The sequence below is a fragment of the Anser brachyrhynchus genome (assembly GCF_964034855.1).
Source record: "Anser brachyrhynchus genome assembly, chromosome: 1".
In the NCBI taxonomy this organism is placed as follows: Eukaryota; Metazoa; Chordata; class Aves; order Anseriformes; family Anatidae; genus Anser; species Anser brachyrhynchus.
This window is the reverse complement of record NC_137694.1, coordinates 208,843,718-209,978,372: the sequence shown is the minus strand read 5'-3', so window position 1 is coordinate 209,978,372 and position 1,134,655 is coordinate 208,843,718. Positions and strand designations below refer to the sequence as shown.

Here is a 1,134,655-nt window from a genome sequence, read left to right as displayed (position 1 = left end):
TCTTGCACAAGACCAAAATCCCAACAGGCAAATTGTGAAATAAGAGGTAGTAAGAAAAAAAAAAAACAGCAACATTTAGGCCATGAGATGCTGACAGCATTGCCCCGTAGAGCACAGCAAGGCGTTTGTTTAACTCTGTGGCACTCAGGTGCTCTGCGAGGAGGCATCTGAGGATACCTCGTGTGGGTGAGGCCAGAGGTCTGCTGAAGACGGGTAGGAAGTGCGTGGTGCAGACCAAATGAAGTGACACGTTCTGCAGCACACAAACATGTGATGTCATTAAACTTCTGTTGTAGCCACTAGAAAGCTTCCTCATGAGCTGTGCAAGGAAGCAGGAGGCTGGAAAAACAATTACACCATGGGAAAAGAAGAGAAGCAGATAATGTAACTTGGAATGTACACAGACAGAGGGTTGTGCAAAGCATGCCTGGTTGAAAATTGGTCATGATTTCTGGTTTTGAGGGTAAACTGACACCGGAGAGCAGACCTAACATAACAACCACATACATACAGAAAGGACTTGGAGCGCCTGTTCTTCAGATTAATTCTGACTTCTTGTCCAACAGACTTGGGCTATCTTATCCAGTGGGGATATCCAACTGGATGCCCACAAACTGGTGTTTGGTGGCCTTTGAGGTACCATGGGATATGCTGTCTGGCCTCCAGCTGGTAATCAAGAATAGCTAGGTTTCCTCTGGTTGCTGTATTCACATCCAAAAAATCTGTATTTATGTAGCCCAAACCCCAGGAACATCCCAAATTACACCAGTTTCTTGCCAGAGACTGAACTGGCCGCCTATGTTTAGGCGAATGACTCAGGCATTTAGCTCTGGGTTAAGATACTCAAATGTGGGCCCCTGGAGGTAGACATCACCATGAGAGCTGGTGGAGATACAGCAAATACAGCTGATGGATGAAGAGAGGGTCAGCTCACTGGGTAGCAGGATTGCGGGTGTCCCAGATGACCCAACTCCCAGCCTCCAGCTCATGTAGGTGTAGATGACCTAGGGGAGTTAAGGTGTGCATTGGGGGACTCAGATGTCATAATCCTTCATGATGAGACCTGCATTTTAATCTCTCTTTTTGTTTTAAATGCCTTTATCTGGGCTGGAGAGGGAGACAGCATTGGCTACTGGTGATTCACATCTCTAGAGCTTCTTCAGAAATACCCCCTCCTTATGAGACATGGTAGTAGGAAAATGTGGTGGCTTTTCTTTCCTTGTGCTCCTATAACACAGAGTTCAGAGCGCCACATAAAGTATGACACACCCAGCTCCATTTCCTCCTCTGCAGGAGGGGGATTGCTTCGATCAGCACATTGGGCAATATGGGAGCACGGTGCTTCCCAACTGTCTCGTCCAGTCCTTTCCTGCTGCCTTCTGTAGTCCCAGTGGCCAATTCATTGTGTTGAGGGCACTGATCCCTTCTTTGGGGATTACTCCTTTAGGGGTGCAACTAGCTACAAAATGAGAAAAAAAAAAAAAAAAAAAAAGATCTATTGATAGGGTCCACTAAGCAATCCCTTGTCCTGGCAAGGAGGACACTGAGGAACAGAAATAGAGTTTTTTTTAGTCCCTGTGTACAGAAGATAATTGAATTGGCAGTCTAGGCATGGAGATATCATGGCAACTTTATTTCCAGCTGCACTTTGTACAGAACTTTATCTAGCTAAAACTTTATCAAAACTTTATCTAGCTGTACATGTATGCTTCAACAGCATGTACCAGCTTAGGAGCCTTGGCAGACAGATAAATGCTCAGCACATGAGCCCTGTTGGGGCTTACACAGGTATGAGCATCTTTGTGCTGTCTGGGGCATTTGTGGTTACGCCAAGAAGCAGAACATTAAATGCAGGGGGAATTTTGACATCAAGCACAGTAGTTTTCTACACACTTCAGACGTCATCTGGAAGATGGACATTACTGGAACAGGTTGCCCAGAGAGGTTGTGGACTCTCCAGTTTTGGAGATTATCAAAAGCTTTCTGGACATGGTGCAGGGTAAATTGGTCTGGGTGGCCCTGCATTGGACCCGGTGGCCCCCCAAGGTCCCTTCCAAGCCCAACCTTTCTGTGAACGAGGACTGTAAAGATTTAGATTGTGAACTTAAATACCCAGAGTGGCAATTAAAGCACCAAAGTACCTTTCTAGCTCTTCATCTCGCTGGGCAGCATTGCTCCCAAATAGGAAAGGAGCTTGATTTAGGGGTGATGGGTCCAGTTCAGCAATGTTATAACTTATCTGCTGTCTGTGGCAAAGCATGCAGGACAGGTTAGAGGAAACATAGTCTTGAATGACATACATAAACCTAGAAACATCTGCCGAGGTCTGTTAAAAGGAGTTTTTTCAAAGACTAAGCACCAGCTAATGAAGCTGGGGTTTTGAAATTCTTCAATCTACAACTACCATCAGGAGTTTCTGCTACAACATTTTAAAGTGAAAAACAGTGGAGTCATAAAACCTGTAGATATTATTAAAATGTACCAATTATTGCTTAAGATGGAAGAACATTTTATGACCTACATAAATAAATAAATAAATGAAATCTTACCTCATATTTGTCTTCTGGAATTTCAAAAAGTTAATGACGTTATTTTATCTTATTTCCTTCCTGTGCACCAGCACTACTTGATGTGCCAAAACATAAAGGATTTATTAGTTTCAACAGCCTAAAAAATTTACTTTTGATTTATTTGTTTTAGTGAAAACTGGGGGGGATATTATTTAGCATTAACCAATTGAAACATTTCCTCTTCTTCTCCAGAACAAAGATAATAAAACTGAACTGAATGTTGCAGTGATTTGTTGTTGTACGAGAATGTGCTTACTGCAGTAAGAAGAACTGAATTCAAACTGAAGCTCTGGCCTTACGAAGCAAACAATTCCCAATTCTACATTTTTCAGGATTTTCATGAAAAAAAAATTGAAACCATTAATTTTAATCTCGAGCTATATGCAAATTTTAAAGCAAATATTATGTGAATTCAGATTTGCATGTTCTGACTAGCTCCACTTGCTTCTGACATCGTCAACCACTTGTACCATCTCTCTGTGCTGCCAAATCCCTTCTTCAGCTCCAGTGCAGGAGGCAGGACCAGCCAATGGACTCTGTTGCTCAAAATTTTCTCTATTCATCTATTCCCCACCTAAAATTATGACCCATTCTCCTTGTTTTTCAGAGACTCATAGAATAATTCAGGTTGGAAGGAGCCTCTGGAGTGCTCCAGTGCAGCTCCCTGATCAGAAAAGGACCAACTTCAGTGTCAGCTATTGAGTAACATCCAGTGCTGTCTTCTTTCTAACTGCCCTTCCAGTTTTGCTAAGATTTCCCGCCAGGGTCACATCTTCTTCATGCTGAACAAAACTTATTCGTTCTGTCTCTTTCTCAGCTATCATATGCCCCAGCTCCCCAGCCACCTTGGTGGCCTCTGCTGGACTTGCTCCAGTTTGTCAGTATCTCCTCTACACTGGGAGGCCCACAGCTGGACACAGTATCCAGATGTGGTGTTAAAAGTGCCAAATAGGGGAGAATAACAGCATACATTAAATTCCTTACTAAGCTTTTGCAAATACAGCTCTGCACGCAGCTAGGTCTCATTGTCACCAGGGCATGATGCTGATCCAAGGACAAATTGTCAACCGGGACCCTCAGGTCTTCTTGTGCAAAGCTTTTTTCTGGTCAGCTTGTGCCCAGGCTGGAGGTTTGCACAAGCTTGTTCTGCCCAAGGTGCAGGTCTTTGCTCTTATTTTGCTGAATTTCATGAAGTTTCTGTAGAACCATTTCTCTGCTATGGGGTATCCCTTTGAATAGCCGCTCTGCCCCAACATGAAACCACTGCTCCACTTGGTGTCATCCACAAACATGCTGAAGGCTCTGTCCCATCATCCAGATCACAAATGAAGGGGTTAAACAATGTCACCCCTCAGTACTGGCCCCACAGTTAAGAAATATACCTTAAATACAGAAATTCAGCTTAAAGCAATGTGCAGCTTCCCTTGCTTTAATTCTGCCCTGTAATGCTGCACTCTCTACTTCTGATTCACGATTTCATCCTAACCTTCCTTGTTAACCTTCCAACACCTGATTTAGCTGTGGTCATTCCCCTTCTGTTCTCCCCACCTTATGCCTCCTGTTCAGTTACCTGTTCCAAAATTTCTTCTCCTTGGTGGGTTTCCTTCACAAAAATGGATTTCTCTCATTCTCTGATCTTGTCTCCAGGACCCTGAACCCTCCTCTCTGCTCCATTTTACAGGGAAGTAGGAAATATTAGGGAGGAATCTCTTCTGGTGTCACCTTCCTGAATGTTTCTTCATAAAGGGACATTTCCTGATGCTACCTTTGTTGTCTGCAAAATTCATTCACCCTTCTGGAGAGGGTCATGACATCAAGGCAACCCTTGATACCCCTTTTTGAGCCTGGAAAGTGTATGTCTTTGATGTAACGACTGCTAGAAATGGACAGGAGGAGAAAATCCATGGAACTAACCTGGCTCTGCAATACAACAGAGCAGCCATGATCAATAGCTTGGGAAAAAAATTGAACCCTCCTTCCCAGTTCTGCAAGACTGTTCCCTGATATTTGCCAAAAATCTGTTTAATATCACATTGCGTCAGCCGCCAAATGCCTTTGCTTTCAAAAGAATGTTGCACAGCTTGATGGGCCTTCCTTCTCTTTGCTTAATCAGTCTCTTTTCCCCTCCGTTTCAGTTTCAGCCCATTTCCCTGGTTACTCTATGCTCCCGTTTGTCACCCCTCGTGAGCTGATGACCTCTGTTTACATGCACCACATATTTGTGGGCAGCTAGCACGTCGCCTGGCCGAGGTACCCGGGTCTCCCTCTGTTCCGCATAGCTCAGCCCTGACGTCCTCCACGCTAGTCTCTTCCCACCCCTCTCCCTTGGTTGCTCTTCAGTTTCCTCTTATACTTCTCGGTTACCCATTGTGGAGATCTGATTTGTACTAAAAACCTCTTTCTATTCCATTTCCCTCTCCCATCTTTCACTTATTTATCATCCCTTACTTCTGCTCTATTATACACGCCCTGGGCTCTCTCCTCACTTTTCCAGCTACAAGAGATGGGTTGAAACTTCACAGATCTGCTCTAACCTCTTGGGCTGGGGAGCGGTGCGTATGTGCCACTTACCACCCATTCCTCTGGGGGATTTTCAGCTCTACACGATGCTTTTTGGCTTGGAGAGGATTACACCAAGACTTTATTTTCCCTCTTTCCCATTTTTCCCCCCTGAGCTCTCCAAAGGCTCTCTGCTCATCCCCATTTCCTCCCATTTCTTGTCCAACTCTGTTTGTTCCCTCACCAAGCCATGACCATGAGACCAAAATCTGCTCCATGCTCTGACTGGATAGCTGTGGCATTGCCAGAAAGCTGGACACCCTCAACTTCATTTTTTTTTTCCATTCCTTAGGGATAATTCTCCTTTTTCCCCCAAAAGAAGCCAGAACTATAGGTGAATGGTTACTCTGTGGGTAATGAGGTATTTAATGTGGTCCTACAGGGAGCAGACTACAAGGCAGAGGAGCTGTCAATGAGCAGCTTTGCTGCATTTCAGCTCTTCAAATGCTCATCGCTACTCTGACATGGTGGGCAACTATCACTAGCAAGGAAAGCCTCAAGTGATAGAAGGATGTATGAGCCTGTCTGGTCTCAATTTTGCAGGGGAATGCATAAGACATACTTCAGAGGTCTGGTTTTGAGAGGAGATGGACCCAGACTTTTGGAAAATCAGGCTTCTTTCAGGACTGGCCAGATGCAGACTGAAAATGTAGGCATCTGAAAGAAATCACTGATCGCTTTTGAAAGTCTTGATCAAATTGCTTCACTCAGACAGGCATGAAACAGGAGTATACAGGCACCGGTACCACAAGCTGGTTTCTATTATAGAAAATCATTTAATACAGGCTGTTTTAGTTCAGATTAAGCAATGTTAATCCTTAAGTGATCCATTGCTTATACTGACCTGCGTGCGTCTGTGCCTTTGCACAAGTGTGCACAGAATCAGCAGTTGTTTATAGAAAATAATAGATATGACCAGAGGATACTTCGCCAGGCAAGGTAAAATATATTTTTATCTCTCCTATGGAGATAGAGGGGTTCAGGTTGTGGTTTTGGGTTGTTTCTCCTCAGGCAAGCGAAAGGGTACTGAATAGATTGGGGAATAGGTAGGAACAGGAAAGAAAATGCTCTGGTCTCCTGAAATATTAGGAGGGATGTACTGTTTTAGATGGTACATGGCTTATTCAGGGCTGATAGGGGTCCTTGAGGAGAGCTCTGGAAGCAGAGGTGCTGGACCCTGCTAGGGTATTATTTTGGCTTGGCTTTGCAGGAAGAGCTCACGCCTTTGGAAACTGGGACTCGACTTTCCGTGGCTGCCCAAATGAGTCACAACTTGCTGAACTTTCAGGGACCCTCTCCGGGAGTTTTCCAGTGCTTCCAGTGCATATGTCTGTCTGACCCCGCTGCAAAGAATCACTTCTGGGAACAAACCACAGGAACTGCTTAGTGTCTCGTGTGTAGCAAGCTGTGATAGGAATTATTTGAAGGAGAGCTGTTGGATCTGTTGTTCTGCCCCATGCAAACAGCTGCAGAGAGGAAGCTACTTGCTGCATGAAAAATAATATATATAAAATTTATACAGCATTGGTTGTATAAATTCCACGTACTGCACATGCTGTGCTACACATCTCAGAATCCCAGAAGGAAATTTCTTGGCTGAGTAGCACAAACTTCTTTTGAGTTAGCAGATGTTGTTGCAGGGACTTTATGAAAGAGCAATGCACGAGGGTGTAAACTGAGGTTACAAAATCAAAGCCCAAACTGCTCGTATCCTCCCAACCTTTTAGGACGATGTGGCTAAGTGGTGGGAAGATGTGTAAGGTGTGAGTAACGGCTACATTTGATGTAGGATCAGGTACTTTGGTGTTTGGGCTTCAACATTTGGGGCTAATGTAGTGCACCCCCTATTCTGAGGAATAAGAGCATGGAAGTTTTTCATTTCTCATTGTTTTCCCTCTCCTCATTCCTTTATTCATATTTCCTTTCCCTCATGCTCCTCATCCTGTTTAAAATAACCAAGCTGGCCAGAGCAGGCTCATGTCACTTCTCGGCTGCTTATGCTGCTAACAGAGAAATCCAAATGAGCCATGCTGCATGTTACTCCTGGGACCTATTCCTCGAGAAAGCTGTTTCTGCTCCCATGGAAGTCAATAGAAGTCTAATTAGTCCCAGATGTTTAGTAATAACAAGCACTTCCTTTTGGTAGAGCCAAACAAAAGCAGTGTTAAAACTGTTAATTAAATAGGTTTGGCTCTGTCGTCAGGTTATTAACTAATTCTAGTCATGGCAGCCAAGCTAATGCTGGCTCTCAGAAGGAGATATAATCTTTCTGTGCTTGACACAAAAGGCATGAATTCAGTGTATGGCTCAATTAGCCCACATCTGGGCACACAGCAAAGCTTGCTTTCATACCGAAGGAAAAGCTCACAGACTTCAGCATCTGGCTTCCAAATAAGCCTCAAGATAGCTGCTTGTGCAAACTTTCTCCTAGAAGAGACAGAGCTTGATCCAATGCACAGTGTGTGCTTCCATTGGCTTTTCATCGTCTGAACATTGTCCTGGGCAGCCCACTCTAAGTGGTCCTGCTTGAGCAAGGGGGTTGGACCAGATGAGCTCTACAAGCCCCTTCCAACCTCAACCAGCCTGTGATTCTCTGATTCATATGTTTTTTATTCTCTGATTCATATTCAAATGTTATACCAGGTCCTGGTGCTGCTGACTGGTCGTGCAAATGAATTATTTCAACACCACTTGCCTGCCTCTTCAGTAGATCTCCTTGAAGTTCACTGGTTGCCCTCCGAAGTATATGCCAGCTGTCCCTGCTTTGGGACAAGACATTATAGACCTAAGGTGGAATCTGAACACGATAGAAAAAATTGGAAGACATCGCTTTCATCTGTGGAGTATTCCAAGCTGGTGCTTTAATATATTCACACCCCTGTGTATTTTACAAAATCTGAAGGTGTTTTTATTGTACAAAATCCCACAACAAAATCTACCAGCCAGTTTCTTACATATCTGCTTGAAAAATAGAATTATACATCTTTTTGTAGTGTGTTAATTTTAACATTCACTAGCTGGAAGAAACAGAAGTGGAGCAGCAATTTGACTCTGAGTTATTTACCTGGACAGGTTTGGGTTTGACTTCTATTTCTCTTATGTGCCTAAATGTACAGTTCCTGGCATTATTGGAAAACCTGACGCAGCTCCTTTCAAAGCCACTGGATGCTGTCAGTAGGTCAGGTTCCCACTGTTGGTGAGCGTCTCTTCACTTCAAAAGGGTGAAACTGCTATCAGATACGGGACATAGCATATGTCAGTGCCTGCTTTTAGCAACTCAATGGGCCATCCGTGTTAAACCCATCACAGAAAGAGGATCTACAGACTTTTTCTTGCAACCAGTCGTCTACACCACAATCTCTTTTTTAGGGAGAGATAGTGGACCTCTGATCTGAATAATGGCCCAGGACTCGGTTCCCTTTATCGCTTCATGCTTGTATCTTTAAAACATGTTTTGCCTGTCTAACCTTCTGTGAACTTTAGAAATAGATATGTTATCTTTTTGCATTGAAATGCATCTGTATGCAGTGAATTCCCAACAGTTTTCCTTAGAAATATAAACATTTCAGTCCAATGTTAGCTGGTTGAAATTCATTCTCTAAGACTTCTTTTAGAAAGCGTTCACCCCAGAGATGAATTTCTTCACATTAAACCCAGTTAAATATGTATTGCACGTGAGGGGCAAATTTCTCCTCTTTGAGTTGAACTGTGGACCTGTGACCTTGTGAGCAGGTCTGGGTAACGTATAGTGCAGCTGCTTCACACCTGAGATTTCTGTTACACCCCTGGTGGGTGTTAAGTGCCAAGACTAGTATAATTAATCTCATCTTCCCCCTCGTGTCTTGCCCCAGTGGCTGCAGCAACATACTACAAGCAAAGGGAGATGTCCACAGAGTTTGCTACCACTAAGGTCTGTGGTTCCTATGGTCAGCCATGATTTTTCTGAATTATTGCCATGAGCACAACAGACACGAAATGTGTTTTGCTCACTTAGCTGAATTCTCGTTGCTTTGGAACTCCAGGGAGATTTTCAATCAGTTTCAAACAGTGCAAGATCATGTTTTAGCCTGCCCTGGTGCCAGTTTTTATGATTTCAGTTCAATGTTTGGGAGCTGTCATTTCTAACCTGATAGGAAAGAAATAAATCTCAGTGCAAGGATAAATATCTCATGGAGGTGCAGCACTTTTCTACTCAGCTGATGTCGTCAACGACTGTCATAAAAAAGTGATTCAGTTACATCACTCAATTTACATGAAGCCTTTTTATGAAGATGACATCAGCAAAGTATCTTAAATTTCACCTCCCTCACAACAACAGGGCTTTACAGGGGGTCTCTTCTACCACTCTATAAACATTTTAGGCAGATCAGCTTGTGAATAAAGCAAGAACAAAACATGGCAAATTCTCCTTTTAGTCCCTGCAACCCAGAACGCTATAGTGGTATAGTTCAGGGGCGCTTTAAAACTGTCTTAAAATCCACAGTTAAAAATCAAAGACGAGAATTTTACCCTTCATTTCTACACACCGACAGTGTAGCACCTGATTTCTTCGGTTTTCAAGGCAATCTGCGTGCTATGCTTTAAACTGATGGCTGAAGTTCTGCCTGCGGAAGCAAAAAAATGAACCCACTCCAATGATGATCACGGATAAAACCAGCACAAATGTTAATATAATAAGGAAGTTGATTTTCTTTAGATCCTCTTTTTCACAGTCTTCTGGTCTAATGTTCCCAATGTGCATTTCTTCCTGGTACCCGAAGTTCTGAGTGTGCTGGCACGTTAAGTGCTCTGCGTTGGGGATGTGGACGTTTTTGTTCTGGATCATCGATGAAAGCCAGATATTTCCACAGCAGTTGAGTGGGTTACCAGTGAGATACAAGTTTTTAAGAGAATTCTCTAATGCTAAAATATTGCTGTTCTGTAATGAACTAAACCTATTGTTCCGTAGGTCCAGAACTTCCAGTGGAGAGTCGCTACCCCACCTAGGCAGCCAATTCAGCTGATTTTCAGAGAGGTTTAAATGTTTCAGGTGACTGAAACAAGGCAAGTCAATATTTAATTCTATCAGGCTATTGCCATGTAAATGCAAGTATTCAAGAGACCGTTCCAGTCCTGATAGTGCTTTAACTTCAATTTTCAGGCCTGGGTTCATGGAGATATCCAAAGCAATCAGAGAAGTCTTGTAGAAAGTGTACGCTGGCAGGATGCTCAGCATGTTATCAGCGAGGTACAAGTACTGAAGAGCAGGAGAATCAACAAATGACACACAACCACTTTCCTCCCCGGCAAGTCTTTGCTTAGCTAATCCTGAGTACATGCTGCAAAGACTGATATTGTTGCTCTGTAGATTAAGCAGTTTGAGGCTAGGAAGGCTTGAGAAGATATCAAATTGGAGGGTCTGAAGATGGTTGTTTTGAATGTAAAGCTCCCTCAAATTCGACAGCGTGCCAGCGTCCAGGAGAAGATTCTGCAAAGAGTTGTAGCTCAAGTCAAGGACGGTTAGGGAGCTCAATGTACTGTCATAAGTTACTGCAAAAGCCTGAAGACAGTTTTTACTGAGATTAAGGGTGTGAAGGGACAACATTGATTCAAAGAATTCATTTGGAATTGATTTGATTTCATTATAGCTTAAGTCTAAATACACAAGTTGGGATAAATTAAGAGAACTTTTGTTTCTACTTTGCTTCTGATCAAGAAGAAGAAAAGAGGCATCTAGCCAGTCATTCTCCATATAGTCCATTTTATTATGAGAGGATTCAGCACTGAGCTGAATTAAATTCTTTGATAAATTCAGAGTTACCAGCTTGTTCACCAGGGGGAAGACAGGGAAGCGAAGCAGTTTGTTTTCACTCAGATCCAAAATTCTTAAGCTATACTCATCATCTGACTCTGTGGTGTGGAAGGACTCGATGCTATTTCTGCTAAGGTCGAGTATCTCCAACTGCCTGAGGTTGAAATCAGAGATGCAAGTAATTGAATTCATGGAGAGATTGAGTTTGGAAAGATTCACTAGAGTCTCAAAAGCACCTTCCTCTATTTCCATGATGATATTGCTCTGAAGGTCTATCTCCACAAGACCAGGAGAACCCTGAAACATCTTGTGTGATATCATTATAATACTGTTGTCTGCCAGGGAAAGATACCGCAGTGCTGGAGCCTGCTTTATGAAATACTCGGCCATCCCGTTGTAGAGGCTGTTGTGAGACAAGTCCAGTATTTCCACCTTTGGTAAAAGTCCGATCCCTTCTGTCCCATTCTGAGCGAGCTCGTATAAGTGGTTGTTAGCTAAATTTATTTCCAGCAAACTTGTCATGTGTGCAAAGACTCCAGGCACGATGAAGCTTATCTGGTTAGAGCTTAAATCCAGGCACTGGAGAGAAGTATAGAAGGGTAATGGCATTTCAGGGATCCTTTGTATCAGATTTCCAGACAGATCTATTTTGTTTACGTTCGGGTGGAACTCATGAGGGATTTGGCGAAGGTCTTTGTTGTGGCAAAATGCCTGCAAGTTTGTCTGCCAGAAAAAGGAAGAGAGAAAAGAGGTTGTCACCTGACAAAGGAAAAATATATTCGCATTAAATGTAAAGAAAATAACATTCAACAGTCAATCAGTGTTCTCCTGAAACACTGATCATATTATTATTTTTTTTTGAGCATTCAGACAGCAAGCACAGCCCTCCTAATGCTTCTTTACAGCTAAAACAGCTAGCACTCATTTCATTTTAAAGACCAGTAGAGTTGTATCTGCTAACTGCATGTGATACCTACTATACATTCTCCTTTTTATACCTTTCTCCCAAGCTTATTTTAATAGTCCTGGGTGAAGGTGTTTCCCCTCTTTCCATTGCAATCAAACACTCTTTTTTCCTGATACCTGCTTTTCTCAGCTTCCTCCTAAATCACTCAATTAGATTCTGCAAACTCTACTTGCAATAGTAACAAGTGCTTTGAAGGGCTCCTCTCTGTCGGCAGTGTAGTTCCCAAAGCAGGGACCTGGAAAGATAAGGATCCTATGCTACAAACCATGGGATCTCTCCTCATTAGTCACACCTCTCAGGTATTTGATTGTGCCTTCCTTTAGCCATGGCAGAGGTAAGCAATGCATCCTCAACCAAATGTGTCATTCAACTACTCAAACACTTCTGATGCAAACCTCTAAACTCTTCCTGCTTTTACCATCTATATTTATCCTTTTCCCAAGGCAACATTTCCCATCTTCTCACATGATTTGTGCTCCATCCATATGATCCATCCCCCTATGCCATCCATACAAGACATTCCCAATGCAACAGAGAAGACATATCATATAAAGCCAGCTTTTGAGGGGGAAAAGGCTGTGATGTAAAATGAGGGTCACACTTTCTCTGTCCACTTCTAAGCACTAGGATGAAGAAAAACTCATCTATTTATCAAATTTGTCTCCTCGATGCATGTCTGTTTAATTGCAGCTTGGACTGAGTCTGTGTCCAAAGCAAAATTTGGAGTGTGTGTTCATAAGAAACACTGGAAACATCAAGATAGTCATCCTTGCATAAATGTCAAGCTGTATTTTGTTGTTAGGAAGAACTTACAGCAGCAGGAAGACGTGGAATGTGAAGGGCTTAGGCAGCATTTAATTTACTGAAGGGAAACTCTTGTTATGAATGTATATGGGTGACCGGGTCATGTACTGTTTGCAGAAAGATCAGAAAGAAAAGGGAGAAAAAAATTGGCTGAATCTTAACTTTTGCAAAGAAGCAGAATCCGGATTCCATGACGCAAAGCTTTGTATTAGCTTTTCAGACATTGCAGAAACATTAAAATAAAATATATATATTATAAACCATCTGCTTCATATGAACTTCTAGGTGAATGAAGTGGCAGGTCTGTTTGTGAGAAGTGGGGTGATAGCATTTTGTAACTCTCGTTTGCATCATGTGAGTTTTTGAAAGCACATAAAAATGTGACAGAAAAATATTAGTGCTCATCTAAACTCTAGATATACCCAGGCAGCTCCACAGTTTCCCAAAGAGCTGAAATAAATGGCTTATTAAAAGTTGAACCCACTCTTTTTTTTTTCTTTCTTTTTTTTTTTTCTAACCATCTCTTTCAGATCTCCCAAAAATAAACAAATTAGAAAAAGAGAGAAGGGAATATTCTGACTTCTTCCAGCCATTATTTCTTGCCTGCAAAACCAGTGTCAAACTGCTCATTTTGAGCTAAAACACATACAGAGCTGGGCTAAGCCCAGAGCCCCATAGAATGGATAAGGACTTGTCTTCTTGTTCCGTTTGTGGAAGAGGGAGAAGCCAAAAAGATGCACACATACAGAGTGAAAAAGAAGCAGCCTCTGCATCCCAAGGCAGATGCCAGGTCTCTTCCCACACCTCGAGTCAGATCTCAAGAAGCACTGAGCTCCCTCTGCTACCTCTGAGCACCCTGCACCATAGCAGAAGCCTGGTCCAACACCCATCAACACCAGTTGGCCCATTTCTATTGAAGTTCATGAAAGAGAGGTCAGTCCCAATCCACCACGTATCTTGCAGGATTGGGCCTTCAGCCTGCATGCACCAAACCCTCCCAGTGATAAAAGGGTCTGATAAAATCCATACCTCCCACTGTCTGCCATTTGTTCCCACAACATTTCCCTTCCCGTTTTTTTTATAACTTTCATTCCTTTTCACTGACTGTTTTGATAATCGCTGAATTTCTTATCGAGTCTGTTCTGCACCATCTTTTCTCCCTCCAGGCTCAAACTGCATGAATTTTGTTCTCATCAGCACCAGGAAGGGAAGATGAAGCACTTCTCAGTGGGACTGAGCAAACAGCATTTGTTTGTGTATGCATCTCTGCTTCTCCCCCCACAGCTCAATGGGCTGGCAGCCTGAGGCTGGAAACGAAGTTTTTGCTGGTCTCATGTTCCCACCTCATCAGCTCGATCAGTGCTGTCACCGGTTTGATTAAAGACCGTTGGCAGGAGCATTTGGTTCATACTGTGTCTGGCTCCATTCAGGTGCTGGTGGAAATACGACCCAACAACTCAAAAGCCGAGCATCGTCTGAATTCTGCCTCCAGTTCTTCCCAGCTCAGCACTGGGTGGAAGTTGTCACCCACCTTACTAACAGCTCTGCAAACAAAGCAGCTGGATCCAAGCCCTTCTTCTCCCATATCAGCAGTTTTATGAACCAAAGAATTTGGGCTGGAGATACCTGGGGAGAGCTTGCACTTGCAAGGTGTCCGTGTCCGTTCACTAGAAGAGCTGCCCAGGTGGAGGCTTGGCTGTGCAATAAAGTCTGAGTAATTTCCCCAGGTATCTCATATGGACTGACCCAGGATAAGCATTATGCATATATTCTTGAATGACCTTGACACAAGGTATTGTACAATTTTCTGAAAACCTTTCCCTTGCATGTGCCTTCTTGTCTTGCAAACAGTTGGCCAGCAGTTGCCCTGGCTCAGTAAATAGGTAATGACTTGTTTAGTTGGTGCAGCTCACTTTGGTGTCAGAGCCCAGTAGGGACATTTTACCCCCTAAAACCTCTTCTACAAGACTAGTTCACCAACAAGGACACCAGCAACAAAGGGTACAGGTTTCTCACCCGTACCACTTCCAGCAGACCTGGGATGAAAGTTTCCATTTCTGAGCCTTTGTTAATTTAAAGGTGACACCAGAGGGAAAGTAACGTGTAAAACAGCGAGGCTGTGATGAAAAATCATCCTGTGAACTAAGTAGGAGTCCCAGTGGACCCATCAACTAACCCAGCAGCTTCTTTAAGCTGCGTGGAAATGTGTTTGGATTTACACCCTCCTCCTTCCATTGGACCAAACGCTCAGCAAATGAGGACTAGCAAAACCCCACTGACTTTAGCGATGCTGAGCTGTTAATTTATACCAGATGAGCATCCCAGCCCCCAGCTGCAGCGTGTTTTCAGTTGGGGCCGAATTTATCCCAGCCTCGTTGCGTACAGCCTGGGGTTTTTGGCCTGCGCAATGGGCCTGCTGGAAGCAGTTTACAGTGGAGTGGTGGAAACAAGCATGTGTTTACTTCTCAGCAATCAGCCTGATCTGTGACCCATCAAGAAATGGGACAGGGCGAAATCTGCTCGGATTATTGCATGTCTCGCCCGGCATTCATGTGACTATGATACATGGGACCCAAGTCGTCATGTTTACAGTGGTTTCATCAGTCTCCCCTTGACAGCCAATGAATTGAGCTATCCAGTCACCTTCCCAAGATCTTTTTATATATACTAGGTCTTAATTTCTCTGGAATTCAGGAAGTGCAGCAATACAGCAGGGTGGGCAGGAATGGAATGAGTCCCATAAGGGAGATGTGTACAGCTCGCAAATTATTTTTTTTTCCCTATTTTGGAAATTCTCAAGGATTTGTACTAAACAGCGTCAACATTAAAAAAAAAAAAAAAAAGAAAGAAAAAAAAAAGAGAAGGAAGATAAGTATTTTTAAATGGCCTGTTACTGTCAGCAGCACTTGAATAGGGAAAGGAGCAAGTTCAGCTATGAATAACATTTATAATATTGCACCAGGTGCTTGCAAAAATCCAAGGAGCAAATTTTGTACAAGAGCCAGAGGCTTTGTCACCTTTTTTTAGCTCCAGCAGAAGTCAGGTGCAACACCCCTGGCAGCAATGCTGTGTCAGGGCAGAGGTCAGACTCACCATTATTACAAAAGCTGCTATAGATGTGTTTCTCAGAAGAAGCTTTATTTAAAGTACAAAGAACTCAGGCCTGGTATAAAGGAGTAGATCTGAGGTCTAAGTTCCTCTCTGTCTCAGTCATAGGATCCCTGTTCAGCCTTGGGGAAATCAGATCACATTTCTTTCAACCAGCTCCTCCATAGAACAAAATAGAGACAATGACCCTTCCCTTTTTTCTCTTTATGTGCTGTCGCCACAGTGAGGAAGGGAACAAGAACAAGAACAGCCTGCAGAGCATCCATTAACCCAGCAAAGCCCACCTCTGCCAACTGGTCTTTGGGGGAGGACCCTTCACAGAAAGCATCATTATTTGTTCAGTGCCTCTGACTACGGGGTCCTAACCTCACCAGGACCTCATGGTGCCGGGCAGGGAGGCATCCTTACCGTTTCACAGGGCATCCCCTCTGCAGGCCGATAGTTAGAGATCCCTCTGTTCACCACTGCCAGGAGGAAGACGATGTACAGTTTCATGGTTCTGCAGGGAAAAGTAATTCTGTTAGGTGTCAGACACGACCCCACAGTCATCTCGTGCATGCATGTGACAGCTGGCACCAGAATGTCACCCAACACGGGAAGGCACTCATGCAGCACAATAAAATAACCCATCTTTGAGCCTACAGCTTGCACGACCCACAAATGTACATTTGCATCTCTTCGAGCCAAGTGGGAAAAAGAGAGATCTACACAAGGACATGAAAGGAAGATCCACGGAATCTCATAGGATTGCCCTGATGTGATTTCAGCTTGATGATACCCAGGTCACCCACAGAAATACAGATGCCCAAGCTGGGCAGAGTGACTGATTACATGGAGAAAGACCAAGTGACCTCCTAGAGACACCTGTCTCTCCCCAGAGAGGCAGCTCAGGTGCTTTTAATTGGGCTGGAGTTTTGGGTGCCAAGGCGTGATGGAAGTGAAGGGGTGCCAATCAGAAACAAGATTTGGGAACAGTTTCCATTTCCATCCACAACAGTTTCCACTCCTCTTATCCCAGCACTGTCAGAGAGCTTTTACACACTCATTAGTCACCGTGCATCCAGATTTGTTGTGTTAATATAAACAGTTTAAATAAATAATGGAGTGAGACCTTTTTGTCCAAATGTTAGTCTTCCATTTTACACATCCCAGGTATGGGCAGGCTTTTAAATACATTTGAAAGCCGATGCCTTAAAGAGAGACAGACACAAAATTTGCATGAAACAAAGGATTCATCAGAGTTTAACTGCTTTGAACGCACTCCAGAAAAGAGCATAGAAATAACAGTAAAAGGAATGAAGTGGGCAATGGGAGAAAAATGGAAACAAGGCCAAGGGAAAGTGTTCCTGACAGCATGTTTCTAGAAGGACACTAATGAGTTCTGAGAGGTCTGGCCTGAGATGTCAATGGTCCCTAATGAAATCTCTGAGTTCAAACATGAGACTTCAGCATCACACCAGCTAATTCAGAAATTAAAGAGTTTTTCAGGAAGAGATGGAGACCTGTATGTCTCAGGCTACAAACAAGTAGTATGAGCCACTAAGGTTCAGCCCCAAGAATCTTGAAGAGTCATTTACTTTTTAATATACGATGCTTCCAGAGAGAAAAGAATTAGCAACATAATGCTTAGGTTATGCAAAGCACAGCTCTGTGCAGCTGGAGCTGGCAAAGACAAACCAAAGAAATCTGGCAGGAACTCAGACTCCCAGACCCTGGCGAAGTGGTTGCAGTTCTGCTTTGCAAATTGAGAAATTATAGGCTGTATTTCATTTAAAATGAATAGATTTTATCAACGCTGTATTCACCACTGATGTGAGCTCCAGATATCACCTCTTTCTCTCACCATTTGTTGCAAAAATGCCAAATTTTTCTGTATTTGTACAACCTCTTGCAGGCAGATCGAAGCTGGTCCTGCCCATGTCCTGAGCCAGTGAGACACTCACCAGCTCCCAGCTGGAAGCCATGCAGCAGTGCTTCTCTAGCCCTGCTCCTAAACCTTTCTAGGAGCAAACCTGCATCGAGCAAGGCCAAAGTGTTTTCCCAATTTCATTCTCCCATGCGCCGAAAGACGGCGTCCACGTACCGTTACTCAGCGGCTTCCACCCACAGAGCATCATGAGGCTGGAAGGAGATGGGATCACTCCCAGCCGGTGGAGATCCCTCCGCTTAGTCACTGTTTGAGGGATGCAGCTGATCGCCGGCACTGGCAGCTGCCGAACAGGAATGCCAACGGGTTCTCTATGAGATAAAGTCTCCTGGGGGTTCCACCAGGTCAGCCTCTGCCACCCCAGGACATCCAGTTCAGCCCAGGAGATGCTCACCAAGACCTGATGAGCAGGATGCTCACACCCTCTGCTGCTTTCCCCTGAGGTTACAGCACCGTGTCATAGTTGGGCATGTTTCTATAAACTTCTGAGTGAAGCAATGCACATCCCTCCTCCTCCCCGCCAGAGAAAAGAGGTGTGTACTAGGAAGGGAGAAACTGGAGAAGTCTAGACCTTTAATTTATGCTTTATTTTCAGATTGTATATTCCTTCCAGTTTAGAGAGATGACCAGTGACAGATAATGACCTGGGAGCCCAAGGTGAAAGAGCTTGGAGTTTGTCTTTGGGGTTCTGCAGCAGGATCAGAACCCTGTTCTTCACCTCTAAAACAAGACCAAAGATGCTCATTCTCAACCTTTTAAATTACTGTTTGCAAAATACTCCAAAATCACCCAACGGAATAAGGAATTGATGATACCAACATCTATAATTTCTCTGACATTCCCCCTCTCTTTCTCATTGCCCAGGTTTCTCAGGTTGGGTGCTTGGGGACTCTGTGCAAGGGGAGTAGCCTGGGGGGTTAGGGGAGAAAATTATGTTTGTTGTTTGGGTACTGGTTTGCTGAAACTGAGAAAAGACATTCATACCGATGATGTGCGTATTACCGGACTTTACTCAGAGCCTTCAAATGGAAATTATTTCTGTTTAGGTCTGATGAATTAAGCTGATGAAATCTCCATGGATATTACCCACAACAGGGCACCACCCTGCTGGACAGCGTGTGTCCCATGCAGTCTGCACTCTTCTTGTCATACTGCTAAAAGTCATCCCTTTTCATCCTGAATGATGATCCCGACACAACCCAGGGTCTTAACATGTTTTGAAACTTCCTAAGCTATAAATTTAAAAAGCAAATGGGAAATGGATGCATTTGAGCACAAGAACATGATTTAAAGTCTTGCTATGGGAGACAGAGCTGCAGCAAGTGAGGATGCTGTCCTTCAAGGTATTCCTAAGGTGGCTGTCACCCTGGAGCCCCCAAGCTCCAGGACTTGGTGCTGTCTCCCTCCAAATATGAAACCACATGGACCGAGTCCAGAGGAGGTTAAGCCGCTCCTCATGGTACAGCACCACAGCCATGCTCACGGAGATTCCCTTCCCAACGTGGTTTTCATTGTTTGTCTGTCCAGCTGAGGAGCCCTTTTCTTACCCAGGTTTTCTCCTTTAGACCCTCCTCAGCCCACAGAGCATGACACAGAGCTGTGCCCCCTTTGGCTCTGCTCTCTTTGCAGGTCTCAGCTGTTCACCACCCTCACCCGGTGCAGAGTTAAAGGTTCAGCACACCCATTTAACAGATGGGAGGGCAAAGGCAGTGATTTGCCCCCAAAATACATTTGAAAAGCAGGGAAGAGCTAGGATTTAATCACAGTTTGTCCAGTTCCCACTGCAGAGCAACATATACCTCCATCTCTTTTACAACACTAAGCCTGTTTATAGCTAAAAACAGCAGCACCTTCTAAATCTCCCCGAAATATATTTTTTGTTACTGCTTAGGCAATTAACAGCGATGTTCTCCTGTGCCAAAGAGGAGAAATACGAGAAAAATATGAGAGAAGACACAAAACACAAACCGAACTCCCTGCCGTCCGATGCTTTTTTACACAAGACACTTTGCTGCCATGTTAGAGCCCTCAGGGTTAAAAAGAGTGAATATCCCACATTTACCTTGTTTAAAGGTTTTCTCGTATCCCCATATGCTGCTTGTCATGTCTTTAAAAAGCATAGCCAGCCCTCCAACAGCAATTCAGTCCTGGTACCAAGGTAATTATTCTTCAGCTTCATGTTCACCCATTCAGGACACCAAGAGGTTTACTCGTAACTTCAGACCGAAGGCATTTTCAGGGAAATAACCTTGTTTGGGACAGTGTCTGCTTTAAATTAAGTTGCTCGTCTTCCTCTGGACTCCTCTCCGGGCTCTTGCTGGGTCCTAGCCACCGCTGTGCACTCGGAGCGGAGTCAGCTACTGTGCGGCATCCTGAGGTCCTCGCAGGCGTTGAGAAACGGGGGGATTTTTGCCAGAGAAGCTGTCGGGATCAGACCCCGGGGAATAAGTGACTTATCATTGCCGATGCCATTGCTTAGCTGCGTGCGCGGTGCGGGCGGCATGTTTACTTTAGGGTTTTGTGTCTGCGAGTTGCATTCCTGAGGGGTTGCAGCCTCCTACCCCTGCACCTAAACCGTGTTCTGCATCTTTAGGGAAACAAGAGCTTGTGGATTAAAGGTTTAAAAATCACGGCTGTTAAACGTGAAGCCTGTCATCTTGAAACCTGTCCTGGAAGACGTATCTCCTTCTCTTAGTGGCAGCCCCACTGCTCGGTGTGCTATGGTCTGATGGCAGGGCAGGGTTCAGAGCCAGCTACAACACACCTGACTTAAAGGCTTTTCAGGGGTTTCCCTGGCACAAGGCAGGAATTAGGGAGTTTGGTAAAGGCAGACAGGTCCAAGCATCTGGACATCTCCAAATTTCTGGCAGTAAGTACACAGTGCTCAGTCGTGCTTGTAAAAATTCCCATTGCAAAAGGGACGCTTTTGTTGTGCAGAAGATGATTTCAGATTGCCTGTGAGCTCTGCTTTTTTATTTATTATTTTGTGCTGCCCTCTAGGGCTGGAGCAGCTGTCTAATTGCTGGTTTCCACGCTTCCTTTGCCTAATTAAGACCTGTTTCTAGAAAACCTGCTTTAACAGAGATTTCCCCATTCCTGCCTCCCAAGTGCAGGAGCCTGAACTGTTGCAATGCACTTTTCCTGTGGCTGAAATAATACACCAGAGCTGGGTTCTTATCATCTTCTTTGCTTTGCATGGGGAGGTGTAAAGGCTATGAAGAGGTGGTGGTGAGCGTGTGGGTGGGAAAGGGCATGATTGGGTGCGATGGATAGAAAAATTCAGGTTTAGCTCTGAGCAGAACATTTTGCCAGTGAGGTTGTCACCATCCTGGGCAGGTTCCTCTTGGCTGGGCTCTCCATGGACCACTTTTGATCACATTCCCTTGTCACAGGATCCTGGTGTCTGGCTGGTGGTGTCGGGCAGCTGCGGGTCCCTGTGGTGCCAGCCCTGCTCCAGCAGGGCCACCCCGAGCAGGGGGCCCAGCCCCACGTCCAGGCGGCTGCTGGAGATCCCCAAGGAGGAGCCCCCAGCCCCTCTCTGGGCAGCCTGTGCCAGGGCTCCGGCACCCGCCCAGCCCAGCAGTGCTTCCTGAGGGGCAGAGGGCACCTCCTGGGCTCCAGGCTGGGCCCGGGGCCTCTGGGCCTGGCCCCAGGCACCCCTGGGCACCCCTTGCCTCCTCAGCAGCATTCAACCACTTTTACAATGAAAAACCTCAAATATTTGAGATCTTTAAGAAAAAATAATCCCTTTCTTTACTTTTGGAAAGAGCATATTTCGATTTGATTGGGATTTGGAGATGGAATACAAATAAGCCAGCAACAAAAAGTGTCCTGGATGGCTGCACTATCCCATTTTCCTACACCTGGATATTCAGATCACTTTGCGAAGCTTGGAAAATAGCAGATTTTTTGGGTTTTGTGATGCTTTTTTAAAAAGCTGGCTCTGTTCCTTGGACTGATTTACTGAGTGGCCAAGCAGCTGTGCCATCCGAACTGTGAAGATCAGCCTGGACAGAAACAAATGCCAAAGCAGGAGGGAAGGGCATGCACTGATTCTGTTGCCCAGGGCTTTGTTTCATTAAAACCACAGCCTTAGAGGCACACCAACCACTCTGTAAATTATCTGCTGTGTCCTTATTCTCTCTGCCCCCTTTCCTAAAGGAGATCCGAAAACAAATAATTTCAGAGCCTGAAGTCTGGTTGACTTCCCATTTTCAATATGTGCTTGGTAGTCATCTCTGCAGAACAATAGTCATCTGTATCAGATGGATTGGGTCATCTCCATTGAACAGATTGGAAAATCAAGCTCTTTTGCCCTCCTGCACAAGATTATAAGCGCTGTCCCATCCCACTGGTGCCCAAGGCTTTGCACCTGTGACTGTGAAACTGGGCCATTCCTGATTTCCTTATGTTCTCCTCACAAATTGCTGCCTGCTCGGCTTCCAGATGTCAACTGGATTTGACCCAACATCAGCCAAAGTTGGCTATGTGGCTCGGGAATTAGGGCTCAAACATGGAGATCTGATGGGGGCCTCTTTGGACCATTCCTCTCCTCCAAAGCCTCTTCCCAGCATGGCCCGGAGTGGGAAGGAAAAGCAAATCCCAGTCTTTTGGCTCTCATGAGCCCGTCCGTAATTTGTTGCAGGTTCCCAAGGGTTTCAGATAAACAAGAATATGTCTTGACGATTATGTGTCTTGAACTCTCAGACCCTCTGGAGTCTGTCCATCCATAACGCTGCTGCTTTCTAAGGCACTGCTTTTGGGTTGAGTCCTGTGTCAAGCCGCATGAATCAAACTCTCCAGAGAAGTAAACAAAACAAACTCCCGCCTTAGAAAGTGGGTCTGAACTACAAGGGCAGGAGTCGGACAAATCTTGCTCCCTTCGGCTGGAATAGCTCCCCGGTGATTCATCCCACTTGGGAGCTGGGGGCAACATAAATATTACCCCTATTAAAAAATAAATAGCCCATGCCAACCTCAGCCACAGCCTTTGAGAAGAAGGCATAGCTCCAGTTCCTGAGACCCTACAACATCTCCAGGAGAAGTGTCTCCTGCTTCAGCTTGCTGGTGCCATCTGCATTCGACCTCCCGTCTCCCCAGAGCCAAGTCCACAAATCAAGTCTCCTTCATCACCTGCAAGGCTTAAAACATGTCTTTTCCCCTGGCTTTTGAAGCTGCTGCCTGCCCTTGTTCTCTCCCACACTTTCCTCTCTCTGTGTGTGCCTTGATCAGGTCAGGCAGCCAACAGCATTTGCCCACCAAAAATTTTCAGGGGAACATCAGCCTTCAATCAGACAGCAAATTCACACGGGGTTTAACCAGTTCCCCCTCTTCATTCATCTTCAGTTTTATTTCTCTCTCCAGGAGACTAAATGAAAGTGAATGAGAATTGCATGAAACCCTTCAGTCCAGAGATTCTTGGAAGAGAGGGGTTGGGCAAAGGGACAGCAGAAGGTGGGAAAATGCAAACACTTCCATCTACAAAAAGTGAAACGAACCGGCACTTGAAGGTGAAAGTATTCAAATGTGAAATTCTTTCCCTGGGGAACAAAATTCCTGGAGAAACTGAAATCCAGGAACCCAAACAGAACTTTTTCTCACAAGCCTTAATTTAAGCACAGCAAAGAGAGAGAGAAATCAGTTTTTAATTCAGCAATTTTTCTTTTAATGACAGTGGAGTCAGTCTTCGAGAAAAAGACATACTGAATTTATAGGGTCCAACAGGAGATAAAATAAAGTGAGGAAAATTACTTCTGATATATTTGACTTGCATGGTACTGATACCCCCCTGTGAATTCATTCATCATTGTATTAATAAAAGGCCAAGCACTGATCTAGTCACTGAGCTGTAACTATCTGCTTTAAAGAGAGATGAATGATATTTATTTTGCTATTAAAACCAAATAATTTCAGCATTTTAGAATAACAAGACGATTTTAAATCTGAAAAGACTACATCTTAGTAATAAATAAATAAATAAATAAAATTTCCACTGTTGTGGAAAGCCAAAACTTTGGCTTCTATTTACAGGAAACATATGTGTACTTTAATCAAAAATACAACTGAGTTTGTCTTCAGAATATTTTCTATGACTTTTATATAAACCAGGATTTTCTAGAACTTCTTCATTTCCAAACATTGTCTAACCATCAATTCCTCGTAATAACAGCCCAGATGCAGCAAAGCAGCTACTCTCTGTAAGTCCCCGTTCACCCAAGGTGACATTCAAGCTGTCGGGATCTTCAGAGCAGAAAAACAGCCCTGCCATCCTGCACCTCGTGCTCCAACAGGGAGAGCCCAATGACAGCACCGATAGGAAGAGGAGCAGACGAGCTAAGCAGCATTTCATGTCACCCCGGGACGGTGTGATTTGCCCAAGGCTGTTATAGGACGCAGTGTCGGAGAGCTGGGTGAGTGGCATTTAATCAGCGCACGATGCTGATCTCTGCAGCATTCCTGGTTCGGAGCGCTACAATGCAGTAACACCATAAATAGACTAAAGTCCTATGAAGAAAGAAAAAAAAAAAAATATCTCCCCATCTTCTGTCGCTGTTAACGCGGAGAATAAAAACAAAGCAGGAGTATGACAACTGTATTGTTATAAACTAAGCAGTGCCTCCTTAACTTAAAGGGTCTAACTCTCTGCAGTGCAAGTCCCCAATGGATTAAATATACAGCTGTGTGGATAGAGCCATTTACACAGTGTGCTTAGCCAGTTCCTCAGCCTATTCATAAACACAGCCCATTTTATTTATACAGTACCTTCCTCATCTGCGATATTTTTAAAGTCTGCTGCCCTAAGCCACCGAAGCCCGCGTCTCTCCCGCAGCCGAAAGGCACCCGGTTCAACTTTCCAGCTGGCTTCACGCGCTGCTCCACGTACCTGCTCTGTGGCTGGAGGAGGAGGAGGAAGAGGAGGAGGAGGAGGAGGAGGTGGTTTCGCCTCTGCCTGCAGCCTTCTGCCTCCCGGACTCTCCCAGCAGCCTTTCCAGTGCGAGCCGAGGAAGAGTTTCCTTGGGGAAGTCGTACCTCTGTTGCATGCCAGCTGACTAAAACTCTGCGAGCTCGGAGAGAAGTTTGAAGTCACAGGAAAAAAAAATACTCCCCATAGACCGGTCCTTGAATTCATTCCTTCGCAGTCATGAGCTCTTATATATTCCCAGGCTCCCACGAGCACGTGAATGCATACCTCCGTAATAGTTTTAAAATGTGTGTGTCCTCTGCACTTCTCTTTATTTTCCATTTCGTTCGCTCAACCTTGGCTTATTTCCTGCAGTTTCTCAGCTGGTAATTACGCTCCTCTCACATTGACACATGAAACGGTCTGTGAATACCACAAAAACCCCCTCCGCACAGACTTGGGCGACATGTGCTGCCTCTGAAGTTCGCCGTGCCTGTCCCACAGATGGGAACGTGAGCTTTGAGCAGCACAGACCCCCAGGTACCCCAGGGCTGGGGTGAATTGTGAGGACTGAGCTGGGATGTACGCCCGCAGGGACACAGAAGCAAGACAGGTCCCTTTTGGGGTCATAGTCCCAGCCAGCAAACTGCACACCCCCGTGAAAGCACAAACCCATCACCCCAGCTATCCAAGCCAGAAAGTCAGGATGGGGTGTGTAGGAAGAGGGTACTTCGGAGTAGGTTGAGCACAGCACATCTGGTGTCCCAAGAGCCCCAGGTTCTCTCTGTGGGATGGCTGCAATGTACCCTTGGGGGAAAGGATAAATTCAATTTCACGCCTGAATGGCGAATAACACAAATGCCTTCTAAAAAAGGGCAGTTGGACAGATCCTGATTTATTTTCCTTGGTCATTATTCTTCAGAAACACCGCTCTCGTGTAAATGGGTGGGAGACCTGAGCATTGCCCATGTTGTCTTCTCCTGCTTAGAAGAAGTGCCCTGATAACTGGGAGGGCATCCACTGGCTCCAAATATTAGTTTGCGGGAGTACCAACCTCTAAAAGTGTTTTGCCAGCTCCAGACTCGATGCCTGAAGAGTAAAATGAGTATAGCTTCCCCAGCCAAGACCTGACCTCCCCTGGGCCACCCCACCCCATCAGGGACTCCCTAGGGGCACTGGGGACTATTGCAAACCTCCTGTCTTCTCCCCACAGTGCCCGGGGAGCATCCTCAGCACTGACATTAACCTGCAGGGCTGCACGTGTGCCTGTGATGACACAAACGGTGACCTTCTGCGCTGAGACAATGCGCGGGGCACGCGGCTCCCCCGGGGAAGGATGTCACACGTCCTGGAGGATGTTAGTCACGCTGCTTCCCCTGCACAGGGAAGGCACCCTGAAGTGCCAGGGGTGAGTGCCAAGGATGGGCTTGTGCTGAGCAAAGCCCCTCGGAGGAGATGTTTGGCTTCAGCATTGGGCACTTCCCCCCTTTTAGACCACAATTTGCAATGATTTCCACTCCCCCCAAAATATAAAAAAATGTGGTGCCGAGTCTCTTCTCCTGGATAGCATCATTTCTGTCCCACTTCCCTGGATCCACTTATAAAGTCAGATAAAAGCCATGTCCTTTTATACCACGTGCCAAGAAGCTTTGGGGATTCTGCTAAACATATGCCGGCTTCCAGCCTTTGCTTCTCCGCAGCAGGTTCTTGATCATTTTCTGTAGCCCACCAGCTCTTGTGAGTCAGAGTTATTTCATATCTGCCATGTACTGGGAGGCTCTAGATGAAAGCATCTACAGATGTGCAAGATGTGGTTCACTAAATAAGGCAGTAAATATATTTTGCACATGTTGTTGCAAGAAGCACGTAACAAGGATAAGAAATGAAGTAGTAAGAGTATAGAATAAAGAAACAAATGATTTTGTTACTGCAACAGCTATTGTCTGTGTGCACACCTAGCTATATATGTAATTTATTAAAGGCCAAATTCACTTAACAATTAGACATAACAGTTAGTGAATGAGAAATCATTGACTTTTCTTAGCAACAGAAGCAGATCCTGTGGAGAAGCTTGCTTGTGTGCATCAATCCCAAAACTTCATTGGTATCCTCTGAATATCACTTTGATGAGGCTTGAGATGGTCCCTCGAGTTCTTGCTCAGTACGGAGATGGATGTCACTTGTTCATACAGGGTCATCTGCTGAAGCTCCTATTTTGCAAACAACACATTATTTTACCTGTTGGTAAACACATTATTTACTTCTTGGTAAATAATCAAATTGTAGAATGGTTTGAGCTGAAGGGGACCTTGAAGATTGTCTTGTCCACCTTCCTGTCATACATACAGACATTTTTCAATAGACCAAAGCCCCATCCGACCCAACCTTGAACACCTCCAGTGATGGCTCATCCACAGTTTCTCTGGGTAACCTATTTCAGTGCCTCACCACCCTCACAGTAAAGAATTTCTTCCTTATATCCAATCTAAATCTGCTCTCTTTTAATTTAATATCATTGCCCCTTGTCCTGTCACTACAGACCCTTACAAAATTTTTTCCTCCATCTTTCTTATAAACCCCCCTTTATTAGAAAGGTCACAATAAGCTCTTCCCAGAGCCTTCTCTTCTCCAACTAACCCCAGCTCTCTCAGCTTTAGCCCTGAGAAACATTACCCTGGATGACAGATTTAAGGATGAACACATTCCTGTGCCTTTGGCAGAAGCTTTGCTGTTCCAAGAGCATCCTACAAAGTCATGGCTGACATCAGAGATGCTATTTACATCTGATGTATGTTGACCCCTTAAGAAAGATGGCAAGTACCAAGAAGTGAGCTTCGCACTGTGGTCTGAAAGCTGTATGGCCCTGGCCACTCCACGCAATACCTGAACTAACTGTCGACTATTTCTTCTTCTTGTGGCACCCAGCCAAGTAAATATGGCTGCACTGTTTGGTTTGGCATGGGCTCGACACTGGTTTATCAATGTACACCTCCCACCCAAGCTGAAACTCCTCTCTTACTCCGTGCTATCCTACTCGGCCAGGAATCACTCACAGAGAGAGTTCACCGAGGCACAAGGACGTATTGTTGCACCTCTTGTCACCATGCCAGGCAAACCTGGTGGCCAATTTGATGTCTTGGCAGCCAAGCTGTGGACCTGCTACTTGGAGAAGGGAGTCCAGCTGTATTTTCCAAGTAGAGCATGGCTAGCTAATGGGAAAGTGACCTATCACAGAAAGGGTGAGTTTTCCAAAAATAAATTTCAACCTCATATGGAAGCAGAAGGGCTTATCCACACAGACCTTGCTGTTGATAGACCTCTAGCTCTGGTGTGTGGTCCAGAAGTCTTCGGTCAACCTATGGCTGGTTCCCAGTGAGACCTGAGGGATGATGCTCCTCTGGTTACTTCTCTCCCACTAAAGATGTCTGTCCCAGGGAGTGAACTTCCCAACAACGTGGGTGACCATGGGGAACCAGGTTATCTGACAGCATCGGTGTGCCCATGTTGGTCCCATGAATGAAGGGCAGTAGGAGGGACAGCACACTCAAGAAACTTGTAGCATCGTGCCCCCAAAGCTGCTCGCAAGCACCAGTCCTGCAGAGGGTCCTGCTGATACCTGCTGTGCACAAATCCTGCAAGCCTCACTCTGGGGCAGCAGGATGTGGCAGCTGCCAAACCCTGCTCCAAAAAAAGTCCACAAGTCGGTGCTGGTCATACAAGGTCAACTGTGGGCCATGTCCTGCCACAGGCTCAGCCCCTGCAGGTCCCTTGGGATTCCCACTCTTCCATGGACGAGATGATCAGGCTTCACTGGCGGGGCTGGCATGGAGACGAGCAGCAGTGCATAAGCAGAAACCAAAACTCCCAGCTTCCGAGATGCTCCAAGACATCACTGCCAGTATAAGCATCATTATCTTGAGATGACGTTAGCCCAGTTGCTTTTCAGAAACAGCACTTTAAAAAGAAAGAAAGAAAGAAAAAAAAAAAAGGCAGCCACTCAGAGATGAACTGGCAGTTTTTAATCACTTGTAAAAGATTAGTACTTGACCACGTGCTCACCTCACGCTTAAAATAGGTTGTATCATGTCAACAGGATGCCCATCTCTAATTATAAATGATATTTCCCCAGACTAAACAAAGTTTGATATTTCTGCTCCATTTCCTTCAGCTCTGATTATAGCCTGTTCTTAAAAAAAAAAAAAAAAAAAAGAAAAAGCATGAGGAAAGAGAGGGCCAAGATTTCTGATCTCTTCACTCTTTTTCTGTCCCTGCTGCTCCTTGGGGAATTTTGCTGCTGGGAGCTTGCCGATGCTTTACACGCTGGGATTTTGGCTTGCCTTGGCACTGACAGTGGTAGTGAGCAGGGCAGGGTCTGTGCAGGTCACCAGGTTAGCTGTGGTTCCTGTCCTCAGCCTCATCATGTGGCGCCTGCAGGTTTCAGGCACTGTGTCTTGAGCTGTTTTGGAGGAAGACACTGCTCTTGGCATCTCATAGAATCACAGAATAACAGAATCATTAGGGCTGGAAAAGCCCTCCAAGATCGTCTGGTCCAACCACCCCCCAACCACCAATGTCACCCACTAAACCATGTCCCTACGCACCACGTCCAACCTTGCCTTGAACACCCCCAGGGACAAGGACTCCACCACCTCCCTGGGAAACCCATCCCAATGCCTGACCGCTCTTGCTGAGAAGAAATGTCTCCTCATTTCCAACCTGAACCTCCCCTGGCACAACTTGAGGCCATTCCCTCTGGTCCTATCACTGGTTACCTGTGAGCAGAGGCCGACCCCCAGCTCCCCACCCCTTCCTTTCAGGCAGTTGCAGAGAGCAATAAGGTCTGCCCTGAGCCTCTTCTCCAGCCCAAACCCCCCCAGGTCCCTCAGCCGCTCCTCACAGGACTTGTGTCCCAGGCCCTTCCCCAGCTTCGGAGCCCTTCTCTGGACACGCTCCAGGGCCTCGATGTCCTTCTGGCAGTGAGGGGCCCAAAGCTGAACCCAGCACTCGAGGTGTGGCCTCATCAGAGCAGAGCACAGGGGTACGATCACCTCCCTGGACGTGACTTAGTGCCCTCTGGTACCAACCATAACCTTCCTCAGGTCCACCTGACCTTGGACCATGAAGACATTCCCGTTGCAAGCTGAAGACTTACAACTGCAAAGGAGATATCCCTTAGCTACTCTAACCCTACTACCAATAACCTAAAAGCATCTGCAAATTTAATCTGAAAACCAGGGTGAAAAATGCGTGGCCAGTTCTCCTGGGACATTCAACACTCACGTTCCCAACCAGATGCGAATATTCAGTGAGGGATCAGCAGTGTCCAGTCTACAGAGCATTGACTTGCAGGATTGGCATTCTCCTGGCTCATCTTGTCACTGCTGTGTGGCTGCCCATCCCGAGGCACCACGGGATTTAGGCAGTGCTCCAGAATTAAACAAAAAAGTGAAATGCACGTAATGGTGCTTGGGACATTTGAGGGACATCGGACCCCACTTGGATGGCAGATATTGTTGAAACTCCCAGTGTGAGCAGGTATCACGGCAGGATTTAGATGAGGTGGTTTGGCAATAAGGGTTCTCCTGCAGAATGAGAGACTGCAGGAGATAAAAGAAATACATCTGGGGAGGAAATGGCAGCCAGAGATGGAGGCTGCTGGAACATGAAGCCACGAGACAACAAGAGAAAAAGGAAGGGAAAACGTGAGCAAGAAAAAGGATAGCTCAGGAGCTTCAGAGACTCCCACAATTTTGGGGGGAATGAGGCAAGCAGGATTCGTGTTGTTTGGATTGTAGAGGGCTGAAAGTGTCTCCAGCATCCTCTGGTTTTACTTTCCGATGACTGAGCCTCAGACTCACACCCATCCCCAGTGACTTGTGAGGTGTGGCTTGCAGGAAAGTTGCTGGGTCTTGAGAAGACAAAAATAAGGGCAGGGACTTTCTGCCTTGCGTTTGGCCTCCCAGCTCTGATGGCTGGTGGTAGCCTTCGTCCAGCAGCATCCTACCCATGCTTTTTCAAGCATCTCTGGGCTTTGCCTGTCCCTCTACCATCTCCATTACCCTCTTCTAGCTGGCACTTCAAGTGTCCCAAGCTTTATTAACAGGTTCAGGGAGCTGTGCTCAGTGTGACAGATCTGGTTTATCTTGAAATGGCAAAACCAGTTGAGTCTGATGTGGTTTCTCTCTCAAATACTTCTCATATCTCTGCAGTAACACGAGGAATTATGAATCAGGTGGAGCCAACAAGCAGGAGAATAGTTTGCTCTGCTGGCTCTGTCAAAGATCATCTCTCTCCCTTTTAGATCCCCCAGTCAATTCAAACTGTGAAATATCATCCACTCTTCTTCATTCTTTTCATTTTCTTTTGAGCAGGGAAATAAAGAGGAAAGCTGGTCTCTCCCTTGGTGTTTTTAGTCCCCAGTGTTGACTCAGACCTTGCCAAAATGACTTTAAGCTATCAACCACTGTTGGTAATCAGTTTTCCCTTTTCTGTTGCCCCTATTCTTTCCCTGTTTGCTTTGGGTAGGTGGCAACTTTCTGCAGGGAAGCTGTAGTAAAGGGACTACTGGCATTATATCTGCAAGGTCTTGAAGCTGATCATGAAACGAGTAATTTTCAGCTCTTGTGGAAAGTGTTTCACTACAGTTGGTCAAGAGTGTGATCTGCCCTGTCCTTTGCTCCTTCTGTGCTGATTTGTCAGGCAAACCCTGGAAAAAAAAAAAAAAAAAAAAGAGTTTGCAATCATAATCCTAGGGATAGAAGAAACGACTTAGAAATGCTCTATTTTTGTCGTGTTCCTTAAACCCTTTGATCCTTCCCATAGCCCCTTGATCCATCCCTACGTCATCATGTATTGATTTTTTTTTTTTTTTAATAGCCCACAGCTGGATTTTGGATTATTTCCAAAATGTCTCTGCTTTCTGCACGAAATGCTGGCTTTCCTTGAGTAATCTAATGCACCACTCAATGATGTATTTTGGATATTTTGCATGAAGGAAAAACATTGAAACCCTGGCTTTGTTCCTCGGTGTGATCCTTGCAGTGCTGACACGATACTTTATAGCAGTCCCTTTCCACAGTGCTTTTGTTGAAACAAAAAAAAAAGGAGGAGGAAGGCACCTGCACCATCTAGCAACCCCTCCACACCGAATAATGAAGTGGGGGTACACTGGGAAACGTGGGGGAATGATGGAGGTATTTCAGTGGAGAGAACAAGCAGACACAGGACAACAACCTGATGGAAATTTTGCCTTTTTAACCCTCATTATCAGTCTCTGATAGTTCCAAACGCTGAACACTTAATTCAATGCTGAACACTGCCTTCCAGATTTCAGAGGTGGGATGCACTCAGCAAAATCTTTAAAGCCTGCACAGGCTGCATTTCCACCAGGAGTTTTAGTGCACTGGAATAGTGAAGTATGATGAATATAGAAGCACAAAAAATTTTGCTTGAATTTGTATCGTCAGTTCCCAGCCAAGCATGGGTAGAAGAACCCATGGCAGTAGTATTGAAGAGCTGAGTAAACTCCTGGTCTCCTTTTTCTTACACAAATTTGTAACCCCAGAATGATGTCAGAGACAGAAGAGAGAGCTCTGATCAAATGTAGACATCTGCAAGGTCTGCATCTATCAAGTGAGCCACTCATCTTGATATACTGCACAGCTCACGGGGGGAAATGGGAGTTCTTGATCGTGATTCATTTTGTCCTCCAGCAGACATCAAAGATGGGGCAGATGAATCACCCACAGGGAGCTCCCACTTTCTACTGTGAGCACGATAGGAGTGGGGAGTGACTAACACAGACACAGCTTCAATAGGAAAGGAAATGAGTCCCTCTCACAGGCAGGAGACAGAGAACCAACTGGATTTTTTGGCTGGTGTGGGTATAACCAGCTTTCCAGCCCAGGTAGGACATATCAGTCAGTTAACATAATTTCCAAATTTCCTTGGGAGAAGCCACTTGGCAACTGATATTTCTGGATGTGTTGCAAACACTGTAAGTGATTCTGTCATTCAGTTGTTGCTCTGAGGCTCTGACATCCATCATCCCACTGAACGAAGCTCTAAGCAGGATTCCTGCCCTGAAGAAACTCTCTACCTTTATTAAGCATCTCCTTGTACACAAATGCAAAGATCTTTGTTAGCAAACTGGGAATGCAGCTTCTAGGGTTAGACCCTACATCCATTTTCCTCTTCAGGCCAAAGGCACTGGGATTTAGACAATGATCTTAACAGAGCTCATGGTCCATCTTATCTAGAAGGTCATTGCCTGTCCATGCCATACCATAAGCATCTCCTGTTTGGAGGAGTGAGCTTTTTAGGATTTACTTTCTGGTGACTAGACTCCTGTATTTTTATTCTTTCTATATTATGAAAGGGAGAGAAGCTCCTTTTTTTTTTTTTTTTTTCTTTTTTTTCTTTTTTTTCTAATTATACATATCCAGAAGGTTGGCTTACCAACCTTACACTTAATTTGATGAAATTAGATGCTTCTAGCATTCAGGACTATGCCATTGCTAATTCAGTTGCTTGCTGGTTCACACCAGCCTTCCTGGATCTTGATTTCATTCGTTTTCTGCTGTCAAGTAATACAATTTTGATCAATGTTTAATACATCCCAGAAGGGACCAGTCCCTTCACTGTACATCAGTGGATATCTGCCGATTGTGAAGGAGTAATAGTAGGTTACTGTTACTGAAAAGTGGATATATACAGCTCCCCCCGGCCTATTGCTTTCTCCAGATACACATATGGCAATGTCCTCTCCTCCTTCAGCCTTAGCACTGAGGAATTTTCTCACCGTTCATGTGATGCTCCCTGTGGTTACCTCACGGTGCACCGCTCCCAGCTTTCATCCTTGAAAAATGCAGAGAGTTTTTTACTTAATAATAATAATAAAAAGGAAAGTACATTGTGCAACATGAGGATGTTGTAAGGCTCAAGATTCAAGATAATAAAGTCATTGGAGATGGTCAAAGAAAACACTGGCAATACCTTTCTGGCCACTGAACAATTCATTCATTGACATGTGCAGGGAACACATAGGATGACTGATTTACATATACTTTGCCTGCCCTCTGGTGGTGAATGGCTGATGATTAATTTTTTCATACATACATATATTTCTTTACACGTATACAAGTATAAATATACGTGTAGGTTCATATGGATATGTGTTGACATATGGCAGAAAATGCTGTCGTCTAAATTGCAATCTAAATCTGAATGTTGCAGATGTGAGTAATAGATTTTTATTGCCATGGGCAGTAGCTGTTATTTTTTATACTGAAGATTTTCTACCTTACTGTGATTGTTTTAACATTTAGTTCGGTTAAAATAATTTAGCATGAAAATAATAGGAGCATAGTTAAATATTTTTTTCCAGCTTGGAGAGACCTGTGAGCTCTTCATCTGTCCTTTTCCTCTCTATAAATAAACCTCGCTGAAACTGGGTGAGCTGCACAAAATCAAGAGCAAAATGTTTTTGCAGGACCAGTTCTTACAGCAAGTACAGGACAGCATAAAAATAACCGCCGCAGCATGGATGTGCTTTTCCTTACACAATGCCAGTCTGGGTTACCAGGAGGGTGCAGAGACAGAGGTGGCCCTGGGTTGACAGCAGAGTGTTTAGAGGAGAGAGATTCCTTCAGCCTCTCTATTTTCAGTTCAGCAAGGGGTTGACATCATTTTGTGGCTTTTTCCCTTGCAGCTGTGAAGGTGAAACTTTTGCTTCCCCAGCTCCTGTATTCTAGGAGAAGGGAATCATTGTTTAGGTTTAGGTTGGATATTAGGAAAAACTTTACCGAAAGGGTTGTTAGGCATTGGAATGGGCTGCCCAGGGAAGTGGTTGAGTCACCATCCCTGGAGGTCTTTAAAAGACGTTTAAATGTAGAGCTTAGTGACATGGTTTAGTGGAGGACTTGTTAGTGTTAGGTCAGAGGTTGGACCAGGTGATCTTGGAAGTCTCTTCCAATCTAGATGATTCTGTCATTCTGTGATTCTGTGATTTTCTGTCCAGTTTATTGAGCAAAATCAATAGAGTTCATAGAAATGGTAGTGTCTTGCAGGAAATGAGGATTTAAATGGCAATAAATTCATCCTTCCTTGCTGAGGAGGCTCTGGGACCCCTACTTGTTTTCTCACCTGTTTAGCTTTCCCTTGGCTGGATGATGGAGAGGAAGGAGGAGCTGCAATGGGGCACTCCTCTTGCAAAGGTGGCAGAAACAGCTCTTGGTGCAAACGTGTCCAGCACCTGGGCATGGGTAGTGAGGATAAGCACGTTCAACAGTGCAGCTCTCAAGACTTGCATTAATTTGAAAGACATTGCCTAAAAATAATGTTCCCAATCTTTTCTCAATAGGATGACCTATTAAAGTGGGAGGAGTGGCAGTGGTGACTTCTCGGGCTGTACTCATGTTAGGGTTTGCCTACTGGGAAGTGAACCAGCGGAACTTCTCACCTATACACCTTGGTTCACCACTCAACATTTCCGAGTGAAACTGCAATCTTTTCACTTTGGGAAAACAAATATAGCTCCAGCTGAACCAGTGACCAGTTCCTGGGTGCTGGATTCAGATGTTAAATCTCTACCACTGGTTGTCCCCCGACCAGTAAACACAATCCCAAACAATCTCATAGCATGTCTATGAGAATATTCCTGGTGCCAGAAATATTCCCACCAGGTTTTTTGGATGTTTGAGAGGGGAAAGAGATGGCTCCAGCACCAGAGAAGGGGACTAGGCACATAATATTTAATCATACAGGCATCACCACTGCTTTCTAAGGAGCATCCATTTCTTCTTTTCCTTTTCTAAGACCACAAAGCACCAGGCAAGGGGGTTTGCTCTCATTGCCCAGGCTGTCTTGAAGTTTCAGATACGATGAATGAGTTGCTGAAGACCTCTGAGGATGTGAGGCCTACTGTCCCACCACAGCAGGAAGGTTCTTCACTCAGTACATTTCCATCTGCCCATCTTCTTCCAGCTGGGCATACATGGAGAGCAGTGCCTGAACATGCAGTGATGGCGTATTCATTCCACCTAAATAAGTACATTTTCATCTTCTAGCCTCACCTGTTGAGGAAGTTACTATTCTTTGGCCCTCTTCACCACACACACCAGTGGTGGATATTCTGCACCTTTCCAGTGCCCAGCCACCAGGACAAAACTACAGCAGTAGGTGTAGGGAAGCCGTTTTCAGGCTGACTCCTGCTCCCCAGCATTTGCTGGGACACTTTGAAGATTAGTCCTGAGGCTTGGACCCAGCACATGTACCAGGTCGTAGTTTTACCTCTCATCCCAATGATGGTGCAGCCTGGACAGGTGCAGTCAACCAGAGCAACCTCAATGACATCTTCCTGGGAATAATCTTCGTCACCTTCTTTGGGTAACAACTCGTGGTTATTCTCTCCGGAGTTTTCTGGTGATGATGGTGGCTGGGGAGCTAGAGTTGCAGATACGGCCCGGCAGACAATCACCTCTGCAGGGAGCCCACACAAGTAGGTTAAACAAAAGCTTTATTTCCACACAGTGTTCTCGGGACGCGGTGCCAAGATTTCACAGACAGCTCAAAACAGGGATTGGCAAGGAATGCTCAGCTTCTGTGATGCTTTCTTATTACAAACAGCCCTGAGTCACAAAGCGTGTGTTCAGAGCCAAGCCTGAACTTCCTTTAAACTCAGAAATGCTCAGATTAACAGTTTTCAGGTTTGTGCTTTAAAGCAATAATATGTCAGAGCAGACTGTAAGTGATTTCTCCAGCACTAGAATCTCATTAAAGAGATTCTAATATATTCTAATATATATATAGTATTCTGCTAATACTATAGAAGAAATATTGAATAAACCATTGAACTTGGGCTGATTATTAAAGCAGTTAATTGCAGTACATCTGCCCTTAGTTGCTATCCTGTGCTATGCGACATTTGGACAGTACAATGTTGCTGGTGAGCAAAGGGCTTGAGACTCGAGCTGAAGGCACGCAGAGCCTGTTTGCTGTCTGCTCTTCCTGCCTACAGCTTTCTGACTAGCATGGAGAAAGGTCAGTTGGTTTCCTGTAGGATTTCAGTATTTTGAAATGCTGTTTCAGTTCCAGCTTCTGAACAACAACAACAACAAAATAAATAAGGAAGGAAATTGGATGCGGAGGTTGGATCTGAGACATCTGCCTCTGGGGCTGCTTTGCAGTGAGAGGCTGGGCTGGGTGGCTGGGATCGCCCCACAGACGGGCAGCTGAGGGGTCTGGCAGGTAATGGTAGACAACCAGAGCGTTTTCCATTTGGAAACTGTGGAATATTCACAGCTTGGCAAGTTCTGGAAACAGTAAGAGAGAAAACTTCAATGCTAATAAATGCCTTGTGTTCGAAACCAACTTGAATTTCATGCTCCGCATTGTGGATTTCGTTTGGACATCCAACCTACACAGAAATAACGTACGACAGCTTTGGTCCTTGGCCCAAATTGGTATTGACCTTCCCTGAGCTTCTCCACATATGTTAATGAAAAATGTTTAGACATCTCGCTTTTCGAATCCGAGCATATTTATTTCCAAGGTCTGTTGTACAGTTGTTGAACTGTGCCTGCAGCCTGTACTACCTAGTTTGCTTCATGGACCAAGTCAAGGAGAAAGAGTGGCAAAAGGGGGATTTAATTCATTTGAAACAAACAAACAAACAAACAAACAAACACCTTTTAATCTGACAGTGAAAGGACAACCAGCTGATAACATTTTTATTGGCTTTCATGAGATCTGAAACAGGTCCTACGTTTAAGGAGGCTGTGTTCCTCCAAGCAATGAGTGGCAAATATCATGGAGCGGAGGCAGGAAGCAAAGATCAGAATTGAATCATCAGGTTTAATTGTGCAACAACCTTTGTGGGTGGTTCTTGATGATCCCTGCTGGGTCCCGTGCTGTTCAGTAGAGTTTAGAGGTGCTCAAAGATATTGGTCAGGGAAGAAGGAAGGAGAACCAAGGCAGACTGAGATCTGCAGATATCATGAAGCCAGATATCATGGCTGTGAGGAACTGTTGTGAGTGAGGAAAAGGATGGTAAATGAAACAATACCAACAGCTGCAAAGTAATGAGCATCAGAGGGAAAGTGGTAGATGTTTCTTGCTCTGCACAGAACATGGAGAAGGTCATTGCACAAAGACCAGGGGTGGGACAAGCACTGAAAAGCTTCACCACTTTTATTCAAAATGATTATTTTTGTCACAGATGAGGTCAGCAATGAGAGTCATTCTAGGACTTTGTGGCGTGACCAAAGGGGAACAAGAGGATGTGTGACTACAGGGGTAAGAAATCCTTAGCCCATCTCTCATCGGTGATGCCCATGGAGTTGCATCCAGCTGATGCATCCAGGACAGTCACACAGACAGAAGGGGGCAGGTTGCTCTGATGTCTCCCATTCATTTGACAAAGGGGCAAATGTATTGCTGATGTGAGGACAGGAGGTTTTAGAGAAGGGAGGGCACCTGCTGCAGTGACCATGGAGCTGTCCCTGACCTCACCACTGGAGGACAAATCTCTGTAATGCCAAGGAAAATAACCAGAGCTTCAGGGAAGGTGCTGTTGCATGAGGATGCCAGGACAGAGACAGCACAGTTTCACGCTTTCAAAGAGGGGTAATGCTGCAAAATTACCCACAGCCTTACTTCTGCTGCCACCCTGCTGCAGTCCCAAGCCCCAGGGCAGGACCTTGATATTTTCCAGTGAGCAATGTGCTGTGGGGAGTGATGTTACTCCCTCCCCATTGCAGTATCCCCTATTACAGGCAGCTTTGCCAGATATAGGTACTTGCAGCTGTTTTGACACCCATCCATGCCGTGGCTGCTCCACACCATCCTTAGGTTCTTCTGCATCTCCTCATAATTCCACTGCCTGCTTATTTTGAGACCTTGTTGGGGTCTGCCTCTAAATTAATTAATAATGGAGTGAATATATGGGGTTCTCTATAGGTACCTTATCTGCAGAGAGAGCTGAAAAGTAATCTGAGATAAAGGTAAAGATACGTAGAAGAACAAGATTTTCATGTGGAAGGATAGGTCTCCAAGGATCTTTATTGGCATTTGGTTTTAATTCACTATTAAAAGTACTGTAGATCCTGTATGAAATATAAACTATATTCAGATGGTTTATATTGTGCATAAGTACATCTTTTACAGCTGTCAGCAGATTTGCATGATTACATTAAAATTTACCCTATAACATTAGCAGTAAACCCTCCTGCTATCATGTTTTCTAGAGTGGGTGCTTCACTATCCAAGAAATCAGCCAAGCGACCTGTCCACAATCACCTGAAACGTTGGCTGCAGAGCTACAAGATTTACATTTGCTGCTTCCAGGCCCCATCTTAACATCATGACATCCAAACACTATTTTTAGGAGCAGAATAACAAGAGAGGAGTGTGATACAGTAATTATGTTTAGTGTGGGAAGAAATCTCACGAGTGAACCTAAACCTGTCTAAACAGAACAATACCAGGAAAATATAAATATATTTTATGGCTTTTTAACAGCAGAGGTTATCACACTTGGGGATGAGTCCTTGGCTTCTTCCTGTTGAAATTAAGAGGGAAAAAAAAACCACACTGGCTTCAAAGAGAATTAAGAATTATCCTGGGATTACTGAAGTCATCAGTGATCAGAACTTTGCTTTTCTGCTCTCCTTTCCCACAGATCTACTATTTTATGTATTTTTTAATAAATTCAAAGAATGCTGTTTATTTTTCAAGACAGCATGCTGAAGAAGGAATTCAAAAACTGTGTGCAGAAGGGCAGATTGAAATCTTCTTGTTTAAATGCTCTTCAGCTGAAGAATTCAGTTTACAGCTACCCAACATTTTCTTTAAATTGTCTTAGACTAAAAAAAACAACACTAGGTACCCCAAAATTCAAATATATATCTGTACATATGTGCAGATGTTGAGAGAGTACATACATAGCAGTAGTTTGAAGAAGTGAGTTGGTTTTTAATGTTGTTTTTTGTGTTTTTTTTTCCCCCATACATTTACAAATGTGTAATTTGACATATATCAGAAGTAGAAAGTCATTCTCTCTCCTGCTTGCTGTCACATTACCAGATAAAAGGATCAATCAGAAGTTTTTCAGGATTTTATGTTTTCTGCTCACATGCTTTTTCCTTTACATCCACTTTGCCTGTGTGCTGGGAATAAGAAGTGTCTCAGAGAGGATTAGCACATACTTGCCATCTAGACAAGCACAATGCTGGAGTTTTCCAGGGAAAATGTCAGAGGGTCCAGTACCTCCTCCGAACTGGTGATGAACTATGTGGGAGTGAGGTTCATCCAGCTTGACTTTAGTCATCCGTGATGTAGGTTTCTCCACTGAACCGACCGGTGCAGATTCTGTTACAGTCGATGGCAAGTACTTTTAGGGCACGATTCATCCATTTGAATGCAGATATCTGGGATGGGCTTCACTTTGGGGTTAAGACACCTAACTTTAAAGATGTATTTCATTAAACATATCTGCCTAGCATTATTTCAGATCATAAGATTTTGTGTCTGGCCTCCAGCTGCCAGTACAAAACTGCTCCCGTGTCTTACTTATCAGCTCAGTCTGGGTATTGTAGATACTACAGGACAACTTAAAGGGCATGAAGTCCCCATGTTTATGCAGCTGGATTGCATGACAGACATTTCTCTCCATTTGGCTCTCTCTGCGTGCACCATGTGCCCAGGCTCCCACTACGTGAATGGAGACCTTGCCAATAGTGAAGCTTTGTGGTGACTGCACTATCCAGTTGCAGGCACCCATTTCAGGCTCAGTGGAATCATTAGGCTCCTCAGATTTTGTGATTAGATCTCCATTAACTCTAATGGGAGCCAAGACACCCAGCACACAGAGGTACCTGCTTGTTGGAGCCTAGGCAACACTCCTGGAAGTGCTGGCTTCCTTTCGGTGTTAGGGCATCTCTCTGGGTGAGTGTTTCAGACTGCACCCTACAGAGATATATTTAGTCAGATAAATCTTCTGCATATCTTTGTGGGTGTTTCTCTTCGTTTGGAGGCCAGTCTTGAATACACAGAGGCATTTATAAGGAAAACCCAATGATCCAGTGAAGGTAGAGATCATCAGACACCTATAGACAAGATGTGTTTTTTGTCTGCTCCACCCAGTAAGAGTATTTAGCTGAGAGGTAAGGCCAGGTTGACATAAGCCACACCACTACATAACAGAACAGCCCTGACAAATGTTTTTAACATGGGAAAATTATGAAAAAGACAAGGATTATATAGAAATTCTTTGATTTTAAACTCAGATTTGCACAGAATAATCCAGTCTACATCCTTCCCTGGAACTGTATGTTGATGTACATTGAGAGAGAATTGCTTGGCCCACATCTCCTCCACAGCACTTTGTTGCTGGATGACTTCGTGACTGGAGGGATGAGCAGAATGCAGATGGTGAAAGTTTTTCTTAGTCCTGTTTGACATCTGAAGTGTCCTATAACCCCTTTGACAGATATCTTTCAAGGGCCAACTTCTCCCACCTGGAATACCAACTTTCATCTCAAAATAGCCAAAATAGCTACTGTCAAAAAGACAGGTGCCAAAGAGTAAAATCTGGGTATTGAAGAATATGAATAGATTTTCCTCCCATTCTCACTCTTCAGATAGATACCGCATGAACAGCTTTTACTTTGACAGTACGCGTCTTATACTTGCTATGGTGAATTAGCTGTTCACTTAGTATCCTTCTGAGATTTGTGGAGTTTGGCTTGCCTTCTTTAATAAAGTTATCTTCAATAACGTAAGAGGGTTGTTGACTATTATTTATCATCTAACTGGTAAAAACCTGTCCTGGGTGCAGCGTTGAGAAGAGTTCAAATTGGGCTTGAGAAAGGTCTCGGTGTTTTCAGTGAGCACCTTCTGGTAGTAATATTGATTAAATTACCATATCTGCACTTCTCTTCAGCCTGGCTGGAGAGAAAACAGCAATTTCCAAAAGTCTGTTAGAAGCTAGACACTGAACAGAAGTAAAAAATCTGGAAGAAGAAGTGGCCAACAATAAAAATTTTTGACTCTGATGAAATGTTCTCTGTGGGAAGTGCCTACAGGCCAAATGCTGGCCCTATGTAGAAAGCTATTTTTACCCACTGGGAGGCTTACTTTGAATATTAGTGGCTTTGACACTACTTAGAGATCGGGGAGGAAAAATACTGTGATTCTTTAGGCTTCTTCTACTGATTAAATAATGAACTTTTCCTTCCCTCTACCTCACTTCTGCAGGTAAGAAAATTCATTAGTCTTATTAGTATCAGTCAGCTAAAGGGACTGTAGAACATTATTCTCTGCATCTCAGTTTTCCAGTATCTTGACATTCTCTTTTCATTCTGCTTTGGGATGAAAAGCATAAAATGTTTTAGATATGCTATATGTATGTGTTTATAAAGAAAAAAATGTTCTTCCAGTTGAGATCTGGGATTGCAAAGATGACATGTTTTGGCATTTTGATCAGATCACATTTTGGCATTTGGAAACAAATATTGATTCATACCAAACTGCTTCATTTCAAAACAGTCATTTCAGTTTGAAAATAGCATTAAAATGGCATTTGCAGCAGAAATGTCAATTCAAAAGAAAATGTTTCAGCTTAAATTGGCATGCAGCAACAAAGCCTTTTGATTGAAAATTTCCCTTTCTGGGGGAGTAAAAATCTTTTTTCTTGTTGTCAAAAACATTTTCTTCAGAATTGTATTGATCTTATTTTTTAACCAGCATTTCTTATAACAACAAGCCTATTTATTGCAAAATGGTTAATGAGTTAACACCTGGCATTACTGTTCTAATACAGATCCAAGCACAGCTGGATGTGTTTATGCTGCCACGCTGACCTAGCTAAAATATGCCTTGGGCCCATCCTTGTGACTGAGGTGCTGATGAAGGAAAGCACCATCACTTCCCTTCCAATGGGCCCCAGTAAAAAAGCACACATGGAACCATGATGAATAAAGCTCTAATCCAGTGCCCAATTTCAATGAGAAAGGATGATTGGGCTTCATCTGCCTTCTCAGGCTCTCCTCCTGCAAGAGCTAAGAGGCTTCAGCAATTATACTGCTTTTGGCTGGGAGGGAATTAAATGGAGGGTGTGGACTTCTCTACTGGGGTTGACTTCAAGCATCCCGGTCTTACTAGTTCTTTGGTGTGCTCTTCTTAGATTTCTTCCTCTTCAATACTCATTTCAGTCTCCTTCATGCTCCCCAGTTCTTTAAAGGCTGCTTTTGTCAGTGTCCTCTTTGTGTTCCTCAGGACAAATTTGAGTTTCCTGGTCAACATGCCCGACCAGTTGTGGCTGTAAAACAGAAGATACAAGGAATTAGCAGCCCTGCTCACTACAGAACAGCTTTTTATTTTACATCATTTTGCATCAGACAGAGCAGAAATATTAGACATTCTCAAGCCATCAAGAAGCATCAAGCAGGGAGGGTCACTGATGCAGAACAGCAGGGATGTGGTGGTCCTAGTAGACCATACGAGTGCTGGAGAAGTTGCATGGGTTAGTGGGATGGACAGAGCTTTCACCCAAGGATATCCACTTCATAAAGGTAAACATCATTTCTGCTTATGAAGAATATTTCTAACTGCGCATCGCAAGCCTGATAAAGCCTCTGTCTGGTAATAGCAGAGATTCCCTGTTAATCAGGCGGGTTTCTCTGGGTCTGAGGTCATTCACTGCCACTTATGGGAAATCTGAAGGCTCAGCTGCTCTGACAGCCCCATGATCCTACCATTCCCAACACAGGAGGGACAGAGAAACAGAAAATGCTGACATCCACCTGAGATCCAGGTGCAGTTTTGCTGCCTCAGCCCGGCACTGTTCCTGATACAACAGGCTCTGCTGAGCAAGAGGTTGTCTAATTCAGAGATTAAATCTAGATCCAAGCTAGTAAACTGATGTGATGAAGCTGAAGAGGTTCATTTGAAATGAAGTTCTAAGTGTCCATGATGCTCAGGTTCTACCATCTGTTGGTAGGCACGGATTTATTATAATATAACAGGGGTTTCAGAGACAAATGAAACATCAAGAATTTGTAGAAGGCCAGCAGCTGAGTGAATAGCAAGGTTTTAGGTAGGTCTCAACTTTCTAGATGTCCTGTAAAAGCATCCCATGAAATCAAATTAACTGCGTATAAAAGAAGAAAATATAATCCCAACTGTTGTAAGCTGAAAAGAACCAAATTCTAACACATATCAATAACACTGTTATGATTACATAAATATGAAAAAGAAATAGATGAGAAACTGTTTTGCACATACACAGATATGTAAGGTTTTAAACTGTAAACATCACTGTACAATGAACAAGCAATTACTTTAGAATAAAAATATATGTAAAAGTAACTATATAAAGCAGAGATCCCAAAAGTGTAAGATAAGAAGCCTTGTAACGGAGGGGGACAGGATGGTATCAGGCCCAAAGAGTATTCACACTAATGACCAGTTAGTAGTATAGAATTGTTAAGGAGCCTAAGGAAACTGCCCTTAATGACAGCACAGGAGGATAAAGGATATATGACATATTTAAAATATATACATATACTAGTAACACTGGAACCAGAACTGGATATGCAAGGTGGATCACTGACACCCTGTACTGTTGCACTACATACCTAATGCTTTCTGGTATCGTTCAAAGAGTTGCATTTTATTATTTGATCTCAGGTTCTGCAGTTGTTTTTGATGGTCTAGTTATCTGCCTCTGAGGACAGGCTATTAAATCTGGATGTAACAAGAAAAGGTCCAGGACCTCCAACCTGAGCACGCACTCTGCTCCCTTCACTCTCACACTACGGGGGAAAAAAAGAAAAAAGAAAAAAAAAAACAGGAAAGAAAACTACAGGCAAATTCCTGAGTCTTAAGAAATTACAAATATATCATCTCAATGTGATTTAGGCTTCAGTGGAGGATTGACCCTGACATTTCATTCATTGAATATTATGAGAAAGAACTGATGCCCCCGTCAAAATGATCAGAACTGTTGTGCAACCACAAAGGAAACAAGGAAAAGAAATATCCTTAAGTGTCTTTTTTAAGCCTTTCTAGTGTTGGACAAAGAAGATTTTCCTTCCACTGTGTTTCTGGGAGATGTCTTTGCATACCAAGACAGAAGAAGTAGCTGATGCAGAGCAGAAGAAAGGTGGAAGAGAAGAAAAATGTGATGGAAAAAATTAATCAATAGAAATGAGTGGTTTCTGAAGTTCTGGTTTTAACCTTTGGAGAGATCACGCAGGCAAAATCACCTAAGATTATCTCTGCAGTGGGTCAGAAGGAGAAATAGTAAGCTGTAATTGTGTTGTGGTTCTGTGTAAGGGTGAGTTTCACCTTTAAGGACAGAGCGAAGATTTATCAAACACCCTGTGTTGAATGAGCTTTCAGATTTCACCTTCAGATCTTAATTGCTGGCCCACCACACCTTGCTAGTCTGTGATTTGGCCAGCAAGATGCAGTGATTTGGGTGCTTACTGTATTTTCCTAACAGGAATCGAGAGGTCTGCTGTTACTGAGATGAGTTCATGGGACAAGTCATCAAAATAGAGGGAGAGACAAAAAAAGAGGAGAGAGAGAGAGAATAATAGTTCAAGAAACTAAGCCTTGGTGCTTTCAGCTGCTGTTTTATCTGCCAGCCTTGCACAACTGCCTCGGACACCCATGGTGCTCCAGGCTGTACCCCACTTGCTTGTGCGGGTCGTTGCACCCATGTTATGATCCATGTTATGATTCTACAGAAGAATCCCTACAGATTCTGCTGGAGGAGAAAGTACAAGGATCACTAATGGTATAGCCAAAAGGTTTATCTCCGGGTGCCTGGAGGTGTACTTCGATGGTGCTCATACTTTGCTGTACCTTTTTATCAAGATCTGGCCAGAACCATCACTTGTTTTAGGAAGCAGGAACCATCACTTGTTCTGGATCCAGCAAGGACAACAGAGTCCACAGTCTTTCACAGCTAAAGGGTTTATTTCCTGAGTGTGAGGATCAGTCTTGGCCTGCCTCTAGACTACAGGCTATATGAATGTTCCAAAAGTTTGGGAACCTTATCTTACCACAGTAAGACTGTTAAAGGATGTCCAACAAATTGGACTGTAAACTGAGTGTATGAACTATAGATCACTGCATTTGAAATACTTTGTCTAGAGTCCCTTTATTCTTATCAGGGAAAAACGAAGTTATTGATGGCATGATTCCTTTCATCTTATGAAGTACATCTAAGATCAGATGGGAACACCACTAAGACATGAAGCAGAGACAGGGGGATAAGTGGCTGTTGAGGACATAGTTGTTCCATTGAAAGCTTCAGGCACACAAGAAGGATTGAACTAGGATCATTGAAAAGCTCCAGGTATGAATATCTTATTGATTTTTCTGCTGTTTCCCAAGAATTGAGCCAAGTAAGCTAACGAGGACCTTCTGTTCTCTATAATGTATTGCTAATCAGCCTTAAGTGAAGAATATATCTGTGGGTGATATATGTGCTAAATGTTTTTATATTAGTATACGTACAGTTTCTGCCAGGCAGCGCTAACCCAAGTGAGAGGTCCTTTTGTTTCTGGCCTTGGAGGAGTAGCTTGTGATCATAGGTACAGATCAGCATGCTGGTCCTCTGGGCTTTGGAGCTTATATTTAGTTGCGAGTGTTCACATATGCTACCACTTACGCAGGTCTCTGCACAGTATGTCCCAAATTTTGTTCTCAGAAAAATAAATGAATAAATAGATCTCTTAAGGGAGTTGAAACAGCTTAACACCCCCCGGATCTTTAAAAGTCATGGCTGGGAAAGAGCAACACATCCAGAAGTGCTCTGTTGGGTTTTAGCCTTGTGAGAAAATCAGATGGAACTTTAGTCTTTATCAGTTTGATATTGTGTGTCATAGAGGTTTGTAAGCAGCCTATATTGAGGCACTGGGGGCTTTCATCCACATCTGTCTTTTTCTAAGAAAGTGTAAATAAAGTTATAGTGCAGAAGCACTGAGTAGAAGCAGTATTGCTGCTCTCAGAAATACTAAAAAACCACAACCATGCAACATTCTCAAGGGGCATCAGACCCTGTGTGTGCGTGCATGCTTATATGCCAGCTTTATTCTAGTAGCACCTATTTGATCAGGTACCTCAGTTCATGCTATTATACACATATAACTTCTGATTTCCAACAAAATCATGCAAGAGCAGGTCATAATTTTGCTAGGAAATCACCCAACAAGGTTACTACAGTTTCTAGACACCTCTGTCACAGTTCCCAACACCTTTTTGAATAAGACACTTTAAAAGAATAATACATATTTTTGACAAAAAGCGTGGCACTACACCCAGCGAAGTGCAGACAAATAACACACAAGCAGACACTAAATAGCAGAGCTACGTGGGGACTGTCCTACAGCTACTACCTCAGATCTAGGCCTTTTTGTCAAGGAGTTTTGCAGCTTTCCTCCTTTTGAACTCTGCAATTTCTTCCGAGGGTAACCCATGAGCTTTACACCTGCAGTGAACATGTAGGCCATTAGAGAGAGAACCAGTTCAGTTTCATCTGCAATAAAGAACAGACCATAGCGGAGACTATGTGAAATGTAAGTGTCTTCTGGTGTGAAAAAGGGAAGCAAATGTTGGGCCTTGTTCAGATTTCATTTATTCCCCTCCTGTACCACTTCAGCTCAATTTATTGCAAAGGGTGAGGTTAGCTAATTCCATTTTAAATGTCCTGAAGTTGCCCTGAAACAGACATGTTTTGTAATCTGTATAGCCAGGCACTTCCAGAGGGCACTTGACATGTCCTACACACCTCTCCCGGGATGAGATAAATGACTTTGTTGATGGAGGAGCTCAAACTAGGTTTCTATTAGATGGCTGTGTTCTGAGTGTGTCTGACAAGATGAACCCTCAGTGACTTATTCCATTATTCCTCTGATCCCCCCTTAATTCATCAAAGGGAAGAGCAAAACCAAACTTCTGTGAAGATCTTGCCTTTGGTTAGTCCAGCTCCTCTCTCAGTGCATTTTGCCCTTCCACAGGGGTGATGCTTTCAGAGATTCTCAGCTCTCAAAGCTATGGGCACATTTCTGAGTGGAAATCCTATTTAGATGTCCCTCAGGACTGCCAGTTTGCCCTGAGAGCTTAGCACAAACTTAACCACCTTTCTGGTGGGAGACAGAACACAGGTTTCAGCTTTTTTTTGCCTATTTTTTACAAATGGTAACATCCAACCACATTGTCCTCTATGCCTTACCTAAATACTCAGCTGTGGGAACATCTTTCCTTCTTATAGAAACACTGATTTCTATTTATAAAACTTCCCATGACTGCTGGAGCCCACAGGGCTGGATTGCAAGGACAGGGAAGCCTGGAGGACATAATCCTGATGGGCTGGATGAGGAATGGCTTCTTCTGGGAATCTACAGCTCACATGGGATTCATCCCACTGAGCTTTATCTACCTGCAACAGAGAACTCTCTATGGGAGCCATAAATCTTGGGCTCTCTTCTGAGCCAGTGGAGGAAAATAGAAGCTGCTGGGTCACAGTCTGGGTTTATCCCAAAGTAGATGTCCTCTGTAGGGCAGGAGAGTGGCACCTAGAAGTGCCCATTTCTCTACAGTGACTCTAAAAGATGAGAGAGCTCAGATGGATGTGTCTAATGCCAGAGATGAATAACTTTACCTAAACCGATGTCCTACCAGCTGGGCTGGGAGGAGGAACACTTCTATTCCAGCCCCTTTATGCAAGCAGTGGCAAAATTCAGTCACAAAAGGGTAAGCACGAGCGGACTTGCTCTTTGATTCCACTCTCCAGGACTTTATCCACAGGGGAATGGAGGTAGTTGCTGCCTGTTTCTGCACGATCGTGCAGGAGGTTGTGACCCACTGGAAGGCCAAGACCTCACCAGGGTCTTTGTGAGTCAAGCACAATATCAGATTATCTGAGCTCTAGCTCCAAACACCGCTCACACAAATATCAAATGACCATTTGATAATGACTTGGCACAATCCACAGCACAAAAATAAGAAGGAAGATCCAGTACAAACAGCACTAACACATCTCCCGAACTTGCCAGTGTCTGAATAACTGAGATTGCTGATTCTGCATCCTCCATCCTAACCTCTTGCAAAACCCCTCTGCCTGTCAGCTGTTATTTTCCAAGATCCTCTCTTCCCTCCACCTTGTTTCTGAAGCCAGCTGGAGAAAATTTCATGTGAAGTCCTGCACTCAAATTCCCTGGACACGATCTTCCTGCCTGTCCTACAGCAGCTGCCCAGAGAAGTTAAGGAATTTGCCTTCTCTTTCCTGAATGTGGTGTATTACAATAACAGAACCACATTTATTTTTTTCCTAAGCATTGAAAAAAACAATCTCCTGGCTTGAACCAGAGGCAGCCAGAGCAAATTCTAGTTCCCAGTTATATGGGGAAAGTTCAGGTCCACAGAGAGCATCTTTATGACCTGGCCACCCTCTACCCGTTGGCGAGAACAGCTGCAGAAGACATTGTCTTCTCTGCCCTCCTTTCTCTTTTTCTTATCCCCAGCTCACGCAACCCTCTGTGCTGGAGCAAGGCATGCTTTATTGCAAGGTGCAGGGATCTTGGGCAGCTCATTACATCTCAGCTCAGGCTTCCCCACATTTCACTTTTCATGGGAAGTGTGGGCAGATCCAGCAAGAAACACCCCAAAATGCACTCCTGCACCCAGGACCTACTCTTGCAAGTCCCTCTTGCCACCAAGGTGCTGTTTGCTGCTCTATTTCTGTCCCTCTGCAAAAACATCCTTCACCCTGCACTTCACCTCCCAGCCTGCTTGGGTGAGACAGGAGAAACTACCAGGCACATCTAGGAACATCTCAGGCATGTCTGAGGTGATACCTGCATGCCAGAATGTGGACAACAAAGACAGCCAGACACAGCACAATTTCAGGTCTGCCCTTCCCTAAATGTGTACGAATATCTGCAGATGGAAGGGCGACACTTTGAATCACATCTTCCAGTTAGGCAGTGCTCCTGCCTGACTTTGCTTCCTTTCTGAACACTTCATTTGGGGTTTCTTGCTATAGGCAGCAATTCTCTAATCTAATATTACAGCCAATTCTTCCAGAAGCCTCAGCTTGCTCATAAAGAGGCTGTTTAAATAAATCAGCTGAAGCAACTGCATTCCAAGTCAGAGTCTTGTTCAAAGGAAGATGAGTCACTTTCTTTCTCTTTCCCCCTTTAAAATGATCAAATTTCAGAGATAAAAAATCTTCTTTCTCACCTGCTTTATGCCATAAACATGACCAGAACGTTCCTTTTTTTTCATCTTGCTGTTGTATTAGGGGTTCAGAGATCATTTGAGAAGCAAACATTGATTGTGAAATAAAAAGTATCTGTTCTGCCATTGGGTGATCAAGCCTATGAGCCAGAATATGCTTTGATTTCTCCAAAAAAACTCTTCTTATATGTTATACAAAGTTTTTTTTTTATGAAATCTTGTGATGCTATTATATAAGTCCAGCCATTTAAGGACAGCAAAAAAAAAAAAAAAAAAAAAAAGTCACTGCTGTTTGCTCTACAAGCTCTTTATTTCAGGTTAAAATATGCATTGGGTAAAAACCTTCAAATGGGATCCTGAAGAGAAATCATTTAACTTGCTGCTCAGAAAGAAGCATCAGCAGCAACAGTAAAGATTCTGCACTGATCCTCTCCCATCCTGCCAGGGTGCCTCCTACAGACACTGAATCAGAGAGCTTCCCGTAGGGTAGAATAAGAAGCCCTGTTGTCCCAACGGGTGTCTTCTTCCTGACATTTATCATTTGGTGTTTGGACATGGATTCTTTGAGCATCCTTCACTGCTTCTAACCCATTTCATTTTCAATTAAGTTCTTGGTGCTTTCTCCAAGGGTGGCCCTCATGTATGGGAGGATGGGAAAGCCCCCAAACTTTCTCCTCTTCCTGGCTGCACCATCAGTTTTCAGTGATTTCTCACTTCATGTTGTGCTTACTATTTCTGATGATCTTGGACTGGTTGTCCTATGGGCTCTTCTGGACTTTAGACTTTCTGCATGGTTTCATTCAAGAGCAGGGATCTGGGCTCGATAATAACAATCCAAAACCATTGTATTTTCTTTCCCTGGGCACTGTGTTTGTGGTTAGAAACCCTTGAGAGGAACCATAATCTATATATTTCATCACTGAATTGTATTTTTTTTTCTCTAGTTGATATTCTATTTAATTTAAAATAGTGTCATAAGGGGAAAGTTCCCAGATAAAACTACTTTCTGGGATAGAAGGCTCCTGCTGCTTGAAAGCACTGTATTCTGTACCAAAGCAAGGGATTTCTGAAATGGGATCATAGAAGTTGGAAAGTTAGAAAACCCTTTGTGTTACTTAACTCCCTGGAACTGCAAATGAACACGATCCTTTCCCCTGTTGAAGGCTGTGGTTTGTTTATTTGTTTTGTTTGAATTTCAATGGCTATTGAATATTTCTTAGTAGTAGATAATATTTCAGTGCTCTGCCAAAAGCATTTATGGTTCAGTCTAGATGAGGCTTATATCCGATAGATTTGTCTAACATCACGTTCATTGTGCTGTTGGGGGCAACAGGAGTGCCCCAATCTAATTTCTCACATTTGTAATCTAGCATCTTTGTGCTTTTTCCTCGTCTGCTCTTCAGCCCCAAAACTAGTCTCCTGGTGTACCCTCAAAGAAACCTCCCAACCTTCCTTCCAACCTATCTGATTGTGAAATCTCCAAAAATAATCTAGTCTACAGGTAGGCAGCTGCTCAATTGTTCATCATGCTTGCTTTTGCTATTTCATCATGTTGGTATGACTTCTCTATGCCCACCCCAATTGGCTGTTATTTCCTCCAGTAAAGTATAAGGCTTTTGTGGAAAGCCTTTTTCTTTGCCTTATGTGACTATTGCACCATGGAGCCCCAACCCAATCCTGACATGCAGCAACACAAATCCTAACAAGCTGCAAGAAAGGAGGAGAAATAATACCCATCACAAGGTAGACATCTATCACGTAAGGTGTAGGAATTTGCCTTGGAGCAAGGAAAGGCCTAAGGAGTCTGTTTAACAGCCTGCACTGCTTTCTCTGATGCAAAGAAAACCTAAAGGTCTCATATAAAGCAGGTAAAACTGCAATTTGACCAGACCCATAAAGGAGGTTAACCTTCAGAAAAGAAAGCTCTCTGGAGCAGGAGGCAGCACTGCAGTTTGGGCATTAAACTTCCGCTTTCCTTGTGTCCTGGGGTTACTAATGAATATCCACCCTATCCCTTACAAATAGCATGTGAAAGGGTTTCTTACCTGATTTCCAGTAAGCTTTTACTTCTGAGAACAGATACACAGACCCTGAGCAGCTTGGCATAAGGTTAATTTTATGAATAGTGTTTTCGTTCATTTGATTTTATGCATGGTTGGAAGAAAGTAGGGGTGGAAAGAAGCATATTAGGTAATTTAATAGAATTTACTTTCTTCTTAATTAAAATGCATTGTATCCTATGTGAATAACGTTACCCACAGCACCTGGCTTTTAAGAGTAATGTGTGTTTACCCAAACCTCCTTATGCAACTGCAAATGTATGAAAGCCTAGTGCAGACAATGAAAATCAGTGAGAATGCTCCAATTAATGCCTCCAATAAGTCTGTAATTAGGATTAAACACAGATGTTGGTGAATATCAATTAAATTCAAATTATGTAGGTGCAATAATTGTTCCTTTGTTAGTCATTTGCTTATGGCTTGAGGTTTATTACTAGATAATCAGATATATTCTCTCAGTAATTTCAGCAATGCCGGAAGGGGTTGTTTTCCCAGTGTTTTATGGGCTATTGGTATTAGCCAAGGCACATAACTGAATATCCTCCCACATTTTTACATTTGCTGAAGTTTGGATTCTAGCAGACTCATATATGCAACGTCTATCATCTATGTAAAGTCCAGGTTTGTTCTCCAGATCTAAGGGCGCCAAGACTACTGCAAGCACAGCGGTAGCCTGAAGTGAGATAACGTAGCTTGATTAATCTATAAATATTTATGAACAGCTATATGAGCTACCTGATCATAGGTCTGCTTGTGAGTGCCCACCAGAGCTAGTAAACTGATTTCACATGTCAAGAAATCCTTCTACTAATGACTGTAGCTTTCAGCTTTTTTTGGCTGATGGGTTCTACAATGATGGGTTCTACACGGGAAATAAATTTAGCACTTTTTTTGATGTTACCTGCTGTCTTTTTCACAAACCTCTGAAGTGAAGGTCTTAAATACTCCATATTTCATGGAGTATTGTCAGGGACACTACTCATGGTTTTATCGTGACAGCAAGGAGCATTAATAGACTGTCAGCGAGACTAAGCTCATCAAATAGTCCAAGTTCATATGAGTTCTAGGAGATAACTCATGGGGTCAGACACAGATCCAGAAATTTTTATGAAGACGAAATCAATCTTCTTAGAATTACTTTGAGACCTTTCTTCACACAGCACTTCCATCCCCAGGATGCAAACCTTAAATCCATGGCCTAAAGGTTTGTCTTTCCATAGTATGGGCATGAAACCAAACACAATTTATAAAGCTTCTCTTAACAAGCACCAGCTCTCAGCACGACCATAACTGACCATCTGCAGATGTTTACATCACCCAAGTTGCAAAATGAAGCATGAGACAAGCAAATGCCATTTTTATCTCTCAACTGGAATGACTGGGGAGAGCTCACATTGGCAGTAAAGGTAATCCAGCTGACAGATGGGAAAGTGTGTAGCCATACAGTTAAACTTAATTCTGTTTTGTGAAATTCCTCAGACTATGCAGTGTGAGAAACACCCTCACCCAGCCTTGTTGGCAACCATTCTTTTCTGAGCAATGGGCACCTTCAGCTCTTGGAAGAACACCAGGAATTAAGGACATGCTCAAGCAAAATACCCCTCATGGTTGCCAGGCAAATTACGTTAAAATAGGCATTACAAGATCATTTGGGTAAGAGGAATCTCCTAGTCTGAGAGCTGAAACTTTCTTCATTGAAGCAACTCCACTTTCCTTGTTGTTCAATACTTAATGAGTGTGATTCCTTTGGTGGTCTAAGTCAAGAGTTCAAACAGAAAGCCAAACGATGAGTTGAAAGTACCTCTCAGCATACCTCTCAGAGGAGGGTTGCTAGCTCTGGTGATCCATGATGAATGAAGTGATGAGGAATGCATTCTTCATGCATTCTTATGAACAGAAGAAGAAAATCTACTTCTGCTCACTGATCCCAACAGTTATGAGTGACCAGATCATGCAAGATCTCATAGAAAGGAAAGACTAAGTGGAAGATGAGTTGCTTCAGGATGAGGTGAAAAGGGGAGTAGAAGAGAAATTCACTCCTTTATCCAGGAGGAATTAATTCTTTGTTAGCTCAAAAGCCTACAGATGAGGAAATTTAGGTGAGTGTCAAGCAGTGTCTTGAATACCATATTGGTGAAGATATAGCCATAACAGAGGAACAACTGTCAACATCTCATAAACATAAACATAAAAATTGAACCTTGAGATAAGGCTGGAAAACAGGGCACCATTTCTGATCCTTCCCCAATAATAACTTTGCCTGTGCATGAGGCAGTTCTCCAATTATCTGCTTTGCTTGGCTATCCAGTTGCTTCTACAGGGTTTAGTTTTCATTTTGAACCCTTCTCTAGAACAGATTCAGTTTCATAGAACTCTGCTTTTTTTGTCTGATTACTCTCACATTCATTCAACTGCTGTATTAGGATCTTTGGGGACACAAATACTTCAAAAGAACTGTGAAGATCAAGGCTTTGGGGCAAGAGCAGAAGATCACCTCCCTCTCGGCAGTGTTAATGGTAGATTCTTCTGAGGTTATAAAAGGATGCTCAAGATCCCTTGATCCTGGTTGTGTGGGAGAAATTTTTTTATTGCCCCACTCTCCAGCCCCATTACCTGATATATTTTCTATCATTTACAGTCCTTGTTTAGAATTAGCTCTGGCCTGCATAAATCCGACCAAATACAGGCACACATTGCCAGAAGACCGTCTCTTTAAGGGGCTTTAGAAGGAACCTCAACATTAAACAGAGGCCTGACAAGTGACTTTTAGATGGTAAAACACAGATGAGAAGGACCTAATCTTGGTGCTTCCTTGATTTCATGGAACGACAATTCACCTTGGTAATTATAGAATCATAGAATCATGGAATGGTTTGGATTGGAAGGGATCTTAAAGATCATCTAGTTCCAAACTTCGTGCCAAAGGCAGAGACACCTTCCAATAATCTGGCAAATCTGCTCCAGGTTTCATATTTCCCATTAAAAATGCATCACTGGTAACAAATGCCTCCGAGTTAAAGAAACACTGTGCTTCTCTCACAATTATTTTCCAGTCACTTTCTGTCTTCCACCCTGTCTGACACCCAGATACCTTAAAAGATATGTCCCAAAATGCTGTTAATTCCATGCTATCCCAGGAAAACTCTGGGAGCGCTCTGAACACATGGGCTGCCCTGAATGCAATTGCCCAGGAGTTAAATATTATCTGCAAAAGGAGATAAATGCCCTTTTCATTTTACTAACAGGAAATGAGGCAAGAACAAGATTACTCAAGGGAAGTCAGAGTCAAAGCAAAAACAGATCCTGTTTGCTGTCAGACATCCATCTCTGAGCTAGTCACTGTAGGACCTCTTTACGGTCAACAAGAACAGGCATCTTTCAAGGGCAATTCATCTTACTCTACGCAGGCCAGTCGAATCACACCCTCCAAGCATTTATTTCTCTTTGTTGACTATAAAGGCAGTCACGGTTGAGTAACTTTAATGTGGGTGACTACAATGTTCTTGTCAAACCAATCCCACTCCTGGTTTTCATGTCCTGACCACAACATCCTTTCTAGCCATTCAGCATGTGACAGCCAAGCAGGGAGCGCTCAGTTTGCAAAGTCAGGCATTGCAAAGGTGCAAAATGGCTGGATGAATTTCAAGTAGGCAATCTTCGCTCATCACCTCTTATAAGGAGGCAACATTGTTAAGTCTTTAATTATACAATGCTGATTTATTTCTAAATCAAAACAATTTCCTTATTGTTTGGTTGAAATGAACAGTGATACAGGGAAGAAATGTGTTTGTAATGAGGATGGTGTCTTCTGAAGAAGTTTGATGCAATGAGAGAAAGATCTGAGTGTCACCATACATTGATGAAAGAAGAGGCCTGAAAGTGTCTCTACCAGTACATCTCCTGTACGCACACAGAAGAGGAAGGACATTCAGGAAGGAACTCCCTGGTGCTCCATTTCTAATGGACTATGGGGGAAAACCAACAAGTTTCCATGCCACTTCTTGGGAACTGTGATTAAGGAGAAGTGTTGAAGCAAGTGCACCACTTCTGAGTCCCAGTACTATGCCTGAAAAAATGTAGGTAGCCTAAGAAAAACAATGCAGACTTTGTAAATAGACACCACGGAAAGACTGCTAGTTAGCCTGTGAACTCCAACAGTGACCTTTTAATGAATGTATTGAACAGTGATGAAGTCACACTTACCCTGGCTTTATTTCAGGAGGTTTAGGTAAGGGCTTCAGAAATCCTTTTTTCCCAACTAGCCAATATGTGTCTTCTACTCCTTTACCCTAAAATAATAATATAAAAAAAGTCCAGATAAAGAGCAGTTTTCAGACCACCCTCTGCTCAATACATAATTTTGTTACTGGGTTTCTGAGGGCTTCGTATATATCCAGAGAGAGAGCATGGCTGGAAGTCTTGGCCTCTCTTTTGCAATGGCTCAGGGATAATTTTAATTTCACTGTCCTTAAAGAGGAGGCCTTGTTCAAACTGCACAAATGACTCTCACTAACCTGGGTCATTGAAACTATACAACTTAATAGAAATGAGAAGCTACAAGATTTCTAATCATCTTATTTTTCAGTACTAACATCAGTAATTGAAAGATTTTACAGCTGCTGCTGGGATGACTATCAGAATAATCACTTCCTCTCCCTGCATCAATAATTTAACTTTTAATGTGAGATACATCTGATGTAATGTAGACAACTATATCAGAGTCAATCATCCTTGACTGGAGCCAGTGGAGGAGAACAGATACTTCTAAGGTGACATCCATCTTCCCAAAAACTGGACACTGAAAGCAAGTCAGGTTAATAATTTCCTGAAGTGCCAATTTACTGACTATGTAAAGGTGTCTTTCAATTGAATAAACCTGGAATAGCTACCTCAGATACCCAGTTGGAGCCATATAAACTTGGGTGACATGACTCCACTTTTCATAAAAGATTGTTGAGAGAGCTGGGGCCATATTCATACTTTCTACTGTAGGTGTTTAAGGTAAGCAAACCTCCTATTTCTATTGACTACATACGGGGAGAAGCGATGTTTTGAATTATTTAGTTTATCTGGTTTAGACAGTGTGAAAAGTAGCATCTTCTGTCAACAATGGACTAAACAGAGTTCTAAACTTTGGGAATATTTCTGGCTGAAAACTAGTTAAATTTTGAATGCTAAGAGGTATTCTTGTGCTCTTAAAAGTCCTTATTTCATAGAGTGAGTGGATGGTCAATAGGGGAATGTACCCACTTTGTCCTTTATGGGTAAGTTGAAGGTACTAATTCATGTAACCATTTGTAAACCTCCATAATATGGATACCTTTAGGCGAGCAAGTCACCAGGTACCCTTTGAAATCATGAGAATTAAGACGCACTTCTAGATTCCATTGTGTTTCCTCTGGCCTGTTCTGAATGTCTACCTTGAAAGGATGCTGCACTCGTACCTACAGCTCTCATTGACAGGGAAAACAGAGAGCTCAGGTGGAGATGCACGCATACACTGTAGATACTGACTTTAGAACAAGTGACCCCTAGCCTTCATATGCATCTTTTCAACAAAATCCCGTATAACTTTGTGAGTCCCCCATGATTACATAATGCCTCAAAAACAAAACAAAACAAACAAAAAGCCCATCATATGCTTTGGAACTGCGGAGTTCTCTAATGTATAATCCCTTCCCTCTTCCTCATGGTATTTATCAGCCTCAAGAGGCAAAACAAGCTCTTTCTGAATGAGGAATACAGTTGCCTTATACCCTGACCATTTTTCCTTCTCTCTGCCAATAGTTTACACTTCTCTGATAAACACTGAAAGACTGGTAAATTCTACTCAGGACCTTTTTTTGTTATGGTTCCTTCCTTGAGAAAGAGCAGTCCTATTGCAACCAGTGGCACCTTGTTGTGTGTATAGTATTACTCAAGGATGATGTTAAAATGAAACAGAGGGTGACAGAACTGGGCTTGACTAATAGGCAGAATTTGATATCCTGCAGAACTCTGTCTGCGTGGCAGTGGCTGGCAGGGGTAAGAATTTTGGCATGTGATCTAAGGTTCAGATAAACTCTCCCTATAAACTTCAGAAACAAAAGGCCAGGAAAAAAAAATAACTTGGGAAAAGACTTTTGCCTTTTCACTCACCCTCTCCACCAGGAATCTACTCACAACAGAAGCTTTCAGATGAGAATGGCATTGTTAAATGCCTTTGCCACCAACTTTTTCAACAGTTTTTTCTCCTTCCGATTTTTAGAATAAATAGTTAGATACATAGCATATATCTGTGTGCTTGACACTGTCGATTTTTCCATGGTCCTTCAAGAATTACCTCACTTACTGAAGCAACTGATGGGGAATGTTTTGGGGAATGTTTTGATTGCATGGAAGAGTGGTGGATAAGGGCCAAACAAAGCTTAACATGAAAATTCCTTAAGCGAGAAGATTCCCTTATGAAGCATTTCACACAGCCCTGGCCTTCTTACCTTCAGTTCTGTTTTTCCCCTAGGTACGATTTCATAGCCTTCATTTAGAGTCCGAAGTGTATCCACTGTACTTTGGCTGACATGAATTCTGTAAGCTGGGAATGGAAAGCAAAACAGATGGATCAGTCTACTGCTCACACACTGTGAACCCCCCCACCGCTTCATACATGCAAGGAAAAATTCTCCAAGGCATGCTGGCAAGAAGATGTGTGGTGCTCCTTGACACAGAGTATGATGCTGATGGATTGGGTCCTCCAGGTAAGGCTGTAACAAGAACAGTGCAAGAGGAGATCTACAATGGTGACTTCGTGGGGAAGGACACCGACAGAGTAAGCATGGGAAGTCCTGCTCTTCATAAAGATAGCAAATGGTGTTTGAGCAACAGTGCTGGCTGCAATGAAGAATGTCTTTTTTAATATCTATTGTCACAGTGTAATGAGGCAGCAAGAAAGAAAAGAAAAATAACCAACTGAAGTCCTGCTCCAGACAGGCAGCATCATATGAAAAACAGGTGCTGGGATTAAGAGCAAAGAGATGGAGTTTGCAATGAGACATAACGACAATGTGGCTATATATGTAGCTTCAACTAGACTTTTCAGTAATTGATTCCACCCAGAGCTGCCATTAACATTTTATGAACAAAAAGGGCAAAGGCAGAAATCTTAATCAATTTCCCATCTCCCCAGTTTGTTTTACAGCCATTGCTGGAACTCACTGAAATTTGTTGCTGTGCAATTGATTTGAACACCCGGGAAATATTTCTAAAATACTTTCTCCCATAATAGTTTTATAATTTTATTGTTGTAGTTGATCAGAATGATCAGAAAAAAAGAATATCAGCTTAAGAAACTGATGCAGAGGAACACCACAGCTTTGAGCTACATTTCGTGACACAGTAAACTACAGTATACCTATTACTGTGTATATGTATAAGTTTCTATTAATGTACAAAGATCTTTTTGTTTCTGCAGCATTAGCAGGTTCCAGTCTCAGACTTTGCATTTCCAGGGGAATAAACCTGGAGAATTTTCAAATATCTCTCTTGCCATTAGTATTTCTTCCTTTCCACTGCTTTCTCAATTCAGTACATGCCTCTTAAAATAAGCCAGACATAATCATAAGACAGACAATTTTCCTTAATTAATTATGAGTCTAATTGTTAGTCTTAATTAGACTAGTTGAAATCACTGGAACTAGAAATGTGATGGCTATATGACAGAAAAAGAAAATTTCTAATGTGACATATATACTACAACATATTTCTAGCCTGGCAAGTCCTTAAGATTTCAGTATTAAATATCACAGACTTCCTGTAGTTTGTAAACTAGACACACTGGCTAATCTCTTAGAACTGCTGAGAATGTCAAGAGCAAGGGTTAAAACATGTGAGACACTTCGACTTTGGCAATCAGCTTGTACTGATGGCCTGAACATCAAAAGCCAATTGAAATCTCACCCAGGGCCCTGACACTGCTGTCCCTAGCTGTCCACTGTGTCACCCACAGTTCATCCACTACAGTTTCCAGGTCCATGTTTAAGTCAAGGACACCAGCAGAAAACAGATCTGTGTATGCGTATGACTGAAATGCAGATTAATATTCCACTTCTGGAACTGGAAGCCACGGGAAAATAATGGCAAGAACATGAGGGAACATCAACCCTCGAGAAAGACATCAAGAAAACCCAAATGGGAAGGGAATCTTAAGGATTTTGTTAGGACATGCCACCACTTGTTCAAAGAGTTTCTACTGCTGATAAATGAAGCCATCACAAAATATGCCAGTAAGCCAGTAAGGTAGGTGCATTATTTACTGTACAAGAACAGCTCTGAATGAAGGGTCCTCAGCACTGACCAGTCTGAAAGCAAGATAAAACTAGCAGCCCCCATGGAAGAAAAATATAAGGCAAGATTCGTGTTCGTTTGGGTTGAGGGAATCCAAATCAGAGGACTGTAGCTAGAATACAGGGTGTGAGCCACACTGGTCACTGGATCAGACTGAACATTTTTTTTTTTTTTGAGATTTTGCAGGAAAAAGGCTAAAACTAAATGTTTCATCTGTCTTAAAGACTGATGTCTGAGGGCAAAGCTGACACCCTCCCATTCAGACTGCTTTTAATTTTGTCATTGGTCTTGCCCCTTTCTGCAAAGCTGATTCAGTTGTACTGCCTACAGCTAAAGATGCACATTTCTTCATCTCCCCTGAGAATTTCGTCAGTCACCCACCCCAGGCATCGTCCCAAATACTCACGCAGGCCTGTGGACTCCATTCGCGATGCTGTGTTCACCGTGTCTCCAAAGAGGCAGTACCGTGGCATGGTCAGACCTACAACGCCCGCCACACAAGGCCCTGAAAGACATAATCCAACTGATAATACTGTACAAATCATGGGGTTCACTCCCAGACAAATCCCATCCTCCCTTCTGATATCCAAAAATTTCCACTTGGGAATACAGGAGAAGGATTTTTAAAGATGTCATTGGCCTTCATGCTTGTTACAAGCAGTCAAAATACAGTCATTTCTCTGAATTGGACAGTGGTGTTTTATGCCTAATAGAGTTCTTCTTGTCTCAGTTCATTGTCACCTGGGACAAATTAATTCAGAGTTCATGGAGGCTCAAGGACTGTTGAAATCTCATTTTAAAATTCATCTCTGACCTCCTTTTCCATCTGACAAAGCTGAAGCTGAGATCGTGTGACATGCCCTGTGTCCCAGTGAATCAGGACTGAGAGTCAGCATTAGGAATCGAGAGATGCTGGCAGCATGCTGGACCACCCTGTGTCCCCTCCTTGGAAAGGAAGACATCATTAGCTTGCCTGTCTAGCCAAAAGCTATTTATTTTTCCTCTCTCTCATCCTTTAGACAAGATCACTCCCTTCCAAGTAGCTCCCAAAGAACTGGTGCCAAGTTTTCAGCAAGAGTTATACATGTAGGATTCACTTGAAGGTGCACATACACAGAACGTAAAGTGTGACAGCCAAGCAGCATAGACAAGTGTCATCTGGGCGCTTGGATCAGCTAATGTTTGGATTGGGCTCTGAAGGATGAGATGCTAAATTTCATCACCCACATTCTAAATTATCAGGCTTGCAAAATAAACACACGCACATACACACACACAAAAAATAATATTCTCAGTAATGTTACGAGATGTGGGATGTCCTGCAGAGAAAAGACAGGCCTTTCTGTATTTTCCACTGAAGGCATTTATGACATATGTCTTTTCAGGCTCTGCCTACCTACCTCCTCAATGTCATGATCCTTCTGCGTTAAGATTTCACAAAACTGATATCTAGGAAACCTTTTGCCGTGCAAAGTTACAAGAGTTGTGAATGTAGTACATCATCAACAATATTTAAAGGTATGTTATATATAAGGTTTTAATAAAACAAAATGTTTTAGGTTAAAATGTTTAAAAAATAATTGTAGCCTAATTTAGAAGTGAGATCAGTTACTCGTTTGCTGCCTGGTATTTATGACAATGTAACAAAGCAAGCAATTTAACTGTGATTTTTAACCTTCTTTGCCCCCAAAATAACTGTTTCCTCATATAGTTTTCAGATGCATTTTAAGGAAAATGAAACTCCATCAAGGCACACACACACATACACTTTAACTTTCACCTTAATGTATATATACATATATGCATGTATGGAATCAAAAGCACTCTGAAATATACCACTCCTGTAAAGCTGAAAGTTATGGAGGACTTTACAGGAAAACCTATTGCTATGATCTCTGAAAAAATGTTACTGCAGAGTCAAAGTAAGAGTATTTTTATACAATATACAGATGCAAACTGAGAGGATGCAAATTGAGAGGAGACTGATTTTAACTCCTGCCTGATGAGACATCACTTACTCAAAAACTGAAAAATAGAGAGGAAGAATGCTTCATACCAAAAATGTTACAAGGACTTTTCAACAGCATGTCTGGATGAAACAGCATGCAGGGAATGCTGCAGATCAGGAGGACTTGGTTTAATGCTTTTACTGCCAACAACATGCTGTGCAGCCTTTGAAAACTCACTGCCCTTCAGAGTATCTTCTAATTTAATTCTCACTCTTACCAGTACTCTCTACTTTTGTTCAAGTTCTTTAGGAGAGGAGCGATATGCACTAAAGGAAGATTTTTCAGGGTCTAGTTTTGGCAGTCTAGACACCTCTATAGTACAACTGTAAAGGCACTGCTGATGCTGCTGGGTTAAGAACCTAATGCATCCATAACTGGTCCTTAATGTGTACTCACTATGGCATACAAAAGGGTCTTGATGGAGACATTTTAATTCATACTTCAGAAAGAGCTTCCCCTGATAAAATACTAACTCTCCCAGCGTAATCTGGGTAATGGCATAGTGCTGCACTTAGAAATCTCAGAAAGGATCAAAGCTCCATCTGTAATAGATGTTACAAGATGAGAATAAATGGCTCATGTTGAAACCGAGCTCTTACTGAGGAGGATTTGATTCTATTTTAAGAAGCACAAACTGAGGTATCTGAGCTCCAACTGCAGTTGGTGGAGGCCAGGTCAATGCAGTTAACTGCGCTGTAAGAACCTCTCTGCTCACCACAGAGAAGGCTCCTGCAGCTGAACAGATCTCCAAGGCCCACTTATCATGTCCTCCAGATCTCCACCAACCACAGAGACAGTGGAGGCCGTTTAACAGTCCTGGAAACACCTACACATGGATGTCTAAATTTAGGTTTCTAATCAGTCAGTGCAATCATCCAATCATTTCTGCAAAGCTCACAACCAAAAACAGGCAAGATTTTTAGGGCAAGGTAATAGGGCCAGCATTGAGCTCTGGGGACCCCAGCACAAGAAGGACATGGAGGTATTAGAATGAGTCCAGCGGAGAGCCACAAAGATGGTCAAGTGGCTGTAACAGCTCTGTTGTGGGGCCAGGCTGAGAGAGCTGGGGGTGCTGGGCCTGGGGAAGAGAAGGCCCCGGGGAGAGCTGCCAGCGGCCTGCCAGGGCCTGCAGGGGGGGCAGGGAAGCTGGGGAGGGACTCTTTGTCAGGGCTGGGGGGACAGGACGAGGGGCACCGGCTGGAGCCTGGCAGGGGGGAGGCTTCGGGGAGGCGTTGGGAAGAAATTCTTCCCTCTGAGGGCGCTGAGGCCCTGGCCCAGGCTGCCCAGAGGAGCTGGGGGTGCCCCAGCCCCGGCAGTGCCCAAGGCCAGGCTGGGTGGGGCTGTGGGCAGCCTGGGCTGGGGGGACATGTCCCTGCCACGGCAGGGGGGTGGAATTAGATGGTCTTTAAGGTCCCTTCCAACCCAAACTATTCCATGATTCTAATATCTTTCTAGAGCTTTGCTTTTTACCTTGACCTCCTGTTGCAGAAAGTGATTAATTCAAATCACCTTACAGTATAAGCGTGACAAAAGGACTTCTCAGTGTCGAAAGCATCCAAGAGTTCATTCACTTGCTGCCTTCACTGCCTGTGTGTTCCCCCGTCTAGACAGCCTCAGCAAAGGGCTAACTAAAACTTCCAGATACCAATCTCCCACAGTAACAAGTTCAGAGGAAACCAGACACCCTGTGACGATAATGCTTTGGCCTAGTTGTTTAATTATACAGGTTCTCCAGTTTGTTTTGAAATGGCGCTTTGCCAGGGCTTACAGGGTCAGTTAATGAGCCATGCTGGCTCAGCCTCTGCAGCAACCATCAGTGGTGCCGTGGAGGTCAATAAGCTTGATCAAAATGCAGGGCTGCCTGCCAGAGAGCCTGACCGATAAACAGACCCCCTTAGGCCTCCACAGAGATGCTTGTCTTCTCACCATCGCCTTCCCCAGCCATCCAGTCTCAGCCCAGACACAGCTGGAGTGGAAACAGCAGAGTCAGCTGAGTTTTTCTGGACCAGCAGTGGAGCTGAGAGGGGAAAGCCAAAAAAACAGAGTGCATTTAAAGCAGGGGAGGAACTGCAGACCAAACACCGGTCTTCTTGTCCTCCGCCTTACCCACGCATTGCCACGAGGAGGCCATGTGCATGGGCCAGCAGATGTTCCCAGAGCTGCAGCTCTCCACTGTGGTCAGAGAAGACACAGCAGCCAGGAGGGACGTGGGCAGCCCACTCTGTAACGGCATTTCCTGCTTTTTCAGAGGCAGGATCACAAGCTCTTCTCTGCACCACTTTCCAGAGGGCAGCTGGCCCACAAAGCTGGTGGTCACACCCATTCTCCATCCTTTCCAGGGTGGTTAAAGTGTTAGCCAAGCCCTCCTCTCCCTAAGCATTTCCTCAGTGCTTTCATGATGCTGGTGATTCCCTCTTCATATTTCTTTCCTCAGGAGAAATGGGGTCTAGGGTTAATCAAACTCTGTTGTCTTAGAGCTTCAGAGAACTGGTTTGCCTTGGAACATGCATTTCTTGCTACTCCCATGACAGCTCGACATTGACAGATCTGTGCAAAACAAGATCTGGCTTCTGCTTCTTTATAAAAAGAACACCAACTCCTTTCCCTCTTCTCACACCCTACACAACGGCTCATAGCAGCACTGCTTTCCAGACACCATAAAAACATAACTGAAAAAACTGTCCATAAAAACAACTGAAAACAACTAACCCCCTGCACACATTGCCTAGGGATAGATTTTTGGCTGGGTGCATGGAAGGCGCATTGCAGAAGTGCTGTCAACAGGCAGCAGCAGATGTTGCATGCTGAATTCTTCTTTTCCCATGTTGAAAATGTGCTGCTGCAGCTCCAGAGGTTCTTGCTCTGGGCAAGACAAGCTGGGGCCATAGACTCATCTGATTCCTACAAGAATATAAAACTCACAGTGTCTGCAATCATTCCCTAACATTTGGGACTTCTGTAAAGGGTCAGCTGAGACTCTCATATTGCAAAGAAAACAATAAGGAAATGAGTTTTCAGAGACAACTCCAAAAGAAGAAGCTATATGGTCTAGGAGATATGAAATATTGATTTTTGTTCTGCTCAAGTCACAGCTCTGTTCTTGGAGTATTCTGTGTGAGATACTTCCTTTGTTCTTGTTTCACTTTACAACAGGGACAGGATATTGACTTCTGCAAAACACTTGCAGTGCCACAGCTGCAAGAATGTGGGCATTACTAGATAGGCAGCAGGATAAAAAAAAAACACCCTGTAATACTGGATCAGACTGCTGGACAATCTTAATCATTATTCTGCTTCCAGCAATGGCCAGTACCTGGTACTTTAGAGGAAGAAGCAGGAAGTCCAATGATGAACTGCTGTGAGAAATTTATTAATGGCTGACTATGGTATAAAATTATGAAGGTTCATATTTCTACAAAACATACAGACTCTCTGGTAACAGCAGATGTCTTTTCCTCCATTTAAAATCCCAGACCATTTAAAATCATATGCTTTCAGTTATATGATGACTGCAATCTTACTGATTTTGTTGCTATTTTGGAGTTCAATTACACTTTGTTAAAAAAAAAAAACCACTTATTTTTAAACAAGCTACTTTTTCGTTAATTTAATAGATTGTAACTTCTGCATTAGAGATAGTTTACTTTCTTTATAGCATAACTTTATTTTTATAGCTGTATCATATATTCTTCCAGTTACATCCTACCTAAAATAAACATCCCCAATCTCTTCATTCACTATATATGATGGCTTTTCTATGCATTTTTTTTCATTTCAGAACAGAGTTACAAAGACATTTCTGGATGTCTCCATATCATACCAGTGAAAATACTATGGCACATCAAAAAGCCACACTTGCACACAATGCAACCCTTGGGACTAACATTTCTGATGTAACTCCTGACAGTGATGGAATACACAATTTTCCCCCATAATGACACTTAGCCACTTTTCTGCTTTGTGTTTGCACTTCCATTTTAATGCCCTTGTTGCTATGGAAGATTTTTAAGCATCTTCTAAGGGTATTCAGTTTTAGGGTGAGCAGGAAGAAAACATTCAAAGCTGGAAATACAATTGTGCGGGAGTTCTTTGATGTTTAGGTGCAGGCAAGTGCCTCTGCCTACCTGTGTGCAGCCCGATTCGTATCCTGAGGGGGATGTCCGGCATGTGCCTCATCTTGAATGTTCCTACTGAGCTGAGGATGTCCAAGGCCATATTGGCTATCTCAGCTGCGTGCTTGTTTCCATTCCGTTTTGGGAGCCCTGAGGCAACCATGTAGGCATCGCCAATTGTCTCTACCTAACAAATACCGCGATATTAAAAAAAGATAAAATTGAAGTTCGGAAAGAGCAGTAGAATCAAATTTTGAGTGTTTGACTTAGCTATGATTTGATCCTCACCCCTGGGTACTTCTCACCTTGTAAACATCATGATTTCCAATAACAGCATCAAACAAAGTGTAAAGGTCATTCAGGAGGTCAACTACTTCGATAGGTTCACTGAGGGCTGAAATGGTTGTGAAGCCCACGATGTCACTGAAGTAGATGGTGACCTGGTCAAAATACTCAGGCTCCACAGTGCCACCAGTCTTGAGGGCTTCTGCCACCGATCTGAAATGACAACACAAAGAAGGTGACAGGGCAAATGCCCTTGTTGTAGCACGCCCAAGATCTCAGACACTCTTGCCCTAGTGTGCCTAAAAGATATTCTAATAAATGGAAGGATCTATACAGCTGTAATCAGCATTGATGAAAGTTTCTTGCTTTGATTGAAAGGTGCTTGCCAAAACCAGTGATCTGCCCTCCAACTTGCTCAATAGTGGGGGACACTTTTGCCCAGCCCAGCTATGTATTGCCAAAGCACTCTTTACCACCTAAAGTAGCAGTACTTACGGAGGAAGCATTTGCGATAGGAGTTTCTCTGTCTTCTGTTTTTCAATCTCTAGCTCTTCTGTCCTCTCCCTGATTAAATCTTCCAGGTTGCTTGAATACTGCTCAAGCATTCTGAGCATTGAGTCAATGATGTTGGTCTTTTTGCCTTTGTTGATGGTTTTGAACTGGAAAATCAAAATGCAGAATTATTTTCCTGTCTCATTACATCATTATAGCACTCTAAATTTGGAAAGAAACCAAAAGCAAGCACTCATTTTAAAGTCACAATTTTGAAGACAGGTTTTACGAATGGCAAAACTTCAGCAATAAAGAAAAACGTAAATTGGGTGGTGAATTTGTGCCACTAACTATGGAAACTGCCTGGAGGCATGTTGCTCCTCTAGAAACTTTCAAGGAGGGTAAAGTGAAGCACCACTTTCCATGGGATGACAACACATATGTGAGTTGTTTTGGAGTCCTACCATGCTGCAAGTTTGCACCCTCATTTATCTCATGATAACTTCTTTAGTTATGGTTAGCCCTTAGAATCGTAGAATCTTGTAGGTTGGAAAAGACTTTCAGGATCATCAAGTCCAACCATCAACCTGACCATCACTTAACCACAGAATCATAGAATGCTTTGGGTTGAAAGGGACCTTAAAGATCATTTAGTTCTACCCCCCCTGCCGTGGGAAGGGACACCTGCCACTAGACCAGATTGGTCAAAGATGCATCCACCCTGGCCTTGAACGCTTGCAGGAATGGGGCATCCACAACTTTTCTGGGCAATATTCCTTAGGGCCATGTCCACATGCCTCTTCAATACCTCCAGTGACAAGGACCCCAGCACTTCCCTGGGCAGCCCATTCCGATGCTTGACCACCCTGTCCATGCAGAAATTCTTCCTAATATCCAATCTAAGCCTCTCCTAGTGTAACCTGCAACCATTTTTTCATGTCCTGTCACTTGAAACCTGAGAAGAAAGACCAACACCCTCCTTGCCACAACTTGCTTTCAGCTAGTTGTACTCCTACAATGGGTGTCCCATCAGCCTCCCTTTCCATTCAGAGGTCAAAATTCCAAGGCATTGGAAATACTTACTTTTGTCTTACTGGTCTTAAATGTGCCTTTGCACACAAGCATGTACGTGTACTGCCACCCCCAACCACATTGAGTTTTGCTCTCCTCTTGACCTGAAGCTGGGCCTTGGAACCATTTGGATAATCTGCGGACTCAGATGTTGTATTAGACTCAAGAATGGAGTGACATGGGTGTGAAATTAATCACAGAATCATAGAATTGAAAGGTTAAAATGATGGATATTAGATTTTCTAGTTTGACCTTAAAAGAATATAGGAATGGCATTACTGGATCAGATAAAAGATTTATTTATCTATGATAGTGGACAGTAACAGGTATCTGGGAAAGATGTTCAAACAGGGCTAATGTACAGTCATATTTCCCTGGGATGTGCTCCCAGCCTCCGCCAATTTGAAGTTCGGAGACCTTCTATACCAAAAATTGTGTCTTTGGGTTTAACATCCTTTGGTGAATTTTCCTTTCATGAGCTGCCTTTAAATACTTGGAAGCATTCTGTAGTAACAAGTCACCCAGTTCACATATGCAGCATGTGAGGAAGCACTTCCTTTTGTTTCTTGGAGTTTGGTCTATTTGCTCATTTTATTTGATGCCCCTAGTTCTTGTATTATGAGCAATGGTAAACAGTTATTCCCTAATCGCCTTTTCTATAGCAGTCAGGATTGATAATTTTTTCATATCTGCCCTCAGTTGCCTCATCTCCAGGCCAAAGAGTCTTAAACCATTAAACCATGGTCTTAAACCATTCAGCCATGTTTTGGCACCAAAGGCCATTCAATTTCGTTCAGTTTGCTATCAGTTTGGGATCTTACAGATCAAACAACATATTGATCTGTAGACGACATAATTCACAGCTCTTTGATCTCAATGAGACCATCAGGACAGGTACACTGTAAATGTGAAGACACCAAGACCATTTCTTTCCTGCTTTACGTCCTGTGTGGTGGTCCCACTGCAGTCTAACTTCAGTATAAGGTATAAGACATGCACAAAGCATAAAACAACCCGACAGTAAAGGCAAGACTAGAGCTCAAGGACTTTTTCAATCATTTCTTGAGACCTTGCTTGAAAAAAAGAAAAGTAATTAATTAAAATAAAACAAATCACTTTCCTGCCAAGTAAAAACAGAGGATTGCACCTGCTGCTCTGTTCACTGACCTTGTGAAATACCTCCTCAAAGGTGGGACGTCGTTCGGGGGCTTCACCCCAGCATTGCTTCATTACCTGGATACACTCCAGGGGGGCCATCTCAGGGGCTATGTTTGGGCGACACAAGGGAGGGGGTTTCTTCACCTTCTTGATAATTTCTGTGACAAAGAGAAGAATCCAAAACACACTGTGAAATGGGGGCTGTTGGTGAGGGCAAAGAACACAGGCTTCTTCGCCCCTCCCTTGCTCATTCCTTCACTGTCACTATTATTTCTCACCCCATGGCTGTGTCAAATGAGACTGGGGTTTCCTGCTTTCCTCTGTCAGGAGTCTCTTGGAGGATTTAAAAGGCAAGAAATTCAATTGCCTTCTTGTCCCTGGAGAGACAGGTTACAAGCAATAAAGTGGCTGGATGGGGGAAGCTTGCATGACAGATCGATGTGTGAGCCTTCAGGCTTATATTTAATGAAATTGCCTCCGACTCTCTCCATCAGGATTCATGGTCCTATAAGAGATTAGAGAGTTATATCCAAGCCCAGACAGGAAGGATACCAGCCACTGACGCTTCATCGTTAACCGGGAACCAGTACGTAGGAGGTGGATGGGAATGGAGACAGAAGAAAGTATTTTAAGAGGGAGAGCTTGGGTTCAAAACAACATCTGGGAAGTGACTCCCTGGCTAGAGGTGAAACCAGACTAATGAATGCTTGGGCTCACTGGTCCTGAGAAGTCAGTCCTTGAATCTGCAGTTTTTAGATAAAACAGCCCTACAGCGAAGGAGCTGAGCTGCGGGTTTCTTTGACAGCTGAAATATGGACGGGGAAGTGTGATGTCTGAACCCAACCCTGACTTCAGTTTAGGTATTTCTTATTAAGAATATCCTGGAGGAAATTGTTGTTGTAGCTCCCTCTTCCCTTCCCTGGCATTTCACTCCTAATCCCACATTAGCGGCTTGCACTCCTGCAGCCACACCGAGGTGACTGGGGAGCTCACTGCAAGCCAGAGCACTGAAACTTCAGGGAGGTTTTCAGAGACAGGGTGATTTTTTTTTTACTGCTTTTTAGCCTGACTCTGCAATGTAGACTGAGAAGGAGAGATACCTTCAGGGAGCTAACCTTGCCCCTGAAAAAAGTGTAAGGTAGAACTCTTGTTCCTGTGTAAAAAAAACAACAACTGTGATTGTTTTTGAAGGTTTCATCTTGTGAAGTGCAGAGCAGTCATCTGGAGTGAAAACCACCCTCTTTCTGGCAGAGGCCCTGCATTCCCACAGCTGTTAGGGTTAGTACCACGAGCTTTTCAGTGTTGACAGCCTACTTTAAAGCTCCTTGGCCCATCCCACCCATCTCCACCAAATGAACTAACCAAAACACCTGGCTAACTATTTCCAGGGGCAGCCAAGGGGAAATGCCTTCTGTAGACAGTTTTAAAGTTCACACCGTGTACGAAAGCTCCTTGAGGATTAGGAAGCAATGAGTAGAAATTTATCATTTTATCAGGTCAGGAAAGTGGAGTGCACTATGTTCAACATCTTCTGGGGGTTCCTCTAGGGGACTAGGAGGGAGAACACCTGCAAATTACATTATAGATTGCATCATAGTCCAGCTCTGAATTGCACCATAATCATCATTGTCACTGCATTGCAGCAGCAGCTTGGACCACTGCCATTTTTTCAGGCACCAAATGGCCATACCCCACCTGCTGACTGTCCAACCTAAGTGGGTTTACCATGGGCATACACTGAAATCAGCTCTTTTCTGACTCTTCTCACCCCCATCCCTGTCCAAGTGCTGTGACTTGACCCTGATTGCAGTGTGTTTGCTCTTCCTATGCCCTCCCAACAGGGTTTGAACTAACGTGAGTTGCACCATGAACAGTTCCCAAGGAATTCACCTATTTGCTATTTCTGATCCAAGCTGCCTTCAGCAGAAGTCACTAGGGTCATGATATATCACTTTGATCTCTGCCGAGGAGAAAAAACCTCTTTAAATGTGGAAGCAATTAAGGAAAAATAGATGGGTTGATGGACAAAACAGGAAAAAGACATGGCTAACGTGGTCCAGCTCAAAAACCTCACCCCTCTTACCACATACATAAAAGAAATAATGGGTGGGAAGCAACTACAGCAAAGCTGGCCAGCTTTGAAGCATCTAGGGAGGTGACCCAGTGCCCCAGCCCCACTGATAGGAGAGATCAGAAGCGTACATTTTGATGTGCATTATGGATGTTTTATTGAAAATAGACTTTTTTTTTCTTTTTAACTGAGAATGGTCATGAGATTGAGACATCACTTTCACAGCAACATTTTACCCAAGGCGCTTACCAGACTTTTTGTGAGCGCTCTGTGTAAAGCCTTAAAACTGAACAGAAATCATTGCCTACCTTCAGCTGAGAGGTCTGATGTGCAGTATGGTGGGCCCCGAACAACCACTTCTTGCAGGATAATCGCAAAGCTGTAAATGTCTCCTTTGAACGTGCCTTTTCTGCGCATGTCTGGGTCCCTCAGCAACTCAGGTGCTGTCCAGAGTAATTCTAAAAAAATACAAGAGCATCAGATTTCTTATACTTGGGCTCAGACTTGTTGCTCCCAGTATTTAAATGCATGCTTCATTCCAGTCATTTGAGGAGAGGTGGGAACATATTTCATTGTTTATTGAATCAGGTCTTTTATGTCTTGCAATGTGTTAGAAATACTGAACTTCTATACTGTTGAGAAATTTTAATTTTCCAAATTTCACTCTACCTTTTGAAAAAAATTGCTATACCGATAATTTACGTTTTATAACACTAGTCCTGAACTTCTGTATAACAAGTCATCTGACCAGTGTCAGAAGTTTTAGCTATTTTTTTCTTTGAAAAAATATCACTCAGACAAAAAGTTGATGCTGAAGCTTGGATCTCTTGTTACAGGTGTTGTTTATCAAAGAAGAAAGAGTTAATAAAGTATTTTACGTAGTTCTCAGATGAAAGCAGTTTCCATCACAGAAGTCTGTGGCAGTCTGAAGTATGACCAGTCTTTATAGTCCTATAGTTCAAGTGATGAAAGACATAGTTCTAAAAAACATACCTAGACTTATCAGGAAATGAATCTTTTTCAAACTGGGATATTGTTACCCTGGCAGCTGTGCACTGTGGGCAATGGGACTACAGAAATTTTCAGGTACTGCAACATATATAATTAATGTAAGGGAGGAGAAGATGGGTCTTCTGGCAGCTTACATAGCTGAGACACTGGAAATGTATGGGAACCAAATCCTATAATAGGGGGATCAAAGCACTACATGCCACTTGAAACCAGCTTTCAAGGATAAGCTGGGATACAATAGGAATTCGAGGCAATAGCTGGCAATTTCTTTTCACCTGGAAAGAAATCTCATCAAAATCTCCAAACTCGGTCCCTTGATATGCTGTCCCTAAGAGGTGGTAATGACATGTGTCAGCCTTTTTTGACTGGCATGTGAAGGACCTATTTCAAAGAGACTGTTATCATCCGGTGTTTCAGATAAATTAGTTTTATTTTATTTTATTTTATTTTATTTTATTTTATTTTATTTTATTTTATTTTATTTTATTTTTTCTTTATGTTTTTTAAAAAAGGGCTCTTTTTATTTGGCTTAACTTAAAACTTCAAAGATAGGGCTGGAGCTAAGAATATGAAGCCAATTCCACCTGTCACAGAAATTCGGGATTGCTTCAGATTTGAGGTGCACTTAAACCCTTCTCCAACTACAAAAAGCTTGAGCTCTGTCACTGCTTACAACAAAATCTCTTTCCATTACCATGACACTCTGCTATTAGCCTTTAGGAAGTCTGAAAAACTTTGCATATTCTTTCCTATAACAATTCATTTTATACAGGTACCTGGGTGTTGTGAGATGAAGCAAGTATAAATCCTCATGTAGCCGCTGGCTGTTAAATCAATGGACAAATATTTCCCCAAAATATATCCTTATGGCACCTACCTTCAGGGGGTGGCTGAATATAAGGGCATTTCTGTGCTTCTAAGAGCTCGTTATAACCATAGTCGGTGATCTTCAGCACAAACCGTCCGTCCACAACACAGTTACGAGACTTCAGACGTCCATGGGCAAAATCTCGGTGGTGTAAATACCTAATTCCCTATGAAATACAGAAGAGATTGAGACTGTTCTTTGAGACTCTATTATCCATCAGCGTTCAGAGGCACTAAGCCACCTTGGAGGGCACCAAATGTGGCACTGACTCCATGCCAAATGCAGAAGTCAATTAAGACACCGTCATCTGGAAGGCTCCAAATTACACAACCAGCGTTAATCAGCCCAGGAAACTAGGGGAAAAGTTCAGAAACTGATTATGAACAAGAATTTGGCTGCACCCTAAAGTATTACTGAAAAAGACGAACACCATTAGGAGTCAGACGCCTCCTTCTTTGTAGCCTTAGGACTTGTTTCGCTCAGAAGCTGTACTTTTAGATGAGGTTAAGAAGGTGGACACAAGTGGTACCAAATGGTTAAGTGAAGGGAAGCTACGGAGGTGTTGAGAGCTGGATGCCCTAGCATCCTCCTCAAGGAGGAGCAGAAGGTAGGTTTCTGGAAGTACACCCTCTGCAAGCCACCTACCCCGGACTCCTAGTTCACGATTATGGGATAAAAACACGTAGGACATGATTGGAAGTGTGTGAACACTCTTGCAAAGTGACCACAGATGCATCCACCCTGTAGCAGAGGATGTCTATGCTTTGGTTCTGTGCTGGAAGCATTTCTAATTTATGACAAGAAAGGCCCTTTGAAAGTAGGATTTTGTCACCAAATTCATTGCTCTAGGTGGTCAGTTCCAGTCTGATGTGTGGTTTTAACCTCTCAGCCTGCTGTTGAGGATGTACTCCTATCACTCTAAACAGTATTTCTCAGATGGTAACAGAACAGGAGTAAGAGGTCTCTACTAAAGACCCATGTATACCAGTATAATTACAGTCACATTGGTTTTCCCTACGTTACTCCTAAAATCCCACAGTCCTGGAGGAAATAGCTATGTCAATCTAAAAATCACATGCTGGTCAGGCCTCAGCAGGAGCAATGGATTTACTTTAATTAGATCCATCAGGAGGGAGGACTTGAACATCCAATCCAGTTTCATATCTTCATTTCTCAGTAGGTCTTCCAGGCTTCCTCGGGAACAGTACTCTGTCACTATGGCAAAGATGCCACAGTCAGAGAAAAAGCCCAGGAACAGATTCACATTTTCATGACGCAAATCTTTCATCTGAAACAAGACAGTGAATTGCAGGAGACCAAGTCAGCCAGACATCTGCTCAGCATCATCAGATGCCCTTACCATTTCTGTCTTTCCAAACAACCTTTCACACTAGAATGGGGAAGAAAACATCTTTGCCACTTACATTCATCTGTCCTACACTTTTTTTAAGCTTTGCTCATCTTAGTCTAACCATTAAGACAATGAAAGTAAGATAGCAAAGACAAACTGAACAGCAACGTGTTTTTCTTCAGACAAGCTGGACTGGATTTTTCAGTAGGACAAAATGGTTTAGGTGGGGTAAGCTGAGTTCAGCATGTGGGGCCTTGCTTCTGCTCTGGTTTGATCTGGAAAGCAATAGCATGCCTGGAGTATCCAAAGTCATCCATCAACGGTGGCTTTGGCTAAATGCCCTGGTAAATTTGCTATATTTTTATGCATAATAATGCCATTCATTTGTTAGCAGTAACTGCCAACAGCTAATAGCCTTGAATATGGAAAATAAGTGTGTTTGCTTGTCAGCTAATAATAAGATAGAAAACTAAATTTTGCAGGAAATCTTAGCTGGAAATATAAACCAAATCCCAGAGAAATGTGCACCTATGTCTGTGCCAAACTTCTAGACAGCAAGCAAACAGCACATAGAAATAGCTAGTAGTGCATTACCCTGCCCTGATACAAAACAGGGTGGTTTCCCCCAAACCACTCTGTCTTTGCAGACAACTTCATTTAGAGGACTCATTGTACTTCTAGTCTTGCACCAGCTCTGAAGTATCAGGCACAGGATGGGCTTTTGCAGGCTGCTGACTGGGAACATTGGTCACTGGCAGGTTTATCAGATGCAATCCTGCATGGTCCTTTCTCCCAGATGTCACCAGGCAAGAATTACTGACAGCCATGAAGTGTGATTCGATGGATATTAACAGGAGACAAAGAGAATAAAAATTCCCTGCTGTTGCGAAGGCCCCCAGACAACCTTCCCTCCGCATCCCCACTCAGCCCCTGTTCCTACCTTCCTCAAGATGCTGGTGGAGCTTTGCCGCAGATGGTGAATTGCTCCCGTCTCAAATTTTTTCAGCCACACCCAGTCACCCTGTCCACAATACAGGTGGGTGAATGACAGAGCAAGTCTCTGAACAACGGCTAACATTGAGACCTAGGTCCGAATTCCAGATCCTTGACTCTAAAAGTAGTTGGGGATTTTCAACGTCCTTGGAAGTACTATATTTCTATATAGTTTCTACTATATTTATAGTAGAATTTATAGTATATATTTATAGTATATATTTATATTTATAGTTTCTACTATATTTCTATATCGTTTCTATATTGCACCCAATTGAGAATCCACAGGAAACCCTAAAAAAATGGGGTTGAGGCAGGGCCTTCACCTCGCTCAGAACCTCATAGCTGGAAGTATCTATTAGTATCTAATTAACATTAGAAATTATTCAATTAGTATTATTAGTATCTAACAAACAAAGATACATTGATTAAAAGAGAAAGTAACTCTCTACAGATTCTCTGGCACTAATAATCTAGTTTCCTCTGTCTCTTTACAAGAAGAATTGCCATGCCACTTATCAAAAAGTTGTATTTTTGGAAAGAATTGATGAGTGTTTTTATTTTCTATTTTATTTTATTTTATTAATTTTATTTCATTGTATTCTATTTTCACCCTCTGGGGGCATCAGCAGTACTAATATCCTGGCATCTACAGTACAGCAGCCCAAGACTTTCCCCACCTAAGCAGCTCGGTGACCCAAAGTGGAGAGAGACTGTACGGTGTCCATACCTACCTCATACAAAGCCACGTTGGAGGTTTCGTGGGTGGCAGCTGTGCTTTTCAAGGAAAAGGAGCGGGTTGGGGATTTCTGGCTTCTGGTCTCGGCTGCTACGCTGTTTGCATCAGTCAAGCTGTCCAAGGTCAGCCTCTGAAAGGCAAGGAAAGCAGATGCAGGACAGTTCACACCTCTGGATGTGATCCTCCACCCCAGCTCTGCCCAGGACATACATGCCATCAGTTTAAGCAACAGAATTGCCCCACAGCAGTCCATAACTAGTGATAGGACTAGAGGGAATGGCCTCAAGTTGCACCAGGGGAGCTTCGGGTTGGAAATGAGGAGACGTTTCTTCTCAGCAAGAGCGGTCAGGCATTGGGACGGGTTGCCCAGGGAGGTGGTGGAGTCCCCGTCCCTGGGGGTGTTCAAGGCAAGGTTGGACGTGGTGCCTGGGGACGTGGTTTGGTGGGTGACATTGGTGGTAGGGGGGTGGTTGGACCAGGTGGTCTTTGAGGGATTTTCCAACCCTAATGATTCTGTGATTCTATATTGTTGGCATGGTCCTGGGCATGGGTCTGGTCTGTGCCAAATAACACTCTCCTAGGCAATCCCCAGAGCTGGGAAGGAGCCAGCACAGGCCAGGAACAATTCCCGATGGGTAGTTTGGGTGCAGACACTTTGTTTTAGAGGGTATGATAGTTTTTCTATGTGGATATAAATGATGCTATGCCTTCCAATGTCAGGAAGAAAGAATAAGCCCTGGCTGTTAGAATAAATACAGCCAACGGTACTACTTCACATCATCATAACAGCTTTAATATTGTGTGTGCATCTAACCTAAGACTCAAAACCCCTCAGCATATGGGAAAGTATTTGACATGCAGGAGGAAATGAGGTATGGGGAAGTGAAGGACATTCCCAGAGGTACACGGGTATCGAAATGCCATGCATCAAACCTGTCTTTGAGGGTCCCACAGGATTAATTGCATGAGTGAAAGGACTTACCTTTTTATGTAGCTCTGGGTTGATGAAGATAAGGTCATCCAGGGTCAGTATTATCTTGTTAGGCCCCCTGAATAACTGGCTGTTCAGGATGCTATGCCTGGGAGATTTGGAGAGTCACAGTTATCACTTTTAGCTAGGTAATGCATACTTCGTTCTGCTTGCATTTCTTTTTCATATCCCCAGCCATTCACTATTAGGGGAGGACAGCAGGATTTATCAGACCAACCTATCTGGTGAAAAAACAAACCAGCTTTCGGACACACCCGCCTTTCTTAGGGCCTGAAACTGAATCTTTGGTAATTTATAAAAGCAGCCTGGACAACAGTCACCATCAAAACATGCTAGATGAATATTGTAGCATGGTGCAGTACGAACCTCACTGCAAGATACCTCCTTGCAATGACTGCAAACTCATAACAGAGGGAAAGGCTACAAGGAATGAGAGGTTTGTTGTACGTGGCAATGCAGTGTGGAGGTCTTGGAAGCAATATTGCTGAGCCAGTGCTCTTCTTCTTGGTCGTGAGTGATTATATCAAGCAGAAGACTGTGCTGATTCAGATCTGCTTCCAGGATCTGAGCCAGATGAGATGTCTATCGCATACTGTGCAGCACAGGACAAATGTTCTTCTGGCATCTCCCAGGGATGCTGCTGCTTGTTTTCCAAGGGATGACTCTGGACTCCTTGAAAGACTACCAGATTTGCAGAATTGCCACAGGGGAGATAGGAAATTCAATGTACTTGTCAGAAAAAAAGATGTTGTCTGCTACTTGCCCAGCTTCTCTAAAATTGGCATAGCAGAAAAGCTCACAGCAGGAAAGGATGCACTAGCAAGGACTACACGTTCATGGGCTAGTTCAGACAGGCTTGCACAAATTAATACGAAACATTCCAGAGTTTCATTGGTAGTTTTCAGCTGGGATTCATCTGACCCTAATACTTACCACTTGGACATTTTGTGAACTTAGGAAAGAGGCAGAAGTCACACACCACTCTTTCAATGAATGCCAAGGTCTAACACTGAGCACGAAACATACTGTCGATGAGACAGTCAAAAATTCATCAGACAAGTACAGAAAAGGAAAAGAAAAGCTCTCCATTGCCCCCATTATTATTTTTTTTTTTGTTCAAAGTATTTTGTTTATACTCCAGCAGATGTCTGGTCATCTGGTAAGACTAAGTTCATGTTTGATTGTCTGCTAAGACAACTAGAACTTTTCCTAATGAGATCCCCAAAAAACATATTTGATCCTGTTGGCAGTAAGACTCCTTTTACTAACCATATTGTGGAAGGGTTCATTTTGCAAAATATCCATGATTTACTTTTTCATTGCATGCACCACTCTGGGCATTTTAGAACAGCATTGCTCTTTGGAGTTCAGAGGGAGCCTCATCCATATGTCCGCATCACCTTGGCTGATTTATTATCATCATTCTCTAACTGCTTTGCCTCTTGACACCCAAGTCAGCTCCATGCAAAAAGCTCATCACTCATGTACCCTTCACCTGTCCCTTAGAAAACTGTGCTCAATCATGCACGCCCTCTCCCCCAGGCGTGGAGGAAAGCACCCCGCTGCTGAAAGCGAAGCACAGAGAGGGGAGTGACTCATTTAAGGTCATGCAGCAGATCCCTGGCAGAGCTTAGACTAGTGCTCCCACATCTGAACTCAGTCCATGCTGTGGTTTAAATTTAGTTCCAGACATGCCCTGCCCTAACATAAATCATTGTCTGAGTCACACTAGACTTTATTTTTTTCCTCTCTTTTCCCCTGCAGATGGCCATACATCTTTACTTTACGACTAAGCCTTCCCAGGCACAGTCTAGTACTTGTGGAACAGCTTTCACCTAGAATAGGCAGAAAAAATGTCTTTTATTTATGTAATTGTAGAGGCTGGTGGCCAAGGCATAGAGCAGGGCTTTAAGATGTGGGTGGATGGAGGCCACCTCCTCAGTGCCTGCAATTATCAAGTATTAGAAGCAGCTGTGTGTTGTAAGCGGGGGAGCTGTTTGAGGTGTTGCTTGTTGGGTGGCCTTATATCATATGGGTTTGGAGAGATGATTCAGGATTGGGGAGAGAACATGTCTGAGGATGATTTGACAGGCTGAGCTGGATGGGACATTCCAGGAGCCCTGCTATGCTGAACCTATTGCTGCTGAATAAATATGCCTTCTAATTTCAGTCCTGTACCATGTAGATATCACCAACGACAGACAGATTCCTCCAGAGGAGAGTTTGGAGTAGAAGAGTACATTAGATTATGGCTACGCTGACCTTGCAAATATCAAGCCACCAAGTCCATGTTGGCTCACGTCCACCTTGGATATACAGTTGGGACAGAAGTGTGATTTGTACAATTGGTGGAAACTGTCTCTTCTTCAGCAGACTATTGTTTTGCTCCAGAGTGAATCCCATGCCCAGAACAATGTATATGCAACATGAGTGACCAGGGACCTGGACTCCAGCTCATAGCAGGGAATAAATTGGCTTGACAATAAAGAGGTTTTCTAGTTCATTGCTCCAAACCCTTTCCAGAGAGAGTCTCTCTCTCTTTCTTTCCAATGCATGGAAAAAGGAAAGAGGGTCAGCCTATGTGCTAGGTAGGTAAATCACATAGGAGACAGAAATGCAGAAAAGAATGATCTGGAGTAAGAAAAAAGACATTTAAAATGGCAGCCCTCTTGGTCTCCACCCTGAAGTTCTCAAAGCAGATTCCTGTTGATTTGTAGGGCATACTTTGCACTTCCAAAGAGATAGTAATCTTCGTAATGCTTCAGAGACATCATCCAGTTAATCCTTCCTGCAGCAAACTACAATGCTCTTCCAAGGCTGGACTGGATTAAGTGTGAAATGGCTCCTCCTAAGACTACAGAACCAATGATCACACCACTCAAGCCTCAATCACTTAATAAAGTGAAGAAACATTTGGCTGGAGAGCAGAGACCACAACCAAACCTGCTACACATGGCTCAAGCTGCTAGCAAGCCTCCCACAGAAGGTAAAATTGGCTCTAAATCAAATATGTGCTGCAATTCTCACCTGATAAGATAAGCTAGGCCCACAGCACAAAGCACCAGGGCAAATACCAACATTGCTCCCAAAATCATGATTGTAGGCTCAATTCCTGTGCAAAGAGAGGGAGGAAAATCAGTGGATTAGAAAATTAATTAATTAGAATAATAATTAAGAATTGGAGTGATATTTAAATAGTTAGAATAAATAAGAAAGTTAATTTGATTTAGACAATAATATTAAAATCACCAATATAAAGTCTTTAGACTACAAAGTCAAATATTCAGCTAAAAAGATGCTAGAAAATGATTCTTATTTAATGTTAATTTGTGAATACACAAATGCTGACTGTATTTGCATGAAACTGCTTTAATTTTTTACTTACATGCATGAATGTTTTTCTCCCTTTTTTTTTTTTTTAACGAGATACAGAGCCCTGAATCAGTGGGAAAAATAGTAAATAACTGGACTCACAGACAAGAATTAAGTCTTACAGACAGCTTCTACAAAGTTCGTAACTTCTGAACATTTGACCCTCTTCTCTCCAGGAACTGAAACACTGAAGAAGCTTTATCATGTGGTACCAAACTGACTGCCAGTGTGAGTCACCAGTCCATCTGGGATTTTTCATTCCCTGCTACAGATGTCTAACGCTGAAAAGAGCAGAAGAGCAGGGAGATGAGGCTGATGTCTCAATGGGCCCATTGACAGAACGTACTGGAGACAGTTTGCTCATGAGTTTCTTTGCTAGGGGGTAAGGAAAACTGACATGAGTGGATGAGCTCAATTCAAGTGGGAAGAGTTTGCTGCCTCTGCCTCTTCTATCTTTTATTTATATTTACTTTATTCTCTCTGTGTTCAGAGATCCTCTAACACAAACAAACATGCAGAAATTTGGGTTGATAAAAAGTTCATGACTCTCTTGCACCTAAGTCTCAGGGCACTTTGTGAGACATAGAGACATAAAGCTTCCCAGTGAAAGCTGCAGGAATTTTTGAAAAATGGCATCTTCTCCAGGAACAGACAAACCATTTTAGCTGAATTTTTCCTGACAGATTTATACTCATTTTCTGTTTCAGCCCAGGGCTCCAGTCCCTGATTGTCCTTATGCATATAAGTCACACTGCTTTCATGGCTAGACACATGAAAAAAGAGGGACTGGATCAGCTTAGAGGCAGACTTGCAGGACACCTGGTGCTCTGCACCTGTGGTCATCTGCTAGGAAACCTATTACTGAAGAGAGAATAACTTTGAATAACCCAGTCACAGGGGCATGGGTTGGTTTTCTTGCCGCACAAAGGAGCAAATGCCTTCCCAACAAGATAGTGGTACAGTGTAGGGGTATGAAAATCCCATCTCACATCCCTGCATGGTCATCTAACAATTTCAGAGAGAATTTGTATGCCGGACCACATTGTGGTAGGAATAATGTGGAGTTTGCTGATGTTCTCTTCTGTGTCCAGTTGTGTTTGGTTTGGTTTGGTTGTTTATTTTGTTTGGTTTTGTCATTGGTGGTGGTTTTTTTTTGTTTGTTTTTTTTTTGATTTTACCAGTGCTGTCTCCTAAGCTTCCTCAGATAGTTCCCTGTAACCCATCATGGTGTGAGGACTCTTCCACAGCTGAAAAATGCCTAAGTCCCATTTCATTCACTGAAGCAGCACCTGATAAGCTGAATGCGAGCTAGTTGAAGCACAAAATTCACTGGGGTGAATGAGAAACAGTAAAAGGACAAAAGAAGTGAAAAATAAGCTCCCAGATAAACAAACCTTAATAACCGGAGTTAGCAGAGGCAATACCAAAGACCAGAGTGCTCATGTCACCATGTAAAGCCTTGAGGAAACTTAGTCAGAACTTTGTAACTCATTAGAAGTGAAAATTAGGTTAAAATGGGCTCACCTGAATGACCAAATTTAAGGTCATACTCGAGGGGATTTGGGGGATTGTGTTGAACTCATTGAGGGATGCTTTAAAGGGACTGTGAGAGTATGTGAAACTGCTGGGATGTACAGATTAAGGGACAAAAATGGGGAAAAGGAAGGGGCTGGGTTGATGAAGCTCAAGAATGGGGTAATGGAGAGGATGGGAATGCTGGTCACACGTAAACGTGCATTTTTCTGGCTAAACACTGCACATGCTTATCATAGTCTGTCCTACCATCTCCTTCTATTCCTATTTTTTTTCCTGGGTGAGGGTGCTCTCTATTCTGCCTGCGTGTGATGCTTGCAGACATCAAGTCTAATCAGTGAGTGAGATAAGAGGTCTGGGAGCCTGCTACCATGTGAGAGACGATAGGTGTGGGAAGATCAAAGGGTTTGGCACCCTGGGGAGAGCCCAGCACAGGGCCCCCGAGGTGCCGAAGGGCCTGGAGCACCTCTGCCGTGAGGAGAGGCTGCGAGAGCTGGGGCTGCTGGGCCTGGAGCAGAGGAGGCTCCGGGGGCTGCCAGCCATGGCCACCAGCACTGCCGGGAGGTGCCGAGAGGCCGGAGCCAGGCTCTGCTCAGGGGTGCCCGGGGCCAGGCCCAGAGGCCCCGGGCCCAGCCTGGAGCCCAGGAGGTGCCCTCTGCCCCTCAGGAAGCACTGCTGGGCTGGGCGGGTGCCGGAGCCCTGGCACAGGCTGCCCAGAGAGGGGCTGGGGGCTCCTCCTTGGGGATCTCCAGACCCTTCTCTCCCTCTCTGAGCACCTTGGCAGCTTCACATCCCCACCTCCTCCAACCCTAACTCCATACAAAAGCCAGACTGAGGCCTAGATTTAGTTCCAGTCATAAAATCCAGTCTCTGAAATATTAGTAATAATAATAAATTGCCACTTCACTGACAAATGCTTTTATGCTTTTGTAAAGGTGGGAACATAAAATCTGATCTCTCTAAAAGTCAGTGGGATCTTTCTATAACTGCAATGCGATGCTGAATTGCCATTCTCTTCCTAGTGACAATGCAGAATTAGATATATGGTGAGATTGTATTTGCTTGTCGGCTGCTCTAAGATCAGTATATCTCCAATTTCCATGGAGCTACTCTAATTTAAACTAGCTACAGCTGAACCAAGGGGAGTGCTTTCCTCAGCTGCTGAATGAAATATTCTGTAGAAGTGGTTAAGTTTGTCTATTTAAGTCAGATCTAGAACAGTAGGAGTAAATATGTATTATTATAAATAAATATGTCAAGTGGAAGCTAAGTATCCTACCCTGAGAATTAGTTTTCCTTGTTGACTTTAAAACTGCAGCACAGTTGCCTCAAGTTAAAAACAGTAAGTGAAACCGGTGCTCAATCTAGCAAACCCAGGAAAATATTTCTTCTCTTAAGTCTTCAATGACCACTTCATTTGTCTACTCCAACACTTTGAATAATGATTATTTTCTATTCTTGATGAGCTCTGATGAGCCTTAACACCACATACCTAACTCTTTAAAGAAGCTGGGGTTAACCGGGGCTGATGGTGAGAACATCTGCAGTAGTGCAGCATAAGAACAATGTCTTCAGCACAAATCCTCTTAGTGCCCTGTCCCTCAAAAGGACAGGGACACTTTGTTGGGTGGAGCCACTGGCATATATTGGTTGCTATCTAGCGTATATTACTTGCACATGTTGACTGTTAGACCTGGAAAACTCTTTCTAGAACCCAAAAGTGGCAACAACATTATTGATCTAAACAGTAAGAGAATCTTGTGGATCAATAGTGGGATCTCTGCATAGAACTCCCGCTACAAGTAGTGTGATGACCAGTCATCTTCATGGGAATTTTTTGGGTTTAGTCTTTTCTCTTTGGGGAGATCTAATTTACTAGGAAATCACACTGAGTAAGAAAAAAAAGATTAAATAAATAAGAAGGGTAGGCCTGATGACATTTGACCATATTACTTTGTTTTTCTTACCTCCAGTGCAGAGAACGTCTGGATCGAACCAACAGCTGCAGTCTGCCTTGGGAGGGGCTCCACTGGGAAAATGGATGTCCTGGCCGAGGGATCTCACATCGTCTAAAGACATGTCCAGCAAGTGGGTTGGGAAGAGCTGGCTCCCATGACCATCTGTGTCCAGTACCACATAGCTGCTCAGCCACTTCCCACAGCTGTCTGTCTCTACCCACTGGCTAAATCCAGGGAAACTGACATTTTTCGTGTGTTCTGTTATGTTAACTCCTGAGACCCAAGCTCCTTTTTTCCGAGCGCTGTTTATAGCCATTGCCATGAAGTAAATGGCATCATAGATTGTCCCAAAGAGTGGAGAAACCTGAAATTACAGATGAAGTTCTGGTCAGGATATACTGCTGCCAGCTTCTGGTTTAAAATCTGCATCAAAAGATGTCCCTCTAGCTTATCTGTAAACTCAAGAATTGAGACACTTGGTTTTGTTCTCCAGGTTTGTCACAGACCTTCTGTGCAAACTCAGGCTAATATCTGGATCTAGGAGGATATATTAGAAGACTTGAATATCTTTGTTTCCCATTCAACATTCAGTCCAGGTATAAGATCTTGAAAACTTTTGGCCATCTGAAGTATCAAAAATGCTAAAGGGAGGTACTCAAACCTTTCAGCATTAAGGCTCCCAGAAAAATGGGTTTGAAGAATCTTAGATTGAAGGTAGCTCTGTCCAAAACATATGTGAACATTTCTTATGGTTGCTTCCCAAAACACACTTTCAAAATATTTTTAAAATTAAGTAAAATTACTTTATGGGAAGAGCCAAGACTATGAGCCTGATGTTCAGCTGTCTTTTTATCACAGCCAGCCTCAAAGGACTGAGCTAAAACATTTTCCACAAATAAAAGACCACAGCAAGAGACTCGGCTCCCTACCCAGGTAGGAAAAATGTCATACTTGTGTTATCAAGTCTCTGTCAAAGCACTGATTATTCCTAAGACATAAAATTCACTGCCAGAGAAAACCTGTTCTCTGGGGTACCAAAGCCTTTTCTCCTTCCATTGCTCTCCTCTGTGCCAGACTTGATTTAAGAGTCTGTAACTTTCACTCTCCCCCCCAAAAAATGGTTGTTTTTATAGACATATGATTTTTCACAGTAGGTAGCTGAAGGGAGATTATAGCCAATACACTCATTATAAAACAAGAAATGTTGGGAACTGTAGAAGTTGATGTCTATGGAGGGATTTGTTGACCAGATGTAGACATCTACAGTGAAGAATCCTACACTCCGTATAGTTAACCTGGGCTCTCATTACAGTGAAGGAAAAGATATGGATGCTTATAAGACATGATTCCTTTCTTTCTAAAGTAGACATCCATGCAGATCTGATAAATTGTGCCTTAAAAGTGCTTAAATTTTTTGAAAGATCCTGGTGGGATTTGAAGATTAGTGCAGCTGTATCCTGCATCTCCTCACCAGCACAGCAGTCTCCAATTCTTCTAATGTCTACAAGGTAGAACTTGACTGTGGTTTTTGTTTGTTTGTTTGTTTGTTTGTTTGTCTGTTTGTTTTTGTTTTTGTTTGTTTGTTTAGATAGACTTTGAGATAATTGTTCTGGCATGTTCAAAAGAACAACTTTGACTGAAGTGCTAAGAAGCACAAGGCAGCAATGATAATAAGCACTACCATCTAGAAGCATCCAGTATTTTGTTTGTTGCAACCCCCCCAAAATTATCACACGTGGAAATCCTATTCTGGTGCCTTAAACTGGTGTCACAGACTTTATCCACCATAAAAGGGACCACTTTAGCTTGGGTTTACTGCCGTTAACTAAGTTAAACCAAATCTGAGAGCCTCAGAGACAGCCCATTTCTCTTGAATTCCCATCATGGCTCTGCAGTTGAACTAACTGACTTAGATTGCCAGAAAATCAGGAGAAATATCTCTTCCAAACAAATGCAGACAACACCCAGCCTTCACCATATTTTTCTCAAAATACAAGCACACACAGTCTGGATTTTCTTTCTCCTGTCCTTTCTCTGTAATTATTGCTTGAACTACGTGTCCTGTTACCAGGTCCCAGAAAATCTCGAGAGGAAGAGTATTTACCTGTGTAGCTTCCAGTTCCCTGGCTATTTCACCATTTTCTTTAGCTTCCCTGAATGCATCGTAAAAAGTCCTGTTTCCAGACTCCAGAGTAATAGTCAGCACAGCATCATATGCTTCCTGGAGCTTGGTGTCATTGTCAAGGGCATAGAATGAGTTGTTTTGGTAAGGAAGACTGTAAAGTAAAGTGTCATATGGAATGAGGACATATCTTCCATCCGTTAGTCCCATTTCCTGAGCTTTTGTGAGTAAGGTCGCCTGTTCCTCCCCTCCAATGAGCACAGAATGCATGCACAGAAGTATAACTGAAACACAAGGACCACAGACAGTGTTATTAATCCATTTGGGCTTTTCAAAACAAAACAGAAGTGTAATCATGGTCCTATGCTGTCATTAACTGAGACATGAGCCTTCCCTTCGTGTGCCCTGAGCTGATGGACACCACAGTCGTTAGCAATGCCCAACTTCCACCCATTCGTCCTGTCACCAGCTATAGAGATTTTGGTTGGACACTCCTTAGGAAAGAAAGTATTCCTGACAAAAGAGGAGCTGAAGTGAACAAAGGCATTTTTTTCAGGTGCCTGAATTACAGGAAACAAACAGGTACTTCTGGGCAGTGATTTATCACGTACTATATCCAGCAGGGAGCTTAAGCTGCTCAGATGAATCGTCTTTGAGAAGGGACTGGTTCTGTGTTAATGGAAGCAGCCCATCATCGCTAACTCAAACAGAGAGTAGCGATGGAGATGAGATGAACCCACCCAAGGTGGTTTTGCTCTCCATCATAGAGCTGAGCACTGATAAAACTCAAGTTAGACACCACCTTCCTACCCTTGTTAGCCTTTAGCCTAAAAAGCCAAGTTTTAGTTAAAATGCATCCTCATCTGGATTTGCAGTGCTGGCTGCAAAGATGTACATCCAGGATCAGAGCTGTGTCACAGACTTCCTGAAGGGCTTTGAACCAGGACAACAAGGCTTTTACCCATTTTCTTAAGAGAAAACGGATCATTCTTTACTACATGTGTTGTACACCAGCAGGGATGCTTCTGTTGCTTTAGTATGTGGTGTATAACACTGGTTTTCACCCCCAGTTACTCACTGAACCCAGGTAGCAAGGACACAGCATTTCCAAAGCATGAGCTTTCTGATAATCCAAAACACCAACAATACAAACCTTCCTACAAACCCCTCCTTACACTTAATAGGGTCAAGCTGAGACACCCATCTCTACTAAATACTGTCTTTTCACACAAGCTGGACACAGTCTTTGATGCTGTAGACTATTTTATCCTATCTCCATCACATACAAAATGTCTAGCATTCTTTCACATGAATCCCTGGCTCTGTTAAGGTCAGAGATAAAATTCTGCTTGACTTAAATAACTTCAGAATTTCATTCTCTAGGCTATGTTCATTGATAACAATGCAGTCAATACCCTGGAGAAAATAAAATAAAATAATATAAAATAAAATAAAAATAAAAATAAAAGGAGTGAGACTCAAAACACTCAGAGCACTTACTTTTAATGCCACCAACTTTTTTGATCTTGTTCCAAGTGTCTTCAATGCCTTTTTCTCCTTTACCCATGGCTGTAACAATGCCTACAGGAAGACCCTCGTTCCTTAGTGCACTCGCTAACTTGTTGGCCGTGTCCATCCAAACATCCTGGTTCGAAGCAATGATGCCAACGTGAGCCCAGTTAAAATATTTCATGACTGTAAACAAAACTTGGGTTGGAGAGGGCAGGGTCCTGGCAAATGCAGGGTGACGGGTGGTGGAATCCAGTTTATAATTGATGCACGTCCATGAGAAGATGGTTTTATTCCAGTTTTCCCCTAAAAGTGTAGCCACCTCACAGAAGCCAGGGTTCAGAGGGCCTACAAAAGCTGAGGAAAATTTTCCAAAGTCAATGAATCTAACCAGAGCTCTTGATGTCTCACAATCTTCTTGCAGGACCACATAATCCAATCTCTGGCCAAGGTCTAGCGAAGGGTCTTTGCTTATTCGTTCCACCGCTAACCTGGCAGCTGCATGGGGAAAGGCTTTGGAGAAGAAGGGATCACAGTCCCAGGGTCCGAGCAGTCCAATTTTAAAAATGGAACAATGCACCGGAGGGGAAACTGCGATTATTCCCAACAACAGCCACCAGAGAGCGTGGAAAAATGTCTTGAATGAATTTCCATTGTTGAACGGCTGCAACTTAATGTGCCTCGACAGCACCCAGAGCAAGCTGTTAGGGCACGGTAGGAGAAATGACATTGTTTTACAGGCAGGGAGACCGAAGCTGAGCTCTTCAGGAAGCCAAGCGGTGCATTACCAGCTGCTGGAAGAAAAGCAGATTACATTTGCCTTCCTGTATACGTATTTGCTCGGTGCATGTAGGTAGAGCTGAATCAGCTCAAATTATACAACAGCTCTCAAGATGCAAGTGTATGGGGTGCCAAAAACCTGCATAGCCCCATGGATGTGCACCACAAAAGCCATTGTACCACACAGACAACCCTACCAATCGCCAGTTAAACTCACTGTAGTCCTAAAATGCACACATATATTAACATTTTAAAAAGTTTTGCAATCTATTTTGAAACGAGCCAGTGAAGAGTGACTCTGCTTTGTTTGCAGCAGTAAACACAACCTATGCATACATTATTTTTTCAGTTCCTCAGAAGATAAATCCCAAACCACGCAGAAAAGCACATATGTAAGAGCACAACAAGATAAAATGCACTGAGCCAGCAACTTTTGCCGCTCCCAAAACCTCAGTGAGTTGTGAAAATGAACCAGAGCCCATATACACATAAACACACGCACACAAACAGGTACTGGACCATATATGCAGGTACTTAGAGTTTCTATGTAAGTGCATATGATTTTAAAACTTTCTGAAAAGGTTTTTCAAGGTCAAACTTACCTCATTTGCCAGTGTCTTTTAAACCTGGCAGAAGGAAATGTGGAAAACAAGGTAGTCACAAAACGAGGGAAAAGCAGGATTATGATTGGAATTTAGGTAAGGACTGTTAAACTAGTGCAATGGCAGAAGCTTTGTGTTCAAGCTTGGTGTAAAATATTTGTTATTAAAGACTACGAGCCATATGTTTTGGGGAGTAAAGGACTCACCCCTCACAGCCAGGCACAGAAATCCCAAACCCACAGCAGCTCCTCCACCATCAATAGTGTCATCCCATGGCTAAGAAAATTTGCTGATCCAAACAGGTTTGTGCTCTAAAAGTAGCAGCCCCCTTACCAGCTTACCTGTTCATCACCGGAGAAGTATTTTTGTCCTGGATCTTCATCCACTGAGGCTGAGTGTGCTATAAATACACCCACAGGTCCTCTACAGAGAGAGTCCTCCAGGAAAAGCCACCCACCAGCAGAGCAGCATCTCACCGGTGGTGATGGATCTCCTGGGACGTGGGTCCTGCCCCAGGGAGAGGCGATGCATGGTGGGCCTCCGTGCAAGTGCCCACCTTCTTCAGGCTTGGATTTTCACGGGACACCCCAGCTGGTGCTCCGGGACCCTCCGGCAGTCTCAAAATCTTCCTGTGCCCCCTTTGGTGAGGACCATCCTTCTCCTCCAGGGTTTCATGACTTGGGGTGCTTCACCCCAAGATCTTTGGACCTCGCTGAAGGTCTCGCAGAACTTCAAGGCTGCCTCACTCTGAACTGCCTCAGTGCAAGGACTTACTCATATCTAACTCAGTAATTGTAGGGATAGCATCTTAGGGTTCTGCCTTTGGATTAGCGGGATTTAGCTCCTGGGATCTGCCCCTTGCAGAACAGATCCTTAAGTCCCTGTGCACTACAGCTCCCCTTCCACCCTGAAGCAGCGGAGCCAAGAGATATTTTAGGCTTGGGGTAAGCAGAATATTTGATTTTGGGGAAAGCAGAATATTTGATTTCAGGCTCCACCATCCCGCTGATGTTTTACAGTCCCTCCTTCCTTGTTTCTCTCTGGTACCCATCATGACACACACATTGCTTTTTACATCTGCAGCATAACATTCTTATCTCCCTGGGCTTTTTAGATCTCTCCCTAAAGCTGAAGCCCCCAATAGCCCCCTCCGCATTCCCAGACACCTTCCTTCCTCAGTGGACCTGGCAATAAAACTGTCAACCTGGAAAGACCTTGAACATCACCATACCTGCCCTAGCTAGGAAGCCCCTTGCAGTAATTTATCTGAGGCCGTAGGACCAGCATTTGGTCTACAGGGAACCATTTGTAACTCAACCTTTTAGTGGCATTAACTTAAAATATGTCATATAAATCATACAATCTCCTCGGCGCATGTTCAGTAGTAGCTCGTTCTTTGTGACTAATGATTAGGGGAAGTCACAAAGTCACTCAGATGCAGTGGGGAGAGCAGCTCTTTCCATTCTTTTTATTCATTTCTTTCCGTTCATTCATTTCCTTGCATGGATCCAGGAAGGTTCCTGGAAATGTGCTTCACTGGGGACTGGTGCAGCTCGAGACAGTTACCAGGAATTACCAGAGTGCTTCACTTTTGGAAAGTGCTTAAAAGACATCAAACGTCAAGCCTGAACTCAGAACACAGCTATGTATGCTACTCGTGCATTAGGCTTACACGCCAGGCTCAGATCAAAGTGAAATTAAATAAAGCTCGTGCACTGGGAGTGTGATTTTTTGAATTGAGTGTAAAAGTTTAATTTATGTATATATCTATATCCAAATATACCTATGGCTACATACATGTCTAATATGTTCCCCGTTGTCTTTTTTTTTTATATATTGACAATGGTACTGTGCTGCTCCACTCAGGATCAGCAGTTTCAAAGCCTCCTGCAGTAGCTCCACTGGCTCACTTCTGGGGCATGTTTATAGCATTAAAATGTCCCATGTTGGGGAAAAAAAAAAAAAAAGAAAAAAAAGTAGGTCAAACCCTCACCAACGAAAGATTAAAAAATAATTGAAGTGGAGATCTTTTTACTAGTGTGCTTACTCTGCCATAAAACAATTCATATTTTTCTATAGCCAAGTGGATTGAAACCTCCCTCACTTTCTCCTTTTTCTTCTGCTTCTTGTTTTCCCAGCGAAAGAACAGAACCTCGTACAATCAGATAATGCCAGTGGCAGGAGTCCACCCTCTGTATGGCAAGCTGGTTACCCCAAACCTCTCTGCCAGGTCTCTCACCCTAAAGGGCTCTGCCATGCTTGCAAAACAAGCTCAGGTCCTGGCGTTGTGTGATTTTTCTCAGTAATAAGCAAAGTAAGTGTTGCAGCTGAAGAAAAAAAAAAAAGTTAATAAGATAATTTATTTGTCTGGAATTAATGTTAAAGATCCTACCTATGTTCCCAAACCTTTTTTTCTTTCTTTTTTTTTTTCCTCAAATCTTCAGCTCATCACTGCAGCAACAACCACATCATATAGTATTTCTCTGTAATGCTGTGCTATTTGTATACCATCGGATTCCCAACACTTCTGTATTCACCAAAGCGAGCGAGCGATGCGTGCGCTCATACATCCATAACATTTCCCATGGGAAGGCTGAGGCGCAGCTGTCTCGCTTTGCTTTAAATTTTCAGAGCAGAAGAGGGTGCTCTAATCTCTGCTCTGACCTCCCGCATCAGCCTGGCCAAGCAGCCTCCCAGGAGCTGCTGCGCCGAGCTCCTCAAGCGTGCTGGAAATAAAATGCATTTTGTAATGACTTCTCCCACGGGGTACTGCTGACTAAAGCTGGAAACCCTCTGCAGCCAGCAGAGAGAGGCAGGGGAAGGTTTGGCTCCCCTTCCGACTCTTCCTGCAGAAAAGTCTCCATTTCCACTGATTTTAGAGAAAATCGAGGGATGGCAACGCCAGCGTTAGCCGTTCTTCACTTCCTCTGAGCCTTAATTAAAAGCTCCAGCCTTGGAGGATCTGCCAGGTTCCCTTGTCTATTATTCCAACTGTTAATTACCGTCAACATTAAAAATATCCACCTCATGTCTAGTGCGTCTGGCTTCAGCTTCCTGCGCCTGGCTGTCGCTCCGCCTTTGCCTGAGAAACAAAAAGCCAGGAAGCACAATAAATATCACCTCCCTGTAGGCACTTGCACACCATAATTAGCTCACATCCTAGTCATCCTCTGGGTAAAATAAATAAACAACTCCTTCAGGCTTTTGCCATAGAGCGTGCTTTCAGGATTTCATCCGTATAGCACTTTCCACATTAATTTTAAAATTTCCCTTCTCCCTCTCTTGGATAAATTAGAAACAGCACTTGTTAGCAATCCCCACTCCATAATGGGTGAATATAGAGCTGATAGCATCTTTTGTCACCCATTTCATTTCATTTCTCTCCACTTTAATGCTATCGCTCACATGAGCACAGTCACAGCATCACTGCTTGCAAGCTCGTTTCAGCTTTCCTCAATACAACTCCCTGCCTTGGGAGTGTGACATGAAATTTTTATTCCCAAACGTATACAAACCCATTTGGGTTTGGTTTAAAGGATACTTTTCAAATGTGTCTCCTAAATGAGAGGTCCAGACCAATCTTCATGTTTTATTAATAATGATTTTTTTTTTTTCTGTTTCTTTCAAGATAATGTGATACAGTTATTGAACAGCACTGGAAAAAAAAAATGAGATCCCCCAGAGGCTCCACCAGAAAATGCCAAATGAGGCATTCTCATCTACTATTTTATTTCATGTTATCAGTTAATCACTTTATATTTCTTTATGATGTGGACACACTGACTGCGCAGCACTAGTTCTCTCCCTCAATATCACCTTTCAGTTGGATGACACCTTGTAGGAGTTTGAGACAACATCACCGCTTGCCTTTATATGCCAGACTTACGACTCCATCAAAAAATGATGTAAAGTCAAACCGACAAGATTTATCATCTCTCAGCCTCACTGACTGGCATTAGTTAATCTCCATCCTGTAATTCATTACGAGTTGCTCTCCGTTTTGTCCTTTCCGTGACTTGGAGTGAGCTTGATGTCAACCCGATCTGACATCAGTTACTTGGCAGAGCAGCGCAGGAGGATTTGATGTCCCACGGTTTTGGCAGTGCTGTTTTTTGTCTTTTTTTGGGGGGGGTGGGAGTGTCCTGCTGTGCCACATTACCCTGTTTTCAAGTTTTCACATGGAATCCCTTTCTCTCCTTTTTTTCTCTCCAGATTATCTGGTTTGCACCAGGGCTGCTACTTGTCAGCCCCGAGCAGTCCTGTACAGTCAGGTTCAGGTGACTTCTTTCCCCAGACATTTTCATTTATTTGATTTTCTTGGATGCTGCTTTTGTAGCCTGTGAGATCTGAGGTCTCTGGCACTGACCTGAGTGGAATATATGATGTTGCAGGTAGTTTGGATAGTCAATATTAGAGCTGGCAGAGACCGGCGTTATGACACCAGATGAGGTATTAATATGTGTATTTGTTTAGGCATCAAAACCCGAGTGTTTAATTTGACAACCTCGTCTCCAGAAGCTCGTTACATAGCAATAAATAGAGAAACACTCCTCTTCCAGGGGATATTTCTAAACATCTTAGATGCCTCTATGACTTGACCTAAAAAGTGGCTACTGTTCACTGTTTTCTTTACATGAGGCTAAGTGAGGCTGGACTATTAAGCAAGTTAAAATTAGGTGTTGGAGGAGATGGAGTGAGTATCTCACGTGGTATCAACGGAAAAAGCACTTGCCCAATGAGTCTAAAGTGTTTTTCTTTCAATACAGTTCAACAAAATCTGAGACATGCCTGGATATGTGTCTGGAGACCTTAGAAATTGCCAGGAGTTTTATCTGTAAATAAAGATACCGAGCAGGTCTGTCTCGTAGGCAGGGAAGCTGAAAGCATTTGAGTGTTTGATGTATACTCTGCAAGCCTGGCCCTCGCAAAGGAGCCTGGAAGCCAGCCACAGCAGCTCCATGACAATGACAATTTCATTGATGGCTTTAACAGAAAACCCGAGGAGAACAGCAAACCCACCCAGCACTTGTAGAGCTCAGGAAGCCTGCAGTTCCTTGGACGGTTCAGAAATAAACGCTGTCAGTGCAGCCCAGCCAAAAATATGAAAAGGAAAAAGAAATAAAATCACACGAAATCTTCTGGCAGACAAAGAATGATGGGCTTTGGCCAGCTCTGTTCACGGTGAATGGTAACACGGCTTCCAAATGCGTCAATTGACTCATGAATGGCTGGCTGATGTTTTGCACGATGACTTACACTTCACTATGTTGCAAACTTTCCCGCAACCACATAACCTCACTGGAGGATTTATCAGATCCTGCCAGATCTGATAAATGGCATTTCTCCCTAAAATAAAGTTTGAACATGACACTGGCTTGCATTTGCTTTACATCAAGACTTTACAAACCCCGGGGAGAAAATAATCCCGGAATATTTCTGTCCCAGTAAGTTGCTCCTAGCCTCCAGCATTTTTGGCAGCTTGAAGAAAATAGCCAGTTTTACAACTTTATCTATATATCTGAACTTTCAAATGTTTACTGGAGAGACATTAACTTGGATATTGAACTACTGCGCTGGCCATACACTACTGCTCTTATCTCTTCCTCCATCTCTAGTCCTGCCCATCACCTGAAAAACTTTGTCCCCTGTTATCAGTCTACCCAAACCTCTAGCAGATATTTGGTGGTAGAAGAGAACCAGTATCACCATTCAAAGGTTTGGAGAATAAGAACAGACAAAATTTAACTATCTATCTACCCTAGGTTGCATAAGAAATAAGTACTCTTCCCAAAGTTTTATGTTCCTTTTGGTGTAAAGAAAAAAATCAAGAGTTATGTACCCTCAATTATAACTTCCACCATGCAGGACTTAGGCCAAGTTTTTGTTTTGTTCTTTTTTGTTGTTGTTTGTTGTTGTTGTTGTTGTTTTATTTTTGTTTGTTTGTTTTCCATAGCATTATTTAGGTTGGAAAAGACCTCTAAGATCATCTGGTGCGTGACCTGCTGGATGTTATACAGAATATTGATCAATAGCAGAGGAAGAAACCACCCCAGGCTCCGAACCACATGTCCATGCAGCCCCAACTCACTTCTCTACCAGCATCTGGGCTGCCCAGCTCAGAAGAACTCTCTCATCACAATACACTTTATTAACTTACCAGTAGCATATGCAATGATATTTTATATCCCCATTTTCTAACACCGCTTCGTCCATAATTGGGAGCACCAGGGAAAAATCAATCAATTAATAAATAAACAAATTATGGAGCATGACACAGCACCCTGATATCTAAACCAGGGTTTTATCTCTCCTGCTTCACATGTAGTGCAAGGCCTTTGGGCTGCTCTGGCAGTGTCCTGTAGCTCTGTCTCTGCTGACTTCCTGCAAAGCCCCCTCCCATGAAGACCCTGTGGTCTGTGCAAACCTTCCCGCTGCCACTGTGCCCACAGGGTTGAGCAAATAGTTAACTGGGAATAAATATTCTCAGTTAACTGGGAATAAAGTGGCCTTATTTCAGACTGGTGGGAAAGCTAATCGGAAGGAATTTCTACAGGTGGTTATTTAAATTGTATTAAAGCCTTTGTGAGGACCCTCTCCGAAGGAAAGCAATCTTGTTTTGATTTCACCTGCTTCTTTTCCAGAGCCTGCACAAAACTTTAATGAGGGTCAATGTACATGGTTTAAGACCACACCTATTTTTAATGTCCTTTAATTACCACTCATAAAGATAACCCTTGAGATGTTTGTTTCTGAAGGCCATTCAAACCACAGGGACTGTTGCAGATGGTTATTTTGTAGTGTTGCTCAAGCTCAGTTAATCCAGCTGGAGTAGCTCATCTGCTAATCACATGCTTGAACTCTTCAGTAAAGATAAGACCTGAGATAACAAAGTGAAAACACCCCAAATGTTTCTTTTTCTTTGCCTCCTGGGGCATGAAGAAATAATCAGTCCGAACTGTGACCCAGCCATCAAATAACCTACAATTCACCCAACGAAAAAAATAAAGAGTAAAAATAAAGTGCTTTTATCTAAATTCATGCAAAACGTGATATGAAGGAGAGTTTCATGAAGAGTGTTGACAGATGTAAGACAAAAGCCAAACACCGGTGTAAATATTGCTGTACTTCAAACCCAGGTTCGGCAGGAGTCAGTCCCCAGCAAGCCCCCAGGTATTAATCCCTCCGTCTGAAACACGCAGAGCAGGGCTAACACCTCGCTAAGTCCCTATCATCTGTTGCTGCACAGCATGGCACACTGCAGCAGGCCAGAGAGGGAGAGAAAAAACAGATCGAAACCACTCGTGAAAATGACCCAGAAGACAGCAAGGCGCTGTTATATTACCCAGTACAGATTTTTGGGGTGGCCGTCGTGTAGGGTGCATTTCAAAGCAGCAAGAGAAGTGAGCAGGGTGTCTCACGTGGATAAGGAAATCCTTCCATGGCAGAGAAATTAAATTTTCAAAGTACATCCGTGGCTGAAGAGCTGTAGCATTGGCTGCTGGGGATCCCCATGGCCCTGCTGAGGTCCTTGGAGCGACTTATATCAGCGGGATGCATGGAGGAAGAGTCCTGCAGCTCAGCTCTTCTGGTGCCCGTTTAAGGGAATTGGTAATATCTTTGTCTCTTTGGGTGCGAAAGTGTTTCTGCTGATTAAAATTCCCTGCAGACCTACATCTCCTAAGCTGATAACGATAAGCCTCTCAGGCTGGCTGTGTGTTGCTCTGTTGGGTCCAGCAGTGCTGTGGATGGGCAGCAGACATGGGATGCTGGTAGTTAGTGCTCAGAGCTCTGCAATCCAGTCTTTGAAATCTTGGAAAAAGAGACGAGCAGCAGCCAGGTCTGGTGAAGCAGCACATTCCTGTGGGGCCTGTCCTCTGACCTGGACCTGGGAGAAGCTTTTCAGTTATCTACAGAACTGTGGAAGTGTTGGATAGGGACCCCTAAGAGCTGGGTCCTGCCAGTTTTCCAGTTGTCCTTGGGGTGCATTCTGGCTGCTATTGAAGGGAGGTCTCCTCCTTGTTGGTCTAAATCCCATTCAGTGTTTCTCCACAGGGCACGAAGCACAGGAATAGCCCTCCTCAGATTACTTCTACATTCTTTGCATCCCTCTTGTACATTGGGGGCTCAGAATGGTTATTCCAGGAGCAGCATTTCTGGTGCAAAACATTACAGCTTGCCTGGAGTTTCTGGTCATGGTTATCCTGATATCACTGTTTGCCTAAATGGGGATGTAGGCCTTCATCCAAAGAGGCCTCCTCCTAGCACCAGGTTTCTATTGACCCAAACCTCATAGAATCACAGAATCATTAGGGCTGGAAAAGCCCTCCAAGATCACCTGGTCCAACTGTTCCCCTACCACCAATGTCACCCACCAAACCACGTCCCCAAGCACCACGTCCAACCTTGCCTTGAACACCCCCAGGGACGGGGACTCCACCACCTCCCTGGGCAACCCGTCCCAATGCCTGACCGCTCTTGCTGAGAAGAAATGTCTCCTCATTTCCAACCTGAACCTCCCCTGGCATAACTTGAGGCCGTTCCCTCTGGTCCTATCACTGGTTACTTGTGAGAAGAGGCCGACCCCCAGTTTCCCACACCTTCCTTTCAGGCAGTTTCAGAGATCCTCCTGGACCGAAGCTTTGTCACGGACTGCATCAACTACTCCCTTGGGTTCAGATTTGCTGAGGGTGCACTCGGTGTCCTTTAGCGGGGCTGAAAATCTGAGAAGCATGGTGACAATGGCAGGCAGCAGCAGCTGGGGCATGGCGCAAGCAGTGGTTGGATTTGGATCTGTTCTGTGCTGAGGCTGGGCAGAGGCAGGGACACAGCAGGGCTAGAGACAAGGGCAGCAGGATTTGGACAACATTTATAGACCCGAGGGGATGTCTGCCTGGGGTACGTGGGCAGGCCAGCCCTGGGAAATGGAAGGGGCTATTCTCTCTGGCCATTGGGTTTTGTTGCACCTCAGTGAAGAATTTTCTGCCCCAGGAACCACCTGGTTTGCCAATGGTGAGGCCAGGGTACATGGATGCCTGCAGGGATCTGCAGAGAGAGCTGCAGGGAAACTAATCAGAGGTGGGTCAGGAAAGTCCAGTCCCAAAGTGCCTGTGGCTTTGTGGGCTGGTCCTGACTTCTCGTGGTTCCATCTTCATCAGCCTTCACTTCCCATTAAGGATAATTAAGCTCCACAGCCAGCCCAAGCCCAGACTCCAACCCTGGCCAGGCCAGTTCTCGTTTCACCTTTCAGATCGATGTCAGAGTATCACTGCGAGGCTCGCAGTCCTCAAAGGCTGGCAAAACAGAGATGTCTGGTGAGAAATCATTTCCCCAGTCCTAGGGCTGCCTCCTTCTCAGGTAGATTTAGTAGGCGCAAGGCTGCCTTTTGCTACTAGTACTGCCAGCTCCATGCTATGAAAAAGAGACACTGCTGTTGCCTCTTTTCTTCTAACACTTCACCTTCTGCAGCTGTCACTAGAGCAGATGATGTTGTCTTACATAATAAGGTATTGGATCCTGGAATAACTTTTCTGTGTTTTAGAAAGCATAACACACTTCCAAGCCCACATCTGGGTCAGCACCAGTACGGGTGACTGAAACACCGAGCCGATAATGCAGCAGGTGCAGCAAAGAGCTGTCACTTCTGCTTCTTCCCTAAGGCTGCAGACATATGTGCAAGCCATGTTTTACTCCATATTGAGCAATTTACACTGTTCTTCCCGAGCACTAAACTGTTTAGGTGAGGGTCTGCCAAAGGATTTCACGCCTGCCTGACTGGCAGGGAGGACCTCAAGGAGTAGTGTGAATGTGCAGTCAGGTATTCAGCTGATGCTAATATAGTTTGATAAAGTAATATCAAATATCAAATGTAATAACATATCAATATTCAAGATATATCAAATATCAAATATAATATCAAATATACTAGTTTGATAAAGTAATATCAAATATCAAATGTAATAACAAATCAATATTCAAGATATATCAATATCAAATATAATATCAAATATACTAGTTTGATAAAGTAATATCAGACTCCAGTTCTGATCCTATTCCAGCCTCTGGGCAACATCCTTGGGGTGGAAAGGCCAAGGGGTTGTTCTCCTGGGGCAGGAAGAGCCTCCATACAATAAAGCACTCAAGGACTGATTAACTGTAAGAATCAACTTTTTGCAAATGAGCTCATCTCCATGTTTTGGAGCTGGGCTGCAAAAGGCTCTCACTGCTTTTCTGGGGTTTTCTGGTGGCTGTTCTAGTTTCTGAAAGCTGCTGTGCCTTGAGATGTAGCAGAAATCGGTGTGTCAGTGCAATGGGAGTACAGTAATCTGCATCTTCTTCACTGTGTCAATGTCCATGTCCATGTCCATGTCCAAAGAGGTGAGCTTATTGCAGGTGGTGGGAGAAGTGGTTTCAGGGTTCTCTGCTTTGTCACAGGCTTGTTTAAGACCACAAACAAAATCATTTCATCCGTACAGCAACAGGAAGCATGGCTGCATGACGTTATAAGGGCAGATATGAGTCAGCCTTGAGCCAACAACCGTGCAGCACCGTACAGGTTCCTCTTCTCATCCTCTTCTCTTTGTGTTTACCCCCTTTTCACCAGACTAACACACACCCAGAATATGCTGGTCCTGCCACCACCATCGCATGCTGCTTTGCCAAAGCCCTGGCATGGGGAAGACAGAGCAAACCCAGCGTGTTTATGCCCTGCAGCAAGACATCCCATATTCCGCTGCAGTTCACAGCCCCCAGCCAGGGACGTGGGATGTGTTGGACCTTCCCCTTCATCCCAGCGGGTGCCAAGGCTGGCTCTGACACTTATTTGCCTTCCTTATTCCTTGAGAAGATCAAAACAACCTGACATCTGGTTGTCCTTTACTGCCGTGCTGGTTTATGTCATGTCGTTCTTCCACAGTGTTAATTTTTTTTCCTTATTAATTACCTCCGAGCCCATGCAGCTGACACATGCTCATGCCCCGCGTAGCCCACGAGAGAGCGCTCCCTCTCTGGCAGACCACACGCTTCTCTAACTGGTTAAACTGGAAAGAAACTCAGCTGTGTGGCTTGGTCCCTGGGCTGCTTTCCAGTCGCCTTCTCACCCCCGAATCCCAGCAGTCAGCTCCCTGGGAACCGGACACGATGCATTAACTCTTTTATTATTATTACTATTATTATTTTTCCCAGGAAAGATACTTCTTCAGGACACAAACACTTGCAAGCAAAACAGGCAAGCACAACAAGGGAGGGTTTTTCTCTTCTCTCAGCCACGCGTTTTACCAAGTGCAGGTAACAAGTGTGATTTGCCACTTCTTCATCCAGACTAAACTGTCACCAGCAGGACTTTGATCCTCAGAGCAAGCTGAAAACAGCGCTGGTAAAATATATCTCAATGCCTTCAGCCTTTCTTTTCATATTTGGGGATTTCCTGTCCCAAAGAGCCTCAGTTATTCCGGTAAGCTACTGGTTTGTTTCTCTGATTGAGCAGTGAGAGAAGAGCGGCGAGCCTCTCGCAATGTGTCACTTCAATTAAGTTTCCCTCGTGGTGAGTGTCTGAGGATGACAGACAGTTCGGAGGACTCCCCACACGCCAGACTTATCACAACCACTCCTGATTTTCTGCCATCCTGTGTGTTGTTTTGTTTTTTTTTTTCCTGCTCAGACGATTGCTGGTCTCATCAAGCCAAGTGTGTATGAGCCCTTGCGCTAATGAGCGAGTCAGAGCGGCAGCCCCCCCCCGCTTGCCGTGCCCTGCAGCTGCAAAGTAATGCTATAAAAACACTTAATGAAGCATGACGCTTGAAAAACACCCCGCTCGTTCCTCCAGGGAGATGGAATGCCCTCAGCTGTGATTAAAGGGATGCTCAGCCCCAGGTGGTGGTGCCTGGCTGGTGTGCTGGGTCTCCCACTTTGCTCCGCGCTGGGCAGCACTGGAGTTTGTGGTTGATAAATCATCTGAGAAAGGCTGTCCTCTCCAAAGTGGTGGGGCCAGAGCTCTGCTGATAGTGAGGTGAAGCTCCTGCTTTAAAACTGGGGGAGCTGAGTGGCCCAGCACCCCTGCAGTGCATCTGGGGGCTGTCCCAGGGTCTCTCCATGAACAGCAATGGATGTAGGGTGAGAAGCTGGGTCCTCCAAAAATGCCTTGGGTGCTGAGTGTGTCCCTCCTTTCCTGCCATCCTTCGAAACTTCCTTTCCTTCCAGCACAGTCACAGAATCACAGGAGATAAGTTATGGGTTTGTCCTTCTTCATTAGCGAGGACTGAAGGGGGAGAACAGATTTATCCCTTTACTGGTCCCAGTAGGAAAGAGGAGGAAGGAGCTGGTGTTTCACACCAAGCAGGGGCGACCTTGACCCGCCTGGCTGAAGGTTGCCCACCACCATTGCTCCTTTCCACGTGCACTGGCAACTGGTGAGGACAGGGACTTGGAAAGGTGGGATGGAGGAGAAACTGGTCAGAAACCACCTAGGAGGAATATGGTCAAGCACAGCAGACAGGCGTGGAGATGCATGGAAGAGACAAGCACAACCTTGAAAGGGAAAACCAGAGAGAAACTGGACATGGCAAGGCTGGTGGGTCTTCATGCTTCGGGATGCTCAGCCTGCTATCATAATGACCATCCAGAGTGCTCAAATCCTGAGATAAATGCTAAATGCCCAGCCCAGGGGAATAAATGAGACGTTCTTTCTGCAAATTACAGCTGTAAGCAGCATGGCTATATTTCGGAGGGACCATCTTCAGATTTTACCAAAACCAATGTGGAAAAAAAAATATAGAAAGAGGGGAAAAAGTTCTAATTAATAAATTTTGGGTGACAGGGGGTTGGAATTCACCCAAGTGAATTCATTTTCTTTCCTGCTCACGCAAAGCAATATCTTGTCCTTCCAAAGCCGAGGGTTGTGTGTGGACATGGGAATTGTTGGACTGGTCTGTGGTGAGAGGTTGAGATAAGGACAAGGCCCAGAAAGAAGGGGTGTAAAAGAAAGCTCCCATGGCACCCCAGCTTGAGTGGATGGGCCAACAGGCGGGCTGTCACCACAAGTTAACCCCCCTGAGATGACGTTAGTGGACTTGAGAGAGTAACCCCAGGTCCAAGCATGCACAGGGATGGAGGCACCACCGTACCTAAGCAGTCAAGGACGTGGTAGAAGGGTCCCTTGGATCTGTACCCACCTTTGTGGTCTTCCAGGGACCTCCCAGCATCCCCGTGCAAAGCCTTGAGGCTTCTCATCACCTGCTTTAGCGACTCTCTTTAGAGGGTGAAACACCTTTCATCTGCAATTCTGCCAGAATTGGGCTGTACTCAGCGGTGTTCTCGTCCAGGAGCTGAGCACAAAATGCAGTCACTGCTCCCTGGCCATGGGGCATGGTCTCCAGCGAGACTTTTATGAGTCTTTATCAGCAGCCTTTGTTTCTGAGGGCTTGTAAAATATACACGTCTCCTCCGGAGTTTGTTTAGCTGGAACTGGCTTGTTATAAACATCCAGTGAAGGATGGGAGTGCTATCCCCTATTATTTCATTGTCTGGCAGAAAAAGGAAGAAAAAAAAATGCAAGCAATTCCCTTGAGTGGACATCTGTGCCGATGCTAAATGAGCTCCCAGCAAAAAAATAAAATAAAAATAAAAATACAGAAGAGTCCCTATTTTACAGCAACTTAACTTCCGCAGTAGAGAGGGGGCTGTATCAGAGCATCACTTCTGTGCAGTCCCTTGAACTCTGCCAGCCCTTGCCCCGAGAGCCAAACCCCCTTCCATTCTCAGTACCCCTCCCATCCCAAGAAAGCCTTGTTCCAGGGCAGAGACACATTGTTCCAGGGAAACGAACCCCTGACACCAGCTCAAGCAGTGACTAAGCAGAGCTGAGGCATTGTTACAAAGGGAGGTAAAGTTTATTGCAAGCCAGATTCCAGTTTGCCCCATCACAGTGTCAAAAAGCTTTGTATTTAAACTTGTTTAGCTTAGTGATGCTGCTAGTTTAGTTCAGAGGGAGACAGGGAGAGATGATTATTTGGCCGTATCGTGAACAAAACTAAATGTCCTCGCTAACTTCATGGCCTGGAGGTCGCATAGGCAATGGTGCTGCGGCGATGCATGAAGCCAAACAGACGAGGGTGAGGGCTTTGGGTCCTCTCTTGTCAGTGTTGGAGGCATCAGACAGATTGTGGCTCAGGCCACCACAATCGAGGCTTGATTAAGAGCTAGAACATGTCCCCCTCTGGCTGTAGGAGATAAGGGGAGATAGGAAGAGCTGGAGAAGGTGGCATTGCTGTTTTGTTTCCCTTGACAGTTTGCTGCCATAGATAACTGCTATGCTTTGAGAAGTTCTCTTCAGCAGTGGGTTTGGATGATCCATGTTTACTTATCATCCCGAATTAGCCTGAACCAATGCCACAGCACGATGTGGTATGTGCATATGGGTCAGCTGTTTTCTGCTGACCGTCTCTCTTCCCAGTTGTGACATCTTCAGGGCCTCTGTCAAAGAGAGCTCCCTCTCACTGACTTTGGATTGCTGCTGGCTACCCTGTAGGGTTGTGGTGTTATATGTGAGATGCTGCCCTCGAGGCAGGTGAAGTGCCAAAATCACTGCTGCTGTGGATGTCGGGGGTGACACCAAGAGCAGCCACCCAGAGCAGCAAGGTCCAGACCGACATTCACCCCCCACCCAGTGTTCCCTGCTGCCATCAGGGGCATTTTTTCCAAATTTGCTTTAAAGTAAAAAATATCAGAATCTGGCACTGACATTTTAAGAATCAGATGCACATCAAGCTTTGAATTTCTTTAGGTAAAAGCAGAGGAGCTAGAAGGACCTTGGGGAACATCCCACGTTCATCCAGCCCATGCAGCTACAGCAGGTGAGGTCTGTATCTGTCCCAGCAGAATAACCCATGCTAGGGCATGGCCTCGAGCCATCCAGTCCAGTTGTCGCATGCCAGCAAAGAGATGAGGCAATGCCCAAGTGGTCTAGAGAAGAGCACAGGCCAAAGGCTATCCCTGATAGCAGCATGGAAAAGTCCATTCTGTGCTGGGGTGAAAGAACCAAGACATATGGACACAGCCTGAGCAGCATCATTTGGCCCCAGGGCTAGAGAATATTGCTTAGGAGAACAGATGATACAGCCATACAGCCCAAAGAGGTTCAATAAAAATAAAACAATAATAATAATAATAATAATAATAATAATAATAATAATAATAATAATCCTACCAAGGAGTGTAACAGCTTCCCAAAAGCCTTTGGAAAATATCTATAGGAATTACAGAAGCCTATAGGAAACTAGAAACCTTCAGCAGAAAAGCCTGAAAGCCATAAGAAGAACTAGAAAGTCATGTAACAAGATGGCTGGAAGAATCAAGAATGTGCACTCGTGTAGGAATTGGGCACTGGTTATGTTTTTTTAATCCACCCCCTTGCCTATATCTGGGGTTGGATTCTCATTTAAGGTTGGTTAAAGTGTGTCACTTCCCTAGACAGCAGAAGATAAGTGCCTGCCCCTGGTTATAGCTGCCCCATGCTGAGGCTTGTTTTATGGGTAGTGTAAACCTCTGCAGCAATTAGTTATGCAGAGAACTCTTGTGCTTAACTTTTAAGCAGCATAGATTTCCATATATGTCTATTGTATATGCAGAGGATCATTAAATTTTTATCGTGTTGTTCTGGAAGAAAAGTAAAAAACAACAAAACACAACAAAACAAGCCAACGAGCAAAAGCTTGAATATAAATGGGATATGTTTACCTCGTATGTGATAGTGTGACCAGAGATGATGCAGAGGTGTTTTGGAGCTGTTTAGCCAAAAGAAAATTAAAAGTCTTGCCTGAGAGGAAAAGGGTGAAATCTCAGAGGTCTCTGTTGACAGCCATGATGGATAACTTTCCAGATGCTTCTAATAAGCCTCGGGCTAACTAATGGATGCAGTTCTGCAATAACACCATCAACAGTATTAGAAAGCCTCATAAGTTTTGGTCTGATGCATTTTCCTATACATAGAGGGAAAAGGAGTTATGGAGTAACAGCAGTAACGAATAACAGAGATGGAAACGCTGCAGCAGTTGGAGCTCACATCAAGTATTGAGCAATGCGAAGGTTCAGCATGATTGGATTTGGCTTTGTGGCTTGGCCCATTATAAAGAGAGGGATTGTTTGTAAAGCTTCAATATGGGATTAGATTTCCAAACTCTTCAAAGTCAGAGGGATGCTTGGATGGAGAGTAAAGGTTTGGGCTATTTGCTAAATAATAATAACAGCAGCTTCTGGTTGCTATGTTTGACCCAAATATTTCCTTGGAAACAAAGCACAGCAGAAGCTGTTGCCAAGACAGATGAAGCAGCTGATTTGAAACCAAAATCAAAATGCAAATAACAACAGTCATTTGGACGGAAAGAGGATTACCATAATCCTGGTTAGGTAATCTCCAGGTGAATTTGTCCATTTTGGCTACTTTTCAGACCATGGTCTGTACAGCCACAAGCAGGGCAGCGGTGTGGAGGATTATTGGCTATTTTATGCTGAAGGAACTTCTGGAGAAGTTCCTGGTTTCGGGCATAAAACAAGCAGGAGCGGCATGTTTCTTGTTCACTTGGAAATATGCTTCCAGATGGTGTCCATAAAAGATATTTCCATTGTAGCTGTGCAGAAAAGGTAACCCACATTCAAGCCGTAGTTCAGGAAGTCTCTAAATCACTTGGTACTAAAAGCTGAGGAGATCTGAAAGGAAAAGATAACTTGATCTTTGTCCATTACACCCTTTCCTGCAGGACCTTGATTGGCATGTCAGAGACAGAATATTCCATTTGACCAAGAAAAAAGAAAAAAAAAAATCCCAGAGAAAACATTCCCTTTTTAAGGAAAGAAATGGTGAGCAGGCTTATCTTCATCTGCAATCAAAAATGACATCTTGGTGTGGCTGGCGGATGACTGGTCAGACTATACTGGGTTCACTCTTCTAGGTCATCATATCCCCAAAGGAACCCAGAGAATCCTCATTTTTCCCGTTAGATTGTCAGACGATGCATTCTTACCGTACTTCTCACACCAAAATGTCTTGTGCTCAATTAGACGGATGTAATCAGTGATTATTATTAATGATGGCCATATGTTTGCAGCAGGAAAGCTAGGAAATAAAGGATGTTCTCTGCAGCAAAATGGCCCCAGGGTTTTCTGAGCCTCGTGGGTCCATCATCTGTGTGAGATATCCCTCGTAGCCCACAGCACCCACAGGACTACTGACACCTTTCCCTCTTCCAACCCCAAATTGTCGTATGTGCAGCAGTAGGCAGTCAACCAAGGCATGACTTCAGCACACTTTTAGGCTACGTTTGCAACTATTTGCACTGCTGGGAGTTGCTTTAATTGCCTTCTGGCTTCACTGAATGTAGAAAGCTCAACGTTGTTTAAATTAAAGCCAGTGACAGCCAGCCTGTATGGCAATGGCAGTCACATTCTGTGCAGATTTCTTGAGGTTAAATAACACCTTAAATTTTCAGAAAACCCCAAATCCTGATTTTGGGGTGGGCTGAACACTAAGTCTGTCACCCACCTCACCTAAGGGTGCATTCTCAGCCACCAGGACATTCAAATAACGCTGAAGAAGACATGGTGGCCAAATTGGTTGAGATAATTCATGGTCTTTGTTACAAATACATCTGCTACATGATTTTTTCTCTGCTCTAAATATGCACCTTCCAATCCAATCAGATAATGTCCTAGCAAAATGACCACTAAAACATATATAACCCTCTGCAGCTTCCCCTGGGAGTGACATGGAGTCTTTTGGCCTTTCAGAAAAGCCAGAGCCAAGAGTCTCAGTCCTCAAGCAGCCTCTTGGGTTTCCAAAGGGAGAAGACTCTTTCTGGTTTAGTTTCTTTTTAAGGGAGGAAATCGTGTTTTTCAGGAGGCAGGAAATGAACAGCCTTCCAAAAGGATTTGATTTTCATATGGCATTTGTAATTACCACAATTAATGCCAACAGATGTGGGAAAAGATATTAAATTCTGTGTTTAATCCTCTGGCTATTAGGCCACGTTAACATCTCAGTCTGGAGAGACCCCCAGATTACCTGAGACATGAGCTGGTCAATCCGTGCCCAGCATAGCTCAAAGTAGCATAACCAGGGTGGATCCAGGAGCTGCACATGTCCGTGTTTGCACCAGGAGCTGGGCATCCTTGCCACTGGGTGCATCTATGCAGGTCCTATGACCAGTCATGGTTCATGATGCTGCCACAGATTTTCTCATTGTTCCAGTTATGGGGCATTTCACAGCTGCACAACCATCTGTCCCATGATATCTGATGGCAACCTTGTACCCAGGCAGATCAACTTTCACCTAGCAAGATGACTAACTCTTTGACTTTTTGTTGAGCATCCTCTGGGTCTGACTCAGGGCAAAATGGTGAGTCCAGCTATTAAGAAATGCAAGGTGAAAGAATTTGGGAAGAGGAGAGAAGGGCTTGAAAGAGAACACCTCTCTCTTCAATAAGCACAAACACACCAAATCAGATTTTCACAACTTAACCCACCACAGTGTCATAAAGGTTGTGATTCTCATCCCTTCCCCAGTGGTAGAGGCAAGATCTGAGGTAACATATCCAATATATTATACCGCATCAGTTGTGATTTTTTTCCCAAAAAACTTCCCATCGGTTCTTCCCATTAATATGGAACTCAAAGAAAATATTTCTGCATTTCTGTTGTAAGGAATGACTTATTTACTGGTCTTGGTTAAGGAAGATAAGTGGTAGGACTAGGGGGAATGGCCTTAAGTTGTGCCAGGGGAGGTTCAGGCTGGAAATGAGGAGACATTTCTTCTCAGAAGGAGCAGTCAGGCATTGGGATGGGTTGCCCAGGGAGGTGGTGGGGTCACCGTCCCTGGGGGTGTTCAAAGCAAGGTTGGACATGGTGCTTAGGGACATGGGTTAGTGGTGACATTGGTGGTAGGGGGGTGGTTGGATCAGATGATCTTGGAGAGCTTTTCCAACCATAATGATTGTACAATTCTATGACTCTAAGATATAAAAGTACCCGCGGGACCTCATAGCATAAATATTTGTGACAAGCCAACTCACACGTGATAGGACAGTACATATCCCTCTGTAATACACCTACTTTCCAGGGAAGGATTTCTCATCACATTGTTTCTGCTACCTTAAAATCCCATTTAGCAGTTGCCCTCCACAATGCTGCTCAGCGTCTTGCTGCTGTCCAGGTTGCGTAGCATTCCTGGAGCTGATGTAGGGCTGTCTGGGGACAATGCTGTGAAATGTCACCTTCTGTTGGTTGCAACACCTGCCTGGTCTTATTTCTTATACCATAATACTGTTGCTCCTGCCAATGCAGGTAGAAGTCAGAACACCAACATCTTCAGAACGATTCAGGCCAAAACCTGAACCTTATTTAAAGTTTATTTTGCTTTCCACTGAAATGAGAATACAATTTCACAATTGCCTCAAATTGTTGAAGGGAATTGGAAAGGAGCTTTTGGAAAATGACTTCTCAGCTTCCCACTATTTTATGCATTTTATAAAATACAGTTCTGTCATTATTGCCTGGAAAGCTTAGATAGAAATATGTCCCCTGTTACTTGGGATTTCATCTCCTTCTGTTCAACATCAGATATCATATGTGGTTACTCCAGCAGTGGCTTTTTGATGTTTGCAGACTGAAGATGGCATTGCACAGCAGGACACAATCAAAAGCAGTGAAAATGTTGTTTGTCCTAGTTTCCTAGGGAAATGAGTACAATGCAATCATGCTACCTGTGTGATTGCCTCCCTCTAAGTGTTTTTGCCTGCCTAACCATTCAATCCTCTTCTGTTTTTTTTTCCCAGTAGTTTTTGAACATGCTGTCCAATTTCAATCACTTCTGACAGAAAGGTGGAAGCCTTGGAGATATTCCAAGGCTAAAGATTTTCTGCTAATAGCCAATGGAGAAAACCTTTACTGATATTCCAGAAGGAAAGGCTGCAACAACCCTAATTAGATATTAGAGAGGTATGTATATATCAACCACATAGGTATATATCCTACCACACAGACCCATAGGAAGGCAGGTTTCAGTAATCCCAGTGCTCAGAGCACCACATTAGAGCACCGCATCACTGTAATGAATATGGTTAGGGGCACAAGTACAGAAATAGTAGGAGGTACTGACAAAACTAGCTATAGGAATACATCTCCCAGAGTGCTCATTTGCTTTCAAATGTTAAATATCACCCTAAACATTTCTAGTCTGCCTCTTGATTTTATTTATTTTTTAATCAAGATGCTTTCCCTGAGGATAAAAACTGTCCTTTGGGCTTGGAATCTGTTTTTTATTTTTCTAGTGTAACACACAAGTTACAGGTAAAATAACCTCACAGACTTTAAACCAGCTCCTTGCTGGTGGGCCTTGTTTCCTCTGGGAAAAGGGTATGTGCTTAATTCAAGTTATATTACTTCAGGCAAAACTCAACAGAGTTTGCAGACATGCTTTCCCATTCTGACTAAGGGCCTTTTATTTATTTAATTTTTTATTATTTTTTTTTCCAGAGGAACCTGATGTGTACAGCATTATAAAGGACAAAGACAGAGTCAGAGGTGTGTGGAAGAGCTTCTACTCATGGCTTATTAACAGCAATGTGGCAGTGCTAACAAACCCCTGCCATCCTGAAGGAAAGGTAGTACAAAGCAGAGAACTGACAGCCCAGGCTTTGGGCAAAAGGCAGGAGGTGAATACTACAGGGGAGAAGAAACTAGCTTGGAATTGACCCAGCTAGCTATAACTGTGTAGCTTGTAACTCCTGTAAAGTAATGCTCTTTGAGGCTTTCATTTGACTTTTATAGAGCAAGTGGATGTCTGCCTCCAAGGCAGAAGTAACTTCTTGCCTGCAGGTCCCAGTACATGACCTAGAGACTGAATCCAGCCTTTGGGCATGGTGGGCTTTTGGTCTCAGTGAGGCTTTTGCAGGGCACTTGTGAACCTCTAAAGGTGGATATTGCTATTGCATCCCTGTCTCAAGAGCATCACGTTGCTGCTCTCCACACCCCAGACTTCAGGTCATGGTCTGAAGAAATGGGTTTCGCGAGGCAGAAGGGTATCTGTAGGGCACATGCTTTCTAACAGCAGTCCTTTAAGTGCCCCGTGAGCACCCATCCTGCATAAGAAACCCCTCTGCCATGGCTTTCCCATGCTGTGTGACCCCAGAGCCCAGTTCAGCTCTTAAGATAGCCCTTTCCTTGTGTCCATGCAGCATCTCTCATTTCTCTGGAATGCCCAAGAGCTCTTGGTCAAACCTCTCAAAGCAGCTATGGGGCCACAAAAGGTTTTGAGACATCTGAAGTGTCCCATTCTAGTGTTTCCTCCTACGACGCCAGCGTGAATCCTCCTTCACTAAGCCTGGCATATCTCTGGCCCTGGCTTTGCCTGCCCACACAAGGCATCCATTATTTAGTGAGTTGATACAGCCCCCTCCGACACACCCCCACAAGGCCTTCTGGAGCTCTCTGACATTTTTGTGCTCCAGGATAGCTCGGCAATGACAAGTCCCACACAGGAGATGTGAGCTCATGCTGAAAGAGGAGGGGTTGCTGAGAAGTGCTTGATGCAATTTTAGTGACCCAGTGGGACGGGGCAAAATAACTCAGAGAAAATCAAAGAGAAAACAACATTCATGCCCAAGAAGCCTTGCTTGTTGTGATGGTGAGAACGTGACATCAGCCTTTCTTAATTTCATTTTCTGACTGTTTTGAAATGCTTGGATAAAACTTTTCTAGTCTCCTAAGCAATCTCTTAAGAGGTCCTTTTAAGCAAAATGCTTGCGTGTGGTGTCCGAGTCCTCTGTGACACAACCTGTACTAGCCCCGGGCTACTGCGGGGAAATGCAGGAGGGAGCCAGGGGAACAGGGACAGAAGTTGAAGTCGTGGCCCTTTTTTCTGCGTTAGGCTGACTCACAGTGTAACTAGCTTCAGGCCTTCTCCGACACGTCAAAGCAGAGGAGCAGATGTGCACTGTGCTGTTTCTCCCATGCTTCATGCAAAGCAGAAGTGATTTCTTCAAGGTTGTCCTGTAGCAGATAAAGAGAGAGGACCCAGCTCTTTTGAACCCAAATGTCTCACCTGCTCCACTGAGACATCGCTGGCTTAAGAGGCACCAAGGACTCTGACAAGAGGAGCTTCTCATTCTCTGAGGTTATCTTAAACACCCAGTGGATGGATGGGAAAAGCATCCTGGATTAAATGACTCCTGACCATCTCCTGTGGCACAGGAGGGAGGGCCAGTGGTATCAACCCACAGAGAGTGCTTTCAGCTCCCTGCAACCATGCACAGTCATCTGCAGAAGATTTTCAGGCTTACCATTCCCTGCAGTGGAAGAGCAGAGCTTCTGGGCTGAATTTCTGGCCAGCCCTATATCACAGTACGTGTCCTCTCCTGAGCATCTGTCTTCAGTCTGTGCAACCTGCAGGCCTCCAGCAGGCCAACCAGGATCAGAATCACCCTGAGCCACCTCCTGGGACTTCCCAGGCTCTTGTTCCTGTGCCTGACAGGTTCCTGTGGCAGCCAGGCTCTGGGATTTTTCTCCACGTACATGCTTTTAGCGGAGTGCCTCGAGGAAACTGGTTTACCATCTGTCTGTGTCTACCTGTGGCAGCTTAATGGAGAGTAATGACCTTCCACGAGCCTTCTAACTGAAAACCATTAACTGAGCCAATGAGAGAAATTGAATTATTGTCTCACCCAATACTTCCAATTTACCTGCCAGTTCGTCTTGTCTGAGATGTGCCAAGTGCAGGTGGAGCCTTCATCAGTCACCAGGCAGCAGGCAGAGAGTGTAGGCCCTGGGTCATTTAAAATGCACTAGCAAAGTCCTTGGTCAGCTGCTGATGGATTTTACACCTTCCTTTCTCTGTAATCTGAGCTAGTATGACTTCTTTTTCTTGTGGTTTGAGCTGACAGTGGGTATCCACGAGCTGCTTTCCCTCAAACCAGGCCTGCTCCTGTCTGAGGCAGGGAGAAGGCAGTGGCTATGGGTCCACTGAGTGAGCCCATGCCATCCTTTACAGCCAGCCTGAGGCTTTCACGGACACCAAATTAAGTGTCTATACAAACACTAAACACGAAAACATAAGGGTAAAACATGAGTACATGGCTTCAAGGATGTGTGCCAGATGGGGACCCTAAGCACTCTCAGCACTTAGTATGGCTTCAGTCTACCAGCAGGCAGTGCAGCGGACTGCAAAAGCCTGCCTGCAAATTTCCCATTTTTTCCATTTTTTTCAGATAGTTTCCAGCTATCTGACATAGTAGCACCCCTAGAACTGGCATACATGCAAACCGATTTGATACCCAGAACCCAAAGGTTTTTTGTGCCAACTTACTGCAGAATACAGAGGGCTTAGACTAACTCAGCAATGTGTAACAAGTTACACTTATTTTTTTTCTTCCTCATCATGCATCCATCTGTAGGCAAAAAGTACATTTTGTCCTTGATGATGTTTGATGAAATAGATTTAATCAGACAGGACATTGGCCCTGATGGCATCACATTAATCCATCTATTATTCAGGTTTTGTATCTGCTGGTCCCTAGATGGATTGCTGTGTCTCCCAGATATTCTTCCCTGTTCATGCGATGTCTTTTGTTTTTGTGGTTGATAACCTTGTGCTTGATGTGTGCAAATCTAATTATATTTTGGTCTAACAGAAAATGTCAGTATCTCCAGGAATGAAGGATATCCTATCTTTGGAAAGAACAAAGCCACAAATGGGAACTATCCACAAGTATGAAGTTAGCACTGTCTGCTTAGGAAAATAATAATTATTAATAGTAATAATAAACAACTGTTATTCTTTGCTTCTGTTAAACTGCAGCAATAAATGGAAATTGGCAGTGAAGAAGAGGAGAGTAGCATCCAGAAGATCTGAGCAGGGAACACAGATTAAATCTCTGGTTTGGTTTCTGCTGGTTCTTGTTCTGTAATCTTGGTGAGAGCTCATTTTAACCACCTCTTTTCTGTGCTGGCACTTCCCTGCCTTTTCTTCCTCATTGTTCATTCTGAAGATGCACTGACCCTCTCCTGCTCCTCCTAGCCTCCTAAAAATGTATGGACCCCCAGCAGAAAGACCATCAATCTTTAAATATCATCTTTTACACTGCTGTCTGTGTCCATCCCTTATCTGTTACCTTGTCAGCCCTACAAAGCTTCTGATGGGGCTGCTTGTGTGCTTAGAGCACACGCAGAGATTCTTGCAAAATTCAGGCCTGAGGCAGCCTGGAGAGAAATAGGATGCACCCAACACTGTGGACACACAAGGCCTTCAACAAGCTGAGCCTGCTTTCCCCAAAACTGCACAGATTTCCCTGACTACAAAATTTTAAGTAAGTTTTATTTAGGGAAACTGAATTTGTTTGTTGTTTTTGGAGCTGTCTTTTTCTATAGGAGATTTTATGATATTGTGGTTGCTGGAAAGGCTCTTGGTACAGGCTCGCGCTGGAAAATGCACTATATATAAAATGTGATGTTGTTGACAGAGCTTACAGATGACTGAAGCTCATCAACAGTAGCAAACAGCTGGTGTTAGTCAAGATGCAAATTAGTTTTCCATGGCAGGCAGGAAGGCACAAATAATCATCCCAAAACGGAGCAGTAGAGACCTACTTCTGTCATTTAGGATCCTGCACAACCCCAGGACAAAAGGCTCCTGGCAATATGGTAACTTCTTACTGGAAACAACAGCTCAGATATGATCCCTTTGGAGTCAGGATTCCTGCTATTGGTTCTCACAGTTGGGATGAGGCTAAATTGTTAGAACTGAACTGCACAGAGCATAAATCTTTGATTTACTGGCTCAAACAAGGACATTCAATTTTCGTTGGCCTTTTTGGTTCAGATGCCATCGGAAGGCAGTGCTGGACCCTAAATATAGACATCTGTGAGTAATGCATTTCACAGCTGCTGTGCTATAACAGGCAGGGAAAAGCCTGGACAAAAGCCAAGGTTTTCATGGTGCACTGGATGCTAATCACCAGGTCTGACTCCGTGCAGAGCCCATGAACTGCAGCTGCCTAGGGGGAGGCAGCGCCTGGGAGAGCAAATCCCATGGGGCCACCCAGACCTTGGGGAAAGTGCCTGGACACAGTCGTGGGCAAGCCTCCAGAGGTCCCTGCCTCAGTAAGGGGTTGGACCGGATCATCTCCAGAAGTCCCTTCCAATCTTAACCATTCTGTGATCACGTGAAGGACCAGCTGGAGCGAGAAGGTGACTTGTGGCCAAGAGAGATTCCTCCCGCAGGGCTGCAACGGCTGATGCCAATGTCTCCAGAAGCTGCAGAGTGGTACAGAGGAGAAAAATAGCCTGTACTGAGAAGCCAGGAGACAGAATAATATTATGAAAAAAGGGGGCTATCCCACACTGGTTCCTCTCCAATCACCTTGGGATTGTACACTTCATCAAGCAGGAATGACCACAGGTATCACATAGAAGGAGACATTATCTGATCAGTGATGGTCCTGAGATAGCTTGTGCCCTGCCTGCCCTCTCCGTCAGTCTTTTGTGCCAGGCTTTCTCTTCACCCTGTTCCCTTGCTTTCACAAAAATCACACGTCAAGCATCCCTGGCTCGCCTGGAGCCTGGGACTCTGGAAACGGTGATGCCCCACGCATGCATGACTACATCTGAAGGGTTAGAGCGAGGCATCAGCTATAAATAGTGTGATAGCAATCTGAAAATATATGGAAGAGCCTGGCAGGAATGGCAGCGGGGCTGTCACCGTGTGGGGGAGATGCTGCTTTCCCTGCCACTGGCAGTCCAGGAACGGCGGCTGTGAGCTGTCTGTGGAAGACATCCAAGTCTCCATGTGTGCAGACGAGGAAGGGCTCAAGCTCAGCCCCCATTCCTCACAGCCCCTGCTATTTCTAGCTCCCTTTCATGTGTGTGTGTGTTTTAAATAGCCATGGTCTTTAAATACTCATGACTTTAGACAGCAGTTTTCCAATAAAACCAAGTGATGGACTGTGGTCTCCAAGGCTTTCAAGTGCAGACCGCCAGCAACTGAGCTCCCTGGGACAGATCTGGTCTCTCATTAGAGCCTTAGTCCCAGGATCCAGCTGAGTCAAAACCAAGACCCTCGGGATGCACTACCTGAATTATTTGGTGCCGGGCTTTGTTTTGCGTTGAGTTGCTGGGTTATAAAATTATTCCAAATTTCTGGAATGAGCATTGCTTGGGTGAAGCTCATCCCTGTTCTTCAGGTCACCTGGGATAGACTCAGATACAAAACTCTGGACAGCCTGGCTGGAGGCAATAGGCAGCAAATGGGACATGAAGCTGTGCAGAATTTGCCTGTTTGTTTCAAACACCTATGGTGGATTACAGAGCCTGTGGCATTTTATAGTACATATGAGGAACAGCCAGTCCTCCAGCAGCTTTCACCTGGCTGTAAATGCCGGGTGACCCTGAACAAAATCTTCCCCTGGGGAGCTGAGAAGCCTCTTCCACCAGCAAGAATCAATCTGTTTATAACAGACCTGACCACACTCCAATCAAACCTGAGCTTTTTAAACAGACAAGGCCTGAGTTTCTTCTCTATTAGTCATATTCTGTAACTATAACATGGGGACAAGAGAGAATAAGGACATTTCCTTGAAAGCAAAATGACTTTTCTGCCAGGCTCCATTCCTGAGTCCCAGGATGTGCCTGCCTCACCCCATGAGTATTTTCCAATGTCTTCATCAGCCACTGAAGATGCATTTGAAAGAAAAAGGCAACTCATCCTCAGTTACCTTTGCTAACTGGGTCACCGAATGATGCAGGAGATGAATTATATGATGGATGCTGGCTTTAAAAGCTGCAATGCACTGCAGCTGCTAAAAACATCTGCAGTTCTGCATGCTGAAGGGAGTAGGATCAGATTTTTCTGGAAAGAGCTTGATGATGACTGGCCTCCTAGCAAATGTTATGATGTGAAATGCTGTCCAAAATTACAATGTGCTCAGATTCTACTCATAGAGTACGCTGAGCAGGGTGCGGCATTCGCTGACGCATCTTTATACAACCAGTCCTGACCATTGCTAGAAGTAGGATGATATCCCTGGACTCCGCAGGACCGGCTGTTTGCCTTGCTTGGCGGTGTCCCCGCAGAGCTGATGCAACAGTCTGGCTCCCCAGACGTGGTGCAGAACCCGGAGCTCATCTGCTGGTGAAGTAACACAAGTCTCCACACTAGGGTGGGGCAAGCACATATTTTTTACATGATAGCTAAGCCAACGCAGTCCTTTGGTAATTCATAAAACAAGGGCAGAACGAGGAGTCCTGAAATTCTTGCTTCCTGGCAGAGATACGCAATAGCATCACACTGCGTAACAGTATATGGCCAACCACACCTTGGCCCAGCTCCCTGTGGGGATGACTTTTAAGGATCATATGAGAAACTCCCAGCTGCTAGCAGCCAGGGGAGGCCACTGGGGTCTGCATCTTTTCCTCGTATGGCCCCGCAAGCAGACATGTGCCCACCCAGCAGCCCGTAGTACCTCTTCATGAGCACAAACCTGGTTCTCCAGCACCCAACGGCAAGTACGTGCCTGAGGGGTGAGCAGCTTGTTCCTGTTACGCTGGCAATGCAAAGCAGGTGCAGGCAGGTCCACTCAGTCCCATCCAGCATTTCCTTGTTCCTCAGACATCCACCATTTAGCGGGATCAGATTTTCCCTTCACTACTGATTAGGCAATTTCTAGGTTTTAATCATTGCTTCCTAGGAATGAGCAGATGTGGGAAAACACTCACATCACCTCCTTTTCAGGGTGGACACGGTCACAGTGTGGAGTGGAAAAGAGTGTCATGAAGCTATCACATCCCACAAGACCATCCTTTCCTCTGACCAGTGTGAGCAGTATGATTAAAGCCCCTATGCCCAGCTCCTGAAAGACAAACCCGGGACAGCTTTGACTACATAATTTAGGCTTTAATATCTCATCCCACTGCCCAAGCAAAGTGCACAGATGTTATTGACCCTCTGCTGGGGGAGTTTTGCCAGCTCGGTTCTGCTGGCCTGGTGAAAAAACCCATAACGACCAACACAGCCATGGGCAGCACAGGTGGCATTAGGCCACCCATATTACAGTCCTATCAGAGAAAGCAGAGTGCCTCTAGCTGAACTGATCAGGTTACAAGTTTGCAAAGCAGGATTTGAGAGGGGTGTGTTTAGTCGGAAAAGGAGAGGTTTTAATTCATCCTGGATGTAGGGGTTCTGTCAGACCAGCCTGGCTAAAGCACACAGGTTTTCCATAGCCATCATCCCACAGGGGAATAAGGAGCTGAAGTACACTCCCAGCACTTTCCATCACTCACCCCAAACTCTCTGCAACACCAAGGTGCTCCACGGGGACAGATTTCAGCCCAAACCCAAAGAGGGGCCCTGAATCCCTGTGGGGTGAGCATATGATAGATGTGCTCAGATGGTCATGTCAACCCAGGGAGAAGTCATGGGGTTGCCACAGATGCACCCTACCCCATCACCAGATTTTCAATGCCCCATTGAGCATGGTGGTGTGGCTGGAGACAGGCAGAACCAAGCTGCTCTGCCACGATGTGGCAGCTTTCGGGCAGTCCCAGTCTGAAAGCCATATGTAAAGTACAGGAGAATTAAACCCCAGGGGCATGACCCAGCCATAGCATCCCAGCACCGCCTCTGATCTGGGCCTACTTGTGTCCAGAGAGCTTGTTGTGAGCAGTGACTTAAACACCATCTCCACACACCTCATACATATGCCTAGAGTCACTAATTAAGGTCTAATTCAGGAGAGAAGGGTAGAAGCCTTCTTTTGGTACCCTTTCATCTCTTCATGCTTTGGTGTCCCTTCAGTTGAATGGGGAATGATTCATCCTTTCCTCTTCCACTGGAGGACTGTGAGGCATTAATAAGGCAGCATGTGCAGGACACGTCAAAGCTTTCTGCTGAAAATCCTCTCCCGCAGCTAGATCCTTTGAGCTGCACCCCCTGCCCTGCAGACACACGATGGAGAAAGGCATCATTGCAGAAACGGAGGTACCAGGCCCCCCCAGCCTTGAAAATCCTTCTCCTGGGGGCTCAGCAAGCTTTTCCCAGAGGAGAAACCCAGCAGAAATGCTTCAGCTCAGCGGCACCTCTACTCAGTTAAATAACTCCTGCTACCTAATGCTGCAGAGGTTGGAGCACCCCCCCTTCCCCCTCCCCAGGTCTCAGATGCTGTGTTGCTGGGGGCCCTCCAGTGTCTCATTAAGTTTCCTTTATTAAGGCTTGATATACAATGGGGGATTTTGTAGTGAAGTGACTGAGGGCAGCCAGTTTGTGTGGGACTCTTTGTCTTAGCTTTTGTACGAGCAGGTATTGTGAAGGCATTTGACATGCCCACCAACACAAACATAAAGGCAATTTAATGACATATTACTTTTAATTGGGGGTGTGGAGGGCAGGGGGAAAAAAATAAGAAAGTGCCTGGCTGAATTGGTGCCAGAGAGCTCAGGTGGGAATTTATTGTACTGGCTCCCAAGACTGCCAATTGCCCATAGCAACATATTGTGTAGGAACCCAGCATCCACTGCAGAGGTGATTAAAGGTCCAGAGATGAAAGCAGAAGAGTGGTTGAATAGTTTGGGGAGGTAATAACAACTCCAGGTGGGCTTGAATTCACACAAGAAGCTTTTAGGGGAATTCAGTAGCATATTAGAGCAGCCTATGGAGCGGTAGAGGATTTGATGCTCCCTCAGTGACTGGGGGCTACAGATTGTCAGCAATGAGACATTTATGAACACTTAGTCTGCAGAAAGCATCAAGCACCTGCCTATAAAACCAAGGTCTCTTCCAATTGTGTAAAGCTGAACAGCACACAATCACCACTGACCTTACATCAGCCAGCACATAAGCAGCCGAAAGCTGTGAATTCTGCTCCTGATCTTGGTTATGGCCTGGCTCTGGTGGAAATTCAAGGTGGTGAACAAGAGGAGGAACGTCGGATACAGTCTGGAAAATCCAGTGGTGTGCTCAGCATCACCTTTTCCAGCCCTAAAATCTGCAGTGCTGTGGGTGACTAAATGTCGTGGTGGCCTCCCAGGGGTAGAGGAGAAGGAAGAGAAGAAGTCCCAGGAAAGACACTGGCGGTGATTGTCCCATAGCATGCAGAAGAAAATGACCTTATTTCAACATAACACTAAAGATGATGTTGGTATTAGTGGGGTAGGAGGTGGTGCTGTGGGGAGCTTCATATGAAAGCATATATTTCTCTTCCCAGTACTTCATGAGGCAAAAGTGGTTGATGGATGCAAATTGATCTTTACACATACTTTTGAAAGTACGAGTGTGTTGGGTGAGGCAGAGAAAACAAAACTCTTGTTACACCTACCCCCCTCTCCCTGCCCCCTCCAAAGGACAAGTTTCCTGTGATTTCATTTCAAGCCTGGAAAGGGAGAACTTTAAAAGAGTCTTCCTGGGAGGTCCTGGAGAAACAGGGCTGTCAGAGGAGGCGGCCAGTTGCCCTTCTGATTTGAAATTCAGCTAATTAGCTCTGGCACACAGCGTTTCAGATCTGAGCGGGGCGCGAAGCTGCCGGGTTTGATATTTCCAGGCCTGTCAGCCCGTGCATTAAAAAAGAAACGGGCTCCATCGCAGTGAGGGAGCAGCAGGCCTAATGAGGCACCCTGGGGCAATTTGGCAGAGCAGGAGAGAGAGAGGAGGCCTTGATGGCAGAGCTCGGCCTTGCCAGGCCTCCTGCCATGCAGAGAAAGGCTCATGGAGGGGTAATTCCTCCTTGGGCCTCCTGAGGCCTTCCTGGGCATTCACGCAGAGAAGGGCAAGGTTGAAGCAGCAGCCTCCTCCCGGTGCCTTAAGGTGTGAGAAGATGCGACATAGGGATCTTCTAGAGATATAAAGCCGGACACTGGAGTTGTTTCTGCTTCTTGTGCTGGACATGAGTTAGGAACAGCTCATTTTGGAGGCCCTTCTCTGGAGCCACCTGGATGTGGTAACAGCCTTTGGGCAAAACCCTGCTGGTTTGGGATCAGAGCATGCTAACAGTGTTGAACTCTGCTTGAAACTGGGACAAAACCTGTATTAAGAGGTGTTGATACACTTATCAGGTTGTCCTCCCTCCAGTGAGGTTGCTGTTGCTGTGCAAACTCCAGGCAAGAAAAGGTTCATGGGCACATAAGTCTGGGAATGGGACCTTTACCCTTTCCAGTTTAGAGATTATTGCTGCTGGAATAAAGCACTGTTTATCATCAAGCCAATTGCAGTGACACTACTGGACCTCAGGGAATGGCATTCAAGCTCAGCTAACGGTTTATCCGTAGGCAAGCCCAGCTTCTTCAGATGGGGTCAGAGGCCTGATGCAGAGGTTCTCCAGATGTTTCACAAGTGAAAATGGTTTTGCTGCAGCAACACAAAACTTTCCTAACTGGGTCTGCAGCATGGGTCAGGAAGATACTGGTGCCTTGAATCAGTCAGGTGTTGAGAGCTGCAGCTCGCTGGAGTTGATTGAGGGCTTCTATCCCTCCCTGGAGAGCGGAGGAACTCCATGCTGCTGTGGTAGATGTGCTGCTTGCATCCAAGGCAGGCTTAGGAAAGTGGTCCTGAGCATGTCCAAACTGCACTGCAATTCAAACCAGAGCAGCGTGACAGATAACATCCTTCATGATCTCTCACATATGCCCAATGTGACTTCCTAGTGGCTGTTCCCATCTCAAACACTGCCTAAATTTGTGCAAAAATTAGGAGGAATGTCGCCTTTGGAACCATGTCTCACACTTGCAAAATGAGTCGTGGCCATACCATCATTTTGACTCCTTGCCTCTGGAGGAAGAGATAAAACAGGGGAAGGACAGAGGGTGTGTGTTGTGAAAGTCACTTGACTAAGACCAGCAAGAAGAGATTTCCATTTCAGTGCTTCACTGAAGAAATCTAAGCCCAATGGGAGGGCTTAACCAAAAGAAGCAGAAAGACAGTATTATTCAGGTAATCTAACATTATGCTTGAGAGAGCATAAGAAGTTTACATGAGAGGGTGAGAAAGCCATTTTTCACACTGTTGAGGGTATTGCACAGCTCACCGGCTGCATCCTGGGAAGATTCTCATCTTCCCAATGAGCAGTTGCTATCTGAGAAGATGGGATTAACTGGAACAATGGTCTGGCTGGACCACTGGACTGTAAGAATTGGCTTTGTCTGAGTACTCATTCCCTTCCCTTGCCTCCCCGTTGAAAACACACGTTAGCACTGATCACAGCTCTCTGTCCCACCAAACTTGGAAATGTACTGCTGTTTGCATGAAAAGGTAGGGCATGTACAAGCAGATGTGCTGGACTTTGCTTGAGCTGGGAGTTTACAATGCTGTAAAAAAGCTGTGACAGCATAGCTACTGAACCAGGTAAGAGAGAGAAGAATAGCCCATATCTCAAAAAGCAATGAAAGTTGCCCATATATTGGTACTTCAGTATGAGCTCAGCCTCCCGTGTTGCACAGGGCAGGGCTTTTATTTTAAAAAGGTACACTTTAGATTTCAGAATGCATATATACAGTCAAATTCCTTTGCCTATCAGCAATCTTTCACTACCCTGCTTTGGCTTTTGCTGTGGAGCAGCTCCTAGGTGTCAGGCCAGGAAAGCATTTAATCGTATTCTAAGAAACCTTGATCTCAGTCGTACAATTGCTTTGCATCCTCATTTAAGCTGTTCTCCTTTCTCTGCCATCGATTTAATCATACAGCCATTTCCAGGGTGTCCCATCATCCCCATTCCCTGGTGCTGGCCATATCCTGCCCAGTTCCCATCTTGCTCCTTTTAGAAGCAATATTTTGTGTATGCAGAGCTAATGCAAGATAAATATTGCCCAAAAGACATCAAGGCTGAGCTTAAGCAATATTTGTAGAGAAGAAACTTATCTTTTATTAAGCCAACCACTTTAGCTGAGAGAAAAAAAGCAGCTCCCAGGCACATCAAATATTTGAACCACTTGACCTGATGGTGGATGCAAGCTGAGTCACCAGCATCTCATTACAGTGACAGAGGCAAATGGTGACCCACCCCAGGGCACCTAAACAAGAAAGACCTGGGAAGATGTGAAATTGTCACAGACTTTAAGATCTGGGTACACCAGAGTTAGTCAATCTCCAGCTTGCAAGCACCTCGGGCGTGATTTGTATGTCAATGCCCTTCAAGTACTCTCTAATCCTGTAATTCCCAATGCATCCATGGTATAAATGAAGGCACTCACACTGTGTGGAAGAAGTCCTGACCCCAGGCTCTCATCCGAGCACGTTTCTTTATAAAGTGTGTGCTGTGCTGAAACTGCTCTGGGAAGATGTGAAGAAGCATAGAGATATTGTAATAGGGTACAACTATAACTATAAACTGAGACTGGATACACAGTGGACAGATACATGGCTACCTGGATTGTCCTCATGTTGCTCAGAAAGAGGAAGATTTGGAAAGAGGAAAATGCAGGAGGAAAGACTGGTGAACCCACATTGCTTGCAGGAACTCAGCCTTAATAAGACGTTCTGACTGAGGACATAGGAACAGGATGAGTTAGATCCCTGGAGGACATTTCCAGACCTATTTTCTATGATTCTCCAGAATTAACCAATAGGCTAAAGTACTGAGTTTTTAGGCAGGACTCTTGCCTATTCCTTATCCAGAAGTCCCTGGTCTGATCTCTTCCCCTAGGAAAGGTATGTGGAACTTCAGTGATTTCCTTGCATCTGTTATTTACCTGTAGTGCTGTGAGCTCTGGAGAAGTGAGTCCTGACTTCACACAGTCATTTGGCTTAAACAGTTGAAAACTTCTCCTTCCACCACCCCATCTGGAATAACATACAAATATGCAATAGGAAGGATGTCCCAAATCTTGCAAACCCCACAGCTACTGATTCACCCCAATAACCCCATCCCAGCAGGTCACGTCCCATAATAGCCAAGTCTCAGGAGCTGCTCTGCCTGCCCTTGCTCTCCCACCGGCTTGTCGCATGCTTCTGCCTGGAGGGAGCATCCTAGAGACCAGAGCCCTCCATCCAGTAGCAGATTAACAGCAATTAAGCAAAGCTCATCAACCTGGTCCTAACCGGACCTCCCCTGAACTGAATGGGAGCCACACTGGATCTTGCCTCTATCCATTTCTGGGGCTAATTATTACCAGCTAAACAGCACCAGGCTTTTCCTTTTTCTTTTTTGCCATGCTTGTTAGCATTGTTTCTTCCAGCAGCTTTTCATCTCAATGGAGGCAATTGTGCCTGGCTGACATTTTAATTCTTTCCAGCTGCATCTGAACAAAATGACACAAATTAAGTGGAATGGCTTGGGGAAGAGGGTATTGGGAGAGCCCTGCCCCCATGCTCTGTCCCACAGGGAAGGTTTTGTGCTCAGTGCAGCAGATGTTCAGAAGATGCCACAGGGAAAGGTTTTGGACATCACACCGATACCAGCAGAAGTCACAAGGCCTCATGGTCCATTCATCCAGCCCCAGGCATCCTGTCATGTACTAGTGCTCTCTCTTTGGACCCCTTCCCATGAAAGTGGCAGTGGGGAGACTTAGAGATGAAGGATTTGCAAGTTCTCCCAGCAGAGCAGTGGCACAAAATTGCCTTTACTTAGAGGCAGTTTTTCAAGGTAATCCGCTGCAGAGGGACCATGCTTTGGTTTATGGACCCCTATGCCCCAGTAAATATGGTTAAGGGAGCTCCTGCCCACTTTGTGAAGGGTCTTCTCAGGGAAGCTGAGCTATGTTGGCTAAAGGAACATAAAAAGATGAGACTGGCAAGCTGTGGACCTCTTTAACAATACAAAGGAATCCCAGCTGTGAGCTAAGACCTCCCTGGGTAAGTTATTGCATAAATACAGAATAGAAAGCATGCTTATATCCCTAAAGGTAATGAGAAGACTAAAGAGATACATTAAAACTAGTGTACTTATATATTGCTTTTTTATATCCTACGATGTTTTAGAGGTCCCCAAGTTGCATGCTTCAGAAGCTAAGCCTTTTAGCTTAAGCTATACCGAGAAAAGAGATGTCAAAAGAAGAATTAAAGGCAAAAAGTCCTAGCGGGTAGTATTAACCACAGGGAACAAGATCAGGCTGGTTCAGTAAACCACAGGGCTACACAATTAGATTGGCGCTGGATTAAGCCTGCCCTGGAACCAGAAGACCAAATTAGAGACGGTCGCTCACTACGTTTGTGTTATTGCAGCCTCAGCTTGGCGAGCTGGGGTGGAGAAGGGTTTGGCCTTTCAGCAGTTCCTCGCTTGAGCACCGTGCTTGTGGGTACACCACAGCTCCTGGCTGCAGGGGCAATAGGAGCCTTCCCCCTGTGATTGCTGCTTACACACATCCGCCCTTCTCACATTTGGGAAGGATACATTTTTTGGCATTCATCTACTTTACATTACATTTGTAGAGATTTTCTGAGGTTTCGCAATGCCTAATATCCATATGTTCCTTTCTTTTGCTGTTTCACATTCAGCTTTTTTTAAAGCTCTCCTGACTTTAAAAGGGCCAGGACCATGTGCTATGGTCGGAAGGTGCAGTATGGCTGTCCCCTGAACTAGCACTAGGCTGCCTGGCTCAGACGCATCAACTGGATGGTCCAACATCCCCAGGAGCTTCCCATTTCAGGGCAACACAGCAGCTGGTACAGGAGGTGGTGAGGGACTGGAGAGAGCAGGGGGAGCACGAAGGACCCCTGGGAACTCAGATGTGGGAAGCGAAAAGAGAAGGTGAAAGAGAAGTGGCACACATAGCCCCCGCGAGCTGCTTGCCCTCACCTGAAATCCCCATGCTTTCTAAAGGTAGCGCCACTGGGTATGCAGAGCCCATCCCAACATTTCCAGTTCTCTAATATCTTTATCAATGATCTGGATGAGGGGATCGAGTGCACCCTCACTAAGCTTGCAGGCAACACCAACTGTTAATCTGCTCAAGGGTAGGAGGGCTCTGCAGAGGGATCTGTATAGGCCGGACCGATGGGCCGAGGCCAACTGTATAAGGTTCAACAAGGCCAAGTGCCGGGTCCTGCACTTGGGGCACAACAACCCCATGCAATGCTACAGGCTGGGGGAAGAGTGGCTGGAAAGCTTCCTGACAGAAAGGGACCTGGGGGTATTGGTCAATAGCGGGCTGAGTATGAGCCGGCAGCGTGTTCAGGTGGCCAAGAAGGCCAACGGCATCCTGGCTTGTGTCAGGAGTAGTGCAGCCAGCAGGGCCAGGGAGGTGATCGTCCCCCTGGGCTCTGCTCTGGTGAGGCCGCACCTCGAGTGCCGGGTTCAGCTTTGGGCCCCTCACTACCAGAAGGACATCGAGGCCCTGGAGCGTGTCTAGAGAAGGGCTCCGAAGCTGGGGAAGGGCCTGGGACACAAGTCCTGTGAGGAGCGGCTGAGGGACCTGGGGGGGTTTGGGCTGGAGAAGAGGAGGCTCAGGGCAGGCCTTATTGCTCTCTGCAACTGCCTGAAAGGAAGGGGTGGGGAGCTGGGGGTCGGCCTCTGCTCACAGGTAACCAGTGATAGGACCAGAGGGAACGGCCTAAAGTTGTGCCAGGGGAGGTTCGGGTTGGAAATGAGGAGACATTTCTTCACTGGAAGGGTTGTGAAGCATTTGAATGGGCTGCCCAGGGAAGTGGTTGAGTCACCACTCACTGAATGCCCTGGAGGCATTCAAAAGACATGTAAATGTGGTGCTTAGGGACATGGTTTCGTGGTAGACTTGGCACAGCTAGGTTATCAGTTGGACTTGATGACCTTAGAGGGCTTTTCCAACCTAAGTGATTCCATGATTTGGCATCAGACTGAAGTGCCTGCATAAGGAACTGAGTTGCCAAAGTCCTGGTGCAGTCTGGGGCACCTCAGAGACACCCCTGGAAGGTGATGTGTATTTCAGCAGGTCGAAAACAGTTTCTGGAGGTGTCTTTCTCAATTCTCTAACTACAGAGTGAGTCAAGTATGTCCAGTATCCCAACCCACATGCCTCAGGAATTCAAGTTGCTTTTAGTGGCAGAAGAAGTAACACAGGAAGGATCACACCAGTGAAGAAGTGAGCATATTTTCCAAATAGTTTCCCTGCTGCTTCAGAAAGTAATCTGAAGAGCAGACTACCATTTACAAAAATCACTTCTGCTCCTTCCCTCCCTACATGCCAGGAGGTGCAAAACTCATTTTTATAGGTTACAAGGGCTTTCTTTTTTCTTTTTTCTTTTTTTTTTTAATTATTTTTTGGGTTGGTGGAAAAATGTGATTGAGCACCAAGAAGAAACAAGGTGATTCTGGCAGGCTTTCAAAGCACCCATCCTACCAGCTGAGGAAACATCAATGGAACTTGGTGAACTGAGAAACGAGGAGTGAGAGGGTGGAAAGGCTTGTTGTTTGCAGCATTTGTCATGATTTTCTTTTTCTTTAAAGATGTATTTGAACAGCTCTCAGCATGGGGCTGGAGCCAGGCTTTCATTCTGCCATGCAGCTTACAGTGTCTTCACAAATCCATGCAGTCCCAAAATATTTGCAATCAGAATTCAGCTCCAGGGTACTTATTTATTTGCTGCAATATTGTGCATCTTCTATATATCCTCATGACTCTAACTTTGAAAGGAAGAAGCAAAGAAAGGAGCAGGGGGTAAATGAGATAATAAGCATTTCCAGATTTATAAAAGGCTGTTTGTTGCTTTTTTTCTCTCTTTTTTTTTTTTTTTTTCTTGCAGAAAAGATCTCTGTCCAGTAAGTCAAATTCCTTGAGGTATTTAGAGGAACATGACACTAGCCCTCTGTCATTCCATTTGGAGGCCTTGCACCTCAGGCTATGCCTTCTTGATACATTTTCTTTTGCAGCGACATCAGCTTAAATCATAGCCTCCCTGTCCTTGTCTCTTAACCCATCCCAAATGGTTTTCCTGCCCTATCGTGGTGCAGTACTGCAAAACTGCAGCTGAGTAGGGTGGGATAAAAAGAATCAAGGAAGCAAACAATATGAAAATAATCATCTGGTTTGGCCATGTTGCTTTTAAGCTGGATCTGTTCCCCAAACCTGCTCTCAGCAGAGCAGCTGTATTGGCGGGGGAGAAGGGATAGCACACACCGGTGTGATGTCAGGAATGAGAGGCGGTGGAGGGAGAGCAGAAAAGCCACCAAAAACAACACACCTCGATGCTAAAGACTCAATTAGTGTCTTTGCATGCAGCTTTTCCGTGTGAAAAGTAACTCACAGATCCTGCATCCTCCCCGGACTGCACCATGCCCGGAGCACCCATGGTGTTGGTGCAGAGCCCTTCTCCACTCCAGGGAGAGGATTGCTCTGAGATCTGCAAAAGAAGAAAGTTGAGAAAGGCTCAGCTTCAGACCTGCGTGCATTTCAGCCATGTCTGTGCATTCCAGGCCCTGGGACTAAGGAAGACTTTAGAATAATGTGTGTAGGGATGTGAGCACGGAAAGCTCCACGAAAATGTCCCCAGACCTGAAGTCAGCTCATCCTGGCACCACCGAACAGAGCCTGGCTCCATCCTCTTGCCACCCTCCCTGCGGGTATTTATGGACATGGATGGGATGAGGCCATGCGAAGGCCACCAGAGAACCTATTCCCAAGTGAGCAGGGGATTGGAAAGTGAAAAATAACGGTGTGCAGCGAGCACGTGGGCAGTGGTGATGCCGGTGCTGACATGAATGAGTAGGGCTTTTTGTGGAGGGGAAGGACTTTCTGTCTGTCTTTCAGAGAAGAGCAGAAAGGGCAGGAGGTGGAAGGGAGGACGGCTTTGCAGAATTCCAATGAGGCGGAGGTGAGGCTGCTTGATGCAGAGCTGAATGTGCTGAAGGGACCCTCCAGGGATGATTACTCAAAATGACTTTCAGAAAACGCCACCGGGACACTCCAGGCTCTGCGCGGAGTATACAGCACAATACATCTTCACACCGTGAGACTGACGTGCAGATGATGAATGTCAACAGTGCAGGAATTCTCTTTAAGGGAAGAAAGGTAATTAACTTTGGGAACAAGGACTGAGGCTGAGTGCACGTGGGCATGGTTTTTACAGGGCCGTATTTGAAAGAAGCTGGGTGAGATGGGTGTGCATAACTCGTGGATGCATCTCCCTGCTACTGGCCCAAAGACTGCTGTGTAAGGATGATTTTACAGTCACCTCTTAGGAAGTTCCCAAAGCCCCTTAAACTCAAGCTCAAGCCTTGAAATTGCAAAGGGCTCAGGGAGGAGGGAGAGTTAACACAGCAAGAGAGAAACTGTTGTGCATCTATCAGAGGAGCTGTGACTTCTTGTCATTTTACCATCGGAGACCATCAGAGTGTGTTTTGCAGTTAAAACCTCCCTAATTAATACATACGAGTACAGAAGGGGGAAAATACATAATGCCTTGCCGCCTTGCCAGACGGCCACCCAGAGAAGCTGGCCATCCAGTGGGTGCCCCGGGCTTTCTTGCGTATTTAGGCACAGCTGAGGATGCCAGCAGGATTTGTGCCTGAGCTAGTCTCACATGCAGTAGATACCACAGGGGAGAAACACAACTCTCTACCAAGGCCTGTAATTAGGAGAGAAACCTCCTCTAGTCTTTACCACGCCGTATCAACAGCTGTCATTTGTTTCTGAGACTTCAGCTCAGCTGCAGCACCACCTCTATTTCAAACCCAAACCATTTTGCTTATGAATCCAGTTCAGCACGCTAAGCACCAACAGTATCCATGCACTTACTAGGAGGTCCTGCACAAAACACAAGCACTTATCCAAATAACTAAGAATAAACCTAATGTCTCTCCCTACCACCTCAGAAAAAGAAACACATTGTTCCCATTAAAGCTCCAAGGAGTGTACTTTGCTGTGACGCAGTATCATGTGGAGAGAGAACAAAGACACGCTGGGCAAAAACATACCAAATTTCATTTCAGGGCTCGTTTTTTAACTTCTTGTTACTCAAAAATGCCTTCATTGTTTTTAGTCTGTTTTGGCACCACAGTTTTCGTTTGCCTTCCAGTTTCAACCCAATTTGATTTAGAAACCAAATCTACAGGAAAATATAAACAAATAAACAAAGAAATACATGCTGTGTGGGGTTTACTACCGATTAAACCTTTGTTTGGGGGATGCTGTTGCCTGTTTGCGATTCCCAGCTGGTTTCGGCAGCAACCCCAGTGCTCTTGGTGGTGGGCGGACATGAAGGAAGACACTACTCCCATACAAGCAAGCTAAGATCAATGCCCATCATGACAATGCTATTCAGCACATCTATTGCCAAGCCAGCATGTTCCTGCTCTGAATTTTCCTCTGTAGAGGTCTCTTTCTATCTCTCCAATGGCTATATTCATGCCTTAGGTGACTCTGCTTAAAACCTGAGCATGCAAATGGTACTAAGTAGGCAGCAGAAATGTTCCCAGGGAAGTCTTTGTGTTTCTGCACCCACAAAACTCAGAGACAGCTCCTTGGCTAAGGCACCTGGAGATTTCTCCTTGTTTTCTGCCTCCTTTCTTGGTTATTTGAATAGATGTCAGGGTATGATTCATATCATCCAAATCTTCATGCTTCAGAAAGATCAGCATTTAGTCCAAGTCCAAGTATTCTCTCTATAGATAAGGGAAAGAGACTTCCAGAGGGTAATTCAGCCAATCTACTTTGGACACTGTACGTCAGGGTGGTTTCAATCATCCTGCACAAGTACCTTTCTATTTCCATGCAGTAGACAAGCAGCCTTGGGCTCCTCAGCTAGTAGCTTCCAAAGACAAATGCATTATCCATTCCGGTACTTCACATTTCCACAGACCTTTGTTTTCTCTCGGTGCTTAAGAAGCTATTACATTACCTTTCATTCTAATTCTCCTTTCCAATTATTCTGTGCACAAATGTGGATAGGTTTTGTTTGCAATGATGGTCAAAAAAGAAAAAGAAAAGAAAAGAAAAAGACTTCCAGGAAACAGCAGGGGTATTGGTTTAGAAATATGAAAAAGATAATAGAATTTCACGGTTTGGAACAATGCTGCAGCTAAACTTATGTTTGCATTTTTTTTCCAGCTTTCCATTGTGTACTTTATCATTTGAAATTCATCATTTATTTGTCTTCAGAGAGAGAGTGACCAACCTACATCAGAGCCATCTACAGTAAAGGTTCGAGGTAATGTTCCTGAGCCTTACCTAGGTTCAATCCCCCCCTGAAGCAGCTCTTACCAGTCTGAAACAGGTCCTAGCTTGGATACCTCAGTCAGAAATCCATGTCCAGTAGGATCACCTTGCGTCCAGCTGGCTCGATTACCTCAAAAGTGTTTGAGACAAGTCTGTCACATGAAGCTGATAAGAAAAGTGGCTGAGTTTGAAAGGCCTGGACTGGTCTGCAAAGCGATTTCCCCCTTTTTCCCTTTTCTCCCCAGAATTTAAAGAAATGAATAATGGGTTTGTGGAGTGGTCAATGCAGCAGTCGAGGTCTACAGAGCTGTCAGAAGAACATCCCAGCACTGACAGGAAAGCCAAATTCCAGCTGGATGTCTTGGTTGTCCCAGAGGGAGTTCTTCTCAGATGAATGAGGCTGGGAGTTCAGACTTCAAAGCATGACTCTCCAATGCCTTGGGAAAAAAAAATAAGAAAAAAAAAGCAGGACATGACTCATTCAGGCTAATCCATCTCTGGATATCTAGCCTCAAGGGGATGGCAGCAGGATCCCTGGACAGCCTGGATTATTCTGGTCTGAACTAAAAGTGACTCCAGTGAAACCATTACCTGGAGAAAAAGAGACGAGACCCTGCTCTGATCCTCGTAGTTTCTCATTTCAAGAAGAAGCAAAGTCCACAACATGCCACATACCACACAGCAATGGCAGCTGTGTCCTTTTTCTCTCCCTTGGACCTCCACTCTGGATCCCACATGATGAGGGTGTTCAGTCATCCCTTTCCTGTTCACTTCAGCCACTTGTATGATTCTGGACTGCACGTATCCCTCAGTTCCTGGGAATGATCTGAGACTTCCCACCTTCACACAATCCAAAATCAAGAATTTCCAAAGCTAAAAAAAATAATAAATCAAACTTAATGCCTTAATCTTGAGCTAAATATTAAGCCCCTCTAACCCCTTCCCAACACCTACCCTCTGTAGATAAGCAGGCAGAGTAAGGAATTACCATGCCCTTGGAGGAGGGAGAGAATGGGGACCACACACATCTTCCATTTAACTCTGCAGACCCTTTCAGCACCCAGGTATGAAAGGGACAAAGAAGGGAGCACCAGGCTCTCCATGGGGCCAGCTTTGAATATATGGGGCTGGCAAAGTTGGGTTTTACCAAGGCAGGCGCATGCTGGCAGCAGCTACTTTTGTTTATCAGGTTCCTTGTAGCCACGCAAATTAGAGACTGGATCATTAGCTTCACAATGAACCAGAATACTGATTTATTTAATGAATGTAAATGGTCTTTTGCTAGCTAATTAAATTAAGGAAATGGGAACTTTAGGTAATAAAATGGATAGCAAGGAGGGAAAAAGCTTCTGGATCCCAGTGACAGCTTTCCATGACCCTGACCACCCCCCTCCCCCCCAGCCCAAAACAACCCTAAATGCTCCAGACTTTTTGTCCTTGAGAACAGGATTTTACTGCATGATCTGAGGTCAGCCATGGGTTACTGGGGGTTTGCAGAACTCCTGAACTAAGGTAGGTGATGGACCAGGGTTCACTCTGCAGTTACACCTGTGTGAATCCAGATGAAGCTGAGTGGCCTCCCTGAGTTCCATCAGTGTGAAGAGGATCCTATGCATAATTAGTGCAATGAGCTATTAGCACTCATTTCCACTCACATGTAGCAGGAGTCAGTTGCTCAGTGCTTCAGAAATTCCCTGGGTTGAAAACTCTCCTGTTCCAAACCACCTGCTTTGGAAAATACACAAAAGAACTTCAGCCGCCAAGTCCAGCATCCACTACATCCAGTCCTGCCCTTCTAATACCTCAGCCAGAGATGGAAAAATTGCCTTCACACAAAGGCTGACACAGATGGTCCCCAGCCATGCACTAGGGAAAGGCATTTCAGGACCATAAAAGACCTGGCACGCTTGCAAGAGCGGATTCTGGGTCTGTTGTAACAGTAATGAGATGCTGTGCTTCGGGACAATGCTGCAGAGGACCTCAGGGTGTCACAGAAACCAAAACCTCTCTCACTGACAGTATTTGGCAAAATTTCAGCCTGACTTCCCCGTGAATTACTTATTCCACCGATACTGCTCATCTCAGGAATCCATTCTCCCACCTAACTCAGACGCAGCAACAGGAGACTCCTCTGAGTATCGTAATAGCCAGATGTTGGGCAATAAATCTTCGTAATTCCTTTCAGATGAGGCATGGGTATTCTTAAGATAATAGAGCTCATAGAGGGAAGGCATTAATTTCCTGTCAAGGAACATAACTAAAAGCCAAAGTGCCCTTTGACAGGTTTATAATCCACCTATGCATTGCCATCCATGTAGGTCATATATTAGTCAGGTCATATATTACTCAAGACTCCTCTTAATAAGCAACTTAAAGACCTTTAACAGCATTTTGTAGACTATTAAGAAGTCAAGTAATAACAGAATTATCACCCCACACTGTACATCCAGAGCATCTACAAACAGATTGCTATTCTCAGCAAATAAATCAAATATAAAGTTCCAAGCTTCAGGGAAATAACCTCCATCAGTTAAACCATGTAAATGACCAAGGTCTTCAAATCAAATCAAGCCAGCATAAATAACTCATCACAAAAGGCCACTTCTTGCCCGGAGGTTATGAAGGAACTCACCATGTCTATAACTATTAATAGGAGTAAGTCTGTAAAGATTTAGGTCTATGCTTGAATTTTCAGAGCTATATATCTATATAGGAGGCAATAATTGGAAAGTAGTGATGATTAATATGCCTGATTAATTGCACTATCAGAGGACAGGCAATGCAATTACGGAGCCTTTCAGACACGCATGATCCTACACTCCATCACCAACTGAATAAAACAAACACAAATGGAATTAATCAAATGTAATGGGAAAACTGAATTTAAGTAAACGCATGCAGAATGTCAAAGACACCTCCATCCTGGATCCCTCTCAATATCAACAAGATAAGCGTAAAATTAAAAAGCTGAAGGAGATAAATGATGCATCCCTAACAAAACCAAAGGAATCTCCTGGCACAGGCTCCCTTTGCTCTGCAGTCCGGTGGTGTGGTGGGAACATAAAGTGGGTAAATTCACTTTTGGGGTGTTTCAGGGCAGGCTATAAAGCACTTTAAAGTGGCCACTGGCCATGGTTATTGCTCCAATTTGTTACTGCTGAAAGTGGGTTGCTTCCCTTCCCTCTCCCATACTCCTCTTTTTTATATATACATATATAATTTCTTTTTTTTTTTTCTCCTCACCAGCCTCTCCCAAGAGGGGAGAAGGACTTCTCTCAGCCAGGTTCCCTCACCTGCAGGTAAAACAAACTGCCCTGTAAGAACTAAACAAATACGAGCACAGCCTTCCCCTTCCTTCAGGAATTGCTTCACCATGGAGGACCCAGGCACCTTCAGGTGTGCACACATCCATCAGCAGAGACCCCTGGGTGTCCTTGTCATCCTGAGCAGGACAGCAGCCCAGCATGTCTACAGCCAAGGGGGTGAGGGGGCTGCATTGAGGCCAGGGTCTCCTCAGCCCCTCTGCAGGTCCACCTCTGCATGATCTGCATGGAGTTCATAGTGAAGTGGAGAGCAAAGCCAAGAACCCTTAGTTATGAGAACAAAGTCTTTGCTAGAAGACAGCCCACCTGGTACCCCTTCCTGGTGGGACAAAGCATCAGGGCAGGCAAATGCAACTGTTCTTGAAAACAACACAACATGTATGTGTTGTATACATATGTGTATTTGTGTATGCATATATATATTATTTTTCTCCCTGGGATTTATTCAGGGGACTGATGTACACGTTCCAGTGTGTGCTCAGACACAGTGGCAGCAGCTGTCAGCAAGAGAGTTCTGGTACTTCTTTTTTTTTTTTTCTCTGTTATTTTTTCACAGCAGGAGTTGAGTGCCAGCTCACAGCCCTAATTTAAAAAGAGAGAGAAAAAAGCGAGAAAGAGCTCCTCAAACGCTCCACTTTCCCCGAAAGCCCATTTGCAAGGGAATATTTCCATTGTCAATACAACCTGATGGCTCTCCCAGCACCTGGGGCTGTTTACTAGGAATTTATGCATCGTGCTGAATTTGTCACTTGGAAAATAGTTCCTCCCTACCGTGGAGCCCAAAAGCCACAGAAATGGGCACAGGGTCGGCAAAGTCAGCATCAGAGAGATTTGACTGCGGCAAGGACACAGCACACGGCAGGATGCTGGAAATGTGGGGTATCCACAACAGCTGCATTCCCCAGTCCTTTGAGAGGCACAGGTTCCACAAGGCACCTCAAGAAGAAATCAGTCCCAAAACCCCGGAGTGCAGGTCTAGATTTCGGTACTACGTGGCTTTCGGGATAAAAATGGTGAAGGTGGGGCTTGGAGCGATCAATACCTGTGAAAACTGACTGTGGTTTTTAAATCTTATCGGTACAACTCAGGACAAGGCAAAAATTCCCATCCTGTTGATTGATTTGGGTGCATTTCTAAAAAAAATAAAACAAACAAAAAAAAAAACACAAGGGTTTCCATCACCACCAACAACATCCTCAACATCCACTGCTGCTGAGAGGACCAAGAGGTTACAGCTCCTCTACGGATCTCTGGGAGATACGGAGACAGCAGCATTATTCATTGCCTCTGTCTCCCAGTCTCTGACCCGTGCGTCCAGGTTTCCCTCACAAACACCCACCCCATCTCCTTGTGCTTTCCCATCTCTCTCCAACGGCAGGAGAAGCCCAGCTTTGCAGCAGTGATCTGCTAAGAAGTCTGGAGTTGGCCAAATTGTGTCCTTTTCCCAGCAAAGCCTTTGCCAAGCACTTGAAGCTCAAAGCAACCGACATCAAGTAGGGATCTCCTGGGGCATGTCCCAGGGAACCTCAAGGGGTGACCAGCTGCTGAGTGGTGTTCTCACGTGGTGCCAATATCAATGGATGCTCCCATGTGAAGAGATTTAATACTAGTCAAGCAAAAAGAAGAAAAAAAAGTAAATGAAATGTATTCCCACTGGGACAAAGCAGTCTCTGCTCAACTTCACACGTGCGATTTACACTCTTCCTCCCCCTCCCTCCCATATGCAAGACAGAGGTTTCCTTATGGAATAAAAAAAAAGGAAATGGAGAAATTGACTGGTTGTACAAAACTCGGGCCAACTGCTTCCTGCTCTGTGTTCCACCAAAAGGGTCCCGAACACAATGGCTTTTTGGCGTGTATTGCTGCAGCCTCTCAGAGCCAGTTCTGCAAAGCCCAAGTGATGTGCTAACCGATGGAAAAGCCATTTCCATCCCAGAAATTGCTCCAATTTGCTGGCCAGCTTGCTAACAACCCCTATCTGTGAGGCGCAGACCTTTAGACTGTTTTTCCATGAGAAAAAAAAAAATCTTATTGGTAAATTAGAGCTAGAGAGCTGTTCCTGTGGAAGGGTTAAACTGAGGGGTAAATCTAAGCCACGGTACAGAGCCTCTCTCTGGCCTCATTGATTAAATAACAAAAAGTGCAGGAAAGGAGAGGTTCAGAGGGAAGTTAACCCTCATCTCCCCTTCCGCCTGCGAACGCCCAAAGCCAAGGCAAGCAGTTAGGGATCCCAGTTAGGGATTCATTTTGCAAATCCTCCTCTGACCAACGCTTGCTCACACAATGAATCCTTTTACCTCATCAGGCCTGATGACGTGAGTCTCAGCAATTTTCGTGGCCTCAGCCCCTGACCTGCCAAAAGCATGGGAAAAAAAACGTTCCCCTCAAGGGCATTGCTATGTAGGAAGCCCTACGGACCTTGAATGCTGCAAGAACACCACAATTTTGCACCGCGAATAATGTCTACCAGCAAAGAGCACTCTGGCACTGCAGTGCTTTGCTGTCATCAGTGCAAAATTAACAACTCCGTAAGGACAAGATATTGTAGATCTGTCCCTTTATTTTCTCTTTTTCCCCTCCGAGTCCCCACTGGGGAGATTTCATTAAACGAACGTTAGACCATGGGTGTTTGCTGCATTTGCAGCATATAATTAGCTGGCAAGGCTGAAATAAAGTATCTGCTGTAACCTCGGCTGCCAGGCTGCGAGGCGCAGCAACCAGATTTTAAGGGAGATGCTACATGGGCTGCAGAAATAATGATTTTTCCCCTGGGAACCCATGGAAGCTGTTCTTTTCTTGCATGAGGACTCCTGGAAATGACGAGCCTTTAATGAGCAGATCCCAGGTAATAAATCAGATGGCGATTTTCCTATTTCACGGCCCTATATGACTGATGCATAGACGAAGCAAAAACAACGGGCTGCCCCTGGGGCAATCCCCACTGACCCCTTGGGAGGGCAGGAAACCCAACTGGAAGCTTAAAAGATTTAAGACCTGAGGGTGTGAGTGCTTCTGGCACATATTTTGGCAACCAACTGTTCGTGGCAGCTTCAGACCAGATTATCCCAACCTTCTGGCCAGTGGGGGAAGGCAATACCAGCCATGAACACTTCAAAAGGCATTTGTAGGGTGTACCCACAGGCTTGTGCCCATATCTGCTGGGAGTAGGGATTTGGACTGCTATCTCTTGAGGTCCCTTCCTGCACAAATTTTCCTACAATCCTACAAAAGTTGGGTCCCTTGAGCTGAATTCCTTCCCTTTGTGGCTTCAGAGGGAGCTTGGGTCCTGTGCTTTGTATCTGTATCACCCAGACCTGAGGGCAAACCCTGCTTGTGCTCCCCAGGCTGCTGAGGGGCTAGATGTAGGCACCTGCAGGACCAGGACTTCTGTGGACACCCTCTGGTGTTTCATTTAGGTCCCATTTTAGGTCCATCTTGGCCTAAGGATCTTCAAAACCAGACACGATTACTTTCCAAAACTTTCCTTCTTCTACATGAAATAGAACCCCAAAAGACAATCTGTAGGTTCACAACCTCATTGCTGGTAGCAAAAAAAAAGCTCTTGGTATATTAGCATCGTTAATTGCTGATGTGCTACTTGTCTTTAAATTGAGACTTGGTCTGAATTTTCCCTTTGCTTTCCAAAGGAGAGGAGTGCGGTTTGATCTCAGGTGATGCACTGGTGGTGAACTCTCCTGAAATAGCCGCCGGTGGTTAAACAAACAATACTTCCCAGCATGAACTTTTCAAGGGAGAAAGCCCTCGTCCCACCGCTAAATCAACAGAGCTGCCGAGCAAAAACACCGGGCACACACAGACCTGCAGCGCTGCAGCCTTGAGCAAAACTCTGTATTTATGACTGTTATCTGGTCACCTTTCAAATATGAGCATTTGATAGTGAGGTGTGTGTCAGTGGCCCAGGAATTTATTAGCCTGTAGTCAGTAGAAAGCAGTCGGTGCTTCTCAGGGAAGGGAAGTAGCTGCTGTGCATGCCAAGCACCTAATAAAAGTGAATTTTGCTGTAACATGGGAGATTGCTCCTTCTATTATCAAACAAATTCTGTTTCTTTACTTAACTCTTCCCAGGTGAGGAGGGAAGTGTTGCTTAACATGAGCAACATGAGATAACCTTTAATGGGCTTGTATGTCACCAGAGACAGACAAACTCTTGGTCAGGACAGTGGTTTCCAAATAAAACCTTGATTTTGTTAGTTTAAGGAACAAATCAATGGACACCACTGGTGGGAGTGTGTGTCCCGAGCCAGGTCACCCAACCCAGATGCTGACAGGGAGATGCTCGGGCACATGTCCCTTCTCCCAGCTACTCTCAGCACCTCATGGTTCAAGCTTCAGAGCCTCTCTCTTTGCTCCTTTCACCCAGAGAAGGAGCCTTTGGGGAATTTTCAACTAAACTCCACTTGGCATCCTGATATCCGAGGTATAAGAAGAGCAGGGGTGAAGATTTACAGAGGCTAACCCAGGTTGTCTGACTGCAGTTCAAGGCAGACAAAGGGCACGAAGCACCAGGTCAGTGGAGATGCAACAGTAAATAAAAGCAGTGTCATTAATTACCCACCCAGCTATATAATAGTTGAAGAAAGTAATCAAGATGTTGGGTGCACCAGCCCTTCTCTAGGGATAATGAGAGAGCGGCAGACTCTGAGAGCAAGCTTCTTGCATTTAATTAGACTTGTACCAGTCAGACGACCTCGTAACTGTAGGGTAGAGGTGATGCTAATGAAGGGGAAAAGGTGCTTATTTCCAAGAGATAGGGAAAGAAAAGGAAAAAAAAGTTTCTAATGTGTGCAGAGGAAGGCTGAGCTCATGCACGTGTCCCAGTTTAGAAATGCCTGTTGGACTGGTAGAGCAGCTGGTGTTGCACAAAGCAGCATGATCGCTCCAGACTTATTTTCACTGGAAATCTCAAGAGGAAATCTTGCTCACTCATTGCTTTCTTTTCTTGTTCACCCAAGAGCTGAGGGTGGTTAAGCCAGTGCATTCTATCACATAGCTTTATAGACTACCAGAAAAGCTCTGTACATCTCCAGCCTGCATTTTCTTTTCTCTGACAACTGCCCCAGTGTATACACGACCTTTATTCTTCTATTACATCAGTGTTTTGCAAGCGTTTACAAACTCACCGACAGTAAACTTTTATCTTGTCTGCGTGATCACAGCAGTGATTTTGTGTTCTGCTTTTATCAGCTGAATTCAGCCTAGAAACTTAGCAGCCCAGGGTTAATCTTGCATCTCATGAACTTCCATAAACCACAGGTCAGGAAAGTTCACAACCAGTTGTAGCTGTGTGGGTAAAGGGAAAGTTCAATACCGGGAAAAGAAAAAAAAAAAAAAAAAAAAGAAAGGTTGCATGATGCAGCATTTAAAGAGAGCAGTTACTACACAACAAGGCTCCCCAAAAGGGCTCCTTTGGGAGTGTATGACTGCATAGGGGACACATTGGAAAGAGTAGGTGGCATTTTCTTCTCGTTTTCCTGGATGTCTGATGAGTCTGGAGGATTTGCCACAGGAGCAACACGAGAACTTCTGCTCTGTGAAGGATATCAGGGTTCAAAGTTGGATTGGGTACTCTAAGGGGCATGAGAAATGACGAAGATGCAAAGACCTTAGCAGGGCAGAGGGAGAGATCAGAGGTGTGCAGAAGCAAGATGGGATACCAAAAATTTCACAAGTGGCATGACTGGGCATAATTTCTTCACCAAGAGCTGCCTCCCTGCTGCAGATTCTGTCCTCTGGGCAGGCCGTTCTAGAGTTCCAGATGGAGGAATCCCTCTGAATGGATTTCCAGATGGAGGAAACCACCCAGGACACTGGAGGAGGCTGAGCATTAATCTCTTCTACTACAGCTTCTCCTTTGTTAACCTGTGTAGGGCTAAGCTTTGCAGACACACAGCTCCTCAGCCTGAGCACCAAAAGGTGAGGGAGGACCTTTGTGACTGGCAGATGGCTGTTGACCCACGCAGACCTCAAGTGGTCTTCAAAACCTGAAGGCAAAACCTGAAGGTCCCAGTAAGCTGCTGGTGCTCCGAAGGCATTCAAGATGCACCATAACCCCGTTAGTGGTATTTAAGAAATCCTAGGGAGGATCTACGTGGTCTGCAGTGATCTTCATAGAATCATTAAGGTTGGAGAAGCCCTTCATGATTGTCTGGTCCAACCACCCCCCTACCACCAGTGTCACCCACCAAACCATGTCCCTAAGCACCATGTCCAACCTTTCCTTGAACACCCCCAGGGACGGTGACTCCACCACCTCCCTTGGCAACCCATCCCAATGCCTGACCGCTCTTGCTGAGAAGAAATGTCTCCTCATTTCCAACCTGAACCTCCCCTGGTGCAGCATGACGGCAGAGGACCACATGTCCTCTTGGGGAGATGGGGCTGAACTCCCACCCCTGCCACCAGCAACACCTCCTGCAGGGACATCTTATTTACCATTGGGGTCCAGACCTTTCCCATGCTACGAATAACATGGCTTCAGCCTTGCAGATCCAGTGGTGTCTAACTAAAGGAAATGATTCCCCAGAGATCTGTCTATTCCCCGTGCATCCAGAAAGACATGAGTAATTACCCTTGGGTAATTTTTCCTGGGGGCATTTGGGGAAGTAAAGCACCCATAGCTCTGCTCCTTTGGGCAAATTCCCACATAATTCAAAAGGAGGAAAAGAAATTAAAAAGAGAGAATATTATTTGTTTAATGAAACTGCAGAAGTTCCTTTCTTTCTGGGAATGATATTAAACGTCCCTTCCTCATGGAAATGGGGCTGGTGAGTAGGTACTTTGTCAAGTTAAAGGAAAAAAAACAGATCGGAAGTCTAATCACATTGAAACCATATGTGCAGCATATGTCAGCAGTTACAGAGAGCTTTAGAAAAAACAACTACAAAACCTCGGCCTCTGACTTCAAAAGGGTTTTAAAAGGACCAAAATTTTGATCACTAAATTTCTGCCCAGTAGGGAAAAGTCATGGGGATTTTTTTAATTTTTTTTTTTTTGGTCTGCTGTTGTGAATACTTTTGCTAGAGAAAAGTAGCCAAAAGTCCCTACTTCCTAAAAAAAAAGGGGGCCTCTCAGAGCTGGCTTCCTCCCTGGGACCCTGCAGCTCCCAGCACACTCTTGCTCAGACTTTCCACAAGCCACGGATCTGTTTTAAAGCCCGGTCCTGCCCTTGAAAAATGGCTTTGTTCAAGAAGGGCATCATGGGTCTCTGTGTTTCCTGCCTCCCCTGGTATCAACATAGCGTGCACCTTGTCTGGGTTTGCAAGGGCAAATGGCCTTTCCACCAGCAGTCAAGATCACAAACTCATTGCAGGTTGGAGGAGTTAACCTGGGCGCTTCCCCTTTTCTTTTATAACCACCCTTTACAATGCTCTGGCACGTAGGTTGGTCATAACATACCCGTCATGGCCTTAGTCTTCATCTTTATTGATATGCAGAGTCTTTATTGCAGGAAAGTGTGAGGTCTTGGGGAAAAATAAAAAATAAAAAATAAAAAAATTTGCTCAGTTCTGCACAACTGTGGGTGAAAAGGGCCCAAACGGAGGTCTGGGGGCAATCTGCAAAACGAGGTGGGGGCAATCTGCAAAACAAGGTGGGGGCAATCAGCTGAGCTCCTCTCTCAGCAGCCGGTACACACCAGCTGTGTCTGGAAGACATCCTTTAAGACATCCTTGGTCATAAGGGTCAGGGCTACGTCCTCCTCGGAAGTTTTTGCAATGCAAAAGCAGACCCGCGATGGCTCGAGCATCACCTACACGCTTTCTCAAGCAGAGGACAAACCTCCTTCCCAGCAGGGCCCACGGATAGCACAGCAGTGAGAGACGTGGGGATGTGCCAACACCGAGGTGCTAAAAGCCCAGCAGGAAATCACTGGGGGAACTGGTTCGGCCGGGATGGTGTAACTGGGTGAGCTCACACACACACATACAGCCCTTTTCCCTCCCACTCGCTCCCACCATGTGGCTCTGCTGGGCCAGTCGCAGGTGTTTGTGAGCTGGAAAACAGTAATTAGAAACCTCTTGGAAGGAGGTGGTGGAGAAATCAGTGCAGAGATGAAGCAGCTATGTGGAGTTTTTGGAAAGCAGGCTCTCTGTACACAGCTTGTGTGATTGCACACGTGTGGATGTGTGCATCGCAGAGCCATGGCACAGGACATGTCTGGGAGTGCTCACTGGAGCAGGCACGATGGATAAGGAACAGAAGCTGGCCTCTCAGCCAGCCCTGAGCCCACCAGGATGCTTTGTTGACCCCAAATCCTGATCCTGTTGCCCCTCTGTTGAGTAGAAATGGAGCCTGAGCTCGAGACGGAGGTCCTGGGGGTGCCTGGTGTTGCAGGACGCAGTAGGTTGAGCAGCAAAGCTCCAGGGCAGACTTGGGGTGCAACTTGAATATGTGGTCCCTGTAGAGACATGTGGTGCCTTTGGTCATGGCCAGGAGAGGAGCAGCAGCCCTGGTTAAAGGATTATGGTGCAAAGGCTGAAGGAGGGCTGAAGGGGGTGAAGTTTCCATCAGACACTGTGAAAATTCATTTATTTTTTGCAGCCCTCCTCAGTGGCAGAGGGGTGCAGGGAAAGGTCATCTGCTCTCTCAGGGGAAGAGGGCCTGGGGCAGATCTCCTCCCTTTCTCATGTGGAAGTTTTCCACAAGCCCAGTGCGCCATTCTCTTCTCATTTGATGGCTGTTGAATGTGAATTCATCCTGATGTCCCATATCACTTTCCCTAGCACACACTTACCTATTAAATTCCTATACAACACACACCACAGAAACCACCTATCTGACCCTTGCTTCACAAGACTCTCTGCTTTCCTCCTCTCCAGTACCAAGCTTCAGCAGATGCTACCAAGTGTCATGATCTTCCACAACCCAAAATACGAATTTAGTAAGTCTGGCTTTTCTCTGTTGCTCTTTTCAAGGCTCTTCAGAAGGCCTTCAAGTTGAGAAGCTACTTGAAAATTTCACTGGCATCTACTGACTTTTGTAAGCCAGATAACTCACCAAAAATATTTGCAGATTCAAGCTTGCAGGAGACCAGAAGGGAACGTGGACTATTTGAATTTGTACTATGACTCGTCATTACTGTTGTGCCCTTAAGCATATTGTGTCCCAGCAGTGCCAGCTCATCCTGCAAAATACATGACATTTTATTTAAAGATCTAGCTGGAGTCACGTGATCATCTGCAAACATTTACCTTGCATTTAAGAAAAAAAAAAAAAAAAAGAAAAAAAAGCATTTTTCAAACTGAAAAACACAAAGAAGTTGAAAATAAACTCTCAAGGTTCAAGATCTAGAAGGTGAAGTATTAAAAATAAATCTCTTCTTTTTACATTCCTCTACTTTTTAAGGAAAAAGTTGTTTTGTGGTAGCCTGATCCAGAAACTCAATGCACCTGGGAGCTGATCACTCTTCAGTTTTGGACACAGTCTGGAAGATTGCAGAAAGAAGTTCAAACAGACCCAAGCAAAATGACTCAAGGATGATGGCTGTGACTCACACAAGTCCTAGAAAATCATTTCGCATGTTTGACCAAGAGAAATAAGAGCAGATAATGCCGTATCACAGAATCATAAAACCATAGGATGGTTTGGGTTGGAAGGGACCTTACGGATCATTTACTTCCAACCCCTGCCATGAGCAGGGACACCTTCTATGAGACCAGGTTGCTCAAAACCCATCCAGCCTGGCCTTGAACACTTCCAGGGACAGGGTACCCACAGCTTCTCTGGATAAATCCACAATTTCTCTGGGTAAAGATCACTCCACATACGATTGCTTCACATATAGAACTGTAGGCGGAGGGAGAAGGGCTGCATGGTTTTGCAGCCATGGCTAAAGCAAGGAAAGGAGATTAAATTTAGCTGGTTATTAGGCACGATTTCCTGCAAGTGAAGACAATTAGGCAGTGGAACTGTTTTGCCTAGTGAGGTAATTACTGCACAAACACTGGATGGACGCAAGCCAAGATTAGATAAGTATAGTGGAAAATGTAGTACAAGGTCTCTTCTGATGGGCCCAGAGGGGACGGCTTTGCTGGCAGCATGCCCAGCCAAGCAGTTGGATGAAACTTTCCCCGAAAACTTCTCGAGACAAGGAAGAGTCTGCTGGGGCAGGGACTGCGGGGTGGACAATGTGTCAGACCGCCGGCCACAACAGCCTGCGAAAGTAAGTCTGAGGAGGTTAGGAAATGAAAGTAGAAGTGGAACAACGAGATAATTGCTTTTTATAGGTGACCCTTAAGTTCCTTAAAACTCCTTTTTTTTCCATGTGGGGCTGGGAAGTTTTTGCAGTAGTTGCTTTTTTATTTTTCTCTATCCACTAATGCAGACTCATAGAATGGCTCAGGTTGGAAGAGACTTTACAGATCATCTAGTTCTAATCCCCAAATATGTGTGGAAAGTTTTCGGTCTGGAGCCAGGAGAGCTCCCAGAACAAGGGGACAGATTTCTGGAAGAGGTCACAGCCCTGAGAGCTGAGCACTTGAATATCTGACCTGCTGCAATATCTCCCAGAAGGAGAAAGCACTGCTAATCTACTTTGTGGCTATTTGGTCCCGTTTCCCATGGTGATATTATATTTTATATAATGTATATTATATTTTCCCCACAGTGATATATTTTCAGGAGCTATCCCCCACAGACATGAAGGATAAGGACTCGATGACTCTTGCAGGTCCCTTCCAGCTCAGGATATTTTGTGATTCTGTGAAAGGGGTGGGGAACTCAAAATAATATTCACACATAATATTCCCAATTTGTCCATCCAACAGATGCACTCTCTCCACTTTACCTGCCTAATGGATGTTTTTCTGAATGTATCTGTAGGAATATGTTAGCAGAGGGATTTCCTGCCTTTTATATCTCCATGCCCATCTTTTCCAGTCACTCATGGGATGGGGACAACTCTGCTGCATGAGGCATGGTGAGGACATCTGCCTGCTGGAGAAGTATCACTGGCATGGATTTCCATCCCGAACCCTCTTCAAAATATGTTTTCCTCAGCTGTGACAACACTTGGTAACCCCTTCTATTTTAATTAGGGTGAGGGGATGGGAGAAGAACCCTGTCCCACTGACAGGCAAGGCATCATCTCAGGAGACAACCCCAAACCTGACCCTGTGCCTTTACTGAAGTCTGGAGGAAAAAGGCAGCCTGGAGAAAGGAGTAAATGGGTCACTTTGGGCTGGAAGCAGCCCTGATATACCCCAGCTAAAGATTGTCCAAAGACCTGTCCAGGAAGGAGGACATGAAGGTCAGAGGAGAGCATCCAGGTGTAGGTCACCTCCCCTCAGTCACACAGCGAGGATGGGAGCAGCACGGTGCTCGGCCTCTGTCCTGCTTGTTGTCTGCCTACATAATGTCACTAATGCAATGTGTTGTCAGGTGCTTCATACTGCAAATTAGGCCACTTAATCAAATTGCTCTATTGTCCAAAGGCTTTTATAATAGCCCGTTTACCCACCCTATGTGTAGGAAAACTCCTGTATTTATTTATTTGCCTCTTTAAATAGGTGCAATCTTTCCCTGGGAGGAGACAGAAAGGCAATCGTCCCCACCACCACCACCATCCCGATGTTGTTTTTAGGGAAACTCCCTCATAGTGGAAAAGCCACAGCTGAGCAAACAAAATAAAGGATGCTGAGCTGTCCAGGAGGCAGGGAGCCTAGCACCACCCTGGTTTATCCCTCTGGGATGGCATTATGTCAGGAAGCAGAGGTCCAGAAGATGTGGCTGGAGCAATAACCATGGCACAGGAGGCTGTCTTTCAAGCCAAGACACTACACTGCTGCATTTTTTAATGCGATATCATCCAAAGATTTGCACGTGGATGAAACTGAGCCTGTGGACTGGAGCTGCATCTGGGCTACCTTGGTGTTAGCTTGGGGAAGGCTCACCTCCCTCCTGGCAGTGCTGGCTGTAGCTCACGTCTGATTCAGAGGGATGCTCTCTCCCACCATCCTGACACCCCCTTATCTTCCACCCCCACATTTGGAAAAAGGTGGAGGAGTCTGGTCACCCCTTACAGTGCAATCACGGTGCTGCTGCTGGGATTATGAGCGGCTCCTGAGTGGGATAAGTCTAAAGCAGCTTGCACCAAGCATTAAATATATGCAGTGCTGCTCTAGGAATGCAATCCAGTCGTGTCTCTGCTGTCTCTTTTGCTCCTAACTATGGTTCGTTCAGACATTTCACAGATATTTTTACCATGATCCCAAATTCCTTTCCTGGCTACTAGCCTGCTTTTGACCTTCTTCCTGTAAACCAGATGTTTCCCTCTCAGATCCATTGGTCCCAGCTGTTTCGGGGCTAGGATCGTTCAGTTTGTCTGGGCTGGCTTTCTGCTGGTGTACCTCCCTTGAAATCAGTGATGTTGCTCCTTTTTAAACACGTGAGGACCGTGTGGTTCCCGTGGAGTTAAACCAGGTTGAACAACCCAGCATAAAGGGCCAGGAACCTTACGTGCCCTGCTGGGACACAGCGATGCCTTCGCCAGGCACCGTTGAAGAAAAACGAGAAGCAAGGTTCATGTATGCTTCAAAATGTTGCAGAGTCATCCTCAAACAGTTTGCAGGAGGAAATGTTGTGGCCGCCGTTCATCAGCACTGCCTCTGTTCTTGCAAGTGGCTAATTTACAACCCGATAGGGCTAGATCAGGCAGGTTAGGGGAGTTCATGACGTGCAATGCTACCTTGGCAAGTATAGTCTGTGATGAATAATTAACAGGAGTTGTAATATCAAACTGTCCTATGAGGGGTGGAAAGGAGCAGGGTAGTAAAGGGAGAATATCAGGCTTATTAAAAAAGAAAAAAAAAAAGCCAACAAAAAACAGTGTTTTCTGACCTTGACTCTAAGCCCAGCCTCTATCTGTTGATCTCTGATACAAGCAGAATCCAAAGCCCTCCTCCCAGGGATAAGATATCATTTGAGGAGAGAGGCCGAAGGGCTCCCTGTGACATGCTTTGCAGGGCTTCCAGCACAGTCTGCAGATGGCCAGGAGCCACAAAAAGGGGACAGAGGGATCTCCAGACCTGAATTAGGCACCTAAGTTCCCATTTACTGACTGCTGGCAAGGCCAGATGCTCCCTTCATTCCTTGAGTGTGTTTTTTCCCAAAGCTGAAGTTCATGTCAAGATATGGCAGGAGATGCTTTCTAAACAGAGCTCTGAGAGGCTACTGGCATGAGAGAAATGCTCTCTGTTTGAGCCAAAGCCACCGAGTTGAATATTTTCCCATTGCGTGCATTGTGTCTTTGCTCCACTGACTCAGAGCCACATTTCCCACCCAAGCAGAGGGAGCAGCATCCATGAACCACCTTGGAGCAGCCTGGGCACCCCTGGTGAGGTGCCTGCTATGGTTTGGGGGCCCCAAAGCTTCCAGAGGTGCTCACACCAGTGTGGGAGAAGCCTGTTGTGGTACCACCCACCCAGTTTGGCTTTCTCAGGACCGAAAAAGAGCTCACACCCTGACCCACTCTCACCCAGGCTGCTCAGGGTGAGCACGTTTTCCAGCCATGCCTTCAAGGGTGGGGACCTGCAGCTTTCTTTAATTTTTTTTTTTTTCATGCAAAAAAGCTGCTCCCTCTGCTCACTCCAGGCCACTTCTGCAGTTGGTCACAGCCACTTTTTACCTCCTGAAATTAATTTTTTTGCCTTGAGTAATATGTTAAAAGCGAAATCAAAAGCTCCGGCTGCAGCAGCACCAGCAGCAGTTCATTTTCCCTGCCCAAACAGTGCCTCTGATGTTACGTGAATTAACCCCTCTCAGCTCCAGAATAACCCCACGCATAACTGGAACTGCTGTGGAGTGAAAGGTGGTTTCCATGTTCCCCTGATGCCTTAAAACCTCTTACCACCCGGGCCCAATCCAGCTTGCATTTCAGGGCGGGTTCCCTAGGGCTGCTTCGCACAAGGTGCACCCCAAGGTGGGATCTGGGGGAGCCGTGCAAAGGAGTTGGCAACTCTGCACATAGCAAAGGAGTTGGGGTAGGGACTGAAAATATATGTGGGATAATTATTAAGCATGTGGGGAATTTATTAAAAACCACATGGAATACCTCCTTGGAAGGGGGTAACATGACCTCAGATGATGCATTGAGCTCATCTTTGAAGGATGGGTTCAGCCAAGGAGGATCTGCACTGAACCTGGTCCTTACAGCCCAGCTGTGCACGTAGACACCCAGGCTTTTGGGCAGGAGGAGAGAGGCAGGTACCTCTGGCTGCTCTTTGGGAAAGGACAAGATGGACAACAGCCAGCAAATGTCCCAGAGTTGTGAATCCCAACACAAAAAGGTGTTCCACTCACCAGGAATATTATATATATATATATACACATGTATAAAAACATATGTATATGTTTATATTTATATATATAATAAATATATATTATATATATAAACAGTATAAATATATATTTTTTTCTCTTTTTACAGCCTCTCCTCAGCATTTTCTAACTGGCAAGAGCAAGCTGTCTCTTCTGATGCTCCTCAGAGCTGGTTGCCTCACTTGGTGGCCTCAGAAACAGCTTTTTGGCTCAGCGTTTGCAGCTGCAGGGATGCGTGTTGCCGTGCCGCATGGCTGAAGCCCAGGGCTTGGCGGAGGAGCCGGGTTCCTTGGCCTGGACCTTGACCACAAGTTCATTCTTGCATACCAGGGGCAATAACACTTTTCATGGAGCCAGAGCTGCCACTAGGCACCAAATTGGGAATAAAAGAGAAATTGCCACCCATATTTTGTTTGCAAGATGAATGCAAACAAAGATGTTTTGCTTGTGAAACCGCAAAATTCTGTGGTTTCTAAAGAATTCCTTGCACTTCCCCTAACACTCCCCATCCTCTTTGCTTCTTACCCCCTAGCTGGCTCATCACTTGCTGTTCCCTGTCCTACTGACCTTTCCTCATCAAGTCCCACAGAAAAAAGCAGGAGCAAAAGATACCCCCAACACAGCCCCAGCACCCTGTGGGCATGCCAGACGTGTACATTGGCTTTCTGGAGCCATGCATGGAGAAAAGGCCAGATGGGCAGGGGATAAACATCATTCAGTCCAGGCTGCTCTTGTTTGGGGTCCAGAACGATCAGTGGAGTAAAACATATCTCATAGGACTGGGTGCTAAAGGCTGAAAGGGCTTTAGCTCTTCAACTCCCCTCCCTCTCTGCCTCCTCCCATCACTGACAACATTTCCATCATTGCTCTTCTTCTGCTTTCTCCATCCCTCCACCATTGGCTTCACCCCAATTTAGGCTCATTTTGGGTTACCCTCACCCAGCGATGAAGCTGCCCATAAGATTGGGAGGACTTGGTGCACTCATGAGTTACACAGGCCTTAAAGCAGATCCGTACAGGGACCGTGGGAGCTGTGGGAGTGAAAATGTATGGAGAGCTAGGTGGGATAGATATAGAAGGGAATTAATCATGCAGTCACCATCTATTTATTGCAGAAACCAGAGAACTGCGTGCAGCAGCATCTCCCTTGGTACTGAGGCATCTTAAGTCTGATGTCCTCCTGGTTGGGACCAAGCAAAAACCCATCTCAGAGCATGACGGGGTGGAGAATCAGCCAGGTCTGGACTTTGTAAACACTTTTGGTCACAAAACAATTCAAGCCATGTGCCTAAAGGCCACAGACAGGGCCTGGCAAGGGCCCAGCTCCCTCGGGCCTGCACACCACAGGGCCTGCTCAGCTCCATCTCCAGGCTCGGTGCTGCTTTCTGCACACACATACAGGGTCACGTCTTCCCTAACTGAGCCCTTCAAGTGCTATTACTCAGTAAGAGAAAGAAATCAGCCGGTGTTCCTCTTTCCTCCCTCCACCCTGCCTTGCCCCCCTCTTACGCATCAGTCCTTGCTGACTGCAGTGCTCCAGACAATGTGGGTCTTTTACCCCAGCACCTTTCTGTAAGCCGACACCAATCCCAGCAAGCTGTTCCTGTTGCTTAAGGAGTTTAGCTTGCCAAGCTGAAACTTGAGAAATTCAGCCCAGAGAGAAATAGGAAGGGCAGTGGAAATTCCCCAGGGAACAGGATCCCGGAGAGGCGTGGGAGGCCCTCAAGCACACCACCAGGCACGGCTTCACCCCGCCAAAAGCAATGAGTTTGGTTTAGGACCCAGGAATCTCTTTGATGCTCAGGATGCACACATCCTCTCTGTAAGGCTCTCCCATACTGTTCAGGCTGATTTTACACAGCAAAATCCCATTGAGAAGTGAAGTAAATTAAATCCCCAAATCCAAGCCCTGAACCTGGCCACAGAAAGGCTTTTAACCCTGTCAGTGACTTCACAGGCTCTAAGAAATTCACTGGGAACCTCTGAACTGCCATTGAATCTATGGGAAGGTATTTGGTTACCCCAAGGATGACGCAGATAGGTAGATACAGCAATAGATGGAAGGGAGGGGGAAGAAAAAGGCAGCACAAGCAGTTGTGGTTTCATTTGTATTCAACTGCATAAATCAGACTCTGAGTGATACAAGAGCAAAAGGCTTCACTAATCTGTACTGTTCCACATGTGTAAAAGTGTTATCAGAAAGACTGGAAATGTCTTACACCAAGGCCTTGTTTTTTCTTTAGAGGAATTTCACCCGTTTATTAGGAAAATTGTAAACACAAGAAGAGCAGTGGCTGGCCCCGAAAGGAAAGCCGTCGCATTTGTGCAGTGGAACAGCCTCAAACACCAACACTGAAAAGACGTGCCACCAAATGCAGGAGCAAGTGGAGACTTTTTGGCCTGGAGAAGTTATATAACCTATGAATGAAATAAGGAGATGATTAGGTTAAATTCACCCCTCTGATAAAACACTACAAGAAATTAGAGAGTTTTCCCCTGCCTCTTGCATTCCGGCTGCTTTGTGCTTTCCACCAGCCTATCATGATTTAAACAGCAAAGTTTATCTAAAATGCTTTGCCAAATCCATCCTTCATATTACTAACAGGGAAGCTGAGACAAGGAGAGACCAAACAAGTTCTCTTAGGCCTTCAGTTAGGCCAGCCATTTTGGCCCACGTGAAAACTTCACCTTCCAGTTCGGAGTAGAAAAGAGGCCCAGCTAAACTCCAGTCTTTCGTTCCAAACCTGCCCTGTGTTTTCACATCTCAGCAGTGTTTTGTTTCTGGTTCCAGGTGAAACCAAGCTAAAACCATGGTAAAACATGCAAAGATTTGGGACAAAATGCTCAGAAGAGCCCTCAGGACCAGACTCTTCATCAGAGTTTGACTTGGAGCATAATTACATTTAAAAGAAGATCCTCCCCTTGTTCTCTTAACACAGGTCAGAGACTAAATACAATCAGACACAACAGACACCTCATTCCTTTAGGCTCACCCGTCATCTCTGAGCCCCAGCCAGGGCTGAATGAGACCTTTTGATATATGGTTCATGAGCTCTCACCTCCAGCATCTTTAGAAATGAGCTGAGATGACAACATATCGCAGGGTCATAGGTCATTAGCATATTTTAGCTGGTCACCCATGTATTGGGCTTTATGTATGCGCTGATGTGCTGTGTTCTTTCCTGTTAATGCTTGCAAAACCCTTGGGACCCTCAGGGTTAAAAAGGATTTGGGGATCTGTTGATTGCACACATAGCATATATCAGTTTGCTGAGCAGTAATGGACTTAAGCCTGTGCTTAAGGGAGTTTTAGTCTTAAATGCACCCAAAGACATCTCAGTTTGTTGTTTTACTGTAGTTCTGCTATTACGTCAGGTGCCAATATTCACTCCAAATCTTCGGAGGTCTCCATATCTGCAGAATAATACAGGATGGTATCTTCTTTCTTGTTTCTGTTTCAGCTCCTCCCTCCTTACACAAGCTGTTACACGTGGGCTGTAAGCTGCAGGCTGCACACCTTCTCCTCTCACTGAAGGCATCACTGTTATTTCAGGTACGGTTTTCCTTCCATGCTCTCCAGTTTTATTCCATGTCAGCAGCTGGGTTAATTTTGAAGGGTTTGATCTGCAAGAGGGTTAAAGCAAGCAGCCACAAAGACACAGAGATTTCTAAGCTTGGCAAGCCTAAGCGACCTCTTCTTTCTGCACGCCTTCCCATGGTTTCATTGTCTGTGTCAGCCAGGCTCTTGGTTCCATCTGCAAGTTTTTATTATTCCAAGAATAATCATTTGACTAACAGAGACCTCTCCCTGCAGACAGAAGGAAGGAAAACCAACCCAAATTGATATTGCAGATGGAGGTTAGCTTGGATCTAGTCACAAAGGAAAATAGCAAAAGTACTTTTTTTTTTTTTACAGATTCATTTGTCTTTTTTCCCTCTGTTGGCCTTTCTTTCTCTAAAATAATAATAATAAAAAAATAACGAAAAGAAACATAAGCAGATAACTGTATAACTGCAAGAAAAGAAACAGAGGGGCAGACTTTCAGGTCCCCTAAAGGGCTGATTCAAGGCCAGCAGCTTACAGCATATTTGGGTCAGGCCCTTGGGAAGAGATGGGAAAGATGTCCAAGAGAGGCACCTGCAGCACCTGGTCACCACGACTGTTGTGAGGCCTGAGATGGCTGCACGAGTCCTTGCTCCTTGAGAAAAAACATTATAGAAGGGGGTCTGCAAAAATCCGTTTTGCCCCAGTTCCTTATCCCTCTGATGAGTGCCACCACCAACACAGCGATGTGTATGGGACATAGCACACAATCTACTATGGGAATTAGTTGACATGGGTGCACAAGGCTGACAGAGAGAGCTGTCCTGGATGGGTGAACACTACCTCATCTTGTTTCCCTTTGGCTAAACTCCTGGTTTTGTTGGTCAGGTCGGTTCCCTTCTCTTCTGCCATTGTACTGGAGAGCAAAACACATGCCCAAGGCCCAGTGCCCATTGGTCCCAAATAGGCTACTCTGCCTGCAAAACCCCCGAGACTTCATTTTTCCTCTAGCAGTCTATAGCCTTGAGGCCCCCAGTGCTTGATTGTAAGTTGTTCTGGTTAATTTGACCTCTACACTTAACCCACAGATCCCAGTTGCTCTCCACAAGGGATCCAGCTGTATTTCTAGGCTCCCCAGGCTTCACTTCTCCATAGCGGCAGCTGCATGACTCAGTGCTGTGCAGCAGTTTTTATTTCCAGAGCGTTTTGCAAACATGAGCTGACTAAGCCTTGCCAGCCCCCATCGTTTGCCAGTTGGATTGAAGGGGCCTCTGAGGAGCACGGCTGCAGCTCAGCCCAGAGGTGCAATTTCATTTTCAATTGTAAAAGCATTTGGGGGGAGGTCGGGAGACAAAGAAAGTTGTTTGGTTGCTGCTGAGATTTTATTTCTATTTCTAAAATGCATTTGCCTTGTCTACTTGCTTGGCAATTCATCAGCATCCCAGGTGCTGGTAACTACCTCCCTCAAAGCACGGGAACTTCTGCCCCCCCCGCCCAGGGAAGCCAAGAAGGGTGGTGTTTAATGTCCCCCCAGCTTTAAAATCTGTGACTATATGAAAGCTGATATTCTGTTTCTAAATCTGTAATCCATCTTCCTCATTCCACCTCTGCCCTTAAGGCCGGAGGGAATTAGAGCAGGGGTTTCGTTGTGTGGAGATTAATGATTCTGGCTGCAGTGGGTAAAAAGAAAAAGCAAGTTCTTGCCTCCTGAGCTTTTCATGCTGTAGCTTTGTCCTCTCATGTTATAGCCCCTGGAAAACCTCCCCACACTGCATGGGTGGTGGCACTGCATAGACAGACGAGTCTTCTAATGGCTATGGGTGAAACAGGCTGAATTTACAACTGGGGTAGGATTTGGCCCATTTTTAAATACATAAAGTGTTGGCCAGTCTCAGGAGGCTCTGAGGCTGAGATAGATGAGTTAAGTGCACAAATCCCAGAGAATGAAATTCCCCAAACGACTTCACACCACCTGCTTTGCATCTCTGCAAAGAGCTGAGATTTTCCAAGCTGCCTTTGTATTCAGAGGTTTGTTTTAATAGGAAACGCACATTCAGATACACACAGGCAGCTTGGAAAACCTCTCCTATGAGTGCTGAGCTTTATATCACTCGCAGTGTGTTTTGATGGAAATTGAGGTGGAAAGTGTCACCGAGGTCACTCCCAGTGGAAACAATGAGCCTTCCTTCACTCGCCATCACAGGCAGCAAGTAGCACTGAGCTACCTGTCGCGTCTCAGGAGCACTCACTGTGATCTCTCCAGGCACCTCCCAGGTACTGCAGTCTGCAGTGCGTTGGATATGGGAGACCCAAGGGTCTAGATGCCATCACTACTTTCATCTCTCTCCTGCATCTCCTGGAATGGTTCAGTTTTCAAGTTTGCAAAGTGCAGCTCAGGAGAAAAGTCTCTGCTTAAGACAGTGTCAGAAACATGAAACTTTTTTTGGAATAAAAGCTCAGTTTCATCAGAGAAGTCTTGGCCTGAAGAAGATCAAGGGTAAACAATGGTCTGATTGGTACCATCTTGCTGTTTAAGCCAACGAGTGCATCTACGTGTTGGCTGTGCAAGACATTACTCAGAAGCTCAGGCTGCCCCTGAAAGCATAAGCAAAAAAGAATAATCAAGCAAATCGCCAGGAGAGGAAATCATGTTGGCAGCTTTCTGGTCTGAGCATTGCTTCACTGATCATTATGTCCTGCTTTGGCAATCTGATCCATTTCATTGATTTTCCTAAATGCAGACTCTGAGCTTTGGGTTTTTGAGACCTGTCTATCAGTTTCTCTCATAACTAAGTGTACATTTCTATTTAGACATCGACTCTTCCTGGAACAGTCTGCGACTGAGGAGTGGAGGTATCCTGAGAAGATGTGCTCTAGCATAGGCACTCCTGTATCAGCAGACTTCATAAGGAGTGAAATTTTGATGTTGGAATGATGCAGTAGGTCAACTTATATGATCATGTTGGTTCCTTCCATGATCATTGGGAGTTTGGCCCCTGCTGGTTAAGAAAAAATGTCAGTTATAGATGGTTTCATCCTCCGTTGTCCTATTCCAGCCCTGATTAGGCCAATTATTTCAGCAGTTAAGAAGGGAAGGTGGTGTGCCGTTCATGTACGCATTGGCCTTAAGGAAATGAACTCCGTGAGCACATAAAGATTCAATAATTCTCAAATGGAGGCCATAACACCAATCAAACTTGGTTCCCTACGCCCGCTCCCCAAGAATTTACATATCTATTTAAAGCAGGATGAAGAAAGCTTCATGATATCTACAGCGTGAGCTCCTCAAGACCTGTTTCAAACTTCATATTATCTTGTAGTGGTTTTAGTGACAAAACTGAGAGCAACACAATGGTGGTTGAGACTTGGCTGTTTCTGGGATGAGTTCATTTAATGGAGGAATAAAAAATTGTGCTGGGAAGCTTTCACTGTTAATCCAGACTGTGAATATATTGAGGTGGTAACAAAAGAAGGTTAATTTAAGTGCCAACATCATTCCCTGAGGTGGCTGACTTGCCTATTGTACCTTAATGATGCACATAAACATCAGCGTCTCCATGGGCATCTGATTGCTCCTCAATCAGCAAAGACTTGGTCTGCAAAGGGATTCGGCTGCCTCTGAAATTCAACATCCGTGTTTGCCTAGCTGAATGTGGACTACATCCTCTGTGTTGACCAGAGGCTCAGCAAGTGCAAACGAAAGCATTGTCTTCCCGCTGAGGTGGCATCCGGTGGCCAACACGTCCTCGTGGGACTGGATGATATGACACAAGACCAGGTCACTCTTGTGCCCTAAGAGACTGAGAGCTGTAGCCAACAGAAAAGCCCAGCCAGCATCTCACATAATACTACATGGTTGTATTTAAGCAGCAATTCAATTTTCATTCACTGATATGAGAGCTTAGTTACATATCCCACATGCAGACGCCTAAATGTAGGCACCTTAATTCCTTAATTTCAAACTGAATCCCATCATTTTGTCCTCTCTGTTCACGGTGTTTTCAGCCGTAGAGCATTTTAACAAGCATCTCATCACACACCGTAAAAGTTAAATGAAGGCAGGTTGTTCCTGTGCTGGGATACAGACATCTTGTGGCACCAAATTTAGGTGATGGATGGGTATGACCCAGAAACGTCGCATCAAATATTACTGAATAAAATATTGTGAATTTGTCACATTTAAGGTAAAAGGAAAAGTTGCATCTTCCACTAAAGAAGCTCACTTCACCTTGTCTGGGTGATCTATGTAGGCAAAGGAAAATTCAGATTTTCAGTCTTAGGAGTCCAAACTTGCCAGCTGTGGAAAGCAAGATACAAAGGTGGCACTTGTGCACTGAGTCTGGCTGGGATGGAGTTAATTTGCTTCGTGGCAGCTGGTGTGATGCTGTGTTTTACAATGGTGACAAAAACAGTGCCGACAGCACGCTGATGTTTTCGCTGCTGCTGAATGGTGCTTGCACAGCGCCGGGGCTGTCTCTGCTCCTCACTCTGCCCCCCGGTGAATAGATGGGGGGCACACAAGAAGCTGGGAGGGGACACAGCCAGGCAGATGAGCCCAACTATAGCCCACAGAGATATCCCATCTGATGTCATGCTCAGCAAAAAGAAGGGAAAAGAGAGGGCTTTAGGGAAGTTGCTTACCAATTGGCTGCACACCAGTCTACCCATAGTGAGCCTTTGGGTTTGAATTGCCTTCGGATCACTTATTTTTTCTTTCTCTCTTTTTCCACTTCTTCACTTATTAAACAATTTTTATCTCATCCCACAAATTTTCTTGCTTTTCCTCTTCCCCCGGTCTCACTGGAGGGGGGACAATAGTGAACAGGCAGCTACCTGCTGGGATTAACCCACAGCACGCCACTGTCCTTGGCAAGCAGTACAGCAACGGATGGCAAGGCTTTTACGTAAACTGGACTGGCATAAGCAGTCACTAAATCCATAATTTGTTGCAGGAAGGGTTTTGCAATTCAAGCTGACTGATAGTTCAAACACATGGAAATGGTCTTGGAGGCTGGAGAACAGCTGCCCAACAGCAGTAACCCTGGAAGGACAGGTAACCAGCAAGGCTGCTATTCTTTCTTTTATTTATTTTTTTTTTCCAGATGAATGAAGCATATAAATAATATTGCCTACATGCACAAGAGAAACAAGGACTTCTGTGAACAACGGGATACTAATGTCTGAGAGGATCATCACAGCGATATTTACTGCAGCCTGCAGTAATCTCTGCCTAACTGTGATTTGCTGTTATGCACCAAAACAAGTTGCAGAGAAGGGGGAAAAAATAAATTTTATCTGTAGAACATCTGAAATGAGGCCCGAGCTTATAAGGCAGTTGTGAAGGTGAAAGCTGGGAAAGCAGAGGATGAAAGCAGAAATAAGGGGCAAAAGAATATGCTGGATGATGGAGAACTGGAAGAAGCTGAGCCGACAAGAAGCAGAGAAGTTGCTGTGAGGTGCATGCGTATTCTTACAACTGGTGGCATTTGGCTCTCTCGTGGATTTACAAAGGGTCACCAGATGGTCACCCACAAAAACAGATGGGCCACAATTATCTGCAAGAGGCACGGCAGAGTCACTGCTGGATGTGAAAGTCTATAGCAATGCTGAAGGGCAGCAGTGATCATGAATTACTTATTGGAAAGATGGCAAACACATTAAAGCCCAGGGGAGAGATGGGTGACACTGGATGTAAATTTGATCCCGTAAAGTTAAAAGGCAAGTCCACGAGACAAACAGAGAAGGTAATGCTTGGAGAGTGTTTCAGACCATTAATTTGGAATGATAAAGAAATCTCAGTAGAGACCAGATGGGAAATATTTAAGGAAGCAATAGAGAACACAGTAGGGAACTTATTGGGAGGCCTAAACAAACAAGGAGGAGCTGGACAAACATCAAAACAAGAACATTAGAGGGAAAATACAGAGACAAGGATTATGGGAGAGTGGAAAGAAAAGCACAGAACAAAGCAGAAGAAAATCTCCAAAGGCTGAGCAAGTAAACCCTTTCATGGTACAAAAAAAAAAAACTCAACTAAGAGAAACACCAGGAGATCAAGAGTGAAACTGAGATAGTAAAAGATTATGTTCCATGGGAGCACCACTGGGACAATACTAGGAGCACCAGGAGGAGTCCCGGTGGACTGAGACCAAATGTGAATGAGAAGGTGGAGCCATAGAAAGAGCATTTTGCTGAGCATTCTCATCTACCTGGATAGTATCACACCACACCACGTTCAAGAGCGTAGCTTGCATGACAAAAAAGCTGTGGACCCTGAGCCAAAATCAGATGGAGAAGTGGAAAGGACCATGTAGCAGCAACAGTTCCCTTCATCCGTATAGCAGCATATGTCCCAGCTCTGTTAGAGGTCATCCCATGACTAAGAAAAAGAGGAGGTATCAGATAATTGGTAAAAAATAATACACACCACTGCCACCAGTGAAACTGTAAAGACATATGTTATGGGGCGGTGGGAAAAATCACAGTGGAATTAATTACTGGCTGATTAAGGTAAGTTATGGGTGAAAAATGCTGAAGTGTGAGAGGGTGGTAGATAAAATGTTGGTCTTCTGATTGTGGATAGAAAAAGAGCGAGGATGGAGATTAAAGGTGTTTTCGAGGATGCTTGTTACGACTTTGAGAGAAGCATCATAGAAATTAAAAAAATATACATGTTCTAGCTCAAAGAATTGTAACTGCCGTTGCTCTGTAAAGCAGAAAGAGCAGGAAGAAAGTTAAGCAACCACTTCAAGTCTGGTTTTAGGCTGCACGGAGTAACTGTTAACATTGCCTCACCTTCCCTTACAGTGTAGTAACAATTCAAGATGAGATGAATGTCGTGACAATGGGTGTTATACCGTTAAGATCCTTATCTTATGTAAAAGGCACCAAGCAATCGGCAGATGATGGACTTCACACATTGTAAAAATACTTTTGTTAAAAAGGAGCTTCCACTAAACGCCAAAGTTAATGTCACAGAAAGGTCAGCAATTGAAGTGAAAAAAAATGCAGAAAGAGAACAAAAAGTTTAATTTGTATTCCTTGAGCAGCAAGAGGGCTTACTCCCAAAAAAAAGGTTTTAAACACGTATTCCTTATCTCGTACTGTTGCACAGAATGTCATGGTGTCAGAAAAAGGGAATATCTGAGAGTTGTAACAGTCCAAGAAACCAACAGCATTGCCTGGACAACGGGATCACCTGCCTTTGGTGGAGCAGGTGTTGAACAGGAGGAGCCATGGATGACTTTGGGCCACAGCAGGTCCAAAGCAGAGCAATCTTAAGATTAATGGTGAAGCAACAGGAGAAGACTCAAGAGTCAAAAGGCGAGGACACTCAAGGACCTGGAAGAGCTGAAAAACAGTGGAAGTAAGGCAGAAAGCAAAGAGATGGCAGAATATCATAGAAATACATGCAAACATGATCCACATGGCTTAGACAAAAGGCTGTCAACCACTAGCAAACGCACACTGACAGTCACTCCAGCTCCTGTGGGCTACCTGTGTTATTGTATGGGAACAGAGTCAGAGAGGACTAAACCCCAGATTTATATATATAGACCCATCAAAGTCTCTGTCTGCTTCACCCATCCTTTGGCACCTGCTTTCCTGTGTTGTCTACATGGGCAACGTTTACTCTTTCCAAAGCATTCAAGAAAATCAACCTGATTGTGCTTAAAAAAATAGATTTTCAAGCTTATAGATTGGACCCCATCAATATGAACCCAGAGCAGGCAACCTGGGAGCTGAGGCACTAAGGCTCCTGCTATAATAAAACTTGCAAAGTGCCAAAAAAAGCTATTTTCTCTCACTGTTGACACCAGAAAACCTGTGGGTGGAAAGAAACAACAGTTTGTCCTGTCTGTGGCTTACCCACACCAGAAGAAGAAGAATGGGATGGATCTCGTTGCTGCTAGACTCAGGAGCTGCCTCGTGTGATTGCATCTAGAATCAGAAATGGTCCATTTATAACCAGAAATGATGAGAAAATGGGAGTCCAAGAAGCTGCAGTCCATCTGAGGCCTTTCAATCTCATCACACTGTTTGAAGGACAGGAGGAACAAAGAAGCCAAGCCACTAGGGACACCTGTCCTATTGGGGTCTCACCATGCAAGTTCGAGCTTCTCCTTGCTCCAAATCTGTGTGCTCAGCCTGTCTTTTTTCTAAGAAGTCATTTTTTGCAGTAACACCTCAAGCCAACAACTTGGACAACAGAGTACAGCAGCCTCACCAAAACACTCAGTGGGAGGAGGTTACAGGCAGAGACAGCAGCAAAATTTCTGTACCATTCAGAGGAAAAGACAACCAGAGGAGAGAGCCAGCTCTGTTGGAAATACAGCCTCGTTACAGCTGGGATGCACAAATAGGGTTTTTTACCTTAGCAGGAATAGCGTGCACAAGCCCCGCTGGCCCAGAAAAGAGGCACTTCAGGTGTTTCAACGTCAAAGCACCGCTGATTACCGTGAACGTGCCTCCCAGTAAAACAGAGCTACCTTATCTGCCTCACCTTTTTATCTCAGGGTACCTCGGGTGCCTTCATTACTGGGTAAGAAAGCGCAGCTTTTCTCTCCTGTGGAGCCCACTCTGTGCACGCTCTGAGTCATCAGCAGGCTGCAAAGGAAACAAAGGGGCTGGAGGTTTGGGATCTGGGGGGGAAGAGAGCTCCTGGGGGGGGTTGGCTGCAGGCAGAGAAAGAGTAAAGGGGGATAGAAGGAGGAAACCCACCAAATAGATGCGATTTTGCTCGCAAATATGAAATAATGATAGCCCTCAAAGGATTGGGAGAAATTTCTGGGCCATTATATCCATGCCTCGCTAGCTCTATTTCCCAACTAGAGGCAGGAAATGTGTCATTTCCAGCTGTAATTTATCCCTGCCCCATCTTTACCCTGTTGTCCATGCTCCAGGGGCAGCTTCAGCTCACCTAGCTCTTTTCCCTCCCCAGCATTTACACCATGCATTTGGGTAGAGCATCTCTTCAGGTCATTCTGGGCAAGCCAGGCGTGAAGCCAGCTCGATGTCAGGGGCTCCAGCTAGTCCCTTTCCCTCTCCGTGCCCTCTTCCCATCTAATTCTGGGTGTGCTTGGCCCTGTGGAAAGGGAAAAGAAGCTCTTTGCAGAAGATGATGTCTCTTACTAATCAGACCATCATCTCAGCAAGAGCTTCTGATGCTTCTGCCTCTGACCATACAAAAAAAGTCCCAAGCTCTTGTTTCTTAGGGACTCCAATGTGGCGACAGGCTGTGTTAGGAGCTGATACCACCCCACATGTCTTTCTGTGATGGTCAAGACCAGCTTCTGCTTTTACCACTAAACCTTGAAGATCTCTCTGCCGATGACTTTGCGAGGCGGTGTAAATCTAAGTGCTGCTCACAACTGTCTGCTCGCTTCATTATGAGCCTGTCCTTGGGTTTCACAAGGCTGCTGGGTATTGATGGGTATGTATTTTGGAAGGGCAGCATGAACGAACAGCGGCCGGATCAATGCTAGCTGCTGCAGACTCGCTGAGATAAAATATTGGCTTCATTTGTTAAACTTTAATGACTGACCTGCCCGACAAAGCCGAGAATGCAATAACTCCCGTTTCTCCGGGCATGTTTAGCTATTGGGTAATTACACTCGAAGCTCGCCGAACGTTGCTTCTTTCAAAATATTTTCTTGTAGAGGAGCTAAAACGATTTGTAATTAAACCTCAGAGGAGGTTCACACCTCACACCCCAAAGTCTCGGCGCCGGTGTGGGTGAACGGGGCGGCTGGCCACCCGGAGATGCGATCCCACCGAAGTCAGAGCATGTACATCCTTTGGGGAGCTCGGCAATGAAGGAAGGCTGCTGCCTCATCAGAGAAGCTATTAAAGCAGGAAAAGATGCATATGTCGTCTCGTCTGTGGTACATACCATGCTCGGTTACCATAGCAATGGACATTATAGGTAGCTTCAGAGGAAGGAGAGAGTGATTAGCAGACAGATAAGGGAGAAGGCTGCGCCTCTGCAGTCAGCGTATTTTCATTAAAATTACAAGAAATGGGGTCTAAATATTAGGCGGTAGATGTTTTCATTCTTCTCCTAATCCAACTTTAAAAGTACCAGCAACCAGGGCATCCCTCGCTTCCCTCAGCAGGCAATTCCACAGATGAAAGTCTTTACTTTTAAGAAGCTTTTCCCAGTATTTGGCCTCCTGTTGTCTTTATTTCCTACTATTTGGTGTTTAATCTTCTCAAGTGACAAGCAAAAGCACCCTAAGTCAATGTTTTCTTTTCAAATTTGGCCTCTCAAAGGCAAATTTCATCAGGTAATGATTTGTGCTCTGGGCTAAAAACTTGCTTCCAAGGCTTCTGTGCATGGATGAATTTTATTTTTCAAGTTAAAAGGAGAAGGAAAAAAGCTTTCATAACCGTTTTAGGTTAGCCTGAGAAAAGCAGAAAAATAGGTGAAAAAATGTTGCTTTTTACTGAGTCTGGAGTTATTTTACCCTCTTAGCCTGGTTCCTGAACAAAAGGATGCCCAGGTGGACAGTTTGGTTAGCCGTTAAATATTGAAACTTTTCAGCCTGTTAGGCAGCATCACCCCACTTTTTGGAAAGGGTCTTTGCCACTCCAGGGAGGGGTATGAGTTTCCAGCAAGCTTCATGAATATCAGCAACCATGGAAAGGAGAATGAAATGCAAATGAAAAGAGAATGAATTAAAGGTAAATTAGTCTATGTTAATTGGCCCACTAATGGAAAAGCAATTTTTTACTTGTTTCTTTGCTAGCCAAAACCACCTGGGATGCTGGGAGGAACTGGGAGTCCTGCAATATGAAAAATGTGCAGGGGTCTAGGAAACCAGGTTTCATTGCTAGTGGACATTGCTTTCTCTAACTACAGCATTTAAAATAGTTAAACGTTATCTATTTTTTCCTTTAATTTTTCCACAAAAAAAAAAGCAGGGCTTATTGCAGCAACATCCTTGCACCCACACATTTAACAAAGGTCACAGGTGTTGAGTGAAAATCATAATCTTCTGCAGAATTGAAGTCAACGGAGCTTTAGCAAATGAAAAATATCAAGTGAGATTTTAAGAGCTTTCTGGGATGGGAATTGGACCTAATTTTGGAGTTTTGGACCAGAGACCCTCTGAGGTAACCTCTAAGCTAAATCATTCTGAGTTTGCATCTCGAGAACTGCCCTTGTAGTCCTTATAAAAAGTGCACACCTTATTTCTTGTTAGCTCTCACCTTGTCAATGTAAATGAGTCTTATTTTCCAGGCTGTCCTCTGAGAGGACTTTCAGGTTTCTGATTATCTGGATAAAAGGCCTCCTCCCGTGTTTCAATGTCCTTTTAGGTAATGAGATACCCAAAGTAGTTTGCAGCATCCAGGTAGGATTCTCGTTCCCTGAAGCACCCCCAGACTCTCTAAGCGTGGATTAATCGGGTAAGTATGGGCCAGCACACAGCCTGGCTTTGATTTTCAGTGATTTCCACCTTCCCAAAGGCCTTCTGATTCCAACCACTGTACATGGGAATGAGAGATGTTGAAACCTCTGAGGACATGAAGACCCTAAGAGGGACAGAGTGGAAGCCCCTGTGTGGCATTATAAAGATGCCAACAACCCTTCAACCTACAGACCGATCTGCTGATTCCAACATGAGGCTGTTCAAACAAAAAAAAAAAAAAAAAGAAAAAAAAATCCAGGTGCTTTGCTTTCTTCCCCATATGATTTTATGAACCACAATGACTCCAGGTAGCATTCGACACAGCTGAGGATGTGAGCTTTCATAATAAGAATTAACTCAATCAGCAAATACCCTTGCAGAAACAGGTCTGGAAAGCATGACAGGGTTTTCCCACCCATTGGCCCCAGGGCCTGCCCATGAATGATAGCAGAAAAAGCTTAGGACTCATTGATTTCATCCAAGTAAATCTCAGTATTTATTAACTCAAGAGCTAAATATTGACTGATGTCAAAGGGAAGTCAATATCTGCAACGAGAGACTCAAAATATAGAGAAAGGAGACACACAGTCCAGTGAGCAGCTTGCTGGGAAACAGCCACCCTCTTCCCAGGAGCAGCGAATACAGCCAGAGGGGCAAAATCCCACATTTAGACGATAAGGCTGGAAAAGATCTTCAAGATCATCTGGTCCAACCATCACCTTACTACCAATGTCACTTCCCTGGGCAGGAACTGTAGATGTTTGGTGTTATAGACGTTCAGTTTTGACTTACTGCAGGACTCCCACAAGGAAGGGGAATGTTCCTACAGCTGTCAGCTAGCCCTACCTCTCTTGTGATAGGGCTTCATTAATACCTCGCAGGAATAGCCAGGGAGGGGGCCATGCAGGAGAAAATCAGAGCTGGGGGTTGCAGGGCACCCGTCTGGTTCTGTGGCTTTCACCTTTCCTGGGATTGCATAAAAAGAGGAAGGGAAATGAGATTTCAAGGGAGGGATTCAGACATCATAGGGCAAAACTCCAGCACTGGCTCTTCTTACTAATCCATCTTATGTCATCTTCATTCACCCTTTAACTCCTTTCCTGGAATGTGTCTATCGGAACTTATGCAGGAAAGTCAGAGTGACTCAGATCTCTCTCCCTTGGCTGAAGAGTTGCCTGGATTTTATCATGCCAAGCCAGGCAGGATTTCATCAAACTTCTATCATGCCAAACCAGGCAGGATTTCATCAAACGCTGAGAAACACGGAACTGTGACGGTGAACATGGGGCAGAGCCAGGCTCAGCATGGTCCTGAGGGAGCTGATCCAGGAGAGGACATCTTATGATTTCCAGACCTGTTTGGGTCTCCACAGCAGCAGTATACGAAGGTTATTTGGAGTGATGCTGTTTGGGGCTGCAGGGCCAAAAAGCAAACTGAACACGTGAATCATCTGTGCTCATGTGGAGCTGAGCTCACATCTGGAGACAGCAACAGAGGAAAACTGGGGTGAGGGACAGGACAGAGCTCAACATGTGCTAGCAAAATTGCATGATAACTTGGCCTTTAAATCAGCTGAACTCAAAGTATTGTGGTGGAACTGCTCTCATCTGCTTTCCCAAAGTAAAAAAAGGGGGATAACTCAAGCTACAGCAGTGCCTAAAACCCCAGCTGAGGTCCTGGCATCATCTGGTGCTGCATGACTTCAGGCAGGTCCCTTCCTATCCCCAACTTTCATCCTACTGTGGTGTATTTAGACAGTAAGCTGTCTGAGACAGGTGGGGAAGTTTGGCCAAGCACAGCATGGGGGGTTCTGCTTGATAAAGTTCAGCCCATGGGACCATACAGCTCTGGGAAAACCCTTTGAGGAAATGCAAATATTCAAAATGCAAAAAAAATGAAATAGAAAATGTGATGGAAAAAGTGACGTTACACCTGAATGCCCTGTGAAAATGAACGTGGTGTTATCATGATAATTAACTGGGTGGGATCTGTAGGGATCATCCCTCCAAGGACTGTCCAGCGTTTTGCAGTGGATGGTTTCTTGGTGCTGCAACGTGGCCCCTGCCAGCACCAGGTGTCACTTTGTCACCCATCTGTGCAGAAGACAGATGTCAGCAAGGGATGGCTGGGGGCCCTGAGAAGCCGAGGTGGGCACAAAATCTGCCAGAAAAACACGAGGGATAATTTTGTGCTAGCAGCTCACCCGGGCCAAGCCCTGCCAGATCACCCAGACGTACATTGCCAGCCCATTGTCAACCTCTGGGTTTGGCCAATGGAGAAATTTTATTAAAATCCCTTTTCTTAGCATTAGAAGTTCAAGGAGAACACCTCTCAGTTCATTATTGCTTCATCTGAGCAACAACATTTCTGAGCACTCAATTTTCTCATGTCCAGCAGCTATTGCAAAGCATGCTCGTTTTAGGCTTCAAATAAAGAAAACAAAAATTAAAGATCCTTCTTTAGCAAAATTCGGAGGTTTTAAGCCGGGATCATGTTTCTCACTTCTCCGTTTCAAATCCCCAGCCCTGGCAGTGCTGAAGTTTGTCTCAGCTGCAGAGCTGAATTCCCAATTCCCCCAGCCTCAAACTGGCATTTTGCTTTGCTGAGGCCAAGCCCGACATGGCAAAGGCCTATCACAAGGAGCGGAAAAAATGAACAAAATGGAAAAATTAAAGAAAAGCTTTCAGCCCAGCAACTTCCCCTGCTCAGAGCTATAAAAATGAACTATGCAGAGGCCTCGGGGAATGGAGCCTGAGAGCAGACTGCTCATGGCTGGAGGTACCGCCACCAGCTTCAGCTGGAAAATCACCACCCAGACGAAGGGGTTTTCCCAAGGTTTTCCCCCAAAGCGCTGGGTGCAGCTGGGTCCTGAGCACAGCTTTCCGCTGTCTTCCCCTTGGCAGAGAGCTCACCAACTGATGGTGATTCCCAAAGTCAAGCCTGCAAATCTCAGGCAAATGTCAGGCTGAGCAAATTTTGGTCTTTGGTACGGGGCGTTTCAAAGCACCAAAGAACCTGACTGCGCCTTCCCAGCATAAACTCTTGAAGAAACCAGCAAGCACACAGCTCGGGACCTGCCCCAGTTTTGGGATTACAGCACCATTGGGCCATAAACCCAACAGTCAAGAAACTCGGGCACGGGGCTGCTCTTTTGCAGCTTCCTCGGAGAAGTCCCAGAGACTGCCCATCCTAAAACGAACAGGTCCTGGCTCTCTGCTCCCCAGACTGTGGGGTTTTGCCTGATTTTTTTAGCTCTATCCCATGTCAGGGGTTGCACCATAGGATTTCTTAGCCCCCGTCTTCTGCAGCAGTTGGGGGCTGGTCTGGGTGCTCAGCCCTGGGTGCTGCCTTGTCCTGCTCAGCACCTCGGGGGGGCTGGACCGGACCCTGTCCCTACACACCTGGAAAACTGGGGGCAGGAGGTGTTTGGGAACAGGACCCACTGCTATAATACACGAAGGACTGGAAATAGGGCTGAGGGTAATTCTGGACCGAGCCCACAAAAGCAATGGGGTTACAAGGGGTTGTACCCGGGGAGGGGATGCAGGGCAGCAGATGGGGGTGCAAAGCCGGCTGGAAACCTCCCCATTTTCCCCCATAAAGGAAAAAAAAAAAGAGAAGGGGGGTCTGCCAGTCGCCCAGCCGAGCACAAGTCCTGCCTCCTGCCTCCTTCCTCCTCCTCCTCCTCCCAGATGTTCCCTTGTGTGCAGCCATCTGTTGAGCTCCCTCCTCCCTCCTCCTGCGGGGAAAGGGGCAGCCCGCCTGCCCGGCCAGCTGCACGCCTTGGAGGAGGAGGAGAAGAAGGAGGAGGAGGAGGAGGAGGAGGGAGGAGGAGGAGAAGGAGGAGGGAGGAAGGGGACACCCGGCCCCCAGGCTTTGCTCTCGCCGGCTGCCGGCGGCGCCCGCTCCCCGCCGTGGGAACCGGCGCTGCGTGGCCGTGGGAAGCAGCCCCGGGGTGGGAACCGACCCCGGCCCCGGTGAGTGTCCCCCCACCCCCCTCCTCACGACCCCCCCAATCCCCTCCCCACGCTTACAGGCAGCCGACAAAGCAGCAGCCCCCTCCCCATCCCCAATTCCCCATTCCGGGGAAGGGGGGAGCTCGCTGAACGGGGGGGTCGGGGGGGTGCTGAGCCTCCCCGGGGATGCTCAGGGCCGAGCTGGGGAGGGGTCTGCTGGACACCCCCCCCCCCATACCTCCGAGCGAGGAAACTTTTGGGGTGCCACGACTTTTTGCCCCGCGTGGGACCTCAGCCTCTCCAAAAAAGCAGCGGGCGTGCGGAGATGGGGTGTTTGGGGAGGGGAAGCACTGAGCTCCGGCGGGGAGGGAAACCACTTTCCCCCCACCCCTGGCATCCCAAAAAGGGGGGATTTGGGGTACGGAGACTCGTCCGAGCCCTGCCCGTTCCCTCCCCGCGGGCTGCAGCCGGGGCAGGACTCGCGGCTCCGGCCGGGTTTGGGGTTTTATTTTTATTTTTTTTTTCCCCTTCTCCTTCCCCGTGCAATGGTGGCTGCGGAGCAATCGGGCTTGCCACGGCTGCAAAGTAATCCGAGCAGCAGCTGGAGGCTCCGCACCGCCTCCCGTGCCCAGCTTCAGGGCTTTGATTTCACACAGGGCTCCCTGTCTGCCTTCCTCCCTCCCCTCTCCAGCGGGGAGCCTTTGGGGTTTTTCTTTTTTTCTTTTTTTTTTTTTTTTTTTCCCTTTTTTTTTCCCCCTCCCAGCTCGGGTTCTCGTGCTGTAGGAGCTCGTAGGGTTTCGCTGCTCACCCAGAAGGTAAGGGGAGAAAAATCGGGGGGGGGCAGCTTGGGAGGAAGGCAAAGCTTAAAAGAGGGGGGTTTGGGATGGGGCGAGGAGGCGCAGAGGGGCTCAGATAAGGGCAAGGCAAAGCTCCCCGCCCGGGAATTTCCCCTGTCTCTAAGTGGATTAAGCTGGAGGGGAAGGTGTGTTTGGGGGGGCGGGGGGGGGGGGGGAAGGGAGAGGAAGCAGCCCAGGATTTATTTGTTTGTCGGGTTCTCTTCTTGGGAAAAAAAGAAAAAAAAAAAAAAAGCCTCTGGTTGTGACTTTTGAAGCAGGAGGTCAGAAAGCACGGGGTTCCCCTGCTAACGCGCGCACACACCCTGTAAACTTTTAAGCAGCTCCATGGAAACTTCTTATTAATGCCGGAGGCGTTAAAAGCCCCGGAGCCCGGCAGATTTATTAGGGCAGTCACCCACAACACGTGTCGGCCCTCTCCAGACAAAAGGAAACTTCGCTCCTCCGCCGGGGATGAGCGGGGAGCCCGAGCGGGGAGCAGCGAGGATGGAGAGAGGGGTCGAGGACAGAGAAAAGGGTCAAGACGTTGGGAAGTGGCCTTGCAGCCGTTCCCCATCATGGTTAGTTTGTGGGGCAAAGCCCCAATGCAATTTAATTGAAGGTGTTTGAGCCCCAGAGCAGCAAGAGCCCCGCGAGAGCCGAGCCGAGCAGCGTTGGCGGCGGCGGCTCGGAGCCGAAAGACTTCCCCGGGTGCCTGCCGTGCTAAATCAGCTGCCGTGAGCCTGAATAAGCGCATTCACTGGAGTTACAGTGGGAAACTTGTCTCTTGCGGACACTGTGCCATTGCTCTGCGGAAAAAGGCCGGTGCCCGTGGCTGAAATCTTGCATTGAGCGCCGCTCCGGAGCCCGGCTGGAGGCGCGCGGGGCGTTATTGCGGCGGTAGCGAGCACTGGCGTGGTGGAAAGGCAGATTTAGAGCAACGCCTCGGTGGTTTTCCTGGGAATAAGGAGAAGCTGAGAGGACTGGAGGGAGCCCGGTACGTCCCCAGGAGGATTTGCAGAGTTAAGCTCGGTTGGTTGCTCCAGGGAGCGAAAGCAAAGGCAAAGTGGGTCGTGGCCACCACTCTGCCATCCACACACCAGCCTCCACTGCATTTATAGACCCTGGGAGCCAGTCCCAGCCCCGGAGAGGCCACGGGACACGGGAGGTGCTTGCTCACACGTGGTTTATAAACGAGGCCCCGAGCTCAGCCACCGCCAGTCTCCGGTCCTGGAGGCAGCTGGTGCGCGGGGTGAGCGGCTCGGGGCAGGTCGGGTGCTGTGGGAGACACCCCGCTGGGAAGGAATTGGGGGGCTTTGCTCCAAGAGGCAGAGGGGAGCGATGGCAAAATGCCTGGGGGGGACGAGGATGTGACCAACACCCCTGGGGGACCTTCAATTTCTGGAGAGGGAAAGGCTGCGAGGGGTCTGAAGCACCCCTCTTTTTCCAGCTTGGCTCCAAAGAAAGAAAAAAAAACAAAACAGCATTGGAAGGATGGGAGGAAATAGGAAGAAAAGAGTTGTAAAACAAAGCAAAAATGTAAAAGCTTTTGTCTTTTTTTTGCTAATAGAGGAAGAAGCATCCCGTGCTCTCCCAGCCCTGCAGCCAGCAGCAGCGTGTGTCGCCCCGGCGCGAGACGGAGCTGGGAAAAGGAGGTGAGGCCCCGGCTTCAGAGGTTTACACTTTTCCCTCCATCCCTAAGTGCTTTTTTTTTTTTTTTTCCTTCTTTCCCTCTCCTCTCCCTCCTCCCTGCCCGGTTGGTGGGGACAAGCAGAGGCTGGAGGGGGGGATTTAAGACAAGGCATCCTTGTCTGCAGCCCTCCTGACCCCCGGCGCCCCCGGGGAGCGGGCACGCAGCAGCCGCAGCGCCGGCAGCCTGGCAGGGTATCAGAAGAAACTTCCGAAACGAGCGAGCGTGGAGATATTGGGGGCCGGGAAGAGATAAAGGCTGGCTCGAGCGAGCCCTTTCTTGTATCAAAACTTGGCACCTGGACCCGTCGTGGCAAACGGGTGAGCAGGCACGGCTCAGCGCCATTCGTTACGGGGGAAGCCTTGAGATTTCTCATTCCTGCTGCAATTTATTTATTATTATTATTATTTTTTTTTTAATTTCCTGGAAGCTGCGCAGCAAGGAGGGTGGGGGGAAGGAAAATGCGTGCTCCGGGAATCACCCTGGCCTCCCCCTGCTCGTGAAAAGCCGCAAGAGATTAACCCAACCTGGCTGCCGCAGCGCGGGACATTCCTGCCTAGCATTAACCAGGCTCCCAACTCGCCTGTTGGAGCAGTGGCAAACTGGAAAAAAAAAAAGAAAAAGCACTTTATCTCCTCTGCAGCCGAGCAGAGGGCCATGTGCTCTGTGTAATAGCTGAGTGCTGGCATCTGTGAGGTTTCTTTTCCTTCCCCTTTTCCCCCCCGCCTGCTTCTTTTTTGCTATCTGTGATGCTGACTGGTCGCCTTCCCCTGTTTGATGCCCGGCGTGTGATGGGTGGGAGAGGGGAGCAGAGCTGGTTTTTAGGGGCGAGGGAAAGTCCTGCTGGAGGAAGAGGGGTCCCCACTCATGGGACAAAAGTGGGGGTCCTCATAGGGATAGGAGCCAGCAGGTGACTTGGAGATGAAGGGCTCTGATTCCTCTCTGTCAGGAATCGCTGTAGATCCTTGAGGGTTTTTTTTTCTCAAAGGTGAGCTGCAGGGGAAAGAAATAAGACTTTCTAATTTGGCTTTGAATACGAGATCATCAGGAAAAAATTCAGACTTAAAAGCAAAGCCCCGCTGTGGCACATGGGTCAGGCAGCTGTGATTCCACACCCCCACCACATCCGAAGCTCTCCAGGGGGGGCAGGTTGCAAGCAGGTTGCAAGCCCAGCCCCAAAATCACCTCTTTCTTCCCAAAACCTCCCCTAACCTGGGAACACGGGGAGGTTTCCCACACCAGGACGGAGGAGGCAGTTCCTCCAAAGCCCTTTGATACGGGTGCAAAGGCTCAGTTCCCACCAAGGTGTGGTGCCTCCACCCAGAAGCAGCCTCTTTGTAGGACACCTCCAGCTCATGGGACCGCAGGAATATGGGGTAGCTTTGAACGTGGCTGGGTTTGTGCTCTGGGTGGAAGCATTGCTCAGCAAAATCAGGTCAAATTAAGTTAGGATTTGGCTTAAGGCAGGGTTAAATGGTAAACGCTGGGTGGTTTTGTGCATCCTGGGTGACGTGGGTCATCGTGGCACGGCAGAGGGGTCACTGAGTAATGGGACAGGAATGGGGATGGAACTGAGCCAGGGCATGGGGCAGAGCCCCCTGGAGAGGCAGGCTGGCTGCTGGCAGCCACAGAGGAGACGTTGAGACACCAAGATCGATGGTTTGAGAGGCTCTTAAATGTTCCTCCACCGCACCAACGTCCCCAGGTGTTCTGTCCCCCAGCCTGGCTGCCCTTTTTGTGGAAGTCAAGGCAGGGCCGGTGTCCTGGACACACCAGGACGTGGCACATGAGGACAGTGGTGGCATTTGGCTGGGCCAGCTGTGGCCACGGCAGCACGGTGGTGATGTCCAGGAGGGTCCCCATGGGGTGAGATGGGGGCAATCTCAGCTCGTGTTCCAGTCCCCGTTAAAGGAAAGGGTTTGGACCTTGGCGGGGTGACTCCAGGTTCACCTCTCAGTCCTGGGGCTGGGCATCCTTAAGGCTTCAGGAGGGAAACTGAGGCACACGGGGGGGAATTTATGGCAATATCAGCAGTAGGTCCTGCATGGGACACGGCTCTCCCAACCTCCGTTAGATGCCTCCATCAGGGCGATGGTGCTTTAGTGCCTCTCTCTGCTCTGCGCCGGCTCGGTTGGCACTGGGGTTGGCAACCTCGGGCTGAGATATCAGCATGAATCCCTAAACCAAGTGCACGGAGAGCCACCAACCACCGTCACCTTCCTTTCCCACACCACCCATGAGATGCTGAAGGATCCAGGGAGAGGAGGCAGAGAGCTAAGGAGACACCACAACACCATGTTACGGGGACAGTCGAGCAGCATCTGGGGTAGGAACCGCGGTGGGGAGGATGCCCTGCTCCTGGAGCCTTTGTCAGCCTTACCCAGACCCCCTTCCCCTCCCCAAATCCCTTTCCAAATCTTGCAGGAGACCTGCTGGGCGTAGCAAGTATCTCACATCCTCCCAAAGCCCCCAGTGATGCTCTGCAGGGTGGCCACCACGCCGAGCGGCCCATTGTGCGCAGCGGTCACGTTGCAAGAATTATTTGGGGGCAGGGGGGGATGCCAAGAGAGGAATGAGACAGGAGCCTCCAGCTGTGCTGTTTGCAAGAATAACGGCCAGGATTGTATTTATTATCTCCTCCGTGGAGGGTCTGCAGCTGCACGCTGACGGCCACGGGTGGCGAAGGGGCCTGGAGCTCATTTTGCAGGAGAAAATAAAATAATAATAATTTAAAAAAAAAAGAAAAGCCCACAAAGAAGTCCTGGGCTGGCCAAGGCATCACCAAAGGGCATCCAGCCTAATGTTGCCTCCCTGATTTGCTCTCCCTTATTGAAGCCAGCAGGCCTGGGAGGGTGGTGAGGAGATGGGAGGTTGGCAGCTGCTGCTTTTCGGGGAGCTAAAGCTGCACGGGGTCCTCTTAAAACCCTCCCGTTGAGACTGCAGGCTCTGCCCCCGGTGGATTTCTTTTCCCTGGGCTTTTCACTTGATTTTGGCCAGCAACCGAGGCGTGCCATTGGAGGGAAGCTCTCGCATCTGGATGGCTGTTTTGCAGCCTCAAGGAGAAAGCCCTCGGAGATGCAGGAGGGTAAGGGTGAGCTACCTGCTCTGGGTGCACAACATGGCCAAGCAGCTCCGAGAACAGTTAAAAGCAAGGAGTGTAGGAGGCTTTCTCTCCCCGTGCTGTACCTCTTAACATTTCTCCCTGGTCTGGTGCATGGGGTGCATCCCAGAGCGCATTCCTCTCGGATTATATCATGCCTCCAGGAGCCTGGAGTGTTATAAAGGAGTACGGACACAGCAGGAGCTGGTAGCGGGACCGGGTGAGGCTGGGAGTCAGGTGTGGGAGAGCATTGTAAAGGGCTGAGGCTGGAGGAGCAGCGTGCTGGGATCCTTTTAGCTTTCGATAACTGGCTAGCCAAAAAAATAAGAGCCTTCATTAAAGCATGAAATGACCAAAAAAAAGGTGTTTCATGCTTTAAAAATTCGCATCAGCTTGTTGGTTTATTTGCTCTGATGTCCTGACTCCAGAAATGGCTGGACAGGAGGGGAAAGGATGTTCCCTGAAAACCCTGAAATCCTGCATTTTTTTGGGTACCCCATCTGAGCCCGCACGCCCTAAGATGCTGGGAAGCAGTGTGCTGCTGCTGGTGCTCCCACTTTCCATGGACCAGCCCATGCCAAAGTGGAAATGCTCCAAAAGCTGAGCAGTCCTGGGGCTGGCGTGATCAGGAGGCAATGGTGAGACCACGATGCTCTCGTGTGTGTAGCCAGGGCTTCTTGCTTCAGAAACGCCTCCTCCGAGCACAAGCACAGCTCTGCGGGAGGCTGCTGGGCAAAATTAATTTCAAAAAGCCACAGGAGACTTTTTCTCCCCACCAAGGGGAGCGGTTATAACCTGAGAGAGGTTATGGCTGAGAAGGAAGGCGGATTTGGGGTAAAAACCCTGGGGTTTGATTGCAAATGTGCTGGAGTTTGCAACGACCTCTTGCACAGATGCTGCCTGGCTGCTCCCATCGGGGTGAAATCCCCGGGAGCTCCCGTGACGCAGCTTTTGGAGGCACGCTGCTCCCGGCCCTATTTCGGCTGGGGATGGATGTAAATCAGCTGGAAGGCGCCCCATGGGCTGGCGAACCTGCCCGTGCAGGTTTCCCCTTGTGGGAGCCAAAAATACCCCGCACCGCACCTCGGTTTCCTCCTGGGGTTGCCGAAGTGGAATAAACTGTTAGTGGTTTAAGCCCTGGGATGATAAATCACCCCTGGCCTCTTGCAGAGCAGATGGGATTTGTGACATAAACAGTCAGAGCGAAGATTATTTTAACAGGGCTCTCAATTTCTTTTGTGAAAAAAGGAGATGCATCTAGCTTTAAAAAAGAGAGGGTGTTTGAGCAGAGCAAGGGATGTCGCTGAAACCAGCGACGACAAACCCGTGTTGTGATGCTGCTCTGGGGTTTGGAGGTGCTTGGCTCCCTCCTGACCATCCCTACGTGTCTTCTTCTGGTGGGCTGAGGGGCTGCTTTCTTCTGGCTTTGGGCTTGCAAAAGCACTTCTGATGCTTAAAGGTTTGTCTGGCTTTGTTCTTGCTCATCTTACCCATCCCATCACCTTTGAAGCCTATAAAAATCACCCCGAAGGATGGAGAGCAGTTGTGGGATGCTGGTTAATCATTGACTTTTTGGCTCAGCTGCTGCTCCGTGCTTGCAGCTGACAAAAACGAATGGAAATTAGGGAGCTCTGGGGGAAAACAAGGAGTGGGGTCTTGGTTTTCCCTTCCTTGGCCCTTCTGGCTTGCCTTACCCCCCAGTTCCCTGCTTTTTGGTGAGATCCGAGTCTTGCAATGATAGACTTGGCGATGTGGTTATTTCCATCCCCAAAATATAGGCCTATTGCCTACAGTTGTCTCATAGCCTGGATTCCCAACACCACTGGGTTAATTACTTGCTAATGACTCCCCCTTGGCGGTGGGGCTGTTGACTGGATGCAGACGAGGTGGGCTTACATCCAATATTAGAAATCATTAAAGTGAAAAGGAATTCGTAATTTTTTTTTTCCTTCTCCTGCCCTGTATTTAATCCCGATTTTCCCAAGTGAGCAGGAAGACAACAAAAACCATCTGTGGGATGATTTCAGCTCCTCTTCATGCCCTCGGTGCCTCTTTACCCAGAGCCACAAGGGCTAATTCGGCTGTCCCAGGGGCTGAGTGCCCCCCAGCCCCGTGCTGGCACACAGGGCTGGGGAAATAGGGTGAGGTTAAGGTGGAGACAGGGTTGCAAACCCCCTTCTTTATGTCCTGGTGGGAAATTTGGGATGGCCCAGCTATTTCAGCAGCTTTGCACTTCACGTCGATAAAACCATCTCTGATAACGTATCACCCAAAAGCAATTCAAGCAACGGCTCCTGACAGAGGGGTCTGTTAAATTGGGCTGAATTTAGACGTGCCAAGAGACAAGCCCTCAAGAACTCCCCAAACCCACCTAGGAACACCATGAACTCCCCAAACCCACGTGGGATCAAACCTCATGAACAGATACATTGGATCTCACTAACTCTCCTCTTCCTAAACCTAGGAAGACACAAGTGCAAAACCAGGACCCCAAAGCAGCTAAAAACAAAAATTCTCCATCTACAGGTCCCATCTACACCAAAACTCCTCCCTAAGGAAGCACACGGATTGGTTTAATGAGCTTTGCAGAGGGGGCACACACAGCTCTTTGCAGATGGGGACTGTTTCAGGGAAGAGCAAAAGCCCTTTACTTTCATGGGTTCACGAAAAAAAAAAAGAGAAAAGTTGTCAGCAGCAGTTTCTTTATCACGGGAGGAGTGTGTGATGTGCGACAAGGGATTAATGGTCTCGTAGGCTGGTTGGAACCAGTTTTGTTGTGTGCTCACACTGGCGTTTGGGATCCAGAGACCTGGCTGTGATTGCAGCTGCGGCGTCACTCGGGCTCGGCCCGCTGGAGCCCAAACCGGAGAATTGCGGCTGTTACTGGTGCTGCGCCCCACCTGATCGTCATTCTTGCTTGACACAATAATGAAGGAAAACATTTAAAAAAAAAAAAAAAGCCCTCTGAAGGAGTTCTGTTGTTTGAGAAGCGGCTCAGGAGCATCCTGGCACTGCGGAGCTGCCGTCCCAGCTGCGTCTCAGAGCCTCCCAAGTATTTATAGAGAAAGAGCCAACTTTCTCTCTGTTTTTTATTTTTTTTCCCTCCTTTTCTTTAGCAGTCTGAAGGATTTATGGCTTCTATCATATCCCATGCAGCTCGCTACATTTTCCAATAGCGTTCCCTTTCCCCTGCCCCCCATTAAAGGCAGCCAAGTGGGCCTCGTGGGCCTTCCTATGAAGATTTTGCCTTTTGTTCACTTGGCTGACGCAGGAGGCAGAAGAGAATCCCCAAAACTTTTCCCTCGATGAAATATTGCTGCTTGCACAACTCCTCCACCCTTTGCTAAAGCAGTCGCTTTATTTGCAGGAGCAGGGCTCCTGCCCTTCCCCTTTGCCTCTTGTCCTTAAAGGTTGCTGTATTTGCTTTTAAGCCAGAATGCTCCAGTTTCAGCAGCAAAATCACAAAAAAAATAAAGGAAACTACCCACATCTGTGCACTGTGCCTTAGACAGAAAGGAAGTCACATCATCCTAAATCTGCTCTGTTTTTGGGCCACCAGGGAGAAGACTTCTTCTCCCCATCCCGGTAATCCTGCAGCTGGGCAGGAAAATTTGCTGGAAAACTAACGTCCATTGGGGAAAAAAGGTTAGTTTTTGTTGGATGGGTGAGCATGGGTCTTGTCTTTGGTGGGTTTCACCCCGTTCTGGAGCAATTTCTTTCTCTTCACCCTATTGTACAGACAACCTGGGGTGTCTGCTCTACTTGAAGATCACCTGCATCTCCTCATCCCCCATGAGAGGATGAGTCCCTGAGCAGCAGGCTTCTATCGAGGGTTCGATGTGACTGCAGATCCCTCCTGGGTGGGAAGCAGGTTTCTTTGGGAGGTTTAGATTGGATATCAGGAAGAATTTCTCCATGGAAAAGGTCCTTAGGGATTGGAACGGGCTGCCCAGGGCCGTGGTGGGGTCACCGTCCCTGGAGGTATTTAAGAGATGTGTGGACGTGGTGCTTAGGGACATGGACTTGGTAGTGTTGGGTGATGGTTGGGGTCTTTTCCATCCTAAATGATTCTCTGGTTCCACGAGGTGGCAAAGTCTCAGCTGTGGATCACTGGAGCAGTGAGAAAAGGGTTTAAGGAATAGGAGAGGGAGGAAAACGAGTGCAGTGGGAAGTGGAACTTTGCAACGCCACCACAGCAGGGCTTTCCCCTCCCGCACCCCAGACCTGGGTTTCCTCTGCGATCTGTTTTTAAAATCAGAGTGACTTTTCAGGTTTTTTTTTTTTGGCAGGAGGATCTCAGTGCGAGTTTTCCGCCTGGGTCCTGCCAAGGGATGAGCAGAGCAAGGAGGAGCGGTTGGGGCATCTGCAAACTCAGATGTGGGGAATTGGGACTTGGGGAAGATGCCGGACACCCTGCAGGGAGACCATGAGAGCCACAGAAAAGAAAAAGTCACGGAGGAAGGCAGGGAAAACCAATCCAAGGGGTGGTTGTCTTCTCCTGGTGGCTTTCCCTGCTCTCGATCACCGTCCCAGGCGCTGGGGCTGGAGATTTCTGGGCTGTGGTGTTGCCTCCGGGTGAACGTCCCCAGTGCTGTAGGAAGGATAACTCGTTTTTCTTTCGCGAGGGGATACCTTGGCTTCCTGCCTTTATCAACAGAGCAGCTCGTAGGCAGCCGTCCAAAGGCAATTTGATGCGGTTTCAAATACACACTGTACGCAGATGAACTGTAAATGCCTGTGGCATGTTTCCTGCCCCGTTTCAAAAAGCTGTATCGATTGCTCCATGCGGCAATAAAGCATGCCCATACCTGACTAAGCTCTTCCTTGATTATCTGGCAATACAAGAGTCTCTTCCTTGGACTGGAAGGTGACCGGCACCTTAATTTCTCCTATCTTTTAGGAGAACCGGCCAAGTGGCTTGTTAGCCGAGGAATGTTTCGTTGCTGCTCCGTAAGGGACTTTTTAACTGGTAGCAATGGATCGCATCTCATCTGCAAAGCAATCCCAAAGCCAATAAGGGAGATCTTGGGGTGCTGGTGCCAGGAGGGAAGAGGCAATAGGTGCCACATAAGCACCTGCTGGGGTCTGGTCCAGCTCCCACCAAAGCCAACGGGATGCCAGGAGGAACCGAGCTGGGGTTTCAAAGGAGGAGTTAGGAGGCGTTTTCCCTGTTGAGATCTCGAGTGGGAGGGATGTGAGCGATGAGCCACCAGGAGATTGAGGTGACACTGGTGCAGGTGCTTCCCTGTAGATGAAACTTTTATCATTTAGGGTTTTTAGTTTCCAAAGGGCTCCCCACTGCTCTCATTTCCCTTGGTAATGGAACATTTCAGTGTGTTTCAAAAAAATAAAATAAAAATCAGCTTTTAGTTCGGGAGTGGCTACAAAATGGAGCAAGCTGTGGTCTGCGTGCACAGAAACAGAGGGTGGATCGGCCTTGATGTCATTAAGAAAGGGATATCTGGACACGTGTCTGCAGAAAGCAGCCCTGTCCCCTGCATCCCCTCTGCAGACACGTGTGTTTTCTCAAGAAACCATTGACATGGGCTGAGACTAGGGCTCATCTTACAGTTTTTTTGTTGTTTCTGCAGAATAATGTAACCCAGAGGATCGCGTGTTGGCCTTTAGCAGTGCTCTGGTTGCAGGCTTTTTGGTCAGAGTCCCAAACTCTGTTTTCAGGAGGTCTGGGAGCTGCTCCCAGACAAGTCATACCAGTGATCAGGGCGATATTTTTGCAAAGGCATTTTTCCTTTTGCACTTCTTTTGCCCGTTGGCAAGTCAGCCCTGGTGGGTCTCCTGGGAAGGAGCATGGGGCCAGGATGACCATGCTGAAAGGGGAGAGAAATTGCTGCCAAGGGGAGGTAAAAGGAGGTGTCAGCTGCTGGGAAATGGTCCTGGGAAGGTGCAAGGGCTGCGGGGAAGGGCAAGTGGGAGAGGTGATACTGCAGGGATGTTAATAAAGTGTTTTTAAACAGAGGTGGGAAAGGTGAGAATAGAGACGAGGGGGCTGAGATGGGGATGGGAACATGAGTTTAAAGGGGATTTTTATTTTGCCAAATGAGTGCTTGGCATGTGAGTCTGTGTTTATCAGCAGCATAGCCAAAGAGCGGTGCTGTTGGATCTGCTTGCCTGCTTTGGTGGGGGTTTTTTTATGTAGCCAGCCCCCCAGAGACCTGATTTGTAAGGCATGAGGAGCCACCACCCGTGGCTGTAAGGGGGACCAGATCGGCCCTCTTCAGCGACGGAGGGGCAGAAATGTCTCAGACAGAGGAAGGTCAAAATCAGAGGGGTGGAGAGAGCTCCTCGCTTGCTGGCAGCATTAATCAGGGAGAATACTTAATGTAATTAGCAAAGACTCCCCAGGGAGTCTACATGAAACAAATTGGCTCTCCCCACTCGATGCCTTTGAGGGAGCAATGGCCTTCGTCTGTCCTGCCTGCCACCATCCAGCGGCGTCCGTCTTGGAGTATGCTCTTATGATGCCATTGTCTCTGTCATCTACAGGAAATTTGAACAGAGTTTTGGTTTTTCCCTGGTCTGATAAGAGTTTGGGATGCCTAAAGTTTTCACTGAATGCGCAGCCTCAATGATTTCTGCTACCTGGTTTCTCTCAACCTGGTTTCTCTTGAACCCGGTGCTCCCAAAACGCACATGGATGCCCTGACTTCTGGGCGGGACGTGGTGAGATCTGGGTGCTGAAGTCCTCTGGGCTTCTGGGCAAAAAGACTCAGTATTTGAGCTGCCATTTAACCTCACATCGAAGGGTCCAGTTGAAAGGGTGTACGTTGTGTAGATTTTGCTTGAAGGCAGCCTATTGCTCTTACAGCTAATTTCCAGTTGTACGTTAACTTGGTTATACCTGCAAAGGCTGTTGACCCATTTTTTTTCCTCCATTAAGTTCCCACTGGGGTTCATAACATGAGAAACACGGTGTTTGGGGCATCCGTGCTATTTAAGGGTATACTTAGTCTTTCTCTTTGTGAAGACAGAACTCAAACCATTATGTACCTTCAGTAAAGTAAAGGCAATTAAATCTGCTTTCTTGTTTTCCAGGTCAACAATGCAGTTCACAGCCTGGTTCAACCTGCTGCTTCTCCTTCCCTGTTTTGGTACCACCAAAACCTGCTTCCCCGGCTGCCACTGTGAAGTGGAAAGCTTTGGTCTCTTCGACAGCTTTAGCCTGACCAAAGTGGATTGCAGCGGCATAGGCTCACACATCGTTCCCGTCCCAATCCCTCTGGATACCTCCTACTTGGATCTGTCTTCAAACAAACTGGAAACAATTAATGAATCGATGCTTACTGGACCTGGATACACCACCCTGGTGAGCCTTGACCTGAGCTACAATAAAATCGCCAAGATTTCCTCCACAACCTTCTCCAGGCTTCGCTACCTGGAGTCTTTGGATCTGAGTCATAACTCTCTGGAAGTCCTTCCAGAGGATTGTTTCTCCAGTTCTCCTCTGGGTGACATAGATTTGAGCAATAACAAGCTTTTGGATATAGCAATGGACGTTTTTGCCTCCAAAGGTCAAGGAAAACCCCTGAATGTGGATCTATCCAATAACATGCTCAGCACAATTACGAGGCACCGCGAGAAGAGCATCCCCAACATTCAGAACTTAAATCTTTCTGGAAACAGGCTAACATCTGTGCCAAACCTCCAGGGCATTCCCCTCCGATACTTAAATCTTGATGGGAACCCTCTAGTCAAGATTGAGAAAGGAGACTTCGTGGGGCTGACAGATTTGATTCATTTATCCCTCAGCGGCCTGCGTGGCTTCAAAGAGTTATCTCCGTATGGTTTCAAGGAATTACCAGCCCTCCAAGTTCTGGATTTATCCAGCAATCCCGATTTGAGGTCACTGACTGCCGACATTATCTTTGGCTTGAACTCCCTACAGGAGCTCAACCTCTCTGGGACAGGCATGTCATCCTTGCCAAAGACTGTGCTGAAATACCTGCCCTCCATCAAAAGCATCACCCTGGGGAAGAACATACAGTGTCTTAAGACCATCAAAGAAGGACAATACCACCGACAAATTGGGCCGACCAAAAAAGAGATCCTCAGCTGCCACGACAGCCATGGGGCTGTAGCAGCAGCGCCTTACGTTTTGTGATGAAAGAGGACAAAAAAGGGATGGGGGAGCTTGGGTGGGAGGGTGGGGGGCCGCGGGGTTTGTACAGGTGTCGGACTGAGATGGCTTGCAGTGTGCCTTTTGTAAAACTGTTGATAATTTATATATTTGTACATGCCAAGACTTGATTGTTCGTGGATTTTATACATTCGCGAAACCCAGCCCGCCTCCCCTGCAGGCTCCAGATCGAACCCGGGGTGCTGAGGGCCACCACGCAGCCCCTTGGCTCGAGAGCAACGCTGTGGGACAATGGGACTGAGCTGCTCTGTGGGTCCCAGAGCAGAAGAGCTGCTCTGGAGCAAACCTTCCTGCCCCAGACACGCTGCAGGAGCACAGCTACACGTCTCCAGAGTGCACACCAAAACGTCCCAACTCCGTAGCTGTTGGCTTACGACCATGTGCTTCACCCCGCTTTTTTTAATTATTATCCCCCAAGAAGTGCCTTCTGGATGTCGCCTTCATTAGCAGCACCCTGTTCCCTGCCGTGCACTTTCAGTCTGAAGAAGCATTTCCAGACAAACCTGAACGCAGGGTGCTCCTAATGTGCTGGTTTTTACATGTTGTTTGCATAGACGTGCAATGAACCTGGAGGAAGTAGATAACTCTTCCCACTCTTTTCCCCCTATTTTGCCATCTCGATCCTTTCCATATCAAATTGCTTTAGGTCCAGCCTTGGCAGCCTCCTGTCTTTTTAACCTTTTGTTGCTTGGAGATAATGTGCAGCAGAGCAAGAGGAGTGGGGAGAGAGAGGTCTGCCGACACCGCATTGCACCTGGGCACCAGCCTCCCACGAAGCAAATTAACCGAGCTGCAAAGCGATCGTGTAGCCTAGCTTGGGAAGAAAAACAACTCCCTCCTTCCTTTCTGAATGAGCCTAGGAGGAAATTCTGACAAGGATTCTCATCTCCATGACCTTATCGAGCCAAGACGCAGACCCTGAGGACTTCAGAGGAAGCTGTTTCTAGGCTGATGTTCCCCATCTGAACTCAACATCTGCGACTCAGCTGGGCTCGTGTCAGGCAATTTCCAGAATGTGCCGGGGGAAGAATTAACGCTGATGCCTGCAACCCTGGAGCAATTTGACGATTAGAGGAAGGATCTTGGGGTTTATTTTTTTCCAGCATTGTGGCTTTTTTTTCTCTTCCCACAGCTCCTTGGCTGCCAACTGAAACCTGATGAAAAGCCTGGTCCTCAAAGCTTTATTTTTCCTTCACTCTAAGATGCTGGCAAAGCACGGGGGAGCCCCTCTCATCCTACTGCTCATCCACATCCACGTCTTATCCACATCCACGTCTCATCCATGTCCACATCTCATCCAAGTCTGCATCCACATCTAATCCATGTCCACATCTAATCCACGTCCACATCTCATCCACATCCACATCTAATCCACGTCCACATCTAATCCACGTCCACATCTCATCCACATCCACATCTCATCCACATCCACATCTCATCCACGTCCACATCTCATCCACGTCCACATCTCATCCAAGTCTACATCTCACCCACATCCACATCTCATCCACGTCCACATCTCATCCACATCTCTGGGCCAGAGGAGAACAGGGGAAGGCAGCACTCAATGCCGGGTGTGAAGCCTTCAACCTACTCAACGGAGCATCTCCCATGGAGGTGTCTGCTCAGAGTCCAGCCCAAATCCCACACACTCTGCCCTGGGGATGGGAAGGGAAATCGTGCAGGGGGTCCTGCTCAGACTGATCTACACCCAGCCTTGCATCAGGGTGACTTTGAAGTGTTGGAAACAGGTTTAAGGAGGTCCATGCAAGGATGATGGGGGCATAAACCCAGCCCACAACCCTCCTTGAGAGTGCTGGGAGGAGCTTGGGCTTCATCCTCACACCCCCAAAGGTCTTGGCAGAAGGAAAATGTGTTGCCCAAAGCTACGGGGGTGGTGGAAAACAGCTGAGCTCATAAAAGCCAGCTGCTGCCAGGGGGGCTGAACCCAGATTCAACGCCCTACTTTGGATACTGAAATCTGTCTCCCACGTTTTCATCCATCTCCTTTTCTGATTGGGGACCTTAGGGTGGGATTTTAACCCTTTCTTTCAGTGCTGGGGGCTTTGTCCCTCTAGTGAGCCTTTGAAAGGCTCAACCAGCCTTCACACTCACAAGAAACATGGTGATTTTCTTAAAAAGGCAACAGAATGGAGACCCACATGGGAATAGCAATGGGGGCAGTGCAAGATGGGGGCAGTCTGGGAGGAAGGGGGTGGTTTTTAGTGGCTCTTGCCTTTTTAAGAGAATTATTTTCTGCTGGCAGAAAAATGTAATTAAAAAAAAAAAAGTGGTTTAATTTTATAAATCCGTATGTAGATGCAATGTTACGGGGATCATACACTGTTAAAAATCACCGTCTTTGCACCACTGTGGTAAATTTAAAACCCAATGTGACAATCCAACTGAAGACTGCAAGATTTCCTGGTGTAATCTCACGCTAGCTGCTAGATAAACAAGTCTTAGCAAAGGCTGGCAAATACCGTCGCTGTATTAGTTTGTTGTTTGTTTTTTTTTTTAAAGAACCTCAGCAGCATTGTAAGGCTTTGTGATTAGTCACAATATAATAAAGTGATTTGGAGGAGAATAAACTCAGATCCCTCGGATTTATTGCCTTAGTGCTTGGAGGGCAGTTGGGTCCAAAGTACAGCACTGCACGTTGCTCCCAGTTCTCAGTGGCATCTCCCTTTACTCAGCCCTACCAGAATCGTGGGTGTTGCTCCTCCAAAATGATGTGTTTTTTGGCTCGTTGGGCTCCATTTGCACTAGGACAAAGGCTTGAGGGCCTCACTAGGTCCAGGCAAGCTGATTCGTATGAATTTATGGACATGGGGCAGCGTCCATAATTGACACAAGAGTATCCAGAGCAAATTTCCCACTCCAGGATCTGCTCCAAAGGTTGGTGGGAAGGTCTTCATGGATTTAACAAATTTGGGAAATGGGCTGCTATGGGGGCAGCAGGGTTGAAAGGCTGGGTTTGCGGTGCAGGGAATGTCCGTGAGCTGTTTTACAAGTCCCTGGGGGTGGGAAGATGAGCGGTGGCTCGGTGTGCAGAGGTGCTTCGTGCCAGACTGCAGAGCTTTTGGAGGTGAGATACATGTGGGTATGGGCTCAGCGCCACTCCCCGAGGAGTGGGGACTGTTGTGGGGGGGGGGCTAAGAGCATGCAGAGCTGTTGCAACTGAAGAATAAATAGCAGCAGGATCCCACCAGGGCTTTGCCTGCTCCTGAACAGCATGTTTAGGACCTGTAGGGGAAAAGCCGTGGATGACACTCGGATATGGATGCTCCTTTGGTGTCCTTGTGACGGGAAGCTGGGTTCTCCAAATTCCTTGGGGATGCCCCATTCACACATTGCTCCCAGCGCTGTGTCGCCTTGTCCCTACCAGTACTCCTCAGCTCCCAAATCTTAGCTCCCTCTTGTTTTCCTGGTCATTTTTATTACTTAAATAGCCTTTCTGAAGCCCTGTGCATGGGAGGAGGCAGGCGAGAGCCCCCACGATCTCCAGGTCACCTCCAGGACAGCTGAAACGCAGCACAAGTGTCCCTGTGGAGGAGGAAAAGGCACAGGGTGACTTCAGGCTTGGAAAATCTGAGGAGGGCCTTGTGCCAGCTTCCTGAAGCCGCTGTCAGCCTGATCCGAGGTGTGATGGACTAAAACGTGGTGTCAGACTTCACCCGGGCCAGGACAACCCAGCCAGGGTGGTCACCTACAAGCTCGGGTAGTCCCCAGCTCTGCGACCAGATATTTTTGCCCTGGCAAGCAAGACGGATGCTTTAATTAGAGGCTGCATATTTTTAGAAGCCGGAAAACCTCAGCGGAGGCTGGGCAACAAGGATAGGCTGGGGTAGGGAGGGGAAGAAGCGGCTGAGCTTCTGTTTGTTCCCAGCTCTGTCTCCTGGAGAGGTGTCAGCATCTCCCCCTCCTTTCCAGCGTGCTGGGAAAGATACTGAGGGTCACTTCCCCCAATCTCCTTCATGTCCAGGGCTTAGGGATAGCACAGGACAACCCGCTTGTCTTTTATTTCATTTCATTTTATTTCAGAAGGCACAGCTCCTGATACCCCAAAGGTCCTTATCTCTGGTCTGTAGGAGCTCTTTCTCCTGGCTGTCAGCCCACAGAAGTCCCTCACTGCCTGATTATGTGGCTGGCTGCACAGCGGCAGTAGGTGCCGTCCCTTTTTTAAAAATAGCTGTGTATTTTCTATTTTGCAGGACGTATTCTTTCCAGCAGGTCTGGTCCACACGTCCTGGCTCAGTCAGGCTGGAAATCGATGACGCATTCTTGCCATGCCAGAAAATCATGTCGTGGGTCTGGAGACAGTCCTTCTGGCTGCCTTGGGACAGCTTTGGGGCAATGAAACCTGCTGCCTAACAAATTTTTTAGAGGGAGCAATGCATTGGGCATGCGGGTATATTCCTGCTGCACCACCCCTGCACATCTCCATCCTTCCCATTTTGAGTGGATGGTGGAATTGGGAGCCTGAATAAAAGGTGAAAATTTTGAGCTGAAACTGGCCCAGCAGATAAATCCTCTGGTGTAATAAGCTGGGATTGGGAGCACCGGCCCTTAACCAGTCTTTTTCTCCCGGTGTTTGTATGCCTGCGTGCACACCTTAAACATCAGAATAAAACCACCCCCCTCCTGCCCCATTCCTACCCTGCACTGCCTCTTACAAACAACATTAAAATAAAATTGGTCTGGATGCTTCTGTGAAAGCGCTGTCCTGCAAAAATCCCCACGAGCTGCAAGGAGAAGGCAATGGGTTTGCGCAGGGGGATGTGCTCCATCCCCTCTTCCTGGGGTCTTGGTGCATCCCAGGAAAATGACTCAGCCTCCAAAAACCAAGCAAGCCTCCCCTGGATCCTTTCCCACCACCTTTTAGCACTGCCGATGCCTGCCCAGCTCTCAGCACCGCGTGCCCCCCTCTGCTTCCTCGTTAGCAGTGGATGCGTGTCACGGACGCTTGCTAGTAATTGACTCGGGCCGTGCTGGGAATTTGAACCTACATTTCAAAGAGATCGTTAACCTCCTTTTCCTTCTCTTTGAACTGCCTCACTTTATTGTAGGTTAAAGGAAACAGACGGCTCCTTCCTCCCAGAGCCTCTTTTGATGGGAGCTTGGCATGTCAGAGCGGGGAGCGCAGGGTGATTGTACCCGTTCCAGGTTTCGGAGGGGTCATGCTGCCTCCTCATTTCAGACGGGGTTGAAGATAAAGGAATGGCCCAGAGATGTCCAAGGGATTGGCAGAGGCATTTAATTCCGGTCACATAGGGCCAAGGAAGGACCACAGATTATTGGTTGCTCACCCAGATGGAAGGCTCAAGGCCCTTTTCTATGGTGGATGTCCTGGATGGGCTTGGCCACACGAACGACCAATTTTCTGACGTGTGTTTCTAAATATTCTTTAAGTCACATAGTGACTGAGGTTGTCCTGACCTTCCTCCCCATTACATCAAAAAAAAAAAAAAAATACACACACACAAAAGAAGTCTTCAGACATGTTCCAGCAAGCTGAACCAACCCATCATTTGACCACACAGCCACTAGCAGAAACATGGCAAGAAGAGCCTGGTGCCATCCTGGTCCCTCTTCGTGGTAACATCTGGACTCTGTGAGAGTCATCTTCATCCACCCTAGGTTCAAAACAGGTGGACTGAAGGCTCCCAAGCACCTCCGAGCATCTTGCCCACTTGCAACCTATAACTCAGCCCTGACCAGGCTGCTAGGGAGGTAAGGGTATGTAGGCCTGTGAGGCGTTGGACTATTAGATTTTAGATTTTTAGACTATTAGATTCAGAAAGCTCTGCCTCAGCAGAACTGAGATCTGCATTGGTACGTCTCCACTGACAACCGGGGTCATCCTTGGGACTATGGTCCTAAAATCCTTGCACTGTTAATGATGCTTAGTGTGTCTCACCACGGTTCCCATGCAGGGTGAATGCAGCTCCTCCCTCGTACCTGTGCAGAGAGGGAAGGTCCCTGGAAGGACAGTGGTGGATCTGCTCAGGGGAGAGCAGAGAAGATATTTCCCACTTACCAAACGTCCCGTGATAGTCCCATCGTGCCCATTTCGCTCATGTTCCTTTATGTCTCAGCCATTGCTTCTGCAGATGTCCAAGCACATGGGGCCAGTTTGCTCTAGGAGAGCAAGATCTGATCCCCCATGCTGTGAGCCCACGCTACAGTAGGGGATTTGTGCTTTTTGGTGGGGCAACTCCACCAGTTTCCTTTTGTGGCCCCATGCAGCCACTGCATCTACTCCTCCATCCCATGCTGGCTGCAGTTCATGCCCACATGGTGCAAAAGATCTCCTCTGGACTTCAGAAGGTGCTCATCTGGATTGTCGGCTTGCATTAGCCATCCTCTTGACCCCTTGGTAGATGCTCTACCAAGCATCTCTGAGTGGCTGGAGTATGTTCGATATACATCTTGTTCAGAAAGTCTTTGAGAGGATCTATCTCAGCACTTTTCTCTCCACCACCTGGGACAGGACCAGGTACGATGGGTAGGAAGAGATCCACGGATGGAACAGAGCTCTGGTGTGTCCCCATGGCTCTACTGCGGTCCCTAATCCAACAACTCCAAGCTGTTAAGTCCCTTTCCACCAATAATTGTCCCTATTTTTTTGCAGGACTTGTCCATACAATGATTACCACAGCTGAGCAAATCCCAGATTTTAACCGAGCCCTGGCCACTGACCATATTGAAACTCTTAGCTTCAGCAGCTGTGGGGGAAAGCATGCCAGTAAAACCCCAGTAAATCGTTTATGCTAATACGTCCCGCTTTGTGCTTGCAGAGAACTAAGTGCACATGGTTACTACAGGTCAGCTAGCACTCATAAAACCTCATTGAGTTGATCAAATATCTGAGAACTCATATTAAAAGCATCAATCAATCTGTCCTGCTGCATAACCTGTGGGATATTTCTGAGGAACAATGTTCCTACAGTCGTTTTTGTTTTACCCGTACGCACCGCAGCTCTTTCTCTCATCTCCTCAGTGATTAAAAAACCTGAAATAATGTAGAGATTTATTTGTCTTAGAGCCATCTAGGACCTGCATCCCAGAGACAGCAGAGGTGAAAATCCCCTTGAATAACAGGAAAGGAGAACACAGAATATATGCCTATAATATCCCAGGGGACATGCCTGCATAATCCTTGGGTGCAGATGTCCTATAATGCTATTTTCAACACCATTTCTTAAGTGTCTTATGTCTGCACCTTGAGCTTCCCAGGACAAATGCTTTTGCACCGCTAGACTGGGAAGGGTCCTGCCCCAGAGGGCTTGCAACCAGAGGAGAGCTCCAAAGGAAATGTTATCAGAGACATCCAGGAAGATTAGGGCTGTGTTTCAGTCTGTTTTCCCAAAGCCTCATTGCAAAGCTTTATTTTTTTCCCGGGTCACTTTAGGAATCCACGTTGGCTTCTTCCAGTCCATATCTGCTGTAAGGTTGTCCTAGTGGTGTGTCAAGAGTTTTGAAAAGTCTGGTGGGCTTCTCACTTCGGAGGCTATTTCACAGCTGGGCTTGAATTCACCAGTGAGCCACCTTTTCAGCCCCAAATATTCCTCACCAGAATATTCTTTTCAGCTTCGCCTTCTCAGCTGTTTCTACACCCACACTCAAGCAGGCCAGTCTCTGCTCCACACGAGTGGGAAAGAGCACTACACAGTGATTTTGAGGTGGGGGGAAAGCGTTTCTCCATGGTAGTTCTGCAAATGTTGTTTGTGGGGTTCCAGCAGTCCCGGAAAAGCAATGGTAAGTCATCTTTGCCTGGAGAGCATCCCCTAATCATAGCCTGTAGTCCATGGGCAACCAGTTTTGGATAATTCTGTCTGGAATTGCTTCAGCTTCCTCCTTTCTGAAGCTAAAATCAGAGCCAGCAAAATCGAAACAGAGAAGCACCACAACTGTCAGGAACCCCATCCTAGTGACAAAGGCGATAGCAAAATTGCAATAACATCCCAGCAAGCGGATGGGAAGGTTGTAGAAATTCCTTTATTTTCTCTCTGCAAGCCACAGGAGAGGACAGAGACCCTCATGCCAGGTCACGTCCCACATTTCAGAGCCACGGATCCCCATCCTTGCTGCAGGAGAGGATCTGGCCGCCTTGTCCCAAGCAGCAGCTCCCCATGGCACAGCGGGGCTGTGCAGTTTCCAGCAGAGCTCTGCAGCCAGCCAAGCACCATTAGCCCAATTTTTTCGTCCAAGCAAGGAAGTCCTGGCTCCTGGCAGGCTTATTAGCTTTGGCACCGACCTCAGTTGAGACCTGGCCAAGGCATTTTGGCTGCAGCTGGACCTGCCTGGCTTGCGTCCCACCAGCTTGGGTCTCTCCCCATCACACTTCCTAGTACCCTCCTGGTTTAACACGGACAGAAGAAGCTTGTGTGCCTGCCCAGCTGAGCGATGGGGATAGCTACGGATTTGGCAGTTAGGGGGCTGTTCAGACTCCAAACGTCCTCTTCAGATATCCAAAGACCCTCGAGATTCAAACACTTCCTTGCAAAGTACGTGGTGCCTGCCCTAGTGGCCACTTGCACACGAGCTTCTTTGAGCTCCTGGTCACCTGGGCACAGGCAGGGATGAATAATTTGTTAGTTGCTTTTATTGCTCATCCTCCCTCCTTCAAACTCCAGACATGTTTGAAAGTCTGGAAGAAATCTGTTCCCAGGGATTGAAATAGTCTCAGAGGCAGGTGGAGGAGAGGACAAAATCTCAGGGCCGACGTGCTCTGGAAATCCAGCACAGGGTAGATCTTCCTCAACTCTATTTCTTTAATCTTCCTGTTTGCTAGAGGAAAAAGAGCACAGCTCAAGGCCACGGCAGTCTCATTGCATGTCTCTCTCTCTTCTCTTCTGGCATCTTCCACCAGAGTTCTCTGGAGCAGAAGCACCCTTGGGATGGCAGCTCTGGGAGCCCAAAGCAAGGTATCACACTGATGTCCTGGGCAGAAATTCTTCCCAGGGCTGGTTTTACCCCATACAGCAGAGAACATCCCATGCCTTTCACACTCTCAGCTCACACCCATAGATTAACTGGTCCATGTCCCATGCCAGCTTGGCATCAGCCAGATTTACCCTTTCTGATGGGAAGGCATCTCCAGTGCTCTTGCAGACGTCTCTAAAGAAGCAAATTTCAGTCTTTATTTTGTTTTTCTCATCGTACAACCCCAGAATCTAACCTGAATCTTCCCTAGCTGCATCCCCAGCTGGTGACTCCTTGTCCTTAACCCCATGGAGGCGGTGAGGAGGTCACAAAATTAACGAGCAATGGTAAATCTCAGCTGTGTTTGAAATGCTGATGGCTGGCTCCCTCATTAACCACCTTCCAGCACCAGGCACAGCCTGGGATGCAGCCGACAGCACTTTTATCAGCTTCACAAGGCACATTAACTGTGGGAATGCTGCTCTTTTCCCAGGTACCTACTGCAGGTTAAGCAGGGAGCAAGCATGGAAAACAAAGGGGATGCTCGGCTGGAGGAGATAAGGGCAGAAATTACCCCATTGTGGTGACCTTGGGTAATCCAGATAAATGCCACTGGCTAGACAGAGGGATTTTGTCAGCCGCACTCAGGATCTCTGTGGACTAGGACAGGCAGAAGTGAGGCTCAGAGGGGATGTGGGGTCTGGCCTCTGGATCAATCTCCTTCACAGCCACAGCAGCAAATTGTAATGCCAATGGGGCACGTCAGGGTGACATGGGACACCTCCGTCTGTTCAGAGCTACGTGCACTCATGGGAGAAATGTGATTAGAGACAACTTCTTTCTCTAAATATCAATATCTCTTCTGGCCCTGAGATAACTCTGTTGGGAGATGTGCCACTGCACCTCCTCACGGTGGTGAATCCCAAGTGTGCTGCCAGGAGGAGTGTCCACTTCTAGCATCGTCAGGGATGCAAGACATTGCAAAATACAAAGCACAGCAAGACTCCGGGAGCACCTGAAGAGAAAGCCTGAAGATCTACTGCTGAAGGAGGCCAGTTTGCTCCCAGCAGCATCCACAGACCTGTCCTTCTGGCCACATGTGTCTTCAGATCATTCATTCAGGCAGCGTCTGCAAGTTCCCTGAGATGCCCTGCATTGATGCTAGATCTCCAGGGGAATTATCATAGCCACCACATTCACGCATTCAAAGAAATGTGACTTCAACAGAGTAGAAAATAGCACCCATCATGGTTAAATGCATGGGAAATGAAGGAGACCACCCACACTCTGCTCTGATGTCAGGCAAAAGCCCTTTCCTCCTGGTATACCTCGATCAGGAATACTGACCTATCTGGGAACAGAGAATGCGTTGTAGCTGAGATTCCGCCCATGGCTCGGGTTAATTTCTTTTTGGCAGAAAAGCTTAGGAAAGCACGTGTGTGGATCCCCTTAAAACCAGGTCAGAAGTTCAGCTGCCTGCATGGATCCATGACCGGACACAACAGCCTGGCTCTGAGGGCACCAACCCTGAGGTCTAGAGGCATCTTTTTAAACTTTTCGTATGTACGGAAGGATCAAAATGTCAGGACCAGTCTGATCTCTGGATGTTCTCAGAAGGATCATAACCATTGGCTCAGAAATCCCTGACAGACCTCTGTAGTCCTAGTGTGGATGAAGGCACCATGACAAGGTGGATGGAGCAGAAAGTTAACCATTTGCAGCAAGGCAGAATTACCTGATGTAATGACATCTTTCAAATCAATACCCTGGATAACTCAGCAGCTGGACTCATAGAGGACCAACCTTATGAACCATTAACATAAAATCTAACAAGTCTTAGAACCTCAGGAGGTGGCATGGGCTGGTACAGGACCCTGGTCCTAGCAACACAGGCAAAGGAAAAGGGTGGGTGAGAGCCATCAGTCCTTAGCAAAACAATAGGGATTGGGATTTCACCAACACGCTTGTAATCTGGACAAGCGCACATACACCTATAAACACAGTCATAGGGCAAAGCAGAAAACCTTCATCAGCATTCATTACGTTTCAGCCTCTGCTGATAAAAGCAGCTGTGGTGGTTTAATACATCTCAGTTGCTCCGAGACATTTTTTCTTTCTTTTCTTCTAAATTGTGTTACATGAGATTAACAAAACATGCATTAAATTGCATCAGAACTGCCCCCCTGACAGATCTTGAAACGTGGCGGTAAAGGGAAGGGGCTACATCCCTTTTCTTGCAGGAGAGCTTATCCCAGACAGCAATGAAGAAGCAGATGGAAGAAGTTCCAGGCACAGAAGAGGCAGGGCTGGGGAGGAGGTGCTATAAGGAGGTATAGGAGGACTTTAAGTGGGCTGAGAAATGGTCAGGGTTTTTGTGAGCAGTTCGGAGGGCTGTGGGATGGGAAATGTACTGGCTGGAGAGCTAGGCTAACACATAGGTGCATCCACAGAAGGAAGGAAAGAGCCAAAGGGGTATTTTCCTAGGGGCAAATACCTCATCAGAGTCTACCTAAAGGGTGAGAGACTGCCTTGGGCTGGGGAAGCGTGAGAGACAGTGGAGCTGATGTGCCAAAAAGAGGCCCACAGGGACCTTGGGCACTGAAAATAAGGAAAGACCCAGCAGATGAAGGCAAATCTTCATGCTTTGAGAGGCAGCAGGTCTAGGGCTGCTGGAAGGTGTGGGGTCAATTCTGCTGGCCCACACACCAGGGGCTGGGGGAATAGCAGAGGGCCAAGGATTTAGATGCACAACGTGTCAACATACGGATTTAGGAACATAACCTTATTCATCAAAGACAGGGCTGAGAGGGATAATTACCTCTGGATATTTACATAGGGGAAAGCTGTCTGATAGCAGGGCAGAGAAGGGGAGGTTCTTCAGTCCTGCTGATAAGGAAAAAAAAGAAAATACAATGGGTATAAGGTAGCACTAGATTAATTCAGCCTTTGAAGTGGACACCAACTCGTTGCTATTTAGGTAATTAAATATTGGAACAGCTTATCAGGGAGGCTGCTGAGTCTCCAGTGTTTCGTATGTTGAAATAAAGATTAGGTATCTGTGAAAGGAGATGCTCTAGTCCAATTTCTGGGAAAAATCTATTTTCTTTGTACTGAAGATCAGATAAAGTAACCTCCCTGGTGCCTTTTGACTATGCAATCTGTAAGGATTCATCTTCATCTGATGCGTGATGTGTCAAGCAAATAAAGGGGAAATGCATAATACAGACTGAGATCCTTGCTCAAGAGCATGCAGCCAATGCTGGGAAGAGAGCTCAAAAATTCCTGGCTCTTATCCCATTAGCCTACTGGAAGATAGATAAGCCTCCACATTTCTTCAAACCTCATATGAATCACAGAACTACTTAGAGGTTTCTGGGTTTGCCTGGTATTTTTATTGCAACAGCAATAAAGAGATGCAGTCTGACTGTGCTAAAACGATAGGGAGTAGAAAGGAAGCCTCTGCCCCAAAAGGGTTTAAAGTCTTGCTGAGGACACAAGGCAAGCAAGAAAGCATTCAGTGGGCTCCCCAGCAGTGCTCCAGCAACTCCATGAGGTCATGCAAGCCACCCTCTGCACCACAGACAAGAGGAAGAAAAGCAGGCAAAGCCTGGAAGAGCAAATAGATGGAGTGTTAATGATGGAGCAAGGGATGCAAGGCCCAACAGATGTGGCCAAAGCCAGGATCGAGCCAAAAGAGGCAAACCACTGGATGGGAAGTGTCATTTGCAGAGAAGTATGGCCAAGAACCACCAAGAACGAGGGATGGGACTCATCTGGCCGCGCAGAGAAGGGCCAAAATATGCCAGATGGAGCAAGTCTTGAAAGTGTCTCTTTTTTCACGCTGATTTTAAAGGGTGACAGGCCTAGCAGGAGACATTAACACCTGATATATCACAAGCCAAGTGAGAAGAACACCAAAACCCTAAAGGAGGCCTAAACTGAAGCAGTCACAACAGCAAGATGTTTCTCTAAGGCAAAGGGCTCTCTCCAGCTCAGATGTGTCTTGTTGTGACAAGAACTTTCAACATAATCTGTCTGGAATAATCTAAAACGAATCTAGTGAGAAAATGGACCAAAAATGCCCACGAAGGCAAGTTGCTATGTGATCGCCTATGCTGGCCGGCTGGGGAGGACGGTCAGAAATCCCAATCCAGCACTGTCAGAAACGCAGCGTGGTAGCCAAAAGTCCAGACTGATGTTTTCCATTTTAATCTCTCTTTAATGGCGTATCTTTAAGAGGAAGGAAAAAGGAAAAATTAAAGCTAAAACATACTAAATAGTCCAGAATTAAAACGAAGTATTTCGTCATGGGCAGAAATGGAACATTAAACGTCAAGCCACAATGAAGTCACTACAGGTTTTTTTTTTAGATTTGGTGTTGGTCTTCTCATTTTGTTGGTTGCTGGTTTTTTTTGTTTCTTTGTTTTGTTTTTTGGTTTTGGTTTTGGTTTGTTTGTTTTTAAACCATTTAGCCGAAACCCCCTTGGAAGACAGTGTTTGCTTCAAACAAAACTTTTTTATTTTTTTAATTTTTTACTGTTATTCTTGATTTCAGTCACTGGACCAAAAAATCCAGTTTCTGCTCAGGTCTCCCAGAGAGCCCTGGGTGTTGGTGATAATGGAGGCCCCTGTTCACCACACACCCCTGCGCAGGCAGGAGCAGAGAGAAGACGGAGTGCTCCTTCCAGCAGCAGCAGCAGCAGCGTGGCAGCAGGGCGAGGGAGGGGATTGTCCCCCTGGGCCCCGCTCTCGGGAGGCCCCCCCTGCAGCGCTGCGTTCAGCTCTGGGCCCAGCACAAGGACACGGAGCTGCTGGAGCGGGCCCGGAGGAGGCCGCGAGGATGCTCAGGGGCTGGAGCAGCTCTGCTGTGGGGCCAGGCTGAGAGAGCTGGGGGTGGTGGGCCTGGGGAAGAGAAGGCCCCGGGGAGAGCTGCCAGCGGCCTGCCAGGGCCTGCAGGGGGGGCAGGGAAGCTGGGGAGGGACTCTTTGTCAGGGCTGGGGGGACAGGACGAGGGGCACCGGCTGGAGCCTGGCAGGGGGGAGGCTTCGGGGAGGCGTTGGGAAGAAGTTCTTCCCTCTGAGGGCGCTGAGGCCCTGGCCAGGGTTCCTTCCAACCCAAACCATTTGGTGATTCTATGACTGAGCCATGCTGGCTTTCCATCTGTCCTTTTTGTGATGTCTCAGGTCCCTAAGACATTTTCACTCTGCTACGCTTCTGCAGCAAGGAATTACGTATTGCATGGAGAACCAAGAAACACCTTTCTGTTAGAGAGAGGGAGAGAGAAGAAAGAAGGGAAGAAAGAAAAAAAGGAAAGGAAAGGAAAGGGAAAGGGAAAGGGAAAGGGAAAGGGAAAGGGAAAGGGAAAGGGAAAGGGAAAGGGAAAGGGAAAGGGAAAGGGAAAGGGAAAGGGAAAGGGAAAGGGAAAGGAAAGGGAAAGGGAAAGGGAAGGGAAAGGGAAGGGAAAGGAAAGGAAAGGAAAGGAAAGGAAAGGAAAGGAAAGGAAAGGAAAGGAAAGGAAAGGAAAGGAAAGGAAAGGAAAGGAAAGGAAAGGAAAGGAAAGGAAAGGAAAGGAAAGGAAAGGAAAGGAAAGGAAAGGAAAGGAAAGGAAAGGAAAGGAAAGGAAAGGAAAGGAAGAAAGGAAAGGAAAGGAAAGGAAAGGAAAGGAAAGGAAAGGAAAGGAAAGGAAAAGGAGAAAAAATAGAAAAACAGGAGAAGAAAAAGGAGAAAAAAAAGAAAAAAAAGAAGGAAAAAAAAGGAGAAAATGAAGAGAAGAAAAAGGAAAAAAAAAAAAAAACAGCTAAAAACACTGGCCCTGTACCTGCCTCTCCATTCAGGGCTTTCAGCCACAGCTGAGATGGAATTACAGCACTGGAGGAAACTCAATGAAATAATGATTACCCTTTGGATTTAATTAGCCCGGAGCTGAGGCAGTGTCGAACAAGCACATCTGTGCGTCAAAACGTTCCTCGTGGTGCCGGGGAGCTCTGACCCAAACCACTCACTGCCTGCCTGTGGGGCTGGGGCGGGCAGGCACAGCACATGCACCCCAAGAAGGACATGGGACAAGGACGGCTCCTCTGATCCTCATATGGCACCATGGCTGATCCTCCAGGAGGATTTGGTCATGCCATGCACTGCACAGATATATCTAGGGAGACATTCCCTGTCCCAACATACCGGGTAGTGACAGAAGGAAAATCAAACCATCATGGGGTTTCATGTTGTCTGCCTTACACGGTACATCCGTCTTCACCCAAGAAGAGCTAAATTTCCCCCCGCCAAAAGAGCCAAAAGTTATTGCTACTTCACAGTGAGCTGGGATGACAGAAGGAGGTATTTTCATGCTGGAGACATGGGAGAACCAGCCCTGAGACATCCAACCTTCTCCAGCCACCACATGGGGAAAGGGCAAAGGGTTTGGTAGGGCTTGGAGAAAGACCCAGACAAGGTGCAGGGCTGAGATGGAAGCTCGGGAGGCAATCACAGGCTCCATCTCCAGTCTGCAGGTGCTTTTCATTTTGCAGAAAAAAATCTAAGAAAGTTTATATCCCCCTTCTTCTGGCCACGAGCACTTTGTTTCTGGTGCAGGACAAGACCTCAAGAGAAGGTTTCTCAAGGGGGCTGTGAAGGAGCACACAAAAACAATTATCTGCAGGCACTTGACTCCCTCTGCTCTCCAAAACTGGTGTCATTAGCTTCCTTGTACTGATGGGGAAACTGAGGCAGACAGCAAAAGGCTGGGGTTGTGTTGTACCCATGACACCTCCCACAATACAAGGCATCAGCAAGAATTAGTTCCTGCCTGTTCACCCACAGTGGACATCCCTGTAAGACCAATCTTGTAATTATAAGGGCCAGTGAGGGAAAGCGTGGCACAGTGAGTAAATTAAGGCAGAATTCATTTGCGGGAAGAAAAAAGACCCTCAGAGGGAATGGCAGGTCTTGGGTTTCTAAGTCAGGCTGCTGCGACCAAGCAGAGAGATGCAGCTCTTTTAATTTTAATTAGCTCTTTCAATTTTAAAAGCATTCATGGTAGTAGCTATCCTTACACCAAGAGCTCCTGTGTGACAACAGTCAGGGAGCTTTCAGAAATTGCTCCTTTCATACCCACAGAACAGAAGCTCAAAACTGGTGTGAGACCAGAATTGAACCACTTTGATCCCAATTTTCTGTTCAGCTGCTCTACGGCATGCACCTCTTCATTTTTATTAGTCACATTTATCCTGCATGTGCTTGCGATGACTTGGGGACAGCAGTGTCCCCTAAATCACAAAGTTCTCTGTTCATTCTTCCATCACCTGCACTCACTGCTCACAGTTTGGCGGGGAAATTGCTTTGTAAATTAAGCTGCTCAGCTGCATGTGCAGCTCTTGATTTTGTTGCACCATGATTCCAATGCCAGACAAGATCCGTGGCACCCAGCAGATGCTTCTTTATCCCTTTCCTTGGAAGGATTTTCCTGGGATTGCCCAGAAGAGGATCCAGCGGGTCATACCTGTGGTTAACAGAGGGCTGACATGCAGTAACAAGGTGTACACTGAATTAGGTTTAAATTAATAACATGGCTACAGGGACTGCTGAGCGCTGGCAGCTGATCTGGGATGGCAGAGAGTCATGGCCTTAGGAAAGAGCCTTACAACTGGTTGAAAAAATTACAGCTAATTGCCCTGTCACAACATTAGCACTGTAGTTTCCAAACACTTGCAACAAAAGACTATTGTCATTTCTGGCAGCTCCCGACATCATCGTGCAGGGCTGAGATTTTCAAATTCAAATTCAAATGCAATGTTTTTTTCCATAGCCTGGCCAAGCATGACTGTTCTGCTGGTTAGAAATACTCAGAGTCCAAGTGTGATTGTTGTTTTTGTCCTGCTAGAAAGATATGCAGGCTTACAACTGGGAAAACAGCCTCTCAGCTCCGAGCAGTTTAAATGGGCCAGAATTATTGCCTTTTTGATAGGTGGGAAGCTAAGAGATTAAGGAACTTACTCTAGTCATCTTCTCACCCGCGTGGCCAAGAGTTGAGTCAGTATCTATTAAAACCTTCCCCGTACAGCTGGTTTTGCTCTTTCCCATGGTCTGCAGGCAAAGAACTTGTAGCTGGAGCTGTTTCTCTAGTGTCAGCCATTAAATCAATTTTATTCCTTTAAAACAAATAGCTGCCTGCTTTGTTAGCCAGCTTGCCATGCTCTCCCTCGTTGCAATAAATAGGATTCCACCCCGGAGAACGAGGGACCTCCATGTGCCGCTCCTAATTAGAAAGGTGGTCAGGAGAAAAGAGGAGGGAATAAATAACCTCCTCATAAATCATTCGCAATGAAAGGGGCGGGGAGGCTAACGATTTTAAATGGATACTTTGGCAATTCCTTTAATGAGAAGGAGCAGGTAATTACATTGACCTTGGAGATCGCATTATTCTCCTTGGGCCAAAGGAGAGAAACGATGAAGGATTGCCTAGTGCTACCTAAGCAAAGGGTGATGCTATAGAAGACTGGCACAGTTAATAGCTATCCAGGGGACAGGGCATTTGTTATGCTGTCTCACTCCTTACCCGCCTCCTAAGTGTTTGTTGTATCTGCCTGGTTTTCCTTGTCTTCTATTTTTTAGATAAGTCAGGGTCCTGGGGTTTGATTACTCACCCCTTCTTGTGGAGGAAAACGCAATGGGGTGGTGGTTGGGTTCTGAGATATTTTTAACATCCAGAATTATAGCCAGAAGCCAACGGGCTTCAGTGGTACCTGCACAACTATGAAATTCTGATTTGTTTGAGAAGACGCCTCTCTGGGACTACTGAGGGTCCCTATGCTGTGAAAGAGCTGAGCACATTGGGTCAAAACCAGAGGTGGAACTGCTCAGGACAAATACAGGGGCAGGAGGTGGTGATTTTTTACCCAGTGTAGACATCTCCATTCAGGCCAGCAGCCCAGATGCAACAGAGGGGAACAGGAACTGCTGTGTGTGATTCAACTCACCCAGAAGTGAAGATCTGAAGGATCCAGATGAATCACCTTGTAGAAGTGCTTATTTCCCTCTGCTGGCTATTAAGAAAGCCCGTGGGGACCGGCTCACCTCTGGGCACCCAGAGGGGTGAAACAAGTCCCACAGTGGGGCTGTTCAAAGAAGCATTTTTTTTTTTACAGCTGTACCCACAGCACTCAAACTTTCTGAGCAAGTGTAAGAAGAAATTACTCCCATTTACCTTCTGATTCCACTTAGTTTCCAGACCTTTTGCAGCTCTACCTGGTTTTCACCCATGGGACAAAGCTGCAGGCAAAGATGGGAAAGGAAATAAAGATATCTACCAAGTTGGTCTCTCTTCTCCCTCGATCCTCATTTTGCTGGTAGCCAGCAAAGGTGTGAGGCCGAAAAAAGAGAAGAATTTAGGAACTAAAGTGAAGCTGTGCAGTGTGTCACTATATGATTGTCTCCTTCAGAAAGAGATGCTTTGGGCAGATGCTGTCAGCCAGGTTTTAATGGTTAGGACTGAAATTCTGCTGCAGAAGAGCCATTTGACAGCTTGACACACCAAAGTTTTGCTCTTTCACATATCACCTGGAAAAGGAGACAGATTTCAGCATCATCTGTCACCTCTTCATTAAAGTATTACCCAGACGAGTGAGTTGTAATAGTCAGGCAGCGGTGAGATGGGATAGCAAAAGGCTGAGGCTCTGATGGAAGCAATATCTGCTACAAGAAATATATAGGGCAGGGTCACATACGAACTTGAATGCCAGATACACTTGAGAGATGAGAAAGTCTGCAGTTAAAGGAGTGTGAGAGCACATAGATCCTTGCTCTTCTGCCATTTATTTTCCCCCAGGTTGACCTGTTTGTGACACAGAGACTTTCTAAAGAAAAAATCCAATCCGGTCCATTAGAGCCAGATGCAACAAGCGGCCAGGCCAACATTTGAGCTTTGTCTAGATTTCTGACAGCCACACTGACCCCTAATATCTCCACCCAAACAAAGTAATTCCTTGCCTGGCAACATCCCAGTGGGAACCACTGCTGGCTCTAAATAAAGCCTGGAGGAAGTCTGTTAAGAACTGGAAAGGAAAGGTTAAACAAAACTAAGCCATCTGAGGCTTGTGAAGGAGACTGGGGGCTTGACGGGATAAGGAGCTGCTGTTCTGAAGCATGGATGGAGGAAAGGACTTGGCCCAGTGGGAACACGAGCGTGCCAGCTTTCCCCTTCCCCGTTGTTCACACCAACCAAAGCTCAGAGGTCTTGCCCGGGGACGAGTCCTGCTGCCAGATGCCAACTGATCACTGGAGGCCCCGTAAGGCTGTGACCAAAGCTTTGTCCAAAATATGATCTCTGCCAAGTCCGGAGAAGAAAGGGGAGGCAGTAATTGTGATTAGCTAAATTAGCAGAACTGTGATTAGCTAAAGTGTAGGAGCTTATCTTCCATGATGTATCTGCCAGCCCCCCATGAATGTCTCAGACCCCCTAAAGTTGATGTTCAGATAATTCAGCTTGGCTATAAATGCCTGCTTTAGGATGATCCGAATCACCCTCTGGGCATTAATGCCCATTTTAAGGCGTCCATATCTCAGGCTGAACCCCACCCTACATCACTTCATTCTGGTGTCCTCCACCATCCCATCTCTACCTCATCCCTCACAGTCATCTCACTCCGAACACCCTCAAACTGATCTCCACCTCTGCTCCTGTGTATTCCCATCTCAAATGCCTCCATCTGTGGTTTCTTCGTGGCACCTCATTATACCCAGGACCATATTTGGGGCTTTTTCTGTGCAAAACTCTGCTTCAACCCAGAACTACCCACTGAACTGTAAGCCTACGACCGGCTCATTCACATTGTCTAGTTTCCTTCCTGCTTTGGGTTGAACATACTCTAAAGAATGGCCTTGCTGGACCTGGGCCGTAGTCCAAAGCTATTTCATTGACTGCCAACACAATTGCAATTGATAGCAGAACATGTTTTCTGCTTTTGCCTGAAGGTCCTGTGCCTCTCTCTGCACCATCTTCTCTGCCTACCTATCATCAGGTCACACCAGCCTGCCTCCCCATCGGCCTCCTGCAGCAGAGCTTTGCACAAGTTTTCCCCATTAACCCACTCATCTGCAAGCATTTCTGCCAGCAGGCTTCATCTTGAGAGAGAAAAAAAAGAGTATAAATAAGTGAGGGAGATGAACTTGAGGGGACTGAGGGAAAGAAAATGGAGGTAGACCAAAGACCACATGGGTGTGAGAGAGATGGGCAGAAATAGGGTGTGCAAGGTTGTGACTGTGCATGTATGGGAAAAATACTGTGAAAGTGAAAGCAAACACACAAGTGGGGAAGAAAACAGTATAGAAGCACGTGTCTGAAGGAAAGCAACCCCCAAAACCCATCCCAATTTGTTTCAGACAAATTTCTTCCCCCTCTTGTTAGCAGGGAGCACTTGGGAGCTGCCCTCCAGCACGCGGTGACAACACAACCACTTACGTTACACGCCTCGAGCAAGCCACCAAACAACTCTCCCTGGACAGGCAATCATTGTGGATCTAATTAAGGCCTGTCACATCGCTCTGCTTGGCTGACCAGCCTCAGTGCGAATGAGATGACCTCTGTTAATTTTAGCTGACAACGATCGTTGCACCAGGGCCAAATCCCTACGTGGGACTCGGCCCCTGCTGAGAGATGGGCAAAATGCTCGGTGCTTTGAAGGTGCAGGAGACAGGGAGGACATGGAAACCCCAGCCATGCTTGTGGACAGGTCTGGACTTTTCTCATCCCAACAGACTGAGGATGCTGCCCACTGTGCCAGCTGGTGAGACAGCTGTCTGGCAGAGCAGTGCAGGCTCAAATGGCTGGAAAATTGGGTTTCCTCTACACAAATCATCACCAGCCCTCTTAGAAAAATGGAACCACCTTCAACTGTCACTCAACTCCACTGCTGAAGCCTTTCAGAGAGGAGGTGGGGATTTTTAAATGACAGAACTATATAGATATGGAACAAAACACAATGTTATGACCTACGCTTTGCTAATAATCATTGCACAGAGTTCTCTGCATCCCTGCTGGTCTCTGGAAAAGATTTCCTTTCCGCCCTCCTCTCCGCCCATGCTTCAGGCTGGATGCAAGTGGTGTGGCAGTGCTAGCACTGTGCTCCTGTACCTGTCCATGCACAAAGCTGTGTCAGGGCTCAGCACTGTACTAAGCACCATCTGGTGGCCCCAGCCACCTTGGAGCTCCAGAAGATATAGCAGAAGCTGGGTTAAGTGAAGCTGCCCAGCTCAAGCATGGCAGAGATATAGAAGAACATGACACTTTGATACTACCCCTGTGTCTCTGTCTCTGCTTGTACTTCCTGATGATCAGGGATGGGTGAACGAACATTACTGGCCTACTGGGAATTGTTCCTACCCCAACTTATCCTTTGAAACCTGATCAGATATTCAGCGGACGTGTGAGCCAGCACACATCACCAACTGATCTGGCAATGTATCAAGAAACGACTGAACGGATGCTCCAAGCCCCAGAGCATGCCCTGGCACTAATGAATTGATTAATCTTGCAAACTGGGAATAGATTTTTGATCAAATTGTCCTTCATAGGATCCTTGAAGGAACGAAGCTTGCAGAAATGAGAGAGGAACCTCATTAACCAATGTCACTTTGTGGCAGCATTTAAATGATCTCTCTGAATGAAAATAGACCCCTTAGGAGTAACAGTGGACCAGGAAACTGCTGCACATCTGGTGGCAAACACAGGTCTTGGTGACCTCTGGGTGGAATCCGATAGATCTGTAGTGCATCTGAGCGTGGCTCAGTGTGACAGACTTAAAACTGTCACTGTATTCCTAGGTAAATAACAAAAATAAAACTATTACTTTATGCGGCTGCAAGAACAGAAATGAAAACCTCAGAGAGCACCTGGCAATGTGAGGTCTCAGTTTGTTATTCTGGTGTTAGACTGCAATCCCCTTTTTAATATCCCAGGATCACGGAGTGGCTGGTGGTGTCGGGCAGCTGCGGGTCCCTGTGGTGCCAGCCCTGCTCCAGCAGGGCCACCCCGAGCAGGGGGCCCAGCCCCACGTCCAGGCGGCTGCTGGAGATCCCCAAGGAGGAACCCCCAGCCCCTCTCTGGGCAGCCTGTGCCAGGGCTCCGGCACCCGCCCAGCCCAGCAGTGCTTCCTGAGGGGCAGAGGGCACCTCCTGGGCTCCAGGCTGGGCCCGGGGCCTCTGGGCCTGGCCCCGGGCACCCCTGAGCAGAGCCTGGCTCCGGCCTCTCGGCACCTCCCGGCAGTGCTGGTGGCCATGGCTGGCAGCCCCCGGAGCCTCCTCTGCTCCAGGCCCAGCAGCCCCAGCTCTCGCAGCCTCTCCTCACGGCAGAGGTGCTCCAGGCCCTTCGGCACCTCGGGGGCCCTGCGCTGGGCTCTCCCCAGGGTGCCCAGCTCTGGCTGGGGCTGGGGGGCCCAGCGCTGGGCCCAGCACTGCAGGGGCGGCCTCAGCAGCGCTGAGCAGATGGGAAGGATCACCTCCCTCGGCCTGCTGGCCCTGCTCTGCCCCAGGCAGCCCAGGACACTGTTAACCTTCTTAGCACCAAGGGCACATTGCCGCTTCATGTTCAACTTTGTGTCCACCAGGACCCCCAGGTTCTTTTTTAGTATAAACACTTTTAAAATAATTTTCTTCACAACACGAGCCCCTGTACATCACTCAGAATGCAGTTGTTCTGCACACCAGCATCCACCATTCTCTCCAATCAAAAATCAAAATGCATTGACAGAATCCAATGTGCTCATTAGCATGATCAGTTAATTAGCACTCATCTCACTGGGATTAATTTAACAGGTGTCAGTTGCATGGCAAATGCTTCACCTGCTCTACTTCCTTTCTGCTGGCAATTAAAGGACCAATTTGAGAAGAGGCTCAGCAGCTGGACAGGCTGACCACGAGTTGCTGTCCTGGCTCACATGCTGTGTGCACACAGGATCCATATCTCCAGCCCATCTTGCCTTACAGGCGCTCGGGACAATTCATAAGATGCTCATGGCCTGGGTTTTTATAGCATGGCCTTGAGTATGAGAAACTGTGGCTACAACTCGATTAAATGTGGTAGTTTCTATGCCCATCTCTGTTCTCATTGCTGATGGAAACAGTTTGATGTTACTGCTTATGGGGTCATTACTGATTACCGGTGTGCAAGACGAAGACCCTGGGGATTATTCTGAGGCCTTCTTCTTTGGTTTGAAGTAGACACTCAGAGCAATCTCATCTGGGAATCCTGGTTGCATCTGGTGAAGCAACAGCTGACCTCAAGGCACGACGATCCCACACTGGCATCTCCTCCATCCAGGGCACAATTGGGTGGTTTCTTTAGCTCACTTATGCTGTTGCAGGAAAATGAGAGCTTGAGGAGTTTCTCAATGATACCTCTTAAAAGCATGAAGACTGTGAGGTGTGGAGCAGTGCAGAAGGCTTAGCTCAGTCAATGTCACTTGACTACACCATCAACTTTCCAACTCCTCATTGTTTATCGAAGAGTAAAATAATGAAATATTTTTAACTGAGCCAATCTGAGAGGGTCCCGCTCAGTGGACTTCTTTGGATCCAGGTTATTTGTGAGGCAGAGCACAGCAATTAGTGGGTACTTTGATGCTTCTGAAAGGAATTTTAAGACATGTAAAACCTGTTACTGAAGAAGGTTTCCTTAGAACACAGCTCTCAAGAAAGTGGATTTGAAGCTCGTTCCTTGGTGATGGTGATAGCCAAGATGAAAGACAGCCAGAGCTGAGCCTTTGATATGAAAACGGATAAACAAACAATCAAAGGAAAGAATTTGGGAGGGAGGCAGGGGGGTTGCTTTGTTTCTCCCAGGCTGTTCACTAGGAATTGTTCTCCGACAGGAGGTTCACGGTCACTCAGAACATTACCTTTTCTAGCAAACACAGAGACTTTCCATTTTTCTCCCCGAATCTCTGCACCTACAAAGTCTGCTTCTTTTTCCAGGGGTTATTTTTAATTTCCAGTACCTTTGGACTGTTTGTCACGCTAGTTGTCTCACTCTCCATGTCTCTAGTGCTGGGCAACTTGATGCTAATACTGATGCTCTGCCACAGCGCTTCAAGATAACTTCACCAGAAACAATCGGTTAGATTCTTTGTTTAATCAGAGCAATAGAGCCCCAATTAGATCAATAGCTTTAGCTTTTACTTTACTGGTAAACCAACCAGCTTAGCTCTGCCGAAGATCCAGCTATATGATGCTACTCAGTCACCAAGCCACAATACTACAACGGAAAAATCAAGGCCACTTAATACTGTTAGGTTTTATTACAGCAAAAATGCTCCTTTGAGTTGGAATTACAACAAAGACATTCATGTTCTGATCTGATTCCTCCAGCTCATGTATTATCTCTGGAAGATAAAAAGATATTAATTCTGTGTGTAAAGAATGGCTGGTAAACTGCCAGGATTTCTTTTTCCTTTTTTTTTCTTTTAATTACTGAAGATAGGAAACTGGTTTCCTACCTGAGATCTGGAGCTAAAAGCATTTCATGAAGAGAAATAACTTGAGCAAACATCCTTCCCCTTATCTCTCACAGTTCCTCTAGGCTCATTTTGATATTTTTTTTTTAAGAGCAAATCCTGTGTAGTTAATAAGCAGGGTGATAAAGAGAAATCAATGCTCCGTATCCAAACTGATGTATTCGCTGCTCGAGGCAGTGTTTTTCCAGAATGCCTTTTAAGGTTTCAGTCATCGCACTCTCTGCTTTGTCTTTGGTGGTAGTTGCACTACAAATGAAAAGGGGAAACAGGAAAATCAGGCTAAACGGTGATGTATAAGATGCTGAGACGTAGAGAAGGAAAGGTAGAAGGTACAGTTCCTGCAAATGGGCTGAGGGAGAAGCAGCAGTAGCCATTGGTTTGCAAGTATGAGAATTTCACTCTCTGCACTTACCCTCCCATCCCAGCCCCAGCCCAGTGTTTAGTGTCTCAGCCTGCCACAAAGCTGTCTTTGGGGTGGACAGGTGTTTTATACCATTATCAGTGCCATTGATTGAGCCCTGCACAGTTCAGCTCTGACTTCCTCTGTCTTATGCTTGCACAGAGTGTATTTACCCTAGGGAAAGGCAGGTACACTGGGGCATGAAGGGATGAGCTCCTACAAGATATTGTGAGGCTACCCCCAGGTTACTGCTGGCTTTGGGCTTGCATCTGTTTTCCATGAAGCTTCCCTGCCAAGTGATTTTGGAGCTCGAAGCTCATAGGCTAGGAGCATCTACATAAGGCCTTAGACTCCTACTTTGCTTTTGCTTTCAACCCACAAATAAACGAGAAGCCACAGATCTCTTGTTCCTCATGCCTGAGGACACGTGCACAAGGTCGCATTATTATTATTCTGCCTTGAGAAATTGCTCACCAGCTTTAGGCTCGTCCTCCTGGCTCACGAGCTAAGCTCAGACCAGAACACTGCTTTTGCCCAGCTACAAGTTTTCACCCGAGAAATTGCTGTGGCTCAGCTGATTTGTTGTAATCTATTCATGCAATGAGCACCAACAATTTCCAAAGCAGTTGTAACAGCTTGCTCCAAGGACAGCAGTTAGAATTTGACAGTGACACCGTTTAGCTTTAAAGCATAGGCTCCTCCAGGCTCTTCTGAGAGCACTGCTGGTGCTTTAATGCTGGTAGTAATAGGCTCTTGACCTCCATTTGGTTCAACAGTTATCACTGAGAAGAAATAAGACTCTAGTGTGGCAGGACGGCTTGGAGACGCTGCATTCAGATGATCCCTTTGGAGCAGGGCTGTTCAGAGAGCAGCGGGCAATACGCCGAAATGTTGCCCCTTGTTTCATTTAGACTGTAAAAGAGAGCAGTTTCCTGCCTGTATTTTCCTGAGCAGGCATTCCTGACTTGAGTGAATGAATGAGTTTCATCTTGTTCTCCTGCACATTTGATAGCACATTGTCCTAGGGCATTTGAAGGAATTAAGGTTTTCTTTATCCTCCACAAGAAAGAGACGTGTTGCCTCCGTCTTTATCTTTGATTTCACCAAAGGTTTCCATTTGTTCAGCCCATTAAAATCCACCAAAGGGAGGCGTCTGAAAACTCTGTTGTGCTTTGCAGAGCTCAGCCGCAATGGATTTCACAGGCCATGCTGCCCCTATAAAAGAGGAAGAGGGTTTAGTCTTGCGAGACCTTGCTGAAATCCATCAGTTTAATTAGGGACTATTTTGCAAGGGCGGAAAATAATTATTGTGCATACAAAGTGGAAATGACCAAAATTGCCTCATTACCGTTGATTCATTGTAGCCGGCACATAATGAGTAGAGAATGGAGCCCCTTGATGAATGGCACTCCCTCCACGCCAGCACGCTCCGCATCTGTACGGGCTGAATACGGCTCATTTTGTGGGAGCAACGGCGCGGAGAGGAGGCAGGGCCAGGGCCAGACAACCCACACGTGGACCAGGACGGTGGTGCCACCTGGCTCCTGCCTAAGAGCCCAGAGGTTAGGGCCTGGGGCTGGGTTTCCAATGGGAGGACCTCAGACACAATTTTCCCCTGGGCCAGGAGTCTCCGATCACACTCGGTCCATTGCTCAGGGACGATAAATCATCCAAAGCACCTTTCAGCATCACTCAGAGACTCGGGACATAAAGGTGAGGGCACAACACCACCCCACACATGCTTCTCCAAGATGGACAGGTCAATGTGCCTTGGGTGTGTAGCTGCAATGGTGGCAAGAACTCACCCCTCCAAGTCTGCGTCATGGTGGAGGACAAGGGTTGCAGAATCACAGAATCATTAAAGTTGGAAAAGACCTTCAAGATCATCTGGTCCAACCATCCTCTACCACCAATGTCACCCACTAAACCATGTCCCTAAGCTGATACCATCAACACAGGTGTCAGGATGGCCCAGAAGAGGACATGTCTTCTGATGGTGTTTTTCAACCTGGACTGGACAAATTCCCCCCCCTGGAGCTACAGGCTCCTCTACCACAGCTGACATGACATGATTTCTACTTTCAGGTCTTTGGAGGAGTCCTGGACTCACAAATATTTGCAGACCAGAGGATTAAACCACTCTCCTGGCACGTTAAACCACGTACCTGGCATGGGAATATGAGCAGCAAAGAAGACCGATGTGCTGCCTGGTGTGTCTTGGGTTAACAGCTGTGCTAAAAGTCTTTCATCTGCTTTCTTAAATGCTTGGGGAAAAGTCATTTTGGTGATTAGGCACATGAGGCTGAGTGAAATTTTAGTGGGGCTGTAGCTCAACCTTTCACAAATGGCACAGGAACCCAAGTCAGTGAGGAGCTGGTTCGTTTTATTTTAGAGGCACAATACGTCATCTGGCTTCTCTTAAGTCAGGCACCTAAAATGGGCCGGGGAATGGCTTTAACAGTGGCCATTTCTCTTTTGTGACTTACAAAAGGAGCTGAGGGCACTTCAATCAAATGGAGACATCTGCATTTAGATGTGTGAAGGAAAATGGATTTAATCCTACCCTGAGATGGATGTGTCTTGCGTATAGCAACACAAGGATGCCGGGTAGGGTCAAGAAAGGGAGACCAACTGCACAAAACACAGTCAGTGCTCAAACCCCATCTGTCCAAGGGTCCAGAAATGCTCCCCAGATGAGTACAAAATAGCACTCAGATCTCCCCTGCCCACCTGGGTCATGCTTGTTGGATCACAGCCCACCGTGATCATCAAGGCTTGCAAAAGTGATCAAATCTCTATGCTTGGGTCTACTGGCACTTGCTGGCTGGATGACGCCCCGCTGACTAACCCCTGGTGTGATAATGACTTCTGCAAAGAGGAATAATGAAGATTCTTGTATTGAGTGTAAGCGGCATGGAAGAAGATGGAGATTGTGTGAAGAAAGCAGAAGGTGAAGCAGGGAAAGAGGGAGGCAGCCCGCAGACTGCGCTCCACGGTGCTCCAATCAGCCAGCTGATTGCATTTGGAGCCCTTTGCCATTCAAATCATTGCAGCTGCAATTTGGTCTTAATAAAAACCACAGCGTCTTTATGACCTTTAATGGGTGTTTGCCACTTTATCCTTTGAAATATGTCACCTTCTGCTGCGGTGCAGCGAGGGAAATGTCTCTACTGCAAGCAGGTTGCTGGGCACCAGTTTTCTCCCTTCTTTCTCCCGAAACTAATTCAGTAAAAGTCATCCTGGATAAGGACCAGGGCAAGCAGCAAGAATGGCTGAAATTAGAGTGAACTGGACTCTTCTCTCAAAACCTAAGTTCACCTGTAATCAGAAAAAACAGAAGTGGCCAAACATTTTTTTTCCCAGGGATTGAATTTAGTCTGAAAGCCCGGATCCCACCAACTTACAAAGGTCAGCAAATGCAAATCCAGTCTGACAAATAGTTCAGCAGAAAAAAGAATACCTCCATGTCTATCCCTACACAAAATATTTCCTTGCTCAAGAAGCAGACCACTGATTTTCAGGTTAGTGCTACCATTTTATTTTGGGTTGTGAACAATTTCAAGGAAGAGTAAAAATATGGAGAGCTTGCTGGCTCTGCATCCAAGGGAAGGGTTTCTGACAAGCTGTGTCTGAGCACCTCATCGGATGGAGATGCTTGTTTGGAAGAAGCTACTCTTATTTTTATCACAAAGAATGAATGAAAATGGGAACTCCGCTTTAAATCAAGTTCTTTCTAACGTTCTCCCTCTAGAGAGAAGCAAAACCAATTTCACTGCTTAGATGGGGATTTATACACACACAGGCATCCAGAGCAGAAAAAAAAAATAATAAAAAAATAAAACAGGCAAACATCTGCAGTTTTCAGGCTCTACATATCACATTCACGTATACAAAAATATCTGCAAAAAAGACCAATTGTACACCAGGGTGCTTAGAAAAGAGCACTTCTGTCCTGTTGGGAACACGATGGTGTTGGCAGGCCAGCAAAGCCCTTTTCATCTCAAACATCTACGTTTCCGTCTCTTTGCACATGTAATTTTGCACCTCATTGCTCCTAATTGAGTGGTTTTGAAAAGCCATCCTGTAAAGCTATCCATTACTCTGCCACGGCCAGTGTCAAAGAAAATAAGTTCTCAGACACTTCTGTCTATAAATAATTCTGCTGCCGTGAAGTTATCCGTGGGGAGTGTTGACAGCTATCTCATTACTGGTGTATTTCTCGGTTTTCTATCAAATTGCTTGTTCCTACCTCCAGCCTCACCCCGAAAGCAAGGTGCAGGAGGATTGCAAGGCTTCCTAAGCTGCATTTCCAGCATCTTCCTCCTCCCGTGATGGATGCCACGACCGCGGTGGGAGCTGCCATCTCCAGGACGGGACTCAAAGGAGACTTTGGTTGCTCGTGTTCACTTGAGATCGTTCACAGCAATTTTCTGGAGCGAGAGGATGCTAGCTGCAGGCACGTGGCCAAGCTCCAGCTCTGGTAATTGCATCCTGCTAGCCCAAATTCCCTCATGCAGTTTCAGCAGGACATGGGAATCTTCTGGCTAAGCAGTCGCCCATCATTAAAACCCCGTTGTGGTTTATCTCATAGGTAGCTGCATTTTGGTGAGGAAAAGCGATTTCTGTATATTTGGCCACAAAAAGCAGTTTGTGAGCTTTGGGGCAAACACCGTAGTGTTGGCTTTTTTTGGGATGAGCAAGAGCAGCTTGGTTTCCAGCGAGAAAGAGTCATTTCTGAAGTGGGAGTCAGGGGGTTGTGTTCCCCACAAAATAATAAATTTACCCCCCCCAAATAATAAATTTACCCCACAAAATAATACATTTATTAATGGCAGCAATCCAACAAAAGGAATCGCAAGTTGCAAGGGCAAAAAAAACATACTGTCTGACCTCGCAGCCCAAATCCCCAAGCAACCATGCCCCAGGTAATGCAAGCGAACCTTCACCTCTTGCTACCTTTTCTCCACAAATCACTGTGCTAGCATGAACAGAAGTGCAGCATGAATTTTTTTAAGTCTCTACACCACTTTCCTGCCAGGATATCAACATGTACTTGCACCCGCTGGTTCCTCCCACTGTAACATTTCGTCCATAATTAAACAAATATTGAAGATAAATAGCTGACAGCTTAAAAGCACTTTTTTTTTTTTACACTCTTCTTACTTTGTAAACACAGACCTAACATCTCCCATAAACTATATGCAGCTATAACTCATTCTTTCCAGCACTGCCCGCCTCTGGCTTTTTTCACCCAAGTCCAGGCTACACTGTCATCAGATGGGCTGCTTTTCTGCCTTGAAATTTGTCTTTTTTTTTTTAAACCAGAAAATGGCTTCATCCACCCCTGAGATGGCTGGGCCTGCTCTGAGCAGCATGCTCTGTACGAGGATACGCCGGTAAGACGTGGGCGAGTTAATGAGCGAGTTAAAGAAAATAACTCATTGAACTTCTCTGGAACAGATCGATTCTGATGAAAGAAGTTAACATTAATTTTGTCTTTGCTTGGAAATCCTCCCCCTGCTAGGGAAAAATTGTTCCCGGTGTGAAAGGCCCTGGGGGATGGAGCTGGAAGATGTCAGAACATGCACAGCTTACAGACCTCAGCTTTTGGCCCTCCAGGAGCTGCAAAGTGCAGTGCCCAGGGTGAGAAAGGCCTGAGCAGGGAGGGTGCAAGGGGCAGAGTGCCCCTGTCCTGGGATGTGGGGCAGAGGAGCTAAATTTGGGGTCTTAGAGCACCATCTGCTGGCACCTTCCTTCCCCCAGAAGGAGCCGCTGTGGGCTCGGAGCCAGGAAGGTGGCCTGGGACCAGCCTTTGGCATGGCCAGGACTGCAGAGGGGGCTTTGCTAAGAGCAGGGAAGGGCTGCAGGCAGCTGCAGGAACCCTAAATTCTCCTGTGGGCCTCCACAGGGGGAATGGAGCAAGGGAAAACAGGCAAAAAAACACTTATTTCACTGCAATCAGGGCAAGAAGCGGGGTAGGTGGCATCCGCCCAGCAGAGAGGGCAGGGGATGGAGAAGGGGATGATGGCTCCTGCCATATGGCAGGGAGGGTCAGAGAGGGCTTGTTTGGGCGAGCACACCATCCCAGCAGGGATTTGGGATCATTACAAAAACATGTCTTTGCTGCTGTCTTGCTGGGCATCGCTGGGAGGAGGTGAGACCAATTTCATCCCAGCCTGGGGGCCAGCAGGCTGGTGGCAGGCAGATCCCCAGCTCTGGGTAGAAATCCTTGCTGGAAAGGGAAGGAGTTGAACCTCTGGCTTTCCGAGGTGGTTCTGTAGGTAGGGCAGTAGATATAGGATGGAAAGAAAGCGGCCTCATCCCTGCCTGCTCCACACCAGGAGAGGACCCATGCTCTACATGCCACTTGAGGGAGACCCTGGCACCTGAGCCCCCTTGTGTGTCCATCAGCATCTGTGTTGGCTTTACTCTTCCAACATTTCCCTGTTCCAAGGTTTACACATTTAAATTATATGGCTACATGCCCTATTTTTGCACATTCTCCATACAACATTCTCAGTCATCTCTCCATCTTTTCTCTTCTTTGCTCCTTTTCCATGCATCTCTCCTCCCTACTCTATTTTTAAGACCCCAGGCCCAAAAGTCTTTCAAATTTTGCACGCAACAGCTTGGTTCTTTCAGCTCTGAAATAGTCTGCTGTGGTGTAGATCAGATAGGACAGGTCTGTAGAAGATATTTTTGGCTGCTGGATCTCATCTTGTTCCACCACACCTCCAAGACAGAAGTCTATGAACACCTTTCATTCGAGGTTTGCAGTCAGAATTTGGTTCTGAGTAAAAAGATCAGGGCCATGGGCATAGAAAGAATAGACTTGCTCATGGGGCACAGTCCTCTGTTTTCGGAAGCCACTCATCCTGTTATATCCTTCATAAATCCTTTTCTCGCACCTATAGTTTACAGGGGGCCTTAACGCTGGAGCATTTCTCTCATTCATGCAGAAAATAGACAGCGTTCTGCTTGGAGGAGGTAACGTTGCTGCATGTAATAGCAGAGCAGAAGTGTCTGGGATGACAGTCAGAGAGGATATGTAAGTGGCATATTGATTTTTATGTGCTGCAAATAGCAAAAGGCAGTTGTCTCTTGATACGCTCGGATTAACAGAGCACAAAACTTGGCTCGGGAAGCACTGCTGCCACAAAGCAGAAGAAGGGACCGTAGTGTCTCTGCCTTAGATGCGAAGCAGGCTGAAGTTAAACTGCTGCAATCCCATGGAAAGCCGGTTGTGAGCCATTGAGCAAATGTGAGTCACCAAATCACCATCTATCGAGCCTTTCACCGTGTTCCTCTTCCTCTGTGCCACTGTGCATCCTCCGCTGCGGGAAGGTGAGGAGGCAGGGCTGGAAGGGGGTGAGTGTGTGATTCAGGGCATTCTCAGTCGGAATTTTTAAATACATTTCTAAAACTTACATGGCATGAAGCAAAATCCCTGCTCGCCCAGCTCTTCTTCACTGTAGGTCATTGGTGCCAGCTCCTTAAAGGTGGTGTCCCAGGACCCGGGGTGCATGTGGTGGCCCCAACAGATCATCCTGAAAGCACACAAAACCTGTGTCATCGTTTGGATGAGACAGCATCACGGCCAAAAGCACTGGTCTCTTGGTCCCTGGGCTTGCCCTGTAGCACAGAGGTGGATAACCCCATCCCCGTGGCGTCCTGTCCCCCTCTGCCTTTTCTGCCAAACCACCTCTTTTTGGCAGGAGGGACTGCCTGTGCTTTGGCCAGCTCAGTAAGACGTTGAGCTTAGCCACAGATGCTGTTTTTCAGTGCGAATAAAAAATGGTTCTAAGAAATGTGATGCGTTTTTAGATGAATAAGTGTTTGTTCAGGAATCCGCACCAGCCTTTGGGATTCGCAGGCTGATGTCCAATAATCTGTAAACACTCCAGCAGTATCACATCATTACTATTACCTTCACAAGTGGTCCTGACTCAACGCAGGGTTTTTATTGCCTAATTGCTCTTATTGGCAACTCTTTTGTATTTACTGCTAAGCAATTTCTGATCTAACACTAGCAAAAATGCATTCCCAGGCATCACAAAGGAACTTTTCTTTGAAGCAAGACGAACTAAGTGAACACCCCTGAATTCAGCAGGGTGGAGATCAATTTATCTGTAAACCACGAACGAACCAGATTCAGTGTGCTTTATCTGTGCACACAGAATATTTCTATAGCTGCAGTGTTTCAGGGTTTTTGCAACATCTCTTTGTATCGCTGCAGCACCTGAAGACCTACAGACTGTGTAGGCAAGGGGTACATGAAGAGGAACAGATTCAAGTCTACGAATGTGTCCAAAATCAAACAGGAGGCTTTGTGGCTGAGACAGCGGCAGACTCAAGCACTCCTGCCTGCCAGTGTTCACTGCGTCGCCCCGCGATCATCTGCAACCCAAATTTCCCTGTGTGGCTGTCCCTGCCGTAATTCACTCCAGTTGTCTGTTTAATTAAAGGCGACACGTGGGACAATTGATTAACACAGGCTGCATTGTGAGATGGCTGCAAATTTCAATTTCAAATTAAAAAGCAAAGGAAAAGTCAGAGGTTTTCCTGTTTCAGCTGACAGTTGCCTTTTCATGAAAAGAAATTTTCTTGGAGAAAAGGACTTTTGGTTCTCCCTGCCTTGTTGCACTGGCAGAGGAGGTGCAGCGGGGCTGTTTTTCCATCGCTAGCATCTCCAACAGCCACAGTGGGACATGCTGTCTGCCTGTAGAGTAATGCACATGGAAGATGCAAGCCATTTGGAGAGTCCTTATTGACGCTAGCCCTAAATCACGAAGGGATGATGAATGGTAGGAGAGATGCAGAATGGACACGGCAGCCTCGTGGAGCAGCAATGGCTGCAGGGGTGTGGAAGATCTTTTGGGATGTGGAAAGTGGCAGGATTCAAAGCCTGATCTCAGGGCTGAATAACGTTTGCTGCATCTATGTCTTCTGCTTAATTGCTTCTGATGAGGCACATGGAGTCCCTGCATGAAAAATAAGCCCCTTATGGCCCACCAGAGGTCCTAGAGAAGTGCTGCAAAGTCTGAATCAAAGCCAGAGCAGGAGATCTTACCAACAAAGGGAACCCTTTGGTAAAGTAAATGAACCAAATAAATTAATACTGATACACCAAATAAATTAATACTGATACATTCAGTGAAAGATGTTTCAACCTGGTAGGAAATGATTGTCAAAGCCTCGCCACACACAGCATGTCCTTCCCTGGAACCGCATGCACAAAAGCTGGTTGGTTGATGCAGCAGTTCTCTGTAGCATAAGCATCTCAATGGTCTTTGGAAAGGAAAAGTGTTTTCTGAGCGATAGGTCTTTTAACATGCCTCTAATCAATAATTAACTGAAAAGTCATGTTAACAAATTTGGTTTGGCATTAGGAAATGAAACGTAAGTGTAACTGTCACTGTTGCTCACCAGTGTAGACATGTGCCCAGGAATCACAGAATCACAGAATCATCTAGGTTGGAAGAGACCTCCAAGATCACCCAGTCCAACCTCTGACCTAACACTACCAAGTCCTCCACTAAACCACATCACTAAGGGCTATATCTAAACGTCTTTTAAAGATCTCTAGGGATGGTGACTCAACCACTTCCCTGGGCAGCCCATTCCAATGCCTAACAACCCTTTCAGTAAAGAAGTTCTTCCTAATATCTAACCTAAACCTCCCCTGGCACAACTTTAGCCCATTCCCCCTCATCCTGTCACCAGGCACGTGGGAGAACAGACCAACGCCCACTTTGCTACAGCCTCCTTTAAGGTACCTATAGAGAGCGACGAGGTCTCCCCTGAGCCTCCTCTTCTCCAGGCTGAACAAGCCCAGCTCCCTCAGCCCCTCCTCATAAGACTTGTTCTCCAGACCCCTCACCAGCTTGGTCGCCCTTCTCTGGACTCGCTCGAGCACGTCCATGTCCTTCTTGTAGCGAGGGGCCCAAAACTGAACACAGTACTCAAGGTGCGGCCTCACCAGAGCCAGGTACAGGGGCACAATCACTTCCCTACACCTGCTGGCCACACTGCTTCTTATGCAGACCAGGATGCTGTTGGCCTTCTTGGCCACCTGAGCACACTGCTGGCTCATATTCAGCCGACTATCAACCAGTACTCCCAGGTCCTTCTCTGCCAGGCAGCTTTCCACCCACTCATCTCCCAGCCTGTAGCTCTGCTTGGGGTTGTTGCGCCCCAGGTACAGGACCCGGCACTTGGCCTTGTTGAACTTCATACAGTTGGCCTCAGCCCATCGCTCCAGCCTGTCCAGATCCTCCTGCAGAGCCTTCCTACCCTCGAGCAGATGTCAGCTGTAGACTGTACCGGCATCCAAATTTACTTATTTAAATACATGAACGTGCTCTGGTGTTGGCTCTGGTGAGAAAACCTTAGGGAGATCCTAGCTGCCCAAATGGGACCTGAGCCCACTTGTCAGCTGCTTGGTCAGCTCCTTCTGCGTGTCCCTTGTGCCCTAGCAGCAGCACTGTGTGAGCGATGGATCCTTCTCAGAAGGGTTTCCAGGATCTCAAGGGTATCTTGGGTCTGCAGACAAAATCATGTGGTCAGAACAGTGAGGACATCTGGGGTGGATTCATATAATTTCAAGACATCTGAAGTCTTACACCAATTCTGTCTAAGCTAGTCAGCTTGGGTTCTCTGTAAAATTAACAGGAAAACAAATGTGGGTAGTCCTACAGAATGATTCATCTGACCCTTTTTTAGGCCGCCTTCTACTTTAAGATGAAATTATAGCCTCTGCTGACAATAATGGGCATCTGTGGTATCTAGCTCGGATGGAAACATCCACTCCGTGAAAATTTGTATTTCATCCAAAAAATTCAACCTTCAAAGTGTTACGATAAAAATGTTGTGCATGGGCAGAGAAAATGCACTATATATGTAACTATAGCCTAGAACTTATTGTTAGTATAACTGAAATCTTAACTGTCTAACTCTAGAATCACTATTTGTCTTGAACTAATTATTAAAGAAAAAGAAAGAATAAAATTCCATATATAGTACAAAAAATGTTTCAAAAAATAGTAATAATACAACTAAAAATACAATTTATGTTACTGGTTTATCCTTCCGCACTCTGAGATCCACTTTGGGTCATTTTCATGTGCTTGCTAATATTCTTTTGTACTTTTCTCTTTCATCATGAGTGTACAGATCCATGTTGCGTCCAAATTTACTGTGTATGGTACCCTGTATGTACACTAGACTTATGTCTTTGCTCTCTTTATTACCTCTAGTTTTGTCCAGCCCCAGGTCTGCATTTCTTTAACTGACCATGGGCCAGCCTGTGCCTCGTCTCTTCTCATCCCACGCCAGCACTATTCTGCGCCGCCTCCTGTATCTGCACTTCTCAAGGTCTCTGCTATCACACCAGGCCTGTATTTCTCTACACAACATCACTGTGTTAGAGCTGTATCTCATTCTTCACAGAATAACTGCTTGTTGCTGCTGTTCATGTTAACTACGGTCATAACACACAAAGATAAATGAAAGAGAAGCAAATTAGCCATAGGCACCTGGACAATTGGTGAAATTGCTGTCTTGGCTAAACCAAGTAAAACAAAGCTCAGGCAGGGCAAGAAAAGTTCAGACAAAGCAAAACTGGCAAGTCTCAGTCCTGAGAAGTCCTAAACGCAGGACAAAGATTATGACCTGTTACGACCAAAAGCAATACAGGATCACAGAGCACACTTACAGAAGACAAGAAATCCCAGTGGTACCATGACACCCACAGTTCAGAAGAGCACTGAGCTTCATTCTGCTTCATCCTAAAACATGTCAGGTATCAGAGTACAGAAAACTAAGGTGGATTGAGGCCCCCTGAAGAGCCAGATCATCTTTCTGGACCACCAATAAGTGCTCCAGAGATTATTTCACAAATGCACAGTTAAAACACCTTCGGGGTAACTCCCAGGTCTTTGGAAGACAACTTCTGTGTAAGTCTTTGTGTAAAATAAAGAGAAATTTCTTGTGACGGTCCCTTGTTAGCAGCAGCATAGTGCAGCAGTGGAAGGAAACTGCAGGGTGTTTTTCCTGCTTTGAGACACCCACGCAACACAGAACAAAAGCTTGTGCTAACTGCACTCCTGAGAGCGTTGATGGGGGGCTCTAGGGAGCCACTTGCTTCAGCTTGCCCACTTGGCTGAATGGGAAGCTGCAGTCATTTCCTTGCCTCCAAAAGAAGCTGTTCTCCTGGAGTTCCTCCAAGCACTTCTGGAAAGCATATTCTTGCTTTCGAAAGAGCTCAGGCTACGGCATCTTATAGGTTTTCTTGTGAACCCTAGGAAAAGTCTTCTTGCTGGGCGTGGAAGTGCTCCCAGGGCTGAGCTAGGCTCAGGTAGGACACAAAGGTGGCATATCATCCTCCTGCACCAGCACAAAACAGGAGGAGCCCGTGTCTCTACTAGGCAGGAGATAGACTACGAGAAATCACAGCTGGGCCCAGAACAGCTCATTCAATGCAGGAACCTCACGCCCTTCTCCCTTACAGTGGTTCTACACTCAAGTTATTCTGCTAACACCTAAAATATCTATTTCTGACATATCTTTGTGAGCAAAATAGTTTCATACTTCAGCAAGATTTAGGAATACTGAAGATCTTGTCTTGACATGTGTTGCAGTTGTCCTATGTATAAATAGCCCCCAGACTCTGGTTGGGTTGCTGGGGTTTAAGGTCATTTTCAGGACCAGGCTGATGCCCATGTTCCTCACACTGTGCACAGACTGGGGCACAGCTCTGAGACCTGCTTGGAAAGAAAGGCTTGAGCCCATTTTGGGTGTTATGCAGGGTCCGGCTCTTCACGTTATCCAGAGGAGGACGTGGGAGCTGACAAGGGTGCAGTTTCCTCAGTTCAGTGGAGGTTTTGAATTTCTGCTACAGGCAGGCTGAGCCCACCCTCAGAGGGAAGAATTTCTTCCCAACGCCTCCCCGAAGCCTCCCCCCTGCCAGGCTCCAGCCGGTGCCCCTCGTCCTGTCCCCCCAGCCCTGACAAAGAGTCCCTCCCCAGCTTCCCTGCCCCCCCTGCAGGCCCTGGCAGGCCGCTGGCAGCTCTCCCCGGGGCCTTCTCTTCCCCAGGCCCACCACCCCCAGCTCTCTCAGCCTGGCCCCACAGCAGAGCTGCTCCAGCCCCTGAGCGTCCTCGCGGCCTCCTCCGGGCCCGCTCCAGCAGCTCCGTGTCCTTGTGCTGGGCCCAGAGCTGAACGCAGCGCTGCAGGGGGGGCCTCCCGAGAGCGGGGCCCAGGGGGACAATCCCCTCCCTCGCCCTGCTGCCACGCTGCTGCTGCTGCAGCCCAGGGCACGCTTGGCTTTCGGGGCTGCCAGCGCACGGGGCCGGCTCAGATCCACCTTCTCACCCCCCACCACCTCCGGGGCCCTCTCCTCAGGGCTGCTCTCAAGGAGTTCTTCTCTCCCTCACAGCTGGGATTGTTCAGGTGCAGCACCGGGCACTTGGCCTTGTTGAACCCTATTAGGTTCACATGGGCCCACCTTCTCAAACTTGTCCAGGTCCCTTTGGATGGCATCCCTTTCCTTCTGCTGTACCAACCGCACCACACAGCTTTATTTTAGGATTGTTCGTTGAGTGACACACATTTTTTTTGAGGGGGGGATTTCCAAATAGCAGGATAATCTATCTTGCAATCCTACCCGAACCCCTGGAGTATTAGACATTAATCTTTCACCTGAGATTGCTGAAACGAGAGATTTCCTGTGTGCCGACAACAATCCCCTCCCTCCCACGACCAGTTTCTCTACAATAATAAATAAGTCACATTAAGAAAATCTCCAGACTCCACTTCCTTGACGCCTGCTCCGACATGTAGCTGAGGTATAAGCCACAGCTATCTTCTGCTGAACTGAGGGCAAACAAGACTTTCTGTGAGAAAATAAATAAATTAATTAAATAAAGCAGCTTTTACACTGTGGCTCCCCCTTCCCCCTGCCTCCCTCCATCTGAGGTCTTTGAATTAGGAGGTATGTCAGGCTTGTGGAACCAAGCCCAAACTTCCCTGAGAAAACAGAGGAGTCAAAAGCATGTTTTGAAAATAAATATCAAAGCTGGCAAGCGAGGCCCACGAAAGACGGAACTGGCATTGTTAGAAGCTGGTAGGAGCGAAATAAGAGGGATTCTGCAAGGCAGTTTCACACAGGACTCAGCACCGACAGAGCCTCCTGCCAGCAATATCTGGGGAATATTGCTCAGAGACCAAAAGAAAGAGCATTGAGCCTCGAGCAGGGAAGAAATTAGAAGTGTCTGTCTCCGCCACTCCGATAACAGGAGGAATAATAATAGAGTGGGAGAAGTAACAGTGGAGGGGGAGAAAGAACAAGGAGAAACTGGGCAACTGAGAAGCATGTCAGAGTTATAAAAAGAGACAGAGAAGGGAATTTTATTCATGAGCCTTCCGAATGCATTTGCCATTATCGCAGGCATGAGAATATTATTCTGCTGCTGTCAGGGGGCATGTGACTGGGGCTCCAGTCGTCAGAAAATCACTGCCAGCTGTCAGAGGGCCAAGCCAGCAAGGGCGATGGGCCAGCACCAACCACACTGTCAAGAAATACCCTTGCTTGTCAAGAGATTAGCAGTCTGGCCTCCAAAGCCTTGAGAGAGCATTGGCTTCCAAAAAGGAGGTGGCCATGTGAATAGTGCAGCGTCCCCGGCGATGGAAGCAGGACGTGGAAATGTTCCTTTTAAGAGGGAGTACAAGAAGGAAGGTGTTGAATTGTTTCTGGTTGGATCCAGTGTATCAGGAAGGCAGCAGAGCACTGAATAGTACAGCGTATATTTGCTCTGATGGCATTAAAAAAAAAAAAAGATTAATTCATCCAGAAACAGTGCTTAGCCTTTGATCAATGGGCTGATGTACAGCACTGATCTCTAAGCACATCACAATTTTCTCCTGGCATGAGACTGAAGCCAATCTGAGCTGGAGACTTGATGAATTTTATTCTCCATCCCTTTAAGCATCAGCAGTCCCCTAACCTATACCAGTCATATCTGATCGTGCATGGGGCATATGGCTCATGTAGCAGCGCTGCTGCATACAATTCAGACCCCGAGTAGGACAGTCTACCAGCCTGGGTTGGCAAAGATCATAAAGAAAACCCACCCCGGACCAGCAGGGTTTCTTCCACAGGTCCTTTTCTTATTTAGCAGGTGACAAACCTAGGCTTGGATTTTGAAGTACAGCCTACAAGGGGCAGTCACTGCATCCCTTACCTGAGACAGTCACACCCCTGTTCCTACAAAACTATTAATACAGATCACAGAAATCACGCAGTGTTCGCAGCGGGTGCTCTAGGGCTTGTGCTAAGCATATCGGGCTGTATTTAAACCATATATTAGCATCACCTAACTTTTAGATCACAACTGCTGTGGCATTTGAACTCAGGAACCCACTGAGTGATTCAGCCTGGCCTGAACACAAGAAGTTGCCTGACACAGTAATTCAGCATTGTATCAGAGTTACTGTTGTAGCTGTAATGACTTCAAACCGAATGCAGAGTGTGATTCATACGCATCATGTAGCTTTGTGTCTTGTAATTAAGCCATTCACATTGTAATCAAATAATTACGTCAAACTTCTGGACCACGCTTTTCCCTGAAGTGTGTCATGATGGACCAGCTCTCTACAGCTTTGTTAGGACACGTGTATTAGGTTCGGGGTGTCAATCCCCTGGGTACTGCCGTGCCTGGAAGCCAACTCTCATCCACATCAATATGGGAAGGGTGAGGGCTTCACCAAGGTGGCTGAAGCTTTGGTTTTCAACAGCACAAGATTCTCAGGAGCCGATGCCACCAGCAAAGTGGGGTCGGTGGTACAAAAGCTCCAGGAAACTTCTTTCCTTCCCTGCCTAGTAATGAGCAACCCTATCGAGGCCGATCGTCGGTTACTGTGGGAATGACTGTGGGACAGACGTCACCCCAGAAGAAAGTTGCAAGTGGAAATGTGTTATTGTATTTCCTCACGTTTCCTTTTCTCCCACTTTGAGTTCACACCTCTGAATTATTCAAGCTATGCTAATAAAGTCAATTTGAACTGTCTGAGCAGTCTCCTTTATTAAGGACTTGTTAAAAGAAAGAATTTGGCTGAGGTGTAAGTTGATTAGCTCACTGGTAATTAGCTGATATCCAGAAAGGTAACAAAGGATTTTTGCCAAGTAAATAATTACTTGATCTCTTTCCTCTCCTCCTCCTTCCTGCAGCAAATGAGAGAAATATAACAATGGCTGCTTTAGATGAGCAGAACGTGCTTCATTTCCAGGCAAGATAGAAAAATTTGCATAAGCTCGGGGTAAATATGCATGTCATTTTTCCAGAGATCAAGGAAGAAAATAGCAGCTGCCTTTCCTACTGTAGGTGCAGTGTAACCGAAGATATCTCTAGTGTTCTTTCTTTTATTTATTTCTTAATTCTTCTAACATTTGACATTTTAATATAGCTGTATCTGCTTACCACTGAGACTTGCTGCTTGCTCCTCGTGGTTTTCCCCTTTTCCAGGGGTTTTCAAGAGTAGCAATGCAAGGAAATCGCCTTCCCTAAAAATGAAACTGAATGCGAAGCAGTGCACAACTGGGCGGACAAGGCTTCTGTAGAGGATTGGGTGGGATATATTGCCTTCCATATGCAGGCACTAATTGGTTCATTATACAAGATACAGTGAACAAATGGTCTGTGGGTGCTTTTTTTCCCACAAACTGAACGTTATAGAAACAAGGGTGAGATGCTGGTAATAACTAGTTCTTCTAATTCTATCCCCACTACGATTTGGGGTAGAAAGGCTTCAGCCCTTATCCGTCACAGGCTTTAGATTAGCCTTTCCCCGATTCACAGATGGTTTGCTCAACAATAGTTTGCCTTCAAAGTTCACCTTAAGTCACCCTTATATTTTTGGGACTTCCATTCCTGCAGTAGGTGGTCACAGATCAGCCTCTGCTCAGTCTCCATCTGACCATACACCAAAACTGGTAAGAGGGGGAAGGATGGAAATGCCGGGACTTAAAGCCTGTGGTGCCAGAATGAAAGCAGATGAGATAAAGGAAGGAGGCCCCAGCTTGAGGAGTCTCAGCAGGACAGGTTAGCAAACCCTTTCTCAGCTCCATTCTTGGGGAGAGAGCTAGGACAGGAACACAGAGGAGTGCTGCTCCTGGTCTCACCACGTGCCAAAGGGCTGCTCCAAGTTTTTCAGTCCCAGATGGACTCAGTTCTGCCTGGTCAAGTATTTTGTGGCTCTCATCCTCTGGTTTATCTCTCCTTCTAGGTTTTATATAGGAAGTTTCTAAGTTGTCCTAAGGATAGCATGCTCCACTGAGTGGTACAATGTGTAAAAGTAAGGCGGCTTGCCATGAATGCCTGAACCGCAGCCAACTGAGGCCAAAGCAATTCCAAGAGTCCATCAGAGATCCCAGAAAACATAGCAGGAGGCTTACAGACCTCAAGCCAGAGTGGAGTGCTTTGCAGAACAGTATAAATGGGATTCGAGCCCTCACCCAACTTCTGCCGTCCAAAAATGCCAGGTACCTACGGTCAATTCAGTCCCCAAAACACAGACGTTTTGTGCTCGTGGATGCAGAGCAGCTGAGAGCCATATGTGCTATGACACTGGATCTAGGAAATAGCCAGTGACCCCAGGGCATCCTGCCTGGCCTTCAGCTGCTGTTCTGAAAGAATCTCAGATGACAACAGATGCCAGCACTTAAGGAAGTGAACGGAGACGTTAAGGCAGGATCCGAGTTAAGGTTAACAGGCTTAAATACTTACAAAGTTCACGTGAGTCTCATACTGAGGTTGGTGTACGTAAATCAGCGCACAGAAAAAGATAGCTTGCTTTATTTTTTTCTAAGGAGAAAGCTGTTTACAAGTGTAAACAACGAATCATTATGGCATTTGCTTTTGCTTTTTTAAAGCGTGAGAAGACTTCCAAAGAACAAAGGCAGACTGATTCCTGGATTCCTTTGAAAGTCAATGAGACTGAGGCACCTGCCATTTGTGCTTTTAGAAAGTCTCCCTCCCTTGATGGATCATCACTTCATATTTCAGCTTAAATTGGTGTACATTTAGCAGAGATGTTTTGCAGCCGATAAGGGTTCTGATTCATATCTAGGGGTGAATTAAGCACAGATGAGTGGAAAAGTTACCAAGCTGAGCTCTCCTTTTGCACTTTTCCCAGCACCAGCTGCTTCTCCCAGAGGAGTGGCTGAACAGCAGGTTTATCTTCTCCTGTACCAATTTCAGACCTGCAAATTAGTGCAAATTGACATAATTTTTATCTCTTGCTAATGCATGAAAAAGCTCCAGGTGCTTGGAGATACCTACATATGCTGTCTACATTCAGGGTAGTAACCTGGGTGCAGATAAGCTTTAGTTTAATCCATTCCTACGAGTAAGCAAACATCCTGATTTTAGCGAAATGGGACCTGCTTTGGACGTGACCATCTGCCTCAGCTTTTGATTCGAAAGCCTTAGGGATGTATCTGTGCTAGACCCCATCAGATAAACTTGGATGAGGAAAAGGATGAAGAGGAAAAATGCTTTGAGGATTGGATACAGAACTGAAAAACCATCTGCAGGAGGGATGTTGGGGTCATGGGCGACACGAGAACTGAAGACTGGCAGGAAGTGGGGGATCCAAAGCTGAACTTCACCTCTGACACCGTCACATATTTCTATTGAATTCACTGAAGTCAAAGGAGTTACTGTGGATGTAACTGAGAATGTGGCTCCTTGGTAGGCTGCACCCCCTTTCCTAAGCAGCTGCACTCAGCAGTTCCTGTTTTCACCAACACTATTCAAGTGGTTGCATTTATATCTGATCCCGTCAGTGCTTGATGCTCACAGAATCCAGAGCCAAAATCTGTGATGCTGTCACCCACTACCACAGCCACTTGCCAAAATGCACACAATACCCCCCAAAATATGACTAAGAACAGTCATATTGCACTGGCAAACTCATGAATATTTATACGGCTCTAGGACTTTGATGAAGCTTTACAAAATGTATCACTCCATTTAACTCCAGTAGACATATCTGCTTTACCTAGCTATGAATAGGGAATCAGTTCTGCTAAAGTCTGCTGAAGTTTCTTGGATCAGATCCTTCTTCGTGTTAGGAAATGTCTTTTCTTTTTCATTCATTCACGTGCTGATAGTTTCTGTGATATTGCTTCAGGCATAATTATCATCAGCCTAACAACAGTGCTTACAATGTGCCCTTAAACTTCAAAGCACTTTACAAAGAGTCTGATTCAGTCTCCTTCAATCCTGCTTTTAGCATCTTACTCACGCTATTTGCATTTAAATCAATGGGATAAATTACATGTTACACAGGATCAGGCTTGGGGGATGTAAAGGTGTTAATGACCTTCTGTACAGAGTAGACAATTGCCAGAAAGCTGCCAAAAACAGCATTTTGAGCTGAAGGATTTGGAAGCTGACGTTTTCATGGGATGTGAGCTTTTTGAGCTGAGAAGCCTGTCTCAGGATTCCATACCTAAAATGTTGTATATGCTATGACTCATTAAAATACAATACTAGAAGATGCACAGGCTCATAGTTAACATAAAAAAAATGACCAGGCAATTTGTAGCACAAAATTCAGCTTTATTTCTGAACCAGTGACTGATACCTTTATTTTAACATTATTAGAACCAAGTAGTGAAAACATCTTCAAGATTTTGCGTCAATTTTATCTCCTCCTTTTCATGCAATTACTGATGAGAAGGAATATGTAGTCTTCTCCAGCATATGGAGCTGTAATGAGTTCTAATCAATCTGTTTGTTAGGACTCATTTTATACAGAAATTAAACATCCAGCAGAACAAGCCATGATAAAGTGTCTGCATAGTGAAGGGATTGAGAAAAAAGTTCTTCAGCATTCAGGTGTCATTTTCTGAATTTCATGGACCACGAAGAGAAACAGCTGAACCTGTGCAATTTTTGAACAGCAGCTCCTTCCCAGACCCAAGCAAAACACTATTGGATCCACATACTAAATTTACAGGGCATATCCCTCTAGTGGTGTAAACTGACATGACTCGATTAACTGATCCGCTAGTTTTCAGTTGGGCCATGAGGTCTAGGGTGACACAAAACAGTATGGAAAGAGGATCCTTTGCCACGTGCAAGCAGGAGAAGCCACCGGAAATTACTCCACTGGCATGTGAAGTAAATTTTTAGTGATACTGAAAATAAGCACTTCAAGATCTCTGCGATAGTTTCTCTGCTTGTTACTTCAAAAATGAGATATTCCCTCTGTGTACAGACTAGACAAAGAAAATATAACACCTGGACACAAGTAGGTTTGACTATCTAGTTAGAGAAAACACATTTAGATGCAAATAACTTCAGGCTGTCACATTATATCCAGTGTGGCAATCTACACTACAAAGCATAGCTCAATGTTACAGAGGAAAAGTACTGCTTTTAATATGTATTAACATAGCAGCTGAAACAGTAAAAGTTGTGTTTGTAGAAAACGGATCTACCTTTAAAAAACAGTTTTAGAAAGAAAAGCATGTGTTACAATGGTTTGTGGCTGTCTCTTAAATGCTATCCTTCTGAGAGTGCAATAACTGAAAGGTTTGCCAGAGTTCAAAAGAAGAGATCCAAACCACAGAATAAGTCAGAAATACAGGCTTATTAAAATGGAGAACACTACCGAAACACATCAAATAAATAAAAACTTCCCAATGATTCAAATTAAGGGCTAGCTATACATTTGAGCTTATCTTTCTCTTTCTTACCTAGAAAAAATAGAAAGAATAACAATCCATGTTGTTATTACCCACCCCATAAAATCTTTCATTAATTTATCCTCCTACTTATAAAGCTAGTTTTGTATCTGGCTTTCTTTTTCCTATTGCAATTACAAACCTTGTCATGTCCAGCATGCATTTGATGAGAAAAGAAACAAACATCAATATTTTAAATTATTTATTTAAAACCAGTTGCAACCGAATATGGTACATATTGTTTGTTCCCATTTTGTACGCCTGCTGTGTCAAGGGGATATTTCTTCAGTTTCTGAACTACTGTAATTTCAAACTTTGAGTTATTTTTCTGTTAAGAGTTTTTAATCTTAATATGGTTAACCATGATAAGAAAAGATAGATCAGAGCCCTAACAACTTCCTTACTACAAGAAATGAACGTTGAAAAGTCCAAAAAGCTACCGTGCATCAACCAGACTACATTCCTCCTCAAAATTCGCAACCAGTTTTGTGCTTTTGAATCAGTTTGGTGCTCTTCCAGACCTCAGTCTCAAAAGTCTAAATATGGGGAAGATAATCTGGTTCTGAAAAAAGAAAAAGACAGGTCTGCATAAAAAAATGCACAGCGATTTTGATGATGTTTTGACAGTCTAAATATTTTATCAATGCCATCACTAAAATTAATTTTGCTTTGAAGGCTTTATATCATTACAAAAAATGTTAAACACGTTTCTGCTTGATGCCGAAAGCACTTAGATACATGTTGAACCGAAGGCGGCAGGTTACTCTTCAGGACAGATGCACGTATTGTGGAGCACTTGCGTTTACACTAGGAGAGGTCTGTATTTAGACTGGAGGGTTTTTTCAGCTTACGGAAGGGGAGGCGAGAAGAAATAAAACGTGGCAAAAGAAGTTTGTGTGTTTTTATAGAATAAATTGTACTGACCAGTAGGCGTAACAACTGGGTAGAGCGTTCAAGGTCTGCCTGAAACTTCTCGTTACATCTTGGGACCTTTCCCTGAAACACAAAAAAGAACACAGCGTTATCAGGCCTTCACTTGTGCATTTTTTCCCCCGTTTCAAGGCTTTCTCTTTTTAGCCTGCATTTGCCTTTGGAAATGAACTCTGCTTGCAAAGCACTTTGCATATTCCTGGTGTAAGTATAGTACGCGTAGTAAGAGCAAGGAACTAAATAAGGCATCAGATGAGAGAAAACCCCCGTGTAGTAGGCAGTGCTATAAAAAACCTCCTCCCTGCCTCCTTCCTCCCGGCCCACGACTACGAGAAACGCTTTCCTCTTCGTTTAAAAACAAGACACCGGCGTGTTATGAACCTTTATTTTTTATAATAAAGAACAGAACGGTGGGAAACCACCTTTATGCCACCACAGCGACCCTGTGGGGGATGTTTTGGACTTAGAGGGGGGTGAGGAGAGAGCAGCGCAGCGAGGCCATGTCGGTGCCTGCACCCAGCCGGCCTTTCCCCTCAGCATTTCCCCAAATTTCCCATTTCCACCTCAAAATTTGCCTCCCCGCCACGTTTCCCCCCTCAAAGGGGCGCTCGGCAGGCCGGTCGCCATGACAACTCCCCATTTTTCTCCCCCTTTTTTCTCGCTCCCCCTTCCAGCTCCGCCTTCGGCCGGGCGGGCCCAGCGGCGGCTCCCGCCCTCCAGCCGCCTTGCTCCGGGCCCTGGCCACCTTCCTTCCCCTCTTTCCTTCCCTTCTCCTTCCTTCCCTCTCCTTCCCCCGGCTCCTCCGTGGCCTGGAGCGGTCACCGCCATGGCCCCGGCCGCCGACCGGGAGGGTTACTGGGGCCCCCCGACCTCCACCCTGGAGTGGTGCGAGGAGAACTACGCCGTCTCCTACTACATCGCCGAGTTCTGTGAGTGGCCGCCGACCCCAGCCCCGGCCTTTCACCCCCTAATTCCCCCTCTCCTCTATCCCCACGGGTGTTTTGAGGGGTCCTCGCCCCACTCACGAAGCCCCGCTGCAGGGAATTTTCCCCCCCTTCCTCCATAGCCCCTTTCCTCAGGGGGGGCAGATGGCGGGGTAGCGGTGGCCGGAGGCCCCTCAGCCAGCCGTGCTGTGTGGAAGCAGGGATTTTTCCTTTTTTCCTGACCCTTTTGACCCAAAATATCCGTCTGAATGGTTTCCCCCGCGGCTCAGTGTGGTGTTTGGGCACCCGCTGTCCCAAAGCTGTCCCCTCCGGCTGTGCCCCGAGCGGCGGTGGGGCAGGAGGAGGGTGCTCGGGGAGACATCTTAGGGGTGAGGTGGGTCTCAGGGGGGCTTGGTGCTGGAATAAAGTTGGTTTTACAGCACTCTGTGCGTTGCCAGAGGGTCCCCTCCTTGGAAAATAACTCGGGGCACTGTGCCATGAAGCCATACAGCTTTGCAGGAGGTGGGGATGACACTGAAATAGTTTGGGGAGGGAGAAGGTGTCCTTGTACCCGACAGGCGCCTTCGCTTGCTCTCCGCCAGTTCCTCAGGCTGCTTTTATTGCAGGTGGTGGGCCTTACCTGTTACAGTAGCCCTGGGGAACCTCAGGAGTCCTCGAGGCTGTTGTTTTGACCTCAAATTTATGTTATTCAGGGCAGTCAGGAGTTTATATGTACATACATAAGCCCGCTTTAGAGAAAGAAGAAGGTTCTTCAACTCCAGGGTCATCCAGCAGGGCTGCATGGCGCTTGAGACGTGGTATGTTGCGGTAGTGGGTAAGGGGTCAAGCCCTTTGTCACTGATATTTTGCCAAAAAATGCAGTATTTTTGTGTCCTGTGACTTTAAACGGTGTAGTAGTTGTGGTTACGTGCTGCCACCGGACAGACTCCCTGCCCTACAAAACAAACCTTTCACACCTGTAAGGTAAGAGGCCGCTTTTGAAGCGTTAAGACCCTAGGAAAATTGTTAAACTGAACAGGCTTTCCTCTCCTCAAGTGCTTGGAGTAGGCAATCCGAGAATGCCTCTCACATAGCTGGGATGCTTCCGCAGCGCTTTGGAAGAGCTTGGCAGGCGGGGGGGGAAGGCTCGGGGTGTACGTGCCAGGCTGGGACTCCTGGTGACAAACACCGGCACGGGTGAGGAACCAAACTAAATAGTTGTGAAAGAGGTTTCAGAGTGTGGGAATGGGAAAAGAGTGAAAAACGCTAGCACAAACGGCATAGAAACTCGGAGGGAAAGGGAAGTTGGCATGTAGATTTACGGCTGTTTAAGAGGGAACTTCATACACTAAAATGGGACGAAGTGGGAAGTTCTTAAATAGACTGATGCTTTTGCAGAGCATGTATTTTTGTGTTTTCCTCTTGGTGAAAAGTAGCTTGTGAGATAATCTGCACAGGGAAGAGGAAGTGCTACTCCTTCACCCATGCGAGAATAAATTTGCCTAGCGTGTAAATTTGGAAGTAATCTCCTGGCTGTTGGATGTGTGAACTGATAGTTTTCATCCGCTTCTGGATTACGCAGGAGAAAGAAGATGAGATTAATGGTGGGAAGTGGAAAGGTGTGTGTTTGGAAGAAAAAGGGACTAATTATAGAAGGTCTGGTCCCTTCTGATGGTTTTAGGGTTTGGGACCGCAGTTTGTTGGTCTGTCAGTTGTGCTGATACAACTGCATGTAAGAGCTGTGCTGTAATTTAGAGCATTTCAATGGACCAAATTTAAAAAGCAAAACAGTAAATAAACCCGTGGTATTTTAGGGTTAGCTTAACAGTGGATGATGTCATTGGAGAAGTCACAATGGTTAAGATCTTATTCAGCAATAATTCTGTGACTGCACTGTGAGGGTCAGAGGAAATACTTTTTTTTTTTTTTTTTTGAGGATGTGGATTCACTGTAATTAAGCCTTAGCCAGCAAAAGTGAGTTGGCAACATGTCTTTTGTAAAGCAGCTGAAGGGTCTTTCCCAACTTTCTCTGAAATACGTAATTTGGAGCTAATTATTTTGGAAGATCAGAGAGATGCTCTCCTGAAGTCTAGTTGCTTCAACCGAAGAGCTGAGAGTACATTTGGGGTCTGCCTTTTGTCAGTTGCTGTGCTTTTGTGGCCTCATTACTCTTAAGAAAAAAATCAAATTCAGAGAGCAAACAAACCAGAAAGTACAAAAATATTTTTCGTACCTTGCTCAAAGCTCTCATTGTGGTAATTCTTGATGTTGTTGTTGTTGGTGTTGCTTTATAAACTTGCAGCCTGTGTTATTTACCTTACAGAATAGTGAAAATCAGTTTCTGACCTCTTGCTGTCTTGATACCACTCAGTTAAGCTGGTGGCATGCTTAAAATTTTTGCTTTGAATGCTTGTTGTAAATAATTTATAACAATAATCTATAAGAAGCTATTGGAGGCCCAAAGCTTGAAGGATAATGGTCGTTCCAGAACAAATACTGTGTTTTCTTTAGGTCTCTAAAGCGTGCTGAAGAGTCAAACTGAAAGCTTGGTTTGCAAATTAAGTCTGTGATATTTAGCATTTTGTACTAAAATTGCCACACTGTGTTCCCGAAGCCTACGTGCTGTTCTTTGCCATTCACTCCTTCACGAATTAGTAAATGGTGGCAGCTAATTAATTGTATGTAACCAGAGAAGTGAAGGTGAGTTAATGCGGGGCAGTGTTGTTTCTATAGCATTTCATATTTGCATTCTCTCGATGCACTCCAAACACAATGACTTGTGTTCACAGTTTATTTTTTTTTTAATAACAACAAAAAAAATGCTTTTTCTTGCCTTGGGTCTGCACTTTGCCAATTTTCCTGCCTCGTGGAGGTGGATGACTAAGTGCTCTGTGTCCTTCCATAGAATATTAAACAGATTGAAATGGAAAAAAACAGATGTAAAGAATTATTGTGCCAGCCTGTGTTAAGCACCAAAATGACTCTCATATCCCTCACTGATGAAATTTATTGCGTGGTGGAGTAATTCACTCTTCAGGGTTCCTCAGGAGCTTTGGATCGACTCCCATGTGCTGGAGGGCACGCCGTACAGGTGCGTTTGTTTTGAGCTAATCCTTTCCACCTCCCAGTGCCTGGCTGCTGAATTACCCCGGCTTTTGTGCTCCAACAGAAAGCAAAATAATAATTAAGGAAAACACCCTCCCACCCCAACAACAGGATGTAAGTCCTGCTGTTTGAGGGCAAAATCGTTACAGTTTATTCCTTATTTTAGTGGGGGTGATGTTTCAGGTCAGTTTAGTCCATGTAGTGTTCAGTTTTGGGGGGTCTGTTTTGATTTGAATGTCTCTGTGATACGTGCCTCACCTTTTTTTGTGTTCGCTGTCATCCTTATGAGAAATATTCCTCTTGTGGATGGCAACAAGTGGACGTACCCGATGTTCATAGACTTCCATTGCTGTGAACGTGGAGAGCAGCGAGATTTAAACGGATGCTTTAAGCTGAAAAGAGCCCTCTGTGGTAGCTAGAGGTTTATAATCCTCAGTCAGGAGGATCTTTGGGGGGGATCTGTTGTTGTTAGCAGCTTGGCGGTTAGTTTCGGCTCGGATGGAGCTTTAGCAAAGTTTCTGGGTGTGTGGTGTAACGCCCTGTGCTATCGTTGTCTGAGCAATATGCGCCATCTACAGCACAGCTGCTTTTGGGATGCTGTCTCCTCACGCTGGCATTTACACTGGCAAACACCTCGAAGGCAGCTTCGGGCTTCCAAGGGGTTGGTGAAATGGTTTCTTGGCCTGTCAGTAAGCTCTGCTACTTTCATATAAGATGCTTTTTATTACCAGAGTCAAACCTGTTGCTTTTTGTTTATCGTATTTCTATAACTTTCCTTGCCTTATGGAACCCGTATTTCAGGAAAAAAAAGCAGACCATAAGAATCTGCCCACGTTTCTCGCCACTTCTGGTAGTGTTTCTTAAATCATTCCCGTTTCTGATCTAGACGAGAGGTAAAATGAGAGGTAAAATGGCTGTTGTCTATGTGGTTAGGTGGGAGAGACACGAAGAACTCCCGGTGTTGTAAACAGTGACACAAAAATACCACTGTCTTTTCTGAGCAAACTTACAAAAACAGTAGCTGAGCTCTCGACAAAGGTACCTGGATCTCTGTTTTGCAGGAGGATCCTTACTTCGGAACTTAGCAACTAGCTAAACTTACTTAAAGTTGGAAAATGTCATCAATATTGGATGTTAACTGCCACATACACTGTCACTTGGTCCTCATGGACATCCTGCTTCCTTCTCCAGAGGTTTTGGAGAAGGGCCAGGGACTGTTGAGCTAGGTACTATCCATGTGAGGCCAAATAAAAACCTGAAATGAAATAAAGCCAAATGTGTCTGCCCTCACGGGCTTACAAGAGCTCTGTCTGTCCTTTCAATAATGAAGTGGCAGGTGAAGGAGGAATGGAGGATTACTTGGGTGTGATCAGCCCGACTGCCTGGCTGCAGCTGAATTATTTAAAGGCATCATGACACTGATGATTTCTAAAGCGTGATTTAAAAGGAGACAAGGCCACAGCCTCGTGGTCTTGAAGGCTGAAATGGATCTGAGTGTGTAACTTCCCTGACCCAGGCGCAGGAAGCCTCCTCGCAGGTTTCCTCTTCTCACTTATCAGCCCCCTTCTGGGACCTCCCTCGACTTAGGGGGCAGGAGAGCTGGAGAGGGAAAATGAAGCTAATTGATGGTGGCTGTAATGTCAGGGGGGGCATACAGAGCAGGGCTTAGCTGCTGTTTAACACTTCCAGCTTGCTTTTTGAGCTCTGCACCAAACGAAGCTCATGGAGGATCCCTTCCTTCAAGGAATAATACACTGGAAGTAAACTCGTAAGCCAGACAGCCAGTTTCTGCTGTCATGCTGTCTCACATCAAGAGTTTAAGTAACTTTGGGTCAGTGTCAAATACTCTTTTATGGTTTTTCTTTCTTTTCCTAGTTTGTAAACGATCTTCCAGCTTAAATCAAGTATATTAATCTCGCAGCATCGTTCTGATGCGTTTTGCCACAATCAATGTTTGAATTCTTTTTTGTCTCTTTGCCAGTTTCTAATCCACGAAGCAGCTCTACCTGTCATCCCGTGACAGCTCAACTTTCTGTTTTCACAAGAGCTTTCAGTGAAAGACAGGGCCAAAAGCTTCGGGAAAGCCCAAATTTGCCCAGTCACCTAGTTCTCCTTTCTCCACCACCTTATGGAAACGCTTAAAGCTCGTTGGATGCAGTGGTAACGCACCACACGTGTGTTTATCTGCTAATAGGGGTGCACTTATTAAGTGACAATAAAATTCCCGTGTATGGATTAACAAAGCGTTTGATTACTCTGTAATTAGTGCTCCACATTCAGTGCTTGTACAGCTGGCAGTTGGACATCTGCCACTCCAAATGGGAACAGAGCAGTGGCATTTATGCAATTTAATTTTGCTATGTGCAAACTAAGGCAGAGAGGCTTACGAACCGCATGATGTGAATTTACAGAGCATCTATTTGGAGCTCGGAATAGGAAGATTAATGTAAAATAAATCATGGTAAAGGAGCGCTGCTGACTTCTGGATGCCTTTAAAGGAGCCTTCAGTGACAGTTGTTATAATTGAAAGACAAAAATGGCTTTAGGCCGTTTGGGATTTGTCCTTTTTTATTTTTATTTTTTTTGAAACTGCTATTTGTGTAATGTGTTTTCCGTATTTGCTCGAGCCTTTCACAGAACAGTGGGGAAGATGCTTTCTAAACAAAAGCAAGATGTAATAATGGTGGCAAAAGTGCGCAGAGGATCCCTGGGAGCTGTCTTCAGTCCCTGCAGCTCAGCAGTATATGGTCATTTCGTCTTGCAGTGCGTGCAAGCACTGTTCCATGTGGCTGTTTCTCTCTCTCACAAGCCTAAAAAGGCTCGCAGAAAGCTTCACAGATCGCAAAAGGTTAAGAAAACGCAAAGAGTTTTACTTTTTCTTACATATTTTGAAGTAAAATTTCCAATGCTAGGAGAGAACCTTCTTTGAAGGGATTTTCAGGGCAAAGCTGCCCACCTGTGATGGCTTTTGAGTTCCTGTGTGTGGGCCTCGTTACACCTGCCTCGTTAATTACAGATGGCTTTCAGCCTTGGCGAAGAAGCAAAGCTGCTGCGTGAATTAAAGGTGCTCGGCTTTCCTGTGGCTGTGGAAGCAGTACAAAGCCAGAAAGTGTCGGGAAGAAAGAAGTTTCTGGAGAATGTTACAGCCCCAAAAAACAGAGAAATATTGTTCTAGCAACAGTTTTCTTAGGACGAGCTGATCGGAGCATCTGAAGATCCCCGTACAGGCAAGGATCCCCTGGGCAGCGTTTAGGTTTGGGCACAGACCGCTTTGTGCCATCGAAAATGTACATGCGAAATAGTCAGGTTCCCTATGCTAGCTCAAAAATCTGGAGTGGCTGACCAGGCTAACTATTTTTTTTTTTATTAACTTAGTTCCTCTGAGGAAGCATTCCGCATACCCACGGCGATCAGTGGCTGAAGATCTGATGTTTTCCCAGCGATTGGCACAGTCAGTCCCTGCAGGACCGCTCTCTGCGTGGCTCTAAGGGCCACAAATCCCTGGCGGAGCAGGAGCTCAGCGTTCCTGCAGCTCGAGGGGCAGGAGCAACCCCTCTGTCTCTCGTTCTTGCTGGGAGAAGCACCCTGTGTGCCCCCCAACCTCCCCGGGGTCCTCTCCAGCTCTTCGCCTTTCCGGCAACTGGTGACTCAACTGTTGCAGAACTTTCCCGAGGGAAATTCCAAAGTTGATTTCGGAATGGAGATTAATGTCCAGCGGGGAATCTGTTCCCCAGCTGTGTCCTGGGGTGTTAGTTTATTTTATTCTTCTGTTTTTATTGGTTTTGCTGGGGAGACGTTCCTCAGTTCCTTTGGGCTTATTTCCAGAATCTGGTGTCTTTGGGGTGACCCAGCAATGACGTATGCGTGGTGTGTGTCTCTTGAAGGATCTCCAGTGGTCTCTGTGACAGAGAGGGTATTTTCCCCTGCAACCTAGTCCAAGAAACGTTGTCCTCATTCTGCTCACAACCCAGAGGAGCCGGGGAGGAAGACAGGAGCGTGAGCTGGCGCAGCTGGGCAAGGTCCAGGCCATTAGTTTGAGACTTGACTCAAACTAATGACTCACGAGTTACAGATTTTTGACTTTTGGCTTTGAGGAGGAGGCATAGCTCGCTCTGCTCTAGGTAGGAAAGCAGAATTAAAGAAAAATGAATGTGCTGGGGGTGATGCTGCTGCCCTGTAGGCTGGATTTTCGGTAATTGCTAATTCCAGGTGGAGAAGGGCTTTCAGCTGGGCAGGATCCAGGACTCAGATATAGAAGTCGATCAAAGGAGGAGTCTGTAAGGCCGTTGCAGCACGGTTAGCATAGCCTGGAGCTCTGATGATCTCAGGACAGAATATTTCTCCCCACTGTGTTAGACCTGTCACTTGTTCTTTGGTTTTTTTCCATCCTCCCAAGTCTGTGCCATCTGAGTGGTTAGGTGGAGGGCAGCTTCCCAGCTCTAGAGCACGCCGCTGTGGCCCCTTCCAACTGGTGTTTTGACCTCGCTGGGAAGAAACCCAGGGATACCTGAAGAATTACTCGTCGTTGAGAAATAGGATCTGCAAGTCTGGCTTTCTTGGAGCCCTGCTGGTGGCTGCCAGCTCTGGTGCTGGCCCCAAGCTGCAGCACTGAGGCTACCCGCAGGCTCTTCAGGTGTTAAATCTTATAGGTGTATGTACAGAGTTGTTCTAGATGATATTTTGCTTGTGAGTGCAAGCTGATGTCTTTACCTTTTCTCTTTTTTTTTCCTTTTTTTTTTCCCCTCAAGTCCTTTTTGCAGCTGTGGAAATGACCGATGCAAGCAGAGCGAACAAAAACCACGCAGTGCACTGACCAGTGCGTGCATAAGGAATCTGGAGAAGCAAAATGCTTTCCTTTAAACTCTGGATTTATTATCAGAAGCTCAAAAAGAGAACAAAAGCAAAGTGCTGCTGTTTGCAGCCCCCGGTACCTGCAGGTCTGGCTGCTGCAGCTGGGTGCAGTTGGATGCCATCGTCATAAAGCTGCAGCTAGCTGCTGTAAGGTGAAAATTCCTGGTTTTTGTGGGAAGCAGCAGAGTGAAAACTGTCTGAACTTCTGTGGTTTGTATCCCTCGTCCCTCTTTCCAACTGGTGAGTGGAGTCGCTGAGAAGAATCGGCTCCATTGAGTCGTGTAGATGCCTTGGGAAGTGTCAGAGAAGTGCGCCGGGGTAGTGAAATCATACAGCAGATGTTGTTTTCCTTCACTTCAACAAGCTGCTACGGCTTTGTGATCTGCGGTAGCGCCGTTGTTTTTCTCGCAGGCATTTGGGACTTGGTGGCTGTTAAATCTGTCAAGGCCCAAGTTTTATCGTTGTCTTCAGCACGATGTCCAACATCAGCACGGTATTTGAATGCTAAAACTGAGTCCATCCCAATTTAACTTTTCTTGTCTTCCCTCTTTCTCTGTTGTAGGCTGTAGAGAAATGTTTCCTAGTTCCTTTTCTTAAACATATCCCATTCCAAGGGATTCTTTTTCTTGCCTTTAAACTTCTTCTTTAAACTCAATCCTTTTTCTTGTCTTTAAAGTTTTCCATGCTGGTTTCCATATGACTCTTGTTAATTTCTATTTTCTTCTGCCTTCTGAAAGCTTCCCCAGCCAGTCTTCAGGCTGCCATTTGTGCTGGGAATTTCGTTCATCTTGTGTTTAGTTTTCAATTGTTTCATATCCGTATGCACCAAACCTTTTGTGGGCCTGAATGCTCACCACCCTGGGTATGAACTGGAGCTGGTAAAGTTAAAAAGGGTGGCCTAAAGCTTGACCCCTCAATGTGTTGTATACCTCTTCCTATATTTGGGTTAGATCGTGAGATACTTCAAGATCTGAACTTGGATCTTGCTGTCCTTGTGGAGAAGCTTCATTTGCACATAGATAAATATATTTTGCTGATGTTTAAGGGCTAATAGGCAGCTGCTGGTTTTTTATTCTTTTCATTTTTCAAGCGAGAACCTGGAAGTTGTCTTGAAATGACAGCTGGACAGTGGAAAAAGAGAGGTGGAATTAGAAGTAGTTCGAGTCTTGGGTTAGTGAGTTAGGTACAGCTGAAAGTCTTTGCTAGGTTGTTGCATTAATTGGGAAAGGTGATGCAGGCTTCAGAGGTGCCACAAAGAAGAGGAGTGCATGTGTAAAAGAGAGAAAGTTGGGTATTTAGGCATGAAGAAGGAGAGTTAAAGTCACTTCTGAGATCTGATCCCTTTTTTGCCTTTTTGTTTTAAATCATACTTTGTGGTAAGTGCTGGGATTTTTAATTTAAGGCAGCCCTGTGGAAGTTTAACTTAGAGATGAGAATTTGCCTAGTTTACTGGCAGGAGAGGGGATGCCACCAACCGGTGCTGTGGAGGCTGCTGTGCACTGGTTTCATCATCTCGGTGTGCTCCGTTTTTACCTTTGTCACCTACCATTTTCTTTTTAATTTTCCACCATCCATCTGGGGCAAAATGCAGAAGAATTGCGTGAATCATCAGCAGGAGCGACTTCAGTCATGCTGAGCACCCAGGGGAAATCCGCAGCGATAGGAAGAAAGGAAGGAAAGCAAGAGGATTTGGATTTTGAAGCAAGGCTGCTTAAATTAAAGCTGCAACTGGCTGGAAAAGAGCACTAATACGAGTTATTCTCTGCCAGCCATCGTTCAGGGAGTAACCATCATGCCTCCAGGCTCTGTCTGGGTGAGGACAGACAGATGACAGCTGCCGAAAGCTGTGCTTTCTGCTCCGGGCAGAGCCCCAGGCTTGGAGGAACTGGTGCAGACACTGAACATGGAGCCGGGAGGCTGACACCAGCACAGAAAGAGGAAGGCGAAGAGGAGGGAATCAAGCCTGGAAATGCCACAGATGATACCTGTAACGTTGGTGTCGGTCGCTCCGGTTTTAGCACTGGCTCAAGAGCAAGCCTGCCCTTCTTGGTTGTTTCCTTCCAGTTTGACATCAGCAGCCTGTCCTAAAATAACATTTAAGAGACGTTTTGCTTCCCAGTCAAGGCTGTAATAGCAGCAAATCTGCCCTTCAGCAACGAGCGTATTGCATGTAATGCTCTAACTTTACATCATCTCAGCCTAATCGCTTCTGACTTTGATTGCGTTTTCCAGCTGTAAGCACTTGCTTTTGGTGCGCTTTGTAGATTGATTTTTTTTTTTTTTCAAATGACGTGCCTATGTCGACTGTTTTAACTTCAAATTTACTGGCAAAATCCTTCCAGGGGTACTTCAGCCTAATTGGTCTGCTTGCTGTCGTCTCAGGTGCACGTTTCTCGGGGAAACGCTGCGTTCTTTTCCACGAGGCTTCCCGTGTTCCAGGAAAGCAACATTCGGAGGTGACAGGATGGCGCAGCAGCTAATAGTGATGCAAATTTATTTCTTGTAGTCTAGTTAACTTGTGGATATCTTGGATTGGAAATGAAATATAGTGTAAAGGAGGTGTGCATCACCCTGTACATCCAGGTTTCTTCTTGCAAACTCAAAAGATAGCCAAGGGTAGATTCTGGTGCTCTTGTTACTTTCTCAAATACTGTTACATTTAGTGAAATGGTCCCTTCAAAACCCCCAAAACGCTTATTAGATCTTCAGAATACCCTGTACTTTTGACAGGCCTAGGTGGCATAGACATCGTTACAGCCGTAGTAAGACAATCAGCAGAGCTGGGCTTCGGAAGTGAGAAGCGTGGCCCTTCTGATTTAGCTTGTGTAGCTGTCTTTATTCTACAGCTCAGAACATTCTCCTTGCAGTTGCATTCCTAATTTTCTGTTAGACTTCACAGTTGGGCCCCCACGTTTTGTCATCTGCCCTCCAAAGCTGTTACTGACCCTCTTCTGAGGAACAGAAGGAACATCTCGTACAGATCTCGGACTCGTGTCATGAAGGGCTTCAAGCAAACCCCTTGAAAAAAGAAAAATCAATCATCTTTCCTCAGAAGAATCACCCTTCCAAGCTCTTGGTTATCAGACGCTTTTCCTTCATTTTGCAATAAAATTCCAGTAGAAGGAGGACTGAAGAAGTAAGAACTGGTCATAAAAACGTTGTTTCTGGAAGGTATAGTCCTTACTCTTGCAGACTCTTCGCTCTAAAACTTAATTTACAAGAGGTGGTGTGGTTAAGTCACTTTTATTGTGGCAGGTGAGGATGGTCTAGTGGTCAGAGAAATGATTTGGTGTTTGAAGTCCTGGCTTTAGTTTTGTGCAGGTTTCTTTGGGACTCAAATCCCTCTTGCAGGGGTGTTGGGGATAAGCACACAGGAGGCTGGAGTGGCTCTGACATTGCAGTAATAGAAACTAAATGGGTGATGGATCTGTTTTAGACTTGAGAGGGGAAAAACAAAATCTTCTTAGCCCAGCAATGAATGTTTCAACGTTTGAGTTGAAACCCACGTTCTGAACTCGAATGTTGTACTTACGGGATTGCACAGATACTGGGTTCTGGTGAAGAAATGCATGGAGTTGTAAGATTCCCTTTCGTGTAGCGTTAACTTGCGTGCATTTGTTTTATTTTTAGTGTAACGTCCATGAGAAGCAAGGTCGGTGCCAGTCCAGCCTCCTGGTAGGCTCTAATTTTCTGCTGTCTGCACTACGCGGCAGCGAAGCACTTTGCAGAGAGGTGAGGGGAAAGCAAAGGATAGCTTAATTGTAACCCAGGGCGATCCAGAAGCAGTTTAATAACAAGTGCTTTTGTAAGACGTGCATACCAAAGAGAGGCTTGTGCATTAGAAAATCCACCCACGCTTTACAGGTTTGAACCGAGCGTTCTCGTGCGTGCGTCGTTAGTCAGGGGTGTTGAGAGCTTTTTCTCCTAATTACCTTCCGCGCTTTGATTGTTGTGAAGAACACAAATGTAACACGAAATGCTGTAATCGGGGTAAAAACGTCTGCAAAAATGTTGGCTGAAGGGGCCAGACGAATGCCAAGGGGGTGAGTTCTGGAACACGAAGCGTGGAAGGCTGTAAATCAGGACGTGTTGCTTGACGCGGCATGTTGGAACCGCTCGGAAACGAGCATGGGGAATAAAAATCAAATTGTGTTGTTAATAATTAATCATCTGTTTTCCCCCTAAAATTACCTCATTGCCCCTCCCCGCTCCACTAAATCACTGAAATGCTTTACCTGGGCACGTTTTGTCCGGAAGGATGCCAGCCTACATCCACGTATCCTGGAGAAATGGAGACCCACCAAGGACGAAGCAGCCTCGGAGATCTCAAAGCACAGGTCCCAGGTGCTGCGTTCATAGAATCAGAGAATCTCCCAAGTTGGAAGGGACCCACAAGGATCATCGAGTCCAACTCCGGGACTTCATCTACATCTATCTACAATCTTGGAGCGTATTGTCCAGGCTCGTTTGAAGCTGTTCTAGGACTCGTGGCTTCTTTTGGGGAGGAAACTTGGTTTCTAAATAAACTTAGCTTCTGGGTGTTCCGCCTGAATTTCCCTTTTCCTTGGTGTAGTATGTAAATGCTAATCAAAAGGCTCTTTATTAGAAATGCAAATACTTTTTTTTCAATCCTTGCACCCTGTAAATCTGTTGACTTGTGTTGCTTGTAGCTGCTGCATGACCAGCACTGAGGTAGCTGTTTTTTTTCTCCAAATCTTTTTTTTCCTTTGTAGAGCTCTATGTTGCTCTTACCTGAAGCCCTCTAGCTCGTCCCTCCTGTATTTTGTCCCAATGGTGTGCCAAGACGGATTTCATATTGCCAAGGTCTATACAGGGCTGGGTTAATGCAATATTCTTTTGTAATGTGCTTACGCTATCACATTTTCCTATCGTGTTTTGTCTTCCTGTGGAGCTTAATGTTACAATTCTGATGATTTGTACAAAAATTGATCTTTAGATTTCTATTTTTTTTAAATACTTAGGGACATACAGTCTCTCTAATAAACCATTAGTTTGAATTGTTATTTATCTGTACCTGTTTTTATGGTTCTTCAGTAAGTTTTCATACGTAGCTTATAAGGCTCAGTAATTGCCTCGCTGTTTGTTTCCTCGGGTGTTTTTTTTCTCGTTTTGTTGTTCGAGATGTGCTGGCTAACACAAGTTGCAGCAGAATCGTTGCAAGCTGCAACTTCAGTTAACGGCCAGGTAAACGAAATCAAGGCTTGTTTAGCGTTTGGTAAAGGAGACTGGAGGAATTGCAGGAGGTAAGAATCAGATCTCATCACTTAAAAGCATTCCCCATTTCCCTTTTTCTCTTTTAAGGGTAGGTGTGTGGATATCGATCTCGCACGCGCATCAGCCAGCAGGGAGCTCGGTAATCACCTACTGGCAACATTCCCATCAGGATGACTCGTCTTTCTCCCCTCGAGGTCCTTTAGAGATATCAAATGGAGACAGGAGTTTTCATTTCCTGACCCTCCAAAGCGCGGTTATTGTGGCCTTTGAAGAGGAAGATATTAAAAAAAGGCTGGTGGAGGTGAAGATTTGAATCTCATTTCCAAAAACCTTTCTGTCTTTTGCTGTTTCCCCGTGCCTGGTGCTCTGGGCACCAGGACTGTTCTTCTTGTGCTGTTCTTATGCTGATCCTCTGTAAGTGTGCTCATATTTGGTTTCATATCCCTAGAGATCCTTCCACGAGAAGAGTCCTCTTTAAGAGAAGGTATTCCCACGGTAGGTGGTCACCTACGTGCACACACCAGCGTGTTGCTTCCCAAGCTCTTTACAGCTGGTAAACCCTTCAATTTGCACCAGGGCTGCTAGAGATGATGCCAGAAACACGAGCTGTGAGAGAGAACTTGCATCTGAAAGCAGCCAGAAGGATGATCCAAGTTCTGCATGTGTCATGAGGCCATCTGACAGGCTTTGTTTGTTAACATCAGTTTTGTTTTTTCATACGGGGATGGAAAAAGGGAAAGCTCCAGGACCCAGGTGGTGCCCTAAAACTGACTGTGCAGTGCACCGTGACACACGTGCAATGGAACAGGCTTTATCAGCCTCAAAATCTTGTTTCATTTATAATTAAAAGGGGCACTTTGGCTTTATAGGAGCTTAGGTGTGTATATTTTAGAAATTAGCAGCCCCTGCCCTCTCTTGTGTTTCACCGTGAGTTGCAGTTGTTCGTAAGGGTAGGCAGTAATGAATATCATCTTTGTTAGACCTGATCTTAAATGAGCTTTTAATAAATAGCCAGCTTTTTAAACTGGAAAAAAATAATTCTTTGCTGTCTGGAGGTAACAGTTATTTCTGTTGGGTTTTGGGTCTTGTAGAAACCCTACAGGAGTCCAAAATGTGAGCAAGGGACTGAAAACACTTGAACGCTTGAAAAGGTCAATGCCAGTTTGTAAAAACTTAACAGGAGGAAGGATCTCTGTCATGGTTTTGGCTGGGATCAAGGTAATTTTCTCCGTAAGGGTTCACGCAGTGCTGCGTTTGGGATTTAGGATGAGAATAACACTGATAACACACCGACGTTTGGCTGTCACAGAGCAGTGCTCGCACAGAGCCAAGGACCTTCAGCTCCTGGTGCTGCCCCACCAGCAAGGTACCGGGGGTCACAAGGGGCTGGGATCACTACTGTCTCTTAACCCTGTAAGCCACATCACTCACCTTGTCCAAAGCAGAAGGTGATAATTTTTGCTGCTTCTTTTAAGTACCCCTTTTCCTCCTTCACTGAAAGCATCTCCTGTATCCTAGCTCCATGTGCTGTGCTCCTGATGCTTCTACATCCTGCGAGGTATTTTCTTTATCACCATGTTCTGTTATCACTTGACATATTTACAACGTGGCTTGTTTTATCCTTTTGACTTCTCATCCAAATTTATTGCAGAAAGGACTTTCTAATGTAGAAGTAACTACATATTGGGGGAAAAGAGAAAGGTTGTGAAAGTAGGGTCCTTCAAATTTGTGTACTGCAGCTCTGTGAAGCTTTTCGGATAAGAGTAAGTAATATATTGTGCCCATGTTAGCCTGTAAATACTATTTCCTCTCCAAGTTTTTGCTTATAATTTTGGTCTGTGATGTGATTTCAGTCTTTGTACAGATCTTTGTGTGTTTATGATACTGTGTGTATATATTTTTAAGGCCTGAGGATGATTGAATGAACATGCGTAGTAAAACAAAATGAAAAGCTTGGTAGTTTTTGCTGTTGTGTTGGTATCACAGTGTGCAGATGTGTGAAACACAGACACAGCTCGACTATGCATTTATTTAAGGTTAGTTTATTTATCCCTTTGTCGGTATTCCTTTAGTTCAAACAGCTCCCGTGGATCCTTGGCATTTACCCACGGTGTGTTTGCGGAGCACGGTTTCATTCCCTCCAGCCTTTCTTTGTTGGGCTAGGTGAGCTAAGCCAATTTTGTCCCTTCCCGTACTGTAGGTCCCCACCTTACCCTCGCAGCTGAGTGATGCACCTGATGTACTTCTCCATTTATTGCTAAAAACAGAACGTCATTTTCCACTATTGGCTTGTGTGAAGACTTTGCTATTTCCCTGCCCCTCTGGGAAATAAATTTGGGGGTTTAGGTGCCTTCCAGTGATAGCCTGTGATTGTCACTGTACAGTCTTAGTTCTCTTTTTTGCCTCTTCAAACAGATTAATCCTATGTTTGGAATAAGGATTCACGTTCATATGGCAAGGCATGGTCTCGGTCACAATATTTCAAGTACTGGTCCAGTTATCTGAGGAATCCAGTATGAAATGTAAGAATTCAGTACAGGATTAAATCCAAGGCCCCTCCATGTGCAGTCACGTAATTCCTGATATATTGAATTTCTTACAGGCATAACCAATGATCTCCTTAATTATTTTGTATATTTTCTTTGTCATGTCTTAGTTGCACGTTCTCCAATCTCTGATTTTTCCGAAGAAGTTTACTGCCTTTGTAGTTTTTATAAAGAAAATCAGGTGAAAAACAAAAAGATCATTTTTTTGTCAGTTTTTTCAACATTTTCAACTTCCATATCTATTTCCTTCAAAGCTTGTTTCATGTCCTTGTTTCTAATTAACTTCAGAGTAATAGGGCGGCAGTTACTTGTGTCTCCTTTTCCTTCTTTCTTGGTATTGGTTGCTAATCTCTGGACATGTCTCACTGCCGTTTTTGATGGAATTAGTTAAAAAATAAGAGAAATCCCTTTTAGTTTGAGCTATTCTGTGAGGATAATCCTGCAAAGACTAACAGGACTTCTATAAAATCTGCATTCCTAGGGGTCTCAGGTTTAACAGAGGCCTTGTAATTTTTGTTCGTGAAAGAAGTAATTTTACTAGCAGCATGCCCGACTACTCATTCATTGTTCCCCCACCCCTGTTTCCTTTATTTAAAAAAAAAAGCATGGTTTTCAATAAATGTTTTGCAAATAGGCATGCCTAATCCGTGCTGTAAACGTACTGAATAACGCGGGCCAGAAAGCGCCGAGGAGGAGCGGCAGGAATTTACAGCTACATTAGGCCTACGGTATTTCCTCTCCCAGCAAGATGCTCCTAGATTAAATGCTCATAAATTTCCCGTAATTTAACGTAATTACAGCTTTGCAGGAAGTGTTGAGACCTTTGCTTTCCTACAGAGGCATCTCTTCGCTGCGTTCCTGCGTCCATTTAGGCTTGTTAGCCTGCTGCAGATCTCCGTGGCTGTCACGTGCCTTCCCACCCAGGGACAAACAGCGCGGGATTTCTTTTGTTCAGCGCTTGCAGGTTTGGGTTTTTGCCAGCTTTTTGCCCGTTGCATAATAAAACGACCTTAAACAATGATGTTTATGTGATGTCTAGTAAGGTCTCCGTGAAATGGATGCGTTTGAGAGCTCCTCCAGAAAGCAGCAGACTTGCTGCCCGGTCTGGGTGTAGCCTTTGCTCCGGTTTTTAAGGTTAGGTGACGTCTTTGCGTGGTTTGTGGGAGGAGGCGGCGACGGACCCCGGATTGCAGCAGCTTTCTGCCAAGCCTGGCCTGTGGAGAGAGCAAATCCCTGCCCATTGCATCACTGCAGGAATGCTGCGAGAGGTTAATGCTTCCCCCGAGAAACGAGGCATGAAAAACCTCTGGGTTGGTACAAACCTGAACGTGTTTGCAGATCTGGTTTGATTTCAGCTGGGCTTCTGTTACGTGGGGGAACCTCTCTGCAGAGTTGCCCGAAGGAGTGACGTCTCTGGCGTGGTTGTCATAAGCTGGTGAGGCTCGTGGTTGTGCAGGAGGTGATGTTAAATCAGTAAAGAAAGGTTCTTTTTGGATGTGTTGCTTATCTGGTCAAGAAGAGTGTCTCAAACTGAGATTTGGGTTTCATTTGTTGAATCTACAAAGCTAACTTGTTAAGGCTGACTGGGTGCACTTCTTATCCACGGGTCCTGAAATAACCACTTTTGCCAGGGGGTTGAATTTTCTGTAAACCTGTAAAATAGGGATTTCTGTTCCCAGAGGTGCTGTAATACCTTGGGGTTTTATGATCGTAGTCTGGCAGTTATCACTTTCCTCTCGTATGGATCTTGGAGGGCAGATCTGAAAAGCAGGTGCTTGGACGTGCTCAGACGTGGTCTGCTCATGCTCATTCTGTGTTTTACATGGTGACGTGCTTCCAGGAGTTTCTGCTGAACACAAAAGGCAGAAATAATTTTTCTCGGCCTCTCCATATCATACATCACACTTGACATGGAGGTATTTGGAAATCAGAGTTAAAATTTTAACTATATATATTTAACGGATAGCATGTGAAAATTTGCAGCTTAATTTACATAAGCAGCGTTCTGCCTTTTTCTATTATCTGCTCTTGCCCAAGTTGCATGTCGTCTCATTCCTGTTACAAAGCCTTAATTCTCAAAATTATGATTTGTGGTTGGGCTCAGAAGCTGAATCTGTACCCCTTCTGTTGAGAAATTTACATCTCCTTTTGATGCATTTGCATTTCTTGCTATTTCATTGCGCTTTTGCAATGGCCGCGACAGTTTGAAAACCTGTCGGAGTGGGAGAGTGGTCTTGAAACCAGAAAACAAGAGGAAAGAAAGGTTTCTTCGTCTTTCCCGGTGCTGGAAGCATCGTCCTGTCCCCTGGTATGGGTGCTCCTGATGAGCTTTGGCACTTGCCTGCCATGCTGAGCGTTAGGGGCTTCTTTTTGCTGGTCCTTATGGTGCCCTCTTGCAGTCCTTGATCTTCCGTCGTGGTCTGCAGTGCAGCTCCACGTCAGGTTTGTTCTGTGTGCTCTGGAAAGCCTGAATGGCTTTTGTTTAGGAACGGGTCACTTTGTGACCTTAAAGCATCTGAAGGCAGTGTGGAGGAGAGAGCTAAGGGAAGAAAAACCATAGAAAACCGTATTTGGGGCTTTCATGTCCTTAAGGAGTTGGGTTATAATTCATGTGCCATGCAATCAGGGTAACCCTACCACCACCTAAGCCAACCTTTTCAGTTAATTTAGTTTTTGATTGCTCTCCAAACGTGTAAAAGGACAAAAGAGAACTGTTTAGCCTTCAAATAGTTAACCACGTTGTACCAAAATTTAACCCTGTGTTATGTGTGACTGTTTCAAAAAGGGGTAGCTTTCTGGATGGAAACTGTAGAAGCAGTCTTTAAATAAACACAGCGACGTTCATTTGTTAAAGTGCCCAGTACCCAGTTCTAAATCTCTGCTTTTTGTTTCTGTCCTACAGGGAACACAGTGAGTAACCTGATTTTCATTCTACCTCCAATCTATGGTGCGATTCAGACCTATAAAGATGGCCTTGAAAAACGGTATTTAGCTGCCTATTTGTGTCTTACAGGTATGTGTAACACGTAATTTGCTCTTTCATTATAAAGAGAGCCCAGATGTGCAATGAACAATATCCGAATGTGAATAAACCGAGTACTAGAATCCAAATACTGCGTGTGGGAAACTTTAACGGTTTAATAAAATTGAGGTTTGTGTTTACAGAGAAGTGGCATTTGTTGGAGGGGCATGAAGTTAGAGTTCACTAAATAACTTAATGAGGTTTTAAAGTGGTCCTTCTCTGCCCTTAAAGTCCTGCTCAGTGCATCTCTGCTCACAGTGCTCTTTGATGGTTTACAGAGGTTGCGTGGTCCTGCTTTCAAATGGTTTAATGCTGTATTAGTGTGGGCTTCAGTACTTCCATGGGAGAGTAATACAACAAATGGGAAAGATCTTAGAGGAATTTGAAAAGCATTTTTTCACGAGTTGCAATTTGTGTTCAATTCTTTGGCATAAACCACCCAACAACCTGACTGCCATCGCATTCAGGAAGCTTTGCTGGGATGGAAGAACAACGTGACATTGGGGCATCAGTGAACTTCTTTCTAAAATGGCAAAATGCAGAAAAGAAACACCTCCCTTTAGAATCTCAATCATACAACTAAAAATCACGTTCCTTATGCAAAAAGGAGGTGTTTTAAGATGATTCAGACTTGGCAGTTGGTCTCGAGAAGTGGATTTCACAGAACTTGTGTTTCACGGGATTTCTGTGTTTGCTGTAGCTCCCATCTCTGGGGAAGCAATTTTCCTCAGTCTTCTCAGTGGTGAGAGACTGGTTTACTCTAAGTGTTACTTCCGCGACTGACATACCCATGTATTTAGATAAAAACATTGCTGAAAAGCAGATACCCATATGCTAAACATATTCTTGATGCCAATGAAGCTGCAACGTACGCTAGGTACAACTTCAGGGTTTTTCAATTTCTTGGAGACCCAGTTCAGCTTTGCTAATACGTGTGAAAGAAAAGCAGCAGCAATGTACAGCCACGGAAGTTTCTGAACACTTTGCAAATAGCCGTTTGTAGGCGTTTTATGGTTATTCATTTTTGTCCCAGTATAAAATAGCTTGGTAGAAGGAATTTCTGAGGGTCAAAGTTTCCTTTTTTCCTTTTTAAAAGACAGAGAATGAAACTAAGCACTTCTTGCAGTTGGCTCTTCCCTTGTTCTTGAACCAAAGTATCCTATACTGCCATTCTTTCTAAAGTGAAAAATGGAAAAAAACCTGCATTTGAGTCTCAGTATTCACCATAAATTGTGGCTGCCTCCACCAGTAATGCTCCATGATGGACAAAGTATGCCAGTATTTGAACAGAATATCAGGATGTCGCACCAAGACTGCTAGAAGGATTTCCAGCCCTCAATGGGCTTCTTGCGTACCATTTAATGTGACTGTTTTTAGTCAACAACAAACAAATTCTGTCTTTGTTTATGATACATAATTTTTTAAACAGTTTTTGTACTGTTCCTGGTGTTTGTGAAGGGGAGCTCAACCTGCAGACTTGGCAGTGGTGCTACAGGGCAGTCCTGAGCTCCAGATGAGTTCTGCTCCTCTGTGGCTGGGCAGAAGCCTTTGACTACTGTCTGAAGTGTTAATGCTCATGTGGTTTGACTTTCATTTCTTCTGTTGGGACCTAACATCGCAGGTCGCTCTCCAAAACGTTCCTCTTCTGTTTTGTCTCCGCTTCAGTATTGGCAGTGCAGGGCTGTTTTACAGCAGTTGAAAAATGTAAAGGAATGTCGGCAGCTTTATCGTTTCTCAGTGAAAAACAGGAGCAGGATGGTTTGGAATCACAAACCTCTTAACATGTGTTTTACTATCGAATACAGCAGCAAATGAGTAGATAAATAGAATTTTAAATATAGTTGAAACATGCCAAGACTGTTAGCATTCTCTGCATGGGAATGAGTAAGAAGAGAGGGTAAGTGTACAGAAATATATTTTTGTGAGAAAGTGCAAGAGAATGCATTTTCCTTACAACAGTTTCATTTTTATTAACAGATTTCACTCTGTGTAAGTAATTTCTAACAAAGAAATAGACCGAATCCATACAGGAACAGTGAATTTAGCACAAAACTGCTGATTTCACTTCAGGAACCATGCTTCATTAAAAGACCACAGAGCAGAACTTCTAACTAGCTAATAACACCAGTGGGTTGTTCTGTTAAAGCAGAAATTCTTCCACGATTCTGCTATGAAGATGGAGGTGGACACTTCAGTTAGGCTTTAACAACTTTGAGTGATTACTGAGATTTTACAAAAAGTTAAGACAGCTGTCAAAGCGGACACTGCAATTCCATCTGTTGGCATTTGAGAACATACGAAGTGTTGTTTCTAGACGTTGTTGTGATCCAGATCAGCTGTTTCATTTGGATGCATCCAGACATTTAGCTGATTGTCAGCTCCTTTGTGTTTTATCACGCTGTGCTCGGTGCTTCACTTCATACCCTACAATTTTCCTCTTCGAACCGAGCGCCTATTGAATTAGGAGGGCACTGTTCATTTCACGTACGTGCTAAGATCCCAAGTTGGCAGGACAAGAGGGGGGATTTCTAAGTAGCTGTTTAAATAAATTCCTTGTTCGTGCTGGTGCCAAGGCTGAGTTGTGCTTTTCAGCAAGTTCTTTGAGATCCAGCACGCTGTTCTCAGCCCTCGTTTCTGCTGCACTTCAGCTCAAAGGGCATATTGTCAGTGAACTCAACAGAAGCTGGATAAGATTTTTAAGCCTTGGAGAACTGCTGAAAATAATCAAGCTAAAATTGCTAAGAATAAGCAATTAAGCATTTAAGAATTGCTTAAGAATTAAGAATTAAGCGATTACTTTAGCATTTTGCATCTCACGAAGCAGGTAGGACAAATCAGACTGTCGCTGCTTCAAAGCACCTGCAGATGTTTGGGATTTTGATGCTGTGGCATTTTATCAGGTTCTACCTGTGCAGTTCCCAAGCGGTTTATATTCTACGAGGGTCTTAATTTAAATATATTTGTATTTACTTCCGAACTTTATTTCCATTGAAATTATATATCTGCAAAATTAGTTGTTAGAAGTCCTTGACCTGAAATTAATTCCCTTATTGTTACCTGAGAGCCAAAGAGGAGGTGCACGGGCCACGTCGGTGTCTGTAAATCAGACGTGTTCAGGAGCATTCCTGAGATCTGAAGCCAAGCAGCGTGGAACGGCCCGTGTCTGTTCATTTTAGCTTGCCAGACGAGGTGACCGCGTACAAATCCGCTGTCGGGCACAGGCTCAGGGCTCCTCTGGCTGCTGGATGGTGCCCGGGAGCTGCTCGGGGAAGGTGCTGGTTGGAAGGGGCCAGATCCCAGCTGTACCCTGGGAGTCACCAGGGGCACTTCAGTCTCTTAAGCAGTGGAGGGGAAACCATTTTAAGTGTAGAAAGCGAAATAATTCAATGAAAATAATTCATTTAACTCTGTTTTTTCTTCTTGTTTCATTCTTTGGCTGTTTATGGTGCAGCATGTTGTTGTTCATCTTCAGTTTCAGCTCCGGATTCAGACAGTTATATGTATTGTTGATACCTAGTACATGTGTAGATACCAAAATAAATGTGTTTGTATCTGGAGCCTGCCCTTAACATCCACCCTGCCCTTAATAATGTTTTTGTATAGGACCTGTACAGCTTAAATTCACATCTATGAAATCCTAACAAACTGATTTTTCTATAAAGGCTTAGGCTTGTGATAAATTCTGAATGCTGATGGACAGTCTTATATCAAAAAAGAATTACAGTTGATTGTGACACCTCTAATTCTTCCTCAAGCTATTGAAAACTTCAAATTTATTAAGGTCACTCTCAGATTCAAAACCTGAGAGTTTACGTGGTATGTATCTGGAGTTTGATCTCAGGCATAATTATTTCTAGTATGGATATTGCCTTGAAATCTCGGTGTTTTGAGGACAGTAAAATAAATATGTATATATTTCTGCATATCTCCTATAACTGGAGTGGTTCATTGATGTATAAATGCTGAGTGACGTGCAGTATCCATGAGTTACAGCAGCTATAGACAAAATGGTGTTGCTTCAGATGGTGTTAACCTTCCCAATTGCTAGGAAGTTTTTAGTGAGTTGAGCTCCTTTCCAAAAGGAAATAAAAGGAGATAAAAACGGTAAATTCTGCTTGCCAGATAAGGAACAAACCTGTTGCTCAGCTCGTCAGTGGCTATATGGGGAAGCTGCTTCTATTGAAAACCGATGTAATTGCTGTGATCGTGATCACTTGCATTGTGAAAGTTACAAAGCTGGTAGAACATCTCATGGCAACAGTGGCTTTGTGAAGCCAATATTCCCTAGAAATGCCTTGATCCTGAAGTTATTATGTGATAAAAAGTATGTCTGCAGATAGTTGCATTCCAGTAGATCTGCACGTAGAAGCTGCACACAAAGACATCCAGGCTTAAGTAATAAACCACTATTTATTGGAGAGAAATATGTGTCAAGCCCCTTGTCAGTTTGCTTTAAGCCTCACAGATAGAGGTGATGGGCTCTGAGCGTATCAGAGGAAGTAAAGATTTCCTTACAGTATTTGGCACGTTATAGGTGTTTCCTCCTTTCACTTCTGAAAAGTTTCAGCACTGAACTCTGATACATTAAGCCACGGAACAGCAACTCAGCAGTGTGTGCAGTTCTAGACATTAGTTGCCTTCTGCTGAAGCTTAGAAGTTGCATGGTAGTGTCGGTGAGGCAGAGCATCACCTGCTTCAGTGTACACTGGGGTTCATCATCTTAATGCATTTTCTTTTTTTTAATTTTATTTAAATTTTGACCAGATTCATGAAGCTCTTTACAGTTCTGTGTTAAGCCAGCAGACAAGCCAAAGGTTGAAAATCAGCAACTTGGTTCTTAGCTCATTCAGCTTTAGCTTTTATGCGTTATTTTGCAGTAAGCAGGTATAAATGGGTAAGTGAAGAACCACATTTGAGGCATCATTTAAACCATCTCTTTGTAAAGATGATGCTGTGCCCAGTTGCAGCAGGGTTGGAGGAGATGTTAATGCTCCATCAAGACTGCTGTGAGCAGAATTACAGCCATTTCCAGTAGAGGTTTTTATTTTAAGAATGGCCTTGTGATGATTCCCTTTAAACTTTTCTTGTTTTAGATAACTATTTTATGCATAGTTCTCCAGTGCATGGCAAACTTTCATAATTGAAGAATGAACTCGGTGTGATCAGGACACAGACGCAGCAGTTTTTTGATTAACAATTTATAGAAATTATTTGTAGTCCCGGGATTAATGACCTGAAACACTAATATCTGCAGCGTCCTCGATTTTTACAAAGAGTGGAGAGGAAAAACAAGCCAGAAATAACTGCTGCTAATCATGTAGCAGGAAGGGGAGGAGTGTGTTCAGCAACAGCTTGTTGAGATTTATATCCCCAATAGCATTAAAAAGTGACAACGGAAACAAAAGAAACCTAACGAGATGTTTTGTTAATTTAAAATTAATCTCAGTTTCTTTGAGTTGCAATGATTTTGTCCATACTTGAGCATTACAGTTGTTATAAATTGTGAGGGTTTGTATCATGAAGATACTGAAATCACAGTGACAGCCAGGGTAATGTAATGGGTGGTGCTGTTTTAATGATGATCTTAATGTGTTTTTTCTTCAGAGTGAATAATGGTTGTAATCTGTTGTGTTTACCTAGAAATACAGCTAGGAGACTTTCTCATTAAAACCTTAATGAAGGTGAAAACAAACATTGCTTATTGTTTGGAAATATTTTTGTATGTTATATGCTTTTTTTTTATAAATTATATGCTTTGGTCGAGTGCATATAATCACAATTCTAGTCTAAAAGCATGTAAAGGAACATCTCCAGACATGTCAATCAGCTGTCTGGGGAATCCTTTACCAACTGCACTGTTTGTTGGCTCGTGATCGGTTTATGCATCGGTGAAGCCTAGGTGTTGTGCATGGAAAAGGAGGTGATAATCTTGCAGCAGGGCACAGAGCAGCACTGCCCAGCCATCAAGGACTGAGTGGGAAATACTTGGCTTTTGCTGAAACTAGTCCGAGGTAAAGCCTAATTTCTTGAAGGAAGACAAGACATCAAGTTAATGTACTTACTCCTGCAAAAATAGAAACGAGCTAGTGCTTAATGAGAGTGTTTAATTTTTCACATTTCAAAGTAATGAAGGATACATTAAATACTCTATCAGCTTTGCTCTAAATAATGAAATCTAACTTCCAAGACACATTGTCTTCATCTAACTGAAAAAAAAAAACAAGTCTCTATAGGCCAAGTATACATCATCTCATAAATTAATTTCCGGATAAATTCAGAGTTGAAAGTACTTCAGATAAAATGCATCGTATAGAAGGTTGAGTTTCCAAGAAGAAATCTTGGAAATGGTGATCTCATTTCACAAAATGAAACCATACTGCATGTGTTTTGTTCGTGTACACTGAATTTCTGATTCTCTGAGTTGTAATAACAGTTCGGTTCTGCCTCTATCGCTGACCAAAAGCTGCTTGTAAAATGTACGTTTTAAAACTGTACAATAAGCAGAAATATCACAGACTTTCAGGACTACTGTGTGTGAACGATGCTTTCCATTAGAGAAGGTTTGAGTCAAATAAATCTTAACGTACTAAAAAAAAGAGGCGAAATAAAAATACATTCATTCTTGGTTCCCTCCACTCCTACTCTCAAGTGAGATCATGCCAGTTTGTAGAAAACAGGGAAACCAACTCCATACCCCCAAAAATCCAAGTATATCACTGGTGACAAAGTAGGCAGCCAAGGAAAATCGGATTTGTGTCCCTGAAGTGGGATGCTGATGGTTTGTTTTTTTTCCCCAGTAAATTTTGTGTATTTAATTTAATTCACCTGAGATTTTTCTACATAGTCTTGTGTTATAACCATGGTTTTGGTTCATTTTCAGCTGTGGGATTGGGATCTTGGTGCTTCCACATGACCCTGAAGTATGAAATGCAGGTGAGTACTGCTAAGTAGCTATAAATTGTGGTGTTTCTCACTGCATAGTCATATTGCCATGTCTGGACTGGAGGAAACCTGTGTAACAGGAGTTCATCCACCTCAAATATCATCTGTATGACTCCTACTCGTAGCAGAAAACTTGCATGGTTTTATTTCATTAGGTATTTTCCACTGATAGATGTAGAGGAATATGCACTTGTATGTATTCCGAAAGTAAGAGCTCTAATCTATTGCTTACTTTAGCAGACAACACTTTATCCTTTGGGAAATCACAGTTAGCTTCTTAGTCACGCTGTTACTTCAAAATTCCTGCAGCTGTGGTTTGACAGCAAGCAGCACAGACTATTGTTAGGCTTTTTTTTTCATTTTACTGTTTTCTCTTATATTTTGTGTTGATCTAGATCTACCTGTAGCACAGATACTGAGGTCAGTATCTTCTGAGTAGCAGTAGTTGAGTCTCCCTCTCTCTCCTGCTCTCAAGCAGAAGGTATTCAGCAATAAATCACTGGGCATGTAAATTTGTTTCTGGTATTAACCATTTTCTTAAAGGACAGAGTGTCTTGTCCTGTTTTAGGTCTCAGAAAATTAAGGAAATTCATCTTTGTATCAAAGAAAGGAAGAAGTGGGATTCAGTTCAAAATGAAGAAGCCTTCATAGAAAAGCATGTGCCAGAAATCTCTGTTCCTACCATAGTCAGTGGAGCTTAGGGAACCGGTCAGCTGGGCTGAGGCATTCTCCAGGAAGTCTTCTCTTGAATAATGTCAGTTTTCCTAAAGAAAGATGTGTTCAGTGCCGTTTTAGACCACAGGAGTGTTCTGCCTGGCCTCCAGCTGCCATCCCACAAAGACGCAGGTCCATTAGACCCCACATCACACCCACCAGCCTTGAGTGGCTGTACTGGAGACCCCAGGGCATCTCAGAGAGCATTAGGCACGTCCTCTTTCTTGTACTGATGCAGGTGAGCAAAGCCACACTGAACTCTGGATCATTAAAATAGTCCAGGCTTAAACACTGTTTTTTCTTTTTCTTTCATTTTTTTTTCCCTGCGTGTAGAGGCTTTTTTAATCCACGTGAGTTGATGCTGCTAACCACACAGTTGTGGTGTCGCTTCAGAACAACCACAGGTCCTGTGACCTGTGGTATGTTACGGGCAGACAGAAGCAGAGAAGAGGGGAGCAGCAAGGTTTTGCATCATTTTTTCCCACTGGAGTAAAAGGCTGTGTGTGAGATAGAGAAAGCACACACATTATTTTGGCAGCCAAGCTAGATCTGTGGCCCATAACACTGATTGCTAACTGTTGAATCACCACAGAGGAAATATTTCAACCAGTAAATAATCTCTCTTCATCCACTTTGTCTCGTTATGATTCAAAGTCAGCATTGGTAGCTGTTGTAAGAGAATTCTTGACATTTGTTTCAGTCTTAATACTGTAAATGTTCGGTGTGCAGATAGCTTAATTAGGAGAAATGTGAAAGCTTCTGTTCTTGAAAGCAGTTGCTGGGAATATTTTTTCTGAATTTATCACCTTCTTTTCTTCTAATTTTCTTTTGATGGGAATATTGCTTGATTGTGGCTCGAGGGATCCAAAATGCTTATTTAACCAGCTAAATCAGCGCACCAGATTTCCTCCTATACATGTCTCTTCTGTGCTCAGACATCCTGTTGACAGGATTTCTGGAGGGATGAATTCCTTTTGCTACAGAAGCCATTGTCTTCTGCAAGCAAATTTTAGCTAGGATTTGTTAAGACTTTTTGCTGTTAATGTAAGGTCCCTGAGAAGCTATCAGTATATGCAGTGTGTGCACAGCTGTCCAAATTTGAAAATATTTACTATATTTCCTATTCTTCTTGCCTTCTTTCTTTTGCGAGACTATAAATCACCCAGACTCTTCAAGAGCTGCATGAATTAATCCTTCAGCTAATTCCTGTCGGGCTCAGTAAGAATATTGCTCAATTTCTAAGTAATAATTATTAGTATAAAGCTGAATTCAGCTCTTGCTTATTTTTCCTCTCTAAGGCAGCACAGCACAGATGAACTAATCTGATGGCAAAGCGCCACCGAACACGCCTGACAGCCTCATCTGCCGTTTGTCTTCCTGATACTTTCTGTGCTACCTATTGCAGTCCCTGACAATATAACGCACAAATTCATGGATTTAAACCTATTTTTTCTGCGAAGTTAGATGTGTGCTGGGACGCCTGTTGGAAATGGCTCGCTGTGGGTCAGACAAGTGGGACTGCTAGCTCAAGAAAAGCAGCCAGGGTGTGGGTGAAGAATTAAGACCTGTCCTGCAGCGGCAGCTGGTCATTAGATCTGTTTAGCTGCATTGTGCAATATTTCCTGAAGTTTCTGTGACCAAACGCAAGAAAAGCTAGTAGTTCAAGCTTGGAATAATTCATCTCTCTGCTTCTGTAGCTCACTTTTTTTTTCCAGTATGAATGCTCAAAACTAAAAGGAGGTTTTTGCCTGTGCAGTTAGACCAATGCTGCCAACTGGGACAGAATCAGGCTGGCTCTCTGAAAGGGTTTCCGTAAGCTGGTATTGCTCTTAATGTGTCTCATTAGTCAGGAAAACATGACTGTGACCTCATTAAGTACCCTTTACCAGTATTGGGAAGGGAGTTGCTGTACAAACATGGCCATCAACAACTTCCAGCGGGATGGAGGAACAAGATCAAAATCTCTTTGCATCCGGTTCTTGATTTTCTTGGAAAAGAGGCAATCATGGGGGGGGGGGGGGGGGGAGTAACAATTCAAAGTGGCTCGGTATAATTTGCTGGATGTGTTAGAAATCAAAGGCAGCAGGTCTTCACTCATCCACATAAGAAATGTCCAAAATTAGGAAGTAAACATTCAAGCACATTACAAGGTGCTTCCTAAAAGGTCTAAAGTTCTGTTTTACGTTATGGAAAAATGATATTGTAAAGAGTTTCTTTGTGTGAAGCTTGCATAGAAGCAAGAAAATGTGGCTGACTGCATTGAGCAGGCTGTAAATGGTGTGGTCGTATTCAAATTGACTTCTAAAAACTAATTATAAATGCTTAAAGAGGTATGAACAGTGAAAACATCATGATTCTTTAAAGGCATGTTTTTTTTTAATCAATTGTAGTTTTCAAAAGATTCGTTGTAATAAAATTATTAAAGCAGCAAAATTTCAGTAGCTGAATAGGATTTGACACTGCCACATACTGAAAGTACAATCAAGAAGGTGGATATCCAAATGACTTAAACTCCTATTTTCGTAAGACTTCTCTCCTTAATTAACTTTCACAAGCGTGTCAGTTAAAAGTAGTTTTCATGTTTTGATGTCTCTGCTTTTTGTAGCTGTTGGATGAGCTGCCAATGATATACAGTTGTTGTGTGTTTGTCTACTGCCTGTAAGTATGTTAAATGTTTTATTCTGAATATTTTTGAAATACTACCTTTTGGTTATATAGAATATGTGTAGCCCAATGTAGCGTATAGTGAGGCTGACACTGAAGCTTCTGTTCATTTCAATGAGATCTCAGTTTTGTCAGCAGCACAGCTTGGGGACTTGGCCATTAGAGCACCAGGCTGGCTTTAGTCCTAGTTTTTGCTAATTTAGAGATGTTTAACCAGTGTTTGTTTAGCAGTAAAACAAATAAACAAACAAAAACAACACAAAACCCTCTCATTAAAGAGTTGTGTTGTATACAACCAGAGCTCAGTGTTACTTGGTGTGTAAACAGCTGACATAATAAAATCACTTCAGTAATGCCTACAAAATTATCAACATGTTAATTTATTGGTATTTTATCTATGGTTCTATGATGTAGTCTGACTCCAAATGCAAATTTCAGATTTCTGGTTAAACCTGCTTTTCACTCATCTGAAAAAATAAAAGATTCTCTGAAGAGTTGAGTGCATGTGGAGAAGTGTTTCAGAACATGCGTCACTGCTTAATACCATGCCAAGATGTTTTCTACCATTTAATTTCAGGAATAATGTAGTGTTTGGTGACTGTAAAGGTACAGTAAGTTATCTTTTTTTTTTGCCTGTTGCTGCAAGGCCTGGATTTAACACAATTTGTTCTGTCACTTGGAAAGTCCAAATGATAAAAAACAACCCGTTCAAGACAGAAAATAATTGTCTTTTTGCTTTTGAACATATGATCAAATATTCAGCTGTTGCAAATTGGAGCATCTTTGGTGAAGATTACTGGTAGCTTGCAGTGGAGATGGGATGCTACAGGACTGAACCTCCATCTGTGGAAATTACCATCAGTTTGTGATTCATCCGTTAGTATGATTTGTGCAAGCTCAGGACCGGAATAATAATGCCTCTGTTAGTGGAAATATTTCCATCGTAGCTCCCGATCTCCTTGAAATTGCCTTTGCATTTTTTGTCTGATTTGAATGTGATTGGGGAAGGGATGAGAAGAGGCTTTAAAAAACTGTTTGAAAAAATAATCATGCTCATTTTGTGCAGTGGTTACTCTATCATCTTCAAAAGCACTGCAGTCTGTTACTGTATTTCTAGCCCTAATAAGATTCTACGTGTGTTTGTTTGGTAGTAATTAAAATGCTCTGAAGAATGAGCTCATGTTTAGCTCGGGAGGCCTTTAATAATCATTATGGTTTTCTTGAAAGTAGGTGGCGGGGTGGTTCTGCCCAGGACATGCCCTCATACATCATCCAGTCCTAGTGGTTCTCAGGCTGTGCAATTACTTGGGCCATCCATTTTGCAATGTGCTGTCCTGATTATTTTTTCCAGATATTCCTACACATTTTTTGTTTCCTTTTATTCATCCCTGATGACGTCTGTTTCTTAGGAGCTAATAGTAAAGTCGGCAGATGTGACTCGTAGCTATACAGACATCTTCCTCCAGCCCTGATGATTTGGTGACTTTGAGAAGCACAAAATGATATTGTTGGTTGTTTTCTTCACTTTTTTTCTTTTCTGATGAAGTTATGGTCTGGAGAGCAGCTCTGTGGAGAAGGACCTGGAGTCCTGGTGGACAACAAATTAACCATGAGGCATTAATGTGCCCTTGTGGCCAACAAAGCCAATGGGGTACATCAGGAGTAGTGTTGACAGCAGGCCGAGGGAGTTGATCCTCCTTTTCTACTCAGCCCTGGTGAGGCCCCACTGTGAGAAAAATTTTGTTTCTCTGGAGTGCTGGGCCCAGTGCTGGGCTTCCCAGTACAAGACAGAGCTGGGCGTACTGGGGAGAGCCCAGCACAGAGCTGCAAAGATAATTAGGGGACTGGAGCATCCCTCATGTGAGGAGAGGCTGTGAGAGCTGGGCCTGTTCAGCCTGGAGAAGAGAAGGCTGAGAGGGGATCTCAGCAATGCGTATAAATATCTGAAGGGAGGGCGTCAGGAGGATGTGGCCAGACTCTTTTGGCCAAGAGGCAACGAGCACAAGCTAAAACACAGGAAGTTCCGGCTGAAAGTGAGCAAACACTTGACTGTGAGGGTGACAGAGCTCCAGGAGAGGTCGCCCACCTCATAAGTCTCCTCTGGAGACAGTCACAACCTGCCTGGGGTTGGCCCCAGTCATCTCCAGAGGCCCCTTCCAACCTCCACCGCCCTGTGATTTTGGGATGTGTCTGGTAAATCCAGCACAGTTATACCTGAAGTGCAGCACACAGATCGTGAAGCTAATTTTAATTAATACTGGCAGCGATTAGCAGTTTTTACTTCCCACTTCCTCCAGTACCTGACCTAGTAAATTTACTGCGCTGTGGCTGTGGTAAAGCTGTTAGCAGCCTGCGTTTTACCAGATCTCCAGAGTTCGCTGTTTTGTAAGGCAGTCCCTTTCCCACACTGACTTGAGCTCACAGATGTCATGGTTTTTGACAGCTGTATTGCATTTTGAACTTGTTTCTAATTTGTCATCCATTATCACCCCTTAAGCACCTTCAAAAAATGCTTCTGCTTACCAGTTTCTTTCCACTGACTGGCTTATTTTTTTTATATGCATAAGCTTATTGTTTTTTATTATTTTTGCAATAGACTTTTTGAAAAACATTTATTGGTAGAAGTGTGGGTTTTTCACATTAAAATGACACATCTTTATTGGAGCAGCTACAATTCCTTGAAGGGCCTAAGACTCATTTAGATCAATTTTCTCACAAATTCCGTTATAATATACCTTGAAAAACACAGCCTTTATATGGTAAGTGATGAATGTTATCACTCTCCTTTATGTTCTGTTCCAGGTATGAATGTTTCAAGTACAAGAACACAGTCAATTATCCACTGCTTTTCCTGTTAATAACGTACAGCTTTGTAGTCAGCATAGTAAGTAGCTTTTCTAATTTGGCATTTTCACCCGTATGTTGACAGTTTCCTGCCAGTGATGGAATGTTACACAGGCAGTCCTGAATCTCCCCACTTCCAGTCAAGAAGGAGAAATTGCTTTTTGGGGGGTAAAATAATGTGCTGGCCTGAGACACCTGACATTTTTCAATCTAAACCACTATACAGAATAAATGAAGAAGAAGAAACACAGTAATGCAGTTGCTAGAATAGGAGCGTGAGGAAAACAGTGCCTTCCGGCTGTGACATGTTATGAGACCCTGGACAAGCTGTCTTCTCCCTCTGGGCCTCACCTTAACTCGTCAACAGAAATGAAAATAATCCCGCTCAACAGGCTGCAAAAAGTGAGCTGTGATGCAGTCCTGTATATTGACTGGTTTTTCAAACACCAGGCAGAATAAGAAAGGAACCTAGCTGTTTAAAAAACTAGAAGACTTTAAACTGTGTCATGGCTAACTCAGTTCCCTTTCTCAAGGCACCATGCTGCCTATATGAACAAAATTACTTTTGTACTGGCCGTCAGCCACAGTTGGAACATCTTTCATTATTTTTATTGATAATAACTTTCTTATTAAAGTAGCGTTAGAGGTCTTCTGCCTTTAAGTCTCGTCTTTCCTGTGCCTCCTAAAATTTATTTTTTATACCTATGGCATGTTATGCTTAAGGTGCATGTTATACACCTTAACTACTAGCTTTTGGTAAAATGAAATGCTATCTTCAAAAACAATAATAGCAAATCAAAGCAGGGTACATTTTTATCTCGCAACGCATATCAAGAATGTGTCTGGTAATTTCTGCATTTTAATTGTTCATGTATGTGTTGCAACTCTATTAAATGAGGAGCTTTCAGCTGTTGATATTGCCATTTGTGCCTGTGAATTTTAAATAATTCCACGGTTAAAATCTGTTGAAGAACCCCCAGGTTTTGCTAGAGGAAACTTCAAATGTTTAGTCAACTTTAATGGCATATGGATAGGCACTCGTGTCTTTATTCTAGCAGAACAAGGTTGGCAATATTTAAATTGTTTAATTAATTAATTAAATTTAAATGTTATGATTGTTTTCCGTTGCAAATTATTTATCTCTTTTTAATCTTTGCAGGTTTACTTAAATTTGAAAGAGCCTGTATTCCACCAGGTAAGCGGCGCTCTGTTGGAGAAGCTGATCTTGTTTAAACTGTGCTGTTTTAGTGGAATGCTTTGTAGGATGCTGTAGCTGGAAGGAAGAAGAGAAGGCAAACCCCATTTGCCTTTTACTTTTTCTTTAAGCAGTACTGCTGTCACATCGCCATCCTGTTATTTGGTGACCTGAAAAACTGGAACGGTTTGTGTCTTGATTTAGTATTTGACCTAGTAGTCTAGGTGTTTTTCATCAGTGACAAGTGTAAGGAGAGGAAGGCCTTAATGAGCCCTTGCGTGTTTTATTACATTAGTGGCTGCTGTGAAGCTATGACCTGACATCATAACATGGCTTGGGCAACTTAACCCCGTGTTCTTCTTTCCCTTTTTATATATTAACTTTTTTTTTTTCTTTTAACTACTCAGTTTTACTTTGTGTAAATCCAAGCTGAATTTAAATGAATGACTTACAAGGTTACATGGCAGGTTTGTTGTTATGGCCATAGAGGATTAATGGCATGTTTGATACAAGTTCTTTTTGTAGCAATGCTGTCCAACAGTATTAATGTGCATCTGCTGCTGGTGGGAATAGGATTTGTACCACTTGCCGGCTCACAGGAGGTTAGAAGTCATGCTTGCTTATCTATGCCATGAGTAGCTTTCCCTCTTTTATGACTTTTTGATTAGGGATAACAGCTGAAAAATTGCCAAGCAAAAGCACAGCTCTTTGCAGGACAGAGCTGTAAAGCCTCATTTTCTGCAATACATAGTGCCATCGCTTGTCAAAACGTGCCTGTTGCATCAGCGGTCATAAAAATGATGCACGTTTCCTGGTGTTGGATTAGTAAACCGATGATGAATAAAATAAATTTGCAACTGCTCCAAACAATCTCTCCTAGAAACAGGAATTGTGACTCTACCTCTAGATAAAAAGATAAACTTGCATAGTTTTTTGATCACGTTTATTAAATTCTACCCGCCCACCCCCTGCTTACATTTTTGGCAGGAAGATGTTAGCCAGGGTGAAAATGGCATTTTCTGATGCTTTTACTGGGATAGTTGTAACTGGTTTTGAATGAAGTCATTTAAAATAATTTTGGTAATAGCAGAATTTACTACTTTACATTGGACCGTTGTATTTCTTTAATTAATCTACTTAACCTGTATTTATTGCAAAAGTAAATCACAGCTTCCCTGTTTGAGGCATTCATATAGGTATGGTTCAATGTGCCAGATATTAAGAAGATAAATATTACGACTTCTCTGGAACAGTGAAATAGGGAAACTTTAACCTGTTGCCACAGACCATTAATTTTTTGCTTCTGGTTTCTCTTAAGTTCCAAATATAAATTCCCTGTTGTAATTTATACATAAGGAATCAATGTAGGAAAGATTGAGGCCCATAAAATTGGTGGACTCTTTACAACAACTCTTACTATATTGATTTTTATGGAGAACGTACAATTAGGGCCAAATATCAAATGTCCAAGAACTGCGCTCATTTTTTCCTACCGTTTGCCAAATGTGTTGTAAGTCCAGAGGAAACATTTCTGACTGCGCAGCTAAGCAAGTTTTTTTTCTTAATATTTGTCCTCTTTATAATTTCAGTAAGTATTTTCCAACTGGACGGATTGCATAGACTTGAAGTAAGGTTAAGTTTTAACTTGCAGTCTTAGTCCCTAGCTGTATTGGAAAGCAGCATTAGGACATAAAACAGCACTTGATTCCTCTAGGTGTTTGTGATCATCATCATTGTCAGCCTTGCAAAAAGGGGAATAGTTACCTGGACAGCTTTATATTCTTCATTGTTACAGCGTGTTTCTTCCCCAAAAGGCGAGCAAGAAGAACAGAAAAGGATTCTATTACATTTCGTAGCCAGGATCCAAGCCTTACTTTTCAGTGAATTGCTTTCCACTTTCCTTCCCAGCTTGGGCTCATAAACTGCATATTGCCAGCAGGGCATGAAGGGGATTTCAGTTTATTATTCATGGCACAGTGGCAACAGAGACCAGCTTCTTTTTCTCCATTCAGACATTCCAGCTCTGTAAGGTGGAGCACCGAGACCCTTAGGAGGAAGGAAATGCACATTTTGGTCAGTTGGACGCTGCACATTGTTAGAAGAAAACACTCGTCTGCCTGACATCTGATCTTTTTTTCTTCAGTTTCATCAATTAATCAACCAAAGATTGCACTGGTCTTTACAAGCTTGTATTGGCTTGCTTATGTCAAAATCACTGTGGCTAAAGCACTGTTACCTAATTTCCATAGTGCTAAAGAGACATAGGACCCAGTTTTATGGTCGTTCTCAAGCCAGCATGATTGCCAAGGAAAACAGTTGTGGCCTCTCTCCTTTTTCCCCCCAGCACATAAATTTACTCTCTGATGAGAATTTTCCTGGGGATCTGAACAGGTTAAAGCTTTTCAGAATTAGTCTTAAAACAGATTAGTTTCTCATCCCTGTTTACTACGTGTATATATGCGCTTATAGGAGGAAAGGGGCGGGGGAAGATTGGCTGTTGGTGCGGAGTCATCCCTATAAAGACAAATATAAGACAGCTCTGCAAGTAGAAGAAATGACCTGGAGAGTTAAATTTTTAGAGTCATGTCTTACAGGTGGCCTTCTTTCTAATATGATATGGCCTAGAAACCTGTCATTTGCAAAACATGGCTTTCTATCTGGATTTATTTACCTGCTACGTACCACATGCTGCCTGTATGTCTGAAGTGGTCAAAAACCTCATGTAGCTGGTGCGCCAAGTTATAGGAATAATGAAATAAAACTAAAAAACTTCTTTTCATTTGCGTAATCATCTGCTTCAAGAGTTTGAAGAAAGATTTTCACAGAGATAATTAGAAGGTAATTAGAAAATTAGATGAAATGTTCAGGTTAACCTGATAGCTTTTTCTGGTAGCTGCTTTCTCTACATTAGGAAATGCAGTTTAAAAAAAAACATCTTTTGTATAGACGTGACAGAAGTGTTGATATGTTCTCCCATGAGAAACTAAGCAAGCTGGAGAAGTAGGGCGGTATGAAATTGCAAATAAGGTAAGGGAGTGACTAAAGGAACATGAGTGAGGGAGATGATGAAAGGCAGTCTCAGTCTGGACTTCCTCAGGATCAGTAGTGGAAGTGTTTTTATTTAATGACCTGTAGCAAGAAAAAGACACCTACTGATGAAAGTTGTGAAGATACAAAGTTCAGAGACAGCTCTGAGTACAGAGGAGGATGAAGAGAGAAGTGGGAGACCCGGAGGACTAACTTGATAAACAGGGGAGTGTGTGAAATGCTTCCAAATGGAAGAACAACACGCAGTGATGGGTGAATACCAGCTATTACTGCTCTAAGTGCACAGGTTCCTGAAGGAGGAGAGGAGGAGTGTGTGCCTGGATGCATTTGCTGATCACAGCATAATAACGTGGCCAGTGAATTATCTGCAACAATAACAATAAAAATGATAGAAGTAAAAAAGATGGATCAGATTTACCAGTTAAGGTGACTTTAGGTAAGAGGCAGAGAGTGGGTGTTGGAGGAAAGGGTATTTCATTTGCCTAAATGAGTAAAATTGTCTTCAGAGGTGTTTTAAACATACAAATGCAAAGAAGGAAGCAGAAGGACTTAAGGTGGTACAAAACCTGTATTTTGAAGTGCATTTGGGAGCCTGAAACTGCGTGAAGAATATGTTGTGGCAGAGCACAGCTTGTTCAAGCTTACAGGACTCCCTGTTTTGGAGAATACCTGTGGGCAACACTCGGTGTCCTGCAGCTTTCCGGAGTCCCTCCCTGCTGCTAAGGCAACAGTTAGTTATAGACTTAGCCTTAATGTATTGTGCCTTTTAGTGGAACTTCTTTCTTTCTTTCTGCATTCTCAGGATGTCAAGCAGTCTGTTAAAAATGAGTTTTTCAGGACATGTCTTCACCACACAGCTTTTTATACTTAGACATTGCCCTGCTGAAGACCAGGTGTAAACCGAATTTGAGTGACATTTTAGTTACACAGCCTTGCTTCCAGAAAGTCAGTACAGCTTTCATTCTAGCTGGTACCTCTACCTGCACGATAGCTTAGGGAACGTGGAAAGATGTTCAGGCTCTGCAAAGGACCAGCGCTACAAGTCATTGAAGGGGAACCCAAGAAAACCTCAATTTCCAGCTGCAGACCATGTCCCAGAAGCTCTGGAAAGCTGCTGAGCACCGTGCAGCTGCAGGGACTTGGATGTGGTGTAGCCGTCACGTGCATGCATCCAAACAAGACCAAGGCAGGTGAATCTGGATTAGCTCAGTCGTGAGCTGTCAGGGCAGCATGTAGTGCAGCCATAAAGCTATGCAGAGTTTGCAGTGTTATTTTGAGGCAATCCCTTCCTTTTTACCTCTGCTCAGACTTCTTTCCTAGAGAAGAACATGTAGAAGTCTGTTTTCTTTGTTGTAAAATTCAAATACAGTTTTCATCTTCAAGTACTTAAGCTATTTCTTGATAGATGGTTTGTATATTAATAGAGAAGTAGCGGCATCCAGGAACCCAAAATCTCTGTGTGGTTTCCCAAAGTGTGCGCTAATATTTGGGGCTGATAAATTGATGTTATTAACAAGGAATGGGCAGAATCAGAAGAAATGGAAGTGGAAATAACGGCCTCTTGATGCTTGGGTTTTCATGTGTCACTGAAGTAATTTATTAATTAAAGAACAACAACAAAGGGGACTAAAGGAATTGAGAAACTTGAGCAGACCTCAGTAAGGTAGATGTCTTGTGTTTTATTTGGTACTTTACCCTTCTTTGGGTGGACAGATAATGCCTGACACGTTTTTGGCGTGGTTAAACTAGTAAACCCAATGGGTGGCGAAGGAATAAAAGTAAAACGCTGCTCCCCAAAGTACAAACTAGGTTACGCGGCTCCGTTTATGGGCGTCTGGTGAGGAGCAGCTGTAGTGAGACGTGCGGCTGCAGCCTCGGCGTGTCACAGCATCACCTCCTCGATGTCCGCCTCCGGTGCGCAGAGGACTGGAGCAGGCAGAGCAGAACAGTTTGTTGTTCCAGCCTTTTCACAGGCTTTTAGACACGAACGTGTTTTGCTGCTAACAACCTATTTGTGTGGGGGAGCGGAAAAGGCAAGAAATGGAAGTGTCAACTCTGGGCAAGTTTTTCTTCAGTCACTGCAAGGTTTCCTTTTTTTTTTTTTTCCCTCCTCTCCTTCCATTAACACTTAAGCCTGACCTCTTTTACAAGCCATTAAGCAACTCGCTAGGAGATACCGAGCCAGTGGCTCTGCAAAAAAAAGCTTTTCCTAGCTTTTGCTTTTCCCTGCTTTTAGCAGCTGCAAAAAATCACACTTTTAGCCAGTGTTTTACTTTAACCAGTGTTTTACCTGGGCTTTGGGCTGCGTTTCTCTAGACATAATCTAGCACTATTTAGCTCCTTGTACAAAGAAGCTGAGAGCAAATCAGTTAAATGATAAAAGCTTGAGTGTACTCGTGCTCTAAACCAGTGTGATAGAAGTCTCTCGCTTCATGGGTAGGTTTTTCTATGTCTGTGATGCAGAGGAACGTTTTAGCAATGGAAATTGCAGGTGAGAAGAGAACAGCAAGGAAATGAAGTTGAACTGAGGAGCCCTTCTACAAGATTTCTTCCTCCTTGCCTTCCCTCTCTTAGGATAACTGACTGGATTTGGTTAGGAAAGCACAACAGGCTCTTTTAAATGAGACTGACAGAGTAAAACGGCATTTAACTTTTAATTTTAAATCTGTATTTGTCATATGGCGGTGTCTTTTTAGGGAAAACTCTCCCAGTGCTGAAGAATTGGTGAAGCACCGAGCCCACAGGCAGTCCCAGCCCCATGTCCCCTTCCCAGCTTCACTTGGGACTGGTCAGCCCTTAATACTCTGGCCGTGTTGAGCGGGATTTTTTCTCATTTATGAGCCGTACCCCAGGCAAGGGAACTGGAATTAGTTTACAGTTTTTGTGTAGAGTACAAGCCAGGACTAATTAGCCTTTCAAATAGTTTTGCTTTGTTTAGCTCTCGAACAGAACACACAGTAGCAGCGGTTTGGTTACTGAAGTTATTTGATCTCTCGCTGCAGCTGCTGTGCTGAGTGACTTTACATAGTCAATATTGGAGCTTACTTTCACCTGTTGCCAAACATAAAGGCTCCCTTGTCTGTCAGGTTCCTTATATACGCACTGATAACGTGGTGTGCGCTGCTAACCTCGTCCTTAGAGCTAAAACAAATTCAGAAATTTGCCTTTATGGACATTTTGAAGGGTAGGTTTTATTTCACAGCAGTCTGTTCTGTGTCAAATAACTGCATGCATGTGCTTGCAGGGCAGTAATAGCTGAATGCCCCGGTTACAGCAGAGCAGGAGGTATTGCTTGCCTTGAAGACAATATCGTCTAAAAGAAAGGGATTAGGAAGTTGAAACAACATTGTAAGGACCCTGGTTTGCAAACCAGTACTCTGCGAGGTTTAGTGTCTTTCGAAAATACACAGCAAAGGTTCCTCATTCTTCTGGGTCATGTAGAACGAGGCAGAGTTAGGTGGAAGTTCACTAAAAGCAAAAATGAGAAAGGAAGGTCAGGGAACGAGCAAGCGAAAAATAGCGAGGGCCTCGTGGGTCACTGGAGAGGGGCAAAGAGCAGGGCAGGGCTGCTCGGAACAAGCTGCTTTTTGGCAGGATGAAGGCTTTGAGAATAAAAAGGATGGGGAGTGAAGTGCTGGTACCGGTGTTGGATAATCCTTATTGCTTCTGCATCACCGGTCAGGCGTGATGCTTATCTTTAGTCTGTGTGTCTTGAAGATGGTGTTAGGTGCATCTGAAGTTTGCAGAAAAATAAAAAAAAAATAAAAAATAAAAAAATGGAGAGTGATTTGAAGATCACGAGGCGGAAAACAAACGATTACCTCAACCTTTTCTATAAGCCAGGCTATTGCATTCAACTTCATGGAGCCTACAGTGAGCCAGCTTTTGCTCGTGGAGCTTTTTGGAGCACGCAGCCTCCTCGCTGCGTGCTTAGATTGAATCCCAGCAATGCGGATTAGTCGATTTAAAAGCTTCCTGCAAAGGTTCTTCCATGCTGGTGGTTGGTGTGGGCAGAATGTGTGCTCTATTGCAGTGTTTGCTTTCAGGAAAAAAAAAAAATACACTTCCTTCACTAATATTTGATTAATAACTTTCAAAAGTGTTTTCAGCTGGTGTTTATGCGTCCCAGGGTTAAAATGTTCAGATAGAGAAGAAATAATAGGATTTACTTACCAGTTTGATTTCAGGATGTTTATCGAGTGCCATCTAGCGTTTGCTTTCTGTTTCAAAAAAATGTTGCTGTGGTTTTACCCTGACTTTTCTTGTGGTTGCATAAACAGCGTGGTTATAATTTTATTTTTATTTGAAACTTCTATGGAAGCCCTGGAGAGAGATGTAGCAGGGATGCTATTTTCTTGAGACTAAGAAATTGAAATCAAAGTCTGCAAAAAATGTTATTCGTGTAGTGTTTTATAAAGTCTCTTGACTACCACTTCTGAATTTTGTCTCTGTTTTTATTTACAGATCATGTATGGAACACTAGTTTCCATTATAGTTCTACGGTCTGTTTATATAGTATTATGGTAAGTATCATTATGTATCATTATTAACCCATTATAAGATATAACTTAGCATTTGTGTCTTTTTTTGGTGGGCTTAACATGAGAAATGAGCAGTGACAAAATTTCTTTAACTAGGTGTATGATGGTAGCTCACGTGCTCTGCTTGGTTAAAAGGAACTGCCTCCCCTCTCTGAATTTTCTTGAAGCCAGTGGGTTATCATTAAACAAAGCTGCTATCTCTGCACCTGTGGCTAGTGTTCACTGCCAGGTGCTTTGCTAGCAGCTCCGGCTGCTAGCCTGGGACTTCAAAGGGGACAGAGGCTTTGTCTTCACAGAGCTGGATAAAATGTGAGACCTCTTGCAAGTGTCCAAACTCTAATTTTGATTCTTGGAGACAGGTAAGAGCTTAGCTCTGCAGAGCTGAGCCATTAGTTCACGTTTTCCTTTCCTCGTTCCATCTCAAGTATCTAAAATTCAAATGTAAAAGATAACAAACAAAAAGTTTAAATGATAGTTTTCGCTACAGTTTTGAACAAGTAAAGTTAGGTATATGTAATGGAAATTGTACTAAGAGGTACTTACACCGAACAAAAGGAATTGAATGTTGAAACGCATTGAGAGGCATCAGAGCACAGAGTTGGTGTATAAAACTGAAGAAAAAGGAGTTGAATCAGCACTGGGATAAATATATTCCTTTAGCTCTCGGGCTCAGTCGGTTCCTGTCTCTCCCCTGTGAACAGCTGGCTTTCTCATGGGTTTGGGTTTTGCCTTTGAAAATTGCTGATTTCTTTCTACTGTGTCTTCAGGCTAAATCTGCCTTTTGTTAACCTTTGAGTTATACACGGAACTGTTCAGGAACACAAGGAAGAATGCAACAAAAGGTGTGAACTTAAAGTGGATTCATTGAATCACCTTTCAATCGCAATTTCAGTTAATTTAGCTTGACTTTCCCCAAGAAATCACCACAAACCAAGCATAAATGTTCACAGACTGCTATTGAGCAAGAAAAACTTAAAATTGATTGCATTTGCTTGCAGCTGTAGAAACCATAACCCATTTAAAGAAACTTTTCAAACCCATAAACATGGAAATTTTAATCCTAACCTAGAGATCTTAAGGGGCATTGCCTTAATTTACTTCCAAGGGGAACAAAGTTGAATCAAGTTTAAGTAGTTCTCATTTTGTTCTTGTAGCTTTGGCCATTTAGATTGAATTTCTTTATTTCTGTGTAGACAAGCCCTTGGGCCTGCTCTCTTTCCAGCTCTGCAAATTCCACGTTTGTGCATTTTCATTATTTCTGCAACATTTCACAGTTTCCTGTTACTACCAACACAACCATCCTCCCGGGGTATCATCCCTTGTTTTCCTCCAGTAAAGTCTATGAAGTTCTACCTGCTTTTTTCCCCTCAATTTTAGGGGTTTGGGGGTGTATTTTGTTAATTAGCTAGATCGCTTCATTGAAACATCACTCTACATAAGCTATGCTGATGCAAATTGTGGTTAGAAGGTTGGGATGGGGAGAGATGTTCTGGTAGGGAAGCTGTGCTGACCTGGTGGTGCCCTTTCTCTTCTACAAGCCAGCCCTGAGTATACTTCTGGATTTACTTCCTCTGCATTGCTGAAATGCATTTCTGTCTTTCTGTTCGTAGCTCTAGCACTTGTCCAAGCCTGTTTTAACTCATACACCAACTGCTGTTTCTGCTTTTCTGTCTTATTCCCTTAATATGCTTTAACTTTCTATCACTCGTATTTCTTAGTACAGGCTTGGAAGTCACTCTGAGCTCAGCACAGAAATCTCGAAAGGCAGAACGTAATTCCTGTCAGGCTGCTGCCTCCTCTGGTCCTCGCCATTTGTTGTCATTCCTGCCTCTCTTTCCTAGCTTTTCATCTCTTGGGTCTGCTTCCTTCCCAAGATTATGACTTGGCAAATGTTGCCCTTTGTTCACAAAGCAAGTTCCCTGTTAATGAATGATGCCAGCCTCTCTCATATTCCCTTGCACCCCCCCCCCCCCCCCAATTAATTCCCTGAATAATTCTAGCTGTAATTACCTAACTACCAGCGTGTATAACAAACCATTTAGTGCTCTTTCATGTCCTGGGCTTCCTTGTGTCTCTAGAGCACTGAGTTGGGAATATTACAGTGTGTTCTCTGCCATGCACCACGCAGAGCTCCATGCATTTATTAGACTAAACAAATGATCGTTTTGCTGGTTTATATTGGCACTACACGTGTTGTTAACATGTGTAACTTGTATCTGGTTAGTTCCACGTGGACATTTCACTCGCCAGCGCTCACAGCTCTGAAATAAATCCTTGTACAGCACGGTGGAGGAAAAGCAGTGAAGGAATGCGTTTTAACCTAAATAGCTACGCTGTGCGTTTTATAAAAATCACTCGAAGGGTATTTCATGGCAGCTTCTTGGGGTTGGAATTGGGCTTTCTTTTGGACTTGCTAGTGGGAAAGGAGCAAGTGCCAGCAGCTTCGTGTAGGAAGTTGACAGTTCCACGGTCCATCCTGAAGGCAGGTAGTGAGGGTGAGTTTATTAACGATGCGCTTTCTTATAGCTGAGTCTTCGGTATGGTTCTTAGATCCTAAATAGGACTAATTTGTCTTAAAATGGAATTATCATTTTTCTCTTGCCAAGGGCGGTCAATGATAAAATACGATATGAAATTATTGTTTTCTAAAAGCATTCATTTGGTTCGTTGTTGATCATGGCGGTCTTCATTCACAAAAGGCTACGGCCATTCTGAAAGACCTTATTTGAATGAGTTCCCTCCTATAAAGACATTCTGTATTGGAAATGAGCCTCTTCTCTTGGGAGAGTCCTAATTTGTAACATGGTTAATTTTTAACTGGAAGATTGTTCATAGGACTGATAAATACCTTTTAGACAACTTCAGTTTTCCCACTAAGCAGAACTACTATAATGTAGAAGTTAAGCCTCCAAAAGACCAATCCTAGAGAGTGCTAATTCAGGAGAAGCAGAAGAGGTAAAATATAATAGTTAAATAGATGAAATTAGAGTTTAATATTATTTTTTTTTTCTTTTGGAAAAGGTATCTTCCTAAATTAATCAGTTTACTTGTATGTAATTGTATTTATGTATGTTACAAGCTGCCTTTAAAGCATCTTGAACTTTATATATGTATTTTTCTCTTCTTTCTCTCTAGGGTATACCCGTGGCTTAGAGGTCTAGGCTATACATCTTTAACTGTATTTTTAATGGGATTTTTTCTCTGGAATGTGGACAACATTTTCTGTGATAAATTGAGGTGAGCACTTTCACTTCGTCTTAATGATCTTTTAGCATAAAGCTTTGTTTTTTCTGTGGTGTATGTTGAAGTCTTCATCTCATAGTATATATGATACGCTGCCTGCAAAACGTTCGCAAGTGTTTTTATCCAGTTTGCTCGTGACTAGATTCAACACTGAACAGCTCTTTTAAAGGTTTTCTTTCCCATGAATAGATTCCTTTTATTTTTTTATAATTGATATTTCTCTTTAACTTCAATTTAAATTGAGGGAAAGTAATGTCACTGAAGTAATTTTGAGGATCCGTGGCATACAAAAAGTCTGCTCTTCACACCTGATTTCATCTGAATGAGATTTTAATCCTGCTTTTTTTTTTTGATTTCTGTTTCCCAGAAAATATCAAAAGCAGCAGTTCTGCAAGTTAAAGAAATACCTGCTGCAATCTATCTGTCACCAGTAAACAGCAGCTGTTGGAGTGTCAGAAAGAACAGTAACTCTGAGCCAGTGCATTGTGCTTGGCTGTCATTATTAAGCCTGAAGTCTTAGCACTTAGAGGAGGCCAGGAAGGACTTCATTTCTGTTTAGTCTATTGCCAAATGTTGGCTTTTTTTTTTTATTAAAAAAAAGAAAAGTCTTCCAGACAAGCCCACCATCTTGTTGTAAGGCTACATATTCTGTCCGTGCAGGAAGGAACACCAGTCCAACACGTTGTTCTCAAAATATGCATTCCCTGGAGCTGAGCAGCTTCATAGCAGCACCTCTCTTTCACTTAGTGCTTGTGCTCCGCCACATGCTGGTGGAGATGGAGACGTTGATGCCAGCATCCAGAAAATCTTATCCTGACTCTGTGATGCACTGTTACACACTTGAATCTGTGGTGCACAGAGCTCCTAGTAGGTTGCTTTGTCACGCTGAGCTTGTAGCATGCTGTAAGGAAGTCCACTTCTGTCCTTTTTGGCTCTGTAGACCCTGCAATATTTTGAATCAATTGAAACTTAACTCTAGCAGGGTTTCCGTTAAACGTTTAAAAAATATACTGACTGTAGTACATTGTGCCACAACTCTGAAAATACCTGATACAGCTTGATACAGTTATTTGCCAACACAAATAGGTGGGTGTACAGTGACTCTGCACATGCTGGCATCCAGGTTGATTTTTGCAGCTGCATCACATCGCTGGTGAGATCACAACCCCCAGCTCTCTGAGCTTGCTGAGCTGCTGCTGGAGCTCTGTGGGGCTTTGGAACTTGCTCCTAGGCTCAAAGGTTGCAGCAGCTGCTTAAGCGCTTTTTTCCATCCTCGTTTTGCAAAGGGAAAAAATGTTAGCATATCTGCTGCTACACTTGTTTGGTTATGGTGCTTGGAAAAAAAACAAAACATTCTTGTTTACTAGCTTTAATAATCAGATGTCTGCAGAGCCTTTGAGTTCTACAGGTGGTATTATAACTTGAACCTTTGGAAAAAAATATATTTTAGTTCCTTGTAATTTTTTATTTGTTAAAGATTTAACATGTGAGTCATCCACCCACCTGCTCTTTTGGGTTTTAATGTTGAAAATTGTGTTTTGATGCAGTTCTTGTTTTTCCTTATTTCATTTAGACTGGAGCTGATTTAAAAATAAAAATCACGAGCTTCTGAATTTGAGCTTTGAGATTTCTTGCCATCTCTGGCTCTGAGGCTGTGCCAGGGTGATGGTTTGGGTGTTCCTGACTGAATTGAAGCTGTGTTCACGTTCGTAGCTGAGTGGCTCTGGAAACCTAAGCAGTAGCTCAGGGATTAGCATTTAGTCAGTTACTAGATGCTGTAACATCATGCAGTAAATAAGTATTACAGAAGCTGCAGGTCTTTCTTCCTTCATACCTGCAATCGTTACTATTTTCCCTCTTTGTTTTGACTGAATGTGAAATAGAAGTCAAACAAGAAGCCAGGCAGGTGTAAATGTTGCTTCACCAGCAACCAAACAGACGTTACCTGCAGGAGAAAGAAAGGGCAACTTAGTTCTTTCCCTTTCTTTCTCTGTCTCCATTTAGCCTCTTCCCAAGTGGCTAATGCCTCATAACTGTTCAAAATATAGAGCATTTTGGCAGAGTATTTCAGACCCTCCACCTTCATTGCTTCCTCACTAAACACCCGTTTTTTCCCTGTTTTATAATAAGCCACAGATGGCCAAGCTAAGCCCCCGTGGAGCTGGAGGAAAGGTGGAGTGGTTGCCAAAGGTGAAGCAGTGATGTCATATTGTTCTCTCTGACCGTATCCTCAGCGTTTCTTCCTATGGACAGTAGTTGACAGGGTTTTAGGGAGAAGAATGACAGCACTCATTTGAGACTGTGGGATGCCATAAATATGTTCTCTAACGTTTCAGTCCAGAGGTAACTGATCACTCAGACCCGAGATTGCTTAGTTTGAAAAAACAATTGCGTGGTATTTCTCTCTTACAGGGCACTACGAGAGAAGATGCTTCCTGTTGTGGGAGCCGTGACACAGTTTCATGCGTGGTGGCATATTCTCACAGGCCTGGGGTCTTACCTTCATATCCTGCTAAGGTAGGAAATGTTTTCTAAACCGGGTGATCATAAAGCAGTCTTAGGAGGTTTCCAAGGTTCAGATTTACTTCAACATGTTGTATCGACGAGAAGAACGGGAAAATGACTTCTTACTAAACTGGAGGAGGTGTGAGTTTTCCTTTCCTTTTTGTTACTGATCTGTAAACTCTGCAGAAGTAATGTATGTTCTTCAAAATATAACCATCAGTCTTTAAATAGCCATGCTTCTTCAGGAAAATGCAATTCACAAGTGGGAACTCTAGCAGTGCAACTGCAAAATTATTTGACAGTATATTTCAAAAATAAAAGCTATTAATATCTTTGTTCTTCTGCAGCAATCCTCAAGTGCTTAAATACGGTTTAATTTTAGAAGCGTAACTCATCTTTCTGATAAGCGCTGTCACTCCTGAAAACAAGCAGGCATCATGCTGTAGTGCAGAAGGGGTGACAGCTGGAGTGGTTGGAGCAGAGCTGTTCCCAGAAGTGCAGGATGTTAGCTTTAGAAGAAATCTTAAAATGTTTAAGAGCCTGAATTAGCAAGTGTGCAGCGAGCAGATTTTTGTCTTTTTTTTTTGCTCTATACCACCATCTACTGGAAGCAAGAATGTAAGCTGGAATCTGAAGAATGGAGGTAGTATGTTCAATATCTAAATAATCTTTTACCACTTAACTGTAAGAGAGTCTCTAACAGGTGTGTTCTACATAGTTGAGAAAACGTGATCACATACTAGTTTGAACACCATAGGCAAAGTTTTTCTAGCATGCTTGCACAGAGAAAACAATTTGTTTTCTCCTTCCTTGGGGAGTGCACAGATGCCTGATGTCTGTCCTAACCCAAGCAACCGCATGCTTTCTCTGCAGTAGTTTCCCTAGTGTTTTCTCAGCCACACTGTGGCATCGCTTATGCTACCTGGGGAAACGTCCACGTAAAAAGTGCGGTCATGCTCAGGTCTGCTGAGAAAAGAGGATGGGTAAGAACAAAAATGAGATACAGAACCCAGCTGTACTTTTTTATTATTTCTATTGGCATCTGCGTTTTGTGGTACACTGATGAAATTACATCCTTCCAAACTGACAGGCTCTAACCCCTGTTCAGTCTTTTCTTTAGCAGAGAGAATTTACTTCTCTGGTTTCCCTCTGCCTACGCACATAGCTGGTAGCGTAGATCAGTTTCTAATAGGAATCTAGCACAGTGGGATTCACTGTAGGCTAATACTCCCTATTTTGCATAAACTTAGACAGAATGGGTAGTTCTGCAATCCCAGAAGCAATTATTTTCTAGCTGGAAAATAAATCTGGGATTGGAACACAATTATTACTTTGTATGCTATTTTATGCATCAAATTTCAAGCACGCTCTCCTTCTTTTCCTCAGTTTATACACAAGGACACTTTTCCTGAAACACAGGCCAAAGGTGAAGGTAAGCAACCAGTGCTTTGTTTCCATTCATGAGCTGCAGCATTCAGGTGTCTCGGGCCTGAACACGCACTGGGGCTTGCTTTTCGTGCCTCCTTAGGGTATTGTCTTTAATACCTACTTGCATTCCAAGAAAAGCAGCTAAAATATTAACAGAGTTGGCCTTCTGTTCTAGGAGAGGTAATATTCCAAGAAATCTTCCCTCTTTTCGTGTTTTTCTTTTAACAGTTTGTGTTCGGGATATGGCCTGTTCTTCTCGTGGAGCCACCCAAGAAGCACTGACTGAGACCCAGGCAGTCCCACGCGACCCCCTGGCCTGGCTGAATAAAGTGATTCAACAATTGCCATGGCTGGATTGTCAGAATCATGGATCTGTTCGAGTATTGTTGTTATCAAAGGACTTCTTGGTGTTACTAGGCCCGCCGGCCAGAGCAGAGCGAAGAGTTCGCACACTAGGGAAATAATGTTTAGTAGTACAGCTTTATTCTAAGTTGTTAAAACAAAGTTTAAGACACAATATTTTTCTGTATATATTGTATAGCTGATGATACTGAGCTAATATTTCGTGCTGGTCACAGAAAACTAACCATTTTTGAAGTGGGTTGCGTAAGTTTTTCATTCAGTTGTTCTTTCTGTGGTTTAAGCTAATATTAGTAACTGAATGATTAAAAAAAAAAAAACAGGTCATTGATGGCCAAGCTAAGTATCTGTGTGGCCTATAGTGAGCTGAATGCTTAACCTGAACTACTTTAACCTTGCACTTTTATACAATTAATGAAGTATGTAATGGTTGATTTATGGCTTTATTCTAGCCTTGCTTCTCCACAGCCTCCTTTGCTGTTTAAGTTTTAAGCAGAAAAGGTTGGGATACACGTGCCATTTAGGTAATTTTCTACCAAGTTTCCGTTTTCTCTTTAGTCCAGCTGAGGTACATCCCGGAGGATGTTCCAGGCTGTGACCAGGAGAAGACGTTTACGATGGTGAAGCATTATAAGGGTTCTTGTTTGTGTATGGAAACAGAAATCCCGTTTTGTTTGACCAGTGATCCATCAGGAGAGTGCAGGATGACTGTATAACCACAAGAAACACTTCTAAAACGTTTTATTATTTACATGCCTTCCTTTTCTCTCCCTGCTTTTCATTCCCTGTATTCCATTCTTAGTACAGGTTGACAAGCACCACATATGTGTGCTTGATCAGCTTTGAATTCATGCCTTTCCTATTTAACGAGTCTTAAATATTGGTCTGACTTTGAGAATTGTCTTCTTATTCAGGAATAATGAAGAAAGAGGAGTAAAGAACAAGATTTACATAGAGGAAACCCCAAAATATAATTGGCAGTATTTTGTTTGCTTGCTCTTAATCTTTCCATTACACAGTTTCCCTGTGGAAAGTTGAATGCTTTTTAAAATACAACCTTTGGCTCTTAATCGGGTACAAACCCTCTGATTTCTGCAACCTACTCAGCTGATCAAAGTTAGTCAGTAAGCATAAAACATTGAACTAACAGTTTTTCAAAATATACCTCATATTGGAGGCTCTTGTTTTGTTTCCCCAGATCTTGGGGCGACTACTGGAGTTTGTCTCTAGGCCTCCTGGCTGCCATGCTATGCAATTTCTGATGCTCTGAGGGATTTGTCCTTCCTTGCCTTGAAGGAAAAAGGGAAATGCTCAGACTGATTGGAACTCCCGTTCTGCATTGATTTAAAACCTGCACGCAGCAGCAAGGCATAGTTATGTAGCTATAAAGCTGTCTCCAGGATCACAAAATTCCGGCTAGTGTAAGCTTCCTTGCTCTGACTAGTGGAAGAAGTCAGACTGAAATCTGTGTTGTACAATCAGTGATAACTAAAATGGTCTTTTCCCTTTTATGTTTTTTTTTTCCTGCTTGTGACTTAGCTGCATCCTCGATGTCCATCAGTAGCACCCTTACTGGTGCAAGTCTCCAGACAAAATCATTGCTTTTGGATCTGGTGACTGGCCCTGAGCTCTTTGGATCATGCAGACCCAAACTCAGGGCTGGAAAAAGATGCTTAACCTTGGATGACTTCAGCAAGGTTTAAGCACGTGCTGAAAGCAGTATATTTGCAACCTGTAATCAGCAAACCACTATAAAGATACCTGAACAAAATTTTTAAACAAATCTGTTGTCAGTAGGCTTCAGTTCTGGGAAATTTGAGGGGTCTTCAAACTGAAAGAGGTTGGAACAGCTAACACAGAGGGAGGAAAATGCAGGTTTGGCCTAGATGTCTGTAATTACCCAGAAGGCACGTTTTTTTGCAGAGAGATTTGAGAACCATTTTTAAAATGTAGCTTGAAAATAAGTGCCTGCCTATTCATCTCCAGGCTCTTTCAAGTGTGTTTCTGCACCCTGTATCTTATTTTCTTGTTTAGTATGTTTACACGCTCCCATAAATTAGGGGAAAGAGTCCTGTAAAAGGAGCAGCACAGCAACTAGATGCATCAACAATCACAAGTGACATCTGCTAGACATGGTAATATTTTTAAGACGACGAACAAAACCTGTATTTTATTGCCCTTAGTTTTGTTTCTGGAGGATCTGAGGGCTCTGCTTTTTACTTCTTCATAACTGCAGAAGTCACAGTATTCTACAAAGCCACTTTCTTACTGATAAAGCATCTCTATAATGATATATTTTAAGGAAATTTGTAGATTCTCCCACACACTCAGAACAAGGAAGTACACGGTGTTTTCTTCAGGTCCTGTTGAATTGTTAGGATTTAAAAAAAGAATAAATGGAAAAGCTCTTCTTAATTTTATGCTGCTGTTAGCTTTTCATTTGGATATCCTTTCTCACTGATGGTTTTTATCTTAAAAGCTTGTGCAAATTGTGTTGTTCTTTCATTCCAAATGACCGACGGACACCCTCCCAGTAGCCTTTCTTTCAGGTTATGTTAGACCCTGAAGAATGTAATTTATATGCATATCTTTCTAAGCATAAGTAATCTAAAATTATGGGTGCTTCGGGTTGACTGCCTTATTGTAAGTGATATTGAAAACGGCAAGCCAATTCTAGCTTCATGTCACTGAAATTCAGAATAACTTTTCTAGTGCCTGGAAAGACATAAGTCTTCACGACTGTCACTTGTTAGATGTCTGTTAGACTGCTTTTTATTTCCATCACTTGAATTATGTGCTGAGTTTTTTTTCCCTACAGTCTTAAGAGCAGCATATCCCAAACTTTTCTTGCACTACAACTTAAAAGGTGGGTCATCTTTGATCCTATTTTTTTTGAGTGGGATTCAGACAGCAGCTACTTTAAAGGGGATTACAGAAATAGCAGGTGGCTTGTAAAATGAATCCTACAGGCTGTGTTGGACAGACTTAATGACAGTGATAAACTCTTCAATTCTTCAACATCTATGAAGAACCAGGAAATTATCGCCTTGAGACCATCGGCTTGGCGCAGATCAGCAGCTGAGAACTTCTTCCTTGCAAGTAGTAGAAAAATGTCAAAACAGCTCTCCCAATACAGATCAACTCCATACTTGACGCCAGGAATCAAGGTTCTCTGGGTACAGCTCCAGACCTACGTTTTCAGCTATAAAGAGGAGACGTGCGAAAGAGAAATCTGCCACCAGGAGGATTCTTGTCTGTGTTTTGGAGGCGGCGTTTGAAGCTGGCTCGCAGTATTAGTCATCTCCGGACCTCATTCTGTTGCTTTTCCTTTTAGCACAAGGAAGCTGTGCTACCAGCAAGTGTTTAGAAGACTACCCCGTAGTCAGCATTGGATTATGCAGTCTGTCACTTGCCAATCTACCTCTGTCTTGTATTTGTTCAATGCCTGTGCCCTTAATTATGCCTGCCTGAAAATGCAGATGCTGGAGCAGCCTGCAGCCCCTGAGGTTTGCAGCAGTATTGTGTGGATCTGTGGCTGACTGCTCACGCTGCACAAATGTCCTGACCCGTTTGGTGGCTGTCAGGCTCCTAGGTATTGCTCTGTCTGCTCTTCCTCTGCACCCAGGAGTCTGGTTTAGAAGGGGATGTGAGTAGGAGGACTTCAGTGCAGACAGGTGAAGTGAAACCTTTTTGGCACTATATTGTTACAGTTAAAGCTAAAGTGATGCTTACAACTTGTTTGGCGTGACTTTGGAAAAGATGTGTTAGGAAATACTGTTCTATAATTAGTTTTAATTCTCTTCTAATATTGGGCTGTGTTCATCCTCAGCCCTGCCTTGTTTGGCTGAAGGGAAACTGTGCGCCTCGAAATGTTTGATTCTTTGGCCATAGTTTGCTCCCAGCACCTGGTTCCTAGCAGCTGAAGGAGTTTTTCAGAAAACTCATCTATGTGAAACTCATAACAAGAGTGTCCTTCCAGTATCACTTGTGTTTCTCACAGCCACCACCACACTTTTTAGCTTGCATTCAATAATTCCAGTAAGACAACTTTTAAACCTATTTATCCCCATGGATTTTTTTTTTTTGTATTTAATAGCAGGTGGTAACAACTGAGTGTAATACTTGGGAGTGGAAGATGAGCTGCAATGAAGCAGCCCTGCTGTTTTCTTCAGGACACCTCAAAATCCAGGAACACACTATCACTTTGGTGGACTGTGTGCCCCATGATTTTAATTGACATATCCAGGTAAAACGGTTGCTTTACTTTAAAGAAATCTGACCTTCCCATCTGCACTTCTAAAGTAGGCGGTGGGAGGCTTTAAATGCAAGGCACTGATTAACTGTGAGGCTTTCTTAGGAAAAGGGATAAATGATGGAGTCTTTATTACCCAGGAGAAGCGAAAGCCAGAAGGAGATTAAGAAATTGTACATGGAAAGAGAATAACAAAAGATTGAGCACGGAATCCCATAGTATTACGTCAACCACCCTCTTGATATCTGCACTTTAGATACTTGTGTAACAAGCTTGAATGTTTTGCTATTTTTACATTTAATTCTTCATGCTGCCTGCAGTCTTTACTGTAGAGGTGATGGAATGACGTTACATTCAGTTCGTTATAGATTTTCAGCTGTTTTTTGAGGCTGGAACGTGACACGAGTTGTCTCATACATGAACAAAAATGCTTTTTACGCATCTGGAACGCCCTCTGCCAGTTTTGGGATCCTGTAAGGTAACTGCAGAGATCGTACTGGGTAACCATTGAGATTGGGTTGGGGTTTGTTTGTCTCGCCCAGCCACTGCCTGCTGCTGCCAAGTGCCTGACCTCTCTGTTCTAAGTCTTTTCTGAGAGCTGAGGCCATGTTTTTCCCGAGGGTCTGCAGACAAGGTCCTTGGTAGGTTTGTGTTTTGTTAAATATTGTTCTGATGCAGGAGTTGGAGTGCTCCTCCTTTTAGTTGCTTTGCAGAAATGTAGCTCGCCTCTTCCTGGCTGCAACCACGTGCCTCCCAACTCCATGTCCCTGATGCTGTTGGGTCATTCCTGAGTCTGGAAGCTGCCTGCTGGATTTAGCCCCGCGTTTTAAATCAGTGACAGGCAACGTGAAGGCACAGCAGTCAAACGAGCACTTTATGCAGAGCCCCGTTTACTTACTGGAGCTCCCTGCCTGATGCTCCAGACAGTTCATATCTACATTTTTGGGGGCAGGATTGGTGCCTGAATCTCATGCTTTACTTCAGAACTCTCCATTTATACGTGTTGAAGGCATCTAGCTTAGATTAAGCACCTAACAGCAGATTTAAGACAAATCAAGATGAGAATCCAGCTGCTGCACGGCCCTAAACCAGTGCCTGCAAAACGTTTTGCGCACATTTCGCACAGGTTGAGTCCACACATCTGCGTGATGCTCAGAGCAGGTTGTTGAGATTTCTCGAATGATTCTTCAATAAAGGGTCTTCCCATTGTTTGTCCTTCCTCACCAGGACACGGGAAGATGTGTAAGCACAATCCGAGGTTCATCCTTCTTTCCCCAAAGCCCTGGAACAACATAGATCTATTTCTTAAAACCAATATTGTATAGAAATGGGCTTTCCAACGTGCTCATAGAAATCACTTTGGTAGCATGATTTGCTAAATTAACACCTTGGTCAGTCCCTGCAGAAGAATAAATATTACTCCCTGGATTTTGGAAGAGAATTTCAAGCAGCATAAGCAGTAGTTATTCCTCAGACTGATCAGGAACTGTTTTTTTTTTTCCTCTTGATCTTCCAAACTGACATTGACTCTTTGATGTTAACTATTGAACTCAGCTTCGTGCACTGATGATGCCTTGTTTACTGTCGTAGCACATAACATCTGCCTGCCTGTAAGGGACGGGAAATAGCCGGCGCGTTATGTGACCAAACTTTTTAACGTTGACACTATTTAGCTGTAATATTTTGTCCTGAAATTCAGCATATTGTTGCGGAGATGGATAAATAACACTGTGACAGATGAAGAGCAGTTGACTTGTAAAACACAGCTGCATCGAGCAACGTTTATTGACAATTTTGATAATACTGAACTGCTTCTTTGTACCAGAGCAACTGGTAACTAACATTAGGCTTCTCTGTATCAGCCTGTCTTGTTTTGCAAACACGGTAGCTTTGTATATTTAATGTATTTCATTTGTTACTCATGCTGCAGTCAAGCACTAATTTGTGTCTTTATAGTTCAAATTATTAAAGAAATTTGTTTTAAATATAACTTTCCCTGGGTGTTTCTTTGCTTTTGTGTTGCGCGGGGCTGGCTGGTTCGTCTGGATGCTGATGGGTGGCTGGGTGCCTCGGGTTAGATTGGAAGCCCCCTCCAAGCATCCTCTCTTGTTATACGTCCAGTGAAGGCATTTATATTTTTCACAAAGCCCCAGTTACGTTAGCTCATCTCTGTGGTCATGCCATTAAAATTGCCAGCTCGTTTTTGGCAATTCTGCTCCCGTGGAGCACACACAAAAACGATTGCAAAGCACTGCTACGGAGCACGCAGACACCTCTCGGTTTGCCTTTTCCTCCATGCAGTGAGAGCTTGGTTTTGTTCTAATCCTGCCCGTGCTGTTTTTCTCTAATCCAGGAATAAACAGGATCCTTTCCAGAGATGCACTCAGAGGATCTCCTTCCCCGGGGAGAGCGAGGAGGAAGGGGAAAGCCACCTGTCTGCAGCCACTGCAGTAAGAGCCCCGTGGTAGCTCGGCGAGCTGGGCTTCCTGCCTGCAGCCAGCTACCAAGCACAGAAACATCTTAAAAACATCTTAAAACGAAGAGAGCTTTGAACTCCAGTGCAAGGCTCTCACGTTTCCCCAGTCCACTGCCTTTTGCTGGGGCCTTTCAAGCGCAGGACCTTGCTCAGAGGTGGGGTGTTGCCTTGCAGGCAGTACAGGATCTTCTCTCCCTCAAAGCCCATATCCCCAGCACACCCATTAAAAGGGGAATTCAGGTGCCTGACACGGGTGGGAGAGCAGGAGGTGGGAGGCAGGTGAATGTGTTGTCAGCTTGGAGCTCGCAGCTTGACTGATGCAGAGCAGGGGATCGCAGGGCCCTCTTCAACCTCATCCTTTTCTTCTTTCTTTTTCAGTGGCAGAGGAGGAGAATTGCTGCACGGCAGAACCTCTCTAAGCAGAAGCCACGGACCAGTAGGCACTTACCAGCAAGACATACCACACCCCTGCAGCCAGAATCAGGTACTGATTTGGGATATTTCCCTCACTTCTGGCCCATCCTACTCAGAGGCCCCATTTCTTCCTGCTTACATCTCTGCAGCTGTGTCTCTTTTAGGAAAAAACATGAATTAAATACTTGGGGGCCAAGCCACAGAGCAGGAAACCTCGTAGCAGTGGGGTGAATGCCCAGGGGAACCTCACTTCCCATGACACTGCTCCCTGCAGTTCAGAGCGTAGAGAACCTGGGGGATCGGAGCTGCATGCCCCAAGTCCCCGGGTGTGAATTTTTCTTTTTATTTTTTTGTGCCAGCTTTTGGAGCTTCAGTATTTCTCCTGCAACCCATATAATTAGCAGATCTGACATGGAGTGACCAGGAACCGCGTTGGATGGGTCACCTCGGCTTTGCTTCCTTGGTGCACGTCCAAAATAAAGCCAAACTTTGCCTGAGTGCTAGTCTGTGTGAAGCACAGTTTTGCACTAGCCCAGAACTGGGTAATACTTTGAAATTTCCCTGGGGAAAAAAAAACAAAACATCGTGGTTCTGTCGAAGACCTCCTCCCAGCCAGAAAATTCAATTTCAAGCTTGACAATTCCCTTACAGAACTGCAAATTTACTTGCAGCTCTCTTAATGTCCAATCCCCTCTTTTTTTTTCCCCTTGTTTTTCTTTACTCAGCCTGTTAAAATGAGAAAACTGAAGCTATTTATTTGCAATACTTTAATCCCTGTGTTCCTAACCAGGGGCCCGCGATGGAGATGGTCACTGCCACCTTGGCAGGGGACCTTTGGTGCTCTGTCAATGGCTATGTTGAGGCTGATAGGACTTAGGCTGCCCGAAGTGGTGGGTCCGAAGCCAGCCTGAGCTCCAGCAGGGCTCCTCTGATGGGTCTCCACCAGGACAGGACAGACAGACAACACTGCAGCTGCATGGAAAAGAGGATCAACAGAAGCAGGACAAGGATGGGCCTGCGGATGTCTGGATCCACCCTGAGCCACCTGAGAGCACAAGAGGGTACGACGTGGTGAGAACTGGAGCTCCAGGAGGTTCTTTGCACCCAGAGCAGGAACAGGGCTGGGAAGACGTCGTCGTTCACCTTGTGCACATGATGGGACCCCACGTATGCCAACAGGGACCTGATATCATATGGAGCACCACGTGTGATGGATAAAACATCCCAACCTACAAGCAGAAACCTCATGGATTTACCGTAAACCTATTTTGCAAGCAGTCCTGTTGAGCCAGCACCATGGTTCCTAAATCCCTTACCAGGAATTTGGGTTCCCTGCGCTGGGTTTCTCACCTGGCTCCCACGCAGCACCCGCTGTAATCCAAGTAAACCAGTGAAAAACATCCAGCTTGATTAACCTGCTTCACTCTGAGACGGGCTCCCTAATTTGCATGCGGGAGGCACACGCCAGCTTAATGGAATTAGCAGTAATTAACGCCACCAGAGCTCGGCGCGTGCAGCTCCGGGGGACCGCGCGCCCACAGCACAGCACCCGGTGACACTTGAGCCATTGAGGGCTCTGATTCAGTGGTTCCTCATCACTGAGCTCAGGTGGGTGAATGTTAATGAGCAACAGCTCGCATAAGCCTGCAGAAATTGAATTAATTGAGTTAGCCTGCTGATGTAAACTGATGTCAACCCCCTAATATTTATAGGCTGGCTGCAGAGCATCATTGCTGCAGTGATTTATGTGGATGCCTAACTTTAGCAGTGCTTTTTCCTCGTAGCTGCCATGTTGACTCACTGCCGGGCAGCAGAACGGAGGAAATTGGTTAAAATATTGCAGCATTGTGTAAACCTGGGGACAAGTCCAACTTCTCAGGTAAGAGAAGCAGCGAACACCACAGCCAAATCCACTCTGCACCTGGGCAGACCTGTCCCGGCACCCGTGAGTCATTGCTTAACAGGATTTTGTTAGTCTAAAGTCTTCACGTTTTTTTGTTGTTGTTGCTGTTTTATTTTTTTTCTATTTGTTCAAGGCTTTTCTTTAATCTTCTTGTTTTTAACATCCCGCCTGGGCTGGAACGAAAACAAGATTAAGTGCTAGTTAGAAGATTAAAACTAGCAATGAACCTGCGAGCCCCAACATCAAAGCAGAGCTGTCGCAGGAGGGATATTTTTATACAGCTTATTTGAAAAGCAAACAAACTCCAGCTGGGTTTTCTTGCTGCTGGCATTAATTGAAGTGGGAGGGCTGATTAATGGCTTGCTGCTGAAGATCTCTCTGCCACGTTCCCCTGAATTTGACTGTTTGCTCTCAATTTGCTTTGCAGCTGCTGTACAGCTCAGTGGGTTTGTCCATACGCTCACATCCCGCGGTGTTCGTGGTCAGGATGGAGTAGAAGCTCCTTTCGTGGACCATGGACCAAGAGAACCCATCCTCTTCAGCTGCCAGCACGTGGCACATCAGCAGCTCCGCATCAGGTCTGTACATCCATCACAGCCACCCCATCCCAACCCCACAATGAAATCCTGGTACAGACCAGGTCTTTGGCAAAATCAGTGTTTAAACACCACTCAGGACATCTCTTTTTAATAAGAGGACCCCAAATCAGTGTAGAAAAGCATTTAGAAACAGCACCTTGTAGACAAGGGCTGGAAGAGCTGTGCAGAAGTTTGGGGTTTCTTCTACAGCCTGGAGAAGGCTCCAGGGTGACCTTATTGCAGCTTTTCAGTACTTAAAGGGGGATCATAAAAAAGATGGAAAGCAACTTTTTGCTCAGGCAGATGATGATAGGACAAGGGGAATGGTTTTAAACTGAAAGAGGGGAGACTTAGATTAGATGTTAGGAGGAAATTCTTCACTCAGAGGGTGGAGAGGCACTGGCACAGGTTGCCCAGAGAGGCTGTGGATGCCCCATCCCTGGAGGTGTTCAAGGTCAAGTTGGATGGGGTTTTGGACAACCCGATCTAGTGGGTGGCATCCCTGCCTGTGGCAGGAGGTTGGAACTGGATGGGCTTTAAGGTCCCGTCCAACCCAAGCCATTCTGTGATTCTATGAAGATTTTATGCCTGGGGTCTCCTGAGGGACCTGGGATTCAGAACAAGGAGTTGTGAGGCTGCAGAGAGGTGTTCCCAGAGCAAACTGCCACTTGTGGTGGCCCCTTTGCAGAGCTACTCTGCTCTGCCAGCTCAAGGTCTGGCTAATTTGACCATTGGAGCAAACAGACCTGGTCATTCTTGCCTTGAGCGGATTTACCAGTCCTAGACAGAGTGGTGGAAGCAATAACTTCGTGCAGTGGTGGTGATGAGTGTCTGGAGCAGAAACATCTTCAGGTGGGAAGGCTGGAGGTGGAGGAGAGCATCCCTTTACAGCGTGATTTCAAATGGTCTTCTCCTGCCTGAATCCATGCCCAGCCTGGCTGTTTGTGCTTAGAGATCTGGGCTCAGGGAGAAAGAGCGATACAGGAAAACACTCGCTGACAACCAAGTTGTATCTTAAATACATGTACGTAAAGAGCCTGATAAGATCAGAGATTGCTCCTGTCGCGAGCAGCTTGAAATCGGGAGTCAGCAAATTAGGGAGAGCAGAAGGAACCTCGAGTGTCATCCATCAGAGGTGTGACAGTGGTTGTAATTCTCGTATGTTGCTCTCAGAAAGAAATGTGCATCTATATGGGCTGTGAAGCTCTGGTCCGTGTCAATACGAAGCGTGTAACCCTGCTGCATTTGCGTTAAAGGCCCGGCTTCTTCTTTTCTTGGCTGATGAGATGCAATTTCTGCAGTCGCCTGCCCTGCTCCAGATACTGGGCTGCGGGATTCCCCCCAGCAGATCCTGGTTTGACATCAAATCCTCGTCTACAACTGGAGCAACACCTCGTCAGTTCAAGCCCTGTGTCCCAGACCGCGTTGTTTCACAATTAACTCACCCTCCAGGTAAAAAACTGGGCTCTGGCTGCCACCAGGCTCTTTTAGCTGCAGTGCTGCGTTTTGGAAGGATGCTGCCACCTCCTGCGTATCGGCACAACTGCAGCAGGGAAACGTGAGCCTTCGGGATTCGTTCTGCAAAGGTTGCCTGTGATTTGGCTGAAAGGTAGAGCCTGGGCTGCTTTGCTTTTGGGGCAGGGGTGGAAGTTGGCCTGGTAATGGCAGCGAGCATGGGAATCCCTCTTCTTCCATGAGCTGCCACCACACAGGGATGCTTTCAGAGCTGGTATTGCATGGGAAGATCTTGGGCTTACAGCAAGAGCTGTACCCAGAAATGAGGTGATAACAGGGCCCTGCTTGTTCCCCTTGCTAACGAGGGGGACACGGGCTATGCGTCCCCTCAGCCATACCAGGGTGAGCCTCTTTGGGCCAGCACGATGCCCCATTCCCCAGCTGCAGCCCCCGAGCTGCCATGCCTTAGCACGACACAGCCTTCCCAGGACAGGGCCTGAAACCTCCAGGATGCCACAGTCCCTCCCAGCTGCATGCTCCAAAGCTAGATTTGGGAAGTTGTCCCCAATATCTGAGTTAATTACGAGTCTTGAGGCTTCTTTCCTTGTAAGAAGCTGAGTGATAAGAGATTTTCTCTTTATTTTTTCCTAAACTATCAGCGTCACTGAACTGGATTGTTTTTTTTTTTTTCCTGTCTTCAGAAATGAAACAAGCTCTGCACTTCTGAAACCCTTTTGACTCTCTCTTTTTGGCATCCGTGCCCTCTTGCTGGCACAGACAGATAGCGATGAAAAGACATTTCATTGGCCGAGTCCATTATTAGCCCTAATAAAACACCGTGTGCAGGGAGGAAACAATTTGGATGCATTGGGATGGATTACATCCTTGGGGTGGATTTATATCCTTGGGCAGGATGATTTCCCAGCATCAGACACAGCAATGGGACTTTCTGTGCTATGGGAGCACTGCTGCGTCTGTTTTTTCTCTCTTTTTTTTCTTTTTTTTCCGAGAATTTAAGGCAAAGCTAATCATTTTGTCTTAGCTTTCCCTTACCGAGTGCTCTGCACTACGCACTTGTTTGCTAATTAATCCAGCCCTTTCTTTTCGGCTGGCAAATGAGCGAGATCACTTGAATTATTAAAAGTGGGGAGGATTTGGGTTTATAAGGAGGACCATATAATTAGCTAGCTGGCTGCCGTCCCCTACTGCTAGCCTGGGATATTAATTATTTTCATGCTGATTCAGAGGGAAGGTAGCCAAGCTCTGAATCAGCCCTGCCACTTCTTGCAACACCTGCCTTTTCCCTAGATCTCCTCTCCAAATCCCAGCCAGGTCTGGCAGCGTCTCGTTAATGAGATCAGGCTTAATTGCAGCACGAGCCAGGGAGGGTTGGAGAGTCAGGAGAGAGTTCGAGTAACTGCTCTTCCTTCCACATCGCAAAGCAGGAAATGCTATCTGCAAGCAGGTGATATTTTTCTCTTAAATGCCAATTAACAATTTTTATCTTTTTTTTTTTTTTACAGGATCAGAGGGTTCCTTGCCTGTTGCTCCGCCAGCAAGCTGCGAACCGGACTCCTTTAAAGAAACCGAAACCCCCCAAAGGCCAAATTCTCACCTCGTGTCCACTGCCCGGCAGCCAAGACATGCGTCCTTGTGCGAGTGAAAGTGGATATGACACAGATTTAATGAGGCAACAGCTTCCTGGCAGCGCCACAGGCTGCTCAGAAGCTGTATCATTATTCATTTACTTGACTAATGCAGTCGTGTTGTGAAAAAGAGAGGGGAAAGCTGTCTGAAGTGCGGAGTACATGAGAAGGCTTCTGAAAAATAGAGCTAGATCAGCAGGGTCTGCTGGAGCTTAGGCATCGAGCGTGTCTTAGTTTGGAGGTTGCTGGAGAAGCCTTCCCAGGAACCTTCTGAAGGTTTAGGGGCCTCATCTCCACGCTTTCAACATTTTGAGTCTGCCCTGGTTGCATGGACCACGTCACAGGACCCCCGAGTGGCTGCTGGTGGCGGGCAGCTCTGGGTCCCTCTGGTGCCACCCTGCTCCAGCAGGGCCACCCCGAGCAGGGAGGCGTTTGAAGTAAGCCTCACGTTCTCCTCCAGATTTCTGACTGACACGTCCCCGTTCTCTAAAAGTTTGAAAAAGACGAGGATCAAGGAGAGATGCCATCTGTGTCGTTGTTGTCTGTATTACCGGTGAGTAAGGGGAGAATCTGCACGACCCAGGTGGCAAGCAGCACTTATCAGCGGGTCTGGGTAATTCGTTTTGGCTACAGTGCAGTATTTTCCCCTAAAAGGTAAGACTCGTGGAGGAGAACAGGGCAGAAGCCAGTCTGTAGACACTGCCAGAGAGGAGCAGGATTTCTGAGCATGCATTTCGGGGCTGTACCCGAGGCAAGGCTCGGGAGGGCTCCTAGGTCCTTACAATTCCAGCTGAGGGGTCAGACGAGGGTGCTGAGCTGAGGCTTACCTGAAGAATCACGTCGCTGCCGTTTTCCCCACACCCTGGGCTCCACCTTCCCAGCCAGTCTGGCCGCAGCACATCAATCTCAATTGCGCTAACACTTTTATGCTCCCCTCCTGTTTGCAGCTAAGCTGATGAAGCCGAGATGTAGAGGTGACCTCTCTAATTAACACCCAGGCAACCTGCCCTGAGCTCTGTAATCCTAGACAGGCCCCGGGAAGAGGTTAGAGCTGGCTTCCTCACCGAGTGCAGGAGTCAGCACGAGTGCTGGAGCCATACGTGCTGATGTTGGGCTGACAGGGTACAAGGAGATGCCCTAGGAGCCTCCAGCACATGTCCTAGAAGCGTTTCTCGCAGAATAACTCATTCTATAAAAACATCCCCGTTGGAAATGGGGAGAAAAATCCCAAATGATGAGTTCTCGTGGGGTGAGCGTGTTGGAATCGTGGCTCCTGGAGCAGGGGGGTGAAGGGACTGTTGGGCCACTTGGCCGACGTGGCAAATGGTCCTCAGCCCTTCTGCAACCTCTTTCTTTCCTTGAAATTGCAACAGATGCGAGTGGCCAACCTCCTGGTGGGTGTTGGTGGTGGCTCGGTCAGAAATATATTGAAGAAAATGAGTAAACCCCTGGGGAAATACATCCTTTTGGAGCCACTGGCTACTCAGCTCAGTGTCTTGTGTCGCAGGGGATCCTCTGGGTCATCTTCAGCCCCGTCTTCTTCCAGGAGCTTTGCTCTACGTGCACGACAGCAAGGATTTGGGCAAGGAGGACAACCCAAAAGTGCTACCTGAGGGTCACCACGTGGAAGGACAAAGTCTCTGATGCCAGGTAGTGCTTGATATATCTCCAAATGATTTGAAGCAGAAGGATGCCGCTATCAAGCAAGAGTTTGGACTCAGTTATGCCAGCATACATCCAAAGTTGGCATCCGCTGATGATCCGCCTGCAGCTCTGCCTTCGTCAGCTCTCCGTGTGCTTTTGGGAGCTGCTGGAAATGGCATCCTCAGACATCTGTCTGCTCAGAGCTGAAGGCAGAGATGGCAAGGGGAAAAAAAAAATCACAACTGTATGTTTTTTGGCTCTGGGGTGAAGAGACTCGGCAGGAAAATTGCCTAAAAAGCTCTTGGCAGGACCGTTTGGAGTCAGCGTTTGTTGGGACCGCTTCTGACCTGCCATGAAAAGAGCAGTGGTGCCGTTTGCTCCTTTCCTTCCTCTGCTCCAAGGAACGTGGGCTTGCTGGCAAGCCGCTTGTTTTCCAGACTGTCTTGTTTCTCAGCGTGGAAAACCCCATGGAAAAATCAAGGAAGGTCATTGCCTGGAGCCCTCCTCTAACGCCGTCTGCTCCCCTGCAGAGGTCCGTCCCTGCCAAAGTCCTGGAGGGTTTGTGGCCAGGAGATGGCATTGGCTTCCCGGCAAGCCCAATCCTGCTGCTTATGCCATGAGAAACCCCAGCAAGGTGGTTTATCAGCCGTTATCTGCTGATATCCTGAGGCTGTGGCAGAGGGCAGCACCCCATCACCGCTGCTGACCACAGCAGGAAGATGGAGATTTGCCATGGCTGTCGCTCAGCCCCCTGCTACTTCGAAATGCATCAACTTATGGCTGGAAGAAAGGCTCGGAGATGTGGGGGGTTCTCTCCCCTTTTAGGAAGATGGCTGTTTGAAAGCCCAGGCATAAAGGGCTGGGCCGGGCTGGCACGTTTGAGCTTAATACTGCAGCACATCCCTAAATGGGGCTTTGCAACGCCACCTTTTTTTTCAGCACTTGGACTTTTTCCTCCTGAGGTGGCTTATTCGTACGCAGGCGAGCGCTTGCTCGGGACATAAGGTCAATGCCAGGTAGGAAAGCTGTTAGAGCAAGCCCAGCTCTCCTCTGATCACACCCTGCTCAGCAAAAAGGCTGCTCAGACAGCCAGGGCACGGGGCTGGGGACCTGAGCCTGGTTCCCCACACTTGTGTGACATGGTTTCATCCCCGAGGATTTGGGATCTAGGGTGAGAGTAAATGCTTCAGCAGCCCCATGCTGGATTTGTGCTACCTGAGTCGCCCTCTGTAAATATACTCACACACTCCTTTCCCTTGGGGTTGTTCCCCAGGCAGATAACCTTCCCTCTCTTTACCTGGTCAGTGTTTTCAGTCTCTTAGCATCTCCCTCTCACCTGCGCCACCAATTCTCCCCTCCGATATCCAGCACAAGTTCACGTCTTCATCGCTCTCCAGCAGCTTCTTGCTGCTTGACTTTTGCTTAATAGCAGGCGGCCCGTTACAAAGCTCCCTTGATTTGTGACCGTGTCGAGGTAAGCACCGATAGGGACAATTAAGAGCTGAACACAGTGGTGTGGATTTCCCGGCAGAGATCGCAATTAGCACCAGCTCGTTGCCAGCCAGTGCCACCAGAACTCACGGCCGATGCCTTTGGCGGGGCAGGGGGTGGGTTTTCTTAGGGTTTTCTGTGTATTACGGCTTCTACCTTTCACTTTTTGCAGAAAGAACAGGGAAAAAATCATCTTTTTGACACGGATCCGTGGAAGGAAAGGTCCCTTCTGGCCTGGCACTGAAGACCTGGCTGTCGTGGTTCTGCTTTCCCATGGAGGGCCACGCAGTAAGTACGAGGTTTGTTGGCTCCCACTCCCTCCAGGTCATACGTGCCCAGTTTACTGCTTTTCCTACCCCTGCTGAGCACCTCCCCAGCCACCACAGCAGCATCTTCATGGAAGAAGCATCAAACTCAGTCCCAAACCAGACTTGATTTAGACTTCACTTCTCCATCGTGGGCAAGGACAGCAATCTGGCCTCAAACCCCAGAGCTGCCTGTGCCAAAAAGCAAGAGGAGCTGCTGTAGTTTCCCTTTTTTGCTACCAACCCTTCGGTCCTGATGACCCCCATAAATAAAGCAGCTAATTAACGCCCTTCTCCTCCCACCGGGGATTGACTGTGACCTTGAACGACCTTGCTTAATTCAACTTTCTCGACCAGCTATTTTCGACAGCGAATAATTTAACGTCCTTGTGACCCCGGCCTTGTCTCTCTCCTGCCAACTGGCTCTGCAGTGTCAACCAACAGCAATAAATAAATACATATCTGCAGAGGGACCTAAATGACTCCCATTACTGGAGCATCTGAAGGCCTGCTTAAATAAATCAAGTGAGGAGGAGATTATGCTGCAATCATGTGGAGAGGGAAAAGGAGAGAATACATTACTGGTATTCCAGAGGCTGCGAGCGGCGTTGTCAAATTCGGAAGGATGCTGCTTAATCCAAGTGATCCTGGGCCGTTGGAGGAGTCGTGTTGGTGCCTTCAGAGAGGAGAAGATGCTCGGCTCGCCCTCACCAGCAGCTCCTGCACTGCGGATGGGGCCCGCAGAAGCCTCTCCCTGCTTTTTTTGTAGGGTGAAAATGAGGATAAGGGTGCCAGCCGCCTGCCCCTGCGACTGTTTTCTCCTTTTTCTCCCCCAGATGTGCCCCTGGGGCAGGGGGGAGCAGGAGCCCTGACCCACCTCCCACCCCGGGGTGGGCAGACCCTTGCCGTCACCCACCCCAGGACCACAGGGTGTGCGACAACCTGTTCCCAGGAGGGCAGAAAACCTCATTAATCAGCCTGCTTTGGGATCCCACAGGGGACAACACGATGCCTTCGCATGTTGAAGGAACCACTGGCTGCAGTTTGCCTTTTCCTTATTCCTCCTTTAATTACAGGCCCCGATTTTAAAACCTGGGCATTTCTTCCTTCCCCCTCGTGCATCCCTCACCTTGCCCCTATCGCCACGGCCTCGTGCATTGGCGTTAATTGTATTTACATCACTTTCCTTCCCCTGCTGAGGCTGAAATTGAAAACGCAGCCGAACCCGCAGCGAGCTCGGGGTGGCGATGAGAGCGGGCTCCTCGTCCCTGGGGGGAGAAGGGAGCGCTTGGGGACCCTAATTCATCACAGGAGCTTTTCCCTAAAGCTTTCCAGCCTGTTAACAGAATAAAAACCCAGCTCCTGTTGCTGACTTGTCCCAGGAGAGTCCCTCTTTTCTTTTTTTTTTTTTTTTTTTCTTCTCCTTGCTCTTCTGTTGCTGCTCCTTCATTCCTTCCCTTCGTTTGGTGCTGTACAATATCCCCTGGTCCCCATATCCCCATGCCCCTACTTATCCCCAACCCTATAACCCCTTAACCTAACCCCACAGTTAATATTGGAGTGTCCCTCACCAATTAAAACTGATGGGTGCCAATTAAAGCACATCGCAAATCAGGATGGGCTCCGTGATCTCCCTGCCCTGTTTTTAGGGCCATTACTGAAGATGTGGGGCTTGGGGTTGGAGGCGTACATAGGGTCTACTCCATGTAAGAGTCCCTTACAAACCTTCAGAAATAGCTTTCACCATTCTTTATTTTTATTTTTAATCCTTTTGCTGCTGAGTTTTGCACCATGCTGGGGGGGATGGTTCAGTGCTGTGCACAGCTCGGGAACTAATATGGGATCCTAAATATGATTTTTTTCCCCCCATTTTTTTCCCTGTGCAATTTTTGTTGGGGTAAAGGAAAGAAATGGCACGGAACGGGGTCATTGCACTGACCTGGTTCTAAGCGCAGCCAGACGACAGCAGCCCCCAGGCCTGCAGGGCAGAAAGGGAAAGGAGGAGGAGGAGAACGTGAGCAAATGGGGAGGAGAACAGGAGCAAATGGCTTTTGCTGAAGGAGAAAACACCACACGCGTGGAACCAGAGGCTCTGGCAAACAAATGAGGTAGCTGTAACACAAATGCTGCACGGTTTGAATTCATAATGAAATTACTGTGAAATTAACAGGAAAATAAAAAGAACCCAAATATGGAAAGGCCAGAATTCCCTGTGTTTACAACTCTTGTCTTGAATGGGTCTCCCCTTTTTGCCCTAAGTTACAGCTCACCCCGCAAGCGCCTCCGTGCCACCTCGGAGCCCCTAGGACAAACCCATAAAGCCCCCCCCCCCCCCAGCTCCTTTCCCCCGTGGGGCCGTGATTTGGGATGGGACGTATTTATTTTCCCCATTTTGTGGTGTAGCCACATGCACGTTTCCCACTATGGGGTCACAGCCGGGGGGGGGCTGCCTGGTCCCCAGGGCACAGAGGGGTCACCAAGCGCCACCACCAGGCTCCGAGCCCCCTCCTCGCTGCCTCGGTTTCCCTCCTGCAAAACCGAGCAGGGGCTCCGGGGCTGGAAAACACAGCTCCTTCAGCATGATCCCTGACCTGGGGGGGGACACGTACCCTAATCCCACACCGCCCTGTGCCTGGGTGACCCTGGTGTGGGTGACCCAGCCCCTCGGGACCCCCACCCCAGCACCCAGCGCGCCCCCAGCACCCATCCCCGCTCCCCCTTCCCATCTCCACCTTCACCCTCGCCCCATTCCCCCAACCACCAGCCACCAGCCGGCAAGCCCAGCTCCCGACCAGTCCGTCCCAGTAAAGGGAAGGCTCCTTTCCCCAGTTCCCCGCTGCCCGATCCCGGGGCCCCAGCGCAGGCGCGGCCGCTGCCCGCCCCGTCGGGGCGGCGCTTGGGGACGCGGAGCGCTGCGGGCGGCGGAGCGCGATCGTGCACCGGGCACCGGGCACCGAGCAGGTAAAGATGAACCCCGGGACAACCTGGGGGGGGCTTCTCCTTGCCCCCCCACGGCTGTCACCCCCACCTTAGGGCCGCAGCTCGGAGCCCAGCCCCGGGGAGCTGCCGCCCCCTCGGGGGATGCTCCGGGCACCTGTGGCTTTGGGAAGGGTGCTGGGGGGGTGGTGCGGTGCTGGGGGGTGAGGGAGGGATTTATTTTTTTTTGGGGGGGGGGGATTAAGCCACGCACCCCCTCTTTGAGAGGAGCATCCCGCTGTCCGTGCCGGTAGCAAGCAGTGTTGGTAAAGCGCTGGGGGAGGCTGAGATTTTGGGGGGGGTGCTGCAAGTTTTGGGGTGCCCGAAAGTTGGGGAGCGGGCGGGCGAAGCCCCGCAGCTGCTCCCCTCGCTGCCTGCTGCCGACACAAACTTTGAGCAGCGAGGCCTCGCCGCTGGCTGGAGAGCAGGATTTCTGCGCCGGGAAAAAAAAATAATTAAAAAACGGAGGTTTCAGTATTGTGCTTTGTTCCGTTTTTTGGGACAGACCCAAAGGCTTTTAGGAAGTCGCGTGGAAAGTTAGGGCGAGAGAGCTCGGGCAGCCCAGGCTGCCGGGATGAAGGGAACTGATGTTCCCCGGCTTTCCGAGCAGGGATTTGAGCCTGGGTTTCCCGTATCCCATTGGCAGGAGGCACAATCCCTTTCTCCCGGCCCTGAAAATGCTGTCTGGGAGCTGAGGAGCCAGCCTGGTGCTTGCAGGCGGCGAGCATCCCATCAGGGCTCAGGCTCTGGTCCCGCACCTCCTGCCCCGCTCGCTGCCCCGCAGATCCACTCGCGCTTGCATTTATTGCCGATAATTTATTGCCAAATACTTATTACTGATCATTTATTACCAGTCCCCGTCATGTCACTGGATGCGGATGCTGCGCTAGCTCCAAATTTGGTGGGGAGCAGGCAGATGGCAAACGCAGGGCGGTGAGCGCGGAGGGAAGGGGGATGCTCTTCAATCCTCCGGCTGCTTTGGTTGCTGCATCCAGCAAGGACCATGCTGCAGTTTTTCCCCTCTATCCACTCCCACGTCTTGCCCCGGGTGCTGGTTTCCCCTCCTGGGCTCAGCCTGGTGGCAGCATCGCTGAGGATCGAGGCTTTCCCCTTCCCAAACCGAGCTCATCCACTGCTGGTCCCTCCCCAGCAGGGACTGGAGGGTTTTAGGGAGAGGAGACGCTACAGGTCTCCTCCATCTGGCCCCATGTAGTGTTTGGGGAGGTGGCTCTGCTGGGGGGTTAGGGGAGGTGGTACAGGGCAGATATTTGGGGGATGAATTATGTGGACAGAGCAGAAATGGGGGCTCGGGGCTGCTTCGGTGCAAGGAGGGGAGTGAGGTGTTGGTGGGACAAGGGTGGGAAGAGCAAACGTGGTGGTGGCAGGTGCTGGGGTCGGGGTTAGCTCAGCCTGGAGCAGGGCTGCGAGGCTGGCCGAGATGTTGTATGGAGGCTGTAAAAGCCCAGCAAAGGCAGAGAAGGGATGTGATTGCTGCTAAGGACATCCAAGGGGTGAAAACGGGGAGCTATTTGATCTGGAGGATGGGGTTGGAACTGAGAAAAATGGGGGGGGGGGGGAATTCATCCCTGGGCAGCTGAGACTGGGAGACTTCTCCAGAGGCTTGGTGGTGGCTTCCTATCGGGGACGGGCTGGAGAGCGAGAACCAGGGCACCAGGGCTGGTCAGGGTAGCCTCCTTGATTATGCCTCAAAAAAATAAAAAGAAAAAAAAAGAAAGAAAAAAAAAAAAGAAAAAATAAATCCAGCTCTCCCTTGCCTGCTTGCTGCACAGATTAATAACAAAGCATCGATGCTTTAAGAAGGCTTTGGATCTGATCCCAAGAGCAGATTTAGGCAGTGTTTGTGCTCGAGGACGGTGATGCTAAGAATGGGTGCATCCTCTAAAGCGGCTCATGCTTGTGAACTCGTCACCAGACGTTTCTGGTTGGTCCGGAGGTGCCAAAAGCCCTTTCCTGACCTAGTCCAAGCGGGCTCGCATGAGAAGGCTGCAGCTGTGACTTGAGGGCTGGGGTCATGGGGCTGGGCCCCCTGCTCGGGGTGGCCCTGCTGGAGCAGGGCTGGCACCACAGGGACCCGCAGCTGCCCGACACCACCAGCCACGCGGGGATTTGGGATCCTGGGGTTCTGGGATCAGGCCCCTTCCCTCCTCCTCCTCGCAAGCCCCTAGAGATGGCAGCTCCTTGGCCCCTGAGGAGGTGTCTGCTGCTCCTTTGCCCATGCAGTGCAGGTGGGACACATTTGGCCACCGTTTATTTGCTGGTATCTTCAGGGCTGAGCCTTCACCCGCTCTTCTGAACCTCCTGTGGAGCACAAAACCTCAGTAACAGGTTTTCCTTGGCATGCTTCCTGTGTGGGACCAGGTGATGCCCCTCCACCTCCTGCGTCCCCAGAGGCAGCAGCACGGATGGGGCCCGGCACATGGCTCCGGCTCTGCTCGCTTCCAGCTGATTACCCAGGGAGAAAGGGCCGAGCTCGGCCCATAAAATGGGCACAAACCCATTGCCTTCATCAGGGCTGCTCTGATTTGCACCAGCGGGGTGGCTGGCTGGCTGCAACGTTAACCCTTCCCCTGCTCTCGGGTCTCCCCCCAGCACGTTGGAGCCTTTCCATCCTTGGGTTGCTTGTGCTAAATGGGCTCGCGGGGTGGGACAAAGCCCCGCTTTGGTGCCTTAGCCTAGAGGTAGCTCCTTCAGGGTCCAGTGGAAATGGTGCCATCGAGCTTTTTACCTTCTCTAGGAAAATAAAACCTTTCTTCTCCACGCTCAGCAGCGCAATTGCGGAGGTTCGTGCTTCGGGGCTGTGCCGGCGATGCGGCAGATGCAGATCCTTGCTGGTAGCCCAGGGTTTCGGGGCTTGTAGGGCAGGGATCTGGCTCCTCTGAGCCTCATCCAGCCCTTCTGAGGGGGCTGGACCTGCTCTCACACCCCGTGGGCAGCTTTCATGTTCTCGACGGGGTATGGCCCAGTTCAGCAGTGCTTTGATGTATTTTACCTTAAAATACTCTCCGGCACGGAAAAAAAGCTCCTTGCCCCTCGGTTTGCCCTTGGAGGGGGACGGACGGGTGTCAGTCCTTCTGAGCTGTCCGAGCTGCTCCATTTCCCCTACTCACATAGAAAAGAAGGAAGCGTGCCTGTTTGGTTGGGTTTTTATTTTTTTTATTTATTTTTTTTTGCAAGCCACACCTTGGTAAGCGAGAGCTTCCCACCGAGTATTGGCAGGCTGGCAGCTCCCGAAGCCCTGCAGAGCCGGTCCTGCCACCTGGCCGAGCTTGCCCAAACACTGCAAGGATCGCTCCGGGGTGGTTCCTGGGGTGAAAACAAAGGGAAATCTCACACGGATAAAAGATGAAGCCGCCAACCCTCCTTGTGCAAGCCGCCAGGTGCCCGCTGTTGCGTCGGATGGGGCCAACCCCGCAGCTCTTTGCGCGGGGTGAGTTATTGCATCTGCAGCCAACAGCGGGTTTCTTGCTGGGAAGCGAAGCTCTTCCAAGGATTTCAAGGACTTCCAGCAGCATAAAGGGACTCTGGGAGGGTTCGTTGGTTGGGAGATCTAGGTTTTACTCCGCCCAGATGGATATCAGTGCTCTGTTGGTGGCCCATGGCCAGGGGAGCCAAGCGCCGTGTCCCCGCAGCCTCCTTTTCTAGCCCCTGTGCCTGATGTCCCACATTTGGTGCCGCAGTGCCCCTAAAAGTGGCATTTTCCCCTGGATTTACGCCTAGGCTCAGCCCATCAGTGCTCCCGTGGCATTTCCCTGCTGGCTCTGTGGGAGGAGGCGGGGGCTTCGTCCCCGTCCCAGCGGCTGAAGAGCTGGGGGGCTTCAGGGGAGGAGAAATCCTCCTCCAGAAGGAGCTGGACGGATGTCTCCTTTCTATCCGGTCTGTGTAGGGTCTCTCCTGGTGATGCTGTTGATGGTGACAGCCTCTGGGGGATGTCCGTGGGGGTGGACGCTCTCAGAAGGGTGAGGATTTGGGATTTCACCTCCACGCAGGAGGTGGGACACGCAGCTTGAGGAGCAGGGGCTCGGGCTCCCCCTTTCTGCTCGTGGTTTCTGCTGAGAAGCCAAAGCGACCGAGGATGAGTGCTGCACGTGGGCTGGAGACCCTACAAAAGGCTGTGTCCTCTTGGTGCATGGAGATGTCCTGCATTTTGGGGAGGTCGCTGTGCCTTGTAGAAAGGGTTGGTCCTTCCCTGAGTATTTCCGCTGTGCACAAAGAGCTGAAGGCACCTCCACAGCAGGAGAAATCTTGTCCTTGCCCCAAGAGGAGCCACAGAGAGCTCACTAAAAACAAGAAGGAAAACAGAGGTGAAATCAAAACGATGGGGCTAAATCCGAGGCAGATTTGCTGGCCCGGCCTGAGGGTTTTGCAGCCAAGGGGAATGCCCTTCAGCAGTCAGACAGTGCCCAGCTGTGCGCTGGGGTTCGGGGACTTGTAGGATGGGGCTCAGGAAGGGGCTCCTGAGAGGATTAAGACCCTGTGGAAGGGGAAAAACAAAAAGAGGGGCACCAAGAGGGCGGAAGGCAAGGAGCAGAGTGCCTCGGTGCTTCTGTGCCGGGGCTGATCCCGTAGCACCCGCCTGCCTCCCTCCAGCTCCGGTGGAGCAGCTGCAGCCCCGTTATCTCTCCTGCTTCTCGGGCACGCGTCTCTGCATCTCTCGGAGTTCAATTGCTTTAATTATCCCGGAGGCTGCAGAAGCAATTGAAGGCTGAGCATTTGCATGGAGACGTGCCGCATTTTATCTGTGCTTAATGATGGGTTTTCTGAATGAATTTCCCGAAACCTCTTCAAGAAGCCTCTCTGCGACCCGGAACGCCCAAGCACGAGGCTGTCTGCGCTGCCTCAGGCAATGCCCCGTGACTCCTCTGTCCTTCCCTCTGCGGAGATATAACGGGGGCGCAGGTCTGCCCTTGGACCACGGTTTTGTCCAGCTGGCAAGAAAATCGGTGTGAGTGTATTGTAGCGGTGCACGGCGTCCAGGGGAGTCAGTGTGACCAGATTTCCAAGAGCCTGGTCCAGACGTTCAATTAGAAGCCCTGAATAAATAATAGAAATACGTGTCCAGTCCGGCCCTACAAAGGCAACATCCTTTTATTGACTTATTTTTGAATGAATGGTGATCAAAAGGGATGCGGAAAAGGGATGCTCCTATAACCTCATGGAGTGGGCAGTGTGTGGCCAGCACTATGCGTATGGGGTGATGGCTGTTGTGTCTTCTTGGGCTGAGGATGCTCCACGTGGCCCCGGAGGAGCTCCCTGACCTCGGCAGGGTTTTGTTGGGAAGTGCCAGGACTCGTGGGCGAGCTCAGATGTGACCTTTCCCTTCCTCGCGGTGCTGCTTGTAATCATTAACCAGGGTCACAGCTCGGTGCTGGGGCTTAGCGAGGTGATCGCTGTCTCCACGGGCTGGGCACTGGCAAAGCTCATGAATTCATCTTTCAGTGCTTGTCCCACAGCCTTACCTGGTCCCCAAGGGTTTTTAACCCCGCTGTGGCACAGGACACAACCCTGACATGTGTCGGCAGTGGTAAGGCTGGCTGCTGGGGACATGTGGCCTTGGTGGGGCACCCAAAACTGAGCTCCTCTGTCCTCCCCAGCCCACGAGTGGGTCGGGGTGAGCTGCACCCCGAGCAGTGAATGTCTCCTGCTCCTTTCTTCATCCCTCAGCCAAGGCTGGCAGCCTGGGCACGCTGGCATCCCTCTGCCCACTGCTTTTGGGTCTGTCCTTCTGCCATCTCTTGCTTTCCTTCCGCCGCCCTCCCTGCTAGTCCTGCCTCTCCATAGGCCCTTGCGCTTGCAGCCCAGCAGGGGATGCTGCCACCGGCTTTGCTTTGTGCCAGGATGCCTCCAGACAGACGTCCTGATCCCATCTGCCCTTAAAGTCCGCGATGAGCAGAAGCGTTGGGCTGGCCGGGGCCACAGAAGCATCTCTGGCCAGAGGCAGAGCTCAGCCGTGGCAGCTCAGCGAGCTGGGGCTGAGATAGGAGCTCCAGCAAGGGGTTAACGGGTCGGGGCATCCCCGGATGGTTACTTGTAGGAACCGGGCAGGGTGTGACGGCCAGGAGCTGGGATAACTCACAATGGGACTGCCTTTCCTCATTCCTGTCCAGGTGAGTCACCGCTTGCAAAGCGGCAGCTGCAGGGAGAGAGGGCAGCCCTGCACTGCTGAGCACCCTAATAACCTGCTGGCACCGGGGTGGAAAAACACGTGTTTGTGGGTGGCTGCCCTGACCCGTTAACCCCAGGTTTTCCTATTAAAACCAGGCCTGGAAGCTGCAGCTCCGTGTAAACACATCGGTGGGTTCTCAGCGAGGTGCACGCGTGGTGGAGCTGGGTCCCTGCCCCGCTCCTGCCAGTGCCTGGCATTGCCCTGTGTGCTCCCCTCTGCAAAGCTCCCTGAAACCCGCAGAGCTTACTGCCTAACAGCTGGATATAACCATAAAAACCTCAAGGAAAATGTAATCTTTCATTAAAAAGAACATTTGCAGCAAAGGCAGGGAAGGTGCCGGGGCCACCCATCCTAGCACAATGGGATGCTTCTTCCCACTCCCACCTGGAGATTTCATCGGGGACCATTTGCCTTATTTATGTGCTTGCAAAAAGCTGGGTTTATTCCCTCCAAAAGGACAGCCCTGAATCCCATCAGGATTTTTTGGAGAGACTAAATTCACTCCGTCCACACCAAGTTTTTTGGGGCTAGCTTCTCCCTATGTGGGCACATACAATTAACCCTCTGGCCAAAAGGTGCTGTGCTCAGGGTTGCGGATCTAGACCCCAGCTGTGCTGCTGACAAAAGCCAGAACTGGATAAAATATCATTAAGAGTAAAAAGGGTTGCTTTATCTTTAGCCTGGGGGAGCTTTCAGCTGTTAGATGAGAACGGAGAAACTTTTTTACCCCTAGATAAAGGCCAGAAAGGGACATCCAACCTTCCGTTCTTCAACAGCTTTGTTTCAACGACTAACAGCTGTAAATTCTCAGTAATTTGCATTTTAGCTAAAGCACCTACTTAAAAAAGATGCCCAACTGCTCAGGAACATCTGGAGATGAAGAACCTTCGGCTTCCCATGGGAATTATTAGCTCCCTGGTTAACCGCTGTCATTTTGCGAAGAGATGATGTCTGATGTTCTCTGATTTTCGCCGGTGTGGCTTCGCCTCCCGGTCCCTGCGGGCACGGCGGGTGCGGGCAGGATGCTCTGCGGTCCTGCTGGCTCTGGGCCACGCCGCTTGGAGTCCAGCAGAGCGACGGCAGGCGGCCCCGTGGGAACGGGAAAGGGCTTTGGGATCGCGGCTCGGACCTGCTGCCAGCCCCGCTGCCGGTCCCGATGGCCCTTAAATGGGACTGAGACTTCGTAGCCTGAAGCTTGAGGCTTTTTTGGTTGTAGAAGCATTGGCTAGGAGGTGTGCAGTGCTTATCTCACCTTTAGTATAGAAAAGGATCCATGGTTTGATTGTTTCTTTTGGGGGTTGTAGGAAACGTGTGCATAAAGCTGTCCCTGTGTTGGCAGCGTTTCCTCTGCAGGACTGGACTTTTTTGTTGGCAGGAGGGTGAGCAACCCCAGTGCTGTCCCATCCCAATGTTTTGTGTCAATAGAAACACCCCAGGAGGCAAAATAAATATTTAAATAAACATTTTAGCCAGAGCCTGGCTGCCCATAACTTCACCTGGTTGGGACTTGGGCAGCCAAAAGCCTGGTCCCCACCTCGTCTTCTCCTTGACCGATCCCACACCTTTGCAATGTGATATCAGAAATATCTCCTGCTCAGCGAGGACGCAGATCCCGTCCCCTGAGAGCAAATTGTTTAGTCTGACTCGGAGGCAGACAAATAAAAGCTGTAGGATCTGCAAGCAAGGAACCCTTTGCTCCTGGCCGGGGAGCAGCCTTGCGATAATGTGGATGCGGCGAGCCCATGCCAGCTGCTTGTGGCACGGAGGCTCCGGGCTGGAAGGGAAGGAGGAGAAATTGGTTTCAGAGAGAGGAAGGAAGAGCCTTTCAGCAAGTATTTGGTCCTGGCCAGCACTGGCACTGTCATTACTTATCCCCCTTGCAGTGATCGCTACCAGCTGGCCGGAGCTCCACGCCTGGGCGATGCTGGGGGTGGAAGGGGGAGTCCACAGCAGCCCTGAGTCATGCCTTTGGCTCCTTCCTCGAATCACATAGTTTCCTGCTTAACTGCTTCGTGACTGAACCGAGGTCGGGCTCAGACCTGTTTCCAAAATTTCAGCTCTGCAAAGAAGGTCAGGAGTGCAGATTTCGCTCCCTAACCAAACACACAAATGCGTGCGCTTGTAGGTTTGCGAATTCAGGCATGAAAACAGCCGGTTCCCCTGCTCCTGGAGCATCCCAGCTTCGTGCAAGAAGGCAAAAAGTAATTAGGCAGCCCTTGAGCATGTTAATGTCGCAGATCTGAGGTTCAGTCTGGTAAGCATGAAATGCTGCAAATTAAAAACAGTAATGAATTTTAACACTGCCCCGAGAACATCCTTCTCCCTCCCCCCTTGCTTTTGATTATTCTGCAGGGTTTGTAAAAGATCCTGAGCAGTATCTTTTATCATTTAGCTTGGCTTTTCCTTTGCAGCTCAAATCTGTTTCCACCCTGTCGGCCAAGGGGGGCAGTCACCCCGAGGCGGGACAGCAGGGCAAGGAGTCAGCCCTCTTCTCCCAAGTGAATTTGGGTGGCAGGAAAGCTGGGGATCCTTGGCCACGAGGGCTAGGATATGGGGACGGACATCTCCCAGGGCTTCTCACGGAAGTCAGCACTGCAAGGGTCCTTGGAAAACACAGCTCCAAGCTGCGGTTGCAGAGCAATTTTATGGAAGAGCAGCCAAGTGCCAGCCCTTGGCCACGGGACAGGCTGCGGAGCGGCGTCCAGCATCACCTGCATCAAACCCGCAGCTCCTGCCTTAACTCGAGCGTGGCTCTCCGAAAGCCACCAGACCTCCTTCTGCTGCAGGCTCTCTTTCTAAATCTCACAAGTTCTTCCTGCACAGCATCTCATGGAAATGTCCTTTCCAAGGGCAGCATCCTTCCCTCCCAGACCGAAGTTTTCATGCAGAAGGTGGCTGCCAACCATCCCCTCCTGGGGCTGCTGCTTTGCTTGTGTCTTTCTACAGCTGTGAGTGCTGTCACTGCCAAAGTCCTGCCTGGTTGTCACTCAAAAGGAGCTCATTCATTGTTGGGATGTCCCCAGGGAGGTCATGTTTTCTCCTGTCTCATCCCCTTCTTCTTCTGGAGACCTGGAAGCTAACTTGTGTCCTGGCCCTCTTAGCAGCCTGGGTGTAGGTTTTGTCTTCTGCGTGCATTCCCTGGCTGCTCAGTGAGGCTGTCTGCTCTTCTGAAAGAGTAAATCTGGTGTACTATTGAGCTCTTGATACTGGGCCATTTATTTTAAGGCTTTTCTAAGGGCAGGTGATGCATCTGGGTCTCTTTGTAGCACCTGGGAACCTGTCCTGAAAGCAAGGAGAAACTCCCATCAGCATCACTAGGAGCCCTTTAACCACAGCACCCCACTGCTCTGCTGGGCTGCAATCAAAGGCTTTTGTGTGAATTAATGCCTTTTTTTAACCAACCCCATGCAGCCAAGTCCTAGCCTTGGTCTCCAAATACAGCAGGTCATGCAGTGCACCAGAGGCAGAGCTGGGACTCCTCTCCCTGTCTTTGGCCCATAAAATAAGATGTTATAAACTACAAAATCCCAAATCCATAGTCCTGTAGGATCGTCACTAAATGCTCGCTATGTCTGCATCAGGGTAGGTGGGCCGTTGGCTGGGTGGGAAAGCACCACCAGCTGCTTTAGCATCCACTCCTCAGTAGCAGGGAACCACCACTAAGGGGGATATTTGGGGTTCACTTAGGCCATGGATGATGAGCACTTGTGCTGCTAATTAGGCTGATAAATAATTAAAACCTATGCTTTGCTCTTTGGCTTCGCAGAGGTGAAGTGGTTTTGTCTTGCCCAGGCGAGAGGAGGCTGGCTGGGTGAGGGATGCTCTCAGAGGATTTCTCTGATCAGCAAGGGCATTGGTTTAGGCTCACTAATTGTCATGGTTTCAACAGGACTTCCCATTTTGAGGAGAAAGACAGCTCATTCATGGATAAATATGGTGTACCGATAGGGAAGTAGCTTTGGAAGGAGGTCTGTGATTTAGCAGAGGGGAGCAACGGAGAGGTCCCCCTTCCCTTGGGCCTGCTGCGGGGCCAAGGTGACTTGACCTGTGGGGTGGACGGATGAAAACAGGAGCAAAGGGGTTGGTACCCAATGACCAAGCCACAGGGATGTTGGGGTGATGATGGAGAGGAGCTGCTCTCTCTCAGAGGCATTTGGGCCATGTTTTCCTGCTGTCTTCTGGATTGCTAGATTCATCTCTCTGCCCTAGAAGCTAGACGCTTGTCAAGACAGAATAATTAATCCAAAAACACATGGTACGCTGCCAAGAGGCTGTTTTTAATTAAAAACAGACCCGATCAAATCTACTGAGAAACTGGCGTCTCTGATGGAACTGTGAATTGTGTGTGTGTGTAATTGGGGGCTACATGGCGGGGGCAGAAGGTGATTCTTGAAGCACTGGCTCTGCACTCATTGCTGCTTTTCGAGCAGATACATGACCATTGCTTGATGGCAACAGAGGGATGTTTCCTGAAGTCTTTGAAGGGTACAACCAGGATTCTAAAAGTTTGATATTAACATTGAAGTTCCCTCTGCATAACAGTGGGCTGAGAATGGGATCCGTGTTGGCAAAGTCCAGGGTAGGTGTTCAGCCACCATAAAACATGCTCATATCCAGCTCGCTGGGGACGTCTCCTTCAACAGCCCCACAGGATGCATTTTTCCCAAATAGGTTATCACTTAACTAACAGGCAGGTTGTCATCTCCTTTGGTGGTGGTGGTGTTTTGGTGGTGTTTGGCCAGCTCTGGGGGAAGTGGGAGTCCCATATCCGGTAAGGTGCACTTGGTCTTAGCCATCACTTTTTGGTCTCCAGCCACGACTTTTTGGTCCAGGTGTTGCGGAGTAGGAGTGTGTGTCCCTGGCCAGACCCTACACATCTCACTCTCACTCTGCTTGTCCTCCCAGGGCCGCTGGGGAAGGATGTTTTCCTCGGTGAAGCCGTACGAGAACCAGCGCTACACCTCCCTGAAGAAGGAGTGCCTGCGGCGGAAGCAGCTCTTTGAGGACCCTCTCTTCCCCGCCAACGATGACTCGCTCTTCTACAAGTCAAGGATCCAGGGCATCCAGTGGAAGCGGCCAAAAGTAAGTGTGCCTGTCCCCTTGTCCCATAACGCTGCCTTCCGCCACCCCTGCTCTCAGGGACTCCCCAAAACTCAACCTTCACCAAGGGTTCCCCACCAAGCACAGTGCTAAGCCCCAGCCATGATGTCCTATCCCCAGCAAGGTTTATTTGCCCAGGCTCAGCAGCATGAGCGTCTTTGAGCAGACCTGTAGCACCCAGCACCAGTCTGTTCTGCCCCCAGTGAGCCCCAGGAGCAAAGGAGTCTTCTTGGCTTTTCTGTGACTCAGTTTCCCCATGCATAAAACAGAGAGATGCTTTGCAGCCTGACTGCCGGATGATGCTGTGAAGGCTGGTGGCTCTGGCAGAGCAATGAAGTGTCTTTGAATATTTTTCCTCAGCCAAGAAATGGGAAAGAAAATAGTCTATGGGTAAGAGAGGTGTTTTAGGGGTCTTTGGGAGGTGGGATTTGGGGGCTGAGTATAATGATGATGAGTCCTCACTCCAGCCTTGACCTAGTGGTGAGCTGCTCAGCTTAACTCTTCGTCTGGCAGTGCCAAAATTCTGGAGGGGAAAGGGATGTGCAGGTCTGGACCCACAGTGACAATTGTAGGGGCAGGGTCTTAATCCATCCCTTCTCTCCTGAGCAAAACCATGCCACTGCTGCTCACGCAGGGCCCACGTCCGTCTGTGTGTCCTCTGCAAAAGGTCTTCCGTGTGTCCTTGCTGCTGGGGGGAGTCCAGCGAAGGGCCACAGAAATGATGAAGGACTGGAGCAGCTCTCCTAGGAGGAGAGCTGGGACCCTATAGCCTAGAGAAGAGAAGGCTCAGGGAGGATGTTATCAATGTGTATAAATATCTGCAAGGCCGGAGCCAGGCTCTGCTCAGGGGTGCCCGGGGCCAGGCCCAGAGGCCCCGGGCCCAGCCTGGAGCCCAGGAGGTGCCCTCTGCCCCTCAGGAAGCACTGCTGGGCTGGGCGGGTGCCGGAGCCCTGGCACAGGCTGCCCAGAGAGGGGCTGGGGGCTCCTCCTTGGGGATCTCCAGCAGCCGCCTGGACGTGGGGCTGGGCCCCCTGCTCGGGGTGGCCCTGCTGGAGCAGGGCTGCCACCACAGGGACCCGCAGCTGCCCGACACCACCAGCCACGCGGGGTCCTGGGATCTGCTGAGAGGTGACCATGAGGCCACTTCTCCAACTACCATGAAGTAGGGGACCCAGGAGTTGCTACAACTGTGTCTGAGGAGAGGCCGTATTGCAGCACCTGACACACCTGGTTCCCCTTCCTTGCCTGCGGCCTCGCTGCTCATTTTTGCTTGCGGACATCTCATGGTGGCAGGGCCGCCCGATGAGCTGTTGACCTCCTCGCCCCCGCAGCAGCCCGAAATATCAGCTGGCCTTCCACGAGACAGTGCCGTGTCTGTCTGAGTGAGGGCAGTCACATGGCGGGGGGACAAAAAGGCTTTGTGTGACAGGAGGAGCTGGCTTCTTTTGTTTGGCAGGCCAGGCTGAGCCCCCAGGCAGGCTCCTTGTAGAAGAACTTGCTTCCCTCTGCTCTGCCCTGGGCTCTTCCACTCCAGCTCTGCCTGGACATGGGGTTTCTGCAAGGTTCTGTGTGCATTTTAGCTTATTCCCCTGGAAAGATGCTCTGTGCACAGCTGCCTTCTGAAGATAGGGCCACCATGATTTGGTCTCATGGAGACAACATGGAATCACAGAAGCATTCGGGTTGGAAAAGATCTCTAAGACCATCTCATCGAGCCTTTAATCTAGTCCTAAAGTCTACCAGTAACCCATGCTACTAAGTTCTACATCTACACATTTCTTGACTCCAGGGATGGTGACTCGGAATGAATCAGGAAATCGTCTTGCAGGTAACAAGAGATAGCAGATGGGTGATGCCCAAGACTTTCTAAACAACTTTCTTTGGGACTAAAGGGTAGGGAAATATTTGACACTCACCCTTGCTGGCTTGCATTCACAACTGTTAATTCAGCCCCACATCTTCTCACACGTTAATTCCACCCCACGTCTGATGGCAGAGGGCTGGGTGTTGGTGTAGGTGGCCAGAGGACGTTTGCTCATCTTGTGCCGAGCATCTGTGTCTCAGAGCTTGCTGCTGGAGCCACGGATGTCTGTGGATATTCAGGATTTATCATGCACAGACTTGCTGGTGCTTCTTTTTAGGGAGAATGGAGACCTTTTCTGAATGGGTGGCCCAACTCTTCTCCCCCTGGTTTTCTGGCTATCAGCTCACTTGCAGCTCTTGGTGGCCAGGCTCTTAGCACCCTTGGTGAGGGAGACGTGAGCTCAGCCAGCAAGGTATGAGGCAGTGGTGCCTCCTTCATTGCCTTTGCACCAGATGAAGGGAATTTCACAAAAAAAGTTTGAAGCCCACACTGAGAAATCTCAATGTCTCCTTGATGTCTTTGTCTGGCAGGATCAGAACAGACTAGCTGCCCTGACCACAAAGTTGGCATTAAAAAATAAAGAATTTGGGCTCACATCTGCTCTGGCTACTGCTGAAGTTTCCAGAAGCCTCTTTCTCTAAAGCACTTCTCCAGTTTTTTCCTTGCAGTTGTCCATGTAGGGAAAAGTGACTGAGTTTTGTGGGGAGAAGAACTGCTTTGTGCCAAGCAATGCAAAGTGACGTTCCTAATTACTGGTCCCAATTCTGCCCGAATTCATACTGCTTTGTAAAGGAGACAGCCCAGCAAAAGGGGCCAGCATCTTCTGTATGAAGGCAAACTCAATGTGTCTGGGTGTCAGGGATCCTGATACTGATCTTGCTGCTTTGCGGGACAACTGGGAGAAGGTGTAAGAAACTGCACAAATGCCACGGCAAAAAATCCCACTTTGCTCTGAAACAACTTGACACCCACTGTAATGGGTCTTGCTGCCTGCCCAGCATGAAGGGAGGGTTGGAAGGGACTGGGTAGAGCCCTCACAAAGAAACCGATGGGTTTCTCCAATTCAGTGCAGCATTTAGTAGGGTCCAAAATGTCCACGAAGCTCAAATTGACTGCCTTGCTTGTGCAGTGATTGCGCAGAATGGTTATTAAGCACCAAAAAGTCCTTCCAGTATCCTCTTTCTATTGCAACCAGCAAATCCTTCCTTGGGCAATCCTTTTTTTATTCTTATTTAGAAAACAAGCAGAGTACTTTGGAGACTTCCTGACCCAGAAATGGAGTCCAGCAGTCGCTGGGACGCTGCCTGCAGGCAGGGGATGCTGTGTGTGCACCTCTGTTATCTCCCAGGGCCGTGGCCATGGTTTGTTTTGGAGAGTTTCGGCTACAGCTGTACGACAAAGCGCAGGAGCTCACCATGCCCCGGGCTTTGCTGTGAAAGCAGAGTGGGTGGAGAGTGGGAACAAAAAGCGTAAGCTGTTAAAAAACAACTGTTTGCTTTCGCAGAAAGGGTGGTACTTACAATCCGTGCAGAAAAGCGCTACGCAGGAGCCACGGTTTTCACTCCTGTGTGAAAAGTAACTACTGAACTCGCTGGGAATCAGCTTTGACAGGGGCAGGATCTCATTCCCATGTATTTAGACGGCGCTCGTAGGGATCTCAACAGCCCATTGTGTGTGCATGTGCCTTCCTTCCCAGCACCCAGACCCGCCCTCATCCTTTCTGCTCCTCCGTCTGCTCCCGAAGCCTGGGGCTGCTTTGGCCAAAAAAAAGCAATCCCTGCACTGCTCTTCCTCTCGCGTGGGGCTCTCGTGGGCAGGGGAAAATGGGGAGGTTTTGCTGGAGCAGCTGGTGAATAGCCCGTCCAGATCGGGCTGAGATTTGCTTCCATTTCCTCCCACATCTGGCCTTGCAGAGTTTCCTGGAAGGGGTTCAGCCTGCTTCTCCCCAGCGGGGCATCCTCCCTCCCTCCCTGCTCCCCCTGGCCTCCAGCCCTGCTCAGGACGCCAGCTCTGTGCACAGCTGGGAGAGCCTCGAGTCAGGCTTTGGCTTCAGACATCTTCGTCTTCCAGCACAGAAATTAGCCAGAAAGCTAATTGCTCGAGTGTGGAGGGGAAAAGGAAGGTGTACCGGGGAGGGGATCCCAAAGAGCTCTGATTTTGTGCAGCCATTTAAAAATGGGACTGACTGCTCGTTGCTGAGCCAAAGCTGATGTTGGAGCTGGCTAGGGCAGCATCAGGGGTTCCTTTTTTATTTTTATTTTTTATTTTTTGGCAGAAAACTTGGCTGTTGCATTAGAAATCTAACTCCCTGGTTTGGGCTGAGCACAGATCCCAGTGCTTACAGCTCCTCCTCCCCCTGCTCTGAAGGCGAGGGAGATGTCTGTAATTCGGGCATGTGGTGCCCGATTTGAGTTTTGCACTCCTCGTTTGAGACATGGATGCTGCAGTGCAGAACAGGAGCAGCCGTTTGTCTGTGCATCCAGTGAGATAAATCGGGTTTTTGGGAGCCAGGGAAACTGCCAGCCTCTGCTCCCTGGGCACTGACATCGGGGTATGTGGGAATGGCACAGAGCTGCGCCAGGGGAGGCTCAACCTGGACATCAGGAAAAGTTTCTTTACCGTGAGGGTGCTCAAACACTGGCACAGGCTCTTGCTAAACTGCAATACTATTGAGCACAGGCAATATCATTTGGAGGGGAAAAGCTGAGAGTCAGGTTAATTTGGGGGGGTTCAGGTGTTTTGGGAAGGGTTGCGTGCAGCTGGAGCTCGGACAGCGGCAGGGCCGGGGCATTTTCAGTCCTGCTTTGGCACTGGGGAGAGATGCTCTCATTCACAGCCCTTTTTTATTCTTACGTTTTTTTTTCCAGCCAGACAAGAGAAATCTTGTTTTATAAATTAGGAAACAACCATTTTTTCAGTAGCTACTTCTGTGTCAGTCTGGTGTATATCTTGCCTGACTTGTGTATAGGGCTTTTGTCTGTTTTATCCATTGTCTCCTGATTTCAATGCTACTGCGTTTGGATGAGGAGGAGATGCTGCAGGAGGGAAGAGCATCGCTCAGATCCCCTTCTTCCCTGCGTTATTAAGTACTTAGCTCCTTTCTGCTGCTGAGTGAGGGTTACACAATGCGTCCCTGCGGGCTTTTCCTGAAATGGGAAAGGAGTCAATGAACTAATTCACTAAAAGCAGGAGAGGCACTTGCCTGCCCGCAAGTTTCTGCATTAAAAGGTCTTTCCCCCAGCGTACAGCACAGGCTGGGAAGCTGGCAAAAGCACAAGGGTGGTGATAAGGGGAAGGCAGGGGTTAAGCTCTTGCAGTGCTTCACTCCAAGAGCTCACCCGAAGTGGTGGCTTGGGGTGCATGGAGGCCACTAAAAGGCAATGCTCAGAGCACGAACCCTCTGGCCCCCTGTATCCCTCTGGGTCCCTCTCCAGCCAGAAATACTAACCCCAGGCACCAGTGCTCAAAGGACGTCTCTGCTCAGCTTTCTGCAGCTTTACAGTCTGTCTCATTCGGTTTCGGTCCTGCCTGAAGGATGGTGGGGATGCTCACTGCCACTGGGCAGATGAAGGGACCGTCTCCTCTCACTGGGAGTCTGTCATCTGTCTGCAGTCCATCAGGGGAGCCGGAGTCCTTCCAGATCTTTGCGCTTCTCAGCTTAGGGATTTATGAGCTGCTCGCCTGTTCATTTATCTGCTGCGTGTTGTAAAGCCAGGAGCTGCTTGCCAGTCTGGTTGCTCCTCGCCAGCAAAAGGTTTGGTCACCTTTTAATGCAATCTCTGCGCTTACCTCCTTTTTTTAAGCTGTAAGTCAGCGCCGTTCACTGATTCCGCCGAGGCAGGCTGAGATCATTTTTGCTGTTATTTATGATGAAGAGCTCTCAGTTCTCACCGAACTCGATGCTGACCCTGGACCCGTTCCAGCAGATCTCACCACATCCTCCCGCGGTGCCGGGCTCTGCACAAACACGCTCCCCCTCTCCGCCCCCGTGCTAAGCTGCCCGGCATGGGCAGCGCTCGATAAGAAAGCAGCCAGCGAGTCTGCTCCTTCCTCGGCCTCAGAAGGACACAGTCATAAACGCAAAAACGACGGTAAAATCAGTAGATTAGATTCATCGCCTGCATTTTAATGCGATTGCATGCCTGCAGAAGCTAGACGTTATCGTAGCTGTGATGGAGAAGAGGACGGTAGCAGAGGGTGGCACGGAAAGGAGCCCTGGGGATCTGCTGCCCTCTCTGAGCTCCCCGGGAGGGAATGGTGCAAATCCTCGCAGATTTGGTTCTGGGGAGCACGAAAGGCATGCTCGGTCTGTGGAGTAGGTACGGAGCTGGCTGTGCCCTGGGTAATCCCAAGCTTTTTATCTCGGTGCAAGCTCGGAGGTGCTGCCCTGCTGGTGAGCCATGGGAGAAGGGGACCTTGTTTGCTGAGCCCTCGAGGCCTCATCCAGCCTGGTTTCTGGTGGTTGGAGGCAGCTAAGGCAGGTGGCTCTCCTTGCAAGAGGACAGGGAGATTTTCTGGGGAGGTTTTGTAGCTAAACACCGTCCTGGAGCACCAGGGTGTGGAGGAGCATGACTGTTCCCACCCAGCCTGCCTCCGCCAGCATCACGAGCCCTTCTAGGCGACAGCTTCAGTGCAGATGCCAATTCATCTCCCCTTCGTCCTCCTCCCAGCTTCCATCCATGCATGAAACACCTCAAATTAACAGCCCTCGGTGCCTTGCTGGCGGCTGATAAGGCAGCTTCAGAGCTGGATGCCAGAGTTCATCTCGATTGTGTGTTTCCAAAGCCAGGCAGATGCTAAGGGAAAGCAAAGCCACTCGGCACTGATGCTGTGCTCTGAGGACAACCCTTGCCCCATTGCTGTCCTCCTCGAGGGTAATTCGGTGCTCACAGCCTCTCCACAAGCTGCTGATGCTCCTCTGAGCATCCTCAGAGGAAATGGGGCTTCAGGGAGCTCCATCTCCAGGTCCTGCTGACCCAAGTGCCTTTCACTGAAGCCCTTGCAAAGTAGCTTGGTCCAGCGCAGTGCTGCCTCTTGCAGAAGGAAAATAAAACACTGGGTGCGGCAAAACTGACATCAGCAGCTGCCGTAAGTGATTAAAGAAAGAAACAAATAAAAGGAAGCATGGGAGGGAGGATGAAACCCCGCAGCTGGAGCAGAGAAGGAGCCGTTTCCTTGGTCTGGCAGAAGCCAGAGGGACCTGCAGGCAATGTGCCGGCTGAATTTCTGCACAGCGAGAGGTCACGGGACTTCCTCGAATGAACTTCCCATTGAACTAAAGCAGAGCCGCTTCCTCTGAGCACCAGCCAGTTTTATTTAAAGCACTTCCAGGAGAGGAAAATACACCACAGCTCGGGGTCGCTTGGTGTAAAGGCCAGTCCCCACCTCTGGGATTCAATCTGTGAGTGTGAGAAGTGGGTTGGCTCCAGCAGACACCCCCTGGGTCTTGTGTGTGCTGAGAAAATCACGCTTCTGCATTTCCGTTCTGTTTTAATTCACGGAAACCCTGTAATGCATCTATGGTCGGTGCAGAGGGATACATAAGCCTGTGAAGACGCAGGTACAAACCCTCTCTCCATCATCTCTCCTTCTTGCCTTGCTCAGTGTACCCTGGACTCTTGGATCCAGGAGCATCGAGGGGTTGACCAGGGATGAAAAAAAGCATCTAGCATCTGTCTCTGTCAACACCCCAGGGCAAGGGCTTGTCCTTTCCTTGCTGCCAAAGGACTGACGCCGTCTGACTGATTTGTGCAGAGGACTGAGGTCTCCAAGTCGTCCCTTTTTAAAATAAAACCCCAATGCAATTTGACAGTAAGTGGCACAGCACCGTTTCTGCTCTGATATACATTATTTATCACAGAGACTCTGCAAACGCTGCCCCAGAGCCCTGCAAGGATTAAAACAGTGAAATGTCTAGTGCAGGGAGGCTTGGTTGGGTGGAATTTTTGTCCTAAGTGAAGGTACCAAGCACAAGGCAGTCCTTTAGACCCGTGTGAAACACTGTCACGGGGGGGTGGGCTGCTTGGGATGGAGCTGCCCACCCATTCCCACGCCCATCCTTCCCCACCTGCATTCTGGCGCACCACCACATGCAGTTTTGGGGCTTGGTGCCTGATCTCCGCCAAACGAAGCGTCTCATATCTCCATATTTCTGGGTCTTTGGCAAGACCGATGGAGTTACACCAGAATTACTGATGGAAAATGTAAACAGATGGGAGAAACCAGCTAAAAGTCTAACCACAGGCAGGATCAGCTTGTTTACAGCCCATGTAAACCTTGGCGTGAGGCTGGGTGGAGGCTCATCCATCACCAGGAGAGCTTGGCCAAGATCTTGTCTTGGAGCTGCAGATGGTGTACTCATATCGCTTCGAAGTCTCATCTGGAAATGCTTTGGATTGTCTGCACTGGGAATATCGAGCAGCTCGGGAGGAAAACCCTGATGTTGCTGAGCAGCAAGGTTTGCAGGGGTTTGCTGGGGTTTGGCAGCCCTGTGAACTCTCCTAGTTTCATGACCTGGCTGTGGCCTCACAGGAAGGTCTCTGCTGAGTCACTTGGGTCATTAAACGCAGTCTGTGTTTCTGGAGGATGGCTTTCACATAAAGCAGGTTTCTGTGTTTGCAGAGCTACACCCAGAGGATGAATAACCAGAATAGGTGTGGGCTAGAAATCACTTCTTTAAATAGCTTAAACTCGCGATAACCTCTTCGTCATCATCGCCTTGATTAGTGATTAATTTGGACTGTGGTGGGATCAAGCCCTGCTCTTGGATCAAGGTGTAAAAATGACACAGCCACAAACCACGGGGCAGTTCCTAGCCCTGGGACGGTGTGGCCCAAGCAGGCGTGGGAGGTGTCCCTGCTGAAATGTAGCTAAGAGGTTTTGATCTGAGATACACACGGCGGAGGGCGGAGGTAATTTTCCTTTGCAGCTTTGGGTTCTCTCTTTTTCCATCTCTTGGCTCTTAAGGTAATTAAAATTAAAAAAAAAAAAAACTGCATGATTTAAATTGTGTTTTAGAAATTGGGTTTCTGTGAGCGCCTACAACTGGGATTCAGGCAGGACAGGGTTGGGCAGACACATGTGCCAAACAAGAATTGTGTCCCTTGGAGGCAGAAATGGTGCAGCTGAGCTCGCCCCAGGATTTCACAATAGCTTTGGAACAAGTGGGCCTTTTTGGATCGTTCTTCCCCAGATCTTGTGTTTTCTCACAGCAAAGCTTGCTTGAATTGCTTCGTTCCTCCCACCAGCATGTCCCACCACTGTGTCCTTCATGGTGGGAACCGATGCTGCTCTGGGACTTGAAACCAAGAGGGACCAAGAGGGAGCCAGAGGGATGAAGAAGGACCAAGAGGGACCAAGAGGGATCTCTTCTGCCTCTGGCCAGAGAAACCTGGGCCACATCATCTCACTGCTCTGAGCATCCCACTCCCCAGGGAGGCATGTGGGGACTTTCCTACTGAGCTCTGAAGATCTTCTTGGTGTCTCCACCACCAGACACATGGGAACAGCTCGCTGTTAGGCAGTCTGGGGAGGGCTGTGTCTGAGGGAATGGAAATGCCAAAAGCAGGGCTGGGGTGGCCTTTGCATCAGCCGTGGCTGGGTGGAGACCAAAGAAGCCCTGGACTGAGTAATGGTGAGGCTTCCCAAGAGCACGTCCCTGGAGAGCACGGGTGGCAGGAATAGGAGCAGGATCAGGAATAGGATCAGAGCATGCAGCACTTGTTTCTGTCTCCTTCCCATCACTGAGCTCCTTCTCCATCTCCAGCTTCTCCCGGGAGGTGCAGAGCTCTCACGGCACATCGCGTCTCTCTGCATCTCCTTGCTTCAACAGAGATCTCCTTGCTGCGTTTGTACTTTGGATCCTGGGAAAAACAAACACCGGCGAGCCCCACCAGGGCTGTTAAACCTGCAAACTGACCTTTCGCTCCTGTTTGAAACCCTTTCTGTCGCCAAAACAGAAGGCTTGGAGCAGAGGTGCATGGGCAGAGTCGTGGGGCTGGTGGGGAGCGCGGTGTTTTGGTGCCTCCCTTCGCAAGCACGTCCCTGTTTGCTGCGGGTGCTCCCTTCCTGTGGGGTGGGAGCTGATAACAGATGCAATAACATACAGGTTGGGGAACTCCCAGGGGATTAGGGATGTCTGACTGAAGCAGTGCAAACCGCCCCCGAGCAGTTTTACAGGGTGTAAATATCGCCAACTGTGGTGCGCGTGAAGCTGAGCCATTGAGGAAAAGATAATCCCTACGAAAACAAAGACTCGTGGGGCTCTAAACTCACCCCATTCCCTTTCCTGGTGCCAGTCTTGTTAAACAGTGTCGCTGCCCTCTTGCCAAACCGCATCCCAGGGTAGGTGCCCGAAGGGAACCAAAAGGACCTCTGTGTCAGCCGCCCGCTGTGCTGGGATGGCTGCGGGAGCGGCGCTCGTGGCACAAGGTCCCTTTGGTTCCCCATCACCCGGGAGGGGGAAGCACAGCCACGTTAATAGATTATCCTGCTGATTTTGCAAGTCTGAGTGAAAGCATTGTTCCCGACGCAGCCAGCCTCTTGCGCCCCGGCCCTGCAATGCAATTAGGCTAGGCTGCTCCTTGCAAAATCTCGTTAGCAAAAACCCATCCTGGCGTGCAGCAGATGTTGCATCTCACGTGGTTGTCATCCATCCCCCTCCCCCCCCCCCCAGCTTTTTTCCCTCCCTGCAGCTGGCTTGACATGCTCCAGATCCCCAGTGAGCCTAAAGCTCAGAAATCTGCACCAGGAAGCATTTATAATAAGACAGTCGCCAATTATAAAACCAATTAGAGGGCGATTTGCTCACTGCTGCCCTTTTTGTGGGATTGGACTAGCTGGAGACAGGAATGATATTTTCTGGTTTAATTGCAGTCAGAAAGAAAACGTGTTTTGGGGGAAATAGTACTTAAAGGGAGAGCAGAGGAAAAAGCCACGTGCTTTTTGGTGGGAGGCAAAATTACACCACCAAATGCAAGATAAGTGCAATGATCAGATCTTGATTCCCCCCCCACCCCTCCCCGCCCAAGGGATTTCAGTAACCCAAAGCCAGAGGGAGCAAACTGGCCCGGATCCATCCTGGCCTCCCATAAGCCAGCCCTGCTACCTCTGCGACCAGCCTGACATCGAGAGGGACCTCAAAGCCCTCTCCAGCCCCCATCTCTGCTGTCCACCTCTGCCCCATGTCCCCTGTAGGAGGAAGGACGTGGGCAGGAGGATGTGAATCATGAGGAACTGGAGTTACTAAGTTCATCCCTCCCTGTGTTATCTGTCTATACCTTTCTACAGGTCCACAGGACCGTCTGCACCACCCTTCTCCAAGTTATATTTCATTGCCTGGAGCTCAGCAGCCATTTCAGCAGCCACTTTTAGGGAGGGCACATAGCCCGGACAGCGCCTGGGTTCCCTTGGGATGCTCCAGACCAGGCTGTCCTTAGGGGTGAAGATGTGAGGATGGCTCTCATGGCCCAAGTGGAGTCGAGAGCAATAAATCAAAGCCCTCCCACAGGACCATCTTGTGGCTGCCACAGCTTTGGGGTGGCTGATGCCTGAGCCCCAAAGTCCCCAGGGTGTGCGCGGGGGGTGTGCTGCCCTGTTTTTTTCAGTGTCCCGGTGCTGGGAGGGTGACATGACCCCGTGTTTGCTTTTGGGAGAAGCCCCCGCCTGTGTAAATGTTATTGCTCACCTGGTTTCTGTCTCCTGCGAGGAAGGGAGGGGATGAAAGCAAGGTGGTGACCTTCTGTGGTCAGAGCATCCCTGCCCCTCTCCTCCCTCTGCACACACAAACGCCAGGCCCTGTAATTTCACCTATCTGCAGGACAAGCCCTTTATCTCTTTCCGCTCCATCGGCAGGAAAAGGGAAGCAAAGTTCAATGCCTGCCCTGTTTTGTTTTTTTTTGACCCAGTTCCTGCTGGTCCCCATGAGTCACGGGCTACATGGTCATGACCAGGGCCGTGTGTTGTGAGTGGGACCTCCGCAGCTTCTCTGGGAACTGAAAAACCCAGGTAATTTAATGCTGGGAAGCTCCAGTTTGAGGGATTTAGGAAACCTCAGGAGTTCTTCTGGGGTAGGCTGAGCCATGGATGAGTCTTATCCTGGTGGGGGCAGCTCCACAGCATTAAAGCAAGCTGATGATGAGGGGTCTGGAGCACCTGAGGCAAGAGGAGAGGCTGAGACAGGTGGGACCCTCCAGCCTGGAGAAGAGAAGTCTCAGGGAGACCTTCTCAATGTGCCTAAATATCCCTGAGGGTCCTCAGACCTGGTGCCCCTGCCCCCTAAGGACCTCTGAGAGCTGATCTCAGACACCCCCACCACCATCAGGCAGGGCAGAGGCATCCCCTGCTGCTGGCTGCTTCCTCGGTGGTACAAAACAGGATAACTCCTGTTAATCCTGATACTAAACACCACCACTCCTCTCCCACCCCTCTCTGCATTCAGAGATGCTGAAAAATAAAGTGCAGGTGCCTCTTGGCTGAGCTGCTGTCAGACTGCCTCCCTCTAGTGCTTATCCCAACCTCCTGCAACTCTGCAGCCTGGAGGGAACCAGCCCTTGGGTGTGATCCTGTCCAGTTTGTGTCCGGATGAAGCTTGAATTATTTTTAAGGTGTGCGGTGCTGGCTGGGTGAGGTGGGAACAGCAGGAGGTGCTTACAAAGCACCAGATCCTCCCTCTGAGGAACAGGGGCAATGCGAGTCCTCATGTGCAAAGGCTGGGGGAACTGGAGTTACTTTGGGTGTAGCTAACCTGAAAAAAATGGAGAAAGAAGGAAAATGAGTTTTTCCTCTCCCCCCTTCAAATTAGATAGAGTAACAAAGTGGGAAAGTTTCTGCCAGTTTTCTTTTCCCCGTCCGCTCCCAGCCCCCAGCTGAACATCGCTTTCCAAACCGGGTTGATGAAGTGGCACCACACCGGTTTTGGTGGTAGGACGAGGATTTAATCCTTCTGTTCCAGCCACAAAGCTTTCGGATCACCACGTTTTCTCCATCTGCAGGAGGGCAGACCTCCTGGGGGAGGACACTTGGTTTTTGGGACCCGTGGCTAAGCCCACCGTCTGCGTTGAGCTTCTCTGGGTGAACTGCTTGGGTTGGGCCTTGTAACTCTTCCTCTAAACGCTTGGCTCTTCCCTAGTCCTGCAGGGGTTCATTTTTGGGTGGATCCCCAAGCCCTAGTGTTTGAGACCGTGGCTGTGGGTGATGCTCTCGGCTCCCAGTGCCTTCCACCAGAAAGTCCCTGGAGCAAAGTGAGAGGGAGAAAAGCCTGGACATCAGCTGCTGGAGGGCTTGCAGGAACAACAATCGGTCTTACAAAAGGAGATGGGTCACTGGGGCTGCAGTGATGTGAAAATGTACCATTATCTGCCGGGATAATTATAGCAGAGCTGTGCTGATGCTGGAACAGAACAACCAGCCCGGGGAGGGGGTCTGGTGCCATGCCCGTGTCCTGCGGAGAGCACGAGGTCCTCTGCCAGGAAGCCTTGCTCTGTATTCCCCCGTCCCCTCACTTACCCGGTGTTTTTCTCCTGTCTCGCAGGAAATCTGCGACGATCCCCGTCTCTTTGTGGACGGGATCAGCTCCCACGACTTACACCAGGGCCAGGTCGGAAACTGCTGGTTCGTGGCTGCCTGCTCCTCCCTGGCGTCCCGCGAGTCTCTGTGGCAGAAGGTAAGCGGTGCCCCACACCGGGGGAAATCTTGTCTGCAACACCCTCGTGTTGTGTTTGTCTGGCTCAAAAACTGCATCTTCAGGAATGCCTCAGGCCCTGAAAAACTGATCGGGTGAAAAAACTCTCTGAAAGGAGTATTTTTCAAGGGGAATTCGGCGGTCGTGACCGCAGCCACGTCACGCTTGAGCCAAACTCTTGGCCAGTTTCTCCATAACCAAGAGAATCATGCCCCATCCTGTCCTTCCAGATCCCAAATCTGACCCTCTCCACTCCAGAATAACCTATAAATAAATAAATAAATAAATGAGGTTGCTCAGCTGCAGTGTTGGAAGTCCCTCATCCCACGGTGCTTCCCCTTTGGGTGCTCAGCGTGTGCCCACCTTGGTGAGGAGCCACCTTGCGCTGGGGCAGGTAGGTTGATTTAGGGGTATTATTCTCCAAAGTGTGTGTCCCCGGCGTGTCCCACGGATGGAAGGGAGCACTGCTGCTCTGTCACGGGGCAGGAAGACACCGAGGAGCTGCAGCAGCGCCAGGGGCTGCAAAATGGGACAGACCATGGGGGGCAGGAGGTGCTCAGTGCCGTGTCTTGGCCAGCCTGCGCTCATTTCTACCACGTCCTCTGTGGCAGAAGAAGTAAATCCTATGAAGGGCAAAGCAAACGTAGCCCTCAGTCCCTGGTACAGGTGAGTCTCATCCTAGCACAAGAGACCAGCAAGTTGCAAGCCCCTTTTTCTAGCTTTTACTGCAAAAAGGCAGCCACCAAAGCCCTGTAGGGTTGGCAGGGTCACCCACAGCCTCCTACTGCAGCAGACCCAAAGGTTTTGCCTCCACCTTGTGCATCAGCTCTGCTGCTGCGGGTGGCTTTTGTGGTCATAAACACTGAGCTCCACCTTGGGAATTTGTTGCAGCAACCTTGCTTTCTGTTAAATTCAAGTCTTTCCTATATATTCCTATATATATTTCCTATATGGGAAGAGGATGGCTGTTTTTGGCTCCTGGATAAGCAGTGAGGTTTCCCCCTATTCGTGGCCGTTGTGCCAGCCGTGGCTGTTGTTACTGGTGTGGTGCAAGGCGTTGTTTGGGTTGTTCCTCCCCAGGGCGAGTTGTCCTCCCCGCTCACCATTCACGTCCAGCCCTGCCCTGGGAGGCGCCAACCAAACAGGAGCCAGGTCCCTTTGGACGCCTCATTATTTCGGTTTGCCAGCAGCATTGCTCTTCCTCCCTTGGAGATTTTGCTGTGGGTGTTTGTGACTTCTCATTTTCCATGCCCTTAACCCTCAGAGGCTCTTCTTTACCTGCCTCCTTGCATCCTGCTCTCTGTCAGAAAGGTTTGTTTTCCAGCAAAACCAAAAGCTGTGATCCTCTCCCCGAGCCCAGGGATGTTCACTTTGCTGTGGCATTCACTGCAGGGCTCTGGTTTTGGAGACTTCTGAATTAGCTAGGACCCTTGCTCACCATTTCCTTTAAGAGCTCATGATGAAGATTGCCCTGCAAGGAGTGAGTGTGGCTATAAACTGCAGCAGCAGCAACTTTTAGAGCACAATGGGAGAAGTCAAGCTCACAGATTAACCCCTTTAGCCAAACGCTAAATTCTTCAGCTGTCATTAGACACCAAAATATTTCTGGTTCGGAGTTCGGGAGGAGTTGAAAGATGCTGATGCAGGTGTTAATATCACTGAAATATCAGTCCAGGTCTCCCACTGCTCCTAGAAAATGTAATCCTGATTTACACCAGGATGTAACTTGCTCCATGTGTCCCTTGCTCCACTGCATGCAGTGAAACTCTTCCTCCCAACACAAGCAAGTGCTGGGAAGGAGGATTTCTTCCAGGGAACAGGACAAGCCAACACACCCCGATGTTTACCAAGAGATGACTTTATTCACACTTTCACCCACGTCACCCCAAGGCTCCCTCCGTGTCCCTCCTCCCCATCAAGCCCATGCTGTTTGAGTCACTGGGTGGGACTTAGGGGCTGGAAGTGAATTGAGAGCAGTTTTCTAATTTCCTGAGCCTTGTCTGCCTCTACATGGTTTTAGATGTCAACTGTGGTCTTTCAGACACATCTAGCTCTTCTGAAAAGAAATCAAAGCAGAGGGACAGGAACCAGGAGACCAAGTGATTTGGCCCCCTCTACATCACCAGCTAGCCTGCTCTCCTGCTCCCTTCCCGTATGTTTCCAGGGCAGTGTTGGATCTGAGGGTAAAAGATCCAACAAACCGAGGACCACAAGGCACTGCCACACGCAGCTCAGCTCAGAAAGGCCTCCAGGGTTACCTGAAGGCATTTTTTAACTTGTAAAACCCAAGGGTTGGTTCAATAGCTGGTGCTGAAGGTGTTTTAAAGCTCGTAAACAAGTGAGGCAAAAGCTCAGAGGACAGCAAGAAGGGGCTGGTTTCCTCAGATCTCTCTTTGCCCCTTCAAATAGTAACCCTTAGCTTCTTTGCCTCTGTTCTCAGGGTCTTAAGGAGCGATAGGGGACTGGTGAGTACAGGAGAAATCCCAGGAAAATGTCCCAGCTTGGGCTCCTGGTGCCTGGGACTTGTCTGGTGAAGGGCATCTTCTGGTGGTCTTTTTTGGGGACTTCTTCTGGAATTTGAATTGTGTGACATAGCCCAAGTGATGGCAGTGCCTTTTGTAAAAAAAGTTTAGAAAAGCACTTTCCTGGAGTTCATTTAACACAGCTTGAGCTCCCAAAGGGCCCTGCAAACACATCCTGTGGCAGGAGCCAACACGAGTCACAAATAGGATGGGGAGAACCAAAGGACACGGCACTGTAAGTTGTTCCCTCGGAAGCTTTGTGATGAAACCCCGGACTCTCTGAGAGTCCAAACCAGTGACTTTACCCCAAAGATACCAGGTCACACTTGCAGGAGTCAGGCCTTTTCCATGATGCTCCTAAAACCATGATGGTGGGTTAGCCATCGTCTCATGGTGCATCTTGGCAGAGGGTCATGGCTCGGCGTGGCACCTCTCCTTGGGGTCCACAGCCTCTTGGAGGCACCCAGCACCCTGCAACGAGGAACACGTTACCCAGAACCCCCCTTCCTCTGCCTGGAGGACCCACCAGCAGAGCACCGGTGGGCCCCATATAACCTTGCCCAGCAGTTTTTAAGGAATGAGGGATCCCAGGTTAGGCACAGTGGTCTTGCAACACCCAGACTGTGTCCGAGTCCAGTTCCCGGGAGCACCAAGGTGAAGTCCACACACGAGCACCCTCTCCAGCATCAGTCCAGTCCATCTGAGGGCAGGCAGACTTATGCTGAGGTGCTGGTGTCCCCCAAGGCTTCCTGCTGCATCATGTGGGGCCACCTGCACCATCCAGAAGAAGACACGGAGTCCTGAAGCTTGACCATGAGTCAAAGTTGAGCTCCTGCAGAGATGAAGGACAACCACACATGGGGACAAACTGGCATGAGCACAGCCAGCGGGGCAGGAGAAACTCTTCCCTTCCATCTGGCACTCGTGAATCCCCATCTGGGCACGGTGTCCAGTTTGGGGGTCTCCAGAAGACTGGAAGATGTGAGTGAGACCGCCTGAAGGAGACCACCAAGAAGGTCAGGGCTGGAGCACAGGGCAAGCAAGGAGACGCTGAGAGAGGTGGGAGAAGGGAAGATGAAGGAGAAGCTTTTTGCTGTCTGCAGCTTCCAAAAGGGAGGATGCAGACCAGACAGAGCCAAATTCAAGCACAATCACAGAGGAAAACTCAACAGCACGAGCTGTAGCACGGGAAATAGAAATATTTATTATTTTCCCTTTACAAGAAATAAAGGGAAAAAGGAAATATTTCCAGCATGTCATAGTCTGATGCTGATTTAACCGTGAAGTCTTGCTTTGAGCAGAGGGTTGGACCAGACCCCTCCAGAGGCTCTACAACCCAGATTATCTCAAAAACCCATGTGCTGAGAAAACCACCGCTGCCAAAACCTGCAGGATGGTTGTCCTGGCTGTGCACCTTCGTTTAGGGCTAACGAGCCCTGCTCCAGCTTGCTGGAGCGGTTGTCAGGGAGGTTGCCAGGGAGGCTGACATCAGACATCCCTTCCCTATAGATTATCGTGCACAGCGGCACCATCGGTTCCTGCTCTGCAAAGGAGACGGGAGGGCACCCAGAGGAAGCCCCCGAGGGCGTTTTGCGTCACCGGCCCGGGTTGCCTAGCACCGCTGGGACCGCGGTGGAGAAGGGCCACCAGAATTTTTCCCCCCTGCGTGTCCTATCTGGGAGCCAAACGGTGCCGGGGACGGAGCAGAGGAGCCGCGGAGGAGATGGCAGCCGAGGCGGGCGAGCTCAAGCTGCCCTTCGTCCACGATGACCAGCTCACCCGCTGCATGCGACTGAGGGTCCAGAGCCTGCAGCAGAAAAAAGGCAGGCCCCAGGACGGCGAGAAGCTGCTGCAGCCCAACGAGCACGTCTACCGGGTGGATTTCCTCCGGCAGCACAACCTGCGCTTCCTCCGCTGGGACATCCAGCTGGAGAAATGTGGGAAGGTGACGGTGACCGGCACCTCCCAGCACTGGACTCCCGATCTCACCCACCTCATGAACCGGCAGCTGCTGGAGCCCGTGGGCATCTTCTGGAAGAAGCCGGGGGCCAAGGAAGTGGAGTGCAATGAGGCCGATGCCCAGGAGTTTGGGGAGCGGCTAGTGGAGCTGGCCAGGATCCGCAAGGTGATGTATTTCCTCCTCGCTTTCACCGACGGCCTTGAACCTGCTCAGCTGAAGGGCTCCATCGTTTTTAAAGCCTGACTCCCTTTTGCCTGGCCCTTCTTGCTCCAGCTATGCTTCTGTCTTCGTTTTTTTTTTTTTTTTTTTTTCCTTTCTTTCGTTCAGTTCTTTGTTGCTTTTACGGGGTTGTTCATTGAAGGATGGCGTCACAAAAAAAGTGGAGAACAGCTTGGTGCTTGGGGAGCCCCTCACCCCGAGAAACATTCCCAAAACGTGCTCTCGCCTGTCTGAGTGATGGGAAAGAGGGAGGATGATCCATGCTGTGTTTACCTAAGTATAAGTGAATTCAGCTGGGATTCACCAAGCCCGACTGGCAGGGTTTAGCTGGCTTGGAAATATTTGTCTCCCTAACCCCTCCAACCGTGGCACCTGGATACAAAAAGTCTGATGGAAGAATAAGAACCTGCCACGCTACGAACCTGGAGAGAGCCCTGGCTTCCAGTTTCCACCCTAATCATCCAAAAGAGGGGGCATGTTGGAGATGGAGCACTTCTTGCAAGGATGCTGAGTGCTGGCAGTGGCTGTGGCTGCTCAATGTCTATGAAGACTGGTCCTGTGGAGGTTCGCCGTGCCGTGAAGCCCAAGTGGGGAGGTGGGATTCAGCTTGTCGCCCACCTTGTGCTGCCTGGGGATTTTTGGTACTGGGAAGGGTTGGAGCAGGCATGTGTGTGCAGAGCCGAGCAAGTGAGCCAGCAGCTCAGAGCAGGCTGTAGCTCTGAGCCAGCAGGGAGTCCCCTGCAGCAAAGCCAATTTGTGCATTGTTGTGGCCTCAAAACACCCAGTAATATATTTATCCTCGAGCATCTATGGAGAGCAGTGAGGTCGCAGAGCACTTCACAGACCACAGATTAGGAGCCTGCTGCTGTCCTCCAAAGGCAGTATCTCCTCTCTCTGAATGCCAAGGCAGGGACTGGTGCCTGGGTGGTCGTGGGAGCAGAGCGGGTAGAGAGTACCTCTGGAAGTTTAGGAGCAGGAGATGTGTCTGGCTTGTCCAATGACTGTGGATAAACTGCTAAGTTTGGACATGCCTTTTGCTTCCACCAGAAAGCGAAGGATACTTTGGTGCACTTTCTTGAGACCCACAGATGGAAATGTGCTTTGAAAGAGTCAAGTATTATTACGATTGGTCCTGCAGGTTTTGCTAGGATTGCACCCAAATGTGAGCGAGCACTCCTTAAGGTATGGACGGAGATTTTCCTGATGTATATGAGGAGAGGGCGGTGATGGGAAAGCCAGGATGAGAAGGCTTCATACCCATGCCCTAATGATTTGTGGGGGCCATCCCAAAAGAGTCCAAGCTCTTCTTCTGAGCCTCCAGAGATGCTGGAGTCCATGTCCTCCCCAGCCCAATGACAGCTTATAAAATGATAAACACCACCTGTGTCAGAGAGAGGGGAAGACAAACGGGAAGATTTCAGCAAGCTACGTGCTGGAGAAATGGTGGGAGCTTTGAGTTCAGTATCCACTGGATCCCACAGCCATGCCATGGGCTCTGCTGGAGAAGCTGTTGTTGCTTTTTAGACCCCGAAATGCTGGACCCAAAGACGAGAGGTAAAAGGGTATCCATCTCTGCTTGGCGATAGCATGGACTTACTGTGGGCCAAACCCACTTCTAGGGTCCCAGAAGACCTTCTTACAGGAGACCCGACCTTGTACATCCCAGAGCAGAGCTCCTGACTGCAAACCACATCAGACCAAATAACAGGACTCACTGTCAACCTCCAAAAGGGTTTCTGCACGCCAGGTCTCACAACACGCCATCGCTACGTTGCTGGTTGCTTGGGTAGAGTTCCTGCAGCAGGTCCCTTGCTTGGTATTGATGTACCAGAGTGAATAAAAGCCTAGTCAACAGGGTTCCCCGTAAGGACTGTGGCTGTGTGTGTTTTCTTCATGCCCTTCTTGGTAGCTGCCCCAGTCCTGCATGCAGCAAAGCAGAACCCACTAATTTCCAAGTCACTGTTGGTATTTCTGAGCACCTTTTCCTCTTGTGAAAAGTAAAATGAACTTTAACCTTTTTATCTCTTGAAGCATTAATTGAACATTTTGTGGTCGGTCTGTGGAGGGGTTTGAAACTGGGCGGAGGAGGAAAAATGCTCCTCAGGTGGATCTCACCTTTCTGCCAGAGCTGGGGGTGGGAGGTGAGTGGGGCATTCTGATTTCTCTCTCCCATAGTGCAGATGATCCACGTTATAACACTCGCTGAGACTCACCCCACACAGTTTCAGCAGCCCATAAGGGCTTTCAGGTACACCACTCTGTCCCATCTCCTAGGGGAATTTCATCTTGGTTTGTTCAGCACAGCAGGGTCCCTCCCTCCCCTTCCTCAGCTGGCAAGTTCCCAGCAGAACTTCTACCAATTCCTCTTCTAGTCACGGATGTTTCTCCAGGGTCACAGGTGCCTTCTCTTTTAATTAGCCACTCCTAAGAAAAATAAGAAAAAACCTAAACCAGCATAGGGAAATGTTACAAATTAGATCTGGAACCTGGTGTTTCTGGGCTCCCAATTTACCTGTCTCTGTGCCCTTTCCCTGTAAATGTATCCTACAAAAGTGTCACAGCTCCAGATTTTGGGAGCCCCTAAGCAAAAAGCAGCAGAATTGTGTGAATGAAGAGATGTCACCTTCGGTGCCTCAACACAACCAAGTTGAGACCAGGACTCAGCAGGACCCCTGGTCCAGGCCATGTTCTCCAGAGTCCTCTGAGAAAGGATGGAGATAGGAACCTGCTTTGGCAGGGGGGTTGGACCCGATGATCTTTCAAGGTCCCCTCCAACCCCTGCAATTCTGTGATTCTGTGATATCTGGGGAGATATCTGCCCTACCATGCCAGTCCATGGCCACAGACACCCGTGGCAGTGGGTGGAGGAGATGGGGGGACCCTCATCTTCCCTCTGGTCAGTGTAAAAACTGCAACCACAGTGCAACCACAGCTCCTGATGCCACCAGCAGCAGAGGATGCTCTCAGCACTGTCCCCATATGAAGGTGGAGGAGGACGGTGGGGGACCAGTATCTTCTGCCACCGCTGATGGCAGTGCCAGCCCTCAGAACCAGCCAGCTGGAAGTGGCAGCTACCAGCTTTGGCTCGGTAGCTGCCTTTAATCAATGCTGTAATCATTTCTAAGCCCACATTAATAGCGAGTTGATTAGCACAATGGCCCTCTATGACAATTCATTAGCATGAGCGCCAGTCAGGAGGGAATCGATGGGGACTGATGGTCTGACCTTCCCTGGCAGCGTCCCAGAGGGAGTCTGGGGCATATCTTTTATTAGCACTCCTGGAAAACACCAAACCCTCCAAAAGTGGCTCTTGTTCATGGCTCTGTCTGCTCCGCTTCTATTGATCCAGACAACTCAAGAGTGCCAGTGAGCTCAGGGAGTTGATGGCGTTGTTAATATTTCAATTGTCTTTAATTCCGAGAAGCAATAAAAGTCCTGGGCTGGATCATTTCTGGTATTTAAGGAGCTGGGGGGGGTTGTCCAAAGAGAGGGCTCTCTGCAGTTGTGGCTGCAACCACCAAAAACCACAAGGCTCCAGCAGCTGGACCAGGGCCAAGGCCTGGTGCTGGGGTCTCACCATGGCCTGGGACTTCCTAAAGAGCCTCTTCCCATAGCTGTGTCCTGTCCTGTCCCACCCCAACACTTACAGCTGGTCCCCACAGGACAGGCAGTGATTATTTAGGTGTGCTGGAGCATGCTCTGGTAATTATTGTCCCCATGGGCACACTAGGGCCTTTCATCTCTTAGGTCGTGACACGTGGGAAGCAGTTAAGTCAAGAAGTGAAGGAGTCGACGGTCAGTCACAGCTACACCAGTCAGTACTTGTTAACTGTCGAGCCCATTAATTGCACAGGGCCTCACAGCCCACCCTGGTCATGATGTAGGAGCATGTTATCTTCACCCTCACCAAAAACTCTTTGTTGTGTGTCTCTGTCCTGTTTCTAAACAAAATGCAGTTCCTCTGAAAAGGAGCAGCTGTGCATGGCTGTATCAATTTCTGGCCCAGCTGTTGGGTGGATTTTCTGTCTGATTGTGCTCACAGACATGAAAGTCTACGGACTGTGGCAATTACCCATCACTTTTGCCTTGTCCCACTGACAGTGCCGATGGCCATGACACCAAACCTGCACTACCTCAACCCCTCAACTGCTTTAGTGTTTCTGTCACCTTGGTCCTTCTTTTCCCTGGAGCGTGTCCAGAGAAGGGCTCCGAAGCTGGGGAAGGGCCTGGGACACAAGTCCTGTGAGGAGCGGCTGAGGGACCTGGGGGGGTTTGGGCTGGAGAAGAGGAGGCTCAGGGCAGGCCTTATTGCTCTCTGCAACTGCCTGAAAGGAAGGGGTGGGGAGCTGGGGGTCAGCCTCTTCTCACAGGTAACCAGTGGTAGGAACACAGGGAATGGCCTCAAGTTGTGCCAGGGGAGGTTCAGGCTGGAAATGAGGAGACATTTCTTCTCAGAAAGAGCGGTCAGGCATTGGGACGCGTTGCCCAGGGAGGTGGTGGAGTCCCCGTCCCTGGGGGTGTTCAAGGAAAGGTTGGACGTGGTGCTTAGGGACATGGTTTAGTGGGTGACATTGGTGGTAGGGGGACGGTTGGACCAGATGATCTTGGAGGGCTTTTCTAGTCTTAATAATTCTATGATCTCCCTGTGCTTGCTTGGATAACTATAGCAGCTCTTACCAGGGATGAATGAGGACCCTACAGTGATGGGATCTTGCTTTCTCCCACTTTTCTTTAGTAGAGCAGATGTACACAGAGTGATGCTCCCTGTTCATTACCACACAGTAGCTGAGTACAATACTTGCTTTTGGGACAGTCCAATCACACCAGAATCAAGAAAGAGGACCAAAGAAGGATTTTAACAGTACCCTTCTGACACTAAAATTCACAAAAATTTGGTCATAAGAATAGCCATCAATGAGATCATGCCTGTCAATGTTCTAGAGGCATTTGGATAATGCCCTCAGTAATAAGCTTTAACGTTTGGGTAGCCCTAAAGTGGTCAGGCAGTTGGACTTGATGATCTTTGTAGGTCCCTTCCAACTGTTCAATTCTATTGTAAAAACTTTCCCAAGAATAGCCATCCCTAATCAGATTAAGGACAAAAAAAAAGGTTGCTGTTCCAAAAGCCTGTCTGCAGCAGTAGATGGCAGCAGATTTCCAGGGTAAAATGATAAGAACAAGGCCAAGGAGAGGTATAACAGAAACAGAGCTGTGAGAGATCCTTAGCTGCAAATCTAGTCTGCCTTGGAAGAGCCAGGCCCAGAATATTGCCCGGATATGCTGTAAGCAAGCCCACCTCCCTCACATTCTTCCTTATCTTTGATATTGTCTTCATTAGGTCCGGGATGGGAACTAAACCTAACAAAAAAGGGAATAACCTGGGTGCACGTCTCCCCTCTGTCTCCTCCCCGTGCTGAACGCAGGTCATCCCGGACTGGAAGGAGCAGGAGTGGAACCCCGAGAAACCGGAGAGCTACGCAGGGATCTTCCACTTCCAGTTCTGGCGCTTCGGGCAGTGGCTGGACGTGGTCATAGATGACCGCCTGCCCACACTCCACAACCAGCTCATCTACTGCCACTCCAACTCCAGGAACGAGTTCTGGTGCGCCTTGGTGGAGAAAGCTTATGCCAAGTAGGTACCTGGGCAGTTGCAGAGCAAAGTGGGACCTGCACACCATGGTTTTCCTCTCTGTTCATTCATCAGTTGGCTTATACTGGTGGAAAATGGTTGTAGTGACAAAATGCTGTGGGCTCCACAGGTGTCTGATGCCAAGTAGGAATTGTAGGTGATTATTTCAGAGTTCGGCTCATTACTTAACAAAGTGTCAGAGGTGGCACTGGTATGGGGAGGCAATGTGATTTTTCCTGCTTCTGTATGAGCTGAGGATAATCCTTTCTTCAAGGGGATGCATCAGTTTTTAGATCAGAAGCAGACCAGAGGCTGTTAGGGCATATTTGTGATCATGGTCTCCACATCCAGCCTCATCCCTTCCCCTTCTGTGTATAAGGCCTAGTCAAAAACTGGAACTTAACAATTTGAGGTTGCTTTAGCCTCAGATGGAACAGATGTCTTGTCAAAACAGCAGCTTTCCTGGGGAGGAGTGGGACATATCTCAGGTATACAGAAATTGGAAGAAAAACCCTTCACTAACCTTGATTTACCTTCAGAGCAAAATATCCTCCAACTCCACTTTGATTTAAATAATGCCTATCCCTGGGATTTCAAAAGCACTGCAAACAGCACGGATCCTATTTTTTTCATCCATCTTTTTTTTTGCTGTCTCCACCTACTGAAGGACTTCCTACAAATTTCTGTTCTCCACACTGCCTCAAGAATTGTCCCAGGTCTCTCAAAATGCCAAGCCAATGCTGTTGTGCCATTCCTCTCACCCTCTTTCAGGCTGTCAGGCTGTTATGAGGCCCTGGATGGAGGGAACACAGCAGATGCCCTGGTAGACTTTACTGGTGGGGTCTCTGAACCAATTGACCTGACTGAAGGGGACTACATCACCGATGAAGCCAAGCGAAACCTCCTGTTTGAGCGTGTGTTGAAGGTGCACAACCGGGGAGGCCTCATCAGCTGCTCCATCAAAGTAAGCAATATTGCCTGCATGGTCTTGGTCTCATGGGAACAGGCATTTTAGGGTGCTCTTTGTCTTACCCTGCTGGAGATATCTAAAATAAATCAGATAAATTGTGGCCAAGGGATCCTACTTTGTCATCTACAGGAAAAAAAGTAGAAAAAAGAGACTCAAGCCTGGATCCAGCCATATGTATTCCTCATTGCTATGTCCACGAACCCAGGTTTATACCATTACCATTTAAATACTTAGCATTAAATTACCATTTAAATACTTTAAATTTAAGATTCACTTCCAGAAAAAAAGCATTTTGGTGTCTGTGTGCAGACTTCTCCACAAACACTGGGTGCCAGTTGTCCCAGTATAACCAATAGGATGAGCTTTATCGGTTGACATTAAGGGAGCTCAGAAACCTCACACTACAGGTGAAGACGAGAAAGGATCTAGTAGCTAATACAACATCTGATACTTCTGCGGAGGCAACTCTCTCTCTCCCTGAGCATCGGTGTCTTCTCCTTGTGTCCCCTGCCCAGGCCACATCGGCGGCTGACATGGAGGCCCGCCTGGCTTGCGGTCTGGTGAAGGGCCACGCGTACGCGGTGACAGACGTGAGGAAGGTCCGCCTGGGTCACGGCCTGCTCTCCTTCTTCAAGTCAGAGAAGCTGGATATGATCCGCATGCGGAACCCGTGGGGTGAGCGGGAGTGGAACGGACCTTGGAGTGACACGTGAGTGGGACAGGCAGCAGTAGCACCTTTTTTGTTGGTAAAAGCTGGGGTAGAGCAGGCCCTGAGGCATGAAACAATTTGGCTATATCTACACCAATAAGATAACGTTGTACAAGCAGTTGTGGGATGCTGCTTCAACCAATGTCCTAAACCTACTATTTCAATGGGGTGGTGGTATTTTTTGCCCTGGGGTCCCTGAAGAGCACAAGAGGAGGGTGGATGAGCTTGGCAGACCTTGCCATTGAGGCTCTGATGGGTGCTGTGTTGAAATCATTGGCATTTTCACTCTTGTGAAGGATGGTTTTACCTCACCTTTCCACTCCCAGTCTTGTTCCAGCCAAACTAATACCCAGCAGAGTCAGCCTCTACCACTGCTGACTGCTGTGATGTCTGGGGATGGGATGGGATGGGATGGGATGGGATGGGATGGGATGGGATGGGATGGGATGGGATGGGATGGGATGAATAACCAAGGGTTGGTGTAACCAGAGGCTGTGGCTGGTATTATCCATTTTGTTATCCTTTACTGATAGGGTTGTAATTGCACCAAAATCTCACCCAGCTGGATTCAGCTCCACTGGTCAGAAAGGAAGTAAAAGCTTAGGGCCATTGTTTAGTGGGTGACATTGGTAGTGGGGTGATGGTTGGACCAGATGATCTTGGAAGTCTTTTCCAACCCTAATGATTCTGTGATTCTATGATTCTCTGAGCCATCCTGCACTCCCCCCATGTCTGGGAGACGAGCTAACCAGAGAAGTGTGGGGACTGGTTGCATGGCTGGAGCTTTATATATGCTTCATGCCCCTCAGATCCTTCTGAGGCCAAGTACCCCCTTGAATTCTGTTGCCCCTTGCCCTCACAGTAATGATTCTGCTCTCTTCCCACAGCTCTGAGGAGTGGCAGAAAGTGAGCAAAAGTGAAAGAGAGAAGATGGGGATGACGGTGGAAGACGATGGAGAGTTCTGGTGAGTCCCTCCTGGGGCTGCTGCCATGGGCTATGCTCACAGAGTCCTCCCACTCTGTGAAGCATCTGAGTCATAGAATCATAAAATCATAGAAGAGGCTGACCCCAGCTCCCCACACCTTTCTTTCAGGCAGTTGCAGAGAGCAATAAGGTCTGCCCTGAGCCTCCTCTTCTCCAGACCAAACACCCCCAGTTCCCTCAGGTGCTCCTCACAGGATTTGTGTCCCAGGCCCTTCACCAGCTTCATAGCCCTTCTCTGGACACGCTCCAGGGCCTCGGTGTCCTTCTTGTAGTGAGGGGCCCAAAGCTGAACACAATTTCCATTTCCATGCAACCAGCCATCCAGAGCAAACAGCCTTCCAAGCCATAGGATCTTTAGTGAAGCCTCCTAATTGAGCCCGCAGGTATTAGCTTTGGATGGCCGTGACCCTAGGATTGCAAGCTGCTCAGTATCACGCTGGTTCCAAACAGTTTCAGTTGGAAACTTGTTGATCATAACAGTCTCACCAGGTACACATTTCAATACCACGTGTACCCATCCATGGAGGAAGAGAACTGCTCTGCTTCCACCACTCCAAAACATGTAATTCCTCTGTATGAACCAAAAAACTGTTTACTGCATGGGAAAAGGTATCTCCACCTCTTTGCTGGTGTCAGCCATCAGAGGCTACCCACACACAGTCTCTAACAGGTGATCAGGAAACTCCCTGCAACGTACTGCTCAGGGGAACAAAGCAGCATAACCCAACTCTGTCCTTTCTGACTTAGGATGACCTTTGAAGACTTCTGCAAATACTTCACGGACATCATCAAGTGCCGTCTCATCAACACATCCTACCTCAGCATCCATAAGACCTGGGAGGAGGCAGTGCTCCACGGGGCATGGACCAGAAGTGAAGACCCCTTGAAGAACCGCAGCGGAGGCTGTATCAACCACAAGAACACCTTTTTGCAGAACCCCCAGGTGAGTCACGTAGTGTAGGACCTTCTGGAGCCTTCACACATGCTTCCAAGGGTTGAAAGATCCTACAGGGACCTAGAAGGCCAAAACAGCTGCCAGACCTCTATGCCAGTAGATTTAAGGTGACCTTTCTCAGGCTGAGACCCCTGGGCACAGCATGACCAGCATCCAGGCCAACTCTTTTAACCTTATCCCTCTTAATAGGGAAACTACATCCATGGGCTTGGTGTAGAGCACCTTGGCACAAGCAAACAGCAAACTTTGCCACAGGGTAGTTGTGGTAGCTGATGCCAGTTAAACAAGGCCAGGAACCCTTTCCAACTATTTAGATGCCTGAATGATCAGATCCCATTTTCTTTCTTCAGACCTTGACACTGTGAAATTTTCTTGGACAGATGCAGTCTGTAGGGCCATTTTCTTCTAGCTGGGCTTTCAGAAAAGGCCCTGCTGTGTGGTTAATCAAGCTTTTCCGTCTTGCTCTGAACTGGGATTCTGTGTAACATGAGACACATTTTTTTAAGTCCTTCATCTAACACAAAGATAAAGGATGCTTTTGTCCATTGCAGGAGTTGTCATCAAGAATGTGGGAGAGTTGTTTTCAGCTCCCAGCTCTTTATTAGCCTTTCTTTTAGGTCTCTGTGAACATAATTCCTACTTCCATGCCTCATATGAGGACTTGTGGCAGACTGCAAGGGATGAAATGCTCTGGTATAAGGCTTCATCATGACACCTTGGGTTCTGCAGAGCAATTCAAAGATGGGCTTACCCCCACCCATGCCCAGTGCTCCTTTTCTTAGTGTCCTTCCTCACCTTCCTCTCTTTGCTTCCAGTACGTGTTTGATGTGAAGAAGGCGGAAGATGAAGTGCTGATCTCCATCCAGCAGAAGCCAAAAAGAACCAGTCGCAAAGAAGGCAAAGGAGAGAACTTGGCCATAGGCTTTGATATCCATAAGGTAGACAGTGGATCCTGCATGTTAACCCGAATCCTCTCAGTAAATTTGTTAGTAGCAGAGTGCTACCCCAGTGTTGCGTGAGCACTGGTATAATGTTTAATCATTACTCTGTGTGCCCCCGTGGGTGTCCTCAGCACAGCCTGCCCCCCTCCAGTGATGGTGAGAGATTTTAGAAGTGAGGAGTGACAGCACAGAAAGTTTCTCCATGCTAAAGGCAATGGTTAGTCTGTCACCTCTGAATGCTGAAATTTGCTAGACTGACCCTCAAATGTAGCTTGGTGGGCCTCCAGTGTCAAGCTGGAATGAACAAGAACGAGTTTACAAGCCACCAGAGCTGTGAGAGCCACATCAAAGCCTACTTTCCATCCAGCTTATTTGGCACCACTTTGCCGTTTCTCTTAATTCCAGCCCTCCCAGCACTGTGGGATCAGCCCTTGCTGTCTTCCCCCCAGTTGGACACCGGGATGTTTTCCCTCGGTGCTGTCCTGCTGACTGTCCCACTGTGGTCTGTGCCCAGGTGGAGCTGAACAGGACCTACCGCATGCACACCCTGCAGCAGAAGGTGGCCAGCTCCATCTACATCAACTCCCGCAGCGTCTTCCTGAGGACGGACCTGAAGGAAGGCCGCTACGTCATCATCCCCACCACGTTTGACCCTGGACATGAGGGCGAGTTCCTTCTCAGGGTTTTCACAGATGTGCCTTCAGATTGCCGGTAAGGAGCGGTGATGGGGAGGAACTGGCAATTTGGAGAAAACCTTGTGCTTTTTATGGCAGGAATTGGCCAAAGTCTTGCCCAGAGCTGCTGCATGGCTTCCTTGCAATGGTGGCCAACAGAAAGGGCATCTTTACTGCTCTCTTTACAGAAAAGTTCCCGCTCTGCTTCTAAGTGCGACATGGGAGAGCTTCTCAACCCTGGGATGAGAGGGAGGTCAGAGTAGGGAGCAGAGTCCTGCAGTGGATGGCTCATAGTCCTTCCATCCTGCTGGAGACAACTCCTTGGCCTGCCCATCAGGTGAGGCTGGGCACGTCTCAAAGGCTACACGTTTCTCCCCAACAGAGAGCTGACGCTGGATGAGCCACCGCACACCTGCTGGAGTGGGATGTGCGGCTACCCGCAGGTGGTGTCCCAGATCCACGTCCTTGCTGCAGCTGGGCTCAGGAACCAGGACTCCCAAGGAGGTAATGGCCTTTCTCTGCCTGTCGTGTAGTCCCGGAGCAGCTGGGAGGTGGTCATTTCAGGGGGAGAAGACACAGGTGGCTTCACCGGCTGGTAGGTAGCTGGGATTTATGATATGGGTAAATATCCATATGGGATAAATGATCCTCACATCATTTTTCAATGAAAGTGTCTGGTTCGGATGCCAGAGGAAGAGAAAGTCCATGGAGAATCTCCATGGAGAATCAATCTCACTTCTTACAGTGGACATGATATGGGAGCTGTTTTATTTAAGCTGTTGGCTAGGATTCTTGGGAAAGCCTCCCAAAAAAGCCCTTGGCAGTGGTTCTATAATCTTCCAGGCTTTCCTCCTGAGTGCAAGCAGTTGTAAAAGTCAGCAATCATGTTTAAAGGCCTGGTAGTAGGAAGGACAGACAAGCCATGGTACAGGGTAACGTTTGCTGTAGTCTTCACGTTATTTATCACATGCCATGAAGGAAGTCTTCCTGTAAAAGTGTTCAGGGAGGGAATTTTACCCTAGGTAGGTTTTTTTTTTTTTTTTCCTCAGGTTACTCGCAGTGCCTGTAGCAGTGCAGGGAAATCTGCAGCCAAAAGTTCCTGAGCTGTTCAGAGAAACATGATTCCTTCAGACAGGGTTATAAGCGAATTCCATAAAACATTTTTTTTCAGCAAGATGCCCCTGGGAATGGCTTTTCCCAGCTATGTTCCAGCTGCTCAGCTCCCACCGCCAGCAGCCTGCTGGTTTGGTGGTTTCCAGTGCAATGGTATCTCTCCCAACTCCCAGCCCAGTCCTTTCACACTGCTTTGCAAACAGTGATTTACAGACTGGAATTTGGCTCCAGCTATGATGGAATACAAGGATTTTATGAGACATACCAAAAGCAAGGTCAGTTTGGAAAAACAGCTGTGAAATAAAGCAGCTGTGTCTTACCAGGGGAGCCGGGACCTTTCAAAAGAAAGGTGAAGAGGTGGTCTGGCAAACGAAGAGGTGACTCTTATATCCCTGGACCTCAGGAGGGGGTGGTTTGTTTCTCCTCATTTCCACATTTCCCTTGGACAAGAAAACATGTTCACCTAGTCTGTTTCCATCATAGCCACTAAAGACCACGATGAGAAAATGCATCTGGCAGCTAAATTTCCGTAGCAGTAACTCACTGTCTACTGAAATTCCCAGGACGTGCACTTGTTTCAGAAGGGAAAAATGTTGTCTAATGAGGGACTCTTCCTCTCTCCTAGAAGCTCAGGTTGTGAGCTGGTAGTCTCTGAACTTGGTAACTCCTCTCCCTATCTCCCCATCTTTGTGGCCTGCTTGTTCCCCACGAGTGTCTTGTTCCAGATGGGATAATCCTATAACCATCCTTTCCCACTGACCTGGTACACATTCTTCATGAACATCTCTTCTGGCTTTCCCACTCACCAGTTTAATCTCCTCTGGATCCCACTCATTTCCCTTGTTTGCCCCGCAATGTCCAATCTTTCTCTTCCCCATGTCTCCTGCTACCACCAATGATCTTTCCTTTTTTTGTCATTTTGATCTTTTCTCTGAATTCTTGCTCACAACAAATACTCCGAGAGCCATCTTCACCATTTTAAACACCTTTTAAATATATTTCCATCCTGAGGCTCCCCATTCTGTCACTGGTTCCCCATCAGTGCCCAAATCCGTCTTGAATCTCATAGCTTAGCACGTCTTGGCATGTAATTTTGGCCCAGCTTTGTGCTGTCTCTCATCACCTTAATCATCCAGTATTTTTCTTACCCCAGCATTAGTCCTTATCCTGAAAGGCATTTGAGTCTCATTCGATCTGGGAGGAATTTAAGATGTGCCAATGATTTGTGCTTAGAGGTGAAAAACATATGCCCTGCTGAGCTAGCTAGTCCTCACCTTAAATTAACACCAAGTCTGGTTCCAGAGTATATGAGCTGCAGTGGGAGCAAGTGGGTTTTTGCAGGCACTTTTGGTTCTTCTTGGTGTCTCCTTGCAAGAAACAAGATCCATGAGCCCAGCTCTCTTCTCCATGGCTTTACTTCCACCAACCTTCAGCAAATCCTGCTGGAGAGACATAAACATGACAGTGTCTTCCATGAAAGGTTAATCCCAGAGGCAAGGAGCATTCAGAGTGAGGAAGGAGGGCTTAAGTAGAATATGGGGTCACAGAAGAGGTGGCCACATCACAGCAGTCTGTCACCATCCCATCGGGTGACCACGTCACCTAACAGGGGTAACCCCAAGACCAGCAGCAGAGCTTCATGGACATCATCTTTGGAGATATCCAAAAGATATCCATCTCCTCTGGTGGGGAGTGGAGGAAAATTGCTGCATGCAGTCCCTGGGAAAGCGCTCTGAGAAATGGCAGGAGATACAAAAAAAAAGGATAAATTCCCTTTTCTCTCACCAGGAGCTGACCCTTACGTGATCATAAAGTGCGAAGGGCAAAAGGTTCGCTCCCCAGTGAAGAAGGACACGGTGTCTCCAGAATTTGATGTGAAAGGCCTCTTCTACCGCAAGAAGCCAGGACAACCCATCATAGTTCAGGTACCAGCAAACCCCTTCTCCTTCCCGATGTGGGAAGGTTGCTTGCATCCCTCCAGGATCCTCCCTTACCTGTTCTGTTTCTCCAGATCTGGAACCACAACTTGATAAGTGACGAGTTCTTGGGCCAGGTGTCACTCACGGGAGACCCCAGCGACCCGCAGTCAGTGCACACGCTGCACCTCCAGGACAAAGGGAACAGGAGATCAAACGATCTTCCTGGCACCATCGCCGTGAGGCTGCTCAGCAGCAACGTGCTCACCAATGTCTGAGCCCTCAAGGACTCTTCTCCGGTGCCACATATGTATATATATACATATATAGACGTGCACACATATATATACACCCAGCCTCTCTACCACCTGCAAGTGTATATGAACGATGCATGCATTCCACTCAAAGGAGCCAAATTTGTGTTTTCAATGTTCAAAATGGTGCCTTTTGGGGGAACCGCAACGATCCTTCTGCCGGCGTCCTCTGCAGCCCCATCACCGCCACGCACCCCGGGGCATCTCTGTGTGTCCCAACAGCCAGAGCACGATGCCCGGGTGCTCTTTGTTTACACAGGGGTGGCACGCACGTGCCACCGTGCACACGTGTGGCTGCCGTGGTGCCACCAGCCGCTTCAATGCATCTCCAATGTGTCTGCTTGGGTTTAGAGTAGGGCGCGGGGAGTCCTCTCCCCGTGAATTGCCATTTAATCGCTTATCCGAGGAGGCCACGTCAGCAAAGCAGAAGTGGAAAAATAGACTGGGGCTTTTGGGATGTTTTCCGGGTTTCTGAAGGATGCAAAGATGCCAACGACCGTGGCAGGACAGCTGTTCTCCAGAGTCAGGTTTTTGAGCCGGTCTGGTCTCACCTCCTGTGTGTGCCTCTCAAACTGCCGTGGTGCCTGCTGTCTCCATTGCTTCATGCAGTCCCTGTCTCTAGAGCTTGAATTTGGCTTTTGGTTGAGTGGGGTTGGGTTGTTTGACGGATACATTCAACATTTAGGTAAGAGGAGAACAGTTCCTCCAAAGTCCAGAGCATCAGGTCCGATGGATGAGAAGCTTTGCTCAACGGGCATCAGCTTTACTGCTGCATGCAGATCTCCATCGCATCGTTTCTCAGTGCTTCACTTTCCCAAGTTCTTTTTGAAAGCCGTGGGGTTTTATCTTGTGCTAAAGGAGAGGAGCACTACTCCCAGAGCAGCCTGAAATACTAGAAATATTTAATTCATAGTGTCCATCTCCCACCTTCAATTTCCATCTGCTGGCCTGGAGGATGAGTTGCACTGGGCTAAAGTCAGTCCCACAAGCACAACCCAAACACGTTTGCAGGGGACTGAGCACGGTCCTGCAGTGTGCAGGATCATGCTCTGCTCCTGTTTGCCGTGAACCCTGGGTTTATCTTCCCTGTTCCACTGGGTGGCAGAATCCGGCTTCATTTAAACCATCCCAGATGAAGGAAAAAAAGCCCTCGTCGCCCTATCTGATCAAGGCACATTGCAAAGCACTTTTTCTTCTGTTGTTTAGGTGTAGGGTTTTTTATGTGCCTTTCAAAATGGTGTGAGGTAAGGGTTTTTCTGTGAACTCGACATGATTTTTTAACATGTAGATCTTTTGCAGTCACCTCCGTGCAAGGGGAAGGGAACACACATGATGCAATGCTTCCTGTAAATGGGATTTTTATTAGTAGGTACAAGGCAATCATGATAAATTCTGGCCTGAGCAGAGTCCTCTGGCTGCAAGGACAAGTGAACACGCAAGCCCTCTACTGCTACAGCAAGTAGGATTTCTGTCTATCCTGCTAAATACCTGTGTTTGTGCTGTAAAGCTGTAATTTTTTAAAGTCCCTAAAGATCTGGTAGGTCTGTAACATGGTAAATTGTTTCCCAAAGTCAAGTTAGGTGCCAGCTCCAAGCCTGGTGCCTCCTGAAGCACCCGGTACAGCTTCATGGATGTTTGTAGGCTGTTCTCCTTTCCTCATCGTTAGCTGCCAAGCTCCTAAGGGTACGAATTGGATTTTGGGCAGCATGATCGAGGGTTATTCCGATTTGGTCCTGGGTTTGTGCATGGGACTCATCACCAAAAATAAGTGGAAGCAGCACCGTGGGGCCAGAAAGTCTGCTTTAGGTTTTAGGAGAGGATCTGGGATGCCTGGAAATACCCGGGAGAGGAGGGAGAAGAGCCACCGAGCTGGAGGAGAACATCACAGGAACGTCACAGGAGCTTTGCACCATCAGCAGCAGGTGGGGACAGCCAGCGTGCCTGCTTGAGCCTCGTTTTCTCAGGAAATCAGGCTGCCCATCGCTTCAGCCTTTCGGCCGGGGTGCCCCAAAAAATGGCAAACCGCACCGTGAGCCCCGAGGAGCGGTGCTGAAGCTTGCTGGGGCGTAGCGATGCCCCGACATCCACGGCCAGGCTCCTTCCTTCTACAGAGAATCAAGCCATAAAGAAAGGCAGCTTTTTAATACCTTCTTCAAAACAAAAATCATCATCATGCCATATCAGGACCAAAAGTTTTTAATATTAGTAATAGTTCTCTTCTTTTTTCTTTTTCTTTTTTTTTTTTTTTAAATATTAAGTTAGAAGCCTTCTTTTCCCCTTCATTTCCAAGGGAATGACAAAAAATATCTTTTTTTTTTTTCTTTTGTTTGTAGAGTGGACTGGGGAGGGCAGTTATTGAAATGCCGTTGTGATTCTTGATGCCTTTTCTCTTTGAATGAAGCAAATGGGAACATTCAAGGTTTCTTGATAAGCCTGCTAAGCACTTTCCAGTCCCCCTGAGATGGTGTAGGACATATCTCTGATTTATTTTCCATTTTTTTATGAATCATTTCATTGATTGCGAGTAGCCTGCCATTGCACTCTGTGAAATCCTTTTTATTTCTCGTGTTGTGAGTATGTTAAACCAGGCTATGACTTGTCTTCACCTCCAAAGGCACTGACGTGTCACGCTGCACAAGATCAGAGAGCGGGCCAAACAGAAAGCCAACGTTGTACAGCTGTAAACCTCCTATAAATAAATTGGGTATATTTTATTCAGAATCCCTGCCTCTGAGTTCTTCCAGAAAGCTTCGGATGGGTGCAAGGTGGCCCTGCGGAGCTTTATTAATGCGCTTGGTTCACTGGACCCATCCCAGGCTCCCCAAGGGTCCTGCAGCATCTCCTCACCCCTCCAGCATTGCGACCTGCTAGGAATTTCTCTTTCTTAACATTAAACTACCAAAACTGTCATGTTAGGCCTATTTTCCATCTGCAAAAGCATCTCCGAGGTGGAACAGCCCAGCATGGCCACAAGATGGGGCTGGAACCCTTCTCCCCTCTATCCTGCAGCTTCCCACCCCAATACCCACAGGCAGACCCCACAGACACCCAGAGCAGGGCTTGAGTGATACTGGGCATGGCCCCAGGTGGGTGGCCATAAATAAATCACCGGTGCTGGGCTTCAAACCAGCGATGTCTGGTCAGAGCTGGCTCCTGCAAGAGGGCCGGGAGGCAGCAGGGAGTTCCTAAGGGCTGGGGAAGGGATGGGGTGGCCGTGATGTGGCTTTTCCCCCGTTCTCAGCAGAGTTCCTGGTGCACCTTTAGGGATGGAGGCTCCCTCACACCACCCCTTACTTCTGCGGCATCACCAAAAAATCAGCTATCCCTGTCTCCAGGAGGAGATGCTGTTTCAGGTGCTATCTGGCACACTTTGGGCTGAAAAAAAGAGACTTTTGAGGAAGGAGGAAGGATCTCCAAGGGCATCAACCCCTTTCCCAATTAGTTTCCAGGCTCACGTAGCCCTTGCTGTGCTTCAGCCCACACAAGCCTTGGGAAAAGCAAAGCCAAAGCACACTCCAGGTGGGCAAAGCTTAGAAACACCTCGTGTTAACACCCCGAGGTGCGGCTTGCAACATCCCCCAGCTAAAACACCGTGCTTCTTATCAAAGCAAGGGAGTCTGCTGATGTTTCATGGCACAATTAAAAGTCAACCCCATCTTTCTGAGAAGGAGGAGGGTAGGACGCTACCCCCAGATTTGGGCAGGGGCAGAGTTAAGCTTGCAGGCAAAGCCTCAGCACCGTTTCCCAATCCTTAAGTGTTTCTCCCAGTTTCTGCCTTTACAGTTTAGGCTGGTGCATTCAAACCAGAACACCTGCCAGCTCCCGGCCCCACCCTGGGGGGCCTGGATGCTGTTTGCACACCCCTGAGCCCCCAGCCACGGGGCTGGGAGCTGTTCCCAGCCACCCGTTTGCCCTAAAATCCAGCGGGGCTCCAGACATCGAGGTCTTCAAGACGCAGGGCTCGTAGCCCCCCCGGCTGGGAGCAGCCCCCAGGGGGTCAACGGGGTGTGGGGTTTGGGATGCGGGGATGCTTGGGAACATGATCAATGATTTATCCCCAAGCTGGAAGGATCTCATACACATCCACACACACGTACACACACACACACACACCAGGGGCTGGCTGTAAACCGGCTCCTCCCCTGCTAAGAAGCTCAGCGGGCAGGGCGGCCGCTGCCCTCGCTCCCTACCGCAGGCAGAGCAGCCCGGTGTAGGGCACCAGAGCCCCTTCCCCCGGCCCCAAACCCGACCCCCGGCCCCGGCCATGCCCCGTTAAGGTAAGGAGAAGGGGACCCGCAGGTGCGCAGCCGGGAGAAACCCGGCTGAAGGTTGGGGATGCCGCGGGTGGGGTTGTGATGGGGTAGGTGGGGTGCGATGGGGCGGGCTGCAGAGGGGTCCGCTCGCCAACTAGCCCACCCCATAACCCGGGTCTAACCCGGGGAAGGGGCTGGGCGTAGCGGGGGAACCCCCAAACCTGCCCGGAATGGCCGGCAGCTCGGCTCCTGCAGCACGGATTAGTGCCTCGGTAATTTCCAGCCGCTGCTTAATTGAGCTTGGGTCACCTAGCAGTGAGCAAGGGCATGGGATGGGGGCTATTTCCCTCCCGTGCTGGGGAACGAAGGACCCTCCCCTTCCATCTTCAGCCCTTTCAATTGCTCAGCCAGCTGGGGCTGCCCTACACAGAGGCATTTCCCCGCGGCTGCAGCATTGCACGGCTCGCATCCAGGTCGTGTTTTGTCCCCTGGGTCACACCGGTGCTGCTGAGCACCTTCGCAGGGTATTTAAATCATTAAGACCATCCCTGGGCAGGGACTGAGAGCCAGCACGGGACAGGGATTCCCACAAAGCAGCTTGCATTTTTGCTGCCTGGTTTGGGAATGCAAGGTTGCACGCAGGGGCTGCGCTGCACCAGCTGAGTTTGGTACCAAAAAACACAGAGGGGGAGTTTAAGGGGCAACAGGTCAGTGGGTTTAAGGTTGCCTGGTGGTCCCTGTAGTACTGAAGGGTCCTGCAGGAGCTGGGGGTGGTCTTTCCACAGCGCCAGGCTGTGTGTGCCTCTTTTCATAGTCCAGGGAGAAGGATGTGCAAGGACCAGCCTTATGGGGTTAATCTGTGCCTTGCTTCAAGATGTCAGGAGCTCTGCAGGATGCTGTGGGTCTTATCTCTGTCCCCATAAGGGGAGGGACCGCAGGATCCCAGCGGTGGTGGGGTGAAGGTATGGGAGGGAACTTTTGGCAAAGCTTCAGCCCAAACCTGCTTCCCCGTGAGACCCTCTGCAAGCTCCCCCTGCCCTGCTCCTCAGCTCTGTCCTGCAGGGACAAACCAGGGCAGAACCAGGACAGCTCTTCCATCCCGTTGACTGATGCTCAAGTGGTTTTAACCTGTTGCTTTGCACTCTCTGAGCCTGCTGATTGCCATAATACTTGTCCAAATGGTGCTTAACATGCCTGACTCTTTCACCGAGAGCTTTGCGCTTCTGCACAACCAACATTTAGGGCCAGAGGCTGCTCTGTGGCTTTGTGGGGTACAGCTGGAGTATCTCCATCAAGATACAACATCCCCTCACCGACACAACAATTTACAAGATCTGAAAGAGGGCAGGAGATGAACCCCTTTACCACAGCACTGTTATTTCTATCCTATTTCTCTCCCCCCTCCCCGTGCAGCCAATCCACCTTGCCCCCTCTTAAGTTTCCGCGGAGCAGGGGCTGCTGCACAGTGTTTCTCTCTTGTGCTCGCTAACTTGTGACTTCGCAATCCTCGGGTTGCCATGGAAAGGATTACGCTGTGATTAATGAAGGCATTGTCAGCTCTCGTAGGTTGTTTTCAAAGCCTTTCCTGGAGCTGCAGAGCGGCAGAAAGGGACAGAGGGAGAGGAAGCTGCAGTTCCAGGCACGTTTTTGGTTTTCTCCGCCAAAATCGCGCCGCCAGGTAGCAGCTGCTGCCTCGGCTCCCCGCCAGACCATCCCTGCTGGTCCCTTCTGAGGGTGGAAGGAGAAACGGTGACTTTTGCTCTTCGCCTTAAAAAAAATAAAATAAATTAAAACCTTTCTTGCTCCTGAAGCTCAGTGGGACGAGTGTCACCGTACCAAGGGGCTGGCAGGATGTGCAGACAGCGGGGAGGAGAGCTTTGTGCTGGAAAATGCTCTGCTCGGCAAGGGAGAGCCTGCTACGGGACAGGACGGTGTGTTTGGGACTGTCGGGTCCCCACGCCAGGAAACTTGTCGTTCCCAGCTGCCATCCATCCCCTACCCCATGTTTAAAATGCTGTACTAACCCGGTGCTTGGCCAGGGTGCAGAAGATCTGAAAACAGTTTCCACGTGCACGGAGTAAAAATTTGTGCTTTAGGTTGATTATAGACTTTCTAGGCTGCCTTGGGTGGAGGTTCCCACTGCTGTTGCTGCTGCCCAGGCAGCCTGGCCTCCAAATTTAAGGTGTGTGGAGGAAGAAAGGCTTGCAGGAGGATGTGCTTGAGTTGTTTTGAGTGTTGGCAAAACTGAGACCCATGAGTCCTGGTCTTGCCATAAGCACAAGCCTTGTCCTCTCCCCACTTGATAGGACACCAGGTTGTGTGATGGGAGCTGTGGACCAGGAGGCAAAGCCTGTCCTGGCTGTGGAAAGGGCAGGATGAAGCTAGGATGCTTGGAGAGAGGATGGGCACAAGGTAAAGAGTGGGAAAAGAGAATAAATAGAAAGCAGTGGGTATCTACAGCACCTGGATTAAGGTAACTGTCAATGACAAGCAGTAAATGTGAAGACTTTTAGAAATATTAAGCTTTAGCCTTGTCGGGCTTGCAGGTTACAGCTGTGAAATACCTTCCATCTCAGAGGGCTCTGCAAATGCTGAGTGGGACTCACCTGCCCAAGACACGGAGGCACAGGGAAAATCTGCTCTGAGCCCTGCCTGGGCTGGGCTACATTTGGGACTAAGCCCCTTCTCATGGGACCAAGCCATTGTATGTTGCCCAGGGTACTTGTCGTTGGCCAGAGAGCACATTTCACTCCTCTGTTGACTTATCTCACTTTTAGTAATAAAATAAATAAATAAATAAATAAATTAATTAATTAATTAAAAAAAAAAAAGGAGCAAATCGGATGGTAGAGGAGAGGAATGGAAAGTGAGCTGGCATTGTGCACCTGTGCTGTTCTCGTCCCTCCATTCCCAAAATGATGTAGGTTGGTTAGGGAGGGTTCAGAGAAAGGAAGGATTTCCCCTGGTTTTCTTAATTGTCCTACGTAATACAAAAAGAAGGGAGCATCAGACAGAACTAACAGAGACCAGGCTGAAAGCAAACGAGTTTACCCAACCCGGCATCTGTGGCACTCCCTCACACAAGACATTGTGTATCCTAAAAGCATTCATGGGTTAAAAAGCAGCTGGACAAATTCATCAATGAGAAGGCTTTCAAAAGCTATGAAATATATATTAAAAACAAAAGCCATCCACCTTTGGCTCCAGAAGTTCTTGAGCTGCATTATTAGAGTTTGATGGGGTATTAGGGAGAAGTACCAGTGAATCAACACCTTGTTTTTATTTTATTTATTTTTTTTTGCCCTGGGCATCCTCTGTTGGCCATAATCAGAGAAACACAGTAGAGCCAGCCCACAAACTGGATCCAGTGTGGGCTTTTTTACACAGATGAGTGCTTCCTGAGCTCCTGCCTCACTCACAAAGGCTTGTTCGTGCCCTGAGATCTTTGAAACAATTCTTCTGAGATATTTGCCTCCATGCACTTAGCTGCCTCAGAGGAGACACGGTGTCAGTCTCATCCCTTTAGCAGCAGTATTGTGAGGACTGAGGGAAATAAAGCCTGCTCTCTTCCTTTCCCGCTGAAAATGTTTTCAGGGTGGCAGCTTACTGGATTTTTTGCTGGTTCTGCATCAGGTCCCACACAGGTCCCCCAGGACTTGCCGCGGGTGCTGTGAGCGGCCAGCTCATGGCTAGGAAAGGCAGGGTTTATATACAGTTCCCCGTTGAACCCCAGAGCTGCCTCATGCTCACGTGGGAGCAGACAGCTTCAGTGGGACAGAAAGGGGGCACCCACAAACCATCCCACCTTCTAACAAGAAAATCACACCATGAAGAAGGCAGTGCCCTGCAGGAAGCATCCCCCCGTCCCCTTGCCGAGCCCTGTATCGCAGCACGTGGGATGCTTTTCTTGCTTCTTGTGGGAAGGGAATCAATGCGCAAAACCCCATTGCCATGAGGCCCTGGAAGGCACCAGGGGAAAATCTTCCCTGCCATAATCAGGGGGTGATGGAGGGGACCTCCTGATGTTTTAGGACGGAGGGGTTCAGCACCTGCATCTTGTAGGGGTTTGGAAGCAGCCCTGCAAGCCCAGCTGAAGTGCATCAAACCTTTGCCCCCTAATCTGAGTCTGAGGGTGTTTTCCAGCATCAGTGGTGCCTGCCACTGCTTTGTGCTGTCCCTGCTATTTTTGTCCTGCTTCCTCTCATCCCTTGGCTTGGCTGGATCGGAGCCATCGAGGCCAGCAGATTTACCCTGTGCTGAAACAGGCTCCAGCACCCACGTGCGCCGTATTTGTCTCTCCTACAGCCTGCAGAAGGTTTCAGTCCGGAGAAACAAATGGGGTGAGAAATAAATGGTGTGGCTATTTTAGCTATAACCCCCGTGCAAGAGCCTTTCTTAAACCCCTTGAGGAGCTGAACACAAAGGGAGTGAAGAAGACCATCCTCATCTGTCCTGGAGCTCAGCTTCTTGGCTGCTTTCAATCCCTGTGGAATAACAGAGCCAGGACTTCTGTGGTCTGACCGTGGTACAGCTTGGGACAGAAAGCCCAGGAAAACCTGGGGCAGAGCTGAACGTACACTTTTGTTGTTGTTGTTGTTGATTTTTTTTTTTTTTTTGGTATGCAAACATCATATTGCTGCAATTACTGGTGTTATCGAGACAGCTCCCAGATGTACCCCCCATGGGCTGGTGATGCTACAGCAACCTTGAGCCCCAAAAAAATAAATAAATGGAAAAATTTCTTTGGTTTCTGCAGCTTTTCAGGGCTCACGACTACCTCAGAGCACTTGGGATGCCTTGGCACAGCCCACCCAGGGGTCAGGAGCCCTGGCAGGAGCTATTAGACCTTTTATGTAACTCAGTAAAGCAATACACGGCATCCTATAAACAATTAATGAGCAGATCAGCCCAATCTGCTGGCTGAGGAGAGTTCCTAAGAGTGCAAATACGTTACTCCAGCAAGGCACGGGGATGTTGTTGTCCCCATGGCTAAATGCCATGCCTGCACCCAAAGGGGACATGCAAGCACCCAGTCGTCTTGGCCAAATCTCTGTGAGAGCCACATGAGGTTGTGACACCATGATGGGGCAAATCATGAGTCCTGTTAATTGTTAGGGGTGGTGGGTAGCAGAGGGAGAAAGTCCATTGAGCAGCCTTATTGCTCTTAGAAATAATCCTCTGGATGTCCCGCAGCACCCTGTTACATCTGTTTGGTAGCAGACTATTGCAAAACATACCCTGACTTCTCATCACAAAGCTCCAGGAAGATATTAGGTAAAAATGTTGAACTCAGAGCAGGGACAGTGGCTTGTCTCCAGCAACACCCATTTCTTACGTGGAGCTGAGAGCAAATAGCAAACAGTAACAGCCACCCCTTTCCTCGAAGGGATACCTCAATGTACTGCAAACAAGGGTGGGAATGGAGCAGCTCGTTAAAAGGGGAATAAACGAAGTCCCTGATTAGTGCTGACTTGCTCATCTAGTCTGATTTCCATAGGAAACGAGGCTTCTGTGGTCACGCCACCTGGCTCTTGCAATGTGTCACGTAATCACAGGGGAGTTTCTTGGCCAAGTTCACTCCAAATCTGACAGCGCTGCTGCAAGGAAAGCGAGTTCCTAGGCACCTCGTGAAAATCTGCAGGCAGGCGTGGGTGAAAATTGGTGTCCTGCAGAGGGAAGCCAGCCCTTGTCAGACCCGGAGAGCCCCGGTGGAGTGCGAAAGCTGTTCTGGATGTCCCACCTGCATGGGACTGTGCCCTAGTTACCGCCAGGAAATGAAATGGATTGGAGTTTTATGGTTGGAGAGGCTTTGTCAGCTCTGCTGCGGGCAGAGGGACTTCTAGCAGTGTTTCTGGCTCTGTTCTTCACCGGGTAGGAACTTGGCATAGGGCAAAGTCATTTCACCTCTTGGAGCCTCCAGTTCTGCTCAGCCGTGCTGCTCAGGGGTGCACTGACTTTTGCTACATGCCTTCACGACACCTAGCACTTGTGCCTTGTCGTCTAAACCTTGTTATGATCAAGATGTCCAAGCACAGTGTCAGCTCAGCCAGGTGATGCCCACGTGCCCAAGCACTGCCAGCGACTGCACACCCCACCAAACACAAAGAGCAAAAGACAGAGCAAAAACCAGTGACTCAGATTCCTCAGCTGCAAAATGAACATGACATCTTGCGTGTGCAGCCGATGAGTCAGGAACCTCCTGTCCCCATCTCGGCGGGGCTATTACAGGGCTGATATCTCTGGCGCTGCCTCATGGTGCCCCGAGGGATGCGATGGCGATTGCTGTTAGTGAAGTTGGCACCCTGAAAAAGCAGAGCAGAGTTTCCACTTGGTTTGTACATTTTTTTTCAAGCAAAACTCAGTAGGCCAGGTTGATGGTTGGACTTGGAGACCTTGGAGGTCTTAGGGAGCAGCAAGAGTAGAGGGTGAGACAGCAGCTTATTAGGACAATTTAAGGACAGAGAAGAACAGGGAAGCTGCCTTTATTACAGGCAGTTGGATCTGGAGTTGTAGGCTCAGACTTGGTGTCTACAAGAGGCACGGTGCACCTTCCTGGTCTGCCCTTGGCCTCCTGTGTGACCTTGGGGACAGTCACGTCATCCCTCCGTGCCTCAGTTTCCCTCCATGTGAAATGAGGATAGCATCATCCCCTCCTCTGTAAATTGCCTGGGATTTGTGAGTGAATAACACAGCTCGCTGGAGTGATTACTGCAATAGTGGCTGCAGTAAAGACTCTCTTTAATGAACCTTCCTATAGGAAAAAAAAAAAAGAAAGAAAGAACAAAAAAAAAACCAGCAGTGGGTCAGTAATTAAGTTATTGAACTGCAATTAGTCTGGCATTCAGCTCCTAACTCTGCCATACGGTAGCTCACATAGAGACTGCTCTAAAAGGGAATACCTCATGGGATTTAGAAGGATCCCAACTACTTAAATCCCACCAAAACTACACCAGCTCCTGGTGTGCCACAGGACAACTCACCTAGCACCCCACAAATGTTATGTTGGGGCCTTGGTCCCAGTCTGCCGTGCTCTGCTCCTTCCCCTTCCCTCTGTTGTGGAGCAAGGCCCCTGCTCTTGCAGATTCAGAAAATGTAAAGCTGGGAGTGCTAAGGAGATAACGCAGTCCCTCCTCCTTCGTATCATGGCCTAGTCGTTCCTAGCTGGAGCCAGCAATATACGGTATATATCCAGGGGATATACCAGGCCAGAGTATATACCTAGGGGATATAAGTATCATTCTATAGAGGGTATAGATATGTATACACACCTTCCCTTGGATCTTCATGGTGTTGTTCTCAGATTACAGACACAGTCTTTGTAACTGCCTGAGCAATGTCACCAAAAGATTAAACCTTTGTCTGAGCTAAGGGCTAACGGCTGTGGTTCAGCCGCAGGGCTGCCAGAGCCCAGGCAGCTCTGAAGGTTGCTGCCCCATCAGCCTGGTGCAAACCAGGGTGTGCCACTCCTGAGTCTCCTCCCAGATCCATGTGTTCATTGCAGGACACAAGAAGCTGAAGTCAAGCTCCACCATGTCTGCAGATGTCCCCGTGTGCTCTGGACCAACGAGGGGCCTGGGACACAAGTCCTGTGAGGAGCGGCTGAGGGACCTGGGGGGGTTTGGGCTGGAGAAGAGGAGGCTCAGGGCAGGCCTTATTGCTCTCTGCAACTGCCTGAACGGAAGGGGTGGGGAGCTGGGGGTCGGCCTCTGCTCACAGGTAACCAGTGATAGGACCAGAGGGAGCGGCCTCAAGTTGTGCCAGGGGAGGTTCGGGTTGGAAATGAGGAGACATTTCTTCTCAGCAAGAGCGGTCAGGCACTGGGACGCGTTGCCCAGGGAGGTGGTGGTGTCACCGTCCCTGGGGGTGTTCAAGGCAAGGTTGGACGTGGTGCTTAGGGACATGGTTTGGTGGGTGACAGTGGTGGTAGGGGGGTGGTTGGACCAGATGATCCTGGAGGGCTTTTCCAACCCTAATGATTCTGTGATTCTGTGACTTCCTGTACGGGCCAGCACTGGCAGGACAGTCCTGCTCCGAGGAGGGGAGCCTGGACAGTGTGCTCATGGGCTGAATCGCCCTCAGGCTCACATATCGGCTTCATTCTTCGTATCTTCTTGGCCAGTGCTATGCCCCACTTATAGGTCCTAGCAAGACTGGGAGTTCATAAAGAAGGGATGAAAACAAATTGCAGACACCCTTAGGCCAAGCTGCGAGTGCAGCATTTTGCCTAGACTCACTCAGTTTGCTAGGTCTGGCTTGTGCTCAAATTACACCTGCCTGCCTTGCCAAAGGATACTTTATTTGATTCATTACTGTTGAAAAATACTCGGTCGCCGGTAGAGGCTGGTGCACAAAGGGAAATTGCCCTCCTCGGGAGGCTGGGGCGAGCTGGGATCGGATGCCACGGAGAGGCATTGTTCTGCTCCAGCTTCTTGAAAGCAAAGGGAGGAGAAAAGGTCAGGCCTTTTGTTCAGCTCCTCTACCTGCTGGGCTTGGCAGAGGGATTGAATGCAGGGCAAATCTATTCAGCTTCCTGCTGGAGGCTTAAAAATTTGATGGCCGTTTCCCGAGTGCTCTCAGAAGAACAGAGGCTGAGTATTAATTCTTTGACTCTTCAGAGGAGGGAGTTTTCTGGTTTCTTGCTCTAAAGCAGCCTTTGTGGCTGGGGCTCATTCAGATGAGGTGTCTCACTGTGGGGTACCACTACCAAGACCCTTCAAGTGGTGGTCTGAGGGCCACATCAATCCCATAGGGTCAGCTAAATGTGATATGGCACAATATGTCTTCTGACATATTCCCAGATGCTCAGGGAGCACACGGATGGGGCAGAGGAGGGGACATCCAAATAAAACCAGCTGCCTCAGGCTTCCTCTGGAGTCTATGGAGAGAAATAACGTTGACTTCTCCAGCAGATCAAGTGAATCAGACCTTGGAAGCACCCATTTGTCTCCATAGCCATGGAGGCGATCCCTGCTGACGGGATGAAATGCAGTGATGCATCCAAACAGCTCGATCCCTTTGGCTCTCTGATGGGACTTGGAGCACACAAAAAAAAAAAAAAAGACTGAGAACCACAAAATCAACTAAATGTCAACATTATCAGAGCAGAGGGGAGGATGTGTGCTGATGTGGTGCAGAAAGCCATGGCAGAGCTGTGTACTAATGAAATCCCGTTCTAGGTTTTGCATGATTTTATCTTACTTGATGGACCCCAAACTAATCTGGATAAACACTGATGACACCAAAATTAGTTCCCAGCGCTCTTGTGATCTGTGCACGTGGCCTGGGGCAGGCAAAGAAATGCTCAGGCACCACTTTGCACCGTTCCTAGGTAGCAAGTTCATTACAGGATGGGCACTTGGCTTTGGGGAAGAATTTGCTTTTGCCTCGAGCTCTGTTTAAAATCATATCCTAATGCCTGATGTGTCTTTGAATTAGTTTTATTTCCTTTAATACTGTTAGAAACATCTTATGAATATGTAGTGAAACATCTTATGAATATGTAGTGTTAACTTCAGGTTGCACTCATGCACCCTCAGCACAGCTGAACATATGTATAATGTAAGGCTTTCTGGGGAATGGTTTTGCTTGCCCTAATCCAAAATATGAAAGAGTTTGGGTAACTCCCTTAGGAGACCAGTACTGGCTTGCAGAGCACCAAGGAGGCTCGGAGGTCCTGCAGCTGGATTTGAACATCCACGGTCATTTTGCTCACTGATGCAATGCTTTGCAGAGGTGAACAGGATGGCACAGCCTGGAGCTGTCGTCACGGGCAGGGATGAATTCCTGCAGCTCCTGGTGGAGGAAGGCACGGAGGATCACATTCCTTCCACCTGCTGTCTTCTAAATCACTTCACAGCCAGATATCACAACCTCGGTGTCTTGTGGTGCCCTGGTTGTCAGCTTGTGGAAATAACACAGTTGCTCCGAAGTCGGTTGTGTCTCTGACAGTTCTCACTGCTGGGGCTCTGGCCAGTGAGTTTTTTAGATGGGTCAGCAGAAACAACCCTGTTTACATTTTTAGCTGACCCTTAGTCAGCCTGACCAGGTTTATCCTTCAGGCAACCTGATGTAGTGAAAGATATCCCTGCTAGGGCATGGGGAACAAACTAGATATCTTTTAAGGTCCTTTCAAACCCAAACCATTCTCTGATTCTACAACCAGTGTGAAGAGCTCAGGACGTGGTTTAACTGCTCATTTTTAGAGAAAAGCAAAATATTTTAGAAGCTTTCAGTTCTGCCTGAAGTCTGTTGAAAATCAGGTTCTGGTTTTGGGCGCTAAAGTCTTTGGCTGGAAATTCTACCTACTGCCCAACCCCTGACACCCCTCAGTTACTCGTGTTGAGTAGATTACACCCTATTTATTGGTGGTTTCAGTTACGAGAATCATTTCCTTGGGATTCAGTTGCACTTGCAGAATGACAGACTGTGGTGTGCATTAGCTTTGCACTTTCTTCCTTGAGCTACTTGCATGAAGAAAAAAAAAAAAAGGACAGAAATGCAGACTGTCTGTGTAAATAATGCATCACTTCTGCTCACAGCCTTGGGCTATTTTACTGCAATAGCCCACCTTGCTGTCGGCAGTCTTTTCTCCCTTAACTTATTTGGTTAATTGATTAGCAGACTGTGCTTTTCTCTGTAGAGAGGGTACGTTTTACTTCTATTAGCTGGAAGTTTCCAGGCTTGGAGATCCTGGACTTGATCTCCGTGGGATAACTGAAGCATCTCTTCTTGTAACAACAACGAAAAAAAAGCTTACCAGGTCTTCCCTGGGAACATCATCCACCCACACCAGAAAGAGAAGCCTGATGGGAGCACCCTGAAATCTAATTAGGAGCTAATCCTGTGGCTCTCAGTGCTGCAATGCTGAACGTTGTAGAAGTAGCTATAGAAAAATCTAATCTGTGTGTTCCCTGAAACAGCCCTTGCAGGCTGTTGTTTAGTTGCATCATGTGCACTGATGACTAGAGAGACATGTGGAGCCCTTGTGGGGACCCAAGGCTTCATGAGGGGTCTTTACCCTTCATTATCACATAGGCCTTTATGTGTCACCTTGCAGCTCTGCCTGAACCTCAGTTTTTCCCCATTTTCAATGCAGCAGGACCCCCAACTGAAGGGGAATTTATTCTTTCCACCCAAATGCATCCCTTGTTCAAAGCAGCTGTTCTTCTGCCTCCCAGTATCGGCACTACTGTGTTAACTGGAAATCTGGCGGCCACTCCAGGTCTGATCAAAAGGCTGTAGGAAAGACAATTTTTTTCTTCCTTTCAGTGAACTTGGACCAGGGTTTTTCCAGTAAGAAACACTGTGCTAATCATCTCCCAGGGCATGCAAGTGCCTGCAGACAGTTTGCATCATGGATGCACTTCTCAAGTGAGATGGTGAAATGGGTAATTCCCATGTTTTCTGCACCTTGTGGGTGCTGTGACCTCCCTTGCTGAGGTGACGGTTTCCTCGCGTTCCTCTTGTCACCTGTCAGCCTGACCTCAGGCTGATCCCTTCGTGCGGAGGCGGCAATTAAGATGCAAAGAAGGGAACTTTCTCAGCACGGCGGCAGGTGGTTTGCTGGCTAGGTGATGTTCACCGTGTCCCCATGTCTCCGTCACGAGCGAGGTTATATCTCATCCTGTTTGGTCACTCAGGGAGTGCTTGCGAGTCTCTTGGAGGAAGATATTTGTGTCATGGGAGAGGGAGGTATAAGTGGATGGCCATTACCATCAACATATCAGTCCAAAGCCAGGGCAGTGCTGAGTCTCATGCTTTAAGCACCACACGACGAGCTAAAGCTGTTGTCTAACAAGATGCAAAGTTTTGGTTCTCCTCGACTGAGGTGAGGGGTGAACCCATGGCCCCTCACATAGCAACATGCCACCTCACATAGCTTTGAGCCCCGAAAGCCAAGCGTGCCCTGGGCTGCAGCAGCAGCAGCGTGGCAGCAGGGCGAGGGAGGGGATTGTCCCCCTGGGCCCCGCTCTCGGGAGGCCCCCCCTGCAGCGCCGCGTTCAGCTCTGGGCCCAGCACAAGGACACGGAGCTGCTGGAGCGGGCCCGGAGGAGGCCGCGAGGATGCTCAGGGGCTGGAGCAGCTCTGCTGTGGGGCCAGGCTGAGAGAGCTGGGGGTGGTGGGCCTGGGGAAGAGAAGGCCCCGGGGAGAGCTGCCAGCGGCCTGCCAGGGCCTGCAGGGGGGGCAGGGAAGCTGGGGAGGGACTCTTTGTCAGGGCTGGGGGGACAGGACGAGGGGCACCGGCTGGAGCCTGGCAGGGGGGAGGCTTCGGGGAGGCGTTGGGAAGAAATTCTTCCCTCTGAGGGCGCTGAGGCCCTGGCCCAGGCTGCCCAGAGGAGCTGGGGGTGCCCCAGCCCTGGCAGTGCCCAGGCAGGGCACCTGCCATGGGTTTGGAATTAGATGATCTTTAATGTCCCTTCCAACCCAAACCATTCTGTGATTCTATGTTTCTATCCAAGACGGGCTCAGAAACTGTAGAGTTTTCATTATGAGAGTCTGATGTTCAGTTCATTGATCAACAGAGTGAGAAGGGCTGGGAGGAGGCTGTAAGTGCCTTCACAGGGAGCACAGACCAGATGCTGATGCTCTCACAAACCAACAGACACAGGCCATACAACAGAGAGGACGCAGCATGCCATCAAAGCTAGGGCACGTGCCTCTTGGGAAAAGTTTCCCAGACACAAATGAGAAGATACTTCATTTTAAACAAAAAGGATGGTTTGATCTTTGGAGCTAATTACCTAGAGAAGTGGTGGATTGTGTCTGTTGATGTGTTTGGATCACGCTAGCAGGGAAGACACTTGTTAGCCAAGAAGAAGGTGGATGGCTGCTGTATTCAGTTTCATGGTCTAGCATCTTCTGACCTCAAAGCCCTGGTTCTGATGAAGGGCTTAAGGAAGAACACAAACTGCGGTAGCTTCCCAAGCATGCCAGCTTTCAGCAGGACATGGAGCAGAATGGGTGGTACATAGTAACATTGCCCTCTTCCTCTCTGCTTGCTGTCATGCACATTCAATGCTTAGAGACCCCCCAAAACTGGTGGATTTGTTACTTTAATTTCATTCAAGAGCCATTATTTCTCTTTCCAGTCTGAATCCTGCTTTTGGTAAGGACAAGGTCACTTGTCTCCAAGGGCATAGGTCTGACCTTCTTTTTATTCACCATTTCTAAGATGAACAGTAAAAAACATTGCAAAATCTTTAATCCTTCTTGGATCCCTTGCTGGAGGGCAGGAGGTGAAAGCAGCAGTGTGCAGAGAGCATTGGTGTGTTAAATCTTTTTGCTCAGCTAGGGTGGTACAATACACTTCTGCCAGTCAAGTGAAGTAGAAGTAAGGCAGTGAATCAACAGCCAATTCTTTTGGCTTTTCACACTATTAGGTTCCCGGGGTGTTCCCCAAATCAAGCTTTACACCAAGCTGGGTGAGCAGGGGACAGGCTGTCACTGAATATCAGTGAACCCTATAAATTAATTATTCATTTTCTTCATTGCATTTGCAGACGGGAAAATCATGAGATGTGGGACTTCAGGAGAAAGGAACAGAACTTGCACTTAGAATGAAAGATCTGAATTTCTCCTAGCCAGTGCTTAATGGGCATTTGCTCTGGAAGATTAGCATTTTTGTGTAGCCATGCCCCAAGCAGTGTGGCTGGTCATGTGGTTGGATTCTGGTCCTAAAGTGCCAAAAAGGAGAGTAGAAATGCCAGTTAAACAGATTGAAAAAGCAACCCCCTTCTTTGCAATTGCAGGGGAGTAGCTTTGTCCGGACTCCTCCAGAGTTGAGCTCTGTTGGGTTCCCCTTGCTCTTGCAATCAGGATGTCTTCAGAATCAACAAGAAAGTCATGGAGGAGGTCACCAGTGTGGAGGCCTTGTATTGATGTTCTCCTTGGCCTCTGGTAACCACTGCTTGCAGAGGCATATACATTCCATGTCACACATCTCTCTGCATCTAGATCTAGTTTAGGGTCTTTCAAGCCCCCTCAGCCTCACATTTTTGCCTCTTTTAGGTGGTCGCTTTAGATCATGCTCAGCTAGTGATGTCCAGAAAGCTGCAAAATGAACTGAATTAAAAAAAAAAAAAAAAAAAAGGCTTTCAGGAGGGGTGCCTTCATGCTTTTGTTTTGTGCGGGTGATATTGTAGAGATGGCGGGTACATTTTGTTTAACCTAGATCATTTCTGCACCTCAAGCAGCTGTACAGCTCCACACAGAGATAAGGGTGGGAATGATGTTCCTTACGCTTACCTGCCAAGGAGGGCTGGAGGGTCCAGATGGCTGCTTCATTGCACCGGGGCCCCATGAATTAGAGGGCAGCTGATCTCCCTGGTGCTCAGACAAGCCCAATCCTTCTTACTGACCCCTGTGGGAAAAACAGGGAGGGCAGTCTGCTGCATGTCCTGTCCTTCCCTTTTGGGGTTTTCCCTGGGGAAAGCTGGTTGCCCCTTACATACAACCTGCCTTGCAACAGCAACCTGAGTGAACTTATGGAGTATTGAACAAGTGAGGAAGTGAAGGTGAAAAAGGCTGAATAACGAAAAAGCAGTTCTAAGACCTGAACCTCTGGGTCTAGCCCATCCTGTGCATGAGATTGCAACACCGAGGCCATTCAGCTAATTAACATGCAAATCAGTAATGAATGGAATACTTACGAGCTACCTTGTTGGGTGAGATCTCTGTTTTTTTTGGAGAGGGAAACTGAGGCAAACATCTAGAAGATCACTTGTCCAGAGCAGATGTGCCACAACCCAGGAACTCAGACTGCTGGAAAGGGGAATAATTTAAAGTGCTACAGAGAAGATTCAAACGGAGATTTAGGAAAACTGCCTCACAGCCTTTCAGATATTAAGTGGGCACATGATTTTCTACCAGTCATCTATCTTCTAGAGAAAGCAAAATTAATTCATTAAATACGGCCTGCGGCCAAAATTTGGCTAAAATGCCTGGTGTGTATTTCCTGATGAAGAGTGATGCCTTGGATGCACCAGGACACCAGTTCCTTCTCCAGGGAAAGAAGAGGCAGGCAGTGCAGAGGGATCATGTAGCTGGTCTGGATGTTTTCCAAACAACCTCTTATTTTGTGGGATTGAGTCTGTCCCATATTGTGTCTCTTTGGGATGTTTCACCTGGAGATGGTTGAGGGGGGTGGAAAGACACAGAATCACAGAATTGTAGGGGTTGGAAGGGACGTCAAGAGATCATCAGGTCCAACCCCCCAAAGGCATTTCTTTTTTCTTCACTCCTCCCATAAATGTTCTCCTTTTAGCTGGGAAAGCACAAAAATAAAATATATGGCTGAAACCTGATACAAAATATTTGGTTTTGTATGACTTGTCTGGACCATTCTGTCGCCATAAGGGAAATGTCTTGTGTCCTTCAAGATCATCTTTCATCAGCTTTCACATCCCCCCATGTCTCGTGGGACTTGTAGCTCTCAGAAAGTGTGCCTTTTTGCCTACTTTCTAAGGCATGAGAGTTTTTACTATTATGGAAAACGTTCCGCATCATAAATTTAACAATTGCTGATGGCCATGGAGTACGGATGACTTGGAGATTAAAAGCTGCAGAAATTTAATTCCTTGAAAGCATTTTTCACTCACAGAGACCAAACCCATTTCATGCTGGGAGCATCGTGAGGTGACACCACACCCCAGGAAGCACAAACCCAAGAGCAGCATAGGATTTTCCTATGTAAAGCACATGCAAATCCCACAAAGGTACAGCACGTACAACAGGCAGGGACGGAGCGTGGAGATGCTCTGCCTAATGCAGATATTATCTGTGGGCTACGGTGGAGGGCTTGGTCTTTTCTTTCCCCTCCTGAAAGCAGTTTTGCTTAGAAGTTGATCAGTCCATCCAGCCTTGTGAGCAGTAAGGGCAGGGCAGCTCTTCACATGCATTAACTCGTACCCTGGGATTTGGTGGTACGTGCAAGAAATCAGCATCAGCCTGTTGGCCAGTTAATCTTTGGATAACTTTCTAGGACTCCGTTTACAAAACACCACTTGCATAAGCAACCTCCAGTCCCTGTCTCATTCACCACTGTGCAGGCATTAATCCTGGTGTATTAGGGGATTGTCTCACGCTGTCTGGAATTAATATTATGAAAGCATTAGGAGTTAAAGTGCTCCTAACCTTCTTCCGTGCCGAGGGGCTGGATCTGACCCATCGGTGTCAGGAGGGGGTATATGAGTCGGGGTGTCGGTCCATTAATTGCCAATTTCTCTTGCTTTAGGTTCATTCCTGGTGATTGCTGATGTGTTTATACAGGAACCATGGTCATTCTACGACAGGTAAGTGATGCTCTCTTCCGCATTTCTAATTTTACTCCATCACCCCAAAGACTAATACAAGCTTTCTTTGGGGGAGGGGGGAAGGGTCGCATCAAGCTATTTCCATCTGATTCTACTTCTCTAAAAGGACTGTTACAAGATGCAGGGATACTCATTAGCCTTAATCCTTGATTGGCTTAGAGGAAATCATTGCTTTGTGTGTGTAGTCCAGATTAACCTCACGCAATGCTCTGCTTCTATTTTCTCATCTGGGATGGCCCGGGAACTGCACATGAGTCCTGAATATGCAGGAGAATAAAACAGCTTTTTGCCAGCCATGAAGAACGATCACTGCACAAACTGATTTTTGATTTCCAGTAGCTATGGAAAAAAAAAAAGGGGGGGGGGGGAGGAGTTTTTTTTTTTCTTTTTTTTTTCCACATTTAAAAAGAATTGATGCATTAAGTTGCATGGAGACTCTTGTGTAATCTAAGATATCATTTAGGGCTTCAGACTGTAGTTTTCCCTGCATCTGGGCACGACTCCTTCAGTTTCCTCTGGGTTATCTCATTGCCATCTCTCACCTGGGGAGGACTGACAATGCTGCCAAGCATCTTGGACTGAGGGCAAATTGAAACGGTGGAACAAATCTACCCAACAGGTTTGATTCAACTCTGTGTCTGTCTCGGCAAGTATGTTTTTGGCTACAACTGGGCAGAAAGCACTGGGCCTTTGAAGCTGTGTGCAGGAACCCCAGTGGTACCAGTTTATACCAGTGGCAAGAAGAGCCGAGCAATACTTTGGGGGTTGAAGGCACCTCAGAGAGACTATGTTTCCCTAGAAGAGATAAGGAGCTCAGTCCCCTCCCAAAAGATGCAGAGATGTTGGCTCCACATTGCAAACTCTGACAGATGGAGTTTGTGATGCCAAAGAAAACAGGTGTGGAAATTAAAGTAAGTTGAAATGCTGATCTGAAAGCTCAGCAGAGCAGCTGATACTGCTCATAGTCCTCAGATACTAGCTCATAGTCTTCTGTTTTTGTCTAAATTTGCTCTTTGCAGAGTTTTAATCAATTTTAATTTTTCTACTTCTCTAGAAACAAGGTGTCTTGTTTAGGAAGGGAGGGGGACGTTTCTGAAGTCATTTCCCTCCCACCTCTCCTAGGGTAGGATAAATCTCCATTTATCCTGCATTTATCCTATGACATTCAGGTGGACTCAACTGTGAATGGCGAGCTGAGGTGCAGGAACCTCATTATATTCTTCTTCCACCTCTGCTATCATGAAAGTTACAGCAAAGGGTGGCAGTAACAGCTTCAATAACATCATCAAGGCACTTGATGCATTATAGCCCCCACTCCAGCCATCAGTTAGCCTGGGCATCCAGTCTGGGACTTGGCTCCTCATTAAAACCTCACTAAGCAGTTGATCTGGTGTGAAACCAGTGCTGATTTCTTGGGCTTTTACCTCTCCTACCTGCAGTGGTACAGCAATAAAGCTGGAGCAGAGCAGGAGCGATGCTGCCCCTATGTCAACAGGTGAGGGAGTGTTTATAGGATGTTATAATGGAAGGAAAAACATGCTGATATTTTTATCCTGAAAGCTGGATGATGGGGAATAAAACCTGGAGCCATTTGTGATTGATGTGTTGGTATCACTTGAGTGTTCAAAGCCCATCACGTCCAGGTAGGAATTACAAGAATCTATTATACTGAAGCCTTGCTGACTATTCAGCGTGATTGTTCAGTCTCCTATAGTTTTTTTCAGAGCAGATAGTCAGTTGTTTTTCAAGCAAACATCTTAGTTAACAAGGACTGTGTGTTGAAACTGTGTAAGGAATCCCCAGTTGGATTCCTAAAAGTTACCATCACTTTTTGATGCACTACTTCAGGATTACAACTTCTCATTACAAAACGAGAAAAAAAAAAAACAGACCTTCGAAACAACCTACAGTTTTCTGAAAGATCTTCCATTTCCTGCTATTCTCAATATTTTTGAGACTAAGCTCTCCCTGATTTAGGTTCAGATGTTGAGCAGCTTTTTGCTGACAAATATCAGGGAATAGATATGCATAGAACTGGGTATTTATTGCCCAGTTGTTAGCAGATATGGGCTCGTTCTCAGGTTTCTTTGCATTCTTTACCCCATCTAAGGTCTAGTGTGAGTGAGATTTGAACTACTTTTGCCCTTTGTGGTCCAAAGAGCTGCTGTTTATTGTGACATTTAATTGCAGCTAGCAGCAGTGTTTTTCCTCCTATAGTTTTGCTCGAAGATTTTAGAGATCCATCTGTGCCGTTCCTGATCAGAATGACTTTGCAGAGAGCTTTCCCTCTGTCTTTTTTTTTCTTTAATTCTTGAATGCACACAGCATTCATACAATCCTTCCCTCCCACCCCTTTTCCCTTGAAAATTTTCACAGGACCTCGAGTGGCTGGTGGTGTCAGGCAGCTGCGGGTCCCTGTGGTGCCAGCCCTGCCCCAGCAGGGCCACCCCGAGCAGGGGGCCCAGCCCCACGTCCAGGCGGCTGCTGGAGGTCCCCAAGGAGGAGCCCCCAGCCCCTGTCTGGGCAGCCTGTGCCAGGGCTCCGGCAACTGCTAGTAAAGGCAGATAGATCAGCATGGAGCTTTTGGCTCCTACAGCTTGTTTTTCCTGCTTTTGCCCAGCTATAACTCTGGATTTTTGATTTTTTAATGTCTCCCTTAGAGGTTGGCTCTGGACAGCTGAGTGTGGAAGGCAGTGCATGGCTCTGAGCAAGGAAAAGGCAACAGACAGGGCTCCTACCCTGTTCTCTGTGCCTTCCACTCAGTAATTCAGAAGAAAAGCCAATATTGTTCCCCAGCAGGGGCCCGCAGGGAGCCAAACTTATCAGCTTTAGTCACTAGCAAATTACTGATGGCAAGTTCATTTCCATGCACAAAGAAAGGGAAGGAATAAAAGGAGGGCTTCCCAAATTCCTGTCCTGGCAGCCTGACAAGTTCGTTTGGCTCTGCAGCACAGTAGCAGCTCATTCCTGCATGTTCTGTCTTTTATTTAAAGAAGAGACGGAGCTGAGACCAGGAGGGTGCGCTGGCCTGGAGCACGGATGTCCTGGTGAGCAGCACATCTCTGCTCCTCAGTGAGGGGTTTGCCAAGGCCACCACGGTCCCAATGGCAAGGGGCAAACACCTGCTGCTTGCCACATGCCTACTCTTGGTGTTTCAGGCAGAGAGGTAGAATTAGGAGTGAAAAGAAACAGCAGAGACCTAACATAACCAGGTAAATGAAAGAAATGTAGGTCCTGATGGGTCAAGCACAGTGGAAAGGTCTCCTGCTATAAAGCTCTAGTTCAGCTTGACACCAGGGGGACAGACATGTAAGGAAGGTGTCTCCAACTAGTCTGAAGCTTTCCAGGAGCAAAAGCTTGGTCAGAAACCTCAGCTCTGTTCGCCTGGCTCAGCAGTGCTGCCTGTGGGGTTGTTCCTGGGGGCAATGCCAAAACCTCGCGGTTTCTCTGCAACTATCCGTCCTGCCAAGTCGGTGCCACCTCTGTCAGTTCGTTGAGCATAAAACCCAGGGCTGGGCCTTAAATGCACAAAACAGAGGAATCTCAACACCACGAAGGCCTCTGAGAGGATCCCTTTACATTAATATTTAAGTGTTTGAATATGTTCGGTCCAAAGTCCCATTTTGGCTGTGGGAGTTGATTTAGGTAAGGTTGAAAGCCAACTTGAAAGAAATGAAGCCAAACATCTAATGTTTCCTTTGGAATCTACTTCCTGAGCCTTCCCCTTTTCCAATCTGGCCAGGGTTACCTTTGGAGGGCAGCTAATGTTCCCCTGATAATTTCTAACACAGTATAGGTCCCTTGAGGGAGAACAAGCGCCTTGCCTGACACATGAAGATGGAGCTGGAGACCGCTTTCGAGCTCTGGAGAGCGATGCGATGAATCTAGGGCAGCTTGGGGCATGGGCTGACAGCAGTGGGGAAGCTGGCAATCCAGACCTTCTATCCACAACCCAACACTGCTCTAGCTTTAAAGCCCACAGAACAAGCCCTACGTGAACAACGCTGTCCTTGACATAGAAAACTATATTTTGTGAAAGCATTTGTGGCTTCCTGGCAGATACCTGTTACAGTGCCAGCATCGGCTTTTGGCTAAAATTGCCCTTTTCCCTTCTTGCCATTTCTCCAGTGGTGATAGAGAGCAGTCACTTTCCCTCCCAGCCTTGGGATTGACTGAAATCCTCCAAAATTTTTTTTTTTTTTTTAAAACAAACTCCCAACCCTCCTGTGACAGTGGCAGCTCTTTCTGCACCCGCCCCAGTTTAGTTAATACTTCCCAACACTAGAATTGCACACAGCACTGCAGATGAGAGGGATCTGTGCAGTTCATTAATGAGCAAGAACAGATTTTCTGATCGAGAGCATTCACAGAGACAGTGTGAGACACTGCAGGAGATCATTTTCCTTCCTGGAAATAAGAATAGCAGAGGGATTTTGAAATCCCTCAGTCCATTCACAAACATCTCTCAGCTGGGCTCTGCGAGCGCTGTTTGCACCGGGAGCTGACACACATTTTTCTGGCCCCGGGTGATATCGGATAACACGCATTCAGCCTCGCATCTCTAAGTGATTCATTGTGCCATATTTTTTGATAGCAAGAAGGGGCGGGGGGGAAAACAAACGTTATTGTAGGTCTTCTCAGGGCTGATCTGTAATCATGTTATTACAAAAAGCAAAGTGTAAGCCCACTGTTTGGATTCCTTTTCTCATAAACACTGAATAATTTAAGTCTTCGCCCATTTATGCCTTGTATCTGTCTGATCTATGAGTCTGAGGCTTCCCTGGATAGCCGTAATGCAGCAATGAAAAGTCCGGCACAAGCCAACCAAAGGGCACATTTGCATATAGATTGAAACATGAATCATTGGGAGCCATTCATTAGTTGCTGTGCTCAAGACATTTGGCATTTTAACAGCTCTCTGCATCAAATCCTTTCCATCAGATTTATGGGACAATTAAAGCACCCGGGTAGCTGTGTGCAGAAAATGAAGCTGCAGGCTAGGGAGATGCTCTCGCAGCGCTATGGCTGCGGAATATAAATTGCAGGATGTCAAATGAAGGTACAGCAAACAGTCTCAGTCCTGGTGTGGAAATACCCAGCCTCCGAGAGCCTGTCTGAACGTACTCCTTCCTGCTTGTTGATAACTCAGACAAGCTCCCAGCATCCATCTTTCCCAAAGTGTAAGCACTGGAAACCTTATTCTGTTTGATCTCAAGGCAGGGAAAGCTTGGAGGGAGAGTTGTTATGTCTGTGGGTGAGTTTACTTTTGCTTTTTCAAGAGGGAATAGCAAAATACCCAGCTGATGGGACCTTCGTTTGAGGGCATAGGAAATTGTGAAGCACCCCATAACAAAATTTATCCTGAGTTAATCTTGGGAGCTTAGGTTTCCCCAGGGAAAATCTACATCCCCAGGAACAGCTCTTGCAAGACATCTTGTCATGCTTGATGGTTACTTGTCCATGTCTGTCAGAGCCCCTAAAGATGTCACTTAACTTGCTGAGACACAAAGTCTGAAGCAAGAAGAGATAAATTCATCTCCTTTAAGCCACCTCTTTCTTTTAAGCCTTCCAATTTATCACAGCCTGACTCTGAAGAAGTCTCACTGTTTGTATAAGCTTTCCATAAAAAAAAAAAAGCACAACACCCTGTAATGAATCTTGAACCTTGTGTGGCTGTGGGGCATCAGCCGGCATGGTGGGACAGGAGGCTGGAAATCCTTCATTTCCCCTTACCCCACGGGTAGGGATCTATGTGAGGGTTGATTTCCCTCAGTCCTCATTCCAACCATCGAGGCTCTGGTTCCTGTTCATGATGGGAAGAAGCATCTTCATCCCAGTAGTGCCAACAGAGCAGAGTAAGGGGCTCCCATCCCCATCTCATCCCCATCCCATACTCATCCCTTCCCCATCCCGTCCCCATGCTCATCCCATCCCATCCCCATCCTGTCCCCATCCTCTCCCCATCCCATCCCCATCCCATCCCCATCCCCATCCCCATCCCCATCCCCATCCCCATCCCCATCCCCATCCCCATCCCCATCCCCATCCCCATCCCCATCCCCATCCCCATCCCCATCCCCATCCCCATCCCCATCCCCATCCCATCCCCATCCCATCCCCATCCCCATCCCCATCTCATCCCCATCCTCTCCCCATCCCATCCCATCCCATCCCATCCCATCACATCACATCCCATCCCATCCCCATCCCATCCCATCCCATCCCATCCCCATCCCCATCCCCATCCCATCCCATCCCATCCCGTCCCATCCCCATCCCCATCCCATCCCATCCCATCCCATCCCATCCCATCCCCATCCCCATCCCCATCCCATCCCATCCCATCCCATCCCCATCCCATCCCCATCCCCATCCCATCCCCATCCTGTCCCCATCCTCATCCCATCCCATCCCCATCCCCATCCCATCTCCATCCCATCCCCGTCCCTACACACTCCTATAATTTTTAACTGAGATGAGTTCTCGGGTGGGATATAGGGACTGGAAATCAGATGAATCTGGGAAAAGGGAAGACATTTAAGCCTACAAGGCTGCTGTAGGAAATGTTTGTGATATGGCAGCCCTGATGGGGCACGGGACTGTCCTTTCCATATGTTTCTGGTACGAATGGCTGCGTGTCAGACAGGCGGTTCTCCCTGCTCAGCCTTCCTCTTCATCAAATTCCTCTTGCACAATTCAAAAGCATTCAGCAGCGAGGCATTAGAAAACAAACCCTCGATATTTCATGGGTTTGGGGTCAGAGACACTTGAGTGATGCTGATGTACTCTAGTGAAAGATTTGGCTGTCCCAGTGTAAAATTCATTCCTTTTTCAAGCAGCAGCAGCAGCGTTTGTTAGCACAGTGTAGATTTCCAGCAGTTTTCATTAAAAAAGGAGACAGCCAAGGCCTGGCTTTCCTGCAATCAGATTCAAGAAGCTGTGCACAGCTCCTGGGCCCAGGGGAAGGAAAGCAATAACAGACCTTTTCACCAGCACAAGCTGAAAAACGGAATTTCTTCCTCAGAAGTAAGTTGAGGTGGGAACACAGGGAATGTCTACTGAGGTGTCATGGTATAGGCAACAAATACAATAATTTTACTGGATTTAAACGTTGACTTTTTAGACAGAGGTCCAATGAGATTGTCAAAATCATACATGCCACATCAAGTCACATTATTGCGATGGAGGGGAATTGCCTTTTCCTCGTTGACCACGTCTACGTATGAGTTTTGCAGACATGACAAGGTGATATCACGGATCAGTCCTCCTCTCCTTTCTGTCCCAAACCACCCTTGCTGCTGTCGGCAGCAGGGAGGTGGCAGTGGCAGAGGAATGCTGCTGCTTTCTTGCCCTGGGGAAAGGTCAATCTTAAAAGCTTACGAGGATTTCACCCTCCATTAGGCAATTTCATGAAAGGAGAAAACTTCACCAGCTACGTATTTTGAGCACTTCTTTTTCTGAACAGAAATTTCCTGAGTTACAGTGTGCAGAAATTGGGAACACAGAGAAACTGGCCGTACTTGTTTAGTACAATATAGGGTATTCTGCCTCCAAAACCAACTGCTGGTGAACACCGAGGGACAAGTCAGTGTATGGAGTAATTTCCTCCCAACATTTTCCTGTCCTTCAGCTGATTTTCTGGCCTCCAACTACAACATTTCAGCTTGGGGATTTTCCCTAGTGTGATTTATCTGGTCAGTAGTCCCCAACACAACACCTTTCCGATTACTTCTCCAGTTTTCCCTGAACCCTATAAAAACTCCTTACTTCTCCAGGTGTCCTATCCACCTCCATTGCTTCTTGCTGAACCTAATTCCTATTAATTTCCTACTCCCAATTCCTAATTAATTCAGTAGCCCCTTATTCTTGTACTGGAAAAGTGTTTTAAAGAAGTATCTCTATAGGCTTGCCCACATCTTACACTCTGCCCTAGGTTTCCACATGGGCCACCGGTGAAGACAGGATGGACCCTTGATGGACGCTGAGATGCTTTAGCCTTGCACAGGCATTTTCACGTCCTACCTAAAGCAATTGCTGAAAACACGTCTCCCTCCCTCTGTTTAACCAAGAAGCAGGTGCCCTCCATCCTTTCACCAGAGTCACTTTATAGAGCCCGGTGGAAGAAGATGTTGGCTTATTTTCTGCTGGAGAAGAAAGAGCCAAGTGCTGCTTGGCTTTAAGATAGGGAAAAGTGCCCGTGTGGGGCAGAGCCCTGCCAGGGATTTGCACACCACCGCTCCGAAGCCTTTTGTGCAGTCAGCGTGAATGCAATGGGAGCAATTTATGTCCATCTCCTAGCACCCAGCCAGCCATTTTATTGCCAGAAAACACCGCTGGCCAGTGGCTCTTAAGGTCACACGCTGCATTTTCACGATCTGCAAATCACTTTGTAAAGGCGTTTTACTGCCCCTTAACCCCATAAAATCGCTGCATTCAGTGCGAGGCAGCCCTTTCCCATTAACTAGATGCTTGCAGTTAAACAACATTTGCATCCAGAAAAAGGCAACGGAGGCAGTAACCGTATTTACACGATGATTTTCTGTCAGCCTGTTCCTTACAGAAACACAGGTGTAATGAATCTATGCAATAATACTCTTGTGGTCTCAAAATTAAGGCTATGCAGCAATCCCAGAGTATCTCAAAACAAGTATAAAATCTATGAGCATTTTTTACATGAATTAATTTCCCTTTACATGATGTAGGGTTTTACTTGAGCACCAATTAGCTGCCCGTTGCTGGTCCAGGACATCTAAGTACCATGCAAACCCACAAAAGAACTGAAAGTTTGGTTCCCAGGCTAACATCTAACACAATTCATTTGTAATGCAACCTTTTTGTTGTAAACTGGATGAAGAGTGAGACAAAATCCCTTTGGAGTCAACATCCCTTACGCAGGCTCTGCAGCATATGCAGAATGGACTGTCCTTGTAATAAAATACTCATGAGGAAAATAAGAAGCTCCAAGAATACGGGAATTAGTTTCTGTCCCAAAAGCACACAGGACTCATTTCTTTTATGGCTTTATTCTTCCAGCTACCAGAGTTAGGACAATGTCAATAATGTGTAATCCCCTTGGCCATCTTGTCAACCACCGTGTCTTGATAATTTCATGTATTGAAACAGGTCTATTTTTTTTTTCAGGCTGTGACTATTACTTTGTTTTTAACAGCTGGTGATTATCTGGGGGGACTTGGATTTTGAAGCAGGTTTCTGGGTCTGCAAGTGCACAAAAAGAACTGATGTTGCTTCTCATTACTCTCTGAAACCCAAATCTTTTTGCTATGTGCCCAGTGAAATATAATGGATTAGCTGCAAACCCACAGGTTGAAGGCACCCACATCTGTACGTGTCCTGGTCCAACAAAGCAAGGATTTTGGTTAAATCTGCCAGCTGCATCTGTGACTGTGAACAGTGATGATTGTTCCTACCTCTATCATTTTACACTAGCCTACAACTCCACTCTTCCTCTGCTTGCAGCCTCTAGGTTAGGGTTTGTCTAGCTGGACTTGCTGACTCCTTCCTTTATAAAAGCAATTCCTTCAGAGCTGTGAGCAACCGCGTTGTACTCTGGGTTTCCTACCTTCAGCCGGAATATTTTTACATGGTGGCGGTGGTGTAAAATTCGGGATTAAAATACACACTCTGCCCTTCTTCATTCTGCTTCAGTTAGGGTACTACTAGCATGAAAGTTGAATTAAAACTCATGGAAAAATCATCAGAAACCAACTTCCTGATGCGCTTGGCAGTTCCAGAGAGTTACAGCAGATGGGGCTGGTATTGTGCTGTCGGGAACCCATGGAGCAGATGCAAGGTCCCTCAGGTCTCCAGGGACCCATGGGTGGCAATTGGGAAGCTTTCCAGCCACGGGGGTGGAGAGGCTCAAAGAATCCAGGCAAGTGGCTGCAGCTACAAATCTGCTCTGCTTGCCCGTTTTAAGGGTGACCTGTAGAAGAATTCTGCAGCCCTTGCGTGGAGCCAAACCCAGAGCCTCCAAACCCATGAAGCCAGCAACGAAATGCAGATGATTTCGTTGGGTTTTAACAAATACTGGTAGGGTTTGTTCGGCTATCGCTTTCCTGATGACAGAAATGTCCGTGTGCTTCATGACCTCAAGATTTTCTTGAAGTCTGGGAGTATCTTTTCTCCTTTTGGAGAGAAGAAGACCACCATCCTCAAGGCTGGTACCTACAGGACAAAAACGAGTATCAAGACAGTCTGGATCACAAGCATTGCCAATTTTTATTTTTTCCATAACCCATTCACCTGCCATTCATTCCTCCCAGGAACTGGGCTTTCAAACACCCCCCTGGAGCAGTCCACGTCTCTCTTGAGCAGTCACATCACAGACCCCCTCAGGATGCTATCGACTGAGCTGCAAAAAGCCTTGCCCCGGACCCCACACTCTGCTCAGTAACCAAGACAACCCTCAGTGCATAAGCAAAGGGAGCATGCAAAAAGGGCAGTGCTGCTCAGATCCAGCACAGCAAAAAGGGAAAAGCAGCGTTACTCCCCTTTCATTCAATATTTCCAAAGATGAGAGAAGCTATTTTAAATGATAGGGCTTGTCTAGACGTATCAGTGCCACTTTGGCTAATGTAGACCCTTACCACAAACTCGTTTCTGATGAGAAATCTGCATTTATACTAGGATAGATTAACCCCATCTGCAAAATAAATAAAATAACATAAAATAAATAAATAAATAAATAAAAAAGCATTTTACTAGGATTAAACACTCCTTTATGCTATGTTCTGTTATTTCCACTTTTTCTGTTTATGTAGGAATAGCTGTGCAGATTGCTATAGTCCCATGTCTGTTCGGTACACAAGAACTAATTGCAGGCTGTGAGGTTGTGGAGAGGCAGGGAGGAGGGAAGGGGGAGCCTGGAGTAAAGAAACGAAGGTGAAATGAGCTCCCAGAGCATGAAAGATGAAGCTAATCAGCTGCCTCCACGTGCTAAAACTCTGAAAGGGGATTTGACAGGTTACGTGTGAAAAGTAAAAGAGATTTTAACCACAAAGGTTGGAAAAGTCCTGTTTTCTTTCCCCAGGAATGGAATCAGGTAAAACAACTGAATTTGTGTCATTGCTTTTTGGCTTCTTTGAACAGCCTTTCTGAGGCGGGATGACAAACATCACTTTGAATTTACATTTCTGTGTGTGATCTTTTGTGGGTTTGGTGTTCCCCTTCCCAAATCACGTTCAGAGAAGGCGATGGCATTCCCTTAGTCCCATCTGCCTAAAGCTTACTGCAGAGAACGGCATGCATTTGAAGGAGAACATCCCAAATCCTTGCTTCTGTGTGGCTGAGGGCAAGGGGAGCATCGTGCCTCCTCTTGCTCCCAGCTGTACCCTCGGTTATCCAGGAGGATGGGGCTGACTCTTTTTGGAGGATCCAGAGTGGATCTGAGAGCTCTCATTGCGGCACCAGTGCAAGTTCTCCAGTCCCAGGACCTGAAGGAACAGTTTGTTGATTAATACTGCCAAATTACAAGCTCCCCCAGGAGCACTTCATGCTGTTTCCTCCTGATTTTATTCTTCTTCTCTCCAGCCTTGCAGATTTGCATGCCTTACGATTGCTAGGCTGTCTTCCTTTGGCCCCATTTCCCGTGCATTTGGGACAGGGCCCATCTGGGGGGCTCAAAAGCTCAGTCTTCATTTCCTGTTCCACTTCTTATCAGATTTTGCAGCCACGTCCCCAGGCGGTGGCCGTCAGCTTTTTGTGCGAGCCTTCAGCACCCGGGGCCAACCTAATCTGCTTGCAACGTCAAGGGATTGGGGATTCTCCGTGTCGTCCACGCCGCTCAGGCAGATCTCCATCGGCTACGAGTCACGGATTAAATACTCCATCCCCGTGTTTGTTTGCATGCCTAAAACCCAGTACTGAGCCCAGAGGTCCCGAGCAGTCAACAACAAGCTCCTTGCCAAAAGCCAGGGATGAGCACAGGAATCACAAAGAGTCCAGCCTCGTTGCATCCCTTGCACACCTAAATCCATCCTTTTTGCCCCTCAGCACCAAATGGGAAAAGGTTGGGTCTGTTGCCACGTTTGTGGGTTGCTTTTTTTCCCCTACTGTCAGTATTGAAGTTACAGGCTGAGCGAGCGGTGCATTGATTACTGAATTATTTAACGATTCCCCCTACATCTCTGCCTCGGCTTCAGAGAGCTTGTGTGTGCAGCATGTTACCTGGGCTGACAGCGGGTGCCTGATGTGCTGCAAGAAGCTGGGAAGAAAATATTATTTATTTATGAAAAAGCAGCAGCAAAATTATTAGGGTGACCAACTACCAGCAGTTCCCCTGAAGAGCAGCCCTCGGGACATTTCAGCATCCCTGTTAGGGATAGGAGTTATCATACCTAGCTTTGGACACATGTAGGGTAGGCTTCTATCACCAAACTTCCCTCTTCACCCGCCCCTTTAGGTGAGCATCATCTGACCTAGATTAAATACCTGCTTTGTAGAGAGGTATCCATAGAAATGCTTCCTTTTTCCCTTGAATATAGCGGAGACCTGGATATATTGAACACGTGCACCGGGCTGGTGGAGTCCCACCTGACCTGTTTCACTAAAGAACAGCTTTTCAGTGACAGCTGCAAAATAGCCAGCTCGAGAACGCTTCCTCAGCCCTGGCAGCACCTCGTGCACTTTCTTTGGGTCTGAGGAACACGTGGGCGTAAAGAAACCCAAGCTCTTATTAAATCAGGAGGTTCACCTGTTGTGCGGGTGGTTCTTGCAGGTGGTTTTCCCCTTTTTTCCTCCAGCAGAGAGGTCCATGCCAGTGCAGCAGGACTTAATGAGAGCTCAGGTCTCAGCAGTGTCACAAAGCTGTCGCCAGTGTCACATCAATCCCTTAGGGTAAGGGTTAGGGTTAGGGTTAGGGTTAGGGTTAGGGTTAGGGTTAGGGTTAGGGTTAGGGTTAGGGTTAGGGTTAGGGTTAGGGTTAGGGTTAGGGTTAGGGTTAGGGTTAGGGTTAGGGTTAGGGTTAGGGTTAGGGTTAGGTGTGCACGACGCACGGCACAGCAGGACCCCGCTCCCAGCTGAGCCTGCAGCTGCAGAGATCCAGCAAATCCTCAGTTTGTGTCCCAGCATGGCTCTTGGGGCTCGTACTTCCATCTCTGCAGTGAGGAGCTAACGTTACCCTGGGGAGCTGTAACCTAACCCGGACGGCACTGCTGCCAGGCTGCCAGCCAGCTAGCGCTTCGTTTTCCTCCTCTGTATCCCTCCCTTATCGTCCTAAGCGTGTTTATTTGTTTCCCACATCAGGCATAGCACATCTTCTTAGAAAATATCTGCCAACAGGAGTCGTTGTGCTGTTGCTCTGCCCCCTGATGCACGCAGAAGGGACGCTGGTTTCCACTCCAGGGCCAGCAGGATGGGATTTCTCATCTCCAGGAGGCTGTGCAGAGAACACCGTGCAAACACCACGCTCCTCTGTGGCTCTGACAAGCCCCTGGTAAACTCCTGCTATGGGGGAACGATGCAGAAAATGCGTGGTGGAAATGTGTGGGCTTCCAGCCCAAGGGAAAAGATGAGCACACGCATGTAACGGGGCTGCCGAGACTGGATCTAGCCCTCCAGGCTCGCTTCCTGCTTTGCTCCAAGGGTAACCTTGGGCAAACCATCTCACATCGCTGCTCCTTAGTTTACTCTTTGGCAGCACACGCTGCTGTGGAGCCTCAGAAATATGGTACAGGCAGTAGCTGAGCAGTAATTGCAATGTCTTGGTTGCTCTTTCTCTGTTCCGCTCACACGCTGCTGCAGTTTCAGCAGCGTGGCAGGGACCAAGGGCTCATCCTATGTGTTCCTTTATCTACATTTATTCGGTCTTTCCTCCCATACAGACCCCCCTCATTGATTATTGGCTTGCATTTACTAGGTGAAAATGGAGTCATTTACAGCACGGTGTGCTCAGGTCATGCTGGAGGTTGACGTCTCCCATGGGATTGTCTTCTTACCTGTGCGACTTGACCTATTCATCACATCAATTCATAGCTACAAGGATTAAGCCCCTTATTTCTTAGGACTCCATAGCATGGTGTAAACCCACGGAGTTGTTAATCCATCATCTGCCCCTCAGGCTGGGACTGCCTCCCTGGTGTCACTGCTGTCCACTGATGAGCAGAAGCAGCTTGGTGTGAGTTTGACACGTGTCACCTACAGTTCTTCTTGGTTATTGTGTCTCATCAGGAAACCTACAAAGCCTTCCTTCCTCTAGAAAGCTTTCCACCAAAAATATGTCCTCTGCATCATGGACAAATGGCTCTGAAACCCTGGGGAATCAAGGCGTCAGTAGAATTTCACAATAAAACAGGGATAAATGAGCATGGTGTGGAAAGCTTAGCAGCTGCACCGTTGTCTCAGCACGCATTGCTCTGGTCTGTGCAAGTGATGCTGAGTTAGACTCAGCATTTCTGTGGACGATGCTGGGCCCCAGATTGAAAAGCGGGTCTGTAGAGCAGCCAGGTGTAGAGCCAGTGTTATCCCCGCGATCCTCTCCTTCAGAACATTTTAGTCCCCAGCCCAGGTGCTCTTCTCACACATAGGCGCAGAGGCCGTGCTGCTCCGAACACCTTCCACTCAATTATTTAAAATTCAGCTGCTATGGATCTACTCAAGGTGATCAGTTTAAAGAAAATGCAGATGGCCTCTGGTTTTGAGTTCCCGCTGCGCTTTGGTTAATTTGGTATGTGAAGGTATTAGGTTAATTAAGTACCATGTGTTGCATGGGGACCGACTGCATTTGTGGATTAATAAGCACCCGAGCGTGCTCGGTGCTGGATGCCCTCAAGCTGGCAGCGGGTTTTTCACGAAGAAAGGAAAGTACTGGAGAGAAATCATGGGGGAATGAAGAGGTTTTCTGCTAATCCTGCAGTCCTTCTTCCAGACCTGGTGCTTGCAGTGTCCTTCAGGTCCCCAACCAACTATCACCCCTCCCTGGAAGGACTGGGGGAACTGAAGAGAAGAGAAGCAAAGCTGTTGACTTCGCCTTGAGGCTCCCAGCCTTCAGCTAGAGTTCAGTGGAGGACCATGGCTGGTGCGTGGAAATTTTTCTGCTAGCGGATCTGTCCCAAGAGCCGTGCTGTGAATGAGGTCAGTGGGTGTCTCGCACCCAGCAGGCGTGTTGGAGGTCTGAAGCAAACCGGCTACAGCTCTCTGGCATCCATGGTGGGATACACGTAGAAGGAGAGGGCCAAACACCACTGCAAGACTTTGGAAATGTTAAAAAGGAAGAAAGTTGTCTTTGTGCAGCCATGTCCTGAGGTGGTGGAAGACCAGGAGAGAGACCAGGGCAAATGGACACTGCTCCGCAACGTCAACCAGGCCCTGAAGCCCACGACGATTTTAGCGGTAAGATAGGGGGTCCCAGGCTGTAAATGTGGCTGGGATCTTTTAAACCACTTTGAAATCCACCTCACTGTCTGGTGGGATCCTTGTGTTTCTTGTGCCAGCTTCTCTCACCTTCCTCCGGAGCCTTTGCAACTCCTCGCCCTGAGCATTATCGCTCCCCCATGGTGCAACCTAGTTGTCTTTGCACTTGGAAGCTCCTCCTGAAGATCTTCTTCCAGAATTGAGATGATCTCTTTGTGCACCCTTCCTGGTGCCCCCTCTTCTTGCACCTCTGTTTGGCTGTCCTTGCCTTTAGGGTGTGAGGTCCTGACCACAGGATCTGCCCCAGAGCACTTGGAAGGTCTCTAGCACCTAGAAGCTGCTTTGAGGAGGAAGAGTCGGGCCATGTAGGTATTGCAAAGGGGTTGGTGGGATTCTCACTGCTCTGTTGTGTGTGCTGGAAAACAAACAGGCCAGGCATGAGGAAGGTTATGCAACTTATGAGCCCATCCACTGGAGCTGGTAAATGCATGAATTGCCCTGATTTGCCCTAAAATCCCCAGTATATTTGCTGTCATTTGGGCTGATCCAAAGCAATTGCATCAGCAGAAGGAGTGTAACTGATTTCCATGGGTTTTATATGAAATTCATTAAAGTGGGGAATGAAATATGTCAGCAGCCTTAATAGGTGATGTTAATTTTCAACCCAGCCAGGCCTTTCTGAGCTTACCAGCTTAGCCCATCCCATAAGACTTGCTTTTTTTGTTTAATACTAGTTGCTTAAGTATTAAGAACTACATTTTAATTTGTTTAGAAAGAACATTTTGAGGGAACTAGTATCCTGAGCATTAGGCAGGCAAAGCACAGGAGTGCTAGGGCTAGTACAGAAGAAATTTACTTCGGGGATAGCAAATTTAAAAAAAAAAACAGCATTACAAGTTTTGTTTTCTTGATCTAGAGCCATTTTTACACAGCTGCTGAGGTGTCAGAAGGGCTCTCCGCTGAGCGGGGACTGAGCTCCCCACCTCTTCTCTTGCTGACACCTTGATCAAGTTACCCACACTGTGCATGAATTTGCTCAGCTATGCAGGTAGGATAAGAGTACTGAACACTCTGAAATATTTTCAGAGTCTTGGATCAAAGGAGCAGAGAAATAAATATTAATATAAGTTGATTTATAATGTATCTGCACATGACACTGCATTCATGTGCATTTTTTTAATCCTTTTCCACCAAGTTATAGGATGTGAGATAAGACAGCTAACGAGAAAAATATCTGAATATTATATTTTTAATGAGTTGTGTGAAGATATTTATTACGTCTCTGTAGCATGGCCTTCTGAGGAAAAGGGAACACAGACAAAAGCTCCTCAGCTACATGTAAGCAACATGACTTTGTTAATCAGCTGCCAAGTGTGGATTCTACCATAAAATGTCTGGGGACTCCTCGTGTGTAGCATTTCTCCGTGTGTTGGTCCCCGGGTATAGCCTTACATCCCTGTGACGTTCACCAGTTAACATCTATCTGAAGTCCTAGGGAGTGGCGACTTGACAGATGTGTGCTTGACCATTTTTTTGTTGTTGTACATCTCCAATTCCCACTGCCCAGAGTGGGGCTGAAGGTTGTTCATCAGCCCCCGAGGTCAAACCAAATCCATAAATATTCTGTCCACGGAGAAGGTTGGTAGTGGCTACTCAAAGAGCTTATAAGAGTGCACATGCAGAGGGATCCTTCCTTCTGTTTGCTCTTCTCGTTGTTTGCAAAGATGCCTGAAGATAATTTAACTAGGTAGCTCCCAATTGGAGTGCCTCGTCACACTGAGGTTAGGGATGGGAAATAATTCCGCCTTGTTTCAGAAAATCCTGCTCGGGACTTTGGTTTTGGGTTGTCTTTGGTTTTGCTCTTGGATCGAGGAACAAAAATATTCTTAAAAGCCTTTTTGCATTCGAGTAATTTAATACTCGCAGAGCTGATGAGCAGGACTGGCAGAGGTCTGTAGGATCACCAGTGACACGGAGTGGGTGGATAGGGGTTAACTGCTTGCTCTGTCTCCCAAAACAAAAACAAAGAGGTCTCAAATGAAAGAGGTGGCACATTTGAAACTCAAAAGGACACAGATTTTCATGCTATTTGTCACTAAATTCTTCCTTTGATTTTATGGATGCTAAAAGCTTGCAGGGCTTCAGGAAGCTACCGACCAACACACTCCCAGCAGATACAACCCACTGAGCAGCATCGCGTGCAAAGAGCCCACCTACAAATTGCTGCTGCTGGGAGACCTCCAGAGCAAGGATCCCTACCTCTCCCATATTTACTCATCCCCTTTTAGCTGGGTAAAAACCAGCGCTGCTCCCACCCCGCTGCTCAGCCTCACGGGGCACGTTTGGGAAGAAGGGGTGGTGTGGTTTGTAAAGGAATTCACTTGACTTTTAGCAATGTTTTGGGTGGAAAACTTCAGCGTCTTCTATCCCAAGGGATGTTGAGCCTTCTGCAGCACCGGTTGTCACTGTCCTCTCTTTGGTTGCAGGGGGATTATGTGTGGATGGACCTCAAAACCGGTCGGGAATTCGATGTCCCCATTGGAGCGGTGGTTAAGTTGTGTGACTCCGGACAGATCCAAGTTGTGGACGACGAAGGCAATGTACGTACAAAGGGTTGCGGTTTTGCTTTTCAGCTCTATGTCTGGTGCATGCATAAGCCCCAGGTAGGATTAAAAGCATGATCTCAGGTGCTATTTGAAAGCAAAACTCAATTCGAATCTCATTAAAGATGACGGGATTCACACCATTAAAACCAGTGGATGTTGGAACGGGGCCACAGCTTTGGAGACAGTCCCAGCTCTGAACCAAACTCCTGCCAAGGAAGACGCAGGCTAAAAATAAAGTTAATAAAATAAAAATCAAAGTGTGGGGAGAGTTTACAAAGGCTGGGGAGGAGCAACCTACAACACCAAAAGGAGACAACACAACATTCCCATTCAAACACAGTTAACGGATCTAATTTTGCTCATTTCCAATATTTCCAGAAATAAGAGGAAGGATGCTCATGATGAAAGGGTCTTGATGGCTTTAGAAATATCCTTAGGAATCAACTGTAAAGATGAGATAACGTTGTGTTCCTCCTTCTGTGGCTGTACTGGGAGTGAAATCGTGAGAAGCTTCTTGGGTGTAATGATGACAGAGCCTCCAAAACACATATGGGTAGGGCTTTGAGAGAAACCACCTCCAGCTGCTGTTCCTCTGCTGTACCCAGTCCTTCCTGACCCCCTGCCAATACAGGACGTGCCCAAAGACAATTTCTCCTTCAGTTTCCCACCTCTACCTCTGTAGTGATTGCTATTTTACAGGAACACTTGTATCACAAGCAGAGGGTGAACTGTGGAGGTTTCCCGTCCCTTATCATTCTTTATCCCATCTGAGGTAATTGTGAATGCTCTCTTTCCCTTCAAGAATGGTAGAGAGAAGCTTTGGTTCAGCCAGATCCTTGTGTCCAATTTGCAGTGGCTTTGGAAGCCCTTTAGAAGTGACCCATCTAAATGGCATTCTGTCAATAAAATTGTAATTTACCACTCCTGTACACCTCCCTCTCGTTTTCTAAAACATCTTTTCTCTTCTTAGCAGTATTTTGTGGCAGAGGGTTAACCAGTGATGTGGAAATATAGTTGTGTGAAGGGATGAACAGACTGGTATTTGTTAAAAACTCCCCTGATGCACTGGACGCCTGCACTGCCCTGGATTGTGTTCCTGCCAGGATGGCTAATGTCATGTGTCTCTTGCTGCTCCAGTAAACCAAAAAATGTTTTCCTTCTTCTGCTCTGAATCTTTCAAATGAAATGTCATGCCCTGGGGATAGGAGCTGTGGTCTGCGTGCTCTCCCATGTATGTTCTCCCACCCGGTCCTTTTGCCTGGGGCAGACCTTTCCTTTCTTCCCGTGACTTATCTTTCTCTGCCCTCATCCTCTTCCAGGAGCACTGGATTTCCCCGCAGAATGCCAGCCACATCAAGCCCATGCATCCCACCTCCATCCACGGGGTGGAGGACATGATCCGCCTGGGGGACCTGAACGAGGCGGGCATCCTCAGGAACCTGCTGATCCGCTACCGAGAGCATCTCATCTATGTGAGTGTCCTCCCCACATCCATCTCTTCCTCACCCCCAGCTCTCCTTAGCCCTGGGGAACCCATGGGGAGGGATCCCTGATTCAGATAAGCTGGGTTTCTAGGACCCAAATGGTGGAGGGCTTCTGCCCCGATGTGTTGTCCTCCTGTAGAGGAGATGTTGCAAAGTTTGTGGATGTCCCAGTGCAAGCTGAAGACCCCATGCCATAAGAAATGGGCAAAGTCCCTCCCACCTCCCTATGTAGCCCCTGCAGAAGTTTTTAGGACACACATCAAGTTTATGTACACACAATAAGCAGTTAACCCAGGCCACGTGCAGGCTGTAGTAATCCTAAAGCCTTTGGTGACCACGAACTTGATGAGGTCTTTCTGCTTTCTTCCAACTGAACCATTAACTCATTCAGCCCAGGTGAGTGAAGGCAGCACTTGCTGGAGGTGCAAGGGACGGAGGAGGGATGAGGAGGTGCACAAAGGGATAACCAGCTACAGTGAAGTGAGCAGCTCCCAGAACAGCTCCAAAACTCCCCATCTGTGTGTATACCCTGTCAGCGCTGGGATCCTGACAGCTGATCTTTGAGGACAGCAGTATCCTTCCTTAGATCAGCTCAGTCATGTCACATCCAGCAGACCCAGTGCAGCTTTTCCAACCCAGCCAGACATCCAGAGATCAAGGGTTTTACAGGGAGTCAGCCAGAAGTGAACCATTCTTCTGTGACAGCACCGCAAAGTCCATCTCCCAAACAGGACACGAGTCAGCATTCACATCTCCATGCTGGTTTTATCAGCGTGCTGTAATATACGGGGTAGTCTGGTGCACGTTCTTGGGGCAGAACTGAAGAGTATGTGTGCTTGCCACTAGCAAAGGTGCTCAAACAGCCTATGCAAATATAGAAAATTTGGTATTTTTTGAGCTCCTGCTATGCCTTTGAAGGCTTTTGGGGATCTACCTTTTAAAAGGCTTTAGAGATTACGAGATTTTCAGGCCAGAGGGAACTGCAATACAGTCTGATCTACTAGATAGTATAAAGTAACAGACCATATCCATTATTTTATGTATCAAGGCTGCTTCTTCTGCTTATTGTCTATGAATTCTATGATTCTATGATTCTATTTTTTTGTCTAGTACCTTTTGAAAGGATGTTTTTTGTTTAGAGCTGGGCAGTGACGGAGAACCCATCACTCTGTTACAAAAGCTGTTCCACCTCCCCCTGGCCCTGACTCTACAAAGTATATTCTTTCTTTCATAGGTGAATTTCAGTTCTAGAGGAAGGGGACACAGCTGCTAAAAAGGCACCCCCAGATATCACAGAAAAGTTTAGGTTGGAAGGGAAGTTGGGGTTGAAGACTACAGTCCAACCTCCAGCTCAGAGCATGTCCAGCTTCAAAGTTTGATGTAATGCTCATGTGGATAACTAAATTCAGGCAACCTGAACACCACCCAGGGTGTACAGATAGCCAGTAATTTGCAGGTGATTGGCTTATTGAGTGAACTTGTATTTATCCATTGAGCTTTGCCCCTTTTTCTCTTGTTTGTGGGCACCCTGTGGCAACACCAAGCAGAGTCCACAGCTCTCTCTTGCCCTGTGGAGAAGTTGGGCTCATGTTGGATATTTTTTCAGTGGTGTCCCTGTGTCTCTCCTGGGGGTCCCTGTGTCATCAGGCAAGTGTCTGTTGCCTCGCTAAGTGACGAGAGGTTCCCAGATAAGATTTCACGTGTGCAGTATCAGATTGCCCGCAGATAAAACTTCCTCCTTCACAAAGGCTCTGCCTCTGCGCTCTAAGCTATTCACGGGCCTCCAGGGGGATTATGAACACAAACGGGCACTGGGCAGAGCATTGTTTCACAGAATCACCCTCTCTACAACTACCTGAAAGGAGGTTGTGGGGAGCTTGGAGTCAGCCTCTTCTCTCAGGTAACTAGTGATAGGACCAGAGGGAATGGCCTCAAGTTGTGCCAGGGGAGGGTCAGGCTGGAAATGAGGAGACATTTCTTCTCAGAAAGAGTGGTCAGGCATTGGGACGGGTTGCCCAGGGAGGTGGCGGAGTCCCCGTCCCTGGGGGTGTTCAAGGCAAGGTTGGACGTGGTGCTTAGGGACATGGTTTGGTGGGTGACATTGGTGGTAGGGGGGTGGTTGGACCAGATGATCTTGGAGGGCTTTTCCAACCTTCATGATTCTGCGATTCTGTGAAATGCATCCTTGGAGATAAGCACCTCCAAACAGCTCGTTTTCACACCCAAGACCTTTAGCAGCCAGTTCTTTACTAGATTCCTCTGTTACAAGCCATTCCTTGGGCCAGCCAGCTCTGTGGGGTTAGCCATTTGCACTTGCATCAGAGAGGTCCTAGGTGCTTTGATTGCTCTGCACCACTAACGGCTTTGGGGGAGCAGCCCATGATCCTGGGCCCCACGGAGCACTTAATTCAATCTCAAAATCAGAACGACACTCTCGAAATGACATGGAGCACATAGCTTGATAGAGAGGCACAAAAAACATTCCTGTCTGCGTGCGTGTTATTGGAGGATCAGGAACCCAACCTGAGGTCTCATCTTTTACGAGTTGTGACAGTAGCAGGAGTAAACTTGTGCCAGGCATAATAAATATTGATGGAAATTTTGCAAAGCCAAGATATCATATGGATGCCATGTGCGTAGGGATACCCAGCCCGATGAGAAAGTGAGTTTTTTTTCTGAGGTATAATTTATTCTGTCTTAAAGATGGTGATGCTCAGTGTGACTTTGCCTTCACTGCCTGGTAGGATTGCTAAGCCTTAGGAGTGAAGGGTGACTTTTGCAGCAGGTCTTCTGTCTGTCTTGTTTCCTCATCCCTTTAGCTTTAAAGAGGGTGTGATTCTGCTCTAATAACACATTTATATATTTTAAATATAAAATAATTTTATATAATATAACTTTCCTTTTTCTCCTCCCTCACGTTTTACTCGTAAGACAAACTGCGGCGGGAGGGTAAGTACTGACTCGTGGAGCTGTCACGGGTAATCACTGCCATGCCATCCACCGGGTCACTTGTTTCTGTTCACCATCGTGGCATTCTCCTTTAATTTGCAATACCATTGCTGCTGCTTCACGAATGCATTGAGAGCACCATCCCATTTGCTGCGGAGCTTGGCCCTCGTGGTGAAGTTCTGACACCTTCGCAGGGCTGGAAAATGTGGTCTTGGATGGTTAACGCCTTAAGTGCTTCTCAGTAATGACCTCAACGTGTAAGAAAGAAACTTATGCATCAAAATATGAAAAGCTACAATGAGGGCTTGTTGTCCATGCCTTGGTTTTCATGCACTGAGAGAAACCATGCTGAATAGCAAGGGTATTTGGTGGGAGTTTGAACTTTGAGCAAGGTTAAATCCCTTTATCTGGAGACGAAGGCAACGCCTGCTGCTGCTTTCTTGTTGCCAAAATGAAGTAACATTTGGTAGAGCTTTAACCCCATAAAAATCCAGATGAAGTCAGCTACGGCACTGTGAATAGTGAGGGAAGCAGGCTCAGAAAGGATTTTGTTTGGGGATACTTACAATGTAGGTCATGCAGGCAGCAATGCATTTGCACTGAGATGCAGTTTCTGATGTAAGTGGTCAGCACAGCCTCTGCCTTTCGGTGGAGTTTGATTTTCCCAAGGCAGAGAGGCTTTGCTCTCACCCAGCAATAGAAACCAAAGAGACAGTATTTCCTTGGAGGCGCCCTTTGGCCCCTCGTCAGCAAAGCAGACAGAGTTTTGCATGCTGTCAGCTACGAGAAGTGGGCAAACTGTGAGTATTCATCAACTAGGAATGACCTAGGACAGCAAACAATAGCACGAGAGTTTGTGCTGACAAAGTCTTTTGGAGATCACAAGGGAAGGGTCAGCGAGAGCATCCAGAAAACATTCCTGCAACTAATGGTTAACTCCTCTAGTAGGCTCGCTGGCTGCATTTGGGGCAGGGCAGACCAATGTGGCTGAAACACAGGATTTCAGAGACTTCTGCAAAGAGTCTTTAGTCTTTTTGTTTGTTTGTTTGTTTTCTTTGAGAAGATGCTCCAGGAAAATTAGAAATACCCCTTAAATTAACTTGGTAATAAAATATGAAAACAGTCTCCCAGGTCTCTCACCCAGGACTAGAAGGGAAGTCAGGAGTCACTGGGGATCTTGGTGGCAAAACGCCACTCAGGAATTGAGCACAGCCCTTCCTGGATTTTTAAGTTTACCTGCAGAAAGCTGCTCAGGGACTTCAGTGCTTCCTTACTTCAGTAGCTTCTTCTAACATCCAGTCTATATTATTTCACAGCCAATTCCCACCTTTTGTATTTGTGACAACTTTGTCCTTGGGCTTAAAGAGTTTTTTTTCTTTCTTGACATATAACCCACTGTTACAGACAGGGCTATTATTTCCTCTGTGAGTTTAAACCTCACCTAGGGTGAACAGAAAATTGTTAATTTTCTCTGGCGTTGGCCATGAGGCTGCAAAGTGACAGCCTGGGAGGGCTTTCAGCATCACTCCCATAGGACACAATTGCCACCTACTGGCTGTCTTTCAGGAAGCCAGAGCTGGCGGAGATGTAGGTGAGTGTAGATGATGCAAAACAAGTTATCATCTAATCCCTCTCAGGCCCTTTCCATCGTGACTGTGGGATAGATAACAGGCTATACAGGGAGCGACTCAACCTGGGGCTGCCAGGTTCTCCCTTCTCAGCCCTCCCACTAGCACTGGTACTTATTTTGCTGTCTTCTGAAGCTCAGACTTGTTTTATTTATCAGCAAGTTTGAGATATGCACAAAAAGAGGAGCAGCTAGCAGAGCATGGAGAGACAGTCTTCATGGTCCACGAGCATCCTTGCCTGAGACACTTTGGTTCTTTCTGCCAAAGGCTTATTTCTGGGTTCAAATCATGTAGCTGAAAAGCTGTAAGGTATATTTTTTATGTTGGAATGATGTTTTTTTTCCTGGATGAGCCTTCATTCTACTGCCCTTGGTTAGCCCAAGGTGGAGCCCTGTTAACTTGCTTGCTCTAGACAGCAACTTTTATATGGATGAAGTTGGCGAAGGACATCCCAATGTGATGTGACCAAAACTCCCAAAATCAGAGCTACATCTGAGTGAGATGGCAAAGGCCAGGAGTTCTTTGGTGAGAGGCTTGAGAGAAATGGCTCCAGGAAGGGCAGAAACGAACGAGCCAGACACCACAAAGAGTTTTGCTGCCTGAGGCCCAGGACAGCTTTGCTCATTTTAGTGCCATGGAGAGCACGGGATGGACAAAAGGCCATTTCCAAAATGACTCAGAAATAGCCGAGAAGGGATGTGTCAGGACTTTGTGGGCCATCCTCATGTTCTCAGGACAAGGTTTAAATTGCAGCGTGGAAAGGTTCGGTCAGACAGAGATGGTAGTGGAGGATGGAAGTTTAGCAAAAGGGTTTAGCTGTGAATATTTAAAAACAGGTTAAGCAGACCTCTATCAGGAACAATTTAGATCCAGCAGGTCCTGGTTTGAGGGCAGTGGTCTCCAGGCCCTTTTCATCCCTGGTTTCTCATGCAGTGCACTAGATATGTGCGGATGGGCCCTGGCTCTGGGGATATTTTTGCATCTATGGTTGACTTGGAACCCTGAAGCTTAACTGAGGAACATCTGAAGTATGAAATAAGTCTTGAATCCATTTTGTGCATGAGCAGGAATGAATATGAGCTGATTTATGTCGTTTGGGGCTTCTCTTCCAGTTTTGCTCCACGCTCCACCCTGCAAGCATTTTTGACTTAAACATCACCTTTCATCCACCTTTTTTTTTTTAATTTCTTTTTTTCTGGCCTTCACACTCCATCCAAGCTGCCAAAGCCTCTCAGCAATGTCTCACTGTCCCCACAAACCTTCATGTGATTCTCCTCCAGACATACACCGGCTCGATACTGGTGGCAGTAAACCCCTACCAGCTACTACCCATCTACTCACCGGAGCAGATACGCCTGTACACCAACAAGAAGATCGGGGAGATGCCACCGCACATCTTTGCAATTGCTGACAACTGCTACTTCAACATGCAGCGCAACAACAAGGACCAATGCTGCATCATAAGGTGAGCTGGTGACTTTCCAAATGAGCCATATCCTGGGAAAGGCTGCTGGTAGTTGGGGAACAGCTCGCCAAACATAATCAGAAATTAGAAGAAGGCATTAGGTCTTCCCTCCACGCATTCACAGTATTTCTCAGTCTGCCTCCTAGTGAATTTTGGCAGCTCAAAACTTGTGGTGAAGCTGCCCCATGGGACCAGTCACCCCTGGACCACAGGCTCAAGGTATGGTGATTGCTCCTGGCAGTGCTTCCTGACCTTCTTGGTGCTGATTTCATGATGGTATTTGCTGGAGAAACCCAAACCCAAGCAAAAATTTGGCCATGTGAATTGGAAAGTAAGTCTGTGTCTTGCCTGGAAGCTGTCCTGTACTGTGTGCTACCATTTGGACACAACCAGCCTTTGGGATCCTGTAAGCTCATCCTTAGTGGTTTGTCCTGCTCGCATTAACAAGAGGTCCAGAGACATCAGAGACAGAGAGAGGGACATCAGCAGGGGTGCAGCAGGGCTTTCGCTGACCTCAGTTTCTGTTGTCTTTGAAGCGGTGAGTCTGGAGCTGGGAAAACAGAAAGCACGAAACTGATTCTGCAGTTCCTGGCGGCGATCAGTGGCCAGCACTCCTGGATTGAGCAGCAGGTCCTGGAGGCAAATCCCATCTTGGAAGGTGAGGTTTCAGATGATGGAGGCATTTTTCTGAGGCTAAAAAAAATTAAAAATTAAAAAAAATAATCAGATTCAGGAAACACAAAATATGGAGAAATGTAAGTCACTGTTTGTTGCATTTTGAGTTTCAAAAAGCAATAACATTTAAAAAATCGAAAGCAACAATGCAAGCATTTATTAAATTGAATACCCTTCCATCTGTATTTTTCACAACAAAATTATCTTCTGATATAGACTTTCAATTTTTGCATGAATATTTTTAACAACTGTTGTTGAAAATGAAACATTTCAGCTGACCTGAGATTTTTAATTTTTGATTAATTTAAAAATAAAAATTATGTTCTTTTTCATATAGACTGGGATATTTTTTCCCAAATTTCAAAACAGAAACCTGAATTTTGCCTAACTATCTGTGTAGTCAGGGATTTCAAAAATGCCAATCAGCAAATACACAAAGCTCTTTTGAGAAAATCAGACCACCTCTTCCCGTGCTAGAATTACAACTGCATGCAGAGCACAGATATCACATGAATGCTTCCTTTAAATAATTAATTTGGGGTTTATTTGATCATGATTGCAAAAATCTTATTCCTGTTCTTTGCTCTGGTTCAGCAGAACATGAGATTAAATTGACCAGAGCATCACTGCCTACAGACCTTTTACTGGCAGTACACAATAGCACACCCCACCATTTCCTTCCAGGGCCAGAGAACAGCAGGAGAATGCAGAACAAAAATAACAAAAAATTAAAAAATACTAAAAAATAAAGACAGCTCAAGAAAGAACCTGGTAACAAGAATCAGCTTGTTGCCCTTAATGTGTATATCAGCAAGCTGTTACTGTAAAGACCAGCCCCACTGTTTTAATTGGATGCCTGTACATTAAATAGGCGATCTGAGCCTCCCAGCATAATGCAGGATGGGCCCTTTACATTTATTCAGAAAGAGCATCATTTTCTTCCTCTCTTCCTTAAAGAATAACGGCATTTTTACTCCCCCTGCTACTCACAGCGAGCAGTGTTTGCTTGGTAAGTAGCCCCCCATAGGAATCAATGGAAATATGAATATCCTAACAGTTTCCAAGAATAATGCTGGAAGCAAGACACCAGCTGAGCTCTCCCTCTCCACTCTCCTCCGCCGGAGCATCCTTCAACCGTATTCAGTCCAGGAGCAACCAGGATTCAGCAACCAGGAGCTGGCATTGCAAAGCCCCGTGGTGTGTGGCAGGCACAAGGGGGGCTGAACATGCACTTTATCATGCTACGACCCAGGGGAAGAGAGCTCTTGTATTTCCGATGCATCTCCAGCACCAATAACGTGTATAAATGTCAGGGCAATTATAATAAAATATAAATGCAAGGGCATGCTGCTCCTGCAAGCAGCCCGCACCCGCACAAAGGATGGAGCTTGCAGGGTGAGGTCTCCCTCTGGAGGCTGGCTTAGTCCCTCTGTGTTTACCTAAAGGATGAGCTTTTTCTGCCTCAGTCACCAAATCTCTCATCAGCATCCCTGTCATTTTCCCCGCACCATCACCTCGCACGCTGCAGTGTTCTCCTGTTCCACCTGTCTGTATTTCACAAGCTGCTTCCCAAATCCTGCTGCGCTGGCTCTTTTTCCTCAGTAAGCTCACCCAGTTCCCATGCCTCATTCTCAATGCTCCTCTCCCTATTTCTGAGGACAGTTATCTGCGGTATATCCTGTCTCTGCACGCTGAAACTGAGCCAGACAAGTGTCAGGGAAAGGTGCTGGGGCTGCTTTTCAGCCTCATTTGTTCAGCTGTTTTCTTCTACAGGACACCAGAGTCACGACCATCCCTGCGTCAGGCCGTCTCTGACCCATTGCAATTCCTCCCCGCAGCTTTCGGGAACGCCAAGACGATCCGTAACGACAACTCCAGCCGGTTCGGGAAGTACATCGACATCCACTTCAACAAAAGGGGAGCCATCGAGGGGGCGAAGATCGAGCAGTACCTGCTGGAGAAGTCCCGCGTCTGCCGGCAGGTGAGGTGACAGGTCTGCCCAGCACGGCAGCGGGTCCGTCACCCTTCGTGGTGACATTAGGGTCGCCGAGCTAACGACGGTGGCTCTTCTCCCCCAGGCCCAGGACGAGAGGAACTACCACGTGTTTTACTGCATGCTGAGAGGAATGACGGCGGAGCAGAAGAAGAAGCTGGGTCTTGGGAAAGCCACGGATTACAACTACCTGGCGATGGTGAGAGCGCAGCGGAGCAGAGGTTTGGAGGGAAGATGTGGTGAGAGCTTATGAGCATGGGAGGGAGAAATGCGAGGTCTTCCTCGGCACCCCAAGGGGCTGCTTTCCTGGTTAGGACCTTCCCAAGCCTTAGTCACAGGCAGGGGGATTTCTGTCCCACCGCTGCAAACCTCACAGGCTGACAGCAAATCCTTAGCCTGTGTAAAACACGTTATTTCCACTATTTCTATGAAATGGGACACAGGCTTGGATAGTTTGGTTGGGTTTTGCCCAGGCCACTTGGTTTAGAAATAACCAGGGTGTTAGATACAGCTCAGTGCTCTTGCAGAAATGATGCAAGGGGATGAGTGTGTGTCTGGATAATGTGTTCTCGTCAGCATACTGTGTGGGAATCATCTCTGCTCTATGTCCCTGTCCATGCAAAGCTTGGTGTCGGAGCAAACCAGCAACCTCCAGCCCCACTCCCTCCATACCTCTGTCACCAGCCAGCAGGACTGGTAGCAGCAAGTGTAATTAAGGCTGGCCCATTGTCAGCAAGGAATCGCTGAAAACCTCCAGCACGTTTTCTTCTGGCTTTTTATCCTCACATCAAGGAGCTTTTTCTCTGATTGATTCTCTCCAGTTCTTAAAGGGGATCTATAAGAAAGAGGGGGAGAGGGTCTTTATCAGGGAGTGCAGTGATAGGACAAGGAGTAGTGGTTTTAAACTATGAGAGGGCAGGTTTAGATTGAAGATAAGGAAGAAATTCTTCCCTCTGAGGGTGCTGAGGCCCTGGCCCAGGCTGCCCAGAGGAGCTGGGGGTGCCCCAGCCCTGGCAGTGCCCAAGGCCAGTCTGGATGGGGCTGGGGGCAGTCTGTGCTGGGGGCAGGGAGCCCTGACCATGGAAGGGATTGGAGCTGGATGTCCCTTAATTCCAACTCAAACCATGCTGTGGTTGTAGACAGACACAGGATGGCTCAGGACAGCAGGGCAGTGCAGGTCACAAGGCTGAGCACCAAAGGGCAGAGCCAGACGCACAAGTTCATCATCATCTTTTGCTTATTTATTCCTTACACAAAACATCTGCGGAATTAGGGGGGAATTCAGCAAAGCCCTGAGAGCTTAGGGTCACCCCATCTCTGCCAGACACACTCGGCTTCACCCCGCGCACCCTGCGGCCTCCTTGCCTCCCCAGGGTAACTGCACGACCTGCGACGGCAGGGATGACAGCAAGGAGTACGCCAACATCCGCTCTGCCATGAAGGTCCTTATGTTCACCGACACAGAGAACTGGGAGATCTCCAAGCTGCTGGCTGCCATCCTACACATGGGGAACCTGCAGTACGAAGGTAAGAGGACAAAACCCAAAGATATGTTCAAAGATATTGCTTTTTCTCCTTATTTTCCATGGGGAGAAGGAGCCAAGCTTAGGGGCTGTATCCATACCACCTGCCATGATGCTGGGCTAAGGGAGGTTGAATATGGCCAGGGACCATTCAGTAGAGCCAGGAGAGACTAATGGGGCATTTGAGAAGGGTCTGGGTGATCGGGTAGGCCTTTGTAAAGGTACCAGGCCTCTCTGTCGTCAGAAGTGCCGTGTTGATATAAAAACCTCTCTAGAAACAGAAGCCTAAAGCACTTACTTGCTAGAAATATTTTCACTCCATTAGTCATTTAGGGTGGCCTGCAGAGCAGAATGCAGGTTCTATGCAGCCAGCAGCCACACGAAATTCTCCTTTCTGATGGCCAGACTTTGCCTGGCCACCAGGAGGAGGCAACGAAGGCAGAGGAACCCTTTTCCTCAGCCCACCAACCTCCCGCAGAGCTGCCTCCCTTGCTGACCGCTTTCCCCGTGCCTCTCTTCCTCCAGCCCGGACCTACGACAACCTGGATGCCTGCGAGGTCGTCCAGTCGGCGTCACTGATCACCGCAGCATCGTTGCTGGAGGTCAGTGGCTCTGCAGTGTTGGTGTCCCCTTTTCGGCTTGTCCCCACGCTCCCAGGGTTGGGGCAAGGTTTGGAAAGCCTCACCTGAGGCAGGCACGCTGCCCTGCCAGCTCTAGGAGGCTGAAGAGGCCTGGGAAAGTCGTACTTGGCCCTGTGCTGGCTTCCTTTGAGCTTCCCTTCACACCAGTGGAGAGGAACTGTTGCTTTAATGGCACATCATCTGAAAAAGGACATCCAAAATAGTTTAGTCCCTAAAACAGACAGTCTCTCTCGCTGATGTAAAGGAAGCTCATTACAGCAGCTGAGACAGAGGCGTCCAGCTCTCTGTGTGCATCAGGTGAGGTGAGATGACCCTCACCCAAACCACCATGAAGTGGCTGGAGCAGTCCTCGGTGTCCTCCCCGACATGGGACAGGGCTTCCTAGGGACACCAGCTTGCCACGATGGGCTCTGTTGGTCCCAGAGTGTTACCCTAGCCATTTGCAGGCTGTTTTCTTGGACTTTATGGGCTGGGTGTTTCCCTGGACTGACCTCAAGAGTACAAAAAGGGGTCACCAGGATGCAAAGCTACATGGTGCTGATGGGCTTTGCAGGCTTTGCTTTTTCATCTCCACTCCGCATGTCTCATTAACTTCTCTCACTAAGCCAAAAGAACACTTGCTGTAGTAGAACACTGTACAAACGTATATTAATTAGTCTCTCCAAAAGTGCCTGTGACATCATTTATTTTCCCTGTACAGCTAAGAAAAGCCACTCACCTCCAGCCCTGGGGGTCCGTACAGTTTTTTTCCAGCCACTCATGTCCAGGCTACTAGCCCAGGCCGCTGTAAGGACCTCTTGTGTTATAATATCAGCAGTTTTGTTTGGTGGTGCCTTTGCCAGGTTGACCCTCAGGACGTGATGAACTGCCTCACCAGCCGGACGATAATCACCAGGGGTGAGACCGTGTCCACCCCTCTCAGCATGGAACAAGCCCTGGATGTGAGGGACGCTTTTGTAAAGGTAAACCTTAAGGCATTCCCTTCTGTCCCTGTTGATGTGATGAAGAAATCTGCCAGTTTTGAGACCAGAGCATCCACTGCGTGGGAAAAGTGTCTTGCATGGGGTCTGTGTGAGCTAGACTGGCCTTAAATCTGTGTTGGCACTGGGATGTGCAAAGAGCTGAGATGGAATGAATCTAGATAGCCTGGTCCTCAAGGGATTTGCAGTCAGGACTTGAGACTGTCCATACTCAAAGGTGACCTGTCAAAGGAGCCAGCGTCATGACGTGACTGCATCAGCTTCAGGAAGATGTTCCAGCTTGACCTCCAGAATTAGATCCTCAGCTACTATAAATCAGAACAGCTCTTTCAACACCTGCAACACCCACACCCGAATTTCAGGATTTGGGCATTTGTATAGAAGTGAAACTGTACCAATAAATAAAGCATGGTAATAAGGTTTAGAGGAAGCATATAGGGAAGAATCTAATTTTGGGATTTTGCTTTGAGTTGTCTTTAATCTAGGCTTTCAGGTCCATTGTCCTTGATCTACACAGTGCCTCAGGCAGCTTTAAACCACTCCAAAAGTCTGGCATAGCCATCCTGTTGGTCATTGTGTCCCTGGGGGCTGTCCAGTGCTTTAGGGGAGGCTGTGCCACTGTGGGTGAAGTGGTGCTGCAGACTAGCAGGGCAAACTGCCAACCTGTCTCAGTGAGCTCCATCTTCGGGACATTGCAGGGAATTTATGGGCGGCTTTTTGTGTGGATCGTGGAGAAGATCAACGCCGCGATTTACAGACCTCCTTCCCAGGAACTCAAAAGTGTCAGGAGATCCATCGGCCTCCTCGATATCTTTGGCTTTGAGAACTTCACTGTGAACAGGTATGGAGCCTGTAAAAGCAGAAATATGCCTTAAGCCTCCTTTACCACCCCAAGCTCACCCCTATACATGTATAATTTCTGTGACATTGTTTTGGGGAAGAAAAAGAGATTAGCTGGACCACTATGGTAATTTTTAGCCTATAGCCACCTTACTGAGTAGTTGACAAGGTTTGAGGACGTTGTTTCAAGCACAGGAGAGTGACGGAGAAAGATAGATTATGGTGGATCTAAACCAACCTTTCCTTGTCCTTCCTTCCACAGTTTTGAGCAGCTTTGCATCAACTTTGCAAATGAGAACCTGCAGCAGTTTTTTGTGCGCCATGTCTTCAAACTGGAGCAGGAGGAGTACAACCTGGAGCACATCAACTGGCAGCACATTGAGTTCACTGATAACCAGGATGCCTTGGACATGATTGCCATCAAGCCCATGAACATCATCTCCCTCATTGATGAGGAGAGCAAGTTCCCCAAGGTATGTTTTGGGCTCAGCCCTCTTTCCAGTGACTCCCCTATTTTTACCCCCTTTATATTTGCATGTTGCCCCCCTATGAGAGGTCTGATCAGCTCCAAATCAGGAGCCAACAAAGATATAACACACATTTGATATATCACACGTTCATCTGTTGGTTACCTATTTGTAGTTCCTATTACTCCATCAGTACCACAGTCAAGCTTAAAAGAAATTAGAGTTTCTGATGGAATAATACACCTGTAAGGGGCTCTAGAATAGCCTCTGACTGAAAATTTAAGAAAAAGTTAAATATACTCCTTCTGGACTATTTTGAATACAGCACAACACACCACAGATATTTGTTTTTCTGTACTTGAGTTATCCCCTCCAGCACCTCTCTTGTCAAAATACATACACATTGCCCCCTGAGGAAAAAAAAGAAATGCATTATTGATTGGAAAATGAGTATCATGGGACAAACCCTGATTAAACGTCAGATCTTTTCCTGTGTGCACAGGGGACAGATGGCACGATGCTACACAAGCTGAACTCCCAGCACAAGCTGAACACCAACTATATACCTCCAAAGAACAACTATGAAACCCAGTTTGGTATTAACCACTTTGCTGGAATTGTTTACTACGAAACAAAAGGTATGGGGTGGCTCCTGGGCACTGCAGGTCTCAGGGGATGCTCGGGGGAAGGTGAGCTGCTGCCGTGATGGAGCAGAGCTGGATGGCAGCCCGTAGTAGTGTCAGTGTGCTCCATTTCTGGCTGTAATCCCTTGGTCTTTCAGCAGTGCCCATGAGCTGCAGAAATTTATGCTCTTTTGCTTGTGTGTCCCCTGGACAGAATTGCAGTGCATTTTTTTCCCAGTCTCTGTCTTCCTTCTCTTGGTCTGTCTTTCTCTTCCCTCTCCACCATTTCTGTTCGGCTTTTCCTAATGAAATTTACCCAGGTCCTGGGTAAACTTCCCGGGTCCCTGCAATCCTGATTGCATGGGACCCTCATTATCTCCCCAAGGGAAGCCAGTAGACCCGTGACCAGGTGGCTGCTTGCAGGGCACGTACTGGCCATGTCGCCCTGTGTCATGGACCTATGTGTTGTCCCATTATTCCTCCAGGTTTCTTGGAGAAAAACAGGGACACGCTGCACGGAGACATCATTCAGCTGGTTCATTCCTCAAAAAACAAGTTCATCAAGCAGATCTTCCAAGCAGATGTGGCGATGGTAATGCATGCAGAGGGCGGGAGAAGATCTTTGTTCACAGGGAGGAGTTTCCTGGAAGGGGGGAGAAATTGCACAGGGTCAGATTGCTCTGATGCTCTTTGGGGTGTTTCAAACCTGTTACCATGACCCAATAATCCAAAAATGTGAATGTGGTGGGTGTCACAGGTACAACCACACTCACACCATTCAGTTTGTGAAATGTTGTTTCTTGCTGTGGTTGCTCTTCTACTACTTGTATAGGGACAAGAACAAAAAGGTTTGTGATTAGAGAAAGAGCCAGCCCTCATATGTTATAGAAAGAGCCAGTCCTTATATATATATATTATAATATTCCAGATCTGCATATAATAGAGTGAGAAATGAAAACCAAATAGATGTTCTGAAGGAGCTGCAGATACAGCACTAAAATGATGTCAGGATAAGACTTTCCAAAGCAACCAAGTTTTTTAGCGATTGGAGCCCTGTTTCTAAGCCAATGCCACTGATGGTCCAAGGGACTTGGGGACTTTCAGGAGTGCCAAATAGATATAAGTGCTGAGCTCCTTTGACTGTTAAGGACAAGAAATATTTAAATTCCCCCAAAAAATCTTAAAATAGGCTACAGGCACTTTTGCAAGGCTTATTCAAAACCCGTAGGCACTCAGCCTTGCTCCGTTTGAAATGAACGATCGATATCCTTCTGACTTTGTTAGGAATGAGATGAGGTCTATCAGCTCCCATCAAGCTACCAATTTCTATGACAATCCCAGTGGGTTTGGAGCTGTCCCCAGATGTGGTGTTCCCCTTGAACCGGACACTAAATCCCTTAGCATCAGTGATGCCGTTCCCTTTGCTTTTTATTGCTTATTCCTCGCCGCTTTTTATTTTCGACGCAAGCTTTGCAGTTCACCTTGGAAATGATTTCTTGCTTGTTTGGGCAGAGCAGAGTTGCACTCTGGGGAACTGAGGAGAGGGAGCTCTCAGGTTTGTGTAATTTTGCAGAACTCGTCATGGGGACTCCTACCAAGCTGTCCTTTGGCAGTATGTTGTAGCAAAATCAAGATGTCCTCCTGGTCATTGTATAGAACCTCAGAACTGAGATCTTTTAAAACATCAGAGCACTTTTGGGGGATAACCCTTTTCTCTTATACTTCCAGTCACTGTGCTGTCATTAAGCACCTTCAGAATCTGTCCTGAATGGTGCTCCCTGTGCCTTGATGCTTTAATGATCTCTGCTTTTCTTACCTGAACGAGGGATTTGTAACCTGCCTGATATGGAACCAGAAGAGGAGTGAAGGTTCTGTCCCATCTCCCCTAATCATGCACCGTGTTAGCGTGAACATGTTAGGAGAGAGCACAAATCCCTAAACACCATGAAAACAAAACCATTCAGACATAGGGCTAAGGTGATTTTACCACTGTTTTCCACCAACATTGCTTTGAACAGTGTCGGGTAAAACAACAGATTCAGTGGGAATTATCCATGGTTCCCCCGAGGAACCAGCCAGCAGGGTCTGACAGCACTGCTTGCTCCAGGAACAGGTAGAAGGAGCAGGGGAGATGGAAATTGAAGATGAGAGATTGGTCAAGGGAAAAACAAAAGATCAGATTTGGGTGCTTTCCCATCGGTGAAAATTTCATTTCTGTAGAAGCTATCTGACCAAAATTAGGAGGGGAGGGAGCAATTTCTTTAGGATTTTTGTGAAAATTTGTTTCGCTGGCATCTTCTAACCTAGTCAAAGGAGAGCAGGGATGCGCAAGGGAGAGGAGTGGGGTTGGCTGACCCTGGATGGATAGCTAGTGAGGTTAAAAGGTAGAGAGGAGATGTTTCCAAGAAGTAAGAGCTGGACAGTGGTGGTTCCTTCAGCTTCAGGGATACGAATCTTGAGAGAGATGGGAAAAGCCAAGAGGGGGATGGCCAAAAATCCAAGAATTAGCACATTTTGTTCATGGGATGTTTTAACAGCTGAACCTCCAGGACTAACAAAGTCAGGCTCCCATTTCAGTTATTCCTTCTTTTCACTATTTGCTCTTCTCTGTCTCTGTTCGTTTTGTTGTTTTGTTTTTGTTTTGTATGTTTTTTTTTTGTTTTGTTTTACCTGTGCTTCACGTAGTTTCTCTGTGGCTATGCATCCAGCACTTTTGGCCAGTCGCCCACACCCACACCAAAGGTAAACTGAATAAATGAGTTTCTCTGTTGCATATTCACCTCTCCTTGGTGAGGACTGTGCTTTTCTCATGTTGGCTTATTGCTCGCCCTGTGTTATTTGTAGAGGATCCATTTCAAGTGACTGGCGTGATGAAGAGTATTTTTAGGGCTTGTTGTGTAGCTACAGAAGTATGTGCCATTTATTTGTAAGATTCAACTCAAAAGAGTTTTGTAATGATGGGAATTTGGTTTGGATAAAATCAGAACCAGCCCGAGACAAAGTTTTGTTTTTGTTATTCTGGTATTTGAGTCATTTTAATTAACTTCAGATTGATCATGTGTGGGATTTGAATGTAATTTATCTTGCTGCCACCGTTGGCTTCAGTGAGACATTAATCCTCGAAGCAGCTGCAAATCCAGCCCTGTTTTGTACTTTTGGGGACAGAAATCTGATGGCTCTGGTGCAAAGAGTGACTCCTGGATTGCATTTCTGTGTCACTTGGAAATGCTTTCAGTCTCCAGGGTATTTCGTGACTTGTGAGAGCTCAAATCTGAGCCTTCAAAGGCGCGGTTAATATTGAACATTGGCATGCTCATCCCAACAGGCTCTTGGCACCTCTCTTCGTCTTTTCTGTTGCACCTCAACTCATGACTGGTTCTGATGGCTTTCCAAACCTTTCTTGCTAGATGTTTGGCCATAAGGTAGAGACTTGTGTGCTAAAGGTTTTGTGCTGTTAGCTTTGTGACTCTGCCCACATTGCCACAACAGTCCCCTGGTAGCCGAGGGATTCTGCTAGAGAGGGACCTGGCTTTCTAAATTCAGATCTTTGCATGGGCTGAATTTCAACCCTTCTTACCTCTGCATTGTCTCAGGGTGCTTGGATTTGGAATTCCAATGAGGGCGACCTGACCCAAAACGACCCCAAGCCATTTGTTCCAGAGCTGAACTCCTTCCCCTCCATATCACATCCGCAAGGTGTTTGGATAGCAGAATCTCACTGGGCCTTGCTCTAGGATTGTAGCAATGCCCCACACCAAAAAAGAAAATCCTTCCTGAATTAAGACACGGTGAAATGAAGCGGAGGAGAGAATTGTGCAAAATCTGCCAGAAATTCTCATGCCAGTCTTTTTCTCTGATGACAACAGGAGACAGAGGGAAATTGGACAAGTAACGCTGATGATTTCTAAGAGTCTTGTTCTTGTCATGACTGTTTTCATAATATAGCTTCAAGTTTTGTAAGTTTTCTAATGAATAATAATTGGTCGTATTTGTTAGGCACTGAGGCAAGGGTGGAACCACTAGGCCAAAGGAGACGTTCCATCAGTGAGTCGTATAAAATAGGGATTTAGCCCAAAATAGTGACGCTCGGCACTGTTATACATCCAGTGTCAGATTTGTATCTCAAGGCACTTTCCAGACTGCACATCCTTGGGGACAGAGACCGTCTTTTCACCAAATGCCACCATAGAACCTGCTGTGATGAGTCCTCAACTGTCAGTGCTCATCTGGAGGCCACCCCAGTGACATTTCCCACAGCAAACAGTAAGCTTCAGTGTCCTCAGACTTCAGAAAAAAAAGGCTGACAAGCACGGTGTCCTGTTGGCATGGATCAGGACTGCAATCCACCATTTACAATCCTAAAGAGGTGCGGAGAAGTTCCATAGCCCAGAGTCCACCTTCATCCGCTGACTACACAGGGTGCAGCTGGGCTGAACTGGTTTTTGCTTTCCCAGCCCTAAACCAGTACCTAAATGTGTCCAAGACATCCAAGGGAGGAGTCAGAATAGGTCCCTAGAGATTTTACAGCCTCACAGAGATGTTGGGATGCGTCCTGATGGGATCCCCACTGGGGATCTCAGGCACCATGTGCCAGGGGAATGTCCCCTTGTGTCCTGCTGCTGATGTCCTGCCTTGACTTTTTGTATTTTTGTGTTTTGTATATTTGTATTTATGCTACTGCAAGCAGCCACACGTCTCTGCATCTTTAAAGCTAGGCTGAGGTGCCAAAAAGAAGCAGCACTGGAGCATGTCTGAATTTCATGCTGGGCTGCATGTCTTTCTGAACTTCTCTTCTGAGATGATGCTTCCCTGTGAATCTTGTAATTCTCTTTTTTTGTCTTATTTTTCTCTTTTGCTTCTGTATTTTTATTTTTGTCCTTTGAGGCTGAGCAGTAACTCAGTGCCCCAGTCCAGGTTACAGCACCTGTGATTGCTGCTCCTCCTTCCCCATTATACACAGGTCTCATCCTCCCTGGGCTCTGTATGTACACTGATGAAGAGACAGTCTGTGTCCCAAAAATGCTGCAGTCTCTATAAACCTCTGTTTCCAGTGCCTCATTAGGCCATGTTGGCGGGCTGTTCTGCTCCTTTTTTCTGGCCGTTTTGTTGAAATAAGGGAAGAGGTGTGATTCTCAGGTGAGGCAGGAGGAACGCTGGCTCCAGCCTTGGCATCGTGTCCATGCAGGAGGAGGCTGATGTAAAATACACACCTGAGGTTTCATGGCACAGCTGAGAGCCTGGTTGGTGCCCACGGGGCTGGTGCCCGCCGTGAAGGGATCTGTGTGCAAGTGTCAGGCCCAGGGATGGAGGGGACGAGCCATCCATTCACCACCCAGGTCCATGCGAATGGATGGGGTGGTGCAGTCTGGCCAGGAGGAGCTGAGACCTCTCTGCTGATATGGGTAGGAGATGAATCATGGCCAGATTCTGCCCAGGAAGACACTTCTGGCCAGTGTCCCTTCCCTCCTGCCCTTCCCATCAAAAGGCTCTCAGGGTAAGGATGGAAAAGACACCATTTTACCAGAGCTGGGTGCACGCAAGGAAGGACTGCAAGGCACCAGGAAGGCAGGACCCGCAGTCTGGGAGCAAACCACTCTCACATTCCCATGTAGGAGCCCCTGGTACGAAGTTTTGCATCCTTTCTACCACCACAGCTGAAAAATGACCTCTCCCGGACAAGCACAAACCTGCAAACCTGACAAACAGGCAGCTGCTTCCACCTTCCAGCCCCGCTCCTGTGTCTGTCACTGCTTCTTGTGACTGTCCTTCCTCATGGCTTAGAGGTGACCCCCCCTGCACAGAATTAGCTAAGTGGTAAGAAAGCATTAATCAACGCTATCCAAACTAAGATTCTTGTTGAAACAGCCCGTTCCTCAACAAATCCGTGACAAAACGTGAACACCAGGCTCTACAGTGCATTGCAGGTAGCAGCTGCATCCATTAATTACTTTAGATTCGTTAACAGTTTGTCCTTCAGGGGAGGATTTTGCTGGGAGAGATCACCGATAGCCCCACAAGCTCTCTTGGCCAAGAGGGCCAGGTTTTTCTGGTGTGCACAAGCTGGGTTTTCTCTGCTCATGTTGCCTTGTTGGAATTCCATGACGATTTTGTGTTTGTGCTGGCTGGGTTTGTCCTATCGCTGCGTCCAACCTGGGCTATGGAAATGCCTCCTTTATGGGGTGTGGGGGCGTTGTCTGACTGCTGTAGGATGAAGCAGAAAGTTTTTAGCAAAAGAGGTCAAAATAAAACTCGCCGCCTTGCGAAACAAAGCAGCAAGGTCAGTGCAAATGGGGACTTCGTGGCTCCACACGTGGCTTGACCACCTGCAAAGAAGAGGATGTTCGGAGGAAATGTGCATGAAAATCCTGCTGGAATCCTCCCTTTGGGAAATCTCTGGCCATCAGGTCATGTCACAGTGCGTCCTATTTTCAAGTTGGAGAGAGTTACAACTCTCTCCCCAAATCATCCCAAAGTTTCACCCTAATTCCTTTGGTCTAGTTAATTTTCTTTTCCAGACAAAATTCAGATCTTCCCTGTAGCACAGACTGGGGAAAATAGACCTCAGCAGCAATTTCTGGAGCCATCGCAGAGTCTCCTGCAGCAAACATGCCCCTGGCTTGTTTTTCTGCCTCCAGGAGCCTCTGGAGGCTGGTCCAGGGTGCAGAAGATGGGTCAGACATGAAGAACAAGGACAGCGGGGTCAGCATCATTGTGCTGTGATGCACAGGGAGGGGGAAGCCCAAGCATCTCCTGTGGAGCACCCCTGGGCAAATGCCTTGCCCCAGGCTGCAATACAGAAATTTTTGATGTCCTACATGAGGCGTTTGGGAACCTGACTCACACAGGGAGGCTCGAGCAGGAGCAATTAAATTATGGCACTTTTCCTCAATGGGTAGAGGCACCTGGAGCAAATCGTCGAGTGTGCGTGCAACACAAGCAGAGCAGTCCGGGGACAAAGCCAGGTGCCCTGTGGCCCCAAGCCCTCTCCTCTCCCCATCTCTGCCACCTCGGGCATCCTCCACCGCAGCCCTGAAGCCTCGGCTCCCCGCCTCCAGCCGGAGGCTGCCGGGGACGCGGCCAGAGGGGAAAGGCTCTGTTATCCTTCCATTTCCTGAGCCCGCTCTGCCGCCGTTTTGCAGGGAGCGGAGACGAGGAAGCGCTCGCCGACGCTCAGCAGCCAGTTCAAGCGGTCCCTGGAGCTGTTGATGAGGACTCTCAGTGTCTGCCAGCCCTTTTTCGTCCGCTGTATCAAGCCCAATGAGTACAAGAAGCCCATGGTGAGTCCTGATTTTCTCTCCTGGTTGCTTTTTTTTTTTTTTTTTTGTACAGGATTATCCAGAGGAGTTAATGGTAAAAGTCCCTCGGGCATCGGGAGAGGCAGGATTGACCCTGGGTGCTTAGAAAACAAACCCACAGCCCTTTCTGCAAGCAAAGGGGTCACCAAAGCTTGTGGAGGAAAGGCTGGCAAAGTTGGGCACTTTCTTTGCACCCCAAAACTTTTTTATAGGGGAGATACTTCCCCCGCCTTTCTTCCCAAGGATGACCTCGAGGAATTCACCCTGCAGCCCTTTCCCCTATAGGAAATGCATCTGATTTCTATAGGGGGTGGCAGCCTCCCTACCAGCTGTAGGGCCCTGTGTCCGGCCCTATTGCAGAGTTTGACAGTCCCCTAAAAACGATTCCATTCCTGTGGGTGTTTTCTGCAAAACCTTTGTTTCTGAGGGACATTATTTGGTTTTACCCATTAGATTCGTTTCAACTGTTTATTTTGATGTTGTTGTTTGATTTTTGTTTGTTTTTGTAACAATTGCGAAGGAATAGTTAAAAATCATAAAGAAAAAAAAAAGGAAAAGGGAAATAACACAGAGGAAATGTAAGAGGAATTACTTAGCTGTGATTCCCAGGGGAGGGAGGTTAGACTGTGCCAGATAGGATTATTACAACATTTTATCTGGATGAACAACCAACAGGCAATTCCCTCCACCGCTCAGAGTACTCTTAAATGCAGCTACAGCAAGCCTGAAGGCAAAAAATATATATACATATTGCTCAGAAACTTAAAAATAATTGGCATCCAGTTAAAAACGCTGCTTTTATTGTGTTTGCCGCAAAAGCAGTGAACGCTCTGGGGACAAACTTTTATGAGCAAATGAAAGGAAAGGAGGTGGCTGCAGGACCACTGCCCTCTCGTGCAGTGACTCGGTGGAAGGGAGATGATGCTGAAAACCCCAGCCTCAGGATCACCCCCCTGCAGGATTGGACCCTGGAGCCATCAGCAATCTCGTGCTAGCCTCTCATTGCTCTTGATAGTGATAATTCTTGGGGAGGAACGGCTTGATTTAATAATAATTTCAGCTGTTTGTTTCTGTGAGTCATTTTGCCCATGCCTTTGTACTTCAGGAGCGGGTAATCTAGCCAGAGGTGGAGTTTTATCTACTGTTAGCTAGCAAAGCTCAAATGAGTGGAAAAAAAAATAAAAGCATAAAATATCAAATTTCAGAGCTGTTACATACAAACAGTGTTCAGCTGAAACTTATTTTTGCTCTTCAGTGAATCTAATATAGCACGGGGTGAAAAGTTTGGTGGCTCTCCAGGCAGTTTGTTGTCTCCTTATCCTGGTTTTGGTGAAAATTAAAAGGCAGTTAACGGCAAATTAAAGGAAGACTTCGGGTTAATATGAAACAAGATGTCTGAGCTGAGATTATCATCTGAGCTGAGATCAAACCAAAGCCTTGCTTTAGCACGTGGGTGATATTGAAAGATAGTTGCACATCCTGAACAGACATTAACAAATTATTCCTGATGCCCCGGCTTCAAGCTGCTTTTACACCTGGATGTCTGGCATTCAGTCAGGCATTTTTCGTCCTTCGTAGCAAATCTGGATTTGACCAGCTCTTACAAGCTCTAAGCTACAATATTCTGTTCACCCCATTTATTTACAAGACATTTAGTGGGATAAAAAACAGCTAGAAGTTTGAAAGAATCAGACAAAGAGAAATTAATCTCCCTGTTAAAGCAATGAGTGGATGAGTGAACACTGCATAAGGGACAGTAGTGCTACAAAATATGAAATGTGGTTTTTTGCTAAATTCATTTTTTGTCATGGTTTAGTAAAACAAAGGAAAAACAGCACACATAATGGGACACAGAGCTGTGCAGGGCGACTGCAAAAGAGAACTTTTTCTGGGAGTTCATTTTCTGTCCCAGGCTATGAAGGAAAGCGTACTGATAGTGATAGGAAATGGTATAGTGGGAAGTGAAAGGTCAGTGGAAAGTCCTGACTGTTTGTTACTTTCTGTTATTCTAAAACTTTTGCTTCCTTCTAAAATGTACTGTGGGAAAAAAAAATAAAAATTGTTTGCATCGGGAGCTTATTTGCAAGCCCACAAATATGGTGCAGGGAGAGAGGAACGCACAACACCTTCCTCTGCACCTATCCAGGCCCAGTACCCACATTAGACGAGGACAGCTTGAGTCCAAACCCAGATGATGCTACCTTCTGCCTTTTTCTCCCTCATCTGTTATCTTCTCCTGGGATCAGGATCTGTCTCACTCCATTCCAGACCTCTCAAAGTGGCTGCTATGACCTACTCCAAAAGCTACCGTCAGGACTGGGAACTTAGATGATGTATTTTAGATGCTCATATCTGCATGTGCTCGTACTTTAGACAGCTGAAGGGAGGGTCTTTATTTTACACTTGGGCTAAACTCTGTTCTGATGCTTCCAGCAGACAACTTCAGGCTGCAAGAGGGTGTCCCGGGGGCTCCAGGATCCTCCCCATTGCACTGAGGCACCAAGCCACCAGCAGGGATTTTTCTGAGCCTCCCTTCACTTCAGCAGCCAGCTATCAGCATCCCTAATTCTCCTCCCTGAGGTGCCCCAAGCAAAGGAGAGCAGCCAGGTTCATTAGCAAACATCTGCAAGGACTGCATTGCTTTGCAACTGCCCGCTGCTTCTCAGGAGCAGCCATGGGCACTGCCCTGAGATTTGTCCCATCCCTAAAACCCTCTGCTGGTCTCTGGTCTGAGCCGTTCATTTTTACCTCCTTGGATGTCTTCCTGGATATAAGGGGTGGTTCAAAGATACCAGGCTGAGCTCAGGGCTGAGGCATCTACAAGGCTGAACTCTTTTTCTGTGTGACTTTGGCGAGCCACATGTCCTAACTCAAAGGGTGCAGGCACCGTAAAACCTTTTGGTGTCCAAGCCTTTACTGATCTAGTCCTTGGCTTCCTCTGCCTTCAAAATGGCACTGCCCTGACTGCTGTGATCACGCCGGTAAAGCTCAGAGCTGCCAGCAGAAGTCAATGACCACGAGTGGTCACTACGAGGGTGACTGTGGTGTGGTCTCACTTTCCCAAGGTGATGTTCACCATTGCGTTGTGTCCTCTAGTTCTCTCTGTCCCATTTGTAGCATGTAGGACATATCAAGTTCTGCAAAGGAGAATTAAATAAAAGGGGAAAATATTCTAGGATCAGGCCCGTAACAGCCAAGGCTCCTATAGCCTTGGGTCCACCAAGTGAAGGGTTTGGGTGGGTGCGTGACTTCATTGCACTACACAGATCCTATGGCCAATCCAGGCCAAGATGTGCAATCAAAGCACCAAGTCCTGTAACTTCCCCAGCTGTTCGACCGGGAGCTGTGCGTCCGGCAGCTGAGGTACTCGGGGATGATGGAGACCATCCGGATCCGCCGGGCTGGCTACCCCATCCGCTACACGTTTGTGGAGTTCGTGGACCGGTACCGCGTGCTCATGCCCGGCGTGAAGCCAGCATACAAGCAGGTGAGTACCTTTTTCCATTGCAAACACTTACTCTCTGCTGGTCTCTCTGGAGGTATTTATGGGGAGTGCATCCTTTCCAAAAGTAATCATGCAGCATCAGATTCCCAGATGCTGTGGTGGTGCTCTGGGCTTTAAAAAGTGGAGGAAAAATGCTAGGGACAAGGAGCTGAGTACCAAGGGGCCATATTCAGCCCATCTCACTCACCCTATACGCGGTGAGAAGCTTATTAGCAGAAAACTGCTGGAAATGAGACCAGAAATGGCCACCATTGAGCAGCAGGGGTGAGGATGGTCCTGCCGAACACCACCCCGCTTCTCACCAGGGCGACCTGCGTGGGACGTGCCAGCGCATTGCTGAAGCGGTGCTCGGAAAGGACGACGACTGGCAGATCGGCAAGACAAAGATATTCCTGAAGGTATGGGCTCTTGGCGTCCCCCCCTGCCATCTGGGACCCTTGCCCTTATGGTCTCCTACCAACCCCTTTCCATCGCAAGATGTGTCCCTTATCCGTGGTCTCTGGCCTGGCCTGGCAGGAGGCAGAAAATGAGCCAAGGCAGGATATTTGGGGCCAGTTTAGGAAGCAGTGGGCAGGAGGAAGTCCTGACACTCTGCCAGCGCTGATGCATGCGTGGAGGCAGAAATAGTCACGTTCAACACATAGCCTTTTTCCTCCTGGGCTGTGACGTACTGTCTCATCTCCTGCCTTCACCCAAAAGGCACAGCAGCAGGAGGGATGTCCACGCAGAGCCCTGCGAAGAGGGGGACTGAGAGCACAACAGACTCACTTTGGTTTTGCACTGTCCTTGCACAATACAAGATTAGCCTACAGCTTCCCTCTCTGCATCAGTTTGGCTATCATGGAGCAGCCCAGCATTTCAGGTCCCCGTGAGATGAGAGCAGCCACTTCCCATTCACGCTCCTTGCTCCTTACAAACCCAGTCCTGCATTGCCCCTAGGAGAGGAAGCTGAGCTGGCAAGGGACCAGGATGGAAGCAAAGCTTTCTCTCAAGCAAAAATCTCAGCAGAAAACCCTGGTGGCTCATATCTAAATAACCCCCCCAACCCATCTCCAGCACGAACACCCTCATCCCTTCCCTAGAAGCTGTTCCTACTAGTCGCTCTTTCCAGTGCTTGTTATCAAGATCTCACAGCTGTTAGGGCAGGAAATGGAGAAATTGGGAGGCCCTGAAGGGCAGCGTGAGGTCGAGCAAAGCAGGAAACGTGCAGAGTTACCTCCACTGCACCCAGCATGGCAGGGCTCAGCATGCTGCAGCCAGGAAAGAAAGTGGAGTTTGGTGTGGGAGGAATCAAAAGAAAGCTTAGGATGGTGCATCTGAAAGTTTCAGGGCAAGGAAATTCCATGTGATAAAGCCTTTTTGTCCTTGGGTGTGGAGGCATTGCATCTTTTGCTGGAGGGAGAAAAAGGTTTTGTTTCCAAACCTCTCCAGTGCTCCTGGGAGCTGGTCCCATGGCGGAAGGTATTAGATGAGAGCTTTGCATGGAAGACCAATGTAATTTGGATGCTTTCAGACTATAAAGCATTATATATCTGTCTTCTTCCTGCTCTGGTTCACTTGGGAATGAAGACAGTGGATCGCTAGGATCTATATTAGGATTTCCCCAGAAAATAGGTGGGGTATGTTTGGGAAGGAAAATGACCCAAGAGTTTATTTTGGACATCTTCTCTGGGGAAGGGCCTCATAGCACCCTGCCAGCCACACCTAAATCAGAGAACCATCGAATCACCGAATGGTTTGGGTTGGAAGGGACCCTGGCCAGGGCCTCAGCGCCCTCAGAGGGAAGAATTTCTTCCCAACGCCTCCCCGAAGCCTCCCCCCTGCCAGGCTCCAGCCGGTGCCCCTCGTCCTGTCCCCCCAGCCCTGACAAAGAGTCCCTCCCCAGCTTCCCTGCCCCCCCTGCAGGCCCTGGCAGGCCGCTGGCAGCTCTCCCCGGGGCCTTCTCTTCCCCAGGCCCACCACCCCCAGCTCTCTCAGCCTGGCCCCACAGCAGAGTCCAGCTTCTCACCCCCACCACCCCCAGGTCCCTCTCCTCAGGGCTGCTCTCCAACCATTCTCTGCCCAGCCTGGAGTTGGGCTTGGGATTGCGCCGGCCGTGCTGCAGGATCTTGCACTTGCACCACCTCAAGCAGATGGAGATCTTCTGACATGGTTGTTGGTTCCTCCCTCAGGATCACCACGACATGCTGCTGGAGATTGAGAGGGACAAAGCCATCACAGACAAAGTCATCCTCATCCAGAAGGTCGTGCGTGGGTTCAAAGACAGGTAGGTGTGAGCCCTGCTAGTTCCTGGAGGTGGGATAACAAGCAGCTCTTGAGGGAAACGTTGCTCCCTCCATGCCTGTCCAACCTGCCCTGAGTTTAGCTGGGGAGAGGGGACTTGGCACTCAGCTGCAGCAAGTATTGGAGGAAAATAGTAAAAGAAACCAGAGGAAAACAGTATTAGTTGCCTCAAATACGGACAGAATAGGACCTTCTCTCCCTGTTCAGTGTTGACCTCAGGGGAGCTGATGCTTGCTACATCAACACAGTAGTGGGACTCTGCTGAAGGCAATGCTAAGCCTCCAGTCTTATGGGAACCCCACAAGGCTGTAATGGGGTTATCAGGTCCTCCGTAGTGACTAACAGTGTTCTCCACAAAGCCAAAGGAGCTTTTTACAAGCTCCCTTTGTAAACTGGTCGCCACAGACCTGGGAGGAGGGCACGTAGATGGACCTTTGGAAGCTCATGGCACAGTTGTGGAGGGCAAGGGGGAGCCACAGCCACATCCACGCTTCATGCACAGACAAGGGGCAGGAACATTTCTTGGGGCTTTGTGCTCTTTGTCTGAGCTATGGCTGTAATTTAGGCTGGGCCTTAGATTTTGAGAAAAAGTCATGTGCCAAATAACTCTGAGAAGCTTTGTCACCTTATAGAATGATAGATTCACCAAATGGTTCGGGTTGGAAGGGACCTTAAAGACCACCTAATTCCAACCCCTGCCATGGTCAGGGACATGTTCCCCCAGCCCAGGCTGCCCCCAGCCCCACCCAGCCTGGCCTTGGGCACCGCCAGGGCTGGGGCACCCCCAGCTCCTCTGGGCAGCCTGGGCCAGGGCCTCAGTGCCCTCAGAGGGAAGAATTTCTTCCTTATCTCCAATCTAAACCTGCCCTCTCTCAGTTTAAAACCACTCCCTCACTTCACTCCCTGATAAAGAGTCTCTCCCCATCGTTCTTGTAAGCCCCCTTTAGGTACCAGAAGGCTGCTATAGGACCTCCCCACAGTAATCCTACAGAGACTTCCAAGACCTCCTGACGCTTTTGTCCCCAGGGTGTCTAAGCACAGGACCAGACCAGTCTAAGCAGCATGCAGGGAGCAGACGAGGGTAGCAGGGTATATGTATAAGAAGTTTGTGTTTACAAAACACAGTGAGACACAGTGAGAAAGTGAGAGAAATTCTTAAAGGCTGTCAGGAATTATGGTCTATCCTCAGTCTACTTAAATAAGGTTTAGAAATGAAGCAACTGTTGTGATGAGAATCAGAATTAAAAAAGAAAAAAAAAAAGTTGCATGGTTTGGTTTGTTTGTTTGTAAAAAATGTAAATAAATGTAAATGTAAACAATGTAAATAAAGCTTAGCCAAACAAACCTGTTTCATAGTAATTCTGTAAAAATAAATTATCCAGTAATTGATATTAATTACAAGTACAAATTAGTGTGGTAGCAGTATTAGTAGCTAGGGGAAGCAGATTTAAAATTTTGCTCCTTTTTTTTTTTTTTCCCTACTAAAATCTTATTTTTGACATCTAAAAGAACAGAAATTATGACTAGTAAGGACTTTTATATATAAAATTCAGACATGTTACTGAAATTAATATAATATGTTCTTGAATAATTATTGCTAGTTTTTATTGCTTTTATTGCTTTTATATTTTATATATTGCTTTATATATATTTATATATATATATGCTTTTATATATAATATATTGCTATATTGCTTTTATATTTTATTTTATTTTATTGAATAATTATTGCTAGTTTTTGTTATCCTTATAGCTAATATATTTTGGTAGCAGGGTGGTGTTGCTGGAGTTTACTCTTGATAGTTTAGAACATTTAGATAATTTATATCCATTTGCAGGTGGCTGGGATGGAAGCAGGGAGAGCAGACAGTGAGATAATTTCAGAGGAAAGAGGAGGTTGCAAGGGGGGAAGAGCAGGGACTATTACCAATATCTCCTGCTCCACCCATTCCCATGTATGAGCCTGTGGAGATCTATCAGAGAGAGCCTCTACAGACCTTCCTGTAAAGGCAAAGAATGTTGGGGAGGAGATATGTTCAGGCCAAAAATGTAGAGTTTACTCCACCCAGTTGCTCAATTTAAAGTCTCCGAAGAATGAGGCCCTGGAGATGATAATTTGGAGATGATAACTGTCCAACCACAGACACAAGTGATGAAAATGCCTTTCCAGGTCCAATTTCCTGAAAGTGAGAAACTCAGTCCTGATGATTCAGAGATACTGGCGTGGACATAACTGCAGGAAGAACTATGGTGCTGTAAGTATGTGGGTGCTTCCTCACACCTGTATCTTCCTCCTTCTTTCAGGTGGGACCTAAATTAGAGTGTCCTGGTTCAATCTGCCCCACAGGGTTGAGATGTTTAGGTTGGCAGGATGAATGGAATTGTGATTTTGATGCCTTGCCTTCTCATCAAAGAGAGCACCTAACCGCCTTCTCACTGACCTTTTTCCTCATAACTTAGATGTCCATTGTACCAAATGGTCACTTGGTGTTTTAAAAGTCTTCCCGCAGTTTCCAGGTGACTGAAAACTCAGAAGCAGCTTCCTCTAAAAAATGGACTCCATCTCCAGGTGTGACCAAATCTGCAATTAGGGCTTTCTCCCAGCCTCTCCTCAGCCCAGTCCACGGCCCTGTTTTAGCTGCCTCTGATCTAACATTGGGTCTTTCGGGAAGCATGCTGGGGTCCAAAGTGCTCGATATCATCCTCAGAGACAGCAACATGATAGGAATAACCATTTCCTGACTGCTCAGGGTGTTGCCTCCTTCCACAGAAGAGATCCTTGGCTACCAGGCAGGAGGTCTGCAGGAGCAGTGATTAGCAGGGGAACCCATGGGAGGTGCTGGAACTCCATGGGAGCAGCCTTCTGGCATGTAGCTACCTTGATATGAAGAACCAGACCTCCTGAAGCCTCTTAAAGGGAGAAACATTATCACTCAGTGGGGAAGAAACTCCCTTCATCCTTTCTCAGCTTTGAATCCATGCAGCAGCTGGAGGGCTTCGTTTCTCCACCTTCTTGGAGAACTTCCCTCCCGAAGGCTTGTCCTGGAGGGAGCTGATTTCTTTTTAACAGCCATGAAGGAAGCATATTAGCGAGGGAAACCTGTTTAGGGTGGACAAGCCTGTGGGCTGTGATGGACTGATATCATCCCGCTCCCTCTTGCAGATGCGGATCGGCTTCCTGAGACTGCAGGCCCTCTACCGATCCCGTAAGCTCCACAAGCAGTACCACATGGCCCGACGGCGCATCATTGAGTTTCAGGCCCGGTGCCGGGGCTACCTGGTCCGCAGGGCTTTCCGCCACCGCCTCTGGGCTGTCCTCACCATCCAGGCCTACGCCCGCGGCATGATCGCCCGAAGGCTCTACAAGCGCCTCCGAGGAGAGGTGAGTACTGAGGAGGAGAAGATGGCTGTGAAATGGATGTGGGGACAGGGGAGACAAATAGCTCCTGCCTCACATGTTTGTGGGGCTGGTGTTTAAAAAGCACCAAAAAAATCCAAAAAGCAGTAAATGTTTAGAAGGGCTCCTGTGTTTATTCACCAGTATCATCGGCGCCTGGAAGCAGAGAAACTTCGGCTGGCGGAAGAGGAACGGCTCCGAAAGGAGATGAGTGCCAAGAAAGCCAAGGAGGAAGCAGAAAAGAAACACCAAGTACGCCAAGACTGCTCTCTTTCTGAGGCTCTGTATCACCATTTTCCAGGGCTTGGGTTTGTTCTGTTTAGGAGGATTGCCAAAAATATCTGAGACATTTCTGCCCTGCTTGACCTATTTGTATTTAATTCTCTAAAGACCTTTGTGTTCTAACTAGACTGAAGCTGCTCCAGAATTTCTGATCTGCTGCACAGGAATGTCAGAGATTATGGTTATTATTTGCTTCCTTTTGGTCTTGTATGAAGGCTGAAGGGGGAGTTGGCACACTGTGTAGATAATGTGTGTGTGTGCATAGGTAGATATATAGAAGGAAAAAATAAGGTAAGTGGAGTCTCTGTGCATGGACCAGAGACTCAAGGCAGGCACTAAGGAGGGAGAAAACTCTACTGCTTTGTCCTGCAGTTAGGAAGCTGAGGCATAGACATGCTACTGGTTTGCTCCAAGCCACATTCCTGGCATAGTGCCCCAAGCACCGGGCACTCTGCCTTGCAAATCCAGGCCCTGCGGAATTCAGAGCTGGCTCTTTGGAGGCAGTTCAGTCATTGCATGTGTCCCCCTCCAGGTACGCCTGGCCCAGCTGGCCCGTGAAGATGCGGAGAGAGAAGTAAAGGAAAAGGAGGAAGCACGTCGGAAGAAAGAGCTTTTAGAAAAAATGGAGAAAGCTCGCAACGAGCCAGTGAATGACTCAGATATGGTGGACAAAATGTTTGGATTCCTAGGGACGACCTCCTCCCTGCCTGGCCAGGAGGGGCAGGCACCCAATGGCTTCGAGGTACTGCAGACATACACAAGCCTGGCTATAACATGAAAGGCTTTAGGAATACAAGAATTTATCAGGGTAGAGTGAGGCAATCCAAAAGGGGATCTCTGAAGGCTTCCTTCAAGAATTCCTTCCTTTTTCACGGCTACAGAAGTTTGCCATGTGGTGGTTGGGGCAGACATGCAGTCTGCAGGCTTTCTCCGGGGCTGCTGCGTGGAAGGGAGCAATATTGCTATAAGATCTTTGAGGACCCATAGCCTCTGAGATGTTCTCCCTCGTGGTTCATTACATTTAGCTCTTGGACACCTTTTACCTTTTACCCATGGTGGGAGTGGGGCCACACTTAATGTTTCTCCTACCAATCTGGGAATGTTGCTGGGCAAAAGCAAGTCCTACAGGACTCAGGCTTTGTTTGGGCTCCATAGTAACATTTCTTGGTTTTCCCCCCAGCTGGCTTTTCCTTTTGGGGTGGAAAACAGATAGGCAGACAAGTCAGGACCAAGGGGAAAGAGTAGCTCAGCATCCAAAGCCATGCTGAGCACCTGACGTCCTTTCCCACCAGGATCTTGAGCGAGCCCAGAAGGAACTGGAAGAAGAAGACCTCGATGCAGCATTGCCTCTCCCTGAGGAAGAGGAGGAAGATCTTTCAGAGTACAAATTTGCCAAGTTTGCTGCCACATATTTCCAGGGCACGACAACACACACCTACATTCGCCGGCCTCTCAAGCAGCCTCTCCTGTACCACGAGGATGAAGGAGACCAGCTGGTGAGGAAGGGGATGAAAATCCTTGAGCAGGGTGGTTTGGAGGAAGCTTGGGGAGCTCTTCACCCAAAGGGCACCAGTTTGCCTTTGGGATACATTGATGTGGTTCAGTGGAGAACACAGCCTTCATCATGTGTTGGTAAACACTGTCCCACCAGCATGCTTTGAAACAAGACAGCAAGCATTAGAGGGACATAGTGGTGAGTCCTTCTCTGTACCTCGATATTCATGTTAAAACAGTTAATAAAGTGTTCTGGGCTTAGGGCATGGATGATGCAAATTGTTAAGCTAGTACAGAAGTTATTTGGCTGCTGCAAAAGTTGTTTCTTACCTCGCCAGGTACTCCAGTGCAGAGCTAGGAGAGGAGAAATGCTTGTCCTATAACCAGAAGTACAAGGGCAGAAGTGCACTGAGCCCACATGGCTATAATGAACATTACATTGGCTGTGAATTTGCCTTCTCTATGGTTCTCCTCTTCTGCAGTGGGTTAGGAGTTCTCAGTCACTGCTTCTCTGTAAGGGTGACATCTCCTAGCCAAGAAATAAGCCCCTCGTATGTTGCACAAACGCGGTCATGATGGCATGAGCACATGAGCCTGACCTTGTGGTCCTGGCCACCAGCCTGCCCAGCTTTTGCTCACTCAGATGAGGAACGTGTTGCAGGCAGAATTGTTGTGTGGGGTGCAGGAAAGTGTTTTGTCTCCTGCAGATGTACAGGGAAACCACAGTGGTGATCCTGATGGATTCAGCATGGTTTGACCACCCCCTCCACTGCTCTGCTGTGAGCTAAAGATTAAATTTATTTTCCTACAGGCAGCACTTGCTGTGTGGATCACTATCCTCCGTTTCATGGGAGACCTCCCTGAGCCAAAATATCATACAGCCATGAGTGATGGTGGTGAGAAGATACCGGTGATGACAAAAATCTATGAGACTCTTGGGAAGAAGACCTATAAGAAAGAACTGCAGGCTCTGCAGGGAGAAGGAGAGGTAAATGATATGGCTGTGAGAGATTGTATTTGTGTATTGGAAGGTGTTGGAAAGAAATGACTTGCAGCTCTGCTGCAGCCAATCTGTTTTCTAATTTCCTCTGCAATTATGCTACAAAGGGAGAATTGCCTGTGTGTCAGGTGTTGATCCTACACCTTCACACAGATAACTGAATGTCCCCCAGTAACGTGGCTGGGGAAGTGCCTTGCTGTCTTTCAGGGGGCTTTGATCTCCCTTCTCCTCCCTAAAGGGTACATGGAGGGAGTGCAGTGTCCTGTATCATCAGTCCCTCTTTTGGGGATTTTGTGTTGATCTGCTCTGGGAGAAAAAATTAAAAATGTGCCCTTAATCTTGGAGAAGGAAGTCAAGAGTTACCAGGAGATTAAGCTGTGGAAATCCAAAAAAAAATAAAAATAAAAATCGCTGTTGCATCCTCAGTGCATTCTCGGGTGTCTTTGAAGGACTTCATCTTAGGACTTACTCGGCAGGGCTCTTCATCTCACCACATTGCACTCCATGCCTCTTGCTTTGCAGAGTACTCACATTGATGGGCACAAGAAGAACAGTGTGCGGCACAAACTGGTCTCCTTAACCCTCAAGAAGAAATCCAAACTGACGGAGGAGGTGAGAGGAGACGCTTGGCCGCCTGGCAGCACAAGTGCCGTTGGATTGTCTGCAGCCCTCTCTGACTCTCTTCTGCTTTTCCCTAGACAACATAGAACCAGCCCTCCTCTGGGTTTGGCGCTACCTGTCTCTCTGCCTGAAAGATTTAAGGAGTGTTTAAGGGGAAAGGTTGGCTTCCCATGTCTCCTTGAGTCTGCACCTCGCGCCGGCCTCCCCTCGGCTCTCGTTCTCCATCCATCCAGCACCTTCCCTCCCCTCTCTCACAGCCCTCCATCCAGCTGCCAATACCTCTCACCACTTGTGATGGTCTGAATGTTACCCCTGCTTTTAGTTTCCTGCCCTCCTCTGGGGCATAGGTAGCAGAGGTGTAGTATCCAAAAGCGCTCACCCGCCCTCTGCCTCTGCCCTTCTTCAGTGCTAGGGGCAAATTTCCCTAGGGGAGCAGTTAGTCCAAGCTGAGAGCTTTAGAAAATACCACCCCAAAAGAATGAGGAGCAAAAAATCTTTTGGGTAAAGGGGTAAGAGCAAGGCAAAGATGTGAATTCAGTCTTCTTTTACACATTGCCTTGTGTCCACTTCCAGAGCAGGCACCATCTCACCTGGCTGTAGTTGCTTGACAGCATGAAGATCTCTCTGAGGTAGTCACCCTCCTTCCCTTTAGAGTCAGTGGAGAGAAACAGAAGCCAATCCATCTTATCCTAATGTGGCTCTGAATGCACTCTAGAAATGCTCATCTCTCCCCGGTGGCTCTAAATGAAGAATGGGTTGACTAGCTGAGACAGAGAGCTGGTAGGTGGGTGAATGCCAACCCTGTCTGCACAAAAAGCACCATGCTTATGTGCTCTTGGCTGCATCATTAGCATGGGGAGGGGGTCCATTCTGTTAGTTTTAACATTTTTTTGAATAAGATGGAGTTGAAAGGACAGGCCTTCCTTGGCAATAAGCTGAGGTTATTCCAATGACCCTTGGTGGCTCTCTCCCAGCTGTGGATCCAGCCCAGTGCTTGGTTGCAAAGGTGTTATTGTAGAAAACTTGGGCAAGGACCAAGCAGGTGGGAGCGTGACTAGGCAGAACCATTTTCAGCTTCACCAGTACGCAATTAAAGCCAACAAAGCCACAACCTCCCATCACTGATAATGTGTGAGACTGAAGAACTTCTGAGACCCTTCCTGGAAGGTGGAGGAGTCCTCCTGGGGGAGCACACCACACCTGGGGTGGGGTGGGGGGCCGTAGCAGCTAGCTGTACTGAACGAGAGCAATGTGTCTGGTTGGCAGGTGACAAAGAGACTTCATGACGGGGAGTCCACACTCCAAGGTAATAGCATGCTCGAAGACCGGCCCACCTCCAACCTGGAGAAGCTCCATTTCATTATTGGTAATGGCATCCTCAGGCCAGCATTAAGGTTAGAAATCAGGACAAAGGCATAAACATGCCATTCGTTTCGTTCCTTCTTCATTGAGCTATTCTCGTCCAATTGATGTTGATCATGTGTGCAGCTCTGCAAAGCTCTCATTTTTCTAGTTGTGTTGTACGATGTGGGCTGGGCTGGGTCACGTTCCTTAGTGTTCATCTCTAGCCTGATCAAAAGACAACGCAGAGGGATTCAAAGGCTTCTGAAAGTGCTAGTGGCTGCTGGATTGGTTTATTAAGGCTCACTCTTGTTGTTCACCACCCTTTGTTTTCAGTTTCACCATTTAGACCTCTTCTGTTTCTATGAATATTTTAATGGCACAGAAGTGGAAAACTGAAATTTATTTCAGTTGCTAAATAAAGCATTCAAAATTTAACAAGTACCAAATTAAGGATGACTACATGTCTTTGGTTTAGCCCATTTATGTGTGTGTTGTAACTCAATCCATTTCATTTTTTCCTCCCACTTCACCAGGAAGCTGTACATTTCTGCACAAAGTCTGCTCCACAGGCAGTCCTGGTAGTGTACTTGTGGGCTTTTCCATGGCGTTTGTCAGCATAACAGGCTGGCTGACTAGTTTTCGCTGCCTCACATATAAAGGAGGAAGTACTGTTATCTCTCATTGTGCATGAGGAGAATAAAGGTTAAAGTCAAAAGTGGAAGTTAATTCCCAAATTGAGATACCCATCGATGTATCAGAGAACATCTGGTTTTACAAAAGAGCTGGACAAACCTTGGCCTCTGCTGAATCTGATAGCTCCCAAGACTTCCACAAAGCAAGTTCAGGTGTCCTAAGAGTAACAGCCAGCAAATGAGGACTCCAGGCTGGTGGCCCTCTATGAAAGTTAGTTTAGGAGACTCACTTGATATCACTGGGAAACCTTTGTAAGAAAGACTCCATCTTCGTAAGATAGACTCCATCTTCCAGAGGTGACATTCAGAGACCTGAACATTACCACTGCCTTTTACTCCTCTTTTCTCTAAGAAGCGTTGGTCAACTTTGGAAAATCTTATCCAAAGCACAGGGAAAATTCAGTTGACGTTACAGAACTGGTGAAGGATGGCATTTTAGAGAGTACAATGACCAGAGTGGCCATTGTTAGGAAAGTTAAATTGATATCCTTGCAATTCCAAAAGGAACCTTTAAGTATCACATGCAGGCAGGGTCTGGCTCTGTCTGCTCACACTGAAAAATGCCACCTTGTCAACTCTAATGTTTTATCTTCATTCTTATTGCAGGGATGAAATCTATTGTCAAATCTGCAAACAGCTGACCCAGAACCCATCCAAAAGTAGCCATGCCAGGGGTTGGATCCTGATGTCCCTCTGTGTGGGATGTTTTGCTCCTTCTGAGAAGTTTGTAAAGGTAAATTGTAGATGATATTTATCTCAGGTATTACCCGCTGATACATTTTCTTTTCCATCCTTAGGACCAGCTTTTCCCTTGGGTTTGACAGTGAAAGAAACCCTGGTCTTCAGCTCTGTCAGGAATGACAATGATATAAAGTTCCTAATCAGGAAGAAAAATGTATACGATCCCAAGCTCAATGTCTAAAGTTAGTCAGATGAATTACTCCTAAGAAACAACTCTTTCTTTCCAGTGACTGTAAAGGGAAAGTAGACAACAAATTCCAATGGTGCCTCCTGCGCTCTAGATGAACAAAATTGATTAGGTGACTTCTGCTCAGAAACTGGATTATCAGAGGTCACAAGTGGAATTTGCACAGCTAGAATGCCCACATTTCTCCCGTTTCTCACATCCAAAGGTCTATGCATTCAGTCAAGCACCTGCTGGCTTTGCCAGTATGATGTAAGGCATGTCCTCTAATTTGTCAAGGAAGAGTACTATGTGGCAAATTATAAATACAATTTAATATAAAAAATTGCACATAGAAAGGGAGAGGTTTAACTCACCTGGAAGTATGTTTGCATAGCTTTCTGCATACTTGCTCCACAGTGTCTCATACTGAAATTGTCCAATTCTTTAGACAGACACCTAGGAGATGAAATAGATGCTAAGGGGACACTTCATTGCTCTATACAGATACCTGAAAGAAGGTTGTAGTGAGGTAGGCATCAGTCTCTTTTCTCAGGTGACAAGAGATCAGACACAAGGATACAGCCTCAAGCTGCACCAGGGCAGGTTCGGGTCAGATATCAGGAAGAATTTATTGGTGGAAAAGATGGCTAGGTACTGGAACAAGCTGCCCAGGGCAGCGGTGGAGTCACCATCCCTGGATGTGTGGATGTGGTGCTTAGGGACATGGTTTAGAGGTGGACTTGGTAGTGTTGGGTGATGGTTGGACATGATGATCTTAAGGGTGTTTTCCTCCTGACTGATTCTATGATTCTCTCATTCTATGTGATATATCTTCAGAAGCAGTGTGGATCAGCTGGACTGAAGTCAGTGGGAGATAGGTGGCTTACAACATTGAAAATATATTTTTTTTCTTAAGGATTTTATTTTTTTCTTGGGCAAAGTCCATGTTTTGTTCCTAGATTTGAACAGCCTGCCTTTGAAATGATTTATACACCTTAAGTCTGACGAACACCCACAGGGCCACTCAAGTTAATCCCATGACTAAGAGTTTGGCTAGCTCAGGGCAAAGGGCTCAGTTCTTTGTCTTTGCTTTGCCATGACATGAAAAGACTTCCTTTGTCCTCCCTCTCAGATCTTTGAATGTTGGAGCCTGGACCTGCTCCCAGGCCCACTGGAGATAAAGGTGTTCCATTAGTTTCCATAGATATCAGATCAGGTCCTCAGTATTGAAAAAGCCAAAGCCAAGAATAGAAATCCCTTCTTCATCCCCAGGCCCTGCCAGTGTGAAATCTAATAAAACAGATAAATCACTGGCAAAGTGGCAGAAAATGAAATTATGTCTGGAAATGAGATCTGAGAAAGCATGTCACGGGAGATTGTGTGAATTTAAATCTTTAATAATGGAAAATTATTTTAGGTGAGTGAAGCACTTCTCAGAAATAATTTATGAGCAGCTTTGAAGCCTCAGGCATGTACTTCTGCCCAAAGTCCTGGTCCGTGCTGAAATACAAGGCAATATTCCCAAAAGCTTTGGGGAAGGTTTTTGCTAATTCTGCTCTTACTCATCTTGGGCAGTAGATCAGCCCTTTTTTACACCTTGGGCTGCTGGGGACAAAAGGGAGTACTCATACCATCTAATTTCAGATACTTGCCTCCTTTTTATAGTACATGGAGAGAGAGGGGCTCCTCTCGAGGGCAATTCTGAGACCATAAGCCAGGGTCCCACTCTGAATCTCCTACCAAAAGAGTTTCTGTTCCCATGGGCAGCCTGTGGTGACCGAGGCTCCTTGAGTATGCGTGTGAACACCCCCTGCAGCCACACACTGTGGTTTGCCTTCCCAAGCTCCAGTTTTGCAAACAGCAATACATAGGCAATGACCTGGGCCATGTCTTGGAGCTCCTCCGAAGCCTCTGTATTAATCCAGAGGAACACCAGTGATACCTTCCACCTTAAGATGATATGTTTCAAAATACAATATTCTCCCAATGAAATGTTGGTTCTGCCCCCCAACAGCATACTTTCCCATGCAGACCCACTTTTTTGTTTTGTAAAAAGCAGAGCAATAGTCAAAAATTTCAGGTGTTCAGTAAATGCTTCACTTTGAAGCTACATTAGCCCAGGCCACCTAGTTCAGCTCGATCTTGACTGGGAGACAAACACCACATCAGCACCAGACCTTACTATTGTGCTTTTAATCTATCAATACCCTTTTTAAGGAGTTAGTAGTTGGCCAAATTCTGATTTACCATGACTTTACTGACTACTGCTTTAACCTTGCTATAGCTACAGCTGAATGATGATAGCCAATCATTATCAGCCAGTTAAGAAAAGGTGTTTTGTTAACCTCACCTATTTTTTAATTAATGCCTGAACTTATCTTTTAGCCGTAATTATCCACTGTTTTAATAGAAGAAAAAACACATAAGGGTAAATATCTGTTAGCATTTCTTTCTATAGTTTGCCATGCAATGGAAATGTACTGTGAATGTTCTACCAGATTCCTGGTTACTTTTTTCCTGAACCTTTCATTTTGGGTTTAACTTTAATAACAGCAATGTTATGGAAAATAAGATGCAGAATTTCAAGAAAATTTTGTACCCTGAAATTGTTCCACAACTCTGAAGTATATCAGTTAGGACTGAACATTTTGAGAAGTTTAGTTTAATGAGGCAGGCAGGCTTACATATGTTTTTCTGTTCCTAAATATGAAGGTCATGATTTGGATCCTATTAGAAACCTTTATCACACCATCTGCTAAGCATGGGTCAATACACATCTTCACTCTTGCTCTTTGTACCTTTTTTTAATTAATGATGGACTTTGGTGGGAAGGTTCCACCCCAAAAAGGAGATACACGAAATATATATATAAATACATAGTACATTATTAGCAGCATAATTAAAACTACACTTCTACACAGCATCAAATGCTTGCAATCATTTGCAACAGCTCCTACTCATATAGCCTGCTTCTTTTACCTAGCTATTTAAGAGTATCTCTGTAAGTTATGATTGATGGAGATGTCTGTTTCTCTACCCATGTTATTTATGGAGTGTCAGTGTTATAAAGAAGAGTTTCTGTTACTGAAGGAACAGCCATGTGTTATCACTCGGACAGCTATCTATCTATAAAGTTTCTCTAAAAGATATGATTTACAGAACTCTTAGTCTTAGCTACCTGTTTGGCCAATATATTTATGTAATAATTTTGAGTGTCTTTCTCATATTGTGGAAGTCACTGGATTTAACTTTCTGTACAATAACATGATTGTATTTTTAACATAGGGTGAAGTGCTTCGAATTCTTGTTTAGAGTCTTTTAAAATACAATTTAAAATCTGACTAAGGAAACATCTGTTTAATGTAATTGTGAAGTATCTTTTCAATTGGCAGAGAAGTGTTTTGAGTGACATTTGCTTACAGTTCTCCTGATCATTATTTACATATATATATATTTTTAATTCACTCCCATCATTCTGGCCTACATTCAATAGCATTTTATGATACATCTTTAAAATACTTTCTAGAGATTTTAATCAATGGCAGCAATAGGAGGAACATAAAATCTGCTGCACTGGCTTTGATCAAAGAGCTGTCTACGCCAGTATTTTACCTCCACCGAGGCCAGAAATGCATGGTGTAAGAAGAAGGCAAGGGTGCAGAGTGTCCTACCCTCTCTCAGCTTCCAGCAATGTGGTTTAGGAAAGCCCTGAGCTTGAGTGGTATCCCTGCATTTAGCAGTCCCAGAGGGCTTTTCTCCAATAAATATTTGCTTTTTAACCTTTGCAAATGTTTGGCTCCTTGAGCTGATGGCCTAACCGAAGTGTTCCCTGCTGCAAACAGTATTTAAGGAACTTTATCAATGGAGGCCCCCCTGGTTATGCTCCCTATTGCGAAGAAAGGCTGCGGAGGACGTTTGCCAACGGGACAAGGACACAGCCACCCAGCTGGCTGGAACTGCAGGTATGAGCCCCTCCATCCCCTCCCCAGGCAGCTGGGGCTCAGGGTTGGAGCCTTTCACTATCACAGGAACCACATCTCTGGCAGGACAGAAAGCAGCGTGACAAAAATGCCTATTTCTCTCAAGAATTGTCAGGTGTTTCCAAAATACTGCATTCCCCTCACAGCCTGGCTTTGCCCCAGTGCATATTGAAGATCATGCCCTTTGCCAACATCAATACCTGTAAATTAAATGTGTGCAAGAATGTTCTCGGGCACTGAGGCCAGCTGGCATTGAGCAAGCCCCCGTGTATGCTAGGAATTCTTCCAGAATGGAAGAATTGGCTGCAGGCAAACCATCTTCTAAGAACGGGCTTTGGAGCATCACAGCTGCCCAAGCATGCTCAGGGGCAGCTATAGTTGGAACAAGCCCAGTTTATGCAATATATACTGATTTTCTACGCTGCTTTACTAGCATAGACAATTGTGCTTCGGTGCCCAGAAGCATTCCTGAGCATTCTTGGATTTACTAGATCAGATACTTCAATGACAGAATATATCATTTCCAAAATCTGAGATTTCCAAGTGCTTCCAGTGGCTGACCATACATTATCCTGTTGAGAAGTACATTATGGAAGCATTGAAATGTAGCCAGTCACTGGGACCAGGAATTAGAAAACAGTTACCACTTTCTGGGGGGAAGAGTACACAGGTAAATAGTCTAGATGGGGTTGAAATTTGCATGCCTTCATAAAGCCTGACTTTAACCTCATTAGGCAACCAAGTCCAAGAAACCGATCATGCTGCCTGTCACATTTATGGATGGGACAACAAAAACACTGCTGACAGACTCTGCAACGACTGCTAAAGAGCTCTGTAATTCTTTGGCCGACAAAATCAGCCTGAAGGACCGATTTGGCTTTTCGCTTTACATCGCGCTTTTTGACAAGGTATGTTTTAATTTTTGATCCTGAGTGGCTCTATAAAAGAAAAGGGAGATTCCCCTTGCTGTTACATATCTTCCAGAGGGCAGAAGGACACTGCAGTATGAGCAGATGGCAAGCAAAAAGGTCAGGAAGAAACATGTCTACTGTGCAGAGGCCAGCAGGATTTTCACAGTAACAGTCATACACTGCAGCAGTGTTGCAGAGAGACTATGAAATCTCCCTCGTTGGAGATATTCAGAAGTTATTAACAGGAGAAGGCATGGAGCAACCCGATCAAAGATGAGCCTGCTCTGAGCAGGAGGTTGGGCCAGAGGCTTCCAGAAGTGCCTTGGACTACCTCTCTACGTGGAGATATCAGCCTTTAGATTAATTCCACCTTTTTCCTGTGCCCTGACCAGGTCTCTTCTCTGGGGAGCGGCAATGACCATGTGATGGACGCTGTGTCTCAGTGTGAGCAGTATGCCAAAGAGCAAGGAGCACAGGAGCGCAACGCACCGTGGCGGCTCTTCTTCAGGAAGGAGATCTTCACCCCCTGGCACAATCCGAGTGAGGACAACGTGGCCACCAATCTAATTTATCAACAGATCGTCCGAGGGGTGAAGTTTGGGGAGTATCGGTGTGACAAGGTAAGTGTCCTCAACAGCTTCTGGTCTTATCCAGCATATGTTCTTGGCATGGCAAAGTACGCTCCACCAAAGGAGATGAGAAATCTTCCTCCATGACCACCTGTTATACTGGGTATTATGGTGTACACTTAGGAAACAGGAGCTGCAGGAATCAGATCCTCTTGGCTGGGAATATACCAGACTTTCCCATGTGCTACGTGAGCACCCTCTCCTGTTGACTTTTGGTGGAGACTGAATGGCCACCTCATCCATCAGCCTCAGTTTGGAGGGCTACAGGAACCCTGTAACCCAATCAGGAGTACATGGCAGGATCTTGTTTGGTGAATCCTGCTTAGCTTTAGACCTAAGACAGGCTTCTCAGGATACCCAGACCTGTGCTATGCAATACAAACACAGCAATACTCCCAATACGCTGAAGGGACATTGGCAGCAGAAAACTATGTCTCTGAAGTCTCTGTGAGCTTACAGAATTATTCCAGTGTCACTGAAAGGAGCATCTCAAGAAACATCAAAATCTCTGACAGTATCCATTACATTTTGTCTTGCTTGTGTTTAAAATCATCCAGGTGTCAACCTGGATACCCCTCTTCCTCATATTCTACTTGTTCTCCTGTGGACCACTAGAGTCCAGGCACCCTGGGGACTAAAGCATCTTTTCCCATCTTTATTGCATCAATTTGTTCTCTTGTTCTCTTGCTCCTCATCTCCCTGTGCTATTATTATCTCAGTAGCTCTATTATTTCATCCCAAAGTGCTTGGAATGCAGCTGAACCAAAGTAACATTTTGCAGTTTTGCATTATGCACAGGTGCTTCCCTTGCTGGGCTTCTCAAGTTTCAAAATCATGGATACACACAGTTTGCAACCACTAAACTCTGTTTACCATAGGAAAATCACCCACTGCTGCAGGCACCTGATGTTGCAGGCGTCAGAAGCAGGCTAAATTTCAAGGAAAGACAGTGTAAAGCATGTTCACACACTACAGTGCCTTGCTATGTGCTGATCACTGAACATGTTATGGCTCAGTCATAGCTTATACTGGTCAATTTCCTGAATTTTGGATGTGCAAAAAGCACTGGTGAAATGCTACTGAAAGGAAGAGTCCCTAACCCAACCTGAGGCAGCATTCTTCCTCTAAAGAGGGTTCCTTGAGCTGTGGAGGATGGATGTTGCAGTGAGTGGCCTGGTAGCAGCATTGCGTTGGCTTGTTTGACTCCCACAGGAAGAAGATCTGGCAGAACTGGCTTCTCAGCAGTACTACGTGGACTACGGGTCAGAAATGGTACTGGAAAGGCTTCTAAACCTAATTCCATCCTACATCCCAGACAGAGAGATCACAGCTTCGAAAACGGTGGAGAAATGGGCTCAGCTCATTATAGCTGCACATAAAAAGGTGGGACAATAGATCACCTGGCAAGTAGCTTCAGTAGCATCATGTGCCTTTTAAACACACATCAGACGCTGTAGCTCAGCTCTTGGCCTTGCCTGAAGCTAAAGCAAAGGGAAAAGGGAAGGTTTTGCACTAATCATATTCAGCATTACCTCTGCTTTCAATGCAAGCTCTGACAGAAGAAGACAACCTGCAGAGATTCACTGTGAGAAGGAAAATGCCATCTCTGGGGTTTCATTCCTGATAGACAGGATTGTGGTGTTGCTCTTTGCAGTACAGTGGTGTCTTATGTCCCAGTATTGAGACCTTATTGTGCCAGATGTTGTGTAAAACATCCCTGGTGTCTATCTGTGACACCCTCCTGCAGATTAATCAAACCCACACTTCCCATAACTCATTACCACCATGAGGGTTGGTAATGCAGGCATGAGGACTGGCACTCACTAAAAGGCAGGGGCCAGCTTCAGATTTAGACCCCTAAATGCAAGCATCTCCATGTTTGCTTGGTCTCATCTCCCAGTTCTGCCAGTGGAAACACAGGGTCACAAATCAGTTGCTTGGGGTATTCATGGTCCAGAAAGGCCTGGATCTTGCAGGTCCTCCACCAGCCACCTGTCAGCTACTTATAGTAGTCTCAGGTTTCTGAAAACATCCTAAATGAAGCTAGCTGCCTATGTTTAAGGGCCACGGAGTATTTATTTCCAGCTAAAGGGCTGTCAGGCTGAAAGGCAGACACCTTCATTAGGGAAACCCAAAGTTAGTTGAGATTAATCCCACATAGACTTGTCACTCTAGAAGCTCGCCCAGACTTCTCAGAGGCAAACTATTTCCTCAAGTGGGAACCAGAATTTTGCTAGGACTTTGTCCAACCTATCACTTGTTCCTGTAGGATTTGGTTTGGCCCTTAACATCATCAAGATATAAATTAATATTGATTCCAAGATCTTCAGATGGCATGGATTGGATGAATTTCAATTAAGTTTTGCTCTCTTTCTAGATATAACTGGGTTTGTGCTTCATGTTGGTTGTGGTTTGCTTTGTTGGTAGGGAATTTATACTCAGAAGAGGACAGATCCCAAAAAAGTCAAAGAAGAGGTGGTGGATTTTGCACGTTTCAAGTGGCCTTTGCTGTTTTCTCGGTTTTATGAAGCCTTCAAATTCTCAGGTGAGTCAGTAGAGCACATCCCTGGAGCATGGGATAGTCAAAGGCAAAAAGAAGAAGAGCAGGAACTTCATAGACAATAAGACCTAATGGGTCATCTATGTGGTCTATTTTAGACACATTATTTTTTGGTGCCTCCTGATTAGCAATGGCTCCATCTATGATTCTGCCGCTATTTTTCTTACTAAAAATAAATGATTTTTTTTTTAACATTGCATTTTCCTTTGAAATACACACAATATTTTATATCATAAGACCCTTCCTGAACTGATTGTATGTATTGCCTTCAATCCAGGGCCAAGCCTCCCTAAAAATGATGTGATCGTAGCTGTCAACTGGACAGGAGTGTACTTTGTGGATGAACAGGAGCAGGTTCTCTTAGAACTCTCTTTCCCAGAGATCACAGCTGTGTCAAGCAGCAGGTAAGGAAGAATAACTTTAGCTGGTGATCTTACCCTAAAGCAGTATTTTCCCAGGCTTTGCCTCTTGAGCCCATTATATTTCCTGTTTATATCTTCTATGAAAACATATCCCAGAGGGGGAAAACTGCAAGGACAGAGTTTCACCTTGGCCACCATTAAAGGAGATGAATACACTTTCACCTCCAACAATGCAGAGGATATCCGGGACCTTGTGGTGACCTTCCTTGAAGGACTAAGGAAAAGATCCAAGTACGTGGTCACTCTCCAAGACAACCCAAACCCTGGTAAGTAAGTAGTCTGATCCAGTGGCAAACATGTAGGCATATTAGTTACTCCAAAGGGATTTGGGGAAAAAAATAAAAAATAAAAATACTAATGGTTGTTTTTATTGCAGTGGGAGAAGAATCTGGGTTCCTCAGCTTCCTGAAAGGAGACCTCATAGTTCTTGACCAGGACACGGGAGAACACGTGATGAACTCAGGGTGGGCTAACGGGTTCAATGAACGGACCAAGCAGAGAGGGGATTTCCCGACAGATTCTGTCTATGTCTTGCCTACAGTCACCATGCCTCCCCTGGAGATCGTGGTAAGTTGTCTTACACATAGCACAACTTGATACAAAGCCTGAGGAGGTCAAAGCCTTCCTGGAGAGCTTAGATCTAGCTAGTCTTCCTGACAATAATGTGGAAACCAGTGTGGCTGAGAGAGGTGGCAAGTTGTCCAAGTCAGAAGTGATCTGTTGTAGTAGTGTCTCAGCCTTTCCTCTGATCTTTTCACTTTGAAGACTTATGGCTTGAAATATCCATGAACATCCTCCAGCTGGCCTGATTAATTTCCACTGTATTTGGGGTTAGAGGAAGCCACTACATTCACCTATAGAGCTGTAGGATCCAAAACGCATTCTCCTCATTAGGAAATGATCCACATGATGGAAACACATTATTCTTTATATAAGTGACTGAGAATGGCACAGAGAAATAACAGTTGCACATTACTTACTGCCTATTAACTGGAATTAGTAGGTTATTCTTACTCACTCCCTGCCGGTCTTTTCATTTTGTATCTGCTTCCTCTCCCTGGATGCTTCAAATATATCAAACATATTAGATGACAGAGAACTTTTCAACCCACAGGCACTCGTCACGATGACCCCTGACCAACGACAAGACGTTATCAGAACCTCCCAGATGGCAATTTCAGACAGTGAAGAGAGGGTGAAACCATACACCTTGGAGGAATTTTCCTATGACTATTTTAGGTGATTTTTTCAACCTTTTCAAAAAAATGCAGGTGTAGGAATCCATCTCCAAGTAGCTTGGGAATCAGGATTTTTTGTCTGCTGGAAAAGACTCTAAATATCCCTTTGTGTGATTCTATATAATTGCAGCCTTCAGTTTAGGACATGGCATATGGGTTATAAATTTTCCACAGACAAGGTTTTATGAGGGATTTCTTAATTGGCTCAGCAGAGGTGTAAAGGTATGAAATTTGATGTTATGTGGGAGGCTGTGCTTAGTGGTCTAGTATTCCTTCCCAGTGATCCCTTACACAGCCTGAGACCACGTAGGCAGCAGGTGAATTACGTGGGGACATTTTCATCTCAGCTCCAAAGCATGCACCACTGCTGAATGTAGCTTACCGGACTGATCAAAAAACTCCCACTCCTGTTTAGAGGGGTTGGCAGCCCATGGAGACAGACCAAGTCCTGTGAGATGTCTTCACCCTGGTGGGTTTGTTCTACTGGGCAATATTCTTTCATTGTTGCTGCCCATCTCCCTCACCACCCATTGCCATCACCCCTTCTCTTGTGGTTAGAAGCTTTTTTTTTTTTTTTTTTTTTTTTTATTTCAGTAGAAAAGGTGCTTGGATAGGGTCCAAAAGGGACTTTTCTGAGCCCTAGGAAAGGAAAAATGACTACCTTTGGACACAGCGGGAGACGGATACTCTGTAAAACTGTGAATAGCCACTTGGTGTAAGAGTTCTTTATTCTGGTGTTGTGAACAACCTTCCAGGTGAAGCGCTGGTTACACACAGTCCAAACCTTTCCACCTTTCCTTTTGCTTTGCTTTTGCCACCAGGCCACCACCCAAGCACACCCTGAGCAGGGTCATGATCACCAAGAGCCGTGGGAAGGACAAGTTGTGGTGTTACACCCGTGAGCCCATCAAACAGCCGTTGCTGAAGAAGATCCTGGGGAGCGAGGAGCTGTCCCAAGAAGCCTGCATGGCCTTCATTGATATCCTTCCACTTCCTGGGGCACCCCTTGGGCAACAGGGCTGACAGGCAAAGGGCTGAGCAGCTTCTTCAGAGACCCAACTAAAGCCCATAGAAAGGTTTCTGGTCCCTCTTAAGGGCTTTGGGACCATGTCATGGACTTGGAGATGGATCTGATCCCGAAATCTGTATTTGAGCATCCTTGAGAGCTGATGGGTGTCTTCTCCATAAGCAAGGTCCAGGGAGTAAGTTACTGAGTCTTGCAGGTACACATCGCTTAGCGGTTAACTCAACAGTTCTGTTTTGGCTTGCTTCAACTCTCCAGGATGCATCTGCTGTAGAAGGGAGTAGACCTAATCATTATGGATACAAACTAGTCCTCATGGCCTCAGGGACAGGGCTTGATGCCTGAGTATCACTTTCCTGGCAGAATAAAGACAGCATGGGAGAAAGAAGCTGAGTACAAATATAAATCTAACCTGTGGAAGTCGCCTTTGTGTTTTGGTAGGGTTTTGCTCTAGGATACAGACTTTAGTTCGAACAGTTCTGTTGGTATAAACCCGGTACTGATGCTACAGCACAGTTACTGCTGCTACAGTTTTCCTCCTAGCAGCAAATAACAGCAGTAGTAGGAACTAAAAGGACTGGTAAAAATTGAGAACATCTGCAATTTTATCATTCTCCTTTCCATGTTAAACACATTTATTCAGAATACTGTGACCTGTTGTCATGCAGAATAGGTACAATATGGTGAAGTGGTGAAGGTCATCATTTGGTTTATGTTACCACAGCTCCAGTGCTGTCTGCAGAGCTCTGCCTCATGACACCAGCTGAAAATCTGGTCTTTTATAGTGGTATCACTATGTGTGATCAGGTAACACAGTAGTCACAGAACTTTCCTAGGCCTACATCCCAACCACAAAGTGGTTCTTTCTGACCTGAGATGATGCATGAAAAAGAGAGAGAGCTCGCTGGACATCTCCTAAAGAAATTTAAAGCCTTACCACTGTGCCCCCTCCACCAAATTGCAGCCACTTCTGTAGTCAAATGTGGGATGTCTTTTATCACATCATCAACAGAAGGGCTTCTCCAGACCTCCCGCTTAGCTGATCCTTGACTCCTGCCTCCCACCAGTGCTGAAGTACATGGGTGACTACCCATCCAAAAGGACCCGCTCAGTCAATGAGCTGACAGACCAAATATTTGAAGGTGCCTTGAAAGCTGAGCCTCTGAAGGATGAAATCTACTGCCAGACCCTGAAGCAGCTTACGGACAACCACATCAAGTAAGAGTCGTTGGTTTTGCTTGGCCCAAAGACACTAGCCTCTGTTGGGCAAAGGAGATCTGGAGCCTAAGCATGTCTCCTCCCCTCTAGCTGAGAACCACCCACCCATGCCAAAGCACAGAGCAGTGTCCATGCCATAACTTTTTTCCTCCTGGATCTCTCCTCGTTTAGGTACAGTGAAGAGAAAGGCTGGGAGCTGCTGTGGTTGTGTACAGGCCTTTTCCCTCCAAGTAACATCCTCCTGCCCCATGTCCAGAGGTTTCTGCAGTCCCGAAAACATCACCCGTTGGCAGCAGACTGCATCCAAAGACTCCAGAAAGCCCTAAGGTACAGCACCAAAAGACCTCCTAGTCCTGACCATGCCACAGCATCCAAATATGCATTAGAAATTACAAGTAGGAGATGTTTTGGTAGTAGTTGGAGGGACACTGGAAGCTCACAGCCTTTCTCTGCATTCAGCCAAACTGAACTAAAAGGACTTTGGGTGGAGGATGTTGCTGATGCTATGGCACTTGCCTCTCCCTGTTTTGCAGGAATGGATCCAGAAAGTACCCTCCCCATCTCGTAGAAGTGGAAGCCATTCAACACAAAACCACCCAGATTTTCCACAAGGTTTACTTTCCTGATGACACCGATGAGGTAAATGGGATAGAAGGAAACTTCATTTTTGTCAGGATGGATGTCAATTTTCTTATTAAAATCCCAGAAAAGGCTACTGTTGTTTCTGATTCAGAAAAAATTCAGCCTTCCCAGAAGAGTCTGAAACAGCAGCATCAGAAAGATCCATCCTTATCTACCTTGGTGAGGCAGGATAGAAGACTGGAGCTCAGGGGTCTGATTTCCTGCAATTCACCTTCTCCAGACATGGGTGCTGAGTCAGTCTTCACTGCAAATTTTGACTCCAGGAAGAGAGAAACAGGATGTGTTCATCTCCATCCACGCCCTCAGTGGTTCACAGGCCTTGGCCATCAGTTATTTGCAGCCTCAACTGACAGATTCAGTCCACCAAACCATACCCAGCTGGGTACCAGTCCCAGGGACTGGGCAGGGAGCTGGCAAGAAGGAAACTAAAATTATTCCCCATTCTGACCTGAGATGACGCAGAAATCATAACATCTGCACTCAGGAACCTTTCATTAATCATCTTAGACATTAATAAGGCATGTAGATAAATTGAGGCTGGAGCAGATAGGCATGTCCTTGCAGGTACTGCTCTCTCATGCTACTGATTAGTCTCCCAGTGAGGTTTGCCTGCTCCTCTCTTTCATCATGCCCTTGGGCACAACTAAATTCTTGTATTTCCAAGGGAGTTTATGTGAAAAGCAGTGCACACCCATGAAGGGAAAAGGGTATTCTTCTCCAGTAGCTGTGTGTGTGCCCATGTTTTTCTGTAACGGGGTTTTACAGATCTCCTGGGACTTCTTATCACTCTGAGTATTTTTTCTATGTGACTAGTAATAAGCTGCTTTATACACACGCATCTGTGTGAGAGCCAGTAGAAGGAGGCAGAGGGGACTTCGGCACGTGTCTGTGGTCCCTTTGACCATGGCAGTCACCCAGGTGGGCTGGCCAAGTAGTGTCCCTGTGGTACAACATGCATTTGCACTGAGGGGCATTGACAGTGAGCTCCAGGCCATTCTCTCATGGTATGTGGAACGTGGGTTCTGGTGGTTCAGGCAAACGTGGCCATGCATGGGACTGGCAGAAGTTTAAGTTCCCAATAAGTTCCCAATAAGAAGTTCATGGCTGAACTTCTGCAGATTTCCTTTTCACATGTCCAGAGCCACAATCCATAAAATCACCGCTTTTTTTGGTGGTGGGCACTTACATCTTTTCACATATCTGAGCCTAGACCACCTCGAAGAGAGCATGAAGCAGAAATTAATCTTGAGGTAGCAGTGGTGATGATCTTCCTTTCTTTGTAGGCATTTGAGGTGGAGTCCAGCACAAAAGCCAAGGATTTCTGCCAGAACATCTCCAACAGGCTGCTCCTAAAATCTTCTGAAGGCTTCAGCCTCTTCGTCAAAATCTCTGACAAGGTGAGTGACCCACACAGAGGCTGGGGTAATGCCAAAACACTCGGTGCTTCACAGCAATCATCCCAAAGGGCTTAAAACACAAACAGGCAAAGGTCTCCTGTGTTGAGAGCAGGTGGCTTTAACGCCCGATGATAGCACTGTGGCAGCCTGCTGTGTCCTGCTGACTGAGTGATGCAGCCAGTGCCACCCTATGTGCAGGATCTCACACTAATTGTGGCCCACCGAATCCCTGTGTGATCCAGAGTGAGGCAAGAGTCACTCTTTTTTTTGCCTTTGTTGTCATTTTTGTCATTTTTTGCCCAAAGAGGTCACTGCATTGCGAATTAATTGAATGTTAAAGAGCACATGGGGACTGCCAGATGGAGCCAGCCTGGTCCCCTCTGGGTAGCTGTTCCTGTGATGCTGCATTGATCTGGGGCAAAGGAGATAGGGTCCATCAGGAGAAAGAGGTAGAAAACCCATGTTGCTGAGACGGTGTCCTGGTTTTGGCTGGCTTATAAGGATTAAGAAAAATGTGCAAGCTTAGAGCTGCCTTGGGCAACTGGAAGAAATCTACAGAGATAGTCATCAGGAAGGGAAATTAATTGCTCCAGGGAAACAGGAAGGTGCAATAAGAATTAATGGGTGGAATTAGAGCGAGTTGTTGGCAATGGCTTTCTGGCATCAGCAGTTTGTAGCAGAGAAGTCTAATTGAGACAAAGCAGTGAGCAAAAACTGCAGGAGATGGGGCAACAGCCAGCCCTGCCTGTGGCCTCTCGCTGCTTCCTCAGCCTTTGTAACCATGTGCTGTGCCCCCAGGTCATCAGTGTGCCCGAGGGCGATTTCTTCTTTGACTTTGTGAGACACCTGACGGACTGGATAAAGAAAGCAAGACCAGCGAAAGATGGTAACAGTGACTTTTCTCCCTTTGGGGTCACGCACAGCCCTCCTTGAGCCCTCCAGCCCTTTTAAAGATGGGCCACGCTGCTGTGGTTGTGCTGCCCGTGCCAGCCCTGGGGGCAAAACCTGACAGATGACCTGGCTGGTGCTCTCAGCATTGCTCTCAGATCTGCTCCCTGCTTCCTTCGCACAGGTATAGTGCCTTCCCTCACCTACCAAGTGTTCTTCATGAAAAAGCTGTGGACCAACACAACGCCTGGAAAGGATTCGATGGCAGATTCGATCTTCCACTATTACCAGGTGCTCTGGGAACCTGAGATAGCAGCAGAGACTTTGGGAGGAATTAGGGTGGAAAGACTGTGTATGTGCAGATGCCTGAAGTTTTACTTTTAACAGAACAAAGTCCTGCCTTCAACAGAGAGCTATGAAGAACAGTTGGGTTGTATGGCAAGGACCAGGCTTCATGCACTGTAAGGCAACCAACTCAGCTGAGATTTGGGCCAGATGTTCTTGGGAAAGTAGCAAGAAGTGGGACACAGTAGCACTCAGCCTTAGCAGGGAGTACAAATTCACAAGCATTCTGAAGGTTTTCAGCTCCTTCATTCTTGGGCGTGAGCTGTGATGGTCCCAGCAGCCAGTCAAGAAGCCGCAGCTCTTCGTCTGGGAAGAAAGAGACACGTGCATGTCCCAAAGCTTTCTCATACACTTATGCAAATACACAGATGTTCCCTGTGTTCTTGCCTGGATAAAGCAATTATCCTAATATGATCATAGCCTCTGATGCTTTGATAGTTACCTGACACATTTTCAAGCATCTTTTCGTAATGGGGGAATAGATTGAAAAAAAAATGAAAAGGAAAAATAAAGGGAGGAAAAAAAACCCATTCAATTCCAATTGTCCATTACAAGGGTTGGATTTTCAGCAATGAGGGAGGGAGAACAAGACTGTAGGTTCACACATCTGATACCTACCACAGGGACCACCCTGTAACACGAGAACGTTTCAGGCCAGAGAGGATCTTTAGACATCAAGTGTGGTCTCAGCTGAGCAGCTGCCTGTCCACCACACTTGGTACAACAACTATGAGTGTTCCTAAGGCAGAGCCTCATATCCAGGAGCTGGAGACCTCCAAAAATGTGATTTAGCACCAGAGGGTGAAGGTCTGAGGTCACCCCCTCTATTTCTGAATGGCTTTCTTCCACATACAGGAGTTACCAAAGTACCTGCGCGGCTACCACAAGTGTACACGGGAAGAGGTCCTGCAGTTGGCAGCTCTCATCTACCGGGTGAAGTTTGAGGATGACAAATCCTATTTCCCCAGCATCCCCAAGCTTCTGAAGGAGCTGGTGCCTCAGGACCTCGTCCGGCAGCTCTCTCCAGATGACTGGAAGCGGGTAAAACAGCAGCTTTAGTCATAGGTCAGGCTCGGTGGGGGGAAACCCAGCATCTCGTGTGACTTGTCTGATGTTCAACACTGAAGTCAGGTTGCCAGAAGGAGTGACCCATGGTCCCTCTTGAGCCTTAAAAGGGCCACAATCTCTCCAACAGCACCAAGAGAAGGAATTGTACATGTGTTCAGACACACACACACGTTGTGGGCTTTGTGCTGCACGTTGCTGTGACTGTAGTGGTGGATGCAGTGCTGTATGGACACATCTAGGGGATGGTCTCATGTAAAGCTTTGTTGTTGAAGGCAGACTGCTGAGCAGAAAGGCAATTCTCCCTGCTTTACACAAGGAGAGCTGTGGCACAGGTATGGACAAGTCTAGGCCATAAAGTAATGTAGATGTCTCACTGCCAAGAAACAATCTTGTAAGTCCTTTCTGTTTGCTGGGACTTGAACTTGGCCATGTGTCTAACCAGCAAATTATTGGCTTCTCTGTGTCGAAGTCCCCTCAGTCCCTTCTGCTCCCAAAATTGAAAGATCAAAATTTATAATCCCTATAATGGAGTCATCAGTACAGCTTCTAAGAAAGGACCTACTTTAGTTCCAGGCTCTGCTCAGTGACCCACCAACACTTCTGTGAAGTGTTCATTGGAGCAGAGACTAGAATTGATGTCTCCACCTGGAAAACTTCTCCAGCTACTTTCTTGGCCCAATTAATATTTACTCATCCCAAGAAACTTGCCATCTGAGAACAGCTAATAGGCAGGAAGAACTGATCACAGGTTCACCATATGCTGTGGTTTGTTAATGAATCTCAGCGAAAGCCCAGTTACCGTGAAGCAATTATGGTTTCTGGTAGGATAGTCCGTCTTTGTAGCATGATGCTTCTTTCCCTGCAAAAATCTTTGGTCCAAGGCAATGCAAACCCTCCAGCTCTGCTGTCCTCTCTGTTGCAGTCCATCGTGGCATACTACAATAAGCACGCAGGCAAAACAAGAGAAGAAGCCAAGCTTGCCTTCCTAAAGATTATCTTCAAGTGGCCTACATTTGGATCAGCGTTCTTTGAAGTGAAGGTACCTGCCCTGCCTGGGGGTTCCCTGGCAGCTTTGAGACAGTATCAGAAGTCCCGTATCATGGAGGGGTTCCAGGTATGCAGGGTTGTCCCAGTGCCTGGACTGGAACAACCCTGATAAGACAGGGAAAGGATGTAAGTCTCTCCATCAGTAAGGGGCTGAGATACTCATTTATGGCTGCCCTGTCTCTTTACAATACTGGGGCATTGTAGAGCATCAACGTATCTCAGTCCTCTTCAGGTCTATCCTCGCAGCTGTACTGCCGAGGAGGCAAGAGCCATTCTCAGTTTTGTGAAGGCAAAAGGGAACGTGTAATTTTCACACACGTGCACACACTGTGAACCCAATCCAGATCACCCATCATGGCACCAGGTTCCCATCACAGGCAGGGGAGGCCAGTAGTGATGAAGTCCAAGAACTCTGGGCACCTTATTGCAACCCCCCATACTCAGGGACCATACATTAGGCATGGTGTGGAAACATGATGCTGAAACCGTTCATGATATCTTTGAACTTAGGCACCTTAATTTCTGTCATGTTCATTAGATGGCATAGTGGATCTGAATAATATCCAGTGATTTTTCCACCCAGAGTGATTTAGCTGCCAAATGTAAATGCAAATGCAGGCAGAAGATACTGGGTGAGGAAATAGGAAAGGGCCTGATTTAGCACGACACTTCCCCTAACCAGTTCATCTCATTTCCAACAGCAAACTACAGAGCCAAATTATCCAGAAATCCTTCTAATTGCCATCAATAAGCATGGAGTGAGCCTCATTGATCCCAAAACCAAGGTAAGCAAGACTGAGGTCTTCACCAGGTGCTCCTGAGCCAACTCCCCAACCCCTTACAGGGTTAATCCCAAAGGCTGTGCTATTCCACCAGCCACATGGACCTTCCAGTAGAGCAGTCCTCCACGAGAATGGAGGATCCGCAGTCTTGCACTTCACTGCTGTTCCTGTGAGGCCATGGTATATTCTCATTTCAGCAGACATCCTTGGTCTGCTTGAAGGAAAGTTAAAGGTTGAGGCTCTCGTGTTGAGTGTGAGTCTTGTGTTCCCACCAGGATATTCTCATCACTCACCCCTTCACCAAGATCTCCAACTGGAGCAGTGGCAACACCTACTTCCATATAACTATCGGCAACCTGGTGAGGGGAAGCAAGCTGCTCTGCGAGACATCCCTGGTAAGGAGTGTTAAAGATTGATGGGCACAGTTAGAAAAAAAAAATCCTGACTTTGGCAGGCCAAAATAAACTGCTTCCCATAAGCCATGTCTCAGGGATTCTATGGACTGTAAGTGGTCTCATAGAAGACCCATCAATGTGTGTTTTTCTTTTTTTCTTTTTATATTTTTTCCCCTTGATTTCAGCACTGTCTGGTTGCTATCTCCAGAACAGCTTTTCCTAGGGATGATTTAGATATTAAGTATGGGGAGATGTTAAAAGTGTAATGCCTCACCTCCTATGCATCCATGGAGAGCTTTATGGCAGCACAGAGTTCATCCAAGACTTCCCTGCCACTGCCCCCAGGGCAGTAGCACTGGACAAGCCTGTAGTAAGCAAACAAGCAGCACTCACACCATGGCTCTGCCCAAGCAACTGGGGCTCTCATTAGGTCCATCTTCCAAGTTACAGGCAAGCCTGAGGTTCTTGGGGCATTGCCAACCCAGGAACATGGGACACTGCTCCATGTCACTGGAGTGAAAAACGTATCAAAGCAGATGTGGGCTCAGGGGGTGTCCTTTTACCAAGATCCTTTGCCCAGCTTGTACCTACTAACAGCCACAAGGAAAAAAAAAAAGAAAACAAAACACTTCTGCTTAGTCTATCTTAAACTCAAAGCATGTAGGATAAAAAGTCCTGTCCTGTTATTAATTTGGGGCGTTCACATTATTTTTGGCCATTTGAAAAATCCACTCCCCTTCCAAAGCTCCACACATCCTTAGCCTCAGCAGCCTCCTGGGAGAGACTTGCGCTGTAAATTATGTTTGATCCTTGTGTCAGGGCCATATCACTCAAGGAGAACTGTGGAAAAAGGAAGAAGGAAAAAGAAAATAAAAAAAAAAGAAAGGAAAAATATACCTGGAAACATACATATAAGTTAACGACTTGTAGCAAGTGTGTTCAAGAGGCATGAGCCAGAGACCAAGCTGTGCTATAAAGGCAGGTAACATCTTCTCTCTCCTCACCAGGGCTACAAGATGGATGATCTTTTGACCTCGTACATCAGCCAGATGCTAACAGCCATGAGCAAACAGAGGAGTGCAAAGGGTAGCAAGTGAACTGCAAGAAGCCACTGGCAGGTGGCCATGGGGCTAATTCGCCAGCTGAGGGCTGTGGGGTACCCATGCAGCTGGGGGAGAACCTTTGCCTCCCAGATGTGGAAGATGAGCCGAACGCCGTCAGGGAGTTCGCTGGACTCTGACCTCGAAGGCTCCAATCCCACCTCCCCTTCGAGCGAGGATGACTATCTCTGACCCCCCGTCCTCCTTCCCCACCCTGCACCCCGACTCCACCTTAAACCTCAAAGATTTCCAGGGGACACCACCGCTCTCAGGCAGTGACTGAGCAAAGAAACTCCGGCAGGACGTTTGCCTGAACCCAACAGCTGCCATCAAAAAGGCTCTGGGAAGAGGATTTGTGTGTGTGTGCGTGTGCGTGTGGCTTGGTTTGGTTTGTGTTTTTATTTTAAGTAAAGAGAGAGCTATCGAGATGCTAACGGCTTTTGGTGAGCTTATGGGCATTTCAGGTTTGAAGAGGAGTAGCAGAGCCCCAGTCCATGCTGGAAAGGTGTCTGATGAACACTGCGGGGCTTGTTTTTTGACATCACAGAAGAATACACCGTGTTCTTAAGGACAGGAAGAAAAAGCAGGCTGGGAGGAGCACATTTTAACCAGGAATCAGAACAAACAAACCACTGATCGAACAGGCTAGAGTACTGAAGTGCTGTCTGTGCAATGCTGGAAATATTTAAAGAACAAATTTTAAAGTTCTGTTTCTTCTTCTATTTATTTTTTAAAATATTAAAAAGAAAAAAAAATATCCCGCAATTTGCGCTGGTATCTGGACGATGACTCAGGGCTGAGGGCGACCTGCAGGACAATTCCTCGCCCTAGGATCCCCCTGGCACCGTGACAGCCAGTGACTGGGGCACATCTTCCCCAACCTAAGGGCTCAGCTGGAAGTGAAGCTCAGAAGATGTCATCTCCTTTTGCCCCCCTTGTGTCCAGACAAATTAACCCTGGGAGGATCTTTACTGCAAGCTTCAACGTGGACGTAGGGATTTCGAAGTTCCTGCTCTTGGAAGATTGTGGCCAAGCCCATGTGCAGAAAGGGCTCTGATCTAAACACGGACTTGGCCATCACAGCTGGAAAAAACTTAATGATTTTGTTGTGCTTTTGTGTGTGTTGCTGTATAAAAGGGCTCTCTGCCAGTCCCGGTTGGAGCCTGAAGCACTCTCAGAGAGCACAGGCCCATGATTTCAGAGGGTTTTTCTCCATCTTTGGTTGGCCCTGCCGATCTGCTGGCTGGTTGTCCCATTGTCCACCCAGCACCACGCAGTGTGGAGCAGCTCCTTTGGACCAGAGCTGGGACCTGCCGGCAGAGAGGAGGCTAAAGGCATGTCGCGTCTGGGGGGAGGTAGGGGAAGGAGCATGGGGTGCCTTTCCAAAATCCAGGCTTCAGAGGAGCACGTTCCTGGGCAGGTGGCATCAGGAGGGGTGAGAAGTGTCTGCTGAGAGCTGATGTTGGTGTCACTAACCAGTTAAGCTCAAGTAACCCTTGCTGGGCTTACTGGGCTCAGTCTCCCAGCGCTGTGGCACCAGGAGCACTACCTGCCAGGCCACCAGGAGCACGGCATCTGACGGGGATACAGCAGTGGCTTTGGACCTCGGTCTCTCCACCAAAGCAAACAAAATGCTGCTTGGAGACGTCCACCAGCCAGCCAGGGCTGCTAGGAGATCCCCCTTACCACCACGACGAGCCTCCAGCCACCCCTGCCGCCCACAACACGCTCAGTAGACGATGCAGCCTAGCAATGTTCTCCAGTGCTGGTCTGGGCCAGCTTTCCCCCACCGCCACCCTCGTCCCTTCGTTCACAGCTCTGTTGGCCTCCCGTGCACCCCACCATTTAGGGGGTGCTGGGACTCTTGTGTGCGTGTGCCTGTGTGTCATATGTATTAGCATCTGCTGGCCTCTTTGTATTCACACCGAGCAATGTAACACGAAAAAAAACGTATGTCCAAGTGAAATATTCTCATTAAAAGGCATAAAGTGGCTTGCGGGAGGCTGTCCTGCACTGTGCGGTCGTGGTGGTGGCTCCACGGGTGGGATCAGGGCCCCCAGGTCCTCAGCAGGGAGAGGACTTCTGGTGGAACGGGGCTCCTGGTGAGAATATCCGGCAAGGGGGAGCGAACCGTCAGTGGACACAAAAATTAAGAAAATTAAGAAGGGGGGTAGGGAGCTAACACCATCATTAGGATCCTTTCTGCACGCTTCATAGATCTGGAGCTGCTCTACACCAATCCTTTTGCCCTTTTCCAAGGGAAGCTACTGCTTTTTCGCACATCTAGCCTCCAAAATACCTCAAAATTGCAAGCTTAGAAAATTTGAGTGCTTTTCAGCACAGTTAACTTTGAAACCCTGTACTTCCCTTTCACCTTTTATTTGTGATGATATGTTTAATCAGCAAAAACACACCTCTGAATGATGATGATCTGAATGCCACGTTCTTCCCCTTTCCCAATCCCCTAGAATAAGAACAAAACAGGATTGGAGAGCCAAACTGTATTTAAAACATCACCTAAAATTTACAAAAGAAAAAAAAAAAAGTTTTTATTATCTGTTCAAGTAGAAATGTATGGCTTAAACCTGGAGATGTTCACATCTCCCTTGCAGAACAAGGCATGGAATTCCTTCCCTGTATGTGCCAGCAGCCACCGGGAGAAATGAAAATCGGAATAAATCCCAGGATGCAGAGCAGGTAACAAAGACCTTCCCAAGGGAAAAGCAAACAGGACCCCTCGTGGAACCAGTTCACACCCAGCTCGATGAAGAAGTGTTGTGCTCCTGGTTACTGTCCCGGTAGTCACATGGCCAAGGCACCAAGAAATCCTTTAGCATCTGTGGAAAATACTCCCTCACCCACAGCCAGGGTGAAGTCTGTCCCATTGGGGTTTACGGCAGGACTAGAGGAGGGGAAAGGAAAACCTAAGCTGTCCCTGCCTGTGTTATGGAGAGGCACAGACCCTGGTGAACCATCCAGCAGCACTTGACCGTCGTGGTGGGGCTGGGGAGCTCCTGGGGCTGGAGCAGACCTGAGAGGAGGAAGGGAGTGTGTGGACAGGAGACTGGAGAGATGTGGACAACCAAGGGCAAGGAGGACCAGAGGGTGCTCGGGTGTTTGCAGCGAAGATAAAAACAAAGCTGCACAAACAGAGGGCTTACACACTGCAGGAGGGCTTACAGGATGAGGTACAGTGGTCTCAGAGGGAAATGGTGGTTCCTACACGAATCCTGCCAGGGAGGTTTAATCCTTTCACCGTGGTGCACAGCTTCGTCATGGACGCAGCCCCATCTGTGCTCCTTTACACCCCAGGGATCCCTGCCAGGCATGGGACTGAGAGGAAAGCAACAGGAGAACAAGGTCAGTGCTCATCTCCATCGGGGTCGTGGTGGCAAATGGCTGCCCCTCGCCAGGCAGGCTGCTGTTTGCACCTCAGCAAGGGGCAGCAGGGCAGGCTTTGCTCTCCGATCCTCCGCGAGATGGCAGGTCTGCACCTCCTCCTTGCCCGCGTCAGGCCACGACAGCAGGCATGTTGCTGAGCTCTGCAACAGAAGACAAGCAGTGAGCTATTGACACACCTCCAGCTATTTTGCCAGCAGTCACAAGCAAACAGCTTGGCCAAAAAAAAATCCTGCAGCCCAGGTTGGGTCATTTTGTCTGCTCCTTTAGTCCAGAAATCTGGCGCATGGGGGTATCCCCAACAGACCCCACCTTGCCGTGGAGATCTGAGAGTGCTCAGTGCCCTTCTGTTCTTTTTTCACAGCATCCCAGAGTAAAGCAGGTCAGAGGGGACCTCTGGAGCTCTCTGGTCCAACCTCTGCTTGAAGCAGAGCTCAAGGTTGCTCATGGCTTTGATGAAAAGTGATGTTCATCACTGGGGAGGAACCACAGCACTGCACCCATGCTGAGATAACCCATCCATCCTTCACCACGACATGGGCGTGACAGAGGTGACCCCGAGCAGGATCCATCTCCTGCCCCCCCTCACCCCGCTCACCTGTCCTGAACTTGTTGTAGGTGCCGCTCTCCAGCATCGAGCCACCATCGTGGGCACAGCAGGAGAAACTCCGCTCTCGCCACCTGCCAGGGGCAAAGTGCTTGGATCAGGCCACTGCTTGCTGTGGTTCCCCCCGCAGCTCCCTGGAGCCCCGATCACCCTTTTTCTACTTTGTCGGGGCAGGACCTGGCCTGGCACCTGAGGGTTTGCTCAAGTTTTTAGTGAGAAGGGATCCTGATGCACAGCTGTGATGTCTAAGTGTCCACGTTTCACGTGTAAAACAGCATTTTGAAGGCGCCTTTTTGACTAATCCCTCTCCAGCCTTCCAAAGCAAAAGTATAGCTGTCTCTCCTTTTCCACACCAAAGCACTCCACATAACCACGCCATGCTTATAAGCAAGCCAGGCTGCTCACCCAGGATCTTCCTGATCTTTCCCCCTGCTGTGACCCGCAGCAGAGCTGTGCTCCCAGCACCCCTGCAGAAAACAGCCCCGAGCTGGCTGGTCTGGTCCCTCCACCCACCCACAGGCAGGTGAAGAGCTGAGCCCAGCACCTCCTGCTGTAGGAGCACAGCCTGGCTTCTGATCCAACCACGGCAGAGCTGAGCATCCAGCAGCCTGACCCCAGTTTCTCCGTTATTAAACATAGATAATGTCTTGGACAGCATAGAAAGAAAGAAAATAGTGTCTGTGACACTCAGATATTTCTGGGTATATTTCATATTTCAGATAGTTCGTCTGGGAGGATGGATTCCTCAGTGACTCTGATATATGCAGACAGAGACATGAGGTGCACAAATGTTAACAATGAGAGCTCTCCTCCTAAGTTACATCCAATGTCCAAATAATCTAAATAGTAAAAAATAGAAAAATCAGTTTGTTTTCCAGCTATGATAACTGGATTCTGCTGCTACTCTAAACACACCAAGTCTGCACTGAATCCTTCGGGTAGGTGATGTCTGAGTTCCCAAAAGGAAAGGGAAATATATAGCAAGCAGGAGCAGTGCAGAGGTTTTTGGAGACTTTAAGGCCTTTTTTTTTTTTTTTCTAATTCTTGAAGAGGAAGATGTCCTCTAGAGCAGTTTTAACCCTTCAGGTCACTGAAAGCATCCCTTCATTCCTCCAAGGGGGACAACAGATGAGGCTAGCACGGCCACTAGCAGCTCAGTAGTTACCAGTGCAGAGCGAAGATGAGTGAGATGAGGAGCACAGAGGCCAGGTCCGTCAGGATCCACATGATGTTGTACTGCTGCGGCGTCTGGAAGGGAACAACAGAGGACGTGTCCAACACCAAGGACCCCGAAATACGCAAGAAAGCTGCTCTAGCTCCTCCTTGCTTCTTGATCCTAGCAATTCAGCTCCCTGGTGTGCATGTGAAGTAATATCCTTACAGTGTTTAAGGTATTTGGTGGCATTTTAAAGAGGTCACCTGCCAGTGGGTGTTGGTGCAAAATCATCGGTCTCAATAAGGACAAGTCCGCTGGGTGGCCAAGGAGACTGGACCACATCACAGTAAATACAACAGGGACTTGTTTGGACAGGCAGGCCCTGTAGTTTCCTTTGCTTCCCTATGACATTAATATCAACAGATGGCATTTGGCTGCCCCTGGAAAAACTGTACTTAAGTGAAAACCAGAGAGGGGCTGGGTTGGCTCCTGCTTCAAGTCCAAGAGCATCTGAAGATTTGTCCTCACATCAGACCACTCCCGCCCTCAGAATGGACTGAAATGATGCGGTTTTCTGGGTGGGAGATGGAAGCACTGTAAAATCTACTTCAAGAGTGTGAAACCAGTCATTCAGAGTGGTAACCTGAATGCAGGGACTCTGGTGAGACCAGTGACCCAGGTGCTCCGTAGCCCTATAGGTTGTCAAAGGCACAGTAGAGGGCAGACAAGCAATGTGAAAAGTTCCTCACAGCAGTTTTTTTTTTTTTTTTTCCCTTTGGGCTTGTGACAACAGACCAAGTTGAGAAGGAATGTAGGCGTTCCTGGGATTTAGGAACTTTTGACAGCAATAAGGTTCTTTAGAAGCTTAGAGATTGAAATCCTCATGCGATATCCACATGTACCCTCAAAGGCCCCTTCCTTTAACCCTAGAGAAGTTTCAGTATGACTTATTTTCCCTCATGTCAGGCCTGAGTCTCCAAGTCCAGCCAACCAGGGTTCTTCTCCATGGACCAAAAAGAACCAGGAAATGAGGGTGATGATACCTGGTATGGCTCAGAGGAATGAGGTAAACCAGGTTCATGTTAAGTCCGTCTGCATGCAGAGGGACTTTATTCATGCACAAATCAGCCCATGGTCTCTAAAGGTAGCCATGAATATCTGCCCCCCATTTTGTACCCCGGGAACAAGGGAGGATCACTGCTTACCATGAGGAAGAGGGGCTGGCTGAGATTCTTCAGCGTGTGGACAGCATTAGTGGTCACAGAGTGTGCCCCCGAGCACCACGCCAGGGAGAAGAGCCACGGCTCGTTGATCACATAGAGGTTGGTGGTGATGTTTGCCTCAGCGTATTTCCTTTAAAAGACCAAGAGGCAATTGCCTTCATTAAGGAAAGCAAGGAGGTTAGTACTTCCTTTGGGCTGAATCAAGGAGAGCTGGCAATTCTGTATGGCAATTCTGTCCTAACTTGTTATAGGACGTAGGTCAGGAACAGAAAGGAAGCCCAACCAGCCAATAATCGGTTGATAATATCTAATTCCAACCCCTACATGGGCAGGGACACCTCCTGCTAGGTCAGGTTGTCCAGAGCCCCTTCCAACCGGCCTTGGGCACCGCCAGGGCTGGGGCACCCCCAGCTCCTCTGGGCAGCCTGGGCCAGGGCCTCAGCGCCCTCAGAGGGAAGAATTTCTTCCCAACGCCTCCCCGAAGCCTCCCCCCTGCCAGGCTCCAGCCGGTGCCCCTCGTCCTGTCCCCCCAGCCCTGACAAAGAGTCCCTCCCCAGCTTCCCTGCCCCCCCTGCAGGCCCTGGCAGGCCGCTGGCAGCTCTCCCCGGGGCCTTCTCTTCCCCAGGCCCAGCACCCCCAGCTCTCTCAGCCTGGCCCCACAGCAGAGCTGCTCCAGCCCCTGAGCATCCTCGCGGCCTCCTCCGGGCCCGCTCCAGCAGCTCCGTGTCCTTGTGCTGGGCCCAGAGCTGAACGCAGCGCTGCAGGGGGGGCCTCCCGAGAGCGGGGCCCAGGGGGACAATCCAGCTGGGGGCTGCCAGCTCATATTCAGTATTCCACCTAAAAATGCATTTGTCATCTCCCAATAGTGTGTTTAAAATAATCTTCAAGGTCATTATTCACATTTCTTATGTTTGCAGCAACAGCTGGCCATCTGTGATGTCCTTATAAGTTACTGAAATTTAATATGAAGTGATACCATTTCTCTGTATAACTCTAAGGGAATGTATCATCAGTATGAGTATTTGTAAATTTATCTATAGTCTGCCCAGGATTTACCCAGATTTACCCAGATGGATCTACCTAGCATTTTAAATGTTGGGAAAATTATCATTAAGAAAACATGGACATTATTATTATCCAAAGGGCTAAACGTTTTCTTATACTTGTTTTTAATTATTTTTCAATGCTTTTGAGCATGGGAAAGAACAAAAAATCCTGTTTACAAAAGGAGAGCTGGATAGGTAAGACATTTCATATGTGTTTTTAAAAATATCTGTTTATGTAAGACAACCATTTTGGAGAATCCTTCAATAAATGTGGAGCTTTCCATTGGAGAGATTACACTGTTAGTGTGTCCCAAGCAACAGAGTACTGGTAGCAACAGAGACAATAATGAAGTCTCCAAAATACCATCTACAAGAGTGTTGTGTTCTCTCACCACAGCATTATGCACTCACACCGATGTTTGTGGAGGCCATAGGAGGTTAAATAGTTGTTTGTTCATTCTCTATGGTTCATTATTAGCAATACTGAGGATGGCATGTGTAGAAACCTGGAGACACCTGCATCCTTCTAGTCAGAAAATCCTTAGATCCCAGTGAAGTAGATATGGACTTGGACAAGGAGGGGTGCTACCCTCCTTGCTACGTATGCTACCTCTTGGCCCTACACGGGGTATACAGTAGGAATGAAATAAAGTCCTTCAACTCCAAAATGTAACAGGGTTGGCCACAACCTAAAAGAGCTCTTGCCAAAAATGCTGTAGATCCTAGAGCTGGTCACCGGAGGGAGGCATTGCCACACACATGAAGCAAATATCCTCTAGACAACAGCACTTCGGGCTGAAACTGCAACCTACCGGATATCTTCACTGGACATTTCAGTGTAGGCCAGATTGAGTTTGACAATATTGTCCATCAATAGGTCTTCAACTGGGCCAGCCTACCAGATTGGGTCTAATCCCGGACTCATTGAGGATGACTTCCAGGGTTCTGTTGATCCACGAGTACCTGTAAGGATGTTTCTCTGGAGGGCGGTAGAGATCAAATATAACAAGTTTATTCTGACTGTCTGCAAGGCGCAAGAAATTACTTAGCTTGTAAATTGACTGATTCATTGCCTGGTTTTGATCTGCCCTTGACAGTGAGCCCATGCATGAAAAGGGTTTGTCCTAGAAACAAACAGATGTAAAAAGGAAGCCAGTCATATCTAGGAGCAAGCTGCATGCAAACATTTCATACCTCTGTAAGCGAAAAAGTTTGGCATCAACCCTCAGTAGGTGAGGATATTCTATTCTGCTTAGCTCTTCTACCTGAGAAACATGGATAATTAACCCAGATGACACTGCTTCTGGGACATAAATTGTGTAGCTAGCTCTGCTGTTCTTCTCTGTCCCATCACGTAAACCGTATTACACACAGCACCTTGCACAAGTACCTGTTTTCTTCTTTCTCCAGACCATCTGTTCTGCTGCTGCCATGATAAGGAGCTACAAGAACACCCACCAGCCAAACAAAATAGGTCTCCTAGGCCTAAAGGCCAAAAGGACAAAGCAAGGAGACCCCCAACTGAATGACTTCTACCAACTAAGTGTGGGCTCAACCAAAAGTTTCTCTCCTAACTTTCATACTAATAAGCTGTAGCCAGCCAGTGTCTCTTCTACAACATCACAGTCATTTATGGTGCTTGCCTTAAGGAACCATGCTCCAGCATTCAACTCCTTCAGGGTATCCCAGGAGAACAAGGCTGCATTTTGAGCAGTGTCGTTGGGATAGACCTCCCTGATGTTGGTTGTCCTCCTCAGGCTGCTGTCATGCATGAGGAAAGGAACTCCGTCGTAGCTGTTGGAGAGCAAGAATTCAGGTCACCTGGAGTGGAGATCATTCATGGCACAAGCAGAGTCAAACCAGGTGAGAACAACGTGTGGGCCACCATGAATGCAGCAGTACAGCCTCCCTTAGAGCAGAGGGTAGGGTAGGAAAGAAGGCTGACACTCAAAATACCAAACTGTTTCAAGCTTAAATATTTCTGGGTGACCTTGGTGAAGCTGTACCTCACTGTGACTCATTTTTCTCAGGGGCAAAGTGGAGATGGTGGCATTTATGCCTGCCAGCCCCTAAAAGAAAATGGGTAGTAACTTGTGGCCAAAGGCTCTTTTTGCTGACACCAAAGTGCTTCTACAGGTTTCAGAGGACTGAAGTTTAAATGGATAGAAAGGCAAAATTCTCTTTTATAGAAAGGTCTTTATTAATAGAACACCTAAGTATTAGTATTTTAGTTACTTAGTGCCTGGAAACTGCTCATCCTGCCCAGTAGGTTAGAAGGTCATGGCAAGGAGTCCCATACACAAAGGTAATTAAAGGTCTAATAATTATATCAATGATGGCACAGGTCTAAATACAATTTTCTGGTGGTTTCTAGGCCTGATAAGACCTTCAGTGAGGCCTGGAAGTCAGACTACAGTAGGAACTTGTCTCTGTATGTTGCAAAAGTATTTAAAATATACTGTAGAAATAATGACTGTTAGATAAGAGCTTATTGAGAAGAGCCATGTCCCACAGCCCTTAGCATCATGCAGCAGCTGAGGGACCCTGTCCCAGCCGTTGGCAGAACCAAATTGCCCAAAATTACATGGCTCCAAAGGCAACTCTTAGAAGAAGTATCTGCTTTGGGAAGTGTGATGTTTTTCCCTTACCTAATGGTGACATCTGTTTCAAGACCATCCCCACCATGTTCAATTGTCTTCTGAAATGACATCTCAGTGTTTTCTGGTGCCAGCTGGGGAAAAAAAATGGGCCATGAGCAGACTGGCTTTAGACACACTCTGGAGGACTCTGTAAATACTTTCTGTCTCCTTGTAACGCCTGTTTTGTATTAAAGGACCACCATTATCTTGTTAAAGTCTCCCGTTTGCTTTCTTCCACCTTAGCCACCAAACCCACCATGTCCCTCAGGGTTCCCTGTTAGCAAACCCACAGAGCGATCATTTGGCACACAGTTCCAAACGGAAATGTCTCCCTTTCCACCCTCCATTGATTTCTTGGGGGGAAAAAATGATGATGATGAAGGCAACAGCACACAGGATGAGGAAATGATGTAAAATAGCTTCTCCAAACCTACCATCGGTGCTCCGCGGTGTCCAATGAGGGCTGGCTTTGGTCCAAGTGTCCCCTCCTCTCTGATGCAAGGAGAGTACATCCCCAGAGGTATCAAGAAAAGAAAGAGAAGGATAGCCAGGTATGGACCAACAATTACCACCTGAACAACTGCAAAAATTTGAAGGAGGAATGCTAGAGTTAATCCATTTGGTAGCACAGCGTTTGCCTTGCAGCTTGACTTTTAATACAGCCCTCCAGCTAAGTAACTGTTGGGCTTTGTCCCATCCCATTTTCCATCCCTTCTTCCCCTAATTTTCACCGTCTGTCCAAACAATACAGTCCAGGACAAAGAAGGATTTGGGCTGTTTAGGCTAGGATTGCAAGTTTTGTGCTGCAATTGCATCTCACTATGCCTTCCAGCAAGACACAGCCTTCATTTCTTTTTCATTGGAGATGATGCAATGCAATTTCCCCCACCTGTAGAGGAATGATCCTCAACAGAAGGATGCTTTTTTTTTTTTTTTCTTACTCAAATAAGAGCAGGCAACATTTTAAAGTTTCATTCCCCTCCAGGTGAATGCTTCCCTGGTTCCTTCAGACTGCTGTCAGTGGCTTTCTGTATGTGACATGCAGTCTCCTACTGACACTGACTGCATGGGTACTGCATCTCAGAAACCTGCCAAGTCATTACCTATGGTCTCTGGAGTCTGTTGACATATTACTCAAGAGTCCCAGTGGGCAACCTTCACCTCAGAGAATGAAACAGTTCCTCTGAGAAGCACCTGTGCACCAAAATTCCTTATTTAGGTGGGTACCACCACCCCTCTGCACACTGTATTAGTGGCTCTGAAAGAACTTGGGGTTACACCAAGTCAATGTATGGAGTTGAGTGACCATTAGGCACAGTGGGTTGTAAAGTCTTGGGTCCCAACATGTTCCTCCCTACCCCCAGCTGCAGTTAAATGTAGAGAAATTCCTAGGTAGGAAACAAAATGCTCCCACCAGCACATTCTGTCTGAAGTCAATGGTTTCTGTTACAACTCAACATCTGCAGATGGGTGTCATGTAGACAACACTGGATATATGGAGAAACTGGGTCAGAGAAAAAGAGCCAGAGCCAGGCTCTTCTGCAGTTGTTCTTGACTCCTTGCCCTTACACTTCCTGGAGCTCTCAAAGGGATAACACCAGGAAAGGAAAGCAAAATTCCTTAACAACCAATCTGAAAGCTCTTTTCCCCATCCTATCTGGCTTCTCCTAAGATCCTCTAGTATGGACTGACTTTCTGAGACAGTGAAACTGAGCATAGCAATTTCGGACACTGGTTGCTCTCTCCTGCAAAATTCTGACCAAATTTTCACGCATGATCTAGAACTTGGGGACTTTTGCTAATCTCCTTATCTTTAGGGCTTGTCACTACCTTGGTATACACCAAAACTTTGCAAGGTAGCATGCAAATCACTAACAAGTATGGACAGGCCCGAGACAGTGCATAGGCTAAGCCCCAGCCCTGCTAATTTCTCTGGAATACTCAAAAACTAAAATTCAACTCTAGCTGGAATGTGGATGTGGGAGGAAACGGCTCCTGCACGCTTGATTTTCCACACTGATATGTGTCTTTTGTCATACAGGGAGCAGGAAGCAGAGCTACTGTACCTTTCTTATCTGCTCTGATGGCATACAGAGCCATGGGCCAGGAGAGGAGGACCATGATAGTTATTGCCCCTATGTGGAGATAGGGGGCTGTGATCTGGAAAGGAGAAAAAAGGATTTTATTCAAAGGATGAAGTGTGGATACAGACAGAAACAAGCCCCAACACAGCTGCAGCCTCCCACATAGATGGGCTCCTGCTGTGGACATCAGCAGTTTATCTTCTCTCCCACACCCAGGTTGGATCCACAAAACACCTCCTGAGTCAGGGCAGAGAGATGTGCCTGGCTGGTTCCCCGCACTGAGGAGTGCTCCTCACTTCAGTATAAAGCTCTCCTTTCCTCTCAACCAGCCAAAAGGGACAAGTCTGTCCTTGTCCAGGATGGTTTGGCAAACAATCACCTTTACTACTACGTCATAACCTGTGAACATCTTCCAGAGAGCACCAGTTTTAATCCAATCTAATCCAGTCCAATCTTATCCATGTAACAGTCATCTCCACTGCAACTAAATCATCAATCTAATGTCAACAAACCGGAATTTCCTCAGCCTTTCCTACCGCTTGGCCAACTCTCTAAAATGTAAGGGTTGAAGAAAAGCAGAAGTCATTGAGAGATGTCATTGTGTGTGAGAACGTCTGCCCTGGATACCTGATCCCAACTTCTTTTGACCAGAAGCAGGATGCAGTTGCATAAACAAAGGTGCCACCTGAGATGTCCAGGATATTTGAGATAGTTATGCAGGGCTAGTGGACAGAACACAGGATCTGCTAAAGACTGGTGTCCTTTGGGAACAGCAGCTGAAGCATCTCAAAGGGCATGAACACCCAAAATAAACCACACCTGTGGGAAACCCAAAAGATTTTGTGTCTCCTTCTCCCCATCCTCCTCCCCTAGAGTCTGAAAAGGGGAGGAGAAGCTGACACTTTCTCTTTACCTTTGCCAGTGCATTAGCCCTGATTCCCTTCCTCAGGGAATGAAGTTCTTCTGGGTCGCAGGAGACTGAAATTGGGCTAATGCTAAAAGCTGCTGAGCTGGCATGAGCTGAGTAGGGAGTGAGTTCTCACTCCAGTAACCCCACCAGCCAAACGGATCTGATTTACCTGCCCTCAGCACCTGCTAATTAACAGTGCACTTAAAACAAGTTTGCCAAAAAAAAGGGAAAAAAAGATACGACTTCCCCAAAGGAGACATGTTATATCAAACAAATAGCTTGATACCAAACCTCAGGTCTTGGCTTCCTTCCTTCCTACGGGAAATGTTAAGTCTTAATAAAAGTCTATGCAAAACTGCACAGACTGCCAGGAAAACCCATGTGAAAAACATTTACCATATGGAATATTTTCCACTGATTGCCACACAACACTTCAAGAAACCAGTTGCTTTTTTCAAAGAACCTCCTTTCAAACAAACCTCTTACCTGGAATGAGAGGCGGACTGTTTTCCACTGATCTCCCCAGAGTACAGATAATATGAAGAGGGCTGTGATAGAGAAGCCCAGGACAAGAAAAGTCCCAATCTGGGGAGATACAAAGGACATTAATAAGCTTTGGTATTTCTGCATAGGGTGTGCAATCTATTTGCCTAACAGGCTTCTTTAATCAGCTTGGACTCAATACATTCGGGATGCACAAGCTTGGCTGTGCCACTTCATAGACAAAGAGATCTAATGGGACTAAAACCAGACCCACAGTGCTATAAATTGGATTTTCTGTATGGCAAAACTGATTTTACAAGTTAAGTACCTAACCTGAGTCAGCCCTCAAGGCTCCCTCTCTAGTCACGGGAGAAAGAGAGGAATTTACAGAGGTGATCCATTTCCACTTGCTTTATGATAAGGGATGCCTCTCTCTGTCTGTTGATGCAGATGGAGCCTAGATGAACAACTATCGTTAAATTCTGTAGTTGGCTGAACTCAGAAACACCAAGTTAAACCCAAAAGAGACATCAGCACAGCTTCCTTATGCTGAGTTGCTTTGGAAGAGGCTTCAGCAACTGCAAACTTTTCTGTAGTTCAGAAATAAGAATTTAATCTTTAACTAAAAGAAAAGTGAAGGGGTAGCTCATTCTGTGCTGTGGCTTCTTGCCCAGGTTGGTACCAAGCAGTTATGATGGCAGGCTCTTCCTGGAACCTTATTTGTCTGCTGAGAACTAAACACAAGTAGAAACTGGAACCAAGGCCCTAACTAGTCTTCAGGGAGATCCTACAGATCAGCATCCTAATAATCAGTCCCTAATCTCTTCCACATAGGGACGCAGTGTTGGTATTTTCCACAAATTGCTCTACAGCTTTCTGGATCTTCTGGAAGCCCATTTTTGATAGTAAAATTGATCGTTTCCACTGTGTAAATGGAGAAACAGAGGATGGAGTATTCTGACATTCAACTATTCCCCTTCACAGCAAGATTTGCAATCTTATTATGCTTTCCCCTAAGCTTCATGGCTTATTTTTTAAAAGCCTCACCTGGCTTTCAAGAAGTTCTTAAGAAAGGTGGTTTCTAAAGCATCATTTTGCAGCAACAGCTCCCTGAGGAGTTGTTTCTATGCCTTCCAAACTCCACGTGGCTTTTCCAAAACCACCCCAAGACCAAAAGACACGGGGCACCAGGATGCCTTGGAAAAGCCAGGTTTCTGTTCTGCAGAGGAAGCAGCCACCGTTTTTAAAGCTGTTGGGTCCTGCTACAGGGACTTACGCTGTGCTCCTCATGGAAACTTTGCCTTTGTCTACATGCAACCACATGTAGGCATGTCAAATGCAGACATCCTCACCTCAGTGAGTCACCACGGGCTCCTTTTAGAGCCAGTGGGGAAAAAAGGTACTTTAGGTGTGATTCATCTCATCTCAATTTAAGTGTCTATGACCAGCTGGATGATTTGCATCCTCGGAGGGTTCATTTCCCTCATCTGACTGCACAGGGAGCTTGGGGTGATTAGCTCACTTGGAGATATCATTAGTACGGATATTTAAAGCCTCCTAAGATTAACCTCCTCCCTCTCTCCTATGATCTAAGCTGTTTTGCATGCAGGGAAACACCACAAGCTGATGGTTTAAAGCATGGTTAGGGTTACCAGAAAACCCTCTCCCCACCTTGTGACTCCAGTGCAGGTACAGCTGCTGACCTTCTGCAAGCAAACACATCGCTAGGACCTGGGAAAGCAAGAAGAGATTATTTGCATCCTGGTACAAAATGACAAAATGAGGCATTTCTGGAATTATTTTTGCATAGGGAAGTCACTTTACTCTAGACCTTTGTGCACAATGGCAAGGCAGGACAGGTGGATGGAGAGAAGCGGTTATTGCTACAGTAAATATGTTCCTGAAATGGCCAAGCACTCACCAAAACTGCCTTGTAGGGTCAAAACCTTCTCATGGGTGACAGATAGTTGAGCATTTTGGGGTACACACTTTGTGACTGCACTCTGATATATAGAATATGGCCTGGGCCAGCAGCCATGACATGAAAAATAGAGCAGCAACCTTACTTTTTTTCTATGTATTTGTTGTCACTAAAGGCACATCATCCATGGGGGACAGCTCAGGGAATAAAAGTCTCAAAAAAAACCCAAAAACACAAAACAAACAAACAAACAGAAAAACAGAGCAGAGAGCAAAGGAAAGCACACAGTGACAGTAATTGCAAGAAATGCAAGAAATGCACATCTCAGAACGTGGAAAACTGCCTTGGAGATTCAAAACCTCTGGTTTGTATTAGGTTAATTTTTAATCCCCAGCTGTGGCCCTATGGCTGGTGTGTTCCTTTCCCTGCTGGCAGGTTGGAGCCCTTGGGGATCAGGGTCCCTTAAGGACAGCAAAAACCCCAGCCAGGGCAGGGGACAACCTGAGATGCCCTGAACACCAAGTAAAGGATGAGGAAAACCAGTCCGTGGCTCTTCTGGAGACTAGCTTCAGGTTGTCACAGACAACTGATGAACCTGGTGACGAGTTTCACCAGCCCAGGTGCCTTGTGATGAGTTTCACCAGCCCAGACGCCTTGCTGCTGTGCAAACACGTGGGTCTATGCTCAGGTGCATGGAGCAAGCTTCCCAACAAGTGTAAGGGACGGTCTGGGAACCAGTATCACCAGATATGAGGGTTTAGAGAAAAAACATCTGTTAGCAGTCCTCAGTGCTCCACTGAGATGATAATTTATGATCCAGGTCCTTGCAGACTGTAACACAGTGGGACTGTGTGAAAGCAGGACAAAGAGATTTAGGGCAATAATGTGTTGGGAAGGGGAGCTGTTCTCCTGAAACCCAACTATAAAGGAATGTAAGGTGATTCTGACCCAGCTACAAATACCCTCTCTTTCCAGGATGATGCTGATTTGAGGCAAGATAAGCTCAACAGAGAATACAGATCAGCCTTTAAGGGCTACTTGACATGTCAGCCTCCTTTAATTGAATCCTACACCCAGGACATGATGAGTAACCGCGGGAGCAGTTCACGGAGAACTGAATTACTGCTGAAGATCTTAAACCAGGCACATTTAAATAAGCCATTTTAGAAAAATGAAGGGAAAAGACACTTTCAAAATCTCCCCTTTTCTTCAAGCAATGTTACAAAGACTTGGTCCATGCCTAAGGTGCATCCAAACGCCTACTTCAGAGGCCGTGCTCAACTAGACTCTCCCCTGCTACTCCTGTGTAACTTTCCTACAAAAGATGCAGCATATTTGGGGATGCCATTGGAGGAAAAGCTCATTTTTATGGATAGAGGTAACGGCTCATTACCAGCTTACAAGAAGAATAATCACCAAGTTTCATCCTCGGATGGTGAAGGAGGAACTCTTGCAGTTGCTCCACTGGTCACTGGAGGAGAACACGTCTTGATGGACCGGTGAGATGATGTGATGTGGACAAGATCTGTCCTCTGTGTGCTCTGGCTCCTCAAAAGCTGCCTCAGGACCTGTCTGATCTGCTCTTCCATGGAGAGCAGCTGTGTTTAGCAGTGTCTCACACGGTTCCACCTACAGCAAGACTTCTTCAGGCCAAAGGACAACCACCACCAGCAGGTCTGGCTCCTCCAAACTGCTCCTACACATACCCTGGGATTCACTGCAATGGGGGCTTGACAGCACAAGCCAGGTTTCTACATTCACTTTCTGGCAAAAAAAAAAATGCAGGCTTTCAGAGCTTCCATGATACCCCAGTCTCTCAGGGATGAAGGCTTGAGGTCACTCTTTGGGCTTCAGTGCCAATGTACAATTTTGAGTCCTCTTCTTAGCGTATGAATGCAGAGGCCCCAGCACATCTGAACCCCTTTACATTATACAGTCAGGAGTTACCTCCCCAAAACCCCTTGGAATGAATGTGTTTAACTGCAGAGAGGCAAATATCATCTTCTGTGTTTGAAAGACTGAACAAGAAAGTATTTTTCTTCTCCCCTGAGCCTGAACTGTCCTACAACAAGACCCCGCAGCTTAACCTTTTAGCTCTAATGGGGATGAGAAGATTGCCTTGGGAGTGATAACAATTAAATTAATTGAAACTGATTGTCTGAAGAAAATTACACTGATGCATGCAGGCGGAGAGAGCCTTTGCACAGACAGCAAGTGCTTTGTTGTGCAGCACTTTGTTCAGCCACTGGTGGCTGCTGGGCAGAAGAGTGTTTGCTTCAGTGGTTCACAATAAGGACGTGGAAGGAGGCCTCCAGGCCCCAGTTGGGTGGAGGAAGAGACTACGATGCTCACAAACAAAACCACGCCAAGCACTGCTTGCTGTAAAAACTCTGCTCCAGCAAGGGCATCAGCGTGCTCAGCTTTCTGACACACGGGACTAGTGATGCAAAACATCACAAGGAAGCATTGCCTGGGTGAAGATCTCTGGTCCTTCCTGCAACACGTGGAATCCTCCCTCCTCCACATCCCCATCCCATGTCCCTGCAGGTCAGGATGTCTGTCCCAGGTGATTGAAATTGGCTGATTCAGCCAAAAACTGTTGAGAAATAACAGGCAGGCAGCACAGCCAGCCTCTTAGGAAACAAGGCAAAAGCAAGTTTTCACACGGAGCCAACATGGTCACAGCCCACCATGGTTCAAAAAGGGTTTCTACGTGTGCCTAAGACCTGGTGAAGAACAGACCATGGTTTAACCTAAGTCTAGCTATGATGCGTGATACCAACAGTCTTGTAGGGAAGTCACACATCACAGGAACCACCAGTGGCTCAATGCAGAAGGTATTTCTGCTGTGTTACGCCCCCTGAACATCACTTGGGTAGGAGGGAGAAGTGCTCAGGGAAGTGCCAGCTGGCTGTGGTTGCTCAAGAGTGCTGAACCTCTGGAGATGAATGTTTTTGGTGGGATAGCAGTAGGCTGATGCACCCCAAGGTGGGAGGTCCCTGACTTGCTGTAGCCATGCCCGGCTTCTTTTGCCTCTGTGGAAAGCCACTGCACATTTTGAGATAGCAGGAGCACAAACAGCCTTGTGCCTCCCAGAACTTAACATCAGTGCATGCAGGAGTCTTGCCAAATTAGACATGATGGACATAGCGATGCAAGCAAGCAGGGCAAGTGCCCTTAGAAATACCCAGTGACTTTAGGTGGGTTACTTAACAGCTTCATGAAGATGAGGAGCAAATGGATCCTGACCGCACATGCATCTTTGGCAAAGCTCAGAGTTGCCCAAAGTAACATTGCAACCACCAAACTACCCACACTGATCCATTAACACCAGGAAAGCTAGGTAGACCTAGCTAAATAACAGACATTAAGCTCTACAGCCACCAGCACGCCTCAAAATCCTTGTAATTAAATATTGTTATTTGACCTACTTAGAGATAAGTTATTCCACAGCTTTTATAATGCTATTGATTGCTTGTAGCATGGCCAAGCAGCTGTCCTATTTCTCACTTTGTTATTTTATTGCTAGCACTGAAATAAAATCACTATTTATTTGTACTTCAGCAGGGACAAAGGACCTTGGAAATCTGTTGTGTTGGGCACTGCGTGAGCAAGGCTAAGAGAGGTTCCCTGCCACGGGCAATTTACAGGCTGGCTATATGATGAGACGTCAATGAACGGGTAGGAGCAGCAGGAACTGATGATAAAAGCCAGTTGCCTTGGTCACAGAGGTGAGTCAAAGCCACAGCGTCAGCCCCAGCACCTGGCATCTCAAAACGCAAGCTGGAGCAGGAATGAGACTGAAAGTGGGGAAAATTTAATGCAGTTTGGAAAAGTGAAGACCTCAGGAACATAAACCTCTTTGGGCATAAACTTAAGGAGTGTTTTGTGACCACATCTGCGGTCTCCAACTGGAGACAAACCCTCCAGCAAGGCAGAGAGAATCAAGGCAGCTTTAGTGATAATGTTTCCCTTCTTCTCGTGAGTTTTACAGTTCAGGGTTAGAGGAATAACTCTACTTTGACAACACATCACCACTACAAGACTCAGATCTCCATACTTCCCTGCTGTCAAATAACAAAACTCAGCTTCCGCATAACCAATACTGGCACAGCTTCGCTTGTGTTGATGGAGAAATGGGTCAAATTCACCAAAGGGAAATCACTGAGGGAAATCACAGAACCTACATCTAGCTCAGAGACACCTGTGTTGAAAATGCTCATCCGCAGGTGGGAGAAAGTACCACAAATGCTCATTGTGTTCCCAGTCCTCCCCAGGTAGCTACTGTCAAGTGTCAGGGCTAGGCTGAACTTTGGTCTGATACATTAAACCATCCCTGTATTTATTTTCTAGGCCCGTAACTCACTCCTTAACAGGAGCCTTACTTACCAACAGCAGCGCGATGTACATGAACAGGATTGCGGCCACTACCAGGAGAACAAGAGACCAGAGGAACCAGAAGCCCAGGTTCCCATAGTTATACCTAAAAAGCAATAAAACCTTATAATAGCATTTGTGGCACATTAGCACAGGGGCTGCAGGGAAAATATATTTGAAGGAGAAAACGCCAGAAAGCTGGAGGAGCTACAGAGGCGTATCCCAAGGAGAGAGAGGGAAGCTTTCCTTTTTATCCAAAGGCTCAATAACATTATTACACCTGAATAACATTATTACACATTATTATATATTATTATATATTACATATATTTTTATATATTATATATAATATAATATAATTATTATTATATATTTGTATTATATATAATATATAATATTATATGTATATATAATATTATATATATTATATTATTATAACAATGAATAACATTATTACACCTCCCCTTCTCATGGTATTTGAGCTATCTGGATGGCATCTAATTTTAGGGGCCAGATTTACATAACTGCTACCTACACAGTGCAGAAGGAAAGGATTTGCATAAAACCACACTGGTTATTTCTCTGTCTCCAGACTGGGAACATGCAATTCTCTTTGCTCCGAGATAGCTGCTGCAATACCTCTGATGCCAGCCACTATGCTTCTTCAGAGGGAACAGGAAAAAAGAAAAGAAGACTAAGGGAAGGAAAGAGCCATTTAGTCCCTTTCATTCACCATTTTTGCAACAGCGGTTGTTATCTTTCTCACAAATCCACACTTAAACCTGTACACCGTAGCCAAGCAAAGGGCAGAGCCTCAGCACCTCTGGAGACCCTGGGAGTTCATTTTGGGTGCCAGAACCAAGATGTGAAGGGACCAAAGCTTTGGCTCGTGACTGAAGTGCCCGGCCTACCTGGGGTGTCTCATTAAAACCCGAGTGGGAAAGGAGGAAAACGTGGCACTTACCAGTCAAAGTTGTTGTAGTCATTTTTCGCTTCACCCCACATGTACAGGAAGACGAGAGAAAAGCAGAAAGCTCCAACGAGCAACGGGAAAAACACGCATTCCCGCTAGAGAGGGAGAAGAAGGACAATCGGTCAGAGCCTCGTTCACTCCGAAAAAAGCAGAGCAAACAGCAGTCACTGCTTGCTTCTAGGCTGTCCGTGAAACACGTGGCTTGATGCTGGACCTTCTGAAGCCGACCTTGTCCTACGAGGAGAGGCTGCGAGAGCTGGGGCTGCTGGGCCTGGAGCAGAGGAGGCTCCGGGGGCTGCCAGCCATGGCCACCAGCACTGCCGGGAGGTGCCGAGAGGCCGGAGCCAGGCTCTGCTCAGGGGTGCCCGGGGCCAGGCCCAGAGGCCCCGGGCCCAGCCTGGAGCCCAGGAGGTGCCCTCTGCCCCTCAGGAAGCACTGCTGGGCTGGGCGGGTGCCGGAGCCCTGGCACAGGCTGCCCAGAGAGGGGCTGGGGGCTCCTCCTTGGGGATCTCCAGCAGCCGCCTGGACGTGGGGCTGGGCCCCCTGCTCGGGGTGGCCCTGCTGGAGCAGGGCTGGCACCACAGGGACCCGCAGCTGCCCCACACCACCAGCCACACGGGGACACTCTCTCCATGGTGGCACAGACAAACTGAGCCTGCCAGAGAAGCACAGCAAGCCCTCCAGCCCCAGGAGCTGCCATCTAGGACACCAAGAGACCGCGCTGGGCTCTAAGGGAGGTGAGGCCTTTGACCCACAGCATCAACTGCTTCTCAGCTTGGACTGACTTTTCCCAGTGCAGAAATGAATGTCTTTGCTGATTCTGAGCTAATTTACCGTCTTGCAGCAGCATTTCCCAGGCTCGGTCCTTCTGCGTTGGTACCGCTTCCACCGGCAGCTGTAGAAACCCGCCAGGCAGGAGATGAAGGGCTGGTGCTCGTACCTCTGCAGCAAGTGCCGACGTACCACCTTCAGCTTCCCAAACTTGATCCTCTTGAGGCTGGTGGAACTGGCCTCCATCTGAAGAGCTTTATCTCATCTTCCTCCTGAAATGAGGTCACAAGATTGATGTGAGTCTCCTTGCCTTCGGGGTAAGCTTTTTGTGTCAGAAGGAGAGGAATTGTTCCCAAGAGGATGCAGAGACCAGCAGGAAAGGTGGCTGAGGACACCCCACCTAACTTTATACCCCTGAGAGAGATGTCTAGAAGAAAAGTACGGTCATTTCAAGTCCCCTGAGTGGTCAGTGGTTATAACTTTGGTGCTCTGCATCACCTCTGAGGGAACCTCTGCCTCCCTTTGACTCTACAGGGAGCTCTGGGAAAGGAAATCATTAACTTTAGCCCTCCATGCAGATTCCCAAATAATGTCAGATGAACCTGAGATGAACTTAGCCATGGGAATTAGCTCAATATCGCTGTGACCTCTCTGCAACCCCTTACCAGTTTAAGTAGTTCAGGTAGGAAAGGGACCAAAACTCTCCCAGGACACAGCCCTCTTATCCCAGAAAAACTGCAGTGCTGCAGAGACCGATCCCTGATGGAAAAACTATTTCCTGACTCAAAGAGCTCTACTGGCAGCGTGTTGGAAGGCCAGAAAGAACAGCTGTAAAGATGCACACATGGGAGATCTGTTCATAATCGGGACTTTAAACAAAGACTCCGGTGGTAAATTGCAGCCGGTGTTAGCAGTGAAGCGAACAGCACAGGGGGTGTGCCAGCAAAGAGCAATTTGCCCAGCAGGGCACTGTCGAGACCACAAGGAAACATTAAGGAAAAATAGTCCTGTGTTGGCAGACGAACAGGCACCGCTATCCATCGCTTCTTTGGAGAACAGAGATAGCCTGAGATGCTCTCCGAGTGCCATAGTGCCCCTGAGTCCGTACCGGTCATGTTCAGATGCAGGCATATCTGCTGCAAAGTCCCAGCTCAGGAGTCCAATCCCCTTAATTTATCTGATGTAATAACAGTAATTTAAGAGCAAAAATGAACAGATTGCTGCACTACACACGCGGGTAAAATGTACACGTAAATAGTTTGCAAACAACTCCAAGTCCTGCGTTTCTTTGCAGAAATGAATGGATAACAGCTTGCAAATTGACACTACATAAAAACAACCCCAAAAATCCAGCCCTATGATCAGTTTGCAGAAGGCACAAATAAAACAAGATGCAAGTTAAAACGGAAATGATGCTCTCCTCATGTATTTCCTGCTATATGTTCCCAGCCTAACAGCAGCTGGGTTGCAAAGGAGAGGGGATGGAAATGAAGCACAAGAGTTGTCAGTTCAGGCTGCTCCTAACCAAGAAGTGCCCGCGTGTGCCATGCCCTGAATGCCTTCCTGAGACAGAGGTGTTTGCCCATCCACGACACTCAGTTCACCAGCATCAGATCCGGAGGCAGCAGGAGGTCACCCCCTGGTAAAAAATTGATGCTGCTCTCACATGGCGACATGGTGAGCCTGCTCTTGAGTAACCCAGCACAGGCGGTTTGTGGGCTCTGTGCCACCGGTGAGTGGTGTAGATGACATTTGATCCTGCTGTCCTAGTCACCTGGACTAAAATATACCTGGCATAAGCCCAGCGATTGCCAAATTGCCCCAGCTGTGTCTTCTGAATACGTTTGAACCTTCAGAGCTCTTACCAGAAGGTTTACATGTGCCATGCGGGTGCAGTATTTGTTACCTTCTAGTAGGATCCCTAGACCATGATTTTCCCCATCAGTGAAGCACAGCATCGTTTTTTTCCCCAGCCCTTTATTTAATGCTTCATCCTTTCCCTCCAGCAATAGCAATGAAGACACTGGTTCAAAACCAGCAGCTTTGCTGTCAGAGGACCATGAAATTTGCTACTGCATTCTTAATGGAGACATGAGGCTCACACATCGATATTTATCCATCAGTGTATAGGATTTGACAGGAAAACTGATGGCAGAGACCTCAGCACATTGTCCTCTCCATCTGGCTGGCGGGATGTTAAATCTGGATGTTAGTCGAGATGTTAGACTAGCTCTCTCATAAAAAGGGTGATGGAGATACCACCAGCTCCCAAGACAGGCTAATCCTCTCTGAATTTGCTCTACCATTAACAGTTTTTTTTCAGTGCCTGGCCTCATGTCTAACAGTTTAAGCCCACCACTTCACGACCTGATCTTGATGGATCTAGAGAGGAGAGTAAATGTTTCCTCTGTTACGTATTTCACAACTGTTTGGATGACTGCCGTCTCGCTGGAGCTTTTGGAACGGGTAAGCACAACATCTCACATAATGGGAAACATTCACGTAGCAGCCTTTAAGAGAGCTTCAGTCTTAACCACGGCCAAACAAACCAAGAAATCCTCTTGAGCATCCACTTCCTGGCAGCATGAGGTGGGTTTGGGATGTCCACGTGCAGATCGCAGAGCCCTCGGTGCTCAAAGGGTTCATCTTGTCTCACGGCTGAGCCCCGGGACCCCGGATAATGTCCTCAGGGGACAGTGGCACCCACTGCTTGTCATCCTTTTGGGAAGTGACACTTAGGAAGCTGAAGTTTCGGAATCTCAGTTTGCAAATTCTGCACCGAGGAACATCTGCAACCCAGGAAACATCTTCAGAGCTGTTTATAAGAAGGAGCCCATCATCCTCAATCATCCTCTACCATTCTTCCTCTCCAGCATGGGCTGACTAGGGGATGAGAGCTCCTGGGGCTGAAATCCTATCCTGCCCAAAAGAGAAACAGCAATGCACAGAAGACCTTGCAGTGACCTGCCAGCCCCATCCAGAAGTACAAGAGGCTGCCGGAGGTTAGAGACCAGGGATGCCAATAAAGCCATTATATCACAGCTGGTGGGAGCAGAAAGCTTTCAGCCAAAGCTGAACGTGCCCTGCCAAGCCCCAGATCATGACTTGCCCCACAGCTGCTCCTGCTCCCACTGGGCATGCGGGGCTCACACTGGAAAAGCAAATGGGAGACTTGGAGCCCCACGGCTGCAAGGGACTGCTGGGTCCACTGGGGAGAAAAGCACAGGAGATGCTTGAGATATTGAATAAAGAAGGCATTTATGTGTAAATTCAAAGGAAAGGGTTGATAGGGATAAAGAAAACCAGGCCTTTCACACAAGGGCAGGCAGAAATGTCCCTCTCAGCTCCAAATGGGTTCAAATCCTCAGCCTCCCCGTCCTTCTCTTTCTCTGTGTCCTCAGATATCGTGTTTAATTTAATGCAAGCTTCCTCACACCTCTGCCCCCCTTCGCTTTCTCCATGACCCTCCATCCCACAACCTCATCCTTGCTCCCAAATTTCCAGCCTGCTGTTACAGCTGCACTGGGGCGTTCAGAAGCCACAGAAACATCTCTCCCAAGGTATGGCCGAAACTGCAATATCTCAGACCACATCAAGCACTGAAGCCTTTGACTTCACTAGCACCTGATCCCAACAAAGATAATATCCCGGCTTCTGGACCCAGCAACTGGGATAAAGGGGCAAAGAACATTGCAGCATATGGTGGGTGCAGAGTCCAAAAGACAGGAGGGCCACACGAGGATCTGGAGCAGTTCAGCCATTGTTAGGACACAGCAAGAGACCTCACAGTGCTTGGTCTAGATTTGAAGCAGAGTGCTCCTAAAACTTGGAGGCTGCCTGCAACCCCTCCCCAGCTCCACCAGGCAAAAGTAAATGGCTGGAAAAAGGGGACAGCATACCCCAAATCCATTCACTGGGAAAGCCATGGGAGCAAAGAGCAAGCAGGAAAACATGCATCAGCAGGAGAGCAAAGTTTAGGGCTTCAGCAAGTGAGCCATGACAGCAGTAACACATGTTTTCCAGCTCCATAATCCCAAGAGACCTCAGGTCTTTCCCTTGCAAACAGAGACTGTTTGCTCACAGATAAGAGTCCCCGTAATTGCAGGCATTTGAGCGGGGCTGCTCATTTCCCACTGCTCGACAGAGAGGGAGGAAAAGCATGAGAACTAGCCCGGGGGGTGGTGGAGAAATGAGCTGGAGAAAAAATTGGGAAATATATTCAGCTGCAAAGCCTGGATGCAGAAGGTAGTGCAAGCAGAGCTGGCTGGAGAGGCAAGTGCACGAGCAAGGAGAGGATCCTTGCCTTATTATTGTTATTATTATTATTATTTGATGCTTAGAGCTGGGGAACTCATCTTCTGAGTGGTAAACAGGTACAGAAGCCAAACCTGGCATCACCTGTAGCTTTCTCCTTGAGGCTTTTAAGTCCATGCTTTCTCCTCAGCATCATGATGCCTTGTGGAGCCTGATGCAGGCAGCAGGTAGGGGTGATCCCTGCTTTGCCCATCCCATTTCTAAGGGATTTGGACAGAATTTGGAGAGAAAGTAAACCCTGTGCCAAGGCTGAGCCTTCCCAGCGCCTGCAGCTCCTTCGCCTGATGGTGGAGATGCCACTGAAGTCGCCTGGCACAGGGACCCCCAGTGCCATCCCTCTGCTCTCTGGGGACATCACACCCTGCCCCTCCACCTGGGAATCTTCAACATTATCACACCAACAAATCAGAAGGACTAAAATCAACATCCAGACATGGTGCTGGTTGGTCACCGTCCCCATGAGCTGCACACAGACCTTGCCACCAGCCAGAAAACTCAGCAAAGAGCCTCCCTTAAACCTGCATTTCCAGCTCACGGTGTGCCCAAGGATCTGGATCACAGCCTTGGTTTCCTCTTGTTCCACTGCCATCAGCCTTCACTTTCTTTTCAGAAAACAGAAGAGGTTTGACACAGGGAAGGAAGAAGGTTGATATGAAACACGACTAGTCAACACCTCCCTGTGATACGGGATATACATCCTTTCCTTTCCCTGGCAGGTGATAATTATAATTTATCAGCAAGACATTCAACAGCTTCTTTATTAGCCCTAATTATGCCTTGCTTCTGCGTGGGATCCCAGGGAGGATGTGCAGCTCGACTCGAGTGTGTGCAAAGTAGCCCTGAGGACTGATTAGCTGTTGGTTTGAGGCAGATGACAGCCCTCAGCACACAGAAATGCTGGGCCTTACCCCAGAAAATAATGAATGAACATGGAAAGAGAAGGGGTTAATGAGGAATAAGTGCTCCCATGGCTGCAGGAACAATACTCGTTTCATTTTGTGTGCTCTTGTACACCTCCAGCATGCAGTGGCTGTGGCTCTCAGAGCTCTGGGGAGGTTTCCAGCAAGGTTAATGTCCCATGTTTTGCAATATGCCTCCGCAGTTTGAACGGTCATAAATAATCACGCCTGCTTCAGACAAATGAACCTGAAAATACAGATGAAGCTTTGCATCTCTTCAGGTTGCAGAGGGACTTACAGAGGAGTCGGTGCTGAGGCTCAAAGGTCAGCCATCCAGCATGAGTTGTGCTGGGAAGGGGTGCTGTACCCTGCTCAACACGAGCCACACTGGCTGGTTAGACCAGGATTCATCTGAGGATGCAGGCAAATGGATTTTCCGAGGCAACCAACCATGTATTTTGGGGTGGAGGTGGGGGTCAACTTGACAAGCCCTACAGGAACCCCAATTGATGAGGATGATCGGCGCGGTTTTGGAAACACTTCTGCCAGCTCCAGGCTTCTGCACATATCCCTGCGTGGAGAAGCAGACATCACTCCGATGGTGATGGGCTCACCTCAGAGCAAAGCCAGGCATCATCCATGAGAGTCTGGAGCAGAAAAGGTACCTTAATCCCTGCCTTTATTTCAGAGGGCTCATCATAGGAAGGAACGCTTCAAAGTTGAACCACGTTTTAGCCCAAATTACTTCTTTTTAAACCTCTCCTTTCCCCAAAAATTGTTTGGTCTCCCTTCACTTCAAGAAACTCTCACAGTACGCTCTCATGTTTTGACCAAGTTTGTCCCCAGCCCCCCGGGGTTGACTCATTATCCACAACCTCTTGCAGAACCCTCGTCTAATCCTAATCATCATCATCACAAATCACAGCTGGTTTTCTTCATCTTCAAAGCACTTTGCGGGCTGCCTCTACGAATGCGTGCCTAGGAAATTATTGGCCAAGCCTCAGAGCATGTGCGATGGATTTTGTGCAAATGCTTTCAGTTTTGTGTTGAAACAGGCAAGGGGAAATTGTCGTGTTTGTCAAAGGGCCTCACAGCACTACAATAGATTTTTCCCTCTTTCCTGCTAGGAGCAAAATGAGTGTTTAGAATAAAGGCAATGAATAGTAGCTTAGTGGCTTGACATAAAAATAAAAATAAAAGGAAGAAGAAAAAGAAGGGGTGGAGAAAGACTTCCCAAGTGCCACAGCATTGGCTGGACTTTTGGCTGGAGCCATCCCTCGTTACACGGAGACTTCCCAAAAGGGCCGCGTGGTTTTGGGTCTGCAGAGGTTCGCCTGCTGCCCCAGTCCCTCCATCTTCGAGGAGCAAAGGTGTAGGACTGGCACGTATGGGGATGCTTTCATCTACAGAAATTTTCCTTTGAGGGGGAACAGGAGGTAAATCCCAGCATAGCTGTCCCGTCGGGTCGGGGTTTGAATTATTTTTGCCTGCCAGTTGCTTGTAGAGAGGTTCCAGCCCACCTACCTTTCAGAAAGGTCCACCCAGCTCACCCCGCTGTCCTTCTGGGAAGTCCTGCCCGCCCCAACCCTCCTCACGGAAGGTTCCACCAGCCCCAACTGTCCTTCCAGAAACTTCCACCGCACCACTCGAGTGAAGGTCACCCCCAGCCTTCAGCCCTTGTCAGTCTCAGGTCTCCAGGACCCCAAGGACTGAAGCTTCAGCCCCTCCATCATGGGGGGACAAGAGGAGGAGAGGGCAGAAGCTGCACCGACCCCTGCCCTGGGGCTTGTTCCTCCAGGGAGGGGATGCTCCAGGGCCAAGGGGAGAAATGGGGGAGAGAAAATTCTGGCTGAGAATAATAAAGTCCTAAACTCTGACATCAAGTGTTGACCCAAACGTAGCAGGTTTTTATGCTGTGGTGTCTCTTTCCTGTAATTTGTCATGAGCTAAAATGTGGAGAGGGTCCAGTTCAGCCATGGAAGGGCCTGAAAAACATCAGAAAACTCAAGTAAAATAAAATAAAAGGTCGACATTCACTCATAGGACATGGCTCTTTCTTTCTCCTAGAAGACGAATTATAAGGCCTGGAAACAAGGTGGGACTATGTAGGTGCAGAACCAGGGGTAGTGCCCCAGGAGAGCCCAGATCTGCACACCAGGGCTGCCAGATATCGGGGTGTTAAAGGGCTCCACTTGCAACGAGCCCCAGGATCGCATCGCTTCCCAAACTTCCCTTTCAGGCTCGTTTCATTCACGCCCACGAGAAAGCTGAAGGGTTGAGAAATCCCCCGCTGAGCAGCCAGCATCTCGCACGCGATGCTGGAGCAGCAGCAGATGAGGCGGGATGTCCCGGCTGGGACAGGAGATTTTTTTTGCTTAAAGTGAAGAGGGAAATGCTGTGTGGCATTAAATATCCATTAATGCAGAAGCAAGGCTTCTTTTTGTCCTGTGGTACTTTGCTGCATATCCCTAGAGGCATGATGCACTGCACAGCATCAAATTTGGGGTTAAAGGACCTTGTGGGGGTTATTACCTGCTAGACCAGAGCTTGGGGTGGGCTTCGAGCCTCCCTACATGAGACTCGTCCCCCCTAGAACCAGAGGACACTCCCTGGGCAGCCATTCCCGGTGTCTTCACCTGCCCTGCCTCTTCAGGCCACTAGCCACCATGGTGGCCAGCCCCCCAAAACACCCTGGAACAGCCACGGCATTGCCCCACCACATGTGGGGTGGCACACAGGTAGCTCTGGCCCCATTGCTGGGCCATCAGCAGTTCCTTTCTTCTGTTTTTTACCCTGAGAGCCTTCATATAGCTGATTTGTAACCCATGAGCTTGGGCTACAGCCCCACATTGCTCAACATGTCCGTTATATGGATGTCCAGTCTTTTGGGGGAGCTGGATTCCCTCCTCTGGGCACTACAGGTGGGCAAAGGCAGAAATTAGCCCCCAAAAGGGTCGGGAACTGTGAGCTTCCAGCTGTGAGCACAAGGAGGTGGTTGAAGCCAGATGTCGGCCCCAGTCACAAGGCAGCCGACAGCCCCGAGATCAGGGACACGGTTTGGTGGGTGACATTGGTGGTAGGGGGATGGTTGGACCAGATGATCTTGGAGGGCTTTTCCAACCCTAATGATGCTGTGATTCTATGAGATGTCCGTGTCCACATGTCATTTTGGTCATGCCAAGAGCGAATGGGGAGCACTGGGGAGATCCTACCTACAGGTCAAGCCTGAAAACAAGCCTGAAACTCAAAGCGACTGGTTTGAGAGGAAGCTGCTCCCCACATTTCGGCGTGGTCAACAGGAGGGTTTTGTCCTCACCTGGCTCATAGCAACTTTGCAGGTGGTGCAGGGCATGGGGCTGTGTTCAGCACGGTCTCAGGTCACACGTGGAGCTCAGCCTGGGGCTGTGCCCCTGGGTGGCCCCCAGCTCTCCAAGAAGTCTCCGCCACCCTTGAAAAGTGGCCACAGCGAAGAAAAAAGGGCTGGGGAAGGAGGAGGAATAAATCCCTTGGAAGCCAAAAAAAAAATAAAAAATTAAAAATGGTGCTCAGAAAAGGGGGGAAACATTCCTTTGAAGATAAATCCCACTTTGTGCAGTTCAGCACATCCTGGCTCGGCTCCCACTCTGCTCCTGGGAATTCCTAAGCGGCTCTTTGTGCCCTACTGCTCAGGGGAGATGATGAGATGGGGACGCAGCGTGGGGGACCCCCGCCGGCCCCCCCAGCCCTGCTGAGGGCAGCGCAATGCCGCCAGCGCCATCTCCAAGGGAAGACTTTGTCAGTCGGCCAAAAGGGGGAGAAGAAAAGAGGTCTGCAGATCACATACCTCCGCCGGCGGCTCTGCAGAGCCCTATTCAGCCAGGACAAAGGACGGGGGCCCTGGACGGTCACCGCCCCGAAGCCCCCAGCGCCGGCCCTCCCGCGGGCTGCCCGTGTTAAAGTTCAGGGTTTGGAGCAAAACAGCCCTGCAAGGAGGGGAGGAAGGGACGCTTTCCACGCCGTCGGCCGGAGGTTTCTCTATTCAGCTATCCGCAGCATCCATATGCATCAGGGCTGGCCGGTTTTTACCCCGTAACAATGCCGCCCCGCTGTTCCCAGCGCACCCCCCTTTCTGGCTAATTCAGTGCTACGCGTTTCTGCATAAGTCATCGCAGGATAGTTTTGAAGGGATTTAGGGAAAGGATGGCCTGACACTCAAGATCCACGCCCAAGATCCCCATCCTGGTTCCAGCCTCCCAGTGTGGTGGAGCCATCACCCAGAGCCTCCTTTTCCCCCTCATGAACATCTCCATCAGCAGTCATTCCCTGTGCCATTTTCCATGGGGCAAGGGCGTGCTGAAAGCACGGTGAAAGCAGCAGATGACGACTTCACAGCTCATTTCTTTTTCACCCATCGTGAAAATCTCCAGGGCCTGCTCAGCAAGGCAGGTGCATGGTGGTTTTCATCGCATGGGCACCACCTCGTGCAGAAAACCAGCGTGCAGGACCCCGATGGACAACCTCAGGACCTAGGGTATGGTTGGCTCTGCTGGGTCAACACCCAGCAGCGCTCACATCCCAACAGATCAGAAGAGGGTAATTTATTTAGCCATAGAGTCTGTGGTGGGTGTTTCAATTCCTCTGTTTTAATTCCTTTAGGACCCATCTCCTCCGTGTTTGAGTGGTTACAAGGAGTGAAGAGGAATGGGTACAACTCAACCCATCCAAGAGCAGGCATCTTGAACAGGTTGGATGAACACAGCCAGAGTGCCAGGGCATGAATCCAGCCCAAGACGTAAGGACATTCATCACTCCAACCCAAAAATCCCAAGCACCATTTCTTGGGCCTCCCAGGTTGCCTCGATTTAAGTATGGCCCTTGGGCACCAAAGCCCATTGCTGCCTGGAAACCCTGCCTTTGCTCTGGGTCTGTCCCCGCTGCAGTAGGAAGAAATGCAGGATTTCTCCATGCATGGTTAAAGGAAGCAGTCACAGGGACCACAGAAGTTCAACAGGCTGATTGAAGGCGGTAGTTCCCAATGCTGTAGTGCCTCATTCTTGTGGAATGGCCCCAAAACATCAAGCCCCAACCAACAGTCACCATAACACAGTAACACAGGCACAGCCTGGCAGCAGGCAAGGGAAGGAAGAGGTAAAGCACTGCTTGTGTAGTTTGGGGGAAGGGGAAGAAAAATGGATCAGAGCCGTTCACCTGCATTTCACGCCCAAATTGGGATTTGCCTAAGCAAGAAGCTTTAAGAAGTTTTCAGGGAAACGGAGCACTTTGGAGAGCGCTGACCCCGCAGAACCTCTCAGACCGCTTTAAGGCATGAATCAATTAAAGCAATCACGGAGCAAAGGTTAATCAGTAGCAAGTACATCTTAAGAAATAAGTAGCCTTTTAAAAAGCCATTGCTCCTGCCAATTCCTCCCCCTTCCCCTTCTTTTCTAAAGTGGCTTTTAGTTCTCAGACTCTGGAGACCTTCCAAAATAAGTCCTGTGATTAAGAGCGGCTGCAAAATCGTGCAGCGGCAGGGGATGGACCCGAGGTAGTCACAGCAGCTCGGTACCACGGCGGGCTGAACACCTTCCAGGGGCCTCCAGCTTAATTAGAGCAGATGGAGGCGGGAGGGATGAGGGATTGCTTTTTGCAGTTAGTTTTGAGAAGGGAGGAAATGAGGCGGGAGGGTAAGGAAGGGACTGGCTCCACAACAGGTCTACGCAAGCAGCGAGGCTCCAGCCCGAGCATGCAGGCACACGGCAGTGCTTCGAGCTGTTCCCATGCCGTGTCCTGCCTGCAGAGGTGTTCCTCCTTCGGGCAGCCTCCTCTGCTCCCCTGCACAGGGTGTCCGAGCCGAGCCCATGCTCAGCCTGGTGTGAAGCCCACCGCAGGCATCCTCTCCGAGCTGCTCCATCCGTTGCCTCCCTTCCTGTGGGATCTGGAGCCCAAAGGATCTTCCCAACTTCTTATCCTATCCACTCTTCTCTGAAATAGTCCAAGACCCTCCTGTCCCAAGCCACCAAGAGGTCACTTGGGCAGGATTTGCTCCACGTGGGGAGGATGCAGGAGCCCATGTGCCGGGTTAGGGCACCTCAGCTGATGGGTGATGCCTTCGGGAGCCGCTTGCACACAATTATTACAAATATTTTTCTGAAGCTTCTGGGCTCTTGCACAGCAAGCAAACAAAGCCTCATTGCCCCAAAGCTACAAATGTAGAGAAATAATGCTTCTTGTGTGTCTTGGCTGTTATTTTATCACACTAAACACCACCATACATCAACTATTTGCACAGAGGAACTTGCTAAGACACACGCAGTCCCGCAGCAAGTGATCACCAAGATTAAAGAGCTGCTTTTTCATCACCCCTAATGACACCTCAAGCCCAAAAGACACCATCCAGTCACCTCCTCGGTCCAATGCCATGCCATATTCTGTGATTCTGTGGTAAGAAAGCCACGGGACCGGCTGTGAAACCCAGCTTTCTATTTCTCCGCAAAGTTTCCAGGTCGCCCTGGAAACCCTGCACACCTTTTAAACATTTCAATTGCAAAGTTGCAAAGAGGCAGCTTTGGCTCCCTTCGCATGCGGAGCATTTTTTCAGTTAAAATCCAGCTGGTCCCACAGCACATTCTGCATTTTCTTTTGTTAAATGCAGCTAAACTCTTTGAGCAGCTGTAGGAAATTATTTCCCTTCTCCTTTACCCTTCCACCTGGTGTCATGTGCCAGAGAATAAGTCCAGAGAGAGACTCCCTTTGGAGACCTGGATTCCCAAAGAAAAAGTAGGAGGGAAGAGAGGGTGATGTACACCCTCTGGACCTCCAGCCAGATGAAATCTGCGTTATCCAACCCCAATTGGTCCCCGCGTTGACACCAGCTAACCGAGCTGCTCCTGATTTACACCAGCACGCAGCCCTGCACCAGGGCACCCAGCCTGGGGAAGGGAAGAGGTCGCCCATCCGAGCTGGCTCGCAGCGGGTGGCAGACCCAAGAGCCTTTGCCCCCTTCCAGCCATCCCTACCAGGTCTCTATGATTTGCAGCTCTTCCCAGATGTTTGCCCTTTCACGGGTTATTTGCTCCCGGGACGACCTCCCTGTTCACACGCCGGGCAAGCTCGCGGAAAGAAAGAGAGGCTCCTTTCTCCCGTTTACTATGGAAACAGCCCTTTATCCGAGGCATTACAAATGCTCAGCCGCCAGCTCCCTCCCACCAGCCCCCGGCTCCAGCAGCCCCACCGGCCACCCACCGCTCACGTCTCTCCCCAGCTCCCCTTCCTCCCCTCAACAGGTGACGGCAAACTTCTCTGGCAGGGGTGCCAGAGAGAAGCCGGACTCCTAAACTCCTTTTTCTCTCCAAGAAGTCACCGGGAACACCCCCCTTTGCAAATAATCCCCTTTTGTTCCCGCTTCTCCCCATCCTCCTGCTTTTCGGGCTTTGTTTCTCTGCCACCCAGGCAGCAGCTGCGACAATCGCCCCGCTGTCGGACGCCAACCAACACTCTCAAAACTCCAAAGAATACAAGAAAAGTCCTAAAAATCCATCTTCCCCCTCGCAAAGCTAACTTTTAGGGCAGGCAGGAACGGGCAAGGAGGTATGCATTTCACATAGGTGGGGGGAATCTTTAGCACGAGGACGTTGGAGGTAACTCACCTCGCCGGGACGCACATGGAGGGGTTATTTTTTGCTTTCTGCTGCTCTTGGATCGCTGTGTCCTCTGCTCGTGACACTCAGGACCCGAATGGTGGCACCGCTGTGTGACACCCAGTGTTAGGGAGGCTGCCGGAGCCGTCCCTCCCACCGTAGGAGGGGCCACGTGAGGCTTCATAAATTCAGCCCCCCGAGGCTGGGAAAATTAAAATCCCATCGTGGGATGGGGGCATGGCTCCTGGAGGAGCTGGGGACTCGTGGGTGAAGCCGGGTTTGATCCGTCCCACGCCCTGCCCACCCAGAATGTGAGAGGCTGGTGTTAAAACGCTGCCCTGGCAGAATTATGTGTCCGCAGGTTGGGATTCGAGGAGATATCCCAAAGGCGATTTGGGCAAGACATCGCTGATCTTCAGAATTAAAACTAACAAGCTTCCTCCTGGAAAGCATCTCCTGCAGCCATGAGCCCGGGGCATGAATCTGTAGCACACAATTTCTGAGCAGCCCCAGATGCAAACAGTGCTTATTTTATTTTATTTTATTTTATTTTATTTTATTTATTTTTTATTTTGCAATGGTTTTTGGCTTTAAGATCTTAATCCTATTAGAGACATAACTCCCTTTGGAGGGGGTGAGGGGCAGATCAGTGCAACAAAAGCAGTTTGTGCGGTTGAATTTTGTAACTTCCAGTGCATGGTGGCCTTTTGGAGGGATATCCGTGAAGTTTCTCAGGCTATAAGGCTTACCTTACACAGCTCCAACTTCTATTTAGTTCTCCACTGCACAAGAGGCCAAAAAAAAAAATCCCCCCTTGCCCCAAAGGGCTGCCTGAAATGCCACCACTGCAGGCTTTTCATCCCCATCACTTTTTACACTGGGATTTTTCCTGTTGGATGAAGAGAAGGTCCCTGAAAAGAAAATTCAGCAAACTGCTGTCTAAATGGAGAGGAGAAGAAGGGGGCAGAAATGATGGCCCAGTGTTTTTTAGGCAGATCACATTACAAATATAAACTTTTGATTAGAAGATGGGCCACAGAGATGACAGCCTGATTCACTCTGAAACCTAATGACGAGCAAAGGGCATATAACAGTTCCACTGTAAAAGCAGTACTGGTAATCCTTGGGTAGCACTAGATCCTACAGTACCATCATTTTCCTTTGGAGTTAGAATATTAAATAATGAGGGAGCCACAAAAGGTTGCCGAAGGCAGAAGCAGCTGTTTCTGTTGCTGCTTGTTTCTATTGCTGACCACCTTCAAGCTAACACTCAGCTGGCTGGGGTAGAGGCACGGCGTGGGGCTGTGTGCAAGCCTGTAGATAAATTACTTGGTTTATGGTCTGATTTCTGGAAAACTGATAGCGAGGGCAGGGAAGGGTGAGACTGAGAAGCCTGATGGCACTGATACGATGTAGGGAGCAGCAAGAGCAGCTTCCCCAGGTACCTGACAGGTGGGTGTCCAGCAGTTTTAGTCTCTGGGGTTGATGTGCTGGGTTATCCTCCTGAGCGGTGTGCTTGTGGCTGTGCTGAGCCCAGTTTCACTGCGGTCCTTGCCCGGGCTGCCTTTCCTCCAGCTGCTGCATCCTCAAGGTGTGGACAGGCTCCATTGGGTATGTGGGGAAAAAGGGGACAGGGCTGAGCAACATCATCAGCACAAAACTCCTCCCTGCAGCAAAGGGCAGACCATGAAAAAGGAAAGGACCATCACTGAAAACACAACCAAAGCCCTACCCCAAACCAGCAAATATCCCTGCTTCCCCCCCCCCTCCAAAATACCAGCGTGCTTTTGCATCCTGCCCTTTCCTCTGGGTGCAGAGACGCAAAGCCCTCGGTTTGCTCTGCGATCACCTGGCAGATGACGTAGGGGCAGGGCGGGGGCTGCTCTGCCTGCGGTATCTTTGGCTCAGAGTTCAGCAGCTTATCTCAACCAGAAAATCCTTGCCCGGTGTCCCGGCCGGTGTCCCAGCCCTTCCAGCAGCTGACATTGAAGGGAGAGCAAGCGAGCGGGGTTGTTATCACGCTCCACGTGATGGACCTCATCCAGACCTGCTTTGCACCAGGACCTGCTGGAGCCCTGCCCTGAGGTTTATGAGCCCATAAAGAGGGCATCTGCGGGGGCCGGAGCCGTAACAGCCCGGCTCGGGGATATCAGCCTTGAACTCCGCTGAGTTTTGCCTCTATTCGTGTCAGGAGAAGATAAAACCGCGGGGGGAACGGCACAAACAGGGAGCGCCGGGAGCAGGGACATCTCGGTGCCCAGGTGCCTGACTAGATGCAGAGTCCCGGGCTGCATTTTGGTGAGAAATAATCACATTTTCATCCTACCACTGTCCCCCAGTGGCTTGGGACATTTGTATCGATGGGGTCGGTCACCCCCGGGCTGAGCTTGTGTCCCCGCTCCGTAGGGTTGCACAAGGAGCTGCTGCGGAGCCTTGACAGCAGGTGACTCGTGCAGGGAGCGAGGTCCCCGTAAGATTAACCACAGAAACTGCAGTGTTTGTGGGCAGGAACGATACAGGAGGAGGGCAGGAGGGGACTTCAGCCCCTGCTCTCCCCTGGGGTTGTTCTCCTGTGGCAGCAGGCAAGTCTGCCTTTTGCAGGGAGCTGTGTCCCACCGAAAGGCAGACGGTCCAGTTAGCGATGGGCTGGGGGTGGAAAGGAGCAGGGGTTCAGTAAGGAGAAGCACAAAGTCCTGCAGCAGGATGTGCTGGGGGCCCCCAGCTGGGCAGCAGCTCTGCAAAAATGGACCTGGGGGTCCTGGTGGGCACCGGGTGGAATGGGAGGCAGCCACGTGCCCTTGGCACTCAGAGGCCTCGTGGTCTCCTGGGCTGCCTGGGGCAGAGCAGGGCCAGCAGGCCGAGGGAGGTGATCCTTCCCCTCTGCTCAGCGCTGCTGAGGCCGCCCCTGCAGTGCTGGGCCCAGCGCTGGGCCCCCCAGCCCCAGCCAGAGCTGGGCACCCTGGGGAGAGCCCAGCGCAGGGCCCCCGAGGTGCCGAAGGGCCTGGAGCACCTCTGCCGTGAGGAGAGGCTGCGAGAGCTGGGGCTGCTGGGCCTGGAGCAGAGGAGGCTCCGGGGGCTGCCAGCCATGGCCACCGGCACTGCCGGGAGGTGCCGAGAGGCCGGAGCCAGGCTCTGCTCAGGGGTGCCCGGGGCCAGGCCCAGAGGCCCCGGGCAGAGATACCTCCAGACCCTCGACACGGGGCATGTCTGAATGTAAAGACTCTGAGGGCAGCTTCATGCTGAGCGAAGGAGGAGCAAAGCCCATGTAGACGTGCCAGAGGTTTCTTCTAGAGCCCGTGACCTGCTGGCTGCACACCTTACCGAAAGCGACAGAATTTAAACTCAAAAATCAGCTTTAGGCAGCCAGGCAGTTTCTCCTGAGCCCTGGGACTTACAGCTGGGCTTTGAGCATCTTCTCCTAATGAGCTACATCCCTCGGGCAGGCAGCCAGCTGGGACCACACAGATTTATCCTACAGCCCAACGCAACACCCAGCTGCAGGGAGCACAAATACAGGCTGTGGTATGGCCAGGGAAACTTTCACACTGCACCCCAAAGCTCTCCCTCCCACAGCAACAAGCGCTCTGCCTCTTGTAACTCCATTGCCTACTCTCCTTCATGGGGCTGGTGCTGCTGCATTGTGGTCCGGCTTGCATGGCATTACAAAAAAAGGGTGAAAGCCTGTCCTCTCCTTTCTTCTTCTCTGTTTCATGGCTGTCTTTTAGTCATCATTTTGCTCTTTCCCAGCAGAAACTAGGAGTTTGCAATGCAGGTCAAACAGGAGGATGCAACTTGTGATAACCCAAAGGTCCAAGGAAGTCTCAGTGAAGCAGATTCAAGGAGCAGCGAGGAATGAAAACCCCTGGGAAAAGCTCAGGAAAATGCCAAACGTTTCTGTGCCTGAGCAGAGTGAGGTGGGGGAGACACCGCTGGATGTCAGGAAAAGAACACAGAGAGGTTTTGCTTTGTTTTCTGCCTGCTCTGCTGCTCTGCACTGCCTCCTCCTGCCTCACGCTCCTCCAGATTCAGTGGGTCAATCTGGACCAAGGCGTTTGTCCCTTCTCTGGTGGCCCCCGGGTTATAGGGACACCCTGCTACACCCAGCAGGGACGTCACAGCGAGGTTCCCCCACCCCTGGGTTACAAACCCCATGGCTGGGCGCCCTTTAGGGACCAGCACCAGCTGCTCCTGAGCCCCACTGATTTTGGAGGGGCTCAGATTTGGTGCTCCAGTTTCGATGTTTCCAACGGCCCAGGCTGTGCTTGGTGGCACTTGACCTCTCCAGAGGCTTCTCACCCTTCTGCCCATGGCCCTTTATGGCACAATCCCAGTGTGCTCGAGTCCTGGAGACCACTAGAGGACTTTAGCTTGAGCAGGACAGGGGAAGCCACCTTGCACTCATCCCATAGCTCTAAGCAGGCCCTGATGCTGGTGCCAATACCTATCAAACCCACCAGCTGTCACAGCACAGTGGTGACAGGTCCCTTCCCTCTAATCACGCTTAGCGAGTATGGGGCCACCAGAAGGCCCCAGCAGACCTGGGGGAAGCATGAGGGCACCTGCAGGCACCCACCCTGCTGATGCTCAGACATGCACCGTGGGGACTCTTCTCCTCTCCTCTCCTCTCCTCTCCTCTCCTCTCCTCTCCTCTCCTCTCCTCTCCTCTCCTCTCCTCTCCTCTCCTCTCCTCTCCTCTCCTCTCCTCTCCTCTCCTCTCCTCTCCTCTCCTCTCCTCTCCTCTCCTCTCCTCTCCTCTCCTCTCCTCTCCTCTCCTCTCCTCTCCTCTCCTCTCCTCTCCTCTCCTCTCCTCTCCTCTCCTCTCCTCTCCTCTCCTCTCCTCTCCTCTCCTCTCCTCTCCTCTCCTCTCCTCTCCTCTCCTCTCCTCTCCTCTCCTCTCCTCTCCTCTCCTCTCCTCTCCTCTCCTCTCCTCTCCTCTCCTCTCCTCTCCTCTCCTCTCCTCTCCTCTCCTCTCCTCTCCTCTCCTCTCCTCTCCTCTCCTCTCCTCTCCTCTCCTCTCCTCTCCTCTCCTCTCCTCTCCTCTCCTCTCCTCTCCTCTCCTCTCCTCTCCTCTCCTCTCCTCTCCTCTCCTCTCCTCTCCTCTCCTCTCCTCTCCTCTCCTCTCCTCTCCTCTCCTCTCCTCTCCTCTCCTCTCCTCTCCTCTCCTCTCCTCTCCTCTCCTCTCCTCAGGGCTAACCAAACATTAAAGCACATTCCTGAGAGCATTTTCCAAACGCCCCTTGAATGCTGGCAGGCTTGGGGCATCAACCACCTGCCGAGGAAGCCTGTGCCAGTGTCTGAGCACCCTCATGGTAAAGAAACTTTTCCTGCTGTCCAGGCTGAGCCTCCCCTGGCACAACTCCGTGCCATTCCCACGTAACCCAACGTCGGTGCCCAGGGAGCAGAAGCCAGTGCCTCTCTCTCTGCATTCCCTCCTCAGGGAGCTGCAGGGAGCAGCAAGGCCACCCCACAGCCTCCTCTTCTCCACCCAGGTGCCCTCAGCCTCTCCTCTCAGCACCTGCCTTCCAGCCCTTTCCCCACCTTTGTTCCCCTGCTCCGGAGGCGCAGGCACTCCTCAACGCCCAGCTCTCAAGGTGAGGTGCAGGACGCCTCCTCCAGACCGTGGCACAAACCTCGAGCAGATGGAGGTGGAGGACGTGGGATGGTGGCCAAGGACCGTGCTGGAGCACCACAACCATCTCCTGATGCCTGTTGGGGTGTGCTGCCTGCCTTCAGCCTCCAAACTTGGAGCCTTGCAGTGGCAGCAGGGAAACACAAAGAGGAATTATCCCCAGTGCAGCTGCCCGGAGAGGGCAGCACAGCCCCAGGAATTGGAGGGGAGCAGCCAGGTTAAGCCCGGCAAGCTCACGGAGTTCAAGCTCTAAATTCTCCCAAAAGATGAGCCTCGGGACCAAAACTTGGGATCGCTCTGGGCAATAAAAATCAGGGATGCAGGAAAAACATCACTTATATAAAGTGCAGCAGTTTTCCCTGAAGCATGCGATAATAACCCTCTCTTCCTCTCTTGTACCTACCAGCGTATTGCCTCTGCTCCTGCTCATTCCCCCCACTTCGCTCCCAAATAATAAGACCCTGCAGAACTGTTCCCACCAGTGAAAACGCTAAATTTAGGTATGAAAAAGTAAAAGTTTAAAGATCCAGGGCAGGTTTTGTATGTCCCAGTGCATATTTAGCCTTGGGACACCCCTCTGAGATAATCAGAGGTACATTTCCCTCCCGTGCAGGTGGAAAAAAAAGGCAGCAGTGGGACGAGAGGACTGGGGTTGGGAAGCATTTTGCAGCCCCGAGGTTTCAACCAGGAACTCTGCACAAGCTCCTCTCCTTTGCCATGGGACTAAAATAAAATAAAATAAAATAAAATAAAATAAAATAAAATAAACACTCAAGTAATGGTGTTGAGGGAAATACTGGCAGAGCCACCAGCCCCGTTACCACTTTTTCAGGCACTTTTGGAGTATGTTACCAGGCCCTCCGGTCTGCCTGGTGCCCGGCTTTGTGAAGTTTCACGAGGGGAGCAGCAGGATGCAGGATGACACAGTTTGGCTGCCGGGCTCTCATGGGACAAGGACATGGACATGGGATGCACATCGCAGCAGTGCCACCACCATCTAGTTGGCTCACTCCCACTTCCAGACATTCCCTTTTCTTCCAGCTCCCCCTCCGACGTGGGGCTCAGCACCCAAATGGCTTGTGAGAGCTCGGCAGGGCTCCCAGCGCCAGGAGGCTGACCTGGGAAAGTCCTCTTCACGTTAGGCTTGGTTTCTTGGACTTCCAGCACCCAGCTCTGCCCTACAGCCACAAGCGGATAAAATCCTACAGCAGGGGGCTTGTGGGGGCACACGTGTCCTCCCCTTAATATTCCTTAATCCAAGCTGGGACGAGGCACTTGCACAATTATGTAGGTGATAAACTCCTGCTCTTGTCATCAGCCTCACCCTACTGACCCCATATGTAAAAGTGATGCTGGGGAGGGCAGCTTTAGGGACCGATCCCAAATCCTCCCCCGTTTCCTCCTCTGCACCTGGAGCCGCAGACACCAAGCTCTACCTGGGGAGACAGCAAGCAGCCAGGAGGGTCCATTTCATCATCTGCCTCCTCCTCTTCCTCCTCAAGCTGGGCTCTACATCCTGCTTCCACACTGGTGTTTCTCAGAGCATTAATGACTTCCAAACAGGTGAAAATAAGCAGTAGAAATCACACTTTCTGCATCAGCTTTCAGCGTAAAGTCACTTTGCTCTATCAAGTAAGATCTAATTAAAACAGATCAGAGAAACACAACTCCTTCAAGCACCCCCCAATTCATTTCTGCAAGCCTTATTGAAACAAAGGGGAGGAGAAGCAGGTCATTCATTCAGGTTTTATTTAAGGTTTCAGTTTTGCTTTCTAAATGGCTGAGCTGACCCTAACAAACCGGGCACTACCGGAGAGTTACACCAAGGCAGTACAAAGAAAGAGAAACACGTTTTCCAGCTGATTTTAAAATGGCAAAGGCCCTTATTTCCCAGCAGGACCAGACACACAGACACCTGGCAGCAGGTCAGATTAGCTCCAGCTCACTTAGCATGGGCTGTTGCTCAAAGACATAAGCCTCAGTCCTCACTCTGAGCACCCCTTCATTGCACAGGAGCCCCCCGCTCCTTCCTGCTCCCAAACAGGATGCCTCAATCCACCGCAGGCTGCTCCAGCATCCTCCAAATTTCCTCAGCAGTTGGGAAACTGAGCTTTTACCTTTTGCTTCCACCTACACCTGCAACCATCCTCTTCCTCAGACCAACACCATCCTCTGTTGCCCTCCCACCCCTTTCCTGGGGGCATCCATTTCGGCTGCAAGTTTCCGTCCAGCCCCTGCCGGCATCGCTGTTCTGCCACCAGCGGCAGCTCCCTGCTTCTCCAAGACCCCAGCCTTGATGCTGAGAGCTGTCATTAGCAGCAAACCATGAGATCCGCCCTAGGACATTATCTGTACGCTCAGTCCAGTGTGTTTACAACCCCAAAATACATCCACATGTTCTCTATTACTATCAAAATAAGCCACTGAAAAGTCTCCGTATTTTATGCTAGGGAGACAAACAGACTCAGCCTTCACCTTTGACAGCTCCCATATGAAAGATGCTGGGGAATCTGTAAGCTCATAATTAAGAAAGGCGTTCAGATACGTACCATTCTTCTTGGACTTTGGGCTGGACCTTTCACTGCCAGCTGAGCTCAGCAAACTTGAAGTACCAGCAGCCTACAGGCCACTTCAGCCCATCCTTGCATGGTAAATATCATCTGGTGATACCAACCCGTGATACCTTGAGACAGACACGTTCAGATACTAACGGAGATCTCAGCTCAGAAGCGATCTCAGCTCAGCCAGCCCCTCTCACCCAAACTCTTGGCCCCACTGAACTTAAATCAATCATTTGTTTAAAGAAAACCTAGGGCTGCAGTAATCCAGCTCAATATCAGCTCCTTAAATATAGGAAGCTTGAAATGCACCAGCTGCTTCTTAAATACGACAATCTTCAGTGCTTTGGAAAAAAAAGAGATGAGTTTTACCTTCCGCCACCACCAGGAGCTCTGGGAGCTGTAGCACGTTGTGCCATTTCGGCACCTAACCTGATGGGGTTGCTGAGGATCCCATAAAAACAAAGCAGGTTTTCAGGATGGATAGTCAAACAACTGAATATTTCATGTTCTCATATAGAAGAGAGCTAATAATCAAATAAATAAGGGCTGTGATTAAAAATGGTTCAGACTCAGTGAAATTAGTTCATGCAGTAGGTATATTAAAAATATATATTAAAAAATGCCACCAAATCAGTTCTCTTGTTGGAATTTGCTTTCACATCCCAGCAGTAAGGATGTACTCAGAAAAAAAAAAAAAGAAAAAAAAAAAGAAAGCCACAGAGGAAAATTTTAAGTCAGACACTTGTGCTAACAGCTCTCTGTAGTGACCAGAAAGTGCTGTAAGAGGCTATGCAGAAGCTGCCACCAGTGCTGAAGCTGGGCGATGCCCAGATGAACCTAAGAGTAGAGAAAAGGATCCATATCTCAGAAAAAAATATATACCTCATTCTCCTAAGCTAACTAAATTTTATTTATTTTTTTAAGATTTCTGAGAACGTGAAAACATGATGTGTCTGTTAACTTGGAATTGGGGCTAGGTACAAAGTAGCAAGTCAAACTCTTTCGCATCATAGACAGGTAAAAAATAAAATAAAACAGATGACATGTCTACAGTCACTGTCTTACAGCTTCCCAGTGCACAGCTCTCAGTCCTTACCAAACCAGTAAGGACCAATTCACAGCTGAAGTCAATGAGACAGAAGCACATCACAGGCTTAAGAATGGGGAGAAACAGTCACTCCTGCAGATTCCTTTCCAATAGGCAACAGAGAATCCAGCAGAGTAACTTAAATACAAGTCACCCTTTTTACCATTTTTCCTCCTGCAGAAAAATAAGCTCACGGATTTGCTCGCAGGTAGGGCACATCTGCATTACCACTCTCACCTCAAAGGGGTGTCAAGGATGGAGTGGGAAGGGAAGGCGAAGGGAAGTCAGCAACACTCAGTACATTCATGGATCAGGTTTAATCCTGTGCTGTCAAAAACAGTCAGTTGGTGGGTCAATAAGACCAGAGCCACATTAGATTTTAGACCTAGTGAGATCTAGCCCATCATTCCTTCCCATCTACCCCACGCATGGCATTTGAGACTTGCATAGAAAATAAAAGCAAACTCCTCACCAAAGAGAATTATTCGAGGGTAGTGGCCTTCCCTTTCCCGATCTCCACCCCAGCCCCAAGCAGAGGAGCTCATCAAGAGATCAGGTTCCCCCCAGGGCTGGCAGCTTTGCTGCTCTGCCCAAGGAATTCATCTTGCGAGGGGAAACTCTCCATATTACATGAAGATGAAGAATATATACAAGGGGAGGAAGGCAGAAGATTTGGCAATGGGCTTCAGACGTTACAGACTCACGTCAGACAGTGGCCACCCTGTAGCCTGAAGGATGGGAGAAGACACCAAAAAAGCAAGGGACCTTACAGGCTTTATCTACGCCTGTAAAACCAGTGCAAGGGATGTCATGTATCGTAGAGTGAATGGGGAAAAATATATGTATATGTTTTAATCACAAGCCCAGGGCAGGGAGGAAAGGACTGATCCAGCAGCAGGTGTCATCAAGAAGCAGGAATGAGTTTCTGTGCAACACAAGTGCTTTGGGGAGAGGAGAACTGGATTAAACTCACCCTGGAAATGACCGAAGCGATACGTACAGAGAAAGCAAGATCTTTTATCCGTTCCCTCTGTGTGCAGTTACTCCTCTTCAGAGCCACTCGCTATCCCACAGGACTACAGAAGCTTGTATCACTTAATGCATCGCTTGTAAGCACCCAGTGACGATAACATGAAAACCCATCCCATCCGACAGAGCTGTCTGGTGACAGTGAATTCTCCAACCCTCCCTCAGCCCCGAGTTAAGAAATGCAGCAGTCCTTTTATTAAAAATCAGGATACAGTTCAACATAACGCCAGTGTTTACACCCGATCTCTCCAGTAGTTCCAGGATCGCTGTTGTTTTACATATCATTAGCAACCAAAGGAGTCAGTAGCATAAAGATATCAGTTCACTCGCTCATTTCAAAAAAAAAATAATAAAATGAATGCCCCTATGCTTCCAAGGAAACGCTGTCCATGATCAGTTTGTTTTCTGTTGGCCTTGGTCTAAGAAGCAAGAGTTTTCACCATCATCTTGCAGGCAGATCTTATCTTCCTAAGAGCAATTGTTCTGTTTGCTTTCTCTTACAGGGCAGGTCTCCACGAAGCCTGACAGCACTAATAAAATAACCCTAAAAGAAATCCCAGTTGATTTTTCCTGTGATTTTTCTAGAATATCAGAACTATTTGAAAGCTGTTTAATTACTTGAGTTGAAACGAAAGTGTGCGGGGAAGGACCTTGATTCACACAATTTGGCAAAAAGATCACGCGTTGTCCAACAGCTGCAAGAAGCACACACAGGCTTTCTCCTTGCTCCCCCGAAGCATCCAGCGGTGCTGCGGGAGGGCTGCATGGTCCTGCCCTCGTTCCCTTTCCAGTTGTTTTAGCTGTTCCGATTGCTGCTGCCTGCTTCCTTCCCTCCTCAAGTCATCCACAGCAGAGAGCAGCCTCAGTGCTGGAAGAGCAGCTTGGCAAAAGCAGGAAGAGTCCAGCCAGCAGAAGATTTACTTTATTAAGATAAACATGGCCTAAAGGCTCCACATTATCTTTAAAAATAAACACAGTAAGAAATACGAAAACAAACTGGCTTTGCTACGGGTAGGTCAGGTTCAGATGTTCTCAGAAGATCTTCCCAGCCATAAAATATACCCTTCCCCTACCGTGCCCATCAAGGAGGATGGAAAGACAGTTCACTACGCAAGATCAGCAGCGTACCTGTTGCGTGCCCTCCCACATTCAGCAAACGATACATCTGCTACCCTTCAAGGCAGATCAAAGTTTTAAGAACACCCCTGTGAAGGAGGAGCAGGAGGGGACAGGGACAGGTAATTCGGTTTCTGTAGGGAACATCTAAAAGGCTTGACACGACGGCTGTGCTGGCTCCCCCGCTTTAATGGTTGTTCTTTGCTGCTTCTTTAGCAGCAAGAATCAGAGGAGTGAGACTAGAAAGAGGCTTTGCAATTTTCAGGAACTGGTGCTAGGAAGAGGAAAAAGGAAAAAAAAAGGTTACATTTCTCAGAACATGTCCCAAAAGCCTGGTGTTTACACAAAATATCAAGACCTAGACCTGTATGAAGTCCAACAACCTCCAAGCAGGCGAAACAAAAAAGGCACGATGAGCAAGAAAGTTCACCGTGACTTTTGGGCCTCACCTGAACTGATAAAGAGCTTTGCACCCAACACATCCTAATTTCTCCAATGTTTATACACTCTCAAGACCAAGCAAGTTCTCCCAGGAAATAAATTCATGCAAAATCTACAGTGAAATTCTTTGTGGAAGGGAGGTGTAAGTAAAAGCAACCTGTGCAGTTCCAAAACATTGCACAGGGCTTCCTGCAGCAATCATCTCTCCATTCTTTCTTTCCTGTCACCACAGATCTGCTGAAAACATTGCCTTGGCCTTCTAAAGCTATTAGAAATTTTCAGAACAGCTGGGACTGAGGAGCACAGCAGGGAATTCACAACAGGACCAGTCAGGCCATCTCCTATACCAGGTGCTCTGTTCTGTTAAACAATATTGATTATCGAGCATGCAACAAGCAGTAGGTGGTGTCACAAAGTGCTTCTTGCAGCACATGTGGTGTTTGTTTCGGGGGCAAGGCTTAAAACATAACATCTGGAACAGAGGAAGAAGTTTTCCCTGTGTTCAGGGTTAAGTGGAAAGCTTGCAATACTCCAGCCTCGCAGAGAAAGTCTAGGTTGGGGACAGAGACTGACACAAAACAGCTAATCAGACGAGTGGAGGCATGAAGCCCACAAGCTGTTCAGAAAACCCAAAATAATTAAGTCCCCCAGGACTTCTGAGCATCAGAAGGGATCAACCACCCAATCTGAACACACTTCAGAGGTGGAAAAATCCGAGGCTAAAAGGTAAAGGCAGGCAGAAATGCTGCAGTCCCAATGTTCTCCTGCCCCAAGGAACACAACCCTGCTGCTGTCTGATACTCTGGAGCTGGCAAGTCCAGGAGAAAAAGTCAGCTTTCATCTACTGCCATTCTTTCTGCCGGTGATTAATGCTTCATTAGTGTCTCAGAAAGGCAGCAGCACTCCCAAAGCTGAACCCAGTAGACAAACTAAAGGAAAGAAAGGAACACCAAAAAAGAGACAACTGTCTCACAGTCGACGTCTGAGGGCCCCATCATCACCGATTTATTTTACAAAGAGATGAAGCACATTTTCCACCCCCGTGGGAGGTCTGACAAAAGGAAACACATGAACACTCCTCATCTGTGTTGGTAAAAAGCCTGGCAGCTTTGTCCTTCACTTTCACCACGAGTCCAGACAAAGACACCAGGTTTTCAGTGAAATAACTGAGGATTTCTCACAAGCTTGGTTCCATCACCTCTGCAGGAAGAGCTGTATCTGGCAAAATGTGTTAATGCCAAACTGCTGCAGTTAGTGCAAGACGTGCCCCTTCCAGAAAGCTTTGGGAACTCTCCCCCAGAAGGGAGACAACCAGAGCATTCGATAGCTGGAAGCCCTCCTGTTATCCAAATGGGAACAGGCATGGCCAGACCGCAACACCACAGCCAGATGTTAGGGTGAGCTGCGTGAAGAAGCCACGGGAATTAAGGGGCACGGCAGTTGGCAGGCTCGGGGCACGGCAATTATTTGAGGTTGGTTACAGAACACGCTGCACAGCTGCTGCCAGTAGCAAGTACAGCACAAAAAGGAAAGTACTCTGTTAACGCTTCGTTAGGGATTTGGGGTTTTTTGGTTGGTTGGTTTTGGTTTTTTTTGTTCGTTTCTTCATGGTAAATTATCTCTGCTGTGCTTGTGACTTCAGATGACGCGGTATTTAAGACCCCAAATGACATTGCTCCACATGCCTATTCTCACTCTAGAATGCTGAATTCCGTCCCGTTCCCCAGCACTTACCTGGAGCAGCTCTTTTGCAGAACCTCTTTTTTCCACGTCCATTTCAAGACAGCGATTTAGGAAGTCTCGGAATATGGGTGAAAGCTTTTCTGGATTCTGCAGTTCCGGAGTCCCGTTAGTAGCAATGAGATACAGGGCCTAAAGCAAAGCAAGCACCAAAGAAACAGGAGGTTACGAAGGTCAGACTCCAGCTGCAGATTACAGAGGCACCCATTTTTCCTCTCCCTCCCCACAGTTCAATGGGGAAAAACAAAACCAAAACAAACCCTTATCAGGGTGACGAAGAAATGCTTAAGTTTCAGCAAAGAGAAGAGCTGCCGGCCCTATTTTTATGTGGATGGGATCCAATCCTTTCTTGCTTTACCCTCGTAATCTGGGTTTGGATCCTGCAGCCCTCTCAAGGGATTAAGAGGACAAAACCAGCAGTCCAGACTGTGTTTACAGAGGGAAGTTGGCTGGCACAGCTCTGCCAGTGCTCGACTCCTGCAATAACTATATCCTCATGGGAAGGTACCCCTGAAGAAACAGGAGGCTTTCTTCTCTCGATACTTTGCCCAATTGCACAAGGCCTAAAAAGTCGATACTCTAAAGATGCAGTTGGTCCTTTACAAAAGATGGCCAGTAGGTTCTCAAGCAGCACTTAACACCCTACAGAAACAAGTGGAGTCGTTTTGCTGCTTCTTGGGAATGAAGAATTCTCTAAGAATCAGGAAATTCAGAATTCATCCACTGCAAAATTTTACTATTAAAAGAAAATCGCTAGATGCCTTTTAAAAGGAAACAGACATCTGGCAGAGGCCTTCTGAGCTCACTGCTCATCACATCTCAAGGTAGAGGTCTGATAGCCTGGGAACTGCAACAAGTTAAGTTAAATGAGAGCAAAGCACCCCGTTGCTTAGCCATCCTCATTTAACTCCACACCAACTTTTTCCTTTCACATTTCTTCACTGCTGCGCTTCTCTCCCAATATCACCTCCAGTAAAAGAGGTGGAAACAAGTTAAACAGAACTGTTCTAGATCCCTTCGTCCTGTTTAGCTTAGAAAAAAAGCCATAAAACTGGCTTACACCAAGAACAGCCGCATTCCTACAAACAGACAGAATTTCCCCCTTCATTAAAGAATACGACGGGAAAGACACCAGCGGGGCAAAGCCTGACTAAAGGCTTGTTAAACCTGGAGCTTTACTGGGAGCATGCAAAGAGGAACAATGCACCAGCAAGAAAAAGCCCTGTTTATAAAAGAGCAATGTGGTATTCTTTGAATTCAAGGACAGCTCTCTTCCCCACTCACAAGGATTTAAGAAGCCGGGCACTCTGGGGCCAGAAGGTGCCCCTATCGGCCTCTCCAGAAAGGGGGGAATTATGGATGCACCACATCATTAACTCAGACCCTACCTGAAGGTCTGCAACAGGAAGAGCCTGTGCCCTCTGCCACCCAGAACCAGCCATGGCTTCTAACTTAAATGACCACAATCTTCTCACTACAGCATCTAAGGAGACGTGTAGCTGCATGTGATGAAACCACAGCGGAGGTTCACCTGCCTCCTCCAGAGCCCAGGTTAACCAGCAGGCTCAGCGAAGGCCTGAGGGCAAAAAAAAGGCACTCGCTTACTCTCAGGGGGTTTTCATTGAGGTAGGGGGGTTCTCCTTCGATCATCTCGATGGCCATTATCCCCAGTGACCAGATGTCCACTTTGGGCCCGTAGTCTTTTCGTGTCACCACTTCAGGCGCCATCCAGTACGGGGTCCCCACCATGGTGCTGCGCTTGCTCTGTTCGGGAGTGATCTGGGCACAGAAGCCAAAGTCAGCTGGAAAAGCAAAGAAGGAGGGAAGAAAAAGTTAGAAACCAGCAGGTTTCTCCAAAAACAACACGTACTGATGCCACAGCTGTGGTACAAGCTAGCCTGTTGCACTGCCTGCTACATTGCTGCTGCAAAGGAGGCCTGGTTTTGTGGTTAACAAGGTGTTCAGGAGTAAGCTTCTAAATCTGACTCGCTGAGGCCATCAACATCACAGAGCTGCTCACTTGTCGATGTGATGTGATGGTGATCAGTAAAGAGCTGTACATGGATGCTGTGAAACGTGGCACTGCAGCATTTGGCAGCTGTAATACACTGTGTAACACATGCTCTCAAGCCTGTTCCTGGGTCTGTGAAAACAGAAACCAATGCCCAGTCTGTCCTCCCTCCACCCACACCCACCAGTATTATCTGGTCGTATTTTCAGTCCCAGAGATAGTATTTCCCCAGAAGATGTACCATCTCGCAAACACGATTTGCTTTCTAGAGCAAATACTGTGTTCAGAATAAATTTAAGGACCTAATTTGGTACTTATTATTTTCTTTGAGAAGACAGAAAGCTGGAGAGCCTTCCTGTGGAAATTGCTTGGCCCTGTCTTATTTGCATTTGACTTTCCAAAAGATCACAGAATAATAGAATCATAGGAAAATTAAGGTTGGAAAAGCCCTCCAAGATCACCTGGTCCAACCCCCTACGAACAATGTCCCCCACCAAACCACGTCCCCAAGCACCACGTCCAACCTTGCCTTGAACACCCCCAGGGACAGGGACTCCACCACCTCCCTGGGCAACCCGTCCCAATGCCTGACCGCTCTTTCTGAGAAGAAATGTCTCCTAATTGTTTTAATTGGTGAAGAGTAGCACTCTTTGTTCAATTCTTTGTTTTAATTGTTGAAGAGTAAGGGCATGACGTTTCCATTTTTCCACTCACCAGTGACATCGCCCGACTGCCAGGACTTTTCAACTGTGATGGAGAGCGGCTTGGCAACCCCATCAGCCAGTTCCCTCAGGACCCTGGGATTCATGTCATCAGGTCCCATAGACCTGGACCTGTTTACATTCAGCAGGTGGTCTCGAACCTGCTCTGCACTTACAGTGGGTGGGACTTTGCTCCCCCAGCCTCCACCTACAGGTTCAGGGAAATGACTTGGGAAGCCCATCTACCAGTGCAGACGGAGGCAAAGAAGTTGCTGAGTACCTCAGCCTTCTCCGTGTCTGTCGTTACCAATTACTCAGGTATAGAAACTCACTCCTAATATAAGAAATTAGCCACCTCTAATCGCTTCCACACTACTATTTTCACCCCTCAGTTTATTTTCACAAATGTTAAAGGCGCATGGTGGCCCCTGGGGACTCCTCCTGTCAGCCCAGCGCAGCAGCCCGAAGGGAGCTGGGTCCTCTCTTGTGCTCTTCCTCGAGGCTCTGTGCAGAGGGGCTGACACCTCTCACACAAGGGCTGGCGGATGGGAAAGAAACACGCACACAACCCCTGAATATCGGCAAGAGTTCTTTATTGCCAGGTGTTTGGTGGCTCCAAGCTAATGCCTGGGATGGAGCCTGCGCGACGAGGAGTAGGGAGCTCGCCGGGCCCTGCTGCGTAGCTACCGGTGTTCTCTCATGGCACGCAGCAGAGAGCTGCCGGGGTAGTCCCAGGTCTGATGTGGCCGAGGTGGATCCACTTCCATGGGTTCCTCCGCCTCTTCTTGTGGATCCACCTCCATGGGCTCCACGGTGTCAGGCAGGAGGACAAGCCAGTCCTTGCCTGGGACTGCCCACACGGGATGCCTCCCATCAGCTGTGTTCTCCGGCCAGGGTGCCGAACGAGGGGGTCGCCCAGTTCCATTGCCTGGTCCCATGCCACTCTCCACTTGATATTCATTCGTGGGTTTCACGCCGCCATCTCTTTTACGGCCACGGCTGGGTCCCTCGCTGCGATCTGGCCGATGGGCACGCCTCTGCTCCCCACGGCTCTCCGCATCACGCTCCCGTCTTCGCTCCACACCACCACTGCACCTCTGGTTAGGCCCAGGCCCCCTGCTGCTGGATGTCTGAGGGGCCGGCCTGTTCCCCGCATCGCTGCGGTGCCAGTGATATCTCCAATAATCGTCTCTGGGCCGGGCAGCAGACTTCCCCCAGGCACTGATGTCTTTTGTGCCGCAGGTGCTGTCCCTCTGCCCATGAGACATCTTTCTCCCATTAGCTGCCATCTTCTCGGTGCTTCCTCAGATCGCTTCGCGGTCCTCACACCGAGGAGGGCTGCCGCTCGCCTTGCTCCTTTCTCTGGCCTTCCTCCTGCCGCTTACGCTGGCTCTCAGAGGACCGAGTCGCTGAGCAAGTGGCGGGCCAGCGGCAGGGGGCCTCTTTTATAGGGCCCGGGGCAAAGGCGTGACAGCGGTGGCCACTGTGACCTCAGCAAGGCTCTGTGATGGAGTGGCCCGTGCGAGGCCAAAGGCGGCTGCGTTGGGAGAGGCCTGGAAGATGCCCTCATGTGGACAAGGAGGAGGGCTGGGGGGGCTGAGGGGCCCCTTTTCTGGGGCTGGCTCCCCCCCAGGCCATTTGGCTTGACAGAGAGAAAGGCTGCCCCATGCAATCCTGCCTCAACCCATTTTTTCTCCCCATCTCCAAGGCTTAGAATCTCTGGTTAACAAAAGAAAACTCCATCAACAAAACCAAACCAGACCCATTCAAAAGGCTAAAGCGGTCACAGCTGAAGTACCCATCTTCAGGAGATCTTTGATCTGTTTGAGGGCAGCACAGCCCCAGGAATTGGAGGGGAGCAGCCAGGTTAAGCCCGGCAAGCTCACGGAGTTCAAGCTCTAAATTCTCCCAAAAGATGAGCCTCGGGACCAAAACTTGGGACCCTTCTGGGCAATAAAAATCAGGGATGCAGGAAAAACATCACTTATATAAAGTGCAGCAGTTTTCCCTGAAGCATGCGATAATAACCCTCTCTTCCTCTCTTGTACCTACCAGCGTATTGCCTCTGCTCCTGCTCATTCCCCCCACTTCGCTCCCAAATAATAAGACCCTGCAGAACTGTTCCCACCAGTGAAAACGCTAAATTTAGGTATGAAAAAGTAAAAGTTTAAAGATCCAGGGCAGGTTTTGTGTGTCCCAGTGCATATTTAGCCTTGGGACACCCCTCTGAGATAACCACAGGTACATTTCCCTCCCGTGCAGGTGGAAAAAAAAGGCAGCAGTGGGATGAGAGGACTGGGGTTGGGAAGCATTTTGCAGCCACGAGGTTTCAACCAGGACCTCTGCAGAAGCTCCTCTCCTTTGCCATGGGACTAAAAATAAAATAAAATAAAATAAAATAAAATAAAATAAAATAAAATAAAATAAAATAAAATAAAATAAAAACACTCAAGTAATGGTGTTGAGGGAAATACTGGCAGAGCCACCAGCCCCGTTACCACTTTTTCAGGCACTTTTGGGGTACGTTACCAGGCCCTCCGGTCTGCCTGGTGCCCGGCTTTGTGAAGTTTCACGAGGGGAGCAGCAGGATGCAGGATGACACAGTTTGGCTGCCGGGCTCTCATGGGACAAGGACATGGACATGGGATGCACATCGCAGCAGTGCCACCACCAACTAGTTTGCCAGCTCCCCCTTCCAGACATTCCCTTTTTCTTCCCCCTCCGACGTGGGGCTCAGCACCCAAATGGCTTGTGAGAGCTCGGCAGGGCTCCCAGTGCCAGGAGGCTGAGCTGGGAAAGTCCTCTTCACGTTAGGCTTGGTTTCTTGGACTTCCAGCACCCAGCTCTGCCCTACAGCCACAAGCGGATAAAATCCTACAGCAGGGGGCTTGTGGGGGCACACGTGTCCTCCCCTTAATATTCCTTAATCCAAGCTGGGACGAGGCACTTGCACAATTATGTAGGTGATAAACTCCTGCTCTTGTCATCAGCCTCACCCTACTGACCCCACATGTAAAAGTGATGCTGGGGAGGGCAGCTTTAGGGACCGATCCCAAATCCTCCCCCGTTTCCTCCTCTGCACCTGGAGCCGCAGACACCAAGCTCTGCCTGGGGAGACAGCAAGCAGCCAGGAGGGTCCATTTCATCATCTGCCTCCTCCTCTTCCTCCTCAAGCTGGGCTCTACATCCTGCTTCCACACTGGTGTTTCTCAGAGCATTAATGACTTCCAAACAGGTGAAAATAAGCAGTAGAAATCACACTTTCTGCATCAGCTTTCAGCGTAAAGTCACTTTGCTCTATCAAGTAAGATCTAATTAAAACAGATCAGAGAAACACAACTCCTTCAAGCACCCCCCAATTCATTTCTGCAAGCGTCATTGAAACAAAGGGGAGGAGAAGCAGGTCATTCATTCAGGTTTTATTTAAGGTTTCAGCTTTGCTTTCTAAATGGCTGAGCTGACCCTAACAAACCGGGCACTACCGGAGAGTTACACCAAGGCAGTACAAAGAAAGAGAAACACGTTTTCCAGCTGATTTTAAAATGGCAAAGGCCCTTATTTCCCAGCAGGACAAGACACACAGACATCTGGCAGCAGGTCAGATTAGCTCCAGCTCACTTAGCACGAGTTGTTGCTCAAAGACATAAGGCTCAGTCCTCACTCTGAGCACCCCTTCATTGCACAGGAGCCCCCCGCTCCTTCCTGCTCCCAAACAGGATGCCTCAATCCACCGCAGGCTGCTTCAGCACCCTCCAAATTTCCTCAGCAGTTGGGAAACTGAGCTTTTACCTTTTGCATCCTCCTACCCCAGCACCCGTCTTCTTCCTCAGACCAACACCATCTTCTGTTGCCCTCCCACCCCTTTCCTGGGGGCATCCATTTCGGCTGCAAGTTTCCATCCAGCCCCCGCCGGCATCGCTGTTCTGCCACCAGCGGCAGCTCCCTGCTTCTCCAAGACCCCAGCCTTGATGCTGAGAACTGTCATTAGCAGCAAACCATGAGATCCGCCCTAGGACATTATCTATATGCTCAATCCAGTGCGTTTACAACCCCAAAATACATCCACATGTTCTCTATTACTATCAAAATAAGCCACTGAAAAGTCTCCGTATTTTATGCTAGGGAGACAAACAGACTCAGCCTTCACCTTTGACAGCTTCCATATGAAAGATGCTGGGGAATCTGTAAGCTCGTAATTAAGAAAGGCGTTCAAATACGTACCATTCTTCTTGGACTTTGGGCTGGACCTTTCACTGCCAGCTGAGCTCAGCAAACTTGAAGTACCAGCAGCCTACAGGCCATTTCACCCCATCCTTGCATGGTAAATATCATCTGGTGATACCAACCCGTGATACCTTGAGACAGACACGTTCGGATACTAACAGAGATCTCAGCTCAGAAGCGATCTCAGCTCAGCCAGCCCCTCTCACCCAAACTCTTGGCCCCACTGAACTTAAATCAATCATTTGTTTAAAGAAAACCTAGGGCTGCAGTAATCCAGCTCAATATCAGCTCTTTAAATATAGGAAGCTTGAAATGCACCAGCTGCTTCTTAAATACGATATTCTTCAGTGCTTTGGAAAAAAAAGAGATGAGTTTTACCTTCCGCCACCACCAGGAGCTCTGGGAGCTGTAGCACGTTGTGCCATTTCGGCACCTAACCTGATGGGGTTGCTGAGGATCCCATAAAAACAAAGCAGGTTTTCAGGATGGATAGTCAAACTGAATATTTCATGTTCTCATATAGAAGAGAGAATCTAATAATCAAATAAATAAGGGCTGTGATTAAAAATGGTTCAGACTCAGTAGAATTAGTTCATACTGTAGGTATATTAAAATATATTTTAAAATGCTACCAAATCAGTTCTCTTCTCTTGGAAGTTGCGTTCAAATCCCAGCAGTAAGGATGTTCTCAGAAAAAAAAATAAGAATTATTAAGTCAGACACTTGTGCTAACAGCTCTCTGTAGTGACCAAAAAGTGCTGTAAAAGGCTATGCAGCAGCTGCCACCAGTGCTGAAGCTGAGCGATGCCCAGATGAACCTAAGAGTAGAGAAAAGGATCCATCTCTGGACAAAAAAAAATGTATCTCATTCTCCTAAACTAACTACATTCTTTTATTTATCTTTTTATTTAAGATTTCTGAGACCATGAAAACACGATGCGTCTGTTAACTTGGAATTGGGGCTAGGTACAAAGTAGCAAGTCAAACTCTTTCGCATCACAGGTTGGTAAAATAAAAACAGGAGAAGATGACATGTCTACAGCCGCTGTCTTACAGCTTCCCAGTGCATAGCTCTCAGTCCTTACCAAACCAGTAAGGACCAATCCACAGTCGAAGTCAATGAGACAGAAGCACATCACAGGCTTAAGAATGGGGAGAAACAGTCACTCCTGCAGATTCCTTTCCAATAGGCAACAGAGAATCCAGCAGAGTAACTTAAATACAAGTCACCCTTTTTACCATTTTTCCTCCTGCAGAAAAATAAGCTCACGGATTTGCTCGCAGGTAGGGCACATCTGCATTACCACTCTCACCTCAAAGGGGTGTCAAGGATGGAGTGGGAAGGGAAGGCGAAGGGAAGTCAGCAACATTCAATAAATTCATGGATCAGGTTTAATCCTGTGCTGTCCAAAAAAGTCAATTGGTGGGTCGGTAAAACCAGAGCCACATTAGATTTTAGACCTAGTGAGCTCTAGCCCATCATTCCTTCCACCGCACACATGGCATTTTGAGACTTGCATAGAAAATAAAAGCAAACTCCTCACCAAAGAGAATTATTCGAGGGTAGTGGCCTTCCCTTTCCCGATCTCCACCCCAGCCCCAAGCAGAGGAGCTCATCAAGAGATCAGGTCCCCCCCAGGGCTGGCAGCTTTGCTGCTCTGCCCAAGGAATTCATCTTGTAAGGGGAAATTTTTCATATTACATGAAGATGAAGAATATATACAAGGGGAGGAAGGCAGAAGATTTGGCAATGGGCTTCAGACGTTACAGCCTCACGTCAGACAGTGGCCACCCTGTAGCCTGAAGGATGGGAGAAGACACCAAAAAAGCAAGGGACCTTACAGGCTTTATCTACGCCTGTAAAACCAGTGCAAGGGATGTCACGTATCGCAGAGTGAATGGGGAAAAATATAGGGATATATTTCAATCACAAGCCCAGGGCAGGGAGGAAAGGACTGATCCAGAAGCAGGTCTCAGCAAGAAGCAGGAATGAGTTTCTGTGCAACACAAGTGCTTTGGGGAGAGGAGAACTGGATTAAACTCACCCTGGAAATGACCAAAGCGATACGTACAGAGAAAGCAAGATCTTTTATCCGTTCCCTCTGTGTGCAGTTACTCCTCTTCAGAGCCACTCGCTATCCCACAGGACTACAGAAGCTTGTATCACTTAATGCATCGCTTGTAAGCACCCAGTGACGATAACATGAAAACCCATCCCATCCGACAGAGCTGTCTGGTGACAGTGAATTCTCCAACCCTCCCTCAGCCCCAAGTTAAGAAATGCAGCAGTCCTTTTATTAAAAATCAGGATACAGTTCAACATAACGCCAGTGTTTACACCCGATCTCTCTAGTAGTTCCAGGATCGCTGTTGTTTTACATATCATTAGCAACCAAAGGAGTCAGTAGCATAAAGATATCAGTTCACTCGCTCATTTCAAAAAAAAAATAAAATGAATGCCCCTATGCTTCCAAGGAAACACTGTCCATGATCAGTTTGTTTTCTGTTGGCCTTGGTCTAAGAAGCAAGAGTTTTCACCATCATCTTGCAGGCAGATCTTATCTTCCTAAGAGCAATTGTTCTGTTTGCTTTCTCTTACAGGGCAGGTCTCCACGAAGCCTGACAGCACTAATAAAATAACCCTAAAAGAAATCCCAGTTGATTTTTCCTGTGATTTTTCTAGAATATCAGAACTATTTGAAAGCTGTTTAATTACTTGAGTTGAAACGAAAGTGTGCGGGGAAGGACCTTGATTCACACAATTTGGCAAAAAGATCACGACTTGTCCAACAGCTGCAAGAAGCACACACAGGCTTTCTCCTTGCTCCCCCGAAGCATCCAGCGGTGCTGCGGGAGGGCTGCATGGTCCTGCCCTCGTTCCCTTTCCAGTTGTTTTAGCTGTTCCGATTGCTGCTGCCTGCTTCCTTCCCTCCTCAAGTCATCCACAGCAGAGAGCAGCCTCAGTGGTGGAAGAGCAGCTTGGCAAAAGCAGGAAGAGTCCAGCCAGCAGAAGATTTACTTTATTAAGATAAACATGGCCTAAAGGCTCCACATTATCTTTAAAAATAAACACAGTAAGAAATACGAAAACAAACTGGCTTTGCTACGGGTAGGTCAGGTTCAGATGTTCTCAGAAGATCTTCCCAGCCATAAAATATACCCTTCCCCTACCGTGCCCATCAAGGAGGATGGAAAGACAGTTCACTACGCAAGATCAGCAGCGTACCTGTTGCGTGCCCTCCCACATTCAGCAAACGATACATCTGCTACCCTTCAAGGCAGATCAAAGTTTTAAGAACACCCCTGTGAAGGAGGAGCAGGAGGGGACAGGGACAGGTAATTCGGTTTCTGTAGGGAACATCTAAAAGGCTTGACACGACGGCTGTGCTGGCTCCCCCGCTTTAATGGTTGTTCTTTGCTGCTTCTTTAGCAGCAAGAATCAGAGGAGTGAGACTAGAAAGAGGCTTTGCAATTTTCAGGAACTGGTGCTAGGAAGAGGAAAAAGGAAAAAAAAGGTTACATTTCTCAGAACATGTCCCAAAAGCCTGGTGTTTACACAAAATATCAGGACCTAGACCTGTATGAAGTCCAACAACCTCCAAGCAGGCGAAACAAAAAAGGCACGATGAGCAAGAAAGTTCACCGTGACTTTTGGGCCTCACCTGAACTGATAAAGATCTTTGCACCCAACACATCCTAGTTTCTCCAATGTTTATACACTCTCAAGACTAAGCAAGTTCTCCCAGGAAATAAATTCATGCAAAATCTACAGTGAAATTCTTTGTGGAAGGGAGGTGTAAGTAAAAGCAACCTGTGCAGTTCCAAAACATTGCACAGGGCTTCCTGCAGCAATCATCTCTCCATTCTTTCTTTCCTGTCACCACAGATCTGCTGAAAACATTGCCTTGGCCTTCTAAAGCTATTAGAAATTTTCAGAACAGCTGGGACTGAGGAGCACAGCAGGGAATTCACAACAGGACCAGTCAGGCCATCTCCTATACCAGGTGCTCTGTTCTGTTAAACAATATTGATTATCGAGCATGCAACAAGCAGTAGGTGGTGTCACAAAGTGCTTCTTGCAGCACATGTGGTGTTTGTTTCGGGGGCAAGGCTTAAAACATAACATCTGGAACAGAGGAAGAAGTTTTCCCTGTGTTCAGGGTTAAGTGGAAAGCTTGCAATACTCCAGCCTCGCAGAGAAAGTCTAGGTTGGGGACAGAGACTGACACAAAACAGCTAATCAGACGAGTGGAGGCATGAAGCCCACAAGCTGTTCAGAAAACCCAAAATAATTAAGTCCCCCAGGACTTCTGAGCACCAGAAGGGATCAACCACCCAATCTGAACACACTTCAGAGGTGGAAAAATCCGAGGCTAAAAGGTAAAGGCAGGCAGAAATGCTGCAGTCCCAATGTTCTCCTGCCCCAAGGAACACAACCCTGCTGCTGTCTGATACTCTGGAGCTGGCAAGTCCAGGAGAAAAAGTCAGCTTTCATCTACTGCCATTCTTTCTGCCGGTGATTAATGCTTCATTAGTGTCTCAGAAAGGCAGCAGCACTCCCAAAGCTGAACCCAGTAGACAAACTAAAGGAAAGAAAGGAACACCAAAAAAGAGACAACTGTCTCACAGTCGACGTCTGAGGGCCCCATCATCACAGATTTATTTTACAAAGAGATGAAGCACATTTTCCACCCCCGTGGGAGGTCTGACAAAAGGAAACACATGAACACTCCTCATCTGTGTTGGTAAAAAGCCTGGCAGCTTCGTCCTTCACTTTCACCACGAGTCCAGACAAAGACACCAGGTTTTCAGTGAAATAACTGAGGATTTCTCACAAGCTTGGTTCCATCACCTCTGCAGGAAGAGCTGTATCTGGCAAAATGTGTTAACGCCAAACTGCTGCAGGTAATGCAAGACGTGCCCCTTCCAGAAAGCTTTGGGAACTCTCCCCCAGAAGGGAGACAACCAGAGCATTCGATAGCTGGAAGCCCTCCTGTTATCCAAACGGGAACAAGCACGGCCAGACCGCAACACCACAGCCAGATGTTAGGGTGAGCTGCGTGAAGAAGCCACGGGAATTAAGGGGCTCAGCAGTTGGCAGGCTCGGGGCACGGCAATTATTTGAGGTTGGTTACAGAACACGCTGCACAGCTGCTGCCAGTAGCAAGTACAGCACAAAAAGGAAAGTACTCTGTTAACGCTTCGTTAGGGATTTGGGGTTTTTTGGTTGGTTGGTTTTGGTTTTTTTTGTTCGTTTCTTCATGGTAAATTATCTCTGCTGTGCTTGTGACTTCAGATGACGCGGTATTTAAGACCCCAAATGACATTGCTCCACATGCCTATTCTCACTCTAGAATGCTGAATTCCGTCCCGTTCCCCAGCACTTACCTGGAGCAGCTCTTTTGCAGAACCTCTTTTTTCCACGTCCATTTCAAGACAGCGATTTAGGAAGTCTCGGAATATGGGTGAAAGCTTTTCTGGATTCTGCAGTTCCGGAGTCCCGTTAGTAGCAATGAGATACAGGGCCTAAAGCAAAGCAAGCACCAAAGAAACAGGAGGTTACGAAGGTCAGACTCCAGCTGCAGATTACAGAGGCACCCATTTTTCCTCTCCCTCCCCACAGTTCAATGGGGAAAAACAAAACCAAAACAAACCCTTATCAGGGTGACGAAGAAATGCTTAAGTTTCAGCAAAGAGAGGAGCTGCCAGCCCTATTTTTATGTGGATGGGATCCAATCCTTTATTGCTTTACCCTCGTAATCTGGGTTTGGATCCTGCAGCCCTCTCAAGGGATTAAGAGGACAAAACCAGCAGTCCAGACTGTGTTTACAGAGGGAAGTTGGCTGGCACAGCTCTGCCAGTGCTCGACTCCTGCAATAACTATATCCTCATGGGAAGGTACCCCTGAAGAAACAGGAGGCTTTCTTCTCTCGATACTTTGCCCAAATGCACAAGGCCTAAAAAGTCAATACTCTAAAGATGCAGTTGGTCCTTTACAAAAGATGGCCATGTTATAAATGACTGAGTCCCAAATAGGATTACAATCAGAGTTTACAATTTATTAAACGAATAGAGGCAAGCAAACAGCGCTGGGTGCGCCGGGAGTCTCTGCTCCACCGGGACGCACACCTGTTAAGTAAGGCAGCTGGTTTTTATACTCCTAGGCTAATACATATTCATTACTACTTCTAGAAGAGGCAGGGTTATTATAATTGGTTTCCCAAATCCGAAGTCCTCCCAGGGGCGCCTGCTTATCAGTCTCTGTTAGTCTCTCGGGGGCCGCTCGAACAGGGAGACAGGGAGGCTCATATTTTCCTCCTTATCTAGTGGTCCAGGGAGACAGGGAGACAGGAAGGCTCTTATTCTTCCTCCTTATCTAGTGGTCTCTTGGCCGGCTATCAGAAGTTACTGCACATCCGTGCAAAGTCAGCAGTTTTTCTCCGAAGAAATCCCTTTGTTCTTTTCTCGCCTAAACCCAGGCCTCAATGTTAACCCTTCAAAACCCCTTAGTGGCACGAATTGCTGGACCATTTCTTACAGCCAGTAGGTTCTCAAGCAGCACTTAACACCCTACAGAAACAAGTGGAGTCGTTTTGCTGCTGCTTGGGAATGAAGAATTCTCTAAGAATCAGGAAATTCAGAATTCATCCACTGCAAAATTTTACTATTAAAAGAAAATCGCTAGATGCCTTTTAAAAGGAAACAGACATCTGGCAGAGGCCTTCTGAGCTCACTGCTCATCACATCTCAAGGTAGAGGTCTGATAGCCTGGGAACTGCAACAAGTTAAGTTAAATGAGAGCAAAGCACCCCGTTGCTTAGCCATCCTCATTTAACTCCACACCAACTTTTTCCTTTCGCATTTCTTCACTGCTGCGCTTCTCTCCCAAAATCACCTCCAGTAAAAGAGGTGGAAACAAGTTAAACAGAATTGTTCTAGATCCCTTCGTCCTGTTTAGCTTAGAAAAAAAGCCATAAAACTGGCTTACACCAAGAACAGCCGCATTCCTACAAACTGATAGAATTTCCCCTTTCATTAAAGAATACGAAGGGAAAGACACCAGCAGGGGCAAAGCCTGACTAAAGGCTTGTTAAACCTGGAGCTTTACTGGGAGCATGCAAAGAGGAACAATGCACCAGCAAGAAAAAGCCCTGTTTATAAAAGAGTAATGTGGTATTCTTTGAATTCAAGGACAGCTCTCTTCCCCACTCACAGGGATTTAAGAAGCCGGGCACTCTGGGGCCAGAAGGTGCCCCTATCGGCCTCTCCAGAAAGGGGGGAATTATGGATGCACCACATCATTAACTCAGACCCTACCTGAAGGTCTGCAACAGGAAGAGCCTGTGCCCTCTGCCACCCAGAACCAGTCATGGCTTCTAACTTAAATGACCACAATCTTCTCACTACAGCATCTAAGGAGACGTGTAGCTGCATGTGATGAAACCACAGCGGAGGTTCACCTGCCTCCTCCAGAGCCCAGGTTAACCAGCAGGCTCAGCGAAGGCCTGAGGGCAAAAAAAAGGCACTCGCTTACTCTCAGGGGGTTTTCATTGAGGTAGGGGGGTTCTCCTTCGATCATCTCGATGGCCATTATCCCCAGTGACCAGATGTCCACTTTGGGCCCGTAGGCTTTTCGTGTCACCACTTCAGGCGCCATCCAGTACGGGGTCCCCACCATGGTGCTGCGCTTGCTCTGTTCGGGAGTGATCTGGGCACAGAAGCCAAAGTCAGCTGGAAAAGCAAAGAAGGAGGGAAGAAAAAGTTAGAAATCAGCAGGTTTCTCCAAAAACAACACGTACTGATGCCACAGCTGTGGTACAAGCTAGCCTGTTGCACTGCCTGCTACATTGCTGCTGCAAAGGAGGGCTGGTTTTGTGGTTAACAAGGTGTTCAGGAGTAAGCTTCTAAATCTGACTCGCTGAGGCCATCAACATCACAGAGCTGCTCACTTGTCGATGTGATGTGATGGTGATCAGTAAAGAGCTGTACATGGATGCTGTGAAACGTGGCAGTGCAGCATTTGGCAGCTGTAATACACTGTGTAACACATGCTCTCAAGCCTGTTCCTGGGTCTGTGAAAACAGAAACCAATGCCCAGTCTGTCCTCCCTCCACCCACACCCACCAGCATTATCTGGTCGTATTTTCAGTCCCAGAGATAGTATTTCCCCAGAAGATGTACCATCTCTCAAACACGATTTGCTTTCTAGAGCAAATACTGTGTTCAGAATAAATTTAAGTACCTAATTTGGTACTTATTATTTTCTTTGAGAAGACAGAAAGCTGGAGAGCCTTCCTGTGGAAATTGCTTGGCCCTGTCTTATTTGCATTTGACTTTCCAAAAGATCACAGAATAATAGAATCATAGGAAAATTAAGGTTGGAAAAGCCCTCCAAGATCACCTGGTCCAACCATCCCCCTACAAACAATGTCACCCACGAAACCACGTCCCCAAGCACCACGTCCAACCTTGCCTTGAACACCCCCAGGGACAGGGACTCCACCACCTCCCTGGGCAACGCGTCCCAATGCCTGACCGCTCTTTCTGAGAAGAAACGTCTCCTAATTGTTTTAATTGGTGAAGAGTAGCACTCTTTGTTCAATTCTTTGTTTTAATTGTTGAAGAGTAAGGGCATGACGTTTCCATTTTTCCACTCACCAGTGACATCACCTGACTGCCAGGACTTTTCAACTGTGATGGAGAGCGGCTTGGCAACCCCATCAGCCAGTTCCCTCAGGACCCTGGGATTCATGTCACCAGGTCCCATAGACCTGGACCTGTTTACATTCAGCAGGTGGTCTCGAACCTGCTCTTCACTTACCGTGGGTGGGACTTTGCTCCCCCAGCCTCCACCTACAGGTTCAGGGAAATGAAAGACTTGGGAAGCCCATCTACCAGTGCAGACGGAGGCAAAGAAGTTGCTGAGTACCTCAGCCTTCTCCGTGTCTGTCGTTACCAATTACTCAGGTATAGAAACTCACTCCTAATATAAGAAATTAGCCACCTCTAATCGCTTCCACACTACTATTTTCACCCCTCAGTTTATTTTCACAAATGTTAAAGGCGCATGGTGGCCCCTGGGGACTCCTCCTGTCAGCCCAGCGCAGCAGCCCGAAGGGAGCTGGGTCCTCTCTTGTGCTCTTCCTCGAGGCTCTGTGCAGAGGGGCTGACACCTCTCGCACAAGGGCTGGCGGGTGGGAAAGAAACACGCACACAAGCCCTGAATATCAGCAAGAGTTCTTTATTGGCAGGTGTTTGGTGGCTCCAAGCTAATGCCTGGGATGGAGCCTGCGCGACGAGGAGTAGGGAGCTCGCCGGGCCCTGCTGCGTAGCTACCGGTGTTCTCTCATGGCACGCAGCAGAGAGCTGCCGGGGTAGTCCCAGGTCTGATGTGGCCGAGGTGGATCCACTTCCATGGGTTCCTCCGCCTCTTCTTGTGGATCCACCTCCATGGGCTCCACGGTGTCAGGCAGGAGGACAAGCCAGTCCTTGCCTGGGACTGCCCACACGGGATGCCTCCCATCAGCTGTGTTCTCCGGCCAGGGTGCCGAACGAGGGGGTCGCCCAGTTCCATTGCCTGGTCCCATGCCACTCTCCACTTGATATTCATTCGTGGGTTTCACGCCGCCATCTCTTTTACGGCCACGGCTGGGTCCCTCGCTGCGATCTGGCCGATGGGCACGCCTCTGCTCCCCACGGCTCTCCGCATCACGTTCCCGTCTTCGCTCCACACCACCACTGCACCTCTGGTTAGGCCCAGGCCCCCTGCTGCTGGATGTCTGAGGGGCCGGCCTGTTCCCCGCATCGCTGCGGTGCCAGTGATATCTCCGATAATCGTCTCTGGGCCGGGCAGCAGACTTCCCCCAGGCACTGATGTCTTTTGTGCCGCAGGTGCTGTCCCTCTGCCCATGAGACATCTTTCTCCCATTAGCTGCCATCTTCTCGGTGCTTCCTCAGATCGCTTCGCGGTCCTCACACCGAGGAGGGCTGCCGCTCGCCTTGCTCCTTTCTCTGGCCTTCCTCCTGCCGCTTACGCTGGCTCTCAGAGGACCGAGTCGCTGAGCAAGTGGCGGGCCAGCGGCAGGGGGCCTCTTTTATAGGGCCCGGGGCAAAGGCGTGACAGCGGTGGCCACTGTGACCTCAGCAAGGCTCTGTGATGGAGTGGCCCGTGCGAGGCCAAAGGCGGCTGCGTTGGGAGAGGCCTGGAAGATGCCCTCATGTGGACAAGGAGGAGGGCTGGGGGGGCTGAGGGGCCCCTTTTCTGGGGCTGGCTCCCCCCCAGGCCATTTGGCTTGACAGAGAGAAAGGCTGCCCCATGCAATCCTGCCTCAACCCATTTTTTCTCCCCATCTCCAAGGCTTAGAATCTCTGGTTAACAAAAGAAAACTCCATCAACAAAACCAAACCAGACCCATTCAAAAGGCTAAAGCGGTCACAGCTGAAGTACCCATCTTCAGGAGATCTTTGATCTGTTTGAGGGCAGCACAGCCCCAGGAATTGGAGGGGAGCAGCCAGGTTAAGCCCGGCAAGCTCACGGAGTTCAAGCTCTAAATTCTCCCAAAAGATGAGCCTCGGGACCAAAACTTGGGACCCTTCTGGGCAATAAAAATCAGGGATGCAGGAAAAACATCACTTATATAAAGTGCAGCAGTTTTCCCTGAAGCATGCGATAATAACCCTCTCTTCCTCTCTTGTACCTACCAGCGTATTGCCTCTGCTCCTGCTCATTCCCCCCACTTCGCTCCCAAATAATAAGACCCTGCAGAACTGTTCCCACCAGTGAAAACGCTAAATTTAGGTATGAAAAAGTAAAAGTTTAAAGATCCAGGGCAGGTTTTGTGTGTCCCAGTGCATATTTAGCCTTGGGACACCCCTCTGAGATAACCACAGGTACATTTCCCTCCCGTGCAGGTGGAAAAAAAAGGCAGCAGTGGGATGAGAGGACTGGGGTTGGGAAGCATTTTGCAGCCACGAGGTTTCAACCAGGACCTCTGCAGAAGCTCCTCTCCTTTGCCATGGGACTAAAAATAAAATAAAATAAAATAAAATAAAATAAAATAAAAACACTCAAGTAATGGTGTTGAGGGAAATACTGGCAGAGCCACCAGCCCCGTTACCACTTTTTCAGGCACTTTTGGGGTACGTTACCAGGCCCTCCGGTCTGCCTGGTGCCCGGCTTTGTGAAGTTTCACGAGGGGAGCAGCAGGATGCAGGATGACACAGTTTGGCTGCCGGGCTCTCATGGGACAAGGACATGGACATGGGATGCACATCGCAGCAGTGCCACCACCAACTAGTTTGCCAGCTCCCCCTTCCAGACGTTCCCTTTTTCTTCCCCCTCCGACGTGGGGCTCAGCACCCAAATGGCTTGTGAGAGCTCGGCAGGGCTCCCAGTGCCAGGAGGCTGAGCTGGGAAAGTCCTCTTCACGTTAGGCTTGGTTTCTTGGACTTCCAGCACCCAGCTCTGCCCTACAGCCACAAGCGGATAAAATCCTACAGCAGGGGGCTTGTGGGGGCACACGTGTCCTCCCCTTAATATTCCTTAATCCAAGCTGGGACGAGGCACTTGCACAATTATGTAGGTGATAAACTCCTGCTCTTGTCATCAGCCTCACCCTACTGACCCCACATGTAAAAGTGATGCTGGGGAGGGCAGCTTTAGGGACCGATCCCAAATCCTCCCCCGTTTCCTCCTCTGCACCTGGAGCCGCAGACACCAAGCTCTACCTGGGGAGACAGCAAGCAGCCAGGAGGGTCCATTTCATCATCTGCCTCCTCCTCTTCCTCCTCAAGCTGGGCTCTACATCCTGCTTCCACACTGGTGTTTCTCAGAGCATTAATGACTTCCAAACAGGTGAAAATAAGCAGTAGAAATCACACTTTCTGCATCAGCTTTCAGTGTAAAGTCACTTTGCTCTATCAAGTAAGATCTAATTAAAACAGATCAGAGAAACACAACTCCTTCAAGCACCCCCCAATTCATTTCTGCAAGCGTCATTGAAACAAAGGGGAGGAGAAGCAGGTCATTCATTCAGGTTTTATTTAAGGTTTCAGCTTTGCTTTCTAAATGGCTGAGCTGACCCTAACAAACCGGGCACTACCGGAGAGTTACACCAAGGCAGTACAAAGAAAGAGAAACACGTTTTCCAGCTGATTTTAAAATGGCAAATGCCCTTATTTCCCAGCAGGACAAGACACACAGACACCTGGCAGCAGGTCAGATTAGCTCCAGCTCACTTAGCACGAGTTGTTGCTCAAAGACATAAGGCTCAGTCCTCACTCTGAGCACCCCTTCATTGCACAGGAGCCCCCCGCTCCTTCCTGCTCCCAAACAGGATGCCTCAATCCACCGTAGGCTGCTCCAGCATCCTCCAAATTCCCTCAGCAGTTGGGAAACTGAGCTTTTACCTTTTGCTTCCACCTACACCTGCAACCATCCTCTTCCTCAGACCAACACCATCTTCTGTTGCCCTCCCACCCCTTCCCTGGGGGCATCCATTTCGGCTGCAAGTTTCCGTCCAGCCCCTGCCGGCATCGCTGCTCTGCCACCACCGGCAGCTCCCTGCTTCTCCAAGACCCCAGCCTTGATGCTGAGAGCTGTCATTAGCAGCAAACCATGAGATCCGCCCTAGGACATTATCTATATGCTCAATCCAGTGTGTTTACAACCCCAAAATACATCCACATGTTCTCTATTACTATCAAAATAAGCCACTGAAAAGTCTCCGTATTTTATGCTAGGGAGACAAACAGACTCAGCCTTCACCTTTGACAGCTTCCATATGAAAGATGCTGGGGAATCTGTAAGCTCATAATTAAGAAAGGCGTTCAGATACGTACCATTCTTCTTGGACTTTGGGCTGGACCTTTCACTGCCAGCTGAGCTCAGCAAACTTGAAGTACCAGCAGCCTACAGGCCACTTCAGCCCATCCTTGCATGGTAAATATCATCCAGTGATACCAACCCGTGATACCTTGAGACAGACACGTTAGGATACTAACGGAGATCTCAGCTCAGAAGCGATCTCAGCTCAGCCAGCCCCTCTCACCCAAACTCTTGGCCCCACTGAACTTAAATCAATCATTTGTTTAAAGAAAACCTAGGGCTGCAGTAATCCAGCTCAATATCAGCTCCTTAAATATAGGAAGCTTGAAATGCACCAGCTGCTTCTTAAATACGACAATCTTCAGTGCTTTGGAAAAAAAAGAGATGGGTTTTACCTTCCGCCACCACCAGGAGCTCTGGGAGCTGTAGCACGTTGTGCCATTTCGGCACCTAACCTGATGGGGTTGCTGAGGATCCCATAAAAACAAAGCAGGTTTTCAGGATGGATAGTCAAACAACTGAATATTTCATGTTCTCATATAGAAGAGAGAATCTAATAATCAAATAAATAAGGGCTGTGATTAAAAATGGTTCAGACTCAGTGAAATTAGTTCATGCAGTAGGTATATTAAAAATATATATTAAAAAATGCCACCAAATCAGTTCTCTTGTTGGAATTTGCTTTCACATCCCAGCAGTAAGGATGTACTCAGAAAAAAAAAAAAAGAAAAAAAAAAAGAAAGCCACAGAGGAAAATTTTAAGTCAGACACTTGTGCTAACAGCTCTCTGTAGTGACCAGAAAGTGCTGTAAGAGGCTATGCAGAAGCTGCCACCAGTGCTGAAGCTGGGCGATGCCCAGATGAACCTAAGAGTAGAGAAAAGGATCCATATCTCAGAAAAAAATATATACCTCATTCTCCTAAGCTAACTAAATTTTATTTATTTTTTTAAGATTTCTGAGAACGTGAAAACATGATGTGTCTGTTAACTTGGAATTGGGGCTAGGTACAAAGTAGCAAGTCAAACTCTTTCGCATCATAGACAGGTAAAAAATAAAATAAAACAGATGACATGTCTACAGTCACTGTCTTACAGCTTCCCAGTGCACAGCTCTCAGTCCTTACCAAACCAGTAAGGACCAATTCACAGCTGAAGTCAATGAGACAGAAGCACATCACAGGCTTAAGAATGGGGAGAAACAGTCACTCCTGCAGATTCCTTTCCAATAGGCAACAGAGAATCCAGCAGAGTAACTTAAATACAAGTCACCCTTTTTACCATTTTTCCTCCTGCAGAAAAATAAGCTCACGGATTTGCTCGCAGGTAGGGCACATCTGCATTACCACTCTCACCTCAAAGGGGTGTCAAGGATGGAGTGGGAAGGGAAGGCGAAGGGAAGTCAGCAACACTCAGTACATTCATGGATCAGGTTTAATCCTGTGCTGTCAAAAACAGTCAGTTGGTGGGTCAATAAGACCAGAGCCACATTAGATTTTAGACCTAGTGAGATCTAGCCCATCATTCCTTCCCATCTACCCCACGCATGGCATTTGAGACTTGCATAGAAAATAAAAGCAAACTCCTCACCAAAGAGAATTATTCGAGGGTAGTGGCCTTCCCTTTCCCGATCTCCACCCCAGCCCCAAGCAGAGGAGCTCATCAAGAGATCAGGTTCCCCCCAGGGCTGGCAGCTTTGCTGCTCTGCCCAAGGAATTCATCTTGCGAGGGGAAACTCTCCATATTACATGAAGATGAAGAATATATACAAGGGGAGGAAGGCAGAAGATTTGGCAATGGGCTTCAGACGTTACAGACTCACGTCAGACAGTGGCCACCCTGTAGCCTGAAGGATGGGAGAAGACACCAAAAAAGCAAGGGACCTTACAGGCTTTATCTACGCCTGTAAAACCAGTGCAAGGGATGTCATGTATCGTAGAGTGAATGGGGAAAAATATATGTATATGTTTTAATCACAAGCCCAGGGCAGGGAGGAAAGGACTGATCCAGCAGCAGGTGTCATCAAGAAGCAGGAATGAGTTTCTGTGCAACACAAGTGCTTTGGGGAGAGGAGAACTGGATTAAACTCACCCTGGAAATGACCGAAGCGATACGTACAGAGAAAGCAAGATCTTTTATCCGTTCCCTCTGTGTGCAGTTACTCCTCTTCAGAGCCACTCGCTATCCCACAGGACTACAGAAGCTTGTATCACTTAATGCATCGCTTGTAAGCACCCAGTGACGATAACATGAAAACCCATCCCATCCGACAGAGCTGTCTGGTGACAGTGAATTCTCCAACCCTCCCTCAGCCCCGAGTTAAGAAATGCAGCAGTCCTTTTATTAAAAATCAGGATACAGTTCAACATAACGCCAGTGTTTACACCCGATCTCTCCAGTAGTTCCAGGATCGCTGTTGTTTTACATATCATTAGCAACCAAAGGAGTCAGTAGCATAAAGATATCAGTTCACTCGCTCATTTCAAAAAAAAAATAATAAAATGAATGCCCCTATGCTTCCAAGGAAACGCTGTCCATGATCAGTTTGTTTTCTGTTGGCCTTGGTCTAAGAAGCAAGAGTTTTCACCATCATCTTGCAGGCAGATCTTATCTTCCTAAGAGCAATTGTTCTGTTTGCTTTCTCTTACAGGGCAGGTCTCCACGAAGCCTGACAGCACTAATAAAATAACCCTAAAAGAAATCCCAGTTGATTTTTCCTGTGATTTTTCTAGAATATCAGAACTATTTGAAAGCTGTTTAATTACTTGAGTTGAAACGAAAGTGTGCGGGGAAGGACCTTGATTCACACAATTTGGCAAAAAGATCACGCGTTGTCCAACAGCTGCAAGAAGCACACACAGGCTTTCTCCTTGCTCCCCCGAAGCATCCAGCGGTGCTGCGGGAGGGCTGCATGGTCCTGCCCTCGTTCCCTTTCCAGTTGTTTTAGCTGTTCCGATTGCTGCTGCCTGCTTCCTTCCCTCCTCAAGTCATCCACAGCAGAGAGCAGCCTCAGTGCTGGAAGAGCAGCTTGGCAAAAGCAGGAAGAGTCCAGCCAGCAGAAGATTTACTTTATTAAGATAAACATGGCCTAAAGGCTCCACATTATCTTTAAAAATAAACACAGTAAGAAATACGAAAACAAACTGGCTTTGCTACGGGTAGGTCAGGTTCAGATGTTCTCAGAAGATCTTCCCAGCCATAAAATATACCCTTCCCCTACCGTGCCCATCAAGGAGGATGGAAAGACAGTTCACTACGCAAGATCAGCAGCGTACCTGTTGCGTGCCCTCCCACATTCAGCAAACGATACATCTGCTACCCTTCAAGGCAGATCAAAGTTTTAAGAACACCCCTGTGAAGGAGGAGCAGGAGGGGACAGGGACAGGTAATTCGGTTTCTGTAGGGAACATCTAAAAGGCTTGACACGACGGCTGTGCTGGCTCCCCCGCTTTAATGGTTGTTCTTTGCTGCTTCTTTAGCAGCAAGAATCAGAGGAGTGAGACTAGAAAGAGGCTTTGCAATTTTCAGGAACTGGTGCTAGGAAGAGGAAAAAGGAAAAAAAAAGGTTACATTTCTCAGAACATGTCCCAAAAGCCTGGTGTTTACACAAAATATCAAGACCTAGACCTGTATGAAGTCCAACAACCTCCAAGCAGGCGAAACAAAAAAGGCACGATGAGCAAGAAAGTTCACCGTGACTTTTGGGCCTCACCTGAACTGATAAAGAGCTTTGCACCCAACACATCCTAATTTCTCCAATGTTTATACACTCTCAAGACCAAGCAAGTTCTCCCAGGAAATAAATTCATGCAAAATCTACAGTGAAATTCTTTGTGGAAGGGAGGTGTAAGTAAAAGCAACCTGTGCAGTTCCAAAACATTGCACAGGGCTTCCTGCAGCAATCATCTCTCCATTCTTTCTTTCCTGTCACCACAGATCTGCTGAAAACATTGCCTTGGCCTTCTAAAGCTATTAGAAATTTTCAGAACAGCTGGGACTGAGGAGCACAGCAGGGAATTCACAACAGGACCAGTCAGGCCATCTCCTATACCAGGTGCTCTGTTCTGTTAAACAATATTGATTATCGAGCATGCAACAAGCAGTAGGTGGTGTCACAAAGTGCTTCTTGCAGCACATGTGGTGTTTGTTTCGGGGGCAAGGCTTAAAACATAACATCTGGAACAGAGGAAGAAGTTTTCCCTGTGTTCAGGGTTAAGTGGAAAGCTTGCAATACTCCAGCCTCGCAGAGAAAGTCTAGGTTGGGGACAGAGACTGACACAAAACAGCTAATCAGACGAGTGGAGGCATGAAGCCCACAAGCTGTTCAGAAAACCCAAAATAATTAAGTCCCCCAGGACTTCTGAGCATCAGAAGGGATCAACCACCCAATCTGAACACACTTCAGAGGTGGAAAAATCCGAGGCTAAAAGGTAAAGGCAGGCAGAAATGCTGCAGTCCCAATGTTCTCCTGCCCCAAGGAACACAACCCTGCTGCTGTCTGATACTCTGGAGCTGGCAAGTCCAGGAGAAAAAGTCAGCTTTCATCTACTGCCATTCTTTCTGCCGGTGATTAATGCTTCATTAGTGTCTCAGAAAGGCAGCAGCACTCCCAAAGCTGAACCCAGTAGACAAACTAAAGGAAAGAAAGGAACACCAAAAAAGAGACAACTGTCTCACAGTCGACGTCTGAGGGCCCCATCATCACCGATTTATTTTACAAAGAGATGAAGCACATTTTCCACCCCCGTGGGAGGTCTGACAAAAGGAAACACATGAACACTCCTCATCTGTGTTGGTAAAAAGCCTGGCAGCTTTGTCCTTCACTTTCACCACGAGTCCAGACAAAGACACCAGGTTTTCAGTGAAATAACTGAGGATTTCTCACAAGCTTGGTTCCATCACCTCTGCAGGAAGAGCTGTATCTGGCAAAATGTGTTAATGCCAAACTGCTGCAGTTAGTGCAAGACGTGCCCCTTCCAGAAAGCTTTGGGAACTCTCCCCCAGAAGGGAGACAACCAGAGCATTCGATAGCTGGAAGCCCTCCTGTTATCCAAATGGGAACAGGCATGGCCAGACCGCAACACCACAGCCAGATGTTAGGGTGAGCCGCGTGAAGAAGCCACGGGAATTAAGGGGCACGGCAGTTGGCAGGCTCGGGGCACGGCAATTATTTGAGGTTGGTTACAGAACACGCTGCACAGCTGCTGCCAGTAGCAAGTACAGCACAAAAAGGAAAGTACTCTGTTAACGCTTCGTTAGGGATTTGGGGTTTTTTGGTTGGTTGGTTTTGGTTTTTTTTGTTCGTTTCTTCATGGTAAATTATCTCTGCTGTGCTTGTGACTTCAGATGACGCGGTATTTAAGACCCCAAATGACATTGCTCCACATGCCTATTCTCACTCTAGAATGCTGAATTCCGTCCCGTTCCCCAGCACTTACCTGGAGCAGCTCTTTTGCAGAACCTCTTTTTTCCACGTCCATTTCAAGACAGCGATTTAGGAAGTCTCGGAATATGGGTGAAAGCTTTTCTGGATTCTGCAGTTCCGGAGTCCCGTTAGTAGCAATGAGATACAGGGCCTAAAGCAAAGCAAGCACCAAAGAAACAGGAGGTTACGAAGGTCAGACTCCAGCTGCAGATTACAGAGGCACCCATTTTTCCTCTCCCTCCCCACAGTTCAATGGGGAAAAACAAAACCAAAACAAACCCTTATCAGGGTGACGAAGAAATGCTTAAGTTTCAGCAAAGAGAAGAGCTGCCGGCCCTATTTTTATGTGGATGGGATCCAATCCTTTCTTGCTTTACCCTCGTAATCTGGGTTTGGATCCTGCAGCCCTCTCAAGGGATTAAGAGGACAAAACCAGCAGTCCAGACTGTGTTTACAGAGGGAAGTTGGCTGGCACAGCTCTGCCAGTGCTCGACTCCTGCAATAACTATATCCTCATGGGAAGGTACCCCTGAAGAAACAGGAGGCTTTCTTCTCTCGATACTTTGCCCAATTGCACAAGGCCTAAAAAGTCGATACTCTAAAGATGCAGTTGGTCCTTTACAAAAGATGGCCAGTAGGTTCTCAAGCAGCACTTAACACCCTACAGAAACAAGTGGAGTCGTTTTGCTGCTTCTTGGGAATGAAGAATTCTCTAAGAATCAGGAAATTCAGAATTCATCCACTGCAAAATTTTACTATTAAAAGAAAATCGCTAGATGCCTTTTAAAAGGAAACAGACATCTGGCAGAGGCCTTCTGAGCTCACTGCTCATCACATCTCAAGGTAGAGGTCTGATAGCCTGGGAACTGCAACAAGTTAAGTTAAATGAGAGCAAAGCACCCCGTTGCTTAGCCATCCTCATTTAACTCCACACCAACTTTTTCCTTTCACATTTCTTCACTGCTGCGCTTCTCTCCCAATATCACCTCCAGTAAAAGAGGTGGAAACAAGTTAAACAGAACTGTTCTAGATCCCTTCGTCCTGTTTAGCTTAGAAAAAAAGCCATAAAACTGGCTTACACCAAGAACAGCCGCATTCCTACAAACAGACAGAATTTCCCCTTTCATTAAAGAATACGACGGGAAAGACACCAGCGGGGCAAAGCCTGACTAAAGGCTTGTTAAACCTGGAGCTTTACTGGGAGCATGCAAAGAAGAACAATGCACCAGCAAGAAAAAGCCCTGTTTATAAAAGAGCAATGTGGTATTCTTTGAATTCAAGGACAGCTCTCTTCCCCACTCACAAGGATTTAAGAAGCCGGGCACTCTGGGGCCAGAAGGTGCCCCTATCGGCCTCTCCAGAAAGGGGGGAATTATGGATGCACCACATCATTAACTCAGACCCTACCTGAAGGTCTGCAACAGGAAGAGCCTGTGCCCTCTGCCACCCAGAACCAGCCATGGCTTCTAAGTTAAATGACCACAATCTTCTCACTACAGCATCTAAGGAGACGTGTAGCTGCATGTGATGAAACCACAGCGGAGGTTCACCTGCCTCCTCCAGAGCCTAGGTTAACCAGCAGGCTCAGCGAACGCCTGAAGGCAAAAAAAGGCACTCGCTTACTCTCAGGGGGTTTTCATTGAGGTAGGGGGGTTCTCCTTCGATCATCTCGATGGCCATTATCCCCAGTGACCAGATGTCCACTTTGGGCCCGTAGGCTTTTCGTGTCACCACTTCAGGCGCCATCCAGTACGGGGTCCCCACCATGGTGCTGCGCTTGCTCTGTTCGGGAGTGATCTGGGCACAGAAGCCAAAGTCAGCTGGAAAAGCAAAGAAGGAGGGAAGAAAAAGTTAGAAACCAGCAGGTTTCTCCAAAAACAACACGTACTGATGCCACAGCTGTGGTACAAGCTAGCCTGTTGCATTGCCTGCTACATTGCTGCTGCAAAGGAGGGCTGGTTTTGTGGTTAACAAGGTGTTCAGGAGTAAGCTTCTAAATCTGACTCGCTGAGGCCATCAACATCACAGAGCTGCTCACTTGTCGATGTGAAGGGTGGTGATCAGTAAAGAGCTGTACATGGATGCTGTGAAACGTGGCAGTGCAGCATTTGGCAGCTGTAATACACTGTGTAACACATGCTCTCAAGCCTGTTCCTGGGTCTGTGAAAACAGAAACCAATGCCCAGTCTGTCCTCCCTCCACCCACACTCACCAGTATTATCTGGTCGTATTTTCAGTCCCAGAGATAGTATTTCCCCAGAAGATGTACCATCTCGCAAACACGATTTGCTTTCTAGAGCAAATACTGTGTTCAGAATAAATTTAAGGACCTAATTTGGTACTTATTATTTTCTTTGAGAAGACAGAAAGCTGGAGAGCCTTCCTGTGGAAATTGCTTGGCCCTGTCTTATTTGCATTTGACTTTCCAAAAGATCACAGAATAATAGAATCATAGGAAAATTAAGGTTGGAAAAGCCCTCCAAGATCACCTGGTCCAACCATCCCCCTACGAACAATGTCACCCACGAAACCACGTCCCCAAGCACCACGTCCAACCTTGCCTTGAACACCCCCAGGGACGGGGACTCCACTACCTCCCTGGGCAACGCGTCCCAATGCCTGACCGCTCTTTCTGAGAAGAAATGTCTCCTAATTCTTTTAATTGGTGAAGAGTAGCACTCTTTGTTCAATTCTTTGTTTTAATTGTTGAAGAGTAAGGGCATGACGTTTCCATTTTTCCACTCACCAGTGACATCGCCCGACTGCCAGGACTTTTCAACTGTGATGGAGAGCGGCTTGGCAACCCCATCAGCCAGTTCCCTCAGGACCCTGGGATTCATGTCATCAGGTCCCATAGACCTGGACCTGTTTACATTCAGCAGGTGGTCTCGAACCTGCTCTGCACTTACAGTGGGTGGGACTTTGCTCCCCCAGCCTCCACCTACAGGTTCAGGGAAATGAAAGACTTGGGAAGCCCATCTACCAGTGCAGACGGAGGCAAAGAAGTTGCTGAGTACCTCAGCCTTCTCCGTGTCTGTCGTTACCAATTACTCAGGTATAGAAACTCACTCCTAATATAAGAAATTAGCCACCTCTAATCGCTTCCACACTACTATTTTCACCCCTCAGTTTATTTTCACAAATGTTAAAGGCGCATGGTGGCCCCTGGGGACTCCTCCTGTCAGCCCAGCGCAGCAGCCCGAAGGGAGCTGGGTCCTCTCTTGTGCTCTTCCTCGAGGCTCTGTGCAGAGGGGCTGACACCTCTCGCACAAGGGCTGGCGGGTGGGAAAGAAACACGCACACAAGCCCTGAATATCAGCAAGAGTTCTTTATTGGCAGGTGTTTGGTGGCTCCAAGCTAATGCCTGGGATGGAGCCTGCGCGACGAGGAGTAGGGAGCTCGCTGGGCCCTGCTGCGTAGCTACCGGTGTTCTCTCATGGCACGCAGCAGAGAGCTGCCGGGGTAGTCCCAGGTCTGATGTGGCCGAGGTGGATCCACTTCCATGGGTTCCTCCGCCTCTTCTTGTGGATCCACCTCCATGGGCTCCACGGTGTCAGGCAGGAGGACAAGCCAGTCCTTGCCTGGGACTGCCCACACGGGATGCCTCCCATCAGCTGTGTTCTCCGGCCAGGGTGCCGAACGAGGGGGTCGCCCAGTTCCATTGCCTGGTCCCATGCCACTCTCCACTTGATATTCATTCGTGGGTTTCACGCCGCCATCTCTTTTACGGCCACGGCTGGGTCCCTCGCTGCGATCTGGCCGATGGGCACGCCTCTGCTCCCCACGGCTCTCCGCATCACGCTCCCGTCTTCGCTCCACACCACCACTGCACCTCTGGTTAGGCCCAGGCCCCCTGCTGCTGGATGTCTGAGGGGCCGGCCTGTTCCCCGCATCGCTGCGGTGCCAGTGATATCTCCGATAATCGTCTCTGGGCCGGGCAGCAGACTTCCCCCAGGCACTGATGTCTTTTGTGCCGCAGGTGCTGTCCCTCTGCCCATGAGACATCTTTCTCCCATTAGCTGCCATCTTCTCGGTGCTTCCTCAGATCGCTTCGCGGTCCTCACACCGAGGAGGGCTGCCGCTCGCCTTGCTCCTTTCTCTGGCCTTCCTCCTGCCGCTTACGCTGGCTCTCAGAGGACCGAGTCGCTGAGCAAGTGGCGGGCCAGCGGCAGGGGGCCTCTTTTATAGGGCCCGGGGCAAAGGCGTGACAGCGGTGGCCACTGTGACCTCAGCAAGGCTCTGTGATGGAGTGGCCCGTGCGAGGCCAAAGGCGGCTGCGTTGGGAGAGGCCTGGAAGATGCCCTCATGTGGACAAGGAGGAGGGCTGGGGGGGCTGAGGGGCCCCTTTTCTGGGGCTGGCTCCCCCCCAGGCCATTTGGCTTGACAGAGAGAAAGGCTGCCCCATGCAATCCTGCCTCAACCCATTTTTTCTCCCCATCTCCAAGGCTTAGAATCTCTGGTTAACAAAAGAAAACTCCATCAACAAAACCAAACCAGACCCATTCAAAAGGCTAAAGCGGTCACAGCTGAAGTACCCATCTTCAGGAGATCTTTGATCTGTTTGAGGGCAGCACAGCCCCAGGAATTGGAGGGGAGCAGCCAGGTTAAGCCCGGCAAGCTCACGGAGTTCAAGCTCTAAATTCTCCCAAAAGATGAGCCTCGGGACCAAAACTTGGGACCCTTCTGGGCAATAAAAATCAGGGATGCAGGAAAAACATCACTTATATAAAGTGCAGCAGTTTTCCCTGAAGCATGCGATAATAACCCTCTCTTCCTCTCTTGTACCTACCAGCGTATTGCCTCTGCTCCTGCTCATTCCCCCCACTTCGCTCCCAAATAATAAGACCCTGCAGAACTGTTCCCACCAGTGAAAACGCTAAATTTAGGTATGAAAAAGTAAAAGTTTAAAGATCCAGGGCAGGTTTTGTGTGTCCCAGTGCATATTTAGCCTTGGGACACCCCTCTGAGATAACCACAGGTACATTTCCCTCCCGTGCAGGTGGAAAAAAAAGGCAGCAGTGGGATGAGAGGACTGGGGTTGGGAAGCATTTTGCAGCCACGAGGTTTCAACCAGGACCTCTGCAGAAGCTCCTCTCCTTTGCCATGGGACTAAAAATAAAATAAAATAAAATAAAATAAAATAAAATAAAATAAAATAAAATAAAATAAAATAAAATAAAAACACTCAAGTAATGGTGTTGAGGGAAATACTGGCAGAGCCACCAGCCCCGTTACCACTTTTTCAGGCACTTTTGGGGTACGTTACCAGGCCCTCCGGTCTGCCTGGTGCCCGGCTTTGTGAAGTTTCACGAGGGGAGCAGCAGGATGCAGGATGACACAGTTTGGCTGCCGGGCTCTCATGGGACAAGGACATGGACATGGGATGCACATCGCAGCAGTGCCACCACCAACTAGTTTGCCAGCTCCCCCTTCCAGACGTTCCCTTTTTCTTCCCCCTCCGACGTGGGGCTCAGCACCCAAATGGCTTGTGAGAGCTCGGCAGGGCTCCCAGTGCCAGGAGGCTGAGCTGGGAAAGTCCTCTTCATGTTAGGCTTGGTTTCTTGGACTTCCAGCACCCAGCTCTGCCCTACAGCCACAAGCGGATAAAATCCTACAGCAGGGGGCTTGTGGGGGCACATGTGTCCTCCCCTTAATATTCCTTAATCCAAGCTGGGACGAGGCACTTGCACAATTATGTAGGTGATAAACTCCTGCTCTTGTCATCAGCCTCACCCTACTGACCCCACATGTAAAAGTGATGCTGGGGAGGGCAGCTTTAGGGACCGATCCCAAATCCTCCCCCGTTTCCTCCTCTGCACCTGGAGCCGCAGACACCAAGCTCTACCTGGGGAGACAGCAAGCAGCCAGGAGGGTCCATTTCATCATCTGCCTCCTCCTCTTCCTCCTCAAGCTGGGCTCTACATCCTGCTTCCACACTGGTGTTTCTCAGAGCATTAATGACTTCCAAACAGGTGAAAATAAGCAGTAGAAATCACACTTTCTGCATCAGCTTTCAGTGTAAAGTCACTTTGCTCTATCAAGTAAGATCTAATTATAACAGATCAGAGAAACACAACTCCTTCAAGCACCCCCCAATTCATTTCTGCAAGCGTCATTGAAACAAAGGGGAGGAGAAGCAGGTCATTCATTCAGGTTTTATTTAAGGTTTCAGCTTTGCTTTCTAAATGGCTGAGCTGACCCTAACAAACCGGGCACTACCGGAGAGTTACACCAAGGCAGTACAAAGAAAGAGAAACACGTTTTCCAGCTGATTTTAAAATGGCAAAGGCCCTTATTTCCCAGCAGGACAAGACACACAGACACCTGGCAGCAGGTCAGATTAGCTCCAGCTCACTTAGCACGAGTTGTTGCTCAAAGACATAAGGCTCAGTCCTCACTCTGAGCACCCCTTCATTGCACAGGAGCCCCCCGCTCCTTCCTGCTCCCAAACAGGATGCCTCAATCCACCGTAGGCTGCTCCAGCATCCTCCAAATTCCCTCAGCAGTTGGGAAACTGAGCTTTTACCTTTTGCTTCCACCTACACCTGCAACCATCCTCTTCCTCAGACCAACACCATCTTCTGTTGCCCTCCCACCCCTTCCCTGGGGGCATCCATTTCGGCTGCAAGTTTCCGTCCAGCCCCTGCCGGCATCGCTGTTCTGCCACCAGCGGCAGCTCCCTGCTTCTCCAAGACCCCAGCCTTGATGCTGAGAGCTGTCATTAGCAGCAAACCATGAGATCCGCCCTAGGACATTATCTATATGCTCAATCCAGTGTGTTTACAACCCCAAAATACATCCACATGTTCTCTATTACTATCAAAATAAGCCACTGAAAAGTCTCCGTATTTTATGCTAGGGAGACAAACAGACTCAGCCTTCACCTTTGACAGCTTCCATATGAAAGATGCTGGGGAATCTGTAAGCTCATAATTAAGAAAGGCGTTCAGATACGTACCATTCTTCTTGGACTTTGGGCTGGACCTTTCACTGCCAGCTGAGCTCAGCAAACTTGAAGTACCAGCAGCCTACAGGCCACTTCAGCCCATCCTTGCATGGTAAATATCATCTGGTGATACCAACCCGTGATACCTTGAGACAGACACGTTAGGATACTAACAGAGATCTCAGCTCAGAAGCGATCTCAGCTCAGCCAGCCCCTCTCACCCAAACTCTTGGCCCCACTGAACTTAAATCAATCATTTGTTTAAAGAAAACCTAGGGCTGCAGTAATCCAGCTCAATATCAGCTCTTTAAATATAGGAAGCTTGAAATGCACCAGCTGCTTCTTAAATACGATATTCTTCAGTGCTTTGGAAAAAAAAGAGATGAGTTTTACCTTCCGCCACCACCAGGAGCTCTGGGAGCTGTAGCACGTTGTGCCATTTCGGCACCTAACCTGATGGGGTTGCTGAGGATCCCATAAAAACAAAACAGGTTTTCAGGATGGATAGTCAAACTGAATATTTCATGTTCTCATATAGAAGAGAGAATCTAATAATCAAATAAATAAGGGCTGCGATTAAAAATGGTTCAGACTCAGTAAAATTAGTTCATACTGTAGGTATATTAAAATATATTTTAAAATGCTACCAAATCAGTTCTCTTCTCTTGGAAGTTGCGTTCAAATCCCAGCAGTAAGGATGTTCTCAGAAAAAAAAATAAGAATTATTAAGTCAGACACTTGTGCTAACAGCTCTCTGTAGTGACCAGAAAGTGCTGTAAGAGGCTATGCAGAAGCTGCCACCAGTGCTGAAGCTGAGCGATGCCCAGATGAACCTAAGAGTAGAGAAAAGGATCCATCTCTGGACAAAAAAAAATGTATCTCATTCTCCTAAACTAACTACATTCTTTTATTTATCTTTTTATTTAAGATTTCTGAGACCATGAAAACACGATGCGTCTGTTAACTTGGAATTGGGGCTAGGTACAAAGTAGCAAGTCAAACTCTTTCGCATCACAGGTTGGTAAAATAAAAACAGGAGAAGATGACATGTCTACAGCCGCTGTCTTACAGCTTCCCAGTGCATAGCTCTCAGTCCTTACCAAACCAGTAAGGACCAATCCACAGTCGAAGTCAATGAGACAGAAGCACATCACGGGCTTAAGAATGGGGAGAAACAGTCACTCCTGCAGATTCCTTTCCAATAGGCAACAGAGAATCCAGCAGAGTAACTTAAATACAAGTCACCCTTTTTACCATTTTTCCTCCTGCAGAAAAATAAGCTCACGGATTTGCTCGCAGGTAGGGCACATCTGCATTACCACTCTCACCTCAAAGGGGTGTCAAGGATGGAGTGGGAAGGGAAGGCGAATGGAAGTCAGCAACACTCAGTACATTCATGGATCAGGTTTAATCCTGTGCTGTCAAAAAATGTCAATTGATGGGTCAATAAGACCAGAGCCACATTAGATTTTAGACCTAGTGAGATCTAGCCCATCATTCCTTCCCATCTACCCCACGCGTGGCATTTGAGACTTGCACAGAAAATAAAAGCAAACTCCTCACCAAAGAGAATTATCCGAGGGTAGTGGCCTTCCCTTTCCCGATCTCCACCCCAGCCCCAAGCAGAGGAGCTCATCAAGAGATCAGGTTCCCCCCAGGGCTGGCAGCTTTGCTGCTCTGCCCAAGGAATTCATCTTGCGAGGGGAAACTCTCCATATTACATGAAGATGAAGAATATATACAAGGGGAGGAAGGCAGAAGATTTGGCAATGGGCTTCAGACATTACAGACTCACGTCAGACAGTGGCCACCCTGTAGCCTGAAGGATGGGAGAAGACACCAAAAAAGCAAGGGACCTTACAGGCTTTATCTACGCCTGTAAAACCAGTGCAAGGGATGTCACGTATCGTAGAGTGAATGGGGAAAAATATATGTATATGTTTTAATCACAAGCCCAGGGCAGGGAGGAAAGGACTGATCCAGAAGCAGGTCTCAGCAAGAAGCAGGAATGAGTTTCTGTGCAACACAAGTGCTTTGGGGAGAGGAGAACTGGATTAAACTCACCCTGGAAATGACCGAAGCGATACGTACAGAGAAAGCAAGATCTTTTATCCGTTCCCTCTGTGTGCAGTTACTCCTCTTCAGAGCCACTCGCTATCCCACAGGACTACAGAAGCTTGTATCACTTAATGCATCGCTTGTAAGCACCCAGTGACGATAACATGAAAACCCATCCCATCCGACAGAGCTGTCTGGTGACAGTGAATTCTCCAACCCTCCCTCAGCCCCGATTTAAGAAATGCAGCAGTCCTTTTATTAAAAATCAGGATACAGTTCAACATAACACCAGTGTTTACACCCGATCTCTCTAGTAGTTCCAGGATTGCTGTTGTTTTACGTATCATTAGCAACCAAAGGAGTCAGTAGCATAAAGATATCAGTTCACTCGCTCATTTCAAAAAAAAAATAATAAAATGAATGCCCCTATGCTTCCAAGGAAACACTGTCCATGATCAGTTTGTTTTCTGTTGGCCTTGGTCTAAGAAGCAAGAGTTTTCACCATCATCTTGCAGGCAGATCTTATCTTCCTAAGAGCAATTGTTCTGTTTGCTTTCTCTTACAGGGCAGGTCTCCACGAAGCCTGACAGCACTAATAAAATAACCCTAAAAGAAATCCCAGTTGATTTTTCCTGTGATTTTTCTAGAATATCAGAACTATTTGAAAGCTGTTTAATTACTTGAGTTGAAACGAAAGTGTGCGGGGAAGGACCTTGATTCACACAATTTGGCAAAAAGATCACGACTTGTCCAACAGCTGCAAGAAGCACACACAGGCTTTCTCCTTGCTCCCCCGAAGCATCCAGCGGTGCTGCGGGAGGGCTGCATGGTCCTGCCCTCGTTCCCTTTCCAGTTGTTTTAGCTGTTCCGATTGCTGCTGCCTGCTTCCTTCCCTCCTCAAGTCATCCACAGCAGAGAGCAGCCTCAGTGGTGGAAGAGCAGCTTGGCAAAAGCAGGAAGAGTCCAGCCAGCAGAAGATTTACTTTATTAAGATAAACATGGCCTAAAGGCTCCACATTATCTTTAAAAATAAACACAGTAAGAAATACGAAAACAAACTGGCTTTGCTACGGGTAGGTCAGGTTCAGATGTTCTCAGAAGATCTTCCCAGCCATAAAATATACCCTTCCCCTACCGTGCCCATCAAGGAGGATGGAAAGATAGTTCACTACGCAAGATCAGCAGCGTACCTGTTGCGTGCCCTCCCACATTCAGCAAACGATACATCTGCTACCCTTCAAGGCAGATCAAAGTTTTAAGAACACCCCTGTGAAGGAGGAGCAGGAGGGGACAGGGACAGGTAATTCGGTTTCTGTAGGGAACATCTAAAAGGCTTGACACGACGGCTGTGCTGGCTCCCCCGCTTTAATGGTTGTTCTTTGCTGCTTCTTTAGCAGCAAGAATCAGAGGAGTGAGACTAGAAAGAGGCTTTGCAATTTTCAGGAACTGGTGCTAGGAAGAGGAAAAAGGAAAAAAAAAGGTTACATTTCTCAGAACATGTCCCAAAAGCCTGGTGTTTACACAAAATATCAGGACCTAGACCTGTATGAACTCCAACAACCTCCAAGCAGGCGAAACAAAAAAGGCACGATGAGCAAGAAAGTTCACCGTGACTTTTGGGCCTCACCTGAACTGATAAAGATCTTTGCACCCAACACATCCTAGTTTCTCCAATGTTTATACACTCTCAAGACTAAGCAAGTTCTCCCAGGAAATAAATTCATGCAAAATCTACAGTGAAATTCTTTGTGGAAGGGAGGTGTAAGTAAAAGCAACCTGTGCAGTTCCAAAACATTGCACAGGGCTTCCTGCAGCAATCATCTCTCCATTCTTCCTTTCCTGTCACCACAGATCTGCTGAAAACATTGCCTTGGCCTTCTAAAGCTATTAGAAATTTTCAGAACAGCTGGGACTGAGGAGCACAGCAGGGAATTCACAACAGGACCAGTCAGGCCATCTCCTATACCAGGTGCTCTGTTCTGTTAAACAATATTGATTATCGAGCATGCAACAAGCAGTAGGTGGTGTCACAAAGTGCTTCTTGCAGCACATGTGGTGTTTGTTTCGGGGGCAAGGCTTAAAACATAACATCTGGAACAGAGGAAGAAGTTTTCCCTGTGTTCAGGGTTAAGTGGAAAGCTTGCAATACTCCAGCCTCGCAGAGAAAGTCTAGGTTGGGGACAGAGACTGACACAAAACAGCTAATCAGACGAGTGGAGGCATGAAGCCCACAAGCTGTTCAGAAAACCCAAAATAATTAAGTCCCCCAGGACTTCTGAGCACCAGAAGGGATCAACCACCCAATCTGAACACACTTCAGAGGTGGAAAAATCCGAGGCTAAAAGGTAAAGGCAGGCAGAAATGCTGCAGTCCCAATGTTCTCCTGCCCCAAGGAACACAACCCTGCTGCTGTCTGATACTCTGGAGCTGGCAAGTCCAGGAGAAAAAGTCAGCTTTCATCTACTGCCATTCTTTCTGCCGGTGATTAATGCTTCATTAGTGTCTCAGAAAGGCAGCAGCACTCCCAAAGCTGAACCCAGTAGACAAACTAAAGGAAAGAAAGGAACACCAAAAAAGAGACAACTGTCTCACAGTCGACGTCTGAGGGCCCCATCATCACAGATTTATTTTACAAAGAGCTGAAGCACATTTTCCACCCCCGTGGGAGGTCTGACAAAAGGAAACACATGAACACTCCTCATCTGTGTTGGTAAAAAGCCTGGCAGCTTTGTCCTTCACTTTCACCACGAGTCCAGACAAAGACACCAGGTTTTCAGTGAAATAACTGAGGATTTCTCACAAGCTTGGTTCCATCACCTCTGCAGGAAGAGCTGTATCTGGCAAAATGTGTTAACGCCAAACTGCTGCAGTTAATGCAAGACGTGCCCCTTCCAGAAAGCTTTGGGAACTCTCCCCCAGAAGGGAGACAACCAGAGCATTCGATAGCTGGAAGCCCTCCTGTTATCCAAACGGGAACAAGCACGGCCAGACCGCAACACCACAGCCAGATGTTAGGGTGAGCTGCGTGAAGAAGCCACGGGAATTAAGGGGCTCAGCAGTTGGCAGGCTCGGGGCACGGCAATTATTTGAGGTTGGTTACAGAACACGCTGCACAGCTGCTGCCAGTAGCAAGTACAGCACAAAAAGGAAAGTACTCTGTTAACGCTTCGTTAGGGATTTGGGGTTTTTTGGTTGGTTGGTTTTGGTTTTTTTTGTTCGTTTCTTCATGGTAAATTATCTCTGCTGTGCTTGTGACTTCAGATGACGCGGTATTTAAGACCCCAAATGACATTGCTCCACATGCCTATTCTCACTCTAGAATGCTGAATTCCGTCCCGTTCCCCAGCACTTACCTGGAGCAGCTCTTTTGCAGAACCTCTTTTTTCCACGTCCATTTCAAGACAGCGATTTAGGAAGTCTCGGAATATGGGTGAAAGCTTTTCTGGATTCTGCAGTTCCGGAGTCCCGTTAGTAGCAATGAGATACAGGGCCTAAAGCAAAGCAAGCACCAAAGAAACAGGAGGTTACGAAGGTCAGACTCCAGCTGCAGATTACAGAGGCACCCATTTTTCCTCTCCCTCCCCACAGTTCAATGGGGAAAAACAAAACCAAAACAAACCCTTATCAGGGTGACGAAGAAATGCTTAAGTTTCAGCAAAGAGAGGAGGTGCCAGCCCTATTTTTATGTGGATGGGATCCAATCCTTTCTTGCTTTACCCTCGTAATCTGGGTTTGGATCCTGCAGCCCTCTCAAGGGATTAAGAGGACAAAACCAGCAGTCCAGACTGTGTTTACAGAGGGAAGTTGGCTGGCACAGCTCTGCCAGTGCTCGACTCCTGCAATAACTATATCCTCATGGGAAGGTACCCCTGAAGAAACAGGAGGCTTTCTTCTCTCGATACTTTGCCCAAATGCACAAGGCCTAAAAAGTCAATACTCTAAAGATGCAGTTGGTCCTTTACAAAAGATGGCCAGTAGGTTCTCAAGCAGCACTTAACACCCTACAGAAACAAGTGGAGTCGTTTTGCTGCTGCTTGGGAATGAAGAATTCTCTAAGAATCAGGAAATTCAGAATTCATCCACTGCAAAATTTTACTATTAAAAGAAAATCGCTAGATGCCTTTTAAAAGGAAACAGACATCTGGCAGAGGCCTTCTGAGCTCACTGCTCATCACATCTCAAGGTAGAGGTCTGATAGCCTGGGAACTGCAACAAGTTAAGTTAAATGAGAGCAAAGCACCCCGTTGCTTAGCCATCCTCATTTAACTCCATACCAACTTTTTCCTTTCGCATTTCTTCACTGCTGCGCTTCTCTCCCAAAATCATCTCCAGTAAAAGAGGTGGAAACAAGTTAAACAGAATTGTTCTAGATCCCTTCGTCCTGTTTAGCTTAGAAAAAAAGCCATAAAACTGGCTTACACCAAGAACAGCCGCATTCCTACAAACAGACAGAATTTCCCCCTTCATTAAAGAATACGAAGGGAAAGACACCAGCAGGGGCAAAGCCTGACTAAAGGCTTGTTAAACCTGGAGCTTTACTGGGAGCATGCAAAGAGGAACAATGCACCAGCAAGAAAAAGCCCTGTTTATAAAAGAGTAATGTGGTATTCTTTGAATTCAAGGACAGCTCTCTTCCCCACTCACAAGGATTTAAGAAGCCGGGCACTCTGGGGCCAGAAGGTGCCCCTATCGGCCTCTCCAGAACGGGGGGAATTATGGATGCACCACATCATTAACTCAGACCCTACCTGAAGGTCTGCAACAGGAAGAGCCTGTGCCCTCTGCCACCCAGAACCAGCCATGGCTTCTAAGTTAAATGACCACAATCTTCTCACTACAGCATCTAAGGAGACGTGTAGCTGCATGTGATGAAACCACAGCGGAGGTTCACCTGCCTCCTCCAGAGCCCAGGTTAACCAGCAGGCTCAGCGAAGGCCTGAGGGCAAAAAAAAGGCACTCGCTTACTCTCAGGGGGTTTTCATTGAGGTAGGGGGGTTCTCCTTCGATCATCTCGATGGCCATTATCCCCAGTGACCAGATGTCCACTTTGGGCCCGTAGGCTTTTCGTGTCACCACTTCAGGCGCCATCCAGTACGGGGTCCCCACCATGGTGCTGCGCTTGCTCTGTTCGGGAGTGATCTGGGCACAGAAGCCAAAGTCAGCTGGAAAAGCAAAGAAGGAGGGAAGAAAAAGTTAGAAATCAGCAGGTTTCTCCAAAAACAACACGTACTGATGCCAATGCTGTGGTACAAGCTAGCCTGTTGCACTGCCTGCTACATTGCTGCTGCAAAGGAGGGCTGGTTTTCTGGTTAACAAGGTGTTCAGGAGTAAGCTTCTAAATCTGACTCGCTGAGGCCATCAACATCACAGAGCTGCTCACTTGTCGATGTGAAGGCTGGTGATCAGTAAAGAGCTGTACATGGATGCTGTGAAACGTGGCAGTGCAGCATTTGGCAGCTGTAATACACTGTGTAACACATGCTCTCAAGCCTGTTCCTGGGTCTGTGAAAACAGAAACCAATGCCCAGTCTGTCCTCCCTCCACCCACACCCACCAGCATTATCTGGTCGTATTTTCAGTCCCAGAGATAGTATTTCCCCAGAAGATGTACCATCTCGCAAACACGATTTGCTTTCTAGAGCAAATACTGTGTTCAGAATAAATTTAAGGACCTAATTTGGTACTTATTATTTTCTTTGAGAAGACAGAAAGCTGGAGAGCCTTCCTGTGGAAATTGCTTGGCCCTGTCTTATTTGCATTTGACTTTCCAAAAGATCACAGAATAATAGAATCATAGGAAAATTAAGGTTGGAAAAGCCCTCCAAGATCACCTGGTCCAACCATCCCCCTACAAACAATGTCACCCACGAAACCACGTCCCCAAGCACCACGTCCAACCTTGCCTTGAACACCCCCAGGGACAGGGACTCCACCACCTCCCTGGGCAACGCGTCCCAATGCCTGACCGCTCTTTCTGAGAAGAAACGTCTCCTAATTGTTTTAATTGGTGAAGAGTAGCACTCTTTGTTCAATTCTTTGTTTTAATTGTTGAAGAGTAAGGGCATGACGTTTCCATTTTTCCACTCACCAGTGACATCGCCCGACTGCCAGGACTTTTCAACTGTGATGGAGAGCGGCTTGGCAACCCCATCAGCCAGTTCCCTCAGGACCCTGGGATTCATGTCATCAGGTCCCATAGACCTGGACCTGTTTACATTCAGCAGGTGGTCTCGAACCTGCTCTTCACTTACCGTGGGTGGGACTTTGCTCCCCCAGCCTCCACCTACAGGTTCAGGGAAATGAAAGACTTGGGAAGCCCATCTACCAGTGCAGACGGAGGCAAAGAAGTTGCTGAGTACCTCAGCCTTCTCCGTGTCTGTCGTTACCAATTACTCAGGTATAGAAACTCACTCCTAATATAAGAAATTAGCCACCTCTAATCGCTTCCACACTACTATTTTCACCCCTCAGTTTATTTTCACAAATGTTAAAGGCGCACGGTGGCCCCTGGGGACTCCTCCTGTCAGCCCAGCGCAGCAGCCCGAAGGGAGCTGGGTCCTCTCTTGTGCTCTTCCTCGAGGCTCTGTGCAGAGGGGCTGACACCTCTCGCACAAGGGCTGGCGGGTGGGAAAGAAACACGCACACAACCCCTGAATATCGGCAAGAGTTCTTTATTGCCAGGTGTTTGGTGGCTCCAAGCTAATGCCTGGGATGGAGCCTGCGCGACGAGGAGTAGGGAGCTCGCCGGGCCCTGCTGCGTAGCTACCGGTGTTCTCTCATGGCACGCAGCAGAGAGCTGCCGGGGTAGTCCCAGGTCTGATGTGGCCGAGGTGGATCCACTTCCATGGGTTCCTCCGCCTCTTCTTGTGGATCCACCTCCATGGGCTCCACGGTGTCAGGCAGGAGGACAAGCCAGTCCTTGCCTGGGACTGCCCACACGGGATGCCTCCCATCAGCTGTGTTCTCCGGCCAGGGTGCCGAACGAGGGGGTCGCCCAGTTCCATTGCCTGGTCCCATGCCACTCTCCACTTGATATTCATTCGTGGGTTTCACGCCGCCATCTCTTTTACGGCCACGGCTGGGTCCCTCGCTGCGATCTGGCCGATGGGCACGCCTCTGCTCCCCACGGCTCTCCGCATCACGCTCCCGTCTTCGCTCCACACCACCACTGCACCTCTGGTTAGGCCCAGGCCCCCTGCTGCTGGATGTCTGAGGGGCCGGCCTGTTCCCCGCATCGCTGCGGTGCCAGTGATATCTCCGATAATCGTCTCTGGGCCGGGCAGCAGACTTCCCCCAGGCACTGATGTCTTTTGTGCCGCAGGTGCTGTCCCTCTGCCCATGAGACATCTTTCTCCCATTAGCTGCCATCTTCTCGGTGCTTCCTCAGATCGCTTCGCGGTCCTCACACCGAGGAGGGCTGCCGCTCGCCTTGCTCCTTTCTCTGGCCTTCCTCCTGCCGCTTACGCTGGCTCTCAGAGGACCGAGTCGCTGAGCAAGTGGCGGGCCAGCGGCAGGGGGCCTCTTTTATAGGGCCCGGGGCAAAGGCGTGACAGCGGTGGCCACTGTGACCTCAGCAAGGCTCTGTGATGGAGTGGCCCGTGCGAGGCCAAAGGCGGCTGCGTTGGGAGAGGCCTGGAAGATGCCCTCATGTGGACAAGGAGGAGGGCTGGGGGGGCTGAGGGGCCCCTTTTCTGGGGCTGGCTCCCCCCCAGGCCATTTGGCTTGACAGAGAGAAAGGCTGCCCCATGCAATCCTGCCTCAACCCATTTTTTCTCCCCATCTCCAAGGCTTAGAATCTCTGGTTAACAAAAGAAAACTCCATCAACAAAACCAAACCAGACCCATTCAAAAGGCTAAAGCGGTCACAGCTGAAGTACCCATCTTCAGGAGATCTTTGATCTGTTTGAGGGCAGCACAGCCCCAGGAATTGGAGGGGAGCAGCCAGGTTAAGCCCGGCAAGCTCACGGAGTTCAAGCTCTAAATTCTCCCAAAAGATGAGCCTCGGGACCAAAACTTGGGACCCTTCTGGGCAATAAAAATCAGGGATGCAGGAAAAACATCACTTATATAAAGTGCAGCAGTTTTCCCTGAAGCATGCGATAATAACCCTCTCTTCCTCTCTTGTACCTACCAGCGTATTGCCTCTGCTCCTGCTCATTCCCCCCACTTCGCTCCCAAATAATAAGACCCTGCAGAACTGTTCCCACCAGTGAAAACGCTAAATTTAGGTATGAAAAAGTAAAAGTTTAAAGATCCAGGGCAGGTTTTGTGTGTCCCAGTGCATATTTAGCCTTGGGACACCCCTCTGAGATAACCACAGGTACATTTCCCTCCCGTGCAGGTGGAAAAAAAAGGCAGCAGTGGGATGAGAGGACTGGGGTTGGGAAGCATTTTGCAGCCACGAGGTTTCAACCAGGACCTCTGCAGAAGCTCCTCTCCTTTGCCATGGGACTAAAAATAAAATAAAATAAAATAAAATAAAATAAAATAAAATAAAAACACTCAAGTAATGGTGTTGAGGGAAATACTGGCAGAGCCACCAGCCCCGTTACCACTTTTTCAGGCACTTTTGGGGTACGTTACCAGGCCCTCCGGTCTGCCTGGTGCCCGGCTTTGTGAAGTTTCACGAGGGGAGCAGCAGGATGCAGGATGACACAGTTTGGCTGCCGGGCTCTCATGGGACAAGGACATGGACATGGGATGCACATCGCAGCAGTGCCACCACCAACTAGTTTGCCAGCTCCCCCTTCCAGACGTTCCCTTTTTCTTCCCCCTCCGACGTGGGGCTCAGCACCCAAATGGCTTGTGAGAGCTCGGCAGGGCTCCCAGTGCCAGGAGGCTGAGCTGGGAAAGTCCTCTTCACGTTAGGCTTGGTTTCTTGGACTTCCAGCACCCATCTCTGCCCTACAGCCACAAGCGGATAAAATCCTACAGCAGGGGGCTTGTGGGGGCACACGTGTCCTCCCCTTAATATTCCTTAATCCAAGCTGGGACGAGGCACTTGCACAATTATGTAGGTGATAAACTCCTGCTCTTGTCATCAGCCTCACCCTACTGACCCCACATGTAAAAGTGATGCTGGGGAGGGCAGCTTTAGGGACCGATCCCAAATCCTCCCCCGTTTCCTCCTCTGCACCCGGAGCCGCAGACACCAAGCTCTACCTGGGGAGACAGCAAGCAGCCAGGAGGGTCCATTTCATCATCTGCCTCCTCCTCTTCCTCCTCAAGCTGGGCTCTACATCCTGCTTCCACACTGGTGTTTCTCAGAGCATTAATGACTTCCAAACAGGTGAAAATAAGCAGTAGAAATCACACTTTCTGCATCAGCTTTCAGTGTAAAGTCACTTTGCTCTATCAAGTAAGATCTAATTAAAACAGATCAGAGAAACACAACTCCTTCAAGCACCCCCCAATTCATTTCTGCAAGCGTCATTGAAACAAAGGGGAGGAGAAGCAGGTCATTCATTCAGGTTTTATTTAAGGTTTCAGCTTTGCTTTCTAAATGGCTGAGCTGACCCTAACAAACCGGGCACTACCGGAGAGTTACACCAAGGCAGTACAAAGAAAGAGAAACACGTTTTCCAGCTGATTTTAAAATGGCAAATGCCCTTATTTCCCAGCAGGACAAGACACACAGACACCTGGCAGCAGGTCAGATTAGCTCCAGCTCACTTAGCACGAGTTGTTGCTCAAAGACATAAGGCTCAGTCCTCACTCTGAGCACCCCTTCATTGCACAGGAGCCCCCCGCTCCTTCCTGCTCCCAAACAGGATGCCTCAATCCACCGTAGGCTGCTCCAGCATCCTCCAAATTCCCTCAGCAGTTGGGAAACTGAGCTTTTACCTTTTGCTTCCACCTACACCTGCAACCATCCTCTTCCTCAGACCAACACCATCTTCTGTTGCCCTCCCACCCCTTCCCTGGGGGCATCCATTTCGGCTGCAAGTTTCCGTCCAGCCCCTGCCGGCATCGCTGTTCTGCCACCAGCGGCAGCTCCCTGCTTCTCCAAGACCCCAGCCTTGATGCTGAGAGCTGTCATTAGCAGCAAACCATGAGATCCGCCCTAGGACATTATCTATATGCTCAATCCAGTGTGTTTACAACCCCAAAATACATCCACATGTTCTCTATTACTATCAAAATAAGCCACTGAAAAGTCTCCGTATTTTATGCTAGGGAGACAAACAGACTCAGCCTTCACCTTTGACAGCTTCCATATGAAAGATGCTGGGGAATCTGTAAGCTCATAATTAAGAAAGGCGTTCAGATACGTACCATTCTTCTTGGACTTTGGGCTGGACCTTTCACTGCCAGCTGAGCTCAGCGAACTTGAAGTACCAGCAGCCTACAGGCCACTTCAGCCCATCCTTGCATGGTAAATATCATCTGGTGATACCAACCCGTGATACCTTGAGACAGACACGTTCAGATACTAACGGAGATCTCAGCTCAGAAGCGATCTCAGCTCAGCCAGCCCCTCTCACCCAAACTCTTGGCCCCACTGAACTTAAATCAATCATTTGTTTAAAGAAAACCTAGGGCTGCAGTAATCCAGCTCAATATCAGCTCCTTAAATATAGGAAGCTTGAAATGCACCAGCTGCTTCTTAAATACGACAATCTTCAGTGCTTTGGAAAAAAAAGAGATGGGTTTTACCTTCCGCCACCACCAGGAGCTCTGGGAGCTGTAGCACGTTGTGCCATTTCGGCACCTAACCTGATGGGGTTGCTGAGGATCCCATAAAAACAAAGCAGGTTTTCAGGATGGATAGTCAAACAACTGAATATTTCATGTTCTCATATAGAAGAGAGAATCTAATAATCAAATAAATAAGGGCTGTGATTAAAAATGGTTCAGACTCAGTGAAATTAGTTCATGCAGTAGGTATATTAAAAATATATATTAAAAAATGCCACCAAATCAGTTCTCTTGTTGGAATTTGCTTTCACATCCCAGCAGTAAGGATGTACTCAGAAAAAAAAAAAAAAGAAAAAAAAAAAGAAAGCCACAGAGGAAAATTTTAAGTCAGACACTTGTGCTAACAGCTCTCTGTAGTGACCAGAAAGTGCTGTAAGAGGCTATGCAGAAGCTGCCACCAGTGCTGAAGCTGGGCGATGCCCAGATGAACCTAAGAGTAGAGAAAAGGATCCATATCTCAGAAAAAAATATATACCTCATTCTCCTAAGCTAACTAAATTTTATTTATTTTTTTAAGATTTCTGAGAACGTGAAAACATGATGTGTCTGTTAACTTGGAATTGGGGCTAGGTACAAAGTAGCAAGTCAAACTCTTTCGCATCATAGACAGGTAAAAAATAAAATAAAACAGATGACATGTCTACAGTCACTGTCTTACAGCTTCCCAGAGCACAGCTCTCAGTCCTTACCAAACCAGTAAGGACCAATTCACAGCTGAAGTCAATGAGACAGAAGCACATCACAGGCTTAAGAATGGGGAGAAACAGTCACTCCTGCAGATTCCTTTCCAATAGGCAACAGAGAATCCAGCAGAGTAACTTAAATACAAGTCACCCTTTTTACCATTTTTCCTCCTGCAGAAAAATAAGCTCACGGATTTGCTCGCAGGTAGGGCACATCTGCATTACCACTCTCACCTCAAAGGGGTGTCAAGGATGGAGTGGGAAGGGAAGGCGAAGGGAAGTCAGCAACACTCAGTACATTCATGGATCAGGTTTAATCCTGTGCTGTCAAAAACAGTCAGTTGGTGGGTCAATAAGACCAGAGCCACATTAGATTTTAGACCTAGTGAGATCTAGCCCATCATTCCTTCCCATCTACCCCACGCATGGCATTTGAGACTTGCATAGAAAATAAAAGCAAACTCCTCACCAAAGAGAATTATTCGAGGGTAGTGGCCTTCCCTTTCCCGATCTCCACCCCAGCCCCAAGCAGAGGAGCTCATCAAGAGATCAGGTTCCCCCCAGGGCTGGCAGCTTTGCTGCTCTGCCCAAGGAATTCATCTTGCGAGGGGAAACTCTCCATATTACATGAAGATGAAGAATATATACAAGGGGAGGAAGGCAGAAGATTTGGCAATGGGCTTCAGACGTTACAGACTCACGTCAGACAGTGGCCACCCTGTAGCCTGAAGGATGGGAGAAGACACCAAAAAAGCAAGGGACCTTACAGGCTTTATCTACGCCTGTAAAACCAGTGCAAGGGATGTCATGTATCGTAGAGTGAATGGGGAAAAATATATGTATATGTTTTAATCACAAGCCCAGGGCAGGGAGGAAAGGACTGATCCAGCAGCAGGTGTCATCAAGAAGCAGGAATGAGTTTCTGTGCAACACAAGTGCTTTGGGGAGAGGAGAACTGGATTAAACTCACCCTGGAAATGACCAAAGCGATACGTACAGAGAAAGCAAGATCTTTTATCCGTTCCCTCTGTGTGCAGTTACTCCTCTTCAGAGCCACTCGCTATCCCACAGGACTACAGAAGCTTGTATCACTTAATGCATCGCTTGTAAGCACCCAGTGACGATAACATGAAAACCCATCCCATCCGACAGAGCTGTCTGGTGACAGTGAATTCTCCAACCCTCCCTCAGCCCCGAGTTAAGAAATGCAGCAGTCCTTTTATTAAAAATCAGGATACAGTTCAACATAACACCAGTGTTTACACCCGATCTCTCTAGTAGTTCCAGGATTGCTGTTGTTTTACGTATCATTAGCATCCAAAGGAGTCAGTAGCATAAAGATATCAGTTCACTCGCTCATTTCAAAAAAAAAAATAATAAAATGAATGCCCCTAGGCTTCCAAGGAAACACTGTCCATGATCAGTTTGTTTTCTGTTGGCCTTGGTCTAAGAAGCAAGAGTTTTCACCATCATCTTGCAGGCAGATCTTATCTTCCTAAGAGCAATTGTTCTGTTTGCTTTCTCTTACAGGGCAGGTCTCCACGAAGCCTGACAGCACTAATAAAATAACCCTAAAAGAAATCCCAGTTGATTTTTCCTGTGATTTTTCTAGAATATCAGAACTATTTGAAAGCTGTTTAATTACTTGAGTTGAAACGAAAGTGTGCGGGGAAGGACCTTGATTCACACAATTTGGCAAAAAGATCACGACTTGTCCAACAGCTGCAAGAAGCACACACAGGCTTTCTCCTTGCTCCCCCGAAGCATCCAGCGGTGCTGCGGGAGGGCTGCATGGTCCTGCCCTCGTTCCCTTTCCAGTTGTTTTAGCTGTTCCGATTGCTGCTGCCTGCTTCCTTCCCTCCTCAAGTCATCCACAGCAGAGAGCAGCCTCAGTGGTGGAAGAGCAGCTTGGCAAAAGCAGGAAGAGTCCAGCCAGCAGAAGATTTACTTTATTAAGATAAACATGGCCTAAAGGCTCCACATTATCTTTAAAAATAAACACAGTAAGAAATACGAAAACAAACTGGCTTTGCTACAGGTAGGTCAGGTTCAGATGTTCTCAGAAGATCTTCCCAGCCATAAAATATACCCTTCCCCTACCGTGCCCATCAAGGAGGATGGAAAGACAGTTCACTACGCAAGATCAGCAGCGTACCTGTTGCGTGCCCTCCCACATTCAGCAAACGATACATCTGCTACCCTTCAAGGCAGATCAAAGTTTTAAGAACACCCCTGTGAAGGAGGAGCGGGAGGGGACAGGGACAGGTAATTCGGTTTCTGTAGGGAACATCTAAAAGGCTTGACACGACGGCTGTGCTGGCTCCCCCGCTTTAATGGTTGTTCTTTGCTGCTTCTTTAGCAGCAAGAATCAGAGGAGTGAGACTAGAAAGAGGCTTTGCAATTTTCAGGAACTGGTGCTAGGAAGAGGAAAAAGGAAAAAAAAAGGTTACATTTCTCAGAACATGTCCCAAAAGCCTGGTGTTTACACAAAATATCAGGACCTAGACCTGTATGAACTCCAACAACCTCCAAGCAGGCGAAACAAAAAAGGCACGATGAGCAAGAAAGTTCACCGTGACTTTTGGGCCTCACCTGAACTGATAAAGAGCTTTGCACCCAACACATCCTAATTTCTCCAATGTTTATACACTCTCAAGACCAAGCAAGTTCTCCCAGGAAATAAATTCATGCAAAATCTACAGTGAAATTCTTTGTGGAAGGGAGGTGTAAGTAAAAGCAACCTGTGCAGTTCCAAAACATTGCACAGGGCTTCCTGCAGCAATCATCTCTCCATTCTTTCTTTCCTGTCACCACAGATCTGCTGAAAACATTGCCTTGGCCTTCTAAAGCTATTAGAAATTTTCAGAACAGCTGGGACTGAGGAGCACAGCAGGGAATTCACAACAGGACCAGTCAGGCCATCTCCTATACCAGGTGCTCTGTTCTGTTAAACAATATTGATTATCGAGCATGCAACAAGCAGTAGGTGGTGTCACAAAGTGCTTCTTGCAGCACATGTGGTGTTTGTTTCGGGGGCAAGGCTTAAAACATAACATCTGGAACAGAGGAAGAAGTTTTCCCTGTGTTCAGGGTTAAGTGGAAAGCTTGCAATACTCCAGCCTCGCAGAGAAAGTCTAGGTTGGGGACAGAGACTGACACAAAACAGCTAATCAGACGAGTGGAGGCATGAAGCCCACAAGCTGTTCAGAAAACCCAAAATAATTAAGTCCCCCAGGACTTCTGAGCACCAGAAGGGATCAACCACCCAATCTGAACACACTTCAGAGGTGGAAAAATCCGAGGCTAAAAGGTAAAGGCAGGCAGAAATGCTGCAGTCCCAATGTTCTCCTGCCCCAAGGAACACAACCCTGCTGCTGTCTGATACTCTGGAGCTGGCAAGTCCAGGAGAAAAAGTCAGCTTTCATCTACTGCCATTCTTTCTGCCGGTGATTAATGCTTCATTAGTGTCTCAGAAAGGCAGCAGCACTCCCAAAGCTGAACCCAGTAGACAAACTAAAGGAAAGAAAGGAACACCAAAAAAGAGACAACTGTCTCACAGTCGACGTCTGAGGGCCCCATCATCACAGATTTATTTTACAAAGGGATGAAGCACGTTTTCCACCCCCATGGGAGATCTGACAAAAGGAAACACATGAACACTCCTCATCTGTGTTGGTAAAAAGCCTGGCAGCTTTGTCCTTCACTTTCACCACGAGTCCAGACAAAGACACCAGGTTTTCAGTGAAATAACTGAGGATTTCTCACAAGCTTGGTTCCATCACCTCTGCAGGAAGAGCTGTATCTGGCAAAATGTGTTAATGCCAAACTGCTGCAGTTAGTGCAAGACGTGCCCCTTCCAGAAAGCTTTGGGAACTCTCCCCCAGAAGGGAGACAACCAGAGCATTCGATAGCTGGAAGCCCTCCTGTTATCCAAATGGGAACAGGCATGGCCAGACCGCAACACCACAGCCAGATGTTAGGGTGAGCTGCGTGAAGAAGCCACGGGAATTAAGGGGCACGGCAGTTGGCAGGCTCGGGGCACGGCAATTATTTGAGGTTGGTTACAGAACACGCTGCACAGCTGCTGCCAGTAGCAAGTACAGCACAAAAAGGAAAGTACTCTGTTAACGCTTCGTTAGGGATTTGGGGTTTTTTGGTTGGTTGGTTTTGGTTTTTTTTGTTCGTTTCTTCATGGTAAATTATCTCTGCTGTGCTTGTGACTTCAGATGACGCGGTATTTAAGACCCCAAATGACATTGCTCCACATGCCTATTCTCACTCTAGAATGCTGAATTCCGTCCCGTTCCCCAGCACTTACCTGGAGCAGCTCTTTTGCAGAACCTCTTTTTTCCACGTCCATTTCAAGACAGCGATTTAGGAAGTCTCGGAATATGGGTGAAAGCTTTTCTGGATTCTGCAGTTCCGGAGTCCCGTTAGTAGCAATGAGATACAGGGCCTAAAGCAAAGCAAGCACCAAAGAAACAGGAGGTTACGAAGGTCAGACTCCAGCTGCAGATTACAGAGGCACCCATTTTTCCTCTCCCTCCCCACAGTTCAATGGGGAAAAACAAAACCAAAACAAACCCTTATCAGGGTGACGAAGAAATGCTTAAGTTTCAGCAAAGAGAAGAGCTGCCGGCCCTATTTTTATGTGGATGGGATCCAATCCTTTCTTGCTTTACCCTCGTAATCTGGGTTTGGATCCTGCAGCCCTCTCAAGGGATTAAGAGGACAAAACCAGCAGTCCAGACTGTGTTTACATAGGGAAGTTGGCTGGCACAGCTCTGCCAGTGCTCGACTCCTGCAATAACTATATCCTCATGGGAAGGTACCCCTGAAGAAACAGGAGGCTTTCTTCTCTCGATACTTTGCCCAAATGCACAAGGCCTAAAAAGTCAATACTCTAAAGATGCAGTTGGTCCTTTACAAAAGATGGCCAGTAGGTTCTCAAGCAGCACTTAACACCCTACAGAAACAAGTGGAGTCGTTTTGCTGCTTCTTGGGAATGAAGAATTCTCTAAGAATCAGGAAATTCAGAATTCATCCACTGCAAAATTTTACTATTAAAAGAAAATCGCTAGATGCCTTTTAAAAGGAAACAGACATCTGGCAGAGGCCTTCTGAGCTCACTGCTCATCACATCTCAAGGTAGAGGTCTGATAGCCTGGGAACTGCAACAAGTTAAGTTAAATGAGAGCAAAGCACCCCGTTGCTTAGCCATCCTCATTTAACTCCACACCAACTTTTTCCTTTCACATTTCTTCACTGCTGCGCTTCTCTCCCCAAATCACCTCCAGTCAAAGAGGTGGAAACAAGTTAAACAGAATTGTTCTAGATCCCTTCGTCCTGTTTAGCTTAGAAAAAAAGCCATAAAACTGGCTTACACCAAGAACAGCCGCATTCCTACAAACTGACAGAATTTCCCCCTTCATTAAAGAATATGAAGGGAAAGACACCAGCAGGGGCAAAGCCTGATTAAAGGCTAGTTAAACTTGGAGCTTTATTTGCAAATAAATATTGTAAATAAATAAAATTTATTATTTGCAAATAAATAAAATTCTTTAATGCAAATAGGAACAATGCACCAGCAAGAAAAAGCCCTGTTTATAAAAGAGCAATGTGGTATTCTTTGAATTCAAGGACAGCTCTCTTCCCCACTCACAAGGATTTAAGAAGCCGGGCACTCTGGGGCCAGAAGGTGCCCCTATCGGCCTCTCCAGAAAGGGGGGAATTATGGATGCACCACAGGATTAACTCAGACCCTACCTGAAGGTCTGCAACAGGAAGAGCCTGTGCCCTCTGCCACCCAGAACCAGCCATGGCTTCTAAGTTAAATGACCACAATCTTCTCACTACAGCATCTAAGGAGACGTGTAGCTGCATGTGATGAAACCACAGCGGAGGTTCACCTGCCTCCTCCAGAGCCCAGGTTAACCAGCAGGCTCAGCGAAGGCCTGAGGGCAAAAAAAAGGCACTCGCTTACTCTCAGGGGGTTTTCATTGAGGTAGGGGGGTTCTCCTTCGATCATCTCGATGGCCATTATCCCCAGTGACCAGATGTCCACTTTGGGCCCGTAGGCTTTTCGTGTCACCACTTCAGGCGCCATCCAGTACGGGGTCCCCACCATGGTGCTGCGCTTGCTCTGTTCGGGAGTGATCTGGGCACAGAAGCCAAAGTCAGCTGGAAAAGCAAAGAAGGAGGGAAGAAAAAGTTAGAAACCAGCAGGTTTCTCCAAAAACAACACGTACTGATGCCACAGCTGTGGTACAAGCTAGCCTGTTGCACTGCCTGCTACATTGCTGCTGCAAAGGAGGCCTGGTTTTGTGGTTAACAAGGTGTTCAGGAGTAAGCTTCTAAATCTGACTCGCTGAGGCCATCAACATCACAGAGCTGCTCACTTGTCGATGTGATGTGATGGTGATCAGTAAAGAGCTGTACATGGATGCTGTGAAACGTGGCACTGCAGCATTTGGCAGCTGTAATACACTGTGTAACACATGCTCTCAAGCCTGTTCCTGGGTCTGTGAAAACAGAAACCAATGCCCAGTCTGTCCTCCCTCCACCCACACCCACCAGTATTATCTGGTCGTATTTTCAGTCCCAGAGATAGTATTTCCCCAGAAGATGTACCATCTCGCAAACACGATTTGCTTTCTAGAGCAAATACTGTGTTCAGAATAAATTTAAGTACCTAATTTGGTACTTATTATTTTCTTTGAGAAGACAGAAAGCTGGAGAGCCTTCCTGTGGAAATTGCTTGGCCCTGTCTTATTTGCATTTGACTTTCCAAAAGATCACAGAATAATAGAATCATAGGAAAATTAAGGTTGGAAAAGCCCTCCAAGATCACCTGGTCCAACCCCCTACGAACAATGTCCCCCACCAAACCACGTCCCCAAGCACCACGTCCAACCTTGCCTTGAACACCCCCAGGGACAGGGACTCCACCACCTCCCTGGGCAACCCGTCCCAATGCCTGAACGCTCTTTCTGAGAAGAAATGTCTCCTAATTGTTTTAATTGGTGAAGAGTAGCACTCTTTGTTCAATTCTTTGTTTTAATTGTTGAAGAGTAAGGGCATGACGTTTCCATTTTTCCACTCACCAGTGACATCGCCCGACTGCCAGGACTTTTCAACTGTGATGGAGAGCGGCTTGGCAACCCCATCAGCCAGTTCCCTCAGGACCCTGGGATTCATGTCATCAGGTCCCATAGACCTGGACCTGTTTACATTCAGCAGGTGGTCTCGAACCTGCTCTGCACTTACCGTGGGTGGGACTTTGCTCCCCCAGCCTCCACCTACAGGTTCAGGGAAATGACTTGGGAAGCCCATCTACCAGTGCAGACGGAGGCAAAGAAGTTGCTGAGTACCTCAGCCTTCTCCGTGTCTGTCGTTACCAATTACTCAGATATAGAAACTCACTCCTAATATAAGAAATTAGCCACCTCTAATCGCTTCCACACTACTATTTTCACCCCTCAGTTTATTTTCACAAATGTTAAAGGCGCATGGTGGCCCCTGGGGACTCCTCCTGTCAGCCCAGCGCAGCAGCCCGAAGGGAGCTGGGTCCTCTCTTGTGCTCTTCCTCGAGGCTCTGTGCAGAGGGGCTGACACCTCTCGCACAAGGGCTGGCGGATGGGAAAGAAACACGCACACAACCCCTGAATATCGGCAAGAGTTCTTTATTGCCAGGTGTTTGGTGGCTCCAAGCTAATGCCTGGGATGGAGCCTGCGCGACGAGGAGTAGGGAGCTCGCCGGGCCCTGCTGCGTAGCTACTGGTGTTCTCTCATGGCACGCAGCAGAGAGCTGCCGGGGTAGTCCCAGGTCTGATGTGGCCGAGGTGGATCCACTTCCATGGGTTCCTCCGCCTCTTCTTGTGGATCCACCTCCATGGGCTCCACGGTGTCAGGCAGGAGGACAAGCCAGTCCTTGCCTGGGACTGCCCACACGGGATGCCTCCCATCAGCTGTGTTCTCCGGCCAGGGTGCCGAACGAGGGGGTCGCCCAGTTCCATTGCCTGGTCCCATGCCACTCTCCACTTGATATTCATTCGTGGGTTTCACGCCGCCATCTCTTTTACGGCCACGGCTGGGTCCCTCGCTGCGATCTGGCCGATGGGCACGCCTCTGCTCCCCACGGCTCTCCGCATCACGCTCCCGTCTTCGCTCCACACCACCACTGCACCTCTGGTTAGGCCCAGGCCCCCTGCTGCTGGATGTCTGAGGGGCCGGCCTGTTCCCCGCATCGCTGCGGTGCCAGTGATATCTCCGATAATCGTCTCTGGGCCGGGCAGCAGACTTCCCCCAGGCACTGATGTCTTTTGTGCCGCAGGTGCTGTCCCTCTGCCCATGAGACATCTTTCTCCCATTAGCTGCCATCTTCTCGGTGCTTCCTCAGATCGCTTCGCGGTCCTCACACCGAGGAGGGCTGCCGCTCGCCTTGCTCCTTTCTCTGGCCTTCCTCCTGCCGCTTACGCTGGCTCTCAGAGGACCGAGTCGCTGAGCAAGTGGCGGGCCAGCGGCAGGGGGCCTCTTTTATAGGGCCCGGGGCAAAGGCGTGACAGCGGTGGCCACTGTGACCTCAGCAAGGCTCTGTGATGGAGTGGCCCGTGCGAGGCCAAAGGCGGCTGCGTTGGGAGAGGCCTGGAAGATGCCCTCATGTGGACAAGGAGGAGGGCTGGGGGGGCTGAGGGGCCCCTTTTCTGGGGCTGGCTCCCCCCCAGGCCATTTGGCTTGACAGAGAGAAAGGCTGCCCCATGCAATCCTGCCTCAACCCATTTTTTCTCCCCATCTCCAAGGCTTAGAATCTCTGGTTAACAAAAGAAAACTCCATCAACAAAACCAAACCAGACCCATTCAAAAGGCTAAAGCGGTCACAGCTGAAGTACCCATCTTCAGGAGATCTTTGATCTGTTTGAGGGCAGCACAGCCCCAGGAATTGGAGGGGAGCAGCCAGGTTAAGCCCGGCAAGCTCACGGAGTTCAAGCTCTAAATTCTCCCAAAAGATGAGCCTCGGGACCAAAACTTGGGACCCTTCTGGGCAATAAAAATCAGGGATGCAGGAAAAACATCACTTATATAAAGTGCAGCAGTTTTCCCTGAAGCATGCGATAATAACCCTCTCTTCCTCTCTTGTACCTACCAGCGTATTGCCTCTGCTCCTGCTCATTCCCCCCACTTCGCTCCCAAATAATAAGACCCTGCAGAACTGTTCCCACCAGTGAAAACGCTAAATTTAGGTATGAAAAAGTAAAAGTTTAAAGATCCAGGGCAGGTTTTGTGTGTCCCAGTGCATATTTAGCCTTGGGACACCCCTCTGAGATAACCACAGGTACATTTCCCTCCCGTGCAGGTGGAAAAAAAAGGCAGCAGTGGGATGAGAGGACTGGGGTTGGGAAGCATTTTGCAGCCACGAGGTTTCAACCAGGACCTCTGCAGAAGCTCCTCTCCTTTGCCATGGGACTAAAAATAAAATAAAATAAAATAAAATAAAATAAAATAAAATAAAATAAAATAAAATAAAATAAAATAAAATAAAATAAAATAAAATAAAAACACTCAAGTAATGGTGTTGAGGGAAATACTGGCAGAGCCACCAGCCCCGTTACCACTTTTTCAGGCACTTTTGGGGTACGTTACCAGGCCCTCCGGTCTGCCTGGTGCCCGGCTTTGTGAAGTTTCACGAGGGGAGCAGCAGGATGCAGGATGACACAGTTTGGCTGCCGGGCTCTCATGGGACAAGGACATGGACATGGGATGCACATCGCAGCAGTGCCACCACCAACTAGTTTGCCAGCTCCCCCTTCCAGACGTTCCCTTTTTCTTCCCCCTCCGACGTGGGGCTCAGCACCCAAATGGCTTGTGAGAGCTCGGCAGGGCTCCCAGTGCCAGGAGGCTGAGCTGGGAAAGTCCTCTTCACGTTAGGCTTGGTTTCTTGGACTTCCAGCACCCAGCTCTGCCCTACAGCCACAAGCGGATAAAATCCTACAGCAGGGGGCTTGTGGGGGCACATGTGTCCTCCCCTTAATATTCCTTAATCCAAGCTGGGACGAGGCACTTGCACAATTATGTAGGTGATAAACTCCTGCTCTTGTCATCAGCCTCACCCTACTGACCCCACATGTAAAAGTGATGCTGGGGAGGGCAGCTTTAGGGACCGATCCCAAATCCTCCCCCGTTTCCTCCTCTGCACCTGGAGCCGCAGACACCAAGCTCTGCCTGGGGAGACAACAAGCAGTCAGGAGGGTCCATTTCATCATCTGCCTCCTCCTCTTCCTCCTCAAGCTGGGCTCTACATCCTGCTTCCACACTGGTGTTTCTCAGAGCATTAATGACTTCCAAACAGGTGAAAATAAGCAGTAGAAATCACACTTTCTGCATCAGCTTTCAGCGTAAAGTCACTTTGCTCTATCAAGTAAGATCTAATTAAAACAGATCAGAGAAACACAACTCCTTCAAGCACCCCCCAATTCATTTCTGCAAGCGTCATTGAAACAAAGGGGAGGAGAAGCAGGTCATTCATTCAGGTTTTATTTAAGGTTTCAGCTTTGCTTTCTAAATGGCTGAGCTGACCCTAACAAACCGGGCACTACCGGAGAGTTACACCAAGGCAGTACAAAGAAAGAGAAACACGTTTTCCAGCTGATTTTAAAATGGCAAAGGCCCTTATTTCCCAGCAGGACAAGACACACAGACATCTGGCAGCAGGTCAGATTAGCTCCAGCTCACTTAGCACGAGTTGTTGCTCAAAGACATAAGGCTCAGTCCTCACTCTGAGCACCCCTTCATTGCACAGGAGCCCCCCGCTCCTTCCTGCTCCCAAACAGGATGCCTCAATCCACCGTAGGCTGCTCCAGCATCCTCCAAATTCCCTCAGCAGTTGGGAAACTGAGCTTTTACCTTTTGCTTCCACCTACACCTGCAACCATCCTCTTCCTCAGACCAACACCATCCTCTGTTGCCCTCCCACCCCTTTCCTGGGGGCATCCATTTCGGCTGCAAGTTTCCATCCAGCCCCCGCCGGCATCGCTGTTCTGCCACCAGCGGCAGCTCCCTGCTTCTCCAAGACCCCAGCCTTGATGCTGAGAACTGTCATTAGCAGCAAACCATGAGATCCGCCCTAGGACATTATCTATATGCTCAATCCAGTGCGTTTACAACCCCAAAATACATCCACATGTTCTCTATTACTATCAAAATAAGCCACTGAAAAGTCTCCGTATTTTATGCTAGGGAGACAAACAGACTCAGCCTTCACCTTTGACAGCTTCCATATGAAAGATGCTGGGGAATCTGTAAGCTCGTAATTAAGAAAGGCGTTCAAATACGTACCATTCTTCTTGGACTTTGGGCTGGACCTTTCACTGCCAGCTGAGCTCAGCAAACTTGAAGTACCAGCAGCCTACAGGCCATTTCACCCCATCCTTGCATGGTAAATATCATCTGGTGATACCAACCCGTGATACCTTGAGACAGACACGTTAGGATACTAACAGAGATCTCAGCTCAGAAGCGATCTCAGCTCAGCCAGCCCCTCTCACCCAAACTCTTGGCCCCACTGAACTTAAATCAATCATTTGTTTAAAGAAAACCTAGGGCTGCAGTAATCCAGCTCAATATCAGCTCTTTAAATATAGGAAGCTTGAAATGCACCAGCTGCTTCTTAAATACGATATTCTTCAGTGCTTTGGAAAAAAAAGAGATGAGTTTTACCTTCCGCCACCACCAGGAGCTCTGGGAGCTGTAGCACGTTGTGCCATTTCGGCACCTAACCTGATGGGGTTGCTGAGGATCCCATAAAAACAAAGCAGGTTTTCAGGATGGATAGTCAAACTGAATATTTCATGTTCTCATATAGAAGAGAGAATCTAATAATCAAATAAATAAGGGCTGTGATTAAAAATGGTTCAGACTCAGTAGAATTAGTTCATACTGTAGGTATATTAAAATATATTTTAAAATGCTACCAAATCAGTTCTCTTCTCTTGGAAGTTGCGTTCAAATCCAGCAGTAAGGATGTTCTCAGAAAAAAAAATAAGAATTATTAAGTCAGACACTTGTGCTAACAGCTCTCTGTAGTGACCAGAAAGTGCTGTAAAAGGCTATGCAGCAGCTGCCACCAGTGCTGAAGCTGAGCGATGCCCAGATGAACCTAAGAGTAGAGAAAAGGATCCATCTCTGGACAAAAAAAAATGTATCTCATTCTCCTAAACTAACTACATTCTTTTATTTATCTTTTTATTTAAGATTTCTGAGACCATGAAAACACGATGCGTCTGTTAACTTGGAATTGGGGCTAGGTACAAAGTAGCAAGTCAAACTCTTTCGCATCACAGGTTGGTAAAATAAAAACAGGAGAAGATGACATGTCTACAGCCGCTGTCTTACAGCTTCCCAGAGCACAGCTCTCAGTCCTTACCAAACCAGTAAGGACCAATCCACAGTCAAAGTCAATGAGACAGAAGCACATCACAGGCTTAAGAATGGGGAGAAACAGTCACTCCTGCAGATTCCTTTCCAATAGGCAACAGAGAATCCAGCAGAGTAACTTAAATACAAGTCACCCTTTTTACCATTTTTCCTCCTGCAGAAAAATAAGCTCACGGATTTGCTCGCAGGTAGGGCACATCTGCATTACCACTCTCACCTCAAAGGGGTGTCAAGGATGGAGTGGGAAGGGAAGGCGAATGGAAGTCAGCAACATTCAATAAATTCATGGATCAGGTTTAATCCTGTGCTGTCCAAAAAAGTCAATTGGTGGGTCGGTAAAACCAGAGCCACATTAGATTTTAGACCTAGTGAGCTCTAGCCCATCATTCCTTCCACCGCACACATGGCATTTTGAGACTTGCATAGAAAATAAAACCAAACTCCTCACCAAAGAGAATTATTCGAGGGTAGTGGCCTTCCCTTTCCCGATCTCCACCCCAGCCCCAAGCAGAGGAGCTCATCAAGAGATCAGGTCCCCCCCAGGGCTGGCAGCTTTGCTGCTCTGCCCAAGGAATTCATCTTGTAAGGGGAAATTTTTCATATTACATGAAGATGAAGAATATATACAAGGGGAGGAAGGCAGAAGATTTGGCAATGGGCTTCAGACGTTACAGCCTCACGTCAGACAGTGGCCACCCTGTAGCCTGAAGGATGGGAGAAGACACCAAAAAAGCAAGGGACCTTACAGGCTTTATCTACGCCTGTAAAACCAGTGCAAGGGCTGTCACGTATCGCAGAGTGAATGGGGAAAAATATATGTATATATTTCAATCACAAGCCCAGGGCAGGGAGGAAAGGACTGATCCAGAAGCAGGTCTCAGCAAGAAGCAGGAATGAGTTTCTGTGCAACACAAGTGCTTTGGGGAGAGGAGAACTGGATTAAACTCACCCTGGAAATGACCGAAGCGATACGTACAGAGAAAGCAAGATCTTTTATCCGTTCCCTCTGTGTGCAGTTACTCCTCTTCAGAGCCACTCGCTATCCCACAGGACTACAGAAGCTTGTATCACTTAATGCATCGCTTGTAAGCACCCAGTGACGATAACATGAAAACCCATCCCATCCGACAGAGCTGTCTGGTGACAGTGAATTCTCCAACCCTCCCTCAGCCCCGAGTTAAGAAATGCAGCAGTCCTTTTATTAAAAATCAGGATACAGTTCAACATAACGCCAGTGTTTACACCCGATCTCTCTAGTAGTTCCAGGATCGCTGTTGTTTTACATATCATTAGCAACCAAAGGAGTCAGTAGCATAAAGATATCAGTTCACTCGCTCATTTCAAAAAAAAAATAAAATGAATGCCCCTATGCTTCCAAGGAAACACTGTCCATGATCAGTTTGTTTTCTGTTGGCCTTGGTCTAAGAAGCAAGAGTTTTCACCATCATCTTGCAGGCAGATCTTATCTTCCTAAGAGCAATTGTTCTGTTTGCTTTCTCTTACAGGGCAGGTCTCCACGAAGCCTGACAGCACTAATAAAATAACCCTAAAAGAAATCCCAGTTGATTTTTCCTGTGATTTTTCTAGAATATCAGAACTATTTGAAAGCTGTTTAATTACTTGAGTTGAAACGAAAGTGTGCGGGGAAGGACCTTGATTCACACAATTTGGCAAAAAGATCACGACTTGTCCAACAGCTGCAAGAAGCACACACAGGCTTTCTCCTTGCTCCCCCGAAGCATCCAGCGGTGCTGCGGGAGGGCTGCATGGTCCTGCCCTCGTTCCCTTTCCAGTTGTTTTAGCTGTTCCGATTGCTGCTGCCTGCTTCCTTCCCTCCTCAAGTCATCCACAGCAGAGAGCAGCCTCAGTGGTGGAAGAGCAGCTTGGCAAAAGCAGGAAGAGTCCAGCCAGCAGAAGATTTACTTTATTAAGATAAACATGGCCTAAAGGCTCCACATTATCTTTAAAAATAAACACAGTAAGAAATACGAAAACAAACTGGCTTTGCTACGGGTAGGTCAGGTTCAGATGTTCTCAGAAGATCTTCCCAGCCATAAAATATACCCTTCCCCTACCGTGCCCATCAAGGAGGATGGAAAGACAGTTCACTACGCAAGATCAGCAGCGTACCTGTTGCGTGCCCTCCCACATTCAGCAAACGATACATCTGCTACCCTTCAAGGCAGATCAAAGTTTTAAGAACACCCCTGTGAAGGAGGAGCAGGAGGGGACAGGGACAGGTAATTCGGTTTCTGTAGGGAACATCTAAAAGGCTTGACACGACGGCTGTGCTGGCTCCCCCGCTTTAATGGTTGTTCTTTGCTGCTTCTTTAGCAGCAAGAATCAGAGGAGTGAGACTAGAAAGAGGCTTTGCAATTTTCAGGAACTGGTGCTAGGAAGAGGAAAAAGGAAAAAAAAAGGTTACATTTCTCAGAACATGTCCCAAAAGCCTGGTGTTTACACAAAATATCAGGACCTAGACCTGTATGAACTCCAACAACCTCCAAGCAGGCGAAACAAAAAAGGCACGATGAGCAAGAAAGTTCACCGTGACTTTTGGGCCTCACCTGAACTGATAAAGATCTTTGCACCCAACACATCCTAGTTTCTCCAATGTTTATACACTCTCAAGACTAAGCAAGTTCTCCCAGGAAATAAATTCATGCAAAATCTACAGTGAAATTCTTTGTGGAAGGGAGGTGTAAGTAAAAGCAACCTGTGCAGTTCCAAAACATTGCACAGGGCTTCCTGCAGCAATCATCTCTCCATTCTTCCTTTCCTGTCACCACAGATCTGCTGAAAACATTGCCTTGGCCTTCTAAAGCTATTAGAAATTTTCAGAACAGCTGGGACTGAGGAGCACAGCAGGGAATTCACAACAGGACCAGTCAGGCCATCTCCTATACCAGGTGCTCTGTTCTGTTAAACAATATTGATTATCGAGCATGCAACAAGCAGTAGGTGGTGTCACAAAGTGCTTCTTGCAGCACATGTGGTGTTTGTTTCGGGGGCAAGGCTTAAAACATAACATCTGGAACAGAGGAAGAAGTTTTCCCTGTGTTCAGGGTTAAGTGGAAAGCTTGCAATACTCCAGCCTCGCAGAGAAAGTCTAGGTTGGGGACAGAGACTGACACAAAACAGCTAATCAGACGAGTGGAGGCATGAAGCCCACAAGCTGTTCAGAAAACCCAAAATAATTAAGTCCCCCAGGACTTCTGAGCACCAGAAGGGATCAACCACCCAATCTGAACACACTTCAGAGGTGGAAAAATCCGAGGCTAAAAGGTAAAGGCAGGCAGAAATGCTGCAGTCCCAATGTTCTCCTGCCCCAAGGAACACAACCCTGCTGCTGTCTGATACTCTGGAGCTGGCAAGTCCAGGAGAAAAAGTCAGCTTTCATCTACTGCCATTCTTTCTGCCGGTGATTAATGCTTCATTAGTGTCTCAGAAAGGCAGCAGCACTCCCAAAGCTGAACCCAGTAGACAAACTAAAGGAAAGAAAGGAACACCAAAAAAGAGACAACTGTCTCACAGTCGACATCTGAGGGCCCCATCATCACAGATTTATTTTACAAAGAGATGAAGCACATTTTCCACCCCCGTGGGAGGTCTGACAAAAGGAAACACATGAACACTCCTCATCTGTGTTGGTAAAAAGCCTGGCAGCTTCGTCCTTCACTTTCACCACGAGTCCAGACAAAGACACCAGGTTTTCAGTGAAATAACTGAGGATTTCTCACAAGCTTGGTTCCATCACCTCTGCAGGAAGAGCTGTATCTGGCAAAATGTGTTAACGCCAAACTGCTGCAGTTAATGCAAGACGTGCCCCTTCCAGAAAGCTTTGGGAACTCTCCCCCAGAAGGGAGACAACCAGAGCATTCGATAGCTGGAAGCCCTCCTGTTATCCAAACGGGAACAAGCACGGCCAGACCGCAACACCACAGCCAGATGTTAGGGTGAGCTGCGTGAAGAAGCCACGGGAATTAAGGGGCACGGCAGTTGGCAGGCTCGGGGCACGGCAATTATTTGAGGTTGGTTACAGAACACGCTGCACAGCTGCTGCCAGTAGCAAGTACAGCACAAAAAGGAAAGTACTCTGTTAACGCTTCGTTAGGGATTTGGGGTTTTTTGGTTGGTTGGTTTTGGTTTTTTTTGTTCGTTTCTTCATGGTAAATTATCTCTGCTGTGCTTGTGACTTCAGATGACGCGGTATTTAAGACCCCAAATGACATTGCTCCACATGCCTATTCTCACTCTAGAATGCTGAATTCCGTCCCGTTCCCCAGCACTTACCTGGAGCAGCTCTTTTGCAGAACCTCTTTTTTCCACGTCCATTTCAAGACAGCGATTTAGGAAGTCTCGGAATATGGGTGAAAGCTTTTCTGGATTCTGCAGTTCCGGAGTCCCGTTAGTAGCAATGAGATACAGGGCCTAAAGCAAAGCAAGCACCAAAGAAACAGGAGGTTACGAAGGTCAGACTCCAGCTGCAGATTACAGAGGCACCCATTTTTCCTCTCCCTCCCCACAGTTCAATGGGGAAAAACAAAACCAAAACAAACCCTTATCAGGGTGACGAAGAAATGCTTAAGTTTCAGCAAAGAGAAGAGCTGCCAGCCCTATTTTTATGTGGATGGGATCCAATCCTTTATTGCTTTACCCTCGTAATCTGGGTTTGGATCCTGCAGCCCTCTCAAGGGATTAAGAGGACAAAACCAGCAGTCCAGACTGTGTTTACAGAGGGAAGTTGGCTGGCACAGCTCTGCCAGTGCTCGACTCCTGCAATAACTATATCCTCATGGGAAGGTACCCCTGAAGAAACAGGAGGCTTTCTTCTCTCGATACTTTGCCCAAATGCACAAGGCCTAAAAAGTCAATACTCTAAAGATGCAGTTGGTCCTTTACAAAAGATGGCCAGTAGGTTCTCAAGCAGCACTTAACACCCTACAGAAACAAGTGGAGTCGTTTTGCTGCTGCTTGGGAATGAAGAAGTCTCGAAGAATCAGGAAATTCAGAATTCATCCACTGCAAAATTTTACTATTAAAAGAAAATCGCTAGATGCCTTTTAAAAGGAAACAGACATCTGGCAGAGGCCTTCTGAGCTCACTGCTCATCACATCTCAAGGTAGAGGTCTGATAGCCTGGGAACTGCAACAAGTTAAGTTAAATGAGAGCAAAGCACCCCGTTGCTTAGCCATCCTCATTTAACTCCATACCAACTTTTTCCTTTCGCATTTCTTCACTGCTGCGCTTCTCTCCCAAAATCATCTCCAGTAAAAGAGGTGGAAACAAGTTAAACAGAATTGTTCTAGATCCCTTCGTCCTGTTTAGCTTAGAAAAAAAGCCATAAAACTGGCTTACACCAAGAACAGCCGCATTCCTACAAACAGACAGAATTTCCCCCTTCATTAAAGAATACGAAGGGAAAGACACCAGCAGGGGCAAAGCCTGACTAAAGGCTTGTTAAACCTGGAGCTTTACTGGGAGCATGCAAAGAGGAACAATGCACCAGCAAGAAAAAGCCCTGTTTATAAAAGAGTAATGTGGTATTCTTTGAATTCAAGGACAGCTCTCTTCCCCACTCACAAGGATTTAAGAAGCCGGGCACTCTGGGGCCAGAAGGTGCCCCTATCGGCCTCTCCAGAAAGGGGGGAATTATGGATGCACCACATCATTAACTCAGACCCTACCTGAAGGTCTGCAACAGGAAGAGCCTGTGCCCTCTGCCACCCAGAACCAGCCATGGCTTCTAACTTAAATGACCACAATCTTCTCACTACAGCATCTAAGGAGACGTGTAGCTGCATGTGATGAAACCACAGCGGAGGTTCACCTGCCTCCTCCAGAGCCCAGGTTAACCAGCAGGCTCAGCGAAGGCCTGAGGGCAAAAAAAAGGCACTCGCTTACTCTCAGGGGGTTTTCATTGAGGTAGGGGGGTTCTCCTTCGATCATCTCGATGGCCATTATCCCCAGTGACCAGATGTCCACTTTGGGCCCGTAGGCTTTTCGTGTCACCACTTCAGGCGCCATCCAGTACGGGGTCCCCACCATGGTGCTGCGCTTGCTCTGTTCGGGAGTGATCTGGGCACAGAAGCCAAAGTCAGCTGGAAAAGCAAAGAAGGAGGGAAGAAAAAGTTAGAAATCAGCAGGTTTCTCCAAAAACAACACGTACTGATGCCAATGCTGTGGTACAAGCTAGCCTGTTGCACTGCCTGCTACATTGCTGCTGCAAAGGAGGCCCTGGTTTTGTGGTTAACAAGGTGTTCAGGAGTAAGCTTCTAAATCTGACTCGCTGAGGCCATCAACATCACAGAGCTGCTCACTTGTCGATGTGATGTGATGGTGATCAGTAAAGAGCTGTACATGGATGCTGTGAAACGTGGCAGTGCAGCATTTGGCAGCTGTAATACACTGTGTAACACATGCTCTCAAGCCTGTTCCTGGGTCTGTGAAAACAGAAACCAATGCCCAGTCTGTCCTCCCTCCACCCACACCCACCAGCATTATCTGGTCGTATTTTCAGTCCCAGAGATAGTATTTCCCCAGAAGATGTACCATCTCGCAAACACGATTTGCTTTCTAGAGCAAATACTGTGTTCAGAATAAATTTAAGTACCTAATTTGGTACTTATTATTTTCTTTGAGAAGACAGAAAGCTGGAGAGCCTTCCTGTGGAAATTGCTTGGCCCTGTCTTATTTGCATTTGACTTTCCAAAAGATCACAGAATAATAGAATCATAGGAAAATTAAGGTTGGAAAAGCCCTCCAAGATCACCTGGTCCAACCATCCCCCTACAAACAATGTCACCCACGAAACCACGTCCCCAAGCACCACGTCCAACCTTGCCTTGAACACCCCCAGGGACAGGGACTCCACCACCTCCCTGGGCAACACGTCCCAATGCCTGACCGCTCTTTCTGAGAAGAAACGTCTCCTAATTGTTTTAATTGGTGAAGAGTAGCACTCTTTGTTCAATTCTTTGTTTTAATTGTTGAAGAGTAAGGGCATGACGTTTCCATTTTTCCATTCACCAGTGACATCACCCGACTGCCAGGACTTTTCAACTGTGATGGAGAGCGGCTTGGCAACCCCATCAGCCAGTTCCCTCAGGACCCTGGGATTCATGTCATCAGGTCCCATAGACCTGGACCTGTTTACATTCAGCAGGTGGTCTCGAACCTGCTCTTCACTTACCGTGGGTGGGACTTTGCTCCCCCAGCCTCCACCTACAGGTTCAGGGAAATGAAAGACTTGGGAAGCCCATCTACCAGTGCAGACGGAGGCAAAGAAGTTGCTGAGTACCTCAGCCTTCTCCGTGTCTGTCGTTACCAATTACTCAGGTATAGAAACTCACTCCTAATATAAGAAATTAGCCACCTCTAATCGCTTCCACACTACTATTTTCACCCCTCAGTTTATTTTCACAAATGTTAAAGGCGCACGGTGGCCCCTGGGGACTCCTCCTGTCAGCCCAGCGCAGCAGCCCGAAGGGAGCTGGGTCCTCTCTTGTGCTCTTCCTCGAGGCTCTGTGCAGAGGGGCTGACACCTCTCGCACAAGGGCTGGCGGGTGGGAAAGAAACACGCACACAACCCCTGAATATCGGCAAGAGTTCTTTATTGCCAGGTGTTTGGTGGCTCCAAGCTAATGCCTGGGATGGAGCCTGCGCGACGAGGAGTAGGGAGCTCGCCGGGCCCTGCTGCGTAGCTACCGGTGTTCTCTCATGGCACGCAGCAGAGAGCTGCCGGGGTAGTCCCAGGTCTGATGTGGCCGAGGTGGATCCACTTCCATGGGTTCCTCCGCCTCTTCTTGTGGATCCACCTCCATGGGCTCCACGGTGTCAGGCAGGAGGACAAGCCAGTCCTTGCCTGGGACTGCCCACACGGGATGCCTCCCATCAGCTGTGTTCTCCGGCCAGGGTGCCGAACGAGGGGGTCGCCCAGTTCCATTGCCTGGTCCCATGCCACTCTCCACTTGATATTCATTCGTGGGTTTCACGCCGCCATCTCTTTTACGGCCACGGCTGGGTCCCTCGCTGCGATCTGGCCGATGGGCACGCCTCTGCTCCCCACGGCTCTCCGCATCACGCTCCCGTCTTCGCTCCACACCACCACTGCACCTCTGGTTAGGCCCAGGCCCCCTGCTGCTGGATGTCTGAGGGGCCGGCCTGTTCCCCGCATCGCTGCGGTGCCAGTGATATCTCCGATAATCGTCTCTGGGCCGGGCAGCAGACTTCCCCCAGGCACTGATGTCTTTTGTGCCGCAGGTGCTGTCCCTCTGCCCATGAGACATCTTTCTCCCATTAGCTGCCATCTGCTCGGTGCTTCCTCAGATCGCTTCGCGGTCCTCACACCGAGGAGGGCTGCCGCTCGCCTTGCTCCTTTCTCTGGCCTTCCTCCTGCCGCTTACGCTGGCTCTCAGAGGACCGAGTCGCTGAGCAAGTGGCGGGCCAGCGGCAGGGGGCCTCTTTTATAGGGCCCGGGGCAAAGGCGTGACAGCGGTGGCCACTGTGACCTCAGCAAGGCTCTGTGATGGAGTGGCCCGTGCGAGGCCAAAGGCGGCTGCGTTGGGAGAGGCCTGGAAGATGCCCTCATGTGGACAAGGAGGAGGGCTGGGGGGGCTGAGGGGCCCCTTTTCTGGGGCTGGCTCCCCCCCAGGCCATTTGGCTTGACAGAGAGAAAGGCTGCCCCATGCAATCCTGCCTCAACCCATTTTTTCTCCCCATCTCCAAGGCTTAGAATCTCTGGTTAACAAAAGAAAACTCCATCAACAAAACCAAACCAGACCCATTCAAAAGGCTAAAGCGGTCACAGCTGAAGTACCCATCTTCAGGAGATCTTTGATCTGTTTGAGGGCAGCACAGCCCCAGGAATTGGAGGGGAGCAGCCAGGTTAAGCCCGGCAAGCTCACGGAGTTCAAGCTCTAAATTCTCCCAAAAGATGAGCCTCGGGACCAAAACTTGGGACCCTTCTGGGCAATAAAAATCAGGGATGCAGGAAAAACATCACTTATATAAAGTGCAGCAGTTTTCCCTGAAGCATGCGATAATAACCCTCTCTTCCTCTCTTGTACCTACCAGCGTATTGCCTCGGCTCCTGCTCATTCCCCCCACTTCGCTCCCAAATAATAAGACCCTGCAGAACTGTTCCCACCAGTGAAAACGCTAAATTTAGGTATGAAAAAGTAAAAGTTTAAAGATCCAGGGCAGGTTTTGTGTGTCCCAGTGCATATTTAGCCTTGGGACACCCCTCTGAGATAACCACAGGTACATTTCCCTCCCGTGCAGGTGGAAAAAAAAGGCAGCAGTGGGATGAGAGGACTGGGGTTGGGAAGCATTTTGCAGCCACGAGGTTTCAACCAGGACCTCTGCAGAAGCTCCTCTCCTTTGCCATGGGACTAAAAATAAAATAAAATAAAATAAAATAAAATAAAATAAAATAAAAACACTCAAGTAATGGTGTTGAGGGAAATACTGGCAGAGCCACCAGCCCCGTTACCACTTTTTCAGGCACTTTTGGGGTACGTTACCAGGCCCTCCGGTCTGCCTGGTGCCCGGCTTTGTGAAGTTTCACGAGGGGAGCAGCAGGATGCAGGATGACACAGTTTGGCTGCCGGGCTCTCATGGGACAAGGACATGGACATGGGATGCACATCGCAGCAGTGCCACCACCAACTAGTTTGCCAGCTCCCCCTTCCAGACGTTCCCTTTTTCTTCCCCCTCCGACGTGGGGCTCAGCACCCAAATGGCTTGTGAGAGCTCGGCAGGGCTCCCAGTGCCAGGAGGCTGAGCTGGGAAAGTCCTCTTCACGTTAGGCTTGGTTTCTTGGACTTCCAGCACCCAGCTCTGCCCTACAGCCACAAGCGGATAAAATCCTACAGCAGGGGGCTTGTGGGGGCACATGTGTCCTCCCCTTAATATTCCTTAATCCAAGCTGGGACGAGGCACTTGCACAATTATGTAGGTGATAAACTCCTGCTCTTGTCATCAGCCTCACCCTACTGACCCCACATGTAAAAGTGATGCTGGGGAGGGCAGCTTTAGGGACCGATCCCAAATCCTCCCCCGTTTCCTCCTCTGCACCTGGAGCCGCAGACACCAAGCTCTGCCTGGGGAGACAGCAAGCAGCCAGGAGGGTCCATTTCATCATCTGCCTCCTCCTCTTCCTCCTCAAGCTGGGCTCTACATCCTGCTTCCACACTGGTGTTTCTCAGAGCATTAATGACTTCCAAACAGGTGAAAATAAGCAGTAGAAATCACACTTTCTGCATCAGCTTTCAGTGTAAAGTCACTTTGCTCTATCAAGTAAGATCTAATTAAAACAGATCAGAGAAACACAACTCCTTCAAGCACCCCCCAATTCATTTCTGCAAGCGTCATTGAAACAAAGGGGAGGAGAAGCAGGTCATTCATTCAGGTTTTATTTAAGGTTTCAGCTTTGCTTTCTAAATGGCTGAGCTGACCCTAACAAACCGGGCACTACCGGAGAGTTACACCAAGGCAGTACAAAGAAAGAGAAACACGTTTTCCAGCTGATTTTAAAATGGCAAAGGCCCTTATTTCCCAGCAGGACAAGACACACAGACACCTGGCAGCAGGTCAGATTAGCTCCAGCTCACTTAGCACGAGTTGTTGCTCAAAGACATAAGGCTCAGTCCTCACTCTGAGCACCCCTTCATTGCACAGGAGCCCCCCGCTCCTTCCTGCTCCCAAACAGGATGCCTCAATCCACCGTAGGCTGCTCCAGCATCCTCCAAATTCCCTCAGCAGTTGGGAAACTGAGCTTTTACCTTTTGCTTCCACCTACACCTGCAACCATCCTCTTCCTCAGACCAACACCATCTTCTGTTGCCCTCCCACCCCTTCCCTGGGGGCATCCATTTCGGCTGCAAGTTTCCGTCCAGCCCCTGCCGGCATCGCTGTTCTGCCACCAGCGGCAGCTCCCTGCTTCTCCAAGACCCCAGCCTTGATGCTGAGAGCTGTCATTAGCAGCAAACCATGAGATCCGCCCTAGGACATTATCTATATGCTCAATCCAGTGTGTTTACAACCCCAAAATACATCCACATGTTCTCTATTACTATCAAAATAAGCCACTGAAAAGTCTCCGTATTTTATGCTAGGGAGACAAACAGACTCAGCCTTCACCTTTGACAGCTTCCATATGAAAGATGCTGGGGAATCTACAAGCTCATAATTAAGAAAGGCGTTCAGATACGTACCATTCTTCTTGGACTTTGGGCTGGACCTTTCACTGCCAGCTGAGCTCAGCAAACTTGAAGTACCAGCAGCCTACAGGCCACTTCAGCCCATCCTTGCATGGTAAATATCATCCAGTGATACCAACCCGTGATACCTTGAGACAGACACGTTAGGATACTAACGGAGATCTCAGCTCAGAAGCGATCTCAGCTCAGCCAGCCCCTCTCACCCAAACTCTTGGCCCCACTGAACTTAAATCAATCATTTGTTTAAAGAAAACCTAGGGCTGCAGTAATCCAGCTCAATATCAGCTCTTTAAATATAGGAAGCTTGAAATGCACCAGCTGCTTCTTAAATACGACAATCTTCAGTGCTTTGGAAAAAAAAGAGATGGGTTTTACCTTCCGCCAAAACCAGGAGCTCTGGGAGCTGTAGCACGTTGTGCCATTTCGGCACCTAACCTGATGGGGTTGCTGAGGATCCCATAAAAACAAAGCAGGTTTTCAGGATGGATAGTCAAACAACTGAATATTTCATGTTCTCATATAGAAGAGAGAATCTAATAATCAAATAAATAAGGGCTGTGATTAAAAATGGTTCAGACTCAGTGAAATTAGTTCATGCAGTAGGTATATTAAAAATATATATTAAAAAATGCCACCAAATAAGTTCTCTTGTTGGAATTTGCTTTCACATCCCAGCAGTAAGGATGTACTCAGAAAAAAAAAAAAAGAAAAAAAAAAAGAAAGCCACAGAGGAAAATTTTAAGCCAGACACTTGTGCTAACAGCTCTCTGTAGTGACCAGAAAGTGCTGTAAGAGGCTATGCAGAAGCTGCCACCAGTGCTGAAGCTGGGCGATGCCCAGATGAACCTAAGAGTAGAGAAAAGGATCCATATCTCAGAAAAAAATATATACCTCATTCTCCTAAGCTAACTAAATTTTATTTATTTTTTTAAGATTTCTGAGAACGTGAAAACATGATGTGTCTGTTAACTTGGAATTGGGGCTAGGTACAAAGTAGCAAGTCAAACTCTTTCGCATCATAGACAGGTAAAAAATAAAATAAAACAGATGACATGTCTACAGTCACTGTCTTACAGCTTCCCAGTGCACAGCTCTCAGTCCTTACCAAACCAGTAAGGACCAATTCACAGCTGAAGTCAATGAGACAGAAGCACATCACAGGCTTAAGAATGGGGAGAAACAGTCACTCCTGCAGATTCCTTTCCAATAGGCAACAGAGAATCCAGCAGAGTAACTTAAATACAAGTCACCCTTTTTACCATTTTTCCTCCTGCAGAAAAATAAGCTCACGGATTTGCTCGCAGGTAGGGCACATCTGCATTACCACTCTCACCTCAAAGGGGTGTCAAGGATGGAGTGGGAAGGGAAGGCGAAGGGAAGTCAGCAACACTCAGTACATTCACGGATCAGGTTTAATCCTGTGCTGTCAAAAAAAGTCAATTGGTGGGTCAATAAGACCAGAGCCACATTAGATTTTAGACCTAGTGAGATCTAGTCCATCATTCCTTCCACCGCACACATGGCATTTTGAGACTTGCATAGAAAATAAAATCAAACTCCTCACCAAAGAGAATTATCCGAGGGCAGTGGCCTTCCCTTTCCCGATCTCCACCCCAGCCCCAAGCAGAGGAGCTCATCAAGAGATCAGGTTCCCCCCAGGGCTGGCAGCTTTGCTGCTCTGCCCAAGGAATTCATCTTGCGAGGGGAAACTCTCCGTATTACATGAAGATGAAGAATATATACAAGGGGAGGAAGGCAGAAGATTTGGCAATGGGCTTCAGACATTACAGACTCACGTCAGACAGTGGCCACCCTGTAGCCTGAAGGATGGGAGAAGACACCAAAAAAGCAAGGGACCTTACAGGCTTTATCTACGCCTGTAAAACCAGTGCAAGGGATGTCATGTATCGTAGAGTGAATGGGGAAAAATATATGTATATATTTCAATCCCAAGCCCAGGGCAGGGAGGAAAGGACTGATCCAGCAGCAGGTCTCAGCAAGAAGCAGGAATGAGTTTCTGTGCAACACAAGTGCTTTGGGGAGAGGAGAACTGGATTAAACTCACCCTGGAAATGACCGAAGCGATACGTACAGAGAAAGCAAGATCTTTTATCCGTTCCCTCTGCGTGCAGTTACTCCTCTTCAGAGCCACTCGCTATCCCACAGGACTACAGAAGCTTGTATCACTTAATGCATCGCTTGTAAGCACCCAGTGACGATAACATGAAAACCCATCCCATCCGACAGAGCTGTCTGGTGACAGTGAATTCTCCAACCCTCCCTCAGCCCCGAGTTAAGAAATGCAGCAGTCCTTTTATTAAAAATCAGGATACAGTTCAACATAACGCCAGTGTTTACACCCGATCTCTCTAGTAGTTCCAGGATCGCTGTTGTTTTACATATCATTAGCAACCAAAGGAGTCAGTAGCATAAAGATATCAGTTCACTCGCTCATTTCAAAAAAAAAAAATAATAAAATGAATGCCCCTATGCTTCCAAGGAAACACTGTCCACGATCAGTTTGTTTTCTGTTGGCCTTGGTCTAAGAAGCAAGAGTTTTCACCATCATCTTGCAGGCAGATCTTATCTTCCTAAGAGCAATTGTTCTGTTTGCTTTCTCTTACAGGGCAGGTCTCCACGAAGCCTGACAGCACTAATAAAATAACCCTAAAAGAAATCCCAGTTGATTTTTCCTGTGATTTTTCTAGAATATCAGAACTATTTGAAAGCTGTTTAATTACTTGAGTTGAAACGAAAGTGTGCGGGGAAGGACCTTGATTCACACAATTTGGCAAAAAGATCACGACTTGTCCAACAGCTGCAAGAAGCACACACAGGCTTTCTCCTTGCTCCCCCGAAGCATCCAGCGGTGCTGCGGGAGGGCTGCATGGTCCTGCCCTCATTCCCCTTCCAGTTGTTTTAGCTGTTCCGATTGCTGCTGCCTGCTTCCTTCCCTCCTCAAGTCATCCACAGCAGAGAACAGCCTCAGTGCTGGAAGAGCAGCTTGGCAAAAGCAGGAGGAGTCCAGCCAGCAGAAGATTTACTTTATTAAGATAAACATGGTCTAAAGGCTCCACATTATCTTTAAAAATAAACACAGTAAGAAATACGAAAACAAACTGGCTTTGCTACGGGTAGGTCAGGTTCAGATGTTCTCAGAAGATCTTCCCAGCCATAAAATATACCCTTCCCCTACCGTGCCCATCAAGGAGGATGGAAAGACAGTTCACTACGCAAGATCAGCAGCGTACCTGTTGCGTGCCCTCCCACATTCAGCAAACGATACATCTGCTACCCTTCAAGGCAGATCAAAGTTTTAAGAACACCCCTGTGAAGGAGGAGCAGGAGGGGACAGGGACAGGTAATTCGGTTTCTGTAGGGAACATCTAAAAGGCTTGACACGACGGCTGTGCTGGCTCCCCCGCTTTAATGGTTGTTCTTTGCTGCTTCTTTAGCAGCAAGAATCAGAGGAGTGAGACTAGAAAGAGGCTTTGCAATTTTCAGGAACTGGTGCTAGGAAGAGGAAAAAGGAAAAAAAAAGGTTACATTTCTCAGAACATGTCCCAAAAGCCTGGTGTTTACACAAAATATCAGGACCTAGACCTGTATGAACTCCAACAACCTCCAAGCAGGCGAAACAAAAAAGGCACGATGAGCAAGAAAGTTCACCGTGACTTTTGGGCCTCACCTGAACTGATAAAGATCTTTGCACCCAACACATCCTAGTTTCTCCAATGTTTATACACTCTCAAGACTAAGCAAGTTCTCCCAGGAAATAAATTCATGCAAAATCTACAGTGAAATTCTTTGTGGAAGGGAGGTGTAAGTAAAAGCAACCTGTGCAGTTCCAAAACATTGCACAGGGCTTCCTGCAGCAATCATCTCTCCATTCTTCCTTTCCTGTCACCACAGATCTGCTGAAAACATTGCCTTGGCCTTCTAAAGCTATTAGAAATTTTCAGAACAGCTGGGACTGAGGAGCACAGCAGGGAATTCACAACAGGACCAGTCAGGCCATCTCCTATACCAGGTGCGCTGTTCTGTTAAACAATATTGATTATCGAGCATGCAACAAGCAGTAGGTGGTGTCACAAAGTGCTTCTTGCAGCACATGTGGTGTTTGTTTCGGGGGCAAGGCTTAAAACATAACATCTGGAACAGAGGAAGAAGTTTTCCCTGTGTTCAGGGTTAAGTGGAAAGCTTGCAATACTCCAGCCTCGCAGAGAAAGTCTAGGTTGGGGACAGAGACTGACACAAAACAGCCAATCAGACGAGTGGAGGCATGAAGCCCACAAGCTGTTCTGAAAACCCAAAATAATTAAGTCCCCCAGGACTTCTGAGCATCAGAAGGGATCAACCACCCAATCTGAACACACTTCAGAGGTGGTAAAATCCGAGGCCAAAAGGTAAAGGCAGGCAGAAATGCTGCAGTCCCAATGTTCTCCTGCCCCAAGGAACACAACCCTGCTGCTGTCTGATACTCTGGAGCTGGCAAGTCCAGGAGAAAAAGTCAGCTTTCATCTACTGCCATTCTTTCTGCCGGTGATTAATGCTTCATTAGTGTCTCAGAAAGGCAGCAGCACTCCCAAAGCTGAACCCAGTAGACAAACTAAAGGAAAGAAGGGAACACCAAAAAAGAGACAACTGTCTCACAGTCGACGTCTGAGGGCCCCATCATCACCGATTTATTTTACAAAGAGCTGAAGCACGTTTTCCACCCCCGTGGGAGGTCTGACAAAAGGAAACACATGAACACTCCTCATCTGTGTTGGTAAAAAGCCTGGGAGCTTTGTCCTTCACTTTCACCACGAGTCCAGACAAAGACACCAGGTTTTCAGTGAAATAACTGAGGATTTCTCACAAGCTTGGTTCCATCACCTCTGCAGGAAGAGCTGTATCTGGCAAAATGTGTTAACGCCAAACTGCTGCAGGTAATGCAAGACGTGCCCCTTCCAGAAAGCTTTGGGAACTCTCCCCCAGAAGGGAGACAACCAGAGCATTCGATAGCTGGAAGCCCTCCTGTTATCCAAATGGGAACAAGCATGGCCAGACCGCAACACCACAGCCAGATGTTAGGGTGAGCTGCGTGCAGAAGCCACGGGAATTAAGGGGCTCAGCAGTTGGCAGGCTCGGGGCACGGCAATTATTTGAGGTTGGTTACAGAACACGCTGCACAGCTGCTGCCAGTAGCAAGTACAGCACAAAAAGGAAAGTACTCTGGTAACGCTTCGTTAGGGATTTGGGGTTTTTTGGTTGGTTGGTTTTGGTTTTTTTTGTTCGTTTCTTCATGGTAAATTATCTCTGCTGTGCCTGTGACTTCAGATGACGCAGTATTTAAGACCCCAAATGACATTGCTCCACATGCCTATTCTCACTCTAGAATGCTGAATTCCGTCCTGTTCCCCAGCACTTACCTGGAGCAGCTCTTTTGCAGAACCTCTTTTTTCCACGTCCATTTCAAGACAGCGATTTAAGAAGTCTCGGAATATGGGTGAAAGCTTTTCTGGATTCTGCAGTTCCGGAGTCCCGTTAGTAGCAATGAGATACAGGGCCTAAAGCAAAGCAAGCACCAAAGAAACAGGAGGTTACGAAGGTCAGACTCCAGCTGCAGATTACAGAGGCACCCATTTTTCCTCTCCCTCCCCACAGTTCAATGGGGAAAAACAAAACCAAAACAAACCCTTATCAGGGTGACTAATAAATGCTTAAGTTTCAGCAAAGAGAAGAGCTGCCAGCCCTATTTTTATGTGGATGGGATCCAATCCTTTATTGCTTTACCCTCGTAATCTGGGTTTGGATCCTGCAGCCCTCTCAAGGGATTAAGAGGACAAAACCAGCAGTCCAGACTGTGTTTACATAGGGAAGTTGGCTGGCACAGCTCTGCCAGTGCTCGACTCCTGCAATAACTATATCCTCATGGGAAGGTACCCCTGAAGAAACAGGAGGCTTTCTTCTCTCGATACTTTGCCCAAATGCACAAGGCCTAAAAAGTCAATACTCTAAAGATGCAGTTGGTCCTTTACAAAAGATGGCCAGTAGGTTCTCAAGCAGCACTTAACACCCTACAGAAACAAGTGGAGTCGTTTTGCTGCTGCTTGGGAATGAAGAAGTCTCGAAGAATCAGGAAATTCAGAATTCATCCACTGCAAAATTTTACTATTAAAAAGAAAATCGCTAGATGCCTTTTAAAAGGAAACAGACTTCTGGCAGAGGCCTTCTGAGCTCACTGCTCATCACATCTCAAGGTAGAGGTCTGATAGCCTGGGAACTGCAACAAGTTAAGTTAAATGAGAGCAAAGCACCCCGTTGCTTAGCCATCCTCATTTAACTCCACACCAACTTTTTCCTTTCACATTTCTTCACTGCTGCGCTTCTCTCCCCAAATCACCTCCAGTAAAAGAGGTGGAAACAAGTTAAACAGAATTGTTCTAGATCCCTTCGTCCTGTTTAGCTTAGAAAAAAAGCCATAAAACTGGCTCACACCAAGAACAGCTGCATTCCTACAAACTGATAGAATTTAACCTTTCATTAAAGAATAGGAAGGGAAAGACACCAGCAGGGGCAAAGCCTGATTAAAGGCTAGTTAAACTTGGAGCTTTATTTGCAAATAAATATTGTAAATAAATAAAATTTATTATTTGCAAATAAATAAAATTCTTTAATGCAAATAGGAACAATGCACCAGCAAGAAAAAGCCCTGTTTATAAAAGAGCAATGTGGTATTCTTTGAATTCAAGGACAGCTCTCTTCCCCACTCACAAGGATTTAAGAAGCCGGGCACTCTGGGGCCAGAAGGTGCCCCTGTCAGCCTCTCCAGAAAGGGGGGAATTATGGATGCACCACAGGATTAACTCAGACCCTACCTGAAGGTCTGCAACAGGAAGAGCCTGTGCCCTCTGCCACCCAGAACCAGCCATGGCTTCTAAGTTAAATGACCACAATCTTCTCACTACAGCATCTAAGGAGACGTGTAGCTGCATGTGATGAAACCACAGCGGAGGTTCACCTGCCTCCTCCAGAGCCTAGGTTAACCAGCAGGCTCAGCGAAGGCCTGAAGGCAAAAAAAGGCACTCGCTTACTCTCAGGGGGTTTTCATTGAGGTAGGGGGGTTCTCCTTCGATCATCTCGATGGCCATTATCCCCAGTGACCAGATGTCCACTTTGGGCCCGTAGGCTTTTCGTGTCACCACTTCAGGCGCCATCCAGTACGGGGTCCCCACCATGGTGCTGCGCTTGCTCTGTTCGGGAGTGATCTGGGCACAGAAGCCAAAGTCAGCTGGAAAAGCAAAGAAGGAGGGAAGAAAAAGTTAGAAACCAGCAGGTTTCTCCAAAAACAACACGTACTGATGCCACAGCTGTGGTACAAGCTAGCCTGTTGCACTGCCTGCTACATTGCTGCTGCAAAGGAGGCCTGGTTTTGTGGTTAACAAGGTGTTCAGGAGTAAGCTTCTAAATCTGACTCGCTGAGGCCATCAACATCACAGAGCTGCTCACTTGTCGATGTGAAGGCTGGTGATCAGTAAAGAGCTGTACATGGATGCTGTGAAACGTGGCACTGCAGCATTTGGCAGCTGTAATACACTGTGTAACACATGCTCTCAAGCCTGTTCCTGGGTCTGTGAAAACAGAAACCAATGCCCAGTCTGTCCTCCCTCCACCCACACCCACCAGCATTATCTGGTCGTATTTTCAGTCCCAGAGATAGTATTTCCCCAGAAGATGTACCATCTCTCAAACACGATTTGCTTTCTAGAGCAAATACTGTGTTCAGAATAAATTTAAGTACCTAATTTGGTACTTATTATTTTCTTTGAGAAGACAGAAAGCTGGAGAGCCTTCCTGTGGAAATTGCTTGGCCCTGTCTTATTTGCATTTGACTTTCCAAAAGATCACAGAATAATAGAATCATAGGAAAATTAAGGTTGGAAAAGCCCTCCAAGATCACCTGGTCCAACCATCCCCCTACAAACAATGTCACCCACGAAACCACGTCCCCAAGCACCACGTCCAACCTTGCCTTGAACACCCCCAGGGACGGGGACTCCACCACCTCCCTGGGCAACGCGTCCCAGTGCCTGACCGCTCTTTCTGAGAAGAAATGTCTCCTAATTGTTTTAATTGGTGAAGAGTAGCACTCTTTGTTCAATTCTTTGTTTTAATTGTTGAAGAGTAGGGGCATGACGTTTCCAGTTTTCCAATCACCAGTGACATTGCCCGACTGCCAGGACTTTTCAACTGTGATGGAGAGCGGCTTGGCAACCCCATCAGCCAGTTCCCTCAGGACCCTGGGATTCATGTCATCAGGTCCCATAGACCTGGACCTGTTTACATTCAGCAGGTGGTCTCGAACCTGCTCTGCACTTACCGTGGGTGGGACTTTGCTCCCCCAGCCTCCACCTACGGGTTCAGGGAAATGAAAGACTTGGGAAGCCCATCTACCAGTGCAGACGGAGGCAAAGAAGTTGCTGAGTACCTCAGCCTTCTCCGTGTCTGTCGTTACCGATTACTCAGGTATAGAAACTCACTCCTAATATAAGAAATTAGCCACCTCTAATCACTTACACACTACTATTTTCACCCCTCAGTTTATTTTCACAAATGTTAAAGGCGCATGGTGGCCCCTGGGGACTCCTCCTGTCAGCCCAGCGCAGCAGCCCGAAGGGAGCTGGGTCCTCTCTCGTGCTCTTCCTCGAGGCTCTGTGCAGAGGGGCTGACACCTCTCGCACAAGGGCTGGCGGATGGGAAAGAAACACGCACACAACCCCTGAATATCGGCAAGAGTTCTTTATTGCCAGGTGTTTGGTGGCTCCAAGCTAATGCCTGGGATGGAGCCTGCGCGACGAGGAGTAGGGAGCTCGCCGGGCCCTGCTGCGTAGCTACCGGTGTTCTCTCATGGCACGCAGCAGAGAGCTGCCGGGGTAGTCCCAGGTCTGATGTGGCCGAGGTGGATCCACTTCCATGGGTTCCTCCGCCTCTTCTTGTGGATCCACCTCCATGGGCTCCACGGTGTCAGGCAGGAGGACAAGCCAGTCCTTGCCTGGGACTGCCCACACGGGATGCCTCCCATCAGCTGTGTTCTCCGGCCAGGGTGCCGAACGAGGGGGTCGCCCAGTTCCATTGCCTGGTCCCATGCCACTCTCCACTTGATATTCATTCGTGGGTTTCACGCCGCCATCTCTTTTACGGCCACGGCTGGGTCCCTCGCTGCGATCTGGCCGATGGGCACGCCTCTGCTCCCCACGGCTCTCCGCATCACGCTCCCGTCTTCGCTCCACACCACCACTGCACCTCTGGTTAGGCCCAGGCCCCCTGCTGCTGGATGTCTGAGGGGCCGGCCTGTTCCCCGCATCGCTGCGGTGCCAGTGATATCTCCAATAATCGTCTCTGGGCCGGGCAGCAGACTTCCCCCAGGCACTGATGTCTTTTGTGCCGCAGGTGCTGTCCCTCTGCCCATGAGACATCTTTCTCCCATTAGCTGCCATCTGCTCGGTGCTTCCTCAGATCGCTTCGCGGTCCTCACACCGAGGAGGGCTGCCGCTCGCCTTGCTCCTTTCTCTGGCCTTCCTCCTGCCGCTTACGCTGGCTCTCAGAGGACCGAGTCGCTGAGCAAGTGGCGGGCCAGCGGCAGGGGGCCTCTTTTATAGGGCCCGGGGCAAAGGCGTGACAGCGGTGGCCACTGTGACCTCAGCAAGGCTCTGTGATGGAGTGGCCCGTGCGAGGCCAAAGGCGGCTGCGTTGGGAGAGGCCTGGAAGATGCCCTCATGTGGACAAGGAGGAGGGCTGGGGGGGCTGAGGGGCCCCTTTTCTGGGGCTGGCTCCCCCCCAGGCCATTTGGCTTGACAGAGAGAAAGGCTGCCCCATGCAATCCTGCCTCAACCCCTTTTTTCTCCCCATCTCCAAGGCTTAGAATCTCTGGTTAACAAAAGAAAACTCCATCAACAAAACCAAACCAGACCCATTCAAAAGGCTAAAGCGGTCACAGCTGAAGTACCCATCTTCAGGAGATCTTTGATCTGTTTGAGGGCAGCACAGCCCCAGGAATTGGAGGGGAGCAGCCAGGTTAAGCCCGGCAAGCTCACGGAGTTCAAGCTCTAAATTCTCCCAAAAGATGAGCCTCGGGACCAAAACTTGGGACCCTTCTGGGCAATAAAAATCAGGGATGCAGGAAAAACATCACTTATATAAAGTGCAGCAGTTTTCCCTGAAGCATGCGATAATAACCCTCTCTTCCTCTCTTGTACCTACCAGCGTATTGCCTCGGCTCCTGCTCATTCCCCCCACTTCGCTCCCAAATAATAAGACCCTGCAGAACTGTTCCCACCAGTGAAAACGCTAAATTTAGGTATGAAAAAGTAAAAGTTTAAAGATCCAGGGCAGGTTTTGTGTGTCCCAGTGCATATTTAGCCTTGGGACACCCCTCTGAGATAACCACAGGTACATTTCCCTCCCGTGCAGGTGGAAAAAAAAGGCAGCAGTGGGATGAGAGGACTGGGGTTGGGAAGCATTTTGCAGCCACGAGGTTTCAACCAGGACCTCTGCAGAAGCTCCTCTCCTTTGCCATGGGACTAAAAATAAAATAAAATAAAATAAAATAAAATAAAATAAAATAAAAACACTCAAGTAATGGTGTTGAGGGAAATACTGGCAGAGCCACCAGCCCCGTTACCACTTTTTCAGGCACTTTTGGGGTACGTTACCAGGCCCTCCGGTCTGCCTGGTGCCCGGCTTTGTGAAGTTTCACGAGGGGAGCAGCAGGATGCAGGATGACACAGTTTGGCTGCCGGGCTCTCATGGGACAAGGACATGGACATGGGATGCACATCGCAGCAGTGCCACCACCAACTAGTTTGCCAGCTCCCCCTTCCAGACGTTCCCTTTTTCTTCCCCCTCCGACGTGGGGCTCAGCACCCAAATGGCTTGTGAGAGCTCGGCAGGGCTCCCAGTGCCAGGAGGCTGAGCTGGGAAAGTCCTCTTCACGTTAGGCTTGGTTTCTTGGACTTCCAGCACCCAGCTCTGCCCTACAGCCACAAGCGGATAAAATCCTACAGCAGGGGGCTTGTGGGGGCACATGTGTCCTCCCCTTAATATTCCTTAATCCAAGCTGGGACGAGGCACTTGCACAATTATGTAGGTGATAAACTCCTGCTCTTGTCATCAGCCTCACCCTACTGACCCCACATGTAAAAGTGATGCTGGGGAGGGCAGCTTTAGGGACCGATCCCAAATCCTCCCCCGTTTCCTCCTCTGCACCTGGAGCCGCAGACACCAAGCTCTACCTGGGGAGACAGCAAGCAGCCAGGAGGGTCCATTTCATCATCTGCCTCCTCCTCTTCCTCCTCAAGCTGGGCTCTACATCCTGCTTCCACACTGGTGTTTCTCAGAGCATTAATGACTTCCAAACAGGTGAAAATAAGCAGTAGAAATCACACTTTCTGCATCAGCTTTCAGTGTAAAGTCACTTTGCTCTATCAAGTAAGATCTAATTAAAACAGATCAGAGAAACACAACTCCTTCAAGCACCCCCCAATTCATTTCTGCAAGCGTCATTGAAACAAAGGGGAGGAGAAGCAGGTCATTCATTCAGGTTTTATTTAAGGTTTCAGCTTTGCTTTCTAAATGGCTGAGCTGACCCTAACAAACCGGGCACTACCGGAGAGTTACACCAAGGCAGTACAAAGAAAGAGAAACACGTTTTCCAGCTGATTTTAAAATGGCAAAGGCCCTTATTTCCCAGCAGGACAAGACACACAGACACCTGGCAGCAGGTCAGATTAGCTCCAGCTCACTTAGCATGAGTTGTTGCTCAAAGACATAAGGCTCAGTCCTCACTCTGAGCACCCCTTCATTGCACAGGAGCCCCCCGCTCCTTCCTGCTCCCAAACAGGATGCCTCAATCCACCGTAGGCTGCTCCAGCATCCTCCAAATTCCCTCAGCAGTTGGGAAACTGAGCTTTTACCTTTTGCTTCCACCTACACCTGCAACCATCCTCTTCCTCAGACCAACACCATCTTCTGTTGCCCTCCCACCCCTTCCCTGGGGGCATCCATTTCGGCTGCAAGTTTCCGTCCAGCCCCTGCCGGCATCGCTGTTCTGCCACCAGCGGCAGCTCCCTGCTTCTCCAAGACCCCAGCCTTGATGCTGAGGGCTGTCATTAGCAGCAAACCATGAGATCTGCCCTAGGACATTATCTGTACGCTCAGTCCAGTGCGTTTACAACCCCAAAATACATCCACATGTTCTCTATTACTATCAAAATAAGCCACTGAAAAGTCTCCGTATTTTATGCTAGGGAGACAAACAGACTCAGCCTTCACCTTTGACAGTTACATATGAAAGATGCTGGGGAATCTGTAAGCTCGTAATTAAGAAAGGCGTTCAAATACGTACCATTCTTCTTGGACTTTGGGCTGGACCTTTCACTGCCAGCTGAGCTCAGCAAACTTGAAGTACCAGCAGCCTACAGGCCATTTCACCCCATCCTTGCATGGTAAATATCATCTGGTGATACCAACCCGTGATACCTTGAGACAGACACGTTCGGATACTAACGGAGATCTCAGCTCAGAAGCGATCTCAGCTCAGCCAGCCCCTCTCACCCAAACTCTTGGCCCCACTGAACTTAAATCAATCATTTGTTTAAAGAAATCCTAGGGCTGCAGTAATCCAGCTCAATATCAGCTCCTTAAATATAAGAAGCTTGAAATGCACCAGCTGCTTCTTAAATACGACAATCTTCAGTGCTTTGGAAAAAAAAGAGATGAGTTTTACCTTCCGCCACCACCAGGAGCTCTGGGAGCTGTAGCACATTGTGCCATTTCGGCACCTAACCTGATAGGGTTGCTGAGGATCCCTTAAAAAGGAAGCAGGTTTTCAGGGTGGATAGGCAAACAACTGAATATTTCATGTTCTAATATAGAAGAGAGAATCTAATAATCAAATAAATAATTAAGGGCTGCGATTAAAAATGGTTCAGACTCAGTAGAATTAGTTCATACTGTAGGTATATTAAAATATATTTTAAAATGCTACCAAATCAGTTCTCTTCTCTTGGAAGTTGCGTTCAAATCCCAGCAGTAAGGATGTTCTCAGAAAAAAAAATAAGAATTATTAAGTCAGACACTTGTGCTAACAGCTCTCTGTAGTGACCAGAAAGTGCTGTAAAAGGCTATGCAGCAGCTGCCACCAGTGCTGAAGCTGGGCGATGCCCAGATGAACCTAAGAGTAGAGAAAAGGATCCATCTCTGGACAAAAAAAAATGTATCTCATTCTCCTAAACTAACTACATTCTTTTATTTATCTTTTTATTTAAGATTTCTGAGACCATGAAAACACGATGCGTCTGTTAACTTGGAATTGGGGCTAGGTACAAAGTAGCAAGTCAAACTCTTTCGCATCACAGGTTGGTAAAATAAAAACAGGAGAAGATGACATGTCTACAGCCGCTGTCTTACAGCTTCCCAGTGCACAGCTCTCAGTCCTTACCAAACCAGTAAGGACCAATCCACAGTCGAAGTCAATGAGACAGAAGCACATCACAGGCTTAAGAATGGGGAGAAACAGTCACTCCTGCAGATTCCTTTCCAATAGGCAACAGAGAATCCAGCAGAGTAACTTAAATACAAGTCACCCTTTTTACCATTTTTCCTCCTGCAGAAAAATAAGCTCACGGATTTGCTCGCAGGTAGGGCACATCTGCATTACCACTCTCACCTCAAAGGGGTGTCAAGGATGGAGTGGGAAGGGAAGGCGAAGGGAAGTCAGCAACACTCAGTACATTCATGGATCAGGTTTAATCCTGTGCTGTCAAAAAATGTCAATTGATGGGTCAATAAGACCAGAGCAACATTAGATTTTAGATCAAGTGAGATCTAGCCCATCATTCCTTCCCATCTACCCCACGCGTGGCATTTGAGACTTGCATAGAAAATAAAAGCAAACTCCTCACCAAAGAGAATTATCCGAGGGCAGTGGCCTTCCCTTTCCTGATCTCCACCCCAGCCCCAAGCAGAGGAGCTCATCAAGAGATCAGGTTCCCCCCAGGGCTGGCAGCTTTGCTGCTCTGCCCAAGGAATTCATCTTGCGAGGGGAAACTCTCCATATTACATGAAGATGAAGAATGTATACAAGGGGACGAAGGCAGCAGATTTGGCATTGGACTTCAGACGTTACAGCCTCACGTCAGACAGTGGCCACCCTGTAGCCTGAAGGATGGGAGAAGACACCAAAAAAGACAAATATATGTATATGTTTCAATCACAAGCCCAGGGCAGGGAGGAAAGGACTGATCCAGCAGCAGGTGTCAGCAAGAAGCAGGAATGAGTTTCTGTGCAACACAAGTGCTTTGGGGAGAGGAGAACTGGATTAAACTCACCCTGGAAATGACCAAAGCGATACGTACAGAGAAAGCAAGATCTTTTATCCGTTCCCTCTGTGTGCAGTTACTCCTCTTCAGAGCCACTCGCTATCCCACAGGACTACAGAAGCTTGTATCACTTAATGCATCGCTTGTAAGCACCCAGTGACGATAACATGAAAACCCATCCCATCCGACAGAGCTGTCTGGTGACAGTGAATTCTCCAACCCTCCCTCAGCCCCAAGTTAAGAAATGCAGCAGTCCTTTTATTAAAAATCAGGATACAGTTCAACATAACGCCAGTGTTTACACCCGATCTCTCTAGTAGTTCCAGGATCGCTGTTGTTTTACATATCATTAGCAACCAAAGGAGTCAGTAGCATAAAGATATCAGTTCACTCGCTCATTTCAAAAAAAAAATAATAAAATGAATGCCCCTATACTTCCAAGGAAACACTGTCCATGATCAGTTTGTTTTCTGTTGGCCTTGGTCTAAGAAGCAAGAGTTTTCACCATCATCTTGCAGGCAGATCTTATCTTCCTAAGAGCAATTGTTCTGTTTGCTTTCTCTTACAGGGCAGGTCTCCACAAAACCTGACAGCACTAATAAAATAACCCTAAAAGAAATCCCAGTTGATTTTTCCTGTGATTTTTCTAGAATATCAGAACTATTTGAAAGCTGTTTAATTACTTGAGTTGAAACGAAAGTGTGCGGGGAAGGACCTTGATTCACACAATTTGGCAAAAAGATCACGACTTGTCCAACAGCTGCAAGAAGCACACACAGGCTTTCTCCTTGCTCCCCCGAAGCATCCAGCGGTGCTGCGGGAGGGCTGCATGGTCCTGCCCTCGTTCCCCTTCCAGTTGTTTTAGCTGTTCCGATTGCTGCTGCCTGCTTCCTTCCCTCCTCAAGTCATCCACAGCAGAGAGCAGCCTCAGTGCTGGAAGAGCAGCTTGGCAAAAGCAGGAGGAGTCCAGCCAGCAGAAGATTTACTTTATTAAGATAAACATGGTCTAAAGGCTCCACATTATCTTTAAAAATAAACACAGTAAGAAATACGAAAACAAACTGGCTTTGCTACGGGTAGGTCAGGTTCAGATGTTCTCAGAAGATCTTCCCAGCCATAAAATATACCCTTCCCCTACCGTGCCCATCAAGGAGGATGGAAAGACAGTTCACTATGCAAGATCAGCAGCGTACCTGTTGCGTGCCCTCCCACATTCAGCAAACGATACATCTGCTACCCTTCAAGGCAGATCAAAGTTTTAAGAACACCCCTGTGAAGAAGGAGCAGGAGGGGACAGGGACAGGTAATTCGGTTTCTGTAGGGAACATCTAAAAGGCTTGACATGACGGCTGTGCTGGCTCCCCCGCTTTAATGGTTGTTCTTTGCTGCTTCTTTAGCAGCAAGAATCAGAGGAGTGAGACTAGAAAGAGGCTTTGCAATTTTCAGGAACTGGTGCTAGGAAGAGGAAAAAGGAAAAAAAAAGGTTACATTTCTCAGAACATGTCCCAAAAGCCTGGTGTTTACACAAAATATCAGGACCTAGACCTGTATGAACTCCAACAACCTCCAAGCAGGCGAAACAAAAAAGGCACGATGAGCAAGAAAGTTCACTTTTGGGCCTCACCTGAACTGATAAAGATCTTTGCACCCAACACATCCTAGTTTCTCCAATGTTTATACACTCTCAAGACTAAGCAAGTTCTCCCAGGAAATAAATTCATGCAAAATCTACAGTGAAATTCTTTGTGGAAGGGAGGTGTAAGTAAAAGCAACCTGCGCAGTTCCAAAACATTGCACAGGGCTTCCTGCAGCAATCATCTCTCCATTCTTCCTTTCCTGTCACCACAGGTCTGCTGAAAACATTGCCTTGGCCTTCTAAAGCTATTAGAAATTTTCAGAACAGCTGGGACTGAGGAGCACAGCAGGGAATTCACAACAGGACCAGTCAGGCCATCTCCTATACCAGGTGCGCTGTTCTGTTAAACAATATTGATTATCGAGCATGCAACAAGCAGTAGGTGGTGTCACAAAGTGCTTCTTGCAGCACATGTGGTGTTTGTTTTGGGGGCAAGGCTTAAAACATAACATCTGGAACAGAGGAAGAAGTTTTCCCTGTGTTCAGGGTTAAGTGGAAAGCTTGCAATACTCCAGCCTCGCAGAGAAAGTCTAGGTTGGGGACAGAGACTGACACAAAACAGCTAATCAGACGAGTGGAGGCATGAAGCCCACAAGCTGTTCAGAAAACCCAAAATAATTAAGTCCCCCAGGACTTCTGAGCACCAGAAGGGATCAACCACCCAATCTGAACACACTTCAGAGGTGGAAAAATCCGAGGCTAAAAGGTAAAGGCAGGCAGAAATGCTGCAGTCCCAATGTTCTCCTGCCCCAAGGAACACAACCCTGCTGCTGTCTGATACTCTGGAGCTGGCAAGTCCAGGAGAAAAAGTCAGCTTTCATCTACTGCCATTCTTTCTGCTGCTGATTAATACTTCATTAGAGCCTCAGAAAGGCAGCAGCACTCCCAAAGCTGAACCCAGTAGACAAACTAAAGGAAAGAAAGGAACACCAAAAAAGAGACAACTGTCTCACAGTCGACGTCTGAGGGCCCCATCATCACCGATTTATTTTACAAAGAGCTGAAGCACATTTTCCACCCCCGTGGGAAGTCTGACAAAAGGAAACACATGAACACTCCTCATCTGTGTTGGTAAAAAGCCTGGCAGCTTCGTCCTTCACTTTCACCAGGAGTCCAGACAAAGACACCAGGTTTTCAGTGAAATAACTGAGGATTTCTCACAAGCTTGGTTCCATCACCTCTGCAGGAAGAGCTGTATCTGGCAAAATGTGTTAATGCCAAACTGCTGCAGTTAGTGCAAGACGTGCCCCTTCCAGAAAGCTTTGGGAACTCTCCCCCAGAAGGGAGACAACCAGAGCATTCGATAGCTGGAAGCCCTCCTGTTATCCAAATGGGAACAGGCATGGCCAGACCGCAACACCACAGCCAGATGTTAGGGTGAGCTGCGTGAAGAAGCCACGGGAATTAAGGGGCTCAGCAGTTGGCAGGCTCGGGGCACGGCAATTATTTGAGGTTGGTTACAGAACACGCTGCACAGCTGCTGCCAGTAGCAAGTACAGCACAAAAAGGAAAGTACTCTGTTAACGCTTCGTTAGGGATTTGGGGTTTTTTGGTTGGTTGGTTTTGTTTTTTTTTGTTCGTTTCTTCATGGTAAATTATCTCTGCTGTGCTTGTGACTTCAGATGACGCGGTATTTAAGACCCCAAATGACATTGCTCCACATGCCTATTCTCACTCTAGAATGCTGAATTCCGTCCCGTTCCCCAGCACTTACCTGGAGCAGCTCTTTTGCAGAACCTCTTTTTTCCACGTCCATTTCAAGACAGCGATTTAGGAAGTCTCGGAATATGGGTGAAAGCTTTTCTGGATTCTGCAGTTCCGGAGTCCCGTTAGTAGCAATGAGATACAGGGCCTAAAGCAAAGCAAGCACCAAAGAAACAGGAGGTTACGAAGGTCAGACTCCAGCTGCAGATTACAGAGGCACCCATTTTTCCTCTCCCTCCCCACAGTTCAATGGGGAAAAACAAAACCAAAACAAACCCTTATCAGGGTGACGAAGAAATGCTTAAGTTTCAGCAAAGAGAGGAGCTGCCAGCCCTATTTTTATGTGGATGGGATCCAATCCTTTATTGCTTTACCCTCGTAATCTGGGTTTGGATCCTGCAGCCCTCTCAAGGGATTAAGAGGACAAAACCAGCAGTCCAGACTGTGTTTACAGAGGGAAGTTGGCTGGCACAGCTCTGCCAGTGCTCGACTCCTGCAATAACTATATCCTCATGGGAAGGTACCCCTGAAGAAACAGGAGGCTTTCTTCTCTCGATACTTTGCCCAAATGCACAAGGCCTAAAAAGTCAATACTCTAAAGATGCAGTTGGTCCTTTACAAAAGATGGCCAGTAGGTTCTCAAGCAGCACTTAACACCCTACAGAAACAAGTGGAGTCGTTTTGCTGCTGCTTGGGAATGAAGAATTCTCTAAGAATCAGGAAATTCAGAATTCATCCACTGCAAAATTTTACTATTAAAAGAAAATCGCTAGATGCCTTTTAAAAGGAAACAGACATCTGGCAGAGGCCTTCTGAGCTCACTGCTCATCACATCTCAAGGTAGAGGTCTGATAGCCTGGGAACTGCAACAAGTTAAGTTAAATGAGAGCAAAGCACCCCGTTGCTTAGCCATCCTCATTTAACTCCATACCAACTTTTTCCTTTCGCATTTCTTCACTGCTGCGCTTCTCTCCCAAAATCATCTCCAGTAAAAGAGGTGGAAACAAGTTAAACAGAACTGTTCTAGATCCCTTCGTCCTGTTTAGCTTAGAAAAAAAGCCATAAAACTGGCTTACACCAAGAACAGCCGCATTCCTACAAACTGATAGAATTTCCCCTTTCATTAAAGAATACGAAGGGAAAGACACCAGCAGGGGCAAAGCCTGACTAAAGGCTTGTTAAACCTGGAGCTTTACTGGGAGCATGCAAAGAGGAACAATGCACCAGCAAGAAAAAGCCCTGTTTATAAAAGAGTAATGTGGTATTCTTTGAATTCAAGGACAGCTCTCTTCCCCACTCACAAGGATTTAAGAAGCCGGGCACTCTGGGGCCAGAAGGTGCCCCTATCGGCCTCTCCAGAAAGGGGGGAATTATGGATGCACCACATCATTAACTCAGACCCTACCTGAAGGTCTGCAGCAGGAACAGCCTGTGCCCTCTGCCACCCAGAACCAGCCATGGCTTCTAACTTAAATGACCACAATCTTCTCACTACAGCATCTAAGGAGACGTGTAGCTGCATGTGATGAAACCACAGCGGAGGTTCACCTGCCTCCTCCAGAGCCCAGGTTAACCAGCAGGCTCAGCGAAGGCCTGAGGGCAAAAAAAAGGCACTCGCTTACTCTCAGGGGGTTTTCATTGAGGTAGGGGGGTTCTCCTTCGATCATCTCGATGGCCATTATCCCCAGTGACCAGATGTCCACTTTGGGCCCGTAGGCTTTTCGTGTCACCACTTCAGGCGCCATCCAGTACGGGGTCCCCACCATGGTGCTGCGCTTGCTCTGTTCGGGAGTGATCTGGGCACAGAAGCCAAAGTCAGCTGGAAAAGCAAAGAAGGAGGGAAGAAAAAGTTAGAAACCAGCAGGTTTCTCCAAAAACAACACGTACTGATGCCAATGCTGTGGTACAAGCTAGCCTGTTGCACTGCCTGCTACATTGCTGCTGCAAAGGAGGCCTGGTTTTGTGGTTAACAAGGTGTTCAGGAGTAAGCTTCTAAATCTGACTCGCTGAGGCCATCAACATCACAGAGCTGCTCACTTGTCGATGTGATGTGATGGTGATCAGTAAAGAGCTGTACATGGATGCTGTGAAACGTGGCACTGCAGCATTTGGCAGCTGTAATACACTGTGTAACACATGCTCTCAAGCCTGTTCCTGGGTCTGTGAAAACAGAAACCAATGCCCAGTCTGTCCTCCCTCCACCCACACCCACCAGCATTATCTGGTCGTATTTTCAGTCCCAGAGATAGTATTTCCCCAGAAGATGTACCATCTCTCAAACACGATTTGATTTCTAGAGCAAATACTGTGTTCAGAATAAATTTAAGTACCTAATTTGGTACTTATTATTTTCTTTGAGAAGACAGAAAGCTGGAGAGCCTTCCTGTGGAAATTGCTTGGCCCTGTCTTATTTGCATTTGACTTTCCAAAAGATCACAGAATAATAGAATCATAGGAAAATTAAGGTTGGAAAAGCCCTCCAAGATCACCTGGTCCAACCATCCCCCTACAAACAATGTCACCCACGAAACCACGTCCCCAAGCACCACGTCCAACCTTGCCTTGAACACCCCCAGGGACAGGGACTCCACCACCTCCCTGGGCAACGCGTCCCAATGCCTGACCGCTCTTTCTGAGAAGAAACGTCTCCTAATTGTTTTAATTGGTGAAGAGTAGCACTCTTTGTTCAATTCTTTGTTTTAATTGTTGAAGAGTAGGGGCATGACGTTTCCATTTTTCCACTCACCAGTGACATCACCCGACTGCCAGGACTTTTCAACTGTGATGGAGAGCGGCTTGGCAACCCCATCAGCCAGTTCCCTCAGGACCCTGGGATTCATGTCACCAGGTCCCATAGACCTGGACCTGTTTACATTCAGCAGGTGGTCTCGAACCTGCTCTTCACTTACCGTGGGTGGGACTTTGCTCCCCCAGCCTCCACCTACAGGTTCAGGGAAATGAAAGACTTGGGAAGCCCATCTACCAGTGCAGACGGAGGCAAAGAAGTTGCTGAGTACCTCAGCCTTCTCCGTGTCTGTCGTTACCAATTACTCAGGTATAGAAACTCACTCCTAATATAAGAAATTAGCCACCTCTAATCGCTTCCACACTACTATTTTCACCCCTCAGTTTATTTTCACAAATGTTAAAGGCGCATGGTGGCCCCTGGGGACTCCTCCTGTCAGCCCAGCGCAGCAGCCCGAAGGGAGCTGGGTCCTCTCTTGTGCTCTTCCTCGAGGCTCTGTGCAGAGGGGCTGACACCTCTCGCACAAGGGCTGGCGGGTGGGAAAGAAACACGCACACAAGCCCTGAATATCAGCAAGAGTTCTTTATTGCCAGGTGTTTGGTGGCTCCAAGCTAATGCCTGGGATGGAGCCTGCGCGACGAGGAGTAGGGAGCTCGCCGGGCCCTGCTGCGTAGCTACCGGTGTTCTCTCATGGCACGCAGCAGAGAGCTGCCGGGGTAGTCCCAGGTCTGATGTGGCCGAGGTGGATCCACTTCCATGGGTTCCTCCGCCTCTTCTTGTGGATCCACCTCCATGGGCTCCACGGTGTCAGGCAGGAGGACAAGCCAGTCCTTGCCTGGGACTGCCCACACGGGATGCCTCCCATCAGCTGTGTTCTCCGGCCAGGGTGCCGAACGAGGGGGTCGCCCAGTTCCATTGCCTGGTCCCATGCCACTCTCCACTTGATATTCATTCGTGGGTTTCACGCCGCCATCTCTTTTACGGCCACGGCTGGGTCCCTCGCTGCGATCTGGCCGATGGGCACGCCTCTGCTCCCCACGGCTCTCCGCATCACGCTCCCGTCTTCGCTCCACACCACCACTGCACCTCTGGTTAGGCCCAGGCCCCCTGCTGCTGGATGTCTGAGGGGCCGGCCTGTTCCCCGCATCGCTGCGGTGCCAGTGATATCTCCAATAATCGTCTCTGGGCCGGGCAGCAGACTTCCCCCAGGCACTGATGTCTTTTGTGCCGCAGGTGCTGTCCCTCTGCCCATGAGACATCTTTCTCCCATTAGCTGCCATCTGCTCGGTGCTTCCTCAGATCGCTTCGCGGTCCTCACACCGAGGAGGGCTGCCGCTCGCCTTGCTCCTTTCTCTGGCCTTCCTCCTGCCGCTTACGCTGGCTCTCAGAGGACCGAGTCGCTGAGCAAGTGGCGGGCCAGCGGCAGGGGGCCTCTTTTATAGGGCCCGGGGCAAAGGCGTGACAGCGGTGGCCACTGTGACCTCAGCAAGGCTCTGTGATGGAGTGGCCCGTGCGAGGCCAAAGGCGGCTGCGTTGGGAGAGGCCTGGAAGATGCCCTCATGTGGACAAGGAGGAGGGCTGGGGGGGCTGAGGGGCCCCTTTTCTGGGGCTGGCTCCCCCCCAGGCCATTTGGCTTGACAGAGAGAAAGGCTGCCCCATGCAATCCTGCCTCAACCCCTTTTTTCTCCCCATCTCCAAGGCTTAGAATCTCTGGTTAACAAAAGAAAACTCCATCAACAAAACCAAACCAGACCCATTCAAAAGGCTAAAGCGGTCACAGCTGAAGTACCCATCTTCAGGAGATCTTTGATCTGTTTGAGGGCAGCACAGCCCCAGGAATTGGAGGGGAGCAGCCAGGTTAAGCCCGGCAAGCTCACGGAGTTCAAGCTCTAAATTCTCCCAAAAGATGAGCCTCGGGACCAAAACTTGGGACCCTTCTGGGCAATAAAAATCAGGGATGCAGGAAAAACATCACTTATATAAAGTGCAGCAGTTTTCCCTGAAGCATGCGATAATAACCCTCTCTTCCTCTCTTGTACCTACCAGCGTATTGCCTCTGCTCCTGCTCATTCCCCCCACTTCGCTCCCAAATAATAAGACCCTGCAGAACTGTTCCCACCAGTGAAAACGTTAAATTTAGGTATGAAAAAGTAAAAGTTTAAAGATCCAGGGCAGGTTTTGTGAGTCCCAGTGCATATTTAGCCTTGGGACACCCCTCTGAGATAACCACAGGTACATTTCCCTCCCGTGCAGGTGGAAAAAAAAGGCAGCAGTGGGACGAGAGGACTGGGGTTGGGAAGCATTTTGCAGCCCCAAGGTTTCAACCAGGACCTCTGCAGAAGCTCCTCTCCTTTGCCATGGGACTAAAATAAAATAAAATAAAATAAAATAAACACTCAAGTAATGGTGTTGAGGGAAATACTGGCAGAGCCACCAGCCCCGTTACCACTTTTTCAGGCACTTTTGGGGTACGTTACCAGGCCCTCCGGTCTGCCTGGTGCCCGGCTTTGTGAAGTTTCACGAGGGGAGCAGCAGGATGCAGGATGACACAGTTTGGCTGCCGGGCTCTTGTGGGACAAGGACATGGACATGGGATGCACATCGCAGCAGTGCCACCACCAACTAGTTTGCCAGCTCCCCCTTCCAGACGTTCCCTTTTCTTCCAGCTCCCCCTCCGACGTGGGGCTCAGCACCCAAATGGCTTGTGAGAGCTCGGCAGGGCTCCCAGCGCCAGGAGGCTGAGCTGGGAAAGTCCTCTTCACGTTAGGCTTGGTTTCTTGGACTTCCAGCACCCAGCTCTGCCCTACAGCCACAAGCGGATAAAATCCTACAGCAGGGGGCTTGTGGGGGCACACGTGTCCTCCCCTTAATATTCCTTAATCCAAGCTGGGACGAGGCACTTGCACAATTATGTAGGTGATAAACTCCTGCTCTTGTCATCAGCCTCACCCTACTGACCCCACATGTAAAAGTGATGCTGGGGAGGGCAGCTTTAGGGACCGATCCCAAATCCTCCCCCGTTTCCTCCTCTGCACCTGGAGCCGCAGACACCAAGCTCTACCTGGGGAGACAACAGGCAACCAGGAGGGTCAATTTCACCACCTGCCTCCTCCTCTTCCTCCTCAAGCTGGGCTCTACATCCTGCTTCCACACTGGTGTTTCTCAGAGCATTAATGACTTCCAAACAGGTGAAAATAAGCAGTAGAAATCACACTTTCTGCATCAGCTTTCAGCGTAAAGTCACTTTGCTCTATCAAGTAAGATCTAATTAAAACAGATCAGAGAAACACAACTCCTTCAAGCACCCCCCAATTCATTTCTGCAAGCGCCATTGAAACAAAGGGGAGGAGAAGCAGGTCATTCATTCAGGTTTTATTTAAGGTTTCAGCTTTGCTTTCTAAATGGCTGAGCTGACCCTAACAAACCGGGCACTACCGGAGAGTTACACCAAGGCAGTACAAAGAAAGAGAAACACGTTTTCCAGCTGATTTTAAAATGGCAAAGGCCCTTATTTCCCAGCAGGACAAGACACACAGACATCTGGCAGCAGGTCAGATTAGCTCCAGCTCACTTAGCACGGGTTGTTGCTCAAAGACATAAGGCTCAGTCCTCACTCTGAGCACCCCTTCATTGCACAGGAGCCCCCCGCTCCTTCCTGCTCCCAAACAGGATGCCTCAATCCACCGCAGGCTGCTCCAGCACCCTCCAAATTTCCTCAGCAGTTGGGAAACTGAGCTTTTACCTTTTGCTTCCACCTACACCTGCAACCATCCTCTTCCTCAGACCAACACCATCCTCTGTTGCCCTCCCACCCCTTTCCTGGGGGCATCCATTTCGGCTGCAAGTTTCCATCGCTGTTCTGCCACCAGCGGCAGCTCCCTGCTTCTCCAAGACCCCAGCCTTGATGCTGAGGGCTGTCATTAGCAGCAAACCATGAGATCTGCCCTAGGACATTATCTGTACGCTCAATCCAGTGTGTTTACAGCCCCAAAATACATCCACATGTTCTCTATTACTATCAAAATAAGCCACTGAAAAGTCTCCGTATTTTATGCTAGGGAGACAATCAGACTCAGCCTTCACCTTTGACAGCTTCCATATGAAAGATGCTGGGGAATCTGTAAGCTCATAATTAAGAAAGGCGTTCAGATACGTACCATTCTTCTTGGACTTTGGGCTGGACCTTTCACTGCCAGCTGAGCTCAGCAAACTTGAAGTACCAGCAGCCTACAGGCCATTTCACCCCATCCTTGCATGGTAAATATCATCTGGTGATACCAACCCGTGATACCTTGAGACAGACACGTTCGGATACTAACAGAGATCTCAGCTCAGAAGCGATCTCAGCTCAGCCAGCCCCTCTCACCCAAACTCTTGGCCCCACTGAACTTAAATCAATCATTTGTTTAAAGAAAACCTAGGGCTGCAGTAATCCAGCTCAATATCAGCTCTTTAAATATAGGAAGCTTGAAATGCACCAGCTGCTTCTTAAATACGACAATCTTCAGTGCTTTGGAAAAAAAAGAGATGAGTTTTACCTTCCGCCACCACCAGGAGCTCTGGGAGCTGTAGCACATTGTGCCATTTCGGCACCTAACCTGATAGGGTTGCTGAGGATCCCTTAAAAAGGAAGCAGGTTTTCAGGGTGGATAGGCAAACAACTGAATATTTCATGTTCTAATATAGAAGAGAGAATCTAATAATCAAATAAATAATTAAGGGCTGCGATTAAAAATGGTTCAGACTCAGTAGAATTAGTTCATACTGTAGGTATATTAAAATATATTTTAAAATGCTACCAAATCAGTTCTCTTCTCTTGGAAGTTGCGTTCAAATCCCAGCAGTAAGGATGTTCTCAGAAAAAAAAATAAGAATTATTAAGTCAGACACTTGTGCTAACAGCTCTCTGTAGTGACCAGAAAGTGCTGTAAAAGGCTATGCAGCAGCTGCCACCAGTGCTGAAGCTGGGCGATGCCCAGATGAACCTAAGAGTAGAGAAAAGGATCCATCTCTGGACAAAAAAAAATGTATCTCATTCTCCTAAACTAACTACATTCTTTTATTTATCTTTTTATTTAAGATTTCTGAGACCATGAAAACACGATGCGTCTGTTAACTTGGAATTGGGGCTAGGTACAAAGTAGCAAGTCAAACTCTTTCGCATCACAGGTTGGTAAAATAAAAACAGGAGAAGATGACATGTCTACAGCCGCTGTCTTACAGCTTCCCAGAGCACAGCTCTCAGTCCTTACCAAACCAGTAAGGACCAATTCACAGCTGAAGTCAATGAGACAGAAGCACATCACGGGCTTAAGAATGGGGAGAAACAGTCACTCCTGCAGATTCCTTTCCAATAGGCAACAGAGAATCCAGCAGAGTAACTTAAATACAAGTCACCCTTTTTACCATTTTTCCTCCTGCAGAAAAATAAGCTCACGGATTTGCTCGCAGGTAGGGCACATCTGCATTACCACTCTCACCTCAAAGGGGTGTCAAGGATGGAGTGGGAAGGGAAGGCGAAGGGAAGTCAGCAACACTCAGTACATTCATGGATCAGGTTTAATCCTGTGCTGTCAAAAACAGTCAGTTGGTGGGTCAATAAGACCAGAGCCACATTAGATTTTAGACCTAGTGAGATCTAGTCCATCATTCCTTCCCATCTACCCCACGCATGGCATTTAAGACTTGCATAGAAAATAAAAGCAAACTCCTCACCAAAGAGAATTATCCGAGGGCAGTGGCCTTCCCTTTCCCGATCTCCACCCCAGCCCCAAGCAGAGGAGCTCATCAAGAGATCAGGTTCCCCCCAGGGCTGGCAGCTTTGCTGCTCTGCCCAAGGAATTCATCTTGCGAGGGGAAACTCTCCGTATTACATGAAGATGAAGAATGTACACAAGGGGAGGAAGGCAGCAGATTTGGCAATGGGCTTCAGACATTACAGCCTCACGTCAGACAGTGGCCACCCTGTAGCCTGAAGGATGGGAGAAGACACCAAAAAAGACAAATACATGTATATGTTTCAATCACAAGCCCAGGGCAGGGAGGAAAGGACTGATCCAGCAGCAGGTCTCAGCAAGAAGCAGGAATGAGTTTCTGTGCAACACAAGTGCTTTGGGGAGAGGAGAACTGGATTAAACTCACCCTGGAAATGACCAAAGCAATACGTACAGAGAAAGCAAGATCTTTTATCAGTTCCCTCTGTGTGCAGTTACTCCTCTTCAGAGCCACTCGCTATCCCACAGGACTACAGAAGCTCGTATCACTTAATGCATCGCTTGTAAGCACCCAGTGACGATAACATGAAAACCCATCCCATCCGACAGAGTTGTCTGGTGACAGTGAATTCTCCAACCCTTCCTCAGCCCCGAGTTAAGAAATGCAGCAGTCCTTTTATTAAAAATCAGGATACAGTTCAACATAACGCCAGTGTTTACACCCGATCTCTCTAGTAGTTCCAGGATCGCTGTTGTTTTACATATCATTAGCAACCAAAGGAGTCAGTAGCATAAAGATATCAGTTCACTCGCTCATTTCAAAAAAAAAATAATAAAATGAATGCCCCTATGCTTCCAAGGAAACACTGTCCATGATCAGTTTGTTTTCTGTTGGCCTTGGTCTAAGAAGCAAGAGTTTTCACCATCATCTTGCAGGCAGATCTTATCTTCCTAAGAGCAATTGTTCTGTTTGCTTTCTCTTACAGGGCAGGTCTCCACAAAGCCTGACAGCACTAATAAAATAACCCTAAAAGAAATCCCAGTTGATTTTTCCTGTGATTTTTCTAGAATATCAGAACTATTTGAAAGCTGTTTAATTACTTGAGTTGAAACGAAAGTGTGCGGGGAAGGACCTTGATTCACACAATTTGGCAAAAAGATCACGACTTGTCCAACAGCTGCAAGAAGCACACACAGGCTTTCTCCTTGCTCCCCCGAAGCATCCAGCGGTGCTGCGGGAGGGCTGCATGGTCCTGCCCTCATTCCCCTTCCAGTTGTTTTAGCTGTTCCGATTGCTGCTGCCTGCTTCCTTCCCTCCTCAAGTCATCCACAGCAGAGAACAGCCTCAGTGCTGGAAGAGCAGCTTGGCAAAAGCAGGAGGAGTCCAGCCAGCAGAAGATTTACTTTATTAAGATAAACATGGTCTAAAGGCTCCACATTATCTTTAAAAATAAACACAGTAAGAAATACGAAAACAAACTGGCTTTGCTACGGGTAGGTCAGGTTCAGATGTTCTCAGAAGATCTTCCCAGCCATAAAATATACCCTTCCCCTACCGTGCCCATCAAGGAGGATGGAAAGACAGTTCACTACGCAAGATCAGCAGCGTACCTGTTGCGTGCCCTCCCACATTCAGCAAACGATACATCTGCTACCCTTCAAGGCAGATCAAAGTTTTAAGAACACCCCTGTGAAGGAGGAGCAGGAGGGGACAGGGACAGGTAATTCGGTTTCTGTAGGGAACATCTAAAAGGCTTGACACGACGGCTGTGCTGGCTCCCCCGCTTTAATGGTTGTTCTTTGCTGCTTCTTTAGCAGCAAGAATCAGAGGAGTGAGACTAGAAAGAGGCTTTGCAATTTTCAGGAACTGGTGCTAGGAAGAGGAAAAAGGAAAAAAAAAGGTTACATTTCTCAGAACATGTCCCAAAAGCCTGGTGTTTACACAAAATATCAGGACCTAGACCTGTATGAACTCCAACAACCTCCAAGCAGGCGAAACAAAAAAGGCACGATGAGCAAGAAAGTTCACCGTGACTTTTGGGCCTCACCTGAACTGATAAAGATCTTTGCACCCAACGCATCCTAATTTCTCCAATGTTTATACACTCTCAAGACTAAGCAAGTTCTCCCAGGAAATAAATTTGTGCAAAATCTGCAGGGAAATTCTTTGTGGAAGGGAGGTGTAAGTAAAAGCAACCTGTGCAGTTCCAAAACATTGCACAGGGCTTCCTGCAGCAATCATCTCTCCATTCTTCCTTTCCTGTCACCACAGATCTGCTGAAAACATTGCCTTGGCCTTCTAAAGCTATTAGAAATTTTCAGAACAGCTGGGACTGAGGAGCACAGCAGGGAATTCACAACAGGACCAGTCAGGCCATCTCCTATACCAGGTGCTCTGTTCTGTTAAACAATATTGATTATCGAGCATGCAACAAGCAGTAGGTGGTGTCACAAAGTGCTTCTTGCAGCACATGTGGTGTTTGTTTCGGGGGCAAGGCTTAAAACATAACATCTGGAACAGAGGAAGAAGTTTTCCCTGTGTTCAGGGTTAAGTGGAAAGCTTGCAATACTCCAGCCTCGCAGAGAAAGTCTAGGTTGGGGACAGAGACTGACACAAAACAGCTAATCAGACGAGTGGAGGCATGAAGCCCACAAGCTGTTCAGAAAACCCAAAATAATTAAGTCCCCCAGGACTTCTGAGCACCAGAAGGGATCAACCACCCAATCTGAACACACTTCAGAGGTGGAAAAATCCGAGGCTAAAAGGTAAAGGCAGGCAGAAATGCTGCAGTCCCAATGTTCTCCTGCCCCAAGGGACACAGCACTGCTGCTGTCTGATACTCTGGAGCTGGCAAGTCCAGGAGAAAAAGTCAGCTTTCATCTACTGCCATTCTTTCTGCCGGTGATTAATGCTTCATTAGTGTCTCAGAAAGGCAGCAGCACTCCCAAAGCTGAACCCAGTAGACAAACTAAAGGAAAGAAAGGAACACCAAAAAAGAGACAACTGTCTCACAGTCGACGTCTGAGGGCCCCATCATCACCGATTTATTTTACAAAGAGATGAAGCACATTTTCCACCCCCGTGGGAGGTCTGACAAAAGGAAACACATGAACACTCCTCATCTGTGTTGGTAAAAAGCCTGGCAGCTTCGTCCTTCACTTTCACGAGTCCAGACAAAGACACCAGGTTTTCAGTGAAATAACTGAGGATTTCTCACAAGCTTGGTTCCATCACCTCTGCAGGAAGAGCTGTATCTGGCAAAATGTGTTAACGCCAAACTGCTGCAGGTAATGCAAGACGTGCCCCTTCCAGAAAGCTTTGGGAACTCTCCCCCAGAAGGGAGACAACCAGAGCATTCGATAGCTGGAAGCCCTCCTGTTATCCAAATGGGAACAAGCACGGCCAGACCGCAACACCACAGCCAGATGTTAGGGTGAGCTGCGTGAAGAAGCCACGGGAATTAAGGGGCTCAGCAGTTGGCAGGATCGGGGCACGGCAATTATTTGAGGTTGGTTACAGAACACGCTGCACAGCTGCTGCCAGTAGCAAGTACAGCACAAAAAGGAAAGTACTCTGTTAACGCTTCGTTAGGGATTTGGGGTTTTTTGGTTGGTTGGTTTTGGGTTTTTTGTTCGTTTCTTCATGGTAAATTATCTCTGCTGTGCCTGTGACTTCAGATGACGCAGTATTTAAGACCCCAAATGACATTGCTCCACATGCCTATTCTCACTCTAGAATGCTTAATTCCGTCCCGTTCCCCGGCACTTACCTAGAGCAGCTCTTTTGCAGAACCTCTTTTTTCCACGTCCATTTCAAGACAGCGATTTAGGAAGTCTCGGAATATGGGTGAAAGCTTTTCTGGATTCTGCAGTTCCGGAGTCCCGTTAGTAGCAATGAGATACAGGGCCTAAAGCAAAGCAAGCACCAAAGAAACAGGAGGTTACGAAGGTCAGACTCCATCTGTGGATTACAGAGGCACCCATTTTCCTCTCCCTCCCCACAGTTCAATGGGGAAAAACAAAACCAAAACAAACCCTTATCAGGGTGACGAAGAAATGCTTAAGTTTCAGCAAAGAGAAGAGCTGCCGGCCCTATTTTTATGTGGATGGGATCCAATCCTTTCTTGCTTTACCCTCGTAATCTGGGTTTGGATCCTGCAGCCCTCTCAAGGGATTAAGAGGACAAAACCAGCAGTCCAGACTGTGTTTACATAGGGAAGTTGGCTGGCACAGCTCTGCCAGTGCTCGACTCCTGCAATAACTATATCCTCATGGGAAGGTACCCCTGAATAATCAGGAGGCTTTGTTCTCTCGATACTTTGCCCAATTGCACAAGGCCTAAAAAGTCGATACTCTAAAGATGCAGTTGGTCCTTTACAAAAGATGGCCAGTAGGTTCTCAAGCAGCACTTAACACCCTACAGAAACAAGTGGAGTCGTTTTGCTGCTTCTTGGGAATGAAGAATTCTCTAAGAATCAGGAAATTCAGAATTCATCCACTGCAAAATTTTACTATTAAAAGAAAATCGCTAGATGCCTTTTAAAAGGAAACAGACATCTGGCAGAGGCCTTCTGAGCTCACTGCTCATCACATCTCAAGGTAGAGGTCTGATAGCCTGGGAACTGCAACAAGTTAAGTTACATGAGAGCAAAGCACCGCGTTGCTTAGCCATCCTCATTTAACTCCACACCAACTTTTTCCTTTCACATTTCTTCACTGCTGCGCTTCTCTCCCAAAATCACCTCCAGTAAAAGAGGTGGAAACAAGTTAAACAGAATTGTTCTAGATCCCTTCGTCCTGTTTAGCTTAGAAAAAAAGCCATAAAACTGGCTTACACCAAGAACAGCCGCATTCCTACAAACAGACAGAATTTCCCCCTTCATTAAAGAATATGAAGGGAAAGACACCAGCAGGGGCAAAGCCTGACTAAAGGCTTGTTAAACCTGGAGCTTTACTGGGAGCATGCAAAGAAGAACAATGCACCAGCAAGAAAAAGCCCTGTTTGTAAAAGAGTAATGTGGTATTCTTTGAATTCAAGGACAGCTCTCTTCCCCACGCACAAGGATTTAAGAAGCCGGGCACTCTGGGGCCAGAAGGTGCCCCTATCGGCCTCTCCAGAAAGGGGGGAATTATGGATGCACCACATCATTAACTCAGACCCTACCTGAAGGTCTGCAACAGGAACAGCCTGTGCCCTCTGCCACCCAGAACCAGTCATGGCTTCTTAGTTAAATGACCACAATCTTCTCACTACAGCATCTAAGGAGACGTGTAGCTGCATGTGATGAAACCACAGCGGAGGTTCACCTGCCTCCTCCAGAGCCTAGGTTAACCAGCAGGCTCAGCGAAGGCCTGAAGGCAAAAAAAGGCACTCGCTTACTCTCAGGGGGTTTTCATTGAGGTAGGGGGGTTCTCCTTCGATCATCTCGATGGCCATTATCCCCAGTGACCAGATGTCCACTTTGGGCCCGTAGGCTTTTCGTGTCACCACTTCAGGCGCCATCCAGTACGGGGTCCCCACCATGGTGCTGCGCTTGCTCTGTTCGGGAGTGATCTGGGCACAGAAGCCAAAGTCAGCTGGAAAAGCAAAGAAGGAGGGAAGAAAAAGTTAGAAACCAGCAGGTTTCTCCAAAAACAACACGTACTGATGCCACAGCTGTGGTACAAGCTAGCCTGTTGCACTGCCTGCTACATTGCTGCTGCAAAGGAGGCCTGGTTTTGTGGTTAACAAGGTGTTCAGGAGTAAGCTTCTAAATCTGACTCGCTGAGGCCATCAACATCACAGAGCTGCTCACTTGTCGATGTGAAGGCTGGTGATCAGTAAAGAGCTGTACATGGATGCTGTGAAACGTGGCAGTGCAGCATTTGGCAGCTGTAATACACTGTGTAACACATGCTCTCAAGCCTGTTCCTGGGTCTGTGAAAACAGAAACCAATGCCCAGTCTGTCCTCCCTCCACCCACACCCACCAGTATTATCTGGTCGTATTTTCAGTCCCAGAGATAGTATTTCCCCAGAAGATGTACCATCTCTCAAACACGATTTGCTTTCTAGAGCAAATACTGTGTTCAGAATAAATTTAAGGACCTAATTTGGTACTTATTATTTTCTTTGAGAAGACAGAAAGCTGGAGAGCCTTCCTGTGGAAATTGCTTGGCCCTGTCTTATTTGCATTTGACTTTCCAAAAGATCACAGAATAATAGAATCATAGGAAAATTAAGGTTGGAAAAGCCCTCCAAGATCACCTGGTCCAACCATCCCCCTACGAACAATGTCACCCACGAAACCACGTCCCCAAGCACCACGTCCAACCTTGCCTTGAACACCCCCAGGGACAGGGACTCCACCACCTCCCTGGGCAACGCGTCCCAATGCCTGACCGCTCTTTCTGAGAAGAAACGTCTCCTAATTGTTTTAATTGGTGAAGAGTAGCACTCTTTGTTCAATTCTTTGTTTTAATTGTTGAAGAGTAGGGGCATGACGTTTCCATTTTTCCACTCACCAGTGACATCACCCGACTGCCAGGACTTTTCAACTGTGATGGAGAGCGGCTTGGCAACCCCATCAGCCAGTTCCCTCAGGACCCTGGGATTCATGTCACCAGGTCCCATAGACCTGGACCTGTTTACATTCAGCAGGTGGTCTCGAACCTGCTCTTCACTTACCGTGGGTGGGACTTTGCTCCCCCAGCCTCCACCTACAGGTTCAGGGAAATGAAAGACTTGGGAAGCCCATCTACCAGTGCAGACGGAGGCAAAGAAGTTGCTGAGTACCTCAGCCTTCTCCGTGTCTGTCGTTACCAATTACTCAGGTATAGAAACTCACTCCTAATATAAGAAATTAGCCACCTCTAATCGCTTCCACACTACTATTTTCACCCCTCAGTTTATTTTCACAAATGTTAAAGGCGCATGGTGGCCCCTGGGGACTCCTCCTGTCAGCCCAGCGCAGCAGCCCGAAGGGAGCTGGGTCCTCTCTTGTGCTCTTCCTCGAGGCTCTGTGCAGAGGGGCTGACACCTCTCGCACAAGGGCTGGCGGGTGGGAAAGAAACACGCACACAAGCCCTGAATATCAGCAAGAGTTCTTTATTGCCAGGTGTTTGGTGGCTCCAAGCTAATGCCTGGGATGGAGCCTGCGCGACGAGGAGTAGGGAGCTCGCCGGGCCCTGCTGCGTAGCTACCGGTGTTCTCTCATGGCACGCAGCAGAGAGCTGCCGGGGTAGTCCCAGGTCTGATGTGGCCGAGGTGGATCCACTTCCATGGGTTCCTCCGCCTCTTCTTGTGGATCCACCTCCATGGGCTCCACGGTGTCAGGCAGGAGGACAAGCCAGTCCTTGCCTGGGACTGCCCACACGGGATGCCTCCCATCAGCTGTGTTCTCCGGCCAGGGTGCCGAACGAGGGGGTCGCCCAGTTCCATTGCCTGGTCCCATGCCACTCTCCACTTGATATTCATTCGTGGGTTTCACGCCGCCATCTCTTTTACGGCCACGGCTGGGTCCCTCGCTGCGATCTGGCCGATGGGCACGCCTCTGCTCCCCACGGCTCTCCGCATCACGCTCCCGTCTTTGCTCCACACCACCACTGCACCTCTGGTTAGGCCCAGGCCCCCTGCTGCTGGATGTCTGAGGGGCCGGCCTGTTCCCCGCATCGCTGCGGTGCCAGTGATATCTCCGATAATTGTCTCTGGGCCGGGCAGCAGGCTTCCCCCAGGCACTGATGTCTTTTGTGCCGCAGGTGCTGTCCCTCTGCCCATGAGACATCTTTCTCCCATTAGCTGCCATCTTCTCGGTGCTTCCTCAGATCGCTTCGCGGTCCTCACACCGAGGAGGGCTGCCGCTCGCCTTGCTCCTTTCTCTGGCCTTCCTCCTGCCGCTTACGCTGGCTCTCAGAGGACCGAGTCGCTGAGCAAGTGGCGGGCCAGCGGCAGGGGGCCTCTTTTATAGGGCCCGGGGCAAAGGCGTGACAGCGGTGGCCACTGTGACCTCAGCAAGGCTCTGTGATGGAGTGGCCCGTGCGAGGCCAAAGGCGGCTGCGTTGGGAGAGGCCTGCAAGATGCCTTCATATGGACAAGGAGGAGGGCTGGGGGGGCTGAGGAGCCCCTTTTCTGGGGCTGGCTCCCCCCCAGGCCATTTGGCTTGACAGAGAGAAAGGCTGCCCCATGCAATCCTGCCTCAACCCCTTTTTTCTCCCCATCTCCAAGGCTTAGAATCTCTGGTTAACAAAAGAACACTCCATCAACAAAACCAAACCAGACCCATTCAAAAGGCTAAAGCGGTCACAGCTGAAGTACCCATCTTCAGGAGATCTTTGATCTCCTTCTATGACCAAGTGACGCGCTTGGTGGATGAGGGAAAGGCTGTGGATGTGGTTTACCTTGACCTCAGTAAGGCTTTTGACACAGTTCCCCACAACATTCTCCTCAAGAAACTGGCTGCTCGGGGCTTGGACTGGTGTACGCTTCGCTGGGTTAGAAACTGGCTGGATAGCCGGGCCCAGAGAGTTGTGGTGAATGGAGTCAAATCTGGTTGGAGGCCGGTCACTAGTGGTGTCCCCCAGGGCTCGGTACTGGGGCCGGCCCTCTTTAATATCTTTATCGATGATCTGGATGAGGGCGTCCAGTGCACCCTCAGTAAGTTTGCAGATGACACCAAGCTAAGTGCGTGTGTCGATCTGCTCGAGGGCAGGAAGGCTCTGCAGGAGGATCTGGATAGGCTGGAGCGATGGGCTGAGGTCAACTGCATGAAGTTCAACAAGGCCAAGTGCCGGGTCCTGCACCTGGGGCGCAACAACCCCAAGCAGCGCTACAGGCTGGGAGATGAGTGGTTGGAAAGCTGCCTGGCCGAGAAGGACCTGGGAGTATTGGTGGATAGTCGGCTGAATATGAGCCAGCAGTGTGCTCAGGTGGCCAAGAAGGCCAACAGCATCCTGGCTTGTATAAGAAGCAGTGTGGCCAGCAGGTCTAGGGAAGTGATTGTCCCCCTGTACTCGGCTCTGGTGAGGCCGCACCTCGAGTACTGTGTTCAGTTTTGGGCCCCTCGCTACAGGAAGTACATGGACGTGCTCGAGCGAGTCCAGAGAAGGGCGACCAAGCTTGTGAGGGGTCTGGAGAACAAGTCTTACGAGGAGCGGCTGAGGGAGCTGGGCTTGTTCAGCCTGGAGAAGAGGAGGCTCAAGGGCGACCTCATCGCTCTCTACAGTTACCTGAAAGGAGGCTGTAGAGAGGTGGGGGTTGGTCTATTCTCCCACGTGCCTAGTGACAGGACGAGGGGGAATGGGCTAAAGTTGCGACAGGGGAGTTTTAGGTTGGATGTTAGGAAGTACTTCTTTACCGAAAGGGTTATTAAGCATTGGAACGGGCTGCCCAGGGAGGTGGTGGAGTCACCATCCCTGGAGGTCTTTAAAAGACGTTTAGATGTAGAACTTAGGGATATGGTTTAGTGGAGTACTTAGTGTTAGGTCGGAGGTTGGACTCGATGATCTTGAGGTCTCTTCCAACCTAGAGAAATCTGTGAATCTGTGAATCTGTGGGAGGCTGTGCTTAGTGGTCTAGTATTCCTTCCCAGTGATCCCTTACACAGCCTGAGACCACGTAGGCAGCAGGTGAATTACGTGGGGACATTTTCATCTCAGCTCCAAAGCATGCACCACTGCTGAATGTAGCTTACCAGACTGATCAAAAAACTCCCGCTCCTGTTTAGAGGGGTTGGCAGCCCATGGAGACAGACCAAGTCCTGTGAGATGTCTTCACCCTGGTGGGTTTGTTCTACTGGGCAATATTCTTTCATTGTTGCTGCCCATCTCCCTCACCACCCATTGCCATCACCCCTTCTCTTGTGGTTAGAAGCTTTTTTTTTTTTTTTTTTTTTTTATTTCAGTAGAAAAGGTGCTTGGGTAGGGTCCAAAAGGGACTTTTCTGAGCCCTAGGAAAGGAAAAATGACTACCTTTGGACACAGCGGGAGACAGATACTCTGTAAAACTGTGAATAGCCACTTGGTGTAAGAGTTCTTTATTCTGGTGTTGTGAACAGCCTTCCAGGTGAAGCACTGGTTACACACAGTCCATTTTATCCCTGTAACCTCTCCACCTTTCCTTTTGCTTTTCCTTTGCCACCAGGCCACCACCCAAGCACACCCTGAGCAGGGTCATGATCACCAAGAGCCGTGGGAAGGACAAGTTGTGGTGTTACACCCGTGAGCCCATCAAACAGCCGTTGCTGAAGAAGATCCTGGGGAGCGAGGAGCTGTCCCAAGAAGCCTGCATGGCCTTCATTGATATCCTTCCACTTCCTGGGGCACCCCTTGGGCAACAGGGCTGACAGGCAAAGGGCTGAGCAGCTTCTTCAGAGACCCAACTAAAGTCCATAGAAAGGTTTCTGGTCCCTCTTAAGGGCTTTGGGACCATGTCATGGACTTGGAGATGGATCTGATCCCGAAATCTGTATTTGAGTATCCTTGAGAGCTGATGGGTGTCTTCTCCATAAGCAAGGTCCAGGGAGTAAGTTACTGAGTCTTGCAGGTACACATCGCTTAGCGGTTAACTCAACAGTTCTGTTTTGGCTTGCTTCAACTCTCCAGGATGCATCTGCTGTAGAAGGGAGTAGACCTAATCATTATGGATACAAACTAGTCCTCATGGCCTCAGGGACAGGGCTTGATGCCTGAGTATCACTTTCCTGGCAGAATAAAGACAGCATGGGAGAAAGAAGCTGAGTACAAATATAAATCTAACCTGTGGAAGTCGCCTTTGTGTTTTGGTAGGGTTTTGCTCTAGGATACAGACTTTAGTTCGAACAGTTCTGTTGGTATAAACCCGGTACTGATGCTACAGCACAGTTACTGCTGCTACAGTTTTCCTCCTAGCAGCAAATAACAGCAGTAGTAGGAACTAAAAGGACTGGTAAAAATTGAGAACATCTGCAATTTTATCATTCTCCTTTCCATGTTAAACACATTTATTCAGAATACTGTGACCTGTTGTCATGCAGAATAGGTACAATATGGTGAAGTGGTGAAGGTCATCATTTGGTTTATGTTACCACAGCTCCAGTGCTGTCTGCAGAGCTCTGCCTCATGACACCAGCTGAAAATCTGGTCTTTTATAGTGGTATCACTATGTGTGATCAGGTAACACAGTAGTCACAGAACTTTCCTAGGCCTACATCCCAACCACAAAGTGGTTCTTTCTGACCTGAGATGATGCATGAAAAAGAGAGAGAGCTCGCTGGACATCTCCTAAAGAAATTTAAAGCCTTACCACTGTGCCCCCTCCACCAAATTGCAGCCACTTCTGTAGTCAAATGTGGGATGTCTTTTATCACATCATCAACAGAAGGGCTTCTCCAGACCTCCCGCTTAGCTGATCCTTGACTCCTGCCTCCCACCAGTGCTGAAGTACATGGGTGACTACCCATCCAAAAGGACCCGCTCAGTCAATGAGCTGACAGACCAAATATTTGAAGGTGCCTTGAAAGCTGAGCCTCTGAAGGATGAAATCTACTGCCAGACCCTGAAGCAGCTTACGGACAACCACATCAAGTAAGAGTCGTTGGTTTTGCTTGGCCCAAAGACACTAGCCTCTGTTGGGCAAAGGAGATCTGGAGCCTAAGCATGTCTCCTCCCCTCTAGCTGAGAACCACCCACCCATGCCAAAGCACAGAGCAGTGTCCATGCCATAACTTTTTTCCTCCTGGATCTCTCCTCGTTTAGGTACAGTGAAGAGAAAGGCTGGGAGCTGCTGTGGTTGTGTACAGGCCTTTTCCCTCCAAGTAACATCCTCCTGCCCCATGTCCAGAGGTTTCTGCAGTCCCGAAAACATCACCCGTTGGCAGCAGACTGCATCCAAAGACTCCAGAAAGCCCTAAGGTACAGCACCAAAAGACCTCCTAGTCCTGACCATGCCACAGCATCCAAATATGCATTAGAAATTACAAGTAGGAGATGTTTTGGTAGTAGTTGGAGGGACACTGGAAGCTCACAGCCTTTCTCTGCATTCAGCCAAACTGAACTAAAAGGACTTTGGGTGGAGGATGTTGCTGATGCTATGGCACTTGCCTCTCCCTGTTTTGCAGGAATGGATCCAGAAAGTACCCTCCCCATCTCGTAGAAGTGGAAGCCATTCAACACAAAACCACCCAGATTTTCCACAAGGTTTACTTTCCTGATGACACCGATGAGGTAAATGGGATAGAAGGAAACTTCATTTTTGTCAGGATGGATGTCAATTTTCTTATTAAAATCCCAGAAAAGGCTACTGTTGTTTCTGATTCAGAAAAAATTCAGCCTTCCCAGAAGAGTCTGAAACAGCAGCATCAGAAAGATCCATCCTTATCTACCTTGGTGAGGCAGGATAGAAGACTGGAGCTCAGGGGTCTGATTTCCTGCAATTCACCTTCTCCAGACATGGGTGCTGAGTCAGTCTTCACTGCAAATTTTGACTCCAGGAAGAGAGAAACAGGATGTGTTCATCTCCATCCACGCCCTCAGTGGTTCACAGGCCTTGGCCATCAGTTATTTGCAGCCTCAACTGACAGATTCAGTCCACCAAACCATACCCAGCTGGGTACCAGTCCCAGGGACTGGGCAGGGAGCTGGCAAGAAGGAAACTAAAATTATTCCCCATTCTGACCTGAGATGACGCAGAAATCATAACATCTGCACTCAGGAACCTTTCATTAATCATCTTAGACATTAATAAGGCATGTAGATAAATTGAGGCTGGAGCAGATAGGCATGTCCTTGCAGGTACTGCTCTCTCATGCTACTGATTAGTCTCCCAGTGAGGCTTGCCTGCTCCTCTCTTTCATCATGCCCTTGGGCACAACTAAATTCTTGTATTTCCAAGGGAGTTTATGTGAAAAGCAGTGCACACCCACGAAGGGAAAAGGGTATTCTTCTCCAGTAGCTGTGTGTGTGCCCATGTTTTTCTGTAACGGGGTTTTACAGATCTCCTGGGACTTCTTATCACTCTGAGTATTTTTTCTATGTGACTAGTAATAAGCTGCTTTATACACACGCATCTGTGTGAGAGCCAGTAGAAGGAGGCAGAGGGGACTTCGGCACGTGTCTGTGGTCCCTTTGACCATGGCAGTCACCCAGGTGGGCTGGCCAAGTAGTGTCCCTGTGGTACAACATGCATTTGCACTGAGGGGCATTGACAGTGAGCTCCAGGCCATTCTCTCATGGTATGTGGAACGTGGGTTCTGGTGGTTCAGGCAAACGTGGCCATGCATGGGACTGGCAGAAGTTTAAGTTCCCAATAAGTTCCCAATAAGAAGTTCATGGCTGAACTTCTGCAAATTTCCTTTTCACATGTCCAGAGCCACAATCCATAAAATCACTTCTTTCGTTGGTGGTGGGCACTTACATCTTTTCACATATCTGAGCCTAGAGCTCCTCGAAGAGAGCATGAAGCAGAAATTAATCTTGAGGTAGCAGTGGTGATGATCTTCCTTTCTTTGTAGGCATTTGAGGTGGAGTCCAGCACAAAAGCCAAGGATTTCTGCCAGAACATCTCCAACAGGCTGCTCCTAAAATCTTCTGAAGGCTTCAGCCTCTTCGTCAAAATCTCTGACAAGGTGAGTGACCCACACAGAGGCTGGGGTAATGCCAAAACACTCGGTGCTTCACAGCAATCATCCCAAAGGGCTTAAAACACAAACAGGCAAAGGTCTCCTGTGTTGAGAGCAGGTGGCTTTAATGCCCGATGATAGCACTGTGGCAGCCTGCTGTGTCCTGCTGACTGAGTGATGCAGCCAGTGCCACCCTATGTGCAGGATCTCACACTAATTGTGGCCCACCGAATCCCTGTGTGATCCAGAGTGAGGCAAGAGTCACTCTTTTTTTGCCTTTGTTGTCATTTTTGTCATTTTTTGCCTAAAGAGGTCACTGCATTGCGAATTAATTGAATGTTAAAGAGCACATGGGGACTGCCAGATGGAGCCAGCCTGGTCCCCTCTGGGTAGCTGTTCCTGTGATGCTGCATTGATCTGGGGCAAAGGAGATAGGGTCCATCAGGAGAAAGAGGTAGAAAACCCATGTTGCTGAGACGGTGTCCTGGTTTTGGCTGGCTTATAAGGATTAAGAAAAATGTGCAAGCTTAGAGCTGCCTTGGGCAACTGGAAGAAATCTACAGAGATAGTCATCAGGAAGGGAAATTAATTGCTCCAGGGAAACAGGAAGGTGCAATAAGAATTAATGGGTGGAATTAGAGCGAGTTGTTGGCAATGGCTTTCTGGCATCAGCAGTTTGTAGCAGAGAAGTCTAATTGAGACAAAGCAGTGAGCAAAAACTGCAGGAGATGGGGCAACAGCCAGCCCTGCCTGTGGCCTCTCGCTGCTTCCTCAGCCTTTGTAACCATGTGCTGTGCCCCCAGGTCATCAGTGTGCCCGAGGGCGATTTCTTCTTTGACTTTGTGAGACACCTGACGGACTGGATAAAGAAAGCAAGACCAGCGAAAGATGGTAACAGTGACTTTTCTCCCTTTGGGGTCACGCACAGCCCTCCTTGAGCCCTCCAGCCCTTTTAAAGATGGGCCACGCTGCTGTGGTTGTGCTGCCCGTGCCAGCCCTGGGGGCAAAACCTGACAGATGACCTGGCTGGTGCTCTCAGCATTGCTCTCAGATCTGCTCCCTGCTTCCTTCGCACAGGTATAGTGCCTTCCCTCACCTACCAAGTGTTCTTCATGAAAAAGCTCTGGACCAACACAACGCCTGGAAAGGATTCGATGGCAGATTCGATCTTCCACTATTACCAGGTGCTCTGGGAACCTGAGATAGCAGCAGAGACTTTGGGAGGAATTAGGGTGGAAAGACTGTGTATGTGCAGATGCCTGAAGTTTTACTTTTAACAGAACAAAGTCCTGCCTTCAACAGAGAGCTATGAAGAACAGTTGGGTTGTATGGCAAGGACCAGGCTTCATGCACTGTAAGGCAACCAACTCAGCTGAGATTTGGGCCAGATCTTCTTGGGAAAGTAGCAAGAAGTGGGACACAGTAGCACTCAGCCTTAGCAGGGAGTACAAATTCACAAGCATTCTGAAGGTTTTCAGCTCCTTCATTCTTGGGCGTGAGCTGTGATGGTCCCAGCAGCCAGTCAAGAAGCCGCAGCTCTTCGTCTGGGAAGAAAGAGACACGTGCATGTCCCAAAGCTTTCTCATACACTTATGCAAATACACAGATGTTCCCTGTGTTCTTGCCTGGATAAAGCAATTATCCTAATATGATCATAGCCTCTGATGCTTTGATAGTTACCTGACACATTTTCAAGCATCTTTTCGTAATGGGGGAATAGATTGAAAAAAAAATGAAAAGGAAAAATAAAGGGAGGAAAAAAAACCCATTCAATTCCAATTGTCCATTACAAGGGTTGGATTTTCAGCAATGAGGGAGGGAGAACAAGACTGTAGGTTCACACATCTGATACCTACCACAGGGACCACCCTGTAACACGAGAACGTTTCAGGCCAGAGAGGATCTTTAGACATCAAGTGTGGTCTCAGCTGAGCAGCTGCCTGTCCACCACACTTGGTACAACAACTATGAGTGTTCCTAAGGCAGAGCCTCATATCCAGGAGCTGGAGACCTCCAAAAATGTGATTTAGCACCAGAGGGTGAAGGTCTGAGGTCACCCCCTCTATTTCTGAATGGCTTTCTTCCACATACAGGAGTTACCAAAGTACCTGCGCGGCTACCACAAGTGTACACGGGAAGAGGTCCTGCAGTTGGCAGCTCTCATCTACCGCGTGAAGTTTGAGGATGACAAATCCTATTTCCCCAGCATCCCCAAGCTTCTGAAGGAGCTGGTGCCTCAGGACCTCGTCCGGCAGCTCTCTCCAGATGACTGGAAGCGGGTAAAACAGCAGCTTTAGTCATAGGTCAGGCTTGGTGGGGGGAAACCCAGCATCTCGTGTGACTTGTCTGATGTTCAACACTGAAGTCAGGTTGCCAGAAGGAGTGACCCATGGTCCCTCTTGAGCCTTAAAAGGGCCACAGTCTCTCCAACAGCACCAAGAGAAGGAATTGTACATGTGTTCAGACACACACACACGTTGTGGGCTTTGTGCTGCACGTTGCTGTGACTGTAGTGGTGGATGCAGTGCTGTATGGACACATCTAGGGGATGGTCTCATGTAAAGCTTTGTTGCTGAAGGCAGACTGCTGAGCAGAAAGGCAATTCTCCCCGCTTTACACAAGGAGAGCTGTGGCACAGGTACGGACAAGTCTAGGCCATAAAGTAATGTAGATGTCTCACTGCCAAGAAACAATCTTGTAAGTCCTTTCTGTTTGCTGGGACTTGAACTTGGCCATGTGTCTAACCAGCAAATTATTGGCTTCTCTGTGTCGAAGTCCCCTCAGTCCCTTCTGCTCCCAAAATTGAAAGATCAAAATTTATAATCCCTATAATGGAGTCATAAGTACAGCTTCTAAGAAAAGACCTACTTTAGTTCCAGGCTCTGCTCCAGTGACCCACCAACACTTCTGTGAAGTGTTCATTGGAGCAGAGACTAGAATAGATGTCTCCACCTGGAAAACTTCTCCAGCTACTTTCTTGGCCCAATTAATATTTACTCATCCCAAGAAACTTGCCATCTGAGAACAGCTAATAGGCAGGAAGAACTGATCACAGGTTCACCATATGCTGTGGTTTGTTAATGAATCTCAGCGAAAGCCCAGTTACCGTGAAGCAATTATGGTTTCTGGTAGGATAGTCCGTCTTTGTAGCATGATGCTTCTTTCCCTGCAAAAATCTTTGGTCCAAGGCAATGCAAACCCTCCAGCTCTGCTGTCCTCTCTGTTGCAGTCCATCGTGGCATACTACAATAAGCACGCAGGCAAAACGAGAGAAGAAGCCAAGCTTGCCTTCCTAAAGATTATCTTCAAGTGGCCTACATTTGGATCAGCGTTCTTTGAAGTGAAGGTACCTGCCCTGCCTGGGGGTTCCCTGGCAGCTTTGAGACAGTATCAGAAGTCCCGTATCATGGAGGGGTTCCAGGTATGCAGGGTTGTCCCAGTGCCTGGAGTGGAACAACTCTGATAAGACAGGGAAAGGATGTAAGTCTCTTCATCAGTAAAGGGCTGAGATACTCATTTATGGCTGCCCTGTCTCTTTACAATACTGGGGCATTGTAGAGCATCAACGTATCTCAGTCCTCTTCAGGTCTATCCTCGCAGCTGTACTGCCGAGGAGGCAAGAGCCATTCTCAGTTTTGTGAAGGCAAAAGGGAACGTGTAATTTTCACACACGTGCACACACTGTGAACCCAATCCAGATCACCCATCATGGCACCAGGTTCCCATCACAGGCAGGGGAGGCCAGTAGTGATGAAGTCCAAGAACTCTGGGCACCTTATTGCAACCCCCCATACTCAGGGACCATACATTAAGCATGGTGTGGAAACATGATGCTGAAACCGTTCATGATATCTTTGAACTTAGGCACCTTAATTTCTGTCATGTTCATTAGATGGCGTAGTGGATCTGAATAATATCCAGTGATTTTTCCACCCAGAGTGATTTAGCTGCCAAATGTAAATGCAAATGCAGGCAGAAGATACTGGGTGAGGAAATAGGAAAGGGCCTGATTTAGCACGACACTTCCCCTAACCAGTTCATCTCATTTCCAACAGCAAACTACAGAGCCAAATTATCCAGAAATCCTTCTAATTGCCATCAATAAGCATGGAGTGAGCCTCATCGATCCCAAAACCAAGGTAAGCAAAACTGAGGTCTTCACCAGGTGCTCCTGAGCCAACTCCCCAACCCCTTACAGGGTTAATCCCAAAGGCTGTGCTATTCCACCAGCCGCATGGACCTTCCAGTAGAGCAGTCCTCCACGAGAATGGAGGATCCGCAGTCTTGCACTTCACTGCTGTTCCTGTGAGGCCATGGTATATTCTCATTTCAGCAGACATCCTTGGTCTGCTTGAAGGAAAGTTAAAGGTTGAGGCTCTCGTGTTGAGTGTGAGTCTTGTGTTCCCACCAGGATATTCTCATCACTCACCCCTTCACCAAGATCTCCAACTGGAGCAGCGGCAACACCTACTTCCATATAACTATCGGCAACCTGGTGAGGGGAAGCAAGCTGCTCTGCGAGACATCCCTGGTAAGGAGTGTTAAAGATTGATGGGCACAGTTAGAAAAAATCCTGACTTTGGCAGGCCAAAATAAACTGCTTCCCATAAGCCATGTCTCAGGGATTCTCTGGACTGAAAGTGGTCTCATAGAAGACCCAACAATGTGTGTTTTTCTTTTTTTATTTTTATATTTTTTCCCCTTGATTTCAGCACTGTCTGGTTGCTATCTCCAGAACAGCTTTTCCTAGGGATGATTTCGATATTAAGTATGGGGATATGTTAAGTGTGTAAGGCCTCACCTCCTATGCATCCATGGAGAGCTTTATGGCAGCACAGAGTTCATCCAAGACTTCCCTGCCACTGCCCCCAGGGCAGTAGCACTGGACAAGCCTGTAGTAAGCAAACAAGCAGCACTCACACCATGGCTCTGCCCAAGCAACTGGGGCTCTCATTAGGTCCATCTTCCAAGTTACAGGCAAGCCTGAGGTTCTTGGGGCATTGCCAACCCAGGAACATGGGACACTGCTCCATGTCACTGGAGTGAAAAGCGTATCAAAGCAGATGTGGGCTCAGGGGGTGTCCTTTTACCAAGATCCTTTGCCCAGCTTGTACCTACTAACAGCCACAAGGAAAAAAAAAAAAAAGAAAACAAAACACTTCTGCTTAGTCTATCTTAAACTCAAAGCATGTAGGATAAAAAGTCCTGTCCTGTTATTAATTTGGGGCGTTCACATTATTTTTGGCCATTTGAAAATCCACTCCCCTTCCAAAGCTCCACACATCCTTAGCCTCAGCAGCCTCCTGGGAGAGACTTGCGCTGTAAATTATGTTTGATCCTTGTGTCAGGGCCATATCACTCAAGGAGAACTGTGGAAAAAGGAAGAAGGAAAAAGAAAAAAAAAAAAAAAGAAAGGAAAAATATACCTGGAAACATATATATAAGTTAACAACTTGTAGCAAGTGTGTTCAAGAGGCATGAGCCAGAGACCAAGCTGTGCTATAAAGGCAGGTAACATCTTCTCTCTCCTCACCAGGGCTACAAGATGGATGATCTTTTGACCTCGTACATCAGCCAGATGCTAACAGCCATGAGCAAACAGAGGAGTGCAAAGGGTAGCAAGTGAACTGCAAGAAGCCACTGGCAGGTGGCCATGGGGCTAATTCGCCAGCTGAGGGCTGTGGGGTACCCATGCAGCTGGGGGAGAACCTTTGCCTCCCAGATGTGGAAGATGAGCCGAACGCCGTCAGGGAGTTCGCTGGACTCTGACCTCGAAGGCTCCAATCCCACCTCCCCTTCGAGCGAGGATGACTATCTCTGACCCCCCCCCGTCCTCCTTCCCCACCCTGCACCCCGACTCCACCTTAAACCTCAAAGATTTCCAGGGGACACCACCGCTCTCAGGCAGTGACTGAGCAAAGAAACTCCGGCAGGACGTTTGCCTGAACCCAACAGCTGCCATCAAAAAGGCTCTGGGAAGAGGATTTGTGTGTGTGTGCGTGTGCGTGTGGCTTGGTTTGGTTTGTGTTTTTATTTTAAGTAAAGAGAGAGCTATCGAGATGCTAACGGCTTTTGGTGAGCTTATGGGCATTTCAGGTTTGAAGAGGAGTAGCAGAGCCCCAGTCCATGCTGGAAAGGTGTCTGATGAACACTGCGGGGCTTGTTTTTTGACATCACAGAAGAATACACCGTGTTCTTAAGGACAGGAAGAAAAAGCAGGCTGGGAGGAGCACATTTTAACCAGGAATCAGAACAAACAAATCATTGATCGAACAGGCTAGAGTACTGAAGTGCTGTCTGTGCAATGCTGGAAATATTTAAAGAACAAATTTTAAAGTTCTGTTTCTTCTTCTATTTATTTTTTAAAATATTAAAAAGAAAAAAAAATATCCCGCAATTTGCGCTGGTATCTGGACGATGACTCAGGGCTGAGGGCGACCTGCAGGACAATTCCTCGCCCTAGGATCCCCCTGGCACCGTGACAGCCAGTGACTGGGGCACATCTTCCCCAACCTAAGGGCTCAGCTGGAAGTGAAGCTCAGAAGATGTCATCTCCTTTTGCCCTCCTTGTGTCCAGACAAATTAACCCTGGGAGGATCTTTACTGCAAGCTTCAACGTGGACGTAGGGATTTCGAAGTTCCTGCTCTTGGAAGATTGTGGCCAAGCCCACGTGCAGAAAGGGCTCTGATCTAAACAGGGACTTGGCCATCACAGCTGGAAAAAACTTAATGATTTTGTTGTGCTTTTGTGTGTGTTGCTGTATAAAAGGGCTCTCTGCCAGCCCCGGTTGGAGCCTGAAGCACTCTCAGAGAGCACAGGCCCATGATTTCAGAGGGTTTTTCTCCATCTTTGGTTGGCCCTGCCGATCTGCTGGCTGGTTGTCCCATCGTCCACCCAGCACCACACAGTGTGGAGCAGCTCCTTTGGACCAGAGCTGGGACCTGCCGGCAGAGAGGAGGCTAAAGGCATGTCGTGTCTGGGGGGAGGTAGGGGAAGGAGCATGGGGTGCCTTTCCAAAATCCAGGCTTCAGAGGAGCACGTTCCTGGGCAGGTGGCATCAGGAGGGGTGAGAAGTGTCTGCTGAGAGCTGATGTTGGTGTCACTAACCAGTTAAGCTCAAGTAACCCTTGCTGGGCTTACTGAGCTCAGTCTCCCAGCGCTGCGGCACCAGGAGCACTACCTGCCAGGCCACCAGGAGCACGGCATCTGACGGGGATACAGCAGTGGCTTTGGACCTCGGTCTCTCCACCAAAGCAAACAAAATGCTGCTTGGAGACGTCCACCAGCCAGCCAGGGCTGCTAGGAGATCCCCCTTACCACCACGACGAGCCTCCAGCCACCCCTGCCGCCCACAACACGCTCAGTAGACGATGCAGCCTAGCAATGTTCTCCAGTGCTGGTCTGGGCCAGCTTTCCCCCACCGCCACCCTCGTCCCTTCGTTCACAGCTCTGTTGGCCTCCCGTGCACCCCACCATTTAGGGGGTGCTGGGGCTCTGTGTGCGTGTGCCTGTGTGTCATATGTATTAGCATCTGCTGGCCTCTTTGTATTCACACCGAGCAATGTAACACGAAAAAAAACGTATGTCCAAGTGAAATATTCTCATTAAAAGGCATAAAGTGGCTTGCGGGAGGCTGTCCTGCACTGTGCGGTCGTGGTGGTGGCTCCACGGGTGGGATCAGGGCCCCCAGGTCCTCAGCAGGGAGAGGACTTCTGGTGGAACGGGGCTCCTGGTGAGAATATCCGGCAAGGGGGAGCGAACCGTCAGTGGACACAAAAATTACGAAAATTAAGAAGGGGGGGTAGGGAGCTAACACCATCATTAGGATCCTTTCTGCACGCTTCATAGATCTGGAGCTGCTCTACACCAATCCTTTTGCCCTTTTCCAAGGGAAGCTACTGCTTTTTTGCACATCTAGCCTCCAAAATACCTCAAAATTGCAAGCTTAGAAAGGTTTGAGTGCTTTTCAGCACAGTTAACTTTGAAACCCTGTACTTCCCTTTCACCTTTTATTTGTGATGATATGTTTAATCAGCAAAAACACACCTCTGAATGATGATGATCTGAATGCCACGTTCTTCCCCTTTCCCAATCCCCTGGAATAAGAACAAAACAGGATTGGAGAGCCAAACTGTATTTAAAACATCACCTAAAATTTACAAAAAAAAAAAAAAAAAGTTTTTATTATCTGTTCAAGTAGAAATGTATGGCTTAAACCTGGAGATGTTCACATCTCCCTTGCAGAACAAGGCATGGAATTCCTTCCCCGTATGTGCCAGCAGCCACCGGGAGAAATGAAAATCGGAATAAATCCCAGGATGCAGAGCAGGTAACAAAGACCTTCCCAAGGGAAAAGCAAACAGGACCCCTCGTGGAACCAGTTCACACCCAGCTCGATGAAGAAGTGTTGTGCTCCTGGTTACTGTCCCGGTAGTCACATGGCCAAGGCACCAAGAAATCCTTTAGCATCTGTGGAAAATACTCCCTCACCCACAGCCAGGGTGAAGTCTGTCCCATTGGGGTTTACGGCAGGACTAGAGGAGGGGAAAGGAAAACCTAAGCTGTCCCTGCCTGTGTTATGGAGAGGCACAGACCCTGGTGAACCATCCAGCAGCACTTGACCGTCGTGGTGGGGCTGGGGAGCTCCTGGGGCTGGAGCAGACCTGAGAGGAGGAAGGGAGTGTGTGGACAGGAGACTGGAGAGATGTGGACAACCAAGGGCAAGGAGGACTAGAGGGTGCTCGGGTGTTTGCAGCGAAGATAAAAACAAAGCTGCACAAACAGAGGGCTTACACACTGCAGGAGGGCTTACAGGATGAGATACAAGTGGTCTCAGAGGGAAATGGTGGTTCCTACACGAATACTGCCAGGGAGGTTTAATCCTTTCACCGTGGTGCACAGCTTCGTCATGGACACAGCCCCATCTGTGCTCCCTTACACCCCGGGGATCCCTGCCAGGCATGGGACTGAGAGGAAAGCAACAGGAGAACAAGGTCAGTGCTCATCTCCATCGGGGTCGTGGTGGCAAATGGCTCCCCCTTGCCAGGCAGGCTGCTGTTTGCACCGCAGGAAGGGGCAGCAGGGCAGGCTTTGCTCTCCGATCCTCCGCGAGATGGCAGGTCTGCACCTCCTCCTTGCCCGCGTCAGGCCACGACAGCAGGCATGTTGCTGAGCTCTGCAACAGAAGACAAGCAGTGAGCTATTGACACACCTCCAGCTATTTTGCCAGCAGTCACAAGCAAAGAGCTTGCCCCAAAAAAATCCTGCAGCCCAGGTTGGGTCATTTTGTCTGCTCCTTTAGTCCAGAAATCTGGCGCATGGGGGTATCCCCAACAGACCCCACCTTGCCGTGGAGATCTGAGAGTGCTCAATGCCCTTCTGTTCCTTTTTCACAGCATCCCAGAGTAAAGCAGGTCAGAGGGGACCTCTGGAGCTCTCTGGTCCAACCTCTGCTTGAAGCAGAGCTCAAGGTTGCTCATGGCTTTGATGAAAAGTGATGTTCATCACTGGGGAGGAACCACAGCACTGCACCCATGCTGAGATAACCCATCCATCCTTCACCACGACATGGGCGTGACAGAGGTGACCCCGAGCAGGATCCATCTCCTGCCCCCCCTCACCCCGCTCACCTGTCCTGAACTTGTTGTAGGTGCCGCTCTCCAGCATCGAGCCACCATCGTGGGCACAGCAGGAGAAACTCCGCTCTCGCCACCTGCCAGGGGCAAAGTGCTTGGATCAGGCCACTGCTTGCTGTGGTTCGCCCCGCAGCTCCCTGGAGCCCCGATCACCCTTTTTCTACTTTGTCAGGGCAGGACCTGGCCTGGTACCTGAGGGTTTGCTCAAGTTTTTAGTGAGAAGGGATCCTGATGCACAGCTGTGATGTCTAAGTGTCCACGTTTCACGTGTAAAACAGCATTTTGAAGGCGCCTTTTTGACTAATCCCTCTCCAGCCTTCCAAAGCAAAACTATAGCTGTCTCTCCTTTTCCACACCAAAGCACTCCACATAACCACGCCATGCTTATAAGCAAGCCAGGCTGCTCACCCAGGATCTTCCTGATCTTTCCCCCTGCTGTGACCCGCAGCAGAGCTGTGCTCCCAGCACCCCTGCAGAAAACAGCCCCGAGCTGGCTGGTCTGGTCCCTCCACCCACCCACAGGCAGGTGAAGAGCTGAGCCCAGCACCTCCTGCTGTAGGAGCACAGCCTGGCTTCTGATCCAACCACGGCAGAGCTGAGCATCCAGCAGCCTGACCCCAGTTTCTCCGTTATTAAACATAGATAATGTCTTGGACAGCACAGAAAGAAAGAAAATAGTGTCTGTGACACTCAGGTATTTCTGGGTATATTTCATATTTCAGATAGTTTGTCTGGGAGGATGGATTCCTCAGTGACTCTGATATATGCAGACAGAGACATGAGGTGCACAAATGTTAACAATGAGAGCTCTCCTCCTAAGTTACATCCAATGTCCAAATAATCTAAATAGTAAAAAATAGAAAAATCAGTTCGTTTTCCAGCTTTGATAACTGGATTCTGCTGCTACTCTAAACACACCAAGTCTGCACTGAATCCTTCGGGTAGGTGATGTCTGAGTTACCAAAAGGAAAGGGAAATATATAGCAAGCAGGAGCAGTGCAGAGGCTTTTGGAGACTTTAAGGCCTTTTTTTTTTTTTTTTTTTTTTTTCTAATTCTTCAAGAGGAAGATGTCCTCTAGAGCAGTTTTAACCCTTCAGGTCACTGAAAGCATCCCTTCGTTCCTCCAAGGGGGACAACAGATGAGGCTAGCACGGCCACTAGCAGCTCAGTAGTTACCAGTGCAGAGCGAAGATGAGTGAGATGAGGAGCACAGAGGCCAGGTCCGTCAGGATCCACATGATGTTGTACTGCTGCGGCGTCTGGAAGGGAACAACAGAGGATGTGTCCAACACCAAGGACCCCGAAATACGCAAGAAAGCTGCTCTAGCTCCTCCTTGCTTCTTGATCCTAGCAATTCAGCTCCCTGGTGTGCATGTGAAGTAATATCCTTACGGTGTTTAAGGTATTTGGTGGCATTTTAAAGAGGTCACCTGCCAGTGGGTGTTGGTGCAAAATCATCGGTCTCAATAAGGACAAGTCCGCTGGGTGGCCAAGGAGACTGGACCACATCACAGTAAATACAACAGGGACTTGTTTGGACAGGCAGGCCCTGTAGTTTCCTTTGCTTCCCTATGACATTAATATCAACAGATGGCATTTGGCTGCCCCTGGAAAAACTGTACTTAAGTGAAAACCAGAGAGGGGCTGGGTTGGCTCCTGCTTCAAGTCCAAGAGCATCTGAAGATTTGTCCTCACATCAGACCACTCCCGCCCTCAGAATGGACTGAAATGATGCGGTTTTCTGGGTGGGAGATGGAAGCACTGTAAAATCTACTTCAAGAGCGTGAAACCAGTCATTCAGAGTGGTAACCTGAATGCAGGGACTCTGGTGAGACCAGTGACCCAGGTGCTCCGTAGCCCTATAGGTTGTCAAAGGCACAGTAGAGGGCAGACAAGCAATGTGAAAAGTTCCTCACAGCAGGTTTTTTTTTTTTTTTTTCCCTTTGGGCTTGTGACAACAGACCAAGTTGAGAAGGAATGTAGGCGTTCCTGGGATTTAGGAACTTTTGACAGCAATAAGGTTCTTTAGAAGCTTAGAGATTGAAATCCTCATGCGATATCCACATGTACCCTCAAAGGCCCCTTCCTTTAACCCTAGACAAGTTTCAGTATGACTTATTTTCCCTCATGTCAGGCCTGAGTCTCCAAGTCCAGCCAACCAGGGTTCTTCTCCATGGACCAAGAAGAACCAGGAAATGAGGGTGATGATACCTGGTATGGCTCAGAGGAATGAGGTAAACCAGGTTCATGTTAAGTCTGTCTGCATGCAGAGGAACTTTATTCATGCACAAATCAGCCCATGGTCTCTAAAGGTAGCCATGAATATCTGCCCCCCATTTTGTACCCCGGGAACAAGGGAGGATCACTGCTTACCATGAGGAAGAGGGGCTGGCTGAGATTCTTCAGCGTGTGGACAGCATTAGTGGTCACAGAGTGTGCCCCCGAGCACCACGCCAGGGAGAAGAGCCACGGCTCGTTGATCACATAGAGGTTGGTGGTGATGTTTGCCTCAGCGTATTTCCTTTAAAAGACCAAGAGGCAATTGCCTTCATTAAGAAAAGCAAGGAGGTTAGTACTTCCTTTGGGCTGAATCAAGGAGAGCTGGCAATTCTGTATGGCAATTCTGTCCTAACTTGTTATAGGACGTAGGTCAGGAACAGAAAAAGGAAGCCCAACCAGCCAATAATCGGTTGATAATATCTAATTCCAACACCTACATGGGCAGGGACACCTCCTGCTAGGTCAGGTTGTCCAGAGCCCCTTCCAACCGGCCTTGGGCACTGCCAGGGCTGGGGCACCCCCAGCTCCTCTGGGCAGCCTGGGCCAGGGCCTCAGCGCCCTCAGAGGGAAGAATTTCTTCCCAACGCCTCCCCGAAGCCTCCCCCCTGCCAGGCTCCAGCCGGTGCCCCTCGTCCTGTCCCCCCAGCCCTGACAAAGAGTCCCTCCCCAGCTTCCCTGCCCCCCCTGCAGGCCCTGGCAGGCCGCTGGCAGCTCTCCCCGGGGCCTTCTCTTCCCCAGGCCCACCACCCCCAGCTCTCTCAGCCTGGCCCCACAGCAGAGCTGCTCCAGCCCCTGAGCATCCTCGCGGCCTCCTCCGGGCCCGCTCCAGCAGCTCCGTGTCCTTGTGCTGGGCCCAGAGCTGAACGCAGCGCTGCAGGGGGGGCCTCCCGAGAGCGGGGCCCAGGGGGACAATCCAGCTGGGGGCTGCCAGCTCATATTCAGTATTCCACCTAAAAATGCATTTGTCATCTCCCAATAGTGTGTTTAAAATAATCTTCAAGGTCATTATTCACATTTCTTATGCTTGCAGCAACAGCTGGCCATTTGTGATGTCCTTATAAGTTACTGAAATTTAATATGAAGTGATACCATTTCTCTGTATAACACTAAGGGAATGTATCATCAGTATGAGCATTTGTAAATTTATCTATAGTCTGCCCAGGATTTACCCAGATTTACCCAGATGGATCTAGCTAGCATTTTAAATGTTGGGAAAATTATCATTAAGAAAACATGAACATTATTATTATCCAAAGGGCTAAACGTTTTCTTATACTTGTTTTTAATTATTTTTCAATGCTTTTGAGCATGGGAAAGAACAAAAAATCCTGTTTACAAAAGGAGAGCTGGATAGGTAAGACATTTCATGTGTGTTTTTAAAAATATCTGTTTATGTAAGACAACCATTTTGGAGAATCCTTCAATAAATGTGGAGCTTTCCATTGGAGAGATTACACTGTTAGTGTGTCCCAAGCAACAGAGTACTGGTAGCAACAGAGACAATAATGAAGTCTCCAAAATACCATCTACAAGAGTGTTGTGTTCTCTCACCACAGCATTATGCACTCACACCGATGTTTGTGGAGGCCATAGGAGGTTAAATAGTTGTTTGTTCATTCTCCATGGTTCATTATTAGCAATACTGAGGATGGCATATGTAGAAACCTGGAGACACCTGCATCCTTCTAGTCAGCAAATCCTCAGATCCCAGTGAAGTAGATATGGACTTGGACAAGGAGGGGTGCTACCCTCCTTGCTACGTATGCTACCTCTTGGCCCTACACGGGGTATACTGTAGGAATGAAATAAAGTCCTTCAACTCCAAAATGTAACAGGGTTGGCCACTTAACCTAAAAGAGCTCTTGCCAAAAATGCTGTAGATCCTAGAGCTGGTCACTGGAGGGAGGCATTGCCACACACATGAAGCAAACATCCTCTAGACAACAGCACTTCGGGCTGAAACTGCAACCTACCGGATATCTTCACTGGACATTTCAGTGTAGGCCAGATTGAGTTTGACAATATTGTCCATCAATAGGTCTTCAACTGGGGCTTTAGTGCCCATTGTCTGCTGAAACCCGGGAGCAACAGAGTGAACAAAGGACCTCATATCATTCTCCAACCATAAGACCTGCAGGCAACAAGAGGACTTGGTGAATTCAGTGAGCTCACTTATATGCCATGCCCTTCACACAAATCCAGTAAAGATACGATCTTGAGGGGCTTAACCCAGCCTGTCAAATGATATATTTCTTGAAATGATCAAAGCACATTTAGATTCAGGGTTTAAATTTGCAAGTCACTTTCATCAAGAAATCAGTATTCACTGTTCCTTCTTATCGACTTGAAATCAGTGAGAACATTTCACACAGCCCAACAAAAGACGCGGTGTTTGAAATGAATGAAAAGGCAGCTTTGGTGAATGGGAAAGGCAACAGAAAATACCCTCTTCTCCCATTATCATAGCATGGGAGCAGATATGGATCAGCCTAACTCTGGACATCAATGGATATAACCTGCTCCACATGGATTTAGCATCCATCCTAAGCAAGGAGTTAACAGTGAGGGAGGAAGGCAATAAAGCTCCCAGCTACTTTAATTTAAACCAGGAGTTTCTATGCAATATATAAAATAAGTATAGGTGGCTTATTAGGGTGTACGCTGACAATTATCACAATGATGAAAGGACACAGTTAGGGGCCTAAGGCATCACCGGGTATATCTACACTTTCTGATTTCCTGTGTTGCTGTAGCATTATGCCACTTTGTACCTGCTGAGGAACTGATAGTAGAAGTATATTCCAAATGATGCCTCTGAAAACAATTGGGACGCAAGGGGAAAGACTGCATGCTCGTGAAGTCACGCCAAGTATGACCCCAATTCAGAGAACAAGAAAAAGGGATACAAAGAAGAGCGGCCAGCCTACCAGATGGGGTCTAATCCCGGACTCATTGAGGATGACTTCCAGGGTTCTGTTGATCCACGAGTACCTGTAAGGATGTTTCTCTGGAGGGCGGTAGAGATCAAATATAACAAGTTTATTCTGACTGTCTGCGAGGCGCAAGAAATTACTTAGCTTGTAAATTGACTGATTCATTGCCTGGTTTTGATCTGCCCTTGACAGTGAGCCCATGCATGAAAAGGGTTTGTCCTAGAAACAAACAGATGTAAAAAGGAAATCAGTCAGCCAGTCATATCTAGGAGCAAGCTGCATGCAAACATTTCATACCTCTGTAAGCGAAAAAGTTTGGCATCAACCCTCAGTAGGTGAGGATATTCTATTCTGCTTAGCTCTTCTACCTGAGAAACATGGATAATTAACCCAGATGACACTGCTTCTGGGACATAAATTGTGTAGCTAGCTCTGCTGTTCTTCTCTGTCCCATCACGTAAACCGTATTACACACAGCACCTTGCACAAGTACCTGTTTTCTTCTTTCTCCAGACCATCTGTTCTGCTGCTGCCATGATAAGGAGCTACAAGAACACCCACCAGCCAAACAAAATAGGTCTCCTAGGCCTAAAGGACAAAAGGACAAAGCAAGGAGACCCCCAACTGAATGACTTCTACCAACTAAGTGTGGGCTCAACCAAAAGTTTCTCTCCTAACTTTCATACTAATAAGCTGTAGCCAGCCAGTGTCTCTTCTACAACATCACAGTCATTTATGGTGCTTGCCTTAAGGAACCATGCTCCAGCATTCAACTCCTTCAGGGTATCCCAGGAGAACAAGGCTGCATTTTGAGCAGTGTCGTTGGGATAGACCTCCCTGATGTTGGTTGTCCTCCTCAGGCTGCTGTCATGCATGAGGAAAGGAACACCGTCGTAGCTGTTGGAGAGCAAGAATTCAGGTCACCTGGAGTGGAGATCATTCATGGCACAAGCAGAGTCAAACCAGGTGAGAACAACGTGTGGGCCACCATGAATGCAGCAGTACAGCCTCCCTTAGAGCAGAGGGTAGGGTAGGAAAGAAGGCTGACACTCAAGATACCAAACTATTTCAAGCTTAAATATTTCTGGGTCACCTTGGTGAAGCTGTACCTCACTGTGACTCATTTTCCTCAGGGGCAAAGTGGAGATGGTGACATTTATGCCTGCCAGCCCCTAAAAGAAAATGGGTAGTAACTTGTGGCCAAAGGCTCTTTCTGCTGACACCAAAGTGCTTCTACAGGTTTCAGAGGACTGAAGTTTGAATGGATAGAAAGGCAAAATTCTCTTTTATAGAAAGGTCTTTATTAATAGAACACCTAAGTATTAGTATTTTAGTTACTTAGTGCCTGGAAACTGCTCATCCTGCCCAGTAGGTTAGAAGGTCATGGCAAAGAGTCCCATACACAAAGGTAATTAAAGGTCTAGTAATTATATCAATGATGGCACAGGTCTAAATACAATTTTCTGGTGGTTTCTAGGCCTGATAAGACCTTCAGTGAGGCCTGGAAGTCAGACTACAGTAGGAACTTGTCTCTGTATGTTGCAAAAGTATTTAAAATATACTGTAGAAATAATGACTGTTAGATAAGAGCTTATTGAGAAAAGCCATGTCCCACAGCCCTTAGCATCATGCAGCAGCTGAGGGACCCTGTCCCAGCCGTTGGCAGAACCAAATTGCCCAAAATTACATGGCAACTCTCCAAAGGCAACTCTTAGAAGAAGTATCTGCTTTGGGAAGTGTTATGTTTTCCCCTTACCTAATGGTGACATCTGTTTCAAGACCATCCCCACCATGTTCAATTGTCTTCTGAAATGACATCTCAGTGTTTTCTGGTGCCAGCTGGGGAAAAAAAATGGGCCATGAGCAGACTGGCTTTAGACACACTCTGGAGGACTCTGTAAATACTTTCTGTCTCCTTGTAACGCCTGTTTTGTATTAAAGGACCACCATTATCTTGTTAAAGTCTCCCGTTTGCTTTCTTCCACCTTAGCCACCAAACCCACCATGTCTCTCAGGGTTCCCTGTTAGCAAACGCACAGAGCGATCATTTGGCACACAGTTCCAAACGGAAAAGTCTCCCTTTCCACCCTCCATTGATTTCTTGGGGGGAAAAAATGATGATGATGAAGGCAACAGCACACAGGATGAAGAAATGATGTAAAATAGCTTCTCCAAACCTACCATCGGTGCTCCGCGGTGTCCAATGAGGGCTGGCTTTGGTCCAAGTGTCCCCTCCTCTCTGATGCAAGGAGAGTACATCCCCAGAGGTATCAAGAAAAGAAAGAGAAGGATAGCCAGGTATGGACCAACAATTACCACCTGAACAACTGCAAAAATTTGAAGGAGGAATGCTAGAGTTAATCCATTTGGTAGCACAGCGTTTGCCTTGCAGCTTGACTTTTAATACAGCCCTCCAGCTAAGTAACTGTTGGGCTTTGTCCCATCCCATTTTCCATCCCTTCTTCCCCTAATTTTCACCGTCTGTCCAAACAATACAGTCCAGGACGAAGAAGGATTTGGGCTGTTTAGGCTAGGATTGCAAGTTTTGTGCTGCACTTGCATCTCACTATGCCGTCCAGCAAGACACAGCCTTCATTTCTTTTTCATTAGAGATGATGCAATGCAATTTCCCCTACCTGTAGAGGAATGATCCTCAACAGAAGGATGCTTTTTTTTTTTTTTTTCTTACTCAAATAAGAGCAGGCAACATTTTAAAGTTTCATTCCCCTCCAGGTGAATGCTTCCCTGGTTTCTTCAGACTGCTGTCACTGGCTTTCTGTACGTGACATGCAGTCTCCTACTGACACTGGCTGCATGGGTACTGCATCTCAGAAACCTGCCAACTCATTACCTATGGTCTCTGGAGTCTGTTGACATATTACTCAAGAGTCCCAGCGGGCAACCTTCACCTCAGAGAATGAAACAGTTCCTCTGAGAAGCACCTGTGCACCAAAATTCCTTATTTAGGTGTGTACCACCACCCCTCTGCACACTGTATTAGTGGCTCTGAAAGAACTTGGGGTTACACCAAGTCAATGTATGGAGTTGAGTGACCATTAGGCACAGTGGGTTGTAAAGTCTTGGGTCCCAACATGTTCCTCCCTACCCCCAGCTGCAGTTAAATGTAGAGAAATTCCTAGGTAGGAAACAAAATGCTCCCACCAGCACATTCTGTCTGAAGTCAATGGTTTCTGTTACAAATCAACATCTGCAGATGGGTGTCATGTAGACAACACTGGATATATGGAGAAACTGGGTCAGAGAAAAAGAGCCAGAGCCAGGCTCTTCTGCAGTTGTTCTTGACTCCTTGCCCTTACACTTCCTGGAGCTCTCAAAGGGATAACACCAGGAAAGGAAAGCAAAATTCCTTAACAACCAATCTGAAAACTCTTTTCCCCATCTCATCTGGCTTCTCCTAAGATCCTCTAGTATGGACTGACTTTCTGAGACAGTGAAACTGAGCATAGCAATTTTGGACACTGGTTGCTCTCTCCTGCAAAATTCTGACCAAATTTTCACGCATGATCTAGAACTTGGGGACTTTTGCTAATCTCCTTATCTTTAGGGCTTGTCACAACCTTGGTATACACCAAAACTTTGCAAGGTAGCATGCAAATCACTAACAAATATGGACAGGCCCAAGACAGTGCATAGGCTAAGCCCCAGCCCTGCTGATTTCTCTGGAATACTCAAAAACTAAAATTCAACTCTAGCTGGAATGTGGATGTGGGAGGAAACAGCTCCTGCACGCTTGATTTTCCACACTGATATGTGTCTTTTGTCATACAGGGAGCAGGAAGCAGAGCTACTGTACCTTTCTTGTCTGCTCTGATGGCATACAGAGCCATGGGCCAGGAGAGGAGGACCATGATAGTTATTGCCCCTATGTGGAGATAGGGGGCTGTGATCTGGAAAGGAGAAAAAAGGATTTTATTCAAAGGATGAAGTGTGGATACAGACAGAAACAAGCCCCAACACAGCTGCAGCCTCCCACATAGATGGGCTCCTGCTGTGGACATCAGCAGTTTATCTTCTCTCCCACACCCAGGTTGGATCCACAAAACACCTCCTGAGTCAGGGCAGAGAGATGTGCCTGGCTGGTTCCCCGCACTGAGGAGTGCTCCTCACTTCAGTATAAAGCTCTCCTTTCCTCTCAACCAGCCAAAAGGGACAAGTCTGTCCTTGTCCAGGATGGTTTGGCAAACAATCACCTTTACTACTACGTCATAACCTGTGAACATCTTCCAGAGAGCACCAGTTTTAATCCAATCTAATCCAGTCCAATCTTATCCATGTAACAGTCATCTCCACTGCAACTAAATCATCAATCTAATGTCAACAAACCGGAATTTCCTCAGCCTTTCCTATCGCTTGGCCAACTCTCTAAAATGTAAGGGTTGAAGAAAAGCAGAAGTCATTGAGAGATGTCATTGTGTGTGAGAACGTCTGCCCTGGATACCTGATCCCAACTTCTTTTGACCAGAAGCAGGATGCAGTTGCATAAACAAAGGTGCCACCTGAGATGCCCAGGATATTTGAGATAGTTATGCAGGGCTAGTGGACAGAACACAGGATTTGTTAAAGACTGGTGTCCTTTGGGAACAGCAGCTGAAGCATCTCAAAGGGCATGAACACCCAAAATAAACCACACCTGTGGGAAACCCAAAAGATTTTGTGTCTCCTTCTCCCCATCCTCTTCCCCTAGAGTCTGAAAAGGGGAGGAAAAGCTGACACTTTCTCTTAACCTTTGCCAGTGCATTAGCCCTGATTCCCATCCTCAGGGGATGAAGCTCTTCTGGGTCGCAGGAGACTGAAATTGGGCTAATGCTAAAAGCTGCTGAGCTGGCATGAGCTGAGTAGGGAGTGAGTTCTCACTCCAGTAACCCCACCAGCCAAACGGATCTGATTTACCTGCCCTCAGCACCTGCTAATTAACAGTGCACTTAAAACAAGTTTGCCAAAAAAAAGGGAAAAAAAGATACGACTTCCCCAAAGGAGACATGTTATATCAAACAAATAGCTTGATACCAAACCTCAGGTCTTGGCTTCCTTCCTTCCTACGGGAAATGTTAAGTCTTAATAAAAGTCAAAACTGCACAGACTGCCAGGAAAACCCATGTGAAAAACATTTACCATATGGAATATTTTCCACTGATTGCCACACAATACTTCAAGAAACCAGTTGCTTTTTTCAAAGAACCTCCTTTCAAACAAACCTCTTACCTGGAATGAGAGGCGGACTGTTTTCCACTGATCTCCCCAGAGTACAGATAATATGAAGAGGGCTGTGATAGAGAAGCCCAGGACAAGAAAAGTCCCAATCTGGGGAGATACAAAGGACATTAATAAGCTTTGGCATTTCTGCATAGGTTGTGCAATCTATTTGCCTAACAGGCTTCTTTAATCAGCTTGGACTCAATAAATTCGGGATGCACAAGCTTGGCTGTGCCACTTCATAGACAAAGAGATCTAATGGGACTAAAACCAGACCCACAGTGCTATAAATTGGATTTTCTGTATGGCAAAACTGATTTTACAAGTTAAGTACCTAACCTGAGTCAGCCCTCAAGGCTCCCTCTCTAGTCACGGGAGAAAGAGAGGAATTTACAGAGGTGATCCATTTCCACTTGCTTTACGATGAGAGATGCCTCTCTCTGTCTGTTGACGCAGATGGAGCCTAGATGAACAACTATCGTTAAATCCTGTAGTTGGCTGAACTCAGAAACACCAAGTTAAACCCAAAAGAGACATCAGCACAGCTTCCTTATGCTGAGTTGCTTTGGAAGAGGCTTCAGCAACTGCAAACATTTCTGTAGTTCAGAAATAAGAATTTAATCTTTAACTAAAAAAAAGTGAAGGGGTAGCTCATGCTGTGCTGTGGCTTCTTGTCCAGGTTGGTACCAAGCAGTTATGATGGCAGGCTCTTCCTGGAACCTTATTTGTCTGCTGAGAACTAAACACAAGTAGAAACTGGAACCAAGGCCCTAACTAGTCTTCAGGGAGATCCTACAGATCAGCATCCTAATAATCAGTCCCTAATCTCTTCCACATAGGGACGCAGTGTTGGTATTTTCCACAAATTGCTCTACAGCTTTCTGGATCTTCTGGAAGCCCATTTTTGATAGTAAAATTGATCATTTCCACTGTGTAAATGAAGAAACAGAGGATGGAGTATTCTGACATTCAACTATTCCCCTTCACAGCAAGATTTGCAATCTTATTACACTTTCCCCTAAGCTTCATGGCTTATTTTTTAAAAGCCTCACCTGGCTTTCAAGAAGTTCTTAAGAAAGGTGGTTTCTAAAGCATCATTTTGCAGCAACAGCTCCCTGAGGAGTTGTTTCTATGCCTTCCAAACTCCACGTGGCTTTTCCAAAACCACCCCAAGACCAAAAGACACGGGGCACCAGGATGCCTTGGAAAAGCCAGGTTTCTGTTCTGCAGAGGAAGCAGCCACCGTTTTTAAAGCTGTTGGGTCCTGCTACAGGGACTTACGCTGTGCTCCTCATGGAAACTTTGCCTTTGTCTACATGCAACCACATGTAGGCATGTCAAATGCAGACATCCTCACCTCAGTGAGTCACCACGGGCTCCTTTTAGAGCCAGTGGGGAAAAAAGGTACTTTAGGTGTGATTCATCTCATCTCAATTTAAGTGTCTATGACCAGCTGGATGATTTGCATCCTCGGAGGGTTCATTTCCCTCATCTGACTGCACAGGGAGCTTGGGGTGATTAGCTCACTTGGAGATATCATTAGTACGGATATTTAAAGCCTCCTAAGATTAACCTCCTCCCTCTCTCCTATGATCTAAGCTGTTTTGCATGCAGGGAAACACCACAGGCTGATGGTTTAAAGCATGGTTAGGGTTACCAGAAAACTCTCTCCCCACCTTGTGACTCCAGTGCAGGTACAGCTGCTGACCTTCTGCAAGCAAACACATCGCTAGGACCTGGGAAAGCAAGAAGAGATTGTTTGCATCCTGGTACAAAATGACAAAATGAGGCATTTCTGGAATTATTTTTGCATAGGGAAGTCACTTTACTCTAGACCTTTGTGCACAATGGCAACGCAGGACAGGTGGATGGAGAGAAGCGGTTATTGCTACAGTAAATATGTTCCTGAAATGGCCAAGCACTCACCAAAACTGCCTTGTAGGGTCAAAACCTTCTCATGGGTGACAGATAGTTGAGCATTTTGGGGTACACACTTTGTGACTGCACTCTGATATATAGAATATGGCCTGGGCCAGCAGCCATGACATGAAAAATAGAGCAGCAACCTTACTTTTTTTCTATGTATTTGTTGTCACTAAAGGCACATCATCCATGGGGGACAGCTCAGGGAATAAAAGTCTCAAAAAAAACCCAAAAACACAAAACAAACAAACAAACAGAAAAACAGAGCAGAGAGCAAAGGAAAGCACACAGTGACAGTAATTGCAAGAAATGCAAGAAATGCACATCTCAGAATGTGGAAAACTGCCTTGGAGATTCAAAACCTCTGGTTTGTATTAGGTTAATTTTTAATCCCCAGCTGTGGCCCTATGGCTGGTGTGTTCCTTTCCCTGCTGGCAGGTTGGAGCCCTTGGGGATCAGGGTCCCTTAAGGACAGCACCAACCCCAGCCAGGGCAGGGGACAACCTGAGATGCCCTGAACACCAAGTAAAGGATGAGGAAAACCAGTCCGTGGCTCTTCTGGAGACTAGCTTCAGGTTGTCACAGACAACTGATGAACCTGGTGACGAGTTTCACCAGCCCAGGTGCCTTGTGATGAGTTTCACCAGCCCAGACGCCTTGCTGCTGTGCAAACACGTGGGTCTATGCTCAGGTGCATGGAGCAAGCTTCCCAACAAGTGTAAGGGACGGTCTGGGAACCAGTATCACCAGATATGAGGGTTTAGAGAAAAAACATCTGTTAGCAGTCCTCAGTACTCCACTGAGATGATAATTTATGATCCAGGTCCTTGCAGACTGTAACACAGTGGGACTGTGTGAAAGCAGGACAAAGAGATTTAGGGCAATAATGTGTTGGGAAGGGGAGCTGTTCTCCTGAAACCCAACTATAAAGGAATGTAAGGTGATTCCGACCCAGCTACAAATACCCTCTCTTTCCAGGATGATGCTGATTTGAGGCAAGATAAGCTCAGCAGAGAATACAGATCAGCCTTTAAGTGCTACTTGACATGTCAGCCTCCTTCAATTGAATCCTACACCCAGGACATGATGAGTAACCGCGGGAGCAGTTCACAGAGAACTGAATTACTGCTGAAGATCTTAAACCAGGCACATTTAAATAAGCCATTTTAGAAAAATGAAGGGAAAAGACACTTTCAAAATCTCCCCTTTTCGGCAAGCAATGTTACGAAGACTTGGTCCTTGCCTAAGGTGCATCCAAACACCTACTTCAGAGGCCGTGCTCAACTAGACTCTCCCCTGCTACTCCTGTGTAACTTTCTTACAAAAGATGCAGCATATTTGGGGATGCCATTGGAGGAAAAGCTCGTTTTTATGGATAGAGGTAACAGCTCATTACCAGCTTACAAGAAGTATAATCACCAATTTTCATCCCCGGATGGTGAAGGAGGAACTCTCGCAGTTGCCCCACTGGTCACTGGAGGAGAACACGTCTTGATGGACCGGTGAGATGATGTGATGTGGACAAGATCTGTCCTCTGTGTGCTCTGGCTCCTCAAAAGCTGCCTCAGGACCTGTCTGATCTGCTCTTCCATGGAGAGCAGCTGTGTTTAGCAGTGTCTCACACGGTTCCACCTACAGCAAGACTTCTTCAGGCCAAAGGACAACCACCACCAGCAGGTCTGGCTCCTCCAAACTGCTCCTACACATACCCTGGGATTCACTGCAATGGGGGCTTGACAGCACAAGCCAGGTTTCTACATTCACTTTCTGGCAAAAAAAAAATGCAGGCTTTCAGAGCTTCCATGATACCCCAATCTCTCAGGGATGAAGACTTGAGGTCACTCTTTGGACTTCAGTGCCAATGTACAATTTTGAGTCGTCTTCTTAGCGTATGAATGCAGAGGCCCCAGCACATCTGAACCCCTTTACATTATACAGTCAGGAGTTACCTCCTCAAAAACCCCTTGGAATGAATGTGTTTAACTGCAGAGAGGCAAATATCATCTTCTGTGTTTGAAAGACTGAACAAGAAAGTATTTTTCTTCTCCCCTGAGCCTGAACTGTCCTGCAACAAGACCCCGCAGCTTAACCTTTTAGCTCTAATGGGGATGAGAAGATTGCCTTGGGAGTGATAACAATTAAATTAATTGAAACTGATTGTCTGAAGAAAATTACACTGATGCATGCAGGCGGAGAGAGCCTTTGCACAGACAGCAAGTGCTTTGTTGTGCAGCACTTTGTTCAGCCACTGGTGGCTGCTGGGCAGAAGAGTGTTTGCTTCAGTGGTTCACAATAAGGACGTGGAAGGAGGCCTCCAGGCCCCAGTTGGGTGGAGGAAGAGACTACGATGCTCACAAACAAAACCACGCCAAGCACTGCTTGCTGTAAAAACTCTGCTCCAGCAAGGGCATCAGTGTGCTCAGCTTTCTGACATGTTGGGCTGCTGATGCAAAACATCACCAGGAAGCATTGCCTGGGTGAAGATCTCTGGTCCTTCCTGCAACACGTGGAATCCTCCCTCCTCCACATCCCCATCCCATGTCCCTGCAGGTCAGGATGTCTGTCCCAGGTGATTGAAATTGGCTGATTCAGCCAAAAACTGTTGAGAAATAACAGGCAGGCAGCACAGCCAGCCTCTTAGGAAACAAGGCAAAAGCAAGTTTTCACACGGAGCCAACATGGTCACAGCCCACCATGGTTCAAAAAGGGTTTCTACGTGTTCCTAAGACCTGGTGAAGAACAGACCATGGTTTAACCTAAGTCTAGCTACGATGTGTGATACCAACAGTCTTGTAGGGAAGTCACACATCACAGGAACCACCAGTGGCTCAATGCAGAAGGTATTTCTGCTGTGTTACGCCCCCTGAACATCACTTGGGTAGGAGGGAGAAGTGCTCAGGGAAGTGCCAGCTGGCTGTGGTTGCTCAAGAGTGCTGAACCTCTGGAGATGAATGTTTTTGCTGGGATAGCAGTAGCCTGATGCACCCCAAGGTGGGAGGTCCCTGACTTGCTGTAGCCATGCCCTGCCTCTTTTGCCTCTGTGGAAAGCCACTGCACATTTTGAGATAGCAGGAGCACGAACAGCCTTGTGCCTCCCAGAACTTAACATCAGTGCATGCAGGAGTCTTGCCAAATTAGGCACGATGGACATAATGATGCAAGCAAGAAGGGCAAGTGCCCTTAGAAATACCCAGTGACTTTAGGCGGGTTACTTAACAGCTTCATGAAGATGAGGAGCAAATGGATCCTGACCGCACATGCATCTTTGGCAAAGCTCAGAGTTGCCCAAAGTAACATTGCAACCACCAAACTACCCACACTGATCCATTAACACCAGGAAAGCTAGGTAGACCTAGCTAAATAACAGAGATTAAGCTCTACAGCCACCAGCACACCTCAAAATCCTTGTAATTAAATATTGTTATTTGACCTACTTAGAGATAAGTTATTCCACAGCTTTTATAATGCTATTGATTGCTTGTAGCATGGCCAAGCAGCTGTCCTATTTCTCACTTTGTTATTTTATTGCTAGCACTGAAATAAAATCACTATTTATTTGTACTTCAGCAGGGACAAAGGACCTTGGAAATCTGTTGTGTTGGGCACTGCGTGAGCAAGGCTAAGAGAGGTTCCCTGCCACGGGCAATTTACAGGCTGGCTATATGATGAGACGTCAATGAACGGGTAGGAGCAGCAGGAACTGATGATAAAAGCCAGTTGCCTTGGTCACAGAGGTGAGTCAAAGCCCCAGCGTCAGCCCCAGCACCTGGCATCTCAAAACGCAAGCTGGAGCAGGAATGAGACTGAAAGTGGGGAAAATTTAATGCAGTTTGGAAAAGTGAAGACCTCAGGAACATAAACCTCTTTGGGCATAAACTTAAGGAGTGTTTTGTGACCACATCTGCGGTCTCCAACTGGAGACAAACCCTCCAGCAAGGCAGAGAGAATCAAGGCAGCTTTAGTGATAATGTTTCCCTTCTTCTCGTGAGTTTTACAGTTCAGGGTTAGAGGAATAACTCTACTTTGACAACACATCACCACTACAAGACTCAGATCTCCATACTTCCCTGCTGTCAGATAACAAAACTCAGCTTCCGCATAACCAATACTGGCACAGCTTTCCTTGTGTTGGTGGAGAAATGGGTCAAATTCACCAAAGGGAAATCACTGAGGGAAATCACAGAACCTACATCTAGCTCAGAGACACCTGTGTTGAAAATGCTCATCCGCAGGTGGGAGAAAGTACCACAAATGCTCATTGTGTTCCCAGTCCTCCCCAGGTAGCTACTGTCAAGTGTCAGGGCTAGGCTGAACTTTGGTCTGATACATTAAACCATCCCTGTATTTATTTTCTAGGCCTGTAACTCACTCCTTAACAGGAGCCTTACTTACCAACAGCAGCGCGATGTACATGAACAGGATTGCAGCCACTACCAGGAGAACAAGAGACCAGAGGAACCAGAAGCCCAGGTTCCCATAGTTATACCTAAAAAGCAATAAAACCTTATCATAGCATTTGTGGCACGTTAGCAGAAGGGGCTGCAGGGAAAATATATTTGAAGGAGAAAACGCCAGAAAGCTGGAGGAGCTACAGAGGCGTATCCCAAGCAGAGAGAGGGAAGCTTTCCTTTTTATCCAAAGGCTCAATAACATTATTACACCTGAATAACATTATTACACATTATTATATATTATTATATATTACATATATATTTTATATGTTATATATATAATATAATTATTATTATATATTTGTATTATATTATATTATATTATATTATATTATATATTTATATATACAATATATAGCATTATATATATATATTATATTATTATAACAATGAATAACATTATTACACCTCCCCTTCTCATGGTATTTGAGCTATCTGGATGGCATCTAATTTTAGGGGCCAGATTTACATAACTGCTACCTACACAGTGCAGAAGGAAAGGATTTGCATAAAACCACACTGGTTATTTCTCTGTCTCCAGACTGGGAGCATGCGATTCTCTTTGCTCTGAGATAGCTGCTGCAATACCTCTGATGCCAGCCACTATGCTTCTTCGGAGGGAACAGGAAAAAAGATGACCAAGGGAAGGAAAGAGCCATTTAGTCCCTTTCATTCACCATTTTTGCAACAGCGGTTGTTATCTTTCTCACAAATCCACACTTAAACCTGTACACCGTAGCCAAGCAAAGGGCAGAGCCTCAGCACCTCTGGAGACCCTGGGAGTTCATTTTGGGTGCCAGAACCAAGATGTGAAGGGACCAAAGCTTTGGCTCATGACTGAAGTGCCCGGCCTACCTGGGGTGTCTCATTAAAACCCGAGTGGGAAAGGAGGAAAACGTGGCACTTACCAGTCAAAGTTGTTGTAGTCATTTTTCGCTTCACCCCACATGTACAGGAAGACGAGAGAAAAGCAGAAAGCTCCAACAAGCAACGGGAAAAACACGCATTCCCGCTAGAGAGGGAGAAGAAGGACAATCGGTCAGAGCCTCGTTCACTCCGAAAAAAGCAGAGCAAACAGCAGTCACTGCTTGCTTCTAGGCTGTCCGTGAAACACGTGGCTTGATGCTGGACCTTCTGAAGCCGACCTTGTCCTACGAGGAGAGGCTGCGAGAGCTGGGGCTGCTGGGCCTGGAGCAGAGGAGGCTCCGGGGGCTGCCAGCCATGGCCACCAGCACTGCCGGGAGGTGCCGAGAGGCCGGAGCCAGGCTCTGCTCAGGGGTGCCCGGGGCCAGGCCCAGAGGCCCCGGGCCCAGCCTGGAGCCCAGGAGGTGCCCTCTGCCCCTCAGGAAGCACTGCTGGGCTGGGCGGGTGCTGGAGCCCTGGCACAGGCTGCCCAGAGAGGGGCTGGGGGCTCCTCCTTGGGGATCTCCAGCAGCCGCCTGGACGTGGGGCTGGGCCCCCTGCTCGGGGTGGCCCTGCTGGAGCAGGGCTGGCACCACAGGGACCCGCAGCTGCCCCACACCACCAGCCACATGGGGACACTCTCTCCATGGTGGCACAGACAAACTGAGCCTGCCAGAGAAGCACAGCAAGCCCTCCAGCCCCAGGAGCTGCCATCTAGGACACCAAGAGACCGCGCTGGGCTCTAAGGGAGGTCAGGCCTTTGACCCACAGCATCAACTGCTTCTCAGCTTGGACTGACTTTTCCCAGTGCAGAAATGAATGTCTTTGCTGATTCTGAGCTAATTTACCGTCTTGCAGCAGCATTTCCCAGGCTCGGTCCTTCTGCGTTGGTACCGCTTCCACCGGCAGCTGTAGAAACCCGCCAGGCAGGAGATGAAGGGCTGGTGCTCGTACCTCTGCAGCAAGTGCCGACGTACCACCTTCAGCTTCCCAAACTTGATCCTCTTGAGGCTGGTGGAACTGGCCTCCATCTGAAGAGCTTTATCTCATCTTCCTCCTGAAATGAGGTCACAAGATTGATGTGAGTCTCCTTGCCTTCGGGGTAAGCTTTTTGTGTCAGAATGAGAGGAATTGTTCCCAAGAGGATGCAGAGACCAGCAGGAAAGGTGGCTGAGGACACCCCACCTAACTTTATACCCCTGAGAGAGATGTCTAGAAGAAAAGTACGGTCATTTCAAGTCCCCTGAGTGGTCAGTGGTTATAACTTTGGTGCTCTGCATCACCTCTGAGGGAACCTCTGCCTCCCTTTGACTCTACAGGGAGCTCTGGGAAAGGAAATCATTAACTTTAGCCCTCCATGCAGATTCCCAAATAATGTCAGATGAACCTGAGATGAACTTAGCCATGGGAATTAGCTCAATATCGCTGTGACCTCTCTGCAACCCCTTACCAGTTTAAGTAGTTCAGGTAGGAAAGGGACCAAAACTCTCCCAGGACACAGCCCTCTTATCCCAGAAAAACTGCAGCACTGCAGAGACCGATCCCTGATGGAAAAACTATTTCCTGACTCAAAGAGCTCTACTGGCAGCGTGTTGGAAGGCCAGAAAGAACAGCTGTAAAGATGCACACATGGGAGATCTGTTCATAATCGGGACTTTAAACAAAGACTCCGGTGGTAAATTGCAGCCGGTGTTAGCAGTGAAGCGAAGAGCACAGGGGGTGTGCCAGCAAAGAGCAATTTGCCCAGCAGGGCACTGTCGAGACCACAAGGAAACATTAAGGAAAAATAGTCCTGTGTTGGCAGACGAACAGGCACCGCTATCCATCGCTTCTTTGGAGAACAGAGATAGCCTGAGATGCTCTCCGAGTGCCATAGTGCCCCCGAGTCCGTACCGGTCATGTTCAGATGCAGGCATATCTGCTGCAAAGTCCCAGCTCAGGAGTCCAATCCCCTTAATTTATCTGATGTAATAACAGTAATTTAAGAGCAAAAATGAACAGATTGCTGCACTACACACGTGGGTAAAATGTACATGTAAATAGTTTGCAAACAACTCCAAGTCCTGTGTTTCTTTGCAGAAATGAATGGATAACAGCTTGCAAATTGACACTACATAAAAACAACCCCAAAAATCCAGCCCTATGATCAGTTTGCAGAAGGCACAAATAAAACAAGATGCAAGTTAAAACGGAAATGATGCTCTCCTGATGTATTTCCTGCTATATGTTCCCAGCCTAACAGCAGCTGGGTTGCAAAGGAGAGGGGATGGAAATGAAGCACAAGAGTTGTCAGTTCAGGCTGCTCCTAACCAAGAAGTGCCCGCGTGTGCCATGCCCTGAATGCCTTCCTGAGACAGAGGTGTTTGTCCATCCACGACACTCAGTTCACCAGCATCAGATCTGGAGGCAGCAGGAGGTCACCCCCTGGTAAAAAATTGATGCTGCTCTCACATGGCGACATGGTGAGCCTGCTCTTGAGTAACCCAGCACAGAGGGTTTGTGGGCTCTGTGCCACCGGTGAGTGGTGTAGATGACATTTGATCCTGCTGTCCTAGTCACCTGGACTAAAATATACCTGGCATAAGCCCAGCGATTGCCAAATTGCCCCAGCTGTGTCTTCTGAATACGTTTGAACCTTCAGAGCTCTCACCAGAAGGTTTACATGTGCCATGCGGGTGCAGTATTTGTTACCTTCTAGTAGGATCCCTAGACCATGATTTTCCCCATCAGTGAAGCACAGCATCGTTTTTTTCCCCAGCCCTTTATTTAATGCTTCATCCTTTCCCTCCAGCAATAGCAATGAAGACACTGGTTCAAAACCAGCAGCTTTGCTGTCAGAGGACCATGAAATTTGCTACTGCATTCTTAATGGAGACACGAGGCTCACACATCGATATTTATCCATCAGTGTATAGGATTTGACAGGAAAACTGATGGCAGAGACCTCAGCACATTGTCCTCTCCATCTGGCTGGCGGGATGTTAAATCTGGATGTTAGTCGAGATGTTAGACTAGCTCTCTCATAAAAAGGGTGATGGAGATACCACCAGCTCCCAAGACAGGCTAATCCTCTCTGAATTTGCTCTACCATTAACAGTTTTTTTTCAGTGCCTGGCCTCATGTCTAACAGTTTAAGCCCACCACTTCACGACCTGATCTTGATGGATCTAGAGAGGAGAGTAAATGTTTCCTCTGTTACGTATTTCACAACTGTTTGGATGACTGCCGTCTCGCTGGAGCTTTTGGAACGGGTAAGCACAACATCTCACATAATGGGAAACATTCACGTAGCAGCCTTTAAGAGAGCTTCTTAACCACGGCCAAACAAACCAAGAAATCCTCTTGAGCATCCACTTCCTGGCAGCATGAGGTGGGTTTGGGATGTCCACGTGCAGATCGCAGAGCCCTCGGTGCTCAAAGGGTTCATCTTGTCTCACGGCTGAGCCCTGGGACCCCGGATAATGTCCTCAGGGGACCCTGGCACCCACTGCTTGTCATCCTTTTGGGAAATGACACTTAGAAAGCTGAAGTTTCGGAATCTCAGTTTGCAAATTCTGCACCGAGGAACATCTGCAACCCAGGAAACGTCTTCAGAGCTGTTTATAAGAAGGAGCCCATCATCCTCAATCATCCTCTACCATTCTTCCTCTCCAGCATGGACTGACTAGGGGATGAGAGCTCCTGGGGCTGAAATCCTATCCTGCCCAAAAGAGAAACAGCAATGCACAGAAGACCTTGCAGTGACCTGCCAGCCCCATCCAGAAGTACAAGAGGCTGCCGGAGGTTAGAGACCAGGGATGCCAATAAAGCCATTATATCACAGCTGGTGGGAGCAGAAAGCTTTCAGCCAAAGCTGAACGTGCCCTGCCAAGCCCCAGATCATGACTTGCCCCACAGCTGCTCCTGCTCCCACTGGGCATGCGGGGCTCACACTGGAAAAGCAAATGGGAGACTTGGAGCCCCACGGCTGCAAGGGACTGCTGGGTCCACTGGGGAGCAAAGCACAGGAGATGCTTGAGATATCGAATAAAGAAGGCATTTATGTGTAAATTCAAAGGAAAGGGTTGATAGGGATAAAGAAAACCAGGCCTTTCACACAAGGGCAGGCAGAAATGTCCCTCTCAGATCCAAATGGGTTCAAATCCTCAGCCTCCCCGTCCTTCTCTTTCTCTGTGTCCTCAGATATCGTGTTTAATTTAATGCAAGCTTCCTCACACCTCTGCCCCCCTTCGCTTTCTCCATGACCCTCCATCCCACAACCTCATCCTTGCTCCCAAATTTCCAGCCTGCTGTTACAGCTGCACTGGGGCGTTCAGAAGCCACAGAAACATCTCTCCCAAGGTATGGCCGAAACTGCAATGCCTCAGACCACATCAAGCACTGAAGCCTTTGACTTCACTAGCACCTGATCCCAACAAAGATAATATCCCGGCTTCTGGACCCAGCAACTGGGATAAAGGGGCAAAGAACATTGCAGCATATGGTGGGTGCAGAGTCCAAAAGACAGGAGGGCCACACGAGGATCTGGAGCAGTTCAGCCATTGTTAGGACACAGCAAGAGACCTCACAGTGCTTGGTCTAGATTTGAAGCAGAGTGCTCCTAAAACTTGGAGGCTGCCTGCAACCCCTCCCCAGCTCCACCAGGCAAAAGTAAATGGCTGGAAAAAGGGGACAGCATACCCCAAATCCATTCACTGGGAAAGCCATGGGAGCAAAGAGCAAGCAGGAAAACATGCATCAGCAGGAGAGCAAAGTTTAGGGCTTCAGCAAGTGAGCCATGACAGCAGTAACACATGTTTTCCAGCTCCATAATCCCAAGAGACCTCAGGTCTTTCCCTTGCAAACAGAGACTGTTTGCTCACAGATAAGAGTCCCCGTAATTGCAGGCATTTGAGCCGGGCTGCTCATTTCCCACTGCTCGACAGAGAGGGAGGAAAAGCATGAGAACTAGCCCGGGGGGTGGTGGAGAAATGAGCTGGAGAAAAAATTGGGAAATATATTCAGCTGCAAAGCCTGGATGCAGAAGGTAGTGCAAGCAGAGCTGGCTGGAGAGGCAAGTGCACGAGCAAGGAGAGGATCCTTGCCTTATTATTGTTATTATTATTATTATTTGATGCTTAGAGCTGGGGAACTCATCTTCTGAGTGGTAAACAGGTACAGAAGCCAAACCTGGCATCACCTATAGCTTTCTCCTTGAGGCTTTGAAGTCCATGCTTTCTCCTCAGCATCATGATGCCTTGTGAAGCCTGATGCAGGCGGCAGGTAGGGGTGATCCCTGCTTTGCCCATCCCATTTCTAAGGGATTTGGACAGAATTTGGAGAGAAAGTAAACCCTGTGCCAAGGCTGAGCCTTCCCAGCGCCTGCAGCTCCTTCACCTGATGGTGGAGATGCCACTGAAGTCGCCTGGCACAGGGACCCCCAGTGCCATCCCTCTGCTCTCTGGGGACATCACACCCTGCCCCTCCACCTGGGAATCTTCAACATTATCACACCAACAAATCAGAAGGATTAAAATCAACATCCAGACATGGTGCTGGTTGGTCACCGTCCCCATGAGCTGCACACAGACCTTGCCACCAGCCAGAAAACTCAGCAAAGAGCCTCCCTTAAACCTGCATTTCCAGCCCACAGTGTGCCCAAGGATCTGGATCACAGCCTTGGTTTCCTCTTGTTCTACTGCCATCAGCCTTCACTTTCTTTTCAGAGCACAGAAGAGGTTTGACACAGGGAAGGAAGAAGGTTGATTTGAAACACGACTAGTCAACACCTCCCCGTGATACGGGATATACATCCTTTCCTTTCCCTGGCAGGTGATAATTATAATTTATCAGCAAGACATTCAACAGCTTCTTTATTAGCCCTAATTATGCCTTGCTTCTGCGTGGGATCCCAGGGAGGATGTGCAGCTCGACTCGAGTGTGTGCAAAGTAGCCCTGAGGACTGATTAGCTGTTGGTTTGAGGCAGATGACAGCCCTCAGCACACAGAAATGCTGGGCCTTACCCCAGAAAATAATGAATGAACATGGAAAGAGAAGGGGTTAATGAGGAATAAGTGCTCCCGTGGCTGCAGGAACAATACTCGTTTCATTTTGTGTGCTGTTGTACACCTCCAGCATGCAGTGGCTGTGGCTCTCAGAGCTCTGGGGAGGTTTCCAGCAAGGTTAATGTCCCGTGTTTTGCAATATGCCTCCGCAGTTTGAACGGTCATAAATAATCACGCCTGCTTCAGACAAATGAACCTGAAAATACAGATGAAGCTTTGCATCTCTTCGGGTTGCAGAGGGACTTACAGAGGAGTCGGTGCTGAGGCTCAAAGGTCAGCCATCCAGCATGAGTTGTGCTGGGAAGGGGTGCTGTACCCTGCTCAACACGAGCCACACTGGCTGGTTAGACCAGGATTCATCTGAGGATGCAGGCAAATGGATTTTCCGAGGCAACCAACCATATATTTTGGGGTGGAGGTGGGGGTCAACTTGACAAGCCCTACAGGAACCCCAATTGATGAGGATGATCGGTACGGTTTTGGAAACACTTCTGCCAGCCCCAGGCTTCTGCACATATCCCTGCGTGGAGAAGCAGACATCACTCCGATGGTGATGGGCTCACCTCAGAGCAAAGCCAGGCATCATCCATGAGAGTCTGGAGCAGAAAAGGTACCTTAATCCCTGCCTTTATTTCAGAGGGCTCATCATAGGAAGGAACGCTTCAAAGTTGAACCACGTTTTAGCCCAAATTACTTCTTTTTAAACCTCTCCTTTCCCCAAAAATTGTTTGGTCTCCCTTCACTTCAAGAAACTCTCACAGTACGCTCTCGCGTTTTGACCAAGTTTGTCCCCAGCCCCCGGGGTTGACTCATTATCCACAACCTCTTGCAGAACCCTCGTCTAATCCTAATCATCACCATCACAAATCACAGCTGGTTTTCTTCATCTTCAAAGCACTTTGCGGGCTGCCTCTACGAATGCGTGCCTAGGAAATTATTGGCCAAGCCTCAGAGCATGTGCGATGGATTTTGTGCAAATGCTTTCAGTTTTGTGTTGAAACAGGCAAGGGGAAATTGTCGTGTTTGTCAAAGGGCCTCACAGCACTACAATAGATTTTTCCCTCTTTCCTGCTAGGAGCAAAATGAGTGTTTAGGATAAAGGCAATGAATAGTAGCTTAGTGGCTTGACATAAAAATAAAAATAAAAGGAAGAAGAAAAAGAAGGGGTGGAGAAAGACTTCCCAAGTGCCACGGCATTGGCTGGACTTTTGGCTGGAGCCGTCCCTCCTTACACGGAGACTTCCCAAAAGGGCCGCGTGGTTTTGGGTCTGCAGAGGTTCACCTGCTGCCCCAGTCCCTCCATCTTCGAGGAGCAAAGGTGTAGGACTGGCACGTATGGGGATGCTTTCATCTACAGAAATTTTCCTTTGAGGGGGAACAGGAGGTAAATCCCAGCATAGCTGTCCCGTCGGGTCGGGGTTTGAATTATTTTTTCCTGCCAGTTGCTTGTAGAGAGGTTCCAGCCCACCTACCTTTCAGAAAGGTCCACCCAGCTCACCCCGCTGTCCTTCTGGGAAGTCCTGCCCGCCCCAACCCTCCTCACGGAAGGTTCCACCAGCCCCAACTGTCCTTCCAGAAACTTCCACCGCACCACTCGAGTGAAGGCCACCCCCAGCCTTCAGCCCTTGTCAGTCTCAGGTCTCCAGGACCCCAAGGACTGAAGCTTCAGCCCCTCCATCATGGGGGGACAAGAGGAGGAGAGGGCAGAAGCTGCACCGACCCCTGCCCTGGGGCTTGTTCCTCCAGGGAGGGGATGCTCCAGGGCCAAGGGGAGAAATGGGGGAGAGAAAATTCTGGCTGAGAATAATAAAGTCCTAAACTCTGACATCAAGTGTTGACCCAAACGTAGCAGGTTTTTATGCTGTGGTGTCTCTTTCCTGTAATTTGTCATGAGCTAAAATGTGGAGAGGGTCCAGTTCAGCCATGGAAGGGCCTGAAAAACATCAGAAAACTCAAGTAAAATAAAATAAAAGGTCGACATTCACTCATAGGACATGGCTCTTTCTTTCTCCTAGAAGACGAATTATAAGGCCTGGAAACAAGGTGGGACTATGTAGGTGCAGAACCAGGGGTAGTGCCCCAGGAGAGCCCAGATCTGCACACCAGGGCTGCCAGATATCGGGGTGTTAAAGGGCTCCACTTGCAACGAGCCCCAGGATCGCATCGCTTCCCAAACTTCCCTTTCAGGCTCGTTTCATTCACGCCCACGAGAAAGCTGAAGGGTTGAGAAATCCCCCGCTGAGCAGCCAGCGTCTCGCACGCGATGCTGGAGCAGCAGCAGATGAGGCGGGATGTCCCGGCTGGGACAGGAGATTTTTTTTGCTTAAAGTGAAGAGGGAAATGCTGTGTGGCATTAAATATCCATTAATGCAGAAGCAAGGCTTCTTTTTGTCCTGTGGTACTTTGCTGCATATCCCTAGAGGCATGATGCACTGCACAGCATCAAATTTGGGGTTAAAGGACCTTGTGGGGGTTATTACCTGCTAGACCAGAGCTTGGGGTGGGCTTCGAGCCTCCCTACATGAGACTCGTCCCCCCTAGAACCAGAGGACACTCCCTGGGCAGCCATTCCCGGTGTCTTCACCTGCCCTGCCTCTTCAGGCCACTAGCCACCATGGTGGCCAGCCCCCCAAAACACCCTGGAACAGCCACGGCATTGCCCCACCACATGTGGGGTGGCACACAGGTAGCTCTGGCCCCATTGCTGGGCCATCAGCAGTTCCTTTCTTCTGTTTTTTACCCTGGGAGCCTTCATATAGCTGATTTGTAACCCATGAGCTTGGGTTACAGCCCCACATTGCTCAACATGTCCGTTATATGGATGTCCAGTCTTTTGGGGGAGCTGGATTCCCTCTTCTGGGCACTGCAGGTGGGCAAAGGCAGAAATTAGCCCCCAAAAGGGTCGGGAACTGTGAGCTTCCAGCTGTGAGCACAAGGAGGTGGTTGAAGCCAGATGTCGGCCCCAGTCACAAGGCAGCCGACAGCCCCGAGATCAGGGACACGGTTTGGTGGGTGACATTGGTGGTAGGGGGATGGTTGGACCAGATGATCTCGGAGGGCTTTTCCAACCCTAATGATGCTGTGATTCTATGAGATGTCCGTGTCCACATGTCATTTTGGTCATGCCAAGAGCGAATGGGGAGCACTGGGGAGATCCTACCTACAGGTCAAGCCTGAAAACAAGCCTGAAACTCAAAGCGACTGGTTTGAGAGGAAGCTGCTCCCCACATTTCGGCGTGGTCAACAGGAAGGTTTTGTCCTCACCTGGCTCATAGCAACTTTGCAGGTGGTGCAGGGCATGGGGCTGTGCTCAGCATGGTCTCAGGTCACACATGGAGCTCAGCCTGGGGCTGTGCCCCTGGGTGGCCCCCAGCTCTCCAAGAAGTCTCCGCCACCCTTGAAAAGTGGCCACAGCGAAGAAAAAAGGGCTGGGGAAGGAGGAGGAATAAATCCCTTGGAAGCCAAAAAAAAAATAAAAAATTAAAAATGGTGCTCAGAAAAGGGGGGAAACATTCCTTTGAAGATAAATCCCACTTTGTGCAGTTCAGCACATCCTGGCTCGGCTCCCACTCTGCTCCTGGGAATTCCTAAGCGGCTCTTTGTGCCCTACTGCTCAGGGGAGATGATGAGATGGGGACGCAGCGTGGGGGACCCCCGCCGGCCCCCCCAGCCCTGCTGAGGGCAGCGCAATGCCGCCAGCGCCATCTCCAAGGGAAGACTTTGTCAGTCGGCCAAAAGGGGGAGAAGAAAAGAGGTCTGCAGATCACATACCTCCGCCGGCGGCTCTGCAGAGCCCTATTCAGCCAGGACAAAGGACGGGGGCCCTGGACGGTCACCGCCCGAAGCCCCCAGCGCCGGCCCTCCCGCGGGCTGCCCGTGTTAAAGTTCAGGGTTTGGAGCAAAACAGCCCTGCAAGGAGGGGAGGAAGGGACGCTTTCCACGCCGTCGGCCGGAGGTTTCTCTATTCAGCTATCCGCAGCATCCATATGCATCAGGGCTGGCCCGTTTTTACCCCGTAACAATGCCGCCCCGCTGTTCCCAGCGCACCCCCAGTGCTACGCGTTTCTGCATAAGTCATCGCAGGAAAGTTTTGCATGGATTTAGGGAAAGGATGGCCTGACACTCAAGATCCACGCCCAAGATCCCCATCCTGATTCCAGCCTCCCAGTGCGGTGGAGCCATCACCCAGAGCCTCATTTTCCCCCTCATGAACATCTCGATCAGCACTCATTCCCTGTGCCATTTTCCATGGGGCAAGGGCGTGCTGAAAGCACGGTGAAAGCAGCAGATGACGACTTCACAGCTCATTTCTTTTTCACCCATCGTGAAAATCTCCATGGCCTGCTCAGCAAGGCAGGTGCATGGTGGTTTTCATCGCATGGGCACCACCTCGTGCAGAAAACCAGCGTGCAGGACCCCGATGGACAACCTCAGGACCTAGGGTATGGTTGGCTCTGCTGGGTCAACACCCAGCAGCGCTCACATCCCAACAGATCAGAAGAGGGTAATTTATTTAGCCATAGAGTTTGTGGTGGGTGTTTCAATTCCTCTGTTTTAGTTCCTCTAGGACCCATCTCCTCCGTGTTTGAGTGGTTACAAGGAGTGAAGAGGAATGGGTACAACTCAACCCATCCAAGAGCAGGCATCTTGAACAGGTTGGATGAACACAGCCAGAGTGCCAGGGCATGAATCCAGCCCAAGACATAAGGACATTCATCACTCCAACCCAAAAATCCCAAGCACCATTTCTTGGGCCTCCCAGGTTGCCTCGATTTAAGTATGGCCCTTGGGCACCAAAGCCCATTGCTGCCTGGAAACCCTGCCTTTGCTCTGGGTCTGTCCCCGCTGCAGTAGGAAGAAATGCAGGATTTCTCCATGCATGGTTAAAGGAAGCAGTCACGGGGACCACAGAAGTTCAACAGGCTGATTGAAGGCGGTAGTTCCCAATGCTGTAGTGCCTCATTCTTGTGGAATGGCCCCAAAACATCAAGCCCCAACCAACAGTCACCATAACACAGTAACACAGGCACAGCCTGGCAGCAGGCGAGGGAAGGAAGAGGTAAAGCACTGCTTGTGTAGTTTGGGGGAAGGGGAAGAAAAATGGATCAGAGCCGTTCACCTGCATTTCACGCCCAAATTGGGATTTGCCTAAGCAAGAAGCTTTAAGAAGTTTTCAGGGAAACGGAGCACTTCGGAGAGCGCTGACCCCGCAGAACCTCTCAGACCGCTTTAAGGCATGAATCAATTAAAGCAATCACGGAGCAAAGGTTAATCAGTAGCAAGTACATCTTAAGAAATAAGTAGCCTTTTAAAAAGCCATTGCTCCTGCCAATTCCTCCCCCCTCCCCTTCTTTTCTAAAGTGGCTTTTAGTTCTCGGACTCTGGAGACCTTCCAAAATAAGTCCTGTGATTAAGAGTGGCTGCAAAATCGTGCAGCGGCAGGGGATGGACCCGAGGTAGTCACAGCAGCTCGGTACCACGGGGGGCTGAACACCTTCCAGGGGCCTCCAGCTTAATTAGAGCAGATGGAGGCGGGAGGGATGAGGGATTGCTTTTTGCAGTTAGTTTTGAGAAGGGAGGAAATGAGGCGGGAGGGTAAGGAAGGGACTGGCTCCACAACAGGTCTACGCAAGCAGCGAGGCTCCAGCCCGAGCATGCAGGCACACGGCGGTGCTTCGAGCTGTTCCCGTGCCGTGTCCTGCCTGCAGAGGTGTTCCTCCTTCGGGCAGCCTCCTCTGCTCCCCTGCACAGGGTGTCCGAGCCGAGCCCATGCTCAGCCTGGTGTGAAGCCCACCGCAGGCATCCTCTCCGAGCTGCTCCATCCGTTGCCTCCCTTCCTGTGGGATCTGGAGCCCAAAGGATCTTCCCAACTTCTTATCCTATCCACTCTTCTCTGAAATAGTCCAAGACCCTCCTGTCCCAAGCCACCAAGAGGTCACTTGGGCAGGATTTGCTCCACGTGGGGAGGATGCAGGAGCCCATGTGCCGGGTTAGGGCACCTCAGCTGATGGGTGATGCCTTCGGGAGCCGCTTGCACACAATTATTACAAATATTTTTCTGAAGCTTCTGGGCTCTTGCACAGCAAGCAAACAAAGCCTCATTGCCCCAAAGCTACAAATGTAGAGAAATAATGCTTCTTGTGTGTCTTGGCTGTTATTTTATCACACTAAACACCACCATACATCAACTATTTGCACAGAGGAACTTGCTAAGACACACGCAGTCCCGCAGCAAGTGATCACCAAGATTAAAGAGCTGCTTTTTCATCACCCCTAATGACACCTCAAGCCCAAAAGACACCATCCAGTCACCTCCTCGGTCCAATGCCATGCCATATTCTGTGATTCTGTGGTAAGAAAGCCACGGGACCGGCTGTGAAACCCAGCTTTCTATTTCTCTGCAAAGTTTCCAGGTCGCCCTGGAAACCCTGCACACCTTTTAAACATTTCAATTGCAAAGTTGCAAAGAGGCAGCTTTGGCTCCCTTCGCATGCGGAGCATTTTTTCAGTTAAAATCCAGCTGGTCCCACAGCACATTCTGCATTTTCTTTTGTTAAATGCAGCTAAACTCTTTGAGCAGCTGTAGGAAATTATTTCCCTTCTCCTTTACCCTTCCACCTGGTGTCATGTGCCGGAGAATAAGTCCAGAGAGAGACTCCCTTTGGAGACCTGGATTCCCAAAGAAAAAGTAGGAGGGAAGAGAGGGTGATGTACACCCTCTGGACCTCCAGCCAGATGAAATCTGCGTTATCCAACCCCAATTGGTCCCCGCGTTGACACCAGCTAACCGAGCTGCTCCTGATTTACACCAGCACGCAGCCCTGCACCAGGGCACGCAGCCTGGGGAAGGGAAGAGGTCGCCCATCCGAGCTGGCTCGCAGCGGGTGGCAGACCCGAGAGCCTTTGCCCCCTTCCAGCCATCCCTACCAGGTCTCTATGATTTGCAGCTCTTCCCAGATGTTTGCCCTTTCACGGGTTATTTGCTCCCGGGACGACCTCCCTGTTCACACGCCGGGCAAGCTCGCGGAAAGAAAGAGAGGCTCCTTTCTCCCGTTTACTATGGAAACAGCCCTTTATCCGAGGCATTACAAATGCTCAGCCGCCAGCTCCCTCCCACCAGCCCCCGGCTCCAGCAGCCCCACCGGCCACCCACCGCTCACGTCTCTCCCCAGCTCCCCTTCCTCCCCTCAACAGGTGACGGCAAACTTCTCTGGCAGGGGTGCCAGAGCGAAGCCGGACTCCTAAACTCCTTTTTCTCTCCAAGAAGTCACCGGGAACACCCCCCTTTGCAAATAATCCCCTTTTGTTCCCGCTTCTCCCCATCCTCCTGCTTTTCGGGCTTTGTTTCTCTGCCACCCAGGCAGCAGCTGCGACAATCGCCCCGCTGTCGGACGCCAACCAACACTCTCAAAACTCCAAAGAATACAAGAAAAGTCCTAAAAATCCACCTTCCCCCTCGCAAAGCTAACTTTTAGGGCAGGCAGGAACGGGCAAGGAGGTATGCATTTCACATAGGTGGGGGGAATCTTTAGCACGAGGACGTTGGAGGTAACTCACCTCGCCGGGACGCACATGGAGGGGTTATTTTTTGCTTTCTGCTGCTCTTGGATCGCTGTGTCCTCTGCTCGTGACACTCAGGACCCGAATGGTGGCACCGCTGTGTGACACCCAGTGTTAGGGAGGCTGCCGGAGCCGTCCCTCCCACCGTAGGAGGGGCCACGTGAGGCTTCATAAATTCAGCCCCCCGAGGCTGGGAAAATTAAAATCCCATCGTGGGATGGGGGCATGGCTCCTGGAGGAGCTGGGGACTCATGGGTGAAGCCGGGTTTGATCCGTCCCACGCCCTGCCCACCCAGAATGTGAGAGGCTGGTGTTAAAACGCTGCCCTGGCAGAATTATGTGTCCGCAGGTTGGGATTCGAGGAGATATCCCAAAGGCGATTTGGGCAAGACATCGCTGATCTTCAGAATTAAAACTAACAAGCTTCCTCCTGGAAAGCATCTCCTGCAGCCATGAGCCCGGGGCATGAAACTGTAGCACACAATTTCTGAGCAGCCCCAGATGCAAACAGTGCTTATTTTATTTTATTTTATTTATTTTTTATTTTGCAATGGTTTTTGGCTTTAAGATCTTAATCCTATTAGAGACATAACTCCCTTTGGAGGGGGTGAGGGGCAGATCAGTGCAACAAAAGCAGTTTGTGCGGTTGAATTTTGTAACTTCCAATGCATGGTGGCCTTTTAGAGGGATATCCGTGAAGTTTCTCAGGCTATAAGGCTTACCTTACACAGCTCCAACTTCTATTTAGTTCTCCACTGCACAAGAGGCCAAAAAAAAAAAATCCCCCCTTGCCCCAAAGGGCTGCCTGAAATGCCACCACTGCAGGCTTTTCATCCCCATCACTTTTTACACTGGGATTTTTCCTGTTGGATGAAGAGAAGGTCCCTGAAAAGAAAATTCAGCAAACTGCTGTCTAAATGGAGAGGAGAAGAAGGGGGCAGAAATGATGGCCCAGTGTTTTTTAGGCAGATCACATTACAAATATAAACTTTTGATTAGAAGATGGGCCACAGAGATGACAGCCTGATTCACTCTGAAACCTAATGACGAGCAAAGGGCATATAAGAGTTCCACTGTAAAAGCAGTACTGGTAATCCTTGGGTAGCACTAGATCCTACAGTACCATCATTTTCCTTTGGAGTTAGAATATTAAATAATGAGGGAGCCACAAAAGGTTGCTGAAGGCAGAAGCAGCTGTTTCTGTTGCTGCTTGTTTCTATTCCTGACCACCTTCAAGCTAACACTCAGCTGGCTGGGGTAGAGGCATGGCGTGGGGCTGTGTGCAAGCCTGTAGATAAATTACTTGGTTTATGGTCTGATTTCTGGAAAACTGATAGCGAGGGCAGGGAAGGGTGAGACTGAGAAGCCTGATGGCACTGATACGATGCAGGGAGCAGCAAGAGCAGCTTCCCCAGGTACCTGACAGGTGGGTGTCCAGCAGTTTTAGTCTCTGGGGTTGATGTGCTGGATTATCCTCCTGAGCGGTGTGCTTGTGGCTGTGCTGAGCCCAGTTTCACTGCGGTCCTTGCCCGGGCTGCCTTTCCTCCAGCTGCTGCATCCTCAAGGTGTGGACAGGCTCCATTGGGTATGTGGGGAAAAAGGGGACAGGGCTGAGCAACATCATCAGCACAAAACTCCTCCCTGCAGCAAAGGGCAGACCATGAAAAAGGAAAGGACCATCACTGAAAACACAACCAAAGCCCTACCCCAAACCAGCAAATATCCCTGCTTCCCCCCCCCCCCCTCCAAAATACCAGCGTGCTTTTGCATCCTGCCCTTTCCTCTGGGTGCAGAGACGCAAAGCCCTCGGTTTGCTCTGCGATCACCTGGCAGATGACGTAGGGGCAGGGCGGGGGCTGCTCTGCCTGCGGTGTCTTTGGCTCAGAGTTCAGCAGCTTATCTCAACCAGAAAATCCTTGCCCGGTGTCCCGGCCGGTGTCCCAGCCCTTCCAGCAGCTGACATTGAAGGGAGAGCAAGCGAGCGGGGTTGTTATCACGCTCCACGTGATGGACCTCATCCAGACCTGCTTTGCACCAGGACCTGCTGGAGCCCTGCCCTGAGGTTTATGAGCCCATAAAGAGGGCATCTGCGGGGGCCGGAGCCGTAACAGCCCGGCTCGGGGATATCAGCCTTGAACTCCGCTGAATTTTGCCTCTATTCGTGTCAGGAGAAGATAAAACCGCGGGGGAACGGCACAAACAGGGAGCGCCGGGAGCAGGGACATCTCGGTGCCCAGGTGCCTGACTAGATGCAGAGTCCCGGGCTGCATTTTGGTGAGAAATAATCACATTTTCATCCTACCACTGTCTCCCAGTGGCTTGGGACATTTGTATCGATGGGGTCGGTCACCCCTGGGCTGAGCTTGTGTCCCCGCTCCGTAGGGTTGCACAAGGAGCTGCTGCGGAGCCTTGACAGCAGGTGACTCGTGCAGGGAGCGAGGTCCCCGTAAGATTAACCACAGAAACTGCAGTGTTTGTGGGCAGGAACGATACAGGAGGAGGGCAGGAGGGGACTTCAGCCCCTGCTCTCCCCTGGGGTTGTTCTCCTGTGGCAGCAGGCAAGTCTGCCTTTTGCAGGGAGCTGTGTCCCACCGAAAGGCAGACGGTCCAGTTAGCGATGGGCTGGGGGTGGAAAGGAGCAGGGGTTCAGTAAGGAGAAGCACAAAGTCCTGCAGCAGGATGTGCTGGGGGCCCCCAGCTGGGCAGCAGCTCTGCAAAAATGGACCTGGGTGTCCTGGTGGGCACCGGGTGGAACGGGAGGCAGCCACGTGCCCTTGGCACTCAGAGGCCTCGTGGTCTTCTGGGCTGCCTGGGGCAGAGCAGGGCCAGCAGGCCGAGGGAGGTGATCCTTCCCCTCTGCTCAGCGCTGCTGAGGCCGCCCCTGCAGTGCTGGGCCCAGCGCTGGGCCCCCCAGCCCCAGCCAGAGCTGGGCACCCTGGGGAGAGCCCAGCGCAGGGCCCCCGAGGTGCCGAAGGGCCTGGAGCACCTCTGCCGTGAGGAGAGGCTGCGAGAGCTGGGGCTGCTGGGCCTGGAGCAGAGGAGGCTCCGGGGGCTGCCAGCCATGGCCACCAGCACTGCCGGGAGGTGCCGAGAGGCCGGAGCCAGGCTCTGCTCAGGGGTGCCCGGGGCCAGGCCCAGAGGCCCCGGGCAGAGATACCTCCAGACCCTCGACACGGGGCATGTCTGAATGTAAAGACTCTGAGGGCAGCTTCATGCTGAGCGAAGGAGGAGCAAAGCCCATGTAGACGTGCCAGAGGTTTCTTCTAGAGCCCGTGACCTGCTGGCTGCACACCTTACCCAAAGCGTCAGAATTTAAACTCAAAAATCAGCTTTAGGCAGCCAGGCAGTTTCTCCTGAGCCCTGGGACTTACAGCTGGGCTTTGAGCATCTTCTCCTAATGAGCTACATCCCTCGGGCAGGCAGCCAGCTGGGACCACACAGATTTATCCTACAGCCCAACGCAACACCCAGCTGCAGGGAGCACAAATACAGGCTGTGGTATGGCCAGGGAAGCTTTCACGCTGCACCCCAAAGCTCTCCCTCCCACAGCAACAAGCGCTCTGCCTCTTGTAACTCCATTGCCTACTCTCCTTCATGGGGCTGGTGCTGCTGCATTGTGGTCCGGCTTGCATGGCATTACAAAAAAAGGGTGAAAGCCTGTCCTCTCCTTTCTTCTTCTCTGTTTCATGGCTGTCTTTTAGTCATCATTTTGCTCTTTCCCAGCAGAAACTAGGAGTTTGCAATGCGGGTCAAACAGGAGGATGCAACTTGTGATAACCCAAAGGTCCAAGGAAGTCTCAGTGAAGCAGATTCAAGGAGCAGCGAGGAATGAAAACCCCTGGGAAAAGCTCAGGAAAATGCCAAACGTTTCTGTGCCTGAGCAGAGTGAGGTGGGGGAGACACCGCTGGATGTCAGGAAAAGAACACAGAGAGGTTTTGCTTTGTTTTCTGCCTGCTCTGCTGCTCTGCACTGCCTCCTCCTGCCTCACGCTCCTCCAGATTCAGTGGGTCAATCTGGACCAAGGCGTTTGTCCCTTCTCTGGTGGCCCCCGGGTTATAGGGACACCCTGCTACACCCAGCAGGGACGTCACAGCGAGGTTCCCCCACCCCTGGGTTACAAACCCCATGGCTGGGCGCCCTTTAGGGACCAGCACCAGCTGCTCCTGAGCTCCACTGAGTTTGGAGGGGCTCAGATTTGGTGCTCCAGTTTCGATGTTTCCAATGGCCCAGGCTGTGCTTGGTGGCACTTGACCTCTCCAGAGGCTTCTCACCCTTCTGCCCATGGCCCTTTATGGCACAATCCCAGTGTGCTCGAGTCCTGGACACCACTAGAGGACTTTAGCTTGAGCAGGACAGGGGAAGCCACCTTGCACTCATCCCATAGCTCTAAGCAGGCCCTGATGCTGGTGCCAATACCTATCAAACCCACCAGCTGTCACAGCACAGTGGTGACAGGTCCCTTCCCTCTAATCACGCTTAGCGAGTATGGGGCCACCAGAAGGCCCCAGCAGACCTGGGGGAAGCATGAGGGCACCTGCAGGCACCCACCCTGCTGATGCTCAGACATGCACCGTGGGGACTCTTCTCCTCTCCTCTCCTCTCCTCTCCTCTCCTCTCCTCTCCTCTCCTCTCCTCTCCTCTCCTCTCCTCTCCTCTCCTCTCCTCTCCTCTCCTCTCCTCTCCTCTCCTCTCCTCTCCTCTCCTCTCCTCTCCTCTCCTCTCCTCTCCTCTCCTCTCCTCTCCTCTCCTCTCCTCTCCTCTCCTCTCCTCTCCTCTCCTCTCCTCTCCTCTCCTCTCCTCTCCTCTCCTCTCCTCTCCTCTCCTCTCCTCTCCTCTCCTCTCCTCTCCTCTCCTCTCCTCTCCTCTCCTCTCCTCTCCTCTCCTCTCCTCTCCTCTCCTCTCCTCTCCTCTCCTCTCCTCTCCTCTCCTCTCCTCTCCTCTCCTCTCCTCTCCTCTCCTCTCCTCTCCTCTCCTCTCCTCTCCTCTCCTCTCCTCTCCTCTCCTCTCCTCTCCTCTCCTCTCCTCTCCTCTCCTCTCCTCTCCTCTCCTCTCCTCTCCTCTCCTCTCCTCTCCTCTCCTCTCCTCTCCTCTCCTCTCCTCTCCTCTCCTCTCCTCTCCTCTCCTCTCCTCTCCTCTCCTCTCCTCTCCTCTCCTCTCCTCTCCTCTCCTCTCCTCTCCTCTCCTCTCCTCTCCTCTCCTCTCCTCTCCTCTCCTCTCCTCTCCTCTCCTCTCCTCTCCTCTCCTCTCCTCTCCTCTCCTCTCCTCTCCTCTCCTCTCCTCTCCTCTCCTCTCCTCTCCTCTCCTCTCCTCTCCTCTCCTCAGGGCTAACCAAACATTAAAGCACATTCCTGAGAGCATTTTCCAAACGCCCCTTGAATGCTGGCAGGCTTGGGGCATCAACCACCTCCCGAGGAAGCCTGTGCCAGTGTCTGAGCACCCTCATGGTAAAGAAACTTTTCCTGCTGTCCAGGCTGAGCCTCCCCTGGCACAACTCCGTGCCATTCCCACGTAACCCAACGTCGGTGCCCAGGGAGCAGAAGCCAGTGCCTCTCTCTCTGCCTTCCCTCCTCAGGGAGCTGCAGGGAGCAGCGAGGCCACCCCACAGCCTCCTCTTCTCCACCCAGGTGCCCTCAGCCTCTCCTCTCAGCACCTGCCTTCCAGCCCTTTCCCCACCTTTGTTCCCCTGCTCCGGAGGTGTCGGCACTCCTCAACGCCCAGCTCTCAAGGTGAGGTGCAGGACGCCTCCTCCAGACCGTGGCACAAACCTCGAGCAGATGGAGGTGGAGGACGTGGGATGGTGGCCAAGGACCGTGCTGGAGCACCACAACCATCTCCTGATGCCTGCTGGGGTGTGCTGCCTGCCTTCAGCCTCCAAACTTGGAGCCTTGCAGAGGCAGCAGGGAAACACAAAGAGGAATTATCCCCAGTGCAGCTGCCCGGAGAGGGCAGCACAGCCCCAGGAATTGGAGGGGAGCAGCCAGGTTAAGCCCGGCAAGCTCACGGAGTTCAAGCTCTAAATTCTCCCAAAAGATGAGCCTCGGGACCAAAACTTGGGACCCTTCTGGGCAATAAAAATCAGGGATGCAGGAAAAACATCACTTATATAAAGTGCAGCAGTTTTCCCTGATGCTTGCGATAATAACCCTCTCTTCCTCTCTTGTACCTACCAGCGTATTGCCTCTGCTCCTGCTCATTCCCCCCACTTCGCTCCCAAATAATAAGACCCTGCAGAACTGTTCCCACCAGTGAAAACGTTAAATTTAGGTATGAAAAAGTAAAAGTTTAAAGATCCAGGGCAGGTTTTGTGAGTCCCAGTGCATATTTAGCCTTGGGACACCCCTCTGAGATAATCAGAGGTACATTTCCCTCCCGTGCAGGTGGAAAAAAAAGGCAGCAGTGGGATGAGAGGACTGGGGTTGGGAAGCATTTTGCAGCCCCGAGGTTTCAACCAGGAACTCTGCACAAGCTCCTCTCCTTTGCCATGGGACTAAAATAAAATAAAATAAAATAAAATAAAATAAAATAAAATAAACACTCAAGTAATGGTGTTGAGGGAAATACTGGCAGAGCCACCAGCCCCGTTACCACTTTTTCAGGCACTTTTGGGGTACGTTACCAGGCCCTCCGGTCTGCCTGGTGCCCGGCTTTGTGAAGTTTCACGAGGGGAGCAGCAGGATGCAGGATGACACAGTTTGGCTGCCTGGCTCTCATGGGACAAGGACATGGACATGGGATGCACATCGCAGCAGTGCCACCACCAACTAGTTTGCCAGCTCCCCCTTCCAGATGTTCCCTTTTCTTCCAGCTCCCCCTCCGACATGGGGCTCAGCACCCAAATGGCTTGTGAGAGCTCGGCAGGGCTCCCAGCGCCAGGAGGCTGACCTGGGAAAGTCCTCTTCACGTTAGGCTTGGTTTCTTGGACTTCCAGCACCCAGCTCTGCCCTACAGCCACAAGCGGATAAAATCCTACAGCAGGGGGCTTGTGGGGGCACACGTGTCCTCCCCTTAATATTCCTTAATCCAAGCTGGGACGAGGCACTTGCACAATTATGTAGGTGATAAACTCCTGCTCTTGTCATCAGCCTCACCCTACTGACCCCACATGTAAAAGTGATGCTGGGGAGGGCAGCTTTAGGGACCGATCCCAAATCCTCCCCCGTTTCCTCCTCTGCACCTGCAGCCGCAGACACCAAGCTCTGCCTGGGGAGACAACAGGCAACCAGGAGGGTCAATTTCACCACCTGCCTCCTCCTCTTCCTCCTCAAGCTGGGCTCTACATCCTGCTTCCACACTGGTGTTTCTCAGAGCATTAATGACTTCCAAACAGGTGAAAATAAGCAGTAGAAATCACACTTTCTGCATCAGCTTTCAGCGTAAAGTCACTTTGCTCTATCAAGTAAGATCTAATTAAAACAGATCAGAGAAACACAACTCCTTCAAGCACCCCCCAATTCATTTCTGCAAGCGTCATTGAAACAAAGGGGAGGAGAAGCAGGTCATTCATTCAGGTTTTATTTAAGGTTTCAGCTTTGCTTTCTAAATGGCTGAGCTGACCCTAACAAACCGGGCACTACCGGAGAGTTACACCAAGGCAGTACAAAGAAAGAGAAACACGTTTTCCAGCTGATTTTAAAACGGCAAATGCCCTTATTTCCCAGCAGGACAAGACACACAGACACCTGGCAGCAGGTCAGATTAGCTCCAGCTCACTTAGCATGAGTTGTTGCTCAAAGACATAAGGCTCAGTCCTCACTCTGAGCACCCCTTCATTGCACAGGAGCCCCCCGCTCCTTCCTGCTCCCAAACAGGATGCCTCAATCCACCGCAGGCTGCTTCAGCACCCTCCAAATTTCCTCAGCAGTTGGGAAACTGAGCTTTTACCTTTTGCATCCTCCTACCCCAGCACCCGTCTTCTTCCTCAGACCAACACCATCTTCTGTTGCCCTCCCACCCCTTCCCTGGGGGCATCCATTTCGGCTGCAAGTTTCCATCCAGCCCCCGCCGGCATCGCTGTTCTGCCACCACCGGCAGCTCCCTGCTTCTCCAAGACCCCAGCCTTGATGCTGAGAGCTGTCATTAGCAGCAAACCATGAGATCCGCCCTAGGACATTATCTATATGCTCAATCCAGTGCGTTTACAACCCCAAAATACATCCACATGTTCTCTATTACTATCAAAATAAGCCACTGAAAAGTCTCCGTATTTTATGCTAGGGAGACAAACAGACTCAGCCTTCACCTTTGACAGCTTCCATATGAAAGATGCTGGGGAATCTGTAAGCTCGTAATTAAGAAAGGCGTTCAAATACGTACCATTCTTCTTGGACTTTGGGCTGGACCTTTCACTGCCAGCTGAGCTCAGCAAACTTGAAGTACCAGCAGCCTACAGGCCACTTCAGCCCATCCTTGCATGGTAAATATCATCTGGTGATACCAACCCTTGATACCTTGAGACAGACACGTTCGGATACTAACAGAGATCTCAGCTCAGAAGCGATCTCAGCTCAGCCAGCCCCTCTCACCCAAACTCTTGGCCCCACTGAAATTAAATCAATCATTTGTTTAAAGAAAACCTAGGGCTGCAGTAATCCAGCTCAATATCAGCTCTTTAAATATAGGAAGCTTGAAATGCACCAGCTGCTTCTTAAATACGATATTCTTCAGTGCTTTGGAAAAAAAAGAGATGAGTTTTACCTTCCGCCACCACCAGGAGCTCTGGGAGCTGTAGCACGTTGTGCCATTTCGGCACCTAACCTGATGGGGTTGCTGAGGATCCCATAAAAACAAAGCAGGTTTTCAGGATGGATAGTCAAACTGAATATTTCATGTTCTCATATAGAAGAGAGAATCTAATAATCAAATAAATAAGGGCTGTGATTAAAAATGGTTCAGACTCAGTAGAATTAGTTCATACTGTAGGTATATTAAAATATATTTTAAAATGCTACCAAATCAGTTCTCTTCTCTTGGAAGTTGCGTTCAAATCCCAGCAGTAAGGATGTTCTCAGAAAAAAAAATAAGAATTATTGTCAGACACTTGTGCTAACAGCTCTCTGTAGTGACCAGAAAGTGCTGTAAAAGGCTATGCAGCAGCTGCCACCAGTGCTGAAGCTGAGCGATGCCCAGATGAACCTAAGAGTAGAGAAAAGGATCCATCTCTGGACAAAAAAAAATGTATCTCATTCTCCTAAACTAACTACATTCTTTTATTTATCTTTTTATTTAAGATTTCTGAGACCATGAAAACACGATGCGTCTGTTAACTTGGAATTGGGGCTAGGTACAAAGTAGCAAGTCAACTTCTTTCTCATCACAGGTTGGTAAAATAAAAACAGGAGAAGATGACAGGTCTACAGCCGCTGTCTTACAGCTTCCCAGAGCACAGCTCTCAGTCCTTACCAAACCAGTAAGGACCAATTCACAGCTGAAGTCAATGAGACAGAAGCACATCACAGGCTTAAGAATGGGGAGAAACAGTCACTCCTGCAGATTCCTTTCCAATAGGCAACAGAGAATCCAGCAGAGTAACTTAAATACAAGTCACCCTTTTTACCATTTTTCCTCCTGCAGAAAAATAAGCTCACGGATTTGCTCGCAGGTAGGGCACATCTGCATTACCACTCTCACCTCAAAGGGGTGTCAAGGATGGAGTGGGAAGGGAAGGCGAAGGGAAGTCAGCAACATTCAATAAATTCATGGATCAGGTTTAATCCTGTGCTGTCCAAAAAAGTCAATTGGTGGGTCGGTAAAACCAGAGCCACATTAGATTTTAGACCTAGTGAGCTCTAGCCCATCATTCCTTCCACCGCACACATGGCATTTTGAGACTTGCATAGAAAATAAAACCAAACTCCTCACCAAAGAGAATTATTCGAGGGTAGTGGCCTTCCCTTTCCCGATCTCCACCCCAGCCCCAAGCAGAGGAGCTCATCAAGAGATCAGGTCCCCCCCAGGGCTGGCAGCTTTGCTGCTCTGCCCAAGGAATTCATCTTGTAAGGGGAAATTTTTCATATTACATGAAGATGAAGAATATATACAAGGGGAGGAAGGCAGAAGATTTGGCAATGGGCTTCAGACGTTACAGCCTCACGTCAGACAGTGGCCACCCTGTAGCCTGAAGGATGGGAGAAGACACCAAAAAAGCAAGGGACCTTACAGGCTTTATCTACGCCTGTAAAACCAGTGCAAGGGCTGTCACGTATCGCAGAGTGAATGGGGAAAAATATATGTATATATTTCAATCACAAGCCCAGGGCAGGGAGGAAAGGACTGATCCAGCAGCAGGTGTCATCAAGAAGCAGGAATGAGTTTCTGTGCAACACAAGTGCTTTGGGGAGAGGAGAACTGGATTAAACTCACCCTGGAAATGACCAAAGCGATACGTACAGAGAAAGCAAGATCTTTTATCCGTTCCCTCTGTGTGCAGTTACTCCTCTTCAGAGCCACTCGCTATCCCACAGGACTACAGAAGCTTGTATCACTTAATGCATCGCTTGTAAGCACCCAGTGACGATAACATGAAAACCCATCCCATCCGACAGAGCTGTCTGGTGACAGTGAATTCTCCAACCCTCCCTCAGCCCCGAGTTAAGAAATGCAGCAGTCCTTTTATTAAAAATCAGGATACAGTTCAACATAACGCCAGTGTTTACACCCGATCTCTCTAGTAGTTCCAGGATCGCTGTTGTTTTACATATCATTAGCAACCAAAGGAGTCAGTAGCATAAAGATATCAGTTCACTCGCTCATTTCAAAAAAAAAATAAAATGAATGCCCCTATGCTTCCAAGGAAACACTGTCCATGATCAGTTTGTTTTCTGTTGGCCTTGGTCTAAGAAGCAAGAGTTTTCACCATCATCTTGCAGGCAGATCTTATCTTCCTAAGAGCAATTGTTCTGTTTGCTTTCTCTTACAGGGCAGGTCTCCACGAAGCCTGACAGCACTAATAAAATAACCCTAAAAGAAATCCCAGTTGATTTTTCCTGTGATTTTTCTAGAATATCAGAACTATTTGAAAGCTGTTTAATTACTTGAGTTGAAACGAAAGTGTGCGGGGAAGGACCTTGATTCACACAATTTGGCAAAAAGATCACGACTTGTCCAACAGCTGCAAGAAGCACACACAGGCTTTCTCCTTGCTCCCTCGAAGCATCCAGCGGTGCTGCGGGAGGGCTGCATGGTCCTGCCCTCGTTCCCCTTCCAGTTGTTTTAGCTGTTCCGATTGCTGCTGCCTGCTTCCTTCCCTCCTCAAGTCATCCAAAGCAGAGAGCAGCCTCAGTGCTGGAAGAGCAGCTTGGCAAAAGCAGGAGGAGTCCAGCCAGCAGAAGATTTACTTTATTAAGATAAACATGGTCTAAAGGCTCCACATTATCTTTAAAAATAAACACAGTAAGAAATACGAAAACAAACTGGCTTTGCTACGGGTAGGTCAGGTTCAGATGTTCTCAGAAGATCTTCCCAGCCATAAAATATACCCTTCCCCTACCGTGCCCATCAAGGAGGATGGAAAGACAGTTCACTACGCAAGATCAGCAGCGTACCTGTTGCGTGCCCTCCCACATTCAGCAAACGATACATCTGCTACCCTTCAAGGCAGATCAAAGTTTTAAGAACACCCCTGTGAAGGAGGAGCAGGAGGGGACAGGGACAGGTAATTCGGTTTCTGTAGGGAACATCTAAAAGGCTTGACACGACGGCTGTGCTGGCTCCCCCGCTTTAATGGTTGTTCTTTGCTGCTTCTTTAGCAGCAAGAATCAGAGGAGTGAGACTAGAAAGAGGCTTTGCAATTTTCAGGAACTGGTGCTAGGAAGAGGAAAAAGGAAAAAAAAAGGTTACATTTCTCAGAACATGTCCCAAAAGCCTGGTGTTTACACAAAATATCAGGACCTAGACCTGTATGAACTCCAACAACCTCCAAGCAGGCGAAACAAAAAAGGCACGATGAGCAAGAAAGTTCACCGTGACTTTTGGGCCTCACCTGAACTGATAAAGATCTTTGCACCCAACACATCCTAGTTTCTCCAATGTTTATACACTCTCAAGACTAAGCAAGTTCTCCCAGGAAATAAATTCATGCAAAATCTACAGTGAAATTCTTTGTGGAAGGGAGGTGTAAGTAAAAGCAACCTGTGCAGTTCCAAAACATTGCACAGGGCTTCCTGCAGCAATCATCTCTCCATTCTTCCTTTCCTGTCACCACAGATCTGCTGAAAACATTGCCTTGGCCTTCTAAAGCTATTAGAAATTTTCAGAACAGCTGGGACTGAGGAGCACAGCAGGGAATTCACAACAGGACCAGTCAGGCCATCTCCTATACCAGGTGCTCTGTTCTGTTAAACAATATTGATTATCGAGCATGCAACAAGCAGTAGGTGGTGTCACAAAGTGCTTCTTGCAGCACATGTGGTGTTTGTTTCGGGGGCAAGGCTTAAAACATAACATCTGGAACAGAGGAAGAAGTTTTCCCTGTGTTCAGGGTTAAGTGGAAAGCTTGCAATACTCCAGCCTCGCAGAGAAAGTCTAGGTTGGGGACAGAGACTGACACAAAACAGCTAATCAGACGAGTGGAGGCATGAAGCCCACAAGCTGTTCTGAAAACCCAAAATAATTAAGTCCCCCAGGACTTCTGAGCACCAGAAGGGATCAACCACCCAATCTGAACACACTTCAGAGGTGGAAAAATCCGAGGCTAAAAGGTAAAGGCAGGCAGAAATGCTGCAGTCCCAATGTTCTCCTGCCCCAAGGGACACAGCACTGCTGCTGTCTGATACTCTGGAGCTGGCAAGTCCAGGAGAAAAAGTCAGCTTTCATCTACTGCCATTCTTTCTGCCGGTGATTAATGCTTCATTAGTGTCTCAGAAAGGCAGCAGCACTCCCAAAGCTGAACCCAGTAGACAAACTAAAGGAAAGAAAGGAACACCAAAAAAGAGACAACTGTCTCACAGTTGACGTCTGAGGGCCCCATCATCACAGATTTATTTTACAAAGGGATGAAGCACATTTTCCACCCCCGTGGGAGGTCTGACAAAAGGAAACACATGAACACTCCTCATCTGTGTTGGTAAAAAGCCTGGCAGCTTCGTCCTTCACTTTCACCACGAGTCCAGACAAAGACACCAGGTTTTCAGTGAAATAACTGAGGATTTCTCACAAGCTTGGTTCCATCACCTCTGCAGGAAGAGCTGTATCTGGCAAAATGTGTTAACGCCAAACTGCTGCAGTTAATGCAAGACGTGCCCCTTCCAGAAAGCTTTGGGAACTCTCCCCCAGAAGGGAGACAACCAGAGCATTCGATAGCTGGAAGCCCTCCTGTTATCCAAATGGGAACAGGCATGGCCAGACCGCAACACCACAGCCAGATGTTAGGGTGAGCTGCGTGAAGAAGCCACGGGAATTAAGGGGCTCAGCAGTTGGCAGGCTCGGGGCACGGCAATTATTTGAGGTTGGTTACAGAACACGCTGCACAGATGCTGCCAGTAGCAAGTACAGCACAAAAAGGAAAGTACTCTGTTAACGCTTCGTTAGGGATTTGGGGTTTTTTGGTTGGTTGGTTTTGGGTTTTTTGTTCGTTTCTTCATGGTAAATTATCTCTGCTGTGCTTGTGACTTCAGATGACGCAGTATTTAAGACCCCAAATGACATTGCTCCACATGCCTATTCTCACTCTAGAATGCTGAATTCCGTCCCGTTCCCCGGCACTTACCTGGAGCAGCTCTTTTGCAGAACCTCTTTTTTCCACGTCCATTTCAAGACAGCGATTTAGGAAGTCTCGGAATATGGGTGAAAGCTTTTCTGGATTCTGCAGTTCCGGAGTCCCGTTAGTAGCAATGAGATACAGGGCCTAAAGCAAAGCAAGCACCAAAGAAACAGGAGGTTACGAAGGTCAGACTCCATCTGTGGATTACAGAGGCACCCATTTTCCTCTCCCTCCCCAAATGGGGAAAAACAAAACCAAAACAAACCCTTATCAGGGTGACTAATAAATGCTTAAGTTTCAGCAAAGAGAAGAGCTGCCGGCCCTATTTTTATGTGGATGGGATCCAATCCTTTCTTGCTTTACCGTCGTAATCTGGGTTTGGATCCTGCAGCCCTCTCAAGGGATTAAGAGGACAAAACCAGCAGTCCAGACTGTGTTTACATAGGGAAGTTGGCTGGCACAGCTCTGCCAGTGCTCGACTCCTGCAATAACTATATCCTCATGGGAAGGTACCCCTGAAGAAACAGGAGGCTTTCTTCTCTCGATACTTTGCCCAAATGCACAAGGCCTAAAATGTCGATACTCTAAAGATGCAGTTGGTCCTTTACAAAAGATGGCCAGTAGGTTCTCAAGCAGCACTTAACACCCTACAGAAACAAGTGGAGTTGTTTTGCTGCTTCTTGGGAATGAAGAATTCTCTAAGAATCAGGAAATTCAGAATTCATCCACTGCAAAATTTTACTATTAAAAGAAAATCGCTAGATGCCTTTTAAAAGGAAACAGACATCTGGCAGAGGCCTTCTGAGCTCACTGCTCATCACATCTCAAGGTAGAGGTCTGATAGCCTGGGAACTGCAACAAGTTAAGTTAAATGAGAGCAAAGCACCCCGTTGCTTAGCCATCCTCATTTAACTCCACACCAACTTTTTCCTTTCGCATTTCTTCACTGCTGCGCTTCTCTCCCAAAATCACCTCCAGTCAAAGAGGTGGAAACAAGTTAAACAGAACTGTTCTAGATCCCTTCGTCCTGTTTAGCTTAGAAAAAAAGCCATAAAACTGGCTTACACCAAGAACAGCTGCATTCCTACAAACTGACAGAATTTCCCCTTTCATTAAAGAATACGAAGGGAAAGACACCAGCAGGGGCAAAGCCTGACTAAAGGCTTGTTAAACCTGGAGCTTTACTGGGAGCATGCAAAGAGGAACAATGCACCAGCAAGAAAAAGCCCTGTTTATAAAAGAGTAATGTGGTATTCTTTGAATTCAAGGACAGCTCTCTTCCCCACTCACAAGGATTTAAGAAGCCGGGCACTCTGGGGCCAGAAGGTGCCCCTATCGGCCTCTCCAGAAAGGGGGGAATTATGGATGCACCACATCATTAACTCAGACCCTACCTGAAGGTCTGCAACAGGAACAGCCTGTGCCCTCTGCCACCCAGAACCAGCCATGGCTTCTAACTTAAATGACCACAATCTTCTCACTACAGCATCTAAGGAGACGTGTAGCTGCATGTGATGAAACCACAGCGGAGGTTCACCTGCCTCCTCCAGAGCCCAGGTTAACCAGCAGGCTCAGCGAAGGCCTGAAGGCAAAAAAAGGCACTCGCTTACTCTCAGGGGGTTTTCATTGAGGTAGGGGGGTTCTCCTTCGATCATCTCGATGGCCATTATCCCCAGTGACCAGATGTCCACTTTGGGCCCGTAGGCTTTTCGTGTCACCACTTCAGGCGCCATCCAGTACGGGGTCCCCACCATGGTGCTGCGCTTGCTCTGTTCGGGAGTGATCTGGGCACAGAAGCCAAAGTCAGCTGGAAAAGCAAAGAAGGAGGGAAGAAAAAGTTAGAAACCAGCAGGTTTCTCCAAAAACAACACGTACTGATGCCACAGCTGTGGTACAAGCTAGCCTGTTGCACTGCCTGCTACATTGCTGCTGCAAAGGAGGCCTGGTTTTGTGGTTAACAGGGTGTTCAGGAGTAAGCTTCTAAATCTGACTCGCTGAGGCCATCAACATCACAGAGCTGCTCACTTGTCGATGTGAAGGCTGGTGATCAGTAAAGAGCTGTACATGGATGCTGTGAAACGTGGCACTGCAGCATTTGGCAGCTGTAATACACTGTGTAACACATGCTCTCAAGCCTGTTCCTGGGTCTGTGAAAACAGAAACCAATGCCCAGTCTGTCCTCCCTCCACCCACACCCACCAGCATTATCTGGTCGTATTTTCAGTCCCAGAGATAGTATTTCCCCAGAAGATGTACCATCTCTCAAACACGATTTGCTTTCTAGAGCAAATACTGTGTTCAGAATAAATTTAAGTACCTAATTTGGTACTTATTATTTTCTTTGAGAAGACAGAAAGCTGGAGAGCCTTCCTGTGGAAATTGCTTGGCCCTGTCTTATTTGCATTTGACTTTCCAAAAGATCACAGAATAATAGAATCATAGGAAAATTAAGGTTGGAAAAGCCCTCCAAGATCACCTGGTCCAACCATCCCCCTACAAACAATGTCACCCACGAAACCACGTCCCCAAGCACCACGTCCAACCTTGCCTTGAACACCCCCAGGGACAGGGACTCCACCACCTCCCTGGGCAACGCGTCCCAATGCCTGACCGCTCTTTCTGAGAAGAAATGTCTCCTAATTGTTTTAATTGGTGAAGAGTAGCACTCTTTGTTCAGTTCTTTGTTTTAATTGTTGAAGAGTAGGGGCATGACGTTTCCATTTTTCCACTCACCGGTGACATCGCCCGACTGCCAGGACTTTTCAACTGTGATGGAGAGCGGCTTGGCAACCCCATCAGCCAGTTCCCTCAGGACCCTGGGATTCATGTCATCAGGTCCCATAGACCTGGACCTGTTTACATTCAGCAGGTGGTCTCGAACCTGCTCTGCACTTACAGTGGGTGGGACTTTGCTCCCCCAGCCTCCACCTACGGGTTCAGGGAAATGAAAGACTTGGGAAGCCCATCTACCAGTGCAGACGGAGGCAAAGAAGTTGCTGAGTACCTCAGCCTTCTCCGTGTCTGTCGTTACCAATTACTCAGGTATAGAAACTCACTCCTAATATAAGAAATTAGCCACCTCTAATCGCTTCCACACTACTATTTTCACCCCTCAGTTTATTTTCACAAATGTTAAAGGCGCATGGTGGCCCCTGGGGACTCCTCCTGTCAGCCCAGCGCAGCAGCCCGAAGGGAGCTGGGTCCTCTCTTGTGCTCTTCCTCGAGGCTCTGTGCAGAGGGGCTGACACCTCTCGCACAAGGGCTGGCGGGTGGGAAAGAAACACGCACACAAGCCCTGAATATCAGCAAGAGTTCTTTATTGCCAGGTGTTTGGTGGCTCCAAGCTAATGCCTGGGATGGAGCCTGCGCGACGAGGAGTAGGGAGCTCGCCGGGCCCTGCTGCGTAGCTACCGGTGTTCTCTCATGGCACGCAGCAGAGAGCTGCCGGGGTAGTCCCAGGTCTGATGTGGCCGAGGTGGATCCACTTCCATGGGTTCCTCCGCCTCTTCTTGTGGATCCACCTCCATGGGCTCCACGGTGTCAGGCAGGAGGACAAGCCAGTCCTTGCCTGGGACTGCCCACACGGGATGCCTCCCATCAGCTGTGTTCTCCGGCCAGGGTGCCGAACGAGGGGGTCGCCCAGTTCCATTGCCTGGTCCCATGCCACTCTCCACTTGATATTCATTCGTGGGTTTCACGCCGCCATCTCTTTTACGGCCACGGCTGGGTCCCTTGCTGCGATCTGGCCGATGGGCACGCCTCTGCTCCCCACGGCTCTCCGCATCACGCTCCCGTCTTCGCTCCACACCACCACTGCACCTCTGGTTAGGCCCAGGCCCCCTGCTGCTGGATGTCTGAGGGGCCGGCCTGTTCCCCGCATCGCTGCGGTGCCAGTGATATCTCCAATAATCGTCTCTGGGCCGGGCAGCAGGCTTCCCCCAGGCACTGATGTCTTTTGTGCCGCAGGTGCTGTCCCTCTGCCCATGAGACATCTTTCTCCCATTAGCTGCCATCTTCTCGGTGCTTCCTCAGATTGCTTCGCGGTCCTCACACCGAGGAGGGCTGCCGCTCGCCTTGCTCCTTTCTCTGGCCTTCCTCCTGCCGCTTACGCTGGCTCTCAGAGGACCGAGTCGCTGAGCAAGTGGCGGGCCAGCGGCAGGGGGCCTCTTTTATAGGGCCCGGGGCAAAGGCGTGACAGCGGTGGCCACTGTGACCTCAGCAAGGCTCTGTGATGGAGTGGCCCGTGCGAGGCCAAAGGCGGCTGCGTTGGGAGAGGCCTGGAAGATGCCCTCATGTGGACAAGGAGGAGGGCTGGGGGGGCTGAGGGGCCCCTTTTCTGGGGCTGGCTCCCCCCCAGGCCATTTGGCTTGACAGAGAGAAAGGCTGCCCCATGCAATCCTGCCTCAACCCATTTTTTCTCCCCATCTCCAAGGCTTAGAATCTCTGGTTAACAAAAGAAAACTCCATCAACAAAACCAAACCAGACCCATTCAAAAGGCTAAAGCGGTCACAGCTGAAGTACCCATCTTCAGGAGATCTTTGATCTCCTTCTATGACCAAGTGACGCGCTTGGTGGATGAGGGAAAGGCTGTGGATGTGGTTTACCTTGACCTCAGTAAGGCTTTTGACACCGTTCCCCACAACATTCTCCTCAAGAAACTGGCTGCTCGGGGCTTGGACTGGCGTACGCTTCGCTGGGTTAGAAACTGGCTGGATAGCCGGGCCCAGAGAGTTGTGGTGAATGGAGTCAAATCTGGTTGGAGGCCGGTCACTAGTGGTGTCCCCCAGGGCTCGGTACTGGGGCTGGCCCTCTTTAATATCTTTATCGATGATCTGGATGAGGGCGTCCAGTGCACCCTCAGTAAGTTTGCAGATGACACCAAGCTAAGTGCGTGTGTCGATCTGCTCGACGGCAGGAAGGCTCTGCAGGAGGATCTGGATAGGCTGGAGCGATGGGCTGAGGCCAACTGTATGAAGCTCAGCAAGGCCAAGTGCCGGGTCTTGCACCTGGGGCGCAACAACCCCAAGCAGAGCTACAGGCTGGGAGATGAGTGGCTGGAAAGCTGCCTGGCCGAGAAGGACCTGGGAGTATTGGTTGATAGTCGGCTGAATATGAGCCAGCAGTGTGCCCAGGTGGCCAAGAAGGCCAACAGCATCCTGGCCTGTATAAGAAGCAGTGTGGCCAGCAGGTCTAGGGAAGTGATTGTCCCCCTGTACTCGGCTCTGGTGAGGCCGCACCTCGAGTACTGTGTTCAGTTTTGGGCCCCTCGCTACAGGAAGGACATGGACGTGCTCGAGCGAGTCCAGAGAAGGGCGACCAAGCTGGTGAGGGGTCTGGAGAACAAGTCTTACGAGGAGCGGCTGAGGGAGCTGGGCTTGTTCAGCCTGGAGAAGAGGAGGCTCAAGGGCGACCTCATCGCTCTCTACAGTTACCTTAAAGGAGGCTGTAGAGAGGTGGGGGTTGGTCTGTTCTCCCATGTGCCTGGTGACAGGACGAGAGGGAATGGGCGAAAGTTGCGACAGGGGAGTTTTAGGTTGGATGTTAGGAAGTACTTCTTTACCGAAAGGGTTGTTAGGCATTGGAATGGGCTGCCCAGGGAGGTGGTGGAGTCACCATCCCTGGAGGTCTTTAAAAGACGTTTAGATGTAGAACTTAGGGATATGGTTTAGTGGAGTACTTAGTGTTAGGCTGAAGGTTGGACTCAATGATCTTGAGGTCTCTTCCAACCTAGAAATCTGTGATACTGTGATACTGTGATACCCATCGTGACTGTTCATACCTTGCAGAAGTTTTTACTGCACATTTGGTAAAATTCTGCAACACGCACATGGTGTGGAGGGAATAGAAATTACATCCAGAGCCTGAGTCTGGAAAACTGTGCCTGAACAGGGAAAAGCAAGGGATGTGTTTAATCAACAGGCTCTAGCACTCTCTTCTTATAAAAAAGCACTTAAACTTGATAACTCCTTACAAAGAACAAGTGAGGAATAAAGAGAGGACATCAGCATTCCTCAAGAGGGAGAAGAAACATGACATGGACTTAGAATTAAACATTTCCTTTACACACACACATGCACTGTGTATTGTAGAGTACAACGTGAGTGCGCGTCTAGTGATTTCCCTCTCTGCACTCCCAGTTGGATTACGGGTGTCTTATCTCTGTGCCCTGCACTACAGCCTTTTATAAACCAGATGCTTGATTCACCGGGGGGGGGGGGGGTTAGGAGCTTCAGCTGAGAGCAGGGTCCTCTGGTGGCAGTCGTTAGATGTTCCTCAACCTCTCAGTAACACAACAGCATTGAAATGAGTAAGAGGAAGGAGACTGAAGCTCTAAAAGGGGGATACTTTTGTTTAAAAAGGCTTTGGCAAAGCCAGGAACAGCAGTCAGGGGGTCTGGTCAGCAGCCTTGTGCCCTCAGCAGGAGAGATCAAGCAAGCAAGGTTGGTCTTGTGTCCTAGCCTGCCAGGGCTACAAGAGCCACAGTGAAACACCCGCCTGGATTTTAGTTTAAATGGGAGCAAAAGGGGCAGGATAATGAGGAACTAAAAAGTTCTCTCCCTCCAACTGGACATCAGAGTGGGACTGAGCTCATCCTGGAGAGTGCCCCCACCTCCATCAGCCAAGAAACAAGGCACCAGCACCTTTGTGGGGCTCTCCCCAGCCTTGGGGACCAGCAGCCAGACTTTTTCACGGGCGTTTTCTATACAGAGCTCGTCCACCTGTCCTGCCACAGCTCCCAGGCAGCGCCAAACACTTTCCCAAGCCGATACCAGTGCTGTCACCAGCGGGTGCAGAGAAATGAAGGCATCCATCGACTAGGGCTTCTGGGCAAAGGTGTTGGCCCACCTCCTTCATAACAGGCTTCACCAAACTGGATGTGTTCTTGTGTGCCCAGCAGAATCAACGCAGCAAGATGTCCTGCCCATCCTGACCCCAGGATGGCATTACAGGTTGAATTTTAGGCAGAATGATGAAAATTAAACTGATCCCCAGCTGAGTTTTTATCAAGGCTAACAAGCAGGAAAGGTACATATGGGCCACAAACAGAGCACATTTCCAGCAGAGCCAGTAAGAAGCTCAGGTCCAGAAGCTTACTGCATCATACCCACAGGGACTTTCCTAACTTGAAGCTCCAGCCAAGTACTTGCATACTGTGCTGAAAGACGTGCTTCCGTAAGAACGGAGCACCTCAGCCCTGATAAGCTATTCACTGCTAACACTCCCGAGATCTGACTGCACTAAAGCGCAGCTTCAGTCTAAAAAGTAATTATGTGAAAAAAAAATAAAAAATCAAAAAAAATAAAACACCTTCTTACTCAGCATATCTGCACTGTGTGAATTTTGAGTCATATCTGTTGTCACTGCTGGCAAAAATAGATGTATTTATGCCTTTTGGGCGCTAGCCATCAGAACTGGGAGGGAGAGGGAGGAAGCACAGTTCTGTTAAAGCCCTAGGTGGAAGATAATCATTCACTGGTCTCCAGACTTATCTCTGCACGGGCAACGGCAAGCACAACAGCTACCTTAGCACCAACAGTCTCAAGGTCTTCATTACTGGTGATAACGCACAGAGGAAACAACATTAAGAGTTCGGATTGGGCTGGGTTTGTAAGATTAAATGCTTTCTAGCTGAACAGATTGCAACTTCCCCTCCACCCACCTCCATCACCCAAGTACCTGCAGTATTTTCAAGACTGGACAGATCACAAACGGAGAAAGGCTTGTCACCCTACACCTAAAAACCCAGCTTTCTAGACTGGAGGTGCATTAAAATCCTGTTATTTTACACAACACAAACAGATGGCCCAAGGCTAAATGAACACCAAATCTCATTGCACGTCTGTTAGCAGTTCACAGGGATTTATGCTTGCCTATCTCCATTGAAACACGTGCCACAAAAATACCTACAGCAGCATTTCTACACACCCTCCACCACCACAGCACCAAGCAGCTCAAGCACCCATCTCCCCACCAGGCCTGTCCCGTAGCAGGGAAGAAGCCTGGGTTGATAACTAAAGTCACCACCAGCGCTCTTCCCCTCATACTTAGTTTGACGGAGCCGTCCATGCCCAGCAGGATGTTGTCACTCTTGATGTCTCTGTGAATAACTTGGTTCGAGTGGAGGAATTCCAGAGCCTGGAGACACTGAAAAAAGAAAGGAAGAGGTTCTTACTGTGCATTAAGTACAATTAGCCAGCTATGGACTCTAACAATGTGCATTTTGAGTAGCATGGGCTTAGCTTTTTAGAGCCTTTTCTATATCCAGTATGTGCAGGGCTACAGAGACATCCCCACTGGGACCAGCAGGAGGACAAGTTAGCCCTGAAGAAAACAGGCGTAACCACAAGGATTCCAGCCCCTTTTTGCAGTCCTCACTCTAGGGTGAAACCTAACAGGAGCATGCCACCACCTCCCCAGTGAAATCCATCCTCTGAGAAGATGACTGCAGCAGTAGAGAAGCTGTAGACAGCTCCTCCAGCAGAATACATCAGAGAAAGCCCTGTCCCCTTCCTCCTCACAGCTCGCCCAGGCTGTGGGTGCAGCTTTACCTCTCGGCACACAGCTGCGATTTGTCCTTCGTCCATGCAGGTCTCTGTCACAACATCTGTTAGGGAGCCTCCTGCCAAGTACTCCATGACGACCCAGAGCTCTTCTCCTACAAGGTAGCTGAAGTGCCAAAAACAGTTTTTAGAACAAGCAAATATGAGCACGTCACCGTTTACTGAGTCAGAACGCACTGGGTTTTAAAGCTATCTTAGAAGTGCAGGGAAACCATGAGGCTTGAACAGAATATTTAAATGTACTGGGGCACCAGGTACTCATGGCAAATTCTGTGTGTTGGAGGATCTGACCACAACCTGAAAGAGCAGACAAAGGGTGAGTGCAGAAAGCTGAGGAGAAAACAGGGCTGAGGTGATGGAAGAGCAGGTTCAAAGTTTCCAGCCCACAAAAGCAAGGCTGGTTTCTTCTGCCATGGGAAGGGCCCAGGCTAAGAAAGAGACAAGCTCACAATTCCTTCCAACACTGGGAGAAAGAGGAAAGAGATACCAGGAAAGGACGGGGTCCAAGCATGCATCCCTAAACAGCTGGTGCACAGCATGGTTTTCACGGGCTCGTGCACTGAAAAAGGTGGCTGTGGGCTGTTCTGACACCACTGGCATCCTCCTACCCGAAGCAACGGCCTACCCTTGCCCAGGCACACGGACAGTCCTGGGTGGTTGCCCATGTACAACTTTTCAGGTCTTTTTCAAGAACACCATTTTTTAAGCATCATGCATTTGAAAAATCTCATCTGGAGGAAGCCTGTAGGAAGATAAATAGGAAAAAGCTGAGATGAGGGTGACTTTTCACATCCATTTGGGATATTGTTCTCTGCTGGGAGCACGTGTGCTCATGTCTAGAAGCAGAAGACCTGGGTTGAAGGCACCAGCATTAACTCATGTAAAAAATAATCATCACCAACCACTTCTGCCTTTTTGGGCCCATCCGGAAAAACATCAACACAACCTTTCACAACAGATACATCAGGATGACACATTCCTGAAGGAAGGAACCATCAGCTTGAAAATCACAAACCCCACCTTCACAGCTTATCTGCCCCGTTTTGTAAGGAGCAGACGGATGAGTCGAGAGAGACGGCAGAGAATCAAATTGCAAGCTTCTGCCTGCTGGCAGGAGAATTCATCAAGAAGTCGACACATACAAGTTGGGAGCTGGGGTTACTGGGAAGTGCAGTTCTGTAACAGTGGCTATCACCTAAAATGAGGATTTGTGGGGTTTATTAGGTTAACGAGGGTTCCTCTTCCAAAAGAAACCCCGAGGCAGAAGTTTGCTCTGCCTCACGCTGGGCATCTTCTAACTTTAGGTGCCTACGTTTAGAAACAGGTCTCTGAGGGCCTCTTTCACACGGGAGAAAAACACAGGCAGGACCAGAAGGTAATTCAGCACAAGTGGCTGCTTGTCTGTACAGGGTCACTGTCTTCAGATACGCATGCTTCTACACTCAGCAATAAAAGTACAGCCGACTTAGAGCTTAAGCTTCCCAGCACACCTTTGTGCCACACAGGACAGCAGAAAACCTGCCTGAATCCTAAATGCCCCATTTGCACAGTGGTGTTTGGGGGCCTGTGAGCCAGCCAGACCTCGTGACATCTAGTAAGACCTCGTAACTACTAGGAAGTAGGTAAGAGAGGTAAATGCAGGTAAGAGAGACTGGAAACCCTTGCATAAGGGCAGGAGCTGGGGCAGAGAGATGAGAGGGAGGGTTTATACTGGTGAGCATCTTGCAGCTTCCATTAGGTACTCAGAACGGGGGGAGTACCTGTCTGTACTGTCAAAAAAGAACCACAAAAAAGGAAACAGGTCCCACAGCAGCCAGCACATCCTTCCTTCTGTGACAGCAGTAGGTGGAAGCCAGCAAGCAGCGCTCTAACACCAGCTTCACTCAGCACTCAGGAAACCAGCAGGCACGTTAGGGCAGGCAGGAGGGATGCAGCTGCCCAGCAGCAAGATCCTGCGCTTGCAAAGCCCCACAATAGGCACAAGAACCCCCAGCGTTCACCGTCGTTGCTGTTCTGTCCACTTGCTGCACTCGAACAAAAGCTAATCCCCTCAAAAAGCTTAGTGAGAGAAAGTCGAGGACAAAAGAAGCAGCTCTTGTTGCTGGAAGTTTAAACAAGACAGCAGGACGTGCAGCTACCCTACAGCTGGGATATATTGGCTAGACAAGGCATGTGCATGTACACGGGGATGTTCTCTCTAAAGGAAGAACACGCATCTCAAACAGTTTTCCCAAAACAAAGCCTCTGATCAGCCTGGAGAAATACACACTTTCAGCCCACATGCAATCCTTAAATGTTCTTTTCTGCTTTGCTCATTTTCCACAGGTAATTTCTGCTGTTTCTAAGAGTGCCCAGCACCACTTTCTCTGCACAAACACACCCCTTCCTCAAAATTTCACCAGCAGACTTTGTCGTTTCGATAAGGCAGCTCTTTACAACCGTGCTTATAACATGGAACACAGCACCATCTAAATTCAGCACCACAATGGATGCTGCAGCATGAGAAGTACTTTTTTTAGCTAAGACATCAGAGGAAGACGTTAAGGAAACAGTTGATAGGCTTTTGATACCCATGCAGAGCAAGCGAGTGTCCAAATACTCTCTCCCCGATTCCCAGAAGAGATTCTGGGTCACATCCCTCCCTTCCATCTTCAGAAGATGAGCTGCCAAGATTAAAGTCAAGCTCACCCATCTAGGCACAGTTTTCCCTACAAAAAGCCAAACCTGTAGTTAATCAAGACTGCTTGTTTCTGACGAGTGCAGCAGGCTGGAAACCCTGCTGCAGCTCCACTGCAACTAGCTTGAGCATAAGGTGAATGATCCAGGCTTGACACAATGCATCAGTGTTAAACTGATGCTGAATTCAATTCCCCATGCAACACTTTTGCCCTGTTTAGCTTCCAGCACATCCCAGATTTCCATGCTGACAGTCTGGGACTGTTTCCTGGAAGTCAAACAGGGGAGGTGCAAGCATTTCTTCTGCTTTCAAAGGCAGCTCCCTGCCCCCACAGAAGCACATTCACCACTTGTTCCTTCTGAAGCAGACAACCTCCAAAGAGCTGACAGCTGCAGCACTGCTGCCATCACCCTTATGCAGAGCCTCAGTATCCTGCAGGGAAGAACTCGCAGTCACATTTGTTTGCAGACGTGCTTTTTACTGCCTTGAGCTATACAGCGAATACAGCATTCGTGGCTGCAGAAAGGAGAAGCAGGGATTCAAGGAGTCATCCCACATGGATGTAACACATCTAAGCCTGTGTCCAGGTCCACAAAAAGCAGCTCCAAGCATGGAATAAGCCTGTTCTCTCGGTCTCCCAAAGGACTATTCCACTCTGTGCCAGCTCTCCTTTCCTCCCTTACACAGACCCACAAGAAAGCAGCCTCGCTCAGTTATGTGTCACACATCCTTCAGCCTTACCACTGCTATGCTACAACACAGAAAACCTCAGTGGACAGCCACAGGGACACAATTACCATCTGAACATTGAAGGGTTACTCCTCTGCAAGCAGAACATTAGTACTGCTCAGGGAGAAGGAAAGAAGAGGAAGAGGAAAACAAATAACACAGTTCAAGGTATTCCCATTTCTCCTGTAGCATCCGGAAGGAAATGGCTTGTCGGGTCCAATTTGGTAGAGCACCTTGGAAAATGGAGTCCTGACAGCATGCTGCTAATGCCATTGCTGTCAGCATCTCTAAAGAGAGCCTAAATACTCCATTAATACCGATTCAGACACTTGTTTCTATATCCTAGGAGATGGAGACCACTAAGCAACCCACACCCCAACCTTGCCACATCCATTAAGCAATGCAAGATCGTCCTATATCTACATTAAGCTGAGATGGATCACTTAAGACAGTGGCAAGGAAGTGTTTTCCAGAGCCCCTCTGTGAACCCTTCAAATCACGACGTACCTGTCCAAGTAGTTGACGATGTTGGGGTTTTTGTTTTCCCTCATTACCAGGATTTCATTGATAATCAGTTCTTTCTTGGGCTGCTGCTGCAAATTCATCTGTTTGATTGCAACCTGCAGGGAAGGAAATGCAAGACGTAGGGCATTACTACAAGAGTCCCCTAGAAACCTGCCAGCACCAACGTCAATCATTTTAATCCCCCGTTCAAATAAAGGGGAAAGCCACTTATTCATCATCAGTTACTCAGCAACTTAGCAATTCCTGCAGCCAGTCCATTTCTACTCTTGCTGGATATTTGATGCCAGAAAAGGACAAGGGGAATTACTGTTTTCATACTGGATCTTTACATCACTGCTGGACAGCCAACTCTACATTTTTTTTGGCAAGAGAGCAGTGATACCTTTACTCTAGTATGGACTGGTACATCAAAGACTTCTTATTCCCTAAATGATTCTTATTAATTTTATTTTAAATCAGATACTTCTTTAGGTTTGGATTTTTTTTCTTTGTTTTGTTTTTTTACTCTAGTGCTTCTAGAAATCTACATCAGGGCAGGTGTGCAGGGAGGAGGAGGTAAATAGCATAGCCTACGTCTGGTTCTTTGAAGTGACAATTCTATTTCTTCCCATCACAGCAAGACCTAGGGGGAAAGAAGCACTGATATTTATATAAAAGGATGAAAATACATGAATTGGATCGCAGTCATACCAAAGAGAAATAGGGGCAGGTTCATTAGTTGTGGCCCTGTGATTTAATAGCTTTCTACCTGCCTCATTATACCTATTCCACGGGTATAGGCACAGAAGGCAGTTGGGTACAACATGCTCTTAACTCCTACATTAAACTTACATTTAACTCTTCCAACTATCCACGGTATTTTGTGAGAATACCTGGCCTTCAAAGACAAGACTTCAAACCAGTAGGATTACTCAGCCCTGCGGGAGGCAGCAACATTTCGATAGATGTAACAGCCCAACTGGCCTTAGCACAATATTTAGGCAAAGGGAACAAAATGTAATTATGTCTTTACAGAACTGCTACTTGCAGAGAAAGCAGTATAGACTGATGTGGCTCCCAAAAGCAAGGACTGAAAGAAACAAACCACAGAGTGCCAACACGGATGGACAGAATTAGCGTTTTGATAGTATGGCAGGAGACTCTATAGGAAAAGCCCCACACATCAGAAGGCAAGAACAGACAGACACCACGCTGTTCTTCCACGGTATTCGCGAGGCTGCCAAACAGGACTTAAATAAGGGAGAAACAAAAGCCCCACGCTGCTCTTTGCACAAGACCAGAGAGGAGAATGAAAGGTGAAGAAGAGAGGGAAGGCATTTGCTGCACATAAAGAAATTCCAGACCAAGGATACCGAGGGAGCCCCTTCTGCACTCCTGTTCTAAAGTAGGCCCAAGAGCATACTTGATCCTTGGGGTATTCTCCTAATACTGTCATGTGCATTAGAATACAAACTAAACAGCTGTGCTTATACTAAATAGCTATCATCAGTGAAAATCACAAGTATTCTTAGCCCTGGGAGCTGCCCAAGGCTCCTGTGTGTTGCACAATAAAGAAATTTCCTTCTAGTGCTTCTAAAACGTGCCGCCTTTCACTGAGCTCCTGAGCTCGCAGTGTTGGTACCAGCAGCACTTCACGGGAAGGAACAGGTTAACAGGATGCCATAGAGCGATCCCAAATGCAACTTTAAAAATCAAACTAGTATAAGGGGAATCATTTGAAAAGTCATTGGTACTCTAAGGGTTCAAATATTCACAAGGGAGTCTCTGAAGGGGTCCAGAAGGAAAGGAGAAAACCACCAAAGGATTTCCTCCTCCTATAACATTTCTCCTTGCTTCAAAATAAACGTGATGTCCCTTCCTCAGAGGCTGCAATTATGCCTTATTTCTTCAGGAATTGTGAAGGGGGGTGAGGCAGTTTCATCCAAAAGCACAGTCACGAAATTTAGTCACGAAATTTACCGGTGGGAAACCCTGATGTTGTACAAAAGCAAAGCAGAAACGCAGTGCTGCAGACTTCCATAAACATATCTGGAATCATGTATACGCTTCACTCTTTAACAATCCTCCATCTAGCAATAATCACTTTCACTGAAGCTGCATATCCATTCCTACTAGCTTATTACCTAGGCATGCAATATGCACAGCACTTTTCAATATTTAGGACAAAAAAGACACACTCCTCATCTCTCAATTCTAGGGCAAAAAGCAGGTGGACAAAGGAACTATTTCTATGCAAATCAACTCGTGTAAGCATAGGAAACACAGGACTAGAAGATAAAAGACTTTAAATGGGGTCTCAACATTTGCTTCCAGCCTTTGTGGACACAGGAAGATTCCCTACAAATATGAAATGGAAATTAAAACCTGGGAAATCATTTTTTCTATTTTTCTGCTCAGACCAGTCAACTATGTCTTATTAGTAAGGAAATAAATGTCTCTTTAAGAACAAAACGTCACAAAGCCCTGGAAGAATGTCTTTATTCTGCAGCATCAAATCTAACTTTTAGGAGACGATCCAAAATCCACTGAAGAGGTATTCTGGCAGCACTTACCTCCTGTCCCGTAGCTACATCCATTGCTGTGTAAACTGTACCTGAGGCTCTAAACAAAAGGGAGAAAAAAATGAAAAAAAAAAAAAAAAGCTTATTAGCATCTCATAGCAAGACAGAGCTTAATACACTCCTCTTCCCCCTCTTCTCTGCTCTCATTCCCATTTCTTGCCATGCAATAATTCCAGTGGTAAATGTACTCTGAAATACTTCTTAGCCAACTTCACTGTTGGAGCAGAAGCCAGAGAATTTATGGGGAACAAAGCTCCTGGTACAGGACGGTATGGTCATCCACAGCCTTGCTGCAATGTAGCACAGGCTGCAGGACTGGGAGCTGATCCCAGCTAAACTGGCATGACTGCACTGCCCTGGCTTGCAGACTGCCCAGCGGGATTACAGAGCAGACAGGATCAGCTGAAGTAAACAAATGTGGCATTTGTAGTGAAGGAAACGGGAGTTTGAGCCTCAGCACAAGTGTCTCTCAATGATTTGCCTCTCCCCCAACTCCTACTTACCCTCCGCCCTGCTGAGAATACCCCAAACCAGCATCGAGGAGAGTTAACTCAGGAGGCAAATCTGTGATTTGAAGATTGTCTCACATGCTGAAAATAAGCAGCTCCTTCCCTGCCTACAGCTATATTTAGCATCCCGATCATCTAATGACATATTTTCTTATTTTAAAACACAATTGCACAAAATAACCCAGTCGCCGTGACTCAAAACTTTGCTGGGAAGGGGAGAAGAGCTGGGGTGGGGGTGGTGGAATAAAAAAAGTCCTCATCAGCTTTTCCAGCAAACTAACTTAGCCCAGTTTCAATGATTCCTTCCATAAGGAAAGGTACAGGACAGAAACGAAGCATGTACCAACCCTTGCCCAATCTTCTCAAAGCGTGTGTACTTCTTTTTTGGATCACCGACGCTCACGATACTTCCTACAACAAACAAAAAGAAAAGAAAAAGATTTTAGAAGTACTTTTTCACACAACTACACCATTACAATTTCTGGCAGGAAAAAAAATATTTACTGTCTTTTCATACCAGCACAAATCTTGCCATTATTTACCTGATGACTGGGCTGGCCTGGGCAGTGCCCAGCTCCTCTATTAGGAGCCCAAAAACTAGGGAAGGGGCAGCAGCTTTCAGCAGCAGTTGCCACGCGGCTGCAGCCCTGGTTTTAGAGAGCACCCTGAGGCAATCTCAGCTCATTTTCCCTGACGTGTCTGTTCAGCTGAAACAAAGTCTACTACTGCATCCCTCTGAGGAAAAGCACTTTGCTCAGGGCTCTGCGAGGTGGTGAGGGGCTGCTCGGGCTCGAGGTGGGTTTGGTAGCCATGAAGAACACAACCCAAAGTTTTCTGGACAAGAGGAGGGAGCTCCGAGCAGGAAAATCATGAAAAAAAATCATGAATCATGAAAATCATGTGGACCTCACAGCTCCCTGAAGACACTGACTGACCTCCACAATGCCCCCACAGCTGGAGAATCACACCCTCTAGGCTGAGGAAATCAGCACAGAGCTCAGCTGGGTGCAAGTCTCCCCTGTAACGGCACCGGGGTGGCTAACAGGATCAAGGGATGCAGACCTGCCTCCGAGGCGGTGTTTGCAAGTTGCTCCAGCAGCCAACACGCGGTGCTGCTTTCACCGGGGTCTAGGCCTGAGCCTGAGCCTAAACAGATGCACATTGGCAAGGAAACTGCTCGTGGTCATTTCGCCAAGAAATCCAGTAGCAAGCAGAGTAAGAGCAGGCTATTTTCAGCCACCGGTGGCCAGCAGCCAAGCCCACAAGGTTCAGGGCAGACAGAGGTAAGAGAGGGGAATATGGTTCGTGTTTGGGGAGGAGGGTGGGAAGAAAAATCCGACTCCGTGCACCCCACTGCACAATTGCTGAAGCAATGCTATCTGCCCTAAGGACAAACATTTCTGGACAAATATTCGTAAACTTTCCCTGGAAGCCTAACGCAGGCTGCAGGTTGTGACTGCAAGAGGTAAATGTTTGCACAAGGCAGTCACAAGAGGCAGCTGTCGGTCGTGCCCTGTTTAATCCTCTCAGTTTGTAAAAAGGGGGTAATGTTTCCTACCTCCCAAAAAGCCAGGCGAAGATTCATTAATGTTTGCACTAATGCGGTATTGTTGCTAAAAGGTAGGGATTACAGAAGTGAACGTATTTGCATTAAAATAGTTCCTTTTCCCTGCCACAGTCCCTGCTTGCCCTACCTGGTCACAAAATGGCTCAAACCATTAACGGTATAAAGGTACCAATAAATCAGCTAGTGAGGGAAGTTGCTGTTTTGAAACAGTGAGTCTTGAAAGTGCAGGCTTTCAGATAGCAACCATTTTTAGTTTGCATGCCATCTATTCAATTTAGGATTTTCTTCGTAGGAACGAGGCACCCACGTGCCATTTTATTTTTTTAAGTTATACCCTCAGATACAATTTCCCTTGACCCAGGTATTCGTCTTTGCTTCATAAAATAATGACCTTTAGGAGGTAAACTCTCAACAGAGGAGAGTAATCTGACCTTAGGGGTGCTATCACCATTTACATAAACTGATGAGCAAGGCATATATTTAATTAACACGGGATTAACAGATCAAAGAATGAGAAATGCTCTACTCTGATAAAAGCTGGCCCATGCTGAGGAGAGCAATCAATTGCCCAGAAGAACTTGTTCAGCTGTCAAATACTATCACAACATATCCCAGTAATGCCAGGCAGTTGAGGAACACTTTAAATAAAATCCATGAACTGAAGGTCAGGACTGTTGAAGAAACTAGGACACAACAGAAAGACAAGGTAAGCCTTGAATTTTTCTCAGAAACACCCACTACTTTGAGTTATTTACTAGGTACCCACACAACGTCAGGGCACTTAAAAATAACCAAGTCATTTAATGTCACGATATCATGGACGGTGAACTTGGGGTTGCATTAATTTTCTCTCCATCTTTTAGCCACAGTAAGAAGCTCTGCACACCTTAGGTCTAACATTGCAATAAAACCATCCACGCTCCAGAGCTATGGAATATCAAGAGGTGGAACAGTCCCAGACTTCGTGGTTAAGGAGATGTTCCATATTCAGGGCTCGTTTTAGAGTCTGAGGATCTGTAACTCCCAGGGCACTTCAGCTGACAGCATAGGTGCTCAGCTTACATTTATTCTCCCCACACCCATATATCTGCCCCCGATTTTGGGGCACAGTCACAGGGCAAAGTCTTCAGTAAGGGATCTCAAAATGGCAACGTCAAAACACCTCAACTTATTAAAGTTCTAAGATATCATTACAGCAAGACCTCGGATTTCAGGAAAAAAAAAATTAAAAGGACATACTTAATTTTTCCAGGATCTCCTCATCTGACATTTTTGGCTTTTTCTTTTGCTTCTCTGTGTTCCTGACCAGCAAGTCAGGTGCCGTTGTGCTGTTTTCCGAGGGAGAAGGAATAGGAGAGGTAGCCGCATCTCTGGTAGGAGGAGGAAGAGGGTCTATCACAGAGCGGGTGTATATCTAATTTTGTTGAATAAAAATATGCATATTAAAACAAAGCAGATCATCATCACTTAAAAGCAATTCCATCCATCTTTTTTTTCTTTTTCCTTCATTTCTAAACCTACAGTGCTAACAGCTAACTCCAAGACCTGACCGTGACTGCAGCAGGGGTGCTGAAGGAGATATTACTACTCACGGATTTTGTGTGTTCAGGTCGTGGAGCTATCACAGGGGGTGGAGCTGCATCATCTTCATCATCCTCGTCTTCAGACACTGAGGGCACTGCAGGGGTCTCAGACACGGCTTTCACATTCTGCATGTGGTTACACAAATAGCAAAAATAAAAACCCGGTTGCTTGGCATAAACAAATCACAAATGTTGAGTTAAGCTCCTAACAGAGAGTGCCTTGAAGCAAGCACAGAAAAATAATAATCAGAACGGGTTAGAAAGTTACAGTATCTTAAAAATCCAAACCCCAAAGGTCCTGAGCCTGCGTTGGAAATATTTAGATGTCCAGTTCAACAACTGTTCAGACAGAGCTGTCATCTGCTTGTCTGATCCCCATCCTCCTCCCTGGGACTTAAGACCCCCCCCGGGCTCTCACATTGCCTTCCTGACACCCACACGACAAACCCAGCAACTCTGGGCTGCTGTGAGGACAACATCTGAGTTTGGATGTAGCTGTCCCAATTTATATTGCCTCTTCTTTATTTTTTCCCTTGCTGCTTGCTCCAAACCCTTATCATGCAGATCAGAGATTTCAGACTCGAGTGATTTAATTTACATCAAAATTTAAATGTTTTCACTAAAAGTTGGGAGGTCAAGTTGACATCAGCTTTGGTATTAAGACTCAGAACCAAGTAATGAGATATTTTGGAAGCAGAATCTGATAAAATCTTTCAAAATCCCTTTGAAAACTACACTCTAAAGGAAAATATTATGTAAAATAGGAATGATGAATTTTTATAAAAAGTTTTGTAAGTGATTAAGAAAAGAATTATCTGGATTTTTTTTTTGCAACACCGTTACTGGAACTCAAAGCTACTCATAACATTTAAAATTTGACTCTGGATTCGAAGTTCATGGCATCCTTCACACTATAAACATTTCAAAATAAACTTGGCAAGCCCCTCAACCCACTAGACCAGTTCTGCTTGTACTCCTGCTTCCAGTTTGTTTACCATCAGTTCCCTAAAAGTGGCAGCAGAAAAAGACTTCTTAAAGTACTGCAATAAAGCTCTCTGAAATAAGGCGGGGGAAAAGGTAAAGTTTCACTGCATATTTTTGAAGTCATCAGCATCCTGACATCTATTTGTTAAAGCTTAGTCTATTAAAAAGAACTACAAAGAAAAAAAAAGTCTACTTACTGGTAATTTCACAAATCTCTCTAAAATTAAAGGTTACCCAGCATCTTTCAAAAAACACCAGTCTACTGAGGTAGCTCGATGACTACTGCTTTTTCCAGGATTTATTTTAATATCTAACTGTCTCAGATATTCTAGGCTCCTGAAGACTGATGCACAACGAGATGTGACAATGAACGACAAAAAAACGTTTTCCTTTTCTTTTAGCAGAATCCAAAACGGTCAGATAGGAAAACGCCGCCTCCAGAAGCGAGCAATACGTGCCAGCTCCCGACAACGTCATAGCAGTGAGAAAGTAAGAGATGAGGGAATTGGGGGGTTTTATGAATCACCTAAAATAGAAAGTTTTGTTTATTCTCTCTCTCTCTCAGACATACACAAACATTACAGAGCTTTTCAGCTCTGTCTCCTAGCAAAGTCAACAGGAGCGGTGCCTGTCCTGGTGGGGACAGAGTAAAGGTCAAGCAGAGAGAACATTTGATTTCCTTTTCTGCTGAGATTAGGTTTGTTAATCAACAGTGCTTCAATCAAACCTCGCAGGTTAGTAATTAAACTGTGCCAGATCACAGATGTTTATAGAGCCATATAAAACCTGAAAACAAAGTGGTTATGATTTTCTAGATCACCACACCCCAAAGAAACAGATCAAGAAACAGATCATTTTCTGTAAAAATAACATTATTTCCAGTCTTTAATTCACTAATTTCTATTTACTATTTCACTAGTAAAGCCTCTTAATTTCTACTTGACTCTCCCGCTGTTGATGAAAAAATGTGCAAGCAGCATGCCCTTTGAGGATAATTTACCTGTTTTTATGAATGTTCTCTCCATATAGATACATATAGTTCAGATTTTAAGATGATTTTAAAACACTAAGCAAAATAAAAGTTCATGTGTAGCTAAGAATATTCTATGCAAGTTTTCAAATCTCATGCAAGGGATGATACGAAGGCTTACCAGTGTATTTGACGAATTGTAATCCTCCGCCAATTTATCTGAAAGAGAGACATACTAATGCAGTTATAAACGAACTGTAAATGCAGCAGCACTGGGGAGAGGAAAAAGGGAAAAGCTCCTTTTGGAAGGGGCAGGAAAAATGGCTCCTCCCAAGTCCAGGCATCATCTTGCATAATTTGAAGCACTTTGGAAAGGGCAACTGCCATAGATTTTTTTTTTTTTATTTTTTTTTAACAGAGAACAGAAAAAGAAGTAGATATTCCTCTTGGGGAATATCTCTTTCTCCATGATCTACACAGGCAGTGGATGTAACTAGACTCCTAACCCCAGGTGAAAAAAAAAAAAAAAAAACACAACAGAATTTGACAGAACAAACTTAACAAGCCAGCCCGACACTCAGGTAAGATGCAGACAACAGACAAGGGAAGGAATTTTTCATTTGGGCAGAAATCTGATCTTCTCCTTTCCAGGCAGAGACTAAACTCCATGGCCACTTTTTTTTTTGTTTGTGTTTTTTTTTTTAAACCTAAAATTCCACAAGCATCCATTGTGCCTCTGCCCAGTGTTAAGAAGATGCTGGGATCAAACCCACAGGCAATCCTTCCACATGATGCCCAAGCTGCAAGGTGCTCTCCAAACATCCTAAAAAAAATAGGCTGCCCAGGGAAGTGGTTGAGTCACCATCCCTGGAGTCCTTTAAGAGACGTTTAGATGTTGAGCTTAGTGATATGATTTAGTGGAGGACTTGTTAGTATTAGGTAAGAGGTTGGACTGGGTGATCTTGGAGGTCTCTTCCAACCTAGACGATTCTGTGATTCTGTGATCCTGTGATCCTGAGAAAAAAAATCAGGCCCCAAGAGAGGCATCATTTTCTATCAAAAGAAAAGGGCGTGAGGCATGGTGACCCTTTGGGACTGAAGGATCAGTGCTGTAACCCAGGCGGACACAGGGTTTTCCTGCAAGGTTACAACAGCAGTGGAGGAAAGCTTGTGTTCAAGCTGACAAGAAACAAGGGCCTCTTAGGAAGCTCCTTCTGTTAGGACTTGTCATTAAATGCCTCCAGATTCCTCCTGCACTCACAGCACATTTGAAAAAGGATGTCTCAAGTCTCTTATGACCACCCTATCCCTCATTCCTTATCTTGGGATATGGCAATGAGAATCCTGGCTTGCAGCATCTCTCAGGAGGACTAGCCCAGAAACCAGATTAACTATTTAAAATCCATTTAAGAGAACAGGCAGCTATTTTCCAAGGTTTCCACCATTTTGGGGTTGTTCTCCTAGAGAGACCTTTAAGCTGGATCTCATTCAGTGTCCCTGCACGCACAGGCACTTTTGTGGAGGAAGTAAAGTGCAAAGGAACTCCCCAGACCAAGCTCACACTTGAAAAAAGTGTGAAAAAAGCAGAAAAGGGAGTAGGGGTTACAAACTTCTCTAGACAAGTGCAGGGGCCTCAAATCCCTGCTGCAGGAAGCTGGAATTTCCCTGAGCAACACCTGGGAATGAATAACGTCATCCATCCATGTGCAAAAACCATTTTCAGTGGACTTGGAGAATCTGCTGTGCTAAATCACCAGCTGAGGCACTAGCCTGACACCTGCGAGAGGTTCAGAGCCAGCCACCAAAACGTCCCGCAATAGCAAGCAAGGACCCCACGAATCCACTGGTGGGCTTCTTGTTTGGCTATCCACGCACATATGTGGCAGAATTGTGCTTTTATCCCTGCCTGGAGTCTTCCTAAGTACTACCTGTTCTGGTGACATGGCACTATCCCCTTTAAAGAACCAAAGCAGGGCTTAAGGTTTAGAAAGGGAAGGAGTTAGAATTAATTGAAAGGGAAAAGGAGTGACGGCCGCAGGAATTCTCCAGTAGGCAGGTAATCCATACAAAGAAGGCACAAAACCTCGGCAGCTAGGATGTATAGAAGGAACCAGCCAGCAGTTATCAAGCACCTAGCAGCTGAGCGGTATTCCTCAATCACAGCACACAGGAGAGGAGAAACTCGCACCCCAAGCACCCATGAAGCAACATCCACAGCCAGCCAAAAACTGAAGTTCCTACAGAGTTTAGCTGCCTGTTTTCTGCAGGGATTTTCATCCAGGGAATCCAGCGCCAACACTCCAGGTTCTGCCTTCCAGATGCGGGCTGTAAACCACTACTTGGTTTGGGATTCACCCTGTTCACTGACCTCCTCTTTTACAGCTCAGCTGGGCATCAGCATTAACAGAACAGCATTTTAAAGGGAGACGAGTTCTTGGGCAGCCGGAGAATTTCACTCACATTTTCCATGAAAAGACAGACCTATTTGTTGATTAAACAAAAAGAAATCCCCCTATACAGTGACTAACGGAAAGCTGGACAAAGCAGCCATGTAAGATGATCGCCACGTACCTGTGAAACTCATGTACTTCTGGCTGCTAGAGGTCTTCTTGGAGTTGTAAAACTCCAGCACGTCCAGCACCGCCTGGGGGTTCTTCTTCTGCTCCAGCTTGGTGATGTTGGAAGTCTGCAGTAAGCGCGCCCACTGCTCCGGCATTCCCTGTGGGGACAGGCACCTCGTTAGCCCACCGGCAGCCTACCGTGCTTCACAGCACACGTACCTGCTGCAGCACTTCTGTCACCCTCTTCCTGGGGTTACTCGATACTGAAAAGGAAATGGGGAGGAAAGAAGAGAGAAGAGGAAGAGAAACAGCAGGTTTCAAAAAGACAGAAAGGAGCAGACCCAATGGTGCAGCTCAGGTGGAGCCTCAAGCAAGAAAATCTTTATGCACAAATATATACATATTTACACGCATCCAAGAAAGACTACAGAAGTAATGTACAGTGTAAAGCATCTCGTACAGTGGACAAGCAAAATTCATTTGGGCCTTCGTTTAGCGCTAGCATTCTTTGGTAATAGAGGTTTGGTGTATGTTGTAACCAGAACTGGGACAGCACAGGTGTTAACCTGGCATACAGAGCTCATAATTTCATTACAGGGACATCATTTCAACCAGAAAATAAATACATTTGGAGTACAGCCTGGCTTGGGACTTTCAGCAGCAGCAAGAACAAGTGTTTGTGTCAACACAGGGGTAAGTGACGGGGTCCTCTACCAATAAAGTTACCCTCGCTGTTCTAAAGGGTTGCTGGATACACCGCCCCGAGGTGATGCCTCACTGGCACATCCAGGTTAACTCGGGCAAGTCTGGAAGCTGACGTGCAAAACACAACTGTAGACACAATTCAGTCTAGGAGAGCAAAATGCCTTCAAAATATATCTATATTACACACAGCCAAAATAGCTTGCCTGTGAACAACTGCCTCTGCTAATAAGTCCTATCTTGCAATCAAATTAAGAAGAGCGTGATGAAATACAGCTCTGTCTTCCATCTATTTTGCATGTCAATAAAAAAAAAAAAAGGCATAAAAGTTTCTGCCATTTAGCCTTAGGACAACACATGCACGCGCTGGCACAAACAGGTATGCACAGTTGTGTGTGTCCTAAAGGGGAGCTCTCAGAGCTCCATTTGGAGGACACAGACTATGCTGTAGACCTAATCCAGCTCCAGAAGAGGAAGAGGAGGGGAAGGGAGGAGAGATATACCATATTTCGCTGTCCGCATCCGCCAAAAAACAGGAAAGGCAAAGTCTGCTGGCAGGCTGGACTCCTGGGATGTGCCAAGCTTGACAAGCAGTCTCTCAGCAGGGATTAGTGGGCTGCCTCTACAGATGTAGATCAAACTCGATGATGGTAATAGCCTTTCCAGCATTACCGTATAAAAGATTAATAGGTCCTGGCTCCTCCCAGCAATAAGCCAAACCGCACAGCTCTCTTTTCCTCCAAATCACTTACCGTGAATTCTCCCGTGACTGCATCAAACCCCACGTGAATTGTGTGTTCAAAGTCGGAAGGGAGGGAGATCTCTGGCCGTTCTTTCTCTTTCTTTTTATTGGCTGGAAGAGACAGCAACAAAAACAATCCATCAATCCATCAAGAATTATGATCTCCCCGACAGCTTCTCATTTACCTACACAACCACCCCCGGCTTTTGCTAGTCACTGGATTTCGATCTGAGGCAGAACAGCAAGTTACAAAACTTTGTTAACTCAATACAGAACAGTTATATTCAGGGACAATAACAATCAGAGTCCTATAACACAGGACAAGCATATAATGTATCCAAAATATCAGTTTTTGTTAAGTATCAGCCAGCAGTTCTAGACTCAATAGCACAAGAGCTATTTACCGAAAATATCCAGGCAGACTTTGGTATGTCAGAGTCAAAAGCACAAAGGCAGTAACTGGGAGCCACGCAGTTCTGGACATTTTATTATTTTTTTTAATTCTTCGTTTTTAAGCAAAATATGAAAAGATTATTAAAAAAAAAGTGCTGGCTAAACTTACTCACCTTTCATATTACAGACAAAATATTGCTTCTCTCTTCCTACGGCCCCAAAACAGAGTCCGTGAAGAAAACCAAATATGACGTGCTTCCACTACACAGCCTTATACAAGCAAAACTATTTCTGTTTTCCTGCTCACAAACCGAACTAAATGTGGTTTCAATAACGAGGTTTGAACACACAGCAGGGAGAGGGCAGAATCTGGCAGGTGAGGAGCAGAACTCATAAAGAAGCAGGAAAGGAAATAAAGCAGATGCACCCCACGAATATTAAAGTTAGATCTTCAAACAAGATTATTATGTCTCGAATTAAGTTTATCCATATTCATGACATATTAAAGACGCCACCTTCCTTTTTAATATTTACTGGGCTCAAGAAATGGAGATCAGTTTAAGGAAGAACCCCAGATTTGCCGCTGTTTGCAGTATAAAGTAAGTAAAGCCAGGAGAAGGTGACTGAAGCACTTGTGTTTCCCAGCTGTTATCTGTTGGATCTGAAGCCAGACAGAATTTGTTTCGTGGCTGACGTTCCCCAGTGCGCTTTTGGCAGTATGAACACCAAACCTCAGGCATTTCAGGAGCCTGGGAGGCTGATGCTCAATGCTGCAATTATTTAAGACGCTGCTGGAGAAGAGCTGTGCGGAGATGGTCAGCACTTCCCTCAAAGGACCAAATCCTGTTTTCTCCAGCGCTCTGGCACCATTACAGAGCGTCATTACAGAGTTAGTGTAGCACAGAGCAATTCTGGAGAAAGAAAAGGATCAAACGCTCAGCTGGGGACACGCAGAAGGAACAGATTGGTTTCGATCCCCCTTTCAAACAAAGGGGATAGGGGAAGCTGAATCACAAAAGAGCAACAGACTTGCCAAGGGGAAGGAGGAGAGAAAGCTGAATTGCTGGAGGAGCCATCGGAGACGGGAGCTAGGAGCCAGAAGCAGCTGCTGGCTAGCAGATGGCACGTACCTGCAGCACAGAGGCCTGCCAAGGAAGGACCGAGCAGCTGCATCCAGCAGGTATATGGAAAACGCTGCACGCGAGAGGAAAAGGGATGCAGAGAGAACCAGCAGAAGCACAGTATTGTATAGTCCTGTCTACAGGATTAGTCCCTTGCCCCAAGCCAAAGAGCAAGGTGACAGCTCCAGCCCAGCAGCGTGCAACATAGGTGAGGGGGAAGAGGGCAGCTGTATTAGCACCACATTGCCCGGGACAACTGCCACATCTCCCCATAGATTGCAGCATAATCCCTTAAAAAATATAAAATGACTAAAGGGCATGTACTTGCAATCCAGAAGTCAACACACTTAAGTGTCTCGGTTTCGGCATTTGGACCTCCTGAGCACCCCAACGTACCTCCAAATCCCAACGAAACCCATTCAGCCAGCAAACTGAGGTGAGTGCTGACCCCAAACTTACTCAGAGCAGGAGACTACAGCCCAAACTCTTGCTAAAATCACCTTGCCTCAGCTATAACATTACAGTGGGTGAAACCATAATTCCTCTGTGTACTTTTTGGGATATGCCTGGGTGCCACATTCAAGGTTTTACGGTGCCCAGACTGAACTAGAGCATCATGTGAACATGAACTCGTGTGAATCCCCCAGGATTCTCAGGAGACAATAAACTTCAGAAGCTTTTGATCCAAAATCTAACAGATCTAGAAGCCTAGATGTATTCAGACATTAACAACATAATTGCTTTTTGGAGCAGATATTTATGCCATGGAGGTATGAGCTAAAAAGAACTAAAGAGACGGGCACTCCCCATCTTACTAAACACTTAATCCCCTCGACAGTGATTATATTATCCCTGCAGTGAGTCAAAAAGCCCTGAAGATTCTTAACTAAAATAAAAGAGAACTTGTATCTGCTTAGGAAGGCCTACCTACCACCGAGTGCTTTATCCCCCGCCACATCTTACCATCTTCTCAGTCAAAACCTCAAACATCTGATGCTGTTACAAGAGCTGCCCATGGCGTTTCATCACGATGCTCTGGCAACTTGAGCTGCACCCAGAAAGCGCGATACGCCACAGCAAAGCCCACGAGCCCATCCTGGAGCACGCTGAGATGAGAAAAGTATCCTTCAGCAGCAGGGAAGTGCTGCCCCGTCTCAGAGGCAGGATGCCACACATCCGCAGCAGAGCAATCACCACGGAAGGGGCTCCCAGGCGCTGCGCCGTGTTACCTCGTGGTTAACATCCTGCCTCCGTGTGAATCAGCAGCTGAGCTCAGCAAACCTCAGGGGAGCAAAATGTGCCACATGCGAGCCAAAGCCCGGTTTCTCCCCCCAAGTAGGTCACGGATGAGTCCCGAACCCAAGAAGGCTCGCACGCTCACGACTCCAGCTGAAAGCAAGAAATCATGGGAGCTCTGCATCCAGGCGGAGAGGACCCCCTGGTATTACAGCCAACTTGCTTTTTAAATGCCAGATTTGGGGGTTAGGCTGGGACAGAGGAAATCAGAACTACAAACAGCCCCCTACCTTCTGCAGGCAGAACATGATGCTTCGAAGCGGCCTAGCAAGGCGACATAGCTCAAGAGAAGTTCATAAGGGCCAGCATTTAAGCCCCATGGGTACTTTACACCACAATCTTGTTCATGCTCAGGTGTAGTGCGATGTAAAAGGTGCTTTCCAAACCTCCTCCAGTTACAGCTGCTCTTCTTCACTGAGCAACCTGTAGCAGATGCCCTCAAGATCTCTCCCCTCGTTGGCCTCCCCTTTGATCCAGGCCCACAAGCCCTCAGCGGGTCTGTCTGCTCCACTCCACATACTTGAGCTGAGCCTTCTCATTAAGCACCACCCCTTCCCCACCTTCCCTGCCCACAAATTATCGTAGTTTAAAGCCCCCTGCACAAGCCTGCTGGCAGAGATGTTCTTGCCTTGCTTTGCCAGGTAGGTGCCATCTCTCCCCAGCCACTGAAGAGGGTCCTGCAGGCACAGACACCAAAGCCCTGCTGGCAGCACCGCTTCAACGCTGTCGAGGTCCTACACAGGACTAAAAAAACTCCTATCATCAAGCCAGACCTCCAGTGCTGTCCCCTGTTGCAAGACCTACCACTTCTCCAAAAGGTCTGGCAGCATCACTTCAGCAGCTTTCTGGATAGAGTGTAAAAGCCCAAGGCCACATTCGCTGGTGAAATTAACTGCTGAGCGTTTCAGACCTTTGCAGGTTCTTTGCAACCCCACCAGAGGTCACGGACCCCCCAGAATCACAGTACTCTGTATAGAAACCAACTCTCCTTTTGGTCCAGCCAAGCCAACAAAGAGCACTCGATTCAGACGCAAGCCAAAGGCAGTGTCTGAACACCTGGGAATTTTACTAACAGTCAAGCAGCAGGAGGCCTTGGGAATTTACTTGTCGTCACGAGATTAGAAAAACATTCCTAAGATGAAAATCAACCAATCCAAACTGAAGGTGATGATGTTAAGGTTAGTTTTTGCTCGACAGGAATTAGAGGACAGAAGCAGCCACTCTAGTCTGGGCAGGTGTATTGCAACAGAAGGCTCTGCTGGGCTTGGCTAAACAAAAATCTCTCGTGTCTCGAAGCATCTGCCACGTTGGCCAATCTTCAGTAAAAACAGGCTTAAATCTTAATATCGGTGTCTGTTGCTTTACCTGAGCTGTTCACTTTTGCAGCTCTCCTTTAAAATCCCGTTCAAACTAGCATTTTACGCAGTATTTCTTTTAATCTTGCACATTTCAATCTATTTCTTTGCTTTCTGCAACTGTCAAGCCTAGAAGTATTTTTTAAAACACTCTTTTAAGCAAGCCAACACAAAAATCCTGCAGCTCTTTAGGACTACTACACATAACGGCAAGTTCTAACTGATAGCCTGCAAACTTCTAATATTGAATTCATGGGCTGCAGAATCTAAACCTCCATGTCTGCAAAACGATCCAAGCTCTCCCAGAACCTACATCTCTGTTATTTGACTTAACGGAAGCATCACTCCAATCAGCCGTTTTGCTAAAACAGAAGTTAAAAAGGTAGCTTCCCTCCTGAAGGCCAGGAATCTGCAGATATTTAAACTTTAGTTATCCAGTGTCTGGATACTGCTGCAACACAGACAGTACAAGAAGCTGATTTAGAAAGAGGAACTCCAAAAAATAGGTCAGATATAAAAAGAAACCAGCAGATATTAGAAGAGAGATCTTTTCCTTACATTACTTCAAGATTCATGAGAGTTTTTAAATTATCCTGATCATTGAAAATTAGAATTTCATGTACAGTTCACTGCTCCTATTTCTATTTCCATCTGTTACAGTCTCTATAATGGCAGAAAATTCATTCCGTTCACAAGAAACGTGCAAGAATTTGCAGTGACAAATTATTCGTAACAGCAAATAGACAATGCTTGGCCCAAACTCTAGAATAAATGAGAAGTTACACCTTCGACTGTAAGCTTTTCACAGCAGACCGTGCAGTAACATACGACAGGCCTGGCAGGAGACGATCGTTAGTCATGCTTGACTCAAATTATTTGCTGTTTAAAATAACAAACAAGCAAAAAAACTTCCGCTTCGCCACCAAAGGAACTGCCAGTTCCAGCTTTGACTGACCAACTTGTAACTGGTACCAATGTTTCTATGATTTTCAAGATCGTTAAGGACAAGTCAGGGTGGGAGGAGGCAGAGTTAGTGCCACCTTTCAGGATGCTAGTCTCATAATTTAAGAGAAAAAAAAAAAAAAAGATTAAGAATGGATTAATTGTGGCAGGATTAATCATTAAGAAATCAGATCTACAGCCAGCATTTTATGTACCCCAAAATGACCAAGGTGGCAGTGCAAGAAACAAGCATAAACTATCTTCTAAACCATTGTTAAGCACTAGGCTTTTAACTAAGGTCTGCAAAAAAAAAACAGGTTTATAAAAAAAGACAAAATACTGTACTTTTATCTCCCGGTAAAATAGATCGGTAAAATCGGTCCCTCTTTTTCTTTTCCTCTGGGTTGGGAGGCAAAGGTTTTGAGCCATGGTTTAAAGTCCCAGCGTCTTTGCTTCCCGATCCAATCATGGTGCTGGTGTTTCTCATCGGAGGAGCAGGCGGTTTGTCTTCTGCTTCAACTCCATTGTTGGACATCTTCAGGCGTAGAGGCTGTCACTAGGAAAAGGAGAAAGACAAGAAAGAAGAAGTGGGCTTTTTGTTTGCAAACTAGGATCACATTTTATCAAAAAAGAAAAAAAAAAGGTATTTTCAACCAAAGCTGAAACCTTACAACAACACAAACCTAATGTCAGCACAACGAATTCTACTCAAGCTCCAAATTATTTCTGTTAACAAGACTATATTCAAGTGTTCCAGTTATTACCATAAAAAGCTTCTTTCAGGACACAGCCAACCCCACGGAGCAGAAGTATGGGGTGAGGGTGGGGAAGAAGAGCATTAAATAAAGGTAGCAAAGAGCAGCGATACTTGAGAGAAGCCAACCAGTTGCCGAGCTAAGACCTCTCTGATCCATACTAATTCCACCAAAATCTACGTCAACGGGTTTGCATCAGCCCCCAGCACAGGCAGTAACACGATGCGGAGAGATTGACGTCTGCAGTCGAAGCGCTTTGATGCCGCCGCTCAGGCTCCATCGCTAAAAATCAGCTCAACCGCTCCAGAGGGAGATGGCCAGGAAGGAGCAGGAGGAGAAGCATCCTCGCCTTCTCCAACACAGCACTGGTCCCAAGCTGGCCCTGGCTTTTCTGCCACTTCAAGCACAATTCAAGCAGCCAGAAAGCTGACTGCATTTTGTTCTGTTGGAAGGGTCAAACAAAACTAGATCCTCGACATACACATTAATCCTTAAGTAAATAATCCCCGCTGTGCGGATTTAAAGACGGAAGCTTTCGAACTGGGTAATAGATTATTCGGCAACAACTAGCTTGTTCCACCCAAATGAGATCAGCATTACTTCAGACGCAGCCTGGCTGCAGTGGGATCCTTCTGGAAGCTGAAATTCGCTTGCATTGTGCTCTCAAAAGAAAGTTGGGAGTTAACCAAAGGACAAAACCCAAAGCAGAAACAATTTTGTTTGGGTGGAAAAGCAGCTCACCAGCTTTCTGAATCTCACATGCAATAAGGGAAGACGTTCGCTCAGGGAGAATTATGTGGTGGCAGAAAGTCAGAAGTGGTTTGTTCTCTGCAAGAGAGAAGTTGGGTTACAAAGCTGAAACCGCTGCCGGCTTCCAGGGAGCTGCTTTCCCACAGGATGGACTCGGAGGAACCGCACTGAAGTGGATTTTAATACCCTGGGTCCCACTTCAAACAGATCCCAAACCCACACCGGGGTCCTAAGCCCAGTGAGTCTTCAGTCTTCTCTGGTTAAGCTACTGACGTTCAGCCTAACTGGCGAGATTTGGCCCCAGGGCATGCTTTTCTCCAATTCCCCCTGCTGCATGGAGTCAAGAAAAGCAAATACTGACCACAGAAGGCACTCACGAGCAACAAGTTAGACCCTCCAGAAAGCAAGGTTGGTCTGCAAGATCCTTCTTCTTCGCATATTTGGTTCATGGTTTCTTTGCACGCGCTCTTAAACAGAAGGGCTGGCAGTGGCGCACAGACCACTTTGGAGAAGCCTTCAGACACAGAGGGCTTTTTAAGTTCGATCCTATCCCCGCCAAATTCCTATCTCAACCAAATTGGGCAATGGAATTTTAAATTACAGACTGGCATTTGGGGTATTCATTTTCACAGTGGGGCAGTTTTGGCATTTGGGAGGGCTGGGGTCGGGGAAATTTGCCGTGCATTTGTCTGGGCGTGCTCTGACACGTGCCCCGTGCATCTCCCATCGCTCATGCTTCAGCCTCATGCCATTCTCCAGCATAAAACTAAGCAGAAATAAGTGACAGGTGGACTGACAGCATGCAGCGGGCAAGGGACTGTTCTCCCCATCTAAGCACAGGAAAAAAAGTCTAAACTAAAACCCAACTGGGAAATTGGGCAGCCACAGAAGGATGGTAGACAGAACAGAACATAAGAGCAAGTGGCTCTAGGCTGGAGAAAAAGAAGTGCGAGGAGGAGGGAAAATCCCCAGATAACAGGCAGAAGTTGGTGCAGCACTGGGGGAAGGAAAAAGAGAACATATGAAAAAAAAAAAAAAAAAAGACCACGAAAACCTAAGCAAAACCTCAGGATGTCAAGCATCCTTCTTCCCAGCTCCACCAGCGCAAAACCCCAGGGACATCTGCTTTCAGTTTCTTTAGTATAAGTTTTTCAAAACCCCTCTGTCAGAAAGGACGGAGCACAAGTGATTTACTGTTTCACCGCAGGGCTGGAAACACTGGCAGTACAAGCTCTTGTTTACATTGCGTTATTCCCGGAATGAGAAACTAACTACCGAGAAGTTACATATTTTAACGGACAATACTTGTTTATACCTATTTGATAACTGCAGCTTTCACGTGGGCAAAGTCTACAGTACAGCCTCTCCTTCCTTCTCCATGGCTCGAGTCCCCAGAAGTCTCGTCATCAAAGCCTTACGTTATGTGTTATAAGAGGTATTTCAGCTGTTTGGAGATAGTGGGTGGGAGAAATCCTTCAAGCCACAAAATTAAGAGCCTGGCTCTACAGCAGTCATTCCTTGCAATGAGCAGTACTATCCTAGAGGGTTCCCAAAAACTTTTTTCCACAATGTATTTAAATGAAGGGGGGGGGGGGGGGGGGCGAGAATCTGCTTACATGAGTCCTCCCACTGTGATATGGAGATACAGTTTACCCCCAAAGACAGCTAGTCAGCTTTGTTATACTTTAAAATTTTGTGAACTTCAAAGTTTTTGGATAAAGCCCTGCCCTGACAGGATCCCACTCAGCTCTGCAGGGCCTTGCAGCACTGACGGAGCCTACTAAGATGGCAGCCATTTCCCTCACCATAGCCTAGTTGACTGTGCAAATTCTTTTCTCCCTAAAATAACCTCCTACCAACTCACACATAAGCGGCAGTCAAACAACTCCCCTCGTGTAAAGGCCCTGCTAAAATTCAGCAGGCGGCCTAGTTTTAGAGCAGCGGTGCTGACGTGAGTCACCCCGCGCCTCACGATCCATCATAGCAGGAATGCAAAGCGTCACCGGCTCGAGCTTCCTTCCTTCTTCACACCAGCGTGACCCTGCTATAATCCTTGAGAAATTCATGTTATATGGCTATAAAGGAACAATGGGAACAATTAAACAGCATGTGAACTTTTCAACTACAGGCAGATGCGGGAGTGCCCTGTAATGCAGACATGATTATAGTCTACTACATATTAAAATACCTGTAGTCAAACCAAACCACACAGACAGCACTAGGATTTCTGCAGCTATTCAGAAGTACTCAAAGTCAGAAGCCCCAATTGTTTCAGCACACAGTACTCAAGGAAATAAAAGTTACTACATACTGCAAACTAGGACTACCATGAGCCAAGTTATCATGGCCTTACGATCTCTCCGTCAGCTTCTGAAGCCCATTTGCTTACCCCAGCCTCGACAGAGCCAAACAGCAGAGCTGACAAACACCCTTTTCACATCTACGAAACACTTCTGCAGACGGGCTGAAGTGACAGACAACCACACACAAGGAGACAAGAGACTCAGGAAACCGCTCAGCACTTCAAGACGGGGCAAGCGGCGTTCCTGGAACAGAAGGCAACACCCAAGGTGCCAGCAGCGGCGTTCAGAAGTTCAGAGTACGCGCATGTGTGCAGATCTGATCAAGTCTGCTCATCAGCACGAAGTAGATAAACCTCCAAATCATATACTTTCTGCCTCTAGCTTGCCTGTAACCATAGGCCCAGGCTCCTCAGCTGTTCATGAAGCAGAGTGGGACCCCGATACATGTGGAGCCTTATGGCACTACCGCATGTAGTACACACAAAAGAAACACAAAATGAGAACAAAGATCCTTTATTTATGCCATTTTTCCCTCTGGTAAACCAGCTCACTTCAAACCTGGTGCTCCACGGTGAACTGCAAGTTTCTATCTAGTCAGTTGTGTTTTCTTTGCATTCCTTTAGCAAGACAGGCAAGTGACTGATTGCTAAAACAGAAAGTAATTAAAAAGTCACAGGAGCTGAAACCTACGCTACAGTAGATGCCATAAAGATAACTATGTCCAACGCATACTAATTGCTGGAGTCAACACAAAAACTCATAAAAGAGCCATCTATAATTCATGCAGTCTGGCAAGACAGTAGCTGTAAGTTACTCACTGCAACTTCCAGATGAATAAACTATATTAAACAAGAGAGGGGGAAGGGAGATGATCAGCAACTTTTTTTCCCCCCAACTCTGCCTACTACCAGAAGGAAATCTCACGTTTTTCTGAAATGCTGTTTTTTTGTTGTTGTGAGTGAGGAAAAAAAGTCTTGACCATAAAAAAAAGGTAAAAGACTACCTTTAATTGAGTTGATCCTAACCAGAGCAAGCATTTTACCTCTGCACCAACGTCCCTGTATCCTTTCTCTCCCTGGCTGGAGACTTCTTGTGCACACAGACAGTTAAAATCTCCTTCCTCCTTGCACTGTCACAGTCGAAAGGAGCAGGGGCCGGCCCCTGCTTTGTTCAAACACATTGCAAGCAGCAGAGATTCCCTCCCCGTGTGTCACGCTTTCACGCAAATCCCAGCAGAAAATTAACGGCACCGTTTACCAGCTGGGTTTCAACACAGGATGAAAAGACATTCATTCATATTTTTTTTTTTCTTTTTTACTTCACGTGGGATTAAGCTGCAGTCTCAGGCATAGTCTCGCATTGAAAGAAAGGCACCCCGAGCATGTTCCACCTGGAAAGGAGGCAGGACACGTGTCCACATCCTCCAGCAGACAGCGGATGGGATCTGGGACACACGCTGCCACAGAAACGGGCAGCAGCCAGACACACATCCCAGGGGAGGGCAGACTGATGGTCACATTTAGAGAAAAAAAAAAAAAAAACAGTAACTGGAGCATCTAGCTGACCCCCCACCAGTTACTGCACATCCGAGTGCTGTGCAAGTGCACCAATTAAACAAAAAGTCAAGGGCCATCAGTGCGTCAGCCCAGACCCAACATTTACATGTGAGTAATTCCTAAATAAGGAGAAAACCAGGTTTTAGCAAAGTTGTAATCAATAAAGAATTAGAAAACAACACTGCTTGCTCCTCTGTCTCTAGAATTCACCTGTTAGAGCCCTGCAGCTGCTGCCAGCACCCAAAGACGCTGATGAAAACACTAAATCAAATGAAGCAATAATTAAATCACTTCTAAAAAATTACACGTTTAGAAGGGAATGTATCCACTCCTGCAACCCCAGTGGGTGGGGATGAGAAGGGGGCAGGAGGAGACACTCTCATGGCCCAGGGCCAGCTACTGGTTGCAGACTTGCTCCCCTGCCAGCCCCATTTCCATAGCACTAGACATAAAGGATAATGGACCAGTTACAACTCAACAGGAATGCCGGAGGAGTCCCCAGCTTGGAATGTTAAAAGCCAAAAGGCAGGAGGGTCCTTTTAAATACCGCTCTTTAATGCAACCCCATTTGTTTGGGCTACATGCAAGAGCTGCCGGTGAGATCCCCCAGGCCGTGTTTTGCAGAAGAACAGCATCGGGACCACAGTGGGCAACCGCTTTGGGGCAGGAGATCTGCAAAAACCTCCTCCTGGGCAGCTATACGTGCCAACCCATCGCACCACACAGACAGGCTTCGAAGGAAGAGCAGACTAATTATAACCGCTCGATTCCTAGCAACAGAGCAGAGTTCTCCTTTCACTCAAGGGGAGGAAGCTGATTTTTGTTCTGCTTTTAATAATCAAGGTGCAGCCCTCGCCAGCCTGCACGGGATGGACCCACACGTGACCGCTGTTACAGTAACCCAGACACAGGGAAGGTTTCAGTAGCATCCAGGCAGGTCAAGCCCTTTCCGCTGGATTAGGCTCAAATCCAGCACTGCAGAGAGGCAATGCCAGCCTAAATTGCCCTGGTTCAACTCCGCTTTGGTTGTTTCGTGAATAACTGGCAGCGGCAAACAGTAAGTGTTGCACAATCCATGCCCAAATACCTGCAGTCCACGATGAGCTCACCTTACCTGCGCCCAAGTAGCTCCAGCTCCAGGAGGCTGCAGAGCCCAGCTATGGCTCTTCCCATCCCTCTGTAGCAGCCTCTAACGGCGTTAACACCCCACGAGAAATAAACTGCATCCATATAAAAAATAAAAAAATAAAAAAAATCCAAGCTGAGACAGAAGGAACCAAGAGGAGCGTATTTCAGAAGTTCTCAGCCCACAAATCATCCCCTTTCTTTCCTCCTCTCCAGAAATGCCATCTCCCAGCCCCCTGCTACATGCCTGAACGAGCAAGCCTGCTGCTGCAGATGCCGGCGCAGGCTCCTTTTCCCGGCGTGGTATGGAGCAGCCTTGGCTCCCATTCCACTCGAGCTCACACAGCACGGCCCAGCTTCAAGTGCAGAAGTCAAAGGAGCGAGCAGACTCAGAGCATGCTAAACAGGGTGGGGAAAATAAAGGCCTTTTATATTAAAGCATACCCAAAGCCCATATAAGCAGGTTTCCTGGAGGAAATCTGTGTTCCGGAGGAAATGACTAGGTGCATCATAAAGAAAATATATTAAAACACAAGTTAAACACACCACCGCTGCTCTCCACGTAAGCTATTTGGCTCCGAGTCCAACTGCATACTAGCAGCAAAAGCACTGAAAGCTACCGAATTACAAATCATTTCTCCATTGCAACGTTTCCAATCCAGAAGATGAACCTAGAGCTCAGAATTAAGCCCCATTATCCCCTAATGTGGAATAATTACTAGTACAATGAGTAACCTCCCACTTCCATGGCATGGCTCAAATGGGAAATCTCTTTTTCTACACCTCTGGTCAAAATGGAAAGGCTGCTTGTAAGCCATGCTGGATGACAGACTCTTCTACAGGATTAACACCCCTTGCTGTAATGGACAATACTGATACCTTGAGCTGAGCAAGGTTTGCTAAATGGGATTTGTCTGGCATTAGACAGATATTGTGCGTAAATCGCAAAAATATACAGCTCCATTCAACTATAAAAATTTCTAATAAGCACCTGCCTGAAGGAGTTGAGAGCAGCTTTCAAAGGTAAATAGCTCTATTGATCCTGAACATCTTATTCAGGCTTTAAATAACCATCCATATTTGCAAGATCACAGCGTGTATGCCTACCCCTCGATAAACGCAGAGATTTGACATTTGCTATTTAGCAACAGGGGCGGGGGTGAGAAAAACATCAGAAAATTAGAACACAGCCAGGTCAAGGCAGAAACATCCCACATCCACAGAGGACACTGTAGCGCAGTGGTTAGAAAACATCCACAATACGTAAATTGCAGAAAACTTGCAATAAACTGTAAAAGGTGATTTTTTTCTGAGACACCCAGACCCCTGCAATGAGGAATCCTGTGTTTTAAGGGTGAAACTCATCCAACTCCTTTCCCGATGGGAAACTGCAGAGCCAAAAAACACCAGCATCGTTAGCGGATGAAGCTGCCCAAAAGCCTCAATTAGACCGAGGGGGAAATGCCACAACAGTTCAGCGCTAATTGGAAATGCAAACATTTATCATTGGAGTAGTGCTCCACTCTGTGTAGCCCCATTGTCTTCGCTGCAGCTAATGACAGGAGGAAGCCCTGTGCTCAGTAGTATTTATGTAACAGACTGGCAAAGCTGTCACATTCCCTTAATTGCTAGCCGGGATTTTCATGCTGGCAGTGGTTTTCACTTACATGAAATCACGGAAATTGCTTCAGTTGCACATTGCTCCCTTCAAGTTCTGGTTCGTCTTCAGGGCTGGGGAAAGTGGAAGAACGAATACTTTCCCAAGATAAAATGAACTCTGTATCAAGCACGAGGGTTCAGTTGACGAACTGAATCCAGAGTTGAGAAAAGCAAGTTCGAAGACCCGTAACCGAAAGGCTTAATTTAGGCATCAGTGGACAATTCCAGAACTACATATAAATATGCTCCAAGCTCGCAACAATTACTCCTTCAATTATGACACATGTAATGCTGTAAGAGCAGCTCATTTAAAAGGCAGGATGAGGAAGCCTGAGGTAGGTTAGGACTTCTACTTAATATAGCTTTTACAGTAGGGCCCTTCTTCGCTGGTAAAGCATCCGCTGTGTTTATAGTGACGTGCCTTCTACCAGAACACCCTATTGCATGTAGTTTATAATCCCACTACGTACACAAGTAGTAGACTAGACTTCCTTGCATTTACCAAAAGGACTGCAGGACATTTCCAAGTCCATTAAGAATCATCAGCATATAATTTCATGAGCAGCAGTTTGTTTTTAGGAGGTACCTTCAGACCTTTTACCACATCTTTCACTCGGATCCCAATGGTCCTCACTGTACCTAGGTAGCAAACAGAAAGCTCTGTATGTCTGGTACGAAGGATTTGCTCTTTCTACAGTATATTGTGACACAACTCAGCATTAGCCCTCAGTTAAATAAAGCCCATGAGTGAACGGAATGATTTTTACTGCACTGAACAAAAGAAAACATAAGAACATCACTTATTAAAGCAGCTGACACATTTTAAAGCACCCTACAAGGAGTAGGAGTTAAGGAGACCAGAAATAGTAAGCAAGGTTTTCCTCAATATCTTCATGCAAGTCTTCCTGGGGCATGGATCTTCCTATCCTGTCTTCGTACTGCAATTACCTAAAATTACCTAAGCAGCTGTAGGTAGGATGCATGGATCTTCTCTACTACATATTTAAACTTCATTCTCTCTCATGAAAAGGCAACATCAGCTGCAGTCACAAAACCAAACGCTACCAAGACCTATGAAGCTCCTATACACAGCCCTGTAAGCATGCGCAGCAAGCAAATGCCTTCTTTGAACCCAGCTCCCAGGGGATGGATATCTACATCACAGAATTAGCAACAAAACTAATACGACCTGCAAATTCAGCAGAATTCAGGCTTCACTGATGGATGGACTACCAATATTTATGCTTTATTTATCTCAAAACTGCTTTGTCAGGTTGCTTCCGTCTCCCCTCCGTCCTTAAAATGCTCAAAATCATTTCAGAGGCATGGTCACTAACATGCTGCCAAGACAGCTCTGTACAAAGCATTGTGTTTTAGTGTTACCCTAAATTCATCAGATCTCCAAAACCAAGACAACCAACGACTGATGTTTTAGGAAGCTGTATGAGCCGAGGCGTTTTGTTGGGTATAGTATTCTCCCCCATCACTGTAAATCACCTTGCTTAAGTCCCACTGCTGCTTCCTGCTAAGGTAATCAGCACGTGAATTAGCATCCCTACGAGAGCACAGCATGCAGCAGATCAAAATGCAGAGTTTTATGATCATCCTTCCTTAATTCCAGTAATGAAGAGTCAAGGACACTCTATCAGCACATGCTCATGGAGGTTCCTCCTACCTACCTATAATCCTAAAGCTTCCTCAGCATCCAGGCATTCAAAACAATTCTCATTTCAGCCTCAACCCCAGGCTACCTGAAGAAATCTCAAAGTTCATCCCTGAGCAGACCCAGGAGGAATGAACAGGGCTGCGCTTCCCAAATGGATTTTGTCCCGTCCACCTTACAGCATTTAATTCCTGCCTTGTGTACCCCCCGCCTCCCTCTTTATTGAGGTTCACATTCGTACACACAGCACAACCCACACGAGCTCCCCTCTGCTTACAGAGGGATGCTGCAAAGCCAAATATGTTGGCTATGGGAAAGGAAATCCTATGGATCGATCCAGACCAGAACATGACTCAACAGCGTAAATAAATCCTCTTCTTTACATGTACGAGGCTGCTGCTTCCACTCTTTCTCTCCAGTCATTTCCTTCCCGCAGAGTTTTCCCCATTCCAGGTTATTTTTGTACTGCTGGTATTTGTAGGTGCTGATCATAGCCTCTCAAGACATGCACGTTTGGCTGCTTTTTTATAACAAAAGCCACTTCAGGCTGTTGTTTCTCTCTGAACACTCTTCAATGTACGTCCAGTTCTATCTGAGGAGCTTAAATATTCTCCTTTAACCACCGTCTCAAAGTCTTATCAGTCTCTGTTGTTCTATCAAAACATTATAAGAGAGACATCTAAATTTGTGGCCTACTGTTCTACGACGTCCCTTTTAGCTTTAACAAATAAAAGTTGGAGTTGAGCCTGATGTAAACGCTTTAAATTTTTTGACAGGGTTTGAATTTACATCCCAATAAGTGAAACTTTGCCTGAGGGTTTTGATCCTCCGCGCAGTTAAAGTCTGCAAAACTATAATGCTTTGGTTCTGATAAAGCTGAACCGAGGTATCTCGAACAGAAGCGGTCAAATCCCAAATCGTGCTTCTTTGAAAAAGGTGAGCAAATCAGCCCCCAAGTCTGTCTTTTTAATATCCTATGTTATCAGCAGACAGGTTATATCTTAGATCCAAGATGATGTACGGTCTCCAGCCCCTGCTCAGCTGGCTCCTAACCATTTCTCCCCCCCGGAACATCTGTACTCTGGATATTTCCTCGGAGATTCATTAACTGCTCCTTCCTCAAGGGCTGAGATTATTGGTATTTTTCTCAGTCTACATTTCTAGGCGTTTAAAAGACCTGTCAGGGCAGAGAAATAAATAAATACAGAAAAAAAAAAATCAATTTATCATTCTCTGCCAAGATATCCTACGTAAAGATAAGACTTGAATTCTGGCTAATGTTTTTTAAAGACCATTTTCTATCTCGCACACAGCCCGTATATCATTTACATACTATTTCACTCTCTTGTTTAATGCCAGTGTCCTCAGAGGGAGAGGGTGAATGAGAATATTGGAGTCTCTAATTTAGGAGGTAATTAGACCAGTAACGACATACCAGAGCTGAATGTATGCTAAGGATAATCTAGTTAGAATTCTACTTTAATTAAAAACCAGTCATATAATCCTATTATTCTGAAGATTGCTTTAGGTGTGGTTCCAATCCAGCACTTCTTTTTTCGAATCTTTTAGTTCCGCACACAAAAAAAAACAAAATAAAACCACCACAAACCACCAGAACAGTCCTTTCTGTACTCCTCTCCCAACTGGAGAGCTCAGAAAATTAGAGAAATAAATGTTCCAATGTCAAGCAGTCACTTGTTAAGCTACTTTAAAAATATAATAAAAACAATGTGAGTTGTAAGAAAATACCACTCAGGCCAGCAAATACAATTTTTCTATTTTTTACACCACTAAAAATTTCTATTTTAATAAATTTTTACCTTTTTTTTTTTTACACTTTACCCCTGAAAAATAAATCTTCTCCGAGGGCTTTCTTTTGTCACATTTCCAATTTTTTGACAAAGGAGGAGTAAAAGAAAATATGCCTCTTCTACAGCTGCGCGGTTTACGTGAATTTATTCGAGAGAGAGGGAAGAGATATTTCAAAACCCATCCTTCATTTCCGGATTTGCTCTCACATGCTCTGCGGGGCCCTGCTGCATAACAAACATTTCAGCCAGCACAGAGCCACTTACCTGCACGTGGCACTGAACTGGGGTCCAGGAGAAGACGGCAGAAGGAGCAGGGCTCCAAGGAGTAGGTTATATAGCACCGAGAGTGGATAGATACACGTATATACATATATACACATATATGCATATAAATAATAAATCTGCATACGTGTAAGTTGCACCACCCAAGTAACTCGCCCTATTGTGTGCACTCGCAGAGTGTGACTATGCATCACATGACAATTTGCAAAGTAATTATCCTCAAGTCATATAAAGTACTTAAAAAAAGCCGTAAAAAACTATAAAGCATTACAGAGTGCACTAGGTTCATATAATATGGTATTCATATAATATGGTATTAAGCATTGCCCAGTTACTTCTGTGAGTATACTTACATCTGATCTCGTTCCTACTAACTGGAATCCATATTAATTAAAAAATAAATAAATAAACCAAGCCCCAGAGGCACATAAATAAGGCTGTTGCCCAAATCCACGTTTACCTCACGCATACGGGTCATTCAGCCGCTACCTTTCGCTGGATGGAAATGCACTTAAGGATTAAAAGAGACAAGAAAACCAAGCCACACTCCCTGAGCATATTTCCTCTTTCAGGAGGCGTCTGGGAGGGAGGGCCAGGCCATTCAGCAAAGGTTAACCTCACAATTTCCCTTCACGTTTCCCTACAGCCTTGTGCTGCAGAAACAAGAGATTCGAGGTCTTGCAATTCGATAAATAGAAATACTCCTCTACAGAAGCTTTTTTTCCATCAGGCCACCACACAGACCACACAGCGGTGGGTCCCCAGTCATCTCCTTATCGCGCTGAGCCACGAAGGCTGCCAAACTGATCTCCGAACGCCTCTGGCCTATGGAGAAGATGCCAAGAGACAGGACTAATAAAGCTTCTGAACCACCTGGAATATCTTCGCAGTATTTATTTTTAGTGTTTGAGTGTAGAAGTCCAACCAAGTGGTGGGTAGATACAGGTTTTGCTCATCTTGGTATTCAGCAGCACGAATGTGCTAAGGCCCTAATGCTTCCTCCACAGCCTGCCTCCCTCAAACACGGCGGGGAAATCGGGTAGGATGGGTTCAGTGTGGCCCCAGTGCACGCGATTATCATGAATTGTGAACGTTTTCCTTGGTACACAGCCTTAGACCCTGAAAAAACCTGCCTAAAGAAACAAAAGCTCAGTTCCTCGTGCCTGGACAGGGGGTAGACCCAGAGAAGAGGGGAGGCAAGTGCTTCTCTTCCCTCCCCGTGCCCAGAAGAACCATTATCAGACATTTATACTCCAGGACAACACCATGAGAAAGTAGCTCTTGCAAGCAGAGGCAGCAAGGCTTTCGTTTAAGTAGGATTAAGCATGAGCACCCAACATGACCATGACACGGCCCTGCAGGACCACCACCATGCTGAAGCTTGGCCAGCAGGGCCAAACCCCATCTCACACGCACAAACCCAGCGCCAGATTTCATTGCGTAAGGCAACAGGACCTCTGGCAAGGGCACCTCTGAAGTCTGGCTCGTGATGCGAGTACGAAGCTGAGGAAGAGGGAATACTTGGTTTGAACCCTCTCTGTAACACTCGTGTTTGCACAATACTAATTATGCTTACTAATAATTACTAATTACTTCTGCCAACAGCAGAAATTGCTCTGATGGGAGAGTTGACCAAAAAAAGGGACACATCTGTCAGTCACCTTCAAAGAACCAAACCTTTGCAATTTCGTAGTTTTGGGGCCGGAACACAGTCAATGCAGCAAGATCCACGCGCTTGCAGCTCTTCTAGGACTTCGGAGAGTAAGTACAGCTGACACAGACGTTAAAAAACGGAGTGTTTGCTTAGTTCTCAGGGGGATTTAAACAGCAGGTGAGTGGGGCTGGTCTGTGGGACGTGACCCTTTTTTATTTCAGCTATTTAGATGCAAATTGTTCTCCCTCCCTCCCCCCCCTCTCAACACCATCTGTTAGCCCAGAGGTTGAGACTATGCCTAGGGTGTGGGTTTGGGGGAGGGCGTATAAATAAAGCATTGAGAAAATTGCAGTTGATGCCCCGATTTCCTCTGGGGCGCAGTTTAGGGGGGGAAAAAAAAAATCACTTTGCAATACTATTGAATTACAATAGGATTTTTCTCTCATTCTTCTACTGCACTCTAACTACTGACCCCATGGATTTCCTTGCCTGGAAAGCATTTCTTGCCCAGATTTTGGCCAACGAGCAACTTTATACAGCGACACAGAGCGGGCTGTAGGGTCAGCACAGGGAGCAAGCCGGTGTTTGAGCAAGTATCAGAGCTTCAAGGAATTAAAATGTCAAATAATAACAGACAAAGATGATGAAGGTACTGGAGCATCCTTCATATAAGGGGAAGCTGGGAGAGCTGGGGCTGCTCAGCCTGCAGAAGGCAAGGCTCAGGATCTTATCACTACGTGTAAATACCTGATACGGGGCGTAAAGAAGATGGAGCCAGACTCTTCTTGGTGGTACGTAGCAACAGGACAAGAGGCAACGGGCACAAACTGCAATACAGGAAATTCTGTTTAAATGTACAAAGAAGAACAAAAAATAAAAGAAAAAAAGGAAAAAAAAAAAACAAACACCTTTTTTACTATAGGGAGTCAGAACCTGGAACAGGTTGCCCCAAGAGGCTGTAGGGTTGCTATCCTTGGACCTGCTCAAAACACAACTGGACATGGTCCAGAACAAACTGCTCCAGCTTGCCACAGCTTTGAGCAGGGAGGGTGGACAAGATGATCCCCAGAGGTCCCAACCTCACCAATTCTGCAGTTGCAAGCCACAAAAAGTGGCAGGGAGCTTCTAACGGAGAGAAGCAACCACTTCAACTTATCTGAAGCAAATGGATTTTCCTCAAGGCCCCGGTCTAGTGATGAAGATAAATGAAAACTGATGATATATAACAGCCTGGAGCAGAAAAATCAGCGAAGGACTTGGGATCAGCGCTACAACACCCTCATTTTGAGTTTTAGCATCTAGACTGCGGTCCTGGTAGTTGGGAGATGTAAGCTCTTGTCCCAGTTCTTGCACTGGCCTAGTTTGTGATTCTGGAGGCACGGAGGGGGAAGGACCAGCACCAGTCACTTGCTCTGCCTTCCTCCAACGAGTCAACCAACTCTTCAGAAGAAAGACAATTCAGGTCATTAAATAACGCATAGCGTGAAAAAATTCCTTGCAGGTGCTTCTGCAACTGCAGTTACAGGAAGGAACACATTCTTGGTTTAAAGCAAACAAAAGCCCAGAGCAAACTGTATGCAGTTGTAATGGGAAAGTCAGTGGCAGAGGGTAAAGGGCGAGAGGGGAACGGAGGGACGGAAAACCCCTTTTTCCCCTCTTGGAGCCCAGATGATGTGACTCCCTACCTCGAAGTATGAATAAGCACAGACCACGTCCTAAGGGGAAGCGGAGAGGGAAGAAAATACAGACAGCGTGAGCTTGGGAGCCTCCAAAATCTTTAAAACTCTTGGGACATGGTTTTGTTTTTTTGGGGGAGTGTTGCCAACAAATACACAGCATTTTCCGCTTTCTTGCATGGACAGAAGCAGCCAGAAGAGAGTACGATCTCAAATGCGTGGTGCCAGTCAGGAACAACAGGTATCTAGGTCTAAGCTATTAACTTCTCAAACATATGTAATTCAGAATCTTATGCTGGAAAGCAATATTCTGACAAAATCTGCAGGCATTTCACAGAAACATTCTCCTGAAAATAAATACAGAAATAAAAATCAACTGTCTGGCAAAAGTTATTTCAATGAAGTTGTGTTGGTATTTTGAGAGAATTTTAAATTTCCGTTTTAAAATAAAAGTGGTTCTATTTTCTCTCTTTATGAAAAGTAGAGTTTTGAGAAGAGCAGAATTTCCCTACAGAATGGAAGTCTTCTTTATGCACTGCTCTAAAGCACCAGCTAATTTCTATTTCCAGATCGCTGGCAGTTCACCAACATTATTGAGAATCTAAAGAATACTTACTGGAAATGATTTTATTTATTTAGCCGACTTCTTTATCACAAATCCAACCACATTTATAAACTTTAAGGGCTGTAACCCTGCAGTTTGATCTGTAATACAAGATATTGTCAGTCTCGTTAACTTTAAAAAGACAGAAAGGTCATCTGGCATAGCTAAGGGGAACTTGGCCTTAATGCCAGCGAGCCGCCCACTGAAAACAGTGGGTGTTTGGCCCAAATTGGAATTTCAGGATTTATCCCGTCATGCCCTCTAACACCTCCCACACAGTGCTACCTGACAGCTTCTGAAAATTGGCAAAATGTGAAGGGGACGCCGGCATCATCCGAGGTGAGGTTTCCAAAGGTGTACACGTACACTTGAGTATATCCTGGCAACTCCACATTAGCAGGGTTTTTAGCACGATGATTTTAAAAGCACACAGCCTAAAGCATAGCTCTGAAGGCGACTCGGTGCCACGCAAACCAGGCTTTTAAATGCAATAAAAATAAAAATAAAAATAAAAATAAAAAGCACTTGCATCCCTAACATCACCAAAATTGTGCAGTAATCCCCCACGTTCGCTTCCCTGCTGTTATCAGCTAAGTAACACCAACAACTTCAGTGCTTTTTTTGAGCCCTTCTCCAGCATATGCACCACCACCTCCCCAAATCGTCGTCTTCTCCCACAGGTACCTTCAAACAGCTCTAAAATAATTACTGCTCCCCCACAGCAAGCCCTGGGAGAAGGTGGATGGGGTTTGGTGCCAGGCAGCAGCGAGGTCGGACGGTCCCTTTGTGCCCACACAGCAGGGATGCTCAGGAAACCAGCATGCTGGTCTTTCCTTATCCCCGTTCCACGGTCTTATCTGGTCAATATTTGCTAACCGTATGCCCGAGTTGAACGTTTCCCTTAAGGGAAATGAGGTTATCGGCCCTGTTCGACCCAACCTGACCTTTATCTTGCAGCGAGCCAAGCAACAGGCGGTTCGTGCAAGCTGTGAGCCAAGGGCTTCGCGCGGTATCGCTGCTCTGGAGGGGCCTGGATCCCGCCCAAATCGAAGTCACTGATTTCACAATTCTTAAACAGATCCTTTATTTAGATCCCTGGAGGCGACGGATCCTTTATTCAGATCCCTGGAGGTGACGGATCCTTTATTCAGATCCCTGGAGGGACACCACGAGGGCTTGCACGTGACAGGATCAACACCTACAGCCTAAGTCAGCTCATTTCTCTGTAAATAATCAATGCAGCAACTGGGACACCCCATGTAAGGACTCAGTACAGACTCTAGTTGTCACAGCAGCTCCCTGACACGACGACCAACGCCACCACTTTAAAAGATAGGCAAGGGAAAGTTTGACAGCGGATCCTTCAGAGACTGAAATACGACTCACTTTGGAACAAGGCCCTGAAGCACAGGACGCGCAGGCCCTGCTGAAGAGGCAAGGCCGGTTCCAATGTAAAAGCAGCACCGAGTTACCAAATGACAAAGACTTCCACAGATCAGTTGTCACGCTCGTATTTTACCCTGAAACCAGTCGTTTCCTTAAGACAACCTAACCATCCAAACGCAAGAGAAGGAAAGAAGCCTGACTCAAAGAAAAAAAAAAACAAACACATTTTTTGTATTCATGACTTATATTCTCTAGCTGTGAAACCTTTGGAGCAGGCAAAAGCCTGTCTGCCCTCTGCTTCACAAGCCCCGATATCATGATCCCATTTTTAAAACACTGCCTCTTTGAAATTCAAAGGCATAAGTAATTCTGCCATGCTATTGAAAACCACACAGCAACACAAAATTACAATTTATTGCATACAAGCCCATTACACTATTACTTACAGCATCACAAACAGCAGCCACGCAGATACCACTGCCACCGCCGAGCAGAAAACCGAAGAAATTCATCATCGCTGGCCCCTGGAAATCGAGCCAGAGGAGCTGGACTGTTACTGCTTGGCGTCCAGAAAGACTTCAGTACCTCAGCTAACACAGCTGTTGTCCCCTAATTATCATGCCCACTTTAAAGGCAATAAAACAGAGGGACCCTCAACTTCAAAAGTAATTTTTAAGACAAAAGCAGCAGAAAGCTTTGCAAACTATGTGAAGGGACAAAGAGAGGGGAATGTGCATTGGTCAGTACGGCGCTCATCGTCCACATAGCCACGGGAGAGCAGAGGTCATAAAACCAAAAGTGGTTTTGCTTTCACAGAGGGATGCGATGCAATGAGGGAATGCAGGAGCAGAGCAGGCAGAGTCCAAATGAGAAGGCAGGTTGGCCAGCCAGGACAAAAAAAAACCAGCTAGCTCTGCAGTCTAGACGAATTCAGGTTCTCTGAAGCTTTTTATTTTCCCTTCCTCTTCGAGAGTTAAAATTGGGATGGTATCGGTTCCTCTTTCCTAAATGGAAAGCCCTCAGAGAGCAAACCAGGTTTCAAAGCTTTCTAACAACTACGCAGCCCACACCACCAGAACTTGCTGCTCAACACGAACGCGTTCAGGGCATCCGCAGGCTAGTCCTGGAAGCACACCAGGGCTACAGTGGGATGTTCTCCAGGGGTATTTTAGGAGAACAGAATCAAATTGCCACACAAACATTAATTGCCAGGTTTCAATCTAACGGTACAACAATTTGCTTGACGTGTTTTATTTCAGAGGACGGGCTGGTGGAGAAACATTTTGTTGTTACTAACGCGTCCAAGGGCCCTGACCCAGTGTTCGTATCTCTGGTAAGGGGCTGGCTTGCTTTTCCTTCAAGTTCTGCTTCTGATAACAAAGTATTACAAATTCTTAGCATAGCCTGGAGAGAAAAAAAAAATATATACATATATTTGGATAGACTGAGTTTAAGTCACTCATTAGTTGGAAAAATGCAAAGCAGTACTCTTAAATGACATATTCCTTCCCAAAATCCATAATTAGGAGCAGAGGATGCTCACTTTGCTTTCTTTCCCAGGAGTCCATTCAGAAAGCCGGCCTGCAAGACATTTGCTGAATATCTGGTCACTGCGTTACCTGGTGCTTTCAATTTTGGCAACCCACTCAGCAATGAATCATCTGGGAAACCGAATTTTGCTGACCCCAGCTCCACGGTATTGAAATGAGGCCAAATCCTGACCTTTTTTTTGTAAAGATTGCCCAGAAAACGTGTGCAAGATTACCTCATTCCTGTGCTCCTGTCACCAAATCACTGCCTGCCCAGCTCTTGCTCTCCCTTTCCAAGCCTTGCAGGCATCTCGCAGCATCACAGAGAACAAACTTCGACCAGCAGAATGCATCAATATGCATTCAGACCATCTGTTAAACCTACAAGGCACTGTCAGAAGATCTGTAAAGAGTGGGGAGTCGGTATTGAGCAGTGGGTACGATTTCCTTTTCACCAGTTTTTAAAGGTATTTTGGTCCCAGCCTGCACAGAACTGAAATATCACTTGAAGAGGTCTTTTTAAAGGACCCTTTTTTTTTGGACCCTTAAACCTACCATTCTGTAACACTGTCGTTAAAAATTGAGCTCAACTTTCAGAAGCTTGTCGCCTGGATTATTATTATTATTTTTAAAAAACAGGAAAGGGCTGTGCCCCAACATCATGCTTCAATCCTGAGACCACTTCTTTCTAGAGATGACTAAGCATAGCAAAAAAAAACAAGCTGACTGTGAAAAGTGGCTTCAGATCTGTTTGTACGATTTCAAGTACCAGTTAGATAACTGGACTGCACATCCACAGACATAGAAGGCACCAACCTAAGTCAGAGGAGGGATGAGTCATGGTCTACAGTCCCATGGATGCATCAAAAATACATCTTTTTGCTCTGACTTGAGTTACCACCTTCCTACCTGAAGGAAAGGTATCATTTCTGCTCTATTCCACAACATATGGGATTCCCTTTAAGCACAAATTCCACTTTTCCCCTTACTTTTTAGCAGGAAGATATATTTTAAAGACAGCTTGGGTTTGTAAGAAGGTTTTACACCTTCCTACCCCACAACAGAGATAAAGTGCTCCAAAGTCAGGCTCTGTGCAGCAGCGGAAGATCTTACCAACTTCCAAAGAGTCCTGCAGGGTCTATGAGGGTCATTAAATAATCAGATTACACCACAGACCCCATCAGCTTCATGATCTCAGAGCAACTCCTGAAGAACGGGCCATGCTTTTGGGGGTGACCTTGAGCAAGAACACTGATGGTTGGAGCTGTGCAAATGCAAAGACAACAGGGTGATGGGCAGAATCTGTCCTGCAGGATGAAATTCACTGCTTACGGATCCCAAGAGAACTCTGTTGCAGAAAATAAGAAGACATATTTTTTGCAGAAAGTCACTTGCACACGCAAAGGTGGAGAAGGAAGTGGCACAAACTTCATGAACAATACTTTGCTAGCTCTTGGGCTTGTTTTAGAAAACCCACAAGCAGCAAAGGCTTCAGGAGAAACACCAAATACCCTGGGCTTTTAACTTCATTGAGACGATCCAAAGTGACTACAGCTACAGGCAGCCTTAAGTAACTTGCTGGGTCACGATCCAGCTGATTCTAAGAATCTGCGTGCAAGCTATTTACCCAGGAATTAACCTACTGCCTTGGAATGTGTTGCTTAATTTAGCAGAGTGATTACTTACAGCACCTGCTGCCAGCCTCCCGGTATTTGCTATGCCAGCTTCTCCAGAATCAACGCGAAGGCTTCTGAAATTATTTACATAAGTAATTAAGGAAAGAGCTATAAAAAAAAAAAAAAAAAAAAAAAAAAAAGACTGCTAAATGTATAACGTAACAGTCAGCTCGGTTATCAGACGCAATTGAAACTTCAATTTCCAAAGCAAATAGCGTGAGTCAAGGCGGTCTGAAGTCAGCCCTCGCTACGGGCTGCCACCCTCAGCCAGGCACAGCACTAAATGCATCACACGCAGGGCGCAGGCACCAAATCCCGTATGTGCATGACAACATCACCCCAGGAGATGCCCTTCGCAGCTGGAGAACCTTTGCATACCTATGGACGCAGCCAGCCGAACAGCAACCTGCTGGCTTTAAAGCCAGTTTCCCCGTAGGCTTTACATCCAAAACCGAATCCACAGGAGCCTTGTCATGCAAGTTTGGTTCCTCTTGCAGTGCTTGAGTGCCGATACCAGCAGGCGAAGGGGGGAGGAAGAGAAGGGATTACTGCCAGACAGTTTTCAAGGCCTTCCCCTAAAATTTCTGGTTACACCTACATACCGTGTCCTACCGCTCCAGGAAACGCTGATGGAGAAGGGAGCCAAAAATTTGGCTCCTCTGACAAATCCAGTTTCAAGCAGGAGGGGTTTTTTAGGTGTAAGGTTCTTCCTAGTGTGACTTCGCCAGCAATAAGAATAACCAGTCCCATTCTGCCTGCCCCAGAAAATCAGCTAGGATCAACCAGGACAACCAGGTGGGGTCTCAAAACACGTAAGAGGACTTAAAATGATTTCACGAGGCAGTGCAAACCTTTACCTTATTTGTAGCTCCTGAATGCAGTTTTATCCCATTGGATAAGCAACGGCATTTCAGTAATAGTAACTGAGAGGTTGGATGTTTCTTCCCAGAGCTCAGGAAAGCTGAGAATTAAACAGGGAGCCCAGCACCGAACGGGCCCGTCCCATAGAGGAGTCAGCCTCCTGCTCGCTTGGCTGCCCAGAAGTTGGAAGCGGTTCAAGTCTAGGGGATTTTTTTCTGTTCCTCATCAAGACCGAAGTTATTTTTCCAAATTCAGCTGGGATCTTAAAACTTCCTTCGTGCGTTCAGAAGGATTTTTCAAGCAGCTCGGAAACATCTAACAGCCTAAGCCCGCTTCCTCCCCTGACCCATATATATCAACCCATAAAAGCTGCAAGCAGCCTGCGCAGAGAGGCTTGCCTTTTAGGAGCAGGAACAAAGAACGCAACATTCCTGTCTGAGTGCAACAAAAACAGTTTGAACAAGATTTCAAAAGGTCGCAGCCGCTGCGGGCTCCCCGAACGAGAGGCATCCAGTTGCAATTCACGCTGCACAGCTCATCTCTTCGGAGCCCGAAAGCTTGGCTAAGTTTGCAGGTCTTTCGGGGACATTAAGCAGAGCACCAGCGTGCCTCGGCTCCAGACACCAGCTGTCTCTGAAGCCAAAGAAAACAAAGCAAAACTCGAAGTGCTGAGGATTAGGAGATCTGTGCAAGCAAAATCCCACTATACCCATCGCTTCTCAGCCACGCAGCAGTCCAGAAAGGATCAGACTTCATATTATTCATCAGGATGTCCTTCTTCCTTCGCTTGTGGCTTGCATATAAAAGCATCTTCTATCCTGTGCTGCTTTCAAAAAGAACTCTGCTGTTTACTGCACAAGGAACGAACAGACTTTCTGAATAAAGAAATACCCTGAAATAGTTTTGGAAGACAAAATGAGGTGGGGCGGGGGGGCTGTAAAAAAGGATGAAATTCCTTTTTTTTTTTGATTTTAAGCCTAGTCTTGCTGCCTAGAGAAAAGCACAATGCAATTTCACGATCCTTTTCTAAATTTCAAGCAACAGACAGAAAATGATGCCTCCGTAAAACACGACTCAATGACAAAACGTTACCACCGTGGGTGAAGGAACAACTTCTGCTGTGTTCCTCCAAGGGAAAAATACACCTGTAGGGCAACGCAGAATACCTGAAAGGAAACAACAGCTCCGCTACCCACATATAAACCAAGAAAGTGAGTCGAGAAAGGCCCCACAAGTTTACAGCAGAGGAGGAACACAGTCCAAGTTTCCCGATTCCTGCCCTGCTCTGGTTCTGGGGTTTGCATTTCCACCCTCTGCGCCTCTGCTAATTTTGAAAGCGCCGGCAGAGCGAGGCGAGGAGCTGCGCGGTGGGGCAGGCTGCCAGGCAGAAGCTGCTCGGTCTGGTCCTGCACCCAGAATGGAAACAGCTCGGAGAGCGGAGAAGGAGCCAGCAGCGCTCTGCTGTCAGCACCCATCTCCTGTGCAATCCCCCTGATCAGGGAGAAAGGCAGTGCCTGCCACCTGTGCTCTCCCCCCAGCACATCTGAGTCACGGCACGCTGCATCACACCGCACTAGCTTTCTCCTCTCCTCTTGAATGAAGCTCACAGGAATGTTCTCCTTCAAACTATTAAACCCTTACCACGCTTGCTCCTGTTCCCCATCGCGTACAAGTGGCATTAAGCAGAGATTTGGACCTGACACCAGGCTGCATCTCTGTTACCCTCCACGTGAAGCACATGGTGAGGCCTACCCTGCACCACAAAGCGCCTCCGAGCTGTGACACAACTGTCGGATTCCTTTCTGTCCGCTCGCTCACATTTCTCTGCTCTGCTGGACAGCTGACGAACATCTATTCCAACTGGCTTGTCTTTGCCCCACCTGCTTGCTGATCTGCTCATAAAATCACAGAATCATAGAACCGTTAAGGTTGAAAAGCCCTCCAAGATCATCTGGTCCAACCCCACCACCACCACCACCGTCCCCCACCAAACCATGGCCCCAAGCACCAAGTCCAACCTTGCCTTGAACACCCCCAGGGACGGTGACTCCACCACCTCCCTGGGCAACCCGTCCCAATGCCTGACCGCTCTTGCTGAGAAGAAATGCCTCCTCATTTCAGTTTGCTCCTCCAAATTGTGTCCTCCTTTCATGGGAGGCTGATGGAAGACTCCCATCACTTGAGTGCAACTGCAGCGCCCCAGCATCTCCAGTTACTTTCCACTGTTTTTAAGCCCTAAACACTGTTCAACAGAGTTGAACACTAAAACCCTCCTTTGGTCCGTATAAGATGAGGACAAGAGGAACTCAACTTATCTGGGACAAGAGGACCCCAACTTTCTATACACTGTCTAGAGATGCCTCCCTTGGCAGAAAATAGAGGTATAACAAAAGCAACGTAAATCCTTTGGCGATCTCAATGCCATCAGTATTTTACTTTGGATTATCACAGCACAAATGAAAGGTATCTGCCCTTTGTATCACTGGATGCAATGAAGAGACACGGCAAAGCTCCCCAGGATTTTTGCTTCCAAAAAATATTTGCCAGCCGCCACCAGGTTCAGCAGGACACCACAAGGTCACAACCTTGCTGTCCGTCAATGGCTTAACTTCTTCAACATCACACTGAAATTTTGATAGCAATGTAGCAAAGCGACCTCCCGGTTTACCTTTCCAAAAGGGATGCTCGCTTCAGCCTCCACAAACAAAAGTAGATGTTCATGACATGCCAAGTTTGAATCATAAGACTCATTAGCATCTTTACAGAGCTTGTGGTTTGTTTTTTCATATTTCCCTTTGTGCAGAGTGAAAGAGATCCTCTTTAATTTACATGCCTTGCTTCCAGTACTGCAACAATCGAGTTTCGCTACTCTTATCTCTTCTTCTTAAGAGAGAAAACAAATAAAAGACCATGCAAACACCCTGGATTTTCCCTCCTTAATGGCAGAGAAATATTTTACTCATCTGCTCCCTGTCCCTTTATGGCTTTACAACTGAAATCAAGATTTAGTTACCGCATTTTAAAATAAGTATGAAATACACAACCACTTCTAAAAGGTTCGTTTGTGACTTTCAGTACGATTTATTTTCCATTTTCAGGGATTCAGAGAACCAATCCCACTAACACCAACATTGTTGTTAAATAGAAAGCGACCCAACTGGCTGCTGCAGACGATGTTTTATCACAACGGGCACCTCTGCCCCGAGTCACAGTGACCAGCACGGATGGAAGCATCTGTCCCAAAGGCAGGACTGTGACCTGTGACCACAGGTGGGTTTAGCTGCAGTGGCTGCTCGCACCCCAGGAGCTGTAGGAGATAGATAGACTGAGCGTTGCAATATAATACACTGGGCACGGTGGCAGAAGTTCTTTGAGCTGGCATCACACCATGGCTGAAAGGACTTAAAAGGTCACTTCATGTCCCATTTGGCCATCCCCACTACGGGGACGACAACCTCCGGCAGAGCTACGCCCCCACCACACCTGAAGCTACCCAGAACCACAAATCAGCACCCAAAAAAATAAAAATAAATAAATAAATCAAGCTGCAGTTCAACCTCCCTGGCTGTCAGCCAGCCCGGGGTGAGTCCCACAGCTAGAGAGGACCTGAGAAATGAGAATCAGGCCTCCCATCTGTGAGGCAACCGATTCTGCTGGCCTCTTCATCAGTCCCTCGGGGCTGTTTTCACTCTCTCATGAGAATCTGGGATAGAGTTATGTAAAGCAGATTCCTCGCCCTTAATTAAAATAGAGTTCATATGCACACCCTGCTGAAGGCAGCATTAAAAAAAAAAAAAAAAAAAAAACACTTCTATGAGGGATAAGTCGCTTATAATTAAAAAAAAACTCAGCGCGCACACAAGGGAGTGCCGAACGCTTGCCAGCCACCTGGATAATCGCTTCCTCCAAAAAGCTGCAGAAGAGAGCTCTGGGGAAAGGAAGGTCACACAGACTCTTGCAAAGGCAATGCAGGTGGGATTTGCCTTGCACAGGTAAGAGCTGCAAAGCCTGTGACCAAATTCCACCTATTTCGAGGCCGTGTTGCACTAATTCTTCTCCACAGCACTGGTACACTCTTCCATCTGTTTTCAAATCTACCCCCTTCTTGTTTTATCAAAATTTCCCCTGGTTGTAACTGCATGGGATCTGATGGACAAGTTTCACACTCAGGTCTGTGTGCTGACTTTATCCTTTAAACCTCACCCAGGTTCCTCCTCCTCCTCACTGACAGATGAATTCCAGCTTTTTTCGCCTCTCCTTGGAACGCGGCCCATCTCTTCGACCCTTTCAGCTGCTTTTCTGTTACTCCGTTGTACCCTTCTTCAGATGTACAGACCAGAACTGCACACCAGACATGAGATGTGGGTGCACCAAGCGCTTATACCATAGCAAAATTACACCATTCATCCCGTCCCTGATGAATACAGTAGCTTTTTTGGTTGCTGCTGCATGGTGACGTTTCCCTTTCCGTCCTGAAAAGCAAAATTATACCCAGTATTTTACTTCCTATTACTCATGTGGCTTTCAAACACTAAGACAACCTTTCCTCAAACCTTGTAGCAGCTTCACACCGTGACAAAAGTCTTCTGAAAATCCAAATATACTGCATCCACTTTAACCCCTTTCTTTCCACGGAACTTCATGGGGGTAGCGCAGCAGGATTTTCGTTTTCGGAAGCCACACTGACTCTTTCCCAGCAGCAAACATTTATCCCCCTGTTCCTTATTTCTGACTTTCCCATTCCTAAAAAGTGGTAGTATGACTCTTCAGTGTGCGGTTCCCAGGATCCCCTCCAGAGTCCTTTTTATAGATGGGAATTACACTGGCAAAAACCCAGTCCTCTGGCACAGTGGCGGTCTGCAGTGATAAACGATACAGCTTGGGCAGCAGCCCTGCAGTTTCACATTCAAGTTCCTCGGGACTCTGGTTGAATGCCACTCAGCCCTGGTGACTTATTAACATCTAACTTAGCTACTTGGTTTAATTTTCTTTCATATTTCTGACCTACCCGCTATAAATGGCATGTTTGGTGTAGGAACATCCCTAGCTTCAGCATTTAACACTGATACAAGCAATCCTCTGCCAGGGCTATATCAACCCCAAGAGACCTTTTTACACCTTTCTCACCATGCACCCCCCAAGTGCACCCCCTAACGGATTACACCCCGATGGATAATACAATTTCTATATCCTAACGGATATAAAAAGCAAGCCCTTAATGTCTCTGGGGAGCAGTCCCAAGGCAGGCTGTTAGGACTACCCGCCGGGCCTGCGCTCCCCTCACACCACCCTGTGCCCTGGCACGGCTGCCACCCTGCCCATTCCTTCCTGGCGGGCCTTTGCAGGAGGTTTCAGATACCACAAAGAGATCGTCGAGATTAACGTGGGTCACCATGGCAGCCAGCTCTCCTTCGACACAGGGTGCAGATCCAAGCACTGACAATGCAAGTCTGGGACAGGAGCAAGTGAGGACTAAGGCACGGGTGGCTCCTGTCTGAGCTCCTCCTCGTCAGAGAGGCTGGCTGTCATGGAAAACAACTTTTGTGCAAGCTGCTGTGAGGACACTGACAGATGTCATGCAGTCAGGGGTGCCAACAACTGCAGCTTTACATGTTTTACCCTGCCTGAAGTACTAAAGCAGTTCTGTTTGTCACTACCACGTCCCTGAGACACCCCAAGCACCAACACAAGGTCAGTGAAGTCCTTTCAGATGAGGCCACGCGGAGCTACCTGCCTGCACAGAGCAGTGACCAAAAGAGTTTCCTTCTTCCACACCCTCCATTCCTTGCCTCATGTACCTTTCAGAAGCCCATAAACAGTCCTGCCCTCCTCAATTTATAAAACTACACGTATATAGTTTTTTACCTTCCTTTTGAGTCAATCTCGCTAGCCACACAGTCATTCCTGTTGCTTTTCCTTAATTTCATCCTACTAAAAATTAGAAAGGATCAAAGATGGCAATTACTTCAGGAAAAAAAAAATCTCCTCACCCCTCACACCAAGTAACAACATCAGACCCAATTTTCAGAAAGATATTTAAGAGTTTTTAAAAATACTTTACCAGCTTATGTGCCAAATCCCAGCAGCTTCCGAGGGAATCATGCACCCACGCGCTTTCTGGATTCCCACTAGATGCCTACCCACATCTTTTAGTATGTAACCACATGAAACACTCCACTTTTGTTCTCAAGGTTAGGCACTCAAAGTGCTGCTAAGACAGTCCCTGAATGTTCCCACTGAAACCCACGTGCTACTAACAGAGTTATGTCCCCAGGTTACCAAAAAAAATGACCAGATTTTTTTCGTTGTTGTTCCTTCACGTTCAGCAGATCTTACCAAACGCCTGCTGCACAGTTCCCGAAAATTTTTCACCTTGGTTTCATCCTGGCTACGGCGCAAATATTGCCAGTCTCTGTACGTATTTCAGGCTATTCAGATTTGTGTTTTCCTGTTCACCCTTGTGCCTGCTGCTTCTGTGTTGCCCTTCACACCTGCACTACAGAAGAAAGCACTTTACCTCTCCATCATAGTTTATTCTCCCTGGGAGGCTTTATGGACAGCTTTTAGGTGGAAGGTGACAGAGAATGCCAGCACCTCAGTGAACAAGCCAAAATCATTTGTAGAAGAGATGACTCCTGCACTACGCCACTTCAGTTATGAACCAAAGGACTGCAAGGTGGAAGGCGCACAGGACACCATCAGGATTATTTAATAATGTCAGTTAGACTGGCAGCAGTATTAGCAACTTAATTCTGTCTTGGATTAAAATCAATGTTTCAGCAGGACACCAACAAGATGTTTGGTCCCAGATGAAAGCTTATAACTTGTTGTGGAAAGCATCCTTTCATTTTTGAATCACCTGATTACTAGAAAGCATATAATGCTCACGAGATACTATGCAGGCAAACGATAGGAAACCCCAAAAATTCTCTGCTACACCAACACGTGCATTTTGAAAGCACTCCCTAGTCAAAGCCTGGAAGTCCTTGCTTCGCTGGCTTTCAGCAACCTGGTCTAGTGGAAGGTGTCCCTGCCCATGGCAGGGGGGTGGAAGTAGATGATCCTGAAGGTCCCTTCCAACCCAAATGGCAGGGATTCAGGGATTACAAGCATTGTGCTTCCACGAATCTAAGAAGGATCGAAACAGAAGAGAACAGCGGAGGGGGAGCGGGCAGAAATATTATGTTCCCGTTGTGATTTTCTGTCAAGCTCCTTCTCCCAAATGTATTTATTAAAGACAGAAAAGTAGTCAGAAAGTCAAAATCCATTTTGTACCAAGGACTTTCAGCTACTGAGCATAAGCAAGACCAGCAGGAGTTGGATGGGCAGGTGGTACAGGTTCAGAGACCTCCGGGGTAGAGGAAGTTAAGAACAAAATAACAAAAATCAAAAGCTACACACAGCAGGTGCCTCAAAGAAGAGAGCTCTTTCAAGATTAAAAAGGCAGTTACTTGTGAACTAGTCCTGAGAAGCCACCAGATCTAGCTTCATGTCTTACAGCCCTTATATCAAGGTTTCAAACCCACAGACAGCTCCAGGATCTTCAGTACTACACTACAGCCACATGCAGGGTGTTGGGCCTGGGGAAGAGAAGGCCCCGGGGAGAGCTGCCAGCGGCCTGCCAGGGCCTGCAGGGGGGGCAGGGAAGCTGGGGAGGGACTCTTTGTCAGGGCTGGGGGGACAGGACGAGGGGCACCGGCTGGAGCCTGGCAGGGGGGAGGCTTCGGGGAGGCGTTGGGAAGAAATTCTTCCCTCTGAGGGCGCTGAGGCCCTGGCCCAGGCTGCCCAGAGGAGCTGGGGGTGCCCCAGCCCTGGCAGTGCCCAAGGCCAGGCTGGGTGGGGCTGGGGGCAGCCTGGGCTGGGGGGACATGTCCCTGACCATGGCAGGGGGTGGAATGAGATGAGCTTCAAGGTTCCTTCCAACCCAAACCATTCTCTGATTCACTCATGTTGCTGTTAAGTTTCTGCCAGGTCAGCTCACATCCAAGTGCTGAAAGGGAAAAGCACCCTTGCCTTTGGATGGCCTAAATGAGCTCAGCCGTGTCAAGCTTCACCCCCAGATCACAGCCCCCCACAAAAACTCAAGCAAAGAGCACGCTCCCAGCAGGTGGAGAGGGAACTGTCCTGTCCTTTCATCGTGCCCTCAGTCTCCAAGAAAATGCAGATTCAGAGTTATGCTTCTAATATTCATTTTTAGTTGACCACATCAAAAGGAAAACGGCTGCCAACAGCCACATCCTCCCTTTATAGCTTTGTGATGAGATGGGGAGGAGGGGAGGGTTGGTTTCTGGAAAAAAAAAAAAAAAGCAAACACAAGTTTCTAATCTGTTAATCATGAAGAATGCAAAGTCAACCACAGATTATTTCCTTCTGAATTTGTAGGGTTAGTTCATTAGAAAATTTAGGATCACAGCTCTTACAGAGAGGTCAAACAGTTTTTATGCAGAAGCTCACACAAGTTAAGCTGTAGAAGCCTTCTACTGCTCACCCCATTGATATCCCAGTGAAAAGAAAAACATTAATAAGAGCCCCACCAGCAAAGCACATGAATTCTCAGGAAAAGAAGAAGACAGACCAGACATCACACATGTCAGGGGATTTACCTATGCCAGTACATGAGGTACAGGTGGAACAGATTTTATGATCTCAAGTCTTCAAAACCAAACACAGCTACACCGCAAGCAGGATGAGATCACCTTGCTGAAGTCACTGCTCCTGGATACTGAGCCAAAATAACAGCGTGGGATTCAGAGAGCAACTGAACATCAGCAGATACTCAAGACATGCACTGTAATATTAAACATGAAGCTTGATGACAGAAGTAAGTATGACGTTAAGAGCATAAAGCCACTTGCCGCTTGGATAAGATTGTTTTAATCTCTATCACTACTATCTCCCGAACCGCATACTGATGCATTTATGCCACATGTCGGCATGTGACCACATTTTTCTGAAGTGACAAAAAAAAAATAACAACAACAAAAAACAGCTCTCACGAGCACTGTTGGTGGCATTTGGACCAAGTCCCAGGATGAATAAGTATTGGATCAGATGGCAGGAAGGGCTCTTGCAGGATGTACCTAGTGTTACAAAAGGACTGGTTCCTAAAAAAGCAAGGGGCATCTAAAATAAATCTGATGTTTTTATTTAAAGAAAAAAGAAATCATGATCCTTGCAATCCCATAATCAGCTGCAGGAGATGAAGAAAACTCAAGCTGAGATCATTTCAACATTAGCATTTTTTTAAACAGACAATAACTTTAAAAGTGGTCATAGCACACAAGAAAAGATATTTTTGGTTGGACCAAGAAAATGACTGAACTCTTACAAATAAGGCCAGCTCATCATTTCTGAATGTTTTTCTTTTGCAACTCGTGGACACATTTCAGAGACACAAACACAGACCAAATGAAAAAGCTGGCACTTGAAAGTCAACGAAAAGAGGTAATGAGATATCTGATCTTTAAACCTATACTTGCTTTTTTTTCTCCTGCCCTGGCCCTCCAAAACCCCTCTTCACGATGAGTAAATCAGAAACAAGTTTTGGGAGGGGAGACTGTTACCGCGAGCTGGCAGGATGCTGTTTCAGCAAGTACCACTTCCATGTGAAAGCCAGAAGTCCTACTATGACAGTGCAGTGAGTCACTTGATGACAAGTCACTGAAGCATTTAGATACTGTTTAATGCTAAAAACTGACACTGTTTTGCTTTGTCTAACTGGAGGAAGTGCCTTTATTGAACCTAGAATTCAAATGCTGCCTATGACCGTCTGCCTCCCTTTAAAGGCAGCCTACACAGAAGAATATAACGGCTGTGTTCTTCTTGCTGGCTTCCAGAAAAGCCTTGGAGGAATCCGAGCTTTTTTGCCTTTTTTTTTTCTTGAAGAAGAAAGCCATTCCCAGCCCTACCCTCACCTCCTCAGCCCGTCCGAATGAAATCCCCACATTTAGAGATTTCCAGGTACCCCATCAGCAAAATTGCCTTCCTGATAGAGGAACTCAACGAGCCTAAGGTTTCTTCCCCCTATCCAACCTTTATCCCCCTCCCAAGCCCTGGAGCAGCTGCTTCTTACTGGGGTGGAAGACAAAACACACTACCTCCCTGCTGCTCATCTGCGTGTGCCCGGCATCTTCACGATCGCAGATGTTTTAGGACTCCATTCCTCATCAGTCTCGACGGCGGCCAGGGAAAGCAAAGATCGACAGGAGACGAACAAGGTTACTGTAGGAAGGGAGAAGGAAAAAAAAAAGACAGGCTTTAAGAGATATCATTAAGGAATGGAAACAGAGGGTGGAAAAAAAAAACATACAGAAGGAATAGAAAAGTTAGTTCCCACATACACACCGAGTTACATTTAATAGGATTGCCAGTGCTCCCAGATATGAAAGGAGAGACAGCAGTCCAACACTGCCAGGCTACAGCCTCATCAAGATACAGCATCAGCTTAATTTTGCTCATACGAATGTCTTCAAAATCTTGTTCAGACAGCATGAACATGAGCAAGGGAGCTAGGGATTAAAGCCAGACAGGAAAAGTAGTTCTGTTCCCATTCTTTCATTCTTTTTGGCACTGGTTTAATAGTGGAGGAGACTTCTGCTGCTTCTTTTGAGTTTCGTACAGCCTTTTTAATTATTATCTCTGCTATCGAGAGAGTCAAAAATCGCATAGGAGAAGAATTTGTAAGGTAAGAGACTGCAATTTTTACCTGTCACCTTATTACCGAGACATGTAGGCTGATGCAACGATGAGAAATTCGAAGAGCCAGAAATTATAAAAGATTTTTTTTTTATTAGATCAATATAACTGTGATACAATTGCTGTCACTTGGTGCTGCAGTTCCTCCCTTCCTTCATCCCTTCACAACCTCTCTGGCTTTCTGTAAGGCTACCCAGGGAAGATTTTGGTGATTGTGCAGGACTAATCTATACTAAACTAAAGTTAAGATGCATTAGACACCCTCACTTTCCCACCCAAAATTAGGAACTGGAGGCTCAGCCATGCTTCAATCTCATTATTTAAGTCTTCAAGGAACATTTGGCTCAATTTCTGACATTTTTATCTACGGATAGGAGTGGGAGAAGTCTCCTTTGTGTGACACAGATTTTTGCATAGCTTTCTCATCCCCAGAAGCTTGGAGCTTACCAGAAAGACCAAACACCTTAACACACCCCCACAACATGCATGCATTTTACCAAAGAACCTCAGCAGTTTGATTATCGGAAAGCGGATGCTTTAAATGAAGGGTTATGGAGCACGATCACCATCCATTTCCAGGCTGCCCCTCTTAGCTCAGCTCCCAGAGCTTTCCCATTATCATCTGTTGCAATGCCACAGAAGCAAGGCTGAAATTGAACCCGCGTCTTATTCCCAAGCGGGACCGAAGACAAGCACAACAGCAAGGCCAAACGGGGATGTGAGCTCTAAGTTGTGGTTAGCATTCTGTGGTTTCAGCAGGAAAGTTAGCTCTCCTGGGCAGTCCAGCAGTACGATCGAATCAAACATTTGTGGGGAAAAAAAAATTAGCGGTGACCACATCCATTAAAAGCGCCGTTCAGTACAGCCCTCAGAGAATCTGTACTAAACAATCACTCCAGGGTCTTCGTTTCGTGTCTTCATCTTCCTCCACCCCACTCCTGCACGGAAACCCAGTATTCCTACCGCAATTTCTCATTTCAGCAAAAAGTGCCAAGAGTCAAGTGCTTCAAACCATCTCCAGGAAATCCTTTATTAGAGAGATTATTTGAACAAAGTACGACACGTAGTAAAAACAAAAACAGAGATTCACGTTGGGAATTAAGCCTAAAGTCATTTAAACTTCCACAAGAGCAACAAATCTGTAGCGTGAAAACTACATTTCTGTGTTATAACGGATATATAACATATCTCTGAATAACAAACAAAAATGTGACACGCTTCCTTTTTATGAACATTCCCTTTCCCAAACTTGTTTCTTGAGTTCCTGAGCTTAAGTTTCCCTCAATATGCTTTGTTTTCAAATAGATTTGTCTGATTTTCTAAAACTTGATCAGTGTTTGAATAGCTGCCTTTTGACCTTAACTATGGAGTCATTATTTCAGTGATATACTGAATTACCCACTCTCAATTAAAACAACTTTTAGCCAGTACATACTATGACTAAGTCTGCCAGTTTATTGGAAACAGTGGTCTACTAAAAACAACGTTTTACTAAATAAAACGCAGACAAACTTGGGCTACAGTAAGAGTTAACACATTCTGTGGTTAGCAAAGGAAACGATGCTAAAATTCGCCTTGAGTGAGGTGTTCCTGAAAGGATAAGGACATGGAAATTGTTCTATTTCCAGAACTGCAAAATGTAATGGATATTTTATAATTGAGTGTCTTATTAATTTTAATGAACTAATAAATATTGCATTTCAAATTCTTATGTGCCCATTTGCTGCTAATTCCTTTTTGTGCTATGTACTCCCTGGTCTTTGCAGCTGTTAAATTCATCTTTTATTGTGAAGAAATGTCTGAGTTCAGACTCAGGTGAGCAGTTTAACGAACTAGAATAAGCAAAGGATACATTATAAGCCTGGCTTCATTTTTTTTTTTCTTTCTACCTCAACAGAGAGAGTTACAGAGCTCAGCAATGGCCCCAAACGCATGCGGCAAAGGAAGAGGGCCTTGAGCTGAAAGAAACCCAGTAGCTTCAGTAGCACAGACTGGATTTACTGGGACCTGCTTGCTGGTGGAGGAAACCAGTTTATCCTTCGTCCCAAGAAAGTCTGAATTACAGATGGGCACAAGTCGACACTCAGCTCTGACGTAGCTTCTCCAAAGCAAGACTGAAGTAAGACATCCTTGAAATACCTACTAAAGACAAATGATAGATTCATCCTGGCACAAAGCCTTTAAATTAAACTTGTGAGTGAAACCAAGGAACATTCACTTACAGATAGCTCGGAAAATAAATCCATTTTTTACAAAAGGAATCACTTTTCCGAGGAGTTTGAGTTAAGTGGCCAAGAGACTCATACCTTAAGATCAGCAGAGAATGTAATGTGCTAGTGCAGAAAATATATTGGAAACCCTTTATGCTAAAGAAACAATAATGTGTTTCATGTTATACAAAGCTTTCTGTAGGTAAAGGAGGAGAAAGAACATTTGCAGTAAGACACCAGTTCAAGTGAAAGATATTTCTCACTCCAGCTCCTGTTTCATGAATAGGATGTAAGCCCTAAGGAACGTGCTCCATCAAAAGAGCCATCACATAAAATACTTTTGTGAAACTTACAGTCATTGCAAGAACTGACAGCTCAAAGCCCTACTCGCAGAAAGTAGCTCCAAAGCGGTGCTGTTACTCCTTAAGAAGCCAGTTGGCCAGACTGTGTCTTAACCTTTTGTATTCGATTTTCCTTCCAACAGCTGCCATCTGTAAAGTCATGCAATGCCACGACTTTACATCACCTGGAAACTGTGGACAGTATGTACATCAAGCTCATACGAGCAGGAGACAACGCTTTAGGGTAAACCCAGGTGACTCTTCCTGCCCCCAGAACACATACAATACAAATAGTAATTATTTTCCTCCCCCATTATCCATTTAGATTACATGTATGAACTAATTTTATGGAAAAAGACGAGAACAAAACACAGAGCAGTGCTTTATGCCCTACTTGTACACAATGTGTATTTGCCACTCGGTTTGCTCGCAGTCCCATAGCTAAAGGCCAAGAACAAGGAGATGTTTGCAGCTCTGTGTCATATACTTCAAGGTAGGCACAATTTATCACGTGCCATGCCTCTTATACTTTAATCGGGATCACAAAGGACTATTGTAGGAGGAATTATTTCCTTTTCAGAAACTACACCTGTGTACTGCTTTGGCAATCTTCTGAATTGGTCTTTTTTTCCCCAAATAGGACTTTACTTCTATCCCATCAGCAATTTTTTCTCTTTTTTTTTTTTTTTTAAACCTGAGATGATAAATGGACACGTCATTTGCAACTTCGCGACTTCACTGATGCTAGACTAGATGTAGGAAGAAAAGTGACTTTAAGGCAGTAATACTGGTGGTAAGGGTGAAATAAACTGGCTTTATAGCAGGTCCAAAGAGCACGGATGGCAAGATGGAAAGAAACCATGGAAGTACAGTTATTGTTTAACCTGTGTCTCAGACAAGATGAAAGAGATAGAGAATGGCCATCGCTGGTTATATGACAGGAAGCCAGAGCACATGGACTGCCAGTTTAAACAGCTCTTCCACAGCCCAAACAATTTACCAGAAGTATATCGGTACGTAAACCAGACCTCAATACTTCCACTGTTTCATCAGATTCCCCTGGAAACGCACTTAATCAGGTGGCTTTTTTTTTGTTTCCCCTCCCCTAGCCCAAGCAAACAATTGCTAAAAAGAAGGGGACTCAGGAAAGCTGTGAGAATCCGGTGCTTTCAGCAGAGGATTTGGTGCATCCCCAAACTGAGACGGGTAAGAGAAGCTCCCCTGAGCTACCTGCCTCATACACCGCAGCGCTCGGCGGTACAGCAGGCGACGAGTACAACGAGCCATCAGCATTTTTAGAGTGCAACTCCCTGACCTATTTTAAAACGCCTACTGGAGGATGAGACACAGCCTGTCCTAAAAGGGCCTTTTTCCTTTCTACGGATGATACGGAGAGCTCTGAGCAGCGATACTGTCATCAAGGGACTCCCACGAAGGGTCCCCAAACCGCGACATTCAGCCACTGCCGTGTGCTGAAAAGGAGCCAGAGCAAAGCATAAAACAGAAAATCACAGCATGGCAGGACCCAGGCTGCATCGACGGCTCTGAGGATGTGCCCAGGGAAGGAGAGGACAAAAATAAGCATCCTCCCCTGCACGAGGCCAGGAGCCCTTGTCGCCAGCGCTGCCCCTCGCAGCCCCAGGGTCCCCATCTACGCGTGCCACGCACAGCCGCACCCAAGCTCAGGAATTTCAAGCTTGGCCTTAAGTTTGAGTAAAAGCTTGGTTAGCATAAGTAGCGTCAGGGGTTTTGAAGCTAGCCATTCCTAAGAGCATCACGTGCTCAGAAGGGAGGGATCGATCATGCTGGCTTTACATGCCGCAGAAGTGAGCATCTGCTGACGGCCCCGGTTCTGCTCCCACTGGATTGAAGGGACCCCATCATCTCCGGGAACGGGGGTTCAAAGCAGTTTCCCCCAGGTGAGAACTGTGCAAGGGCATACACAAAGCAGCCCATATAATTTTCTCCGTACGAGCAAGTGCCAACCTCAAGCAGAACGTATCTACGTTCTCCCCAATTCCTTGCACAGGCCGAACATGCGAGCCCAGCTCCTTGCCCAGCACAGAAAAAAGGGCTCTCAGACAGTACAAATCTGGCACACAACACTCTTTTGCCTTCCCACAGAGGTTAACAAGCCAACAAGAGATATCCTTGTATGTGTCAAAGGCCTAATGACTAAGATTTAAAGAAATACGTGTTTTCTTTATAGATGCTCGGCCCCAGCCTGTTTCTTGCGCCTCCTCACAAAGAGGGGTTGTTTTGCAGGCTCCTTACAAAGTGCACTTGCTTCTCTTATCAGCTGTGGTTGACAGGATGAACTGTAAACCCCGATCGCTTGAAGGGTGGAGCTCTCGATCATTTCTGCATTTTGCTGCTGAGAAAAGCCTGCTTCAGCCCTAGGTGGTTCTGCACACCCTTAAAACATAAAGAAACTGGGCCGTAACAGCTACGGTTTTGAAATTACGAGACGTCCCACACCTAGGAAGTGAGACAGGTGCAGAAAAGAGAGAAAGAAGCCACACCAAAGATCACTCATATTTAGAGTAAAAAAAAAAATCGAGTTAGCAAACCGGGTGAAATTCATGCTTTTGTAGTCAAAGCTGAGGAAAGCTCTGCACAGACCTGGAAAAGGATCCACAAGAATCAGTAGAAATCAAAGAGTTCTTTGACCTTTTAGGCCAAAAAAAAGTTAGCATTTTCAGCCTACGGCAAACAAGTCAGTCAAAACCATAATAAACACGAAATATATTTTCACTCGTGGAAGTTACCCGTGGGTTGTCACACGTTTCTTCCAATACCCCCGTGATGAAGAGCGTGAGCCGAAAGCTTCACATTTCCTCCCCTTTTTCTCTGAGCAATAAGCGGCGCACACAGTATTCAAAGATTTCTCGCTGTCATGCTACAAAAGAGCATTTTTCTCTTCAATTTTACCCTTGGCTTTCACTTCCCAGTCCAGGAGCAGTAGCTATATCACCTCTTTTGAAACAGCCTCTCCCCGCAGGGCTCAGGAAGGCTGAACACCCGCCCGGCTTCGGAGTTTCGCACCCTCAACTTATCTGCCCTGCATATCACAGCTGGAGAGTAAGAGACAGGGGCAACCCTCAGCTTAACAAATTCAGCGTTCGGCCCCATTTACGTTTCCTCTGTGCTGCCCGTTCTCCCTGCAGAGACGTGCTTGCCTTCTCTGACTAATCCGCAGAAAACGCAGAGGGAAAAGTCATTTCTAAGCGGACACCCGCACGGATTGTTCCACCAGGAGGAGTTTTTGCCAGCCTCATCCCAAAAAGCCGCGAGCGAGACCCCCCGCTGAAGGCTGTCAGAGCGGTGCAGCACCAGGAAACGCCAGGTATGGGAAAAGGGGAGGCAATTCGGCGAGAGGCAGCCGTGAGTCACTGTACAAAGAGCGAACTGCGAGCAAAGGCAACAAACCCCCTTCCGCCCGTGCCCGACACAGCCGTTTCACCCAGCTGCAACGCCTGGCTTTCACTTTAAAAAGCTCGGCTGAACATCTTTTTACGCCTGTTCTTTATACGATATATAATATGTAGAGACACGCGGTGTACTTCATCACCCCATCAAGTGCGCGCTTTCCACCCAGTCCCAAATCCCCAGCAAGGAGTGAGGTCCTGACATCTATTTATTAATAAACCTTGCTCCTGAAGAAGACCTCCTGGAGGTGAGGTGTGAATCAAGAGGCAGCGACGCTCAGCAGGAGCCGACACACCACGGCACGCAGGCGGATGGAGGCAGCTCTCCCCGTTTATCGGGATCGCTGGAGCCCAGCAACAAAAGCAGCAAGAACGGGGATTTTGCAGGCGTGGGAGAGCTGGGGATCGGGACACAGGGAAAGGAGGAGAGTTGCAGCCCCAGGAGCTCGGCCTTGGGGCTCTCCCAAGAGCACCCAGAGGTGGCAGCCATCCCCGCAGGGTCCCTCCTGTCCCGCTCACGGGCAGAAGCCCCGAGCGGGATGCTGGAGACCTCGGAAGGTCCCTTCCAGCGTGAATGACGCCCCGATCCCAAGCCCAGCTTTGCTTTTAAGGACTTTAATGGCAAAAAGCCACGATCTCGGACACGCACGTGGAGGTGGGTGGGGGGGATGAGGCCAGACACACTCCCACCTCCTCATCCCCGTTCACCAGCCACCCCCAAAGGACCCCCAAGGTGCTGCGTCCCCCCATGGGTTCGGCTCCTCGCCTCTTTGGGGTCACCCATTCAGGACGGGGTGCTGAACAAACCCCAGGGCTGAACCCCGAGCTCCCTCTCCCCATCCTCTGCCCCAAACACCCCCCCCCCCAAAAAAAAAAAACCCTGCACAACCCGGGGCTGGAGCCAAACCCCTTTGTTAAACAACCGAGCCGGGGAGGCAGGAGGGAGCCGGGCTGGGGGGGGGGGGGGGGGGGGGGGGAGGAGGAGGGGGCTCCCCTTTCCTAAAAAAAAAAAAACAAGGGAAGAAGAGGAAAAAAAAAAGACAAATAAAAAGCCCTTCTCTCGACCCTTCCCGGGTGGGAAAGGGAGGAGAGGACTCACCTCCTGCCCGCTGCAAGGTGCCGCCGCCCGGCCCCGCTGCGCTCCGCTCCCCACGCCGCCCTCCGGCCGCCCCGGCGCCGCCTCCCTTCGCCCTCCCCGCCTTTGTCCCTGCCTCTGGCTCCGGGGGGTTGGTCCCCGCCCCGCTAACGCCCCCCCCTAAAATCCCCCTAACACGTTCCCCTTGCAGCCGAGGTGGGCTGCTGGGGCTGGGGGGGAGGCAGGGTCCCCCTATTCACACACACACCCCCCATTCATTCCTCCTCCCCATTCATTCCTCCTCCCCATTCATTCCTCCCTCCCCCCCCCAAAGCAATCCGGGCTAAAAAGTTGTGGTTTTTTTTTTTTTATTATTTTTATATATTTACCACCCCCCTACCTCCAAGGTGGGCTGCTGGGGCTGGGGGAGAGGCAGGGTCCCCCTATTCCCTCCCCCTATTCATCCCCCCCATTCATTCCCCCCCCCCCCCAGCAGTGAAAAGTTGTGGGGTTTTTTTTGTTTTATTATTATTTATTTTCCTGATTTATTTCTTATTTACTGGGGGAAGGGGGACACGTTCCCAGCATAGCTTCACCCCTGGAAGAAATCTTTGGGGCTGTAATCCAGCCTTGGTGCGAAGCTGGGTGCCCAGCCCCTGGCCCGGCGGCTTTATGGGGTGCAAGGAGGGAGAGTGGGGTTGGCCCAGGCCATAATAAATCGTTCCCGGTCACCCCAGCAGCGTGGCAGCCCGGCAGGGGAACAGATCACCCCGCAGCGCTGCGCTGACTCAATTCCTGCGATTCGTATCGCACCGTACTATCGCCGTGCCGGCTCCGTCATGCGAGGGAGCGTGTGTGCCCGCAGATCCAAAAAAAAGGAGAGAAGGAAAAATGGGCTCTGCCCTGCTCCTGGGCTGCACGAGGCGAGACGTGCGTACCTTATACCGCGGGGATATCGGCGTTCGCCCTCCCCACGATCCCAGGCTCGCTGGAAACTTGTCACCCTACTTAACAGAGGAGTTTTCTGCTCTGAGCAGAAAAAGAGGAGGGATTTGATGGCACGGACGTTCACGGGCACGGTAAGGCTGCCTGCTCAGAACACGCTGTCTAGACGTACAGACATAAAATGTTAAGTGAAGCAGGTAGATACGGGCAAAAGGGAGGCAAATAACACAGGTCACCACGTCTGCCCTGCCTTTGCACCTAAGCGACAGCGCTGCCACGGTCTTGCCCTTCCCCCTCATACCAACAGTTATCAGTTCCCGTGGTAAGTTTGTCCAGGAACTAAAGCAGCAGAAAACAAATCCCAGAAAAAAAATAAAATAAAATAAACAAATAGAGGAAGTGAGAATGAGGCCAGGGCTGGCAGGAAAGGCTGGGCTGCAGCAGAGCTGATTTCAATGAGCTTAACCTGTCACAGGACGGCACGCTCGGAATTACTTCCTCTGCTGGGTAAATTGAAAACTTGATTCAACACCACTCAGACTGCCTGCATGAACTCACCTGAAGCAGGGACTGTACGTGTAGGCTGTCAGCTGGACGCGAGGCAAAGGTGTTTAATCAGCACAGGGCAGCGTATCGGTGCCCTCGCTTCACGGGCAGCCACCACCAGCCTTATCAAGAAACCCTCGTCAGAGCTGGAGTTAAAACTGAACGCAATTACCTTTCTGTCCTGTGTCGAGACCTGACGAGCAACTTCCTCCTGTACCGTACTCTAAATCACGAAGCCTCCTAAGGAACAGGGATGCGCCCTGATAATTAAAAATAAACAATTTTTGAAACCAGGCAAGAGACTGGCCCAAAGTACTCGTAAACATGATTTCTTCGCAAGACATTTTACCAAATACATTTAGCCAACTGCTTAACAATAAAATGGAGAATGGTGGCGTAAGGTTAATTGCAGTGGTTGACTTCAGGGCTGGCCCACGTACAGCTGGTTTATATCTGTATAAACCCTGCTATGGCTGTTTCAATATCTGTATAAAGGTACTTACAGCAGCATGAAATAACCAGGAGGATGTTGGACTTTAATTACAGGTGTTTTAAAGCCACTTAGAGCTGAGAAAAGGCTTTATCTATACACAGGTTAACTCTATTCAGAAATCATTTCAATTAAACCTTTCCGTATTCACTGCCAAGGGGTTTCACCAAAACACTCAGGACTGTATTCTTACATTTTATTGTCCTACACTATAGTAACGTAGAATCCTAAAGAGTTATCTTGAAGGTGTATCCTGGGATATACCTTTCTGAATTTACCCAAATTTCAAAACTCCTTTGTCTGAAACTATGGCTGGATATTTCAGAGAGGATTCCCAAACATATGGAAGGAGAGGTGCTTGGGATTTCCGTGCACAATATCAGGATGGGGTTTAGAGCTACTGCTGCAAACCATAATTTGGTACTTGAGACAGGAATGAGTGAAATGCAGATTCTTTTATTTGTGTTCTGAGTACTCAGGGCAGAGAAAATGCTCGGGGGGGGGGGGGGGGGGGTTGGGGAAATGATTCTTCTTGCCTTGTACTCAGGATAAATTCAGGCGGCCCATTTTCGATATGAGGGGGAAAGGGGTTTTCTTACACCTCAAAAGGGTCTCCGGTGTTCTGCGGGAAGAACCTTGGCACCAGGCCCCAGCCACAAAGACCAGCTCTGTTAAACAATCGATTTTACAGTTCATATCAGGACTGCATTTCCCTCCCCTCTCGATGTACAGCAGAGCGAGCAGCCTGGCTTCTGGAGCTCATAGCCTGACGATTTATTCCTTGTCAGCAATACCAGCACTGATGGTTCTTAGTCTGCTGTGCATCTCTGCTCCTAAGCGACTCCCTGCCTTGTGCCGGCACGGCTAATTGTGCACCTGGGAGGGCTCGGGGCACTTGGCCACCTCCGATTTTTACTGGATGTTTTTCATCCAGATCAAATCCCCAAGTCTTGGCTGAAATGATGCACAGGGAACATAGGGGCATGTGAAATCACAGAGGCTGAAGCATAGCTGATGAGCAGCAACTCGTTAGGATGTGCCAATTTAGTCACTTGCCATCATCTGTCCACTTCTTTATCCTACTCGAGCAATTACGGACAAGTTGGCCTCAGCCTACAAGGAAGCAGCCAGAGTTCATGAAAGCCTTGAAGAATTATCAAAATTGTCTAAAGAAAACTTCTAAGGCTTTGTAGTCGGACAAGGATCAGAAAAAGAAGAAAAAAAAAAAAAAAGAAAAAAGGGGTCCTATAACCACACACAAACAAAGTTCCTTAGCCAAACTGCCCACCACCAAGATGGAGAAGCAGCAAGTAATGGCAAGCAAAACTGGAGGTGACAGTGGGTCAGCATACTACCTGTCGCCTGGAGGTTTCTCACCCAGTAAATTAGAAGGAAATCCAGCAAAATAATGTTGTTATAGCGGTGTGAAGTGATGAAGAAGACAGACTGTGATTCATCACTGCCTTACATATCGTGTAAGTTTGTCCGGCTCTGCAAAACACTTCAAAATCAGAACCATTTCCTATTCATTCTGCTTTGTCCAGATAACACAGTGAACTAAAGCAGTGGAAAATGTGTTTCTGGATGCAAACCTATGATGCACAAGACCAAGTGTTTTTTCTAAATGAATGCCCAAAAGCGTGTCAGCATGCACAGCAACAGCAATCTTTCCTTTCCTCCATGAATTTTAGGGTGTGCCAATGCCAGAAAAGCCAAGTAGCAGAGTAACAAAAGGGCTGGACCACTTGAGTGGTAGAGAGCAGCAACACCTGGTTCCTACCTTACCTATCCTGATGGTGTGCAAGAGCCATCACGAAAGCCAGCGGCAGCTCTGAAATGGATGGAAGTAGCACGTTACATCTCGTGCTTATTTAACATGGAAACACATTTCTTACCATCCTGGAGAAACAGCTTAAACCTTGGCCAGCTTATGTCAAGGGATCCACCCCAAACTCTGATTTGCTTACATTTCCCAGCCTAGAATGAGATCAAACACAGGGATAAAAACCAGGGCAGCCATTTTAGCAAACCTGGCTCTGAGTTACATTTGTTGGACCTTATCACGGTCTGCGGTTTTACCAACTGAAATCAAAAATCCATCTCGTGCACTTACTGTTTCTGCAATACCATTTCTATTTGGCTACATCCAGTTGTTTCATTCTGCATACATGGTTAGAGTGTCATACCAGAGAGGTTCCCAAATGGCACTTGGTCCTTCATTCCTGTATCAGGTGGCTTACAGTAAAGACTCAGGATCTGTGTGGTACAGATACAACATAAATTACAACTCAGAACAGTCTTTAACACTTAAATCCCAAACCATTCAGGTTTTCCTTTCTTGGTTGAGTTCCCCTATAGCTGGTTGAAAACTCAGAGGCATCTTTACGCCATTCCAACTTTAAATCATCTCTTACTGCTTCATTGAAGGCCTGGAATCCAGCAAAACCTCTGGTGATGAATACTTTTACATTCCAGATCTCCTTTAGCCAGGAAATTGCACAGTGACAGCTAAGAGCACTCAGTGCTTTGGTGAGCAGTCAGCAAGTCAGGATGAATACTAGGGCAGCCACAAGTGACTAGTTGATTCTGGAAGCCTTATGTATCTCTGGAAGTCATAAAATACAGATGGGTAATGGCTTAACAATGAGGTCAGGCTTTGATTCATTAGCTAACAGCGGAATCTAAGCACATATATCCCGGTTTTGAGGCATGCTGCTAATTCAAGCTTAAAGAGATCGGGTGGAGTTTCGCCCTGCACTGTAAGTTTCTGTGGAGCTGTACATGTTCCTGACTTAGACTTTGTGTGTTTTCTTGGTGATTTGAAGAGTTTTGTTTCTCGAAAAGTTATCTCTAGCTATTGGTAACCTTACACAGAAACGATATTCAAATGCCTAAGCTTTTTCCCCCTACCCCCCCGTAAGTTTTGAACACATTGGGTCAGCCACTGGAGCTATGCTAATTCACACCAGGAGCTGACCGTTTACATTTTGATCCCACAGCAGGCGAGGAGCTGTAGAGACAAATGAACGCTAGAATAAGAAAATCTGCTTTCAGATATTAAAACCAGCATCAGCCTGTCATCCACCTCATGTTCAAAAGTCCTTTTCTTTCCTGATCCCACCCAGCCAACCTAAGGCGAGCGTATGCTAAGTCTAAACTCTCCCTTAGTGATCAGTGGACTCCATCTGGACAAGAAATCACGAGAGCAACTCTGATTTGTGAAATACATTCATCCCAGCAGCACTTCAGACGAGGAACGAGGTACTCACGGAGAGCCAGAGGGGCTCCGCTGGGAGGCTGGCAGAAGTGAGGTGAGGGCAACAGGGGAAGCTCGTACGTCCTGCTCATTCACTTGGGTCTTTGGAGCATGAAGGAACTTGCTGACAGCGCAGGAAGCGTGGAAAGTAGCACGGTAGAAGCAGACAAACATCCCTAGCACATGAGAGCGTGTCTCCAGACGGGTGAAATACCCGCAGAAATCACAGAGCGTGCTATTTCTTTCCAGGAGTCAGCTTATGGAGCTCTGATGTTTTTGTAACGCACACTTGGAATCACTTTCCTATAATTTTCTATTCCTTTTATTCTATTTTCTTATAGCCCAATGATTCAATAAATACTTGTCTGTGACAATCCGGAAAAAACACAGATTTACAGGTAATTTGAAATCAACAACTCCTGTTGAACCAGTAAGAAATCCAGAATGACACTGCTACAAGTGAAATTAGTACAAGTTATCCAGATATATTATTTTTAAAAATGTCTTTTTACCTATAAGTTGGGAGAAATAAAACAAGAAAGCTATAATGTCAAGGCAATAAGGGAGACAACGCTGAAATAGCATGGTAAAAGAAGGCAGTAAACTTGCCTTTCAGTAGGGACTGCCCAAGTTTAATGGGCTATCTTATAAGGAAAATAATAATAAAAATAATAATAATAAAAAAATCAATTAGCTTTTCTTCTGTATTGATTTTTTTTAAGTATGCCTCTGGATAGGTTCCACTTCCAGTACAAGGTTTAAAAAAAAAAAACACAAAACTGCTACCTAATGCAAGAGGCAGTCCGAAGAAGACACCAGACAGGGAGTACTAATCTAGGGCTACTTTATTACTCAAAACCTAACGAAAACAGCCCATTTTTCTACCCAGAAACTCTTGGCTGCTTTGGAGGACACTGTAAGCAGAGAACAGCGAGCCCAAAAGAGTTTGGAATGATGTAATGGTGCGACAGATTTAGGTTCTTTCGCTGGTTTTGCTGAGCTTATTCAAACTGCGCGACTCTGAGGTCCCTGAGGATCCTGTTCTGGCTGGAGCTAGGGAGGCATTTGCCACCCATTTCAGAGAGAACAAAACCAGCCCTTCACTCATAACACCTCTGTCGGTGTTTGTTTCACACCCTGCCAAAATGTCATAGCCTGAACCACTTCGGTTGCTTGAGCCATTTAAAAGTGGGCTGAACAAAACCCCGGAGAAAGAACTGCGGAGAGAAATCTTCCCCCGTTCTTTTCCTTATCTCTGAGATCCTGCCTCACTGGGCTGCATGAATAGCAACCCAAAAACTGCAAGGCACTGACAGATGTGGTCTCTGGGTGGTTTGCACTGATGCTTCACAAGCAAAGCGTGAAAATATGAAGCCAACATCCTTCGTTCCTACCTATTTGCTTTGTGTCCAAGGTGAATTAAGCGAATCATAACACAAAGGAAAAACTACGCTGAATTTTGATTTATTTCCTACCAGCTTTGAGCATCAGCGCAGTTCTGTTCAAGTGTAAAGGTCTTCAGCAACTCCCTGACATGAGGCATGTGTAGTATCATAAACAACAAGATAACTCAAATGTGTGCAACATTATCTCACCAAAAATGTTGAGCTGGAGGTCCCATTTTGCCAAGTAAAGAGCAGCCTCCACAGTCAATCCAGTAGAGGGAGCTGGAAAAGCTCAGGGGCATTTTGCTGGGCGGAGTGACACTGGTTAAATTGGTTTGATTGGTTTTAGTGTGACCAACTGGTGCTGGAGATGCGGATCACTTTCAGCCTGCCAAGAGAGCTGGCCCTGCAGAATTCTTTTGATATGATGCACATCTCAGCGCTCTCCGAATCACTGATGAGTTGCAGATCACTCTGCAGGACTCAGGAAAACTTAATAAACTGATATTTTTTTTGCAAAATGTCGTAAAATAGAACATATATGGAACTAGGTACATTGTGTTAAGTGAGGGAAGTACAAGTTTTCTCTGTCTTCACGTATGATTTCCAATTCCTACCTACAGGAACTACAAAATAACATCATACTAGCACATGAACCCTTTCACTGGGCACCATCGTGTACAACGTAGATCTCCCAAAACCGCCAAGATACAGCTGAGATGTCAGGAACGTGCCGCCCTCTAACTTTACATTCCTTCCAAGCTGCCTCTGGAATCAGAGGAACCTCAAGCTGTGCTAGCTGTAGAAGAATAACTTCATCTAGGATCTCCGGTTTATATAAAAAACACCATTGTAACTGCAGTAATTTCTACGATGAGGTTTTTGTCCTGAGTCTCACCATCTCATCTGGTTTTGTTAATTAACAGTTTTAGGGCTGGCTATTTTCTTTTTCCTTTTGCCACATTTGCTGGGATATATCGAGATTCTTATCGAATTATTCAACTCTTACCAAATAATTAACCTCATCAGCATAAATTAATCACCAAAGCACCCTTTGAGCAGTATTACAGATGGGGAAAATGAGATAAGAGCTCAACCAGCAGCCTGAGGCCATGCAGCAAAACTACTGCAATTATGCTTCATGAATTCAGGAGTTCCTGTCTCCCAGCCCTGTTCTCAGACGAGACCAGTCCTTTAAACTGCATCTGAATGCTTACAATCCTAGCAAAAATAAGCCTGGCAGAAAAAACCTGACTCGGTACAGGCACACAGAGATCTGATCTTCAGCAGGCAGGTGAGCTATAGGGGAGGCTAAAACCAGAAACGTTTCATATTGCTGTTTGCACCAGATCGGCAGCCTTTGTGCGAAGGTTTTGTGTTTGTAGTCTCGCAGGAAGACACGATACTGAAACTTACCCTGTTGACAGGGGCTTTTATTCCAGCCAGGAGGGACGACGTAAATGGCTGTACAGAGAGAAAAGGCCCAGAGGCGAAAGGTAAATAACTTTCAAAGCACAATGCAGAAAGTGAGCCAACTGCTGATGTATGTGGACTGTGTTTGAAAGTGTGGGAAAGTTGCTTGCTCACGGGGAACCGGGGCTGGGTACATTTAAGTTACACGGTAGACAGTGTTTTGTTGTGCAATCTCTGTGTGGAGGGCTTTTTGTTTTTTGCACATATGCCTAGACTTCTGGAAAGCGCACATTTAATAAAACCCTACTCAAGAGGACCGTGCTAAAGCAATTGTTTTTCCCCTTTAATTTTTAAGTGGTTACAAAACAATGAAGCCCTCAGTTCTTTACACTTCACAGGGAAGAACGTACAAAGAGCTGCTTAATCTCTTTCAGCTCAGCTCTTTCATTCTCATGGGTATCCAGTTGCAAGGTATCTGTATCAGTCTGAATTCTCAGCCGATCCCCACAGCAAAGCGCATCCAACTGCAAGCTCTTGTTTTAACATGCTGTTTCAGGACTGACCAGGTTTCAGCACGCGAGGCTCGCTCTGCCTAAATCTGTTTGACATTGGCAGAGGAGCAGCAGCACGAAACCCAGCAGCGCTCGTCCCGGTGATGAAACGCCGAGTAAGCACTTTCACAATGCCGGGCTAATCTTAACACTGATGCTTGCGATCTGGAAGGAAGCAAGCCACAGAGCTAAAGGAGTCACGTCACCGAGGAAGACTTGAATGCTTCCTGATTGGCTTTCCAAATAATTATTTCATCTGCTTCGACAGAGACTGGCTTGCAATTCAAGTATTATACAGTTTTCTTCATCACTGCAAAGTGCAATTAAGGAATCAGATGGCAAGACATCAATCATATCCCAGGATCAGCTAGGAAAGAATGGTGAAACCAGACAGGGCTAGGGATTCAAATTAATTTTCTCTCACAATTGCCAGGCAGTCTCAAACGCAAAAAGGAAAAAAAAAATAAATAAATGTATTTATAGTTAAGGTAATAAATTAACACCTGCATACCAAATTAATTTGTTAAATTTGCCAAATTAAAATGCTAAATTTAGCTCAGTCACTTAGCAACAGCTGCATCAGCTTGAGATGTTATCATTCTGCAGCTGTTAGCTGTCACCTAGGGCTGGAGCTCCCATCCCTCGAGCAAAGTCAGCAGAAGGAAATGTGTCCCTACATTTTGGCTGCTCCTCTTCAAAATCCGGTGTCTTGACTCAGATGCATCTTTACCAGCCATCTGGGAGCTCGGCTTTGTTGTCAGGTAGGAGCCCCACCGTACATTTATTCTGACAGCTCTTCTGTGAGGCAGTAACCCACATCAGAGAGGCAGCACAAGCAGAGAAGTCTTAAAACTGCTCACCGCAGCGATCAATGCCTTAAGTTGAGACAAAAGGAGAATTGTGAATAAGCATGAAAGTGCCCGAGAAAATTAGGCTAACAAAACGTCGACTGAATTACTGCCGCGGTGTAACAAAGAATTTAGGAACTATTAGGCCAAAAAGGAGCCTGAGACGATGTAGCCTAAGGGTTCGAGCACACCCCAGGGGAAAGGCAGCTGTGTAGTTTTGGTCTCGGCTTTCTGGTGTGCTGAACTGCAAGGTTGCTCCACCCTTGGTTATTTACTTGTTTCCTGATGTGAGACTGCTGGCTGTGAGGTGTGTTCAAGCCAGCGCCATCCCCTGTAAGGCAGGTGTGCTTGGAGCACAGCTGCCAGCCCGCAGCCCTGCGGGGATGCAGACAAAGGAACGCCTGCTCCGAGTATCCTGGGTAGGGTTAAGGGTGATACGGGAGCTGAGCTGCTTGCGCTTGCTACACCAGCATCCAGCCTGATGTGCAGAAGGAAAATCCAAAGTGCAAGAAACACTGGCAGCCGGAAAGAAATCACTTTGGCTGGTGATTGTGGAGAACCATGTTTGCGAACTTACAGACCGAAATTCCAACAGGATAACGCTCCAAAGTTAATAACTTGATCCGTAGATGTTCCTGCCAGAGAACACTGAAACAAATAGCCTAAGCTGTAGTCACAGCTAGGATCTCTGGGAACTGGTGATCGCATTTTCTTGCTCAAGAGCATCAAAGAAATCGCTCTCCAGGAGTTGCAGCGTCTCCACCTTCGCTGAATGCCCTTGGGCAGGGCATAATGGCACAGCTACAGGGGAAAGCAGTCTGCCAGGTATCACGGTTTCCTGCTCACCAGGCTGGAACTCCCTCAAACAACATTTTTCTCCCCTGCTGTTCTTCAACAGGAAGAACTTAACAACATCCATAGGAATACCCCTGCAGCCTCCTTCTCACCACAATAAAATTTAGGCTGAGGATGATGCCTTTGTACCACGAGCCATGAGGAAGCAGTTGGTACACTGGAAATACGCTTATTTTATTTTTTATAATCATTTTTCACTGTGTTGTCTTTCTTTGTGAACAGAAGGAGACGGTAATCAGCCTTTCTGCTGTTACACTGGGTGCACTCCGCATTGTCACGAGGATGCCACAATCTCTGGCTGATGTGTTTAAGTCCTAAAAACAAAGCAGACAAAACACGCACCTAAGCTAGGCAATACGGTCTATACAGGCCTTCCATAGTCACTTACGATAAGAAGTAGGATACCGAGAGTTCATCACCTCTTTTTTTTTAACCTCTGGTTTGTTCTGCACCATCTGTACATGTACATTTTAGAGCTATTAAAAACAAACAAACAAACAAAAAATGTCGTCATCATCATCAGAGTATATGCCACTCCATTCACACCACCAGTAAGACCACTTAAGATTTTGCTAGCCTTTATAAAAACTGGGTGAGGTTCATTCCTACTACAGGAGGTAAATTTCCTTCAGCAGACAGTTCTCATATGTAATCAAGAGATGCAGAGCAGAATATTTGGGGGGAAACATGAAAAAGAGGTAAACAGGATGCTATTATTAAACAAACTTGGATCAGAGATCGCCAGTGGCTATACACTTTCCTTTTTTTCTTCCCCAAACCCTGTAAGATAATCTGCTGACTAATAAGATCACCATCACAGTGTGACTACTAAGTGGGCTGCAAGGCCCACTTACTAAAGAAAATAAATTTAAAAGCATAAACCGAAGTAACTTTAAAAATAAATCAGGTCAGAAAGCAACCCCAGTCCTCAGAAAGTGCACAGGAAGCTCTCCGTTTCAAAGTGCTCCCCCCCTCCTTCAGCCTTCCAGTGCTTTTTAACTGGAATTTTGCAGGTGTTCAGGGTGAGCAGACGTGCAGCCGAAATTGCTGCTCTGCACAGGGCGAGGAATGCTTCTAGCAGATTCCAGCCCCAGAACAAGCCTCCCGTCACTGTCAAAGGGAAGGCTGCGGTTTTGTCTGACAAACTTTGCTGGACTGCTGCCAAAATATTCTCTTTCCGTATTTTGCCTGTCCCAGCCTACCCATCCTATCCTTCACCCAGTGAGTCTTCCCTTCGCTAGCTGTTAGTTTGACCTAGATAGCACGTGGAACGAAACGAGCAGTTCAGTGGGCTCATGGGACACCGTCGTGAAAAATCCCAAATAAGTAGGGAGTTTAGAACTTGCCTTTTTATGTAAAAATCCCAAATAAGCAGGGAGTTTAGAACTCGTCTGTTTATGCAAAAATCCCAAGTAAGCAGGGAGTTCAGAACTTGTCTGCTTATGTTATCATTCTTGCTATAATCCTCACTTTCAGCTGTCTGACTCAGTTTTCTCTGTGGCAGCATACCAACTACTTCACCGAAGTCCTGAGAGATCCCATTCTTCTCGTCAAAAATCAGTTATTTAAAAAAATAAGCATGTTCCCTTGTTCTGATGCTACCTATTTAGGTCAACTCCTTTTACTTTTACCTGATCTCCACTTGACTCTAAATCCCCCAGATTTGTCATAAAGCCTCCACGTCCATCCAGGTCAGGTGAGGGGGCCTGAGAGGCTCAGTGGCTACGCTGCAGTTTGCTCTGCAGAACATCCGGCAAAGAACTAGCACGGCTGAGACCTCCAAGCCACAGAGATCCAAGTTTTCTTTAAAGTAACTTCCCTTTTTGCTCGCAGTGTGGCCCCAAAACCAGCATTATATAGCAGTGAAATCACGATGCCAAAGTGTTATTTACACTTTGATGGCAAGATAACATTTTTGCTAGCTATGCCCACTATTTTTGTTTGCTGTGGTGTCACCTTCTGGGACAGGGAGAAGTCACTGCAGATCTAAAAACTAGCACTTTCCCCTTATATAACAAAGTGATCATTTGAAGCATGATCACTGGTACTTACTGGAGATCGAAAGCAAGCTGCTGTTGAAACCGAAGTTTGTCTGAGCGCGTGAGACAACTTGTCTTGCTGTTTCAATTGGGATGGAAAGTTTTGATCCCGCAGTTCGTGCACACGCCTGCAAACTGAGCCAAATTCTCCTGTCAGTCACAGGTTTGCCATACGTATTTGACCAGGTGTAATTCTACAGGCTTCCATGCAAGGAGACCACAACAAATCTATCATTATTTTTCTTTTACCTAACTCTCTCCTAACGCTTTTAGGATATAGTACAAAATTAAGAGGACACGATGACCTCCCTGTGCTAAAAATCCCAAATAAGTTTAAAGGAAAAGGGGGAGCCAGAGCTGCCAAAAACTTACTGACTTTGACGAGCTGCACCCGGAGACCTGAAGACAGCTACAGAAGATCGATGGCAGGCATCCACAGGGAGTGAGCTCCTCAGACAAGCTTCCTGACCTGAGAACGCCCTCTTCTCCCGGCTCAATCAGATGGGACTGCAGGATGAAGAACAAGACAGCCAGACTGTCCTTGACTGCCCAGCTGCCTGGGGAGATGAGCGATGGTCACTCAAGCGTTTCCAGAGACGATTCTAGCTGTTTAATGTTACAAAACCAAGCAGCTTATCTAATACTGTAAGAAAAGCAGAGAAGCCAGAATTTTTCACGGTCACTACTGCACGCCCAAATCACTCGGTGGGAAGAAGAAGAGCGGAGGTCTCCAAAACCACAAGCATTTAAAGGACAATCTCCATTGTCCATTAACAACACAGCCTGCACCATCCAACTGGGGAGTTCTGACATGCACCAGTGGCACTTGAGGCTTTTAAAAGGTTTCCTATTACTAATTTTTACTAATTATCACTCCCGAATTGAGAGTCCTAAGGTGGTAATGCAGCAGAGTGGAAGTCGTACAGAGATAGCACGTCTCCTGTTCTGAAAAGCACACAGGCTAAACAGACAAGTCAGGGGCTACGCGCTGCTGTGTGTGTTCCTAAAACAATGTTCATACATCTCAGCGTTTTTTTAATTGCTCAAATTTGGCCCAAGTCAGTAGTAACTGAAAAACTTGGGCTTCTGACCACTATTCAGTGTTGTGGCTACAAAGCCTTACAATACGTGCCCAGAGGTTTCAGATTTTACCACTGTACACACAACATGCAACATTAATTTAATGCACAAAAAGGATGCTAAAAGAACGCTAATGAATTCGCAAATCTGAGTATTCAAAATCCAGGAAATACTTGAGTGAATGTCAGCTGCACCACCTTAATTAACGCTCTTTGCATACACACCTTATAACAGATTTTAATTATCTGAGTTGGTGCTGATTGCTTCCTCATTTGGTTCACAGAACAACAGCACTCATTCAAGGGGAGATTGGTGTCATTGGTCTTTACGCCCCGAATTTAGGTAATGTGAATCTTCAGTAAGCTGAAACTCCTTTTGAAATACGTATCTTACCGTGGTGAATGCACAAAACCATAATTCAGGTATCTCCGGGATGCAGCAGCAATCCACCTTTTAAAACAGCAGCTTACATTCTTTTTTTCTCCTTTTTTCATGCACGTTCCAATTCATTACTCACTGTAAGGTGGCCAAACCTGAAGAAAGAAAATATTATTCTACGATTTTCTATTATTTTCGTCATAACAGAACTTCAGCATTTCTTTCTTAATTTACTGTAACAGCCTAGAGGGAGGAGAAGTAAAATATCCAGTCCTGCAGGGAACAGCCCTTGCTCAGTCTCAGTTTCTCACCCTGTCATCCCAGTTTTGTGTGTCCGATACATTTATCTCCACACACACCAGGCTGTTTAGGTAAATCTGTCTCTTCTCCCTCACAGCCAGTCCCAACACCTTTATAGGGCCAGTCCTAGTTTCCTGTTCATGTCCCCTCTCTCCACCATCTTCTCCTTCAGTCCCTGTCATTCTCCCACCCACCGATGGGAATTATTTTACTGTAGAAGCTGAGAACGTCTCCCCAGAACACGAGAAGATCCTTGCAGTCTGATTTTTTGGGTGGTCCTATGTGAAGCCAGGAGCTGGACTCGATGATCCTTGTGGGTCCCTTCCAACTCAGGATATTCTATGATCCTCTGATTCTTTTTCAAAGGCTTGTGACTTGGCCAAATGTAGGTCAATTTTCACAGGCACAAGAGGCACATTCCTGACGCATCCTTTTGCCAAACTGAAAAAGCACAAAAGCATCTGAGCTTCTCAGATAAGTTACTGCCAATATTTTAAAACTGAAAAACAACCGATTCTCCTCTTTCCATACTAGAAAACAACCGAACAGCTCTGTTTGAAATTTCAGGGGAAAGTGGAGAGGAAAGGGGCAGCCAAAGACAGACCTTTGGCTGAAAAACACTAGAATTAAGTGAAACTAAATAAATAGCCTCAAACAGAGTCCAGATTACAATGGGTTAAGGGAAAATAATTATTTTTATTGCAAATGATGCCTTTTTATGGTCTTTGTATGAGCTGTGATGATAACCTCGATAAGATTTCAGACATTTATGTAAATATTTGCAAATTATGGTCCACTGACTCTTTACATAAGTTCCCTGGAGTCATCTTAGATTGTAAACACAAAGAGACGGGACTACCTTTTTACGTGCACTTGCTGAATACCTCGCCCAAGGGGATTCATGCACCTAATAAATATGTTTTGCATGCATTGCATCCTTTAACACCCAAAGGCTAACCATTTTTTTTCCACACTCCCTTTTTAATAGAACCTGCAGCAGTCATTTTCCACGTAGCGTTACCAAGTCTATTTTCCTCATTCGTTTTAAGTCTGGGTCTTGGAATTTTAAGTATGTATTATCCCTGTTACTGGTGGTTTACCGGTTTGAGATTGTGGAATTGGACTGGAGTGAGCACTTTCGCAAACACTGACGCAGAATCCTACGCCACCAAGACCTTTTTTTGAAGCCCTCGCTCATAAAAAGGCTCAGATTCTGTCTCATTAAGGTATTCTAAACTTATGAAAGAAAATATAAAAATTTCTCCCTTTGCTGAGCTTCAATTTCAGTTTTGCTCCAACATGCAAGCCAGTTTTCCCGTATCCTAGCTCAGTCTCATTTTACTTTTGGGCACTTGGGCTGAAAACTCTGCCCAAAACAGACGAGCAGAGACATTGCATTTTGGAGATCCTCTGCCTGAAATCATCCATACCAGCTTAATTAAAACTCAGTCTTCCCATTTATAGTTATTGCTTAGAGAAATCATGCAGGGTCAGCTTTGTACTGGCACAACCTTGAGAACCCTGATATAATTGGTAACTTCAGTTTTTCTTTAACATTGCTTCCCACGTTGTTACTTTTTAGCAGGGAAAAGCATAACCGTCAGTAAATGAGCGTGGAAATATTTTAACTGTGATTCTGGGAACATAACTGATAATATGACTGGAAAGGAAGCCTTGAATCATGCGTTCGTGTTCTCTGCTACTAGAAGCAAGGGAATATAAGCTTAAAATAAACGTGCTTGGTTTTTGCTTGGTGATCTTCTACTTACGTTTTACACTCATGTCTTTCCATTTGTTCTTGCAGCATCGTTTTCTTTTACATCGTTTGATGTACATGTTTACATCCTTCTGCTGACCATTAGCTTGCTCCACGTCCTTTGAAACAGCAACCGGAGATACAAGATTTCATTTGCCTTCATATGGGACATGTTTTACTGCTGGTCTGCAGTACAGTATCAGTTGGCAACCATATCCAGATGCTTTACCTCCTCTCCTTCTGTAAAACCTTTTTCTTAGTCCCCAGTATATGACTTTGCAATGCTTACTATCAAACATCACTCATTTTCTATTACTCAAGGTTATGCTGTGCTTCCTAAACAATTTTCCAGTCTTCCTTTGTTTCAATATTGCTTTCCAATTTAATTATTAGCAAATACTGTCTTGCTCTAGTTTTAGATCTATTAGCCCTGAAAATATTATCCATTGTTATTATATATTATTATACATAATTATTATATATAATCATTATTATGTAATAGTAATTATTATTTATTTTTATATATTTCCTATTGTATTACTACTCTCTGGCTTTGCTGCAAATGCTTGACAAGCCTATAACCACATAAACCTGTAATCAATAAAAAAAATATGTTTAAGTAGCGCAGTTGGAACTGCTCCTGTCAATTTTTCCATCAAAGATTTTCTACCAACGTTAAAACTGTCGTTGTTCAGAGTTCCTTTGACACTAGGCAGACTGGGAAATTGTGATGGCATTGTAGTCTAACTTGTCAATGATACTCCAACTAAAATGAAGTGACCTTATTTGTTAAGCTGAAAAATATTACCCACTGAGAAGAAAGGCATCCGTTAATGTTTCTCAGAACTATTTTACCAAGATTTATGAAAACTTAATTCAGTCCCATACTGAATTGTTTTTTGAAATCCTGAAGGCTAGAAATCAGAGAAGGTGGGAGAAATGGGAGTTTATAGCAAAAGCTTCGGTTCTGGGGAAACTGTGTCATTACAGAAAATTAGCTATTGTCTGTAGTTATGCGCTGGCTGAATCTCACCCCAAACCAACCTTCATTTAAAAGTGACATGGAAGTTTAGGCTTCAGAGACTTTAACATGGCACCTCTCAACACGCTAAAACTCATCAGAAAGTAGAAAGAGAATAATTGAAACAGCTTTCTGTGTCAAGCCTGCCACTTCTCAAAGATCTGGTGTCTTGATATTGTCCTTCAAGTTACCTCTTATTATCTGTCTTGAAGGATGATGCCTAGCATCATGAGGAAAGAAAGTCTCTTGATAGTCGGTGCCTCCATCTTACCCTTATGAAAACTTTTAAAGCTCCAGTTGATTCAGCTGGAGCTTGGGTCCAGCACGTCCAGAGCAAATAGCAAAGCTATTGCTCACTTTTAAGGCCAAGAATACCCATGCAGCAGCAGCTGAAGGTAAAAAAAATAAAAATAAAAATAAAAAAATAAATAAAATCATACCCAGTCTGAGTACAGATTGTGCTCTCCATACACAAGCTGGGTTATGCTTTCTGATATCTGCCTTTCTGTCATCTTGCACAAGGCATTAAACTATCTGTTGATTTAATAACTATTAAAATGAGTAATTTTCTACTGCAGCTCATAACGGTGCTGTGAAACATACTTCTACTGTTAGTGTAACGTTCCAAGATAGCTGTTGTTAATAATTCTTTTTATTACAGTAGGGTTAGCAATCACATTTGATATCTGAGTTGCATGTCATAATCACATTGCCATGATGACCCATACAGCTAAAAGTTTACAGGGTGAATATGCAGGCAGAAGAATGCAGGCAAGCAGAGAAGGGCTCAGGGAAGACCACAACACAAAAAATCATGCAAAAAGGACTGGACTGCATCTCTCTTGACTTACACACCAGTGCTTTTGCTACCCATTTACCTCACGTGTCACAACTAAATTATGACTTCTATATAGAAGGCACTCCACTCAGCACCTCTTCTAATGCTGAAAAAATTAGATATTGAAGTATAAAACATAAGCAAACAAAAGATGTAGCAATCCCCCATAGAAAAAATATCATATCTGAGTGAAAATAAAGAAAAACAGTTGTATTAATAAAGCTTTAATCTTATTAAACTTCCAAAGCAATCGTGTGAATGGAATGATGAACAGGCATGGGACGTCTCAGTGCTAGGAACAGCAACTACACTAACGTTAACTTCTACCACAGGGAGCTACTTACTCAAATTGATCCTCCTGTCTAATGACAAAGTTTTCCTTTTGCTTCAGCATCATGGCATCAGAAACAGCCAAACAAATGTGCCTTATCCAGAGGGACTCTCTCTGAAGGAAATCGCAGAGAACGCTGGCATGGTGCAGCTCAAACGGAACATGATCACAGAATCACAGAATCATTAGGGTTGGAAAAGCCCTCCAGGATCATCTGGTCCAACCATCCCCCTACCACCAATGTCACCCACCAAACCATGTCCCCAAGCACCACGTCCAACCTTGCCTTGAACACCCCCAGGGACGGTGACCCCACCACCTCCCTGGGCAACCCGTCCCAATGCCTGACCGCTCTTGCTGAGAAGAAATGTCTCCTCATTTCCAACCCGAACCTCCCCTGGCACAACTTGAGGCCATTCCCTCTTGTCCTATCCCTGGTTACCTGTGAGCAGAGGCCGACCCCCAGCTCCCCACCCCTTCCTTTCAGGCAGTTGCAGAGAGCAATAAGGCCTGCCCTGAGCCTCCTCTTCTCCAGCCCAAACCCCCCCAGGTCCCTCAGCCGCTCCTCACAGGACTTGTGTCCCAGGCCCTTCCCCAGCTTCGGAGCCCTTCTCTGGACACGCTCCAGGGCCTCGATGTCCTTCTGGTAGCGAGGGGCCCAAAGCTGAACCCGGCACTCGGGGTGCGGCCTCACCAGAGCAGAGCCCAGGGGGACGAGCACCTCCCTGGTCCTATGCTCAATAGCCACACAGATCTAACTTTGCAAACATAAACCAGGCATAAATCAGTCAGGTTCCTTTTCCCAAATCTTGCCTTTCATATCAGAAGACAACGTGAGAACCAGCTAGAAGTTGTGATCATTCCCTTCGTATGTGTTTCTTCACTCACCTTTGGTCAAGCTTGCTGCTGTAGCTGTCTGATTCAAATCCTTCTGAGATGTGTTGCCTGTTTTTTCTCTTAAAATCTTTCATCAGCTGTTCATAAAGAAAAGCAGAGCTCCCGTCAGCTTTCTGAACCACTGCTATTGTATTTTTGAGGCTACAAGCAACAAATGAGTCACCATCACTAAAAATTGAGAGAGGAAGAACAAAAGAGCTCACTTGTTTCCCACACAGAAGTTTCTGGCAGACTTGGTTTACTTTTTAGGTAAATTTTTTCGTATATGTCAAGTGAACATGTCTGACAGCAGGTTGAGAAGGCTGCTTGGCAGGTGTATGTGTATATCGGTGAGGTGATTTATACTCAGATAAACAGCTTACCTACAATTAAACCCTAATGCATGAACTGCTTTGGCTAGGCCAAAGCACTGCTTTGGCACCGAGTAAAAAAGCAATGAGTAGTGTGAGCCCTCCTGCCCATAACCCAGCTCCATGAAGAACAAAATCAAAACTGGGCATGAGCCAGGCTGAAAAAGTTTTCACAGGGTTTAAGTGTTCGGCTAAAAGCAAGACCGTGCTAAAACACTGCTGGGCTCCAAGTTCTAAGCCCAGCAAAATACAAATGCGTATTTAAATATATTTCCGTGCTACGTGAGACAATACAGACCCTTTTCACTTTCTTTCCAGCCTCGAAACCAGATTTGTACAAAAATACTAACTCGAGCCTCTCTAAATCCCAGTGGCAATTTATTTGCTGGTTTTGTTCCATGGCACTTTACAGTCAGAGAAAGAGAAGCAGCAGTGATAGCAACTGGAATTCAGCATCGTATCTTTCCAAGCTCAGCAGAATGCTGCATTTTATTTTTAGATGGTTGTTTTTCCCAGAAGCACCCACAGGTAAAAATGACAACACAAAAATGATTGTTTTTGTTGATCTGTGGCGCTGTGCATAATAAACAGAAGCAGCAAATTCAGTCCAAATGTTATTTTGGAGACTGTTGTTTCAAATACACTTGAAATCTAATCGTCTTATCTCAGGGTCTTTTACCATTTTCTCAGCATTTACAATTCTTAGAAATATGTTTCTATGTTATCTTACACTATTAAGTAAAGTATGATTGAATATGAGCAACTAAAAAAAGCACACAGTGATGTCCTTCAGGACAGCTATACATTTCTCTCAGGCAGAACTTTATTTTTTTTAATATTAAGCTATTAGTTCAAACTGATGCCACCCTTGCAGGAGTAGCAAGCTACCTGAGAAGAAACAGAAAAAGGGATACAAAGAGCACTGTAGGATTACCACAAACACAACTGAAAAAAAATATCATTAGCAAACAGACTTATGATGCTATGTGAGTAGGCATGCTACCTACATTTATATGCATCTATGGCCTAAGCCAGGTGCAAACTAGTGACTGTGAGAGCAAGTGATTCTGGAGAAAGTGCTTGGGATTTAGTAGGTAATTAGGTAATTGCCAGTGAGGAGAAATGTAACCCTAAGGCTTGGCTTGTTTCTGCAGACCTGCAGTTTGGAAAAACAGTTTGAAAGTTTTCAATCGGGTGCAACACACATCGTAAGATAATAAGCATTCAGCTGTACCATGTCATTTCATCCCTGTTCAATATAGGACTATACTTTAATGCAACTAGTTGGACTCTGGCAAAAGCTTCAAACCAGTGGAAAGCAAGACAAGGCAAACAAAAGATGAAGGAGTGCACGGTGTGCGATTTTTGTAGGCAAATTTTGGGTTTTGATTTTGTTTATCACTTCACTATCACGGACAGGGCTAACACCAATGCTGAAGAAAGCAAAGTTTAGGGTGGTTTTGTACCACATAACCTAGAAGTCACTCATATATAGCTGCCACGCTTCTCAAACTTCAGACAGGTGAGGCTTCAAATAAGAGAGTTCCCAAGGAAACATCTGCTTTAACCAGAATTCAACTTTAAATGGAATTTCCACAGCTATTTAGAAATGAAAATCCACAGGACAGAATCGTTTGCAAGTATGTCAGTTGTGTGGACATGCCATATAGCTGGATGCCAATGAAGCGATGTTGTCTGAAACAGGATCGATGGGTCCCAACCTGTACGTTCCCATGTTATCCACAGACGGCTAGGAGCTGTCGCTAAGAAGGCGTGCCTTTCATTTGGCTCACACCTGAAACAAAACCTAAGCGAAATAAAAACACATTGCTGTGAAAGTAAAAGGATCTCTGAACCTTTTACAGCCATGCTGAGATTAATATAATTAATAAGTAATCAACGTTACTTCAAGAGAAGATTGCATTCCTCTTGGAAAAAAATGTTGTGTTACTGATTTCAGATCTACGTATTAACCTTCCACCACAAATACACATTTATGATGGGGCATCCTGGCTCTGCATACACTTCAGCAAAGCTAAATTCAGCTGCTGTGCGAAGGCATATTTCAGAACATCTATGAAAATGCTGATTGCTTTTTCCCACCCCTAAACCATTTGTGGCAATTTTAGGTGAAATCCCTTAAAGTGATGGATGAGTGAGATGCAGACAGATGTAATAATTTTCAATTTCCATAGTAAGTATTTGTTCCCTCTCACTTTAAATGCAGATTATCACGCAAAATAACACACACCCCTCTTGAGAAATGGTCAGCAGCAACTCCCTGAAATGCAGATTAGTTTAACAGAAGTTTCCATATAAGCACAGGCACTGATGTGACAGACATCCTAAATATAACTAAAAAGGAAATTTTATGCACCGCTTAAGAATGCAGCATTCAACTAGAAGAGGATTTGGTCTCATTGCATTCCAGAAAAATCCAATCTTGCAAGAAGTCGTGACATCCTCACTATCTCTAGTCAGTAGGTATTTCATCCGAATATCCACACTTAAGTGTAGGATCTAGGGAAAAAAAATAAAGAAACAGCAATGGGCTTAAAAAAAAAAAGAGTCTTTAAAAAATGTGGAGCTTTTTTTCTCTGCATTTATCTTCTTGTTAATTTTAGTTTTTAGCCTTTTGGATTATGCTCACTACCTTGACTTCAAAACCAGGAAAGTTAGATCCTTCTATTTCAAAATGAAACCTGAAAGACATAATCACTTGAACTCAGGGTCTGGGTCTTAGGCGAAAAGGAGAAATATTGTAGAACCTGTAAGAAAGTCATGAGCCCTGGCAGCATCAGTGAATTTAAGGGTCTTTTGTCATCAGCGCCTGCCTTCATGTCCTCATTTAATTACAAATAATCCATTTTTGCTCCAGCCCTATTCACAATTATCTTTTAAAATCGCAAATCCATATGCAGTACTGCAGTAATACAGGTGTATTTCTACAGCAAAATATCTATTTTTATATAATGTCAAAAATTATGTCAGATTATATCAGAATAGTGATTTTAGGTATATGAGTTTGTATATATCTTGTTGCATCAAGAGATAATGAAGACAAAGTGAGGGTGGGTTTGAAGATTCTTTTCTCACCTAATCAGTCAAATAACATTGCTTGTTGTATTTTCAGGGAAAAAGGGCTTCCCAACAAATCACAGAATCACAGAATTGAAAGGGTTGGAAGGGACCTCGAAAGATCATCGCGTCCAACCCCCCTGCCAAAGCAGGTTCCTTAGAGCAGGCTGCCCAGGTAGGCGTCCAGAAGGGCCTTGAATATCTCCAGAGAAGGGATAGCACGATGAGAAAACAAAAAGTAGTAGTACTCATCCAAACATTCAGTCCAGTGGCTGGGCCTACTCACTGTAATACACCCACATCAGTGAATTAAATGAGCCTGGGACCTGTCTGCCCCTGAGGCCAGGACCTCCAGTGTCCATTTTATTGAAGCCTCCCCAAGACACTGAAAGCACACAAACTGCCTAGTGGGGATGGCCCTCCTGATCTCCCAAACCATGCCCCAGAGCATTTTTGGAACTGCTCTTTGGCCCAGGCTCAAACTGTGGTGCTCAGGAACATCCGCGAAGCTGGTTTTGGCAGCACTTTAAAGTACCCATACGTTTTTCACGCTTTGAATTGTGCCAATAGCCTCGCTGGGTCCTTACAGTCAGCCAGCACAGGCATATGCCATGGCATTTCTTGCCCCAATAACTCTTGGAGATTGCTCAAAGCTCACAGTCACCAAACAGCTCCGCCGATGTCATCATCCCTGGCTCTTTCCCGCCGCCTACCATCCCTGTAGCAGCCTGGGTTTTCAGCTGCTTGTGAAAAGCAACTGGAAAGGGGTCACGTCCCAAACCTACAACTGTTTTATAAGAAAAGCTGTGACAAAGCTGTGCTCAGGTTTGCCAGGGCCTCTGCTCAAGGTTTTTTTGTTGTTGTTGTTCGGAGGCTCTCTGACTACTTCTAGCTGCTCTAACAGTTTCCAGGGAGGTTTTAAATGTCAAGGGAAAGCTACTGATTTGGGGAGAAACCAACCGAACCGCAACAGAGAACACAGGGGCACGTGAATTCCCTGCTATATAGTTAGCTGAACTTGTTTATTGACATTAAAGTGGCTGGAAGCGCCTGCCAACATCTTCCTGAATAATAATGCCTGATTTCACCCCTGCAAAATCCATCCAAGAATTCGTGACTTGTTCATACCCCGAGTGACTCAGTCTCCCATAGGAAAAGGAAGCAGATCGGGGAATTTTAGGAAGGAAGGGAACAGACCATATACAGAGCTAAGAACAGTTAACTGCATAACATCTACAGAAATAGCAGAAAATACAGGGCTTGAGAAGGAACATAAGAAGACACACAAACAAGAAAATACAAGTAGTGGTACGCGTGGAAAGGAAAAGGGGAGAAAAGGATGTGGAGTGACTCTGAAATGGAGAGTAAACAGAGTATAAGAGAAAAGGGAAGCTACAAACATCCTGGTACAGAGCAGGCAGGAGCAGAAGGGAAATCTGGTACGTGGAGGAGAGGACAGAGAAGACACAAAGAGGACCTGGAATCAGATGCAGAGCCAGCCATGGCACAGGGAAGAAGAAACAGATGAGCCAAACTCCTTCAGTTTACAGAAACCGAGTGATAAATTTTAAAACGAATTTTTAAAAGATATTCCAGATATGAGCATGCACTTTTACAAATGACAAACTTAAGGGCTTGCACCTGGATCTAGAAGATCCTTATTCTCACCTACCGGTGACAAGGACACGAAATAAAACTGCGGTAGGTGCACACCAAAGCTGTTGCTTGGAATGACACTGCCATCTGGTGGTCACAGAAAAACACCCTTTTAGTACACCAGGAGGGTGCAACTGCTTGGGGTTGGTCCAGCAGGTAGCTGTGGCTTGTTTGACCCCTTATTCAAGCAACTGTCTGAGGCTCCGAAGCAGTCTGGCAATAATTTGGATGTTCTCTGGCAACCTGCAAGAGTAGGCACAATGCACAGGCTTCACTATGCAAGTAGAGGAAGTAGCACAATACTAAATCCTCAGATTATTCCCAAATAAAATGTAAAGCTATTAGACCCCAGATTACTGAAGTAGGAGGTTATAGGATAGTGACAACAGAGGTCAGAGGTTATTGTGATGGTGGCATCCCTAACAAACAGAAGCTGGAATTAATACAGCGGTTACAGGTGTAGGACATAAAGTTATAGAAAACCAAGCTTCACTAATCCAGCTCTGCACTGAACGTGTTCTCCACAATTGCATATCAGGAGCATAAGGAAAGTGGCACTTCAAACCTGCAGGGGGAAGTTTCGACACAGGCTGGGGCAGTACGTGATTTTCAGATGTTGATATTACTCAGTATTTTTAGCACAATCACTTTTCAGGCCTTGAGAATTAACAAATGTTCCTTCAACCATCACCTCTTAGCAGTGAGCCCTGTTGCCTAAAGCAGGAGCTCCCACCTACAAAATGACAACTTCATTATTTTGATCCTTACTTCTAGCAGGACATGCCTTAATTTCTTCCAAAATCTACCCATGAAGGGTATAACTGTTTTGTTTTGGTTTGGTTTGGTTTTCTTCTTCTATATTGCAGTTTTAGGATACCGAAGGCTGCTACTGAGAAAATCAACTGCTTTTCCATGAAGTTGCTTCAGGACTTATGTAAGGTTATTGCAGTCATTACATCTCCTGCCTTGCCTCACATTTCTTGACATCTAATCTTGTAAAAACAATAAAGGCCAAATATTAACTACTCCACCGTTTATTCATTTCCTTTCTTTACGTTATCACTGTTCAACTGTTGGGTTTTGTTTTGTTTCCCTACTGTTAAAAACATCCCTATTTCTCACAGCCAAATGATCCCCTTGGAAGCTGAGCCTCCTAAATGCTCCTCTATCCCCAAACGTCGTAAGACCAGATGTCTCAATGGTCCTACATTTCTGAAAACAAGGAAGAGTTAGTTCATCATGTCACGCCCTCTAAGAGAAACGATTCTGTATTTTGCAACTTCGATTTCTACGGTAGACTGACCTTCAACTAAAAGTAAGGGTTCGCTTTCGTTGCTTGGAAGCAATATATTTGTGTATTATTTTCTTGCAAGAAAGGCAATCGTGCAGATCTTGATCGGTCAAAAGTCATTGCTACAAGGTCTGATAAGTTATCATCTCTGGTGCCACCTCGTGGTACGAATACAGGATCCTAGAAATACTTTACAGTTGCCTCTTTTGGCAGGTGTGCTTAACTGCAGTACGCAGAGGCAATTGCTGTCAGCACTGCTTCAGTTTTACAGTTCACAAAAGCAAGATTTCGCCAGATCCTAGAACTGCAACACCAGTGACAGAGAGGTGGAAAAGGAGAAAAATGCACTTTTATTCTTTCCACGTGGCGAAAATTGAAGTTGTATGTTAAAGGACACATGCTACAACCGTTTGTGCGCTTGGAGCCCCCCCAGATATTTCTCTCTCTCCACTGCAAAACATTCACAGAAAGGGGAACAACCACTCCCAGCCACACAACTGTGAATTATCACCACGGGTAGAGATTGAAGGAAAGCTCAGCCCTAGCCTCAGAGCAACAGGACGCACTTATGCCAATTACCTCACAGTGGGCTCTTCCTTCTCAGTCACTAGAAACGAAAACATATTGTAATGGAGGAACTCTCAGTTTCTCCGGGCCATCTGAGGCCATTCGAGGCCTGCCCTGAAAGTCAACCTTGCCACCTCCTGCAGCATGAGGACGACGCCTATTTTGAGCTTTACTTCTACTGGAGACGCCCACGTATTGCCTCCAGTCTCCTTCTGGCACCCCGTCAAAGGTTCTTCTCCCAGAAAGCAGCAGAGAAGGAGGAAACTGCATTAACCCAACCATTAAGGCTGGTCTTTTCCAACCTTCCTGATTCTTTGCTGGACTTGGTGCTTAGGGACATGGTTTAGTGGGTGATAGTGGTGGTAGGGGGACGGTTGGACCAGATGATCTTGGAGGGCTTTTCCAACCTTAATGAGGAGCGGCTGAGGGACCTGGGGGGGTTTGGGCTGGAGAAGAGGAGGCTCAGGGCAGACTTTATTGCTCTCTGCAACTGCCTGAAAGGAACGGGTGGGGAGCTGGGGGTCGGCCTCTGCTCACAGGTAACCAGTGATGGGACCAGAGGGAACGGCCTCAAGTTGTGCCAGGGGAGGTTTGGGTTGGAAATGAGGAGACATTTCTTCTCAGCAAGAGCGGTCAGGCGTTGGGACGGGTTGCCCAGGGAGGTGGTGGAGTCCCCGTCCCTGGGGGTGTTCAAGGCGAGGTTGGACGTGGTGCTTGGGGACATGGTTTGGTGGGTGACATTGGTGGTAGGGGGATGGTTGGACCAGATGATCCTGGAGGGCTTTTCCAACCTTAATGACTCTTATTCTAACACACCTGCCACACGCACACCTGCGGCTCACACACAGCTCCCAAGGATATATGGAACCACATTAACCACCCCCCCAACCCTGCCAGAGACCACCACCAGCCCTCAACACCCCTCCCTCCACCGCCCCCCCCTCCCCCCCCAACGACCACCGGACACATTTGCATTTTTTATTTTCCTTTATTACAAACACCGAGGGGGCCAAGCCTGGTCAGGAAAACTTGTACAAGAGGTAGAAGCGACCAGGAGCTCGACCGAGCCCGGTGCCCCCCTCAGCGTCCACAGCCGCAGCCCGCGCGCGGGAACGCGCCCCGCACGCGCCCCCCCCTGCCCCGTTTTGCCCTCCCCCCCCCCCCGCGCAGCCGGGCTTGCCGCGCATGCGCGGTGCCGCCGCCGGCCGCGCAGCGCCCGGCCGTGAGGCGAGGGCACCGGGAGCCGCCGCTCCTCGCCGCGCCGTGTGGGAAGGGATCTTTTTTATTTATTTATTTTTATTTTTTTTAACCGCTTTTCGCCTCTCCGCGCTCCCCCTAAACCGTGTGAGGGCTGCGAGGGGGTAATGGGCTCGATAATTTTTTCCTCGGGGGCCGGTAGAGAGGGGTTTGCCCCTGCTCGTCCTCGTTGTCCCCCTCCTGTCCCGCCTCGCCTGAGGGGGCCCCGCAGGCCCGAGGGGGGTTCGTGCCTTCCTCAGCGGCTGGGGGGTGTCCAGGGCCAGAACCGCCTCCCTCAGCCTGCACCCCTTCACCCAGCCTCCTGTCAGGCTGAGGGGGAACCTGCCACCTGGCAGGCTGTGGGCAGGTTGGAAAAGAAGCAGCCTCCTCCCCCCTCAGGGGCTGAGCGCTTCCATCTTCCCTCCCTTTCCCTCTTTCTTTTCTCCTCGTAGGTGGTGGTGGTGGTGGTGGTGGGGCTGGAGCGGAGCCAGCGCTTCCCTTCTGAGTCCTGCCGCCCTGTGAAACTCTCCTCTCCGTCTCGCCATGGCCATCGGTGGCATCTGGCCGTCGCTGCTGCTGATGGCAGGCATCGTGGCGGCGGTGGGATTGTGCAGGAGCCTGGTTCGCCGCCGCCTGCACGCCCACCCACACCTCTGCTCCTTCCTCCTGGAGGCTTTCAGCACCTTCCAGGTGTGTGCGTGCACTAACGAGCTCTGCCTGCTCGGCAACGTGGAGCCCAAGCCTCACACGGTGCTCACGCTCACCTACGGTTTCACCGTCCTGCACGGCTCGACGCTGACCGGCAGCACGTGCAATCCCTGCGGCGTCTTGCAGCCCCTGTGGGGCGGTGGGACCTCGCTCAAGGCGGGTGGGCTGAAGATCGGGGCTCAGTTTGTGGCCGCCGTGCTCGCCAGAGTTTTTATGCACTTCGTCTGGAGGCTGGGGATTGCAGAGGCACATCCTGGAGCGCTCTCGCAGGGCTGCGGCAACCCCATGCAGACTACGGAGGTGCAGGCTTTTTGCATAGAACTGCTGTTCTCGGTCGTTTTCCAGCTGACCATCCTACAAGTGGAAACTGTTAAGCCCGGCTACCGAGTCCATTTGATTGCTCTTCTCATCACCATGCTCGTTTATGCAGGTTAGTCCTTTTTTCTCCGTTACTGCAATCGAGTTGTAACTTAAGAATTGTGAGAAGCAAAAATATTTTTCTTTAAAAAGTCTCGTAGAAAAGTATTTGGTCCTACAAACACAGAGTTCATTTGGAGTCTGTATAAAGTTTGCCTGGTTAGATTCTATTGCAGGTGTGGGGTTAAGAATGAAGTGAGCTGTGCATTTGAAACAACGTTAAATCTACAAGTGAATATGGTTAAGAGGCACCGGAACACTTTGAAAATATCTCAGTGAAGGATTGTTTCATAATGCAGTTTGCTCCAGAGTGAGAGATTTCATGCAGTGTGTGCCACAAAGTGCTCTGATTTCCGAGAGGCGTTGCGAGACAGCACGGCTGCCTGCATCAGGAAGAAACCCTGATTGTGCAGACCTGCGGGATGGATGTTCTGCATTTAAATGCATAATGCATATCAGTGCAGTTTGTTCTGGTTAACTGTTAAATCTGTGCGTCAGAAGCAGGAAGGGATATTTGTGGAATGCATGCAGGATGATCAAATAGTGTCGCATGATTCGAAGTACTCGTGAAACCACATGTTTTCTTTAAAAAAAAAAAAAAAAGGTGCTTTTTATATCAGGGCATCTCCAGATCTCCTGTCTCTTTAATCCCTCCCTGTTGACCTGTCCTTGCTTTTGTCTCTGGGTCACCTCTGGCCTCCCAGAGCTGGGACAGTCACCTGCACAGCCTCCCTGGGTGGCTGGGAAGGAAGAGCTGCAGAGAGGCAGCGTGAACGTTTGTGCTGGCTCCTGGTGCTCCTTGTGCTCCCCAGCGAGGTGCCAGAGTTGTGTCACTTGAGGGCCGCTTGACAGGGAGCGGCTTGTCCTGGGAAGGAGCCTCTGGACTTTGGGGTGCAGGGAGTTGAGGGAGAGGTGGTCACGGAGCTCCTTGCCCCAGCTCGTGCTGCAGCTTCCACCACGGACGAAGTCATCCAGGGAATGATTTCTGAGCGGAGATCGCTGTTGTACCTGCAGGTATCCGCAGTGGTACTGAGCTCTTGTCCAAAAGGCCGAGCTGTATTATGCTCCCTGACACAGCAGGATGAAAATACTGCCAAATTTTCAGATGCGTTAATGAAAAAAGCCTCGCTCATTACATTTAGCTGAAATCATAATAGCTGATTTTACTCCACCGATGATTTCAGTAATTAGCAATTGGAACCACTTTCTAAAATTAATCTTTGAAGGCAGAAGCGAGGTGTCGCCGCGTTTTAGCACACTAGGTGTATTTGTGAGCGGGTTGGGGAAAGTGTAGCCAAAGATCACGGTACCTCTTCTACAAGCCAGGAAACCTGGATTGCTGATTCCTAGCATTCCCTTGCTGCTTAACAAATATTCCTGTAAAATAATAACGTGTCACGCTGCCTTTCCCTTAGCTAGTTCATGCAGGGAATTCGTGCCCGGTGCTCCTGGCCAGGCCATCTCTTTCTAGCAGGGGAAGGCTGCCTACCGAGTCGGCTTCTTGTCGTAAACTTGGACTTGTTGTGACAATCCAGAGCAGTCAGTCCGCGTATATTTCTAGGAAACACCAAACCTGCAGTGCCCAGGCCTGTTTCCCAGGCAGTTTGTGCTGTATCGTGTGCAGAACGCCCTGTGCAACCTGGATGTTTTTCTTTGCACTGTATCTGAATCTAAAATCAAGGCTGTTTTAAAAAAAAAAAAAAAAAGCATTCCAGGGAGCAGATCTGGAACGTAGTTTTATCCTCTCCTCAGTGGAAAATGTACTAATTCTTTCTTGTTCGCCCTGCTCCACGCTTCCTAGGGTCTGCACTCCTTGGCGTACGCTCGGGTCGCAAAGGGAAGGTGAGAATGCCATCCTGCCCCTGCAGCAGGCACAAGCCTGATAGTTACTGCGGAGGTCGAAGCCTCTTTAAGTAGCAGAGGGCGTAAGAGCCAAGATGCCTGCCCCCGAGGGGTCCCACCACATGTGGGAGCAGGCTGCTGCTGTGAGCACCTTTCTGTGGTGAGGTGAGAGGCGTGGAACAGATCCTTACAGATCGTGGAACAGATCCATCGCGGAATGATGCATTCACCCCAGATGCGTTCCCTGCCTGTGCTGGGAGAAGCATTGCCTTTTCCCACTTTGAGCACGCAGAAGGAAAAGTGAACACCTTCCAAACCGGTCATTAGGGTAGCTGGTGTACAGGGTTTGAAGACCGGCAGATGCTTAATGTACCTGGGCCAGTCATTCTCAGGAAATCCCCTGCACCTCTTCGTTAACTCTTTATGAAGAACTTGAGCGCTTCTTTAAAAGGGATGGATCTTTCTTGCTCACCCAGCACCGAAGGGCTAGGAAGCCAGCACCAGATGTAGGGGAACTGGTAACACCCCTACTTTATCCTACAAAAATATCAAAGTTTAGAATATTGTGTGAATGTCGCTGTTTCAATCTTTAGTTTGAAAGATTGTGTTTTGGCTAGACACTCCGAAAGGTGCATTCGGTTAGAAAATAAAGTCCCTGCTAATGGTTTCTTTGCACACTGATTGTGCCTCCAGAACCTGAGTTTGTTACAGTCGTGAATGAATCAGAAATGTTAGAAAATACATCTCAAACACAGTATCTCACATTTCAGCCCATCAGTTAGCTTCTGCTGTATGTTTAAAAGCTATATCCCACAAGAGGAATGATCCCTGAAAAGGGACTCTAAGGAGTATCTCATACTCGTATTAAATTTGGTTTGGATAGAATGTTAAAGTTTAGCCATATCTCTGTGTCTTACACCCATCTAAATTTATTGATACACATGCAGGGCTAGAAAACATTAAAATGTTCTTTTTTTTCCTTTTCACTGAGTTAGCGTGATGGGAAAAAAAGTAGGTGTTGGTAGGTCACTGTGTGTGCCCATGAAAGTTATTTAGGTAAAGCGTGCAACTTACTCCAACAAATAACATCAGGTTATGTAGTAAGTCTTTTCAAAATTACAGGCTGTTCCTTTAGCATTTCTTTTACTTTTTTAGGTTAAAATATTCACTTTTTTTTTTTTTAATTCTGTCTTACACTGGCCAAATTTTTATAATAGCAGATACTGTACAAAAGAGAAAGAAACAAAACCTCCAGTACTGCATTCATTTTGTTTCTTCCACTAAAAATGAGAAAGAGAAGGTTATGCCTATAAATATTAAAGGAATGATTCAGAAGCTAAGGATGCAGACCATACATATGTTGGTAAAGAACATTCAGATACTTCCTTTGAGAAAATATTTATAAGGGGAAGAAAAAAATCCACTTTCTGAGAGCTTTTTATTTACAGGCAATATTACAGTGAATTGTGTAAAATTGGCAAGCTATTTCTGAGCTTAACATATCGAGGTAAAAATGACATGCATATTTTTAATTCTACATTCCTCCCTATTTTTTTTCTTTTAGTAATCTTAGAAGTTAAAGTTACTTTCTTAGTCATTATGCAGAGCACTCACTACTTCACATTTTCAGGTTTTCATGCGTGCAGCATCAAAGATACTACACTTCTTTTTGCCGTCAAATGTTTTATTCATTCTAGTACACAGACTCTCTGAGGTGCAGCTTTGTGTTTCCTGTGACGCTCTACCATTCTTTCACATTTTAAATGTAGTATGCTACCAAAGGACGTTTTAATCTAACAAATATTTTTAAATAAGATAGTACGAGTGCCCTTGTCCCCTGTGGTTTATAGTCCAGCAGTTCCTAGTACTGAAGAAGTAGCAGTTAAAACTATATCTTATGTTTAGTATCTGTTCAGAAACAGCATCTGCCTCCTGAGAGTGAAATTCTGCTCTTCAATGTGTGTTTGTGGATACGAAAGCAGGAGCTGTGAATCTGTAAACAGATTAAAGCAAAGTAAATTATGTTAGATGGCCTTCCTGGCCACGGTGGAACTCGTTCGTGTGTTAATGTGCAAAGTAAGACTTCACAGTAAGTAGGAGTTGCTGTTGTCAAATCAGAGTAAACTGAATAGGTCAGCAAAGATTAAAACCTTTCCAAGCTGTAATAGCGGTAAAAGAAATGATGAGGAGTATAGAGAGAGAGAAATACAGAGGAGAAGGAGAAAGACCTTACTAAAACTTCTGGTAAATGATTGCTTTCATGACAAACGAGGATTAACAGCAGCATGGTGTTTGTACAAAGGGCAAGGTCAAAGCTCATGCCGGCTTATTTGGCCTAGGAAAATCACGAATAAGTTTTAAGAAACTAAATAGATACAGTTACATACTGTGATGCAGGAATAAATTAACAGATAGAACAAATACAGGGCAGTTAGCAAGTAATAGTACCAAATAGAGAACTTTTTAATGAGCAGTGCTTTTTCAGCAGGATTGCATCTCGGACCAAATCGTGTCAGAATTAAAAATACTTAGCCTCCCAGCTCATCTCAGGATAATTATAACTTAGTCCCCAAAATGTAATATGTTTGGATCTCATTTAGGGATTGTTGAGGCAAGTTCATTTACACCTAAAGCTGGAGGGAAGATGTTCAGCTTCTTTAAACTTCTTTTAAGAGAATGAGAGGGGTTTGCTTTTATTTTCTTCAAATAACATAGAATGAATGTGAAGGCTTTTCCCCAGGTGTTGTCCTGAGATAACCCTAGCGTTCAATAAATCCATGTGATAACGTTAGTGTTCTATTCAAAAACACACAAGTCAGCTTAGCAAGAACAGCACTTGGCAGTTTTCTTGATTATCTTGCATATGTGTTACGTGAGACAAGGGGATATAATAAAAGCTCGGTATTTGTTTGCTAACATTTGTGTAATTTCTGCCCTAAAACCATGATGCAAGACAGATTATAGTTTTGTCAGCAGAAACATTTAACACGAGCCAAACCCGTATCTTTACACAATATCTGTGATAAAGAGATAAAGGAAGCTGTAGCCTATACTTTGGGTATTTTAAAATATATTTTAGAAAACTGTTAATAAGCTAAACATGTGTCATCTGTTTAAAAAAGAAAAAAGCTGTGCAGAACTGTTCATCTGTCCAAATGGCTTCTGCTAATGCATTTTATTGCAGGGCATGCGTTTCCTGCAGTGGTGTGTAGGTGTGTTTTAGTATTGCATTTAAAGTAGGTATTAAGCAAGATGGTGTAATTTCATACTGTTTACATTTTGTTTCAGGTGGAAATCTCACGGGAGCAATATTTAACCCAGCGTTGGCTTTTTCATTACATCCAAAATGTTTCTATGACAATTTTTTGATTTATTCACTAGTCTATTGGATAGCACCATCCTTAGGTAAGTTCTTAATACTTTATATATTTAAGAAAATGTTACTTAGTACATGGTTCAAAAATCAAGAAGCAGATATTCTTTATTTGATAGTCTACTTGTCTTCTGGTTCAAATAAAATCCATAAGATACTTAATTATATGTGTAGAAATCATTCAGAGTCAGGGTTTCCTTCTGCAAGTGCAAGCTGTGTATTTTAAACTTAGTTAATGCTTTATGTCGAGCACCTGTAACAGTCTGTTTTGTGAATCAAGCATTTAATACTGAGTTTTAAACACCAGTTTTATTCTCAAAATAACATACACTGTTTTGATCGGTTTAAAGAAACAACCATGTTAGGATATAACTGTTTAGTTTATGTGTCATGGTCAAAGTCTAAGTACTTCTGGGATGCTTTGAGTGCTATAATGCAGCAAGAGACAGGACAGCACAATTCTAAATGGAAAATAGGGAGGGTTAACTAGTTAGTTATGAACCAACAGTTGTTTACTCTGGAACATGATCCTTTTGGGGCTGCCTGCTGTTTCAGATTTTATGCCTCAGTATTAAAATCCGCCTTGAGATGTGCTGCATGTCCTTACACTGACCAAGGGCCCACTTGCAAATTACAGCAGAGTGTTAAAAAGGAGAAGAGGCTACCTGAAAGTAAACATTCGCCTGATAAGCTTCAAAGAGAAACAAGTTGTTTAGCATGCAGTTTCTGTCTTGCTTTGTGACAGTATACAGGAATATGGGGCTGATTAAATTATATATATGTACACATACACATAAATAATAATAATCAGGTATTAGAAAAATATGCTCAATTATTACTATTATAATATCACATCTTTTTCATCTCCATAGTGTCAAACTTTGCAGTTCCCATTCTGTGTTTTTCCCCCAGCCACTGTTGGAAACAATCTATCCTTAGGTTAAGAATAAGGAACACACATGTGAGTAACTGGAATTTTTCTAATTTAAATTCTGGTTCATCTAGTGCAAATGAAAACACTTCATGCCGTTGATTGTTTACAGTTACTCCCACCAAATCTTTAGCCTTCTGTTACATATAAAGAGGCAGTCAGCTAATCCCAAGTTCTTTCATGACTTAATCCACAACTGTGGTATTGGAAACAAGGTGAGTATGTGAAACAGATACAGGAAACAGCTCTTTGGTTATGGCAAATAACTTTTTTTTTTCCTTCTTTGTGCATTTTCTATTTGAAGTGACTTTCGGTCAGTCAAAAATGGAAAATTAATTTCAGTTAAAACTAAAAATTCTTATTTTGTTATTTTTTTTTTGTTAAAGTTTGTAAGTTTTGTTAAATTACACATCCAAACAGGATGACTAAATAGAGTAAGCTTGACAAAAGCATGTGCGCTGTTTCAATTAACAGCTAATGAAATGTCTTAGGTAAAGCTGATGGGCATCACCTGGTTCCTAATGAAATGTACAATATTCCTCATAATTCAAGTTTAGCTATCTGTTACTTTACCTTATTTCAGTTTGATATCCATCTTGAGATTGTCTGGGTTCTCAGTACTTGGCATTCTGAATTGTGAAACACCGTGTTCTACTTAATTAGCAAGATGCATCCTCCAGAACTGCTCTGCAGAAAGCATTCAGGTGATTTCGGCCTGAGTAAGAAAATCTACAGATGCTAATTCAAATGGAACCGTGCGTTGAAGAATTTAGGATGTGGTCAGGGAATAACGTTAAATTTCTATGAAGATTCATAAACACCAGTTTATCACTAGTCAACATATAGACAATACATATAGAATATACCAAACACTCTTTATATTTTACCAGGGGAAGGAACTTCAGACCAAGTAGTTGGGAAGATGTGAGTACTGGAGACAGATCGTTTTTTGTGCAGTGGCATTACTGTAGCCAAGCATTTCATTACAGATGTCAGGTCTGTGGATCACCTGAAGGGCAGAGTAGTCTATTGGTAACATGAATATCTCATAAAACAAGGGAACTTCATGAATACGTAGACCTTGTTTTATTATAAACCAAGAATTTTAAGGTGCCTGAGGTGGAAGTACAGAGGAGCTGAGTCTATTTGAAAACTGAGTTGATGAATACGTGAGTGCAGATCTACAAATCTAACATGTAATGTTAGACATGAGAAATTTAATCTAACATGAAATGACGTTTTTTCTGGCACGTTTTGCAAATAACAATATAAATTCTTCCACAAGTGGACTAAATTATGTAACGTCTAAGAAAATGGCCTGCTGTGATAAGAAAATTCTTGTGAAAAGAACCTCTAATATATAAACAGATGATGAGGGAAGGGATATTTTAAATGTAGTTGTAAAGACTACTTTCAGAATCCATGTGGCAGTAGAAATACTTCCAGACTTCCTAGAAACCCACAGAATCATAGTGATACGCTAATTTACGTCTCATTTTCCCAGCATCAGCATCTTAGATGGTTAAATTACTTTGTTCTTGTTTGGGGAAATTCTTTTAGGACTATTACTTAGGGTTTTTTGTGATGTGGTGTAATAACTACCATGTGCAGAAGCATGGACTAGCATACCATGAAGCTTCAAATTGCCTGTGCCACGTATAATACGATCTCATTTATGGCCACAGCAAATACCGTGAGGACTGGGAGACTGAGGCCGTTCAGTTTTAATGGATTCCCTGATCTAGCTGTAAGCCAATTCTTAACCATCACTTTAACAGTTTTAGAAAGTACTCTGGGAACAAGAGGAAGATTGATTATCATCTCACGAGAGGAGGAGGACGTGGAAGTTTTCTATTAGGATAAGCAAGTCCGCTAGTGTCTTACAGCCTCTTGTAATGTAATCTTGGAACTGTAGTAAAGAACTCATTTTTCAAAATGTTTTCTCTGAAGTTTCGGTGCACTAACATTAGTAACATTAAAACAGCTGATTCCTGAAGTGAATAGAAGTGTCAGCGAGTGTTTATGGCTTAGCTTAGGCAGGCCTAAATTCTTGTGAACACAGAGGCAGTGAGTACAGGTGGAACAAAGACAGTTTCTGTTTCATTGCCAAAGGAATTCATGTCACTTGTCCAGGCACGATCACGCCATTAGTAATGACTGTGACGGAGCTAATGCTTCTCTTTCAATACCAGGGAGATGGCAGCTACGAGTGGAAGAGTTGGTGGCAATATACTGGATGTGAGAGCAGTAAAACGAGTCTCTCTTAGCTGGACAGGTGCCAGCTTATCCTGCCAAGTTACTGACGCTACGAAAGGAGACTCAATGACCGTTTGTTTGGATCGGTGTTGCCAGAAAGATTACTACTGTTCCTTAAAAGAAAATGTTTTTTTCACCATCAGGTTAGAAAATAAATGCCACGAAAGCAGCAGATGTAAATGGAGGAGGTGAGCAAGGAACAAGGCTACAGGTGAAACTGTCACCTTTCTGCTCAGAGGACAGGATATTCAGGTTCAGTACATTTAAGCATGGAGCTTAATAAAGAAACAAGAATTGCAAGTCTGTTTGCAGTGAAGTGATCAGCACCTCAGGGACTATGAAGATCTGGTGGGATAGCGTGCACAAGCGGAGCACATTCCTGGACAGGGAAAGAGGGTGAGCTGTGCTCCGTGCTAAGGAGTTCCTTGGCCTTGGAGAACTCAGTAAAAAAAACAGCGATACGCCTGTTGAAGAGTCGCTAGATCTTGGGAGGGGAAATAATATTGGGGTGTTTTAATGGAGGGATGTTGCAGACCTCCTGGCCAAGAGGAGGTAGCAAAGGAGGGTTTCAACAAACATTGAGCAAACGTCCTGCTCCCAGACTCTTGTCTTCCAAGGGCTTTTCACCTATTCAGATATCACCTCAGAGGGCAAAACTCTCATGCTTTGAGCAACTGCAATCCAGGAAGTTCCTAGAAAACTCTCTAATGCAAATACTAACAGGCCAATGAGTGGTCCTGCTCCCAAACAGGGAAAAACCGGTGGTGAGTGTGGCCTCTTGGGCTGTAGTCCTTACAGTAGTTCAGTGGAAGACTTAGAAGGGTAAACAGCAGAGCTGTTTGGACTTTGGACTTCAGACCGAAGTTCTGCTTAGTTAGGGAATGAGTAGGTAGAATTCCCTGGGAAGCTGCCCCAAAGGGAGAAATATCCTGTGAAAAGATGATTTTTCCCAAAAGACTGCTGAGAGCTCAGCAACATTCTGACGTGCAGGAACAATCCCTCGTGCAGTTAAGACTGGGAATTTTGACAGAAAGCCTCTCCCTGAGAAAATGTAGTGATGGATGGCACGAAAAAGGCTCAATGTCTTTTTTTTCCTCATTCTTCCCAAGCAAAGCTTGCTCCCATACCTGCATGTGAAATAGAATATACCGTGTTTTTTTCAAGAGGAGAAAAAAATGTCTTAATCTCCTTTTTCTGTATTTAGGTGCCCTTCTTGTGAAGAACCTACAATCTCTAACTACCATTTTTTTGCTTTAGAATAACCTCTAATATTATAATGACCTTAAAAAACAAAACAAAACCCCACTATCCTAAAGCCATTTGTAATGCCTAATACCAACTGAAACAGACACTGCTAACCAACTCAGCCTTATCCCACCCACTGAGGAATTAAGGTTTGGTCACCGTCACCTGTTTGTCCTTCCTGCTAGGGAAACAGGAAGGTGCACACATCGGCTTCAGCTGGCCAAACTGCTCTGTCTTTGGCTTATACGTGTCAGAAATAAAACCTTCACTATCCAAAGAAACACTACGTTATCAGCTCGTAAGGATTACTTGTATGGTCCCCTGAAGATTTCTTTGTGCAAAAGTTTGTGTTTCCAGAAAATACCAGCTGTCTCTGCCCTTTCATCAGGAAATTCCATGCTGCAGCAACCCCCGCTGATGTTACTTTACAAATACTTCAACGTAACATTTATTTTCAACTGATGATGGAGAATTGTGTCCTTCTCAAGATACATTTAAATAAATGTTTGGGTTTTTTTTTGTCTTTTCAGGTACAATACTTGTGGCTTTTGTATGGAAATCCTTCCTCGGATACCCTGAGACGCCAACTTCTGAATTTTAGCAGTACTACGTTAAAAAACATTTTCAAGAAAGTTAAATTACAGCCACCTGCAGAACTGAAGCTTCCAGAAAGATGCTGACATCAGCTTACACACCACCTTTCAATTGTATTTTCAGATTTCATGTTTTGGAATATTTCACTTAAAGCTTTGTATTCAAAAACTTACTTTGTAATAGCGTATCAGGATGCTGAGAATAACCTGCCAACAGTTTCTGTTAAGCCATATGAATGTGAAGGACTGTTAGAACACGGAAACTTTGTCACTTTAGCCGTAAGTGCCGTTTGCTGACCTTAATTACCATGGCATATAAAACTAAGTTTAGATAAACACCCGGTCCTTTCAGGGTTTGATTTTACTGGATTCTTCCCGTAGACGGCTCCTGATGAAAATGAAGCTGAAGATTTCATTCTTATATTGATATCAAAATACTCCTACTTGCCATACGAGTACCATACCTCTGAGAGGAAGAGAGGCTGGCTGCTTTCTTTTCTACTCCCTAGAAGAATCGCCACAGCTTTATTCTAGAGGTAACCTACACCAAAAGTAAAAATCTGTAGGACCAGCAGTGTTTTAGTAATACCCAAGCGCAGGTAAGTAACCCCTCTCTTTCTTTCAGGAAGGCTTTGCCCCGTCCTCTCCCTGTAGTTTATTGAATGTTTATCTTGGTTGAGAAGAGTGTTAACAAAGTACTGTTACAATTCTGTAGACACGCAGGTAAAAGTGATTATAGAGGGGGGAAAAAAACCAACAACTTTATCCCAGCTTGCTGTCTTTTGCACGCAGTAGAACAGACACACTATATAGGGATGAGTCACGTGGGAACGTGATGCATAGTTGATTTTGTGATTTTATTTTTTTAGCCTATCAGATATTTTTCTTGAAATAAACGGATTTGCAATGTAATAAGGTAAAAGAGAGAAAAACATAGGAAAGCAACCTATCCAAATGGGCAAAAATATACCCATTATAGCCTTAGGTGAGGTGAAAAGCACCCGGAGGTACCAGTCCTCTCAAGTTCCCCTCTGGCATGAGGTTTCTTCTTCTGGATGCTTAATTTTTATGTGACAGTATACCAGAATATATTTTTCAAATTTACGATTAAATTCAGTTTTTCACTTTATAGTTACTAGATTTGAAAGGCAAGATGATTAACAAGTTACATAAATATTCCAGTACTAGGCCCCTCTACTCATTGGTTTTTTTGTTTGTTTAAACTGTATTCCCATTGCTGACCATCGAAGAGGAATAGGAAGAATCAAACAAGCTTTTTGCACACTAAAATTGTGATAGTTGCTGTTGCCACTGTCCTTTTTGCAAGACTTTGGGAAATAGTTTCATTTCCTACTTCTTGCAATAACTTTTTTTTCTCATTTTAATTTTCTAAGGTATGTTTAGATTTTATTGCGAAATGAAATCACTGTTTGCACATGCTTTCCATATAAAGGTCTTAATACGTAAGTGTGTTCAGTCATTAAAACAAAACAAAAAAACCTGCTAATACACCAAAGAGAACCAGAACTGCTGGGTTATCGTCATGCAGCAGCACTCTGATCCTGGTGCGAGTAGGCTTGCTGAAGGAAACGTATCGTGGTAAGACGCTTCAAGGCAAGGGCTACGCCCCACCACGCTGTGTGCCAGATAAAGTGTGATCCTTCAGCCATTTATTTATAACTCGGCCGCGGAGGGCAGCTGTAACAAGGAACAAAGCTGATGCATGCATGTGAACACCACATACTTGTACGTGTACTGCGTCTAAAGGAGCCGTGTCAGGAGGCTGCTACCTGTCACTGCCTTGCTTTACTGCTTTTTATCCATTTTAAGGTGATCCATACATTGTGTGTGGTGTTTTGTTTTATTTTCCCCTGGGGCTTGCGTTTCCTGGTATACACAAGCCCAGTTTTTAGCCTCATTTCTTACGGAAATGAGCCTTACGTAATGAATTAATCTGCACATCTCCTCTGAGCCTGTAAGGCCCCGAAGGTAAAGGTCTCAAACCTCGGAAAGAATAAAGATAAAAGGGAAAAGAGAAAGCAGAGAAACACCTACAAGAAGCCCAGTGTTGTTAGGTTAGGGACCCTACTTCCACATCATTTTTGAAGGACTGCAATCAAAGTCCATAAAGCACAGAGAGCAGCTCTGATTTCTGTATCTATGTTATTTATTTTGGCATAGCATACGCCTTAAAAGTTACATTTGCTATGTAACTGGGTAACTAATAAGCTGTCACTCAATTTCTAGTCACTGGATTTTTTTAAGTCACTGCTAAAAAACAAACAAGCCTTAAATTCCCTTAAGGGAAAACAAAAGCAAAGAAAAAAGGCTAAAGAATAGGAATTGAAAACTTTAACTTTTTTTTTTAGTAATACAGACAAAATATTTTTACGTTCAAAGTAATTAATGTTTATGAAAGGTTTCCCAAAACACAAATAGCTTCAATGTAAACTTTCATTAAAGATAAAACTTGTAAGTAACTCCACACTGGACAGCGCTTAATGTTACTTAGGGCTCATCCAGATTTGCTTCCACCTGACCGAAGTTAATCTTGCTCCATCGCTTGAGTAGAAGCAGCGTAAAGTAGCTGATCTTGGAGCCCTGCATCAACACAAATTTTCACTTCTAGAGCTTCCTAGCGCTCGGCCATGAGGCAGTGCTGAGCACAACGCTGCGGCCACCCTGCAAGTTAACGCCGCTTGTCTGCTGCGATAGCTAACAGGTAGTCTGCAGTTTGGTGTGAAAAACAATAGAAAGAGCACACTTCGGCAATTAAGAGTTACGCCAAAACAAATAATAACAACAAAAATCAGTCTCTTTTAGCCACAAATGGTAATTTGAAATTTTATGAGCTCTCCTTCTTTGGTTTCTGTGAAGGAACTAGTAAAGCAGGATGATTAGGAAAATGCAAGGCCTACCTGCTGCTACCTTTTTACCTCCACCACAGAAAGACTTAATTCAAGAGCTAAATTAATGTTGGTAGGTCATAGTCAACACTTTTTCTTCTCTGCAGCTCAATCAATCAGCTGTTTGGCTTCATTGCTTTAATCCTCTTAGTTCAGCTTTGGGAGGCTCAGCAACAAACACAAACCTAAGTGTTAACATCACAGAACTTGAATTCTCCTTTCAGGTCAAAGCAAAATAGCAATTGGTAGCTGGCATTCCTGCTGCTGCTGCCCCCGTGTGCCTCTGTAGCCGAAAGGACAGAGTACAGCACGTTGTGTGGAACAGTCGGGAAATGCCGATGGCTTTAGGGCACTGCTACCAGAGCACCACTGTTGGCTTTTTCCTCAACCAACGTTTCTTTCTTGGACCTTGTAGTCTCTAGCGCTGAACTGCTCACTGCCAGCAGTTCAAGGTATTTTATTAGTTCACTGTTGTAACATGCTACTAGGTTATTAAAATCTACACAACTTTTTTTTTTAATATAAAAAACTAGGAGTAACTGCCAAAAGCCTGCCCAAATTTATATTGTTACACAGAAATCTGCCAACAGCCATGGTCTGCTGGTCTGCATGCAGGCTGTGCAATACAGGAATGTAAGAATATTCATAATTCAAAGAATTAGCTTATATTCTTTTGCATATTGTTACTGTGGGTAAAGATGTGCTCTGAATTTCAAAGCTGACTACAGAGTTTCTTAAAGAATTCCTGCATAACATGCTAAATAATTCAGCAATGTCGACAGCTCGCTATACTGCTAAATCATGGCTAATTTGACTGACATTTCTAACAAACATTCCGCAAAGAGCGGTTATAATTTTCACATGCCTTGAAACCAAACCACATCCCAACAGGCTAGGCAGGACGGGACCACTCGGTGCTACTCCAGGAATGCAGGACTGGTAAAGAAAAGTGTTTATACACCAAGTTAATCATATTGAAAATTTTCAAATGTCAGCTTCAAATCAAAGTGGAGAAAGTTTAGTAACAGACTTCTGATTGAGTATTGGGAATAAAAATAATCCAAGTTTGCTAGCGTTGCCCCGTGGCAAAAGCATCACAAAGCAGAGAAGTGCAGCAGTAGGAGGGCCAGCAGGACCAATTCTTAGTGATCTAAATTTAGGTTCCTAAATCTGGGCTGTGTCACAGAAGGCTCCTGTCCTACAGAGGCACTTTGCAAATATTCTGGCCTTTCATTCTCACCTGTGGGTAAATGATGAAAATAGCTTCACTTTTATTATTATAATAGTGCTCAAAACTCAAGGGATGTCAGTTCAGAGCTCCCAGCAGTTTGTCAAGGTAAAGGACCAAGAACCGCAACACACAGGTGGCTGTGAGATACAAAAATCTTAGTTTATTTAACAGTGCTGTTAACATTTAATACAAAGACACAAACCAGCTCTCATTTTCAGGACTTTACAGATTTTATTCCGTCTCTACCACCCAAACTTTGCTCCCAGACAAATGGAAGGGACAACAGTGAACTGATACCAGTTACTTGAGGGGCATTAAGTTGAGCTCTGCTTTTCATCCACGTCTGACCTTATTTTCTTTCAGCTGAGCTCTGTAACATTTCCATTCCGCTCCACTACTCAATGAACAGGTACAAAAATATGGGAAGTTCTAGGACAATCTAAAACTCTGTTCTACTTACAGTTGTATTTCTGCAGTCCTAGAACTCCTACAAAGGCTTCTTTGAAATCACCCCCGACAAGCCCCATTTATGTTAGACGGGAGAGGTTTTATTACGTGTGTGTTTTTTTTAAATAACCCCATAGTGGTCACAAATGTCAACCCCTTTTTTTTTTTTAAACATCTATAAAAGCATGTATAGACCGAGATGTCTAAGCATAGGTCATTAAAAGAAAGGTTAACTCCCGACAGTCACTGCAATGCCTTCAGTTTTACAGCTTATTCTGGAAGTGCCACCAGAAGAATCTGAAAGATACAAGACACCACGTTTACATCAGCAGCATTACAAGAAACGATTATTAATCGTTACAGTAGCTACCCACAGGACAGCACTTTATTTCGGACGCACTAATTTTCAGGAGGATCGAGCACCTTTGCCCCTGACAGACCCAAACTCGGGCCAGCTAAGGGCAGCACGCACGGACAGTCAGCTGCATCCCTGTGCCAGGGCACCACGTCACGCCACCACACACCGCCTGGGTCAGAACATTGCAGCCTCGTGACGCGGGGGACAAAACGCCACGCGTCACGAGACCAGTGAAAACGTCCCACCCCAACCACCAGCGAGTCTTCCAGGAGCTTCAGTGGGAAGCTGCCACATCGCATTTGGGTAACGAGCGGTGACGTGCCACACGAGCAGCCCGCAAGGGCACCGCTTCAGAGGCAGGGAGCGCAGTGCTCTCTAAGCATCGATTGTTTTCGCTGTTCAGAAAGCCAAAAGGACTGAGCTGCTCCGAGAGGCTAACAGCCAGCTCCCTCCTTGCCCTGTATTTTGATGGCGCAGAACCTTTGATGGTGCAGAACCAAGCTGTCTTTGTGCTCATGCTTGTTAGCGGGGCGATGAACACCGACCTCCACGAGCTGTTCTTACAACATCACACTTTTGGTTACTTTTGGTTACTTTTACCAAACCCATCGGCTCCTGACCTGCAGCAGCCTCAGTGCAACGCTTGCCGTGGCAGCTGCAGATCACCTGATCCGCCCTAATGAGGATCAGCTCATTAGCTGTGACCAGCACCAGCTTAGCAGCAAGCAAAAGAGTGCCCTGCGCAATCACCTGCTTTGCACAGAGTAAGGTGCAGGAAGAATCCCACCGACCAAAGCTTTTTGGGACAGAACGTGTTATTTGCTTTGCCAGGAGATCAACCAACGCCACTTCCACCAGCATTCCAGGTTCCTTACAGAGCTGCTACCAGCCAGCAACTCTCCTGAATCCTGCTAAGTTCAAACCAGGACAACAAGCCCTCGAATTTGAATTTTTAACAGATGGCTGTTAAAAAAGGCTGCTTTATTTTTATCTTCATAAAACCATGGGCAGAAATCTTGGAGACAAAGCCATCAGAGCTAAGCTTTCCATGCAGTATCCGAGAGTCACCGCATCTAGAGCTGAAGAGTTTCCTTTGTTTTAAAATGTGTACAGGGCCACCAGTACCTCGACTTTATTTGCAAGAGCTCTGACACCACAGAACAAACAGGACCACTGGCAGTGACTGGGATCAGTAAGCATATACTCGGAGAATTTCAGAACTGCAGGAGTTCGGGAACAAATGAAAAGAAGCAGTGGGGGAGGAGAGCAGATACACGCCATCTTTCCACCACAGCCTTTCTCAGGGACCACAGCCCCTTCCTCAGCGACGCTATAATCTCCCTCTGACTACTTCTGACCCATTTTCACTTTTTTTTTTTTAATCTTTCTTCTTATTTGTGCCCTTTCCTTCCTCCCCGCCCCAGCTTTTGGCTGCCTGCCCCACAACTTCGTTCTCTGGCATTCAAGCGGGCCGGTTCTGTGCTCGCTTCAACCCAGGAGCTGGCAGTCTGACTTCTGAGCGAGGCAGGCACTGCTGAAAAGCGGAAGAAGCGCCGCCGTGGCGGCGCTGTGCATCTCCACGGACACAGGCCCAGGACAAACCTTGTCCTCTCCCACCCAGCCGGCAAGGAAATGCTGATATCTTGGGGCGGCAATGACGGCAGCGAAGCAGTGCAGGCGGTGGTCGGCGAGTGGGCACGCTGGCACGGGCCGACCCATCCTGCAGGCAGCCATACCCACGTGGGGTGATGTGGGGCACTTCTGGACACCTCCAAGACAGATAACTGAAAACTTCCCACGCTTTCAATAACCACAGCTACCTTTTCCTTCTCTCAACTGCTGTCATTCTGATACCACAAAACATTTCCCCTAGGAGCTCTGCGACCGCTTTGCGTTACGCACGTTAGAGGTGGAAGGTCTCAGAAGACACGAGAACTTACAGCAGCACGCGTCCTCCTCAGTGATCAACTTCTGCATCTTCAAACTGCCCCGCGACTACTGGTGCTATGTCCACCTCCATCCCATCTGCAAAAAACAAGTCAGCGCCGCTCAATGCTGCAGGCTTGCAAGGGGATGTTACCGTACGAAAGAGAGCGAGTGCCCTCTGCTGACAAGAGATCACCAGAGCAGAAAACGCCTTGGCTGAACTTCTAAGAAACACTGATATGCTCACAATTCTGTGTTTTTTTTCCAGCTGCATCAGCTGGTCCCTGAAAGACATCCCCACATCTCATTCTGTCTTATTAAAGGACTTAAACACCAGATTTTAAATACTCTTTTTTTTTTTTTAAATGAAGTTTTGGTGTAACAAATGGTGATTCCTTTGAATAGCTTTAGTTAGGCTCAAATGGAAAGCAGCCAGATCCCCTTCTCAAACAGCTCTCAGCAATCAAGCTGAGGAAGGGAGCAGCTGCCCTGCGCTGCAACGTCAAAGAGCAGCGACTCTGAAACTGAGCAGCCCTGGGGACTTCAGTAAGGGCAGGAAACCAAGGAGCCGTACCAGAGCAAGTAAGATCAGGATGGCTAATAAAGCTGATGAAGGTGGCTCTGAGACATGTGACATACTTGCTGTTCAATTTTTTTTTCCAATTTTCAAGATGTTGGGGTTCAGAAACCAGATGAGTTTCTAATGAAGGGCACTGCACAAACACAAGCGTACCACCTAAAGTTATCTTTATATAAAATTTAGTCACAAAGCTGTGGAACAAAAAGAACCTACAAACGACTGACAAAGGAAGTAAGATTTAAAAAAAATCATCCACACGAATCAGAAAAAAATAATTCTTTTAGCTATTCTAGGCAAGGGGATAGCTAGAAATCCCCAACAGCTGCATCATTTTCAAAAAATAATCCTTTAAAAGATTTCAGGCCATTCTAAAACAGAGATTTATATAAAATAATTTAAAAATATATTACTCAGGTGAAAGCAGCATGAAAAAAGGGAAAATTTAGAAACCTTTCCACCGAAAAGAAATATTACTCCTTAAATACACACTTAATTAGCAGCATTCAGAAATAGCATCCTTCAAAAAGCTGACTTAGAAAAGCAGGTAGGGTGTTGTTTTTTTTGTTGTTTGTTTGAAATCTGTTGCACTGTATTCCCAAGATCCCAAATCCGTACTGAACCCTGCAAACCGAATTCTCAGCCTGCAGCGTGCGGTACTGCTCAGCCCTGGTGTTTAGGGACGAGGCAGGCTGCAGAGCCACTGCATTCAGATGTTCTTCAGGAAGAGCAAAGAGCGTCTTACCCTCAAACTCCCGTATCGAGTCCTCCGTCCTCACCCCAGCCATGTTGTACTGGCTGCTGACAGACTGGGCCAGCATGCCCTCCAGCCTCTCCAGGGTGGCCTGGCCCTCTGCGGTTAAATGCGACAGCCCTTCTTCGTACGTGTAGAAGGTCGGGATGTCGCCTTGCTCCAGCTCTGCAAGACACCGTTATCTTTATCAGAACCAAGCCTGGATCAAGCAGGACAACAGCTAGGCCAGGAGTGCTCAGATTCACAGATGAAAAGCTGCTCACACCGGTAGCAGAAGATATGCAGTGACACGACCTGGCCGCAGCACGGGCACTGAACTGCTGCTGGTACCTTCCCTGGGAACAGGAAAGGCTGGTACCTATATATGGGCTTACGAACATGAGAACATCATTTTTGCTGAATTCCAGTGATTTGCCACAGCTAAATTAAGAGATTTTCTGGAGATTTCCGAATTTTTACATTGTGCCTGCGGCAGAAAGATTGTTTAGGCGAGTTGAGCAATAAAGAAGGAAAACATTACGAGATCAAAACGTTCTCACAACAAATACCACGAGAAGTTCCACGTGTCCCAGGTGTTCCGAGAGAAACAACTCTTACGAACCGTGTGCCTCAACGTCGTACTCCTCCCCTTCGTAATCGTTGTCCGAATCCTCATCTTCTGGGTCGGGGTGCAGAGCCTGGCATTCGCACATCGCTGAGAACATGGCTTCCACTGGGGAAAGAGAAAAGAACTGCCTTGTGGGCACGCGGCTGAACGAAGGATGCTGACAGTTCCCCTCCAGCTGGCTGCCGTGAAAAAACTCCTTTGTTTCTCCAGCCAGAGCCCACAAGAAGCAGGAAGTCCTGGACTGAGGGATCAGAGGGACTGAGAGTATTCCTTTATCAAAACCCACTGAGTTCGTACTTAATATCATCCAACAAGCAGCCAGGCTAGGAAGAAATCAGATTTCCTGTATCTAGCCAAGTGCTTTATCCTCTGAACAGCTCTCCTCCTTTATTTCACTGATGATAAAGGTTAGAGAGAGGCTCATCTCTGGACAACCCCGTCTGTGGTTACCACCTCATGTACTAGATCCTGCAAGGAACCCTAAGGTTCGTAAAGCTTGGATACAATGGCAAGCTCTGCACAAAACAAACACATACACAGTTGCAGAGAACTTGTAAGATTCTTTGTGTCGTGTTTATACTCAAAAGTCTCAGTTACGAAGCACTGGAATTCTCCTTGCTGCTCAAAACACTCCAGCTTCGAGCAAGTTAAAACACTTTGCTCCTCTCAGCAGACAGAAATGGAGCAATTAGACCAGGACACTGCAGAACCACAACATTTATCTCTCTGTACCTCGACATCTTTCACTTACAGCCAGCACTACAGCTTCAGCCCAGCAATCGGGCCTCAAAGTTAACACACGATTTCCCTCTTCACTTACAGGCCGATTTGTCGCTCGGTACAAATCTGAACTCCGCAATCGGTTCAACATCATCGTCGCTGTCTTCCTCCTCCCCTTCGGCCATGGGAGCCTCTTTCGTCTCCTCGTCTTTAGAGAAAGTCAGATGTTAGAGAAGCATGTTTATGTTGTCCAGAAGAGTCGGGTTTATTCTTTCTAGAGAATAAAACCAGAAACCTGGACACAACCCACGAAAGGCACAAAAAACACACTCCCACCCGCACTGCGGACACCCAAGGTCCTCTCACAGCACCTCGACAGCATTCACAGTGCACACACAGACTTGATTTATGATTCCAGGATTCTAGATTTCCCTCTCTTGAGTTCTCCTGAAGTACCTGAACGCATACCCGATCACTGCTAAAGCAGCTCTACTCAAAACCACAATTCACAATCATTATCACTTATCTGTGCAAAGCTATCTAGCTATATCTAAACAAATCTTTATGCATCTGTATCTAGATATCTTTAAGATATAGATTATATATATGTATATTTTAAATCACAGATGAATTTTATGGATAATAATCCTTATGGATAATAATCCTTTTATGGATAATAATCCCTAAAGCTTCCAGTTTGGCCCCTCCCAGGGTCTGACATTTCCAGAAGCACCCAATTTCTCGCGTTCTTAGCAAGCCAGCAAGGTGGTGAGTAAAAAGTATGCTCAGAGCATACAGACAACTGTGAGTAAAACCTCGCTTCCTGACCTCTGTGCCCCACGTACTTGAATAATTAAGCAACAAGGTGGTGTTCTGATTTCTGTACATATAAAATCCACGCAGAGGATGGCCACAGTTCATCGCTTCGTGGCTGGGGTCACTGAATGACAGCTTCAAAACTGCTTTCTCCAGAAAAAGGAGAATACAGTGAGGCTGTTCCACAAAGAGCGGCTTTTCTCACACACAAAATTGGCAATGCCGAGCACATTGAGAGGCCAAGAAGCTGCCAGCCTGTACCCCAAAAATAAAGCACCCAGGGAAGCTCCCCAGTCCTCGTCCAACTGACATCCACAGGCTCAGCTCGCTGCTGCTCCGTCCAGCGCTTTGTTTTCAGGGAAGCCAACCCCCGACTGCCTTTTGCTACGAACAGCATGAGGACAAAGCGTATAAACACACAGGGCACAGCAGAAACTTCCAGAGGAAGAACAAAATGTACCCTGCCCAGCTACGAAATCGAGACTCCTGCAGCTGACGAAGTGGAGAGGTTTGGATTTAACTCAGCAGCTAAAAATTACAGGGCAGGGAGAGATTTGAAAACCAAATGTTTGGGTTTCTCCTAGCTGGAGACTTACTGTAGCCAGAATTCACACAGTTAAAAAAATAAGAAAAAAAATACATATTAATAATGAAAACAATCAATCTGGTAAGGATTTATAGACAAGAACTATCACAGGAGAAGTTTCAAATTTTCAAATGCTTATCAAAGTGAATTAAAAGTTGGAAGCGACATCTTTCTTCACACTAGGCACAGTTCAGAGTACGCATACAATTAGAAGTGAGGAAGAAGAATATTAGTTGTAATCTTTGTAATAATAGACTGTCAGAGAATATTAGCAGCACGACAGAAGGAAATAACAAGAGGTATTAATAGCGTAAAAACAGTTCTGGCTCCTGAGATTCCTGACAGTACTTCCAGCATATGGATTAGTTAAAGAAAAATGAAAGGCCTGCTTCTAACCTTTAACTACGACAGCCAGTGGGAGGAAGGGGAAAGGAGGCCTGCTGAAGACTGAACGCTTGTTGCTCTCCAACTGATGTGGTGGAGTTTATGATGCACTTAGTAAAGATATTAAAGGGTCCACCAGAATAAAAGATTTGACGTATCAAAAATAGAGAATACCCTCAAGCACACAAAGAAATCGAAAGCTTGTTTTCTGCAGGTAAAGAGCACGACTGGCCAAAAGGTTCATTTTTTGGAAATGTACAAAAATCCATCAAGCTCAGTAACACGAGCTATGGTCTTTTTGTTTTTTAAGGGCAAATCAGGATGAAAGCTTCCAGGCTGATGGGAAGCAGCAGGAATTCATGAAACCCAGAGAGGGAAGCAACGGTGGCAAAATTCACTAAGGCAAAAACGATGCGTAAGCACTGGAATCACGGGGAGACAGCAGCCAAACAAAATTGTTTAAAGTAAGTGTGAGAGAGCAGAGAACCAGGCTGCAGTGGCTCTACCTGCTCCTAGCCACGTGCCGAGATACAGAAGAATATAAACTGATTGTACACAAGGAGAAAACTTTCCTTTAAAACAATTATCCTTTAGGGAAACGAAGAGGAAAGTAGAAAATACCACTCGAACGAAGCATAAATAAATTAAATTTGTTTTAAAACCCAGATGTCTCCCTTCTGGGGGATGGGACGGCACCGTTCAGAGCGGGCGGGAACCCTGCGTTGGGCGCACCTTCAAAGCTGGCGTTGACCATGACGTACAAGTGCTCCCACGGGAAGGCGCTCAGGTCCCTGGAGATGGCGTGCAGGCTTATGTTGGGGTAGTCCAAGGAGAACCCGACGCCGGAGTTTTCCACCCAAGACAGACGGCTGAAAAAGGGGGGAAAAAAAAAAAAAAGGAAGTTAGAAAGTGATAGAGGAATCAAAGGTACCTGAGTCACGCCTGCAGAGAAGCAAAGTGACACCAAAGTAATTGAGGGATCCCACAGCGTAACGTGCTGCTCAAGCTATGAAACGCTTTGGGTTTTTTTGGGGTAGAGAACACTCCTTTTGTGGAGCCAGGAGCTGACTCAGTGGTCCCCGTGGGCCTCTTCCACCTCAGGGTATTTTAGGATAGCGCGAGAGCAAAGAGAAGTACGGAGCAGCAGAAAGTGAGGCAATAAAACCGATGAGAAGGCCACAGAAGGCTCCCGGTGTCAGGAAACCAGGTGGAAAGCAAGAGCTGGTAAAGTGGGGGCAAGGAATTCCCCCCCCCACACCTCGATGGGGCAGCTTTCCACGCTCTGACAAGGCAGCAGGCGCACCCAAAGGCTCTTTGTGCTCCGGGCTCTGGTTCTGCCCCTGCGTGGCGCTCCTGCAAGCGCTGGCATTTTGGGACGCTGGTGAAAGCTTCGCGCCGTGCCCCAGACATGTGGGAGCTGGCTGGGGGACTCGCAGGCGCCTCGCACAACATTTTGAGATCCGGTTCGGAGGAAACTCGGTGTTGTAAGTACTGAGGGCAACTGCTGCGCGAACAGAAGGCCTTCTGTCTGCGGCACAGCAGTAACTGGAATTCCGGGGAGATTCCTCTCCTGGAGGAATGCAACAGCACCAAGTGCTGGTGGCTCCAGAGCCCTTCCAGCAGGGGTGGTTCGGAGTCAAAGTCAGCAGGCAGCTCACTGCTCGGCACGAGTTCTAGGTCACGGCGTTGTTCTAACGCCACTTTCCTGCTGCAGGAATATCGTGTATTGAGAGTGCTTTTCAACAAGCACAGGAAACCCGAAAATTCATTAACAACAGCTGGCTTCTTGAAATGTATGAATCAGGGGGAGTTTAAAAATAATTATAAAGAGGTTAGAGAACGTGGGATCATCAAGGTTGGAAAAGCCCTCCAGGATCATCTGGTCCAACCACCACTGCCACCCACCAAACCATGTCCCTAAGCACCACGTCCAACCTTGCCTTGAACACCCCCAGGGACGGGGACCCCACCACCTCCCTGGGCAACCCGTCCCAATGCCTGACCGCTCTTGCTGAGAAGAAATGTCTCCTCATTTCCAGCCCAAACCTCCCCTGGCACAACTTGAGGCCGTTCCCTCAGGTCCTATCCCTGGTTACCTGTGAGCAGAGGCCGACCCCCAGCTCCCCACCCCTTCCTTTCAGGCAGTTGCAGAGAGCAATAAGGCCTGCCCTGAGCCTCCTCTTCTCCAGCCCAAACCCCCCCAGGTCCCTCAGCCGCCCCTCCCAGGACTCGTGTCCCAGGGATCACGTTTTGCAGCAGGTTAAATAACGCCTGCCCCGTACCAACGCACAAATCCCCCCCCCCCTCAAGGTCCCCGCGCACCTCTCGGCGATGTACAGGGTGCCGGCTCCCAGGGAGCGCCCCGCCAGCAGCGCCTCGGTGTCGGGCTGCCGGTGCCGGACGCCCTGAGCGGGCGGCGGGAGCCGCTTGAGGAGCGCCATGGCGCCGCCGCCGCCTCCTCCCTCAGCCGCCTGCGGAAGCGGAAGGCGCGGAGCTACCGGGCGCCGCCGGGCCCCTCTGCGCGAGACTCGATGGTGCGGGAGGGAGCGGCGCCGCCGCCATCTTGGGGCCGGTCCCGCCTTCCCTGAGGGGAGCGGGGCCGCCCCTCAGCGCCCGCGTGGGGACGGAGCGGCGTGGCGCCGTGCCGGGCACCGTGGCAGTCACCATGGCACCATGGCAAGCCAACATTTCAGTCAGCGTGGAACCACGGCAGTCACCATGGCACCGTGGTACCATGTCAGTCACCGTGTCATCATGTCAGTCACCATGGCGCCATGTCAGTCATCAAGGCACCATGTCAGTCACTGTGGCACCATGTCACCATGTCAGCCACCATGGCACCGTGTCACCATGTCAGCCACCATGGCACCGTGGCACCGTGGCACCATCTCAGTCACCATGGCACCATCTCAGCCACCATGTCACTGTGTCAATCACCATGTCACTGTGTCACCGTGTCAGCCACCATGGCACAGTGTCACCATGGCACCATGGCACCATGTCAGTCACCATGGCACCATGTCAGTCATCATGGCACCATGTCAGTCACTATGGCACCATGTTACCATGCCAGCCACCATGGCACCATGTCACCGTGTCACCGTGGCACCATCTCAGTCACCGTGTCACTGTGTCAATCACCATGTCACCGTGTCACCATGTCAGCCACCATGGCACCATGTCACCGTGTCACCATGTCAGCCACCATGGCACCATGTCACCGTGTCACCATATCAGCCACCATGGCACCATGTCAATCACCATGTCACCATGTCACCATGTCAGCCACCATGGCACCATGGCACCGTGTCACCATGGCACCATGTCAGTCACCATGGCACCATGGTACCATCTCAGTTACCATGTCACCATATCAATCACTGTGTCACCATGTCACCATGTCACCATGTCAGCCACCATGGCACCGTGTCAGTCACCATGGCACCATCTCGGTCACCATGTCAACGTGTCAATCACCATGTCACCGTGTCAGCCACCATGGCACCATGGCACCGTGTCACCATGTCACTGTGTCAGTCACCATGTCACCCTCTCAGTCACCATGTCACTGTAGAACTGTGTCATCATGGCACCCCAACATGGCGCTGAGGTGGTCTCCAATTCACATCAGGAATGATTTGGGCCATGGGTCTCTCTGTTGGGCTGCTAACAAAGGCAAAAATAAATCAACAGAGGTGCTTCTCAGCAGCCATCCCCGCATGCTCTAAGGGGAATTTCGGAGGGTGGCTGGCACCGCAGTGTCTGAGAGAGGCACATGAAGAAGAAAATGAAAGGGCCTGAGCTGCAGGAATGGTGTCACACCAGCCTTCCCTCAGCTGGGTGGTGGTGTGGGTGCAGGGCTGTGCTCAGGAGCCACCACAGGGCCACAGCCAGTGGCAGTGTGTTTTCTGGGGTGCCTGGGGTGTTCAGGGCCGTTCCCCATGCTTCTTCCCCTGGATTCACGCTGCTTCTGCAGAAAGCTGCCTTTATGGCTTTTGCTATTGCAGCAAAAAGCAGGGCTCACACCAGGGCAGGGTGAGTAAATAGGCAGAGTGGCTGGAAAGCTGTGCAGAGGAAAAGGATCTGGGGGTGCTGCTGGATGCTCACCTGAACATGAGCCAGCAGCGTGCCCAGGTGGCCAAGAAGGCCAACGGCATCCTGGTTGTATCAGGAGTAGTGCAGCCAGCAGGGCCAGGGAGGTCATCGTCCCCCTGGGCTCTGCTCTGGTGAGGCCGCACCTCGAGTGCTGGGTTCAGCTTTGGGCCCCTCACTACCAGAAGGACACCGAGGCCCTGGAGCGTGTCCAGAGAAGGGCTCCGAAGCTGGGGAAGGGCCTGGGACACAAGTCCTGTGAGGAGCGGCTGAGGGACCTGGGGGGGGTTTGGGCTGGAGAAGAGGAGGCTCAGGGCAGACCTTATTGCTCTCTGCAACTGCCTGAAAGGAAGGGGTGGGGAGCTGGGGGTCGGCCTCTGCTCACAGGTAACTGGTGATAGGACCAGAGGGAATGGCCTCAAGTTGTGCCAGGGGAGGTTCGGGTTGGAAAAGAGGAGACATTTCTTCTCAGAAAGAGCGGTCAGGCGTTGGGACGGGTTGCCCAGGGAGGTGGTGGAGTCACCGTCCCTGGGGGTGTTCAAGGCAAGATTGGACGTGGTGCTTGGGGACATGGTTTGGTGGGTGACATTGGTGGTAGGGGGGTGGTTGGACCAGATGACCTTGGAGGGCTTTTCCAACCTTAGTGATTCTGTGGTTCTATGATCACCGCCTATCAATCCGCAGCAATGGAGCTGTCTCCATCTCTTGAAAACTGTCACTGAGACAGAACCGCTGTGAAGCTCTCTTCATCCTCAACAGACAAAGCTCTTCAGGTTGGCAAATCCATCAGCTGCAGCAGGGCAACATGTTCAGGAAGACCCCCTGCAACTGTCAGCCTGCTACCATGGTTTGTAGCCTTCACTTTCATCACTTTGAGGCGTTAATTACTCACGTGTGCAAACCCAGCATCTCACAAACACAGAGATTATTAACAGAATTAGGTCTTCAACTTTAGGATAGGGTAGGATAGGATAGGATTAGGATAGGATAGGATAGGATAGGATAGGATAGGACAGGACAGGATAGGATAGGATAGGATAGGATAGGATAGGATAGGATAGGATAGGATAGGATAGGATAGGATAGGATAGGATAGGATAGGATAGGATAGGATAGGATAGGATAGGATAGGATAGGATAGGATAGGATAGGATAGGATAGGATAGGATAGTTCAGTTGGAAGGGACCTTCAAAGATCAAGTCCAACTGCCTGACCACTTCAGGGCTAACCAAAAGTTATCCAAATCCTCTTGAACACTGAAAAAGTTTTCCTTCAAATCATTGAACATTTTTGCTTCTCTGGACTTTTCTAGTCCTAATCTTGGACAGCAAAGAGGCGAAGCGGCACATTCTGGAAAAAGAAAATGTGTGAAAAAACTTTGGAAGCTTTGGAAAGCTCCTCAACCACTCCTACCCATTTTGGACTCTGATTATGCAGATAGTTGTTATTCATACAATCACCTTGACAGAAATCAAAGAAAATTCCACAATGAGGTGAAATTTAAACATCGCTAGAATAGATTGAATAAAATGCCAGTGGCAGTAGATGAGGAAACCATCTTCAAGTTCGTCATGCCAAGAAACTACCAAAGTGCTCATCTGGAAACGAAATCCTACAACTTGTCCGCAAACACAGACCAGACTGCAGCAGGTGGTAGGGTGAGATGGAATGTGTGAAAACACCCATTCACCGCACTTGGCAGTTACAAATGAACATTTCTGCTCGTGCAGCTGCTGATTCCTGCCTATGTCAGTCACAGAGAGTCCTCAGCTCTCCTCCAGCCAGCTGGAAATCATGTGACAACTCCTTCAGATGGCTCTAGGTTAATTTTTCTGAATAGTTCAGGTTGAATTAAGGCACCGCGGTGGAGCAATACAGAGTTCGTTTCTCCTCCAGCACACCAACATGAGTTTCTCTCGTGTTGCAGACCACTCCTCCAGAGGAAGACAGGACAAAGCATGGTTTAAGCCCAGATCGGGAAGCTGCTTTTGAGGCTAGGGCTTCAGGAGGAGCAGAAAGCCACATTCTCCTAATTCACAAGATCCAGATACTTTATACCCCAGTGCCAAGTCTTGAAGTTTGGGGTGAGTAGGCAGACATTCCTTACGTTCACAAACGAACCAGAATGGCGCCACTCAAAAGTTCTTTTCCTCAGCTGTAAGAGCTTAAAAAAGCACCTCGGGATCCACTTCCACGCTGATGCCTGAGCACTGGATGTCCAGGAGTGGTTCAGGCAGCCCGGGGCTGTATTTAGGGCCAGCGGAGAGGGGCAGGTACCGGCCTGGGGTGGTGCAGGACGTCTTAGGACACCCCGTGGGACTCGCCACCTGATGGAGCCCGTTTCTCTTCCCTAACTGACTACACGGCACTGCCTGCTGCGGGGTGGCCGGTTCAGACTTCAGCATTTACTGCAAGATGATCGGAATCACGCTCAGAGGCTGTTAAAAATGCAAATGTAAAATTTTGGCATTTCATTTCCAGCAAGAGGATTCGGTTCACAGCAATTTCTCATCGCTACAGGGACATACAGGAGGTTAACTATAACCAGACACTGGAAAAAAAATATAAGATTGACGGGCTTCAGTGATTAGCACGGAGAGGAGTCATCCTTTTCCCAATTCATGCCTATCTCCCTGATTTTTTCGTGTTATCAGTGTTCGCTGCCATAGCCATGTGTCAGAACACTTACGTTTTTAGTGCTTCTCTGCAGGCAGGCATGTAGTGGTTCTACACATCTCGGCCTAAATAAACGAGCCCAGCTCGTAAGAATTCCCCACTGCAGCATTTATGTCGCTCCACCGCAAACACAACGAGTGTTGTAGCGTGAGGCAAACGCCAAACTCCGTCCGTGCTGCCGTTCGTTGTCAGCTGCCTGCAACATCATTGAAGCTGGATGCAAAAACCACGGAGCAGAGAGCGCACACACGGAAAATCTTCACCACTGCACAAACAAGTCCATCAGATCTTCCCCGTCGTCAGGTCAGAGAAAGGAGAACTCAATTTTAACAAAATCGGGATAAAACACGAATTCTCCATTCCCGTGGCAAGGATAGGCAGCAGCTTCAACACACATTATACTTTGTACGTCGAGTTATTTCAATTTTTGTTTTTATTATGACAATTTACATGTCATATTTATATGAAAGAAATGACAGTAGATATTATAACAAAAAACATTATGAAAGAAAAGTTACACAATTAGGCCTACAAGCTATAAAATGGCTTCAGGCCCAGCTTATACACAAAGAGTTCTGACCAGAAGACTGTAGTGAGACAACGCTGAACAATTCATTAACAAAAATATTGGCACCAGCCTTAACATTTTTTTTTTTTCTTTTTACTTCATTTACAAGGAATACAGTATTTAAACAGTTGTGTACTGCAAATCTAAAAACATTAGCTGTTATTAAACTGCAGTTAACCCTTTGAGCACTGAGGCCACCGTGACTTCCATTTTGAAAAGTTTTAATTCTGTGTTTCGCGTGCGTGCGGTGCTAGCGGGGGGAGGGGGGGGAAGACAGTGAAAGCACCACCCGATTTATGTGCAACGAGAAGAACGCTTCCAGTTTTGTTTTTTTTTTTCAGCTCATCTCCCCCCCCTCCCACACACGCAGCGTGTGTCCCCTCGGTCCTTTCCCTTTGCTGCTGCGGCAAGCCACGACCGAAGGGATTTAACAGCGAGGTTCGGGACTCGCGAAACGCATGGGTTAAACTCTGCGAAGAGCTCAGCTTGTGGGACTTTACTGTGGCAACTCTCTAGAGAAAGGAAACAAAAAGGAGGCCAACTGTGAACGAGACCGTTTTTAAGGAACCCAAGGTTTTCTTTGAGACCATGCAAACAGCACGCAGGAGTAAGACAAAACTGTATTTCGTGTAAGTATCTCTTAAATTTCTTAATAACCTTATTTTTTAAGGGACCTACCTGGCAGTTTGGATCTAATTCTCACAGGAGGCTGGAGGATCATCCTACAAGCAAGTAACCCCATCTGTACTATCAGGGGCAGTGAACGCACCCAGCGTTTGTCCAGCAGCTGCCTAAACCTCTGCGCTATTTGAGACCCGTCGTGCACGCTGAGAACAGCGACGTTCTGCTTGTCGGACACCACCTCGGGGCTGCTGCGGGTCTTTTAGGGAGGGCTGTGCAACACAGGGAGAAACCAGCAACCCGACTGGCATTAAAACCGAATCACTTCAATGCAATTAAGGGGGGGAGTACCATTTTAATGAGTATAGCATAAGGTTCTGTACAAGATTTTAGAGTCCATATAATGAGCATGACATGGAAAACTAAACGAGGCGTAGAGTTATGACTTGATCTCCTTCTCTACCACTAACTCGAGTAGCAGATTAGTATCTATTAAGGACTTTTAATTGCTCTAACTAACAAATGGTGCACTGGTAACTAGGCCTATCGTGTTTTAGTAGGACTTTATCCCCTTGGAATCATTGAAGTCAGGTTCTGACAGACTAACCTAAGCATCACTGATCAGTTTAGCTGTGCGGGACACGAGAAGAGGAGCGAACAACAAAGCAAACTGCGCGGCCTCCGACCAGTGTCCCCAAAGGCGGCCGCCACCACGATTCTCTGCGGACCGATCCTAATTTCATCCGCATCCACGCTGCGCTGGCGGAACGGTTCCCTCAAGGGAAGAGGCCGTGAGTAGATATTTTCCTGTTGCTTTGAAGGTCAGGGTGAGAAGAGGAGGGCGTCGGGATGAGTCTCTCAAACGGAGACCTTCCTTTTGAAATACAGTCTTTAAAGGGCAAGTCAGAAGCAGATCTGGGGCCTGTCCAAGACCCGTCTTGCAAATTGCGGGGGTTTGCATCCACGTTTTTCCGCTCCGCTTCCCTCCACCCATTCCCCGCCTCCTGCTGCCGCTGGAAGAGCGCTCCGACAGCAGGAGAAACCGACTCGGTCTGCACCTGGGGAACCAGTGAGACTGACTATACACAAAGTGCTGCAAAGTGCACGAGTAAACCAACCGAAGGACTAGAGCGGCTCCGCCCTTCAGTTTTCGTTAGTAACCTTTGGGGTTATATGTAGCAATAGGAGATATATTTGCAGACACACCTGCCTTCCTTAAGCATGTGTCCTCCCTAACTGCTATATTGCCCCCTCTCCTGCTCCTAAGCTCAGGGGCGGGGTGCCAGCATTTACAAAATGATAGTCAAAAACCCAAGTGGTAGGACTTACTTTTAATTGCAGTTACATCTGGAGCCTTTACACCGCATAACTCAATTATAAAAACTTCTTATCTACTTTAGAGTGTTCTATTCTTTCCTCCAGAAGCTGTACACAATCTTTTTTTTTTTTTTTTTTAAGTGTCATACTAAGCAATATACATCTTTTGCAATATACAAAATAAGTTAAATTACTCTGAAGCGTTGGGACAATCAATTCCCAAGCACACGTTTTTTGCCGTTTGGAACTACCTCATTTAGTTACACCTAATCTAAAATAAGAGCTCAATAAGTGATGCACGTTTTCAGAAATGACAAGCAATCTTCAACACCCCAATTGCCGGGTGTCCAGCTTCAGAGATCGTTTTCAACTCAGAAACGTTTCTGAAGCCAGAGCTTTCCGTGAGGGCTCAGATTGGGTACCCAACTCTATAAAGCATCAAAAATTAGTCATTTAGAATTTTTTCTTACATCGGTATATGCTGGAAAAAAAAATAAGTATTGGTTCTGATGTATTTTTTATTTCCTGTCTTACAGCATTCGAAGCGATCTAGTCCCTGCCCCACCTGTTACAGAAGGGGAGGAAGAAAAATAAGACAACCGGGAGACGTGGGCTTGGTCCTGCACGTCCTTATTTCAGACCACAGTCCTAAATGCTCCTACAGAGGTTTTAAATGCTCTAGGAATTGCAGAATTGTGCTCTTCTCACATGAATTGCTGGAGTTTCCCCCACCATATTCAACACGTTTCGTTTTCCAGAAAGTTACTGTATTAAGGTATTTGCTATTTCCTCTCTATATTTATACGTTAAAGGATTTTTATATACCCAGTGAATTGGAAGCATACTTCAAATGTGAATAGGTACCACGGGTGCGCACTGCACATTACATCCACAAGACGAGCCTGTGAGTAGTAGTCACTGCACATCTACCAAACCAACCCTCAGCGCCTACCTAGCGCCGTTTTGACCTAGATGACACAAATCTCTTGCTCAGATCGGGTCTGGGGACTGGGATTACTGCCATCATTTATTCAGATTACTGCGTACAAAGTGAATTAAAAAAGCAGGTGCCACAAAAAAAAATAAAAAAATAAAAATCCTAATTTACTTTTCATAAAAGAAGTTTGTGAAAATATGTAACTTGAAACAATTGCTTGGAAGTTGAGACCAGGCCTTCCTACTGAAGAGCATCGAACACCAAGCTGTAAGCGCCTGAAAAGAGAGGTAAGTAAGGGACACCCTGGCAGAGAACTATTAAAATCATTAAATGATTGCAGCATCCAGAGACCCATAGAGTTCAAATGATGAATATTCAGATACATTGGAACAAGTGCACCGCTACCATACAGTTTTCTTTTGGGAACATACATTTTTGCCTTGAGGTTCTTTGAGTACGATATCTCACAAAGCGTTCAGACAGCGATTAGAAATCAGGAGCGAGCAGACAACGAGTCCCCCCCAGGCCTTTAGCTCCCACTGTACGAAGAGCGACTGAGACATTTTAATCCAAAGAAATCTTGAAGGTGACCAATTTAGAAAAAAAAAAAAGCATCTGTTTCTCTCAAGTGCTGGTAGAACAGAGCAATCCTGTCATTAAAAAATCAGGAAGATGCTGTTAATTCTATAACAGAATTAATATGTACAAAGGCAAACTATCAGGGTTCAGAGCTGGTTGTTCAGCACCGATCGTCCTACAGGATTTCAACACCAAGGGGTTTTTGGTAGCTTGGTGATGTTGTTTTCCATTTTTAGATCAAAAATATGCTCAGGTTTAGGAGATTTGATAACTAAAGACAGCAACGGCGGTGAAGTTTTGAGCTCTTAATTCTGGCACCCTTCTGGCTCGGTTACCGCCCCGCGTTCCTTACTGCAGGGCGGCCGCGCCACACGCTTTCTGTCTCAACCCCACGAGCTGTGTGCGGGATGACAACCCGGCGTCGCGCCGCTTTGTGGCACACGACGACGCCCGCTCCCCACGCATTTACAGTTCCTTCCCCTCTCCAGTGCTACTTGAAGCTCAAACTTCAGACATTTAACTTCTGATCGCAGGACGAGGACAGAAGAGCACAAGGTGCAGACACCGAAACACCCGGAGGACGACCCCACACACGTAACGCAACGGCACGAACCCCGCGCGGCAGCCAGCTGGCCTCAGGCCTGAAAACGACAACTTCCCAAACAGATCGTGCATTTCCCAGCAAGCAGCAAGCCTCAGAAAGGAGAGAAAAGGTAAGTTTTAAAACGTTAGCCTTTCTAGGACGTTTTGGCAGATCTCACTCGCACAAACTAGCCTCAGGCAGAACTCTGGATCCCAGGCGACAAAGCTCTCTCAGATTTCAAAGGTGGCTTCTAAGAAGACCAAAGATTTGGCTTTCCTAGCGACCTACAGACAGTAAAACCTCGTGACAAGGTGTCTTCCCACATTTATAAAACTCGGCGCTCCCGATGTAAGCTTCAATGCTCCACTTCTGCTTCCTGGCCTCTCCTGCTTTTACACCGCTCCCTAACGCAGCGCTCCATTTTTTCCCGGTTTCTAAATTTGGTGTTTTAACTCCTTGGTGTTTTCCCACATGCACAATTACTTGCTCACTAATCATTTAACGTTTGGGCTGCCTCTACAAGCAAGAATGTTCGCTACAGCACCAATCGGACAACTGAAAGGCTCCATCTGGCAGCAGAACAGATTATGGCACTGCCAGAAGAAATGAGAAATCGCTGGTTGCTGCATGGGAATCAGACAGTTTGCACTGCGAATATTAAAACTGCTTAGCAATTATTAACATTAAAAAGTGGAAGCCATCTGTTCTTGCTTGTTTCAAAACACGAGTATATTAAACATGCAGAAGCACTACATTTAGGCATCGCCTAGGCAAAGACAAACGCTCTGGGAGCCCAAATGCTACAAACGCTTTTAAGAACGTCCTGAACTTCTGTGGCTTTTCACGACCCTGTTTTAATGTCTGCTCATGAAAACTGTGAAGAGCTGGTAAGGTGGAAAAATATTTCATCTTAATGGCACTGAATTCATTTAGAGAGTGATTTCTCTGGCCGAACTCGTGGAGAGGGAGGTGGGTAACAGAAAGAAGACTCCCAAGGCCAGAAGGCAGGTGTTTGGGACCTAGGTTTTCTAGAGAGGTATTTAGTAAAGGCCTAATGCCGGTTTCATCACAAGAAAACAGAAGTGCTCAATGACTGACTAGTAAATACAATACAATGGAAGGGAATCAGGTGGGGCAGGAAAGGAGAACTCACTCCTCAGTGGCAGCAGCAGTTTTGGTGCATCCATTGCCGGCAACGGACATAAACACCAGTCAAAAATCCAAATCTCAGAGCGAAAGGATTAATAGATGTGACCTTTTTGGATTTCAACGCTTGGCAGATCTGTCTGAGCTGTCTGTGTGCTACAACACGTACAAATGCTACAGCCTGCATCTTAATTCAGAACGAAGAGAAAACTCAATGCTACCCAAAACAAATTTCAGCTCTGCTCTTTCTTATGTGCCCCATGATATTTTTTTTCTTTTGTAGTATCCATTTTTTTTCTTATTTTTTGTGAATAAAAGCACATATCACTTTATGCCCACTCAAAAGGTGATGAGATGTCTTGGAGTCAAGCGTTTTCTCTCAGAAACACTGCCTTCTTGAAATCAGTTGGTCACATGGCAATTATTAAAATGTATTTTAAGAAAATTCTAATGGCCAAAGGCCAACACTACATTCAAAACCTGCTAATACATCCAGGCAGATAAGTAAAATCAAAACAAAAACACACACAAACCCCAAACAGAAAACCTCCAAAAGGAAAACTGTTCCATTTGTTTACTTCAATTTGAAGTAGATATTAAGGACATGAATGGACCAGTCACGGTTTATTTGAAAATCCCTCAATCCTTTGATGCGCTGTAATTCTGTGGTCAACGCAGTTTGTACAAACACATTTCGTTCAGAATACTCCGACAGAAGGTGAAACTCAAGTGGCCAGGCAGCTACTGCAGGGTTGTTTTGTCTGTCAACGTTTGCAGCACGTCAAGATGCCTTCCAACTTACAGACTAACTTCGTATCAACGCGTCCTCCCTCTAGACACCGTGCATCGAAGATCGTCTGACGGGCTATGCGTGAGATCGCCTCGTAAATTCATCGCTAGCATGTTTCGACTGTCAAAAACTTCATTACAGTACACTTTACTGTACAAACACTTTAAAGGATGTTTATTAGGAAAGTCTGCAAGTCATAATGGATAGCAGAGTTCTTGTTTATGGTACCTTCTTGGCCTCTAGTAATTCTGTTTGCCTCCAGTATTAAAATCAAACTGCTTCCATGAAGGTGATTACTAAAATGAGCTATGGTATGTTAACCTACAACTCACAAAATGCGACAGTACAGACATTAATTTTGAGACTGTCTGTTAAGTTGTAATCTAAGTTGTGAACATTTAAATATAATATATATCTCATATGAAAAAGCTAAAGCACAAGTGCTTCTGCATCCCCCCACCCCGTGAGCCAAACCCACCCCAGTTCCGGTTTGGGCCCTGACCGATTTGGAATGCTTTCTTAGGCCACCCATTTCCACAAATTTGTATGCACTCAGGAAATATAAAGTCAAAAATATACAAATCTCTTGTTGTTATAAGGTTTTTGTGAGTGAAATTACCCAGGACCATGGACTTGGAAGGAGAAGGGGGGGAAGAGGGAATTTACAGCAATTCTTCTTCAAAGTTCAAAACTGGTCACTTCACAGAAAGACTGCAGGACTGGTGAAATTCTTGCTTCTAAAAAGTGATACTGTAGTGGAGAATTTTCTAGGAAAAATAAAACAGCTTTTAATAACTGGCCCGCTGGTATGAGCTACCGTGGAATAAATTAGCACAAAAATGGAAGTCTTATAACTGTTCACTGTTACAGACGTAATCAACAAGGTCAGTCACTCTCAAAAGTTCGTCTTCGTCTTCCTCCGGCCCTACCGCTTCCTGCCCGCTCCCCGTCCCGTTGGGCGCCAGGCTGGCGCTGGCTGTGCTGTCCTTGGGGGCTTGGGTCTTCTCACTGGGTTTGCCAATCAAGTTCTCAATGGTTTTACCTGGGCTCTGTCCGTTGGTGGAAGGCAAGTCCACCAGGCTGTAGTCCAAAGGGCTCTCTACTTTCCCTACGTTATCAAAGTCATCCTCTTCGTCGCTTTCTATCCGGTAGCAGTGCTTCTTGGCGTTGTCTTGAGGAGCCTGGGGTGCCGGCAGCTTGTTTGCAGGAGCGGGGTTCTCTGCGTCGTCGTTCGCGTTCTCGCAGTTGTCTTCGTCGTCTGTTTCGATCCGGTTCAGCCGTTTGCGGACAGGCCTCTCTTCGTCTTCCTCGTCCTCTCCTTCCTCCTCGGAGTAGTCGTCTGTGCTTCGCCGACGCTTTCGAATCAAGCGCTTTGACTCCTTTGTGGAATCGTCATCTTCCGAGTTCTTGGATGTGTAGCTCTCTGCAACGAGCAGCAGACTTAAAGCCGTTAGCAAACGGGTGCACGCACAACAGCCACGCAAGTTCTTATTCTTTCATCTTTCACCCTCAACGAAAAGCCGTCCCTCTCTCACCATACACATTCAGTCTCCTTCCTCAGGCCCCAAACACAGCAAAATGCTTGCTTGCTTTTAAATTTCAAAGAAACTGCCCAAATAGCAAAGCCCAACAAGCTGCTGCTGTTCTGTTTTGGGTCTGAGAAGTACCACAGGCTCCGGAGGCCGGTACAAACACCCCCAAGTGGTAACTGCATGTCAACAATGACGCACAGCTGCATCCCTATCTCACGACACCTATTTTACACCCTTCCAGAAACTGAGGGCCCAAATAATGGCTGCGCTATCTTCAAAATATCTATAAATATATATACACGTGCATACAGCTATACTATCCCCATACACAACTTCTTTCCAAGTATACGAACACCGCTTAAACGCCCCCAGAAGGTTGCTGCCCTTTAATAGAAGGCCTTTTTTTTTTTTTTTTTTTGGCAAACTGGAATATTGCCTGCACGCTGACAGCCTTTACGCTGACCCTTGGTGGCTCAGGTGAGAAAAGACAGACTGAAAAATACCATTGGCTTTCTCCTTCCTATTGTCATGAGAAATGTATGTGGATTGCTGTTTTTAAAGGTGTTATTCAGAGTAGGTTCAAGTTGCTGGAGACTCCATCTGAGTTCCAGTACGTTCAACGTCGTTACATTTCCAGCAGCTGTTACGTACCTAATGACACATTAGAACTGTGGGAAACTACTGGAGTAGTGTTAAGTAGCATGGGGTTTAATATGCCGAAAGCCAGTACCGAAAGTACCCAAGGAAAGGGGCTTTCGTGTAGGACAGACCCCATCAGTCAGGCACTGTTTGAAGTCACGATGCAGGCAGCAAAACACTCAGCCGCCATGGAGCTGACAGATTTTTAGCAGGCAGCCTGCACATCTTATTTCTGAGGACAGACTGCGTATCAAGGATTGAGTTTTCAAGGCATTACGTCCTTGTTTCCCTTCAGGGAAGAGGATCCTGTACCATGCTGTAAACTCGGGCCAGCACTTCCCAAACTTACCTACGAGAAGTCAGAGGCGCTCAGCCTGCCGAGTGCGGCGGGTTTTCTGAGGAGCCCTGGCATCCACCGCAACCCGCAGGGCTCGGCGTCTCTGAGCGCCGGACAGGAGGCGTCCCATGAGCGGGGTGTCCAGAATGCAAAGGACCCAAAGCCAGTGGTTGTTTTAGTAAGAGATAATAGGGCAGCTAAACACACACCAGGTGCTCACAGGGTGACGGGCATTAGTGGGAGCAGGCTTCCTCTGTAACAGCACCTGGCGATACACCTGCACTTAGCACAGCACCTTCGAACAGGACATTTGAGTAGGAACTGAAAAAGGCTGAGCTGGCAGGGAGAATTGTAGGGTGGCACAGATACAAGCAGTAACAGCCTTTCTCTTGCAAAAGAGAATCTTTGAAGACTCAGAGGAACACGTTTTGTGACCTCTTAAGGGAAAAGTGGCCAAATAGTTACATTAATGATAGTGTGGGAATCCCAGCAGTCCTTGCCAGAGGCAGAAAATCCCACCTGGAAGGCAGGAGTGGGGCAGCAATGGCTTTGAGAAGTAACTGTAACAGCGTGTCATAGTGGGCTGTTTCAGAAGGAAACAGTTTCTGAGAAACATCAAGGAACTCTAGCAAGAAAATTCACTGGGCACCTCTGAATTACACCGAGTTTTCTCCTGACATACACCAGCTCCTGCAATCACGGACTGTTCATTTTACCTTCGCTGTCCGAGGTGGAGAGCCTGCGTTTATGAACTCTTCTCAACTCCTTTCCATATCGGACACTTTTCTGGGAGCCATCGCTTTCTGAATCTTCCTTGTAGTTAACTTGTCTCTTCTGATTCCGCCTTGATCTTCTCCTCCTGGTTTCCAGGTAATCGTCATCGCTGTAATCTGTGTAATCGCCGCTCTCTGTGCAGAAGGGAACAGCCAGGTCCGTTACTCCATTAAAGCAAAACTCAACTATTTAGATAAGCTTTAGAGCAACATTAATAAAATCACGCACTCTTCCAGCACGGGAGAGTCTCAGCCAGCACGCCTCATTGCCCTGACCTGTTCCAGGCTCACGCATCAGTTCCCCCTCTCACTGTCAGTGCAGAATTGCTTAATTTTAAAATCTCCTTGCAAACCTTTCTCCATCAAACTCCTCCAGAACAGGCCTGCTTCCTGTGCTTTTGTTCCCTCTACTGGTGCCAGAGCTGCCTCCTCTACAATTCCTGATGGCTGAAACAACCTGACTGATTCCGAGTGACGACACACACATTACTGCTCCCACTGGGAAGTCCTTCCTGGCTTGTACGTTTACATTCAGTGTACTCAAATAATTTTCAAAATAAGTAGATGAAAAAAAAGAAAAAACAATGACACAGTGAGAATCCAGGTAAAATTTGACTTAGAAATATTAAATCATTAACAATAAAAATCTGGCTTAAAAGTTTGCTTACAACAGAAACCGTAGAGAAGAATTTTACAGCAATTCCCAGTTCTTCCTGCCCCAGACTACTGCACCTACTGTCTCTACGAATTAAATTTACTTAAATTTTCAGTACTTGACAATAGATTTTACAGCAACTTTTGCTGCTTTTTCACAGAGCTGTGCCAGAATAATTATCCTGAGGTCACAGTACATTTCTGTGTGGGTCACAAAATGTTCTTAAGTTGCTGACTGACATCAGTCACAGGTCAAAGTAGCAACCCTCTTTACCTCCTACAATGTTAGAGAAAGGATCAGAGCAAGTCGGCACAAACAACCACCTTCAGAAAAAAACTCCATCTCTGGAGACTGAAAACAGCCACTCACAGGGCACGTTATTTCTTTAGATCAAGACAGGGTTAAGGCAGGATCCTGAGGGACTATAACGGGGTAAAGAAAAACACAGTTAGACGTATAGGGAACGACATTGGAATCAGCGAGGCAAGGCTCTACCTACAGCATTTTGCCAGAAACGGAAGAAAATTATATTTGTATTCAGTGTCTCCTCTTTCTGCTCTTTTTTAAACAGGGCGCTTTGGATGGTACAGTACGGGGTGCTGATTTTCTCACAGATGTCCACCATGTCCACCAGCGTCCACCAGCGAACAAACAGATTTGCTCACAGGCATTACAGAGTAGATGATCAATCTCTTTAGTTCCCCTCTAGCTTCTGCAAATATCTTCATTATTAACAGCTTACGTTTAGGGCACTGACGCATTTGGGACAGGGAGACAGCAAGGGGATGCAGCTGTCTTAATCTGCCCATGCATTAACCCTCCTTTTGGATACCAGCACCTCAAAGCCACCTACTCCAACACAATTGTCTATATCTGAGAGAGACAGAGAAACCGCTGGAAAGGTAACACTCTCCGTATGACAAGTTAACACCCCAGAGTACTTACTAGCTTAAATTCACAATAAAATAAGTAAGGGTGAGTATATATCTGGCACTTTTTAGTACTGAATCTCCAATGACGCAGAAACACAGAGGACGGTCTTCAGAGAACGACGCAAATCGCCAAAAGCTGTGCATGTTGTATAAATATTATTCACATGCTTTAAATTGTGCAAACAGAAACTGACCTGCCTGAAGGACAAGCAGAATGAAGTGAATTACTAGGTGCGACAAAGTCTTTAGTTACTACAGATGAGAAAGGATAAATGCAGAAGGGACAGATTCAAGGTGTTACGGTCTGCTTTGATGCCTGCCGGAGAACACACCATGCCATGCAACGGCTCACTGCAGCTGAAGGAATTATTTGTCCGTACAAAGCGAGGGAAAATGTTTCTTTCAGAAGAAGCTTTTTCAGTTTATACAGAAGGTCTTCAAACAGATGTAAAGAAGTATATTTTTGTCTCCGTCCCTTGTTTTCCCTGCAATCATGATCCGAACAGGAAGGTACGGGATAGCTGAAGCTGTCCACAAAGGACAAACCATAACAGAAGCATACATTTAAATATATATTTATTTAAAATGCCAAGAAGCCAGTACTCTGGAGTAGTTTCCTTCAGAATACTCACAGCAGAACAAGCAGTAAGCTGCTTTACAGACAGGAAGCAAAGATGATATATGACTTGGCCACAGCAACCAAAACCATTAATGTCAAAGTCCTGACAGGAGACTGAGACTTCCACTCCTCCTCTCTCCAGCACAAAGTATTAAATGCTTTTAGAGGACTATTTATACTCACCAGATTCTCTGCTAGAATTGTCTTCAGAATCTTCATCTTCATCATCCTCAGAGTATTTTTTCTTGACTGTTTTCCTTCGTAACCGCCGGCTTTGCCTCATGGGCCTGGAGAGGTGTCGCCGGGATATGCGGGCACAGAACTCGGAATCGCTGTCCTCGTTTGATGGCGGGTCGTCTTCACTTTCATCCAGATTTTCCTCCGATATAACAAACTCGTCCTGAGATCTGTTCAGAGAGAGACCACAGACAACAGAGATATCTGAAACAAAGGATCAAAACGTGACCTCCATTTTATGAGCAAGTAATAAACGCAAAGCACTGCCTTTAACAAACGGGCACAAATTTTATAGAAATAATGTGTACTAAAGATCCAGAGAGCAAACTGCTGTCACTGGCATTAAGTTTCAGTCGCGTACTGGGGAGATAGCTTTACAGGGCGTGACATTACGCAGCAGATCAGAATAGCAGGTGACTACGAATGCTACATCAAACTGAGACTGCATTTGGCCGCCAGCGGAATGTAAATTCCAGTACAACATTCAGAAGGCGTTCAGCAGAGAACTGATTTGAAAATGCATGAGCACACTTTAACAGACCGATGCGCTATTAATTCCGTGAGATTTCCAAACGCTACATTGATTGATTGGAAATTTCCAGCACATTTTGCTTAACTATTCAGGGTGCCACTGAAAATTCCTTGGCAAAGTCACATGTGAAGAAAAAGCTCAAGAGATATTTGCATTTGTGTTGTGTAAGTTATCCATAAACTTAGTAAACTGACCATATGACTAGTGTAAAACTTAAAAAGTTAATGGTAAAGAGACTAAACCTCCATTATGTTTCTTCATTGAGGCATAAAGAAAATCTAAAATTATTATTAAACTTTTAACTTCAGGAATTTCCCAGTCTGAAAGATGAGAAATGCCAGGGAAAAAGAACTACAGTAAGCTAAAGCAATATTCATTTAGTGCCTAAACCTTCACATAACTGTTTTCTATAGTATAAACCTCCTGACTGTGTTCAAACTCTACCTTTTAGAAAGCAAAAATCAAGAATTGATTTCGGAACCCACGTGTCAGGGTGGAGAATTTCACTCTTCCGATTTCTAAATGGCAATCACGCCAAATAAAAATCCCACAAAACATGACATTTTCAAAAGGAAAGAGCCTGCCTCATTTCAGTTATGTCTTTGTTAAGGATACGTTCTGCTTGAAAAGCAGGTTGGATGATTTGCAGTGCAGTTTTTCCAGCACAATTACGTTCCACTAGGCCAGGAGTACTTTTGCTGGCACTGTGCGGTGGTGTTCCAGAACAGGACACACACCCCTAATCACCGTTTTAGGGGCACTGCAGAGTCGCAGAAACCTGTAGCAGCCAGGGAGTGGAAGCTAAACTGCAGACCTACCCATCGCTGATCTTAAATTCATCCTCGCTCTCTTCTTCATCCAGGTTACTGTCACTATCCAGGTCGTTTAGTCGCCGTCGTTTCTTGCGCCGTGCTGCAGCGGCCCGTTGTGGTCGCTTGTTTTCTTTCCTTTCTTCCTCTAGGATTGTGGAAATGTCTTTCCCACGGTGACCTGTGATATTAGACATGTCTTTGCCTCTGCCAATGCCTGAATTCAGTGAGAGAAAGGGGAAAATAAGAACAAGTTTATTTTTATTTAACTTCACACACATCTTTCTTCCACGTCTCTAGCTTCGGTTTATTTTCTGTAACACAGAACAATTTTTTCATGCAAGACACTGGCTGGGGTCTTGTTCCTGACACACACAGCCCCAGCTGCGGTCACTTGGAAATACTGAAGTCAATGTAGAAGGCAGCAGCTAAATGTCAGCATTCTGATACTTAACCACAATCCACATTATTCCCAATATGAGTGCTTTTTGAGTAGGGCAGATATAAAAAAAAAAAAAATACATCTTCATAATGCTTAATACCCTTCCTGGGAGATGTGGTGTTTAAGTTGCTGTTTGGCCAGTGAGTAGAGTTTCAGACAAGCTGATTTTACTGTCAAGAGACTTAGTTACATTTATTAAATCTTGTGTAACACACCACAGACACCTGATTTTCAGATCATCTCTATACAGCCACTGGCTTTCTGGGAACTGCTGTCTTTATGGAGATGCCAGAAGCTGTACAAGTTTCACAGCAGTTCTCTCCACACAAGTTAAGGTGATGCAGAAGCACAAATCCATCTATCTATCTCAGACACTATAGAAGATCTCTCGTTTTGTCCCCTGTGGTGTCTTAACAAGCAACAAAGAACGTAACTTCACTTTATCCATTGTAACTGAGAAATGCTTGCAGATCTGGATGAGTGATTTCAAGACAACAAATGTATTTGTAGACCCAGTCTTCAGCACGTCCAACTGTGGACCGCTTCGTGAACCCAATTTTTACAGGTGTCAAATGCCAATTCCACCAGCTGCCACTCCATTCGGAAATTCAAAACTTAGCAAATGAATTTTAAAAGCTTTCTTTAAAATTTTTAATTAATGAATTTTAAATGAATTATTTTTTTTAAATGAATTTTAAAAGCTTTTCACTGTATTCATACATCAAAACATGTACACACCGAATTTAACTATCAAGACCAAATACTTTTTGCCATCTTTTGGCAGCCTGGAATGGCCGTTTCCAAGGGAAGTTAACTGACTCTAAAAGTACAGTAGTAAAAACTGTAAACTATGTTGTTTTAAGGGAGAGGATTATATTTGTTGCCTGTCATATCAAAAGAAATTTGGTCTTACTCATCTTACCCCGCTGCAATGAAAAACAAAGTCAGAAACATACCTCCTCCATCAGCTTCCTTGATATCATCTTCAATTGCCTCATCAATTGCCTCATCAAATTCATCAAACCTAAAAGTAACATCTTTCATTTATGACTTTATTTGATATCATGAAAACATACCTAAAAATCTAAAATTGCCTTAAGAAAATACTCTGCATAGGAAACGGGCTGGCTATATGACAAAACAACAGACAATGGGCCAGATATGTGATAAAATAGCAAATTTTTAAAAGGTGTGTTTATTATTTTGATGTGCTAGCAGAGTATTTATCATTGCCAGGCTGTATTACTATTGATTTATATGAATAGAAAACCACCTTCGTTTTTACATGACAGGATTCAGCAATATATAATTCCAAAATTATTTTAAATGGTATCAGTGGCATTTTTCAAACAGAAGACTAGTTTTTCACACCTTTTATCTGGATGACATATCCACTGAAAATTGGCAAAACAGATTTTCTGAAAAGCACCTGAAAAGTCTAATTATTCACCCTAATTTTTCCTTGAAAACTTATTTCACATAGCTTCATTTCTCTTCTTTAAAGCTCACAGTAATTACATCTTATGGATCTGCAACACTGTAAGCCGAACAGATAAAATACACCGTACAGACTTCATAATTATATACAAATACACATAACGTAATGCTAGATAAAAAAATAGGGAAAACAAAAGAAAAATACTGGAGTATGCTTTTGTAAAACTGCACAAATCCCTGCACGCACGCTGCGTAACTCATTTAAAGGGAACAGCAAACGGAGAAGAAAGGATCCAGCCCCTTTACATGGAAGATGACTTCGTTGCTCTTTTTCTTCAGTTTTGAACTCAAATCTTGCAACAAAAGACTGTTACCTGCATTACCAAAACGATGCCTTGAGATATTACATGCAAAAAGTAGAAATTTTATTAATTACATAGGAAAAATGTCTTGTTTAGATTATTTTTTTCTTCTAATCATTTGCCCATTTTTTAATACAAATGACTGGTGATCGGACAATACTTTTATTAAATATTCGGCTTGCCAGTCACTGAAGATTACAGCTATGTTTATCTCAGTCCTCCATTGAGAACTCCATCAGAACAAGATGAAAATAAATCTGGCAATTACTCTGTGTTCCAACAGTAACCATAAAACTCTTCTTTAAAAATAACATGATTGATTTCTGGTCTCTCTGTACATCTAAGAACAACCGTATGTCATGTTTAAGGCAGCTTTACACAGTAAGAAACTAACTCTGAAATTATTCCATCAATGAGATTTATTCCACATTACTCAAACGCTATTTCCCTCTGCAGCACTAAAAACACCCTCTTTAAAATGTGAGAAATCACTTAATGCTTTCAAAACACTGCTAACAAATAACCTGATATCAAACACGAGCTGATAACTGCTTGTCCGTTAGGTGTAATGGAACATTATTCCTTCTGCTGCTGCTTTATTTGTAAGGCAGATGTTCGCTAACCTGCTCAGGAGAGGAAGACACAGATGACTCATGGCACAAAGGAATTAACCTGTCTTTGGAGAAGCAGAATGCTACACGATACAGATTTGTCTGTGAGCAGAATGGGACGTTTAGCATTTATTTTCCCACTCTGAAGGAAAGCATACGCAATTCTCACTGACACCAGTCGGACTTCACTGCAGACGCATCAATCTGAAGCGACACCCTGACATGTGTAATATTTCCACCAGCTCAAAGCTATGTGTACGATGGAGTCCGTAGGAAAGACTGTCATTTTGTATCAGAAGATTGATTTTCAAGACCAACGTTATATTAAACGTTATTTCAGATAAAAATTCCTGTCTTTGTACCATGTGTGCCCTGCTGAAGTCATGCCAGATATCCTACAGGCAAGGTTTTTTTCTCCTGGTCAGCTGCTGCCTGACCTGTCACACACACAGCAGCAAATCTACGTAATCGTGCCCGTGGCATAATGTTCCTTACAGAAATACCTGATTTTGCAAACCAGCAATGACATTTTCCTTAGTGTGGCTTCTGCTGTTGATTTTAAAAGTTACCGGAAATCAACAGCTAAGTGAGGTCAGGCTGAGTTTTCCGAACAGGCTGGAAAACTCACCAGACACAAAGGCTATGCCTGTCATCAACCAGACTGAGTTTAATCAGGGTTATTGCTGGAAGGTTTTGGAAGTTGTAATGTTCTATTTTTTTTATGGTAAAGGTCTACACAGAACAAGTACTGTGGGAAAGGCAAGATTTTTTTTTTTTTTATATTCTTAATGCAGCTGGGACAAAAAGCACGAGCTCTCAGGCAACCAACCACGTCCTTCTCTAATCCCCTGCTGGCCTGGGGAGGATACTGGGCATATCTCAGGGCATTGTTTAGAAAATAGTTTATAGAACGCTCTGATAATACATGGAGAACAAAAGATAACACGAAGATTGTGCTGAATTTTGGAAACCCTAGTGGCTCGTTCTACTTTTACTTTCAGAATGCAGAGTCTAAATGCCTTGGATTTTTAATTTACTAATTGCATTTTTATCATCACAATTACTCTGCAGAGTTGTTCTCTTCTAATTGCGTATTAAGTTTCATGCCCCTTTTGTGTAAAGTAGCAGTAAAGGGGAAAAATGAGGGAGAGGAATTTCAGGCCTTCACACAGAAACATGAGTTTCTCTTTCAAGAGAAAGGAGGGGCATAATTGGCCTGCTTTAACTTGCTGCAGAAACTGCAGTAACACCAAAATCTCCTCCAATATTCCTGAACAAAGAAAGTACCATGTGCATTTTATATTTTTTATGCATCTGCCCTTCGCTATGCTATCTAATGTGCACCTCCATTTTAGAAACATCAAGCATAAGCAGTATTCAGAGGAAAGAACAAAGACACTTTAATTTGGCTGCTCTTTTAAATATAAATGCCTGCTTGAGAAGCTGTGGGTTGCTTGAGAAAGAAAATGACAATGACTTTTTTGTTGTTTTACAAGCTATTTAAACAAGCTGCCTACCTGTAGCTTATGCATTTCCGGGTTCTGGTAGACCTCCTTTCAAGTAGCTTTGATTTGGGCTTTTTGGAATCTTTCTTTTTTTCTTCCTGACCTTCAGGTATTTCTGGCTCCTGTTCACACAAGACAGAGTGTCAAAACGTTTTCTCTTCCCTCCCTCGCTCCAGACTTATTATGACTGAACTCCTACCGTGCAGATTTTTATGTAAGACAGAAAGTTTGTGTGTCCAACACAACGCATTTTGATTTCCAGTGCAACGACTCGTTACAGCGCAGATTTCACGGGAACGCTTGCTGACAGGGCCCTTACTGACAGCCTAATTCCACAAACACATAGTTTGAGCGTTCAGGTTATTTTATCGCTGTTTACACTGCAACACTCAGGTGATCCTCCCAGGACTTGTAAGCAGCAGCTGAACACGTTGTTGCTCACATAAATCTCTACCTGCTAAGCACAGGGACTCTGCATCTGTGCCCCCGCACTGGTCTCTGCCTCCAGACAGCTAACGGCACAGGTGGTTTGCTCAGGGGCTCTCCTTGGTCTAAGCCATCGCAAACGCCTTTACTTGGTGCAGTTTCAATGAAATTCCAATGAAATTCCATGCAGTTTAAATTTAAGACATTGTTTCCAAGTTATTAAGCTAAACAAACAAATAAAATCTGTCCCTGGGCAGTTATTTTTAAAAATATTTTCAAAATATTTGCTCTCAGCCAGAGAGTCCTTTGCAGGTTTGTAAAATCTGTTATCAAGCGTCTGATATCCACAGACAGAGGGAGAAAATTAGCTTTACTACAGCCAGCATGGAAAGTTTGTATTTAAAACAAACTAAAGTTTCATTTTCAACTTTCAAGTAAGGAACAGATTATATAACTCTGGATAAAGGCATTTGGCTATGACATGAAGAAATTCACTTTAAATGTATTCAAGAAGTGAAAAAAGGGCAATCACCACATAAATAAAAATATTTTTCCTATTCTGCAAAGGGAAATCATGTACAAACTCTGTTAATAGAACACTAAATGCTTATAGTTTTTCACCAAACTTCAAATGAACTTGTTGTAGGCAAAGGAACTGCATAACCTCACCCCCCATAGGCCAGACACACTGATTTCTCTCCATCAGCTCTAAAGGCTATAACAATTAGCTCAGAGACGACTGTACAGCAGCCAGCAGAGTTAATTGCACAGAATCGCACCCTTACAACTGACAGAACGGCAGAGCGCTCTACTCAACGCCCAAGTGTAACTGGGGGAAGGCAATCCTGCGATCTTCACTGACAGAGGACTGTGTGGAGCACCAGGTGGCTCTAATAACCAAGAGAAAGCTCCCTTGGCTTCAAATTCAAGTTCAGTCTAAAATGGAGGCCACAGAATTATTTCTGGCCTGAATATACGTTGATTTTTCTTTCCAAGATGCTACTAGCTCTCTGAACACACCACTGAGAAAGAATAAAGAATACGACACCATAGATGCAGTGACTTACCTGTGGTGGAATGATGTTCTCAATACTGATGCCCACGTACACCAACCGCTCTTTCCTTTAGGAGAGAAAAAAAGAACGTAAGTTTACAGAAAGACTGCAGACATCTAAAATAATGCTGCAATTAGCACCATTTGAAGCTCTTACTATCACTTACAGAAGCATCCAAAGAAGGTGTTCCAACTGAAAACCGTTATTATAGTTGGAATCTAAATACTAAAATATCTAAATATCTAAATATTTAATCTAAATACTAAAATCTAAATACTAAATCTAAATATCTAAATACTAAATCTCACGTGATTACATTTTCCTGTATGCATAATATAAGTGATTTCCAAAGAGTTCTCACAAACAACAATATTTGAAGATTGCGAGCACCCCAGAAATGACTGAATTCAGATACAAAAAGCAATTAAAAAAACAGCTGAAAAACCCTAATGTTGTGACACTAACAAATCTATAACCACCACCGACCTTGGAGGTACTGGAAGATAAAATGGGAATTTAAAATCACACTGAACTGGAAAAATGTACTCGGTGCCATCTGGGCACCACGAATACTTCAAGAAAGATGTGAGCCAGCCAGTAGGAATTACTGGGGTACAGCAGATGTGCCCTGCAGAGAAAGGCTGAAGGAGCAGGGACAATTGGTCTAAGGAACGCAAGCTCAAAGGCAGGAGAGAGAGCAGTGCTCAAACATAGGAAAAACGACTGGAAGGAGAAGTAGGCTGTCCTTCCGGACACCAGTAGGTAACAGGATTAAATCAGAGTGAGTAAAATGGAGTTTAGGGAGCAGCAGCAGCAGCAAGCTTAGCTTGTCTCTGAGCATTCAGTATCATCTCGATTGCTGTGGGCACAAGCCTGGTGCCTGGCCTCTGCCTGCTGCTCCAGCCCCACCAGGAGATGCCTCTGACATCCCAGCACCTCGCCGAGAGCACAAGGTGCTGACCTCTGGGCTACCGAACCCAGCTATCAAAGAGCAGCGTCTGGCCTTCTTCTAGGAAAACAAGGGATAGTTTGGATAAATGAAGACAGCAAAGAAAGCTGGTGGCATTTACTGGATCCTGCAAGGACTCTAAAAGCAAGCCACATCCCTACAGAATTTAAAATTAATTTGACTAACAGCAGTTTTGAACATACACGTTACAGAACAATCCTGCACAGGGACAAGGATGAGCTAGACATCTGCCAGCAGACCTCCGGCTTTCAAGGCCCAGTGAAGCTCCATTCCAGTTGAAAGAAAATCGTGCAGGAACCAATGCTAACTTCTAAATTTCTGAGATAAAGATTCCCGGTCAGTCAGCCAGAATCAGACCTGTGCAGTTGCACGGAGCAGCTGTACTGAGCCCACGTCCTGGAGTCGCAACAGGATGCATCAGGTGCACAAGGACACAAAGGTCTAAGGTGCATCTTCACTTCATTATTTTATGCACATACTTAGAGGCTTCTATGGGTAAAAATTTGGTTTCTAAAACTTCGATTAGTTTATAAAGAATCTAAGTAAATTTTACAACAGCCTTCTGACCAGCCTCCTGCATTTTTATCCAAATAACCTTCCGAAGAACTGTCTGCTGAAAGAATTTAGCAGAATATTTTTTAAATGACACAAACTGGTATAGTTCCTAAAGTAATACTGACAGAACGTAGAAATGGATTTTAGAACGTTTTACAGGCAAAAAAACCATGAGCTTTGACAACTCTGTATCATTAGACCTAAATTGAAAAGTCTGGCTTCGTACTAAAGTAATTGTTTGCGTCTCCTACTATCAGGTTCCCAAAGTGAGAGCTCAAAAGAAATTGTCTTCGTCCACCCAAGCACCATGAGATCGGTTGGACGAGAGGAATTTTCTCATACACTGTGCAAAGTCACTGTGTTCTTGCAAATGAGTTTAAATAGCATCTTAAGGCAAGGAATGCAACTCCTAAAATCAGAAAATGCCTTGTACAGTCTCTGTTTCTCATTTTTTTGCAGTGCAAAACATCAAGAGATGGAAGAGATGAGAAAAATTCAACTGGTTTTAAAAGTTTTGGGGATCTGCTTTAGCTCCCCCTGGCTTAGGTACACGCTGTTTAAGAAATCAGCAAATAAAACCAGCCAGTCCTGCCAAGGGAAAGGTCTTAAAACAAATCGCACCATGAAGTATCAAAGCTTTCGTTATTAGGATGCAGCACCCAGAAGCTCAACATTTTAACCAGGGGCTTAAACATTTTAACCAACGGGTTTGGCGCTGTGGGTGCAGGTAAGCACTGACTGGTTACAAACACTTCCCAGAAGAACCCAGAAAACATCTTCTCTCATGTAGACAGCGGCAAAAGTTGCTAAAGGGATGTAAAAAAAAAGGGCAGGAAAGGAAGTGCTCCACCTGACTTGAGTGGAAAAAGCAGAGAAGTAGTCCCCAGAGGGATTTTCTATCAAGTCTGGGAGTCTCTAACATGAACTAAAAGGGGCATCCATAACAGCTTGAACATCCGCTCCTTCCAGCTCATGATAGGACACGATTATCAAAGCGTGCATGAGACACCTGAAATTCAGCCAGGCTGTTGCGGTAACATCTTGAATTCATGAACAGAAGGAAAACAAAGGTATGACTTTGATCTACACATTTGTCAGAGTCATCGTGAAACTGAAAGTTTTCATAAAAAATCCATGATGTGGCACTTGGGGGATGTGTGAGGATACAGCTGAACAGCTGAATCTGTTCCAAGCAGGTTCTTGAGAAGCAGAGAATAACCGAAGCACAACGGAGTCACTAGTTCAAACAGCACGGTAGCAACACTGGCTCACAGAGTCTTTGAAGTGTGTGTGCCCATGATGAGATAATTGTTTGTCTTCTCTTTCCCAAAAAGGCAGAAGAAATACTGTGATTTTATAGAAATATTACGTTAAAATATTTCTGTGCCCAAAACAACCCAGTTCAATTTATATAACAAGCTGTAATAAAAAAGGCCAGCATTTCTTCTAGCATTATAATTCTTGTTCTTTTCGGCCTTTTTATCTTAGAATTTCCTAAAATATACCACCACTAAGTTGAAGGACTTCAATATTCAACTACTGCATCATGAAATCCTTTATAGCCCAAATTCATTTCTCTCTTTAAGAGACTTAAGAAAAAAAAAAGCCTCTTACGGTGTACAACAGAAAACATTAGGTTAATCTGATGAGGTATGAGGATCAGATTGCAAAAGGGCTGTTAAACATCTGTTTCAGCCCCTGAAAACTTGCTACGATATCGATTGTACGCTCTCCTGTAACAGTTAGAAGGCCGTACTCTCATGCAACACCAGTGGTTACAAGGAAGCAAGACAGACTGGAAAAAAACCTGGCATTCCACGTAATGGTTGCCAGCAGAATATTTACCAAAGTAGGTCCAAAAATACTGTTCACCAGCAACGAGGCTTCCCACCACAAACCAGAGCAGCAGACACAGCTCCTGTGTCCCATACTCCTGCACAGATGGAGTAAGCTGAGCTCACTCGTAAAAATAGCTAATTGCTTCATTCCCAAAGCTACAAATTCACTAGAATTGGCAAGCCGAGGGGAATTTTACCACAGTGGGATCTAAATCCACTCTGAGCAGAAGCGAGGAACAGTCGGTACCTGATCTGTCACTCTCGTTGTTGCCGCAGCAGCACTAACAAACGGATCTGAAGGAAGCTGAAGGCAGACAGGGATTGTGCTCCACTCCTGAGCACCAAATCACTACACCCCGTGTGGTGTTACTGCGCGTGCTAGAAATACGAGCCTGCTCCACTACTGCCTTTACAGGGGTCTCACTTTCAGATGAATTTTGCCTTTCAATGTACAGTTCATGCGAAGTTGTGTTTAATAATTCATGCAGATGGTATTAAACGTTGCAGAGCACTCAGTGTATGCCCCAAAGCAGTCTGTTATGCAGATTGTATTCCATGTCCCTCATTTTCGGGTCTGAGAACTGCAGACTGGATGTTCCAAAGAGTAAGGATGTTGTCCCTAAGCACAGCAAACTGGTTTGCATTTAGCCTTTGGTAACAGCTGAGGAGAACCCAAAATTTCACTCCGAATTGTGATTCAGCTGCGCTACGGTAACTGCATAACCCTGTAGAACAAGCGAAGTCCAACAGAATCTAAAGTTACAAGACTCAAAAAACACATTCGCCTGGATTACCTTTGTAACAAAATCAGGGCTTCACCTTGTTTACAACAGGAAATTTACACGGGGCTGACAGCATTACTAACGCACGCAGCTGAACCCGTGCTGAAAACCATTTAACTACAGCTATGGCAAGCCATAATTGTCCTCAGACACCTTGGCTAATTACCGGACTTCTCCCTTCTTGCAAGCTCTCCCAGCGCTGCACCACCAAAACCTCTGTAACCAGTGGGAAGACAAAACTGGTCTCACCAGTTTCCAGTTTCTTTTATCCCGTCCTCCCCAGTCCCAGGTTCATTAATGCACGTTCAAAGAGTAGTACCTGCGTTCTGCACGCTCCTTCTTTTTTAAGACGACATCCAGATCTTGCAATTGTTCTTCTAATTTCTCACAGAGTAGTTTCTAAGGGAATGAAACACAGCGTTAGTTTCTTTCCTAAACCATTTTGGTCTACTGTTCGGACACTTCATTCACTATTTCTGTATTTGTCAAACTGATATCTGGAGGAAGGGTGAATGCTTCTACACTGGAGGCTCTTTGATGAACAAGGCTTAAAGCAAAGACCGTCTTCGTAAAGCACGTGTGTGCTCTGGCATGAACATTTTTAGAGAATCATCCTTCCAGTAACTGGAATTTACTGCAGGAAGCAATGCACCTGAAGCAAGTACTAAAGATGTTTATCATAAACATACTTCCATATTAGTATCACATTTTTTTGGTATTTATAACTTAGCCTCAGAGAAACCTACAGATTTCACAGACATACATAATATACACACGTGAAGCTGAGTTTGCAAACAGTGATTCTGTTTGCCACTTAATCTCTGGACAGCACACAAGTCTATGGAAAAACAAAAGTAGGGGCTACAGGAAAAAAAAGTCTACAGGAAAAAAAAAGTAGGGGCACATTTCAGCATCACTTTCTCACCAAATATTCCATATTGCCATTTAATGTGCAAGGAGCCGTATGTAAAAATGACTTTTTATGGACAAATTGTGCCTTGTTTCATGATCATGGCCTTACTGTGCTATGTCCAAGGATCTTTACTCTTTCACAAATTTGTTATTTTTCATATTAAAAAATACCAAACAGCAACAAAGCAAGGAGATGTTTTAAGTGCAAGCTGCAATATGAAATTGTGTAAGGAAAACTTTCTTACTATTCAAGATCATGACTACTCAAACAAAAACACTTCTCAGAAGAGAACTGAAAAATCGACGCGTGATACGGCCGTAACATGCCATGGTTGGTGTGGCTAGCTTTTTGCAGAGCAACAGCACGTCTGGCAAAGGATTTTTCCTCTGCAGATGGGCAGATTATGCTGAAAATGCACACAGGATGGTTCCCATTGATTTAACAAGAACAGCATCATACATTCTTTGGCTTATCCTTCCAAGCATCATCACTGCAAATCTTGCTTTTATTTTAGATGCCTTTTTATTTTAGAAACTGGGCATGTGCACTACCTTTTCTTTCTTTTTCTTTTTTTTTTTTTTTTTCAGAAGCAGCTTCTAACCTTCAAAAAAGTGGCCATTACTTGACAGGGACAACCCGGCCTTTCTCAGCAGAAGCTAACTAGATTGTGAAACCCATCAGAAAAAGCAGCTTTCTCTACCAGCTTTTGAGCAAACGTCTCTGGAAAAGGAACAGCACACCAAAAACAGCTGCTTGCTTTGGTCACTGTATTTTATACAGATATTCCTTGCTGCTTGCTGCTCCCCCTCCCAGATGCCAACATCATGTTTCATTTGGGAAAAAAAATAAGATATATTTTTAATATTATTTTTGTTATTTAACAAAATATAGGAAAAAAGTGTGGCTGGAGTACACACCAGCATCTACACAGCAGCAACATGTAGTCATTCATCACTAAAAGAAGAAAGGGAAAGGGAAAAGACCTCACAAAACTCAGTTTTACTAATGGCTGAGGGGGAAGATCATCACTCCATCCTGGTCTACTTTAAAACAGAAAGAAGATGAAAGAAGGGAAGAACTTGTTAAACTCCCAACAACCCTCCACAAGTGCAAAGCTGAAAGGGAAGTCGAAGAGGGTCCATACGTGCTGGCAAGGTGGGCAGAACCATTCTCCGTCGGGAATTATCATCAAAGGAGGGCGAAGGCAGGCTGTGTGGTATCCGCTGTCACAGGAGTCACATAACAAGATCTGTTGAAACAAAACAAATCGTGAGTATCTTTTGGCATTCACAACATGTAACGAGCTCCAGAACTGTTTTCCCTGCCAACACAGAAGCGCTTCATAAATGCTTTGGGCTGTGCCAAAACCCCCAAAAATCCTGTATCGCTTATTACTAGCCGTTTCCAGGGCCAGGGGTGGTTTTTATGGGTAAGTTTATGTATCACAGTTTTCCACTTTAACACCAGATTTTGTCTCGTGTTGTGTTCTCAGGCTCTTAGCACTACTGGGCTACGCAGAGCGTGTGCCCGTGCTGTGGAATCTGGTAATGCTTTCCAGACCCCGGCCTAAGTGGAAAACTACATCTGGACAAGATGTGGTGTGAGCTGCTTTCCCTGTGCGCTCACGTCTCCACGAGGGAAACCTGGCCATGTGGAGGGAGCCTGAGCAATCTGAGGCAGTTTCCTCAGACAGGATGATTTTATGTCCAGGGATGGTAGAGATAAAGCTAGAGATAAAGCCTCGCAGGCTCGCAGGGATATACAGAACTAGGCAGCTATTAGGATTGCTGTTTAGCTGGGTAAAAAAATCTCTGGAGATCCCATTCCATTAAAACTGACATAAACTATGTGAGTATCTATTGCAATATTTACCTCTAACATCCTAATATTCTAACTTTGTCTCAGCTATACGAGAAATCTGTCACACACCTGAGAATATGCTTATTTTGTGGAGTCATAGCAAAACCGCACATTATGATTTCCCCGATGAACAGAGGAATTCATGATGGTATCTACTACCAATGAACCAGAACCACAAACATTAGAAACACTGAAAGCTGGTTGTGCTCTTTCTTCATGTGATTTTGCTGGATTCAGTCCTCAGGACGATGCGCAGCTTTATCCAGCTGGAGCAACTACGTAGCTCCAACCCTGTCACAAGACACTGGAGTGCACACATCGCACAGCTTTTTTTTTATGTTGTCTCTTCTGTATTCACTGAAGTTGCAGAAGCAACCTCGAAGCCTCACCCAGCTTAATTCTCAGTGTCTTAAGTTGTGTTATACCTCGTAAAAGACATTTCAAAGGAGGTAAATAAAAGAAGTAATGTCCTCTCCTTGTTAAAGGTTAACTCATCTTTCGTCGTGGCTTCTTTACCTAAAACCTAGAGGGTGCTCCACATACAGCCACCCCAAGGAACGATGTGCCTTCAGATACTCTTCTAATCTACCAAAAACACTCAAGAGAAGCTTTCCCCCAAAGCCTACCAGCTCCGGGTGGTTGGGAAGGCCACACTTCTTGCACGGCTCATCGTCATCAGCAGGTGCGGCTTCTTCTTCCTCCTCTTCTTCCTCTTCCTCCTCCTCATCAGAGTTTTTTTCACTCTCTGAGCCCTCACTTTCCTCATTACTTGAGTATTTCCACCTGCCACGTGTCCGTGTACCCGTCCACCGAACTTTGCTTCTCTAGGAGCGACACCATTTCAAAGAGAAAACACAAAGGAAACTTACAGTTTCTTCCCAGATCCTAAAAAAATATTAGGCTCGATAGTGAAGTGATTCATCTCAATCACAGGAGTTTTAAATTCACAACAGAGCATTTCAACGAATAGATCACCATTCAAAGAGCCTTAAAGTTCAACAGGATAGCAAAGGGAGAAAAACACTATCTACCTGCAGAAAGAAATTTGCAAATGAGGTTTAAAAATAGGAAGACAGACTGGTGACTCGGCCTCTTTTCTCCCACTTTGAAAAAGCAACCTTGTTTGTGCACGAGGTAAATTCCACATTTAAAGTTTCTTAGTTTTCCTCAACCCAAACAGAACACTTGGTCATTTATTTTTTCTTGATGTACAGTTTATATCTTTCATTTTGCTTTAGGAAACATGTTTGCACTCTAAAAAGTATATCAATTTAACTGCTTTTCATGCATTTTTCTAAGAAAAGCACAATTTTCTGAAATAAAATCAGCGCACCATACAAGTACATATTTCGTATTAGTTAAAACTACATTCTACAACCTGGATATTTTAACTTTAAAACAACGTAAGAAAAAAAAGAAACTTTTCCTGCAATTAACTGTCTTGCTTCTCATAAACGTCGTGCTCTCACAAATACATTTTACCTGACATTGAAAAGGACACTGAAAAAGGAAAATAACTTTTCTAAGTTTTTCAGCTCAAACCATGTTTCAACTTTGACTAAACTACTCATTGATCTGAACCAGCTAAACTGAAACGTACAAAATATTCTAATTCTCCTGCAGGATGCACTCATTACACAGCTGTACTTGTCACATTGGTAAAGTTTCATTTTGGGTTCTTAACATTCATTTCCTGCTCTTAAGCTATTTTACTGTTCATTAAAGCTTAGTGGCAAATTTTGCTCTCAATCCATGAGAGTATTAATTTAATATTAGGCTTCCTCATATGTCACCATCATTTCAAATCTCTTTTTAAAGATCCTTTTTAGAAAGAAAAGGAACACAAAATATCCAATTAAAGATTAGGGTATTTTGATAAAATGACAGAGGCGTAATATTACCAAACTTCTTCCTCTGTCATAATTTTTTAAAACTGTCTAGAAAATTAAGCATGTTTAGATCTCTGTATCTTGGGAAAAAAAAGATCAAATTATAGCAACACTATTTCAAAATTTAAACTACTTGTAAAACTTAGAATCACTACTATCATTTTATTTTACTTCCGTTATTTCATTTAATTATTTTGGATATATGACAGAATTTTTCAGTATAAATGTTATTATTCACAGTAAAATGAGCTGTTCTTTTTAGGAAGGTTATTCGGCACTGCAGTATGTAAAAGAATTTTCTAAATATCTGAATGTAATATATAATATTGTAAATACCTGAATTGTAGCAGAACTACAAAATCAGTAAGGAAATGTGTAGTACTGAAAAATTAATACGATTTCAAGTTGATATGAAAGAGTATACTTAAAATTACAGCCTCTTTATTCCCTTTTACTCTTTTGCACTCCATAGCCAGAAACATAAGGAAAATAAATGAATAAAAGTTGATTAGAATTACATAGATTTAGAAGTACTATACATACATACATTTAACTCCTTATATTTACCTGACATACTTTTAAGATCTATGCCCCACAATAACAAGTTTATAATGAAAAAAGACACCTCCATCCATAGTATAAATTGTTTATCCCATGTATAAGAAGAGCTAGTTATATCATGAAGCCACCACAACAATAGCTTTAGCTTCAGCTAGAAACATAAGTCCTAACACGTTATTCTTCACCATTTTTGCTTTATTTTTTGCTTATGATCATCCTCATCCTGACCAAGTATCCATCTAGAAAATCCACGGGAGCTACAAGTCCCCATGCAGCCACTCAGTCAGACTGACTTGGGTCTGATCGTGCTGTTTGTTAGGAGAATTCACTTCCACTGGCTTGGTCTACTTTGCTTAGCTTAAATGAAAGATTTTATAAGCTGCTAAGTCAACAGATTTTATTAGTGCTCTCTTAGGGGATGTTTTCAGATTGGTTGAGTCCACTAACTGGATTGCAAAGCTATTTCCTCGCAGAAGTTGACCGAAGGAATGTAATCCTTCACATTTTATGTAAACTCATATTCTCCTTACAGATAAGGCCATGATAATCTCTATTCCCAAGAAGTAAAACTGTATTACCTTGTTAACTTTAGAATTTGACTCCTTCTCCTGTTTTTTTGCATCTTCTTTTCGTTCCTGCTTTTGTGCTGCCGCAGGTTTCTCCTCATCCTCTTCAGGCCTTTTTTTCTCAGATTTCTGATCCCGAGTCTCCACAACTTTTGGGGTAGGCTTGGATATTCTCGGAGATCGCCGTAACGTGCGGCCAATGCTGACCTCTTCTGGTGGCGTTTCTGCCTTTCTCTTCCTACTTGAGATCCTAATTGTTAATTTAATTCCTTCTTTCTGTCTTTCAGAAGTTATTTCCTTATTATCTGTTGCACAGCTTTCCTCTTCAGAAACTAGTTTATATTTAAATTTGCTTTTAGGTACAGGAGATTCCTTTTTACTCTCCGAGGAGTCCTCCAGATTAGAAGCGTGGGCATCATCTAATCCATCTGGCTCTGCCTTGGCAGCTTCAGGCTCTCCCTCTTGCTTTTCAGGGCTGGCTTTTTCTTCTACCTTGCTCTCCTCAGGGGGAGCAGGTTTAGTATCGGAGCCCTCTGTTTCTAAACCAGACTTCTCTAAAGTAACAGGCGAAGTAGATGCAGGAGGCGTCTCAGCAGCTTTCAGAGAATCAGGCTTCTCCTCAGGCTCGCTTCTGCTTTTCAAAGCCTCCTCATCAGGCAGCGCAGGCTTGGGCAGTTCTGCAGGAGCAGATGCGTTTGTGGCCCTTTCTAGCTTCTCTAAACACTCTTTGGGCGGCGGCAGTCTGTCCTTTTTGATTATCACGGCTAGCTTCTCTTCAGTATTTTTGGCACAGTCTTCAGAGTTTGAAGATTCTTCCACTACCGTTTCAGCAGCTGCATTGTCGAGGGACTCTTTTTCCACAGGACTAGATTCCTCCTTGAAAGGCACTTTCTGATTAGAAAGCTCAGAGACCACAGCCCCTACCTCCTTCACCACAGTTACTGCGTTTTTCTCAACTTCACATGCTTTTATAATTCTGCTAACAGAATTTAGGGAGTCCGAGATCTTTTCACCACTCTTATTACCATTTTTCTCTTTTAACGAGTTGCTGTCTTCCTTTGTAATAACCGAGTGCTCTGACTTATTGTTTTGTATGACACTTGGGGTTATTTTTTCACTGCTAACCTCTCCGTTTACCAGTATTTTCCCATCAGGACACAAAGCAGTAATTGTAGGGACTCTCTTAAAAGTTTCTTCTTCTGGTTTCCCTTCTTCCTTCAAGACGTCCTTCGTTGGAGTAACGCATTTACATAGGGCGCCCTTTATCGGACTGTCATAGTCATCCGTCAGCTTGATCTCTCGCTTTTTAAGGGGTATTTTTGCCTGCTGGTCGTTTTTAAGTTTCTCGCTTTCTTCCACAGACTTCTCCACAATTTCCTGGGGAGTTTTGACATTAACACAAAATTCTAACCTCTCCGGCTCGTGAACAGCTATTTTGTCAGTACAACTTTTTACGTCTTTTAAGTCTTTTGGTTCTATTTTGTTTTCCTTCACTTCTACTTTAACAGGCTTGACATTTTCTTTAAAGGAATCGCTTTCTTCTTTGACAGTTTGCTTTTCTTCATTGTATTCTGTAGGTTTCTCTAATTTTACTATTACTGGCAATTTTATAATTTCTTTTTCTTCCACCTTCTCATTTTTCATTGTGTTTTCATCTTCTTTGACCACAGGAAGAGGAAGACTTTCCAGTTCCTTGGGCTGTTCCTCCATTTCCTCCTTTTCTTCTTTGATTTTTAATTGATTTTCTGTTGACAGAGAAAAACAACTATGAAACAGAACCAGGGGACCTACAGGATTACAAATAGCATCCATCAAAATGAAGGTGTATCTAAAAAAAACAACAATCCAAGTGCCCCACAAACGAATCTTCTCTCCTGGAATGATTAGGAGGCTGGCTTGTCTAATGTTGTCATTAAACAAGGAGGATGCCAAATTTTAGCTACAGTATCTCAGTTCAGTTTAATTATACACAAAGACAAACCTAAATTTCAGAAGCTATCAGCAGAATTCTATTCTTATCCTCATTTATATGAACATCTCAACTCCTTCAGTAGTATCACAAGACCTTTAGAGAACAGACACATGAATCCTCAGCAGAGAGCATGTGAAGCATCAACTTAGAGAAGTCTCGTTTGAGTTTCTGATTTTTTTCACAAACCAGAACATGGTGTGAGCTTCCATGTTCTTCACATGAAATTCCACGTTCGATTCAGTTCCCTGTCTGTACAGATTTTTATTTCAAGAAACATCTAACTATTTTTAACAAGAAACAACTGTTTTTAACATTTCAAAGAAAACGGAAAACATTGAACACTGGGGCTGATGGCAAAATCCACCTGGATTCTCCATTCCTAGGCAATGAACACATCTCCTACGTACTGTCAAAATGCACGTGCCAGGTAATATTCTGCATTCACTTCATTTGCCATTTCTCAGACATGCACAGCAAGTAGCAGCGTATACCAGAAAATCCTGCAGAGCTTAAAGAATTAGAACATGCCTGCTTTGCTTAGGCAATTTTGGATCATTAGGGCTTAAAATACACTTCCAGCATCCAGAAGAAACCATACATTTATTGTGTTGCTCTGTATTTCAGCCTATTACCTATCACTACTAAAGCCACTTAATATCTTGGGGTTTTTATTTTGCCATGCTTTTTGAGCATACGTTTATTGTGTTGCTCTGTATTTCAGCCTATTACTTATCACTACTAAAGCCACTTAATATCTTGGGGTTTTTATTTTGCCATGCTTTTTGAGTCAGCTAGGGATAGAACTAATTAGAAAAAGCAAACATGATAGCATTGCATACACTGTAACATTATCTTCTACCACCTGGAAGATGTTATTGCAAACATGTCGTAACTCCAAACAAAAGGATGTTTTTCCTTTCTTCTACCTCACCCCTCTCCCTCCGCGCTAGTGTAATTCTTCTCCAAGATGAGAGCTTCCCAAAGCGGTTAGAAGTACGCGAAGTATGTGACAGTCGAATTAATTACATTTAAAGAAAACAAGCATTTTACAAAAGAAAAGAGTGGTGAGGAGGAATTTGTACATTTTATCGTGTTTTCAAATGCAAAGCATTGTATCCAAATAAGTCTCAGCAGTTAGCAAAGGAGTGAGAGATGCATCTCAGCACACCAGAAGCAGAAATAGTCTGAAGGCTCAAGACTGTTTTTTCCCCCCTCCTAGAGGTGATCACCACTCTGAGCTCTTGTAACATAAAAATAAAAGCTGCCTCTCTGAAGACGTTTGCCTGCAACGGTGTGAGCAGCACATTTTCTGTCTGTATTCTTCTGCCCTCTCTTCACTTCTCTTTGGATAAACTTTGTTCAACCATTTCTTCCCGTCACCTACTACTTTCTCCCAAACTCCTAACATCAAGAATCTCCAGAACCCCCAAACCTCTCTATACTGAAAAGCAATGGTTGTTTTAAGATCGTTTGTTTTTTTTTTTTAACTCCCCCGACTGCTCGTGAGGCATTTTGTATGCACAAAATGACTCAGTAGATGCACAAGTTCGCTTAACTTAATGAGTCAAACAGGCTAGTAAAAAAATAAATAAAGTTAAGCACTGGTTCAGTTCACTTTATTTTGGAATAATCTAATTTAATGCTATTTGGAAAGCTGCCAAAGCAAAATGGGTATGAGTCCTTTGGATAAATTTTCATAGTACCTGTGAAGGGCTTTAATATTTTCCTAGAATTTGAGTACAGACTAATAGGAAAAATTACTAAAGCTTCTCAACTGAAATGATCAAAGCTCTGTGAATACACACTGCACTTACATCGCAGCACATGTAAATAATTTCATTATTGATTACATATATGGGTCTAGTGCCTAGGAGTGATTTTGCAGGCTAATTAGTGTAAGTAGTGACCCAGGTGATGCTGGATGGCTGAGTGTGCAGTAGGACTTTGGGACTTATCCCAAAGTGGGGTCAGTTTTCAAATGGCTTCTCTGGAATTCAATTTAAAGTAAAATCATATTTGAAGTAGAGATCTCAATTAAACGATTTAAGTTGGCTTGACTGATTTTTAGTGAGACAAAGACAAGCTCAGTACTTTGCAGAATTAATTCTGCAGTAACAGTAACTATACAGATTGTGCTGTCACTTATATGCAAAGGTAGATACTGGAAACGTTTTAGAGACACAATTCTGGAGTTTGTCCCAGTTTACTGCAATTTCTACCCTATCCTTTAAATATTTTCAAAACAAAACCAAATATTTATCTAAATGTTGCATTTATTTCTTCTGTTCTACAGCGTTTGCAAAGAATGGGAATGAGATAGCAAGTGTTCATCTTTGGTACTCAGAACAAAGACATGTCTTTGCCAATTCTGTATATCTAATTAAACAGATGTGAAGAAACATACTAACGCGCTGGAATCCTTAAATCTTGTTTCTGATTGAGCAAGTCTTTTCCTGTAGTTTAACAAAACGTTAACACCAAGTAGTAACTGGTGTAAAATTACTTGGGATAACAAGCTTTTAGTTTTTCATAACCTTTAAAAGATCAGATTTTTGTAACAAAATATTTCAGGCTAACCGATCGTTAGTAAAACCAATGCACAAACCACCAAGTCAAGCAAGATATTAAATATGTGCAATGACATGATAATAAGGAAGGAAAAAAGGTTATTTGCTGGTAAAAACGATGTGGTGGAGGCAGCTAAAGACCACTTCATGTAGAAATATTTTAGTATTTCAAATTGATTCAACTTAAGCTCATGTCTTCTTGAAAAATCGTGTAGATTGTGAAATAATTGAGGAAAAAGCCTTTTTTTTTGATTCAAACTTAAAAGTAAAAATAAACAACATACACAATACTGTATTGACTTCAATCATGGCATTGCACAAACAGATTTTTTTCTTTTTGAAATTTTAATGTAATTAGAACAGGAAAAGCTGGGCAACAGTTTGATGCTCCACAAAAGCATACAATGACAAGTATTTACAACACTATACAAAATGTACAGCATAAATAAAATTACTTGGAAAACAATTTATACACATCTCTCGCTTTATAAATAACTCTTGAGCCTAAATACGCACTAAAAAAGTTCAGTAATATTTATCAAAGTATTCAATATTTACTTGATTTACTATGAACAGAAACATTTTTTTTAAAAAAGGTCCTAATCTAAAACAGTAACTTTTCAGCAAGTTGAAAATTCTGACACTGCCACAGCACAGCATTTAAAATTTGAGAAAAGGCAGAAAACCTTGTGTAGCTGCTTCTTCACCCTTTTTGGTGTCTTCATCTTCTATGCTTGGGCTTTCACGTGATGAATTCTCCTGCTGAGAATTGTTGTTTTTCAAGAGGGCAGGATCAATTTGTGCTTTCAAGAGCTCAAGGGTCTCTGCAAGCTCATTTCGGTTTCTAGATGACGGAAGAAAAAAACATATTGTCTGATAAGCCACTTACTCACTCACCCCAAAGGGATTCATTAAAAATAAACAAACACCATCTGCTTAAATGAACGCTGCCCTGAAAACCTTCCACACAAGCACAGCGAAATGCCTGTCCTACCAGCGACTGCAATTTTGCATTCGGAAACTTTCCAATTTATCCATACCAAAATAAAACTACTTTGTTTTTTTTTGGAAGGACTTTATCTGTCCCAACTCAAGTCCTTTTGGCCCGGATCCAAGCCGCTACTATTTGTTATTCTTTCATTCATCCTCCTCTTACGATCCTCACTGGTTTTTCTTTGCCATTTCTTCTTTAACTCAGCAGAGAGGAAGCTGTAAGCTTTCTGCCTGTGCAGCACAAGGGCAACCACATCATTCAAGTGAAATTTTCAAAGCCATTAAATAATTTAGATACTTTTTAAAACAGCCCATCCTAAATACACTCGGGAAACGATACAAAGATGTCTACAAAACTCCAGCTACTATGACAGTGAGAAAATACTTGTGTATCTGTGTGTGTGTGAATCTCAGTGAACTTTAACTCCTTATTTAAACCGACCATCTAACTAGAAAAAACAAAGCCTTAATAGATAATGAATTTGAGCGATCATTAAACACACTCATTGTTTTCATAACAGACTAGAATAATAAGACTCATTTTCTTTTTCAAAATCAACATTCAACGAGTTAATTACACTAATAAAAGGAAGACTGGAAGTGCAACAAGCCTGACACGTAGAATCTCACAGGTTTAGAAGCATTTCAGGTTTCATAATGCATTTCTGTGTTTTTCTGCTCTAAGTGTGTCAGAATTTTCCCAGCAGAAGCCTGATTTCCTCTGCTTTTGGCATTGACCTCTGGAGTCCTTAATGTGGGAAGAAGATAAACTCTGCTCAGCTCTTGGCTGGCTTGTTTAGATACTTCACTGTGTGCACCCACAACAGCTGTCTAAATTTCATTGGTGGTGAGGCTTATCACTTTATGTCCCACTGACAGTGATTTAAACCATTCTGTGTGACTGCCCTGGTTACTAAGGTTACTAAGGTTATGGATATGTGAACAAGCTATGGATATAGAAGTTAAAATTTACAAACAGAAAAATAAAAAGTTAAATAACGTATATTATTTTTAAGATCTATTTCTGCATCTCTATGCACTTTTTAGTCAGAGCTGATTCTGTTGAGCCCAGTTTTAAATCCACTTGGAACTAATCAGCTGAAAAAAAGGTAAGTTTGCACGGAGATAAATTAAAAATGGCTAACTGGTAGATATGAAAAAACACACACAAATAAAATTAATTATTTTTTCATTAAGAAAGACCCCCTATATACTTTGCATCAAGTAGGAAAGTGAAAGAAAAAAGTATGTAACATGAATCACAAAGGAAGATGACTAAAATGTTATCAGATCAATTTGCAGCAGCTGAGACCCAGGGGCACCGAGTCATTTACATGTCAGCCTGCATCTTCATCACATACCTCATCTTCAGTGATCTATGAGCTGAATTCTACTCCAGGAAGGGTTTAGTACCTATCCGGATTGCCAACAATGCTTTTAGCTTCATGAAGTTAAAATTGCAGCGTAACTCTCATTAGAACAAAACTGTCCACCTGTAATTGACTTAATAGGGCAGAAGTTAAAGAAGCAACAGTGCCCCCTCCATCTCCTAAGGCCCTCAGCATGCCAGGAAGCAATATGGAGCTACTGTCCTCAAGGCAGCCTTCTCTTGGTTCCTCTTCCATACATCCTCTATAGCTTGATTGAGCATAAAACTCATAAGCTATTACCCACAGATCAGTGAGCCATTTCTGTACAGATTTTTGTACTCAATCATACATGATTTAGTACATGAAGGCAGAAAATCTGGCTGTTATAAGTCTACTCTGTGAGAAATGGAGAGTTATTGAAATAAATTTCCGAACCCAGTCAACAACGACAAAATATGGGGGAAAAAAAAGGGGGAGAAAAAAAGGAATACCTAACAATGCACTTCCATGTGGATCCATCCTGGTCATCCTGTTCTTCTATGTACATCCTGACATTATGCTCTTGATCTAGCTGATACCAATACATCAGTCCATCCTTGTCTCGACCAATGGGCTGAAGACGCATGGCATCAGCATCCTCCTCGTTAATTATATTTTTAAACTTTAGATTGTCATCAAACTGACATTCACAGAGATACTGGAAACATGAGAAAGTAGAAAGACTGTTAAAACATCAAAAAATGAAGAGAAATAATGTATGAAAGTCTGAGTACGAGAGGTATGCAATCAAAGCATTTCTGTTTGGGCCTGTCCCACTACAACGAACAGCTCGCCTGGCACAAGATCAGCTCCACATTCAATATATCCAGTTAAGGTTCCATCAAGCTAAATTTGCAAGGTGCTTCAGTGAGTTGAGAAAGCCAAATCTCCAGGATATTCAAGCAAGTGAGGAAAAAGACATTTAGAAACTTAGTTGAACGCGTACCTTCAGAATCCCCAGCTTGCACTCCACACTCATTTCTATGTATCCTTTTTTTTCCATCTCCCAAGCCCAAGTGCTGTTGAATTCTTGGCATATCTGTCACAAACAAAATATTAAGATTGGGAGGGTTAGCGGATAAAAGTAACCTTTAAACTTTAATAATACAAAAAAAATTTACGCATGATCTCTTCAGGACTGCAAGTCAAAAAACCCGGCACAAAAATAAAAATAAAACTGGGATAGGTCAGCAGGCACTGACAAATCTCCTTGGAAAAACATATCATTATGGCCCTGACCACTACTAATTTCTCTAAACCTCTTACATTAGGCAGCACAGCCCTGAACTGGGAAGTTATTCTCATCTTTGCAGTGCAAAATCTTCCATTTTTCTCTGACTTGTCTATTTAGAATATAAATCCTCCTGAGTGGATATGGTTTCTTAGTACGTCTTTACAGCACTTACCACATAAGCTGCCAGGCTCTCTTGGGACCTACGTGTCCTACAACTGCACTGCAGATTATAAATGGAACTGATATTCACTCCACGTTGTGCAATTATTGGGCGTAAGTATCTTGAGCTCCAAGCCATTTAATAAATATTTTAAAATATTGTAAGTATAGCCAACCTCAATTTACTAAAAAGCAAATAAATTCAGTGCCACCAACGTGGACAAAGCCCAGAATGTGAAAAAAGCAGCAGGAGAGGACGAACAGACTGAATCAGGGGGATGTTCCAGTAATAACAGTGCAGAAGGACTTCCCTCTCCTCCCTGAACATGTCAGGCATGCTTAAGACAACTCTCATGGAAAGAGAGGCGTCACAAGCAAAAATCCAGCAGCTGCTATCACTCGAAGACACAGCAGGGGGATCTCCAGCCGACGAGGCTGCTCTGGTGCGAATATCCATCGGAAGGAGGCGAGAGCTAACCACGGCTACGTCTCCAGGTGAGAAGATTTCGCAGGGCCCCTGCTGAATGCCGACTGTCCACATTAGTACACGAGGTACTTCTGTGCTCCGGTCTGCGAGGAACCACAGCCCTGATGGACATCCTCAAAGAAAAACAGCAGCAAAAATAACCCTAAATTTCACCCACCGCAAGTGCTGTAAATGTGGGATGCAACCAAGCAAGGTGGTGGTGTGCCTCCTGTGCCTACCACTGACACCAGTTGTTAAGTGACCCAAGCGTAAGCTAGTTAAGGCAGACAAAACAGCAGAACACTCTTTCTCCTTTTTAATTTGGAGAGTTGCTTTTCTGCTGGCTGCGGTGCCTAAACCGGCTCACTCTGGGGTCAGCGGAGGTAAGGATCAGGGCTGCCCAGGAAAGGAGGATTTGGGGCACCAGCTTGCAATTAGATTGGCTCAGCCACACCATAAAGCGTCCTCTGACTCCGCAACCTCCAGGGAATGGTGAAGGCGGTGCTCTGATGACGGTAATTCTGCTGAGGAGCAGTTTTCCCTGCTCTGAGGCTGAGGGACGTTACGCAGGTACCTCTCTGGCACAGAGCTGACAGTCACAAAATGAGGTTCCTCTGCTTTCTCTCTCATTTTCTATACTGTAACGTGAAGAACGCTGGGAAACTGTACATCGACCCCCTCGCTGAGGGCACGTGCCAGTCACTGTTCATTGCTCGCTCATTAAGTATGAAAGCAATAAGGAGAAGTTTCGTGTGCTTCGGAAGCGAATGACTGTGAAAGCAACAACTCAAGAGACATAAGGGCCGATGAGGCATCTGCTCAGACTGAAGCGACTACATCTTGACAATTAAAAAGCAGATGATCATGCTTTCTCCTGACAAGTGCTGTCACAGCCCTGAACTATTGATCTCATGGATTCAGACTCCGCTGCAACGTTGGTCTCTGCCTTCACAGAGGAGACATTTCGCACCGATCAAACTCCTGCTGCTTGCGGGAACGGCTGCTTTCGGCAGGCTACGGACAGGCCGGTACCTTCCCACCCTGTAAAAGAGGCGCTGAAACACATCTCTCTCAACTATTTCCCAAGCAGCTACGATGGCACCCGACACTTACTATTACCACGCTCCACACGTTCCCTTTAAACAACGAAAACAGGAAGGTGAAAGACACAGCAGGGGGGTCTGCTTGGGTGGGACCACAGACACCTGAATTCTAACAAGCGGGGCAGAAAGGACAGGGCGCTCAGATACGCGCCCATTTCGGGGCTGAAGGTTGCGGACGGACCAGTCCAGAGAAATCTTATCTGTATAAAAATGTAAAATATGTCTGACAATAGTCAAGTCGAGCATCTGGTCAGGAGGCAGCGCAGTCTGAATTGAGTCAACTACATGTTTCTCAAAAGCTGGACAGTTCCTCTTAGTTGCTAAAACGTGTAGGACAGGCCATTCCTTCACCTGAGCCGTACACGACCACGTACGTTCTTTGTGCAGGAGAAATTTGGATTCCTGGAGCCCTACGGCCATTTTCTCCCCAACAGACTGGTGTGTACGCTGGGGAGTCAGCTCGGGTGGTTCACCCAAATTTGAACTTCCTCCACTTAAAAATTTCCTCCTGAACAGGAAAAGAAAATGGCCACGACCAGAATGTGTCATCCGAACTTTGCTTTAGCAAAGCAACGCTATTAGTAGTGTCTAAAGAGGAAAAAAACAGGTCAACGGTGCCTTTTAGAGCAAGTCAAAGACGTCAAACAACGCTGCAGACGAAGAATATGAAGAATGCTCTCAGTGGTTCTGTTCTTTTTCCGTTTTTCCTGCTTTTTGTGGCATTTCCCGGTGTTGTTGGTTGTTTCTCTAACCTAATTATACCTTTTAGAATGGGGACAGTATTAGCACACCTTTCTAATTAGTTATATTCAAATTCCTTTGTTCTCGAGACTTCTTTGAACCGCTGGCTAGAATAAATATCAAGTTAGCTGTGGAGACTGCTAAATGAAATAGAAGTTATTACTGATTATTGGCTTTAACATGGGTAGGTGGGACGGTTTCCTTATCACTCTCCCATCCTTGCTGAGGGAAGATTTTCCAGACTATTCCCTAATAAACTCGTTTTTTTCCCTCTTTCTGCTTGCCACACAACTGCTTCAGTGGGATTTGCCCGCTCTCTAGTCAGAGTGAGGTTTTCTCAGCTCGCTGCCACGGCCTTTGGGTATATTAACGAATTTCATACAATTCAGTAACCATGGTGCTTGGTAATACACGAATACACGACAGTTGCATAAGTTATGTTATTATTGCAAAAACATCAGCATAAACACTTGACAGCTGGTGAAGAGGTAAGATTTCGCCTCGGGCCCTTCGGCAGGCTGTTCCCTGACACGCTCCCAGTCCGATATACATCATCATCTGAAGACTACACAAACCTGGGGGCAAATTCCTGCCTCTCTAAAGCTGGCAGATAGCACTTAGCGGGGCAAACCGTAACTGGAGCTGCTAAGTGCCTTTATTTGTTTTGCTGCTATTACCCTAATACTGTATTTCTAAGTAAGATGCAGTCCTGGCTGTGCAGACAATACCAAGCCTACGTTTCTGTGAACTAAAAGGCTCACGGAGCAAGGTCTCTAGAGGAGAAATGCCAATCTATTTGAGTATTTGTATATTTTTATTTTCTGAAGCAGTATAAATTCTTTAAACTAAGAACCATTTGCATGAAAGGTGCCAACAGAGGCACAGCCACAATCAATATTCCTGTATAAAATTAAGTAAAACAACAGGATGCTCCATTTTTACTACGCCATAACTACGTTTTCATCTTAGCTCTACCCCTCCGAGCATGCTGACGTAAACCACTGCAATATTTTCATTTATTAGCACACGGTACATGAGCTCCATATAGCTGGCCCTGTATGACTACCAACCAAACCACGCTAATTCAATCGTCACCAAACAACTGATGTTAAAACGAAGAGTTATTACATTAACCTTCTACTCAAGTGAGCCTGGTTGCAGGCTACTGAATCTCTTTTACACCCAGAAGATAATGTCTATTTTCAGAGCTTTTTCTACAAGCCCAGGCAGACTGAAAGTTAAGCTGGGATCTTACGCAACCGAAGTCTGGGCACGCACGTCGATGTTGGCCGCAAGGCAGCCCAAGGCTCGCTGTAATTCATACCAGGGCTTGCTGACACAACAGCTCATCGTAACCATGTTGCAGCAGCGCAGAAGAAGACAACATGCATATTGTACCTTGATCAAATATTTTTCCCATCTGTCTGCTGTGACAGACTTCCCAATCTTTCTCATCAGTTTCAAGTGAAGCTCCACCAATTCTTTTGGAACTGCAGTATTGAGAGAGAGAGAGAGAGAAAAAAAAAGACGTTATAAAGACTGGTGCAAATAAAACTTCAATGCTAAACGCTGAAAAACTGTGATAAATTGAGAAATTTTAACAGAACATAGTAACTTGAAGTCTGAGTAAGAGCAGCCCAGCAACTAAAAAAAAAACAGAGCAAGGTTAAATTAATTGCATGGGTCTTTTGCTTAATTTACATTTACGATGACCATTGCCCTTCCTGTGCCCTCGCTTGAACTCGAGGAAGCACACCTCGATGATAAATACTTAAAAACTCGGCAGCATTAAAATAGAAACCGCACAGGAACTACGCCAGTCACAGCCCTGCAGAAATAACACTTCGTTACTGCGAGCAGCACACCTGCAGCAGCCTCCACGACCCCAAAAGGTGCCTTCTGCACCGTGCCTGGAATACCACCGAATCCAAACTGTTTTTGGCTGGCTGCACGGCCTGGGAGATGTTCTAGAAGCGTGGTCCTCGCGGATGCAGCCTCGCTGCCTACTCGTTCTCTCGCACTCTCGTGGCATCGATGGTCCCAACTTGGCACGCTCGGAGCTCCCTGCACACACCTCGGGTGCGACTTCAGCATCTCCTCTCAGCTCCCAGCTGGGATTTATAAATCAAGCTGGCACCACCAAGTGGCAAATTTGCAGAACGTCAGTTTTAGAAGCGAGAGTACATCGCCTTTTAAAACTAATTAAATGGTAATTATTAATGCAACTACACACAACTAATGAAACGAGCTGTCTCATTTATATTTTATTGAAAAAATATTAAAGAATTTTTTTTTAGTATTTTTGCTTACACGCTGCTTGCATACAACTTTATTTTTTGAAAGCATTTTCATTCCTCTACACACACACAAAGTTAAAAACAAGAAGTCTTACAATCATAATTTATTATTATGGTTTTTCTGCTGCTCTGGTAACATTACTTGGCACATGATAAACAGCTGGGACACAAAACGCATTTGTTCTGGACAAGGCATTACTAGATAGGATTTCTTTTACAGGTCTATAAAGTGGTTGAGTCTCTTTGTGAATCATTTCAATATTTAACTTGATTTCGCTCTCCTGATGCTTGTCCTTCGATCCGATGCCTCTATTTCCAGGTGCACACGAGTTGGTAAAACGCCAGTCTGATGAAGACGCTTGCATTGTTTCAGAAGACGACCACAGCTCCTGGTTTGCAGCCAGCAAGTTAATGCACAGCCACAGTCCCTCCTTAAACCCAGAATGCACCAGCCTGGTAGCCAAAGAGAGACCTTTAAATGCAGATAATTCTCAATTGACTCCGACCCAGCCCTCACTTTTTCTTTTATTCGTGTTGTTTCCATTACTGTTGCGTGCTGAAGAAACCTCACACGTCTCCTCCTCGGCTCTCCTGAAAATGGATGCGTTTCACAACTCCAACCCGCCACAAGGAACGAGAGCAAAGGTCTCAGCCCTGCTAGGTGCCGAGCACTTGGCACCGCCAAAACGAAGCCCAGAGCACTTTATACACACGAGCAGTTCTATCAAAGCCAGCTCACACAATTTAACCTCAGCTTGTGTTTGTGTAATGTGGAGTTGAGCCAGAGTATTCAAAACCTCGCTGGATCAAAGCTTTTGTTCTGCATTTTCCTTTTTTAAATCTTTTTTTTATAGGTACATACTGATTGGAATCACGGTTTGAAGACGCACGGACGATTTGTTCCAAACCACCAAATTCCCAGGCACCAAACTATCTTTGCTGGAGCGCTGCTCTTTGAAGAAACGGAGAATGTTAAAAATCCAAACACTGGGAAGCAATTTTGCACACCCACCCTTGGTCAGCACTTACAGGGACGTGTTGGCAGCCTCTGAAACCCCACTTGTTTTCTGAGGCTTGAGCATTTGAGGTCTTGCATTTCTGGGACCTTGGTGACGTATTGACACGGTTATTTTCACAAAAACTTCGCAAACATTCCTGATCCTTTTTCACTTATTTATTACCCTTTCAAAACGTTCTTCACACGACCAGGTATCTCGGCTAGCTTTTTGCCCGCTCCCTGGTGAGCCCTACAAGGAACTGTGTTACACAGGAGCCCAGGAACGAGGTGGGAGCTTGGGAGAAGAAAACCAAGGTCCAGTTTGTAGGCAGAAACTGTAAATACCGTACAGATCCCACGCTGCAGCACACCCCTGGCTCGCAGACAGATAGCAGCTCAGCGAGGAGGTGGAAGGAAGGCTGAAGAGTGGTGGAAAATCCGTCCCTTGCTGGAACACCTCGCTGACAAGGGGAAGAAGGGCATCAGAAAACGAGATGAATATTTCGGTCATCTCAGAAACGCAATGAACCCGCTGATTTTTAAAATAATGAACGCTGCCAAACTTTTATGAAGCTTTGGTTTCTCTGGCAAGCGATCTATTGTACCACGCTCGAACCACGAGGCCCACTTTCACAGAATACACTTAGATGGCGGAGAAGACTTCGGGCCAATAAAAAAATGGAAACGGTGCTATTTTAAAACAAAAACAGCTTATTTTTAGGAAACGAGTAAAAATCAAGCCGTGGCCATCTGCTAGATACTCAGAAACACAGACTTTTGATGGGAAGGAGCCGTGAGTCAGGACGAATGAGTCACGGCACACGGAATTATAGGGCTTTGGGTGCACTTTAGGGGATTTCGTTAAGTCCTGAGTTTTCCTGGAGGGCAAGCCCTTGTCTGGGCATCGGGCAGTAATATCCTTTCAATACTTTTCTATCTACTCCAGCGTTTCAGGGAATGTCCCATACATCAGTCCCACACTCCCAGTAAATTCGGAAAAGACAAAAAAATGGAAACGGAAGAGAAGAAGTAGGAACACGTGCAAATCCCATCCCGCGGTTAGAAAAGCCTCAATTTCCAGCACCTGCACAGCCACGGAGCAAAGCCCTGGTTGTGGCTACCCATTAACACCTTCCCGTGTAACCGTAAACTCGGTTGACCTCAACTTCTCTTCCCTGCCAAAACGAACACGCTCCCAGCTCGACACGCTCCCAAACAACAGCAGAGGAAAGACAGGAGGAAAATGGAAAAAAAGCGCTGGGTGTGGAGGGACGATGGAATTTGTTATCGTGAAAACGATTACAAATAAAAGTGTCAGAGATCCAGGGCATGAAGAGGGAGATGAGGAGGAAGGGAGAAGCACGCTGAAGCCCGTGCACTGCGGGGAGTAACATTTTGGGATGCAAAGAGTGCCGGCAGCTTGCATGCCCTGCGAACACAAACAGGTCCTCCCAGTTATACCAGTAAAACCTTTTTTCCGTGCTAACTTGCTTTGGCAAGCGGAAGGAAAAAAAAAAAAAAGTGCCTCTGAAGATAATACAGGGCAAGTATTTCCATTAACCGCCGGCTCGTTTTGTCTTTCTCCCTTGACCGTAGTGACCTCCGCTCGGTGGCTTCACCATCAAAGCAAGCCACGCTAAGCAGGTGGATGGTGGAGATCAAGGGGACCTTTAGGGACATCCCACCTCCCCTTCTCATCCACTCACCACCTACCGCCCTACAAACCTGGCTACCAGCACCCCGTGGTAGGAGTTTCACGGCAAGGAAAAGCCAGTTTCCATCACCTTCAGCCTCCCCTTCCTCTGGCTGGAGGGATCAGCACCGGAGCGCCCACAGGACAAGCGACCACGTTTTTATCTTCTTCGTTCTTCTCTTTTTGTTGTGTACCAAACTGAAGGGCTGTGGGCAGTCCGAGGCAGCAAACACCTTGTCTTCCAGACTGGTTTCACCCACAGATAACTTCATTAAATGGCTAGCCAAATATTTAGGAAGAGAAAGAGGTGAGGATCTTCTGCAGCAGCTCATGCCAAGGTAAACGTTCCTCTCTGGGAACTGCTTAACTTGTCTCTCACCTCAACCCTTCGAAGAAAAACGGGACATCCCTATAGTGGGGATGTGTTAGCACCAAGTTCACGGACCAGAGGGGAAAACGGTGGTGTTGCTACAAACGTGGCACGCTAAAGAACTGGAAGGACACAGCCTCTGCTATGAACCAGGCAAGAAGTTACAGCAGACCCCTGAAAAATAACCACGATAAGGAGATTCAAGCAGAATATTGGGCTCCCTTCACATTCAGGCTTGGCATAAAGATGTGTATTTGATGTCTATACAGTTTCCTAACGCAAAAAGCAGCAGTTTCTGTTCCGAAGGGCAACCTAAATATCTTCCAGCTGATTCACTTGATGAGTATACCCAGCCTACCTCCAAGCTGCCTGCCCATAAAAACGACACAGAGGAAAGGGGGGGGGGGAACGCAACCGCTCTGCCTCCTGAGCAGAAGCAAAAGAGCAATCAAAGAAGCTGTAATTAAACTGAAAACGCAACCAGACAGAGCGAGTCACCAAGTAGCTTTTTTATATCCTGTTCCTAGAAAGATTTTGGCAGGCACGAAAAACAAACAAACCGCGCTCCCGTTTAAATGACTTCGTTAGCCTAGCGAAGGGCTCCGAGATCTGGATGCTCAGCAGCTCGATCGCTTTGACATAAATATCAAGCACCACCTCTTATCTGTACAAACACCCCCCAAGAAGCCTGCTTTCCTGGGCCGTTCAGAGCCCCCGTCCATCCCAAACACGGATCCCAGCCTCTTCCAGTGCTGCTCGCAGGTGAATCGTGACCAAGGGGGCCCTGCTTTGGACCACAAAAGCCTTTCCCCCCGCTTCTTTTACTGAGTTATGCCACCAGCCTAAAGGACCTCGCTGTCCTAGCTGCAACCAGGACGTGACCTTCAAATTCACCTTGACTTTTAGCTGTGAGATTTTCAAACACTTGGAATTTACGACCCATTTCTCCGATTTGTTACTAGGCTCCCCTCCCTTACTGCCTGCAAATCCATCCTGTGATCGTGCCTGTGCTCCCAATGCCCGCGCTGCCACCCGTCACCTCCTCTCCGTACACCAAGAATCCCCGTTTGCTTCGTCATCAGCGTGGCTCTGGAAGCTGGAGGTGCGGAAGAGGACTCGGTGTTCACCAAACAGCTGGAACAACCAGAGATTGTACCAATCCAAACTAAACCCCTGCAAGAAACTTCAGCTTTTTCAGCAGCCCTTTAGCAGCAGCCCTTTAGCTTTTAGCTAGCTAGCTAGTTTAGTTTTTCACCTGAACCAGCCCCCTCTGTTTCCTTCTCTGGCTACCAAGTCCCCGGCGGTGATTTTGTTTTTTAAATCTAATGCATTAAGCAACAGCAGGAAAGAAAAAAAAATGTAAGAAAATCAAGACAGACAGACTAAAATGTAAGATTTAGAAAGAAAAGCATATTGCACTAGGCGAGGAAAATGAAAAGGAGGTAGAAAAAAAAGAGAAATGACTTTGAAAACAATGCAGGAAAAAAATAGCACACGGTCTATTTTAGAAACTGGAAATAGCCCAGGGAAAAAAAAAGACAGCAAATAAAAGCCCCGTTTACTGCCTCAAAAATGTACTGAATAAGAAGTGGGCCCAAATCCACAAACTCCAGATACACGAAGAGAGAACGAGAAAAATCAGAGCAGAGCAGCAACGTGCAAACAAGCAGAGGGCACTCAAAAACAGGGACGGAAAGCCATGTGAAATCGTCACAGATTGCTGTTGTTCCACGGTAAATCACTTCCCATGACCACATCACGCACTTCAACTATTTCAAATCAAGACCACTTGACTTGCTGATTAACTATCAGCAAGTCAGAGGCAAGCACTTGACTCTCCAAAGCTGCTGGGCCCACAGCCTGTAACCGCGAAGACCCAGCAGCTTTCATTCTGGCGGGGAAAAATCAGCAACAGATCCTCAAGGATGACTCTGGGAGCTTCTTCCCTGCCGAGTCTCTAAGACATGAGTGGTAACTATCCAAGACTTTTAGACTGCGAGCAGGAAAGCCTCCTCATTTCCCTCTTTAGCACTCAATACCTCTCAAATACAGAGCATCTGTGATGAAGGTGAAAGGCACACGGGCACAGTGCGCGTGCTGTGCCCATGACCCACACGGAACCAGCCACAGACACCCGCTGTCGTGCCTCTGTTAGGCGTCCGTGTGGCTTACGGAGTTAGGAAGCAGCAGAGAACTTCACAGCGGGTTGGCGAGCCGGGATTCTTGAGCTCTACAACAGGAGATGCTGAAGAGGCAGGCAGCTGGAAACAGGACCCGGCTCTGGAGAGGTGAGCAGCAAAACGGAGATCTCAGGTGGGATGAGGCGTCTGCTGGCTGTTAACAGTAATGAAAGAACCACTCGCCAAAAAGGAATCAAACACCAAAAAGGAAGCAAGCGAAACAAGTGAGGATGGCAACGCTTGCCTCTTGCACCAGCACTAAGTAGTTCCATAAGCATTCAAGAAATGGTGAAGCTGAATTCAATGCCTCCTTTCAGAAGGTTAAAAATTACCACTCGCTCCTCAGAGGGTGTCTCAGCCACAAAGCAAAGAGCAAGAAAAGAAACGCAAGATCCAGGGGCCAAAACAAGGACAAGAAAAGGAAACATGACTCTCGTTTGAGTGAAAAAGGAGCCTGAGTTTTAGATCTTACTCCTAGCTCCCAGAATTTCTTAGGTATTTGCCGTTAAAAACTAGGAAAGGGGAGCAGCACAGCAGCAGGACTCATCCAAGCGAAGGCAGATATTTACACCTGAGCGAGTTGCAGACAATCCATCGAGAGCCCCCGGCCAGAAACACGCTTCTAGAGGCAGCTCATCCTAAAGCACGCGTCTGAAAGAGGTCGGCGTGACCGCGGTCAATAAATACAGTCGGATTAATTCTGCTGTGGAGTTTCTGGCAAGCTTTTCGGTGAAAACCAAGGTACGTAAGGTCTTGGGGATGGACACAGGGGTGTCAGCAGCTCCTGCGGGTTACAGCTCATCCTTAAACAGCCCCCGAACTCTTACACTGCCCTTCAGACACAGAATTAGCATTGCAAACCCAGCCTTGGTTCACAAGGTTTGTCCGTGCACAGACATTTCTGGCAGACAAAATCAGTTCTTCAAGCATGGCAGCGTTTAACTTAGAGAGAAAGAGCACATACCCTCTTATACTAAAACTAAATCAGTAGCCCCAGTGCAGCGAAACAAGTGAAGATCAAGATTAAACACAACACAGAACTGCACATTTAGGAGTTAAGAAGGCTTCAGCTTCATTTAGAGTCCTCTTTATTCACGTAACAAATGAAATGAGCTTCTTTAACAGTGCTCTGTTGGAGGATAAGCTGAATGCAAGGTCATTTTTCAGTCCATTATATGAAAACAAGGACAAATTTAAATGCTTTTTAATTCCCCACTTTGTTTAGTTACTCAAAACATCGCTCTGGTGTTGGTTTTGCTGAATTTCTCAGGTGCCGAGCTGAGAGTTTTCTTCAGCATTGACAGAAGAAGGATGTTGATGACCCTCTAAAACCACTTTCTCCTACATCTCTCACTTGAATAAAAAGGCAATATTAAGATGGTCAGAGCAGGATAAATAAAATCACTTCTCTACAACAAGTTTCATTACCCAGGTTGGGTTATCATTCCTCAGCCTTCAATGGAAAAAATATACAACAAAGTATTGTGGGTTTTTAATCTTTTTTTTTTTTTTGATTTTTTTTTTCATATATCAGATGAACTCTACCAGGAAGATATTTCTGCCCTTTTTGGGGTTCGACTTTTCAGAGAGCATGGTTTTTTCTCCAGTCATTGTGCGGAGACTTCACCCAAGTCCCATTTAAACACCTTTAGGCTTCATTTTCTTGCATCGCATTTGCTGTCAAGCCTAGCAGTTAGCCAGAAACCTTGCACCATTTCATCTAACAGTAACTTTACGGAGCGACGCTAACAGGTGAATTGTTTCTTGGCGGTTTCTCTGTAACTGTCAAATATTGCAGATAACCACTTCTAGAAAACTCAGTCTTGCGAACTTAGGTCCTGTAATACAAGAAATGTTTTTAGTTTACTGGACCCTAAAGAAATACAGGAATATAACCGTGCCATAAAGACGTACATTCGATGTTTTGCAAAAGATTTTGATGAATTTCCGTAGGAAACTTGAGTGTTATTCAGTAAGCATTTGGTTCTTTACAAATCGGAGCATTGTGTGAGCCCAAGATTTAAGGATCAGCACGAGCAAACTTTGAAGATGAAGCCAACACAAGTCATTCTGCGGCACGGAGCACACTTCCCTCTCAGCAAGGACCTGCACGTTTGGTCTGCTCCAAGGTAATGTCACTTCATCACCATACCTTAACAGCGGTTCGAGTGAAGATTTAAAATATTTTAAAGAAATACCTGAGATTCAGAAAGAGACGCGCCACATTTCAGAGGCTGATGAGGATGCCTCCGACTGTCACACAGCTGGATGAAGTAATTCTAAGACGAACTCACAAGCACAAAGTTTACAAGTCTGATCCAATTAACGCGGGATTGGAGGCTGTTCAAAAACAGTTCCCCAGCGTTATTTTTAGGAAAACCAGGGAGCGAGCGAGAATAGAAACTTGAGAAGTAAAACTGCCCGAGACAATTGTCTGACGAAGCGTTAGTAGCAAATAAAAACCAGGTGTGGTTTCTGACCAATTTCCTTAACCTTAGGTCTCAAATAAAGACATGATGCAGACATGAGACGAGCAAACTGCTTATGTCCTTACGTGAGCTGGTAATTGAATCGCAGACAGCGCAGGGATTCACAGAAGCTTCGTTCCTTGAAACACGTAGCTCCGAAGTAAAAATCCTCCAAGCAAACTCATGTTTTGACCTGCTAACAACATTAAAATGTCTACCCCCGTTAACGTAATCCTTTTAATTGCAAGGAACGGTTATAACTCTGCGGCTGTTGCAGCTTCACGCGGGTAGCCGGGACTGCCAGTTGTGGGGTCGGCACTGCCTACCACCCCGGAGCCATGGAGCAGTTTGCGTCTACGCAGAAAACGTGTTCACGCCAAGCACTCGGAGCAGAAGACGACGAAACACATCAGAGCCACGGCGCCGATAATCCAGGACTCGGGTTTGACGGTGACCACCATCTGCTGCGTCAGAACGCGGGCACAGAAACCCCACAGCACGCGTCTGCAATTGCCCACCCCCACGTTAGCTTAAATCCTCTTTGTCGTCACAGCCTGGCTTAACTTAGAAGCAAGAAACTTCGCGTTCTGAGTTTTATTTTTAAGTATTTTACTGCAACTCAGCATTTGCTATCTACGTCTTGTTGAGCTCTGGCCTCAGCAACAACCTGCAGCGATCGGCTGTAATTACGCAACACGTGAAAGGCATTTAAATTTTAATTTTTAAAATTATTTTAATAGGCCATTTTGCTGCTTCTACCATAAGAAAGGAACGCAAACCTCCAGAAGCCTTGTCTTGCACACGCTCGAGAATCTCTGAAGTTAACAGCATCCATTTTTTTAAACTTTATTTTTTTGTTTTGTAGAAACTTCTGTACTGTTCTGCTTACCCTACTGACCTGTCCCCACTACCCTGCCAGGTGAAGCAGCCACCGCCGAGCACTAAAATCAAGCTGAAGGCAAGCAAGAACAGACACGATGGGACGGAGATACACATATCCAGAATAAAATGTCCCCAAATCTAATGTATGATTCGCAGCCTCCTCTTCGTGCTGTCTGGTATTCTGTTAGTTTTTTTTTGTTTTTTAACTCCAGCTCCACACTGACACAGGTGCTTTCCTCTGACCCATTGCACCAGTGCCTAGAATCTTTTCTCAGCAGCTCATTTTAAATACTCTGTGATGTATTCACCATAAGCATTTCCCCTTCTAATGCAAACTTACAACTGTTTCGCTTGCAGTTTCGCTGTCCGCTCACGCCACTGTTTTATCCACAGCGCTGTTTCCCCTTGGTCTGGACCAGCCATTTTACAATTCGATCTGTTTTCTTAAGGACTCATCTCCTTCCTGTTTCCTTAGCAAGTAAGATTAACTGCCCATGGCGTTAAAAAAAAAATAAAAACCAAAGGAATTCCACTTTACTCATTCCACGATGACGAGAATTCACTTTCTTCCGACCCGCTTCCCGTCGGTTAATCAGTTTAAGGTTTAGGACGATGCTTTCCCTCGGAAGCGATTACCACTTGGGCTGTCGACTCCCAAGAGGTTGAGCGATGCATTCCTCCACGTCCCTCCACGGAGGACGCGAATCAGTGGAGTGGAGAAGGCAAATCCCCTCCTCAGCACGTCCGAATCCACGCTCCGCAGTACAAACACAGACCTCTGGCACCAGCAGCTTGCGTTAACACGTTGGGCTCTGAGCTCCCCGCCTCACCTGATTCCTCCTGCCACAAAGGATCACGTCAAAGAAAAGGGCTGGGCGCGATAGCTTCTATTTCGGTCCTATCAGGAAAGGTGCTGCGGAAGACAAGTCAACCGTTTCAGCCCGCAACCTCCTTAAAAGACTTTCTGCACGCGTACCGAAGTATTCTGCCCAGCACCAGCCCTGCACCCGTGCTTCAAAAGAAGCCAGAGAAAAGAGCAGAGTATTTTTTACTTTGGAGGACAACGTAACTATCAAAAGTATGAAACGACAATTTCCTACCGTTTATCAAAACCAGATGTAAGAGCTACTTGCGTTCGACTCCCTGCATCTTTGCTAGACTCTTTAAAATGTGCCAGTCCCCCTGTTTTCCACTCCTGTCCTCCCAGCTCCAGTTTGTATATTTTTACCAGCTGTATTCCCGAGCTCTTCCAGAAAGCCCGGGCAGTGTGCGAGCCTGGCAACGCAGCGCGCTTTCGTATTATTCGGCTGTTCCAGGACATCATTTCCTAACACGTCACTTTTATCATATTTCACCTTCGTCGCCAGAAAGGCGGCAAGAACAAGGAGCATATCACAAATTAGCCTAATAACGACTCATGCAAATGAGTTACTTAAGTTCTCAGCAGTGTCCTTATGCTAATTATTGTAGCTAATGATTTTAGACACCCATTTCCCAGGCTTTCTTTTCTTTTTACGTGGGACTCTCCTCTCTCCAAAGCCACCCCAGACTCCGCAGCTCCCTTCCTTCCACCGCCAGCTCCCAGCACGTTCTCCCGGGCTCCGCCAGGGTTGGATTTCCACCTTTCACACAACTTCTGCTTGGCAGAACAACTTGGACGCTCAGCCCTCACGCTTATCTTCATCACCCTACAATCATTTGTCAGGCGAACGCATCGAGAGCCCTCTACTAGCTTGGCGAGAGTGCCGCGGCATTTTTACCCCTTGGCTTAGGGCTGGTTCTTCTGCTCTGCCGTCTTTTAAGGGAAACCTCTTCTAAGGGTTATGTTTTAATGCATCCACCCTTGCCACTTCAGGACAGCTTAAATCATCTCCCTTTTGAGCACCGCTGCTCCTTCTCGATGGAGGTGAAGCTTTGTGGTGGATACCCGAAAGCCGCAATCCGACGAGTGCCGTTTTCTTGGAAAGAAACAACAAAGAGGCTGAGGCACGACTCGCTTGGTGTTCCTTCTCCAACCATCAATCCAGCCTGCGAGTCCAAGGGTGAGTGGAACTTTTCTCTGGGGGACTACAAGAGCTACCTGATCGCAGAGGAAGAGAAACCTGACGCTAAAGCGCAGCTGCCGAAGCACCGGCGCCTTCAGAAGCACGCCTCGCCTCGCTTTGAGGAATTGTTTGTTTTTCCCCAGACCGTTCGAGGGCCACGATTTCTCCTGGAGTTCCGAGAAATCTCCAGCTTTAAGAGCTTTGTTTCACTCCTGAGGAAGAGAAATAGCTGCATCAGGCTGACGGCAAAGCGCGTGCGAGACTGACAAGTGCTAGAGGCTACCGAAACACTTGTTAAGGCCAAAATGGTTGTCAGGCTTTGTAGAACAACTGAAGCAAGGGAGAGTTCATTGATTTGGGAAGAGGCAGGCAGAGGAATGAAGCAGGGTGGAAAGAACATCTTGGCGTTATGAACAGCCGCAGACCTCGCTGTATTCTACAGCTGGAAAAAAAACCAACGCTGTTATTGCGAGGCTTGGAGGAAGGAAAAAACACACACCTTTGTACAAGCTTGATTATTTATTTCGCAGTGCGATTTTAACACGCGGAGCCAAACGGATCATTTATTAAACTCCAAAGCCACGGATGCGTTGCTCTGTCCCACCAGGAGAACCACGAACAGCACCGGCAGCTTGGCCCAGCCACGGCAGTCACACGTGGAGCATTGAATATCTCTGGTAACCCACCGCTGTAAACCTGGAGGAAGGCAGCTGTACTGCTCGCAGGCGTCGCGTGGCCCAGAAGGAGGTTTGGAAGTGGAAATGGAGGCTTCCAGAGATCTGCAGGGCACCGGTGAGCGCGCAGCCACAATAATCTTCAGCTGGATGTTTGTCCTGCCGTCCGTCCCTCCTCGCCAGCTCCTTCAGTAGCTCCTGTCCCCTCCTTCGCGCCACACAAAGGAATTTCTGCCGTCCCTGTCCTCTGCCGCCAGCGGGATCTTATTGCCAAGTCACTAATGCCAAACCCTGCCAGGTATGCAGACGTTATTTCTGCCTGAGGGATGCCATCCATCAGCTACCGCAGAGCTCAGAAACCCCACAAATCGTTATTCTGCTTTAACCTTCCTATCGCCAACGCTCTGAGTTTTCCAGAAGCTCCCATGGGCTTCTCAGTTCAGCACAGGCCACAAAGAAGCCAACTTAAACGTCGGCTTCAGGACGGGCTCAGAAGTGTGGGTACCAGGTGGGGGCACTAATAATTGCACACACGTTTGCTAGCTGTTCTTACACTAGACAGCATTACCTTGAAGTCATCTCGAACAAGAGAAAAAAGCTCCCTTCAAAGATGTAAAAAGAAAAAACAGACCAGGAAGCCCCTGGGCTACGAACTATCGGAAGCAGGGAGAATATCCTAAGAAACTCACAGCTCCTGTAGACCCCTGCAGCTGACCAGTGCCGAGGACAAGACGCCGAAGGATTGCTGCCTTGATCTGGAGCAGTCTCTAGTGCCAGCAAAGCACGTCCTGCAGCTCCTTTCCGGGATTCCCACCGACACAGCCAGCTGGGAGAAGCAGCCCCCATCTCTCCAGCACTATGTCGGGTACTGGCACATGTTTTAGCCATCCCAAATTCTGGAATCCTGAAGATTAGGATGAAGTGCAGCTTAGACTGCTTTAACAACTTGGAGGGTTTAGTCCTCCGGGCAGGGAAGAACCTCGTTGAAGCTTAAGTTTTCCAGTGGGGATGCTATTTTGAACACACCAAAAAAAAACCCGACAAGGACTAGACAAAACATAGCTCCTAGCTTACACGCGATGGTGTCACACACCGCTCACTTTGACGGTTGTGAAGGTCCCTCCTGCAGATATACCGCAATAGGGTTACGGGTCTTCTTTCGGTAAACATCTCGGGCTGGCCAGAAGAACTTCCACGTGCATTCCCAAATCTTACACTTGTCGAGAAATAAGCCATAATTACTTGGGAGTAATATCAGCTTTCCAGAAAAGTTTTTCTCCAGTTCTGTGCTATGCGAAGTGAATTCAACAAAGCCACCGACCAGGCACATAACGCCCTTCCTCAATGGGCTGCAGGGTCCAACAGAACCTACATAAACCCTAGCGGGGTTGAGTTTTAGCAGGGGGCCTCCAGTGTTCCCCACAGCTCATTTGCACCCAGAAATCTGCACCCCAAGTTCCTTTCCTTCATGCAGTGTGGCATTTTGTGATCTTTTTCAGAAGAGCGGTGCTACTGACACGAAACTGGAACTGCTCGTTTACCCAGCAGCATTGTTTGCCCATCTCCCACGTAGGTTTGGATGATGGGGAGTCCCGCTTGGGCTCGGAATGGCCTAAATCCCAGCCTAAATCCCAGGGCACACTCGGGATGACGTGCCAGCTCAGTCTTCAATAAATACCTCAAGTCCTGCCACGGAAAAACTAACAGGACAGGGTTAGTTAGATCAGAGAGATGCATCCATACTCCATTACCAAGTAATTAATTCCCAGACAAACTTAATTCACTTCTTAAATGAAGAAAAGTGCACGTGGACAGGCACGTCGGCCTAGTCTTAATCTAAAAGGACTGCAATGTAGACCGGAGGAGTGTAGTCTGCATTAACCTCGTTTACCACAAAGTCAGTACAAGAGCAATTACTCGTGCTGCTTGCTTGCTCCAAGTTTAAGCCCGTTAAACTCTGACAGTTCCAGCTACACGCAGCGGAGTGCACCTTCACAAAACCAGTTCACCCGATGACTGGAAACAGGGAGCTGCAGAACTTTAAACAAACCAGAGGCGCAGCACCCCGATATACTCAAAAGTGAAGCAATAACAACAGAAGTAATATATTCAAAAGTTTACTAGGTACGCCCTTATTTGCAAGTCCACAGAGAAACTTTAATATAAACACTTTTATTTCTTAATATTTTATTAAGCTAAGCACACTGCATTACCCTAACAGGTTTCTTACCAGGTGGATTAATGGCTTTGACAAGTATTTATGATTTTGGTTCAGTCCCTAGGTACAGCAGTGATCCACCTGTACTCTGTTTATAAATGCAGGTGAGCCTGAATCGCATGGAGGGGATGACTACCTCACTCAAAGCAGCATTTACATTTCTTACTCGTACAGGAAAGGGCGTGATGAGATACAAGCAGAGGCTCCCAAAACTATAAAAGAGTTACTTGAGCCTAGTTGATAGATCTTTACAGCTGCAGGAAGCTTATAACATTGAGATATCCACACTTAATGTTTGATGAAGAAGATCCAGCAGCACTTTGCGTGAATAATGCCCACCCAGCCAAAAAAGCACACCCCTAATACTGGATGTCAGCAGTGTTCATTTACGTGAGGACAGCACATTAAACTGCCCTTTCCACACCAAAATCAGACAATAAATCACAAGCACACCATTCCAGTTAAAATTTAGTAATTAACAGAGTTTGACCGCTTCCATATCCCATTTATTTTCTATTCTAACACTGACCGAACCGCAAATTACTGCAACGTATCCGGACTTTTGCCTAAAAGTCGCATCGAACCCCGTAACTTCGGACCAGCGGTACGCAAACAGGCTGGATCTTGTTAAACACCAGAAAATCAATCACATCAACGGAGCAAACTACTTTATTCCCCTCTTCATTAGGAGCGTTCCTAATCTTGAGCTTGAAAGTCTCGCCCCTTGTCATCAGATCTCGTCGGCTTTTGTTTGCTGCATTAAACAGCCAGAGAGCTCCAGGTACGCTGACGGCAGCCAAGTATTGAACAGCACTTTAAATCAGCGTTAATTGTTAATTTCTTCAGAGAATGGTAAGAACCCTTAAGCTTAATGCTGTAAAGCTTTCCAAAGGTATCAGAATGACAGTAAGGGAACTGACATAACCCACTGAAACAAATGGCTCTCCTTCGGAAAGGAAAAAGAAGTGAGGTGTCCAGAAGATTTAGAAAAAGAAAGTAGCTTATAAAAGGTCTGAAGCCTGGTAGATCCAAAGAATATATACTTTTTTTCAGTTGTACAATGTAACTTTTATGAGTACTTGATACTAAAGGAACCATAAGTAACTTCCACGGGTTTTCCCCACAGTCTACCTGCCCCTAACCTGTTGTAAAGAGAAAAAGGGGGAAGGGGAGAAAAGACTAACAAAAATGGACCTATACCCAGGCACCTGCACCTCACATCACCTTTCTTTACACCACTTAAACCCGAGCCAGCATGGAAAGAGAGTTTTACTGCCAAACTCCAAACCCAACGCATCCACGTGGTAATTAAGAGATGGACTTCTAGGCTGGCTCAATCCGTCAGCAAGAGGCAAAGGAGATCCCGAAGCTCCTGGGGAGAAGGCGGCAGACTCCCTCAGCCCGGAGATGTACCCACCAAAACATACTTGCTGCTTTCAAACCCAACTTTAGCATCACCAGGAGGGCTTCGATGCAAGATCGCTGTTTGGCTGCAATACGCAAAGCACGCCTACTTGTAAAAATTTCAATTGGGAACAAATCAAGCCCCATACTGCTCCGAAAAGACTTCAAGAAGGGATGAGCTAGCGGAGCCAAACGCTTCCGAGAACACGATTCACCTCGGCGAGAGGTTCTCCCATTCACACACCAGGGAACCCGGCAAACTAGCGAGTGTTTTGCGTAGTCATGTGTAAAATTAGATCTCTGTTGTGCAAGCGAACGTTCTACTAATATTTCCATTCACAAGAGACCGAGTGCTTAATTAACATTTATACCAATTCTCGAGCTATTTACCAACACAAAGGAGGCGATGTGATACCATGGTTCCTTAAACACAGCCCTCAGCGCAGGCAGAGTTCTCGCTCCCCTCCATCACGTGTCGAAATATTAAATTTTCCGCTGCTGCGCTGTTACAAGAGAAACTTGGGAAAACGGGCAAGGTAGGTGCGTTAGAACAAGGAGAACACGCATTGTTTTCCTGGGATTACTCGCTCGGTTTGCACCATTCTGCCTTCGTAAGGAAGGAGGTGCAGCAGGACGACGGGTATTAGTTTGCCACCTCCGAGTACAGTAACACGGAGGGTAACCACGTCTCGCAGTCCTCATTAAAAGCCCCAGGTAAAACCATCTATTCCACCACTTTTTAATAAATCCTAAGAGACGCAATTTCCTTTGAGGCACGGCAACTAGCCATGGTTGTAAGGTAGGGCTCTCACCACCCAAATCAGCACCCAGATCTCTTCTTAGAGGAACAAGCTTAAGACTGTCGTCAATCCAACCCAAGTCACGATACGGAACAAGGCTCAAGATTATTCAATTATTCATTACTCAAAATAATCATTCTTCATAAAGCAAACCGTTCACCAAACGACCCCAGGTCTCACGACTTCGACCCGTTACAGCTTTCGAGCGAGCCACCAGCAGGATGAGCTGTGCCCCCACGGCTCCACGCTTACCCCACTCCTCTCTCTCAGACCACCAAATAACGACCGGCAGGATCACCGCTTTGCCATTTGACTGCTCACACGCAGTTTAAATTATCTGCCGGATCCCAAAGCTCATCTTTTAACTTGGTTTGTGCATTTTGGCAAGACCATACCTCCGCACAGGCATTTCAAATACCTAACGTGCCACCGAAAACAGGTTAATTCCATACCTAAATGCGTTGGACGAGAAAGAAATCTCTGCACTCGAGCGCTGCTGTCCCTGCCATCTCTTGAAATTCCCAGGTAGCAGCACCCCTTCCTCCACAAGCAGGTTATACTTTGATTACTTAATAATGAACGAGCTCTTTGTTCGAATAATTACCAGGAGAAAATAAGACTGTTATACAACAAGTGAGCAACATTCAAACTCGAGCTCCCACTGCTCCCCGAGACACCTAGTACAAAGAAAACTAAGTTTTACTGGCATCTTCCACGACTAACTCTTCAGACAAGAGAATAGAGCCCGTGCTTAAAAAACAAACTGGCTTGTGAAGCAGCTGACCATCAAAACAGGTTAAAGCTGATCGACACGACCCCCAAGCTATCGATTTCCTTCCTCGATTGCAAAATGAGCACGGAGAGAAGTTCTGCAGAGCTGTTACCCGGCAGTTTAGGTTTAAAACTTGGTCTAGATTCTAAGAGGTTCAGAAAAAACACCTTCAACTCGGGTGGTTTTGTACATTTCTGCCTAAGTCCACTGGTATCAGAAGTGAAACTGCGTACAACTTAAATCCAAACCTTTCTTGCTCTCCAAGGAAAAGGTACCAACAGTTGGTAAATATGGGATGCGAGGAGATAAAAGGACTTGCTCTGCAGTTTTCAAACACTGCTTAGCAACTTTCTGGTTTATACGCTTACAGACACCATGTCAGGAACCACTATATGTAAAAAAAAGAAATCCAGTCTCTGCATTTGTTTTTCCGAAAGCATAAATACACTAACAGCTACTGGCACCACGAAGCGAGCTCGGCGAGTTGGCTCGATCAATAAAACAAATCCCCGTCACGCAAATCATCACACCAAGCTTCACGAGCCACCTAAATTTGGTTTTCCACGCTTCCGCTCTCGTTCTTTTCTTAAAGATAAGCAAATGCAGAGAAATATTCTCTACACCAGACACAAGCAAAAATCAAGCAGGTCAGAGCGAGCATTGTCCGAAGGTAAAAGCGTCCCCATTTGTGGGGGCCGCTGCACAGCGGTGAGAACAACCTGGCCTGCCCCCCAAACGGGAAGAGAAACGTGAAGAGTGTGACTAAATAGCCCATAACACAAACATCACAACGCACAAGTCACGCAAAAGCTTTTTAGGGACGAGTTGTGCCGTAGTTGTCGCCCTATTGATATCCACCCCCCACCCCCCCGCAATTAAAATTAGCAGAAAATTCAGATTTTCATCAAACGCGTGTACTTAAAACACAGGGCGCTAGCTCAGCCTTGAATTTCAATTTATTCTGAAGTCCACACAAAAAAAAAAAAATCACTCTTACACGCTCGTTTACATTTTGTCACACGGTAAAAGTGTTAGTTTTCTTTACAGACATTACTTTAAAAGGAGCGTTTTCATCACAAATTCAAACTTAAGCGCAGCGGCGGCTTTTATTCAGAAGTTTTGCACAACTTGGACACAACAGGACTTTGGCAAACGAATCCTTTTACGTAACATCCCAGGTACAGGAACGTGGGGGGGGGAACCGATAGATATTCCAGGCAGGTAGCCCAGCTTTTAGGAGTTAGCGGGGTTCGCTTTTCCTTTGCACGTGAATTAGGAGCTGGAGGAGGCGGCACGCGAGGCTTTTCTCGTTACATTTCAGCTGGCGAGAAGTCAGGCAGGACGCGTGCGCCCCGCGAAGGACGGCTTCCTTGAGGCGAGGAAGCACCCCCACGCCGATTTCACCCCCAAATCCCTACGCCGCGGGGTGGGTTCGATGAGGAGGGGGTCGATTTGGGGGGGAAAAAAGGGGAGGAAGGAGGGTTTTGGGGAGCAAAAGCAGCCCTGGGCTGGGATTCCTCCAGCAGCAGGAAGTTTCTATGGGGCCTGGCGAGCATGCGCCGTGAGCCCGGCGCTCTCCCTATGTGGCAAGAGTGCAGAGGCAACGACCAAAGCAATAATCGAGACAGAGACCGAGAGCAACAAGCACCTTCCCCTCTGGATCCCCGGCTGCTGCTGCTGCTGCCGCCTCCTCGCAGCCCTCCCCCTGGCTGCTCCGCTGCCCGGGGCCCTCCCACAGCCATCGCACAGGAATTGGAGAGTCTGGCAAGCAAACCTTCGCTGCTGCTGCTGCTGCTGCTGAAGGGAGAGGAGAGGAAAAGGAGAGGAGAGGAGGAGCAGCTGGCAAGGGAACGGCGGAGTGGCCGAGCCACCCTCAGCCTCGCCCAGCTCAGGTGGTGGGGGGCTGGAGGGGGGGGGGGAGGAGAAGGGCCAAGCTTTTAGCCCCCTGCCCAGCTGGGAGAGAAGGGAGGAGGGGAGAGGGATGGAGAGCAAGCACAATGGCTGGCTGTGTGTGTGGGGAGGAGATTTCCTACAATAGCAGCACTGGGGAGGGCTCGGGGCTCTTCTGGTGCCCCCCCCCCCTTCTTCCCCATTCCTCGCCCCACAGAGGCAGGGGAGAAAGGAGGGGGGAAGATAAAGAGGCTGAGGGCATCGCCTTGGGTGTCCCCCCACTATTCTTCTTTTAGGGGAGAAGTAGAAAGGGACACACACACTGAGGGGGGGGGAGCACTGAAGCAACCCCCCAGCTGGGGACAGGAGGAGAAGACCCGCTGCCAGCGTTAAGCTGACCAAAAAAATAAGTTATTTAAGCTGATCTCCCTGCACGAGTCAAACCCAGGGGTGCTGAAGGAGGGGGTGGGGGTCACAGCCGATATTGGGGGGGAGGAGAGGAGGGGGAGCCCCCACCTTCTATTGGGGGGGGGGGGGAAGGGAGGAATCTTCCCCCCTCCCCAACCAAGTGCTCACCCCGAAAAGGCCACGTTGAGGAGAGGGGGGAAAGGGGAAAGGCCACAGCAGGAGGCTGGCTGCCCCCCCGGGGCTTCACGCCGGGAATCCCAGGCCCCTCCTCTCCCTCAGCGCGCTCCACCCCCGGGGCTGGGAGGAGGCGGGGGGGGACCAGCCCCGGTTCCCCCCCACTTCAAAACCCCTCACAAACCTCCCCCCCCCCATCGGCCCCCCCGTCCCTCCTCAGAGCCGGCGGAGGGAGGGAAAGGAAAACGGAGAGGGGGGAGAAGGCTGAGGGGAGCCGGGGGGGGGGGGGGGGGGGGGCGCTCACCCTGCTCGCCGGGCTCCTGCAGGACGCGCTCCAGCTCGGGGAAAGGCAGCTCGGGGAGGTCCAGCAGAGCCCCGTAGCGTTCGAGGAAAGAGCAGACGACGGCGAAGTTAGGCCAGGAACCCGGGCAGCCCGGGCCGGCGGCGGGAGGGGGAGGCGGCGATGGAGGCGGAGGAGCCGCCGCCGCCATCTTGGGGCCGGGGATGGAGAAGGAGCAGGGGAGGGGGCGGGGAGGGAGGGGGCGCTGCCGAGCCGCGCGCCGCCACGATCCCACAGTGCACCGCGGCGGGGGGGGGGGGGGTCGGGAGGGGGAGAGAGCGTCGCCGGGCGGCTCCTCGCCGCCGCGTGCGGCACGGGAATGAAAACAAGGCGGGGCGGGGGTATTTATAGAGGGGGCGGGGACAGGGGTGGGGACGGACGGGCGGGTCGGCCAATGGAAGGGTGGAGGTGAGGCGCAGGCAGGGGGCGCTGGCCAATGGGAGGGAGGGGTTCGTTGCTCCGGCCGGGCGGGGGTCGCGCGCGGTGAGTGAGTTGCGGGCGCGTGCCGGCCGTTAACGGCCGCTCCGGCCGTGAGGGGAAGGGGCGGGAACGGGCCGGAGGGAGGCGCTGAGGTGGGGTTGGGGGTCGGGGGCTGTGGAGAAATAGAAATAGAAATAAATTTCCAGGTGCCAGCCTGGCTCCCGGCAGCTTTGAGCCTTGCTTCTCTCGTGTCCTTGCACCCTGCCTTCCCTCCTGTCACAAGCTGGCCGCCCGCCCTTACCTCCCCTTGCGCGCCGTCCTGCGGCTCCTCAGCAAAATATATTTGTTTTTTTTTTCTGTTTTTTTTTTTTTCAACTTTACCTCAGTCCCTGACTGACCCACTTCTTAAACCTCGCATATCCTTCCCCCTTGCGCTTCTGCTGTCGGTTTTTAAGTCTTCGCCTGCTTTTGTACCTGCTGTAGCCCTTGAAGTTGCTTTGATGCAAGGGAGTTTCTTACTTTTTACCTACTTATCTTGCTCACTGTTAGTTTTGGAGGACTACATCCTCCTTTTGATACCTTACTTACTTATTTTGATGCTTTGATACTTATTTTGATACCTTGATTTACTCTTTTGCCCTCTTTGACCTCAGGGCGTGTCTTCGCTTTTATGAAACATTTCCTTAAGCAAGCTCTCAATACAGTGTTTATCTCGGTCCCCTTTTTTATTCCAGCTGTTTCTGACAGGTGCTACTTTGCAGAAACGTTTGACTTCACAGAAGACAGCAACATTGCCAGTTTCTAAATCCACCTGCTTGCCCAGCTATACTTCTATGTCAAGTTTCTTTAGGTTAATCACTTATTTTTTCCTCCACCATCCTAGCCATTACTTCATATTTTTTTGTTGTTTCAGCCCAATCTCCTTGCATAAGTTGGTATTTTGCCTCTTAAGCTTTTCTGCTTCCTTTATTTCCTGTTTTTTGTAACTTTGCTTACAGATTTCTCAGCCATCTCTGCTCCTTGTCTCTTGGACCTCCCTGGCACGTTTGGACTCCAGTTTACAGTTTGTGGTATACAGTTCATTTGATCTTACTTTGCACTCTGTTTCAGCAGATATCATAGTGAATAATTAAAAAGCAACCCGTTTGTCGGGGAAATATTTTCCCAATCCGTGCTGATTAGTGATTGGACCGTGCCCTGTGTGAAGAATGTCCAAAGTCCCTGGTAAAAAAAAAAAATCGTTCTTATTCACTTCAATTTAAGATACTTTCACTAATTCAAATAACCTCACGTTTCTGGTATTCTCTGGCAGTATTATGGGAAACACTTTCAGACTACTAATCATCATTTATGCCTTTTGAGTTTATGTCCCTTAGTTCCTGCCACTTATTTTTGTGCTGTTGGAAGAAGATATGACGGAACCTGGACGCTATGGAGCTAAGCCATGCATTCGCCATCCTATTTGCAGTTTGTGCTTGTTTGATTGCGTTAACCCAGCCTTGCAAATACCATTTTGATTGGGAGATCTGATATTCCTAATTTTATTGTTGTTCATTTACCTCACCACCATTCACTTCACTGCAGTCTCTACTCAAAACTAGCCCAGGGAAAATTTACTTGAATTCTTCGGAGCCAGGTTCTGGGTAGTGGATTCTGCCTTTACTCTTTGGTTGATTTTACTCTGCTGGGACTAGCGATAGGTATTTCTTCTGCCGTAATCTTGCTTCACCAGACTTTTGGAATAACAGTCTGATGACCCTTTGTGTGTCAATCCATTGCTTTGTAGGTATGTGAGGAGAGAATCCAGAGCATGTGAATCCAGGCAAATTTCACTCCCCCGTAGCTGCTTGCCTGGCATCCTCTTTGGCAGGGTGCATGTGCCACCAGCTTCACAAAGGAGCAGGAAAGAAATAATTGCCCTGTTCTTCTGTGGAAGCAGCAGTTCTGGCAGCCTCAGTCCTGTGCTGAATCCAAAGTAAGGCTGTTTCTACTTCACACGACGTTTGAAGCAGGGCACTGAGATTCATGTCCTGTCTGGTCATGTGCAAGATGGGAAGGGAGGCTGCCAGGAGGGCTGGAAGCTTGGTAATCCAAAGATTTCTGTTTTGCGAGGGCTCCTTTCTTAATCAGCACCACCAGGGTTCCTACAATCGATTTTCCTGGTGAATTTGGATTATTAAAAAAAGGAAAAGGATGATAATTTGGATATCTGGAAGGATCTGCCAGAGGTTTTCTGGGTCAGCCAGGAGCAGAGTTCTTTTTGCTGCAGAAACCCGCATCTGTCTTTGCAGTGCAGGCTTCAGACCATCCTCTTCGCTCTGAACTGGAAGGGCAGAAAGCAGAAAGGTCACTCCTGAGTCGCGTATCTTGGCTGTCGAGCAAGTCCAAAGCATTTCCAAGGCAGCCCCGGGACTGGTCTCTTGCCGTCGAGTGCCAGAATCACGGCAGCGATCAGGTTGCAGTTACTTGAAGGACTGCGACGATGGCGGAAACTTTCAAAGCGGTGCTTCCCAAGGCATCGTCCCTGCCTGCTGACGCCCGGCTGTCGGGGAAAAATGAGAAAATAAGCGGAGATTTAGAGAGCATGACCGAGGGGAAGGCCAAAGGGAACTAAAATTTATTTATCATTAAACTGAAGCAGTAAAGATTGGGGTTAGACATTAAAAACGATGTTGTTTGGGTTCTTAACAGTCCTGAGAAATTACACTGGGAGATCTGGTGTCCCTGAGGAGTGACTCGGGGAAGAAGGCTCGAGCCCTTTAGGTCTCTGAAAGTCCATTAGTTTAAAGTCCGCGTTCAACATTTGTCTTCTCCTTTCCTTAAAGCTAAGTTAATGCTTGTTTGTTTTTGTTTTTATCTCATTTACTATCTCAAACTAATAAACGTGAACATCCCAGCGTGGTTTAGAGGGCCCAGGAAACAGTGCATCCCACAAATATTTTAGGAAAATTTGATCTTCTTCATTATATATTTAGCGAAAAGATTAAAAAAACAGATTTGGAAAGATACTCAGGGAACTGACCCCGGTGATTGTTTTAAAAGTTGAGTACCTGATACTTTAACAGATGCAGCATATAAAATGATTTGCTCCAAATCCTACAAGAGCCCCAAGAGGACGGGTAATTCAACAAATCTGCTGGTCCTTTGTTCAATTCTGTTGTCACAAAATCACACGGAATCTGCCTGTAACAGAGTTTTCTTCCCAGCTCCTTGGGGCAAGGACACAGTTTTGTTTTTTTATTAATGTGCCACATATGTTATCCTGATGGTAAGCATTAAATATCCTTTTTTCCAGACTTCGGTTCAGCGTAGCGATGTCTTCCCCTGAAATCGCTTCCCTTTCTTGGGGTCAGATGAAGGTGAAGGGCTGCTCCACGACCTACAAGGACTGCAAAGTATGGCCGGGAGGAAGTCGGACCTGGGACTGGCGAGAAACGGGGACGAACGTGAGTTTGCCTCTGACTTTCCATCCTGCATTTTGAACAGGACTTGGTTAAGAATACAGTTTTCCTAAGAGGCTGGTAGCAACCTTTTTTCAGACCACGCAAACAAAAGTTGTCTTGAGTAGGGTGGAAAAGAATCTATGGGAAGTCAAAAGAAATCCTCAGCAACTGACCGTACACGTTTGGCAGAGGACAATGCAGGCAGTTAGTTTATGTCCCTTTCCCTGGGGTTCCTCCAACTTATTTCTGAGGAGAAGTATGCGGATACAGCATCAGTTGCAGCAATTTCTCCACAAAGAGCTCACAGGCTGCCAACCACAGTGACCTGGCTTTGTAGCCATGTACTAAATGATTCCCTGCACGATTTTGTATCCCTTACACTTTACCTGTAATTGCTCTCAGAATCCTATAGAAGTACATGGAACAGTATTGGTGTTTCAAATTCAGAAGCAGCATTATACCTATTACATTGGGAACCTAATTTGATAATTTGTCCTATAATAGGGCTTGCACTAAGACAGCTGTATTGACTAAAAAAAAAAATAATAATCCACATATTCTAAGCAAGAAACAAAGCTAAAAAGACCTACACACTGGGTCGTAGACCCCGCTGTATCCGTGTGGGCCCTCCCGGGTTGCTGCTGTGTTCATTTTGACACAGCCGAGAGGCAGAACTTTGGGTTTGGAGCTTCCTGTACCATCTTCTGGGGAGCAGAATTTCTTAAGCCGTCGGATTTCAGTCTGCAAAGAGCGTACAGCGCAAAGCAAGAGGTGGTGCTGCTGTACAAAGACCTTTGTGGTTTGCAGAGGAAAGCGTAGCTGTGCGTGTAGCCCTTTTAACAGTATTTTATTTGTGGCCTGATTAAGTGAATTTTTTGTCGTTTGGAGGGCACAGGGTGGGAGGGGATGTCGCTTTTTCACTTGTCAAGAGAAATCCAAGCTTTCACGGTAACGCTTTCTCAGTTTATGTGCACACACGAGTGGAGGAGCAGAACGCATGCAGTATGAAATGTTCCCCAATAGTTTCCAGATCACATTTTGATTTCATTCTTCCATTTCAAAGCTTTGTTTCGGGTTACAGCATTTAGGAGGACGTGCCTTCCTTTTAAAGCTTCAGCCAGAGGATGTCTTCAGGTGGCAGACGAAAGCTTTAAGTCCGTAAAAGTCCTCAGAGGAATCCCGCAGTTGAAACAAGAAAGGCGAGTCTGTTAAATGAAAATCAGGGGAGAAAAAAAGAGTTGGATTATTCAGAGGGGCGGGTTTTCTGGCATCCTTTCTACGTCATCAGTAAGCAGAAAAAAATAACCTATTTAGGTTTTCCTATATAGGATCCTTTTAAAGTTCTTCCTGGAGGTCAGTCCCATCCCTCCTACTGCTACGGCAGCCACGGGGGAGTTGGGTGGTCTTTAAAACTGAATGGCAAGTAACAAATACAGGACTAAAATGAGCCTTTTATAGACTGCATCTCCTACTCTAGAAGAATTATAAAGGAGTTTATTCAATTAGCACTGGAAACCATAGGATTCACTCATTTTCTGCACATTTCCTCGTCGTAGACTGCAGCGTGCTTGCTTTGAGCGTGTTTTACCTGGGGCTAGGGGGAGCTGCTCCCTAAGGCTGAGGAATAAAGCAGTGCCCCTCGTGCCCCGCGCTCCAGTTGGAAACGAATCCCTTCCTTTCCTCTTCTGCTTTCAAACCGATGCCTGGCACGCCGTTCTTTCGTCGGGGAAAAATTGCACAACTGGCTCTGCAAGGTCCTGGAACTAAGCACTACTGTTTCTCCTGACCTTATCCCTGGGGGATAAAAGGCGGCCTCCCTGGCTGGCAGCACGTCCGTGCCACCTGCTAGTGGGGAAAAAAGGAGTCCCGCGGAGAAGACCAGGCAACAACACGGGCAAGAACTGCTGCTGCCCGTCCTCCTCCCCTCCCGCTGTCGCGTTATTAACCACGATGATACAGTTATTCCTCCACGTTACATATTTCCTCTGATGATACTGTTTTCCTACAAAGCAGGTGGAAGCCCCCTGATCGGGGCGTCTTGTGTAACCACAGCAAATCCTTTTGTTCTGCGGCATTAATGTCTCAGCAGTACTTATCATATGACAGCAAACCTTCCCCCAGCAAGCTAATTAACGTAATTGCAGTAAACCGTACCTGTTCTTTTTGTCCAAGCCTTGAGCCTACCTTAAAAACCCCCAGAGGAAAAGCATCACCTATTTTATCATAAACACGTACTCGCAACGGTTTGGCCTGAGAAAGCTCCGCGTAACGAAGCGACCTGTGTGTTCGAGGTGGGGATTTTAACTGTAAATGTACCTAAAGGGAATGCAACCGTAAAGGTGAACTCTCTCTGCTGCTGAAATTCCAGATCCCATCCAACCCTAACACTCCGTGGTGGGATAATTTAACCCACCTCCTAGAACTGGCACCCTAATACGGAAGGTTTCCCTCACCTGGAATTTCGGGAGTGTTGGTTTCCACTAGAAAGCTCTCGCCGCGTTCAGCAAGTTGATGATGAACAGGGCAGGGCTGGCAACAATTCTGACACCTTGTGGGAGGCTACAGGACCAGCGCTGGCAACCTGGGCAGGAGAAAAAAAAAAAAAACAAAAAACAGGAGAGAACACAAGGATGTCAAAGAGAAAAGCTCGCAACCTAATGGAACAAAGCTCGCAAACGAAATGACAGAAGCTGGCTCTTTGACCTTAATTCATTGAAAGAATGTAAGCTTTTGGGGAAGAGCAAGAAGTAGAGGGGATAAAGATTTATGGGCATCTCCAGAAAAATAACATTCTCCAGAAGCCCACCAGGGCGTTACCTACTTCATGCGAGAAGCTGGTCCCAGTCCTCTTTACGAATCCTACCCTCTGCAAAAAAAGGAGCAGGGAGAGGAGAAAAGTATTAATGGGTTAAAAAAAAATAACGCACGCCAAGGAGTGGCCAACAGGTTGTACAGCCACAAGTCGTACGTCTTACTTTTAGCCATAGAGAGAGCCATGGAACTGGGGGAGAATTAGTGTAATATAATAATGGTTTATCTTCGTCTATTACACGGCACAAATCCGTATGTTTACAGGGTTCTAGCAGTAAGCGAGTGTACGTCTTTAAAAACACAATCAACGTGCTCTTATTGCTCTTCTCTTTTCTTTAAAAGGAGTTGGGTTTCAAATATTCCTTTCTCAAAATTAAGAGCAGAGCAGAAATGGAAACCACCAACTGAAATGGCACTAACCAATATGTTTCAGTCCTCTTTGGCAAAGGATTTAATCATTCTAATTATTCGAGGAGCTTTCTTATAATTAAAGCGAGTAAACTTGAGCTCGCTGCAATCTTTATTAGAAAAAGGTTTTGTCCGCTTGAAAACAAGAAGCAACATGTTGCAATTTATCGATTTCACTTTTAATATTTACAAAATGCTGTTAGTCATAAATGTTTTAGGGATGTATAAAGCATCATTCATTTCTAACTGGTTAGTAAAGACTGCCAATACTGCCATCGATTGATTAACCATCATCCTCCACCTGCATATAAAATACCTTCTAAAATTACCACTGTTATCTGCTGCGTGCGTGCAGGGGTTGTGTTACATTTGGGTGGGGTACTTTACGCCGCTAATCGAGGAGCAGGTTCAGAACCCGTAGCTGAAGCCCTCCTGGTTGATGCTGTCAGTACTCAGGCTGTTATTATTTTCCTCTGACGCTCAGCATTCTCCGGGAGTGCAGCCGGCTGACCTTGAAGAAGTTGTCAAGAAGGGTGTGCAAACCGTCATGATCGGCCGTGGCATGAGCGAGGCTCTGCAGGTAGGTTTTTGTTCCGTGCTAAACAGAAACGAGACGGGTTTGTTTTCTCTCCCCTTCTGATTAGGGGAAAAAAAATCCACAATGATTTACCAAGAGGGGAGAAAAAAATCAGGCTGCTGACTTAGCACGACTGAACTCCTGCCGGGAGTCGCCCTCTTCCCAAAAGAAGCATCATCTGAGCTCCTGTGTTAGTGTCAATGTCAAACAGTAAAAGGGCTTACGTTCTGCTACAGAAGCAATTTAAACAAGGAGGATTTTTTACGATGCCATTAGTCCCCCGCTCTTAGACTAGGCTACAAGCCTGCTGTACAGACTCGGATAATGAGGCCTTCTTGTTACCAGTGCTGGCGGTGTCACTGCAGCAGGTAAACTAGCTACACAAAGCTCAGAAGTGCCAAGCTTCGTGAGAAGGAATTCTTTTTGGAGAGCTGAACAACACCTTGCTTACATTAATTACCTTTAGCTCAGCTTCTACTCCCTTTTGTAAGAAGAGGCTGCACTTTAAACTGCGGTAAGGAGAGAGGGGAGGTGTGTACGTACACGTAGCTTTATCAAAGAGAAAAAATGGTTTCAAGCTTAGAAATACCTGAGCACGTTATCAGTTTGGCTACTATCCGTAATGCTTTACTGCATCTGCTAACAAATGTCATCAGTTTTTCTTCAAGCCTTGAAGAGGGAAGTATCTAATCCTTGCTTTTTCCTTTCACCTCCTGAGGTTCCATCGTCTACCGTGGACTATCTCAAGAAAAACGGGATTGAGGTGGTGGTCTTGCAAACGGAGAAGGCTGTGGAAGAATACAACGCCCTGGCTGCTCGGGGTGTCAAGGTGGGGGGCGTCTTCCATTCGACGTGCTGAAGCACCGCGGGCTCAGAGCCTGCCCTGACCTCAGCCAAGTCGCGGGCAGGCCTCCCGGCTGCGTCAGGTTACAGCCAGCAGCGGGGATTTACATGCCAAAGCGTTAATGTACGCTGGGAATCTGGAGTGCAAGGAGAGTTTGTGAGTTCAGGATTTAAACAAACCGAGTGCTCACAAAGGGGGGTTGTTAATGAATTCATTTAATTACAGAACCGTTTGAATACGTTCTGAAGATTGACCTGATCTTTTGAAGACTGACCGTATTCTGGTCACTTTTCACCTTTGGGTTAAATTAAGATATTAAGTTGTGAGTACTCTTATTAGGAAATGGCCCGGGATTACATGATTAGCTACTGCAACGTAGTCATAAAACATCTGATGAGTACAATCAAGTGGTGATAAAGGATCACTTATAAATAAGATAAAATAAAAATAAAAGAGGTGACCCCAGTACAACTCTGCCTCCTGCTGGTGACTTCAGTCAGGGTATTGGTCGTGCAGAGCTGTGATGAATGAGGACTGTATAACTGTATTTTTAAATTTTACTTAGAACCTAGTAAAAGAAGTAGTCTACAGGGGATAAGCGTAAAGTCTGTGCCTTGAAGAATTTTCCCATTACCAGCATTGTGCGTACTGAGTTGTGAAATATTTATCTTGCAAGCATTAAAGAAGTCCCTACTTGCTTAAAATGATCCAAAATCTCTGTCTCAGAGCTAGCTTGCAGCAGAAAAAGTGGGTCTGTAGGAATTCAATCATCTAAATTGCTGTCAGCAGGTGTTGCCAGCAAGCATGGGGTGGAAGTTAGGGTTCTTACTGAGCATCGTGTCTCCTACTTGCACATCACGACAACAAGCACTATTTCAGTGAAAGGATTACAAGCTCTTTTAGTTGCTGTTCCACTGTTTCTTTTCTTTGGTGGGCTTCTATTAACGTTACCAGTTACACGTTACCCATTGTAGGTTATGTTTTTCCACTAGGCTCACTTAGTCTTCATCTGGGCAGATTAAGTCTGCCAAATTGCCAGAAGTACAATAAAACTCTGAGGGACTTGGAGCTCTCCAAGGAGCAGCGGAGAAGCTCAGTCTGGTAACGAGAACTGGGTGACTTTCCCAAGACCCAAGAATAGCCCTTCACAAAATACCGTGGTCTCTTTCTGTTTATTTGCTCTCCTAACCGTTTAAAACCTTTCATCTGATAAAATACAACGTGGCGTAAAAGCGAAGGAAAAGTGAGTACTTGTACGTTTTATCTTGCGATCTCCTAATTACAGCGATCTTTTCGTGTAGCTACATTTGAGGTAAAAATCTTACCTAAACCAGCAAGAACTCCTTTTCAGCTGCTGCAGTGCCGTGACATTTTTCAGAATAACTTTTGCTGTGCGAAGCAGAAGACGAACGACTGACCCAGAAGGCTGCAGTCATCCCAGGGGAACGCCAGCGGAGCCACTTCCTACCAGTCTGCACAGAGTAAAAGATGCAATTTGCGTTATGTTAACTAATAGCAGGGGGCTGCCTCTTGAGCAGCGATATATTTGTGTTATTTCATGATCCTGTGGGCCTTAAAAAGGCCTTGATTAGGAAGAGGCTTTTACAAAGGGGACGATTCCAGTTGATTAAATACTGTTACGCTGCTAGAAGTTAGGCAAACGCCTTCTCTCTCATCTACTGCTCCTGTTTGTTGCCTTTTTTTTTATTTTCATATGGCACTGAAGTAATTTTTTGGATGAAGCCACAGTCGACAGAATTCCTTGACCTGGAGCCTGTATTTGAGATAAATACGGTGGGCACCCCGGTTTGGTTTTGTCCTTCCCGCAGGCAGGAGCAGCGTCACGGTGCCAGGTGACACAGAGGTGTGCTCTGCCGCCTTTGTGCCACAGCCTCTTAATTGTTCCTTTCATTTGGCCTCCTAATTGTTCCTTTCGTTGTGCAGCCGGCAGGATGCAGGAGATTCCACTTCTCGAGCAGGGTGCTGCGGCGGGCAGGGCAATGGGTTTCTGTCTTTAAAGGTGAACTGCTAAGGCTTGCTCCCAGCAGCACAAAAATTCGGTGTCGACGAGATAATCTGATGCGAGTCTCTTGCAGCTCTGCCTCCTGTCACCGCTCCCGTCTCAGCTGCCCGAGTAGGCTGCGGCTGTTCCCACAAAATTCTGCCCGGCTCGGGCTGCTCCAGCCACCGAAAGCCCGATTTCCTTCTGGGTGCCTGAAGTTGCTGTGGTGTAAACAGCCGGGACTGATTCATCGAAATCCAAGCGGAGCTCAAAATGGATGTCTCGTGCCCGGCGTCTCTGCCTCCCACCAGGACAAGGAGCCCGCAGGAGGCAGCCGGCTCCTGCCCTGCTTAAAGCGGAGCCGCGGCTGGGCCGGCGGCCAGCAGCTCCCAGCCCAGCTGTCCGGCCGCGGAGCCCTTCGCTCCCCGGCCCTTATCTGCGGGGAGCAGCACGCGCGAGCTGGCAGTGAGGAGGAGCAGGCCGTAAAAAAGCTCCGATACGCACCGAACGCGCCACGAGCAGCATTTTTAAGGGACAGCAGGCAGCGTTTACGGCTCCCCTTCCTCAGAATAAACTGGCACAGGCGAGTGAAGTAAGATAAAACCAGCGCTTCTACCTCTGACTTTGTCAAAAGATCTGAGAACTTGGGCAAGCAGCACAGGAATGCAGAGGAAATCCCTGTCCGTGAGCTGGAACCCACGGTGATATCGTATGGTCCCAATTTAAACGTAGTCCCTGTTCTTTCTTCTTTCAGAGGTCTTTCTCTGCACTTCTGGCAGCGACTGTACCTGCCTGCTTACTTTTAAAAGCACATACAAACGAAGATATGAAAGCCACGCCAGGTTGGAGTTAGCATCTCATAATCATCAACTTTGTTCTGAATAAATCTGTGCATTGTTTTAAGCGTTCCTGACTTGGTAACTGCAGTGTTCAGTTTCAAAGGCCTAAGAATTAGCCTGATTAATTTCAAGGCTCTTAAGTGACCCGGTTATGAATTGCCCATTAAAAGCCCGCAAAACTAGGCTTGAATACAGTGTGCAATTAAATCTGAAAAGGTGAACATGACGACGCGTTTTCAAACCACGCTTACATGGTTGGTCAGCCTTTGCCAGCTTCTTGACCCTCTTCCCTTGTTTAACTGCGAGGCAAAACGCACAGGGCGGAGGCGAGGGGTTTGAACACCGTTAGATTTCAGTAAATTATTTGCCCCCTCTTCACCATTTCTCAATCTCTCTGTTGCTACAGCTGTCTAACAACACCACACTCCGACACTTGCTAACACCTCAGAGAACAGAATCTCCTTACTCGGGCGCGTGATCTGAAGCCCTGAGCTCCCTCTTCAACAGAGACAAGTGATGCGCGTTACCTTCGCAGCCCTTCGGTTTTCTTTTCATTCTAAGGCCGATTATCTTTCAGGCTAGTGCAGTGCAGAACTCCAACACTGTCCGAAATGAAAGGACAGCCGGTGAACGTCGGTGCTAGAGGTGCTTCGGAGATGACAGTCCTAGAGCTCCGCAGCAAGCACAGGTCCGACATTTCTGAGAGCAGAAAAGCCTGAACGTCTCAAGCCTTGGGGTAGGAGGAAAAAGGCAACATCTAGATTTAATCTACAACGAAACCTTGGTATGCTTACCTTTTAGCCAAATTTCCTTTCGCATTCCCTATATGTTAGGATAAGGCGTGAAAAATGCCATTAGTAAACTTAAAAAAAAATAAAAGGAAGATCAAGACAAAGGACACTTTCAATAGAAAGGGAAAAGGTAGAAAGCAGCAGCAAGAGTGATAATACACTGTAAAACCTTAGTCTGTAGTGAACAAGACAGAGCTGCATATATCATGTATATGTAGGGGACGTTTATGAGGCTGCTTACAGGGAAATCAAAGGTACACTTGAATCCTGGAAGGATCACAACATTAAGAAGACAGCACTTGGCATTGAATTTTAAGATCATAATGATCAGAACAATTTTCAGTTCAGCTAAAATGATGATGAATCAGTCATCTGCTTGAAGAGATGAAACCTACGGAGGAAAGGAGGACCTCTGATTTCTCCCAATTCAAAGCAGAAGCCAGAGAAAGAGAACTCTGGGATGGCATCGAGAAGAGAAGCCAGCTACAGGAAGCTCTTAGTAGGAGGTTGGAAACATTCGAGTGGTCTTAAATTTTCAAGTGATTTCAGTCACCTGAAATTACAGATGTGGAGCTTTTCCAAAGCCTTTCAGTGCTTGATTCTCGGCGGCAATGCAGAATGAGTGTGAACTTTGCCTCCTATGTTAAATGAAAGGAGTTCAAGCACAGCATCTGGGAGGAAGATAGCAGAAACAGTCCCAGTGCTCACGAGGAAGATGCCAAGATTTTGATATTGCCAATGAAAAAATGTCCAGAACGGAGTAACCGACTGATCACCTGCGGCCTGGGAGCACATGATAAACGTAACTCCCCGATAACCACGGAGCAGGAGGAGAGGCCGAGTTCCTACCGGACAGCTGGTGAACACCGGCACACCCAGGGTTTATCTGCAGCCCCAGGTGGAGCACGAAAGTTTCGCAGTGCGTGAAGCAGTGTGCGGGGCTGAGCAGGTGTTCCCTCGGCTCCTGCTCCCTGCTCGGCCTCCCAAAGCACCAGCTGTGGCTCGGAGCGTATGGACGCGATCGTAATTAGAAGTCTTTATTGGGATGACAAACGGCACAAATACTGGTGAAGTGTAAAAGTGAGGGAGAAAAGAGTCTGTAACGAGCTAGCTCGACTCATCAAGTGCCTGCCCGGGACACAGCTTCGTAATAAGAGGGACATCAACCCCAGCCCACCAGAACGGAGCTGGGGATGCCAAAGAGAAGTCAGCTGGTAACAACTCAGCTGTTTTACACGTGCAGGAGGTTTTCAAACCAGTGCCCTGAAGGTGAGATACAAAAAACAGGTTGTAAGAGCAGTAACATGAAGAAAGCCCGTTTAACTTAAGAATTCCTACAGCAGCCGAGTAGTTTTACGGTTAGGAGTCTTCAGACCGCAACATATCAGTCCTAAACAAAATAATAATTAAAAAAAAATTGTGAAAGCCTCCCAGTAATCTCTTATTAGGCTACACCACACAGGTTCACTCTTATAATAAAGAGAAACAAATTAGAATCGGTTTTCCAATTTTATTGTAGGAAAGCACATGAGGGGTTTTGATCTCTGTACAAGTGGAAAATTTCTTCACTGCTTCGTTTAGGCACTAAGCCTTCCCCACCACTACCACCCCCTTTTTTTTAAAAAAACAACAATTTATGAACACAGGTAACATTTGGCAGCTGCACTACAAAATTTCACACATTAAGTGCTCCTAGAAAATCCCACCAAAGGTTGCTACAAATTGCTAAAATTGGAATATCAAATTTAGGTTCGAGGCCCTCCGTGAACAGAGGGTCACAAAAAAAAGGGGCTGCAGATTACAGGACCGAGCGTTTGGCTCCCTGACCACAAGCTCCGATTCCAGTCCCGTTGGTAAGGGGCTCCCTGGCACTCAGCGCAGCTGCTTAAGGGAACGCTGACAAGCTGCCCAACTCTTGCCTAACTGGGAGCGTGTTCAGCTCCTGCAGCACCTCAGACGGGCTTTAACTGCCAAAAGCGCCGCTGAACTGAAAAACTAAACAGGCTTTCCCATCGCAGTACCAGTTCAGGCCAAGACCAGGACGCAGAAACAGATTCTGTACGACTTAGTGGCATGGGATTACATCGTTTTTCAACCCCTGCTATTCAATCGCATTGTTTCTGAAGGCATATAAGTGTGCGACAGGAGAGTGGGATTACAGTTCAGAGCTACAGATGAATATACAACTCCGTTTCACGTAAACAAGAGAGGTAACGCCCTGCTGTGTTGCTGTCACGTAAAATCCATGTCCTAACCCAAGTCCTGCTGCTTGCACCAACAGGTTCCTCCTCACCCCCCCCACCAACCTGTGCCCTCCCCGGAACCGCCCCAACTTCAGCACAGCTGGCCAGGAGGGAGAATAGGGTTTAGCCTCCAGCAATCCCACTTCAAGATGCCCCTCCTACGCAAGGACAATAGCGCTTCAGAATTATTTTTTTTTGGCTAAGAATTTAGATACCGATGCGAAGATATAAATTTTAGACAAAACCAAACCAAAAAAACCCTCCTTGATTTCGTTTCAGAGTATTGTTAAAATAAAAAAGCAGAGATTTATGTGCCTGAGCATTTACATAGTAAATAGCTTCAGCAGAAAACCTAGAGGCCTTGAGGAGTTTTGGGCCAACGCAATTATTTCTGGAACGCTGATTGAGAATTGCCTTGATTTTGTTGATTCAATACAGAAATAACATTTCCTCGAAACTCCTTAACTGTCCGAATAACTCCTGTATCGGTCCATCTGCTTCTTAACAGTGACCGATGTTCTTCAGCAGCTTTACTTTTCTGGCTGTCACGTTTTGTCGAAGCAGAAGCGTAACACTGTTCTGGTTTGGTGTCTTGGAACGCAGCACATGGGTTTCGTTTTTAACCCAACAATCCCCTAAAGACATTTCTCTTAGCGATAGACTTCACCGTCTGGCAGGTTTGGGCATTATATAAACTTTGACGGGTTTGCTGAAAGGTATGGTCCCCTCTATGCCGTTTTCAGGCTGCGGGAGAGCCTCAACGCTCTCGTTCCAGGTGGATTTGGGAACCTTAGCAGTCGCCTTGCTCCTGTTGGAATTGTAGGCCAGCAGCAGCCGCACTTCAATCTGACACGGCTCTGAGGAGGAAAAAAAACAGAACAAGCCAAACGTGAGTCCCTCACAGTGAACAAGCAATGCTGAGTGAAATTTTATCGTATGTATTCTAATTCTAAGATGACCGATCAGAATCCAGCCTGGCGTTTGAAAATACAGCCTCGTCACTGCAGGCAGCACAGCAGAACTAAGCACCGCTTTATTCCCTTCTGCCTCTTTGCCAGAGCTTAAAAAGAGAATCCTATGACTAAATTCAAAATAAACTTCAAATATAACCGTTAAAAGTTATTCCAACCAAATAACGATAAATTCATTAAAAAGCAGAGAACTCGCAGGCCTTCCTCGCTATATTCATGGCAGGATCGAGTAAAATCCAGATGATGTCTGACAAGCCCCACAGCACAGATTACTCGAAGATTCTCTTCAGCCGGAGGTCCTGACCCTGGAAGACAGCCTTTTTCCCTGTTTTTCCAGCTCAGCAGTTAGACAAATACTCCCGATGCTGCCCATAAGGTGATCTCACTTTGTTCTTCTCCCAGTGGTCATAATGAAAGCAGGCTTTTAGCCTACACGGTACAACCGAGCAGCATAGCATGCTGGGCTAAACGTCAAAAATTTTCCCTTCTAGGCTGAAAAACATTATTCTCGTAGGTTTTTCTTACCAAGCACATTACCGAAACCTACGGACAACTATGTAATTTAGAGATGAGAGGCCCAGCACTGCAGTGGCACTCTAGCTGAGACCTCATCGGCACCAGATGGAGCACAAAAAATAACCTTTTTTCCACAGTTATACCACAATTCAGCTAACACCACCCTAAGATCCATCATTTTGCCACACTGTCAGCTCCTCTTCAATTCGTAGCTCGCAGCCACTGCTACTGCTTCTAATATACAAGACTTAAACCCTGTTTTGTATTTGGACATCCTCCTTCCTGAGCACACACTTTTTACTGGTCTTAATGAATTTATTTTTCATAAATTCAGGTAATTTTGTCAATTGCTTTGAATTCTGATCCTGTTCTCTCAATCCGTCCTGGCTGGATGTCCACTCCACATTTTATATGCCTAAGTGCCAATGTCAATGATATTAACTAAAATACTGGCTAGGGGAGACACCAGAGCAGAATCCCTTGGGGATAAAATGCTCTTCCAGAGAACACTGCAAAAGCAGAAATAAGGACCCAATTCAGCTCCTTCTGGTACAGGATCAACCTTTAAACCCAGATACTTCCAGCTGCAGGAACAATACCATTTTTTCTTCTCCAAATCAAAACGAAGATAAGCAGAATGAACAAATACACCGTGGAGGTGCTATATAAAATGGAGTAAGCGGAAGAGGACACTAAAAAGAAAAAAAAACCCTTCATTAAAAAATACAGATCACCAAATCCTGTTAACAGAAAATAAACTGCTCAGAAAAAAAATCCCACATTTGAATAAATGTGAAGGGTTTAAAAGGAAACAGGAGAACGGGAGCTGCCAAAAAATATTCTTTGCTTTTGTTGCTTGAATCCCACAAGCCAATTACTGAAGCACTTTCACAGGGAAGTATGAATGCCAACTATGACTGAATATGAACGTCAGGGTTGCATATTTCAGAGTAGAGTGAGTTTTTTTTTTTTTAGGGCATTAAAAGGGTAAAAGTTTAATTAGCAGTGAAATTATATTGTTAAGTACACACAGATCCAAAGGTTCTCTGCCGTGCTCAAATACCTGTCAGATCTAAAACGACGACTCCCAGTCAATCAGTTTACCACCTTTAAATGAGGATGCAGGCCTGACTCCTACAACTAAATCTTGCTCTGCACAGAAACGGGTGACCTTGCGTTGAACACGAGCTCCAGTTAAAGGCTCCCAGTGCTGGCAGACTGCATGCACAGACTCCAGTTATCTCCAGAGATCAACGCCCTGTCAACCAGGGAGATGCAGCTGCTCAGAGGCTGTAAGAACAGAAACCTGAGCGATGCTAAGGGTAGCGTCAGTGACACCTGTAGGCTCCACGATCCTCAAAGCACCAAGACTGTGGATGTGCAGGAGACTAGGAGCAAGAAAGAGACGCTCCCATCTCGGAAACATGCAGCAACGCAACCACGTGAACTTGTTCTGGCAATGTTACCTGTCCATGCTGTATGCGAGAGGTAAACCTGAGTTATCAGTCTGTGCCTTCCAGGACCAGGATTTCGAAAGTCAGCAGGTTTAGGATGGATTAACTGCGCTTGTCCATCCGGATACAATACCTATAGGAAAAAAAAGGTAAAAAAAAAAACCAAACTGAATGACAACTAGATTTGTACAAGATGCATTAGTTTGGTGCTTTCAAATTCAGAAGTTACTAACGCTGTTACTAATAAAACACACAATTATTTGCAATTTAGATGTATTGGCATCCTTATGCAAACTACCCCTAAGACACAATCTTGTTTGCAGTTGTGTGAAGCGACTGCTTACCTGAACTTTAACGGTTCCTTGGGGATCCTGCACGTGCTCCAGAGTTGCGTCGACGTCCAGCGCCACTACCAACCCTGACGTAAACCGCAGAGGGTTATCGGATTCACCGGTCGGCTCAATGATATTCGCGCTAGCTCTGTAGAGCTGTAAGAGGCAAAATGGTTGCCAAAAATAAGGGAGGGGGGGGAAAAAAAGGAAAGCGATCATCATTACTGTTCTTAACAGAGAAATTGTGCGTGAACTTGGGATCATTTTTGATACTGCCAGGAATTATTAAATCTTCTCGACTTTTAGCAATAGTCTCAGAGATGCCAGGTAAAGAGAAGAAAGTGATGAAATAACACCTATAATATGAAATAACACTCCAATAATAAAGGAGTTGGACTAAATGCTCTTGTGGCTCCCTTCCAGCTTGGAATATACTGTGATTCTGTGATAAAAGCTTCATGGGCTATTAGGAACTATTTGGAAGCTAAAGACAGCCTGCAAGGCTATTGGCATTTTAATTCCCTGCATTAAACTGACCCGCTCTGGAAGAGGAAGGTGGAGGAAGGTACTTTGTCGCAGCGTTGTTTGAAGAATCTTGACCACTTCTGACGGCTTGGATGTCACAAGTCTGGGCATCAAGTCCAGCAATTTATCTACAAAACTACCTTGCATACGCGGGAGCTCAGAGATGAAACACCTGTATTAAGATTGATTAAAAAAACAAACAGAGCTTATTTCAACATTTAATGGTGTTGTTATCTTCAGACAAGCTGGTTAATCTTTATATTTAGTTACAATGACAGAATGAGATACTGAGATTCTACTTCATGAGATTCATACTGAGATGCACATCTCATACATAAAATAATTTTGGCTACTTCTGTTGGGACCATACCTTGTGTTCAAGTTGATAACATCAATGTTTACACAGGACTCATTTCTTAAGTCCTTCATCAGTACAGAGCCTAGCAGGCAAAGGAATCTGGATTTGAATCTAGATTTGCACAGAAGGAGCTAGAAATGTTGAAGCGCCTGTCAACAGCACAGTCATGAGAACCAGCTGCTGTAAGGATGTGTCCACGCAAGACTGCACGTGCCGCTCTAATGCTATTTTGACAGTAAGAGTGCTAATTAAAAGAAATTACAGGCAATTCCAGCACTCTGCGTTCAATCTCAGTGTCTCGAGAAAGAAACCCAGTTGGACGGAAGTGCCACTCCTCTTACAGTTGCTTTGTAAACTCTGGAGGTTGGTACATCTCGGGGAAGACGTGCATGTGCCTCATTATGTTGTGCACTTTCATGTGGCTCACTAAGTAGCTGACTCATTAGAGGATCTAACATAACCACGCGCCCAACACATGAATTGTCTGACTTTCTGCTGCAGCAAAGTTTCCAAAATGGCTTTGGTCTACCAGTAAGAGTATTAATTGTTATATTTGTGTAGTAAAATTTTAACAGTAAGCTAGAATCAGTAGGAAAAAAATACGCTAGTTTAGAGGTCAAGAACAAAGAAGAGAATTCATTCCATAACTTGGGACAAGAGCCGCTCACAAGAAGAGAATTTGGTATTTCTTGTTCTTCGTATAGAAGCAAAATTGGTCTACCACCATACATCCCCACATGCAGAAAAGGCTTTGTTAAACTGACTCCCTGGGGGCTTATTTGTTACTGTCAGCAACATTCCTGCCACATTTAGCAGGATTATTTTGTAAGCCTAGTAAACGCTTTGTGCGATTTGGTGAAAATATAAAATAAAAGGCACTGTTTCTGTAGGTGAACAGCCTCTTGATCAAGGGGCTCTCCTCTCTGCTTGAGAAGTCCTGCGCTGTGCTGTATTTTCACCTACAGCTAAGCCTGGGCAGGAATTCTGGACTTGTACAAAAATCAGCTTCAGGCCCTAAAGCCCTGGAAGTGAGATTTTCTTCAAGATCCTGGTGATGCTCGACAGGAGTTCAAAATCCCTAAACGGAAGCCTCTATCACCAGCTCATGGCTTGGCAAGGATGGAGAAAAAAAATAATCACACTCTCCTTTGTACATGCAAAGAGAGCTAAGCAGGAATATGTGCTCTCTCCTATGACTACCACTACGCAGACAGCAAATTTCACCTACTCTGTCATGTGATGCAGCTCAAATCTGGCAGGCTGAGGCTGCACAACCTAGACACGGGGTTTTTTACAAGTACAGGCATTTTCTAGGTGACCTTACAGCTAACTGACAAGATCTGTTACTATTCAGATTGCCTTTTGCGGAATTCGTCACTGCCTGCAGGAGTTGCATTCCTAAGAAAAAGTGATTCAGTTTTGCTGATCCCAAGATCTAGCGTGAGGAAACGATAGGAAGGAAGCGAAGAGTTGTGTACACTGGCTACCAAATAAGCTAATCGTGATGGAATAGGTCCAACTCCCTTCTGTCAGACAATTGTCAAACATAAACAATGAGTAAGCAGGAATTTAATTAAGAACTAGAGATGGAATCCTGCTTGGTCAACTCTGGATACCTGTCTCTGGTCTAGCTAATTCCCTTCTGACTCCAAGGAAAAACCCGTGCATCACTAATCTGACCCATTTTAGACCTCCAAAGGAGGGTAAGATGAGTAAACACCAATCTTTACAGTGCAAAAAAAGAGCAAAAAACAAATAAGCAGTGGTCCACAATGCAAATGTCTGCACCTGGGCAAGATGATCCCCATGTTGAGCACGTAGATTGTTCACTTCCTAACTTACCAGTTGGAAATTTGGCATGAGGAAAAGAGAAATTCCCCTTTTGTCATACTCCTGATTCGGTGTTTAGAATGGAGTTTACTTCTTGCTTTATCATTACCTCATGACAGCAGGCCCTAATGTAGGAGGGCAACAGGGGAAGGGAGATGCGAAGAGATCAAAAATGGACGGAATATTCCCCGATGATAATGAGCTTCCGTGGTTCCAGGTAATTTGATGGCAATCATCAAGCAAATGCACAAGCTGTGAAGTGAATGAGGGGATCACAAAGCACCCCCAAATGCTTTGCAAAGATGCGAAAACTGCTCCAGCTACAGAAAAATCCCACACGAACTCCGAACAATGAGATCTGAAAGGGCCTTCAGTACAGAACTGCTAGTCCTAGCATCCTGCTGAAGAGGTGGAGATTTTGTAACACAGCCTCTTTCAGAGCCTGACAGGCAGTTTCAGTGAGCAAAAGGGTAAACAAGTATCCTATATTCAGGGCAGAATTTCCCCATTATATGCCTATGAATTTATTTAGTTTTATTTTAGTTTTACGTACTTACGAAAGACAAGTTTGGCACATTCTAGACCAAGTTACATACGGAAGAATTGTCACCAGCCTTAAGAACATTTTGCATCGACTTCAGTTTTAAAATACAAAGTGAAGAAGCAATGGAGTTTCTCACCTCTGAAAGGAATCTACTTCCTGCAGGAACTTCTCACACATCCCAAAAAGGGGTTCCACTCTGTAACGAAGATAACATTCCTCACTTTATTTTTGAATAAAGAAAACTGGCTCTGTGGTCATAAGCATTTAGGTGTTTTGAAATCCAGTTCAAGCCCCTTAAAACTGTAAGATCTTAAAGACAATTCTGAGGCCAGAAACATATTATCCACAGGAGAAAGAAAAAAAACATCAGCTGTCATTTTCCTGCCCACATCCACAGCCCCCTCCACAAAAAATCCTTTGTGTTTGCGTAAGACACTAAGTTCCCAAGCCCATGGCTAGAAAATATTAACTTTCCACCTATAAAAGAGGTTAAGAGGCAAATATATCACGGACCTCTATGGCAACACAGTAAATTGATAGCAACAGATTCAAAACAAAATAAGGAAAAAAAGGATTTAAACCATCTTCCTCTAATTCTACCAGATGAAGTTCTAATTCTAGAGCCACTTAAACCCAAATGTAACTTTTTTCACGTGGGCAGCCAAAATGAACCGCATAGAGCCTCTTCTGTTATCTAAGCTATGAATTTGGTCTGTCCCACAAATGTTGGCTGTAAATCAGTCAAAAAGACAATTCTTTTATGATGATTTAAGCTCAACGCAGTGTGGCTATTTGCATTCTTCAATATGTGATTTTTCCTTATTTAAATATGCCCCAAGTTTCAATTCTAAGACACTCTCGACAATGTTTTTAACCTACGTAATGATTTTTAACCTATTTATGTTCCTTTATGTTTGTAACTGAGAGAGTTCATCTTCCAAAACATATCTTCCTAATAATTTTGTCATCTGATTTAGCACCGTGTCGTTACATGGCTACACCAAAGACACAAGGTTCTTCATTCTGCAACTGGTTATTGGTAAGCCACGATGTTCTGTGCGTATAACTTAGCCTCGGCACTCTGCGAGACAAAGTTTGAGGATACAAAGCTTCCAGGTAACCCTGAGAAGGTCTTTTCACCGTCCTTACCCTCTAGCGGTGCGCGCAGTCACTATGAGCTGTAACGCCTTCGCCTGCAGTCTCATGTGGTGAATAATGACCACTTGCTTGCTTTCCACACCGCTGTACATGAACTCCATCTTGTAAGTTTCTTCCAAGATCTGTCAGACGGACACCAGGGGGGTAACAAGGCAGCAGACTGTTACATTTTTGTTGCCCAGGCGTGATCCCAAGATTCTGGTACTTCTCCCTCATGCTCAGCAACATATGAATCCAAAATAAGTGTCCTTCTGGGTTGTTTTAGACAGTTAAAAGCTTAGCGCATCGCAGAGTTTTACTTATTACAGTACTGTATCTGCTGAATAGATGGGCTTAAGTAGACAAGAGAAGTGCTGGAATTAATACCACTGAGCTCAGTAAAACTGTACAGAAGCAACAACTTACAAGTTATTTAATGAGATTCCCTCACCTTGCACTGACGGGAAGTGATCTACATTCACAATCACAATAGGAAAAACTTCCCTGGGGGTCCACACGCTACTAAGAAGGGCGCCCAAGAACGACAGTTCAATTAGAGAAGATTTAAGAAGCTGATCGGCTTTTGTTTCTACTTGTCCCTGGGGACAACTGTCAACAGCGCAGGAGGTTTTGATGCACAGCAGTAGCTGCCTCTTAATACATTTTAATTAACTGGAGACTCAAAATGTCAGCCTAACTTCCCAGCAGATCCATGAACTTGCTTTTACCTTAGATTTGTTTCCGGATTATTTAATAGCTTATTTTGTCCCTTAAGATAGAAGAACTTAGCTTTATTTTTTGTTTTGTTTTGTTTTTTTCCAGGATCAGATCGTCAAACGTCACAAAATACTAATAATTTAGGTTGGGTGGGACCCCTGGAGGTCACAGAGCCCAGTCGCCTGCTCAGAGCGCATCTAATTAGATCCAATTACTCAGGGCCATGTGTTCTGCGAACACTTCCAGAGACGGAGATTCCCCCTCATCTCTCTGGGAAACCTGTTGTAATATTAAACCACACTCATGGCAATGTTTTCCACCTTGTAACTTCTCATATGCCAACTCCAGCCCAATATTTCTTGTCCTGGAGCAGCACAGCTCAGAAGAGCCTGTCTCTGCCTGATCCATACCCTTGGATGAGGCAGTGGTCAGCAGTCAGTCAATCCTGAAGCCTTTTGTTCTTCCCGCTGACCGAGCCCAATTCCCTCAGCCTCTCCTCGCAAGGAACGTGCTCCGGCCCCTCTGCTCCCCTCACTCCACCTCATCAGCACCTTCCTTGCAGTGGGGAGCCCAAAGCACGACACCCCTCCACACCAAGCGGAGGAGGATCGCTTCCCAGACCTGCTGGCTACACTCATGCTCAGGACGCAACTGCCCTTCCTTAATTCAGCTTGTTACACGCCAGGATTCCCGTGCTGAACACAATGAAGTCCCTCTCATCCCACCTCTCCACTTTGAGCCAGGCGGTCCAGCCAATTTTCCACCCACAGCATCACCCATTTATCACCCAGAATTTTGCCGTTTTGAGGAAAAGGAAACGAGGGAGGCTCTGTCAAAGGGTTTGGCAAAGTCAGGCTGTACAGCATCCACTGTTCTCCCCACGTCCACAGCACCAGTGCCCTCATCATAGAGAGGGCAATAAAGTTGGTCAGGCATAGTCCACCCTTGGGAAATGCATTCTGGCTGTTCCCAATTACATTCATTTGTTCAGAAATGGCTTCTAAGAGGACCTGCACCATAGCCTTCCCCAGAGACTGAGCAGCCCACGGTTCTCCAGTCTTTCTTACTATTCAGGAAGACGTGTGTGATGTTTGCCTTTTTCCAGTGGTCATAAATCTCCCTCAATCGCCACCTGGTTTGATCTCTTGAAGATGACAGAAACTGCTCCGCTTTGGGGAGCTAAGATTTACTTGCACAGACTACGGCAGAAGGTCAGAAACGCGTTATCGTTGCATGGCCAAGGAAGCCTGGATCTGAGGACCTGCCTCCAGACCTGGATCCCTGGATCTGAGGACAGCCCCAGCTGCTTCAACCTCACCTGTTTGGCTGCAGCAGACGCTAACGCGTTCTGTTTCAGGTACAGAGGGGCTGCCACGTTCCACAGCTTCTCCTGCAAGGCCTACAGAAGGAAACCACAAAAAGAGATCATAAATAAATACCCAGTTTAGCCTAAGCATTACAACCCTGTGCTAGATGAAACGGGCTTGGGAACAGGGAACTTGCCCTGTTTCTTGGCTATACACCAACAGGTTGTTTGAAAGAGCAGGGCAAAGGTTTCTTTTTGCTTCTAAGCACGATACAGGGAACTGAAGCCTCCAAAATATGTACTTCTATGTAAGCGCACCCAGACACCTACAGAGCTATAAAATAAGAAACTGGAGTTGAGAATAATATTAACAACGCTGTGAATGAGAGGCTGGCTAAGCTGCAAACTCCTCAGTACTTTTTAAGGAGAACTTTAGGCAGAATGCAGCCGCTTATTAGAGAAACAATAACCCACTGCATTATCACCTCCTTGAGACTAAGAGCTGGGCATTCTCAGATTGCAGGCAAAAAGTGGAAACAATAACTGTCCCCAGAAACACACCCACGCAGTCATATTTCTGAGCCTTACTGTTGACAGTTTCCACCTCCCATTTGCCCAAAAAGATCCCGGAGTTACTGAGCGTAACACAGCTACTGGTATTGGCACTATAGAAACCCTATTTGCTTTTTGGTTTATGTTAAAAAACAATTAAGAAGGTTTTAGTGGATGATTTATATCTCTGCCTTTTTTTTTTTTTAAAGCTGCCTGACCTCAGATACAAGTACACATAAAAGTGGCTGTAGCCAAAGCTCAAGAACCTACACACTGTATCTTTCACCTAGGCTGGCCCCAGAAACCCATTTAAAAAAATGGGATTCCCTCAAAGGGCAGAGCACGTAGAGCCTTTCAGAGTCTGGGAGTTTTGGGCATTTGAGTGGCTGGGAAATGAAAATGCTTTTTTCCCCCCTCCAGCAGTTTCTGTTCTGGTGGGGAAAGACACAATTGGAAAGAAATCTACTGAAAAGGGCTGCTCTGACATTAGGGTTCTCTCTGACATATCAAAATGCCTAATTGCATGATATTACAAGTTAGTTTTAATTTCAGCCACATTGCTTATTCCTCTCCATCACTGAGACACTGACTGTTTCTTCTGCAGCTCAAGGAGTGAATGGCTTGGGCAGTGTTTACCTGCTTCTTCCAGACAAAGTGCTGCAGGTTGGCTCACTCCAGTTAACCCCTGGAGAAAGGCACCAAGGCCATTTCCAAATGCTGGTCCTCTGCACATTCTGCTTTGGGAGGAGCTTGGAATTACACAGAATGGTTTGGGTTGGAAGCGACCTTAAAGGTCACCCAGTTCCAACCCCCTGCCACGGGCAGGGACATGTTCCACAAGATCAGCCTGCCCAGAGCCCCAACCGGCCTGGCCTTGATTAGCTATGAAGGGAATTGTAACACCACTCATCTGCAACGTCTTCTTTGGGTTATAAACGTATTCCAAGGAGCTGAGGGCTGCTGTATTCCAAGCAGCAGCTACGTATTTAGCGAAGACACTGAAATTCCTTCTTGGTTTTACATAACAAAAGCTCTTACTGCATCCCTTCTGGAAACTTGTTTGCGGTCTTTCCACATGTACAGGTTATGTTTGAAGGCTTAAAGGAACTCACACACACTGCTGTCAGCTTAAAGCTTGAGAAGCAAAGCCAGAAACGGAGTTCCTGTTTATAGCAAGCTGACTTCAAAAAGGGTTGCTGCCGTGGTGTCAAAACAACCACTTCATCTGCTAATACCAAATGGATAGATCATTTCAGCACGGTCAAGCACGACTGATATTTTGCTCATTCAAGCCTCAAGAATTCCTTTGGCATTGGTGCCAAAAAAGCTGTCTACAAAAGAGTCTAGAAAAACTCCACTTTCAGCAGCAGTTTAGCAAAAAGCATTCCAGTGGTCGCTAGCGGAGAAAAGCTAACTCTCTTAACGTAAAAGGCTGCAGAGTGGTTGTGCCCACTGTGATTTCTGTTAGAAAACAAGCTCTTCGCTGGCAAAATGCATACGAACCAACAAAAGTTGTACGTGCAACAGCAGAGAGCTGCAATGGCGTGTCATTTGCAAAGTTACCACCTAAATTATTTGCCACAGAAGGGAAGCAGGGATATCAGAAATCCACCGAGTACGAGTTTTCATCATAGATCAGTTTTCAGCACTAAAATCGAAATTCATGAAGTTCACCACTGCCATAAATTGGGGGCATTTTGAAGAGCAGCCCAGGAAAGCCAGCTGAAGTCAAACCTTGATGAGGAGCAGCTGACACTGAAGGTAAGTCGCGGTGAAGTCTGCCATCCCTGCCAGTTCAGACTGCAGCTCCCCAAGCCTCTGAAGATCACTGAAGCAAGAGAAAAAGAAGAAAAAAGCGTTGAGACAGCAGGAGGCTAATGTAAATGCACACGGAATGCAGCAGGCAGCTATTCCTGCATCTTGTTTTCTCTTACCCTGAGAACGGGCAGCAGAAGCAGTAGGAAAACACGCACCACAAACCAGTTTGCACCTTGGGACTTGGCATCTCCGTTTTTCCTGGAGGCTGACAGTGGCAGCAGTAAGTCTGTCAGCCCGCATTACTCCGCGGCCCGATGGGAACCATCCGGCAGCGCAGTTCCAGATTTAACTTCAAACGCTCCAGCTTTCTACAGCAGCTAATGACCCATTTGCGTTACGCCGCTGGGAAATCTAACTACTCCTGTTGGCTGGGAAAGGTTGTTTGGAACACGTTGGGCTCGTGTAACCAGGCAGCTCTGAAATATAGCTGCCTTTTTAAAACAAATTCAAATCTGATGTACTGATATTTGCCCAACTGGCTGTTGCGTGCGGTCTGGTACAATTATTTCTTGTAAACCAAACAGCTCTACAAGTAACTTTTATCCTGACGGAAAAAAAAATCAATGGTTAATGGAACATGAAAAGGCTTCTGTTCTCCGCTCTTAGGGATGTTTTGAAACATGCATTAAGAAAACAAAACTAATTTTTTGTTACAGAACCAAAAATAAGTTGGATAACGTGGATTTAACGTCTTTGTTCTCTGCATTTTGCTTTGATCCAAAGGTGTGCTAAAATTGTCACTCTTTCATATTTTTTACTATATTACCAAAAAATGTGTTGTTTTTTCCCCTTTGTGTAACCCTTTTCTTTCGGTGAATATTTATCTTTGTATCTGCGATGCAATTCTGAAATTTCAGCTCTGCTACACCCTGAAGCGTGTCAGCTGGCACCACATCCCCACCACATCCCCACATCCATGAGATTCTCTGGATCTGCCACCAAAAGAAAACCTTTCCCAAGCAGAAGGGTTGTGCCTTCCCTAAACACAGGGACAGCCCCACACAGTGACTCGATTCCACCTTTTCCAGGGGGTAAGAGAGAACTAACATGGAGCAGGATGGCATCCTTCAGCTACAAGCTACTCAGAGACTCCGTTTTCCAGTCCTGTGTGGTTCCCACCACCACTAATTCTATTTTCTTAGAAATCTTAAACAGATTTCAACGTCCCTGCGAGACAAAAAAAAAAAATCCTGTTGTACAGACGGAGAAACTAAACCACAAAGACCAAATTACTAACAAGCCTGCGCAGTCTCAGCTGCAAAGCCTGGGGGTAGAGCGTCAGGCTTGAGCGTGGTTAGAAATGCAAGTCACCAGCAGTCACCAGCTCCATGAGGTCTGCATTACTTCCCCCGATGACAATAAGGAGGGAGCCGCGTTCCACCACAGGATCACTGCTGTCTGTTTCTCCTATCCCCCTCTTCCCAGCAACAAAATCGTCAGTGCAGCAAAAAAATCTTCCCCTCTGCAAAATAACCTTCAGCACCTTTTTGTTTTCGTCCTAAATCCTCCCTTCTCTTAAGGGTGGGAAAAAAAACAACTAGTCGGTTTAGCGCAGCTCCTAGGTGGTGATATCCCTGTAGAAAAAAAGCCAAGCAAATGATTTCCACCAGCTCCCAAACATTACGGTCCTTTGCTGCACATCAGCTACGCGTGCAGCCATCTCAGACCCGACTGTTAGACTCAAAATGGAAACCATTCACAGCCTCTGAGGCTCCCAGCGTTTCATTGTGCCTCTGAGATTTCGGATGCCTTGCCAAGAGATAACCTGCTCAAAGCATTTACTGCACTAAATGCTCCGAGACCGCGTTTTAGGCTGCGCGTTGCAGCTTCAAAACAGCTGAGGAGAAGCCACGTAGCTTTCACAGTCAGGTTTTCAGCGAGGAGCACGCTGTTTATTCTCCACTGCAGGTGGGTGTGAAAGCAATTTACAGCTACACATACAAAAAAGGCAGATATTTTTTGGGGGAAAAAAAGCTTTTTGGAATTCCGTAATCCAAGCAGAGCACGTTAGACTGTTTTTCTAACTCTCAAAAATAAGACTCTTGTCCTCTTTCCAAGCAGCCAAATCACACTGAAAGGATCCTTTTCAAGTGCTTTGTTTGTGCAAATCAGTCCCGAGATGAAATGGGAAAGGCAGCATAAAACCCACGTTCAGAAGCCACACTGTAACCTTATCTATACAGACAGAGAGCAGCATGCAACAACGTTGTCTCTTCCAGAAAAAAAATCGCTCTGAATTTCAAACTGATGAAGAATGACAAAGTCCTTTATAAGGGGGACTGGTGATAAGATCCCAACAGAGCAACAGAAGCAGGTCCTCTCCCATAGAACTGGAAATTGGAAGACCGAAGGGAAAAACCCCACAAACAAACTAAAAAAAACACGCTGTGCACATACATCACAAATAATCTGATTAAAATGAGGCACACATACAGGGACAGAGAGCTAAGAATGACACACTATGCTGTCATCCATAAAAACAAAGTATAAAATAAAAATAAAAAGACAAAATCATCATAAATGAACAATCCAAGATGTAGTACCCTTATCCAACTCTTACCATACCCTAAAAAGATGTCCACTTAAAACTCTCACTGATTTTTCAGTGCAGCAGAACCAGGATCATTGGTTTTATTTTAAACATCCCACGAATTCTGTTTGGCCAAAGTGCTCTCGAGAAGGAGGCTCAGGCTAAATGCCACAGGGCAAAGTAAAACGTTGACATTCAGAAACAAAGCAGCTACTTCAGAGAAGCTGCTGATTCTAACTCATCTTCTGATAAGCAGGACAGCTTGCAGCCTTACCGAATGGTAAATTCCAGCAGCTCCTGTATGCCCTGCGGGTCGAGGTGCTGGAGGTTGTAAACCCTCTCCAGGCTCTGGTGCAAGAACTGCTGGGAAGGATCTTCGTGTGGTGTAATGCTGGGAGAGACAGGGGAGGACACCAGCTTTCTACCCGGCAGCTAAGCACAAAGAAACACGTGCGTGTAAAGAGAAGTCCAACACAAGTAACGGCACTGCGAAATGCTGCTGCATTATTTAACAGCTACCAACTGCGAGCTCCAATTTATTTCTCTGATTCAAAATTTATACCAAGGCTTTCGAGTCTGTAAATTGTTAGTTAATGCTCTCTGTTTTATAATCCGTTTGTAGCTCGAGATCTTCAGATTAAACATCAACATGCCTTTGAGGGAAACGTCTTCCTCCACTGTTAACTATGAGGCAGTGAAGTCAGGGGAAGTCCAAGACCACACAACCTGCAATCCAGTTTATGAACTGTCACAAGATTTAGGACCAGCTTCAATCCCACCTGTACTTCCATGCAGGAAAAGCTTGCTTCAAAGTAGCAAGGAACACATCCCTGAACAAACTGTTTAGGTAGGATATAAGCCAAATGTTGCAAGACCTACAAAGGCTGAGCTTCCCTTCCCCATAGGGGAGGCTTTACAGAAAGCTCTTGGGATCCTGCCTCCTAGCATTCTTTTCTAACCAGCAGAGCATGTGCTGTCCTCACTTGAGAGCAATAACTTTATTCTCCCCCAAAATATTACAAAATCCATATTGCAGCAATTTAATATTTGGCTCTCTTAACATATATTTCAATATTCACTTGCTTGGTGTTGTGGGGAAAAAAAGTATTTCAGAATCAAAGTATTACAGGCTGGCAGACACGGAAGAGAGCAACAATATTCAAAACAAAATGAAGTACAAACCTTGGTGATTCAACTTACTCTTAACGGAGGGACCAGATGAGAGAGACTGTCCCGAAGATAGGCATAGTGTCTGAATGTGTGATCCGAAAACAGCGCTGGCATTGTTGGGCAACTCTTAGCGGCGTTGAAAATCAGAACCAGAACAGCAATGTCTATTGAAATGGATTGTTAAAGAAAAATAAACAACAACAACCAGAAGAGCTCTTTGGGGACGGCAAGTTAAAAACAACTCAACAGCCCTTTCTTTACTGGAGACTGTTTAGGAAGTTCTTTACAGGCAAAGAATGCCGAGCAAAACCCGGAGAGGCAGCTGTCAGAGCAGAGAGAAATGAAGTACAAAGAGCAAACACTACGGGACGGGGCACATCGGAGAAAGGATATTACTGCCAGCGAGGGATGGCTCCGAGGCAGCTCGAAGGATAGCAGCCAGGGATCAGAAATGCAGAACAGGCTCAGTAAGGGGGAGTTCACAAAAGGGACCTGAACCCGTTTCTCAACTCCTGAAAACCTTCTGTATCCGTGAGCTGCCAAGCATAAAGGCTTCAACCTGACGAACCAGTTCCTCCTCTTTGCCCCAAATCCTTTCCAAGTTTTCAGCTGAAGCTATTCAGCCACCTTCGTTCAAATCTGCTAAGCACTTCGAATGAAAACACCCTTTGTTTTTAACTAACAGTTTACTCACTGGACGAGTACCATCCAGGTCTACCTTGTTGTTTCTGGCTCCCAAGTCTTTCTTCACAGAACATTTCTCCATAAAATTCGGTGGCAGTTTACATCCGGAACATTCTCTCAAATAACAGTCCTTGGTTCAGAGCAGGAAGGTACACGGAGGTAAGTAAGGGCTTTTCACCCCTCAGAGTTCCTTGGAACCTCAACTGCTACAACAAATTGACTCAAATTATTACTTAACTGTCTGATTAAGGATTTAACTTTTTCTCTACCCGATCCCTGCCCTTTTTCAATCCTCACAAGATATTTAATCTGCTAGCTAACGGCCTCTGAATTGTGAGAAAAATAAGGACTAGCTTCACAGGCTGGAGCAACTTGTCGCATGGAAAACCACTCGGCTAAAGCATTTTCCAAATTAATGCAAGCTAAACATGTATTTTCACATCAAAGGACTCATCTACAAAGTCTAAACCTTGACAAATTGTTTGATAACCAGATCATTCATCACAGCATTAAAATAGGCTAACTATACCACACTGGTGTTTATGAAGATGGTTACAGATAAGTTATTCCATCACTTGCTGAGTATTAAAACTCAGTAATAAAAGTGACAAAGGGATTCAGAAATAGCCACGGGATTGTCTGCTAGTCTGAAATGGTTTAATAAATGCAAGCATCAGGAAAACACAAAGAAGTCTTTTACAGTGAGACAAATCATCTGGTTTCGTTAAAAAGATACAGGCTGGGTCATCCATGTCCGGTTCTGGAGTGTCAAAGAATGGATGTGTGCTCAGCAGCTCGGGGACTAATGGAAGCACCAAAGTGGGATGCCGGCTGCCCAAGAACTTCAAGCATCTGTGAACAGATTAAAATATTTCTTAGGAAACATGTACATTGCAAAGCGCAGCATTTTAAAACATTATTATTATTATATTGTAGGGGCACTTTGAGGTGTCAGGCAGCCAGAAAAATCCTCCTGTTCAAGGCTACGTGCAAACTCACGGCACCCTTGTCTCTTCAAGGCTAAGGATTTGCATTAGAGCTTGAGAGAATCCAAGAAAACTGAGAAGACAGCTTGGAAAAACAAGCAGAAATAAAAATAGTATAAGTAAACTGTCCAAGAGATAGTTAACAGCTGGAACTACAAAACCTAAGAGAAACTTTCATATTAAATGATAACAAAATAATGAATATTAAGTGTTTTTTCTTCAGAAAAAGCTAGGAGAGTGAGGAAGTAAAAGACTAAGCAAACAAAACAATACAACCAACCAAAAAAAACCAACAAAACCAAACCCTACTAAACTCCAAAAGCAATATAGGAGTACACTAGAAGAAAAAGCAGACAAAAAACAGTTTTTCCAATAATAACCAAGAATCCCATCTCGAGCCATGTGTGCTGAAGCATCCCTTCCTTTGTCACTTCCATTAAGCAACCAAAAAAACCCACAAGCGTTCATTATTTTTCCTCCGACAGAAAGAAATCCCTCCACCAGCACAATGCCATGCAGCCAATCCACTTGCCACGGCTGATCTAGTCAGCTGCTGGAGAATATTGCTATTCAACGTAGCACAAAGCATTAATTGCACAGAGGAGGTAACTTTTAATCTGGAGGGTGAAAACACCTTTTCTGGAAACCCTGGGAATGCTGGGACTGCTTGTAATAAAGGTTTTTTTTTCCCCAGCATGGTCGTCACTTCTGGATTCCCACCAGAAGTATTGAAAAGCAAGAAAAACGTGGAGTCTCTATGTCAGTCGTGAATACATACAACGTATGCACAGCCGCCATTCCAAGGATTCACCCAGTAACAGGATTTTAGACCTGTTACCTTCTTGGCTAGTTCAACGTTTGCCTAACGCCTCAATTTTTAAGAAAGTAGGAAACTAAGGAGACACGCGAGGACGCTGAACACACTCACTTCCATATGGATTCTCTGTCTGTGGGATACTTCGTCAGGTTTTTCAGAAGTTCCACCAGCGCAAGATGGATGCCTTCTTTAGTCGAGACATTGGTGCAACACAACAGCTCATGCAGAGCTTCCCGGATGTCCCTTGACGAATCCTAAGACAAGAAACAAGAATCCTAAAACAACCTCCTAAACAAATCCTAAACAAAAATCCTAAAACACAACAACAACAAACATCACCACCTTTGAGTGCTCAGGGAGGGGCATACCTGTGCATATACTTAGTTTAAATTTAGCAGTTCGTGTTCCTTGGAACTGTTCCTTAGCACTAGGGGCATCTGCAAAACAGCATGTGTTTAATTAATATAGCTAAAACAGAGACGAACTGACAGACCAGGCGACTGCTGCAGTCTGCTGCTGGTCTCATCTACGCTCGTGTTTCATTTAATGGAACGAATTTAATCTTTTTCACCACTGACCTCAAAAACAGAACAGAAACCACCGTTTGGTTTAAGTGTCTGTGCTTAAGGGCGCTACGTCACTAACAGAAACTCACCGTGCTGGGGAACTCAAAGATTTTTGTTGGGCACCTATCTCAGGAAATTGTTTTACCTTCTTCAGAGAAGCCTAGCAACAGCTGAAGGCCGATTCCACAAGCCTTTACCCCAGTCACCAGCCTTCAGAGGGTTTCAGGCGATATCGTAGAGAGGAGCTCATGCAATCCTCAAGCAGTATTTTTAGAAATAGCGTGGCTGGACTCCAGCATAATTAATTGCACGCCTTCTGCCAAAAAACACCTTGCAGCTCCATAATACATTCTACTTCCTTGCTGTCAGCATTTGTGTGGCATTGGTGGACAGAACGCGCAAATTTGACAGGATACAAGAACTGGCTGCATTTCAGTGGTGGATTCTTTTTTTCCCTTTTTTCTTAAATTACAATTTGCTAAATATCAACAGCACATTCATCACTGTCTTACACAAAAGAAGGAAGAGCAGTCCTCCTGTAAAGGCTCTTAAGTGACAGCTAACACACACAAATGACCAGAGGAGGAAAGCTCGGGGGGCGCTCAGCTGGTCCTTATTTTGGTGCAGGATATGACTAGAAGAGATGATGTACTCTAAAGGCTGTAATGAAATAACCATGGAAATAAAACACACCAGGTGAGCTGCACGGACCACTTGGAGAGCAGGATGGAGACGAGCAAGGCAGAAGACTACAGAGGGACAGAGAGGAACACAGCTCTGAAAATCAGACCAAGAACACCATGAAAATCAGAATGTGAAGTCTGATGAGAAAAGCAAGGAGCAGCTGAGAGTTACTCAGATCAAGTAAAAGCAGCTGAAGGAAAATGGAAGTTACCCCTGCCCCTATAACTCAGGCAACAAAGTTAATGCTGTTTTTTTCCAAAACCTTTATTTTGGTACTTTATCCAGGAGGATACTGAAGATAAAGTACTGAAGGCAGCCACTGCTGCACAGGGTCATGTGAAGAGCAGGTAAAGAGACAGAGATGAAGGCTTTTCATCCTCACCCAAGGCTGGGAGACTGCCCCAAAGAAGCAGAAACCTCCCTACCACGTGCAGCTGGGCGCTGACTGGGACAGCACTGGTTGGGAAAGGCCAAAACTAATCCACAAAGCATGCTAACAGTCAGCTGCCAGAGTAGAGAAAGATCTCAGGTGGGTGCCCTGGCTCTGTTTGGTGAGCAAAGGTGTAGGGAAAGTGGCTGAACAAAAGAAATGCAAAGATTAAGCTGTTGTCTACAAAGCGTTGTGAAGTGCTGGTCCAGAAAACGAGGCAGAAGGGAACCCACATGATGCAGCAGCACAGTTATCAATGGCAGAGAGCTTTTATCTGAGTATCGCCTATTAAAAAATATATATTCTGTTGTACTGGAGATCACAGGCTACTAGGAGTCTTTACTGGACAGTAGGAGTCTTTGGAGTGTTTAAAGACGATGCGGGGAAACAAAAAAGGTGCACAGTTTCAGCTCAGAAGGGGTTGATCAGCATTATGTAATTATTGTAACTCCTGAAAGAAAGCTGGAAAGCAGTTTTTTCCCCTCCTTAAGAAGTTCTTCTTACCTCCAAAACAGCTAACACAGTATCCAGCTGGTCTTCCCGGAGCGTGATGTTGTTGGAGATTTTTCTCATCGTGTGTATCGACTGCAACCTCACCTCCTCGATCTCGTCGTTAAACATGTCAACCAAAAAATCGAGACATTTCTCCGCAAACGAAGGCGAGGACTGAGCCAGCATACAGAGGGCCTCGACCGCAGCAATGCGAACCTCTGTTGAAAGAAAGGGAAGGATTCAATCGTTAGCGCTGTTTAAAAGGATACAGCGAGCAACAGCCAGGCCTCGGATTGTTCAAGGACTGGGCTAAGGACAGGAGTTGCTAAGGAAACACTGAGGATGACAGAGAGTGAGCAGGGACCCATGACACTGGGGACCTTTTCACAGGAAAGCCTTCAAATCAAAAGCCTCACCTCCACTACGGCTCGTGCTGCTGCTTTAAGTGCCTGCAAAGGGACTTGCAGGTGAAAGAAGGTCTCCTGCCCAGCTATTAATATTTCATGGCACGTTTTGCAAGTGTAGCTATAACCCTGGTATCTTAAGCAAGCTAATTTCGATAATTAAACTCCGCCTGCTTTATTCTTCCAGACGTTTTAATTGCTCAGAGCATTCACTGTGTTTTTAGCTTGCCATGTAGCACGCTGCGAATTGCTGAAAAGCTCAAGAGGATCAGCGTTTCAACAGTAAACAGAACGAAATTCCTCTGCTTCACGACTTCCTCAAAAGAAAGGAAAAAAAGAAAAAGCCACCTAATTATTAAAATGACTCAATTTAAGCAGAAGAAAAAAAAAACACAAGTATTCAGAATATATTTATGCTGTAGAACAGAAAATTTTAAGGGTAACCAAATATAACAAGCTTATGCGGAGACGAGCTTCTCTTCCCTACAGCCATTCTTGCTAACTTCCATAACATTTATGTGCTGGCATCATAAAAATGAAGATTAATCTGATGTCTTGCAAACATTATTGTTTTAAGCACACTTCTATTTTTCATTCAAATTAGCTCGTCTTGAAAGCATTTACTTAAACTTGCGTGTAGCTTTCAGGCCTATTGTTCTTAAAGCACATTCTTGATTCCCGATTATTCTGATTGAGCAGAAAAACGCAAACGCAGCAAGACCTCTGCTGCTTCTGTGACAAAGCCTTTGTCACGGCTACGAGTCTCCGTGGTCATTAAGGCCACGGTGTTGGAAGGAAAACCACCACCACCACGCATTTGCCAACACTGCATTCATAAACTGACACATTGATTTAGATTCAAGTTAAAGATGGAACTCAAGAAATTAAGCAGTGCTGGGGGCCAGGAAGAAGATAGCTCAGCAGGATTTAAAAATGCTGCAGTGGAAGAAGACACATACACTACTCAGAGCCCTGTGCATAGTCCACATCTCTCCATTTTACCAGCAATCCCAATACTCAGCAAACTGGAGAACGAGTTTCACAGACCAATGGATTGAGACAGTGGAAAATTTTCATCGTTAGTCGGAAAAAAAGTTGCATTTTTGAGCTTCAGGGAGAGTTTAGCTATTAGGGAAGCACGCTTTTATTTGCGTGAGTCGTGGATTAATAAACTAGAGATATTTTTGTTAGAGCTTTTCTGCTTTCTAATTTAGTTTCATCCTTGCAGCAGTGTTAGAATCAAAATCAGAATAACGTTCAGAGCTGAGCATTTTCATGGTTTTATACAAATACCAGCCGTTCTCAACAGCCTTTTGAAATATAAATCTCCACTTTATCCCCAGGAAAGCTGGGCTAGAAAGGCTAAAACACACAGACTTTCCTGAGGCCATCAGCACAGTCAATGCTACAGCCAAGTTTAAAAGCTCAAGAATGCCCATGTTTCAATTTGATACTCATAATTTATCCTTTTTTAAAAGAACAGACCAGATAAAGGCCTCCAGTTCATCACAGCAAGGCTGGGAGACCCTGGTATGTTAGAACACATCAATATGATCTTAAAACGTAGGTATTTCCGTTAAAGAATTATAAATAACATTGCTAAAGATATAAGCAAGACCTCACCTGAAATCCTCGCACCCAAAAACATCCAGAACCAGTCATCGACTTTCAAGAGTATTCATTCTAACTGGCCAAGGGGAAAGTTTTATTTATTTATATATATTTTTTTTAACACCAGTGTTGACCAAAAGGAACTTAGCCTGGCTTAGCCCCTTGCAAAATTAAATTTGTCGATTAATTCATTAGGAAAGTCAGTCCCTGAGAGAAGCAGCAACAATTTAATCCAAAACCTACCACTGCCTAAGAACAAAGTATAAGTTGGCCATGGACAAACTTCAGTTAGAAATTAGAAGAGAACTTCTGTTCATCGGAACTGCAGGATTCTGAAATATTTCGAGGAATATGAAGGCTTTTCTCCGCTAGTTCTGACCTTTGCGAGGACGGAAGCTGCGATGTTGACAAGGAGTTCTTACTGGACTCCCTGGACGAGGTTTCTTGCAGTGCCTTGATTTAAATAACAAGTTTTATAAGCCTCCCAGCAAATCTGATTTTCCTTCTTCCAGAGAAAAACACCATTTTCAAACAACGTAAACTTATGTTGCCAGTTTAGAACACATTCAACTGTTAAATTTAAGTCACAAAAAAAAAAAGTGGGTTTCTGAATAGCATAAGCAACCACTTCTTCCCAGATATTTTACTAAAACTTTACTGTTTATAGGGAACTGTTTGTTTTTGGCTACTCAGTTCAATATTTCTACCCCAAATACTGTGCACCACTAATATCTTTGAAACAACTGCTGGATCCCAACGGAATAAAAATCCAACACCTTGAAGTCCGCAATTAGTTTAAAAAACTAAACAAAAAACCTCACGCACGGAGACACATGCCAGCCAGGTGATCTTTTTGTTCATAAATAAATACATTAGAATTATTAGCCTGTATGTCCTATGCAACTCGGTCCCTGCGTAAGTTGACACTTACCATACATCTCATCTTCCAGGCCATGAACAAAGGCTCCACAAGCTCCTGATTCGATCAAGTTTACAGCACCTGTATCGATTTCCTCTTTGGGAGCATCATCTCCCCATTTTCTGCCACTTGAAAACTCCCCAGAGCTGTAAAGTTCCTTGGCTCGTTCATGCGCAGTGCGCTTCCTCTGTCCAAACAAGTTTTTCAGTTACAACCACGGTAAACTTTAAAGATGGCTCAACAAAATATTATTTTTTAATTCAAAAACAGATGTATCTTGGGGTTTAGACACTGACATAGTCATGCAGATGCTGAGAAAAGCTATTAATACCTTCTCCTCTACAAATATTTCTAATTGCCACTAATTCTTTGTACTTCTGATGTTGGGAAAGGATAATAATTAATACATTCTAATTAACACATTCTTAAATACTTCTCTTCACCAAACTGTGTTAGAGCAAAGGCCCGTCTAGTCAAGCATCCAATATCCAGCCTACAAAAACAGATGATACCACAGCTCTGGCTTCATTATTGTCTTGTAGGCAAGAGAAACGGAACATAATACCTTGAGCAAGTTACTTAAGGAAGAAATTTTAATGAAAAGTGTTTTTTTTTGCTCATAGGGCTCAAAGGTTCCAGTCTCCAGATGCTCATCGCTCTTGAAACGTCTCTGACTACCAGTCAGATCTTGCAGGATGCTGCCGTAAGCCTGCAAACTCAGGATGCAAACTCAGGATGCAATCTTTCTGTACAAAACGGAGCTTTTAGCCAAACGGCTGTCAGAAGAACACAAGTGTTTACCTCTCATCTGCGAAACCTGAATAGCCTAGAGCTGTGTATGACGCGGCTCAGCTAATGAAATCTAAAACTGGCAATTGCTTCGCTGACTTCAATCTAAAAGAAAACCTGCCGTCATCAATTAACTCTCAGCGGCCCTGAGGCAAGGACACGCAAAACAAACACGCTCAACGTTAACAGGTGTTGTGCGATTTTAGTGCACAGTGAAAAAAAACCACACACACAAGCATTTACATACCCTCAAATCCGACATGAGCTTCTTGTCAAGGGTCTGCTCCAAGAAATGAGAGCTGACTTGTTGCATGGAACCCTAAAGGACAGGAAAAAAAAAATATATCAAAAGGGAGTAAGAAAGGGAGTAAGTAAAAAAAATATATCAAAAGGAAGTAATTCTTCTCAATTTCACCATACAATTTCCTGATACATCCCAACACAGGGTCGAATTGTTTCTTTTCTTTCTAACAGTTTTATCCAGTGCTTGACACTGCTGCATGTCAGAGCCCAGAAGAGTTTGCTTAACACGAGCAGAACAGCTTATTTTCCCACTGAATTTAATCTGGTCTTTCTTGAGTTCAGTTGTTTGCATGTGCTGGGGAAGTAGAAGGGGAAATTATTCCAAGTACTTGCTTTTTTATTGGATACCCAGCTGTCTAACCTCAAGGAAAGAATCATTGCAGAGCTCAGCTGAGAAAAAACAAACTCAACACCAAGCACTCAGCCTCTCTTTTTTCCTTCTCAGAATTTTGGTATGAATTTATCTAAGCAGTTATTGAATTTCTTCCCATTTCTTTTCAAGTAGATGGAAAAAGAAAAGTAAGATAACAAGAACTACTTTCGCATAGAGAAGAAAAGAATGCACCGTACCAGTAATTTCGCAGCTTGCACTCTAACAACCCAGGAGCCATCGCTAACCATATGACAGATTTTTCCAAATGCATCATCAACCAAGCGAATTTCTTCGTTAGACGAAGGAATTGGGACAATGCTAGAATAGAGAAACGTAACTCAGCTTGCTGATCCGATGTCACGCAGCGTGACATAAAACAAAAAACAACTGAACTGAATTCCCGTGGACGTACAATAAATATCAGGAAGCAAAACGTCATCTGGATCAGTGCCTTCTCATCAGGTGTCAGCATTTTGAACGCATCAATTTTTAACAGCTGCTCCTGACACTTCCTGGCACAAAACTGCCAAGATTAGGATATTACCGTGCCTCCATTTTGAGTCACTTTGTACACAGCACGTACCTTTCAGGATAAAGTTGACTGAGGACCCAAATTAGCTGAACTGCAGCACTGCGCACTTGCTCATAATCGTCTGCCAACAGCTTGCAGGCCTGAAAGAAGATTTGCAACCCAATATACCGTTTCCCACAGATTTATGACCCTCACCATAAATCAGTCCAGACAGATTATAAATGAGGATAAAATCAGTCTTCTCTTCTCATCCCCCATATTTCCAAGTTTTCTCAGGTAGGGAAGTCCTAATAAAGTCTGTTAGGCACACGCAGTGTGCTCCAGATATGCCTGCACTGTGTGGGAAGCACACAGCATGAATCTTTCCTAGGACTGAGCTCTGCAACCCTACTGAAATAACACGAGCAGGCCCACAGGAGGCCACGAAGATGATCAGAGAGCTGGAGCAAAGAAAGGCTGAAAGAGCTGGGGTTGTTTAGCCTGGAGAAGAGAAGGCTCTGGGGGGTGCTTATTGCAGCCTTCCATCGTTTAAAGGGGCTTATAAAAAAAATGGGGAGAGACATTTTACAAGGGTGTGTAGGGACAGGACAAGGAGTAAGGGCTTTAAACTAAAAGAGCATCAGTTTAGATTAGATGTAAGGGAGAAACTATTCCCTCAGAGGGTGGTGAGGCACTGGCACAGGCTGCCCAGAGAAGCTGCGGGTGCCCCATCCCTGGAGGCGTTCCAGGTCAGGCTGGATGGGGCTTTGAGCAACCTGGTCTGGTGGGAGGTGTCCCTGCCCATGGCAGGGGGAGTGGAACTGGGTGGGCTTTAAGGTCCCTTCCACCCCAAACCACTCTGTGATTCTGTAACAAGCCCAGGCATTACATGTATTCTCCAATATGCAAGGGTTTAACACTTCGAGATGGCAAGATGACAGCAGTAATTATGCAATACCTTGCTCTTCCTATGGTTATCTCCCCCCAGTAAACAGTATATTCCCATCAACGCACATAATTTAGTGCATTTGAGATCAAAAAGATGCAAAACAGTTTATTTCCACTGCCATAGGGCAACAAAGAATACAGGCAATCTGCATGTGAAATACCCCACCTCTGTTCATTGACTTTCACCTCTCAAAGCACACTGTCATAGAATCTAAAAAAGCAAGATGGACAAACAACCATAAAATAAATACAAATGAATACGAGGTTTTACCTGACCGTAAATAGCCTGCTGTAATTTTAATCCTCTTTCGTGAAGCTGAAGCTGCAGGGGAAGAAAAAGAAAGAGAAATAACTATAGTTTTAAGTGTCATTTCTCATCACTCTTCCTACTTTGAGTAAAATTAGTTGCTTGTATTTGTTGGTTGCTGCTATAATTAAGATATTTCATGATCTTGGTCCCGACAAGTATTTTAAATACAAATCTTGACTTCAGTATAAACTTTTAAATGTCACAACCACTTATACTTTGATTGCTTAGGAAAATACCGTTTATATAAATATACTGTCTGTTCAGTCTCCCAAACTTCAAACAATTGCTTAGTGTTATTCAGTTTCATCCACTACCTGAAACATGGACCCAAAAGTAGCATTGCCAGTGAATTTTCATGCCCTATAAATCTTCAACTACCCAACCAGACGAACAACAAAAAACTATCATACTAAACCTTGTTTGTCTCCATTTGGAACAAAGTAATACATTAAATCTGACAAACAAGAACAGCAGTATTGAAAACAGTCAACAACAAAGGAAACAGTTGCTTTTCTGTATTCACTTCAAAATACAACATGTTGGTGACACAGTGTAAAATACAGAAATAAAATGATAAAAAACACAGTAGCAACGAAAACCGTGATCAAAAACCCTACAAGAGGTAGGGTGACCCTGAATCCATTCAGGATCTTCAAACTAAAGCAAAACAGCTGACTTTGTGCTGTAATTTTTAAATTTAAGGTTAGACATTTTACTATGGATTTGGTTCAAATGTCATTAGAGAAGTCACTAAACAGGTTTAAAAAGTCATATGAAAAAAGTCAAAATTGAATGAAAATGAAGGACGGGCGCAACCTCCAGCAGAGGGGGATCCTGGACAGATGCAAGTGAAGTGTGACCCCTCAAATAATGCACCTTGCTTCTTTCTTCAGAGTTTAATAACAATAATTCAAATGCCCTTGTTCACCATCAGGTTAGATGGGATATTGTTATAAACTTTAAGGGTAACAGAGAAAGTTCTCTATACCCATGTACTCGCAAGCAACTCACATCAACCAAAATTCTCCGTTGCACGGTCATTGCTCGTATTTCTGCTGCTAAAAATTTCTGAAAGATCTCCCGTATGAAACCCCAAACGATTTCTTCCACTGTATTAGCAATACATACCATGGCTTTTATAGCTGCCGTCCTAACGCGAGGGTCCTGGTCGTTAAAATGATCTCCTATTATCTTCTGGACATCTTTGGCAGCCTGGCTTTCAGCTTCTTTTGCAACACCTTTCTCCACCGGTCCAAGACAGCCAATTAACTGAAGACACTTATTTCTTACACCATGGGAAGAATCTGTCAGATGCTACGAAATACAAGAGAATAGATATAATTGGATTTGTATCCTTCTTTTATCCCTTCAAAAAGAACTACTCACAGTAGGATTTCTAGCAGTGAAGAAATTTTAGTATTTTAGCAGTTTGATGAAAAAATGAAAATAAGTTAAGCAGTGAGGACATATTTTTTCCCCTGGCAGTGATGAAAATTTAAAAAGATTATAAACGCATTTGCTTAAATATTTTATGCTTTTTAATCCTTTCTATTAATAAATTAAGCTATTTATCAGGCAATATTCTTAGCTGAGTTTCTAAATATCATCTACGAAACACCGACTTGCTTATAAAACATAAGAGAAAAATATCTTAAAAAGCTGCAAAGATGCCTCACAAACACCAGTGCCATTTACAGACTTGCTACCTGGAGTCAGTGGTGTGCTCACACCACGTTCAGCTTCAAGTCACTGATTTAAATTGAAATACTTTCAAGCTCTCTCCCAAAACAGATTGAATCCCAAAATGAATACGCAAGAGCAGAGCTTTGCTACGGAGCTGCGTCCTCAGGGCAGCTGCCTTACCTTACAGGCTACCTCTACCAGCCTCATCCTGACAGATGGGTTCTCTGTGAGCTTTGTGCCGATCACCAGCAGGGTGTCCAGCAGCTGAGCAAGGACCTGATGAGACTCTGCAAAAGAAAAGAGTGAAAAGTTACCTGCCTCTCTGCTGAGCTCCTCGCCAGCCCCAGAACCACAGAATCACTCAGGTCTGAAGGTCCTCCCAAAGCCTTCTCCTTTTAGGGCCAAAAATAAGCCCCGGTGCCTTGGCTTCTCCTCGCACACCATGTAAAACAGCCTCCAGTCACCCTGGTCACCCTCTGCTGAACTCAACCAAACTTACCAGCATTTATCTGGCACCAGGAGCACAAAAGTTGGAGTATTTCAGGTAAAATCCAACTAGTGCTGAGTAAAGGGTAATAATCTCTTCCCTCAACCTCCTGGCTACATCCTGTGAACCTTCACTGCTCACTCAACAGCTGATCCTACTGTGCACCCGGACTGCCACTAAATGACATTACAATTAAATTAAACTGCATCGAGTAACGTGCATATAAACAGCGAATATAAAAATAAAAATAAAAATAAAAATAGGGCAGACACTTGTGAGGAAATGTTTTCTTCCCCTCAGACTAGTGAGCTGTCTGCCACTTCAGAAAATAAACACTCTGAGCAATAATTACTAGTCACAGATTTCAGATGCACGTGTGTATGCAAGGGACTTGGCACTGGCCTAAACGCTTAAATGCCACACGATTCTGCCCTGACCTCAAGCGCCATCTGCAAAGTGTGACTTACTCTCATTTTGAAGTGTGTTAATGGCATCATCCACGATGCAGTCCGGGGAGAATCCTGCAGTCTTCGATAGCAAACCCAGCAAGGAAGCAATCTTCAGTCTCACGGAGGCATCGTTCTCCTGGAAGGAACAACAGACATCTTTTTTTTTCAGTTTGGAGAGCAAAAAACATTACACAGAGGCAGGACCCATTTACAATTCAGCACACAGGACTGAATTTTAATGTCAGCCTACTTCCTCCTGTTTGCTTTTACAGCACCCCTCACAGGAAATTAACCACACGGGAATGTTTCTGTGGCAGCTTCCAGGACATTTCAAAATAATCCTTTTATTTATAATTCCTCAAAATTGCCTTAACGACTGTTTGAAAATTTAAAGTTTAAATAATTAGGTTTTCAAGATCCTGGAAAATTCATTGTCGATAATGTTCATATCTTTTAAGTTTTTAATAAATAAAGATGAGAATTTTAGAAGATGAACTGATCCTGGTGCTCTCTTGACCTCTGCTAAGCATCACGGTCTGTGGGCTTGTGGAAAGTAGCGTTTCTCTTAACGGTGGGGAGGAATCATGCCAATCTGACAATTAAGAAAAAGAAAACACAGCAAGGTAAAATAATAAAAGAAAAGCATCACGTTAGCTGCATACATTTGTTCGCTTAAGCAACAGCAAAAGCTGTCACAGGTGATGATTACATAAGCTTCACCAATTATTAAAATTCTTTTTAAAAGCTCGTGTATTTCCAAGAGTTATTAATCTGAGCGTTCTACAGACTTGTGCACCCAACACTTCTAGTCCTAAGAGGAAGGAAATTCACACTGTCAATGTGAACCAACGTAGAATACAAAGACAAAAACAAGTTTGGATTTTAAACCAAGCAAGTGTACAATGCTGAACACAGAGGTGCAGCAACGCTACAGGCAGGACTATTATATCTTCCGACAGGTGGAGTAATATTACAATTACTATTACATCTTTCAGCAGCGTTTAGGAGAGACTTACTCCTTACTTACGTGCCATACTCCCTTGACAAATGCTACGCCTGTGGGAGCAACCTCTTTCTAAACTGAGCCCAGAAGCATTTTCTCTCTTTAGAACTGGAAACTTGGGCTTGGACAGCAGTTCCTCTCGCTGGACTACGTCCGTTAGTGTTAGGATGCACAGATTTCTGCAGGGTAACATCTGACATTTACACCCACCTCTAATAAAAGGACAATCCCCTCTGCAAATACAGCTGAAATCAACAATTTCAAAAGGACCTTACAAAGGCACTCTTAAATGCCTCGTGCATCTCTGCAATGTTATCACCACCAGGCTATAAGCAGGTCTTTTCTCCTTCTTTCTAATGGTTTGCAAGCAGGGAACGAGAAACTTTTCCTTTATATTAAAGGTCCGATCACCACCTTAACGAGCAGAACACCAGTAAGTTACTGTGCCTCTAACCCCTCATCCCAGCCACGCTCAAGAGTCAGGAAGAGACTTCTGGGATCTCCTCGGGCACTATTTAACGGCACGCCACCACTGACAGCAAGGCCAGCTCATTCTGTGCCCCACCATCGCAGCACGCCACCTGCTCAGCTACGTTGATTCAACCGTCAGCACGGCCACAGGAACCGTGAGGTGGAAATGGAGGGGAAAAAAAAAGGCAGGTTGTTTTTCTGACCCATTTCAGGGAACAGTTCACAGAAGTCCTATTGGCCTATCGCATTATAAAGGAGTAAAAGGATGCAGCATGACCTCAAATAAAACAATGATACTACAAACAAACTTTATCATCATACAACCGCCTCCACCGCAGTTCCCACTTTCAGGGTTAAGTTTCTGAAAGGCCAGTTCAGTCGCAGGCTTCCTGGAGATATTCAGAAACCGGTTCTTCAGAAAACGTTGGCCTTAAGTACCATAAGGTCGGCTGCAGGACTGCAATGCTTTTCAAAGGCTGCTTTCTGTAACTGGCTGGGCACTTGAAAATCTGACCTCATCTCTAGCTGTAAGAGTCTCTTTTCTAATACAGACTGCAACACAAATTGAAATCGCATTTTTAAATCAAGAACCATGATTTTCTTCATGGAAAACTACAAAGTTAGGTTCCTTAAGTTGTTAGCTCTTTTGAGCGTGGAATAGTCCAAAAATGAAAGTAAATTCCTTTAACATAAAGGTAAAACAGTTTCAACACACAAGCCAAAAGCAAATTAAGTACAGAACCTGATAAAACACAGGTTAGAGCTTTAGTGTGAATTCAAAGCAGAGCAGACTCAATTACAAAGCAAAGAACAAACAGAACAAGGACATTTATGAGAAATGTTTCAGCTTACAGTGCAGCTTTGTTAGCTACAATAACGTTTGATTTATCAAATTAAGGATCAATAACCAGATAGCGTGAAGCGTTATTTATTTGTTGTCTTGCTGCTAGGAATTTTTTGTTGAAAAGTTTTTCCTTTAAGAGTTTTTCATAAATGACATCTTAAAGGTGGTCCGTCCGTAACGTAAGGATCAGTTAAAATGTTTCTTCACTCCTAGAAAAACTAGGAAATATTTAAACAAAGTTGAGCCAGCTTTGGACAACCTGGTTCCTTGGAAAACTTCTCGCCATGTCTTCTGATGCTTGTAAGGTTAATTTAAAATTAAACATGCAGACCATCTGCAGAGATAACATAACTCACATCTTTGCCACTAACTCCTGAAACCCTCAGCAAAGGGACCAGGTGGCATGAGCTGCAACCATGGATGTAAAAGACTCACTCTCCTCATGCAAAGCATCTGAGACAGCAACACAGGAGCCAGAGAATTTCTATTCCACATCCAACCCCATCCCAAGATAACAAGGTCAGAAGGAGGATTCTGAAAGTGTGCTTGGCTCCCCGCTTCACTACCTTATAATAATGCTCCAGCAGGATCCTGACAACGCCTTCCACGCTCTCCACTTCCACGGGCTTCCTGGCAAACTGCAGCAGGTACTGCAAGGCATCCGCAGGCGAGGTGGCTTTGCACAGGTCGACGTGGAGCGCTGCGGACTTGCTGGGCTTGGTCAGGCGCAGCTTCTTAGCTGACAGGTCCTCGTGCTGCTGCTGCGGGGCACGGGGCAGAAGCACTGGGTGAATATTTCCCTGAGGAAGCTCCTACAGCAGTCACTGGCGGTTCTCTTTACCCTGGAACACCCCCCAGCCCTCTGGGGCAGCTTCCACCCGCAGGTAAACATTATCTGTGACAAACTCTGCCCCTTCCAACCCCAAACAGCCGCTCCTCCCTCGCCTCCCCCTCCAGAGCAGCTCCTCCAGCCCTGAGAAAACCCCTTGCCCTCCTCCTCCCCGGGCTGGGATCACCACAATCCCCCCTCCCCCAGCAGCAGTGACCCTCCAGCCTTCCAACCCCAAAATAAACACCCCCAGACCCCTCCACACCGCTAAACAACCCCTCACAGACCCCCCCCCCCCGAAAACCCCAAGCAGCCCCCCCACCCCCTTCCCCAGAGGCGGCAGCCGCCTCCCCCCGAACCCTCTCCCCCCCCTACCCCTCACGGGAGACTCCTGGACTCCCCCCAAGCCCCCCCAAACGCCCCCGGCCCTCTTTACCTGGACCACCTTGGTGAACTCCTCGTACACCCGCTTCTTCAGGTGCGCCGCCATCTTGTCGTCGCCGCCACCGTACTGGCCCCTCCCTCCGCCGCCGCACCATAGAGTCCCGGCCTCTCTATCCCAGCTGGAGGTCCGCCTCTATGGTCGGGCGGTCCGCGGAGGGAGGGGCGGCCTCCTGTTGCCATGGGAACGGCGGGGAGGGGGAGAGCCGCCACAAGATGGCGGCCGCGCGGCCTGCGCCGCCTATGGGTGGGGGGGCGCATAGAATCACAGGGTCAGTGTTGGGAAAGAGACCATCAATGTCACCCACTAAACCATGTCCCTAAGCACCACGTCCAACCTTGCCTTGAACACCCCCAGGGACGGGGACTCCCCCACCTCCCTGGGCAACCCGTCCCAACGCCTGACCGCTCTTTCTGAGAAGAAATGTCTCCAAATTTCCAACCTGACCCCCCCCAGGAGCAACTTTGCACCCCACAGGGGCTTGTTTTTCCTCAGAAATACCCTCCACATGGAGCCAAGTGGCAGCATTTCCAAAGACTGATGCCCACCACCCTTGCCCCAGTGGGTTTGCTCCACTGTGGTTTTATTATTTATTATTATTATTGTGATTATTATTATTATTGTGGTGGTGGTTCCCTCAGCTTCCCTCAGGTTTTTCCCTGAGTGTGGTGAAAGATGCTGCGAACCCATGTAGGTGGGAACAAAAATGTTGTTTTTGCACACAGTTACATTGTTTAGAGGGAAGGAATGTGGTATTGAGAGATGCTTGCAGTGATAAGAAAGCTTGACAGACAACCTTGTAAAATGCAGACAATCAGACCCCTTAGTGCAAATGAGGTGAAATTCACGGTATCAAGTCAAGTCAGATAAGTGAAGAAACATTACCACCTCAAAGAGTAAGAAAGTCAAAAGAAATCTGAATAATAACAGGCTGGCAACTGAAAGCCATGTATTATCTGTGAAGCATCGGGTAGGTTGTGAACCTGGACTACCCAGTCAATGGGGAAACAGGGGAGGGTCCCAGTCGTGGAGAAATTAAATATATAAACTGTACTATGTGCCTACTAGGTGCGCTCCTGCTTGTGGGATGCCTGCTATTGCAATCGTGAATAAAAATGCTACTTCACTGAGGTCCTCGCCTGAGCCTATGTTATTGGCTACAGAGTGTTTCTCACGTGTAGATGCAGAAAGAAGAGCCATTCTTCCTCTCAGTCGTGATAAAACTGCATCATGTCCTCATCAACCTCTCTCGACAGGTTTATTCTGAAAATACTGAAACACAAGAAAGGGCTGCCTAGTTTTGTGCCAACTGGAGAAACTCTCAGGCTCTTCAGTGAGTTTTGGCCCACGGAACTGATGTAAACGGCCCACGTTGCTCTCACTGCAGCCAGTTGGTTGAAAAATGTTGGAAAATACTAAAATACTAAAACTGGTTTATTCAAAAAGTGCACACCTTGAGTCTCTTTCAAGGCTAGGTGTCACCTCATTCTGTTTTAATCTGGTTATCTCTGACTGTTTTAAGTATTTGAGGAGATATTTGATGTATGCGATGCTAGATCTTGTAAAAACTGAAATACAAATGCGGCTTGAAGTTTCCTAGCTAATCTTTGTTGTGTCTTAGGCCAGTTACCCCTTCTTCCACCCTTAGTATATATCAAAAATAACTGATCTCCCTCTCCTTATAGCAGGCGTTTTTCTATGTGAAGGCCTTGTCCATCTATCTTCCAGGCTAAGTGCCACCAACCACTTGGTTATGATCGCAGATCCTATTTCCTAAGTCTTTTTGACTTTTCAGACCTTGATTCTGCCAGTTCTTAACAAGGTTATAAATGTGAGAAGTCTCAACGCGTCCCCTCACACCTATGGCTGAACTGCATGGAGGTCAGTGGTGTGGCTCCCAACTTTTACTGCTGGAATATTTGTGTCAGGACGAGCACATCTGAAATCAAGCAATTAGAAATGGTTCAAATCCATTAGCATGAAGATAAAACTTTTGAATTCAGGGATTTTTCTTGGAGGATGTCGGTAAATATAGCACTTCTGTGTCATTCAAAGAACTGTCAAAATATATTTGTTTATCACCCCAGAGATTATTGCCCTTAACAGGGAGGAGTTCTTAGAGTTCTTAGAAGTAAAAGAAATATAGCCATAATCAAAATAGCTATCATGATTTTCAGATATCCCCAATTATTAAAACCAACCTAAAAGCCATCTCCAGTAAAAACAAAACCAAAAAAAAATATATGATAATAATTAAAAAAAAAACAACACCAACACCAACAAAAACAAAACAACAGAAAACATTTGGAATATTGAGATGTTTTTTAAACCTGATTTAGGACCCAACACATGTGCTGTAAAGCAGAATAACCACTAAGGCCCCGGGCTTTAGCTTCAGTGGCACTTCCTTCCAGTCAAATCACAGGGGGGTTTCCTATTCTTCCAGAAGCTTATAAAATTAGAAATAGTGCTCTAATAATAATGAATGCCACAATAAAAAGATTGAAGTAGTGTGACAGGAGAGAGGAGTGCGTGTCCTCAGACCAGTGATGGTGTTTTTATTTTTTGTTGATCCTGGACCATAGCTGAAAGGAAAGCTATCTTTCCTTCCAAATAAATAATAAATAGCAGTAATAAATACATTGTCTGGAGAGCAGGCTAGAAAGGAACAGGAGGAGAGAATGGGACACTGAAATTCTTTTTAACATAGGTTCTGGTATGGAAAACAGTGAGAGACAGAGCTTTAGCTTTCTCATTAAAGATCCAAATTCAAGTTGAGTAAGTATTTACGCAGCTTTCAGTGATTCCACTTGGAATTGCACGTGTATGTGTTTTTTTTTTCATAGTTCAGATTATGTCTGATTATAATTATGATTATTATTCATGAGAAACAGTGAAGTATTAATTAGAGGAAAGATTTTATGTACTCCTGTCTTCTCTCTCAAAACTGCTTCCAAATTTGATCTCTTGCTTTACAAAATTGATTTTCTTTCAACACTGCAAATGTGAGCTAGTATTTAGAGGTTGGTCTGTGTCCTTTATAGTCAATACTGGCTGTGTTTGTTAGTAATAAAATTGTGGCTGCTACACTCTGTGCAGCTTCTGGTACAGCAGATCCTAACATATGGGTGTTCAAAGCAAGGAGAAGGCTCTGAGGTCAGCAGGTTCATGTGAAGAGACTCTAGATCTTGGTATTTATGAATCAAAATAAAGCTGAGTACAGGGGACAAGTCCACGTGCTGCTCTTAACCCTAGTAACAAGTTTGGACCCTAAGGCAGCAACGTGTTCCTGTTTGTACTAAGAGACTAATGATGCATGTCCACGAGAGATATTTGGGATTATTAGGTTGAGTGAGATTGGCTCAACCCTAAAATCTGGCTCCCTCAATTAATCTAATTGTTGGCAACAAAGATTAAATTTCTTCCTTTTCCTGGTACCTCGGCTGGCTGTGCAGTGCCTTTACTTCTCAATATAGTCAGTACTAGTGGACACAAAAGGAATAAACATTTTGGAAAATATCATACTGCATTTCAAGACACACACACCTTTTAAATTGTACAGTTATCCCCTAAAGCCCAACAAAACAGTGGCTCTTACATGCTCTTTAATTTGGCAAACAACCAGAGAGTCTTTCGTGGGCCCACAGTCTCCACAGCCTAAGTTAATTTGTTTAAATAGTAGCTTTCTTCTGCTCTCCATCAGTGGTGGCACTTTGCTACCACCAGGTGAACAGGAACTTGTAGAAGAAGTCGTGCGATTTGAAGCGAAAACCTTTCTCAGCAACATGGGGCTGAAAGGATATTTTGTACCCTTTGGCTTCAACATCCATTTGAATGCAGTCCAGCAAATCAGAAATGCTGGGTGCTGCTTTCCAGGGGCCGAATTTCACCACGGATTTTTTGTCCGTGTCCAAACTGTTCAAGGCATCCTGACACCTGGCTGCGTCCTCCTCCGTTCTGACAACGCACACGATGACACCGGAGCAGCGGGACGCGACCGCCTCTGCCCTCGCGATGCGGATCATCAGTTCGATGTTCTCGCTGTAGTTGGGCACGCGGGCCAGGAACTGCTTCCTCGCCACGAGTTCCCCGAAGATCTGCGGGGAGTCCTCCAGCTGCTTGATTAGAGGCTCGATGTCGTAGAACAAGGCCTCCTTGTAGACGTCCTGGATGCACTGGGTGGGCACTTGGTTGCTGCGCAGGTACTCCAAGATGTATTTGAAATAGGTCCCCGGCCTGTCGATGAAGAACCTGCCTTCTGAGTCTCTCCTGAGTTTGGGCTGGCCGGTGAACATCTCTGCCAGCTTGGAGCCAGGGTGTTTCTTTAAGGTGCTCAGAGTCGTCGTGTACATCTCCCCACCGACGTTCAGCTCCACGATTGGTGACAGCTGCAAGTAGCACAAGGGAACAAAAACCCACACGCATTACCCGTCGGTGGCTCTCAGCATAGAATTGTCAGGGAAAAGGGGAAGAAAATACAATTGCGGCTGGAAATTGGAACGGCAGTATAAAGAGCAGGATGAACCCTTGTCCCAAGACGGGAATGTCCTCATCATTTATTTCTAAAAGCAGATGTAGGGTATTTACACTTGGTCCTCACAACCAGAGCAGCAGAGACTTGGACATTGCTAAATGGATTAGTCCTCACCACATCTCTGGGACATAGCAGAGTCATTTTACCAGCAGGAAAGACAGACAAGAAGAGTCCTGGGGAAGCTGTCAGTGGTTTTGGGGTTTGATGTCGATCTCCTAAGTCCCACACAAGCGTTATCCCTGCTTTCAGACAGAGCAATCAGGGCCTTCACCCTCCTGTCGCTGCAGTGCAGAGGGACAAGGACAGAGCTCAAAGCTGTGCAGCTCCGTTCCTCTCGCCTGAGTTAATGATTTCTCTTCAAAAGCAAAATTAAAGCTCTTTGAAACATTAGATGTGGTGGGATTGGCTTTCAGCTGTCATGGGGGACAGGTTATAAACCCTGAACTAAGACACTAAAATCCAGCATGTCTGAGGTGGAGCACAGAATCTTTTTACCTCAGTATCTACGTAAGGTAGCATTAGATAGGAAGTAAAGAAAATAATTTGTGCAGCTGATGTGGATTGAAGAAGGAAGAACGCAAAGTTTGGATTTTTATTTGTATTTAGTTCAGTTCACTGTGCGTTAATGCCACTACTATCTGAAACGTCGGGTGAGGCCTACCCAGAGAGCTGGACCTGGCGTCACTTCTGACCTTGCTGAAGAATTTTAGCAGCCTCCCTTTGGGTTTTTTAGTGCTCAGGAGAGCAAGAAGAGGAAGATATGAGGCACTTACTTCCCCTCACACCGTCACTCCTGTGACAAATCACATGCCCAGGACCACGCCTGCCATTGGGAAGGAGTGAGTCAGTAACCACCAGCCCTCTTTTTCAGGAGCTCACCTGCTCTTTCTTGGATCCGATCATGCAAGGATCTGCTCCAGTGCTTCTAGTCACATGCTGGAAGTGAAGTGTGTACGTTAGTGCTTAGCTGGATCCAGCCTGGACGGGTGCATACCCACGAGATAAGTGACGTGAGCTGATCTCAGTGCTCACACCAAGAAAAAAGGGGGGCCCTTTTCCCCTCTCCATCCCTGTACCTATCTACACGCCTCTCACCTTGTGCCAGCTCTGCTGCCAGCTCTGCTTCTCCTTCCTTTTAGCGAGCTGAAGCGGCTCACAGAGGATTTAACAAGCACCAGAGCTGGCAAAAAGAGGGGATAGGAACAGACAACTCTTAGCAGAGGGAGACCTCATCTTTTAAACAGCAGCAAGCCACGAGGTCCAGCAGAAATGAGCTCACAGCTTAGGCAAGCCAGGGAGACGACAAGAGATGCCGGCCAAAGACCCAGCTGGAATATTGCTTTGCCCCAGCGTAGGTGGCTTCATCTCAAGGGCAAGCATCTGCGACAGGGCCAAGAGAAGAGAAAATGATTCTCTGAGAGTGTCTAGTGATTTCTACCCACTAAAGAGCATGCCCCAAAGCTGCTTCTACAGTAAAGCCTCTTAGGTAGGAAATTTGCCATTGCTCCAAGCGATAACAACAGCTTTCCCCAGCAGGGATCATTTATCAGGAGGGGCTCATGCTTTCGAGCCGTTGCTCCTTTTTCAGATGGCAGGTTGAGAGTTTCATAATGTTTATCACTAATACTAATGGAAAACGTATTATTTGTTAATATAGTAGCCTAAGAACCCCCACAGCATGCTTTTACGTTAGGGATCCAGCAAATCAAAGTTAACATCAAATTTCAAATTAATTCCACTGCTTGCCAAAAGAGAAAAATAACCACCTAGGTTGTTTGCTGCTGCCTTGTATGCCTGCGAGGGACGTGGCCCTTCTGTAACCAAAGCAGAATCCTCTTCGTGACCACACATCTGGCAAGCCCTGGTGTCTTCAGAGTAGCAGGTAGGGGAGAAGAAAGCCTATAATGAAGCCCGAGGGGGGGATGCTGTGATCCCAAAGCAGGGAGCTGTGCCCCCGAGCCCGTACCTTACTCACCGTGTGCAGGCTGCCAGTGACCTGCTTCCCGAGGGGCTTGTGCTCCGACGAAATGCTCATCTCCCCGAGACCCACGGTGGGAAGAAGGCAGGCAGTGGCTCGTCCACACGACAAAACCCGATACTTTCTGCCCAGCTCCTGCCCCGCACACAGGATGGCCTCTCCAGCCCTCCTTCGCTCGGTTTTACTTCGCCGGGTCACTCTTTTTACCCGAGCTGCTTCCCCGGAAACTCCAATTTGGCCCTAACACAGCCTTGGGACAGGTTGCAGGTCCAGCCGGAGGGGAGGGAACAGCGTGAAAGCGGAAGTATTTGCTCGTTAGTTTTCTGGCAATCAGCGAGGAGCGGGGTGGACTCGGGCCGGCAGCCAGCGCACACCTCCTGTAACACTACCTGCGCGGTGACTAAGAGCAAAACGATCCTTTCCAAGGAAGGCCCCGCACCCAGGGCACCTCTGGGGAGCCCCACAACCCGTGCCTGGGCTGGATTGAAACCAAATAAATATTTTTACCACTTTTTGGCCCCTGCGCGCTGCTTTTTTAACGATACGATTGCCCCAAACCATCTCACCGATCCCGCTCTCGTGTCTGACGCCGTCGGCTCAGGGTGCCTACCATCTGGCCAAGGCGGTGTTATTTTCCTCGTTGCCAATACAATCCCTGGGTGCTGAGTAATTTGTGCAGGGTAAACAGAACCAAACCTGAATCTCTGCTGGAGCCCGAACCATTCTTTTCAATCGGCCGGAAATATATGGTTAGTATCTTTTTGCGTGGCACGTTGGTTTCAGATATCCCGTGTTCAGCAAAGATCAGAAGTGGGAAACACCACAGACTGCGTGGCAGCGGGGCCGTTTCTCGCAGCACTGAAACACCCACAAGGAAATCTGTGTTCATTCCTTTTCTTCTTTTTTTTTTTTTTTTTTTAATGCAGAGTGTTCCTGAGTGCCCTGTTGCTTACAGATTTGTCTTAAGGCCACTCATCGCTTCCGTGTCTTCATTTCATTGTACTGGCCAAACTGGACATGGTTGTCCAAAGCAAACTTTGTAAAGAGAGGCAACGTCTTTTATTAGATCAGCTGCTGGAGGTGGATAAAAGCATGCAGGCTTTGGGGCACACGAGGCTTCCTCAGGTCTGTCAGCTTCTGTTTCAGCTTGCCTCTTTTTTTTTCCGGCTTTGTCCATAAGTCTAATAAAAGGCTTTATCTTCTCTACCCACCTTGCCTCGCTGTCTTTCATTTCAAGCTCCTTTCTGATTCCAGCAACCAAAAGGAGAATCTCAGACAAATACAGCGCTTCCTAAAAATCTCCCTGGGTGAGATTTTAATGATGAAAAATGACAGCGTGGTATGTAAGGAAACCGTATGCACAAAGTCGGCATTGTGCTTGTCGCAACCAGCTTTGCTGGTTTTGCGCCCTCCCAGGATTTTGCTGGATTTATATCCACCCAGAACATAGCACAGGTCTGAACAGAAGCTCGAGGCATGGGGCAAAAAAAGCGTTAAAATTTGCACTGATCCACTCACCTTTAAAACAAATCCAATCCTCACTCACGGCTCCATCAAAGCTGGACCCAGATTCTTTTGAATGCTTTGTGCGTGTGGGTGAACCTCTCACCGAACCCAACATATATTTTGCTTCTGGTGCTCTAAAGCATACTGAGGGATCCTCAGAAATAATAATGTCTGAGTTATCCCTCCTGCCTTGAATAGAAGGGCTGGCATTTCCCCCTTGCCAGACCTGGAGAATTAATAGTGCTGGATACGGTTAAAAACGAAGTCTAATTGTGACCTGTAATTAATTTTTAAAAATCAGTGCTTATTGGAAAGGAGGGAGAGCTGGAGATCTGGACGTTCTGAGTCTTTGATTCCTGCAAATTTCTAATTTCTATATTTTTTTTCGTTCTATGGGCTGGCTCGTCAGAAAATACCCTGACAGAGGTGGAGTCCGTACTCCCTCGACACAGCACGTCTTCGATGCTCGAGGTGATAACCTTGCCTTCTGCGGCTGCAGAACGGGATAGGTGGGTGGGCCGTCGCCTCTCTGCTCACTCAATGGAGGGGTGAAGAGCAGTAGAAGGGGCTGCTTCGTGCAACACCTTGCCTAGAAGACTTCCTCGTGCCAGAATCGAGGGTGGCTGATGAGAGGCAACAACAGAGAACAAACTTTCAGTGCCACAACACTGATCGTTGCCAATTCAGCAACAGGAATTAGTTGACATACACAGTGCTTTTCTGCTACGAGGGCCACCACAGCTGGTCCTTCGGCCTGAAGAACGTCCTGGTCTGGTTTCTCCACTCTCTCACTCCTTTTTTAACATCCTGGACACTTTCGTTGGCACGTTATGGGACAAAGAATCAGCATTTTGAGATATTTGGCTGGAGGTCACCATGTATGCGGAAAATCTGATTGTTTTTATTCGTGCTTCTTCTGGGACTTTTTAATCCCACCAGCCGCATGACTTGCTTGAAGATGGCATTTTTCAGTCCTGCTATGCAAATTACTCCCAGTTGGATTTTTTTTTTCTCCTTTTTGGTGAGGATTCACTTTAAACTGCCAAAGTCATCCGATCTAAAAAGGCTCCTTAAGGAAAAACTTTCTTTCAGCCCAAACCCTTGGCATATCGCTACTTACCCACAGGGATTTGGTGCCTTTTTCTGGTGGTCACACCAAATCCATCGTGGATTACTGGGACCGCACATAAGATCTGTTTGCTGTCCCAGTCGAGGAAGGTTTTGCAGGGCAGCATCTGACTGCATCAAAGCCCTCTGAGCCTGCACTAAGTGGAAACAGGCGCTCGTGTCCCTGCTTTTACCCCACGGTCACAGCAATGCCGGGGAAAGCGGTGGGTGGGGAGCAACCACTGAAAGGCAGAAATGGGATCAGGGTTTCGGAGCTCTCAGCACTCCACGCTGCTGGTAACAGCCAGCCCAGGCTGGTTTGAATTTCATTCTTCCCTTGGGAAAGAAGTAAAAAGCCAAGAGCGTGAATGTCTCCGTAGCCTTGGGCGACCAGGGTCTTGGGATTCCCACAACCAGCAGCCCCATTGTAGCTGCTGCTCCACACCCCCTGGGAGGCTTTGGCCACCACTGTGCTGTTTTAGTGGGGTTAGCTGGGTTTCTTCCTTTGAGGGATGGAATTCGCTTTGGATTAAGCTGGAATTTCTACCCAAGATCTTTGCTGGGCTTTATGTTTGTTACCGCTTGGCCTGCATCCCCGAAATCCTGCACCCTTTTAGCCTCTTAAAGCTGCATCTGATGGTCTTTTGGGGACCCACCTGCCTGCTGCTGGGCGGAAAAGGAGAGCTCTGAGGGTGCTTGGGGGATGGCCAGGGTGGAAATGAGATGGGGTGCTGGGGAAAGGTCCCAGTGCTTGTTTGCTAGAGCTGCCGTTGCCTTTCTTCTGGAAAAACACAACCTTCTCTGTGCCTTCAGCAGCGTCCTTGCTGGTTCCCTTTGTGACACCGTTTGCCCTGTTGACCATGTTGGTTCCAGCTCGTGCTGAACACCCCGTGCTGCTGAGCTTCCTCCGGGGTTTACGAGCCATTCAGGCATGGCCACCCTTTCTTGTAGGGCACAGGTGGCTTTGCTTCTGCTGCTTTTCCAATGGTTGCACTGAGCTGGAAAGAGCAAACCTGGAGGTTTGATGGATCTGGGGGCACCCTGCCACTGAGGAGAGGTTAGTGAGAAGCTCGGAGTGTCATAGATCCCCTCCTGTTCTCGAAGGGAAGGTTGCCGACACCTATCAGAGAGACCAGATGCCAAAAAGGGTCATGGAGCCACGAGGAGGACACCCGACAAGAGCCAGTTAGATGTTCTCCACTCCTCTTCTGGCTCTTCATGCACAGCGATGCTTTGGGCCTCTTGGCCATTCTTGGGGTGGCTGATTGCCCTGACATTTCTCCCTTCTGTAGACACTTCAGAAGTAGATCTCCCACTGTCCCCAGCTTTCGAATGGGGGAAGAACCTCTCCAAGACTCTAAGGGACCGTCCTTTCATTGCCTGAAAGGATTACCCTGTGCCTGGGCAGTATGCAAGCAACCACAATGTGAGTCACAAAAACAATCACAATAAATAACTCAGTGTCTGCTGAGGAATGGATAACTTGACAATGGCTTTGTGGGGAATAAATATGTGTTTCTGAAAATTGTATAAATATGTACGTAACAATGGACTGGAACGACTCTATGCTCGTATGTACATCAGACTGGAAAACAGTGTTGCCCATACAAGTATTTATAACAGATTTATTTCCTTAACGCATTCAGTTGGCAACTTCTGTTAAAGAGAATTAGGTCAACGACATTCATATCTGGGTTTTATACCCCTCTACAAGTAAATACACTAAATCCGAGGGGAAAAAATAATTGGACGATTACAGAAAGCAGCTGTGAAAGCAGAAAGGGAAGTGAGAAGCTTGGATGCGGGGAGGCAGCTTGGAAGCAGCACTGAACGGCTCCTGTTTGCCTTTTATCCCCTTTTGCCTAGTGTAGAAGTTACTTGAGGAGCTAAAGCCACTTTGCTCCGTTTGCCTGGAGCGTGTAGGAGGTGCTCCGTAGCTGATCTCCACCCTTCATGTCATTTTAGAGCCATATTGCAGCCGTATTGCCTATAACGGGTGTTAGCACTGCTGGCAGGGAGGATCAACCGGTGCAAAGGGCACCTGAAGAGCCCGGTTCCCAGGACCCACCTGCTCCAGGGCATCTCGGGGAAGGAGATTCCCACGGAAAGCTGGGAAAGAGCCAGGTAACAGCAAACAGCAGTGGACGGGCTGGCCACGAGGAGAGGCAACACACCTCGCACAGCTATTCTGGACTCTTATTTGGACTTTACTTGCTATTACCCCACCACATCTCCCTTGGGATCCACGAGCTGATCCACACCAGCTCTCGGGGACATCGCCGCGCGGCCGCATCCCGGGGATTTGCTCCTAGTCCCGCACTGGGGACACCTCCAGCCTAGCGGGACGAGGCATGGCATGGCCAAAAAGCAGCAGTTGGCTCCGGGTCTGCTGAGAAATTGCACCGGTGCCGCTGGGCAGGTGGCTCCGCGCTCCAGGAGCCACTCCTAAGTCAAACAGCCATGCGCTGCGCAAACACCGACAGCACTTCCAGCCCTTTAGCTCCTCCACCCACCTTTGCGTGCCTGGGGAATGTGTGGCTGGCGGCTCAGGAGGTGTCTGAGCTGGCTTTGCAAAGTCCCCAGGGCTCCCTCAAAAGCCAAGGCAGTGAAGCACATCCATTGACCCGCGGTGGATGAATGGCATCGGCGTACACGGCACGGTCTTGTGGCACACATACACGGCACGGTCTTGTGGCGCACGTGGCAGCACACGATTAATTGCCTGGTTTCAATTAATGCAGCCCGGTTCCTCACCTGTTTTAATCTACGAGAGCAGAATAAAAGAGGTCACGTCTCGTTTTAATAGCTGGCAAAGCTCTGCCTGGATACGCGGTGAGCAAAAATAATTTATTCCCCTGAGGAGCAATGTGGGACATCAGCTATCGGCTGCTGGGTTCCTCCTGAGCAAGGACGGGAGGACATCGGTCTTTCCACGGTGTTTTTTGGGGCTGTGCAGAGATTTCAGTGGGGCTGATTTCAGGATAGCCTTTACCATATTGGGAAGAGGCGCAGATGCTCTGAGATCTCTGGTTTCTTTAATTAAAACTGAAGCCTGGTGGAGCGCCGGGGTTTGTTCATCCAAAGTATTGGTGTTTCAGCAGTTGTGTTTGTTTCAGAGGCCTGAAGAGGCAAGGGGACACCTCCCTCTAGTGCCCAGTTCAGTGGGAAGGGAAGGGAAGGGAAGGGAAGGGAAGGGAAGGGAAGGGAAGGGAAGGGAAGGGAAGGGAAGGGAAGGGAAGGGAAGGGAAGGGAAGGGAAGGGAAGGGAAGGGAAGGGAAGGGAAGGGAAGGGAAGGGAAGGGAAGGGAAGGGAAGGGAAGGGAAGGGAAGGGAAGGGAAGGGAAGGGAAGGGAAGGGAAGGGAAGGGAAGGGAAGGGAAGGGAAGGGAAGGGAAGGGAAGGGAAGGGAAGGGAAGGGAAGGGAAGGGAAGGGAAGGGAAGGGAAGGGAAGGGAAGGGAAGGGAAGGGAAGGGAAGGGAAGGGAAGGGAAGGGAAGGGAAGGGAAGGGAAGGGAAGGGAAGGGAAGGGAAGGGAAGGGAAGGGAAGGGAAGGGAAGGGAAGGGAAGGGAAGGGAAGGGAAGGGAAGGGAAGGGAAGGGAAGGGAAGGGAAGGGAAGGGAAGGGAAGGGAAGGATGCTGGGGGACAGATCAGGCTCCCAGCACCTGGCACAGGAACAGCCATCCCAGCACAAACCCAACTCCCACTCCCCAAGGGAGAAACCTCCCTGCACTGGAGCTTGACCTCGGTGACCACGACATCCTTGTCACCGTGGGCTTGGGGACAGCAGCTATATAGACACGCCAGCTTGTAGAAAACACACATGCACATTTGCTCGAGGCTTTGCGTTTTATTTCAGACCACCCTTGGGAAGCAGTTACATCATCAGAGACCGGTGGGAGGTGGTTTAGACACACGCAGAAAAAAAAAAAAAAAAAGCATTGCTTCGAAGTTATGGATACCTTCTACAAAGCAATAACACGGAACACTTGCTTCGGCCCTGCTGCAGGGAAATTTCACTTCCAGGGGACGGAGGTGAGACGAAGCCGGCGGGATCGGCCGCGGGGCAACTTGGACGGTAGAGGCAGCGCCCGGCGGGCAGGCGGCCAAGCTCTGTGCTGGTCACGAAGGACGTTCCTCGGTGGGACTTGGCGCAGGAGAAAAGCTGCCACCGGGCTGTGGACGACAGATCACCCTGCGGGGAGAAGGGACACGGTTTGGCTGGAAAGTCCTCGTCCTTGGTTGTGTTTCGTCCAAAATTAGGGTTGACATCGCTGTGTAGGGCGTCCTTACTATACTCTGTTTCACTGTCAGAGCTCTGTTTGGTCCTGAGCCCATGGCTGGCGTTGGGTACAGGGCCCAAGGGGACTGAGGGATTGAAGTCCCACCAGCCCAGAGCCTGGGTTTGTTTTCCAGGCTAGGGGAGGATTGAGGTAGCTGAGCTGTTGGCAGATGGCACATCTCATTTAGACATTTGGAGACCAAAAGGTGCCCATTTACACCCTGAAAAATTAATTCTGTGGTTTTCCTCAGAGAGGAAAGAGAAGCAGCTGGAGCACGGGTGTCTGGCAGCTTCTGCAGTTCAAAACTCAGGGTCTCCCAAAACTCAGGGTCTCCCGAGCACCCGTCCCTTTCCTCCCTGAAGATGCTTTGGGATATTTTGAGTCCGCCCAGCAGGAGCCAGACATTGCCTGTGCTGCAAGCTGGGGACCCTTGGGGACAAGCTGGAGCTCACTGAGTGACCTTTGTTCAGCGGCACAGCCTGTGCCAGCTGGCAACTGAGAAGAACAAACACTGTAGGATCTGTTGAGCAATGAAGTGCAGAGGACCAGGGCTCAAAACTCCTGGGGTTTTGGGGAATGATGCAAACACTGGAAAGACGCCCAGCTGGTGGGGCAAGAAGACAACACGTGTTACCCCTTGACCAGCTCCTCCTCGGCTCTGCATCTCCCCAAACTCTTACCTCGGAGGCTGGGGGTGCAGGCTCATGAGCTGGACTGATCGTCACTGAGGTTGATCTGCTCCAGGATCTGGCTGTACCTCCGGGTCAGGGCTTTGGTGTTTTTGGTGAGGTCGGTCAGAACCTGCTGCAAGCCGTTCACGTGGTGGGACAGGCGCTCCTCCAGACTGGCGTCCGCTCCGCCATCTGGGGCCGCGTCGGCGTCGCCGTCGGCGTCCCCGCCGGGGCTCGGGTCGGTGACGGAGGCCAGGCCTCGCTCCACCACGGGCTTGATGGCCTTGAGGAGCTGGTAGCGCTCGTACAGGTCCGTGGGGCCGCCCTCGTGCGCGGCCGCCCCGTCCTGGTCCTGCTGCGGGAAGACCCCTCGCAGCAGGCTGGGGAACATCACCTCCTGCTCCATCTTCTGGGTGGCCGAGAAGTACTGCTCCATGGCCCTGAGCGCCTCTGCCACTGCTCCCCGGGTGTCCTGCCGCTGCCCGGCCCCGCAGAGGCTTTTTATGGGGCCGGGCACGGCCCCGCTCTGCTCTCCTCTCCTCCCCTCTGCTTCCTCCTACCCTGGCCGGGCTGGGCACCACGGGGCCGGGCTTGGCTCCAGCTCCAACCCTGCTGGGGCTCAGCCACGCTGTGTCCCTGGCTCTGCCCACGTGTGGCCTTGGTCCCAGCTGGCCCCCGGTGCCGCCGTGTCCCTGGGTGCCCAGGGAGCAGGAAGACGAGGAGGCTCATGGGCAGCTTCATGGTGGGGTGGGTTTGGTTGGGACTTGGTGGCACTGGTGGTGGGAGGGCACTGGGCAGTTTGGGGGTGCCGGACACCTTCGGTGCAGCACTGTGGTTTATCCCTGTGTTCCTGCTACTGGCTGTATGCTCAGCTCACTGATTTGGGGATCAGTTCCTGTTGTGAAGCAGGGAACCCCAAGCAGAGAGCCAAGGTAAAACTCTGTGAGTGGTGGCAGAGTTTTTCCTCGTGGCAGCTGGCAACAGCGACTGTGCCCCGAGCCCTTGCAGAGCCGCACCGAGCCCTGCATTGCCCCTCTGTGTGCACAGAGGTCTGAGACCAGACCCTTCTCCTCCAGCCTGTGCTGGCTCTGTGAGGACAAGGACCATCCGTGACCGTGACTGGTTTGGGTTCTCCATTCCCAGGCGGCGACAGCCTGGGGTGTGTGTGGAGGAGGCCGTGCCCAGGGTGGGTTTTGGAGCAGAGCAGAGCCCGGCGTCCCATGCCGTGGTGGAGAGGGCCTGATCCGCCATGGGGTGCTGCCAGGGACCTTTGGAGCTCGTGGCAGGTCACAGACCCCTTCTGGAACATCCTGGGGCTCTTATCAGCCACGTTCATCGGCGGTGCTGAGCACTTCTCCGGATGTCCTGACAGGACACTTCCCAGGGCACCGTGAGCCTCTCCAGCTGCCAAGCAAAGATCCTGAGCCAGAAGCAACGCCTGAGGTGAGCGCAGCCTTCCTCGCTCTGCCTGCCAGCTCCTCCCCCTCCTACAGCTCCCATCCTCCTGCTCCTGCCGGGGAAATGCCCGCAGGGACGTCCCCCTGCAGCACCCGGGTGGCTGCTGGGGTCGGGCAGCTGCGGGTCCCCGTGGTGCTGGGGGGCCCAGCGCTGGGCCCAGCACTGCAGGGGCGGCCTCAGCAGCGCTGAGCAGAGGGGAAGGATCACCTCCCTCGGCCTGCTGGCCCTGCTCTGCCCCGGGCAGCCCAGGAGACCACGAGGCCTCTGAGCGCCAAGGGCACGTGGCTGCCTCCCGTTCCACCCGGTGCCCACCAGGACCCCCAGGGCCGTTCCTGCCCAGCTGGGGTCCCCAGCATGTCCTGGTGCAGGGCTTTGTGCTTCTCACCAAACTCCAGGAGACGTTTCTCAGCCCACCTCGCCAGCCTGTCTGGGTCCCTCCGCATGGCAGCACGGCCCCCTGGTGTATCCCCCACTCCCCATGGGACTTTTCTCCAAAAATTTGAAATTTCTCCCCAGCTGCAGGTCGCATTGCAACAGGACAGCCTCAGTGCCTCCCGGCATCACCATCGATGCTCTGATGGTTGGGGATCAGACAGAAGACCACAACTGTGCCAGGAACAAGGAGACCCACGGGACATGGATCTATCCTGAGTCTGGGGCGTTGCTCCACGGCGGTGCCACGCAGACACCTCCTTGCTTACCTGCAAGGACTGGAGGTGACCCCGCTTAATCCCCATTCAGCTGCTTTTGTGACCTCCTCCCTGCCCCATCACCACACGCCCCTTGTTCACAGCCCCGTGCGTGGCTCATGTACAGGGCTGCTGCCTGCCCTCTCCCTCCCAGCTCCTGCCGGGTTTCCATCCTCCTTATGGGGTCAGCCATCCCTGTGGGGTCAGCCCTCCTCATGGGGTCACCTCCTCTTGACAAAACCATCTTTGTCCAGCTTGGAGAGGTGGCTCCTGCCTCTCCCCAGCACACGCTGAGCCTCACGCAGATCCCACGGCCCCACAACCCAAACCGTCCCTCTCCCAGCTCCCCGTGTCCCCTCTCCTGGGCCACCTGCCCCAGCTGGAGGTGGCAGCGCACCCCCGGTGCCCCCCTCCCGCCCCGTGCCGGGGGTGCAGACAGAACCTGGGGTGGGGTTGGGGCCCTGTTTGTCCCCGTGTAGGGGCGCTGGGTGCTGGGCCCTTCCCGTGTCCCACAACAACAGAACCACACGGCCGCTTCAGAGGGGTCCTTTTATTAGCAAAGAGAGGGGAAAAGCCCCGCACGTGTCCAGGTACCAGCTGGAAACGGCTCCGGCGTTCACCGGGGCTCCGCAGAGCTCAGTGCAAGAGTGCGAGGCCGCCGTCTGCTGCCGCCGCCGCCGCTGCTGCTGCTGCTCTTTGAAAATAAAGAGGAGGGCACGAGGCGGGCAGCTCCGCTGGTGGCCCCAGGAGGGAACCGACGGCTCTTCCTATGAGGATACGGCCCCATCGCGTTCCCCGCGGGTCCCAGTAGCGGCCGGCGGGCAGTCCTGGCGCTGGAGGTCAGCCGCCGCGGTGCGAGGAGGCCGAGCGGGGCTGGGGGAAGAGGCAGAGACGCTGCGTGATGAGCGGCACCTCTCCTGCGTGCCCAGCGCCCGGCCCCGGGCTCCGGGGGCACCTCCGCGGGGCCCCCCCGGGCTCTGTCCCCCAGCGCTCGCTCACCTGGAGGCCGCGGCAGGTTCACCAGCTGGGCTGCCCGTCGCCGGGGCTGATCTGCTCCAGGATCTGGCTGTACCTGCGCGTGAGGGCGTTGGTGTCCCTGGTGAGGTGGGTGAGGACCTGCTGCAAGCCGGCCAGGTGGTGGGACAGGCGCTCCTCCAGGCGAGCGTCCACGGCGGCGGCATCTGCGTTGGCGTCGCCGTCGGCGTCCCCGCCGGGGCTCGGGTCGGTGACGGAGGCCAGGCCTCGCTCCACCACGGGCTTGATGGCCTTGAGGAGCTGGTAGCGCTCGTACAGGTCCGCGGGGCCGCCCTCGTGCAGGGCCGCCCCGTCCTGGTCCTGCTGCGGGAAGACCCCTCGCAGCAGGCTGGGGAACATCACCTCCTGCTCCATCTTCTGGGTGGCCGAGAAGTACTGCTCCATGGCCCTGAGCGCCTCTGCCACTGCTCCCCGGGTGTCCTGCCGCTGCCCGGCCCCGCAGAGGCTTTTTATGGGGCCGGGCACGACCCCGCTCTGCTCTCCTCTCCTTCCCTCTGCCTCCTCCTCCCCTGGCCAGGCTGGGCACCACGGGGCCGGGCTTGGCTCCAGCTCCGTGTCCCTGGCTCTGCCCGCGCGTGGCCTTGGCCCCAGCTGGCCCCCAGTGCCGCCGAGTCCCCGGGGGTGCAGGGAGCCAGACAGAGAGGAGGGGAGGTGCTGTGTGGCCTCTGTCTGAAGATTTCCTGCCCCTCAAGCTGTGCTCGCTCACTCCGGTCCCGTCCCTGGGTCCCCCGGGGAAGAGCCGGGCTCCATCCGCCCACCTCTCCCCCGCCAGCTCTTTGGTGCCTCCACGGACGCCCCTGAGCCTCCTCTCGTCCCGGCTGAGCAGAGGCCTCCCCCTCAGCCTCACCGTGCCTGGAGGCCGCTCCGGTCCCTTCACCTCCTCCGGGGCCCTGGGCTGGACTCACGGCCACGTTCGTCCTGCCCTGGGGAGCCCCGGGTGGGGGCCGGCCGCAGGATGTGTCCCACCAGGAGCAGGGATCCCCTCCCTCGCCCCGCTGGTGCGGCTCCTCCGAAGGCAGCCCGGGCGGCCGGCGGCTGTCTGCTGGTGGGGTGGCTTTGGCTGGGACTTGGTGGCCGCGCCGTGTCCCTGGCTCTGCTCCCCCAGCCCCAACGGCGGTGCTGCCCGGGGGGACGTCACCTCTGTCCCCGTGCCTGTCCCCCACCGCCCCGTCGGTGCTGCGGGTGTTGAGCAAGGCCCTGACGCAGCCACCGGCACAGAGGTGACGGCAGACGCCAGAGGCCTCGGCGTCGCACGCAAAATCCCCCCGGGGGTCCCAGGGACGTGGTGCCAGCCGGCAGCCAGGCACCGGGGGAGCCCAGAAATGTCCTCTCGCACGGGGCTGTCCCACAGCGAGCTGGGACGGGGACGGGGACCTGGCCTCCTGGCCGCTGGCCTCTCCCAAATGCGGGCTGGGTTTGGGCGTGGAGGGGACGTTGCTGGTTGTTCCCAGCCTGCCCGAGGGACCCAGCGCACCCCTGAGGTGAATGGGGTGCTGCCACCCCATGCACGGGCCTCTGGGCCACCACGGAGCCACTGGGACAGGCAGGGCATCGCCGGGCTCCCGGGGCAGAGGGACGCACAGCAGGACGCTGCCTCCTGCTCCCCACTCCTGGGCTGAGCGTCGTCCTCCTGGGCTGCTGCGGGGCTGGGGGCAGCGGATGGGGGCAGCGGGGGCTCAGCAGCCCAAGGCTGGTCCCCAGCACCACATCGGGTCCCCACGTGGTGGTGGTGCTGCTCGCGGGGCGCACCGAGGGGGCACAGGCAACTCAGAGCTCAAACCAGGGCTGAAGTTCTGCTGAAATCCCACCGGGAGCACGACCGGCGGCGTTGCCCGGCGCTTGCAAAAGGGCCAAAGGCCAGGCTGTCAGGGAGTGTGGCAACCGGCTCCTATTTTGGGATCGGCCGCAGGGTCCTTTGGCCCTTTTGCAACCCTCGCTGGTGGCAGCTCTCCCCCGCATGCACACCGCGGGACACTCAGCCCCACGGACAGCACACGCCGGGGACCCATGGCTGCCCCCACCTCTTCCCGTCGTGTCCCTAAACGACCAGGGGCTGGTACTCCAAGGCACAGGATCCCCGAGGGGCTGGTGGTGTCGGGCAGCTGCGGGTCCCTGTGGTGCCAGCCCTGCTCCAGCAGGGCCACCCCGAGCAGGGGGCCCAGCCCCACGTCCAGGCGGCTGCTGGAGATCCCCACACCAGACTTTCACCGCTGGCTGCTACCCTGTGGTACCCAGCGTGCTGGTGCCTGTACGCTGACACAGACAGGGTGGGGAATGCACAAAATGAGTTAGAAATGTGTTTTCAGCTGTAGTGCTATGCTCTTATTTGTACGACAAATGCATGGCAGGATGGCTCCCGTGACTGGAGCACTGCCCGTGTCCTAAAATAGGCTCTTTGGGAAGGGTAGGCTGGGGAGACAAGGAGGTGTCACCCTCTGTCCGTGACCAGCCGGAGTGCATGGAGGACAGGGTTAGGTGGCTTTACGGTGAGGTTTTGCTGTGGGCTGCTTGACCGGGTAGAACAGAGAGGTGAGGCTCAGGTTGCTCAGGTTGGAGCAGCCTCATGTTCCCAGGGCCTGGTCCCTGTGGAGAACAACATTGCAGGGGCAATGTCGCAGGGCATAAGCAGTCCAGGAGGTTCCTGGAACGTGGCGGTGATAACTTCCAAGTGACAGAGGAGATAATGAGGAGAAATGCTCTGCGGGACTTCCTTCTCACCAGCGACGAGGGATTTGTTGGGAATGGGAAGGTCAAAGGCAGCCTTGGCTGCGGCGCCCATGAGGTGGTGAAGTTCAGGATCCTCAGGGCAGTGAGCAGGGTGCCCGGCAAGCTCACCTCCCGGACCGCAGGAGGGCTGGCTTTGACGTCCTCAAGGATCTGCTTGGTGGACTACCGTAGCGTAAGGCCCCGGAGGGAAGAGGGGGCCAAGAAAGCTGGTTAATATTCAAGGATCACCTTCTCCCAGCTCAGGACTGGTTCACCCCAACACAGAGGAAATTAGGCCAAAAGGTCGGAACGTCTGCGTGGATGAACAAGGAGTTCCTGGACAAACTCAAACCCAAAAAAGAGGCCTACAGAGGGTGGAAGCAAGGATGGGTGGCCTGGGAGGGAAACAAAGACATTGTCCAAGCATCCAGGGATGCGTTTAGGAGAGCTAAAACCCAAATGGAATTGAATCTGGATGTCAAGACAAGAAGGGCTTCTATAAGTACACCGGTGACAAAAGGAAGACTGGGGAAAATTTGTGCCCACTGTCGAACAAAAAGGGGGATCTGGTTACACACGGCAGTGAGAAGGCCAAGGTCCCGAACGCCTTCTTCGCCTCAGTCAGGAAAGCCTGACCTTAAGGAATCCCAGCTCTCAGAAACCAAGGGGAAAAAAAACGGAGCAAGGAAGAGGTACCCTTGGTGGAAATGGATCGAGTCACGAAATATTTGAGCAGACTGGACACAAACGAGTCCGTGGGCCCTCATAGGATGCACCCAGGAGTGCTGATGGAGCTGGCAGGTGTCGCTGTGAGGCCACTCTCGATCATTTTTGATCAGTCATGGAGAGTAGGAGCAGTGTCCGAAGACTGGAGGAACGCAAATATCACTCCTAGCTTCAAGAAGGCCAAGAAGGAGGATCTGGGGAGTTAGAGGCTGCCCATCTTCACCTCAGTCCCTGGAAGGTGATGGAACAGCTCATCCTGGAAACCATTTCCAGGCACACGAAGGAGAAGAAAATGCTTAGGAGCAGCCAGCGTGGATTCACCAAGGGGAAGTCATGCCTGACCTACCTGAGAAGCTGCTAAAAGGAAAACACCAGCCTGATGGGTGAGGGGGGAGCAGTGGATTTTGTCTTCTTGGATTTCAGTAAGGCTTTGACACTGTCCCCCATAACATCCTCATGGAGAAGCCGCTGAGGTATGGGAAGGGTGAGAGGACAGCAAGGTGTTTCGAAAACTGGCTGAATGGCTCGATCCAGAGAGAGGGGTCAGTGGTGCAAAGTCTAGCCGGAGGCTTAGACACACGTGGAGCAGCTGGTGGTCAGTGCAGGATCCAGCCTTGTTTGACAATTTCATTAATGATCTGGGCGATTCAGCAGATTGCATCCTCAGCAAGTTTGGAGATGACATGAAAACGGGAGGAGTGGCAGATCGGACAGAGGGCCATAGAGCCATCCAGAAGGACTTGGACAGGCTGGTGAGGTGGGCTGAGAAACGTCTCCTGGAGTTCAGTGAGGAGAAGCACAAAGCCCTGCACCTGGGGAGGAAGAGCCCCAGGCACCAGGACGTGCTGGGGACCCCAGCTGGGCAGGAACGGCCCTGGGGGTCCTGGTGGGCACCGGGTGGAACGGGAGGCAGCCACGTGCCCTTGGCGCTCAGAGGCCTCGTGGTCTCCTGGGCTGCCTGGGGCAGAGCAGGGCCAGCAGGCCGAGGGAGGTGATCCTTCCCCTCTGCTCAGCGCTGCTGAGGCCGCCCCTGCAGTGCTGGGCCCAGCGCTGGGCCCCCCAGCACCACGGGGACCCGCAGCTGCCCGACCCCAGCAGCCACCCGGGTGCTGCAGGGGGACGTCCCTGCGGGCATTTCCCCGGCAGGAGCAGGAGGACGGGAGCTGTAGGAGGGGGAGGAGCTGGCAGGCACAGCGAGGAAGGCTGCGCTCACCTTGCTTCTGGCTTGGGCTGTGCGCTTGGCAGCTGGAGAGGCTCATGGAGCAGCAGGGTGGGAAGTGGACAAATGCAACTCCTACGGGCACGACGGGAAGAGGTGGGGGCAGCCATGGGTCCCCGGCGTGTGCTGTCTGTGGGGCTGTGTGTCCCGCGGTGTGCATGCGGGGGAGAGCTGCCACCAGCGAGGGTTGCAAAAGGGCCAAAGGACCCCGCGGCCGATCCCAAAATAGGAGCCGGTTGCCACACTCCCTGGCAGCCTGGCCTTTGGCCCTTTTGCAAGCGCCGGGAACGCCGCCAGTCGTGCTCCCGGTGGGATTTCAGCAGAACTTCAGCCCTGGTTTGAGCTCTGAGTTGTCTGTGCCCCCTCGGTGCGCCCCGCGAGCAGCACCACCACCACGTGGGGACCCGATGTGGTGCTGGGGACCAGCCTTGGGCTGCTGAGCCCCCGCTGCCCCCATCCGCTGCCCCCAGCCCCGCAGCAGCCCAGGAGGACGACGCTCAGCCCAGGAGTGGGGAGCAGGAGGCAGCGTCCTGCTGTGTGTCCCTCTGCCCCGGGAGCGCGGCGATGCCCTGCCTGTCCCAGCGGCTCCGTGGTGGCCCAGAGGCCCGTGCATGGGGTGGCAGCACCCCATTCACCTGAGGGACGCGCTGGGTCCCTCGGGCAGGCTGGGAACAACCAGCAACGTCCCCTCCATGCCCAAACCCAGCCCGCATTTGGGAGAGGCCAGCGGCCAGGAGGCCAGGTCCCCGTCCCCGTCCCAGCTCGCTGTGGGACAGCCCCGTGCGAGAGGACATTTCTGGGCTCCCCCGGTGCCTGGCTGCCGGCTGGCACCACGTCCCTGGGACCCCCGGGGGGATTTTGCGTGCGACGCCGAGGCCTCTGGCGTCTGCCGTCACCTCTGTGCCGGTGGCTGCGTCAGGGCCTTGCTCAACACCCGCAGCACCGACGGGGCGGTGGGGGACAGGCACGGGGACAGAGGTGACGTCCCCCCGGGCAGCACCGCCGTTGGGGCTGGGGGAGCAGAGCCAGGGACACGGCGCGGCCACCAAGTCCCAGCCAAAGCCACCCCACCAGCAGACAGCCTCCGGCCGCCCGGGCTGCCTTCGGAGGAGCCGCACCAGCAGGGTGAGGGAGGGGATCCCTGCTCCTGGTGGGACACATCCTGCGGCTGCCCCCGCCCAGGGCTCCCCAGGGCAGGACGAACGTGGCTGTGAGTCCAGCCCAGGGCCCCGGAGGAGGTGAAGGGACCGGAGCGGCCTCCAGGCACGGTGAGGCTGAGGGGGAGGCCTCTGCTCAGCCCGGACGAGAGGAGGCTCAGGGGCGCCCGTGGAGGCACCAAAGAGCTGGCGGGGGAGAGGTGGGCGGATGGAGCCCGGCTCTTCCCCGGGGGACCCAGGGACGGGACGGGAGGGAGCGGGCACAGCTTGAGGGGCAGGAAATCTTCAGACAGAGGCCGCACAGCACCTCCCCTCCTCTCTGTCTGGCTCCCTGCACCCCCGGGGACTCGGCGGCACCGGGGGCCAGCTGGGGCCAAGGCCACGCGCGGGCAGAGCCAGGGACACGGAGCTGGAGCCAAGCCCGGCCCCGTGGTGCCCAGCCCGGCCAGGGTAGGAGGAAGCAGAGGGGAGGAGAGGAGAGCAGAGCGGGGCCGTGCCCGGCCCCATAAAAAGCCTCTGCGGGGCCGGGCAGCAGCAGGACACCCGGGGAGCAGTGGCAGAGGCGCTCAGGGCCATGGAGCAGTACTTCTCGGCCACCCAGAAGATGGAGCAGGAGGTGATGTTCCCCAGCCTGCTGCGAGGGGTCTTCCCGCAGCAGGACCAGGACGGGGCGGCCCCGCACGAGGGCGGCCCCACGGACCTGTACGAGCGCTACCAGCTCCTCAAGGCCATCAAGCCCGTGGTGGAGCGAGGCCTGGCCTCCGTCACCGACCCGAGCCCCGGCGGGGACGCCGACGGCGACGCCGACGCGGATGCCGCCGCCGTGGACGCTCGCCTGGAGGAGCGCCTGTCCCACCACCTGGCCGGCTTGCAGCAGGTCCTCACCCACCTCACCAGGGACACCAACGCCCTCACGCGCAGGTACAGCCAGATCCTGGAGCAGATCAGCCCCGGCGACGGGCAGCCCAGCTGGTGAACCTGCCGCGGCCTCCAGGTGAGCGAGCGCTGGGGGACAGAGCCCGGGGGGGCCCCGCGGAGGTGCCCCCGGAGCCCGGGGCCGGGCGCTGGGCACGCAGGAGAGGTGCCGCTCATCACGCAGCGTCTCTGCCTCTTCCCCCAGCCCCGCTTGGCCTCCTCGCACCGCGGCAGCTGACCTCCAGCGCCGGGACTGCCCGCCGGCCGCTACTGGGACCCGCGGGGTACGCGATGGGGCTGTATCCTCATAGGAAGAGCCGTCGGTTCCCTCCTGGGGCCACCAGCGGAGCTGCCCGCCTCGTGCCCTCCTCTTTATTTTCAAAGAGCAGCAGCAGCAGCAGCAGCGGCAGCAGACGGCGGCCTCGCACTCTTGCACTGAGCTCTGCGGAGCCCCGGTGAACGCCGGAGCCGTTTCCAGCTGGTACCTGGACACGCGCGGGGCTTTCCCCCTCTCTTTGCTAATAAAAGGACCCCTCTGAAGCGGCCGTGTGGTTCTGTCGTTGTGGGACACGGGAAGGGCCCAGCACCCAGCGCCCCTACACGGGGACAAACAGGGCCCCAACCCCACCCCAGGTTCTGTCTGCACCCCCGGCACGGGGCGGGAGGGGGGCACCGGGGGTGCGCTGCCACCTCCAGCTGGGGCAGGTGGCCCAGGAGAGGGGACACGGGGAGCTGGGAGAGGGACGGTTTGGGTTGTGGGGCCGTGGGACCTGCGTGAGGCTCAGCGTGTGCTGGGGAGAGGCAGGAGCCACCCCTCCAAGCGGGGCAAAGACGGGTTTGTCATGAGGAGGTGACCCCATGAGGAGGGCTGACCCCACGGGGAAGCTGGAAACCAAGGAGGAGGTGGGAGGGAGAGGGCACGCAGCAAACTTTAAAGTTTTGGAGGAAAGTCCCATGGGGAATGGGGGATCCAGCAGGGGGCCGTGCTGCCATGCAGAGGGACCTGGACAGGCTGGCGAGGTGGGCTGAGAAACGTCTCCTGGCGTTCAGTGAGGAGAAGCACAAAGCCCTGCACCTGGGGGGGAACAGCCCAGCGCTGATGAACGTGGCTGATAAGAGCCCCGAGATGTTCCAGAAGGGGTCTGTGACCTGCCACGAGCTCCAAAGGTCCCCGGCAGCACCCCGTGGCGGATCAGGCCCCCTCCACCACAGCAGGGGACGCCGGGCTCTGCTCTGCTCCAAAACCCACCCTGGGCACGGCCTCCTCCGCACGCGCCCCAGGCTGTCGCTGCCGTGCATCAAAGCTCTCCCCAGCTCCCCGCAGCACCCCGGCTGCTCCCAAGGGATGCTGAGGGAATTCAGAGCTCCAAAGAGCTGGGAAGCTGTGCTGAAACATCGCTGGGAGCACTCGGGCCCTGGTTATGGGAGAAGGAAAGAAACCCTGCCGTGTGCAACGCCTGGAAGCTCACCCGCTGGGACAAGCTGGAGGCACACAGAGCTCAGCCGGAGCTTCCCCGAGAAAAGAGGCGAGAATTACAGGTGCGGGGTAGCAAAAAGTCACGCCTAAGGCTGGCTGCACACCACGCTGGGGTTTAAACACCATTTTTGGACATTTCCCTGAGGTCCTCAAACCATCGGTGACCTTGCCCAGGCCACACCTGCAATATTTTCTCTCACCTTTTTGTGTTTCCAGACCTGAACGTTTAAATACAACTGGAAGTACTTCTGCCTCCAGGCGTGCTGAGCAGCCTGCAGTGAAATTCGGGAGAGCTGCGGATTCTCAGCATGTCTGGAAAACATTCGGGGTCAGTGTGCTGACTGAGGATCCACAAACCTGGGCAGAAAGAGTGAATCCTGGTTTCCAGCAAAGAAAAAGCAAGGTAAGAACGCAAAACATATTGATATAATGTAACAGCAGAATAAAAAGCTGAATACTCTGTATTTAATTCTAACTTTTATTCGTTGAAAATGAATGATAGTTCTTTTCCCAAGCCATGACCAGCTGCAGGCAGCCTGCAGTTCTCAGGATGGATTTCGTTCAGCGGATGCTTTGTGAGACACGGGCTCGCAGCTGCCGGAGAAACCCTCAGCGATTCGGAATGAAGTCCTCCAGAAGCTCTCCTATTCTTTTCTTTCCTGCAAGGGGCAATCGAGTCGGTTTAGGAAAACCCCTACTCAACATTTGAGATCAATTTTTAAAGACTGAAATGCTCAAACCGTCGCCATTTTTCTGTTCGAAAGGTTAACGAGCTACAGAGAGCCTGTCCCTCGCTACCAGCCAGCTTGCTGCGCAAACCAAGCGCGCGATTTCTCTTCCATGGGGCAGAACTGCAGATCCCTGAAAAGGGACCTCGCTGCTGCAACGCTTCCTTACGTCTGCAGACGCCCGCTGACACAGCATGATGCAACTGTTATCCAACAGGCAGCCACCTGGCTGCGTTTTATTACAAAACAAACAATTCCGCCCTGAGCCGTGCCGTTGCATGGCTGGGTTCAGCCGAGTACCTTTAGCGAAACATTTACTTACTGAGGCTTTTTTAAATAACACCCGTCAGGCAGCCAACCGCGTTTCGGGCTGACGTTTCTATTTATTCCTTCCCCCCCCCCCCAGCTCTGCTTATTTTCTGAAGGCTCATCACAGCGTTTTGGAATCGAAACGCGCCGCAACCTCGGGCAGCTCGGGGCACGGCTCAGGGACGGCGCTCAGCCAGCACGGAACAGGGAGCAACGCTCCCACGCGTGACCCGTCACTGCTAAAGGAAAACCCGCACGGACAAGGACCTCTTCTGGCCCTAAGTTGTACAGCGCCGGGAACGCCAACAAAATCATCCTCACCTCCAGCAGGGCATCTCAATTTTACAATAAAAGCAACAAAGGCTGTGATTTCTGGTTTTCATTGCTTTCCGGGATTTTCACTTACTGGCACAATTTTGGTCGATTCGTTTAGTTTAGGTTTGGCTCTGCCATTTTTATATTGAAATAAGTTGTGAAGAGGAAGAGTTGGTCACCAAGCTGATCAGCTTGGTAAGAATATCCGCTTTCAGATGCTAACTCCTGACTACTGTTACAATTTATACCGTGAAAAAGCATCAAAGACTCAGTATAACTTGCCAAAAAAGAACAGATTCTGCAAGCAGGGTATCAACATCTTTATATATATATTGCTGCTTATTAACCCGCACGCTACGGCAGGCTGAGGTCCTTCTTAAAATACCAACCTGCTGTCTTAAAGTCTTCCGGATGGTGCCTGATATACTCAAACATTTCTCGGTCCTGCTTAGCGTGAATGTACTCGGTGCGTTTAGCAAGGAAGTAGCCAACGACCCAGCCCACGGTAGCGAACAGAACCTGGCGGTGAACACCTGCGAGGTGAAAAGAAACACCAAAGCGACGATATGACACCGAGCAAGGCACAAATAGCCCCTAAAAAAGGCCCCGAACCCCTTAACGACATCAGAAACCTCCCGGGTGAATCCTTGGGGACGCTCCCTCTCCTTTTTAAACCTGCTCCGAATTCAGCTCAGTGACTCTTCGGCTGCGTGATTTTTTTTTGCATCCGGCAGCACGAAGCACACCGATTCCCACCCCCCCGTGGCACAAAGGCCATCCCAACAGAGCGGAAAGCGCCCTTTTGGGTGATCTAACCTAGTCATTCTTGCTTAACGTTTACCCAGCTCACAATGCCATGGGCTGGTGGTGGCGGCAGTGACAGGAGGCCGCCCCCTGACCTGTGCCAGCGGTGCCTGAGGCAGCCTTCGCCTTGCAGGGCTGACAGGAGCAGGACGGCCGCCCTGTTCCCCTCGTGCACCAACACTTCACACCCCGAGCCCCTTGCGAGGCGTGCTGCCCCCCCAGATCCCTCACCTCAGGGCTCCCTCCATTTTCTCCCTCGCGCAGGCCCCCCGAATCCTCCTCCCTGCCTTCCCCAGCTGCCCTGCAAACTTCCAAGCAAAACCAAGCAAACCCCTTCCATCCCCTCCTGCCCCATATCCCTCGGAGTCCCCACAAATCCCCCCACAATATCCCTCAGGTTCTCCCCAGATCCCCCTCCAAAATCCCTTAGAGTCACCCCAAATCCTCCCCCAGCCTGTCACCTCAGGGTTCCCCCCATATCCCCGAATTCCCCCAAACCCCTTACACCTCAGAATATCCCGAATCCCCCTCAACATCCCCCACCTCAGGGATTCCCCTCCCCATGCCCCTAAATCCCCTCAACCCCCACATCCCTCGAAGTCCCCTAACAACCCTATCCAGCCCCTCACTTCAAAGCTTCCCCCCCCAGCTCTTACAGTTCCCCCAAATCTCTCAGAACCCCCCCAAATCCTCCCCATTACCCCTCAGAGTCCTCCTACACCCCTCCCCACATCCCCTCAGAGTCCATCCCTCTCCAGTTACCCACCCCAGGGCTCCCCCCCAACATCCCTCAGAATCCCCTCAGATCCTCCCCATTTCCCCTCAGAATCTCCCCAAATCTCTCCCCATATCCCTCAGAGTCCCCTCAAATCTTCCCCATTATACCTCAGGGTCCTCCTAAATCCCTCTCCACATCCCCTCAATCTCCCCAAATCCTGCCCTACCCCTCGGAATCCCAAATCCCTCCCCAGCACCCTTCCGAATCCCAGCCAAACCACCAGAATACCCCAAATCCCTCCCCATTGCCCCTCATAGTCCCCCCACATTCCTCCCCAACCCCTCAGAACCCCCAGAGATTACCCCTCAGAATCCCAAATCCCTCCCCATTATCCCTCAGACCCCCCTCAAATCCTCCCCATCACCTCTCAGTCCTCCTAAACTCCTCACCACATCCCCTTAGACCCCCCAAATCCCTCCCCATTACCCCTCAGAGTCCCCCCAACCCCCTCCCGACCCCTCAAAGTCCCCCCTAGATCCTCCCCATTACCCCTCACACCCCCCAAATCCCTTCCCTATTACCCCAGGGAATCCCCCCAAATCCCTCCCCAACCCCTGAATGTCCCCCTTAGATCCTTCCCATTACCCCTCAGACCCCCCAAATCCCTCCCCAACCCCTCAGAGCCCCCCCTACATCCTCCCCATTACCCTCAGACCCCCCAAATCTCTCCCCAACACCTTAAAAGCCCCCCTAGATCCTCCCCATTACCCCTCAGACCCCCCAAATCCCTCCCCATTACCCCTCAGACCCCCCAAATCCCTCCCCAACACCTTAAAATCCCCTAGACCCTCCCCATTACCCCTCACACGCCCCAAATCCCTCCCCAACCCCTCAGAGTCCCCCCTAGATCCTCCCCATTACCCCTCAGTCCTCCCAAATCCCTCCCTACTACTCCAGGGAATCCCCCCAAATCCCTCCCCAACCCCTCAGAGTCCCCCCTAGATCCTCCCCATTACCCTTCAGACCCCCCAAATCCCTCCCCAACCCCTCAGAGCCCCCCCTAGATCCTCCCCATTACCCCTCAGAGCCCCCCCCGACCCCTCCCCAACCCCTCAACCCAAGCCTCTCCCCCGCCATTTCCTCAGCTCCCCGACCCCCTCACCCCCCCCCTCACCCCCCCCCCAGCCCCCTCACCCCCCCCCAGCCCCCTCACCGCCCCCCAGCCCCCTCACACCCCTCACCCCAGCCCCCACCCCCCCGCACCCACCGGCGGTGAGGACGGGCCGCTGGCTGAAGCCGTTGCCCAGCAGTGCCGCCGCCCAGCCGGCCGCCCCCAGCCATGCCGACACCTTGTTCACCAGCGGCGGCGGCGGCAGCGCCCGCGCCTCCTCGGGGAGGAACGCCATGGCGGCCGGCCCGCCCAAGGTGACCGCCCGCCGCCGTGCGGCGCTGCCCGCCCTCCGCCGCGCGCCCCGGCCGCCTCACGCGGGTTCCGCCGCCTTCCTTCCTCGGTTTTGTTGTTTATTTTTAACGCAACGCCTCCCCCCCCCCCCAAAATACCCCTCGCCCCCACCCCAGAGCGGGCGGCGTTAATGGCGGGTGAGGCCTCGCGTGGTGGTCGAGCAGGGGTGGCGGCGGGTTGTGGGGCTTTTGCTCCGGTGTCAGCTTTCGGGGGCCTGCGTTTTGGTTAAACTGAATCAAAACCACTTCGTTTTCACAGAATCATCTGGGTTGGAAGAGACCTGCAAGATCATCTAGTCTAACCTCTGACCTCACACTACCAAGTCCTCACTAAACCATATCACTAAGCTCTACATCTAAACGTCTTTTAAAGACCTCCAGGGATGGTGACTCAACCACTTCCCTGGGCAGCCCATCCCAATGCCTAACCACCCTTTCGGTAAAGAAGCTCTTCCTAATATTCCTGCGAAACGATTAAAGACTAATACAACAGAGTGACCCAGATTGATTTTTGATGAACCTGAAATTACCTTAAGCCACTTGTGAGAGCAATAACCGTACAACAACAAAACCGTAAAAAATAGCCAAACACATCACAACTCCTAAATCGCTTCCCCATCTAACCCTATTTATTACTTAGCCTCTCTCTGCAAGGAGGATGTTTGGGTATTGGTGTCCCATAGCACGGTGCTGGAGGTGACACAGGAGCTCCCTCAAAGCAGGGAGCTGGGGGTCGGCCTCTGCTCACAGGTAACCAGTGACAGGACCAGAGGGAATGGCCTCAAGTTGTGCCAGGGGAGGTTCGGGTTGGAAATGAGGAGACATTTCTTCTCAGCAAGAGCGGTCAGGCATTGGGACGGGTTGCCCAGGGAGGTGGTGGGGTCACCGTCCCTGGGGGTGTTCAAGGAAAGGCTGGACGTGGTGCTTGGGGACATGGTTTGGTGGGTGACATTGGTGGTAGGGGGATGGTTGGACCAGATGATCCTGGAGGGCTTTTCCAACCTTAATGTTCTCTGAATCACCGCCAGCTTCAGGTGTTACCATCGAGGTGAAGAACGGGGATTTCACGCTCACACCAAGACCTCCTGGGGGGCTCTGCTGGTGAAGCCGGGAGGCAGCATCCAGGGGGGAACAGCTCCCCTCCCTGGGATTTACAGATGGAAGGGTTGTGAGTGCCTCCCACTGCACAGTTTTGAGGCTAAAACAGCACAGAATACAAATGGAAGTAGCCCCCATCTTCTCCCCTCCTAGGGGTATGGCAAAGCACTTCACGAAATAGTAGAAATTATGAGAAAGTAATGACAACTGGAGTGAAGAAATCTGAAAATGAGCTTATTATCTGTGAGAAGTTTTATCAGTACCTTGTGTTTACACAGATAGTCTAAAATCCTACTCAGAGCACCCCTAGTGCCACAGCAACCACTCTAACTGCTACCTGCTTTCCTACCAGAGCCACACATTACTTTATCATTCAAAATATTCAAAGAAGAGAGTATAACTATTTAATCAAGCATCCCCTCTAAAGCGCACCGCATTCTTGGACAGGGATGAAGTCCAAAAACTGCTCAAAAGATTCATCCCCTCTGCACTCCCCCCCAGTTGTGGGTGACATCGCTGGGCCCCAAAACAATCCTATTCCTAAAGCAAAATCTCTGAGGGACAGTTACGTAGGTTTTCAAAAACCTTGTCTTCAAAAATAAGTATGATTAGAATACATTAAAACCTCCTTGAAAAGACTCCGTGAAAGATCAAACGGACATTGCCATATTAAGCAAAAATGCAAAGCTGCAGCTTCAGATGTTCAGAAGCTCAACAGAGCACCCCAGGAGAGTTTCCCCATGGACAGTAGGGCTTGGACAGGTGCTGAAAAAATGGCAAGAAAGGCTGAAAACAAAAAGACCAAAGTTCCTTTTATTTTCATATTCCACAGTATGCAGTTACAATGCTCTCTCTACTCAGCAATAACCTCTTGTAATTTCTGGTTCCCTTTTTATTAAAATACCGACAGTAACAGGAAAGCCAGGCAGGTTTTCCTCAGGACAGAAGTCTGAACCTCTTACATAGTCAATATGAATACAAAATCCTTTTTCGTTAAGCTTCACAGTTTATTCGTGGCAAAGTGTCGTCTCAGCGGACCACATTATTGTGATGAGTGTTTCTGATCAGAGGTATAGTAGTTGGACAGTACAGAAGCGAGAAGAAAAACTCTCCTCACGGAGACGGTACACATACAGCTGGCTGTAAGGCAGCGTATGTCCTTACAACAACGCCTCACCGTGCTGGATAACCTGGAACGGGTCCCACCAACACAGCTTTACTCAGCCTTCTGCCTAACAAAAACGTGCTCAGTCAAGACGCAGACGTACAGTTTCAGCCAAGCGTACGTGACACCCAGAGCACAGTAAACAGAGGTCAACAACAGTGGGACGAAAGGAAACTGCAGCTTCCAGGAGGTCAGAGGAAATACAATTTCACAGAAGATTTCCAAAGGCACCAGTTGGACGAGGTAGATTATTTCAAGCCAGTTAAGGAGAGGCCTCTCTCTCCTGTCAGAGAAAATTCAAGAAAAAGATGTTAAAATACATGTTGTTACTAAAAATAACTATTTTTTCAGCTACTACTCTCTGCACTCGTTATGTGTCACCAGTATCACCCACTAGTTCACAGCAAGGCTTTAAATAACAATTAGACCTTCAGAGTTTTCAGTAGGAAAACACACGATAACACACAGTACAGCTAATTCCCTTAATCGTCTGGTTTTTACACCGAGTTCCAACGGGCCTTTGCTGAGTAGAAATGAATCTAGGTGGAAATCTCAGCAGCTGCTTTGGTTCTTTTCACATCATACCGAAGAACAATTAAACAGATCTCCTGTACTTCATACATGGGTTTGTTCCGTGCAAGTCCTTCTGCACCCGAGGACTAGAAATGTCAGGTTTAGCCTAACCACCGCCGCCTCCCCACAAGCTTTCTGTAGGAACTCTAAGCTCATCTCTCGGAATGGGCACTGCTAGTAGGGTTTGGACTGCAAGTAGTCAACGGGCTACATTCATATTCTGATTTTAGCAGAGTTATGAACAAGAAATTTGCAAAAGCTTGAGCTCTACCCAAGCTAAACATCCACAGAGGAGTTAGGGCACTTGAGAAGGAATGACCTGAGTCCAGAACGCTAAGGGGGACAAAGCAGTCTGGTTGAAAGAGGATGACCTACAAAAAGCAGGTGACTGATGTAACAAATACAGGTTCATAGCATTTCCAAGAGATCCTTCATTACAACTTGGCTTTGCCATAAGAAGCTTGGGAAATAGGACAGTGGAGACTACAGGATTTATAATAAGCATTGTCTTTGGTTGAGCGGGTAGGGGATCCATGGCCTTAAAAATACACTGGGCTTACACCCTTCTGAGACTAACTGGACAGTTGTCACAGTTCAAACAGAACAAGGATGTCCTATAAAAATCCTGTCTTAAGCCCTCCCTCCTGAGAAGAGAACAGAGACATCATCACCTTAACACAGAAAACTGATGCTAAAACATGAAACTGAAGTGCTGTTTATCTCTTACGACAACACAGTTCCCAGTCACAGAGGTGGTTTCATTCTTGACTTCAGGAACAAATTTGTTTCATTACCTGAACAGAGATTTCAGCGAAGAGAAGCTATAAACTGTAAACAGCAGCATAAGCAGTATTTTGATTGGAAGTTCTGAAATGTAAGGAACGCAATATACATTTAAAATCAGCTACAACACGCATTTACCATTTAAATTACAGCAACCTTAAGTGCTAGTATTCAAGCTTGTGTTGTCCAATTTAATTATTTTCTCCAAACAAAATTATTTATAGGACTTGCATTTATGCATAGAATATATATTTAGGACACAAAAGACGTATTTTGGGCACAAAAGAATTAGCATATATATATTTACTAAACAAAATGCCAAGCATTCCAACACACACCGGATATATAGTGAACACAATGATAATTACAATATATGACAGCACTGCAATTAAGATTTTCCTATTCAAAAGTGATTAGAAATTACTAGGAAACTCAAAACATTATGAACGACAGGGAAATCTAGTTCAAAGCTACAAACTGTACAGAGTTAGTTAACAGAGAACGTAAAGGAAGTCTCTAGAGTCTAAAGGCGGCAGCTCCTCTATTGCAAATAAATGGCGTTATTTGACCAGAAGGAGAGCATCTGGATTTGAATTCTACCAGAAGCATGCCAATCATTACACAAGTGGTTATCTGTTTATTTCATTTAAACCTTAACGCATCAGACCTTTGATTAATCAGAGGCAGGAGGAAGAAACAGCATTCATTCACATACACACAAAAAAATCTATCCCTACACATAACTGATGCTACTGCAAGAATTTTAATTTATTTGATAGCACTAAACAGTAGTCAGCTGGAAACGTTGTCTGGAAAACAGCCTGACAGATCTGTAGTCTCAAGTTGACTTTATCCTCTTCCTTCACACGGTAGTGTTAGGCAGAGGAAAGTTTCTAGAACCGTGGCAGAGTGAGGGATAACAAATATTGACTATCACAATTCCCCATCTCTATTTCAATTTGAATTCTATGATTCCTCCACTGTGTTTTTAAACCAAGATTTCTTTTCACTAGTTGGAAGCTCATATTTACAAAAACAGGCTCACATACAGCATCCCACAGCTTCCAACTAATTACATGAAACAATTCAAAGCCATTATCCACTCTACAGTAACAAGTAAAGACATGAGAGCACAGAAAGACGACACTTTACCTGGTGCTGTGAACAGCAACGGGAAAAGGGAGAAATGCCCTGTGGTTGTCAGGATCAAGTAGATGCCAGCATCCTTTGCTCTCTGAACAGACAACAAGCTAAAAACGACACGAACTTAAGTTAACCAGTTTTCTTTTAGCAAAGAAACTTCGTTTCAGCAAAAACACTATGCAAGTCACAAAGGAGATGAAAAACAGGTCATACGGAGTTACATAGGACCCCAGTCCTTCCAAATCCTGGACCTGTGATGGAATCTCCTGCTACCAAGCCACCTGACTTCTTAAAAGCGCAGGAGAAGAATCAGCCAAGAAACCCTCTCCCAGGAAACCGCACACTCACTGGACACAAGTATCAAAAAGTCCTGAAGTTTGCTAAAAAGTACTACTTCTTTCCCCTACAAACGGTCTTTTTCCTTTGCCATCTGCCTGGCAACACTGTCACCCCTGCTTCCTTCTCCTTCCTTTTGTTCTTCCAGTGTTAGTCCCCTCCCCCGACTGCCACCCCAGTCTGGGGTTTTACGTCAGTGGTTGCAGCAGCCCTATTCACTAGTTCACATGCAGGAGCTATCTGAAACTGTGACAATAAGCTAAGCGTTGGTAATCTCGCTCCGAATCATATTCACGAGTATCATTTATGCTTCCTTGCCACGTGTCCGAGCATCCATTCTTCTCTATCACCAGTACCACAAAGCGATTGTGTACAATCACAAGTGATGCAGCGCATGATCAGTGTTATTTTCCAATTGTACCCACGTTCACGTATCATGAGAACAAGTCCTGGGTTAGGATTTTAGTCACTAAATTCAGACCTGGTTTGCCAAACTTGAGCACTGGGGGCAGCCTGGGTTGGTGGCAGGGGGCCCTGACCAGGGCAGGGGTTGAATTACATGATTTTTAAGGTCCCTTCCAGCCCAAAGCATTCTGATTCTATGATTTTATCAAGCTGGCTCTCAAGTTGTCAGTACAGAAAGGAGGTTTTAAGGGGAGGCTAAATGAATTCTTTTAAGAGCTCTGGGGTACCCACAGCCTGAAGTCTGAACCCTTTATGAGCGCTTTTTTTTTTCCATTATCTTAACAAAAATCACGTGTCTGAATCCAAACACTCAGACCTCCTGTTACACTACACATCGTGATAGCACTCAGCACTGGAAGACACATTTTATTGTGTCTGAAATTAATGCACTTGAAACACATTAAAACTTTACAGCTTAGGGCATTCTACAAGCGTGTTTATTTTATGAAATATACTGAAAACCAAGCGATCCTCTTTTGAGGATACTTCAACAAGCAGCTGCAGGTTCGGTTTGGCCAACTCCCACACGCGGGATTCACTTACCTTAAAGGCAGAATAGCGAGGAGTATTGCTTTTTCATGCACGTGCCAACCAAACATGAAGGAGCTCAATGCACAAAGAACAAGGCACCGAAGGAAGCCTCTGGGCCCTTGAGGTTTAAACCAAAGACAGAAAACAGAGGGCTAGAAACAACAGGCAAAAACAGGACTTCAGTCAGGTTTTGCAATCCTGAATGCAAGCCACTGTCCAAAGAGCTTTTCAATGTTAAACAACTGTGCTCCAAATATATATTAAATAAAAATAAAATAAATATTTTTGGATACATAACTGTATCCAAAGAGATTAACCCCGTATTTATTGTAATAATTTATTTTTAAAGGAAAGTTATCTTTTGACCCGGAATTAAAATTTGTACGACGGACATGCTGATCAGATTAAAAGCTGCTGGGGACAAAACAAAAGTTTCCCAAACCATGATTTGTTCTTACCAAGATAGATATGAAAGTACAGATCAACGTTGCCAGCGGAGTCACAGAAGGAAGGACAGTGTGCTGAAATTCTTGAACCAGGCCTCCTGTCATTGAGGCTTTAGGAATTTTTGTGGGATCAAGCAAGTTATACTTTAAGCCTGAAAAAAATAAGATAAAAAAAAGTAGAAACTGTTAAATATTAATAAAGAAAATACACTAGCTGTCAAACTGTTCTGTAGAACAGAACTGAACTAAGTATATGGTTGAGATTTTTCTGTTTTAAAATACAACAGGCAAGATTGATTTCTGACCTACCACTGGAAGCTTGTCACACACTGAATTATGTAGATAATTGATCGATTTAAGGCAATCTGAAAGTGTAATTTGCTACCTGCATTTTAAATGGGGAAGGAAGCCTAAAATCCAGAGAGCTCTATCTGCAAGTAAGCACCAAACCGCAAGATGTGCATACTGTACCAACAACCGTGAGCGCTTTATCCACGGCATTGTACAAAGCCCAGAAGTTTGGGGCCCAGTAAGCATGGCAGAGGCCGCGCTTGAAAGGGAAGAGCCGTGAAATGACTTGAGGCAGCTGGCCCTACAGGAAAGAAAAAGAATGAAAAAAAGGTCTCTTTAGATGAGATACGGTTTATAGTTTCACAGCAAAGCTTTCTGACTGTTCAGGTGAATAACAAGTGAAAAAGGGGTCATTACCAACACTATGAAGGGGCCCAACGAAAGAGCTGAAACAAGACAAACAATCAATGCCAGAAGAGTTACATGAAGGAAGCTGAAACTCCTCCACTTCAGGGATCCATCTGTAAGAAGAAAACAGATTATCAATTACTGCGGCAAGCGGAGAGGCAAAGCAATCCATTGGTAGTGTGGAATGCTAGCGCTTATCTAGAAGAAGCACATAATCCTTCACATCAATATATTCAATTACTTCCTTTAGCAGGTAGTTTTTCAGGTAACTTAAGGTAAACAAAGCCAATTTTGCCCATTAAACATTTAAATACTCCTGCCCATCATGGCAAAACTGAAGAAGTAAGGCTGACCCAGACAGAAATGAAACAGAAATTTCATATTAGTGTAGTATGTACACTATATATATATATACACGCAGGCAAGAGGCAGTCTATGGGTATTTATTTTATTCTGAATTTAATTACTGAGGGAAAGTACAACTTGAGTTTGCCCCACTTCTTTTGAGTTAAGTAAAGTTTGTGCTCTTCATTTGCCTATGCCCATTTACTTTTTCTACATGGCAGCTCCTGCATTATACAATCTTCTGATTTTTCTCCTTTAAAGAGAAATAATTTCTTTGCTCATGTGAGAAACACATTTTTCCGCGCTAAAAAGTGGACAGAAGCCTGAAAGATGGATGTTGGAATAGCCATCCAATTATTTCTTACTCAGAATAATTCTTATAGCTTCAAACTGCCATCTGCAGTTTCTTCACACCGCATTTTCTTAATAGAGAACTACCTAGAAACAGGAATTTTTGACACTCAAATATATTTAAAATATCTCTGAAGATCTTTCCAACTCTGCTCCCCAAGATGAATTCTCACCTGACCAACAGCCATTCTGATCCAATGGTACCTGCGTGTCTTGCGTCTTCCCCACGTGCCATTAAACACAATTCCTCAAAATCAAGTGAGGAAAACTCCATCTTACCTGCGTTATTTGCAGTAAAACAATAGGATCGCAGCAAATAAATGCCGTACGCTGGGGCCACATACACGTAGATGTGTTTGAAATGCAGAAGAATAGCAAAAAGAAGAGCACCCTCCAAATACCTTTTCTAAAATTAAAAAAAAAAAAGGATAAAGTCCAAAAAAATCCAAGATTTTCTACTTTTTCTTCCTTTGTATACAATTTAAAAAAGCCCTCTGGTCTGATCCTAAGGTGACAGGACAATTATCATAAGCATAAAAACAAATTAAGTGTTTACTTCAAATTACAAACAATATAGTCATGAATAAATAGAGAAGGAAGCTGCATCGTCAGATGTTGCTTTGAAAACTGGGAAAGGACCCCCCCTGCCTGCAGCTTCTGAAGTACATTTTTTAAGGACTGGTGACTTAGAAGGAGGTAAGATGGCAGCAAACCATGACACTTTGCTCAGGTGTAACACAGGATTTAGCTTTCTCACAGGGAACTGAAACGCTGCAGCATCAACAAGCAACTGTGATTACATTCAGGTTCTCTTCTTCCCCCCAGACTCAACAAATAACTCGACACCCAGGTTTAGGACACACCAACTTGGAGCCACTCCCATTAGCTTCAACAGTAGCAGCCCAAGGAAGTGAATTGATGTACCTAAAATGTATATGCAAATAAAGAGAAAAGAGCCACTTAAATTTACCTGGCATAGTCGAGCAACAGAAAGAAGCATCAGGCCAAACAGAAAGCCGTTGTACTGAAAGTGAATGTCTGAATTTGAGTCAAGAAAGGAATAAAGTAAGCATTCTCTACTACTATTAGAGTTACGGAGGCTTAAAGACATAATCAAATTAAAATAGAACTTAAGTCAAGAAATTAACCTTACATTCACTTGACTCAAAGTCATTAATCTTACCTGTAAGTACACTAAGTACAGACACACAGGCTACTAACCCCAGAGTATTATCGCGATGAAATGAAGCTTAGCAATCTGACTACATATCTATCAAGAAACTACATGACAAAATAATAAAAGGTTAATCATCCACTTTTTGAATTTTTATATACCAGTTTCTGCCTAACATTGGTTTATCGATGGAGACAGCAGCCCTCACTTATCACCTATCAGCATACAACTTTGGACAAAAACAGGGAAGCACAGAATGAGTCCTTCCTGTTAAGGACTGCTGTTTTCCCCTCTGTTCCCTCTTCAACAACATCAACACTGACAACAATTGGACCTCCCGGCATTATTTTTATATCCTCTTTAAAGAAAACTTGCTATTTATCATACAGCATTGCCATTTAAACACATCCCAGACATAAAGCACTTGTAAGGTTTTCCTTTACATGGGACAAACCTAGAACTGCATCCAGGAAAAAGAAGCTCTCTGCTAAGGCTTCTGTAGGAAGGCGGAGGGGGAGCAGCCAGCCGGAAGAGGCACGTTGCTGCCGGACTGGTCCTTCAGCAGCTCTGGCAAATCAGACCAAAACCTGAACATTTTCCATTTTGACAGATAATAATTGCAAAGAAAACATGAAGTTATTCAACTATTTCCAGAACATGAACAGTAGTACTACTTGCTGCGACAGTAAAAATATCCATGGGTTTGTACCACGTGCTGTAAAAGGTTAACCCCACAAACAACCTGGTTTGAAAGGATACGATCCACAATTAACAGCCCGAAGTTCCACAAGAGCAGAACGGCAAGAATAAACGTTGGTTTTTCCAAAATATCCTTTGCGGCTCGCTTCCCATTTACATATCGGCAGCATCTGAACAACAGCAGAAGAAATATTAAGTCTTAATTGAAACAATTAACGAAACCACGTTGCTTTTAGAAGTTGAGACATGCACTTAACCTGAGGATATCATATGGCTGGAAGACAATGACAGAGTTCTTGCCAAACTCCTCAAGAGAACAGGACGTAATTGATAAAGTTTACTAGGAAAAAAGGATTTAAAATACCAGTAGCTGTAACATTTTCCACATGCTAAGGTTTGTTAAGTAACTTGGTCTCGGTCACACCTCATCTTCAATTATAACACTACAGTTTTTACTGCCCGTTTGCTGTCAGCTTCTTATCAAAGAGAGTATTGCTGTATCTGCAGACAATGTACTGGGTTGTATTTAAAGTCCCCAGTCAGGACATTAACCTGGCTTTCCCCTGGTACTGTGGGCTACATGCTTACTGGCTAAGAACACCTTCTAACTTCAGTATGAAGCCATTTGGTTCACATGTTGAAGATCAGATTAAAAATTTGTGGGTGATGTGTTTTACTGCTATCAGTGGCATCATTCTTCTCCCTCAGAAAGCCAGGGCACCCTAAAAGCACAGAATCTTAATGCTTCTAAGTTAGACTTGGAATAATCAGTTTATCATCAAGAACATCAAAAACCCTGGAGTGACTTCGCGTATCTGAGATCATACTGACATTTCATCACAGGTTTCTTATACACTTCTATTTTAAAAGAATAGAGTGATAAGAAAATAGGAAAAAACAGTCGGGCTCACCCAAGCTGACCCACAGCTCCTACAAAGCGGACCCATCACAGAACCCAAATATCCAGAGTGTGTGAAATGGCAGCTGATGCCTGAATGCGTGGAAATTTGATCACATCTACAGCAATAGCATCTCCAAGAGAAACAAAACGTTATCTTGCATTTAGCAGCATGCTCCGTAGTTGTACCCTGAGTAGGTTAAAGCAACTTCGATGATTCCATGCGTTTACAAGCTTGTTTGTACAAATATTTTTGTTGTTACTCTAGAAGTTAGAATACTGAACCCACTGTCCCTACAATCAGAACATTAAGACTTACTCACGAACTGCATAGATGAAAAGGATATCCGTAAAGATGACTGAAAATCTTTGGAAGAAGATGGTTGCACGACTGCTGTAATTTAGATTTTCAATGACCAACATCTCGGGGTCGAAGTACTTGGCAATATGTGAGAGTGCATACTCAAACCAAGCAAAAAAAGGTGGATAATCCAGGGTCCATTCTGAAGTTGCCTAAAGATAAAATGAGAATAAATAATTTAACACAACCCGTGCTGTTTGCAGTCCTTCATATCCAGTTCATGACACCACATCAGTCGACATTTTATCTCAATCTTATGTTTTGTCTGCATGAAAGAATTCACCAGCACAATCAATCTTCTTGGTCTCAAAATTACTTTTTACATGTTACTTTTAATAACCCCTTTTTCACCAAAATTTTTGGATTTGGATTCAATAGTATTATTTATCTTGAATTATTTGGATTCAACAGTATTATTTAATCTTTTCTTAAAAGTACGGTTGTTATGCCCTAACCGATGATTAACTTTTTTACACTATTAGATCAGCCTGTCGGAAAGTTCTGACACACACACATCATTTATCCCTGAATACACAGTTCCCAAATGCTTACACGGAGTCCTAGAGACTGATCTTTATCCCAGAATGCCAGGAAATATTTTGAGCTAGTGGCCTACACAACTGGGTTTTAATCTATTATCAAGTTGAAGGTGATCCATCTAGGTTAAAATCAATGCATGCTAGTAGGACACCAGCAGAGGACCGTAACTTTAATATACTAATTAACTTCATAATGCATGGACCTGCTTATGAGATTCATTCTTTATTGCAATAACTATGAATTATTAACGACAACAGCAAAGACAGCAACAATGCAAGACTACCACACAGCTTGCAGCAGTTAGGCAGCCTTTTTAATAAACCACGTGCATTAATTGTCTTTCCCGGTCTGCCTTCATAAATTCTAGCAGCTGTCCCAAACAATTATTTTTTTTAAGCGTTACGTAAGGCCAATGAATTGGGATCGATATGCTTCTGTAGCACTGCTATCCAGCTGCCAGCCATCAGTATCCCTGGCACGTATGTCCTGCAAATGAAGTTCTTTTTCCTCTAGCATTCAGAGAGGCTGGCATAACCAATACATCTATAACTTATACACAACTAATAAAAGAACATTAAACCCTTGCCCCATAAAGAAACTTACTTCATAGTACCACTGAGAGAGAGGTAAGTTGTGTGTGATGGCGAGCCAATTCCTGTGCACTTCAAAATCTGTGGAATGACTACAAAAGGTTTACGTTGAGTCACACGTATGCACTTGAAGGAGAAACATAACTGAGTACAAGACCAGAGGCAGATAAATAGGGGGCCTGCATCGCCCAGCTCCCAGACTGTGATCAAATAATTCGGGCAGTAACAGAGATGCTGCACAAACTTTGTACCCAGGACACCGATGGATATAGGACAAGGTATGTTATAGGTATAATGTATTTATATTATGAGTCAAGAACGACTTATAGCTCAGCTTTTTCTCACAATTAATGCAAAAATTCTTGGAGTTACTGACTTTTAAATAGCAATTTAAAGTTTCTGAGGGAAAAGCTGCATTTTTTTCCCTATTAATTAAAAAGCGTGCCTGTTTCAACATATTAAAGCCCCCGAACAACAGCCAGGTTGGCTGTAAGCACCTTCAAGCCCAAACTTAATCCCCTTTTACACCGCCCACAGGATGAGGTGGCGACACCCCAGGGACAGCAATACCTGAGGGAAACAAACCCCCTCGGGGCCGTCCCCACACCGAATGCCCCGTCCCCTGCACCAAGAAGGGGCAGAGCCAGCAGCCCCCATCCCTGTCCCCTCCTTACTACGTGGGGATGAGGAGGCACTTGAGGAAGGAGACGCCGAGCGCCAGGGCGCCGAACCAGCTCCTCCCGCTCGCCGCCATTACGGACCCGCCGCCATTACGCGCCCGCCCCGCCCCGCCCCGCCGCGCATGCGCCGGAGCGGGGCGTGAGGGGAGGCGCGGGGGGGTAATGGCGGTGCTTGGGGGGACAGGGAGGGGTTGGGAGTGCAGCTCCTGGCTCCACGCTGCACCACATAAAAATAAAATTCTGTGTCTGAGAGCGGTGTCCAAATGCTCCTTGAAGTCCTTCAGGCTCGGTGCTGTGAGCACTGCCCTGGGGAGGCTGTCCCAGTGCACAACCACCCTAACTTCGCCCTAACACTCAGCCTGACCCTTCCTGTCGTGGCTCCGTGCTGTTCCCTCGGGTCCTGTCGCTGTCCCCAGAGAGCAGAGCTCAGCGCCTGCCCCTCCGCTCCTCTCGTGAGTGAGCTGCAAGCCACCATGAGGCCTCCCCTCAGTCTCCTCATCTCTGGGCTGAACACACCAAATGTCCTCAGCCACCCCCCATACATCTTCCCCTTGAGTCTGGGAGTGACATTGGGTGTCAGGATTGGTGCTGGGGTGTTACGGGGTCAGGCATGGCGTGGGAGAAAGCATGGGGTTGAGTGCTGTGGGACCAGGAGCAGGGTTGGCTCTTGTGGGCCCACCAGTGGTATTGGGTGGTGGTAGGCTTGGGTGATGTGGGGTTGTTGGGGGGTGTGGGACCAGCAGTGAGGTTGGGTGGCTGCGGGACTGCATATGGAGTTGGGTTGTGTTGGACCTGGGGGATGTGGGGTTGGGTGGTGTGGAGCCACTCTGAGGCCGTACTTGCAGCTACCTGGGCTTCAGCTGCTCCTGGTGACCAGCACCTCCATGCGGAGACAGCCTGTGGTGCTGGTTACATGTCTGTCATTAGTAGTCTCGTGAAGGGTTGGCATTGCCCAAGCGCAGCCCCATCTCCCTCCCTTCATGCTCCTTCTCCGTTTTTACTAGAGCTGAGAAATGCTGTTCCTACAGGGCTCAACATCAACTGCTGCTTCTTCCAGGACAACCCTGGGATATGGTCAAAGAGACGTGGGGATCTGGCTCACACTGGATCTGGGTGATCTTTTAGGGTCTCTCTTGTCATTCCTTTGCATCTCCTCTGCGGCAACGGGCAGTGTGCTGGGTAGTCCCCCGTGCCAATCTACGCATCAGCACAGGTTTAACCCTATTGATCTGATTTGTGAAAGGTTCCCCCACAGGGCCAGAAGCACGGTGTTTGTGGGTGCATTAAGGTAGGAAGAAAGTGTGCAGCAGCCCTCATGCCAACAGTTCCCTTGAATCGCGCAGAAGCCACTTCAAAATGTACCAGCTTAGCCCTCTTCCAGGCAGGTGCCATCTCCAAACAATGTCACTGGGGGTGGTGTCACCTTCCAGGTACAACGTGCTCTTCTAGAGGAACACACTCCATTTGATAGTTCTGCCAGCCTAGAGGGCAGATATGTGCAAAGAAGATGCTTTTTTTGGTTGCTTACAGCAAACCTTTGTCCTTCTAGGAGTAGTACTCATAGGGGCAGCTGGAAATCATGTTAATAATAAGTTAAACTTATTTTTTCCTGTACATCAGCAATACACTAAGGTTTGTTCAAAAATGAATACTCTGTATTACACGTTTGAAACGTGAATGAGCTACAACATTTAAAATGGCTTGGATTATTTAGAAAAGCGTATTTTCTACAATGACACTATTTTTTGTGAGCTCCCTATAATTCTCAGTTGTGGAGACTTCTTGGGAAGCATTGCAACGACACGCTGTGTAGAATCCTAAGAGGAAAAGCTATAGATTCAGCAGAGATCACTGCATGGAAATGTATGTCAGGCTGAGCATCTACTGCTTCATTCACATTTTATTTACTGTCTTCTAAAATACATATTAGTAACAGTTCACAGGAGACTTACAGGCAGATAAATGCAACCAGATTTTCAAGTGTGATACCCTACAGGGTCTCTATAAAAGTGGTAAGAAAGTAAAACCATCTTTTGACACTTTCCAAAAAGCATTCATTCAAAACTATAGCTCTTAGTGAATCAGGGACCAAGTTCTGATCAACAGAAAAATCCTGAAAAATCCCAAATTGGGGATAGGAACGAGAAAATAAGAGGGAGGGGAATGGAAAGAGGAGGAAGAGAAAATAAATTATTTACTCCACGGAGCCCTCCCCTGTAGCTCCTTTTTTTTTTTTTTTTTTTTTTAATTTTCTGAATCCATAGGAAAACCATTGCTCCTATTATTCCTGAGTGAATCTGACAGCATGATCTGCATACTTATGTCTGATCCAGCCCTTCTCACATAGAATACCTACATGTCTGACTGTACTAATTCACGTACGAGACTTTTACTGGGAGCATCACATATTAATTAGCACTGCTTGTACCCTGCACGTTTGTGACCAGCAGTGTGTGGGTAAAGGAGATATTAAAGAATTTTGCTCGTACCACAAGGACAGTTTCATATTCCCAAAGACATGGAAATTCTGAGCAGTGACACCAAGTTAAAAGGGATGGGGTGAAAACGAAGCTTCCAAAAGAAGTCTTCTTCATAACTTCTCCATTTATCTGTGAAGTATCAGAAGATCATAGATTTATTTTACACAGCCCATGGCATGGGATGAAGGCAGTGTTTATCAACCCTTTGAACTTTATGTACAGACCCCACCAGCCTTCTCCAGAGTGGGAATAAATCTGATTGATTGCAGATACTTACTGCCAGTAAACTCAAGTAGCAATTTATATTCGGCATCCAAGTTAAAATATGGGTAACTACAGCAGTGCATATGTTTGGCGATTTAAAGCACGTGCAAATTTAAGCAAAGCTGTCTGCATCTGACAGGGTACTAGCATAACTGTTGGCATGGACAATATTTAAGTTGCTTAATAGGAGATTAAAACTGGAGAGGACCAGTGAGTCATTTTAATCACAGCCTTTTTCCACAACAAAATCTTTGTCTCCATTGTTTACCTTGCTGTTTTCTTTTCCTGAACACACCTAGATTCTTTATTCTCTCCCTTCACAATCTTATTAATTTAAGAATTCTTCCAGGTTTAACATTTTACATCTTTTATTTCCCTACCACCACGTGCAGAAACAAACACTCCTCTCACTGTCTCCTAATGACTCTGAACAACAGCAGCATGACCCAAAGACATCTTAGTATTTAGGTATGGTTTCAGTCCTTTTATCATAACTGGACATTATTAGACAATTAAGAGATATCAAGCCAAAAAACACATAAGATAAATCCATGACTGATTCTTTCTGGACTCCACTAAGATGCTTTATAATAATCTTTCTGTCTTATAAGAAATCCCACTGTGCCATGGACATGCACATGTCTGAAAATGCCATTATGGTACAGCTAATAACTTATTTATCATCTGCCCTAACTCTGATGTTTTTCTGCTCTAAAACTATTGATCTCTCTACCCAGCCACTCTCTCAGCATTTAGGCCATTAAAAAAAAAAAATAAAGTGCATGTCAGCCTCATTTTATAGATGGAGGTGGTGAAGGGGACAGGCTGACGGCAGAATCAGAACAGGAGATAAGCTCTGAGGTGTGGAAGAAACCATCCTTAAAACTTTAAGGGAAAGAAGGATTCTTTCCTTGTTTTAAGGAAAAAAATAAGTTTGTTCTCAGAGGAAATATTCCACTCCAACAGTGAAATAATTTTTAGATGTTACTGCTAGTAAATGTCAAGTGCTTTCCATGACTAGAGATGAGGTTGTGCTGTATCCTGAGCACTTGATATGGCTTTGTGCATATTCCCTTTTCTTTAACTCAGGAGAACCGCGGAGAACAAGAATCACCAGTGCTACTGACTGGTGAAAGAAAAGCAAGTTACACCCCTAGGGCTCAGAAACAGAAGGTAAGCAAAAGCCAGCCATCAAGATAACAAGGGAACAAATGCTTCAGAGAGAGAATGTGCCTACAAACAGTCATTACAACATAACTCGCAGAGTGCAAAATTAGGGAGCAGCTATAAATTTAGCTTAGCATGTACGTTGAAATAGCAACTACGTTTGTATAACATACGTTTGATTGCAATCCCAGCTGATTCGCTTAGCACTTCTTTCACATCCTTGGTAGCACGCAGAACTGCTGTGGTACTATAAATAATACCTCATTCTCAAAGGTGTTTTATTCCGTTTAACAATTTAGACGTATTTCAAGTTTTTGTGTTCCTCCCAAAGCCTGTTTTCATTCCTGTCTTTACACTGGTTGGAAATTTTGCATCTCTCTGCATATTAATAAATAACAGAGATTTGTGGTCAACCCTACCTTCACCTGATTTAGTTACCTGAGCACAGAAAAATGTCGATTCAAGTGGTCCACCTTTTGCATAACAGCCTGATGGGTTCAGGCACTCCAGATGAAGACCTGGATCAGTTCTCTCCTTGGTCTGTGGAGATTCAAACCCGTATTTCCATCTCAGCAGATTGCCCCAGTTACTAGGGCCACGTTGGGGCACTCTTCATTTCTTGCCCAGATTTTTAAGGAACTATGTGACTGCTTTTAGTGTGGGTTCTGCTACTGTCTGAAGAAAAGAAAAAGGGGTGGGGGCAAAATGGAGGATTAAAGCTCTCTATAAAGCTATGCATAGTGCTTTTGGTGACTCTTAACATGCTTTTCACCAGAAAATGAATGATACAAATCTCTCTCTCTCTTTTTTTTTTTTTTTCTGAAACAGAATGGGGTAGTACCAATCCAGAGCTCTAAGGGGCGTAGGTCAGACCTTCCCCCCCCTTTTCAAATGAGATTTAAGCACACTGCTCTTGCCCCTTGATGAACTCAAGCTGAAAGGAAACCAATTACAGATTAGTACTCTTAGTCCTGACATACAAGAATTCCCGTTACAAATCATTTAAAATCTACTCTCAAGGGCTTGAGTTTAAAAAATACACGGTTGACATCCCCCAAAAACTGTTATCATAAATTCAGCAAGGGCATACCTATTTGAAGGCATAGATTTGATGAAAGAGGGTTCGGGTATGGTATTTTACAGCTCACAATAATATCACATGCATAGATCATCGCTGTGAATGTCCAATTGACTGGCAAACTCGTGGCAGAAATAAGATTCACATTGGCCTTGCTTTGCTTTGTCAGTGGCATGCGGCAACTCCTGGAACAGACGACTCCTGCTTCACAGTTCAGGGCAGGAGTGGGGAAAAGAAAGTTCTTCCTAATGCAGCTAAACCCAGAAGAATGGTGCCACAAGCTGGAATTTGGCCACAACATACTGGTTACAATCCTCAAGGCTCGCAAAAATGGCCAGGTTTAATGGTTCCAAGGTTTTCGATGGCAGTCAGCGCTTCCTAACAACATGGTCCCACTTCCATCATCATGCTGGTGGGTCTTGCACCAAGGCAGACAGGGCAAGAAGTTTATAGTAGGTTGTTAATAACTACAGAACGTGCATTTTTACCATCAGCATGCTGATTTGTGTTGTTCATGCAATCACAGCTTGGGACAGTAGAAATATATTTCTCTCGCTGTTTTTTACAACAGTACAAAACACTTCTTTATGCTGCTTACGGGTCAGCTTAACACAGCAACAGACTAGCTGCTTTGGGAAACAAGGACATGAGCGATACTGAGCTTTGCAGCCCCCTACCAAGAACTTTTGGAAGCAATAAAGTTACAAATGCAAAAATTGGTTATTGCATTTTCCCTTCTATCTCATTAGAGGTTATGGGAAATGTTCTGGAGGGTCTCTCATGCACACTGGGAGCAATCTGGCTAGGGACACCGAGGATACTTTCAAACATAATTAGCTGAGAATGAACCACCTTGAACGTGGCACAAATGATGCCTAGAGCTAATCATCATTTTGATCATCATAGCACAGGCCAAGCTTTTAGGAAAGGGCTTGATCATTGTCATCACCTCCGTTTTCCTCCTGCCTTGCCTCCCTGACAACTGGACAGTAAATCCAAGCAAGAAGGCAAAATGCTGCCTTAGCAGTCTGACCGTTTCACAAGGACGTAAGAAATGGCTCAATGTGCAGGGGTAGGAAAACTGAGCCCCTGGTTTTATAATTAAAAATAGGGGTACTGACGGAAAAATAGTCCTTTCAGATGGAATCCATCCTACCTCGAGACCATCCCATACGCTCCTGGCACTGCTCAAGGGAGACAAAAGAAGGCTGTGTCCAGGCAGAAGAGGATCAACCATTCAAAATCTATTTGGGGGCCTCTGCCCTCTTGACGTCTTCACCTCTGAGAGTATTCGGGAGCATCCTCAGGACAAATAATAGCGTTGTAAGGGAAAGAAAAGAACCAGTGGTCTTGGATGACTTTGGAATGTAAAGCTTTAAGAGCATCCAAAGCAAAGTTCCCCAACAGACACAATCTTCTCAATTTGTAAGAACATCATTCTCTCTGTTATGGCTTTCTTGGTCGTTCCCAGCATCAGTCACATCATTCAAACACGGCTTCCCTGAAAGCAGAACAGAGCAGGGGCTTCCTCCCAGGGTTCAGGAAAAAAAAACCAAACGAGTCACCTTCAGATGGCGACAGGACAGGATCCGCTACTCGTTTGCAGTTTCCACCGTCCTTTACAGCTATATAGGATGTGTCCATGTGGCGAGGCTTCTTCTCTGCGGAACCAACAAGTTTCTTGCGTGCTCCATGCAGGTGACACGGTAAGACAAGGAAAATGTGCCCCCCTGGGCTGGCCACTGGGTTGTAGCCCCATGGCTTCTTTCACCGCATCAGATCTCCAGCTGCTTTCCAGATCTTGATTACTGAACATTCTCATCGCCCTTGCAGGATAGGTTAAGGACCATCCCATTTTCCAACCGGAAAATGTAGTAAGGGCAGAAGTTACGTGATTTTCCCCACAGTTGTACAGCAGGTTAGAGGTGGAGGCAGAGACAGAACCAATCCTTAATTCAGGCGCTAGACAATATTCCTTCTGTTTAGAATATGGACATATTCTGGAAGATCGCGTCGGTAAATACATTAAAGGAAAATCATCTCCCTGTTAGTGACTCTTAATCCAGGTAAGCACGATTCTGAATTAGGCCGTAAGTGTGTTTTAAAGGGAAACACTTAACCTGTGTTATCTCCACGCTGGCACCACCATAAACAGCCTTTCCTACTTGTATCGAATTAGGCGAATAATCTTATTATTCATGAAATCCGAAGTGTGTGGATGAGAAGAATCTATGCAGAAGCCATCACTCAGGGCTATTTTGAGCACTTCTTCCACAAACACCTGGAAGCTATTGATTTGCTTATTATCAGGCACCACCCAGAGTCTCTTTAAGTTCTGCCGCGTGTACTCCTCTTCGGGAAGGCCTTCCACGCTTGCAACCCAATCTAAGGTCAAATGGTTGGGGTCCTGCAGGTAGCTGGATATGGAAGAGAGGTTTCCGTTGAAGCAGTAGTAAAGTTTGGAACCGAGAAGCTTCAGGAACAGACACGATGTGGAGAAGATATTAGCGCTGAACACTTCCATGTTGGAGGAGGACAGGCTGTAGATCTGGGGCGCTTCTCGAACGGTGAAGTGAACGGTCTGGGTCTTCTGATCGAGGGTGATGTTGAGCATGGCGTTTTTCTCTGCTTTGGAAAGCTCCACCTCCTTCTCCTGCAAGGCCTCAATCAGAGGCTGGATTTGATAAAAATCTACCTCCCGCCGAAGCAAGCCCATTTCCTGAAAGTCTTCAGGGAGGTCCAAGTGAGAAGTTCTTAAGAAGTTGAGGATATAGCGGAAGATTTTGCCATCTCTGTCGATAAAGCAGTTGCCTTGGCTGTCCTTCTTGGTTGGCATCTTCCCACTAAACATGGCCCCCAGCATGGAGTCTGGAAAGCTAGTCAGGGTGGACAGAGAGGTGGTATAGAGTTTTCCTCCAACATTGAGCGTGATGGGTTCTGACATGATGGAAAAGTCACGGTGCTGGGACTAATTCTAAAAAATAAAGCAAATAAAAAAAAAATCCAACACCACACATTCAGCTGCATTAACCTGCTCAAAATGAACAGGGAAAAAAAGAGTACTAAATATATCTGGGTAACCACATGGCAATAATTCATCATAGGAATTGGAACTTGGGAAATACTGTTGGAGGATGTATCTTGAGAAGAAACTTAAGGATGTTTTTTCTCCTAAGAGTCTTTAATAGGGCTTTGTTTAATTTAATTTAGTGCCAGAAATCATGGGTCTTCCAAAGCTTTACAGTCATGTTAAATGTGAAATCTCTCCCATAGGTGCCTACAGCAGAACGACTACCGACTTCAAGAGTTATATCCTAGGCTCACCTGATCTCATCTCCCTCATCACCACAGGATTTAGAGGAAACAGAAAGGCAGGACAAGAACCGGACACATTCCCAATATCTTCCATTGCATATCAAGATGTAATTAAAGCTACAAAGCTGTGGTGGCAGAATCCCCCTAGTACACATTCGTGTGCAGTCATCCTACCAGGGAGCCAGCGAGCTGTGCTGCCATAAGCGCTTCCATTCAGAAAAAAATAAATAAATAATAATAAAAAAAAAAATCAGACTTTCACATTCCAACATACTTTGCCTTAGAAAACATTTCCTAATTAATTACGGCCATATCCTCAGTTGACGTAGCTTCTGTGCAGCTCCTCTGCAATCAGCTGAGACAAACAGGATGTGATTTTATGATGCAGTTAAGCATCATTGCCTCTGGAGGGAACACACCTCCCTTCACCAGCTACCATACTTTCATACTCCTTACACCAGCTCTAGCACTTTTTCTGACCCCACGCTAAACCTATTTAGAGAGCAAGCTTATCATTTTCTATTCAGGGTATGTTTCTGCTACACGTTGGAACCAGACGAGGATCTGCAAATCTGGCTGCTTCATTGCACATCTGTTTTTCCTTGTTTGCTGGATCCAAATCCATCAACAAGTTAATTCCCAGCTTTATTTTGACTATTTAAAAAACAGCAGGGAACCCATCAGTATTTGCTGCAGAGATATGAGGTAGCTCTTGCTGTAGTAGCTATGGTCATCCAACAGAAAGCAGCCAAACAGCTGCCTTAAAATTAAGTTTATTAAGCCTAAATCGTCATGGAATAATCATAGACAGGAAAACATTGTTATCAGCTCTGCAGTCACAGCAAAATACAGGTTGGAAGAACTTCATCGTGTGCTGTAATATCGATTTTATGGCTGCTCAAACCCGAATAATGTTGGTAATAGCACCCTAAAACGACTACACCTCTAGGCAGCAAGCATATTTTCCCGTGAAAAACTCACCCACACTAAAGTAGCGAATGAACAGATCGAAGGAGAATCTGCATTTCACTTCAAGTATAACATTCCCTTAGCCCTTTAGCCCATGTTGGCCCTCAGCACACAGCGTATATGTCACTGCACAGTAATTAGGGGAAATAATCAGATCTGTAAATCCACTGAGGGCTTTGCTTGTGTAACTCTTAGCACCCAGTAAAACTGGAAAATAAAGACGCATGTGTAAAGCAACACAACACCCACTCCGCCCCCATGACCAAAGACCGTCCTTGTTACCAACTTCAGCCAAGAACACCCCGAAAAAGAAGCTATTTGTTTCAGTGTTAACCTCCCCTCAGCACTGTAGTCTCAGCATACTTCCCACTCTTGAAGGCTTCAACCCAAATTAGAGTCAAGAGCTGTTTAAACCCATCATATATAGGCTCCAACTGGTCTAATTCTGTTGAACGAGTGGCTGCCGTGTATTTTTTCCCCTAAGGGCTTGCAATACGCCTGTAAAAGTGTTGCTACAAACACAATCTGACATTCACAAAACCAGCCCCAAATGCATATATTTTTTTTCAAGTTTCATCCAAGAACAGAAGTGTTCCCAACATCTCCCTGCAAATAACGCAGACTGCAGAGGCAGGACTGACACCTCCCGGCAGTGCCGGTGGCCATGGCTGGCAGCCCCCGGAGCCTCCTCTGCTCCAGGCCCAGCAGCCCCAGCTCTCGCAGCCTCTCCTCACGGCAGAGGTGCTCCAGGCCCTTCGGCACCTCGGGGGCCCTGCGCTGGGCTCTCCCCAGGGTGCCCAGCTCTGGCTGGCGCTGGGGGGCCCAGCGCTGGGCCCAGCACTGCAGGTGGTGTGGTCAAAGATCAGTCTCTGCTGCTTTTCCCTTACAAACTCCTAAATATGAAGTAAAGCAGATGAAACAGGTTGTGAGCTCTCTCTTTGCTCGCCCAACCAGCATGGCAGCGCCCTGGTTTATCAGACCTGGCTGCTTTGCTAACCTAACATAAAGGCTCTCCACGAATGCAGCACAGAGTTCACTGCTGCTTGGTGGCATTTGCACGAAGATGAGGTTCCAGGAGAGCATCTGGCTTGGACGTGGGTGGCTATAACCTGCAGTCCCCAAGGACAAGTACGAATTGGGTTATAGTTCTTGGAAGCGGAGAATTACAGTAAAGCCTTTTGTGTAGCTGCTCCCAAAGCAGTACTTAAAATTCAGTCACATTAGATCACCTAGAGATCTAATTTGAGAGCTGACGATGTGGATTTCACCAAAGAGCACAGTATTATTATGTGCTTTTAGAGTGATCTGTGTTTAAATACATTTTTCTTTCAAAAAATAGATGTAATTTAGTGTTATGGAGATAAAAAAATAAAAACCTACAGTTATTTAAAGACATAATCTTTTCAGATCATGTAAATTGAGAGAAACTAGCGTTGCTTCACGGTGATTTTTTTATTGAGAAGTCCAACTTCTGAGTCAAAGCTGCTGCTTGAGCATCTGAGCATTTCAGCAGACCAGGGTTTGTAAATTTTAAGTTGGGTTTTACTGGCAGGAGCATCCTCAGCAGATGCAAAGCAACCATTTCTATAAGGACCTTCTACTCCAGAAGTTGAGCTCAGCAAATAATTGGCCTGAACCTGAGAGAGTCATGGGGTTGACACAGCAGGAAGCCAGGAAACAATGTGGGAAATGACAAAATCTACCCATTTTCACTTACTGACATCTTCACATATTTATAACCACCAGCTCAGTTCCTTCATTATCTGCAATGCTTCCTTTGTTTAATAAATTTAAATGCAAAACAGCTTTGGACAAGCTTATTTCCCCTCTTATTTATTCATCACATTTAAGAGTGCTTTAATTAGATAAGAAATAAAATTCTGCATTATAATTTAATGGAGTACAGGTTTCACACAACTTGGAAAAAAAAAACCACACGTGTACAAGTAGTCATCCAAAAATGCATCATTCATGATGTTTCTCCTTAAGTAAAAATGGTGCAAATGGCACAACTATTGCTAAGTATTTAACCTCTCTGAAAAATGAGCAAAGCTGTAGTTTACCCTTTTTAGCCAGAAAATGCAGGTTGCTGTAAACTTTAAAGTTATGTTTATAACAATTTCAAAAACCGAAAAACAACAGGGACCTTTCCTTAAGGAATATATACATTTGCATATATCTATAAAGCACAGGAAAAGCCATTTTTTAATAGGAGTTTTCTGGTTGCTTATTCGGATAAAAATTGATCATTCCAGTTAAAAATAATCTACCCCGAAACAGCGAGTTGATGAAACACGAGGGATCGAATGTCTGGTTCTGTTTCATAATCTCATTAAATATTTGGAGAAAACTGTCTCTGCATTAACAAAATAAAGATAATACTAGCTTGGCCAAAGGTGGAAATACAGGCAGGGCAGAGAAAAGATACAAAAGATACTAAGCAGATGAGAAAACAAAATGAAGTTTTTATTTGGGAAAAGGTGTAGCAATGCCTTGGTTTCCCTAATAAGTAAACCCAAGCATTTGTTGGGAGTGAGAAAACAAAAGCAGCAGCAATTGGTTACAGACCCAGGTTTCCCTTTACAAGTGGCAGGGAAAGAAAACGAATCCATTTTGGGGGATTTTGGGGAGGCAGCACTTAAGACGGGGTTAACAGGCTGCTCAGAGCATCGTCCAGAGGATCTCGTTAGTGAAATGAATTAAACGCAGAGCAGCAAAGGGCGAGGTCTGTGATGTGGAAGGAGTGCATTTTAATTTTAATTTTAATTCTATATAGATGCCACTGCCCCGCTGATTAATTTTACAGCGTACCCTTCGATTCCCAACCCATAAAACATCCCTCCACAGCTGAAACTTTGGAAACCTGTGTTTAAGGCAGTGAAACACGCAGCTTAGTTAAGAAAGAGCTGCGGAGTAACAACAAGCGGCGAAGCACACACGCAGCAAAAATAAGAGATGAATTATTTAGGTGGGCGCAACGACGAAAGCCAAAGTGGCAATAAAACGAAAGCAAGACGGGGACCGTTTCTGCTAAGCACCAGGAAGAAGAGCCGGACTAAAAAAACCTCCCTGGCTTTTGAGTATTGCCCAAGAGAGCCGGTGAGAGCCGCGGCGGCTGCAGAAACGCAGCGTGAGGCCGGCCAGGTAATGCGCTGCAGGAAGCAGCTCTGTGCCGGGAGGGGCCGGATTGATTTGGGGTAAAAAGGAGGGATGAAAAAAAATAAATATCCAAGCAGCCGGAGACTTCAGACACGGTTCGGCGGGAGGAGATGGTTGTTCCCAGCACCGGGCTCCAGTCTGCTTTGTTAGCGTGCGTTAATGTCAAATAAATAATCAGCCAAAGGCTGATCGGGTTTGGGCTCTGTTCCCAATTCCCCACGCTTTGCACCAGCGTGTCTGGCTACAACAGAGCACGTCAGTTTGGGGTGAAAATCCTGCTTTCTACGAAACATCCGAGTCCTGCGGAAAAACATTCGTTAGGCTGCGAAATCTGGGTTCAGGTGGAGGCACCGGCCCTGCGGTCGCCTCGTCCCTTTTCTAGTGGGTGATTTTGTAGGGGAAAGCAAGACCCTCAGCTAGGAATTTGTGTTACGGGGACTTCAGAAAAAGCACTTTGACGTCCAGGAGTCATCCTACAGTGATAGCTTGGAGAAAAGTCATAATGAAGAATGACAAAGGGAAAGTGGAAATAAAATAAGAAGGATTTAGAAGAGAAAAATAAAACTCGGCTCACGGCAGCCAGCTGGCATCACGTGAGAGATGGGTTTAAGGAAGGATTTGGGATAAAATGTGTTATAAGGAGGGGCTTAATCCTCCCCTGGGGTGCCACTGATGCACTTACTGACCTCAGCTGATGCTCAGCTCCGGCAGGTTAAACGTTTGCAACACGCCTTCTACACACTACGTGCTTATTTACAGTAATCCTACAGAGGAAATCCCACGTTTTCCCGTCGCTGCAGCATGGAAATCAATCCCGCCTCGGTCTGGCCGCCGGGCCGAGCACGAGGAGCTCTGCCAGCCTCTGCAATACGCGGAGAGCTGCGGGAGGGGACTCCAGCTCCCGGCAGGCACCGTGCAGGAAACGCCACCTCACCCTTCCCCTATAGCCTCGAGGAAACATCCCTGGCCGTCTGCTGCCTGCTGCAATACCGGGGAAAAGCCCACCAGTGACTCAAATTTTGTTTTCTAATCACGCTGCATTAAACACGGGAATACCCCTTTGCTGATGAGATGATAGGGAAGCATGAACACAAGTTTCCTAACATCCCCGGCTCGCTGGCGGGGCCGATGCTGCTCCTCCATCCCTTCCAGGGCCAGGACCCTCCTTCCCTGGGGTCCGGAGCATCTCCTGGCAGGAGGTCCAGGCTGCTGCTGCTTGCTGAGGGATGGAGGCGACCGCGAAAGGCTGCACCTGCAGATGCTGAATTTAAGCAACGTGGAGCTCTGGGCAAAAAGAAGGGGGGTGGGAGGTGGGGGAAGGAAAATATGGCCGGTGCACAGTGAGGGGAAGAAAATATAAAACAAAGGTCAGGTTCACACTGAGAGACGAGGAATGAGAGCGTCAGCACGCGGTGGGGAGAAGGGAAAAGAAATGAAGGTGACAGCTACTGAAGGGGAACATAGAAGACAAGATGGAGGGGGACGGGGAGCGCAGAGCCAGAGAGATGCGGCTGCGGGGATGCTCAGGGAATAAAAGCCAGGGTGTGAGGGCTCTCAGCACCCTCCTGGCTGTGACCTCCGAAATCTGCAGGCCATGCTGGCAAAGCAGATCGCCAGGAGGGCAGGGAGGGAGCCTGTGCCACCGTAATGCTAGCCCCGGTAAAGGTTTGCCCTGGTTTTTCACGGCCAAGCGTCTGCACCGCTGGAGTACCTTCCAGATACTCATTTCTTTGCTGATCCTGCAGACGTGGAAGGCGACCACCTGCGTCCCGCTGAGCGATCGCCAACCCGCGCCCCAAAAAGTGCTCAGAAACCGCACGAACGAAGTAGGGGCCAGCCAGGATCCCACCCGGCCGCCCGCAGAGCCGGCTGTGGGGCGCGCAGGGCTCGCTCTGCGTTCCCCAAAGTGCTGAAAATCCGTGAAATGCAGAAAAATCGGATTGGGGAAAGGGGGGGGGGGGGCAAAGTTTGCCGGGCGCTGCTGCGCCACGCTGAGAGGCACCGTGGGGATGGCTCCTCCCTGCACAGCCGGGAATTCCCTAAAGCAGAATGAAATGCTAAAATCATCCTAATAGTCATAATAACAACGGTAGTGGTAGTAGGAATAATGGGAATAAATCCAATACACCCTCCCCGCATCCCAAAGCCCTTCTCCCTCTGGCCTCTCTGGCCCAGCAGGCAGCTCCCCCCCCCCCCCCCAAAAAAAAAAAAATAAATCCCACCCGTGCCTCAGTTTCCCCAGCTCGGGGTGGGATTGGGAAGGGGGTGACCCCAACCCATCCCACTCCCCCCTAATGGGGTGGCTCCCCCCAAGCGCCCGCTGGCCCCGCACCCACCTGCGGCCCCGCCGAGCCCCGTCCCCGCCCGGGCGCCGCAGGAGGAGGAGGAGGAGGAGGAGGAGGAGGAAGCAAGGGGGCGGCGAGCCCGGCTCTCCCGGTGCGGCCAGGGCTGGGATTTGTAGTTCGTCTCCTTCCCTTCGCCCTGCCCCCGGAGCTGCCCGCAGGGCTGCGGCTCTTCTGCCGTAGCGAGGAGCGAAGCAGCCTGGCACGGCTCGGCACGGCTCCGGGGGGGAGGTAACGGGGGGCAGGAGGAGGGGGGGGGAAGATAGGGGTCGGGGCGCTGGGGGGTGGTTTTGGGGTGTAAAAGGGTGGAGGGAGGAAGGAAGGATGCTCTGGGTGAGGGACGCAGGAGGGATGCTCCTGGGAAGGGATGCTCCGAGGGGGGGGATGCTCAGAGAGGGGTTTTTGGGATGCTCCGGGGAAGGGATGCTGGAGGGATGCTCAGAAGGAGGGATGCTCGGGGTTTGGGATGTTTGGGGCTTCAGGATACAGGAGGGATGCTCGAGAGAGGGATGCTGCGGGTCAGGATGCAGGAGGGATGCTCAGGGGTCGGGGTGCAGGAACGGTATTGGGGGATCGGGCTGCTCAGAGGGTGCTCGGGGGTTGGGGTGCTCGGGGCTTCAGGATGTAGGATGGATTCTCAAAGGAGGGGTGTTCGGGGGTCGGGATGCAAGAGTGTTATTTGGGAGTTGGCGAGATGCTCAGGATGCTCCAGGGAGGGGATGCAGGAGGGATGCTCAGAGGGAGGGATGCAGGAGAGGTGTTTGGGGCTCGGGGTGCTCACAGAGAGGGATGTTCAGGGCTTGGGATGCTCAGAGGGAAGGATGCTCAGGGGTTGGGATGCTCGGGGCTTCAGGGTCCGGGAAAGATACTTGAAGTAGGGATGTTCAAGGGTCAGGATGCTTAGAGGGAGGGTTGCTTGGGGCTTCAGGATAAAGCAAGGATTCTCAGAGGGATGTTTGGAGGCCAGGATGCTCAGAGAATGGGATGCTCAGGGACTGGGATGGGGGAGGGAACTGGGATTAATGGGGGCTTGGGGTTCAGGGTGCAGGAGGAGTGTTCAGGGCTCAGGATGCAGGAGGGAGCTTGGGGTGCTTGGGGGGGGGGTCTGGATGCAGGAGGGGTGCTCAGGAGCTGGGATGCTCAAAGGGAGGGATATTTGGGGGAATGGGCGCAGAAGGGGGGTTGTGATGCAGGAGGGGTGCATTACAGGGAAGGAAAATGCTTGGGGGTCGGGATACAGGAGAAGGCTTGGAGGCAGGTATACAGAAGAGATGGCTGGACTAAAGGTTGGGATGCAAGGGGGATGCTGAGGATGCAGGTGGGGAACCCCAGAGCGATGCTGGGTGAGTGGGTGTGTGCGCATTCCCCTGGTGCCTGCAGAGCTCTGCAAACCTTCCTTTGCAAGGCAGCAGCTTGCCCCGAGGAGCTGCTCAGTATTGTGTTCAGGTTTTCACCCAGGGAACCTGACCTGGGGAGTGGAACATCCAGGGATGTTCCCATCCCATAGGGAGCCAAAAGGCCCTAAAAATTCGGAGCACATTTTGTGACAGGGTCAGTAAAGTTTGCCATGGTCTCAGTTTGCCACGGTCGCAGTTGGTCTTCCTGGTTTCTGGATTGGCTGAGGCACAGCCGAATATTTGGGGGTTGCAGGGAAACCGAGGATTAAAATGAGGGACATATCCCATATTTCCTGAAAGCTGGAGGTCTCTGTATCTCCAAGCAGTTAGGCAGGGTCTGATGAATCCCGGGCAGGGTCTGATGAATCCCAGCCAGCGCTCAGTGAAGGGGACGTGGTTTTCGCTTGGGCAATCTCCAGGGCTTTTATTTCTATACACAGATAAAAGCAGACAGAAATGTGAAGGAAGGAGAGTGATGTTTACTCTATAAATACCTCAAAAAAAGCCTTCCGGAGTAGATGTATTTACAGTCCCCGGGGATGATAAGAGAAAGGACGCTGGTCTGAAGGTCAGGGCAGGAGCTGGGCACTCCCGGTATCACACAGGGGCAGCAGAGAAACGCAGCCCTGGCTGGGAGCTCTGGCTAGGGAGGAAAGCAGAAGGCTTCGGGAGGAGGAAATTTTGTGTGTGGTTGGTGCTGGGTTTAGCCATAAAGCCAGCGGTTTGTCAGGGGTGGTCCAAGTCCCGGTTCCTGTGCCTTTGCTACTGAATTCGGGGGCAATGGGGTAGGGAAATGTAATTCCTTGTGCCTCAGTTTCTGCAGCCACAGCTGGAGATGATGGCTGACAACATGCTAGCAATGCTTTTGAGATGCTTTATTAGAAAAGGATGCTGACATGTATTAGGGCTGCGCGTGTATCTGTTGTCTGGAGGGGAGGAATGGAGCTGGGAGGAGTCTGGAGACAGAGAGAGGATAAAATGTCAGGGCCTTAGGCTTTATTTGGCATTACTGCACTCATCGCTTTGACATCTAGCCAAAGCCTTTTTTTTTTTTTTTTGTCTGATGACTGAGTGCCTAACAGAGAGAAACATGAAGCAAGAGAAGAGGCTTTGGGGTTTGTGTGCACCAAAGGGATCGAAGGAGCAGCACTGGAGACCAGAGAGCAGCGTAGCTGAGGCAGCTGCCTTCAGCTCCTCTGGGCAGCCTGGGCCAGGGCCTCAGCGCCCTCAGAGGGAAGAATTTCTTCCCAACGCCTCCCCGAAGCCTCCCCCCTGCCAGGCTCCAGCCGGTGCCCCTCGTCCTGTCCCCCCAGCCCTGACAAAGAGTCCCTCCCCAGCTTCCCTGCCCCCCCTGCAGGCCCTGGCAGGCCGCTGGCAGCTCTCCCCGGGGCCTTCTCTTCCCCAGGCCCAGCACCCCGAGCTCTGGCTTCATAGGAGAAAAAACCAACAGATTTTCGAAACGTTAACAGAATTTAGTAAAGATATGGACTACTCTCTGGTAAATTTAGGCTGACTGCACACATGCACTTTGGCTGGTTACTTTTTTGGGACCCCTCAGAGAAATGTGTGGCCACAAGAAGCCTGCTGATCCCAAGGCGGAGCTCCTGCTGTACAGCAAAGCCCCACAAAATGCTGCTGGTCCAGCTGGGCGATGATACTCGGATGAACCTTTAGTTTCTGGAGAGGACAGGAAGGTGCTGGGCAGGGCAGGAGGTCCTGCAGAGCATGGGGACAACCTCCTGGTCCAGACCTGCCCATGGCTCCACCAGCAGTGGGATGAGGAGCCCCGCAAGCACTCAGGGTGCTTCTGATGGAGTACGTCAGAGGGCAGGAAAGCGTCGAAGAGCGTTACGAGCCCAAATTAATTAGCTGTAGTGAGTAGGAGACACGCAACCCAAGTGCAATCTGTCACTGGAAAGCAGTTTGGGACAGGAAGTGAGGAATATGTTATCTCCTTGAAAAGAGAAGGTGGATTAGAAAAGGCAGATTGTAATTACACGTGAAAATTTTGGCCAGGCTTCCGCGCTGGCAATATTTCCCTGCTACGACCGCAGATGGGTAGAGTCTCACTTTGGTTCCTGAAGGGCTATTTAGCTGCATTTTTGGGGGAAGTTATTAGCTCTGAGTTTCTGTTGTATTGCTGCAACAGCGTCAGTGCTATCTGCCTTGTCTCATGTGTGTTCCTCTGCGCATATTCCTATAGATACGCACAGTTTGTAGAACAGCGGGCACTACTTCAGTTGAAGCTTCCAGACATTATTACAGTGCAAATAATAAATAAGGCAATCGGAGGCTTTAGATATTAATGAGCAGCAGGATGTCAAATAATTAAGAAAGAAATAAAGAGGGAAGCAGCAGTTGTGTCACTGAGAGGGCTTGAGAAAGAAACCGCAGCATTAAGTCATTGTGAGTGCTCGAGGCATGCACGGAAGATCACAGAGCTGGCATCACGTCGCTTCAATTAATTCAGGTGATTTAGCCAAAATAGCTAGATCCCAGCTAAATTAAGAGTGTAACTGATTGTGTAAACTATAATAGATCACAGGGAGAAAAGAGTAGGGGATGTGGCAGCAGTGATGACGGCCTTTATTTGATGATTTACAACTCTGTAGGTCAATTGCAATTTCTTTATGGTTATTTACGAAGTTTTTTTAGCGTTTTAGGAAAAAAAATGTCATAGGGAAGTGATAATGACTGCTTGTGCTTGCTCAATACCTGCTGGTGAGGCTGCATCTAATGGATGTGGTACTGATGTGTTGCAGGCTGTTTGCCCTCGTCAGCAGGGTGGATGGACAGGTACTTTGGACCAAAAATATCCCCATTGCTTATGAATTAAGGACATATTTGTTCCCTAAAAATAAATAAATAAATACATAAAAATATTAGGACTGCAAATTCCTTTGATGTTCCTGGAAAACAGACCTAGAGAGGTGTGTGGCAACAAGGGCTGCTTCTTTGGACAAGTTTGCACTATAAGTCACAGCAAATTTTACAGAAATTTCAGAGAATACTGTTGTGCAGTATGTTGTGCTGTGTGCACTCACCTCCATCCTGCAGCAGCTCAGCATCCTGCAGGAGTGAGCCCTAATTGCCTGGCTGCTTGGAGGATGAAGGAAGAATAACAGTAATGTCTTGGCTGACATAAAAGGAACCACTTGAGCAGGAGTTAAGGACAATAAAAGGTGACTCTTGTTTCTGTACTTCCAGACCTCCAGAGCATTTAGGGAAGTAGATCATGATTTTGTCTTCTTTTTAAGTAAGAAGTAAGTCACATTATTTATCAGCCTACATTTGGACGGTGGGATTTTACCCCTCCTCTAGTAGTATTTATCAATCTATATAGCACGAAACAATCCGGATGCCACTGTAGGAAATGTGCTGAATTTATTACCAAGATTTCCTGAAGGTAAGGTAAATCTCAGATCTATCTTTTCGCAGCTTTTTATGGTGTGGGTGCAGGAACTAATAGTGCATTCTGCAAAAAGTACTGAGGAGCCATTACTGGAAATCTGCTGCTGGCAGAGATAGGGGAATGAATTGATTTAGAAGTAATTGGATAGACTTCAAGTGAAATGAGTCCTAATTAAAGAAAAAAAAACACAGTCAGGAGAGAAATATATTAAAAGGACACCTCTGAGCATTACAGAATATGAAGATTAGACCCAAGTAAAGCCCAAGGTGACTTTTCATCCTGAGCTCAGGTTTTTTGTTATTTTTATTTGCAGTTTACTCAGTTGAGAGAGTGAAACTAAGCTGCTCGATGATGCTCTTTGCTTATAGTCCATTTCACTCTCTGCTTTCTAAAGCATGGTTGGCTAGCTGTCCTTGCAGGGACACATCTTGCAGCAAACAAAGCCTGTTGCAAACATTGAAATACTTCATTTTCTTTGTGGCTTTAGGTGGAATTTAAGTCTGGAGCCAGGGCTGTAGTCCTTTACAGCATCCTTTTTTTTTAATTTTTGTTTTTTAATTATTTATTTTCATTTTTTTTTTTATTTTGAGGAGGTATGGGAAGAAAGCACTGACACGTATTTATGAATGCAGTGTGTGCTACCAAATACCATCCATGCTCATTGATCTGCCAGGCAGAAAGGAGAGCGTCTTCAGGACAGTTTCCTAGGTCTGAAAATCTGCATGACAAAGATGAGAGGGGAGGACATTCCTCCCTCTTCCAAAGCACGGCTCCCTCTCTAGCACATCTTCAAAAATCAGAAAGGAAGATCTCAGAAACTAGCTTTGTCAGCCTGCCTTTGGGAAAATCATTGGGCACATCCTTTTGAAGGCTGCGCCTGGCAGATGAAGAAGGTTTGCTTGATGGCAGGGCTGCCATACAGGGGGACCGGGGCAGGCCAGGGCTCACAAGAACCTCGTGGAATTCAGCAACGATCAATGCAAAGTTCTGTGCTTGGTACGGACTCGTCTCTGGATGGACTCATCCAGCATGGACTCAGCTGTGCTGTACCAACCCCCTGGTGAAGGCTGGGGACTGGCTGACAGCAGCTGCCCGGTGCCTACCAGGAGGTCATCTGGGGGATGGAGCCGGGCTCTTCGCAGCAGTGCATGGCAGGAGAATGAGAAAAAAAAGCAGACGTAAATCAAAACAAGAGGTTCCAGCTGGAAATAAGGAAAAACTTCCCACTAAGAGCTAGTTAAATACTGGGGCGAGTTGCTCAGGGTGGTTGTGTGATCTCCATCCCAGGATGTTTTCAAGACCTGGATGGAGAAAGCCCTGAGCGACTTGGTTTAATCTCAGCTTTGTGCGGTGGTTGGACCACAAACCTCCCTCCCGATCCTTTGATTTTACCCATGTTTCTCCTGCCAGTTGTTCACAAGGGGAGCAGAACAATTTCACCATTTCATGGGAATTTATTCTTTTTCACTGCAAAGCTGTGTACTTTCTGTTTTATGTGAGCTACACAACAGATGGAACCTCAGAGCAGCTCTTCAGATTAATAATTAACACTTTGACCTTCTCCAGCATCTTCATGTGCTCCAGGAACTCAGTTCTCTTATACAAGCAGGAATGAGCCAATCCTCCCAACTTTATACTGTGAGTTATTATTGCCTGCGAGGAAGACAAAGTGCTGAAATGTTAAAGTTCTCCCGCTTCTTATGATAGATTCCTGATTCTTTGAATATTTGTTCTCTCTTTTTTTTTTTTTTTTTAGTATTTAACAGAAGAAGTCCAGGTACCAGATCTCCAGGGCAGCATTCGGCTGCCCAGCGATGAAGCTCTCCCTCCCTCTCCTGCAGTTCCCTGGGTTGTTTATGACACGTTTCCAATTTCTGCAACAAATGAGGCAGTGCTCTTACAGGCAGCAGTCTCCTTCACTGCGAACCCTGATTCATTCTCCAAGAAGGCCCTGGAAAAAAAATAAAGTTAATACGAGATCCTTTAAATAATATCTCTGAAAGCATCTGGAGCTGTGCTGGGGCTGAATTAGCCATCCTAACTCCTAAACTTTGCCACTTGAATGCTGTCTTAGTGTAGTTTGAAGACTGTAGTGTTTGTTATTATATAGTACAATGCATCTGGAAGGTAGCTTTAATGCAGTTTTAATATTGCAATGTGCATGGTAAATGTCTCCTTTTTAAGGGCTGCCTGGCTGGCATCTCCATCCTGGCTTTTTCTGGCTCATGCTCCGGGAGCAGCTTGGTGTAACCTGGTACACGATGGAAATGTGGGGTTGTTTGTCCCCCCCCCTGCTGACACCAGGGTGGTTAGAGAGGTGTAGGTTGGTTGTGGGACCTGAAGCCCAACCCTGTATTGTGAAATCCTTCGCTGGTGAGGGACCCTCCACCACAAGGTCAGCTTGTGAACAGAGGACAGAAAGGCCAGGATGGTGCCTAGCGAGCCTCACACCATCATTGCTGGAGAGGGATATGCACGCATCATGGTTTTTTCATCCTGGAAGAGCACCAGCAATGGGGAGAGGTGATGTTTGGTCGAGTGGGAGGGCTTGAGGTTGAAGCCAGAGCTTGAGGTTGTACCTGGTGTGTTTGTTTCCCCAGCAGCAAGGAGCTGTATACCAGGGGAGCTGGGGCGTATGCCATCTGCGTGCGTATTTTTCATTAGTGGACCACCACCCACCTGAGGACCTTCAAACACTTTGCAAGTGAAGGCTCAGACAACCGAGGAAACAGAAAAGTGGTTTTTCTTACGGTCATACACACATGAGTGTGGATGGCACTGTCCTGATCCCGTTTAGGTAACAAAGGTGATACACGCCTTCTTTTTACCTCTCCCATGGATTATTTCAGGCTATAGGCAGCAACAATCTCCCACTGTGGATTTGGGCAGCACGTAGCACCAGGGGGAACCTGCTTTGGGTCCCTGTAATAGGTTTCAATAAACCCTTGCTGTCTGATGGGGTTTCTTGCGCAGCAGTGCATCCAGCACCTGGCTGGAAATGCTCTGAGCTCTTCCAGGGAAACCCCTGGGGGCTTTTTCAGCACTCTCTAATGTTTTATGGCTGGTGAATTTGGACTGTGACGAATGGGAAGCTTTGCCTGACTCTGCAGTTTCTCTCCCCTCTCAGTTTGGTCCAGCAAACAAATGCGGCAGGTCCTTGGGGGGCAGCCAGGGCTGCACCACTCCCTCTGCTCAGAGCCGAGTGGATTTGGGGAAACGTGGGGCACCACCCTGAGCTGCTGCACCCCTCGAGGAGGGGGAGCTCATCCTTTCCTAGGGTCAAGTGTAAGGTCGTAGTTGGTTATTTACAAGACAGAAACGCTCAAGTATGTGACTAGTCTGAAGAAGTTCTGTGGTTTTGTGTATTTATTCCAGTTTTGGGACTTCACTTTCAATCAAGCATCACCAGAGTGGAAGCTTTTCTGCATCCCTCAGAATACCACCATGAAAAAGTCACAAGGATTATCATCTCTATAGCGTCCCAGATGGCTTCCAAGCTCTGTTTCTGGTCCTGAAAGCTCAATGAATCTTCCGTGAACTAACCTGATGCTCTGTTCCTTCTTCCAGCAGCTGGGAGCAGGGATGGATAAGATACTGGAAGCTGTGGTGATGTCCTCCTACCCCAACAACGTGAAGCAAGGCCTTGTGAGGCGCGTCATCGAGGCGTCGAAGCAGCCCATGGACAGTGAGCAGTGCTGGTCCATGCTGGAGCTGTGTACCAAGCTTTACCTCGTGGGGGACACCAAGTATAAAAGAGAGATCGGGAAGGAGGTTTTGGAGGTCTATGGCCACTACCACCCGGAGGAATTTGAGGAGTTCTTCAATGTCCGCTTCCTACTGAGTCTCCTCCAGGAAGGCTACGGGCCTCTGGGGAAGAGAAGCCATTACGTCCTCGACTATATCCAGTTAGGGCTGCAGTTCGTGTTGGAAAGCCCATCAGCAAACAGCATTTTCAGCTTGTTGAGGATCGAGGTGCTCCGGAAAGTCTGCGAGAGGCCCGGCCCCAAGCAGTGCGCCAAGATCAGCAAACTCTTAACCCAACATCCTCAGTGCATTCCCACGGGCAAGCACCAGGTCTTGTTTTGTCAGCAGCTGATCCGGTGCATCGGGCAGTTCCAGTGCGTCTCCGAGGGGGAAGAGGACATCATGGAGTTTTTGGAGCACGTGAACAAGGTGAGCGGTCTACTGCAGAGGATCTGGAGGACTCAGACCTCAGCCATCCTGCCCTCGTTGAAGGAGCTGTTCACTATCATTTCTTCAACAGGTAATGATAAAAAAAAAAAAAAGGGGGTGCAAATGTAGGGATTGGCTTTGGTGAGGAACAAAAGCGCTTGATGGTTTTCTTGGTTCTCATCCACTCCAGAAATGCAACCACAACTGAAATATAATAAGCAAGTGTCCCTAACTGTTACCTAGGACCTTAGGCTGAGAAAATAATATCCCCTGAAACCACACGGAGTCAGTACACAGGAATTGTTGACTGGGCTGAAATATATGCAGCACAGGTTTGTGTGTTCAGTACTTTTCAGCATCAGCTGGGCTTGATGGAAAGCATCTTATCTGCGGCAGGTCAGAGCTGGACCTGAAAGCTCTCAGAAATGTCACTCTCAGTCGATGAATCAATGGAAGTCCTCAGCCTGCTCCTTAGCAGAAAGTAAGAGCAAAGCTAAGGACTTGCTCCTCACCAACCTAGAGGTAGGAAGCCCTGCTGTCTCTCTGGACGGTGCTTATGTCTTAAGGTAGGACAGAAGATATTGATCCATCTTCTGGGGCCTTTAGATTCTCACAGAGAGGCTCAGCAGATTTTTGGAGATCCCAGTGCCATTAAAGGTTGGACTGTGTGTAGGCAGGTGAGCTCCTGTCCCAGCTATTCTTGAGCCCATAAGGAGATGGACATTTCAGTTTTCCCTATATGAAAACCTCATCTTTTGGAACGTGCTCCAGGCTGGCAAACCTGCAGTCATATCCCAGTGCGATTATTTGCAGTAATTAACATAAAGAGAGCACACAGAGGGAATCTGGGACCCAGGCAATAATGTTCTAGTGTCTGTGATCCCTTTGGGCTGTGTATGACTGCATGCGACAGCCCCTCTTCTGCGACCCAACCTCGATATTTTGGGGTTTGGGCGATTGCCCTCCTAGCACAGCTACGCGTGGGCTCCTCATGGCCTGTTTATGCCAGCTGCATTGACGTAGGCAGGAATTATCTGGCTTTTAGAGCTGAGAACTGGCCTCATGTGCCTGGTTTCCCCGGGGACTAACATCTTCCCTGCTGGTGCTCGTCCGTGTCTTGCAGAGGAGCAGGAAGCGCCGTCCAACGCCTTGGCCAGCGTGGTCCAGTTTGTGCCTCTGGAGCTGATGGATGGGGTCATAAGGAACCTCACCAACGACGACAGCATCAGCGACGTGCAAATGATGATGGCCATTGGCAGGTAGGAGAATTAGCGAATGCATTAGTGAATGTTGTTCTCGGTCTGGAGGAACAAAACTGTCCCAAAGCTGCACTCGGTTTCTCTGTGGGGGTTTATCCCAGGACTGTAGCAAAGGCCATTTTGGCTGGTGTCTTGTGAGGTGTGGGGAAAAGGGGAATTTCTCAATCCTTCCTTCCAGCTCCGAGGGCCTAAAGAACTAGAATAAAGACTGTTTTTATTATATTATTATAAAGACTGATTATTATAATTATTACTGTATTTGTCTGGTTTGATTTGATTTATTTTTTCTCAGAAATAAACAGTGTTCTGGGATATCCAGCATAAGGTATCTTGGAAAGAATTGATTTTTTTTTTCCAGAAGATTTAAAGGGCCATTTCTTCCCAAAAATCTCCTTTAAAGAATTTCATGTTGGTCCCTGTATCCCTTCAGAAGGACATCACCCTAAAACACCAGCCACATCTAAAAGCCTCGCAGGTATTTTTTAATGTCGAGCTGTTTCAACAAGCCCACCTCGACCTTCACCAGACAACTGCAGTGCTGCTGGTCTGGATCTTGGTGCTGTGCCATGTTTATCCCTGACGTCAGTGCAGGCAGAGCCCACGGAGAGACATCAAGGCATGATGAAGCAGTAGCGGGTGAAATACTGCCTGGCGTGCCAGACTTGGTCCTTGCAGAGCCAGGATCCTCCCTGGCATCACCAGGTCTTCCTTGCACAGCCGTGTCCAAGTCCTACAGCTCCTCTATGCCCCCATACCCTGCTCCTGCCTTGCCTAGGAGCCTCTCTAACTCATGCCTTCCTCAGAGGTCTTCATTTAAGTGGGTGATGTTCACAGGCAGGAGCACACACACTTAGCCCAAGGGAGCTGGTGTGACTTGATCGCACTGGAAAAATCTCTTTTTTTCCCCTCTCCCTTAAAGGATTTCTCCCCCCTCCCCCAGGTAAGTTACACAACAGAAACCCACATTATTCCTGATGAGAACTTTATGCCTGAAGAAAGAGATCCCTTCACTTTGACTTGCTGGGGAGGGTCATGCTATTCCCAGGGGCCAGAAAAACCCAAGACAAAAAAATAAATAAATTACCAGTTCAGTTCTTAACCCTCTTCTCCATCTTCTTCTCCTTCTGGGATCCTATTCCCAGATGCTGCTGTGAGCTCCAGGCGATAAATCCTCCACGAACGCCAGTGCCTAAATATAGCAGTTGCAAAATCAATTGCATCATTCCTTAAAAAATTCTGTGTCACGCAGAAGGGTGAGTAAATGATTACTCAGACTGAGCCAAACATTAAGCAGGGCCTGCAAAATGTAATTAAGCTCACTTAGGAGAAATGCAGAAGTTTTGGCGGTGTGTTTATAGCAGACGGATGCCCCAGAAAACTGCGTGACTGTTGGCCTTTTGATGAGCGTGCTGCGTGCTTAGAAAATCGAAGAAAAATGTACAAGTCAAAAGGGTCTTTCAGCTTGGGATCCCTCGCAAAGTGGTCTTCCTCCAAAGCTTGGGTTTGGGAGTTCATGGCAGGGGAATAAACTGTATGTGCAGTAGAGCTTTTGATCAAGCATTTAAAGAGAAAAGAGCAGTAAAAACAGCAAGCCTGGCACCTGCTGGTACAAGTGTACACCACAATCTCTAAGTTTCTCTTTCAGAGTTTGTCTCTTTTCAGATAAACTCTATTGATGTGCACCCACAACTTCAGAAGTACTGATTTTTACTTTCTTTTTATTTTTTTTTTCTTAGGGTGTATCTGTTTCAAAGAGCCCAGCTCCGGCTGCGGAGAGAGCGCCTGCTGTCACACAGAGATGCAAGCATTTGTTATCTCTGGAAATCAGGATTTGAGCTTTTCAAAGCTGGGCATGCCACATCAATGGCTGCTTTGGCAAATTAGGGGCCCCGCTTGCAAAATGTTTGTACATCTTGCAATGTGGAAACTGCAGTGTGAATTTAAAATGGAATTTGTTCCTACTGCAGCAATACAGGCAGCAGGTGGGGCAGGATTATAACTTGGCCATTGATGTTGGTAAAAAAAAAAAAAAGCTTATTGCAGACAAGGTTGTTTTGTTCCAGTGTAAAAGAAGATAGGTGAAGGGAGGCCTTTGGATCCCTGGATCCATCTCCCTGCTTTATAGGCATTGATGCTACAGATACCTTTCATGAACGTCCAGCCACAGTCTTCAAAGCAGGGAGGGCTTTTGCTCCCACTGCTTTCTTTCACAGCTGCCCCACCATTTGATTGCTTTAATGGTTCAGAGCTCTCTTCTAATAGCCATCCTATATTTATTTCCTGCTTTCTTATAGTCCTTTTGATTTTATGCCAGCATAAATAGCTGCAATACCTCTTTTCCCTCCCTGGTGTTTATTCCGTCGATGTATGCACAGACAGCAGCCCCATCCCCTCTTTGCTTTCCAGTGGCTATACTGAACAAGCCAGGTTATTTCAAGTTTTTCTTGCAGGAAAGGTTCTTCATTTTCATGACCATTTTAACAGGCTTTTTCAGCACCTGCTTCCACTTCAGTTCATCGGTCTTGGACATGGATGGAGAGGTTTGTGTGCTGTGTTCCCAATGAGATTCATCATGGCCTTAAACGATGGCTTAGGAGGTGATGGTTTTGCTTTGGAAAATGTATTTTTCTCCTGCACTGCAGCACGATGCTGGCCTTTTCCATGGCTGCTGTTACATTGGGAACTCACAGTCACCTGATGCCTTGCTGCTCTTCTTCAAGCATATCAATTCTCATCACGTAGTAGCCGTTTCTTGTTATCTGCTCCCCACGTGCTTTGCATGTGTTTTGAATGAAGATATTTCATCCTGGTTCTGCATCTCTAATCATCAGGATCTTCCTGAGGATACCTCGATCCTCCTTTTGTTTTGATGATGCCTCCCAGCTTTGCATCATCACAAGTTTCGCAGCTGTGTTCAGGATGTTTGTGCCAACACCGTTAGGTCCTGTATCTGCTCAGATACCCAGACAGATATGATCTACTTGTGTCCTTTGACTAGAAAATCAGATATCATGACAAATCTTACTTTGTCATCTGTGATAAACCACCGTGGCTTGCTACCCCTTCTTTTTAGTCACCCCCTTATTGCCTGTCTTCATTATAGGAACTCTCCTCCCAATCTTCCCACAGAAAGCACCATGCCAGTGTTAATAGGGTCATTAAAACTCACCAGAGTTCAATTTTACTTGATGAACATCACTGCCTCCCCTTGGAGTGTATGAGCTCTTTGTTTCTCTTTCATACCAGCTGTCATTGCTCCTGTTTCCATCCTCATATCTTTTATCTGCCTCCTCTTTGTCACCCTGATCAATTCCTTCCTCTCGGTCAAAACAGAGGCAGAGGATGTGTTTAGTTTGGAAGTCAAATCTGGAGGCTGTATCATATCTTTAATCACCATCACATCCTCCGTATACAGCGATTGCGTGTCTTTCCTTATTCTGCTCTGATGCAAATGTCTGCTGAAGCTTTTCTGGTATTTGTTTTATTATCCAACTTGGCTTGATTTTTGTTATTTCTCAACATCCCAACATATTCTGCTCTTCAAGCTGTTCTTTTTTTTTTTCTTTTTTTCCTCCCAGTTCCTCGTGGAGTTGCTCTTTGCCTTATGTGGTTATTTATCCACAGTTGCTTTTATATATCTTGCACAAGACGTAGGCTTATAAACAAAAGGGGCTGATTGGGTAAGAAAGCTGGACTGAGGTGGGAGATTGTGAAGCCCTGGGATATCTTCAAATCAACGGTCCTGAAGTGATTAGCAAAGTTTGACCTTTGGAGATCCTAAGCATTGGCTACTTTGCAGTTCTGTTTAACATTTAATTTAAACATGTTTTTTTTAGAAAGGCTTAATTTAAGTAATTATTTAAACAACCTGTCATCACTCAGTCTGAGGTTATTTTCTTACGAGTGACTCTCCTGTGAAGTGTTAGTTGCAGAAACATGGCGTCTTGTTGGCGGAGTGGCTATAGAAGGAATTTGCTAGCTATGACCTTCAGGAATACCTGGCTTCAATTAAGGTTACCAGAATTTTCTTTCTTTATTGTGATTTGGGGAATGAACGTTTACCATTCAGAGAAGATAAAGATCCAAATCTGGGTATTTTTCCTTACCAGTAGCAATGCAGATATTATACAAGTATCGTTAGTTCTCTGACAGCAGCAACGCAAAGACCTCAATGAAGACCTCCCACAGATACCCACCACTTTAAAAACAGAGGCTGTCCTTCTAGGGCCTCCTCTGAAGGATTTATTTGAGAATCCACAAAACAATGCTGTGGTCTATAGGGCACCAGACTGGTGTTAGAAACTTGAACTCGAGTTGATTTAAGTTAATGGTAGAAATCCCCACTTTCTTCTATGGGCTTGGGTCAGGTCCTCTGATGAGCCACAGGATGCTGATGCCATTGCTGTAATTCCGCTTCAGGCTCTGTTGTGCTTTGAATAATGTTATGGATGCCCTGATGAATCCTCTGTGGCAGGGGTTTGGAACTGGGTGGTCTGTAAGATCCCTTCCTACTCAAACTATTACGTGATTCTGAATGTCTTATGTGGAACCTCTCTCTTACTCGTCCAACCCATTGAATGGACAGGAACTTGGAAGAGATTTAACCCAGAGTGGAGCTGGGCTTTCACAATATATCTGTTGTTTACTTTAAGAGTTTGGATTTCATTTCAGGATGATCGACTGGGTGTCCTGGCCCCTGGGAAAGAACATAGACAAGTGGATTATTGCTCTGCTGAAGGGTTTGGCTGCGGTGAAGAAGTTCAGCATCTTGATTGAGGTTACTCTTTCAAAAATTGAAAAGGTCAGTGGGCATTTTGAAAAACATTTCCTTGCATCTGGGAGATCTTGCCTTTTGACTGGATAAAAATGAGATATGACTTAAGATGTATAGAAAAGATTATGCTGTACCAAGGGGTTTGGAGGGAGCACAGAGCCCACCGCATGTTCTGCAGATGCTGCATTACTGTGCATGGGGTGGTGGGCAGCTAGCAGTAATGTTCTCCAGAAATACCTATTTTAGCTTTGTGTGCCTAGCTCCTTGCTACAGGGAGGTGGGCACTGGGATTCAGCGTGTTTCTTGCCTGAGTGCCTTGCCAAAGGATTTTGGGTGTGGTGGCAACTGCAAGCCCAACCTGAAGTTCTTTAGGGCCTGGTTTGCAGAGGTACTGATACCTTAAAGGTTATGAAATATAACAAACCGAGGACTTTAAAGCCAACCAAACACTTAACTTCCCAAAATGTGAAGCTCTTCTACAGCTTGTCCTTGGGAACATGAAATGCTGTCCTTCAGCTGTGCTTGGATCAGTGCTGGCCCATCGCACCAGTGAGTAGGTTAGCAGGCCACATAGTCACAGGTCAGCTTTAAACCTGTGTCCTGGCCTTATTTGATTTACCAACACAGGTACAGCGCTACTCCCATTGCCATCTTACAGCATTTTCCATGCTGTGGTCCCACTATGTCCTCCTTTGTAAGATGGAGATAATAACTGGCTGTGTCTCCAGTGGAAGTCACCACCGAAGTTACCAATACCATAATTATCTACATCAGAACATTATTAGTAACTGCATTTGTCCCTGTGATCCCCCATGTGCATCAAGCAGTGGCAAGGTAGCTGGGTATCTCCAACGTTTCTTTATCTTTTTTTTTTTTTCACTGTTAATGCATAGAAAAAGGACACTGCCCTTAAAACACTGTGTGATTCTTGGAAAACTCTCAGAAGTATGGTCTGAAAGGGGTAGAGACCATTGCCATTTTCTGTAGAGTAAGACAAATATCATTGCTTAGCCTTTGAAAGTGCTGAAAGGCTCTGAAAGACCTCTGCTTTCTATCTCTTTGCCTGAAAGGTAGGTGATAAGGTTCCAAATACAACCATAAAACAGGAGAGGCACGTTTTAGAAAATCTAGCATCCCGCTGTGCTCAGGTGGCCTCATCTATCAGGAGGTCTGGAGGTATGTTACGGCTATCAGGATCACCCAGAGCTCTGCACCTCGGTGTGCCAGGCACTGCACAGGCCTGAAAGAGTGATGATAACCCAGATGGCATTTTTAGGGTGCTCTGAAGACACACAGTGGACAGGAGATGACTCTGGAGGTGTGGTAGATGCCCAGTGCCTCCCTTTCCTGCTGGGCCCTTCTCACTCGTGTTGTGATGCCAGCCTAGCTTCTCATTCACTTTTTTTTCCCCACCAGGTCTTCTCCAAGTTGCTGTACCCCATCGTGAGAGAGGGAGCTTTGTCCGTCCTGCAGTACATGCTGCTGAGCTTCCAGCACTCCCACGAAGCGTTTCACTTGGTAAGGATGTGTCCGGCCCTTGGATGAGTGCATCACCACAGCTGGGAGGGAGCCCAAGGGGCTGAATATTCCCCTCATCTGCTAGCTTTTGCCTTGTGAATGTAAACCCAGCCCCTGTCAACTTGCAGCCTGGCCCTGCTGGAGGTTGCTCACCCTCTGGTGAACAGGTAATATAGTAATATATATAATAAAGTCCTGATGGTCAGTATTGCCCGGCTTGGTCTGGGTCTGGATCACCGCCAAACTGCACTATTACATTGGAGAAGGAAAGGGGGCATGGAGGGGTGGCCTGGGGAGGAAGGTGGGCAGGGCTGTGCTGACCCAGGATGGGGTTTCATGGGCAGGTTTAGAAGATAGGGCCCCATATCTGAACCCATCCTTTCAACTGAGGTGCTGCAGATGTTGCCACTCAGCATCCCAAAGTCATTAGGAGAAGACTTTGGATTGACAGAATCTTGGAAAGCTCAAGTAGCAGCAAATATAATCCCAAACAGCCCTTGCTGTTTCTTAAGAAAGCATCTGACTAGCCCTTGAGCCCTGTGGACCCCGTCACACATGTGATGTCAAAGTGACACCAGTATGTGCTACCCCTTATTTCTTGAGGCCATGGGGGCATCTTCCCAAGTGTCACACAACATCAGCGCAGCAAGACTTGAAGACTGGGTCAGAACACTTCCAATCATGCATTCTCCTCATTTAAAGGAAAAAAGAAACCCCAGCAACCACTTTTAGCACCCTCTTTTCATTTCCAGGGTGATGCTTTTTTACTGTTGACACTAAGGCATAGCTCTGCTTCCCACCAGCGTTGCCTCCAGAATGCTGTAGTTAAAAAGTAGGTCTGAGAGCAAAGGCATGCTTGCAGTGATTGAACTGATAAAAGAGCTAATGGAAATTTACTGCTATTAATGCTTGATTTCATACTTTTGCATTAAAGCCTTTACTTTTGGCTTTTCACCTAAAGTTCACAGAATAAACAGATAAGGTTGGAAAAAAGCAAAGCCAGCCAACATTTTCAACTGATGTTTTTTTTCGTTCCTCAGCTGCAGCCGCTTTAAATGAGCCTGATTTCTTGAGAAACTCCTCAGTTTCTAAAAATAGACGTTCCAACGGGTTGTCTTCGATTGGGCGTCCAAAATTTGAAAGACTCCAAAAGCCATCAGTTGCTCTTGGCCTGAAGTTTCCATCTGCAGCCCAGCGAGCGCAAATTTCCTCCCCTATTTAAAAACAAAACAAAAAGCAAAACACCAAACCCAACAAAACAACGAGGCATAAACCAGTCATGCTTCTTATCTCTTTCTGTTTGCCCTGGCACTTTGGAAGAGTTTTGAGAATTGTTCCGATCACAGCTTGGCAAAGTATCGGTGCATAAGATAGTTCTGGGATTCGTTTCCCCCACCAAAGCTTTCCAGTTGAAAGGAAGTAGTTGAAATCCCCAACATTTTGAGGAGAAAGAAAGAAAGAGAGGAAGAAGAGTGAGGAAGGGACGACCAAGTAAAGGATGAACTGCAGATTTTGAGCTGTTGAACCAGGATTGTTCTGGTTAAAATCACGTAAAATGGAAATATGGAAAACGTTGCCTGACTAGCACATCTGCAGGGCTGGGAACAGGTTAGCAAGGCTCTGTGCAGCTGTGGGGTCAGCAGAGGGTGCCCGTGAGCAATGTATCTTTGTGTTTGGGTCTGCGTGCTCACTGTAAAATTTTCTAGATTAAAGCAAAATAACGAACGTACTCTTTACGTGCCTGTCGCTACACATCCGACCATACTGATTCCAATTTAGTTTAAACAGTATGAAATAAAATATAGCGCATGAGGTAACACCTCTTGTAGGTTAATTCACCTATTTTATAGGTTCGAATCCCTGCACTTGGTGCTTAAGATTCCTTTCCACTGTGGGTTCGTGTTTTAGAAGGTGCTGATCTGCACTAAGAATGGAAAACACAGTGTGGCAAACTTTTTTTTTTTCCTTTTCTTTTCCAGCTGCTCCCTCACATCCCCAGGCTGGTGGCCTCTCTGAAGAAGGAGGACTCCAACTCTGCCACCAGCTCCCTGGAGCAGCTGGCCGAGCTCATCCACTGCATGTTCTTCCGCTTCTCAGGATTTCCAGATCTGTACGAACCAGTCTTGGAAGCAATTAAAGTAAGATATGTACTTCGTGGCCATTTTTTTCTGTATTGCATATGGACTTGACATCTCAGTTTGCAGTGTAGTGCTGAGGGACTGTCCTACTGGTAGGGATGCCCAAACCTCAACACCTCCAGTTGTGGCAGATGAAACGGCTTAAAATTCTGAGTTTGAACACTATATAGGCAAGCTGGCTGTGTTTTGGGAGTAGAGACTTCTCTTATGGTGGATCTGCAGAAGTGCTTGCCATGACTGTGGGTTTTAGTTATAGGTTTAGACTTGAGTGCCTCTAAAGTACTAATACTAGCAGCTAAACAGTTCCTTGCATGGATGCGTGTTCATGTGAAGAGCAGGGAAATGAGTTGTGCCATGGACACCTCCAGCAGAGGAGTTTTGCAGTTGCCCTCTAGTAATTTGTCGTGTAGAAAGACAAGTATTCATGGCACCCTTCTCTCTTTCCAAGGCTCTTCCAATTCCAAACGAAGACCGGATTAAACATCTCTTGGGACAAAATGCTTGGACCTCCCAGAAGAATGAGCTAGCCTGCTTCTACCCACGCCTGGCATCCAAATCAGAGACGGGAAAGATTGGTTTAATTAACTTGGGAAACACCTGCTACATGAATAGCATCATACAGTCTCTTTTCATGGCTTCAGAGTGAGTTTTTGCTCTCTTGCTCCCATTCAAGACTGCTCCGGGGTTGCTCATCACACAGGCGTTATGCTTTCTACACTAATTTTCCATCTTGTTTTGCCTCTCTGGTTTTCTTTTGCAGCTTTCGGCATTCGGTGTTGAATTTAACCGAGGGCAACTCCCAGCCCCTGATGACAAAACTCCAGTGGCTCTTTGCGTTTTTGGAGCACAGTCAGGTAATTATTTCATGTTCTAGTTATTTGTTTGGACTGTCGGCTGCGGAAAGGCTCGTCTCCAAGTTGCTTCCTGCCGACTCCACTGTGCTGATAAGGAATTGTGGATCTTGGTGGATTTTTATATCGGGACGAATTTTGTTTACGTGAACGAGGCTAATTTTGGGGGTGGAGGAGGCAAGCGAGTCTCGAGCTCCTATCACCCATGAAAGTGAGCTGTGTTCACACCAGGCTGCCTTTCTTCAGCCTCTGGCCTTTCTGGGTTTGACTGATGCAATCACTAATAGTTTTGACAAAGAAATCCTTTTGGTAATAGCTTACATATGTGGCCAGCTGAAAAGCCTGTTGGTATAAAGCAGCAGTTTCTGTTTCTTGCTGTGCAGCAAAGAAGACTGGAGCAGTTTGCTTGTCCCCTTGCTTCACAGCAAAGTGCAGTCAATCAATAGACATTGCCTTAAAAACAGTTTGGTCAGAAAAAAAAAACACAGTACCAGCAACAACAACGAACCTGTGGATTCCAGATGTTTTGAATCTTCTGTATTTGAGGGAAATTAAAAAGTTATAACCCATAAACAAACTAATTATGAATGCTTTCTCGACAAATCTGAAATTTAACATGGGTGACTCCAGATAGGTCTCATCTAGGTCCTCTCTTGAAAATACATCTTCCTATCCCTAAAAAGACACAGTTTTTAATTTTTCCCTTGCTGTGAACCCATTCATTTGGGACTCTTCATTTTCCAAGCCTTGAGTTGGCTTGTTGTACTGTGGTATTATGCCATTACAGATCACTTTGGGGGAAAATATAGAGAACCTGTTAAATTGAATATTTGGCCAAAGAAGGGCCTGCTTTTTTTCAGGGCAGGTTAGGGTGCCTGTGATGTGTAAATACAGTAACATATCTGCTTGTAGATAATAGTTTCCTAGTAATTTCCTATCATCATTCTAGTTATTTTTCTTTTTTGGGCAGTACTTAAAGTCACTTCTTTGCCAGTGATGAGTCTTTCCCCATGTTAATTAGGCAGCAGCTTCCTAGCGGTGGCAATTACATTATCACTGATTATGCAGATTACCTGCCTGCAGTGATCAGAATGATGGGTGGCAGTTTAGTGGATTTTTTTCTTTTTAAGGAAGGGATTCGGTGAGAGAGATCGTGATCAAATTAAGTTGATCATCAAATTAAATTCAGGCTGAATTAAGTAGAAGTCTCTGCGTCAGGAAAACAAACCATTTTAAAATTGAATGGAGAAGTAAATGTGTGGATATTTCATAGAAATATATATAAAATATATACTGGTAAAAGCAAGCATATAGAAGCTCCTGTTCTCATAACAGAGGAGCAAAAGGAGGTTCAGCAGGGCTGAAATGAATCCTTCTAGTCCTGGCTTGCAGCAAACCATGCAAGTCTTCCCCTCTGTGAAGTGGGAATCCAAACCCCATGCCTTAAATATGTTTTTCCCTCTTGGTGCCAGCGACCTGCCATCTCACCTGAGAGCTTCCTCTCCGCCTCCTGGCCACCCTGGTTTACCCCCGGTGCTCAGCAGGACTGCTCGGAGTATCTCAAGTACCTGCTGGATCGGTACGTGGCAAGCGCCCTGATTTCGGAGCCCAGCAACAGGCTCCCCTAGACCCGGCATGATATTTAATGCTGACCCCCGGGGATGCAGGGCGAGTGGCTGAGAGCTGGAGGAACTCAAAGAGTAAAGGCTTGGGGTGAAGGATGGTGAGACCAGTCTGGGGTGTCTTGCTTGTGCCATCCTGGCGGTGAGGTCAGCAATGAGTTCAGCTTGAAAATTTCGGGAATTGCACCCCGTTGAGAGGAAAGCTGTTTGCCTGACAAGCCTCCTCTTTAAAATGTTGATTTTTGCCTTTCTCTCACCTAGAAATCCCAAATCCTGGTGTTCTGGTGATGCCCAAATCCTGGTGTCCTGGTGATGCCCCTAGAAGTGGGGTCAATGGCCCATTGACCATCCCCACCCTCCTCCTGCAGCAGACCCCTGTGCACAGGCAGGCTAACCCAGATTAACCCCTACGACTGAAGAACAGAAACCATACTTTAGAAACTAGTTCTTGGCGTTGTACTGGTGTATAATGCAGACTTTTTTTTTCCCCTGCCAAAGATTACACGAAGAAGAAAAAACTGGGAAAAGGATCTACCAGAAACTCAAGGAGTCCAGCTTGATGTCTCAGGCCGTGGAGCATCATTACTTAAACAAGACATTGATTGAGAAGATGTTTGGGGGTAAAATGATGACAAAGATCCGCTGCTTGAAGTGTCTGAATGTCTCCTCCCGAGAAGAAGCCTTCACAGACCTGTCGTTGGCTTTCCCCCCGCCGGACAGGCACATACACAGGCCAGGGAGTGCCTCTGTTCTACCCGTGGAAGAAATTGGCCCACAGTTTATTGAGCCTCCTGAAAACCCAAACCAGGTAACAGGGTCTCCTTGGGTCCAAAGGAAGCCCCCCGTGTCTGGAGACCTCCCAGCTCAGCCGGTGCCAGTGGAAACGCTGGGTTTTCAGGAGGCTGGAGTACCATCAAATCCCTCAAGCAGCGATGCTGTTGGAGCAGAATCAACCAAAGACCCAACATCGGCTTTTGGGGAGCAGGCGTCTGCTCCCAAGGACTCCAGATCCGTCCCGGATTTAATCAACTATTTCCTGTCCCCGGAGAGACTGACAGCGGAGAACAAATATCACTGTGAGAAATGTGCTTCCTTGCAGGACGCCGAAAAGGTGGCGGAGCTGACAGAGGGGCCGCACTACCTCATTCTCACGCTGCTGAGGTTCTCCTTCGACCCACGGACCATGAAGAGGAAGAAGATCCTGGACAACGTCTCTATCCCTGTGGTGCTCAAGCTACCTGTCCTTGTCTCCTCGGAGGAAAACGAGGATGTTTGGCGACCCAGGAAGAGCAGAGCTGGCCCGGGCAGCAGTTTTGTGTCTGTCGTGTACGACCTCTGCAGCGTGGTGGTGCACTCGGGCATCTCCTCCGAGAGCGGACACTACTACTGCTACTCCAGAGAGTGCACTGACACCGTTCCCCACGGGCAGCCGCGGGATGGGGTGCCGAAACCGGCTTCTGACAAGCAGTTGGACATTGAAATCCAGTGGTACCTCTTCAACGACACCAGGGTTTCCTTCTCCTCCTTCGAATCGGTCAGCAACGTGACCTCTTTCTTCCCCAAGGACACTGCCTACGTGCTCTTCTACAGGCAGCGGCCGGGCAGGCAGAGCTGCCCGCTGCACGAGGCTGCGGCAGAGGCCGGCCACCTGCATGGTGAACCCTCGCTCAATAAGGACTTGATGGAAGCCATCTCCAAAGATAACATCCTCTACCTGCAGGTGAGTTCCTTTGCCGTTTGCTGCAGGGTCTGATCCCTTGGCTGTCCAGCTCGTGGGGCAAATTTCCAGCCTCTGGGCAGCGGCAGGGTCAAGTCCTAAGGATAAATCTGCACCAGATTTATCCCCAGAGCAGATTTTATTCATCAGCAGAGTTCAGAGCTTTGCAAACAGCTGTGTCCTGTAGGAATTTGAGGTGAAATTTGGGAGTCCCAGGGAAATTTGAGGGCTCTCTCCCCTCGTGAGGTGCCCGTTGAAGGGACGTTTTCTGCTCACCCAAATGGCTGGAGGGACACAACACCTTGATGCATCTCCCCTGCCAAGTTCTAGAGATGAGGACGTGGCCTGGTAACCCCAGCTTAATTCAGAGGAGGCTCCCAGGAGCACCCAAACCACTGCCAACTAACTCCTCAGGGAAGGTGGGAGCCCTTTAGCTGTAGATAATGGCGATATCCTCGTGTTATTTCTCCTCCTTCTCCCAGGAGCAGGAAAAAGAGGCGAGGAACCGAGCCGCCTACATTTCCGCCTTGCCGAAATCCCCGCTGTGGTGGAGGGACTTTGACAGGGACAAGGACGATGACAGCTCCTCGGGGGGATGCAGCCCTGCGGCGGGCGGAGGTGGATCCGGCTCCTTTCACGGACTTGTCTTCTAGCAGCTGGGTTAAACCGGAACATCAAACATCCACGGGGCCAACCCAAAGCCAGAGGCTCCTCTTCCTCGCCCTGCTGACAGCGAGCATCTCAAGAGGAGGATTTGGGGAACGTCACGATGGAAATGGACTCAGGCTGGTTTGGAGGCTGCGTTGTTGGCACCTGGAGGGTCGTCCTGCTTCCTATGCACTCGGTCTTAAACGCCTTAAACTAACCCTTGCAGCTCAGCGCCTGCAGACAGCTCGGAGAAGTGCCCTTGTGCTTCAGCGCGGTCGTGTCTTGCCTGCTGCCACCAGCCTGGGGAGGACACGGGGTGGGGATGGGGTTGGGGAAGGACCCAGCGACGGTCTGGGGATGAAGGCTGCTCGTGCACATCCCACCTGCAGCCCTTCACGCAGCACTGAGTTTTGGGGGACCTCTTTACAGTTGTTTTTTTTTAATGTGGTTGTGAAAGATCACCTGAACAAACCTCTAGAGGTGGAAAAAGGCTGAAAAAAGGCCCCAAAGAGGCCTCGCAGCCAACATTGCGATGCTTCTATGCCGGGGGGGGGAGCCTGCAAGCTTCCCTGGGGGCAGTAAGCATCTGCAGGTTCACCAGAAGGGTTTGGTGCAGCACTGCAAAGCACCCAAAAGATGCTGAGGAGCACAAACTCCTCTGGCCAAGAGAGACTGACCGTGGTGTGTGGTTGTTTTTTGGGGCTCTGTCAAGCCCCTCTTGCATTACTGGTGACCTCTGGATGCTGTTAGCGTACACGGCAGCCCAAGGCACGCAGCTGCTTGTCCAGATGTGTCTTTAGGCTCGGTGAACCTGGCATTTCATGGCTTGAAAACTGGGCTTTCCTTTGGGACGTCTTGAACCGAAAGACAGAGACCCCTGCAACCACTAGCTATTTCTTCAAAGTCCTGATTTACAAGGAGAGCCACCCAACCAAATACGCTATATGCACCCAGCATAAATACCTAGTATGTAAACCAATGCTTTATATGAATCAATAATGGGACAGGGACTGATTTTGGTGGCAGGAGCCAGCCCAAGCCCTGGGCAGTGCATCTATAGGATTGTGGCTCCCTCCCCGGCTGCTCCCCACCCATCGTCCCAACCTGCTCCTTACTTGCGCCTGTAGTAGATTTCCTCTAGCTCCAGTGGCAGACTTGTGCCTTAGGTCCTGGGTGCGGGGCCTAATCCTGACGGGGGGTTTTGGGGGAAGCATTTTTTTTTTTTTGCTGTGGAGGACAAGACAAAGCACAGACATTGCTACGGGTGATGCAAGCAGAAAGTCTGCTAGAGAGGACATTTTCTGGCACGGGATCGAATCTCTGGCATATACTATCATATATATTCTTTTATTGTCTTTCCTACATATAAATAAAGGAAATGAATTAATTCAACAGAGAAACTTCGTGTCTTACAGCAGTACTCATGGGGTGGATGGGGTCAAAAAGATGATGGGAGAGGAGCATTCCAAAACCTTCCTCTTGCTGCCATGCCTGCTCCCTGCTCTGTGTTGGAGTGTCACCTGGAGGCATTTCCTGAGCTCTGGGCCAACTGCTGGATGGTACTTTAGCAGGAGAGAGTCTCTGCCTTGATGAGACCCTAATTTAAATAATGAACGCAACGCGGGAAGCTGGAGAGGTTGTTCCATAGCTATGCTCTTCCCTGAATGTATCTTTATTTTTTTTTTTTTTACCCTACAATTTGCTGAGATGAGCAGGGGCAAAGAGCACACAGTGCTCAGCATGGATGGCAGCCTGGGCCATCAATTATTAATACCATGATTACTATTAATATGTTACATTATTATAATACCATATATTATTATAAGTACACTATAGTGTACTTATACACTTATGTAGTGTATTTATAGTAGAATACTATATATATGCTACACTATGACTATTAACAATGCACTACTGACAGTAGTACAGCCTGTTGCCATGTATGCTATACCAGTTATAGTATCTACTATGCTACTATTAGTGTTATTAATAGCAGGAATATTTGTATATATCATATTGATATTGTATGGGCTGTAGTTTCGCATCCACCTCTGCCCAGTAAAAGCCTCCAGCCTGGTTCTCAGCTCCACGTTTGGGATCTCAGATGTGCCGGAGATGTGCTGTGATGCTGCTCTTGTCTACAAAAGGGGGTTTTGGGGGGCAGTGCTGTAGGGAGGTGGCTTACGTTTTACTCTGGGCAAGAAAGATTTGTTCTTCTGCTTAGGTTTTGTGGGGGATTTGGTGCCCTGAGCTGGGTCTGTGCTGCTGACGGGTGAGGAAGGTAGTGATTGCCGTTGCCTTGCATGTACCCAAGTGTGTCCCAAGAACAGATATAGACATAGTATTAAATTCACTTTATCAGCCCCAAAACATCTGGTTTGGTTTCTGTCATCAACAAGAGCCCTAGGTGCATCCTTGAGGCCATTGCTGCAGAGAGGGGACACCTGAAGCTGTAGGAGAAACTTGGTGACGTGACCTGAAGAACGCTCTGAAAGCTTCCAAGTGCTGCTTAATTCAACTTGACCCAACCATTAATTCCCCCTTCCTCCCTCCCGGCTCCGAATCCATGCAGGGAGTCAGCAGTGAGAGATCCATTTTTGTTTTCATTCTTTTATTTTCCCGTTGCTTTTCCGCTGCATATACAGTACTTAAAAATGAGATCACCTTCACATCAGGCATGTACCATGTTTATTAACAGGAAAAAAAGTATTACCTAGGTTTCACTCAAGACCGATTTACAGGATAAATAATTGTTTCAAATTACTTAAAAAAAACAAACCAAACAACAAAACCCCAAAGAATAAATTAATAACTTAAGTGATTAGCTGTCCACAGTGATTTGAAAACTTAATAACCATTCAAACAGTGACACCACAAGAAGACACGTACTGTACAGTTTGCCACAGATTACTCTTGTCCTTCCTTCTACAAATGGAAAAAAAAAATAATAATACTCCTCTTTAAGAACAGTCATAGGCTTCGAAACACACAAAATATCCCTGCGAATCGGCTGCCGATGCGACGGCTTCGAAGCCGGGGCTCCGACCCTTCCTCGCAGCAAGTTAAGAAAGGGATGGTGAAAACTACCCTAATTTGGCTGGGTCCCTTCCCACACAACGATGCCCAAAGTCAATGGGGTCTTCGCCAAGGGCTGCGTTGAGCAGGACGTGGCTACGCTAAAGGTTTGGTCCTAACCCTATGGGATTCGTCAGGGGGCTCTGCAGGGTCCTGCTCCCTTCCCTCTCCACGATGCTCCACGTGTCCAAAGGGCTCTCAGATAAAACGTGGTATTTTCAGGGACAACGTGGCAATGTAGTTGTCAGCTACTTAAACCTCACTGTGAGGTGGGGAAATGAGCACTAAAAATCTTCATTTTACAGGCTGGAGAGAAAGCAGGATACAGAGAGTTCAGGTACACTCCCTTGCCCCGTCTGAAGTGTGGTGTCACCCAAAGGACAACACTAAAAATGATGCTTTATTTATTTATTTATTTACTTATTATTATGGTTTTGGGGATAACCTCTCCCACGTAGGTTGTGGGCTGGTTGGGTGACACCTTGCTACACATCAGCTCTTCTCAGAGCAAGCACTGAGGCAGGAACCTGGTTAATAGCACATCTCTCGGAGCTGCGAAATGAAGGAGATTAAAATCACAACTACAAGGATGAGACACAAAGGACAAGCAGATGGGGGGATGGACTGCTTCAGGCCATGGAGAAATCATGGCACCAAGGCTCTCACCAAGTGCCCGGTGGTGACGGGTCCCTGTGGTGCCAGGAGCAGGGCCACCCCGAGCAGGGGGCCCAGCCCCACATCCAGGCGGCTGCTGGAGATCCCCAAGGAGGAGCCCCCAGCCCCTCTCTGGGCAGCCTGTGCCAGGGCTCAGTTTATTTAAACGTTTTTCCTACCAAAGCTCACGGGGTGGTTTAGCCAGCTAGCACCACACCGCCACTCACTCGCTCTCCCCCTGCAGTGGGAAGGGGGAAGAGAACTGAAAGGGCAGAAGTTAGAAACTTGTGGGGTGAGATAAAGACAGTTTAATAAGTTGGAAAAAAAAAAGGAAAAAAAAAGAAAACCAAGAAAAGCAAGCGATGCACAACGCATTTGCTCACCACCAGCTGACCAAGGCCCGGCCAGTCCCTGAGCAATGGCAGCCCTGGCAAATTTCCCCACGAGTTTTATCGCTGAGCATGGTGCTGTATGGCATGGGCCATCCCTTTGGCTCAGCCTGGGTCAGCTCCAGGCTGTGTCCCAGCTCCTGGTGCACCCCCAGGTACCTCGCCGGTGGGGCAGCACCGGGAGCTGAAAGGCCTTGGCTCTGTGCGAGCACTGCTCAGCAACAGCTACAATACTGGTGTGTTATCAACACTGTTCTCATCACAAACCCGGAACATAGCACCATAAAAAGCTACTACAAAGAAAATTAACGCGATCCCAGCCCATGAGCCATGCTCAATGGGTGGCCAAAAGGAACCGAATCCTCCTGGTACACTCCCGGGAGTGGGACCCTGGGGTGTCAGGGCTCAGGTGGGGCTCCGGAGAGCCCTGGGTCAATGTCTATCCTAATAAATTTACAGGTTCAGGCTGTACCCCAGTGGCTCAGACTGCGTGTCCATGTCCTGGATGACTTGGCCTGGTCCAGCCAGCCCTCTGCCGGGTGCAAGGGGTGGCCCCAGTGGGGATTAGGCCTCCTCATCGGGGTGTATGACATCAGGTGTTGAGCTGTGCCTTGTCACTTCACGGCCAGAGAAGATTTTAGGACACTACAGGTATCCAGGCACTGCCTTTTGCCTCTTCCCTCACACGGAGGAGGCCCCACTCAGCCTCAGCAGCAGGGTCTCAGGGGAATTCAAGGGGAAAGGATGTTTCTAGTCCCACTCCCTGCCCTAAGCAGGGTCAGCAGTAGGGGATGATCTGCTTGCTCAGGCCTTGATCCAGTCAGGTCTTAAATACCTCCAAGGACAGAGAGAGCAGAGCCTCACAGGACACCCTGTGAAGCCACAGCACCGCTTCCCAATGACCAGCCCAAGAGAGCCCCAAAACAATGTGTTCCCCATCATGGCCGGGTCTCCACCACCTCTCTGGTAGGGTTTCTCCTGCACACTGGGCAGGATGAACCCCTCAAGGGGTGAAGTGCTCTGGGTAAGTCCTGAGAGCAGTGGGTGCTGCCCTCCCACCAGCACGAGGCCCTCACTGAGCAAAACCCTTCCCTCCACAAACCCGCTCTGCAGATCTGCCTTGAGACATGCCAAAGGAGGTTTGGAAGACCAAGACTCAATTCTCACTGGCAAACATGCCTGCCTTCTCTCCTCCCAACCCACATACAACCCTCATCGGTGCCTGGGTGGCTCCAAACCCACCCCAGTTACCTTCCAGCCAACCCAAGCCATGGCCACCTTTAGGTGCCAGCCCCATCCGCCAGTCTGCCCCAGCACAATCTGCACACACACGTATTTTCTTTCTCCTATTCGAGACTAAACCTCATCCCTGTATCCTTTTGGAGCCAGCAATTTATTTCCCCCTGAACACTTGAATGCCAATTCAGAGCAATCAGTTCCAAGGCAACTCACGCGTTTCACGAGTCGCTGCGAGCAGCAGGTGCAGACTCACAACAAGGGATACGTATTTTTGCAAGTTTCTGCCTCTAAACCCACCAACCTAGCAGTTCTAAAGCTTGGGGAGAGCTTTCTGACATGGCCCTGATGCTTCCTAAAATGAACTACTGAGGTCGTAGTGCTCGTCCCGCAGTCGACCCTTCTCCATGAGCACACACACACAAAAGCACAGCCCTTCTCTTAAATGGGACTGTAAGGCTGAAGCACAGGATCTGACTTAAGGATTCGAGCCAGGTCTTTTGCTTGCAATTAAAATTAATCATTAGCAATGCTCTCGGCTTCCTAAAATACCTATTCCTAACAAAAGAGCCAGTCATACTTGAGCATCCAAGTATAAAGTGGATGTGATAAACTCAATGCCTTCAGGACAAAGTTCTTGGCAGGCCGTGTAATTAAACCAGCTGCTTTTCAATACAGTTTAAGACTAAATACTGCACAAACATTAATCATTGGGGACTGCTCTAATCAGCTCGGCAACTGGCTGGAATGACTATTTCCACTGCAGCCATCGATTTCTTTCAGGAGGGGCTGATACAGTCACGTCTGCATGGCAAGGCAGGGGTGGAGTCGGCGAGTTGCTGCTTGGTATGGAGGGCCGTTTGCTTGATGCTCAGCAGGGGAAAACAAACAAACAAACAAAAAAAACCCGAGGAATATATTTGTTTCTGGGAAATTGGAAACACAAAACCCACCCGTTTTGGCTTTCAAGCCACTGCGCTCTCAGAAATGAGGGTTGCTGCTGCCTCCCACTCGCCTCCCTGCTTTCAGGGTGCTTTCGGGACCCTTGTCTTCTTGACCCCTGATCTTCTTCTGTGTACAGCAGGTTAGAGGATGAAATAGGAAAAGCAAGTTCCTGCTTGATTTGCGTTTGCTTTTCAGCAGGGACGGTGCAGAGCTCGCTCCCAGCCAGGCCAACACCCAGCAGGTCCCTGGGTTTGGCTTTTCCCTCACGGGATGCCAAGACCACAGGATCCGTCCACGTCCTCTTGATGAGCTCACCGTGCTTCACGGGAATCTTTGCAGTGACTTCAGTGGGCTCTGGACCAGGACAATGTTCCATCTCCCCTGAGATATGGTGATGAAAGGGGCTACAGAAAGCCAAAGCCCTGCTCTCTGCTCTTCATTTCATTATCTCACCGTGCAAGCCCTCAATGAGAGGCAAAGGCCTTTGCAGGCTGTAACACTCCCCGGCCTTCATAGAGCATCTGGCTGTGCTAAATCTTCCCCTTTGGGTCTTTTTTTTCCCCCCTGTATGATGATTATTTTTACCAAAAGCATTAGGATATTTGCTCCATTATTCCTGTAAAAGGCCAACGCTGCAATGTCTTACGGGGGTCATCAGAGCTTTTTCCATTAGTATCCTCCCCTTTCACGGCAAAAGAGAAGAAAACCAAAACTGGGGATGGAAATTGGAGACTTATTTTACAAGGCAGCACCCAGTCCTTAAGGGACCAGATCCCATACCTGTGTGGGCCATCTCTGGCCCCTTCCAAACTCAGGCCAAGATTAAGCAAACGTGCTAACACTTGAGCATCAAGAATCAACACAAACGTTTGTTTTTCCTGGTGGTGGTGGTGGGAGGCAGAGCCCCTGGTGTGGGGCAGGGTTCAGCTTGAAGGAAGGGCTCAAGCTCTTTAACAAACATCGCTACCTGATCTAAAGTCTCCTTTGTTTAGCTCCCAGCTCGCAGTTGGCCTGTGTCAGCGCTCGCTGTTTGGCAGCCAGGCCGCTCCACGGCGATCATTAGGCCTTCCTGTTTTCGTGAGATCCCGAATTCTTATCTCTGCAGCGAGCTGCCTCTTCCTTCTTCTTCCTTCTCCACTCCAGCTGCTCGTGGAGCAATCCCAAAGCCTGGATGTGTCAAGGATGCAGGCGGGGGCCACAGCAGATTCCCATCCACAATCGTCAAAAAGTCTTATTTGTGTTGAATAAACATCACTGAAGATGGGGAAAAATACTAAGTCCAGCCCTTTGTGCCCAGGAGGAACTGACTTTTACGCTACATTAAAGCTAACACCCATTGAGACACCCTGTCCTCTTCTCACCAACCTCTTCCCAAAGCCCAAGGCCTCACCACCGACCAACATTTCAGTTACTCCACTCCTTTTGTCTCTGAGACACATCTCGCCAGACCCTCTTCACCCCAATCCAACCTCTAAGGTACAGCACCTTCCTTCTCCTGGTCCCCACAACAGCTTCCTGCTCCCTCCTTCCCACTCGTCCTCGTGCTGGGCCGGACACCCAGGGTCTCCAGAGCCTCTCTACGCTCCTCGTACTCAGCCACAGAGCTTCTCACGATGGCCAGGGATGTAGGACCCTTCTTCTATGGACTTCTTTTAGTGCCACAAAAGGCAGATTTGGGTACTTAGGGCCAGATTCACGGTCAATTGACTTCAGATAGGCTTAAATTCTGCCATCCAAAGCCTCTCTCTCCAAACCACTGGCTTTGAGAGATGCAGGAGAGAATCAACAGCAGAAGACACCCCAACTAACCTGGCTGTTTCATGCATGCATGCATGTGTGAGCACATGCTGGCATATATACGTGTACGGTGGGGCAAGTTCTGGGCTCAACGGGGCAGTCTGGTTAACAGCCACAACCAGAAAACACAGGGGCTGTCCCACCAGGGGAACAACTGTCAGAGGATTTGAACACATCATTATTTACAAGAGATGGGATGATGAAAGTAAAGTCAGACAGGAACGGTCCTTACTCAGTTTTGGGATTTGGGAGGAGGCAGAGAAGAGGGTGACCATGAGGAGATGGGGAACTGGAGCTGGGGAATGAGGTCCTGTGAGAGATGCTGTCAGACGTGTATGGCATGGTTTGGGGGTATGGTATGGAAGAAGACGGGGAGAGATGATGTTAGCATGTACAAGGTGGCTTTAATAGCTGTAAGCAACAGACGTGTAGGGTGAAACCTGGTATTGCTACGTTGAAGTTCCTGGATGGCGCATCCAGCAGCTAAAGCACAAACCTAGCCACCAAACATGGTTGCTCTTTATCATTGGCAAACAGTATCCGCCAAGTCTTCCCCTGAAATTAAGTTTCTTTTTGTCTTAAAAGAAAAAAGTCATGAAGACCCCCTCCCCTCGGCAGACAACAGTCTCAGGAATCCAGCCCAAGTGGAGCTGGGAGCCCCGGCCTGGGAAAACCATGGGGATATTTGCCTGCTGAGCTGCCCGCCCCGGGTGCTACTGCTTGGTGCTCTTGGTGGGCTCCGAGGACTGCCGCACGTCAGTCCACTCCTGCATGGTGCTCTGCAGCGCCTGCGTCTTCTCCTTGTCCACTTGCACGTAGTCAACCTTCTCATCCGAGGCGACCGACGAGGTGGAGGGCTGCGGGGAGGAGAAACACGGCCACCCGTGGCCACCCGTCAGCTCCAGAGGCCACCAGATCCTTCCTGGCCTTCCTCTGTAATCCATAGCTCACCACCCTCCTTCTAACCTCCTGAATGTTTGGCTGGAATTGTGTTACCTACCTGCTGATATTGCAAATTCAGCATTGCACCATTTTCTTGTAAAGAACTCAAGAATAATTATAGATGCACAAAAAAATCCCAGCTCCACCCCTCTTACTCTACACCCTCATGGCTCTAGATTATTTTAATCCCCTAAACAACAGGGGAGACCTGTTGGGTTAAAAGAAGACGGCTTTTTCTATAGTTTCTTGGGCTCTGGAAGCTCTTTTGCCTCTACGGGTATTTCAGCTGCTGCAGCTGGAGCTAGGTGATGGTTTGGATGGTCCCAAACCCGTGTGGTTTATTATTTAAATTGGTACTAGCTGCAGAAATACTGCTGGGCAGAAAGAAGCCATCAAGGGACAACTTTTAAATAATACAAAGAGCTAAGCAGTGGGATGCTTTCCCTAGAAATGAGGTGGTGTTTGAGAAAGCTGAGGCCAATGCAGAGGTGGCTCCCACAAAGGTTCTCCTGAGGCTCTCCCTTGCTCTATTTTCCTGTGATTCACTTTAAGCCTGTTTGTCCCATGGTTGAACCTAGAGAAAAGTCACCAACGTCTGGGTCTTTGGAAGCTTCCCTTTCCACATTTCCACTTGACATTCGGTAGAAGTATCCAAATGTCAGCAGGAGACAGATACCCAGCACTTTCTGCGTGAGCTCCTGAAGGCATCTCACGTGGATGATGTCTGGTTTTGGAGGGCCTGTTGCTCTGAAGGAGCAAAAAGTTCTGCTGCTGCTTCCTGGGAGACCTCCTGACAGCTTCTGACTATGGCACCAAATCTACAAGCTCTAGCAGAATTTCTGGCCTCATCAGTATCCCCGAACCCCTCAACACCCATACTTCTGGTGACACCTCCAGCAAAGCTGCAGATCCAACAGAGACCGAACCTGACCTAGAATAAATACAACAGCAGATCTGCAGGAAAAACATCATGCTTCTGAGGTTACTAACCCTGCCCTGCACAAAAACCCTTAAAAAATGACTTGCTCTTGATCAGAAGTTTAGAAAATCTCCAGTACCTTTCTGTGTGGCCCTGGTGAGCTCGGCTGGAAGTCCAGGGCCAGATAATCCACACTCCCAGAACTCTTTTTAGGCGCTGGGCTGTTGGTGCCACTAGGAACAGGAGAAGCAGAAATGGGGTTTTGCTAATGCAGGGAAGAGACAGGAGAGATAATGAGCATTAACATGGGAAGAAGGAAAAAAAAAAAAAAAGGAAATAACACAAATCTGTCAAAGAAAAGCTTCAGTGGCACTTTCAAAAGAGGTCCCAGCCTGGAGATGCTCTCACCTTTCTCGCAGGGACCAGGGTGTGCAGCACTGCTGCGTTGTGTGTTGGACTAATAAATATAAACGCATACTTGTGATTTAATGTATCACAGCATTTCTGCTGCCTTTGTGCTCATTTTATTCACATGCCTGACATCGGACGTAAGCGCCAGCATTTCCTGGGAGCCACACCTCCGTGAGGCCAGGCCGGTGCTGGGATCTTTGCTAATCACAGCCACGCTACAGATCTGCTTGGCCCCCTCTGTTACACAGCCTTCAAAATATGCTTCAAGTCAGCAGCTTTGCAAAGAGAGACAAAATCCCCTCCCTGCGAGCAGGGCCACTCCCTGCTGCTGCTCCGATAGCCCCTGCCGTCCACACAAACATGATGTCAGCAGCTGGTAGGAGGATTAAAAAAAAATGAAAAAAATCAACTTAAATTAGGAAAATTTATCCTGACAGCCCATGGGCATATTTATCCCCTCTTAATTCATTGCAAAGAGGGTAATATATGTTTCTGCTCACATATCGAGTTAAAACCCCAACAGGATGTACAATTTTAGGAACAAAAGCCACTGTTTTGAGCATAGCTGGACAAAGGGATGCACACTACATCCCTCCTGGTGCTACCAGAATCCCTGGTGCTCCCATGTCACGAGTAAGGAATGTGTTTGCAGCACTGGGGGATGTATACATCCCGTCAGGACCATATCTCTTAGCTTCTCACCATCTTAGCCCTAAATCTTAGCCCTTACCATCGCCACGTAGTTCTCCTCGCTGTCTCCTGAGTCAGTGCTGGTGATGCTCTGGGAGGAGACAGGGCGACAGTACTGCAGCGAGCCGGCGTTGAAGGTCTGGCTGTAAGGACAAAGGGCAAGGATTTAGGGACGGCTGCAGGGGCTCGTCATCCGTGGATGGGAAGGGATGGGAGAGGGCAGCACCTGATGCCCCAAACATCACCACACTCATGGTGGGTGATGGCATTGAGGTTGACCTTCCCATGGGTCAACAAATCACTCAGTTGGTCTCTTTGTTTTGTTTTTTTTTTCTTTCTAGGACTTTAATAACACCTTGCTTGCTCTAAACCCGTAACTCTCCTGCTATCAGCTACATAAATCTGGCCCCATAAACACTTTTATCTCACAGGAAGTATTTCACTGAGGAGGACGCAGAGCCAGCCTCCGTGGAGGTCCACAGCAGGCTTCTCACCTCCGGCCCCGCCGCAGCTTGAGGCTTTGCTTACCGTGCAGGGCCCTATCTGGATTTTTTTTTTGCTGGAAACCAAAATCTCCGAGGCGTCGCCTTGTTTTCAATTGGCCAGATCTAATTACGGAGAATAACCTAATGCAATCAGCGTCTGGCATTAAAGCCCATGTCTTAAAAAGCTATTTGTTGCCTTGCAGTAAAGGCAGGGTCATCTGATTAGCTGATAAGGGGAAAAAAACCCATTAGCTTCTCCGGGCTCGGACATCTTGTCAATCCAAGCCCGCTCGCTGTTCCCTGGTGCAGTGTTTTCAGCATGCAGCGCCCATGCCCTGCAGTCAGTCTCCACACAATCCAATTTATGAGAAGAGTCATAACAGCCAAGCCTGGCTTCTCCCTTTCATTGGACAACATCAGCCCGCGAATTAGCAGCAGGACTGGAACTGTGTGAATCCTGTTATTTTTGGCCGGCAGACTTCGCTGTGAAGTGCTTTGGTTTCGTTTTGCAGGCTTCCTCCAGGCTAGGCTTTGCTTTCAAGGCAATCCAAACACAACTCGGTCAAACCCTGTGTTTGTAGGCTGAAGCAGGGTTTTTGGGGATAAACTGGATGTGAAATCGGTACCGTGCCCCGAGTGTGGCTTGGTTTGGGGTCACTCAGCTGTGTCACGAGTTGCGGCGGACCACAGGTCCTGCGTCGGAGCCACAGCTTCGTGGGCGGTGTCAGATCCCAGAAATAGGAAACGTCTCCGAGGGATCTTAATTAGCTGCTCGGCCACATGCTGGGCTTTCATGTGAAAGCCTAACCTAAACCAATTTATCTTCCTGCCGCTGGCTGTGATGTGGGGAAGATGACTCTGGCTCTCACAACGCTTGATGGAGCTCGCAAGCTCCATCAAGGTCCTCTTCAACAGCGTCTGACCCCAAAGTCTGGCCATGATGTGTCCAATGAAATCCCCGAGTCCCAAACCACCATGGTGTGGCAGGATATTTTAAGAAAGAATCACTCCATAAATGCCCAGTTCTCATCCTCTTCCCAGGTAGCTCCTGCTGGGCCCTGATGGATGAGGACGTAGGGCAAGGAAGACTTTTAGCTCAACAGAGCTGCTCCTATGTTTGTATATTTTCAAGACATGACCCAGCTCTGCAGCTCCTGCTTCTAACATCAACAAAGGAAAAACAAAACAAAACAACAACAACAAAAAAACAGGGCGGAAGGGGTCACCCAGCTTTTAGGGAAATTTGTTATGCTTCATGCCATTACTCACCTTGGCCTGGACCAGGATTTAGTGACTGGCGATTTGAAGGGAAGCTCATCGATGACGGTGTTGTTCCTCAGGTCCAGTGGTGATGGCTTTGCTGTGGAAGGGAATTATTTATTCGGATCACAACAGGCATGAGAGGGGACAGTCTGCTACAAATTATTTGTTGCTTCCCATTTCTCCCGCTAGCCCTACAGCCCTCCTTGCTGATGACAAATACCCCCAGCCCAACCCCCTGCAATCATTTTCACTGGGACTGGGGAAAAAAGTGATTATTTTTTTTTTCTGACCCACAGCCCCAAATTTAGATGGATGGCCCCAAAAGGGGAACGTGCCTCATCAGGGAGCCCTGATGCTTTGCTGGATGGGGAAAAGCCCACAGCCAAGCAGAGCTGACCAAGGCTTTAGCAGCACTGAGCATCCTCTAGCCAGAGCACTTGCCCAGAGGGATTTGAAAAGGAAATTTGTAGGGTAACATGAAAGCTCTTCTCATCCTGGGTAGTTCATTAGGTGGAAGAGAAGAAAGCTGTGCTGCAGCCCCAGCCCTCATCTGGTGCACTGATCGGGTTAGATGCTGACATACTAATGATGGGATCACCACAGTCCTCCCGAAAGAGGAAGGGTACGGGGAAGAGGAAGATTTGAGGGGCTGACCGCGCTGCTGGTGGCGTAAGAAGACAGATGTAGTCCAAAATATCACAAGGATAGAAGGGTTCGTGGGAAGTTTTGCCCACAAACACCCATTCTTACCTTTCCGGTCGGGTTTGAGGTTGCGGTTGACTGGCGGGGGCTGGATTTCACTCAACCTCCTGTGGCACTGCGCCATGGCTCCTCCTTTGTGCAAGGGAAGTGTGGCCGAGGACAACCCCACCAGGTCGAAGTGATGCGGCCCTGGGCTCATGGGGATGTAGAGATTTTGGGCGTTGTCGTTGGCTTTCTCAGTGTGGATCAGGGGTGAGGAACCGGGGTTCATGGGGACGTAGTTGTCCTCGGAGTCGGCGCTGTGGGAGCGGGCCACCACGGCCTTGGCCTGCTGGGGGACAAGCAGGAGGACATTGAGAGCGTCAAGACACTGCTCAGCCCCAGCCTCCAATAAGAGGTCCAGAGGAGGGCCACTAAGATGATCAGAGGGCTGGAGCACCTCTCCTATGAAGAAAGGTTGAGGGGACTGGGCTTGTTTAGCTTAGAGAAGGCTCTGGGGAGACCTCATTGCAACCTTCCAGTACTTGAAAGGAGCATAAAACAGGAGGGGGAATGCCTGTTTATATGTGTTGATAGTGATAGGACAAGGGGGAATGGTTTTATACTAAGACAGGGGAGATTTAGGTTAGATATTAGAAGAAAGTTTTTCACTCAGAGGGTGGTGAGGCACTGGAACAGGTTGCCCAGAGAGGTTGTGGATGCCCCATCCCTGAAGGCATTCAACGCCAGGCTGGATGTGGCTCTGGGCAGCCTGCTCTAGTGGTTGACAACCCTGCCCAGAGCAGGGGGGTTGAAACTAGATGATCTTTAAGGTTCTTTTCAACCCAGGCCATTCTATGATTCTATGAATAAGCCCCCCTGCATCTCATCATCGTCACCAAACCAGCCTTAACATCTCAGCACAGATGGAAGGGCCAGTCTGTCCCCTGCTCGGCCATCAGTTGGCACCGAGAGGGTCTACATACCATGTTTTCAAGACCCTGAGTTCAGGGAAAGGTTTTAGTCACTCAGATGGGCGTCTCTTCTCATGATCAGAGTGATCTGCAGAAGCATGCTTACCCTGGAAAGTCAATTTTCTCTGGGCTTTGGCCATTGCACTAAAACGCAATATGAAAGGCCACTGTAAAGTCATTTCCACTTCAGGAAGTCTTAGAAAGTGCACAAGAGAGGCTGTTCTGGCAACATGTCAAAATGCAGCTCAATAGCTTTTAGGAAGAAGTCTCCTGGGCCTTTTTTTGGGGGGTTAAATCTCCAAGAAACTCTGTGGAAGCACCCAAAGCAAAGTTGTGCTGGGTTGGGTGTTTGTCCCTCCAGCTCTGTCCTGCAGGAAATCAGTGACACAACCCTTCTGGAGTTGGCTCTGCTGGACAGGACCCTGAGGTCCTGCCTGGAACCAACTCATCTCTGAACCTGTAAGGCCAACTCACCAGGTAGGAGTTGTACCCGTCGTGCATGGACTCCACCGACTGCACGGTGCTGCCGCCCCCGTGCTGGGGGTAGTCGTATGTCTCACAAGAAGAAGCTGCAACACAACCACAAAAGCACGTGTCCCAGAGCATCCACTAACAAACGGGGCCCCCACAAGCAAAATGTAGGTGCTGGGAAGGCAGTTTTTATTCCTACTGATCATGATGCTGGTAGGATGATGTGGCTTGAAGCCCATCACAGCTCCTCTGACACCCTACAATGCTCCCTCCCCGTTAATACCTCTCCAAAGCATCAGTGCGACTGCATGTACAGCCCGGACCTAACCTGGTTCTGTCAAAGTGCTGCAGAATGCCAGGGTGAAGACGTCAGATAAGGTAGATCATGGTGACAAAACTGGGTTAAGGGAGAGCTTCGTTACGGCCCGCTTGGCAGATAAAGGGCTGGCAACCTCCAGTCTGGGGAGGAGGGGGTGAAGACGGGGTGCTAAGCTTTTAGGTTGGTCTGTAGCTGAGCTCCAACCTGAATGTTGGTATTTAGGTAGGAGGAGATGGAAAAGTCATTGCAGGGAGTTGTGTGTATCATTTATATTGTTTTCTCTCCAACTGCCCCTTCTAAGTTAAATTAGAACTACCTCTTCTGCTTGGGAAAACAACAAGAATTGTATGAACTGGGTTAGATTAGGTGATGTGGGGAGAAATGGCTCTTTCCAAGAGCCCTCTGATCTCTGCAGGACTAGGAACAATGTTTGGAAAGGGCAAACTCATCCATGGTCAACGAGAAGTGTCTCTGCCTTACTGGGGATGTTGGGATTTGGAGATGTGCAAAATTACTTCCCAGTCTGGTGAGCAAAACGAAGAGTCAGCTCCAGGCTGAAGTGAGTTCTGACAGCCCTAGTTATGAACTGAACCAAAAGCAAGGTAAAAATGGCAAGCCCTGGTGAAGGACAGCATTGGAGGGCACGTTTGGGGTTTTATGTCGAGGCACAACACAGCCAAGAGCCAGCTGAGCCCCTTGGGTGTGCAGAGCCCTGGGGATGCCTCTCCATGCCATGAGCCCATTGCATAATAAAAGCAGGGCCAGATCCTTGGAAAGAGCTTCCTTGTGTTCAATCCCATGTTGACTTTTGCCGACATCTCCCCTGCCTCTGCCAAAACGCAGTTGGACCTCCCTGCCCAAGGCTGCTAGGTAGGACAAAGCCCCCCGCTGCTCCCAAGCCCCAAATTCACCTCGGTGCAGCCTGCTGTTCTCCACGGCTGGCAGCGTGTTTCTCCGGGGAATGGTGGCTGCCATGGGGGCCAGCCCTAAGCTTTCCCCAGGCTGGGGCCGCTGGGGTGGGCTGCCCCACCGTGGCTCTGTCTGCCCAGGTTTTGGGGGCCGTGGGGGCGGCACGGCAGGTGAGTCGCTGGCGGCCACGGCCAGAGCGTTGTGGTTCTTGTCCAGTGTAAATGTCCTGGGGATCTGGTAAACGGAGAGCGGGGTGGCAGGGACGTCGTAGGAGTCCGTGGAGAGCTCCCCGAACTCCTTGCACAGGGCGTTGTTGGGGGTCTTGTAGGTGTAGACGTCCTCGTTATCCGTTTCGGAGCTGGTGAGGCTCGACTTGGGGTGGGAGTAGGAGCCGAAAGCCCGCGGGAGGTCGTACGCGCTGTCCCTGAACTCCGAGTTGTGCCGGCTGGGTTTCGGCAGGCTGTAGAAGCCGTGGAGCTGCGCGCCCACCCCGTTCACGCAGTGCCCATTGCCCTGCGAGAGCTTCTGGACGGCTGTGTCGCTGCGCATGAAGAAGGAGGACCTTGTGGCCTGGGAAAAGCTGGCGCTCCTGGGGAGGAAGGGGAGAAAGGAGCTGAGATGGCGGGGAGAGATGCTCCCGGGGTGCACCGAGCTCTGCTCTCCGTCCTTGCCACCCTCCCAAGCCACACTGCCCAACCCCAACATGATGAGAACATCTCCGACTCCTCCCAATGTGCCCAACAGCCCGTTTTGTCCTGAGACACCTTCAAGATGCTCATATAAAGTCAACCTCTTACCAACGAAGCCCAAGCCACGGGTGGGAGGTGTGTGCAGGGCTACGGGCAGGAATGAGCCTCTTATTCAGGCAGAAATTGCTCCAAAGAGGACATTTTTGCATCAACAACCTGAGACAAGGCTGTGAAGAGATACCCCATCACCACCGTGCTGCCCATCTGCCATGTAGAAGGGAGGACTCGCACCTTCAGGACCGTGCAAATTCATTCGACATATGCTGAAAAAATTCTTCATGGGGATTTTTTCAGAGTAGCCAGGCCACACCGTGACCTTGCTCTCTTGCAGGGCCATAAAGCCTCTGCTTGGAAGGATGGAGAAAGCCTCTTATGGGAGAGCTGGAGGGAAAAGTGCTCTGACTGGGTCCCTTTGCTGTGCTCCTGCTGGGGGGAGCCCCTAAAAGCAGCTTTATAGGATCAAGGCATCCACAGGAACCCGTCACACTGCCTGAGGTGCACCTCCTATTTCGGGGCTGGGGCTGGGGGCTGTTTGTTACCAAAGCTGAGACAATTTCCTTCCGTCGGCGCTCAGAGCTGTAGGAAGCCAGCGATGGGCAGGGATGTGTTTTGTTTTTCTCTTCCTTTCATTGTGGCTCTATTTAATCGGTCACGCGGCTATGGGGACGCGTGGATAGCAGGATGGGGATGCTGGAGCCCCATCCTGGAGCCCCACATGGGGTGCTGCAAGCCCCATAGAGGCCAATTACACTCCCAGCAGCTTCCAGCTGGGAATTGGGGTTTGCAGCCCCGATTGCAAGCAGAGAGGAATAAATCTCAGGGCTGAATTCAGACTTACACTCGGTTCCTCGGTGGGGAGCCGGGCAGCATGGCCATTACCTCCCCGCCTGGCTAACAATATTTTGATTTGCATTGTGGTCATGCCCAGGGATGGAGGCTGAGTGCTCATTAGCTGCTGCTCCGCTGCCGAGCCCCTCTGAGCCCTCTGGCAAAGCGCGTTTCATCCTCAGCCTCCTGTTTCATCCTCCTGCTGCTGTCGCCTTCCTCCAGCGTGACTTTTTGCAGACCACGTTTCCCCCTGGCTTGGCTTTCTGCACCCAAACCCCCAGCGGATGAGATGGTTTTTGGGTCAAATTGGCCACTGTGACTTCTGCAACGAAGAGCAAATGCAGCCGCACCAGTCGGGAGTGGCCCTTGGGCTGGGTCAGGCTTTTTGGGGACCGTGCAGCCAAAAAAGAGCTCAACCAGCCCCATACGAACACCCCCCCATGTTGTGAGTCCTGCCACGGATCTATCACCGAGCTTGGAAAAAAAAAATCAGTGGTTACAGGGGGGTTTCCAGCTGCAGATCCCTGGGGAAGAATCAGCTCTATGGGAAAAACCAGGAGATGCTGGTTTACACCGCTCCGGCGGGGCTGATGCTGGGCAGGGCTGATGGCTCTGTTTCATGGAGCCAGCACGAGGTGGCGCTCAGAAATAGGGCTTATTTGGGAAAAAAATGCCATGCTGTGATAACGCCGATGAATCCCCGCCGCTTTTGGAGCTGGGTTTGCCTGTGAGACATTCAGCCCGTTCGGCAGAGGATCTGCAGTCCCTCACGGGTTAATAATTCAGCATCGCCCGCCAATTAGCTACTATTACCCCCATTTTATGGATGAGTAAAGTAAGCTGCGGAGCTGGCTGGGGAGGGATTCCCAGCAGTCCTGCAGCCTGGCCCCATGCACGGGGGTGATTATCTCGATCGGGCATCGATCAGGGTGATTATTTCTGGCCCAGTTGCAGAAGCTGCTGCTGGCCAGTTTCCCTCTGCCCACCAAAGCGTCAGAAACTTCTCCTTCCTCCTCCTCCTCCTCCTCCTCCTCCTCCTTCTCCTTCCTCCTCCTCCTGCTCCTGCTCTTCTTCTTCTTCCTCTTCCTCTTCATCCTCATCCCCACCACGCTCGGGCTCTCGGAGGGTGGCTTTTAGGTATCATCGCAGCTGGAGCATCAGAGGGCTTTTTTTAAACAATGCTCCATTAACGCCATCTGAAGTTAATTATCTGACCCTTTCTTTTTTGTTGTTGTTGTTGGTTGTTTTTTTTTTTTTGGTAGGGAGAGGCAGCTGCGGCAGGAAAGCCCAGCAGAGGCAGCAGGCCAGGCTCTGCGCTCACACCCCGCCAGCTGGGCTCCGGCCGCTTCTCCTCCATCCCTCCTCACTGCTCCCATCAGCCAAAAGTCCTCACGCCAAAAAACTCACGGAATGACACGGGTTGAGGTCGGAAGGGACCTCTGGAGGCCATCTGGTCCACCCCCTGCTCAAGCAGGGCCACCCAGAGCAAGGCGCCCGCCTCCAAGTTGGGTTGAGTTGGCCAACCCCAACCTTGGCTCCCCGTGTGTTTTGCTCCCTGCAATACCTCGCGTTTTCCGACTTTCTGCTCATGCACTGGTGGAGGAACAGGTAGTCCTGGGGGGCACTGGCGGACAGGGTGCTCTGGAGGTGGCCGGCGGGCGAGTCGAAGGTGAAGAGGGTGGGCTGGCTGGAGTGGGAAGGCGCCGAGGACTTGCGCTCGCGCAGCAGGTGGTGGTTGGCGCCGCTGAGCTCCGCCGGCGAGGACCGCGGCGCGTGGTTTATGGAGGCGATGCTCCTCAGGGTATCTGCAGGGAAAAAAGAAACACACCGGCGTAAGCGACCCCACAAATGGAGTTCTGGTGGGTTTCCTGCTCAAATGCTCCAGTGTTTGTGGAGGTCGATGTTGGGTTTTTTTTTATGTCTCTGAGGGATGCAGCAGCAGGATCCTCTACTTGGAGCAAAAGCAACCATAGGTGGTAGATCAATATTTTGTTAGATTTTGTTAAATTTCATCTTTTTAATCATGTTTTATCATATCCTTAACGGCTTGCAGGGATGTCTGGGGGATGCCAGGCCAGCAACAGTGGGTTGTTAAAACCTGGTTAAAAAGGAAAAGGAAGAAAAGAGCTTTTGTGCCACGGTTTCTGCTGCTGTTTTTCCTTAGAGACTTCCTGTGAGAGGCTTTAGAGATTTGATTCAAGTCATCTCCATCCTTCTGTGTAAGGACATCACTGCCATCCTTCTACAATCCGGTAAACTGAGGCACGGGGCAGGAATTTGGATGGACCCAGCGAGAGCAGAGTTGGAAAATATTTCCTTGTTCCCCAAATTCCCTATTCATTCTGTGACTTTGAAAGAATTTCTGACATTTTCTGCCAGTAAAAAAGGATGCAGACCCAACTCCCAGTGCCCTCTCGCCTTGATTACGGAGAAATACGTTTGAAAATATTAAATATGTTTCAATCGAGAATACCCCAGAGGTCAGGAATAGTTGCCCAGCTACTCCAGCCCCCTGGTAAACTCCCAGAATTTGAACCAGGAATGCTTTTTAAAGCCAAGCTGTAAACCCCATTAAACATGAAACCCTCCAAGTCCCCAGGCTGTGGAATATTTTGGGAAAGTTGATCCATCTCCGGCTGCAGGAGAGGCAGTGGTGTCCCTGCCATGCATGCACTCTTGGTGTGCAAAACACTCGTGTGGCACTGAGGTCACCCTTCCTATATGTCCGATTTACATTTATTTTGTGCCGATACAAAATGCAAAATAAAATAATCCCAAATCTGAAAAAAAGACCATCTTTCCCTGGATTAATCTATTATTTTTAGCAATCGGTGATCTAAGAACCGCTCCCAGGTTTTCCCTACCACGATCTCCAGCTGCTTCTCGAATTCAACTTCAGAAACCCATAAGGGAACCAACACAAGGATGAAGGGGATTTTCCAGGTTTCCAAACCCTTTTTTTCCATTCCTTCTCTCAAATCCCTGATCTTCTCCCTACGAAGAGGCCGTCGCGGCTCAGATGAGGAGCCACTGTGCACAGGGTGATTTTTCACTGACTCCTGACTTGTGTCAAGATATCAAATCGATCCGTCTGCTGCTCGCTCACCGCCGCTACATTTTCTTTCCAGCGATGCTGCAAACTTCACCCGACACAGAAAAAGTACATTAATAAAAGCCAAAGAGCGTGGCTCGGCTCTATTGTTCGGTTTGTGCTAAACACGAGGAGGATCGATACATAACATTGACATTAATGGTGGGGGATGAGAGCTTAAAACCTCAATTTCTGTCTTCTTTGCATGGGCATTAAAGATCCCTCGGTGCTTTTCATGGGCGTAAATGGCCATCTCAGTGTCCTTGGACAAAACATTGCCTTGACCCTTATTCTTATTAAATATTTATCCCGTAGCAGTGAAGACACATCCCTGTTGGAAAAGGAGCCCTGAGAGCTCCGGGAGTCCCAGGTCTTAGCCCTAAATCAAGTACTTAGAGATCCACAAGTATGGTGGAGCCCACAGACCTGTTGCTCTCCAAAATAGGGTGTCTGCACCCACAATGACTCTTGGGAACAGCCCCACGGTCCTGCTGCCTCCTGAATCACGGTCAAGAATTGCCCATGACATTGGGTTTTGGCCAAGACTCTTCTGAGGAAGGTGCCATGTCCCCAGCTAGGGACAACCAAGAGCAGTGCCAGGTTGGGGCCCTTCTTCCCTGAGCAGTCCTCTGCAGGCTCTGCTCTTCCCATGGCATGGGATAGCCTCAGCAAGCCAAAATATGCCCAGGAGTAGGAAAATGCACCGATTTCTTTGTGCCAACACATCCTAAGGGGAGAATTTGGCTTGCACAGAGCAGACAGTGCCTGGCATTCCCCTGGGGCACAGCAAACCTAAATCGCAACGCGTGGAGGAGCCCCAAGAATCCTGCACCGCCAAGGGAAATATTCCAAAATTAAGCTCAGTTTGGGGAAACCAGAGAGCACGGCAGCCACTGAAAGAAAAATTAATTACTTGGTGGTTATCTCCATCAGCCTGACAGTGTAAAACGAAGCGGGGGATGAAGAGGAGCAAGAAAGCAGAGCCCAGTGAAAGCACCTCTGCTTCCCCAGGGGAAGCCGCTCTATCGACAGCTGCATCGATTTTCAAAATGAATTCCCAGCCCGCTTCCCGCAGCGACCCGAAGCCCGAGAGCAGCAGCGGGAGTGAATCCATGGCTCACGTACTCCATTAGGGCTGGGAGATGAACTCCCTAATAGCAGGTGAGAGATGGATGGCCTCGCGGGCCCGGGAGGGGATTGCGCGGGCTGGGAAGATAAATCCTGCTGCTGCAGAAGGGGACTGCTGAGATTGCTTTTTTATATTTTATTTTTTATGTGTTTTTTTTTCTTCTTCTATTTTTTTTTTTTTACTAGAGAAGAAAGGGAATCTTGCATGCCTGGGTCACACACTGATGGTGGGTCCATGCTGGGCACTTGGCAAACATCCTTCGGGGGTCCCATCTGGATGCCTCTGGGCATTGTTCTCACCAACGATGCTCAGCTCACTCTGGGCAGAACCCCAAAAAATGATGTTTCCCCATCCATCACCACCATCTGCCTTTGCAGCCAAGGATAAGCCCACGGTCCTCGTTCATTTAACAGCGCGGATGAAACCTCCCAAATCCCTTGGCTTTACGTTGAGATCTTGAGTTTATGTAGAGGGAATGCATCGAATATAGCCAAGGAGGGATGAGGTCTTGTTCCAGCTCCTATGGCTGTTCCCAGAGGGGCAGAGTTAAGGTTATGGAGCGGGGCCATATGGGAAGTGTCATCTTAACCCCATGTTTCCTGGCCGGAGCTCCTCCGAGGTTGGGGAATTCGACTCTCACGGTCTGCAAGAGGTGGCGTTGGACGCCCACAACCTAAAACCCGATGTCGACAGCACGGCTTGCATGCAAAGATCTCGTTGGGCTCGTGCTGCAGATGCCGTCCTGATCCCTGAGATGAGAACCAGAAGCAACAACGCCCCGGTGCCGGGCGGGTTTCGGTCAGCTGGAGGCGTGGTGCTCTCTGGTCCGGGTTAAGATGTGCCTTTTCGGCCGTATGTCGCAGCAAGGGGAAAAGAAATCCTCATCAGGACTTCGTCCCCGAAAAGAAATATGCAGCTACAAGTACGGCCGGCAGCGGCCCTGACTAGGCTGGGAGCCAGGAATTTTTTATGAATGTTTTCGATCCCCCAAAGCGGTATTTCCCTCACTGCTGACAGCTCTGAAGTCCCTCGCTTCCAGCAGTCGGCTAGTGCTATGTGCACATCCCTTTACACAATGTTCCTGCGCTTATCTGAGTGCAATAATTACTCAGTCTCCTTTGGAAATTGTTCCTCAGAACAGCTTTTTTATTTTTATGTTTATTTTTTTCACTGTAGCAGCAACGTTAGCTTTCCCCCCTGAAGGCAGAGGCTGCAGCTACAACCCCCTGTAACCCACAGAGGTGGAAAGGTGGTGGTGATTTTCAGCCGGGGCTAAATTCCTGTGCTCCCATCAATGCTTGCAGCAAGGAACAAGGTTTCCTTTTTTTTTTTTGCCTGAAATTGGCTGTGATGCACACAACACTCTGGCCAGGCAGAACTACCCCAAGCACCCTTGCAAATAAAGGTTTCCCCAAACTGCCTTGCAAGTAAAACCCCAAAATGCCTCTCTGGGTGATGCTGTGCCATGCTCTGGAGGCTGTGCTCCATCGGTCGCTATCTGTGAGCCATCATTTCGGCTGGGGACCACGCTTTGGCTGTGCCACCCCACTGTGATGGGAAACCACAAAGCTTCGGACTGTGCTGCTGACTCCTTGCAGGCCACAACTCGTGGCCGACGATTATTTTTAATTTGGGGAGGGAATAGAGAAACCCGCTAGAAATAATCCCTAGGAGAGCGCAGAGGCGTCCTCATGCACTATTCTTTCCCCCAGTATTTGGAGCAGCTCCATTAGGAAAAAAAAGAAAAAACGGGGGACAAAACCCCATGGGGATCCGCCTGCGCCTCCACTCTTGCTGCCAGCTCACTGCTAGAAAAAAAAAATAATTAAAAAAAAACAAAGAAGAAGACAAACAACCCTACCAAAACAAGCCCTCCGCGTGCTTCTCCTGGCAGGGACAGAGCAAACAACACGTCCCGGGGATGAGTCACTGCCAGGACGCCCTGGGATGCTGCGAGGATGAGCGCGGCACCTGGGGAATGTTTATTTCCCCAGCTCTCGGAGCCGGATGGCATTCGAAAAAAGGCATCGTCGGGCTGAGGATATGTGCAGAGCCGACGGCTAAAGGTTTTCTCCAGCAGGTTGGTGGGGAAGGGCGTCTGATTTGCCCTCTCGAGGAGCTGCAGAAGAGGGTTCAGGGACTGTTATAATCACTGCTGCCCAAATTTTGGCAGCAGAGCTCTCCAAAACTAAGGATGGGGCGAAGTGGGGCTGACCGCAGCTGCATCCTTCACTGCAGAGGAGCCCAAAGGAGTAAAATGAAGTCCTCTTGGGCTTCTCGGCTGTTATTTTCCAGCTGATTTCTGCTGCTTATTTCCATTTTCTTTCAAGAAACCGTGCTGCACCGACTGGCTAAGGGAAAGGAGCATCTTCGCTTCGCAGACAGGGATCAGCTGCTAAGGGCATGGTTTCTCTTTCCCAATTTCAGCCATCCAAATGATTTTTGGCCTAGGCTGCTCCCCTTAGGTTTTCTCTACTGCCAACAGCGAAAAACCCCAATTACTTGCGCATCCAACATAGGATGGGAAGAATTACCCCAGAAAGAGGTGACGGGAGAGGCAGCGAGGCAAAGATCAGTGGAAATAAATAGCATCGTTCCTGCCCATTAGTGCCAGAGCCCTGCTTGTACTTGCACAAAAACACTAAAAAATAGGGTGAACGCAAGCGATTTCTTCAGCGTTCGCCTTGGAGGGGCATGGGAACAGGGGGAAAAATCCCAGTGCTGGGGAGAAGAGGAGAGAGAGGAGAGGGAAAGGAGCCAAGTCAGATCATCCTGACCTCAACGCGTTACATATCCCAGCTATCTGAACAGAAATCGATTCTCTGAAGGACAAAGGGGCAGGAGGGAGAGTGACAAAAACAGCCGAGCGATGTTTGTCGCTGTAGCCAAAAAAAAAAAAAAAATAAATACCCCAAAACCCTCGGGAACACCCCTTGGCAGCGCTGACCTGGCTCTGCATGGTATCGACACACCCTGCGGCCACCCTTTACAGAGCGAATCCTTTCGTGTCAATATTTGGAGGGCAAAGCAAAGGGATGCGTGGTGCCTGCAGCCCCGGTGGCTGTGCGACCTTGAGCATCCCACCTGGGACACCCTTGTCAGAGAGCTCTGCTGGGGGACAGCGACCTAAAGCTGGGGACGAAGGACAGGTTTGAAACGTTAAAGCCCTTTTTATGGAAAGCTTAGGTTCCAGGAGAGCAGAGAAAAAACTTTTGCTATGAGGAAAATGCGAACCTGCTTTACTTATGCATGATTTAGTGCCATTTCGATTTGAGGGAGAGCACAGGAGGCCCAAATATTTGCACTTTGTATTACAGGAGAGCTGCCATCCCCGGCTCTTTACAGAAGTAATTTATTTCCAGCTCTCCTTACCTTGGGGGAGAAACATTATAACTCCCCACTTGCTTGGGGAGTCAATAAAACATCAGTGCTGTTACAGGGCTGCTTTACGATCACCCAGCAAAGAAGTGATGGGGAAAGGATGGGATCCCCAAATTTCTCCTCTCCTCTTCCCTTGGGACTTTTGTATGCATGCATAGGACAAAAATGCAGGAGTTTGGCCCCGTTTTTCTCTCCACGGCTGCAATACAGTGTCCCTGAACCAGAGAGCGGGGGCTACAGACATACCCTGTCTGTAGGGTTACAGACAGGGGGCTACAGACATACCCTGTCTACCTGCCAGGATCATCTAAAGAAATCCTAAAGGTGAATCCGTACTTGAGATGTTGAGGGTAAAATGCAGGGAACAAAATCTCTGCAAGCAATGGGAGGACTGCATCTTGCACAACGTGAACTCTGCAACACCGATGCTCCAGCAAAAAAAAAGCAAAGTGCCACAAAAGCCATCCTGGATTTCCGCATCCATCATTAAAAACCTGAGTCCAGCCCATTTTGCAGTCTATTAACAGTGCTCAGTGGAGGCAGAGAAAGAAAAGGTCCCTTCCTGGGAGCTGCTCTCCTTGCCATCGGGTTAAAGATGCCCATGACCCGCCAAGATCTATGCATACAGAAATCATGAGTTCAATCGCAGAAAAGGCTTCAGTATCAGCTAAAACCTCCACGTTTCCCCCTCCCTCTTCTTTTTAAGATGTAATGATTGGCAAAAAGGACTTGAAATTTATTCCCCACACGTCGCCATAATCAAATAAGATGCTAATGCTATTAACATGGGACCTTGCATCGCAAATGACTTAGAATCATATTCCCTTTCCAAGTACCAGAGTTTCATTTAAATCGGTCTCCACAGCAACTGGAAGCAAAATGTGGGATGAAAATCTTCCTGGCTGGGCACGGCGAGTGAGGAATTTCACGGTGGAGCTTGTAGCCATGAAGATGGCTTGGTCCCGCCATGGTTGGTGGGCTCGTGCCAGCCATCTTCTACCCAACCGGTTATCAGCTTCTCGCAGGTAACCAGTGACAGGACCAGAGGGAATGGCCTCAAGTTGCACCAGGGAAGGTTCAGGTTGGAAATGAGGAGACATTTCTTCTCAGCAAGAGCGGTCAGGCATTGGGACGGGTTTCCCAGGGAGGTGGTGGAGTCACCGTCCCTGGGGGTGTTCAAGGCAAGGTTGGACGTGGTGCTTGGGGACATGGTTTGGTGGGTGACATTGGTGGTAGGGGGGTGGTTGGACCAGATGATCCTGGGGGTCTCTTTCAACCTTCATAATTCTGTGATTCTATGATAATGAACCCGCTTGTCCAGGAGGACCTCAAGCGATCCCAATGGAGAAGGAACAAGTAGACACGAGGTTTACGTAGCCATGAAGCTTCCTTGGCTCTCCTTCCCACAGATGGTTTCGAAATGGCCTCAGGGGAGATGCATTTGACAACTGGTTTTGTTCATGATAAATCGATTCTCATCTGTTAAATTCCATCCAGACTATTTGTGAATGGTCTAGGGCAGCGTAGCCCCCGGTCATGGGCCAGACTCCCTTATTTTAGGGCTGTACAAGCACAGACCAGGAAAATGGTGTTTTCTGCTGGCTTCTCTTCCTTCACTTCATCTGCTCTGCTCACAAGCTCCCCTCAATGAGCACCATCTCCCACCAGGATCTAGGATGGGGAGAACCTGCAGCATCCCCTGGCCAGTGCCCACCAGATGATTGCGTGGTTTCATCCCATGGAAAATGCTTCCTAAAGTCATTTGAAGATGAGCTAAGCTTCGTCATGCCATGGCTGGGAAGCTGCTGGATAGAAACCAGCCCTCATTTCCCATCAAAATGTTTTCCCAGCCACTCCACTCGTCTTCCCTGCACTTGTTTCACTCTTTGGTCATCATTACATCAGCGGGCACGGTGCGATCCTCATCCCGGTTGGGGCTTCTCGGCGTTCCCCTAATAAAATGAATGTCAGCAACGCGGCCCGCAAAAACGTCTTTGAGAGCAAAGTCAGCAAGTGGGAGGTGTCTCGCTCGAGAGCGGCTGAAAGTTCACGCAATGAAAAGAAAACAGCCCCGACCAGCCTCTGGGCTCTGTTAGTAATTATCTGGGCTCCGGTGGGTGTTAAAACATCTGTACTGGTTTGGCAGGGAGCGGGGAGCGCGGCTCGTGCCAAAGGCAAGGACTGGCGTGGGCTGAAAGCAGCACAGTGATGCTTTAGTGCGGTCTTCGTGCTGAGAAACACGGGGCTGGCAGCCTCTCCTTGCGAGTGCTTTTGGGTTGGGGTCATCCCTGTCCCCATCCCTGTCCCTGCTGGGACCGTCCCGTGGAGGAGCTGAAGGTCCTTAAAGGAGACTTAAAGTTGGTTGGAGCCCCGAATCCTGCTGGGTTTAACATCCCCCTGGACTTTGCCAGCAGTTCATCTCCACGTCACGCTCTCGTGGTTCTTATTTCTAGGGAGAAATGTTTGCATGTGGACGCCCCCCATCTGGCTCTCTCCCCCCTGGATATTGCAGCACTGAGCAGCTCCCGGCACAGCTGCTGCTGTTTGAACCTTGTGCAGTAAAGCTCGGGCTCCTTTGGGGGTTATTTTTAACGCGGAGCAGCAGCGGGGCTGGGTTTAGTGGGGTAACAGAGCGTAGAGAGGAGCTTGGCCCTCAGCAGCATTTGTCACAATCTCCCTGCGAGGAATATTTTTGGACTTTGGCATTCCTCGTTCCCTGACTCAGGAGCAAAACATCCTCCAGCATCTACGGACTGGAGCAAATTCCCTCTCCCCTGGTGCTCTCTCACAGGATGGGAACAATCCCATGCGCTCTCCCTGTGCAGCATCTCTTCTCTTTCCTCTTCCTCCTCCAGACACAGCTCGCAAAGCACCACGAACCCATCCCCAACACCCAGGAGAGCCAGACTACGTTAGCACCCTTGTGCCTGTGCCCGTCTCCTCGTGCTCACCACAGATGGTAGCAGCACCCAGACCAAAATCCCGAGCCTCCTGCCCGGCGCATCTCCCGCGCTTCCCGCTTGGCTTAGCACCAGCTGAGAAATCTTCTGACATCCTCCAGCTGCAACGTGCCACTCGATCAAACGGGAGCTTGCCAAGGCGTCGTCCGCAGCCAGAAATTACGAGAAACCTTCAGAGGGTATAAGGGAAATTTTAGTGGAGGGGGAGAAGGTCAAGGTGGTTCGATTCCTTCTCGATGGATCGCTTGTTGGGGGGTGGATCATGGCGTTTTGGCTGAAAATCGTTGGGATGCACTTCTGTGATTTTTTTTTTTGAAATTCATTCCAACTTGGAATCAAAATGTATGAATCAAAACCGAGGCTGAGGATGGATGGAAATGAATTCCAAGGAAGAAGAGCACACTGAATTTTTACCACTGCGGAGCTTGCGATGCACTTGCCGCCCGCTCGGCTTGCTCGGAGCTGAGCCTCCGTATGCGACTTCTGCGAGCTCCTTCCTTACAGGAATGGGATTTGTCGTATTTTAATTTCTAATTAAATTCTAATCTCTAATCACCTACGTAAACCATGCCCTAACAAGGCTGCTGAAGAGGCTCTGGGTCAGATCCAGTACCTGGTGCCCCCTTATCCCTGTTGCAGAGTCCTTCACCCGTGAGATGAAATACGGCTTGGCAGCAAATATAGCACGGCACTGGCCACAGGAATGCAGGAATTACCCGGAGCAGATCAGAGAAGCCAGCCTGCTCCAGCTTTCCACTTCCAAAAGCTCCAGAGAAAGCTGGGAACTTCACAGGGATCGCTCCTGCAGCGGCAGGAAAAACTGATTTATGCCTCGCTTCCTCATTTCCAGCACTTCTTACCGCAAATATTTTCACTCCACTGATACAACCATGGGCGTCCTTGAGCCAATGGAAGTTTGGGAAGGAGGAGAAGCCATGGGAATACAGACATTGGGACTGAGACATTAAAATAAAAATAATTGTAACGACTTTAAAAAATACACCAGAGAGCCCTCCAGGAAAAAGTCTTCTCTATCAAGAATTTCGGAGACAAATCCCCTGGCAGATAAGAAGGTGGCCTGTGACCAGGTTTTGACCCTACCACTAACTGTCAAAAGCAACCATCCACTAGCAAAAAGGCTCATCATGGATTTCATGGATTTCGAGTGGGTATTTGAAAGACTCCATCATGACTCATTGGAGAGCAATTCGAGCTGTTAGGGCCAGCCAGCCAAAATAATTAACCATCGTAAAGGCTTTCTGTCAAGGTTGAGCCTGCACGAAGGGTACGCAAGCTTCAGGGAATCGTTTCCCCAGAAAAAAAAAATAGCAAATGCAGTGGGTCACTCGACTCCAGCTTACTCTCAAAAGCAATGGCACACAAGAGCAGGGGCAGTTGGTGTATCTGGCAGTGAGTGACGGGAGGCAATCACAGCAAAATTTGGCAAGCAGCAGCTGCATTGGCCAGGAGAGGACTTGGTCATGCGCAGCGTGATGAAACCTTGTAGGTGAAATGTTGTTTGCCATCCTAATAAACAGATACAAAGGGTGGGACTCCAGCGGGGCTGTGCCCCTTCCCACCTTGGAGGGGATGCTACCAGGGAACTCGTGCTCCGCTTTTACCTGCTGGGATTGCTCCTCTCCGTGCTCTGAGGTCTGATATTTCCCCGCAGGGTCATTTCATGAAAATCACAGAAGCACAGAAGATTTGGGGCGGGGAGGGACCTCTGGGGATGGTCTAGTCCAACCTCCTGCTCCGGGCAGGGGCAGCTCAGGGCTGTGTCCTGCTGGGTTTTGAGTAGCTCCAAGGACATAGACTTCACAGCCCCCAGTGTTTGAGTGCCCTCACACTAGAAAGCGTTTTTTTCTTTATTATTATTATTCTTTTCTTTTTGGGAGCTGTGGCCAAGTGTCCCTTTTAAAACCACTTCTAGCTTGGAGGGGTCAGGTACCATCACCACGCTGCCTCCATCAGCAAAAGGCAGAAGTTTGGTGCTAGTGCGGTCCCTCTATGAGGACTCTGAAAAATGTTCTCAGCCTTCCTGTAGGGAGCCAGGATGTGGCCAGGGCACCCACGGGGCATTTGCACGTGCTCCTGTATTCCCCAGATCAGGTGTAACCCTCCAGTCCCAAATAATAAATTACCTTTGCTGGAGCTCTGACAATGTAGCACACTAAATAATGCAGCAGTATGCTTGAGAAGCAGGCAGCAATTATAACCAAAGCACAGAAGCCATCTAGGGAAGAAGTGTTATCTTTACAGATAAAATCAGTAATAAATGCTACTGCATTCATAAATAAAAATCAGTCTGGAAACAAACGCTGAGTGGTGTCATGGAAAGTTCACAGCAATCGACAGCTTCACGGCTCCTTCCTGCTTCATGAGCATATTCACTCGGAGGCTTTCAAGGCTTTAGAAAGCTTTCTCTTCACTCAGGCTTCGTTTTAATTGGAAATATAAAGCAAGGCAAAGCAGTAAACAAGCAGGCATCGGGGTCCGGGAAATGAGAGTTTAAATCTGTCCTGGCTTTTAGCACGCTTCACAAAGCAGAGCTTAAGGGGTATAAAACGTGGCCCGCGTCGAATGTTGGGGGAAAAAACAACGTGAAATATAGGGGGGGAGTAAAGGGGAGGTATGTTGGCTTGTGGGGAAAAAGAGCCATGATGTGAAAAGCAGCCCTAAATGAGCCGACTCGAAGATCACTGATTTCCTCCCTCGTCCTCCAGCTTGCTCGCGCACACGTTTTGGGGTTCTGCATCCACCGCTTTTCCTGGGTTGAGCTCTATGTGTGGGGCATCTATGCATGTAACTGGGGCTTTGAAGACACGGGGCGCAGCAGGGCAAACCCCAACGCTGCCCAGCCCAGGACCCTTCTGGGAAATATCAGCACAGGCAAATCCGACCGCGAGTTTCCTCCCAGCTGGCTGACGCCCAAAATACCTCCCTCCTTCCCTCCCTCCCTCCTTTGGTTGTGCTCAGGCAGTGCTCCTTCACCGGTCACTTTGCTCCAAGCCCATCAGCTGTTTTTCTTTTCGAAGGCTTTTGCGTGGTTTTGCTTTCTGATCTGATGCTGATACCGTCTGCCGCGCTCATTTTTCCACGGTCACTAAGTCAGCCTAAAAATTCCTCGGCGCCCATGAAACTAATGGGGCTGACCTGATGCGTGCAGGGCTTGCAGCGATAAAAGCCAATTAGAAAATGAAGAATTATTTTAAATGGCTTTCTCATTCGGGGTACCTGGTCCAGGAGGCAGCCCTGAGCAGGGCTGAGAGGCGTGAACACGGCGTGCCAGCCTCTGCTGGGAAGGCTGGGCAATGCGCTCTGCTCTAATAAAACATTAAAAAAAAACCAAAAACTCTTGAACTTGACATTTCTTCCTCCCCTCCCAGCTCAAATCCCAGCCCTAGCTCAGCGAACCCAGTGGGACCTTGGCCAGGAAAGGGCAGGATTTTCCCCAACGGTCCCAACCCTCCAGCTCTATATTTATCTCCAGCAGAGGCTGGACAGCGTTGCACCGGGCGCCTGCTGGGAACCAGTCAAGAAGGACTGAAATATTTGGTTGTCGGTCTTTTTTGGAAGCTGCATGTGCATCTTCTTTTCTGCTGGTTGGTGGTTTTATTACTTGCAGCAGGAGAGGAGGATTCTTTGCCTGTAAACCCAGCTGCGTCCTCTGCCAGCTCCCATCGCTGCTGGGTAGGTTTAGAGGGGGCTCAACCGGCACCGTTCTGCTGGGGGCTCTTCCAAAATGACAGTGCTATGGCTTTTGCAATTATACAGCCAAGACATCTCCTGGATTTTTCCAGCCCTCCAAAATGTCCAGAGCCAAACTAAAATTTAACAAATCCTAAACTCCCAAATTCTAAAGAGAATGTTGATCCAGCTTTGCAAGCCTCAGGCATCCAATGGCATCAAACCCCTGAAGCCAAAGGCTTCCTAATCATGCAGATACCTTAAGACTTTTTCTCTTGCTTTCTGGTTTCCAAAGCCCTCTGTACCCCTGCTTTGGTCTTTTTCTTGGCACCTGAATGGGCTTGAAATCTGCTCTTGGTGTTCGCTCTGGTCCTGCAGTGCTGCTGGTAACACAACGTGATGAAGAGCCGAGTACGGCAAGCAAAGAAAGGTATGGAAGAACAGTAGGGGTTGGTCCTCCTCTGATGCAAATAAAACGATGACGAATGATTCCACCTCATCTCCAACATCTCAAAGGCCCAGAGAGCGGTCCTGAGATGGACGGGATTCATCTCAACGTGGTTTTAGGAGTTTATGAGGTGGACGTTTCCACCTGAGCTCAGCAATCCTAATTCTCTGGAGAGTCAAGGGAAAGAAACAGGCACTTTTAGGGTGCTAAATTATTTTCTTTGCAAACGGATTCGCCCCATTTCAGACATCTTTTCCCACCTTTGCCCCCAAAGTGGGCATATTATAACCAACTGCCAACGGCAGCGGCTCCCTCTCCAAAAGGCCAGGGGAATCGCAGCAAGGGGAGCCCGACGGGTTGGGAGAAATCTGCAACGGTCTCTGCCTGTTTCTTTCTTCCAGGAGCGAATTCCTGGTTGTCAGTGGCTCTCGCCTCTCCAGCAGACTCATTAGCACCTGAACTAGCTCATCTCCAAAGGGAAAGAGGGAAAAAAGGCAGGGGGGAGAGAGTGGGGGGGGGGGGGGGGGGAAGTCAGCAGGCACTTAACTGCTCTCAAGCTGCTCCTTTGTGCCAAGACCACTCCATCTCTGGTATTGTTTACACTGAAATAAAAGCTGAACAGTGTCAGATCCTAAAATAACTTGCTGTTTGTGGCTCAGGAAAACCAGGGTCAGGGAAGTTTGGAGCAAATTTAAAGAGGCAGGATGACTAAGGGCTAGGCTAGGGCTCCTACAAGGAGGCGTCCGCAGGCAGACGAAGCTCCGGAATGAGCCTGGTGCAAAGTTAGTTGGGGTCAGTGGGTCCCCAGCCCCACTCCAGCCGGGCTGGATCAGGCCTCGGGGTGAGATGTGCCATCCCCACGTGTGAATCTGCAGCCACGACTGTTTCCCTTGCTAGGCAAAGTCAGCACGCGTTGGAGAAGGACGGAAGCACAGCGGGATTGACCAAATGCCCCCTAGATGTCTAGATGTGAAATACGGTGATTTAAAAGGAGCTCCATGATGCTGAGCGTAGAAAATATTGACGGGAACACCGAGGGAAAGGCTGCATCTACTTATAGGGACTGTAGGGTGAGAGGAAGAGGCTCAAGGACCCCAAATTGCCATCCCGATGCAGGCCACCTCCAAGTCCCAAACGGGGCAGGGCAATTAGGTCTTTGGGTAGGTTAACGACGTACACGGAAGGAACCAGAGCAGATCTGCCCCATGCCCACCACAACTCAAGCTCAACTCAACCACGACCTCGCTCGTCGCTTGCCAAAGCGCCCCATAGACTGCAAAGTCAAAGCCAAGGCCAAGAAACGAGTCAAAAGAAGCTGAAACGTCGAGTCCTGGCCCGTTTTGAGGGTGCAGGGCTCAGTCTGGCTGCCTGCTTGGCTGCCCTTAGGTGGCAGCGCTGCCTGCAGATCCCAAAACACAGCACTTGGGGTTTGGGGTGCCTTCAGAGACCCAAGGACAGCCCCACGCCTCCCTCCTTGCCCCCATTTCTCGGCCTCCAGCGAGCTCCCCGGCCCGCTGCGGGGCTTGCAGCTCATCCAGGGTGCGAGCAGGGAAGGAAGCAGGCGTGTGCCGGGCACAATAGCGAGGAAGTACCTGGTCATTAGGGTTTCCCCTCTGGTTTCGTTCCTCCTGGCCACGGCAGAGGTGGAGGCAGCGGGAATCGGGGGGCTGCCCCGGGGCTCTCCCCTGGTTTGGGCTTCCCGGTGCCTTGCTGAGCTTTGGGGCAGCTCCCAGCCTCCAAATAAACCTTCGGGGGTTGTGTAGTGCTGTGCTTTCCTCCCTGAGCTCAGCAAAGCCGGAACCAGCGGGGTGAGAGGCGTCGCTGGCCTGATATGGGACCGAGATGTTTTTTGGGGGGAAGAGGGAAGGGAGCAGGAGCAGCCACATGCTGCGGGTCGGGAGCAAGCTGGGTGGAAGGAGGAAGGCGAGTCCCCCTCTTCCCAGCTGGGAAACCATCAGCCCTGCAGACTTAGCAGGCAGAGACACTCAGCTCGCCATTAAACATTAATGCCCGGCCCTGGCTGGCACTCGGCAAGCCGGTAAAAGCCTGGGGAGCGCTGGGGATTGATCCCAGCCGGGATGCACAGCACCAGCCCCGAGCTTTGAGGCTGGAGCAAGGAGGGAGCCGGCCCCTGCGAGCACCTCGCAGCAACGAGGGACACAGATAAAAGAAACAAAGTTCCCGGATGATAAAAAAAAAAAAATAAAGAGAAGAAAAAGCACTCGACGACCCTCCTTTTTGGCTGGGGACGAGCGTGCCCGGGCTGGGAGGGAGAGGCCACCGCTGCCAAACGCAGCCCACGGGGCAGGAGCCGAGCGCCGGCCCTTTCCCACGCCCCGCTCAGCCTCACCGAGCGCCTTCAGCTCGCAGCAGGGGCGGTCACTCATCCACTGAGCCATTGCTGCTCTTTCTGCTCTGATTTTTTCACCGCGGCCAGGCTGCTGCCCGTCAGGGAGAAGCTGTAGGACGAGCGCTGGGAAGCCTTGGCCATGGGGGTGAGACGTCACGGCTGAGCCGAGACGTGCAAACTGGGCTGAAACACTGCAGATATTCCCCTCCCTCCCTCCAGTGCAGGGTAAAACCCCTAGCACGAGGGCAGTAACACAGCGCGTGATAAAATATTGAAATCCCCCGGGGGTTTGATCAGTGCCCATGAATCAAAGCCCTGGGAGAGCCTGTGCCCCATGGAGGAGGCAGAAGAAAAGGAGCAGGGAGGCGAATGGGGGAAGAATTAGGAAAGTACCTACTTCTTAATCCATCCAAAATAAGTGACCCGTGCACGGGACCCCTGCGAGGACACGCTCACCGCACGCTGCTCCAGGAGAAATTAAATTATAAGCTGCCATAGCTGCAGCAATGAGTCCTAGCAGAAATAGGAAACATCGGGGTTTTCTCCTGGAGGAGCAGCTCCGGGAAGGGTTAATGGCAGATGAGATATGTTTAGCGGCCTTTATTTATTTATTTCCCCCCCCCACTTCTTTCTTCCCCCCCACCAAACAAAAGCGCATGAGAAAATACAGCGCGCAGCTGAGACCTGGCCGCCTGCCCACTAGGGCAGGGAAAATGCAGATGGCTGGAAACACAGCGCGGTGCCCACGAGCTTGGGAGCCTGCCACAGCCCACAGCGGAGGGGCCCTGGGAACCCGGCGGCCGCGGGATAAGAAGAAAAATTCACCCCAAACGAGGGCGCCGGTGGCGATGCTGGGATGGGGCCGGCACCCGACGGAGGGCGAAGCTGACGCAAGCCAGCGAGGGGACAAAACCAGCCCGAATCCCACCCTAAAAGCAAGGAAAATCTTGGTGGATTTGTTTTTTTTTTTTGCCACATCCCTGGCCGCCAGCTGGAGAAAGCGTCGGGGTTGCCCTCCTTGTGAGGCTGGTGTGGTCCGAAGGCGGGCATTAGCTACCGAAGCAGCGAGGTGCTAGCAGAAACAAAGAGCTGCACAGGGCTAGGTAAACACCTGGGAGTGAATTTCATTTCCCTTCTCCCGGTAAAAGCAATCTCGCTGCTCTGCAGCTCCTTCCAGGAGGCTTTGGTGATGCTGGGGCGGGACCGCGACTCCCGTTCCACCTAAGTCCCCGAGGCTGCAGCCAGCTCCCTTTTGATGAGCCAGATGTGTAGCGCAGCTGGCGACCGGCGGCAGCAGCACGATGTTGAATTGTGCTCGACTCCATCCGTGTCTTAATCCTCAGAGCCTTCCAGTCTAGACAGGACACGACCGACTAATGTAAAAACCAAGCGAGAGAAAATCGACCGCCTCCCGTCGCGCTGCCAGCAGAAGGAAGCATCAAAGAGCACTTTGCCCATTTTTTTTTGGGGGGGGGGGTTCTTGCAAAGGTGTTTGGCTTCTTTTTTTTTCCTGCAGAGGGGAACTTGCAGCCCCGCAGGGCAGTGTGCGTCCCACTTCGGGATCACAGCCGCTTTTGGGGCTGCTTAAAAGCAAGTGAGGTCCCTCCTGATGCGGGGTGTCCCTCCCAGCAGGTAATCCAGCTGTGTTCACAGCTTCAGCAAACGTTTGCAGGTGATGGAGCTTCACATCTCCTGGCCAGGATGTGAAGAACCCGGCTTCGGGGCTAGATCCAGGCAGGCTTTGGGGTTAGGGTGCTGCAGCCACGGGTGCCGTGTCCCCGGGAACGGGAACAACCTGCAAGATGCCCACGGGAGCTTCCCCGGTGGTTTCTGGTCTCATTACGCCTGTCTGCTGGGATGGTGGTGGAGGTAATTTATGGGTATAATTACCACGGAGCTATCCCTGCCTCTGATGGTTAGCTTCTCCTTCCATTTTTGGGGCATCCAGTTCCTGACTCTTACCACCAGGCTGCAGTGAGCCTGCAAGCTCAGCCTTGAGCCCTGGGTGTTACCCAGCCCGGCACAAACGCGATTTCATTTCAGAAATCCAGAGGGATTTCCCAAATTAGCCACCCAGAGGGTGGCCAGGTGAGCTGCCAGGAACCTCGTGGGGTTCAACGAGGAGAAGTGCGGGGTCCTGCCCCCGGGGAGGGACAGCCCTGGGCACCGGGACGTGCAGGCAGCCTTTGAGCCCGTGACACGGACGCTGTATTCAGCATCAGTTAGCAGCAACGGCAAAGGAAAGGCTCCTTCCAGAGGTCACCGCTTCGGCGAGCACCAAAGCGAAGCCCCAGCCGTGAATAATTCATGCTCCCTCTTTCTGCAGCATCTGGACACATCTGCTGCATCCTCCGCCACAGGCTCGCTCGCAGCTGACTCAGAAAATTGCGCTTTGGCAGCCGGGTACTGTTTCAAGTGGGTACTTTCCCTCCAGCGTTAAGCGAGCTGTGATTTTGTTACAAACAGGGATTTTTGTTCCTCTTTTGCTGATGTCACTCCACGGTCCCGCGGGGAACAGCGTTTGGATCCCTGCAGTCTAACAAATCCTCGGTTCCCTTCGGGACAGATGGACTTGCAGGCAGGAGATTGTTTTCCCTTTTGATGCCCAGGTTTCTATTTCACCACAGCCCGGTATCGATCCCGCTGTCCCCGCGCTGGCAGCTCATTTTCCTAAACGGGAAGGAAAAAAAAAAAAAGTTCCCCCCCCCCCAAGCTGAACGCAGGCCGAACGGAAAATGCAGAGCTCTTAAAAAGGTGCCTGCGATCTCACCAAACCCCCGACGACCGCGTCGCAACGGGATGTCGTTTATTCAGCCCGACCTTTCCCTGCGAGATTGTGCTCGTGGTGTTATCGAGGATCCTTTCTGCCGCTCGCGCGCCCATTGCCAAGGTGACGTCCCGTTTAATGCGTCAGTGGGGGAAGATCGCCCGCGCGCCGCCGCGATGCTTTGTTTGCCGTCCTGCCCGACGGGATCTTGGCAGGGTTTCAGCAGATCGCAGCTGCTCCGTGCTGGACCGAAGCAGACGCAGGCGGGACGTCGTTACGGGGAGCGTTATGCAGGCGGAGCACGAGGCTGGGGTCCCCTTTTTGCAAGGCCGATGTCTGAAGATCTTTTTTTCGGGGTGAGACGGGAGAAAAGTAACGCCCGGAGAGGGTTTATCCTGCGTGCTGCGAGGACGCACGCGGTTTTTGGGAGGAAAGGGCTCTCGGCATGGCACTGGCACCTCCTGGCAGCCACCTCCTTTGGCAGCAGACACTGGGCTGGTTTCGCAGCCCCGGCTGAGCTCCTCCAACCCGGGGCTTGAGGCTTGGGGAAAGCCCAGATGAGATAAAGCCACGGACGAGATAAAGCCATGGACGAGATAAAGCCACGGACGAGATAAAGCCACGGACGAGATAAAGCCGTGGACGAGATAAGGCCACAGACGAGATAAAGCCATGGATGAGATAAAGCAAAGATGCCCACAGCTGATACCAGGCATAGCGGGACTGCGGGGCTGCACCCCAGGTGCTCAGCCCCATCCCGTGCTGTTCAGGATGGATGTGAGCCCTCACGGTGCCTCTGAGCAAGCTGGGCAGCCCTTGAGGAGCAGGAGATGGCAGCTGGTGGCACCGTTTTGAGGAACAGCCCTGGTGGGGTGGGCGTGCAGGTCCCCAGGCCATGCTGGGGACGTGGAGGTGGCTCAGCGGCACTTGAGGCAGCAGCTTGCCAAAGCAAAGCTGGGTTTGGGTGGTGGAACAGCTCCTGCTGCTGCACAAAACCACCCAACATTTACCTCCTCCCGCCCAAGGCTTCCCCAGTGTGTCCCAGGAGAAGGGGAATCAGGTGAGGAGGATGCGGGTGTCCTTCACACAACACAGTGTTGGTGCTGGGGACAACCGCACCAGGAGGAGGGACACGGTCCCATTAAAGCTTCTCACCACACCCCGCCCCACCAAGGGGCTGAAACTTCTGAACGAGGGGGATTTTCACCGCTGAATCCCATGACTCTCAAGGGGACTTTGGTGATGGATGAGGACAGAGGCTGCAGCTAAAAGACACCCCAAACCCCACCAACTTCTCATAAGAGGCTCAGAAGTCTACAGTCACGGGGAAAAAAATAAATTGGGTGGCATGGAGGGGCAAAGCCTGCTCTGCTTTGGATGCCAAAGGTAGGAAACCCTTGTGGAGGTTCCCTGTGTATTCACCCAGAGATGAGCCAGACCCCAGCCTTGCATGGGGCTGCACCCTTCTCCCACGAGTCCGACTGAAAGAGGTCCTGTAGGGAGGACGGGACAGGACATATTTTGGCTGTGGACACGGTACCTGTGTTCTCCTCGGACTGGTTGAAGCCACAGATCTGGCAGATGCTGCGAACCCACTTGTTCATGTCGTCTTCAGTCTCGGCCACCAGATAGAAGGTCCTGTCGCTGGTCTTGATGTCAAAGATGTAGCTGTCCTGCAGCTCCTTCTTGTTGAAGGTCAGCCCCGCGTCCACTTGCTCGCAGAAATTGAGGTTGATCACGCGTAAAGGTTTCTTGGAGTGGTCATTTTTGTAGTACTCCAGGACGTCGGGGTCGCCGCTCATCCGACCGCTGCGCAGGACAAACCAGCGTTTCTTCCATGCCTGAAACCAAGCAGAGAGGGAGCATCAACCCCACTGCTCAGGTCACAAGAGTCACAAAACCACTGCCATGCGTGGGGTGACACAGGTGGACGTCCCCTTTCCACCCCAGGATGCTCTGGGACTGGGCTTCCATACCAGCAGCGCACAGACCCAGGACTTTGAGACCCAAATCCCGCAGGTTGTTTGGTTAGGTATGAAAATCCTAACGGCTCAATGACTCCGAGAAGTGCTAGTCCTGAGGCTTAGAGCAACCCTGCTCCCACCCTACAGCTCAGCCACACTCTCAGGACCCGAATAGCCTTCGTTCCTCAATGACAAACTGCCAAAATGCCTTTCAGCAGCTTAGAGGAGCCCAGGAGCTTTGGACGCAGCGCCCTGGGTACCCCGTCCATCAGAAAAACCCTAAGAGGGGAGCATCTGCAGATACCGAGCACGCTGATCCCATCTCTGTTTAAATACCAGGATAGAAAGGCTAATAAAACCAATGGGAAACCGGTTCAGCTTTTTAAATATCAGGAATAATGCCAGGGGAGAATGCAGGCTTCATTTGTTTTTCAGCATCTTCGGCTCCCGAGTACATAGGAAGCTTCTTAGTGAAGAAAAGGCTATTATCGATTTCTAGGTAGGGCAGCCCTTGGAAAAGAAATGCCAGTCATCAGCCCCGGTGCTGGGGGTTGAACATGGACATTCGAGGCCCGTCAGAGCATTTTGGACTAAATATGTGACCGGGCAAGTTGAACACATGGTCATCTTGCACTTGATCCCTTGCACTGCCCCAGACTTTTCAAAAACAGTTGGGATCCACAAAGATAAAGTCCTAAATGCTACAAATTCCGTGTTATATGGAGGATCATGCAGGTGTAACTCCACAGGAGGGTTTTTTGGGGTGGGATCTGCATGAGCATCCCAGTACCTGCGGGATGAACCCCCCCTTGAGCTGCTGAGCCCATCCATCCCACCACTCCCCATTGCAGGGCTACGCTGCCTTGCGGAAGGCTGAGCTCCCATGGTGTAAGGACGTGATGATCCAACTAAGCATAGTGCCTAAAAAATTCTCTTTGAGATTGAGGGCTTCCTTGGAAGGTGATGGAGAGAGGCAGCACTGGTCCATGCAAGTTCTGATTGAATAGAACGACAGCTTTGCTACTAACTTGGTCTATTCTCCCATGTGCCCGGTGATAGGACAAGGGGGAATGGGCTAAAGTTGCGCCAGGGGAGGTTTAGGTTGGATATTAGGAAGAACTTCTTTACCGAAAGGGTTGTTAGGCATTGGAATGGGCTGCCCAGGGAAGTGGTTGAGTCACCATCCCTGGAGGTCTTTAAAAGACATTTAGATGTAGCCCTTAGTGATATGGTTTAGTGGAGGACTTGGTAGTGTGAGGTCAGAGGTTGGACTCGGTGATCTTGGAGGTCTCTTCCAACCTAGACGATTCTGTGATTCTGTAAAAACTGCTGGGCACCAACAAAAGCTCACCAAAAACATTTAGCTCAACGGGGTCATGGGAAACAGGTGCCTGACCAACACGGGCTGGATACGGCCCCTGTGGATGAGCAGAGCAATGCAGGGTATTGCCCGTGACCCCGAATTACCCGACGCAGACCTCGTTTTGCACCAAAGGACACCACGGGAGCAGATGTCACCCCCACCATCCTGCCCCAGCGATGGATGTTTGTCATTTTATTGTTTTCGTAAATCACCAGTTTTTGGGTTCATACGATGATGAGAGGTTAGGGCATGAGAAGCACATGACATCCCTAAGAAGGAAGAACCGACAGCCACAAACATCTTTGACAACCTGAGAGAGGCAGCAAGGAGCCTCGGGGAGGTGCTGGGACCTCCACGATGCTCCCCACGAGGTGACAACAGCCCCACGAGGCTTCACCCGTAGGTGATGGGGCACGAGCTAGATCTTGGACACCCCACTCCATCAGGATCCTACAGCTCTGGAGAAGTCGGTGGTTTAAATAAAGGAAAGAACCCCTTGTGATTATTTGCATCGTGCTTCCCAAAGGCTTAAAAATAGCTTTCGTTTGTGTCTTTGAGATGTGTAACCTAATTAGTTTTGCACCGATTCCTAATCTGGCTGCCGGTGCTGGGAAAAAAGCTTCAGTGCAGGCTTCCAAGTGCAGTGGAGCAGCAAATTGCTTAGCAAGAGGACTTGCGGGGCTGGCAGGTTTTGGTTTCGTCTGGGAGATGCTCACCCACTTCTTTTCAGACAGCTGCTCCTAGATGAAGAAATACACACACGAGGGAGCTGTGTCTGGCCGGTTCAGGGGAAAAAGGGTTTCCCCAGGCAGCAGCAATAATTTGCTAGTCCATCTCCTCAAAATGGATTAGCCAAATCTTTGGGAAACAAACTCATGAACATTTTTTTCTAGCTCTAAAATGCCCCGTTAGCTTCTTCCTAATAACACCAAGCCATTTCTTTGCAGCTGAGAAGTTGCAGTAGAAAAGACACAAAACACAGCAACTAGGATCCAGAATTTACAGCTTTTAGGGAAAAAATAGGAGGAAATGCTGCAAGCAAGGCCAGTGATGCCACCACAGTTCCCCTTTTTTGTCTCTGTTACAAGACCCACGACTTCTCTAGTTCTCTGTGGTCTGTCTGGTAGCAGTGGAAAGCCCCGCACAGACAATATTTGGAAGAGAAAATGGAAGAGAAAATGGTATAAAGGCTAAGAGGAAAGGAAAGGAAAGGAAAGGAAAGGAAAGGAAAGGAAAGGAAAGGAAAGGAAAGGAAAGGAAAGGAAAGGAAAGGAAAGGAAAGGAAAGGAAAGGAAAGGAAAGGAAAGGAAAGGAAAGGAAAGGAAAGGAAAGGAAAGGAAAGGAAAGGAAAGGAAAGGAAAGGAAAGGAAAGGAAAGGAAAGGAAAGGAAAGGAAAGGAAAGGAAAGGAAAGGAAAGGAAAGGAAAGGAAAGGAAAGGAAAGGAAAGGAAAGGAAAGGAAAGGAAAGGAAAGGAAAGGAAAGGAAAGGAAAGGAAAGGAAAGGAAAGGAAAGGAAAGGAAAGGAAAGGAAAGGAAAGGAAAGGAAAGGAAAGGAAAGGAAAGGAAAGGAAAAAGGAAATCTTTCCCTAGAAATATCTGTGCCCTGCTCTTCCTCCCCCCACCACCACCTTTGTCCCCGGCAGCGCAGCACACCGCCGGTGTGCAATAAGCCTGCCAAAATCTGATCTGACACAAATCACAGCACCTAATCCGAGCTGGCATGTGGGATAAGCGACCGAGCTGTGATGTTGGGCAAAATTTTCACACCGAGATAAAAGCAGGGACTGAGCGATTTGAGCAGCAAACCCAGCAGAGGGGCAAGCAGGTCCTGGTGCCCCAGATTTGCCACAGACCAGAAGAACCACGGGCACGGAACAGCTCCAGCTATTGCCCCACGGCCCCCAGCTGCTGGTGGGGATGCTACTGTGTGCATGGGAAGCCCAAGCTGTCCCCGCCTTGTCTGCCTCCAATTTTAGCATCCTGGCAGGATCATCCCTGGGAAAGGGGGATAGGGATGGGGGTTTCATGGGGACACGCACAGTGCCACTCTCAGATGGCTTTTGAGTCATTTTGGGTGGCTTGGTGTGCTTGGTGGTGCTCTCGGCTTTGTCACCTGCAACAACAGCACTGGTTGCAATTGGGGCTGAGCCTTTCCCGGCCACCCTGTCCCATCCACCCTGCAGAGGGGACACTGTCGCCTACTGCAGCCGTGCTACTTGCAGCATGGAGCGAAGCTCAGAAGAGGAGAATTGTAGAATAATAACCTGCTGGTGACCTGTATGGTAATGTCGCCTTCGTCCGTGTCCCTGCAGGCTTGTTATCTCATCTGACGGACAGGAGGATGCTGGTTTTATTATTCATGCAAGAAAGCCTCTCCCCTCCCTGCGTTAGTGCTAACTCAAAGGAGATAAATACATCTTGGAAAAAGACAGGCTTGCAAGAAGGAGCAAGGAGTGAGGAAAACTCACTCAGTAATTGTGCTGCTTGTGAATTGCCCCTGCCAGGTACCTCGGAGCCCCACCGCGGCCGTCTGACCCTGATGTCCTCAGGCCTGAGAGCAAATGAGCCTGAGCCCCCCTCCAAATCCACCCCCCCAAAATCTTCAAGCACCTTCTCCTCACCCGGTGCCTACTCACGGCACCTTTCCGTGCACCAATGCAACTCCGCGAGCAGGTCCCAGCCCTGGGACCACCAAAAAAAGGATGGAGGAGATTCGGCTGAGCACCGCCGCGTCCCAGAGCCCGCTACCAGCCGCACGCCTGCGAGACGGGCTGCCCCGCCGTGCTGATCCCGGCTAATCACACGTCTGCGGCGGCCGAGTTCACGGCGAGTTCGTTAGCGGCATCACTTTGGGGGAGGCTTTGATTGACAGCGTTAATAACGCCGAGCTGCAGCAGCGAGAGCCTGCAGGGCACAGGGAGCCTTGCCGGGGTGCACGGCGACTCCTCCTCGGCTCACCGGGGAGCCAGGGAATTAATAGAAATAAAAAAAAAACTCGTCCTTGTGTGTGTCTGTGACTGTCAAGCCTTCTCTCCTGGGGGTTTCTCCCATCGTCGGAGGCGTAATTAGTCTTTGGAGCACGCACCGAATCGCTACGTGCAAAACCCACCCTGGGGTGGCATGGCCAGCACAGGGCTTCCTGCACCGAGTGACTCTTACAGCTGGCTGGGATTGCATTTTAAGGAGGTTTTTAGGACTAAAACCTATTCGGAAGATCATTAAAAAATACAAAAGCTTCAAACCCAGCTCCTGCCATCAGAAATTTTTGTTACGGGGGAAGAAATGGCTTGAGATGACTTCTACCCACTCAGATGGGAGCTGCAGAGCCATTGTATCCACGTTCTCTCCCCACGGCCGTGCTCGGCTCTGCGAAGGGCAACAAAGCAGTGACACAATGTGGAAAGCACTTCCCTCGGTATTTACTTTAGGGGAGTTCTCTGGTTGGAAAGATTTCAAGAGTTCAACGCTGCGCTGTCGATCTTAGGAAAATAAAGATGTCCCTGGGTGACGTGAGGGAACCGACCGCTTTTCTGCTGGGATGCTGGAGTGCCTGGTTCGGGATGGGGTGGAAAAACAAAATACCAAATAGTGAGGTTGTACTTACACCGTCAGACAAGCTGGGACTGTCTGAGAAAGAGGGGCACTGGGGAAACCCCACTGTGGGCTGGAAGTGCTCCTACCCACAGAGTGTAGAGAAGATGGAGGCAAACTCTGCTGGAAGATGCACGGGGACAGCGCAAGAGGTGATGGAAAGTTCCCATTAGATGGAAGGAAAATATTTCACAATGAGTGGTAGGACAAAAAAGATGTGAGGGATGTCCAGCCTTGGAGACATTCAAAACCTGCCAGGACAAGGCCTGGAGAACATGATTTACCTTCAGAGTTGGCCTTAACTTCAAAGCTGGCCCTGCTTTGAGCGAGAGGTTGGGCCAGAGAGCTCTGAGCTCCCTTCCAACCTAAATTATCTCTGAATCTAAATGACTTTTCCATAACTAGATCCAGCTCCCAGTGAGGAACTGATACATCCTGAACTTGCTGTACAGAGACCCGATGAGCCTGCTCACACCCTAAAACCCAATGTGGGGCTGGCACAGCACCCTGCTACATGTCCATTTCATGTGAGAAAGGGCAGCACGGTCATTTTCAAACTCTCCTTGAGTAAAGAAGACTTTTCTGGGTGATTCCTTTTTCATAAGGTGCCAGGAAAGTGAGAGGTTTAGAGGAGAGAACTGGAGCCCAGCTCCTGCCCTGGGGCTGGCTGCAGATAGTTCGTGTGCGGGGCCTCCACCGTATCCCTGCTGCCCTGTCACAGATTTCGTTATCTGGAAGTATTTCCTGCTATTCAGCCCTGCTCTGTATTTCTCTCTGTTATTCCTAGCCGAAATTTCTTCCCCCCACCGCAGCACACCCTTCTTAGGGGGATCAGAGCAGCAAAACAGAAGAGCGAAAGGGAACGCGTCCTACAAAAGCAAGGCTCTGGGTGATATCACCAGGGCCCCAAAGGGCCATGCACTGAGTCTCCATCCAACTGTTTAGTCTGGGTCTGGTCCAGAAGCTAGGGCAGCTAAAGGGATTTTTCATGTTTGGCCTCAAGGTGCTTTGTTTTTGTCAGTGTGGGTCCCAGGGGTGCTTCCCAGCCCCTGCGTCTCCCTTGTGGCATCCTGACTCGATGCTGGGGTGAGAGGCAGGGTGGTGGCATGGAATCCTGGGCACCAGCAACTCAAGTGGTGAACTGAGCTGCATTGAGCTCAGCCCTCACCACCACCAGTGCTGGAGCAGGGCAGGTGCTGGCTTGCACCTCGCTGCCTCTTCTGTCACGGCTGGCAGGGACACGGGGCTGAGAAAACCAAACAGGATGCTGCAGGTGGTTATTATGTGGTATTATATTTGTCGTATTATGACACTATAGTTGTCACACAGCTACTATGACACTATAGTTACATTTCTACGATGAAGACAAGGATTATGTCTTCACAGGACCCCGTGTGGCTGGTGGTGTGGGGCAGCTGCGGGTCCCTGTGGTGCCAGCCCTGCTCCAGCAGGGCCACCCCGAGCAGGGGGCCCAGCCCCACGTCCAGGCGGCTGCTGGAGATCCCCAAGGAGGAGCCCCCAGCCCCTCTCTGGGCAGCCTGTGCCAGGGCTCCGGCACCCGCCCAGCCCAGCAGTGCTTCCTGAGGGGCAGAGGGCACCTCCTGGGCTCCAGGCTGGGCCCGGGGCCTCTGGGCCTGGCCCCGGGCACCCCTGAGCAGAGCCTGGCTCCGGCCTCTCGGCACCTCCCGGCAGTGCCGGTGGCCATGGCTGGCAGCCCCCGGAGCCTCCTCTGCTCCAGGCCCAGCAGCCCCAGCTCTCGCAGCCTCTCCTCACGGCAGAGGTGCTCCAGGCCCTTCGGCACCTCGGGGGCCCTGCGCTGGGCTCTCCCCAGGGTGCCCAGCTCTGGCTGGGGCTGGGGGGCCCAGCGCTGGGCCCAGCACTGCAGGGGCGGCCTCAGCAGCGCTGAGCAGAGGGGAAGGATCACCTCCCTCGGCCTGCTGGCCCTGCTCTGCCCCAGGCAGCCCAGAAGACCACGAGGCCTCTGAGTGCCAAGGGCACGTGGCTGCCTTCCGCTCCACCCGGTGCCCACCAGGACCCCCAGGGCCGTTTCTCTTCAGGAAGCACACAGTGCTGCTCCAGAGCCAACAGCAGTCTCTGGACTCCCCACCACAGCTTGCCTTCCTTTAAGACATCCATTTCATCTCCCTTCTCCCTCCCCAGGTCAATGGTCCGTAGTAAGAGCCGCCCGCGGGCAGACCGACAGAAGTCAACACGCACGGCACAAGCACACAAGCAGCCAGAGAGGAGTTTACTTTGCTTTTTGAACTTGGGGTTTCTGGAAGAAAAAGCAAACTGCTTGGAGATTTTTCCCCTCCTGAGACTTTGGTATCAGGCTCTGATAAGCGCTTTCCCGGCGGGATATGAGAACCAGTTGGCAGAGACGGGGGCCCATTACACAAGCAGGGCTGGACATGGGAACTCAGCACAAACAAATGACTTTGATAACCGAGACCGAGTTTTTCTAGCTTTCTGGGCAGTCTGGGCTGTCACTGTCTCTTTTTCCCTGAAGTAGGCATTGGAGGGTGTGAGAGAGAGCAGGAGGCCTCCGCAAGAGCAAAATAAATCCCACAGCACTGTCAATGCTTCCTTCCCTTGCCCCTAGCTTTGGGCTGCCCCAAATCACTCCCACAAAAATAGGGTTCTGCCCCAAAAAATCACATTGCACTGGCCCCACAGAGCCTACCCCAGACTTGGCATGCCGATGTCTCTGGTGAACATATGCTAGTCTCTGCCCACACAAAACATGCTGCAAGGATGCTTTTACCCATTAGCACTCAAATCCCAAGCACGGCTCGTGTTACAAAGCCAAGCGGCTCTAAAGCAATACTTTTGAACCGAGAAAAGAAGTTGAAAAAGACAACTTGAGGCTTAGTTTTGATCATCTGGGAGGTAGGCACCTGTGTCAGCTTTTGGAGTCGATACTATAATTAAACTGCTCTGCCCTCCACCTCTTAGGTGAAGGAGGATGGAAATAGAGATGGAAGAGAGGAACAAGAGCCGTGTCCTTCCCTCTGCCCTTGGCACACTAATTCGTTCACTTAAAGAATCCAGGAAAAGGGTCTTACAGCGTGATGATACTGAACCTCTTCAGCGTTTGGCAAGCCTTATGAGAAGCAAAAATCAGTACCTGCTGTTAGCTTTGAGATGATCAGCAGGAGGTATCGTGGGGCTGAAGGTGATAGCAAAGTGTCAGGAAGTTTCTCCCATCGTCTAAACTGGCTCCTGGTTTCTCTAGCTTAAAATGGGGTATTTGGGGTGGGTTTACCTTTCCAAGGATGATTTCCAATTTTAGAAGAACTCCAAAGCTTGTTAATTTTGAATCACTCCTATATGCTGTCCTAGTCTGTAACCATTGCCAGTTGGACAAACCTCTTCAAAAGTGAGATGCTGGGACAAAACTGCAATTTTTAAACATTATCAGAACAGCATCATGGTGCCCAACTCCTTTTTTGAGAAAAATGGTCATATCACCAGGAGGTCAGTTGGGAGTGAGGTGGGTAGCGTGGTGTTCCCAGCTGCCAAAAGTTCCCCCCAGACATGCAGGATCCAGCCTGAGGTCCAGTTACATGACATTTTGCAGAGCTTAGTATTGCTCTGGTGAAATTTACCCTTCCCAATACATTCCCACAAACCCTCTGGAAAATATCCCCCGACCCCTGGGAATACCGTGGGAACTGGGCATCCTCATGCCTTTGAAAAAGAATTTGGACCTTCACCTTTCCTTGTCATAGCTCTTTTGTCAAGGAAACATTGCCATGGTAGCCCCAGCATGAGAAACTATCCAAAATCTGGGCTGCTTTGTACCAGGCACCACACAGTGAGAAATAGCATTAGCTCAGAGATGCCAGACTGGAAGAGAAAAGGCAGACCAGGAATGAAAGGAGAGCGCTAACCCAGCCAGGGCTACCCAAATCTTTAGCAGAAGTGAGGAAAGGACTTTATCTTCTGGCTCTCAGGCCAATAAAACACTCCCTTGATCTTTGACTCCAATAACTTTTTCTCTGTGGTCTTTTCCTTGTGGAGATTTACCCCTTTTCATGTCTAGTTTATTTCTAGCTGTGGTCAAGGTGCATGTGCCTGCCCGAGCCTCTTGCTCACAGCAATAACCATTTTTTTGACACACAAAAAAATGTGCTTGCTTCTGGGTGCTGGTTCAAGTCTAAGAGGCTTTAGTGTGTGCGAACTGACTCCCTTTCAGAGGAAACAAAGCCATTTATCCCTGCCCAAATGTTCTCTGAATCTAGTGGGGATGCATATTTAGGGCTACTAGGGGGCTGGACCACCAGGATATCCTCCAGACCCAGAAGACACCTTCTGCTCCCTAAATACAGGAGGAAAGAGAAGGTTCAACGTCTTCAAGGTACTGATCTGCTCCTGCAGGGGCAAGGGGCTCTCCTTTGACCGTGACAAAATGGCAGACATCATGACCCATATATATTGTCTTTGATTAAACCGACGTCTTCTATGAACCGGTTAAGATTATTCTAATTGGACCAAAGTCACCGCAGCCTGAACCAAACCCAGGCCTCTCACAAAGGAAATGGTGACAACAGCGAATTCTTGGGATGTGGCCCAGACCTCACATTTCAGTGGGCTTTACCAGAGTGTGGGGAACTTTTCTGGGGAGGATGAGAGAAGGGAAGAGGAACGCTCCATGTCCAAGGAGTGAGCAAACACCTCCTGAGCATGCCTGAAGCAACCGCACCCAGAGGAGATGGCTTAGTGCTCCTCCTGCAGCTGTCCCAGATGAAAAGTAATGCAAACACAAGAAGCATTTGAGGATATTTCAGGTAAAGGGGCAAGAGAAGCAGCCCTATTGTGTCTGTAAACTACAGAAAAACAGAGGAATTGGCTGAGGAAACCACCAACGGCAGGAAGAAGTTGGTGGAGATGACCTACCCGCTCTTGCCTAGCACAAGAATGACAGGGCAACACCGAAGATAATGGGAGCCAAGCTCGGGGCACGCAGAAGGAGACTTTAATTTGAGCAATGCAGAAACGATCCGTGGGACTCCTTGTTGCAGGATTTTCTGGAGGCTTCAAGTTTAGCTGGCCTCAAGTGGAGACTGAAGAAGAGCATGGAAAGGAAGTCACCTGAAAGTTACTAGGTGCCATCACGTGTAGTAAAGGAGATGCCTGTGCTGAAAATGGTTGACAAAGGTGAAAATATGAGGAGGAGGAGGAAGAGGAGGAGGAGGAGAAAGATGTAGTCTTCTCTAGACACCTGCTTACTGACCACTGCACAACACCCAAAACTAGATGGACTTGGGTTTGACCCTCTAAGGATATTCATATATGGCAGGCTTGGAAAGAGCAAGGAAGGCTGTGTTGTCAACTTTGGCCCTCCTGGAAGAGCCCAACCATTGCAACCTTGGAGACATTTCTTCTCAGAAAGAGCGGTCAGGCATTGGGACGGGTTGCCCAGAGAGGTGGTGGAGTCCCCGTCCCTGGGGGTGTTCAAGGCAAGGCTGGACGTGGTGCTTGGGGACATGGTTTGGTGGGTGACATTGGTGGTAGGGGGATGGTTGGACCAGATGATCTTGGAGGGCTTTTCCAACCTTAATGATTTTGTGATTCTATGATTCACATGCTGCCCTGGATTTGCTCTGGGAAATGCAGGTGTGGTTGGTATTTTGGCACGATAGAAACAGGAGACTGTGGGGACAAACACATCAAATGTAGGGGGAAAAGGAGAAACAGAGTCAAAAGCCTGAGAAAGACAGCTCCATGGCACTCACCCACGAGCTGGTTTCTCATGGCTAAGCTGGTTTGGGGCGGTGGGTTTTATTCCTGCAGTATGAAAGGGCTACCTAACGAGTGGATTCCCTGGTGCTTCATAATGTGCAGGCTCTCGAGAAAGCCTTTCCTGGGTTAAAAGCGGATTTTTCTTCTCCTTTAGATGAAACTGGTAGATACCTAATTATCTCATCCTGCTGTCAGGCCCCACTGAAACCTGCTGAAGGATTTTCCACTTTCCAGGAGACACTCGCAGACAGCACAGGCACATCGGGGTGTACATGGGGACAACCCTAGACCTGCACAACACGAGGGGACAAATTTCACTTGTTGCACAGCCAAACTAGGTGGACTTCTTGTTTCAAGCCTGTTGAACTTCTCCAGGGAGCCAGCTCACCCTGCTCAGGTCTCCTGAGGTCCCTTCCAACCTGAATTATTCAATGACGCTATGCCCATAAACTGATCTCTTCTATATCAGATGCTCTTTATGTTCACATGAAACCCGGTAATCACTTGTTTGTCTTTATATTAAGTCATCATCTCTGAAAAAAAAAAAAAAAGGAAAGGAAAGAAGCAGGGTTGCTTCCAATTTATCACTTTGCGGCTTTGGCATCTCACAGCGGGCTCTTGTGATGCTTTTCTCCACCAGACTGAAGGATCCTTAGCACCTTCGCTGGGAGAAAATATCACATTTACCTGTGTACTCCAACCCCTCAGCTCATCTGAAAACTAACCAGCTGCCAGCCTAGGCATTTTCTGTGCTAAACACCATTTCTGCAATACTTTCACGTTCCCTTTCTTACTCTTTGGCATCAACATTAGTAGGCAGCTAGTCTAATACATCTTGCTGTTGCTGTACATAAGGAGAAATAAATGCACCTTTTACCCCTTCATTTAGACGTCAAAGGTCGCAGTAGCTGTTTCTGCTGCAGCCTCACTCATGTCAGGAGCTGCTCATGCAGTTTCTTTCTACTAAACCCAGAAAATCCCTGCATTGGGTGATTCATTGCACCTTTCCATAGGAACAATCTTAATTTCTTCTCCTTTGATGTACAACTTTGCACAGGGCTGTATTCTAACGTATTTTGTTTAAATCGGCTCTGCTTGCCAAGTGATCCAGACTGCTCCATCTGATGAATTTGTCTTCAACATTTACTGCTCCATTACCCTTTGTGCCACTGGCAGCATCTCCCCGCAGGAGCCATCCGATCCGTTTCACTTATAAAAATGCGGAGAACTAGCATTAATCCCTGAAAATCAGCACAAAGAAAAGCCACAAAAGAGAACGGCATCTTTCTGGAATCTGTCCGGTTTTAATTCACCTGCCATGTGTGCAGGGCTGTCTGGGCTGCCCTCGTTATCCTATAACTGACCTGCCACTAACAGGGCTGCGGGCTCTACTGGTTGGCCCAGGATTATTCTTGGCCTTTTGCTACCCAGAGCATCTTTTCTGAACATTTCTTCTGCCTTCTGGTTTGGAAGGAACTCCCTTATTCTGGATTAACCTGGTCCCTTTTGCCCCGTATCTGCAAATCTTTTGTGTTCTTTTCCCACACTTCGGTGGAGAGGAAATAAGACTGCTGCAGGGAAACTCAATCCATGAATTTCCCTGCAGGAATTTTTTGTACTGCTCTGCTCACCTCTTCCTCAGGTACCAGACCTTCAAATCTCTCTATGGCCCTTCAGTGATGGGTTCGCTTACTAGATGAAACGTGTAGATGAAACTTGAGATGAACTTGATGAATCTTGTAGATGAAACATTTCAGGAATTTAAGGAAAAATTTAGGAAAAGTTTCTTTACTATAAGGATGCTCAGACGCAGGCTCAGACACTGGTGCAGGCTTCCTCAGGAGATGGCACGTTATTATTCAACTGTCTGCCCTACCTCTTGCTTTCTGCCAGCAGACAAAGCGTGTTCCTGAGCACACGACAGTCTCTTTGGCCTTGGGAACTCAAGTGCATAAGAAGTGACTTGATAAACACGAGCATGGTTTAGCCAGCAGAGATGAGACAGTCAAATGAATGAGAAGATGGCCTACCCAAAACCAAACTACTCTTAACAACAATGCTTATGTCACAGAATCACAGAATCATTAAGGTTGGAAAAGACCTCCAAGATCATCTGGTCCAACCACCCCCCTACCACCACTGTCACCCACCAAACCATGTCCCTAAGCACCACGTCCAACCTTGCCTTGAACACCCCCAGGGACGGGGACTCCACCACCTCCCTGGGCAACCCGTCCCAACGCCTGACCACTCTTGCTGAGAAGAAATGTCTCCTCATTTCCAACCCGAACCTCCCCTGGCACAACTTGAGGCCGTTCCCTCTGGTCCTGTCACTGGTTACCTGTGAGCAGAGGCCGACCCCCAGCTCCCCACCCCTTCCTTTCAGGCAGTTGCAGAGAGCAATAAGGCCTGCCCTGAGCCTCCTCTTCTCCAGCCCAAACCCCCCCAGGTCCCTCAGCCGCTCCTCACAGGACTTGTGTCCCAGGCCCTTCCCCAGCTTTGGAGCCCTTCTCTGGACACGCTCCAGGGCCTCGATGTCCTTCTGGTAGCGAGGGGCCCAAAACTGAACCCAGCACTCGGGGTGCGGCCCCACCAGAGCAGAGCACGGGGGGACGATCACCTCCCTGGTCCTGTTGGTTACACTATTCCTGATACAAAATTAGAGCTGTGAGGCCTACAGAAGCTCCTGCAGTAGTAGATATGAGAAGCTGCAGGATTTCCAGTCATTCCTGTTTCCCAGCCAACCAACAACACAGTGAGAACAGGCTCTTGACATCAAATATTCGTAGTCTGACCCAAAGGATGGCCACAAATCTGGCTGAACGAGGCAGAAAAATAACCCGAGGACATGGTAACAGATTGCCTGGTTTAAGGACTTCTATAAAATGAAGGAAGCCAAGGGGGGAATGAATCAGGTGAGGTGCTGGGAACCACTTTACAACAGCTGAGGAGCTGCAGGATCAACACGACCATTTAGTGGGACCTCTGCGGATTAGCCTTAAATTTAAATTACTTCATAAAAGTGGCTGTAGCCCAGACATGACTGTGGTAGCCTACTGTTCTCCCTGACTGATCACACAGCCTCGTCTTCTCAGGAGCCCAGCTTGAAGCCCATGTTTCAGGCCTCAAAGGAGCGGGTACGAGGGCGGGTGCTAACTCCGTGCCACCGCAACACCAGAGCAGCTCCTCTGTCTGCTCGCTAATGTGTGTGGAAAACTGTTACCAACACTTCCATCAGTGGGCTTAAATGGTGCTCAGCCCGACGGCGCTGACGTGCGGTCGGTGGAGGATGGGGCCCACCACCTCTCCCTCTGCTGGAATCCCTGTGGCCACCGTCCCCAGCTGGTGACCCCGTCGATAACTGAAAAGCCTTTCCCAAAGCAGCAAACCTCTCTCCTTTCATGTATTATTAAAATCCTCACTGGTTAATTTATTAGGGCACTCTGAGCTGGAAAAATGACCTCTTTGTTGACCCACTTAGCCATGCTCCACTCAAACACAAAACCGTCAGAGGGGCTAAGGAAAGAGCCAGGGAAGTTGTGCGCAGACTGATGTCCTTTGTCCCTGCGAGACAGCTCCAGGATGGAAGTGCCGGGACTCCCTGGCACGAGAGCAAAGGGCTAGACACAAGCCTTCACAGACAAAACCACAAAGGAAACATTCAGCCCATGCGCCGCACGGACACAGCCAGAGAAACAAGACTCCCCGGTCCTCCCTCCTACGCAGCACTGAGCCCTCCCTGAACCTATGGATTTGGGAAGAAACCTTAAGCCTTCCCCACGCTGGCTCGTCTCGAAATGCAAATGGAAAATGTGATCGTAACAGGGGACAAGCCCATCTGCATGTGTTGGCCTAGGAGTCACAGAGCTCACGGAAAAGCTCCGGCTGAAGGCATCCAGGCCTGCAGGTGGACCGTCCTCTTCTCAGCTCCCGGGTTTCTCCAGCGAGAGGATTACTGGATTTGCTTTGCAGCAATCCCAAATTCAAACTAACAGATACGGGGTGTGGAGGAGCAGGAGATTGGCACTGCGAGGCAGAGCCAGGTACACCAAATTGACAGCATAAACAGCGGTTGGCACCGAAAGTACCCCTGTAAGTGAAATGAATGGGATTAGCTGTCATTAGGTCTTGTTTTTCCATTAGTGTCATAAAGATGAAGCTGCTCTCCTCCCATAAAGGCAGCCTGTAAAGTGCTCAGACTCGGCGGGACTCTCAGGCTATTAGGGAGGACACAAAAGCTCGATTTGCTTCATCACCACCAAAGTGTCTGGCGAGTGCAGCAGGGACAAAATGAAGCCGCAAGGTGCCTGCATAGCACAGGGGACTGGAAACCCCATCCCATGCCCTGCTCTTTACCCTACAATAACACCAGCTTCTTGAAGGAGAGCGTTTTAAAGCCCAAATGCTTTGTGATGGTTGGACTGAGCCTCAGTCTCATGTGATGCGCTTTGCCTCAAGCAAATGTGCTGCCGATTATCCTTGATACGAAGGGTGCATGTAAAGAAAGGCTCATGGGGACACCTAAACAAACAGCAAGCTGAATTTCACCCCATAGGAGAAGACCTGGAGGGGGACCTTGGAGGTAGACATGAAATGCATTAATTCCTGCCTGTTTTTAGCTTCATAAAGCTCATACATTACGGCTGTTTTATGACATAATATACACGGAACAGAACTGAACAGAATAAACTACAGCAGATATCTGAGATTGGGAGGTGGGAGTTGGTGAGATCTGATGCTGCAGCTGACATTTATCTGTCAAAGGCTTGGAAAAAGGGGTTTTTAACCCCCTGTACCGCAGTTTTCCAAGTGCCAAATCAGGACCCGATCTCAGATGGATGTTACCAATAAAAAAATAATAATAAAAAAAAAAGAGCTGCTATCTGCAGAAATACTTTGGGGGTGGAAAGTGTAGTTATATGATGGGTGGGGAGTAATTTTTCTGCCTGCAATGGTTCTGTGAACCGAGAGGTAGAAAACAGTGCGTGGGAACCTGAACCTGCAGCAAAGAGGGGTGGAAAGATCAGTAACTGATGAGTTTTATTGCAGCATGTGTTAATCATCCCTCTAGAAGAGGGACGGGGATGGGGGTGGAGGACTTGGCAGCGGGGAGGAGAACGGCTGGGGGAAATGACAGTTCTGAGATGCATTTGTAATGCTAACTCACATCTGGGATCAATCCTGGAATGGGAACACAGTGTCTGGCCTGGGCAGGCCAGAAGGAAATGAACTTCGTGGCTAACCTGCGTGAAGAACCCGACCTGGTGAGCCAAGCGTGGCCTTTGGAGGTGTTCCTCAAGTGACCTGGGGGCACGGACTACCGCAGATGCCTTCCAAAGGGAGCAGAGAGCTTCTCCAAGTGGCTCGCTCTGAGGCTGAGGATGCCCTGCACGGACTGCCAAGGAGGAACAGGTCCAGCTCTCAGCGGGAGCCCTTGTCCCAAATTCTTCGGTGGGGCAGGCTGAGCTTGGTGGCCAGGTGACTCTGGGAGCTGCATGGCAAAGCTGAAAGATGTTTTCTCCTCCACTTTGTGACCCTGCAACTCATTCCCAGCAGTTCTGCATTCCTATTTCCTCTTCTCTGATGCCACTTGCCCATGTCTCCCGCTCACAGCAGCGATCAGGGGACCAAGGAGTACAGCAAGGCACAGGCACACCGAGACCAGAGGTGGCACCTACATGCACCATGATAAAAGATTTGTGGTATTCCCTAACAGGACCTCATTTGCAAACTCCTTCAGAGGCAGTTCACCTTTAGAAACAAACCTTACCAAAAGACGGGAACTTTGTGACCGTGCTGGAGGACGCACTGGATACATGCCTTTCCTGCCCCAACTTGCATAGGCTGTTGGTTTCGGGGAAGATGGGGAGTTCGTGCTGGGCTAAAGCATCCCAGATTCTTTGGCTGGGTGTTTGTGAATTTATATACACCATACTCTGCAAATCTGGGAGGAAGCCGCTCCTCATTCCGTTACCTCCTGATGCACAGGGGATCCTGGGCTTTGTTTTTGCTATGAACTCCTAAACCCATCATGCGTTCCCCGTCTGGCTCCATGGCAGGTGAGGGGGAAAAAAAGAAGGCTTGTGTTGACTCTGCGGGTGCTCTTCGCAAGCACCAAGCACTCAAGTGGTTTCTGCAGCTGAGTAAATAGGAGCGAAGCCTGTTGTGGATCTGCTCTGTCTACACGTGGCCTCCTCGCCCTCCCACCAGCAAGGATGAGCAATGAGAGCCCTGCTGGGATCCCCACCCTGAGAAAACACCCAGAGAATGGCGAGGGTGGGCTCCACGTGTAGCCCAGGTGCTCCTGAACTACCGCTCTTAGTGTCTTGGGAACCAGAAGAAAGGAAGTCCTACACCAAGCCAAGGATGTCTCTTCGTGTTGGCCAGCAAGACTGGGCAGGAGATAATATCAGCGAGGGCATGGGTTAATGAAGGTTGGGGAGATGGCAGCAAGACCAAGCTGGGCTTCCAAAGCTTTATCGTTATGCCTAGAGGGCTATTAGTGATTTTTTCTCCTGGGGAAACCACCCTGTACACATACAGATGAATTGGAAGAGTAGCACTGACTAGCCCTACATCGCTGAAGGGCTACAGAGGGGTTTGAGCCTGGCAAAGCTCAGTTTTCTTCTTCACTAAGGAGAAGGCAGGATGGATGAGCCCAGCGAAGGGCCATCAGATGGGGCATTGATGGAGCAGTCCTGTGTTAGCCAATCCCTGCGTTCAGCCAAGGTGTGGGGCCACCTCCGCTTACTCAAACAAATCAAAGAGGCATCCAGACCCCACAAAACCCTGCACCCGTTCTGGTTCGGCCACCACAGGCACCTGGATTTTCTACCCAGCACCCAATTACCCACAAAGACGACACCTCCCCGTCTCCCCATCAGGGCCAGGTGCCACGATCCTAGGAAAACGTCAATAAGCCAGACGAAATTCAGAGAAGAGCAAAGCAAAATATTATTATGGAATCAGAAAGACCAACTTTCTGAGATAATGTGTTTAGCTTGGCTTAACGGCAGCTCAGCGGGGACTCGGCAACTCAACGGTCTGCAAATATTTGAAGGGTGTAAACAGTAGGGACAAGAAGGAAATCAGCAAATGGGTTTGTGGAGTAGGATGAGCAGGATGGGGGTGAAGGCATGACCCTTGACAGTTGCTGACCCGGGCTTAGGTCTCTCCATGTACAATCTACACAAGCTTCCTCATCCTATAGCTTCACTATAGGTCTCTGTAGCACCCATAGTGGCCTTTTGGGGCTCAGAGAAGTGTGCACAGCCCTTATGTTGGGTTTCACCCCTGTGGATACCAATACAGAGAAGGTTTCTAGATACTGCTGCAATTTTAAGTTCACCAGGGCAAGGGTGTCCATCAACACCCAGCCCTGTTCGGGCCACTCACAACAAGTCCATTTTGCCACCTACATCCTGTTTTTCTTTTCCGTCACCACCGGCTTCGAGTCTCATGAACAGATAGGTGATGGTTTTCAGCTGAAACCTTAGAGGGACAGATGTGGCAACAAGTATTTTGTTCATCTGTGTCAATTCTGCAAACTTATTTTCTGGAGTAAACATCCTTTAAAAAAAAAACTCAGCCCCTGAAACAATTCGTTTTAGCATTTCATAACTATGTTTGGATTTCTTCAATTCAAAGTGACATTTATTTTCAAATTGGAGGGGTTAAAACAGTAGCTCCAAGTCCAAATATTTAATTTACAGTCAAGGAAAATATTTACTCATCTTTCAAGCAAAGTCCTCCTCCAGCTTCGCAGAACTTCCAGAGAACCCCCTAAAACATGACATCCACTTAGAGGGTGACTCAAACTGCTCTGACTCTCCGTAGTGACGTCGCTAAACCCCGAATGAGATGGACATAGCCCAGTAAGCACCCAAAAATTGCTTACAGAAGGGAAGATTCAAATTTAGAGTGGCTGCCTCTCTATAAATAGCCCGCAGAACTAAAATACATTCCACTTTGGCTGGAAATGCCTTTGGCCTCGTGATCATAAACACTCCTGCCTTTTATACTTGAACCAAATATTTGGTTTCTATAGTTATAACGCTGAGTGCCCAGTGGTCTTTATTTTTAATCTGCAGTGTTTGCATGAAGAGCTGGGCAGCGGTTTGCGGGGATGGTGGCGGAGTCTGGACCACAGGTGCATCATTAAAAATAAACCCGTGAACAGCCCCAAAAAGCTCTCCCCAAAGCGGCCGAACGCACCGGGCTTTGCTTGTAAACACTGCTTGGCTTTCAGATGCTGTGCTAAGTGCACCCGGAGCGAAAAAGGCCAAGGAACGAGCGATCGCTAATAGAATAATGAGGCTCTGTCCTACTAATCTGATGTTCTCAGAGCACTTTGCGACCATTCATCATCCCCCCAGCGGGGCAGGTTGCGGATCGTCGCTTCGAGCGCGTGACATCGGCACGGCCGGAGAGGTCGGGTACCACCGGGGGGGGCTGAATTGCTTTATATATATATATATATATACATATATATAAATCACATCCATCTCCACGAAATTTGTCTTCAAAGGAGCCTGTTTATCTTTCCGACAGCGATACACATGAAAGCGCTATTATTCGGCGCTGAATAAATCAAGCACCCATCCGCCAGCGTTAATGATGGAAGGAAAAGGAAATTAAAGGTGACCCGCGCGGCGTCGAGATCACAGGATAACTCCCCATCCATTTACCATAATTTAAGGCGATTAAATCCTGCCTGTAAGAACTAAACGGGTTTCAATTATCGTGCTAGCCCACCCTCAAGATGCTCGTGGGGCAGGAGGTTGGGCTTCCTAAGGGATGCCTGGAGGGGATGGTGCAGATGGTTTCTCCATCCTCCCAAGCAATGAGCCTGAAAACGTGCATGCAGGTGGTGTTTTTTTTTCTGGAGAAATCCTAAATTCAGCTTCTCAGGAAAGCCACGGTCATTGAATGGATCTGAACTGACTTTAAGGCATGACTGGGCAGGAAGTGTGGAAGGTGCCCAGCATCTTCTCACCCAGGGACTCATCCAAAGCGAAGCAGGTGCCAGAAATGAATAAAAAAGGCAACAAAAAACCTGAGCAACATTTCATTATTAGCGATTACTGATAAAACACCACGGGGAATGTTTCATTATTAGGGATCTCCACTAGCTGTCGATGGCATTATGGCAATGCCTGCTGGAGATGCGATTCCTAATGCCACATCCTAAATCACCTTCTGGATGGAGGAGCAGCTCTCATGTTTATTACAGGTGGCACACTCCTGCACCCGATCCCGAGGGGATGATGTATGTCAACGTGCCACCCTACACGCCTGACAATGTGAAGCTCTTCCAGCCTGGGACTCCCAAAAATCCATTTCTGCCTCTATACCACTGCACAAAGACAAGGGAGAGCCGTATCTGGCAAAAACCACCTGGAAATCACGGGGATTTATTATGATCCAATAATGGGAGGCAGAATATTTTAAATTGCCCCGGAGGGGTGGGTTGCAGCGTGACTCATGAGGTCTTGACCTCTTGCTCCCTCGGGGGCACGCGGATCCTGAATTATCCCAGGCCAGGGCTGTCTGCACAGCGCAAAATGAGAAAAATGGGCAATTACGGGGGAAAACAGCACAGGAATGGGCACGAATATGGATGTCCCAGGTGAGATTAAAGCCTCTTTCCCCGGCTCTTTCTCACACAGTGGTGAGGGCAGAGTTCAACCGTCAATTTTTGCTTAGCAAAGGCAGTTTCAGCAACCCCAGCAGCTCAAACCTGGCTGTTAGCTCCCTGAGACCGGCAGCAAGGCGCAGCAGCGTTCGGCGTTGCCTCCCTTCCCTCCGCCCCTCTGCGGCATTCAAATTCCCTGCACACGCTGCATCACCGGCTCCGAGACCTGCGGTCGCTCGGCGCTATTGATATTTTAGATTTACCGGCAGACGTCGCGCGGCGTGCACCTCCAGGAAATCGCTGCCATTATTTAATCACCCCCGCGGATTCCCGGTGCGTTTCAAAGCAGCGGTGGGGAAGACGAACGTCACTCATCTGCATCGACTGGCTGGGGACAAGCTCAGCTGGCGTGGGGCTTTAGAGCCTGGTGTGTTTTGGGGTGTTCGTCCCCACGGGCACGAGTGGCTCTGGGGGACCCACAGGCATCGCTTTAGGGGCGGTTCTCATGTATAGGAAGTGTGGAAGGGATTGCTTAGCTGTAGGTTCAAAGAAATGCAGAGTGGTTTTAGGATGGGACAGAAATCCCATTAGGGACTGTAAAATCCATGCTCCCGCCAGGGAGCCCTGAGGTTTATTTGGGTGAGAATGTGAAAATGCTGATGACTACAAGCATTACTTCCCTACAGGGCACCACGTGAAGTGTCTGGGAACCATCCATGGTTATACGAGAAGAGCAATGAGAACCGCACCTGGTTTAGGATTTATTTTATTTCCCACTTATAGCCTCACAGGGTGAATAAAGCGTCTTTTCCCTGCAACCTTTTGGGCCAAGGTTGGATCAAAAGCTGATCATGCCATGCACGAGCAAGAACTGATGGATATCTTCAGAATAAGACTCTCCTAAAGGGGCTGTAGCTCAGTTTGGGTCCAGCAACCTACTCCATGTGTGTCCTTGCATCTCACATGTCCGAATGCTTTATACAGTTTGGGAAAAACTCGAGGAAATGGTTTTTCTTTGCTTGTTTTGTTTTTACATTTTTCAAAAGAGGTCTCATTTAGAAGCATAGAGTCATTAGGGTTGGAAAAGCCCTCCAATGCCGTCTGGTCCAACCATCCCCCTACCACCAACGTCACCCACTAAACCACGTCCCTAAGCACCACGCCCAACCCTTCACTAGAGAAGTTTAAAGTGAAGCTAGGAAAATGCAACCCTTTTCAAGGAATTCTGGGTCCTGGAATGAGAGAAGGGAAGGGAACAGGAGAGCAATGTCCTTGTGGGATGATGCTCCAGCAGCAGGGAGCACCAAGGAGAAGATGCAAGTTTTATACAGGACAAGGCATGATTTCAACATCCAAACCTGCTCTGGCACAGCCCAAGTCATTGCTGCAACAGAAATAAAGGGCTGGATTCTCATCTCAGATGCTCAGCCTAAAATCCAGATGAGCTCCACTGGCTTCAAGCTCTCTCCTGGCTTTACAGCTCCCTCAAAGGCAGGTTGCAAGGACCACCACGGCCATCAAAAGCTGCAGCCCCCCCCCAAAACTCTTCCAGTGACCATTTCTCTGTCTCTTGTCTCGGCAATACGTGCTTCTACAAGGAAGCCATGGCCCGACAGCAGCAATGCTCCCTGGTTTTCTGGAGGAAGATCTGAAAACCTGCTCATACCTGGGAGTTTTGGCTTGGAGATGCTGAACACCCACTGCTCAGCACAACCTCCTAAGGGCCACCTGGTATCTGCTAGCCTGGGCTATGGCCAAAGGTCTTCCAGGTCTACCTTGTCTCCGAAGAGTGGCTGGAGGAATCCCCAAAAGAGTGAAATTGCCTGTTTTGGGGAAAAGCGTCCACCTAACCTAGGCAGCAGAGAGCATCTTTGGCATATGGGTTGTAACAACCCGCTGAGTGCAGCTACAGACAGTGCAGGGAGGCAGATCAGATAGCGGTGCTTCCAAAGCTATTTCTCCATACTTTAATATCATTAAAAAATTGATAATCTCCTCCTCTATAAAAGCACGGCTCCCTCTGGGAACTTCTTTGGCTGCTGCATTGACCCAGAGCAACCCTGAAGCCGGCTGAACCAGGAGATGGCAATGTAAAGTGGCGTTTCGGAAACCCAACCCAGGGTGTGCAGGGATGGAGCTGTGCCCTCCCCAAAAAAGCTGTCAGCAGCTTATTTAACATGCAGTGACCCTTTTGGTGCCAGTGCCGTGAGATCTCAGAAAGAAGGACTGACACGCTCGTTTCTTCTCTCCTTGTTTTTCTCCTTTGTTGAGTGTTTTGGAAACTTAATGATGATTTTTATTTCTTTCTTTCCTTTTTTTTTTTTTTTTTAGAAGAAATGCCAGCTGCAGCTGGGACTCATCCTCAGCTCTTTGACCGGTGTTATTTTACCTTTTGTTTTTCTGCCAGCTCTCCGGGGACATAAAGGTGGTTACAGAAAGTGCCCTTTCGGATGAGGATAGCGAGAGGAGCTCACCTCTTGCCTCCTGCACCCAAATCTCACCTTGTCCCCCTTTTCATCAATTCATAGTAACAGGAGAAGATAAGCAGGTAGCCTTTGGGGCCAGGCGCTGTCACATACCCTCACTTGCCAATACTCTGCATTAACACCCCCAAAGACCCCATTATCACACTATTTCACCTACCGGTTACAGTCCCTGGGGCGTTGGACTGTTGCTTAGCTCACCTTCACGGCAGCAACACCTATGGCCACGCCGTGCTGGCACTGCACAATCTCGTCTGATCTCGGAAGCTAAGCAGTCAGGTATGGTTAGGACTTGCACCAGAGATGCGTGGAATTACACTTTTAATACGCAACACCTTCAGATTCTGCAAGACAACTCATCTTGCTTTCATTATTTCCTCGCCCGGCTCGTGTGAGCAGCCGAGGATTTCTCCCAGCCTCTTCCCTCCCCATCCCCTCTGCTGACAGACGTCCAGATAACTGACACGAGGCAGATAAAAAGCTTTGGGGAGGGAGGGGAGAGGAAGAGTCGATTCTGCTCTGGATCAATGCATCGCCATCGAACGGGAGGGAGAGGGCTGGAGCGGCCGTGCCCTCGGGAGCTGTCTGATCCATCAAACCCGACGCTCCCCACAGAGGAGCTGGCCCTAGAGGCCAAGGCAGCCCCTGGTTATTTTTAGGAAAAGCTTCCCTCCTCTGTTGTCCCTGTCATGCAGCAGGAAATCTTTTCTTGGACATTATGTTAAAAAAGAAGGCAGCAGACAACAAAAACAACACCTCATTTCCTGGATTCTTCCTCTCCATCTCGCTTCTCTCTTCCCATTCTCCCTGTATTTTTTTGTTTTGTTTTTAGGGCATGTCACTCAGCAGCTTTCACTCTGCCTCCAGCCCCTCTCCTTGCACACCCCTGTTGCGTTAATATCTGCTGCAAGGAAGGAATAAAATGCCCCAAGTGATGCTCCTCCAACACCTGGAGCACATCCTCGAGCAGGTCCTACCCCAAGTGCCACCCAACGAAGGAAACCACGGCGTTGACTTTGGCCAACGGTGGAATCGGCCCTCGGGGTGCAGCCTCTTCCATGTCCATATGCTCCATCCGGAAACATAAACTCTCTTTCTATAGGAAAGCAGGTTATCCTGGGGCAGAGGAAATGTTTCCTCTTCCCGGCAGGATGTTTGCAATGAGCCCAGAGCAAGGTATGTATAGAACCTCCCGACGCGGCTGCACCTCTGCGGAGGTTTCGGCAAACATCTCCCAGCAAATGGCCTGAATCAACGCTAGCGCCCCAGAGCTGAAAAGAGCCAGCCCGAGGAAAACAGACAAAGATGAACATTAAAAATAACATTTGACACATGCCAAAATTAGGCAGGAGCTCCCCTAGTAGCCACAGTGATCAATAAAGGTATGGGGAATCTCTACAGATAGATCTCCACATCTGGCTGAGCTTCTTGGGATCCCCAAAGTCCAGGGAGATGGGCATCCAGTGCCCACTTTATTATTCCTCCTTCCCACCTGCATTTCCCTCTTGGACAGAAAAAGCCTTTCCAAATCTTTGCCGAAAGCAAAGCTTCTCTGCAAAACCCTTTGGTTTTGAAAAAGGGGATTTTTTTTGGCCCCAAAAGATTTATCAAAAATCAGGCCCAGCTAGGCCTGTCCAAATAGTTAAGATCTCAGCTCTTCATGTAACTGAAAGTGTAGCTCTTGATGCACAGCTCTGTGGGGTTCATGATGAGCCTCTCTTACAGGCTTTGGGGTCAAAGATAAAACTTAGAAGAAACTCCGAGGTTTTCAAGCCGGTCCTAGAAACGTCCCTTGACTGCACAAAGAGTTTGCAAGAGCTCTTTGGCAAGAGCTTTGATCCCTCTTCTTTTACAACACACTGAAGATTTCCTGAAGTGCTCTGCAGAACGCTATTTGGAAAAGAGAAAAACCCCAAAGAAATTTGGCGCTCAGGAACGAGCTTTCCCTGCGTGGCTACAATTCAGAGGTTCAGTAACTTCAGGAGCTGGGCTGGCTGCTCTGCACCCTAAGCCTGCACCTCTCAAGCTCTTGAACAAACACGGCTCAGGAGCTCAATTTTACCTGAAAAACAGTTTATTTACCCAAATGTTTCATGGGCTTATTAGAGAAACCACAGCTTCACCCTTTCGATCATCAAACCGCAGCCTCCAACACCGCTTGCACGAAGTGATAAAGGGGTGAATGAGCAGTAACTCCTTTTGGGTGCTGATAAAAATGTCTTTTGTTCCTCTGTTCTAGACCATACATAGCTGTAATTATTTATTTGCCCCCATTTTCCTATACATGAGATACGGGCTCTGTGGCTCTGCCACTCATTCCGCACCAGGGTTTGTAACCCCTGGGGCTGGGCTTAGGATGGGGAAACATGAGCTTCCCAATGCTTCAGCATCATAAATGGTTTTGACACGTCATTCAAAAAGATGTAACGTAGGTATTTGAGAAGTTAGCTGCAATGCAAATAAAAATAAATAGGCTAGGAAAATATCTTTTTCCTTCTTTTTTTTTTTTTTTTTTTTTTTTTTTGTATCTCAGTCCTATGCCCTGCTAGCCTGCTGTGGGATGTGTTTGTAGTGGTGCATAGTTGGTTTTACCACTAATGACGGGTCAGCCCGTCGGGTTTTATTTTAATTTTACGACCTTTATGAGAAACTCTTCTGCAGCAGCGATTAAAATAGCAGCCGTCTCCTGTCTGTGCAGCGGTGAAACTGTCTGACACCGACACAGACACACCACCAGGATGAAAAACACCACCCTTTCGCATTTATTGCATAAACACTGTTTGCCCAAACACATCAACGCAAGCAGGTCTTGGGCTCCTGGCTCTCCCACCCAGCCCTGCCCATCCACACAGGGGACCCAGCGTTGTGTTTTCCTGTGGGGATATGCAGAGGGTGAGGACGTGAAGGATGTTTTCCTCTGTGCCAGGCGGCCAGCAGCCTCCAAGACACGATGTGCTTATTCACTGTATCTCCAGTTTTACAGAATCGCAGGCTAATGGTCTCCTGGGCTGCCTGGGGCAGAGCAGGGCCAGCAGGCCGAGGGAGGTGATCCTTCCCCTCTGCTCAGCGCTGCTGAGGCCGCCCCTGCAGTGCTGGGCCCAGCGCTGGGCCCCCCAGCGCCAGCCAGAGCTGGGCACCCTGGGGAGAGCCCAGCGCAGGGCCCCCGAGGTGCCGAAGGGCCTGGAGCACCTCTGCCGTGAGGAGAGGCTGCGAGAGCTGGGGCTGCTGGGCCTGGAGCAGAGGAGGCTCCGGGGGCTGCCAGCCATGGCCACCGGCACTGCCGGGAGGTGCCGAGAGGCCGGAGCCAGGCTCTGCTCAGGGGTGCCCGGGGCCAGGCCCAGAGGCCCCGGGCCCAGCCTGGAGCCCAGGAGGTGCCCTCTGCCCCTCAGGAAGCACTGCTGGGCTGGGCGGGTGCCGGAGCCCTGGCACAGGCTGCCCAGAGAGGGGCTGGGGGCTCCTCCTTGGGGATCTCCAGCAGCCGCCTGGACGTGGGGCTGGGCCCCCTGCTCGGGGTGGCCCTGCTGGAGCAGGGCTGGCACCACAGGGACCCGCAGCTGCCCCACACCACCAGCCACACTGGGCTTCCGTATCTCCTTTCCACTGCATCAGTCCCACAAACGGGCACCCCCAGCCCTCATCGCTGTCTGTGTGGAATCTCAGACCCACCAAACACCTGCAACGCCACTCCTTGTGCACGAACACTGCACCAGTCCTGCATGAACACACAGCGTGCCACGTGGAAATAAAATTGAGCAGTGGGGCTGTGAGAAAGGATGGAGACATGCTTTAACTAGCCAACATTTTCAAAACTCTTTAATAATAATATTTATCAGGCACCTGAACAACAGTCTCCATACCAAAACCCAGCTCCCTCCTAGCACCAGTCTGGGACCCACTCCTCCTTTCGATGGTCAGTAGCTGAAAATGTTGTTGCCTACTGTTTTTTTTTTTTTGAAACATTCACGTGAATGAAGTTCTGTTTGTGGAAAATTACATCACTTCAGCTGAAGGAGACTTCCTGCTTTTCTTTGTCTAATTATCGCATGACTGCTGTCTATTTGCAACACACTCGCTTCGGTATTTTGGGTTTTGCTACATCAGTGGTATCAGTGTTCAAGAGCATGCACAGGCACGGGTTTGAGGGTATAAGGACAAATTCTTGGCTAAATTCTTGCCTTTTCATAGCTTCCCTCCAGCTTTTGCCAAAACACACAAAATTAAGGGGGCAGGTGATGAGGACATTTCAAATACCTCAGGCCAGGTCCTGGGAACTTACAGAAAAATGTGCAGAATTCACATCCTCTTAGAGAGCAAAGCAGGCAACCTCTTTCCAAAGGTTTGGGCTAAAATCCTGGGTTTTAAGTCCTCCCAACTTCACGCACGATCATCAGCTGCATCACGAGTACTTGCAGGTACCTGGGGCTGAAGGCAGAAGAGCTGAACTGCAGGGCTCAGAAAGGTAACTGGGGACAGATTTCAACCTCAGAAGGGCTTTGGATGCTTATGCAGTGCTAATGATGGGATAATTCAGAAATATTTCAAACCTGACAACATAACATACTAGCTCCGGCTGCAATTTAGTGCGTGTTATCAGGTTTTTCATTGCTTTTCCCTGGCTACGATGGATTCCAAGCTCGCAGTTATTATAGCCATTACATGCTTCATTTCAATGGGGGGTGCTTGCAGCTGTCACAACGGGCCGAGAATATATTCTTTATGTCAAACTGCACAGGAGACATTTCCTCCTTGAGTCACTGACAGGTCACCTCCCCAAACCAATTAGCTAATTGTCTAATATCACTCCCTGAAGAGCAAGAGAAATGAGTGACTTGCGAATGAACTCTGCCCATAGAAAACGCTTGTTCTCTCTCCCTCCCTCGTCGAATTTTTTTTTTAAACCTTAATTTAATCTGTCGGCCATTCCAACAAACGATGCAGTGTGCCTGCCCGTTCCTTGCATGTTGACTTTCTGCCAGGCCATTTTATTTATTTTTTTCTTAAATGAAGAAGAATAAAAATTAATAGTGTTTACTTCCTAGTACATATAGAAACTCGCTGCAGCTACAGGGGGTCATCAGTGACCATCAGCTTGCTCCCAAACCTGCCATTAGCTCCTTCTGGGTTCACAGCAGCTCAACCCTGACCCTTGAGAGCTGGCGAGGCTCTTGTTTAATGTAACCGCATACCTGTGCCAGGTTTGGCCTCAATCAGCTGGGATGAGAAGTGTTGCTTTACTTAGCAAAAGTGCTCCTTACGTGAAGCCCTTCCCGGCCATTGCTTCACAAGCATATTGAGCTGTTTTTATTTCTCTTAGCCAAAGTGACGCAAGGAGGGGGAAATAACGAAGAAAGGTTGCTGAGCTCCACGAAGAAGCCCCCTGCTCGCCCAGGGACAACTCCCATGCTGCTCAATGTTACCAAAGCATGAATATCACAGCTGATGTGCTCCAAAATGCTGTTTGTATTCACCCAGCTGGAAAAACTGTTTGTCACGGCTATCACGATGTGACCTCGACCTTCTGCAATCCCCTCTCATTCCCAATGCCTGTGTCGTAAGACCACTAAATCACGCTTCACCAACCTGAAAGCCCTCTAAGGGGAGATGCCTGGCTCGGGGAGAGCAGTGGGTGCTGTTTGTCATGACCTTAGTAATGTTTTCTAATGTTTTCTTTCAAAATGTCTACTGTAATGTCCTTATAGACAGACCGGTGGGCTTCTGGTGGACACCAAGTCAACCATGAACCAGCAACGTGTCCTCATGGCAAGGATGGCCACCAGCCTTCTGGGCCGCATCAGGCAGAGTGGAACCCGTAGGTCAAGAGAGGAGATCCTTCCACCACTGGTGGGACACATCCAGGTGCTGGCTCCGATTCTGGGCTCTCCAGTCCAAGACAGACACGGACACCGCAGCGAGCCCAGCCATGAAGGTGCCGAAGGGCCTGGAGCACCTCTGCCGTGAGGAGAGGCTGCGAGAGCTGGGGCTGCTGGGCCTGGAGCAGAGGAGGCTCCGGGGGCTGCCAGCCGTGCCCCAAAACACCTGATGGGGGAAATTAAGACCAAGCCAGGCTCCTCAGTGATGCCCAGTGCCAGGACAAGGAGCAATGGACACAAAAGTCCAGGAAATGCCAAACTGACTGAAAACTGTGGGTCGGGAGGCGGCGTGTCCCACCGGAGAGCTGGGCACCCTGAAGGTATCCATTCAGCTCATTGTTTGGCTTCTCTATAATAAAACATTCATGCTATGATTAACCTGAAGCCTTGCCTTATGGGGATCCAGAAAGGATAAATACAAGGAAGATCTTAATTCTCTCAGATATGGCTCTACCAGAGGCAGTAGGAGTATCTCGGATGGACAGAGATGGTTAGGACAGGGATGGGGGCTGCTAATTCATTTTTTAGGCTTGGAGCTGATAGATTTGAAACAAAACCTATAGTCAGCACAGCAGAAATGTCCTACAAAATGACATTTGTTGACTTTCCTGAGTTTTTGAATGGGGAGGGACAGATGAAAGAAACTGACAGCAGACAGCAAAACGTCTTGAGGATGGGAGGACAATGAAACCAGGGGGAAGAAATGAGGAAAATGACAGTCCTCTCACGAACGCTATCCCGGAAATTTTAATCCTTGCTTGAGCTCCTCCAGATGGGCTGAACTTGGCTCCAGCAGCCCAGCGCATCACCCCGATCCCCTTGGCACTGACCCAGCTGCTCGGTGGTTGCTTATTAAACCAGCATCCCGAGGGTTAAACACATCAGACGAACCTGCCTGGACACATTGCTATCCATTCCTCTTTTTTTTTTTTTTTTTTATCCCTTGGAAAATGCTAAGTCACTCTTTAGCAAGAGGCCAGGAGAGAGGTTGCTTAGGAACTAAATCACTTTCATTCTTAGACAGTGATTCTAGCTGGCACCCAGGGCGGCGTGGAAGCATTCAGCCAGGGGCCGGGGCGCTGGGAAAGGAGCTGCCTTACATCAGCGGCGAGCAATGGGCTGTGGGGTCGTTCCTGAATAAAAGAGCAGAAGCCACCTCTGCTCCCTGCTCCTCCAGATAACCGTGCGGGGCTCGTGCAAGAAATCACTGGGTTTGCTCCAAAAAAAGAGACCAAAAACCACGAGAGAAGTATATAAAAAAATCATAAATCAGACAGGTTTGGACAGGGTCACAAGGGGTGGTGTTTAAGCTTGTGTAGAGTGTCAGAGTTTCTCCAGCGACCAGGTCCTACAGGAGGAAGTAAGGATGTTTTAGAATAAGTGAGTCCAGGACCTCAAAAGAGAGACCCAGATGCCAAGCGGTACACCAGCCCGCTCACAGTATCTTAAAACCACTCACCAGGGTTGTCCTCCTTTAGGTAAAAGCAGCACAGAAAAAGATTTGCAGCTTTTAGGGAAAGTTAAAAACTCCTAGGGACCGTCCTCCAGGATGCACGGGGGCAGCTTCGCAAAAAGAAGTTGCGCCGCCCAGGCTGCCCGGTCCTCGCGCTGTCTGCCCAGGGGAAGCTATTTCGAGGGAATCACGTGAAGAGAGACCAATGAGTCAACACTTCGGGCCTGACGAACCGACAAAAGCTGCAGGAAGGAGCCGAATCGTCAGATTTCCACTGTGTGTGCACTTGGGGAAAGGACTCGTTCGACCGAGCCGTGCAGGAAAGCTTTGGAAGCAGCAAGGTAGGAACGCAAGAAGTGGAAGTCCCCTTCTCCTCTGCTGAGACAGTCCAGCAGCTCTCTGACAGCCCTACTGAAGATTTTACACCATTAACGCTTGACATGAAACATGCTCAGCTTCCAGGCTCTGTAAGAGAGGAGGAAATCCCCCATTACGCGCATCATTTCTCTGCAGTGTGCCAGCGGTCTCTGGAGGGCTGGGGCTGATCCAAAGGGATGAGCAGTCGATAAGGACCTCACCGGCACCGCCGTCTATCACAGATGCTATATAGTACTTAATACAACCCAGTTTTGGTCACCTCAAGCATGTAAGAAGTTGTAAAACGCTGGAAAAGCACAAGTAGAGGAAGCTGCCCTAGAAAAATCATTGTTCCTGCATCTCTTTCATCATAAGCTTAAGGGAACTTGCCCATCTTCTGCTGAACTTCCACCTGATTTCCGAGATCCATCTGAAAAACCTGTCTAAACCCACTGTTAATCCAAGGTGACAGCAAGGTTGCAATCCAAGAGCAGCTAAGGTTGGCCAGACAATGTCATGTCCTGCTGGATGTTCATGCTGACGGACAAACTGGCCCCACCTTTGCTCTCTTCCAGTTTCCCCAAAAATACTTAAAACAAGCAAATAGACAAGGAAATCAACAACCCCACCCCACCTAGGACAAAATTTGACATTCCGCGATGCCTTCAGAGAAAGATTTTCAGAAGTAGGGGAGAGGCTGAAAAATTAAAATAAAACAGAAATAATTCTGGAAAGACGGATGATAATTTTTCAAAATACTTTGCTCCCTTGCCTGTGCCTCCGTGAGCCCAGCAGATCAGCGTGGAGCCACGGGGAAGCATGGCCAGGTGGGGACAAACGAAGCTGCAGGGACCACCGGGACACTTTGGATGGGCGCAGAGCCTGTCATGGGCAAGGTGAGGCCACCCAACCCCATCCTTTCACGTGTCGGTCCTGTGCTCTGTATCACAGCCGTGTTTAGGACCCAGTGGAGTTTGGGATGAAACGTGATATCGTTGTAAGCATCCTCTCCCATCCTGCGGGACTCAGATGGCAGGAGAAGTGCATGCTGAAGCGAAATTATTCCCTGATGGACAAAACAGCAGCTGACCAACCCGAGTGGGAAGGGCACGGGGCCAGTGAGCTGCTCCTCTCCCCTCTAACTCCCACTGCCTTTCTCCTGAATTCCTGCGGACCACAAAATTGAGCGGGGACCACCAATTTTTAGCCCGAGGTAAGCCCACGACCTCATGCCAATCTCACATCAGGCGCAAGAGAAACTGCAAAGCCCCCGGGACAGCAACCAGAGCAGCCAGAGACCTGCTCGTGGAAGGTCCCGTCCTGGGCACGGCTCGTGCAGGAACTGGCAGCAGCTCTCCTCGCCCATCCACGGGCATCGCAGCAGAGCCTCCCAGCTTGTAATTTGACTTGCAGCCCCTAACGAGATCAGCTCCGATGATTCAGTTCGCCATTAAATCCTCATTTACTGCCCTGCTATCAGCTCCAGGACAGAAAACAAAACAAGCGTCTAGGGGAAGAGCCCAAGGAGAATTCAGCCGGCTCTGGCGCACGTTTCAAACTCGGTGGCGTAAACCAGCTTGGAAACCCTCATTTCCTTTGTCTGGGTCAGGGATTTTTGGGCCAACACGGCACGGATGTCGAGGAATCGCAGATCGCAGCAGCGGTTCTGCACCACCACCCCTCCTCTGCCTTTCGGAGCAATATTTCGGGCTTACTTCACTCAGATCCATCGTGCTGGCTGGAGACAGAGGTTGGAGCCCACCAGGCGGAGAGCATTTAACTTCCCAAGGCGGTGTGGTCAGGGAATGGTCTCTGTGTTACCGGGTGATGGATACAGCTGGAATATGACCTCCCGCACCTGTGACATTCTGCTTTTCTCACCTGAATCGCTAAAGTCCTGCGTTTCTCTCTTCTCTTAACAAAATTCCTTCTCACCAGCTGTCTCGGTACGCGCGCTAGCATTTTCCCTTCGAGAAAATCTTGACTGAGCCTCTGCGGGGCTGTGCCCTGCTCCCTGCAAAAAGGCATCGGAAAAAAGCAGAGGGAACGATGCACAAAAGTGTGGGGCTGGGAAAGGTTGGGGAAAGGAACGGGAGACTTTGCCCTGCGATTTGTTTGCTCGGCATCTTGTATCTGCATGAAGCAACACGTTTCGTTTAGGGAGGGCAGGGGAGGGAAGAGACTGGGAGGATGAGGTTGTGTGTGAGAACCAAGTGGTGACAGAGGGAGGATGGCAGCGCTTTGCTCCACGGTTTTAAAGCCCAGAAGCCAGCTTTTCTTGCGTTTTGTCTCTTTTTCTCATGGGGATCATGTTATGGGGCAAGGAGAGGGGACTTGGTGCGATGCTGCACCCCGTTTCCTTACGCTTATCCTCCTGGGGATCGGTGGGAGAGGGTCAGTGGGCACCCTGGGGGCAACGGTAGCTTCATGGAGGGGGTTTAGAGGTGGCTTTTAAAGGCATCCTTGAACTCTGCCATCCTCATACTCATTCATCCAGAGAAATCGCATGAAAAACCAGGCTCGACACGATGAACTTGCATCAGGCCAAGGAGATTTTCCTTCCTCGTGTTTACACAGCCCCGCGTCCATCTGAAAGGCATCACCGCCACCCTCCTCATGTGCTTCCCAAGCTCTCAGATACGCTTAAAAAAATACCACTAAAAAAAAAAAAGAGCACAAAACCCACCAAAAACAATCAAAAAAAAAAACCAAACAACAAAACACACCCCACAGCACCACACAGCAAGCGAGGCGCTGCGAGGCCACATGTTTTTGTGCTCACTCGAGCTCAGCCTCCTCCACAATCTCTCCTCGAGCCAAATGTTTCTGCGGAGCGCTGGAAAAACCAACTCCCCCAGCACAGCACGGCGGGGGCTGCCCCGGGGGGCCCTGCCCGGCACCGTCTGTGGGACACGGGCTGGGAACAAGTGCCTATTGTCCCTCGACGGGGCTGAAAGGCAGCTCAGTGGGGTAAAAACATAACCCAGAGAGGGTTCAGGCTTCCCCTGCGCTCCGCTTCCACCTTGCAAAGCTCCAGCTCCGGTCCTGCTGCCTGCAGCGGTGCCGAACCCCGATAAGTAGCTCTGAAACCACACCTCGAGAGAATTATTCTTACAGTCCTCTCCCAAATGGGTCCAGGCTATTTTCATACCAGTGGCACAACTGGGAGGGAGCGGAGAGCTGGGCGGCGTGTTGCGGGGTTGATAAAGAGCTGAGCGTGGTTTCCAGGGCAGGGCTTGGAGTAGTTAAAAGCAAGAGTTTGCCAACAATTGCATTTTTTTTTTTTTTTTTCTTTTTTAGGACAGAATCACGGCCAGCCCCGTCGGGGCACGCCGGCAGGCGATGCCCGTCTGGTTTCTTCACCGCCTCCCGTTCCCCACGTGGGATGAAGGCAGCGATTTCTCCCAGGCAACGTTTTCTGCGATCCCGGCGTGACATTTGTTGCACGTACGCCAATTAACGCCAATAAAGATGCTAGCACTCCTTCCGGAAGGATACACAGAGCGACGAGAACAACAAACAGGGCTTAGGGAAGGACGAGGAGAATAAAGAGATGGCCAGGGAACGCAGCGGCGTGGTGCTAATGACCCGAGAGCAACCCGGAGGAACCACCAGCCCCTTTTCCACGACCCGGTTAAGCCTACAGATATTGAACACCTTGCTCAGAAATGTTGCGGCGTGGGGGCCCGTGGAGAGTCCAACAAAAAAAAAATAGTGAAAAAAAGCAGCGGCGGGCCTTCCCCCACGTTAAAACTAAACCCACGGAGGCTGAACTCAGCGGATCTCAGCAAGTTGGACGAATCCATCCAAGTCTGGTGCTTTATCCTCTACATCCTTCAACCCTACCCAGGGACAAGTCACGCAGTTAAGGACGGGCTCGTCCCCCTGACCCTTCTCTGAGGCATCTGCACTTGCAATCGATCCTTTTTACGGCCGTCTCCTTTTATTTCTACGGCCTCTGCCACTAAACGTGACTGCTTAATGCAACGGGAGGATGAGTTTACCTTGATGCCGTGTGATGCTGGATACCGGCAAACCTCACCCTGCAAGGGAGGAGCCGTTTGGGAGCATCCCTGGAGGGATGCTGCCCAAAACACGTCCCGTGCAACCTCCCGGAGGAGGCACGCTCTCCACTTCTCCCAGTTTTCCTGGGGAGAGCTTCCAGAGGCTTAACAGTTCCTAAAGGTGGCTGCAGGGAAGCTGGGGAGGGACTCTTTGTCAGGGCTGGGGGGACAGGACGAGGGGCACCGGCTGGAGCCTGGCAGGGGGGAGGCTTCGGGGAGGCGTCGGGAAGACATTCTTCCCTCTGGGGTCATTTTGCCATTGAAAAAAAAAAAAAAATACTGCTCTGACATTGATACTCCTCTGCTGATGACATTCTCCTGGCGCTGGAGGGAAGCGCGGTGATTTCGATGCAAAAACGGAGCGAGGTGAAGGCCGCTCTCCGGGACAGATGATGCATAAACCAGACTCGCCGCACAGAAACCCAGCCCTGCTGCTCGGCTGGACGCGATGGAAGCCGCGGGGTCTCAGGAAGGAGCTCTGCCTTCCTGGGGAGGCCAGTGGTTAAATAATCAGGACGCAGACACAGCAGTTCTGAGCTTACCGTGACTTTCTGATTTTTTTTTGGGGTAGTTTTGGCAGTATGAACTGGCCCCTCTGCTGTACAGCAGCACCTTTGCTTGATGGAAGGACCCTCACCTAAAGCAAATAAACGTCTTTGAATACTTCTAGTGGGATTTGTGTCAGCCAGGAGCTGAATCCACGTCTCCAAAAGGCACCGTTTGATTTATTTCTTCGAGGAGTGGGAACGGGGGAGGTTTTAGGGAAGGACACTCCGGGCAGAGCCAAACCCCGATCCCACATCCAGCCACCTCCAGCAAACCCTTGCATGCAGCAGGCAACACACGCACTCTGCTAAGAAAAGCAGAAAGGCTGAGTACGCCAAAAACACCACTTCCAAACTCAAACCCCGAGTCCATTCTTGTTGGCGCTCCTTAAGCGAGTTGGAAAAAAAAAAGAGAACCCCAAAGCTCCCTTGCTTCAGCACCCTAGGACGTGGTTTTTATTGCAAAACGGTAGAAATGCACAGGAAAAATAATAATCGACCTTTTTTTTTGTTTAAGAAAAAGCCCCCAAGCCACTCAGAGGATGTGCTGCTGTTGGGATGGGGATGGGTGTGGGTGGCACCTCCTGGCACGGAGGGGCCGTTTGCGTTGGCAGCCGAGCCAGAAAGCCTCCACACGACCTAGGGGAAACGGGAAAAAAAAAAAAAAAGAAAAAAGGACAGAAAGAAAGAAAAAACCACCCAGCAAATAAACAAAAGCATTCCTAATAAACTGGAAATGTCATACTGCATCAGGGATCACAAGATCGAGCGCGGAAAGGTCCAAGTGGCAAGAACACGCTGTTAAAAACAGATGGGAAAAACAAGATGGGAAAGGTTGAGAGCGTGTTTCTGAACCTCTGTTCCCGACACGCGTTTTAGAGACGGGGCTGGCGCGGCTGGGGAGGTGGTGGGTGAAATACCAGCCGTCTGCATCGTCCCCAGTAATCCCCGTGGAAGCCTGAAAGCTGGGGGACGGAGGGAGAAGCTTCACACTTCAATCCCTAATCAACCCGTTTGGAAATGTAGATTTTTCCAGCTTGCCGAGCCCAGGCTGGCCGCATGTCGAGTCAGGTTAATAACGCGGCTTTTTATATCTCGGGCTTGTTTTTTTGTGGATTCCTGCTTGGAACAGGGCTCGCTCCTCGCTGCACAGCTGTGCTTCGAGGCAGGAATTCAGGCTGGGTTTCTGGGAGGCTCTGCAGCACGGGGATGGATGGCCAGGGACTTGTAGAAGAAGTTCTCTCCGTGCTGTCAAACCAGGTCCTCAGCAAGCAAACGTAACAAGTTCCACGCTGGGAAAAGCAGGTTTCTGCTGACAATCCTTAAATGTTACGGATCGAAAGAAAAGGAGAAAGGAAGACCGAAGTAAAATGGGAAGAGGTGGGGAGGTAAAACTCCCGGTGACAAGCTTGTAGGATCTACCAGATGGGATCAGCTATTCCTCGACCCTGTCAGACACCTCCCAACCTAAAGAAATGGCATAAATTTGTTTTTTTTTTAATGCAATGCCTGCCCCCACCTCCGAGGGTATGAAGATGGAGCTGAAGCGAGCACAGCTGTGGGTGCTGGGAGCCCTGCTTGGGGTCCCCGCTTTCCAGGAGCTCCGAGACGTTCAAGCCAAGCATTATTACTTACAGGAAGAGGGGCAAGCCTGGAAGATCTCAAAAACCTCTGAGCTCAACAACCTGGAAGACCTCAGAAATATTTGTAAATACTGGGGCTTGGCTCAGGTGCCTTTCTACGTGGGAGGGGTGCCGAGGGAATGCTTCCCAAAGCTCAGAACCCAGCGTTGTTTTTTTTTTTTTTCTGAAATTTGACAAATCCAACTGATTTCCTCCGTTCCTTTGCATTCCTTCGTGCTCTAGGCTCCAAGAGATGCCTGAAGATCCGAGCGCACGGGCTGTCAGCACGGCATTTCCAGCCCGGCAGGAAGTAGGAGCCATCTCCAGGGAGAGCCTGTTTTGGAGAGCCGGCCAATTCCGAGCTGAGCCTTCAAACTTCTCGCCGTCATTATTGCGACGAAGAACGGGAGGGCCGAGGCATTCCCACAGAAGGCCGCATCGCTTCTCACACCGACGGCTTCTCGGTGCTGGCGGGGAGGTGTTTTCAGGGGCGCGGGACAGGGTTGGAAACCCGTGGGTGAGGTCCTGAGCAGAGACGCGGGCACTTTGGCCCTTGGGTACGCTAGCCTTCAAATTTCAGAAAGCAGCTCTTAATTCCGCACGACTTACACTGCACGAGGCCAAGGTGGATGGAGAAGACTATTGTCCTCTTCACCCCAAAAATATCAAAAAAAAAACCATGAATATGCCAAAGAATTGCGTGATGATAGCTCTGCACACCCGTAGTATTAGCATGGCAGTAGGACATCCCAGAGCCACGCTGCTGAAAAATTGTATTTCACGACATTAATTGCACCATCCCTTTTTTTTCCCCCTTTTACAGCTCCCATTTTATAACTTAAAAAACATTTAATAGCCATCCTTCAGCTCGTTCCTTAAGATTAATACGTCAAAACAGAAACACCGGGGAGTATGCAATGAAGAAAATAATCCTAAAACCCCCTTTGGCTGAATTTAATATCTATTAGAAGCCTTAGTCACGATGGAAATGTATTTATAACCGCAAACCTCCAGTAAATTATCTTAACAGCCTCTAGCTGTTGCTCTGATGGCCAAAACAGTGCAGTAAATTACCAGCTCACCGTACAAAATTACACGCGTGGCTATTACACCGCGTTTCAGCCCCAGCCACTCCAAATCGGGGCGAGATTTCCTCTCGTTACCCAACCGAGATCACCTCCCAGCACAGATGGGTGCACCGAAAAAGGAGAAAACGCCCTGATCTGTGCCACAAACCTTCTGCCAAGCCCCAGAGGAGAGCAAGGGCTTGGCTTTCCCCCTCCTCTCCCACGTCTGATGGACTTTCCGCTCATCTGGCAGCGGGGCTGAGTTGTTCAGCAGGCTGAGTTCCCTCCTCGCCTCGTCCCGTCGTCTTCCAGGCAAGAAAAACCTCAGAAACACCTCGAGTAGAAGACCCAAGGAGGAGATGGGACCAAAGGATGGTGGTGGCTGGCTCCCAGCTCTGTGCCGGCCTTGTTGCAGAGCCTTAAAGAGTCACTTAATGCCCGAACGCTTCCATTTCTATGATGCTATGATTTTATTTCCTATTTCCAGGGACAGCAAAGAGCAACCTGGTGGCACAAATGCGTTTCCTCCTTCAGAAACCCACTGGATGCCCAACCCGACCCCAATCCTTGGCTAACCTGGGATGTGCAACGCTGAAATCCTTCCTGTTCGCACCTCGCATCAGTGCTCTGACACCAAACCCCTCGATTTTCCAGGTTAGATGGACGGATATTTGTGAGAGAGCTGAAATTGCAAGGGCTGAAACGTCGGGGAAAGGAAATAAACCCACGCCTAGCCCACGCCGATGGCCTTTGGGTACGAAAGGATGATTAGTCAAGCCTCTCACCTGCTTTTGAAGGACAGAAATCCAGCAGAAGGTTTTCACCAGGCCCTTCCATGCTGGAAAGGGAGGTCAAAACCTAAATCGGTCCTGCTGCTTTAGCAGTCCTGCACGCAGCAGAGGAGCTGTAACCCCAAACAGCTCGGCCCCAAACACGTCGTGCTGGCTTCTCACCTCCCATCACGGCCCCAGCTACGGCTGGTTAGTGGGAGGCTTCAGGTACAGAGAAACGCAGAGAATGGGCTTTAAAAGTTCTTTTTTATTGCAATCACAAATGCAAATCGTGAAGCTTCTCATCCCCAAGTGGCGCTGCGCCGATTTACTGCTAAGACGAGCAAATTGCTTGATTTCGAGGCGAAGCCTCAGCCAAGACGTTTTGCGAGTGGTTAAGACAAGGGCCCGATGCTTTCAGGCCCTCCCTTGGGTTTGGTTTCGATGAGGGGGGGATAATTCAGGAGCTCACAAGGCAGATCTGGGAGCCACTCGGTGCTGGATCTAATCCTGGATCGACGCGAGGTGGGATCTCTCCAAAACGCCGGTGGAGGTAGCTCCACCGCCAGGAGAGGCCCGGCCTCGACTGGCTGAAAGCTCAGCGCGCCAAATTCGCTCCTTTTCAGTGTTTTTTTTTTTTTTTTCGCAACATCAGCTTCTGCCGTGGCAGGTACTCGCATCGCTCATGTCTCACCTCCTTTAAAAGGCGTAAATTCAGGCTGGGAAGGAGGAGGTGTTTCTCCCCCGTCGCACACGCACAGCGGGGGCACAACTTGCTGGAGGATGCAGAGACAAAAAGATCTCGCAAGCCCGGACGCCTGTGACCGGCTCCCTTTCTACAGGCGGTGCCACGGGAGCAGAAATGCCCCGATCTCCTCCCCTGAGCACAAAACGGGCTCTGAAGTGGATCCAGGAGTGCGTCTCCCAGCCCGGACACACCGTCGGGGACCGCACGCCTCGTGTCCAGCCCTGGGACCGGAGCCTGACGTGTTCTGGTGATGTGCCAAGTGCGTTGGGTCCAGGGGAGAAACCCACGGGGTGCTCCCGTAGGAACCCCCCCGGCAGCCCAGCCGAAATGCTGGGACCCCTTGGCAGCCCCGCGCGCTTTTATCGGGGCGCTCCCTCGTTGGGTTCCCTCCGAAGGTGGCCGTCCCTCGCCGTTTCGGAGCCCGGTCCCGTGCAGCTTTCCCAGGCTCCTCATCGCTCTCGTCGCCTTTCTCCGAAGGCTCCGGTGTCAGGGGTCCACCCACGCACATTTCTGCGGGATCAAGTCCCGATTGCTGGCAGGAACGTTCCCCGCGCCGGCCTGCCTCGCTCTGCGCACGGGCTCAAACCTCGGCTCCCGTTTTCCGGGCTCAAACCTCACCCCGTCATTTCCAGCCCCCTCCCGGGACCACCCCGCATCGCTTGACAGCACCTCCGCCTGCTTGGCGCAGCCGTAAGACCCCAAGCCGCGCGCTCCTGGTGCTCCCCACATCCCTTCTACTTGTTTTTTCTTCATTTTCTTTATTTTCTCTCTACCCCCCCGCCCCGGCAGCCAGCGGCGATCACAGACCGCTCCCTGTCTGCCGCTGTGGATGATATATGGCCGTGCTGGAGGTAGGGATGGGCTCGGCTGCCAGCTCCGCTCCCCTCTCTCCTGCCACCCCAGCCCCGCGCCCTGACCCCAAAACAATGAGCCCTTCTATTCCCCCCTCGCCCCGTGGAAACTCCGCTCCGCCGTTTACGGGGGCAGGAAAGGGAGAACACAAGCCTCAAGCCCTCGATTCTTCTTCTGTCAAAGCAAATGCCCTTTTTTTTTTTTTTTTTTTTTTTTCCCCGGGAGCTTCCTATCTGGAGGGGGTTATTTGGGAGCGACACAGAGAGCTGCACAAGACCCGGAATCAAAGGAGCTGTGTGCGGGGTGGATGGCATGAAGCTGCGTGGCTATTTTTTGCCATCAGTAAGCTGGAACGGGTGTTTGTTAGGTCTGCCCCTTCCCGCGCTGGATGGCTCGCAAGCCCACAAGCCCCACGGAAGGAGATTTGGGTGTGAGGTGCCCTATATAGGGCCGCTGGGCCAGGCTTGGCAAGCGAGAGGCAACCACGGAGCACCGAAACCCTGAGCTAGGTACTAGGTCTTAGCATCGTAGATTCATGGAATATCCCGAGTTGGAAGGGACACACAAGGATCACGGGATCGTCGTGTCCATCTTCCCTTCTCCACGGGGCGCTCTGCAAGCCAAGAGCAGCTGGGGAGCAGGCAGGACCCAGGGATCTCCCCTACAAACCCAACCAAGCAGAACCCAACCAAAAGACACTTAAATAACGCGCGCACAGGGTACAAGAGGGGCAGATGGACCCAAATGGCAGGCAAAAGTAACAGAGGCGTAGCAGCAGGCAGCGACACGACAGCCCTACGACACCCGAGGGATACGGCCCTCGAGGGACGAAGGGTCAGAAAACGTCGTCGTGCCACGAGGGAAGAGGAGGGAAAGGCAGCTTTACCAGCCTGTTTTGGGAAGGAGACAATCCCCGCTACGGTATTCCCTCCAGTGGCAGAGGAGTTTATTTAGCAAGTCAACCGACGTGCCGTGGCAGCGGTACCAAAGCGGTACCAAAGCCCGCGGGGACGGTCAGAAAGTCAGGGAGGAACCCGAAGGGGCGAGGCAGCAGCTGGGAGCATCAGCAGAACGTAATCAGCGAGGATCTGCGAGATTCGGAGCGCACAGATCTTCGCCTCAAATGTTATTTCCATCTCGCCATATGGACGCGGGAGCTGGAACGCCACCAAGGAGATGTCTAAATGCCTTCCAAAGCAAACGCCTTTGGAAAATACCAGGTTTAAGTGGAATAAAGCTGCACGACGAGCGCTGCGATGCTGTCGGGACGGCATCCGAGAGTTACCCGGGAGACGCGGTGGAAAATATTTCAGGTGCCCAAAAGGTGCTGGGAAGCAGCGGAAACGAAGCAAAACCAAAAGGCCGGGCGGAAGGGATTTGTGCGAATGGTTTACGGGAAAAACAGAGACCGAGCATGCAGGACTTGAACCTTCAGAGGCCGGGAGAAGGAGAGACCAGAGCAGGCGGAGATGGAAAAGCTTTCCGAGTGACGGAAAGGAAGGAGAGATTCAACTGCTTAACGCAGAAACGTCTGAGTGCTGTTCTCAACCGGCCCTGATTCGAAGCCAGACCGGAGCTGTAAATAAAACCGCCCCAGTGCTGGCCCAGGAGCGAACGTCTCCTGCGGCCAGGCACCGGTGCCGGGTGAGAAGTTTCCCGTTTGGACGGGGACGTTCGTTTCGAGGTATGAGCGCAGCGCAGCCTGACGCAACCGCTCGCAGCTCCTTCCGACCTCCTCCAGGGAAACGGTGAGAGCTCACAAGAAGGGAACTGAAGACGAGAGAGGACGAATCCAGAGCTGAAATCCCCCCACAGGTTGCCGGCGTCAAATTATTCCGGATTCACTGGAGAAAACAGGCCCCGCTGGCTGCAGCTCGCGGCACTCACATTTCCCTGCCGTCCTCTGAAGGCACGGCTCGCAGCCTGGAGCCGACTGCGAGCTTTTCTCAGACCCAGGCTGATTTTGGGCGTTTGTTGTTGTTTTATTTCTCTCCTCGCTTTCCTGCAACGCGGCGCACGTTTGAGTCGCTGCCTGGCCAGACGTGACAGACGACGGAGGCACGACCGCGCAGACCGGACGGCGCGGGTCCGCAGGCTGACCTTGAGGAATTCCTCCTCGGCCATTTAACGCCAAGCTTCTGGGTGCCGGCGTGGCTGCCTCGAGGCGCGCGAGTGCCCTGGGTGCTCCTCCAGCCCTCGGGCCTCTCCCCGCGATCCACGCCTTTGCCTTTTCGGTTGCTAATTGGGAACGAGCGAAGGGACGCAGCACGCCGACCGCATCCTGCGGCCTCTCCCCTTCCCTGCTGCTGTTTTCCCCCGGATAACCGCAGAGGCGGCGGCGAGGCATTCGGGCGCTGGTCTGATTTATCCAAAGTCAGGCTGAAAAAGCCCTAAAGGAACCCCCCCCCTTAGGTTTTTCCTTCTCGAGCTACTCTTCTTATTTAAGCAGCCTTACAGGACGGGCAGCCATCGCTAGGCTGCAGAGAAAACGTCGCAGACCTCGCAGCGTATTCACCCACGCTGCCTGACGGCGACGGGTGCCACCATCGGTGCTGCTCGGGGACCCGCAGCAGAGGTGCAGGATGCTCCAGGAGCTTTTTTGGGGGATGCTCGGCAACTTCGGGAGCCTCCCTGGATCCAAACGACGTGCCCGGCCGTGCTCCCGATGGCTGCGGAGGCAGCTCCGGGCGAGGAAATCACGGCAGCCCGTGTTTCCACGAGGCCTCTCGGCCAAACGACACGTCTAGGCGTGGCGCGATTAAAATGCCGTAAAATCACCCAGCCGAGGGACGGTGTGGGATAAAAGGGTGCTGCTGCTCCTGGCCGTAACCTCTTTTTGCCCAGATCCCTGGCAGGACGGGGCTGTCCCACCAAGGTGGGATGAAAGGGGAAGGAGGGACCGTGTGGAACAGCAGAGACAGCAGCTCAGAAACCCGTTTCAGCTCTGTTGATGCTCACCCGGCAGTAAATCGAAGTCTCTCCTCCTCGCCTCTCCCTCCTCCCCAGACAGGGACGCACAAAATCCGCAGAGGCAGCCCCTCGGCACCGCAACAGGGCAGCGGGATCTCAGGAAGCCCTGGCTCAGGCAGACGCCCTAAAGCCGAGCCCGGTTCCCAGCCGTGGGATGACCCCGAACACGAGCGCAGCCAAACCACTGCCTCGCTCCCTGCCTCGGTTTCCCCACCCGGACCGGACCCCTCGGGGCAGATGCGGCCTCGCTGAACGCCCAACGCCAAGCGCGGCGAGTCCAAGCCCTGGTTTCCTCAGCTGCTGCTGTCATCCAAAGAAATAATGCTCGCTCTGCCTTTGAGTCACTACTATAAATTATGTGCTTCGGTCTGGTAAACACTATTACATCACCTCTCGCATCCGACACTCTCCAAAAGAAAAAGGAAACAACAAAAAAAAAAACACCACACGACAGGGTTCCAGTAGGTTTCAGTATCGCTTCTGCTCTCTTCCAAGAAGAAACGAAGCCAGCCTCCTGCTGCACTTTCCTCAAGGGCTGTTTGTTTCTGAAGTCCCGACCTGTTTTCTGCCACCGTCGGTCTCGGACTTAGCCAGGAGCATCGGCTGGCTCGGAAGCCGTGACACGGTCACGACAGAGAGCTGGGGATTCAGTGGAGGTGCCTTAGCAGGGGCAGAGCAGGAGGCAAACACGGCGCTTCTGCTCCCTGCGCGCCCCCGGAGCGCCTTACCTCCGCCGGGTGACCCCAGCGCTGGCATTTTCTCCAGCCAGCTCTTGGAAAATCTCCAAAAACGGGTGCTGCGAGAAGCTGGTCCTCCGCACCGGGACCGTCGGAGCGGAGAATCCCCCCCTAAATCCCCCCACCTGAATCTCCAGCGCCGCTTTGCGCTTGCCGCCCCTTGCTTTGCCGCCCCGTGCCCTCCCGGACGGCCCCGCGAGGAGCTGCAGGCGCTCAGGATGCGTGCACGGCCTCGAGGACCCCATCCGACCGCCCCCGGCAGGTGTCACCGTCCCTGCTCCCGGCACAGCCGCCCCCGAGAGAAGGCTGCAGGGAAGAGGCTGTGAGTTTTGACTCATCGGGCGGCGACGACGGAGCCGGGCAACGAGTCGGAGAGGGAGCGCGATCTTTGCGCGGCGGCGGCGTTGCACAAGAGAGGTGGTGCCGCGGGAGCGCCGGCGGCCGCTGCCCTCGCGAGGGAAAAAAGGCAACCCTCGGACCTGCCAGCCCTTCTCCGGCGCAGCAGCGAGGCTCGGCCCTCCTCTGAACCACGGGGACGGGGGCTAAAAGCCGCCCGCCGGCCCTTTTGAATCGGGGCCGGGGGGATGAGGCGGGAGGAGCAGGGCGCAGCAAGGCGGCTTGACAGCTGGGACAAGGCGCAAAGCCGCCCAGCTCGGGGCTGTCGAAACTTTCCGCAAGGAGCCGCTCCGCGCTGGGTCGGAGGGCTCCAAAACCTCTCCCCTCGCAGCTTTTCCTGACGCTTCTCTCCCTCGCTGCAGCTCCAGCCCAGCACTTGTTGGCCGCGGAGAGCGGTTTGCTCCCTGCCCCTTCGCAGCTACCTCCGGCACGGTCGGGGGCTGCTCCTTCTCCTTTCAGCCCTCTCGTCCCCAGACTCAACAACCTCACCTCCTCCCGTCTTTCCATGCTTTCTAGGCTTCTGCTCGGGTTTTGGTGCTTTTCTCTGCAACCGTTCCCGATTTTCGGCAGAGGGGAGCATCCCGCGTGGGGATGCTGAACACGCCAGCTGCCCGTACAGCTTCGCGGAGAGAAGAAAAAGAGGAGCTCGCTTTGCTCGACGGCCATGTCTTGTCTCACAGAGTTAAAGAACATCCTTCCTTCTCCTCCTGCTCTAAAACTGCACCCCGATTACCCTGTACCCCAGGCATTCGGGCAGCCCAGGACGTCCCCGCACCACCGGTCCCACTTCTGCCCCCATCCCACGCCCTCACTTAGCGAGGACGCCCTAGGGAGGGACACCGAGGACCCTTCGGGGGCCAGAAGAAGCCCTGGTTAAACCAGCTGGGGGGAAGCACTGAGGGATTGTAAAACCCGTGCAAGACACGAAGGGTTTGGTTTTGGCACAATTGCAGCCGCACATCTTGGCCAGCCAGAGAACACGACGACGTGGGGGTACGCAAACATGCAGGCGAAACGTGGTGGTTTGATGATGGGAGGTTACGAGCCCCTCCACGACCACGGAAGTGATTTTTTCACATTGTTTTTCTACCAGACAGCCCACCCCGAGCCCCACCATGCCGGGCACGAAGAGGACTCAGCCCTGGGGAACCGACAGACAGACAGACAGACAGACAGATGCAGTGGGAGAGCACCAGGAGATGGTGGGTGAGCGCAGGGCGGCACAACCCGCGCTGGTCTCGGCTCATCGGTCCCACAACCGAAGCCAAGGGGGTTGTTTAGGGACCTGATCTTTTTTTTTGTTTAAATTATTTTTTGCATGTGCGTTTTAAGGAGGAGCCAGGAGAATTAAAGGGCAGCTCTGGGCTTTGCGGCTGCGCACGAGGAGACCATGCATGGAAGTCAGGAGGGGAGAAGGTACAAAAGCGCCTGAAAAACATAAAAATAAAAATAAAGCTATCCAACGACGGAGCATGGCATCCTGAGCAGATGCAAGAGGGAAGCTGGTATTTTGGTACCTCCGCTGCTTCTGACCTTCAAACGTCTGGTTGGCTTTTCCTACCAGCACTGGGGTAACATCTGTGGGGCTCATCCGAGCCAAACCGCCTGTGGTCCCAAGACCTTAGGTCCCAGGATCAGATTCGTAGCAAAGCAGAAAAGAGGCAGGAATGATCTGAACCTGGAAGAGCTCATGGTTGGCTTGGGTGAACATCACTCAACGGGAGAGAAAGTCCTGAGCCCAGCATCGCCCGCGGCATCACGCACACCACGGGCAGGCCGAGCAGGCCCTGCAGTGGATGCGGGTGAGCAGCCCGTGGGGACGTGAGAAAGAAAAGCCGGCACCCTCCCCTCTTGCCAAAGATCTCCTTGAAAAGTAAAACCAAAACAAAGCCGGGCTTACAAAAGCACGGCGCTTCCAAGGGCAGTTTCAGCAACACACCCATGCGCAGACACGTACAGCTGAAATGCGCTTGTCAAAAAAATAAAAAAAAAATAAATCCATCATCTGCCCTGTGTCAATACAGCTGGAGCAGGAACTTCAAACCCAATTAGCAGCATCCTGCAGCTTCAGATTCCTCCTTTGAGGTCTCCAAGCCGAATATAAACCAAAGGCACAAGGCGAGAGGCAAAGCCTTCCTTTTGAAGCCGTACAAAAGCCGGCGTAACGCCGCGGCGGCCTTTTGTGGGTGGAAACCCAAATGCGACCACGTGGTTTTGGGGCAGATCACAGAATCACAGAATCGTCTAAGTTGGAAGAGACCTCCAAGATCACCGAGTCCAACCTCTGACCTCACACTACCAAGCCCTCCACTAAACCATATCACTAAGCTCTACATCTAAACGTCTTTTAAAGACCTCCAGGGATGGTGACTCCACCACCTCCCTGGGCAGCCCATTCCAATGCCTAACAACCCTTTCGGTAAAGAAGATCTTCCTAATATCCAACCTAAACCTCCCCTGGCGCAACTTTAGCCTGTTCCCCCTCCTCCTGTCACCGGGCACGTGGGAGAGGAAGGCAGGTTGCACGGGACCAGCACCACCAGCCTCGGACTCCCACCACTACCAGGGGAACCATTCGACCACCGCGCGCTGCGGTTATCAATGGCCATTCATACTAATATATTAAAAAAAAAACAAGGGGGTTGGGAGGGATACGGCCCAAACTGGTGCTGACGCAGGAAGGCTGGGCGAGCGGCGTGGCTCGGGGGAAGTCCCACTGGCCGCGAGGAGCAGAGATCCCCTCGAGGTCCATCTGCCGAGCTTCCTGCCCCGCGGGCGCTGCGTGGGACGGCCGGGAGCATCGCGGCCACGCTTCCTCCGGCCGAGGGGGGGGGTGGCTAAGGATGTTTTGAAAACATAGGTGGCTCGCGAGGCGCTTTGGGATGCAGCCGGCTGAAAAGCAGCCTGATGCCCGGCGGTAATCAGCGCTCACCGGTGGCGCGTCACGCCCCGGCGGACAGCATTTTAGCAGATTTATTCGGCTCCTGCTGGAATGCTGGAGCACAAGGTGGATATTCAGCGGGCGATGTGAGCGCCCTTTCACGGGGCAGATGCCGGGGAGCTAATGATGTTTGATGAGTTAAGGCCACCGGTGACTCAGGATCGGCAATTAGCTGATTTCTGCGGGAGGAAGGTGCTTTGCTCCATTAAGCTAAAAGCATCCTCCACAGTTCAGCATGCACAAAGTCATTCTGTCCGCCGCCCCGAAAGCCTGCCCGCGCACGGCAGGGTTTGGATGTTTCCCCCCTGCAAACGGACGGTTTTACCTTTTGTCTCGGGATATTTTGGGGCCGGATTGCCTCCCAGCTCCACACCCTAGCCATCCCACAGCCTTGCGCTAACCCTCAAAGGGCGCGCAGCTATCGGGCTGGAGGCACCCGACGGGGACGGCACCCCTGAATGCCTATAGGGCCACCCCCATTTTGGATGGGGTGTTATCATAACCCCAAACCACAACCGCCCCCCTGACCCTACCCCGGTCCACGAAACGGGACGAGGGATGCCCACCGATCCCCAAAAAGCATCAGAAAGGAGGATTAGGACGGAGCCCCCCCCCCCCCCAAGGAAGGGGGAGCATCCAGCCGGGCGGCCACCGGAGCAGGACCCCGGTGGGACGCGATGTGCCGAGTCATGGGGTGGCAGCTCTTTGGGGCCAGGCTCCCGGCGAGCCCGCGGCGAGGAGGAACGGCTTTCTCTCAGCCGGCGGGGACGGCGCCGGGGCTGGCGTTTGGACCCTTCTCTTTTACAACTTCCTTCCAAGTGTTTGATCCCCGCTTGATCGGGACACCGAGGGGTGACGATGGGGCTACTCGGACGTTGCCCCATGAATAGGATCGGCGGGCGGGGAGGGGGGAAGCGGCCGTTACGGGGTGCGGGGAGGGATCCCCAGGCGCTTTACCTTTCCCCCCCGGGGACCAAAGGCACCCCAAAACCTCCCTTTAGGGGTTGCAAAGGGGTTGCCGCCACCCCTCGGTGCCCCCCACAGCGGGGCCGAGCCGAGCCCCCCCCCAGCAGCAGGTGCACCCGGGCGGGGAGGGGGGGGGGGGGGGGACACTGTCCCAAAAGGGCCTCCCCCATCCCAAAGGGGCTGTCCCAAAGGGGCCACCCCCATCCCGAAAGGGTCCCCCCGACCCCACGACACTCACGTATCGCCTCAACTTCTTCTCCGGCGGCGACTTGCGGAGCCAGCCGGCGCACACCACCTCGCCCCCGCTCATCGCCACGGAGCCGGCCGCTGCCTCCCGGCCCCGAGCAGGAGGAGGATGAGGGCGAGGAGGAGGAGGAGGAGGGATGGAGATGAGGAGGGAGGGACTGGGGAAGGGGGGGCACACACACAACGAGCGCCTCCCCCCCCCCCCCCTTCTCTCTCTCTCTCTCTCCCTCCCTCCCTCAGCTTCCAGCCGCGGCTGCGGGCGGGGAAGCAGGAAACCGCCTCCCGGCCCGGCTCTCCCCGCCTCCCGGCCGGCTTTAACAAAAACCGCCCCCCCCCCGGAGGCAAGGGGGTGCTCAAAATCCGCCCGGCAGCTCCCCGACCCCACAGGGGTTGCCCCGACCCCACAGAGGTTGCCTCAGGCCGGCCCTGCCCTCACGGAGCCCGGGGTGGAAACTTTCAGGGCCCCGCGGCCCCCCCCCAGTTTTGCACTACCCCCCTCCTCCCAATTTTGCCCCTCTGATTTTGCGCTAAACCCTCCCTAGTTTGAAGGTTTGGAAACAGAAAGCCCCCCCGGGGAGGTTTGGACAAGGGTTTTGCCGAGGTTTGGAAGGAGAAAGCCCCCCCAGGGGAGGCCCAGAGAGCGCTCAGGGCCTGGTGGAGGAGATGAGGGTACCAGAGGGGTAGCAAAGAGAAAAAAAAAAAAAAAGACCAAAAATCCCCCCCCCAAAGCCAAAATCAAACCAAATAACCCAAACCCCAAAACAACATGAACATCAACAACATCAAAACAACATAAAACCAACATGAAAATCAATGATGTGCAGTCAGGGCCTGGCAGGGGAGATGAGGGTGTCAGAGGGGTAGCAAAGGGAAAAAAATGCCCCCCCAAAAACCCCAAACCAAACCAAAAAACCAAACCCCAAAATAACAAGAATATCATCAACAATAAAAACCCATCAAACCAACACGAAAATCAACAACAACAAAAAAACCATGAAGCCAAACCAAACCAATAAACCACGGCAGCGGGTTGTAGCAAACCCCCCCCCCCACCACCACCCTGAGGTAAAAAAATAATAATAGTAATTGAGGGGAATCGATGAAAGCCTCATTTCTTATTTTTATTTTTTTCTTATTGATTTATCAGTAACGGAGCAGCACCCGCTGGAAGGGGATCTGCCTGCCACCGGAGGACCCTCGTGGGGACCCGCCGTGTTTGGAGCTGCCGCGTGCGGTGCCCCGCTGGGATCAGCTCTCCCCTTCCACATCGGGAAATGCTGCGGGTTCGGAGGGGTGCCCCAAGCCCTGGCCAAGGTACAATGTCCCTCTGCAGCCCTGAGAGTGGGATCAGGCTCTACCCTTCCTTTTGCTCCATCCTTAAACACAAAACCCTGGGTATGGCACCGGTAAAAGTTGTTTAGTCCCCGAGTCCCCTTCACACTGCACCTGTTTTGTGGTGGTGTTTTTTTTTTTTTTAAAGGAAATACAAACTCCCAGACCTGCCTCTCTACGACAGCTCTGCCCCAAACCTGCTTGGGCACATTCAGTCATCCCTCCCTGCCTCAATTTCCCTGCCTTTCTGTCAGCTTGTCCAACCTCCGTGGGCAGGGACGGTCTCTCCTGGCGTGTTTGTGCTGTACCTGGTGCAATAACAGCTCCACGCTGGCTGGGTGCTCTGCCTATGACAAAAACCAATATATAAGACTGCTCGAGCGGGGATCTTGCGTCACAAGCAGTAATTACAGCTCGCAGTGCCTCTGGGAGGGAGGTATGGCACCTTTGTGCAAGCTGGGGACACAGCAGTTAGGCCATACGTTGTTTATCAGCTTTGCGAATATCCAACGGCGGGGAATAACCCCTTGAGGAACGAGGATATAATTTGTGAGGAATGTTTTTTTTTTTTTCAAAGCTTTTTTTTTTTTTTTTTTGCCAGGTTAAAAGAAAAAAAGAGAAGCTTCAACCTTTTCACTGCCCTGATCCTGTTCCTGCAGGTGCCAGCTATGGTCAGAGCAGCCCGCACACCCCGGCCATGCCTCACTCCATGTGCTGGAGCTGCACCAACGCACGCTGCGGGACAGCCCCCGTGTTACATCCATGGGGGAAACGGTGTCCTGGTGACCCTGTGCTCTGATCCCAACCTGAGAGACCTTCCCAAATTCCAGCACTCCTCCAGGGAGGCCGGAGATCTGCCACGGGTTTACAGAGACCTGACCGAGAGCAGAAGATCGCGATTAATACGCAGGTATCATGCAGAGCCACTCCGCGCTGTATGTTAATGATTCACGGGCTAGGAATTTGCTCGTACTGACACAGATGCAAAGTGGTATCAATTTTAAAACCAGTTGCGGAGAACCCCGTCTGCATTTTTATGTTAACAACTTTCCCCACGCAGAGCCGAAACACTTCATTTGGGCCATGGCTGTTTAAAGCGATGCTCCGTAATGAGTATCGGGTGAATTGGAATGAGTTATTCTGCACGCTCCGTGACGGCCTTGGGGTTATTACCCTGCTCCCTGTCCTCTCCTTGCTCTCTACTCATCCCCTGTCCTGGAGCCCAGCTACTGACTTGGTTATATCACCAAATCATATTTGATCGGTGTCCAAAACACGAAGCATCCCCGGGAATTCTTTTTTTTCACGCCTCTGCTGATGCCTATTCTAAAAGCCTGCCGCATGCACCTCAGCTCGCCGGCCCTTTTGGGTGGGAAATGGGTTGCGATTTCTGCACCTGTAAGCACGCTGCCAGCTCAGACGTGAGACAGAAGCTCCGTGCAAAAAATCGCTCGAAACAAAGGCGCTCTGCGTGAACGTGCACGCCTAACCCCGCCACGGCTGCGCTCAGAGTGGGGACAGCGAGTAAATCCTGGCGTCAGGCGGCCAGATTACTCGTGACCCAATGCATGTCGCGCTACAGCGCCTTACAGCGCTGGTGCCACTGAAAGCGTTTGGCCAGGAATACAAATATCGCCCCGGACGCCTCCAGGAGTTAAAGACGATGCACGTCACGAACGCGGCTCCGATCTGGCAGCGCTCGCACGCTCCCAACAGTTTTACCAACTTCAAGCTGTTCCTCCAGCCGGCGGCGGGGGGAGGCTGAACTCGGGCTGGCCCCAGCTGACGGCGTAAATCTCCGGAGTCAGAGCTAACAGCCAGCAGCCTGGCGGAAAGCTGAGAAAACCACAGCCCTGTGTTGGAAAAAAACGCGCCGAGGGAGTCAGACGAAGCGATGGAGAAGCCGCCTCTGCCAGCGGGAGCGACCGGAGGGGGACAGCAGAATTAGGAGGCATAGCTAGGGAGGAATTAAGAGGTGGAGCGTAAGAAACCGTGTTCCTCGCACAAGGATGGGGTTCCAAGAAAAATCCCGCGTTTGGTGTGCTGGGATGCATGGAAAGGAGCTGCCCTTCCTCCTGCCGAAACCTTCCGGGGGTTTTTAATCACAACCTTCACCGCGCTTCCTCGTTGTCGGCTGAAACCGAGATACACGTGTGAAAAAATCAGAACTTCTGGCAAACCGCAGTGCCCACCGAAGTCTCCTGCCGGCTCCCGATTTATTTCAATGAGCTGTGCCATCTGCTGGCCGAAGGGCTAGCTGCAGGCAGAGCACGTCCAACCTCGCATTGCGTTGCCGGTGAAGCGGGGAGGATGGAGGCACGGGGCATTTCCTGGGGATTAGGGCCCGGCTGGCGGAATGCTTTGGGCTACTTACCCAAGCCAGGCTCTGATCCCTAGGAAATGCCCTGTACGGGGGTTAAAATAAACCTAAACACGCTGGGGGGGGGGAAAGAGGCTCTGAAAACCCGCCGCGCTGCCGGGTGCTACACGCCTGCTTTCCGATTCCGAGCGCACGCTCGGTCTCTTGAGATGCAGCTCCACGATGCGACCTGACTTTATCTTCACAAAACAGCTCCTGCAGCAGAGCTGGATGGAAGCGGCGCCTTTCATTTCGTCCAAACGTTTCAAGGTTAGGAAAAAAAAAATAGTAATTCCTCTCTTTCAAGAACTGGAGCCTTTTCAAGCTTCCTACCCTGCGTAAAAGAGCACAGCAAGCCCCCCAAAACAGCCGGCAGTTGAAGCCAAACCCCAAGCCAGTCCTTCCCTTTGTTGATAGGCAGCAGCTCCAGCAGCTCTGGCTGCTTTCCATGAGCAGGGGGAATATTAGCACAGGATGCTCTGATCAGATAACGAGACAGTTTGAAGCATCTTCACTACAGTGTTCTGGCAAAGACGGGGGCACCGGAGCTCTGATGCCTTCGTAGAGACTCAAAAAAGGGAAGGAGGTGACTCGGGGGCCAGCAGTGCTTGAGCTGCACGTGCACCCTTGGATCTGATGGTCCTGCAGTGATGGGAAAACAACGGGATGGGGATTAACAGGCCGCCCAGAGAGGGGCTGGGGGCTCCTCCTTGGTGCTGTGGCGCTGAGCCGGTGTCTGGATGCAGCCAGGGGATGCTTCCAGTCCTTGCACTTGAAGATAATTACACGGGTTTTCCTGCTCGGGAACCACGACCCAAGCTAAAGCCCAGTCCTGCTTCCCACACTAAACCGGACCGTTCGAAATAATTTTGCGGGGAGCTGAGCTGGGACAAAATGCCACCGAAATACTTCCGAAATTTGGGCCCAGACAGAAGTTCTTCACGCTTGGTCCTTCCCTCTGGGATGGATCAGAGCTCTTTAAGCAAACACCTGACCCAGATACAGTTTTGGCAGCGGCGTTTACCCCTTTTTCCCCCACTTGTGCCGTTTCCACCAAGGAAGAGCAGGGAACTGGGAATTTTCACATTTCCTTCGTTACCTTCTCAAGGCAGAAAACCATCGTAGCACTGCGTGGTGGAAGGAGCACCAGACAGCGCTGCAGACGTGGACGCTATTCTGATTTAAGCATAAAGACTGCTTCATCCTCATTTTTCCTCGTGTGACCACAACGGGAAGGACTCCCTCTGCGGACACGATTTGGCACAATGGGGCTTTGACCGCAGCCGGGCCCAGGGCAAGCAACCATAAAACAAATCATAATAAAACGAGCAGGGAGAAGTCTTTGCCCGGCTCCCCTGCCTGTTTACCCGAGCCTGGTATCCTCTCACATCCTTAGGCATTACTTCAAGAGCAGATGGTGCTCTGTGGTAGAGCAAACGAGCAATTATCCTCCTGACACCCCGCGAGGCCTCCCCGCATGCGATCGCAAGAAGTTACTTCACCCCAAGCTAAGAGCTGTTGTCTGGCTTTTCAGCATAATTGGATGTAATCAAGTTTAATTTGGTCGGTGCAGTAACTCTGAAGACTTTTGTAACTGGATTACTGTCGGCTCAACGGTCATGTGCCATTATATTTGCTGGTCAAAACAGAAGCCAGAATAAAAACAGATGCTTTCCCCCCTGCTCCTCCTTCCAGCGGCACCCCTCCAGGATATGAGCTCGCGCTGCACAGTCACGGTAATGAACTAAAAATTCTATTAGAAGAAGGAAGTCGTTGCTGTCATATTACATTCAGGCCTCTCCTAGAAAGTGTAAATTATCTACTGTATGTATCTCTGTTTGTTTACAGTTGTAGACCACGCACAGCTTAGAGCTAAAAATACTGGAGCACAGATCTACGATGCGCACGAGCTTTGAGGTGTATAAATCTGATTATCCTTACGGTACAGATAGGGGAACTCAGACCACGCGCAGGAGTGAACGAGCCCCTCAGGTCCCATTTTCTGCCACACATCACCAGCCAAGAGAAAGGAACAACAGAATACGGTGTCTATAGCAGATGCATAGATCTACTGCAAGTAAGCCACAGGTGAGAAAGGCAAATGTAACTAAGCCAGCAGCATAAAGCCCTTATTTTCACACCTTCCAGCTCCTACTGCTATTAACTTACCCAAGCAGCGTGTGAAAGGCTGTTCTCATCATGCTTTAGGACAAATTTTGCAAATTCAAGACCCTGTGGACCCTCGGATGCTGAGATTTAAGACCCGGTGATATCCTCCTGACCGATGCTGAGGCCAGACAAATGGAGACTGAAATGTACTTTTTTAACAGTGAAAATGTACTTTTTAAACAGTGAAAATATTCACGGGAACAGCACATGGAAGAGAGAGGATCTTGTGGTTTCACAGCACTGTAGGCTATTCGGAGGCATAGGAAACATATTATGTTCCCGGCTAAAACGCCTATTGTCAGATAGACGCCTCCTAAAAGTCAGCTCAGTTTTGAATTGCAGATAAACCATAAAAAGACCAAAGTGCAAAGAGACTTCTCCAAGATCAGCGGCAAAGCGACGTCTTCAGCTCCCAGTCCCAAATGCTGCGGAGCAGGCAGCCTCACGGCTGAATGCTGGTAGGCTGGAGATGCAGGCATACGCATCTCTGGTTTGGGCCAGATGGCTATTCTGAGTTTCTAATGATCTGGGAAATGAACGCTTCGTAATGTTGCATCTCAGAGGGCTCAGCACAAACTTTCTTCCAGTTTCCAAACCAGCACTGTTACAGATGGCACCAGATCTCGGGCGGGGATGGGAGTAACGCAGTGCTAAAAACTGCACGTGCTCCAAGGAGGCGGCAATGTAATCCTGCCAGGCAATCACCCGTCAAGTTCGTTAACAAATACGCTCACGGAATGGATTCAATACCTGCATCCCATACTTCCTAAATCACCATAAACAACAATAATTTATTAACACCATTAAAAATGGCATATGAAAGCGTTTTTAAGCCACTGCATAAGCCGAGCCCTCGGATTTCATTTGCATTGTACTTTGGGTTGAGTGAGTGGCGAAGTTCAAACACGTGGGGTTATTTATACGGAAAGCACACCCGTGCGTGTTTACGAAGAGGCACCCAAGGCACACACTCGCCAGCACTTCGCTGCTGTGCAGAGCCCCTTCTGTGACGCACCGCATGCTGTTGGGCAAGCCCGAACGCACGTGGTGGTTTATTTACATTAAACAACTGGAGAGGTCACTTCAAGTGCTTCACGGGGATGGCATCGCGTGACTCCAGCCCGGCAGAACGAAGCCTCATCAGCAGAAACGTTTGCTTTACTCAGGCGGGGGAGCCTCAAAATCTAATTCTGACTTTGCTTCCCTCCGTAGGCTCTGGCAGGTCCCTTCATCTGTCCCTGACTTCCCTGCGCTCACCTTGAGCATCGTTTTTCTGACAGCTGCATGGAAAGCCCTGCTAGCACGGACACGGAGGCCTTGGAGTTGTCTAGGGTGGGTGTTCAGCTGTCTCCTGCTTCCAGCAGCAGAGCAGCAAAGCTGAAGGACACACGGAAGATGGGAGACCTGCATCTCAGAAAAATACGCATCAGAAGCCTGCTTCACGTGGCTTAATCTGGCTTAATTACAACGCCAAGCATTTGGAGCCTGGGATCTTCAAAGGGCCACGAAGAGTACTGAATTAATGCTAAAAAAAAAAATCACTTTGGAAGTAAAGACACCATAGAATTACTATTGCACTGCCATCGTGTCTGTGAAATGAAATTATTTTCCCCCGTGGCTGGAAATCTAGCATCTCTTGGAATTCATGGCTGATCGTACAGAAGCGTCCAATATAGAAATGTGTTTACGTGGTTTGTCAAGGCTACCTTCCAGACCACACTGAGAGTTCCTCGGAGCAATTTGTGTCTTGTTTGCCAGCAACCCATATGGTTCGTTACTTCTGAAACTTTAGGCCTCCGTTATTACAGCATACGCGAGTATCGGTACATTAATCTGCTGAAGACAGTAAGAAAGATATACAGCTCTTGGTGAAGAGCAAAAAAGCAAGAGCAGGCTTTGCAAAGAAAATTAAAAATGTACTCTGTTGGCTCCCTCAAATTATTCAGAAAAAAAAAATCAATTGTAAGAGTAATAAAAATAAACAGCAGCACTGTGAAATCCGTATTGCTCTATCTGAAAGGCCTCGGGACGTACAGGGATAGATAAAAATCACTGAAGCGAAGTCTAGGATCTTAGAAATGCCAAAAATGCGTTTGAAATCGGATCGGTTGCAAACATCCTGCCTTGCTTCTGGTGTGGCGGTGCACCCAAAGGCGGAGGAGAGTCTTGTGGGGAGGCAGTGAGCAAGGACTCAGTCTGTTTGGGTCAGTTCCATGGTTCTGCCACATTCCTCGAAGAAGCTGCTTAATTGCTCCATGCCTCGATTTCCCGCAGTGGAAGTGTCAGCAGTAAGAGCAACAAGGATCCTGAAGTCATTTCACCCACATTTCACCCAGAATCGAGCCTACAGTTTTTGACAGAGCTAGTTTAAGTCCTTCAGATGGTCTCACAGTCTTGCCCCACTCCTGCCCTTCATGGGAAAGCTCTCCCTTCGCAGCATCTTTCCCTAACCTTGCGCGGCAGACATTGAGACCCAGCTGCAGGACAGATAAGAATACATGTCACGGCAGCAATAAAGCAATGGGAGCCATAATTTCTTTGAACTCTGGGTCAAACTTCTTGTTAGCCAAGTCTATAAGAACTCGTACAGTAAATTACATACGTCTCTTTACCAGCAGGATCGTAAAATAAAACTTTACAATCCTTCTGAAGGTCACGGCTCGGCAAGAAACTATAAGATAAAACAATAAATTCACCCCCGAGACCAGTTTTCGTGGCTTCTCTAGCTTTGGTTAGATCTGAGGAAATTAGGACTTCGACAATCTTTATACAAAATCTTTCTTATTTCTCCTTTGGACCCATCTCCCAGCTCTCCCTAACGTAAGACAGAGGCTGAAACAACAGTAACAGCAAGTGTTACTGGTTTCAGCAGCAGCAAAGTCTCATTTATCTCTATACACAAATTTAATGGGAACAATGACCAAAGTGTTTCTTGGCAAATTAGTCCCTTTCTCCCCCGAAAGAAAAACACACCTATAAGCTATTTCCAAAACAATCAATATTAGTCCAGCAAACGAAACTGTACGTTAAATTTCCCATCAAAGTCTCGGCACTCCCTCGAGTGATGCTCTGTAAATTGCAACTGCTATTGAACAAACTGGAAAGAAGACCGCTGAGCTGGGCACCTCGGTGCTTCTCCCTCCTGTCTGGGGGCTTGAATGGAGGTAAGCCAGCTACAAACCCTACGCCAGCCTGGTCTGCTGACTCTTTAAGATCTGTCTGAGGGACAGACCTTTATTTCTGGGACTGTGTAAGTTAATACAGCAGCCCAAGATCCGGACACTGCCATAGTAACTCAACATAAATCCTAAGGAGAACAGCAATCTCTGCTGCTAGCTAAGGAGCACGTGTTTGCTCTCCTGGGAAGCCTGAGACGTGGTTCCAGTTCTGTGGGTATGATTTTCTTAATTAGATCCTGCACATAAAAATCTTAAGGGATTATCTGAGGTTCTCGCAAGCAAAACCAGAAGCCTTCCTTTAAACGTTCTACTGAGAGGCTGGTGTTTGGCTGCGTGAAGTTTACGGCCCTGCTGTTTTATTCCCGGAGGTGTTGCTCTCCCATCCCTCTGCCCCAGCGCTGCAAACACAGACACAATAATCGATGACGCCGATTCTTTCCTCTGAAACTCAGAGTGAGGACAAACCCGAAAAGAGGCAGCGCCGGCTGCCGAGGAACTGAAACTGCAAAAATTACTTACCGAGAGGATGCTAGCAGAGATCGTGCTGGTTACCTGGCCTCGAGAGCCGATTGCTTACAGCGCTGAGAACACCCCAATGCGAGCTACTGTGCTGTGGGTTCAGCTAAGGGATGAGTCCTGCGTGCAAAGAATAACAGCTTTTTATTTCAAGAAGTGTCAGTTTTTACCTGGCTTCGACTCTTGCCAGAGTGCAGCCTCTAAGCAGAGAAGTAGCAAGGAAATGGCTTCAATCTGTGAAACTCTCGGTGCGTTTCCCTGCCTACATGTCCCAGAGGACCTCCCCTGTCCTCCCGCTTAACTTCCTTTTCGTTCCGGGCCAGGAGCTTCATAGGAAATAGATGGCATTCCACATGGAAATCCCAGAGAAAACACGTTGCATTCCTTGGCAATCCCAGCCGGCGTTACATACACACAGCTCGAGGGGAACAACGCTCCCACCTCGCTGGGTACCTGCGAATCAAGCCGCTCATGAGACCATCGGTCATGGCATTAACCCCAAGCAGTACCATCGCACACGGGGTCTCGGCCCCTACCTTCTCCTCTCTCCCACCTTTAGGCAATGCCCCTAAGGACAGCCCTACCAACCCGCCCAGCATCTTGGAATGAAACAGAAGTACGTGCACAAGACGAGGGAGGCTGCTCTGCTTGGACACGCAGTCGGGAACGTGCCAAGAAGCGCGCCCTTGCCACATCTTGCTTCAAAATCTGCTGTCCTACAATGGCTACAACCAGGAAAACAAAACAAAATAAACCCTCTGACATTGCTTCATACACCTACCTACCCAAAGGTTCAACCTTTTCCTTCTGTCCTGCAATGATCTCTTTATCGAGGTGAAGAATGGAGGGCGGATCACACCAGCCCTCGGCTCTTGCAAGCTGTCACCTCATGCAAGGCCTCGATAACCTGTTTGAAACACTTCTGCCATCCTTCCCGGTAACTCGTGACTCACCCCACATCATCCCACGGCTTCTGGGCACCTGCCATTGTCTTCTCTTCTCCGCCTTGTTTTTCACCTGCCACTCTTTAGCCCCACCCGGCCCGTCAGATCTGGTATCTCACGGCATGGCCAACAACCTCCTGCACCTTCACAGGGTGGCCAAAAACCTCCTGCATGGGTGCTGACAACAATCTGCTGGTGCCAAACCCAACACATCCACCCCAGAGCTGCCGCAGGGATCAGAGCCGAGCTGACAGGGGAGATTTTGCCATCCATCTGCTCTGTTTTTAAGAGCTGGGCTTTCGGTTCAGGCACTCTCCTTTACAGCAGAACCAGTGGCTGAGGCTCTCAGTAAGGACACCTGCTAGCTGCAGGTTATTTAGGAACGTGGCATGGACGGGACTGTTGGCGGCTGTACTTTTTCCACATCTTTCTGCTGAGAGAATTCCAAACCAGAAATGCCAGCCATGGCATTTAGGACGGCTCCTTCAAATGGCAGATAGTTCAAATGCACAAAGGCACTCAGGCGTCTTATGCAGGAACTTCTCAGCGGTTTCAAAGGTGCTCGAACCCTTCCATGGAACCAGACTTACCACCTCGGGCTGTACCAAGAAACACAAACCAGCAAATGCACGGTTAACACCTGCCTAATCAAGCAGACGAAGGAGAAAATCTTGATATGCAAGGGATACCTCCGGGACTGCAACCAACAGCCCAAAGCAATGACCTCGCGGTGATCTTGTTTGCACGATCATTATACATAAGAGGCCCAGCCATGGACCAAACTGAAACACGGCAGGTGCCACGTTACATAAATCTGTATTTTTAGGTGCTGCAGGTGCAGTATTACGCAGCCTCACTGCAGAGAACCGGGACCGTGACGCTACCAGCCCAACGCTATTTGATAACTGGTTTTCAATCTCTTTCATCTACTCGGAAGAAAAGTCTTCGGGGCTGTTCTGCAGCCACTTCACGTTCCGCGTGCCAATTTACACGGGGTTCATTAGCAGTAAGGCTGTTACTTTGCTTTTTCTTCTTTATATATATATTGTTTTGACTGCAGCTGTCTTGGGCTCCACAGTAGTAAGCACTATGCAAATGACCAGTTGCTAGATGGTGCTAATTTAGAAGGGAAGAAGGATGCTGGAAACCCTCAGTTCAAGTCCCAAATAAACCACTTGTTTCCAGTTGCCTTGGGCAAGTCACTTGATCTGCCCTTAATTCTGTTTTCAAAACAGGAATGAATATTTCTTTACCTGGCAGGGAAGCTGAGAGCATAAACCCATTAAAGACTGCAAGGAGTTCAGATCCTACCGTGATAAACAATTACTTAATACATATGCAACGGCTGGCAGCATGTGTTGGTTGTTCCAAAATACACACAGAACTGCTCGGCCAGATGAACACATCAGATATTTTCTCGACGACAAAACAGCAAAGCAACAACAACAAACCGCCACAAAACTGCAAGTTGGCTTCAGAGGGATGAGCGTGCTCTCATCTAACTGAACGTTTCCTTCTGCTGTGAAGGCGTGCTTGCTCGGGTGCCCAAAGCAGGCACCTCCTGCAGAAGCCGCGTAACCGATTCGGGTCTACGCAGAAGGAAACATCAGCCAAAGAGGCTGGAGGAAACACCGTGATGCTGAGTGCCACGGCTTTCCGACAGAATAAGGAACCACGCAGAGTTACAAAACAGCCCAGTGTACACCTTTATTGATGATTCACAAAATCAAACATCGGCCATCTAATTCGCTCCGGCGGTTCCAGGACGACGTTTTTCCTTGCTAGGTCTGGCTGATTTTTCCAAGGTAAACAGGATTTGCTTTTAACTCGGGGTGGGGAGAATCACGCTGTACAGCTGTCATTTCGTAAGAGCAAAATGCATCCCAGCCGTGACAATACTTTGCAATTTTATAACACTCAATCTTCAAAGCGCTGTGCAGGCATTTAATTAAAGCCTATTAAAGCCTCACAGCAGCCCTGGCTCCCAGTCCCTTTCAGGTCACACCTCCTTATTAATATTTCACATGAAACCCCCGCTACCTCCCAACAATACTGATTCAGTACTCCCATCACTCGTGCTAGTCTCAGGAGAACCTTAACCCTTTAGTTAAGGGTTTATTTATTTCTTATCACTCCTGAAATCACTGAAGACGTGAACTGCTATCAAATTAACCGCAGCTATGCTGCCATCATCTCACCAGAACATGTATTATTTTCAGTAAGCCAGTATTAAGTTCACGGAGAGCTTCGTGACACAAAAATCCTCTGCATTTCCCACTAAAACGCACCGTCCCATGCCCACGTTACGTACACGTGGCGACACCAGCAGTTTGCTCCCCTCGAGTCAGCTGCTGAGCTACAGCAGACAGGAGTGAGGGAACCTGGGGAAAGGAATAACGTCTTTGATGTTGTCAACTCCCAAGATGTACTGCAGGTAGCGTTCAAAGCCCATCCCGAAGCCTCCGTGGGGAACCGAGCCGAATTTTCGGAGGTCGAGATACCTGCGATTTAAAGAGACAGTTACGCTTGCAGCGCGTTTATTTAATTACAGAGAGCTTTTTATCTAGGCTTTTCTTTTCCATCTTAATTACTTCTCCTTGCCCCTAACCACTGTGGGGTTCTGCCAACACAGCCGGGACAGGCCAGGGGTGGGAAGAGGTGTGGCTCCCTGACAGGCAGAACTGTATTAGCAGAAACCCCAAGCGCAGAAGCATTTAAACCAGCAGAGCTACGCCTTGCCGATACGCTAGAGCCTGTTTTGTTTAGGAACAAGAACTCATTTGGGTACAAAGCACAGCTTTAACATCACAGCTCCGCTCACGCTGAGAGCACCTCTGTAAGTTTGAATAGCTAAAATACCCCGAGTAGAGGCACGAGCCCAGGTCTGACAACACAAAACAGTTCCACCCTCAGAGATGGAGGAGCCCGCTCGCATCTGTTTAGCCCGTGCCATGCTGCTCTTGAAACCTGCCCTACAATAAATTCTTTCATTTTTTGTCGAGTCACCTTTTCAATAGCCTAAATCATTTCATTTCCAGTAATTTCTTCAGAAGACTATTTCTTGGCCCAAACAGGTCCTGCTGTCTGCTGAATTTTCCTTCAGACCTTCACTCTTCTTTTAAGGTAATTATGATAGCTTGTTTTTTTTTTTTTTTCCCCAAATCGCTTTTACAGGCTGATTCATTTATTCCCCCAGCAAGTCAGCAAAAAATCTTGGACGTATCTTCTCCAAAAATGAGATCTGGAACAAGACATTTCATTTTCGAGAACAGTACCTGTCATCAACAGAAAACTCAGCTCCCTGGTTTGGAAGTAGATATTCCAGATATTACAGAATCACGGAATGGCTCGGGTCGGAAGGGACCTTCAAGCCCATCCAGTTCCAACCCCCTGCCACGGGCAGGGATGCCACCCACTAGATCAGGTTGCTCAGGACCCCATCCAACCTGGTCCTGAACACCCCCAGGGATGGGGCACCCCCAATATATGGGTGTCAACAACATTCAGGAGCTTCTGCTTTAGAGCTCCCCAAGGCCCTGCTGGATTTCACCTGCTGTGATACCCAAGAACTAGGTGTGCAGCTATAAAACGTCACCAACAGTTTTATTTTAATAGGAGTGAACAACGTCTCAGTGGGTTTCTTCTTTTATGGGGCCACTTCTGAGCCTGCTGAGGCCACAAAGATGTTATTCTTTATATGAATGCCCTAGTAGGGGATCGAGTGACTGCACATGCATTACGTGCTTTTAATCTTGAATGAATATTTTATCATCCCCGTTTAAAAATGCAAGTAAATATAAATATATAAGCAAGTATTCTTAAATACATATGCATATAATTATATACTAATAATTTAATATACAAATACATAAATAATACATATAAACATGCATATTGAATTATACATGCTTATACTATATCATATAATTATATACTATGTAATTACAATATTATATGTTATGTATTAAATTATATATTAAATATATTTAATAAAATAGATAGTACTAGGTTTGGCTGGGATTATTTTCTTCACAGTAGCTCGTGCGGTTCTACACTCTGGATTTGTGATAAGAACAGTGTTGATAACACCTTGATGTTTTAATTATGGCAGAGCAGTGCTTACACAGCATCAAGGTCTCTTTCTGTCTCTCCCACCAGTGAGGAGGCTGGGGGGAGGCAGCACAAGGAGTTGGGAGGGGACACAGCCAGGACAGCTGACCCAGCTCACCAGTTTTCACACTTTGCCTTTCTGATCCTCTTCCCCATCCCACTTAGGGGGAACAAAGAAGTGTCTGTGTGGGGCTTAGCTGCCTACCAGGGTTAACTGACTATATATATATATATATATATGTATTTATTACGTTTATGTAATACATGAATAAATGTAATAATACATAAGTACACCTAATAAATACGTAAGTACCCATAAATACATATGTATTATTTATTTTGCTTGTATTTTTATATATACGTAGATACATATTTATATTTAAGCGTATTTGCTTGCCTTTCAGGGTTTTGGTGGTTTGCAGCCTACATGTTAACAGCGTGAAGCCAAAGTAACGCCACCGATCACCTCTCCTTGTAAAACAGAAATACACTCTCCGACAAATGGCTAAGCCTGCAAGACATTGCCCTGGCAGACTCAGTTTGACAGTAAGACTTTTATAGCCGAAAATATTATTTTTTCTTGCAGTTCATTAACAGTAGTTAAAATTTGGGAAGCCACATATTACAGTCAATGCAATCTCTTTTTTTTTTTTTTTCCACAGGGCTCTTCCTCCTCCGCTCCGCTGCCTAAGCAGTAAAACCAAAAGCAGAACTTCCTACCTCTTCCTAGCACTGACCCATGACAGTTATGCCTGCACTGCAAGCTGAACAGCAGGCTCAAGAGAGGGATATTTGTTGTCTGGCCCCTGGGGCCCACAAGCTTTCTGTCTGCACGTGGTGGTCTCCACCTTAACCCGCTTCATGCAGACCGCAGTCATAAGAATTTGGGTTTCCACTTATAAAACCGGATCTGCCTCCAGGGAGCTCTGCTTTGCAACTTTTCAAGGGTTTGCAAGGAAGATGACGGGCAAATCTGATGCTGAGGGTGGTGACTTGTAAAATACGAAAGGCCTCCTAAACGTGAGGGATTTGAGTGCTGCCCACGGCACATCAATCTGTCCCCGCTCCGTAGTTCTGAGCTGACCTGGCAAAGCAGCTGGTGACAACTCCAGCAGCAACTAGCAATTTAAACAACAGCACAAACACTGCTGATGACATCAACGAGCATATCTCAGCCCGTGCAAAGAGAGTTGAGACCACGCCTAGCACCTTTTCTTCCCTTTTGCTGGCAAGAGAGTTTACAAAGTCATCATAAAGAGATGAAGTAACTCAGCTTCTTCCAGATGAACAATAATAATAAATTCTACCCTTGCTTATCCAGGGCTTTCATCAGTAGATCTCAAAGCACTCTGAGAAGCCATTTTGGCAAAAGGACCGAAACAAAACCCATTAAAGTTAATAGAAAAAGTCCATTGAATTAAACGTGCTGAGGATCAAGCCTGTGAATCCTTCCTGATGACTGTGCTTAGACGAAGCAAAGGAATTGAGAAATTTTCCATTCTTCCCAGATGAAAGAAAAAGTAACTGCCTGCAGATGAAAAGAAAAATCCCTTTAGGCTGGAAAATGTTCCCTGAGGTTTCCTTCATTCAATAATCTCCAGACGTTGGATGTTTCTCACCTCAAAAACAGCCATGAAGTAATCTAGCTGTTTCTCCCAGTGCCTCATACTTATGAGGAGGGATGAGCCCCCCATTGGCAACTGGGGGGCCATGCGACATTATTCTACAGGGGGAAATAAGTTTATGTGACCCCAGCTAGCCCCTGAGTTCATGTTCAGGACCTGGAGGACTGGTTGCACTTCTGAGATCCGAAACTTACTAAAATATGTGCTGCAACAACATCCCCTGGCAGTGAATTCCACGAGCTTGTTATGTGCCAAGTTAGAAAAGCATTCCCTTTTATCCCTTTAAAAACCTATATCCTTTTACCATCATCGTGAAATCCTGTGCTGCACAGCAAGGCCCTATGAAGAACAGCACTCTCCTAGTGACCATTCATAAAGCAGAATGTATTCTTTTCAGTTTCCCTTCAAAACAAATACAATCTTGATCTTTTATATAGCTGTCTTGTTATACTGAAGCCTCCGCAGCTGGTTAGAAGAAAGTACAGCCAAAAGAACAAAGGCACTGCAGTCCACGAAGCGGAATATTCTACTGGAAGAAAAAATACACTGAGGAAAAAATACGGGTAATGAAAAACTGCTAGTGAAATGAGATGACATTTGCAGGACCGTTTGGTTAAATGTTTCAGGTAATGAGCATGCAAAGTACGAGCAGGTTTTGGTGATGGGTAAAATGCTATCTTTGGTTCCGTACAACTTCTGCTCTGCTACAACTTGTTGGGCATCTTCCAGCGATCTTCCAGCGCTTCCGTGTTCTCACCGGAGAGGCAACAATAGGGTCAGGCTTCTTCCAAGGAGAGCGATGGTTTTTCCTGCTTTCACTGGGCTCTGGAGGGGGTTCAAGGAGGATATGAATGCTGTGACTGCCCATCGATCTGAAGTGGCTCACCAGTCCTGCTGTTTCTTAAGTCCTCTCCTTTCTACCTTGCCACAGAAGAACCCAACAGAATGCTCTGACGTTAGAATCACAGAATCATTAGGGTTGGAAAAGACCTCCAAGATCATTCAAGCATCAAAGACAATTATAAATAAGAAAGGCCAAGAAGACTGAAGCTCAATATTCACCATCTAGGGCAGGAACAAGGCCAAGATGACACACTAATATCCATTCTGAGATAGCAGATAACATCTGCCCTGGTGCTATGTCCTTTCACCAGCATTACCCTGTAAGATCAGAAAGGCAGCTGGACTCCGAAGGGTTCAGTACGAGGCCATCTTCTCCATTCGTGCACCTGATGACAATTTGAGTAAGGAAATGGGGGCTTATATGTAGAAAGACCACCTGAAATGCTGCTCAAGCCGATGGGTATGAGGACATGTTCATCACAAAGAAGTAAAGTTTTGTTATTGCGCGTGCTAAGTTGGCACTTGGAGTCTGCGGGCAGGATCAGGCCCTGTTTGTAAGGCAATGCACTCAGTGCCCTATGGTCACAGACAATTCAGGCTTTGCCCCGTGGAGCTAACAGCCTAAACTGGCAAAGAACAGCAGGAAAGAGGCACAGAGGCAGCAAGTGACTTCCCAGGGTAAACTCTGACCACCTGACTTTCCCACCTCACTTTCACAGACCTCTCAGCCTAGCCAAGATCAGCATCTAGAGCACGGAGCTCTTTTCTATCTACAGTTCAAGGGAAAGGGTGTGAAAATAAGATAAAGTTACTGCAAAGTCAAGCCAGATACTTCCCCAGCTCATATTCTTTACGGAAAGAAACCTGCACAACAGGAAAGATGTACTGAACTGAGGAAGATTCAGAGCAATTTGGCTATGTTCATTTATCTGCTTTTTTGAAAAGCTTTCTAGAAGACAGGAATGGGCAGAAGCACCACAAGTCATCAGTTGCCTCTTTGACCGATGATTCCCCCACAAGCAAGGAAGTCTTGAAGCCACGAATAGAAGCAGCGTGTCCCAAAATATCCTCAGAGATAGAGAAGAAAACAGGCAGAAACTGAGATATGGCATTATATAGGGGATTTCAGAAGGGACTACATCTTACACAGCTGCCCATTCAGAAGTTAGCAAATATTATACTTCAAAAGGAGTGACTCAGCTGTTCTCAGAAGAGTTTGTGTGCCAGCTTCGGAGACCGAATTCAATCACTGAAATGGAGGAAATTAATTTCAGTCTCTCCTGCCACTTTCATTGAGAAGATGGATGCTGGCAAACCACCCACCTCTTTTCTGGCAGATTCTGGACCAAGAGGCCAGTAGGAACTGCACATCTCCTGCACCTTCCTAGCACACCAGACTCTGCTAAGGCAGGGTCTTCAATCGGTTTCAGTCCTCTCTGGGAAGCTGCATCATCCACAATGGCGTGGAGGGAAAAGGGGAGCAGAGAACGTCCAACATGAGATTGCAGGAGGAAGGAGTTTCCAAAATTTCACTGCTATGTATGACATGAAACTGAAAATGGGTGATGGGCAATGTCTTAGTCTTTCCTTCACACGCGGCGTAAGGCAGGGCTGAGCTGTCTTAGTAGTGCTGCAAGGCTCCCTGCTACCGAGCACCAAGCTTTCTCAGGTTGAATCTCAGCACCTAACCACACAACCGATTGATGATCTTTGGTCAAGACAATCCTTCCCTCTCCAGCAGGCCCAGTATTTAATTACCTACATACGTTAGAGTTGCTGACTACGCTCCTCTAGAGTATCAGGCGCTGTTCAGAGTTAGGAAAAAAACGACCATCCCAAGTACCACCCAGATCCTGGGACTTCTCTGAGTGTTTTATACGAGCTCCAAGGGGGCAACTAGGAATCAGAGCATGCTAAAAGGATTCAGCTTGACTGCTACACCTTACACAGGCACACTGGACATGTTAACAGCTCTCTTCCAGCAATTTCACCTGAGAACACGGACAGTTAAACCGTACGCCTGTCTAAAAATATTTCCTGTAAACAGAAGCTACGGGCTCAAAGACATTCCAGAAAGAAACCTTCACCCTATGCTCTGGCTTTGATGAGGTGATACGGTGTATTCTGACCCATAAATGCAAATAATAAAGGAAGACATTTCATTCGCCCTGTTTGCAAATGGATGATGTGTAAAGGACTGACAGGCATTGAGCTCTTCCTAAGTGATTTCATTATTGTGGGAGGAGGAGAGTGGAAGAATCTACTCCTGCTGCTTTTTTCAAGGCAGTCTCCCTAATGAGCATTCCAAATACCGAGGAGTATTTGGATACACTCTTCTAAATTTAAAATTCTCTGCAGTATCATCCTCTCAGGAGCTATGACCGAGTACATACCAAGAAACACTTGTCAAGAGGGGCACTAAAATCCTGTCATTTTAATGGGCTGCACTGTTAATTCGAAGGTTGTTCGGTCTCCTTAGCAGGACAGTTTTAATTGCTTCAATGGATTTGTTAGGGAAGGTTTTTCGACCCAACTGCCCTGTCAATTGTAAAAGGAGTTATTCATGGAGCTGTTAAAGGTCACAAATTGCTTGTGGTTCTGCATCCTGTTTATCTCATGTGATGGCGGACGGAATCTATTCGGCTTGGAACACAGTTTAATGATTTAATACCACTGATGAGTTGTAAATTAATCCACTTCATGCCATCCTGAAAGGAATGACCTGTGCTGTCCATGGACAAATTGGGAAGATAAACTATGTAGCATTAGATTAAGTTTGTTTAAATGAACTGCCTGTTCCATTTAGACTGGCAGCGATGGCAGGACAACTGGGCCAAGAAATGTCCCCCTCAAGAACAGAACCAAAAAAAAAAAAAGAAACAAAAAACAGAAACAGTTGTTTGAAGAACCTCAGAAGAAGAAATACAGCTTGCAGATGAAGATATTGTCTTACCATTGGTAGGCATCTGAAAGTCCTAATCTGTGGAACAAAAAGAAAAAGCCTCGTAAGTAAAGGAACACAACAGATCTTCAGGAGCAGCACTTGCCTAGAAGACAATACTACGAGGGAAGGGAGGCTCTCATGATTAAACTCAGTCCAAAAAGGAAAGGCAGGAAGTTAAGGGAAGGCATGATCGGTGGCTGTCAGCTCTGGCACTTGGTAGACATCTCAAACAGATTCCCAACATGCTCCTTAAAATGCCAAGTTTGTTTGTAAACATACAGGGTCGATCCCAACTTCATGCAAAAACTTCTGCGCATTCTTAAATTAAGGCAAATCAGTAAACTCTGCTTGTGAATTTTTGGAGAGAGCAGGCCTAAATACTAAATTTACATGCAGCCAAACTCACTTATAAATGAGTAAAAATCTCTTCACATGTGCGGCTATGGAATGATGCAAATTTTCCCCTTTCTTAGTTCACAAAACCACTAAAGATGCCATGGATTTCATAACGTGTAAAACCATTAAATAAAAATAGTTTCGGTGAAACTACTAAATAAAACCGTGGCTTTTCCTAATTGCCACCAGTGGTACCTCCCCCTTTTCCTGTCCTGGCAGAAACTGAGCAAAGTTGATGTTTTTTTCCCTCATTTCTCTCAACACAAACAAAAACATCTGTAAGCAAAATGAGCCCATTTCGCTGATCTTCAGTGCACTGCAGCAGTCCCTGTAGGACTTGTAGATCTGCTGCAAGAAGTGTGCATGAAGAGCCAAGAATCCAGCTATCTCTCTAGTTATGCTGGGTCTGCAGGAATTTAAAGAATTTAAAGGCATTAACAAAGTATTCTGACTCAGCACCTCAGATCCTGAGCACTCAAAACTGAGAAAAACGTGTAATAAGTATTATTATTTTTCCATGTATTTCCATCTTCAGTGCAGAGCTGTACTTTAAGGTCGCTGTAGATACACCATTTGTAGCTTGAAACGCTTCCTGTGTCTTTCCTGCCAAACAAAAAAGTCTGGCTTTAACCTTTACAGGGATCCCTCCTCCACCTGCACACCTGGGGGGCTGAGGACTCGGGATGTCACTGTCAAAACTGTCAAGTGCAGCAGGCAACACTGTACTTTGCTTCCGATGGAGTGTGCCTCCTTCTGGAGAGTTCCTAGGGAGAGGAACAACAAGCACAGGGAGGCCCTGCAGGGAATAATATCATCCTCCGCTGCAAACTGGGAACCAGCATCCCAGTGATTTAATTGCCCTGTCTTTCGCTTTCATTATGCTGAAATGGGTTTTGCTTTTCTCCACTGACTAGATATATTTCGGTGAGCACGCAGCTGATTTCAGTGATAAATTCAGTCCCAACATGCAAATGATGTTACTCTGGGATTAATCCCGCTCCAAAATTGCTTTGTACAAGTGTACGACTGGCACAAATGGACTCATGTGAGTTATGAAAGGTTCTCTGGAAAACTCAGATGGGATCTAGGGAATAATTTTCCATGGAGATTTACCCCATCTGTAACGTCAGTTACTGTTAACTAAACAGCAGCTTTGATATTCTGACACTGAATTTAGCCTAAAATCACTCCATGTCACATGAGCCAGAACTAAGCAGCAGGGAAAGAGACTGTCAAAGAGCCTCAGAACAGGTCCTAGACACTTCGAGTGAAGCTTCCCACCAAACTGTCAGCTAAGAAAAGTATTCTCTGAAATGATGCCACCGAGGCCAGCTGCATCACGGCTGGCAGAGCTTCTGACCAAAACTGCAGTTCCTCAGTTGCACAACGCAGTGACAAAAATATCCGAGCTCTATTTGACAACTTCCACCTTCACAATCAGCTCTCAGCCACCAAAGCTGCGGAGGAAAGGTTCAAGGACAGGGCCTCCTGGCACCTGCAGGTCCCACATACCTCTGCAGGCGTGATTCGAGGAAAGGCAGGCGCTCCTCTCTCAAGCTGCCTCCACACAACTCCCCTATTCCTGGTACGAGGAGATCAACAGCTGCAACCTTAAAAGAAAGACAAATAGTGTCAGTTATGCCCTTCAGTCTACAGCAGAAATACAGCTGACACTGGATAGTTGTTTGTAAAAAGCTACTCTGATGATCCCGTTGAGTCCAGGACTCTTAGGTAAGTACTTGCACGTGCTCAAAAAGTCTCTTTTGGGCAGGAGAAGGCTGGGAGGGAAGCCTACAATGGCAGAAACTGTTAGGCCTACAGAAAACCTAAATGAGGGCAGTCCTGTTCCAGACTGAGGACGTTTGCAACCACGTGGTGTGAACTGAATGCCATCAGGTCACTCTGGAGACAGGAGTGCACACAGGCAAGTCTGTACGTGGTGCAAAAAAACAAATGGGAGCTCACGAGGAGGCAAACATGCACAGGACCCGATTTCCTTAGAGTTTATGCAGCTCTGGTGACAAAGTGGTGCTGTAATGTGTCTGCGTGGCCCCATTCCTTCAGACTGCTCTAGTGGTAACGGTACCCAGGGATCAATGGCACCGATGTGCTGATCCAAGCGTTAGGATCACAGCGTTATCACCTATGCCATTAGGTTTTGGCTGGTTTTCTTCTAAATTTTGTTCTGTAGGGCTGCTTAGCCCACAGCTGAACAGGTGCTAGAATTAAAGCAAGTGAAGCAACAGCAGGAATAAATTTACCAGGAAAATAAACAAACTATGGCAAATCTGTCTTAAGGGACTTGAGCAAAAACTTAACGCTGCCCAACTCCTGAATCTTCTTCCTGGTACTCCTGCTTTGGAGATTTCTTCTACAACAGAAAAGAGACCGGACAGGATCATGTCTCATCTTGGCCTTCTCGAGTGGAGGCCCAGCAGAAGGCTATCCCCATCCATCAAGGGCTAAGGCACACGCTCAGCTGAAAAGGAGGAAGAAGCGTGACCCGTGGACTCACTGTTCGTTGGGGTCCATCTTCGTTGTCCCGCATGTAGAAAGGTTTGAGATCGTACGGGTAGTTAATGACAAACACGGGCACCTCACCACAGTGCTGCACCAGGTACTTCTCGTGTTCTCTTTGGAGGTCACAGCCCCACTGTGAAGAGAAGAAAAGGGACCTGGCGTCTTGCTTTGGTGCACCTTGCCTGTGGCAAGAGACACAGCAAAACCCCTGCAGAGGAGAGGCGCGGCTCTGAGCAACACAAAACCACAAGCAGTAACTCTGAGCGCCCACAGACGACGGGGAAAATTTGCTAAGACAACAGAATTCCACAGGTTTTAAGGCAGAGCAAAGCAATGAAAATAACACAGTTAAGTTTCCGAGAACAGGGCCAGATTTCCCCGCATCTGATATCAAATCAGAAAAAAAAACACAACAAACCAACCCCCCAAAAACCCCACCAAACAAAACCCTCCCTCCACATCGCTCCAGGGAAATAGGCAGCTATCCAAAACTGCTTTGCTCAGCCCAGCATACCAGCCTTGTTTTGGCGTACAGAAAGCAGCTCTGCTACGATGACCGCTCTCTTCCTTGCTGTGTCCTGTTACATGCCAAGTTAATTCTCACTCAGGAAAACCCAGCATCCTACCAGCCAATTCTTTGTTACCGGAAAACTTGGCCATTTGCAATGCCCTTTGCTTCTCCTGCTTTCTTCCAGCGACGTTACAAATTCTGTGGCTTTTGACTAGAAACCTCCACCCCAACATAGGACATGCGAAGAATACAGAGGAAGGAGGGAAACTGATATTCTGATATTCTCTTCTCATCCAAAAACATCCTGAGCTTGCTGTCTCAGACCAAGATAGTACGGATTTGACTGAGATGGTTCCTTTCAATCCCATGCTCTTAAGTAGTTATCTGTTAAATCTCCTTTGCAACAGAAAAACAGCAATGATTTGTGCAACAGCACTGCTGGAGTGATTTGTAGCTACATTCCCCTAAAAGACTTGAGGTTCTACACCCACTTGTACACAGAGACCAGACGGTTACCCAACCAGCCGCGAAGAACCCTTCAGCCAGAGGGTTATTTTCCTTAAAACAGCAGAATGAGATTAAGATTAATCTCTATACAGGAGATGAGCACAGCCAGGAATGCTCTCAATACCGGTATGTATGTTTGAAACTAGGCAAAACACAATTTTCAGAAAACCATAAACTACTAATACTGAGGTTAATCGTGTGATTCTCTTTCCCAGGTAACAATTATCCTTTGGAGAGACAAGGGGTTCCCTTTACCTCCACGTAGGTTATATGATATTTTGACACGGCTTTGGCTTATTAAAACCCGTAAAACTTGTGGTGCTATCTAAATATCATTCCCTTATTTGAAGACTACTGAAGAATGATGACAGCTGCCGACCCCAGAACACACTCAGCGCTCCTCGGATACAGAAAGAGGGAAAGGAGGCTTCCCGGAGACCTGCAAAGCTCAGTCTTGGCTGTGTGCAAAAACAGGCACAGGGAGAAGCAGCCAGGCAACCACCTACCTCTGGCTTAAAAGCGAAAGTTTGAGAAGCTTGCTTCAAAATTTCCACTGCTTCATTGTAGGAAATTCTACAAGACAAAAAAAAAAATAAAATCTTTGAGATAACTGTGAAAGGAATAACAAGAAAGTTTTCTGGCCAAGCGTGGCACTGGAAAATTAAGGAGGCATTTCCCCACGGCCATGCCAACTTGTGCTGTGATGTCAGACTTCCCAATAACGCTTTGGATGGAAACCAAAAGCTTACATTTTATATGGCAAGTGCCCTATGCTTTCCTGTGCTTCAGCTACATGCAGGGCAGGAAGCGCTAAGCTCTCAAGCCACTTCTGCGTTACTGCAACGTTGCATTTCAGTCAGGAGTCTTGCACAGAACCTCTCCACACAAATTTGACGATTATTTGTTTTAAAGAAAACAACGTGTCCTCACTGGCACAGTTCCAACAACACAGCTCCATTGTTCAGCACGGTATTAGGCGGCAAAAATAACAGCCCAGAGTGCAAAGAACTCGTACCTCGAACTTTTCCGTTTTATTTTGCAAATACCGTGAGATTTATTTGCAGCAACGTTTCTCTGCCCCTCTGACAGCTTTGAAAGCGGTTTCGCCACTGCTTTCCACCAGCACAGAAGAAGAGCGTCATGGCAAAGCAAACAGAGAAAGTGCAGCCAAAGATGCGGCAGGTTTGGTAACTGGAAATCAAGACTCGATGGAAGATGCTTTTGCTGACAAGTTTTCCACATACCAAGCAGATGCTGCGGAGAGAAAGAGCAACTCGCTCACAGTAATTTCATTTCTCTGTGTCGTTAGCCAAATGCAATTAGAAAACAAATTCCCTGAAGGGCACGAGCTCTTTACATCCAGCTACATGGAAGGCTTCTGGAGGAAATACATCAGGAATATATCGCTGCGTGTGCTTGGTTTATGCGAGGCGCAGTCCAAGCGGGATATGTTACTGGCACAGGTTCAGCCCATGTAACCGAGATGTGGAAGGCAGGAATGCCCCACATGTGCCAGCAGCTGAAGAAAGGGACATAAAGGGAGAAAGGGATGGGCCGACTCTTTTTTTCCTTGGACCACGGCAGAAGCTGAGCGTAACTCTGCCTCCTTGGAAAGATCGGTTAGGTCCAAAGAAAGAAGGATCAGAATCCTTCACGGAGGTCCTCTGTGCAGATGAGACAACGGGAGCATCGTGATCTTGTTGCAGCTGAGCTGCTTAACAGGAAAACCAGCGCTGGAACGTTCTGTGAGATAAATGCAGAGCACAACTATTTGGAGAGATGGGCAAGGATAGAGAAGAGGAGATATTTTAGGGGGGCAAGGAAGGAAATCAAAATTCTTCAGTTCTTTAGCACAGAGCAAATTGGAAAAAGGAGTTGCACAAGTAATTGGGAATAGCAAATCAACTGGCATTTTTCAACATCAAAAATATTTGCAGAAAAAGGGATATGTTGGAGAGAAAACATGAAGGAGGGCAGAGCACCAAAGCTGAAACCAAGGAGCAAGCCACTGTGAGCAAAGCACTCGTCAGGTGCATGCCGAAAGGAGGACACCCTGGCAGAAAGAGGATCTCGTCTAGGCAAGCAAAAGCGAAAGGACGGCAGACTCAGGCACTGGTCTCATGCAGAGGTGACAGGAGGACTGGCAAACAGAACAGAAGGAATTTCAGTTCATGCTCCTGAGGAGACATTATGCTAACCCAGCAGGCACCGAGTTGGGAAAGTAAAAGAAGATTTAGAAAATAGGAACCCCTTCCCCCAAAGCCCTCTTCCAGATCATTTTGAAATTTAAGTACTTACGTTACAAATTTGTTCTTCAGCATTTGTTCCAACCTGCCCTTGGTCAAAACAAGAAAAACAAGAGAGTAAAGCTACTCCTAGGGGTTCAGGGGCACAGAAGAAACAGAGAAGTCACCCCCCTCTAAGTTTTGATTTGTAGGTCTGCGTTGGGCTCTAGGTACGGGTCAAAATCCACTCCAAGCCATTCAGTGCTAAACGGGAACCTAATTTTTGAGCTGAGGATTCAGAGGTCATTGGGTGATGACACAACTACAGTTTTGCCACAAATGTTATATAGCAAGTTGTGCGTCCTCTCTGTGCTGGCCTGAAAAATAACTTAAGCTCAGGCCAACTCCTGGCTCTTCGCAGTTCATTAACACAGGAGAACATATTAAAAAAAAATTAAGCCCCCCTATTGCCAAGAGCTCCCAAAATGCATAGAAGGGTCGCAGCTCTTTCCCGTCCCATTTATTACCTTCTGGGCAGGAGCTACGTATTTATGAAAAAGCTCAACATCACGAGGACATCTGGAGAACACGGCGCTTGTTGCCGTCTTGAAAAGATCTTCCATAACCTAATCGAGAAAACAGAAGGGCATGAGAAATTAACACTGCTCAGATGTCCTCGACTATAAATAAAACGCAGTACGCATCAGCCAAAGGGTACAAAAGGAGCTTCTGTGCTTTTGCATGGTCAGACTGCGTAAAAAGAGCACCGGCTTGCTAATGCTCCTAATTAGCAGGCTTGCTCACCAGCTGAAGAGGATTAGAACCTGCTTTTCTGCCACGGGTTTAGGGTCTCAGCGTCTGCTGATGGCCTCGGTATCTTCAGTCAAGTACCTCCAGTGCAAAAAGCACACCTGAAACATTTGAGCAGCAGCCACAAACGAACACATCACAAGCATTTGTGGTGGCTGGGCTCAGATGAATCATTAGGAAGATGCCTTTCCTGGAATGAGCAATGCTGCTTTTCTGCTTTGTTGTTACAACGGACAGAACTGAAGCAGAGGGGAATAAACGGGTGCTGAGTAGAGCCAGCCTGCCCGACAGATTCCGTCCAGAGAGACTCTGCACAGCAAGAGCAAAGCAAAGAGAACACGCGCAGAGATGAGCAGAGAGCTAAAACTCACACATCAACGCGGGGATGTTCGAGAAGCTAAAAAAAAGACCTGGCTTAATTTTCCTAAACTAATGTGGATCAGCTAAGCGTCATTCACATCTAATTTGGATACATTTACCTATTAAAATGGGCTTCACCTATAAAGAATTAAACTAAACAAATGCCTTTTGGATTCCAAACAAAAGCAAACAAAAACCAAAACAAAATAAACAAAACCAAAAAAAGCCCCACATTGTACTCCAGTGCATTTTGATCAGCCTGCTGTAAGAGTTGTTTTTGTGTTTGTTTAAGGAAAGCAGACTATCCCAAACCCTTGCTGGCACGCTGGCAGGTAAGAGTTCCCAAATCTCCTCGTAATCCCACGCCTGCACAAAGCAGGGATTTGATACCTGTCGAGTACTGATGCTTCCAACTCTTCTGCAAAAGCACTCTCCTTATTCTCATCCCCTCTGTAAGCAGCAGAGCAAAGCAGCTGGACTGCATTTCACCTTAGCCTAGGACGAGACCAGGTTTTTCACAACAAAAAGCACCTCTGAAAGCCCTGGCACAATTTCTGTGAAAATAACAACTTGGTTCATGAACCGAAGAGCTGAGAGAAGCAAAAGCTGAACCTGACTTCTGGTCTGCAGATCTGAGGAAGAAGCAAGTAAGGAACCAGACCTTACAGGGCAAGAGGAACAAAACGCGGGGGAAAGAAGAAGCTGGGCTCCTGACATAACTAAGATGAGATTTCAGGCATTTTGTTCAAACTCTCAAGTTTAGAAGGCCATTCTTCATCCCCTGTCCTGAACTGCTGCTCTGTGCTGATGAAGCCTCTGCATCCCACCAGCCAGCAGAAGCTGGTGAGTCAGCCCCTGTCTTCATCCCGCTGGAGCCAAACTCAGCCTTCAGAGTCCTGCATCGATCTGGGCCCTCTGTTTAAAAAGGGAAGATCCAAATGAGGTCCAGCATTATCGTATGCAGATGAACAGTTTTACCCCTACCGGTACTCAAGCACAGAGGAAACGAAAAGCTAGCGTTCCCGCTGCTGAGTGGCAAACAAGCAAACAGTCAGCTTTGAACCTTCTTCAAAGTAGCTAGAAAAAAGCTTATGCAAATGAAATTAGAAAACTTGGCAATTCATCTGGTTTCACCGAGGCAGAGATGGAGGGATTTTACATTAAGCTTCCTCTTTCTAGAAAATGAAAGTATCATCTGCTCTTAGAAAAGCACGTTGTTTAATTAGCACTTTTTTTTCCCCTCGCTGTGCGATAAAGTAACAATTAGGTTCCCACAGCATTCAACACAAGCAGCTTCCTCTTGTGGAAAAAAGATGTGGGTGGCACGGCAAAAACAATCTGAGAAACATTTCCAGGGTTGAGACTGAGGTTTAATCCTGGCAAAAAAAAAAAAAAAAAAAAAAAAGACAGACACGTGGGTCATGCGTCAGCCTCCTCACTGCTCTTATTCTTATTTATGCCAAAAGTGTACCAGGCACGAACAGCAGGGCGAAAAATAAAGGAAAAATAAAGCTCTCCGACTCAGAAGTTCTGGCTTTAAGCAGATTAATGTAACGAAGGACTGGAAAGCGGGCTGGATGAGACGTGAGAGGAGAACCACAGGCACTGGCTTGCTGAGCACGTGAGCTGCAGGGACGGACCAAAGGACTGGGTGTGAATGAATCCTGGAAGAGGCACGTTTGGTGGGAGACTTAGGGAAACCACCACCGGAACACAGCTGGTAGTTTGTCTCGGAGGTGGGACTCTTGGTGTCCGAAAGTTTGGTTGCTTCGTAATGAAAATACAGGAATTGTGCTGGCGGAAAGGCAGTTGAGGGGGACAGAGGTCAACATTTTCCCTTCTCCCCTACGTCTCCCCACTTTTATCTCTTGATTCTCTCGCCTTCCAAAGAAGTTCAGCAGCATCGGTTCTGGCCTTCCCTGACGTCCCCGTGGAATTTAATTACCTCTGATTCTGAGTAGGAGCAGATCTCAACTGCGTTGTTTAATTTTGACTGGGAGCTTTTGATACTTCAACTTCTTCTCTTCCCAAATCACGTTACGACCAGGGGTGAAACAGAGGAAATCATCAACAAAGCAGTGGCACACGTCAGCAGCAGCAACTGAAGTTGCTGTGTACAAGAGGGGTTCCAATCATCACCTGTCCATAAAAATATCGCCCAGGCATACTTTGAGGAAATCCCAAGAACCGCCAGTAGGATTTTTCCTTATGCATTTCCCTAAGACCACCTATACTGATACGGTGTAGGCTGCAGGGAACGTACACACCAAATATCCACCAACTGGGCTGTTATTTGTTGCCTTCATGCTTGGTGTCACACACACCCTGTGCACGTACACACGTGGGGCAGGCTCACACCTGATTTTGGTTGTAAGTCCCCTCTCTCAGTTATATACCAACAGCTCAAGAGCTGAATTTCTACAGGCTGAGGGTCACTCTCACTGCTACACAGTAAAAAAGCTCCGCCTGTGCTTGATGTACACTCTTTGCAAAGGGAGGATATGACTGCAGTGTTGTTGCCTTCCCCGCTCTTGCAAAATCATCCCTTTGGAAAGCAAGTTTAGGAACCCAGTGGACGACTTACTGTCGTGGTTTTGGCTGGCATGGAGTTCATTTTCTCCGCGGAGGCTGGTACGATGCTGGGCTTTGGGTTTTTGATGAAAGCACTGGTGATAACACACCGATGGTCTCAGATGCTGCAGAGCAGCGCTCACAGAGAGCCAAGAAATTTCCACTTCTGGCGCTGCCCTGCTGGTGAGGAGGCTGGGGGTGCACAAGGAGCTGGGAGGGGACACAGCCAGGAGCTGGCCCAGGCTGGCCAAAGGGACGTCCCACACCATACAGCACTAACAGCTGGGGTAAAGAAGGAGGAAAGCAGAGAGGTTTGGAGTTTGTCTTCCCAATAAACTGTTACGTGTGATGAGTGAGCCCTGCTTTCTTGGAAACAGCTGAACATCTGCCTGCCGATGGGACGTAGCAAATGAATTCCTGACTTTGGTTTGCTTGCACGTGTGGCTTTTGCTTTACCTAGCAAGCTGTCTTTGTCTCGACCCACGAGTTCTCACACTTTTACCTTTCCGATTCTCTCTCCCAGGCCACCAGGGGACAGTGAGCGAGCGGCTGCACAAGAGCGGAGCACAACACTTCTACAGCAAAGGAAGCATTTACCAGGACCGCAGGAGCTATACACTTGCAAGGGATATTCCTCTTCACATCTTCTTATCTGCTACGGTACACTGATAATCCTATTGGTTCTCCAAAAAAGATTGTAAAGGGAGAGTTCTCCAAAAAAGATTGTATTAGAGATGCAAAATCGCTCACTTCAGTTAGGAATTTCACCAGTTAAGATCTCACACGTGGCCCCAGGTGAGCGTTCTTGCCCATCCAGCTCAAGAGACAGTTTTCATTATCTGGCCACTGTTTTTCTTACACCGGACCCCCTCTGGGGAAATGCTGATGTCAGGAAAGGAAGGAGAGAGACTCTTGTCTGTCAGACTACTGCTTCCCTGGCCACAGAAGCTGAACAGTAACTGCTGATGGAGGCTAGGAAACAGAAAGAGGCTCAGCTATGACAGCTGGATGTCACTTCAGAGAAGGAAACGAGCCCTGCAGATATCCCGGTGTCTCTAAAAGAGCACTGCACGAGACATTTGGAACAAAACCTTCCCATGTCATTTCCAGTGCTTGTTCCTTGAGACTGCAGCCAGATTTGCCAACCTGTCTTAGCCTAAAGACAGAAAGCACCCAGAGCACAATAGTTTCTGGAATCAGATCTAAGGTCCTTAAAACTGGCACCCCAAATCAGTGCTGCTATTTATTGACCTCATTTCGTGCCTGAATTCCCTTCTGTACAGGAGAGGTAACAATACTCCGTGTCACCTGGCTGCAATGACAGCAAGCTCGTTTTGGTGAAGTATGTAACCACAGGCAGATGATATTTCTGCCCTCAAGACCAGAGCTCAAACACTGTGGGTTAAATTTTGTTCTCCATTTTATGCAGCTCGTGTTGCCAAGATTTGACTTTATTAAGGAAGACTAACGCTACGCAACAACTGCTCCCAGAAAAGCTTCCTTTAGGCATTTCCTAACTTTGCCGCCTAAATAATGTTCTTTTAACACGGTTTGGTATGCGCGTTTAATGAAATTCAATAACGATGGCACCACGTTACCTCTCTGAGGCCCCATCAGTGTCATGAGTGAAGTGGGACCCTTTAAAATCCTCTTCACTGTCAGGACAGCCAAGAATTAAAACAGAAAATAATGATCTACAGACATGACTGCTTAACACAGCACTGGAGAAAGGGGGAAAGGGCGGGAGCAGGCATCTCACGGGACAGGTAGGAATGGAGATCTTGAAAATCAGCACTCTGATGAGACCAGACACTTCCACACAAGATGGATCTCTTGTAACCTGACCTTCTCCTAACTCCTTCTCGCTCACCTTGGAGGAAGAGTGCCTTGGGGGAACTTGACTGAACTTCTATAGCCTGGACTCCTTTGGAAAGCGGCCACAAAGGCCTGAGAAACACTCACGTACTCCCTGTAGGCTGAAGCGGTAATAGTATCACGCAGGCACTCAGTGCGGAGTGCGGCACCGAACGCACCGAGACTCCGCAGAAAGGATTGTGAAACCTGCGTTGCGAGAGTTTAAGCTTCTTCGGAGCACTACGACACGTTCTGGCACAAAGCAGAAATTTACACTGCGTGATCGAGACACACTAGACTTCCTAAGAACTGGGCTGCTAATTTAGGAATAACTGAGCATTACCCCGTGCAGTTACCCCGGGGAAAAACAGACCTCTGCTCCCGAGTGCATGCACCTTTGCTCTTGAATCTTGCTCTTCCTTTTATTTTGTAAAGAAAGCTGCTTTTCTTTTGGAGCTTTGGCTAAAGAAACATCTCACTAGAGAACAGTAAACACGCATATCTTTGTAGCAAGGCTCTTCTGTACCCTTTAACGCAAATACTTCCAAGATGTCCCCGAAGAAGCTGAGCACTCCCAGCCCACTAACTTGCTGAAGTTGGAGGTATTCATTCCACATCTTGAACACCACTTTTAAAAATAATTTTGCAACAATCCAGCTATTTATCTGAGGACAAAGTTCAGATGCTAACTCTAGCCAATAGCCCCCGAGGCTTTCAGCTGGGCGTTTGGCATCAAACAAAGAACACAACAAGCTGCCCAGTGGCCAGATATGAGAGAGAACACTGAATTTACGTCAGTTATGCCGGGAAAAACGAAACTTAACTTAGGCTTTAGAGTAGCTGTCAGGTTTTTTTGTTTTTTTTTTAAATTCTTTTTTTATTTTTCCAAAAGAGATTGCCCAACGATTTAAAAATAAACAAAACAGGAACTCCACTTCTGCAAGACAGAACATCACAAAAGTAAGCGTTTTGCAATACGGACTTGCTACGGGGAATGCAAAACCATTGCTGCTAGGAGAATTTCTGTAACGAGAACGGATTCTTGTCAGAGACTCTGGGGCAGGAGAAAGAAGGGGAAAACGAAAGCACAAGCTGAGACTTTACAAGATTTTAGCACCAACCAAAAAAAAACAAGCCAAGGAGGAGTTTCCTCCTTTCCCTACAACTAGAGTGAAGGCCCTACATGTTCCAGAGCACTTCTCAAACCTAATTCTCTGAATCCTCTGAACTGGATATACTTCAGAACCTGATATACTTCAGAAGCCAAGAAACGAGGGTTCTCAGTGCAGGAGTACAGGTTCACGCTGTGGTCGGGGGCTTCAACACCACCGAGCAGAAGACTCGTTATATTACTCACTTTATACTTGATAAAAGCAGTGACAATTTCAAGCAGCTCCTTATTACCTAGAGAAACCAGGTGCTCAGGATGCAAGGTGGAAGCATATGTGCAGGTTGTGCTCTTTAGACTATGCAAAGGTGTTTTGGAGGAAAGAAGAAAGAAGAGTGGGTTATTATTAATGGAGCACAGAGATTCCCAGTGGGTCTGCGGAGCCCAGTGCCAGCCAGACACCCAAAGCGCAGCAGCAGCAGCACATAAGAGACAGGAGACAGCTTTGCTGCTAAGCCAAGACTCCGCAGACTGCAAAGGATCCAGACTGAAGGAATCACCACCTGGATGTTGCTTCACACGCGTGTAGCCAGTGCCCCAAGTAATTCTTTTTTACTTTTATTTACTTGTTTGTTTATAGGATATTTCTCCAACGGCCTTCCAAGGAGCTCATCCGATATACAACAACCTGCGTGGGTACTGACTCCCAAGTCCTACTGGGTGTAAGCTGGCTCGTGCTGAAAGTAGGAAGATGCACAAGCATCCATCATGTGGCGACCCGTGGTCAGTCCTGGAAAACCATCTGAGAGCAGGGAGCGCAGCTAAGGGAGAAGGAGGAAATTCTGACGCTGGTTCTGCCCGACCATTTGGAGGTGCCCACCTGCGTGATGTCCTGGAGGCTCTCAGTGAAGGACAGCTCAGCCTCCACCATGTAGAACTCTGCCAGGTGCCGGCGGCTCTGCGAGTTTTCAGCTCGAAACGTCGGCCCAAAGGTGAACACGTGGGTAAAGGCCCTGCAAGGGGACAAGAAAGAGGTAGGTCAGGCCCGGCGCACAAGCATTATATTGAAAATCCCATCCACGAGGTCGCTTTTCTCCCAGGATCTCCAAGTTTTCATGTTTCCATTGTGTCTTTGACCCGTTCAATGGCACTGCTGTGTATGGTGCTGTTACATTACGTATATCCAGCAGGCTGGATATATGGTGCACGGCTTGCAGTCCCCCTCTAGTGGCAAGACTAAAGTTTATTTCTGAAAGGAATAAGGGACGGGGCTCCTTCCACAGCTGAAAACGGTTCAGCTAAAAGGGATCCCCTAATTAGGGACCCCCTAATGCAGAAACCACATCTGGGATAGCACCTGGTGCCGAAGTAACCAACGTATTTCCTATTATCAAGTTAAACTTTCAAGTTTAATCACGGAATCATTAAGGTTGGAAAAGCCCTTCAAGATGATCCGGTCCAATTTTAACTGCGGGGAAGCTGCCCCCCAAGCAACACCTACGAGCACGTGGGCTCCTGGACATCCTCAAGCCAGGGAGAGCTTCCCGAGCAGGTGCTGTGATGGCTGTGTTTTCTTCCCGAAATACAGGGGAGGCAAACCGTGACTGGGGAAGAGGGAGAGGGGTTTCCAACAAGCACAGGCTGGGCAGCTGCTCTCTTTGGTGCACCTCTCACTTGGCGTTATTTTTGGCAGTAAACAGCGTGTGGGAGAGATGAGGCAGAGTTTACCACTGGTGAAAGGACGCGTGCTGGCTGCTGGGGTTGGCGTTTGGCTTGCGTCTTGCTCAGCCTTCTGCCTCAAGAGGACGTTTGCTGAAGTTTCTGCACACGCTGATTTCGTTGAAGTGGAGTTTAAGCAAACAAGGCTACAAAGAGCGACGTTTTCCCCTTTACCCTTTACGGAGGCATCTGCGGGGCAAACAAAGGCACGGACACGTTTTGGTGCGCTCATCTGCTCCCTCGTGTCACGTGGTGGTTAAAGGCTGCGATCAAAAGGAGCAGCACTTTCGTTCTCCTTGGGTTGTTGGTAGTAAACACGCGAGAAGACAGCTGCTGGTCGAGATTTTAAGTACGTGGCCTGCCTGGAGGTTTTCCTTCCCCACTGGCTCTGCTCTCCCTGTTCAGACAAAGATGCCTTTGCCGCCTTCAGAGCCCTGAGGCCCCGGTCCTGGGTTCCCTCACGCGTGCCCACAGCACCTACGGTACCAACATTTTGCAGCAAACATCTTTTGCGGAGGATCCTTTTCCTTTTCTATTCCCCGTGGAATATTCAACCCGATGGGATGTTACCGTAAACTTCTGCCGTGGCTTGATCATCCTCCTCCAAACTGCCCTTTGCTGCAGCCTCTACAAAAACCTCAGCGCTGTTTAGCTAAGCGCTGTAACGAGCCTCTCGCTCCCTGCCCAGGTCAGTATTACCTCACCAGTCCCTCGTGCTCCCCCATCTGGAGCCATCTGTTGCCTTCTGTTCTAGAGAAATGCGTGTTTCTTCCTCAACGCCTTGCTTTTTTTTTTTTCCTTTTCCTTCCATGTTCCTACAGCACCTGGCACAACAAGGTCTTGGATTCAAAGCTTAGGAGTCTCAACTGCTATAGCAATACGAACAACAAATACGCAGCAGTGAGTCACTCGGACAAAACTGGTCAAGGCAGAACTGGTCACAAACTTTGGCTTGCTGTGGGGGACACAGACACCGGTGTGCTACCTGTGCCCACGTCTCCTAAAATATTTCCATTTGGGCTTCTTCAGTTAAGAGGTTTTGCCTAAATGCATCGGTTTTGTCACAAATTCGGTTTGGAACGGACGCAAGGCAAAAATAGTTCAAAAAGCTTGTGCCTGCTGAAGGAGGCACCCAGGACTGCTCGGTTTGGCGTGCAGCTCTCCAGCTCCTCCCTGACGTGGAGATCTCAAAAAGCGATGCTTCAGAGCCTGCCAGCAGCTTTGCATAAGCATCCTCCCTTTCCTCACGGGTTTCTCAGCGCCTGTCCAGGCGCAAGCAGACCCCTAAGGTAGCAGATTACAGCCTCCAGCAACGCAGCGACCACGAGCCCTCCGAACTGGGCTCGTTTTCCCCCGAACAGCAGCCCAAACACCACCCCTAGTCATTTATCTTCCAGGGGGCTCGCCGGCTGCAAAACTTCTGATTGCTCCAAGGTGTCAACTGTGGCCAGATCCTTCACAGCCACAGATCGATTCTGTGCTGCAAGAATGAAGCCTCCCTGTACCAGGTATTTGGGGAGGACGAGTGCAGAACTCCCCCAGGCACCCGTTTCAGGCTCTTCTCAGCTCCAGGCATCCTCCAAACCTGCGAGGAGGAGAAGAATCGTGCATTCCTCAGGCTGCTTTTTGGGAAAGGATGGAGCCAAGTAGGTGCGAGGACTTCACCACCACCCTGGGATGCTGGCACAGGGAAACCAGGCAGACATCACGCTGGCAGAGCTATCAGAGGAGCACAATAAATGCTTTCTCATCTGGCAACAGGAATGCAGCGCTGACCAGAGGCCTGGGAGTAACAGAGAAGCACAGCGAAGACACACGCAGGCAGCGTTATCAGCTCCGAGCACGAACAATTATTATTCAGCCAGGCTTTCACGTACTGCCGCCTGTCCCCTGCCATTCAAGACATCAAGCAAATGCACACTACGCAGATCTGACCTTTATTTGTGCTTCAGCTGCTATTAAAAAATGTATCTGGGATTGGACACGCTGCTGCATCATGCTGAGCATGCATAAATACCTCAGAAAACAAGGACCGGGGCTGACTCCGCTTCGATTTGATGGCACCAAGGGCAAAAGCAGTCATTTTGTTGTGTGCGCGTTCAGCACCCGGCACAACGGAGCCCCAGTCTGGGGCTGTGGCTCCTGTGCTTTATGGTGCTGCTGATGAATCCTTCGCATTCCTCTGTGTGCCCTCTGTGTGTCTTCTTCCAGCATTTAAAAAATAACCTGAAGCTTCTGGCTGAGTCTCCAAAACTGTTCCTAGGTCAGGAGGGGCTGTTTGGCACCGAGTCTTTCCAAACTCAGCGGTGCCGATTCCTCGTCTCCAACGAGAGCGCGCACGAGCAGAGAACCACGATGACGGGCTGAGCCCCCGGTTCTCTGGGAAATCCTGCAAAGCGAACGTGGAAGCCAAGAGAATATCTGCAGAATTCCCCAGCAAAAGGCAGGGCCCGTCCTGCACGACGCTGAGCTCGTGTGCCCCAACCCAAAAGGCTCAGCTGCTGCCAATCCAGGCTGGCAGAGCCCCCCCGGAAAGCAGACAGGGATGTGCTGCTGGAGCACCCGCAGGTCACCTGGCCCTAAGAACGTCCAGGGGGGAGAAATTTCCCCCTTTTCACCCCAAGTTTACCCAGAATTGCAACCTTCTGCTCTGAGAGCTTTGCGGCACGCAGACCGAGGGCTCGTTTTATTCCAGCCGGCTGCCAATTCATTATCAAGACAGTGATAGAAACCACGAGAGGAGCACAAAGTATCCGTGCCCAAAGCTGCTTGAAAGGAGCCTTTTAATTAAACTCACACGATGATCGCGGGGCCGAGCGTCCCTGCCTTACCGGCCCTTTTTAACCCTGCAATCCCGATGTAATTAATTGTGCTGCTGGCTCCCGAGCCGGGAACGGATCGTGCTCCTCTTCCGAGCCAGGACTCCACACTGCTGCTGGGGTAATAAAGACTTATTTGTGCTGTCGAAGCGAGGGGACGTGACTCCGAGCGAGGCTGTTAATCAAGGAGGAGCAATTCCCGTGCAGCCAAGGTCACGCCGGTGACACAGCTGGGGGCAGAAGGCGGTTGTGGTGACCCAGGGCCGAGCACCAAACCACCCCGGTGCACGCAGCTTTTGGTTGGTACGGTGCCCTCGTCCTCACCGGGGTCTGCGCTCAGGGGTTAGGTGGGAGAGGTGACTTGGCCCCAGTAAGTGGATGCAGCACGTGAACCTTCAACGCCATTCCCACTCGGACTTCCACCAAATCCCCGCCCCCAAGGCGTTAAAATCTGGATGGCAAGACAATCGAAAAACAACAGCTCCTAACCCAAGAACAAAACAACGCGGCCTCAGCAGAGGAGGAAAGGAAAGCAAGGTGACCCTAAAGATCGGGAGCTTAGCTCTGTCAGCCACGCTGTCCTTTCCTTTAGGAAGGGAAGACGTCGATAAAGCGAGCTCGTCGATTTAATTCCGCTCTGCTCCAGCCCGACCAGCTTCGTTTTGGTGGTGGAAGACCCGCCTGCTCCACCAAAACGAGCGGATGACTTGGCTCCGCTGCCAGGAGACGCCAGGTGGCTGCAGCACTTGACCCGAGCGCAAGCGGGATTGCTCAGGGATGCAGAAATTTCTAGCCTGAAAGATCTTCTGGCCCGACGCGCGAAACCACACGCACGCAGAGAGCCGCTCAAACGAGCCCATCCGACGCCTCCAGGGTCCAGTTTTTGGAGGAACCCCAGGGCTCCTCTGCTGCTCCTGAGGTACAGGTGTTCAAAGAAGGGGGGCAGTGGTTTGCATCCTTGAGCTGGGCAGAAAACATTAAAAGGAAACCTCACTATCGGACAGAAACACCCTTTTTTTAACCTCGGTGTAAAAGGAACAGTCCCATTCCTGTTGTCTGGTGGTTCGGATTTTGCACAATGAAATAGTTCGTGTTTATGCTGAAAAGGCAATGCAAGGAGGGGAGGGGAGGACACTGACACGAATTTTATCCAGAAAAATGGGTTTTAAAGGATTCCTCAGAATATGCCAGTTCCGTCTGCCCTCCGAGGAAGGGCAGATGTGGAGGGCTGCATCCTGACACGGGCTCTCACAGCAGTCTGTGAGCTTCAGGCCCGGGCAGCGGTGCTGAGGTGCTGAGCGCTGAGGTTTCAATTCATGCTGCGACAAGATGGGACCGTACTTCCTTCTGCAGGCAGCCAAAAATAAATAGAGAAATTAAAAACAACAACAACGAAAAAAGCCGTCTAAGTTCCCAGACAGCGACTGGGAAGTGCCAAGCTTCCACCCCAGCCAGCCAGACCGAAGCAATGCAGCGGTTTCCCTCGCCGTGCCTTCCGAAGGGCAGAGTCCAGGGCGTGCAGCAGCAGCAGCAGCCTCCTGCTCCGGCTTCAGCAGCAAGAAAAGGAGAAGAGGGGACACGGGTCCCCCTCAGGGCCATCCACCTCTGCTCGACCAAGGTCCAATTAACAGCAAGGTGATCCACGTTCCCTAATTGTCTGGCAGAGCACCCCGCGCTCCGTTTGTTATGTCTCGCAGCACACCCAGGCGTTATCGTGGTAGGTTACAGATGGGCGAGCGGGGGAAAAACCGAGACACAAAGCAAACAGAGTTACTCAGAGCCACGCAGCCTCTTCTGCTCCAGGCGCAGAGATCTCATCAGCTCGGGCCCTCCGCCCTTTTACGAGACTCCGCGGGGCTTTCTTCTCAGCGGAGGCTTGTTTTGTCCAAGTTTTGATATTATGATGTTTAATTTAAGTCAATAAAACAACCCATTAGTAACAATAAGTCAAGCTGGGCTGATGAAAGCCACCAAAGCAGTTAAGCATTTATTCAAATCACCATTTCCCATGCCCAAGCTAAAAAAAAAAAAAAAAAAGATCTTCCGCAAGGAAGTGCTACAAAATGTTTCAAACATTTACATGAAACAGGGTGCAAAGGGCTGTTCCAGAACATCATCATCCCAGGGACTCCAAGCCTAAGCCATAAAAATACGTTACCGACACGGAAAAAAAAATACAGAAAGCGGCCGTGCTGAATCTTTTTCCTTTCCGAGTGGAAAAAACACATGGTCTCCACAAACTGCATTATAACGGCTTGAAAGAGGATTTTTTTTATTAAATGTCATTTTGTTTTCAGATGGAGACTGGCTCTGCAAATACGAACTGCAGCCAGAAACTGTATCGGTGGGTGCATGACCATGAAGTGCCACGGTTTGGGCCCCACTTCCAAGCCTGGGTGAGGCTATTTAAAATTTCTGAGGTCTACAGTAAGCAAATAAAGTAAATAACTGCACTAAAACCAACTTTTAAAAGCTATACTGAATGCAACAAGCTCCAGCTGACTGCAGCGCGCACCTACACAGATCCATGTCCTCCTTCAGTGAGGGGACGGCAAGACTTTGAAGAAATTCGGCGCACGCTCTTGTTGGATTTGTGAGTCTCTTTTAAGGAAAGCTGCGGAGCAAATGGGGCTGGGAGCTGGAGCCTCCTGCAAAGCAGGAGCTGCTTGAGCACGAGGCCTGCTCGTCTTCTCATCAGTAACTGATAATCGGCTGAGCTACAACGAGAGCACCTGCAGGCTTCTGGCTTGCCTCGCTCACCAAGAACAAGTCTGCGAAGCCACCAGGAGCGGGGACACCACGGCACACGTGGCCCAGGGTTGTACCAGCCCTCTCGTAGCCCACCCGCAGTGTTCCCCAGAGCACAGCGTTGGGGCCAGTTTTGTTTAACGTTTTTATCAGTGCTCTTGATGAGGAGATGAAGTGCACCCTCATCATTTAGAGATGACACCCAGTTGGGCAGGAGCAGTGAGCTGCTTTGGGGTAGGAAGGTTTTGCAGAGGGATCTGGATAGGCTGGACCAATGGCCCACGCCCAGCTGTACGGCATTCAGCAAGGGGAAGCGCCAGGTGCCACATTTGGGGCTCAACAACCCTACGTGGTGGTATAGGTTTGGGGAAGAGCGGCTGGAAAGCTGCCCAGCAGAAAAGAACCCGAGTGCTGCTCAACAGCCAGCTGAACGTGAGCCAGCCGTGTGCCCAGGTAGCCAAGAAGGCTGCTAACACGCTGGCTTACATCAGAAACAGCGTGGCCAGCATGATAGGGAAGCGTTCGTCCCCCTGTGCTTGGCGCCGTGTGACTACACCTCAAGTACTGTGTTCAGTTTGGGGCCCCTCACTACAAGAGCGATACCAAGTTGCTGGGGTGCGTTCAGAGAAGAGAAGTGAAGCGACCAGAAAACAAGGCAGACGAGAAACGGCCGAGGGAACCGGGGTGGTTTAATCTCGAGAAAAGGAGGCTGAAGGAAGATATCGCTTCCTACACTACCTGAAAGGAGGCTGTAGCAAGGCCTCTTTGTTTCTAGGATTCCATGATGCTAGAGATCGTGCGTGGATCCCAGAAACTCGGCTACTATTGGCACATTCGCGGTGCTTCTGGAAAGAGAATTAACTGCTTCCCCTCCCACAAAGGGGGAGAGGAGAAGGAGCCAACAGCACATCCACGCGGGCTGTAAAGCCCCCGCCAGCCAAGCGACCCTCGGCTCGCTGCCCTACCTCCAGATCCGCGTTTGCCTTCCCACTAACACAAACTCATTAGCAGTCCCTGCAGCAGGCAGGGCCCGAAGCATGCGGCAACTGATTAAAACCAGACGTGGCCCGGCTGCTTTCTATAGCTCCAATGAAGTGGCAGCCTAATTAATGGAAGTTAGCGTGCTAATTATAAGAGTCTGTGCCGTGAGTCAGGCTCGAGCGACTGTTGTGCAAGAAATGGCGGAGATTTTTTCAGGGATCCAATGTAAATAATTACACTTACATTTGTGAATTCTCTGCAGCAGGGACGCTGTGCAAAGGGACATCGTTCTTGCAGCTGCATTTGAAAGCATTTCAAATCTTACAACGCAGAGCAAATATTTGCTCGAAGACAATGCAATCCTCTTCCATCCTTAGCAAGTCATTTGGGAATCAAATTTTAAGGCTGCATTTGGCAGGCTGCTGAAAGAAAAGCCTCTTACAGAAGGCCTCAGATGCATCTTTTTGCAGCCCAACAGCGTTTGCTGGAACAGCAGCCCCAAGTGACGGCTCTCTCTCTCTTCTGTGCTTTGAAATATCAGTGAAACGCTGGCATTTTAGAAAGGAGAGCTGTGCGATTTTAGTCCCTTCTGAAACGAACAGGAAACTCACTGCTTTTAGCTCTCTGCGAAGCCAGGCAGCCACAGCCAGAACGGTTTGGATGACTGGGATTTTTCTGAGCCTCCCTGCAACCAGAGAAGCCGGTTGCAGGACTGCAGAGAATATCTGGAACAGGCAGGATAGCAGCAAAATCCACGATGGCTTAGAAACCACGGAGATGTGTTTAAGGAGAGGGAAGGAGCATTTTTTTTTCAACTAAACAAAGTTTGATAATTAGAAATTAACAGGCTGAGGTCAAGGGGAAAGGCTGAGGTTTTTAGTTCAGGCAGAAAAACGCAGGTCCTGCGGAGAGGTGCTGAACTAGAAGGATGGTTCACTAAGATGGTCTTGGGACAAAATGGGAATTAAATCAGTAATAAACTTAGTGACAGAGTAATTCAAGCTGGCAGAGACTTGGGGAGCTCCAACTTCCTTGCTGACCCTGCTCTGAGCAGGAGATCAGGCTCCTCAGGGCTTTACCCAGCTCAGTTTTCCAAACGTCTGAGGATGAGAAGTGCACAACCTCTCTCAGCAATCTTTCAATGCTTGACTGACCTCTTAACGAGTTTTTTCCCCCCCCTCTATAACCACTTGGAACTTTTCTCGCTTCAATTTATGCCCGTTCTCTTGTCCTGTCATTCACCGTTGCAAGGAGCCTGGGATTGTCTCCCTGATAACCTCCAGGCAGGCTGTCATTAGGTTCCCCCTGAGTCTTTCATCCATTTGCAGGGAATTTGAAGAGAATGTGAGGTGAAGAAGAGATGAGAAACCTACCGAGGGACTGATGGGAGTAGAAACAGAGCTAGGGAGGAAGAGAGAACTTAGATTCTGAGATTTCTGCAGGGGAGAGCCCCCAGAGCTTTTTGGAAGCAGTTTCAGTTAAACTCACGATACATCAGGCCGAACAAACAGTGCCTGGGACGAAGGGCCAGGAAAATCAGTGCAAAATGTCAGCTAAAGGAACCCGGGCTGAAAGGAGAGGAGCAGGTAGGTCTCGTGGGAAGGTCAGGCGGGTGAAAGGAGAAACGAATGAGTAAATAGAACCAGTGAGCTGTACTTCTTGGCAGCGATCGGTTTTGGTGCCTCTGAATCATCAGCTGTCACGGACCCTCCAGTTTGTTTCGGGTCCCCAAAGGAGCCTTTATCCTTACAGCAGGATCACAGGTCAAGAAAATACCACGAGGACCAGCGGCTTCGTGGCAAGCCCGTGACATTTGAAACCGGTTATCGGGACACACGCGCACACGGTCCTACAAACCTCTGCCCCACAGAGTGCCTACTGACTCATCTAAGATTCAGAAGACCGAAGCGGAGGAGCTGCGTTACTGAATAAAGACTTTTCTGGAGACCTCCAGCAGCGTGCAGATTTACAGCAGCTGGCTGATTCAGACGCCGAGCGGCCGACCTGGATGCCGTCAGCGTGAATGAAACGAGAAGTTGTGCCAACGGGGCCGCTCGTGTCACGCCGAGAGACGAGGCAAACTGCTCTGACCTTGCCTTCAATAACAAGCACAGCAGACAAGTCAACGCAGGAACTCCCCTTTTCTCATTTATTTTCGGAGAAAACGGTTCAAAATTCCTAAGTCTTAAATTCGTTCAAAATTCGTAAGCCTCCCACGGCAAGTCACAGCGGGACGTGGGCCAGGGCTGGATGGGGAAGGGGCTCCCAGACCTTCCTACCTCGGACTCCTCCTGCAGGCTCCCAGGGACCAGATGTTCCTGAAAGCTGTAGGACTGCAGCAAGTCAGAACTTCCCAAAAGGGAATTTTGGAAGAATAGTTCCTTTGCTGCGTATGAAAAATTCTGCTTGGCTAAAGAAGTGAGAGAAAGGGTTGATTTTATTGGATTAAACCCAAAACCCACAATTCTTTACTGTTTTAACTGCTTTGTTTATTGGGAAGGCCAGAATATTTCATCTTTTGGGAAAAGGACTCCTGCTTTTTACTGCTTTGAATGCATCACCAGAAGATGTTCATTTGTCAAGAAGGTTTCATCACTACGATGCACTTAAATTATTTCTTCACCTGGGAGTCCTACTCAGAGACTAACACCCAACTTGCTACAAATAAACCAGAAATAAAAAACTTGCACCAGAAATAAAAACTTGTTTTTACCTGAAGGGTATCACAGCACCTAGGTGGTTAATGCCCCCCCTCCGCTGCGATGCCTCACACGTGCTCCTGCACCGAGAAGAGCTCGAGCTATTTCTGATGGCTGAAGGGATTCAACAGCACTCAAGTTCCAGGCCTCAAAACCTCACCGTGCTCAAATAAAAATAAGAGGAGCAGGTTCGCAGAACAGTTACGCCCCATTACCGATAAACACAGCTTATCTAAATTTAGACAGCACTGGATCCACTTAAAACGCCTGCAAGAACAACGTGCTACTGTAAAACAGGAACACGAAGCTGCAACGCAACGCCCTGCATTCAGACGAGCATTGATTTTTTTACCCATCCTTACAGAGCAAGGTGCACCCGAGTGACAGCGGTGGAAAAAACACGCAGCAGGCAGGCCCTGCGTCTGCCCAGGTCAGCCTTCTGCTCCGTCCCCGAGCAGGCTGTGTACTATTTAAAGGGAACAGAGTGATGTAAGAGAGCGGGGCTGTATTTCAAGCTAATCATTACGATCCATACTTTTTCTCCGCTCTTATTTGATTTGTTGAATTACGTCTTTCAATAAAGGTCACGAGGCATGAAAGTCAATTACGTCTCCCGCGCGCAGACGTATGTCATCCCGTCTTCGTTCGGGGATGCAAAAACTCTACCACCCCTGCAGTTAAACAAACCTCTTCCTCATTATCTTGCCTCCGATAACGGCCGAGATGACGCACCAGCCTCTGGCTGCCAAGTGACCTGCGCTTCTCTCGCAGCTGCCAGGGCACCACATGCGAGCAAGTCAAAAACATTCTGTCCATTGAGAACCTCCAGCCTGAGAGGCTTCAGCAGACCCCATCTGTCTAGGTAGCCTGAGAAGAGACGCTTTCTCACAGACAATAAGCCAGGCAGAAAACAGCTTTCTGAAGAAATTCCTATATATTTTTTTTAAAATCTGCGTGCAAAACTTGCCCCTTGAACAACTTCCCTGCAGCTACTTATCAGCAGCCAGCTAAACTCTGCAACAGCGATTGAACAGAAAACAGCTAAACGTTTGGTATTTGGTTTTCAGCACTGGATGCAAGGCATGGGCAGCAACTTACAACTCCTAGAAATATTCATTAGAGTCCACATAAAAAGGGGGGGGTCTTCCAACTTCTAACCACCTTTTCTAAAGCTTTATTCCTCTTGTTTTCAGGAGATTCACACTGAACAGTAACCGTTAACTCTGGAAGGAGGTCTGTACTCTCTGTCAGTGCACAATGAATCCTCCTGGCAACCAGAAACTGTCACGGTCCCAGCTGACTGATCTCTGATAGGCTCTACCAGCAATTCAGCAGGCAGACAGTGACTTGGTCGAAGTACCACGTCTGAGGATAACCCACATCCTAAGGGCCCAGAACACTGTGCCTTCAAATAACGGGTTCTTCTGATGCGACCACATCTGTTTGATGTGCTAACTTAGTTAATTTTTTGGGAACATTCAGTGTAGGTGAGGATCAAACCCACTAATCAAAGGGAAACGGGGCTCTGACAGACTGTGACACTTTCACCCCTAACAATCTCGGTGAAACATTAACATTAAAAGCTTGAGGACAATTTTTTTTTATTAAAATCAGTATTAACTGTTCAACCATAATCCCTTTGGTGGCTAGACTGAACAAAGCATCAAGTGTGAAAGCCATGAAATAGAAGAAATGAGAATTGGCAGAGGGAAGAAACACAACTGGAAGACTGAAGGAGACAAAGAAAGGAAGTTTGGGATTAAAGGAGAAAAAGAGAAAAGGATTGGATTATTAAAATCGTAAGATTTCTTTGCTGAGACATACCAGATGTGAAGAACAACTGTAAAATCTTAAATGTCTTTTTGTTATTGGTAACGCTCCTATACTCATTCCCATGAAGATCATGTCTCCATCCAATACAACCAGTCCGTGGCAAAGAGAGGGAAATCCCTATCATTTAAAGCTAATTCACGGACCAGAATTCGACAGGAGCCCAGCTTCTACCCTCCCAGGCTGGCCTCTCGCGCCATCATTCAGCCGCTGTTGCTCACTTGGTTTCTGGCACACGCGGCAGATACCTGCTGGGTACCAACGGGGGCAAAATTGCCAACTGAAAACTCACAGATCAAAGCAAAAAACTTGGCGTTTTGCTCACCCCGCCATCACTTCCAAATGGAGCTGGCCAGAAACCGTCAGGAAGGCAGGCACGTTGAAGAATCGGTTCTTTTCCGCAGATTCCTGTGTCTCATTTGATGTCTGCAAGTCAAAAACACACAAGTTAGACTACAGGTTCATAAGTAAAGATCCCAGCTCCCAGCTGATTCCTTTTTTTCCTCCTAAGAAATGGTATCAGAGTCAACCCGAACACTCCTGAGATGGAATCCAACACTGTGCTAAGTCGTCATAACACATTTCCCATCTCTGCTCAGACAACTAACGGCCTTGAAAACCAATTCAGGCAGAGCACACTAAAACGAAAATAACCTACAAGATAAAACTCCTGAGGACTTCTCTTTTTAGGGCTTTCAATCACTTAATGTGGCTGTGTAGTGAAAAGCCATACCCTAAGGGGAAACACCACAGTTCCAACCTCTACTTTCAGTGATTTCTGAGGAGGACATGGGCTGTAGGCATCACGACAACTTACAGAACAAGGATGTGAGCTGCAGCACACACCGCCGGTGTCACCAAGAAAACTTGGACGTGTCAGCACAGAGGAAGAGCGCACAGTTCTTTCACACATCTCTCAAACTAACAGGGATCGTGAATCAGATGTCCAACAATTAGTTTTAATACTTCAGCTGCTGGGGAAGTAGCTTGTTACGATGACAAAGCTTCACAGGGTTCAACCATCTGCCCCAAAGTTTCGAAGGGCAGTGAGTTCACGCAGAGCTAAAAGAACGGCTCTTCCCTACTCACCTCTGGCCTTTGTATGTGGAATTTTGTCAGGAGCCCTGAATTTTGCTCAAAGTAAAAAAGAAAAAAAAAATTTGTGTTTAAAGATGGGTGAGATGAAACAGAAGGGGCACTGTAGAAAGGAAGAAGATAGTAAAATGTAAAATAAAATGTCAAGAAGGACATGTTCATCATTTAAGAAGCCGGTCTGAGAACAAAGGTGGTGGAAGCCCAGATTTTCTAGAGTAGCCGCTGAGTTCCGGCTCCCACGCAGAATAAAACATAGCTGAAGGCCCTGTCTATCTAGAAATCTGCAAGCAGGTGGAGAAATCACATCCCTTGTTTCTAGGAAATAAAAGCACACAAAATGAAAATCCTACTGGAAAATCTGCTGAAGAACAGTTTGCCCAGCAACATACAAAAGAAAGGTGGCTGTGTATCAACCCGGTCCCCAAATCTAAGTATGGATTTTTCACTCTTCCCTACCAAGATTACTGGAGACTGAGAAGGGAAGGATCTCTACCATTTGGAAGCTCAAAGCTTCACGCAACACTGCCTTCAAAATTCAACAGAGAAATGAGAAAGCGGGGGACAATCCCCTCCCTTGCCCTGCTGCTGCAGCAGCCCAGGGCACGCTTGGCTTTCGGGGCTGCCAGCGCACGGGGCCGGCTCGGGTCGAGCTTTCCTCTTCATAAGCAAGTGAATTTGTTTCCACTGGGAAAAACAAACAAAGCAAAACACCAAAGAACAACAGTAATCGGGAGAAAAAAGCAGTGGAATATCTTCTTAAGACTTGTTTTTCCATCTTCATAAAGGCAGAACTCAAACAATATGGAGATGGAAATATCACAACTTGCACATCACATACACACTGAAAAGCAACGTTTAGTTTCAGCTTCTGCATAACATTTCAGGTCATGACATATTTTAAGCATAAAAAAAATACCTGTAATGGAAGATTTAGCCAGCTCAGTATTTGGCTATGAAAGAGGTCTGAAAAAAATCCCATTAAAGCGATGGTGTATTTGGGGGTTTTAATTTACAGGCATGAAAGAGGAATTAAAAGACCTCTGTGATGAGCCTTTTCGAAGTCATTTAAGCACTGTGCTTCACTATTTCCCTGGTGGACACCAAGCTGACCAAAAGACAGCAATGAACCCTCAAAGCAAAGCAAGCCACCAGCCGCCTGCGCTGCAACTGGCAGAGCACTGCGAGCAAGCTCAGGAAGGTGACTTCTCCTCTCTGCTCACCACTGGTGACAAACCTGGAGTGCTGGGTGCTGTGCTTGATACAAGAAACGCATGGACGTAGCACAGTGAGTCCAGCGAAGGGCCACAAAGATGAAGAAGAAACTGGAGCATCTTTCAAATGAGGAGAGAGAGAGAGATGTGGGACTGTTCAGCCTGGAGAGGAGGCTCAGGGGGATCTCACCCACATCAATAAATACCTGAAGGGAAGGTGCAAAGAAGATGAAGCCACGTTCTTTTCAGTGGCGCCCAAAAGACAAGGCAATGGGCACAGATTAAAACAAAGAAAAAGACCACCCAGTGAAATTCCACCTGAAGACAAAAATGAAGTTTAAAAAAACCCCAACACAATGAAGGTGATCAAACAGTGGAATAGGCTGCCCAGAGTCTTCATCTGTGGAGATACTCAAAACTCAACCGGACACAGTCCTGGGCAACTTGCTCTAGCTGACCCTGCTTGAGTGGCAGGAGTTGTATTAGATAACCTCTAAACTCTATAAACAAATTGTATTTATTTTTTAAAAAGTGAAGATAAATGAGAATTTGTTTCAGCATTTTCTATATCCCAATATCATCCCCAAGCTTTAGAGGAGTCAAAGGTTCAGAGGAAAGAAACCCTGAAGCTAATCTGAGGTTTTGTTGATCCGCATTCACTTCAAAATGAGTTCTTCCTTCTGAGATAAATTCGCAATACCCACTTTTCAAAGTGCAGTTCCTAGGAGTTATGCTAAGCGTAGCCAGCTCAGCTAGGCATGCCACTGCCTCTCGCCACCCTGCTCCTCCGCTCACTTTGTCATGGGGAGGTTGCGAGGCTCGGGCTTGTTTGCCAGCCTTTGATATTCTGCAACCTGCCATTTTACTCAATGAGCTGGAAGGTGTTGCTTTTTGTTCTTAAAAAGCTTCGCTGCTCATCACAGGGATGAAACAGAGACTGTCAAAGAGCTCAGATCACAAGGCAGTTTTATCTCTTCACAGCATCACCCTGAAGAAAAGAGCGAGCCTGCCTTGCTCGCAGAGATCAATGGAAAGAGGACAATTTGTGGCTGGAACCCCAGGACGGCTTCCTTTGTTTCAGAAGATTTTGCAGTTCTAAAAAAGAAAATGAGGATGCAGAAGCAGGCCCCTATTGTTTTCTTCAAACAAAGCCAAGGTATTTGTTCAAAAACAATCAGGATATTAATAAACATCCAAACATCCACATACCACAGTCCCAGGGCCACGGCCAGAGCGCTAGAGAGCAGAGCCACGCACCACCCCAGCTTCTCCTCCTGGAAGTTTAGTTCAGCTACATTCCTCATCCCACCAGCGAAAAATCCCACCTAATCCTGTAGGATGCGACTTCTAAACAATGAGAAAGAGACGGGCTGGAAGCAGGAAGAGAACAGAAGACGACAGCCACGAAATCTCAGTGCTTCCCCCGAAGCCACAAACAGGATACAGCTGCCTCCACGAGCTGGGGCCCGGTTTATTTACGATGACTTTGTGTCATTTTTCATTCTCCGTATCAGATGTAATCTCGGCGAGGCACGGGGAAAATAGACACAACATTAAGTGATTGAAGGAAAACGGAGAGAGACCACAGCTCAACCGGGCTTAGAAAAACCTGCAGGCAGCTTGCGAGGCCACCCAGGTCCTGGGATGTGAGTCTGTGCTTCAAGCAGCTCCTGGCCCGCTTCCTACACAAGTTGAAGAGCGAACATCGCAACTTAAACCAAGTTTTACTCCCCTTCACCTTTTTGCTGCCTCTTCACAGCTGCCCGCTTTCCCTCATTTTGAGGCACAAAGCTTGATGAGTGGGTATTCGGAGCTGGGAAAAGAAAACAAGAATCAATCCACTCGCCACGCTGGGAAGATGCCTCCCTTTTCCTTCAGAGACACCTTCAGCAAGGAGGCATCCCATAATTAGCAGCTTCCCCTTTCACACTGACTTGCTAGAAGTGGTTCCTCTAATCTACACATTCAAGGACCAGACAACGTTCCCAAGTATCCGTGTCCCAGATTTATGCTCAGCCTTTTAGCTCCAGCCTGCTTCTTTATTCTAAATAACCGATGCTCTCCCGTCACCGGCGCAGCCTGCGATCGCTTTTCATGTTCGCGACGAGCAAGATGAAGCTCCAGCGTCGCGGCGCTTTTGTCTCAATTAGATGGCCTTGCCTGCCACTTCCCAACCAAAGAAAACCTCCTTGATAAAAGACGGGGGGGGAAATAACGTGTTTGCTTTCAAGTTCTCCCCATTTCCTCGTTGAAAACTCCTCTACTTACAGTGGGGAGAGAGGGAGGGGCAATCCGGATGAAACAACACCTCGGTGTTTCAGAGTAAATGCCCTATAAATGTACTGGGATTCGACACCGACATCAAAGGCTTTTCATTCTCATTCTAAATACGAGAACAACTGGATTTAGTACCTGTTTTGTTTTCCTTTCCCAATGTCTAATGATTTAATTTAAAGCCATTCACTTTGATGTCAGTTTTGTATTAAACTTCCACTCGAGGCAATTAGCTTCAGGAAAGCACAAACCGTTTGATTCTGTCTTTCACTCGATGCAAGCCAAATGCACGAAGGGCTCGGGGAAGACTTGGAAGGCTCACAGAAATCGCTGCTTTAGCTCCAGACCAGGCCCGCAATGCCACGCTGCTGAAGCTTTACAGTAGCACAGCTTTAATCCAGACCTACTCACTGCGATGTCCCATTATGAACATGAGTGGGTTTCCTTTTTTTAGACAATCTGTAGAATTTTCAGTCTTCCCAAAAGACCTCCTTGCAATTTCAGCCCTGATTCTGATCAGCTGGACTCCCGCTGGGCAACGGCAGCTGGTTCTGCTGAGAGAAACATCTTGTTAACGGGGACAGGAGCTACAGAACTACAGAGATGAACCAGGTAGAAAGAAAAAAATAAAAAGCAGAAGCTGGGAGAGCCAGGAAAGATGAGAGCAAGCCCTCCCTCGGCTCGGTTCCAGCTTCCTCCGACCCTGCTGAGCAGCTCCCTTGAAGTCCCGCTCTCCCAGGTACTGGCTGCCTCCCAGCCTGTGACACATCTCCAAAGGGGAAACACCTGACGGACACTAATCCTGGGTGCATTTAACCGGGATTCTCCCCAGCAGATCCCAGCCTTCCTGGGTGCTGACAAGGTTATTTTTCAGGAGGACTGAACGAACGATAGGGGTAAGTTTCTGCACCTTCAGCAGCAGGCACACATTTCTGGTTCCACGGGAGGCGCAGCCGTGAACTTGAGCTCCTCAGGGATCTAGAAACTTTTACGTTCCTTCCTGTAAGCAGGTGGCAAAACAGCAAAAAACCAACCGCCTTATATCATCTCTGGATGCATTTTAGAGAAGAGTAATACCTGCACCTTCCCCGCAGCAGCTGAGGACAGTCAAACAAGGCAGCTTTCCAGGGAGCCAAGTGGAAAAGACAAGAGAAAGAGACCCAGAACGCAGGGAGTCTTCGATGTTGCAGACAGAGTGGGAGGCTGCCGAAAATAGCCAGGAACAGACACGCGGCCGGGTCACAAAGACAAAAGGCAGGCAGATTTCGTAGGGAGCAGCCCCAAAAGAAGACTCAGTAAAGATTCTTTCAATATACAAAGTCTATGGATTTTAGACTTAACTAGAAGAAAAATCTGAGGAAAGGATCTGCCCCGAGGTCCTCAGAGAGCTGGTACAGAGGAATTACTCTCGGATTAAACATAAAATAAAGAGGCCTGTTTTACCCTGCTGCTCTGAGTTCTCCCAATTTCACGGGTTACCTTGCCCTCCTTTGCATTCTGCTAAAACCCAACTTTCAATACTCAAAGCTCTTCTGGCCTTTTCAGACAGTTTATTTTAAAGGCGGCAGCACAAGCGAGAGGCTTCCCCCGTCCAGGGTTCCACCAACAGAAGATATTATTAAAAGGTGCAGAAATCTCCACGTTGGTGTCGCTGACTTTCTCAAGCAGGTTAGGGTTTGCCTGGCTGTTTTCACACTTCTGGCAGTTCCTCCTCACACTTTCTTTTTTTAAAAGCCGTAGAAAAATCTCCAATACAAAGGATTTCTCTGAAGTCTGCACCATCTTGTGATTTATTTATTTGATACTTTCTCTGGTCTGCGTACTACCCTCTTCTCATTGTTCCAGTGCTTCATTTTTCAAATATTTTCTTAAATTGATTTGCCCACCAGACAGGAAAAGCGATTCCCCCCCATCCCAAGCCCTACTATGAGAACATCACAACCAAAACTATGCACAGACTAATCAGTGCACTCAAAACCAAACAAAGATAATGAGGAAGCCCAATCTATAAACAAACACAAATCCTACAGGATTAGGAGGTCTAGGAATTAAAGATCACACGCCTTCAAAAAGCCTTTCCCTTCTAACTCAGGATACCGCTTTCCCATCTCTTCAAGTCTCATGTGAAAACAGATTCTTCCTCTCTTCGCTTTCCACCATCTCTAAAGAATGTGTAAGCCTGGACAGCCACCAGACGTCAGTTAGAGGATTAAAACTGGCCGGCAGGAGAAGACGGCTATTAAATGTACTTACTTACAGTGGATGCAGAAGTATTCTGGGGCCTTAAAGGCTACTCAACCAAACCTTGCAACTTATTCCACCCGCCCCAGCACAGCTAAGCTGGTGGGACTCTCCATTTTATACACTACCCAACGGAATTTAGAACAAAAAAACGCAGAAAAAACAGCCCTGTCTGCTTGCGGGCTGTAAGCAGCAGGTACGTTTTAACTACTACAAATTCAGGAGCCATAGGACATCAGCTGAGGATCTGCGTTAAAACCTTACGTTCAGAATTTACCTACTTTTTTTTAAAACTGCTGGATTTCATTCGCAGGTTGCTGTCACTGATTCCCATCCCCACAGTTCTTGGTTACTGCTTAACTGCAGGAGCAAGAGGAATTTATTCTCTCCCTTACCATTTGCCAGCAGTGCATTAAGGGCTACAGTGACTGAATGCATTAGACACAGAACATGTCGATGTCTGGTTTGATCAGAAGCACAGAGAGGCTCTGAGCTTTGACGTGAGTACCCCAGGAATGCTGTCACCCTCATTTTTGTCCGTCTCAAGGATCCACATCCACGGAAGGATTCATCTCCCCCAGATTTCCATGGCCAAGAAGCACTCCCACTGCCTGAGGTGGTCTTGGATCTCTGCGAGCCAAGACCATTTCTGAGCAGAGCTTTGAGGAAAGAAAACCACGCCCTCACTAAATTAGGGCAGCTGATGAAGCAGTGCTCAGAGAGGAAAGGAGAAATCAGGGAGAGCTCCCCCGAAGCCCCTTGGCTGTGGCACAGACTTTTCAGTGGGATACTTTCACTCACTTTCAATGGGATACAGCACTCACTCCACACCTTCCAAGCCCAGCTGTCACCGTGTCTCCCCAAGACAGGTATTATTTCCCCCCTAAGCAATCGCACTGGAGAGAGACTAGGAGATTTGCCTTGAACTCTGCGTTAAGATCCAGTTTATACAGGTTTCAGACCCGCACTTTACCACCTCAATCTCCATTTGCATCACCGCTTCTGTTACTACCAGCCACCTACGCTGCAGTCCTGCATCCTTTACAGCTTTCAAGTGGATACAATTTGTACCAAAGACGTAACACACCGTACAGCTGCAAACTGGATAATGTTCTCATCATCAAGTGTCGCTTGTTTTTACGTCTTAATTTGCATGCAACAGCCCGGAGTGAACCTCTGGTAGCGTTAAGGGATCTCAATTAAACAGGAACAATTTAGTTTAGCTAATCAACTCTATTGTCACGGCGAGCAGAAAGCTGAGCCACGTGTACTGCTCTGGACTGGTCTGGAAGGGAACCTCTACTAGCACAGGTTAGGCAGCGAGATCCTGAAGAACGAGCACACGGAGGTTTTTTGTCACGAGGCTGCAGAGAAAGTGCAAGACATGACCCTGCGGCAAGCAACTGCTACCTCAACAGTTTTCCTTTTTGCTTGCAGATGATTCACCAGCAAGGCTGGAGCCGATGAGCGTTAAGTGGCAATGGATGTAATTGTTCGAGACAGAAGAGTACGTTTCAAATATAGAAGTGGGGAAAGCAGATGGAATTTCCTATGATTCATGGATGTGGGGGTTCGGCATCACGAGAAATCTGCAGGGAAGAGCTTCGTGGTTATAGTCATAATTAAGTTTCACAGGCGGTTTTGACCCACGGTGTCAAGTACTTGAGAAAATGACAGATTGTGGCGGTAGCTCGGTGAACAGACGGGGAGACTTGGCAGAACGGGAAGACATGGCTATTACAGGGGGAAGAATTCCAACACGCAACAGGAGTAGCTTGCAGGGAGGAATATATACACATGTGAAAAGCAGTTTTAGATACCGCTGACTTTCTTTTAAGGGGTTCTCATGCTTACAAAGAAGAACTCAGGTGAATATATTCTTAATTTCAGAGCTAAGAAGTATTTGTTTGTAGTAGGCTGTCCTGAACGTCCCCCATCCCATCTCTTGGACTCTTATGATCGCGTCCTTTTGTTTACTAAGATGTTCCACCTTCCTCTGCTGCTCTTTGTAAGCCTCTCCACAGCACCAGGGAGAGAAAAACCTCGTCAGTACAAAAGGTGCTGATTAATGCACTAAACAAGACTTAAAGGAACGCATCTGTTTAACTCCGCCTCAATTATTAGTTAAGGCAAACGACTGCTATATTAAAAAACTAATCACAGCTGTACATAAAGGGAAGCTTTTATAAAGACAAACATTTCCTCCAACCTTCAATGACTCCAGAACTGCTCTGCAAGCAAAAATCACAACGAACTCTACCCAACCCAGCCTACCTCAATCTGAAAGAGTTCCCCAGCACCTTCGCAGTCATTCGATGTAATTATGGGGGTATGGATGTGCACGTAGCCATTATCCTGGAAGAGACAGAACACGAAAAGTTAACCGGCTGAAAATATCCAGTATCGACTGCAAGGACGACATCAACCAGCACACATCACGACACAGCTATTAGCCCCCAACCAGGACATCCTAAGCAGCCTTTTAGGCAACTCCTGCCTTACATGGACAAAGACAGAGGACTAGCTAAATACTAGCATGATTTGCAAGTCCAAGTGTGCCTGATTATGTGTTTTTGCAACTGTTCATCTCCACACCACTCCCCTTTCTTTTCACCTCCTCCACTATTATTTTATTGTGTGAGCGGTTTCAATCAAATTTGATCCCTGTGGCCTCAACGCTTCAGTTTCTCCCAGCTTTTTGGAAGTTGGTGGTTGAGCAGAAGACGCTGGGTTCTCCACTAAGAGAAATGTTTGGGTGTGTTAAATAACAGAGATCACATATTCCGTGGCAGAGACACCCTACAAACACCCAACCACTGTGAAAATGTCAGTCATACCTCACATTATCTTATATACCAAAGTTAAACAGGTTTTAAGAGACAGGGTATACCCTGGCTTGATCATTGTCTAGGTACCCAGAGAACAGGACATTCTTTAAGACAAGAGGGAATGGCCTCAAGTTGTGCCAGGGGAGGTTCGGGTTGGAAATGAGGGGACATTTCTTCTCAGAAAGAGCGGTCAGGCATTGGGACGGGTTGCCCAGGGAGGTGGTGGAGTCCCCGTCCCTGGGGGTGTTCAAGGCAAGGTTGGACGTGGTGCTTAGGGACATGGTTTGGTGGGTGACACTGGTGGTAGGGGGCTGGTTGGACCAGATGATCCTGGAGGGCTTTTCTAACCTTAACGATTCTAGGATTCTAATAGCCCATTCAGGAAGTGGTTTATAGATCCAACAGAGGCTCCTGAAGGCAGGCAGGCTGTAGGAAGAGCGAACCACTCCTTCTCTGAGATTCTCTGCAGAGCAGCAACAGGGTTTTAAAACAGCTGCAACGCAGTTTTCAGTGGATGGGAACATCAAGCAGACCTCAGACGTTCACATATTGCGAGTTAAGAGGCAAAAATGGGAGCAGAACTAGTCTCACTGATGAGATCTCTGGTGAAGCAGAGATCACACCTGTGCATGTCAAGGCAGACAAGACCCTTGAACTAACAGCTTCTGGCTGAGAACAGACAAACTTGGTTTCTCTCGTATCGCTTTAATGTCTAGCGCGAGGGAACCCCTTTAAAAATCAGGGTGTGACAGCATTACCATGACACAGGCAATTATGTAGCATAACCCATTGTCTGCTCACAGAAAACACCAAAAAAGAAAGATAAAAATCAACGTTTCTAGAAGCTCATGTTCTGATTTTATCAGAATAATACAAATTCAGGGAGGGTAGCTTTAGCCTCCCAACGCAAAGCGCAGGTTCTCTGCTATCAGCCCACACAAGCTCCAAAACCTGCTGGGCACAGGTCCTCCCACCCCGACACGAGATTTCAGGATACTGCTCGCGTTTTTTACAGCAACCACTACCACTGCACACAAGATGCGCGATTCACATTCCCTTCCAAAGCAGGTAAGGGTTCTTCTGCGTGAGCCGCACAGGTCAGACAACTGCTGTCTAAGATGGGGAGTTCACAAAAAAGCTCCTGCATCATTCCCCTTATTAAAGCTCCTAGAATACTCCAGATCACATCGTTTGCTCTAAGAAACCTGGAAATTAGTTAACATGCAAAAGCAGAGATTATCATTCACACTGGAACCATTTCGCGCTGCCCATGAACAACGTTCCTACCCCACAAGGAACGCAAGACTCGGAGGAAGATTTAAAGATGACATTTTAGGCTTCCACATCCAAACCAAAGGCATTTAGCATTAGTCATTCACTGCTGGCTGTAAACTATTAGGCTTAAAAAAAAAAAAAAGCTTTTAAAGTTACAGACAGCTTAGATTAGTTTTAAATTAAAAAGAAAAGAAAAACATTTATTTTCTTTCACCATTAAACTCTTTACAGCTCTGCACAGTGAAAACTCTGGTTATATTTTTTTAGATATCACACTCGCTGACAACGTCAAGTTTGAGATTGCAGCACTTTTGGGATGATGTAGGTGGCAATTTAAAAAAAAGACTCATTTCTGATGGAAGGAAAGCAAACAAGCCCCAGACATTCCTGGTGCTAGAACAGTCATGACATAAGCATTTAGCGAATAGCAGGTCTGGGACCAAACCTTCCTTATCTCTTAAAAAATAACTTCACCATAGCTGCCGCTGCTAAAATGATGATGCTTTATATTTTGCAGTAGTTCCCTTCTCATGAGCATTTTAAACAGGAAGATGTCAGTCTGAGATGGAATCAACGCGGAGAAGTAATGCCTCTGTCAGAATAAAATGTTTTCTTGAATCTCAGCTGGCTTCCTCCTCCCAGTTTGAAGTTAAAAACTTTGGGAGGTATTGCCATCTAGTGGCTCGACACCAGCAGCCTCCCAGCAGCCAGGTTCTGGATTTTCAGCTGGCGCAACGCTGGAACTAACAGCAGCTTCACCTGACACTGCACTTCTGTTAGCTTCTTAGAACACAATCTTTTAAATACCACACGATTTTATACAGACAAGTCTCGGAGCAAGCGAGATTTTTTTTTTTGCCACTACAAGCAAAAAATGAGCGTATTCAGGATCAGAAATTCAATCTCAACAATTCCAACCCGTTCTTTGGGCTGTATTAATTACTACATATTAATTTTGTAGCAGGAATGCTCTGCGTATGATTCTACTACAACTAAACCCAGTTCAGTTCAAGTAAAACATATTTATTTCAATGAACAGCTTTAAAAAGAAAGGGCTCGGGCGTACTGGAAAACTTTCTGCCTTATTTTCTCTACTCATGCAGAGAATCCCATGGTCCCTGTCTAGCATCTAGAGTCAGAATTAACTCACTGCCCCCTGCTGCCACCGCCTGTACAAAGCCTACAGCCTGCCTGCAGCTTCAGGGTGTCAGCATGTCCATAAACACAGCTGCATCCCATCCACCAGCCTGAAATGCATCAAAAAACAGGAGCCTCTTAATCTCAGCTAACAACACCCATGCAGACTTGTAGGACAGTAATGAAAAGGTAGAAGTTGAGAGGAGTAACACGAAGATCTGAGTCAGTTCGTCTGAAGGCTTCCCACATCACACAGATTTCCACGTGGGAGGCGGCTTCTGTCCAAGGTCACCGCTGAGGGCCAGTGAAAGGACTCCGTGTTACGGTGTGTTCTGCAGACCACACACGCTCACAGACAATTATATTGCAGCTTAATGAAAGGGATAAAAAAAATATATCAGGAAGTGGGTGGAAAGACAGTAACAAGGCCACAGATGTGCTAACTTCACCATAAGGAACAGCCCGGCCAAGGTGTCAGCCAGGCCCAGCCCTGAAGAGAAAACCACTACGCCCAAAATCCATTCCCTGCAGTCAACCCATCACGCTCCCTTCCTCTTAACGTGCCTCTGTGAAGCCCAAGCAGGAGTGTTTTTACACAAAAAGCTCAGCAGAGGAGGGACCTACCTGGAAGAAGGAGTGGATCGCTGCGGTGGCTTCGCTGCGGATTCTCAAGAGGGCGCCGAGCGCGTTACTCCTGCATCGTAAGTGAGGGAACTGGCGGATGTACTCCAGCGGGTGCCTCTCCTTCGCTTTCAGGGGGAACGACTAAAAGCAGCAAGGAAAGAAAAACAAGAGGGTGAGAGCTTGGAATCAATGCGGTTTTATTGCTGTGCCTATCTCTGAGTAGTAAAACTCAACTGTCATTACAAAGCAGAAAGAAATAAACGCTTTTCTCTGGCTCTTCTAGTTATTTTGTGAGGTTCTATTCTTACAATTTTTGAACAGAAGAGAAGAGAGTAGCACTCTGAAACGCTCCATCTTTTGGATGTTGAGCCCCCTTCAAAGCTAGCTGTTCATCTCACTACTGCAACAGCGGGCTGTTTCCAAACGTGCTTGGGGCAAACTCCCCTGCCCGCACAATCTGGAGGGTTTAACCAGTCCCTCTGCTTCCCGGATTTACAGCCAGGCCAGACCTACCAGGCAAATCACCGAGCACAGGTAACTGCTGCAGGCTGGAAGCAGTGCACGCACTCAGCTGCCAACATCTGCACCTGTTTCCATGTGGGAACTGCCCCAAAATAGAGCATTCGCAGTGTTCCTATCAATTTTTTTCTCTTTTGATATACCCTGCATCCAGCGCTGACAAATCAAAGCCTGCAGGAGCATTCAGACTCAAAGAAAATCCAGTCTGAAGCATGCTCTGCTGGATACCGGGGCCTTTTGGTATTTATTCCCCAAGCGACCCTGCCAGCTGGATTGCCTGCTGCGGTGACATACCAAAGCGTCACAAGGTCCCACCACACGAATGCTTTCAGCTTTCAGCTCCACGTTTTGCATCTTGTGAGGGCTTTTGACCAGCTTCCCTCGTACTTCCACCGCGCTTCCAAAAGTGAGGTCTCTAAGAAACCAAGAACAACAGCAATGAACTAGGTGTTGGTACAAAGTCAACTCCAATCAGCAGAGACTGCTGTTAAATTAGGTGGCCCACTTGAGATTGAGCACTATGGCTGCGGTACCTCTTGTAACTGATGAGAAGTTATCAAACGAAATCAAACGTGAGTGTTGGAAAAGCGAGGGGAAGAAAGGCTTTTATAAGAAGGAGTTATTGGGGGGGTCAAGTCAGGCTCGTAGGAAAAAAAAATCAAGTGATAAACAGAAGGTTCCTGGATCACCTGGAACCCTGAACCCTCTCCCAAAGAAGAACTGAGAGTAACGAACAAAATTCAGCCGGAAAACAAGTGCGTTATTCTATTATCTTGTGATAATAGATTAATAATAATATATATTACATAATAATTATATTACCTCGTGCTAATAGAATAGGCACACCTACCTAGGAGGTATGTTGACCCAGCCATCCCTCAAATTACCATGGTAGGAGCAAGGGCACTCTGCAGAAAGCTGAGGGACAGCCATCCCTGGCTACACTGTGTGATTCCCAAGAAGGTCCACCAGCATTTCAGAACGCCCATGCTACTACAGCTATTAAAATTAATCCAAATTAATCTCACAGGACAAGCAGCTGAACTACAAGGCCTCAGGTAAGCGGAGATGGAGTAACCGGACCCTCTCCATCCTAAAAACGTCCCCAGAGACCCCAAACTGCAGCAGTGCCTCTCCTGTGGGCAGGTGGGAGCTGCTCCTCTGGTGAGTCCCTGGCACCGCGAGGCCTGAGCGGACCTCTCCGAGCGCTGACCACCACGGATGTTTCTCCAGGTGTCCCAAACCCACCAACCTGCTGTCCATGCTGGGGTCAGCAACCACCTGGAGGCTTTCCAGAGAGCTCCCATCGTTGATATGCAGGAACAAAACCTCCTTCTGGGAGCGGACGGAGCGGACCCAGCCCTACAGGTGAAAAAGAAGACGAACTTGGTTATTTCTTTTTATAAAGAAATTTATATATTTTTTTAATTTCTTGTTATAAGATCGACCCGCGTCTCAGTGGAGCTGAGAATACCAAAACCGACATAGCATTTTGAAGACGGAAAGCATTTTAGCAATGTACATATCAATGTACATTAGTTATCTCCTTTCAGAACTCTTTTATTGCAACGGTGCAGGAATGCAGAAGTTTACCTTAAAACACTTTAGGCTATCCTGACAATTTTAGTACCAAAGGGTTGCAAGGAAGGTTCCAACTGACAGTTCTTTTTGTATACATGCAACCATGGAATGGTTTGGGTTGGAAGGGACCTCAAAGCCCATCTAATTCCAATCCCCTGCATGGTCAGGGCCCCCTGCCCCCAGCCCAAAGAAATAAGTAAGAGATTTTTCACCATGAGGGCGCTGAGGCCCTGGCCCAGGCTGCCCAGAGGAGCTGGGGGTGCCCCAGCCCTGGCAGTGCTCAAGGCCAGGCTGGGTGGGGCTGGGGGCAGCCTGGACTCAGGGGACATGTCCCTGACCATGGCAGGGGTGGAATTAGGTGGGCTTTAAGGTCCCTTCCAACCCAAACCACTCCGTGATCCTAAGAAATAACATTTCCCTTAAAAAGAATCTAAAATTTAGAGGCAAATACAAGCCACCAAGCAGAAGTCATAGCAAACACAACCCCTTCAGCAGCCCCCCAGCTCACGAGAGCTGAGACAAAGCTGAAAAACTATCCACGGGGAGGTTCCAGCTCATCTTGTGACAAGGCTACAGAGAACACCCGAGAACAGCGCTGCTTAAACAACCAAACGGGGCCCACTTGTCCCATCGGTTTTGTCTTTTCCTTAACTGTAAGGGCCCAAGAAGTTTCAAAGACTTCAGGCTGAGCATGTGCTTCAGGGATTTTATACAGATAAAACAATTTGAATCCGTCCACGTGGACTGTCTAGACTGAACAAGCTGCAAGAATTAAACAGCATCGGAAGGAAAGCATTCTTCAAATTACGGAGTGACTACTGACCCAGATAAGGCAGGGCCACATTGAGAGCTAACCACTGGAGACATTCAAATCCAGATCACGGCAGCAAAGACACTCAACGCACATTTAAAACCTGCCTTAGGTATTTCCACAGAACCTTACGACCTCGTGCACAGTAAATGCCTACTTAATTGGAGAGGGCAGGGAAGGCAACAGCATGCAAGAACCACGAAGACTTTAAGGCCATAAACCTTATGATCACCAAAACGTCAGCCTTTCTTCCAGCCTTACGATTTCAGCAGGCGTTTACCTGGATGTCTGCTGCAGGTGTTCCACCCGGAGCAGTAACTAATTCAAGAAACAACCAGGCTTTACCTCAGGACTCCTATCTGGCACAGCATCCTCATATTCTTAGGGCTAAAGCAACAGGTGTTTAAAAGGTATTTCAGACAGTAACACGCCTCAAGCTGTTGTGCTTATCCTCTGTATTTCTGTAAATCCCCAAATATTATACTCATGTTTACCGTATAATGGCAAATATTTTTCTTAGTTTCTTCTCTTGCAAGTGCTCCGTAAGAAAACAAACAAAATCCCCGAACAAAGAAACATTCTTAATAGCTTCTTCCCACCTCATCAGGCAGCTCTGGGATTTGTTAAACACAGCAACGAGTCCTGCATCCTGCAACAGGAAAATATGAGCATACCCTCAGGCTTGTAACAGAGCCGCAGAGGCTGTGGCAGCCGTGTTCTGACCACTTCGTACCCCATCAGAAGCACCGTGGGGTGACAATCCCAATTCAGACCAGGCTGCAGTTTCCAGTAACTAAAACCTGGCCGTAATAAGGTTCATTTTAAGCTATGGCAGTTCCCCAACGCAGCTTAACGCTAAAGACATTTGTGCCAGCACAAGGGAAAAATAAGAAAGCAAAAAATAAAAAGGCAATATGGCCAATTTCAGCACCAGTTTATTCCAGCTTGCATTACTGACCAAACTTCAAAAGAAAAGCACCTATGCTGGCTGAGCTTTGTCCTACTCCGTTAGGCTACATCTAGGTGTGTGCAGGCTTTTGTGTCGGCACCCAGCCCTTTACAGCCTGATCCTCAAACACCTAAATTGCTTTACAAGGGGAACCATGCATCTACAACCACGGCTCTGTCGGGAACACCTGAAAATGAAGACAAGTGTTTGCTGAGGAGATGCAACAAGGTCTAAAAATGCTCAATACTGAAACTTTATCTCAGTCTACCTTGGTTCAGAGCCGGAGCTGGGCATGAACGTCAGGGATCCATTTATCATCAGCTCTACCTGATGCTGCTAAAAGCCCAGACGTGGAACAAGCCCTAAAGCAAAGCTTTAGGGAGAAGGCTGGACTCAGATTGTGGTTTCCCGTCCCAACCTGAGCGGACCCAAACTGACTGGAGAACGTTTTGATGCAGCCCCTCATGGGACGAGACTCTCTCAGCACCTTGCCCCGAGTACTTCAAGCACCTGATCTCCCAGCGGCCGAGAGAGCAGGGGCAGGCAGAGCTGGCGAGAGACCACACGGGAAATCAGACGCTTTTTGAAAAAAAAACACCACACAAAATAGCAACAAACCAGCTCGCCTCCCTTCCACACCGCCACACACCTGCACCTGCACCTCGCCCGCAGCTTCCCGGGCCCCCAGCGCCTGGCGGACCCGCAGCCGCGCCGCCGGTACCCGCTGCTCCCTGGGCAGGGAGGAGGACGAGGAGGAGAAGGAGGAGGAGGAAGAGGAGAAGATGGAGGAAGGGCAGCGGCGCAGGGCCTGCCACCCGCCCCGGGCCCCCAACATGGCCGCCCCCTGCGGGCCTCGTCCCGTCAGAGCTCCCTCCGCCTCACGTGACCGCCTCAGCCAATGGCCGCCGGAGGGCCGCGTCAGGGCGCCAATCAGAAGGGAGAGCGGCAGCCCGGTCCGCCGAACGGGCGCAAAGGCTGCTGGGAAATGTAGTTTATGGTCATGGGCAGTGAGAGGAACAGGGGAGGCAGTATAGTGAAAAAAAACTCGTGGGTTGAGATAGGGACAGGGAGATCACTCACAGATTACCACCACAGGCAGAAATGACTCAGCACAGGGAGATTAATAAAATTTATTACCTATTGTTAACAACCTAGAGCAATGTGAAACTAAAAAACAAACTAAAAACACCTCCCCCCCATTGACCCTCATCTACCTCCTACCCCTGAGGTAGGGGAATAGGGAATGGGGAATGGGGGCTGCGGTCAGTCCCTGACGCTTCATCTCCGCCGCTCCCTCACGGTCCCTCTCTGCCCCTGCTCCCCGTGGGGTCCCTCCCACGGGATGCCGTCCTTCCCGAACTGAGCCTTCAGGGGCTGCCCACAGGCAGCAGCTCTTGAAGAACTGCCCCAACACGGGTCCGTACCAGGGGGTCCATCCATCAGGAGGACCCATCACAGAGGCACAGCCAACATCACTCACTACTTGTGACTTTTCATGTAATTGCCACTGGCTCAGCTCAGTCCCTTTGGGGTCCTGCAGCTTTCTAAGGCCTTGGTACTGCAGTTGCTGTCTCCACTGCTCCAGCCAGGCTCCCACTGCCTCCATTGCATGAGGGAAGATGGGGATGGAGCTGGCTAAGGCCTCTGAGGGAAAAATCAGCTCTGGAAGAGTTTTGGGGCAGGCTGCAGGCCCTGCTCCTCACATGGCCCTGGGGACTCTGATGGGAAGGGGCTGAAGGGAGAAGCTGCTCCCTTCGGCAGCAGTACAGTATGGGGACGGTGTAGGGCACACCACAGCCAGGTGTCTACGGTGGGTTTGGAGCACCCATTCCCATGTCCTCCTTGTCCCTGTCTTGCTTTCCTACATACCATGCTAACAGAATTGATAAGGAGCTGGAAACAGGACTCAGTTCAGCCCTGCAAGCACAGTTTGGGGTCAAGATCCTTCTCCTTTTCCTTTTTTTTCTCCCTCTTGACCTCTTGTAGCTCCCCTGAGTGGTGTTTGAAAAGCAGCCATCAAGGAGACGAGTGTCAAAAAGGCAGCAGCGCTTCCCCACACAGCACCCCCGCTCTGCTCTCTTGCTTGGTCCATGAGCATCCCTCTCCTGTGCGGTCACTCTGCAGGAAGGCAGCGGCTGAACGTGTCTCCTGCGCTGGTGGCTAGACGTTGTCCCAGCCCCCTGCATCAATCCTCTGAGCACGGTGGGCGAAACACTGCCATTCAGCCTTACTTTCCCAATTTCCTTCTCCTCCCAAGTGGCAGCGACATCTGCCCCCAGGCCACGAGGTTCTGGGAGGCAGCTTTGATAGCAGCGCTGCTTGCAGGGAGACAAATCCCCGTCTCACTACAAAGGCTCAGGTAAGAAGAAATCTGCTGGCCAGAGACCTCATTTAAAAGAAACAAGCTGAGCTCATGGGAAAGAGAAGAGGGAAGCTTTGTAGATGCTTAGTTTTGACTTTCCCCTGTGGTGCTTTTTATCTGTGAATGAAAAGCTTCTTGTCCTCAAAGTCTTGCTGGGGCCTTCCTTCACCTCTCCCTTTTCTCCCAGTTTCCTGATGCCCCCACCTGTGGCACTCAGCACAGACCTGAGCTCCGAGCTCCCTTTGGAAGGCCAGCCCGAGGAATTAGAGCTGCAGAGCAGGGGCACAGGCATGACTGGGTGGATAACAAAGAAATTCACTGAAAGGACAGGAGACCACAGGAAAGAGTGCAGAGAGGGTAAGTGGGAAAAGGGCTGGATGTGCATCAACCAACAAGGAGAACTTGGTAGGTGGTATCACCCGTCCTCGGTGTCACTGCAAGGGATGGGGCAGACCTCCTGGATATGCATGGATCGGTGCCTCAGAAACACATGGACATACCTGTCTCTGTGTTTCTGACTGAGCAGAATTAGTTTTGTTTTAATGCCAATCCCCATCCCCTCCTGTAAGGGCCAGCGTTGAGCTTTGCTGTCTGTCGGTGCGGCGCTGTGATGCGGTTTCCTGCAGAATCGCAGTGGAGGAAGGAGCTGGTACAGCTGCGGTGTGAGACAGAGGTCCAGGATGTGAACTGGTAGGAAATTAGTGCTCTACCGCTCAGGGAAGCGCTGGCTTTATGTGCAAATTAAATGAGTATGTAATGACTGTTCTGCGTCTGTTGTGTCTTCTCTCTGCTGGGTCACAGATGGTGCATTTATTAGTGCTCTGAGCTATAGGTTTTGCCTCTCATTTTTGGCCTGTAGTGTCCTAGAATATTTTTTTTCAGGGTTTCTTGACTCATAAAATGATCACCAGGCCAGATCAACAATAAATTTAGGGAATAATTAGGAACTAATGCCAATGACAGCATCATTCGTGGTGAATTGACCAAATAAGAGGTAATGTCCTTTCCTTCAGACCCCTATGCCACAGGGCCACCTATGGGTCTTTTGAGAGAAGGGGGTAATGTGGCAAAGTCTGGCCTCAAATTTCTAGGGCTACGCATGAACTTGTGCCATCCAGCTGAATAGCTTTCCTTCTAAAGACAAAAGGGTCTCATTACAAAGAGCACAACTTTGGTATGTCAGCCCCTGAAAGAAAATGAGGATGAAGCATTAGCGCCAAAGTACAAAGCTGACAGTCTCCCACATGGATTTTCTGCTCCTCTACACTGACCACAGCTCCACACACCCCAATGTGCTTCATATTTCTTTCTACTGAGTTCCTCACCCAGAGTCAATGCTGCTGGGACCTGGTCATGCTGCTGTGAGCTGTTCCAGGCTCCTGGACTGCAGATAGCATTTGTGTGCTGACAGGCACAGTTCCCAGCAAGCTTTTTAAAAAGGGCAGAGGGACAGACAAGTGTTAATGTATTCCCAGGGCTCTCCAACAGAGAACAGTTTGTTCCCAACAAAGCTGACCATCCTCTTGTCACTGCTGGGTGCTCTCCTCACTGGACAGCAGTTTTGCCACGTCAATAACATGAATCACAGCCCCAGCGATGAGCCCGGGCTGCGGGCTGTTTCAGAAGAGCCGCCTGGGTCTAGACAGTGCTAGAGCTAGCTCATGTGTCTGTTTCCCCTCTCGTATCTGAACTGGGTGTTTTAGAGCCGGTCTGGGTGTCTGAAAAGGACACGGCAGTGTCTGAATGTGTGTTCTGCTTCTTTCCCTGCAGAACAGAGCTCTTCTAAAAGCTCTCCAGAGGGCACTGGTGCTATTTGTGGATCAGATTAATAATGTAAGTCTGGGCTGGAAGGCAGAAAGCCACTTGTCAGGGTGTCTGCAGGGAGAGGAGTATAAAGAATGGTGAGAAATAATGATCCTCTTATACTTTCAGCTGGGCATGGGGTCTGCAGAGAAAGCTTGGAGAAGTGGTAGGGAAGAACTTCCAAACATGGAGTGACGGTTTTGGGATGGGAGTGGGCATTCAGTGGTGTGCTTGTAGGTCATCGCCTCCTTGGCACCATCCACATAGCAATGCTCAGCCTTCACCTGGCAGGAGAGATGCTCTGAAAGACCTCCTCTGCGGATGTTTCAGCCTGGTGCTTTCGCTCCAGACTCTGTCTCCACATGCAGCCTCCTCACCCATGCCGTGTGCAGCTTTCTGTTCCTTCACTTCATCCTTTCTAGTGGGTCGAGGGGGAAGAGCTCCACGCAGTTCTGCTTTTGAAGTGAATCTGTCCTTGTTTCTCTCTGCTTCTGAGGCTTTGGGCTCTCTAGTAGTTAGCACGTTCACATGATGATTATCTGGACTTGTGTCTTCCTTCAGTCCTCAAGAAGTGTGGCTGGGAAAGAGGATCTGTTGAGAGCAGCCCTGATGAGAAAGGGTGAGGGGCACCGGCTGGAGCCTGGCAGGGGGGAGGCTCAGGGGAGGCGTTGGGAAGAAATTCTTCCCTCTGAGGGCGCTGAGGCCCTGGCCCAGGCTGCCCAGAGGAGCTGGGGGTGCCCCAGCCCTGGCAGTGCCCAAGGCTGGGCTGGGTGGGGCTGGGGCCAGCCTAGGCTGAGGGGACGTGTCCCTGTCCATGGCAGGGGGTGGAATTAGATGATCTTTAAGGTCCCTTTCAGCCCAAACCACTCTGTGATTCTATATTTTCTCAATGAAGACATCGGAGAGCCCATTAAAGAAATGGAGCATTCCCAAGCAGGAAGGGTCTGGGGAAGCTAATCCTGCTCATGTAGCAGGTGCCACCCAGATCTGGCCAGGGAATGGGACTAATGAGAAAGGCAAGGAAGAGGATGGAAGTGGTACAAAGCAAGAAATCAAATCCTGCCTCCTACAAGAAGGCCCTCACCTCTCTGGTAGCCGTTAACATGAACCTGTTTTCTCTACATAGTCAGAAACTGGAGATGCTGTTATAGGAAAACTCTGCCCTCAGGGCTGGCCGTGTGGAAATCTTTTCCATCTCTACTCCTGAGAGCCCTGAAGATGGCATCTCGGCAGCTCTTTCTGATTTGGAAGGCTCTTTCAACGAGGGTTTTTATCATCATCAGCGTCCACTGTTTGTGGACCTCTGATCCTGAGCCCTAGAAAGCGTGGGATCCCTTTGACAACTTGTCCCTTCCAGCTGAGGCCTGCTGTGGGGCCTTCTGAGTAGACAAAGGACTGTGCGTGCAGGGCATGTGGATGTCCTCCCAAAAGGAAGAAGAGTAAGGCAGATAAATATCCTTGTTAACCCACGGATAATATGCAGTTCTTCAATCTGGCGGACTCCCCACTTTATGGGGTCTTTTCACTGTATCAGCAGATGCCCTCTGGTGCCCCTAAAGGTCCTAGCATGAAACGTAGATGCACAAGTTAGTCCACATCCTGCAGTGTCCCAGATACAGCAATGGGGACACTGATTAGGAATTGCTGTTCTTTTTTTTTTCAGTGGTATCTTGGTAACCCAAAATGAAGCACATTTGTCTTTATTGCAAAGTAAAGAATTTGTATTTCTTTGTTTCACAGCAGTAATTTTCAAATGAAATGAGATACAATATGGAAAACATTTCTTCCAATAAAAACAGATGATTTTCCTTAAACAAACGACTGGTTTAGACATTTCATTCTTTCAATCTCAGCTCCCATTTTCTTTTTTCTCTACCCTTCATTGAAAAGAAACACAAGCAGACACAACAACTGCCTCTTACATTGTCCTTCATTTCTTTCTTTACATTTCTCAGCAGATGAAGAAAAGGGAAGAATCTGGTCTTCTGTCAAAGGATGACACACGACTCGGCCTGGCTGACTTTGGGCTTCAAGACAGGACCAGCTTCATGGTGCCACTCTCCACCTGGGTTGATGGGTGAGTAAATGCAAAGCTCAGAGATGCTTTAAGTTCCCTGGACAGTGTTCAGGAGAGCACCGCTGCATCCCAGGAAGGAGCCAGACAAGAGCCAGCCCAAAGACGGAGCCGGGGAGTTGCACAGCTCTAGCTGAGCAGCTTTGTTCGACTGTTCTGCTCTGATAGTGCTTGTTCCTAGTGTCTGCAGATCAAACACTTATTCTGCCTTTCTCCAGAAGAGATTCTAGTGAAAGGAAGAAGTTAAACCCTTTCCTGCCTGGTTACCAGTGTTGTTGCCTACTTTTGGTATCGAGTGGATACCTTGCCTTTCTTATTAGTCCCATTCCCTGGCCAGATCTGGATGGCACCTGGTACATGAACAGTATTATCTTCCCCAGACCTTTCCAACTCGGGAATGCTTCATTTCTTTAATGGACTCTCTGATTTCTTGGTTGAGAAACCATAGAATCATGGGGCTGCCCAATCCCCTCAGCATTCATCTTCCTCAGGTTCTTCCACTCACAGCTTTGCTGAGAACTTTGACAGGAGACATAATTGCTACCAGCCTGTCTTTCTCTTAAAACTATATTATTTTCCCCACCTGAGCAACAATGACCTCCCTGGGGACTCCTGGGTTGTGGCTCTGGCAGAGATGATAGTGCTGAGGAGAAATGTGGTTCTTTGCACAGGTCCCCCTGGTGAACAGAGGTTCTTATTGGGCAGTAAGGGAAAGCTGCAGCAAAATATCCATTCTGACCTTGTTCTGTCTTCCCCCAGAGTATCTCCTGCTGCAGCCAAAACAGAAGAATCATTACATGAATGTGAGGTGCCCGGACAGGTTCATCTGGGACCAGCAGGAGATCTGTTCCTACAACACCGAGGTGGGTTTCTATGTGTCCCGCATGGAGCTGGGACACGCACTCGCTGAATATTGGATCAGGTTGCAGTGGCTCAGCTACCTGTGGGCTTCAAGGGGGAAATACTGCAGCTGTAACCAGAGGAGGTTTCACAGGGTGATGTACAGGAGAGGCAAGCCTTTGGAAGGGAGGAGAAGATGATAGTGTCACGGGGAACCTTGGCTTCCCCAGTCCAGGATGACGTTTGACTCCCTCTGCCACCTCTGTGTTTGGCAGCTGCTGGACACCAGAGGAGCTCAGTGGATGGTGGGAGAGAGGTTCAGCAAGACGGTTTGTTCTGCAGCAAGGTTTTATCCTTCTCAAATCAAGATCAAGTGGTTTGAAAATGGGCAGAAGGAGATGGGCAAAGTTGCCTGTCACCATGGCCCAGAGTAAGAGACTGGAAATGGAGAGAGCAGAAAAGCTTGGGGAAGGTCACTCCTTGCTCTGTTGGGACAGGAGGAAACTGGAAAAAATTTGGGGAGAAAACAGTGAATGTATAGCCTGGGCCTTAACTCTCTGGACTGCTCTTCCAACAGAAATGCACTCTGGATCTGCTGAGGGTAAGAAGGTGCCTGGACTGCTGGGCTTTGTGCTGAACTTCATCATGGTTGGGGCTCATTATCTATCAAAAGGAAAAGAAAGGTGAATTATTCATCAGCTAAGTAGAAACCTGTTCTTAATGGGGCTGCAGAGAAATGTTTTAAAGCCTGTAAGACTTCACTAAAAGTTAGATTTACCATGATAATTTCCTTGGGTTCCCAGCATTCAAGTGGGTTTTATGTGGTCTAATCCAATATCCACAGAAGCCAGTGATAGCTTTTAATTTATTTTAACTGATGTTAGATTGGGCTTTCAGTGATGAGAAGCCATTTCAGAACTATCATCAGTTGCTGAAAGGTCAGCCCCGTCCTCTGAGATACAGTCCTAGGCTATGGTTATGGTTTCTTATGACTATCAAATTAGCTGCCTCATTCCCAAATGTCTCCGCATTGCTTTGTTGCAGACATATTTTGTAGACTCTGGAAGCAAATACATTCATACTTATTTCTAAAAGGATTGAATACCTCTCTTTTGAAACGTTGCAGGGGAAAAAAAAAGAAGAGAGAGCATCATATTCCAGAAAGCTGCATTCTTGCCCCCAAAATGTTGGTTTGCTGTGTGACAGCATCTTCTCACAGCCCTTGCTTTCTCCTTTCTAATCATCTAGAGTTATTAGAATCACAAACAAGTGCGGGGTGAATCCTTGTGTGCTGTCTTTCATGGTGCTATGGGGAGTATCCTTCAGCTTAATCACGTAGTTCTTTCTTCCTAAGCAAATTTCCTTAAGCAAGCCATGTCCAAGGAAGCCCTTTGCTCCCATTAATTGTCATCCCACAGGTTTAGGTCACCAGCATCAGGAGGACATGAATTCTCTGCCCATCATCACAGCTGTTAACAAGTAGGGGAGAGAAAACTTGGTGCTGACAATGCCGAAACACCCTTCCTTAGACCCAAACATCTGTTTCCCAGTGAAATACAATGAGCACGGTGTACAGATTTGTCTCTATGGGAATAAATTTTGCAGCCTGCCCAGAGCCTGTTACACCTGTGTTGTTTGGGGCCCTGCAGGTCATTTCAGAAACTGGATTCCCCTGCCAGGAATAAATCCCCTCTGATGGAGCTGCGGTGGTGATCTCCGAAGCTCAGCTGACCCCGAGGCTCTCAGCAGCTCCGTGGTGGATTAGCACGGGACCACCGTGCGCTTGGAGATGATGGGAAGAAGCAGAAGGCTGGCAGCTGCCCCAGGACATCAGAGCAGAGTTACATCCACAGATGGTGAGGATGAATGCGGAAACCATAGGAAAATCATTTATAGGGGTGAATGCTGGAAACTCTGCTAGCAGGAGCTTTTCCTATCCCTGAATTTGGCTGGTACACTGACTGGCAATGCTCTGAAACCTTCATGAGAGGTTCCTCCACCCATTTCTTTCTGCTTTTTTTTTTTTTTTTTTGTACTCACAGGGGGCTCCTGTGCCTGTCTGCTGCAGCCTCAGAGAAACAACATGGAAGAAGACACACTGCGTGGTGCCTAAATCCACGGCAAACCTCTGTGAGTCTGTTTTTCTCTCTCAGAATTCAGAGGAACCCTTGCTCCCTGCTTTTCCCCAACACCATTCCCTCTCTTGCTGGTGTTGCCCACAACAGGAGGGTGCTGCCTCTTCCCATCTCAGAAGAACTGTGAGTTTGCAGATCTGCAAATTCGAGGATAACCTCAGGAAGATTATCACGGGGAGACCAGTGAGGCTGGGAGGATGGACTCTGCTCCTGCTTGAGCTTCCCAGCCCTGCGCGCACCTGGAGAGAGAAGAGGGGAATAACCAATAGCATTTCTAAGAACTGTGTTGTACTTAGAGCGATTTATCTAAGGGTCTGAAAGGATTTAATAACCGAGAGCTAATTAAATGTACTAATTAACCCAGTGTTTAATCTCAGCTCTTCCCTAGATTTCTGTGCTGCTGGAGCACAGACGTAGTCCCGTATATCATGACATCCAGACTCTTTGCTTAATTGTGATTCCTCGGCGCATGGTGCAGGCACTCAGCTGCTCAGGTGATGAGAGGAACACGAAAGCCCACGTACAGGAGGAAATTGGAGAGGCGAAGCCACCTCCGTGTGACTAACAACCCATGAGATTATTTCCATGAAGAGGACACTGACAGCTGATTTGCTCCCCGCCCCCTTATCACTGGTTTGTTCTCACCACCGCTGTTTTGCTGAGGGGAATGGGAAGCATCTTTTTCTAGACACAGTGACAAAATGGCTGTGTCACTCCTTGGTCCTGTCCTTGTCACCGTGGCTCTGAGGAGCTCTGCTACTACCAGGAGATGGACACTGCTCGCTTTCTTACCACTCTTCCCCATGGGCTTGCTGTTCCAGGAGGGTTTATACTGGTGCTGCTGGTGCGATTTTGGTGCACAACCCACGTAATCAACCCCCAGATCTACGGGAGCTGTCTCCGTAGTGCCACCCAAGAAGGAACATCTAACGTGGGTGCCTAGAGCCAGCAGGAGATCCGGAGCAATGCGACCTTCTCGCTTCCAGGGCTGAATAATTCCTCCTGGCTCTGGAGCTGTGGAGGGACCCCCTGTGGGGGACCCTGGTTTGCTGTTGGTGGGCTCAGGAGAAGGAGTGCTCCACACGAGGAAGAGGGATGGCACTCACAAGATCCCAAATCCTGGCACGTGACCAGAGGAACCATCCCAGGATATATGTGCAGAATTTAGTGGAGGACATCTGAAATCCCGTCGTTGCTTCTGCTCACAGCTGGCATGGAAACTATGCTCGGACAGCTTCCAAAACCCACAGACTGCCCAGCCTGGGGCAGAAGAATTCCCCCGCCAGCACTTTTGAAGCCAGTGGTTTCAGTTTCCTCCCAGCTTTGACTCCATCTACACACCGTTCATTTTTTACTACTAGTATAAATATGGGATGGAAGTGAGCTTCTTGCGTGCTCATGACCTCAGCTTGGGGTTACAACTCCTTTAGGAGCTACTAATTCCAACGCGGATGGAAACACATCTGTGTGAGCCTGGGTCATTAAATTAACCGGGAAAGCAGGCTGCTATGGGGAGATGTGGCAGTCACCTTGATTGGAAATCTCCAAGGGGAAGCCAGGCATGGATCTCTCCGGGATGTCTTAGGAGAATGAATCAGACCTGCCAGGATGTGGGGAGAGGGGGGAGACGACCCACTGGGGCCTTTTTTCCGAACTGAACAGGCGAATGCTTTTACGAAATCATCAATCCCCCAGTGTCTCCTTGCGCAGCCCTATGCAGCCAGCAGAGGAAATTGGTAACTGTACCCAGCAAGCCTGTTTTTAATTAACAAATAATTATCTACAAATTGCTGTAATTATTGCCTTGGATTCCAGAGGATGGGGATGTTAGCGCGAGATGAGCACAGTTGCCTTGCAAGTGAAATATTTTCCCTGCCTTATCTCCAGCGCCCTGCTGCTGTGAGGTTTGGGGACTCGGCTGCGCGTTCCTTTGGAGAAAGTGATAAAACCGCTCAGGCTGCCTGCAAGGGGAAGCACGATGGGAAAGCACCGAAGGGAGGGCAGGTTCTTGCATTTATCACGTCGTCTGCCCTCATTCTGGAGTGGTTTGGGGGATGCCAATTAAGACATAAATCCCTGACAGAAATGCCAGGAGGAAGGTGCTTGCACGCCGGTGAGCTGGTGGAGCAAAGCCAGCATCCTGGGTGGTGATCTCTCCAAACGTGATGAAACCAAGTTTGCAAAAGATGGGGTTAGTTTTGGGAAAGGTTGGTGTTAATTCAGATTAAATGGGCAGCACAGAGCTGCTCTGAGCCTTCAGCACTGCGGGATGTTGGGATAGAGAGGGTTCAGGACCACCCGAGACCTTCCAGACCATGTTTCAGAGGGAAAGTGGTACATCCAGAACCCTTTCACTGCTTTTCATAGAATATTAAGGTTGGAAAAGCCCTCCAAGATCATCTGGTCCAACCGTCTCCCTACCACCAATGTCACCCACTAAACCACGTCCCTCAGCACCAGGCTCTGCTGCCAAACCTCATGGTGGGTGTCCACACCAAACCTTTCTGGTTACAGAGGTTCCCCGTGGTAGCCTAAATACGACTCCTGTGCCAGCACACAGGGAAGTTCACAGGTTTAACCGCCCACAGGAGGTGGAAAATCCCCCTGGTTTGCAGGGAAGGCATTGAAAGACTGTGATATGTCCCGGGTTGCATGGGCAACCTGTAGAAGAGCCACCCAAATTTCAGTCTTGCTTGGATTGCAGCACAACTATTTTGCGCTGCAGCCTCTTCCAAGGCGATGTGCATGCTGTGGACTCTCGCAGAGGGATTTTGGTGTTTGTCATCCCTTTGTCTGTAGGAAAACCCTTCTTGGCCAAGACATGCTGTGGCTTCTTGCTGTGGAGAAGCGTAGAAGCCAAACGAAAGCAATATTAGACCCTGGCCCTGCCCTCAACCTCAGCTTGCTCTTACTGGCAGGACATGAGAGCCCTCCATCCTGCTCAGATATATCCTACTCATCCTGAAGATACAGAGGTGGAAGCTGATTTTCTGCTACTTTTCAGGGTAGCAGGAGGAATTTGCTTGGAAGCACGAAGCTGTATCACTGATGGTGTCCAACCTGGCCTCCAGCGTTGGCTGGCCTTGAGGAACTTCATGCTCTTCACACCCCTGGAGGTTAAGCTCCCAGATGTGGACTTGTTGAGCATCCAAAATGCTCCTACTTTATTCAAGGCATAGCTGTGCCTCAAATGTGTGGCACTGGTAAGAAAATGCTTTGGCATTAGGATTAAAAAGTGGTTTCTAATGGATAGAAACTGTTTATGGACAAAGAAGCTGTCGCAAGAAATGATTGATTGCACTTAATATTTTATTTGCAAGCCTTAAAAGAAAGTCTCTGAAATATCCTTTGGCAGGTCTGTGAACCTAATGAAGTGATTCACAGAGCTACAGAGGGAACTGAGGGCCTGTTACCAGCAGAACAGGACAGTGCTGGTACGTTTCCATACCCCCTCCTGCAGCATGGCTCAAGAACACTGGGGGGGACAGGCAAACAAAGGCAAAATTCAGATTTGGTTGCTTCAGCCCTGCTAAGAAGAGGAAAACCAACCCTTTCTAACCACTCTGTGCTCATACTAGTTAAAGAGTAGGGAGAGGGACCCGGCTAGTAACTGTGGGGCTGAAACCAAACCCGAATTTTCTTTGAAATTGGATTATCTGCCCAGTATCTTCTACTGTGCCCAGCATCACGGTGGGGTTTTATGCTACCAAACCTTAACGCCTTTGGAGATCTCCCATGGGAAACCAGCATCTTGTCGTGCTACTGGGCTATGCTGGTGAAACAGCTTGTCCTAAAGGTCAAGGGCACGCATGGGATTTGAACTCTGACCTCCTGATGGCTCGTTCTGTGCACGCACCACCAGCTCTTGTTTTCCTTGTGCTTCGTTTCCCTCCACCTCCTCCTGCCCGCGTAGTTTCTGCCACGCTCAACCTCTTGCTGCTGCCAACAACACTTTTTGTTTTACCCAGTGTGTCACCATGGGGGATGTGTCACCCCACAAAACAGCGGCAAAAACAGTGGTTTTAAAGTAAGAGAGGGGAAGTTTAGCTTCTCTAATCTAAATTTTTAGGAGGAAGTTCTTCACTCAGAGGGTGGTGAGGCACTGGAACAGGTTGCCCAGTGAGATTTTGGATGCCCCATCCCTGGAGGTGTCCAGGACCAGGCTGAATGAAGACCCGGGCAACCTGATCTAGTGGGTGGCATCCCTGCCTATAGCAGGGGGTTGGAACTGGGTGGGCTTTGAGGTCCCTTCCAACCCGAGCCATTCCGTGACTCTATAACAAGGCGTCTGGAGAAATTCTGGCCTCTTCTGCAGGTGTCGGCATCGGAGATGTTCACACTTCCTTTAGAGCTGATGGGTACAAATAGGTTCCCCTATGGAGCAAGACATCCCATCCCGAAGCAGGCATCTAAAATAGCCCAAGTGCATGCTCACTGGTGCCTGTGATGGCGATGTTGGATGGAGAAGCCTCCATGGGCAGGAGGGAGGCACCCATCTGAGATACACCAGCCATAGGCAGTGCTTGAAGAACCGGAGTGATCCTGCACGGCAGGGGAGGATGTACTAAAAAAACGTCTCCTCTGGCATTTCTTTGGCAAGATTGTTAAATTTTTTTTTCGGGTGCTTCTTCCCTTTTGTCACTAGGTGACAGCAGAGGTCTCACAACATCACAGCGAGGACTGCTCTGAACCAGGGGCTGGTTCTGCTTCTCTACCAACTGGGACAGCCCGGCTCATCCCGATGACTTCTACCTCTTTCTTTCTTTGTTTGTCTGGAAAATTAAATACAAATATATGAAGTAAGTAAAAAAAACACCACTTTTTTGTGGCACTACCTGAATCTGGTTTGCCTGCCTCATCACTTCCACTCTCCACGTCATATTTTTAAGAATTTCTCTTATATTTACTCAATGTATTTGCTCTAAACTAGGCTTGTGCCCTCCAAAGATAGTCATTATCCCTCTGATTTAATTCAATGGGAGCGCTCACAGATATTGGCAACCAGAGCCGGAAGCTGGAACACCCTCCTGCCTGGTCCATCTCCTGCAGAAACTGCAATGGGATCCCAGCCGAGCTCCCAAGGGACAGGTGGCTCCTGGGTTGGGAGGATTTCTGTGATAATTGGGAATTGGCACCTAAGATTAGGCACAAACACTTTAGACAGGGTGGATGGATGGATTTTTGTGCATACAGTAATTCTTCTTGATAGGCCAGATAATAAATAAGGGGCAGAGCAGGGGATTTTTAAAAAGGGATTATTTAATTATAAATAATTCTGTTATCAGGAATGCCTTTACCAGGTGCAGGTAACAAGGAAGAAAAGGCAAGGGTTTCTGAAACATGAGTCAAATGGTTGATTTCTATACCTGGGATGCTATAAAGGGGGCTGAATCAGGCTGCGGTCTCGCAAAGAGCTCTGTAGGAGCACATGGACCTTGTCTGATGATTAACTGGATCGAGTCTCCGATCTGCACAAAGGTATTCTGCGGGGAGGATATGATCTATGCTCTTAGGAGAGGCCAGGACACTTTAGGAAACATTGGGTGTGATTTATTCGTAGTTTCATAGGAGATTCTGTGGCCATATTTCACAAGGAGGATTTTCATTACAAAATTCTCCAACCTAAATCCTCAGTAGCAATCTCAGTGCCTGCAGCTCTTGGGCAGGGTCCAGGATTTTGTCCTTGTCAAAACCAGAGCAGAGGAGATACTGAGACTGTTTGAATCTTTCAGATATTGCAGAACTAGAAAGCGTATTTCAAGCCCCTTGTCAGTGACTAGAAGAAGCTTCCACATTCTTTCTCGTACCGAGATTGTGCTTGCTGCCTTTGTTTTCCCTGCAGTATATTTTTTGCTCTCAAAGGCAGTGATAACCTACAGACACCGGCAGCGCTTCGTATCAGTCCCGTGCAGGCTGTCAGTCCTCGACCTTGTGCTCCTATTGACTTGGATCGTGCAGGATCACAGGCCCAAAGAGCAGCTGTAGTGTGTTGGGAAGGAAAACTAAAACAGACAGCATTTTCATTTTGGATCACTCCATCTCCGGCCCACAGCTGGGTGAAGGAGAAAAGATGACGTTGCTTCTTGGTGCCACACTTTAGCTGTCCCTGCTGGTGGAGATGGAGGTTTCTAGGGAGTGATGCCTCTCCGTTCATTGTTGCCATCTAAATATTAGGCAGTCAAGCTAAGCTGGCAGCATAGGAACCATATATGACAAAACAGTCGGGTAGATGACTCTCCAGAATGGCTTTGTCCATCCCAAGGTGAATATCTGAAATAGGAATCAGAGGGAGTCGAGCCAAGCTTGTGTCTCAGCTGCCTGTGAAGTGACAGAGGTGTAACTTCAGCTAAATCCTGACACTCCCATGACATGAATCCCACCCCTGGGAAGGAAGAGCTCAGCGACCTTTTGCTGTGTACCCTGAGCAGCCCACGGTGTGTCCCTTTGAATCCCACGGAGAGGTTAGGGTAGAATCGGATGGGACTGGCGGATTGAGCAAGCTATAGTTAGGTGGAATATTCATGAACACCCACACAGGTATCTCATCCCTACTGAAGTCACTGATTATGCTTTTTTCCCTGATGCCACAATCTTCGTCCTCAAATCTGGGAGCTGCCCTGTACCTAGGAGATGTGGCTCGGGTGGTGGCTGATGGATCATAGGGAGAAGTTGTGTCTGGGAGCTGACCCATCACCAGCAGAGGACCTGCAACGTCCCTGGACATGTCCCAGACCATGGAGTATGAGAACCAGCTAGGATCTGTCCATCTGCTTCACATCCTATTTTAGAAACTGTGAATGAAGGTAAAATCCAGCCTGGAGGTGACAAGCATCTAGGTCACCCTGGCCATGTCCACAGCTGGCAGAGCAGTGAGGGGAGGGGAGAAGGGTGACACTGGCTGATGAATGAGGGCTGAAAGCAGACCTTTAGAGACACCGGCACAGCCTGAATGTCACAGATCAGCTACTGCTGATCTAAACAGTCACCTTGAAGTTCAAAGGATGACTCCTAAGCCTTGTTACTGCAGTTTGGGGACTAAAATAGGTCCTGAGAAGCCCTTACAACCTGAGTCTCAGGCAAAACAGCCTGCAGTTAGGCTGCTACGTGTCTGTGGTACCAATCGAGCTTTTAAATCTGGAAGCATCTGCCCCAGCAGTGATTTGATTTTATGCAATGTCTCTCATGCTACTGTATTGCTAAGCATGTCACTAAATCCTTGCACATCAAAGGAACAAAGTAAATCAAGCAAAACTGCATAAGCCACATTACAATTCAGTCTTGCCAAAAGGTGCTTAGGCAACCCTGGAGGCCGTGGCCCTATAGCTAGTAGCAGAACTCACATAAGCCCAGAAGCAGTGTGGTTTTTCCTCCACCACCAGGCAAACGGCCTTGCAGCTGCAAGGTTGGATTAGGGACTGGCCTGGAGTCAAGTGTCCCAGAGACAGACCACAATTTTTCAGGTGGCTTCAAACATTATACTTATTTTTTTGTGCCCCCACTTCCTGGTCCATAATGTTTTTGCCATCTTCCATTGGGGAGATAAGGATAAATTAGATAAGGATGTTCCTTGGAGACAGAAAAGCTTTGCAAGTGTTAAAGACTCAGGTTCACCCTTTGCTAGGCTTGCCTGGGTTCCTAGGAGTCAGTCACGCAGGGCAGAGTGTGACCACAATGCTACTGCTACTATTTAGTATTTATTTTTCGGCCTTTTGCTGCTTTGTGGGTGTTGGTAGAGAAGGGGAACGGTACTTCAGGAGCCCACCTCGCTCCTTGGGAGCAGGTTCCAGCAGGAGAGCTGTCACTTGTTGGCACACACGGAGACAGGAGTCCTTGGTTGTGCATTTGGGTCTGATGGGTGACACGTATGGACAGACTGCCTGGAGGTTGGGTAGAAACCACCATGCGCCATGGAGGAGATGGCACTGTGATGGCCACGATGGAGAAGATGCAGTCCAGGAAGTAAAGAATGATCTACTCTGGGGGAGCACCACATTTCCCATAGCAAAATGAGGTAGGAGCAGGGTTCACTGGGAATGTGTTCTTGCCCCCATTTGGAAATTTCCAGGTCAGAAATCCCTCCTGCCCAGAGCACTTTATACTGTACCTCCCTAGACTTCTGTTCTTCCTACCCAAGCCCTCTCCATCCTAAACCTAACTCAGAAACTCAAGCCTCTACTCCAGATATTTCCAAGATCTCTTGTCCCGTACCAACCCTACTCTTCTTTTTGCCATGAGAAAACAATGTTATGGACGTCGGTCCCACAATAAACGGATTAAAATCACCAATGTAATTTACTGTAGGTAAAGTCAAACACAGCTACAGTAACTTTTGCTCATTCCTAGACCAGAACACGTTGACATTTATGGACCACCATCCCCATAGAGAACATTACAGAGGCAGCAATTGCAATGCATCTCCCAGGGATCTTTTTCTCTAGAGGATCCAGATGCTTTCCAGGCGCTTGGTAACAGCACAAAATAGTCTGCTATTAGAATTCAAAAGCAAACAAAATAGCCCTTCCCTGCAGGCTTTCTTTCTATGAGGCATTTCTGATGAGAATCCAAAGTCTCTGCAGAGGCCTGGCATACAAAATTCAAATTATATAGCTCGTGTTCCCCTCTTTAGAAGTAGCTGCGTGAAGCACAAAATCCCTCTGCAGTTCCCTCCGGTGACGAGAGGCAGCTCCCCGTGCTAAAACCACTCCTCTTGGCAGGCCTGGGGCTGAAGGCCTGCAAAGGTTGTGGTCCAGGAGCTCCCCAACCATCTTGGGGTCTTCCTGCCTCCTCCATCTCCTAAATCCCAAGCGTGGCAGAAAACCCAAAGCAGAACCACTTACCTCCTTGCCCCCAGCCCCTGGAAACATCCCGGGGCTCTGTCCGTCCTTCCGTTCCTATCTCTGGAGCCGTCCTGCTGACATCTGAAAGGGCACATCTGCGACTACCCCGTTCAGGGCTATTTTGTCGTGGGGTTAGGTTAAAAATGAGTCACGGTCATTTTGGCGAATTGCTCGCACAGCGGAGTTTTTCCATGCAGCGAGCCATTACGAACCCATAGGTGGAGAAGATAATTACGACTGGTGCAAAGCTGTGCCTAATTTCCCACTCTGAAAAGGGAAGACAATAACTACATTTCCTCCTGGAGGTGTGTGACGCTTTAATCATAAGGGGAGCTCTTTATATAGAGATTTTAAAGACACCACTACGTTTATATAGTCCCACCTTCTGCATAAAAATAGAGCAAAGATCATCAGCCATTAATGTCTGTGTCAAGTTTACAGTTTTTCCTTGGGTTTATAGCACATCTCTTAGAAAGAAATTCATGTGACAAACCTGCATGGATGTGCGTCAAATTACAAACACCATTTTCTGTGTTGACTTACACACAGTTTTGTAATTTCCATCTATAAGCTCATCTTTGGAGTAAAATATGCAATTTGTGTTTTCTGTTGATTTTAGGCAAAATTCTATGGGCTTAGCCAGCCTGAGTCATCATTTGCTTTATGTCCGTGCACCAAATTTTGAAGGAGAAAAGTTTTACTTTGTGTTGTTCCCAAGGAAGAGAAGATAATATTTCCGTAATGACCTCATGAATGAGCACAATACCGAGTGGCATCTCTTTGTAGGGATGTACATGGATGGAAGAAAATCAAATTTATAGGCGATGCATGTCCACGCAGCTGTGAGTCCAGTTTAACAGACAATAAGAACAGACTTGGTGAAAGAGCTCTCTCTTGAATTGAAATTGTTTGCATGTGGAGGAAAACATCACTATTTTGAGAAATCAGTTTAGTCTGCATGCCTCAAAGGAAGTTCAGATTTGTACTTTGGTGACATGATATGCAATACTATGTTGTCTCCCATCACAGGGTTTTGTTTGTATTTACACCAGAAAGAGCTAATTTGGCCTAAAGTTATTTTTCTTACTTTGCCCAATGTGAAAATCGCTGCCATGAATTTGAGGACATGCCTAGCCTACATGGGATGAAGGGATGCAGGTTGACCTACCATGAGTATGTTGCAGAGGATGTAGGGCTCTGAAAAGAAGTTTATCTTTTAATACATCCAAGAAGGCTCATCTGAATACACGGATGCGGGCTGACCTCTGAAATGCCATGAAAGTCTGGCCCAAATCTTAAGACTTCAGTTATTTTGTGAAGATGATAGACCTGTAACACTTTCCAAAAGTGAAGAAATATGGTAAAATTTTTCATTCGTGATTTTTTAATTTTTTAATTTACATATATATATATATATATTGCTAATTTTTAATTGTATTCTCTGAGGAGTGAAACTAGGAGCAGATTAGGCTCAGTGGGGTTGGAGAGCTGAGTGCTACGCCTGGAGGAAAGGCTGAGATGTCAGAGCTGTGCCTGAGCATCTGCCCCCGGGACCCAGAGCCAGGAGGAGCAGCTCTAATCCAAACAAAGGTTCTAAGAAGGGACTTACGATCATACTTGCAAGATTTCATTCTTGCATTTCCCTTCGGTGACCTTCCTGGCATCACCAACACACTCCAAATCAACTCCAAGTTGCAGAAAACCTACTGAATTCATAGGTAGGTCATTTCCCAGGAAAGCCCTAGGAAATCGTTCCGTATTTCCATCTGAAATTTCTTTCTAGCATGGCTCCACCGTCTTACCACCAGATGTCATTGCTCCTTTCTCCCAGGCATGAAAGCTGAACTGAACAAATAGTCAAACAGAGGCACTCTGCTAACGCTAATCGCAAAGTACACACTCGGTAGCTGTTCATGGTCCCCAGCTATTTTCCAGCGGTTATCAATTAGAGGACAATATTACCTACAGGACATCCCGGGACTCATTACAGCAAGGTCTACACCTGGAAGAAAGAGGACGTACTCCTTAGGGGGCCAGCACATGGTTGTAAGTGGAGTAATAGAGCCAATAAGGCCACGGAAGCCAAGAGCAAAAAGAGCTTTATGAGACAGCCGGAGGTTTTTATGGAGAAAAATGGAATTCAGGGGCGTGGTGACAAATCAGAGAGGTGGGGCTGAGTGGTTTCTTGGTGAAACTGGAGAGGTAGGGGAGGAGGAAATAGCTTTTTCTTCTTCAGCGCTTCCACCTGATGCCCAGGAGAAAAATTCAGAAATGCCTTGACATGTTCATGTCATGCCTTTGCTGTGTGTCTGGCCTGTGGGACATTCAATTTGCAGTAAAAAATCATCTTTTTGCTTTCTCCTCTGCTCATCAGCATCCTTAAGTACTCCTCCCTTGGATCCAGCCCCCTTCTGCATCTTAATGTCTTGAAAACAAACACACGGCACCAATTTTGAAAGGGATATCGAAAATCAGGAGCAGCGCTTTTAGCTTTCCATAAGGATCTAGAGTGTTTGACCTATTTTCCTCCCACTTGGTTACTGTTCTCCTTTTAATAAATCAAATAAAACTGTAGGAGCACTGCATTTCGTCTTGTCTGGACTGTTATATTTAATCTCACGAGTGGCTGGAGGTAGGTGTGCATGGGGGAGAATGGCTCGGAAGCCTGAAAACATGAGCGATGGCTCTCTTAAGCTCTTCTGATTTCACAGAAAGTCACCAGACAGGACTTTAATTAGGGCCTATCAAAACCAATCAGGGATAGGAAAAGGTTTGTTAAGTTGTTAGCTGCTGCTAAGCTTTCTGGAGTTTGTAGGTTTTTTTTGTTGTTGTTGTTGTTGCTTTTTTTTTTTGCCTTATGCACAAATTTATTCATCCTAACGATTTTATGGCCGGGCTCCCTTGCTTACAACACATCTCTCTGCATGAGAGACCTCTTCTATCATCTTTGCCGCTTGCTCAATTGGTAATTTTCCTGCTGGGGTGGGCAGGAGCACTCAGGCGTTGCCAGGGTGGAGATTGGATTTTCACTTTGCACTTTTTCTGGTGCTAAGAACATTTTGCTCACGTGCTGAAAATGCCATCATTGCTGTTTCATCTGCAAAGCGAGTTTGGAAATCAACAGTCCTCAATATTCACTTCATGGTGTGAAGCACAAGCACGATAAATAATCTTAATATATGGTCTGCTAGGGAAAAAAGGGGAAAACGGTACATTTTAAAAGGAAAATTAGAACTTTTTCTTTACCGGAGTTTAGTGGAAATGTGGTTCACATTATCTGCGGAATTCTCTGCTCCGTTTGATGGTTTTTTAGAAATTTCGGTCAATAGGGAGGGATTCAGATATTGAAAGCTAAGATCAGCTTGAAGTGCTTTGCTGGATCAGAGCCTTCATTATCAAGGTACCGGTCACACGAGCTCTGACATCCGGGAATATTTCTTATTCAAAAAAACAAAACTTGAAGTAAAATTGTTAACTTTTGTGTCTAATGTAGCCGCCAAAAGAAAACTCATGATAACTGCAGGCTGTAAAAACAGAGCGGGATCACTGAACACATCTGGAAATACTTCCAGTGCTGCACATTCGGCATTGAACTACTCGGTTCCTATGTAAACATAAGACAAGTAATTAATGTACAAGATTTAGGTCATGTGGATTGTCATCTTTTAACTACCGATTTGAAGAAGGGAGGGGAAAGAGAAGGGGAAGTTATGCATTTGTAGATTTCAAGGCCAGAAGAACCCTTAGATGTGGCTGGATGTATAACAGAGTAGTGAATTCCACCCAGTTATTCCCTTTTTAAACCCAAACTTGGTGTTGACTAGAGCATATTTTCCTGAAGGAGACTTAATCTTGGTAGGAGAAGATCAAGTAATGACGTTACACCTTGGAGAGCTGAGGGAGTGCTTATTTAATGAGCTTTAAGAAAGCATAAATATCATTTAAAGCTTTTCAAGTCCTTTTTTAAAAAACATATTAAAATGTATGACATTTAAATTTGATTTGCAATAAGCATTTACAATGAGTCATGGTTTTATCTGTAATTAATTATATATTTAATTTTCATAGAATCATAGAATATCCCGAGTTGGAAGGGCCCCATAAGGATCATCGAGTCCAACTCTTGGCACCACACAGGTCTACCCAAAAATTCAGAAATTTTGTAGGTG

At 47.4% G+C, this 1,134,655-nt stretch overlaps 34 protein-coding genes and 6 long non-coding RNA genes across 99 annotated transcripts; 15 read left to right on the top strand and 25 right to left on the bottom strand.

Moving 5' to 3' along the window:
- Positions 1 to 7,959: 7,959 nt before the first annotated feature.
- Positions 7,960 to 25,206, bottom strand: LRRC32 (leucine rich repeat containing 32). Of its 6 annotated transcripts, none has more exons than XM_080552431.1 (3): positions 24,610 to 25,206; positions 16,208 to 16,298; positions 7,960 to 11,679 (listed from the first exon to the last, which is right to left on the bottom strand). In XM_080552431.1, exons 2-3 carry the CDS (start codon positions 16,292 to 16,294, stop codon positions 9,703 to 9,705), a joined length of 2,064 nt encoding a protein of 687 aa, XP_080408557.1. In that variant the 5' UTR covers positions 16,295 to 16,298; positions 24,610 to 25,206; the 3' UTR covers positions 7,960 to 9,702. The 6 variants fall into 6 exon arrangements, with proteins under 6 accessions (XP_080408557.1, XP_080408560.1, XP_080408559.1 ...); XM_080552434.1 differs by having other exon boundaries at positions 7,960 to 11,643; positions 24,610 to 25,112; XM_080552433.1 differs by having other exon boundaries at positions 24,489 to 24,619.
- A 13,451-nt stretch (positions 25,207 to 38,657) lies between these two features.
- On the bottom strand, positions 38,658 to 88,854 carry GUCY2F (guanylate cyclase 2F, retinal). The gene is made up of 18 exons (XM_080590380.1): positions 87,891 to 88,854; positions 86,373 to 86,674; positions 84,278 to 84,632; positions 80,433 to 80,517; positions 77,397 to 77,493; positions 76,410 to 76,544; positions 75,623 to 75,703; positions 74,443 to 74,619; positions 73,341 to 73,497; positions 71,761 to 71,910; positions 69,391 to 69,539; positions 67,156 to 67,319; positions 66,681 to 66,873; positions 66,388 to 66,562; positions 60,661 to 60,759; positions 58,412 to 58,506; positions 56,139 to 56,224; positions 38,658 to 42,943 (listed from the first exon to the last, which is right to left on the bottom strand). Exons 1-18 carry the CDS (start codon positions 88,627 to 88,629, stop codon positions 42,805 to 42,807), a joined length of 3,378 nt encoding a protein of 1,125 aa, XP_080446506.1. The 5' UTR covers positions 88,630 to 88,854; the 3' UTR covers positions 38,658 to 42,804.
- Positions 77,824 to 84,421, top strand: LOC308194433. 2 transcript variants are annotated; one of them, XR_013950523.1, is made up of 3 exons: positions 77,824 to 80,391; positions 80,838 to 81,159; positions 84,284 to 84,421. It is a non-coding gene; the product is annotated as an uncharacterized lncRNA (long non-coding RNA). The 2 variants fall into 2 exon arrangements; XR_013950524.1 differs by having other exon boundaries at positions 77,827 to 80,391; positions 80,954 to 81,159.
- A 77,608-nt stretch (positions 88,855 to 166,462) lies between the features above and the next one.
- Positions 166,463 to 183,298, top strand: TSKU (tsukushi, small leucine rich proteoglycan). 6 transcript variants are annotated; one of them, XM_080593623.1, is made up of 3 exons: positions 166,463 to 166,950; positions 169,333 to 169,417; positions 179,606 to 183,298. In XM_080593623.1, exon 3 carries the CDS (start codon positions 179,613 to 179,615, stop codon positions 180,669 to 180,671), a length of 1,059 nt encoding a protein of 352 aa, XP_080449749.1. In that variant the 5' UTR covers positions 166,463 to 166,950; positions 169,333 to 169,417; positions 179,606 to 179,612; the 3' UTR covers positions 180,672 to 183,298. The 6 variants fall into 6 exon arrangements, with proteins under 6 accessions (XP_080449749.1, XP_080449751.1, XP_080449752.1 ...); XM_080593625.1 differs by lacking the exon at positions 166,463 to 166,950 and adding an exon at positions 167,018 to 167,744; XM_080593626.1 differs by lacking the exon at positions 166,463 to 166,950 and adding an exon at positions 167,979 to 168,343.
- A 12,480-nt stretch (positions 183,299 to 195,778) lies between these two features.
- On the bottom strand, positions 195,779 to 197,877 carry LOC308188376. Its single transcript, XR_013945464.1, has 2 exons — positions 197,625 to 197,877; positions 195,779 to 197,130 (listed from the first exon to the last, which is right to left on the bottom strand). It is a non-coding gene; the product is annotated as an uncharacterized lncRNA (long non-coding RNA).
- A 28,595-nt stretch (positions 197,878 to 226,472) lies between these two features.
- Positions 226,473 to 227,899, bottom strand: LOC308187943. The gene is made up of 3 exons (XR_013945021.1): positions 227,778 to 227,899; positions 227,209 to 227,280; positions 226,473 to 226,846 (listed from the first exon to the last, which is right to left on the bottom strand). It is a non-coding gene; the product is annotated as an uncharacterized lncRNA (long non-coding RNA).
- Positions 227,676 to 282,622, top strand: ACER3 (alkaline ceramidase 3). Its single transcript, XM_080576368.1, has 11 exons — positions 227,676 to 228,143; positions 246,777 to 246,887; positions 253,777 to 253,829; positions 257,158 to 257,210; positions 260,019 to 260,100; positions 261,220 to 261,255; positions 268,768 to 268,826; positions 271,980 to 272,081; positions 274,500 to 274,604; positions 275,979 to 276,024; positions 276,249 to 282,622. The coding sequence occupies exons 1-11, from the start codon at positions 227,840 to 227,842 to the stop codon at positions 276,300 to 276,302; spliced, it is 1,005 nt and encodes a 334-aa protein (XP_080432494.1). The 5' UTR covers positions 227,676 to 227,839; the 3' UTR covers positions 276,303 to 282,622.
- Positions 231,363 to 246,761, top strand: LOC308187942. Its single transcript, XR_013945020.1, has 5 exons — positions 231,363 to 234,469; positions 234,618 to 242,546; positions 243,401 to 243,491; positions 243,744 to 244,838; positions 245,009 to 246,761. It is a non-coding gene; the product is annotated as an uncharacterized lncRNA (long non-coding RNA).
- A 12,744-nt stretch (positions 282,623 to 295,366) lies between the features above and the next one.
- Positions 295,367 to 341,967, top strand: CAPN5 (calpain 5). The gene is made up of 13 exons (XM_080576367.1): positions 295,367 to 295,505; positions 306,610 to 306,786; positions 320,199 to 320,330; positions 330,473 to 330,681; positions 331,450 to 331,642; positions 332,164 to 332,357; positions 333,245 to 333,322; positions 334,090 to 334,285; positions 335,113 to 335,235; positions 335,753 to 335,949; positions 336,295 to 336,416; positions 338,814 to 338,950; positions 339,037 to 341,967. Exons 2-13 carry the CDS (start codon positions 306,625 to 306,627, stop codon positions 339,217 to 339,219), a joined length of 1,926 nt encoding a protein of 641 aa, XP_080432493.1. The 5' UTR covers positions 295,367 to 295,505; positions 306,610 to 306,624; the 3' UTR covers positions 339,220 to 341,967.
- OMP (olfactory marker protein) lies at positions 320,340 to 330,466 on the top strand. Its single transcript, XM_080576371.1, has one exon. The coding sequence runs from the start codon at positions 324,594 to 324,596 to the stop codon at positions 325,071 to 325,073; it is 480 nt and encodes a 159-aa protein (XP_080432497.1). The 5' UTR covers positions 320,340 to 324,593; the 3' UTR covers positions 325,074 to 330,466.
- A 341-nt stretch (positions 341,968 to 342,308) lies between the features above and the next one.
- MYO7A (myosin VIIA) lies at positions 342,309 to 437,518 on the top strand. 4 transcript variants are annotated; one of them, XM_080576362.1, is made up of 51 exons: positions 342,309 to 343,532; positions 359,740 to 359,797; positions 377,674 to 377,787; positions 379,113 to 379,265; positions 382,209 to 382,226; positions 385,135 to 385,319; positions 385,856 to 385,977; positions 387,833 to 387,975; positions 388,073 to 388,186; positions 389,361 to 389,514; positions 390,036 to 390,112; positions 390,994 to 391,113; positions 391,830 to 391,972; positions 392,234 to 392,444; positions 392,941 to 393,076; positions 393,547 to 393,653; positions 395,747 to 395,803; positions 400,201 to 400,338; positions 403,685 to 403,843; positions 404,167 to 404,259; positions 406,033 to 406,127; positions 408,315 to 408,399; positions 409,308 to 409,526; positions 409,686 to 409,793; positions 410,356 to 410,565; positions 411,116 to 411,319; positions 412,129 to 412,305; positions 412,840 to 412,929; positions 414,205 to 414,332; positions 415,581 to 415,707; positions 419,724 to 419,843; positions 420,596 to 420,769; positions 421,165 to 421,392; positions 422,614 to 422,784; positions 423,829 to 423,946; positions 424,239 to 424,365; positions 424,480 to 424,649; positions 424,760 to 424,950; positions 425,498 to 425,622; positions 426,443 to 426,600; positions 427,710 to 427,863; positions 428,035 to 428,190; positions 428,397 to 428,502; positions 429,789 to 429,902; positions 430,701 to 430,788; positions 430,975 to 431,081; positions 431,991 to 432,176; positions 433,126 to 433,242; positions 433,952 to 434,035; positions 434,308 to 434,427; positions 435,435 to 437,518. In XM_080576362.1, the coding sequence occupies exons 2-51, from the start codon at positions 359,780 to 359,782 to the stop codon at positions 435,522 to 435,524; spliced, it is 6,609 nt and encodes a 2,202-aa protein (XP_080432488.1). In that variant the 5' UTR covers positions 342,309 to 343,532; positions 359,740 to 359,779; the 3' UTR covers positions 435,525 to 437,518. The 4 variants fall into 4 exon arrangements, with proteins under 4 accessions (XP_080432488.1, XP_080432489.1, XP_080432490.1 ...); XM_080576363.1 differs by lacking the exon at positions 382,209 to 382,226 and having other exon boundaries at positions 342,310 to 343,532; XM_080576364.1 differs by lacking the exon at positions 395,747 to 395,803 and having other exon boundaries at positions 342,310 to 343,532.
- A 495-nt stretch (positions 437,519 to 438,013) lies between these two features.
- On the bottom strand, positions 438,014 to 471,728 carry GDPD4 (glycerophosphodiester phosphodiesterase domain containing 4). The gene is given in 17 exon segments (XM_080576366.1): positions 438,014 to 439,069; positions 439,525 to 439,607; positions 440,699 to 440,781; positions 441,895 to 442,042; positions 443,771 to 443,848; positions 443,850 to 444,082; positions 444,602 to 444,752; positions 445,607 to 445,689; positions 446,032 to 446,177; positions 447,664 to 447,757; positions 449,078 to 449,176; positions 450,746 to 450,805; positions 455,385 to 455,478; positions 456,337 to 456,440; positions 457,180 to 457,388; positions 469,955 to 471,259; positions 471,391 to 471,728. Coding segments are annotated over 15 exon segments (1,671 nt in total). The 5' UTR covers positions 457,363 to 457,388; positions 469,955 to 471,259; positions 471,391 to 471,728; the 3' UTR covers positions 438,014 to 439,037.
- Positions 471,729 to 477,305: 5,577 nt separating this feature from the next.
- LOC308187941 (serine/threonine-protein kinase PAK 1-like) lies at positions 477,306 to 485,312 on the bottom strand. Of its 4 annotated transcripts, XM_080576377.1 has the most exons (5): positions 485,154 to 485,312; positions 483,543 to 483,680; positions 480,223 to 481,641; positions 479,386 to 479,549; positions 477,306 to 478,972 (listed from the first exon to the last, which is right to left on the bottom strand). In XM_080576377.1, exons 1-3 carry the CDS (start codon positions 485,295 to 485,297, stop codon positions 481,555 to 481,557), a joined length of 369 nt encoding a protein of 122 aa, XP_080432503.1. In that variant the 5' UTR covers positions 485,298 to 485,312; the 3' UTR covers positions 477,306 to 478,972; positions 479,386 to 479,549; positions 480,223 to 481,554. The 4 variants fall into 4 exon arrangements, with proteins under 4 accessions (XP_080432503.1, XP_080432504.1, XP_080432502.1 ...); XM_080576378.1 differs by having other exon boundaries at positions 477,306 to 479,549; positions 480,196 to 481,641; XM_080576376.1 differs by having other exon boundaries at positions 477,306 to 479,549.
- A 7,235-nt stretch (positions 485,313 to 492,547) lies between these two features.
- On the bottom strand, positions 492,548 to 499,675 carry LOC308187939 (serine/threonine-protein kinase PAK 1-like). The gene is made up of 4 exons (XM_080576374.1): positions 498,958 to 499,675; positions 498,019 to 498,215; positions 495,873 to 496,010; positions 492,548 to 493,972 (listed from the first exon to the last, which is right to left on the bottom strand). The coding sequence occupies exons 2-4, from the start codon at positions 498,160 to 498,162 to the stop codon at positions 493,886 to 493,888; spliced, it is 369 nt and encodes a 122-aa protein (XP_080432500.1). The 5' UTR covers positions 498,163 to 498,215; positions 498,958 to 499,675; the 3' UTR covers positions 492,548 to 493,885.
- Positions 499,676 to 502,507: 2,832 nt separating this feature from the next.
- LOC308187935 (serine/threonine-protein kinase PAK 1-like) lies at positions 502,508 to 512,031 on the bottom strand. The gene is made up of 5 exons (XM_080576370.1): positions 511,480 to 512,031; positions 510,357 to 510,553; positions 508,747 to 508,884; positions 505,427 to 506,845; positions 502,508 to 504,753 (listed from the first exon to the last, which is right to left on the bottom strand). Exons 1-4 carry the CDS (start codon positions 511,586 to 511,588, stop codon positions 506,759 to 506,761), a joined length of 531 nt encoding a protein of 176 aa, XP_080432496.1. The 5' UTR covers positions 511,589 to 512,031; the 3' UTR covers positions 502,508 to 504,753; positions 505,427 to 506,758.
- Positions 512,032 to 517,970: 5,939 nt separating this feature from the next.
- Positions 517,971 to 536,378, bottom strand: LOC308187934 (serine/threonine-protein kinase PAK 1-like). Its single transcript, XM_080576369.1, has 8 exons — positions 536,222 to 536,378; positions 535,102 to 535,298; positions 533,437 to 533,574; positions 529,279 to 531,535; positions 526,900 to 528,865; positions 522,703 to 522,899; positions 521,091 to 521,228; positions 517,971 to 519,189 (listed from the first exon to the last, which is right to left on the bottom strand). The coding sequence occupies exons 1-4, from the start codon at positions 536,328 to 536,330 to the stop codon at positions 531,449 to 531,451; spliced, it is 531 nt and encodes a 176-aa protein (XP_080432495.1). The 5' UTR covers positions 536,331 to 536,378; the 3' UTR covers positions 517,971 to 519,189; positions 521,091 to 521,228; positions 522,703 to 522,899; positions 526,900 to 528,865; positions 529,279 to 531,448.
- Positions 536,379 to 542,514: 6,136 nt separating this feature from the next.
- LOC308187940 (serine/threonine-protein kinase PAK 1-like) lies at positions 542,515 to 548,409 on the bottom strand. The gene is made up of 4 exons (XM_080576375.1): positions 548,393 to 548,409; positions 547,453 to 547,649; positions 545,841 to 545,978; positions 542,515 to 543,939 (listed from the first exon to the last, which is right to left on the bottom strand). Exons 2-4 carry the CDS (start codon positions 547,594 to 547,596, stop codon positions 543,853 to 543,855), a joined length of 369 nt encoding a protein of 122 aa, XP_080432501.1. The 5' UTR covers positions 547,597 to 547,649; positions 548,393 to 548,409; the 3' UTR covers positions 542,515 to 543,852.
- A 3,538-nt stretch (positions 548,410 to 551,947) lies between these two features.
- On the bottom strand, positions 551,948 to 564,061 carry LOC308187938 (serine/threonine-protein kinase PAK 1-like). Of its 3 annotated transcripts, none has more exons than XR_013945019.1 (4): positions 559,850 to 560,907; positions 558,185 to 558,322; positions 554,030 to 556,283; positions 551,948 to 553,616 (listed from the first exon to the last, which is right to left on the bottom strand). XR_013945019.1 is itself a non-coding variant. In XM_080576373.1 (3 exons), the coding sequence occupies exons 1-3, from the start codon at positions 559,991 to 559,993 to the stop codon at positions 556,197 to 556,199; spliced, it is 369 nt and encodes a 122-aa protein (XP_080432499.1). In that variant the 5' UTR covers positions 559,994 to 560,813; the 3' UTR covers positions 555,066 to 556,196. The 3 variants fall into 3 exon arrangements, 1 of the variants encoding a protein (XP_080432499.1); XR_013945018.1 differs by lacking the exon at positions 551,948 to 553,616 and adding an exon at positions 564,047 to 564,061 and having other exon boundaries at positions 555,066 to 556,283; positions 559,850 to 560,046; XM_080576373.1 differs by lacking the exon at positions 551,948 to 553,616 and having other exon boundaries at positions 555,066 to 556,283; positions 559,850 to 560,813.
- Positions 564,062 to 568,404: 4,343 nt separating this feature from the next.
- Positions 568,405 to 575,332, bottom strand: LOC308187926 (serine/threonine-protein kinase PAK 1-like). 2 transcript variants are annotated; one of them, XM_080576361.1, is made up of 4 exons: positions 573,035 to 575,332; positions 572,096 to 572,292; positions 570,484 to 570,621; positions 568,405 to 568,588 (listed from the first exon to the last, which is right to left on the bottom strand). In XM_080576361.1, exons 2-4 carry the CDS (start codon positions 572,237 to 572,239, stop codon positions 568,502 to 568,504), a joined length of 369 nt encoding a protein of 122 aa, XP_080432487.1. In that variant the 5' UTR covers positions 572,240 to 572,292; positions 573,035 to 575,332; the 3' UTR covers positions 568,405 to 568,501. The 2 variants fall into 2 exon arrangements, with proteins under 2 accessions (XP_080432487.1, XP_080432486.1); XM_080576360.1 differs by lacking the exon at positions 573,035 to 575,332 and having other exon boundaries at positions 572,096 to 572,518.
- Positions 575,333 to 588,021: 12,689 nt separating this feature from the next.
- Positions 588,022 to 600,125, top strand: LOC308187924 (unconventional myosin-VIIa-like). The gene is made up of 12 exons (XM_080576357.1): positions 588,022 to 589,207; positions 590,317 to 590,470; positions 590,642 to 590,797; positions 591,004 to 591,109; positions 592,396 to 592,509; positions 593,307 to 593,394; positions 593,581 to 593,687; positions 594,597 to 594,782; positions 595,733 to 595,849; positions 596,559 to 596,642; positions 596,915 to 597,034; positions 598,040 to 600,125. The coding sequence occupies exons 1-12, from the start codon at positions 589,081 to 589,083 to the stop codon at positions 598,127 to 598,129; spliced, it is 1,449 nt and encodes a 482-aa protein (XP_080432483.1). The 5' UTR covers positions 588,022 to 589,080; the 3' UTR covers positions 598,130 to 600,125.
- A 500-nt stretch (positions 600,126 to 600,625) lies between these two features.
- LOC308187921 (serine/threonine-protein kinase PAK 1) lies at positions 600,626 to 716,140 on the bottom strand. 15 transcript variants are annotated; one of them, XM_080576342.1, is made up of 28 exons: positions 715,989 to 716,118; positions 708,313 to 708,436; positions 691,231 to 691,310; positions 677,271 to 677,481; positions 671,829 to 671,929; positions 670,385 to 670,532; positions 667,995 to 668,032; positions 665,869 to 665,985; positions 665,516 to 665,690; positions 663,057 to 663,120; positions 662,192 to 662,240; positions 659,622 to 659,734; positions 655,697 to 655,814; positions 655,193 to 655,292; positions 648,757 to 648,953; positions 647,153 to 647,290; positions 614,244 to 614,303; positions 612,577 to 612,675; positions 611,168 to 611,261; positions 609,535 to 609,680; positions 609,110 to 609,192; positions 608,100 to 608,250; positions 607,348 to 607,572; positions 606,394 to 606,551; positions 604,514 to 604,661; positions 603,317 to 603,399; positions 602,134 to 602,216; positions 600,626 to 601,679 (listed from the first exon to the last, which is right to left on the bottom strand). In XM_080576342.1, exons 4-28 carry the CDS (start codon positions 677,458 to 677,460, stop codon positions 601,648 to 601,650), a joined length of 2,910 nt encoding a protein of 969 aa, XP_080432468.1. In that variant the 5' UTR covers positions 677,461 to 677,481; positions 691,231 to 691,310; positions 708,313 to 708,436; positions 715,989 to 716,118; the 3' UTR covers positions 600,626 to 601,647. The 15 variants fall into 15 exon arrangements, 14 of the variants coding, with proteins under 14 accessions (XP_080432468.1, XP_080432477.1, XP_080432478.1 ...); XM_080576351.1 differs by lacking the exon at positions 691,231 to 691,310; XM_080576352.1 differs by lacking the exon at positions 708,313 to 708,436 and having other exon boundaries at positions 715,989 to 716,093.
- LOC308187744 (uncharacterized protein) lies at positions 632,208 to 637,733 on the bottom strand (the record flags this gene model as incomplete). The annotated part of the gene is made up of 3 exons (XM_080575985.1): positions 632,208 to 632,236; positions 632,817 to 636,712; positions 637,722 to 637,733. 2 exons carry the CDS (start codon positions 637,731 to 637,733, stop codon positions 635,735 to 635,737), a joined length of 990 nt encoding a protein of 329 aa, XP_080432111.1. The 3' UTR covers positions 632,208 to 632,236; positions 632,817 to 635,734.
- On the top strand, positions 665,992 to 668,825 carry LOC308187927. The gene is made up of 2 exons (XR_013945012.1): positions 665,992 to 667,577; positions 668,232 to 668,825. It is a non-coding gene; the product is annotated as an uncharacterized lncRNA (long non-coding RNA).
- A 767-nt stretch (positions 716,141 to 716,907) lies between the features above and the next one.
- On the top strand, positions 716,908 to 727,464 carry LOC308187928. 4 transcript variants are annotated; one of them, XR_013945013.1, is made up of 3 exons: positions 716,908 to 723,880; positions 724,014 to 724,082; positions 724,556 to 727,464. It is a non-coding gene; the product is annotated as an uncharacterized lncRNA (long non-coding RNA). The 4 variants fall into 4 exon arrangements; XR_013945014.1 differs by having other exon boundaries at positions 723,980 to 724,082; XR_013945015.1 differs by having other exon boundaries at positions 723,957 to 727,464.
- Positions 727,465 to 743,006: 15,542 nt separating this feature from the next.
- Positions 743,007 to 755,902, top strand: AQP11 (aquaporin 11). 3 transcript variants are annotated; one of them, XR_013948018.1, is made up of 5 exons: positions 743,009 to 743,196; positions 743,524 to 744,209; positions 749,327 to 749,443; positions 754,374 to 754,715; positions 754,818 to 755,902. XR_013948018.1 is itself a non-coding variant. In XM_080583873.1 (4 exons), exons 2-4 carry the CDS (start codon positions 743,615 to 743,617, stop codon positions 754,442 to 754,444), a joined length of 783 nt encoding a protein of 260 aa, XP_080439999.1. In that variant the 5' UTR covers positions 743,009 to 743,196; positions 743,524 to 743,614; the 3' UTR covers positions 754,445 to 755,902. The 3 variants fall into 3 exon arrangements, 2 of the variants coding, with proteins under 2 accessions (XP_080440000.1, XP_080439999.1); XM_080583873.1 differs by having other exon boundaries at positions 754,374 to 755,902; XM_080583874.1 differs by lacking the exons at positions 754,374 to 754,715; positions 754,818 to 755,902 and adding an exon at positions 752,742 to 754,068 and having other exon boundaries at positions 743,007 to 744,209.
- A 2,809-nt stretch (positions 755,903 to 758,711) lies between these two features.
- Positions 758,712 to 768,338, bottom strand: CLNS1A (chloride nucleotide-sensitive channel 1A). The gene is made up of 7 exons (XM_080583889.1): positions 768,071 to 768,338; positions 766,481 to 766,617; positions 764,063 to 764,170; positions 763,237 to 763,347; positions 762,627 to 762,800; positions 761,319 to 761,403; positions 758,712 to 759,317 (listed from the first exon to the last, which is right to left on the bottom strand). Exons 1-6 carry the CDS (start codon positions 768,187 to 768,189, stop codon positions 761,336 to 761,338), a joined length of 717 nt encoding a protein of 238 aa, XP_080440015.1. The 5' UTR covers positions 768,190 to 768,338; the 3' UTR covers positions 758,712 to 759,317; positions 761,319 to 761,335.
- A 4,591-nt stretch (positions 768,339 to 772,929) lies between these two features.
- On the bottom strand, positions 772,930 to 834,384 carry RSF1 (remodeling and spacing factor 1). The gene is made up of 16 exons (XM_080576335.1): positions 834,116 to 834,384; positions 813,938 to 814,029; positions 809,783 to 809,875; positions 809,289 to 809,494; positions 807,121 to 807,278; positions 801,908 to 803,640; positions 799,506 to 799,703; positions 798,164 to 798,268; positions 796,426 to 796,505; positions 791,974 to 792,028; positions 790,493 to 790,602; positions 787,522 to 787,589; positions 786,133 to 786,340; positions 784,729 to 784,952; positions 782,283 to 782,474; positions 772,930 to 780,481 (listed from the first exon to the last, which is right to left on the bottom strand). Exons 1-16 carry the CDS (start codon positions 834,300 to 834,302, stop codon positions 779,907 to 779,909), a joined length of 4,284 nt encoding a protein of 1,427 aa, XP_080432461.1. The 5' UTR covers positions 834,303 to 834,384; the 3' UTR covers positions 772,930 to 779,906.
- On the top strand, positions 825,946 to 843,122 carry AAMDC (adipogenesis associated Mth938 domain containing). 5 transcript variants are annotated; one of them, XM_080576337.1, is made up of 5 exons: positions 825,946 to 833,231; positions 836,358 to 836,546; positions 837,867 to 838,017; positions 841,718 to 841,813; positions 842,529 to 843,122. In XM_080576337.1, exons 1-5 carry the CDS (start codon positions 832,894 to 832,896, stop codon positions 842,667 to 842,669), a joined length of 915 nt encoding a protein of 304 aa, XP_080432463.1. In that variant the 5' UTR covers positions 825,946 to 832,893; the 3' UTR covers positions 842,670 to 843,122. The 5 variants fall into 5 exon arrangements, with proteins under 5 accessions (XP_080432463.1, XP_080432464.1, XP_080432465.1 ...); XM_080576341.1 differs by lacking the exons at positions 825,946 to 833,231; positions 836,358 to 836,546 and adding exons at positions 834,611 to 834,634; positions 835,570 to 835,641; XM_080576340.1 differs by lacking the exon at positions 825,946 to 833,231 and adding an exon at positions 835,689 to 835,795.
- A 4,660-nt stretch (positions 843,123 to 847,782) lies between these two features.
- INTS4 (integrator complex subunit 4) lies at positions 847,783 to 881,449 on the bottom strand. The gene is made up of 23 exons (XM_080576336.1): positions 881,319 to 881,449; positions 880,620 to 880,814; positions 877,754 to 877,871; positions 876,980 to 877,086; positions 876,245 to 876,430; positions 875,078 to 875,128; positions 873,931 to 874,019; positions 873,545 to 873,665; positions 872,919 to 872,990; positions 871,895 to 872,069; positions 868,961 to 869,166; positions 866,888 to 867,030; positions 865,710 to 865,825; positions 864,320 to 864,453; positions 863,394 to 863,551; positions 860,506 to 860,599; positions 858,232 to 858,312; positions 856,209 to 856,339; positions 855,196 to 855,255; positions 852,340 to 852,499; positions 851,815 to 851,958; positions 851,483 to 851,603; positions 847,783 to 849,386 (listed from the first exon to the last, which is right to left on the bottom strand). The coding sequence occupies exons 1-23, from the start codon at positions 881,370 to 881,372 to the stop codon at positions 849,193 to 849,195; spliced, it is 2,910 nt and encodes a 969-aa protein (XP_080432462.1). The 5' UTR covers positions 881,373 to 881,449; the 3' UTR covers positions 847,783 to 849,192.
- A 1,920-nt stretch (positions 881,450 to 883,369) lies between these two features.
- On the bottom strand, positions 883,370 to 888,751 carry KCTD14 (potassium channel tetramerization domain containing 14). 8 transcript variants are annotated; one of them, XM_080590327.1, is made up of 5 exons: positions 887,834 to 888,750; positions 887,625 to 887,726; positions 886,954 to 887,038; positions 886,738 to 886,794; positions 883,370 to 885,712 (listed from the first exon to the last, which is right to left on the bottom strand). In XM_080590327.1, exons 4-5 carry the CDS (start codon positions 886,759 to 886,761, stop codon positions 885,041 to 885,043), a joined length of 696 nt encoding a protein of 231 aa, XP_080446453.1. In that variant the 5' UTR covers positions 886,762 to 886,794; positions 886,954 to 887,038; positions 887,625 to 887,726; positions 887,834 to 888,750; the 3' UTR covers positions 883,370 to 885,040. The 8 variants fall into 8 exon arrangements, with proteins under 8 accessions (XP_080446453.1, XP_080446456.1, XP_080446454.1 ...); XM_080590330.1 differs by lacking the exon at positions 886,954 to 887,038; XM_080590328.1 differs by lacking the exon at positions 887,625 to 887,726.
- Positions 888,752 to 894,274: 5,523 nt separating this feature from the next.
- LOC308187910 (mid1-interacting protein 1A-like) lies at positions 894,275 to 895,887 on the bottom strand. The gene is made up of 2 exons (XM_080576331.1): positions 895,408 to 895,887; positions 894,275 to 894,639 (listed from the first exon to the last, which is right to left on the bottom strand). The coding sequence occupies exon 1, from the start codon at positions 895,832 to 895,834 to the stop codon at positions 895,430 to 895,432; it is 405 nt and encodes a 134-aa protein (XP_080432457.1). The 5' UTR covers positions 895,835 to 895,887; the 3' UTR covers positions 894,275 to 894,639; positions 895,408 to 895,429.
- A 2,193-nt stretch (positions 895,888 to 898,080) lies between these two features.
- Positions 898,081 to 899,015, bottom strand: LOC308187911 (thyroid hormone-inducible hepatic protein-like). The gene is made up of 2 exons (XM_080576332.1): positions 898,545 to 899,015; positions 898,081 to 898,418 (listed from the first exon to the last, which is right to left on the bottom strand). The coding sequence occupies exon 1, from the start codon at positions 898,962 to 898,964 to the stop codon at positions 898,563 to 898,565; it is 402 nt and encodes a 133-aa protein (XP_080432458.1). The 5' UTR covers positions 898,965 to 899,015; the 3' UTR covers positions 898,081 to 898,418; positions 898,545 to 898,562.
- A 5,897-nt stretch (positions 899,016 to 904,912) lies between these two features.
- On the top strand, positions 904,913 to 905,843 carry LOC308187912 (thyroid hormone-inducible hepatic protein-like). Its single transcript, XM_080576333.1, has 2 exons — positions 904,913 to 905,382; positions 905,509 to 905,843. The coding sequence occupies exon 1, from the start codon at positions 904,963 to 904,965 to the stop codon at positions 905,362 to 905,364; it is 402 nt and encodes a 133-aa protein (XP_080432459.1). The 5' UTR covers positions 904,913 to 904,962; the 3' UTR covers positions 905,365 to 905,382; positions 905,509 to 905,843.
- Positions 905,844 to 905,981: 138 nt separating this feature from the next.
- On the top strand, positions 905,982 to 908,510 carry LOC308187908 (uncharacterized protein). The gene is made up of 3 exons (XM_080576329.1): positions 905,982 to 906,842; positions 906,997 to 907,183; positions 907,915 to 908,510. The coding sequence occupies exons 1-3, from the start codon at positions 906,265 to 906,267 to the stop codon at positions 908,044 to 908,046; spliced, it is 897 nt and encodes a 298-aa protein (XP_080432455.1). The 5' UTR covers positions 905,982 to 906,264; the 3' UTR covers positions 908,047 to 908,510.
- On the bottom strand, positions 907,241 to 911,123 carry NDUFC2 (NADH:ubiquinone oxidoreductase subunit C2). The gene is made up of 3 exons (XM_080576334.1): positions 910,922 to 911,123; positions 908,522 to 908,665; positions 907,241 to 907,439 (listed from the first exon to the last, which is right to left on the bottom strand). The coding sequence occupies exons 1-3, from the start codon at positions 911,058 to 911,060 to the stop codon at positions 907,390 to 907,392; spliced, it is 333 nt and encodes a 110-aa protein (XP_080432460.1). The 5' UTR covers positions 911,061 to 911,123; the 3' UTR covers positions 907,241 to 907,389.
- A 1,877-nt stretch (positions 911,124 to 913,000) lies between these two features.
- Positions 913,001 to 924,128, bottom strand: ALG8 (ALG8 alpha-1,3-glucosyltransferase). 2 transcript variants are annotated; one of them, XM_080576324.1, is made up of 13 exons: positions 923,987 to 924,128; positions 923,326 to 923,404; positions 922,141 to 922,334; positions 920,984 to 921,093; positions 920,021 to 920,088; positions 919,330 to 919,456; positions 918,364 to 918,467; positions 918,127 to 918,247; positions 917,668 to 917,807; positions 917,222 to 917,361; positions 915,887 to 915,984; positions 914,746 to 914,818; positions 913,001 to 913,661 (listed from the first exon to the last, which is right to left on the bottom strand). In XM_080576324.1, the coding sequence occupies exons 1-13, from the start codon at positions 924,064 to 924,066 to the stop codon at positions 913,430 to 913,432; spliced, it is 1,566 nt and encodes a 521-aa protein (XP_080432450.1). In that variant the 5' UTR covers positions 924,067 to 924,128; the 3' UTR covers positions 913,001 to 913,429. The 2 variants fall into 2 exon arrangements, with proteins under 2 accessions (XP_080432450.1, XP_080432451.1); XM_080576325.1 differs by having other exon boundaries at positions 922,145 to 922,334; positions 923,987 to 924,102.
- A 1,748-nt stretch (positions 924,129 to 925,876) lies between these two features.
- KCTD21 (potassium channel tetramerization domain containing 21) lies at positions 925,877 to 938,862 on the bottom strand. 2 transcript variants are annotated; one of them, XR_013945001.1, is made up of 3 exons: positions 938,761 to 938,862; positions 928,342 to 931,955; positions 925,877 to 926,601 (listed from the first exon to the last, which is right to left on the bottom strand). XR_013945001.1 is itself a non-coding variant. In XM_080576330.1 (2 exons), the coding sequence occupies exon 2, from the start codon at positions 931,923 to 931,925 to the stop codon at positions 931,143 to 931,145; it is 783 nt and encodes a 260-aa protein (XP_080432456.1). In that variant the 5' UTR covers positions 931,926 to 931,955; positions 938,761 to 938,862; the 3' UTR covers positions 925,877 to 931,142. The 2 variants fall into 2 exon arrangements, 1 of the variants encoding a protein (XP_080432456.1); XM_080576330.1 differs by having other exon boundaries at positions 925,877 to 931,955.
- On the top strand, positions 938,862 to 968,537 carry USP35 (ubiquitin specific peptidase 35). 3 transcript variants are annotated; one of them, XM_080576319.1, is made up of 11 exons: positions 938,862 to 938,997; positions 947,143 to 947,839; positions 948,872 to 949,007; positions 953,679 to 953,808; positions 955,198 to 955,299; positions 957,279 to 957,437; positions 957,886 to 958,079; positions 958,198 to 958,291; positions 959,761 to 959,867; positions 960,409 to 961,630; positions 962,110 to 968,537. In XM_080576319.1, the coding sequence occupies exons 2-11, from the start codon at positions 947,158 to 947,160 to the stop codon at positions 962,278 to 962,280; spliced, it is 2,997 nt and encodes a 998-aa protein (XP_080432445.1). In that variant the 5' UTR covers positions 938,862 to 938,997; positions 947,143 to 947,157; the 3' UTR covers positions 962,281 to 968,537. The 3 variants fall into 3 exon arrangements, with proteins under 3 accessions (XP_080432445.1, XP_080432446.1, XP_080432444.1); XM_080576320.1 differs by having other exon boundaries at positions 938,872 to 938,997; positions 947,146 to 947,839; XM_080576318.1 differs by lacking the exon at positions 938,862 to 938,997 and having other exon boundaries at positions 946,951 to 947,839.
- Positions 964,870 to 1,062,244, bottom strand: GAB2 (GRB2 associated binding protein 2). Of its 4 annotated transcripts, none has more exons than XM_080576323.1 (10): positions 1,059,770 to 1,062,244; positions 1,001,369 to 1,001,669; positions 981,577 to 981,817; positions 978,438 to 979,024; positions 977,211 to 977,305; positions 975,832 to 976,114; positions 975,088 to 975,178; positions 973,374 to 973,476; positions 972,372 to 972,497; positions 964,870 to 971,228 (listed from the first exon to the last, which is right to left on the bottom strand). In XM_080576323.1, the coding sequence occupies exons 2-10, from the start codon at positions 1,001,628 to 1,001,630 to the stop codon at positions 971,085 to 971,087; spliced, it is 1,932 nt and encodes a 643-aa protein (XP_080432449.1). In that variant the 5' UTR covers positions 1,001,631 to 1,001,669; positions 1,059,770 to 1,062,244; the 3' UTR covers positions 964,870 to 971,084. The 4 variants fall into 4 exon arrangements, 3 of the variants coding, with proteins under 3 accessions (XP_080432449.1, XP_080432448.1, XP_080432447.1); XM_080576322.1 differs by lacking the exon at positions 1,059,770 to 1,062,244 and adding an exon at positions 1,050,204 to 1,050,629 and having other exon boundaries at positions 975,832 to 976,111; XM_080576321.1 differs by lacking the exon at positions 1,059,770 to 1,062,244 and adding an exon at positions 1,050,204 to 1,050,627.
- Positions 1,062,245 to 1,062,392: 148 nt separating this feature from the next.
- NARS2 (asparaginyl-tRNA synthetase 2, mitochondrial) lies at positions 1,062,393 to 1,113,478 on the bottom strand. 3 transcript variants are annotated; one of them, XM_080576328.1, is made up of 14 exons: positions 1,113,085 to 1,113,478; positions 1,110,347 to 1,110,456; positions 1,109,389 to 1,109,509; positions 1,108,576 to 1,108,716; positions 1,104,986 to 1,105,066; positions 1,096,216 to 1,096,316; positions 1,083,975 to 1,084,107; positions 1,076,920 to 1,077,017; positions 1,076,465 to 1,076,509; positions 1,074,673 to 1,074,739; positions 1,073,144 to 1,073,281; positions 1,072,141 to 1,072,238; positions 1,070,242 to 1,070,268; positions 1,062,393 to 1,063,211 (listed from the first exon to the last, which is right to left on the bottom strand). In XM_080576328.1, the coding sequence occupies exons 1-14, from the start codon at positions 1,113,268 to 1,113,270 to the stop codon at positions 1,063,067 to 1,063,069; spliced, it is 1,491 nt and encodes a 496-aa protein (XP_080432454.1). In that variant the 5' UTR covers positions 1,113,271 to 1,113,478; the 3' UTR covers positions 1,062,393 to 1,063,066. The 3 variants fall into 3 exon arrangements, with proteins under 3 accessions (XP_080432454.1, XP_080432452.1, XP_080432453.1); XM_080576326.1 differs by having other exon boundaries at positions 1,076,465 to 1,076,502; positions 1,076,919 to 1,077,017; positions 1,113,085 to 1,113,324; XM_080576327.1 differs by lacking the exon at positions 1,062,393 to 1,063,211 and adding an exon at positions 1,063,848 to 1,066,348 and having other exon boundaries at positions 1,113,085 to 1,113,329.
- Between the last annotated feature and the right edge of the window lie 21,177 nt (positions 1,113,479 to 1,134,655).

What these genes read in the sequence shown, in the direction of transcription:
- LRRC32 (XM_080552431.1), bottom strand. Translation starts at nt 16,294, where the DNA reads ATGAAACTGTACATCGTCTTCCTCCTGGCAGTGGTGAACAGAGGGATC. An exon ending in AGGGGATGCCCTGTGAAACG is followed by an intron (nt 11,680 to 16,207) that starts GTAAGGATGCCT and finishes TTCCTTTGTCAG; the next exon opens with GTGACAACCTCTTTTCTCTC.
- GUCY2F (XM_080590380.1), bottom strand. Translation starts at nt 88,629, where the DNA reads ATGTCATTTCTCCTACCGTGCCCTAACAGCTTGCTCTGGGTGCTGTCG. An exon ending in ACCCAGAGCTACATAAAAAG is followed by an intron (nt 76,545 to 77,396) that starts GTAAGTCCTTTC and finishes CTTGCCTTTCAG; the next exon opens with AGGCTGACCTTGGACAGCTT. An exon ending in CCAACGTGGCTTTGTATGAG is followed by an intron (nt 75,704 to 76,409) that starts GTAGGTATGGAC and finishes TATTGTGGACAG; the next exon opens with GGTGACTGGGTGTGGCTGAA.
- TSKU (XM_080593623.1), top strand. Translation starts at nt 179,613, where the DNA reads ATGCAGTTCACAGCCTGGTTCAACCTGCTGCTTCTCCTTCCCTGTTTT.
- ACER3 (XM_080576368.1), top strand. Translation starts at nt 227,840, where the DNA reads ATGACAACTCCCCATTTTTCTCCCCCTTTTTTCTCGCTCCCCCTTCCA. An exon ending in ACAGCTTTGTAGTCAGCATA is followed by an intron (nt 260,101 to 261,219) that starts GTAAGTAGCTTT and finishes TAATCTTTGCAG; the next exon opens with GTTTACTTAAATTTGAAAGA. An exon ending in ATTTTCTGTGATAAATTGAG is followed by an intron (nt 272,082 to 274,499) that starts GTGAGCACTTTC and finishes TCTCTCTTACAG; the next exon opens with GGCACTACGAGAGAAGATGC.
- CAPN5 (XM_080576367.1), top strand. Translation starts at nt 306,625, where the DNA reads ATGTTTTCCTCGGTGAAGCCGTACGAGAACCAGCGCTACACCTCCCTG. An exon ending in TCCAGTGGAAGCGGCCAAAA is followed by an intron (nt 306,787 to 320,198) that starts GTAAGTGTGCCT and finishes CCTGTCTCGCAG; the next exon opens with GAAATCTGCGACGATCCCCG. An exon ending in GCGAGTCTCTGTGGCAGAAG is followed by an intron (nt 320,331 to 330,472) that starts GTAAGCGGTGCC and finishes TGCTGAACGCAG; the next exon opens with GTCATCCCGGACTGGAAGGA.
- OMP (XM_080576371.1), top strand. Translation starts at nt 324,594, where the DNA reads ATGGCAGCCGAGGCGGGCGAGCTCAAGCTGCCCTTCGTCCACGATGAC.
- MYO7A (XM_080576362.1), top strand. An exon ending in TTATAGCTGCACATAAAAAG is followed by an intron (nt 422,785 to 423,828) that starts GTGGGACAATAG and finishes CTTTGTTGGTAG; the next exon opens with GGAATTTATACTCAGAAGAG. An exon ending in ACAGCTGTGTCAAGCAGCAG is followed by an intron (nt 424,366 to 424,479) that starts GTAAGGAAGAAT and finishes AACATATCCCAG; the next exon opens with AGGGGGAAAACTGCAAGGAC.
- LOC308187941 (XM_080576378.1), bottom strand. Translation starts at nt 485,297, where the DNA reads ATGGTGGGGACCCCGTACTGGATGGCGCCTGAAGTGGTGACACGAAAA. An exon ending in TCAATGAAAACCCCCTGAGA is followed by an intron (nt 483,681 to 485,153) that starts GTAAGCGAGTGC and finishes GCTTTGCTTTAG; the next exon opens with GCCCTGTATCTCATTGCTAC. An exon ending in CTGCAAAAGAGCTGCTCCAG is followed by an intron (nt 481,642 to 483,542) that starts GTAAGTGCTGGG and finishes TCCTCTTCCTAG; the next exon opens with CACCAGTTCCTGAAAATTGC.
- LOC308187939 (XM_080576374.1), bottom strand. Translation starts at nt 498,162, where the DNA reads ATGGTGGGGACCCCGTACTGGATGGCGCCTGAAGTGGTGACACGAAAA. An exon ending in TCAATGAAAACCCCCTGAGA is followed by an intron (nt 496,011 to 498,018) that starts GTAAGCGAGTGC and finishes GCTTTGCTTTAG; the next exon opens with GCCCTGTATCTCATTGCTAC. An exon ending in CTGCAAAAGAGCTGCTCCAG is followed by an intron (nt 493,973 to 495,872) that starts GTAAGTGCTGGG and finishes TCCTCTTCCTAG; the next exon opens with CACCAGTTCCTGAAAATTGC.
- LOC308187935 (XM_080576370.1), bottom strand. Translation starts at nt 511,588, where the DNA reads ATGGGACCTGATGACATGAATCCCAGGGTCCTGAGGGAACTGGCTGAT. An exon ending in GCAGTCGGGCGATGTCACTG is followed by an intron (nt 510,554 to 511,479) that starts GTGAGTGGAAAA and finishes TTGCTTTTCCAG; the next exon opens with CTGACTTTGGCTTCTGTGCC. An exon ending in CTGCAAAAGAGCTGCTCCAG is followed by an intron (nt 506,846 to 508,746) that starts GTAAGTGCTGGG and finishes TCCTCTTCCTAG; the next exon opens with CACCAGTTCCTGAAAATTGC.
- LOC308187934 (XM_080576369.1), bottom strand. Translation starts at nt 536,330, where the DNA reads ATGGGACCTGATGACATGAATCCCAGGGTCCTGAGGGAACTGGCTGAT. An exon ending in GCAGTCGGGCGATGTCACTG is followed by an intron (nt 535,299 to 536,221) that starts GTGAGTGGAAAA and finishes TTGCTTTTCCAG; the next exon opens with CTGACTTTGGCTTCTGTGCC. An exon ending in CTGCAAAAGAGCTGCTCCAG is followed by an intron (nt 531,536 to 533,436) that starts GTAAGTGCTGGG and finishes TCCTCTTCCTAG; the next exon opens with CACCAGTTCCTGAAAATTGC.
- LOC308187940 (XM_080576375.1), bottom strand. Translation starts at nt 547,596, where the DNA reads ATGGTGGGGACCCCGTACTGGATGGCGCCTGAAGTGGTGACACGAAAA. An exon ending in TCAATGAAAACCCCCTGAGA is followed by an intron (nt 545,979 to 547,452) that starts GTAAGCGAGTGC and finishes GCTTTGCTTTAG; the next exon opens with GCCCTGTATCTCATTGCTAC. An exon ending in CTGCAAAAGAGCTGCTCCAG is followed by an intron (nt 543,940 to 545,840) that starts GTAAGTGCTGGG and finishes TCCTCTTCCTAG; the next exon opens with CACCAGTTCCTGAAAATTGC.
- LOC308187938 (XM_080576373.1), bottom strand. Translation starts at nt 559,993, where the DNA reads ATGGTGGGGACCCCGTACTGGATGGCGCCTGAAGTGGTGACACGAAAA. An exon ending in TCAATGAAAACCCCCTGAGA is followed by an intron (nt 558,323 to 559,849) that starts GTAAGCGAGTGC and finishes GCTTTGCTTTAG; the next exon opens with GCCCTGTATCTCATTGCTAC. An exon ending in CTGCAAAAGAGCTGCTCCAG is followed by an intron (nt 556,284 to 558,184) that starts GTAAGTGCTGGG and finishes TCCTCTTCCTAG; the next exon opens with CACCAGTTCCTGAAAATTGC.
- LOC308187926 (XM_080576361.1), bottom strand. Translation starts at nt 572,239, where the DNA reads ATGGTGGGGACCCCGTACTGGATGGCGCCTGAAGTGGTGACACGAAAA. An exon ending in TCAATGAAAACCCCCTGAGA is followed by an intron (nt 570,622 to 572,095) that starts GTAAGCGAGTGC and finishes GCTTTGCTTTAG; the next exon opens with GCCCTGTATCTCATTGCTAC. An exon ending in CTGCAAAAGAGCTGCTCCAG is followed by an intron (nt 568,589 to 570,483) that starts GTAAGTGCTGGG and finishes TCCTCTTCCTAG; the next exon opens with CACCAGTTCCTGAAAATTGC.
- LOC308187924 (XM_080576357.1), top strand. Translation starts at nt 589,081, where the DNA reads ATGATCACCAAGAGCCGTGGGAAGGACAAGTTGTGGTGTTACACCCGT. An exon ending in AGCCTGCATGGCCTTCATTG is followed by an intron (nt 589,208 to 590,316) that starts ATATCCTTCCAC and finishes CCTGCCTCCCAC; the next exon opens with CAGTGCTGAAGTACATGGGT. An exon ending in CTTACGGACAACCACATCAA is followed by an intron (nt 590,471 to 590,641) that starts GTAAGAGTCGTT and finishes CTCCTCGTTTAG; the next exon opens with GTACAGTGAAGAGAAAGGCT.
- LOC308187921 (XM_080576354.1), bottom strand. Translation starts at nt 677,460, where the DNA reads ATGTCCAACAATGGAGTTGAAGCAGAAGACAAACCGCCTGCTCCTCCG. An exon ending in ACAATTCGTCAAATACACTG is followed by an intron (nt 665,986 to 667,994) that starts GTAAGCCTTCGT and finishes AACCACATGCAG; the next exon opens with AATGTGAAAGCCGTGTCTGA. An exon ending in GCCAGCCCCTCTTCCTCATG is followed by an intron (nt 603,400 to 604,513) that starts GTAAGCAGTGAT and finishes GTTCCCTTCCAG; the next exon opens with ACGCCGCAGCAGTACAACAT.
- AQP11 (XM_080583873.1), top strand. Translation starts at nt 743,615, where the DNA reads ATGGCCATCGGTGGCATCTGGCCGTCGCTGCTGCTGATGGCAGGCATC. An exon ending in CACCATGCTCGTTTATGCAG is followed by an intron (nt 744,210 to 749,326) that starts GTTAGTCCTTTT and finishes ATTTTGTTTCAG; the next exon opens with GTGGAAATCTCACGGGAGCA. An exon ending in TTGGATAGCACCATCCTTAG is followed by an intron (nt 749,444 to 754,373) that starts GTAAGTTCTTAA and finishes TTGTCTTTTCAG; the next exon opens with GTACAATACTTGTGGCTTTT.
- CLNS1A (XM_080583889.1), bottom strand. Translation starts at nt 768,189, where the DNA reads ATGGCGCTCCTCAAGCGGCTCCCGCCGCCCGCTCAGGGCGTCCGGCAC. An exon ending in GGTCAACGCCAGCTTTGAAG is followed by an intron (nt 764,171 to 766,480) that starts GTGCGCCCAACG and finishes CTTTCTCTAAAG; the next exon opens with ACGAGGAGACGAAAGAGGCT. An exon ending in CTCGATACGGGAGTTTGAGG is followed by an intron (nt 761,404 to 762,626) that starts GTAAGACGCTCT and finishes TGTTTTTTGCAG; the next exon opens with ATGGGATGGAGGTGGACATA.
- AAMDC (XM_080576337.1), top strand. Translation starts at nt 832,894, where the DNA reads ATGCGCCGTGAGCCCGGCGCTCTCCCTATGTGGCAAGAGTGCAGAGGC. An exon ending in GGCGAGAAACGGGGACGAAC is followed by an intron (nt 838,018 to 841,717) that starts GTGAGTTTGCCT and finishes TCTGACGCTCAG; the next exon opens with CATTCTCCGGGAGTGCAGCC. An exon ending in GCATGAGCGAGGCTCTGCAG is followed by an intron (nt 841,814 to 842,528) that starts GTAGGTTTTTGT and finishes TCACCTCCTGAG; the next exon opens with GTTCCATCGTCTACCGTGGA.
- RSF1 (XM_080576335.1), bottom strand. Translation starts at nt 834,302, where the DNA reads ATGGCGGCGGCGGCTCCTCCGCCTCCATCGCCGCCTCCCCCTCCCGCC. An exon ending in TTCCCAACCACCCGGAGCTG is followed by an intron (nt 798,269 to 799,505) that starts GTAGGCTTTGGG and finishes TTGTTTCAACAG; the next exon opens with ATCTTGTTATGTGACTCCTG. An exon ending in GAATTTAAGATCAGCGATGG is followed by an intron (nt 784,953 to 786,132) that starts GTAGGTCTGCAG and finishes CTCTCTGAACAG; the next exon opens with ATCTCAGGACGAGTTTGTTA.
- INTS4 (XM_080576336.1), bottom strand. Translation starts at nt 881,372, where the DNA reads ATGGCGGCGCACCTGAAGAAGCGGGTGTACGAGGAGTTCACCAAGGTG. An exon ending in CTGTGTTAGCTGTTTTGGAG is followed by an intron (nt 867,031 to 868,960) that starts GTAAGAAGAACT and finishes TTCTTGTCTTAG; the next exon opens with GATTCGTCAAGGGACATCCG. An exon ending in CTCGCATACAGCATGGACAG is followed by an intron (nt 849,387 to 851,482) that starts GTAACATTGCCA and finishes TTTCCTCCTCAG; the next exon opens with AGCCGTGTCAGATTGAAGTG.
- KCTD14 (XM_080590323.1), bottom strand. Translation starts at nt 887,893, where the DNA reads ATGAGCATTTCGTCGGAGCACAAGCCCCTCGGGAAGCAGGTCACTGGC. An exon ending in GCCTGCACACGGTGAGTAAG is followed by an intron (nt 886,795 to 887,824) that starts GTACGGGCTCGG and finishes CTTCACTTCCAG; the next exon opens with CATGTGACTAGAAGCACTGG. An exon ending in TCGGATCCAAGAAAGAGCAG is followed by an intron (nt 885,713 to 886,737) that starts GTGAGCTCCTGA and finishes TGCTACTTGCAG; the next exon opens with CTGTCACCAATCGTGGAGCT.
- LOC308187910 (XM_080576331.1), bottom strand. Translation starts at nt 895,834, where the DNA reads ATGGAGCAGTACTTCTCGGCCACCCAGAAGATGGAGCAGGAGGTGATG.
- LOC308187911 (XM_080576332.1), bottom strand. Translation starts at nt 898,964, where the DNA reads ATGGAGCAGTACTTCTCGGCCACCCAGAAGATGGAGCAGGAGGTGATG.
- LOC308187912 (XM_080576333.1), top strand. Translation starts at nt 904,963, where the DNA reads ATGGAGCAGTACTTCTCGGCCACCCAGAAGATGGAGCAGGAGGTGATG.
- LOC308187908 (XM_080576329.1), top strand. Translation starts at nt 906,265, where the DNA reads ATGGGGGATCCAGCAGGGGGCCGTGCTGCCATGCAGAGGGACCTGGAC. An exon ending in AAAAGAGGCGAGAATTACAG is followed by an intron (nt 906,843 to 906,996) that starts GTGCGGGGTAGC and finishes TTGTGTTTCCAG; the next exon opens with ACCTGAACGTTTAAATACAA. An exon ending in TCCAGCAAAGAAAAAGCAAG is followed by an intron (nt 907,184 to 907,914) that starts GTAAGAACGCAA and finishes CCCCCCCCCCAG; the next exon opens with CTCTGCTTATTTTCTGAAGG.
- NDUFC2 (XM_080576334.1), bottom strand. Translation starts at nt 911,060, where the DNA reads ATGGCGTTCCTCCCCGAGGAGGCGCGGGCGCTGCCGCCGCCGCCGCTG. An exon ending in GCGGCCCGTCCTCACCGCCG is followed by an intron (nt 908,666 to 910,921) that starts GTGGGTGCGGGG and finishes TTCACCTCGCAG; the next exon opens with GTGTTCACCGCCAGGTTCTG. An exon ending in GGAAGACTTTAAGACAGCAG is followed by an intron (nt 907,440 to 908,521) that starts GTTGGTATTTTA and finishes TGCCCCTTGCAG; the next exon opens with GAAAGAAAAGAATAGGAGAG.
- ALG8 (XM_080576324.1), bottom strand. Translation starts at nt 924,066, where the DNA reads ATGGCGGCGAGCGGGAGGAGCTGGTTCGGCGCCCTGGCGCTCGGCGTC. An exon ending in TGCCTCCTCATCCCCACGTA is followed by an intron (nt 923,405 to 923,986) that starts GTAAGGAGGGGA and finishes AACCTTTTGTAG; the next exon opens with TCATTCCACAGATTTTGAAG. An exon ending in TGGGCCCCTTCATAGTGTTG is followed by an intron (nt 918,248 to 918,363) that starts GTAATGACCCCT and finishes TCTTTCCTGTAG; the next exon opens with GGCCAGCTGCCTCAAGTCAT.
- KCTD21 (XM_080576330.1), bottom strand. Translation starts at nt 931,925, where the DNA reads ATGTCAGAACCCATCACGCTCAATGTTGGAGGAAAACTCTATACCACC.
- USP35 (XM_080576318.1), top strand. Translation starts at nt 947,122, where the DNA reads ATGCTCTGTTCCTTCTTCCAGCAGCTGGGAGCAGGGATGGATAAGATA. An exon ending in ATGATGATGGCCATTGGCAG is followed by an intron (nt 949,008 to 953,678) that starts GTAGGAGAATTA and finishes ATTTCATTTCAG; the next exon opens with GATGATCGACTGGGTGTCCT. An exon ending in CTCAAGTACCTGCTGGATCG is followed by an intron (nt 959,868 to 960,408) that starts GTACGTGGCAAG and finishes CCCCTGCCAAAG; the next exon opens with ATTACACGAAGAAGAAAAAA.
- GAB2 (XM_080576321.1), bottom strand. Translation starts at nt 1,050,275, where the DNA reads ATGAGCGGGGGCGAGGTGGTGTGCGCCGGCTGGCTCCGCAAGTCGCCG. An exon ending in AGGAGAACTACGTGGCGATG is followed by an intron (nt 972,498 to 973,373) that starts GTAAGGGCTAAG and finishes TCCCTGCATTAG; the next exon opens with CAAAACCCCATTTCTGCTTC. An exon ending in CACCAGGGCCACACAGAAAG is followed by an intron (nt 971,229 to 972,371) that starts GTACTGGAGATT and finishes TCCTCCCCGCAG; the next exon opens with CCCTCCACCTCGTCGGTCGC.
- NARS2 (XM_080576328.1), bottom strand. Translation starts at nt 1,113,270, where the DNA reads ATGTTGGGGGCCCGGGGCGGGTGGCAGGCCCTGCGCCGCTGCCCTTCC. An exon ending in GCCTCCAGGACATCACGCAG is followed by an intron (nt 1,077,018 to 1,083,974) that starts GTGGGCACCTCC and finishes TTTCTCGATTAG; the next exon opens with GTTATGGAAGATCTTTTCAA. An exon ending in CTGAAGAACAAATTTGTAAC is followed by an intron (nt 1,074,740 to 1,076,464) that starts GTAAGTACTTAA and finishes TTTGTCTTGTAG; the next exon opens with AATTTCCTACAATGAAGCAG.